This window comes from Talpa occidentalis, unplaced genomic scaffold (genome assembly GCF_014898055.3).
Source record: "Talpa occidentalis isolate TD23 unplaced genomic scaffold, MPIMG_talOcc4v2.1 talOcc4.3, whole genome shotgun sequence".
NCBI lineage: Eukaryota > Metazoa > Chordata > Mammalia > Eulipotyphla > Talpidae > Talpa > Talpa occidentalis.
This window is the reverse complement of record NW_023603184.1, coordinates 67,217,083-68,370,515: the sequence shown is the minus strand read 5'-3', so window position 1 is coordinate 68,370,515 and position 1,153,433 is coordinate 67,217,083. Positions and strand designations below refer to the sequence as shown.

General features: G+C 35.5%; 1 protein-coding gene and 1 non-coding gene across 5 annotated transcripts; one reads left to right on the top strand and one right to left on the bottom strand.

The window, feature by feature from the left end:
• Positions 1 to 217,315: 217,315 nt before the first annotated feature.
• On the top strand, positions 217,316 to 828,906 carry DPP10 (dipeptidyl peptidase like 10). Of its 4 annotated transcripts, none has more exons than XM_054699639.1 (26): positions 217,316 to 217,641; positions 395,543 to 395,657; positions 422,610 to 422,705; positions 535,215 to 535,309; positions 559,984 to 560,058; positions 695,680 to 695,732; positions 695,833 to 695,914; positions 726,422 to 726,542; positions 736,878 to 737,032; positions 742,328 to 742,425; positions 750,968 to 751,091; positions 754,171 to 754,209; positions 762,446 to 762,553; positions 776,747 to 776,838; positions 777,222 to 777,269; positions 780,849 to 780,970; positions 782,394 to 782,441; positions 790,808 to 790,906; positions 791,013 to 791,082; positions 806,790 to 806,984; positions 807,642 to 807,696; positions 820,365 to 820,464; positions 820,717 to 820,775; positions 821,313 to 821,385; positions 826,152 to 826,225; positions 827,803 to 828,906. In XM_054699639.1, the coding sequence occupies exons 1-26, from the start codon at positions 217,594 to 217,596 to the stop codon at positions 827,935 to 827,937; spliced, it is 2,379 nt and encodes a 792-aa protein (XP_054555614.1). In that variant the 5' UTR covers positions 217,316 to 217,593; the 3' UTR covers positions 827,938 to 828,906. The 4 variants fall into 4 exon arrangements, with proteins under 4 accessions (XP_054555614.1, XP_037379149.2, XP_054555613.1 ...); XM_037523252.2 differs by lacking the exon at positions 217,316 to 217,641 and adding an exon at positions 238,093 to 238,113; XM_054699638.1 differs by lacking the exon at positions 217,316 to 217,641 and adding an exon at positions 272,606 to 272,698.
• A 107,971-nt stretch (positions 828,907 to 936,877) lies between these two features.
• On the bottom strand, positions 936,878 to 936,980 carry LOC119256371 (U6 spliceosomal RNA). Its single transcript, XR_005127712.1, has one exon. It is a non-coding gene; the product is annotated as a U6 spliceosomal RNA (small nuclear RNA).
• Between the last annotated feature and the right edge of the window lie 216,453 nt (positions 936,981 to 1,153,433).

Sequence of the window (1,153,433 nt, the reverse complement as noted above, 5' to 3'; positions counted from 1 at the left end):
AACTCACAGCCGCAAAGCACCAAAACCTATCACAGGCTTCTTTGTCACAGCCTCTCCTAGTCCTGATGCTTGTGTTTTCCCTGTAATCTCTGACTTGTTCTCTCGCAGCAGAACTGATTACTGATCTAGCTCTTCTATTTTGATCTTGGCTTCTCTAGTTCTTTCCACAATCTATAAGGCCACAATCTATTTATTTTACTAAAATAAATTCATAATTTCAGACAACTCATGGTGGATCTGCTTTGTTGAACTGACTCTGATGAATCTATACAATGGTCCATACTGTTATGTCAATTGAGAAAAAAAAATTGAGTGGAATTTCGACTAGATACTGAAAGATTGTGCATGGTTGAGAACACAATATTTGCATTTCATTTATTTATAATTCAGAGGAGAAAACATTATTTTCCTTTTTTAAAAAAAGATTATTTACACATACAAGAGCTGGGGCATGGGCCAGAAGTGCAGGTGGTGAGAGGATTCACCAGAAACAGTGGGGAACAGAACAGGTGGATTGACTGAAATACACTGCTGAGGGGAGCAGCAGGAGAGACAGGAGAGGTCTGCTGTGCCATGTGGGTTAGCTCCCTGGCTGGCCCGGGATCGTACTTGTGCCATGCTGCAGTGGCTGCAGATAGCTTCATAGTGCTGCTACTTAACCACTTGCACCACCAGGGAGACCCCAAAACATTATTTTTCTTAATAATACAATCTCCATTCCTGTGCCTACCTCACCCCTGTGCCTACCTCACCCCTGTGCCTGTTTTTGGTACTCTAGAGAGAATATGTGGATGAATAATTTGATAAACTGCTTGGGGCAGGAACTGACTGTGTCAAAGTCATGTTTGCATCATGCAGCTGGTTGCTCATCTGCCTGCTAGGGAATGTCAGTTCATTTAATTGAAGGACTTTCATTTTGCTCAGGGGTAAGCCATTTGGGGACAGAGTTAAAAAGCTGAGACAATAGAGAATATTAAAACTACTGTTTTAGGGGAAAAAAAAAAAAACTAACCAAAAAGAGAGGATAAAGAACCAATGCTGAAAGAAAAATACAAAAGTAGAATGGAAAAGTCTCATAGAGATTTTTATTAAGTTGTTTGCAGTATTGTATGAGATATAGACCCTCTGTTTCATTTTCCCATGGAAACCAATACAATCTATAGTTCCTACGCATAGGTAATATAGATTTACTTTATCAATGTGACATTTTTGGTGAGCATAACAGTGGTCAGACCGTTGTTATGTGCTTATCCAGCACAGAAAATGTGATGTTGACCAAGAGAACTGCAACCCTTGCCTCCAAGCCCTAGAATCATCACGACTGAGTGTAGGGACTCACAGTCCAGGCAACAGACATGAGTGATTAAAGGAAATAAGAAAGGAGATCAAGGGAATGCACACATTCCCCATATTCTTAACAGCTTGAATTTATCACAGCTAGACATGCCCTGTGTTCTTGGAGAGGTAAACTGCCCATCCCCCAGGCTGCATTGCTCCCTGAGAGGAAACTCAGGAGGAGTCAGGGAGCAAGCCATCCACCAAACATGTAAAGACAGGAACCGTCTGGCCTAAATGTGCAGTGTCCAGGAGTTGGACCGCAGCTTTTAGGGGTGTGCATGCCATGAACCTAGATGCTCTTCCTTCTGATCCAGCTAAAAGTGGAAGAGATAGTCAAAGGAAACATTCAGCACAACAGACTTGCCTCCCCTCTATATTCTTTTCTAGGGAATGCCTTATTTGGACAGTTAGGATGAACCTTTGCTAGCATCCAGCTAACTTTTAACATCACTAGAAACTTTGTGTACCCAATTGGACTGCCTAAGTAAATTGACTGAAATCAAGCGTAGGACCAGAGTGGACATAGTCTTTTTTCAGCATTTCAAATGCACACTTCTGAAGCCTGTATATAGATGTTAACACTAGAAATAACTATCAGAACAATTTCAAAGAGAGTCACTTAAGTTAGAGTCAGAGAGAAACATCATGATGTAAGAACACATAATGGCTATTATGAAAGACTGGGCACTACCCAGACATGTGGCGTGAGAGTACATTTAAATTAATTTTGCTGATATTGTACATTAATTTAGGCAAAATAGAAGTGGTAGCATTCTGTTTTGTGAAGACACGCGCCTCATATAACATGAAATAAATAATTGACTAAAAAGTCTGAAAAGCCCTATTTGAATGTCAAGTAAATAGGACCTAATATTTAAAATCCATTACCTGGAGAAACATTTTAAAGTTTCTCAGTATGAGATTACCAATGTCTGTTATGTTCTTTGTCTCTCTCAAAGTCTGTTAGTCTTGTTTATGCAACTCTTTATTCTGGTATTTAGAGAAACACTTTATACATCTAATACATTTTATTTTTGTTAGAGTATAAATAAAAGTTGAAAAATATATGGCAATTAGTTCTCTAGATGTACTTTTGTATGGGTTACTGATTTGCCCAAATTTTATTCTTACAGCTTCCTCTTGGGAGAGACTGGTCATCCTAAGAAATGACTTGAGAGAATTCTTTTTCTATAAAAAAAGGAAAATTTCTCTCCAGTGTGAAAGGTCATTTTGAGAAATAATACAATCTTAGAAAATATACAATGGACAATAATTCATTTTAGAATTGAGGACTGGAGATGGACATTTTTTTACATCGATTTTAATTGTAAGCATGTTTCTGAATATCTGATACTATGAAAACTGTGACAGATGCTATTAAAATTGTGCTGTGATTATAAATTATATTTTCATATTGAGGACCTCTAGGTTTTACATCCCGAGAGGGTGAGTTTCACTGCAGGAGTCTCAGAAGTAGAGTGAAGCAATAAGTCCTGAATATCTAACTTACTCATGCTAATTGGCCTGAAAATGACATTTATATAAAAATCTCAAGGTCAGAGATCTGCATTATTTACTCATGGAACAAGCTTTCAATTTTTTAAGTAGAATGAAAAAGTAAATATTTGCTGCCTGACTTGCTTGCAGAAAAGGTGAGATAAATTCATAAATACAGCTCTTACAAAGCCTGTCTGAAAACTAATGGTTTACTTTACACATTAGGACTTAAAATGCAGTACTCGATAATGGGAAAGGCATTCTTAATCTCTTTACTGTTATTTAATTCAGTATGTTGAGCAACAGGTTCATTAATCATTTCATATTAATATTCAAGTGAGAAAGGAGATGCTGAGACACGCTCTGTTGCAAATAGCAATTCCATTTGGCTGGGCGTTGTCTTAGGCATGTTGGGGAGGAAACAGGAAGGAAGATTAACTTTCTGATACACCTTTATCTGCTTTATTCCTCTGAAAGTCTTTTCTAAACCATTAGGAAAACTTTACTAGAATGAAGACAATCTTGACATCTGCGCAGTTCTAATAATTAACACCTCTTTTCTTCATAAATTTATATTTGCTTACTCAAAACATAATCACACTTAGAAATCATGACATAGAAAGAACGATCATTAATTTCATTCTAGATTTCTCCTCATCTTTGGGACATTTCATAACTAATGTGAAAAAAGAAAATAGCTCTACATTGAGAGCTTGTGCTAGACCCTGTATTTGCTTTTGATTGTTGTTGTCTAATAAGTTAATATACAGGTGAAAGATATCTTCTGTATACTCTATGCAAGTTAATTGCATGCATAATATACACTATAAGAAAGGCATCATGTACTCTATAATGTTTAGGTTGCCTGTTGAAAGATTAGAATGTTATTAGTAAATATGAAATTTATGCAGAATTATTGATAGTATGTTAAAAGTTTTATAAACGTGATCTTGGGCCTCCCTAGTAGTGCAAGGGGTTATGACGCAACCTATGAAGATATCCGCAGCCATTGCAGCATGTGTTCGATCCCGAGCCAGGAAACTGCCCACACGGCTCAGCAGACCTCTCCTGACTCACCCTCTGCTCCCCTCAGCAGTGTTTTTCAATCTGCCTGTTCTGTTCCCCACCCTGTCTCTGGAGAATCCTTTCACCCCCTCTCCCCACACCTCTGGCCTGTGCCCCAGTTCTTGTATGCAAAAATAAATGAATCTTTAAAAAAAAAGTGTTCTTACTTCTTACAGTGACCCTAAGAAATAATGTTATCTTTTCTTAATAGTCAAGGCAGCTGAGTTTAGAGATATTAAGTAATTCACCCAAAATTATAATCACACAAATAATAAGCAATGAGGTTGAAAAGCAAAATTCAAAGCTTATATTTAAGTCACATAGATAAGAAATGAAAGGAATGGTTTCTTTGATAAATTTATCATTTAGCATTTAGTAGACTGAGACTTTATGGTGAATATATGCTGCACTAAAAGTTTAGGATTTTCTCTTGAATTCTTTGGTTATCAGTGCTAACTGGAGACTCTCTGTATGTACCTTCCAAACATAATCACATTCACATATGTAGGCTTTATTTTCTTTACTGGTGTGCTAATATTCACTTTGAGCAATTCTCTACATTGGGCGAAGTTGCCATTGGCCTTTACTTTGCCCAACATTTAACTGTCATTCCTTGCCATGAGGAATTTTGTGTTCTATTTAGTGAACAAGTTACAGATGATGAAAGGCAGAACTCATTAAATTTCTTTGCTTATTTCAAGATCTTTGTTTGCTTCTGGCTTAAATCAAAGTGAATTGTTTTCCCAGGACTTGGTACCACCTCTACAACAAGGGGATTCTTGGGGGTGCTCAGGCACATAGTTATAAATCTAGGTTTATCCAGCTCACTCCTGCCTCTCATTCCCATCATAGAGGATCCTCACCTTTTGAATGATCTTTTTCAATAGGATCTCAGTGGTGGGAACTTTTTAATTACCCTTTTGGAAACCTTTGTTCTAAATTCTTCATTCTAGTTTTCAGAAGATAATGCAATCAAAACTGGACTTATTGGATTTTAAACATCTTCCTGAATCCCTTCCTCTTAGGAACACAAATACAAGTTATGCTTTTTAGCGTCTTTTGGCCTCTGGGCAGAGAGTGTCATCCAATTATGTTGCTACAAGTTTCCTTATGCCTCTTTCCTTATAAGTTAGAATCTCATTAGATTTTATGAAAAGTTTCAGTAATATGCAGTGGACTGCAATTACAAGCTTTGGCATCTGTCTTAATATGATCTTGCACAAACTTTGGGAGCATTTATTTATGGCTGAATGCATCATTATATGCCAGGCTACAACTTGCTGAAACTGAAATCATTTTTATGCCTAACACTATGTCATGGAAGGAAGTAATACTCTTCTGACAGATTGCTCTTTTCCCTTCTAAAGAAGTCCAAGAGCACAGCAAGCTCTAGCTGAAGGCACATCCAAAGGGAAATGAGGTCATGGTGTCACCAGTAAAGGCCCTTGGATCAGGTTCTCTCCAGTTGCACTTCTGACCCTGAGCTCCCCAGACTCAGCCTCTCAATGGTGTAATGGTGTCGGGAGTGCCTCAGACTTGATTAGATCTGAAAACTGAGTCAAATGAACACAGCTCTCGTGAAATGATATTCAAAACAAGAATGGCCAGGTATTAATTTGCAATTAGATATATTGCTGCCGGAGGAAACTAATCTTCATATCTAGTCATTATTCTCCCTGTGGTCCATAGTACATTAAAATCAAATTATGGTCAAAGTTGCTTAGCATTAAAACAGGGTAAATTTATTATGATTTGAATATTCAAGAGTCTTAAGATATCATAGCCTGTACAGTCATCTGAAGAGCTACCTGCCACCAAGATAGCATAGAATGAGTGTGTGCTTGGAACTCTTTCTCCCAGGCACATTTGGACAGTTCCAGGTTTGTCTCTGACTCCTTACTATTCCCATGTTCTATTAGTAACAATTCATTTTTTTGATAGACACTTGATTTAAAAAAAAAAATAGACTTTCTGATGTGGTCACAGTTAAATATTGCTTGCCTTAGGTGTGATATATTCTAAGATACTTTTGTAAAAGTGATCATTACATATATTTTTTTCGTTTAAGGCAGTAGTTTTCAAACTTGATTTTATAAAAATGATCGATCATTATATCTTTAGGTGATTCTGACTCTATCCATAAGGTGTTGATTTGTAGCTTAATCCTCCAAGGGCAATTTTATTTTCCCCATTGTACCGCCTTCACCTTTAATTCAGCCCATGATGGAGTATTGGAAATGGTCAGTTTATCACAAGGAGTCATGAGACCAACTCCAAGAGATAAGGTCACAATCTTAGCATGGTCAGAAAAATGACAGAACATCTAGTTTCTTATTAGGTTAGGTATGGATGATTCCTAGGATGCAAGGCAGTCCCAGAAGATGAACAACCTAAATAAGAACAAGAATTTACACTTAGATGTGGTAGGAACTTTGGGGGGGGGCTTGAACTAGGACTCATGATAAACTTTTAAGTGGATGTAATGAAAATAATCAAATATTTCCTGAGTTGTGTTTATGATCGTGAGTTTTAAGGTCAGCCAGATCTGGTTCTGCCACTATTTTAACTGTGTTAAAAAAGAGGGCTCATGGATAAATTGAGTTCATTGTCTACACCAGAGAGAACACTCAGTAAGTGAAATCTGATGTTATATTTAATGGATTTAGCTATCGGTTTTATTTTATTTGTGTAGAACTGTGAATTGATAGTTTAAGATAAACATTGCTTTATTTTTTTTAAATAAATACATATAATAAGGAGTTAATTTAGGCTTTATTCATATGTAATTGAAATCCGGGCATATTTCCTAACTGATAGGCAGTGCCTGGTATATGCAACAAACATGCCATCGGCATGGAGCAGTTCAAAGGCTGGCTTTGGAGCCCAAATACCTGGGTTTCAACACTGACTTCTCCTTCTAGCTCTTTGGTCTCTAGCAAGGTATGCCCCCTTTGTGTAATGTAAAAATAGAAAAAAAATGATTGTAATTTTCTTTCTTTTTTGTGAGTAGAAGAACTGAGGTGTAGGCCAGAAGTATGTGGCTGGGGGTGAGAGGATTCACCAGAGACAGAGTGGGGAGCTGAACAGGCAGATTGAATGAAATACACTGCTGAGGGGAGCAGCGGGCGAGACAGAAGAAGTCTGCTGCACCATATGTGGTTTAGCTCGAGTGCAGGCCATATGATGATAGCTCTGAGACACCTAGGCCACCAGTTTATTGTGAGAATTATTACACTGCAAGAACTCTTAAGGAACTTTTCCAAATGACTCTGAGCCGGTAAGCAGAAGCCAGGGAGAGACTGATAGGCCACTCCAGATTGGCAGGTGGCAGGTTTGATGATCAAGGGGATTTACTGACAATGCTTGTTTTGGGGCCAACTAGTCGAGTAATTTTTTATGTTTCCCTAACCCCCAACAGTTTTACAGTGGTCTTAATTTGTTCTAGTTGGGTATTCAGTCCAGATAGTTTTAGACACATTGCAAATTACAACACATTTTCTCAAGGTTGTATCCTTGGAGCAGCTTCTGAGAGCAGAGAAAGCAAAGGGAACCCACATTCCAAGGGACAATAACACACATTCCAAGTAGGAGTTTGAGAAGACTCTGGTTGCCTGGGTTCAGCTTTCAGGTCAACAAATAATTACATTCTTTTGATTGCTTTCACCAACAGTAGTTAAATGATTTAACAAATATGAAATACCACAAAGAGTACCTGACCCATAATAAGTACTACACGAGGGAATTTATTGGCATATGGTTGGTTTTTAGTTACCTATAACAATATGTAGATATGATTTTCACTCTAAATTGGATCTCCTGCTACTTTAAAGTTTCATTTCTTCTATCCAAGGTGGAATTCCTCATCAGATTTCTATAGTCTCCTTGGGATTTTTCTATGTTGCTTTTCAAATAAGCCCCTACAATCATATGGAGAGAAGCAATCAAGAAATAACTCAGAAATTGTATAGTTTCTGTGACCCAACTACTACCCTGGCTTTGCCACTGTCAGAAACTGTTTTTGTGTCTAAAGAAAAGAAAGGAAGGAAAATGAAAAGAAATGTTGGAAAGAACTGGCAAATAATCAGGAAATCACCAACTTCCAGGGCTGATATCTATGTCTAAGTGCTCATTCAGTGGTAGGGTTGAGAAAAGAAACAGTATTATTAGCTATAGTTTATTGATAGATTATTTTGTTGATCACCTTCCAGAGCCTATACTAGCTGACTGGTGAATGATCAATGTTAGTCACTACTTATCCCTGGAGATCTTCCAAACCTAGGGAGGGTAACCAATGTGTCAGACTTCTAGTACTGCCATTACAAAGTACTATCACTGTGAAGTTTAAACAACAGAAATTTAACCATTTTGCATTTTCAGAGGATAGAAGTTCAAAACATAGGTGTTGGCATTGCTGAGTCCATCTGACGGAGACCTATCTCCTTGATTTGTAGATGAAAGTCTTCTCACTCTGTCCTGACATATTGTACGCATCTGCATCCAAATTTCTTCTTCATTTTGGATTAGCACCCACTGTAATACTACTATTTTTGTCTGATTACCTTTTTGAAGATCCTGTCTTGAAATGAAGTCACATTCTGAGTTCCTAAAGGCTAGGACTTCAACATAAGAATTTTTGGAGGACAAATTCAGTTCATAACACTACTACATAGGCTATTATCATATGGTGTATGATAAATATAGTAATTTTGCCCCAGTTTTCTGGGCTCTGCTTCAGAGTCCCTTTCCTGTGATTCCCCACAAGAAGTTACATTGGCCTTATGGCAAACTTTTGGGCATCAGCAATCCTGCTTTTAACTGACCCTTTTCTGCTGGGCATCTACTTATCATAGGATGGGTGATTTGGGGTGTTTTATTAGGACACTAATATCCTTTCTTCTCTTCCCTCTCTGTATGCTAATTCTATTAAAGTCGTTTCACTAAGAGTTTGTTTTGTCTTTGTACACACAAATAGCTGGTTCTCTTTAGAGCATGCAAGTCTGGGTGTCCTGGGGTACCCCTTGGTTGCTCGCTGACAATCTGAATGTCTTCCCTCACCCCATCAGAGAATCAAGTGTGACTTTGTGATCTAAATTGGAATTTTGTGGTTTATCTTTAATTCATAGTAATTTCAATGACCTTGAGTCAGAAAAGATAAATCTCAAAGACTTGGGAGTTACATATGCCAATGGTATAATGCTTTTCTTCAATATTTATTCATAGGCAGGGCATTGAAAAGGAGAGGAGATAGAGCAAGTGATAAGACATAGTTCCTACTCACAAATACCTCACAGCCTTTGGGAAGAGTAGGGATGGAAGCGAATAAATTACAACAGCAGAGTGAGTGCAATAATGCAAGTTGCTAGATTTTTTTTTTTCTTTCTTCAGCTTATTGCAGAACTAAAACTAATATCTTTATTTTGGCTCTGACTTGGAATAAATCTTACTTTGCCTCCTGGGACAGTGAAAGCTCTGTTGAGAAACTAATAAGTTTAGCCCAAATTCTCAGCAGTATGCTTGATGAGAAATAACAAATTTTGAGAAGAAAAGGAATAAAGCAATTCAGCCTAGTAGAAACTTGATCCAAATACTCAGAGAAAAATTGAGGCTCTGGTTATCTAAATAAGCAGGTGGAAACAGTTAAGAAATTAGCATAAGTTAAATAATGAAACATTCATTATTGCACAATTAAATTACTGAAATCCTTGGCACAAACACATTTCTAAGCCATATGTTATTTTATTGTTACTAGTAGAAGTGAGTCATGTATACTTTGAAGCAATACTTTAATTAGAATACCATTTATTTTCAAATATATATGTAAATAATAAGAAAACAGACAAGGGCATCTTTCAAGCTATAATTTCAGCATCAGTGTATGGGTAGAGGAATATGCCATTTTAGAATGAATTTTTAGAAGTTCCAATATATTTATATACTTTGAAATTTTATGGAGTGGAATGTCGTGGTCATTTTTTATGGTTTTGATACTATATTCAGTATTCTAGCAAACTACAGATAAAGTAAATGACTGCTCAAATATTTGACAAGGAGTTTATAAAGAAAAATATGAATGATAAAAATACAAAATATAATATAATGAAAAGGCACAGCAAATACTTTCTGTTTTATACACTCATATTTCTCAATTTCTATAACTATCCTCTAAGATATTATGCAATGTTGGGAGACAGATGGATTGACAAGACATAGTGAAAGGGATATTTATTATTGGAATCACCGGCAGTGCAGTAAAATTCCCAGCAGAGCAGACAAAGAATAAAGTCCTTTGCTCTGTTTAACAGGCTTCCAGTCACAATTTGTTCCATAATTTGTAGGCAAACCTCATTCAGTTAACAGCTTCCCTCTCTTATGGGAGCCAGAATAGCCAGCAAGACATGCTCTCTGTGAACCTCCAGGGTTTTAGATTTGAACTATGACTCTGCCCTTTATTTGCTTTGGGACTTTGGACAACCTGTACCATCCATCTTTTATAAGGTGAGAAAAATGATGTGTATTTCATAATACTGTTGTTAGAATTAAATTAGATGATATTTGCGATCATATTATTCCCCCCCCCCTAAATTCCCAGTTACTCAGGGCCCAAACTAGCTATTCTTGGCCCCTCATTTTGCTCAATGCTCTCATATAATCCATAGAAAGTCTAGTTAGCCTTGTCTACAGAACAAAACTTACATCTGCTCACTTTCCCCATCTGACATTCTCTAGACCAGGCATTCTCAATTTTGACACTATTAACATTTAGAGTCAGGATCATCATAATTTTCAGGACACCATGCAAAATGAAAATGTCAACTCCTTTGTTGAAATGCAGGAAAATATGACATTAAAGATATTAAAGTATATAGCTTTTCCCCTTTATTCTGCAGTTTCTTTTCTTTTTGTGGTGATTTTTTTAAATTAATTTTCTAGTAAAGACACATTTATAGTGGTAAAGTATTAGCATCAATTTTGCCATTCATCTTTATATTGTACAATTTCAGTTTTAAATGCACCTATTAGAGCATTTTAACTTATTTGCAGATTCACCAAAATTACACAATTAGTATTTCTCAGCTTGTGTAAGCATACTGTGTTTTGTACTTACCAGAACAGTGAAAGAGGGTATAAAATAACTCAACTATCTTTATTTCACTTATTATTTTCAAAACATTTATTGGGTTATTTTACTTATATGATATTATTTATTTATTACACAAGAGAGTGACAATTGAAACTTTGGGAATTCAGAAAGCATGTACCCAGAATTAAAACATTAATTTTAAAATACATCACACATGTCAGAGAAAGAACAAATTAACTGACTCCTTTAATCATCTCCTTTTTTAGTAACCATAGCATTAGGACACACTATTTGGAAAAGTCTGGGCTTGGTAAACTCTGAAAACTAAACATAAAAACCCATGTACCCTACATAGGACTCCATTTTCTATGTGTGCAAAGGGAAAGAGGAGTGTATATACAAATAGTTTCCTTTAGTCCTTAATGAAGACAAGATATAGTGTTTGCCCTTGGCAAAAGTGTGCCTGGCCATTCATCTTGGTGGCATTCTGTCAATTTACCAGCACCCAATCTACCTTCCATTTACCCACCATCAATTTCTGCCTGAGGGAAAAGATTTATAGTCCTCAGAAGCCAAGCAGCCTCTTCAAGGTGCTGCAGGGCCATAACTATTGTGTCAGTAGCGGCTGAAGAGAAGGAAAGAAGGAGCTAGTTGGCATTACTTGGCAGGTGGCCCTTCTGATCATCTCACTCTGCTCTCATCTGATATGCAACTGGTTATGTTGCACATCAGTCTCAGCACCCTGCTGAGATTATGGGCCAGAGGAATCCATACTGTGTCTTTAGTGCCACCTCACAAATACCTGCAATTATTCATTGCTCCTCCCTCCCCTCTGCTTCCTTGGTCATTGATGGAACCCACTACTGCTTGTGGGTTATTGATAGGACCATCAGTGCTTTCTATTTGCCAGAGTTCTTGGATAGCTGTCACATTAGACTCATAGTTTCAGAGCTGAAAAGCATGTTAGAGTTTATTTTTCCAAAGTCTTACCCACAGCAGAAATTTTATTATATCTCCAGAAGATAATCTATCTTAGACATTCTACTTGAACCACAGTCAATGACATTGCTCACATTAGTAGTATTTTAGATAGTGTATGGTATTGTTAGACATATAATTGGTAGAAAGTAGTTTCTGATCTTGAGTCAAATAGGATTTTCCTGTAGGGGCCTCCCTGGTGGCACAGGGGTTAAAGTTGGTGCTATCAAACTATCTGCAGCCACTGCAGCATGAGTCTGATCCCTGGCCAGGGAGATGACCCACATGACATGGTAGACCTCTCCTGTCTTGCCCCCTGCTCCCTCAGCAGTGGATTTCTGTAGATCTTCCTGTTCTGCTCCCCACTCTGTCTCAAAGTCCACAGTTATATTTTTGCTTAGACAATGATGCCCCTCCTCTGTATTTTAAAGTTTGATTTATTTAGCCTAGCCATCACTTTACAATGCTTAGTATTTGTTGCTCACTTTTTAAAAAAAATATTCTGTAAATATTACCTCATCTACTACTTACAGTAACCCTACCCAATAGAGAGGGCTATTCTGTTATTATGTCCTTCTAATGATGAGAAAAGGCAGATTCAGACAGCAAGATAGAAGTGGAACTAGGGTTCAAACTCTAACAGACTGGCTTCAGTCATGGTGCTTGACTATGCCTTTTAAAATATTAACATTTAATAGCATAATCTGAATTTCTGCTTCCTGTAGAAACATGATATATTCAAGTGATCTTGTGCTAACAGTCCAATAAGATGAGGAAACAGAGTGAGGACTATTGTGCACATTTAGACAGAGGCATGGGTTGTTTAGTTTGCCCGGTTTTATTTTTTTATTTTTTAAAAATATTTATTTATACAAGAACCAGGGTACAGGCCAAATGTGCAAGAGAGTGAGAGGATTCACCAGAGACAGAGCAGGGAACAGAACAGGCAGACTGATGAAATACACTGCTGAGGGGAGGGGCGGGCATTCAGGAGAGGTCTGCCCTGCCATGCAGGATTCTCGCCGGCTGGCCGTGATTGAACCGGCGCTGCAGAGGCTGTTGGACAGCTTCACAGCGCTGCACTCAACTGCCTGCACCAGCAGGGGAGGCCCAAGTTTGCCCAGTTTTAAACCATCATCTCTCTTCTCTTGTCGATGGTTCTTGCCTTTATTCTCTAAGTATTTAAAGCAATAGAGTCAAATTTTGTTTTTTCCACATTAAATTCGTTTTCACCAACCATTTTCCATAGGTTCCTCACTGAAAATTTTTAGATGAAAAAACAGTAATATATGTGGTATAGACAAAGGTGTTAGCAGGCCCACTTGTTCTTTCACTCTGTGTCCTTATGTGAAGGAGTATAAGGAGGCAAGAATGTTGACCTGATAGAGTTCATAAAGGTCAGGGCATATGAAAAAAAAATATGAGATCATATATAACTTAAAATATTTGATGGGGATTGAATAATGCCAATGATTCTGCAGTCCTTTGGAGAACATAGCTCTGCAAATATGGTAGACTACTGACTGATTTTCTATCTCATACAAGGCCTGTGATTTTATTATGTCACTGTGGTATCTTTATCATTAAGAATGAGGGGGGAAAAGAGTAAAGGATATCTTTTTAAAATGTTAAATGATGAGCACACCCCTGCCCTCCTGTTACTATGCAGGTGCTGCTCTTCTTCCTAATAAACTCGTCCTTAAAAAAAAAAAAAGTCAAATGAATGAGTTTGGCAAGATGGCGGCGGCAGGGAAATAAAGACACCGGGCTTGCCTCCTCTACCTATTGAAAAGTAAATTGCAGCGTAACACAATCAACCACCCCAGCAGATAAATAGATGATTACCACAGATTGACATCCATCAGAAGCAGCAGTCCAGCGGAACTGGCTGGCAAAAACTGTTGTTCAACTGTTTTCACAGATACTGGAGGAATACATCCCAGAAGACAGAAGGGCAACTCCTGCTGGGTCTTCCCTGAGCCCCCTGCTGTTGTTAACTGAGGGGCACTTGCTCACAGAGAAACTTCAGAGACCTAGCACTGTGCTGGAGAAGGGGTGCACAGTATTGATATGTGGGAAAGTGGGTACACTTACTGGAGAGCCGAGGGGAGGGGGGCTAGGACTGTAAAGTGGCAATTACTTGGTTGAACCTGAGACCCCCCATCTAGAAAAGTCAGAGTGGGTCAAGTTGGATCACCTGTGTCTCCTCATAGGCAAAGCTTAGTTGCCTCCTGATGCGGTGATATTCCAAACATCTGCCTTACCCACCCAAAGTCAAGGCAAGAACTGATACTAACTAGCTGCTTGAGCACAAGGATCTTGCACCATGGAGTATGACTCCACACCGGAGAGGCAGAGGACAGTTCCTGACCTGTGACCTTGTCTCAGCTGTAATTGTCACTGCTCTGTCTAGTGCTCAACTACAGCGTAGAGGTTGAGATTGCACAAGCGCTCAGCAATATGGACAAAGACAGTAGTCTGTGAAATAATGGACACAGGGAAAAAACCTGGAATTATACCCAGTCTCTTATGTAGAGCCAATTTACTAAGATAAAGAAAGCCCTCTGTTATAACCCATAAAAACCTAAAAAGAGTAGACAGAAGAACATACCACACGTGCCTGAGGGAAAAAAATCCCCCGGAGAAGTCTCAATCCCACAGAACTGTGGAATCCGCCTGAACAGGAGATGAAGAAAATCATTCTTATCTGTAAAACCAGTATATGAATTTACTCATCTAATAGGAGGTATGTGACATTTAAGTTAAATTGATCAATTTTGAAGTATGTAGAATTTCTGATGCCTGATCCAGATAATTATCAACTTGTCATTAACAAGATTATATCATTACTATTACCATTATTATTAGCTTATTAGTTGTAAATTTCCTTAAATCACAGAACTTTGGTATTATAGTTTCTGTTCTTTGTATGTTGCTTAATGTGGATTTGAGAATTACTGTGTCTAAGTACCTGCTAACAGGTATAAGATGATTAGATTTATTATTTTTTAATACCTAGCTACTTAGTTATCTAAATATCCTACCTCTTTATTTTTATCCAGATGAGGAAATAAAATGAAAATGACATTACTAAGAATCTTTAAGGACAAGCAAAGAGAAACAAAATTCTTCATAAATTAATAAAAATTTCAGAATAGGAAACATCAAAATGATTTTAAAATAATGATTTTTTCCCAAGTAGGAAAAAAATCACTCAAACTGATTAGATAAATTTAAGACAACTGAAATTATATCCTTATGGACACAACCTAAAAGAGCATTGTATATTCATTCTTTTCAAGATAAAATATACTTGACCAATTATTCCTTCATTTGTAACATATATGCCTGACACGTCCACATGAAAACAACAGGATTTATCCCAAAAGTGTGTGATTTACTTTCCTAGAAGTTAGCGGATGTTTGGTTAATATTTTTCTTGTCCAGAGTACTGAATTACTTATAGCTGTTGGGTTTGAAAGATAGTTCAAATAGTAGATGACTTTATAGATCATTTTTTTTATCATTTTTTCTTTTGCATTTGTCTTGCTCTACTTCTCTGACCTTTAAACTGAAATTAATATGTCTTTATTGACCACTCACCATATTTCAGGCAAAGCATGCAAACTAAATATTTTACAAGATATAGTCCCTGCCTTCAAGTCCTGCCCTCAAGGAATTTACTCTCCAGCAATGACTAATGTTTTTGTTATTTCATTAGTTTTCTGCTCAATAAACTGTCCAGTCTTATTACTGCTATTATTATCGTCATCTCACAAATATCCTCATTTCCCTTTAGCACTCCTGTTTAAAGCTCTCTGAACAATTTATCTGAACTCTTAAAACAAATTTAGCAGTCTCCAAGGAATATTAGTTCAGAAATATTAGGACTATAGAAATTTAGTATCTTTAAATTTGCAGTATACCTTTTCTCTCATTAAAAGAGCAAAACCAGTTTCCATAATTCTCAAATGTTTTCAGAGCACAAATTGAAAATGGCAATTGTAGTGAGAAAAAGAAATCAAACATGATTCCAAATGTAACAGAGCCTCCATGGGAGTTGGTGGTGGTGGTGGTATGGGTGTGGAGGGCTGAGTACCTTGTGGCAGTTGAAATATTTGAAAGAACAATATATGGTTTCAAATTTATTCCAGGGGGTAAATAAAAGGACTTTTAAATAATTCTGCATAAAAGGTTGTAAAGTATGGTGAATCCTCTTGTCACTGGCAGAAATTTCCTTATGATATCCAAGTGCTTCTCTGCAGGCTTTAGGACACTGGGAACTTTTGAATTAGGTAAGAGATCATGTTCAGTAAGTTGGAGAATTTAACACCAGTAAAGATGAATATGATTGTCTATAATGAGATTTCAGGATTTGGGCGACTACAGTTTAGATGACAAATGCTGTTGCATAAAGTATTTTATGACAACACATAACATAAAGAGATTATACTTATTCCCTGAGGAGACTTTTCACCTCCATTTTACCTACTCTTAGGTACTGAACAAGTGAAGTAGTTGAAGCTGTGAAATTTGATTCCTCCCAAAGACTAAGAAGGAAATGTTGAATAAATCTGCATAAAAGGCATCCACAACATAAAGTTGGGGAGCTCAGCTTACATGTTAATCATTGCTTTGTGCTGTTTGCAAAACAACCACCAAATTTGGCCCAAGACAAAATAAAGAATATTGCCTCATTAACAAATTTGGCAGTGCTATAGTGACAGTAATCACATTTTTATTCTATTTTCATATTCAGAACTTCAAAGAAGCTTAAAAAATATTCATTAACGAAGCAGGTTGCAGCATGCCAACGAGGAGCTGCATCAGCACTGCCATATATAATTTCGTGAGCCTTATCTAGGAGGGCAGAGTTTAGTTTTAACTGTAGAAAATACACACATACAAAGAGACATGCCAGATAAGATTAATGAAAATGTTCTCTTAAAAATAAATGAATTTCTCAATTGAAGAGAAAAACAAATCCTACAGTATGATTTGTTGTTCAGATTTGAAGTGCCATAGTCAGTCATTAATGAGCAATATTATTTAAGGAACTTTCCAAAGACGGAATTTTCACTAAATATAATTACACAAAGTATACAAAATGTGCCAAGATTTTCAAACTTATTCAAAAAATAAAATGAGTCAAGTGCACTTAAGCATTTACTTGTAAAAGTTACAATGATATGAATGATACAGACATAACAGTTCCAAAACCAAATGCAGTGCAAATATTGGAACTGTATTCATGTATATATTAAAGAGGTATGGGAGTGAAAAAATCAGAAACTCTGATGTCTCAAAGGATTAGCCGAAGGACCAGACTAGAACAAATATCTCTCTGAAGATCATTCCTTGCCTATGAAGTTGTGAGGTGATGTTGGTGTGACTTAATTCTGTCATAGGTTTTCTTAATTTACCTTAGTTTTACTTCACATTTGATCATCTGTTATTGGAAATATTAGAGATGAAGTCTATATCACTGATAAAATTTGTGGATGTTTCATGTATTTTTTTAAAGATCTATTTATGCATACAAGAACTAAGGTACAGGCCAGAGGAGTGGGGGTTTGAAAGGATTCACCAGAGAGAGTGGGAGGCAGAAAAGGCAGATCTACTGAAATACATTGCTGAGGGGAGCGGCAGGCAAGACAGGAGAGGTTTGTTGTGCCATGTAGGTTAGCTCCCTGGCTTGAACTTGTGCTGCAGTGGCTGCCAATACTTGATAGCGCTGTCTTTTACTCCTGTGCCACCAGGGAGACACCCCCCCCCCACTGTCTCTTTCTTTGTGGACATTCATATCCTAAAATTAATTTATTTTGACTTTTAAAATTAAATGTGAAACTTCAATATGGAGAAGGAGGAGTGGTCCATTGTCCCATTGATGATAAAGATTGTGTAGCTTTGACTGGGGTAATGGGTGAAATGAGGCCTTATGCCTCTAGTTCCTAGCATTTATGTTGACCCTAATATCTAGAAACTTAGGCTTCTTCTCATGGCTTTTGGATTCCAAAATATTGGTTCATTTTGTACAGTGACTCCAATTGATTGTATTGAGTCTGCTTTCAGCCATTTGGACAGGTCATCTGCCTGTCTATCTGTCTGTCTGTCAATATCTGTCATCTATCTATATCATCATCTAGCTATTCAAGAGCTAATAGGTTCAATTTAGGAGGCAAAATCAGTAAGGGATGAGGAGTTATTGGGTAAGTTAGTAAAATATACAGATCATAAAACCAGCCCCTCTACAATTTGATATAATTTCTCATTTTTCTCCCTAATGCCAATTTGTATAGGTAATGTCATTTCTTCAGGGAAACTCAGAGACTCACCAGAAATTTTAACAGTCCAGAGTATAAATGCTAAAAGTAAAAAAAATGAGTTGGTTTATATAGTGACTGTTAAAACAAATGACCAAAGATTTCATGGTGTTCTAAAACTATCCTCTCTGTGGTCCATGTTTTCCCTCTCATAGAAAACCTGTGTTTATAGGCATGCTTGTTTTATTTTTTTAGCATTTGTATTAAAACTGAATATACTATATTTTTCATGAATATTCAGTCATTGATAAAAAATATGTAAATGAAATTTAATGAATAAATAATGAAATAAATGCCTAAAATAAAAGATAAAGAAAAATATCTAAATATCAAGAAATACATGCATATACTAGGAAGCCAAGTAGAAGAAAATATAAAACTTATGCAGGAGTTATAAATCCCCACAGTTACTATAGTTTACTCTCCTGGTGGGCAAAAACTATAAGAGAAGAATAAATCAATTCAACTATTTTCTTTAAGTATAGAAAATGAAAGTTATTGTTCTACTTGGTGAATTTTTATCTGTGCTTTCTAGTTCCAAATGCTAAATTTCATTTTCATATCACGCTTAGAGACAAGGAAAGCAAGTTCTTACCTCCCAAACTTTACATGAAATAATCAGATACAGAAAAGGAGAAGTCAAATTGAGAGCCACATAATGAATTACTGAAGGATTTGGGAGTTAGACCAAGCATATTGATATCTGGTCAAGTGTAAGTTTTCTAACACCCCAAATTCATGCCTTGGCTTGAGGCCTATGTAAGGAGCAAGTACCTTATCTTGGGTTAAAAGAGCTTGTTTTTGCTTCCAAGTGTCAAGTGATACAGAGATGGACAAGAACACAAGAACTTGTGCTTGTATTTCTGATAGGATTCATCTACAGTATCCTCCATAATGCATGGTGAATAGTAGGAGCACAACAAGTATTTGTTGATTAATTAAATACACTTTCTCTTCTAATTTCTGATACAAATCAAAAGGGTGAGATACAATGAATGAATGTCATTGTTCCCTAGAGCAGACTTTCATTCTCAGTGAGCTAAGAGTAGGTATAAATAAGCATTTTAAATTGTTCAGTGTTCACTTCATTTGGAAATGACCTTGACTCATTTTACTTGGTCTCTTTTAATTCATTGGTAAAATTCTTCCTTATTTATTTGATTGATGATAGACTACTTTTGAAAAATAAAAAAAGCTAGATGCATATGTGTATTACAATCCCTGCATCTGACAGAAGCTGAATATCAAGTAGTGCCTTTCGATGTCCAAAAGCCAGCTTGATATGTGATCAGGATGGGGCTCACAAGGCCTCGGTCATATGTCTGGCACTTGGTTGGGGTAATAACAGCAGTTGGAACCCCAGATCTCAAATATCAAACAGACAGGTAAGACTTATTTTTTTTGGTTACATTCTCCATACAATTGCACCCCCCTTATTTTGACTCTAGTCCTTCCTTTCCCTGCCCCCCACCCTCCCGTAATGTGTCTCTGATTTATAGTTGCTTGTTGATTTTGATTTTTACTTTGTATTGATTAGTCTTTTTCCTGGTCTCTTATTTAGGTTTTCTAAATTCCTGCTATGAGTGAGACCATCCGGTATTTTTCTTTTTCTTTCTGACTTATTTTGCTGAGCATGATCCCTTCCAGCTCCATCCATGTTGCTGCAAACTGCATGTGTTTATCTTTTTGATTGCTGACTAATATTCCACTGTGTATATGTACCACATCTTCTTGATCCAGTCATCTATTTTTGGGCATTTGGGTTGTTTCCATAGCTTAGCTATTGTAAATAGTGCTGCTATAAACATAGGGATGCAGGTGCCCTTTGGAATTACTGTTTCTGTGTCATTGGACAGGTAAGACTTCTTCACATGATATTTGAATTTCAAACAATTAGGAGAATGAAAATCAAAAAAGTAAAAAGGTTTTCTGAAACCTCTGCATATGTAACATTTGCTCAGAGAAGGAATTAGAATGATTGGGACTTTTATTTTGCAGGCTTCTACACTGGTACATCAACTTTCATTTTTTTTCTAATTGTCTTATAAAATACAAATGTGTTTTTCAATTATCTTGGCTTTTTTCTGTTACTGTATTAAACATATAAATCAAATGAAGAAGAATGTATTAAGGAGCTATCATATTTAGCTTGCTGCACTAGATGACAAGAGGAGATTAAAAAGGGCCCTTATATGGTTCAATTAGTTTATAATATGTAGTGGTCTTCTTGACCAGATCAGCAGATTGCTGTCAATGTTTTAAAATTTATTGACACATTGGGCAGAATTTGTAAAGGAAAAACTCTGCCACTGCAAACTATTCCTTTAAAACTAGAAGACGGTTGTTCATAGAACAATAGAAGTGTTGACAAGCTGTTACTCTTGTTACTGGGCTGAGGCTGGGATTAGTAGAACAAATATCCCCTACCTGTGCTCATGCCTTTAGTCTTAGTTTAGTGGGCATGAAAAGAAATTGTGTTTTTTGTTTTTTAAGATTTATTTATTTATTTATTTATACAAGCACTGGGTACAGTCAGAAGCACTGAAGGGTGAGAGAATTCACCAGAGCCAGAGCGGAGAACAGAACAGGCAGACTCATGAAATACATTGCTGAGGGGAGCAGCAGGCAGCAGGAGAGGTCTGCGCACCATGTGGTACCCTCGCTGGCGGCCAGGGATCAAACCGGCGCTGCAGAGGCTGAGGGCAGCCTCGCAGCCCAGTGCTCAACCCCTGCACCACCAAGGGAGGCCCTGAAAAGAAATTGTTTATTAAGAAAATGTTCATCTTTATTAAAATAGGGGTTATTATACAAATGTACTCAGTACAAGTTGAACTTTAAACTTGGGTTTGTCTTCATTGCCCTATTTTTCTTTTTTTGCATTTTTAAATTAATTTATTATTTTCTTTATATCTTTTACATCATTGTGTATTCCCCATAAAATTTCCACCACAAATTCACCCATGAGCCATCACCATAGTCCTTTGTGCTCTGCTCTCCCTTGCTTTGATTCCTTTTCCTCTTCTTGCCCGGCACAATGTCTCTGATTTATGGTTGCCTGTTATTTTTTTTTATTATTATTATTATTATTATTGTTATTTTTTTCCTGATTCCCTATTTGGTTGCCCTATATTTCTCCTGTAAGTGAAGCCATTTGATTTTTTTTTCCTATTTTCCATTGCTTTTAAATTGTAGCTCTTCCTTACTGATATTCCAAATGAACTCTAGACACTTATATCCTTAATAAAAAGTAGAGGAGGCATACAAATACATTGAGAAGTCTGCTATAGATGGAAGGTATGTTTTAGCACTCATAATGCAAATTTGACTTGCTAGTTGTAGTCCAAGTTCTTCTGTTTGTTACCACCTGTTTTGGGAACGTGCCGACACATCCCTGGGGACACGCTGAGGGAAGAGGAGCAGGTTTGCAAGGCAAGACTCTGCTGCTCAGTGAGCAGCCCTCTTGCTATTTATTAGCAGTAATAAACAAACATGATTGATTATGTGACAATGGCCTAAGGAGCAGGGTCCAGGGGAGATAAAGGGTAATCAATGTTATGGGGAATAGGATGGGACATGTCAGCCATTTATATGGTGAGGGCTACCTTTGCGGATACTTGATATAATTTCTGAGCTACTCCCAGAACACCTCAGACTATGGCCACATAAATCAGTCAAAGGCTAGTTAGGAATTCCCAGCTGCCTCGTGATGTGGGTCATTGTCTTAAGACAGTCATGCAGAAGGTCCTCATCCAAATCCTTCATACACACACACACAGGTGCATAGAGAGGTCGAGCACACACAGGTGCAGAGGCCCCAAGTGGTAGAGAGGCTGTAACCACCAGCACATTGTCGTTGTTACATATCAGGTTCCTCATTTGAAAAATAGGAATGAAGATTTCAACCACCAAACATTAAAGTAATTTAGAAAATAATGAGTAAAAACTTCTTAAAATATACTTAGAACTCAATAAATTGGTTATTAATTTTTTATGACAATGTCCTATTCATTATAAATTTATATGTCTCTTAAGTCTGGATTCAATGAAGTGTTATTTTTAAAGATTTATTTATTTATGCATACAAGAACTGGAGTACAGGCCAGAGGCATGGGAGGGTGAGAGGATTCACCAGAGATAGAGTGGGTAACAGAACAGGCAGACTGATGAAATACACTGCTGAGAGGAGCAGCGGGCGAGTCAGGAGAGGTCTGCCATGCCATGTGGGTATCTCACTGCCTGGCCGGGCAGCAACTCATGCTGCAGAGGCTGCGGACAGCTTCACAGCACTGTGCTCAACTGCCTGAGCCACTAGGGGAGACCCTAAGTGAGTCTGTTTTTGTTCTTGTTTTTTTGTGGCTAAAACTTGCTTAAAATAGCACTGTGAGAGAGAAAATGATATTTCTAGTGGAATTTACTCTTTTAAAAGCCATATTCTATATGAAAATCTTCACAAAAATATAGTAAATGTGTTTTTTTTTTTTAATGAGGAGGAAACTCCTGCCTTTTTTTTTTAAGATTTATTTATTTATTCATACAAGCACTGGGTACAGTCAGAAGTGGGTAGGGTGAGAGAATTCACAAGAGCCAGAGCAGGGAACAGAACAGGCTGACGAAACACACTGCTGAGGGGAGCAGTGGGTGCAGCAGGAGAGGTCTGTCGCGCTGTGTTGGACCCTCACCAGTGGCCATGGATCAAATTGGTGCTTCAGAGGCTGCAGGCAGCTTCACAGCCCAGCACTCAACCGCTGCGCCACCAGGGGTGGCCCAGTAAATGTGTTTCTGAGGCAATTTTGAATTTTGAAATTCTACCTTCAATTTTTTAAGACTATTTTTTGAGATGTTTTTGATTTATTTAAAAAAATTGAGAGGGAGGTACAGAACTTTCCAATTTAGCCTTCACCCCATGAATATAGAGCTTCCCCCATTAACATCACTCAGCAGAATGGCATGTTGTTGCCCCAGGGTGAGGCAATACTTACACATTGTAATCACTTAAAGTTAAATTTACCCTAGGTTTGGTTTGCTGTTGCTTTTGCACAATCAGTGGGAATGGAAATATGTATAATGACATATTCTTCATTTTAATATCACATAGAGTATTTTCATTGCCCTAAAGATCCCTCACAACTTCTCATCCTTCTCACCCATTGGAACCACTGATCATTTTATTTTTCCCATAGTTTTGCCTTTTTTCAGAAGCTCCTGTAGTTAGAATTATATAGTATATAGCCTTTTCAGATTGCTTTCACTTAATAAGAAGATCTTATTAATATTTTACTATGAAGACGATGAAAAAAAAAGATCTTGCTATGATCTTCATGTTTTTTCATGATTTGATAAGCTCATTCTTCTTAGTATTGAATGACACTCCATTTTCTGGATACAGAACAGTTTATCCTTCCACTTACTGAAGGACAATTTAGTTGCTTCTATGTTTTGGTAATTATTAATAAAGCTGCTATAAACATCTATTTGTAGGTGCTTGTATGGGCATACATTTTAAAACCAAGGAGTATGATTCTTGGATTGTAAGATAGATAGATAGATAGATACAGATAGATATAGATATATATAATAGAATAGCAGTTCTTTTATCAGATGTGTCTATTTAATTTTTTTCTTCCAGTCTATATCTTGTCTCCTAATTCTCTTTAAGTTGTCTTCCATAGAGCAGAAGTTGTGTGTGTGTGTGTGTGTTTTCTTCAATTTTAATGAAATCCAACCTATCAGTTACTTCTTTCATGGACTGTGTCTTATGTGTTGCATTTAAAAAGTTGTCACTACACCTGAGATGATCTAGATTTTCTCCCATGTTGCCTACCGGTTTTATAGTTTGGTGTTTTCTATTTAGTTCTGTGACCCATTGGGAGTTAAGGTGTAAGTTAAAGGTGTAAGTCTGTCCCGACCCGTGGGATTCGTAGGCACGAAAAGAGAAGGGCAGAGGATTGAAATGAGGGGCTTGAGACAACTTGACGCTAGCGGTTCCTTCTTTATTTTTCCTTTACCTTTCTTTTACTTTTCCCTGTCTTTCTGCCTTCCCTGACCTCTCTGCTCCTCTCGCAGTAACCTCTCGCAATGACCTCTTAACCTTCTCATGGTTCTCTTCTTATATCCTGGTAGCTTCTCCCATCGGACCTCCCAGTCTCATTTGATTAACAGGAAACACCTGTGGTTTCTCAGCAGGCGAAACGGTAAAGCGAAACTTAATTAATGGCACGTGTGTTGCGTAACACGGCGCATGCTCCAGGCGGCTCCGGACATAAGTCTGTATCTAGATAATATTATTTTGGCATGTGGCTATGCAGTTGTTCAAGCACATTTGCTGAAAAGACTAATTTTGGCTCCAATATAATTGCTTTTGCTTCTTTGTCAAAGATTACTTGACTGTATTTATGAGGGTCTGTTTCTGTGTACTCTCTTCTGTTCCATTGATCTACCTGTTCCTTCACCAACACCACAGTGTCTTGATTACTGTTGCTTTATAGTAAGACTTGATGTCACATTACAATTTTTTTTATTTTAATCTATCTTTAGTTCTCTTTCTCCCATATCATGAAGTTAAAAAATCACTTCATGTCGCTTTTCAAAAAAATTATAATACTAGTAGCATAACCTTTTCTAAACTATATTTCATACTTTATAATATGAAATTAGAATCTCTGGTTGCCATAGAACATCATGCATTTATAATTAAAATAATGATATGGAAAACCCCATGATAGTACCTATAGGTTGGATTAAATTTTTCAAAGAATCTGTCTGGTATAGCACATTATTTTCAGAAAAAATATGACTTACAGGTTGAAATAAATTTGGCAGTGATATTAGACACATCTCTCTATTGAAGATACAGGCTTTGACATATATATTACATCTATGCTAGAATCTACTCTTTTCCTTACATTTCCAAATATTTTATTTGCACATATTATCAAAAGTCTATATGTAAATATTTTCTCTACTTTACCCCCTGGAATACTTGTGAATACTTTTCTCTCTTTTATTGTACAATACAAATTATTCATGTCCCTGGATGCCTTTTCCTGGAAATATGCGATATATGGAGAGTTGTCCAATTGTACAAAATACTGAGTTGATTTAATAAATGCTTTCTCATTAGCTTTTCTGCATCCCTCATATTCCTGCCATTTCCTCCAAACTGGTATTTTCCAGGGTTGGTTAATTTTTTTCTCAGGTTCTTCCCATTAGTGTAGGCTAGATCATTATTAACTTAGACCATTATTTTATTTGGCTTTAATTGCCACCCTCAGTCATCTCTTTTTCTCTATCTCTATTCCTTGATTTTTCCCTTGATTTTTTCACTGTTTCCACCCATTTTCAAAGTTTGTCATTTTGTACAGATTCCCCAGGCTTTTAAATAAATAATTTTCTGTTGAACTTTCCAGTCTCCTCAGTAATGACTAGTGCCCGTGAATACTTTCAGTGTTGGAATTTTATGTTAAAATGGATTTATTGTATGATTACAAATGAATGAATTAGTTCAAAGTAACTGGGTTAGTGATGCACTATAGATTAAGATTTAAGATTACTCAAGATAGGTTCAAGGGGAAGAGACATAAAACTAACCATAAAATATTTGTTGTGGAATTATGTCTTCTTGAAGATGTTCACTTTTCCCAGAATACCATTGGATATAAATATGGACTTTTTATATTTCTGTAACTATCCAAATTAATTTAAAACTCCTTCAGAGCAAGGTTGATATCTTAAACTGAGAAGACTCCCAAATGTCTTAGATTTTGTTTTATCTTGTATGTTTCAATACAGTACCATCATTTGTAGTATATTACCCACCTTCTCTATCATAGAAATATTTTACCTGCAAAATGGTGATTATTATATGTACTTCTGAGTCTTCTGAGGAACACAGAACAAGATCAGAGCATATCATAAATGTCATTGCCTTGGCTGTCTCAAAGTTTGGAGAAAACTATTGTATGCAATATTATAAAGCATAGGGCCTCCCCGGTGGTGCAGCGGTTGAGCGCTGGGTTGCGAAGCTGCCCGCAGCCTCTGCAGCGCCAGTTCGATCCCCGGCTGCAACCCGGCCACCAGGAGGAGGGTCCCGCATGTCCCGCAGACCTCTCCTGCTGCCCGCTGCTCCCCTCAGCAGTGTACTTTGGTCCTTCTGCCTGCTCTGCTCCCCACTCTGGCTCTGGTGAATTCTCTCACTCTCCCGTGCTTCTGACTGTACCCAGTGCTTGTATAAATAAATAAATAAATAAATAAATAAATCTTAAAAAACAATAAAAAAAGAAAAATATTATAAAGTATAAAAGTTGGTGTTAGTGAAAGCTTGGGTTTTTGTTTCAGCTAATGAGACTTAGTAGTGGTCTGATCTTACATGTGTTATATCAAATGACCAGGTTTCTCATCTAGAAAATGAGAATCATAATTGTTATCTTGATTTTATAAGACATCATTTCCAGTGCTCAGTACACATTGGTAACCTCTAAATCTCCTTTTGAGGATAGTTTTATACTATAGAGTGAGCTCACCAAATGTGTGATTAATTTATCCTTACATCTTTGAATACATCATTAAAAAGCACTAACTAGATCATTAAGCTGTAGTAGATTAAAGAAAAAAATACATTTATTAGAGATGTTGTTACAAAGTGACAAGTCTCAAAATGTTCATTTCATCTCTATAATGATTAAGACTAAAGAAAGTTCTACTTTGAAAACTAAGTTTGGTAACTATATTTAACAGAAAATAAAAGATAATCAAGGAAGCTCTAACTAAAACAGAGGATTTGCAGTAGAAATTAGCTTGTAGATGAAACTTGAAGTTCTTTTGAAAATGATTTAAGATGAAACACAATGAACAACAATCTCCCTGCTTAAATAATTAGTTACTTTTGTATATCAAAGCATTTCCTTTTGTAATGATGGACTGGGAAATTGGAGTGATAGTTTTAGTGTTAAAGTTCACCAGGAACTCCAAAGATAATTTTACCTAGAATCTCTTCATTTGCACACAGGCTATGCAATAATCCCACAAAAGCTTCTAGAGATACTGTATATGTTCTGTTGTTAAGGACTGAATTATGCACCGCCAGAATTCTTGTGTCGAAATCCTAACCCTCAGTAACTTAGCATGAGGCTGTATTTGGAAATGAGGTCTTTAAAGAGTTAAAATAAGTAATTAGGATGGGCGCTAATACAATCTTCCTATAAGAAGAGGAGAATAGGACAAAAATATGCAAAAAAGGGAAATCATATGAAGCTACTGGAGGAAGAATTCCATCTACAAGCCAAAAAGAGAGGCCTGAGAACACACCAAACCTGCTGACACCTTATCTCTGACTTTCAATGCACAGAATTGTCAGAAAATAATTTCTGGTGTTTAAGACCCTAGTCTGGTTTTTGCTATGATAATCCTCATAAAGTAGTGCATCCCTGCTTATATTGTCTCTAGACCTGGATTTAGAAAACTCTTCCACATGAAATGTTGCTATTTATGACAGCATGGATGGAACTAGAGGAGATTAAGTTAAGAGAAATAGGCCAGAAGAGAAAGACAATACCAGCTGATCTGACTCACTTGTAAAATATAGAAACAAAAGAACATTCAAACTGTAGAATCCAACCAAGTCCTAGAAATATGACTTCAGAATTGAGGCTACTAGAGGCAGAGAGTGGGGGTGGGAACCATGAAGGGGAGCGGCCTACTAGTCTATAGTAGAGGACAATGTGTGTTTTGGTGTTGGTGTGGTGTGGTGAATACATCTGAGGTGTGAACCTATTCCGCTAATCATATGCAGTATTATAAAACAATGTTTCCTTAATATAAAAGAAAACTCTTCTAAATTATTTTATTCTTCAGCTGTTTAATAGGAAAAGTGATTTTCAGATCAAAATTTTTTTAATTTCAGATCAAAATATTTTATAAATATTGCTAATAATAAAACTATTACTTGAAACTAGGACCACAACACTGTTGTCATTAGTGATATTATAACCTTTGAACTTAAATATGCACAATTTTTAAATTTTTATTTAATGTCGCAAACAGTTATCTGTATAGGGCAGTTTTATACTACTAATGCATTTTTCCTTCTGCACAGCCTTTGAGTTTTTATGGGAAGACCAAAACAAATCTTTTAAAAAATGTTTTTTTCTGGTTTTTCTCTCTGTAACTCCAAGAAGTCCATTTTAAAACTGATGAAGTCTTTATACATATGGAAATTTGACAGGTGATTGTTAAAATTTTATCACTTTTCATGTTTTGCAGTTTAAAATAAGCATGACTAGTAATTTAATTGAAAAGCATTTGGCAAAAAGAAAAATAGATACCATTTCCATCTTTATTATGTCTATTTAGATGTTCGTAAAGTCAGTATTTATTTGCAATTGTAAAGTTCCCCACCTCCATTCTGAGAAGACTGTAGATAAAATTCCACCCATGTTTACTGGGCTGACATAGTAGCAGTCACTCTGCTATCATCTATGGATTTACACATGAGTACATCCTACGAGTATTCCACAGTCCAGTCCAGACACAAACATGGCTTAATATCATTGAGAATAGTATGTGATCAGAGAAGCACTTGTATGTCACAATGCTGATCAACAATCTAGAGCTTATCTCAGGCGACAGATATATTAGCAGGAAGTAGAAAGAACTTGAGTTGAGACAGGAATACATTTCCAGATGTTTTTGTGTGCCACAAGGCAAAGAAAAATACTGCTTAAGAAAAGGGAGATAATTGGAAAAAGGCAGTTTGATCATGAAAGTATGAGAAACAATATTGAGAGGAAGGTGGGGATAGGAAATGAACTATAAAATTATCCTCTTCTCTCAAATGAAGGTCAGAATAGGAACCTTGGAAGGAGGCGAGCTTAAGATAGAACATGGCAAGCGGGAGGTGGATGTTAATCTGAATGTGATCCAAATGCAGAAGTGTCCTGAATATCCCTCAGACAACTGCCCAAAATTTTATAAAGAGAAGCCACAAAAGAGCAGTTTAAATTATCATCCACGGGCCTCCACTGGTGGTGCAGGTGGTTGAGTGCCACGCTATGAAGCTGTCCACAGCCTCTGCAGCGTGCGGCAGACCTCTGTTGTCTCACTACTCCCCTCAGCAGTGTATTTCATCAGTCTGCCTATTCTGTTCCCTGCTCTGTCTCTGGTGAATCCTCTCACCCTCCCGCACATCTGGCCTGACCCCAGTTCTTGTATAAATAAATTAAAAAATAAAAAAAATATCCACTCGTTGTAGCTCACATTTGGATTCTTACTGGCAGCATTCATTTTTGAAGCATTTATTGAGTACATACTATGTTCTAATCATTTAATGACAAATTTTATCAACTATGGAGCCAAATGAGGTATTAACGCTGCATATAAACTTAGAAATAACAATATTTAAGTTTCCACTGGATGTTCCCTATGAAGAACACTGTAGCTGGTACAGTATGTCCAAATGTTGTCATTCTGTTCTTGAAAACACACTGGGTTCTACCTGGTACTGGTTTTTTAGCTGCTAGTAATGCTGGAAAATCACAACCTGATGAATGATGCTAATGTGTGGGGGAAAAATCCTAGAAAAAAACAAGGCCTAAAGAATGCCCTTTCCAAACAATCCCATGTAATCCAAGCAGTCTTTAGAGAGGTTGGTCACCAAGTGTTACTGTAACTGTGAGGGTGAGACAAGCTTCACATGGAAAAGACAAGTTGTCATGAATGGAAGATACTCCAAGGCCAAGTTAAAGTTCAAGAAAAAATAAGGCACTATAGGGTCACAGAATAAGCATTGTCACAAATTATGTGATAAACACTATTTGTCACTTGTACTTAATGTGCAATTAAAAACCTAAATCTGGCTCTCTTTACCTCTCAAGGCTATTATGAGTTTGATGTGGCACACAGGTGTTAAAGCACCTTAAAAATGTTAAACACCAAATAAATGGAAAGGTTTATTATTAAAAATTAAGCTTAACTGCATCAAGAAATGCCACAAGTAGACAGAAGTGCAGAAGGACCGTCTTTAAATATGTGACTCTGGGGAATGGAACCAAGGATGAAGCATTAGTCTTCATCATGCCCACACATAATGCCATCGCCACCAGCAGTGCCCTTATCAAAAAGGAGCATAATTGGTCATTAGCAAACAATTTCAAATCACCACAAGAAAATCATGTGACCTTATTGAAGAGTCATTTTGCAACATCTTTAAATGTATTTTTTCCTGTGGATGATTAAACAGACTTTTCATCTCCTTTTGATATGAATGACTGAAGGACACTGAGTCAAAATTGCAATTTAGACAAGAAGAAGAAATCTGTACTTATCTTTCAATATGATATGATTGATAAAATGATGATTTACACTCCAGTCTTTCTTGGTTGGATGTGCCTAGTGCTGAGAATTTTCATCTGTCTATAAAAATAACATATGCCCTTTGTATGTAGTTAGTATCAGCTCTCTGTGAGGCAGAATATTTAACTTCTTTACAACTAGAACCCCAATAGGGCCTCCCCTCATGGCACAGGTGGCTGAGCGCAGCACTGTGAAGCTGTCTCTAGCCTCTGCAGCCCTGGTTTGATCCCTGCCGGCCGGCGAGGGTCCCACATGGTAGGGCAAACCTCTCCTATCTCGCCTGCTGCTCCCCTCAGCAGTGTCTTTCAGCCAGTCTGCCTGTTCTGTTCCTCACTCTGTCTCTGGTGAATCCTCTTACACCCGCATCTCTGGCCTGTACCCCAGCTCTTGTATGCATAAATAAATAAATCTTTAAAAAAAGTAATAATGCAACAAGATGCTATTCCAATGTAATAGGTGTTTGAAGGAAAGAAATCTCCTTTTATACCAGCAGATGTGTGAGATCTCAGGGGTATGGGATGTGGCACTTAGTCTTGGTGGTAAAATTCATGCAACATTTGGACATGTGCAGGTGCATGGGTCAGAGGGAAGTTATCATAGGATGCATGATAGCACATGATTTGTTGTAGTCATGGGAAAGAGAAGCCAACAGGAGGAAGATTAAGTAGTTTATCTTGGCTGTAGAATGGCATCTCAAACAGACTAACAAATATCAAGGTAGAGGAGTCTAGCTAGACCAAATTGGGGGGGTTGTGATTTCCAGAAAGTGAGTTTGATCATTACACCACAGAATAAAGACAACCAGCTCCAGGTTTGTAAGAAAATTAGTAACACTTTTAAAGCTTGAACTTCATTTCATCAAGCTAGCATATTAATAATGAACATATGCTCATATTATGTTGATGAGTAATAGGAAGTTTTAACACCCCAGCTGAAATTGTGAAAGAGAAATAACTTTGGGTATTTCCTTTGCTGCTGCTCTGGACAACCTTGTTGGGGTTAATTCTGACCCTATTCTCTGACTAATACTGATTTAGCTCCCTACAACCAAAGAATTTTTGCTATCCTCATTTTACCTTCCTACAGGTATCTTTATTTTCCTACCTCTTTATGCTATTATCTAGGCATATCTCCATTTTACTTTTCTTTCACATATTAATGATGCCTGGGAGAGAAGAGTGTCCATCTGTTGTATTTATTTAATAATGCCTGAGTGCTACTACATAGCAATTTTTTGTATACTTTTTTAATCTTTTTCAGACCTCTGTGAAATACACATTAATATTTCCATTGGACAGATAATGAAGGTAAAAAGTCAAAGTTTTTCCCACAATATAATCCAGGAATTCCACCACATGCTTGTCAGATTACAAAGGTTGTAGTACTTTTAATCTTCTCATAATAGTTTATAATAGTTTATTTCTGCATAATAGTTTATTTCTGCATCTCCAGAGATAATATTGCTTAACTTGGTGATGCTAATTTTAAAGTAAGAACAAATTTAAAGGATGTAGATGGTGTAAATTTGGCTTTAGAAGAATCCACAGACCATCAAATGTTGGTTATTCCCTCTTGCAAAAGGCCATTTTGCTTCATAAATTTGGAATTATCTTAATGAGTCTAAATTCGTCCTATTGATCAATGGCCATTGAAAATTATCACACGTTCCCTTATTTTGTCTAAGAGTTATTTATGAAGCACACGATAATCAGAGCAGCAGGACAGCGACCACAACAAGAGTGTTTTCACTTTTCAGAGTAACACTCAGCACAGGTCATTTCTTTAATTGCTTAACAGATTTTGTAATGTTTGACTTTTTAAAGTTAGCAACATTTACTTACAACAAAGGAGCCATTTAAAACTACAACTTATCAGCATAAACTTAAGAACAAATACATGATTATATATCAAATTATATTTTTAGGCCTGAATTTGTCTTTATTAAAAAAGATGTAAAAATACAAAATAAATGAGTTAGTAATGATATGCAAGATGAGAAAGGACAGAGTTTATGGCAAAGAGATTAAATAGAAGGAAGAAATAGAATGATGCAAATTAAGTAGAGTGAAAATCCAGTTATTCCTTGTTGACTTTCTAGAAGTATGACTTTTAGGGATGTTACTTAAACTCTATACCTCTTTCCTAATCTAACAAAAGAGATGATAATGGTTCCTACTTTGTATATGGTTACTGAGAAGTTAAAACTGGTTATTAATTGCACAGTATGAAGGAAATATTTATGTAGTAAAACCATGTACGTATTTACTATTCATTATTATAAGATACCTAAATCCCTCCCTTTTTATAGGTACGTAATAGGAATCTCATTTCTCACATATTGCAAGTAAGATAAGACCATGTTACTGAGTTTTGGACAATGAAATATGAATAAGAAATATGTCAGCCATTTCCAAATGTAAAATTTCAAACTCTCACACAGAGACATCGATGTACTTTCTCTTTCTTCATATCCCAGACAGATACCAAGGATCCAGTGGAGGATTTCACTGGTATTTAGACAGCTAGGAGAAAAAGAAAGCCTGGGGCTCCTAATAATTGAGGGGTATGCAGCTCCCAATCCTTAGCCTGGCATGCCAAATGTTGCATTGTTTCATAAAACGTGAACATTTGTTGTTTTAAGCCACTTAGATTTTGAGGTGATTTCTCCCAGGAATTAGCCTACTATAACTTTAATCAGCCTACTATACTCTAACAGTAATGAAAAATTATTCAAACAGGAATTAGGACATTTATGCCCAAATTATACATCTAAAATTTGCCAGCTTTGTAATCTTGGGGAATTTATATCATTTCTTTCCTTTTCAGGATTTCTTTCCTGAATTTCTTTTTCTTTGCTATAATACTACCATCATAAAATTTGCAAGAATTGAATCATTACAGTTACAAGTTTGGGACAGAGCGGGGACCTTTAAATGATAGTGGACTCTAATAATAACCTACATCAATACTTACCCAGCACTAAGCTCTCTGTGCTACATAGACTAATGGTAAAACTGTGTCTTTAAAAATAATACAATTGTTTAGTGGCAGAATATTTTACATTTTTAATAGTATATGTTGCTTCCACAGAGATGCAGCCCTCCAACTTCTTTCTTTAGAGACTTTGGTATCGACATACTGGAAAAGAAAAGAACAGGGTTTTATTTTCTTTCTGATGCTCTTCACCAATTTGTCCATTCTCTTCTCTAATAAAGTACCCTGTATTTAATATGCACAACAACTGCAGGCCATTAATTCTCTAAGTCTCTCCTAAATCAATCCCCTGGATGTGGACTAGAATCTTAATGTAGTTTTGGTAGTTGGGAATCTCATCTAATTTATTACATGGAGTGAGGTGTGACACAGAAAAAACGCATATTAACTGTTCAGATGAATACTTCTTTTTTCTTTCAGGAATTTTTTTTTTCAAAACAGTAATGAATAGATAGCCCCTAAAGGAAGGCTATATATACATAGAGCTTAATCAATATAGAAATTCATTGTATGAATATATTTGTATGCTTGTATACATATTTGTCAACAATTTTCTAGAGTCAGCTACACAGTAATTAAAAGCAAGTGCAGCATTTACTTTATTCTTTTAAACTTTTTGTTTGTGGAATAAAATATACCACCAGGAAAAAATGCATCTAACAGTGATATAAAACTCAAGAGTTTGCTACTGAATAAGCTGTTGTGTAACTACCACATGGAATGTGAAATGCAGCAGTGCTGGCTCCTCTGAAATCCTTCATGTACCCTCCCACCCCCTTAAGATTTGTTCTTTTGTTGTCTTCTAAATGCAACAACTCTGGTTTTCTTGAATTGGTTTCTCTATTTTTTTCCCCTATTCTGTTTCATTACTTATTGCTCTAACTTCTATTTTTTTCCTTCTGTAGTCTTGCTTTGGGTTTAGTTTCTCTTTTTGCAGCATCTTAGCTTAGAAAGTTATGGTATTAAGATCTTGCTTCTCTTTGTAAAGCATTTGCAGTTATAAATACCTCTAAGCATTGCCTTAGAAGCATCCCATAAGTCTGAAATGTATATCTTCATTGAAATTCATCTGAAAATATTGTGTGATTTTTAATTTCTACATTCTTGTGAATATCTGATTTTTTTCTGATTTAAGATTTAACTCAATTGTGATTGGGAAACATGTATGACTTCAATTCTTTTATAGTTTTTGTGATTCTTTTATGTCTAACATGTGATCTATTCTGGAGAATAGTCTATGTGGATATTTTTGTCATTATAAAATATTCCCCTTTACTCCTAGTAATATTTTTGTGTTAATATCAATTTATCTGAAATTACTGTAGAGTCTCCAGTTCTGCTGTAGTTGCTGTTTACATCTCAATTTTCTCATGCATTTATTCAACCCATTTGTATTTTTATATCTGCTGTGTGTCTGTCTCTTTTTGTTCCAATGTTGCTCCTATACTGTTGTTTTTTAATTTAATGCATATTTTCCAAGGTAATGTTTCCTTTGATGACGTTAACTGTTGTTCTGGAACTTATAATGTATATTTTAACTTATAAGAATCTACTTTGGATTTCTACAATCTTAATTGCAGTGAAAGGTTAAGTTTTCATCTTGTTGACCTCTATTCCTGCTTCCTTTTTTTTGTGCTGCTGTTCAATATTTTATCATTATTAATATTTCCATTAAGATTTTATCTTCAGGGCCTCCCCGGTGGCGCAGCGGTTGAGCGCTGGCTTGCGAAGCTGCCCGCAGCCTCTGTGGCGCCGGTTCGATCCCCGGCTGCTCCCCGGCCACCGGAGGAGGGTCCCACATGGCGCGCAGACCTCTCCTGCCGCCCGCTGCTCCCCTCAGCAGTGTACTTCGGTCCTTCTGCCTGCTCTGCTCCCCGCTCTGGCTCTGGTGAATTCTCTCACCCTCCCGCGCTTCTGACTATACCCAGTGCATGTATAAACAAAAACAAACAAATAAAGAAAGAAAGAAAGAAAACATGCCTCTATAAAAAAAAAAAAAAAAAAAAGATTTTATCTTCAGTAAATAAACATATCAGTTAAGATTTTTAAATATGGAATGGATGTTAAATTTTTCCAAATGCCTTTTCCATATCTATAAAATATTTACACAAGTATACCAATTTTATTCTTCATTCAGTTGATGTGGTGGGATATCTTGCTTGATGTTTTTTTGCTAAATCAACCTTGTGTTTCTGAAATAAATCTACATTGATCATGATGTGTTATTCTTTTTAAATTGTTGGAAATTAGTTAAGTAATATCTTTCTTAGGATTTTATATATATATAGTTATTGAGTTTGGTTGAATGCTTCTTGTCACATTTATTTTACCACAGAATTGGGGTTTATATTTTTTTTTCAGTTTCTTGAAGGATAGTTTTAAAAATGGTGCCCCTTTTTTTCCCCTTAAATCTTAGGTGGAATTCTCTAGTGCTGTTATCTGGGTCTGAAGTTCTTTCTAAAAAAAAGAACTTTTGAATAGGTTTGTAGTGGTTGTTAATTTTTTGTTGCTTTTCCTTAGTCAATTTTATTGACATTTCCTTTAGTAAATTATGTCTCTAGGAATGGATTCATTTCACCTAAATACTCAAATTTACATTTCAAAAAATTCAAACTTATTAGTGTAAGGCTCTTTTTCTTAGTAAAATATATTGTAGTCAGGCATACCTGTGTATGATGGTTCAGACATCTAATAGCTATGAGAACTTAGAAATTTTGATTTATCTCTCTAACCCTCAGTTTCCTAATCACTAACATGTGGATAATTAATAGTATCTACTATATTTCTGATAAAATATTGTCTCTCTGGAAGATTCCTGATGGTATAAATTATCTAAAGCTCTAGGAAATGTATCAATAATTTTTGAACTGGAAGGAAAGCAAGAAAAATCCTCATTCTGAAGTACAGAATTAGCTTTCATCATGAGTCATCTTTGAATTACCATAGGCTTGGAAATTGGGCACACAAAGTCTGAGATCTAGAAGGATAAAAATTTGGATTATAAACCTACAAAAAATCCATATTCCCCCTAAAGTAATATGGATGGAATTCAAAGAAAAATCATGTCATGTTGAGGAGATATGTACGGGTATGCAGCTTTCTCAGTCTAGATCCTGTCAGGTGGGAGGAAACTGTTTTCTCTGAGAAGACTTAATTACAAGCTAATCGTTGTTAGTTGGGACAGAAGTCACACAATTTTTGTGTCTTGGGGTGAATAAACCTCTCAAATCATAATTTATTTGTGCTTAATGTTCTGAGTTTTCAAGGTCCCAGGTGTATCTCTCTCTGTCACACACACACATTATTATCTCAGTGTTGTTATGAAGACAACATTAATTATAAAAAACATTTTCTTCAATTTAAAATTCTTTCATTTTCTTCTGATTTGAAAATTGAACAAAATAAATTGTAGGTCTCCAAAAGTATCCTGAGACCCAGGCACAATGCCTGTTGTTTCTAATGCACAATATGGCCTTGGGTAAGCAGCAATAATCTATCAACACCAATATTTGGACAGTAACCAAATAGAACTTCTAGATTTTAAAACATTTAATTGTTATAGAGAGGCCAATTGTAAATCAGACACAACTGAAGAGCAAATTACCTTAGTAAACTGAAAAATAGATTTTTTAAAAGTATTTAAAATGAACTGAAAAAAGAAAAAACTAAAGAAAATATCAACAGGTAGTTGAGACATGGAGAAAGAGTAAGACTATGTAGGATATACCTAAACTAATTTCTAAAATAATAGACTGGAAAGAATAGGGCTAGACAATGATTGTGAATTTTCCAGAATTAAAGAAAGAAATCCTTATATTTTGGACTATCAAGGAATCCCTAGCATGTACTAGCTACCTCAGTTAAAACAGAGATAATTTTTACAAAATAAATGACAAGCTAAATTTCTTTAGAAAATAGTTTAAAAAATGAGAGCAAAGGATGTACTTAAGCTTTCTTAGGGACCCTAAGTGGAAACATAAATGACCAGAACTAACAAACCAACTGTTGGTCAGTTAAGTGAATATTGCGTTCTATCTTGTAATTAAAGATTTAACAAGGTGCAATATGTTAAACATCGATAGATAATAACCAGGGGCTGAACATAATCTAAGAAACTATTGGTGTTTGACTTTACATTGAGATATTAACAATGATTTATTTGTATGAAAACTGAGGTGATTTATTTTGCCAGACTTTTCTGAAATCTTTTCTATGTGTACTGAAATTTTACACTGAGTCATGTTATTTTCTTGGCAGAGATAGTTTCAATATATTTTCATTTGTTGCCTATTTTGGATGGTGTAAAGCTCTGTTTTGCTTATAGCATCTCTTCAGATTTACCAAAAGCCTCTGAGTAAACTCCCTGGCCTTTATTCTAGAATTAATATTTTGTTGTTGTTGTTATTCTTACCAGAAAACATCGACTTTACATCTCAGCATCTTTTAGCCTTTTGTCAATTACAGGGGCTCCAAAGAGACATATTTTCTTTCCTTGAAAATTAATAATTTCTATAAAAATCAAAAGTGTTCCTAGAATCCTCTGCCTCTTAACCTTTTTACCTATTTGTAGAATTTTAAATTTGACAAAGACCTCAGAAATAATAAAATGAGACCTCTCTCAATTTGCATCTACTAAATCAGAATAATGAGGTCATTTTTTCAAGGCCACTTGATTTTCCAGAGATATATCCAAGCTTAAAAAAGTATTTCTCTTTTCAAATCAAATACATTTCTATTATATTAATTTTTGTGTTTTTTTTTTTTTAAACTGGGCAGTTTGTTGTCATTGCCGTCTATTTTGTGTCTAGAACTGTGCTGTATGATATGATGAAATGCAAAAGAAAATATTTTAAATGTTTTTTTCCATCAATTTGGAGATTTTAAAAATAAATGTGCCTAGGAAATCACTAAAAACAAACTTAAAAATGTATACTTTATAATGCCCCAGCTCGAGCAATCATATATGATTTAGCATGTAAAACTTAAACTTTGACAAGGATAGTCAATCTTGTGTTGTGTTTTGTTTTCTAAAATAATATAAGTAAACATTTCTTTTGACTTCTCCCTCCATGGAGGATAATAGATCATTGAAAAAGTGTATTTTTTTTTTTCTTGCTCTTGAATATTCAAGTGTAACTATTATCCCAATAATAGATAAAAGGAATTTGATTAGGGAACAAAAGGTTTTCCTCCATCTCTCCGGAGAGGAGGCAATACTGCTTTCCCTCACCTATATCATCACATAGATTCATATTTTCAGGAATACCACAGAAATACTAAGGCAGACAGGGTAGAGGCCTCATGGAGAATGAAAAATTACTGGCCCCATGCCCCAAGCAGGAGAGCCTGAACTGCCTCATACGAGGAGAATAGGAGGCTGGCAATGGTGATCCTGAGTTCTGAGTGAGCTGTGCTTGTGCTAATCTTTAGCAAGGGACCTCATGTATGTATCCAACAGATAGAAGTCCTTTAGAAAGCTATATTTAGTATAAAACCCCTAGGCATGAGCGCTTCAATGGTAACTATTTGGGGGCCCCCTCCCTGTCACCATAGGAAGCTTTCCTATCTCTTGAATAAACTTTTAAACTCATTCCTGTCCCTGTCCACAATCGCCTTGGGCATGAGAAAGAACCCACTAGCCAAGCTGTAACAAGCCATAACAATATTGCAGTATAGGATGACATCTGGTCCTATTAGAATTGGAGCAAAATAAATACAGTGCAGTTACTTTTAAGAATAAGTAGTAATTATGCTGTGTTTCAGGAAACCTCACATTTGTACTCAGGATCATATTAATAAATATAAATATTTTAAAAACAAGCACTAGGCTCATGGAGATATAGAAAGGTGGATGAACATGAAATGCATTTCTGAAGTAATATGAGCAAGTTCCTGATAAATTAAATGAGAGCTCATGAAGGAAAAGGAAGAGTCAAGGATGAGTCCAAGTTTTTCTTTTAAGTAACTGAATGACGAGAGGCATTATTTAGTAGGGTGAGGAAAGGCTATGTAGGAACAAGTTGTGAATGTAAGTTTGTTTTATCAGTGTGAGATACCTATGAAGCATACAACTAAGTTGTCCAGTTATGCAGTTTAACATGGAGAGCTGTTGGTAGGAAAAATCAAAATATGTTGTAATTTTAAGAGAATTTGAAATCATATACTCTTTTCTTTCATAAGGGACATCAGTTATTTACAAGCAGGGCATCTACCTGAAAGATTAACAGTCTAGTATCTACTCCAGTTATCTTAATACACCAAATAGATATGAAAGAATAAACAGGATTCCATAGAATTAAGTTACAATCTAGTCTTTTGATTTTTAAAGGCTCCAGACTAAAAAATATTTAGCATCTTGATTAGCTGTATTAATTTTGTAATTCTATTATTCTAATGAATTTTATGAATTTAAAAATACTGAATCTTTGTTGGTCACTCAAGCTGCAACTCTCTGTATAATCCTGCTGTGAGGTTGAATCCCACCCTTTAGACTCTTCTTAAGAAGCGATCATATAGCCAAATCTTGCAAAAATTACCAGTTTTTGGTTAACTTTTGCTTCAAAACAAACCACCCCTCAAATTCACTAGTTTAAAATAGCTATTAAAATCGATTGTTTGTTTTGTTTTTGTTTTTTTTCTGGTTAACACACAGAGCTAAGTATGATCACTGAAAGCATTTCATTTCTTTTGCTGTTTCAGTCTAATGGTGTGTGGCTTGAAGTCTTCTGAAAACACCTTCAGTCCCATTTTCTGTGCATTGGCTGGGTTCACCAGAAGAAATGTGTATATGGTATATGACATTTTCATCTAGTTAGCCAGGGCTTTCCAACAGCATTGAAAACTTAGAGTGGGGACTTTATTCATGACAGTGAGTTCTTCTCAGAGCACAGTGTCCAAGAGTTCTAGAGAGAGACTGCAGTGTTTATTCTGACCTAATCACAGAAGTCATACTATATTCATTTCACATTATTCAATCAGTCACAAATAGTCACTGGCTGACCCAGAGCAAGAGCCTGAGAGCCTGAAAGAAAAGACTCCATCTCTTTATGGCAGAATGACGTCCTTGCAGAGTAATCTGAAGGGTGGACAGCATCTATCTTGGAAACAACCTACCACATATCCTTGAGCACAGTCTGCTCTGAGTGGAAAGATAGTGTTGTTTTCTAAACTAATTCCCAATTAGAGATGCTAACCAAATAGAACAAATAGTAAGTTGATCATTAGGGCTGAGGTTCCGGAGTATTCTTGAGGCCATGCTCTCACACTCCTATGAGTCATTGTCCTTAAAAGTACTGAAAGGATGTCATAGTTGATGGAGTAGTGATGGTTTCTCCCATTTTCAATAGTGCTATCATCCATAGTTGCAAAAAATGTTGGTTCTGTGACACTTAAGAGTTCTTTCCTCACTTCTTGTTTTATCACATCTATACTTAATTTTTGAAAATTCTGCAGAGCTCAGTAGCTCCCCAGTTTACACTAGAACAGTAATTTTCAAATGTGGTTTGAGTATCATGGTAATATGTGAACCCAGATGACTAAAAGGACTTGTCACTGGTGTGCTTGTGCCTAGCCTTTAAAGGAAACTCATTTCCTGATTGTCAACTTTCAGATGTGATATTTACTAGAATTTATCTCCTTGAGAAAGGCGAACATTCTCAATATTCTCTCTCCAAATGGTAAATGTTTATTTACCGTAAATAAACAGATATAAAATGAACAAATAAGCAAAACACTTCTCTCATTTCATGTCTTATTGTGATATTAGAAAAACTTCTCTCGGTTGTAAACTCCACCAGGAAATCAAACTAAGGAGAAATTGCACTATTGGCTTTATGAGAGCATATTTTAGTACCTCATGTAGGCAAATAAGTCATAGGATTTTCTGTCCTTTCTGCCTTCTTGAATATCTCCATGAGGAAAGAGATGAAGTTTGCTACTAAAGAAATATTTTGATCTATTTGGGGATTTAATTCTCATAATTGAAACTATGTAATGAAACTGATCATTTGAAATGTAGTTAGAATGGTTGGAAGGACTGAAACATTTTTCAAACCGTGGAAACACATGGATAAAGCTATATAATTCTAGATATGTATTTAATTCAATACACAGTTGAAATCAAATCATCTCAAGAAATATATATAGTGTTTATATTTATTCACATTATTGCAACTTATCATAGTTGGTAGCTACTGTAAATGAGGTATATTAAATTCATAATGAAAATATTTAGATGTTAGGCCTCCCTGGTGGCTCAAGGGGTTAAGCACTGCACTATGGAGCAGTCCGTAGCCTCTGCAGCCGGCCAGTGAGAAACTCACATGGCGCAGCAGACCTCTCCTGTCCCCTTCACTGTTCCCCTCAGCTGCTCCCCTCAGCAGTGTATTTCAGTCAGTCTGCCTGTTCTGTTCCCCACTCTGTCTCTGGTGAATCCTCTCACCACACCCCTACCCGCATCTCTGGCCTATACCCCTGCTCTTATATGCATAAATAAATAAATCTTAAAAGAAGAAAATATTTAGATGTCATTTTAAAAATACATAGGGAATATGTAATTTGTCAAAATTCTTTATAAATTTGCTGTTTTCCATCATTTTGTTTATCATACTTTGATGCATTCTTTGCTATTTTGAGTGATCTTATACCTCTGAATTCTATACTATGTTTGAAACCAATTTTTATCTCAATGAATGAATGAATGAATGAGCAAAATAAAATGAAAATATTTAAAGTTTCAATCCAAATATTAAAAAAAAGAAAGAAAAGCTGAGAGGCTTACTAAACAAGGCACATCTGTTTTAAGATAAAAGATGAAATCCAGGGACATTAGAGAGCACAGTGTGTCTGGGAAAAGGAAATAAGGCTAGTCTAGTGGACATCTTGTGGATTGGGTAGGGCATCTCCTTTATTATTCTTGGGTTGGGGTTTCAAAATGTCTGAATACAACCTAACTCCTTGTGCTAACAAGCACAACAAAAGAAAAAAGCAACAGGAATGAAATTAATTTTAACTATTGGGCTGTGAAGAGTGATGCTTCTCATACTTTATCATGTATATGCAGATCATCTGTTAAAAATATAGATTCCCATTTGGCAGGCATGGAGTTAGGGCTCTATGTCTATACTTTTTAATTTTTTTTTTGAGCAGACATTGATTTATAACACTGTATATAATGTAGGGGTATAAATTTACACTTCTTAGATGTATGTTACCATACCATACCCATCACCAAAGCACCCTTAACTCCACCAAAATCCAATGGACTGCCTACCCTCTCTGCATACCACCCCACTCTCCCGTTCTGGTAGCCTCAATTCTGCAGTCAGATATCTAGGGTTTGCTTTGGTTTAGTTTAGTCTGTTCCTTTGTTTTTTTTTTTTTTTGTTTTGTTTTGTTTTGTTTTGTATTCTACATATGAGTGAAATCACTTGGTATTTGTCTTTCCCCTTCTTACTTATTTAGCTTAGTATAATACCCTCCAGCTCCATTCATGTTCTCACAAATGGAAAACCTACATTTTTAACAAGCACCAGGTGATGCTGATGTGGCTGATCCTGGACCGTACTTTGAATATCAAAGCTGTAAATAAAGAGAACAAAGAGTTAATTCACTCCTCCAGAGAGGGAGTGAATCAATCAGACTCCTTTATGGAGATGATCTTCTTTGCTTGCATTCAAATTTAAAGGTCATATCTGTTTTCTTCAGCAGTGATGTGGGAATTGCTCATCTTGCAGCTCCTTTATGGGGATTGTTTACCTAAGTGAACCAAAAAGCTTCAACATAACTTGGAGAGCCACCCTTCCAATGGCATCCAACTCTCAAGGGGTCAAACCAATTCTCAATAGGTGAGCTTATCAAGGCAACTTCAGTATCAATCTGTGTGGTCAACTGAAGGAATGAGTACTACAAACCATATCCCACCAAAATCTTGTGGCTGTATGTATGTGTGTGCATAGATGGATCACTGCTCCTACCACAAGTATTAAAGTTTCTGTTAGGGAAAAGCTGGTTCTAAATATGACATTAAAAACATCTCAGGCCAGGGCCTCCCCGGTGGCGCAGCGGTTGAGCGCTGGGTTGCGAAGCTGCCCGCAGCCTCTGCAGTGCCGGTTCAATCCCCGGCTGCTCCCCGGCCACCAGAGGAGGGTCCCGCATGGCGCGCAGACCTCTCCTGCCACCTGCTGCTCCCCTCAGCAGTGTACTTCGGTCCTTCTGCCTGCTCTGCTCCCTGCTCTGGCTCTGGTGAATTCTCTCACCCTCCCACGCTTCTGACTGTACCCAGTGCTTGTATAAATAAATAAATCTTTAAAAAACAACAAAAAAACAAACAAAAAAAAACTGGACCGAAAACAGCTGTTAAAAAAAAAAAAAATCTCAGGCCAGTCTGAGTTTCAATTATAAAATCGAAGAACTTTATTCTTGGTAACTTGACAGTCTGACAAACCATGCTGAGCATCCAGTATGTACTAAGCACACTGTTGATGCCCAAGTGACAGAGATTAATTTGGCTCTAATTTCAAAAGCACAGTTTAATGGGGAGAATGACAATTAAATAGATTGCAATGTAGGGTGGTAAAGCAACACTAAGCACAGGTTAGAGAGATGTCTAAGCCTTTGGAGACAGAAAGCTTGGATGTGATTTTTTGGAAGATGTGATGCTTGAAGTTGCTGCCCTTCCTTTTTCTTCTTCATCCCAAGTGGCTTAAGGCAGTCTAAGAACTCCTCTGTGAAGAAGAAGAGGGGTCTAAGGAAACTCTTTTCTGGTGGTGTTTTTTGTGGGGAAAAATATCAGGGTGAGACCAGAAGCATGGATGGGAAATAATTCACCAGAGACAGAATGGAGAACAGAAAAGGTGGATTTATTGAAATACCTTGTAAGGGAACAGGATGAGATAAGTCTGTGGGCAAAAAAGGATTGGAGGCTCTCTTTTATATTCTCTTTTCCAGGACTTTTAATCTTTGGGCACCAGTTTGTACCAATTATCTGATGGGATGTCTGCCCTTGGGTGCTGGCTTTTGATACAAAAATTGTCCTGGCCCTGCTTCTGCATTCCTGGAGCTAGGCTGGTTTCTCTGGTCGTAGCAGTCAGTCTCCTGACCCAATTCCCATGGCACCCTTATCAATTCACTTATTTATTCAAGCCTCCCAAACCTGCCTTCTAGGAAAGGAGTAGGGCTTAGTTTTTAACTTTATTAAATGATATCCTGACATTATTGATGGTGAGACATACTCTGATACCCGGTTTAGATAATGAATCTACTTTTCCAAAGCTTTTCATCACTGTACGTTATTCTTAAAATCAAATAATGAATCTTTAATAATAACAAAAGTCACTTGCTAGGAAAGGGAGATATTTGGGCCTGGAGGGACGTATCCTATAATCATTTCACTGGGGTGGCCACTGACATTTATCAGGTGCTGGAGTAGTCTTTGGAAAGCCATTTTTGGAGTAAGTATTCCTCCAAGATTGAGCTAGTTTTCCTTGCCTGGCCTTGTATTTTGGAATTGAGACATACATTGAGAAAATGCTAATTGCCCACTGCCCTGGTCTACTACAAAAGAGCTGGTTGTAGAAGTGATAGGTACTTTCCTCTTCTAGGAAATAAAGGTATGCATGTGTCTCCTACATAGATACACTGACTTACTGTGGAGTCACATCCCTGGAGGACTCAGGTGAGCCCTTGACACTGTAGTAATTTGCAGCCCTTGACACTGTAGTAATTTGCTCACTGAAATTGAGCAGGGTCTAGATTCAAATAGGTGGATGCTAAAAGTGGCGCTTTTTCATGAAATGGTTTTCTTTTTCAGCTTGGGGAAGATACATACCTAATAAGCATCACAGGTTTAAGTGTGAAGTTGACCTCAAACAAAAAGCAGTCATTTCCTTCAACAAAATGGTTTTATCTAGAAATAATAACAAAAAGCCTATTTGTAAAGTTCAGCCTCATGACAAGACAGAGGTGCACTTCTGCAAACCACTTCTGCAAACCTTCTGCAGCCTTTGGAGGGTCCACTGGTAGGTAACGAGGACCACTTTCTTCCACTGGGACAGGGGAGCAATATTACTTCTTGTTGGAGATTCAGGATTGCATCTGTAGATTGCTGATTGCATGTGTGTTGGAAATTTTCAGGTCTCAACCTCACTGAAACAGTGTTTCTGTATATCATTTTTTTTTACAGTGACTTTGAAAATGACACTTCATCTGATGCTAGATTTAGTGGCCCTGGAAACCAAGGTTGTCTCTTACTCAGAACGAGGCATCTGGTTACAGGAATTGTTAGGTAGAGTTGGAATAGAAGAAACATGGGCTGTAGTCAGGTAGAACAGGTTAGAAATTTGCTGCCACTTTTAATTACTGCACATCCTTGGATAGTACCAGGTTGCATGCAAGGGACTTCTCTAACATAGAAGAATAATATCTATGCATTGGTTAAGATGACTCAATAAAATACTGGAAACACACTTAAGTTGGTAGTTTCAATAATCAACAAATGTTTTTAATATGAGCTTATCCCAAATATTGTATGGGACATACTGATATTAAAATTTACTCATGTGTCTGTCTGAAATTAAAATTTAACTGAACATTCTGTATTTTTATTTATTAAATATGACATTATTAACAAGAGTAGGCTAGTTTAAGTTCAAATAATAGTGAAATCTAACATCTCAATGGCAAATTCCATTAAACCATTTGTGTTTCTCTAAGTACAGTTCTTGGATCAGAAGCCTCAACAGGACCTGGGAACTATATAAATGTGTACTCTTGGCCCAACCAGACTTACTGAGTCAGAAACTCTGGGGCTGATACCTAGTAATTTATATTTTAGCAAACTTCTCAGGTGATTTTGAGAAAGTAAAATTTTAGGTCTACTGCACATGAGTAGAATACCCAAAGGCTGAACACATGCATATCATATGATTTAATAACCTCATAGAAAAATTGTGAGAAAAAAAATATAATATGACACAAAGGGAAAATCTTATACACTTCATTTTGAGTGAAAAAAAAAAGGATGCAGGGCCTCCCTGGTGGCACAGGCTGGTTGAATCCCGGTTGGCCTCAGAGCAACCCATATGGTGCAGCAGACCTCTCTTGTCTGGCCCGCTGCTCCCCTTAGCAGTGTATTTCAGTCAGTCTGCCTGTTCTGCTCCCAACTGTCTCTGGTGAATCCTCTCCTCCCTGATACCTCTGGCCTGTACCCCAGTTCTTGTATGCATAAATAAATAAATAGGATATTCTTTCCTTTTATCCTTAAACCTTAATATACATTATTCAACTTGCAATTATGAGTTGAATTACAATATACTTTAAAGATTTATTTATTTATGCATACAAGAGCCAGAGGTGCAGGCAATGAGAAGATTCACCAGAGACAGAGTAGAGAGCAGAACAGGTGGATCTACTGAAATACACTGCTGAGGGGAGCAGCGGGTGAGATAGGAGCGGTCTCCTGCTCCATGTGTGTCACCTCCCTGGCTGGGAATCAAACTCATGTCATAGTAGCTGTGGATAGCTTCATAGTGCTGCAACTTAACCCCTTGTGCCACAGGGAGGCCTTTCTCTCAATGTTTTTGAGCCTAACTCTCTCCCTCATCCATCCTTCAGTGTTCATTTCAACCCTATCTGTTACTGAAGCTTCTGACCTCTGCTCCAGCCCAGAGTCAGCACTCTCTCTTTTTCCTTCAGATTTTATGCGCCCAATTATGATCTTAGGTATATGCATTATTGAATTTATATTGAACTATGTTTTGTGTACATGGTACCTTCCCCATACAATTTTAATTCATCTGTTTTATGGATAAGATTTGCTACCCCTTCATAGAATTGTTTTTCCACAGTCATGTGGTTTGAAATGGAGTCATTTCTTATGGCACTGTGATTACAATCTGGTCCCGACTTTGAAGAAATAGGCTAATTTATGTCATCTCCAAGCAATTTCCTGATTAGAAAAACATCACAGTTGTGTTTGAGAGAGAGACAGCAAATGAGCGAGTGAGGGAGTGGGAGTGAGAACGAGAATAAATGTGTTCAGGTTCCAATTCTAGATCAACTACCTGATAATTTCCAGGTAATATGGCCCGGGAATTCATATTTTAAACAAGAACCTTCAGTAAATCTTATGATGAAGTAAGTTCGGAAACCTCTGGGTTGCATGTTAGAAAGTTTTAAAAGTCATTAATACCCCAGAATAATTAACTCAGACTCTCTGAGAGTGAAGTTCCCTTGATATCAGTATTTTCTTAAAGGTCACTGAATAACCTGACTAGACAACCAGGGTTGGGAATCACTGTCCAGTGTTTGTGATTGTGAAAGAGGAGCTCAGGGAGGGAGGGACATCATACCCTATTGGATGTTAGTCACAGCAGTAGTTTTATATTTACATACTATTTTAATATAACCTTTCTGTTAATATAAATATGTATTTTTATGTCATTAACTTTTTTATTTGATTTTAAAGAATGCTTGCCGTTAATGGGTATGATAAATTGTCTAGCTGAAATCTTTTATTTTCATATGTTTTCTCATCATATGTAATGCAATCATATATCCTTTATACATAAAACCTGGTATACACCACTAGTGATCTTCCAGTATTTTTTTAAAGATTTATTTATTTATGCATATAAGAGCAGGGGTGCAGGCCAGAGGTGTGGGGCTGAGAGGATTCATCAGAGACAGAGTGGGGAACAGAACAGGCAGATTGACTTAAGTACACTGCTGAGGGAGGCAGCAGGCAAGTCAGGAGAGGTCTGCTGCACCATGAGGGTAGCTCCATGGCTGGGGATCGAACTTGTGCTGTAGAGGCTGAGGGTAGCTTCATAGGTTGTGTCTTAACCCCTTGAGCCACCAGGGAGGTCCCATCTTCCAGTATTATGGAAGGAATTACTGTAATAAAGTGTAATTTCCCAAGTAACTCAAAGTGACTTTTGAATTAAAATTTGATAACATGATTCTGAATTTTTCTTCAAATATATGACAGCAACTTACCAAAAATGCATGGAAATAACTATGTCCTTTGTTGCCATTAATGCAGTTGTTTATAATCTTATTTTAGTTGGCCTTCATTTTTAAGTAAAATTCGCACCTAGTTGTTTTAATTTGTATGATTAAAAAATAACGACTTCCAATATCTTTCCCGGGGCTTGTGTGTACTTCTTACTTTTAAAAACTCTTGTTTATACTTTGTCCTATTTTTTGAGGGGCAATCATTTTTCTTAACTCACTACTTTGTATGAGCTTTTGATGATTATGTTAGTAAGTTTATCAACTTTTATTTGTTCTCATCATGCCCTTTCCTTCTCCTGTTTTAAAAAAACAACTTTGGTTTTTGAATATTTAGTCAAAGCTTATCAATCTTTTCTTTGGGGGATTTTGGGATTCTTGATAGAAGTATTATATTTGCATTTCCTATTTCAGGGATAAATATTCATTTACTTTAAATTCTCTTGTGGTTTCACATATGGGTTATATCATATATTTTTCTATGTGTATATAGAAATTTGTATATTTTAATTACAAAAAAGTAAACAAGAATCCTTTTGTTCACTTACAGAAATAATTATCCATTTTCCTCATCACCAATTTGAAAATAGTTTTGCTTATTCTAATTTGCGTGCTATCTTTATCATATACTGGTATTCTTCTATACTTGTTGTTTTCTTCAATTTCTATTTTGTGTAATTGCTCTGCCAGTATATGCTAACACTGATTTCCCACTGTTTAAATTATTTCAACACCATAATCCATGTGAATGCCATTGAGCACAAGCCCTGTGTTATTTCTCTTTCTGCTCTCCTTGTAAATGAACCCCCTTCCATTTGGTCACGTGACAGCCCTCTTGTGCCTGTGGCATGCGCCCTGCTGTCCTCTGGCTGAGTTTTAGCCACTTGTCTCTTACAAGGTGGTGCCCAAATGAACTTGATCCCCTTCCAGGGTCTGTATGACTACCCTCTTGGTTGGATGCTCACCACATAGAGATGCTATCCAAAATTACACTATTTTGTTGTTGTTTATATTTTTAAAGTTCAAAGTACCTTTGTTCTTCCATCATTGTTCATTTTTGGACAGTATTTGGTTTCTCTCCTCAGGTGTAGTCCCTGTTGTTTTCCCACCACCATGGCACCCTTAATCCATCACCAAGGACCCTTTGCTCTTTCTTTCTGTTTTGATTTCTTCCTTTTCCCTCCTGTATGTATCAGATCTATGGTTAGCTTGGAAGTTTTGTCTTTTTCCTGACCCTTTGTTTGGTTTCTCCTATTAGTGAAACTGAACAATATTTATATTTTTCCTTCTGACTTATTTTTTTTTCCTTCTGACTTATTTTGTTTAGCATAATGCCTTCCAGTTCCATCCATGTGGCTACAAATGGCATGAATTTCCCATTTTTGATCTGAGTAGTATCCCATTGTGTATATATACTGCATCTTCTGAATCCATTTATCTGTTTTGAGGCATAATTTGTCTCAATATCTTGGCTATTGTAAATAGTGCTGCAATAAACATAGGAGTGCAAGATTCCTTTTGAAACAGTGTTTTTGTATCCACTGGGTAGATTCCTAGGAGTGGAATTTCTTTTTTTTTTTTCCCTTTTTATTTTTTTTTAAATAATAAATTTTATTTTTATATTCCCCATACAATTGCAGCCCCCCCATTCTGACCCCAATCCCTCCCCTCCCGCCCCCGCCCCCCAAAAAGTGTCTCTGGTTCATAGTTTTTTGTTGATTTTGATTTTCACTTTCTTATAGTTATTCATTTTCCTGGTCCCTTATTTAAGTTTTCTAAATTCCTGCTATGAGTGAGACCATCCGGTATTTTTCTTTTTCTTTTTGGCTTATTTCGCTGAGCATGATCCCTTCCAGCGCCATCCATGTTGCTGCAAATTGCATGTGTTTATCTTTTTTGAATGCTGAGTAATATTTCCTAGGAGTGGAATTTCTGGATCATATGGGACATCCATATTCCATGTTATGAGGAACCTCCAAAACTTTCCATAGTGGCTGAAACTGTTTATATTCCCACCAACACTGTAAGAGGGTTCCTTTTTCACTACATCCTTGCCAGCATTTGTTATTTATTTGTTTGTTTGTTTGTTTATGCTATGGGCCATTCTTACAGGTTTGGTATCTCATTGTGGTTTTGATTTGCATTTCCCTGATAATTATCTTGAATACTTTTTTATAAGCCTCTTGACAATTTGCATGTCTTCTTTGGAGAAGTGTCTGTTTGGCTCTCTTGCCCATTTTTTGATTGGGTTGTTTTACTTTGTTTTTGCTGAGTTGTGTAAACTCTGCAGATCTTTTTATCAGTCACTTATCAGATGTATGGTGTGCAGGAGATGAGTCCTCAAAGATGTTTCAGAAGTTTATGTCATGAAGTCTTTTGCCTAAGTTTTCGTCTATCAATTTTATAGTTTCAGGATTACATCCACGACTTTTTTCTATTTGGAGTTGATTTTTGTTTTGGGTGTGAGATTGTAGTCTAGTTTCATGCTTTTGCGTGTGGTAGTCCAGTTTTTCTATCACCATTTATTGAAGAGATTTTCCTTGTTCCAGTGTATGTTCTTTGTTCTTTAGTCATAGATTAGTTGACTATATATGTGTGGCTTTTTTTCTGGTCTTTCAGTCTGATTCCATTGGTCTGTGTGTGTGTGTGTGTGTTTCCAACACCATACTATTATTGTTATTGTGTTTTTTTGTAATATAATTTGAAGTCTGGCTGTGTAATATCCCCTTCTTTCCATTTTTAGTCAGAAGAGCTTTGGCTATTTGAGATCTTTTATGATGCCATACAAATTTCAGCAATATTTTTTTCCATTTCTTTGAAGAATGACATTGAGATTTTATTGGAATTATATCGAATTAAAGTTTCAGTCTGTAGATTGCTTTGGGTAGGATTGCCAATTTGATAAAACAGATTCTTCTAATCCATGAGTAGGGAATATCTTTCCATTTCTTTGTGTTGTCTTCTATTTCTTTTAGTAATGTTTCGTTGTATTGCTAGTATAGATCTTATACCTTTTTGTTAGGTTTAGTCCCAGTGATTTAATTATTTTGGTGCAGTAGTAAATGGGATTTTTTTTTTTATATCTACCTCTTCAGACTGATTGTGTATAGGAAGGCTACTGTTTTGTGTATTGATTTTGTAACCTGCTGAAATGTTTTTTTTTTTTAATTAGTTATTCTCTGAATTTCTTGGGGCTCTCTCTCTCTATATATATATATTATCATACCATCTGCCAATAATGATACTTCTTCTTTCCTAATATATATTACTTTTCTGTCTTTCTCTTGCCAAATTGCTCTAGCCAGGACTTCCAGTATTATACTGAATAGCAGTGGTGTAAGTGGGCATCCTTGTCCCTGATTCAGTGGACTTTCAGTTTTTCAAATACTTTCATCATAAATGGATGTTGAACTTTATGAACTGCTTTCTCAGCATCTGTTGATATGATCATGTGGTTTTAATTTTTCTTTTTGTTGCTGTGATTTATTAAGTTAATTGATTATTGAATGTTGAACCATCCTTGTGTCCCTGGAATAAATCCCACTTGATCATTGTATATAATTATTTTGATGCATTATTGAATTCAGTTTGCTAAGTCTCATTGAGGTTTTTGACATTCATGTTCATTAGGGAGATTGGCCTATAGGTTTGTTGTTTTTTTTCCCCTGTGTCATCTTTGGTTTTAGTATTAATGTGACCTTGTCCTCATACAGTGTTTTGGTGGTATTCATCCTTTTTTGATTTTTTGAAAAAGTTTCCGCAAGATGAGTATTATTAGTTCAACTTTGAATGTTTGGTAGAAATCACTTTTTGGGGGGAAGATTTTTAATTAAAGTTTTAATTTCTTTGCTTGTAATTGGCTTATTCGGATTTTCTGTATATTCTTTATCAAGCCTTGGGTAATTGTATAATTCTAAGAATTTGTCCATCTCATCTAGATTGCTAAACTTGTTTGCATATAAATGTTCCTGGTAATCTCTGACTATACTCTGGATTTCTGCTGCATCTCTTGTATTTTTCCTCTTTCGTATATGATCATATTTATTTGAGTTTTCTACCTGTTCTTTGTGAGCCTAGCTAGAGGCTTGTCTATTTTGCTTAATTTTTCAAAGAACCATCTTTTTGGTTCTTAATCCTTTGATCTGTCTTCTTCATTTCCATTTCATTTATTTCTGCTTTAATTTTTATTATTTTCTTTCTTCTATTGAGTTTTGCCCCCACCTCTTTGGTCTTCTTTTTCTACGTCCTCAAGATGGGAAATTAAGTTGTTTCTTTAGATTTTTTTCATTTATTTATGTGGGCCTGATTGCTATAGTCTTCCCCCTTAATAACTCTGTTGCTGTATGCCATGCATTCTAAAGATTATGCCTTCATTATTGTTTGTCTCAAGGTATTTTTTTCTTTCTTCTTTGTTATCCTCATTAATTCAGTGGTGTTTCAATTGTGTTGTTCATTCTCCACATAATGGGATATGTGGAGTTTACTTTTTGTAGTTTACTTCTGTTTTGCTACCTTTATGGTCACAAATGATTCTTGATATGATTTCAATCTTAATGTAATCATTGATGTTTTTCTTGTGACCCTGTATGTGGTCAATCCTGGAGAATAATCTGCCTATATTGAGAAAATGTGTATTCATTTTTTTAGGGAGTGCAGTGTCCTGTAGATGTCTGTTCGGTCCTCATGATCTAGATCTTTGTTTAGGGCTATTGTGTCCTTGTTTATTTTCTGTTTTATTGAGCTGTGCATAGGTGAGAGTGGTATGTTGAAGTCTCCTTCACTACAGATGTATTTTTCTCCTTGTATTTTCAGAAATTATAGTAATAGTCTACTGTATTTTGGTGCTCCTTCATTTTGTAGCATATATTGATGAGTGTTATGTCTTCTTGGTGTATTATCCCCTAGATCATTATATAGTATCCATTCTTCTCTCCTGTCACCCTTTTTAGCTGAAAGTCTATTTTATCTTATTTAACTGTGGCAGCCCCTGCTTTCTTTTGGTTGCCATTTTCTTGTAGCATTGTTTTCTAATTCATCACTTTAAATCTGTGTTTATATTTGGCAATTAGTTATGTTTCCTGGAGGCAGCAGAAGGTTAGATTCTGTTTCCTAATCCAACATGATACTCTGAGTCTTTTTGTTGTTGTTGAGTTTAGACCATTAATGTTTAGGGTGATTATTGATATGTAGAAGTGTATTACTGCCATTATGTTCGTTGTTTTGTGGTTCTACTTAATTCCTTATTCAGCTATTTGTGTTCATTCCTGTCTTGATTTAGATTCTAAGACTTGTAAAATTTCTTGAAATAGGGGTTTACTAGGAGTAAATTCCTAACAATTTCCTTTGTCTGACAAGATTCTTATTTTTTTTCCTTCTGACAGGAAGGGTAGCTCTTCAGGATAAAGTATTATTGGCTGGAATTTTTTTGTCTTGGAGATTTTTTTAAATATATTACCATATTCTTGTCTTTTTTTTTTTTTCCAGAGAAGTCTGATGTTAGCCTATTTGGTGTTCCTTATTGATAAGCTATTTTCTCCCCTTATCAGCTTCATTATTTTTTATTTGTTTTGGACTCTTAGAAGATTTACCATATGTCTTTCTATATATTTCCTTCTATTAAAGTAGTTTGATGTCTTTCTAGCTTCCTGTATGTCTATTTTAATTTCCTGCCTCAAGTTTAGGAAGTTTTCTTCAATTACTTCCTTGGATAGATTTTCAGCTTCCTTCCCTCTCTCTTCTACTGGGATTCCTATGATTCTTATATTTCCTTTCCTCATGGTGTCAGATAACTCTCTGTTACTTCATTCTTTTTTCTTTGCATCTCTCTGCTTTTTATATGTTTCTTTTTGTATCTGTATCTTTGAAATGACTGATTTGTTCTTCTGTATCATGTATTCCATTTCCATGACTTTTCCCAGAATTTTTTACCTCGTCCATTGTCCTTTTTATATCTTGCACTCCCTTAATTTTCTTAAAGTTTCAATTTCTCTCTTCTGTTGACTGATGTTTCTCATGGTTATTTTTTCCTTTTCTGCATATTATCGTATAGCTGTTTTTCTTAGTTTTGTTTGTGTTGTTCCAATTTTTTAACTTTTGTAATTATGACAATTTTGAATTCTTCATCTGAGAAATGTGAGTGTTGTTGGACTCTGGAGATTGATTTTCTTCTGTGTTGTATTGTTCCTGTGGGGGATTACTTGATAATTTGTATTTTTCTTTCTCCCCATTGTTTGCTTTAAGATTTGCTCAGCTATATGTAGGGAATCTGTATTTACCTGGTCGTGGGTTCAGAGGTAGAGCCTTGCCTATTTTTTGTGATTTAATCCATTTCACTTTCTTTGCTTAGGGTTTAGCTGTTAACTTTACAAAAAAACCTTATCTGTTGTTCTTTTTCTAGATCTTTGAGCTTCAAGATTAGGTTGTTTCTTTGAGTTCTTTCTTGTTTCTTGATGTGAGCTTCTATTGCTATATATTTTCCTCTTATTACTGCTTTTGCTGCATCCCATACATTTAGGATTAGAAAAAGAACAACAAAAAAAAAACCCAAAACCAGTAGAAGAAAAGAAATAATAAAAACCAAAGCAGAAATAAATGAAATTGAAACTAAAAAAACAATCCAAAAGATTAATGAAACCAAGAGCTAGTTCTTCGAAAAAATGAATAAAATAGACAAACCCCTAGCCAGGCTCAGAAAGGAAAAAAAGGGAGAAAGCACAAATAAATAGGATCAGAAATGAAAGAGGAGAAATCACAACGGACACAGCAGATTAAAAAGAATAATCAGTAACTACTATGAAGAGTTGTATGGAAACAAGTTCAACAATCTAGAGGAGATGGACAAATTCCTACAACTCTACAATCACCCAAAGCTAGATAAAGAAGCAATAGAACACCTAAACAGACCAATTACAAGCAGCGAAATTGAAATGGTAATCAAAAACCTCCCCAAAAACAAAAGCCCAGGACCTGATGGATTTACAAACGAATTCTACCAAACATTCAGAGATGAATTGGTGCCTATCCTTCACAAACTCTTCCAAAAAATTGAGAAGGAAGAGACAATACCAAACACGTTCTATGAAGCCAACATTACACTAATACCAAAACCGAATAAGGACAACACAAAAAAGGAAAACTACAGGCCAGTCTCCCTAAAGAACACTGATGCAAAAATCCTCAACAAAATTTTAGCTATCAGAATCCAACAATGTATCCATAAGATAATTCACGACGACCAAGTAGGATTCATTCCAGGGACACAAGGATGGTTTAACATCCGAAAATCAATCAACGTTATCCAACACATCAACAAAAAGAAATATAAAAACCATATGATAATATCAATAGATGCTGAGAAAGCTTTCGACAAAGTTCAACACCCATTCATGATAAAAGCCCTTGAAATTCTTGGGATACAAGGAACATACCTCAACATCATAAAGGCCATCTATGACAAGCCAACAGCCAGTATCATTCTCAATGGTGAAAAGCTGAAAGCATTTCCATTAAGATCTGGAACAAGACAAGGATGCCCACTCTCACCACTGCTTTTCAATATAATACTGGAAGTCCTAGCCTGAGCAATAAGACAAGAGAAAGACATCCAAGGAATCCAAATAGGAAAAGAAGAAGTCAAACTATCACTATTTGCAGATAATATGATAATATACATAGAGAACCCCAAAAACTCCACAGAAAAACTAATTCAACTCATCAATCAGTTCAGTAAAGTGGCAGGATACAAAATCAACACACAAAAGTCAGTAGCCTTCCTATACACAAACAATAAATCTGAAGAAGAAATCAAAAAAAACATCCCTTTTATTATTGAAACAAAAAAAATCAAATATTTGGGAATAAATCTAACAAAAGAGGTAAAGGACCTATACAAAGAAAACTATAAAACACTGTTAAAAGAAATAGAAGAAGACACAAAGAAATGGAAAGACATCCCCTGCTCATGGATTGGAAGAATAAACATTATTAAAATGGCCATCCTACCAAAAGCAATATACAGATTCAATGCTATTCCAATCAAAATTTCAATGTCATTCTTCAAAGAAATAGAACAATTATTGATGAAATTCATATGGAATCACAAAAAACCCCGAATTGCCAAAGCTCTCCTGAAAAAGAAAGAAGGGAATGGAGGCATCACACTCCCAGACTTCAGACTATACTACAAAGCCATAATCATCAAAACTGCATGGTATTGGAATAAGAACAGACACACAGACCAATGGAATCAAATAGAAAATCCAGAAATAAACCCACAGATTTATGGTCAACTAATCTTTGACAAAGGAGCAAAGACTATGCATTGGAACAAAGAAAGTTTGCTCAATAAATGGTGCTGGGAAAACTGGGTCGCTACATGCAAAAGAATGAAGCTTGACCCCTACCTCACACCGTACACAAAAATCAACTCAAAATGGATTAAAGAACTAGACATAAGACCTGAAACCATAAAATACATAGAAGGAAATATAGGGTAGACACTACGTGATTTGCACATCAAAGACATCTTTACAGATACATCACCCAAAGCAGTGATAGTGAAGGCAAAGATAAACAGCTGGGACTACATCAAATTAAAGAGCTTCTGTACAGCAAAAGAGACAATAACAAAAACAAAGAGAAACCCCACCAACTGGGAGAACATTTTTGCACCCAACACTAATGATAAAGGACTGATCACAAAAATCTGCAAAGAGCTGATGAGACTCAACAACAACAAAGAAAATAACCCAGTCAAAAAATGGGCAGAAGAGCTAAAAAGAAACTTCTCTGAAGAGGAAATGCAAATGGCCAACAGGCATATGAAAAAATGTTCAACATCACTTGCAATCAGGGAAATGCAAATCAAAACTACCATGAGATACCATCTTACGCCAGTGAGAATGGCACATATTAAAAAAACTAGCAACAACAAATGTTGGCGAGGGTGTGGAGAAAAAGGAAATCTTCTGCACTGTTGGTGGGAGTGCAAACTGGTCCAACCACTATGGAAAGCTGTGTGGAGATTTCTTGACCTACTAAACATAGAGCTTCCATATGATCCAGCAATTCCACTCCTAGGTATTTACCCAAAGGACACAGAAACATCAATTCCAAAGAGCACCTGCACACCTATGTTTATAGCATCACTGTTTACAATAGCTAAGCTTTGGAAACAGCCCAAATGCCCAAAAATAGATGACTGGATCAAGAAGATGTGGTACATATATACCATGGAATATTACTCATTATTTAAAAAAGATAAACACCTGCAATTTGCAGCAACATGGATGGCACTGGAAGGGATCATGCTCAGTGAAATAAGCCAAAAAGAAAAAGAAAAATACCGGATGGTCTCACTCATAACAGGAATCTAGAAAACTTAAATAAGGGACCAGGAAAATGAATAACTATAAGAAAGTGAAAATCAAAATCAACAAAAACTATGAACCAGAGACACTTTTTTGGGGTGGGGGCCGGGAGGGGAGGGATTGGGGTCAGAATGGGGGGGTTGCAATTGTATGGGGATTATAAAAATAAAATTTATTATAAAAAAAATCCTTATCTGTATGGCTCATACCAATTGTATGTCAGATCAGGCTGCTATAACAAAATACCACAGACTGAGTAGTTTAATCAACAAGCATTATTTTCAAACGGTAGTGGAGACTGAAAGTCCAAGATCCCAGCACCAGAATAGTTGTCTCTGGTAAGAACTTTCTTCTAGGCTTGTAGGTGTCCAACTTGTTGCAATGCCTCACATGACCCTTCCTCACTATGTGCCATGCGGGGAGAGAGGTGGAGAGAGGTCTCATATCTCTGCTTATAGGAATACTAATCCCCATAGGATCAGGATTTGAACCTCATGATCTCATTTATTTCCTTTGAGACCCCATCTCCAAAAGCAGCCAAACTAGAGATTGGAATCTGACTATATAAACTTGAAGGGAGGAATATTATGCTTAGTATAATATTATTTCACAGATAATTTAGTGAAATCTATATTTAATATATATGCAAACTATATTTAATATATGTTCACAAAATATAATTCATAGCAAAATTTTTCAGACACTTTATTGCAGAATTTGAGACATGTAGATCTACATTGAATCATGGAATGTATGTCTAAGGTATTCTAATTGTCATCACTGGTTAAAAAAAAGCAAACTCACTGGTAGTCCCTGGTGACGTTTAATTATTCACCTTGCTTATGCACCCTGCCAATTTATTTAAGCTTGCTTTAATTCCTGGCAGTTTGGTAAACATTCATAACATATGTGTAAATAATTATTTCTGAAATGCCTTCTTTTGAGAAGCATGAATAATTAAAAGGCTAATGCATACTCTAATATTGTCCTTTCTGGACCAAGCCTGTAAATATTATGCTGTGAAACTCTCAGAAATTGTTCTCTTCTACCAAGAAGCTTAAACTGCTCTTTGACACACAACCGCTTGGATACTGTGACTATCTTGTTATGTTCCAGTTGATACAGTAATCAGTTAGAGGCCAGACATATGTTTTATTATAAGAGCAAACAGAGTGCATCTGCTCTAGGGATCAGAGAGAGAGAAGGATACAAGATTTGACAGCCATAGACTTCTAAAAACAGACTGGCCTGAAATGAAAATTTTTGTCAACTAGAGCAGTTAATGTTGTGACAGTCAGTTTACATCTAAATACCAGAACCTCCACCAGAGACCCCTCAGAAAAGGTGACGTTTTAATAAGATTCTTGCATGTTTGCCTTGGTTCAGCCAGTAAGCAGCATAGTAAATGCCAGATCAAGGTATGAAACTTTGCCTTTACCGTGTGTTAAGGGAATATCAATTAGGTAGAAAAGAAATTAAAACGTCAGGCCTTGATAATATAGCATGAAATGATAAACTGAACTGCCAAGACAGCAAAGCCATTATGTTAACGGTATTGTTCTTCACTATGACTTGTGTTTACTTCTGTGCCACACACATTTTATTCTGCCCGTGCCTTCTAGTCTCTGGCCTCTTAAAATGATTAAAAGCTATAATTTTTCCTTAAATATATCTCCTAAGTCACTAATTATATTCTCTAGACTCTTACATCCTTATTCATGTGACCATAGTTTGTATTTTACAATTGGACTATTGTCAGCTCAACAATCTAGCTGTAATGCCCAGGCAAGGCCACACACTCTCAATGTTAAATCACAGAACTACTTTTTTCTTGGAACTTGTTTATTGACCACTTGAGAAATGCTTACTTGTAAACATGCTAAAAGGGAAACACAAAGAATTCGTTCCTGTTTCTTAAGCAACTTTGAAGTTGCTTTGTTTAAAAGCATGTAATAATGTCTGTGATAGGTGTGGTATTGAAGACATGTAGAGACTACTCAAATCTGTATGGGTTACACATGTTTTTGGCACCAATCCTGTTGTCATCTGTCTGCTACCAGGGTGTTCACTGAAAATTTCAGATTTTCTTTAATGCCATTGAGTTTCTATTTTCTTTTGTGTCAATTAGATATCATTCAGTTCTAAAATCTATAATTAAACAGGTACTCAGTTGAGGCTTCACTCAGCATTAGTAATCACAGATTTTCCTTGAAGGAACCAGATATTGCTGGGACATTAGTTATTCCCTGTATGTTGCAAGCTGGTGGAAATACTGTTTTCTATTCTAGGTATTATATTATTGGGGATATATCAAGCAGACAAGTAATAGTATTATTTAAAATATCTAAAGTATTTCATGATTTTCTAGATAAATCTTGATCTTTGTGTAGGGGAAGAAATGTGGTTGGGTGGCTCTAAATGTCTTTTTATTGCAAAAGATGCTAAATTCTTGATATTATTCAATGTCACAAAAATATACTCTTAACAGATAACAATTAAGTGCTACTCATTTACTCTTATATGAAATAATGGACTCAGTGTTGATAAAAACAGTTCTAGCAACCTGAAAGGGCATATTCCTAGCTGCCATTAATTATTAAATTTGTGTTCAATCTGTGACATCCATGACAACCCCTATGTGTAAGCTAAGAAATGTGAGGGTGTCTTAGAATTGTAGAAAGATTTGTATAAGGATAGACTCAATAGAGGAACAAGATTATATGTACAATAGCTCAGATGAACTTTGTTCTAGACATTTGTCAAATCCAAGATCGTGTTGTTATGCTGTCATTAAATATTTGACCACTACAACTGATCAGTTTCATGTGGAGAAAAATAATTCAAATCTGCCTCGTGATTAAGTTTATCAGGGAATTATTTTTGTAAATTTTGTTTTTCTGGTCAATGTTCCTAGTGCAGCTACCTTATGGCCTGCTACTATGGTCATACTACTCTTTCATCGCCCATCACCAACATTATTTTCCACAAACATTTCAGAATTCATTGATGTGCCCCTCATGCAATTTTGGCATACGTCACTTTTGTTGCTTTCTTTTATTATAATAATATCTATACTCATTTTACCCTAACCTATGAAACATAAATTATATATGGTAAAGAGCAAGGTTCTAATGGATTTTTTTGGAACATTATAGTTTTTAAAAATTAGAAAAATAATTGAGTTAAATTGAAATAATTATCTTTTCACTGTAAAATAAGCCTTTTTATCTTAATATAATTAAACTCATTAATATAAGAAAAACATAGAAGATCTAAAATATTTTTAAATCAACAATCATGAAAGGAAATATTCATTAAAACATGTCTCTATATATTTTCATTGATTTTTAAAATTGTTGAAGCTAGTATATACCTATAGTTTTCCTCACTGGGGTTGTATAAAACTTTATAGCATAGTATTTTTCCCATTTTATTATTATTCTTTCAATGTAAAATATTATGACTACACGATATTTCATTATAGTAGCATGCTGTAATTTATTAGGTTTTTTTGCGTTATATTTTTTCTTTTTGTTTTTGTTTTGCAATTTTGATACAGTTTTAAAATAAAGGGTAAAATGTATTAATTTCCATTTCTTTTCTGTATAATCGTTTTCCTTCAACAGAATGTTTTGTGTTTGTACATTAAAAATATTACTGGACACAAATTGACATTTTGTCTTCTTTAGATATGTAAATTTAGAGAAAAGATTTATTTCCTCAGCTTTATTACTAATGCAACATGTAATTACATTTCTTGACACTACACTATTAATACTGTGATTTGTCATTATACCAGTGGTATTTATAGATTTCAGTTCCTTTTCAGTTTTTACCATCTTTGGATAACTTGTCTAATTTGACAGGAGGATAAAAGTACTTCCATTTTATAAGCATTTCTTTTTCTCTGATATTTGTGAATTATTCTCATGAGAGTGTTGAACATTGGTATCTCTTTTGTTAAAATCAGTGATTTGTTTATAGTCTCTACTTTTACATACACTTTAGGCATTTCATTCCTTGGTAAATCTTTTAAATAATATATATATTTATTAAATATATATATTTAATCAGTTGTGGAAAATACATAGGCATAATACTTTGTACCAGTGTTAGTTGGTATTAAATTACATTCAGATTTTTTACTAGGCATACTATATTCATTAGGTCACACTAAACAGTAGAAGCTTAGGTTAAGGGAAGTTTAATAACTATTGGATTTTATTAGACTTGTATTTTTCAGTTTTAAAAACAAGAATGTGATTCATGTGAATTCAAACTTTTCTTCCATTTATGCAATTTTTCCCTTCATGTTGCTAATATAGTATATTGCATTGATTGATTTTTGAATAGTAAGCCATCCTTGAATTCCTGCAATAATCTTTTAACCTATTGATTTTGTTTATTGATATGTTCAGAGTTTTTGGGGTTTTTTTGAATATAGACTATAGTGAGAAATAGATGATCTGTTCATTTGTTTTAAGTAATTTGTATGAGGTTTTCATTGGCCCTATTGTTAGTGCATGCCCAAAAGGCACTCAGGTATCCCAAACTGTTAAGTGGCTCATACTCTGAAAGGAATTATCCATTCCTAACAAAACTCCAAAAATTACTCATCTTGTCATGGGCAGGTGCTGAGTCAAACAAGAAATGCCCCAAGTCAGGGTCACTGAGGCCCAAAACCTTGCCACAAATCTAAGGTACCTTCTGGCAAGGTACCTTACATAGGAGTCAGGCAGATCCAAAAATCCAAAAATTTGAAATGTACCATATAACCCAACATGAGGTCAAGATAATGACTGCAACTATCTCTGCCAAGGACTAGGAACAGCCTCTCCATATGTCTCTCACCACATGACTCTCCCAAGTATCTCTTAGAAGTATCTCTGCATGTTTCTCCTCCACATATCTCCTCCAAGTCTCTTTCCCAGCAATACCAGTGTGCAAGTCAGGCTTCAGAAGCAAGAGAGTAGCCTGTCTGCTTTCCATGTTATAAGCTTCACCAGGCTGCTCAGCTCTACCCCTATTTCCCAGTAGTTCCCCACTCAGCTGAAGTCATGTTGATGGCATACTGAAACTTGTAGTCCAAGGTAGCTACACATAAATAGGGACAAGGAAAATGGCATCTCCCCTTCAAAAAGGTTTATCTGTAACATCATCAAATGTATTGGGAAATCTTCCCTCTTCCTTTTGCTGTAAGGGTGATGTAGAATTGGTATTATTTCTTCCTTATATATTTGTTAGACTTCTCCAATAATGCCTTATGAGTCTTTATTTTCCCTGCTGAGAAGAGTTTTAAATATATTAAGTTTCTTAAACAGATCTATGAATATTCAGAATTTCTTATTTCTTGTTCAAGTTTTGGTAAAATGCTTTTCAGGAATATGAGCACTTAAATAAGTGTATCGCATGATATTTTGTCTATTTAATCACTTTTGGGGAGTGTTAAAATATTCAAGTGAATTTTTTAAATTCTCTCTCTACTGTTAGTCTTATCTGTTCTCATCAAATGGTGCTTCATATTTTTTGAAGCTGCTTAGTGATCTGCATATGTTTTAATTATTATTCTTCCTTTTTGTTAACACTATTTATCAGAATATAATATTCACTTTGATATTGCAAAATTTAAATCTTTTTTCCCCTCATAAGAGAATTGATAACTTGCCATTTGCCATAATATTTATATGGGGAAAAAGAATCTGCAATTCAAAATATGTCTCTGAAAACTGGTGAGGGTTGTCCTTTTTTAAGAGACATTTACATACGCAAAGGGCCATCTCCCCATGTAAGACTATCTCCCTCACTATATTAGAAAGCTCTTTTTAACTTTTTTCAGTGGAGAAGGCATCAGTTTAAATCTGCATAACAGTCATAACCTTACTTACTCTTCCTTTCCTGGTAACTTTTCTATAACCAAACTCCCTTTGTCCTCTCCTCAACATCCTCTTTCTTTAGTCAAAGCTATTAAAAAATATGAGGGCCTCCCTGGTGGTGCAAGCAGTTGAGCACAGTGCTGGGAAGCTGTCTGCAGCCTCTGCTGTGCAGGTTTGATCCAGGCCAGCCGGGGAGATACATACATGGTGCAGCAGACCTCTCCTGTCTCGCCCGCTGCTCCCCTCAGCGGTGTACTTCAGTCAGTCTGCTTGTTCTGCTCCCCACTCTGTCTCTGGTGAATCCTCTCACCCTCCTGCACATCCAGCCTGTACCCTGGTTCTTGTATGTGTGAATAAATAAATCTTTAAAAAAACATTAAAAAATAAAAAAATATGACATAAACCATTTTGATGAATTGTTCATTTTCAGTGGGTTTCTCCCTTATATACATGAGATGCCTGTATTATTAATAAACTTTTATTTTTGTCTTTGCAAATTGGTGACAGGGTTTCAAAAATTGAAAAAATGTTGGAGTCTTTTCAAGGACTAGAAATAAATGACATGGAAAAACAACATATGACAATAAGACAGATGTGAGCTCATATCTGGTAATTAGAGTCCATGGACCACTTATTTGCTGGGTTGGGCTAACATTTACATTTTATGTCAATCTACAGATTATAAGGAAAGCATCTCTTATTGAGATGACAATAGCAAGATACAATGCTACAGTGAAATCTAATTGTTATTAGCTGTTGCACGGGAATGTCAATGAGGGGCTGCTTTGTTCAAAAGCTGGCATTGGCAAAGTTATTAAATTGGTTGATTCATCAGGGAATATAGTACATTAGTGTGCTATTCAACCATGACTGAGTATATGTAATAGAAAGCATGCCTTTGTAAGTTTTCAACAGTTTAAATCAAGGTAAGATTTAGTACACAACACTCACAGGAAGGGCAGTCATATATTTTAGAGTGTTTAGCTCAAGTAAGCTAAACCATCCATCCTATTTGGGCTATTATTTCATTTTTATAATTTGCTCCATACTTTCATCATGTTTATTGAGTTGGTTTTTGTAAAAGGAACTTTATAAGGAAGATGAACATGATAAAAACTAAGTGATAACAGACAATCCCTGAAGATTGCCAGTGAGTTTGCTCTGTGCCTGGTAAATAAATTGTATTTTTTAACTATTAATTATATATGCTTAAAAAGTTATCATAATCCACCAACTTTGCATTTATTTCCCAGACTGCTTCCATAAGTAATTACTCTAGGTTATTAGAGATAAATCTAGATATTGTAAAATACCCTAAAGCTAGACTGAAAAATAAGGTTTTTAATATTGAGAAGGAAGATTTTTTAAATAATAAAATAAGAATTTTATTTTCTTATTTTTACTATTCTAGTTCAAATAGCCTCTTTATCAAGTCTTTTCTGGTTGTTCCAATCTGAATTAATATCACTCTTTGGTTTGTAATTCTTTGCTTTACATTTATAAGTGTTCTTAACTTACTTGTGTCAATTAGCGTTTTTAACATGCCCATGTATTCTACTGTTCTGTTTGCCTGTTGAGAAAAGGAAGCACATATGATTAATTTTGAATACTAGCCTTTCCCCAGTACACTCTAGTAGACTTTTAAAGTCTCAATATATCTTATAAGTAAATTACTATTTATCTGACATTAAATGTAGGTCTTAATAAAACCTTCACAAATGCATATTTCTGCTTTGCAATAATTATTCCATTAGAATTGTATTCCATAAATATTAACTGACATAATACTTTACTATAATTAGTGATATAACCATATTAGTCACCAAACATTCTATGATCTTAGTAGAAGATATTTTTAGTATTGTAAAATACTTTAGCAATAAATGCACATTGTGTATGATAAAGTTCCCTGACATAAGAATATAAATATAAGTGCATACATATAAATTACCATATAGCTATGCATATATATGTAAAAATATTTATAAGAAACATATATGGAACATTTTTTTCATGTTTAGCAAGTACACATAACATAACATTTATATATTGTTATCCATGATAAAATATTAACATGTTATAGGCAACATTATATGAAGTGAATGGCATTACAATTTGAGACTTGAATTCTAGGCTCAGCTACACCAGTAACTACCAGTAGTTATTTAGAAAATAATTTATTTTCTCAGGTCTTAGTTATCCTGCCTTGTAAAATTAGTGTACGAAACTCCCTGATCCCTAAAATACCTGTGCAAATGGAAAAATCTGGTCTGGTCTTAGGTAGGTCTGTAAGGCTACCATGTTGTTAGAACTGTGCTAGGGATTGTTGGTGTTTGTGTATGTGAGTACATGTGTAAGGCAATAATGACGTATGACATGCACCGAAATATACTTTGTTCTTAAGGAACTACAATTTTGCTGGCATAAGTCTAGGTGTATAGTCTGACCAATAATCATGACCTGCCTGAAGTTATTTAAAGTCTTTGGTCAAGCGTAACCTTTTAAGGAGGTGTCTGCCATCTAAATTGAGATTTAAAGGCTGTAAGGAGTCATTTCTGGGCACCAAATAAAAGCTCTGTTGGCAAATAAAACTGAAAGCACAAGTGTGTGCAGGAGATTAGAACTAGCTGGCTTTTGGTGGTGATTGTGATTATTTTGGCCTGTCTTTGTAGGTTGATAGAAGAGAATGCATCTGAACTCAGTAACCCAAAAATCTTTAAAGATTTTTTTAAAGACTTATTTATTTATGCATACAAGAACCGGGGTACAGGTCAGAGGTAGGTGTGGGGATGAGAGGATTCACCAGAGACAGAGTGGGGAGCAGAACAAGCAGACTGAGTGAAATGCACTGCTGAGGGGAGCAGTGGGCTAGTCAGTAGAGGTCTGCTGCACCATGTGGGTAGCTCCCTGGCAGGGCATCAAACTCATGCTACAGTGGCTGAGGAAGGCTTCACAGTACTGTAGCTTAACCCCTTGTGCCACCAGAGTTGCCCAATCCAAAAATCTTTAATAAATAATGTTAAAGATTCAATAATTTATACAAACTTTAAAAAAAAATTCAAAATCTTCCTAAAAGCAATAAAACAGTATAATTTTAGATCTGAAAGGAACATTTGCGTAACACTAATTCAGAGGTTTTCAAAGACTGTGCTATAGACCCCATAGGTTTAATATAATAATTCCATAAAATGTTTAGTTAAAATTACATTAGTAAAATGTTTGCATCACATTTAAAATTGTAATTTTAAAAAGACTCAACTTCAAATGAATCATAATCACAAATATTAACATACCGGACAATATCAACATTAAGACATTTGCAACAGGGACCACCCTAGTGGCACAGGGATTAAGACACAACCTACAAAGCTGTCCACAGCCACTGCAGCACAAGCTCAATCCCCCAGCCTGCCAGAGAGCTACCCACATGGCCCAGCAGACCTCTCCTGACTCGCCTGCTGCTCCCATCAGCAGTGTACTTTGGTCAATGTGCCTGTTCTGTTCCCCACTCTGTCTCTCACCCCCCACAACTCTGGCCTGTTTACCCCAGCTCTTGTATGCATAAATAAATCAATCTTTAAAAAAAAGATGTTTGCAAGTTTCACATTTTTATATTGAGTATATTAAGTTCTCACATAACATTGGTGATAGCTCTTGGAAACCACAACTTTAAGCAAAATGACACATATCAAAACCAAATTTAGTGTAGGTTATTTGGTGATATGAAAAAAAAAGTTATGTTCCTAAGGCTTATGTCTGTTCACAAAAGCATCTTCAAACTATTAGAGACCCCAAAACACTTCTAATATTAAACAATAATTTGTATTTATTCACTCATTCATTTGACAATCCTTTCATTCCCATTCAGGGTGGTGGGTGATTGGAACCTCTCCTGACAGCTCAGGCTTCAAGGCAGGCACCTTCCATTGCAGGGTATACTCACAAGTATACACAATTGAGACTGAACCTAACATGTACATCTCTGTAGTGGGAGGGAATAATAGTAACCAGAGAGATTCTGCACAGCTATGTTGGAACTTGAGAATTTCAAATAGATAGTGGCCCCTCTGGCAACTGGTTCCCAAGTCTCATCAACTTTATCTCATCATTATATATTTCATTATAATGAAATAACATTGAACAGAACTAATCTTTAGACAACTTGCTGTTGAGGACTTGAGAATAAAACTTTTCTTATTCCCCTATCTGTGTATGTGTTTATGTGGGCATGATTGCCAAGTTCAGTGTTAATTTTTACTAAGAAATGTTTCAAATCAGTACGACTGTTATTCTGAATCAAGGCCTACACATTCCTACTTCCATAAACGCATGGAGGTAAATACTCTTATAGCACATATCAGATTTAATTTTAGGTAAAATTTAGATAATGTTCTTGTATGTGCTAAAATTACTGTTCATAAATTGTTTAACAGTGAGTAAATACAAAACATCAATTGTCTTAAAAAGACTATATTCCAGAAATTTTTAATGTTTGTTATTTGATATTCTTTGATTCAATTTTCGTGTTTCTGATAAATAATGTGATTTGTTTGAGGAATTTAGAAGTAATGAAACTTTCAAATTCTAGAATTTCTAGAAATTTTTCATTAAAAAGGTTTTATTAATTACAATTTGAGTTGTTAACCCATGTGCAACTATTTACTTGTATGGTTCAGGATTTCTTGGAATTATTCTACCAAAACAAAATAAAGGGAAAAAAAGTTTCTGATGCCGATAGTATTGTTACAGTGATTCACTACTTTAATTGTAAATAGTTGTCATTCACATTTTAAATTTGAGGTTATTATAATAGTGTCATTGTTTAATTGGATGTTTATGGTAAACATTAAAATCTAAATTTGACATTATGAGATTTATTTGTAATTTAAACATGTTTTATTTTTTATACACATGTGAGTTTCATATGAGAAATGCTTTTTAACTGTTGGTGGGAGTGCAAACTGGTCCAACCACTGTGGAGAGCTGTGTGGAGATTTCTTGACCTACTAAACATAGAGCTTCCATATGTTCCAGCAATTCCACTCCTAGGTATTTACCCAAAGGACACAGAAACATTAATTCCAAAGAGCACCTGCACCCCTATGTTTATAGCAGCACTGTTTACAATAGCTAAGCTTTGGAAACAACCCAAATGCCCAAAAATAGATGACTGGATCAAGAAGATGTGGTACATATACACCATGGAATATTACTCAGCATTTAAAAAAGATAAACACATGCAATTTGCAGCAACATGGATGGAGCTGGAAGGGATCATGCTCAGCGAAATAAGCCAGAAAGAAAAAGAAAAATACCGAATGGTCTCACTCATAACAGGAATCTAGAAAACTTAAATAAGGGACCAGGAAAAAGAATAACTACAAGAAAGTAAAAATCAATATCAACAAACAACTATGAACCAGAGACACTCTATGGGGGGTGGGGTGGGGAAAGGAGGGGTTGGGGTCAAAATAAGGGGGTTGCAATTGTATGGGGAATATAAAAATAAAATTTATAATTGGAAAAAAAATTCTATGGGGACTACATCTGAGAAAAGAAAGCAAGCATTGTAAGAAAAAAAATTAAAATAAATAGATTAATAAAAAAATGCTTTTTAAAATTTGTGTAATTTGAAAAGCTGGCAGATCACTCATCTTTTTTAAAAAAGATTTATTTATTTATGCATACAAGAACTGGGGTAAAGGCCAGAGGTGTAGGGAGTAAGAGGATTCACCAGAGACAGAGTGGGGAACAGAACAGGCAGATTGCTGAAACACACTGCTAAGGGGAGCAGTGGGTAAGTCAGGAGAGGTCTCCTGTGTCATGTGGGTTGCTCCCTGGCCGGGGATCAAACTCATGCTGCAGAAGCTGCGGATAGCTTCATAGTGCTGTGCTTAACTCCTTGCACCACTAGGGAGGCCCAGATCATTCATCTTGATGACCATACTCTTCCACAACAATGTTATAAATAAAGCAACTAATGTTCATATGAGGAAAGAAAATCTCACAAAGACTTCTGCAGGCTAGTTTGCTTGTTTTTGAATTTAATTAATTACTTTTAAACAATTTATTGACATATGATTACATCTTATACAATTCATGACTGTAAAGTGTTTAATCCAGTGGTTTTTAGTATAATCACTGACACGGATCTACTTGCTACTCCATGGAACTACTGATTCTAAACATTTCACATAAATGCAATTCCTCACTATGTGGCCTTTTATGTCTGGCTTTTTTCACTTAGCATAATGTTTTCAAGGCTCATCCATATAGCCTGTGTCAATACCTTATTCGTTTTTATTGACAAATTATATTGCACTATAACTCTGTATCTCATTTTGTTTATCCATTCACCAATAGATGGACATAGTTTCCACTGCTTGACTATTATGAATCGTGTTTCTATGAACATGTTCGTAGCAGTCTTTTCTTTTCTTTTTTTTTTTAGTTTTTTTGTATTTGTACAAGAACTGGGGTACAGTCAGAGGTGCAGGAGGGTGAGAAAATTCACCAGAGAGAGCAGGGAGCAGAACAGGCAGACGGACTGAAGACACTGCCGAGGATAGTAGCAGGTGAGGCAGGAGAGGTCTGCTGCACCATGTTGGTATCTCCCTGGACAGCTGGGAATCGAACCCGCACTGTAGAGGCTGTGGACAGCTTCACAGCGTGGTGCTCAACCTGCTGCACCACCAGGGAGGTCCTGTTTGTATCAGTTTTATTTGGATATGTGGTTTCATTTATCTTGGGTATATATCTAGGAGAAAAATTTCCCATTCTTAAAGTAACCTATGTTTAATATTTTGAGGAACTGTCAATCTGATTGCTACTTTTCCACCAACAATGTACGGAGATTCCACATCTTCATCAACACATGCCGTTCTCTCTTGTTTTTTTTTTTTTTTAATTTTACTTTAACCACTATGAGGAGTATGTGGTAGTATGCCATCTTGGATTTCATATGCATTTCCCAAATTACTCATGATATCAAATAGTTTTTACATGTGGTTATTAGCCATTTGTATATCTCCTATATGGAAATGTCTATTCAGATATCTTGTCTAACTTTTAATTTAAGAATATTTATATTTTTATTATTGACCAGCAATTCATGAAGTTTCTAAAGACCATTTGAAACTGTGGTCATCATTTTTTGTGTAACATGTATAACCTCATTGCTTATTAGAGGATATTTTAACCTGGCCTCTGATGATAAGTAATGCTCATCATATATGTGAATACTCAGCAAGAATATATTAATTGCTGGTACTCCTATTTGAAGATCTGTAGCCTCATCTCATGTCAAATTGCCAGCTGATATCTCAGTGTCTTCCCAGAGGCACAATGATTATTGTTTGATGACATTTCACTTTGAAGAAGCAAATTGAAAACAAACAAAAAAAATGTTACAGTAGTTCTAACCAACAAAAGTTGTTTTTAAATAGAAAGTGTGTACAATGGGTAATAGAATGTGCATTTAGTAAATACCTCTAATATTTTGAGTGTATTTGTTCACATACCGTTTTGTTGAATGGAATATCATGAGTTATCTGTGAGTGTAACTGACAGAAAACTAAGTTATTGGAATGTTCTTTGCAAAGTTAATGTTTTTTACAGTTGTTAATTTTACTCATTTTAGAAAATATAAACATTTTTACCATGCATTTATTTCAAGTGGCTGGACCATGAGAAAACTAAAATGTGATTTTGCATTTTTAGCTTATACAGGTGGAATGTCATTATCTATCTTCAAGACCATTTAAATGAAAAACCAGTTGCAATCATAATAACACTCTGCACAGTGTTGATGGGTTATATCCATATAGTTTCTGCTCCAGTGAAATCCCATTTTAGAAAATACTGTACGCTATTCACTCACTGGACATTCATTGTAATGAAATGTCTTTTGTATAACTAATATGAATTGTAATCTTCTGTCAAGTGGACATATGTTGAAGTACAGGTGACTTTGACAATGATTCTATAGTAACTGACCAATGATTCTATGGTAGCTGACCAATGTGATTTGCTGACTTAGATAAGTTCACTGGGCAGCAATGGTTGATAACTTATAAAATAGGCAAGAAAATTGAAAATTAAAATTTTGTTTAGATTTAAGCAGACAGTATTGAAATGCCAGAAAATTTGTAGTATCTGACCAGCAATGATCTCCTATGTGCACTTATAAAACCTTATGAAATATAATCAAAGCATTTACCATATTATACAAAATATATTTGTGCATGTTTTTGTTTGCATATGTGTGTGTATGTATCTCACAAAAAACCTGAAAAATAATTAAGGGTTTAGATTGTGTGGTTTATCTTCTGTTTGCTAGCACCTACAGTGACTACTAGATAAAAGATACTCAATTCCGCCTCACGGTTTTGTTACTAAGGCTGCTGCTGTTAAAGTGACTGCTGCTGCAAGTAACTGCCACTGGTCATGCTATTGCCTAAGCACTGAATGCTGATATATGCACTTTATTTCATTTAATACTCAGATGTGTGTGTGATGTTGGTACTCTGCTTATCCCTATTTTATCTATGAAAAAAAAATGGAGTCACAAAATAGTGCCAAGAGGTTAAATATTCTTTTTCAAGATGGGTGTTTTGGTTTTTCTTTGTGTTTTTGTAACAGTTTGCGTGCCCTGGAAATGAAGTTTCTTCAGGAAATGTGCAAGTAATGAGTCAGGCTCTAGTGTGCTTTTCAAGAATTAGTTATAATTAATGAGATATGGTTATCTATCAATCTATGCCTCGTGCATGTGCCACTGGGGAAAACGAAGTTGGCAATGTACATGTGATTTTTTAAGTTCAAGCATCTAAGAGGAAAGATCATATCTTCTCTATTTACCTTTCTGCTCCAAATCCACATTACAAAGCTGTCCAAAATGAATACTCACTAAATATTATTGATAGATAGTCTACCTGCCACACATTGTCTTTGTTAAGTGAATCATAATGAAAATACTTTGGGTTATGATGTCTGCCCTTTGAGAAAAAGAGAATTTAAAGTAACCACAGCCTATCTCAGTCTGCTAGAGATATGAATCTCTTGGCACCTATTAGCATAATCTACTTATGGAAGAGACATAAACGTGGAGCGAAAGGCCCACAGAATGATTTGCTGGGAACTATTGTTGAGCCCTAATTTAAATCACTTGGTTTTCTCAATTATTATTCCAAAGCCTTCTCTGAATCCTTATGATGTTAACTGTACTTTATAGGAACAATATATTCCCATAACTTGCAAAATCTTTAATGTAAGATTTATATATCTTCAGTGAGATGGATGAGAATAATTACTTGGAGTCTTGTTAAGTTCCTTCTAGCAATGCTGTTACAAATTTGTATAATGGAAAGAATTAAAATGTCACAAGATATATTTCTGTGTATAGCAATCATACTATTTAAAAATATTCTTAAACACGATATGTTTTCAAACATAATCCATGGACTAGTTTTGCATGTATTTACACATGAAGACAGGATGGCTTTCCTGAAACAGTTACTAAATACCTGGCATTCCTGAGACCCAAATTTCATGTCATTTTGAGTGTGATTATTTTATCTGAAAGCAAGTGTTTCACCAAAGTCACAAGGGTACTGTAGTTTTAAACAACAAATATAAAATCATGCCATTGATCATTGCATACATTTTTCAAGAAAAGATGCAAATTTTAGTATTCAGCAAAAGAAACGCAATTCAATGTGCATGCCCTGATAACTGTTAGTAGAAACACCATTATTCATAATAGAAAAAATAACATGCCTAAGAAAGGTCTTTTTTCAAATGGTATCTTTCTTTATGTAAGATGTTTTGATTTACATGCAAAGAAAGATGACTAGTTCTATAATATGGCATAAATATATTTGCAAAGGGGAAGACAATTAGAGCTTAAAACTCTCCTAGGTTCGGGCCACCCCGGTGGTGGAGCAGGTTGAGTGCAGCACTGTGAAGCTGTCCGCAGCCTCTGCAGTGTGTGTTCAATTCCTGGCCGGCCAGGGAGATTCCCACATGGCACAGCAGACCTCTCCTGTCTCTCCCGCTGCTACTCTCCTCAGCAGTACATTTCGGTCAGTCTGCCTGTTCTGCTCCCCTCTCTGTCTCTGGTGAATCCGCTCACCACCTCATGCCTCTGGCCTGTACCCCAGTTCTTGTATAAAAATAAATAAAAATCTTTAAAAAGAAAAATTCTCCTAGGTTCTTCAATGTGTACTCTGATACTCCCTGAGCTAACAGCATTTGAAACACATAATCTGTGTTGCCAGTGTCATTTCATTTTAACTTAAAAACTCATTCATTTATTTACTGCATATTTATTGTAGTGTATCAGGCACTGATCTAGGTTCCAAGTGTACAACAGTGAATAAAAATATAAAAAGATTCCTGCCCTCTTGCCTAGTGAGAGAGAGAAGTCAAACAGATAAATCATAGTCCGACATTTGTCCTTTTCTCAAAAGTTTTAATAGGCATTCTCTCTGTCTGCTTCCTGTAGAAACCAGGTACAGAACTAGGAGAATATGGCAGTAATTCATATGAAGAGAAGATGTTGGTTTGGACTAGCATGGTAAAAGTGCCACGACAAAAAGCCAATCAGCTTGTTTGTAAGCTTGAATGGTAGAAATAATACATTTGAATGTGTCTCAGACCAATTATTCAAAGAATCAAGGGAGGAGAAATATGTTTTCTTCATTTTTTATTTTTTTTTATAAAATTCTCTATCAAAGATTTCATTATGGATTGTTATTTTATTGAAATCAGACAAAAGTCAAGATTCTATGTAGTGATAAATGTCCTCTGTTATGCCTGTTATGTATATATTCTCATTTATTTTCTTTAGCTTACCTCTATCCCTTTCATGTTGTTGAAAGAAACAAAATTTTACAAATGGCTTTACAATTAAAACCATTTCCTCACATTATCAGGAAATTACTTTGAGTCCTAAATAAAGGATATATTTTAATGAAGCTATAAAACTATTTAGGGAAAGCATATTTTCCCTTCAGATTAAGGAAGAATAGCTAAGATTATGGCAGGTTTAGACTTCCTGGCTAGAGTGACTTATGGTCTATTGTTTTTAGCATATTTAAATGGATAATATTGTACAATGTTGTTTAAGAGCACTTTGATAGTGTGTGGTTCTTCATGGTGCTTACAGTATAAATGAAGGGAAGTCAACAGATTTCTGTCACCACTGAGGTGAAACAAGATTTTATTACATACTTCCCTCAAGGAAACAATTTATGGCAAGATAAGAGTACAGGAGTGCATGAGGTTAGATACAGAGTGGATGAGAGAAAGGCTATGCAAGATTTACTTCGACTCATGACCTCTCAATAAAGATGTATTAGCAAGGAAATGGAGAGTGAGCATGTAATTACAGTGAGTCTTCTAAGTTGCGAGAACTTGTTTTCCCCTGATGTATTAAAATAACAAATACTAGCATTTCATATATTAACAAAATATGTTTGCTTCCCATGTGAAAGATTTTTATAAATTCATTTATTTTTCCTCAGTAACAAAGGACTGAAAAATGTAAACCTGGTTTAAAATAGGGGTCTCTTAAAGAAGAATTCAACCAAAAAAAAAAATGAATCATAGACTATGTGGCTTTTATCTCAATGGAATCAGATTTACATTGCAGTGTCAGATCACTCAGTGTTCACTCAGAGAAGCAGAACCAGTAATTGGAGATTACACACACACACACACACACACACACACAAGACTTGGAGTAGATATATAGATGTATAATATATCTGTGCATATATACATACATACATATAGTTATCTATATATTGGTATATAATGTGTAGGTATGTTTATTAATTATCTATCTATTATCTATCTGCCTGTTCCTCTATCTTTGCCATTTTGGGGTGGTTACATATACAAAGATTCGTTACAGGATTTGCCATTTGTCTTTGTCAAATGCTTTCACACCTGCTGCTGGAGTGGAAGGTCACAGAGCAGGCAAGGAAGGAAGATGGAGAGCAAGAACCAGCAGCACGCACCAGTATGAGCCAGAGTCCATAAGAGGAGAAAAACACCAAGTTCAGTCCTTGCTTCCTCTGAACCTAGTGTGTGGGTATCCCGCCAAACCTGGGTCTCCTGTATGACAACCGGAGCACACACCTGGCTCAGGAGTCAGGAAAACTGAAGGAGGAGTCAGGAAAACCGAAGGAGGCTTCAGGGGACAGTGGGGCAGTTGCAGCCAATCTCTGTGCCACGCCAGCCAGGTGCGCCAGCAGCTCAGCAGCAGCGTGTGTATGTGAGCAGCTGAAGGACTGTTCCTTCAGGCCTGCCTGCCAAATATCCCCAACGAATCTCTCTAGTGGCCCCTTATAACTAAAAACACATAAGAAAGACAATTCTGGGGAATTTAGTTCAGTCTAGTCACCAAAATAGTGTTTGTGCATGTGGGTCCAGGGACAGTAAAACTGATCTCAAATTGCAAACTGTAAGGCTGTGTTGAGTCCTATTACTGCTCTGTGCTTATTTCCTTAATCTTTAAAATCCTGTTAATGATAGTTGTGACGATTAATGTAGATGCTCTGTGTTAAACATATTAAAACAGTGTCTGACAAGTAAAACACTTATTTATTCTCTATAAAAAAACAATGGACATTTTTTTCTTAGTAAACTTTTTAACATACTAAGTGTCTAAACTGGAGTAAAATATTCCTGAGACTCTTAAAAGATCTCGTTTAAAAAATCAGTGTTCTATTAGTTCAAACATGAGATGAGGGTTTTTTTTTTAAGTATCAATAATAGCAAAACTATTTTTAGTAAATGGTATATAAAATCACCACCATCTACACTAATAGATATTTTTCTGAAAAAGAAAAAAGGAAAATTTGTTGTGAGAAACATGCCTAGGGAAAAATACAAAATCCGTATACCCAATCATTTGACTTAATATACAAGGAGGGGAGGGAAAGTTTAATACACACATACAACCAGTGATATAAAATCTATATGGAGGACTATAGTATTACACTATAGATTTCCTTCTCTCCATAACCAGGCTGACACACTGTGCCAATGCTCATACACTGATTTGCAGTATATGCACATGATGGCAATACACTGGTAATGAAGCTCCTGGTGCAGAAAAAAGCAAAGGGACTCAGGGAACAGGCTGCCTGGGCTCTAACCATGGCTGTCTCAAAGTCTGCCGGACCCTGTCAAGATTTCCAAGAAAGCAGTGAGGGGATGGCTTCAGTCAGGTGGTCTGTTAGCTAAGGAGTTCTTGAAGATCCAATCCTGAGAAGTCAGCAGCACTCCATGACTAAATGAGAATGGCAGGGTTAAAAGACATTGCAGGGCTGAACCGGGATACAGATTTTCAGAGGTAAAAGCTTCAGATAGTCCCTTGGCTCAATCTGTTCTGATGTGTTAACAAAATACTATCACTAACTGGGGGTTTATAAATGTCAGACATTTATTTCTCATCGCTCTGGAGGCTGGGGAGTCCAAGATCAAGGTATCAGCAAATTCTCTATCTGGTGAAAATCCACATCCTAGTTTACAGATGAACATCTTTTTTTCTTTGATTCCATGCTCCACAGAAGCAGAACTAGCAAAGTGGATGACACAGATACACTTAAGATAGATGTGATGGGAGAGCCTGAAGAGGCCTCTCCTGAGTGGCTTTAGGTTCCTGGTGGAATATGAAGCTAAGAATGGGGCTGGTCTGGAGAGACTAAGGATATGACAAGTAGTGTGAAAGTGAGAGAAAGAACAAACTAGAAGAATATTGGATTGCCAGGCTGCACTCTGCTCCCATGAAAGTTGTTTGGTAAATGTAGTGCCCCAAACATCACTGCTACAAAATAGTTATCTATTTTCAGCTGTGAATTGCAGTTATGGAATCTTGTATATGAAAACAAGTACAATGTAGTGGGAGTTGGGAGGACAGTGAGAAGATATGCAGATAAGTGATTATGATGATTATGATTAATCATTTAAGCAAGTTAAGAATAAAAGTGAGAAATGGAGAGAGATGGAGTGTGAAAATGGAGGATAGTGGAGATCTGGGGGATTTATACATTCAGTGAGGCAGAAGATTATCTCAGTGCTTTCAAAGTTTCTTATTGATTCTAAGACTCAGCTCTTTTAGTTATTCTACTTGCTAGAAAGACTTCAACCTCTTACCCTTGCCATTGCCTTATTTCATCTTATCATCTTTTATCATTATTCTTGGGGCATTTTCCTTGTCTCTAATCCAGTGCTAATCAGAGTATGGTTCATAGACCAACAGCATGAGCATCACTTGGGAACTTATTAGAAATGCAAATTATTGGACCTCAACTTAGGCATATTGAATAAAATCTCTAGTCAAGCTCACATGATTATTTATGCAGATAACATGTGAACATTATGCTCTGCTGCAATTCATTCTTATACAGTCACCCTAGGGAATTTCCAAATAAGCAAACCTCATTATGTTATACTTCTCAAGATTTTCTGTTGGCTTGCCTTTACCTAAAGCACAGATCTGAAATTCTTCACCTGGTCTATTCTCTTACCCCCCACAGTATACTCTAATTTATTTTTATTTCATATTTTCATTACCACAACCCTGCTATTTTGTTTATTCAGAATGTTTTTTCCTATCTTGCTATACAGGCAGAAAACATACTACTCAGTATTCACATTTAAGCTGAGATCTGTTTGGTTCCTTAGGTCAATTTAGGTGACTTTTCTTCTTTGTTTCCATTGACATGTGCAGAGCCTTGAGTTTAAATAGGCATCTAGTATCTTTTTTTCCTTATCATTGTAAAACAGCCCTTAAAACAATTATTAGGCATTCACTGTATATTCTTGAAATACAAGTGACTGACAGAGTTATTCCAGAGTGAAATGGTTTCTGAATTCAGATGCCATGTCATGTTCAAATCCGATTCATGCCAATTTATTATGTGTTGCACGCAGCCAGAAATAATGAACAATCTGTTTATAGAATACATTTCTTTGTGCCAGGTCACTTATGGCTGTATTAAATAATAAAATATTTATAATACTTTCACTCTTCATAAGGTAAAATCAAATATTTACTAATTTTTCAATAAGACTTTGTGATTTGAGTAAATTATTTTTTTTTTGAACTACATGGAATTTTTTTTTCAAAGTATCCATATTACTTTCTTCCTGGAATACTCCTGGAGTCCCTGGAAATATTTTTCAGGGCAGTATGACTAATCTTGTAGTTCTGTAATAGTCTGCCCAGTTTGAACAATAATTGAAGCCATGAAAATGATGCCCTAAATTTCATATTCTGGACAACTGAGCCAACCAGATCAATTCATATTTGGTATGCAGTTTGTTTCATGTTACCACACTAAGAAAACTCTATACTATTAATCTCCAACAGCTGGAGCAACTGGCACATTGAAATAACTAAGATATTCTTGGACAATAGAGATATAAAATGCAAAGTGATAAATTTGGGGATATCCATACCCAATTGCATAGCTTGCATGAAGTCTTTTCATTTACTGTTGGGGGATTAACAGAATTATCTGATGGGTAAGTGGTTAAAGATTTTAGTTTAATATCAACACTTCTGGTTCATTAAATATACTTTTCAAGTAATAATACAACTTCATATTAACTTGGATTATTATAGCAAATATGTGAGCCTTTTAGAAGTTGAACTAATATACTCTGTTTTTATTGTCTTCTTTTTTATTGAGGTAAAGTTGGTTTATTGCACTATGCTTGGATTAGAGGTGTAAACTCACACCCCTTCAGATGTCTGTTTCCACACCAAACCCATCAACAAAGCACCCATAATCCTCCACCATTGTCCAGTGGGCCCCTTCCCACAATTACCCACCATTCCCCTCCCCCTGATATCCTCAAATTTATTTTTTTAAGATTTATTTATTTACACATGCAAGAACTGGGGTACAGGCCAAGTTGTGGGGGATGAGAGGAATCACCAGAGACAGAGTGGGGAGCAGAACAGGTGGATCTACTGAAATAAACTGCTGAGGGGAGCAGCGGACGAGTCAGGAGAGGTCTGCTCTTCAATGTGGGTAGCTCTCTGGCCGGGGATCAAACTTGTGCAGCAGTGGCTGTGGTGAGCTTCATAAGTTGCATCTTAACCCCTTGCACCACCAGGGAGGCCCCAGATATCCTTGTATTTATAGACATGTTTTTGGGGTTTGTTTGGTTTAGTTTAATCTGATCCTTTGTTTTCTCTATAGTACAAACATAAGTGAAATTATTTGATGTGTCTTTTTTCCTTCTGACTTGCTTCACTTAGCATAATCCCCACCAGTTCCACCCATATGAGGACAGATATCAAGATTTTGTATTTTATTAAATAGCTGAGTAGTATTCCATTGTGTATATGTACCACACACTAATCCATTCATGTGTTGTTGGACATCAGATGGTTTCACTAGTGTGTTCTACCAAACCTTCAAAGAGGAACTAATACCTTTCCTTCACAAACTATTCCCAAAAATTGAGGAAGAGAGAAAGCTTCCAAACACATTTTATGAGGATAAAGCTATCCTATACCAAAAGCAGAAAAGGACATGAAAATAAAGAAAACTATAGACCAGTATGCCCAATGAACATAGATATAGAAATCCTGAACAAAATATTAGGAAACCCAATTCAATAATGCATTAAAAGAGTATACAACATGACCATTGTAGGATTTATTACAGGAACACAAGGATGGTTCAACATCTGCAAACCCATCAATAGATTTTACCACATCAACAAAAGGAAAAATAAAAATCATACGATTATATCGATAATGCAGAGAAAGCATTTGACAAGATTTGACAATTGTTGATACTCTTAAGTTTTAAATTCATTTGTAAATTATAAAGCAACTATTTATGTTTTGGAAGAGGCTTACTAACTGTACAAAGGGAATAACATAGCTTCTTCAGTAGTCTTTTTTCTGTATAAGTTTTTAAATTTTGATTTTCCTCATTTTTACAGAGATTGCAGCTAGGATATACATGCATAGACAAACACACCAAGTAAGATGAAGCTATGGAGGATTCTTTCACACAGTTATAGACCCTTGAGATGAATACTTAGGGGATTATCTGATGCATTTTATTTTCTTCCTGAGTACAATCTCAACTGCATTTTCCAACATCCTTTCATTTTTTTGTAAACCTGTGACCAAATTTGGTCAATGAAATAAGAATGGGAGTGATGTGTGCTTTTTCTAGGCAAAGTCATAAAAAACATCTCTAGTCTCCTTTTCCTATCTTCTGACTAGATGACATCTGGCAGATCCTGTAGGATTCCCAGGACATACTGAAAGCATGTGGCTCTAAATGGGTCCCATAGAACATTGCCCCCCTCCCAACCACCCCCCCTTGCTTCCCATCACCCTTCTTATTCCCACCAGGCCTCATAAAATTGTGTTGTGATTGAGAAATCTGAATTGTTTTAAGCTTCAGGATTAAGCTACTCAGAATTTGAATTTATATATATATATATATATATTTTTAAAGATTTATTTATTTATTTATACAAGCACTGGGTACAGTCAGAAGCGCGGGAGGGTGAGAGAATTCACCAGAGCCAGAGCGGGGAACAGAACAGACAGACTGACGAAATACACTGCTGAGGGGAGCAGCAGGCACGGCAGGAGAGGTCTGCGTGCCATGTGGGATCCTCTCCTGTGGAGGCGGGGGATCGAACAGGCGCTACAGAGGCTGCGGGCAGCTTCGCAGCCCAGCGCTCAACTGCTGCGCCACTAGGGGAGGCCCTGAATTTATATTTTATAGAGCTAGTATTGGGTGCCTTAATTAATGTCACTGAAATTTACTCTCTATAGCCAAAAGTCATTCTTCTCCCCACTTTGTCTCAAGTGTGGTTGAATGTGTTTGGCAAAGATGTTTTAGGCAATAAGAAAGCAAAGATGCAAACTTGGGTAGGGATCAAGGCAGAATATGGCCAAGTATGCATAACATAATTGCTGGTAGGGTAAGTTATGACTTTATGACAAAGGAGTTTGTTTATGACAAAGGGGTTTACTAATCAAAGTGGGGAATTAATTCATGACTTAAGGATATAGATATGGCTTAGACAATGGAAGTCTGAGGCTTACAGGAAATAACTTTGTCTGCTTACACCATTTTAACACTAAGGGTGTGGGTTTTTCTCTCACATTAAGCATTTTTGATACCATTTACCCAGAGTTTGTGCAGACTCCACAGATTTAGGACTCAGTTACACAAGACACTTCAGATGAAGGTAGTGTATTTCCACGGTAGCTGCCTTTTTATCCAATTTAGCCACAAATCAAAGGTTCCCATGACCTTCACCTCAGGTTTAATAATTTGAAATACTGGCTCATAGAAATCAGGAAAATATTTTGCATACCACTGCCAGTTTATTATATAATATTTTATAAAGGATGCAAATAAACAGCCAGATGAAGAAATACATAAGATGATGTCCAGTAGTGTCCCAGGTGTGAGGCTTCTCTCCTCAAAGTGTTTGAGGCATTCCACCCTCTTGACATGTATTGTGTTGACCAACTTAGAGAGCTCTCCTTGTTGTTTTCTGGAGGCTTCATTATATAAGCAATTTGGATCCAATCATTTGCCATTGGTGATGAACTCTATTACCAACACTTCTGTCCTCTCAGGAAGTCAGGGTAATGGCCTGAAAGTTCCTAATCATGTTGATGGGGTGGATACTCTGATGACCAGTCCCCACCCAGAAGCTATCTACTATCCCAGAGTTTGTTCCCTCCTCAGCACTGGCTCAGCGATGAGAGAAAGGGGGTTCTTATGAATAGCAAAAGATGTCCTTCTTACCCATAACACTCAGGAAGATACAAGGGTTTTGGGAGCTCTGTTCTAGAAACTGTGAATAAAAACTAACATATTTCTTATTATATCACACTATCACAGAGACAAGGATGACAATTTTCTCTATTGGGTTTTGTACCACAGGGTTTACTAATCAAAGCAATATTTTAGCATTTCAGACCCAATGTTTTAAAAGTGCTCCCTCATAAAGTAAAAATTGTTTCCTGTGTTGTTAATGTTCTCATTTCTCAAGCTCTTCCAGTAGGCATTTGCTCATTCATATACTGTCTTGACACACTGAAGAGAAACTAAGAGTAGGGACACGTCATGGGCAACATAGTGGCCAGTGTTCTAGAATCAAGGATTTTGTCAGATTTTCTGAGGGCAAGATAAAATCTAGTCATCTGTGTTTTGCCTAAAATATTGGCAGCTAAACAGAACTTCTCACAGATATTCAATTTTTTCTCTTAACTGTATATAGTAACAAATATTTTGTTCTTAGTAAAAATGTATTAATGCAGCTTTGTTTATTTCACAACAGATTAAATTTGGATTTAGCAATAAATTGGTTCAATTTTATTCTTTCATCCTATCCTGAGATAATTGATCTGTAGTAACTGGATCACAGGCCTTAAGGGATTCAAAGCTTAATGGGGTAAACAAAGAAGTGATGAATGCCTGAGTTAAACACAGGGTATTAAGGCAGCACATGGTATGTGCATCTAACTCAGAGTAGACAGTTGAAGGATAGCAAAGAAATAATTTATTTAGGAGATTATTAGCATAGAATAGACAAGCAAACCAGATAACTCAGACAAATATATTTTATAACATGCATTTTGTAATTGTAGCCCTGACTTTGTAGCTCCATGCATATTTAATTTGAATAAAAGACTGAAATTTGAGTACCATCTCTGCATTAGATGCTGTGCTCAAAGTTTTATTACATTTGGGGCTAACAACAATTCTGCAAAGTTGACACTCAATTTGAGAGATAAGAAAACTGATTCAAATTTTGTGTTCACATTTGGATACCGTGATTGATGGTGTGCTAGTCACTTTAAGAAACTGATTTAAAAAAAAAAAAGAAAAGAAACTGATTTTTTTCTGTGGTAATTTAACTTTCTAGCTTAATTTAGCTATTTGAATATTATTTGGGAAAGACACAAACTGGATCATAAGCATATGATTTTGAATCTGCTTTAAAAGGTATAGGCTTTCCTTATATTACAAGAACTATGACTTTAGATGTATAAGCACCATTGGAAGAAGTGACACATTAAAATTGACTCAGTAACATAAATGAATGCCAACCTACATTTAGTTTACTGCGACATAAACCACACTATATCTATACTGTAACTAAAAAATAAAAGTTGGAGAGAGCAAGTAGACAGTAACAAATGCAAAGAAAGAGGCTAAGAAAGAAACCCATAGAGGCAAGAGTTAGTATATAATATTCTTTTATTATTTTTAACTTTCCCTAAGGTACAACCTGCTTAGATATTCAATTTTTCATTATTAAAAGAGGTAAACAACTAATCATTTTGAATAATTGTTTTTCCCAGATCCTGTATGTATCTATTTTTCAGATTAATACAATCAAGTTTTGCACATTCAGTTCCGTGAGTAATAATTTGAAAAAGTCAAATGACTGAAGGGTCTGCTCTTGTTTAATCTTTAACTTAAAGCTATGAAAATCACGCTTGCAAACTTGGCTTCATTGGTATTATTCATTTTATAACTACAGTTAACAAACAAGTTAGGCTATCATAAATAACTTGGTTCTTCAGAATTTACTCACTGTTTTGTTAAACCCCATTTAGAGTGAGATTGATTTAAATGGTAATCACTATGAATCTAATCGCTAATCACTCTTTGGGTTTCATTTTTTTATCATCATCAGGAAGGGTCATCAGTTTTGAACTCATTATAATTCACTTTCCTAACAAGTGTTAGTTCGCATAGAAATAGTTGAGTTTACACTCACAACCAATTTGACTGAATTGATTTGAAGAAAGGGGAACGCCCCATTAATATAAACCTCTGAATTTCACAGACTTAGATTTCAGTTTTGAAGATTCACAAACATTGAAGATCTGCGGCCTGAATACTTTGAAATTATACTCAAGCATAAATTTGATTATTGTGAATTAGTAGAATAAAGGACTGGTGTTCTTGACAATAAATGAATGTGTCAATGAGGCTACTTAGGGTATTCTCTTAACCCAGCTTTACAAACAAAACAACTTATTTTCTCAATGTGAATATAATCCTGGACTCTATTTAAAGGCTAAAAATGAGTGTTTCTGTACAGTACTAATATTAAGAAGATTTCTGTTATTTAACCTGATTGGATTGCCTGAATCACATTTCTACTTAATATTGATTCATTAGGGGAACACAATTTGCAGATTATATTTCTCTGAAGTACATGGGTTTCATGGCAAAAAAAAAAGAGATCTCACGGTTCTTTAAGAAGGAGTGGATCAATATTTGCTAATCACACAACTGAAAATATACACTGTAATCTATTGACTATGCAGGATCCTAAACTTAAAGAGCTTTGATTTCCATTGTTTTTTTTTTTTTTGTACTTTGTAATTTAATTTGTAATTTCATAGTGAAGGAATGGTAAGGCAATGATTATAAGAAATATTATATAGACTAACAAAATACAGTAATAAAATGATAGCTACTTATCATAGAAAGATAAAGCAATGAAATAGTGTTGAATGTCTTAACTAACCTGGTCTTTTTTTCCAACCTCTTTCTTGCATTTATGCATACAGAAGAATGACTAGTAGATATATGTATAGTGAAAGATAAAGAAGTATTTTATAAGATTTAGGTCATAGTTTGCATGCTATGTGTTATAAGATAATTCAAAATGACATCTAATTATCTGACTCCTGTGAGGTAATAGAGAAATGCTCAAGGTTGGTGGGCACCTTTCCAGTAAAATCAACCCAGAGCTTCTTAGCAATTTAACTGTATATTAAGAGTCAGATAGAGTCTGACCCGCTATATAAGAGTCAAACCTACTTATTCAAGTCATACATGTTATTTTAATTTAATATTTTTATGAAATAGTATATATTGGAGATAAACATGGGGTTAAAAAGTGAATTATTTTTGCAAAAACCTAATAGCAAGCCTTTGAAATCATGGAATTAAATTGTCAAAATTATCTGTAGAATTAGTGTGGGAGAAGCAAATATAAAATATTAGGATAAGATTACAACAAGCAAATATACAAGTATTTGTTATCAGAGTATTTTGCAAATATTTTTATGTAATTGTCTTGCTCTTTAAAGAAAATAAAAATGAAATTTGTAGAAAATATGTTGTGGGATATTTATTCTGAAAGAAAAATTTTGAATTTCAATTAGTGGACATGCATTCAAAGAAGAAACATTTTGCCTACATCAGATAACTAGTGATAGTGACGAGCGAAAATATCTTTAAGGTTATCATAAAAAATTTAAGATCTGGGCCTCTCCGGCGGCGAAGCGGTTGAGCGCTGGGTTGCCAAGCTGCACGCAGCCTCTGCTGCGCCGGTTCAATCCCCGGCCACCTGGAGAGGGTCCCATATGGTGCACAGACCTCTCCTGCCGTGTCCGCTGCTCCCCTCAGCAGTGTACTTAGTCATTCTGCCTGCTCTGTTCCCTGCTCTGGCTCTGGTGAATTCTCTCACCCTCCCGCACTTCTTACTGTGCCCAGTGCTTGTATAAATAAATAAAATAAATCTTTAAAAAAAAATAAGATCTATGTTTCACTCATATTTTAATTTCTTTTTAAAAATTAATGATCAATTGCATTAAATAAAAGGACTGTTAATTTTTTTTTTTAAGATTTTTTTTTTTAAGATACAAGCACTGGGTACAGTCAGAAGTGCAGGAGGGTGAGAGAATTCACCAGAGCCAGAGCGGGAAGCAGAACAGGAAGACCAACAAAGTACACTGCAGAGGGGAGCTGCGGGTGGCAGGAGAAGTCTGCGCGCCATGTGGGACCCTCCCCCAGCGGCCGGATATCGAACTGGTGCTTCAAAGGCTGCAGGCAGCTTCGCAGCCCAGTGCTCAACCGCTGCGCCACCAGGAGAGGCCCAAAAGGACTGTTAATTTTAAATAAATTTTAAATGAAGTAAATTTTACTTTATGGAATAATACTTTGAAATAATACTAAAATATTGCTCAACTTTACATAAATATTTTTTATTTTACGACTTTTTGAAAATTGCTCAGAAATTTAAAAAGCAAATATGAAAATCAGTGAAATGTTATCAATTTGAACTACACTTTTCATTTTTCAGTACTAGTGGATTCTTTGTTATGAGCAAAATGATGATTAGCACTTCTTTCTCAGTTTTCTTTCACCCATCTTTGCTCCTGATTTTGTTGCTTTATTCAGCATTTTTATACCATTCTGTATAATTTTCTTACCATTTGTATAAGTGTTATATTTAAATAGATCCAATGTTCATTACTATCTCTATTACCATGTTGCCTCCATTTTTGAGTAATTCTTTTTGATTTACCACTTAGCTGAATTTCATTATTGATCAGTCATGAGTACAATATTCCCTGAAGGCATTTTTGTTGTTGATGTTTTTGTTCCCCTTTGAAAATGTCAGCCTTTTGCCTTTTCACTCATTGAGAATTTAGTTGGGAATAACCCACAATCGTTTAATCATTCTTTCTTTTGAGCATTGTAGATACTTTTATATGGTCTGTTAACATAGACTATTTCAGTGGAGAAGACTGAAAATATTCTTTTTTTCTTCTTGTGACATTTTCTCTGCCTGTAGAAATGCAAAATTTATTTCTTTATCCTTGAAGTTCAGTAAAAAATTAACTAGACTATGTATTATGTATGCATTCTGATTAGTGACACATTTTCCTGATGTCTTAATCATTGTACCTATTTATTCTGCAGTGTCAGTGCTTCCTTATTTCAAGATATGTCTTTTTTATCACCTTGCTCAGTACTATTTTTCATTACATTCATTGGATTTCTGTTTGGGAATATCAATAATCTTTATGTTCAATATTCTTTGTCCACTTTCTATATCTGACATTTTGAAATTGTCTTGATCTCTGTGTTTCTTCCTAAGTATTTATTCTTGTTATTTCCCTCCGAGTCTAAATTTTTATGTTCACAGACCCACTTGATTCACTGTGCTACCATGCATTTTATTGTATGTATACTTGTTCTGATATTCAACTTGATAATTTATACCCTGCTGTTATCTTAGATTTTTTAATTAAATTCATATCTAAATTGAATTTGTCTTGTCTTATGCAGTTGCCTCTGTTCTTTATGTCATTTCTTTGGCATTTTCACCTCAACACACACAAATCCCTGCCCAAGTATGTTTGCATAATTATCATGCCATTGTTAAACTATTCATCTTTGAAGTGGAGGTTCTGTCTAAACCTTCTATTTGCTTTGATATAATATGAATGAATTCTTTATGCTTTTATCAACTTATCTATTACCTTTATTTTTCATTGAAACTATAATTTGAATGGGATGTTGAATTTATTTTCCTTTTTTATATGCAGGGTCATGAAGACAGGGAAGGGGAAGATCTTGCATGAAACTTAGATTTATCTTTTTGGAGTATGAATTTTTCTCTTTTTGAAATCTTGCTTTTTTTTTTTCAGGTGAGTTAGCTTTATTGTAGATGAAAGTACACACTCAGGAATGAGTGAGGACAAATTCAGAGGAGAAGCACCAAAATTATATTAGTTTTGTACTAATGACCTCTCCTAGCCAGGTAGGCAGCCCTCCAAGTCAACCCCTGCCCCATTCACACCCTCCAACAATAGAGCAATCCACCTAGGCTTTTACTCAAAGTACTACACTACTGCATAAAATTGTCCTATTGCAAGAACTATTTCCATTCTTAAAATTGTTCCTGGCTAAATACTTGCAATCTTAGTAAATTTCTTTCCAAATTGGGAACTATTATTAAGGTTATTTCTATTTCTTTCCTCAATAGTGCTGTACTTACTTTCTTCCGGATTCTTCTTTCCTTTCCTTGGTTACCACTTTCATTTTTTTTTTTTTTTTTCCTGGTGGCTTTTGGCATTTTTTTTTTTTAATGGAGGCATGTTTTATTTATTTATTTGTTTGTTTGTTTGTTTTGTTTATACATGCACTGGGTACAGTCAGAAGCGCGGGAGGGTGAGAGAATTAACCAGAGCCAGAGCGGGGAGCAGAGCAGGCAGAAGGACCGAAGTACACTGCTGAGGGGAGCAGCGGGGGGCAGGAGAGGTCTGCGCGCCATGTGGGCCCCTTCTCTGGTGGCCGGGGAGCAACCGGGGATCGAACTGGCGCCGCAGAGGCCGCGGGCAGCTTCGCAACCCAGCGCTCAACCGCTGTGCCACCGGGGAGGCCCACTTTTGGCAATTTTTTGACCCATTTTGTACTGTTTGCAAATTTGGAGAGATTTTTACAGAATTCTTTCCCTAAAATAATACTAATTATAATACAAATAAAGGCAAAGTACAGAATGACTGTCTTAGAGGTTTTAGAATAAAGGTAAAATGATGAATTTAGCAGTGTCATTTCTGAGACCTAGACATTGTTATCTAATAAGAATCTCTTTGGTTATGGACATGTTCTATATTTTTTTCTCTCCAACATGTTAGAAACTGGTCAAATATAACTATTAAGCACTTGAGATGTTGTTAATGTAATTGAAAACCTGCTTTATTTTAATTAATTTAAATTTAAGTCTAAATGACCCATGTGCCTAATGGTATTCTGTTGGAACATTTGACTATTAGTGCTCACATTAGTGCACATAAAAGGTTCCCTCCCTAGGATTCCTGAACTTGAAAACCAGTGATACTGATTCAGTAGGTCTGAGGTATGGCCGATGATACTGTTGCTCTGTGTTCAGGCTACAACACCTTGAAAAAAGCCCTGCTCTGGTTAATCAATCTTTCTTTGTAGATTAAGAATACATCATTCATAAAAAAGTCATGAGCAATCTACAAATTGGTGCAAAAGAAGAATCTCAGGACATAGCCTCCAGTCAAGACTAGTTGTTCTTTCTTCAAAGAAAATAAGCACCATGACACTTCCCATCTCTCTCAGCTTTTTACTTGGTGTCCTATGATAACAGTCTCATCCTTCCAAGTCTTAGCTTGAGTTCTAAAAGATGTAGTAAAATAAGACCTGGGTTTATATTCAAATAGAAAATATAGTTATTTTAATATATATCATTTTAATATAGAACTTTAATGTATAATATATATTATACATTTATATATGTATTAAAATGATTCATCCATTAATTTTATCACTAACCCAATGAAGGCAAATTTTTTGAGATTGGGAAGTCTTTCCCTTGGTACTTGCCTATCACTATCAACAATGTAGGGATGATAATTATTTCCTTCTCTCAGACCTAATACTAATATGTTGTTGACATTTGCATGTTACTGGGCCATATCATTCAAGATGGCTTATCTCATACTAATGAGGATACTTTGTCTTCACACACTGAGAAAAGTTCAGACCAATATTTCTAGATAAATAAAGGAGTACTATATCCTTCCATTGAAATGATGCCATAATTTAGTGTTACCAGCCCAACAGAATTGTATTTTTTATAAGTTGGATTTGAGAATCATTTCTCAGTAGTGTTTTACAGTTAGATTTGCTCCAGCTTAAATATTCAAAGTGGGAAAATCCTTTCTTTGAATGTATTAAAATGGTAACATTGCACATGGGGAAAGAGAATCGAGATGATCAGGTCAGGAGACATATTTTGATGTTTCTTTCAGAAGCTTTTCATTTTTTTTTTATAGAGGCATGTTTTTATTTATTTATTTGTTTGTTTGTTTGTTTGTTTTGTTTATACAAGCACTGGGTACAGTCAGAAGTGTGGGAGGGTGAGAGAATTCACCAGAGCCAGAGCGGGGAGCAGGGCAGGCAGATGGACCGAAGTACACTGCTGAGGGGAGCAGCGGGCGGCAGGAGAGGTCTGCGTGCCATCTGGGACCCTCCTCTGGTGGCCGGGGAGCAGCCGGGGAGCAGCCGGGGAGCAGCCGGGGATCGAACCAGCGCCGCAGAGGCCGAGGGCAGCTTCACAACCCAGTGCTCAACCGCTGCGCCACTGGGGAGGCCCAAGCTTTTCATTTTAATTATAAGAGAGATGCATGACTTCTTTCTTCCAGTTTTGATATTTCTTATCACCTGTATTGTTATTTTGTTTTCTCTCATGTTTATTGTTTTTATTGTTAGAGTTAATTTTTTTAATAGACTTTCTTAATTTAGATGTGAATTTGTACTCAATTATCTTCAATTTCTGTCACTAGTTGAATGAAGATGCTTCATATTTGGTGGTTGTCACTGAACATTCAGTCATATTTAATGTGTATTGCAGATAAATAATCTCATGTTTTGAAAACATTTTATTACAAATGATAGAGTTTTAGCCCTGAGAAGAGTCAAGTGAGATTTATTTAGAGATCATATAAAATTTTTGCAATATGCATGCCTGGACTTTGTTTATAAATAAATTATAAATAAAACTTAGTAACATTACTAATAAAATGGAAAATTAGTAGAAAAGAATCATCTAAATATAAGAAACTATAATTTTAATTAGGAGAGCTATACATTTAGATAAGTTTCTTTTTTAATATAAGCAGACATAGTCAAATGTACTCATTTTCTGCGTTCCGGAACAAATATAAATTGTTTCTTTATAAGAAAATTTTGAGTTTCCATAATCTTTTGTTATTATTAATAAACAAATATTTATGTTTATGTTAAATATCCATTAATCATCTACAGTCAGGATAATATCTTAGCTTTTTTTATACTAACTTTATCCCCTTCTATTTTTTATTATTATTTTTATTATTATTATTAGATTCTGCAAACATATTGCCTCTCTTTGAGGGCAGTGATGTGAATGCATTGTGTTTCTGTGTGTGTGTGTCTAATTTATCTTTTACATCTAGAAAAACATAAAGGAACAAGTGGAAAAAATAACATATAAGTAACTTTGAACCTGTTCTCATTTATCTTTTAATAAACAATAAATTATTTTAATAAGTAATTTCTGATAATATATCAATAAATGATTGATATATATATCTTAAATATCAATGTCAGATTACACTGACTGAACAATATAGTTAGGAAGCATCATTACAACTGAGATCAATAAGCAAAGTTTAAGAACAAGTAACACATCTGAATAAATATTTCTTACTTATATAAAAAAAATTATACTTTATAAAATATAGGAAACTGTACAATGAAATACAAAACCCAATCTTAGTCTTAAATATTGATAAATGCAAGTCCCAACAAATATGACATATGTATTAATTAATCAGATAGACAAAATTAAAAGTGAATAATGTCTAATTATTTCAAAGACAGTCACCATCATATACTGTTGACGAAAGGGTAAACTGGCCAGCAATTTCAGAGAAATTTTTCAATATTTCTCAAAAATTTAAATGTGTAAATCCATTAATTGATTAGTTTCACTTCTGAGAATGAGTCCAGCAAAGATATTCAACTGGTTCTCAAACATGTCTTTGCAACTAGTCTCTTAAACTTTGTATATAACACATATTGGAAACAACTTCAATGTTCATCTTTGGTGAAATGAATTATATGGCATCAATAGCATGGAAACTTTGTAGCCATTAAACTTATATGAAAATTTATCTTTTACTAAAATAATCAATTTGAAAGCAACAGATGAAGTTATAATAATTTTGTTTACAAAAACAACATATGTATGAACCTCTATCTTTATGTAAATGTAAGGGATGATATAAAAGGACATACTCCAAAGGAACTAGGTAACTAAATGAGAGATTTTTTTATCAATTTATTTTGTTTAATTTTTTTATATTAAGCATGTGCTATATTTGTAAATTTTAATTTAACATAATGTCAATAATATTTTAAATTCTTTAGTGTAGAACAATATATCAATCTGGCTTTTTATTTCAAGTGAACTGCTGAGATAGTTTTAGCCAAACATGTTACTTTTGAAAAATATATTTATCCAAGACATTAAAAATATGATTTTAACATGTAATGTATGTACATATTATATATAATATATATACCATATATACCTATATGTGTGTATATGCTATATGCATATATTATACATACATGTATGTATGATATATACACATATGTGCATTTATATAATATATAGAGATATTACTAATGACCTATTACATTCCTTTGAAATAGTTAGGCCTTTAAAATCTGGCATGTGATTTGCTCTTTTTAAAGAAATATGTGTGCGTGTAACACATATATTATGATGATATTTTCATCTTTGTTATTTTTCACAGTAATACTTCTTCCTAACACATATATGATTCAGATATAAATTCACAGCTTTTCAGATGCATGTTACCATACCACACCGACCATCAAGGCACCCATAGTCTTCTACCATCCTCCATTGGTCCCCTTCTCTCTTTGCTCACTCTACATACCCAGCTGTCTCGGTCATTTAGATATCTGGAGTTCTTCTGGTTTATAAACACATAATGTTACTTTTTGTCTGAACTGAAAAACATAGGTAGACAAATTGATTAAGTATGTCATATCATGAAAACTTTCAATAACATGAATTTTCTTTGGGAGGTTGTTGTAATGTATTAATTTTAATTATTAACTTTTCTTTAAAAATGAATTCATATTAGTGTAGATCATTAGCATTTCATATTGCTCAGTTTTAACTAGTTAAAATGCCAGTTTATTTTAGTGGCTCTTCAGCCTCTTTTTCACACTAAGTTTATAATGATTGATAATAAATCCCACAGTAACAGAAGCAGTTAATTGTGATAAACCCTTTATAACTTTCTTGTTGTACTAATCCCACACATTTTATTGTTGTGGGGTGAAGTGATTGTAATAAAACTGTAACTAATTATAGCAAATACAAGCCTCCTTTGAAAGTGAAGTTTCTACAAAATAACATAATATTTGGAAAATCAAAATTATCTGTTTACTTCAAATATAATTCAATTTTTCAAATTAAACTTTCAAGTCTAAAAGTTAGTTTTATTACTTAGGCATTACAGTCCTACTAAAATATTATTTCTATATATTAACCATCCTCCAGTGATTTTAGGTTTGATATTAAAACCCATTTCCTCTAAAACAATATTAATGGTGCTATTCAGAGCTAATGATGTATTTTACATTTTATTGTTAATTTTAGTTTTTAAGTGAATGCAAAAATTGTTAATGAAGAGAATGCCTATTGTCCTCATTGCTGCAGAGTTTTCCTTTCTGTGATTTTAAATCAGAGTTAGCAGATGATCCAATTTATCCCTAGAAAGATTTAATTAGTTATATTTCTTGAAAAGTTTGACATAGTTTCTAGATGCTTTATATTTAAGGCTGTTTTATAATTAAATGTCATAGCATAAAAGCTCCTCTTGCTTCTGAATTAACTTATTAATGGATATTGAATTAAAATCATAAAACTTAATATTAACTGTTGAATATTCCTGAATCTTCACTAATAAACAGTTGGCATATGAACATTCTTGCTGAAATATAGGACATTTTTACTGGTGAATACATTTAAAAATTTAAAAATTTTTATGCTGATATAATATAATTGGTTCCATTAAGCCATTATAATATAAATTGCATTCCCCTAAGGTCATTTTAGCCTTTACACATGGTTAAAGGCTTTCATCAGTTATATAAAATTGAGTGCTGTCAATGAATTCTACTACTTTCTAGGGTATGGCCCAGTAGACTGAAAAGCTAAAAAAGTAGAGAAAAGCAAAATAATGCCAAAAATAGATAATACTTATATTCGCTTACTACCAAACATGCACTTTCAAAATTAGCTCACTCTCATATTAAATCACTCAGTTTTTGTGAGAATCTATTTTCATGCCTATATTAGAGCTGAAGAAATGAAGGCCCCTGGAGTTTAGCTAATTTATCCTGAGCCATACTGTCTAGGTAGCAGGGAATTATGCTAGACTTGGAGCCCAGACAATGTAGGTACTATGTTCTAATTTAGTCATTAAGGTACCTTCATTTGTAGTGACCTCTCCATACAAATAAGGTTTAGGTAACTGTAATACAGTCATGGCCACATAATGAGGTTTTAATCCATGATGGATGCTTATATGTAGGTGGTTCCTACTGCCTAATGATGTAGCCCTCTTAATGTTGCCATGTCTTATGCTGTGCCCCTTGATGACACCATTTTTCCTTTAGGTTGTTTTGTTAATTGGGCACCAAAGAATAAAAATCCAAGGTGTGCAATAAGCTCTACTGTCTGGGTTTCTGTAAGTTTGCTCTATGACATTCACAAAATGAACAAATCACCTAATGATGCATGTCTCAAAAACTGTCCCCATTGTTGAGAGATCCATCTTTATAAGTCAAGTGATAGAATGCTTCAGACACAGACCCATGATTTCTTACCTTTAATTTGATACCACAAATCCATCTGCCAGAACTTGGGAATTTTGATTTCTCTACTTATTTAAAACTTTAATAGTCCACACCAATAAATATGATTTGCTCCATTTTGCTCCTGCTGAGTGTTAAATTGTAAAGAGAGATAGACATTGCTTATAAACTCTTGCCAGACAATTAATGCAGAGGATAAGCTTTCTTATCAAAATCAGTGATGCTTAGTTTTCTATTAAGAATCTCATTTTTCATATAATTTTGCTGGAAAATGTAAATTTATTTCCTTTAAAATACAAACCCTGAGTTGTATGGGGGAAGGGCTGAGCCTGATGTTCATTTGTAACTGCTGCCTTTGGGTTCAAAAGGCCAGATTGATCCAGGAGGAATATTACCTAAGGTGACTGCAGTTTTTAAAATATTTGAGCAGAATGAAAAATAAATAGAAATGGTCATAGCAGCAAGTCAATGGAGTTTATTAATTCCACAGGTATGAAAATGAAAACAGGAAATTACTGGTAAAAGAATTTTGTCTCTAGATAAAAAGATGTGTTAATTGTAATGCAAAGATTTCTCAGTTACTAGTTATTCCAAATCAATACATGATTTTGTTAATATTCTTCTCTATGAACAACAAAAAAACAAAATCAGAAAAAGGGGGACAGGGCCTCCCCGGTGGCGCAGCGCTTGAGCGCTGGGTTGTGAAGCTGCCCGCAGCCTCTGCAGCACCGGTTCGATCCCCGGCTGCTCCCCGGCCACCAGAGGAGGGTCCCACATGGCGCGCAGACCTCTCCTGCGGCCTGCTGCTCCCCTCAACAGTGTACTTAGGTCCTTCTGCCTGCTCTGCTCCCTGCTCTGGCTCTGGTGAATTCTCTCACCCTCCCGCGCTTCTGACTATACCCAGTGCTTGTATAAATCAATCAATCAATCAATAAACAAACAAACAAACAAATAAATAAATAAATCTTTAAAAAAGAAAAAGAAAAAAGAAAAAGGAGGACATATCAGACACCATTGCTCTCATCAAAAACTTAGTATTATATTAGTTTCTTCTTTCACTCACCTCTCTTCTTTGACATCAGAGCTACTAGGGCCCCCTGACATGCACTTTGAAGATGAAGTGAGAATGTAACCTCTTCTCTCAATTTTTTTGTTCCCACCTCTCCAGTCCAAGTTATGAAGGAAGGTCTCTCTACATAATAAAGTCCGTATACAGCAAACCTACAGCTAACGTCACACTCACTGGTGAAAAAACTTAGTGTTTCCTCACAAATCAGGAATAAGGCAAACATGTCCATTTATACCACAATTACTCTTTATAGTATTGGAAGTATAGTATTGGAATGGCTTTTGCTAAAAAGCAGTTATATGAGAAAATTATATGAAAGGTATCCATACTGGAAAGAACTAAAACTATCACTATTTATAGATGACATGATGATAGGCATAGAAATTCCCAAATCTCCAGTAAAAAGACATTAGAAATAATAAATGCATATAGGAGAGTATCAGGCAAAAAAATTAATATACAAATTTATATACAAATAATAATTAACAGAAAAAATCTGGAAAATTTTCCATTTAAAACCATTTTAAAAATAATTAAGTGCCTTGAAATAATAATATTCTCATGAATTAGAAGAATCAACGTCATTAAAGACACACCTATGTCAGTGACAGAGAATTGAGAGCCCAGAAATAAAATCATATACATATGGAAAACTAATTTACAACAAAGGAGACAAGAGCTTACAATGGAACAAGGAAATTCTCTTCAATAGATTTTGTTGGAAAAACTAGACCACTGTATAATACCGAATACAAAAATTAATTAAAAATGGATTAAAGACAAGGATGGAAAACCTGAATCCACAAAATTAAATAGAAGAAAACATAGGCCATAGGTCATTCACATCTTGACATAAGGCTGAGAGATACGTTTGGGACTTGACTACAATCGAAAGGAAACAAAAGCAAATAAACAAATGGAACTACATCAAACAAAAATACCTTCTGCATAGTGGGGGGAAAAAAGCAACAACCTTGACTAGAAAGATACCTATTAAATGGGAGAAAATATTTGCAAATTATATGTCCAGCAATGGTTTAATATCCAAAATATAAAAAGAACTCATAAAACTCAAGAATAAAAAAATAAAAAAACTTAAAAAAAAATGGGCAGAAGATCTGAATAACACTTCTACAAAGAAGACACGCAGATGACCAATAGTTATGTAAAATGATATTCATCTCATTATTAGAGAAATGCAAATCAAAACAATGATGAATATCACCTCATGCCTATGAGAATGACTATTATCGGGCCTCCCCTGGTGGCATAGCGGTTGAGCACTGGGCTGTGGGGCTGCCCGCAACCTCTGCAGCGCCCGTTCGATCCCCAGCCTCTGGTGAGTGTCCCACATGGCGTGACAGACCATTCCTGCGGTGCCCGCTACTCCCCTCAGCACTGTATTTCATCACTCTGCCTGCTCTCTCCCTGCTCTGGCTCTGGTGAATTCTCTCACCCTCCCGTGCTTCTGACTGTACCCAGTGCTTGTATAAATAAATAAATCTTAAAAAAAAAAAAGAATGGCTATTATCCAAAAGACACGAAAGGATATGGAAAGAAGGGAAGCTTGTGCACTGTTGATGGGAATGCAAATTAGTGCAGCCATTATGGAAATCTGTATGAGAAGTTCTTAAGTAATTAAAGATAGAAATTCTATACAACCCAGTTATCCCACTTGTGGGTTGTTCACCCAAGAAATACAAAAACACTAATTTGAAGAAATACCTGCACTCCCATGTTTATTCCAACATTATTTATTTTTTATTTATTTATTTTTTTTTAATAATAAATTTTATTTTTATATTCCCCATACAATTGCAGCCCCCCCATTCTGACCCCAATTCCTCCCCTCCCACCCCCGCCCCCCTAAAAGTGTCTCTGGTTCATAGTTTTTTGTTGATTTTGATTTTCACTTTCTTATAGTTATTCGTTTTCCTGGTCCCTTATTTAAGTTTTCTAGATTCCTGCTGTGAGTGAGACCATCCGGTATTTTTCTTTTTCTTTTTGGCTTATTTCGCTGAGCATGATCCCTTCCAGTGCCATCCATGTTGCTGCAAATTGCATGTGTTTATCTTTTTTGAATGCTGAGTAATATTCCATGGTATATATGTACCACATCTTCTTGATCCAGTCATCTATTTTTGGGCATTTGGGTTGTTTCCAAAGCTTAGCTATTGTAAACAGTGCTGCTATAAACATAGGGGTGCAGGTGTTCTTTGGAATTGATGTTTCTGTGTCCTTTGGGTAAATACCTAGGAGTGGAATTGCTGGATCATATGGAAGCTCTATGTTTAGTAGGTCCAGAAATCTCCACACAGCTCTCCACAGTGGTTGGACCAGTTTGCACTCCCACCAACAGTGCAGAAGAGTTCCTTTTTCTCCACACCCTCGCCAACATTTGTTGTTGCTAGTTTTTTTAATATGTGCCATTCTCACGGGTGTAAGATGGTATCTCATGGTAGTTTTGATTTGCATTTCCCTGATTGCAAGTGATGTTGAACATTTTTTCATATGCCTGTTGGCCATTTGTATTTCCTCTTTGGAGAAGTTTGTTTTTAGCTCTTCTGCCCATTTTTTGACTGGATTCTTTTCTTTGTTGTTGTTAAGTCTCATCAGCTCTTTGCAGATTTTTGTGATCAGTCCTTTATCATTAGTGTTGTGTGCAAAAATGTTATCCCAGTTGGTGGGGTTTCTCTTTGTTTTTGTTATTGTCTCTTTTGCTGTGCAGAAGCTCTTTAATTTGATGTAGTCCCAGCTGTTTATCTTTGCCTTCACTATCACTGCTTTGGGTGATGTGTCTGTAAAGATGTCTTTGATGTGCAAATCACGTAGTGTTTTGCCTATATTTCCTTCTATATATTTTATGGTTTCAGGTCTTATGTCTAGTTCTTTAATCCATTTTGAGTTGATTTTTGTGTATGGTGTGAGGTAGTGGTCAAGCTTCATTCTTTTGCATGTAGCGACCCAGTTTTCCCAGCACCATTTATTGAACAAACTTTCTTTGCTCCAATGCATAGTCTTTGCTCCTTTGTCAAAGATTAGTTGACCATAAATCTGTGGGTTTATTTCTGGATTTTCTATTCGATTCCATTGGTCTGTATGTCTGTTCTTGTTCCAATACCATGCAGTTTTGATGATTATGGCTTTGTAGTAGAGTTTGAAGTCTGGGAGTGTGATGCCTCCATTCCCTTCTTTTTTTTTCAGGAGAGCTTTGGCTATTCGGGGTTTTTTGTGATTCCATATGAATTTCATCAATAATTGTTCTATTTCTTTGAAGAATGACATTGAAATTTTGATTGGAATAGCATTGAATCTGTATATTGCTTTTGGAAGGATTTATAATATGCAAGAATTTTAAAACAATGATTGCTCTCTGAATGACAAATGGATAAAGAAGATATGGCATTATAGACAATGGAATATTATTCAACTATTAAAAAAAAAATGAAATAGGTAGATCTTGCTCTGAGACTACCCACCTGTGTCCATGCAGGTGTCTCTTTTTTATAATGAACCTCCCCTTTCAAAAATGAAAAAAAAAAATCAAAATCCTTCTATTTTCAGCAACATAGATGGACCTCGAGGTTATTTTGCTTAGTGAAATAACCCTGACAAAAACACTGTATAATTTCAAATATAATATATAGAGGAAATAGCAAACAGATGAACAGAAATAACTTCTAGACTATAAAAGCAATTCGTTGTTACCAGAATGGAAGGGTAGAGGTGGGCAAGTAAGGAAAATGAGGACAATAATATGGGGAAGGGTAGACTTGGATATTTACAGGTGAATTAATGTAAAATATACATGTGTTGATTCTCATCATGAACACCTGAAACATAATGTTATAATGCAAGTATTACTTCAATTAAAAAAAGATAAACCTTCATTAAAAATAATTAAAAATTATAGAGGGCCCCTATGTTACTATCACATTGCCCTTTTTTATTTTCTTAATGGCAATAGTTGCAGTTTAAATTATCTCTTACTTCTTTAATTATGTATGTGTTGTCTGTCCCACTAGACATTACACAGTATGTATTGTTATGTAGTGTATATATGTATATATATATATATATACACACACACATATGTATAGTATGTTTATGTAATAAGTAGTTTTAACCTTTCATGAAGATGCATATTGCATATGATGTTCTTCAAATTTAGTCATAGTGATCATAATGAAACCTGGAAAATAGATTTATAAAATTAATTCTAAAAATAGATGTGCCTTCTGAATGTACAGATGTTGTAAACCTAATAGGGTGCCTTGATCCTCAAGTGTCAGGTTAACAAAAGATACACTCTGTGATGTGGCTGTTGAATTACATGGTTAAGCTATCTTTGAAAGTGAAATGCTTGCACATAATTCATGTATCAGAGTATAAGTCAATAAACCTACAGCAGTGATTGAAATAATTTTAAGAGTGAAGCTGTCTTTTGGAAATAAATAATTAAATTTTAAAATATGACACTTTCGATAACTACTATATTTACATTTATTTTTCTTTCATTTAATGTCCAGTGAACTTATTCCAGAAACTTCTAAAAGCACTGTGATATGTGATAAACTGGCATAGAAATGACCATTGTTATAAGTGTAAGTTTTCTTTTTCATTTGGCCTGGGCCTTGAGTTTATGGTAATTACCACAAAACTTAATTAAGACTTAGCAAGCTTTTAAGAAGGAGGCTATTGTATTCATGTTTTTTTTTCCCTAGAATTCTTAGAAATATCATTTATACCCCCTTTCCTGAGTTTCCATCTCATAAATCCCCACTGGATATAATTATATAGGGAGTATAAGAATCTTTGTAAATTACTCCAAGAGGGTGATCATGATTTTATTTTAACTGTGATGACCAAGCTGATCTAAAGCACAGCTTATTTAATGAACACAAGTCCATAAAAATAACAATGAAATTACCAACTCTTCATTTAACAGCAAAAAGGTAAATAATACCAATAGCAAAATTACATTGTAAGAGGAAATGAGAATCTAGGCATTTAAGATTATCTGCAAAAGACTGAAGATGGCTTTTACAGATGCACTGCTGTCTAATAGATTTTCTAATTGCCTTTAAGGACTTTTGGGGAAAAAATTACATGTCAAAAACTCATTGAAGTGTATACTTATTTGGATGAATTTTATGGCATTCAAATTACACTTCAGTAAAGCTGCCAGAACTATTATATACCAGAACATTTTTCCAAATTCACCTTTACTCCACATCCCCAGCTTTCTCCTCTATTCCCCATGTATTGCACTTCTCAACCTTCTCCTGAACCCAAATCTCATCACCTGCTTAAATCATCATCTTCTGATTTTTTTACACTAGATATAACCTCTCCACTGTTGATTAAGTTTTACTAAATTATTACTTTGTGTAACTTAACTTCTTGATTTCTCTCTTTTCTCCTCCCCTCCCATTCATTTCTCCTCTCCTCTCCTCCCCTGTTAGCTGTTCTTCTTCCTTCTTTCTTCATTTTATTTTTTTTTAATTTCATTTCCAGTTCTTTCCTCAGAATATTACTTTCCCTGATGTAAAAAAAAAAGTGAAGAATTTTACCTCTTTATAATTGCCCATACTTTTGAATGCTAAATAGGCTTATTTAGCACTTTCAAACTGCAGAAATTAGTAGGGATTGCCATTAATCTTAGTAATGCATTTATAGAAGGATCCAGACATATCTTGGATTTTATTCAGGTGTAATCTCTTAGAACTAAGCTCCTGGTGTGAACAGGCTGGGTCTTGTTTATCTTCACAGTCATCTCCCACCCAGAAAATAGTATGCATCAAATTTTGTGAATTCAAATATCTAGAAAGTCTTTGTTTTTACTGTTGTAGTTGTTCATTGAAAAAAAATTATTCCAAAAGGCAGTGTATTACCTTATCTTTTATTCAATTCTACAGCTAATGGGGAAGACAGCAGTGAGGTATCAAATAGTCAGTTTGTATATGTTAGTGTCTGTACATTTGCAATGAGTTTATAGGCTAGTTATGTGTGAGATGGCCAAAAGGCAGGACTGTCCTGCCACTGCTCTCAATCTTAATCCATAAATTACTATTTTTTTCTCACATACTCCTACTTAATCTATCTTCTTAGTATACATACACACACACGTGCACACACACACACAAACACATACAGATTTTTTTAAAGATTTATTTATGTATGCATAGAAGAACTGGGGTACAGGCCAGAGGTGCGATGTCAGGGGGTGAGACATACTGGGGAGTAGAACAGGCGGATCTACTGAAATACACTGCTGAGGGGAACAGCGAGCAAGAACGGAAAGGTCTGCTATGCCATGTGGGAAGCTCCCTGGCCAGCCAGAGATCGAACTCATGTTCCAGAGGCTGTGATATAACTTCATAGTGCTGTACTTAATCCCAGCGCCACCAGGGAGGCCCAACATATACACATATTACTGCTTGAAACCCCACTTCAACAGCTCTCCTGATCGCCTTGTCCACGACGCATGGTCTCTTTCCTTTCCTAGTCACTAATGTACCAACAATATTATCTACACTTTCTCATCTATCAGCTTAAACCTGACTCTTTTCTACAACTCTATGTTGAAACTTCTTGTAAAAGTGTCACATATAACCTTATAATATTTAACTTGTCTGGTTTATGGTCAGCCCTTTTATCAAAATACATTGATTTTCTCACATTTCGTTTGAACCAAATAAATAGTTAGAATTTATTTTAATTGAGATAGAACCAAAATCACTGACATTTTTAGACTTGCTCATTTTCAATGGCAATCGAACTTCAGCCAGAGTTGACAGTGTATTAGTTCAAATTCAAAGATTTATCATCCACCTGCTGCATTAAAAAGTGTAGTGGGAATACAATAATAAACCAAACAGTATTTTTCCCAAAGAATATTATTATATAATGGTAAAAACAAACATAGACTAAGTATATTACAAACTAGACTGCGATGAACAAGCAGAGAGATAAGCATCAGAGAAAGGTTATTCTGGTGCTGAGTGCTGGCATTTGCAGTGGGTGGCACCTCCTTATTTTCTGGTTTGTTTTTTTTGGGGGGGGGTCCTTTATATTCTTTTTTTAACACTATTGAGCTTTGAAATAATCACATTTCTCAGTTTGTGGAACATTGTCATCGTGGGTTTGTGCAAGATTCTTTTATATCTTATGCATTTATTTACTTCCTGTAACTTCACTTTCCAAGGGAAGAATTTCCTTGGAGAAAATATATGAGGAAAATGTATAAGGAGATCGTGTCCAAACTGGACATGGTAGATGAAATGGAAGTCCACAGGTAGAGGAAGCGAAGATACTCCAGAAAGAGGAGATGAATTTATGAACTAAGAATAGATTGTTGCTCAGTTTTGGGCAAAGTGATAGCCTAGGTGTTTGGAAAGACTGTTGCATTCAAATTGTAAAGGGCTTAGTATTTTATGTTTATACAATCAATAGCATCATCAAAGAATTTTGAGGAGATGAGTTACTGGATTCAATTCATATTAATTCATTCTAACAGAGGTATAGAAAATCTGTTTGTGAAACCAAACTAAGGAAATTAGTTCGTCGGTGGTCCTGATTAAATTGTAATCACAATTAGGGTTTGAAGCATTATTTCCCATTGGTACAGTGGTTGAAAATGAGGAAAAGGTCTACTTATGATTAATCTTATCTCACATTCTGAACCTGTAAGCTTTATTCCAAATTTCTCTTTTAAATGCTCCTATTTTTTCATGGAAATATTTACCACCATTGGTATTTCCGACTGCCTTCAGAAATACAAGAATGGAGTATATCAGTTTATTCATTCCTACTACTAAACCATAGTGAATCAAGTTGGAGAGTGGAAGATTCCACTTCCTTGTGTATCTTGTTCCTCTTCCTCCTCTTTTTCTTCTCTACTCCTGCATCTCTTCATCTCATAAAATATTTTCCATCATCACACTGATGTGTTTCCCTGGTATTTGATATCTTACAGACTATCCTATCTCTTCCTTTCTCTAATTAGTTTCTTTTAAGGTGAATAATTGAATAAACCTGCATTAATTTTAATATATCTTGTACCAAAACTATTTTTTCCTTTGAGCAATGTAAATACATTGGAGTCTTATGAATATGTTATTTCTTTGTAAAAATAACATATATATGATGATACTAGCCTAGTTTAGACATAATAATGAAGTTTTTAACACAGACACATAAAGAAACTGGAAATAGGAGAAGCTAAACCTTCTATGATAACATTGCATTACAATCTAAATTGAAATATGAGAGAAGAAATTAATCGAAGACATGTATTATCTATCTTTCTTAGCGCATATCTATTTACCTTTCTTCAGACCTCCATCTGTTTAACTGTCTTCTTAACTTTCATTTCCTTTGTGATTCTCCAGTTTCCTTTTTTCCATATGCTATATTTATCAACAGCTGAGATTTGAAGTTTGAATTTGCTCTGGTTTCTTTATTATTTTTAATATAACAATTTAGGTCCAATTGTTAACCTGGTAACTTCCCCCTATTAATATCTTTTCCCTGTTAAGTATTTAAAGGAGAAATTGTTTTTCCTTTTCCTCCTGGCATTTTTCAATGAAAGAACCTTGAGTACTTTCACTTTGGGAATCTTTTTGGTCATAGTTCAGATACCTCTTTGAAGTTAACATCTTTTTTTTTTTCCTTAAGATATTTTCTACGCCTTCCTTATATTCTTTGACCCGAAACCAGCCTTCAATAATGGATTGCATTTGCTGTCTGTAGTGCTGCTGCTGCTCTTTCTCTTGCTCTGTGGGAAATAAAACAATAATTTTCAAATATTTTCTCAAGCTTTGTTGGCATTTACCTTTGCAAACTGCAAACAACCAATGCTATGTCTATTGCATGTGTTGTAATAAATAAAATTTCTATACTTTGAAAATATATATTTTTATATTTTTAATTTTTTCTTATTTATATTTTTTCTTTAATGTATTTTTTACATTGTTTTTCATTTTTGCACAATGTATGCATTTTCATCTTGGTTATAGTCCCCATATAATTCCCACCCCCCTTGTTTTGATCCTACACCCTTCACCCTTCCACCCCTGTTAGTGTGTCTCTGGTTTATAGTTGCTTGCTGATTTTGATTTTACTTTATTATAATTAGTACTTTGAAAATACATTTTAAAGGATAAGCTCAGAATGATGTATCTAAGTGAATAATAGTTAAGGCTAAATAACAATTATTAAAATTTAAATTTTCTAGAAGCTTGAGGATATTGTTCATATTTTTTATCAAACTTGAAATGTAGAGTTTGTTATCCTGAAGGAAGACATCAGCCCCCAATATCAGTGTCTTTAAGCAAGAAATTTTTACTTCTGTCCCAACATCTACCTCAGGTCAGCCTAGTCCAAAATAATAAACATTAAAGAAAAAAAGAAAATTTATGATGTGATGCCCTTGTCTGCTTTTGGTATAGAGTAATGTTACCCCATAAAATGTGTTCGGAAGCATCATCATTTCATCAATTTGGGGGGAAGAGTTTGAGAAGGTTGGAAATTATCTCATCTATGAAGGTTAGTACTTACTGGTGGAATAGTCCGCTCCTAGGCTTTTGTTTGTTGGGAGAATTTTGATTGCTACTTCAATTCCCTTGATTGTAATTGGTCTGTTCAAGTTTTCTATTTCTTCATGATTCACGCTTGGAAAGTTGTATAGTTCTGAGAAATTGTTCATTTCTTCTTCTAGATTATCCACTTATTGGCATGTAGATGTTTGTAGTTGTCTCACGATTCTCTGTATTTCTGTATTTCTGAGATACCTATTGTTATTCTCTTTTCTTTTTTTTTTTCCTTTCATATTCAGTTTATTGGGTTATTTCTCTCTTGTTTCTTTGTGAGCTAAAGGCTAGTTTATCTACTTTATTTTTTCAAAGAACCAGCTTTTGGTTTCTTTGATATTTTGGACTGTCGTTTTTTTGGTTTTGTTTTTTTTTTTTTTTTCATTTCTATTTCATTATTTCTGCTCTAATTTTGTCATTTCTTTCTATGGGTTTGGGTTTTGTTTGATCTTATTTTTCTAGTTCCTTAAGGTGTAAGACTAACTTATTTATTTGAACTCTCTATTGTTTCCTGATTTGGTCTTGTATTTCTCTACATGTCCTTCTTAATACCATTTTTGCTATGTCCCAAAATTCTGTGTCTTCATTTTCTTTTGTTTCAGGTGTCCATAAATACTTAACACTATATTGTTGAATCTCTAAATATAAGAGGTTTTACCTACTTTCTTTTTGTAGTTGATTTCTAGTTTGATGCCATTATAATCTGAGAAGATATTTGATATTATTTTAATCTTCATGAATTTATTGACACTTGCTTTGTGACTGAACATGCAGTCTGTCCTGGAGAATGTTCCACATGCACTTGAGAGGAATTTGTACTTCCTTTTTAGGGATAGAGTGCCTGTATGTCTATTAATACCATGTAGTCTAAATTCTCATTTACAGGTAGAGTTTTCCTGTTGATTTTCTGCCTACTTGATATGTCCGTTCACAAAAATGGAGTGTAGAAGTCTACTATAGCTAGTGTGTTGTTGCCAATGTCTGTTCTCAGATTTGTTAATATTTTGCCTAATATATTTTGATGCTCCTTCATTTGGAACATATATATTGAGGAATGTTATTCCTTCCGGGTGTATTATTCCCTTAATTATTTTATGATGGCCATTCCTGTTTGTTGCTACCTTTTTTAACTGGAAATCTATTTTATGGCTGTCCCTCTTTTGAGGGGTATGTATGGGAGGGTTCTTATTTGCTTGTAAGAAAATTTTGCAACCATTTATTTGAGCTTTTGTTTATCCTTGGAGTTGAGATGGGTCTCCTGCAGATAGCAGAAAGTTGGGATTTTGATCCAACCAAGCACTCTATGCCTTTGATTGGTGAGTTCAGGCCATTTGCATTTAGGATGATTATGGATATATGAGGATTTGATGCAGCCATATTGTCTTGAGATTTTTGGTTCTACCTATTCCCTTTTTCAGTTGTGCATCAGTGTGAATTTTCTTCTCTTTGATATGGAGAAGAGGGTTCCTTTTGACATTTCTTGAAGAGAGGTATGATGTTTGCAAACTTCTTCAGCTCCTTGTTTTAGAAGGCTTTTATTTTTTTCTCATATCTGAAGGAAAATCTTGCAGAACATAGTATTATTGACGGACAGTTTTTAATCCTTATATATTTTGAATATGTCATTCAGTTTTCTAATTGCTTGTTTGGTTGCTTCAGAAAAGTCTGATGTAAGCCTGAAGAGAGTGTCTTTATAGGTTTTAATTGCTTTTTTTCTCTGAAATCACCTTCAATATTCTTTATTTGACTTGAAATATTAGAAGTTTTTTTTAATATTTTTCTTTTTTTAAGATTTATTTATTAATGCATATGAGAACCGGGGTATAGGGCAGATGCAAGGAAGGGTGAGAGGATTCACCAGAGACAGAGTAGGGAAAGGAACAGGCAGACTGACTGAAACACAGTGCTGAGGGGAGCAGTGGGCGAGACAGGAGAGGCCTGCTTCGCCATGTGGGTTTCTCTTTGGCTGGCCTGCATTGAACCCACGCTGCAGAGGCTACGGACAGCTTCGCAGCGCTGCACACAGCCACCTGTGCCACCAGGGGAGGCCCCGAAATATTAGAAGTTTTACAACCTTATATTTAGGTGTCAATCTCATTACATTCAGATATCCATATGTTCTTTTAGATTCATGGACTATTTATTTAGTTCATCCCCAGGAAAATTATAGAGCAATATCGCTTATAAAGATAAATTTAAAAATCCTAAGCAAAATTTTCACAAACCAAATTTAATAAGACATTAAAAGGATTATACACGGTGATGCATAATACATGGTGATATAGTGGGGTTTATTCCAGGGATGCAAGCAGGGTTAAATATCTTCCAACTGATCAATGTAATTCACCTTATCTACAAAAGGGAAAATAAAAATCATATATCATATTAGTATATGCAGAGAAAGCATTTGATAAGATTCAGCATCCATTTATTATAAAACCCCTTAAAATTAGTACAGAGGGAACATATATAACCATAATGAAAAGTCCTATATGGCCACAGCTAATATCACACTCAGTGGTTAAAAAAAAAAAAAGTCTGAAAAGTTTTCCTTTAAACTCAGGTACAAGACAAGGATGCCCACTTTTTCCACTACTTTTAAACATAGAATTAGAAGTCATCATTAGAACACTTAGACATGATAAAGGTATAAAGTCATCCACATTTGGAAGAGAAGTAAAATTATCACTATAAGTAGAGAGCATGATAATATACATTGGAAACCCTATATGTTTCACTAAAAATCTAAAAACAGTAAATCAACACTGTAAAATGGCATGTTGCAAGTCAGTTTTAAAAATCAAGAGAACGTAAGTAAAACACTCATAACATTGGTCTCTTTGATATACTTGGGACTCTACTCAATGACAAGGGAACCAGGAAAAAATAAAGAAATGAGATTAGCTCAAACTCAAAATTCTGCACAGTGAAATAAACTATCATTAAAATGGAATGACACCTCACTGAATGGGATAAAAATATCTACACACCCTATATCTAACACATTAAGAAGCATCTGTCTGCTTCACAAGATAGTTAGCCTGATACCCTGCTCAGAACTCCCCAAAAGGGAGTTGTTGAATCGGAGACACAATGTCAGCCTCTTGTAGAGTACTTCTACAAACTCTCACTGCTGTGGTTTCTAGATCCTACTTAGCTTAGGTTCTGCCATACATCAGCTTAGTATTTAATACTTACTCTGCTTTATTACTGCCAGTAAATCCTTTTATGGATTATGGCAGCCAGAATCAGTTTCTTGCAACCAAAGAACCATAATTAAGACTGCTCTCCTCTCCTCACAAACAACAGATTTTTGCACCCAGGATAACAAGGAAGCTTCTGAATATAAATAACAGATTAAGATTCTGGTCTACAAAGTGGATACAAAAGGCATTTAAAGCAGTAAAGAGCCAGATGTAATGACCAAATTGTTTTAATGGGAAAAACAATAAAAAGAAAAAAAAAACTTTTTGTAAATTGAGGTATTCAGAAGATAGTGATACCACCAATAATTACAAAAAGCTAACCTATAAACTATTTGTAGATAGTGGCGTCTACAACTGAATACTTTATTTGTTCTATAAATTTGGATGTGACTATCTCAACAATTCTCCAAGGATAAAGGGACATCAGGTTCCTTTCCCTCTCCTTTAATGAATACTTTTCACCTTCTGATCTCATCCAGCTATTTGTAGTCCTAGGACTACGCCATGCCCTTCAACGTGTATGCATGTGTCTGCGCTATTTCTCCCTGCTGTGGTATCTTTTCCTCCCTTATTTACCCTTGACTTCTTAGATCAGTTGTCAGTCTGTGAAACCTCAAAATCAACAAGAGTAACTGTGGAAATAATGCTCACTGCTTTCTTCTTAAAGTTTTTGGAAACTATTCTTAATATTTTTTAAATGACAGTCCATCATTTAGTTGTATCTATTCTGTCTATTCTACAGTGAGTTCCTAAAAGTGTGTCTGTGACTTATTTTTCATTGCATACCTGGTAAAATACTTAGTACGGCCAGCATTCCAAAATAAAGTGTAAGTTAGTCCCATGAAGAGTAAGTTTAACAGAGATGGAAGTGAGAGAATCAAGACACAGTTCAGGAACATGCAGCAATACTTGAGAAGACAGGGATCGGGGTAAATCGAATAAAGGTGGAGATCATGGTGGCGGGGAAGGTGGATATATATATATATGTATATATATATATATATATATACATATATATATATAAAACATGAATGAATGGATAAATCAGTGAATTACCCTGAAGTTCTTTCCACATCAAAATCTGACATGTACACACACAGATTTTCAAACCTTTGAAAATCAAGGTTAAATAAAATCAATAAACTGAAAATGGTACTGTCCTTTTATATTTAGCATTAAAATTCAGTGTAGATATTAGGTGATTTCTTATTTTTTTATACAATGCAATTAATGTTTTATATCAGCATCCATTTCTTTCATGCAAAGCCAAATTTGATCCTGAAATAATTCATGTAGCATACATATGCTTGCAGGTAATTCATGTTATTTGCCCTTTAATATATTCCTTGGTAACATGACTCTCTTATAGTGTGTGTGTGTGCACATGTGTGTGCGTGTGTACTGATGAGTGGTGTTTAAGAAACAATTGCAAAACATATAAAGTCCAAGATGATTCTTCAAATATTTCTGTTACAGATGAATCGTCAGTCTCATGATATCCACCTTCCCCCCCACCATGATCTCCACCTTTATTAGATTTACCCCTGATCCCTGTCTTCTCAAGTATTGCTGCATGTTCCTGAACTGTGTCTTGATTCTCTCACTTCCATCTCTGTTAAACTTACTCTTCATGGGACTTACACTTTATTTTAGAATAGATATTTCTCTTTTATTAAAACAAGCTAGAAAATCCAGTTCTCTAAACATTCTCATTTGTGTTGTTGCTGTTGTTAATTTATAATCTCATATTTGTTTTGGCACTGTACAACATAGTGGTTAGGATATATGTATAAAATAAAAGGGAGCTTTGAATGCATTTGAAAAAAAAGTACATAAAAACTCTGTAGAATATATAGGGTGAATGTAATTACTATGTGGAGTAACACAGTATTCTCAAATTAGGAAAATTACCTAGGGATAAATCCTTTATATTTATTTTTTTTAATTTAAAATAACTATGACCACGAATAAGTCCCAAAAATACTGTGGAGCAGTAGGATTTCTTTTGGGCTTTAATGGGGTTGGCTTTTTACATCCATTCCTCCCCTTCATGCAGCCAGTGCCTTGTGAGTCTCTCTTACTATACCAAGTGCCATCACCAGACTGTGGCTTCAAATTTCCTGCCTCTCAAAGCCTCAACTACCTCACTCATGCCCTCATGCTGTCTCTGGTCCCCTATATGCCTCATGCTGTCCCTGGTTCCCTATATGCCTCTGATACACTGTTATATGCCGCTCCTATATTTCTACTTACCCTTGTTATGTCTTCATTATATTTACCTTACACATATTCACAATATTTGAAATGCTCTTATTTCCCCTGGGATCCTCCCTAATGTCCATTTATCTTTAAATCTCAATTCCTCTGAGATTCCCTTTTACAGAAAGACTCCTTTCAATGACATAGCAGTTTTACAAATAGAATTAAATCTGTTGTCTACTGCATCAATCCTAATTTGTATTTAGAACACAGCACTTATTTCCCCATATATTTTTCGTGCTAGATTTTTTTTTTAAGTTAGATTGAAATTCATTTCTCTTCCCTATATGCTCTTGTAGTGTTTCTTTGCGGTGTACATGCACTTTGACTCTGAGCTCAATCACATGACTGCTTTGGCCAAAAGAATATTATAAATATGAGGCAAGCAAAGGCTTGAAATATACTGTGTATGGAAGCCTATTTGCTCTTGACTTTTGCCATGTCCAAGAAGGCCTGCTCAGACTAGCCTGCTAGAGGGTGAAAGACACAGGGAGCAAAACTGTTGTCCCAGTTGTCTCAGCCATGGTCATAATGGACCAACTGCCAACCGGTTGACCAGCAGATATGTTTGTTATACAACATTATTCTCTATTTTCTAATTTTTTTCAGGTAATATCAGTTTACATTGCTGTTCATCATTCAGAGGAAATTATTGTGGCAATAGATGATCAATATGATGGCTTTCCTTTCACTCTGTGAACTACTGGGGAGCAAGAACTTTATGCATTAAATAACTGTTTCTTTGATATGTAATATAATATTTGGCCTAAAATGTTTTGGTTGAATTATACTTGTTAAATGCCATTCTTCTCCCTTTCTCAGGGTTAAGTTCTATCTTCTATTTGTAGCTAAGAAAATTTTGGTCTCCAGTTTAAAGAGATTCTAAACACAGACAACGATTTGGGCATGTGAGTTGTCTAATATCCCTAAATGACATATGCAGATGTCTAATTCATGTATCTCTATAACCTATTTTATTTTGTTTTATTTTTAAAGATTTATTTATTTATTTATACAAGCACTGGGTACAGTCAGAAGCGTGGGAGGGTGAGAGAATTCACCAGAGCCAGAGCAGGGAGCAGAGCAGGCAGAAGGACCGAAATACACTGCTGAGGGGAGCAGCGGGCGGCAAGAGAGGTCTGCGCGCCATGTGGGACCCTCCTTCGGTGGCCGGGGAGCAGCCGGGGATCGAACCGGCGCTGCAGAGGCTGCGGGCCTCTTCGCAACCCAGCGTTCAACCGCTGCGCCACCAGGGAGGCCCCTCTATAACCAATTTTAAGTTTGTCAAAGTCAAAATCATATATTTTTCCTCAGTGGTCTTCATAAGGGTTTATATTTTTCTAAAACTGAATTTGAAGATTATGCCTGTCTGGGAGTGTGGGGGAGACAAATTTTGGAAACATCATCAGTGTCTTTTTTCCATCCTTCTAATATAGCGAATTAATATAGTAAGCATATTAGACCCTGTCCATTTTCATTGTCAACTACATGAATAAAATATCTCTCCTGTTTCATGTACTTGATAAGGTACTACTTTGCATATACATTTTTATAATAAAGGTAGCCTCTACAGCTTCAATTCTTGCAGGTATAACCAAATAAGTAATCTGTCATTTTTGTATAAATAATGAAAATCACACACTCACAATATGATGGAGAAAGATTAGAAATTCTAGGATTCAGCTATTTGGAAAGATAGTTCTGACCCCTCTCACAAAGGACTTTTTCTCTCTGGCTTTGAAAGAATCAATCTATGTAAGGATATTTCTCTAAGCTGCTAGTGCAAAAGTAATAAACATCAAGCTTGTGGACGAATGTGGATGCTGAATGGCTTTGCTTTTCTTTCAGGGATTTAATTTATTTTTAATATCACAAGTGGCTTGAGGTGACATGTAATAATCTGTCACTCTTCAGTTAAATCATATTCCCTCACTTCTAAAATATTCTTTGATCTCCCTACCTGTAAATCACATTCTACTTTGTCATAGACTGTAGTGTATAGATATAGTAATGACATTATTAATTTCCAACAGGGTGGGGAATATATCCATTTAAAAGATGATTGAGAGACAAAACACATGCAACTATTAACTCACACATTCAATTTATGTTTTTTCTTCTTTCCTGACTTCAGATAGCAGAAAAAGGAAATGCTATGAAATAGAGATTGAAGATAGTTTTTAATTTATTTAGAGGACACCAGGCATTTTCTTTTTTTCACTGACTTAATATTTTTGGCCATCTTGATCCCTTAAATCTATAATTGTATGGCCTTAAATATACGTTTTTAAATATTTAGCTTATCAACATTTTGGTCCATGGTCCAAACTATGGAGTTTATGGTAATACACTACCTGATAGTATTTTGATTTGTAGCAACATGTCTTAGTTCAAAACAATATGCTGAGGGAATCACTGGTAGAGAATGTTAATAGTTTGTTAGGAAACATAATATGTAGAACAAAATTTTTTTTATTTCTTCACTATAAAAGTATAGCATTGCTTCTCCTAGCCAACATGATAATTAAATAGCTTATAGGAAATTTAAGTATTGCAAAAAGATGTCAACTCTTTTAGATGATGATCATATATGGGACTCACTTCTGAGAAACATTACCTTTGAAAAATTGTAATATAAGTACAACAATACCCGTGTGTGTGTGTGTGTGTGTGTGTGAGTGTGTGTAGTGCAAAGAACCAAGAATGATAAAATTACAAACCAAAAAGTCTTGATGAAATAAATCATAATTTCTAGAGATGGAAAAGAAGATATGGAAGGAAGTGCTTCCATATACATGGAGGAAGAGATCTGGAGAGAAAGGAAAAGTAGGCTACAGTCCTTGTATGATTCTACTGACAATGAACCTTTTATTTGGTATCACCTTGATGAATGATATTAAATACTGGAGTTCCATCAAGTTGAAACTTGCTTCTTTTTCTCTAATAGGAACAATAAATGACACAGGAAATTATAAGTTTTAAATGGGTTTGGAATAACTAATGTATGTGAGTTCACAGAAAAGAACTACAGCATGGGTTCAAACCCATGAAGATACTTAGAAAGAGTGACATGAAGGAACATTATTAAATTCTATTATTTGGTGTAATCAGACTGAAACTGGGTATAAATGTATAATGTGTCAACTGACTTCACTAATTCAACAAGTTCTGACTTTGGAAAGGAACCATATACATTTTATAAAGTCCTTACTTTGAGAATTTCTACTTACTACTTATATTGATAATATTTAGCTTGAAAATCATAGATAAGACTCAGTCTGAGATTTCCATGCCTCACATGTTTCATGGAATGCACTTGACTTTAAATAGCTAAAGAGCACCCCAACATGACCGAGAGTGTTTTGGAACTAAAAATATAAAAATAGTTTTACTTCAGCGTGAGCCTCTAAAAAATTAGAGATATAGCCTTTTGGTGCTCATGTAAAACAGTAGAGAATTTCATAATCCAAACTGAAATCTATTTTTTCCCTTAGATATCTTTCCTTAATACTGCTTAGTTTTGAGGTAGTATTATATGGTTATTCTCTATGAGATGAAAAAAACTATAACTGAATATTCAGCTGCCTTGACCAAGGTATAAAGTTGTTCTTCAGACTGTTGAAAGGCTCTGGTGAATAATGGGCCTCTCCATTGTCAACATCTAACTGGATAGAATATTAATAACATTGGTTGTCAATATCTGTAATAGTGGATTGCAAGAGAATCCCAAATGAATGATGAGCAAAAGACATAGTTTCCATTTTTTTTTAAGCAGTCCAGAATTTCACATGAACAATGGACTAGTTGCCAGGGTCTGCGCTAGTCTATAATACTCCCTTCTGACCCATTGGAGAAATTGACAGTATATTCAATTTACTTCCTAATTAATACTCCTTTTTCCTGTAAATTATGTTCTAATCCTTCTTATTATGTCCTAATACTTTTTGTTAGACCCAAAAATGAATAAACATCATGAAGGATATAGTAACTTCAAATTAATTCTTTCAGCGTTTTTGAAAGTTTATTTCTCCGAATACTATATAATTCAGTTCTGATATTTAATAATACTTTTTGATGCATTGTTTCAAACTCTTACCTCAATAACATATTCAACTCAGGGTTGAATGAATTTCTTGATGTATTGGGCAGAAAGTTTTAATAAAAAAAGTTATTTTGCAGAACCAATAAGGAACATAGCAGCACTGTGCAGCTATTAAGAAGAAGGAGATGTTACTGCAGCTTGGCCTGAGGAAGTAGGAACAGAGCAGGGAATTTGCAGAAGGAGGCTTCATGGGCAGAAACCCAGCCAACTGAGGGATCCACAGGTGCTTCTGTCATCCTCCTCCCACTCACTTGTCTCACTGATTCATTCTTCCCACTGGCTGAAATCAGTCAGATATCTGAGAACCAGAAAGCTAACAATACTTATGTAAGAGTCAACTTTCTAGGCCACAGAGCAAAGGAGTATGATAGAGTGATTTATTTCTTTAAAGATTTATTTATTTATGCATGCAAGAACTATGGTACAGGCCAGAGGTGGGGGTCTGGGGGGTGAGAGGATTCACCAGAGACAGAGTGGGGAGCAGAACAGGCAGATTTACTGAAATACACTGCTAAGGGGAGCAGTGGGTGAGACAGATGTCTGCTGCGCCATGTGGGTAAGCTCCCTGTCCAGGGATTGAACTCATGCTGCAGAGGCTGTGGATAGCTTCATAGTGCTGAGACATAACCCCTTTTGCGACCAGGGAGGCCCAAGACAGAGTGATTTAGAGGTACAAACAAATTTCAGTAAGTTATAGCACCTATTCATTCTTCTTATATATTTTTATATTTTATAATTACTTGTGTTTTCCTGTACATGTGTGTATATAGCATGTAATTATTCAGTCAAGGAAAAAGCACTTTTTAATCAACCTGGATTAAATATGAATGTATACACATGCATGAAAACAGAGGTACAAGCAGAACTCCATGTATCTCTTATCTCATATCTTACCAGCTTCCAACCCAGACCCTCAACACCCACATTCTATGCATCCCTCATCATCTCATTTCTTTTGAAGGGAGAACTCTGCTTTATAGTAAACTTGAATTCCAGTTCTGACTCTACCAAATTGTTCAATGACCATGACCAAGTTGCTTATAATGTAGGCTTCTATTTTCTCCGCTGAACAAAAAGAAATTGTCTTTCAGAAAAACTTAATAAATCAATCTCCCTGTAACTTTTTTTAGGCATTAAGTCCTTTCTTTTTGTTCCCAAATGTAGTGTCTGAAAATTACATTTGATTTAAAAATTGTCCTATATCCATGAAACACATCAATCATAGTGTTTCTTAGGACACGATATCTAGAAATAAATTTCCCAAACAAAACATACCTTGTAAGATGTTAGCTATTTTGTAAATAAGTTAATGCTCAAATACAAGTAAAATCTATGAAAAGAAAGTAATAAGCACATAAAATTCAGAGAACAAGAGGTCACATCTTAACTGTCACTTGACTCAAGTGGTCACTATAACTTCATTGAACCTCCATTTCTTGATATAATAAAAAAGTCATCATAATCCTTATTTTAGTTGTCTCTTACTGATTAAAAACAGTTACCACACATTTAGTGACATGAACAAAACAAATGCTGTGTTCTGTAGATCAGAAGCTAAGATCTACATGCAGCAAGACTGCATCCCTGGGGTTCGCTGGTGGCGCAGAGGTTGAGCGCTGGGTTGCGAAGCTGCCCACAGCCTCTGCAGTGCCGGTTCAATCCCTGGTCGCTGGGTGAGGGTTCCACATGGTGCGCAGACCTCCCACCCGCTGCTTCCCTCAGGAGTGTGCCTCGTCAGTCTGCCTGTTCTGCTCTCCGCTCTGGCTCTGGTGAATTCTCTTACCCACCGGCGCTTCTGACTGTACCCAGTGCTTGTATAAATAAATAAATAAATCTTAAAAAAAAAAAAAAGACTGCACCCCCTATGAAGGCTCTAGGGGAGAATTCAGTTCCTGCTTCCTTGGGTTCTTGACAAGGCTCACTTTCATGCAGCTTTAGATGGGAAGTCTCTGTTTCCTGGCTAGTTGCCAGCTTTTGTCACATTGTGTAACATATTCACAGATTCTGGTGATCAGGCAATGAGCATCTTTAATTTCATCATTATTCTGGCTATCACAGTCCTAAATTTATTATGTTGTGTTATTTATTTATTTATTTTAAAGATTTATTTACTTATCCATACAAGAGCTGGGGTGTAGGCCAGAGGTGTGTGGAGGGTGAGAGGATTCACCAGGGACAGAGTGGGGAGCAGACCAGGCAAACTGACTGAAATACACTGTTGAGGGGAGCAGCAGGTGAGACAGGAGAGGTCTGCTGCACCATGTGGGTCACTCCCCGGCTGGAGATCAAACTCATGCTGCAAACTCATTGCTTCTTAGTGCTGCATCTTAACCCCTTGCACCACCAGGGAGGCTCTATTTTATTTATCAGATTGTTCTGTTAAATGAGATAATGCATGTGAAATATTAAAAGAGAGTTTTGTAGGAAGTAGATAAGTATTGAATCTCTGATAATATTACATATATTATTATAAGTAGGAATGCAGTTAGTTATGTGTGTGATATCAATTCAAGAAAGTAAACTAGGTTGTTGGTTCTTTTATACTCTTGGTCAGTCGTGAACAGTGCTGGGGAAGTGGGATTCCTGTAGGACTGATCTGACATGAGGGTGAGGGACTTAAGTGTCAGACTTAGTCTTCATCACTTGGGTGATGGACTAAGTGGAGGCATGAAAATGACCAGAAGATTGGACTTAGGGATGGGTGGAGTTACAGAGGTGGTTAGGATAACTCATTCCTTATGTAAAAATAGGCCTGGGATGTATAAATGTTTTTTCATCCAAAATGCCTCACTCTTTAACTTAGTGTTCAAAACGTCACCAAAACTCTTGTTTTCCTTTGAGTTCTACAGGATAACAATCACTCTAGAATACATAAGTGCTCAAGTAGATATATACTTTCATAAAGTGTAGAGAAGTTGCATTTGCAAGTATAGTGAGAACAGTGCCTTTTGCTGACTGCTATATCCTCATTGTTTACACAGAAAATATAATAATTATCAGTTGAATGAATGAGCAAATGTGTGAGTTAATAAGTAGGGAAAACAGACTTGAGAGAATAGATGTGTAGTTTTGGAGAGTGATTTATGGGCAAAGAGAGAGGCCGGCTACAACAATACAGCCAGTGCCATTTCTTGAGGTTCTCATTATTTTTCTCATGGCTGCTTCCGTGAGCCCCTCCATGTGGTTCTGAATTGCACTCCTGTCCAATCAATGCATTCTTCATTTTACAACTACAATGAAATTTCTTTAGCCAAATCTTATCATCCACATTCTTAGTTAAATTACAACTGGGGTCTCCTTTTGCCTACTAAATTATTATTATTTTTATAACTTATTTATTTATATATATTTTTTGCATTATTGTTCTTTTTTGTACATTGTTAGCTTTATCCTCTCAAGTGTAGTCCCCATAAAATTCCCACCACCAATTCACATGTGTACCATCATCATAGTCCCTTGTGCTCTTCCCTCCCCTGTTTTGATCCCTTTCCCTTCCCCTCCTCTGCAGAATGTCTCCGATTTATAGTTGCCTGTTAATTTGTTGTTGTTGTTATTTTTTTTCCTGACCCCTTACATGCTTCTCCTATATTCTTCCTGTAAGTGAAACCATCTGATATTTTTTTCTTTTTCACTTATTTCACTCAGCATAATCCCTTCTAGCTGATAGTAAAGCTATCACTATTTTCAGACAATATGATAACATACATACAGTACCCTAAAAACTCCACAGAAAAACTAATTAAAATAATAAATCAGTTTAGTAACTGTAATTAGTTTTCTAACCCATGTCACTGTGAGTGCATGAGTTTATCTTTTTTGATTGCCAAATAGTATTCCATTGTGTCTATACACCACACCTTACCTATTATGAATAAATATATAAATGTGTATATATACCATATCTTACATATTATAAATAGTGTTGCAGTAAACATAGGGGTGCAAGTATCCTTTTGAATTAATTTTTTTGGGTTCTTTGGGTAGATTCCTAGGAGTAGAATCGCTGGTCATATGGTAGCTCCATTTTTAGAAGCTTGAGGAACCTCCACACAGCTTTCCATAGTGATTGGGCCAGTTTGCACTCCCACCAGCAGTGTAGGTTCAATACCCAAAAATGAATTAATGTAATCCAACACATCAAAAAAAAGGAAAAGAAAAACCATATGATAATATCAATAGATGCTGGGAAAGCATTTGACATAGTTCAACATCCATTTGTGATGAAAACCCTTGAAATTCTCGGAATAGAAGGAACACACCTTAATATTGATAAAAGCCATATACGACAAACCACAGCCAATATTATTCTCAATGGTGAAAAGCTGAAAGACTTTCCTTTAAGATCAGGAACAAGACAAGGAGGTCCACTCTCTCTACTGCTTTTCTTTTTTTTTTTTTTTAAGATTTATTTGTTTATGCATACAAGAGCTGGAATAGAGGCCAGAGATGTGGGGGGGTGAGAGGATTCACCAGAGACAGAGTGGGGAATGGAACAGGCAGACTGACCGAAGTACACTGCTGAGGGGAGCAGCGGGCGAGACAGGAGAGGTCCACAGCACCATGTGGGTAGCTCCCTGGCCAGCCGGGGATGGAACTCATGCTGCAAAGGCTGTGGATTGCCTCATAGCACAGTGCTTAACCCCTTGCAACACCAGGGAGGCCCCTCGCCACTGCTTTTCAATACAATGCTGGAAGTCCTAACCAGAGCAATAAGACAAGAGAAAGACATTCAAGAAATCCAAATAGGGAAAATGAAGTAAAACTATCATTATTTGCAGACAATATGATACTGTACATAGAGAACCCTAAAAACTCCACAGAAGAACTAATTAAAATAACAAATCAGTTTCATAAAGTAACAAGATGCTAAATCATACAAAAATCAGTAGCCTTCCTATATAAAAGCAATCAATATGAAGAAGAAGAAATTAAGAAGACCATCCCATTTATAATTGAAACAAAAAAATCAAATACTTGGGAATAAACTTAACCAAGGAGGTGGGTGACCTATGCAAGGAAAATTATAAAATATTGGTAAAAGAAATAGAAGACACAAAGAAATTGAAAGACATCCCCTGCCTGTTGAACTAAACCAGGTTCATATAACATCCTTGAGGATCTGGCCAAAGCCACTGCTTTCCTTAGACTCTTCTCTGCAGTGGCATGAAAAGTTTGTTCTTTCCTAGCTCACCTTTGGCTCCTACTTATCCTGAGCCATTGTTCATGCCAGTTCCTCCCCTTTATGTATTCCTTCATCTCAAGTCAGCCACTTCCGACATATTGTTTTAGTTTTGATACTCAACACAGAAGTGACATCTTCCAGAAAACTCCTCTGACACCTGAACCCCAAAGTTCAGGTTGTTCCCTGAACCCCATGGTTGTTTCCTATATCACTCTCTGCATGGTTTTCTCTTACCCCAGGTGTACACATTCTATTTATTTGACACTGTCTCCTATCAATTCTTGGGAGAAAGCAAAACAAAAAAAGGACAAAATCTTCCTTTTGTGTTGTTGTATTCTCTTTGACATAGTAATTAGCACATAAGAATGTAAGCAATAAGTATATTAAATACTACCAAACAACAGATACCCAACTTTATTTGAACAAATGTAAAGAAAGCCATACATACTAGGTATCTATTTTCGATACTTTGATGATCCTCCATATTGTTTTCCTTAGAGGCTAGACCCAGAAATTCTACTCCTTGGTGTTTATTCTTGCAAAAACAAGAATTTGATGTATGCACTCCTATATTCATTGTGGCACTAGTTACAATAGAAAAGTTATGGAAACAACCTAAGTGCCCAAGGACAGATGATTGGATTAGAAAAATGGACTACTTGGACCACTACTAAGCTATAAAAAAAGATGAATTGTTTCCATTTGTGACAACATGGCTGAAACTGGAGGGGATTATGCTTTGTGAAAGAAGTCAGGGGAAAGACAAATGCTAAAAACTTCCATGTACAAAATAGAAAAATAAAACAATGCATACTAATTAAACCAAAACCAATCCTAGAAATATGATTGCAGAATTGAAGCTAATAGGAAAAGTTAGGGGTGGGATTAAAGGTGGGATTCCAGTGGCCTATGGAAAAGGGATATGGAAGCTTTAGCGATGGGTTTGGTGTGGTGAGTACATCTGAGTAGGTGTGAAGCTATTTCCCTAAAATATATGCAGTTTTATAAATCAATGTTACCTTAAAATAAAAAAAGAGAAAAAGAGATAAAAGCCAGACATTAAAAACAAAAATTTAAGAACATAATTCTACTTTGAGATTGTGTACCATTGTCCTCAGCATTCAGAAATGGAAAAAGACTGCCAGTGTAAGTTTCTCCTCCCCGCTCTGCCATTTACTGACTCAATTTAGGAAGTTATTTCATGGCAATCTAAGAATAAAACTTGTTATATGAGGGCCTCCCCTGGTGGCACACAGGTTGAGTGCTGGGTTGCGAGGCTGCCCACAGCCTCTGCAGTGCCTGTTTGATACCCATCCACCAGCGAGGGTCCCACAAAAAAAAAACAAAAAAAACTTGTTACATGAAACGACATTTGCTGCAACATTGTTTGAAGACAGAAATATGAAATCAAGCATATTTCTTAAGTAATGAAAGTTGATAAGGTAATACATCTATTTAAAGGAAAGAAAATATTAAACTAGAGAGATGGTCAAGTTGCACAATAGAGACATGGAAAGACCAAAGAACAAAAACAAGTTGTGGAGTAATATACATGGTGAAGTCACATTATATGCATTTGAAGGAAATGCAAATTTTATATACAATGTATTTGAAGAAATGTGGAGATAGGCTTGGAAATCTTTATATATCAAACTTCTAATAAGGGTTTTCTCAGTGGGTGAGCATAGGGAGATTGTTAGAGGAAATATTATTAACTTTTTAAAAAATTAAATTTTCACAAAGAATATTTACTTCATGATAAAAAATAATTAATATTTAGAAAAAATCAATTAGAATATTGGCCAGAGGTGGGAGTACTGATTGGAAAGGGGATGAAAAAAATCTTGGGTGTTATAGAAATGTTCTTTATTTCATCTGTCATAGAAGTTGCATAGGAGCATATATGTAACAAAACTCATCAAATTATATCTGATTAGTAGGATGAATTTTATGGCATATATATTGTACATAAAAATAAAATGGGGAGGAGTTACAGAAGGACTAATCTCTTTTAACCTCCACCATCATATTTACTTATGCCCCAAGAACTGTTGAAATTAGTGTTCTGTCACCTTTAAACAGTTTGGCGAAAGAGTAAACAGATGGATGATGCATATAATGTATTTATTACTCTTCCAAGTCTGATCAATTCTCTGGAAGGAAATGCTTTCTACATACATACATACACACATATATGTATATGTGTGTATATATGAGGCTATATATAAACAATGCAAAACTAAATATGTATGTATGTGTATATGTATACATACTGTAAGAATGTGTGTGTGTATATATATATATATATGGTATGTTTGTATATTGTTTTCCTATTGTTTGAACAGATATTTTTAAGATAATGGATAATTTTCAAATTCCCCATTGAGTCAAACTTTCAACTCAATTAAGTATTATCTAATATATTTTAGCTCTTCCCAACTATGTTTTATATTCCAACTTCTCCATCTCTTCTACACAAGAAGCTAGTGTTAGGTTCACATTTTAATTAGTTTTTTTTTTTTAAGATTTATTTATTTATTTATTTATACAAGCACTGGGTACTGTCAGAAGCGTGGGAGGGTGAGAGAATTCACCAGAGCCAGAGCGGGGAGCAGAGCAGGCAGAAGGACCGAAGTACACTGCTGAGGGGAGCAGCGGGCGGCAGGAGAGGTCTGCGCACCATGCGGGACCCTCCTCCAGTGGCCAGGGAGCAGCTGGGGATCCAACCGGCGCTGCAGAGGCTGCAGGCAGCTTGGCAACCCAGCGCTCAACTGCTGCGCCACCGGGGAGGCCCTTAATTAGTTTTTATCTTCTTTTAACAAATTCATTATGTTTAGATATGATTAAAAATGCCTCAAATTATTTGTAGAAAAATAAGGGGACACAATTTAAAGACCTAATTCATCAAACCATAAAACCAAAGGTTAGTGCTTTTACATCTAGAACTCCTTGGGACATACAGATAAAGAAGGAAACACACAAATTAGAAGTTCAGGTGTTCAAGTGTTGGGAATTGTCACCATGAACTTTTTTTCCTTTTGTGAGAACAAACAACTCCAAGAAAAAAAAACAAAAAACAAAAAAAACCTTCCACAAGAACAGTGTGTTGAAATATGGAAAATATTTTCCTCCAATACCTGTAGTTAAGAAAAATTTGTATCTTTTATATTGGTTCTTTTTGTCACTACACTAAATAGCCTTGAAAGTTAATAACCAACTCTGCTACTCACAAAGCTCATTTGTCCATACTATTTCTTGCTTTTTAAGTAGCTCTTCATTTATGATTGTTGCTACTATGGTTATAAAATATACCACTCTAAGATTGTTAAATATACAATAATACTGTAAAACAGTGTCTGGTGGATATTTAAGCAATTTTAATGTTGAGGCAAAATAATTTATTTTCCTACACACAAGTTGATTTTTTTTCTAAAAACATTAAAAAAAAAACTGAAATGAAATTATTCCAAATTCTTCTGAACTAATTGAAACTTATTAGTGTTCTAAAACCTTTAAAATCAAGAAGAAAATAATTAATGCATGGTATCTTTCTTTACTATCCATTGATTCAGAGTTGAGAAAATCAATAATATTTCAATCTTTGCTTTGTGTTATCTGTAACTTAGGAAGCAAGAAGATAAGTAAAACCCATCAACTTTGAGATCCATTAATTTGTCTTATATTACTTTTAACACTTTCTGTTGAGCTAAATTAACAATAAAAATGTTATTTCTATTGTTATTCAAAATCTGCTTTTACTCATTTGCAATCCTAACCATCAACATTAAATAACTTGTAGATACTACTCATTTTGAATAATTTTTAAAATATGGGGACCTCCCTGGAGGCGCAGGTGGTTGAGCACAGTGCTGTGAGGCTGTCTGCAGCCTCTGCAGTGCCAGTTCGATCCCGCTGGCCACGGAGATACCCACATGGTGTGATGGACTTCTCCTGTCTTGCCCGCTGTTCCCCTTGGCAGTGGACTTTGGTCAATCTGCCTGTTCTGTTCCCCACTCTGTCTCTGGTGAATCCTCTCCCACCCCCTCATCTCTGGCCTGTACCCCAGCTCTTGTATGTATAAATAAATAAATCTTTAAAACAAAAGTCATCATGAAATAAAGTGTATGAAATCTAATTTTTAAGTTAGATATTTAACATAAGTAGTGGAAAGTCCTACAACCTATTATATCATATGGAATATGAGTTGGTCACAACTAAATTTCAAAATATACATGATTCTCAAAACAGCTACAAATTATTGAAAATGTAAGTGTTTTATGTCATGTAGATTTTTGCCAACATTGTTTTCTGATATATAAGAATTAGTTGATTAACAAAATAAATTTTAATAGCAATATAGACCTTCCCAGAGCAATAGACTTATTTATTACATTATTATAGCAATATATTATGTGTGTATGTTTGAATATATGTATATAGTATAGATATGTTATTAGTTTATTAATCAATTCAACAAGTATTTGCTGAACCCTTACTATATGTATGGAACTATCCTGTGTGCTAAGGATATTAAGTTAAGCAAGGGCAGTGTTTGCCCTCCAGAAATATTGCTTTAACAAAAATAAAACAGATACTTAAAATGTAGTGCGACAAGTTCTCTGACAGTGGATGTTAGACCTCCTAAAACTCTTAGTTTATCTTCAGTTTGCTATCTTCATCTTCATTTTGTTACAATAAAATGGAGTAGAACATCTTTATGTTTTTCTTGAGGATTTTGCCATTCATGATTGCTTTCTGCAAGTATACAACATTATGATTTTCATAAATCTTATTTTAAAAATTCTATGGCCAATCAAGTAAAGATAATCCTAAAACCTAAGCACCAGGCTTGTAATAGATGGTGACACACTGTGAAATGTGTACACATGAATGTAGCAACAGAATCTAGTTTAATTTATTCCTGCTGGTAGATAATAATAGGAAGTCAGGCAGACTGATGTGCAATTGCTATTTATCCAGTCACACATTGTTTGTGATAAGCACAATGCATGAGACCTCCTTTCTGCCTCATTAAATAAGTTAATCATGTAAATCAGAGGTAATTTTTTTTAGAAAATATGGGTATAGTTTAAACATAAATGATGAATTTTTCATTGCTGAGAATAAAAATAGATGTGACAATGTCCAGGTGTCAGTCACAAAACATTATCATTCTTTAGCATCTAATGTGAATGAATGGAAAATTAAAAGGTCAAATTGATATATACTGCTATCTGTAGAACATGATCACCAATACAAATCATTTTGCATAATTAAAATAAGTCTAAAGGGCTCAAATGCTGTGATAAGAATTGAAAATGAGATGCATATCATTTCTGTGAAGTGCATGGAAAGACTTTTCCAATAGAAACTCAAAAAATCCCTCATTTAGTCAATGAAAAATCCATTAATATATGTTTAATGAATTCATGACAAAAAAAAAAAAAAACTTGGCCTGACTGAATCCTATTATTTTTCTGAATCCCTCAAAGTTCCACATGGCTTCTATTACTATAAGGAGTAGTACCCAGAAAGTAAAGACAATCTGAAATATCAGTAGAAAGAAAAAAAAAAAAAGATTGAAGAGGAAGATATAAAGATTGCCATTATAAAGTAGATAATTGTAGTCGTGTCCTGGAGGCAAATATGGACCCAATTTCATTAATGTGTTGCATTTCCATTTTCAATCAGTGAAGAATTCTTTCAAATTTACCTTTTGATTTATTTAATGAAAACTTAATTTTTTTAAGCTCCAAATATTTGAGGATTCTCCACATACATTCTGCAACTCATTTCTAAGTTAATACTATGTGTTCAGAGAACATGCTTTGTGTGACTTTAAGCATTTTGGATTTATGGAGGTTTGTTTTGTGGCTCAGAATATAGTCTATTTTGGTAAATGTTTTCTAGTCACTTAAAATGAGTTCATTTTCTTCTTTTTTTGTACTGAAGTATTCTATAAATCTCAGTTAGGTGAGTATGATTGATAGTGTCCTACCAGCTTTCATATCTTTACTGATAGTCTCTCCTTTCTGTCATTTATTAATAAGTTAACATTTTGACCATCGTTTCTTCAAATACTTTTTCTGTACTCAACCGTCTCTCCTTCAGAGACTCAAATTACATATCATATATACTTGGTTTCATGAAGTTATCCCACAGTTCACTGATGTTCTGTTCATTCTTTTTCTGATGTTTGAAATCTGTATTTAATTTCGATACTCTATTTGTCTTTATGTTCATTTAAACTATCTTTGTTTAATGATAATACACTTTTATTTCTATCCTCATATTTATCCACTGTTAATTTCATCTCAAAAAAGTGTTTTAGCACCCTTTTATACTATTCTGTTATGGTTTTATTTTGGAGAAGATTTCTTTTGATTTTTTTTCCCCTCTATCAGTTATATTTACCTGCTTATTTGAATGTTCGATAATTTCTAATTAGGTGCCAGATTGTGAGTTGTACCTTTTTGGGGCACTGAATATTTTTTGTATTTGTATAAGTAAGATTGAGCTTTGTTCTGAGATACAGTTAGAATCATTTGGAAAGTTTAATCACTTTACATTTGTTTTTAAACTTTGTTTAGCAGAGAAGAGCAGTGTTTCTCCTGGATCTAATATTGCTCTACTATGAGCCAGTACCCACACAATTATCCAATATATTACGAGGAGTGACTTTAAAAAAAAAAAAAAAGATTTGTTTATTTATGCATACAAGAACTGGGGTGTAGGCCAGAGGTGTGGGGGTAAAAGGATTCACCAGAGACAGAGTGGGGAGCAGAACAGGCAGATTGACTGACATACACTGCTGAGGGAAGCAGTGGGCAAGTCAGGAGAGGTCTGCTGTGCCATGTGTTTAGCTCCTTGGCCAGGGATGGAACTCATGATGTAGTGGCTACAGATAGCTTCATAGGTTGTGTCTTAACCCCTTGCATCACTAGGGAGTCTGAGGAATGACTATTTCCCTGACCCAGGTAGTTTATTTAACTGAAAACTTAAAGATACCCCTCTGGAATATTCTTCTTATGCAACCCTCATATTAGCATTACTCATGGCTTTGACCTTCCATGAGTTTTAACAACCAATTTTTCAGTGCAGAGAACGCTCAGGTTTTGTTCAATTCATCTTCTCTATGTTATATGTTAGAGTCTATTTAGAAGGTGAGCTCAGGCAATCTTAGGACTTAGTTTTAGCACATGATAGTAAATCTTGTCCTTATTCATTTGTCCTGAAATGAATATCTGAATTCACTGAAATTGCATATTGACCTTAGATTACATTTTATATCCTATGGCACGGTTTACTTAAGAATATAATTTTCCAAGAATGAGAGTTAATATATAAAAAGGAATTGTTCTCTAATGTTTAATTAGGATATCATTTAGAATGTAGCATCATAATTTGAGCAATTCCATTATCACTGAAAATCTTTTGACATGTGTTCTCTGGCTGAAAGTACCTTTGGCATAAAGAAATTTACACTCTTCTCACTCAGACATTTCTCCCTGGGAAGCCATATAAATAACATGCCACAAGCTAATTATATACTCAAAACTACATAATGTCTTTTATCCTGTTTTTTTTTTTTTTCCCAGAACAAAAAAAAAAAAAAAATCCTAGAGTTAGAAGAATCACTTAGTAGTGAGAATAATTTCTTCTGTCAATTCACTGTCTATTTGTAGGTAGACAAATCTATCCTGGAATGATTTGATGATATAAACTCTGGACAATCCTATGTGGCATCTTAGAACATATTGTTCCAACTTTGTTGATAGCCAGTTAGTTTTAAAGGGTGTCTAATTGACTAATCAGAGAAGATGACAAGAATCTGCTTGGTTTAATTGTGTTCAATCAGGATGCATTTGCAATCTAATTAATTAATATTTTCCTCACCTCTATTGACCTTTAAGGAAATAAACTTGGAAAACATTCTAGATCAATGAGTCATTGCTTTCTCTGAATTGAAGTCATTCTTCTGCATGCAGATGGGTATTAAATGTAAGCAATTTTATAAGTGTTCAGAGTACTATGACAGAAACAAATAGAAAAGAGGAACACATGTTATCCTTTCCTCCATGAAAGAGTAAATCTTTACAAAATTTCTCAAAAAATACCTTAAGAATGACTTCCTAGGGCCTACCTGGTGGCACAAGGGGTTAAGCACCGCACTGTGGGGCAATCCGCAGCCTCTGCAGCTCTAGTTCGATCCCTGACCGGCCAGGGAGCAACCCATATGGGGCAACAAACCCTCCTGGCTTTCCCACTGCTCTCCTCAGCAGTGAATTTCAGTCAGTCTGCCTGTTTTGTTCCCCACTCTGTCTCTGGTGAATCCTCTCACCCTCCCATGTCTCTGGCCTGTGCCCCAGCTTTTGTATGCATAAATAAATAAATCTTTAAGAATGACTTCCTATAATGTGAACAAGTCTTTTATTTTTTTTATTTTCTTTTTTTTTTTTAGCAATTTAGCATTTCTAACATTGCTATCTTACTTAGGGGTATAGTGTCTTTGCTTTCTTCATGTCAGTTTTCCCACCTGAAACATGGCCATAATGTGTTTTGCTCTTGTGTGGACTACATGAAAGAACAGTTTTGAAAATAACTTTAAAATACAGACTATCCATTACATGCATGATGTAAAGCCACAGTCTTTTGTCTCATTGATAAATTCCTTTATAAAGGCATACTATGATGGTAGAACGTAAAGTTTTAATCTATAGTACTTACTTTTTTTCTTTCTGTAAGATCCTCTAAAAGAGTCAAAATAGGAAACCAGAGGAGATGGGAACTGATTCCCCTAAATCACATACAATGGTGTACATCAGTTTTATCTCAATAAAAAATAAAAATAGGAAAAAAAAATTACCCTTCAGTTTCTACCTAGCCTGCATAAAAGAGAGAACAGAGTAAAAAATTAAAAGCAAATCAGCAGGATTTGCTTATAATAACAGGAAATATTGTAGAATCTTTTCTTCTTAGCAGTGGACAGAGACCTTTTCAAGTCAAATTCACTCTGGAACTTGCCTTCCTCCCTGTTAAAATGCCAAGAGTCTCCACACAGCAGAAGAGAGTCCTGAGCAGAGTCCCCTGCAGAACACAGAAATCACTCCCAGTGGACAGCACTGCAGCTGGCACTGCAGTGAAATATGGAGAAATAAAATTCTAACATTTTAATGTTATATATTTCTACATATTTATCAGAAATAGCTGATAGTGATTTTCTTAATCTATACCTTGAACCACTACATAGAGAAATGCTAAAAGGTCTTTGAAGTATTTGTGATGAATTTGATTCAGACTAAAATGAAAGATATTTATTTCCCTTAGCAACACACAAGTGAATACTAATGCCTCTTAGAAACTGGGGTGTTTTAAGTTTCTTTATATAAAAATATAAAAGAGAGTTCAATGTATATTAAGAATATCAGCTCATTTTTAAGTAGCCTCATAAAAGTATTTTTCTCAAAATGTATGACTATTAATTTTTATTTTATCTTTATTATTTTAATAAATTTAAATTTTATTATTATTATCATTGCTTTAACACTGGTTTACATCATTGTATATTAGAAGTATAGGATCTCTCTCTCAGGTCCTATTATCACACCACACTCACCAACAAAGCACCCATAGTCTATCACCACAGTCCATTTTGTTTCTTTCCCACCTTACTCTTGCTGCTTCTTCCCCTGTTGTCCCTCTGTTAGCCTCAATTCTATAGTCAGCTCTCTAGTGTTAGTTTAGTTTATATTTATCTGAACTTTATTTAATTTCTCTATATTCCACATATAATTGAAGCTATCCAGTATTTATCTTTCTCCCTTTGAGTTACATTGCTTAGCAAAATCCCCTCCAGTTCCATCCATGCTGCCACAAATAGAAAGAATCTATCATTTTTATAGTTGAATAGTATTTCTTTGTCTATATGTACCACCTCTTCTTGATTCATTCATCTGTTTGGGGCCTCTTAGGTTGTTTCTATAGTGTGGCTATTGTAATAGAGCTGAAATAAACATGGGAGTGCCTGCTGCCCTTTGAATTAAAGTTTTTGTACCTTGGGTGGTAGATACCTAGGAGTGGAATTGCTGGGCCATTTTTTAATCTTTTGGGGAAACTTCATACTGTTTTCTATAAAGAATGGACATGTCTACATTCTCATCAGCTTTGTACGAGGGTTGCTTTTTCTGTATATCCTCACCAATGCTTCTTGTTTCTGGTCTTTTCATGGTGAGCCATTCTCACAGGCGTGAGTTGGTTAAAATGGCCATCAACCTAGAGCAATATGCAGATTCTATGCAATTCCTATCAAAATTTAAATGGCACTCATAAAGAAATAGCACACACAATACTGAAACTCACATGGAACCCCAAACAACCCCAGATAGCCAAAACAATCCTGACAAAAAGTGGAAGTAAAATAGAAGCTTCACACCTACAAACTTCAAATTATAAAACTTTTTATTCCCTTCTTCTTTTATCACAGAGATGAGTGATCTTATTTCCTTCGTTAATGGCTCCTTGAACTTGAGAGATACAGTTGCATGTCTCTTGAATGTAACAGCTAATTCTTGAAGGATACTTACCCAATGTGTGTTCCACTCTTAAAAGTTTGACCTCATTTGATCATCCCAGTAACACTATTTATATTATCATATATTTTATATACTATACATTATGATATATTATGAAATATATATATATTGTATACTTCTATAACACGTTAATACTAGGTGCTATTATTTTGTGTATATATAGGAAACAGAGGCATATAGAGTTTGAGTTATTTTTGGTTCATCAGTTGATAAATGAGCAAGCCAGGATTAAAACTTGACTGTTTGATTCCAAACCCTGGGGTCTTAAACAATGTGAGATATTACATTTTGCTACAAAACGTATTCTGTCACTTTTTGGTTGCTTTCAGCACTTTGCCCCATCAATAATCGCTGTCTCCACACTGCTGACCTTCTCTCCCTACCTTGTACTTTCGATCTCTCCATTTTCAGTGACTATTTATGCTGAGATTACACGTTAAAGCTTTCCTATTTCTTTAAAACTTTATAATAACATGGTCCTTAACCCTCCAGCTCCCATTCCTTCCTTTGTGTCAAAATCTTTGAAGCAGTAGTCCACATGGCCTCTATTTCCTGACTTCTCATTCACTTTATTATACTCATATACAACTGAAATTTTACTCTTAAAATTTACCAACAGGGCCTCCCCTAGTGGCACAGGCGGCTGAGCGCTGCGCTGTGAAGCTGTCTGCAACCTCTGCAGTGCTGGTTCAATCCCGGCCAGTCAGCGAGGGTCCCATCTGGCGCAGCAGACCTCTCCTGTCCCGCCCGCTGCTCCCCTCAGCAGTGTATCTCCTCAGTCTGCCTGTTCTGTTCCCTGTTCTGTCTCTTGTAAATCCTCTCACCCTCCCGTGCATCTGGCCTGTACCCTGGTTCTTGTATAAATAAATAAATAAATAAATATTTTTAAAAAGAATTACCACAACTTCCTAATCCCTAATTGTTATTTTCAATTTACATTGCATTTAATTTTTTCTGCAAAAGTTGGCATCTTTTCTACATTTACTATCATTTTTTAAACATTCAACTTCCTTACATCATTAACTTTCAGTAATTTTTAAGTAATCATAACATTGCCTTCAAATTACCATTTTTCCTGACTTTCCATATCCAACTGATCTCCAGTCATGAGTTTTATCACTAGTAAGTCCCTGAAACTTCTCCCTCCCCCTCTTTTTTTCATTGTCATTACTTTAGTTCTTGTGTGCTGCCTATTTTAAAGTAACTGAATTGTTCTCCCTGATTTTAAATTCTAACCATTTGTGGTGTTTCCCCACTGCCAACAGTTATCTTGCTAAAGTTTAAGCGGGCTCCAGTACTCTAGTGAAAGGCTCTTTTAATCATACACATAAGGTCTTTCTCTGTCTAAACACCAGCTACTGTGCAATCAAACCAGTTGTCATGTAGCCAATAACACATCCCATACTGTGCTCTACCCGAAATCACTACTCAACCCTGAAAACTAACTCCTCTGTGTGCTAACATAAGGATTATTTTTTAATATATCTACTCTATTCTTTCTCTTTCTGCCTGAAAAACTCCTAATTAATTTTAATCATAAGCTTAAAGCTAAATTATTTTCCTGCCTATCTTCCTATCATCTTCAATCCCTACCTGCTTAAGACAGAATGGAACACTATCTCCAGAATTTCTATGCAAAATTTTTAGAAAGCAATTTTATGTGACATAAAATTAAACAATTGCTTTTATAATATTATACTTTTTAATAGGTTATTTGTATACACTATATAATAATTATATTTTGAAGGAACTATCAACCTTACCTTTGTATTTTATTTTATTTTTTTGACAAATATTTCTGAACTTTATTTTTTTTTATATATTTTTTTAATAATAAATTTTATTTTTATATTCCCCATACAATTGCAACCCCCCCATTTTGACCCCAATCCCTCCCCTTCCACCCCTCACCCCCCAAAAAGTGTCTCTGGTTCATAATTGTTTGTTGATTTTGATTTACACTTTCTTATAGTTATATATTTTCCTGGTCCCTTATTTAAGTTCTCTAGATTCCTGCTATGAGTGAGACCATTCGGTATTTTTCTTTTTCTTTCTGGCTTATTTCACTGAGCATGATCCCTTCCAGCGCCATCCATGTTGCTGCAAATTGCATGTGTTTATCTTTTTTGAATGCTAAGTAATATTCCATGGTGTATATGACCACATCTTCTTGATCCAGTCATCTATTTTTGGGATTTGGGCTGTTTCCAAAGCTTAGCTATTGTAAACAGTGCTGCTATAAACATAGGGGAGCAGGTGCTCTTTGTAATTGATGTTTCTGTGTCCTTTGGGTAAATACCTAGGAGTGGAATTGCTGGATCATATGGAAGCTCTATGTTTAGTAGGTCCAGAAATCTCCACACAGCTCTCCCTAGTGGTTGGACCAGTTTGCACTCCCACCAGCAGTGCAGGAGAGTTCCTTTTTCTCCACAACCTCGCCAACATTTGTTGTTGCTAGTTTTCTTAATATGTGCCATTCTCACTGGTGTAAGATGGTATCTAATGGTAGTTTTGATTTGCATTTCCCTGATGACAAGTGATGTTGAACATTTTTTCATATGCCTGTTGGCCATTTGCATTTCCTCTTCAGAAAAGTTTCTTTTTAGCTCTTCTGCCCATTTTTTGACTGGATTATTTTCTTTGTTGTTGTTGAGTCTCATCAGCTCTTTGCAGATTTTTGTGATCAGTCCTTTATCATTAGTCTTGTGTGCAAAAATGTTCTCCCAGTTAGTGGGGTTTCTCTTTGTTTTTGTTATTGTCTCTTTTGCTGTGCAGAAGCTCTTTAATTTGATGTAGTCCCAGCTGTTTATCTTTGCCTTCATTATCACTGCTTTGGTTGATGTGTCTGTAAAGATGTCTTTGATGTGCAAATCCCGTAGTGTTTCGCCTATATTTCCTTCTATGTATTTTATGGTTTCAGCTCTTATGGCTAGTTCTTTAATCCATTTTGAGTTGATTTTTTGTGTATGGTGTGAGGTAGTGGTCCAGCTTCATTCTTTTGCATGTAGCAACCCAGTTTTTCCAGCACCATTTATTGAACAAACTTTCTTTGCTCCAATGCATAGTCTTTACTCCTTTGTCAAAGATTAGTTGCCCATAAATCTGTGGGTTTATTTCTGGATTTTCTATTCGATTCCATTGGTCTGTGTGTCTGTTCTTATTCCAATACCATGCAGTTTTGATGATTATGGCTTTGTAGTAGAGTTTGAAGTCTCGGTGTGTGATGCCTCCATTCCCTTCTTTTTTTTTCAGGAGAGCTTTGGCTATTTGGGGTTTTTTTGTGATTCCATATGAATTTCATCAATAATTGTTCTATTTCTTTGAAGAATGATATTGAAATTTTGATTGGAATAGCATTGAATCTGTATATTGCTTTTGGTAGGATGGCCATTTTAATAATGTTTGCTCTTCCAATCCATGAGCAGGGGATGTCTTTCCATTTCTTTGTGTCTTCTATTTCTTTTAACAGTGTTTTTTATTTTTCTTTGTATAGGTCCTTTACCTCTTTTGTTAGATTTATTCCCAAATATTTGATTTTTTTTGTTTCGATAATAAAAGGGATGTTTTTTTTAATTTCTTCTTCTTCAGATTTGTTGTTTGTGTATAGGAAGGCTACTGACTTTTGTGTGTTGATTTTGTATCCTGCCACTTTACTGAACTGATTGATTAGTTGAATTAGTTTTTCTGTGGAGTTTTTGGGGTTCTCTATGTATATTATCATATCATCTGCAAATAGTGATAGTTTGACTTCTTCTTTTCCTATTTGGATTCCTTGGATGTCTTTCTCTTGTCTTATTGCTCTGGCTAGGACTTCCAGTATTATATTGAAAAGCAGTGGTGAGAGTGGACATCCTTGTCTTGTTCCAGATCTTAATTGAATTGCTTTCAGCTTTTCAACATTGAGAATGATACTGGCTGTTGGCTTCTCATAGATGGCCTTTATGATGTTGAGTTATGTTCCTTGTATCCAACGAATTTCAAGGGCTTTTATCATGAATGGGTGTTGAACTTTGTCGAAAGCTTTCTCAGCATCTATTGATATTATCATATGGTTTTTATATTTCTTTTTGTTGATGTGTTGGATAACGTTGATTGATTTTCGGATGTTGAACCATCCTTGTGTCCCTGAAATGAATCCTACTTGGTCGTGGTGAATTATCTTATGGATACATTGTTGGATTCTGATAGCTAAAATTTTATTGAGGATTTTTGCATCAGTGTTCATTAGGGAGATTGGCCTGTAGTTTTCCTTTTTTGTGTTGTCCTTGTTCGGTTTTGGTATTAGTGTAATGTTGGCTTCATAGAATGTGTTTGGTATTGTCCCTTCCTTCTCATTTTTTTGGAAGAGTTTGTGAAGTATAGGCACTAATTCGTCTCTGAATGTTTGGTAGAATTCATTTGTAAATCCATCAGGTCCTGGGCTTTTGTTTTTGGGGAGGTTTTTGATTACCATTTCAATTTCGCTGCTTGTAATTGGTCTGTTTAGGTGTTCTATTTCTTCTTTATCTAGCTTTGGGTGATTGTAGAGTTGTAGGAATTTGTCCATCTCCTCTAGATTGTTGAACTTGTTTCCATATAACTGTTCATAGTATTTATTGATTATTCTTTTGATTTCTGCTGTGTCTATTGTGATTTCTCCTCTTTCATTTATGATCCTGTGTATTTGTGCTTTCTCCCTTTTTTCCTTTGTGAGCCTGGCTAGGGGTTTGTCTATTTTATTGATTTTTTTCAAAGAACCAGCTCTTGGTTTCATTGATCTTTTGGATTGTTTTTTTTTTTTTTTTTTTTCGTTTCAATTTCATTTATTTCTGCTTTGGTTTTTATTATTTCTTTTCTTCTACTGGTTTTGGGGTTTTTTTGTTGTTCTTTTTCTAGATCTTTGAGCTTCGAGATTAAGTTGTTTCTTTGAGTTCTTTCTTGTTTCTTGATGTGAGCCTCTATTGCTATATATTTTCCTCTTATTACTGCTTTTGCTGCATCCCATACATTTAGGATATTGGTGTCCTCCTTGTCATTCAATTCAAAGAATATTTTAATTTCTTCTTTGATCTCCTCATTAGTCCAGTGGTCTTCCAGTAGTGTGGTTTTTAATCTCCATGAGGTAGGAAAGTTCCTTGCCTTCTTTTTATGTTTTATTTCTAGTTTGATGCCTTCATGGTCAGAAAAGATGGTTGGTATGATTTCAATCTTGGTGTATCTGTTGATGTTTGTCTTGTGCCCCAGTATGTGATCGATCCTGGAGAATGATCCGTGTGGGCTTGAGAAAAATGTGTACTCTGTTTTTTTGGGGTTTAGTGTTCTATAGATGTCTGTTAAGCCCAAATGCTCTAGGTCCTTATTTAGAGCTTTAGTTTCTTTACTAATTTTTTGTCTTGTTGATCTATCCATTGTTGATAGTGGTGTGTTGAAGTCTCCCACTAAGTATGTGTTTTCTCTGATATCTGTTTTCATAGATGACAACAGTCGTCTGATATATTTTGGTGCTCCTTCGTTTGGTGAGTATATGTTAATGAGTGTAATTTCTTCTTGAAGTATTGTCCCCTTGATCATAATGTAGTGACCATTGGGGTCTCTTTTTATTTTTTTGAGTTTGAAGTCTGTTTTATCTGATATAGGTATAGCTGTTCCTGCTTTCTTTTTTGGTCCATTTGCTTGTAGGATTGTTTTCCATCCTTTAACTTTGAGTCTATTTTTATCTTTTGTAGCTAAATGTGTTTCCTGGAGACAGCAAAAGGTTGTGTTTTGTTTCTTAATCCAGGCTGCAACTCTGTGTCTTTTTATTGAAGAGTTTAGTCCATTTACATTTAGAGTTAATATTGATATGTTAGCATCTGTATTTGCCATTGTGTTTGTCTTTCCTTTGATTTTATTTATTTATTCTTTTAATATCTTTTTTTTTTTTGGCCTTCTTTCGTTGTTATTCGTCCCTCTGGGGTTCTGGCTTTAGGATTCCTTGTAGTATTTTTTGGAGTGGGGGTTTAGTCGTAATGAAATTCCGGAGTTTCTGTTTGTCTGGGAAGGTCCTTATTCTTTCTTCATAGAGGAAGGAGAGCTTTGCGGGATAAAGTATTCTTGGTTGGCATCTGTTTTCTTGGAGTCTGTTGACTATGTCCCTCCACTCTCTCCTTGCCCGTAGTGTTTCTTCAGAGAAGTCTGATGTCAGTCTGATTGGTTTTCCTTTGAATGTTATCTGTTTCTTCTCTCTTGTCAGCTTCATTATTTTTTCCTTGTCCTGGATTCTTGGGAGCTTTACTAATATGTGTCTTGCTGTATTTTTCCTTTCATCGTGGAAGTTTGGTGTTCTTCTTGCTTCTTGTATATCAATTTTCAGCTCCTTCTTCACATTTGGGAAGTTCTCTTCAATTATCTCTTTGAATATTTTCTCTGTTCCTACATCTCTCTCCTCTCCTTCTGGTATTCCTATAACTCTTATTATTTCCTTTCCTCATGGAGTCAGATAGTTCCTGAAGTCTTTCTTCGTTCTTTTTCCTTCATACTTCTCTTTCCTTTTCTGTTTTGGTTCTTTTTATTTCTGTGTCTTAAGAGTACTTATTCATTCTTCCATTTCATCTATCCTGCTTTCATTGCTTTTCCCAGAGTTCTTTAGTTCCTCCATTAATTCTTTGATCTCTTGCATTTCTTTTGCTTCCCTCTTTAGGGACTCAATTTCATTCTTCTGACCATTGTTTTCCCTCTTTAGGGACTCAATTTCCTTCTTCTGATCATTGTTTTCCTTTATGACTTCTGTCAGTTTTTTAATCACGGCAATTTTAAATTCTCTTTCTGGAAGGCTCAGAAGTTCTTCCAAGTTACTGTCGTTGCAATCTGGGGGGTGGTTTTCTTTTTGTGGTGTGCTTTTTTCCTGAGGAGTTGTTAGGTTGCATGTGGTTCTTCTACTCCCTACTGTCTGTTTTCTAATTTGTCGTATGCATTGGGACACTGTGTTGCTGGGACTGGCCGGCATCTTGGGTGAGCTTCTCCGCTCCCCTCTGGCTCCTCCAGGGGCCATCTGTCTGTTTCAAGCAGACTTTACTGAAGAAAAGTCCCTGTTCTAAAATGCCGATGTGGGGACACACTCCCCTTTGCACTTGGTCTGCCCCAGCGGTGGGTTCCCGCTCCCCCTTTGTGTTTGGACTGCAGGCCAGAAGGGGCCTGGTGTGGGCGAGTTTCCCCGCTCACCTCTGGCTCCTGAGGGAGCCTTCTGCAGGCAGTCTTTACTGAAGAAACGTCCCTGTTCTAAAATGGCGATGCGGGGTGCACTCCCTGCGCGTCCGGTCTCGGGCACACTCTTCTGTGCGCCCGGTCTGCCCCGGCTGTGGGTGCCTGCTCCCCCTGTGGGCTCAGACTACTGGTCTGAAGGGGCCTGGTGTGGGCTAACTTCCCAGCTGGCCACTGGCACCTCCAGGAGCCTTCTGCTCGTTTCAAGTCGCTAGGTGGCGCCAGAGATCTCTCCTAGAGCCCTTGGGGAGCTGATTTTTCCACCCAGTGGGACAGGGAACAGAGCGGGAATGGTAGGGTAAACCTCAACAGCTTTGGGGTGCTGTGTCTGCCTTGTGCCCCACCGTCGTGGAGAACCCACGCCCCGAATTTCGTGCCCCGGGTCTCAGTTCCAAAGCCCTCAGGTCCAGGACGCGGGCTGTAGCCCAGTTCAGTGTCCGCAAAAATGGAGTCTTTTGCACCCAGCTCCTGTGCCTGGGTGCCTGGTTCCTGATACTCAGTGAGGGGTTTTCACCTCAGTGAGGGTCCCCGTGCGTCTCCCCGCAAGCCTAGGTCACAGGCGCGGGGACCTGGGCAGCTGCGATCCGCGTTTGCTTTTCAAGCGCACCGCTTTTCCACGCAAGCTTACCGGCCGGCCCTGGGCTGTGTGCGTGTCTCCTCCAGAGTCTCTTTGTTCTCTAATGGCGCCCAGAGCCGTTCGCTCACCGCCGCGGCGAATCCTGCAGGGTTCTCCACAGCTCCCGTTCACGGGGTGTGGTGGCTGCAATAGTTCCTTTCCACTCCCAGCCCCGCTTGCTGCGTAGTTTGTTCTTGTTTGTCCTTTTAGTTTGTTTTCCTCCTCTCTGCTGGTTGGAGAGTGCCGACTCTGTGGGTGGGGGAGGGGAGCAGCGTTCTGCGCTTTCCTCCCTTCTAGTCCTCTTTTTTGGCAACTTTCTTCTTCGGGTAGTTTGCTGGAATCGTCCGTTTATCTTCCGTGTCCCAGTTCTCACTGGAACCTGCCGCTTTTCCTCCCTATTAACTTTTTTTTAATGGGAGATCTTACTCGCAGCGTCTCCTCGCCGCCATGTTGCTCCGCCCCCTACCTTTGTATTTTAAAACCATTGATATATTTGGGGGTCTCACTAGAGGTGCAGGAGTTAAATTCTCAATGTCATCAATCTATTGCCAGACACTGTGGCTTAAGTTCAATCCCTGATCAGGGAGCTAACTCACATATGGCACAGCAGTCGTGCCCACTGCTCCCCTCAGCAGTATATTTCAGTAGATCTGCCCTTTCTGCTCTCCACTCTGTCTTTTGTGTATCCTCTCACCCCCTGCCCCTCTGGCCTACACTCCAGTTCTTGCATGCATAGTAAACAATAGGTTTTTTATAAGATTTATTTTTAATATATTTGGCACTTAGTAAAAACTCAAAAATTTTTTATGGAATGAATGAAATTAGAGAACTGAATCTTCACCTCCTCAGTTAATGTCAAAATGTAATTATAAGTAGATACTATCCTTAAAGTTCACATCTTTCTTGAATTCTTTAAAAATCAACTACCCAGAGAGTGAATCGGTAAGAAAAGTGAACCATCATATAACCCATTTTCCTCAACTACAAGTTTATAGGATTTAAATAAGTGTGTGTAAAATGATTAGTGTATAAGTAGCATGTGTTTATCTCTAATAAAATTAACTATGACCATTATTTTTTATTACCCTGTTATTTTTTTCTCTCTGGTGACTGTATGCAGTTCTTCCTATTTATGGAGAAAAAAGTTCTCAGGTTTTCCCTCTGAAGGCAGAGATCAGTGAGTTCTCTTAACAGAAAAGAGAGATATGTAACTAAATCCAGTTCTCTTTGGTGAAAAATGAAAGTCAGAGAAGAGTAGTAGGAATTACTGTCATTACTGTCATTATTATTATTATTATTTTATTATTTTTATTATTTTGTCATCTTTACTATTATAAGAACATGAAACTTTGAGTCATATTATTACAGTCTCATGTTAAAAATTTAAAAATTTGAAACATGGTGTTTATCATACACTTTGAAAGGGATAACACAAGAGATATGAGACAGTGAATAGACTTTTATTTTCCACCTTAGCACCTAAATGTATAAATAACCTGCATTTTTAAAAGTCTCTTTAACTAATGCTGCATTTAACCACAGTTGTTGTTGTTGTAACTTTATCAAATTAATTTGTGTTGATTGTCATCTATGTCTTCAACTACATTACTTTTATATCTTTTAAAGTTTTGTTTGAAGGTTATTTTGAGAGGATAATTAAACTCTCAGTCTTCTTTAATAGAAACACATAAAAGTGTAGAAAAAGATAATGTCTAGGAGCTGCCCCAGATCAGTAAGATATGAACCACCACTCACTATACCCATTGGTAGGCTTCAGGTTCACACTAGCTCTGAAAGAAGAAAATGTGATGTTTATCTGAGAGGCAGAAGCAGTAAGAATTTGTTGTCACTCTTCTCATTTTCCAAGTAGCTGAAGTTGCCTAGAAAGTTTCCTTTCTATGAAACACAAAACAGAACTCATTAGCTAAACACATAACATTGGAGATGCAGAGAACAGCACAAGGAGTGTGTGTCAATAAAAACAAACTGATTTCAAATTTCCCTAGTAGTTACATTCTATGATTTAGTATGTTGTCCCTAAATATTGTTATTTACCCATAACAAAGAGGGTTATGAAAGAAAGAGGTAAATAATGACTATCCTAAATCTGTTATAAGAAATAGTAGCAGGGGCCTCCTCTGGTGGCACAGGCGGTTGAGCGCAGCACTGTCAAGTTGTCTGCAGCCTCTGCAGCGCCCATTCGAGCCTGGCCGGCCAGGGAGATACCCACATGGCACAGCAGACCTCTCCTGTCTCGCCTGCTGCTCCCCTCAGCAGTGTATTTTGTCAGTCTACCTGTTCTGTTCCCTGCTCTTCTCTGGTGAATCCTCTCACCCTCCTGCGAATCTGGCCTGTACCCCGGTTCTTGTATAAACAAACAAACAAATAAACAAACAAACAAACAAACAAATAAATAAATAAATAAATAAATAAATAAATAAATAAATAAATAAATAAATAAATGTTTTACAAAAAGAAAAGAGGGCCTCCCCAGTGGCGCAGTGGTTGAGTGCTGGGTTGCGAAGCTGCCCGCAGCCTCTGCGGCGACGGTTCGATCCCCGGCTGCTCCCCAGCTACCAGAGAGAGTCCCATATGGCACGCAGACCTCTCCTGCCGCCCGCTGCTCCCCTCAGCAGTGTACTTCGGTCCTTCTGCCTGCTCTGCTCCCTGCTCTGGCTCTGGTGAATTCTCTCACCCTCCCTCACTTCTGACTGTACCCAGTGCTTGTATAAACAAATAAACAAACAAACAAACAAATAAATAAATAAATCTTAAAAAAAAAAGAAAAGAAATAGTTGCAGTCTTCCATGTATTACCCTTAACTACAGGTGACAAAAATCCTTCTTTCTTACTTGACTTTGTTCATTCTTTCTAAAATTTCATATGAAATCCAGGTTCATTTATTCATTTCTTTCTTTTATAAAATGTATATTTAACAGCTACTGAGTTTCCATGTGCTCTGCTAGGCAAGAGAAATTAGAGGCAAATATGACTGCCCTGAAGAAACTTGTATTTCTGATACAGCAATTTTCAAAATGTAATCCTTATACTACCTACATGAGAAAAACCTGGAGTATTTCCTAACTATGTAGATGTCTGGCTTCACTACAAATTACAAGTTTTTCCAGGTTTACAAAGTCTATTTAGTCAGTGCTGGCTTAATGATGCCTAACTTTTGATCGTTTTTGCTTGAAAATTGTGTGAAAGTTATACACCTTCAGTGAAAAACCACATGGCACTCTCATGATTGATGTACAGCAGTAGAGTTGCAGTTTCCTGTCATCTTATTTAATTTGTAGTATTTTCAAGTAAATATTATTTTTGTGACTCCCTCATAAGTCAAAGGATGCCTATATTTTTTAACAAGCACCTCCGTTGATTCTTTTGCTCTTTAAAATTCTCCCATTTATCCAGTGCTTTGCTGTACAAAGTGTTGTTATAGTGTAATTCCAGGAGGAAATGGGATTGCCAAGTTGTGAGTTGTCACCCATATGCTTAAGAACTGAGACAAGACCCAAAAACAGACATGCAGAAGAAAATTAAAACAAACAAAGGTTTTTTTACAAGAGGATTGAGAAAAGAGAGAAAGAAAGATTGATTGGTTGATACTTCCTGCCAACAAAACCACATGAACTAAGTGACCAGCTAGGTGACTTAGTTCACCTAGGAAAGCTAGGAATGTAAGAAAGCGAGCTCACTCACGTGTTCACAGAAGGAGCAAGAATTCATGGCTCTAGCTGGACGCACTGAAGAAGGCACACGTGTCCTTGAAGGCATGGAGATGGAACGTTATTCTGAGCAAATGTAGCTGCATGTACAATAGCATAAAACATGAGAGGACATGCCATGTTTAGGCAACTATAAGTTCCCTGTTTTTTTCTGGGGCACATGTTTTGAGATGGGGAAGAAGTGAGAAATGGTGATCTGGAAAGTAAGGGGCCTGTGTTAAACAGAGTGTTTACCATGGCCAAGAGTTTCTGATTTATAATAGCAAAGATATAAAGCTACTGAATACATTTAAACACATCTATCATTAGATCTCTTCATATAAATTAATTTTTAAAAGATGGTAATTAGTAGTGTAAACTTCTAGGTAATAATCAATCCCAATGGTTTGACTGAAACAGCTGACTTGCTGTGTTTGTAAAGTCTCTAGCCCTTGGAAGGGATCATGCTCAGCGAAATAAGCCAAAAAGAAAAAGAAAAATACCGGATGGTCTCACTCATAGCAGGAATCTAGAAAACTTAAATAAGGGACCAGGAAAATGAATATAAGAAAGTGAAAATCAAAATCAACAAAAAACTATGAACCAGAGACACTTTTTGGGGGGTGGGGGGCGGGAGGGGAAGGATTGGGGTCAGAATGGGGCGTTTGCAATTGTATGGGGGAATATAAAAATAAAATTTAAGATAAAAAAAAAAAAAGTCTCTAGCCCTGATGGAAGGATAGGCATAACACGATTTCTTATGCCAGAGGGCAACACCTTCCCAGCAGGTTTTTTTACCTGTTAATTATATGTGCACACTTTTTTCCCACAAGTTAGTGAATTGTTTCCTTGAAAGTCAGGTGTATTCAAAAATTTAAACATTAATTTAAAAATAAGCATGTCTTATTTTTAAGCTTTTTTTTTAATAATGCCTAGTTTGTTTAGTACTTTGAGATGCTAGAGATTACATATTATTGGGCATAATAACTAATGGTGCCAGAATCTACTAAGGTACAAATGTATGTACCTATCTGCAAGTGACAATAGGGCAATTTTCAAATAATGCCTTAATATTAACACCAGCTCCTAGCACTCAACAACATGGTATTTACATACCTCTCTCTGATTAAGCCATCTAACTAACCATTCAAAGAGCATATAAACATAAACATAGATGATCCTAGAATATTATTTGTTCAACCTCCCCTAGGTCCATTTAAACAACATATGCACACACAATTTTTCAGAACAATAAATACTTTTAAATATTCTAATTCCAATTTGATTTAAAGTAAACTAATTTATATTTGAATAATTTTTTAAAAATTGAGTAACTAGTTATAATTGCAGGTAAAGAGAAGTCTTTGCCAACAGAGGGTCAGTCAAATCTATAGAAGATTTATGTTTTGGTATTCTGTGATCCCCTGGTTCACAGACTACAATTACTTATTGATGTATCTGTTTCTAGTAACTAAATTTGAGGGAATAACAGTTCTTCTCCCACTGATACGATTTCCAGTATCTGGCATTTATACTAGGCACATAACAGCTGGTTTCTTACACTGGATTTGGCCTGGCATTTACCCAGAAAAGATGGGCTGTTTTATCATTCTCCCTAACCACGAGATGTGGCTCATCTGATAGAATAAAATAAAGATATATCTTAGTGATTTTTTTATGACTTAAGTCAGAATATGAACTTAGGAAACCTTGCCTTAACAGTCTTTACACAATTTTCACTGCATCCGTGCTATTTTATTTATTGTTTCCCTTTTTTCCAGTCATTTCCTTTTTTTTTCTTTTGTTTTCTTTTTTAACTTCTCCCCCTTTTTGCCTCACATTGGTGCTCCTTCAGTGTTTCTTCCACACAGTGTATCTTTCTAGGTCACACCCTTGCTGCCTCAAGAATTTTAACAAACATTATAAATCTACATTGTCCCCATACCTGGAAATCTCTTCCCGACCTTATCCTTCATCATTTCACATGAGGATTTGGTATGACTTTGAGTAATGGTATATTTTAAGAAAGCGTATTATCTAAATAGGCCATGCCCTTTGTTGTACAAGAAGGATGTGATGGGCCTCCTGGCCCTCTGCCAATGGCCATCGTGTTGATGGCTTTCCAGCAGGAAAGTTGTCACTGTGAATCTCCCATCTCTTTCCTCAACTCAAGCTGTGTTTTTCTTACTACCTTGTTATTTTCCTCTCAATCAAGAACTTGATTTATAATTTAATGAAAGAGAATTTGAAATTAAAAAAAAAATGCATGCTTGAATTCTAGCTTGGTCACCTACCTGCTAAGTGATTCAGAGTTCCCACATCTGTAAAATGAATAAAGCCATTGCTAGAGGATTGCTGTAAACTTTAAATTATGAAATATAAACACATTACTAATATTTTATGTGCCATAAAGTAAACTCTCATAAATATCTACTATTATTAGCACATGGCCAAACGGCACTCAGGGACCCCAAACTATTAAGGGATCTGGAAAGGATTTGGCCATATGCACACACAAAAGATAAAGGAAGCATACTGTTATTCTGAAAGATTTTAATAGCATTAGTGTTCATAAAGAGAAAAAAGGATATTCCTTTTTTTTTTTTAAAGATTTATTTTTTATTTATACAAGAACCGGGGTTTAGGCCAGAGGTGCGGGAAGGTGAGAGGATTCACCAGAGGCAGAGCGGGGAGCAAAACAGGCAGAATGATGAAATACACTGCTGAGGAGAGCAGTGGGCAAAACAGGAGAAGTCTCTCACACCATGTGGGAATCTCCCTGGCCAGCCGGGAATTGAACCCATGCTGCAGAGGCTGCGGACAGCTTCACAGCCCTGCGGTCAACCCACTGCGCCACTGGAGGGCCCAGAAAGGATATTTTTAATAAAACTCCAAAAATTTCATAGCCCCCATCTTGGGCACATGACTAGCCAAATAGACTTGACCTGAAGAATGGCTGCTGAGCCAAAAATGTTGCTATAAGTCTAAGGTACCGTCTCTCAAGGAACCACAAAAAAGGCAGATCCCAGAGAGCTGAGAGAGAAGGATAGTGTCAAAATTCAAAATATAACATGTAATCACAATGAGGTTAAAGCGCCAGCTGCCATTGTCTCTGCCAAGGACCAGGAGTGACCTCTTCACATGTCTGTCACCCACATGTCTCTTCCAAGTGTGCCCTCCAAGTATTTCTACATACCTCTTCTCCACATGTTTCCTTCCATGTGTCCTTCCCAGCAGTTTCAGGGTGCAAGTCAGGCTGCAGGAGCAAGAGTGGTGGGCACACCTGTCATCCATATTCTGTAGGTTCACCTAGTCACTCTGATCTGCCCCGAGAACTGCTCAAGGAATCTGGTTCATGACAGCTGCATGTAGGACACCTTCCATTCATGGAGATACATCTGTAGATATTGTTATGCCTGTAATATTTTGAACCCATTTTACTTTTGGTTGTTGACTCATGAAGTTTTAATTTCTTAGTTTCAGCTCCTAATGTTGTAGATAAGGTATATAAAGGATAAATGTGTTGTTCAAAGTGTAGAGGCATAAATAGAATTAGCATACTTTGTACCATCTTGATGCTTTCATTTCAGTTCATGCCATAGTCTATTTTACAGTATCTGCCAATAGCATAATTCCTTTCTTCATTTCATGTCATGTACCTATAGACCATTTTTTTCTTGATATGCGAAAAAGATATATAGAAGTTTAAATAACAGCATGTATACTTCATGTATACATGAGTAACTCGTACATCTAAGTGAGTATACTGAGTAATTCACATCTAAGATGGCTATCTTAAATAGTTTATCTAGGACAAGGAAGGTTGTGTATTGGGGGCTAGGGTGTGGGAAGGAGAAATAGGTTGTTTACTGGGGGGGGGGAAGGTATTTTTGACTTCTCTGAAGAGAAATACAAGATGGCATTTCCTAGAATAGACCCTTATACAGAGAAATTTAAATAAAAACATCAAAAGTAGTCTCAACCAGCCATCAGAACCCCTGTCTGAAATCAAACTTTTGCAGAGTATTAAAGGGCCTAGACACAAAAGAGTGGGCCATTTGCCCTATAGGGAAAGAATTCACAAGAGAGTGGTAGGTCTAGTTGAGCCAGGCAAGACTCTATTAGACTCACGCATGAAGCAGTCAGTGCGGGAAAGGATAATATTGCGTGGCTCCACAAAGGGAGTTAGAAGGAGATCTATACAGTAGGTACACAAGACAGGGAGGAGGAGAGCTGTGTCGTAGCTTTTTGGTTGGGCTACACCTGAGCATGCCCAGGCGGGTTATAGTCCAGCTGCACATGTGGACTCTCAGCCTTATCCCTCCAGGAAATTGTGAGATAATCATTAGTCAGAATCTAATACTTTTATCTAACATGGCGCCTCACGGTCAGTGGGGTGAGCCCAAATAGACAGCACAGATAGTCCATGATTTGGTCCACCTGTTCATACAGGACTTGGTATAACTCATCCTACCGGCAAATAATTTCTTTTACCTGAGCTGTCTCAAAAGAAACATGTATTTTGGGATAGCAGACTTTTATTCCCCTACAGTCCTCCCATTGGAACTGCTCAAGAAATTCCACAATTCAGATATATTTGTTCCATTATCATTTCTCATTCCTGATAATAGATCAGTCTAATTAAATAGTTTTGTCCAATTTGGGGAGGCCTTCTAGTAGTTGGGTCCAAAATTAAAACTATCTTGTTTAAGTAATAAGAGGGTTTTCTATGGGAACCAAAAAAGAAAAAAAAGTTAAAGCACTTATGGACTATTTTGAATTTGAACCTAATAATCAGGGTTTGTTTAACTTACTCTAGACTCCATGTGACATTGCATGTGAAACCTTTGGACTTCATGGTATTTTGCATATTAAATAATTTTGATAGTTCACTATCAAATTAATCTACTAAGGAGTGTTCATTGACCAAGGCTGCACTTACATCAGAGATCTAGCAGGTTGCCTGCTTAAATGGTGCTGGAATGCATCTAAGACTTTCTAGCCAGACTATGACTATTAACATTTTTTGAATAATGTGTTCTGAGGTCCAAACTATTATTTTGGAAATATCTGATATATAAAATGCTGATACAGAAAATATTGTGTTAATTTTATCTCCTTAAAATATAATGTGATGTTGCACTGACTGATGTAAGCAGTGTTGAATATCAGAAAATGATGCATAATAGCATGAATTTTGAATAAATCATGTTTTGAACTAGAGAATTGGAATTAAATGAAGTAAATTTCTAAGATGACAAAATTTGGTTACTTGGAATTAAATGAAGTAAATTTCTAAGATGACAAAATTTGGTTTTACTAGCCATTATTTGTAAGCACCTTTATCACGTATTGTTATATTAACAATTTGTGTAGCTATTTTAAATATTTTCTTCCATGAAGGACACAATAAGGTTTATAACTTTCAGGTTCTAATTCCTAACAGTTCTGAGTACCAAATTATAGTGAATTCTCTTTAAGAACTGACCTGTCATTAACCAGGTTTGACTTTTCCTTTCCTCTCCTTGCTGTAGTCTTATAGTCACATCAATATTCACTAGGAACTCAATCAAAAGTAAGAAAATAACTAAAGAAAATCCAAATTAAATTTTATTAGCAAATTATCTTTTTAATTTAAAAATCTTGGAGGAAACACTGGCTTGAAGTTTGGAGATAAACTATATATTTATCAGCACTCTTCACTCTTCTGCCTCATTATTTCTGTAGTCATCAAAGACATTGTTTGGCCAGATAAAGAGGATGTAGATGAAAATTTTGTGCATGGCAGTCGTTTTTTTTTTTGTTGTTGTTTGTTTGTTTGTTTATTTTATTCTATTAATTTAATGAATAATTCCTCAAGTTTGTGCTTACAAAAGAGACACTTGGTTTATGCTGAAAGAGAAGTGCATTATACTTAATGTCAAATAAATTCAGATCATTGGTAATTTTAAATTGACCAGCTTTTTTCATGTAAAAGCAATGATAATAGACATTTAGGAGGTATAAAAAGACAACTTAAGGTGGCAAATAATCAAGGTATAAGGAACTTAAAATCATTTCCATTTGTAAAACCATCATTTCACAAATGATAATTTTAAAGAAATGACAGAATATATATTTCTAGTTAGAAAATACATAAATCCCAATTTCTAATGAAATAAAAATAACTATCCAAAACCATAACAATTCGTTATGAATTCGTAGAAAATTTAACACTTATGTAGATGCCTATAATAAACACCCATGGGCATTTCTAATAAGCCATATAGTATGTTTCTTAATTTGGGTGAAGAAGTAAAAGAGAAATATTTCTCTAGAAAATCCTCATGCACATTATGTACAATTAGGCGTGTGTTGGCTCTATGAAGTTGTCCTAACCCACAGGGGGTGAAAATGGCTTGTAATTTCCAACCAGAGACTTTAGTTTGCAACTTGAATAGTTAATACTTGGCAATTGTAACTTATTTTGATAAAAAAGACATAAGACATCTGGCAAATACCTCATAAAGAATGAAGACCAGAACATTCAATTATCTAAAATTTTTATGGAGACAAGGATATATTCATATATAATTAAATTAAATAATCACACTATATTTGTTGAAGAATATATTATTATTAATCTTTGCATAAATTTACTATATGTGAACTTCAGTTGTTTTAGTTTATACATTCTGTTCATGTCTCTTATGATCTATTTTTAAAATCAGAATTGCCATTTCTTAATATTATTGCAGATTGAAATGTGGGGCTATATTTCATATTTTAATTGTTTTTGTTCTATAAGCTCCATGAGCAAAACACCATCTGGTGCATATTAAACATGGACCATACTCTCATTCAATCTGGTTGACGTTCAGAAAACAATGTTGCAGAAGTGTCGCTCCTATGTTATTTTGAAATCATGTATTATGTACAAACATTTGAAAATTAACCCTTTAAATAGTAGCATCATGTGTGTATTTTGTGCCAGTAATAAAAAAATAACAATTGATAACTTTATACATTATAAATGTGCTGGGTCAATAATAAATGTTTCACCATTCTCTCTATTCTAATCAATTGTCTGACTTCTGCAAATATGTTTACATTTTACCTTTTTAAGTCCATTCATAATGTAATTGCTATTTGCCAGCAATACTAATTTGTTAGTTAAGTTTTAACTACATCAATCACTATTACATTGTGATTGGAAAAAATACTCTATATTCAATGTTTCTCACCATCAGAAAATATCTGTCTCTGGTCATGTTTTCATTAGTAAGAATTATTTCCAATCAGATTTTCACTACTTCTCTTTCATTCTTTAAAATCAAGTAAAACTTCGAAAGTTTTCCCCTTTTCTTGTTTTTATGAGTCTCAATAATATAGAATAATAGTAATCCATATGATTTTTGCATGTTTTAATATGTAAAAAAAGGGAACAACCTTGACATCTGAGCAGTAAATTTATAATAAAGAAATACTACTTGGGCCTCCCCTGGTGGTGCAGTGGTTGAGCGCTGGGCTGCAAAGCTTCCTGCAGCCTCTGCAGCACCGATTGGATCCCCAGCTGCCAGGCGAGGGTCCCACATGGTGGGGCAGACCTCTCCTGTCTGCCCGCTGCTCCCCTCAGCAGTGTATTTCATCAGTCTGCCTGTTCTGTTCCCCGCTCTGGCTCTGGTGAATTCTCTCACCCTCCCACACTTCTGACTGTACCCAGTGCTTGTGTAAATAAATAAATAAATCTTTAAAAAAAGAAAAAAATGGACAGAAGAGCTAAATAATTCTCAAAATAGACTTACAGATGACCAACAGACACATGAAAAAATGTTTAAAAAAAAAAAAAAAGAAGAGACTTGAAAAGAAACGCCTATTTTCCAAATAAGAGTAATAAAAAATAAGAAAATTTCTAAAATTAGACAATCCAAAAGTATTACATGATATAGTTATCAGTAACTAAAGAACGTTTTAGAATATTTCTTTCTGATACTCACCTATCATAAATATCCTTTATAGCCTCCAATAAATTATTTTATTCTGAAACTGATTGCCACCATTTACCTAAATCTGACTTCTTGCTCTTCCATCCCTGTTAGTCTTCTATCTTTCAAAAATTGTTCCCTTGCCTACTGTGCTTCCACTTTGCTCTATGCCTTGAAAATAGTAATAGCCTCTGTGTATGTAACTCAGTTGCATAATTTTATTACTCTCATGTGATATGCCATTTTTTAACTTAATTTATGTAGGAATGTCTTGGTTACCTAATCAAAGTGTAAATCCATGAGGAACTCAGAACATTTCATTTTTTTTTTTTTTAGTTTGTCATGAAATCTGGTATAATGTCATGGTTAACAACCTATGGCTATATCTGGATAAACCCAACATATTTAAAACCCCACCCATAATCACTTTCTCTTCTCTTTTTCCATCTTTTTCAACTAAGTAGCTCCAACAGACCTGTCATTGGCCAAAGTAGATAAAGGAAGTCCTCTTCCCCAGTTAAATAAATCAGTGAGTTTTAGCAGGTGTATTTCTTCCTCTCCTGCCTTGCCTGCTGCCCCCTCAGTAGTGTACTTTGGTTGATCTGCCTGTTCTGCTCCCCACTCTGTCTCTGGTGAATCCTCTCACCACCCCCACATACCTCTGGCCTGTACCCCAATTCTCGTATGCATAAATAAATAAATTATTTTAAAAAATCCAAATCAACCAGGGTAGCTAGCATAAAAGGACCTTTATTCTCTGGCCTCCATCCATCCACCTGGTCAGCCTCATGCCAAACAACTTCCTTAATTACTCACAGTGACTGGTCATACTGAAACACTTGAAATACTTTCCATTTCAGGTAACACTAGACTGTATCTATTTCCTCTTCTTAGTATATTCTCCTTTCATCATTTTTTACAATCTTTTGGTCTTAACTAAGAGGTTTTCACAAAATATCTTATTGGTTCCCCCACTCCCCTTTCTATGCTCTCAAATTTACTTCATAATTTCTTCCAATTTACTTATAATTTAGTGTATACCTCCTCTTTTTACTGTTTGTTACCTGCTATTATTGCAAGTTTTGTTTCACCCAGCTGTCTGTAAGTAAATTAAATGCTGAGAGCTATGTCTTCTCCATAGTTTTATCACCAACACTTAAAAAGAATATGTATAATAAATATTTTAATGAGTAAATGGATGGTTGGCTAGGTAGTTAGATAAACAAGTTTTAATGCGTAATAAGCATACATTGAAGGAATGAGCAATGAAATTTACATAGCACAGACACAATAACATATGCTTATGTTTTTAAAATACATTTTAAAACCACTTAATAAGTCATTAAATTTAGTACAGTATAAGTAATGATGAAGGTGGATATTTATGAAGATCATAAAAAAATATTATTGGGCACTTACTGTATGCCTGACATTGTGCTATGTCCATTTATACTACCATTATATACACTACTCTTAATTGTTAATTTATTAATCAAGCTTGCAAGAGAAGAGTGTGTTATATGGTAGAAAGCTAGTTCTGGTTTCTATTTCACCACCAAAAATCCATTATATATTTTCACTCTTCATCTGTATTGATGCAATAGAGACAATATTTGCTGACTGTATAGTCATATAGTTATGAGAAGTGAAGCAAGATGTTGGAAATGATTTTTAACTTTTAGACTACAGAAATGTGATATAGTCATTGCTTTCCTCAATTGTAATTTATGTTTCTCCAATATCAGAAAATAATGTTACCCTTATTCATATCAAATCCACATCAGAATCTTTCATTTCTGTTAGTCGGGTATACTCACTATATCCCAGAGACACCCGGATGTCACTTGTGAAGACATCATTACCTTTTGCATTTCTGCACTCTTCCTCTTGAGTTCAGCGGACAATTTTGCCCTGATAGTTGCTTTTTGATAACATTTTTTGTTTTACAAAATGCTTAAGTGGAATATGGATTTATATAATTTACCTCAAATATTTTTAGAAATAGCTAGGGAGAAATCATGAAAATAAAAAGTAGGTTATGACATTACTGGAAAGGAGTAAGGATTGTCTCAGCAATCAGAGTACATTAAATTTTTAACTACCACATTAGGATTTCAGTAAGTCTACAGAGTGACTTAGTCCAAAAGAAATTTCCAGCAAAGCAAAAATGGCAAATTAAGTAACTCCAAAATTCTTAACACAATTAGGTCGGTGATACCCAGATACCAAAGCCAGACAAAGACAACACACTAAAATGAAACTACAGTCCTATATCCCTTATAAATATAGATTAGGAAAATCTTGAACGAAATACTAGTAAATGGAATTTAGAACTTATTAAAAGAATGTTACACGATGAATAAGGATGATTTATCCCAGGAAACTGAAGGTGCTTCAACATATGAAAATAAATTAGAATAAAATGCCATATAAATAGAATGTAGAAGGGAGAAAAAAAATCCACATGACCATTTCAATGGAACCAGGGAAAGAAAATAAAAATTTGGCATCATTTCATGATCAAAACATTTAGCAAAATAGAAACATAATGGAACTTCAACTTGACAAAGGGCATTTGTGTAAAGCCCCAACTGACTATTCATAGTAAAAATATTTACTATATGTTTGCTACTAAAATTGTTTCCACTAACATCTCAAATAAGCCAAGCAAGTTTTCTCTCATTATTTCTGTTTAACATGAACAAGCACAGCAGTTTGGCAAGAAAACAAAAAGAAACTCATATAAGTAAGTAAGAAGAAAAAAACATATATTCTCAGATGACATGATATAGAAACCCTATATAACATTCTATATAAACTCTAAACACACAAAATTATCTATTAGAACTATTCATTGAGATCAGAGAAGTTGCAGGATTCATGCTCCACATATGAAATTTAATTTTATTTCTATACAGTTGTAATGTGCCATTTGAAATGAAACTAAGAAAACAATTTCATGGAAACACAAAGAATGAAATATAAACTATTTTAAGTAAGTACAAAATTGTATACTGAAAATGATAAAAGCATTGTTAAAATAAATTATCGATCAAATAAATTAAAAGATGTCTAATAGATATGAATTGGAAGGCATGATTATGTTAAGATAGCAATACTCTCCAAATAGATCTATATATTCAATGCAATGTCAGTCAATTTATAGCATAGGTAAATAAGGTCATACTAAAATTTATATGTACTTGCAAGTGAATCCACATAGCAAAACAACATTAGAAAATAATAAATTTGGATAAATTATACTTTGTTTTTAAAATTCATAATGTCAAAACCTCATTAATCAAATTGGATACTGGCATAAAAATAAACACATATCGGGCCTCCCCGGTGGTGCAGCGGTTGAGCGCTGGGTTGAGAAACTGCCCGCAGCCTCTGCAGCTCCGGTTGGATCCCTGGCCGCTGGAGAAGGTCCCACATGGCGCGCAGACCTCTCCTGCCACCCGCTGCTCCCCTTAGCAGCGTACTTTGGTCCTTCTGCCTGTTCTGTTCCCACACTTCAGACTGTACCCAGCGCTTGTATAAATAAATAAATCTTTTTAAAAATAAATAAATAAACACATATCAATGAAATAGAATTGAGAGTCCCGAGACATGCCAGTGTATCTATAGATAGTTGATCCATTTTAAATATTTATTTCTGTTCAAGTTCTATTGAGTTATAATTGGCATAACACATTGTATAAGTTGAAGGTATAAAAGTATTGATTTGATACACTTCTGTGTGGCAATATGACTGCTATCACAGCATTAGCTAACATCTCCATTAGATCATGCATTTATTATTTTTCTTGTGGTGAGTACATTTTACAAATGCTCTCTAATGTTATTAACACCACTCTCTATCTTAGATCCCTAGAATGTATTCACCCTGTCACTAGAAGTTTGTCTCTCTGGACCATGTCATATTTTCCCATCCCCCAACCTGTGAGTTTGTTGGGTTTTTTTTCTAGATTCCACACATATAAGTGATACAAAGTATGTCTTTCTCTATCAGATGATTCATTTAGCATAATGCCCTCAACTTTCATCCATGTTATCACAGATAATCTCACATCTCCTTCATTAATTCTTTATAGTTTGTTGCCATATATTGGCTATTGTGAAGGAATGCTGTAATTGATATGAAAGTGCAGCTATCTCTTTGAGGTCACTTTATTCATTCACTTGGAATATACACCCTGGAGTGGGATTGCTTTATCACATGGTAGTTCTATTTTTAATTTTTGAGGAATTTCATAGTGCTCTCCATAAGGAGTATAACATTTTATATTCCTCCCCCAAAATTATAGAAGTTGTATCCTTTTCTACATCATTGCCAACACTTGTTCAATAAGAGGCTAACTGATCTTTGTGGAGGGTGCCCAAGAACTCTCAATGGGAAAAGAATAATATTTTTACAAATTGTGCTGGGACCAGATAGCCACAACAAAAAGAATGACTTTGGACACTTCCCTTATGCTACTTTAAATAAAAAAATTCAGAATGAATCAGAGACCTAATGTAATGCCTAAAGCTGTAAAGCACTGAAAGGAAAACAGGTGTAAATTTTCCTGTACTTGAATTAGGCAATTAGAAGAAAAAAAAAGACAGGGCCTTCCCTGGTGGCACAGGCAGTTGAGCACAGCACTGTGAAGATGTCCGCAGCCTCTGCAGCACTGGTTCGATCCCGGCCGGCCTGCGAGGGTCCCACATGGTGCAGCAGACCTCTCCTGCCTCGCCCGCTGCTACCTGCAGCAGTGTATTTTGTCAGTCTACCTGTCCTTTCCCGGCTCTGTCTTTGGTGAATCCTCTCGTCCTCCTGCACATCTGGCCTGTACCCCTGTTCTTGTATAAATAAATAAATAAATACATCTTAAAAAAAAGACACCAGAAACACAAGTAACATGAGAAAAAAATAGGTAAATTGAACTGAATCAAATTAAATATATATATACATCAAAGGGCGCTATCAAGAAGGTAAAAAGAAAGCCCATACAATGGAGGTAATATTTGCAAATATTATATCTGATAAGGTTTTGTAATATATAAAAATCTGTGCAAAGAATTGTCATAACTCAGCAAAAAAATGATAAATACAATTGAGAAATCAGCAAGTGATTTGAATAATTTTCCAAAGAACATGTGCAAATGACTAATAAGCAAATAAAAAGATGCTTAAACATCCACCCAATTGCTTATTTAATCCCAAAACACCAAGTCTTCATGGAAGAACTCATGGGGCAAAACCCAGTAAGGAGACTGGCTGGGACTGATGAAGTCCTGGGCAAGAAGCCAGAGGAAAGTGGTTTTGACAAGGCCTATGTGATTCTCGACCAGTTTCTGGTGCTATAGAAAGACAACCTTTCCAGGAATGTTGAAGGACACACATGGTGCCCAAGCCAAGCAATCCTGATGCTGCTTCTGGTGCTTTCCAAAGTGGTACAAAGCCTTCTAATGATAGACTCTGGAGGGCCCCAATAATCACCAACTCCAGCAATGAGTCTCCACCTGAGGTGTGATCTCCTCCCTCATCCTTTACAAGGAATTTTTTTTTTTTTTTTTTTTTTTTTTTTTGGTCTACTCACCTCTGATGTACTCCAGAGTCTTCTGGGAGTTCTCACCTCTCACTGTGGCAATTTCCTGTTTGGATTGTTACTCCTGCATGCATGTCCCTTCTTCCCCTGTCGTTTTCATGTCAACCATTTTCTGAGTATATTCCTGGCCCCTTTCATCACCTCCACCTTCACCTTTGGTCTATTTTAAGCTGTTACTTTCTGTTCCTCTTGGCAGAACAGTTACTGTCCTTGGAAAATTTTTTAAATCAATAGAGTCAGTGGCCTTTGGAAAAAAGATGTTCAGCATCACTAACCAATATGGAAATGCAAAGCAAAACCACAGTGAAATAGCACTTCATACCCATTAACATGGCTATTGAAAACAAATGGAAAAGAACAAGTGTTAGTGAGGATATGGAGAAACTGGAATTCCCATGCATTGCTGATGGTAGTATAAAATGTTGCAGTTACTGTGGACACATTGAGAGATCCTCTAGGACAAAATCATGGAGTTACTTTATGACCAAGCAATTCCACTACAAGCAAGTTCACTACTAAAAGAACAGAAAATATATGTTCACATAAAACCTGTATATTAATGCTCATACAATACTGTTACAGTAGCCAAAAAAGGTAGAATAACTCAAATGTCATCAACTGATGAATAAATCATATCAGATATAGTCATATAGTGGAATACTATTCAGCAATAAAAAGGGACAAAGTACAGGCTGTGTGAACCCTGAAAACATGCTAAGTGAAAGAATCTAGACTCTACACCACATATTATAAAATTCAATTAATATGAAATGTACAGGCAAATTCATAGATGCAGAAGTATATTAGTAGTTACCAAGAACTGGGTATTGGGGACAATTTGTAATGACTATTTAATGATTATGGATTTTCTTTTGAGGGTAATGAATATGTTCTAAATTAATGATAGTGGTGATTGTACATCATTGTGACTTTATTAAATGATTAAAATAATAAACTCTCAATTTCTAAAAATGAAGAAATTTCTAACAGAAATTTTCAAAAAAAAAACCACAAACATGGAAAACAGACAGTCTATTGTGCATTCAGTGTAAGTTTTATTTAAATGAATCCTATTCATTTAGGCTTTTTCTCTGAAGTCAGTGGCATGTTGAAATAGGGTTTCCCATTGTCCATGTGTAAAATATAGTAGAATATGCCATGTTTCTTATATGATCATGAGCACTTGGAGGAGAGAAATCATTCTTTTTAAATTTAGGTTACTGTGCAGTAGCTTAGTGGCTTACAAATCATGAGCATATCAATAAGTAGTTATTGAATGATTTACTGTTCTAATTTGGAGTAAGAGAGCTAATTTGTTATCATTGGCAGTATCTTGCCCAATTAATGATTTCAGAGTCAAATACTAGACAACATGGTTTCTTACCTTAGTTACAAGTAGGATGAAAGTCACCACATATTAAGTTCATGAAGATGGTGCAGTTAATGAACATAATGCTAAAATTTTAGGTAATTTTTTCTTGATGCTTTGACCTACAAAGTTATGTAAAATTTGCTTTTTGTAGAATGATAAGTTATCATCATTGGTTTAGGATTAAAGGCTTTGTGATACATAGTGTCCTGTAATGATGTAAATGAGAGATGTCCACTTTCTAATTACTGAGAATTTCAAGCCTGTATGCAGTCCAGTCCATAATCATGATGTATACATTTGATTCTTGCTTCATAATAACAATTTTTAAAAACATAAGTCTAACAAACTCAGTATTAACATCCTTTCCATACATGGCACCTCACTGCAAGTGACAGTGGACAGTTTCTTCAATAATATTCTCAGGAAAATAATGCATTATTAGATTCATCTTGTAGTTTCTTGTAGGAATCTAGGTGCAACTATAGTTTAGTGAAACAACTAAAGTTAAGATTGACCTATAACGTAGCTTTTGGTCTATGATATTCTCATTCCTGATCTTTATTAGATATATGTATCATACTTCCTAAGCACAATTTCTTTTCAAAATACAATATGTTTAGCTTCCACATTTTGCTGGGTTGTTTTTTTTTTTGTGTGTGAACATATTTCATTCCATCATTCCTTTTGAATAGTGTACTCTCATTTACAATAAAATTGCCATTTATTTTTGCAGTGGTTGAAATAAAACTATGCTATTGGTCTGCCTTGTCTGTCGTTTCACATACAGATTTGTTTTCATTCAGTTGGCCTAAGTTTTACTAAATAAAAATAAAAATATGATGATGAACCTAATATGAAAAATATGATGAACCTAGTAATGTCTTTACTGCTTCATGCCCCTGAAAACTATACTTTTCATTATGAATTTTGTATGATTGCATGAATTTTCATACACTCTTGTCTGCTTTTAATGATTTATTTCATAAGTTGTAAGGTGACAAGAAGTACTAAAAGTATAATTCCAAAAAGTACCACTGGAATTTTCATATGGTTTTGAAATGTTCTGTGATAACTATAACAGAATTCCAAATAACCTATCCGTGTCATTCTTGCATACAGTGGCTGCTTTTTCAACAATAACTAGTTCATTTTCTTTCACAAAGTATTTGGCAGAAGATAAGGGATAAGCTAATTATCACTTGAACAGATTTTTTTTTTTAAGTTATTAACACTTTAGTGTGAGTTAGTGGCGAGAACCTGGATGGAGATTCTATTAGAGGGAAAGCAAGAGTTAAGCCCATTGACTCCCCCCCTCTTGTTATGCACTCAGTTCTCCCACTCCCCAGGTCATTCCCACTACTTGCCATACAGGGACAAGGAGGAGCAGAGAATAAGGTGGTCTTTATTTTATTTGAGACCTTGAGTGTGTGTGCAAGTTAGGATATCTCCTCAGGTGGTTACCGTTGATGTAGATCCCCAAAGAATAAGACGTTAGGGATACTTTGGAGACCTTGAACAGGTAACTTACAAGGGACTTTTCAAACTTGAAATTCTGTCATTGCATAGGTTTACCATCTTTATAGAAAACCTCAAATAGGGTCTCCACTGGTGGTGCAGGCGCTTGAGCGCAGCGCTGTGAAGCGGTCTGCAGCCTCTGCAGCGCCGGCTCTATCCTGGCTGGCCTGCGAGGGTCCCACATGGTACAGCAGACCTCTCCTGTCTCGCCTGCTGCTCCCCTCAGCAGTGAATTTCAGTCAGTATGCACGAATAAATAAATCTTTAAAAAAATTGAAAAGAAAATTAAAAAAAAAGAAAAAAAGAAAACCTCAAGTATAAAATGTATATTTGGTGAGCAAACTCTGAAAATTTCTATTTTTAGCCTGTTATCAAGAGTCATTTTAAGGTGACTCTTTACAGTTGCTGGTAGAATGGGCATAATTTTCCTGTTACCCACTTCCATAATGGAAGGTTGAATATATCTGGCTGCAAAGAGACCGCTGTAGGGAGAATAAACTCATAATTTCATAATTTTATATTTTGGTCTTTTACTCATAAATATTTGCTATCGTTTGGCCTTTCTTGTCATATAAAAATATATGATTTTATTGATACCATAAAAAATGCATCACATCAGATTCACTTTTAAAAAGCATTAAAGACATATAGTTTTCATAAAGAATATGAGGAATATCCACACTTAATATCCAGCTTAATAAATAAACTATTACCAAAAGCTAAATCTCCTTTGTTTCTTGCTTCCTGAACAGTTTCCCTAGAGGTAAATATGATTCTGTATATGACTCACTTGAAATTCCCTGTGTTTATGTGTGTAGGATTCTTAAATAACAACTTGGGGAATTTCAGCTTCATTTTACAGGAAGGATGCATGAATCAAGACAACTTGTGGGGACCAGCTGAATAGATCTCAGGTGCCACTGAAGTGCTATTATGCCCAGAGTTTTAGGAAGAAAAAAAAAAAAATGGGTCACTGTGGAGCACCACTGTGGAGCACCACTGCGGAGCACTACTGCAGAGCACCCAATCTAGCAGGTCCTAGATATCTAAGAATGATGTCATGTAGGTTCGTTATTGCACACACTTTCTCTCCAAATGGCTCAGAAGGGTTGGGATACCAAGACAGAAAAGGGGATAGGAGAGGAAGAAAAGAACAGAAGTAGCCAAAGTGAGTGCATCAGAATCTTGTCTACCTTTACATCAACCCTACCCAATGAAGTGGCTTTTATCTCCTTTGCCTGAAAAAAAGAAAAAAGAAAAATTGCCTAAATGCAAAAAAAAAAATAATTGCCTAAAATAACTTACACCTAAGAATAAGGTATATATTTTAATTTCTTTGCTCACCCATTATGGCATCTAACATATGGGTCCAGTCAATCAACATAGTTGAATGATAGAAATCGCTCCACATTTCTTTTTCTCAATTTAAATTTGACACTGTAAAAACAACAACAAAAGTATACCTTTTTGTTTTCTACCAAAGCTGGAAAGGTTTTACCACCAGAGTTACTGCTACTTCATGCTGAGTCCCTTCTTGACTCCCTTAGACATGAGCTAAAAAAAAATACTCCACGACACTGCCCGCAGCAGTATGCCTCCTACTCCCTCACCTACAATGTGTGCTGTCAGAGATGGGAGTAGAATTTGAACTTTAAGATGTTCTCCTCTTCTTGCATTTACTATGTATATGAATAATTATTTTGCTGTTGAATATTGGGCTGAATTATGAAATCAGTGCCATTAATTTAAGAATTTGTATGTTATTTCACTTTTCATATTTAATATTTCAAGTGACAATCCCAGAAAACCTACAAAAGTAGGTATATGTACCAATCCTGTTTATGACATGAGGTTGGTGGGACTCAGTGACTTGCTAAAAATGTGTGGAATTGATACTTGAAGAAATTATCTTTCTATAGAAGAAACAGAAGATAGAGAAGGTTTATTTATTTTTGGTTTGCTTTTTTATTTACTTATTTTTAGTAAATGTGCATGTAATAGCCTAGAACAAAATAGCAAAGACACAGGATGTGCTAAATTATTCACTTTAGATTCCAAAACAGTTTCTACTTTATGAATAGATCAATAGATAAAGGGCATAAATATGAGTCAGAATTTAGAAGTTGAATAGGATATTTGAGGTCATCCAGAGCAACCAAACCTGAGGTAAAATATTGCCCCAACATTTCTAAGAAAAGATGGGCTAGGACAGATGTAGAATGATCTGGTTTTGAGTTGGGTGTGAAATTCGACTTGTTCTCAGTGCCACCTTATTTTCTCTTTGTTTGTTCTCAAAGGACCAATAAGCAGTTCAAAAACTATAATGGAGTTAATAATGCTTTGAACCTTAAAAGGGTTGCTATATTCTTACCAGAGCAATCTTCTCTGATCTACACCAGCTCTGGAGGGCTTAAATTCCCTATTGGTTTCAATCAGGGCTTTCTGTGAGCAGAATTATCCATAACCTAACACGAGAAATGACCCACACTTTGTGAGCACGTCCCCCACAGTGGATTGTTGACATGATTGTAGTGTTTTCTCTTCCAGTTTGGGAAACACAGTTGTCAACCTTTCTAAGGCTTTCATGTTGAAATCAAAGGTAGGCTCGAATCTTAAAATGACAAAAAAAAACACTCTCTTGTGGTCACTGGTTTATACTTCCCTGTTAGCCGTCTCTTCCTCTCATGGAGAGACAAAAGCTATGTTTTAATTTTCTAACTCTTTGCTTTTTGTAATCTGTAGCAGCATAAGAAAACTCAACAATTTCTTCTCTGCTTGATCTTTAATTAGTTCAATGTATTGCTTCATATCTACAACCATCCCCTGTCTTTTTCTTAATCTTCGTGTGCTTAATCTCCAAATCTTGAAACTCCTACTCTCATAGGCAAATTATTTTGCCTTTATATTCTCTCACTAGTTCATTCTTCAATGTGTTACTTCCAGTTTTAAAATGTAGATCACCTAGCAGAAGCCCTCAGAGCACTAATCCAGGGATTCATTCCTGTCTAGCCTGGAAATCCTGTAATGTCAGTGAGTCCATTGATTGCTCCATCCAACAGTGGTAACAAGGGATGAAAGGAGGGAGGGAAGGCAGGAGGCAGGAGGGAGAAAAGGGAGAGAGAAGAAAAGAAAAAGGACAAAAAGTGAAAATATATCTGGTTTTGCATAATGAATCATGCATGTTTTAAATAGTTTCCTTTTGTCTTCCAAGCTCTCATGAAGTATATTTGGTAAATATGGTAGTGGGTTTTTGTGTTTATCTGTATAATATTCTCCCTTTAGTTCATAAAATTTCCCTAATTTCCTAATGGAGCTAAGTTCCCTCAATTCAAGGGCAAGAATTGGGGTAGATTTCTGTCTAATATTAACTTTTGTACAAGACATAAGATTCTAGTCTAACCAAGCAAAGACACTTTATCCCTAAATTCATGATGACTTGTTCAGAAATGGCCATCTGACCCATTCTGATCCATCCAGATCTAGCCACCAATTTTGTTTTCTTTTTTATATGTAAATATTCTTTTATTTTTTCTTTATAACTTAAAAACATTGTGGTAAAAATTTATAATAATGTCTATAATTGAGAGGAAAAATCACAGTTTTCATGTGTATGTTACTATACTTCATCCACCACAAAGATACACCTCGTCCTCTACCACAGTCCATTTTCCTCCCTCTCCACCTTGCTCTCTCCTCTACTTCTTCTAGGAAGAAGTATCAGTTCAAGGATTGGATCAATCCTAGAATTATCTGCGTCTTTGTTTTATTTTTCTATATTCCACATACAAGTGAAACTATATGATATTTGTCTTTCTCCTTCTTACCTATTTCACTTAGCATATCCCCCTGCATTTCCATCCATGTTGTCATAATTGGCAAAAGTTCATTTTTTTTTAAATACTTGAGTAGTATTGTTATGTATATCACATCTTTCTATTCCACTATTCTGTCTTTAGGCACTTAGATTATTGTTTTTACTTTACTTTTATTTTTTTTTTACTTTTTTAATTTTAACATTTATCATTTCTTATTTTTTTTACAATATTTGCTTCCCCCCACTCTCTCAGATTGAGTCCCCATAGAATTTCCTTCCCCAAATAGGCACTTAGATTATTTCCATAACTTGACTGCAGAGATGCCATGAAATTAGGAGTACGTATGTATGTGTACCTTCAAATTAGTGGTTTTGCATTTTTTTAGGTAGACATCTAAGAGTGGAATTGCTAGATGATATGGTAGCTCTATTTTTAATATTTTGAGAATGCTCCATACTGGGAATGTAGACTCATCTATGTCCTTTAAGCAGTCCACCAGCATTCCTTTTTCACCATATCAATAATTACTATTTTGGATTTTTTGATATGGGCCATTCTCACCACTGTGAGATCATATGTTAGGATTTTGATTTGCATTTACCTGATAATAAGTGATGAAAAGCGTTTTCTCAGACGCCAATCAGCCATATGTGTGTCTTTTTTGGAAAAGTGCTATTTTAACACTCCTGCCCATTTTTTGATTGGGTTATTTGTTTTCCTTTTTTTGCATTTTATGATTTATTTGTAGATCTTAGATATCAGTCCCTACTCAGATGTATGGTTTACAAGTATTTTCTTCCATTCAGTAGGGTGTCTTTTGTTAAAGTGATAATTTCTTTTGAGGTGAAGAAGATTTTAGTTTGATGTAATTCCAATTGCTTGTATTCTTCTTGTTGTTTTGTTTGTTTGTTTTGCTACTGGAGAGGAATCCACAGAAAACATCATTGAAATGTTTTTCATGGGGGTATTTTACCTATGTTTTCTTCTCTGTATTTATGGTTTCGTCTTACATCCAAGTATTTTATATATTTTTAGTTAGCTTTTGTTTATGATGTGACATTGTGGTCTCGTTTCATTCTTTTGAATGTGGCTAGCTGGTGTTCCCGTTAACATTTATTTATTTTTAAGAATTATTCATTCATTATAATTTTTTTTTCTCTGCATAGAAGAACTGGGGTGCAGTTCTCTGCATAGAAGGCCAGAGGTGCAGGGAGTGAGAGGATTTACCAGAGACAGAGTGGGGAGCACAGAACAGGCAGATCTACTGAAATACATGCTAAGAAGAGCAGCGGGTGAAACAAAAGATGTCTGCTGCACCATCAGGGTTAGCTCCCCGGCTGGGGATAAAACTCAGACCATTGCAGTGGGTTGTCACGGTGGAAATGCTGTGACTTAACCCCTAGGTCATAGGGAGGCCCAACATTAACATTTACGTTTTAAATTTTTTTAAGATTTTATTTTTATTTGTTTTTGCATACAAGAACTGGGGTAGAGACCAGAGGTGCAGTTGAGAGGATTCACCAGAGACAGAGTGGGGAGCAGAACAGATGTATTGACTGAAACACACTGTTGAGGGGAGCAGCAGGCAAATCAAGAGAGGTCTGCTGTGCCATGTGGGTAAGCTCTCTGGCCTGGGATCGAACTCATGCTGCATTGGCTGCTAACAGCTTGATAGTGCTGAGACTTTAACCACTGCCCCACTAGGGAGGTCACATTAACATTTATTGAAGGCATTTTCCTTTATCAAATATATACCCTTGGCTCTTTTATCATAGATTAAATGTCAGTGTAAGTGTGTATTTATTTCTGGGCTCTCAATTCTATCCCATTGGTCTGTATCTGTTTTTGTTCCAGTATCATACTGTTGATTATTTTAGGTTTGTGTTCTACTTTAGTGTCTGGGAGTGTGAAACCTCTGTTCTTTTTTTTTTTTTTTTTAATTGCTGAAATTACTTTGACTATTCAGGGTCTATTTTGGTTCCAGATGCATTTCAGTAATGCTTGTTCTATTTCCTTGAAGAATACTATTGAGGGCCTCCCGGGTGGCGCAAGGGGTTAAGCACCGTACTATGAGGCAATTCATAGCCACTGCAGCACCCCTTCAATCCCCTGCCGGCCAGGAAGCAACCCACAATGCACAGCAGACGTCTCCTACCTTGCCTGCTGCTCCCCTCAGCCGTGCATTTTGGTCAGTCTGCCTGTTCTGTTCCCCACTCTGTCTCTGGTGAATCCTCTCACCGCCCCACCCCCCGCGTCTCTGGCCTGTACCCCAGCTCTTGTATGCATAAATAAATGAATCTTAAAAAAAAAAAAAAGAATACTATTGAAACATTGATAGGGATTGCATTGAATCCAATTATTGCTTTGAATAAGATGGCCATTTTTACAATATTAATTTCTCTGTTCCATGAGCATGGAATACCATTCTATTTCTTTTTGTTTTCTTTAAAGATTTATTTATTTATTTATTTATACAAGCACTGGGTACAGTCAGAAGCGCGGGAGGGTGAGAGAATTCACCAGAGCCAGAGCAGGGAGCAGAGCAGGCAGAAGGACCGAAGTACACTGCTGAGGGGAGCAGCGGGCGGCAGGAGAGGTCTGCGTGCCATGTGGGACCCTACTCTGGTGGCCGGGGAGCAGCCGGGGATCCAACTGGCGCTGCAGAGGCTGCGGGCAGCTTCGCAACCCAGAGCTCAACCGCTGAGCCACCGGGGAGGCCCTCTCTTTTTGTTTTCTTCTATTTTAACAATGTCTCATAGTTTTCATTGCACATATCCTTCATCTTCTTTGTTAAGTTTACTTCTAGGAATTTAATTCTTTTTGATACAATTGTAAATGGCATTTTCTTGATTTCTTCCTTTTCTTGTTCATTGTTTTCATATAGGAACACAACCAATTTTTTGTAAATTGATTTTATAACTTACCACTTTGCTGAACTGATTTATGGTCTCAATTAGTTTTTTTTAGTGGAGCCTTTAGGGTTTTCTGTGTATATTATGATGGCATCTGCAAACAGTGATAGTTTTACTACTTCTTACCCAATTTGGATTCCTTTTATATCTTTTGCCTAGTTGTTTTAGCTAGGATATCCAATATAATGTTGATAGTAGTGGTGGAAGTAGACATTGTTGTCTTATAACAGATCTTATAGGAATAGCATTCAGCTTATCCTATACTTGTGGATTTGTCATATATGGCCTTTATTATGTTGCTTACCTCAACATAATGCTGAAAAGATCAGAAACAAATTCTATTTCAACAAGATTTGGAAAAAAGTTTGTTTGGAGCTGTGAGAGAATCCAGAAATTGAAATACAGATATGAAAGGGAAAAAGGCAAAAGAAGGAGCCAAGTAGTGTAAATTGCTTTCTGGTGATCTGGAAATATAGGGAGCACACCATGCCAGAGGTCCGTTCTACTAGTGAACTTTGCAGTTACTAATACTTTTCGATTAAGCCATTTTTCACTGATATTTTTTTATTTGTGACAAACACATGATTAATAACACTTATCTCCCCTACTTCAAATTTCAAATAGTTTCCAAAATCAATTATTTTCAACTTAGAATATTAGGATGATGTGTGCAAAATTTGGTACTATTTATTTTTCCAATCTTTACTCTTTTTTTTAAAGATTTATTTATTCATACATACAAGAACTGGGGTACAGGACAGAGGTGTGGGGGTGAGAGGATTCACCAGAGACAGAGCAGGGAACAGAACAGGCAGAATGACTTAAATACACTGCTGAGAGGAGCAGCGGGTGTGACAGGAGAGGTCTGCCGCACCATGTGGGTATCTCATCAGCCGAATGGGATCGAACTTGTGCTGCAGAGGCTGTGGACAGTTTGACAGCATTGTGCTCAACCACCTGTGCCAACAGAGGAGGACCCCCAATCTTTATTCTTAATGCAGTGTATTATCTAATAATTGGTTATTATCTCTTTACCCCGCTTTGCCCCTATTATCTCTTTACCCCTATTAGTACAGTGCCAGGCACTCAGCTAGCACACCATATGAATAGATGGGTAGAGAGATTATTGACAGATAGGTGATAGATAGATGATAGAAAAAATGGTCAAATGAGCCTTTGATCAACTCTCTCTTTCTCTACAATTCTTCAGAATTCAGTTATATGTGCTTTTGGAACTTAGTCACAATATTTGATATTATTCTAACAGATTTCTTCTTCTGATTACAGGCTCTCCTGAAATTTACTCCCTTTTGACTTTATCCTGTATTGTTAACTGCCCTATCTAAGGAATATTCATCTCATGTTTAATATGCTAAGTGGAGAGAGGTACTACTGAAACTCTTTCACCTTAACAAATTTTCCTAACAATGCATAGAGATGGTACTCATTCTAATTGGGAAAACTAGTATATTCACAAGCAGATACTTCATCAGTTCTTTGAGGTCCATTTTTCCCTGCTGAATCTCAAGATGAATTACATATTTATTATGATGCCTTACTCCCCTTCAAACAATTAACCACATTTTTTTTGTTATCTTGGAGACTCTTTTTAAAATTGTGTTTATCTTCTTCCCAGCCATTACAGGCACAATCATAGGAATTGCCACAATTACCAATATTTTTAAGTGAAAAACATCATTATTCAACCATAAAAATAAGAGGACAAACAAGAAGTTTTCTGTCCCATTTAAAAATTTAAGAAATACCTGACCTCTGTAGGAACTTATGGGAAAATTTTTATATTTTGTATACTTGTTATTAAAAATTCATAGGCATTTGAATAAAAATGATGAAGTTTACTTTCTTTTAGCTATGCCAAAATTATCCAAATGACATTTGAGTTTGATAGTATGCAATTGAACTTTGCAGTGGAAAAGTGCTATCAATTTATGGAGGGGAGTATAGTGGTACCTGATAATGCAATTTAAGCATCAATTTACACACATTTATCATCCTCTATTAAAAGCTAAGCCATTTGCAATTTATAAACACTTATAATGAGTTCAAAGTTGAGATTTAAAATGATGCATAGACTAGGTAATAAACTGCAAGTGCCACAGTCTGCTGTAGAAAAGAACACAACATGTTGGTCTGATGCCGTTAATTATATCTTTCACATAATGTGTTATAATTTCAAGTCTCATTTTCTTTCTAATACAGGTTATTTTAAAATATGTTAAAATTTCCAAAGAAAAAAAATTTTATTTCTATTGGCTATTTTTGGCTGACCCTTTGTAATTTTACTTTTAAATTATTTGCTCATAAAATGTGGCTCTTGAGTTATATGATTTGTTCAGGTTTTATGAACCAATACATATAAATTTTAAATTTTCATTTATACAGTTGAAAGAATATACTATTTCCTTAATAGTACAACATTTTCTCTACATATGTATAGCTATTAAATCAGATTTTTGAATTTCACTATTTCTCTTTATTTTGATTCTAATATTATCATCAAATATATTTTATTAAAGCATTAAAAGGCCCTAACATTTAAGAATTAGAAAATTTATCCTCATACTTCTACCAGCTTAGCTTTCTATATTTTAGTGCTACATATTTGAACATCTAAGGTTTCATGACTTTTACTCAATATGAAATATGTTTAGCTTGTCCTATTTATCATTTATCTTCTATTATACATTTATAATTGGTTTCATAGGGCTGTGAAATGTGGTTTTATGTTAAAACGTGCTCTATAGTCTTTTCACATTATTTTATTTTCATACTTTATATTATCATATTTCTAACTCTCACTCTCATATGACATATAGCTAGATTTGGTATTGTTATTAATTTAGTTTCTTTCATTTTATTTTACTAAATTGTTTCTTCCAACTTTTTCTGATTTTGAACATTATGCATCCTTTTCCCAATCATTATGCACAATTGATTAAAATATGAATTTTATGCTATGAGTTTTGAAAAATAAGTTAGTGTCTATTTTAAAAAGTACCATACCTGCCTTCACTGTACTTTTTTTGTCCATATCTTCCAGTTACTCCCAATTTTGAAATTCTTGATGTTTAATGTAATATTAATAAAATACTTGCATATTCCTGGATTATTATTCATAATATATGTTTTCTGAATTTCTGGAAAAAAAATCCATTTCTAAATTATGAGTTCCCTTTATAGCTCTATCCCCAATTCAACCCATCAGGGTTTATAATTATTTTATTTCATTGGGAATTAAAAGTTTGAAGTACATTCTTTAATGGCAAACTCTTGCTATAAATTAAGAAGAGCTAAGGCAGGAGTGGCTTGTTTGTTGCAATAACCTCCCTGATGATCTATCCCTTGCTTACCATCCATGCACTCTGACGCAGGAGGTGTCCTTGACCGCTCCAACTTTAGCAGAGGCTCTTATAATCCACAAGTTTGGGACTATAAGTTTTAGTATTTATTTCATTTTCTTCATAGTTTTTTTTTTCCATTGATACATCCCTTCTCCTTCTTATCCATCTTCCTCTTCTTCATCCTAATTTCTTTCTGTGCTTTGCACTTTTTATAGAATTTTGGAAAAAAACAAAGTGGACTCATGTAATCAATGTACTTCTTCGTTTCAATCTCCAGTATACTTTCTATTTAAGTTTACACTTGGATACTCTTAGTTTTCATTAAAACATATTTACCAAAAGTAAAATAAAACTCTAGGTTAATTGAGTCAATATACTTGAGTTTATGTAGTGGATTATTTTTTTAAATCTTAACTTATGGTCACTGCCATCTTGGGTGAACTCAGTTTCTGAATGAGTACAATAAAATTAAATAATAAAAGTGATTCATTTAATAATTAAATAATTAAAGTGATACATTTATGAACAACAAAGATTTTAGACTTGCCATTGTTCCAGCTTATGTGAAAGTGCCCATTATTGAGTATTACTCTCAGTAACTAAGAAGTAATAACTTAGAATTATTCTAAGTACTAAATTACTTAGAATATGTCTCATTTATTAGACATTTATTTTTAGAATATATTTGTCTCATTCTCTGTTTATTGTGTTTCAGATTATAGAATATTAGAATAAACACCATTCGCAATTTTTGTCACTCACTGGTGTGCATACTTTATATATGTATATACACATTTGTATCTGTATTTATTTATTTATTTTTAAATATGTCTCTTTTTTTATTAAAGATTTTTATTTATTTATTTATACAAGCACTGGGTACAGTCAGAGGCGCGGGAGGGTGAGAGAATTCACCAGAGCCAGAGCAGGGAGCAGAGCAGGCAGAAGGACCGAAGTACACTGCTGAGGGGAGCAGCGGGCGGCAGGAGAGGTCTGCGCGCCATGTGGGACCCTCCTCTGGTGGCCGGGGAGCAACCGGGGATTGAACCGGCGCTGCAGAGGCTGCGGGCAGCTTCACAACCCAGCGCTCAACCGCTGCGCCACCGGAGAGGCCCTGTATCTGTATTTATATACAAATTCATTGCTAGGGTTAAATTCACAGAAAATCAAAAAAAAAAAAGAAAATATTAAAAAATAGGAAATTACATAATATAGATATTTGAACAATCTAAAAATAGAATTAAAGCATGCTTCAGGGATGTAATTGGGTCTTGGGGTCCATTATATCACACAATTTGTTTAAAATTATAATGTCTCCCAAATTTTGAAAATTAAAAGTTACCTTCAACTTCAAATCAAATGCTAATGACAGAATGTTAGAATAACATATGGCACTAACCAAATTGATTCTAAATGACCACCTGTTCCTAATATCTATAATTTCTTCAACTGCTAATTATTGGATACATGCTGCTCGGTGCTATATTAGTCATTAAAAGTATGAAGATGAACAAAGGAATGACAACAACACAAAAAATGCAACTCAGAATGATTCTCATAGGCTGCATTTCTCAAAAAAAGAATTAGCAACACAAGAAACATTATTTTTATTCTGTTTAATGTTAAGTGTCATGATCCTAATAAAATAAGAAACTAAGTGACTACTGAGTTCCTAAAGTGAGGTTTTCAGCCAAGCTCTAGAAACTTAGGGGTTTATGAATATCATAATTGGTATCTCCAAACTGTTCAGTCATTTTCTCACAAAAATCACAGTTTTATTCTTAATACTTTCAATATGATGCCAAGATTAACTAAAGGATCAGTATTTCTTTGTTTAGTTGGAAACCATTAAGGCAGTTTTTATTCAGTTCGGTAGAGTGATAAGGAGTACAGGTTTGACATTAGATGCATCCTCCAGCTATGATGTCTTAAAAAAACATGCTGATGAAATTAGGCAAAATACTTAGCCTCTTATTTGGCAAATGTACATATGGATCAGTGCTATTTAGTGTTTTTATATATATATAATGACTATATGTATAAATAGAGTCAGCATAATATAAGCATCCTTATCTGTAAGTAGGTGTTCAATGTGGTGTTTGTTTACAAACTTAGTGTGTATATTTATTAGTGTCCAAATTTAAATTTAACTTAGTGTCCAAATTTAAATAAAATAGATTTGAGTTTAATAATCTGTAGGTAGATTTATATCGTCATAATCTATTAGGTTAAAATGTGGATGCTCTGAAACAAAAGAACACAATGAAACCCCACAGACTCATAAAAGTATAATGAGAAATGCATTATGTGTTGATAAAAGATAATCCTTCATGCAAATGTGGCATTACATATCTCTCCGTGTTTAGCAATATGCTTGTCAGCTATGTAAATGCTAGTCATTATTTCTTAACATAGTCTGATCCTTAAGCAGCACATGGAGACAGGTTCTAAATTTCACTCATTTAACACATTACAGTGTTGTGATTTTTTCAGATAAAACTGAAAAGAACCAGATCACACTAACCTATTTGATCAATGTTCAGCATATATGGCGGAGAATTATTAAAGAATACCTCAAGCATATTCTTTAAAAAAGGCAATGGATGTTGTCAAATCACATTCGCTAATTCAAATATAATTAAGAAAGCAAGCTGATGTCTAGTCCCTGACTTCTAATAATGAGTATAAAATAATATTAGCTATAATTGATCAGACATATTTATTACCATGCTAACCCATTGATTAACGTAGTATTAGCTCAAGGAGGTAATGATATATGGCTACAAAAAAGATGACAGATGGCGTTACTTACAGCATTCAAGTTCCTTGACTCTAGAAATTCTACACATAAATATAGGTTTAAAAATACTAATTTGTTAATTAAATGTGTTTTAAATTCACAGATGTTGACAAGGACTGCTTTTATTTGCATCCCTGAGGTTTAGATAAAAAGTATATTAACTTAGTATTTTCTCAAGTGTCTATTTGGTTTCAGGCATGAATTTCCCAGATACTCAAAAATGAATCTTCCAAATCAATGCCAATAATTTTCGAGGTATTTTGAAAATTAATATGTATGAAGGACAAAAGGTTACTTTCCTAACTTTGCAATTAAATGACTATTTTCTCTTCATAAATAGAAATTAATGAATCAATGTTTATGCAATTGTCTGCTTGCCAATTAAACACTTATCTTAGAATTCATAATTGTCCTTGTGCTTCAAGGAGTTAGCAATAGAAAATTATTTTAACCTTTTATTCTACCTACATTTTCCTTTTTCTTCATCCTTACCTATTTTTCCTCATCATTTTTCTTTATCCTTCTTGCTCTTTGCTTCTTCACCTCTTCATCCACCCATTCAGTGAGTACTAATGATGGGGTCCTAGAAAGCAATGTGGGGAGCAGCAGGTGAGCGTGTGGCTCAGGCAGAAGAAGGAAAGATTGTTTATGAGGCTGATCAACTTAGTTCAAGACATGTAGATCTCAGGAGGAGAATGTTTCCTGACCCATAATCTGGATACAAAGAATTTTATTAGGTTTTTCTCAAATGAACAAAAGATATTCAAATTGCTCAGTGTCATTGGTAGTGACATCAAGTCTGGGCCAGGGAGCAAAGAGCCAGAAAGAATAAGGGCAGCAGAGGGAACTGTCCACTTGTACACATGACAGAAGTTCAACTCAAAGTTGAGATAATGTTAGTAGATCTAGAAAAGACAGGAAGATAGAGATAGAGGGAATATCAAAAAGAAAGACACTGTAGAATTCAGCAATAGTTCACAGATTGGAAATGGAACAAATGTACATTTTTGCCTTTTTTCCCCAGCTGTTTTTTAAAAATGCACACATATCACCTGATGGTTATCTGAACAAGAGCCCCACTGAAGAGGATGACAATCCAACTAAGCCAAGCAGGAAAATAACATTGCTATAGGGAGCAGACCTAGAAGCAGGTTTTGCGATTTAGCATAGATATATCTTTTTTCTTAAGAGAAACAATCTTGGCTTATATTTTATTCATAGAAGCCATTCTTTACTCTATTGCCTTGAGTGATTTTGGCTGTGTGTAGATGTGAGCGTAGTAGTTTTAAATTCACCTGTGCCCTTGAAACAGCATCCTGTAATACATTCAATATTGTTCTACTGACTGCTGGTATTCTGCACTGCTTGTGAGCCTATTATGAGAAAATTGTGTTCTGGTGCCATTATTAAATTAGCACTTTGCTTAAATATATCCACACATGGAGACATACATACACACACTTCTGGGAGAGAATGTATAAATAGTAAGAATAATAAAAGAGTATTGTATCTATGAAATTATTTTAAGTGTCTAAAGTTTCCTATTTACCCTTGTTGTGGGAGGATGCAAGGATTTATTAACAATGAGCAGGCATGATATATATTAAGTAGAAAGTAAATGTTTTCTTTCAGATATAAATAGCAAGCACAATATTCCTGGTTCTAACCCCCATATTAAAGTATAATTACTGTCTGTCTAAAATTTATTGTTCACTTGTACACTCCATTTAAAGATATAATGATACATTCCTAAAAATAGTCCAAACTGTTCTTCCCAAAGTTATCTGCACATTGGAGTCCTCTAGGGAGCTTTAAAAATACTGAAATCTGAATTCCACCCTGAGAAATTCTGATAGTTAAAATTTCCTCCAGTCAATCCATAGTCAAGATGGAGAATCCTGTGTTGGGGCCTGCCTTTGGCTGAAAAAAAAAAAAAAAAAAAAAACCCTCTTCTCCAAAACTACCTAATAGTGAAATAGAATGTTGGAAGGAAGTGCCTTCTGAATATCTTCTGAACATTAGATAAGAAATCAGCCTTAAACAATAAATCAGAGACATTGAGCAGCTCAGTGGGAAGAAGAGGGATCAGAGCAGGGGAAGGAAGAGCACAAGAGAATATTCTAATGGTTCATAGGTGACTTAGTGGTGGGGATTCCATGGGGACTACACCTGAGAGGAATAACGATGTAAAAAAAAATACATATATAAATACAAAAAGAAAGAAAGAAAAAAATTCTCATTCAGTTTACGATTCTGTCATTGAATCATCCTGGCAATAAGTTAACTTGGGCCACCCCTATTTAGAGGGAATGTAGCCTATAGAAAAATTGGAATTTGGAACCAGAAACTTCAACTGAAGTGTTGAGTCTACTATTTATCTTCTGAGAGACTTTGGAAAATCTCTGGATCTCTTGAAATTTAGTTTCCTTATCTATAAGTAGAAGTGACTGAAAAGCATATTCAGCACCCCAGAGACTGTTCAAATTAAATGGAAGATAGTATATGAAGAATTGAGTACAGGTGATATGTTCAGTGTGAATGAATTTACTGCTGAATTATAGTCTTTCATTTTCTTTGGCACTCAGTATAAATAGGCAAAATGAAAGTGATCAAAATCATGCCAACCCATTTATGGCTTACAATGTATCTGTTTTCTAAAATTTAGGATACATAAGGCAGAATGATAAAATAGTACAATGCAATTACAGAGTATGAGGGATATGAATCTGAGAAAAACAAGAAAGTTTCCTGACTCCACAGTTTACTTCTTAGAGGAAGATAGAGGTTGAGCAAGTAATTTTGTGGATAACTGAAACAAAATGCTGCAAATAGAAGGGAAGCAAATAAGGATATTGTTAGACCATTTACCCAATAACAGAAGATGTACAAGTTAGAGATGACAGTATATTGAATTAAGGTTGTATGGTAGAGTTAGAGAAAAGCAGAATTCTGTGGTCTATTTGGGAGCAAGACCCACCAGAATTTGCATAAAGTATTGATTTATATATATGCTATTTTAGGGTTAAACACAGCAGGATTTGAATGAGAAATGTGTTTGGTATCTATGAACTAAGCAGTAAGTTGAAAGATGTCTCCATTCAATAAAACTGGGGCTACAAAATATGTCTCTCACTTGAGATGGAGTAGTATTTTTTTTGTTTGTTCATTTTTCTAATTTTTTAAAATTTTATTTTATAGATTTTTTACATCATTCTTAATTTTTGTACAATGTATACTTTCTCATCTCGGTTATGGTACCCATGAAATTCCCACCACCAATTTACCCATGTGCCATCACCATAGTCCCTTGTGCTCGTCCCACTCCTGTTTTGATCCTACTCCTTTCTCCCCTCGCCCACACTGCAGAATGTCTCTGGTTTATAGTTGCCTGTTGATGGTGATTTTTACTTTATTATTTACCTGATCCCTTATTTGGATCCTCTACATTCCTCCTATAAGTGAAACCATCCAGTATTATTCTTTTTATTTCTGGCTTATTTCACTGAGCATGATTCTTTCCAGCTCCATCCATATTGCTGTGAATGGCATGAGTTTACCTTTTTTGATTGCTGAATAATACTCCATTGTGTATATATACCCCATCTTCTTGATCCAGTCATGCATTTGATTGTTTCATAGCTCATCTATTGTAAATAGTGCTGAAATAAATACAGGGATCTAGGTGTGTTTTTTTTTTTTGTCTTTTTTTTAAAGTCTTTTATTTTTTTTTAAGATTTATTTATTTATTTATACAAGCCCTGTGTACAGTCAGAAGTGCGGGAGGGTGAGAGAATTCACCAGAGCCAGAGCGGGGAGCAGAGCAGGCAGAAGGACCGAAGTACACTGCTGAGGGGAGCAGTGGGCGGCAGGAGAGGTCTGTGTGCGCCATGTGGGACCCTCCTCCAGTGGCCAGGGAGCAGCTGGGGATCGAACCGGTGCTGCAGAGGCTGCAGGCAGCTTCACAACCCAGTGCTCAACCGCTGCGCTACCGGGGAGGCCCTGTAGGTGTCTTTTTAAATTAATGTTTTTGTCTACTTTGGGTAGATAAATAGGGGTGGAATAACTGGATCATATGGAAACACCATTTTTAGCAGTTTGAGGAAACTCCACACAGCTTTCCATATTGATTGGATCAGTTTGCACTCCCACCAGCAGTGGAGGAGTGTTCTGTTTTCTCCACATCCTCGCCAACATTCGTTGTTGCTAGTTTTGTTTTGTTTTGTTTTTTGATATGTGCCATAATCACTGGGTAAGATGATATCTCATTGTGGTTTTGATTTGCATTTCCCTGATTACGAGTGATGTTGAACATTTTTTCATATGCCTGTTGGCCATTTGCATTTCCTCTTTGGAGAAGTGTCTTTTTCACTCTTCTGCCCATTTTTTGACTTGGTTGTTTACTTTGTTTTTGTTGAATCTCAACAGCTCTTTGTAGATATTTGTGATCAGTCCTGTATCATTACTATTGAGTGCAAAATTTTCTCCCAATCAGTGGGGTGTCTCTTTGTTTTGGTTACTGTCTCTTTTGCTGTGCAGAAGCTCTTTAATTTGATGTAGTCCCAGCTGTTTATCCTTTCCTTCACTATCTTTGCTTTGGGTGATATGTCTTTAAAGATGTTGAAAACTGGGCTGCTACATGCAAAAAAATGAAACTAGACCACTACATCACACCATGCACAAAAAAAAACAACTCAAAATGAATTAAAGAACTAGACATAAGACCTGAAACCATAACATATATAGAAGAAAAAACAGGAGTAGTATGTTTAAACACAAAAAGTTTGAGATTCCTTTGGGCTATCCAAACTGAGATGTGCAATCACAGTTGGAGGCACGCTTCAGTCTCATAGGGGAGATATGTGAGAAGCAGCTAGGTATCTATGCTCATCAGCTGCAGATGATAGAGTAGTAAAGAAGTCACCAGAGTGTGGGAGAGAAAGCACATAGTGAGAAGAGTTTTTATTAAAAGTTTCTATGATAACATTGACTGTCTGGTGCTGGTGCCTTGCATAAAATAGTATAATGTAACCCACAGGCATTTCTTAGAAGTTGTTTAGGAGTGAAAGCAAAACTGATCTACAAGAAATACTTCCTTCACATAGTTGTATGACCTCGCAAGAAAGTCAAAATTCCTGGTTGACCCTTTAATACAGTCATTGTATAGGATGAACAAGGAGAATTTCCTCCTGAGGAACTGTGAAGACTGTCTTACCGTATCAACTTCAAATCCAGTTGTGAATACTAAAATTGTTTTTAATCCCTAAAGAAATAATTACCCATAGACGTATTGCCAAAACATTTTCCTTTAAAAAGTAATGTTCACGCTCATCAGCTGAAGTCTGTAATTTAAAATTTATTTGGGCTTCTAAATCTCTCTTGAATCTAATAAACTTTACAGCTTTAAAGGCATCTGAGACTTGCTAGTTCTGTCCATCTTACTGCTGGAAAAGAGTAAGAAAGCAATGAAGAAGGATTTTTCCTATTTCAAGCAGCACCCTCTATTTGATAATATAGAAAACATTCCCTTTTGAATTACACTTCTACTTCTATCCATCTTAGGCAGAGTAGTTGAATTCATACTATTTAGGGACAGTGAGCCAACACAATATATTAACAATTAAAATGTAGTCCTCTGTTTCTTAAATTTAATCTAACCTTTTGGTTTCAAAAAAGTTTTGATAATGTGAGCTCCAAATGGAGTACTAGAAGCAATTAAGGGAGGGTGGTGTGAATCCTGTATTGCATTCAAAATTGAAAGACCCAGGTCTCCATTCACCCATCTTGTCCACAGTATGTTTGTGTCCTGAACTCTGGTAACAAAGAAAATTCTCAAATTCCCTAATTCCGTATGTTTCTTAAAACATTTGTTTTTGTGGTTGATGAAATTAAAATACCTCAGACATTCAAAAACAAAAATTACAAAGTATTATAATGAATATCAGGTTTCATCGAGTTAAGGAAGGGGTAGAGTTTCATGCTTCTATAAATGTTGTTATCACACTACCCCTACAAAAAAAAAAGGCTCAACAATTCTGGGTCCTCTCCCCTCTTTTGTTTCCATCTCTGCTCTCCCTACTGGTTGCTTCAGTTGTGCAGTAAAATTTCAAGGCTTTGTTTTGGTTTGCTTTTGTTTGATTGATTGCTTTGTTTCTTTATATTCCACATGAGTGAAATTGTTACAGGTCCTGAGCAAAAAGGATGGGTCCTTTGACCTCTAGGGAAAGAATTCACCAGAGAACACTAATGTAGTTGAACCAGAACAGACTTTGGTAAAGAGAGAACCAGTGTCAGAAATGAGAATTAGCCTGAGCCCTTGAAGGGAGTTAGGAGGAAATATTTAAAGCATAAATCCATGAGGCTATGAGAGAAGAAGGGCAGCTTCATGTCTTGTTCTAAGTTGAACTATGCCTGGGCAAGTGTAGATTGGTAATATCCCAACTGTGAATGTAGTTCTCAAACTTCTCTCTCTAGGAAATCCTGAGACAATTGTTACTCAGGACCTAATGATTTTTGTCTAGAATGGCACCTAAGAGTCAATGTGTTGGGCCAAATTGTTTGGACAGGGCTCCCTAGTCCATGGTTTACTCCACCTATTTAATAGGACCTGCAGCAGCGCTTATCCTACCAGCTCATAATTTCCCTTACTAGACTGTCCCAAAATCATCCTCTATTTGTATTTCTCTTTCTGACTTACGTTGTCTAGCATAATCCCCTCCAGTTCATCAATGTTGTTGCAACAGGCATTTTTTTTTTCTTTTTGTTTGTAATAGCTGGGTAGTATTTCATTGTGTGTGTGTGTGTATGTGTGTGTGTAACATCTTTATCCACTCCTGTGTCACTAAGTGGTTGTATACATATGGTTGGCTATTGTAAATGGTGGTGCAATGAACATAGAAGTGTATATATGCCTTCAGATTAGTGTTCTTGTATTCATTGGGTAGATACCTAGAAGAAGGAGTGCTATTGTTAAAATTCTGAAAAACTTCCATAATATGTTCATAGGGAATGGACCAATCTACATTTCTATGAGCAGTATACAGAGATTTATTTTATTCCATACCCTTGCCAACACTTGTTTCTGTTTTGTTTTTGATATGGACCATTCTCACAGGTGTGAGTGGATATGCCATTGTGGGTTTGATTTGCATTTCCCTGGTAAGGGAAGATGAGCCTTTTTTTCATGTGCCTATTGGCCATCTGTATGACTTCCTTGGAGAAGTGCCTATTTAGCTCTTTTGTCTATTTTTGATTAGGTTATTTGTTTTCCTGTTGTTTAGTTGTTTGAGTTCTTTGTAGATCTTGGATAATACCCCCTTGTCAGATACATTATGTACAAATATTTTTTCCCTTTTGGTAGAGTGTCTTTTTGTTTTGTGGATTGTTTCTTTTGCTGTGCAGAAGCTTTTCCGTTTGGTGTTTTCCCATTTGTTTATTTTTGCTTTTGTTTCCCTTGCTTTGTTGTGGAGATCCCAAAGAAATCCCTGAAACCAATATCACTGAGTGTTTGCCTATTTTTTTTTTCTATTCAATTTTTTTTTTTTTTATAGAGGCATGTTTTTATTTATTTATTGGCCGGGGAGCAGCTGGGGATTGAACCGGCACCGCAGAGGCCGCGGGCAGCCTCGCAACCCAGAGCTCAACCGCTGCTCCACCAGGGAGGCCCATTCAATTATTTTGTTTTAATGACTGATGTTCTCCCAGATCTTTATGTGTGACTATAGAAGGGGGAGATAGAGAGGATAGTAAAGCTGTAGGTTCTGGCCCTTTATGTGGTAAAGCTACAATAATTTCTACACGTGTAATCTATGCTTTCATTACACAATCATGCATCTGTAAATATATGTCGTATCATTTGCAGGTTTTGTTACCTTTATTTAAATAGTATTGCTGAACACACACTGTACATCTTGCTTTTCCTCAAAATTTTGTTTTTGAGTTTTGTCTCTGTTGGTAGTAATTCATTCCAGCTGCAACATGGTGATGGGGTTTGGAACATGCTATCTATCCCGATGTACAGCACCTTAACAAAATGAATATTTTAAAGTGAAGTAATTTGAGAAAATAGTAAAAGCAGAAATGTCATTCTGATCTTCCATTCACTCTGCCCATTTTCACTGAAACAGATCAGAAAGCCCTCATGTGAGAGGTGCCCTTTCCAGAGGAAAGGTACATCTCTGTCTCTGAAGACAAGTGCATGTTCAGCAGAATCTGGACAAATAGGTCTTGCTAAATCCCCAGTTTATTGTACTTATTTCACTCTTTGAACTATCATATTTCTCCCGAATGTCCACTATTCATCAAACCATGTAAACAATGTTTAGGCTTAACTATTCCCTCAGGGCTTCATTTCCTTATAAAGTCTCCTGTGTCATATAAAACTTATATTAAATAAATATGTATGCTTTTCTCTTTTTAATGTTTCTGGTAGTTTAATTTTCAGATGGAGCTAGAAAACCATTTACAAATATACTACAATGTATTCTTCCTTGTTCCTATGGATGAACCTCACTAGGTTGCTTATAATCTTTTTACTATACATAATGAAGCAGTGAACACTATTGATCTTGTACTTGCATTCTTTGGTTTATATGTGAGAGTTTTATAGATAGGTTACTTTTATATATACATTCTAAAATTGTTCACTTTATTATCATATTGCTAAATTGCTCATGGAAGTGGTTGTAGAAGAGTAGACTCCCAGCGGGAATCTTCAATTTTTCAATTTTTTGTTAGCACCTGGTATTTTCCTTTTTTGTGTTGGCTCAATCGTATCTGCGACTTCCACAGCTAAGTCTTTGAAAATTCTGGCTACCACTACCATTGTGACTGTCATTCTCTCCATAAACACCACCAGCTAGCTCCCTGATAAATTTAAACACTTATGTACAATGGAATGGCCCAAATACTATGTGAAATAATTGACTGCTAATCTAACATAAAACTATGCATAGTCAAAACATATTTAAAAGCTTTAATCTATTTAGTTAATCTACTTATTAACTAAATAGCAGCAATGAGAATAATTACAATTTTGATTAAAAAATAAAAGGCTTATGCAATCATTGATAAGAACATACCAGATTCTCTATAAATTTCAAGAAGGGGTTCTTACAATTTTGCTCCTGCTTAGGGCAGATATTTGGCATCTGACTCTACTATAAACTCGGAAACTGGTAAAATTGTCAACCATTCTTTACCTCCCTATGTGTCCTGTTTAAAATCTCTAGTTTAATTTTATTTTTATTTTATTTTATTTTATTTTTTTTTTTATAGAGGCATGTTTATTTATTTATTTATTTATTTATTTGTTTTGTTTATACATGCACTGGGTACAGTCAGAAGCGCGGGAGGGTGAGAGAATTCACCAGAGCCGGAGCGGGGAGCAGAGCAGGCAGAAGGACCGAAGTACACTGCTGAGGGGAGCAGCGGGCGGCAGGAGAGGTCTGCGCGCCATGTGGGACCCTCTTCGGGAGGCCGGGGAGCAACCGGGAATTGAACCGGTGCCGCAGAGGCCGCGGGCAGCTTCGCAACCCAGCGCTCAACCGCTGCGCCACCGGGGAGGCCCTCTAGTTTAATTTTAAAGTTAAAATGAATGTGCTAACCATTGGCCCAAGCTCCTTATTAAACTTTATGAATGATTTTTCAAATTATGAGATCCACAACAATGAAATGCTTTGAGAAAGTCAGAAACAATCTTTAACCTTTAACCAATTTTACCTGCTGTTTTAGCATCAGTGTAGTATCCTGCAAAAACACACTCATTCTCTTGATCCAAAGAAAAAATGATCAAGATTTTGTTGGCCCACTTATTTTTTCAAAGGTCTCACCTAATTCTTACGTATTATCTCAGGACTTTCCACCTTGCTAGCCAATCATATAAACTAATTAAACCAGTATTAGCTGTGACTTAATGTATTAACAATCCTAGATGATACATGCCCAAGAAAGAAATTTTTCACAGTTTCTTTTTAAGTCTCTCAAAATATTACCCTACAAGCATCAAACTAATTTTCTTAAATGGGGGCTGACACAGAAATACTCTTAGAGTCTTTTTTTTTTTTTAAACCAGAAGAAATTTATTTATTTTTTTTTTTAAGATTTATTTATACAAGCACTGGGTACAGTCAGAAGCACGTGGGTGAGAGAATTTACCAGAGGCAGAATGGGGAGCAGAACAGGCAGACTGACAAAATACACTGCTGAGGGGAGCAGGAGGTGGCAGGAGAGGTGTGAGTGACATGTGGGCCCCTCCCTGGTGGCTGGGGATGGAACCTGTGCTGCAGAGACTGGGGCAGCTTCGCAGCCCAGCACGCTGTGCCACCAGGGGGGGCCCACTCTTAGAGTCTTTTTTATTTTAATTCACACAACTCCTGCTTCCTCTTCTATTGTCCTCCCCAAAAAGACCTGAATCAGTTATATTCATCATTTAAATTCAAATTCATAAGCAGAGCAAGCTAATAGAACTAAGGCAAATACATAGGTAACTGTTATTTAATGCCTATTAAGTACTCTTAAATTATAATGAAACATTTAGAAAATATATGTGACATTCAAAGGAACACCAAATGATTTCATTTCACACTAGTCAATATTAAATTAATTCCATAATACATGAAAATGTTAAACATTAATGAAATAAGTAATAAAATTATGTTGTGATCTCATAAACATATCATGGTTAGAAATTTGTTATTAAAAAAGAATAAAGCAAATACTACAGATCTGTTTTAAAGGCATTTATTTTTAAAATAATTAAGGGAAAACAACATTATACCAGCAGTTCCAATATGTGTTTTAAAACAGTAACTAAATGAAGTACACTAAAATGTAGACAGGTATAAAAAGCAATGGCTATTTGTACAAAGCAATACTTACTAAAGGTTACTTAAGTAGTATACTGAAAATATAAACAATGTAGAGATTTCATAAATGCTAACTTAGCACTCTGCTTCAAAATAAAAGTTGAAATAATTGAAGGATTGTTAAGCTAAGCAATACTGAATTGGCAATGAATGCATGCAATTGGTCAACCTATATGAATATTTTAATTGTTTCAAATAATAGACTGTACGTTTTTAAACAAAGTTTCTTTTGTCTTTAATGGAAATAATTCCCATTATTTCCACACATTGATTCAAATTACAGACATATTTGAATATTACAGATAATTTAAATTACTCAAGTGATTAGTTAAATTGCTGAAAGAGTAACACCATAATTATTATACAATAATATTTTGATTAATTTGACCTCTTAATAATCATGCTTAATAGATATTTATGGATTACTTGATTACTTTGATTAAGTTTGCTTCTATAGGAAACTTAAAGATATTCAGTTTTGATAGGGTCTTATTCTTTTTGTTTTTGCTTCATCCAATAATTCATTAAAAAAATACACACAACCCTTAAATGAGTGTCCACTCTTCACCAAGCTGGAACACAGAAATAAGAGATTTTCAAAGACATCACAGCTGAATGTGGATGATAGACAAACAGGGACATGCTATATGGTCTTCTATGCTCAGTGACATCATGGAACACTCTGGGTGCCTAGAGGAACCATCAGTTGAATTTAGGGCATCACCACTTGCTGAATGAAGTGAAGGAAGTGTTGCCTGTGTGGAGTGCCCAAGGAATTGTCAACTAGACAGGAGGATTAAGGCGGCAATAAAAACAGTCCAGGTAACCACGCATAGCAACAAGTATGCTGTACCTAAGAGATTGCAGTGTTCAATTCTACGAGATGAGATGAAATTGGATGGAGTGGGAGTCAAGTGGACAGACAGGCAGGGGAAGACTGCAGGACAAGGGCCCTCATATCTATGTGAGGAATTGAAGCTTGATGACCAGACACAGAAGTCCATAAAAACATGTAAACAAGGAAAGGGCATTATCAGATTTGTGTTTCAAAAATCACTCTAGTTGTCTTATTGTTGTGGAATACTGCCTAAAATTAGAAGCTAAGTGGGCTAGCAGGGAGTTCTGTGACGATCTCCCAGGGTTTTATCTGTGGTTGTAGAGGGTAGAGTCAGAGTCTGGCAGTCTATGTGCTAAACCACAACATTAAGGATATGAACTTGTTTATTTATCTTTTATTTATTCATTCTAAGTATGGAGGTAAACCAAAAGAACTCAGCAATTGAACTTGAGGTTCACTTAATTTAGAGGTCTGCAGAAAATGGTCTGCAGGCCACATCTGGTCCATTGCCTATTTCTAGAAATTAAATTTTATTGGAACCCAGTCACATTCTCCTTTTTTTTTTTTTTCCTTCTCATACCTCAGGTACAGCTGGGTTCATGTTCCTTTGGCCTGAAATACAAACTTTAGTTTTTCTTCAGTGACAATCAGCCAGAATGAACCTAATTGTCATTTGAGACAATTTTGTTTAATATCCACACATTTTTATTTTTGTGGTTGACTTCTTACATACACACACACACACATGCACACGCACACACACACCCCACACATACATTTATGTGCACCATGTATGATGCATACATATTAATAGTATAGAGTGTAACACCATTGTCCCAAAATGATATGGGAAAAACATCTCCTGATATCCCGGTGTGAATCTTGCTCTCTAAATTCAGTTTGCCACTCCGTGTCTTTTGACTTTAGATCTTTCACATTTGGTGATTGTTAATTATTGGTTTATGGGATTAATTACAGCCATTCTACGTTTTTTCTCTTTCTGTTGCTTCTTTTTTTTTCTCAGATCCAGTTTTTTTTTTGTTTGTTTGTTTTAATATATATATATTATTTTTTTTACATCATTGTTGATTTTTAAATAATATTTGTTTCCCTCCACCTTCTCAGGTGTAGTCCCCATAGAGTTCTTTCTGTGGCTTCTTTCTCAATATGTTTCTACCTGCCTTTTCATTTGAATGTTTTTTCCAGGTGATTCTCTCAGTTTCTTCATTTTAAGTGTCTGTTTCAGATTTTTGTTTTGTGGTAACCATGTGGGGTGTATCAAAATTTCTGCATCTGAAATTGTTTCTTTTTGTGCTAAAATCGATTCATAAGTAGTAAACTATAAAGATTCTATCCTTTCATTTCTCCCCTTTAATATTTCATTGCTGTCTGATGCTATTGTTGTCTATGTTTCTGATCCAATGTCACTTTTAAAATCTTGCTGAAGTTCTTGTGTTCTATTGATTTTCTTTTTTTTTTTTTAATTTTCCAGAGGCATGTCTTATTTATCTATTTGTTTGTTTGTTTGTTTGGTTTATACATGCACTGGGTACAGTCAGAAGCTGGGAGGGCGAGAGAATTCACCAGAGCCAGAGCGGGGAGCAGAGCAGGCAGAAGGACCGAAGTACACTGCTGAGGGGAGCAGCGGGCGGCAGGAGAGGTCTGCGCGCCATGTGGGACCCTCCTTCGGTGGCCGGGGAGCAGCCGGGGATTGAACCGGCGCCGCAGAGGCCGCGGGCAGCTTCGCAACCCAGTGCTCAACCGCTGCACCACCTGGGAGGCCCTTTCTATTGATTTTCTTTATGTGTAGAAGAACTTCTTACATTTCTTAAAGTGTGGGTCTATTCACTTCTGTTTGTCTGGGACATCCTTTATTTCCCCATCATATTTGAATAATAATTTTTCAGGATAGAGTGTTTTTTTTTTTTTTTTAATTGTGAACACGTCATTTTTCTCTCTTCTGGTGTATAGAGTTTTTGCTGAATAGTCTCATGAAAGCCTGATCCACTTGCCTCTTTCTTTCCTAGCAGCCATTCCTTATTTTTTTTATTTTTGATAACATCAAAGATGGGTCATGGTGTAGGTTGTTCAACAGTTAGAAATGTGGGTGTACTGTCTGCTTCCTGGACATTTGTGATTACATTTGGGAAGTTCTCCTCTATTATTTCTTTATATGGGGTTTCTGTTCCTTTTTTTCCTTCACCTCTAAGCTACCCATTAGCCTTAAGTTTTCTCTTCTAATTGAATCTAATATTTTACTTAGAGTTTCTTCACATAAAGATCTTATGTCTTTCTCCTCTTCCCGTTGGGTTATTAATATATTTTACTCTTATACTTCACTTATCCTTACCATAAGACTTACTATGCTTTCTTTAAAAAAAAAGATTTATTCATGCATACAAGAACTGGGGTACAGGCCAGAGTTGTGGGGGTGAGAAGATTCACGAGAGACAGAATTGGAACAGAAAAGGCAGACTGACTGAAAATACACTGCTGTGGGGAACCGCAGGTAAGACAGGCAAGGTCTGCTGCACCATGTGGGTAGCTCCCTGGCAGGCCAGGTATAGAACTTGTGTTTCAGAGGCTGCAGATAGCTTCACAGTGCTGTGCTTAACTCCATGCACCACCAAGGAGGCCCTTACTATGCTTTCTATGGTTTTCTTCAATTTATTCATTATATTCCTCATATCTATCATTTCTGCTTGAGTTCTTTCTATAGCTCTAATTTTTTAAAGGAAAAAGTTCTTCTGTTTCTGGATATACTTTCTGATAACCTATTGCTGCCTTTCTCTGGTTAATAGACTCAAACCTCATTTAGTTTATTTATGGTTACTCTTCTAAATTCTTTGTCTGTTAGCTCCTCCACTTGCTTGTCATAAAGTTTGGATACTGTTGCTTTATGTTTTTCTTTCAGCTCTGCATCCCCTGTTGCCTGGGGGACCCACATGTTTCTTGTCTTCCTTTTCCCCTACTAGTTGCTGGCAAGATATATTTCATTTGGGGATCTTTCTTGTTTATCTATGTGATAGAATGAGAGAATATGGTGAAGATCTATCTAATTGCCTTGTCATACTGGTCACAATCTTGGTGTGGGGGAGGGCAAACCAAAACAGAGACATCTTTTGCCATTTCTGTCTCCATGTCCAGACCAAACTGTAACCCATGCCCACAGCCTACTTTCCAAGTTCCTACTTCATGATCATGGAGCTCCCAGCTTTACAGTATATTTCCCTCCAGCTTTAGAAATCCTCACATCCTGAGGGCTGGGGGGATATAACTCTATTTCCATTCTTACTATTACCTGTTCAACACTCTGGGACTAATTATTCTATCCATGACCTAGTCAACAAGCAACACCCACCATAGAGCTCACCTGTGCCAGCCTGAATGCAACTCTGCCCACCCCTAGTTTCTTCCATTACCAGGAATGGCCACCAATGTGGCCACAGTTCCCTTCCTCTTTCCCTGCTCCAAATCTTAAGTGAGTAATTAAACAATTAAACACTTACCTCAGGGGGGGAAATGCATGTGTCAATCCAGATATTCTGGCGATGAACTAGTAAGATTTACATGTGGGTAATAGTAGATTTCTGATTGTGCTTAGGGGAGAAACTTGCCTGCAGTCAGCTAATCCATTCAGTGTAGCTTCACCTCAACCTGCCTTCATATATAGTCAATTTATTTTTAGCTCGATTGTTGGTAAGTCTATTCACAGAGATTGCAATTTCTATTATTCTTCCAGAAATTTTATTTGTTTCTTTTCAAACCCCTTGTGTCATTTTTGTAAGTCCTAGTTCTCTGCAGATATATTTAAGTCTCTCTTTCATTAACTTAAGCTATCAGAATATGAATTTTATAGTTGCTCTTTAGTTACTAATATTTCAACATCTGATATCTTTGTCTTTTGTTGTGTTTCTGGTTTTCATTTCTGCATTTTTTTCTTTTTTTGTTTAATGTCATAGTCCAGCACGTATATGCACAGAGCTATCATTTTTGATGTGATGAATATTCTATTAGAAAAACTATTTTTAGGACTAATTTGACAAGGAATGTTTCAAAGAGGAAGTCCTTCCCTGAATCAAGCATAAGACATGATAGAGATAATTCAATACCTGACTGTAAATTCTACCCAGGCTTTATTACTTCAGGTTCACCTTCAGCCTAAGGGTAAAATCTTTAAAGTCTTGCTTACCAAGAAGTTCTATTAGATGTCCCAGTTTAGTTGAATTCTGGGCTTTTATTTTGGTCCCATTCTCAGAAGACCTCTGTCAAGAAGTCAAATACATTCAGGGTACAGTCAGTTTCTGTGTTGGCATAAATCTCTGGGTTTTTGTTGTTTCCCTTTTGATTTGATGATTTCTTACTATTTTGTTGTCTGTATGATAATTTTGGAAGCTCTTTTGCAATATTTTAGTTTTCTGCAGGAGTGTATATCCCTATAAACTGACCCTTTTATTTTATTTATTTATTTATTTTTGGTGGGACCCTCGCTGGCCGCTGGGGAACAAACCAGCGCTACAGAAGCTGCAGGCAACCTCGCAGCCCAGCGCTCAACCGCTGCGCCACTAGGGGAGGCCCTAAACTGACCCTTTTATTACTAGAAACAATAACTCTTCTGAACATGCATTTCAAAAGTGAGGATGTTAGGATAAGTGAGACTTTAGCTTTCTGCTAAGAGAAAGCTTCCACTGCCTTAGTGGGACAGGGGAAATTTCTTTAATTCTCTGTAGACATTAGGGGCAATATCAAGGCTATATGCATTTTTTGCTTTGATATTATACAAAGATCTTGCTAAAATAACTAGTTGAGGTCATTCTTAAACAGAATCTAACTTTTAAAAAAATAAGGCATTATTAACATATAACATTGATTTCAAGTATATATAGCATAATGATACAATATTTGTGTATAATGTGACATCATCACCACATCCATTAGCATAACATTACCCCCAAACCCAGATTTTTCTCTCATGATGACAATTTTAATATCTATACTTTTATTAACTTACAAATATACATTACAGTGTTGTACATTATGTCCCCAGAACTTGGTCATCTTGTAACTGCTTGTTTGCACGTTTTGATTCCTTTCACTATTTTGCTCACTCCTACCCCTTGAGTCTGTCAATCACATATCTGTTCTCTGTATCTATGAACTTTAATTTGTTTTGTTTTGTGTTTTTGTTTTTTTTTTCTGCTTATTTCTGCTTACTAGATTCCACATGTAACTGAGATAATATGAAATTTATCTTTGTCTCTGTAACTTCATTTAGCTTAAGGCCCTCAGAGTCCATTCATGTTGATTCAAATAGCATGATTTAATTTTTTATTATGCCTGCATAATATTCTTATGTATGTGGGGACACACACACACACACACACACACACTCCTCAACTTCTTTATCCATCCGTTCTTTGGCATTTAGATTGTTTCTAACTCTTGGCTATTTTACATAATGCTGCAATGAATGTGGGATTACATGCATCTTTTCAAATTAGTGTTTTTGTTTTCTTGAGCTAAATACCAAGAAGTAGAATTACTGCATCGCATGGCAGTTATATTTTTAATTTTCTGAGAAGCCTCTATACTCTGTTCCATAGTTGGTAGTCCCATTTTTATTTCCATTAATAGTACACACAGTTTCCTTTCTCTCCACATGCTCATCAACACATAATATTTCTTTCCCTTAGGATAATAGACATTCTAACTGGTGTGAGGTGACATCACATTTCCCTGTTTTGATTTGTATCACTTACAATATGTGGTGAAGAGTGTTTCTATGTGAGCTCTCTGTATGTCTTCTTTGGAGAAGTGTGCATCTAGTTCTTCTAACAATTTTGTGACTGTTACTTTTTATTTTTGTTGAGTTGTGTATGTTCTTGGTAGATTCTGGGTATTATCCACTTGTTGGATGTATGACTTGAGGATATTTTCCCCCATTTCAGTAGGTGTCTTTTTGCTGGGTTTTTTTGTTTGTTTGTTTGTGGTGCCAGGTGAGAATCTCCCTGGCCAGCCGAGAATCGAACCCACGCTGCACAGGCTGCAGATTGCGTCACAGAGCTGTGCTCAACCTGCTGTGCCACCGGGGAGGACAGGTGTCTTTTTGTTTTAATGATAGTTTCCTTTCCATGTCATCATGCTGTGATCCTTTTAATGTATTGTTGAATTAAGTTTTCTAATTTTTTGTAATGATTTTAGCTGCTGTTTATCAGGGATATTGCCTTGTAATTTTATTTTTTGTGTTTCTTTGTTGAGTTTTGGTCCCCCATAAAGTGAGTTTGGATTTTTTCCCCTCATATTCTTTTTTATTTTATTTTTGAAGTTTGAAAATGATTGGTATTAACTTCTTTGAATGTTTGGTACAATTTGAAACCATACGGTGTTGTATTTTTTTGTTCATTATATTTTTGGTTACTGATTCTCTCTCCTTACATGTAAGGTGTATATATATTATATAATATATAATTCACTTTTAAAAGGTTGTATGCATTTAGGAATGCATTCATTTCTTATAGGTTATCAAACTTGTTAACATATAATTATTTATATTTGAAGCCATTTTTCTTGATAAAGTTCTATGTGTGGATAACTGGATAATTGGCAGATAACTGGAAATCTTAGAACTTTGTTGGTGCTAGGATAGGTTGGAAAATGGCAGTTCATGGAAACTTCTCCCATTAAGATGTGGAGTCTATTTTCTACCCTTTGAATGGGCACTGCTTTGTGTCTTATTTTGTTAGATACAATGCTACATGTGTTAGGAGCAGGGTCTCACGAATCTTGGTGCACCTCCACTCTTACTTTTAGAATTCTATGATCTTCACATGAGCAAGTCAGTAATACACTACTAGAAGATTCGAAGCTGTGTGGAAGGTGCTCTCTGAAGCCATCAAACCTATCAGATGATCCGTGAATAATCTCAGCTGAAATCAACCAAGTCTGGCACAGCAGAATCACTTACTGGAGCTCAGTCAAGATTGTCAACCTGTGGTTTCATAAGCTCAATAACTGGTTTTTGTTTTATACTACTATACCTACAAGAAGTTTGCTTAATAGGAAAGCTAATTCATATAGTTGTATTACTTTATTAAAATTATTCTTGTTAAAACCACTGACAGCCACTTCATTGGCAAATCAATGAGCACTTTTGATTTTGATTTTGATCCTTATCTAATTAGAACATTTACACCATCTGAATGAGTTATTATTTTAAAAATATGTAATTTCCTGGTTTCTATGATGCTACACCTTTTTGTTTCTACTAGAACTTCTGTATTTTCTTTTTTTTATTTTCCTGGAGGATTTTATTTATTCTGTTTTTCTGTAAGTGCTACTATTTGTCATGTTTCAACCATCTACCCACTTCTCTATTCACACTCTCTCCTATTTGATCTTTGTTTTGTTCTCTTTCAACTACCATCACTATTGTATTGTGATAATATGTATCTATACAAAACTTCTTTCTATATTACAGACTTGAAGATGTAGTCTGACAGTGAGCTGACAGTTAGATATATATCCCCAGGCCCTAAGAGTCAACATATCCCAAAGTGTTCAATCATGTTCTTCTCTGCCATCTGCTGGCCAAGTGACTGCTGCCTGGCTTTGTTTGGCTGGCTACTCCTTCATTACGCATACTATTACTACTCGGCATCAGCAACCTGCTAGAGAAACCTAAACATAACCCTAAAATCTGCTAGACTCCGTCCTCTTCATCATTTTTGTGTTCTCTCTATTTCTGTCACACTTCCCCAGTTCAGGCCATTATTTTCTCTCTTCTGACATACTAATAGCTTCTTGACCAGTATGTCTAACTCTAGATTTTTTCTCTTATAGGCATCTTAACCTTAGCTGCTGAAATAAGTTCTTTAAAAACAGGAACTCGAAACTTTCATCAGTTTGGTATTTACTGCAGAAGATTTTTCAAATCATTACACGTATGCTACAATAATTATTTTCTTTGCCTCTGACAGCCATCACTAAATGATTTCTGTATTATTTCTATGTTAAACCTAGAACCGAACTCTACACACTCAGCCATTACTATTGAATAGGAAATAGTTTTAAAGGTGAAATCAACTTGTCTAAGTCAAAGATAAAATCAGACACTGTAAGAACAGATTTTAAGCACTAATATACTATTGCAGTAGGGAAGAGGGTACAGCATGAACTGAATTCTATTTCAATTGGTAGAGTGGTGACTGAGTGTTTAAAAGAAAGAAGGAGGGAGTAGGAATGGAAGCATGCTGGGGCTCAATATTCAGGATAGTAAAAAATTACAAAGAATTGGTCACTGTAAGTGCTATTTAAGCTAGCTATGCCTGCTTACTGGCAAATATTGAAGAGTCACCCACAGAGACTTGGAGTACGAGGTTCCATCCTTCCTAATTGCATTTTAAAGGAATGGCTTTCAGAATTTTGAGAAAGATTCCTATTGAGAACCTTTTCACAAGTTTGATGGAGGTATTCCACATCCCTCTGTGATGTATGCTTGCCTGTATGTGTGTATTTATAGATATATAGATACACATGTCTCATACATCTCAGAGGAATAGAGGAATGATTCACAGTTGTAAAACCTTTTTAGTAAAGAAAGGGTGTTCTAAGGCCTATCTTCAGATGTTGGGTATAACCAACATAGAACAAATTGTGAATACTTTTCGAAGACTTGAGCTTCCTCAGGCACTCACTTTAAGGGAGTCTGGACTCATCCTAAGGATGAAGCCTTGAGCTGTTATCAGTTATGCTAGTCTATGTTTAATTGTTTCATGTGGGAGGAAGAGAGTAGACAAAATCATTTTTGCTGAGATTATGTTTTTTGTAGGCCAAGTTTGAGGCTTACTTTTTTTCATTTCTTTGAAGAATGGTATTGAGATTTTTTTTTTAATTGGAATTGTATTGAGTCTGTAAATTGCTTTGGGTGGAATTGCCATTTTGACAATATTGATTTTTCGGATCCATGAGTAGGGAACATCTTTCCATTACTTTGTGTCATCTATTTCTTTTAACAATGTTTTATAATTTTCCTTGTATAGGTCTTTCACCTCCTTTGTTAGGTTACCACTAGACCACTTTAAAAATTCAACACAGTTTTCTTTCAGCTGTCCTTGTATGAAACCCCAGAGAGGCTTAGATGCCTCTCTTTTCAGATTTTAGTAATCTCTGTATGGATTCCTATAAATATGCCTACATATAATTTTGCAGGGGCTTGATGATATATAAATTTATATCATTAGACAAGTACTATATCCTATCAACTGTCTGACAATTATAACCACTCTCAGTGGTTTAAAAAACTAACCTCTTCAAATTCCAATGGCACTAGTGGACTCAACATCATCTTAGAATTGGACATTCAGCCATTCTAAAATAACTAAGGCCTTCAGGCAACTTTTTTTCTGACCTCAGGGAAATTCCCAAGGCATCCTATTCTTTGTGAACAAGTGTTGTTTGACAAAGTGTTGTGAAATCAGTTTCCCTGATCTCTCAAAATCTGCCTGGTGCTACAATTATAGGGCCTAAGCAGTATGCATTTCCTGGGCAAGAATAAGCCAGCTGTAATAATTCAGAAGCTGTTTTTTTGTTCTTGAAACATATGGAGCTAGCTCAGATTTGTCTTGGGAAAAGCTGGCCTGGAAGAGAAACTGCTAAAGAGTTGAAATCTCTCCCAAAGTAAGGAAACAATGAAAGGGCACACATGCCCTTCCTCCCAGAGCTCTACTCTTGGCCACTCTGGTCCATATGCCGAGCACGAGAGCTGCCCAGCTCTATAATGATGTCCTCCATCCCTGAGGTGCTGATATGGCTAATATATCAAACATACTTAAATGTACTCTATAAGAAAACACTGCCTCAGAAAGTGGATTACCCCATCTAAGAAAAGAGTTTATTTTTATTCTTCTTGCTTACAGAGTTGCAAATTGTCTTGCTCAGAAAGGGTTCTGTTTTTGCACCACACTGATGTTCACTTGGGTGCAACATGTATTCCGGGAAAAGTGTATAGCATGGAAAATGGTACAGAATATGGGAATGAGAAAATATTGTCTCTTAGTTTTTATAGAAGAGTTTACAGAGGGGCTCAGACCACCTGAAATGAATAACATTCTTAAGTTTCATTCTCTATGTACCACCTAATTTATTATGTCATTGTTATAGGCTGTATTTAAACTAACAATTAGGGTTTTTTTTTTCCCCAAAGATTTATTTATTTATTTATTTATTTATTTATTTATTTATTTATTTATTTATTTATTTATACAAGCACTGGGTACAGTCAGAATCGCAGGAGGGTGAGAGAATTCACCAGAGCCAGAGCAGGGAGCAGAGCAGGCAGAAGGACCGAAGTACACTGCTGAGGGGAGCAGCGGGCGGCAGGAGAGGTCTGCACACCATGTGGGACACTTGCCCGTGCCCAGAGGCTGCGGGCAGCTTTGCAGCCCGTCGCTCAACCGCTGTGCCACTGGGGGAGGCCCTAAACTAACAATTAGTTTAACCAGGGCATTTATTCTCCCTCCCCTTACTGACTTTCCCCCTTCATTTTCCTTTTCCTCTCCTCCACTTGCAACTCTCTCTCCCCTTCCCCCCCCTCCCCGCCACACACACAGAGCACACACACATGTACACATACATATATAACAGAAATTAATGTTAAATATAAACCATTTGGTTCAAGAATTCAAAATAAATCAAACTGTCTGGTTGAATGAACACAATAGAAATATGACTTGAATTGTATACACTCAGATTCCATTCAGAAAGAAGAGTAAAGGTTAGTTTCCTAGCACTGAGCAGAAGAAGGTAGATTAGTAAACATGTGAATGCTATAAACTTAGGGAAGGAAGTTTTAAGAAACACTGATAACACAAAATAGAATATAGAAAGTTTATTAATAACTACAAATTTGAAAAAAGAACAAGGTTTGCTAAATTTCTATAAGGAGAAAGATGTTGTATGGATACTGTGTCTTCAGTTGTATTAGTGGATTAAATGGGGAGTGGAATAAGAAAATATTAAGCAGTAATGATTTTTAAAGGTAATTTTATTGTAATCTAGATCACTCATACTTAAAGAAAGGAAGACAGAATAAAGACTTTTTAATGTATTCATAACAGTAATTTCTAATCAGCTTATCAGGGGGATACATGCTCTAGACAGAAGACATCCTGATTTATTCTATATATAAAACACTGTTTGGAGATGTGAGTGCATGTGTTTATATGCATTTTGGTATGCTAACTGAATGCATGTCATCTGGGGGTTAAATATTTCCCCCCTCCCTTAAATATCAATATGTTTAGAAAACTTTTTCAGAAAGAATAAAAGTGATCATTTTAGCTCAATCTTCTCCAAATTATAATAAATTACTCTAATCAGAATAAATAAGTTTATATTATCGTGTTTAGAAAATGCATCATTTAAAGAAACATTCTCAGAAAACACCACTTCACAAAAGCCAAATTTTAAGCAGACTATTAGAATTAGATGTAGCCTGATATTTAAAAAATGCCATTAATATATAGGATTGGAAATCTCAAAGGTTTTTTCCCTCACCAAAAATAGAAGTGATCCTCAAATACATACATACATGTCCCATTAAAAGAAATTTCTTGGCCCTACCTCATTATTGTGTGACTTATGTTTAAATTATTTTATAAAATAAACTTTATAAATAGCTAAAATATCTTACTTTAAACTATGTGAATATATGTATTACATGCACATGTTACACACACTTATACTGTCTTCTAAATTGTGATTTCAGCCCTTGAGAGCGAGCACTGTCAGGTATGTGGCCTTTTCCAATGCCGTGAGTATTAACTGCCCCAGGATAAATGTCCTTAGCCAGTAACTCTGTTCAGAGTCGAGTGCATTCTTTGATGTATTTTATTTATTTTGCTACACTCTCTTAAGCTGCCATTTATCTCACCTGTGGCAAAGTTTTGCTCTATACTGGTTAAAAAGAAACAAATCTGAACTGAAACACTCACTGAATGTGGAGGATGTTAAAACAGTACTTCTTGGCTGTAACTGTCTTCAAGGAAGTAGTTGAAGGAAGAGCCAGATATCAGAGATTGAGGGAAATATTTGAAAAAAGATCACTCAATCAATTAAGATGAATGAACTATAGAACAGTAGTCCCTCAGAATCACATAGCAATGTGGTAAAGCCACACATTGCTAGACCCACCTCCAGAGATTTTATTCAGTAAATTTAAGGAATAACTTGAGAATTCTCATTTTCAACAAGCTCCCAGGTGGTATTGATGCTGTTAGTTGGGGAACACACTTTGAGGACAATTCTTCTAGAACAATGTGTAGAGGGGTCTTCAATATGGATGTCATCAAAATCTGGTAATTGCTTGAAAACAAAAATGGTACTACCTACTAACTAAGAACCAACAGTTTCAAATTCTGGCATGATTTGACTTCCCTGACATGGTTGACTTACATACTCTTTATTATATTCCCATTTTGACCAGCCACATGTGTGATAACCAGAAAAACCATCATCATCCAAAACTGTTCCACCTCTTTGTCTTAAATTCTGACGTACCACCATCTCACTATCTCACTACAACTTCTGCAAAATAGCTAGGCTTTCATTTACTTTTCTCCCCACTTTTTTCATTTTTTTACATTAATTGTCTTCTGCCTCTTTTTTTTTTTTTCTGAGCATAGCGATACTTCAAGGGCACCAAAAATTATCAAGAAACAACTATTCCTGTTTTGAAAAATGCCCTTTCTTTCTTCTCTCACACAGTCAGAATAAGCCAATCTAATTGTCCCTTTTCCTTTGACTTCCACATTACTGATCCTCCTTAGAAAAAAATATGAAAAGACCACTATGTTTGTAGTTAACTTTACTCTGGGAAAGGCTTCATTTTATTTTCTTTTGAGCCACAGCTCAGTTCAGTTTCTTCTCTTATTATATATGTGCAGCCTGCTGCCTCTGCTTTGTGTTATCTGATGTTACAATTTGTTTATTGAGAGTAACACATGTTAGAAGTATAAGTGAGAATAGTCAAAATGGTGTTTGGATACTTTCTGGACATTGCCATTAAATAATCATCCTGTCTCTAGCTACCTAGGGATGATGTAGCTAGTAATAATGGTGGCTGCCTCTGAGTGTGTATGTCTTAACAGTCACTCTGTTGAAGGCTTCCACACATTTTAACATTTCAGCAGCCTGGGACTTATCTGCTAAACTCATATTTTAAAAATAATATATATATATATATATATATAAAGACCTCATAGAGCTTAAATAATTTGTGTTACTTCATCACACTGATAGGAAGTTATGCTCTCTGACTATAATTCTGAACATTTGTATTCATACTAATACCCGATTATTCACTTTCCAAAAATTTTCTGCTCATCGTCAGGTGATTCACCACTATCACCTCATTAATTTGTTGACCGAGAGATGTCTTCACATTCCTTTTATTTTTTTATTTTTATATTCCCCATACAATTACAACCCCCTTATTTTGACCCCAATCTCTCCTTTCCTCGCCCCCCCCATAGTGTGTCTCTGGTTCATAGTTGTTGTTGATTTTTATTTTTTCTTTCTTATAGTTATTCTTTTTCCTGGTCCCTTATTTAGGTTTTCTAGATTCCGGCTATGAGTGAGACCATCCGTTATTTTTTCTTTTTCTTTCTTTCTGGCTTATTTCGCTGAGCATGATCCCTTCCAGCGCCATCCATGTTGCTGCAAATTGCATGTGTTTATCTTTTTTTGAAGGCTGAGTAATATTCCATTGTGTGTATGTACTACATCTTCTTGATCCAGTTATCTATTTTTGGGCATTTGGGTTGTTTCCAAAGCTTAGCTATTGTAAATAGTGCTGCTATAAACATAGGTGTCAGGTGTTCTTTGGAATTCATGTTTCTGTGTCCTTTGGATAAATCCCTAGGAGTGGAATTGCTGGATCATATGGAAGCTCTATCTTTAGTAGGTTGAGGAATCTCCACACAGTGGTTGGACCATTTTGCACTCCCACCAGCAGTGCAGGAGAGTTCCTTTTTCTCCACAGCCTCGCCAACATTTGTTGTTGCTAGTTTTTTTTTTTTTTTAATATTCACATTCCTTTTAAAATAAAAGATCCCATCTATTCCTAAGGAACCAGTTTATATCTCATCTTGTGGTGTTCTTCCCTTGACTATCCCAACACGAACTATTTCTTCTATACTACTAAGGTATGTTTATTTTTACCAGTTGTTTTTAATGCCACAATTCATGACAGAAACACATTTTTATCACCTTTTTATTTCAGAGTTTTGCTTTCCATTCCCACCCTATCTGATGTGAGATTACTTTTGTTTTCAGTATTTGATTTCAATAAATACTATAAAAAGAGGAGTGATGATACATGAAAGAATAATATAGTGCTTAATATATGAACACTTAATACAAGTTTAGCATTTGCTGTATTATCATCCTGAAGAATATTACAGATATAACTACTTGCTGAATTTTTTAAATATTTATTTATGTATGCATATAAGAGCTGGGGTACAGGTCAGAAGTGTGGGGGATGAGAGGATTCACCAGAGAAAGAGTGAGGAACAGAACAGGCAGATTGACCAAAGTACACTCCCAAGGGGAGCAGTAGGCAAGTCAGGAGGGCTGCTGAGCCATGTGGTTAGCTCCCTGGCCGGTAATCAAACTCGCACTGCAGAGGCTGCGGACAACTTCATAGGTTGCGTCTTAGCCCCTTGTGCCACCAGGGAGGCCCTACTTGTTGAATTTTTAAGAGAGAATCAAGTATGATAGTGGGTATGGGGATGTTTTGCAACAAAGTGCCATGAAACTATTTAATTGATGTTTAAGCAGGTATTTATAAGCAGGAAAGAAAATCAAAGCTGACAGTATGAATGTAAAATACAGTTTTAAAAGTTATTCCTTCACCTGAAGTTCCCTGCTTCTGTATTGCCATAGCACTTTTTTCACCTCCCAATAACACAAAAGTTAAAGGACAAAAACTAGGAAACTTTATAGCAATAAGGTAGAAGTATGACAAAAAAAGGTAAAATAAGACCCACTTTGGAGGAGGAGTGGAAGGTTTATGAAAACTTTTAAAGTGACTAACACAGAGAAACAGAGTTGCTTACAAGATATATAATGCAGCTGTTCCAGTTCAATCAGCTCAAGTAAATTGAGTAACATATGCATAACTATATGACTCACAATGCAGTATTGTAATTATCAAAAATGAGTCATGATTTGATTGGACAAATATAAAGAATATAATATAGTGAAGTTCTACACTGCATTCCATTACTTACCAATTATAAATGATGAAAGTTAAAATTTTAAAAGTTTTCTATTTTAATCTAGACCTTGAAATGGAGAGGTATAAAAAGGTTATCTGTTTTGCTTTGGGGAAAAACAAATTTGGAAAAGTAGCAATAATTTGATGTCACATAATACCTAAGAAACAGTACATACTTAATAAATATTTATTTAATAAATTAATGAATTTCATATACGTTAAACAGCCTTTCATGATAAAAAATAAGTTTGAGGGCCTCCCTGGTGGTGCAGCGGTTGAGCGCTGGGTTGCAAAGCTGCCCACAGCCTCTGCGGCACCGGTTCAATCCCCTGCTGCTCCCCGGCCACCGGGCGAGGGTCCCACATGGCGCGCAGACCTCTCCTGCTGCCTGCTGCTCCCCTCAGCAGTGTATTTCCTCGGTCTGCCTGTTCTGTTCCCCACTCTGTCTCTGGTGAATTCTCTCACCCTCCTGCGCTTCTGACTGTACCCACAGTGCTTGTATAAATAAATAAATAAATCTTTAAAAAAAATAAGTTTGAAACAGTGATTTTCTTAGGGGACAGAATAAGGGACCCCCTGGATACTCTAACTGGATACTCAAAACTAGGTACTTTAAATGGATTCTGCCATCCACTGCATAAAGACAAAGCAAACTCTTAGTGTGAGAGAATTTTAATAGAACAGTGTGCATAGAGACAGAGGAGAAGAAATGATAATTGTTCCCAAAAAAAAAACACTCAAAGTTATCCATCCCATCATGGTTAAATGTCCAGCCACACAGGGTTGCCCCAAAGCATGGCCACTGAGGCCCAAAAGTTTGCCATACATCTAAGGAAACTTCTGGAGGGGGGTTTAAGAAAGGGGCAAAAAGGGCCAGGCAAGTCTTGGATGAAAGGAGCAGCTCAATGTACAAATCAAGTTAAAGGCTGCCATTGTCAGCCTCCCCATGAGTCCGTCACCCATATCTCTCCCAAGTGTCTCCATATATCTTCACTCCAAGGTGTCTCCTTCCGTGTCCCCTATTTCTCTGAAGCAAATGCAGAGCTGAAAAACATTTCCTTCAACTTCACGTCTCCCTGTACCCCATCTCCTCCAAGTCATCTCTAGATTTTCTCTACCTGGCCCTCGCTGCTCAGCTCCTTCATTCACTAGGTGGGGCAGGGGATATGGAACCTCCCCCTTTCTATGGAACTCCTCTGAAAAAAATATTTTTTCCAATAACTGCTGGAACATTGATTATAGTTAAAAAATGGAACTCAAAAATAGTTCAAATTTCAGAGGTAAATAAAATGTCACCTAATATTTTCATTGTTCTATTAAATGAATTTGTTGTCATTTATGAGAATATAATTATTGTATCTTGTATCTTTGTGTTGACACATTTGTGAGCCACATTTAATAAATCACATTTTACTATTTAATTTTGAGCAGTGGAAAAATTCTTTCTGTCTATGAAATATATAGTTCAAAAATATTTTATGAAATTAAATTGGTAGTTAAAGGATAAAAATGTCATATATACCACAGAGTGATTTCTCTTAAAACAGAATAGGAGGTATTTAAGACTTCTTTTTTTTAGGACCATCAGGTAACTTTGAGGTATTAAGTACTAAATTGTGAATGATAGTGTCAAAGATTCTTTTAAAAGTGAAAAGAGTTCATTTGGTTGGTTTAGTCACTTTCTTTCTACAAAGCGATGTACAAATTAAAACTGAGAATATATCATTCAAATAGGCTTATTCTATTCAGAGTTAGAAATATGACAGCAGCTGACCTTTTTTATTATGTTTTATTGCCACAAAATCTCTGTGGTTGTTACTCATTTTCTAGTGTGAATTGACCAAAAGTGATAAAAAAAAAGTTAAATATCTGGACAGCGGTATGCATTTTAGGAGACAGAAAAATTACTTTCCTACCTTTAGCAAGCTCTTCTGTTCATCATATGAGTTGAAAAGCTATCCTCAACTCTCTAGCTTACAAGTTATAAACTGTTTCAATCGTGATATAAAATGAAATGTAAAGTTGGTATTTTACAAGTTAAATTAGTTGATTCTATTGAATTGTGAGCCTCTTGCTAAGTTTTTCATCTCCTGGCCCTAGCGTAACGCCTATTTTAAAATAGGTATCTGCTCCCTGAGTATTTGCTGAAGTCAACAGAATTTAATTATTTGAATTTAAATATAGTTGAATTACCCAAACAATTAAACAAACTTAATTAGTTTTGATACTGGGCTAAACAGAGGGGTTTCCAGGGGTTTCCAAGTTTATCCTTAAACTACCAATTTAATTTCATAAAATATTTTTGAACTGTATTTAATAATTTAACAGTATTTAATAATTTTCCCAAATTATTAAAGGGAAAATCCATGTTGTCCACTCTAAGGGTTCATGCTTACCCATATGTGTAAAGTAAATTAATCAAACTTTAAGTTGCTCAAAGATTTTTTTAACTGGTGAGAAATCCCTTTGGAACGGAGAGAGAAGAGGAAAAAGGGGAGGAAAAGACTTTCTAAATATGGATGCCCAGTCAAATTCTGAAATTACCCATCCCCTTATGGACAAATATTCAGCCAAATAGGCAGGACCCAAAGCAGTAGAGCCATCAGCAGAAGAGTGCCAGGTACCTCCTATCAGGAAACACAAGCAGGAGACTGGGCAGAGTCAAAAGGATTGGGAGAGAAGTAGACAGCCAAAGTTCAAAATGTGCTACCCAAACTGGATCTAACCCAAGGTCCAGATGGTAGCTGCCATGGTTTCTCAATAGAGTGGGATTGTCCTACCTGCCAAAGCACCAAAGCTGAAAAAGAGGAAGTACCAAGAGAGTCATCTTTCCCCTGTCTCCTCTTTCCCCTTCTACATTGGCCACCCTGCTCCTTCCTTCTTCCCAGCGGCCCCTATTCTGGAAGCCTGGCTCATGACATGCCAGGAATTGTAATACTAGATACCTTAGATTTCAGCAGCATGGAGACAGGAGTGGAATCTGGGTATAAGTCAGTGAATAGAGTCTGGAAAATTCCACCTTTGCTATGAGCATCTCCCACTGGCTCAAAGTTTGCTCCTCTTTTTTCTTCTAATAGTCTTACTTAGCTGGCAGTGGCAAACAGCATAAAAATCGGCTGAAAACAAGCATACGAGAATTTGGAGAACATTTTCTGTAAAAGACCATATAGTGAATATTTAAGCATAGAGTATCAAAAAACAAGATCAAAGATATTATTGGTACTAATATACCTATTTAAAATAGGTATATAAGTACCATTTGAAAATATAAAACCATTTTTAACTTACAGGTCATAAAAAAGCAAGCAGCAAGTACATTTGGTCATGGGCCATAGTTCGCTGACCACTAAAGTAGACTGTGGTGCAATAATTTTGATCATTTTGTTTATATTGTTGACATAAATACTCCTGTAAATTTGTTCCTTCATGACATGAATTTATTGGCAAAATAGATAATGGATTAAAATCTATTTATTGTGAATTTAGAATAAATAAATGAATTATTTATGTTTTCCCTTTTTTGCTTACAACAGAGCAAATTTTGGGAGCTAAGTGGGTGATGTGGATAGCAGGGATTAAATAAGTGTGGTTATTCTACTGAGAATGACATCATCAAGAGAAGAAAATCAATGCAGCTTAAATGCACTTCAGGAAAAGGATAGATTCAGATAAAGGGAAAATGTCCTTCCTGGAAGTAGGAGGAAGGCCATAAGAAATGTAGTTTGGAAACAATGGGAAGTTGAGTTAGTAGGAGGAGGAATCACTGCTCACTATGGGAACATGTAGGATCACTGTGGTTGAGGTCTGATGTGAGCATCTAGCACTTAGACACATATTGGATTTATATAGGAAATTATGCCATTCTTTGCCAGTAAGTTTCTTGTACTACGAACATAACAATGAATGTGATAAAAACATAATGGAAATTATGTTATGAATAATGGCAATTAATCAATTCATTTCTGTATTTTAAATGAGTTTAGACTGTGATATATATTGTTGCATAGTAAAAGGTGTCAGATGCCATTTTCCAAACTCTGAAACATTTTTCTTATAGTACCTTCAAGTGACATAATAGTAAAACATAAAAGACAAATTGGAAAATATGAAGGTGGTCAAGTCCTTAGCTTCTTTATGGTTTGGATGAAGAAATTTTTCCTAATGTTTGCTAATGATCTATCTGCTTCTAAATTGCCAGGAAACCATGACCTTTGTATAAGTTTAATATCTGAAGTGCAAAATTACAGAGCAACCCAAGGTACATATGTTCTTCAGCACCTAGAGCAATATTTCCCAGAGGGAGTGTCAGAGTTTTCTCAGGCACAGTAATAAGTATCAGACACTACATAAACTACTACATGGAAGTATCAATAGTTCAGTTTCATATTCAGATCACCATACTCTTTATAATTATGCCATATCTTTTAGGAACTTATTATTTCTGTGACAAGTAGCAGATATCTTGTGAAAATCATTGTGGAATAAGAAATAAGTGGTAGTCTACCGCGTGAATGCAAGGTTTGAAAAATTGTGCAATAGCCAGTAGTTTGTTAGGACATACATAAATAGTTTTTGCATTTAAAAAAATCTACTTAAAAAAGGTATTTTAGATAGTTTGTTGGTCCTGGTGATATCATGGACATACTATTAAGACATTGATCATGCTATAAAACAAGAAAGTTTGGGAGCCTCTAAGATTATCTGTATTTTTTTATGTTACATCTTCCTCTATATTTGATATCTCTAAAGATAACTAACCTAAACTTCAACACCCCACTTACATCAATGAATAAGTCCTCCAAACAGAAAGTCAATAACGAAACATTAGTCTTAAATGACATATTAGGCCAGATACAGATAATAGATGTATGCAGACCATTTTATCCCAAAGCAGCAGATGGGATCAGAGAATAAATTGATCTTCCCATGAAGGTATGGAGGAATCCTTTAAAGGAAAGAAAATATTCAGACTTATTTTAATATAACCAGTTGTCAAAACACTAAACTTGTTGCTAGAGAAAGATCTAACATCAGAGGTATTAACTATGATGTGGAAACTGAACTCAGCACAAATTTAAGTATGGACCAAAATCATAAAGAAAGACTTTCACTTTCCTATGTAGAGAAAAAGATCTCCTTTTCAGCATCATGCTCTTTTTCAACAGCATGATGCAATGAAAGTTACAGGTGCGAGAGAACAGACTTTACAACATAATATAAAACTTAGAAACCAAAAATCAACAGCAGCAAAAAGGCTGGTGTTTTAAGAATTGATTTTAACTGCGTGTACAATGAGTCAGAAAAAACCCCAGTGGTACCAAATTCTTAGGGTATTAATATGAGTAAATAATCCCAGTGAGGTATGACGACCTCCTATAAGATCAAACATAGATCCAAGGAAATGTTAATATAAAACTGAAAGCCCCATTCAACTCTGATGTGGATGGGAGAGACAACAAAAAGCAAGAGGACTTGAGTTGTATGAAAGAGCCATGGACAGAGAATGTTGCTTAATCAAATTTTGTAAAGGACTCTCTTGTTCTTTTGGATGATTTTCAGGTGATAAATGAATACCATTATTGTTTGATCTTCAAACATTTTTAGATAAGCCAAAAGTGTAGATTATTGTGTGAAATCTACTAATATTAATTTATTAACAATTAAAAATAAAATTTGAATAAAATAGATATCATATAAACACATAAAAACCAAATTTTGGTTTCAAACACCTTTTGTTAAAAGTCTTTAATGTTGTAATATGTGAAGATTAATGATTATTATAAAGATAGTCTATTTTATAAACTATAATATATGTGTGTAAAGAGAGAGGGAGTGAGTACAATTACCAGTTATTCACTAATATTTATTGCCTTTGTTTTGTTTGTTATAACAAAATACCATAGACTGAGTATCTTATAAGCAGCAGAAATTCATTCCTCACCATTCCAGAAACTGGAAATCCAATATCAGGAAGCCAGACCTGTCAGGTTCTGATGAAGTTTCTCTCTTGATTACTGACTGTCATCATCTTGCAGTCACATAATGAAAGGAACTAGGAATTTCTGTGGAATCTCTTTTATCAAACACTAATTCAACTACTGATGGGTCTACCCCAATGACCTAATCAACTCCCAAGCACCCCACTACCTGGTACCATCACATCAGATATTAGGGTCCAACAAACAAATGTTGGGTATTCATAACATAGCACTTACAATATTTCCCCCCCACATATCTCCCTAGCTACCTATTATTAGTGAGATGTCTATTTCATAGCAGGCTGAAGAAGTGGACCAACTATTATCTGAGAATTCTTGGTGACTTAATCAAATTAAACAAAATTAAAGTTGAAGATTGTTGGCAGAAGTTTTTCAAAAGGAAACTACAATTTTGTTTAGACAATCCTAACATTATTTGAAATTTAATTTTCTAGGCAGTAATGAGGGGCAGAAAATTAGAAAGAGGAAATAAAATATGAGTATATTGCTAAACAATCATAGAAGTTTAAAAAACAATTGTTTAATCAGTTTGTTTAGGGACAACTTTTACATATAATGTCACTTCAATAACACCTGATGTCACTTCTGTGTTCGTGACCTATTCACAAAATTAGGTTAACTTAAGATCAAAATATTTGATATAGGAAGACAAGATAAAATGTCAAAGAGTACAGAAAAATCTCTGTCATGAATATTTCCAAATTGACCTGGAAAGTTATTTGATATGAAAAATTTGATTTCCTGAAATTGCCTAGTCATATGTTATAAATGTAATCTAAGGTATATATAAGAAGAGTATATTGTAAAAAGTTGGTCATGAATTTCATCTATTTTTATACAATATATGTATATGATACCATTTTAAAATGTGATTTTGCTAATCCTCCAAGTGTAGAGTCAATTCCTACACCCCTTTAAAACTTGTTGGTCTAGTGATTTGCTGTGATCTGAAGAATTTGATGGATGTGGAATTCCAAATTTAGAACTCTCAGCTGCCTTTCAGCTTCTGCTCTTATTCTCTTAGAATGTTGCCCTGATAAAACCTTGGGAAGAAAATGACACTAACATTCTTAAGTATAAGAGACCAAGTGGCAGCAGTCCTGTTAGCTTGCAACTGAGCGTTACCCAGCCCAAGGACCCCAAACTAAAGGGGCCTATGTGCCAAATGAGATCCTACAGTGAAAGGATATTACTAATTACTTCCCAATAAAAATACCGATAAATTAGCCACCCTCTCATGGACACATGCCCAGTTGAACATTAGCACAAAGTGGGGCCACTGGAACCTAAAATTTTGCCATAATTCTGAGGTACCTTCTGGCATAGAACAGCAAGGAAGGGGTAAAGCAAGCTCCAGAAAAAATGGGATAAAAAGAGAAATAGGAAAGTACAAATCAATATAATAAAAGGCATTGTCTGTGAAAGGACAGCCTTCCCACATGTCTCTTGCTCACATGTGTCTTCCCAAGTCCTATCTGTCTCTCTTCTACACCTATCTTCTAAGCCCCCTTCATGCAGTGCCAGACTGCAAGTCCAGGTGCAGAAGCAAGCTGGCTGCAGTCGGCATGTGTTGAGTTATATACCAAGTATGGTTGCTTGATTCCACTCCCAGATCCCTTGCTCAGGAAATCTGGTTCATGGCACCCTGGAACTTGTCACCCAAGGCAGCTGCATTTAAGTGGGGATGGACAAAATGATACCTGCTCACTGCATTGCCATCCTCCTTCCCCTTTCACTACTAGCCTGTATTTGTCACTAAGCGCAAAACAGAGGAGTGAGGCTCTTTTGGAACACTGACCCCTCTTATTGAGTCACAGGCTGGCGGCTCCTGTGCCGGTGATACTGGGCAGATCCGGAAAAGGACTCTTTAAAAGGGCTTTCTAAATTGCCAGCTCTCAGGAGCTAATACATGATTGTTGATTTAATTCATGAAGTTTCAGAATAACAAATAGGATGTGTATATCAGGGGTCAGCAAACTTTTTCTTAAATAGCCAGATAATGAATTTTTTAGACTTGTGAGTCATACAGTTTCTGTAGATCTAAATAAAAAGGTTAAGTGAGGCAAGTTCAAGATTGTCAAAAATATTAGTTTATTTGGGAATAACAAGAGAAATTGCAATTTGAGACACATAAATTAGGAAACTACATATGAGTTAATTGAAGGTTTGGGATAGGCTATATTTTGGAGCAGGGGGCTGGCAATGGTTATCCCCTATCTTCCTTGGAACTGTTAAGTTTTACTTAGTATGTCAAGGCATAACTAATATGGCGAAGGACAAATTAGTCTTGCAAATTAAGCTAGATTAATCTCTGTTTGTATGGTTTTGTCTGCTTGGGGGTTTTTCGAGGCTAGTGTCCATTTGTTTATTATTTTGACTTTTTTATACAATTATTCAACTCTGCTGTTTTAGGACAATGACATCCATAGGTAATATGTAAACAAATGAATATGGCTGTGTTTTCATAAAGCTTTCTTACAAAAGGTAGTGTCCAGTCCACAAGTTACATTTAACTGAATGTATATCTGTGAGTACACACGTTAAATACACATTTCTATAAATATGCAAACACATTAAATACACGTTTATAGGTATTCATGATTGGTAAATACATGATTGGTAAGATAGCATGAAAGGTAAATACTTAAGTGGAGAATGGGGAGAAATAATATGGAACTAAACTTCAGTTTGGGTCAAAAGGAATGAAGAACGCTAGTCAGAGTAAATAGTTTAATAATTCAGTACATGTATAGGCAGCACATGTGTACATACGTATATATACATATGCATATGTATGTATTATTGTCAGTTTCTCTAGAAAACATTGCTGATAAACTCATCCTTCATTTGTGGCAACCAATCATTTCCATTATGATAGCTATCTAGTTTATATCACTGAATTTGTAGACAGGGTTAGGATAAACAAATCAGTGAATATCCATTTTAGAGCTGGTATTTCTCATTTAAACTCATTCCTTTTGAACTGTCTCTTAAATAGTAACAAAGATTTTGCTCAAGCAGAATGCCTTCCTAATCCAGACATTACACGCTTGTGAAAATAACCACTTTGATAGTGAGGAGATAGCCAGTCTAGTAGAGATTAAACTGAGACAGCTATGTGTCTGTGTGGCTGACGTTCAATTGGCCATGCTATCAAGACCCAAGATGTTGTTACATTTTTAAAATATAATCAAATGTGAAAAAATAATGCTGCTGTGACTTGACTAGCAGAGGCCCTGAAAAAGCATTTCTAGTCAATAAATGTTCTTCTCACTCCATGTTAAAAACAGTGTTTCTGAGTCCAGTTAGGAATCAAATTTTAAAAATATGGATACTTCAGATCTGTATCTGTATTGAATTCTCACGTGAAGATATTTGCTAGAATGCTTTGAAAGAGATTAGAAATATTGATTCTCATTTAAGTACTCTTAGATCACTGAATCTCACTAACGAAGAATTTCTTTAGATAATGACCCCTATTGGCTAGTTAACAAACTGCTTCATGAACAAGTAATACATTAATCCCTCAATAAACATGACCCGGAATCTCTTAATTATAAAAGCATCACTTTGCTTTCTGCTTGTAGTTGATTAAAGTATGGCATTAAAATATCCAATCTTTTCTTAGAGTTTATTGTACATAATTTTTAAGATATGATAAAGCTCCAGAACTTCTTAAAAACTATGTATGTCAAGGATTAATTGTTATGAATTAAGTTGAAGTTAATACAGAAATAAAAATACACACTAAAACTTCAAAAAAAAAAAAAAAACTATGTATGTCTTCCCTAGAATAGGATAAGAGGTATAATTGGGTTACCCTGAGTGGAACAATGATTGTAGATAGAAAATACAATTTATTCTGCTACCTAGAACAGTTATTTTTTCTAGTAGTTCTTATGATTGAATTATTCTTGTTACCCTGGTCTTAATCAAATTGCTACATATGTGGAGAGACTATTTTTGGCCATTTTTTTTTTTTTGATAGGGCTTTTTAGAAATTAGAATTTGGGACAGGAAAGTACACGTGGAAGAGTCCTTGGAATGAACACTCATGGTTAGTCAAATTCCACTAAGTAGAACACCACCTGAAGCTCTGTCTGCTGGGAAGATTTATTCATACAGATGTTTTTCATTTTCCATTTTCAGTTTGTACCCGTATAATAAGCCAACCACCTATGACTGAGATCAGACATTTTTATCCTCTGTTAGCTAGCCATCATGACACTTCTCATGTAGCAGTACATAGATGTAAGCTAAAAGGGAAATATAGATATAATAGAGGTGGATGACATGAGTCTAGGTTACCTGCTTGAACATGTTAAGTCTGTCTCAGCTCTTGCTCAATTGAAATGCAGGTGTGCTTTATGATGACTTTCTTTTGACCCATCCTGACTTAGGACATTTTGGGTTTCTAAGAAATCAGTAATGATGAAAAGAGCTGACTAGTTAGTAGAACCATATCTTCTGGGAAATATTTCTTGAATAAAGTACAGTTTTCCACTGAAGGTGGCAAAAATCTTGTAAAATAACCTTTGAGGTCTATGTTGGGATTCTCATGTTAGAGCTTACAATAAACTCCATATGGCTTCTTTCTCACCACTGATACATGCAATAATACAGACTCTGTTGGATAAAAGGATCTAAAGAATAGAACCATTTGCCTGTTGGACCTACTACAGAATTATGTTATGTTCTGGCCTCCCCGGTGGCGCAGTGGTGGAGCGCTGGGTTGCGAAGCTGCATGCAGCCTCTGCAGCACCAGTTTGATCCCCGGCTGCTCTCCGGACACCAGAGGAGGGTCCCACATGGAGCGCAGACCTCTCCTGCCACCCGCTGCTCCCCTCAGCAGTGTGCTTTGTCAGTCTGCCTGTTCTGCTCTCCACTCTGGCTCTGGTGAATTATCTCACCCTCCCACACTTCTGACTGTACCCAGTGCTTATATAAATAAAAAAAATAAAATAAATCTAAAAAACAAAAAAGAATTATATTATGTTATGGTTCCTAGAGAAAAAGTGACTGCCTTTGCTGTCACCCAGTTAATGGATAAAATAAGTATTCTCAAGTGTGAAATAATCTGTCTCCAAAATACAAAGTGATGCAGAACTTTTAATTTAGTTGTATTATTCCTACATGCCCCAGATCACTGGATGCTTAACAAACATTACTGATTTAGTTGACCTCTAATTCATCATAGGGCTTACTTTATGCTTTCTCAGACCTTTACAATGTCTCCAAAACATGTGTAACTTCTTGCTGATTTAATTAACATGATGTCATTGATATAGTGGACCAATATGTAATATTTGTCAGGAGACCAATATTGAACCAATTCTGTAGGAGATGTACGTGTTTCAGATTTTGCGTTAAAATAATAAATGTATGGTGAGGTGTGGTAATTTGCTCAGGTACTGTAAGAAAGTACCATAGACAGAGTGGCTTTAGCAACATACATTTCTTTTTCATAGTTCTGGAGGCTGGGAAGCTGTCAGCTTTGGTCCTGGCTTGCAGATGGCTATTTCTTTCTGTGTTCTAAAATGGTAAAGAGATAGAATACTCTGATTTTTCTTCCCCCTCTTACAACTGCACAAATCCCATATTAGGGGGCCCCTCCTCAGGCCTTTATGTCAATCTAATTACCTTCCCAAGTCTCCTTCCCTCCCCACTGCACACACACACCAAACACCATCACCTCTGGAGGTATGGCTTTTTAGCATATGGCTATACCGGGTGTCAGTTCATAGCATAAGGGAAGTCTGATAAGATTCTCTTCAATGACTAAAGGAGTGATAAAGAAAAAAAGTTCCTTTTGTAGTTCTAGTCACCATCCCTCCATGCAATGCCCCCTTCCTATCATTCCCTCACATATTATCATGGTTTCTGAAACTGTGTAACTATGTGTACCTATGTGTAGCTGTGTAACTATGTGTAGCTATGCAGTTAAGCTGTCCACAACCACTGTGGCATGAGTTCAAACCCCGGCTGGCCAGGGAGCTACTCACATGGCGCAGCAGACCTCTCCTGACTCACCTGCTGCTCCCCTCAGTAGTGTATTTCAGTCAGCCTGCCTGTCCTTTTCCCTGCTCTGTCTCTGGTGAATCCTCTCACCACCCCGTACCTCTGCACCCCAGTTCTCGTATGCATAAATAAATAAAAATAAATCTAAAAAAATAAATAAAACAGTACCTGACTCGTGCCATGCATTCAATTCATAACTATTTAATATATGAATAAATAAGTAGTTTGTTTTGCTCTATTCACAGCCAAGGTTGTATTTCTAGACCTAAATAATACATGTTTTACAAATGTTTTACATGATCATATTATGGGGTCTTGGTTATATTCATTTATATTCAGGTAAATTGAGTTGAGAGAGAAACAACTCAAACTGTTATTTTTGATAAATGATTATATATGTATACATATACATATATATTTATATATAACAATAGCAACTTACTGTCTTACAGTATATAAGATCATGATCTCCCTGATATTTCACACTGAGTGAGATCTTATTAGTGTGATTAATAGGTAGTTATTTGATTTTATTTACCATTAACTCAGTAAGAGGCCACTGCCCTCCAAAATTTTTACATAATACCAAAAATTTGACTCACACTTCTCTTTTCTTATGTAGGGCAAAAATCTGCTTTATGAAATGAATGTTTTCCTCAGTTGATTAAAGTTCCCCATGGTTACAAAGAAAAAATTAGTTTGCCAAAGATGACTTAGAACTGGTTTCATATTTTACCATTTGTATTTCACACCTGCTCAAATCTAGATCTCTCTCTCCATTGTGTTTCTTTATAAGCTTTTCTTTTGTTAGCTTGTGACTGAAGGAAATCTAGGGGCCTCAATCTCTTAAGGGGTGCATGGTCTGATAGGGATGTTTGTGCACACATTGGCAAAAGAAGTAGACTCCAAAGTCTATTAAGTTAATATCATTACTATGCAAATAAACTATATTTTCTAACAAAATATGTATTGAAGTTAAGCACACATATCTGATGAATCATTCAATCTTTTGTTGCTTCTTTCTAATTACACACATTTTTCAGTGATTATATTGAAAAAATACACAGGCAAGAACTCTAAATAAGGGCCTCCCCGGTGGCGCAGCGGTTGAGCGCTGGGTTGCGAAGCTGCTCGCGGCCTCTGCGGCGCCGGTTCGATCCCCGGCTGCTCCCCGGCCACCGGAGGAGGGTCCCACATGGCGCGCAGACCTCTCCTGCCGCCCGCTGCTCCCCTCAGCAGTGTACTTCGGTCCTTCTGCCTGCTCTGCTTCCCGCTCTGGCTCTGGTGAATTCTCTCACCCTCCCGCGCTTCTGACTGTACCCAGTGCATGTATAAACAAAACAAACAAATAAATAAATAAATAAATAAAACATGCCTCTATTAAAAAAAAAAAAAAAAAAGAACTCTAAATAAGTAAAACTTCTTGAAAACTTTGCTGACACGAGGGTTTTAATCTTTCTTTTTTAGTGTAATTTAGATGCTTTAAAGTAGAGGTTGGATGAACTCTTGACACCACTCAATTTCTTAAACTTTATTTCCTAGTTCTAAAGACATGATCATACACATATTTCCATCACGTAAAGCTATTTTGGCATCATTGTGATGGTCTACTGTACTTCTGCAAATTACTTTATCTCCCTTACTGCTTTGTGATTCTTCCTGTCAATGTTATGTCTCAGATAATGTCACTTTGAACAGTGATTGTGTGAATGCTTAGAATTACTGATAATTTTCACAGACAGCATCTTATAGTGAAACAGCAAGGGGATATATTTTATTCTGTGCAAGTGTCTTACAATGACTGATTTCCTACAAGATGGCCTTCTTGGCAACCAATGCAAGGACAGTATCTCAAGAGAAAACTGTATGTACATATTAGAATGGATGAAAAAATTACTTTAAAATAGAACTGCATTGGAATATGGATTCTCAACAAATCACTAAATTCCTATAATCTCTACTTATTCCTATAATCTCTAACAAATATTATCATAACTAAAATATAATTTTTGAGGTGGCAGACATATAGAATCATTTTGTCTTGATAACTTTTGTGTTACTTTTGTGTGTGTGTGGGTGGGTGTGTGTTATAATTTGAAGGGAACAGAAACCAACTATCTGACAATCTGTTGCTTAGTCTAATTAAGTGTTTACAAAGCTGGATTTTTTTTAAATACTATAATTCAAAGCTTAAAAGTAAATTATTTAGTAGTAGCAAGGAAACCCAGAGAGTCAATGGTAAATACATTCAAGAACAAACAATAAAAACTTTTTTTTTGATTGATTACAACTTAGGTCTTATTTCATTTTTAAGTCCGGGCATAAACTTGACTATATATCAGGTAACTAGAAACTTAAAATCTATGTTTTAAAAGCCAGACCCATGAATTTGGGCTGGTGCTATTTTAACAATGACTCAGATGAGATAGATAGACAGACAGGAGTCAGACATGTGCTGTGATATATATAGAGAGAGCACAATATCTTTTCCAATTTAAGTCAAAATGTTCTTGTACATTACCATTTGATCATAAACTCAAAATGTATCTAAGATGCTAATTTCTAGAAAATATAATGCTTAAGGCAATTTTATAGTACTTATGATTTGTTCCATTACTGTCTTATTATAATTTCAAAAGATTTATAGAACATTTTGAATCAGACTTCTAAAGAAAACCTGAACTCGGAAAATTTAAAACAAGGCTTTTTTTTTTTTTTTTTTAAGAAAAGGACATGTTAATATTCACTCTTTTGTTTGGAAGAGTAAAGAAAACTGAAGGACATGTATTTTATTGCAAATTATTGAATTGTATATGTTTTGACCAACATAATCTTTTCAGATTATGCCATATAAAAACAATATTTTCATAGTTGTTATTGTTAGTCTTATCTTGTAGGATTAATTTACCCATTAGTTCTCATGGTCCTGATTTTCTCTTTCACCAGACTATTTCCCAGCTGAAAACAATACCCTCTTCAGATATTCATCTTTTTGGGGAAAAAAACTCACCCATTCTTTGTATGTGTGTATCTTAACTGATGATGAAATGTATACAGGAAGGAAATTATAGATCTGTGAATCTGGAGCAGGATGAACTGATCACAGTTTTCAATCTTAGATTCCAAGAAGGGCTTGGCAAGTAATATCAATGGACTGAACAGACAGGTGTAATCCAGTAGACTGGTGAATATAAAATCATATGCCCCCTTAACAAGGAAGAACTACAAAGGTTAAGCAGTTGTTTCTTCACTGAAACATGTTATAATTATTACTGATAAAGGAAGAAAAATCAGAAATTCAATAATTTCAAGACTCAATTAAATTTAGATATATAATTCAAATTATTGAACAATATACAAACCATACAAAATACATATCTCTGTGGTCTATCAATAATGACAGTACTCATGTATTTGTTTTTAGGCCTCTAAATACTCTTGAGTTTATAATCAATATTGTCCAAAAATATCAATGACAATGTCAGTGTGGTCACATATCACTGGAAGAGGGTGAATGTATGACTGGGAATTGGGGATGGGAGATTTAGAGATTGACTGACAGATTGTATTAGGAGCTGCGGCAATCCCCCTTCTCTATCAACCATGGCGTATTGTATTTTCATTCACTTGGGTAACACTGCTTGTGTGTAAGAAAAACAACAATGTTTATTTATGTCACCAAGGTGTTTTGTGTTAAAATAGCAACAAAAAAATATAATAAAAATTGGGATAAATTCAGTCCTAAGAAATAGAGGAAGAATTTGACCGAATTCCAAAAATCAGGTTGAGAAGCTAAATATTTTGAAGGCTATAATTAGCAAAACAGGAAATGGCTACAAAATTATTGTAGAGACAATTCAGCTACTGGTGGAACTATTTTTTCTCCCCTGTTTCTCCCTCCATCACCCTCACCTTCATACTGGCTCAGCTCCCTATTCAATTACGGAATAAATTAAAGTGGCCACAGGACTTGGGGAATAGTCCTGACATGGCCACAAACAGTAACCTTTCCATGGCAGATCAAGTTTTGCATTTATTTCCACTGCCCTTCTGCTCCCTTGAACTAACCTTGTCAATGGTGAGCCATTTCTCTATCGCTGAGACTCTTCTTGGAGACAAGTTGGCTTCTCATAAATCCAGACCGTTGGGATGCAGTTTAAGCAAAGGTTCTGTGCCTCAGGCAATGAATCTCATCACACTGGTTTCTCATTTAGAGTCACTCACTCCAGCCAGCAATACTTCGGCCACTTTAATACTCAGCTGACATGTCAATTGTGTCCCAAGCTGACAAATCCATAGATGTTAGTTCTTGGGTAGCTATTTCATCATGCGTCTGGCCTGAGGGCTCCAAACAAGTTCACTTTGAAGGCTGTGAATATTAGCAACCTTGAAGTCACTGAAGGAAATGCTTTTTTTTTTTACTATTACATATTTAGAATGTATATTCCACATATATTTTTAAAATAAGAATTCTGCTTTAGGTCAAATGCAGCATTTTCATTCTTTTTATTGGGAGAGATATAAAGAAATCAGCATTTGTTTTTGTTATTACCAGGTCTAGGTAAACAGAAACTTTATTCAAAACATTATTACAAAGGAGTTGGGAAAAAACTATTGCAATAACAGGAAGGGGAATATTGCAGTAGGAAGAACATCTAAACATGAGATATGTCAGCTTCTCAGAAGTTAGAAAGTGTTTTCTTATAAAGAATAGTAAACAAAGCTACACACAAACAGGTTTAGGGAAGTGGATGAGCAATGGTGAGATGTTAAGACAGTATATCAAAGAATGCTTTATCCCAAAGTCTATCTGTTCTCCGGATAGGACATTAAGGAGGGATTGTATTCAGGATCAGACAGTGAATGGATCAAAGTCCAGAGGCTTGGAGCCTCCCTAGTGTCGCAGGGGATAAAGACAGCTCTCTCAAGCTATCACCAGCTATTGCAGCACGAGTTGGATCCTCAGAAGAAAAGGGAGAAACCTACAAGGTGCAGCAGACCTCTCCTGCCTCGCCCGCTGCTCCCCTCTGCAGTGTAGTTCAGTACATCTGTCTGTTCTGCTCCCCACTCTGTCTCTGTTGAATACTTTCACCCACCCTGCGCCTCTGGCTTACACCCCAGTTCTTGATAAATAAAATCTTAAAAAAAAAAAAGAATATGTTATAGGACAGGGAGAGGGGCAGCCCAAACCCCGCAAACCTGCCTATTCTAAATGGGTTCTGCCATCCGCCGCATCAACACAAAACATATGAGACTTTAATGGGAAGGAACTTTAATAAATCTGGGAAACAATACAGGAAAGGCAAAGAGTCTAGTTTCTAAATGAAGCACCCAAAGCTACCCGTCCCCTCGTGGGTAAAAGTCCAGCCAAGCAGAATTGGCACAGAGCAAGGCCCCAAAGCCTGCCACAAGTCTAAAGCATCTTCCAGTGGGGACCCACAGAAAAGGGTCAGAAACAACCAGACAAGCCCGGAAGGAAAAGAGCAAAATCAACATCAAGATAAAAGCTGCCACTGTCACCTCCCCATGGGTCTCACCCACTTCTGTGTCACCCGGTCCACAACCAAAAGACAAGCTCAGTTTCTTCACGTGTCTCTAGGCTCCATGCGCCTCCTCCAGGTCTCCATCCTGCTTCCTTCCTTCCTCAGTCTCCTCTGCATCCTCTTCTCTTCCTGCTCAGCTCCACCCTCCCTTGGGTGGGCAGGGAACCTGGAACCTCCCCCTTTCCTGGGGACCACCCTGTTACAAATAGACAAACTGGAAAGGAGGCGCCACAAGACCAGAAACCTGGCTCAAACAATGCCACGAGCTAGAGGTGGGGGTGGAAGGGATTAACATAGCCATTAACCCAACTGTAGGAACTAATGCTTAGATCACAAAGCATAAAATGCAATCAGGTATGGGACTGCTACTGCTGTAGATGGTGTCAGGAGCACAAACCCCAAAGATAAAGATATGGAGATTGAGCTCATTGTAGAATCACCGGTTCCTTTCTAATTCTAATCCAAAATAGTTATCCAAGATAGTTATCCAAAATCAGCAACTAACCCACCACTCACAAGGAGTGAGCCCCTCCCAAAGAAAAGGAGTCTATGTCAGTGGCATCTCCGCACTGACATGGGGCAGCAGTCCTTCTGCCCACCTGTGATTACGCAGGTGCTTTCTTTCATCAACTCCCTCTGCAGGGCAGCAGCTTCCTGCCTGCCCATGACCTGTACCATGCTGGGACTACTCTTCACTGATCTCCCTCAGCAAAAGCAGCTCCCCTCAAGGCCACCCACCTGCAACCATGCAGGCCTCTCTCAGCAAACGTGTCCTTTTCGGGGCAGCTCTTCCCGTCTGCTTGTATCTATGCAAGTGTCTTATTCTTTTGTCCCTTTTCTAAAAAACCTGCTCTTTAAATATAACTAATGGCTCTGCTCTTGGAGAAACTGGCCTGGGAAACTCGCTGCATGCTGCTGAAAGGGGAGTTCTAGCGAAACTGTAACAGGGTGGTCTCCAAGAAATAGGGAGGTTCCAGGTTTCCTGCCCCACAAGGGAGGGTGTAACTGAGCAAGGAGAACAAGAAACTGCAGAGGAGACTGAGGAAGGATGGAGCCAGAAGGAGACCTGGAGGAAGCATATGGAGCAGAGAAACAGGTAAAGAAACTGCGCTTGCCTTTTGGTCGTGGACTGGGTGACACAGATGTGGGTGAAAGACCCGGGGGGAGGTGACAACGGTGGCTTTTGTCTTGATTTTGATTTTGCTCTTTTCCTTCCAGACTTGTTTGATTGTTTCTGATCCTTTTCTGTGGGTCCCCACTGGAAGGTGCTTTAGACTTGTGGGTGGACTTTTACCCACGAGGGGACGGGTAACTTCGGGTGCAGATTTAGAAACTATATTCCTTGCCTTTCCTGTATCATTTACTAATTGTAGCAAAGTTCCTTTTCATTAAAGTCTCATATGTTTTGTGTTAATGTGGCAGATGACAAAACCTATTTAGAGCAGGCAGGTTTGCGGGGTCTGGGGTGGCCCTCTCCATGCCCTGTAACAAAACCTTTACCAGAGTGAATCCAAGGACCCCACTCTCTAAACCAATTAACTCCAAAAGCTATATCACCTCCATCCATTCCCTGGAGACATCTGGAAGTATTTTTGGTTGTCACCAATAGAGGTGAAGATACTGCTGGCATCTAGTGGATGGAAGCTGGGGATACTGCTAAATATTCTATAACACCCAGGACAATCACCCAGCCAAAACTTTCAATAATGTGGAGGTTGAGAAACTCTACATAGAAGAAAACACAAGTTTCAGAACAGGATAATTTTGTCTTTTTCTGTATGGATTCTCATAAGTAATTTATTTAGTATGAGCCTAATTGTTCTAATGAGGTAACTTATGACAGTACTGTTTTATTTATAGAGGTTGTTGTGAGGGTTAATGAAACTTTATCTGTGTGAGCACTTATCACAGTGCCTGGTAAGTAAAAGTCAAGTAGAAAATATTACATGTACATTTCCCAGTTCTCCCTTTATCACATTATGCATTTCTCAAACACACTTTTCTGACAATTTTTGGTTACCACCCATTTCCCACTGTTTGGGAACTGAGGTTAGCCACAGAAGTCTTGGGTAGGGGAAATGAAGACAGAAGCTGCAGCATCACCAGGATTAGTATTTTAACCTCAGGCAAAGCAACTTACTCTCTCCTTATTTTACTTTTTTTAAATGTTGAAAGGACAAAAATACATTTTTCCTCACCTGTCTCAGGAATGAAAATAAATAAGTTAATAGGGAAAGCAGTGGCTTGCCCAGAAGAAGTGATCAATAAAATATTTTTACTTCAACAAGTGAAAGCACTTTCAGAAGTTATGAGCATTATTTAAATTGAGGGATTTAAGTGGCTGTTAAAATTTACTTCACTATAATTTATTTACCCAGTCTTTTGTTGGTAAGGGTGTGCTTTAATTTTTTTAAAGTTATATTTTAAATATAAAAGTAATTACAGAATTAAAAAAATGTATAGATGACTCAAATCCAGAGTACATATTCCTTACATGTCTATATCCATTTCTACTCTAGATATTTCATTTCTTTTCATAGTTTCTGAGTTTTATTTCTTTGATATATTTAAAATAAATCTTTTTATTTTTTCATGGTTTACTAATTTTAAAGTTATTATTTGATTCTACTTTTCAGAAGATTAATCATATAGTGATTTGCCCAACCTTGTATGTTCTCTTGACTTTCCTAAAGTTTGTTTGTGTTATCTTTAAAAGTGAAATCCTATACATTTCACAATTGATATGAAGCTAGTTTTCCAATTTTACTATGAATCTGTTAGCACATGACCAAGGGGAATCCCTGGGGCCCCCAAACTTGCATGTTCTAAAGGGGTCTGGACATTCCTAAGCACAGATACAAAGAAGAATCTTAGGCTATCCTTTGACATAGGACATAGGAATTAATGTCCATGAAAGAGGGGAGAAAGGACAGTGGTTTCTCAATAAAACACCCATCCCCTTGTGGGTAAATGCCTAGCCAAATAGGGTTGGCCCAAATCATGGTCATTGAGACCCCAAAGCTTGCCACAAGTCTAAGACACCTTCTGGCAGGGAACAATAAGAAAGGGACAAAAGGGCCAAGCAATTCTGGGATGAAAGGAGGAAAATCAAAGTGCAATTTGAGATAATGACTCTAGAGTCTCACCCACATGTCTCTCCTAAGTGTCTCCACACATCTCTCTTTCACATGTCTCCTCCAAGGCCCGACGTTGCCAGTGCAAGTCCAAAGGCAAGAAGCAAGTGCCCTTCTTAGCCAGTTTTCTCTCTCATTTCTCTTCTAAGTGCCTCCTCCAGAGCCCACCTGCCTTCCATGTTGTATAGCTGCACATGGCCACTGAGTCCTGACCCTCGTTAAGTGGTGTTGGGGAACATGACATCTCCTCCTTTTATGGAGAAGCCCGTTACAGGTCGAGCCAAAGTATAAGAACAATAAAAGCATTATTTTTAGTTTTAAGATCACGGTAATATTTATAGTATTTAGCCATTTATCCTAAACACTGAATTTAAAACTGTAGTGAAAGAAATACAACCCTGGGCCTCCCCAGTGGCGCAGCGGGTTGAGTGCAGCTCTGTGAAGCTTGCCCGCAGCCTCTGTAGCTCGGTTCCATTCCCAGCCGGCCAAGGAGCAACCCACATGGCACAGCAGACCTCTCCTGTCTCGCCCACTGTTTTGCTCACAGCTTCGTCTCTGGTGAATTCTCTCACCTCCGGAGCCTCTGGCCTGTACCCCAGTTTTTGTATAAATAAATAAATATTTAAAAAAAGAAATACAATCCTATGATAATTAAATTCTATTTTAAGCATCTACATCTAGTGACATTTCCTTTTATTTGAGTATGCTTTTTTTCCATTTTGTATAAATCATCAAATGGCTACTCTTTCATAATTACCTTGTCATTTTCTTTCTGGAATGTTTTGTAACAATTTTTCTCTGTAGAATCTTATTGCAGGTTGGTTTCCCCAGGTAGGTATCTGACTCTGAGATGGAGATTTGTTTTTAGGGAGTGAATTGGGATCTACATGCTCTTAAGGATCATCCTGGCCTGGGAAAAGGGGAAAAGGGATGATCAATAAAAGAAAAAGCCGGACCATGAAGTAGCCATAACAAAACTGTTAATTGGTTCCATGAGCATCTCTTGAACTGGAATGTCCCTTCAGAATTGTCCGAAGTTAGGGGCATCCCTGGTGGCCTACGGGTTAAGTCTTAGCACTATCACCACTATGGCTTGAGTTCCACCCCAGGCCAGGGAGCTAACCCACATGGTACAGGCACCGCTCCTGTCTTGCCCATTGCTCCCCTCAGCAGTGTATTTCCCATTCCCAGTAGATATTCCCATTCTGTTCTCCACTCTCTCTGGTGAATCCTCTCACCCCCTGCACCTCTGACCTACACCCTAGTTCTACACAAAATAAATAAATAAATAAATAAATAAATAAATAAATAAATCTTTAAAAAAAAAACCAGAATTTCCCCATCTTGGGAGAAGGGAGTAATCATTGAGTGTGGGTTACACCCAGAAAGGTCATGATGTCAAGCAGAGTTTATCCCATCTGCAGGACAATATTGTGGTGATGATTGGAGAGAAAATCAGTTGCAGACTGTCAATCACCAGCCCCCCCTGCAGTTGGGGGAATGTGTGCTTCATTCCTGAAAGAAGTTGATGGCTAGGGTAAGAATCTGGGTCACACACTACAGGACCTAAGACTGTTGTCCCCAATGAGTCATTTTTCCATATGATGTCCTTAAATATTTTAAATACTGGATTTGGTATATATTTTTTTCTTTTTGCTCACTGATACTTCGACTCAATAGATATAGTGACTATAATAAAAGTTTGAATGATAGTTAAGCAAAGGGTTTATTAGATAATCTAAGTAAAGATTAGAACCTGGAAACAGATTTTACTCTGAGAGCTACTGCAACAATCTTCAGGTTTATATACCTTGATACAGAGTATCCTTCAGTAGGAACAGTGAAAACAGGAACAGTGAATCAGCAGCATCAGAAATGTAATTATTCTTGACAGGATTCTGGTTGTTGGCTTTAGATTTAGATCTTTCTATTGCCTATGCTGTCTTGACTTAAGGAAATGTTGATGCTGTCTAGAAGCAGAGGAGGGCAAGTGCAGGGGTTTAATCATTTTGCTGACTTTTAAAGAGTGCACTGTGAAGATCCAGGAGCTGCTGTTTAAATTTTCTTTAGCTGGCTCCTTTGTCTCTAGTGGGGTGTGAAAGGTTGGTTTCCCCATACACAACAGATTCCTTTGTCATTGCTACACAGAACAGGATAGGTCTGCTCTGATTTCAAGTTTGTGTAGATGACTGTGTTTTCTTGCCTTCTGCAACAGGGTCCCAGAATTTTCACAATATGTCCACAGGTATTTTTTTCCTCATGTTGTTTTGTTAGCACACAGTGTTGTGACAAGAAGATGTCAATCAGATTCCTACTATGTGTTTATTCTCTCTGTAGAAGATTGTGGAATTTTTCTTTGTCTGTTAAGTTTTGAAACTTTACAGGACTTGACTCTTCTTAACTGATATATATTCAGCATCTGTGTCTTTAATAGGAAGACGTGTCTTTCTTTAGCTGAAGGTAATTTTTAATTTCTTTTTTCATTGTCTCTTCCTTCATGCTCAGTTCTTTTCAGCTGATATTCTTAATTCTATCAGTTGTGGAATCCTGAATCTTACCTTTATCAAAAAGTATTATGAGGTTATTATCCTTCCCTTTGTGTTTTGCTTTTATTGTCTTCTGGGTATTTTCTTAATTTTAATATTTCAGATCATCAGCTAGAACCTTAGTTTTGTTCATTTTAGTTTTCACTTCCATATGCTGACTTTTACAAATTTCAAGGTACTTTCATTTTCTTTCAGTCCTCATCTTTGTGACTGCAACTCTTCTCTTATAAACACACTAAGTGTTTATTTTCATCTGACTACACTAAATCTGTTTTGTAATGCCCTTTTCTTCTCTGTTATTTCTGTTTATGCCTAGTTAGCTGTACGTTTACATGACCTGATATTTAATATTTTGGTCACCTGCTTGGTATTTCATTATTTCATGGAAAAATAGTTTGATTGGAGTATGTTGTTTTCATAGGTTTCTCCTGTAGATAATCCCCTAAGTAAGCAAGTTATGTATGTATAGTGGGTGTATCACTGTGGGCTGTGCTTTCTAAAGATATACATATATGTGTATTTATAGAGTTTGCATCTGATATGCGTTGATGGATTTTATATATGCTATATTTTGTTGTATTATGTAAATTCACATGTGCTCCATGTCATGTCATGTACAATACACATGTGATTTATGTATGCACATGCATGTGCATATGTGTGTGCTTGTGTGCATGTGTGTGTTATCTATATAAATATAATGTGTTTTTTTTTTAAATCTGTATGTCCTGAATAATTTTTTGCCACCAAATGTCTTCTTTTTAAACTCAAATTCTCATTCTATTGAATATTTTCATGGTATAATTTTGGTCATGTTTTTTTCCTCTTTAATTTCCATAAACATACTATATAGCTTTTCTTGCTCAATCACATTTCATACTCTGCCCCCAAGGAAGATTCTTCTATTCAGATTAATTCAGATTAGTCAGCAAACAAGAATTCGGTCATGCTCACTAATTTTGAGTGTTCATTTAATTATATTCATCTATCTTATCCATTTCTTTTCTTGTCTTTTCTCAGTCTCCTTAGTGCTTTTATATAAGGGGCAGATCTCATCAAGGGCTGGGTCTCCAGAAGTGGCTATCTCATGCTTCGTAGTATCTCTACTTCCTCTACCTATGTGACAAGCCTGAGAATAATAAATTCATGAGATAATGATTTTTGGATAACATAAAATTTCCTACACAGACTTTACCAAAGCTATGTATTCAGCAGCCCTTAATAATGTGTTTTGTTTCTTATTTAACTATTATTCCTTTTGTGTACCACCTTACTGAAAATACCCACAAAGGAGGATACAATAGGAAAGCATTTTATCTAATAAAACCCACACCCTAATTCCTAATAGTACACAATTGTATGTTCTACCATGTCTACATGAATTAATGTTATAAATATTCATGAATAATAAAACACATTTGTCAATTAGTATCCATATATTTTTTTTTCTCAAAGGAATAATTTAATCACAATCTGTCTGTTGTACTCTTTATGTGCCACAGACCCCCCCCCCCCTCCAGCCACCACCACATTCACTCTCTAGCCCACTCAGGACAGTTTGTTTTAATTGGAACTCCATTTATTTCATTTCAACTAGGAAAAAATAAAAGCATACTTCAATACAAGTGAATACATTTTTATACTGATAACATTGAGAAAATTCTAATTTAAATAATGTAATTTCCTTCCCAAGCATTTTGCATTTTACCTAATATTAATAACTAATACTGGAATCAGTAAAAATTACTTTAGATGTAACTCTTTTCTGATAATAATGTACCAATGTGGTTCTATTATGAGATTTAGAAGTTCAGCGTTAACACACTGGCATAGATTAATTCCTTGGTTTATCTAAAAAACTGCACACAGAGGAAGTGGACATAAATGGCTGGTTTAGAATGAAAAGATCCAAAACATTCCATTATTGTCAAGTCTTACTAATGTGCACTTTAGAAGAGGTGAGCACATATGGTAGTTTACTGATTTAGCACTTAAGAAGGTACAGGTATGATTGTCTATGTGTGTAGGGGTGTGTGTGTGTGTGTGTTTGCACACACATGCTTGTGCACACTGAGTTGTTGGAGGACGTATACAGGAAATGTTATAGAAAACTGCTCCTTCTTCAGTTTTACCAAGAATTATTGTTGTCCCTCAGTGTCACTGTGTCTAGAGTTAGTGGAACTGTAGAGCAATTTTTGAGTAAATGACAGACCTCTGTGAAAAGGGTAAATGACTTAAAGGCAGAAAGGTGTGAAAAGGCTTGCCTGGGCTTCATCGTCTGTCACTCTGTTGCTGAGGCAACCCTCACTAGCATGAAAATAAGATCCATGGTTACCTTTATGGTTGTGTTGAGTTGTTGGGAAAAAATAGAAAAGGATTTGGATCATCCATTCTCAGGAGACCCATTTAAATCATTGAAGCTTAATGTCATTTGTCTGTATCTCTTTCGACTGTGCATTCCACATACCAATTTGTTCAAATGGTGGATACATACGCCAAATCTAATTATCCCTTATCTCACAAAGTCATTAATCATCCCTATCCATTACTCATTGACTACCAATAGCTATCCCATTCTTTAATACATGAAACTTCAATATGCTTTAAAATGCCATGTTTATAAGTGGCATTTATCCCTGAAATGTACAGCATAGCTTTTCTTAGATGAAATATTCTTGGCAAGAAAACTAATGGTATTTTATGTTGTTCTCATAATCTATAAAAATAATAAAATAAAAACAGTATCTAGAGACACTTGTGAAGATGATAATTATATATTATGATTTTAATTAGCACAGAGGAGTGGAAATGTTTTGCAGTATCAAGAAAAGGAATCAAAAGTGATCAAAAGCATTTGGGGGGAGAGATGGTATGAGGTGTATATTTGCCTAGATGAAAGACAAAAATAATGTGAAGGGGTGGTAACAATAATATTCTCTAGCATTTAGCATCATTAACAACATTGGTCTACATAATTCGTATTGGCCCATCTGTATTTTGGCCTTGCATTTCCCCCCAAATTGTTTAAGTGGATCGGAAAAGATATAAACAGTGATCACTTTCAAACCCCATTTTAACTTCAAAGACATGTAGAAAGTCGATGACACAGAAAATATTTCACCTGAAATATTTCATAACTGAAATTCCAGGCTATTTCATCCATGGATATTGTGATATTGTGTGCTTGGTTCCACCACAATAAAGTGAATGTTGCAATAAAGAAGTCACTTGAATTTTTTGGTTTCCTAGTGTGTATAAAAGTTATGTTTAAACTATACTGTAGTCTATTAACTGTGCAATATCATGAGTCTAAAAAGCATGTGCTACCTCAATTTAAAAATACTTTACTGCTAAATATTGCTAACTGTTATCTGAACTTTCAGTGAGTCATAATCATTTTGCTGGTAGACAGTCTTGCCTTGATGTTTATGTTTTCTGACTGGTCAGTTGATGGTTTCTGAAGGTTGGAATAGCTGTGACAAATTTACAAAACAAGACAATGAAGTTTGCCACTTCAGTTGACTTTTTCTTTCATGAGAGATTTCTCTATAGCATGTGATATTTAGTAGCATTTTACCACAGTACAACTTCTTTCAAAATTGGAGTCATTTCTCTCAAATCCTGCCACTGTTTTATCAACTAAGCTTATGTAATAAATTAATTCCTTTATTGTCATTTGAACAATGTTTGCAGCATCTTCATGATTAGTAGATTACATTTCAATAAACTACTTTGGGCTGTCATATTTTTATCTCTGCCATGAATCACAAATGTTCTTTTTGTGTGTGGTGGGTGGGAATTTAATTATTTCTTTTTATTGAGGTAGCATTGGTTTCCAACACTGTATATGGTTTACAGGCATAGGATCACAACCATTAGATATATGTTATTGCACCACACCCACCACCAACACACCCATTGACTTCTACCATAGTCCACTGTACCCCCTCCCATTTTGTTTGTCCTTTCCTCCTCCATCCCCCTCAGGTAGCCTCGATTCTGCAAGTCAGATTCCTTGGGTAAGCTATCAGTTTGGTTTTATCTGACCCTTTGTTTTGTTTCTCTGTATTTCACATGAAACTTAAGCCATCCAGTATTTGTCTTTCTTCTTCTGACTTATTTGATTTAGTATAATCCCTTTCAGTCCCATCCATGTTATTGCACATGGGAAGAACTTATATATTTTTCTTTCTGAGTAGTATGCTATTGTGTATAATACCACATCTTCCTAATCCATTCATCTGTCTTTAGTAACTTAGGCTGTATCCATGACTTGGTTATTATAAATAGTGTTACAATGAGCATCCCTTTGAATTGGTGTCTGCATTCTTTGGGTAGATACCTAGGAGTTCTTAATGGTTCTAGAGTGGTAAGATCTTTCCAGAAGATTTCAATTTACTTTGCCAGGATACATCAGAGTAATCACTTTCTATTTTCAATATAGCCTTATACTTATTATTTTTCTTAAATAATGAATTGATATTCAGAATTGCTGCTTGCTCCCTTGTCTATAGGTTGAATACTGAGCTAATAGGCATGAAAACAAATTTCATTTCATTTCATACATCTCCATCAGAGCTCTTTGGTGATCAGGTGCATTTTCAAATATTTTATTTTATTTTTTTAATTTTTTTTTTTACAATTTTCTTTTTAGAGGCATGTTTTTTTTTTTAATTTATTTATTTGTTTGTTTGTTTGTTTGTTTTGTTTATACATGCACTGGGTACAGTCAGAAGCGCGGGAGGGTGAGAGAATTCAACAGAGCCAGAGCGAGGAGCAGAGCAGGCAGAAGGACCGAAGTACATTGCTGAGGGGAGCAGCGGGCGGCAGGAGAGGTCTGCGCGCCATGTGGGATCCTCCTCCAGTGGCAGGGGAGCAGCCAGGGATCCAACCAGCGCCGCAGAGGCCGCGGGCAGCTTCGCAACCCAACGCTCAACCGCTGCACCACCAGGGAGGCCCCATTTTCAAATATTTTAAATGGAGTCTTTTTCTCTGTAATATAATATATTTTCTAAAGATTTATTTATTTACATATACAAGAACTGGGGTGCAGGCCAAAGGTACAGGGGGTGAGAGGATTCACCAGAGACAGAGCAGGGAACAGAACAGGCACACTGACTGAAATACACTGCTGAGGGGAGCAGCAGGTGTGACAGGAGAGGTCTGCTGCACCATGTGGGTAGCTCCCTTGCCTGCCGGGGATCAAACTTGTGCTGCAGAGGCTGTGGATAGCTTCACAGTGCTGTGCTAACCCCTTGCACCACCAGGGAGGCTTTGTAATGTATTATTTTAAATGAAGTCTTTTTGTCTCATTAGTAGGTCTCAATAATGGGCTTAAAATATTCAGTAAATTGAATGTGTTGTCATTTGAGTTTTGTTGTTCATTTATAAAGTACAAGGTGAGTAGATCTTGAATAATTCTTATAGGCCCTAGGATTTTTGGAATTGTAAATAAGCATTGGCTTCAAGTTACTACCTCCACTAGGCCCCAACAAGAGTGTCAGCCTGTTGCTTGAATATTTTTAAGTCAAACATTGACTTTTCCTCTCCTTCTTTAAAAGTCCTAGTGACAACTTTGGATAGAAGGCTGTTTGATCTACATGTGAAACCTATCATCATCAGTTATCTTATTTTCATCTTCTAGATAACTTGCTACAACTTTTGTTCAGCACTTAACTCCTTCACCATGCACTTTTAGAATATGGAAATAGTTTCTTTATTTAAACCTCATGACCTAGTCTCTGCTACTTTCAAACTCTTCTCCTGAAGCTTCCTTACTTCTATCTCAACCTTCATATAATTGAAGAGAGTTGGGGCCATGCTCTAAATTAGGCTTTGACTTAAGTGAATATTGTGGCTTCCTTTGAACTTCTATCCAGTCTACTTAAACTTTCTGTATATCAGCAACAATGCTATTTCATTTTTTTATCATTTGTGTGTTCACTTGAACTACACTTTTAATTTGCTTCAAGAACCCTTCCTTTGCATTTATAATCTGTATAATTTTGGTGTAAGGTGCCTAGCTTTTGATCTAGCTCAGCTCTTGACATGACTTCCTCATTAAGCTTTAATCAATTCTAGCATTCAATTTAGAATGAGAGACATGTAGCTCTTCATTTCACTTGTGTTCTGAAAGCCACTTCAGGGTTAAAAATTCACCTAATGTCAATATTGTGTGTCAGTATTTGGTAGACCCAAGAAGAGAGAAAGAAAATGATAAACAGAATATACACATTTCATCAACAAAGTTTGTGTTCATGTGGGTGCAGTTCATGATGCCCCAAAACAATTACAATAGAAACATAAAAGTTCCCTGAATACAGATCACTGTAACAGATATAATAATAATGAGCAAATTTGAAATATTTTGAGAATTAACAAAATGTGACACAGGCACATGAAATGAACACATGCTGTTAGAAAACAAAATGGTGCTAATTGGCTTGCTCAATGTAAGGTTGCCACAAACCTTCAATTTGTGAAAAACACAGTATTTGTGAAGTGCAATAAAGTAAACATAAATTGAGGTGTGCCTACAGCTTATTTTTTAGTGCCTCCTGCATAACCAGTTACTATACATTATGTTATTACATACTAGTTTTACTTTGTAAAGGCTACTTATCTATATTTGCATCTATAACATCTGTCTATCAATGAGGAAATCAAAACTCATTAGAGTTGAGTATCCTGCCACAACTTCCTACATAACAAATGGACCTGCCAATATTTAATACTGGTCTGACATTTAAATTACAGTGTGAATGTTTCCACTCTACTTTTTGTTAGTTTTATATACTGTTGAACAAGTGGGAGGAAATTTTTCATTTTTATTAATAAAAGGAATGTTAAATTAATGTAAAATGTTAAAGATTCCATAGAGAACACTTAATACAATTCCCTCATTTTAAAGGTGAGAAAATGGGTCCAGAGAAGGTTACTGTTTTGCACATAAATATAATTAATTAAAGTTGAGGTCAAACATGTTTCCTAACTTTTAATCTAATTAATGTTTCCTACAATACTACATTGTCTTCTTAAGCTGCTTACAATTATAATATTATATCAAAATTTTATTCTTCTTCTAGTTAAAATATATACATATTGTAGCAGTAAGTTGAAAATCTCCATCATCTATAAATCCTTATCAAATTTCCAATGCATAAATCCTTACAAAAATTCCAATTGTTTCCAATGGAAACAATATATCACATACATGGTGAGAACCTAGAGGAAATGGATAAATTACTTGAATTATACAACCTACCAAGACTGAGTCAGGAAGAAACAGAAAATCTGCACAGATATATTACAACTAAAGAAATTAAGACAGTAATGAAAAACCTCCCTGAAAATGAAAGTTTAGGACCAGAAAACTTCTTTGATGAATTCTACCAAACATCTCAATAGATGCAGATAAAGCACTTGATAAAATTCACCATGTATTTATGGTTTTAAAAGTTTGAATAAAATGGGTATAGAAGGAACATATGTGACGACAATAACACATATATGACAAACCAATAGCTAATATACCCAATGTGAAAAACCAAAGCTTTCTCTCTAAGAACAAGAATAAAACACTGTTGACCACTCTCACCACTATTATTTAACATACTATTAGATATCCTCTCTAGAGCAATTAGGCAAGAAAAGTGAACAATAAATATGCAGCTTGGAAAGGAAGAAGTAAAAATCTCACTATATGTAGATGAACACACTATCACATAAAAAACTCCAAAAAATATTAGAAATAAAAATATTTGCGGTAAAGCTGCAGGCTATAAAATCAATATCCAAAATTTGTTGTTTCTATTCACAAATGATGAGCTAGCAGAAAAAAAGGGAAGGAAAATTACAGAAGTAGGAAATTCACTGCCTGTTACCAAGGAAGTAGAAAGTCCAAACAGCAGTTTTACCAGCCAGCTGTCCCTTTTCTGAACCCATTCTCAACCAATGGGTTCAATATTTTAACATGGATTTCCTGAAAATAACTGCTAGTGTTTATATTTCAGCATGTGTCCATATTTTTTCAATGTTTGTAGTTCTAACTTGTGCATAGAATCCTGAAAAGCTTTTGTAGACTGAGCATATGATCACGGGGATGACAAAGAGGACCGGTCTGAACTTTTTAGAAAATATTTGTGGAGGCATAAACATAAATGTGTAACATTAGAGCTTGAAAGCTAAAAAATGAACTTAAATGCCCTCTTTTACTTTTAGTCCTCTCCTAGATATATTGATCACCTCAAATGCCTTTAGAATAATTATCTTGGGGAAGGGAAAAAGAACAATGAGAAGAAAGGAAACACTGGAATATTAAGTAAAACTGGATTTCTAAATGCAAACATCCTCTAGGGTAGCTTTTCTGGGGTGCTTTTGTATAGCAACTTATCCTTAGCAAAAGTTTTCTTCAGTGGGCCTCCCTGGTGGCGCAAGGGGTTAAGACACAACCTATGAAGCTACCCACATGGCACAGCAGACAACTCCTGACTCGCCCACTTCTCCCCTTAGCAGTGTATATCAGTCAGTCTGCCTGTTCTGTTCCCCACTCTGTCTCTGGTGAATCCTCTCATCCCCCAAATCTCTGGCCTGTACCCCAGTTCTTGTATGCATAAATAATAAATATTTTTTAAAAAAGTTTCTTCACCTAAACCTGTGACTTCTTTGGGGTAAGTTCCAATATTGGTGAAAAAAAAAAAAAGTGCTCAATCAAATCAGTGTTTGGTGATTGCTTGATTGATAGTTGATCACCTATACTATTGACCTAGTTGCTCAAACCCTAAAACTAAATGTGCACTCTTTTTCCTTTTCTCTCCCTCACCTCATTAATATTTCTTGATTATGTCCACTTCATTCCAGTCTATTAATATCACAATGGTCTGAATCAACACCATCTACTCCTTCACACAAATCTTTTTTTTTTTTTTTTAAGATTTATTTATTTATACAAGAACCAGGGTACAGGCCAGATGCACCGGAGGATGAGAGGATTCACCAGAGACAGAGTGGGGAACAGAACAGGCAGACTGACTGAAATACACTGCTGAGGGGAGCAGCAGGCAAGACAGGAGAGGTCTGCTTCGCCATGTGGGATTCTCGGTGGTTGGCTGGGATCAAACCCTCACTGCAGAGGCTGCGGACAGCTTCACAGTGAGGCACTCAACCGCCTGCACCACCAGGGAGGCCCCACACAAATCTTTATGCCTTTCTACCATCAAAAAAGTAGAGAAATTTAACTTTGCCAGTTTTTTTTTTTTAAAGATTTATTTATTGATTGATTGATACATACATACATACAAGCACTGGGTACAGTCAGAAGCGCGGGATGGTGAGAGAATTCACCAGAGCCAGAGCGGGGAGCAGAGCAGGCAGAAGGACCGAAGTACACTGCTGAGGGGAGCAGCGGGCGGCAGGAGAGGTCTGCGCGCCATGTGGGACCCTCCTCCGGTGGCCGGGGAGCAGCCGGGGATCGAACTGGCGCTGCAGGGGCTGGGGGCAGCTTCGCAACCCAGTGCTCAACCACTGCGCCACAAGGGAGGCCCCAACTTTGCCAGTTTTAAAATCAGGGTGCTCATGACTTTTTTAGCTTTGTGACGTTGAACAAATTGTTTAAATTTTGTTTTTTATAAAATGGAAATAATGAATTCACCTAATTTAGTTGTTATGAAAATTGCTGTGTTTATAAATTTGACACTCCTAAAAAGATCTGTTATATATGAGACCTTCAATGGATATTGATCAGTAGTATTGCAACCAATAGACTCGGTGACACATAAAAAGAATATCAGATCTCCTCTTTTCTAGTTTAAAACCATTCAATGACTTATTATTTTTAGAATATATTCCAAAATTCTTAGTATATTTTCAAATTAGCTTGCTTGATTGACACCTTTCCAGCCACATTTGCCAATCATTACCTGATCTGTAGCACTACTGTTTTATTTTATTTTTTTTAAGATTTATTTATGCATACAAGAGTTGAGGTATAGGACAGAGGTGCAGTTGGTGAGAGGATTCATCAGAGACAGAATGGGGAACAGAACAGGCAGACTGACTGAAATACACTGCTGAGGGGAGCAGCGGGCAAGGTAGGAGAGGTCTGCTGTGCCATATGGGTCATCTCCCTGGCTAGGGATCAAACTCGTTCTGCACTGGTTGCCAATAGCTTCATAATGCTGCATCTTAGCCCCTTGCCCCACCAGGGAGGCCCAGCAGTACTACTGTTTTAACTCAAGTTACTTAGAGACACAGAATTCACCTGGGTCTAAGTGTCAACATGGGCAGCTTCCTTCCACCCTCCTTGGGCTGGACCATCTCTTTGCTTAGATCTGATATTCTTTCAGAACGCATCTGAAGGAGAATTTCCTTGGTGACATTTATTATGTGACCACTGAAGACTATTCTACCAGTTTTGGGGGCAGTTTCATAATGCTAGCATTATTATTAATTAATAACTCATATAATTAAATTTCTTTGTTACTTTCTAGCATGTAAATTTTATGACATTAAGTTTGTACCAAAACAGGTTGTCTTTATTAGCTATTGTGTTACCAGTATTTAAAATAGTGCCTAGCGGGGCCTCCCCAGTGGCGCAGCGGTTGAGCGCTGGGTTGCGAAGCTGCCCGCAGCCTCTGCAGCGCCGGTTCGATCCCCGGCTGCTCCCCGGCCACCAGAGGAGGGTCCCACATGGCGCGCAGACCTCTCCTGCCGCCCGCTGCTCCCCTCAGCAGTGTACTTCGGTCCTTCTGCCTGCTCTGCTCCCCGCTCTGGCTCTGGTGGATTCTCTCACCCTCCCGCGTTTCTGACTGTACCCAGTGCTTGTATAAATAAACAAAAATAAATCTTAAAAAAAAAAAAAAATAAAATAAAATAGTGCCTAGCATCTAACTGGTGTTTAATAAATCCTTACTAAATCAATCAATTATTCAATATGATTTTGACTTTTTTAGGGACTTCAGCTTGGATCTATTTAATCAGGCAGAGAGCCAAGGACACATACTGATAACAAATCCTAATGCCTACATTTACTGACAAAACCCACCTACATCAGGTGACATTATGAAAACACTTTTTTACCTTTTTTCCTGCTAAAATTCCAAGTATTTCCCTATTTACTAGCACTATGAAAGGCATCCTAATCATTGACCTAGGTATTGGTGGAGACCAGTTGACCATTTCATAAAGTTGCTAAGAGTATCGATTCCAAGATCCACAATTCAAATGGTAGAAATAATGAGATCAGTAAAGTACTAGGATTTAAAAAAAAAATTGGTGGGTCTCCCCAGTGGCGCAGCAGGTTAAGCGCAGAGCTGTGAAGCTGTCCACGGCCTCTGCAGTGCGGGTTCGATTCCCGGCAGGCCAGGGAGATTCTCATATGGTACAGCAGACCTCTCCTATTGCGCCTGCTGCTCCCCTCAGCAGTGCTTTCAGTGAGTCTGCCTGATCTGCTCTCTGCTCTGTCTCTGGTGAATCCTCTCACCCTCCCGCACCTCTGGCCTGTACCCTGGGCATATAAACTTGATAGACATTGTTAAAGATTTTTCAACCGATTCCAAACAGAAAATGACCAAATAAAGGACATAAAGATGGATCTTGGCAGTTGCCTTAAAACTGGAACCGATCTTATTCCTGCCAATGTGGGGAAAAATATGACATTTCTTATTCAAAGAAAGCCTAAATATATGAAATACAAACTGAAAAATCAGAAGTCAATATAAGATTTTATTTTATTTTTTTAAGATTTATTTGTTTTAGTATACAAGAGCAGAGATGCAGGGGGTGAGAGGATTCATCAGAGACAGAGTAGGGAACAGAACAGGTAGAGCTACTGAAATACACTGCTGAAGGGAGCAGCGGGCAAGACAGGAGAGGTCTGCTGTGCCCTGTGTGTTGCTCCCTGGCTGGCCGTGAATCAAACTTGTGCTGCAGAGGCTTTGGATTGCCTCTGCATAGTGCAGTGCTTAACCCCTTGCGCCACCAGGGAGGCCCCCAATATAAGATTTTAAAAACATTCTTCTTTATTTTTTCAAATACTGACCACTTAAATGTAAAATATTTATTGATTTTTTTATTTTTTAAATTTATTGACTTTTAAATATTTAAATTACATCTTTAAAAGATCATATTAGTCTAAATAAAAGATACCTTTCTCATGATTCAAACTGTATTGTATTTTCACAATGTCCAAAAACAACATTTTATTGAAAGACTTCATTTGTTGAAATTTTTGTGTTATAAAATTTCGTTCTAGTCTACACTGTACTTATTGAAAAAGGTATATAGCTTATTATACATTTCAAGTTATTTTATGTTTTCTGTGCCTAGGCAATCTTCAATATGCTCTCTTTTTTGTTAATTTGGAGTATTGAATCATATTTCTTTTAAAAAAACATTACTAATGATATAGGTATCACCTGGATGGAAATTTTCAGAGAAATATTTATATGTGAAGTAGTGACAATGCATTATACTACACACACTACACACACACACACTCTGAGAGGTTTTTACACTCAGAGTTCAACTATTCTTTTGTGTTTGTTGTTTAGATGATCTCTCTTCTTGTTCTATTCCATGTATCATAGACATTTATATTCCTCTTTTCGTAATCTAACTTTTCCCTGATTATAGACATTGTGCTAATTACTCACTGTGATTCCAAGGTTCTACACAGACGGCTTTGTTCCCACTTCTGCAAAGGCTCACAGCTGCGTCAATATTCAGCAGGGAGTTCTTGAAAATAACCTAAGTGGCATTTGGGAATAGATGTTCTTCCAGTGGGTAAATACCTATTCAAATCAACAAAATATACATTCAGTAAGCATATTTTTAAATGCTACGGATTTTCCAAATGAATCTTTTTTATAATGAAAGATTCATAATATGCTAATACAAATGTAAACATTGTACTAGGTCATAGTTAGGGATGGAACAGTCTACGTAAGTAAAAATGTCCATTACCCTGGGACTTGAAGATTTTTGGTCAGAGAAGATGTGGGTAGCAGCATTTCCTAATTATCAGGAACCAAGAACTCTTGTTGCTGGTGTTTTGCTTTGTTCTGTAGTGTCTTGACTGAGTTGAATCACCTATTGAATTCTGACTCTATTGTTAAAATAATTAATTCCTATTTTTTAAAGTCAGAAATCACACATGTGCTTAGATGTCTGTCTTTTCTTGAAAACCGTGATGATGTGTACATCCCTGCTTGGCAGTTGTAGCAGCTGTTGAATAGTAGCTGCGTCTACCCACAGAGGGAGGTGGGCTGCCCAATTCAGCACCTTCCTGGTCGGTCTGTGTTTACCTCCCACTCACTGAGACTTAGAGCCAAGTGTGACTTACTTGTTCTTTTCCTAATGCTAGAGCTGAAAAGATAAAATTTTTCTTATACTGGGGCCTCCTTGGTGGTGCAGGGGTTAAAGACAGCACTGTCAGGGTACTGCCAGCCAAGACAGCAGTTTGATCCCTATCTCCTGCCTGCCAAGGAGCAACCCACATGAAACAGCAGACCTCTTCTGTCTCACCTGCTGCTCCCCTCAGCAGTGTATTTCAGGACATCTGTCTGTTCTGCTCCCCACTCTGTCTTTGGTAGGTCCTCTCACTTCCCGTGCCTCTGGCTTACACCCCAGTTCTTGCATACATAAATAAATAAAAATCTTTAAAAAAATTTCTTATACATATATATATATATTTGTTAAGTGTAGTAAAATTAAAAAACAGGCCTAGATGTCTGTATGTTCAAAGAAAAAGTGTGTAGTGCAAGGAGACTGTACATTTCTTTGTGGTGGTGAAAAACACTCTATATATTTAATTTGTAGTGGTGTCTGTATGAGAAACTGCATCTTCAATGTCTCATCCACTCTACTCTGCTGCACATTTATATTAACATACGTACCTCTTAGGAATTCAGGTTATAGCCTCTATCTATGACATTGTGAGCTGACTTTTGTAAAAAGGAGTGTGAACATGTGTACACTTAGGAAAAAATTGGCAAAGGATATTTCCAATGTCAATTGCATTCTGTCTGGTGAGAGGAATTATGAGTGACTTTAACTTTCCTTTCTTCATTTTTCTAATGTAATGGGTTCTTCACCATCAGCTTGTTTTATTTTTAAAATGGAACAATGAATTAAAATAATTGGTTTGGTCAGAATGCTAAAGAAATATTCTCTATTTGTTCTCCTATGGATGCAATTAATGCATACTTCAATCTTCATAGACCCTAACCCAAAATGCAAGGATCTTTATAATCAGCCTTGCCAAATTGATTTTCACTCAATCAAAACCCTCCTCTCCAGGCATATTGATTTTCTCATTGTCGTTTAAACACATCTGAACCCTGAACTGTTTCCTCCTGTACATTTTTATTTATTGTTAACCCTCTCAACTTCTATCCCAACCCAGAATATCTTATTTTGTCAAAATACATCACTCAATAACAATTCAAACCCCTCATTCATGTCTTCCCTAGATTCTTGAGGTGACCACAGGCCTCCTTAATTGCCATTGCATTAAACTGACTAGAGCAAGGAGTTTAATCTTTACAACAATATTCCTTTATTTTTCCTCTGGGGAATGTTAAGTCCTTTAGAAAGCAATAATTTCACCAGTCTTTCAAATAGAAAAAAATTGAATAGTTTAAAAATGAAGCATAGATCTTCAAAAAACTTTGTTTTAATAAAATTAATCAGACTTATTTACTACAGTAAATCTCAATCTTTTAAAATGGACATGTTCTGCTAATATTGAAGAAGAGAAGCTTTAACAATTGATATATTACTCACTTATTAACATCAACCTTTTATTGCCCATATTTCTGTTAGGATTTCACAGAATACTATTCTGCAGAAGATTGTTTGGGTGATGCTAGTTCATAATATAGTTTTATAATTTTATGGTTATAAGTTTTATAAGTAAGTTCATAAGTTTTATCATTTTATAGGTATAGCTTCCAAAGCAGCTAGTCAGTTTCTAAAGACACTGAATTTGTTATTCTAATCTCTTTATACTTCAATGTCCTTGAAGAGCTATGAGCACTTGGCCTGTGCACAACAACCAGAGGAAAGTGAGAACGGCACTAACAACATGCTGGTCTATTGACTGAGAGGATCAGTAGCAAAAGGGGGTGGCCTCAGATTCAGTAAACAGGAGGCAATGCCTAAATGAACACGAGGTCATCTCAGAATGTCTGACATTGTTTCTCTCTTCATGACACATGTACCTTGTGTTTCTTCCTTCTCCTCCAAATGATTTCAAACTCAGACTTCATGTAGCTCTCCACTGTGAAAGAGGCTTAAAGAGATAGGATCACATCAATTCAAAGGGCAGCCTCATTTTTCCCTCTACTATTCACAAATTGATAGGGACTTTTCATCTGTCATGTCTTCTTTTAAAGATAAATGTAGGGAAGGAGGATGATAATGCACTCAATATTTATTCAATTTCGAAATGAATGGCAAGTTGAAAATCTTTCAGAAAGTCTTGATCCAAAGAAATTAAACTAAACTGTCTACCTACCAATTCTAATAGGTTTTGAGCATTGTTTATTTTTTAACTATTTATCTATGAATTAATATTTTGTTTTCTTGTGCATATTAAGATTGCCTTAAGTGCTTAGAGACCACACTTAATGCACCTTGTTCTATCTCTACAAAAGGGAGGTGTATGCATGTAACAGGGTGGTCTCCAGGAAAGGGGGAGGTTCCAGGTTTCCTGCCCCACCCAAGGGAGGGTGGAGCTGAGTAGGGAGGAGAAGAAGCTGCAGAGGAGACTGAGAAAGGAAGGAAGCAGGATGGCGCCAGAAGGAGACCGGGAGGAGGCACGTGGAGCATAGAGACACATGAAGAAACTACAGTTGCCTTTTGGCCATGGACTAGTTGACACAGATGTAGGTGAGCGGTTTTTGTCTTGATTTTCATTTTGCTCTTTTCCTTCCAGCTTGTCTGGTTGTTTCTGATCCTTTTCTGTGGGTCCCCACTGGAAGATGCTTTAGACTTGTGGCAGGCTTTGGGGCCTTGCTCTGGGCCAATTCTGCTTGGCTGGACTTTTACCCACGAGGGGACGGGTAACTGGGTGCTTGATTTAGAAACTATATTCTTTGCCTTTCCTGTACTGTTTCCTAATTGTATTAAGTTCCTAACCATCAAAATCTCCTATGTTTTGTGTTGATGCGGCGGATGGTAGAACCTACTTAGAGCAGGCAGGTTTGCAGGGTCTGGGGTGCCCCTCTCCCGGCCCTGTAACATGCTTATTAAATTAAGAATTTTGTACATTCTTTTTTTTTTTTTTTTTTTAATAGAGGCATGCTTTATTTATTTATTTATTTGTTTGTTTGTTTTGTTTATACATGCACTGGGTACAGTCAGAAGCGCGGGAGGGTGAGAGAATTCACCAGAGCCAGAGCGGGGAGCAGAGCAGGCAGAAGGGCCGAAGTACACTGCTGAGGGGAGCAGCGGGCGGCAGGAGAGGTCTGCGCGCCATGTGGGACCCTCCTCCAGTGGCCGGGGAGCAGCCGGGGATCGAACCGGCGCCACAGAGGCTGCGGGCAGCTTCGCAACCCAGTGCTCAACCGCTGCGCCACCGGGGAGGCCCAGAATTTTGTACATTCTTAATGAATGTATGGATTATTTGTAGAATGCATTCTTATTCTTCCTTTTTCTCTTGTTTAACCATTACAATTCTGTCTTTTGTCAAACTGTGTCCTTACACCCAACAACCCATTTGTATCAGTCATCTACTTTCTACTATGACTTTCTTTTCTCAAAGTGTGGTCAGAGGACCAGTAGCAGGAGCATTACCTAAGAGCCTTTGAAATGCAGACTCGGAGTGCAGCAGGATCAGGGCAGAGTGAGGACACTGGGCTCAGCCCCTCCACATATTCATAATAAACTTATAACAAAGTCAACAGCCTCTGAGAGATAAATGGAACTTTACTGCATACAACCAGCTATGTGGTGGAAAGGGTAGGAAGAACTGTAATTTGGGGAATAATTAAGCTATGTTTGCACTGATACAGGAGTCAAAGCAACCCACGAGAGGGAGGGGCAGCTGCTTTAGGGAGCCCCGTTGCTGATGTTGGGTCTGGCACATGTCCATGCCCACAGAGGGACTTTAGAGACCTGCCACTGTGCTAGAGGAGGGGGTGCTCAGAATTGGTGTGCAGCACAGAGGGTGCACTACTGGATAACTACAGCAGTCAGGACACAGTGATGATTACTGGTATGAGCCTGGGGCTCCAATCTAGAATAGTTGGTGCCAGAATCTGTTGGGAGAGCCAGATCAAATCACCCCTGTCCCTTAAAAGAAGCTACAATCTGCAGCCAGTCTGTGATATGCAAAACTCCTACCCTTAGGATTGAAACTATAGCAACAACTGAATGCTCACAAAAACCAGAGATTAAGCACCTGGTTCTTAATAGCAGGAGCAACAGCCCCAGGGTAAGTATCCCTACTTGACAACCAAACAGAACAATTCAGTGGTTTTTGACCCTGTCTCAGCTCTCTCTAATCCTCACCCAATACTATGGTGCTCAATGACAGCCTAGAAGTTGAGATTTGTATGAGAACATATGAGATATTTTTGCTAAGGAGTTGACCTAGAGGAGGGGATGCTATGGGTTCCCCACCACACAACTTGGGTACCTGCAGCACAGTAGGGAGGCTGGATCCTAAATTCTCACTGGAGGCGACCTTTCAATGCCCTATTCCCCAGTTCCTCCCTACCTATTTCTTCATATTAGCACCAGTGCTCAGCTATTTGAACAGTTGCAAAGGCATCAGTCTGTGAAATAATAGATACCAAAAAATCCTGGGTAAAAATCTTAGCTTTCTGTAGGGTGGACATAAAGCCAATTTATTAATACAAGAAAAGGAATCCCTATTACAGCCGATATAAACTAAAATGAGGAGACAGAAAAACACATCTCAAATGCTAGAGTTAAAAAAAAATCCAAGAGAAATTTTAGTCCAGCAGAACTCTAGAACATGCTTGAGGAGTTGAAAATAAAAGTTAAGAATTAAGAAAAACGATGGATGATGTAAAACAGGAACACAGCAAAGATCAAGAAAACATGCTGCTACTATTAGAACTAATGGATCTAAAATGTACTATAAACAAATTAAAAATACAATAGAGGGCCTCAACAGTGGGCAGAGACAAGTAATGGAGAGAATTAGGGAGCTTGAAAGCACAGAACTGGAAAATGTACAAAAGAACAAAGAAAAGAAGAAAAGAAATGCAGACTCTTAAGTTCTAATCCAGACACAGTAAATGTGCATTTAAGCAAAATCCTTGGCAATTCATATCTCTTTTAAGTTTGAGAAGCTTTCTTTCAGGTGTCTTCTGGATTTTCACTGTAGTCTCAGATGATGTGTGACTGACAGACTTTTCTTCTTAATTATTCCTGTTTTACTGAAGGATTTCTTTAGCTTCTATCACTTCTTTCCTCCTTTCTGGAAATCAATTTGATTGGGCTCTCTAAACCACTGCCACAATTAATCTTCCACCCAATCAGAACCCTCCTATCCATGTTATCTACACTATTACTTCAAAAATAAAAATTTCTTTGAACCTTGAATCTTACCCTTGGTCCCTTGCTCCCGTTAAGATGAGTTGGTTAAGCTCTGATTAGTGAGCGCATTCAGCTTTTGTCATAGTTTTGGCCCTGAGGGGTGTAGGGATGTGTTAGGTGGGTATTTTGCATATGACCCCTAACAAGCTTAGAAAGAATCCCCTTCTTCAAGATTCTCTGAAGAGGAGCCTATTCCATTTTCTAGGCATTCTTTGGCTCATTATTTTTCTACTTTCTCATTCTTCTCAGACTTCTTAATCATCATTACTTCAAATTGCTGAATGTATTGCACATTTTCCAAACTCCAGCTGACGCCTTACTCAAAACTTTCTTTCCTTTCCACTGCTGTGCGATGATTCTCTTGATTCTGCAAAGACTCAGGTCGTTCATTCTCATTTTTCCGCTTATGCTTTCTCATTAAATATGTCATCTACAACTATCCATCCTCAGTTTTCTTTGATCTCTCTACACATTTTTTTTAAAAAATTTATCCATTTATTTATACAAGAACCAGGGTACAGGCCAGATGTGCAAGAGGGTGTGAGGATTCACCAGAGAGAGAGCAGGGAACAGAACAGGCAGACTGATGAAATACACTGCTGAGGGGAGCAGCGGGTGAGACCGGAGAGGTCTGCTGAGCCATGTGGGATTCTCGCCAGCTGGCGGGGATGGAACCTGCGCTGCTGCAAAGGCTGCAGACAGCTACACAGTGCAGCGCTCAACCGCCTGCGCCACCAGGGGAGGCCCACTACACATTTTATATTGGTGATATTACTTACTTTCCATGTTTCAACTACTAGATACAATACTATTGACTCCTTTATCTATGCCTTGCATTTTCTCCCAAGCTTCAGCCTTTCTCTGCATGTCAGGTAGTATCATGTTCCTTATCAGAATGCCCCGATCTAAACATATTTTTTCCCTCTCTCCTTCCATTTTATATTACTTAGTCAAACTGTTAGATACCTCTTTACAACTCCTTTTTCCCTTTACCCTTCACATCCAATTATCACTGAGTTCTGCCAACTCCACTGTCTTAACTCTTAAATTTATCCTACCTCATCATATTGTTACTGACTTAGCTCAGTATTTCTTCATTATTTCTTACTTGTGCTGTGATAATTGTCCCCCACTAAATTGTCTTCCTCCTCACTATAGAGTAAAAAAAAAAAAAAAAAATTCCTCAAACTGTAGTCAACTCCATGCTGGTCTGCAAAATGCAAAGGAAGGTGTCCTTGGGTTACAACAATGTGAAAAGGCACAGGAAGGTGAACAACCTAAATGAAATGTGGTTTCTCAAGCAATACTCTTTTATAGCAACTATGAAATGAAATGAAAATAAATCAAAAGTTTGGATTGATTTTTGGTCAGAATTATATATCTAAATTTTTCTTAACATTCCCATCTTAGACTTTAAGTAGGGATTTTGAAAATAGACCCCACTGATTTCCCATCTAATTTAAGAATGATTTATTCCTATATATGAACCATCTTTCTCCCACAAGTCTTTAACTTACATCTAAAATCTCTGCTGAGAGATGACCTCCTCTCATTCCTGAATTCTCTACCTCCAATTCCCTTTTTCTTTCCCCAATCCTAATTCTTCAGACACAGGGTCTAGAAACTATCTTTTAGTTTGAATTCATGAGATAGGCTCAGGAAAAGGAATTATTCTGGGAATTTGTGAGGGATTTGAAAATTGAACAGAGAGAAACCTCAGAAATCACCATTTTATGACTCAAATATGAATCTGAATCACTAAAATGAGCCTTTGTTATATCAGTAACCACTATGAAACCACCAATGCAAAACCCTGGTAGACACGGGATGGACAGGGAGAAAAAGTCTCCGGTGTTACTAATAATTACTAGAGGACATTGCCTACACTAGCAGTGTCGGGGTGTAGCACTCATGTTCACACAATTAGTGGATACAAGGGTTAGCCTTTGGATTAGGAAGGGACTGTCCCCTATAACTTTGATATTTGAGAAACCTTTTATTATCATCGTGTATCTTATTCAACATTAGAAATGTGACTGTATGAGAAAGCCCCACCTAAATGGGGCTGCATGGGGGTTCTTCGGTCAAAAATGGTAGCAATTCCAGGCTGGTGGGTGGCAGCAACATTACTGAGGAGCTTTCTTTTTTCAACTCTAAGTTCCCAGGTTCCGTCACATAGTAGACCCTCTAACTGCATATAGTGTGTGAGTCTGTCATTTGGAATGACCAAATTCTGTGCACCACTGATCAGCAAGGAACAAACTAATGAAATTGATTAAACAACAACAACAACAACAACACATATAGTCACACCAAACAGAGTGAAGAAGAAACTTGTACAGATTTCTCTACAGTTACTGTTCTGGTGATCATTCAGTTAGCAAAACTACCATAGATCAAAAATAATGCTGCACCAGATGCTATTTTGTAATTGAGAAAATTTCTAAATGTAATTGTCAACTACATGATTGATTAGTAGGCAAACTTGAAATTTTATTTCCTGATTATTTGAACTGTTAAAAACATCTCATAATCAAACAGATATGTTAAATATGCATTCATTAAACCCTTCCACGTGGACAAAGGTCAATGTATAATCCCTTGTTTTCTTTTCTTTGTATTCAAATACAGAAACTAACATGTATTCCGTTAATGCATTATTTTGCTTTCTTCAACACCATCATGAAAGCTACTACATGAAAAGTCATATTAACATATAATCATTAAAAATGAAGATTTACCAGGGACATTTCATTCCCTTGTTTAGGGACATTTAGATGTGTTTTCTCATATGATCTTTCTGAAAACTGTATTGAGGTTATCAATAAAGAAATGAGGAAAGGTAACTAAAATTAAAGCAACTGAGTACTTAAAGCCAAGAACATTAGTGAGCATGTATGGTACCTATTATCTAAAGCTCATTTTGCAGATGAGGGTTCACTGCTCAGAGATGACCCTGTGACTTGCTTACGAAAATAATGCTCTTAAATATAAAGAGGGGATATGAGGCCTCCCTGGTGGTGCAGGGTGTTGAGAACAGGGTTTTGAAGCTGTCCGCAGCCTCTGCACTGCCAGTTCGCTCCCCAGCCAGCCAGGGAGATACCCACAAGGCTCAGCAGAATCTCTTCTGTCTTGCCTGCTGCTCCCCTCAGCTGTGTGTTTCAGTCAGGCTGCCTGTTCTGCTCCCTACTCTGTCACTGGTGAATCCTCTCACCCCCAATACCTCTGGCCTGTACCCCAGTTCTTGTATGCATAAATAAATAAAAATAAATCTTTAAAAATAAAAAAATAAAACTCCTTACCTACCTTTTAATCAAGTCTATCAGCAAGTGTCTTCTATCTCTTTTGTATTCACCCCGTAATGCCTGGCACTGTATTCCAACATACCCAACAATCAATAATCTTTGCTGAACTGATGGATGCTATTAAGGAACACTGATCAAACATTACTTGCTGGTTTGTCCCCGTGTTAATAAGTAACTGATTATGATGAACCTTTTAAAGAAAATTAAATTATTTCCCTCTGAAATTACATTTAGTAAAAATGAGATTTTTAGTATTTGGTTTGTTTTTGAAGATTGTGATCCTTGATACAGTTAAATAGCTGTAAAAATGGGAGAATTAGGAAATGTGTTAATATTTCTTTGATATATAGTTTTAAGTACAAATTCACAGAAATCCTTGTAAAGAAATAATTGATTTACTTTCAAAGCCTAAGTATTCAATAAAATAATCTTATAGTAGATAATTTCACATATATACTGTTTTTCAGTATATCAACCCAAAAATAAAGAACTGAAATAAGAAGCAATCAAGCATTTATTTGGGATCAAAGAATTGCAATTTGGGGTACACAGATTTAAGTAGAAACCTAAAATGTGGCCCAGAAATGTCAAAAGTTAGGGATTTTATGTGAGAGGAGGGAAGTGGTAAGGAGAAAAAAATAAATATTACATTGATAAGCTTAAGCTATTCTTGGCTTACAAAAGTGGTGACTGATTCTGTGCTCTAACCTGAAGTCTACAGGATGTCTGTTCATTTTCTAGCTGAACTTTTATACAGTTGTCCCTGAAGCAATTCATGTTTTGTCATGTCTCCTAAGGTCTGGCCCAATTTAAATAAAACTGTAAAGTGTTCTTTTCTTCAGTGTTGTCTCCAACCCCATTTTAAAATGACGCCACTTATGTCATCTTTTCACAAGTAAATCAGTTCTCTAGACATGAGAGAAAAAAAAAAAAAAAGATGGCTTCCTTATGTCTGTTCCTGATTAGGCAGCTTGCTAGGTGATGCACATAATTATGTAAGTTGATATGTTAAACATCACATGAAATGTGTGTTCCTATACTCAGCTTTAGATGGGGATACTGAGTCAGGGTGAAGTTAAGTAAGTTTTCCAACTGAATTTATATATTAAGACCAGAATTTAAACCTGTCTGCTTGATTCTGAAGTCTTTGTCTTCTCTGCTTACATGATGTTATCTCCAGTAACTCAAAGTGCAAGGAAGACACAATGATGCAAATAAAGCCTTCATCCAAAAGATCAGAGTAAAAGCATAATGGATAATAAAATATTTACAATATCTACAGGGTCAAAGATAAGTGCCTTTTTGGAAAAAAAAAAAAAATGACTGGAAGTTTGAGACACACCACAATGTAAGCAGTGGTTACATTAGAATTACATTGCATTTTGTTATTTTAGTAATGGAAAATTTTAACCTATAATATGTCAGGATAAGTGCATTTTAGGACAAGACTTTACATCAAATTGAAGAATTCTGAGAGAGGAGACTCCTTTGTCTAGTCTGGGCAGCGGGAAGGATACTTCCACAGTCTGCTTGAACCCATTATGACAGCAATAGTGTGTAGAATTCCATCTTTTATTCACACCCAGATTACGAGCAGTAGTTTTCCCGACCCGCGGGATTCGTAGGCACGAAAAGAGAAGGGCTGAGGATTGAAATGAGGGGCTTGAGACAACTTGACGCTAGCGGTTGCTTCTTTATTTTTCCTTTTCCTTTTCTTACTTTTCCATGTCTTTCTTTTCCCTGTCTTTCTACCTTCCCTGACTTTCTCTCTGCTCCTCTCGCAGTAACCTCTCGCAATAACTTCCTGACCTTCTCATGGTTCTCTTCTTATATCCTGGTAGCTCCTCCCATTGTACCTCCCAGTCTCATTTGATTAACAGGAAACACCTGTGGTTTCTCAGCAGGCGAAACGGTAAGGCGAAACTTAATTGATGGCAAGTGTTGCATAACACGGCGCATGCTCCATACAGCTCCGGACAAGTAGTCATGGCTGGGTGAGAACAGTGACATAAACTGTGGTGAAGACTTCTACTTACTGACTCAAGTAGACAGGTAGATACAAAACTGATGAGGCAGGCACTGTGCTCCATGTAGGAGACAGAAAGGTGAACAATCCTATGGGTAAGTCCAGTATGCTGTGCACAGGTCCCTGTCATTAGGATGCTACTTGGACTTCACCTCCCTGTATTCATGTGCCTTCATTCTACAATTCTGATAATGAAATACAATCCAGAGTTTGTGACAAGAACAGTAGAATGGTAATGAATAATAAAATATATTAGCTTTAATCTCCCTCCTATATAGCTTTTCCTCCCTACTTCCCTTCCTTCTTCCTTCCTTTCATCTTATCCTTCCTGAATTTCTCACTGACCTCTGTATATACTGGCTAAGTTTGGAGAATATATATATTCTCCAATTATATATATAAATATTTTCCAATAATATATAAATATATAAAAATATGGATTTAATATATATTTAAAATATATTTATATATCAATATATTGAATATTTATATAATTTTATATAAATATATAATTTATATATTTAAATATTTAAATGTTTTAAAATACATATTTATTAATATATAAAAATATATATTTAACAACACACACATATATCTGTTTCTTTATCAATAGCATCTAATCCACCTATTAAAAAAAACAGATTTTACATTTCGTTTCTAATGCCCCCAAAGAAAAATAGCTCCCAGCATTGCATCAGAACTCTAGACTGAATGGTCTGGTAAATCATCTACACATTAAAATGCTGTTCATGATTTTAAATGGAGCATTTTAAAGTTTAGTGGCATCAGTTCTGTTTCCCGGTACAATGAACTTTTGTTCTTTGATCTCCTGAAGAGGTTGATCTGAACAGCACAAACTGGGCCCTTTTTAGTTCCCCTACTGAATGAGAGTGGTCAAACCTGGTCCAGGAGGTAGTCTCCTATGAGTCTTCAAAAGAGGGGTATTCAATCGTTAATTTTACACATCATTTCAGACCATTCTGCAAAAAAGTCATCTTGACTTCCATTTCAAGATTCAAAGTTCAATTTTTGCATGACTTGTGATTCTTTTATGGTCAGTGACTGAGAGAAAGTCGCTAAGCTTTTTTCACTTCTTTACTTAAGCAATCAGACCTTCTAGGTTGACTTTCCACTTTTATCCAGAATCATCTACCAGGAGAGTTTTTTTTTTTTCAAAAGCAAGGGGGCAGAGCACTTAGGCAGAGTGTTTTAATTATTTATTTTTAAGGAGTATTATTGGCTGCGCAGAAAAAGATATATTGTGTTATTGAGGAAATATCCATGAATGAAAAATTAGGGCACAAGGTAGCAGCTACTTGGCTTTTCTGGAAAAGGAAGAAATTGTGAATAGAAATTGTGATGCTGTAAAAACCTTGAAGGCAGCAGACCTATGTCTTTCTACTAGGAGAAAGATTTTGGAGCCTATGCCTGAAATAGCATTCCTGTGTGACTTCTCAGTGTTTCTGTGACAATGTGGATGTTCCATGAAGATATTTAGAGCAAATGGCACTGTTTTCTAGCCTTTATGTATTCTCATAGCACTGGCAAGGACACTTTGACTCGACAGAGTGGTAGCTCCGTGCAACAAACATAATGTCATGATATTTTAAAAATTATTCTCCCTAAAAGCTCATGTATATATTCTCAAGAGATGCCCCCAGGCACTCATTCAGAACCAGTGTATTTTTATGTTATGACCTATTCTATCAAATATGGCTATGTCATCTTCCACGTCAAAACAGATCTAAAGGGGAATTGCTGCTAACAGTAGGCAAAGGTAAAAATGCAAAGAGAATAGATGGAAAAGCCTTAAAGCAGACAGAGATTTACAGAGCCAAGTGGTGTGAGGACACCTATTTTAGGAACTAATAATTACACCTACACTAATAATCTTGGGGGGCATAGAACAAAAATCAATGTTCTGAATGTTGACAAGTCATCACATTCAAAATCTCCAGAGTATGAAAGCAGAGCAAAATGTGATAATTTTAGAAAACTGTCCAGCCAAAATTAGATTGTAAAATATTTTCACCTAAAAATAACATTTCTCTTACCAAAGATATAGAATAAATTGGGTGTTATTTTGTTTAGGTCTGTGATTCAGTTTGCACAGGCATTTTACTTCATACTAGGTGCAGCACTAGGTGCAGGCGGTGGCTACTCCCTTAGGTAGTCTGGATGACTTCACTCTTTCAGCAAGACAGTGCCAGAGCTGTTATCATGTAAACCATGTGTGATTGTGTGTAGGTGCGTGCAGAGTGGGGGAAGTGGAGGTTGGGAAGAGGATATGGTATGTGCTAATGGAAAATATACTCAAAGGGTATACCTGGCACCACCTTCATATGTGAGGACCATCTATTTGGGTGTTAATTTTTTAATAGGGAGTCTAGAATGTCCACTAATATTATAAATAATAGAGTTTTGGGGAGTACAACAAAAGAATCCCAACCCTGGCCAGTTATTCTATTTGCTCTACAATATCTATTCTACTGAGCCATCTGGATGAGCCAGTGGATCAGCTCAGCAATGGGTATAGCCTTGACACAGGCTAACCCCTTAGCAAACAGGTTGGTGAGAAAGTACAAGATTGAGATTGGCTAACTACCCAGGCTGCAGAGGATCTCAACACAGAAAGAGAAATGTGTGGTTCACAGTGATAGGTCAGACCAGGTATGTAAAGTACCCAGGCACAATGCCAAGGAATGTCTCATAGCAGATGGGTCAGACAAGAAGGGATGTCAGGCTCTAGTTAGGAAGACACTGACTAGTGCTTTGTTTTGGAGAGATGTCAATTCACAATGATGGGAAAAGGGGTATATACAACAGGAGTCAGAAGTCTTTCTCCAGTGGGAGAATAGTTAGGAGATTGATGGGACTCCAAATAAGTAGACTAGCTAGGAACAAAAAAGATAGATAGGTAAATAAGGCAGCTGTAGAGAATGTTGTGATTTAGAGCTTATACCACCAGCTCCATACAAGATACTATTAGGGGGCCTCCCTGGTGGTGCAAGGGGTTAAGCATCGCACTATGAAGCAATCTGCAGCCTCTGTAGCACGAGTTTGATCCCCAGCTGGCCAGGAGGCAACCCACATGGCGCAGCAGACCTCTTCCGTCTCGCCCCCTCAGCAGTGTACTTTGGTTGATCTGTCGGTTCTGTTCCCCACTCTGTCTCTGGTGAATCCTCTCAGGCCCCGCATCTCTGGCCTGTACCCCAGCTCTTGTATGCATAAATAAATAAATCTTTTAAGAAAAAAAAGATACTATTTGGCCATTAGACAAAGAACTAATTCAAAGGTCTATTCAAACTATGAGACTTAGGTTGCCAATGTGTCCCACAATGTCATGTGTATCCTGATGCAGATGCTCAGAGTTTAAGAATGAAAAAGCAGAGGATTTGATATTGCGATCGGCAACGGCACTGAGATGTGTTATTATACTGCATTAAGGTGAAACTTACAAAACTGGGACAAATAAGTCTTTTATTCTAATTTGCTTTCCCAAAAGTTATATATATAAATATGTACCATGCATCATTTCCCGCTCTACATGGGGTGCTGGGGTGACTCTCTGGAGGAAAAAGAAAAAAGCTTATCATTTCTTTTTAGTATCCTATTGAACACATCACTGCATTTTAATCTGGGACAGAGAGTGGAAAAATGACATCTGGTTAATCAGAGGTTCATAGATTATTTGATGATACGACTTAACTGTGTTGATGATGAAATGAAAAATGTGTGTCTTCCCTAGAGCAGCATTATAAAGCAACCTGCTTAGTACTTAAAATTGATTGTGCATTATATTGGTTAAAGAGTGGCATTTTGAAAATGAAATTAGGGCTGATTTGCATTTGTGTTGAAATAGTTGCACATGCATTTAATAAGAATAGTTTTTACTTTTAGAATACATTTACAGTTTGCATTAATTTATATTAACTTAATGTTTTTACTCAACATTATTTTAAAAGATAAGATGGACATGGATATAATTACTCACATGGGAAATAACACTCTTATGACTGAGAATGATTACTTACATTTCATTTAGGAAAATAAAAAGCAAATGTATTTTTTTTATTAATTAGAGCACAGGCAATACCTCAGTAAGTATGCCAAGGTGATTTAATTTCTTTAATTGACAGTTTTATAAAGCAGTGGGAAGCATTATATGTCATTAACTTTCACATCTCCAATTGCATTTGTAGGTGCTATCAGAACGCTCAATCAATACCTGTTTATTAGGATTTAAGCAGTCTGAGTTTGTTGCATTTTGTTTAATTTACGTATCCTTCCTTGGTTCACAATCTATAATAAATTCTCATTGCTTAGATCTGGGCAAAATATCTTAAAATTATCAATAACTTACAGGTAGCAGAAAAAATGAATTTCATATTGATGGTAAAGGAAAGCAAACTGCTACGTGTGATGCATACAAATTTATTATCTAAATCTCCTTCAAATATGATTTAGAGTTATATTCTTTATAGAAAATTGTATTTTCCAAAAAGGTATTTCCAAAAACATTATTAAAGCATTAAAATAGCAATGACTCCAGTAATTATGATGGAGAACCTGAAAATATATGTGAGAACAGAACAGTTATATAATTTATGGCATATTATCTTAAAATGGGACTCAAAAATTTTAATCACATAGATGAAAAATAAACTGCTGTTATAGGACTCATGTTATAAGATGGTGTCAGAGACAAAAATAATAATTTCATTTTTTAAGTTTTTAAGTGATTTAATATAAATCCTGACATTCTCAGTCTCTCTCTCTTTCTCTCCTGTACAAATGCACTTACACAAATACATTTTAAAAGCTTCACATTTTCAAATGCCAACAAATACTATTAAGTCAGTGAATTATATAGTAAGCATCTGGTTGTAAATTTAACCATTATCAGCTAGAAAGATTGGTTATAAAATGGACATTTTGGGCAGAGTGTCAAAGATTTAATAAATTAAGTTTTGTCAGGCAAGAGCAGGAATAGTTTCAAAGTGGCCCAGAGGTGTAAAGCAAGTATAGGAAGATGTTTCTGTGATATATCTAAGGATGTAAGAGAATAGTCTGTAATTGGAAAATGGACATGAGAAGTGAAAATAATAAAACCTCCATATTATTTTGTTATAAAATGACTTGATGATTCTGACTTAATGATACATGAATCAGCTGTCTGCCATGAAGACAGTAATCTTGGTTAGTTAGCTGTCTCTGATGTGAACCTCTTTGTCCCAGATAAATGGTTCTAGGACAGAAAATCCGAACTCTACAAGACTAGATCCCACTGGCAAGGTCAGACCATTCACCCTTTGTGACATACCTATATCAATTAAATGCTTCCCAAGTTGCAGACCCCATGCTTGACACTAAGTGTACAAAAGTGAACAAAATAGACAAAGGTCTTGAGGCATGGAGTTGAGATTACCCCAGAAGATAATAAGCAAATAAGTAAATTTGCAGGTTCCAGGTGGTGGTAGGTTTCGTTAACAAAATAAAACAAAACAAACAAAGCAATGAACCAGAGAAAGGAGGATAAAAAGGAACAGAATGCTATTTTAGAAGGAAGTCAGGAAAGATCTTCCTGGTGCAGTGGTGATGGCAGAGATAGGAGGAGAGAAAAATGAGCTAAGTGGATTTCAGAGAAAAGTGTGATTCAGGCAGAGCAAACAGCAGGGAAGTCCAGAGTTTCTGTTTAAGGAGTAGCAAGACAGCCAGTGGGTGTGTCAGGTGTGAGCAATGGGAAAATGATGGAAGAGGATGGCTCGGAGGTAGTGACAGCTGATCAGTGACAACCTTTGGGGGCTACTATAAGAAATCTGGCTTTTGGTTTCACTGAGACAAGAGGCTATTGGACACTTGTGAATAGAAGGATGATATGATTTGGTATCTCTTTTAAATAGCTCTTTTGTGCTTTGAGGATATTGAAGTGAAGCAGTGGTAGAGGATAGGATAACAGCTTTTGTGGTCATCTAGATAAAAGATGCTAACAGCTTGGGCCCATGTCCATTACTTCCAAGTGGAAGTAATGAGAAATAGCTGACTATAAGATCTATATTGTAGTGGAGATCAACGGGGTTTGGTATGGGTTGGACATGGTGTGTGAGGGCAGGGAAGAGTGAGAAGGGTAGTTAATGAGTCCATATTTTCTAAGCCACACAATGAGAAGGATCAAGTTGCCACTTTCTGCAATGGTATGGGTTATATTGGAGAGAGAAATCAGGAATCCATATTTGGGCATGATGATTTTGAGGTGCATACTGGCATTCAAGGACAAGGGATGAAACATATTTATGTTGGAAATAATGAATGAAATAGAATATTGTAAGATTATCAGATAATCATATCAATGTACCAGTTTATGAATTTTCCTAAAGTTTCTAATTTTCAGCAGGAATAAAACTGTTAAGACAAAAAGATACGACTATTTAGTGATGTGGTTAAGGCTATCAAAATTACATTGCTGTATATTTCTGTCTACACATTACAGTTGTGACAGGAGTGGGGTGGGATGGGAGGAGCTGTAATTATGTGGCTTAGAAAGTTGCTTAGTTGATTTTTAAAAATATGCTTTGTAGGTTTTTTTGTTTTTTGGTTTTTTTTTAAGGTAGCTTTGGTCTACAATGCTGCGTATGACTCAGGAATATGATTCAGGTATATACTACCAAATCACACCCCCCACCAAGGCACCCATGGTCTTCCACATAGTCCATTGTGTCCATGCCCTTCCTCTGTATCCTCCCTTCCCCCACACCTGTAGACTGAGTTTTATAGTTAGATTTGTAGGGTTTCTGTTTTGGTGTTGATTCTTACAGTTCCTGCCAACGTGGAATTTACTGATACAAATGCAAGAGAACATTTTTTTTTCCAGTTTCTTTTCCAAGAACATTCTCAAGCTAAAGATTTGAAATTTATGAAAGGAGAGAAACTTCACAATATGCATATTCTGTCCCAAGCACAGTATTTGTTGCTTTACACATATTCCCTTCATTTATCCTTCCAGCATATTTTTGAGCAGAGACTTAGCTTGTTTGGGGACTGAGGAAAACAATTTTAAAAATTTACATGAAGGTAACATAGCTGTGCTGGAATGGAACGAGAATTTTGCCTTACCTTCATTCATTTTCATCCAAAGAAGTTGAAAAAATACTTCCAAATACTTTGATATAAAATAGAGTCATAATAACTTATTTAAGTGTACATATTATCTACACTTGAAAGATTATAAACTTTATGAGCATAGAGTCCATGTTGTCCTATAGGCAGGTATATTCTTGTACTCGTTTATTCGTCAACATTCCCTTAGTGCTTATGATAGGTAAGGAGCTGTATAGTCCATAGCTAAATAAGACACAGTTCTTGTTCTCAAGGATTTCCTATTCTATCGAGAGAGTCAGATAATAGCACACTGTTTCTGCTTTAAAGGCTGCACTCCTCTTGCCTGTTTAATATTCATCAACTGCCTATAATCCTGGGCTTTGCAGAAATCATTCACTGCTTTCTGCAGTGATCAGTTAATCAAGTAGGGCCACAAAGGGGCTCAGGCAAGGGTCGTAGAAGTCTGGATTCTAGAATTCAAGAAAAGCCTCTTCTATCCAAAGCCCAAGTTGCTAAATAGAGACAAAGTCAAAGTCTGAGAACAAAGCAATGTGTGCTCATAAGTAATCTGAACCCAGGATGTTAGCCAGAGATGACAGTGTAACTAGAGGCACACTGAATTTAGTAATTCCAGATCAGAAGTCAACAGTTTGGAAGAAGAGTTTTATTACTGAACGGTATGCACTGAAAATCAGGAGTGGGTCAGATAGGGCCCAGAAGCTGTCAGTAAATGAGGGCTTACTGGGCCACCCCTCTGTGGATCCACTTCATGCTCAGATTCTTGTGAATGGGCTATAGAAGTTTATCAGCATACCGAGAAAGAGGGGCAGCTGCCTGAGAGCACCTACTGCTACACCAGGAGGAAGAGCCAAACTACAGCCCCCCGCAGTCCTGGTTCAAGAGTTCCTTGAGAGGTCCTGGTCTGTGTTGGCTCTTCTTTTAATGCTCTCTCATTCTGAGTAGTGTTTTCTCCTTCTAAGAAAGTTCTGTCAGTTATGGTGACAATGGTTCGGTCTCTTTAATGAATGAGTTGCCTGGGTTTGGGGGAGCTAGACTTTGGATTTGAATTTGAGGTTGTAGAAAGGGGAAGAGTTCTTTTTTTTAAAATTTATTTATTTATTCATTTAAGCACTGGGTACAGTCAGAAGTGCAGGAGGGTGAGAGAATTCACCAGAGCCAGAGCGGGGAACAGAACAGGCAGAGTGACGAAATACACTGCTGAGGGGAGCAGCGGGCGCGGCAGGAGAGGTCTGTGGCGCCATGTGTGACTCTCGCCTGCGGCCGGGGATTGAACCGGCGCTGCAGAGGCTGCGGGCAGCTTCGCAGCCCAGTGCTGAACCACTGCGCCACCAGGGGAGACCCCGAAAGGGGAAGAGTTCTTGATCCACTTTGGTACACTACAACTCCTGGACAAAATTCAATGTTGAACTTTTTATAATTGGGTTTGGGATTTCAAAATTTTTGGTAGTAACATTAAAATGTAAAAAAAAAAAATGTGAATTTAATTTTAGTAATATAGTCTACTTAATCCAAAATATTGTTATTTTAATGAGTAAACAACATAGAATTTTGATGAGATGGGTTCATTTTTTGCACTAAATATTAATAATTTTTGTCTTTATTTTTACCTCTAATACTGAGTTCATAGCCAGCGATGTTTCTTCTGCGTTTTCATATAAAAATTTACAAATATTACCTACATTTTTTGTTTTTGCTTTACAATATTAACTTTATTTTACACTTGATCTTAGCCAAAAGGCCAAGAAGCGATTTAACTTTATTTTAAAAAGCAGTTTTGGTTTATAGAAAAACTGAGTGGAAAGTACAAATTTCCCTTATACACCTCACCAACCTCACCCCAACATACATCTATCTTTCATTTACATGGTAATTTGTTGTAATGAAAGGACCAATATTGGTATATTATTATTTAATGTCATAGTTTATATTAGAGTTTATTCTTTTTGTTGTATATGCTAAGGGTTTTGGCAAATGTAGGTAACATGTATCCACTGTTGCAATTTTTTTTAAAGATTTATTTATTTATGCAAACAAGAACTGGGGTCCAGGCCAGAGGTGTTGGGGGGTGAGATGTTTCACCAGAGACAGATTGGGGAGCAGAACAGGCAAATTGAGTGAAATACATTGCTGAGGGAAGCAGTGGGCGAGTCAGGAGAGGTCTGCTGCGCCATGTGGGTTGCTCCCTGCCCGGGGATCAAACTTGTGCTGTAGTGGCTGCCTGATAGCTTCATAGGTTGTGCCTTTACCCCTTGTGCCACCAGGGAGGCCCCCCACTGTTGCAATTGTATGCAAAATAGTTTCAGTGCCTAAAAAATCCTTGTTACTCCACCTATTCACCCCTCTTTTCTTTCTCCCAGGAAAACCCTAACAACCACTCATAGTTTTAATGTCACAAACTCTGTGTTACACAGTATGTAGACATTTTAGATTGGTGTACTCACTTGGCAATACACACTTAAGTTTCCTCTATGTGTTCTTGTGACTTGATAGCTCATCTCTTTCTATTTGAGAGAAATATCCCACTTGTGGATGTACCACAGTTTACTCATCCAACTTCCTTAAGAGGGAAGGGTAACTTGTTTGCAAAGTTTGACATTTATGAATAAAGATGACATCAGTATTTCTGTAGACCTAAGTTTTCAAATCTTTTGGGTAAGTATATAGTGATGGGGGCTTTCTTGATTATGTGGTATGTTTAGTAATTGTAAGAAATTGTCAAACTATTTTTCAGAGGGTGCCGTTTTGTATCACCACAGCAATGAATAACAGTTTTGGGGTCTGTCGGTGTTTTGGAATTTCACCATGCTAGTCGCTGTACCGTAGTACCTCATTGCTGTCTTAATTTGTAATTTCCCAATAACATGTGATGTTCAGAACACCTACATTTTTACACTGCTAATGACACCACTCCTGCTACTTGCTAACACTTTATCACTTCCTGTGGTCCAGGCACTATGCCAAGCACTTTTCATATATTTTCACACAACACTATAAGTCAGATACCTTTATTATTGTGCATTTTACAAAAAGAGAAATGAAGTTTAGATAAGTACATTACAAGTAATGGTTGAATGTGTGACTCTCTGGTCTTTTTTTTTAAGATTTATTTATTTTTATACAAGAACTGGGGTACAGGCCAGATGCGAGGGAGGGTGAGAGGATTCACCAAGACAGAGCAGGGAACAGAGCAGGCAGACTGACTGAAATACACTGCTGAGGGGAGCAGCAAGCGCTACAGGAGAGGTTTGCTGTGCCATCTGGGATTCTTGCCGGCCGTCCAGCATCGAACCCTCACTACAGAGGCTAAGGACAGCTTCACAGTGCAGCGCTCAACAGCCTGCACCACCAGGGAGGCACTGGTCTTTTTTTTATTTAAAGATTTATTTTTATTTATTTATGCATACAAGAACTGGGGTGTAGGCCAGAGGTACGGTGCCAGGTGTGGGGGGAAATTCACCAGAGACAGTGGGGAGCAGAACAGGTAGATCTACTGAAATAAACTGCTGAGGGGAATAGCAGGCAAGATAGGAGAATTCTGCTGTGCCATGTGGGTCAGCTCCCTGGCCAAGGATAGGGATGGAATTCATGCCACAGTGCCTGGTGATAGCTTGATTGTGCTGAGACTTTAACTCCTGTGTCACCACGGAGGCTCATCTCTCTCTGGTCTTTCTGACTTCAAATCTTTTCTCTTAAATTCTTCATTTTTATTTTTCTCACAAAGTTGATCCCTGAATCTTTTACTTCAAAACCAATAGGATATTGGTGAAAATGCACATCCCTCAATGTCACTTTATTGCTTCAGAATCACCACTATGAAGATCTACAGGGGGAGATTTTTCGGCACACCAAAAATTCACTACCACTGCACTACCCTAAAAACTTACTTAGTAGTTTACTCAAAGTGCAAATAAAAGTTCTGATATTTGGTTCCTATCTTGCTTTATGTATTTCTCTTTGAAACATACCTACAAAAGTATAATTACTTACATATGCTAAATTATACAGAACACAGTGAAGAAATGTAGGTGATTAGCTAGTTCACTATTAAGAGAATGCTATAAAATTTTTCCCCATACTAACAGTTAAAAGGAACATAGGGAAAAAAAAAAAGGAATGTAGGAAGCATAGAGATAATTTTGATAACAAGACAAAAATGTAAATTCAATTGAACAGCTACTCTGTATCCCTTTATGCTACATAAATTGGACAAAAACCATACCTAACAAAATTTAGTGTTATTATAGAAGTATCTACCTATGTGCTATAACTATTTTATTGGATATATATAAGCAATATATGAAGTTTATAATAAACAGCCATTTCAGGCTTGGCAAAAAATCAAATAGCAGGTAATTTATGACATCCCATGGATTAAATTAAATAGACACCTTTTTGTGATTTTTAATCTAAGGCCACATTATTAAGGATATTTGCAAAAGGACTAGATGTTCAAATCTTGTTATACCTCTAAATAGATGTGGAGCCATGGATATCATCTTTTAAATCTTGATTTAAATGATTCTAAATGGAGGTAAGGAGAGTCCCTACCCTGTACAGTTGTTGCATTAAAAGCACAAGACCATGCCTGATTTACATTAAGAAGTCCATAAATGTAAGTTATTATTATTTTCACTATTATAATTCATAAGAAAAATTCAAAAATAGAAATGTACTTGATAGAATGGTAGAGTGGAGTGAGTGGGAGAACGCTGGTGAAATAGATAATGATACAAGGAAATAAATGATATGTAACAAATGCATGGCATAAAAATTAGATACCCTAGGAATGGAAAACAGAGAATTGCTTTTCACTGGAGTGGGTAAGAATGGTTTCTGTGAGGTAGCTAAATGAATTGGCAAATGTTTTTAGGTGGAGAGAATGTGCATTTAGAAGGGTTATATTTTCAGGGATATAGAAATTTGGTGATGTTAGCACATATTGGCAGATGGACGAGCCCCCTGTGAGTTCATTGTCAAAAGCCACTGTGCCAAGACTATGAGCAGAGATTTTGCCACAAAAGGAAGAAGTCTGAACACAAGTGAGAAGAAGACATCTTTCTAATATTAATTAAAATTCAGCTTGAATAGCAACTGTACACCCATTTGTAGCTAGAAAAGCACAGAGTGAAGACTTTAGCCCTTTATAGAAGCTTGTCACTGAATTTGGGAAGGCAGGAGGCCTAATAGCTTCCTGAAGCCAGAAATCTTGTTAAGAAGAGTATAAATTGTTCTCCCCCTCACACAGACTGTATGGTTCTGCAATCAATAAGAATGAGTGGGCTTGGATTGGGGCTCATTGCTTTTTTCACATAAATTTGGAATTGAACAAATAGACCTTGATCTACAATTTTCTCCATTGTGTTGATTGTAGGCTAAATAGATACAGTATTTAATAGCATGCAAATGAATTAATGCCTTGCAATGAGCATCCCCTGTGAGACATAAAACACCTTTATCCTTAGAACCTCTTTTGTCTATCGTGGTGTTTGCTAATGCTGAAGAGTTCTAAAAGCATAAGCAAAGTTAGCATTCTGCTTTCAATCCCATAAGCACATTTTAAAGAGACAGGGATATCTTTGTACATACACTGGAGAGAGAATGACAGTGAGTGCTGAAGGTTTATCGTTACTTAAAAATAAATTAAAAAGCAATTTGGAAGCAATTATTCTAAATTCTGTCCTTATCTTTTACTTTACATTCTCTAATAACTCCCTTTATTGAGTGTTTACTAAGAATCAAGAACTCTATTAAGCATTTTTTAAACATTTACTTAAAATAAGACACAGATACATCATGTCACATGAAATTATTATAAGACAAATACCATTTTAACCACCCCCCATGTCAAAGAGGCCTCTCCATTTGCTCTGTCCATTCTCCCTCCAAAAGTAACCACTGTTCTGATTTTTATACTGATCATTTCCTTGTATTTTGTCACTTAAGTATGCATCTGTAGGCACTGGAGCTTAGTCATCAATTTTAAAATTGATATTTGTTTAACACCATTTTAATCAACATGTCATCCTTCCTCCACTCCCCAGTAATTTTGGGCCACTTGTTCTGTTGAATTTCAGCCCAGAGTAGAGTTGCTGATTGTATATTCATGGTGTGATTTTACATGTTCTTTTCATTTCTTGCAAATGGGCAACAGTATTCTTGGTCACATTCAGCTTTGACAAGACCATAGGTAGCACTGTGCTCTTTTTTTTTTTTAAGATTTATTTATTTATTTATGCGTACAAGAGCTGGGGTAGAGGCCAGAGGTGTGGGGGGGTGAGAGGATTCACCAGAGACAGAGTGGGGCAGATTGACTAAAGTACACTGCTGAGGGGAGCAGCAGGCCAGTCAGGAGAGGTCTGCTGTGCCATGTGGGTTGTTCCCTGGCTGGCTGGGGAATCGAACTCTTGGTGCAGAGGCTGCCGATTGCTTCATAGGTTGCGTCCTAACCCCCTACACCACCAGGTAGGCCCAGCACTGTGCTCTTTTATCAGGAGACACACTGTGCTCAACATACAATCCACAATTTTATTGGTGATTCCAAAATGGTAATATTCTAATTCTATCCATTGGTTAGAATATATTTTTTAAGGAGATGCTTTCCCTCATATAGAGTTTGGTTACCAATGGTAGCGTACTATAAAAGGCAGGATCAATATTTGATACTTTAGCCAGTTTTCATAATAATAAACTCATTGCCTGTTTTCCTCAGAAGGAAACTTAACTAGGATTTAAATATCTAAAGGTTTCTAATCTACTCCAATTCCTATCCTTATCAAAATTCAAATGATTTTTTATTAGATAGAGCCTTTTTTTTTTTTTTTTTTTTTTGGTGGGACCCTCGCCGGTGTCTGGGGATCGAACTGGCTCTGCAGAGGCTGTGGACAGCCTAGCAATCCAGCACTCAACCACTGTGCCACCAGGGGAGGCCCTTAGATATAGCCTTTTTAAGGTAGATTTTTGATTCATCTTAACATTATTCTAGCTGTCTACGGTAGCTTCCATTCTAGTTTTTGTCAAAATGGTGCAGTCTTATCGGGAACATTTCTTACCCACATTCAAATTCAGCCATTTCTCTAAGAAACCCTGCTTACTTTTATGACCACAATATGGGGATAAGTGATAATCATTACTACTGAGATTGCCAGAGCTGGAAAATAAAAGAACAAGATACCCATTTATATTTCCACTTAAAATAAATGACATAAATTTTAGTATAAATATGTTACAAAAGACCTACATGGGACAACTTATACTAAAATATTTTTTGCTCTTTATCTCAAATGCAAATTTAATTGGACACCTTATGTTTTGCTCAACCTGACAGTTGATTGCAACTAGGTAGGTCATTATTTTTAGACCTTGTTACTCCAAGTCCTCTGAGAAGCAGGTGTAATTAGATATGCAAGATGGTTATTAGAGAAAATTCCTATGTGGAACAAAGGAAGCACTGGAAGCAGGGAGACTGTCCGGTGGTCAGGTCATGTAGGGCACTGGGAGGGGCAGAGAGAGGAATGGAGAGTTAGATAAGAAGAATCTTAAATTATAGTTCATTTTAAGAAATATATATATAATACCTGGCACAATTTTTATTTTCTTTTATTTTCTTTAATATCTTAACATGTTTCCTTCTGTAAAACCTGGTGCTGTGGAAAAATCCAATTATTATATAATATTACTTCTTTAAAACAAGTATTATTTTTGCTAGATGCCCAGATAATTTTTTTTTAAGATCTATTAATTTTTCTTGGTACTGATTGTGTTTATTGTTAATCTCAGTTGTAGTATGTGTTTTTTTTCAAAAGTTTAAATTATTTTTTAAAATTTGGAGTCACTTTCTCGAATTATAGTAGCTTTGGTTATTTTTTTTTTTTTTTGGTTTCTAACTTCTCCTTCACACTTTAATTTCACTTAAGCATAATTTGTTGTGCTTATTTGCTCTAATAGTTCCCTAGAGTGATTCTAACATGACATTTATTTCTAATTCTTCCTAGAATTTTATCTCATAATTTCTAATTTTTTCCTAATTCAGATGAATGATGTTCTTTCATTTGTTATGTGACTTAATGTCCTTTAACTCATTTTGAAACAGACTGTTACAGTTTTGAAAACTTTTTGAGCATGGCTTTTTGGCAAGCTTTTTTTCTCAGTAGCAGAACTTGGCAAACTTCCCGTAAAGTATGAAAGAATAAATATTTTATGCATTGTAGTCCATATGTCCTATGTCAAAAATATTTAGTACTGCTATTGTAGTCATAGGCAATAAATATATGAATAAGCACAACTATGCTCTAATAAAACTTTATTTAAAAAAATAGGAAGTGGACTGGATTTGACCTGTGAGCCACAGAGCTTGTCAATCCCTGATCTCTTGATGTATTATTCTCTTTTTCTTGCAACGACTTTGTTTCTAACACTTGACTTTATATGGGATTTGACTGTGATAGTTTTCCATTGCTCATTGTTATGGAAATTTAGGGTTTTTTTTTTTTTTGCCATTCTTACATAGTTAAAAACTTTTGATAGTCTTTCCAATTTTTAAGGTTCTTCTTTGTTTTCTTTTATTGTTAGAAAAATAATAGTGTCTCTCGTGTTCTTAGAGTTCCTGGATCTGTTCAACTCTTTTTCTAGATTTTCTGTTTGTTTCATCTCTATTCTGCTCAATTTTGATTCCACTTCTGCTAGCATTTCCTCAACATGGGGTCCTGTGTTGGAAAAAGTCCCTGTGGGTCAATTTCAAGCTTTTACAGGACCTATACTTCTCCAACCATCTTAGATCTTGATGTTCTGTTAAGAACTGAAAGTACTGAGATTTTACATGATTTGCAAGTTAACAATTTAACACAGCAATTTTAAGGATATTTTGGGTCAGAGACAAAGAGAACTTGGTTATAGGTGGTGCAGCAAATAGCATGGACATCAACATATTTATGTGAGCATGTCTTGTCCCCAAGGTGAATGATTTGGCCTAGATGGACACCTGCTTACCCAGTGGATGGAAGTAGAAAGTTTCAGCAACCCAAATATTTTACAATGGACAGTAAGCATGCCTGTCTTTTGCTTCAGAGGGGACACAATGACCATTTTCCAAGACTGTAAACAGACTTTCTCTTTACTCCAGAGTGAGACACTGTTTCTTTTTTTCTAGGATAAGTGCTATGCATATATCCTTTAAGATATTCCAGAATAAAAAAGTTTCTTGCTAATAGGACAAACAAATGTGAGAGATCAATGACTCCCCCAAAGAAACCCTTTGATTCACTTTTGAAATGCACAAAACCTTTCCTAGATTCACTGGCTATTCTTATTTGGCACATTGCACTTTCTGGTAAAGATTCATCAATTATTGTGGGGTTTTCTCTGAATAGTTTTGGATTGACAGGTTTGTCATTTACTGCTTCTCTTTGCTTTCTCCCACATAAATACCAGCACACGCAGACTCTGTGACTTTCACCATCAAGGGTTTTATAGATATCTAGATTTGTTGTAAATATTGTGCTTTGGTTTTGGTATCTAGTTCTCTCTGTAGTCTAAACCTGTGTTAACTTACTATAATCCTTTTACCCAAATAACACTGTCTTTTAAAGAAAGTATACCAGACTTGATTTTAATTTTCTTAAACATCAACTTCAGTATGCTATAATATGGTTATACTCTAAAATTCTATTGAGTAACATGGGATTTGGGGGCGGATGGTTATCTTTTTTCCCCTCTCTGTCACAAAATGATACTAATTTGTATTATTTTAAATGGAAGTCCATTTTTTTCTTCTATAAGCAAATGATAATATAAAAAATCTACTAATAAATGATAATATAAAAAACTAACTTATTTAAAGTGTATGTAGAGAAGACAAAGCAAAAAATAACTATGCTTTGAAAATTCCAAAATTCTATTGATCTTGTGATAATTTTTGCATAATGTGGGCAAGCTATAGGAGTTTTAGATACCTTTAAAACAATCAAACATCTTATTCAGTTTCAAAATATCTTTATCAGAGTTCCCTCTTCCTCAATTTCAGTAAATTCTTTCTGTATTAGTGGGAAAATAGAATAAATTAGAAGTGACATTGCCAATATAACTCTTATCTCCAAATTCATTTTCTCCTGTGAGTTCTCCAGCACTGGAGATTCACTATTTTATGACACATAGTTTTGGCTCATTTGCATTGGAAAATTTCAAGTTTATCTAGCTTTTGCCTAATCTTGGAACCAAGAAATACCAGCTGTGTCCTTAGCATTATCTAGCATCAGTGGCTCAGAGGAATATCAAGATTATGTAATTCTTACATGTTAAATAGAGAAAATTGAAATATTCTAAGAAATAGACAGAAAGGATGGTTCCCCTGAGTGGCTTTATTCAATTTTTTTTTAAATGTTCTTAGGGTATTTGGACAGGGCTTAGTACTGATGTGGTGAGGAGAGGACTATTTTTTAGAAGTGGGGTTTCCTTGCCCCTCCCTGGCCTCGTTCCACTGGCCTGGGAATCCATCTTTATTTCTGTTCCTTTTCTTCTTAATAAACTTTTCTTACATCTAAAAAAAAGTACATTTTGTCTTTTTATCCAAGAGCTGCCCAATGTAAGCTAGGATTAAGATAGACCCTTAACTGATACCTCCTTAACTATTATAATAGTCAAGATGTGGCAACAACCTAAGTGCCCATTGATGGGTGACTAGATGAACATGCAATATAATCTATCTATCTATCTATCTATCTATCTATCTATCTATCTATCTATCTATCTATCTATCCATCTATCTATCTATCTATCGATCGATCGATCGATCAAGAGAGGGAGTGAGTGCATCCAAAGGAATATTATTTAGCCGTAAAAATTCAGGAAATTCTGCCATTTGTGAATACATGAGTGGACTTTAAAGGCATTTTGTTAAGTGAATTAAGTCAAAGAAAAATATGGTATTATGTCACTTATGTGTGGATCTAAAAAACAACTCCCAAATTCATAGATACAGATCACTGAGTTCCAAAACAGCTGGGTGAAATGGGTAAAGGTGGTTAAAACTAAATGTATAAGTCCTGGAGAAGCATGGTGACTATAATTAATAATACTGTATAGTTTATTTGAAAATTGCTGAAAGAATAGTTCTTAAAGATCTCATAACAGAACTAGAGCTATTGTGGTGATCATTTCACATTTGCACATAATATTGAATCATTATGCTTTATACCTGAAACAAAGATTCTATATGTAAATTATATCTCAATTTTTTTGAAGTACAAAATAAAATCTTTAATTTAATATAGTAGGAAAGCTATCACAATTAGGATGCTGAAGAAGCTATAATATGATAAAACAAAAATATAAATTAGTAGTGACATATACATTATAAGAAGAATTAGTGGACAGAATTCCCATGAACTTGAATCAGGATAAGATAATTGATCATGTTATAGGGCAGCCCTGATACAAAACGGGGTGCCTGACTGTGGGTCCTCACCCGCGTGCTTAAAAGGACTTATCAATACTCTACTGCAGGCACATGGGAAAGGTTAAGAAAAGGTTTATTTACAAGGGAAGGGCAAATGAGGAAATGTACAACTCAGGGAGATAAGTGGGAGACAGAGTTTTAAATGTGTCCTACCCAATCCCGATCAGGAATCCCAAATGGCACTCTCAGAGCTGGCCGCAAGCCAGGAGCCGCGAAGCCTGGAGGAGAGTGAGAGCGAGAGAGCCACCCCCAAGGCCCATGTGTTTGGTTTTCATACCACACCTGGCTGCTTAACTCCACCCTCGGGTCCCAGCCACCTTCCCTTTGGTGGTGACGGGATTTGTCTTTCCCAATGTCCTTATGGCTTTGGTCTGGAGTGGGGGTGGAGTCCACAAAGCCTGTATGGGATTAGCTCAGAACATCCTTACCCCCTAACAATCAGTTGCATTGGGGAAGATGAAAAAGTAAGTAAATTGCTCCTTAATGGTGAGGGGTCAGTGCCTGCTGAAGAGTGTTGCTCATCCATCCTGTGAAGCTATTTTGATGTCCTGTCAACTAGGATAAAATGATCATAAAAGCACTGTTGACTCAATAAAATATCTAATTAAAGTGTATTTTTCTAATCATTGATTTGTATATAATGTGATATTTGTTACTGAGTCTCTCTACTTTACTGATACCTACTAATTCTTAAGTGCAAAACTGTTATTACAGGAAAAAGTAAACTTGTACATGGTGAGTCAAACCTCTCTTGTCTCGCCCACTGCTCCCCTCAGCAGTGCATTTCAGTCAGTCTGCCTGTTCTGTTCCCCGCTCTGCTTCTGGTGAATCCTCTCACCTCCTGCACCCCTGGCCTGTGCTCCGGGTTCTTGTATAAATAAATAAATAAATAAATCTTAAAAAAAAAGATAAATGATTTTAGTAAATATTTAGTCTTACAGATAGATTTTTGAGAGACTCTATTCTTGCAAGGATCTATAAATAGATGGCAGATAGAAGAGATAACAATCAACTCATCTGGGCTAAAAGATTAAACAAGTTAACCAATGCCCTGAAATGGAGATTTATTTTAACATATCTCATTTCAATAGAGGTCACATCCCATGGTATTCGGAAACTACATTTGTATCTAAGTATATGGCTCCTTGTGTGGAAAAGATTTGCTATGAATTCAAGGACTTAGCTCAAATTTCATTGGAAATGGTAGAAGAATAATTCTCAGTGGTAGAAAGTCAATTGGTGGAAAAAAATTCCAAGAGTCCTTTAATGTCAATGGATACTCTGGAGCCATTTCTCCTAAGTTTTAGGTTATCTCTTCTTTTCAAGAAAAACATATTGATGGGGAGTCTGAATCCAGTACTAAATTAAAAATAAATTAAGCATGATCAACTTTTTATTAAAAAAATAGAAAGCTTTCCTTTTCTCCAAATATTGGTTAATATCTCACTGCAGATGGAGTGCTGCCCTGTCTGCTTGTGCAGACACTGAACTGATAGAGTCTTCTGTTTGGGAGGGGCTCACTCCCTGTGGGCCATCAGCTGGTTGCTAATTTTGTTTTGTTTTTTTTTTTTTAAGATTTATTTATTTATTCGTACAAGCACTGGGTACAGTCAGAAGCGCGGGAGGGTGAGAGAATTCACCAGAGCCAGAGCGGGGTGCAGAGCAGGCAGAAGGACCGAAGTACACTGCTGAGGGGAGCAGCGGGCGGCCGGAGAGGTCTGCGCGCCATGTGGGACCCTCCTCTGGTGGCCGGGGAGAGGCCGGGGATCGAACCGGTGCCTCAGAGGCCACGGGCAGCTTCCCAACCCAGCACTCAATGGCTGTGCCACTGGGGAGGCCCTGGTTGCTAATTTTGGATAACTTTGCAGAATCTGAAAGGGACCTGAGATTCCACAATGGGCCTCATCTCCATATCTTTACCTTTGGGGTCTATTGGGCTCAATCTCCATATCTTTACCTTTTGGCCTGTGCTCTAGACAACAGGCTGATACCTGCTTGGATTTTTTTTTTTTTAGATTTATTTATTTATACAAGAATTGGGGTACAGTCAGAGACGTGGGAGGGTGAGGGAATTCACCAGAGACAGAGTGGGGAACAGATCTGGCAGACAGACCGAAATACACTGCTGGGGGGGGGGGAGCAGCAGGCTAGGCAGGAGAGGTTTGCTGCACCATGTGGGAATCTCCCTGGCTGGCCAGCAATCGAACCCTCGTGCAGAGGCTGCTGTCAGCTTCACTCCGCGGTGTTCAACCCTCTGCGCCACTGGGTAGGCCCACCTGCTTGGATTTTATGCTTTGTAATCTAGGTGTCCATGTCAAAGGATCATAGTTCTTGGGTAAGGATCTTAGTTTCCATAATTGTGTCCTCTGTGCCTAAGGATCTTGGTTTCCATAGCTGTGTCACTGGCTTTGCTAATCTTTTCTATCCCCACCTCCTTGTGAGCCAGGTTTCTGGTCTTGTGACACCTCCTTTCCAGTTTTTTTTTGTTTGTTTGTTTGTTTGTTTGTTTTTCTATTCTTGTCCTCCATTAGTTTTCACTTTCAATTCATAATATTTTCCCAGAAAGGAAAATATGCTTTGTGGTCTTCTAACAATTATATAAGTAAATCACCTCTATGAAATCTGAATGTAAGAGAAGATTCAGTAATAATGTACTTTACTTCAAAGGACAAAGTTGAAGAGATTATTTTGAATCATTGGGAAATCTAGTCTTGGTTGTAAAAATGAGAAATAACAGATTCAGAGAAATTTATTCGTCAAATGTAGACTCATCATTTGAAAAGAAAAATGTTATTCCAGTGTTTCTGAATATTCTTCCACATCTGACAGTCTTTCTGTAATTTCTAGACAGAATCTGATCCAGAAAATTTGACTTCATTAAAAAAAATTAGCCAACATATGACCAAAATATGATCTTTTTTACTATGTCAACATATTCTTTAACAATTTCTCTTTAAGAAAATTACATCAATAAATTCCCCTTGTCAAACATCTAGTGGATAAACGTAATAATGATAGGTAATTTTTTCACATTCTCTAGTTGTTTTGATGTTACGATTTAGCTATACATATGGGGAGAAAACTTTATGTGGGAAAATTATATACATTGTTTTTCTGTCTTAATGTTTTCCTATGTGTCATTATAAAGACTCTCAGATAAAGATGTGAAGTATATAAATAACTAAGGAGACACTGCAGCACTGAAGCTCAGTATGAATGAGTGGTTTGTCAATATCTTCAGGTCTCCAGTGAGCATCAAGAATGACTCTCAGGATATTGCAACTCTGTCTGCTTCCACCAGAGATCATAATTGGGCTATGAATTTTTACAACAGGAAAGTATTCCTGTCATAGACAGAGACTCACAAAATGTTCAGTTAAATTATCACCAAAAGAAACGCAGAAAAGTATTGGTAGTATACATGGATATCAGTTAAATATGTAGTGGCTTTAATCTTTCTTTTCTCTTTAAAAAAACTGTGTTGTTTTACTGATTCAGGCTTCTAAAATATAGTTGGTTTCTAAGGATTGCTCAGCATACTGGTTTTCTGCCCAGAGACATGATATGTACTGTGGAGAATTCAAGAAGCCGATTGAGGTGAGTAGAGGTGATTTATAAATCGAAACAAAATGATAGCAGGAGATGTGAACTAAAGCTATTTCTTGATCTGCGGAAAGCTAATTGGGCACATTTCAGGCCAGGTCTCTGAAGGCACAGCTCATGAACTCTGTCTTCCTGATGCTGTGTTCATTACAGACACTCAATAGAGGACTGGATAATGCAGGGAAATCCCCATCAAGGTGGCCTGTACATGACACTGCAGATTTGCCTCAGGGAGGACAGAGAAAAGAAGGCTAAAAGTAGGAAGAGATTTCAGGCAACTAGCTGCTCATAGTGTCCTGTTTACTTTATCTAATTTATATGAAACTGAATAATTTGTCTTTAAAGACTACCCTGCTTCACAAAGTCCAAGGGCCTTCTGTTCTTTAACATATTAGTGTTTAGCAGGCCTTGTTACTGGTATTGTTACAGTAAATTTGGGTCCTTTAGTCCTGGGTCTGTTATTTGATATGGAAGACTGAATACTGCACATGTGATTTGAATGTTTCTGAACAACCTATGTTGCCACTAATGTACACATATTTTAAAGATAATCTTGGATGAACTTAAATATTTTTTAAAAGATTTATTTATTTATGCATATAAGAGTTGGGGTACAGGCCAGAGGTGCAGGGGGTAGGGGTGAGAGGATTCACCAGAGACAGAGTGGGGACATAGTGGGGAACAGGCAGACTGACTAAAATACACTGCTGAGGGATGCAGTGGGCAAGACAGGAAAGTTCTGCTGTGCCATGCGGGTTGTTCCCTGGGGGGCCTGGGCTTGAACTTGTGTGGATTGCTTCATAGTGGGGTGCTTAACCTCTTGTGCCACCAGAGAGGCCCTGAACCTAATTATTATTTAAATCTTATAACCTATGTTCATTTATTATATTACTAATTCTAGGTAAAACAAGATATATTGCTTTGGCACCATACTTTTAAATAATCTACCAAGGAAGGAAAGACACTGTGGATATTCACAGTGTTGTCAATGAGAAAGATTTAATGACTTCAAGAAGTGTGATTAAAAATAATGCAGAGTGACATGGTGGGTTATGTCTATCCTGAATCTAGAATTTGAGGCAATAGAATTTTTGAAAGTTAGTTGTAGAATCTGAATTTTAGAAATCTTCTTGAATAATACAGCCCCATGTTGCAACTCCAAATAGAAGTTTTGTCAGGGAGTTTCTCCCAGTCTTTTGCAGTTATGTGAGTCTGATTCCATTGCATTAAAAGAACAGGAAAATTTCCTTTACCATTGTATGAATGTTATAGAATGTATGGTTGTCCTCAAAAAAGTACTCATCAATACGTTGTAAGTCACTCAAAAGCTTTTTTTGTGAGAGGTATTTAATTTGCAGAAATGATACTCAGAAAAAAAATTATAATTTTCTGAGAACATAAAATATGTGTAACTCAAGAGCATGGGGAAGTTTGTGGCTATTAAGGATCTATTATGAAGTAATAAACTTTTTCTAAGCACTTAATTGATTCCCCCACTGAATTTTATACATATTAACATTCTGTGATAGTCTTTTGATTTATAAAATCATAGAAATTTAGAGAAATTAGGAATCTTACTGTTCTCTTAGTCTAAACTTCTTAATTTTACTAGGTAAGGAACCAATGCAGGAGATAACAGATTTCACCTTGGCCACATCTCTACGAGCTAAGACAAGAGTTGGTTAAGTTTTTATTAGTGCCCCTAAGTCAGCTCCCTAATAGCTATAAAATAATGTTCTTAGCTTAGATAAAATAACAGCCCACACCAAAAGATAGACTGAACTAAGATTTTGTTTAAAAACTATGATCCCCAAATATACACATTATACATGAAACACATAGCAACTAATATCTTGATTTGTAACTAAAGTTGATTTTATACTGAATACTGAAAATAGTTGTAAGTTGAACAGTTGAATTCAATCAAATAAGTAATTTTAAATAGGATGAGGATAATTCCCTCTCCTCTATACTTGTTCAAAATTGCTAGAAGTCTTTGCACATCAATTCTTTCAAGTCAAGTCAATTGTCCAAAATGGAAACACATTTAAAGGATGAATACACTAAAATAATGAACAGAAGAACAAAATGTAAAGATAGAACATTTTTTGAATAATGTAGATTCATTTCTCCCCAAAAAATTACTTGTGAGGGAAAATCTGGATTCTAAGATTTACTGGATAAACTATCCAATAGCTATTTTATCAGTGTTTCATTTTAAAAATGTGTTTTACACTTTTACAACTAGCGAAGTTATTTCTATCAAAATGTTTCTATTGAAATGAACCGGCACACTATTATAGGTCACTCATAATAGGCATGGGTACCTTTTTTTTTTCCTTTTTATTATTTATATTTTTTATTAAGGTAAAAGTGGTTTACAGCACTATAAGATTAAGAGGTACAGGTTCACACCTCTTCAGATGTATGTTACCACATCACACCCACCCGCCTCACCCACACCCTCCTTCTTGGTAGCCTCAATTCTGCAGTCAGATTTCAAGGGATTATTTGGGTTTAGTTTTGACTACTCCTCTGCTTTGTTTCTCTATATTCCACATGTGAGTGAAATCACATGGTATTTGTCTTTCTCCTTCTGAGATTTTTGAAAAACAGCCTTTCTCTTCAATCAAAATCCTACATTTATGGATAAAGCTATTATATATTTTACTCTCTAAAGAAATCTAGTTGTCACTGATTTGTTTAAAGGGAGATATTGTTAGCATTAATGTTTGGGACAAATGTGGCAATTCACATTTTAGGAATGAACATGGCAAGAGCACAATTCCTACAATCCTACAAACTGTCCCAGGGCTAACAAGTGGCAGAGTAACTCTCACAAGAAGTCAATCCTAAATCCATAAAAACAAACCCAAGGCCACTCCTTCAGTAATTCATGTTCTCTGTCCTATCTACTGGAACCTCCTCACAACTGGCATGATGAGTCCCTAACATCTGGATATTTAACTCCCTTCTGTCTTTTCTCTGAAGACCAATCTCCATCAACCAGTGCCTGAGACCTGAGACTGCTTGTTTCTAATCTGCTTTGGGCAAGTCTTTTTTACCCTTCAGATGCTAGTGATTCTGGATGAAACTGGTGGGCCTTGCTTGGTCAATTATGCTCATGTGAATTCAACTTTCCAAAGGCTACATTGACTAATTGATTAGTATCTATTCCAGCCTCATTGCACCCACACTATAACATGAACTTTACACAAGCAGGGAATTTGGTAGATTTAACTTGCTGTTTAGTCTGTTCTCCCTGCAAGCTTCCCAAGTCTTGCAGTGTTTGACAAAGGATGCTCAATATGCAAACTTGAATTGGGAAAAGGTTGTGTGGGGCAAAAGGAAAGCTGGAGAGGGATTTTCTAAGTGTCCGGGAAAAGGAAACAAAAAAAAAAAAATAAGTGATTACCAGATTACCAACGTTAGTGTTATTAGTGTTATTAGCCAACCGTTAGGAATTCACTGGCATTCAGCAGGCAGTTAGCAGGGGAATCAGGCTGGAGACTAAAGGGTGTCCACTGCTCCAAATCGGGAGGTTCAGAGCCTCGGGTCATAATCTGGGGCTACTTCCCAGGTCCCGACAGGTGCTGAGGACCCCAGTGGGGCTCCTGACCCCCAGCCCCCCACTGCCGCCAACCTTCGCAGAGCACCGGAGCATGCCCAGTGGCAGCGCTGGAGCCACCGAGGGCTTCGCTCGGGCGCGCTCCGCTTCTCCGTGTTTTAGCAGAAGCCTGCGGGGGCGGGCAGGGGTGAGTGAGGGGGCCCGGGGAGCCCGGCAGCCTCGGCCGCGCGTGTCGGGGGCTGGCGAGCGGCGCCGCGCTCTCTCCCGCGTTGCGGTTGCTCGGGAGATGCCGAGGCGCGGCGCCCGGCTGCTCCACCTGGCGCGCTGAGCGCGGCGCGGGGAGTCCCCGGGGGCGGGCGGGGGGCGCGGACTGCAGTAGAATGCCAGCCCGGCTTCTCCCGCACGGCCAGACGACGCTCGAGCGCGGTCAGGTGCGGCTCCCCCGCCGCTCGCCGCGCCACTAACTTGCCACTCGGTCGCGCCCGGGCTCGGAGGCGCCCCTCGCTTTGGGGTGGAGGCGCGCGGGGGGAGCGGGGAGTTGAGGGTCTGCGGACGGCGAAGGAGGGTCTTGAGAGGGGAGCCTGCCGGGCGCCTCTCCTGCTCCCCCCTCCCAGCCGCTCCCCTCCCCCCACCCCGTCGCTGCCGCTTTTCCCTCCGCCAATTCGGAGCGCGCCGGGCGCCTGTGACATGCGATCGCGGCCAAGGGACGGTCCCCTACTCTGAAGTGCCCGCGAGCAAGTGCGCGCCCGCGCGGGCCGCCGGCGATGACAGCCATGAAGCAGGAGCAGCAGCCCCCCTCGGGGGCCAGAGCGAGCCAGGCGCAGCCCGCGGACCAGGTGAGAGTTGGCCGCGGCCGCCAGGCCCTCCCGGGAAGGGAGGCTCCAGCTCCTGCGCCCCCGCCGCTCCTCCCCGGCTCGGCCCCCGCGCCTCCCTGTCCCCACCCTCCTCCGCCCCAGTTCCCGGCTCCCCTCGGCTCCTCCATGGACTCCGCAGGAAGTTGGAGCGTCTGAGTTCGCTCTGGGGCCGGGCGAGAGGATGCGCACCGCGGAGAGCCGCGGGGAAGGGGGCAGAGAGGTAAAGCCTGGGGTGCCCCGGGGAGCCCCGGAGGGCGGATCGCTGAGGGAGCGGTGGTCTGGGTGCAGGAAGGGGGCCTCGTGCCTGCTTAATGCACGTTGGAGGCATCGCTGCGCTCCTGGAGGCGCCCACTTGCCGGGCTGGAGCCCGCGGTGCACGTATCTGAGCGGAGCGCTGTCCAGAGCTCGCCGTGCACGCCAATGACCTCTAGGCCGGCGGAGTTTTCCCTTCCCTTTCTTTTTTTATGAGAAGACCGGGACGGGGAATCTTACTGGGGGAGAGGGTGTAACAAGCGTCTCAGGTCTGCTGAATGGAACGCAGCTTGGGGAACAAAAAGGCATTAATTGTTATGGGGAGCTGAGCAGATACTGGCTTTAGTGATTTTTTGAACCCACATGGGTTGTGTCTGCAGAGATGAGGTGCCCTGTGCTGGCTGAGGGTTATTTCTCTTCCTTTTTCGTCTTTCTGAAGCTGCCACCCCCCCCTTTTTTTTTTAATTTCGGTCTTTAGGATCTGGAGCATAACCATAAGGGGCCTCTCTAGCTCATCTCTGCCCCTGAAATTGGGATGACTTGTGAGTTTGGTGTTGCCTTTTCCCAAAGTTGTATGGTGAGGAGCATGGAGGTGCCTGGGTGAAGAGGAGAGAGGAGGTGACAGACTGGCTGTCGCTTTAACATCAATTAGAGACTCTGAGCCCAGCAGGCTACCCTTAGGTCAGCATGTAACAATGGGACTGGAGGATCTATTGCAGGGTAACCAGTGATGAGTTATTTGCCCCAGTCCAGTGTTGAAGGACCTGGACCCAATTCTGGCAGAGACACTCCCATCGGTAGAAACAGGGTGAAGGGGGTTTAGGTAGCTTGTCCAATCTTGCTATTTTAAGCATCTAGGAGCCTGTGATGGGGAGCTTTTCAAATAGCCCAGAAGTGGTAGTGAGGCACTGGAGGAGATGCCAGCACTTCTGCTATTAATATTCTAGTCTTGGTCATCTCTCTAGCTTGTGGTCTCTCCCATCTTTCCTTCCCTCCCCTTCTCTGCACATGTTTCACACAGGTGGTGGGGATTGCTCAATGCCTTAAAGCTTCCCCTCCATTTACTGGAGTGAATATTGCAGTGTTTACAAAGCAGTTGTTTTCTTAAACCATCCTCTTTGCTCCCAGTCTTCAGTATGGAAATGTTAAAATATGTATGCTATATTATGTGTCCCTTACATTTATATCTCTTTTCCCTTTTTCCCTCCAACACTCAGCACAAATAGCAATTGGATAGCAGATTACAAAAATAATTTCAGGAGAGAAGCATGGATTTAACATCCTCTTTCAGGTTGACAGCTCTTAAATTTCATTAACAAGCCACTGAGCCTCTCTACTGCTCTTGGAATGATGCTACCAATAAGAATGATTAGTCAGGTGAGAGTCCCCACATGAAATCTTTGCTCACAAACCTGTGACACCAGCCGGTTACTCGAGGTGCTGCAAACAGTTCAGTGATGCTGGAGGTGGGGAGGAAGACAAGGAACAGAGCACAAGAAACTGGAATGTATATGTAAATAGTGGATAAACTGTCTATGCGCAGTAAATCCTTTGTCAGGACTAATCTGGTACTTAAAATTCATATGAAGAGATAGATTCAATCTTGAATCTGTTTTTCTTGTTAGCATGCATTTTTTGTTTATGACCACTTCAAATATTCAGGGAGTGGCCATTTGCAGAACTCTTGTTTTAATTGAGTTTTTTAAAGTGCCTTTCTGAGTATTTACATGATTTTAAAATGTCACTGGTATGCGTATTATGCATGAGTTAAAATGAAAGGGATTGATTTTAATGCAAGGGAAAGGAAAGTCAGATTGAAATATACATGGCAGCATCCCATTGAGGGTTTTCCAAGCACTCTCAGAAATAACTATCTTGTATATTCTTTGTTCAAAACTTGGCATATGCAATGATAACTAGATCATCAGGGTAGTTGCTGTGAGTGCTGAAACTATTTGAGGTAAGATTACTAAGTTTTTATTAGTGTTATTAGTCATTATAGTTTAATTTTGAAATTGTCACACAACTCTCATGTGGAATTATACATAGTACCTCCATATATACATGATTGATTGTTCAGGTTTCTGTAATATTTCTGAAAATCACAAATTTAAATAAAAATGTAGCTACATGAAGTCCTACTTAATGGTTAAATGGGGAACATGTTCCAACTAATAACTCACTGTGTATTGATTTTGAGTGATTTAAGCTTTTGAATGTTTCTAGAAAGGTCTTCCATTTTTCACAGTAGAGATTTTTATGAAATCTCAAAGATGCCTTATCCTGAGGCTATCAGATACCTTTTCCACTTGTAGCACAGTAGAAGACCATAGTCTTTCCTCTGGGTGAAATGGTTATGAACCATGTAATTTGGCTATTGTTATGGGTCTTTGGAGAACTTGACCTCCCTGTTTCATCTTATCTGTTACTGTCTGCTGGTACAGGTGCCATGGCCAGAGTTCCCTTCCCTAGGGAGGGAGCAGCAGCAGTAAGAACATCAAGGTCCGCATGCTTTTATTAATATTCTCAATCACTAGACGTATTTTTGCCATCTTAGTCTTTCCTTTCAAGTTGCATTGATTAAATGTTTATGACAGTCATTTTTGCTGTTTCATAACACTTCTAATTCATAAAATGTCTAAAAATAAATGCATTGATATGGGTTATTATAGTCACTCCCACTTAACATGATCAATATCTCACTTTGTTTTGATGGGATCCAAAATCTAGAGTGGCTAATTGTAACTTATTGTTGTTTTTTAAAAAAATCACTTCCTGAAAGCTTGACATGTGCAAAGTACTTCCTTGGTAGTAAGGTAATAAGGTAGTAATTGCTGAATGCCTTTTTCTACTTGAACTTCAAAGTAACTTTTTGAGTTTGGTCCTATTGTTATTCCCATTTTAGAGATGAGAATACACAGATTAAAGCAATTAAGCAGCTTGACCAAGCTTGGCTTCATAAATGATGGAGCTGAGACTGAACTCTTGTCTATGACATTTAAGTTCATAGAAGTCACCTATCCCCTAACTACTGCACAACCACAGTTAAACACATTCCTGTTAGTAGAGTGCAAATCAATTGCTACTAGTGTGTGTGGATATAAATGCACCGACAATGTAAAATGAAGGATGACTTTTTGTAAAATTTTAACTACCAATGTAAATACTTTTTGAAATTTTAAAAGTAACTTAATCTCTCTTTTACTAATTGAAATAATATGAAAAGAACCAGAGAGGCCTTGGTTCTGAATAAGTGCACAAGAACTTGTAAAATCTTTGTGTCATTTTCTCTTGATAATGAGATTTTCAAGGTTTGTTAAAGGAGTGCTTTTTTGGTAGTCAGACCTGGTTTGGAATTTGCCCATGCTTCCACCAGGTGGCACCCTTCTGCTGAATCCAATGGGTGAAAAATATTTCCTTAAATACTTGACTGTCCTCTCAGCTCTAAAAAGTCTAATTGAACAAGACAAAAAACAAAACAAAACAAAACAAAAAAACACACACAAAACAAAACAGACCCTCCCAAACTAAAAAAAGAAAAAAAAAACTAATTTCTGAAATATGATTAAAAAATGTATTTTACAAGCAATTATTTGACTACAAAAACAGCATTAATTATGCATTTTTTCCCCTTTCTAATAGGAAACCAGTCTCTTACAGTTCAGCTTGGTAGCAGAGCCCTTTAAAATAATTCAGGGTTAGAATTGTGATTAAATATGTAATGTGTGAAATGCCTTTTGTAAAATACCTGTAAAAATATTTGTGCTTTTGAACTTCAGGTAATGTTAACCTAAAATGATGCTCCACAGAAATTAGAATTTGGTATTTTTATTTCAACTTTGGTCTAGTAAGCTGGATTATAACTTTCAAATATATGATTAATGAAAACTTAAAAAAATCTTATTCTTCCATTGTTCCCTAACAGGTAGACATGTCACAATTTAGTTTATAAACTATTATTTATAGTGCAGAACCTGAAAAATTGCTTTTGCAAATCATGTTAAAACAGTTAATAGAATTTTCTTTTCAACACTCAATATACACTATATTTAATTGGAAGGAGAATTCTATGTGATTTGTCTATAAAATATCATTTGTGTTCAATATAGTTATATAGAAATCTTTATGATTTGGGAGATTTTACATTTTCTACTCCTTTAATTTCTTATTACATATATATATATATATATACACACCATATATATCTTACACACCATACACATAACATTTGCTGACTTTATAAAATACCTCAAAACATTCCCTCTTAAAACTTCTTATCTGTCTTTACCTATCAGTCTGCCTATCTGTCTTTTAGAGACTGAGCAAACTGAACATGTAAGAACTATTAAATAGATAAAACAAGTTCAAGAACAGTGTTTCATTAAATATTAGTGCTACACTATTTTATGAAGTGTATTATTAAAACATTGAAAACGAAACACTGAAACCAAATTTTTATTTTGAAATAAAGCTATTTCACAATTTGGGTCCTAGAATCTTTTAGAATTATATCATATTTTAAGTTCTTGTAGTTATCAGCATATTTTACATTTATTTACGGTATACGCAGTGCTAAACTGCTATAACTAAGATTGCACTTTTATGCCATCAATCACAATTATTTACTGTTTTCTATGGGTTATGCTCTGGAAACTAGGTTCAAGCTTACCTGTAAGCTTCCCTATCACCACTGTGCTTTCTTGTGCAGGATGACTCCATTTCTCCATTTTATCTGTGAATGGAAGTGACTACAGATCCGTTATACAGTTGTTGTAAAGATTATATACAAACTTTGAATAATACCTGTTTTATACCAAGCACTCATTTAATGCATAATCTGGGAGTGGGAGGCTAGAAAAAGAGGAAAGAAAAGCTCAGATGAACATTGAGCCACCTACAACTGGTATATTATGTATTTTTTTTTTCATGACAGAATATTGTATTGCTCTGTACACATATTCATATGATTACATACACATATATATGTTTTGCACATGCATATAAATACTATGTTAATGGCTTTGGACATCAGGCCTATTTTGGCAGGCAGTTGGATTTCAAAATATCCTTTTACTTCCCTGCTTCCAGTCAATCAAAACCCACTTCTTTATTGCCTTACTCTGTAAGAGGCCAGGCTGAATGTAAACATTTGCTAATGCTCACGAACAGGTGAACTAGCTGCCGAATATGTTGTATTTTGTTTTCAATGTAATACAGTTCATAAGATAATTAGCATGAAGAAAGGGGGATTATAAGAAAGAGAGGTGTTATTTATGTAACTATCACAGGAGGTGACAGAGAATGTGCATAGCAAAAGTCCCCAGGACCCCAGGGAGGGTATACCTACTGTCATTGAAAGGGGCATGATACAGTGAGCATAGTTCAAAAGACACATTTTTCCAGCTATTTCTATGTAATATTTAAATATACACATCATTTTCTTGATGTTACAGCTATTAAAACTATGTCTTCTAATTAAGCTCATGTATTATGGAAAATGTTTAAATGGGGGCATATAATGAGACACCCGTCAGCTAGGAAAGTTTGGTAAAAAATCCAAAAAAGGGTGAATATGTAATGAGGGAAATGTAAACTTCTTCAAAAACATATGTGCCATGTAAAGTTAGAAATATTTCTGCCTGAGCACTGCTACAGCTCAGTGTTGATGATTTCCAGCACACTGTTGTTTATGTTTATATTGACCTGATCCACAAAGATGTTGGCAATAGCCAATCTCTGTTTACTGTTCAGTATCTGGACACCACCCATTCTCTAAGACTTTTAAACTGTATATCCACCAACCGCCTATTTTGTAGACATTCTAATCCACTATTACACATTAACAAGAGGGATGCTTGTCATTCCCAGGACAGCAGAGAAGAATGGGAAGTTAAGTTTCCTGGGGAGAAATGGATACTTAGGAGAAATCTTATCTTGTATATCCATTTTTGTTAAGTAGTCCTGAATCCTAGGGATTTCAGTCATATCTAACTAATGGTAAATGTAACATACACTACCAGGCTAAGTAGACACAACTTGCTCTTATTCAAAACTGTTAAAATAAATGTTTATATTGAACTGATCTGTCCAATAATTGATGTAAATAACACTATAATGTCTTCTGTATATTAAAAGTGATCTTCATTTTCTTTTCAAGTTTGCATGGTGTAGTTTATTTGGAAATTATTAAAACATTAGTATGTTTTAAAAAACCACCTTTCAAATATTCTAGAATAGCTTTAGAATTTTGAAATGATTTTCAGATACAAGTATATTTTGGGCAGAGAAAAATGAAACTAGAATTAAAAACAGAACTAAACAGATTTCAGATTGAATACTTCTAGTATTTACTAAACAATCCAGGCCAAACTTTTAAACCTTCCTAAAGCCATTCCTTCATCTTTAAAGAGAGAGGCTGGTGAGAATATTGCAAGGGTTGGAGACTGTGTGAATGGGCTTATATAACATCTGGCCAAAGATAGAACTTAGTATTTTAATTTTTATTGCTGCTATACTTCTAGGTCATCTGAGAATATTATTTTATTCTTTGCAGTAGTAATTTGCATTTACATTAATGAAAATTCTGAATGTATGTGTGTGTTACCAAATCTACATACCACACACATATGTATGCATATACAAGTAAATGTATAGGTGTCTATGTACTTACATACTCTAAAATAGCTACGTGTGTATATATTTGTATGCATGTATGTATATATTTAAATATAGTGATGTGCATATCTATATATTTAAATATAGTGATACAATGGCTCTTTTTATCATTTGATTATAATAGAACATTATTAAAAATCAATTTATAACAATTTGTCTGATTTATACTATTTTTAGTTACTAACCTAACTGATTTCCCATAAGATTTAGGATCTTCTTTGAAGTATTCATGATTTAATATTATCTTTCAGAAGTTTGGTTTTCAGAAATGATTGAGAAATTCTTTGCATCTGGGAGCTGATGATATGTTGAGATGATATTTAGGAAAAGCAAGTTGAGTTCATAATCAAAACTGACTCTACATCTGGGACAGTCAAGTCAAACTGTATATTTTCCAGCCATGCTGCATATCGACTTTAATATTATTGTGATTTGTCATACTTATTGATTTTCTCAGGTCAATGCAAAAAATCCTATGTATCCAGATTACAAGATCATAAATGAAGATGAGTGAAGGAAAAAGTGATTTTTATTATCGTTAACCCTCCCCATCTGTGAAGTGTAAATGAAGACTCAGTTTCTTATTTCATCTGAAAGTCTCTGCTCTGAAATATAAATGTGACAAATCTGAATTATGTAATTAAGAAATTGAATGGCAGGCTCTCCTATGATATATTTTCAAATAATAGACCAGAGAGACCACTTGAGTTTGCATTTACAATGCTTGTACAGGGCAGAAGTAGGCCTTTTCTGTTATTATTGGTACATGTATTTACTTTTTTTAAAAAAAAGATTTATTTATACAAGAACTGGGGTACAGGCCAGATGTGTGGGAGGGTGAGAGGATTCACCAGAGACAGAGCGGGGAACAGAACAGGCAGACGGACCGAAACACGCAGCTGAGGGGAGCAGCAGGCGAGACAGGAAAGGTCTGCTTGCTATGTGGGTATCTCCACGGACTGTGGGGATCGAACCGGCACCGCAGAGGCTGCGGACAGCTTTACAGCACTGCGCTCAACTGCCTGCGCCACCAGGGGGGCCCAGTACATGTATTTACTTTTAGCAAAAAGAATCTCAATAAGTAAAAACTCTGATACTCATATTCCCATTAATCTCATCTTACCTCCATGTAAGGCTTTAATATAAGATAATGAAACCAAGGCATGCCGTTTTTTTTTTTATTCCACATTTTTAGACAAGTGTATATATAAAGCAAGATTTTAATGTTTTGCTATCTTGATAATGATTTTTTTCTATTATACATAGAATCAAAGATTAGGAATCAAGACACTTTTTGAATAGAGCTCAAAAATATATCTTATTGAGCAAAAAATATGAAATTTATGAAGAATTTCTCAAATGTGGAAACAAGTTATTTGAATAGGTTAGTATATTACATTTCTCAGAATCTATGAATTTATGGGCAGGATTTCCATCTATTCATTAATTTTTAGGACTATTAAGGCAAAGTACAGTACATTTCACTTGTTTATTTTATTTTATTAATTTTTTTAAGGTTTCTTAAACATTCCATTGCTTTTTTTTTTTTTAGATTTATTTATTTATTTATTTATACAAGCACTGGGTATAATCAGATGCGCAGGGGAGTGAGAGAATTCACCAGAGCCAGAGCGGGGAGCAGAGCAGGCAGAAGGACCGAAGTACACTGCTGAGGGGAGCAGCGGGCAAGACAGGAGAGGTCTGCCTCGCCATGTGGGATTCTCCCAGGCCAGCGGGGATCGAGCCCTCGCTGCAGAGGCTGCAGACAGCTTCACAGTGCACGCTCAACTGCCTGCACCACCAGGGAGACCCCTATACTTTACTTCTCGACAGCCGGAGTGGTAGTGATTAGCGTGTGTGTATTGAACCTAGAGTTGAAATGAAAGTGACCAACCCTCATTTCACATTTATGGAGATTTCTTAGAAGTGCTCTAAACTGAGGTTTACCTAACATTAGTGCTCCAGTGACATTAGTGCCACAGTGACGTGGTTTCTTCTCCTTCTACTACTCCTTAAATAATGTCTATCTGCTCAGAGTCAGCCTCTTATTATTGGATGGTACTTTTGATTCCTTTGTCTCTCTTTGCATCTGTGTCATCTCTTAATTCAAATCCAATTCTTTCAACCTGTGCATTGTTTAATATTCCTCTCTGTTCGAGGTTTATTCCCTGATATCTAGACTATGATGTCCACAGAAGCCGTGCTTTTCCAGATTCTTCCTTCCAAAGGTGACAAATTATAAACAATGATGGCATTTTGAGAAATGCTATATAATTATTGAGTCTAATTATTCTAATTATTGACTCTAGTGCCTTTGTTTTTAAATCAGGAAACAGCCAATAAAAAGATGAAGTGACTTGTCAAGCCATATCGTTGGTTAGAATTAGAAACAACTTGATTCTGGGTGTCTTATGAGCAGTTTCTGTGTCTTGTGTTGACAGATTCAGCTGTTGCTCTGAGATCTTTAATGGTGTCTCAGTGGCACATCTGCCTTCTTTAGCATTTGACATCATAGTAGTCTTTTGAAAAAAAAAATGTTCTTAAAAGCTTTGAATCTATAGGCAAAACTCATTTGACATTTCTTGTTTTTTTCTTTGTGATGAATTACTTCCAGGCTGTGGTCCCTAGATTTTTGGCCCCTGGCCATAGACTTCACAGACCCACATATGCATTTTCTATAATTTGTCAGTGCAAGGAGTCACCCCAGAGCCATAAATTCATTCTGAAAGTGAAATGTGAGAATCAGTGTTCCAAGGAGATGATAGTACTTCCCCCTTACATGCAGACACTAGTATTTTTAAACCTATTCTCTTCCCCTCAGTGTGAATGAGCACCCATCTATACTCAGTATTTAAAATTTCAGTTCAATAGTGGATGGGCTTGTGATTGGATGCTTCCCTCTTTAAGGAACGAGGGATACCCTTAAGACTACTGGAAATCATATGGTGAATTTTAGAACTTTCCTTGGGGAGTTTATACAAGAAGTAGGCTTCTGATACACTGGCTATCTTGGAAGTTTCCAGAACCATGAGTATGAACTTCTGGTACCAAACCTGACAAACTTTCATATTTTAGATAAATAAGCAAAGATTTTTAGACACCCAGAACCAATTTTATTAGAAAAAACTAAGGAATTCTATTAATTTAACCTCAGTTTTGATTCACTTCGAGCAAGTTACTCAGTCATGCTCTGAATATGGTAACACTGGAATGATATGTTGCTTAGTTTGTGGAGTTGTTAGAGGATTAGAGATATATTTATTATCTAGGGGGTGCTGAGAAATAATGGTGCTTTTTTTTATTATTAATTTGTACCAAAAAGAGGCAATGTCACGGGAATCTAAACTACCCTGGATATTAATGTTCCCAGTTGATGGGAATATCTGTTTTAAAGCCCCTTTCTCTTGTTATTTTGACCAAACTTTATTTTTTTATTTTTGGAGTTGTAACTTTTTTATATATATTTTATTTTATATAATTCTTACATCCTTTTTCATTTTTGCACAATGTATGCATATTCATTTTGGTTGTATTCCCCGTACAATACACACCCCCCTTATTTTGGCCCTAATCCCTCCTATTGTTCACCCCTCCCTTCCGTTAGTATGTCTCTGGTTTATGGTTGCTTGTTGATTTTGATTTTTTCTTTTTTATAATTAGTCTTTTTCCTGGTCCCTTATTTAGGTTTTCTAAATTCCTGCTATGAGTGAGATCATCCAATATTTTTCTTTTTCTTTCTGGCTTACTTTGCTGAGTATGATCCCTTCCAGCTCCATCCATGTTGCTGCAAATTGCATGAGTTTATCTTTTTTGATCACTGAGTAATAATCCATTGTGTATATGTACCACATCTTCTTGATCCAGTCATCTATTTTTGGGCATTTGGGTTGTTTCCATAGCTTAGCTGTTGTAAATAGTTCTGCTATAAACATAGGGGTGCAGGTGCCCTTTTAAATTAATGTTTCTGTGTCCTTTGGGTAAATATGCAGGAGTGGCTTGCTGTATCATATTTGACCAAATTTTAGAGCACTTTTAATACTACCCTCCTATTTTGTTAATAGGGAGGTTATATGGAATCATCTTGGTTCCAAAACAATCATGGATTAGGGGCTGGTCAATAAAGTACATGGGATCCATTTTCATATTCCTTATAAATGCAGGAAAATCATCAAAGTTTACAGTTTGAAGGTGGATAACTGAATATGCATTTGCTTTCCTGATTTCTTTTTATTTCCCCATCCCATGGCTAAATTCCATCTCATGCCCATAATATATTCTGCATTTGGAGTGCTGCTTCATTCCTACTCAGAGCTATAGTCCTTGAGCTGTAACCGTGAATCCAGAAAAACTAATATAGACTCACAGATGGTGCAAATATTTGAAAATAGGTAAATACAATCTAGGATTAGCTGCTTGGGCTCAGAAATGTCAGCTTCACATTGCTTATTGGTCACACAAAGCGATTTTAGTTAAGGAAAAACCCAGGATAGAAGCATCATGATGTAAAATTGCTGGTTTAGAGCTATGCAACATAACAAGCTCCTAATTGTTATATAAACCCCCAAATGAGTCACTCTGTAATGGGAAAATGGTGTTTCAGAGAGGGTCACAAAGTATCAAGAGGTTATACAGTGGATAAAAATATTAAACCGATACCATAATGTGGAGCTGTTCTACATTACCATCTGCAGCCTTCCATTTAAAGCCAATTTTTAAGGAGAAAATATCCATTCTTATGTATGGATATGTTGTAGGTAGGCAGATATTAAATGACCTGAGCATGGGTGTAACAGTCGAATTGTCAGTATAAAATCTGTGAGTGATGATTATTAGTAAAATATGCTGTGTGTCCCTGCTTTTCCTTTAAGATTTTTTAAGCAATAGAATTTAATTTTCTTTCAGTTTGTACTTTCAGAGATGTGATTCTTTTATTAAGATCTTGAAACTAACCATAGTTGATTAAGTCACCTGGTTTACTTATAAGACAACTGAAGATGATACAGGTTTTTATTTTTATTTTTTTCAGTTTTATGAACTGATGAAGTTGGTAGATTAGAACTGGAGCTTCTAGGTTAGGGGTTGGCAGAAAAAGTCTCAGACAATTATCAGGATCATAGAAATAATTTTTGGTTGTCTGTGTTGATAACAGAAGAAGAAAAAGTGGATGAGAACTAAAATGAAAACCTACCAGCAGGTTTAGAAGGCTTATTTTTTCCCCCTAGAAATTGGGCTTAGTAGGTTTTGATATATTATTTATATATCCTATGTGGAATCATCAAGGAATTGGTGGTCCTATATACAATGGTTGAGTGAGACCTACATTTTCTTTTCTTTTCTTGAAGCCTACATTTTCTGCAGAAATAGGAGAACCTGCAACAGATCATATGAATGTCTTGTCAGATAGCATTGATCTATCAAAGCATATGTTTATAAGTTAAAATCTTGGCTCTAATATTGTGAATGCATGTCAAGGATTTAAAAATTTATTAATAAAGGAACGCATCATGATAGTAAAGTTCATTCAAAGAGCCTTTGAGAAAGAATGATTTATGTAGTCAGGAAAGAAATGACATCCAACATCTGAAAAATTAGATACAAGACTTTTAATATCTGACAGAGCACTTAAACCATAATCTGTATGGTTATCTTTTATAGCAGATAGAAATCTTTTACAACTTATCTATTGTCTACAATTAACATCTAACTTCGCAAACTTTGAATCTGTGTCAATAGTAAATGGTAAAACTAAGAGAAGTTTGTGGTCCTAAAATTATATAGTCATTGTGTGGTCAGTGCCCCAGTGTGACATTGGAGACATGGACACGAATTCACATTTAAGTCTAATTTCCAAGTTCTCAGAAATTTTCTTCCCATTTCCAACCTCACGAAAGTGCTGCAATCTGGACTACACTTGATGTCACAGCCAACTTCTTAAGCAGTTTTATCAAAGCTTTCTGCAAGCCCCGTGGAGCTTCGAGTGTCAGATCTGATTCATCAGCCGTGAGGTCCTGGAATGAGGCCAGTCAGCCAACACTGCTTGTCGGTTCATTCCAACAAATTGGTGCAGGTGTTCGTGAAGGATAGAATAGAACAGTTTGGTAATTTCAGAAAGCTCTTTGTGGGGAAGGTAAAGTAGAATAATTACACACAAGATGGTGAAAAGTCATTCTTCAGCAGTTAGCAAAATAAGGTTCAGATTAAGTTGCCTGTTGGTAGATGTAGAGATGGCTGCTTTCAGTACTGCCCTTAGTGAGGGCTAATTACCTGCACAGTCTGATTTAGTATGTATGGTAAATTTTCCTTCCCTTTTCTGTCATTTTTCTTATCCTACAGACAAGTAGTAGATCAGCTCATATTTGTGTGGAATTCTACCATGGCTTCCTTTAACTTAAGGCAGAGCAGGGGTGTAAACAGTTTATGTCTAACTTGCATTTATTCTTTCTCCATGATTGCTAGGTGGGTCTTGTCCTGAGAACTGATGTTTTGGGGCCAGAGAAAATAAGAACCTTCTCTGAATTGCCCCTCAGTTCTCTTCTCTGTATTATAGAGAAAAGGTAAATTTAGATACATACTTGTATACTGTGTACAAAGGAATTTGATGAATAATTTGGGTTTAAATAATTTTACTGGGTTATTGAAACTTATTTTCCTGAGAAATCTTTTGCCATGTACAGAAAACTATGCCACAGAATATTAAGAAAATTCCCTAAGCCAGCACTGTCCAGCGGTACCTTATATTCTGGAATTGTGAAAAGGTCTTCATTCTGCTTTCCAGTGTGCGGTCTACATGTGGTGACTGAACGCTTGAGTAATGGCTATTGTCAGGGAGGAACTGAGTTTTAAATTTTATTTAATTTAAACTTAAATAATCATATATGACTAGTAATTACTATATTACACAGTTTGATACGTTTGTTTTCAAAGAAAATTCAATTGAGGATTTGCTATAAAACTGATTTTATTTTATTTTTAAAGATTTATTTATACAAGCACTGGGTACAGTCAGAAGCACGGGAGAGTGAGAGAATTCACCAGAGCCAGAGCGGGGAACAGAACAGGCAGAGTGACGCTGCTGAGGGGAGCAGCAGGGGCAGCAGGAGAGGTCTGCGAGCCATGTGGGACCCTCGCCGGTGGCCGGGGATCGAATCGGTGCTGCAGAGGCTGCAGGCAGCTTTGCAGCCCAGCGCTCAACTGCTGCGCCACCAGGGGAGGCCCTATAAAACTGATTTTAAACAAGTGAAACTTGAGTGGAATCTAAGATTCTGTATTTCTAATTTGTGCCCAGGTGATGCCCATCTGTAGATCATACGCCACATAAGTTTTTATTTCTTAGAAACAAGGATTCTTGAATTCTAATTTATGGTTTTGCCTGGAATGACACTCAGGTCAGTAGCAAATTTATGAAGTATAACTTTACATTTATAAAAGGCAAATATTTTAGTTTTAAATCATTGGCATTTTATTATCATAGACAGTAACTAAAATTCTTAGTGTGTACTGAAAACGTATTTATATGTATACCATGTAGTCATCAAGTGCCTATATCTCAGAAATCCTTCCTGTAACTTTATACTACACTTGATCTTAGCCAAAAGGCCGAGAAGTGATCTTCCTGTCACTTTATATAAGAAGTAGTACCGTAATTTCAGTTTTACAAATAAGAAGCTAAGGTTTGCAGAAGTTAAGAGATTCCCCAGGTAGCACAGGTAGTAAGTGGAGAACTATATTTTGGTTTCATAAAATCATATATATAACATCACTTACGAAATTGAGGTCAGCGATTTTGCTACACATGGTTGATCAATAAATCATATCGGATTCTCTTTGACAGATAATAGTGCTAAAAGAATTACTGGTAATTGCAGTAATAATCTTTTGAGATTTGTGTGAGTTTTGTTATATTCCTTTCAAAGACAGGGAAACTGAGGGACAGAGAGGTGAAGTGATGTGTCTAGGGTCACCAGTGTTTTGAGCCCTGGTTCTCTGCCTCTGGAATTCATTCTCTTGTCTTTTCTAGTAGATAATTTCTGTTGTTGTGTGAGTCCCAATTGTGTGTCAGACAGTGTGCTAAGAATTTGTCTTGTCTTCCTATGTGTTTTTGTCTTCTGTATGTTCAATAGGGCCACAAAGAAATCTTACTTAGAAAACTTTAATTGTTTATACTTTCATCTTTATCCTGATTATTATAAAATAGAAAAATGACTCTCCCTTGTCTAAAAAGCATACTTCAGTTTGTGTAATCTTAAAGCCTACTTTTAAATTATGCACATTTTATTTCAGTCTCTTTAAATGTTAAGTATCTTATGTCTATTTTTTTTTTAAGTGAATAAGCATTGAGATCTGTAGGATTCATTTATTGTGTGTATGTGTAAGAGGTGTGTGTGGTAATGGTGTGTGTAAAAACTTCATGATTTATAAAGGCTTAAAATTGGCTTCCTTGTCTCACAAAAATCTTGAGCAACAAATTGGCTTCCTCATTTTAATGAATGAAAAGGTAAATAGCTTGGCCCTGGATATTCAGTAATTTAAGTGTCAAGTCTAAGTCTTAGTTTTTAGAAGTCTCTCATTCTGTTTTGTTCAATGACCAATGTTAACAGAGTCTATTTTTCTACTTCCTGATTTTAAACAAAGCACACTCTCTACTTCATTAATTCTTGAATGACATTCACATATTTCAAACATATAAAATCATACAAATATAATGCAATGGAATGTATCCCTCTTACAGTTGTCTTTTAGCTACTCAACTGCTCATTCTAGCATCTCTTAATAACCATTATTATTATTTTCATTCCAGAGAAATTTTTGAATAGACAAGCTAAACTATACTTTTTCTCCACCTCCCTTTTATATAAATTTTATAAAATTTTATTTTAAAGTACATAGTATTTTTGCTTTTTAGGAAAATTTGGACATTATCAAAATAGATGATGTACAGTTGACTTCTTCAATAAATCTTGCTCCTATTGTTATAATGAATTAGATCTCTGTGTCTCATAAATTGATCACCAGTCCTGGTGCCTGTGTGTGCTCATGCACTTGTGTGCAGATGGAACATGGGTCCCATTGTTTAAGCATGTGTCTGTCACTATACTCCTGAGATGTTGCCCAGTAAGCACATAAGAGAATGGATTCTAGGGCTCCCCTGGTGACGCAAGGGGTTAAGATGCAACCTATGAAGCTATCCGCAGACACTGCAGCACAAGTTCAATCCCAGGCTAGGGAGCTGCCCACATGGCGCAGCACACCTCTCCTGACTTGCCCGCCATTCCCCTCAGCAGTGTATTTCAGTCAGTCTGCCTGTTCTGTTCCCCACTCTTTCTCTGGTGAATCCTATCACCACCCCCTGCATCTCTGGCCTGTAGCCCAGTTCTTGTATGCATAAATAAATAAATATTAAAAAATAAATAAAAAGGGAATGACAATACTAACTTGTACAGAGTTCTTATAAAGATTATTACATTAACCCCCAGTCTAACTATTTACCACTATTATCTGCAGAAGATAATCAAATATGATTTATTGATCAGCCACACACAGCAAGTGATATTATATCATTTAAATAATTTAATGAATCACTTAACCTCAGTTTAATAATGGAAAGAAATAAATGGTTATTATGTATATATGATTGTATATGACCAAAAAGATATTTTATTTACTAACTGTGATATCTTGGGAATTTCTTTTTTTTTTTTTTTTTAATATTAAATTTTATTTTTATATTCCCCCATACAATTGCAAACGCCCCATTCTGACCCCAATCCTTCCCCTCCCGCCCCCCCCCCCCCAAAAAGTGTCTCTGGTTCATAGTTTTTTGTTGATTTTGATTTTCACTTTCTTATATTCATTTTCCTGGTCCCTTATTTAAGTTTTCTAGATTCCTGCTATGAGTGAGACCATCCGGTATTTTTCTTTTTCTTTTTGGCTTATTTCGCTGAGCATGATCCCTTCCAGCGCCATCCATGTTGCTGCAAATTGCATGTGTTTATCTTTTTTGAATGCTGAGTAATATTCCATGGTATATATGTACCACATCTTCTTGATCCAGTCATCTATTTTTGGGCATTTGGGTTGTTTCCAAAGCTTAGCTATTGTAAACAGTGCTGCTATAAACATAGGAGTGCAGGTGCTCTTTGGAATTGATGTTTCTGTGTCCTTTGGGTAAATACCTAGGAGTGGAATTGCTGGATCATATGGAAGCTCTATGTTTAGTAGGTCCAGAAATCTCCACACAGCTCTCCATAGTGGTTGGACCAGTTTGCACTCCCACCAACAGTGCACAAGAGTTCCTTTTTCTCCACATCCTCGCCAACATTTGTTGTTGCTAGTTTTTTTAATATGTGCCATTCTCACTGGTGTGAGATGGTATCTCATGGTAGTTTTGATTTGCATTTCCCTGATTACAAGTGATGTTGAACATTTTTTCATATGTCTGTTGGCCATTTGCATTTCCTCTTTGGAGAAGTTTCTTTTTAGCTCTTCTGCCCATTTTTTGACTGGATTATTTTCTTTGTTGTTGCTGAGTCTCATCAGCTCTTTGCAGATTTTTGTGATCAGTCCTTTATCATTAGTGTTGGGTGCAAAAATGTTCTCCCAGTTGGTGGGGTTTCTCTTTGTTTTTGTTATTGTCTCTTTTGCTGTGCAGAAGCTCTTTAATTTGATGTAGTCCCAGCTGTTTATCTTTCTCTTCACTATCACTGCTTTGGGTGATGTGTCTGTAAAGATGTCTTTGATGTGCAAATCCCGTAGTGTTTCGCCTATATTTCCTTCTATGTATTTTATGGTTTCAGGTCTTATGTCTAGTTCTTTAATCCATTTTGAGTTGATTTTTGTGTATGGTGTGAGGTAGTGGTCAAGCTTCATTCTTTTGCATGTAGCGACCCAGTTTTCCCAGCACCATTTATTGAACAAACTTTCTTTGCTCCAATGCATAGTCTTTGCTCCTTTGTCAAAGATTAGTTGACCATAAATCTGTGGGTTTATTTCTGGATTTTCTATTCGATTCCATTGGTCTGTATGTCTGTTCTTGTTCCAATACCATGCAGTTTTGATGATTATGGCTTTGTAGTATAGTTTGAAGTCTGGGAGTGTGATGCCTCCATTTCCTTCTTTTTTTTTCAGTAGAGCTTTGGCTATTCGGGGTTTTTGGTGATTCCATATGAATTTCATCAATAATTGTTCTATTTCTTTGAAGAATGCCATTGAGATTTTGATTGGAATAGCATTGAATCTGTATATTGCTTTTGGTAGGATGGCCATTTTAATAATGTTTATTCTTCCAATCCATGAGCAGGGGATGTCTTTCCATTTCTTTGTGTCTTCTTCTATTTCTTTTAACAGTGTTTTATAGTTTTCTTTGTATAGGTCCTTTACCTCTTTTGTTAGATTTATTCCCAAATATTTGATTTTTTTTGTTTCGATAATAAAAGGGGTGGTTTTTTTGATTTCTTCTTCTTCAGATTTATTGTTTGTGTATAGGAAGGCTACTGACTTTTGCGTGTTGATTTTGTATCCTGCCACTTTACTGAATTGATTGATGAGTTGAATTAGTTTTTCTGTGGAGATTTTGGGGTTCTCTATGTATATTATCATATCATCTGCAAATAGTGATAGTTTGACTTCTTCTTTTCCTATTTGGATTCCTTGGATGTCTTTCTCTTGTCTTATTGCTCTGGCTAGGACTTCCAGTATTATATTGAAAAGCAGTGGTGAGAGTGGACATCCTTGTCTTGTTCCAGATCTTAATGGAATTGCTTTCAGCTTTTCACCATTGAGAATGATACTGGCTGTTGGCTTGTCATAGATGGCCTTTATGATGTTGAGGTATGTTCCTTGTATCCCAAGAATTTCAAGGGCTTTTATCATGAATGGGTGTTGCACTTTGTCGAAAGCTTTCTCAGCATCTATTGATATTATCATATGGTTTTTATATTTCTTTTTGTTGATGTGTTGGATAACGTTGATTGATTTTCGGATGTTAAACCATCCTTGTGCCCCTGGAATGAATCCAACTTGGTCGTGGTGAATTATCTTATGGATACATTGTTGGATTCTGATAGCTAAAATTTTATTGAGGATTTTTGCATCAGTGTTCATTAGGGAGATTGGCCTATAGTTTTCCTTTTTTGTGTTGTCCTTATTCGGTTTTGGTATTAGTGTAATATTGGCTTCATAGAACGTGTTTGGTATTGTCCCTCCTTCTCAATTTTTTGGAAGAGTTTGTGAAGGATAGGCACTAATTCGTCTCTGAATGTTTGGTAGAATTCATTTGTAAATCCATCAGGTCCTGGGCTTTTGTTTTTGGGGAGGTTTTTAATTACCATTTCAATTTCGCTGCTTGTAATTAGTCTGTTTAGGTGTTCTATTTCTTCTTTATCTAGCTTTGGGTGATTGTAGAGTTGTAGGAATTTGTCCATCTCCTCTAGATTGTTGAACTTGTTTCCATATAACTGTTCATAGTAGTTACTGATTATTCTTTTGATTTCTGCTGTGTCCGTTGTGATTTCTCCTCTTTCATTTATGATTCTGTGTATTTGTGCTTTCTCCCTTTTTTCCTTTGTGAGCCTGGCTAGGGGTTTGTCTATTTTATTTATTTTTTCAAAGAACCAGCTCTTGGTTTCATTGATCTTTTGGATTGTTTTTTTAGTTTCAATTTCATTTATTTCTGCTTTGGTTTTTATTATTTCTTTTCTTCTACTGGTTCTGGGGTTTTTTTGTTGTTCTTTTTCTAGATCTTTGAGCTTCGAGATTAGGTTGTTTCTTTGAGTTCTTTCTTGTTTTTTGATGTGAGCTTCTATTGCTATATATTTTCCTCTTATTACTGCTTTTGCTGCATCCCATACATTTAGGATATTGGTGTCCTCCTTGTCATTCAATTCAAAGAATTTTTTAATTTCTTCTTTGATCTCCTCGTTAGTCCAGTGGTCTTCCAGTAGTGTGGATTTTAATCTCCATGAGGTAGGATAGTTCCTTGCCTTCTTTTTATGATTTATTTCTAGTTTGATGCCTTCGTGGTCAGAAAAGATGGTTGGTATGATTTCAATCTTGGTGTATCTGTTGATGTTTGTCTTGTGCCCCAGTATGTGATCGATCCTGGAGAATGATCCGTGTGCGCTTGAGAAAAATGTGTACTCCGTTTTTTTTGGGTTTAGTGTTCTATAGATGTCTGTTAAGCCCAAATGCTCTAGGTCCTTATTTAGAGCTTTAGTTTCTTTACTTATTTTTTGTCTTGTTGATCTATCCATTGTTGATAGTGGTGTGTTGAAGTCTCCCACTACATATGTGTTTTCTCTGATGTCTGTTTTCAGAGAGGACAACAGTTGTCTGATATATTTTGGTGCTCTTTCGTTTGGTGAGTATATGTTAATGAGTGTTATTTCTTCTTGAAGTATTGTCCCCTTAATCATAATGTAGTGACCATTGGGGTCTCTTTTTATTTTTTTGAGTTTGAAGTCTGTTTTATCTGATATAAGTATAGCTGTTCCTGCTTTCTTTTTTGGCCCATTTGCTTGTAGGATTGTTTTCCATGCTTTGACTTTGAGCCTATTTTTATCTTTTGTAGCTAAATGTGTTTCCTGGAGACAGCAAAAGGTTGGGTTTTGTTTCTTAATCCAGGCTGCAACTCTGTGTCTTTTTATTGAAGAGTTTAGTCCATTTACATTTAGAGTTAATATTGATATGTTAGCATCTGTATTTGCCATTATGTTTGTCTTTCCTTTGATTTTATTTATTTATTCTTTTAATAACTTTTTTTTTTTTTTTGGTCTTCTTTCGTTGTTATTCGTCCCTCTGAGGTTCTGGCTTTAGGATTCCTTGTAGTATTTTTTGGAGTGGGGGTTTAGTCGCAATGAAATTCCGGAGTTTCTCTTTGTCTGGGAAGGTCCATATTCTTTCTTCATGGAGGAAAGAGAGCTTTGCGGGATAGAGTATTCTTGGTTGGCATCTGTTTTCTTGGAGTCTGTTGACTATGTCCCTCCACTCTCTCCTTGCCCGTAGTGTTTCTTCAGAGAAGTCTGATGTCAGCCTGATTGGTTTTCCTTTGAATGTTATCTGTTTCTTCCCTCTTGTCAGCTTCATTATTTTTTTCCTTGTCCTGGATTCTTGGGAGCTTTACTATTATGTGTCTTGCTGTGTTTTTCCTTTCGTCGTGGAAGTTTGGTGTTCTTCTTGCTTCTTGTATATCAATTTTCAGCTCCTTCTTCTCATTTGGGAAGTTCTCTTCAATTATATCCATGAATATTTTCTCTGTTCCTACATCTCTCTCCTCTCCTTCTGGAATTCCTATAACTCTTATATTTCCTTTCCTCATGGAGTCAGATAGTTCCCGAAGTCTTTCTTCATTCTTTTTCCTTCGTACTTCTCTTTCCTTTTCTGTTTTGGTTCTTTTTATTTCTGTGTCTTCAAGATTACTTATTCGTTCTTCCATTTCATCTATTCTGCTTTCATTGCTTTTCCCAGAGTTCTTTAGTTCCTCCATTAATTCTTTGATCTCCTGCATTTCTCTTACTTCCCTCTTTAGGGACTCAATTTCCTTCTTCTGATCTATCACTTTTTTAATCATGGCAATTTTAAATTCTCTTTCTGGAAGGCTCAGAAGTTCTTCCAAGTTGCTGTCGTTGCAATCTGGGAGTGGTTTTCTTTTTGTGGTGTGCTTCTTTCCTGAGGAGTTTTTAGGTTGCGTGTGGTTCTTCTACTCCCTACTGTCTGTTTTCTAATTTGTCGTATGCGTTGGGACACTGTGTTGCTCGGACTGACTGACATCTTGGGTGAACTTCTCCGCTCCCCTCTGGCTCTTCCAGGAGCCATCTCTGTCTTCTGGGGGAGCTTTCTGCTGGTTTTAGGCAGTTTTTACTGAAGAAATGTCCCTGTTCTCAAATGGCGAAGCGGGATGCAGTCCCTGCGCCTCCGGTTTCAGGCACACTCTTCTGCGCACCCGGTCTGCCCCAGACGTGGGTGCCTGCTCCCTCTGTGGGCTCAGACTGCTGGTCGGAAGGGGCCTGGCGTGGAATAACTTCCCGGCTGGCCACTGGGTCCTCCAGAAACCTTCTGCCCTTTTCAAGCAGTCTTAAGAAATGTCCTGTTTTATAGGGTGTTAGTGACTTTTTTTTTCCTGGTCGCTAGGTGGCGCCAGAGATCTCTCCTATTGTCCTTGGGGGGCTGTTTTTCGCCTCCCCCCACCCCGTGGGACAGAGAACAGAGCGGGAATGGTAGGGTACACCTCAACAGCTTTGGGGTGCTGTGTCTGCCTTGTGCCCCACCGTCGTGGAGAACCCACGCCCCGAATTTTCGTGCCCCGGGTCTCAGTTCAAAGCCCTCAGTTCCAGGACGCGGGCTGTAGCCCAGTTCAGTGGCGCGGGAATGGCGCCTTTTGCACAGCTCCCCTGCCTGGGCGCCTGGTTCCTGCTCACTCAGGGAGGGACCTTCACCTCAGTGAGGACCTCCGCGCGTCTCCCCGCAAGCCTAGGTCGTCTCCCAGCAAGCCTAGGTCGTCTCCCCGCAAGCCTAGGTCGCAGGCGCGGGGACCTGGGCAGCCACGATCCAGGTCTGCACTTGCTTTTCAAGCTCCCAGAGCGAGCCGCGTTCCCGCGCCAGCTTACCGGCAGCCTGGGCTGTGTGCGCGTCTCCCGGGGTCTTTGTTCTTCTCTAATGGCGCCCGGAGCCGTTCGCTCACCGCCGTGGCGGATCCTGCAGGGTTCGCCTCAGCTCCCGTTCACGGGGTGTGGTGGCTGCAATAGTTCCTTTCCACTCACAGTCCCGCTTGCTGCGTCGTTTGTTCTTGTGGGCCGTTTTGGTTTGTTGTTTCCTCCTCTCTGCCGGTCGGAGAGTGCCGCCTCTGTGGGCGGGGGAGGGGAGCAGGGTTCTGCGCTTCCCTCCCTTCTAGTCCTCTTTTATGGCCACTTTCTTCTTCGGGCAGTTCGCTGGCATCACCCGTTTATCTTCCGTGTCCCACTTCTCACTGGGACCTGCCGCTTTTCCTCCCTATTAACTTTTTTTAATGGGAGATCTTACTCGCAGTGTCTCCTCACCGCCATGTTGCTCCGCCCCTTTGGGAATTTCTTAACTTCTCCCAAATTCAGCACCTACTCTGCAAAATTGGAATACAATTTTTCAATTTGTTGGAATTCACTTCACTGGTACTTATGTACATGTATATTTTTTATATATAACACTGATCTATATATGTTAGATTTTTTTAACACATTGAAAAATAGGGTTCTCCCTACCCACTGCATTTGAGTCAGGAATAAGTGCTAGCATTTGTATATTCTAGATAATTTGAAGAAAACCAATCAATATTGCCTAGTGGATAAAGGAAAGGGGCTTTTATTGTCATACTATTAAGACAGTCCTATATGATATATTCACGTTAATAAAATATGAGACCATATTTAGAAACTTTCATATAGAACTTAAAAAGTACCCATTTGTTATCTGTAAAAAACAAGGAAGATTTTATATTACTAAATGAGTGACTAGTGCTGTGAATACTGAAGTATGCTATTGGGCAGAGCCCAGCATTGTGAAAATATTCTTTCTTGTAATTTTATTTTATTTTATTTTTTTTTTTTTGCTTCCAAAAGTGTGCTTTATTCATGATTGATTGTAGGAATACAGAGACAAATGAATACATGGTGTGCTTGCATTTTCTTATATCCTATAGAGTTAACCTAATTTGGGATTGGGGAGGCTTTTTTTGAAAGAAATATTACTGTGCTTCATTCAATCTTGTATTTAGCCTAAAAAGACTGCATGCTGCTGTCAGTCACAGTTATTCATTCTCCTAGTGAAATGTTCGGAGAATAGTAATAGTAGAGGAAGAGATGGAAGACATTGGCCTTTGCAGAATCTTTTTATTTTCAAAGAAAAATTACTTCAATAAATTATAAATTCATGATTTTTTATGTTCTTAACTACCTCATGTAATGAGGAAGCTGAAAATTATTTCAAATTCAGAAAATGCATTGGGTCAAAATATTCCCTTCTATTCCACCAAGTAGTATTGAAAATTATTAATACACTGGGAAGAAAAAGAGCAGTCATGAAATATTTTATTGATCCATTAAGAATGACTGATTCTTTCAAGATTCCAACCATTTTCATGAAAAGAATTTTAATTAAATATTCTTTATAATAGGGAAAACACATTTAAAAATGTATTTTAAGATTCTACAGTATAAGCTATTTAAAATCAAATAACTTCTCTGAAAAATTTTAAGGAAAACCATTTTTTAATAATAGCTAAATCCCGTTAGTACATACTTAATAAGTAGCTGCTATTCTTTGTACTTAAGGGAAAAAACATAATTTCTGATGGTTCTGGAAAGTGAATGGGAGGTGGTCCTTAGATTTTGGATCAGTGTTTTGGATATCCTGATGTCCTGCTTTGGCTATCAGGAGAAGAATGAGGCAATTGAGGGGGGTATATTAATAACAATCAAATAGAACTTAAATTTTGATCTTTGAAATGACTCAGACAGAATAGCAAAAGGTTTCTGATTCAATGTTGTAAGTTGTGTGAACATAATTAAAATAAAAAAAAACTTAATGTTACTAATTCCATGTTTATGCTTAAATACTGCATAGTGATACCATTTAATTTTGTCCTGTGTATTTTTATCCAGTGTCTCTTGTTATTGTTCTATCAGTTTTCCAAAGAAACCTGGAAATCTTAGATCAGATAATGCAATTACAGTGAGAGAAGACAGTTTAGTAAGTCAGGTTTCCCCTGGTCCCTGAGTTTGTTTCCTGGGCTCCCCAAACCTCTGTTTCCCAGCTACTATTAAGGTCTCATGACTTACCTAGTGGATGACTTAGAAGTTTCCCCCCTGGCAAAACATAATTTTATTATCTTGTCAATAGAAATATGCAGATTTATCTACATACCCGGGCTTTTGCTGTGGGGAAGCTCTTCTAAATTTGCAGAGGGTCTTATTGTGTTATTCCTTTCATTGTATGGGAGAGTAAGTTTTTGCATTGGAAGAATTGAAGCACTCTAGATTATTATAGCCAGAGTCCTTCTCTCTCTCCTTCAATAAAGAGAAAAGAGGAAATAAAGAAGTATGTTTGTTCTCTTTATGAAAATATCTATCACTTCACAGACATATCATGACTATGTTTTGATTTGTGAACAGAAAATTTTAAATCCATTCTCTGCATGAAACTGCTGTATACTAAGACCTTTAAAGGCACATCTGTCCCTTTCATCATGAACTTTGAAAGATAATTTTCAGACAAACAATTTTGGTGCAAAATTTAAATGAGCAGCTTTCACTGTTTTAAAGAAGTTCACAGTGTAAAGTCTGTGCTAATCTGCAGGTTTTGGGAAAGTTTCTTAGGCGGACTGTTTCAATATCTGCTACTTCATAATAGATTACCACACACCATTTGATGGCTTAAAATAACAACTGTTTTATCATTTCATGGTTCTGTTGGTCAGGATTTCAGGCAGGGCTTGGCAATAACTCTTCTGTTCGTTGCAGTGTAATGAACTCAGCTGTATTTAACCAGTACAGAGGCTGGGCTGAAAGGCTAAGTCTCCAGTCTGTGTCTAGTATACTGGTGCTCCTCACACGACTTCTCTCTCAACACAATTAACTTGAATTTCTCACAGTGTTAATCATAGCATGTATGCCAGGCAGTTGCCTTCAAAAGTGGAACATCCTGGTGAGGATGTGGAGAAAAAGGAACTCTCCTGCTCTGCTGGTAGGAGTGCAAACTGGTCCAACCACTATGGAAAGCTGTGTGGAGATTCCTCAACCTACTAAAGGTAGAACTTCCGTATGATCCAGTAATTCCACTCCTAGGTATTTACCCAAAGGACACAGAAACATTAATTCCAAAGGGCACCTGTACCCCTGTGTTTATGGCAGCACTATTTACAATAGCTAAACTTTGAAAACAACCCAGATGCCCAAAAATAGATGACTGGATCAAGAAGATGTGGTACATATACACAATGGAATATTACTCAGCAATCAAAAAAGATAAAACTCATGCAATTTGCAGCAACATGGATGGAGCTGGAAGGGATCATGCTCAGCGAAATAAGCCAGAAAGAAAAAGAAAAATACCGGATGGTCTCACTCATAGCAGGAATCTAGAAAACCTAAATAAGGGACCAGGAAAAAGAATAACTATAAGAAAGAAAAAATCAAAATCAACAAACAACTATAAATCAGAGACATATTATGGGGGGGGTGGGGAAAGGAGAGATTGGGGCCAAAATAAGGGGGGTGCAATTGTATGGGGAATATAAAAAAAAAAGTGGAACATCCCAAGCAGTGAAAACAGGAATTATAGCTCTCTTAAGGACCAGTCTATAAGTTTCAGAGCTTATCTTCTACCACATTTTATTGGTTAAAACAAGGCCTAAATTAGTTAACTAGAGGAAAGAATGAACTTGTCTCCACAAGAGGTGTGGTATAGAATTCTTAATCTTCTTATACTTACCACAGACTCAATTAGCATTGGCCAAGCAACAGACACATATTTGGGTATATACCTCCACTATATGAGTGTGTAGAGAATTTAAGGGTTTTAGTTTATGAAAATGTTATAAGGATAAAAGTGGTGCCCTTGTGTCAGTACCATATTGGCCCATAATTCTTCAATGTATATCCCTTTAGAATGTATTGAAAGTTTTAATTGATAGATGCAATTCATATAATACAATGATGCTTAAAAGAATATGAACATATATTTTCATTGTAATATAGTAAAAGATTAAAACATTCACATTTAGGTAGATATACTCATGAAATATATTTATTAGAGAATAAATTTAATGTATATGAACCTCTAAAGGTCTCCACAGAGATAATGCCAGGTTGGTACTTCCTGTGGAATCAGGTGGTTAGCGGCACAAGCTAATGGGACAGGTGAGAATATTGCAGCACTCACTACATTTTTTTAAATTATTTTTTAAAGATTATTTATACATACAAGAACTGGGGTGTAAGCCAGAGGTGCTGGGGGTGAGAGGATTCACTGGAGAGAGTGAGGAGCGGGACAGGCAGATCTACTGAACTACACTGCTGAGGGTAGCAGCGGGCAAAGCAGGAGAGGTCTGTTGTGCCATGAGGGTTGCTCCCTGACCTGGGGATCGAACTCACACTGCAATGGCTGGAGATAGCTTGATAGCACTGTCTTTAACCCCTGTGCCACCAGGGAGGCCCCTGCAGCACTCACTTTAAATCCAAACAGTCTCTGGACTTGAAGCTCAGTTATAAAGAGGAAATAGAGAACTCAATAACTGAATAAGCATTTGCAAGAAAGTCTATAAAACCTAATAAGGATAATGACCCAAAGGGTTGGACCTACCCCAAAGTACATCATGTCAAAGTAGAAACAGTAAGCTTTAGCTATTATTATTTTTTCATAATAATCTAGTTTGTCAGGACAAATTGTTGATGATTGAGGAATGCGGATTGACCGTTTACTTGAGTTAGTTGTGCTCATCTGTATTTGATAGTGTAGAAGAAAAGGAAATGATAAAAAAGAAGGAGAAAGACTGAGGAAATATCTGTAGAAAAAGTGTAGTGAAGTCAAATTTCCTCTGCTTCTTGGACTTCCACACGATGGTGGCAGCAGCAGTTTTCTCTGCCACAGTGTTGTATGGGAGCACTGTAACTGGCCCACTCAAGCCAGCGTAGTTAATGCTCTAGGCCGATGTTGATCTTTATAGTACTGGGGTATTAATAATTATTAGATAAGAAAAGTAGCTATTTATCTCTTCACCCAAAACACTTTTAAACATTTGTATAAGAGATAGATATCTGAATATAAACGTTTGCCCCTCATATATTGTCAGAATCTCTGAACTGTGACAGGTGACAGCAGGTTGCCTTAAGTAATTGCAATGAGACAGAATAATCTAGTAGATGCTATTGTTATCCTAACTAGTTTTTTTTTCTGTTAAACATGGTTAATAAAAATGAATAACAATTTTTAGTAATGCATGAATATGGCAGTCAAAGTGACTGTTGAAAACTTTAAATGTTGCTTTTGCCAAATTTCATCATTGCTTCTGAAAAATTAAATTTTACGTGGCAGTTTGTTGTTATATCTATCTATAGAGAAGCAAGTTCTATAGTAGGATTTTATGAATGTTACCATATTGTTTTTAAAATATTTCTTGCTTAGAATTCATGGTAGATAAACTGGCTTATTCTAATGGTTTGCTTTTATGTAGGGGATTTTGCTTTGTTTTTAAGTCTTTAATTGTAAGTTTGTAATGAATTATAGGATCCTCTAACTTGCTTGAAAAACTTTGGAGGCTGAACTGCGTTGTATAAATGAGGGACGGATTAAAGTCAAAAATATAAAATTTCAACTGTCATTATCATATATTTAGAGCACTTCAACAAGAAAATTAGTGACAAAAGTTTTATAAAGTATTATGAGTCTGTACTAAAAAAGAACCCATGGATTATTAACTAACCATTTAACCAAATTCATTATGAGGAAAAATTATCACTAGAGTCCTAAAAAAATGATGGGTACTTTGAAATATAAAATTATGTAAAATTTAAGCTATTAATGAGAAATATTTTTAACCTTATTTTATATTAAAGTTACAAGTTTGTTAATTTCTGAAGGAAACTGAATTAAGAATGCATCGATATTTTAGAGTTATGATTAACAAATCAAGAGGAGAATAACAAATATAGATATTTAATATTATGTAATCGGGCATAGATAGATGTTATTGTAATTCAATATAGCAGGAAATCGAGGAAGCTAATTTGAACCAAAGACATAATCTGGACAATATTAAATAAGCAGGTTACTATATTTAGACATGATTACTATAATTATAAACCTATTAGTATAGATTATAATGCAAGTGTCTCCTGCTGGAGTTCTCCATGAATTGTCCTCACTTCTCTGATGAAAAAAGATTAAATTATTTTCAAGAATAAAGCCAATTACAGTATAACAGCCTCTACATCACAATGAACACACTGTACACTGTTGTGTTATTTGTATGTTAATGGTTGATTTTTTTTCAGTCTTTAATATCAATATAATTATTTGTAACCATTTTGCAAATGAAGAGGAAGTTTGTTTTATTTCTTTTTCTATTTTCTCTCTCTTTTCCACCACTCAGTAGTTTCATTGTTTTTATTATCTTTTTCATTTCTGTTCTCAGTTCACTTTGCTTGGTTAAGTTTTATGGGTTAACTCATTTTACATGGAAGTTTTCCTATGTAGAGAGAATAAAAGTATATTTAATATGCTTAGGGAAACATTTACAGATTGAACATTATGCATCAGGAACTGTACTAATTACTGGATTTGCATTTCTTTAGAAGATATGCTACAACTCTCAGAGCCTGAAGTGGAATAAGGGCAGAAACAGATCAGTACAATGGTTTGGTGAAAAAAATATGAAAGTGAAAGCTATATGTCCCTTGTGGGAGCTTTGCTCAGTTCATCCTTTGTAGTGGTCATGGAGAGGAGTTACAGATGACTCTCTGGAGGAGGTGACCTTTTCTTTTTTTTTAAAGATTTATATAATTATTTACTTTTTATTGAGGTAACATTGGTTTCTATTATTGTTTGTGTCTTAGAAGTGTAGGGCCTCCCCTCTTAGGTATTAAGTAGATTTAACTCTTTAATTTTGCATGGCATTACATGCAGTATTTAGTTTTAAAAGGTTATTATAGGTTGGCTTGCAATGTATATTTATTATAGGTGATATTTGGGTCTTTATTGAATCATGTCAAATATATATTTATCTCAGTTGCATTACTTTGTGAGAAAATGTACACCCTAGATTTATTTAATTTTTTTATTTCTGAATTCTTAAATTATTTTTAATTTTTTTTTACATCATTGTTCATTTTTAAACAATATTTGCTTCCCCCCACCCCCTCAGGTGTAGTTCCCATAGAGTTTCCTTCACCAGTGCATCCATGCATCATCACCTCAGTCCACAGTGCTCCTCCTTCCCTCCCTCTGATCCCTCTCCCACCTTGGAGGATGTGACCTTTGACTTGAAACATGAGCAGGAGATAGTATAAATAAGGTGAAGATTAGTCATTTCAAGAAGTAGTTGAAAACATGCCCAAAATGTATAGACTAATCAGTTGGCACTTCTGGGGAATTTACGAGGCAGTTTATGTGGCTGTTATGTAAAGTTCAAGGCAGTGGTATGTGAGTTTGAGGAGCCTTATCTAGGAAATCCTTGTGTTTGTAGGATGTTCAAAATCCCTTGTGCTTTATCCTAGAAGGTGGGGAGCCTTTCGGAGGACTTTAAGTTAGTGATAGACACTTTCCATTTTAGATATTTCATTTCAGCAGCACTTTGTAGAATGAACTTAGAATAGTAACACACTAATGTAGAGACTGGTTAGAGCTGCCAACAGTATTTAGAAGAGATAAAAATCACTTGGACTTAAATCATAGTTGTAAGGGAAGAAGAGGTAAAGAATTAGAAAATACAGTGTAATTTCATCAGGAGTTGAAAATCAAGTAGAATGGCACATCATTAGGGATGGATATTTGAAATGGGAACTACTCTGAGTTCATAGCATGAGTCCAGAATGCTTCCCATGTTTTTAGCACCACTGAGTTAAGTAGTTGATATGAAAACAACAAAAGAAAAAAAAAATCCCAACTGAAATGTTAGTTGTTGATGTATAAAGTTTGAGATACTGGACAATGGACAGTGTGGATCTGAGACTAAATCTTAAAGAGAGGAAAGAAATCATAAATTTGGAGAGCCAGCAAGATACATCTTTATCTATATCTAACCCTTATATCTAGATCAGCATCTGTATCACTGTGAAAACTATGAATTATTTTTAATTTCAAGATTTATTGCATATAATGGGAAAGTGGTACTCAAAGAAATAGTGGGGGTTGGGGGTGCACCCATGAGCAGATGAGTCAAGAGAAGTCTATGATGGCACCCACAGCAAATGACCAGAACAGTAGGAGAAGTATCAGGATAAGGGTGTCATGGAGCACAAGGACCTTTGCATATTCAATAGTAAGAGAGAAATTTCATTGTTAAAGTTAGTAGAGAGACCAGGAATTTGAATGGATAAAGTTTTGTACCATTTTGCTAACTAGGGGTGAAAAGCATTGTAATAAGTGGAATCATGAGAAAGAGCAATGGGAAATAAAATTTAAAAAGAATTTTGCCATGCAAGGTGAGAGATAAAGACTAATAAGAGGGCCTCCCCTGGTGGCACAGCGGTTGAGTGCTGGGCTGTGACACTGCCCCGCAGCCTCTGCAGTGCCGGCTCCGGCCAGGGTCCCGCATGGCACGCAGACCTCTCCTGCCTTGCCCGCTGCTTCCCTCAGCAGTGTATTTCATCAGTCTGCCTGTTCTGTTCCCCGCTCTGGCTCTGGTGAATTCGCTCATCCTCCCGCGCTTCTGACTGCACCCAGTGCTTGTATAAATAAATAAACAAAAATCTTTGGGAAAAAAAAAAGACTAATAAGAGTAGGGAAGTTGTAGAATTCAACAGATTTTAAAAAATGTTATTTATATTATCTGTGTGGCTTCCCTTCTTGTAATTTTAGGGCAGAGAGAATAGATAAAGTGTTAATAGGCTGAAGGCAAAGAGTCAGCGGAAGAAGATTGGAGATATGGGAGATAAGGGGTTAATTAAGGAAGCAAAATCATAGGGAAAAGTCAGTAACTGAATCTTTTTGTAAAGAGAAAAAAATTGAGCTAATATCTAGATACTCTATTTGGTTGATAAGCTCATTGAATTGCACTAGAAGGAACAATCACTCAATTGAAACCCACAGAGATGTATTAAGAGAGCAGTTCTTATTTTCTCTTCAAAAAATTATGAAGGAAGTCATAAAATACAGAGAATCTAAGAAAGGTGAGTGATTAAAAATGGGTAGAAAAACAGAAATACAAATAATGCCTAACCATACTTAAAGATATGAACATTTTCTCATAAAAAGAGAAACACAAATTTAAACTACACTTTATTGCCAATTATCACCTTTCAGATTGGTGAAAATGGAACAGTTTGGTGATATATACTGTTTAAGAGGTGGGAATTGTTAGTGGAAATGCAAAATGGTGTAATTTCATCGCGGGATTTGTCAGTATCTAATAAAATTACTTGTATTTTTACCATTTGACTCAACAATCCCACATTTAGAAACCTGTTTCAGAATAATTGAGAAATATATGTAAAAAGTACAACCATGGTTATTCACTATAATTCTTTTATAGTAGCAAAAGACTGGAAGCAATCCAAATTTCCTTTATTCATGTTGGGCTATATCTATACAAATGTAGTAATTTGTGTGTGAAGTTTAAACATTAATACAAGAGGGAGTGCAAACTGGTCCAACCACTATGGAGAGCTGTGTGGAGATTTCTGGACCTACTAAACATAGAGCTTCCATATGATCCAGCAATTCCACTCCTAGGTATTTACCCAAAGGACACAGAAACATCAATTCCAAAGAGCACCTGCACTCCTATGTTTATAGCAGCACTGTTTACAATAGCTAAGCTTTGGAAACAACCCAAATGCCCAAAAATAGATGACTGGATCAAGAAGATGTGGTACATATATACCATGGAATATTACTCAGCATTCAAAAAAGATAAACACATGCAATTTGCAGCAACATGGATGGCACTGGAAGGGCTCATGCTCAGCGAAATAAGCCAAAAAGAAAAAGAAAAATACCGGATGGTCTCACTCATAGCAGGAATCTAGAAAACTTAAATAAGGGACCAGGAAAATGAATATAAGAAAGTGAAAATCAAAATCAACAAAAAACTATGAACCAGAGACACTTTTTGGGGGGTGGGGGGCGGGAGGGGAAGGATTGGGGTCAGAATGGGGCGTTTGCAATTGTATGGGGGAATATAAAAATAAAATTTAATATTAAAAAAAAAAAAAAAAGAATGGCAAGAAAAATCACTAACATTAAAAAAAAAAAAAAAAAAAAAAAAAAAGAAAGTAAAGAGGGGAAGGGGCCATGGTGGTGGGTGTGGTGTGATAACATACATGTTAAGAGGTGTGATCCCATACCTGTCAATCATATGCAATGTTGTAAACCAATGTTGAGTCAATTATAAAGAAATAAATAATAAATAATAATTTAAAAATTAAAAAAAAAAAAAAAACATTAATACAAGATGTTTAATACAATAGGAAATTACTCAGTGCTTCACCTATTAGTCTTAGCTCAGGCAGTATCACAGGGCACCTCAGGAGAACAGCTCTTTTCCTCAAAAACCCATTTTATGGTCATGGTACATTGTAGGGGATTCCAATTCTGATTGCTGTTGCTTCCATGAAAGATATGCTCTGCAGATTGTGATTACTATTGCTATTGTGTTTTATCGTCATTGTATACTCCTATGGTCATTAAGAATAAATGTCATTTATGTTCTTATATGATAAATAAGACCACACCTGCATGCACACACCTGTAGAGGTGAAATTTTTGTTGGGTTTGCAACTGTGGAAGGGAGAGGATTATTTGGTACATTTGTCTTTTAGAACTCTGAGTGTTTTCCAAAATATTACTTTGAACTTTTCCTTTAAAACCTACCCAGTTACTTACTTTTAAACTGAAAGAGTCTTTCCATGTTCACTCATGTCTACTTGTGATAATGTGCTTATATGGCAGTTCTTTCATCTTAAATACTGCTTTCAGTTATATGTACCAGACATTATTATTATGTTTCATAATACTGAAAGTTAGATAATGCTGTATCTTTTGCTTTTGGTGCTTTGTCAGACTTCTTAATAGCTGCTTTTCTCTTGGTTTTGCTGCAGAGAATTCCTTCCCTTAATGGCATTGACAGTGATATTTTGTGACACTCCACCCTATACAAAGCAACAGGTCAGCTCTTCAGCGGACACTCCAATTTTCTCTGGTTTCTTTTCCACATTTATTTGTGTACCATCACACAGTACATCACTTACTGTATTACTTCCAGTTTGGTGGAAAAGTGAATATGTCATGACAACCAACTATTTAATGGAACAAAAGCATGGGTAAAGAATACATTTTGAAAGGAATGCACAGGAGCAATATTTCATGTCAGTCTGAGGTATTTTCAGTATTGAAAAAAAAGTCTTTAAAGTGCCACTTCTCTTTTCATGGACCGGCTGTTCATTTCATTTATTAATTGTGGACAATATATAGAAAGCACAGCAATATTTTTATCAGAGATTTGTCCCTGTGGTTTTCTATTTTACTTGAAATGTTGGAAAGAAAAATTTTATCTGGAATAGAAGAGTTGAAATTCACCTTACATATATTTGCTCATTGGAGCATAATCTTCCCTCAAATGTCATCAATAGCAACATAATGACATCTGCCTTGCTTAAATTTTGGATCTGCCTTATTCTCTTACATAGTCTGAGTGCATTCACAGTGATCTACTAGGTTAGTTGTTTCTTCTATCTTATGAATTCATATTTTTAAATTATTCTTAAAAGATTGTTTTTATTTTTAACACTCCTCAAATAATGGGATTTCAAAGGGTTTTTTATTCTGTCTTGAAACATGTTTGTAATTTTGTTTTAATTATGTTGATCTACACTATCTAAAACTGAAGTCACATTAAGAAAATATTTCCCTTTCCTTTTAAGGAACAACTATTCCCATAAAGAGAATACTTTGTAAAAGATTGACTTCATATTTCTTGTACTCTAACTAAAATCGCGATCAAAACTCTTAGCCATATCCTCTTGCAGATAGCCAAAAATTTTATGAATCTTTTTAAAGCAATCTGCTTGCACCTCTCACTTTTTTTTTAAATTTAATTTTATTTTATATATTTTTTACATCATTTTTCATTTTTGCACAATGTATGCATTTTCATCTTGGTTATATTCCCCATACAATTTCCACCTCCCCATATTTTAGCCCTAATCCCTCCCCCCCTCATAGTGTGTCTCTGGTTTATAGTTGCTTGTTGATTTTGATTTTTACTTTATTATAATTAGTCTTTTTCCTGGTCCCTTATTTAGGTTTTCTAAATCCCTGCTATGAGTTAGACCATCCGGTATTTTACTTTTCTTTTTTTTTTTAAAGATTTATTTATTTATACAAGAACCGGGGTACAGGCCAGATGCATGGGAGGATGAGAGGATTCACCAGAGACAGAGTGGGGAACAGAACAGGCAGACCAATGAAATAACACTGCTGAGGGGAGCAGCGGGCGAGACAGGAGAGGTCTGCCGTGCCATGTGGGACCCTCCCCAGCCAAACGGGATGGAACCGGTGCTGCAGAGGCTGCAGACAGCTTCACAGTGCTGCCCTCAACCACCTGCGCCACCAGGGGAAAAAGGAATTTTCCTTTTTCCTTCTGGCTTATTTCACTGAGCATGATCCTTTCCAGTTCCATCCATGTTCCTGCAAATTGCATGAGTTTATCTTTTTTGATTGCTGAGTAATATTCCATTTTGTATATGTATACCACATCTTCTTGATCCAGTCATCTATTTTTGGGCATTTGGGTTGTTTCCATAGCTTAGCTATTATAAATAGTGCTGCTATAAACATAGGGGTGCAGGTGCCCTTTGGAATTAATGTTTCTGTGTCCTTAGGTTAAATACCTAGGAGTGGAATTGCTGGATCATATGGAAGCTCCATCTTTAGCAGATTGAGGAATCTCCACACAACTTTCCATAGTGGTTGGACCAGTTTGCACTCCCACCAGCAGTGCAGGAAAGTTCCCTTTTCTTCACATCCTTGCCAACATTTGTTGTTGCTAGTTTGTTTTTTTTTTTTTTTTAAATATGTGCCATTTTCACTGGTGTAAGATGGTATCTCATTGTAGTTTTGATTTTGCACCTCTCACTTTTTTGGAACACATGGAGATATGGGTAGTGTATGGAAGGGGACTGGCCTGAAGGAACTTATTAGAGAAAATTTGGGTGACAAAGCACAATGAAAGTGTAACATCAGGTTGGCAATTACCACAGGCTATGATGAAATACATGGAACTTCAAAGAGAACAGCACAGGAAACAATGATGCTGGGAATATGGTATCAGAAGCTTATCCTTAGGAGTGACTGAAACAGTCTAGTCAAGATGCTATAACTGAAAGTTGATCAGATTCAATCAATTTTAATAATTAATTTGACTCAATTCAAATTTCAGGGTAAGAGATCTTATTGGATATAGTTTTAAGTTCTTTTGAGATTGACATCTCATTTTCTAATTGCATTTAAAGCCTACCATAAACTCTACAGACTCATCTTAGTAGTCAGAATTTGGGATGTAGGGAAATCTTGGTCATAAAGCTGCACCCCACATGGTTGAAGCAGAGGGACATTTGGGTCTTGAAGTACGCTTAAGAAAATTAGTAGGATGGAAGCACACAGGGACTATGGTGGAAAACTATGGAACTATGCCTGAAGGGAGAACAATGATGTCAGAAAATAAAGTAAAATTTAAAAAAAATGAATAGACTAGGGCTTTTGTACTTGTTGTATTTCAGGTTTCAATTGGGTAAATTGCATAGCATTTACCCATATTTTTTAGGATCTTATTACCAACTTTAGTAGCGCTCCTCAAGGAGAAATTTTAGTAACCTATGGTGTACCTATGGTCATATTAAATGCTATTATTTCTCTGTAGTATGTAATGGCTCATCTATGTAGTGATTTTCATTTGAAATACTGAGATTTGCTAATTGATTTAGTCCATTTCCTAGCAAACTCTTTATCTGTGTTCCTAATTCACTGTACTTCTCATCACAACTTGGTGATTATATTAACCTTATTTTCTGGAAATGATGCATTTAACTGCATCAAGACTAATTAAAATAGATATGTCTGTCCTAAATGATTAGGTTAAGCCTTACAGGAGCTATTCTTAGTCTTAAATCCTTCAGTGGTTCCTCATCTCACTCAGAGTACAAGCCAAAGCTTTTTGAATGGTATACTAAAACCTCTGTGATATAACATCCTGATACTTCTCTGAACTCATCTCAAATTCTCAATTGCTCATGACATTCAGCTTTATGGCACTACTTTGGCTTGTGGTGATACCAAAGAAAATATACACAGTCTGAAGTATGTGTGTTTGTGTATGTTTAAACATGTGTGTAATGCGTGTGTATATATCTCCATTCTCCCGTCTAGAAAATATATTATTTCTTTAGTGCATAACTTTATACATAATACACACTCTGAAATTTTTGCTATTGCCCAGATATGCCCACAATTATCTAGTCTATAGATATATATTATGTATTACTCCCTCAGCTTAAGGACTTTAATCAAATTACTTCTCAGTGAATCCTTCTGTAGAAGGATTTACTTAAAATTGCACCACTTTTCTTTGAATCACTCTATATATTTCTCCACATCACTGACCACCTGATATACTACATATTTATTTATTTATTCTCTTGATTGTTTTTTATTGCTAGAGAGGGAAAATTTCCCCAGCTCCTCTCATTTCTTCTCGACTAGTCAATCAAATTAGCATCAGAAAGAATAGGAGAAAAAAATAGTTCCTGTATGTGTGTGTGGGGGGGGGCAATCTTCAAAGACATGAAATATTCCCAAGAGAGCTGGCAAAATGGAGGTATATATGTATCCTGGACAGAAAAGGTGGGAATATAGGCCTGGAATGTAAAGAAAAGTCAGGCAATTCACGTGAAGGTGAAAAGAGGAAAAAAAAACAATGTGAAAGTGGGGAATTTTATCAAATAGATTTTGCTTTATTTTCCAGTCTATTACACCTAGCTTCTTGAGTCTTTTGGGACCTTGATAGATTTCAGCTGATCTGTATGTCAAAGCAGCACATCTCAGGGTGACCTGTTCTGAATTCTATTAATATGACCTCCCCACCCATCACACAATACAAGTTAAGTGAGAAGGGGAAATTTTTCACTATTAAATTTCACTTATTTCAAGTCTGGCATGGGGTAGGCATTTAATAAACACATTAATTTAATGAATGAAAGACTCTTCTAAATAAGAATCTAATATTACCTTTTAAGAGGTAAATCTTATAATTGAAAAGGAAAGAAATGCTAAATTTATTTTTTATTCTAGTTAGGTTTTGTCATTCTTGAAACATTAAATGGACCAAATTCCTAGATTTATTTCTTTTTGTATCTCCAAGTAACTTTTGTGATCTATGTAAAAACAGGTCAGAGGCTAATTATGATGATAATAGGTATTATTAATGTTAGTATTAACAATGAAATAGGTAACATTTACTGAGGACTTACTAAATTCAGGCACACCTTTTCTTTATTAAATTCTGAACAGATTTTATTAAATTATATAATATGTTACTAAATTTTTAATAAACAAGCTTTCTGACAATCTTATAGTTGATGTTCTTATGAGATCCATTTATAAATATGATGGAAATCAGCCATAGAGGTTTGCCCAAGTTTAAACAACTGATGCAGAGCAGGTTCCAGATATAAGCAAAGACCTGCCTCAGACTTTACACTTTAGCCAATATATTATATAAACACTACTGTGTATAATGGAAGATGGTGTGGTCATGCAAAGCCTGCTTTTATTTTTTGCTACTTTATGTATATATATATATATATATATATATATATATATATATATATATATAAATATTTAAGTGTATTTATTATTTTTTGGCTTGGGATTGTTGTATATTTGTATGTGGGTATATTATGATTCATTTTTATGGTATGGAGATTATCATGGCCAGGAATATTCTGTCATTTCTTTTGGAATCTATTGAATTTTAAGCACCAGAGTCAAAACTGTTGAACATAACTATTAAGTTGTTGCCATCTGACATTTTTTTTTTTACTTTCTCTATCAAAGTAATTATTCTTTATTGTTCATTTGAACTTCTAGAGGTTAGGTTTGAATGCAACTAATACCTTTTTATATTGTCTACACAGGACCAGGTAGATCTCTCTTTACTTCCGTGTCACACTTCCCCAGACTATTTGAGTGGAGTTCAAATTAGAATGTGTGCATCATTTAGAATTTGACTTTGATTCTGGTGTTTATGTTGTTCTCCTTTTTTATTCACACCCTTCTTTGCATTCATTATATTTGTTTATATCACTGTGTTCTATTAAATTTGTATTTAGACTAAACAATATGGTCTTTGTGCTATGATTTCCAATTAATTCATTGTCTTTATGGAATGGTTAAAAATTTCTGTATTTCATAAGGCATAATTTACAGGTTACAGGTCTGAGTTTCAGCATACGTCAGATTGTACAGAAAGTCCTCTACTTGACACTTTTGAGATCAAACACTGTCATGACACCCACAGTGTTTAAAAAGAAGGCAAAGGGCCAGCCTCCTTCATTGCTGACCTTTAATCAACAGGAAGTGTAGAATGTGTCTTTAGAGTGAAATGATTGTATTCTAAACTTAGATTACAGAGAACTGACACCTACTCTGGGTCCTATCACTATTTCTGTGCATCCGCTGTTGAACCTGCGAAGCAGAGTACTTTTTGTTCCCTTACAGTTCATCTAGATTGAAGCAAGAAAATTTAAGAGTGCAGCAAAACAAACTGCCTTTTCCAGCTGAACTCTATCTTCACTGACAGATGGCTTGGTTGGACGTCTTTTCCATCCAGAGCAGTGCTATATTTGAAGAATGAAAGGATTGAGGGAGATCATTTGTCGTACAGAAGCAGAGTTTCAAATAACCATTACCACTGTCAGTCTCTGCTGTAATTCTTGGATTTCCGCATAGGTGTACAGGAAGCCCTTTGGTGAGTTAAACATTCAGCTATATTTTCCCAAAATCATTGAACACCTACCATTTAATATTTTCTCTATGCAGATTAAAAATGAAGTAACAACAAAGGAAAATTCATTCAGAATAACTGTGGCATATTCTTTGCTATCTTTGGTGGAAATGACTAACTTCTTGTGTGGAGGAATAAAGCTTTATAAGAATAGTATATCCCTAAGCAGTTGTAGCTCGTGGGATGTTATGGATATCTGTTAAATTTGTTTATTTAATTCTTTGCCCATTTTTCTTGTTAATTTCTTTTGCCATTTGGTGCAGAATGGTCCAGCTACCTTGCTGAATGCTGATCAGACTCTAGACATTTCCAAATCCTTTTCTCATATATCATGACTTCATTATTATTTAAAATTATCTACTTGAATATTCCACAAAATGGGAGCTTTGTATCTTTTTTTAATGGAAATAACATTGAATTATAATATTATGTAAGTTTCAGATGTACATCATTACAAGTCAATTATACACGCCCACATACACACACACACACGCACTACATGCAGTTAACCATAAGAAAACCAGTTTTATCCTTTACCACATAATTAACCACTTTTCCCTGATTTACCTGCACTTTTCTCCCTTCTCTTACATTAACCACAAATTGGTCTTATAGTCTAAAAGCTTATTTTTGTTTTATTTTCTTTATCCACTTGTTTGTTTTCTCTATCATCATGCAGTGTTTGTTGTTTTTTCTCTGACTTCCATAATTAAACATAATACCCTAATCTATTATATGAATTTAAAATAAGGCACTAGGCACTAGTTGCATTTCCTGAAGATTTCAGAGCTTTATCCCAAAGAAAGGACCTTAATAGAGGGGAAGCAGACATACTATTCATTAGGAAAGGGGGAAAGTGAGAAGTTAAAACTTGAAAAGTAGAGAGTCTTCTTTTTTTTCTCAACTCATATTACTTGCTTAGTGCTGTTTTACATCATCTTATGAATCTTATGTAGAAGATGAATGAGGCCCCAGCAACCGTAAAATCTAAAAGAAGAACAAAAGAAAACTGCTTTGAAAACTTGCTTGATTAATCCTCACCTAAACATATCTCACAGTTTTTGAAACACAGGGCCATTTTGATGACAGCTTTGAAGGCAATTCATATATTTCATATCACATCTAAGTTAATGAAAGTAGGATCTACTAATTATGTCTATATGTAAATAGCAGAGGAGGTAAGACCAAGAAAAGAAACAAGTCAAGTAGATTATTTCTTTGGAAGAACCCACATTTTCTTGAAGTCATAGAAAAATTCATTCACCTTCTACTCTGTGCTTGGGGCTGCCCCTCCCCTCACTACAGAGCATTAACTGGGAAATGAAGTCTCAGTGAATCCTCAGGAGCAATGATTTTCATATTCAGAATAGCTACTCCATCAGGAAACCTTCAAAATCCTTATTTGAAGAGGAAAATTATTAGGGAATTATACAATGAGACAATCTTTCACTTACTCTTTCATTTGTGTTTCTTTAAAATTTACTGCTCTTATGTCTGAGGATGCAGATCCTGTGTTATGAAGGATTCCAGGTTTTATTTTACCATTTGTTTGTGCATTCTTAAAATGCTTGTTGCAAAGATTGATCAAAACTAAGATACAGATTCATAATTCATTTCCATTATTTAATTAATTAAACACTCAAGAAATAAAGGCTGCTGATTTTAAAACTGAACAATTTTCTATGACATAGCAATTTAAAGTACAACCTTTCCTGGTTTGTCACCAAATGGAAAAGTTCTGCTAATTAAGATTGGGAAATCATGATTCTGTAGAATTTAAGTGATCTCAATTTTCTGATTAAACAGTCTTGCAATTTTAAGCTCATCTAATTCAGTTTCTTATTGAGAATTATTTTCTTCAATTGTGTGACTTGGGTTTAAATACTTCCAGCGGACCTTTTTGCCTCTATTCCTCTTCACCCCCCAGGAAAGTGTATATTTCTGACAGATGTATTTATGTTGGAGTGTTTTATATTATTTCTGTTTTATATAAATTGCACTGTTTATAATTTTACTTACTTTTCCTATTTCTTTACTCAGAGTAAGATATTTTTAAATACTAGAACTGAACTGTAAATTTAGTAGTACTTTTTTTGTGATGCTGGAGTATCTTATATCTGTCCAGTATGGACCTGTGGCTTTTGACCGTTTGATATGTGATTTGTGTGACTGGCTCTGAATAGCTGAATAGTTTATCAAATTTCACTAAAAGTTAAATAGTCACACATAACCAGCAACCACAGTGTTGGATACTCTAGAAATATTACTTTCGTCAAGGGTAGAGAGAAAGTATTCTCTTGTATTACTGCCTCACAGGAGTATACCACCAACATAATTTTTTTCACAAAACTTTGAGAAAAAGAACATTTGGTGTTGCTGCTTATTTTTGCATAGAAATACAGGCCTGGTTTCAATATGAAGACAACTCACTTAGAAAATACCTCAGTTCTCTGTGGTAATAGGTCAAGGAATTGATATGTAAGTAAGGTATGGAATGAGGAATGGAGAGGACATCAGGACAGTCAAACAGTGGCACTAATTTGGCCATATTGGACAAGTTCATCATTTCTGAAAGAATGGGTGAGGCTGGAATATAAATAAGGTTGGCTTGCAGTCATCTTACTTTTACTTTTTCCTATTCATCCTTCTAATCCTTCTAATTTTTTCCCCAAGTTGTTGCCAGTGTGTGTAAATTCAAAAGATCTTGGCATTTCTCAAATCTCTACTCAAGAGTCAGCTTTATAAGTGTGAAAGCACAATGGAGATAAGCAGGCAGAGGGTCATGCACATATCTGCTTCCCCTTTTATCTTTTATGTGATCTTTTTCTTCATTGCTTATTCCAGGGTGGGCAAACTGTAGAGGAATATGTTGAGTTTTATATGATTGGACTAGGCTGAGTTGTTCAGAATTAAGGATAGCCTCTCTTCTCACACTGCTATACTTACCCAACTTGCATAGTAATTTTCTGCTCTAGATAAGTAATAAGACACACACACACACACATACATACATACACACCATCATGAAATTGGCAATTTATCTTTAGATTCTTATTACTCTTATGAGTTTTTCTCTGACTAATCTCAACCTTTTTCTCTATAGTATTCCTTATATTATGGAATATATATTTTTCTTCTTCCCTATCCCTATAGAAGTTTACCTACTATATTAAAACAGTTTATACTAGCTGTGAATAAGTTCTCTTGGTAAAGGAAAAAAAAATATCAGAGAGAGATTCTGTGACATAATGAATATCTAATTGATAGACTCCTGTGTGGGAGAGTAATTTTGAGCAGAAAGATTTCCCTTGCTTACTAGGAATTTTTTTGAGTTATCCTGATCTAACCTGATTTTAGGTGACTTATAAAGCAAAAGAAAGCTCAGATGTGAAACTGTCTTCTGCAGTTAAATCTTTTATTCCTTGCCTACCTTTTCTCTGTTATAAACTTAGGAATAAACTGGTGCCCTCTTAAAACACTAGGTAACCACTTCTGATTTAGGCAAAGTATAAAAGCACAAGTGCTAAATATGGTAATTTAACTTCCTCTAGAGAAGTCATTCTCTAAACAAGTATTCAGAACTGACTAGGTTAAGATTTGTCCTCGGCAATCATGGAATAAAAGAGACAAGCCCTTAGCCCCTTGCCGCTGACAGGAACAATGGCTACTACGTGGACTATGTGGTTCTGCTGTGCAAGTGTGGTGAACTCTATGACAGTAACAAAGAAGAATTTATTGAGACTTTACAGAACAACAGGACTATACAAAGCATTTTACTCACATAAGTTATAAGCTGTAAGTCGATTTAGGTATTAGCACCTACTTTTTTTCAAAGGAGAACAAGGCTCCAGGAAGTGTTCTCTGTGGATGAAACCTTTGCATCGAGAAGAAAGCATCCTTACTCTTTAGGCAAACAGGTTGCTGTAGGAAGAGGACACAGCTCAGTTTCATCTCCCTGTCTCCCTATCACATAGTGACAGTTCATGATTTGGGAGTGGCTAAGGTGGTAAGAGGAGTCTGTGAATGCGGGGAGCAACTTCTCTTCCTGGAGACTCAAGTACATGTTTTCTTAAGGGAAAATGAGCACAAGGAAATGGTATTCCCCCCCATGGGTCACTGGGCTGCTTATTGGATGGATATATAGTTAGGTTTATTTGTTACTGTGAATAATATAATAGATGCCACAGGAAACTGATTTCATTTTTTAATGAATATTTAACTCTTAACTTCTAATATGTCTTACACATGTTGTTATTAAGCATTCTGTAAACTAGAGTTTCATGAACAAAAAGTGCTGTTTAGGGATAAACTGCCCACAAAGTAAGTAGATTGTTCTTACTCAGTGCTCTGACAGGTTCTGTAGTAGAGAAAGTGCTTAGTTTTGTTTAAATCAGTTCTTCCTACATTTGACAAAGGGACCATGTTGTTTTCCTCTTAAATGTCAACCTATTCATATAGCAACTCAGCATAACTAAAAGAATGAGTGATGTGGAAAATTCAGGCAAATGGAGGCATTGTAGTGGGATTAGAGAATATTTTTGTCATGAGGTGGTATGGGGTGTGAGCAACCAATTTTTTATGCAGTTCAGCTTGGTTTATGACTCTGTTTAGTGCTGTGTGGTACTGAGAGAGTATTGTTATGTAGTGTTCTGGGGTAAGAGACTCAGTTGCTTTATCATTTGCTCTATGGACATTAACCCATGTGAAATAATGGTTAAGCTTATGCTTGTTATTTGTTGAATTCAGTTGCAGGCTAGGCTCAATAAATTATGTGTCATGAGCCAAGTTGAAGATGCTATCTTTTTTAACCCTCTTCAAAGATGTGATCATAAGGTGGTAGAGCTAGAGAGAGAACATGAGTAAACAAATATGAGTATATGAGATTTTTCCAACTGCCAACAAGTGTTTTGTTGACTGTTCCAGACTTTTAAAAGTGCTGTAACTTCAACATTCAAACCTCCTTTTTGTGTGCATAATAAACATTCCTGCTCTGTGTAATTTTAACTAGACTGAAGGATGCTTACACTTTCCAGATACCAGCTGTTGAAGCAGCAACTTTCAAATGATTTTGCAGATCGGCAAACACATTATATCTTTGTGTGTTTTGCAGCTGTCTCTTCAGTTAGTCTTGCTTTGCTTTTTGCAGGGTAACTTGTGTACAGTTACAGAAGAGTATTTGTTTTCCTCCAGCAGTCTTGGCAATTAGTAGTGCTTTCCGAGTTCCAGTTCTTCTTCAGTGCAATAGGTACCCTGTATTGTGAATCATTTGCAAACTAAGGTAATGACATGCAGGTTTTTAAAGAGCAATTACCATGAAAAAATAAGGGACAAAATTTTATCTTAGTTTGAACCATTTTATAATTCTTTAACAAATATTTGAGTCCAACTGTCTAAGTCACTGTGCTGAATACTTTTTAGCCATGGAACAGTAAATAGTGTAAGTTAGTTGGATAAAGAGTAGACAGGAATATTCTTTTAAGGAACACCAAAATTCCAGGAATGACAGAGAGAGCATATCACTTTAAAATAAGAGAAGGAAATTTAATGAGGTTAGAACAAAGAGTTCAGAACCAGGACATCCTGAGATGAAACTTGGCATACAGCAGGTAGATGAAAGAGACTGCTAAAACATTTGGAGTTGGCCCTGTGGTAATGGAAAGATTTTGTAGGATTTTCAGCTGGGATACCAAGGCCATGTATGTGTTTCTAGGCAAAGATCACTCAGTATGAGTGTGAAGAAAAAAATATGAGAGTAAGATTGGTTGTAGGGAATGCATGAGGATATTATTGCCTAGGTATGTAACAGTGATTAACAAGAATGGAGCAGTGGAATTGGAGAGTCCCAGTAATTTTCTTATTTGCATCTAGTAGCTGATATATGCTTTCATGATCTAGGGGTTGGTAGGATTTTGGAGATGTAAGGTCCATTAATCCAAACCCTGTTTGAGGATGTTGAAACTAAGTCTTAGGACAATTAAATAACCTTGCTAAAACTTAAAACTAGTTAGTGGCAAAAATAACGATCAGAATCCCTGGCTCTGGGGAAGACATTGTTTTATCTCATCTCTTTGTTTTGATTTTCTTTTATTACCTTCTTTTAGCCTTGACCACATAGTATTGAGTATAATGATAATTCCTTTTAATATGCTTACAAATTTGCTAAAGGTCCTGTAGCAGAGGAAAATGTTTAATGGCAGCTGCCTCTGCCTCTGCCTCTTGCTGCTTGACTTTGAGCAATGTATTCATTTAGCTCCACAGTTTGCTTTATATTAGTTACCAGTATCACATGTCTCCATTATTCAGTGAGCAAGTGTTGATCATCACTTGTGTTCCAGGGACTGTAATAGGTGGCGTTAGTAAAACTCTCAACTTGATGCTCTTACAGACCAGTAGAAATACAGGGGTACACAAGTGGCAGGAAGCTCAGGTTACTCACTCTGCAACCACAGTAGCAGAACACCTAGCCCATTTTAGGGAGTTTGAAGCCTCTTCCTGGGCATGAAGCATGGTTAAGGGTAGTGACAACATCCTAATTAAAAATTGTCTGGAAGTGTGAGTTAGGAAAAAATTTACAAAGCTATAGAAATAACATTTACATTTCAAATATGTGCCCAACCCTTTTGATTAGCTCCAAGATGTTTATTCTGAAAACTCTTTCTGTGATTGCCTTGTGTGTGGACAGCAGATCAGTTTTCGTATCAGAGAGTTGAGTCATACAAATTGCTACTGTTGTATTTCCTGGGCCAGCTCTCACTCTAGTTGTAATGGCAATGATGCACATCTCTGAGGCATCCCTTTCTGATCCTAGATGATACCATCGTGGTCTTGAGGAGAGAGCTTTTAGTCTTAAATACCTTTCATTAACTTTATGCTATGACAGAGTAATAAAAGTCAAGCATTTTAATTTTAAGGAAAATGTTGCTCCCCTCATAAAATCACATGCATTTCAGGAGACCAACTATACCTCTCTAGTGTACATGAGCATCTTGGGAAAAAATGAAGCTGCTTGCAAATTTTATGTTCTTCAGTCATTCATCCCTTAATCACTTTTTGGGGATCATTTTACTTAGTAATATTTGAGATCTTCTCATTTTTTTACTATACATGCATTTGAAATATTCTGTAGCTTGATTTAAGCATGGCAAGTCTTAGCATGTGAAATTATAATAACTTTCAGGTGTCTTCAGATTAAAGTAGACTTTATTCCATGGGTTTTGCTTCTCTAGTACTGCTTTCTTATCATTTCCTTTGTCCAGTCTGATCATTTTCTTTTATGCCTTGCTTGCATCATCTTGCTCTTGCTCTTACTCATCTCCTGAGCAAGCAAACAAACCTCTGGGCAATGTGGTCTTGCAACTCAGAACAGCAAAGGAAAAAAAAATAACCCAATAACTGTAAGGAAGAAATTGTGTTTCCTGGAGATGAATCTGTGCCAAAGCAGATGCAAGAATAAACTGCTCTGGCAGGAACAGGGAAGAGCTACAGATGTCTCAAAGATTATACTTCCCAGATTTAGTGACACCGAGAGTAACACAGATAAAAGGCACTGTTTTTCTACAATATACTCAGCGCAGATGCTACTGTAGAAAATAATATTAAATAAATCAAACTATACAAATGAATACTCATCAAGATATTTATATTTTAATGAAAATTGTTTATTTTGCAAACAGAAACTCACAACTATTTGAGCAGTGGTATAAACTTGATACCTTTTTTAATGCAATTTAAGTATTAATACTTAACTTGATTCAAGTAGTGCTATTTGTTAATTTCAGTCCCATTTTGAGAAATGTATGTCTGCTTTTCCAAAAGATAAATTGCTTGCCTAGTTTCTTTTGTGGATCCTATTAATGTTTGCTGTCCTTTAGATCACAGTATTTCTTAGGAAAATTTATTTTCAAAATGATATTTAAAAATATTGGACCACAAAATGATTTAAATTGATATCTTATTTAGAAATATTTGATTAAAAAATCAATGTTGTAGTCTATGTATTTGGCTTTGAAAATTTATATTGTGTTTGAGTTTTTCCTAAAGCTAACTTTTAATTACCTTCTGTATTTTTAAAGAAGTCATTTTTATTCTTTATGTTTGAGTAACACACCTGTAATTGAACACTGGAGCCAAAACCAGAGTCAAATCGAACAATTTGAGTGAGTACATTGTTTTCTTCAAAGGGCCCTCTTTATTTTAAATTTTGAAATTTTGGATATATCAATCAGAAAAACCCAAGTTAGGAAGGATAAATGAAGATTTTTGTAGATGTATCTCTGAAATCTCTCTAAGTTGCTTTGAACACCACTGGATTGGCTAGAACAGAGAACAGCCTGCTACGAGCTTTGAAACAAGTCAGCCTAGACTTAAAAGCCTGGCCTCCACCTACCTACCTGCATGATATTTGATAAGTAGGAATGATGACAATGGGTAAGTAGGCCACAGGTTTCCAAGACCTAAGCATTGCCCAAATCCCACCGCCCACTTTAGAAGACAGTTGAGACATCATTTGGGAATCATTTAATATAGCCAACCCCTAGGAAAGACTGGGTAATTGTCATTGATTCATAGTATCATTAGCATTTCCATACCTTCTGTTAGTCCTTGCTTGTGAAAGTAGTCATACATCATTAATGCAAACCAATTTTGGATTTAATAGCATTGACTTATTTTGTTTGTTGAATTATATTTAATATAAAATATGTGCTGTATAACATGCAATTAAAGGAAACCTTCCTTAATTTTTTCCTTCTCTCCTTAAAATAACTTAGAGGATGTTCATTTTATGTTCTTTCATTTAATATGCAGTAATATATCAACTGACACTCATGTATATCATCACAAACAAAATAATCACACTAGTACATTCATATTTTGAAATATGTTATCCTTATTGGAATCTCTTTAAGAAACAAATTATGTCAATATTTGTATTAAAGAGAGAAAAGTTAAACTGTTGCTCATTTTGGAGGGGTTTGTGGGATACAGCAAATGCTTTATTTGAGTAGTTCAAATGTTTTCCTATTCAATTTACGAATCTTTTCTTGATTACAGTAAGTGCTAGTTAAAGCTATTTGATGATATGACTATAAAGCTCCTATGTAAAAGATAGGTCAAAACCATTTGATTTGTTGAGTTAACTGTGCATTCAGCATTATGCAAAAGCAGTAACCCAGGATGCATGGCTTAGCTCTGACCTTAACCTGCAATTACTTCTCAATGAAGCCCTGCCAATGCCTTTGTCAAGTACTTGTACTTTATCCACAAATTAGCTAATTTTCAAGTTGTGAGGTTAATCTTTATCTGTGTTACCTTTAAACTAAATACTTAATGTTCCCTTAAGCACTTTAGTACTTTAGAAAATGCGTTGGTGTGAACTTCCTTGCCTGAATTTGTTATGTCATGACCCTTTATTGTAGACTCTTTTGAAGATGTGAGACAGTTTTATATTAAGATGACCTGAGTATCCTGCTTTATAGCAAGAATTAGCCAAACGTACATCACATAGAGTATGTTTCCCATTGCAAAAGGACATAGTAGTCATTAAGATCAGAGATGACTTTTGTAAATGTTTTCAAAATACTGCACTTAGATTGGAATTTTGTTAGACTCAACATAAACTTGTGTTAGTTGTACCTCTGAAAATTCTATGCTCTTACTCAGGCCATTACTATATAATTGCATCTTTTTTTTTTAAGATTTATTTATGCATACAAGAACTGAGGTACAGGCCATAGATGCAGGGTGCGGGGGGGATGGTGAGAGGATTCAACAGAGACAGAGTGGGGAACAGAACAGGCAGAGTGACCGAAATACACTGCTGAGGGGAGCAGCGGGCGAGTCAGGAGAGGTCTGCCACACCATGTGGGTTGCTCCCTGGCTGGCCGGGGATTGAACTTGTGTTGCAGAGGCTGTGGATTGCTTCATAGTGTGCTGCTTAACCCCTTGCGCCACCAGGGAGGACCTATAGTTGCACACTTTTTAACATGAGATAAAGTGATATACTTGTATTTAGTGGAAAGACTGTCTACGTAACACTAGTACAATACCAATTTTCTTCATTTGCTACCTACCTGAAACAGTACGTCAAAATGCATTTGTTCTTGTAAATTCTTTTTTTTTTTAAGTTTGATTTATTTATGCATACAAGAACTGGGGTACAGGCCAGAGTTGTGGGGGGGTGAGAAGATTCAACAGAGACAGAGTGGGAAACAGAACAGGCGGATTGACTGAAATACACTGCTGAGGGGAGCAGCAGGCGAGTCAGGAGAGATCTGTTGTGCCATGTGGGTAGCTCCCTGGCTGGAGATTGAACTCGAGCTGCAATGGCTGCAGGCTCCTGTTCTTGTATGTTTTATTAAATATAATTATATTAGTGTACATAGACATATTTAATTGTATTTTTCCATAGATTTTTAAGATAACATGATGGTAGCTGCTCTCTTTTAAATGAGTTAAGTATTTTATTATGAGAAATGTACAGTTATTCACATTAAGTGTACTACATATGGAATTGAAAACAAAAGAGGCTATTTTGGTTCTCTTTCAGGTCATATAAAAAGTTCATTTATTTAAGTGCAAATCCTACCATATGGCTAACCACACCCATTAATATTTAATATCCATCACTCTGTGAAACTTTGAATAAGGTCTCAAATATAAACATCTCGTATAGCTTCTAGAGTACAATTGAAGGGACGATAAACAGTAATAGGTAGTAGAATTTCCAAGTCTTCACTGTGGTCTTAGATAGCTAAGATAAATGTATATCTGCCTTGGCGCTATCTGGATGCAGTGCATTTTTGTTTTACATATTTTTGTTTCGGAATCAATAAGATACTTTGGAGTAGGAAGCAGTGTTCTGAGTGTTAGCATGTTCAGCATTAATTTAAAAAAGACTGGGCTCATAAATTCATGGTATAGTCCCATACTGAAAATCTCTTGCTCATAAGAAACTCCCCATATTTTTACCCTACCTCACCTGCTAATAGTGTTCAGCGATGAGTTATCAATACTCATCAGCAAGGCTACAGGTTTTATTTTGTATCAGGTCTGCGTGGATCCATATTTGTTTGTTTTATCCATCCCCTTCCGGACTGATCATCTATTGCTTCACGTTCCTATTTCCAAAGTAATTTTTTTAAAAAATAGTTTGTTTACTTGTTCAAAATGTTTTCTCTGACATTCTTGTTTCCAGAAATTTGATGATTTTTGCTAGGCAGTAAGGTCTTACTTTCTTATCATCTCTTCCTGATTATTGATTTTTTTCTTTTTAGTTATGTTGTTGCATTTAATATTTATATTTTCTAGCATGCATGTGCTTAATTCGAAGTGAATAATAATATGATGCATTGCCATGTACAGTATGTTAGGATGACTGGCAGATATCTGAGTCCTACATGCTGTACTGGTTATCTTAGTCTACTATACCTAGATTACTATTATTTCAATACTTAATAGTCAGTATATTTTTCAAGTGTACTTAGTAGCTTAATAAAATGGCTCAGGTCCCCAAGGCACTAATCATTATACTAAAATGGATATTTGGTTTATAGATGGAACCATTCAAAAAAGTTTTAAATGTTTGAAAAACAAAGGTAAAATAAAATTTTAAAACATCATTTAATATCTAGACTTTAGTTTGGCTGAGAAATTCTGTATCTGAAGAGCAAATCTTCCATGATCTGGAAATGGGTAGTAGACTTGGGAATGTAACATAATGTCCTGGCAGATGTGGCTAGTGAACTGCAGAGTGCCATGCAAATTGAGAAAGGTTGTGGATGTGGAATGAATGGGGGTTTGGTCTGGGTACCAAGTCAATGTAAGGCATGAAAGTGCCACACCCTGAAGATTAGTTTAGTGACAACTCTGGCTGTCAGCAAGTTGATGAAAAGCTTTATTATTTCAGTTCTACTGCAGTTACAGGAACTTCTTTTGGGGTTAAGCTTATCCAAAAGTATTACCTCATTGCTAAGTCTAAGCATCACGTCCTAATAGATGGTCTAGAATTGTTAAACCTGTGAATTTTGAATGACTTTTTGAAATCATTTCTATTAAAGAAGTGATGTTAGGATACATTGAGATCATTTTGATAAATTTGTGCTTCATCCTAATTGTTAGGGAAATATTGTCCAGTATTGTCATGTGGTGTGCACTTTCTATATGAAATGATTATGTCTGTCACTGAACCTGTGGTTGTCTGGAAGTCACATGAACATGCCAGAATCTGTGCTTACATTGACTCCCTTTTTTATTTTGTAACATTCAACAGAACTACATTGGCCTCAATGTGTCTTCTGCCTCTGGAAAAATTTGAATGATTTTCTGTATCAACTCATCACAGACCCATCTGCCATGGTTTTACGTCTTCCTGATTGCAATCTCGCTTGGCAGAAAGTGAACCCCTCCCCCGCTTCCTTCCCTGTGGCCTTGTGTTTCCCAGTTCACACAGTCTGATTCTTCTGATAGATAATTCACATTTATTTCCCCATGCTAATCTTGTCTTTCCTGAGGTCACCATTGCTAGCTCAACTGCTGATTGTGGAATAGAAAGGACATGGATACGAAAACATTAGGCTAAAACTTTACCCTGATTCCCTACCTAGTAAGCTTGGTCTTTAAAACTGTTTTATGAATTGATTTTCATTATAACATACCTGTATGGTAAGAATTTATAGATGTTTTCAATGTTGATTCTCTAGAGTTGCCTTACAGCAAAAGTGTGGTGGTACTCTTAGGTTGGTAAATATGCGTGTATTACAAGGTGACCATTAATATTGGACCAAATAGTAAGCATCTTTATTCCCATCTATCTACAACTCATATAATTTCTTTCAATAGTGAAATTTTTCAGTTAATTGATCAATGCAATTAACTTACTGTGATTTTTGACCTTAAAAAAGAGAAGACTTAGCATACACCTGTTAAGTTCATGGAAAAACCATAAATTTTAAAACAGGTCACATGTTGTAGCTGATAAAGATAAATTTAAATCATTCTAGGCCTATGAGAGACCATGGAACTTAAAACATTTCAGTGATTTAATAAATATAAGTGTGTCTAATATTTAATACACTTTAATAAATATAAGTGTGTCTAATTGAGCATAACCAAAACAATGTTTAAAATACTAAAGAGTTTAATTGCAATATACCTTTCATACTAATATGTGTTTAGGCTTGGATTTATTCCTTTATTTTTAAGCTCCTGTTCATCCTCAAGACCAAATTCAAATATTAAACCCCAGCATCTCATAAGTGAATTGTTTTCTCTTCAGGGTTTTATCAAGAGACTTCATAGTTCACACAAGGAATGAACATTAAATGTTGACATTTTAAATCTCTGCTTGCATGATTAGTTTCCATATTATTCCAGTACTGCTTCCAACAGAAATAATCTGGTATATTTTGGTCTTTCCTCAGTAGCAAATATGTGTCCTAAATATAGTAGCTGTTCAATTGATTTAGGATACCTACACAAAAGAATGTCATTCCTATATAAAATGCTGCCAGAGGGGCTTACTAGATCCATATTTGATCTTATTTTACTTCATCGCCACCCATCACTCATTCCAAATCTTCTTTTTTTTTAAGTTTATATATTTTTTTACATAATTTTTCATTTTTGTGCAGTGTTTGTATTTACATCTTGGTTATAGTCCCCATACAATTCCCACCCCCCCTTATTTTGACCATAATCCCTCCTCTACCCTCCCCCCGTAGTGTGTCTCTGGTTTATTGTTGCTTGTTGATTTTGAATTTTACTTTATTATAGTGAGTCATTTTCCTGGTCCCTTATTTAGGTTCCATCCCGAACCTTCTCATCTGTGCATGAATACCAAATTCTCTTGAAAATGTAATCCATGAGATTGACTTTATTTTGCTCAAAAGTTTTTATACCCAAATAGTTGTGTTCTAAAACACACTACAGGGCCTCCCCGGTGGCGCAGTGGTGAGCGCTGAGTTGCGAAGCTTCCAGCAGCCTCTGCAGTGCTGGTTTGATCCCCGGCCACTGGGCAAGGTTCCCACATGGTGCGAGAGACCTCTCCTGCTGCCTGCTGCTCCCCTCAGCAGTGTACTTTGTCAGTCTGCCTGTTCTGTTCCCCGCTCTGGTTCTGGTGAATTCTCTCACCCTCCCGTGCTTCTGACTGTACCCAGTGCTTGTATAAATAAATAAATAAATAAATAAATCTTTAAAAAAAAATAAACAGGCAGAAGGACCGAGCAGTGGGCGAGACAGGAGAGGTCTGCTGTGCCATGTGGGTATCTCTAAATTGTTGGTTACTTGTGTTTAGAACTAAGTTGATTTTATTTACTTATCTAAACTACTTGCTTCAAGACTCAACTCAAGTGTTACCTTCTCTCACATCTATGGCTCAGTTTATCAGTCTCCCTCTATCTTCTTTGCCTTCTGACTTTCTATTGTCACTTAACTTTTGTTATTTTTTTTGTCTTTCATTTATGAGATTGTATTCTTTTCAAAGGCAAGAAGAGTTCCAGAGTCTTAATTAATTATGAATGCTTTGCCAGAGAGTTACTTAAAAGGATACAGTAAACATGTGTTGAACTGAAATGAATATTTCATGTAGAGTTTCACTGTCTCACTGTAGCTCCTTTACTTGCATTCAAAAGGACAGAACTCCTATTTTCGCATTTGCCTGTGTAAAATGTTAACTTTGAGGTCCTTACATCTTAGGTGTGAAATACAGGTTAAAAAATAAACTTGAGAGATAGGCTTTGAGGTTTTGGGATAGGAGAGAAAAAAGGATTTGGTTCTTCTTGAAGCATGATCTCTAGACTTACATATCTTTCCTGTGATTTTAATGTGTGTAGAAGGGAAGTTCTGCTAGAGTCTAACATTTCCTAGAAAAATTTGTATTCCCATACTTCTGCTTGATGCTTTCTTAGAGCATGTTATTTTAAGGAAATATACATATTAGGAAAATGGGTTCCTTTAAAGGTAAATGTTTTCTAGTTCTTATACTGGTATAAGATTCAAAATAATGTCCATGCAAACTTTGGTGAAGAAAGAAAATGGCTAATAACAAGCCAAGAAATGCATAGATTTCATTTTTTGAGTATTATTTTATTTGATATATTTTTACATCATTTTTCATTTTTGTACAATGCATGCTTATTCATCTCGGTTATAGTCCCCGTGAGATTCCCACCACACATTTATCTGTGAACCATCTCTATGGTCCCTTGTGCTCTTTCTACCCCCATTTTGATACTTTTCCCTTCTGCCTCCGACACCCCGCAGAATATCTCTGGTTTATAGTTGCTTGTTGATTTTGATTTTTACTTAGAAGATTTTTCTATGCTGCCTTAACTACCCTCCAGAAAAGTGTAGTATTTCTGGAGGGAATTCTGATAAGAAAGAAATTCTGGTCTCCTTTTAATGTATTGATTAGAACAGCAAGATCTTGCTTCTTTTTAGCCTATTACACCAACTTATATGTTACATCTAAACTTTTTATTTGAGAAGGCTGAAACTAAAATCTTTAGTTTTCTTCACAGACCACAGAAATTCTCTGTAGAGTAGTATAAATGCTAAAATGATTGTAGTAAACTATGCATCTGATTTCCCTTATCTAATCTTTGGTTATCTAATGATTATGGACTGAAAATAAATTTTGTGGTAATTGTTTTTCTGAACCATAATTTAAACAAAAATTGCTACTGGATTAAATTGTATTTTGGGAGAAACATAATAGTTTTTTTAACCTTTTTTTTTAAGTACAGGAGTCTAATATTGTATGTTCACATTGAAATTGATTAACCTATTAGTTCCAGAAGCATTAATATCATGCATTCTGATACTCATGTTCATTGCCCCCCATATCATATTGAGTGTTTTCTATATGATAGGTTCTTGCATTTGGCGATAACACCAATTATTTTCTTTGTTACAATGTTACAGGGCAAAGTAGGGGGTACCCCAGGATCCCCAAACCTGCCTGCTGTAAATAGGTTCTGCCATCTGCCAAATAAAGACAAAACATACTCTAGTACATAAATACCCACCCAAATAGGTTTGGCTAAAAGCAGGACTACTGAGACCCAAAAAATTACCACAAGTTTAAGGTATCTTCTAGTGTGGACCCTTAGGAAATGAGCAGAAGGGGCTAGGCAAATCTGGGACAAAAGGAGCAAAATCAAAGTACATATAAGTTGCTATTTAGTTTTTATTTAAAAAGCTGTATAATATTTTATTATATGTATATATACATATACACATGCATACGCCATCTTATTTATTCATTCATTTTACTGTGGATTTTATGAATAATGCTGGGGTGAACTTGGGAGTGCACATACCTCTAGAGAGAGTGATGTAGTTACTTTTGTTTATATACTAGATGTATGTTGGATCGTATGATAAACATTTTTATTTCTTGCTACTTCATCATCATATGGTTCTATTTTCTATTTCAATGAAAATAATTTGAGTTATAGCAACTCCATATTTTTGAATTTAATACTTGTAAATATACTCTCAGTTATATACATAGGAAAATAAAACTTACCAAGCATGAACAAAATTTTTGAACTGTCATGTAATATTGTGTCAGGTAGTCTTATTCAGCTATGAAATACTCAATATTAAAAATGACACTTTACTGAATACTTACATCTATAATAGAGTTTGTTAGGATGCTCATTTTGCCTGCTTATAACTGTTCTATCAACTCAGTGTTTCAAATGTAGAGAAAGCATAATTTAATTAAATATCTTGAAGGAGGAAATTTGTTCAATTTCAGAACAAAAGTCACTATTTAAAATGACTTATTTAAACCTCAATTTTTGCTTGTTAATAGAATTACCTTTTTATAACCATTGAAGTAGGTTAAGCTTTCTTTGTGGAATGAAGGATGTGTTCCTGTCAAAACTAAATAAGAAATCACCAAGCCAAGGGGAAAAAAATATTGACTGTAGACATCAAAGCAAATTTCATGTTTATACTAAAATCTAGAAATGTATATATAGCCAGATCCTTATTCCTTGGGCATTCTAATAATCTGTGAATGTAGGAAGACCTTTATTATGGCATCAAGACATATGGATCCAACTGATCTTCTCAAGTGTTAATTTTAAGTTGTTACATAAAGTAAAATGTCCCGAATAACCTGAATTATGTGAACATATAAGATTCTTGGGACTTAATGAAATAAAGAAGTTGTATTTTGGGCCTCCCTGGTGGCGCAGGCAGTTCAGCACAGTGCTGTGAAGCTGTCTGCAGCCTTGGCAGTGCAGGTTCCATCCCGGCCGGCAGGAGAGATACCCACATGGCACAGCAGACCTCTCCTGTCTCGCCCGCTGCTCCCCTCAGCAGTGAATTCATTCAGTCTGCCTTTTCTGTTCCCCTCTCTGTCTCTGGTGAATCCTCTCACCCTTCCACACATCTGGCCTATACCCTGTTCTTGTATGCATGAATAAATAAATCTTAAAAAAAGTAGTTGTATTTTTATTTCAATATAAGACTCAAAGATAAATGATTTTCAAAGTGAGATTAGTTTTTGGAGGATGTGAAATCAATTTGAAATGTTTATCATGCATTACAAAAATATGCTGATTTTTCCAGTTGGAATGCCAACTTTCTTTTTTAGGGTCAAATTTACTGAAATGTAATTTACATACAGCATAATTCACCCTTTAGAGTGAACAGTTCTGAGTTTTGACAAATATATATTGCCATATAATTACTAACACAATTAAGAAACAGAAAAGGTGTATGTGATAGAAAGTTTTGCCTAGTTTCCTTCTATATATATTTTGTGGTTTCAGGTCTTAGATTCAAATCTTTTATCCATTTTGAGTTTTTTTTGAATGGTGTGAGATCCAAGTCTGACTTTTTTCTTTTACATGTGGCAGTCCTTTTTCCCAGCACCATTTATTGAAGAGACTTTCCTTGTTCCATTGTATATTCTTTGCTCCTCTGTCTTAGAGTAGTTGATTATATATGTGTGGCTTTATTTCTGAGCTTTTCATTTGATTCCATTGGTCTGTGTGTCTGTTTTTGTTCTGGCACCATGCTGTTTATTATTATGGCTTTGTAGTATAGTTTGAAATCTAGGAGTGTAATACTGCTGATCTCCCTCCTTTTAGTCAGGAGAGCTTTGGCTATTCAAGGTTTTTTGTGATTCTATATCAATTTCAGCAATATTTATCCCATTTCTTTGAAGAATGCCATTGAGATTTTTATTGGAATTGCACTAAATCTGGAAATTGCTCTTGGTAGGATGGCTGTTTTGATAATGTTTATTCTTCTGATCCATGAGCAGGTGATACATTACTGTTTTGTCATGTCTTCCTCTATCTCTGTTAACAGTGTTTTGTAATTTCCCTTGGATAAATCCTTCAGCCCCGTTATTAGCTTTGTTCCCAGGTATTTAATTTTTCTTGGTTCAATTGTAAATGGGATCATTTTCAAAAACAAAAAAATAAACTCATGCCATTTGCAGCAATGTGGGTGGAGCTGGAAGGGATTATGCTAAATGGAGTAAATCAAAAGGAAAAAGAAAAATATCAAATGGTTTCACTTTTAGGTGGAACACAGGAAAACCAAAGGTTCAGGAAAAAGTCAAAACTTTCAAGCTGACCACAGATTTGAAGCAAACAGCAATGAAGCGGGGGAGAAGGTTCCAAAGAGGGAAGGGAAAAGTACAAGTGACTGTGTTGATGGTTCATAGGTGCTATAGTGGTGGAGAACTATGAGGACTATGCCTGAAGGGAGAACAATAATATAAGAAAGTAACTAAGGAAGGGAGGGAGGGAAGAACCCCCCAAACTTTCTCTGGCCTCTCTTTAGTCAGTCCTCCTTGAATGTCAGTTTATGGTTGTGTTATAGAGCAACCCCGATATAAAACGGGTTGCCTGACTGTGGGTCCTCACCCGCGTGCTTAAAAGGGGCTTATTAATACTCCGCTACAGGCACACACAAAAAGGTTAATAAAAGGTTTATTTACAAGAGAAAGAGAATTAAGGAAATGTACAACTCAGGGAGAAAATAGGGAAATAAAGTCTCTAATGCATCCTACCTGATCCGCCAACCTGGAAACCCAAAGGCACTCTCAGAGCTGGCCGAACCCTGAGAGCTGGCAGAGAGCCAAAATCGGGGATCCCCTCCAAAGCCCACGTGTCTGGCTTTATACCAAACCTGGCTGCTTAACCCCACCCTCAGGTCCCAGCAACCTTTCCTTTGGTGGTGATGGGATTTGGAGTTCCCAGTGTCTTTGGCTTTGGTCTGGAGTAGGGGGTGGTTTCCACAAAGTCTGTATGGAATTAGCTTTAGGACATCCTTTTCCCCCTAACAATTCCCTCCTTTCACTTTTTGCCACCATTTCCATGGTGATGAAGATCGAATATATGGATGTTGGGATGCAGTCTCAGATGAAAATTTTTACCAGGTTCCAGTGTGAAAGAAAACCAGTCCCTCCAGGTATTTGTCCATTGTGGAAAGCAAAAGTCCTTCATTCCTGGAAAAACAGTTCATCAGTTCAAGCCAAAAAAAACATCTGGAGGCATTAGCCAAAACAAGACAGCAAATACGTCAAAATCACAGGAAAAAAAAAACAAAAACTTTTAACAGCATAGCAAAAGTTTGCAAACTAAATCTACTTTTAAACCATTTTGCTCCTTCCCATTAAAATCTCATATGTTTTGTGTTGATGCGGCGGATGGCAGAACCCTATATAAAATAGTCAGGTTTGTGGGGTTTGGGCTGCCCCTCTCCCTGCCCTGTAACAGTTGGTGCTGATATGATTTTGTCTGTATAATTTTACATTCTTCAAATTGTCATGTAATCTAATCATATATGTAACCTTGAGGGACTGCCTTCCTAATCTATCATAATGCTTTTGAGATTCATGCACCTGGTCTATCAATTGTCCATTTTCTGTTATTGCTAGTAGCATTCCATTGTATAGATACATTACAGTTTGTTCAACCACTTTTCTGTTTTCCTTTTATTTTGTAGATAGTGTACAAGACTAGCATTCTGGTAGTGCTTTGAACGATTTTCATTTTGTTTACTTTTATTTACTTTCAGGATTTCTCTAATAAACTTTTGTGGATTTTTCTTTGAAAAGGTAGTTTTTTGAATTTATATTTTTTGTATGCATTTGCATTTTAATAAGTATTGCATTTAATGGAAAATCAATTATTAGAAAAGATTTCATTAAAACTCTCAAGATCAAAGATCTGATAGTTACATATTTATTTTATTTTTTAGGGAAGTTTTTGGTATTAAAATAACTGGGAAAAAATTGAAACTGAAGACCTATGTAAAGCAATGTAAGGATAAAAATCTCTAGTATTCTAACATTGCTTTTAGTTTACTGGAAACCATTTAGCATAAATACCTTTTCGTAATCTGTAATGTCTGTACATTTATATCAAAAATTGATAACTAATGACTTATACACCACTTAGAAATTTTAGGTGAAACTAAAATTAGTTAATTTAGTTAAATAGGAGAAACAAGTGCGGTTGAGAAAAAAAAAAGATTAATGGTAGGCATGGTGTGGAGGATATGATCCTATACCACCAAATCATATACAGTATCATAAAACAATTTTATTTAAATAAGAAAAAAAGAAAAAACCAATACTCAACACACACACACACACACAGAAGGGGCAGATGTATAATTTATCATTTAAATTAGCTCATATCCTTCCAGAGAGTTCCTTACTTTTGTTAATCTGTATGAAACTGTTTCATGTAGAGCTAAAATTGAGGTATTTAAAATTCTCTAGTAGCGAAAAAAAATGTAAGGATTTACAGACCAAAAATAAATTACAAATAATTGCATCTCTAAGGTTATGAAGTAGAGAAGAACAATTTTAAATTTAGTAACTTAAAATAAGTATGTGCATTTTCTTTTACCTTTATCCTATTCCATGAGAAACTATAATAACCACAGCCTACCTGTAAATGTGAGTGCTTTCCTTATGGAACATAGATTTTATTTTTATTTTTGTTTTGTTTACATTTTCCCATGAACAATTTCAAGTACTTTTTCAAGTACTATGTTGCACTGTGGTTTATGTTTTTTATATTTAATTTTTTTTGTATAGGTTATACCTACATTCAGAGTTTAAAGATACTTTAGAAATCATCCTAGTCCAAGCACCACATTTTTCTGAGGAAACCCACTTCTTGAATGTAGTAAGTAGAAGACTTCCAAAAGACAGAAGGATCCCAAGTCTCAGTTCTGTGAAATCTTTCCTTTTCTTTTTCTTTTTTTTTAAAGATTTATTTACTTATACAAGATCTGGGGTATAGGCCAGAGGCACAGGAGGGTGAGAGGATTCACCAGAGACAGAATAGGGAGCAAAACAGGCAGATGGGCCTCCCCTGGTGGTGCAGAGGTTGAGTGCTGGGCTGCAGTGCTGCTGCAGCCTCTGCAGCGCCGGTTCGATCCCCGGCCACCAGCGAGGGTCCCACATGGCGCGCAGACCTCTCCTGCTGCCCACTGCTCCCCTCAGCAGTGTACTTCAGTCCTTCTGGCTGTTCTGCTCCCTATTCTGGCTCTGGTGAATCCTCTCACCCTCCCGCACTTATGACTGTACCCAGTGCTTGTATGAATAAATAAATAAATCTTTAAAAAAAAAAACCAAACAGGCAGATGGATCGAGCAGCGGGCGAGACAGGAGAGGTCTGCTGTGCCATGTGGGTATCTACCTGGCCGGCCGGGAATCAAACCCATGCGACAGAGGTTGTGGACAGCTTCACAGTGCTGCGTTCAACCTGCTACACCACCAGGAAGGCCCTTCCCTCCTTTCTTTTCTTTCTTTCTTTTTTTTTTTTTTTTTTTACCACAAACATTCAATAAATTCCACTAGAAACCATTTTCTTTGCTTCTGTTTGGAACATGTTCTGGCCCCAAATCTTTTAATCAAGAGTACAGTCTTCAAATTTATATAGTTATTTTTAAACTAAAGAAAATCAATAAAAAAAAGAATTGGAGATACATGAGATTAATCCAGTCTTGCCATTCCCTCTCTTCTGTGAGTCCCCAAACTCCTCCTCATAGCCATTACTCCACCTCAGTTCCCCATTATCTCTAATCAGACCAGTGGTTCTCAAACTGTAGTGGGTGTGAGAATTATATGGAGTGTTCATGATACACACAGAGACCCACGCTTGTGAAAATAAAATAGAGCCTGGCCTTCAGACTTTTATCAGATTTTGTGGATGATTTGGTACTCACTGGTACCAAAGTTTAAAATCACTTAAGAATCCAGCATGTGGTTCCACAATGGCTTTCCCCACCTTTCTCTTTCACCTCTAATCAAGAGAATATATGTTGACCGGTAAAAGGTTGTTTAATGTCTAGTTCAATTTTTGTTTTAAATCTGTGTCATTGGCCTCCAACAGACCGAGTCACACTTTCCACATTAGCATTCAGATTTCCAGCCTAATTTTGGAGCTTTGTGCTCAGATACTCCAATATGACTAAACTTCTCCCCTTTGGGGAGCTGTGTTTAAAGGAATGATATGTCACATTACAAATAAATAAACACCTGGGAGTAAAATCTTAACAAAGGAGATACAATGAGAACTATAAGATACTATTAAAAGAAATAGAAGAAGACAACAAAGAGTGCAAAGCTATTCCTTAATCATGGGTTGGAAGAATTAACACTGTTACAAAGGTCATCATACCCAAAGGAAACTGTAGTGTAGTTTAAGAAAAGTGCTGGGTGGTGGGTTGGTGTGGTGATGTAGTACATCTAAAGGATGTGATTCTATGCCTCCAAATCATCCACAGTGTTGTAACTCAATATTATTTTAATTTAAAACAGTTAAACCCAGTGGCATGTTGAAAGTATTGTTTCTGCTCCAGATATTTGTGACTTAGACTCAAGTTAAACTTAGCTTTTTTTTTTTTTTTTTTATATAGAGGCATGTTTTCTTTCTTTCTTTCTTTATTTGTTTTGTTTTTTTGTTTATACATGCACTGGGTACAGTCAGAAGTGCGGGAGGGTGAGAGAATTCACCAGAGCCAGAGCGGAGAACAGAGCAGGCAGAAGGACCGAAGTACACTGCTGAGGGGAGCAGCGGGCGGCAGGAGAGGTCTGCGCGCCATGTGGGACCCTCCTCCGGTGGCCGGGGAGCAGCCGGGGATCGAACCGGCGCCGCAGAGGCCGCGGGCAGCTTTGCAACCCAGCGCTCAACCGCTGCGCCACCGGGGAGGCCCCGTAAACTTAGCTTTTCTTAATAGCACTTTTCTGGTCCTCACTTCATTTTTCTAGAGAAAAAACATGGAGTCTTTGAATGAGTTTTAAATATAAACTACATAAAATATTTAGCACAGGGAAGAATGTACTTAATGAACCTGGAGATGCAAATATGAAGGGCTAGTCCCCATAGTGCCTCATAATATTCCCTCTCATGTAATTACCTTGCTTACAATATTTCCACCTGACCCTTTGTTTGAAGTTACACATCTTGGTCTTCAGTTTTGATTGTGTGGACTCCCTGAATCCTTTTAAGGTTGCCCTAGAGTTCCGTACTTTCTTTGTTGTCTGTCTGTGCATGTGTGGTAGTGACTTGTAGCCACTGATCTGAAAGACATTTTGCCATATGTGAGTATGAGTGTGCATTCTACATTATCCCCACATGAGACAGCAGAGCTTATTTAATTCCTTTTTGTAATTACTGCACACGGCAAGCTCCCTAAAATGCAGAAAGAAGTGAATGTACTCATTGTGAGTTCTTAATAAGTATAGCATTAATGTTACCTAGTAATCATAATAAAAGCTATGTATTCTGTAATTAATGTACACGGGCCTTAATAAGTATTTTATGTATATTATCATCGTTAGATAATCTTTAAAACAGCCACCCTGGCATGTGGGTTTATTAATACCATTGCACATAGAGGTCAATTTGAGACTCAGAAGGTTAAGTAAATAACCTAACCTTTAGTATATTGAAAAATATCTTGTAGGGACTGGAACTTAGTCATACTTATAAAAATCCTAGCAACTTTATTAGCAGTGTCCATAATCAGCATTGTCTCGACTGTAGGTTTTTTTTTTTAATTTATTTTTTATTTTTTTAAAGATTTATTTATTTATGCACACAAGAACTGGGGTAGAGGCTAGAGGTGCTAGGGGGTGAGAGGATTCACCAGAGACAGAGTGGGGAACAGAACAGGTAGACTGACTGAAATAAACTGCTGAGGGGAGCTGTGGGCCGAGTCAGGAGAGGTCTGCTGTGCCATGTGGATAGCTTCTTGGCCGGGGATCGAACTCCTGCTGCAGAGGCTTCGGACAGCTTCACAGTGCTGTGCTTAACTCTTGGCGCCACCAGGGAGGCCCAGGTTCTTTTTTTTAAATGTAGTTAAAATGGCAAAGCAAATCAGTAAATACCTTGTTGTATATTAAAGACTTAGAATCACATAATTTATTTTGTTAAGCAAAATTAAATGTCACCTTTGCATTCTAATTTCTAATTTTCATTTACTTAGGTGTGTCAATTTTCAAAACGCACATTTTCATGACCCACTAACCTGATTGTATAATCTTTGTAGGGTAAGGGCTCACAGTATATAAAACACTGCTGTAGTAGGTAAAGTCAAAAAAGCATTTCCCTTCTTCTTTCCCCAGTAGAGTGGACTCTCAAATCAATAGCTGAAATCCCTAAAATTAGTCCTAAAAATTTTAGAATCTTAATTGTTAACAGGCGTTTTCTCTGCTGTAGTCCCTCTACTGCTGGACAATATTTGGAGGCAAGAAAATAGCATTCACGATGTCATGCCAAGTGCTCATTATGTTCAGGTTTACTAAAGGATTGCTGGGTGCATTTGTGCACACTTGTATTTATTATACTAATATTATTTTTTTTTTCTGAATGTGACAATAATACATGCTTGTTGCTTAAAAACAAACAAACAAAAAAACCTCCGTTGACATACATAATAAAAAATTACCCAGGTTTTCTTCCTCCTGCAAAGTAACCACAATTTCAGATACTTTTTAAGCCCCACACAATACACAGACACACTCGTAACAAGTTTCCTTTATGTAGTCTTTTCATTAATTCCAGAACTTTATTTATTCCAGAAGTTGATCATCATAGAAAACACGACCTTGTCAAGAAAGTCAGCTCTTGCGCTCAGGTGCATACTAGCACCTCCCTGTTGCCTTGAAGGATAAACTTATACTTTCTCTGGGATGAGAACATAATCTTTAGGCTCTGTTAGCTTTTCTCCAAATTCTTTCTCATTTAACAAGAAAATGCTTATGTTTTTCTTTTCAACTTTTTTTTCAGCTTTTATTGTACACTTGCCAATTTTATTCTCAGTGTGACCTCCCAGATATCCACAGGGAACGGCAAATTCTCCAGAAAACCTTCATGCAAAGACGTTCAGAAAACAGACTTATTTTTATAAGACTAATAGTGGTTGGGAATAGTTTATTGGGGCTCATAAAAAAAAAAACCAGAAAAAAATCAGAAGAAAACAGAATAAAACCTGTCAATATCAAGAAAGTAGGAGAATAGAAGTAATGATTTGAATGGTAAAAACAATACTATTTTCCTAATTATTTGTTTTTTAAGTATTTGCCATCTGAGTTATTTGATTATACTTCTCTGCTCTCCAATTTACAAAAAAATAAATGAGCTTTCCATGGAAGGATACTATTTGTGGTATAGATTCATTTCAAGCATTATTATTCTATTTTAAATCAAGTTCTTCATTTATTTCAAATCAAGCATGTGGTGCCATTTCCTTAAGTGCCCCAATTTATTCTAAACATAATTTTTTTTTAAAAAAATATTTATTTATGCATACAAGAGCTGGGTGTAGGCCAGAGTGGCAGGACGGAGGTGGGGGAGTGAGAGGATTCACCAGAGACAGAGTGGGTAGCATAACAGGCAAATTGACAGAAACACACTGCTGAGGGGAGCAGCAGGCTAGACAGGAGAGGTCAGCTCCCTGGCTGGTGATCAAACTCGTGCTACAGTGGCTGCCAATAACTTCATAGTGCTGAGACTTAACCACTTGCGCAACCAGGGAGGCCCCCAAAAGGTGAAATTTGAAGCTGTCACCCCAAGAACTACATTTTACAGGATGTCTTCGTGCTTGAGTCTGCCTTGTGGGTAATTTCTCTCTAAATCCAATTCTAATTTCTCATCTCATGTCTAAAATTAATGCTTTACTCTTGGCTAAAAAACGCTGGAAAGAAGCAACGAACCATAATAAAACCTGTATTCATTCTCACACACTCAAAGCTCTTTTAATATTCACATTGGTGATTGTAACCATTTATCAAGAGCTTTTCATGTGTGCCTGCCTCTGTGCTAAACATTGTCATTAAATTCTCAAAACAAAACTTCAAGCTAAGTATTGTCACTGTTTTACAAATAAAATAAGGAAAAGTCAAGAAATTTCTTATCACTCTAACATCATATAGGGAGATGTTTTAACTCAATACCTTAAGAAAATGCACTGGATGTGGGTGTCAGGTAACTGGACTACTTGTGTAGTTGTGTAGAAGGAATTGCTAGTCAATGGTAGCTATTCCACTGTGGGGATCTAGAAGGTGTAATTTCTGTTAGTGGTGAATAAGATCAGGGTAGGGAATGGTGTTTTCTTTGGTCCTATTATTTCCAAGAAACATTTTTTTTTTTTATTAGTAATATGCTCCCTAAACAAGCATCAAAGATTCTCATTTGCTTTCTTTTTCTGTGGCAAACTTTGCCAACTCATCGAAGCATTCTTTCCAGTGGAACAAAGTTTGGTCAGCAGAATCCTCATAATGGTCTAAACAGTCACGGCTAATCAATTGTTGAGGGCATCAGAACAGAAACCATTGTGCCATTTTGACCTTCTTACTGCCTATAATGATTCTACTCTGATGATTGACGAGAATCCATATAAGAGGTAAATGAAGTTTCAAGTCAGTAATCAGGCCCTTTTCAGAATAAGCTGGCTAACTCATATACTATGCTTTCTGTCTAGGGGTTTAACAAGCTGGTGTTCCTATTAATGAAAATGACTTTTAACATCTTAATGTTACACTATGTAGGTTAAGAATTTTAGGGAAAGGTATTGCATTTACCCCCAGCTCTTGGAATTTGACATGAACAACTTGAGTTCAAGATACGTAACTCAAGATATATAACTTCAAGATATGTAACTCAATATAACTCAGTTCACCCTTCAGTAACTTGTTTCAGGGGCAAATCCCATGCCAACTACCAGGTTTGCCTCTTTGTACCTAATGCTTATGAACCAAGAGAACTTACTGATGGCAGCAACTTTTCATGGCAAACACAAAATAATTCGTGTCTCCAATCTCTAAGACTAATGTTTTACCTACTGCATTTTTAAATATTTTACTAGACTCTAATGTGTTGATGTTCTTGGTAGTCACATTTCCTATATATTCTTTTCTTAGTCTTTTTCTAAAAGAAAATCTATCTCACTTCTGATATCCTTAGATTCTTGCTTTGTGCAGATTACTGATATAAAACAGTAATGACACTATTCATAAAATATAAGGTATTCTTAGATCTTCGGATTTGCTATGTGTCAGTAATGACACATTGACCTTCCTCCCCTCCCCACAAGTGTTAGTAATGTTTGTGCTGGGAAATCTCTTCTATTTCTCCTTGACTTCCTTAGGCTTCTTTTGACTGTATAATACAGAAACATCTCATAGTGTGGAGCAAAACTCTACTGACTTGTACTAGCCTTTATCACTGCTAATTGTTTAACTTTGTTCAGTCAATCCTTCTGTTCCCCAGAATTCTATCTTGAAATTGAGGATCTATTTAAGTCAGAGTTTAATGTGCTCATGAGCAGTTCCTTTGAAATTGTGAGTGCTCATTGGTTATTATAATCAGAGGTTATTTTGAAGTAGCTAACAATCAGATGTATAATTTTTAAGTAGTTGTTTAGAAAAATGAGCCAAGCACTATTCCATATTTTTAAAACATGGCTGAAGGGAAATATTTAATAGAAAAATAAATATTAGTATTTACTCTGTAAATCTTTAATGTATTTGGTGATATTTTCATTATCTCACATGGACTTCCTTTATTTCTCAAACAAATTGTAACATAAAATGTGTATATTGTAATTCTAAAAATCTGTAGCTAGTCATTTGCTACAGAATTACATTTTGATAACAAAAATATCAGAGTTTAAAATCTCACCATGATCTCTGACATATGACCAGTATGGAAAACAGTTTATATAAATTAAAAACTTATAACCCAGGCTACCAAACAAATATTTATTTGATTTATCCAAACTTCTATCATAATGTCCATTGGCACACAATGTTAACTTCTCATTTTCCTTTTGTGCTATTTTTCATTTAACCGTTTATCTGCTCATAGCTACCACAGAATGATTGTGGGCAGTTAAGATAAATAGTAGGCAGTGTTTTAAAAAGAATCTGTACTTGATTCAACTGGAATTTGTACAAAAAATAATTAAATGTCATGGCTAACATGGCTACAGTTCAAAATAATATTTGAGTTTGGTAGACTAATATAATCTGTGATTATTTTGAAATCCCATTTTTTTTTGCTGTCCATTATCATCTAACATTTAAGTATTTTTTAATGTATTGACCATTGTTCTAGAGAAAGCATCTTATAATAGTAAGCTAAAAGCCCATTAAACTAAGATCTAAAACCCATATGGCATTTTAAGGAACTTCTGTGACATTTGTTTTTGTATACATTAGTAGGAGAACTGAAAGCAAAACCCTGGAAATAAACCCTGTTTAGTAATACATAAGTAAATATACTATATGATATATATACAATATGTATAGTGGCATGTTTGAATTATTTCTACATTGCTGTAATTAAACCACTGTCATAGCAAAATACTTTGCCAAGACAAAAGGAATATAAGCAAGTTTCAGGCTTTATGGAAATTGCAAAGAAGTTAGAATTTCAAGTTGAAGGGCCTCCCCGGTGGCGCAGCGGTTGAGCGCTGGGTTGCGAAGCTGCCAGCGGCCTCTGCGGCGCCGGTTCGATCCTCGGCTGCTCCCTGGCCACCGGAGGAGGATCCCACATGGCGCGCAGACCTCTCCTGCCGCCCACTGTTCCCCTCAGCAGTGTACTTCGGCCCTTCTGCCTGCTCTGCTCCCCGCTCTGGCTCTGGTGAATTCTCTCACCCTCCCGCGCTTCTGACTGTACCCAGTGCATATATAAACAAAACAAACAAACAAATAAAAAAAAAAAATGCCTCTATAGAATTTCAAGTTGAAAATATATGTCTTATATAATTAAAACAGTTTTGTATGTGATACTTTTATGTGGCTTGGTAATGTTAAGTATTTAATTCTTGAAAGTAAGTTCTGAACACTTCATAAAATGATGGTGTGAGAAAGAATGTATTTTATTTAAAAGCTGAATAAATAAGTGGAAATTGTTGCATTGTTGTACATCTTAAATTTTTATTTGGAATACATTATAATGGGGGATACAATAAATTAAAACAAAGTATCAGCACAGATTATAGAAAAGTAAAGTATCAGCACACATATGCTTTTTTCTTCAGTCTATATCCAAAGACTGCCTATCTTTACTATTGCTTTCAGATTTTATTTTGCAGAGTTGTAAAAGTTCTGTGATATAACTATAATGCATGACGTGATTTCTCTCATGTAAAAGTTACAAAAGAAATAAAAGAATAATTTATATGACCTTCCTATAAGTATCTTAATGAAACTAACAATAAAATGACAGTATTAACTTACTGAATCTTAAGTCTAAAAATGTATAAGCTATTTCAGATATAGCTTATATGTTTTTTAATTGAATTTTGTACTGATGTTGATTACAAAAACATGTTCAATTAAACCTAGAAGTTATGCTTATATGTATTGTGAGGAAATTTGGATATTCAACTGCCCATTTAAAGAAAACTAATTATGGAATAGAGAGATCCAATTTGTTTACGTTTAATAACTTCAAAGACTACCTGTCCCTGGATAAGAAGTAAAGCAGGTACTCTGTTGAAGCAAAATGTTGCACGAGTCACTATTCCCAATTATCCACAGAATAGGTAAGATGTATTTAAATTTATTACATAGTTTTAAAATCTTCACTATGTGACAGATACTATGCCGCATGTTAACTATTCAAACAAAATAAAATTCATTCATAGTATAGTTGGGGGCAAAGATTATTTACAGAATTTCTACAATTGGAATTACCACAGTGATGTGACATAGAGAGAGACAGACTTATGAAGCCTGAAGAGATCAATAGGGCTTTTCAGAAGAGGTAACTCTTGACCTCTACTTTGACAGAGTTGGGGGAACTTTCTAAGTAGAGGCTTTGCAAAGAGCTCTGTAAACTAAATTGTGAGTGTGAACAAATACATTGACCAGAATTCACCTGGCAGAGACAAGATAAATGACTTTAAGTTAGGAACCTATTGCAATAATCTAGTTGAAATGTTAAACAGAACCAGAAGACTGGTAGAAGGGAGAAGAGGTGAGAGAAGAGATGCTTTAGAACTGATATAGAGTAAACTTGATACATGGGAAACACACAAATGTACCTGGTTTGATAGGATGTTGGACCTACATTTGAACATTTCCTTTACTATAGTTATAAATATTTACTATATTATAATTATCAGTTTATAATACTATATAATCTGATATTCAAATCAGTATATTCATGCCCAGCATGCTGTATATTGAAGAAAGTTGAAAGATCACATGCCTGAGAGTTTCCTCTGAACCATGCCTTGAGAGTTCAGCCAGATAGGTACTGTCCAGTGTAGGAGGCTACATTTGCCCAGCTGTGCAAAGGAATGAATAGGTGAGAAAAAGTGCTGGATATTGTTTTTGCCCAAAGGTCCAAGTCAGCTTTACCAAACAACTTTATCAGTAATATAATGAATATTTGAATTCAACACTAATAAATTTGGGAAAATAATATGAATTTGCTATAATTATTACAAATTAGTTGCTAGAAGTAGGAAGTAGAGGTACACTTTGAGAATTGTCCCATGTTTTGTTTTATTTATATTATGATATTAAAATTACTTGTGGATAGCTATGGCATGAGCAAGCTAAGAATGGAAGAGAAAACTTAACAACTTCAGGTAGGGTCTTATTTTGCTTTTTGACAGTTTGAGTGTGAAGCATCTACATGCCATAAATTTTTATTTTTAATTTAACCATGATTTATAAACTTGGCATATAAATGAAGAATAATCAAGGACAGGTGGCAGTTACACTCATGGAAGGGGATCAGATGCCCAAGAAATGATGCTGACACTCGTGTGTTAGACCCTGAGTATTTGCAGAAAGCAATTAGATGATGTTAGATAACTTCATGAGCCAACCTAACAGAGCCAGAAGACTCTGAAATGAGCAAAATGAAGTTGATTGGCAAGTGAGAGGAGCCATAGAAGAAAGGGTAAGACTTAAAGGAATTGCCGTGAGGTGAATACTGCATGATAAATGAATTGGAAGAGAGCTGAAAAGAGGTGATTGATCTTGCCCCTAAACAATTGATAGTGCCTTGCTTTGAGTACTTTTAGTGGAGTGGTAAGAGATGAAATCAGCTTGTAGGAGGTTAAAAGAGTGCATGGAGATAAGAATAAAGAAACATAAATTTGCTCTTTCAAGAAGCCTGGTGATGAAAGAAAGAAGGGTGATAGTGTTTGAAAAGAAAATTAAGTTAATGTAAGGTTTGCAAGCTAAGACAAGATGACTAACCAATGTAAGATTTTCCTTTTTCCCTTATCCTATGCCAATTAACTAACAGAGGTTCTTTAGCTTCCTTAAATCTTTTATAAGGTAATTCAGGTTGTCTGAAAGAAAAGGGCAAATCGTTTTGGATCCCATATCTCCTTTACCACTTCATTGGGTTGCAGTGATGTTTTATGTCATCAACTACAATGAAGGTACCACAGATGGAAATGTGCTTCCTTTGAAGCTGCTGAGCCTTGCTGAAAGAGTGGTGTCATCTCCATGAGAAGAGATGTCTATATAATCTCATTTTAGGCAGTTTTCATATGTACCTTGTGCTTTCAGGTCTCATAGGTACTTCTGTAAGGCAGCTTTTAGTTTTTATATGCTCTTATACACTTTAATGCAATTTCCATTCTCCAGGACTCCGATATGAGTCCCACAGGAGAAGGGTTGGCAGTTGTATTAAGTGTCAGGCTGTGAGCTATGGTCCATCATTCTTACAGTCTGTCCTGACTCATGGTTTTGAGCTTCATTTATATATTCTCACCCTCTTTTTCCCAGGGAGGATTTTTTTCATTAGGAATTTATCTGATTCCACTTATAAAAGTCTCTCTGTACATTCATTCCGCTTTTCCATCACAAATACCCAGGATGAGTTAATTAGAATGTACACAACATTAGGTGCCTCTTGGGGTAATGTTGCATTAGTTATTATACAACAACCTGGGGAGAGGTTAAAGTTCTCATTGCTGTTACTCTTGTCTGACAATAAATAAGGAATGGCATGTTGAACAAAAAGAGAGCAAAATCCTGATGATAATGAGGAGTGTGGTTTTGATAGTAGACTTTCTAACAGGTTTGAGGTGATATTGTAGAATCACGATGAGATACCATCTGACACCGGTGAAAATGCCTATTTTCAAAAAGTCAAGAAACAACAAATGTTGGCAAGGTTGTGGAGAAAAGGGAACCCTCCTACACAGTTGTTGGGATTGCAAATTGGAACAGCCATTATGAAAAACAATATAGAGTTTCCTCAAAAGATTAAGATTAGAGATACCATATGATCAAACATTTATCCAAAAAATACTGAAACACTAATTTGAAAATATATATGCTCCCTGTGTTCATTGAAACATTTACAGTAACCAAGATATGGAAGCAACCTAAATGTCCATCAATGTGTGGATGGATAAAAAAGAGGTGGTATTTATATGCAGTGAAATATTATTTGGCTATAAAAAATTAAAAATTTTCATGTGCTGCAACATGTATGGATCTTAATGGTGTTATGCTAAATGAAATAAGTCAGATGGACAAAAACAAATACCTTAATGATTTCACTCATGTAGGCTATAGAAAAAAAGCAAGCAAGGGCCTCCCCGGTGGCGCAGTGGTTGAGCGCTGGGCTGCGAAGCTGCCCGCAGCCTCTGCAGCGCTGGTTCAATCCCCGGCCACCATCAAGGGTCCCACATGGTACACAGACCTCTCCTGCCGCACCTGCTACTCCTCTCAGTAGTGTATTTCATCACTGTGCCTGTTCTGTTCCCCACTCTGGCTCTGGTGAATTCTCTCACCCTCCCACACTTCTGACTGTACCCAGTGCTTTTATAAATAAATGAATAAATCTTTAAAAAAAGAAAAAAAAAGCAAACAAAACAAAAACAAACTCTTAGATTCAGAGAACATAATTGTGGTTACCAGAAAGGAAGGGGATTAAGAAATGGATGAAATGGGTAAAGGGAGTTTAAAGAGCGCATGGAGATGAGAATAAAGAAACAGAAAGCTTTATTAATTGTATGGCAAGGGATAGAAGCTAGACTTGGTGGTGATCATACTGATAATGTCATAAGCCAGTGTCGCTGCAACAAAAATTTATTTAAAATAAAGAAGAGTGATTGTGTTACCATGCATATCTAAAGAGGAAGAGCAAACATAACTGTCTTCCTGCTAATAGTAAATGTGTAGACAATATAATTAATATTATCACTGCAAGACACATGTCTACATGTCGTAATTTTGTTTTTGAACCATGGTCTGAGACGATGTAAAAATACCAGACAGGTGATTAAATACAGACTGTTAGAAACCCAATAGAAGCCAATGAAAAAAATCATAGTGGTAGTTTTGAGATTTGAATTTAAAATAAGGGTGTAGGAAATTTTAGCTACATAAAAACATCACACAAATGACAACATTTCTAAATGCAAATTCCTCCAAATCATTGAAATTTTGGCAATTTGTTTTACTGGGATTTAATCAATATTTTTTGGCAACTTCATATCTTGAAGATTAAACCTAGTTGTTCATAAACTCATTTTTTCTAGCTACAGCTCATCTTTTTAACATTTAATATGTAAAATAAATGGCACTGTAGTGATACACAGATGAATGTGACAAAGTGTCTTTCCTATTTAACTAATGTATTCATATAAAATGTACAACTATTTAACTATTCTATCCACTAAATTATAATAATAAATTATAATGCTTTGGGAATTTATAAGATTATAGAAGTCACAAAAATTGGGGGAACAAACATTATGTCTGCATTGAGCGATCAGAAAAAGCCTTATAAAAATGATAATTTCTCTGGACCTTCATGCAAAGTAACTTAGAAATGCCGCAGAAATGTGCAGTTTAGATAGAGGAAATTATAAGGACAATACAACAGAAGTCAGTGAGTAGTGAGCATACGAAGTGGCTTACTTTTTGTGGGTCAAGGGGTTTATGAGAGAAGTTAAGAGGAATGAAGTAGAAAATGTAGTTTGAGGCCACCAAGTCATTGAATAAAATACTAAGTGGTATCTTAAATAAACTTAATTGGGTGTTTTAAATCCAATTTGTTACTTGATTTGATCTTGGACTTTAGAAAGAAGTTACTGCAGGTACCCAGATTTTGGAGTTTTGTATTTTTTTTAAATAATTTTTATAGGAAAGGAGAATTGAAGTCCTTGACAAACCATCAAAGTAAAAGGAACTTTGATTTTCTTCCATAAAGTGCTGCCTAGTGGAACTGCAAAAGGTCAGCCTGGTTGCAGGAGAGGAACCGTAAATCTCTGGGGTGAGGAAGGCTATTGTGGTGAATGAATAGCTTCATAAACTGACCAACCGATCCTGAATGATGGTGATTATAGCTATTGTGTATTACTATAATTAGCTTGTATTTATTGAATTTTTGCAATGGGTGACTTGCCAGACAGTAAAGAAATCTTTTCAGTAAGCCGATCAAACATTGGAAGGACAACAGAAGTGTCATGCTTTTGGCGTTTGAATTCACTATTTAAGCCTGCACCAAAGACACTCAATGTTTTATTTTTTTTCTTCCTATTCACTGTCTGCTCACTCTCCTTGGATGGAATAGTTGCTTATCATACAGCAGATCTCATGGTCCAGGTCATTTTCTTATACGTTCCTGGGAAGGTCTGATTTTATAGACATTGTCTGATTCATTTGTAAAATAGATACATACTAAAAGACTACAATGTGGCAGACCCTTTACCCTAATCAATGAGTCTGTTTTCTGGAAATGGATGAAACAGCTTGTGTACCATGAATCTGAACCACGACACAGATTCTGCTTGTGAAAATTTTTGTTAAGGAGAGAAAGTTATTGAATGACATTTGTACCAGTTGTATAAACAGAGGGTCTAATTGAAATGGAGATATGTGGATGAGCAGGTAGAATAGGAAATGAAAGAATATGAATAGTGGGGAAAATGAGACCGAGGAATATATTGATGGCTCTTAAAACATTTATATCATGCACTCTTAGACTCCCAGAGGAGTTTCCTAGAAAAGATAATACCACTATGGATGCAAACCTAATCAAAGTTTTTGTTTCAAAACTTTATTTGATTGGTAGCTATTGCAATCAAGAAATTTTTTACTTCAGAAAGGTTCCTATGTGATATTTAGGTTCTTATATTGATCTAGAAAAGAAAAGTCTTATAACTTACTCCTAGAATTATATTAATGAATTATTATTTATAGTAAATTGCCATTTTTTTAAAGATTTATTTATTTATTCATACAAGCACTGGGTACAATCAGAAGCAGGAGAGGGTGAGAGAATTCACCAGAGTCAGAGCAGGGAGCAGAACAGGAAGACTGACAAAATACACTGCTGAGGGGAGCAGCAGGCATGGCAGGAGAGGTCTGTGTACCATGTGGGACCCTCCCCAGCAGCCGGGGATTGAACCAGTGCTGCAGAGGCTGCGGGCAGCTCCGCAGCACAGCGCTCAACCGCTGCGCCACCAGGGGAGGCCCGTAAATTGCCATTTTAAACACAGTTTCTATGGGGGAATGGCAGTGGACTCCAGTGAAATGCCAATATCCTATGTATACTAAATTTAATAGTCTTGAGTGCCATTGGATAATATTTCAGAAACTGGGGCTTCCGTCTGGCAGTGGAGGACAGAAGAATGAAAATGAGAGAAAGGTCTGGAATGTGTTACATCACTTTCTTCCCTCTTTGGAGCGATATGCTACTGCAGTTTATGTGGTAATGCAATTAGAAGTTACAGCAAGAGAGACAGCTGCCTGGGGCAGGTCAATGTACTTTGGGAATCTGCCCTTTTATTTTGGTCAGAATCTACATCTATTTGAAACACCTTTTCTCCCATTTTCAACAGCTTTACTAAGAAAAGTGCCACAGCTTTCTCTAAGAAAAGTTTTGAGAAGTAGGTGTTAGTGGCCCAATTTTATTAATGAAGGTTTTAAGGCATATTGAGATTGAGACTGTCACTGCTAAACATAACACCTTTCTTCCCTAAACACCATTTTTCACACTCTTCTGTCACCTTTTTAGTTGTCTCCTATGTCTCTGGCAACCTGTAAATTCAGACACTGGGGACAAGTGATCTTAACATAACCTTCTTACTAGAAAGCTTTTATTTGAATCTCAAATTCCCAAAATCTTAGCTCTGAGTCTCCTTAGCTAATAGCTATGAAGTTAATTGAAATGAAAAAAAAAAAAAGTCAAAAATGAGAAGAGGCAAATGATGCTAGTAAAATGGTGGTTTAGGAATTTTTAGTGATCATGTTTCCATCACCAGAAACACAAATTTGAACATTATTGATACAAAAAGAAAAAAACCTTTAAAAGATCTCAGGACTCCAGGTAAGGGATTGCAACTACTGAAAAGGACAGAAATGAGAAAATACACTCTGAGGAAGGTGGAAAACATTATTTGTGTTACAACCATTGATGCCTCACATGTCTGGGCTACCCAGCACAGAGAGAGGCACCATCTTCATGGGACAAAGAGAGTGAAATAAGCACCCATCCCTGTGCACACCAGAGCCAGCCTGCCCCAGCACTGTGCCACATCTTGAGGTGTTAGATAGCACCAGGATGGCCCCTGTAAACCCAGTACCCAGGTGACTCCTATGATACCAGGTTCTTGTTGGATTCCTGTATATCTGGACTCATGGCACATCCTAGGAATAGCCAGCTTCTATTGCCCCAGGCAGCTCCAGTGTTAATGAGGCTGTGGAAAAAGGGGATCACTTGTGCACTGTTGGTGCGGATATAAATTGGTACTGAGAGTATGGAAAATGTTGTGGATGTTCTTTAAAATATCAAAAGTTGAATAATCACATATGAGCAATCTCATTTTTTGAAATATATCTGAAGAAAATGAATTCATTATCTCAGAGAGTTATCTGCAAGTCTATGTTCATTGCAGAATTATCTCCAGTAGTCAATGCATGCAAACTAAGTGTTCACTTTGTGATTCAGTGAGTAAAGAAAGTATGATATATATATATATATATATAATGGAGTATTATTCAGTCATAAAAATGAATAAAATTCTGTCTTTTAGGAAAATATTAATTTGAAGGCAAGATTGATGTTGAGGGCATTATGCTAAATAAAGTAATGCAGCGAAAGAGAAATACTTACTCTTTTCACTTATATGTTAAATCTAAAAGAGCCAAATTCAAGCAGCTCTCCTGCCTGCCTGTGGCTATGCAGGTGTTTCTCTTCACTGACCTTCTCCCTTTGCAAAGCAGCAGAGGCAGCTTTCCTCCCAAGCCTGCCCACCTTTGACTATGCAGGCCTCTTTCAACAAATCTGTCCCTCTCAGGGGCAGGTCTTTCTGCCCCCTTAAGTCTGTGCAAGTGTTCTTTACTCTTCTCTCCCGTTTTATAATAAACCAGCCATTTTGGATATTAAAAAAATAATAAGTGAGTAAAATAAATGAGCCAAATTCATAGAATAGAATGGCAGTTACCAGGAGTTGAGGGTGGAGAAAATGAGGAATTATTGACCATAGGGTACAAATTTTCAACTATAATGGGCCTCCCTGGTGGCGCAAGGGACTAAGACTCAGCACTATGAAGCAAAACGCAGCCATGGTGGCCAGAGTTTCATCTCTGGCCATGGAGGTGACCTGCATGGTGCAGCAGACCTCTCCTGACTCTCCCACTGCTCCCCTCAGCAGTGTATTTCAGTCAATCTGCCTGTTCTGTTCCCCACTCTGTCGCTGATGAATCCTCTCACCCCCAACACCTCTGGCCTGTACCCCAGTTCTTGTATGCATAAATAAATAAATCTTTAAAACAAACAAATTTTCAGCTATAAGATGAGTAATTTCTGAGGAACTAATGTACAACATGGTGACCATAATTAATATTATATTTTATAATGGCAAGTTGTTAAGAGGGTAGGGCTTGTATTTTATCAACATAAAAATAAATGCTAATTATGTGAGGAAATGAAGATGTCAACTAAATTTATTGTGGTAATTTATACATGAATCAATTTATTGTGGTAATTTATACATGCATTGTTTTGTAATTTATAGGTGCATCAAATCATCATTTTGTGCAATTTAATAATATACAATTGTATATTGTATGTCGATAATGATAGCTTAAAAAAAGACAACATATTTGAGAATCTAGTGACTGAATACTTCCTAAAATATTAAATGAAGTAGAAATCCATCAGTTTATATGGATAGAAAGGAATATGGGAGGGAAGGAAGGAACAAATAAATGAAGGATGGATGATAGAATGATGAGAAAGGAAGGCAGGCAGAGAAGACAGTGAGGGAGACGGAAAGAAGGAATTAAGGAAAGGTAAGAAGTTCTTTACTGTTGAAGGAAGAATAATATATTTAGGATTGATGAATTTCAAAAATTAAAACACTCAGACTAGTGGGAGGAAGTTTAATGAAGAATACTTATTTATGTAATCTCAAAGTATCACCTCAAAAATGCTTTTTAATTACAAGAATAATGACAAGTTTACAATGGAGAAATCTGATAGACAAAACATTAACCACGTGATTAATATTAACATCAGAAAATGACAATATCTGTTTCTATGATGTCCCAAGAATGTTAAAATACAGTGTCTGTGGTATTCCCACCAAAAATGTATAACCCATATCTATATTAGAAGTCCACATAGATGCAGATTGAGAACAGTTTGCAAAATACCTGTTCTGTGCTCTTCAAAATTGTTATGATCAAGCAAAATGAAGAAAGTGTGTGGTAAAGCTTCAGAATAAAAGGACAAAGTAGATATGACAACTAAGTTGAATGCACAATACAAAATTGCATGTTGTATTGGAAAAAATAAAAAAATCATCAAGGGTGTTATTGGAAAATTGATGGAATTCGAATTTATGCTGTGAAGAGATTGCTCTTTTGAAAAAAGATTTTAGGTAGATTTTCTTTGTGCAGGCCCACTCTCCCTGTATCAGTAAGGAAACCTCCTGTTTGAAAACTTGTTACTAGATGAGACACTTTTGACATAACTAAAACATTCCTATGCCTATGAACTTTGTGTTGTGGTACATATTAATATGATACCCTGAAGAGGACCTCAGTAAGAACCCCTTCAAATAAACCATATTGCCCTATAAATAATAGGATTAATGTGGCCCCAGGAAATCAACATCTTTTTGATCCAGGATTTTTTTCAAAATGTATAATTGTACTATGATTTAGTAGATACAATGATCTGAACTTTACCTCTGATACAAATTTGTTAAATAAAATGTTGATTCATATATACAATATTTGAGTAACAAGAAAAACTCATTTTTTCCCTCCATTCAAGCATCACTCCTTTTAATTATTTAAAAGAATTGTGAGGAGAGATTTTTGCTTAAATTATTTGCCTAATTTATCTGTTGAAATGTGACCCCCATGGGATATTGACCTACCAGCCCTGAAGACTGTGTCTTAAATAATTGTCACAATTTTTGCTTATCTTAACCTATGTTCACCCAGAGACTCTAATGCCTCATTGTGTTTGTTAACTGTATTCTTATCCTTCTCATCCTTTTTTATTTACTTAAGTCCTAGAGCTAAAGGAGGATAGCTTTCTGATCCCCCCTGCTTTTGTTAGGCTTAATAGTTCATCAAGATTTTTATTTATAATTTAATCCTAGGAATAAGATATTGTCATATTTTTTAAAAATATACTTAAGTGTTTAAATTCCTCAGATCTATGAAATCTGAGATAAATCGACTTCTCTGATGTAATGCTTGTCTTCTCCAGCTACATTTCTTGAAATGAAAACTTACCTCCTCTCACCCTCTGGCTATAGAGGGTTTGTGGAAAGCAGATTTTTTAACAATGATTTTTATTTCTGATCTATGGTTCTACCTTTGTTTTCATTATAATAGTTTACAGAAATGCAATATTTCTTAATATTAAATTTTATCTGGAAAGAGTGAAAAATTAAAGTAGAAACTATCCTTTTCAAGTAGGTGTTAAGGTTTTTTTTTCTTTTCTTTTTCTCTTGTTTTAGTTTATAAAATTGCAGTCTACCTTAGTCTGTTCATTCATATATGCATTTCCATTTGGTGATATAACCTGCATGTTTTCAGGCTTAAATTATTCAATAGGCTGATTCTAAGACAATAATATTAAAATTCAATTTATTTGTTTTTGTTTTATGTATCTTTTTTTTTTTTTTCTACAATGTAGGATTTCTCCCCTAAGGTCTGGTCATAATAGTTTTCCTACCACCAGAGTGTCTACAGTCCTCCACCCTTCTCTGAGCTTTCCCTGCCTTCTCTACTCTCCCCCACTCTTCTCCTTCCTCCTTCCTTATTGTCTCACATCTATGGTCTGGTTTCATGGATCATACTTAGTGTTTCTAATCCTTTGTTTAGCCTCTCTAGATTCCACAAATAAGTGAAATCATCTTTCTCCTTCTGGCTCAGTTCACTAAGAACAATCCCTTTCAGGTCCATCCATGTTGTTGCAAATGGCAGAAGTTTATCTTTTTTGATTTCTGAGTAGTATTCCATGGTGTGTATGTACCACATCTTCTTGATACACTCATCTGTTTGGGGGCATTGAGGTTGCTTTCATATCTTGGCTATTGTAAATAGAGTTGCTATAAATAGGAGTGCAGTGTTCCTTTTAAATTAATGTTTTTGTGCTCTTTGGTTTGATACCTACAAGTGGAATTGCTGGGTCATATGGTAAATCCCATTTTAATTTTTTGAGAAATCTCCACACTTCTTTCTATAGGAGTTGGACAAGTCTACATTTCCACCAACAGTGTTTGAATTTAAAGGCTAAAGAGTTTTGTTTTGTTTTGTTTTTTTAGGGAAAGTCAAACTCTGGAAAAGAGGGAATGCACATAGTTTTAGTCAGAACTGAAACATCTGTTGTTACATTATGTTTCTGTTACTCTCTGAGTCCTTAATGGAAACAGCTGGTATTAAAAGTTGAGATTATTTGTTTAAAAAGCAAATATGATTTATTGATGACAGAGACATCAATAAAACGAAAGCACTCTCAAGATAATTTTGTTATTGTAGTATTATATTGAAATAGAATTTGTTCTTTTATGTGCCTGAAATAAATTTATTATGCAAAAATATTGGAAATGAATGACTTAAGCAGGTCAACTGTAAAGATGCTGACAGCAGCTGATGTTCCTTCAACACTCACTGTGTGCTAGTTGCGTGAATTTTCACACAAAGCTGGTGAAATAAACACCATCTCTATTTTACAGTTGATGAAGCTATTCAGAAAGTTAAAATAATTAATTGGAAAGTAGAGTTAAGAAGAATCCAGGAATAAATCAAATTTGAAAAATGTTCAAATTAAACCTACAGAATTCAATTTGGTACATTAAATTTCTATAATGTTTAATTAAATAAGTTATAATTAAAGGTGCTATTCAATGAGGTATATCATAATAATAAACAATAAATAAGCATGTATTCAGTATTTCAAATAACAGATTTTACACTGAAGGCAGAATTATTCTATATTTTGAAATGTGTTAATATATGTACATCATGTTGAAGATTAGACTTAGTCACGTTAGTGTAACACCGTAAATAATAGTCACATATTATTTCTCTTTTACGTAAGAGAAATCCAGACATTAGCTTTCCCAAGCAGGTGTGGGCTGTTGCTTTCTGCTTTCTACCATGCTGCTGCAGTTCCAATCACTGTGCTCAGGTTCTAGGGAGCAAAATCTGTCCGTACCTCTATTAGGGAGCCTCTTTCAGGGAATCATCCTTGAAAGGCTGGTTCACGATTCTTTGGTCAAGAATTGTATGGGGACTATAATCAAGATGAAAATGCATACATTGTGCAAAAATGAAAAATGATGTAAAAAATATATATAAACTAAAAAAAAAAGAAAAAAAAAAAGAACACTATCACATGGTCACAGTTAATTGTAAGAGAGTCAAGGAAATACATAGTCTATACCTGAACATATTACTGCCATACACATCAATCTTGGGTGATGAAATAGCAGTCTCTGTCTTGAAAGATTTACACTGAATGTATAGTGATTTAAAGGATACACATACACACATATGTATAATATTATATAACATATATGATTGCATCATGGTTGTGTATGTTTTTATATTCAGACATTAAATTTAGTGATACTTTGGTATCTTCAATTATATTTATGTATCAAATAAACATATTTTCCTCAGTAATTTATAATTTTAAAATGTCTTATATTTGTATACTTTTTAAAAATAACAAGTTTTTTTATTACAGTTGTTAGATTTATAATGTTCATTCTCTACTTACCTGAATTAATACTCCTAGCATCACTCATTTTTTTCTTACACATATATAGAAAACATGAGGGAATTATTCTCAGATCTGTTGTTAATATCAGAATATTGTGTATTGAAGTTTGGAAGTTGGAAATGTGTTTAAATTATTTTGTTGTTGCAAATTTGAATTTGCTTCTCTTTCATGGTATGGGAGTTTTGTTTATTTACTTTTTATCCTTTCTGAACCAAGAAATGTGAAGATCATATGAATATGCTTGGGTTTCAGTTGAGAGCCAGATATACACCTAAACAAAGACAAATAAAAGATCAACCCCAAGACTATGTAACCCCACAAACCCCAAATACTAAATCTGGCCTAAAGACAGTAGATTTTTCTAGTTTCTCAAAATCTCACTGACAAATGCCATTATTTCCTTGAGAATAAGATATTCTGGTTCAAGACTAAGTCTTGTAGTCTGGAGAACTAAACCTCAGATGGTTATCCTAGCTAGTGATAGTGTGGTTACTGAAGCAAAAGTGATGGAATTGTAGTATGTTGAAGCCTTTTTGTATTTCTTTTCTACAGTTATAATTTTTTTGGCTTGTTCTTCATATTATGTCTTCATTAGGAGTTTTCTTATGAAGATGAAACTAAGATATAGGAAAAAGAAAGTACTTTTAAGTCAAAGCCTCTCCTTGAGCTCACTAGTTCATTAAATTAAAAATTAAACAGAGGAAACTGACAAAGGAATTGGGGCATACTATGGAATTATTTTCAAAGCTAAACAGGAATGTAAAACTGTGTCAAAATCATAATTAGTATTTGCCCTTCATTTGTCCTTGTTAACAGAAGTGGAACAGTGGAATACTGCATGGACGCATTAACTGAAACAGTATATTTCATAACCAGTAAATCCCAAACATCTCAGCAAAATATAATGAAGAGATGGGTCTATAATCTATGGTTTCGAAAAAAAGCATGTTGAAGATTTTTAACTTGCATCATGGAATCAGTTGAACCTATGCCATTCAGATTTTTCAGTGCTACCAGTGAAAACTTATATAGGAGTAATTTTGTTTAAAAAGCTCTAGATGAAACAGTTTTGGTGAGCTGAAAAGGTGGAAGGTCAAGCAATTAATTTGGACATTCCTGATACTTCTAACCTGTAACCTATGAATGCTATAGGAAACTCATGGTGAAGAAGCAGGGCTAAATGGACTTGGAGGGTCCTTGGGATCATGGGGAATTGCCATTCAGCCCAGAGCATTTTTTTAAAAAATTGAATTATTTATGCACACAAGAGCTGGGGTACAGGCCAGAGGTGTGGGGGGTGAGAGGATTCACCAGAGTCAGAGTGGGAAACAGAACAGACAGACTGACTGAAATACACTGCTGAGGGGAGCAGCGGGCAAATAGAAGTCTGCTGCGCCATGTGGGTTGCTCCCTGGTGGGGATCGAACTTGTGCTGCAGTGGTTGCGGATAGCTTCATAGTACTGCGTCTTAACCCCTTGAGCCACCAGGGAGGGCCAAGCCCAGAATATTTTTAACTGTATTGGCATTTTTGCCCCAACATTTTAAACAATCCACTTGATCACTTGAATTTTTTTTTTTTTTGTTAAAAGGCAATAAAATTGCCACATATTTTTTTAGTCTACATCTTGGATGGGGTACAAGGGTTTATTTGTACAGAAGCCAAAATTTTGTATCTGTTGTGAAATCAGAAGCAAATGCTTAAAACTGATGGTTTAAAAAGTATGTGATTCATGTCCAGTGATTATATAATGTTCCCACCATATCTCTTTTTAATGTTTCCCATAGTCTACCAATTATATGGCAGAACTATTTTGTTTATCTTCATTTTGTTATGCATTCTGCAGTATTTAGTATATCATTGTAACTTTTCTCAGAAGGCACAGATATTCTTCCAGTACACTCCGCACCCAATCAATTTCTACTAGATAAATAGTATCTGTCTTAATTTGAACCCAAGTGAAGAGAGTCTTGGGTTGTTTTATTAGTTTGGATTCAGCTATAGGCAATTAACAAGGAAGTAGGGAAGACCTGGCAACAGTCTGCAGAACTGATCCTGGGGATATCTGAAGGAGAGATCTGGTGCTGAAACTGAGATAAAACCATCTTATTGAAACATGGAACTGAAAATGCTGAGCAGTAAAGTTGAAACCAGGTGTGAAGCAAACGAACTAAGACAGAACAAGTGTGATTGGAATATAAATCAAGAAGCATGAGCCAGGATGCCTTTCTTTTGGAGCTTAAATAACCACATGTGTTTTATATTGGACAGCCCCAGCCACACTGAATAGAGATGATCTTATACTCGGTTAAGTTGATTTCAGCCTATTTGGAGGGGGTGGAGGTGGCAAGATTGTATGAGGTATAGTAGAATTGTCCCATTTGACTTCAGTTAGAAAATAAACATCGAGAGCGAGTCTATTTGATGTAGAACCACTGTAGTGACGCAGTAGATCACATTGATGCCCAACGGACAGACTCCACAGAACCCCACTGAGTTTAGAAAAGTTTGAAAGCCATCAAGATATAAAGAGCTGGTATCGGGCCTCCTCGTTTGCACAATGGGTTGAGCGCAGTGCTGTGAAGCTGTCTGCAGCCGCTGCAGCACGGGTTCGATTCCCGGCTGGCCAGGGAGACCTCTCCTGTCTCACCTGCTGCTCCCCTCAGCAGTGTATTTCAGTCAGTCTGCCTGTTCTGTTTCCTGCTCTGTCTCTGGTGAATCCTCTAACCCTCCCACACCTCTGACCTGTACCCTAGCTCTTGTATAAATAAAAATAAATCTTTGGAAAAAAAAAAAAGAGCTGGTATCTTCCCCTCTATCTTGCCATATGAAATATGCTTGCTAGTATTTTGTATCGTTTTGAATAATTTACATAACAAATTCCAAATATACTTTGAGAAGTGCAGTAGACAAAGATGTCATGTATTTTGGAATGATATTGTTTGGACAGATGGTGCTATTTCAGTTCTGTAAGCTATTTAATGTTTATTCATATGTCATATTTGTTGTAAAATATAAAGCTCTATTTACATAATGTATGGGAAATGTGGATACCAAAACTCTGGGCAGTGCAATAGATCCAGAAAGGAAATGGTCATAAGAAAATCAAAATTCAGAAAAACACCATTTGGGAGTTTATTAAGGGTACCAAGTGTTCTGCCTTACACAATGAAGAAAGCCAAACTTTTATATTTCTGGGGGCACAACTTGCTGGAATTGTAACCTGCTGTTGATTATTCTTGCATTTTATGGTGATCCACAAAGATACCCTCAACAAAGCATGGTAGTCAGTGTGCCATATCCGAGGGAATTCAGTCAGCACTGTAAATTTGGAAATTTCACATTCCCCTTTTTCCTCATTCAGTACATATTTGTTGATACCCTCCCAATGTCTTCATTCTGTCCGTTAGTGTTAGTTTTGGGTGTGGACTCCTCTTACATGCATCTTATTCTTCCCTTAATTTTACTCAGTCTCCTGTGCTACCCATTGTGAACATTTATTTAATATAGAATTCTCTTTTAGATACATATTTGAATAAGTAGGAGACATGGGCCTGAAATAGATATGCATTTAAACCTACTGAGCACATACATCCACACACTTACCTTAAAAAAATCACAAATAGGACCTCCCCAGTGGCGCAGCGGTTAAGCACTGGGTTGCTAAGCTGCCCGCAGCTTCTGCAGCCACCGGTTCGATCCCCAGCCGCTGGCAAGGGTCCCACATGGTGCGCAGACCTCTCCTGCTGCCCGCTGCTCCCCTCGGCAGTGTATTTCGTCAGTCTGCCTGCTCTGCTCCCCGCTCTGGCTCTGGTGAATTCTCTCACCCTCCCGCGCTTCTGACTGTACCCAGTGCTTGTATAAATAAATAAATAAATCTTTTAAAAAAATCGCAAATAGTAGTTCCTTACTACATGTGATACCTGAACTGTTTCATTGAGGATAAGGGCTGGTAACAACTCATTAAATAATCAGTAAAGCCAGTAGCACATATGCATATCAAATCACCATAAAATACTATTGAGGTTTTTAGGTCCAACTGGTAGATATCATATACTCCCTTGTACATGCTACGTAAATGGTGCAGATCACAAATACTAAAGTGTTTGGAAAATGTAGAATCTGGTTATTGCTGTCTTGAATGGTTTTACCTTTGTCTCTGGTCTCAATTTGTTTGAGGACTGGGAAAATCAGCTTCATATTTGATGTTGATACTAATTTGGCTAACCTTTAGATTCTAAGAAATTAATTCACAACCATATTCAGGAAGACTTAGTGGCATGAAATATTCATAGTGACCATATATTCAAAAAATAATTATTTTGTACAGGTTATAAATAGGTCCTTATGATTTGATTCTTTGGAATGGAGGAGAATTAGATACATTATCTTATGTTTTAAGGAACTAGTTTTGTTTTACTATAGGCTTAAATCTACTCACTTTTCAGGGTGCTAATCACTGTGAATGTCAGAGGACATGTGTGCTTCCATATCTACCCCTGTAGGGTTTCACTAGCTAAAAACATCTAAGATGTTATATTTGTAATTTGTTTGAAAAACTTTGCTCTAGATTCTAGAAAGATGATGATGTTTATAAGTGAAAGAGAAAGAAAGGATGTCTATTGGAACTATTCATGTACTTTTCAGATTGTCATTCTAGAAGCAAATCATGTATCTGTGACATCCTTCTGTCTAAATCAGAGAGGGATTATTAGATTTCACTTTCATGTGACTGACTGTGGGGGAATTTAGTTTTAACTGACTACTTTTTCTTTTCTTTTTTTTTTTTTTAAAGATTTGTTTATTTATTTTTACAAGCACTGGGTACAGTCAGAAGTGCAGGAGGGTGAGAGAATTCACCAGAGCCAGAGAGAGGAACAGAACAGGCAGACTGATGAAATACACTGCTGAGGGGAGCAGCGGGCGGCAGGAGAGGTCTGCGTGCCATATGAGACCCTCGCTGGCAGCCAGGGATCGAACCGGCGCTGCAGAGGCTGCGGGCAGCTTCGCAGCCCAGCACTCAACCGCTGCGCCACCAGGGGAGGTCCCAGTTTTAACTGACTTCTAACATAAAAAATATATATGCAATTAACTGCAAAAAAGGTATGTCTCTGATTCATGAGAGGTAATTATAGAGGATATTCCTAAATATACAATCAGGAATGCTTTGGATTAGCAGAGAATGGTTTTTAAGGAAAGGAATCTGCTGTATCTAAAGTGATTTCTTTATCATATCAACAATCAAATTCTTGAAAGTGAGGGTATCTTCATTATCATATGACTGCATTCAACACCACTTTTCACCAGCCTGTAATACCCAAGAAAATCTCTCTCTCATCACACATACGTCTGTCCTTGTCTTTTTTGTTTGTTTATTTTTGCTGTCAAAACAAAACATGTCTTTTATACTGGTTACATTCACATAGTCTTTACTGTCCATCCTGAGGATAATTGGTCATATATTTTATTTAGTTTCTTCTTATAGGTAAATGTAATTCCTTACCATTTTAAAAAATCCATCTCAAATCTCAGAGTCTTTAAGAAGTTTCCCAGACCTTCCAACAGATTTAATCTCTTCTCGCTATTTCCACTGTAAATTGTGCTTCTATTAGTTGTGTTTATCCTTCTCTGTATTTTTTCATCAGAATATATGTATGTTCCCTTATTTTTTCACAATGTTCTACTGTAGTTCAAGGGCTTTGTCTTGCTCACAGACATCTTAATCAGTGATGCACATATTTACATAAAGTTGGCACTCAATAGATATTTAAGCTGAATTCTTATTATGAATGAATCAGTTTGTAATCATATATGTGACCATAACCATACTTTATTGATACTGTCATTTAATTGGAAGTCTGTCTTAAACTATGTGCACCTTGATGTTGGTAATATGTCTCATTCTACTTTGTAAGATTGTACAGACTCTAAATTAGTTATCTATTTGCCACATAACAAATTATCCCGAAATTTATGGCTTAAAACTTCTAACATTTATTATCATTATTTCTTTGGTAGGAATACATTGCCTTTTCTTAAAGATCCCTAATGAGGCTGCAGAACAGTTGTTGGCAGGGGCTGCGGTCTTAGAAGACTAGGGGAGAAGTGCTTCCACATTTATTCATGTGAGTCTCAGTCCCATGCTGGCTGTGCCCCAGAGCCCTGTCTCTGTTGCTTGCTCTGCAGGCTGCTGCACAGGGATTTCTCATGACAGGATCCCTCCTTTCCCCAGGGTGAACAAAGAAAGAAGGTGGGGTGGGGTGAGAGGGAAATGGAGCTAGACTTTGCAATCTAAATTGGAACTTATAGCCCATCACTTTTGCTATCATCTATCATCATCAAAGTCTAGTACACATTCATAGGGAAAGGAATATATAGAAAAGCATAAATACCAGGAGGGAGATCAGGGGGTGGTCCCATCTTAGAGGCTGCCAACCATAGTACTTACCTTGCTTGCTATTCTTTTTTCTCAAACCTAGTTCAATGTACTGAAAAACGCTCAGGTTCTTTCACAACACTACAGTTGCAGCCTAAATGGGATTTGCATTTTGGTATATGTAAAGTACCAACAAATTGCTGTTACAGATTTAGTTATTTTAAAATTTTGAAGTATTTCATTTATTTTGCAGCATTTCAGATCTATAGATAAGGCATTTAAAGGCAGCAGGAATCCTGATACATTTTAAATGATGGCAATGAAATAGTTTTTGTGAGTACTTGGTCCTGAATATAAAATACGAAAAGGAATAGGAATGCATATATGACTTAGAGCTTTCTGAAAGTGAGGTCTAATCTGCCCCTAACTACTGAGTACAACATCCATTCTCCATGCAGAAGCCAAGGGACTGTTTTTCAAAACACGAGTAAATCTGGACTCTCCCTCCAATGGCTTCTTAGTGCTGTTACCACAAAAATGCAAACTCCAATGGACCATGATGGAAGACTCCGGGTGCTTTGGTGGTGGGTGTGGTGTGATAACAACACCTGAAGGGGAAGACCCTAGACCTTTAAATGACAGCATTTTCAGTATTACCTCCATAAAATGCAATGTAAATTCCTAAAAACAAAACCCTACTTGATAATAACTGACTGCCGCCCAGTCTCCAGTCCCCTCTAACAATTTCCAAAACGTTCAGATCTTTGTACCACCTCTGATTCTTTTGCACATCAAATTTTTCACTACTGGGAATATTCCTTACACCTGTTCTATTTTTTAATTGAAGTCATAGTGCATTATAGCGTTATGAGTTTCAGGTGTACATCAGTAAAAACCAGCAACAGTATCTACTGTATTAAGTTCATCACAGGAAATGTTTATAGAAATGTTAAATACTGTATCCTTTATCCTTTCAAAGTGTGGGAATGACGCACTTTCCTAGGAACAAATTTTAAAGTCACAAAAGGAATCAGGCTGAAATTGACTTCTAGAGTCTTTCTCTGCAGGTTGTTGCAATTTTTCTTTACTATCGAACACTCTCTTTTTCGTGCTTTTTTTTTTTTTTACTGCTTTCAGAAATGTAGTGACAGGCTCTGAATTCTCACAGAATGAATAAGCAGTAGAGACACTAGGTACCACTGAACAGCTGTGATGCCTTTGAAAATATTTATTCAACTGAAGAAGAAACTTCAAAATCTACTTGAAAGCTAAAATATAACTTTGAAAACAAAAACATGTTTAAATAAGTCAGAGGCAAAAACATTTGTGTAGGAAAATAATAAAAAAATGGATAATTTAATGATTCCAGTAGAATAATGCATAGTGTAGGTATTTTTATTGAATTTGACAAATATTAGTAAAAATGTAAATGTGAAAATTAGGCATAATTATTTTAATTGAATACAGTAAAGTTGGGATTTTTGAGATTTTGCATATAGTTCATTCATGTTGAAAAAAGTGTTCAATCAAATATATGGAAAATGTTTTCTTGATTATCCATTTAGAGTTTTAATACAAGATACAATCAATATAGGCATATATATTTGCCAACAATTTATGTTCACAGACTTTTCTGAAATAATCTGTTCATGAAGAAATATGTTATAAATTCAAAAAAGTTGAACAAAAATGTTCAGATAAATTGATGTTACTGTTCTACAAACAGTTGGTATTCTTACAAATCATTTTTTCACGTAATATGTTTTTGTAGTGAACTGAATTAATTCCAGCATATAGAACCAGACTATTTGATGATGGAATAAGCATCTAGTTTGGTTAGATACAGATATTTTTAGACTGACAGAAATATTAACCTACGTTTAATGTTTAAATTGTAATATTCCAGTTTTTTTTCTTAGAAAAAGTTGAATTAGGGCCTCCCTGGTGGCACAGGCAGTTGAGCTCAGTGCTGTGAAGCTGTCCGCAGCCTCTGCAGTGTGGGTTCTAGCCTAGCCGACTGGCAAGATACCCACGTGGCACAGCAGACCACTCCTATCTCGCCCACTGCTCCCCTCAGCAGTGTATTTCAGTCAGTCTGCCTGTTCTGTTCCCCGCTCTTTCTCTGGTGAATCCCCTCACACTCCCACACATCTGGCCTGTACCCCGGTTCTTGTATACATGAGTAAATAAATCTTTAAAAAATAATAAGAAAAAGTGGAATTACGTGGTTTGTAAAAATATTACAAACAGGCAAACTCTACTTTTGCCTTGGAATATATGAAATCATTAAAGAATAAGTATGCCAAATTTATACTGATTTCACCCTGTCTTTACTTTGGGCCAATGAAAGGAAAACAGAATAGGATCAAGGGTTTTATAGACATGAAATACTTCAAGATCCAAATTTTCTTTTCTTAGATATGTACCCAAATGGGAGTAGAAAGCTGCAATACCTGTCAGATTTGTACTGTGATATTGAAGTCTCTGCAAGAGTGAATTTGCTCTTCTCTAAGATATTGTTACTGGTTAAGCTTATTTAGTAAGAAAGAACAAACTTTCTTAAAAACATTTTTTGCATAGTTAAGATGCCATTTTAAGACAGATGTTGGATAGAGTTATGGACAGTCAGACAGAATCAGTAAAATGAACTTATATGAATTTTAACTTTTTTCTTGATTCTTTGGAAATATTTATCTTTACCCCTTCATTGTAAGATGTTTGGGTATTCAAGTAAGGTATATTGTTTTCAAAAAGACAACAAACAAATCCAGTTTTTACATTTATTCACTTTAGATATCCAGCTTTAGTTTACTTTTAGTACTTTCCTATATGAACAAATTATCTGTAACTTTTTCCCCATAGTTATTTCAGACTATTTGTTTTTAAATAGCTCTCATAAACAGCTAGCATTTATGACTGCCTTCTGAACTAAAATGTGATATTTCAGAACACATTACTAGGCATTTGAAATAATGTTCTTAGAAAACACTAAATGTATCGAAACTCAATAGTGAACATTTATTCTGAAGACTGAGGAACATGAGGCCAATTTAGTCATTTCCCTAAACTGGAGTAGAACACTTGTGCTTTCATTAGACTCCCATGGTCAAATACGTTTTGAGATTTTAGAGTTAAACCACTTGTAGCCTTCCTGTTGAGAACTACTCAGAGCCTTTAGGCTGCTGAGATGCGTCATACAAATGCCTTTCCGAGAAGGTGTGTAATATGTTCTGTCCATTGACTGAAATGACCAAAGAACTTCTGTTGTGGAGCATCTGGAGGTACCAATGTTCTTGTACCAACATTCTTATACACTTTGAATCCCCAATTAATAGTTACTATAGAAATCAGTCTTAATTTGAATGCTGTTCTCATTATGTATAATTATATAACTATATTTGAACATATAACCTAATTGTTTTATCTATTCACTTTATTTTTAAAAGTGAATTTGAAGCTTCATTCTTAGGAATATGCCATTTCATGGGGAAGTTCCTTAACACTAGAATCTGCAGAATGAAACCAGCTATGAGAATAAAACTGTTAATCTTGCTGTCATCTTTCTTTTTACCTCTTGTACATAGATGAAATTGAGATCTGGTCTGTTATTACTATGGTGTTATGACCAGAGTGGTGGTTTTTGGGACTTGGGAGTTTGTTTGTTTGTCTTTTCCTTTTCTCATCTTTTCACTTTCGTTTTAATCCACAGAGAAGTTCTAAGACCCTCCAGAATTCTGATGGAAAGAATTGTTAGGTGCATCTACTGCCAAAAAAGCTAATAAAAAATTTACCAGGTATAGGCCTTGGTTAAATGAATTATTCATTGACAACTGTCCGTCAGGGAATTAGAAGTTTATGGCAACATGAGCTGTGGAAAATAGAAAGAACAGTTGCCAATCACTAACTTATCAAATGGTAAGTCAGAAGTATAGAATCTGAATTTTCACCCACACATGTAGAAAGACAATAATACAAAGTATTGAAAGAGATGGAAAATTGTTTATTAACCTCTTTATTTGATAGACAGAAAATTAGCTGCCAGTTAACATTTATAACCCCTTTATTCTTAACTTTCTCCCATGTTATCAGGCATAATGTTGTGTAAAATAAGCATGTTCTGGTTTCTTACTTCAGCACTCCTTTTAGTATCTCTAGTCCTCAGCCCTCAGGCACGCAGAGCTCTGTTCCCAGAATGAAATCTTACTTTGTTTTCTTTAATATTAGAAACATTCTGGTGCATCTTGACAAGGTATTACAAACCAAAGAAGAAAGGACAGTGATTGAAACGAGCTTTAATAAAAGTATATATAGACATTGTTTTTTGGCTTTCTGAGATGACTTTCAACACCTATTATTGAAAGCACTTCATGCAGAGTACTTCACAAAACAGACATTCAGAAAATGCAAGTTAACCCCTGTTGCAGACAGAGGTGTGTTGTGCCTTTCAGAAGTACTCTGACATAAACCATCACTGTCTTGATTGAGTTTCCTAATTAAATGATATTATCAATGACTTTCCTCTCTCTTGTCAGTTGCCCCTCTATATATGTGCATTACATACACTCAAATATATTTTACCTAACTAACTACTGATGGACATCAATAAGTAACTGCTATATAGCCAGCACTTGTTTAGAATGTGAGGTTTCATATACACTTTGCAAAAATCTATGAGGAAAGTAGTGTCACAAAAACTGTATATATGCAAACATAAAAAGATTAAAAGAGTTTAAAGGATTATTCCATTTTCACATGGTAATAGGAGAAAGTAACCTTATATGTCACTTTAACAGCAGATATCAACCTTTTTTCCCCTTTTTTTCCAGATAGTATATAAAATGCATGCAGACGTGTTTCTTTATAAACTCATGCCATGTAAACGATTCTTCAGTTTCTGTCATTTCTTGGGGACAGAAACATCTTTCTTAAGTTTCATCTGGAAGTGAACTGTATGTCCATCTTTTTTCTTAATGGATATGTGGTGAGGCCAATTACAGTTCCACTTTTTTCTTGGCTTTTAGCATAGTTATTGATAATAAGAAAACATTCAAATGACAGGTTGGCAGTTGGAGAATAGGGAATAAAGATACACACAACCTGGCCAATCCAAATTTAGGGCAATCATCTTTTTAAGAAATGGATAGTTCACTAAGGTTGCTAATGAATCATGTCACTTGTATCTCAAGAGTATAATTTGAAATGGTGGGTGGTAAGATACAGGCCAGAATATATTCTCTTTTCTATAAAGCTAAAAAGACATTTTATTGAATTAATTTCCCTATGTTTTGTCTAAAAACTGCTTTTATAATTCCATAGGCAAGTGCATTTTATTTTTTTTTTTCTTTTAACTACAGACCATATCCAAGATTCAAAAGCCACTACTTATAGGGAGAGAACAATACTAAGTTGAGTGTCCGAGGGGATACTGTCACAGGACTAGTTACATTAATAAGAAAGGAGACATTGCTTCCTAGGAATTTAATGATGCCATTTATTTCCAGTACTATGAGGCACTGCCCCCAGTTAGATGGATTACTCAGAGAATTTTGTGAAATATTCAATAAGATGCAATCACCTTTCTTGGTGACACTATAAAGGCAAGCAAGAGAGATTTTGGCAAGATCATCTGTTTTAAGATACACATTTATCATTTTCCATTTTTATACTTTATTAAAAAGGTGCTAATAATGTTTCTGATTCACTGCTGTTTTGCTCCGAGGATTGCACTAATATGATAATTTTCATAAAGCACTTGGCTGAGATATCATGCTATTGACCTCTGCCCCTCCATTTCTTGGTTGATCCAAAAGATATTTTAGCACAGAAGTATATGCCAACGAAAGTTTAACGTTTAAAATTTAGAAAAGGCATAGTTCTTTCTTGTTTTCACAAAATATATTTCAGAAAGAAAATTTCTTAATTTCAGTAAGATTAAAAAATATACATTTTGTATTACTATGCAAGAAAATTTTACACAGTATGATTTTATACATAAAATATTAATGACTTGGATCCTAAGAAAATTCCTAAAGAAATAACATCTTCCTTTTTTGTTTGTTTGTTTCACAATTGGGATAAATAGCCACTATAAAGTAAAGGAACTAATACAGTCTCAGTTGTACCATTGGGTGACCTAGTGTATCTAACCTCCATTTCTTTGACACCAGTGCAACCCCTGAATTAGCAGAGAGTTAAATGCAGTGATACCGAATAACCTTATAAAATGCCTTACCTTTAAGAGTTGTCATTTTATAATTCAGCACAATATACTTTCTGATATTACTCCAGGGATGTAAGAGAACAGTAATGATACTTAAATTCTGCCAGTTATTTTGTTGTTGTTCTGTACTCTATAGCAATTTCCTTTTACTCTCTCCATGACATTATGTTACAGGAGAAAATGTTTTATAACAAAGTCATTTGGACACTGCAGTCGTTATGCCCCCTTGGATACTATATAGAACAGTTCTTTTGTTACAAGTCATTTTAGTAAGAGTGATGTATAACTCAATAGATATCTCACTATATATAGTTGAATTCCTTATATTTTTTCCTCTTTCAGTAGTTGAAGCTTAATAAAAATATGGCATAAATTAAGAACAGTGTATTTTGCAACATTTCTTTCTAAATCAATTTAAAATGTTTATTTTAAATATATCAGAAACAAAATAAGTCTAATAATTGTGTCCCTTTTGAAGCACAGATTTTTAAACTTTCATGGTTGTATGTAATTGGCATTGTAAATTGTTTCAATTTTTGTTGTTAACTTTATCATAAATAATTGGGGTTGACACATTTATGTGGACAATTAATCCATGACAAATGAACCAAGGGTATGCATTGGAGAAAGCAAATTCTCTTCAATAAATGGTGTTGCATGGCTACATGCAAAATAATGAAACTAGATCACTAGCTCACACAATTAAATAAAAATGGGTTAAAACTTGGATGTAAGGCATGAAATACTAAAATACATTGAAGAAAACATAGAGTACTCCACAACATTGTTTTCAGTGATGGCTCTGTGTGTTCATCTCTAATAGCAAAAGTAACTAAACAGAATATAAACCAATGGGACTGCATGCAAGTAAATAGCTTCTGCACAGCTCAAGAAACTATCATTGGGGCCTCCCCTGGTGGCGCAGCAGTTGAGCACTGGGCTGCGAGGCTGCCCACGGCCTCTAAAGTGCCCGTTAGTTCCCCAGCCGCTGGTGAGGGTCCCACAAAAAAAAAAAAAAAAAAAAAAAAAAAGAAAGAAACTCTCATTGAAACAAAAACATACCACACTGAATTTGAGTAAATATTTGCAACCATACATCTGACAAGGGGTTTATAGCCAAGAGCTACAAAGAACTCATATGACTTAACAAAAAGAAAGTAAGTGATCTGGTCCAAAAATGGGCAGAATTGCTAAATAGGCATTTCTTCAGAGAAGACTTAAATATGTCTTACAGACACATGAAGGAATTAATTCTCATTGTCACTTGTCACCAATGAAGTGCAAATCAAAACCTTGATGAGATACTATCTCACACCAGTGACAATGACCAATATCAAAAAGTCTAGAGACAGCACGTTTTGGCAAGGGTGTGGATAAAAAGGAACCTAGTAAAACTTTATACTGATCTAGGAAACCCAGTATGAAGGTTTTGCCAAATATTCTAAGTAGATCAACCATATGATCCAACAACTCCACACTGGTATCTACCCAAGGAATGCTAAAACACTAATTTGAAGGGCTATATGTCCTCCAGTGTTCATTGCAGCACTACTTAAAATAAACTAGTTGTGGAAACAATGTAAATGCCCAAGGACTGATGATTAGAGTAAGAAAAAGTGGTATACATGCAAAATTGTATGCTTACTGTTAAAAAAAAAAAAAACAGATGAACTCTTGCCATTTGCAACAACATGGATGGAAACTGAAGGTGATAATGCTAAGTAAAATAAGTCAGAAGGGAAAAGACAAATGCTGGATAGTTTCACTTATTTGTGGAATATAGAGACACAAGACAAAAGATTGTTCTTTTCAAGTGCATTTCCCTTTTCTGTCAGGGTGGAAATATTTTCCTCTTACAAGTTTGTTGTGAGAATTTGGTGCAGTCATGCTTGTGAATAAAAATGTATTCCACATATCAAAATATTATCATTGGTTCCTTATGATAATGTCACTCAAGCCACAGTCTATTCAGTGGCTTTGATGCTGTTCTTGTGTGCCCTGTATAGAGACTAAGATCTTTCTTCATTTCTGGAACAATTATTACACCGCTTATTACAGGTGCTTTTTTGAATCTAACTACTTAGAAGCCATTTTTTTCAATAGTGTTAGTGCTAATTTATATGTAGACAGTTCAGTAGAGTTAAGTATATTTACAGAGTCATGCTGCCCTCATCATGTAAAACCCTTAGAAGAAAATACAAGAGTAAAACTTTGTTCTTTTGGGTTACACAGTGATTTCTTAGATTTGACACCAAAAACACCTGTGTTCAAAGAAATTATTTGAGTAGATTTCATCAAAACTTATGCTTCAGAGAATACCATCAGAACACAATCTTATGCCATATGACTTTTGCATGGCCATAACTTATTATTCTAGAAATGGACATTTAACCCATGGTAGAATGACTTAATATCTCAGTTAAGAATTTGAGACAGAGACAGGGAAATAGGAAAAGAATCTCTATGGCTCTACAACTTCACCATATTATACTGAAAATATGAGATAGGGAGTGAGGAAGTAATCAGGAAAAAGTAGGAGGAGGAAAAGGAGAATATAGAGGAGGAATACAAGGAAAGGAGAGCTTAGTTTATATGAGTAATAATCAAAATACGATGAGACATGAGGCCCTGGGAGACATAACAGGAGAGAAAAGTCAATAACAAGAAAAAAGCCCATGAAACTGTATCACTGGTTAATCTATTGATAGAATATCAGCTATGGTTGGCCAGTGAAGAAAATCACAATCACGGTGGTCCATCCTCTAGACTTAAAACATGAGCATAACTGTAAAAACCCATAAATTGTCTTTTTTTAAATTTTATTTTTATTTTTATTTTTAAATAATAAATTTTATTTTTATACTCCCCATACTCAGAAGTTGTCTTAACCAGTGGCAACCCATTCGGGACCCCTCCTGTGTGCACTGGAGTTGCTTCTTCTCTGCCCTCGCATTTGTCTACTCAGGCCTGCTTGCTGCTGGCAGGAGCTAGTCTGTTTTGTTTGTTTTGTTTGTTTTGTTTTGTTTTGTTTTGTTTTGTTTTGTTTTGTTTTAACCCTTGTGGCTTTGCTCCCAGGAGTTGGCCTGTTTCTTTCAATAAACTTTCTTTGGCTTGCTCATTGCTGTTATGTGCATGTAGTGTTTCAATTCTGTATGTACAAAAACATATGTCTTCAACTTTCAGGGGTGTAAATGAAAATATTGGAAGAAAAGAAGAATACATTTAGCTATTAAAAATTATGCACTGAAAACCATTTTATGATTTAGGAATTCAGGCTTTTCCAACAACTGTGACTTCTTGAGACATGTTCTGTAAATGAAAAGCAAGTATCAGTCGCGCATTTTAGTGGGCACCTTTCATGATTTCTCACACAGGAGGTATAGACCAATGTTGGTGAACTATGTTTGTGTTGTGAAATAATCTACTACAAAGCAAAGCCTCACATTTGTTATTATGTATTCCGCATGTGTTGAGAAATTATATCTCATGAAGGTTTCTATAGTTAACCTTGAGCAATTAGCCTTTGATCCAGTTTTAATTTTCCCTGCTATGTATTCAGTTACAAATATTCGCCTTCCTGATTTGTGAGAGAGAATTACTAGCTATTTTGCCATTAGTTGTTTAGGAGAGGTTATATAAGGGAATGTCTTGAATAACTGCATTTCTATGACTTAACTTTATGTCCTTGTTTTCATCTGATTTCTTTCATACTCATTTGATCTTGAGAATTCTATCCTCTTCCCCACAAAAGCTTTAACCGAAATAGCTATGTATAAAAATTGAAAAGGTTAATCTTATGGAGATGAAACTGGAATTTGGCTCTAACAAACAATATTATGCATACTTTTTGTATGTGACTTTTTTTCATCCGCTAGACCATGAACAAAGAGGTTTACTGTCCCTTTATGCTTTCTATAGGGTTGCTTCTAAATAGATTTTCACTATATCCCCCAAACTTCAGTTATCTTTTACTGTTCACTCTTAGAATAAAATGGAGCTATTTCAGTATTTTTATAGGTATTGAAAAAGGTGCTTTAATGAAGCAAGTACTGATTTCATTTTAGAACTGGGTAAAATGTTGGGCCTTCATTTCAAAAGCAAAGATAAGACCATATGCTTGCTGATTTTATGTTTTGGAAACTTTTTCTTTTTCCTCTCTATTTCACTGTTTCTACTAGTTAGCTGTGAGATACAATTCCCATAGAGTGATTGTATTGGAGACAACACAGATGTGAAAACATCATAGAAAAGGATGCTTCTTTCTCAGTGGGGATCATTTGTTAATAGATACCACATTGTATGATCAATTCTAGTTTGAAATGGAAAATCCAATATAGCTGTGTCTCTTGGTGAAATCACCTAAGTCTACCAGAAATATGTTGTGCCTGTGGTACTAAAAGTAGCTTCTTATTTTAAAAAGTACATATGATCTTATGAATTTTGTTGTTTATATTGAATGAATGAGTACTATAATCTACATGGTATAAACCATAGGCTATACATATATATGAACAATATTCCATTGTAAAATCCACTGGATATTTTAAAGCATAAAAATAAATTTGGAGAATTTTTGCTCTGTTTTAGATTAGAAAAGTGAAATCCATAATATTTTTTTGTAAATAACCAAGGTGTTTATAGGGTAAGATAATATTTTAAAACTTCTACAATCCTAACCAAGGGATAATCTCTATGTCTAGTATTTATTTTATATGTGTACTTTAAAATTAGTGATTGTCATATTTATGAAATGTAATTCCAGCATGTTCTTTACAGTGAAGCAGGAGTTTGTTTAAAGGTCGTCCTTTCTTTTGTGCTGAGGAGTTTGCATGAAAAAGCAACAACCTGAATAACTTACTGCTCATTAAAGGAGAAGTTGCCATGTTAGTATAATAGGTAGAGTGTCAGTCTCATAAAAAAGATGAGCACTGCCAACCTGTAACATATTTTTTGAAGATCTATCTATCTATCTATCTATCTATCTATCTATCTATCTATGCAAGCACTGGGGACAGTCAGAAGCACGGAAAGGTGAGAGAATTCACCAGAGCCAGAGCGGGTAACAGAACAGACAGATTGATGAAATACACTGCTGAGGGGAGCAGCGGGCGAGACAGGAGAGGTCTGCTCTGCCATGTGGGTAGTTCCCTGGCTGGGGATCGAACTCGTGCTGCAGAGGCTGTGCATAGCTTCATAGGTTGTATCTTAGCCCCTTGCACCACTTGGGAAGCCCCTGCATATATCCCTTTAATTAGAGATTTTGTACCCCTTGGTTAGATCCAGTGGAATTAATCAAATGTAAAACTTTTATTTTTAATATTTTGAGAAATATCCATGCAGTTTTCTGTATGGGTTGGGCTAGTCTACATTCCTACCATGAATGTACACACCCTAGTCAATACTTGTCTCTGGTCTTTTTGAGATGGACCATTCTCACAGGTGTAAATGATGATGACCATTTTTTTTTTTTATGTTCCCATTGACCATCTATTTATTTTTCTTGGAGAAATGCTTATTTTTTGATGGGCTCATTTTTTTTTTCTTTTCTTTTTTTTTTTTGCTCAGTCATATGGGCTCTTCATAGATCTTGGTTATCAGCCCATTGCCAAATGTGTGGTATGCAGATATTTTCTCTCACTCAGTATGCTCTCATTTTTTGATTAAGTGATAAATTTTTTAGTTGTGTAGAAACTTTTTTGTCTTATATAGTCCCTTTGTTTATAGTCTCTTTACTTAACTTTTGCTGTTAGAAACAAATCCACAAAGACATCACTGAAACAAATGTTGTGTAGTGTTTTACCTATGTTTTCTTCTATGTATTTTATAGTTTCAGTCTTATATTTTAAGTCTTTAATCCATTTTTGTGTTAATGTGTGTAGGCAGGGTAAGGTAGTGATCTAGTTTCATTCTTTTGCATGTGATTGTCCAGTTTTTCCAAAACCCTTTGTTGAAGAGACTTTCCTTTCCCCAGTGTATCCTTGTGGCGCCTTCATTGTGGATTAAATGTCCATGTAAGAGTGTTTATCTCTGTTCTTTCAATTCCATGCAGTGCTCTGTGCCTACTTTTATTCCAGTAATATACTGTTTTGATTACCTATTCTCTTTCACTACTGCCTTTGCAGGGTCTCATAGGTCTTGGTATGCTGTTTCTCATTTTCATTTGTTTCTAGGTATTTTTAAAATTTCTTTGTGCTGTAGTTTGAAGAATGTGATAGCATCATTCATTTTAGTCAGTTTGGTGACTTTGCTATTCATGATTTTTCAAGTTTCCATATGAATTGTCAGTAATGTTTTTCTATTTCTTGGAAGAATTCCAAAGTGGCCTTGATAGAAATTACATTGAATCTGTATATTACTTTGGATAAGATAACCATTTTGATTTTTAAATTTTTCCAATCCATAAGCACGTATATCTTTCAATTTCTTTGTATCTTCTTCTATTTCTTTCAGTAGTGTCATAGTTTCTATTGTATAAGTCATTTACCTCTTTCATTAAGTTTAATCCTAGATATTTAATTAGCTTTTTTATGTTTAATTCATTTTTATGTTTCAGTTTTAGTGGCATCTTCAGGACTTTCTATGTCTATTATCATGTCATCTGCAAATAGTGATAGTTTTATTTCTTTGGATCCCTGTGTGTTTGTGTTTGTGTGTGTGTATTTAAAGAGCCAGGTTTGGTTTCGGTGATCTTTTGGACTATTTGAATTTCATTTCATTTATTATACTCCAATTTTTATCATTACTTTCCTTCTACCGGCTATTGGTTTTGCATGTTTTCCTGTTCTAGTTCCTTAAGGTGAGTGGTGAGATTATTTTATGAACTTTTTTCTGGTATCTTGATTTGGGCCTGTATACCTATTCTCTTTCACTACTCCCTTTGCAGGGTCTCATAGGTCTTGGTATGCTGTTTCTCATTTTCATTTGTTTCTAGGTATTTTTAAAATTTCTTCCCTGATTTCTTGATTAATCCAATAGTTACTCAGTAATGTTAGTAATGTTGCTCAGTCTCCACATGTTAGTTTTTTCCTGCATTCTTTTTGTGGTTGATTTCTATTCTGATATCATCATGATCAGAGAAGATGCCTGATATGATTTCAATCTTCATGAATCTATAGACGTGTTTCATAATCCACCCATATGGACTTTCTGGAGAAAGTGCTGTGTGCACTTGAGAAGAATGTGTGCTCGTCTTTTTATGGATTCAGTGCCCTATAGATGTCCATTGATCCCATATGGTCTGAATTTTGCCCTTAAAGATTTTGTTTCCTTTTTTATTTTCTGTTTGGTTGATCTCTGCATAGGTGAAAGTGGTATGTTAGCATAGCAACCGTTATTGTTGTGTTTCCAATGTTTGTTTTCAAATGGTTGTCCCTACCCTTTTATATATACATGTTTTTTTTTTTTGGGGGGGGGGGTCCCGTTTGCTTATAGGACTCTTCTTCAACCATTTGCTTTGACCTTATATTTATCTTTGAAACTGAGATGAGCTTCTTGGAGACAGCAAAAAGTTGGGTTTTATTTTCTCATCCAACCAGCTACTCTTTGTCTTTTGATTGGTGAGTTCAGCTTATTTACACTTAGAGTGATTATTAATATAAGAGGATCTGCTACAGACATTTTCTCTTTACTTTTCTGGTTCTATCTATGTCCTTCTATAAAGAGGTTAGATATGCATAGAGCAGTGGGATTCTGGCCCACTGCCATAATACAAGATGACCTTTGCATGTTGCCATCAGACTATGAAAACAACACATAGAGTATTCATGTAAGCTGTATAGGAAAATAGGAACCTTGCATTTTATGACAATTTCTTTGAAATTCTAGCAACTGGGAAGCAATATCAAATGAAAGTCAATGTTGACTAATTCTTTTCATGCTAATTATTTTAACAATATTTGCTATTCATTATTTTTATCGGCTGAGAATGTTTAAAGTCCAAATAATAAGTAGTCACTCTTGCTTTTTTATTTTAGGTGTGAAGGTATATGGTACAATTTTATTAGAGGTTGTGATGATCAGAGATTATTTTTAGCAAAGTTTTTACTGCAAGGTCAATGTTTATATCCAGTCTATAGGGTGCTATTAGCAGGTAGGAGATGGGCCAAATGACTGGGATTGTTTATAATCAACGAGAATATTGCTAAAATCCTTATTTCCTTAGGGTATATTCATAGGATAATTAATTTTGACTATGTCTTAATTATAAGTGAAATAACTATCAATTGTCTCCACTGTGTTCAACTCTTAAGCGATTATAAGCAAAGAATGCACAGAAATAAGGACAATATATATCAGTGTATTGGGTGTTAAAATTCTATGTAGTTCTATGTAATCTTGGGTGTTAATGATATACCCTATTAATTTTTTGTGACAAATGCAAATGACTTTCACATCATGCCTGTTCTCCATAACACTCTGATTTGTTTAACCTGGTCATGTTTCTGTTAAGCCAACTGAACAGACAGGGCCCATCAGTTTATAAATAATGCATTATCTTTTAAAGGTCTTATTAATTGTCTTGTTTATAAGCTGTGAATGGCCTTGGTAAGTAAAAACATAGCCTGTCAGACCTTTAGGCACCAAGTAATTTTTTTCCTGCATTTTTAATTAATGGCACAAAAGTCATCTGTGAGGCAAATATGTTAACTTGTTCCAATATAACAGAGAAAAACTAGCTTTTGACTCACTGGGAAATGAAAATTAAATATTGTATTGTTGTTAAAAGATAAACTATGGTGCAATGTTACCATAAGAAAATAAAATGCTTCTGAAATAGATGTAACAAAGATAAAACTTATGAGTTAAAATTTCTTGCTTTATAACTTGAATATCTAAGATACCATACAGAGAAAAAAATTCAGACTAACACCAATCGGGTAAAAACATTTAAATCAGCAGCATACTAATTTCTACTTTTTCCTCTAGATCATTGCCCTTCATTCTTCCTTCCTTTAAAATTTGCCCAGGCTGCAACAATTGCCCATAATAATATCCATTTATCAGTTGTTTAGTAATACTTCTTATTTTTGTGTTCGAACACCATCTGATGTGTAGTTGTTACTAATTGTCATAATAGTTATCTAAGATTTATTACTTAAAACTCATGATCTCATTTAAACCCTACTGCAACACTTTGAAATTGGTCCTTCTATGGGCTCTGATTGAAGAAACCAAAATGTTGGGAATTTAGTCAAAACTCTAGCAAGGGACTGGGCAGGTCCTGGCTACCTGCCTTTCCACAGTGATGCACAGTTACTTAATCTCCACTTCACACATTACCTGCGAAGTTGTTGTGTTCATTGTCTTTATAAAAGGAATTATATCTCTGTTGCATGACCTGAAAGATTAATTGTCTATAATACTGGAATTGTGGAGTAACTCACCATATACCCAAAACTAGGTAATAGTTAAGATACAATAAGAAATAAAAATGAGACTATCTCTGTATGCTGGTTCATTTTAAAATTTCTTTTAGTATAAATTAATTCTTCAGAATGTGGGCAAGTTACACCAGTGACCTCTGCATAGAACTCCAATGAGGAAAGACATCCCATTGTTAGATGAAACACTTTTCATTTCAAGCATGTAAGCAGCACCACACTTGGTGGATTAAAGATCGATTGAGCTCAGCAAGCAGAGACCATTGTTAAATTGGTCAGTCCTCTTTTCAGACTTTCTCTTTTTTTTGCTAGGAATAGAAAAAGAGAAGGCCTTGTTCTCTGTTGTCTCAGAGTCTTATACCTAGGGCTGCAATTGCTGCAGATATAACACAAGAACAATTTGGATTGTGGTTTCCATGTGCAATTACATTATAGCTGATTTTCTTTGCCCTATAGTTATGTTTGTAATTTGTGCTTAAAGTAGTGGTGGAAATAAAATAAGGATATATTGTAGTTAATGAGGCATTTTTCCTATCTCTCATTTCTTGACTTTTTTTTTTTCTGTACAGGTTAACATATTTATGTTAATTTTTATGCATGCTGTAGTTATGTATCATTTAGGGAAACTTTTACATTAGCTTTAATAAATAAACTTAAATCATAGTCTTAATTTATTTGTATTTACTCTTTTTCATTACTGCAAAAGGAAACAGCCCCAGTGTTTTATTTTAATAATAAAATACTCTCAGAAAGAGTTATTATAGGCCCTAATACTGGTATGCAAACGTTAAAGTTTACACAGCAATGGTATTTAATAACATTTGGAGAGTTTTTAGCTGATGCAGTTTTTGTGCTAATATTTTTGCTTCAAAATAAGAAAAGGATTTAATTCTTTCAGGAGTCTGTGAAATACTAATGTTGTAAATGTAGTATTGGAAAAATTTAACTAACTTTCTTTTCAAGATATACATGTATTGACATATGGTTTTGAGTTTGAAATTTTTATTTTTATTTTTTTAAAGATTTATTTATTTATGCATACAAGAGCTGGGTATAGGCCAGAGGTACAGGGGTTGAGAGGATTCACCAGAGACAGAGCAGGGAACAGAACAGGCAGATGTACTGAAATACACACTGAGGGGAGCAGCAGGCGAGTCAGGAGAGGTCTGCTGCACCATGTGTGTATCTCCCTGATAGCCTGGGAATTGAACTCATGCTGCAGAGGCTGCAGATAGCTTCACAATGCTGTACTACCAGGGAGGCCCTGAGTTTGAAATTGTTAAATATGACTTGTTTTCCTGAGTGTGTTTACCTATAAAATTTAATGTGTTATATATATAGATGTCTGTATATACATATATACACACACACACTCAATACTGAGAATTGAACTAGCATTGACTCATTCATTATAATGACCATTAGAATAAGATTTGAGAAGGGAATATAGGGTGTATGTGAAAAAGGGAGGTGAAGGTGGAGATTACGTGTGATAGGTTAGGTGATAGAGAAAGAGGAAGTGAAGTAATTGAAGTTTATTATTAAACTCTTCTTTTGCTGTTGTTTTGACTCCCCATTAAAAATGAGTAAGATTATTGAGAAAGCAGCCAATTTTGTCATGCTTTTCATAGCAAAGAAATTATAGTGTACAAATCCTTGTCAGGAATTTTCTTTAAGTCACACGACACTGATACACTATGAACTAATTGTGCTTTAGCAATCTATCATGTTTCAGTTCCTGCTTATGAATCCATTATAGTCTATGCAAGAGTTTGCTAAAATCTCATTGAGACTTTCATGAGTGCAAATGCTAGTATGTATTTGTGATCTAGAAGAATTGATGAGAGTTTTATAATTGGATTTCATCACTCTGGAAAGGCAGAAAATGCAGGACTATAAATTGACTATTCATGATGTTATTAAGGGAGTGAATAAATAGGCTAATGGAATAACCATGTGTATCAAAAGTGCAGTAAGGGTAGGAGTCAAAGGACTTTTCCCAAAAATTTAAGGTGAATGGAAAGTAATGATGCCTGATTCATTTGAGATTTGTAGATTTTATTCTATATAAATTTCACCTAAAAACATTAATACTATGTGTAGCAAAATAATAATTCTGAAATCTACCTATTAGGTAAATGAGTAGTCACTGTATTTTCAACTTTATTGTATGTTTAATATTTTCTTGATACAATGTTAGGGGAAAAAAAGTAAAGCTTCCAGGACAATGTTAAAAATCTATAATGCTCACTAGTCCATACTGAATCTATAGTTACATTAAAACACCATATTTTAACTTACTCATTAGATAAAAAGTGTTCAATTTTTCTCCTTTCTGTTCTGCTATGTCCTTCAAAGGGACTCGTCCATTTCAGGTCTCATAACCTTGATAATGTGTGTGTGTGTGTGTGTGTGTATGTGTATTTACACACATATATGTGGTTTACCAATAATTATTTCCTGAAATCCCTAAATATGTGGGCATCAAATTAAAAAAATTGCTTTTATTAAGGGCCTAAGCATTTTCACATGGTGCATTTAGGATGTGCTGTTGCTGAACACTGGAAATTTATCTATTGCAAAAGTTTCAAAGATAGGTAAATGCCCAGGTCAAGCTCTCACTCAGTGAAGTTGACTGTCTACTTACATTTCTTTTTTTTTTTTTTAAGATTTATTTACATTTCTAATGCTAGGCTTTACATTTGATGGATTTCTCTAGGTACAAGACCTGACACTCAGGTTTGGAGTACAAATATTTTGTTGTTGATAATCATATTAAATATTTATCACTTTGGTGCACATTCACATTATTTGAGTGCACAGAGATTGCAGATAAGCCAAAGTGACAAGGTATAAATTGATAAAGAAACAAAAAATGGTTTTACAGATTACAGGATTTGGGCCATTCTGTTCAGGTCTTTCTGTCCCTGTTGGCTCAAATTTTAGGGAAGCCACATGAACATCAAAAAGTTGCTTGGTGTACATAAAATCAGAGCAGGAAAATCAAGTTTACGATTATGATATTTAATAGTATAAATATAATATTTCTTTATACTTTAATTTCTTCAATAGACATTTCCTTATCTCAAAAATTAGAACAGTCCAGAAAAGGGATGGCACTACTGGCAGTTTCTTTCTTTGATTACTGATCAGCTCCTCTAAATATACTAACGGGATGTAGGCAGTGTCTTTCATTGCAGACTGGCACCAGTTCTGTATCTTAATGATTCACTCTAAGAAAGCAGTGCTTCCTTTTATATATTACTCTGGTACCATGGACAAGCTCCTGGTAGGGAAAGGATAAAGGGAAGTTCAGCTGTTCAGAAATTCTGAAACTTAGTAGTAGGCAGCACTAAAGTAATGCATCCAATATGTGGAGAGCAGAGGTAGATTGGGAATCAGAAATGAGTTTTACAGAGAAGATCAAGACCAAGAGGACAGTTATGCTATATTTGTTATGCTGTATTTATATAGCAGTTATGCTATATTTGTATATCCCAAGAGATCTTATGAAGTTCATATTTGATCACTGAAATCTGAATCAACATGGGCATAGGTAAACTTCTGCTCTTGCTGAAGGAAAGAATTCTTTGATATTCCTTGTTTTATTCTGACTGCTTAATCAAAGTAAAGATGTGAACAATAATTTTCTAATATAGATAACCATAACAGAAGAAACATACCTGTTCTTGGAAGAAAGCATTTGCAAATCATATATCTGATAAGCCTTTAATATCCAAAATATATAATTAAAAATTGGACTGAGGAACTAAATATACATCATTCCAAAAAGACCTACAGATGGCCAAGAACTTCATGAAAACATAGTGAGCATCACTAACTTTCAGGAAAGGCAAATCAAAACCTTAATGAGAACCACTTTATACCTGTTAGAATGGCTGTTATCAAAAAGATGAGAGATAACAGTTGTATATGAGGATGTGGTGATAAGAGAAGCCATGGTACTGTTGGTGGGCATGTAGATTAGCACAGACACTATTGAAAACACTCTAGAGGTACCCTAAAATATTACAATTCCCGAATGATGCAATAATTCCACTTCTGTATATTTAATCAAAGAAAATGAAATCAGTATTCAAAGAGCTATCTACATTCCCATTTTCAGTATTCATCGCAATGTTATTCAAAACCAAGATATACACTATATAGTCATACACATGCATATACTCATATGTATACATATACACATGCATATATACATATATCTTTTAGCCATGAGAAAGAAGTAAATCCTGTTCTTTGTGTCATGGGTGGACTCGAGGGCATTACATTAAATGGAATCAGTCAGACATAAAAACACATACACTGTACGATATAATTTATATGTGGTATCTCAAAAGAATAAACTTAATGAAACAGAGTGGTTGGTGGTTTTGGGACTAGGGTTTGGGGAAATGGAAGGTGATGGACAAAAGCTGCAAATTTTCAGCTAAAAGATGAATAATACTGTTATATACTTGATTGTTGCTGACAGAGGAAATCTCAGATATTCTCATCACCAAAAAAGAAATGATAATTATCTAAGTGATGGAGGTGTTAATTAACCTATTATGGTTATTATTTTTCAGTGTATGCACATTAAATTGTTACTTTGTTTACCTTAACCATCATCACAGGGCTGGGACTAGCAGATTTTAGAGATTGATTGATTTACCAAATACACATTGAGATCTAAGTATGCATAAGGCTTTTTTGAAACTGGTTGCAATGAACGTAAGAAGTTATATTCACCTCCATGGAATTCATGTGCTATCAAGTAGATTTTATTTTCAGATTAGGTTTTATAAATTTCTTTCTGGCAGGATTATTATTGCATTGTTCACTATCTCTCGTCCTGTCCTTCTACTTTATTTTTTGCTTTTTTTGGGAAGGGACTTCCAAAATGATATTTAAAACATTCCTTCTTTGAAGAAGTATTCCTTTTTTTTTTTTTTTTTTAAGATTTATTTATTTATTTATTTATACAAGCACTGGGTACAGTCAGAAGCACTGGAGGGTGAGAGAATTCACCAGAGCCAAAGTGGAGAGCAGAACAGGCAGACAGAAGAAGTACACTGCTGAGGGGAGCAGTGGGTGGCAGGAGAGGTCTGTGCGCCTGAAGAAGTGTTCTTAAACTTTTCTTTTGAAAGGCTTAACAGAATGAACAGTGACTAGGTGTATATTGATAAACCTATCATTTGTGATTATGAATATGGAATATTTACATCAATATATTTTATGATTGATTTGAGACAACTTTAAAAATCCCCAAATTCTTAGAATGTTTTATTGTACTAAAAAGTATCACCACAACATGAATCAGTGTTTATTTATTATGTGGCCAAAGCAGTGATGATTGTCCAGGAAGCAGACACATGAAGTTGGTTGTCTCTTCCTGGCAGGTGGATTGCCATTCCTCATCTCCTCCACACAGATATAAAGTTGATAGAATTTTAATTTCTCTGTGAGAATAAATAGATTAGAAATGCAGAATTATAAAAGTTCAAATTAAGATTTTTAAAAACCTAACCAAAGTCTAATAATTCAGGCAAAATAAACCTTTAAAGCAAACTTCTTGTGAAAGAGTAAGGGGGGGATGGTCTATTTTTAACTAGCAGTACTGAGAGGACATTCTGAGGACTGCTTCAAATACTGGCTACTGTATTCACAAAGATTAGGGAAAAAGAAGACTCTCTTCAGCAGATGAATAGAAACATTGACTGGCTTTGAGGCGAGTAATTGCCTTACTCATCCATACAAAAATTTCAGGCAGAGAAATCCTTTAAGCAGAGCACAAATGATGCATGATGCATACTTATGCAGATCAAGTGTAACTTACCTTGGATTTATTTAATTATTCCTGGTTCATAGGCTTTCTGAAAAATAGCCAGGATACCTTATTGCAGCTATAACTAAAAGATCAAAACCTGTTATTTATTTATTTTTGTTTCCATTGCATATTGTGTATGTATAATATTTATGTGTTGAAACTGATTATAACTGTCATAGGTAGAAGAGAAATTTAAATACACACGTATTTTAACATTTTTAATAAAAAAGAACATAGGGATGTTGATAACCACAGTGGAAATATAATTTGCTATTTCTTTCTTTTTAAAATCTCTACATGGTATTTATTAATATTTTAGTAGCAAAAGTGGTAAAAAAAAATAAAAGCACATTTAGCTCCTGTCTGTCCCATTTTATTAATTTCTACTTTTATATTTTGAAAAAAAAAGTAAAATTGATGTCTTACCTATAGTGCTTCTTCATAATATTAAATTCCTGTGTGTGAAGCAGGATTAAGAAGTATTTTCTCCTACACAAATGCTATCTTTAAACTTAAATGACTGTACTTTATTCATACTGTTTAAACACAAGAGCTGAAAATTATAAGGAAATGAATGCTTAATATTCAGCTTAAAGCTTTTTATTTTTCAGTTAATAAATAAAAGATACATGATATGTGGAAAAAATAAGTTTTGAGCTGTCCCGAATATGCCTCTTTTTATTTTGATAATGGCTTTGCTGCCTGAAAATCCCAAATGCTTTCCTACTGAAAGAGGTGAATTCTTCGCAACCACCTCAGGATGAGCCTCAGATAGATCCAGCGCAGTGCTGACTTACCAGGAAGGTTTTTGGCTTGCGAAGTGATGGTGGTGCTGCAGTTAGTTAAAATAAGGAGATCTGGTAAATTGCCAAAAGTTTCCCCAGATGCTCAACAGCATCTAAAGGTCAATTGTGTTATGAAGAGCAAATTAATAATGTTCATTCTGAACTTAGCTTGAAGCTATAGCCTCACTTGTTCTTTTTGAGCAGTCAGCCTTTGCTGATAGCTTTCCTATTTTCTTAACCTTTGTTTGGAATGTTGTTTGACTTGTAGGCAATTGCAGGTTTTTCACTAGCTATTAAAAAATGAAGCATATTGAATGTACCTTGTTCAACTTGAAGACAGAAGAAGGAATGGGTTTCTCTCAGTCTGGGGTTACCTCATCTGTCTTTCAAGCTCTTCCAGATCAACTTGAAAAGGGTCAAACTCTTTTTTTTTTTTCTTATCTGGCATTTATTATCCCCCAGGGATCTCTTTTTTTCTGGATTCCTATCACATTTGCTATCTTAATATACACTGTTGGATTTTTATAACTATGAGTTCTGTTTTTCCTTGTAATTTTTTTTTAATTTATAGTTTTTTTGTTTGTTTTTTTTAAGATTTATTTATACAAGCACTGGGTACAGTCAGAAGCGCGAGAGGGTGAGACAATTCACCAGAGCCAGAGCAGGGAGCAGAACAGGCAGACTGAGGAAGTACACTGCTGAGGGGAGCAGCAGGTGGCAGGAGAGGTCTGCGCGCCATGTGGGACCCTCGCTGGCCACCAGGGATCAAACCGGCGCTGCAGAGGCTGCGGGCAGCTTCACAGCCCAGCACTCAACCGCTGTGCCACCAGGAGGGGCCCTTTCCTTGTAATGTTTAAATGAATTATTGCTCTTCCCAATCAGGAGTCCTTCCTTGTCCCTCCCTCCCTCTTTCCTTTCTTTCTTCTCTTCTTTATTCAATATAAATTGACATCTACCTTAGCAACAGGCTGAGATCATACTTAGGTTGAAAATAAATATGTTATTTAATAATTTATAAAAGTCTTAAAACTGTTTCAAAAGATTTACTTTTTCTGATCCAATGAAAGTAAATAATCAGGTGCAATTCCATACTTTTTTCAACTTTGAAAGACATGATTATAAACATGAATTAATTGATGCAGAGTAAATAGTATATGAACAATTTTCACTTGTATTATTCTTGGAAGACTCACAAGTATCATATGTGAGTTGTTATTATCACCTCCGTTTTGTTTGTAAGCAAAGTGAGACTGTGTTTTATCTAGAAAGTGGAAAGTGAAGACAAGTTTTGTGCCATGAGGACTGCATCAGGCAGTGCCCAATGGCATTATTTGGACATGCAGTGTTATTTCTGTTTGATGCCTAAAAATGAAACCTTTAAATCACACAAACAATTATTAATGTGGTCACACCATACCAGTTTACTATTTTCTATATCTCTACAATAAATATTCTGTATTAAATAAGATAATATTTAGTCAAGTTAGTTTTATACCCCACTTTGATATAAAATTAGTTTTATAGCTATTGTACTGAGTATTGAAAATTAGGAATTATAATCCTTAAAGTAATTGCAAGTTAAAGATAAAATATTATACAAAGCCGACAAGTTGCTTCTTAGTTTGTCATATGAATATATTCAATAAATATGAGTGGATGGCCTCCCTGGTGGCTCAGGGGTTAAAGACACAGAGTTATCAAGCTGTCACCAGCCACTGCAGCATAAATTAGATCCTTGGCCGCCTAGGAAGCAACCCATATGGGCCAGCAGACCTCTCCTGTCTCGCCTGCTGCCCCCCTCAGCAGTGTATTTCAGTGGATCTGCCTGTTCTGCTCCCCACTATTTCTGGTGAATCCTCTCACCCCAACACCTCTGGTCTACACCCCTGTTCTTATATGCATAAATAAATAAATTTTATAACTAACTATATAAATATGAGTGGAGGCACCATGTATAAAACACTGTTTTGGGCCATGTGGTTATAATGGAAATGACTGGAATCTTCCCTAGCCAAGAAGTTCTTCTATTAAAATACTAAAACTTTAGGAACTAGTCTTAGCAGATTATGTTTGCAACTTGTTCATCTGAATCAAAACATGAAGATACTGACTTATTAGCAATTCATGCTGGCTAATCAACTCCAGTTGTTTAGGGTTATTGATCCAGGTTATAAACAACTGAGATTATTTCATTGTTCTTTAAAATACAAACTTGAAGTCTGAGATGAGTGAATGAAACTCCTAAGATATTTTTTCTCTTTAGATTTCAGATACAAGTAAATCCTTCACCTCCTACTCCTCATATGGGTGAAATGCATTCCTTAAGTTTAAAAACCTCTTAACTCTTAGTACGTAAAACTGAGGATAATGCATCTGACCAAATAGTTTATGAACACTTCATATTTGCTGTGTTAGGTGTTTAGGCTGCCAAAGTGACTGTGAAATCATTAACTTGATTTGGCAAATACAAATATTAATATGATGGAAAATAATGAAAATGACCATAATGTGTCAGGCACTACCAGTTGGGTTTATAATTATAACAGATTAGGCAAATTGTATATGTAACAAAGCTCTTGAGTAGATAATTAAATATTAAAATCCAGATTATTCACTCCAAAGCCATTAAGCCATAATTCCTCCATCAAATCCTTATGAGGCTGAAACGGGTCAGGCAGGTTTGGCCTGCCCTGACTCTGAGCCTCGAAAAAATCTGGGAAGGGTCCAGAGATTTAGTAATTCCAAAACTATATCACCCCAAGACAGAAATCTTTAGGGTTAAGGGTCTCAAACTTTAGTGTGCATGGGAATCATCTGGAGAGCTTAATAAAACAAAGGTTTCTCAGCTTTTTCCCTGATATGCATTATGTTTGCAGTGGAGCTGAATAATTTTGCTTTCATATGAACTCAAGGGTGACATTGAGCACTCTTAGAGTAGCACTGACCAAGGAGAATGTTTGCCAAATTGTAGCATATGCCTGAATTATCTAAAGAGCTGTTCAAATAAATTGTTGGGCCTGCTCTGACCCTGAACACTGAGGAGATCTGGGAAGGATCCAGAGATTTTTTTTTTTTTTTTTTATTTCAAACAGTATTTCAAATTATGTTCAGCAACATCTAAAAGTCATCTCTATCATCTCTCAAGATTCTATTTGTCTTTGGCTTTTGATCGTATGGTTATAATGTGTCTCATTGTGGATCTTTTTGGATTTATTCTAAATACAGTTCATTGGGCTTCTGATATTTTCACATTCATATATTATCTCAAATTTGGGGAGTTTTATTATTTCACCACATAAACTCTGTGACACTTTGTTATCCTCTTCTCCTTTTGGGTTTTTGCCCAAGTTATTTAGCTTTTAACTCTGAGAATGTATTTCAGGTGGTTGTTTTAAAGTCTTTCTCAGTAACTATGCAAACTTTGTTATTTAGTAATAGATTTCTGGATTTTTCTGTTCCTTTGAATGATGTTTCCCTGTACTTTTGCATGATTTGAGAACTTTTGTTGAAAAATGGGCATTTGTAAGCATAGCTACCTCTCCTAGTCTTTGTAGGTGGAGGGAGATGTTTACTAATCAGTCCAGCATGAAAACCTAGTGTTAGCATGCCTTTTTGCACCGTTTGTCTTCCTTGGACCTTGCTTCTGCAATTACCCTGATTCCCCTGCTTATATGGCTGATATTAAATGTCTCAATTTCCTAAGAGTTTTATCCCTGCTTCTTCTCCAGGCCTTAGGTGTTTTACTATGTTGCTTTTTTTTTTACCCACATATTCTGCACATCGACAGGCCCACTAATATTTTTATGTTCCACTGCAACTGCTTCTGCATTCAAACCTTCAACTTGAGATCCAAACCATGCCTCCAATTTCATCTGAGTTATTTTTATACATCTGTGTTGCATATTTGCTTTGTCTTTGACCTAGATGCCACAGCATCTTAATGAGTTGCAGACTCGACGTCTGCTTCACCAGTAACTCTGCCATCAGGCCCAATTTCAATATCTACTCTCACAGGTTTAAGTGGTAGGAAAAAAAAAAAATTATAAATGCCATTCTCAGCAGCCCTGCAAGGTAATCCCCGCGTGTGTACAGTGTCCTGTGGCTCTCTGGAAAGTTGAGCCACCATCTCTGTATCTATTGTCAGACATTCCTGGCATTTGCTTGGTTGTTGCAGAGTCTTGATTACTTTGCCGATCCCCCACAAAGCTATTTTATTTTTTTTTTTTTTTTTTGAGACTTTAGAAAGATTTATTTATTTATTTTTTTTTCATTTTTAAAAATTGTACATTTTAAAGTGTACAATTTATTTTTTTTTTATTTTTTTTTAATAATAAATTTTATTGTTGTATTCCCCATACAATTGCAGCCCCCCCATTCTTTAGTTGTTTACTTGATGTATCTGTGGGGGGAATGAGTGCCTGGAGCTCTCTAGTCTGCCATCTTGCTGATATCAGATGCTTGTTTGATTTTTTAATTGCATTTTTATGGTTTTGGTTGTGGTTTTGAACCCCAAACATGTTCAGAATTACAGATACTCAGCCAGATCTCTAAATCACATAACTAAAAATGTGAAATTACTTCTACATTATATATTGATGATAGCTGTCATCTTTGTTTAATTTAGTGATGTTCCATCTAGAGTATGACACCCACCATTATAATTATTGGGGAGTGATGAATGTCAAATTACAAAAGAGATAATTGTCAGTTCTTTTATAAACAAATTAATGGTGAATAAATAAAACCAAATCAGAATTTTAAAAAGTAAAATAAACAGCAATAAGATTCTTGCTTTGCATTTCTAACAAGTTCCCAGGTGACATTAAAACTGCTTTTTTTAGTTCTTTCTTTGAGCAGCACTGATTCAGCACTGCCTATGAACAATGACAGCACGAATCTATAACACAAGTAACTTTAAAAAATGTGTAACCTGTGATAACATAAATATTTGTACCTTAAAAAGCTCATTGTCCTCCAATTACAGAAGCATGATAACTAAGGAAAATGTGAATGGCTTTGAGTAAAATAAGCAATTTTTAAAAAGCTGAAGGTTTTAAGTATTAAATGCAAATTATATAGGAGAAACAATGTCTATAATTATTTTTCTTATTTGATTTGTATGTAATTTGTTGTAATGACCCATGACTGTATCTCCTAGTAGTAGACATTATTTATAATATCTAATTATTATTTATATTAAAATACATTTAGTTTGCTTCAATTTTATTTAGTATATTTACATGTTCATCATTATTAATTGAAATTTTAATGTATTTTTATGTGCTGTCTTTTTTCAGATGTACTATTGGGACAATGTGAACTAATAAAAAATGGGGTTCTTCTTTTAATTTACTCTAAAATTATTTTACATGATATGGGGATTATGGGCTTTTTGAGGCAAAATCTGTAACCTTATACATTTGGTGAGCTCCTTAAAAATTATCTCAAACTCTTATATTTGTTGGTTTATTTCAGGTTGTAAATTTTATCAACTATTATTTTGCTAGAAAGAAAAAAAAAACACATTTTTCTGAACTTTCCACTTATGTGTGAATTTTTGTACATACTTTACACTTAATTTAAAAATGCCAAACTCATCTTGATTCCTTTCTGCGTTCCAAATTTTGCACAATTATGTTATCCCTCCACATTTGAATCTCAATTTTTAAGAAATAATGATTGAATGTCCAAAGTAAATTTCATTGTACAATGTACAGAAACTATTAAGCAATGTATTAAATGCAGTACTTTAACCTGGCAAATCTAAAAAAAAAATTTTTTTAAAGATTTATTTATTTATGCATACAAGAGCTGGGGTACAGGCCAGAAATGCAAGGGGTGAGAGGATTCATCAGAGACAGGGTGGGGAACAGAACAGGCAGATTGACTGAAGTACACTGCTGAGGGGGGAGGCAGTGGGCAAGTCAGGAGAGGTCTGCTGTGCCATGTGGGTTGCTCTCTGGCTGGCCGGGGATCAAACTCATGCTGCAGAGGCTGCGGATTGCTTCACAGTGTGGTGCTTAACCCCTTGCACCACCAGGGAGGCCCTAAACCTGAACATCTAAATTTACCTTTTATGGTAGGAATAATTATGTTTTAAAGAAACTTCCTTATGGTTATTAGAATATAGACTTGTGATTGAAGATTTTTTTTCTTTTAAAGATTTATTTATTTTTATACAAGAACCCGGGTACAGGCCAGATACGTGGGAGTGTGAGAGGATTCACCGGAGACAGAGTAGGGAACAGAACAGGAGAACTGATGAAATACACTGCTGAGGGGAGCAGGAGGTGAGACAGGAGGAGTCTGCTGGGCCATGTGGGATTCTCGCCAGCCAGCTGGGATAAATCCGTGCTGCCGAGGCTGCGGACAACTTCACAGTGTGGTGCTCAACCACTTGTGCCACCAGGGAGGCCCAATTTTTTTTTTTTAATAAGACACCCACACTCAATCTACAGATATGCTTTCAACATCTCAATGATTTTTACCCCTGTATCTTCCTTCAAATGTTACCACTTTTAGAAACTCTTTTAATGTGGAGGAATTGTATTATTTGTGATGTCTGTGCCAGATGAACATAATATTATAAACACAAAATTTAGTATCCTTCATTTCCCTTTTAGAGAAAATTTCATCTATTTGTTAGGCTTTTCCCTCTTTATTTTGCCAAGTGAAATGATATATAATCCTAGAATATTTTCTGCTTATTATTTCCAGTGTTTTTTCCCTTTTGTGCTTGAATGATTGAAAAAATACATTTGTTTTAGGTTTGATTGAAAAAATACATTTGTGCATTGTGGACATCATTTCTCTTATAAACTTAACTGTTCTCTGATGGGAGAAGAGCAATTTACTGCAAATAAATACAACACAAATACTAATTTCCATATTCAGATTCAACATGTCTCTAGACAATTGCAACAGTGAATCATCTAGAATTGGGCGCAAGTATTTTTGACTGATGCACTCTTCCACTGGAGGTCTGATTTACAAAATCAGCTCTAGGTGTGGTATATTAAATATTAGGACTTGTACCTCCATAATGCTCCTGGGAATATCATATCTCATCTTTGATTCTGTTGTACCTCCAGAGAATCCAAATGATCAAGTTGCAAGCTCCTTACATCTTCCATTTTTCAGGCTGCTGCTCTGTGGGCCTGTCGGGTGCAGTGGATTGCTTTCAGGTGCCAACTGGTAGGATGCCATTGAAAAGCAAAGACAATTAAGACCTCTTCCACAGCGATAGAAATTATTGTGCTGGAGATTATTGAAGAAGTAACTTGAAAAGCAGAGAATGCTTTGAAATCTAAGCCCTATATAAATGAAGCTAAAAATAATTGTAGTCAAATTAATCTTTAACAAGTAGCTACATTTAGAAAGTTTGCTATTAATGAATATTTAATTGATGACTCTGTTTATATATTATGACCTATCAGATCTCCATTTACATCACTTTATTAATTGGACAGTTATTTTCTAAATATTAAGAGAACCAGAGATTGTTAACTTTTAAATTTGATTAAGATGTAATTCTTACTTTAAGGAGGGATATGATGTCTCTTTGTACATGGCTATAAACGTTACCATCAATAACATCATCACCATCATTATTGCCATCATAGCTGTTATTCATCCATTCACTGATTTATTCATTCTTTAAATTGTCTGTCACACACCTAGATTGTACCCAAAAACTGTTCCAAATGCTAGGAATATATAGCAGAGACTAACAGATGAAGTCAGTTTCTGACATGAGACTTCCATTCTGGAGAGCAGAGACAGATGAAATGAACACTTTATATATTTCATTGTTTGATATATGATTAATTTTAACATGAGATATAATGCACCCCCATTGCTATATGGAAAATAAGACTGGATGAGGGAAAATAATTAAATAAGAAATTCTATTTAGAGTGGGTGGTCAAATGAGGCTTCCCAGAGAAGAATTTGAGATAAGACTTGAATAAATGTGAAAGAATGACCTGTGGCAGAATAATGAGGAAGAATATTCTAATCAATTCACTTACTGTGAACTTTCTTACAGTACATTGAAGTAGGAATTTTGTTTAAATATCTTGTTTTAATATCTGCAACATTTAATAATAGTTATCTTTATTAATTTAGTTTATATTAAAAAAATGAGGCTCAGCAAAATGACAAGAAAACATGTTTCAATCAAATAGTTATTAGGTAGCAGAGTTGGATTTAATCACATTGGTCCAATGTATTTTAGTCAAGTTGTTCAGAGGAAGGAAAATCGCATCTGGTTTGCATAATTAGGGAAAATTACCAAGAGAACAGACTGTTGAGCAGGATGTCAAATGATTGACAGTGTCTATAATTGGATGCATTTGAAGTGTTGAATGGAAAAGAATTAGGAATGGAATGGTGACGTGAAGGATGAAGTATCTGAGGCACACATGAGAGACTGGTCAGCAGTATGGGGTGCAGCGTTCTTTCTCACAAGGAGAACAAACTGGTTCAAGAAGCTGGAACTTGGATATAAAACAATTGTTATCCTAGACTCACATTTGCAATCAATTATTTAGATAACAGTAGGTACATTAAAGGACTGTGTGAAATAAAGTAATATGTAATATCACACTTTAAAGTGTTATTGCAGTAACAGAATGTAAGGTGAATGGAAAGAGGAGAGTTATAGTAAGAGTTCATTGAGTCCACAGATATTAAACAAGGACTGGAAGTTGTCTTAGGCATTGGTGAGTCCTTTTAGAGGAACCACACTTCTTACATGCATGCTTTACGAAAAGCAAAATATTTGCAACACAACCAGGTTTTACCATTATTAAAATTGTGTATTTTTTCCCGTCGTCCATAACTGGGAAATTATAAATTTATTTGAAAGCAGTATAAAAATCAGAATAGTTTTTATATAACTATGTTTTTTTGAGATAACAGTTTTAAGTCTAACCATGTGGGGTCCAGTTCATTCCTTGATTCATTCATTGATTGACTGATTCATACATTTACCTGAGACATATTTGGTTTTAGAAAAGAATATTATGTTGGTTAAAAGTGTGGTTTCTAAAGACATACTTTATAGTCTGGGACATGAAATCTCCAATTAATTATCAATAAGTTGATTTATTAATCTCTATTCCATTTTTCTCACCTGCGAATTTGTGAAAATATTAGTAATATCACCTGATTTTATGATTAAAATATATTATGTATGTAAATCACTCAGTATACAACAAACACATAGCAAGAGATCTAAGTTATTATTAGTGTGTAAGACAGTGTCTAGTTGATGTTACATAATTACATAATATTCAAATACTGAAAAGCACATTCTGAAATCATTTCTCTATAATATGCATTGAATTTGAGTGATGAGTAAAGATCAAAATCAGTTTATTTAAAATTATAAATTACTCTTGATTTTTTACTGGACTGAGACTTCAGTTATACTTGCTAAATCCCATTTGTTTAACTTTGCTTACGCTGTGAACCAATGATATCTGACTCATCTCCCTTCCATTTAATGAATATGAAAGTATTTATTATCTTGACCCAGACACCCACTTCCTATTTATTGCTGCCCCTTCTTTCATTCTCTTAGTTTTTGTGATGAGTATTTTACAACTTTGTGATCATTGTAGGCTTTGATTAATATAATTGAGCTCTCTAGCCTATCATTCTGCATTTAGAATAGTTCTGGAGTAGGGCATTAATGTAGAGATAACTGATCATCAGCTATACAGATTGTGACAAGGGAACACACCTAGAAATCCACAGTAACCTTGCATTCTAGAACAAGATTTATGATCTTAAAACAGCTATTGCTTGTCTTGATGTTGTTAATCTAATGTAATAACATTATAATGTTTGGGGCTTAGTGTCTTGGTTTATGTGGAAAATGTGAAGGGAAATTTTAACCAAATATAAGAGGAATAGAGTTGTTGGATGTGTGCATTAGTCAGCCCAAAAACAGTGTTGTGAAACAAGTCATTTAGAAAGGAATTTACTCCCGTTAAATTTGGTACATTAGTGAAAGACAAATGTAAAGTGATTGATCTGGGGAAGAGAGAAATACCTCCTATACATGGCTTCTGCTTGCCCTTGCAAAGGACCTATTTCCTTAAATATGAAGTGTTTATGGCATAGTTGAATGTCAACCTCACTATATGAAAATTTGCCTCAATGCTTTTTTCTGAGTCACAGGGACCTGTTTATAACTTTTAAAATATTTTTTTCTACTTTTCTTTTTCCTCCATTTCTTATCAATTTATTTTTCTCAAGTTTTATTAATTTATCAGTCATTTACATAACTACATAATGTGGGGAATGCAATGTCTCACTTCCAGATGTGCACATCCTCCACCAAAATCCCAGTGCCTGTCTCCTGTTCACTTCTTTCCCCAAACTCTTCTTCTCTCCTCCCTTATTGCCCTTACTAGTCAGTATGTTTTTGCACAGAGTATAAGACTCATTTTCATTGGTGCTCTGTCAGTTTATTTTCTTTTAATTTATATTCCACAAATAAGTGAAACTGCATGGTGACCATCTTTCACTTTCTGACTTATTTCACTTAGCATGATCACTTCAGGATCCATCCATTTTGACCCAAAAGGCACTGTTTCATCTTTTTTTATACCTGAATAGTTTTATATTTTTTTGTATATCTTCCACAATTTCTTTCACCAGTGGTATGTTGGTGGGTATTTACCATGACTCCATGCTGTAGCTCTTATAAATAAAGCTGCTATGAACATAGGAGTGCATAAATATTTTTGTATCAGCATTTTCATTTTCTTTGGGTAAGTATCTAGCAGTGATGCTGCTGGGTCATAATATATCTTTGCTTAAAGCAAGATAGCCCTGTGAATTTCTGGGTGATTTGTGTGCACACTGTAAACTGTGTGCCTTTAAGACTTATTACATTTGTTCCCAAATCACTTAGCTATTTTTGAATAAAAATTACTTTATTGAGAAAGGTAGAATAGAGGTTGGTGGAGGCTGTAGGAAAAAGAAATGAGAGGCTCAGTATTTTATAAACTGTATTGCAAAGAAAATCTGACATTTACTTCAAACCAATGTGGTCTGTCCTTTGCATTGCTGACTTATGCTCACACACATTTAGTCAACAGAGAACACAGATCATCTGAATCATATTTCTCAAGGAGCCTTTTCATTTAAAGCTGTACTCTATGGTGTGAGAGATGCTCAAGTTTATCCTTTTCCATCATTCTTACCTTTTTGCCAATATCATTTAGGCTACCCAGGGACAGGACATCATAAGCCATTGATATAAAAACATTCATTTAATTTAGTTACTGCATTCTGTTGATTTTCATGAATGGGGAACTGTTTAAAAAGGACCTATTGTGTTGACATAGGTGCAATGCTCCTCAGTGAGGGGTATTTTGAATGATTTTCCCATTTCTAATCATTTTTTTCCTCTTATCCAGTTAGAAAAATACTCTAGTACTTCAAGAATATTAGTATTTACATTTTTGTAGGTTCCATTGTAGCAAGAAAAAATGTAAATGAACACACTGTATTTCCATACTTGTTTTTCAGAGTTTTTTGACTATTGTTTAGTGTTTATAGTTAATGTATTTTAACACTATGAACATTTTGTACAGCACGCATAACACTGCTGGTTTGTCTTAAGGAAATAAGATTGCCCCCCCAAAGGTAGTCATTTATAATATATGCACCTTTGAATAATTAAATGAGATACCAAAGAGGAAATGGATTCTAATCAGCTTTCAAACTGTGATTGTGCCATGCACTGAATCATCTCTTCATGAATATATTTCTCTTGGAGCACGTATAATTATGAAACTTTTTTTTCTATCTCGGTAGGAACTGGGAAGTAACAGCCCTCCTCAGAGAAACTGGAAGGGAATTGCTATTGCCCTGCTGGTGATTTTAGTTGTATGCTCACTCATCACCATGTCAGTCATCCTCTTAACCCCAGGTAATCTGTCTTTATTCCTGTCTTATGATTTTATTGTGGATGATAATTTCACATTCAAATGCTTTAAGAAGGTGGCCATATGTGGTATCTTAGGACACGTTAGCATTGGTTTAAATAAAAACAAATTGCATAACCAGACATTTTGCAAATGGCACAGTAATTCTATGCCTCAAATATCATGTAAGATATTTTGAGGAAGCTGAAATGTAAAGATATATGTTGAGAATGCCAAGGAGTTCTATGGGCTTTATTGCCAATTAGAGACATGTTTGTCAGGGGATATTTCACTTTTATTATGGGTTGAAGATGTGGCAGTGGAATCTAGAAGTTCTGTATGTAGGTGACAGCCCAAGTGTTTATAACTTTGGTAAGAGAGAATTTGAGTGAGCTAAAGTTCTAGATGCATCTTCATTATTTTTCCATCTCTTCCTCTGGATTTTACAATGTTTTCAGTTTTTTCCTCTTTAAGGAACCTCTCCAAATTGTCCTTGCAATGATCTTTGGACTATATTCTTTAAATTAAGGAGTGCAACATTAGTATATAAATTATCAAGACTTTATTCTTCTTTGGAGATTATTTTAGCACTGAGAAGTTTTATTATTTAGTAGATTCTAATAAGGAAGACAGAGAAAAATTGTCCACTTTTTAAAATTCCCCAAACTGTCTTCCAGGAAAAAAATTAACTTGGCATGCTATTACAACCCACCCAACTAGTTTTCTCATAGACTGGACACCTACATATGGATCAATATTAAAAAAATGGAAGAATTATTTCTGGGATATGGTTGAATTAACCCAGAAATCAACTGATAATATAAAATTTACAGCATGTTATTGAATGTTATGTATACATATGTATGTAGTTGTATGTATGTATTGAAATACATGTATATACACACACACACTTTACTCCCTTACGCTTTATTATATATGAGCTCCTTAAACATTTCAAACTTACTTTCTCATGTCCAAAATGTGATTAACAGAAATTCTATTTCATAGTCATTTAGTCAACTAATTATGGTGACTAATTATACAAACTGCAATATCAATTGCTTGTAAATTATACCATCTCTGAAAAATATTGGTTTTGCAATGTATAAATTGCCCAAAATATAGTTTGCAGTTGTTATTTAACAAATGAAGACATTGAGGACGAAATTAAGGGAGCCAGGAGGAGGGAAAGGGGAGAGAAATTTTCTTTTAAATAGAAAGAAAAGAAAATTCCCTGGTTAAAGCCAACTTATCGAGCATTCTCTTCAGGAACTCTCTCTTAACTACCTCATTTGTACATCTGCAGTACAATGTAATCTAGCAACGTGTTGGCTTTCAGTTGCTGCAGAATGCCAAGAATCTTTGTTAAACGTAGATGAGCTTATGTTCAGCATAGTGTTTCATTTCAACATAAGAATTTTAGCACAATTATTAAAAAATGAATGTCTCAGGTTTATTGCCTTCCATCGGTGACTATTAATCAGATGGAGAAAATTGATGCCATAATGCCTATGTTTCTCATAAACTTTCTTCCATTCAGTTTCTAGTACCCTTTAACTGCTGATTCACTTTCTCAGATTTTACTTTTAGTTTCTGAAGCCACAATGATATTTTGGGAGTTTGATATAACAAAGACCTTATAAAGTGGGCCGGTTACTAAATTAAACTTCCTTTTCTTAACCCTTTCCAAGTTGTCCCATTATAAAAACAGAGGATAGTTGCCTTCATTTTGTTCTGCACATATTCATGTGTTAGAGGAAGGGCTCTGACCAAGACCTGTTTTAAATCTTGAATATATAATGTACTTGAACATGGAAAATTATTTAACCTATCTCATGCTTCACTTGTACAGATGCAATATATAATACCAACTTTACAGGGCTATTAGAGGCAACAAAGGAAATAATATAGCCCAAATGTTTAGTATAGTGTCAAGCACTGCTATTAGTCCTCTTCTTATTGCTATCATTCAGTACTTATTGACCACCAGAAACAATTCTATGAAGGGCATTTACAAGAAAAATTATAGACTCTATGGAATGTAGATTTGAGATTTTGATTTTAAATTATGACAGATGAAGAAGGAATAATTATTTAAACTGAAGTTAGTCTTTCAATGTTTTTTCCTTTCTTTCTTTATTCATTCATGCATAGAGAATTCCAGAGTTCTTAACAATATTGTAAGTGCTGTGGTAGATGCACTGGTACTGCACTCCTATGCTTTATGCCTATCTCCTCCAGTCTCCTTTCCTAACTACACAAACCACACAACCACACATCTCTAACCAAAGGCTTAATTTCACATGAAACTAACTATGGCTATGAAAGTAAAAATTATTAGCTGTACTTACAATTTGCTATGTATATTTCACATACCACATGTTCAGATGTCTTTTTATTTCAGTATTATTTTTGGCAGTGATGTTTTAAAATGAAAAAATAAAGATATGCTGGAGTGGAAAAGGTATTGTTATAAGAAGCAGAACAACCATGTTCTACACTACTCTTTGTCAACTCAATGCTACCAAGAGCCTGAAAGATTCTATAAATTGATGATGTGGGTAATTATAACGATGATGCGAGGAATATGCTTGAATTATGAGCAAATAATCCACCTTTATTACATTATCTTCTTCATGGCCTCAAGTTAAACAGCAGGACAAAATATAATGCCAGAAGATTAACAGCTTGTGGCCCCACACTTGAGTTCATAAGTCAGGGCACACTCTGAGTGTATCTATTCTTGCCTCTATCATGAGTCTGTGAAAAGCAGTTTAACCTATGCTTCTGATGACTAGAATTTGCATCAAGACCATTAGTTTGGGCTTTTCCATTGTTGTTTGTTTTTTCAATTTTTTTTTAGACACCCATGTATATTTTTTCACTCTATAGGATTTCTCCCCTCAGAAGCATCACCATAGGTTTCCCCAACACTGAAGTGCCACAGTCCTCCACCCATGGAATACTATTCAATGATCAAAAAAACATAAACTCATGCCATTTGTGACAACATGGAAGGACCTAGAAGGAATTTTTCTAAAGGAAATAAGCCAGAAAGAGAAAGATAAATACCAGATGGTTTCGAGACATTCATAAGGAGAGGGCAACAAGAAAGGAAAGTAGAGAACAGGGTGGGAGGAGAGTGCAGTGGGAAGTGTGTTGCCGTTCTTATCTCTGATCAGATTGCAAAGCTCTCATGGTTCCAAGTCTTCCTCTTCAAACTCTCAGGCTTGAGACCCCTTAGCTGTGCTAGTACAGATCCACAAAAGAAAACCTCCAAGAAGCACAAGGGTAAAACAGATCATACCTCTTCCAGGTATGGACACATTTGCACATATTTGTCCAGAAATATGTCCCCACGGCCTACCTTTCTTGGTAAACCACTTATGCAAATGGAAACTTCCAACCAGGAAGGTGAATCCATTTCAGGGGAAAGTTCTGATCCTGAAATTATTCAGTAAGTTAGTGAACCTTTTAGGACAAAGAACTGATCTAAAATAATATCTCCAAAATGGGTAAGGAGTCAGAAAATCCATACTCTGTTTATAACTAGATGATCTTGGATGAATAATTTATGTCCTTTGATGTTTTGTTGAAGAAAATACATCTTTGGATCGCCAAAATGTGAAGTGATATCTTGAAGTTTATTTATAACTCTAATATCTACTATGTATATAATAACCACAATAAAAACAGTAACAATAGTGACTTTTTTAGTAACAAATATATCAGCCAATTAAAACTGGTTGACATACTAAGCCTCTTCTCCCTTGAAAATATATCCAGTGAATTTAGTGGTCTTATTTTTTGTGGGGGGTGGCATACAAAAGTTATCTAGTCTAAGAAATGATTTAGAAGCTGTTTTGCTTAAAATAGCACCACATTTTATGGGTAAGTGCTAAGGAATTCATGCCTATAGACAGAGTAACACATGTTCATTGTAATCTTGATTTGATTGCAAATTTTATTACAGAAGTAATTTGACACAGGTGTCTTAATTTACAAAATTTTCAGCAACTTCCCTGCCTTGTGAAGAGAAATCCTAATTATTTTCAAGAGTCAGTTAACCATTCCAGTATTTCTTTAATAAAGGAACTATTTCTAAAGCAGGAAATTTTTCACTCCATTTTTTTTCTGATAAAGAGAAGACTTATGTAGATACATGGGTCACTCCCTTGTATTTTTTTCTTCCTGTATTGAATTTACTGATACAAAAAGGAATGGCCACATTTATTTTCTCAATATGTGGCGATAAGATAAATAATTACACTCTACAAATATATGAGTGTATATTCATGCTTAAAGTTGAAAATCAGTTTTATGTAGCAATGCATTTACTTCACAGGCTCATTTATATTTAATATGTAGAATGAGAATGAACATGGTCAGGAGACATTTCATACAGAATATAATTACCCATTTTAAACTATTTTGAGAAGAGTGATGCATATTTTATGAGTTAGAATGTATTTAGTAGAGGGCATTATTCAAACTCTTCAGTCTGGTTGCCATATTGAGGCAGTCACTTGTGTGCCCTGTGTATGTTTCACCATTTTTTCTCGACAGTGACCTGTTCCTCTTTGACAGGTATCTATAATCAGTCATAACAAAACAAGGTCATCAGGTGAATTTACTGATATGTCTGGCTATGGACAGCATTGTGTAGCCCCAATATGGTATCTTCAACATTAGCTCTCACTTTGTTAAGCAATTTTCCATTCCTGTAATACTCTCTCTAGGCGAGCATCCTGATTTGGCCTTTACAAGTCTATGAGAGTGTAAGCTTAAACCATCATTTTCATGTGTAAACCATCAAAAATATGCTTGATCTCAGTGAAATAAGAATTTAATAGGACTCATCTATGTTTAAATGTCCTTATTTTCACTTCTAACAGTATCTCTATTAGTGATTTTATATTAGGCTTAAATGCCATGTTGGGGAAGAATTTATGCAAGTTGAGATTGCCATTGGAATGTGTGATTAGGTGAGTACTTAATGTCAGGCACTAGCAGCAGCACTGGGTCCTGAGTTACCCTGTCTTAGCAGTGTTGTTTGGAGTCCCAGCAGTTTCTCACTACAGAGCCAGGATGAGTCCAGTTTATGTTCATCTATGGGCAATCTCTGGTGGCTTGGGCTTTAAAACCACAGAAGAAAGTTTGAGGAACTTCTATGAGCAATCGGGGTCAGACAGTGTGATAATAAGAAATCCTGCAAGCAAAAGATCAGGAGTATTTGGTTTTGTAGCTTTTCATCCATTTTGGAGGTGGATGGTGTCATGCATGATTGCAAAACCTCATTCAGTAGATAGGAGAGTGGTTGAGCCAAAATGTGCTGTTGTACAAAAGGAAACTGGAAAACCTGGGGCTTATGTAACTGTGAAGAAGCTATGTGTTGGTGGAATTAAAGAAGATAATGGAAGAATATCATCTTAGAGATTATTTTCAGGAATATGGAAAAATTGATACCATTGAGATAATTACTGATAGGCAGCCTGTAAAGAAAAGAGGCTTTGGATTTATTCCTTTTGGTGACCATGCCCTGTATGTAAGATTGCATTGCAGAAATCCCATACCATCCATGGTCATAACACAAAAATAAGAAAGACTTTGTCTAGACATGATATGTAGGAAATACAAAGGCTACAAGTAAAACAGGAGACAACTTTGGTTTAGGGGATTTTCTTGGTGGTGGTGGATATTTTCACCACGTCCCAGAACTAACTTTAGAGGATGCTCTGATGAATATAGATGTCATGGTGGATGTGGAGATCACTAAAATGGATAAGGGGTGGGGGCAATCTGCATGTAGCAATATTAGGGGTGGCCCTTGTTATGGAGGAACTTGAGGAGTAAGAAGAGGTGGGGGATTCGGATATGGGAACCAGGGTTATGGCAACTATGGAGGAGGAAATTATGCAAGTGGGAATTACAATGATTTTAGAAACTATAACCAGCAGTCTTCTGACTGTGGACAAATGAAGAGTGGATACTTTGGTGGCAACAGGAACATGGGGAGGACCGTATGGTGGACTAAGTAGGGATTATGAAGGGAGAACCGATATTGAGCTTCTTCCTATTTTCCATGGGCTCCACTGTATAAATAGGAGAGAATGAGAGTGCAGAGGTTACAGAACATCTTCAGATTTTCTAAATCACAATGTTAAGGAAATTTATGTCTGCATATATGAATATACAGTGATATAACAGAAGACTACAGAGCAGAGAAGATACAGAACCATTTTGAGAATGGATTGAATTATTTAATAATATTGCCTTATTGTGGTGGAGGGATTATAAATAATAATAATAATAATGTGTTTGAGATAGTGTCTTAGCTTTTTAATTATTTCTTTCTAGTCATCTTTGTTGGAATGTAGACTCATTCCTTCTTTGATAATGATAAATACTTTTTAAGATTTTCTTCAAATTTTTAAAAAGCAATTAGCCTGGGTCATGGTGCAATAAAACATAAGGTTTTTTTTTTTCTTTTAAAAATTGTGTTTATGCAGAGTTAAGAAGCCATTTTACCTTTATGATTTAATACAATAATTCTAAAAGAAAAAAATACTTAATATCATTTAAGGATTTGATCTATTTGATCTATCTAAGTAAGCTCAAACAGTTCATTTCAACCAAGATATAGAAGTAAGGAAGTGGAGGGAACCAGAGAAATTTAGACAATCCTATGAAGAAAAACAAAGAAAAGCAAACAAAAGCTGGAAGTTAACATTTAGGATGGATGTCCTTCTTTGAAAAAATATCAATTTAAATATATTTCCCAAGTAGGCCTAATGTTATTTATTGGCCAAAAGATTCTAAATAAAAGGGAAAAAAAGCAGTTTTCTAGATAAATACAGCTATATAAATATTTCTGACAATGAATGAAAATATTTTTTCTTGCATTAATGAAGTTTTATATAGTTTTGTCTTTGAATTAAAGTCACTTCTTTAATTTTCAGTAAGGTTTTATTTCCTTATTTATTCTTATATTTTTGTATTGTACAGTCAGATAAATAATGGGCTACTTTAGATTATAATTTGCTCACTTTTAATTTAAAATTTGAATGACACAGATAACTCATTTTTGAAGGAATCTTAGCAGATAGAGTGATTAAAGTGACCTTGATATCAGATGACTTGTGTCCATACCCTTCCATTGATATGTGCCTTTCAATAGGACTTTGAGATAAAGAATTCCCTATGCCTGTCAATGTAGATCTGAGGTTTTAAAAAGAACTATGTGGGGCCTCCCTGGTGGCACAAGGGGTTAAGATGCAACCTGTGAGGCTGTCTGCAGCCACTGCAGCACAGCTTTGATTTTATCTCCACTGGGGAGCTACCCACCTGGTACAGCAGACCTCTGCTATCTTGCCCCTGCACCCCTCAGCAGTGTATTACAGTCAGTCTGCCTGTTCTGTTCCCCGTTCAGTCTCTGTTGAATCCTCTCACCTCCTACACCTCTGGCCTATACCCCAGTTCTTGTATGCATAGATAGATAAAACTTAAAAAAAAAAAAAAAAACTCTGTGGTCATTTGAAATAAAATTTTAATAAGATGCATTTGTTCCTACTTATAAAAGAGATAACTTTCCAGGAAGTATATGATAAAATTAAGTACTTATTATAGTGATGACAACTGATTTTGTTATTATGCAAAAATTAAAATGAAATTTATTCTGGTTACTATACTGTTCTACAAAATAATAGCTCCTGGTTATAGTTAGTTAAAATGTCATGTTATATTATGTTGCAAGCAATCTCTTGGCAGTTTAATTTAAAAGGTGTCATTTAATCATCTGACCTGTGTTTTAAAATGCCAAAGCAATGATTAAACGATCCCATTATACTTTTATGAAGGAGAAATAATGTTTTACAGATTTTGTGATTTGTATTACTCATTTGTAAACATCAACATCAACAAAGATTCAAATTGTTTATTTTATTTTGTTGAATTAAAAAAGGAGATATGTTGTATTGATAGGCATAAGCTAAATTGTCTCTGCTTGTTTTTTCAAGAACAGCACAGATGAACACATTTTAATGTGATATTACCCAGGCATAAACAGGCTGCCAAAGAGAAAACAATGACAGACTTTTAACAGTTCCCCTGCAGATAACATGGGTTGCTGTTGCTTTTCTAATAGATTTATCTCTGACATTGAATGAAAAATATTTTTTCTTGCATTGATAAAGAGCTGTTACATAGTTTTGTCTTTGAATTAAAGTTGCTTCTCTATTTTTCAGTAAGATTTTATTTCCTTATTTACTCTTTTTATTGTCCAGTCAGACAATAATGGGTTAGTTTAAATTATGATTTGTTCACTTCTAAAAAGTGATGTTTATTATCTGTTGTTACATGTCAGATATTGTACTAAGTGCTTTACATGTATTTTTTTTTTTATTTTCACACCATCAACATGAAATGGATATTGTTAATTTGTTCGTGTTGCACAGTATCCAATTGAGTTTTACAGTTACAAATAAATTGCTTGTCACATAACTAGAGCATGCTGATGGTGGGTCAAATCCCAGGCACTTTCAGTTCTAGTTTATATTTTAAATATTATAATGTTGGCTAAGATACATTATTATACCCATGGAAATTATGGGGACGACAATTAAAAAGAGAGAGAGAGAAACAGGCTCTGCCATATTCTGCCACTTGATTTTTCTTTACAATAGATTTTTTTTTTTAAACTCTTTTTTTTTGTTTTTTTGTTTATAGAGGCATGTTTTATTTATTTATTTGTTTGTTTGTTTGTTTTGTTTATACATGCACTGGGTATAGTCAGAAGCACGGGAGGGTGAGAGAATTCACCAGAGCCAGAGCGGGGAGCAGAGCAGGCAGAAGGACCGAAGTACACTGCTGAGGGGAGCAGCGGGCGGCAGGAGAGGTCTGCGCGCCATGTGGGACCCTCCTCAGGTGGCCGGGGAGCAGTCGGGGATGGAACCGGTGCCGCAGAGGCTGCGGGCAGCTTCGCAACCCAGCGCTCAACCGCTGCGCCACCGGGGAGGCCCTACAATAGATTTTTTTTTTATTGCAATAACATTGGTTACAGCACTGCATATGATATAGGGTATCAGTCCATTCACACCTGTAGAGATGTGTATTGCACCACACCCACCACCAAACCGCCCATTGCCCTCTACCATAATGTTTGGTCCCTGCCCCCCTTTGCAGACCATCTCCTCAAATAACCTCATTTCTATAGTAAGATTTCTAGGATTTGTTTGGTTTTACCTGTCTCTTCCTTTGTTTGGATTCCACATAGAGTGAAATCATGTGACATATTTCTTTCTCCTTCTGACTTATTTTGCTTAGCATTTATTCCCTTAGATTTCATCCATGTTGTATCAAATGGCAAGCTTTCATGTTTTTCTTTTATAACTAAATACTATCCCATTGTGTATATATGCCGCATCTTAATCCACTCATCTGTCCTTGGTTATTTCAATCTTGTATGTATGTAACAATCTATGATGTTGTTACTATAATGTGGCTATTGTAAATTGTGTTGTAGTTTATAGTGGGGAATGCATATATCCCTTGGAATTAGTGTTTTGGTTTTGGGTTATTTTTGCTTGATACTAATGAGTGGCATAGATAGAAATCTATTTTGAGAACTTCCATATCGTTTTCTCGAGAGTCTGGGACAGTGGATTAGTCTACATTCCAACCAACAGTTCAGAGACTTCTTTTTCCTCCACAACCTTCCTAACATTTTCTGTTTCTGTTTTTTGTTTGCTTGTTTTTTGATATGGACCATTTTCTCAAGTATGAGATGGTACCTCTTTGTGGTTTTGATTTGCTGTCCCTGATAAGTGTTGATGATTATATTGTTATGTGCTTGATGGGCATCTATATGTCTTTGGAAAAATGTTTAGCTTTTCTGCACAGTTTTTGATTGGATTATTCTCTGTGTTGAGTTGGGTTTTTTTTTTTTTTTTAAACATCTCGGAGATCAGCCCCTTGTCTACTGAGTGATTTACAAGTATTTTCTTCCATTGGGTTGCTTTTCAGTACAATGATAGGTTCTTTCACTGCATGAAGCTTTTTAATGTGATACTTTCCTATTTATTTATTTTTGCTTTGTTTCCTTGCAGTTTTAGTTGTCTTGTCTAATTGCTCTGATTAAGACTTCCATTATTATGTGGAATATCTCTGGTGAAGTGAGCATTCTTATCTTGCACTTGAGCTTAGAAGAAATCGTTTGTTTTTTTCTTCTTCACAATGTCTTGAAGTGCTTTGCCTATGTTTTCTTCTATGCATTATATGGTTTCAGGTCTTAATCTGGTTTCTTTATTAATTTTATATTATTTTTATGTTATGAGGTAGTAGTCTATTTTCATTCTTTTCCACATGACAGTTCAGTTTTCCCAACACCAGTTGTTAAAGAGACTTACCTTTCTCTATTGTATAGTTTTGGCTCTTGTGTTATAAATTGCCTAGATAAATGTAACATTTTTTTGATTTGTGTCCTTAATCCTATCCCATTTGTCTGTTTGTCTATTTTTATTCAAATACTATATTGTTTTGATTTCTGTAGCTTTGTAGTGTGGCTTGCAGTCTGGACTGTGGTACCTTCATTCTTTTTATTTGTCAAAATTTATTTGACTATTTCAGGCTTTTTGTTTGCTTGTTTTAGTAATATTTCCTTGAAGAATGCCACTGACATTTTGACTGGAATTGCAGTGAATATATCTATATCTATGTATTGCATTGGGTAATTATTAAATTTTCTAATCATCAAGGAGGGAATATCTTTCCATTTCGTTGTTTTCTATTGTTTTAACAATGCCTTATATGTTTTATTGTACAGATGTTTCATCTTCTTTGTTAAATTTATTCCGAGGTATTTCACCTGTTTGATGTATTTCTTCCTTGATTTCATTATCTTTTGTCTGGTTTGTGTGCATGCGTGTGTGTAAAGGAAAGTAATTTAATATATCAATTATGCATTGTGCCACTTCACTACTTATCATTTTTAATAGTTCTTTAGTGGAGTCTTTAGGGTTTTCTTCATATGTTTTGTGATTTGCAAACAATGGCAGCTTTATTTCTTCTTTTCCGTTTGGTATATTGTTTTTCTTTTCTTCTTGTCTAATTGCTCTGATTTAGACTTCCTATATTATGTGGAATATCTGTGATGAAAGTAAGCATTCTTATCTTGAGCTTAAAAGAAATCTTTTTTTTTCCTCCACTATTGAGTATATTACCTGTGGGTTTGTCATTAGTATATTGAGACATGTCCCTTCCATCCCCATTTTATTGAGTATTTATCATAAATGGGTGTTGAATCTTATCAGATAATTTGTCTGCATCTTGTTGATTGCTATGGGTTATTGATATATTGGTCCCATAGTTATTATGCAATGCCCATACCTGTCTCTTGCTACTTTTTAACTAGAATTCTATTTTTTCTGATATTGTAATGGTTGTCCCTGCTTTAATTTGGGTACCATTTCCTTATAGGATTGTTTTGCAACCTTTTCCTATGAGTATACATTTATCTTGGGAATTCATATGGGCCTTCTGGTGATGGCAGAAGGTTGGTCTTCATTTTCTAATCCAATGAACCCCTCTGTGTCTTTGATTGATGAGTTCAGCCATTTAAATTAAGGATGATTAATGATCTATGTAAGTCTGGTACTGCCATTATGTTTTGTTTTCTGGGTCTATATTTCCTTGTTCTTTTTTCTTTTTTTAATTATTTGCCTTCTCTTCAATTTAGATTACAGAGCTCCTTTCAATATATTTTGCAGGGAAGCTCTGAATTTGGCAAACTCCTTCAGCTACTATTTGCCTGGTCAGGCCTTTATTTCTCACCCATTCCTGAGTTACTGCAGTATATATCACTAGTATTCTTGACTGTCAGATTTATTATTGAGTATTTTCAATATGTCATTTCATTTTCTCCTGGCTTATCATATTTCTGCTGAGAAGTCTGCTGAAAGCCTTATGGGAGTATATGGATAGCTTATCTGCTAATTTAAAGACTTCAAGTAAATTGTGCTTCTTCAAGGGTCAGTTTCTGATCATTTTTTTTATTATGAATGGACCATACTTTCTTGCATGATTTAAAATTTTAGTTGGAAACATATATTTTTAATATTATAATAAGGTAAACCTGAACATTAGATTCTCCCCCCATTTTCAAAGTTTATTTTGTTACCTGTTTCAGGTCATGGATATGGTTTTGTTCAATTTTCTGAAGTATTTTCTAGAGTCTCATGCATGTTCTCTGAAGTTTCTGTTCTTTTAACTTGTGCTCAGTTAATGTTTTTAGAAATAATTCCTTTAATGTAATAAGCTAAGAGAAGAAGAGGTTGAAATACCCGGAACAAGGAGAAACCAAAATAAAACTCTCCCATTCTTTTTCAGATTAATTCTGTGCTATGATACTTATTCATTTACAGCACTATCTTAGCTTTTACTTCCTGCTTGTAATGAGCCTAGAGTTTAGACAGAGATTAAACTCAGTGTAATTTCTGAGCATACATCCTGCTCTGGGCATACATGTGACTTTCTAACTTACCTAATATATGTAGGCATTTTGAATGCCTAATTTCCCAAAGAAAATCTCTTGCCAGTTTTTATTCTCAAGTTTTGGGTGCCTTACTTTATGCCTTAACTTTACTCCCCAAGTAGCTACTGCTTTTATCTTTCAGTATTTTTGAGGACATGGACTGGTTTTCTGCCCTGAATGTTTTGGGTCAGGGATAACAAAAATGAGTGCTATGTGTTAGTTCTTTAAGTTGCACACAGATTGATTAGAGTAGAGGACCACAATTCTTTGAGGATAAGGTATACTCAATTCTCTTCAGAACCCATGAACAAAGGTCACATACTCTAAATGCAGGCTGATGACTTAAAGATCACCACCAAGCCAGAGAGGGGCTTGTGGTAATGGCAAATAGAAATGCCACAGAGATTCCCTACTGTGTTTAAGTTGCCTTTTTATTGATTCATCTTTGCCTGACTGTTGTAAACCTTTGACATTTTCCTAGAGTTCTGACAAAGTTTATTTTGAATCTTGCTTCATCCTTGATGCCTTGCTCAGGAAACAGCCCCTAGGTTCATTGTAATCACTCTGATAGCAAACTTTATTGACACAATTTACATGTATATTGACTTCTGTCATTTTTGATCAAACTGAGTTTTCTAATTCTATTTGGGGCCATCAAATAAAAACTTTATATCTTTACCACTTACACTATTCCCTACACTTACTATACCATGCCCAATAGGTACAAACTAATTTTTCATTAAATATTGACCAGTGACATTTTAATATTACAATTTTTCCTCTTGCATCAAAAATTAGAGAATGAAGAGAATTAGAGAATGCAGAAAAACACTTTGTGAACTACTTGATGATGAACGTAATAATAGAATATTATTATTAAGTCAGATGATATTATCAAATAAAAAGAAAAGCCACATCTTTACAGATTTGCATCTTTTTTCTATATCTTAGAAGACTGGAATGCAGGTTTAAAAAAATCTTAATAAAATATATAAAATAAGTGTACAAAGTACAGCTTAGCGAAGGGCATGCCAACAAATATTGATGCCCCAAAATAATGTTCGTCATTTGATTTATACCTATTGATATTTATTGGATGGAAAATTATTTTTTTTTCTAAAATTTTTGTTAGTTCATTTAAACTGGATAATATACTGTTACGTCAAATTATATATAAAAATATTATAAAAATAGAAATTTTTTCCAAAGGGAAAAATGAGTGGGATGAACAACATTATTTTGTATTACATTATTTACAAATATGTTTAATGTCTGACTGAATAGAAGACATTAAAATTTTCATATGTACTTCTATTTAATTATTTTGCCATCAGATTTTGTAGTTGGAAAATTTGCAAGAATTCTGATCTCATAAAATTCTCTAGTTAGAAATGCTTAATACCTTTTAGACATAATTATATATACTTTTCCTTGATATTTCTTGAAATCATCACAAGTGGGGAAATTCTTGAATTAGTTGCAATGTGAAATCTGAAAGTGTGTCAATATTCTGCTACATTAAAATATTTTATTTAGAAAAAAATTTTAACCGATGCATGACTCTTTGACATCACGTATTGGTCATTTCGAAAATATTAGTTCATTGGTTATGCAGATCTTCCAAATGTTGTTAAAGTTTAATTTACAGAAAACCACAAACAATTAATATTACTGATGATACTAATAGGGAAGTTTTAGTAGATAAATATGGCAAATTCAAGCTAAAGAACTCATTTTTCAAAATTTAATAGTTTTGCATGAAAAGTTGCATTTTATAATTTGTAACAAATACAGTCAATTGTGGGTTGCTCTTTTCACATAAGAGAACCATTTTATTCCTTTGGAAGAAAAACATTAGACTATTATTCACAGCCTATTATACTTTCCTTCCAGCAAAAGTGTTCTGTGATTAAAAAAAAAAAAAAAAAAAAAGGCAGTTATTTCATCATCCAACCAGCTCTCACTTGCTTTTCCTTGAGATAACCATCATGTTGGTATAAAATGGGAGTGATTCTCTGTTGTTGTTTATATCTCATTTCACCATTCTTATATTAAAAATCTTAATGATTAATAATAAAATTTACAATTTTTACATTTCATGTAGCTTGGAAATTCTTAAGTGACAATAGATTTTTTAAATTGATAGAATGATGACAATATCATTTGATGCTGCAGTGTTGACTGGCAATGAGACTCCAAGAGTTTCATGCACCATTGGTTTTGTAACAGAAGTGAAATTTCTAACCTAGTGTAAAAGAAAGATAATGCCTTAACATTGATATTAATATTATTTTGGCTTCCAGGACCCCTAATTAACAACTATCTATGAACCACATTTGTACATCTTTACTGTGGGGTAAAAAGCATATGAAAGAAAAATTTGTTCATGGTAATGTAATTGAAACAAACATTAGACTTTATGTGAGTCTGTAAAAGGACTCAAAGATTTGAAGTAAAGTGATAGCACTTTAGGGTATTGGGAAGACATCTTTGTATAATATGTATGTGTGTGTGTCTATCATGTAATTTTCCTTTACTTTTCACAGTGTGAAAGCTTTTATGCAAGTGCATTTTTCATATTGATGTTTTCTACTCAAATTCTAGTGATGTTAATTTGTAAAAATTTCTCAGAAAGAGATTTTAGAGTGATTAGCATTTTGAATAATTGACAAATTTGACTAATTAAACCTATGAGTATATCCTAAAGCTCTTGATTCATTTTTTTCAGGAGATGACAAGTTTGAGGCAGAATTTGACAAGGTCTTCAGAACCTGAAAGCACATTACTTATTTGATGAGCATTTGAGCCTCTGCTGAAAAGGAGAGCCAGCCAGTTCAAACCATAATAAAAATTAGGAAGTTTTCAAGAAGCAAGCTACTTTCAGGACCTTTGTGTCTGAGTGCATACATGTGTGTGTATATACCAGCATATGCACATAGCAGTTCAGATGAAAATCTGATAAGGAGAACTAAAACAAGGCAAAGCAGAGCTGGTCTAGCTGAAGAGTTCTAACCATATTACCCCATCATTTTTCTTCCTCACTTCTCTGTTCTAAGAGAGCTTGTTAGAGTCCCTAGAACACAACTGACAATAGTATAATTCAGTATTACTCTTTATTTTTGTAAATGAGGACACTGATGCCTATAGAGAGTGAATGATACAGCCAGAGGCATATAAGCTTGATAAGGGTTAAACTGGGTTAAAAATATGACCTCCTAGCTCTTATTACTACTATTTCAGTATTATTGTCAATTCCCATTTGAGAATGGAGAATGAGAGAATAGGTTCATAACTATGTGTTGAGAATCTTAGAGAAGTTTAGTGCATTATAGGAGGAAAAGTTACTTTAATTCATATTTTAGAATTTAATATTCAATGCATATTAAAAAATTCTCTCCATGTATCATAAAATAACTAGGGGTAAAGAGGAAGAAGAAACTAACTTATAAATAAATAATACTTATTTTTGTCAGCTGTTCTCATATCTCTTCAGTATTGATACAACTTTGTTCATAATTTACTAACTTTTCATATAACAATTTTTAAAATGCATTTCTTAAAATAAAAATGTTTTTTATGTGAAAGTCACATGCTGACAATATGTGTGTATAATATATATATATATATATATTCTCAAAAAGGTAAGATTTTTCATTGGAAAATAATATGTTTTAGGTGATAAAGTCAACTAAAATATATATTACTAGATTTTATAAGTTTATCTGAATCTAAAGTTGTTCTAGTTGGTAAAGTTTTTCTTTATTTCAGTGATAAATTTATTAAAATTGATGTGACTACCTGATACTGAGATAGATACTTAGGAAATATTTGCATGTAGTTGATGAATTCTCTTAAAGGGATATTGTTAATAAGCTTTATTGGTTTCTCCTGACTTTTCTTTGTATTTTAATTTTGCTAACTTTGGTTTATCACACTGTATATGATTTGGAGGAATAAATTCACACCTCTGCAGAAGTATGTTATTACACCATACCCACCACCAGAACACCCATAACCCTACCAGGTGGTAGAGTTGATCAGGAATGGACTGCTCTCCTTGCTTCAGAAACACAGTTATTGGCACCACCAGGTAATAGACAGAGTAAGAAAAGGTAAAATAAATAGACGCAAAAGGAGAAACTTGGCATGCCAAGGAGAAAGATAATTTTCTGGGAGTATAAAACAGATGTCAAATGATGCATTAAGAGCTTTTACTTTTGTGTGTTTGTTCTTACTTGAATGATCAACCAGTGTTCACAACAATACTAAATGACAAGTTGATTAAAGTTTCTTTCACTGACCAAATTTACAGTTTATTGTTTGTGTGATTAATATTTCTGACCTTAAACATTCAACATAGTCAAGTGCCCTACTTTTCAAATGAGATTTCTGAGTGAATTTTATGCTTTACTAAATTTTTCCATTAACTGTAAGAAGCAATGTAGTATTTTGCTTTTGTCAGGTGAACCTAAAAACATAAGCAGAAGCATTTTGATTGAAGGGAACAACTACGAAAGACACAAATATCCTAAAAGAATAGGAAGTCACTTTTGTGGTTCTGATATTGAAGAATTTGAAGGTGCTTGTATTAACTTAAGCATTTTTGAGTTTTAATAATAATAATGATAGTAATTGACATTAAATGAGCTAAGTACTTTGTGGAATGATTTTCATATTTGTGATCATTTATTTAGAAAATATAGATGTAGCTTGTACTTAGATATATACTGTGATTATTGCCTATTCTGGTAATGTTTTTAATCTTCATATTTACATTATGAACTATGTAACTCCTTAACTGGGAAGCATAACCCTTTGATCCATTTTCTAGGTGATAAGCTAGACAACATAAAAGAACTCAGCATCTTCTATCTGATCTGAAATGACAGGTTTTGACCATATTGAATGTGCTCTGTAGTGTCTAGCATCCTGTGGAAGAAAAGCATGGAAAAAAAAAGTTTTATAGTAAATGAAAGAAAAATTAATGTTTCTGCTGTTAAATAGAAAATCAAAATTTGAATGTCCTTTGGCTTGTTAGAGAATATATAAACAACAAACATTTTTAAAAGATCTGGAATTTTATTATTGTAGTTATAATTTTGCATTGTGTTTTCAACTAATTGTATAAGGATGGTACATTGGTGTTATGCTTCCAAAAACTTAAAATTCAGTAACATTTGAGGTGAATATGCAGGAAGAGACAAGTTTTACTAAAACTAAACATAGAAAATAAAGATTTTTTTTTTTAAGATTTATTTATTTATTTATTTGTACAAGCACTGGGTATAGTCAGAAGTGCGGGAGGGTGAGAGAATTCACCAGAGCCAGAGTGGGGAGCAGAGCAGGCAGAAGGACCGAAGTACACTGCTGAGGGGAGCAGCGGGCGGCAGGAGAGGTCTGCGCGCCATGTGGGACCCTCCTTAGGTGGCTGGGGAGCAGCCAGGGATCGAGCCGGCGCTGCAGAGGCTGCGGGCAGCTTCGCAACCCAGCGCTCAACTGCTGCGCCACCGGGGAGGCCCATAAAGATATTTTTAAATGAAGAAACAGAAGTTTAAACAAAGAATGGGAACTGGAGGCGGCAGGCTCCCCTGTGGCTGAGAAGCAAGTATATCACATGGCCTGAAAGGAGAAATGGATTTGTGCTTCTGGCAGATTCTGAAAAACAAACTGATAACTGATTATTTTTTCTTTTTATTACTGTTTTGAAAGGATTTGTTTTTTTAAAATAGTATCTAAATTAAAAAATATATACATTTCTCAACCTCAGATGCCAAGATTAAACTAGATAAAAAGTAACACAATTTGTCTCAATAAAGATAAACCAAAGACTGAAAATCATAAACTACTTTTTTCTCAGCTCAATACTAAAGAACAGTCCTTCTTCTTCTAAGATTATACAGCAAACTTATTTCAAAAGGCTATTTAACAGTGTGATTGGATTTTTGGAAGAAAGCACAGAAATATGAATAGTAGTCTATTAAAGACAGACTAGAGTAGGGGAAAGAACATAGAGTGAATTATTTAATTTCAGTTATTTTATTACATTCATGTTGACAAAGCTGAATGTCTTAGCTAAGATTCTGTACCTGCAACTATTTAGCAAATAGCTCTTCTTTTACTAATATTTTAAATATTGTGATTATTGTCATACTGTGTCATCCTCTATCACTGGATTTTTAAGTTGCATTTCAAAATGACAACATAGGGTTATAGGGTTAACAAATACTTTCATAACAGCAATTATTAAAATGTATTACATTTTCAAGTTTTCACACATGTACATGCTCACACCTATACATACTCATTGGATAAATATTTCATATTTAATTGTAAATATAATGTACAATTATATTTCATATAATTATATTTCATACATTATATTTTGTAATTATATTTAATAAATAGTTCATATTTAATTATAAATATAATTATGCATTGTGTTTATAATTAAATATTTCATGTAATTAAATATTTCATATTTAATTATAAAAAATATGACACCCAGTACTAAAGTAGAGAAGACTATGTGAAGTAAATACTTCACATAGAAGATCTATGTGAAGTAAATATTGAATTTGAGTAATATTTTGATATTTGTGAATAGACTTTGATTTCATAATTTTTCCTTTGAATATTAATAGGAAAAGGAATTTATTGAGAGATCATCTCTTAAGATGACTTACAAAATATCCATTTTCTTCTGAGCTACCTTTTCAGTGTTCAATTTGAATCATTTGGAGGTATGGCATCTAGGATTCTCTGCTTGCTAAGTATGACCTTGTACTTAAAATACAGAGAAATTTATGAAAATGTATCTGATAGTAAGGTTTCTCCAGGAGATTCTAACATCAAGTAGTTAGTGCCTTAGAAATGAAGTTGCAAGGTGGGTTATAATATTTGCTGATGAGATGTATTAAGGATCCTACTGAAGTTGTGGCGCTAAACACTACACAACAATGAGCAGAGGGTGAATTTGGAAATTTAGGCTGGCATGTTATAGACAAGGTTCTTGAATGCAAATAAAAAGTCTCACTTGTTAATGAGTGCTAAGGCACTGCTGTCTTGAGAAAGGAGAAGGACTGTGGCAGTGGTACCTTCATGGGAGACTTAGAGCAAAACAGAAGCTAACAAACTGAGGGACAACATCAGTTGGCAAAAGTGTTCATTTCTACAAGGCAATAAGAATATTCTTCACATTCATTTTTAAAATTCTGTAGTCTTTTTTTTTATAAAGACCTAGTTAGTAGAGTATTAAATAGAATGAAAGCATATGTTAAGAGTCAGGATACGTAATATAAGTCAGACATGTAGGTTCCATTGCAGTCCTGCCTCTTATTAGTCATGTGACCTTTGTCAAGCTTTTTAATTTTGCTCAGCCTAAGTTTCCCCATGTGAAATGAAGATCATAAGACCCAATAGAGCTTAGGACATTTGGAAAGGGGAAGATTGATTACAAAGAATGAACACCCCAAAGATTATGATAAGAGTTGGAGATAAAAAGAGATTTGGGATAGAAGGCAGCCTCTGAGGCTATTAAAAGAGGAGCTTAATTATTCATTATATGTAGAAGGAGGAAGTCTTTATTCTAGGACTGAAAAATTCAAGAGACCTCAGGGATAGTGCTCGCAGCTAAAGGAAATTTATAGAAATGAGCAAAAAGGAAAAAGAGAAAAATATCCTTCACTTTCTCAGCAATGATGAAGTTAAAGAAATTAATCCTTAAATTACCTCTCTCTATAAGTATTGTTTAAAAGGAAGATTTAATTACAGTAATTTGAATTACTTTAGTGGGTTGATTTTAGAATAAGTTCTAGGGGCAATTGGAGTTAAAAGAGAAATTCTTATTGTTAAAATTAAACTATCTGTTTTCTACATGTGAATGAAATCATCCTATATTTGTCTTTCTCCTTTTGAGTTATTTCACTTAGCAGGAAAACAAAACCACATCAAACCCTAACAGTCTAACTATAGATTGAGGCTACCAGAATGAGAGGATGGGGGGAGAGAAAAATGTTTTTAGAAAAGAAGCTGGAAGTATATGATGACAGTAATTTCAACCAAAAATTCTAAGTGATACAGGAATAAAAATGGATTCCGTTTCAAAAATCAAGAAAACACCTCAGATATAATGAAAATTTAAAGATCCTGCCATAACAGAAAATAAGCATGCCATTCTTACCACACTTATGCAAGGTTCTTTTTGACATTCAAGTTAATAAATAATTCAGTAAAATGAAACAAATGCTTTTTAGCAAATGCTGTTGAAGTAATTAGGCATTCAATAGGCAAATATATAAAATTGAATATGAAACTCAAACTGATCTTCACACTATAAGTAAAAGTAAGTCAAGATAAATCAGGAACCTACCTTCTTTCCAACTCCAGCAGCCACCCAGACACACACATACACAGATATACATCCACATGCATGTTTTAATTTTATACATTTTAATTTTAATTTGAGTAATAAATTTCAGGTGTGTATCATTGAAAATAATGTGTATGTACTACATTAAGTTCACAGCTGAAAATCCTAATCTATCCTTCATTATACCGTTGTTCCTTTTTTGCTTGCTTTACTCATCCTCTTGTCTCCATAGTTTGCATTTTACAGAATGTTATGTATTCGGATTCACAGTATATAGCCTTTTCCAGTGGGTATCATTCACTTAGTAAACATTTAAAGCTCCTCTGCATCCCTTCAAAGTTGCTAGATTATTTTATTTTTTTTATCACCGTGTAATATCCCATTTTCTACTTTACCATAGTTTATTCCTTTACTTACTAAGGGACATCATTATTGCTTCTAAGTTTTTGCAGTTGTGAACAGGACTGCTACAAACATCTGTGTGCAGGTTTTTTGTTGTTTTTATTTGAAATATCACTGGTTTACAGCCTTGTTAGTATTGGAAGTATAGTGTTTCCCTCCTCAGGTGTAGTGGACATACATTTTGAACACATTTATTATAGAACAAGGAGTGTAATTGTTGGATCAGATGGTGAAAGTGTGTTTAATTTTTTAAGAAACCACCAAACTACCTTGAATACTGTGCCATTTGCAGTTCATCATTTCATATTTTCACTGAGACTTTCTCTCTTTGTAAGATAGTTCCCTTCGTTGGACTGGATTCAATCACTTTGTACTCTTATTTTTATATTATCATATATATCATATTCTTTCTTGCTTTGCAAGTGTGACTCCCTCAGGGCAGGGTGTAAATAGGTCTCTAGCAGCCTCTCTTAATACATTTAGAATGAATGTTCACAGTATTAGTTTAATGAATAATGTTCAAATTAAGATGTATCATAATTTTAGGCAAATGATCAAGTGTGTGTAATTATCTAAGAGCATCGTGTTGCAAATCTACATAAAAGCACATTTTTATATTACGAAAATTATGTTAACAAAATTATGTTACAAAATTGTTAGAATTAGAATCAAACATTGTTACTATTTTACTAGTAATATTTTCAGTTGTTTCTTAGCAATTATTTTGTGAGTGAAATATATGGCAGATTCATGTAGAAGGGAATTGCTAAAAGGAAATTAATTCCTTGTCTCAGATCTTCAGCTAGAAGAAACAAAGCTCTTGCTATAGAGTATGTGCTGAATCTTTAAAAAATTCTAATGAGATTAGTATATATTGTTGACATTTTATTTTCAGCCAGAGTGAAGGTTATAGCAGAAAGGTCACAGAGATTATTTTATACAGTAAATAAACAATGCCATTGTATTGTAAGGAAAAGAAAACATCACAAAAGTGTCTATAGCTTTGTAAATACATAGCAAAATTTTCTGGGAACCCTGCCCTCCTATACCAGGCAAGAGAACAAAAACTATCTTTTTTTTTTTAATAATAAATTTTATTTTTATATTCCCCATACAATTGCAACCCCCCCATTCTGACCCCAATCCCTCCCCTCCCGCCCCCACCCCCCAAAAAGTGTCTCTGGTTCATAGTTTTTTGTTGATTTTGATTTTCACTTTCTTATAGTTATTCATTTTCCTGGTCCCTTATTTAAGTTTTCTAGATTCCTGCTATGAGTGAGACCATCCGGTATTTTTCTTTTTCTTTTTGGCTTATTTCTCTGAGCATGATCCCTTCCAGTGCCATCCATGTTGCTGCAAATTGCATGTGTTTATCTTTTTTGAATGCTGAGTAATATTCCATGGTATATATGTACCACATCTTCTTGATCCAGTCATCTATTTTTGGGCATTTGGGCTGTTTCCAAAACTTAGCTATTGTAAATAGTGCTGCTATAAACATAGGTGTGCAGGTGCTCTTTGGAATTGATGTTTCTGTGTCCTTTGGGTAAATACCTAGGAGTGGAATTGCTGGATCATATGGAAGCTCTATGTTTAGTAGGTCAAGAAATCTCCACACAGCTCTCCATAGTGGTTGGACCAGTTTGCACTCCCACCAGCAGTGCAGGAGAGTTCCTTTTTCTCCACAACCTCACCAACATTTGTTGTTGCTAGTTTTTTTAATATGTGCCATTCTCACTGGTGTAAGATGGTATCTAATGGTAGTTTTGATTTGCATTTCCCTGATTACAAGTGATGTTGAACATTTTTTCATATGCCTGTTGGCCATTTGCATTTCCTCTTCGGAGAAGTTTCTTTTTAGCTCTTCTGCCCATTTTTTGACTGGGTTATTTTCTTTGTTGTTGTTGAGTCTCAGCTCTTTGCAGATTTTTGTGATCAGTCCTTTATCATTAGTGTTGGGTGCAAAAATGTTCTCCCAGTCAGTGGGGTTTCTCTTTGTTTTTGTTATTGTCTCTTTTGCTGTGCAGAAGCTCTTTAATTTGATGTAGTCCCAGCTGTTTATCTTTGCCTTCACTATCACTGCTTTGGGTGATGTATCTGTAAAGATGTCTTTGATGTGCATATCCCGTAGTGTTTCGCCTATATTTCCTTCTATATATTTTATGGTTTCAGGTCTTATGTCTAGTTCTTTAATCCATTTTGAGTTGATTTTTGTGTATGGTGTGAGGTAGTGGTCAAGCTTCATTCTTTTGCATGTAGCGACCCAGTTTTCCCAGCACCATTTATTGAACAAACTTTCTTTGCTCCAATGCATAGTCTTTGCTCCTTTGTCAAAGATTAGTTGACCATAAATCTGTGGGTTTATTTCTGGATTTTCTATTCGATTCCATTGGTCTGTATGTCTGTTCTTGTTCCAATACCATGCAGTTTTGATGATTATGGCTTTGTAGTATAGTTTGAAGTCTGGGAGTGTAATGCCTCCGTTCCCTTCTTTCTTTTTCAGGAGAGCTTTGGCAATTCGGGGTTTTTTGTGATTCCATATGAATTTCATCAATAATTTTTCTATTTCTTTGAAGAATGACATTGAAATTTTGATTGGAATAGCATTGAATCTGTATATTGCTTTTGGTAGGATGGCCATTTTAATAATGTTTATTCTTCCAATCCATGAGCAGGGGATGTCTTTCCATTTCTTTGTGTCTTCTTCTATTTCTTTTAACAGTGTTTTATAGTTTTCTTTGTATAGGTCCTTTACCTCTTTTGTTAGATTTATTCCCAAATATTTGATTTTTTTTGTTTCAATAATAAAGGGGATGGTTTTTTTGATTTCTTCTTCTTCAGATTTATTGTTTGTGTATAGGAAGGCTACTGACTTTTGTGTGTTGATTTTGTATCCTGCCACTTTACTGAACTGATTGATGAGTTGAATTAGTTTTTCTGTGTAGTTTTTGGGGTTCTCTATATATATTATCATATCATCTGCAAATAGTGATAGTTTGACTTCTTCTTTTCCTATTTGCATTCCTTGTATGTCTTTCTCTTGCCTTATTGCTCTGGCTAGGACTTCCAGTATTATATTGAAATGCAGTGGTGAGAGTGGGCATCCTTGTCTTGTTCCAGATCTTAATGGAATTGCTTTCAGCTTTTCACCACTGAGAATGATACTGGCTGTTGGCTTGTCATAGATGGCCTTTATGATGTTGAGGTATGTTCCTTGTATCCCAAGAATTTCAAGGGCTTTTATCATGAATGGGTTTTGCACTTTGTGAAAGCTTTCTCAGCATTTATTGATATTATCATATGTTTTTTATATTTCTTTTTGTTGATGTGTTGGATAACGTTGATTGATTTTCAGATGTTAAACCATCCTTGTGTCCCTGGAATGAATCCTACTTGGTCGTGGTGAATTATCTTATGGATACATTGTTGGATTCTGATAGCTAAAATTTTGTTGAGGATTTTTGCATCAGTGTTCATTAGGGAGATTGGCCTGTAGTTTTCCTTTTTTGTGTATTTTTCTAGGTATTTAATGGATTCTGGCCTTATATCCAAGTCATCAATTAATCCATTTGAGGTTTTTTTTTGTGTGTATATGTATATATGTTTAAGATTTATTTGTTTATGCATATAAGAACTGGGGTACAGGCCAGAGATGTAGGGGCAGGGATTTGAGAGGATTCACCAGAGACAGAGTGGGGAATAGGACAGGCAGATTATTTGAAATACACTGCTGAGGGGAGCAGTGGATGAATCAGGAGAGGTCTGCTGCACCATATGGGTAGCTCCCTGGCCGGGGATAGAACTTGTGCTGCAGTGGCTACAGACAGCTTCATAGGTTGTGTCTTAACCTCTTGTGCCACCAGGGAGACCACTGTTTTTTTTGGGTTTTTTTTGTTTTTTTTGTTTTTATTTTTTGTATATGTGTATATTTTTAAGAGAGTGAGCTAGTTTCTTTTTTGCTGCATGTGGCTGTCTAGTTTTCCCAACAACGAGTGTTGAAGAGAATTTATTTTCTCCTATGTACAAGCTTGACCCCTTTGTCATAGATTGAATCTCTATATCAGTGTGGCTTATTTCATGTCACTCATTCTATTGTATTCATCTTTGTGTGTCTACTCTTATTTCAGTACCATACTGTTTTTATTACTATGGGCTTGTAATATGGTTTGAAGTTTGGGCATATGTTACCTCACTTCCCCTTCTCTTTTGTCATAATTGCTTTGGACATAAGAGGTCTCTTGTAGTGCTATATAAATTTCAACAATGTTTGCTGTGTCTGAAGAAGTTCATTTGAATTTTGATAGGGATTAAACTGAATCTATAAATTTCTTTGGATAAGATGGACATCTTACAATGTTAATTTTTCCAACCCATAAGCATGTAATATTTTCATTTCCTTGTGTTTTCAGTTTCTTTTAGTAATGCTTATCGCTTTTGATGAGTAGGTCTTTCAGGTCTTTTATTAAGTTTATTTCTAGATATATACTTTTTGATATGGGAGAAAGACAAATGCTGGATAATTTCACTTATATGTGCAATATTTGATTGATTCAGAGAAACTGATGAAGTAACCATAAAAAGTTAGAAATATGACTGCAGAATTGAAGCTACTAGATGGGGAAAGTGAGTGAAGGAATACAATGGATTCAACAGTGTATGATATATATACTAATATAGTATTTTTGGATATGGGTACATCAATCCACTGATAAGTGAATATGGGTGTATCAATTACAGTGCTGTAAACCAATGTTACCTAAAATACATTGTTTAATTAAAAATTACACTCTTAATGTCTTCACACTGCTCCTACCTATATAGATAAAATTAAAACTTGTGTTTATTGGAATAGCTCTCGCCAAGTACAAACTGTCAGACTGTTTTCTGGATTCAAATCCTCATTTTAATTATCTAATAAACTCTATTGTTAGAGACTTTCTTTACAGTTAACAGCCTTTTGCACCTATTTTGGTACTTAAACTGTATTGTTAGTAAATATCTTAGATTTTGGTATTGAAAAAAGTAGTGTACTTAATTTATAATACAATCACTGAAAAACATATGTATATAGGTTTGTGGCAAATATAAATGTTTGCTTTTCATTAATATACTGCCATTTTATTTGAATTTTTTCATGTAACTTTTAAATCTATTTTGTGTCTGTTAGGTAGTGGGTATTTGTTGAAACTTGGTATTTATTCTATTTACTTGGGTGAATTCCTTCCAAGATGGAAGTTTTCTTCATCTTATATACTCAGTACCCTCAATTCTCTCATCATTGGTGTTTACAACAAAAGTGTAAATTCATCATAAAAGAAAATATTCCAAAGTGGTTTGGGAAGTAATGGATTGGACTATAGCTTAACAGTGAAATGTGACCTGTGGGCACAATGCACAATGAGAATTCTTAATTACTTTCTTATTATGTGTCATTATGTAACTAGGGATTGATCTATTATATTTGTTCTAGATCAAGGTAATTTAATGTATTGGAAAAGGTCATGAAACAGACACACTACAAATGTCAAGAACCATGTCAACATGGTGACATCATATTTTCTTCTAAACACATTTTTAAAGCAACTTCCCCAAATTTATCATTCTTTAGTTTTAAAAATTAACATGAAGTATGTGTCTAATCTAAGATTTATTTTATTTTAGATGAACTTTCAAATTCATCAGAAACCAGATTGTCTTTAGAAGATCTCTTCAGGAAAGACTTTGTGCTTCATGACCCAGAAGCTCGATGGATCAATGGTATGTTTGTTTCTTTTTATATATTATATTTATTTTGAGTTCTTTGTAATTAAAATTAATAGTGGTATCTGTAGTTAATATTTTAACTGGCATTATGCTTCAAAAATTACATATACCATTTAATCAGAAATTAATGCCTTGGTTCATATGAGAAAAGCAATTGCTAATACAGTTCGTCAACAACATTAGAACTAAACATTAGTCTGACTAGATTATATCTGCTGTTCCCTCTTGGTCATTGGTTGTGTGACTTTAAGCATATGCTGCTTTCTGGCATTTCCCTGGATAATTTTTCCTCGGAGCCTAGAAATGTATATAAATGATTCAAATTTGGCAGTCACATTAGTTTTCTCTTTTTTTTTTTTTTTTTTTTTTTTTTTGGGTGACTTTTCAGTTTAAGTGCTATAAACTACAAAAACTCTGCAGAGTTGAAATGTTTATAAATGGTATGGAAACATATTGCATTTTGTCTTTTCCTTTCCTGGCAAAGAAACTGCTTCAACTCTCCTTAGGTTATTTCTGGTTTCATTATTTTTAAAAAGTTTTTAAAAGTGGTTACATTATACTAAGACATCACTGAATCTATAACCACTGATCAGCTCTGGGACTTTTGGTTTAACTTTATGGAAACTAATAAGGGGCACATGTTGGGTAATCACATCATAAGAAATGTGTTGGGGAAAAGGAAGTCAGATTTTAGGCCTTGAATATTCAAATTTGCCATAATAATCACTGTGGTTGCAGTTATTAATCTTTGTCTTACACTTTATTTAGAAAACATCTTCACTGGTTTTCAAGCATAGAGATTTATATGATAAATAAAAAGAGCTTTGCTTTTTTAATTTGATTAAGACCATCTCACTTACAGTCAATTCTTTCTTCTCTAATAGTCTAATTAAGTACATTCATAACTGCATATTAAATATTAATGGATGAATGCTTTGAAAAGAATGTAACTTAATTCAAGAAGACAAGGCCAAATCATACTTGTTTACCAAGCAATGATGTAGTTCCTGGAGATCAACAGGCACTCAAAATTTGTTTTGCGAATAAATGAATGAATGCTTTTAATTGAAATTCAGTGTTTTTTTTTTTTTTTTCTGTGAACCCAAGTTTCACTTGGAACCAATGGGAAGATGAGTGTGTATAATAGTTTTGGTATTACAGAGAGAAAATATGATAGCAATTTTATTAATTTATTTGAATATCTTCATTTTGAATTGTTCATAATTTTGGAACTTGTTATTTTTTTTTGTTTTTGCATTATGATTATTTCTTGTGAGTACTCTGACTAAAGAAGGTTAATGAAAAAGTATATCATTACTAAACATTGTCCATTGTCACAAATATTCTCCTAATTTGTTATTGTAATTTTAGTCCTCTTTTATTTGTTAGCAAGTTTGTTTTATTGAAAGAATGACAAAAAATTATGAAAAACTGTGATAATCTTTGAAAGATTAAATAATATTCTCATGTTTTGTCACCATGAATTTGGCCAAGTTATTAAAATTTGTGAAATCTTCAACTTTGGAAAGCATGGAAGAATTCATGAATCTTATGTCCTTTCTCGGGTTAACCTAGACTATTTAAAGAGGCATTTACTCCTGTGTATTACTGACACTTTGAGCGCCAAAGGACCAAATAGATAATTTAAGTAGTGAACTACTTACTAAAATAAGCCACCTTTCATTTTCTAGGACACACATTCAACTCCAGAACTTCACATGATACCAAGAAAATATATTAAAGTTAATAATACTAATTATTTCTGGTAATTTCCTTACCAATCATCAGTAAATCTGATCTTGAAACAATATCCTGGGTTAAAACTGCAGTGTAATTATTATATTCTAAGTTAAATATAAGACTATATTGCTTATAAAGAAATTTGATGTAAAAACAAGTCTTTAAATAGGAATAAGCAGAATCTGAGCTGTTAGAGGTGTGCAGTCTTTACAAATACTGAAGGAATTGACTCGCTGTTGGTAGGTTGTGTGCACCGGGTTGCTTTTTGAGTAACAGATTTATGTTCATTCATTCCTTTTATCCAACCCAGGTCGCCTTTTTGGCAATCACTACGCACTTGGCCTATTTACATATTCCTTACATAGCCAGGAAATTCAGAGAGAAATATATGAATAGAATGTGTAACCTTGGCCTAATTATAACAGATTACATCTAAATGTAAAATGTGAGCTTTCTTTATTCCCTGGGATGTCTCACCAGGTTTTCTTAGTATATAAGTTGCATGAAAGAATATAAACTAAGCTCATTTGGAATCTTCATTTAGTTCTTGGAGGTCGCCATGGGAACACTTAATGCATTACTGGTCAAGGAGAAGCAGGGAGTCTAGACAGCCCTGACGTGTAGGTTATAGTGCAGCAATGTCATTCATTATGCTTGTTCTCAAATCATATAGGTGTGAATGTCATTGCAGCCTCGGATGGGTGCTCATGTTCATGGTTAGCTTAACAATGGCCTTCCCCAAATCTGCTCATATCCTTGAAATCTCCATTTTTATAGCATCTTCTTCCTAGTTATGTTACCTTGAAAAATGAGAATCTATCTTCTTTAAAACCACTCATCTCTTTATATAAGTTTGATGATGAATGACCATCAAAGTAAGATCCACTATTAATTGAGGGTCTCAAGCAAAAAAAAATCCAGAAAATAAAACTGATATTGAGAGAGGTAAAGAGAGGGACATGGAGTTAGTACTCTCCCTGAAAGAATGAGAGCTTCCTTTGAGCAACAAGGGCTCAATTAAGAGGGACAAATTCTAAAAATAGCAGTCTCATTCTCTTGTTTCCCTAAAAGTTAAGACAGATTATTCAATGAGGTTTATAATGTTCTTTTTCTTCCAGTCATATAAATACATAAAGCTTTGTTGAAGTTATGAATTCTGATTTGTAGCTCAGAGAATTGAAAATTAGGTTGCATTATAATTAATTGTTATATTGGTTGACCCTTTGTTAGAGTAATATATGTCAAAGTATCACTATCAAAAGTAGATCATTCCATTTCCTGCCAAAATTAAAGAAGTATGCCATTAAAACACATAAATATTTTTTCCAAATTACCAAAAATGTTTTCTTTACTATATAAACTTTAAAAAGTTTTCTTTGCTATATAAACTTTAAGAAGTTTTTATTGATAGTGCTTGAAATTTAAGAAAAATCTAAATATTTATTTTTTAAAAGCATATTATGACAACCTTATATACTAAATGCAAATTTTCAGACTTTGGTTTGAAATTTGAATCTAAATAATTTTCTTTAAGGAGATGTTTTAAACATTCTAGCTTGTATTAAAATGAAAATATTTATATTAAACACCAAAAGGAAAATTATTTACCCATAAAATTCAATGTTAATATTACAGGGGAAAGGAAAGGTTTTCCAAAAGAAGAATATTTCTATATTTTAGAAATGTAGAAATGTATTTCTACATTTTAGAAATGATTGCTTTGTAGTATTTAAAGTTAGTTGGAAAATATAAGCAAAACTCTAGATTAGAAAAAAACTGAAATTTCCTGTTACAACATACTATTTGAAATAGAAAATTGAATTTTTAGTTTTTAAAAGAATGAAAAATGTCTGAGTGAGTAGGATGAAACAATTATGCTTAGAGTTCATCAACAAGCATTACTGAGTTCCAATTATGTGCCCTGCATAGAGTTTGTATTTTCCGAGTGGGATCTGTGAGCATTTGAAAGGTTTGCAGTAAAAATAAATGACATTTTCATAGTTGTGGTGCAGTCTATGCAAATATGTTTGCTTTTGATTTTGTTGGCCTAGAAACTGGGTTTGCCAACAGAAATATGGCTGGCTGGTAGATACTTTTCCATCTCTTTTATCCTCTTTTTTAATTCATTCAACTCATTTAATATATATAGTAAAGATTTTTTCTAAATATGAATATTAAAAGATGCACAATCACACTTCTTTCACTCAAGGAAACTGACTGTATAAATTTTCACCCATTGTTCACATTATCTTTTCTGATATCTAAAGCCTTGAGGAAGTGAAATTAGTATTCAAAAGCTGTGTTTAAGGAGATAATTCTGTGCTGATCTTAGCTAGTTTCTGAAATTGTGCTAATTCTTAAGGTATTTTATCTTACAGGCTTTAGAATTAAGTGAAATGAAAGTCAATGGGAATAGATATCTGCCCAACTATGATAACTTGTGTTTGGCTAATATAGTTTTCCAAGTTTTGTTTAGAATGTGGTAGAAAAAATGTGTTCTCTATCCTTGCTGATATGATCAAAACTTTGATTGGGCACAGCAGACCTCTCCTGTCTTGCCCACTGCTCCCCTCAGCAGTGTGTTTCAGTCAATCGCCTGTTCTGCTCCGCACTCTGTCTCTGGTGAACCCTCTTACCTTCTTGCACCTCTGACCTACATCCCAGCTCTTGCATGCATAAATAAATAAATCATTAAAAAAAACTATGAGTGATAGTGATAGGGACACCTTCATGAGATATATATTGTTGATGAGATTGTAAAAAGTGATCTCTAAGTCCAGCTTTAGTTTTAAGAGGTTATTTTATCTCCAAGTCAACATACAGGTGTGGCTTAATAGTCTTTTTTTTTTAGGAAGCCAATATTCACATTCATCAAAAACAATTCCTATGAAATGGTATCCCCTTTCACAGAACTTTCTCTGCTTCTCATTCTTACACAAGAAACAATGCATGATACAAAGTTCTGTTCTCTTTGGTGTAATGGGCCATATGGAGTTGCTGAAATATAATTTGAAAGTCAATCTCATTTTGCACTTACAGTTGGTAACACCCTGGTATACTCTCCTCTTGCTGTCAATACTTAGGCTGGTTTTAATAAGCTCAAACATTCATTACTGGGCTGTGTACCGAAGCCATTAGTCTGACACTGCCATGTGCTTGCAAACACCATCTGAAAGCAGGTAGCTTGCAACTATCTGGTCTCTGGTGATATTCAATTTGCAATTAAAACAAAATATACAACTAATTAGTTGTATGTCTAGGAGGGTGAAAGTTCATTTGTTTATCTGCCATCACCAATCTTGCTAATTGTTTATTTTTTATTCTGCATATGTATGGCCACCTTTTAATATCTTTATATTCCTTCACCAACATCCTTTTATATGCAAAATATTTATACATATATGTATATATAAATAATGATTTTGTTTCTTTAGAAAGTGAGCTGGAGCATAAGAACTGCACAAACTTGACATCATCATTAAGTAGCTGTGATGCTCCAAATCATTCAGATATGTTGCCAACTTAGGCTCTGCCAACTATCAAGGAGAAACAACCTTTCAGTATGTTCAAGTAAGGTCTGCCCAGGAAGGGTTAGGGCTCTGGAAATCAGAACTTGTTCATGGTCAACATGATGGTCAAGTAGCTTGACTTATTTATGTGGTCATGTCTTCATCCATAAGATTGAGAAGACAATTCTTATTTCTCCCTTCTAAAGCCATTGTAAGCATCATAAGGAATATATATTATCTTAATATTTAAGCTACTTAAAATTTTTGTGTCTATTTTTATTGAATGAAAATTGATTTTCATTTCTCTAGAATATATAGTCTTGGGTAAATTAATCAATATTCCTGGGTATTACTTTTGTGAAAACACCAGAGTTGTAATTGCAACACCAATAACTAGTTATTTAGTGGGTGTTAAATATGTGCCAGCTACTGGGCTAACTGCTTTCAGTGTACAGCTCTATTGAAACTTCACAAAAGTATGAATTATTTTTATGATCTTTACAGCTCAGCAATCTTTGCTCAGAGTACTTAGTAGCTTGCCCAGGCTCACACAGCTGATAAGTTGTGTTTTATTTCCATGCCTGTATATTTTGCCATACTGCCACTTTTTACTCTAAGACTTGATGGAGCATGGAGCAGTGTTCAGAGCATGAAAAGTACATACATATTTTATTGCACGGTTTTGGGTCTGTGTCCTCATAGCAATTTTCCTTTCCACTCCTAAAGCAGATTGCTGCTTTTCCTTATGAAATAGCATGCCTGCTCTAAATTTAGCCATTTCTTTCCCACACATCTTGTTTTAAACAAAAAGTCAGTCACTCTGGACTATATTTATGCTCAGCCATGGCTCATATTCCTAAGAGTAGAGATGTTGCATGTCTCTGTTTTTCTAGTGTCAGTAGTAACTTTTAGTATGTAGTTCCTCAGCAAATGAATTGGTATCTTGTTGCCACTGACCCTCTTTTTATTTTGAAAACAGAGACAATTATATATCTAAACTTTAAAATGTTTCCTCATAGATTAAGTTTAAATATAAATAGTAGAGGATATTATTTCTTATTTTTGTAATTAATAGAAAGTTCTTCAGTTATTTAAAGCTTAACAAAAGAAGTGAAATACTATGACCTACAGAATCATGTAACTAGCTAAAGATAGCCATAGAATGTGGTGTGATATAGACAGACAAACTCCTGTATCAAATTACATGTATAAAGGAAGACCATTATTGTTCTATAATTTCTGAAACAAGTTTTGTTGAGTAGAATTATGTGTTTCTGCTGTGATCCTTGAAATATTAATTTGTGTCATGGAATTGTACTAGAATAAAACATATCTTTGTAACTAGACAGACTGTTCTAGATTCTAGTAGTTTCTTCGGGATTACTGAATGCCAGTAGGGCAATGGATTTTGCTAAAGTCCAGGACTATTTAACTTCAGATATGACATCAATGAAAAAAATGCAAACATGGATAATTTAAATTAGAATTATTTTAACCCATAATAAAGGAAGTTTCAAGTTATGCTGTAAATCTACTCCTTAGAACCATTCTAGTTGGAAAGAGTTGGAAGAGTCTGTACACATCAGCTGGGGATGGTCCAAGTAATCAAAAAGAAAATGTATGAATTAATCCTAGAACACCATGTCTTCCTGAGTGCTTATTGACTATCCATGTACATAATTTTTTTTTCATTTTCAAAGCTTGTTTTTATATATTAAATGAATTATTTCTTCTTGATTTTTCAAAATTCTTAATACAGTGTAGGAAAATTGATCCTATAATGCTAAAAGTGGAAGGCAATTTAGAGAGCTCTTCCTCCATTTACTGTAAGGCATTTCAGAGTGGGACCATATAGTTTATTTTTGGCCCTCTATCACCCAGTTCAATGCCTAACACCATTTAGGTATGCAGTAAATTTATTTGAGTTAAGTTGGATCTATATCCAATAACTGCTGCCATTCATAGTCATCATTCCAAGCCACATTTTGAGTTAAAGGAAGTGAATACTATAGTCAAGGTCTTAAAGGCACAGAGGGATGTTTAAAATAAACTAGTGATAAGTTGTTTTTAAAAATTAGTATTAATATATTACTGGATTTTTCTGAACTTCCTTAATAAAAGTTTCAGAGTATAGATTTACTAATTCAGATCATCTAAAAGCTCAATTTAAAAGAAAGAGAACACAAATAGAGATTAGTACATGGGATTTGGCTGAGACGTGGCACTTCAGTAATACAATTATTTGCTTTCTTTCTCAAAGTGGTGACCTTGAATGCATAAGATGACTCTTTAAGTCTTTTTTTTTTAATCTGTCAGCTTGTCCCTCATTTTTTTCTAATGGCTTCTGAAACTTAATTTCTACATTACTTATTTCTTTTGTTTAAGCATAAATTCTACTCATTCATACTTCCAGTGATGATGCTGAAATTTGGTTCCTTGAATATATTAATTTTATACTTATTTTTGGCATTCTTTACAGCCTTTTATTCCCATAGTTTTATGCTATGATAACCATAGCAATATGAAAAGCATATTGTCATATTTACTTCAAGTTACTAAATACTTTTTTAAATATTGTTTAATTTTTAGAAAAAAATATCTGATCTTCTATGCTTAATTCAATGTCAGATTACCTCCACTTTCATTCCCGTTGATTCTGTTCTTTGAGTTTTCATTCATAAGTGTTGTTTTGCTCTTTATTTTTGGAGGAAAGACTATCCATCTAGACTTAGCATTTATTTTTTCTTAGCAGTGTATTCCAGGATCCATGGAATTAGGGAAATGGGTTGCCTTGTTCCCGGATTACTTACCAGTGTCTAAGCCGATTCCAGCTCATGAAGCCTTATGAGAATTGACATTGAACTTTTCCCATATCTTCAATTCTTGCCTCTCTGACACTCTAAATAGCACTAATGAAAAATCATGTAACTTTTCCAAGAATTTCCTTTTAGGACAATTTTTCTTGCTTTTCCTTAAGCTTATAGCTTTTCTTATAGGAACTACGTATATTTTACAATACATGGGCTGCATCACTATCTTCTTCAGGCCATCCTTTATACTTAAGTACTTTCCAGAAGTTGGTATTTTTCATGGGTATTATAGGAATGAAACTGTGTGTGTGTGTGTGTGTGTGTGTGTGGCTGGGGAAAAGGGGTGTGCAGAATTAGAAAGCAAAACACAGCATGTGGGATACTTGAGCATAGCCTGAGGCTGCAGGCAGATGGTTGCCTGATTTCTGATTGCTACAATCACTTGAATTGTAACAGACGATGATGGTGGAATATAGATTCTTTTTGTTTTGTGTATGTGTATGTGTGTTTGTGTTTTAACCTCTTTTTTTTGCAGTATAGCCTATTAATCTAACTATTTTGATTTTCATTCAACTCCAGGAACATGATAGGTGATGAAAACACTTCACAGTTTCTTAGAGGCTGACAGTTCTAGTTTTCAGTTGAATGTGCTATTCAGATAAGTATGATATAGTATCTGCTAAGCACAGCTCTCTTTTTTCATTTATAATTTAGTATAATTTTGAGAGAGAATGCAGATGTACTAGTAATTAGGCAATATTTAATATTAATAACATGATATTTTTCCTTTTTAAGTTCTCAATTCCATTTATTTATCTTGACTAATTTTTAAAATTCTTCATCAAAATATCTCATAATTTTAAAGGACTTTAGGATCTATAAATCACTGAAATTTCAATGAGGTATAGCATCAAATGAGCCTTTTTCTTCAATAAATGAATTACATGTACTAATAATAAACTGATGGACTTCCATATTTTTTGCAAAGTATATTATTGATATTTCTTTGTTTTGAAGTTATGGGGAAGTCAACATTCTATTAAATATCGGGTAACACTAGCTTTAATAGTTATGCAAACAAGCTGATATTTCATAGAAGTTCAAATAGAAAAACTAGTTATCATTCTAGGTTTTGGACTGGAATTCAAATTTTTTTATTTGAAAATAACTTAAAAATTAAAGAAATTGTGCCATAGCTATTCCTCTGTCTGGTGTATAAATTTAGGAAAGAGACTTAATCACATGAATATCATGTAGTCAGAAGTTATCAATGAATTTGCCATAAATTTTCTTAGTCTACCCAGTAAATTAAGGTCTGACTTAATTATTGTAGATTACCTAGAATGCCTTACAATTCATTACAGCCTTTCCATCTCTTCTTCTTCTTTTTTTTTTTTTAAGATTTATTTATGCATACAAGAGCTGAAGTACAGTCCAGAGATGCGGGGGTGGGGGATGGGTGAGAGGATTCACCAGAGACAGAGTGGGGAACAGAATGGGCAGACTGACTGAAATACACTGCTGAGGGGAGCAGTGGGTGAGTCAGGAGAGGCCTGCTGAGTCATGTGGGTCACTTCCCTGGCCAGGGATCGAACTGGTTCTGCAGAGTCTTCAGATTGCTCCATAGTGCGGTGCTTAACCCTTGTGCCACCAGGGAGGCCCCTCCATCTCTTCTTGTTGTGAAATTTTGTGCTAACAGATTAATACATGGAAGGAGGGAAAGGATATGTCAGGGCTGGAAAGGAGAGAGGAGGGCCGAGAAGAGGAGAGAAAGGAGAGAAAGGATACACCCTCTGCATAAAGAATAAATTAGGGACAAGAGATTTAAAGTGTACCATATTTCCCTCCTTTCTTCCCTGTAATCCCTGCAACCTTTGTGAAATTTTCAGCGCTTCAAGGAACATAGAATGGAAATTGTGACACACAGCCTTGTTTTTGGATGAAAGGTGTAATTGAATACTTCTGCTAATATGCAAAGCTTACATAATATAATGTTCACTATTTTTTCATTCTTTCATTAATTTATCTTATTGTAACATATCCATCTCCTTTTCCCAATTCATTAATTTTCAAATACTCGAAATAGCAATCCCTGTCACTCTTAATTATCTTCTTTTGGGCAGTATTTAAATTAAGTCATTAATTTGAACTGAATTTGGTCAAGGAGGATGAGAAACATTCTCAATGTATTATCACTAGATTAAAGTTTGGGCAATTTAGTTTTTTTATATATATTTTAATGCAATGAGGTGTTTTACTGAAGGGCAGAATGTTATGCATTTGTGGGGGGGTGTGTGATGGTGCAATAGCGCTTTCTCCTTCTAACTTGAAATACTTTAAAGTACTTTTGGGGGTAGAAATTTGACATTGTTATAGGAAATTATATGATAATGAAAAACTGCTTTCATATGATGGCAATTTTTCATACACTTGCTGGAAATCAACATTTCTTTATATCTACATTTAATAGCACATTCTCAAACAACTACCCAGACAGTAAAGCAATAGTAGAGTTTTCAAGAATGAATAGAATTCACTAAATTAACAAGGTCAGAGGATATTCTAGGATAAGTAGAGATGTAACCTTTATATTTTTTTTTTTACTCAGTATCTCAATACTTGCTTGTTATTGTTCAGTTTATTGACTGTTCTGCCCAAGCGAAAAACAATTCTATTCACAATAATCATTTTAAATACATCTGTAACACATACAGAGATAAGCACAAAAGAAAATGTTTAGATAAGTTTTCAGATTTGACCATGCAAAACTTGGAATACAATGATGTGTCTCTGGCATTATAGATGGAACAAGTACAAGAAAGACATTTCTGATTTCCAGCTTTAGCCAAAACAGTCTCACATAAATTGGTTAACCATAAAACTAGATTTCATATTGATTTTTTTCATTTAAAAGGGAAAAATGATTCCATTGCAAAAAGTAAATGCACAAATGAGAAACATTTAACTGAAATCCCCTGTCAAAGACAGCTCTGTGGTTGTTTTCCTTGCTTAATCTATTCTAGATGACAAGATAATTGAGAGCTTTTTATAGACTTGGAAATACTCATCTCTGAAATCCATAGTTACTTACTTGAGGTTACTCAGTTTTGCCCCCTATTGATTTTGAAAATGTTGGGGGAAAAACAGTAATTGATCACATTCAGTTGGATTGGACTCATGAAGAATTGAGAGCTCTTTTTTTGTTTGTTTGGTTAAGTTATATTTGTGGAGGTAATTTTGACTTATACCACAGTATATATCTTAGGGGTATTGATTTGTACCACTGCAGATGTTATTTTATGTTATTTTACGACATCCACAATACCTCCACTGAACAACTTTTCCTGTTTGCTTCCACACCACCATATCCCCATTCTGGTAGCCTTAGTCATAGTGCTCTTCCCTCTTCTGTTTTCTTTCCATTTTTTCAAGATTTATTTATTTATGCATACAAGAACTGGGGTACAGGTCAGAGGTGTGGGGGGTAAGAGGATTCACCAGAGATAGAGTGGGGAACAGAACACGCAGATAGACTGAAGTACACTGCTGAGGGGAGCAGCAGGCGAGAAAGGAGAGGTCTGCTGCACTGTGTGGGTTGCTCCCTGGCCGGCCCGGGGATCGAACTCGTGCTGCGGAGAATGCAGCCAGCTTCACAGTGTGGTACTTAATCCTTTGCACTACCAGGGAGGCCCAGCCCCTCCTGTTTTCATCCCTCCTTCTCTAACACCCTCTTTTACTCCCCTCCTGGATGTTGTAGTATATAACTTGCAGAGAAAGGGAAAATCATTGGAAGTATCGAAAACCAAGAATAAACAAGAAGTAAAAGATGTACAGGGTCAAGGACTGATGTGCTAATTCCATTTGTACCTCTTACCAACTAAAGGAACAATGGAAGTCAAGGTTTAATTCCTGAATCATGTGACTAATAAAATGAGAATGTATGTTCTGATACTTCATTTGTCTGTATCACTTGCTACCACTATAATGACAATATATATACTCAGCAATATAAGATAAACCAAACTTTAGTGTGTATAAGAATCCCCTAGAGGCCTCGTTAAAGCTCCTGGGCCTCATTGCTAGAGTTTCAGATTCATTTAGTCTGGTCAAGTCCTGAGAATGTGTGCTGACAAGTGTCAGGTGATGCTGCTGGTCCCAGAACTCCACTTATAGAACACCTAAGATAAACCATAAGAGTTTGAATTCCTGAAATTCTGTCTTCAAATAAGTACACATAATGACCATATTTCCTAGAGGAGTTATGGAATTATATTTCTCAAACAAATTAAATTTGTTTTGGAAATTAAAGTTTATAAGCTTGCCCAAATGACTGTGGTATAATATCTGCTACTTCTTTTTTTAACCAATCCTTCTCTTTTGTTTAAAGATTTCCAAATGATACAGAATGCTTTATACTTTTTTATTTTTTTAAACCTATTCTATCTACATAATTTTGTTATTATTCCTGAAAGAATATACTCAAAGATATTTTATTAATGTTTTCCTTGAGTGTTTTATTTTCTCCTGAGTATTATTTAGGCACAGACTCTAACTTAATAAGTTTACTTGATATAATCTTTACAAAAGTTCTAAAGAGGGAATAATCCTGATTCTCAAATATTTTGATAAATAACATTTGTAAAAGGGCATTGATTTTGATTTAAACAAGCATCATGTGCAGGGAATTATAAAGAAACATATATTTTCCATATATATATATATGTGTGTATATATATATCCCCTAAATAAACACTAGTAAAACAATTAAACAATATGTCTATACTTTCCATAAATGTCTTAGTGTACACTTAAAAGAAATAATGTCAAGAAGTTCTTGTCTTTGGATAAGTTTGGTCTAAGTGTCCTGATTTCTAGATTGGTCTAATAATGGCCCTATTTAAGCTAATGTTTCCTATTGCTTGTTTTCTGTGTAATTTAACTAGATTTTAAAATCTTCAATATCCAAGTAGTTAATGTATATAATCCCCTGGATTCTTATATTCTAGAGATACTTTTCATTTGTAGATCAAATTTACAATATCAAAATTTTTAGAATATAGCATTCTAAGTAGGAAAAATTTTCTTCTCAGTGTGTATAATGGAAGCAAAACAACCCAGACAAAAGAAAGACCTTAGAAAGAGAGAAGGAGAAGAGTGCATGTAACTTCTTTTTTGTTTGAAAATATGAACAACTGATTCTAGTGGTAGTTTTTGAAAATTGCAATTTTTGTTTGGCTATTTCTTTAGCTACTGGGTATCACTTAAGCCAGTGAATGAAAAGATAATCATCATCCTTGAGAGATAAGAAAATCTCTGCAGGTCTTATAGAACCTACTTGATCTCAATAAGTATTAAAAGGTTTTGTAATTTTGCAGGGGCCCACATTCAATGTAAAGCCAAGATTGATTCTGTTCTGAGCTCAGCAGGATGAAATTCTTAGCAAGTATGAAAGATTCCTAATTGGTCCGGATCCTTTCAGTGGTACTATTACACAGCCAGAGGCCATTACTTGTGATAACAGGCTATTGACCCAGCAACTAGACCAGAGAAAAAGGTTGTGATGAGCCCTGATCAGAGACCAGATTAGTAGACCAGCTCCTGGAGTTTATAATCCAGTATATGGAGTAAACATGGCCATCACTAAAGTCAGAGTAATTTAAGCACTGTATCTGACACAGTACAGCATATGAGGACTCAGTACGGCATCAGTGTCAAATTTGTATTGGAATCCTAGCCCTGGCCTTTACTTTGACCTGATGCCATTTATTTAATTTTGCTAGGTCTTAGAATTATAATGGCAATCAACACATAGTTCTGCTGCCAACCCTCAAGGAATTTATAATACATTTGTTTATACAGTCAAATTATTTTTACTAGAATATATACAACATGCTCTGGGTAAATGCCATAAAGGTTGGTAGTACAATGATAGGGAGGCTAGTTGTCCTTGGAAGCCGATAAAAGCTTAATGAAAACAGGAAAAGTTTCATGAAAAATGAATAACTTGGCTGAAATTAGCAGGGGCTATAGTATTAATAGCTCTGTAGTAAATATATATATTTACCTTAAGTGTTTATCTATTGTGAAAACTTTCAGACAGTGACCATTTATTAACTAATTTAGTAGATCAATCCAATGACATGGGAAAATTATTATTTCTCTACCTCCAGATGAGAACAGTGATGGTTAGGGAGGTTACATAAGCTCGTTGTTTTCATATAGCTTAGAGTTCAAACAAGGTCATGGCTGCTGATCCCTGTGCAACATCGTGCAGAGTATTAGACGAAAGGAACTGCATGTATTTTCTATAAAGTTTACATTGAATCTGTGGAAATGGATTAGAATGGTAAGTGATTATAGAAGAGGAGGAAAGAGATTCAAGCCTTATATGAAGGGAACTTCCTTCCATAGGAAGTAAAGAAGGAGAAGGAATGTGCCAGAAAAATTGGTGGAGGAACTTGAAATGGGAACTATATTTCAAAAGAGTATGGTGGGGAAGATAAATAAAATGATGATGGAGTTTTACTAATAGTATCTGATGGAAGAAATTTGTTAGATTATTGAGGGTGAAAGCCTGGAAACAGAAACATTAGAGGGTAAATGTTGTAGAGGGAATAGATGCAATGTGTTAAGTTGACTTTTGCTAAACCCATACTGGTAGAGCTAGAGTGGGAAGCAGAAACTTGTAAAATAAATACTTTTATGTCTGCTTTGTGTGCAGACTAGAAACATTTCAGGAAGTTTTTCTTTAGTTACTGTTACACAATTCTGTTCTAAAAGTTTGTGAGTTCTAATGGCAATGGGCTACATTGCTTAGGATAACGTCCAAAATTATAAATATATTGTGTGAATTTTATGTATGAACACCTAAAAGTATTTTGAGTTTTGTCTTCAGTGTTAGGAAAAGGTGTGATTTCACAGCATTTCCTTCAAGGATTAGAAAGATTCTCATTAAGAATATTACCAAAGATAGTCTATTACTCTTTTCTTTTTCTTATAACTGTTGTTCCACACTGGCATTTAGAACCTACATTTTATCAATGACCTCTCAGTGGTCCTAATGGTCTCTTTCTACTTAATGGTCTTTTCTCTGCTATTTTTGTGTTTAATTATCTTTTGTCTAACTTGATTTTAATGGAGCATAGATATGAAGTAAAAGTATGGATATTTTATTGCCAAGAAAGTTTGAGTTGAATGTAAGAAAAAAAAAAGGTTAAAGAATGAACTGTAATAATTTTTGCTCTACTTTGACCTCTGTATACATTTATTCCATTTCATTGAATGAATAAGAATTAGAGCCAAAATCAATTAAACTGAAAACAAGAAATTAATAGAGAAAAATCAACAACCTAAAATATTATTCTTAGAAAAGATCAATAAAATTGATGTCTCTATTCAGGTTAACTAAGAAACAAAGAGAGGGAAAAAGAAATATGTCATGACTTTTCCAACAACCCTGTTTTAAGTTCTCAAGTAAAGCAAGTATGTGAGAATACTGAAATTTATTTCACTGTTCCAGGAAGTAGTAATAAGAGTATAGTGAAATCTCTACAGGTCCTATTCTATTTGTTGTTATGTACATCCTCTGCCTTTGCTTACTCCTGTGCTCTCTGCTGAGGTAGACAGACCCTTTCCACTGTCATCTTCAGCATTCCCCACTTCAATTTTATTCGAGCAGTGGACGACATCAGTAGGAAACATGAGGGATGGAGTAAGGGATCCACCCAGGGAATATCAACCCCTCCTTTCACAATTTTGGGCTTCAAATATTTTAGCATGTAGCCTCATTTGTTTTAGCCACTTTTTTTCTGTAAACTATTTAAAATAAGTAGCAGTCAATATGATATTTTATCTGTTAATAGCTCAGTGTTCCTCTGGAAAAAAACCAGCATTTATTTATAAATGTCCTTGCAACAAAGCCATCATTAGCACGTCTTATCAAATTAGCAATAATTCTATAATACTAAGGGTTTTTTTAAAGTTTTTTTTAATGTTTCTAGTTATATCAAAATGTCCTTTATATTAATTTGTTTGAGCCATGTTCTGTGAAGACCTCCACACATAAGTATTACTTAAGCAATATCTGGGGCATATTTTTACTAAAATATTATTTTCTAAAGATTTATTTTATTTATACATACATGAACTGGGGTATAGGCCAGAGATGTTGGAGGTGAGAGTGTGCAGCAGAGACAGAGTGGGGAGCAGAAAAGGCTGACTGACTGAGATACACTGCTGAGGGGAGCAGTGGGCACAACTTGAGAGGTCTGCTGTGCCATGTGGGTAGCTCCCTGGCCTCCAGGGATTGATCTAGTGCTTCAGAGGCTACAGATAGCTTCACAGTGCTGTGTTAACCCCTTGTATCACCAGGAGGCCCAAATATAATGTTATTGATTTATCTGAATTTGACATTCAAAGAGATGTTTTGTGGTTTTATTGGTAAATCTAGCAATTGCACTCACATTTCATTTCGTTATGTTTTCATGTCAGAAATATTTGCAAATTTCTGGCTCAGTTCCTAGTAGTAAAAATGATGAGACAGTCAAGATCTTATGGAACTTACATGATATAATTAAGATAGGTAATAAGGCAATAAATAATTAAATGAAAATGATCTTGATCAGTTCCATGAAGAAAGAAAAAAGAAAAATGGTAAATGTGACTGCAAAATGGGGATGAATGTGTACTTAGTCAAACTTCTCTGAGAAAGTAACTCAGAGAGATTTGACAGCTAGATGAACAAAAGCATCCAGCATCCACACATATACAAATAGTAGGAACTATTGTTTTAAGGTGAGGAAATTGAAGAGAAAAAATTTGGTGAGCATGAGTGTAATTTTATTTTTCTAAAAGTTGTAGGGAGATATTTATATCTTGAACAAAGTAAGATCTTGAGTAAAGTAAGAAGGAATTTTGAGATAGTCAAAGAAGTAGACAGGTTCCACATTACTTACAGGCATTTATGCCATGGAATGACATTTGGATTTTATTCTAAGTCTGATGGAAAACTTTAACATAAGATTCTTGGTAGAGAATTACAATATTTACTATCAAAACAGCTTCATATTCTATAGAGTAGCTCAATGATTACCTGAGAACTTTGGGAAATTCTTAAAAACTATTCGCATTTTTCAAATGTAGATTTCAATATGTAATTATCTTGCAACCTTTGTGTGAGTACTTATTTGGTAAACATGAAATTCATAGAATTACCCAAGGCCTCTCTAATTGATTAGTATTTCACTATTGACTATAACCCATTTGTTGTAAAATAACCTCTAATCTATTCTGAAACTTAAATTATTATCACATAAATGTTAATTTACACCTTCTTCCCATAGGCAGGACCTTGAGGGCAATAGGGAGAACTTGAGAAATTCTTTTTTAATGATGCATAAAGGACTTCTATTTCCAGCAAAATTCTTTTCTAATTTCACTTCCTCATTTTGCTATATTATTCTGGCCTCCCTAATTTTTGTTGCAGTTACTGAAAAACTGTAACTTCTAAAGTAATCTCTGTTGTAAGTTTTGAGCCTTATTTTTTAGAAAAGGAGAAGAGTAGCACTTTAGTTGGAAGGAGGACAAAGGCAACTTTTAGTGGTTTGTGTTTTTATCCCCATAGAAGCTTGTTGACTACACAAAAAAACACCATGCTGGAATATAATCATCCCAGGAAATAAAACTAAGCTGAGATAATTCCTACAAAGGCTATTTTTAGTCAGTAATAATTATATGTTAACCAACTGATATTTTCTGCCATAGGGGAGATAGCATTTCTGTTGATGATAAGTTGCATGCATTCTACAGCTGCATCTTCGTGGCACAACAGGCTTTTTCTAAGTTCCTCTGCAATGAGAATCAACTATCCGATGATCTTGCTGTTTTTGTCATTGCTTTGTCTTTATGCTCTGCTTGATGTAAGTAGGGGTATTGACTAGTGCTTAAATGTTTTTTCCATTTTCCTTCATACACCTGCTGTACCCTTCAACACTCAAGTTTGATGTTGAGAGATATCAAGTGTCCAAAAAGAGAAATGTTTTTTAATTGTTGTATTTAAGATGATAAACTTTTTTTTTTCTGAGGATATTCTATAAATCCCATGCTAAAATTTCATAGTAAATACATGGTGTATAGAAGCATATTAAACTTAAAGTCAGAACTACCCAAGACCTCTGTAAAACTGAAAATCTAAGTGCTCATTTAGGAAAAAAGTTTTAATTAGGAAAGATCAAATATCAAATCATTTGTCTGAGGTTTAGAACTAAGTCCCAAGATCTATGATTGCATTCCAGAATTTTTCTCTAAACTTCACAGTCACTTTCTCCTTGTAATGTGTATGTGTGTATTTATCCTTTCCCTCACAAATAATCTATACAGAATATAGTGTGCTGTCTTTCTGGCATCATTGCTTGAGATCCCAAGTATGGCTTTGTGAGACCATAGGGCAAAAACCTTGTGGCGCTGAAGGAAAAGAAGAATATGGGAAAAGGATTGCTGCTCAGGAGGCCTCACACATGTGAGTTTTAGGAGCCTTTAAGGGTATTAGATTTTCTGGAACACAGTTTATAATCAGTATTTCTAACATGTAACTTTTCAATATAATATTCTTATGAAGATGGGACATCCAGAAATATTTGTCAATGCAGAGTTTTCCAAGCAGGAATATACTGTAGTGGGATAGGATTAAAGCAAGTGCTTCTCCATAATTATATCTAAGTTTTCATATGAATTCAATTAATACGAAGATCTGATTAATAGAACACATGGTATAACAAGTGTAGACCCTTACATGATTACACTGCTGATGGAAAGTGATCACATCTGAGATCATCCTACCTCATGAGTACTAAACTAGGATGAATTGGATGTGCTAAGAAAACATTCAGCATAAATACTGGAATCTGAAAGGAAAAGGGTTTGAAGTGGTGTATGAACTGGCCAACTGCACAAATTTAATGTCAGACAAATCTGTGACCTGGATCTTTATTTTAATAACTTTATGAGAGTCATCAATTATGGTATCTAAACTATAATTTCTAAATCTATACATCTGGCATACCAATACTCAGCCACAAATTTGCAATGAAATTTTATATGTAAAACAATATGATTTTAGCACATTGTAAGGTCAGGAATGACACAGGGCAGGTTTTCTGATCCAGCAGACCCGGTAAAGGAGGACTCAGAGTCCTCAGTGGCTTTTGCAGGGTTTTATTTGGATTTACCAGGCACACGGCAGGCAGAGGAACTGGGGGGCCGGGAGGCTGGCAGTCTTCCCAGCCTCCAGCGAGTCTTCACTCTGGGCTCTGCGGCCTTCTCTCACATTCTCTGTGCTCTTCTCATGGCTCTGCTTCTCTCTTGGCTTCTCTCTCGTCTTCTACTGGCGTCCCCGTGACACCGCCCTTAAAAGCCCAGTCTCAGCCCAGGTGAATCCCATTTACCTATGCATGCCCACACCCTCTCCAGGTGCCCGCCGTCAGGCATGCATTCAGGACCGCAAGGATCCATCATCTATCCTAATGGCAGGAGGGCAGAAAAGCCTGACATTTTTCCTTACCCTACACACATGTAATAAAATATTAATACTCCTTTATTATAGTTATAAATACAATGAATTAGTACAATATTTGTTTATTAAACTGAGTCCAGAAAGGCCATGTCATAAAATATTTTCTTTCTTCCTCCAAATTAATGGGATAAAAGTACAAGATGTGTCTTAGGGGAGAAGAAATCAGTTTCTCCACAATTATACCAGTTCATTCCATTTCTCTTCTTTTAAATATAAGTAGATCTTAGTGAATTAAAATTTCTCTGATAATATTACCTGAGGGGAGTAAACCTATATTGTGAAAAAATAAATAAGGATGCCTAGAAAAATAAATTGAAAAAAAAAGATCATCTATTAGTTGGCAGAACCTTAGTATCATAACATAAACGGTATAGATCTAGGATGCCGGGAACTTGAATTCTCCCAGTAAGTACGTGCCTGTGTGACCCAATATAAGACAAATGTTTGTGTACTTACCTTTTCATCTGTATAACGCATAGTAGATCTTTGTAGGGTAGGTAAAAGGTATCGGGCTTTTCTGCCCTCCCACCATTAGGATAGATGAGGGAACCCTGTGGTCCTGAATGCATGCCTGATGGCGGGTACTTGAAGTGGGTACACCTGGGCTGAGAGACTGGACTTTTAAGGGTGGTGTCACAGGGGTGCCTGTAGCAGAAGAAGCCAAGAAGCCGAGAATGAACAGAAGCCGAGAGAGAAGCAGAGAAGGCCGGAGAGCCCAGATAGAGTGAAGACTTGCTGGGGGCTGGGAGGCCTGCCAACCTCCCGGCCCCCCAGCACCTCTGCCTGCTGTATACCTGGTAATCCCAATAAAAGACCTGCAAAAAACCACTGAGGACTCTGACTCCTCCTTTACCTGGTCTGCTGGATCCTAGAAAACCTGCTCAGTGGCCATTCCTGCCCTTACTATCTTCCAGTAGATCCCTTCTGGACACAGCTTTCCAAGGTTTTATGAAAATCCATATTCTCTCTTTGCTAATATCACAATGCCCTTCCAATTTATTCATTCCTGTCTTCTTAAATGAGGTCAGCAGAAGACTTCACATTTTACTATCATTTTAAATTATTTTGTTTTCTTTCCCCTCAAGCTTAGAATTACTGGCAAGCTGTAGAGTCAATAGAATATATGGAAGTTCTAATTTTTGGTGATCTTCTGTTTTATAAGTTGTGTTGAAATTTTTTGTTAATGCTGGAAGGAGAGATGGTGAATTTGATAGCATGTCACTATAAAGGACAAAAGAAGAATCAGTGTTAAGGATATACATGTTGAACAATTTTTTCTAGTTTTTTATTTTTGTATTTCACATATAAAGCTTTGTTCTTTCCTTGTATAGTTGATTTATATACACACATACACACACACACATATATAAGTACACAGTTTATTAAATGTGCAAGAAAGGTTTATAGATCATGCTATTTGTTATGTTTTTAATTTAATACTAAACTATATTTAATATAGGTTATTTTTTTCAATTTCAGTAGTCAAATCTAGTAACTGACATATGCATACCACAGCATTTTTTTTATGTAAGTGATTATCTTCATAATCACCATAAAAACAAGTGTTTTCTGGTATGGTGAAAACAATATTGTAATCCTTAATTTCTAGTAGCCCCTGGAAGCCTTATATCAGGGTAATTTGGGTCATACGGAGAGAGGATGTTGAATTAATTAAGGTCAATTCTGTTTCTGGGCCTCTATTCAAGAAAAAGAATTCTAGAAATTCAAGAAAGAATTTTGTAGCTTTCTACTTTTTCCATGTTAAAGTTCATCAAACACATAACTTTCTTTGGTCTGACTTGGTAACAGAACCTAATAAAGAGGCAGTACATCATCTCATCTGGTATGGATTTTAAAGGCAGCAAGAGATGTGGGATTTCATAATTCTCAGTCATATAGCATTTTATAAACCAGTGACACCTGAATTAAAAAAAAATAATAATGGCAGAAAAGAAGATAATGGTTACCAGAAGGAATAGGGGAGCAGGGGGAGGAGATGGTGGTAGAAGGCAGATGGGGTATGGGCACAGGTGGTTTGGTGGAGGGGAAAAATATGTTAATACTATAATTAGAAACAATTACTTTCAAAACTTTATTATGCTAAGTTTCCTCCCATGATATTAAAATATATGATTATAAATTGATTCTAATGTTTAAAATATGTATAATTTGAATAGAAAGTATTTGCTTACAATACAAAAAATAATAATACTAAAGGCAGCAAAATCTAAGCTGAGCTGGGAAGCATGGTTTGGAGATGCGTAATCCAACTAAGTGAACAAGATGGATTAGGGGTTCTCTGACCAAAAAAGTAGTAAAGAGTAGGTACAGAGATGACAGACTATGGCTTATTCTAGTGCCTAAAATAAGCTTGTGGTGATTAGAAAATAGAGATTTTTATATAATATGGGGAGTGGGGATTGATGAAGTAGACAGGACCAGTGAACTATTGTACAGGGACTGACAAGATTTCATCAAATATGAAAGAAGTTTGAAATTGATTTTATTCTTTTAATCTTTTTTTGGGTAGATTTATTTATGCATATAGGAACTGGGGTACAGGCCAGATGTGTGAGGTGTGAGAGGATTCACCAGAAAGAGTGGGGAGCAGAACAGGCAGAGAGGCAAAAAGACACTGCTGAGGGGAGTAGCGGGCAAGTCTGGAGAGGTCTGCTGTGCCAAGTGGGTAGTTCCCTGGCCGGGGATCCAACTCGTGCTGCAGCGGCTGCGGATAGCTTCATAGGTTGTGTTTTAGCTGCTTGAACCACCATGAAGGCCCTGAAATTGATTTTAAAAACTATGATCTGGGCCTCCCTGGTGGTGCAAGGGGTTGAGTGCAGCACTGTGAAGCCTCTGCAGCATGAGTTTGATCCCCAGCCGGCCAGGTAGCTACCCACATGGCATAGCAGACCTCTCTTGTCTCTCCCGCTGCTCCCCTGAGCAGTGTTTTCAATCCATCTGCCTGTTCTGCTCCCCGCTCTGTCTCTGGTGAATCCTCTCAACCCACACACCTCTTGCCTGTAACCCAGTTCTTGTAGGCATAAAGAAATAAATTTAAAAAAAAAATTAAACCTTAAAAATAAATAAAAGCCATGATATGACAACAAAGTTTTTAAAGTGAAAAGTGACATAATCAAATTTCCATTTTAAAAATTGGATTTTTAAATTGTTATAGTGTTGTTATCTAAGAACTTCTAAAGGTCGAGGGCAAAAGATAATTTATTTTAAATAAGAATACAGGAAAGTGAAATTACCTGTCTTTGCATCACAGTGCTCTTGAAATATAAGTGAAAAGTCTGTTGAAATGTAAAACTACTCATGCAGGTACATATTTTGAAAGTAGAAATGTTGAAATTATTTCTAATAAAAAAATATAAATAGACACCAATAGAAAGAAAGAGATTCTAGGGCCTCCCCTGGTGGCGCAGCGGTTGAGTGCTGGGCTGTGAAGCTGCCTGCAGCCTCTGCAGCGCTGGTTTGATCCCCAGCCACCGGTGAGGGTCCTACATGGCACGCAGACCTCTCCTGTCTCACCTGCTGCTCCCCTCAACAGTGTATTTTCGTCAGTCTGCTGGTTCTGTTCCCCACTTTGGCTCTGGTGAATTCTCTCACCCCCCCCACCCCCGTGCTTCTGACTGTACCCAGTGCTTGTATAAATAAATAAATAAATAAATAAATATTAAAAAAAAAAGTTTCCTCTTCACAATACTAGTGAAATAGTTGAATTATTTTTTAAGTGACATTTATTCTAGCACCATATAAGTTTCTACTATAAGGGAAAGGTGAAAAATTAAAATAACTATCAAAATAGTTCATACCAGGTATAATCCTTTTATTGATTTACAGAAGTCTCTGTCTAACACTATGATATAGTACAAAAATATCCATGAATTCCAGAATTATCTCAAAAGAGGATTCTATAATCTTTTTTCAAAATCAGTTTTCTTAATTAAAAAGAAATTTTCTGTTGGGCAAAATCATTTTCCTGGGGTCTAATCAAAGGGTCTTTTTGAAGTGTAACCTCACTATGAATTGATCTTGACATAACAGATTTTACTACTCTACAGGCAAAATGACCATTTCCTTCTTTCTGTAAGTTCAGTTTTTATAATATGCTTATCCTTCTTGAAAATGAGGAATCCATGAATAATGAAAGCATTTGTTTTCCTAGCCAAATAATTGTACCATTGTTATTAAAAACTGAGAGTGTAACAAAAGAGTTAAAAACAAGAATGATAATTTTCATCATGAAAAAAAAATAGCTTTATTCTTCTCTTCCAGTGAACCCCTTCTACTTTTGTAGTAGTAAATGTTCATAGTCTCAAAACTGTTTTCCAATAACACACTCTTCACCACTATATTAGTTTGCTAGGACAGACATAGAATGTGACAGACTGGGTGGCTTAAACACAGAATTTAAGGTTTTTTCACAGTTCTGGAGACAGAATGTCTTAAGATCAAAGTACTGGCATCATCATCTTCTTCTAAAGGGCTCTCTCTTTTGTAGATATCACCCTCTTGCTGTCCTCTTTACCTAGTCATGCCTTTGTGCATGTTCAACTTGGGGTCTCTTTTTGTGTGTCCAGATATCCTCACAAGAACTTCAGTGTTGGACTGAATTACTAACCACCCTAATCATTGCTTTAAAAATCTCATCTCCAAACACAGTTAATTTCTGAAGTACCAGAAAGTAGGGCTTCAACATGAGAAATGGGGGGGGCACACTATTCAGTCCATGACACCTCCAAAGATTTTAGTGATACCTATTGCCAACTCAAAATACCTTGAACTGTCTATCTAGGCTTTTCCCTATTTGCCTTGAACACTAATTAAAAGTACAACCAACCTTGTATGAGAGTCTTTTCTCAATGTTTACACCTCTGTTTATATCTCAAATTCTACTCCGTACTGGTTTTATAATTCAGTTTAAAATCACAAATCATTTTGTAGATAAAAATCTTTACTGAAGATAAAATTCAGATAGCTGATCCACAAGTTTCCAAGAATGTTAACATATTTTACATTGGATTGTGACAGTTCCACTTATTTCCACTGTCTTCCCATGTAGATTATACTTGATAAGGATGGGAATGATCCTTTATATTTATTTTACATGCTCATAATGTCCAGTCAAGTATTGCATACTTCTTATAGTCTCAAATAATCCTATTTGAGTGACCGTTTAATTAGTGAAACATATAGCTACCTGAATTTCTTTTTTTTCAGTTACCTTAATTGGCTTTGTGAATTCTCAGCACTATCTTCCATTCACCATATTATTTCATAGTCTTTGCAGTGCTTGAGTGGCCTGACTGTTAAATAAATACTATCGGTAATATTACTCTAGGCCTGATGGCTGCCTCAGTGCTCTGCAGTGCATTGTGGAGATCAGTTCACTTCTAGTACTTCATGGATTGTCAGGAGCAATTTTGCTGACAGATGACTATCTAAATGAACTCATTCTATCTCTTTTTCCTCTACGTCATTTCAGAAAGATGACTTTGCCCACTGGAGAGCTGTTGCTTTTTAATCAAGATTATACAAAAATCCATGCTGTTTTGTGATAATCATGAAAGTGATAGAACAGAGTTAGGTGGAAGATCTGTATTGATCTTCTTGAATTATAAATGTTTGTTTTCAGAACATTTATGGAAAATGTTTGGAAATAAATCGACACATGTACTAAAAAGCCAATAACCAAGCCACTTCCCTCATGTGATTTCTTAAAACAGAAATCCTGTAATTTAACTCTCTCTCCCTGAAATACAGAATATCAAATGAGTAATGGACTTTTGGTAGTCATTATTTATTGCTTATTTTTCATTGTTGCATGTCAGCCACTTAAAGAGAAGGATATGACATGCAATGTTAATGGCTTCCAACATATGTCCTAAAGTTTGGAGGAAATGAAAGGTTGCTGCTTCTACAGTCATTGGCTTTGGATGTTGCAGTCAATCACCTGTAGAAGTCAGAGCCATATCAATTTTTTTTCCCATCCTGATTGCACAGTTCTTTATAGCCATTGTCCTTATTTATCATTAAAGGAAAAATCAGACAAGGAAATTGCCAAAGCTTAAATGTCAGTTTGCAATGTGAGAAAACTCTCATCATTTATCTGAATTAGTTACCTTTATCATATTGAATGCATAATAAAAATATGTATGAGATAAACTATTTGATATATTTCCACCTATTTTTAAATGAGTTAGTAGTCTTCTAGTTTAAAATAAGTATTTAGTCATGACAAAAAAGGGGGGCTCTAGGGGACTGATTGGATTGTGGTGGATGCAAAGTAGATCTTTGGTAATGTGTGTGATGTTGTATATACAGATATGAAGCTATGTATTTGAGGTATATACAGGGTTCTAAGCCAGTGTTGCTTTAAATAAATAAACAAGTGACCAAATAAATAAATGTGAGAGATATTAAAAAGAAAGAAATGTATAATAATTTGCAAAAAAACGTTTTAGATAGTATTAGAAAAAAATTCACTCTTATCTAAGTGACTTGATCACTTCTTACAGCTAAGAATGTCAATAGGATTATTTCAACAGAACATTATCATTCGAAATGCAGAAAAAATATAAGTAGGTCATAATTGTATGTCCTCGCTGAGTTATGTAAACTTGAAAAAATGTTGACTAGATGGATAATATTGCTTTAATTTTTGCTAAACTTGGGCCTCCCCAGTGGTGCAGTGGGTTGAACACAGCGCTATGAAGCTTTCCACAGCCTCTGCAGTGCAGATTCGATTCCCTGTCCACATGGTGAGGCCAACCTCTCCTGTGTAGCCTGCTGCTCCCCTCAGCATGTCTGTCTGTCTGCCTGTTCTGCTCCCTGCTCTGTCTCTGGGAATCCTCTCACCCTCCCGTGCTTCTGGCCTGTACCCCAGCTATTGTATAAATAAATAAATCTTTAAAAAAATTTTTGGTCCACTTGTGAAAAAATAGTTTACACACTGTTTTGTAAATTTCATTTATTTAAAAAATATGAGTTTGGAAGTAGGCATCCAAATATGATTATGAAAACTGTATACAAGGAGTCTTACTGAATACAATTTGGCTTCCCCTAAATGATTAATCTGTCAGACAGATGTAATACTTGTTACTCATATTCAGCTTCTGAATGTGTGGACTCAGCATATTCTTCCCATGATTTTGGCCAGAACTTTTTGATTGCTCAAATTGCTGTTCTGACCCTTTTGAGCGAGAATTATTATTTTTTTAAAGATTTATTTATTCATGTGTACAAGAGCTGGGGTACAGGACAGAGGTGTGGGGAGGTGAGAGAATTCACCAGAGACAGATTGGGGAACAGAACAGGCAGACTGACCAAAGCACACTGCTGAGGGGCGCAGCGGGGCAAGTCAGGAGAGGTCTGCTGCGCCATGTGGGCTGCTCCCTGACTGGCTGGAAATCGAACTCGTGCTGCAGAGGCTGTGGACAGCCCCATAGGTTGCATCCTGCCCCTGCGCCACCAGGGAGGCCCTGAGCTAGGATTATTAAGGTTGGAATTTATAAGGTTTCAGAAGACATCTGCTGGTATATTTCCCCCACTCGTTCATCTGTGCTCTTAGCCAATGACCTTGCTTCTTTCCACATATCTCTGACAAATCCCAGATTTTCCCCTTCAGCAGTTTATTGGGTTTTTAGTATGAGGATAGACCTGGCAATATCACATAGAGCAAATGTTCATGACCATTTTGTAATTTGATAAAGTGATGAAATTTATGAACACTGTCCTCATAAAGATGCTCATCACAATCAGTTTACATAATTTTGAGATTTGTTTATGAACTTGACCTTAAGAACTTCTGATTTGGAGGGGTCTTTGAATGTATTTATATATTTTCATTATGTGTGACACTTATTTCTTCATCCCCTAGGTTATATTAGGCTGCTTATTAATGGTTAGGAAAGTAGTACTTGAGAAACCAGAATATTTTTCCATATGAATATGTAATAAAATTTATTGAAACCTATATGATTTATTAAACTGAGTCACCCCTAAAGCAAATGCATTATTAAGTAGTTAAAAAATTCATGACATGTCCTTAACACAGTGAGAATGCCTTAGAGGAGTGCATTCATCCGATAAATATGTGTTTAACAAAATGGCTTGAAATGAATCTCTTTTATGGGTTTTTGTAATTATTGTTCTTATTTAAGACTTTATATATATATAAATCATAAGAAACAAAATATGGTTTTCGCATAGGGGCGTGGTTTGTTTTTTAGTGCAAATAATCACAGTCTTTTCTTTTTGAGCATGTATTAAAATGTTCTGTTGCATCATTAAAACTGCTCAATAGGCTGTGGTGTCCTACAACATATTCTTTACATTGTATTTAAATGTATTTCTATTTTGAGATATAGAAGAGTATTGCAATAGAAACTAGCTCTGATTTCTTATTGTGCATAGAAGATCCAGGCTCAATCACTGTGGTCAGCCAGTTGCAGAATTGAAATCTCAGGTTATAAGTTTCCTGAGTTTTCAGTGCATGTTTAGTAAAAATAAATCATCAAAAATATTATTTTTGTGTGTCATCTGAGATGAAAATGTGTTGCTGCTTTATGTCATAGTTTGAGATACATCAAATCAGTGCAGCAAGACTTCCCTGTGGCTGAAGTTAATCTAGGGCATAATTCAGTAAGAAATGCTGCTTTCCATGCCTTTAGCACTTAATGATATTTAGATTTGCTAAATTATTGTATACTTTAGCTATGTATTCTGAGTCAGTGTCCATGACCTATTCAGTATTATTGGTACTGTCCCTAAACTCATTGTTACTACTATGGATACTATCAACTCTATTAATTATAATCTTTTGGGCACTCACATTGTGACTGACACCAAGAAAAACACTTTATTTACTTCAACCATATTTCATATAATGACACTGAGATCTAGTGATGTTCAATAAGTGTACAAAGCACAAAGGATACATATTGGGAGGATAATTCTTATCTTGTAATCCACATATGTAATCCAAAAATGCACAATGATAGCATTATAAACTCTGACAAATCCAATGTTTGTTGGTCTTTTTTTTATTTTGATTTTTTTTACAAAAACAGGCAACATCATTAGTTTGTTGATTTCTTTGCATATTTTGGATGTTAGTGCATGTGTATGAACAAGGTCTCACTTAATTACCAAAAAAAAAAAAAGAGTGGTACGCTTGATAGTGACCTATTTTTTAATATCAATTTTTTTACATTATTGTTCATTTTTAAATAATATTTGTTTCCCCGGACCCCCTCAGGTGTAGCCCCCATAGAGTTTCCTTCACCAGTGCACCTGTGCATCATCACCTCAGTCCCCTGTGCTCCTCCCTCCCTCCCTCTGATCCCTCTCCCTCCTCCTCCCCTGCAGTGTGTCTCTGATTTGTAATTGTCCATTTTTGCTTTGTTGTGTTTTGTACTGTTATTTTTTTTTTACACTGATATCTTATTTGGTTCCCCTATATTCCTGCTATAAGTGAAACCATCTGATACTTTTCTTTTTCCTTCTGGCTTATTTCACTGAGCATAATTCCTTCTATTTCCATCCATGTTGCTGCGAATGGCATGAGTTTCTTTTTTTTGATTGCTGAATAATATTCCATTGTGTATATAAGCCACATCTTCTTGATCTAGTCATCTATTTTTGGGAATTTGGGTTTTCTCCAGGTTTTACCTATTGTAAATAGTGCTGCAATAAACATAGGGGTACAGGTGTTCTTTTGAATCAATGTTTTTTTATCCTTTGGGTAGAGCCCTAGGAGTGGAATTGCTGGGTCATATGGTAGCTCCACTTTTAGTAGACTGAGGAACCTCCAGACAGCTTTCCATAGTGGTTGGACCAACTCCCACCAGCGATGTAGGAGAGTTCCTTTTTTACCACATCCTCGCCAATGTTTGTGGGCCTTTTTTCTAAAGAAAAAGTCTCACATTTTTATTACTGTTACAACTTACTAGTGCAGAAGCATAGAAACAAGGAGAAAAAAATCATTTTATCAATAAAAGATGTCCAATTCATCAGAGTAGTGGTGTTTTCAGCTTGATATGGCAAGATGCTAGCAGCCTTGTATAGCATAAAGTTCCGTGCCATCTCATGCAGAGCCCTTATAGACCCAGCTTGGTTCTCCTCCAGGAGTTGTACCTGATTTTATTACCATTTTCATTTGAATTCCCTGGAGATTGGGAAGATTCAGCACTTTTAACCATCTTATTAACTGTCAACAATTTAGGTAATTATAGTGCAATTAGAACACAATATTTAATTTTTAATATCACTTACCTAAACTGTTTGAATAACCTTAAAAAATATTTTGGGTATTTTTCATATACATTATTTGTATCCCAAAGGATCTTGAAATTTTAATGGTGAAGAAATATTTTTATCTAAGTTTATTTAAAAATTGCTTTAATTTTATCATAGAATCAGTCCTACTTGCTGCAATTCTATGCATTCCCCTATCTTTTATTTCTGGAGTTTGTAATTTAAGATCTGTTTATATACATTATTATTTTTGTGTAAAAATATAACTTGAGTATTGATTTTATACCTGCACAATTTGCTAAAATGATTCTTTGTTTTCATTAGTTTTTTCATGAAATCTTCAGGGTTCTCTCTATATATTATTATGTCCTTTGCAAATAATGATGATTTTACTTTTCCCAAATAAGGTTTATTTTATATATTTATTTTGTGAAATTGCTCCAGCTAGGACCTCCTATAGTATAGTTGAATAGTAGGGGTGGGAATGAACATCCCTGTCTTGTAGCAGATTTTAGTGGAAAGCTTTCAGTTTTTCAGCATTGATAATGATGTTATCTATGGGTTTGTTGTATATGATTTTTATTATGTTAAGGTATTTTCCTTTTTTCCTCAGCTTTTTGAGTGTTTCATCAAACATGGATGTTGTTTTTCAAATGTTTTCCCAGCATTTGTTGATATAATCATAGTTTTTATCTTTTTTTTTGTTGGTGTAGTGGATTATCCTGATTGATTTCCAGATGTTGAACCACCTTTTTGTCCCTGGAATGAATCCCACTTGGTTATAGTATATGATCCCTTTAGTGTATTGTGGAATATAATTTGCTAAGATTTTATTGATGATTTTTGTAGCCATGTTCATAAGGGAAATTGGTCTGTAGTTTTCTTTTTTGATGTTGTCTTTGGTCTAATTTTGGTATTAATTTTGGCCTTATAGAATATAACAATTTCATCATAGAAATGTCCCATTTTCATCAGGAAAATGTAAATCAGGACCAAAATAAGATACTATTTTTATAGGGACAGAAGTGTTTAAACACTACATTATGATGCTGGTTGGAAAACAATGTCAGTTTAGTGGAACTCTGCAATCCCTCTACCCTTAAATTAGTCAGGTTATATTATGTGATTAATATCTCAAAAAACCCTGTTAATATATATTAACTACTTTTTTAGAATTATTGCATGACATTTTTGTTATACCTTAATACATTTTTAGTGAAAGAGTAAATTATGACTAGTAATTTATATTGTTGTTCAGCCATCATTATAATCCAGTTTGTTTTATTTTATTTTATTGAAGTAATATTGCTTTATAACACTATATATGATTTAGATGAAAAGGATCATGCAATCTAGTTTTAAAACACTTCCATCACTGCAAAACGTTCCCTTTCATCAATTTGCAGTCAATCCACACGGCATCTTGGGAGCATTTTGCCACGGCACACTCTTAATTTCTTCTGAAGGTGGAAATTGATACATTAGTATGTATTGGTATATATAGCAAAACTGATATATTTTGGGAGTTTTGGAATATGATTTTTTTAAAGATTTATTTTATACAAGCACTGGGATACAGGCCTGAGGCGCAGGAGGGTGAGCAAATTCACCAGAGTCGGAGTAGGGGGCAGAACAGGCAATAGGACAGAAATACACTGCTGGGGGGAACAGTGGGCAAGGTTAGAAGAGGTCTGCTGCGCCATGTGGATATCTCCCTGGCCAGCCAGGAATCGAACTATGCTGCAGAGGCTGCGGACACCCTCACAGCGCTGTGCTCAACCTGCTTCACCACCGGGGAGGCCCTTGGAATATGATTTTTGAAAGGGTCCTTTGTGAGAGCTCATTAGGGGTGGGAAAGGATTTTTATATAATGATAATTTTAATTTGGTTGACACAGCTGGATGTTTGAAGAGAGGACTTAGAAGACTATCTTGAGAAGTAAACTGTTCTGAATTATTTAATGTTTAAATGAGATTTTTATGAAGCTCCTGGAATGAAAATTTACTTGCAACTGTTACCCTCTAGGGGAAGTTCTCTGGAATTTGAAATTATGTGTGATGCATGCAGTGGAACAATAAAATCATGAGAATGTAGACATTGAGTTGTATGTAGGTGATGATTCTGGTCCTTACTTCCATTCTGATTTCCTCTTCTCTGTAAATTTTTTGTTTGTTTCTTTGTTTTGCTAATTTTGTAAAACTGAGGCAGCTAGAGTGAGAAGGTGAAGTGTAGAGCATAGAGGGGATCTGATGGACTTTGAATAACTATGGGTGGTTTGGTGGTGGGGTGATGTTCTAGCATACACCTGGCGATGTGAGTTCATGTATTTCTGAATTATATACAGTATTGTAAACCAATAATGTCTTAGTAAAAATATTTTGAATTAAAAATAATTTCTGTAGTTTTGAAAAACAGTTGCAGAAATAGCTTTTTAGATATTTATTAAAGTTCACCACTTAATAAATTTAATAAAAATGATAATAAAATTCACCATTTACCTGGATACCTAATATGGTATATGCCTGGTTCTGGACTGTAGAAATCAAATGGCTTAAATAAATAAAAAGCTGGCTTTTTGTTCCAAATAAAACCTCATTTTGAGATCCAAATTAGATTGCTAAGGGCACATAAACTGAGTGAGCTGGTCAGGGACTGGCAAGAGCTTTCGAAGAAAGGGAAGTTCGTGCCTAAGCTGTTCACATTTAATTGACTTTTTATAGGAAATTGCAGTCTGTGTTGATCAAATGATGATCTATGAACATTTTATTATTGTGTTGGAAGAAATTTAAATGAATCATGATATTATATTTGCATAACATTAAGCCACCCATAAAATATAAATTTTAGATTTGTAGAGAATAGATCATCTTTAAGCAATTTGACTAAAAAGAGCAGATTTTGAGGAGCAAAAAAGACACTCTCTAAAGACAGGTATATACATGTAGCCTCATTGAAATTTAAATTTGTCCTGAATTCTTCACAGTGACTTTTGAATAAATTTTCCTATGAATACTTGTAGCATTATTGGTCCAGGGTTGTCATACACATGATGATCTTTGTTTAATGATCCCAGGTGACTATATTAGGGGTTTTCTTTGACACAGGACTGAGCTATTTATGAACTATTCAGTGGCGTGTAAATAATATGAGATTAGTTATTCCTGTCTATGGAATGCATCCACTCATCATTTTTTTTACTATATTACTTGTGAGAAACAACGTCTTTGCATTTTATTGGGAGAGGGATTTTCTAAGCGTGGAATATGGCTGCTTGGTGTAAATAAAAACATATGGTTATTTACTAATATCATTTAGGGGGGTTTAGTTAAGGGTGCCTGTAGTGGTTTATTTCTTTACATTACTATTGTAAATAGTTCCCTTTAAAATGTTAATGTCTTTGATGGAATTTATCTTTTTGGAAGTGTCTCACTATATGCAAAATCACATCCCCTTTTCTGAGTGGTTCTTCATATTTGGGTCATGCAGCATTGTGCCAAGGAGCCCTCTCATCGAGAATATAGCTACTTGGAGCAGAGAAGGGCATGGCAAGGGTCTGCTTTCTGTAACTGGCCAGCAGATGACATGTGGCCTGGTTCCCAAGCTCTGCCCTATAGGGTTATCCCACTGAGTAGTGATTGTCAGCCCCTCAGTTATTCTTTATTTATTAAAAAAAATAATATTTATGCATACAAGAACTTGGGTGTAAGCCAGAGGTGTGAGGGTGGGGGCCTGTGAGAGCATTCACCAGAGAGAGTGGGGAGCAGAACAGGCAGATCTACTGAAATACACTGCTGAGGGGAGCAGCCGGTGAAGTAGGACAGGTCTGCTGCGCCATGCAGGTTGCTCCCTGGTGCTACAGTGGCTGGCCATAGCTTGATAGTGCTGTCTTTAACCCCTGTGCTACCAGGGAGGCACTTCAGCTATTCTTTCTTACTGTATCAGGATGTAAAATATATAGAAAATAGATGCAAAATGAAACATAGAGAAGTCTCAGTAAACAGAGACTGTGAGTCAGTAGAATTCATCAGAGTGAAGTCAAAAATCAGAAAATAGTGGCACATCCCTCACAATCCTTGCAGTGGTGGCATTAGAGTAGGTTTTCGCTGTGTAGTATAGGCTGTATCTGTGTAGTGAGGTTCATATAAATTAGATTTCTTTCTTTATATTTTCTCTGTTTGTTAGTCTACAAAAAGAAAATGTTCCTTTCCTGATATGAGCAATATATTCAAATAGCATAAATGCCTCTAAAATTTTGAAAAAATCACTGGCTTGATTTAACTAGATTTCCCTTTGTTTATCATCATGACTGTGCAACAGCTACCACATCTGTTGCTTTATGAATGAAATACTGATTGGACAAGCAAAAAGACAGCTTTCCAGTACTCATATTTAGTCTACTGTCAAAAGCTGCTTTTTGAGTAAAAGCCAGACCTAGGCTTCTGCCCTGTGTTTCAGCTTGGGGGCAATTGTGGATGGTGGGGAATTTCATCTTATTAGTCATCAAGTTTAATTCTCCAGCTGCCTGTTTTTACCATTTGGCTTTGCATAAGGAAGGTAATTCTACATCCCTCAGTAATTTGTTTCTACTTAGGTTTTCCAGTAGTAACAGATGTGTGTGACATTCTGATCGGAACCTAAAGAATTGATATATGCTGCTGATCCATGGCTAAAAGTATAAAAAAGTACACATTATTTCAAGGTATTGCATTGCACTTCTTCCTTCCATTGCAATAGACTTGATTTATGCCAGGTTTATTCAGGTGATAGCAAGTTGATTAATATAAAAAATATAATTACCATGCTGAACATTCTATCCATGTGGAGTCAGAATTTATAATATATCAAGTCTAGACTTTATTTTTTGGTAGTATTATTTATATAATATTTTTTAATGAAGTGCCATCATTTTACATCCTTGTTAATATTTTGACAGTATAGGATTTGTACCCTCAGCAAGCCTAGCCTTTAAAAATATATAACTGTATTACTGCAGATATGAATAAATGTGTGTAAGACAAGTGACTTGCCAAGATAGTACAAAAAGGACATGACAGAGCAGAGTTTTGATCTATATCTTCCTATTTCTAGCTGGATGTTAGTTCTGTCATGCTCTAGAAGAGGCAAATTCTCATTCATCACATAATGTGGCTTCTGAATGACACATAGTAGGGGATCAATTAATGTCACTGAAATAAATACTGAGTATATTCCATAACACATATCAGAGATGTATAGAATTTTTCTTTGGAGGCACTTTTATTTCCACAGTACAGATTGTTATAATATTAAGGACTGACATATATTTAACATCAAATAGCATTCATTAATATATATGAATTTATGCTTAGCACTCAGCCAGGAGTTGTCAAAAATAATATAAAGTTAGTCTTGCCTTTCTAAATATTTAATGCTTCACACTAAGTCTAAAAGGGACATAGAGTAAGAAAAAAGCTTCAAGAAAACTGCAGCATTCCTGAATACCATGGGCACAACTCCCCCAAACAGCAGTCCGCTATTTCCCAAGCCAACATTATGATGTAATAATGTCATCAGGAAGATCTTTGGGAAAAACAATAATAATGTAGATTCAGAAAGGATCAATTTCCACTAATAAGGAGTGTTTGTTATGATGGGAACAGGTTTCTCTGATGTGATATAGCCAAGATCAGCTTTGAGTCATCCTTTGTCATTGGAGAGCTTCATCATTATCTGAAACCTGGACATTCTTGATGCCTTTTTTTATTTGTAAATTCTCATTTGTACTAATTGTGTGTATCCTTGTTGTTGATCTATCCTTAGTAGCATGTTTTCCAAGTAAAAGAGGAATTATCATAGCATGCTTGTCTGGCTATATTTTGGCAATTTCATTGTTTGTGATTATTTGTAATTGATACCTGCCTATATGATCAGTTCAAGTCCCAGCTTTGCTGGAAAATGCCATGGTCCCATCACAGACTAGATATTTATATGAACAGTGCTCTTTATATTTGACATTTGTGTCCATGTACATTAATATTCCATCAACCATTGTTTCTAAAGGGTTAAACTCTAAAGTCCATCCTTGTGGATGTCATCTCTGGTAAAAATGAAAATAGGAAGTAACAACATCTGTATTAATTAAAAGGTCCATTAAGGGCTCAATGCCAGAAGCTGGATTGATGATAGCTTTCCAAATGCACAGGGCCAGAAACTTAATTGCTCCTTTCTTTAGTAAGAGTTCTATTGACTGTAGTTTTCAAATACATGACCTTCCCTTAATTTTGTGCTAATGCATTAAATGAGGGTGCTGCTTGTCTTCATACTTGCCATTTGCATGATATATATTCATGCACCACAAGTGGAGTTTGCATATGTATATATGAAAGTAGGGTCCTTGATCTCATGCCAATGTAAAATAAATCAGACTGTATAGATGGGTCTGTCTAGATACCTGCTATGTTTATATAAATATATTTGCATTCATATTTCTTTTAATGACCAAAATACTTGAGAACATTTACAGGAAAATTTTAATAGAGTAGGATTCTAATTCTAGGACAGTTTCTATTTTTTATATGAGTTCAAAAATAGTCATTATCAAATATGAAAACAAAACAGTAAACTTGAAGTATATTTACCCAATTATCTGAGGCTATCAAGCTAAATGGACTACAAAGTAAGCTTCCAAAATTGAAATTATATTTTGCTGCTTGCAACTAGATTGCACTAGAGAATATGTTGCCATAGAATCGCCATCCGATGACTGTCCAAGAGTTTTCCTATCCAAGTCACAGAGGAAGTGACAAGATGGACACGTGTGATAGAATACAAAGGCCAGTCTGCATTTTCTGGTCTCTTGGTGTACAATATTTGGTATTTTGGAGAACGGTTCATTAGGGAATTTCTCCCCGTGTTCTCATATATTGCCAATAATGATTCCTGCCATTGAAATAGAAAGTGCATAGTCTAAAACTGGTCGCTTCCCCAGTGGGTAACTGATATAGGTAGGTCAGCAACATTGAAATGATGGCTGAGTATAGTCAAAAATGATGCATAAATGATGGGTACTATGTCCGAGAAGATCCTGGGTCATTCTACTCTGCAGCATTTCCCCATTCTTACAGTTTCTTGTATTAAAAACTTAACAACTAATTTAAGCTTTTTTTTTAATGAGTTTGTAATTTTGCCATTTTTTTCTTTTCTTTTTTTTTTAATTTTTATATTCACCATACAATTGCAACCCCTTTATTTTGACCCCAATCCCTCCTTTCCCCACCACCACCCCCCATAGTGTGTCTCTGGTTCGTAGTTGTTTGCTGATTTTGATTTTTTCTTTCTTAGTTATTCTTTTTTCCTGGTCCCTTATTTAGGTTTTCTAGATTCCTGCTATGAGTGAGACCATCTGGTATTTTTCTTTTTCTTTCTGGTTTATTTTGCTGAGCATGATCCCTTCCAGCTCCATCCATGTTGCTGCAAATTGCATGTGTTTATCTTTTTTGAATGCTGAGTAATATTCCATGGTGTATATGTACCACATCTTCTTGATCCAGTCATCTATTTTGGGGCATTCGGGTTGTTTCCAAAGCTTAGCTATAGTAAATAGTGCTGCTATAAACATAGGGGTGCAGGTGCTCTTTGATTGATGTTTCTGTGTTCTTTGGGTAAATACCTTTGGAGTGGAATTGTTTGATCATATGGGAGCTCTATCTTTAGTAGGTTGAGGGATCTCCACACAGCTTTCCATGGTGGTTGGACTAGTTTGCACTCCCACCAGCAATGCAGGAGAGTTCCTTTTTCTCCACATCCTCGCCAACATTTGTTGTTGCTAGTTTTTTTAATATGTGCCATTCTTACTGGTGTAAGATGGTATCTCATGGTAGTTTTGATTTGCATTTCCCTGATTGCAAGTGCTGTTGAACATTTTTTCATATGCCTGTTGGCCATTTGCATTTCCTCTTTGGAGAAGTTTCTTTTTAGCTCTTCTGCCCATTTTTTCACTGGATTATTTTCTTTGTTTTTGTTGAGTCTCGTCAGCTCTTTGTAGATTTTTGTGATCAGTCCTTTATCATTAGTGCTGGCAGCAAAAATTTTCTCCCAGTCGGTGGGATTTCTCTTTGTCTTTTTGCCATGCAGAAGCTGTTTAATTTGATGTAGTCCCAGCTGTTTATCTTTGCCTTCACTATCACTGCTTTGGGTGATGTGTCTGTAAAGACGTCTTTGCAGTGCATGTCATGTAGTGTTTCGCCTATATTTCCTTTTATATATTTTATAATTTCAGGTCTTATGTCTAGTTCTTTAATCCATTTTGAGTTGGTTTTTGTGCATGGTGTGAGGTAGTAGTCAAGTTTCATTCTTTTGCATGTAGTGACCCAGTTTTCCCAGCACCATTTATTGAACAAACTTTCTTTGCTCCAGTGCACATTCTTTGCTCCTTTGTCAAATATTAGTTGACCATAAATCTGTGGGTTTATTTCTGGGTTTTCTATTTGGTTCCATCAGTCCGTGTGTCTGTTTTGGTTCCAATACCATGCAGTTTTGATTATTATGCTTTGTAGTATAGTTTGAAATCTGGGAGAGTGATGTCTCCATTCCCTTCTTTTTTTTTCAGGAGGGTTTTGGCTATTCATGATTTTTTGTGGCTCCATATGAATTTCATCAATATTTTTTCTATTTCTTTGAAGAATGACATTGAAATTTTAATTGGAATAGCATTGAATCTGTAGACTGCTTTTGGTAGGATGGCCATTTTGATAATGTTAATTCTTCTGATCCATGAGCAGGGGATGTCTTTCCATTTCTTTGTGTCTACTTCTATTTTTTTTTAACAGTGTTTTATAGTTTTCTTTGTATAGGTCCTTTACTTCTTTTGTTAGAATTATTCCCAAGTATTTGATTTTTTTTTTGTTTCAATAATAAAAGGAATGGTTTTCTTGATTTCTTCTTCTTCAGATTTATTGTTTGTGTATAGGAAGGCTACTGATTTTTGTGCATTGATTTTGTATCCTGCCACTTTATTAAACTGATTGATTAGTTTAATTAATTTTTCTGTGGAGTTTTTGGGGTTCTCTATGTATATTATCATATCATAAGCAAATAGTGATAGTTTGACTTCTTCCTTGCCTATTTGCATTCCTTGTATGTCTTTCTCTTGTCTTATTGCTCTGGCTAGGACTTCCAGTATTATGTTGAAAAGCAGTGGTGAGAGCGGACATCCTTGTCTTGTTCCAGATCTTAATGGGAATGCTTTCATCTTTTCACCATTGAGAATGATATTGGCTGTGGGCTTGTTATAGATGGCCTTTATGATGTTGAGGTATGTTCCTTGTATCCTGAGAATTTCAAGGGCCTTTATCATAAATGGGTGTTGTACTTTCTCAATTGCTTTCTCAGCATCTATGGATATTATTATATGGTTTTTATATTTCTTTTTGTTGCTGTGTAGGATTACATTGATTGATTTTCAGATGTTGAACCATCCTTGTGTCCCTGGAATAAATCCTACTTGGTTTAATTTAAGCTTTTAATGAGGAACAAGATCTTGAGAAATATTTCCTGGATATCCAGATATCCAAGATTGCATTAATCAGTCAGTAAAATCACTATTTATGTAACTATGTAGAAAACTTTTCACTAGTTCTGGTCTTAGAAGAGATAAACATTTCTGCCCATTGAGAATTCAAATTCTTTTGTGGCAATCAGACTATTACATGGGCAATTATAAAGCTGCTTTATAGTTTTCTGAATAACAATTTATACAAGGAGTTTGGAATCTATGGGAGAATGTGTAGACTTTAGACCTGGGCAGGACTGTTCAAGGCTAGAGATTACACCAGATGAGAGTGCATTGCTTACAGTGCAATTGCTGCTGTTGACATCCTGTGGATTTTTTATTTTATCACATTTCAGAAACTTGTTCTGTAACTCTTACATAGGGAGCCAAATTCTGTCATGTTCACTTGTGTTTGCTGTGTAAGACTAATAAAGTCTTACTTTATTCTTTCTGTGAATGCCTGGAGGCTGGATACAGGGGTGTGTATATGTGTGAATTATAGGGTCCCTGCTACAAACATGTCAGACCTACCCAATGTTAATTCAAGTTTTTTAATGTTACTTTATTGCACTCTGTATTGCATTATAAGTTGCCAAGGGCCCACTAGAAAAAAATAAAACCAATGGATTTAAACTTCCAAATTTTATAAAAATATCACCTCTCTGACTCTCAGGTAGTAATGTCAGCTTCTTTGTAAGTGATGTAATTAATCTGGTGATGGAAGAGGATTACAATTTGGAAGTGATTGGGAAAGGCTTTGCAACCTGGAAAAGGGTTTACCTTGATTGAATTTTGGCGATAATATATTTATAGTAAATATTTCATAATAGCAGTAAATACCACAATAATGATATACTTTTATTGAAAACTTTTCTCTATCAAAGCAATGCCATTGCTGAATATACATTGATTCTTTTAATGGTCTAGATCCCTTTATCTTAATCTCTTCAACATTGTACTATTTCTAACTATATGATGCTATTCTCTTTCTCCTGTACTCTGCTTTGTGTTTCACTCTGATATTTTTTCAGTTGAATCATCTGTTTTCTAGGTGTTTAAATGTATCACCCATGCATTTTCATACAATTAATTTTAATTTTTGTCTAATTTATTTTTCTTATCTACCTGTGTTGGCTAGTACCTTCAGAGTAATAGTTATTATACTAGGCATTGTGTGTTAGTTGTAATGCTTTAGTTGTTCTTCCAGTATGTGAGATTTGGCTCTGTGGTCAAATGACATATATTTTACAAACTAGGGTTCCTGTGAGAAACCATCTTTAGTAATCCAGTTGAAAGTTAGTTTTGTGCAGAGAAGTAGTAAGAGTCTAATTCATTTTGAAGATAGCGTTGATAAGACTTGTTGGGGGACTATATATGTTGTGCAAGAGAAATAGAAGACTCAGGAAGTTTCCATTGGGAGGGGAGGTTCTGTCCAAGTTGAAAAAAAAAAAAAAAACTGTACTACCAAGTTATGAAAGGTGTGGGTGGAGAAAATTTGGGGAAAGATCAGTAACTTATTCTCTGATATTTGTATTAGTCAGGGTTCTCCAGAGAAATAGCACCACTGTGGGAGTGGGGTGGGAGGATAGGGAAAGATAGATCTATTTTAAGTAATTGTTTCAAGCGGCCATATAACATTAACACAACGAAAGTTACATGTCTATTAGACATCCAATAGGATAATCAAACAAGTTGTTAAATATACACATATAATCAAAAGAGTTATCTAAGCAGTGACATAAATTATTAATTCCCAGGTGTACTCAATGTCTTGCTTCTGATTGATAAAATCTTGCCCAGAATCCAAATAAAGGAAGTTGCTCAAGAAGGGGGTCATTACTTCTATAAATGCAACAGATGAGTCATGTAATAGTTTGAGGATTAGATGATTGGATATTATGTATTAGAGACCTTTGTCGTCCTTGGCAAGAGCATTTCCATGGAGTAGTAAAGCTGTAAGTTTGATTGAAGTGGAGTCAAGAGAGAATGAGATAAGAAGGATTAAAAACCATTCTCTGAAGCAATTTTGATATAAGAGCAGGACAATGAAGAGAAGTAGAGGATTAACTGATTTTTTTAACTGACATACATGGTAGCATGTTGTGTATTGATGAGAATGATTTAGCAGAGAGGGAAAGACTGCTGTAACAAAGAGTGATGCAATTGCTAGAGATTTGACCTTGAAAGGGAAAACGTGTTAGAATTTTTTTCTCAAAATGAAGTATTTTGGGAGAATGGATAATGATAGTTGGTTCTTAGTAACAGGAAAATCAGAGAACATAGATCAACTATTTAGGTACATAGGGAGGCTGCTGGGAGAATGCACCCTCTCCTGATCATTTCTGTTTTCTCTCTGAAGTAATGCCATCTGGTGGGAGTAAGCAAGAGAGAGGAAAAATTGTACATTTGAGGAGAGAAGAAAATATATATGACTTGATTGTCAATTTAGAAATAACTCTTTCTTCAAAAGTATGATTGTCTGTTACCTGCCCAAAATTGCTGTAATAAATATACAAATCTATAATGACTCTAAATGGCAATTGTTGCCTCTGTAGTTGAGCAGGGCCCCACAAATACATGTCTCCATGAGCACTAGGAAAATATAGTAAGAGAGCCTAGTGTCCATGCATGAATATAGAACAAGTGACATTTTCTTTGAAAGGAAATTAATGAGATATTTTAAATTTCAGATGGATATCAAAGGTTATACATCAGTTTGCTATTTGATAAATTTGAAATTAGGAGTAGGATTATCTCTGAATCCCACTCCTAACTTCATGATTTTGTTTTGTCAGCTTATCAAATTGTCCAAATAATTAAAGTAAGCTTTCAGACATTCAATTAAAAATAAACCATCTTTTCTGTTTCTTATGACTTAAATGAATCCATTTTCTCCACCGAAAAATGTATGTGCTTCTTGAATTCTATAGAAAAGAAAGAACTAAAATACATTTTGAAAAATCTGAAGTCATTAAAATGTCCCCTGGTGATATTTCAAATGAGAAATAGGGCACTACCTTATTTAAGTAGTGTATTAATAATGTGGAAATGGGTTGAATCTTCTCCTCTTGGGTTCTGGAACTTTCCCTTTGCAATTATATATATATATTCATAGATGACCTACATGGTTGTTAACAGAGAGATAAAGAATATCATATGAAAGCAGTTTTTTTAAAGATTTATTTATTTATGCATACAAGAGCTGGGGTACAGACCAGAGATGCAGGGGGTGAGATGATTCACGAGAGACAGAGTGGGGAATAGAACAGGCAGACTGACTGAAATACACTGCTGAGCGGACCAGCGGGCAAGACAGGAGAGGTCTGCTGAGCCATGTCGGTAGCTCTGTGGCTGGCCGGGGATTGATCTCATGCTGCAGAGGCTGTGGATTGCTTCATAGTGCAGTGCTGAACCTCTTGCACCACCAGGGAGGCCCTGAAAGTAGTTTTAACTCTGGTTATGGGTAATGGCAAATGCCAGTTTTTAGAGGTACAGGTGAGGTTTCAGTGTTTCCCCAGAATATTCTTTTTTGATACTAATACTTACTAATACTTGTCTTTATTAACACTTACTAAATCCAAATCTGGTTCTGCTAATCACTATCCTCCTCGTGGAGTTCCTAAGAAGTTGTATATTTGTGTGCTGAAATATCAATGTAATAACAACCTTATGAAATTCTCATGTTGTGAAGCAGATATATTGGGAAAAAATGAATTTGTACAACTGAGGAAAAATTTCTGTTACTCTCTGTGAGTGTCTTATTACTGATATCCACAAACATGTTTGAAGAAAAAAGAGAGGAATGACTGAGTCTACAGGAAACCATTTACATAGTTAACACAAAATAGAGTTGGAAATGGTAAGACAAGAGCAAGGAGGAAAATGATCATGGAAGATTGCTTTTTAAGGCATTGTTGTATTCCAACAATGCCTTAAAGTCTTGAAAAGGTATGTATACAGGTAGGAATAGGTTTAGAAGTATTCCTGAATTCAAATGTAATGTTTTGAAAATATCCTACCTTGTATTTTATCTTCAATTGATATAATATGGGGGAGTAGGTGTGGAAATTACTTTGTAGGATATCTACTTTAAATCACTGAGCCTTCCATAGAAGCGGGTGGAGGTTAAGTCCAGAAGTGAGTTTTCCCAAGTAGTTGAGTATCTGTGACTCCCATTTATTGCTGAGACACAGCACCCATGTCGTAGGGATCAAGGAATTAGAAATTCTGTCACAGAGTGAAATTCTGTTTGCATTACAGATAGTTTAAGACATAGGGCTCAGAAGTCTATACTACTGGGTCTCTGTCAAACACTTTAAGAAAAAGAGAATTGAGGGCTTCCCCGGTGGCGCAGCGGTTGAGCGCTGGGTTGCGAAGCTGCCCGCAGCCTCTGCGGTGCCGGTTCGATCCCCGGCTGCTCCCCAACCACCGGAGGAGGGTCCCGCATGGCGCGCAGACCTCTCCTGCCACCCGCTGCTCCCCTCAGCAGTGTACCTTGGTCCTTCTGCCTGCTCTGCTCCCCGCTCTGGTTTTGGTGAATTCTCTCACCCTCCCGCGCTTCTGACTGTGCCCCAGTGCTTGTATAAATAAATAAATCTTTTTTTTTTTTAATAGAGGCATGTTTTATTTATTTATTTGTTTGTTTGTTTGCTCCGGTGGCCGGGGAGCAGCCGGGGATCGAACCTGCGCTGCAGAGGCTGCGGGCAGCTTCGCAACCCAGCGCTCAACCGCTGCGCCACCGGGGAAGCCCAATAAATAAATCTTTAAAAAAAAAGAAAAACAGAATTGAATTCTCTAGTTGGTGGCATAAAACATCATGTTTCTTGAACATATTAACAGCTTCATAAAATAAAGTGAAGTTATAACTTATCCGATGTGTGAATGAATCAGAAGCTCCTTGAAAATAAAGACTGATAGACACCTCCTTTGAGATAGAAACCTCATCCATGATCCCAGAGAAGGATGATTCCAGCTCTTTTCCAACTACCAGCAGCAGCAGAGTTAATCAAGAGAAATCAGCAGTTAGCTATGTGGCAGCAGAATCCTCATCTGGGGATAGCAGTAGGAGGATTAGGATAGAAAGTGCGGGAAAATATGAGATACTTAAGGAAATGTCAAATGACTAAGAAATGACTCAGAGCACTCTAGGATATCACAATAGTGGATGGAAATAGAAGCCAGAAGTACTTAGTTAATTTTACTGTTAGTATGACCCAACTTTGTAACCTCTCTCCCTGGGCTCGTCTAAAATTGGAACTGTTGGCAAATACACACAGGCTACTGCTGCCCCAACTTGTGTGGGCAACAGTCACAGTTTTAATCCATGATACAGTGACCCTACTTATATTTGCTACTTCTTTTTTTCTCATTCCCTTCCTTAAGTGCATTTAATTCATCAATTATTTAGTAAGTCTTTAACATATTCTTATTAAAATATGTATACCTGTGTAAAACCATAGAATAACAAATATGAAAATGATCTTTAACTTCAGTTAATTAAAATTAATTGTAATCAATTAAACTTAGGAAAATGGTGAAAACTATAGGAGGGAATTCCATGATAGAGAAAATGAAAAACATACCCATGATTTTTCTTTTGCACCTATTAAAATGTAAGCATGTCAAGTTCAGAGACTGTTTTTATTCCAGAATTCCCCTCAATCTCTTTAACAAGTTTCAAATGCCCTCTGAAGCCCCTTTATAGATTAAGTAATACAAATAGGACCTTCAGATCATTAGGTTTTATTCGTAGAACAGCTGAGAAGTGACTATTCTGTGGTGAGCCTCTTTGGGAGATTCTAAGGAAACTCAAATGGATTTAAAGGAGACAATTGTTTATGTCAAGCTGCTAAATGAATTGTTACTCCGAGATGAAAGAAGTCCTTCCAAGGATTGTGCATATAAAAAAAATAAAAAAAAAAATAAAAGGCAGAATGGAAACAAATATTATAAATAAGGGTTTTTTTTGTTGTTGTTGTTTGTTTTTATAGTGCAGGCAACATAGAGCTTGAAATCCCGTTTGAGTTACATTTGTCTTCCCAGTGAGTACATTTTAGTATCATTTATTTTTACTAGGGTAGTTAAGAAAGCAGAATTTTTTGGGATGTGTTCTTAGTTTGTGCTTTAGGTAAGAAGTATGTGTGACTCTACCAGTAGCATATTTATTTGTGATAAGAATATGCATCATTCTGCTGTGCAAATGACAAAGTTATTTACTCTAGATAAACAAAAATCGAAATGTTCCAGAACATTTCAATTTACACTAGCCATATATGAAGCACTCAATAGTCAAATGAAGCCAGGATTTCTATTTGGAAAAATAAGCTCTAGGGCACATTTTCTTATCAATATAAAAAACTATTATTTTGAAGAAATAAGAAATATGATTTTAAAAGGTTAAGTAAAATTCAAATGACACATACCAACTTTTTAATAAAATAAGTAAATAAAATAAAGTTATGCCTGTTAAAGTGGTATTTTGCTTGCATAGAAAGCTGTGGTTTTGCCTAGAATAGTGGCAGATAAAGCTATGAGGGAACGATTATGTGAAAGCCGATTAGGTAAACTTTCATTTAGACATTGGACATCATTAATTATATAAGGAATGTTCAATGAGGGAGTTATAATATTCCATTGTACACTGAAGTGGCACAGTCATGTGGAATTGTTGTTTGGTGTCAATGGAGAAATATAATGTATATATAGATGTTAATATAAGTCTATAGAGCTAAAATCTACTTGATGTTATAAACCAGAGATACGTCAATAAAAAAAAAAAACACTGAAATTAAAAAGACAATATTTGACAAGTATGAGTATAGTTGTTTTACTCTGAACTATATTCATCTGCAAAGAAAACATATATAGGGGCCTCCCTGGTGGTGCAAGGGATTAAGCATCACACTATGAAGCAATCTGCAGCCTCTGCAGCACGAGTTCCATCCCTGGCCAGCCAGGAAGCAACCCACATGGCGCAGCAGACCTCTCCTGCCGCCCGCTGCTCCCCTCAGCAGTGTACCTTGTCAGTCTGCTTGTTCTATTCCCCGCTCTGTCTCTGGTGAATCCTCTCACCCTCCTGTACATCTGGCCTGTACCCCAGTTCTTGTATAAACAAATAAATCTTTAAAAAAAAAAAAAAAACAGGGGTTCTCCCTGGTGGCGCAGCGGGTTGAGCACAGCGCTCTGTGTGTGAAGCTGTCCACAGCCTCTGTGGTGCAGGTTCGATTTCTGTCCAGCCAGGGAGATACTCACATGGCACTGTAGACCTCTCCTGCCTCGCCCGCTGCTCCCCTCAGCAGTGTCTTTGGTCCGTCTACCTGTTCTGCTCCCTGCTCTGTCTCTGGTGAATTCTCTCACCCTCCCATGCCTCTGACTGTACCCCAGTTCTTGTGTAAATAAATAGATCTTTAAAGAAAAGAAAAAGAAATCATATATAGTGTCTGTTTTATCTATATATTTTTTTTGTTTCATTTAACTTGTATGAATTTATCTTTAGGAAAATATGGTTTTAAAAAGTCTGTCATTTGTATTCCTGGGTAGGCCTGATATCTCAGGCACAACTGTCAAATACCATAATCTTCTGGCACCAAATGCATTGGAATCACCAATGATTCCAGTTAATCAGAATTTTAGCTAGAATCCATATGCCTTTCTTCCAACCTCACTAGGTCCATAGTTAATCAAATATTGGGGGATTACAATACCTCTACAAGTGCCTTATTTTTCTATTGTAAAGTTAGCTAGAACAGTTACCTTTAAGGTAAAAACAAAAAACAAACCAACTAAATCTTACCAGGTTTCACTTGTCACTATCATAAAACCACTAGTGTTACTGTATTTAAGATTTGAGTTTTGTATAAATAAATGCCCTTATATTTGGAACATAAATATTAATGACTTTTTTATCTTCTTGGTGAATTGTTCCTTGAATCATTATATAGTATTCATTTTTGTTCCTGATTTCCTTTTTTAGTTGAAAGTCTAGCTTTTTAGATATGATGATAACAGTTCCTGATTTACTTGGACCTTATTCTGGCCATTATATTTAGTTTGTTTTAGCCTTTTGGTTTTGTTTGGGTGCCTTATAAACAAAACATTGATGATTGGATTTTTTTCACCCACATTGTCAGCCTGTCCTTCCTTTTGTTGGTGAATTCAGACCAACGGAGCAAGAGCCTGAGCATCTTCTTCAGTTTTAAGCTGAAATTATTGTTTTCCATTCATTATGTTACTTCTTATTTGTCTTAGTTTTATAACATTTTTTCTAGCAGGATGTGTTTTTAAAATACAAAAACTAAACAATAACTATAAATTAAAAAAAGGAATTTGTATATGAGGTAATAGATGCATTAATTATCTTGATCCTGGTCATCATTCCCCAGTGTATGTATATATCAAATCAGCACATTGTGCACATTAAATATACATTTTTATGTTTATGTTTGTCAAGTATTCGTCAATGAAGTTAAAAAAAGGAAAGATTCAAGAAGCTTTTGACCACTCTTAGAAGTCTGTTTTCTGAAATTATTGCCTTCCATTCACTTTGTTACTTATTTGTCTTAGTTTTATAACTTTTTTTTTCTAGCAGCATGTGTTTTTAAAATACAAATAACTAAACAAGAAATATAAATTAGAATTAGTCAAATTAATACTTACCTGTGTGTAAGATTTGATATATACATTTTTATGATAAAAGAGGCTGCTGATTTATCTAATAATTAAGACCTTGGTCTTGGCTTTATTGGCCTCATTCACTAAGACAAAAGCCATATTACTTATCACTAAGGTCAGTTTAAATGATTTGAGTTTCTAATAGGTTGTAATCAGCTGTCTGCAAAAGGGGATTGTGTTGAGCCTGCATTAATGGGCTATTTTATTTTAAAGATTTATTTATTTATTTATACAAGCGCTGGGTACAGTCAGAGGCGCGGGAGGGTGAGAGAATTCACCAGAGCCAGAGCGGGGAGCAGAATAGCAGACTGAAGAAATTCACTGCTGAGGGGAGCAGCGGGTGCTGCAGGAGAGGTCTGAGCGCCATGTGGGACCCTCTCCTGGCGGCCAGGAATTGAACCAGTGCTGCAGAGGCTGCAGGCAGCTTTGCAACCCAGTGCTGAACTGCTGCGCTACCGGGGAGGCCCTAATAGGCTATTTTTAAGGGCCATTCTTCCTTGCTTAACATGTCTGCAAGACAAAATATGTACATAATCAGCTTACTGGGAAAGAGAAGTGGGAGAGTTGGGTATTGAATGGAGGATGAAGCTGGCGCCCTTGGAAACTTGGAAAAGTGTGAAGCTTTGAGGGGAACAATTCCATGACTAAGTTATAAGAAGAGCTCTAGAAGAAACTGTCATTTGACAAGAGGTGCTGGCCCTTAAGAGGTTAATTCCATTATCTAATCATTTGCTTTCAGGAGAGGAGCAATGAGTTTGCCAAATTGAATAAGATGGCAAGAGACTTATGGAAGGGGTGGCTAAAGGAATATATGTTGGACAATTCCAGAAACAGCTTTAGATATTAAAAATGATTCTGACATTGAATTCAAATTCTTAAGATGAATACCTCACATAGTGACTAGCATTTAAAGAAATCTTTAATGCTAAAGCATTGTGGAAACTACAAAATTCCTTCAACATTATTTAGTCATTGCCTCTAAAAGTATTGCTACCCAAAGCTATTGTATGATAACATAAATTTCTTTCTTGCAACACTGAGAATTTTGTTCTTACTTAGATCTTGGAAAGGATGAACCACATTGAAAGATGGGGAATTTATTTGATCACCAATGGCTTGCTTCAGGCCACCTATTTGTGAGACTTTGACTAAGCAGTAAGCATGGGAGGGACCTGATCTTCCCATCCTTGTAATGAATCATAGAAAAAGTTGACATGATAAAAATTATCCAAAAAAGGGGAAGAGTTTAAGACTGATTTAGAATATAGAGAGATATTAAGAATAGTTAAAGTTGTGTATTGTGTGATAAAATATACTACTGTACTCATGTGAATGTATCATTTTTTGAGAATGGAACATTAAATATTAGTGTCTCTAACCCAGATTTTTTTAAGTAATCTAGAATATCTATTTATTTATTTATTATATATTTCTTACATCATTTTTCATTTTGCACAATGTATGTATTTTCATCTTGGTTATATATTCCCCATACAATTGCACCCCCCCCTCTTATTTTGACCCCAATCCTTCCTCTCCCCACCCCGCACACCTCCATAGTGTGTCTGGTTGCTTGTTGATTTTGATTTTTTCTTTATTATAGTTATTCTTTTTCCTGGTCCTTTATTTAAGTTTTCTCAACACCGGCTATGAGTGAGACCATCTGGTATTTTTCTTTTTCTTTCTGGCTTATTTTGCTGAGCATGATCCCTCCCAGATCCATCCATGTTGCTGCAAATTGCATGAGTTTATCTTTTTTGATTGCTGAGTAATAGTCCATTTGTATGTGTACCACATCTTCTTGATCCAGTCATCTTTTTTGGGCATTTGGGTTGTTTCCAAAGCTTATCTATTGTAAATGGTGATGCTATAAACATAGGGGTGTAGGTGCCCTTTGGAATTAATGATTCTGTGTCCTTTGGGTAAATACCTAGGAGTGGAATTGCTGGATCCCACGGAAGCTCCATTTTTAGTAGGTTGGGGTATCTCCATACAGCTTTCCATAGTGGTTGGACCAGTTTGCACTCCCACCAGCAGTGCAGGAGAGTTCCTTTTTCTCCACATCCTTGCCAATATTTGTTGTTGCTAGTTTTTTTATAATATGTGCCATTCTCACTGGTGTAAGATGGTATTCATTGTAGTTTTGATTTGCATTTCCCTGATTGCAAGTGCTGTTGAATATTTTTTCATATGCCTGTTGGCCATTTGCATTTCATCTTTGGAAAAGTTTCTTTTTAGTTCTTCTGCCCATTTTTGATTGGATTATTTTCTTTGTTTTTGTTTAGTCTCTTCAGCTCTTTGTCAATGTTTATGATCAGTCTTTTGTCATTAGTGTTGTGTGGAAATATTTTTTCCCATTCGGTGGGGTTCTAACCCAACTTCAACATACAAATTTCTGCTAGTAATTTCATTTTTAAGAACCTTAAAAATAGTGTTTCTTAAACACTTACATAATAATAAATAGAAACAATAAATTTCTGTAAATATGAAAGTAGATAAAAATTAGGTGGCTACCTATAATCAACATTACTGAGCTTTTAAAAGACAAAGTACAGGTATCTGAAAGGTGAAAAGTAGTTCAACTTTTTTTAAATTTTACTTTCGAAAAAATAAATAATTGATTACTTGATGGGTAATTAGGTGGGAGAAATAAAGGATAAGTAGGAAAAGCTGATGGATGTATAGAAGGGAGAAAGTAAATATGTATAAAAAAGAATCTCAAAACTTACTGATCTTTGTGGTTACTTTTTATAAATAAATTCTAGTGGATGAGGAAGGAAATATCTTTTATTTTTAGTTTTATGTATTTAAGATTTGTTTTTCCCCAAACTAGCTCTTCATATTATTATTAAATATGTAAAATAAAAAATAAATATCTTATGCATGCAGAGGCTTTTCTTATTGGAAGCCACTATGTTTTTAAGCTGACTGTATTTATTAATGTACCCCTCAACTTACTTGAAAAAAACAAATTAGGGTTTACAAGAATACATAAAATTCAACAATCTAGTATAAAAATAAGGTGTGGGAAAAATAAATAAGGCAGGATGTGGTCATAAAGAAAAGGAGTAGCAAGGTTTAAAAATACATAATATAATGTCCCAAAATATGGTTCCAAGCTGTCTGGAATATAGGAAGAGCTCAAAAGAAACATTTATTTTATGTGCATATTAATAAAAGTCAAATAATACTTCCAAGATACACTGTCTCTGGGACTTAAAAAATGACGACAAACATGCATATTTTACAATTAGAATAAGGAGACAGGCTATACGCACACTTCCCCACTATCAACTCTGGTTTAGAACCTTACCTTTGTAAACTTGTGATGATACATGTAAACATAAACTAACAATGGAGTTGAGAGCATCACAATTAGAAGTTATTATCTGGACAAAATCTTCTTTACAGCCATGTACATATTGAATGACTTCGATCATCACACTCTTTTCTGTTGAAAGTTATGCCTGCCCATTCTTATTTTCAATTTTTTAAATACACTTATAAAAAATGACCTGGACCACATTCTCACTGTAAGGTTATGACACTATAAGGTTATGACAAAGCATTGAAGAAAGCACTTTGTTGGAGAGGCCTCAAAAAAATAAGAGGAACACTGTGTGATAGTGTGATATCTATCTTCAAATACTTGAAAAGAAATTTCCTTGTGGAAAATGAATTAACTGAATGAGTAAGTAGGACCTACTGTTGCAGGTAAAGGAAAGGTGCATTCAGATTTGATCTAGGAAAGTTGAATAATGAACAGATTTGCCCATTGGTGAAATTAATTGCCTCACAAAGTGATGTTTCTTGCTACTTAGCTTGAATATTGAGAAAGTTCCTGGACTAGACAATTTTGAGATCTGTAAACTGTTACAGAGCTTGGGTCCAGTCTTCCTTTTTCCTTTCCTAGGAAAAGGGTATTGTGAGACATTATATAACACATAAAACAAGCATATGATTTGTATCCATTAATACAACATAGGGGAAATGAGATTATTTAATACTGATAACTGATCACAATAAAATGTGACTTCTTTTCATTCAGGTTGATTTTAAAGGTCTTTGTCAATCAACATTTTCAAGTATTTGTGAAATAACCTTTTATCAGCTTTAAGTTTGATCAAGTCATACAAAAACAGCAGTAAGCAAAAAAAATGTATTAAATTAGAGAAGAAATAAATTAGAAAATAGTACTCCTTTACAGTATGTATGAGGAAACAGCTAAATTGATAATCCCATGTCTTTGCTTTCTATTGAATTTTCTAACTGAAAAGCCTCCAGCAGTACTTTTTTCAAAAATGATGTTCTTTTCATATATGACTTTAATAAAGACAGCACACCGCCAAGATCCATGAAATGGTAGATGAGCAAATTGCTCTGTGTTTCACTGCTCACTAGACTCCTACATTCATAGTTTTTGACAAGTAAGACTTAAATGGGAACATATTTTTTTTTTTCTTTCAGGGGGCAGTTTCTCTGAAAACTTAAATGAAACATATTGGCATAAGGTGGCATAAATTTCCCTCCTCATTTATTAAGATCCAATCTCCATGCAAACTCTGCCAGACACATTATATTAGGTTGGTTGAACAGCTATGATACTAGCTTTTTAAGAAACTGAAAATCAGAGGACATCAAAGTAGAGATTTAGGGCTATTATTCATGCCAATGCAATGTGATTCATCATAAATGAATGTCTTGTAAAATAAAATAATGCTGTGATATATATCAGATGATTTGTACTGACCAGAGATCTAAGGGATCATGGTAGGTGTCCAGAGGAGAAGTCCATGAATGCCTCTTGGTCCTTGAAGACATAGGCAAATACTGGCACTCATGTATGGGTCCATGCAATAAAGAGCAAATAACCAAATAAAGGAACCCAGGGACAGCAGGTCAATGACCTGCACAGGATCATCACAATGTGGAATCAGGCATCCCAACAACAGCAAAAAAGTCTGTATATTGATAAATCGGTTTAGATTAGGTACAAAATACACATGAGCTGCATAAACAAAGCTTGATGCTGAAGTTATGGAGGGATGATACCACCTAAATTGTTCTAGCTGGACCAGTGGCTTCTGAGTGGAAATAAAAAATAAGTGGCTCGTTATAGCTATGTTTCTGGAATCTGAATATCATTGAGCAAAATTCCTACTCCTCTACAGGTTTTGACTTTTCTATCCTGCTAATTATATTCACTGCTGGTCTGAAGCATTTCCACTTGGTGGTACAGGTCCCTTCCTGTGTTATTGTGACCAAACTTACCCAAACTGCACATATTTTGAACAACAACCCTCCACTCAAGGCTCAGTATTATCTCTTCACTCCTTGGAGATCTGAATATAAAATAGGACAAACAGGTATTTGTATCTGCCTAAATATTCATGTGAACTATATTTTGAACAGTAGTATCCTTAATCTTCATTACTGCAGGATTGCTTTGAAGTTACATTTGGTATTTGATTAGAAAAGTGTCAGAATTATTTCTAATAAGGCAAATAAGCTGTTTTCAAAGCTGATCAGGAAACCTATATATATATACCTTATTTTGAGAAAAACTATGCCAGTAAGGCTAATAATCAAAGCTGTATAAATTACCCAAACTCCATCTGGAAAGGCAGATACAACGCCATTACCTTACAAGAGACTTTCAGATAATAGAGGCAGCAATTGTACTCAATATTCTAGCCTGGGACTCATTGTTGTCAGTTGCCTTCTCAGCGTACATTAAGTCTGTAAACTAGAATACATAGTTATGTTAGCTGGAATGCTTAGCCTCCTGACAGGCTTCATCAGTTGTCAGTGCTTTTATTTAAGCTATTAGAGACTTTGATAAAATTAGAATGAAAAGAGAGGCAATTCCTTCCAAGAAATAATCCTTGAAATTAATGAATTATTTTCAAACAAGAACAAGATATGAAAACAGAGAGGTTTGATATGCTGGATTTGCTACTGTCTCGCTATCTGAAGGACTTTGGGTAAGTTATTCAACTAATTATGGGCCTTAGCTTCCTCATCTGTGACATTACAGTATTATTCTTGATAATTTTAGGAGGACCACTACTTTCTGTTATACTATAAATAATTACTGATGAGTAGACAAAATCTCTCACTGGCAGTTTGACATTTAATTTGTATACTGGAGATCATTTGAGATTTTTTTTTTAAATGTATTTATACATACAAGAACTGGGATACAGGCCACATGTGTGTGTGAGGGGGTGGTGGTGGTGGTGGTGAGAGGATTCACCAGAGACAGAGTAGGGAGCAGAACAGGCAGATTGACTGAAATACTTTGCTAAGGGGAGCAGCAGGAGAGGCAGGAGAGGTCTGCTGTGATATGTGGGTAGCTCCTCATGCTCCAGAGGCTGCAGACAGCTTCAGAGTGCTCTACTTAACCCCTTGCACCACTAGGTAGGCCCCATTTGAGATATTTTTGAGACATCCTTATTAAAACATATGTAGAAGTGAGTATGTATGTGTGTATACACAGCTTTTAAGTCAGTGCTTATCAATGTGGCTTTCATTGCCTCCCAATGGGCATTTAACAATGTCTGAAGACATTTTTGAGTGTCACAGGATTGGTGGTGCCACTGGCTTCCTGTTTTACAGGCCACTAATGTTGCTCTACTTCTTAATGTGCATAGTACCTCCTCCCACAACAAAGAATTATTCAATCCAAGATGTTACTATAAATAATGCCAAGGTCTAGATACCCTGCAGTTTCTGGGGGCTTAGTTTGACTAATTAGATTGGCAGCATATTGGATATTGTGATCAGTCCAGAAATTACTTGTCATCTAATGCATCGACAGCAGGAACTCCCCCCAAATCCCCAATAAGGAAATAACCTGTTTCCTGTTTTAAACTCTAAGCGATGAAAGCCATGTTTTTTCCCTGTGATTGCGACCCCATATCATTATTAGTTAAACAGTGACTATTAGAGAATTTGACCTGTGTGTTTGCTTTTGCTATTAATACATTATTTATGGGCCTCCCTGGTGTTGCAAGGGTTGAAGACACAACCTATGAAGCTATCTGCAGCCACTGCAGCACAAGTTAGATCCCTGGCCAAGAAGCTACCCACATGGTGCAGCAGACCTCTCCTGTCTCACTGAATGCTCCCCTCAGCAGTGTATTTCAGTCAGTCTGCCTGTTCTGTTCCCCACTCTGTCTCTGGTGAATCCCCTCACCCCCTGCACCTCTGGCCTGTACCCCAGCTCTTGTATGCCTAAATAAACAAATCTTTAAAAAAATTTATGTACTCATCTAATATTTTTTAGAAATGCTTCATGAACTATGAAAGAAGTATGTTTTCTAGTTTCATACTATATTATTGTAAATATATGAATGAATTGATATTATATATTATCATATGAATTTGTTATATATTTATAGCCAATTGAAAACCAATAAAGGGACTTTGATTGCTTTCTATAACCTTAATGATTTTCTTTATTTGAGTAGGACTGATTTGGCTGTTTGTACACATACACACACACACACACACACAAACACACCCCATATATATATATGTTAAAGACATATATATATATATATATATAAGTTAAAGAACTAAATTTTCCATTTCCATGATTTCATTAATTCCTTTAGGAAGATACTATCTTTCTCTGTAAACACATTTTTATTTCTAGTTAATACTCACATGTGCTCAATGTGTTTTATATTCTCTTGCTTTTATTTTAAAAATAGAGCATCAGGCTAACATATGGCTGTCTTTTATATTAGGTTTGCCCATCAGGTTTCACAAATTGAATACACCCAATATTGTGTTCCTTTTCCCCTTTATTATCTCCATTTATTTATTAATTCCTCTAAACAAAAGGACTACTATTTTCGAAGATTAAGTTGTCTAAGTGATCCTCTCATTTAAATTTATAATTTATGAAATTTCATAAGTTTTCAGAGACTGAATTTCCACCCTGGCTCTATCAATCCTTTTCCATATGTGCCTTTAGAGGAATATTGTTTATTTACAATATCTGATTTTCTTCTTTAATAATCTAGTGTTAACTTTTTGGTAAGTTTTCCTTAGAAATAAGGTAAGGTAATAAATATTAAGAGACTCAGGAAAATATTGATAGCTATATATTTGGGTTTTGGTACTTCATGATATATACAGCAGGCAGCAGTAAAAAGCAACAATAAACTTAATATTGACCAAGGCAAATAAAAGGTTATAAGAAAGTACATGGGTACTTGCAGATTTAAGTTAGGTTACTCATCTATAAGGGGGAATTTGAAAAATTAATCTTTATCACCAAAATTTCTGAAACACAAATTTATCTCAAGGTCGAGTAAATCTTGTCCTTTTTCATTAAATAAAGCTGACTGAACACCCAGTATTTGCCACATGTTGAATTATGTCCTGCAAAATACCAAAACAAATCAAATCAAGTCTTTATTCCCAAGAAGAAACCAATTCAGGTGAAAAACAGTGACAAGTACAATAAAGCCTTATATATCATAAAGTAAAGTTAACAAGAAGCACCATAAACTTTTGGTGTAAGGGTACAAGACAAGCATCACAGTGCAGGAAAAGTGGGAACCTTATGTGATGTGTTTGTGTTTGTCTTGGAGAAAAGATAAATATTTGGGAGCAGTTATTACTGTGAAGCTCTTACCTGATTGGGAAAAAAGGTCTTTGATAAGTAACAGAGAGACAGTTCAGGGAGACAGGACAATGTTGCTACAGTTGGACTCTTGATTCAAGATGAGTGGCCTCTGCCAATATCATCTGGGCCTATGTTTACCTCTCTCATCATTATGATCTTGCACAATTTGAAAAGCTGTGCATAACATCTTCAAGAGTTTCCTTGGTATTAGAAATTATACCTATTTGAAACATATTTAAATATTCTTTTTGTTAAATATTCTCCTTTTAAAAAAAAATATTTATTTATTTATTTATTTTATTTATTTATACAAGCACTGGGTACAGTCAGAAGTGCAGGAGGGTGAGAGAATTCACCAGAGCCAGAGCAGTATGCAGAGCAGGCAGAAGGACCGAGGTACACTGCTGAGGGGAGCAGCGGGCGGCAGGAGAGGTCTGCGCGCCATGTGGGAGCCCCCTCCAGTGGCCGGAGCAGCCAGGGATTGAACCGGCGCTGCAGAGGCTTCGGGCAGCTTTGCAACCCAGCGCTCAACTGCTGCGCCACCGGGGAGGCCCCCTCCTGTTTTTTGAGGAATATTTTATTCACCAAGATAAAGTCTCTGTTACACATGCACACACACACACACATGCATGCATACATACTTTGGTAATGTAGATATTTGTTTATATTTCCAGAACATATTTAGGAAATTTTAGTTACTGTTTCCTTTTTCCCTTATAAGGTAGCCAGTAATGTGCAGAAATGTAACACATTTTGCCAATTAGTTCTTTCCACTTGTGCCTACCTCTAAACTATTACACTATTTGAAAAAGTGTGTCTCTTATCATTGAATGCTAAAATCCATCTCCAATTTATTGAGTAAATTTTCTATCTACTTCAGATGTCCAAACTGACTTTTTTACTTTATTGTAAGAAGCACAGGAGGGTGCATAAAATGATATTTTTTACATAAAAACTCTTTGGAATGGTGACATACATGTGAAGCAGTGTGAACCCAAACCTCTAAATCATACATAGTGTTGAAAAACAAGTTTACATCAATCAAAAAATAATTAAGAAAAATCATAACGAAAGCTTTGTGGACATAATCTAAAATAAGGGAACAGATTCTCTAAGTATAATCTAAAATATTTGCAGTATTGTCCTAGTCAAAGCCAGGAACATCAATTGGATTTTAAATATCAATTTGTGTTTATGGCAGTGTAGTGAAGTATTCTGTAGCTCAGACTATGGGGGTAGGTTCCCCTAGGTTTGAATTCTTGCCCTGACTGTGTGAGATTTGACATATTGCTTAGCCTCTCAAATCTTTGGTAGATTACTCAACACTGAAAATAATTCCTGATAAAAGGGTTTCACAAATAATCCAACAAGATTATGTATGCACATGCATGTGTGTGTAAGAAATTGTGGGGGAGAGAAAAAGAGAGAACATAGAGTAGCTCACAAAAAAGACATACAGTTGATAGGTATCGACTGTATTTTATTGTTATTAATGGTTGGGGCATAATATTATGAATATTTCTCATTCTCTTCTCCTGATATGTATGAATGTTTTTTTTTTTTTTTTGTTTGAAAATACAGGAAATCCTTGAAGGGAAGAATATGCCAGTATAAAATTTAAGTAAAATAATGCTCAGGGAGGGAGAGTACTTGACTCTATTTGAAAAAGCAAGGCTAAATGTTAGCTGACATGATTTTCTCTCCCTGAATCGGCCTATTTTTTTAACCTATTTGATAAGCACTGATTAATTTTTCATGACTCTACTCAAGTTTCTTTATTAGATCCTTTTAACTTTTTATCATCCTGCACCTTCCTTCTATCCCTAGCATTATAGAACTGACATGACAAAAAATGTATGTATATATTGTGTGTACCCACAACTCTAGCGCATGCCTGACATCCAATAGATTGTAATTCTTCCTTAAGTGGAAATTTACGTACATGTTTTCTTTTTTTTTTTTAAGATTTATTTATTTATGCATACAAGAACTGGGGTACAGGCCAGAGGTGTGGGGTTTGAGAGGGTTCACCAGAGACAGAGTGGGGAGTAGAACAGGCAGACTGACTGGAATACACTGCTAAGGGGAGCAGCGGACGAGGCAGGAGAGGTCTGCCCTGCCATGTGGGTAGCTCCCTGGCCAGGGATTGAACTTGTGCTATAGTGGCTGTGGAAAGCCTCATAGGTTGTGTCTTAACCCCTTGTGCCATCAAGGAGGCCCATGTGCATGTTTTCTTAATAGACTGTTAATACTCTCAGGTTTTATTTCTGTATCTCCAGATTCTAATAGATTGTGGTTACTTCATATGATTATAATATATGAATGAGTATGGCATACTCTCTATGTCATGAAATTTGGACAGAAGCTGGCTGCTTGCTGCAGCATATAAAGTTTTCTTGGGTTAGGATAGGGACTTCTATTAGCTATACTACTGAGCTATTCCTCAAATTATTACAAACGATCAGAAATTTTGTCTTTATCACCTGTTCTGAACTCAGCAGTCTGTAGTCTTGAAAACCCAATTCATTTGGGATGTGTTCATTTGAATAAACTAGTCTTTTGAAGGGAATAAATTGACCCTTTGACTATGAATCCATAACTGCAATTTACTAGCACAGTTTGAAATCTAGGACCAGATGTTTTATAGGATTAAAAAGGGAATAGACATTTGTGTGTTGTATTCAACTAGGGGACATTGCCACTATAGCACTTACTTAGCCTATGGAAAAATAATTATGTACGGGTTTAAGGAAGCAAGTAATTTTCTCTCTGAAAGCGTTAGGAGTTTTGCTGGGTTTTTGTAACTCACAAATGGGTTGAAAACTCTAAGAACAGTTTCACAAAAGACAAATATGCATAGAAGGTTGAGTTTTCATTGAGAATAGGGTCATACTGAATATCAATAATAAAAGAAAGTTTTCTTGGGTCTAGTCTTTTATTATAAACCCCCTTCCAGAGGCAGCCATATGTCTTTACGTCAATATTTATAAAAGGATGTTTCAATTATCTTTCTAAATCTTACTCATACATATTACCCAAAGTTTTCTTTAATTCCTCAAATATGCATCCATACTGTTATCAGTATGCTTTTTTTCCTTATCAGGTATTCTGTTACTCTTTCACCATTCTCTGTTGTTCCACTTCTTTAATAAAACAATAGTTAGGAAGTTGTCTTACTCTTTCAACTCTTAATAATGGTAAAAGCTGTGCAAAGTCTGTCCTAGTGGCTTCCAATTTCCACTGATCATCACAGATACTTAATCATACAAATTTCCATACTCTATCAATGGAGTTAAAATTTGGATAGGTCTAGTTTTGTTTCTAAGAAATTCTAACTTTATCAAGTACTGTTTTAATTTTCATCTGGGTTGGTGGTCAGAAAAAGTAAAATTGCTAGATACTTTGTAGTTAGCCAGTGGCCTCTTTAATTTAAAATAGACTAATAGTTTATTGATTCAATTATTTTATATATTATGGTCATTTCTAAGATATATTGGAAACTTCTTGAATATTGAGACTATGATTTACATTCTTTAACAATAAGCAGTGACTATAGTATTTTGAATTTAGTTGTTTTAAATATATATTTAAATATTTATCTCTTAAATTTGATGGAAGGATAAGTGTGACTTTAGTCCTGGTTTACTTTCTAGGCATTTGTTTAATGGCATGGTATAGAATGGGAGTAAATAAGAAGAAAGCACTCTTATTGCCAGTGTTTTGGATCAGCTCAAGCAACATGATGCTAGAGGCAGAAAAGTTCCTGAAGTTCTATTTCCAATAGTAAGAATGGTTAAATAATAATTGTGATAGAAAACACAAAATAATGTTAGAATGTTTACACACAGACACAGAGACATACATTGTTAGTCCAGTTTTTCCACAGTTCCAAAGTTAAGAATTCAGTTGCTGTGGTTTAGTTAAATAGCATCAATTCTCCCACACTATGGTTTTTATTTCAGTTACCATGGTATATTAGCTATGTGTAACATTCAAACTTTTCTGCTAGTTCTTTAGCATACAAATGACTACATAACTAAGATATGCATGATGATCAGTGACCAATTATGTCACTTCCTCACAATATGGCATTGATTCCTACACATCTCTTATTCAGTTCACAGACAGCATAATACATAGTTGTGTTGCCTCCTTTTCTCAAATTGATCAGCCCATGTGATAATTTACAAAAATGAATAATCCAAATAAGAATCAGGCCAGCAAAGATAAATATGCACCAAAGAAAAAGTGGCAATGCTGGAAGTGAAATTTGAATGGAATATGAATAAAATTATGAAAGAAATAACTGACATGGAAATATTGATGTTATTGCTTATCAAGAATTTATACATATGAAACCAGGGGAACTTAGTGAAGGAAAACTTATTGATGTAAGTGGTGAAAGTATTTTTGATGAAACTGATGACTATGTCCCAGAGGAAGTGATGGGACCTAAAATCTTCACATTAAAAGGAGTTGAGGATTCACTAAAGCAGAGAAAAGAGACTTTATGGCATTTTTATGCAGTGAGAAAAAGGGCATGCAGGACCAGTTACTCTTGTTTCTTACAAAAGACAAAACATTTTAAATGCCAATGTTTTAATGTTTTAAATCACATTTTAATAAATATGTATTAGCTTTATAGCTTTTTAAAAATTGACTGTATTTAGTATCTTACTGTTGTTAAGGGAGTTTTAAAATATTTTGACAGTTTTTTTCCAAAGGCCGTGGGACAATGATAATTTTTGAGTAATTATTATGGTCATTTTCACAGCTGCAACATTCTTGAATGCCTTGCTTTATAGACATATTATCTAAAAGTAAAGGTTGCCTGTATATTCTTTACATAATGTGAATGAATTTGCGAGAATGTAAAGGAAATCCATTGGACAGTAGATAAAGAAAATAATCAAGTGGTGAATTATAAATGTTAGCATTGATCCTGGGCATTGAATTTTTATGAGACAAGGGTATTCTAGACTGATGGATAAAAATGAAAAAGGGTTGAATCATTGTGACTTGAGTAAAGGGAACAGTGGAGGGCAGTAGCGGGAAATGAGAGGTGAAATAGTAAATGAACGGCATTCTGATGTCCCTCTTATTGAGTGGGTGAATTTCAATATTTCAGTAAAAGCATTTGAATAGATGTTTTTTGGGAGTAGCAGTATTATTTTTGTTTAGTTTCTGAAGCAACTTAGATAATATAAAACTTGGGATAAAAAGACATTTTTAGATATATAAATACAAGTTCTATTGAATTGAAAATAAAATGAATATGTTAGTTGTGAAAAATGGGATTCTATGTGCCTACCTCTATTTTCAGAATCACAGATTTAGCTGTAAAAGTTTAAAGTTTGATGTGATGAACTATTTTTGGCCTTGAGATAAGACAGATACATTTTAATAGATTTTTTTTTTCTAAAATGACATTGAATATAACTTATAGAAGCACTGGATAGGATGCAAAGTTTAAGAACTTTATTTAAGTGGTGGGTTGTAGATTTCAAGTAAAAAACACCTGATTTCAGATAATTGATACTTCTAGGGAATACTCATCAGTTCTTAAATATTAGATGTAGTCTCTCAACCATTTTAAAGAGCATTTATCAATACCCATTTAGAGCCTTGGCCTGGTATTGATTTTTGGAAACAGCAGAGAACAGGTGGGTACAAAAAGAAGACAATAATGAAGAATGGAAAAAGACAAAAACTAAGATTAATTCTAGTTTAAAAAGCATGGAAATATACTTTACCAATTTGAATTTTTCTGTTCAACTTCTGAAACTTCATTTTATGTACACAACTATGTTTTGAAATAAGGATTGGAATCCAAATGCAACACTTTGCATATGAACAGTATTCAGTTCGTTTAATATTTGTGTACTAACAATCATTAAACCAATTCAAAATTTAGGTTTAATGATCTGTAATTTCAACAAGTATAAGACATAGTGTTTCTTTAAAGTAGCATAGTGTTCTGTAGTTGATTAAACACATGGATGTGTGAAGTTAAATTAGAATAAATTTGTTGATAATTGTATCAAAACATTTGCTGCCTTTTTGGAATCACAACACATCAAGTATCCTTTAATCCCCTACCTGAATTCATGTAATGGGCAACTTGCATGGAAATGATGACATTTGAGTTGACTCCAGATGATAATATTGCCAAAAGATTCTTTATGAATTATTCTTATCTAGTGTGTAGATCAAGCAGCAAACTGAAATTTGTTTCTGCTGTGAAGCAAGTACAAACAGCCTTTTTAAATAACATCCTGGGTAAGTTTCCATATTTAAAGAAGAAATATATTTTGCCAGTCTTTACACTGTAGAGCATATTGATCTGTGGCCTGGTGTTCTAACTTCCTTCATTTCATGTCTAAACACTTTCATCTGGAGCCACTACTTATATGTAAAACAATAATTGAGGCAAGTAGTTGGAACCCATCTTGTTTCTTCCTGGATATCTGAAATCATGATGTAGATTTGAAGAGAGGTAAAAGTGATTGGAGAAGAGACTTACTCAGTCATATTATACGTGAACTGTGTGGTTTAGGTAGAAACAGAGAGAAAACAGTGTTCAGACTGATATCACAGCTTTAATATTGCCTAAATTACTTATGATTACAACAATCTCATAGGTAAATGTCTCTGTGGTGTTTTAAAAATTGTAATAGAAGACAAGATGCTGGTTAGAAAAACAAGATGGCAACTCAAGTATTCATAATCCAGTGTCCCCTTACCTTAATCATGCAGTATAACAATAGTTTGTATGTGTAACATGTTAAGAATATGACTTATATGTTTAAGTGAGTTCTGTAGAGAATAGGTATAATTTTGAAGGTAATAAATGATACCTCAGTGGTATTATAAGAGCTGTCACTAAAAAGATAATAAAAATGATACAGTATTTTTGCTGTGCCTGAAATAAATTGGGTATTTTATTAAATTCATTTTATGAACTTTATAATGCCAAACAGATGATATTCAAGCAATTCAAAACCAAATGTCATATTTGTTGTGTAGCAAATTTTAAAAATAATCAGTTACTTCATGACAATGAAAAATGGAAACTATGATACAAAAATAGTGAGAATAAACACATGGAAAGATGCTAAACAGTAATCACTATTAAAAGATCTTCTAATCCAAACCACAATGAAATAGTACTTCATACTTAGTAGAAAAACAAACAAGAAAATACAATACAAAACAAGAAAATAGCAAGTGTTGACAAAGACGTGGAGAAATTGGAATATTTGCACATTGTAAGTAGGACTGTAAACTGGAATAGTGCAATAGAAGACAATACGATGATCCTGAAAAATTAAAGATAGAATCGCTACAGAATCCAAAAATTCTACTCTAGATGCATATCCGAAAGGATTCAAAGCTAAGACTTGAGATATTTGTGCAACTATGTGCATAGCAGAATTGTTCACTATAGCCAAAATATTGAATTAACACAAATGTCTATGAATGGCTATAAGGCTAAGCCAATGTGGAATACACATAAAAATGGAATATCATTCAGTCTTGCAAATGAATAAAATTCTGATAAGTGCTTTAAAATGTGTGGATTTTAAAATCATGATGCTAAGACTAATCCAGACACAAAAACAAAAACTTTGTTTGTTCTTATGCAAGTACCTAAAACAGTCAAAATCATAGGACAGAAAGTAGAATAGGATTTGTAAGGAGTAATAGGGAATTATTGTTTAATGAGTACTGAATTTTAGCTTGGCATGATAAAAACTTCTGGAGATGATTAATGGTAATGGATGGACATCATTATGATTGTATTTAATGTCAGTGAACTGGAGACAAAATGGTTTAAAAGGTAAAATTTATGTTGTATATATTTTACCATAATAAAAAATAAAGATGTATTCATTTAAAAATAATAACTGCAAGGCATAAATAAAAGTTTCAGAGTGGTTTGCTACATATGGATAAATTCAGTTTTATTTGGAATTTAAGGAATGTATCAATTTCCCTGAATCTAGATACCTTTTGTTCTTTTCTTAGGAAGACAGTTATTGGAAACAAAAGAGATTTTTATTAGAATATTACTTAGCTTTCTGTACAGTTGGTGAAAATGATTTTATTTATAAACCTTAAATAAAATATAAGATACAATGCATGTATTTATGCAGATGGTTATTGTGAGTTGATTGCAAAAGGAGCTCTTCTTGAAAATCCATAATAAAGTAAATTTCTATGCAAAAAATCTATAAAACAAATGTTATCAAAGAAGTAAAATCTTGATAAATATTTTACATCATATTAAAATATTAATTCTGCCCCTCTAAATTGTAGCTTACTTTAAATTACAGCTATAGAATATAGTTGCTGGTTCTAATTTTTACACTATAATTATACACTGCTGAAAATTAATACCTATGTGTTACTTATTCTACCACTTCATTTTTTTGAATCAAATAGTACTTTGTAAAGTTGTTTTTTTACTTATGATTATTCTCATGAAATAAACTGTTTGCTCAAGCAGTTAGTGTGTGTGTTGCACAATATTTCCCTGTAATTATGACGTTTTAATTTTAATGACAAGTTTTAATTTTAATGACAAGAAGTTTTCTTCATTAAGATAATAAGGGTTATTGAACTGATACTGTTTTTCTCTCACATTGATTTTCAGAAAGTTCAATGGCATATTCACTATATGAGCCATAAAATTTCATTTGTCTATTTGATTCCCTCCCTCTCTTTTTAAAGAATAGTCCCCTTGTATCTGTATTTTTCTTCTTTGTAACCTAGTGTTATGCATATTTTTATTGTTTTACAATTGTGTGTCTTACATTACCTCAGAAAATTTTTAGGTAACAAATAGAACCACATTCAATAAAATAAAATGATAAATTTAGTCACAAGAAGACCATGGGACAAGAAATAAATTTAGAGTTAAGAGCCAAAGGTGTGATTTAATAAGCATGCTGCATTTAACCAGAGATAGGAACAAGCATTTCCAACTGGACGCTTCAACATGCTGTGATTATTTGACTTAGATATTGCAATGTGATATGGATCTGCTAGTTGATAAAAATTCTGTTATGTGAATTGTAAGGATGAAGTTGAGAAGGCCTTTTGTGTGTGACCAATATATTCTTATTTGTAATCTGAAGTCAGATGAACTATTATCTCTTCTGGGAAACTTTTTAAAATTCTACTTGCTTATGTTTGCAGTAATTACCATGATACAATGCTTCATGGTTATGTTTGCTATACTACTTTCCTGTCTCCTACTAGAAAATATTTCTTAGAAAAGCACCTAGCCACATATGGATATCAAGTGCTTGAAATGCTACTATTTTTCAGCTTTTTAAAAAAATTTGTTTTTTTATTTTCTTCAGATTATTTAGTTATACAAGAACCAGGGTACAGGCCAGATGTGCAGGAGGGTGAGAGGATTCACCAGAGAGAGAGTGGGGAACAGAACAGGCAGACTGACAAATTACACTGCTGAGGGGAGCAGCGGGCGAGACAGGAGAGGTCTGCCATGCCATGTGGGAATCTCCCTGGCTGGCCAGGATCAAATGGGCACTGAAGAGGCTGCGGACAGCTTCACAGCACTGCACTCAACCGCCTGCGCCACCATGGGAGGCACATCAGCTACTTTTTTTTAATATTTATTTTTAATTTATACAATAGCTGGGGTGCAGGCCAGCGTGGGAGGGTGAGAGAATTCACCAGAGACAGAGTGGGGAGCAGAACAGGCAGACAGACCGAAAGCACTGCTGAGGGGAGCAGCGGGCAAGTCAGAAGAGGTCTGCCGCACCATGTGTGTATCTCCCTGGGCGTCTGGGAATTGAACCCACGCTGCAGAGGCTGTGGTCAGCTTCATGGCACTGTGCTCAACCCATTGTGCCACTGGGGAGGCCCCTATTTTTCAGCTTTGATCTTCCCAAATCTCACATAATTAGTATAAACTTGGGCTCCATATATGTATAAGAACAATGACCTACTAATTTGATTTATTACCAATTCCTTTAAATAATTCTTCTCAGACCCAGGACAATACAAGATTCTTCTAAATTCTTGCATTTGGTAAGCAAAGATTTTTTTTCTTCACTAGGTTTGTGCCCCACAAAGTGCTAGATTTTATGCAGCAGTCTCAGTTTTAACCTGGATGACCATCAAATCCATTCCTTCATCATAAGTAAATCCAGTGCCCATACCTCTGCTACCAGGGTTCATACCAGTCAACTTAGCTGTCTGCTGCTGAAGATTTCTATTTTTTTCTTTCAATCTTGTAGGCACAGCTGTACTCTGTGTGTGTGTGTGTGTGTGTGTGTCTGTGCATCTGTACTCTGTGTGTGTGTCTGCACGTGTGTGTGTGTGGGCAAACGTCATTCAGTACTTCTAGGCATTATCTTAGGACTGTGGAGTTAGACTAATAATTGATTTTCTGAACCAGAAGGTTTTTTTTTTTTTTTTTTTGACAATTTTCAGTGTTCAGCTGAATCTTGCTTAAGATTTGTAAGAGAGGAAGGAGATCAAAGGGGTGTTTTAGGAAGATTATTTTGGTTACTGGCATATGGCTAGATTACAAAAGAGAAGACAGATCAATACCTTTGATGATTACTGAGAGCTATCACACTTTAAATTGAACACAAATCTAAAGGAAAAATTATCACATGCATTCTATATATAGCATAACTTCTCCTTGCAACTATATTAAAAACTACTCTCATTTTTTTCTTCAATAGGGTTTCATAATTGAGAAAAATATAAGTGGGAAAATAAGCATTAAAAATTAAGTTTGTTTTATTTCATGCTAATAAAGCACATTTTAAAAATGTAACATGATGTTTTAATAAGTTCTTTCTTTGATCTTGTGCATGTATCTGATGACATGTTCACATGATTTTCCTTTGTATGGGAAATGTTTAAAACATGTATAAATGTTTTAAAGTAAATTCTTATAGTTTGAGCACAATTATTTTGATGCTTTAAAGTAGTCAAGGCAGAAGCTATAGAAGCAGTAGTAAGTACTCCCCTACAAACATTTTATCTTTTATGTTAAAAATATCTGATTCATGGGCATTTTGTTCTTGTTCTATAAGAGAAATAGGTTTCACCCCATCGACTGGGAGAAAATTTTTGCAAACAACACTAATGATAAAGGACTAATCACAAAAATCTACAAAGAGCTGATGAGACTCAATAAAAACAAAGAAAATAATCCAGTAAAAAAATGGCCAGAAAAACTAAATAGAAACTTCTCCAAAGATGAAATGCAAATGGCCAACAGGCATATGAAAAAAATGTTCAACATCACTTGTAATCAGGGAAATGCAAATCAAAACTACAATGAGATACCATCTTACACCAGTAAGAATGGCACATGTTAAAAATAAAACTAGCAACAACAAATGTTGGCGGGAATGTGGAGAAAAAGGAACTCTCCTGCACTGCTGGTGGGAGTGCAAACTGGTCCAACCACTGTGGAGAACTGTGTGGAGGTTCCTCAACCTGCTAAAGATGGAGCTTCCATATGATCCAGCAACTCCACTCCTAGGTATTTACCCAAATGACACAGAAACATTAATTCCAAAGGGCACCTGCACCCCTATGTTTATAGCAGCACTATTTATAATAGCTAATCTTTGGAAACAACCCAAATGCCCAAAATAGATGACTGGATCAAGAAGATGTGGTATATAGGGCCTCCCCTGGTGGCGCAGTGGTTGAGCGCTGGGCTGCGAGGCTGCCCGCAGCCTCTGCAGCGCCGGTTCGTTCCCCGGTGCCGGCAAGGGTCCCACAAAAAAAAAAAAAAGAAGAAGAAGAAGAAGGATGTGGTATATATACACAGTGGACTGTTACTCAGCAATCAAAAAGATAAATTCATGCAATTTGCAGCAACATGGATGGAGCTGGGAGAGATCATGCTCAGCGAAATAAGCCAGAAAGAAAAAGAAAAATACCGGATGGTCTCACTCATAGCAGGAATTTAGAAATCCTAAATAAGAGACAAGGAAAAAGAATAACTATAATAAAGAAAAAATCAAAATCAACAAGCAACTATAAACCAGAGACATACTACGGGGGGGTAGGAGGGCGGGGAGAGGAGGAATTGGGGTCAAAATAAGGGGGGTGCAATTGTATGGGGAATATAACCAAGATGAAAATGAATACATTGTGCAAAAGTGAAAAATGATGTACGAAATATATAAAAAAATAAAAATAAGAGAAATGGGTTTTAAACTCTTAGTCTCTGAAACCTTGTAGCAGTATTCTAAGAGTTTCAGGAGTTCTTAGTCTGTGTAAATTTGACTGCTTGTTAGGTGAACAAGCAGTGATAGATTGAACAGCTGCTGCATATTCTACTTGAACTGAGTACCTAGAAGGGAAGGTGGATACTTTGTGACTGTAGATATGAAAATTCTTATGTTAGGAGAAGTGTAGGACTTTCTGAGTGGTTATGTCAAAGTTATTTAGCTGAGGATAGTGGTTTTCAGGACAGTCCCGCATTAGTAACATTAGCAACATCAAGAAATTTCTTAGAAATGCAGTTCTTACTGGTGTAATGTGGTATCTCAATGTGGTTTTGATTTGCATTTCCCTGATGATAAGGGATGTTAAACATTTTTTCATATGCCTGTTGGCCATTTGCATTTCGTCTTTGGAGAAATGTCTTTTAAGTTCTTCTGTCCATTTCTTAACTGGATTGTTTATTTTGTTTTTGTTGAGTACTGTAAGTTCTTTGTATATCTTTGTGATCAGTCCCTATCTGTTGAATGGAGTGCAAAGATTTTTTCCCAATCAGTTGGGGGTGTCTCTGTTTTGGTTAATGTCTCTATAGCTGTGCAGAAGCTTTTCAGTTTGATGTAATTCCAGGTGTTTATCTTTTCCTTGACTTCCTTTGCTTTGGGTTATGAATCTTTGAAGATGTTATTGCGATGTATGTCTTGTTGTGTTTTACCTATATTTTCTTCTATATATATTACATTTTCAGGTCTTATGTCCAGTTCTTTTATCCATTTTGAGTTGATTTTTGTGCACTGTGAAGGGTAATGGTCTAGTTTCATTTTTTTTTTGCATGTGGTGGTCCAGTTTTCCCAGCACCATTGATTGAACAAACTGTCCATGTTCCATTGCATATTCTTTGTTCCTTTGTCAAAGATCAGTTGTCCATATAAGTGTGATTTTATTTCTGGGCTCTCTATTTGGTTCCATTGGTCAGTGTGTTTGTTTTTGTTCCAATACCAAAGTATTTTTATTATTAAGGCTTTGTAGTATAGCTTGAAGTTTGAAAGTATGATACCGCCTTTCTCCTTTGTTTTCATCAGTAGGCTTTGGTGATTTGTGGGTTTTTTGTGGTTCTATATGAATTTCATCAGTATTTGTTCTATTTCTTTGAAGAATGTCATTGAGATTTTTATTGGAATAGTGTTGAATCTGTATATTGCTTTGGTAGGATGGGTATTTTAATAATGTTAATTCTTCTGTGAAATAAGCCAAAAGGAAAAAGAAAAATATCGGATGGTTTCACTTACAGCAGGAATATAGGGGAACCAAATAAGACCTCTGTGTGAAAAAAAAAAAAATAACAGTACAAAACACAACAAAGCAAAAACGGGCAATTATGAATCAGAGACATACCACAGGGGAGGAGGAGGGAGAGGGATCAGAGGGAGGGAGGGAGGAGCACAGGGGACTGAGGTGATGGTGCACAGGTGCCTTGGTGAAGAAAACTCTATGGGGAATACACGTGAGGGGGTGGGGGGGAAGCAAATATTGTTTAAAAATGAACAATGATGTAAAAATAAAAAAATATATATAAAAAGAAAAAAAAATAAATTTCTTAGAAATGCAAATTCTAGTGTCCCATTTCTGACCCCTACTGAGTCAGAAATATTAGGGGTCACACTTAGCAATCTGTATTTCTGAAAATTCCTCCAAGTGATTCTGATGACCAAGTTTTGAGTACAACAGATCTAAATCAAAGTCTTTCAACTTCGTAATGTTGATATTTGGAAGAGATAATCTTCGTTGTATGAGACTTTGTTGTGTATGGTAGTTTGTGTCACAGCACTGCTGGCCTCTATCCACTAGATGCCAGTAGCAATGCCCCGTTGGGTCAACCAAAATTGTCACCAGATACTGTCAAAGATCACCTGGGAGCAAATGCTTCTTTCCTGTTCCCTCCCAGCAATGTTCATGTTTTCAGTCTTCAAGGCAGAAAGCAAGACCCACAAGACAGTGTTCAAATAACATGCTCTGCCTTTTATCTTGTTTTCTTTAAGCATGTGGTAAAGTGTTCTGAAATAAGTAAAAAGGAACTTCACCCAGTTTATTCAGCACAGGACCTTTAAAAATACTTGTTCTGAAGTCTAAACAGGAAGGATCTGCATTCTGGCCACTTTAGTCTCATTTTTTTTTTTCTTTCAGCTTCGTTCTCTTTCACTTCTCCCCTACCCCATGCCAACCCACCCTCACCCCCATCTTTTCCAAAGTAGAGAATGACTGCTCTCATAGGTTACTCCTGTTTTGATCTTAAAAAGTAATTCATTCTTTTTATATTCTAATCTTAGAAATTTGATGAGGTACACATAATTAAAATGGGGTTTATTTTTACAAATTAGACTGAGGCATTTGCTCTTTTCTAAGACTTTAGAACATAATTAAAAGAAGGGTGTAATTATCATTTTGTGTGCATTAATAATAAATCAAAATGTTCTCATTGATGGATTATGTTATATAGAATCCTCTGTCAATCATTTCTTACCTTAGAAGTTAATTTCTTTCCAAAAACTTTCCCTAAGTCCTGTTTACCCAGTTTTTTTTTTTGTTTTTTGTTTTTTTTTTTGTTGTTGTTGTTGTTGTTTAATATCTCTAATGCAGATTCCAAAGTGTTTAAATTTTCTTGGTTTCAGATCATAGGAGGCTGTCTTTGGGAACAGATAACCAGAAGCAAATGAATAAAAATTGTTGCAATTAAAAATCAGAAATCACTGCAAGGAAAACCATAACACATATAGCATCATAAACATATGCACACTTTCTAAACAATTTAGACAAACTTGAAGCAAGGTCAGTTATGCTTACAGGCCCATGGCAGGATTCATTTCTATTAACATTTGACCAAAACTAACTGATAAGTGTCAGTAAGGGTTAAGGGTATTTTTTCTCAACTAATAGCAAACTTTTGAGCAGGATGGTAGTAATACCATTGAATACTAAAAGATGATGGCTGTGCTATGATGATGATGGTGGTGGTGATGATAACGCTGATAATAAATAAAAGTATTCTGTAGTTAGAAAAAGCTTCGTATAGGTATTTCCAGAGAACAGAGAGTCCTGTGATGTGGCTGATAGTTGAATAGACATGATATCATATAGCCTTTGGATAGAAAGGGGAATCCATTTTTCTAAGAACAGGAGCACCATGTGCTTAATTGGATGACTGTCTTTTGTGAAAGCATGCTATCCTCAAAAATGCATAGGGCATGAAGTACAAAACTCAACAAGTCCATTCTGGGAAAAAAGGAAGCATGTTAGAAAATGAAAATGTCACATGGAGGCTTCTTGGCATAAGGATGGAAACAAGCACTAGAAAGAATAAGCCCTTATTTGAATGAAGTGCAATCAATGGATAAGACATGGCAGATAAAAGCAATCCAACAACAAAACCACAAAGCCATAAAAATAAAAGTGGAGCTGTAAAGAAACTTTATAATCCAGTGTAACAAAATGAGAATTGAAGTAAGAAATGAAACTAGACACTGGAGTCCTTAGCTGTAATTGCTAGAGCAAAATTAATTCACCATGTATACTCCTCATCAATTAAAAAAAACAGAGCCCAATATTCAGAAATGTACTATGTAAAGAAAAACATCATGATTGCTGGACAGTGGAAGTTCAGATGTGAAATCCTCATCATTAAAAAGGCACCCGATATTCATGAAAATTCCTACATGAAGAAAAAACACCAAATATTTAATGACTACTAATGAATTCCTCAATTTTTATATTGATTCATAGTGCTCACGAGAATACAGAAGTAAATCTAAAAATGCTGACTGCTTTATTCAGGGATCTGCTAAACTGAAATAGCCACAGAGATGCCTTCTCAGGCCACACTTTCTGAAAGTGACCTCCCCATTACTTTCTTCATGGGAAACACCATGAAGGTGTTATTACATATTTTATTACATATTTTTATTAAATATTTTTGATATTTATTACATAAAATAAAAATGAACTTTTGCACTATACCACTAATTAGTGGTTACCAGAAGGGAAAAGAGCTGAAAGTGGGAATTGAGACAAAGGGGATAATTGTGTGGTGAAGCGCAACATTGAATTTTAGCAGTGGACTTCATGTTGTTATACACACGTTTTATTATATATGTTTATGACTTTTCTGACTCTTCCACTAGACTGAAAGCACTATGTGGCAGGAAGTTCATCTGGTTTATTTTCTCTCTTCTACCCAGAATAGTGAGGGCACTCAATAAACATTTGCTAAATGAATTCATAAATTTATAAAATAATTGGAAGGAAATGCTACATAGAAGAAGAATGAAATGGTGAGATTTTTCAGCAAATCAAGCCATTTATTTGAAATAGGGCTAATTCCTCTGCTTTGTTAATTTTGAGTTATAAAAATATTGTGTATTTTTTAATATTAAATTTTTAACATGAGAAAAATATTTCTAAATGAGTCAGCTAGTACATTTGGGAAGACATTTGGTGCAGAATGTACTGGGAGAGAGCCAGGAGATCAGGCCAATAGACCATTCATTAACTGTTAGAAATTTTAATGAAACAGTAAGGCTGTTGATATTTCTTCTTATTAGGAAGAAGTATTAGAGCAACATATGCTGCGATGATAAAACAAGAATGAGAAACATAAATTCAAGTTGATGTTAGTAGTTGAGATAATTCTACTAGCAAGAGGAACAAAAACCCACCATTCTTGTTTACACATTCTCTGTCCTCCTACCATTAATACTGAATTTGGCATTTCATAGTGGGTGACATGAGATAAGAATAATTTATCTTCATTTTCCCTCTTGGTTAGGGCCAGTGGAATATAATTCCTACATATGCCTGGCACATGAATGTGTAGCACAGCAGAGTGTTACCCACTTCACTGCACTGCATTAACTCGAATTTGGAGTCCTGTGATGAACACAGCCTCACCTCTGTCTTAAATGTTGGAAGCAAAATCAAGAAACTGCATTCTTTGGAGAACTGACAGGGACTTTGACACCCACTTGGCATTAAGCTCCATGCAAAATGAGATTGGTTTGCAAAATTGTTCCCACGCTTCTGCAGAGGTGTATATCATATGCCTTTCAGCAGTTTCTCAGTACAACTGTAATAAGAATCTGTGACTGTAAATAGTTAGGCAGCCACACATGGTACATGAAAGTTAACCATGTTATAAGAAAGGTACATGTGTGGCAGCGACTTCTGTCTTAGAAGCCAGTGGATTTTCTGCTGTAATGCCTGCAGCATCTATTCCTTGGCATTACTGTTGTCACTAGTAAAATTTGTCATCTGCTTAAATTGAAATATCACTTAAAAATGTTCTTCAAAGTGAGGCAGTATAATAAGTGTTCAATTATTGTGGATGAATAATTAGATAAAAGTGAAACCATCCAATATTTTTCTTTTTCCTTCTGGCTTATTTCACTAAGCATAATTCCTTCTAGCTCCATCCACATTGCTGCACATGGCATGAGTTTATCTTTTTTGTTGCTGAATAATATTCCATTATGTATATATGTCACATCTTCTTGATCCAGTCATCTATATTTGGGCATTTGGGTTGTTTCCATATGTACCTATTGTAAATAGTGCTGCAATAAACATAGGGGTACAGGTGGTCTTTTGAATCATTGTTTTTGTGTCCTTTAGGAAGATCCCTAGTAGTGGAATTGCCGGGTCATATGGTAGCTTCATTTTTAGTGGAACCTCCAGACAGCTTTCCAAAGTGGTTGGACCAGTTTGCACTCTCACGAACAATGTAGGAGATTCCTTTTTCACCACATCCTCAGGAATATAGGGGAACCCAATCAGACACCAGTGTAAAATATAATCACAGTACAAAACACAACCAAGCAAAAATGGACAGTTATAAATCAGAGACATCCTGCAGGTGAGGAGGAGGGAGAGGGATCAGAGGGAGAGAAGGAGGAACACAGGGGACTGAGGTGATGGTGCATGGCTGAATTGGTGAAGGAAACTATGGGGACTATGCCTGAGGGGGTGGGGGGAAGCAAATATTGTTTAAAAATGAACAATGATGTAAAAAATTTTAAAAAATTAAAAAATAATTGATACAGTTGAGAAAGGCTATGAAACATTCAAAGTGTGTTATATATATGTGTGTGTGTGTGTGCATATGGGTGTGTATATAATTATTCCTTAAGAGACTGTTAATGAAAAAGTTGTATTTTTTTAAGATTTATTTATTTATGCATACAAGAACTGGGGTACAGGCCAGCATCGTTGGGGGTGAGAGGATTCACCAGAGGCAGAGTGGGGAACAAAAAAGGCGGATGTACTGAAATACACTGCTGAGGGGAGCAGCGGCCGAGTCAGGAAAGGTCTGTTGCACCATGTGGGTTGCTCCCTTGTGGGGGCTCGAAATCATGCTGCAGTGGCTGCAGATAGCTTCATAGGTTGTGTCTTAACACCTTGAGCCACCAGGGAGGCCCTGTAAATTTTTTTTCAATTTAAAATAACATTTCATTTTGACATTATTTACGTTTCATGTATGTATCACCGAAAATCAGTATGTGCGTATAACAGCATTAAGTTCACCATTAAAAATCTAACGGTGTGCTTCACCACACAGTTACCCCTTTGTCTCAATTCACCCCCTTCTCCTTTCTTGTCTGGTGACCATTAACTGGTGCTATAGTGTAAAAGTTCATTTTTATTTTATTTAGTTCATCTGTTTATTTTCTTGTTATACCATCTATGAGTGAAATCATACTGTATTTGTCTTTATCTTTCTCACATGTTTTTATCTTTCTCACTATGACTTACAAATTTTAATGATATTACTAAATAAGTTTCCTCAATATTTCACCCGTGTATCACACTCCGGATGGATCATTCCACTTGACCTCTAGTACCATTTCATGATTAAATGTTTGGAGGTATATTGACAAATTTATGATTTCCGCTTTATTATTTTCATCACATTATATTTGACAGAAATAACTAAGTTAAAAATGTCAACGAGAGGCAACTGAAAACAAGAAAGCACATTTTGCCTCCCGAATTTAGGTACTGTGACAATTATATTTTTTAACAATTAATTCACTTTCATTCAATACATAATATTGGTTTTGTGGATGAGAAATATTTTCTAAATATTTTTAAATATTTAGAAAGTCACAATTTGCATTAAAAAGCTAAATACTGACAAAATCCATATGTAAGGCAGTGCTAATACTTTGTTAGAAAAAAATAACTTTTTTTGAATGAACAGTGATTCAGCATTTTAGTTGTGTGAGTGTGTGTGTGTGTGTGTGTGTCTTGCACATTCATTGGTCCCAGAATGATTGAACCAGAAGTGGCATTATGGATGCATGAATGAGAACTAGGAAAGCTTTAATTAGCATTTTCTTTTGCATAGAAGGGATGGGGTGCAGGCTAGAGGTGCAGGGGTGAGATGATTCACTAGAGACTGAGTGGGGAGTAGAACAGGTGGATCCACTGAAATACTACTAAGGGGAGTAGCGGGCCCAACAGGAGAGATCTGCTGTGCCATGTGGGTCAGTTCCCTGCCTGGGATGGAAATCCTGCTGCAGTGGCTGTTGATAGCGTCAGAGTGCTGAGACTCACCCCCTTGAGCCACTGGAGAGGTCCCCAGACAATTTTTTAGAAAAAAAACTTTGGAAATAATGTATCTAGACTATTTTCTTATTTTTTTTCTTTAAAGATTTATTTATTCATTTACACAAGAACCAGGGTACAGGCCAGATGCACCGGCAGGTGAGAGGATTCACCAGACAGAGCTGGGAACAGAGCAGGCAGATTGACTGAAATACACTGCTGAGGGGAGCAGTGGGCGTGAATAGGAGAGGTCTGCTGCGCCATGTGGGACCCTTGCTGACCGGCTGGGATAGAACTGGCGCTGTAGAGGCTGTGGATAGCTGCACAGCGCTGCACTCAACCGCCTGCACCACCAGGGGAGGCCCTAGACTATTTTCTTGAACTCAAAGACATATGTAGACAGCATTATAGGACTAGTAAAAACAAAGATAAAATTAAAGGGGATAAAATATGCTATATTTGCACTACACCTGACCTAGCATTTGTGGTTCTTCTATTTATGTACCTGTTTTTATTGAATACATAGTATAAATACTCTAATAATGCTAAACATATAAAATATACATGTTAACCATATATACTTCATTTATATTTTTGTGGGTTTTACTCTAGTCACCAGAGTATTTAGCTAATTAATACAGCCTTTTCCTCTTTCCTACGTTCTAACAGCAGGGACAAGTTAAGCGCAATCTCAGTGATCTGATGTATGCTCTGGTAGGGGCTTACAGTTGGCATCTGCCACTGCAAACAGCACTGATTAGACATGTTGAGAACCTCAGAGGCCACACCTGTGACTTGGGTGTGCATAAGGCAGTCACTTGCCAGAGTTTGGGGGAAAATCAGTTTTCATTAAGCAAGTTTGATTTTCCAACCACATGAGAAGTAGTTTCCATGGTTTCATTAAAATGGCCATCTTTTTATTCTTTCATGTAGGCAGTGTTAGTATTATGAAACATATTATGAAACAAAATATAAGCTAAACTTAATTTTCCAAGAGTGCCTATTAACCCTACCCTAGCTGGCTCCCCTCTACAACAAAAAAAGAATTTGAGAAATGGTGAATCTTGAAGTATCATGTAAAGAGATCAATGAAAATAGGAATTTTGAGGAATGAAAACTGAATGTGATATTAAACTCCAAAACTGAATATTATAAGAGTCCAAATTATTATGTGTATTTCCAAATTCCAACACTTGAATAATTGGGGTTATTTTTAAATTCTCAGATTTCATTTCATTGTTGTGATTAGAGTTTAAAGAAAAAATTAGAAAAGACTGCATGTTATCAGGCCATCTTCAGAAAATATTACTTTGATATGGAGGCATGTATATTGAGAAATTTTGTTCACTATATGCTATATTTTGTGGATATAAAGCGGACTATAACAGAATTTGTCCTCAAGGGTGAAAATCTACATTTAATTTTTTTCTTTCTTCTCAGAATATAGCAATAAATGTAGTAATTTTCCCTTTTAGAAATTAGTAACCATTTGAATATGCAGTGGTGATGGAATTTTCAAGTTTCAACTTTTTAGGTACATTCTAGTCACTGATATAATGGGTTTTTGAGGCCCATTAACTCTTCTTGGTGTCCACATAAGTAATCACACACTCTGTTGTATGAATGGATTACATTTTTCGTAACTACCTGAAAATATAAAACCTTCCTTTCTCTTCCTATTAGTTATTCTCCTTTGGCACATAAGTAGAAGAGACATAATGAAGTACCAGGAGTTTTATCTATTTGAACTCAAGTAATAACTCCCAAGGTGACATTCCACAGTTAGAAAGATAGTCTTCTTGGTTTTGTGTTTAAAAAACATACTTATTATATCTGGATTTAGAGGATGCTTTTTTGGTAGGAATTTGAAAATGCTTAACAAACATAATGCTAATCATTTCTCTTTATAAATATTTTGCAGTTTCTGAAGTTTTCTTCTAAACTGTTCTTCTGGGACAGTTTATTTTATATTTCTCTAAAAATGTTGCATCCTGTTAAAAAAGGACTAGTTACATAATATTGTCCTTACTCTTTAATTCTGGGTCTTTTTCATGCAATTGGAATCATGAGAAACAGCAGAGGAATATCAGTGCAGTATTGCAGTGACCATGTTTGCCTTGGTCACTGCTAAGAGCTGTGAGTGGAAAGGGACAAGTGTCGATGTGCATGAAGAGCAACTGGAGTGATGTATAATGGATCTGATGGAGAGATGTCGTCTGGCCTCAACACGTCTGATTAGACATGGAATTATTCCATGTAAAGCAAGAATCTTTCACATAATGAGTGAATGAAGTGACCATTGCAGGTTAAATTTCAGTTATGGAGGATTAACTATATAGTACATTTGGAGTACATATCAAGAAAAAGATGAAATTAAATACAATAGAGATGCATTCATTACATCAAAATTCATTCTTTAATCAACTTTAATTGATTAACTCCTTTATGCATTTAATATTGAGGAAAATAATTTGAATCCATGAGGCCTCATACCTTGTTTCAAAAGCATCAAATATCATTAAACAAAATAGAGATATATGTGCACACCTATATTTGCGTGTGTGTATAATGTGAAAACTCAGTGATCTATGCTCTTAATATGGGTAAATTGGATAATATATAAATTACATGCAAAGAAGGCTGAGTTTTATCTTTCTGCTCATCCTTGATTTTATAGACAATTCTGTATATTATTTACTTCAGGAAGAAGTATTATAAGGAAAGTTGCAAAAATATATATATTAAATTATTTATACATAAAATTATACATAAACATTATTTATACATAAATTATAAAAATATGCATTTATATATTCTGTCCCCTTTGCTCTGCTTTTTTGATTTATTATAGTCAGTTCCAGTCTCCTTTCCTCACTTTTTCCCTCTTTCAATTGTTAACCATATAAATAATAAGTATTCTTTGATTAAAAAAAATTCCACTTCCTTCTCTGACCTCATGGAAATCTGAAATTTATTTTGAATATGTCATTCAAAAATTGAATAGTTTTTGAGAATTTAATTATTTGCTTCCCCTTTTTTCCACTGTAGATAATCCAGATCTTAACTATCTACAGGCACCTCAAACTCAGTGTTCAAAGCTGAAATCACAGTTGTCCCTCACTAATTCTTTCTGCTGTTATCCAAACTATGGTGAATGATGCCATCACCTGTCAATCATGCAGAATTTTTCCCTCTCTTTTTCCATCTAAATGGCATCTAATTTCAATGAATTCTGCCTCTTTACCTCATTATACATTTATTCTCTTGTAGTCATCCTGTTTCTACCTTTTTTTAGATTCCACTCCACTTTAACCTAGTCTACTTCTTCTCCTACATATCTGCCTTAGAGTCTTGCCTTCCTCTAACGCACAAACCTTGCAGCATCAAGGTGATCATTATACTATAAAATTGGTAAAACTGATAATGCCCTTTCCTGGTTTTATATTATTTTATTGACTTCAAATTGACTACTAGCTTAAAATCCAAATATCTTGATACGGACACAAAGTCCTCCAAAATATGCATTCTGTCTATCTCTTCAACAACAGTAACAGGACCCGATCATATTTAATGGTTTGGTCCCTGTTATGAATGGAGTGTTTGTGTTCTTCAGAAATTTTTATGTTGAAATCCTAACCTCCAATATGATGGTAGTAGAAGGTGAGGCCTTTGGGGGGTGGGGGACTCATAAGTGGGATTAGTGGCCTGATGAAAAGAAACTGGAGCTATCTCTATTTATCTTGCTTTCACTTTCTCTCTCCCTCTGTGCTTTTTATAATGTGAGGACAAAATGAAGAAACAGCAATCTGAACACCAGGAAATGGACTCTCATTAGACAGTGGTTCTAACACTACCTTGATTTTGTATTTTCCAGTCTCCAGAACTGTGAAAAATAAAGGTTTTTGGTAATTTGTTGCAGCACTTTCAACTGGCTAAGGCAGTCCCTAAACCAAGATAAATTGTCAGACCTCTTGTTTTTTAAGGCTGTCTGTGTTATCTTGAGTGACCTTAACAAAAAGGTAGACTAGCCACCAGCTGCCTGTCAATCATATTTGGAAATTATGCATATCCTTCTGAGGGAGACTAATATTTTCTTTCCTTGTGCCACCACAGCATTTTAGCATTTTCTTTCCATATTTAACTTTGTAAAATTTGTAAATTCTCTGAGAATAATACCCGTGATTAATCATCTCTAAGATTTCTAGAACTGTCCTGGCATCTGACACATGGTAAACACCAAGTTTAGTAAGGTATGGTAACTATTAATATTTTATGTGATTTATTTACACTGAAATAATAATGATGTTCAAGTATCATGCTATAAGATCAATGAAACCCAGAAGAAATATTTGAAAAACTGGTTGTTAGAATGCAACTTGGGTAAAGGATCGCAAAACTGTTAACAACCATCTCTTTAAATATATAGGAAAATAAATAAATAAATATATAGGAGTAGTATATAAACCCATATTTATCCCTGAGTAGGTATGTCACAAAATTGCTAATATTTCACTTTAAATATACACAGAAAATATAATTTATTTTTTAAAACTTATTTGGTCTTCCTTATGAGCCACCACCTGCTAACCAGCTTGGTAAAACATATTTTGATCCATATCTTTATTATATTAACCTATGAGGTATTAGATTCAACTGTCCCTTTCAGCAGTGCTGACCCCTTTGGTTAAAATGCTCAATCTCTCAGCTAGTCCCTCTCTCCTGACTCTCACCAGTGTCATGGAATATTTAATACATAAATAAAACAATAGTATTAAATTAAAAAAAACACCACATACTCCTATTTTAAGAAAGATAGTACACTATCTGGAAGGTCAAGTTTGAACAGAGAATTATTTGACTCCTTCTAGTTCTGCATAAAAACTCAGTACTATAGTAACACTAACACCATCTGATCTTGTGTCCAACCCTCTTTTCTTAGCATCTTGAAGAATCTAAAAAAATTGTGTGGATACCCCAGCCTGAACGTTGAAAATACTCACACATTCCTAGTTATCCTCTGCTGTGCATTAGGCCCACAGATGTTCACAGATATGGCTCAATCCATCCTAAGCAGGAAAGACCCAAGGAATGAACTCTCCAGGCCCTGGAAGAGGACTTTGATAGGAATATCTGGAGTCCTGGGCAGAAATGGACTCTATATGGTTCATTATCAATATATACTGATGGCATATCCTATGCTCATAGAGACCTTGCCCGATTATTAGAAGAAAGTGTAGCTGGTGGAGGAATGGAAAGTCCTATAAAGAGAAGGAGCAGCATGTCCTTCATCTAGAGGAAGTACTTATTATGTGCTGCTGTTTTTTCCCCCATACTCTCAGGTGGAAAAACTAAGTGTTCTAACCTACTAGTCATTATTTCACACACAGTGGTCTTTATCCATCTCCTGATCTAGTTCTTCTGTATATTCCTAAAAGGGAACATTAAGAATGTAATCCATTTGGGAATAATAAATTGCTGACTCTACCTACTAGTAGAAAAGAGTCAAGGAAACAATAAAATAAAGATAAAATTAGGAAATATCATCTAATCCTTAAAATATATTTTCCTATTACCTATGTGAGTATTGCTTTTGACTCTTTCTAGGTTGAAGTAATAGGTACTCATGAATTAATCAGTAAATTCCTCTAGCTCTGCAAATAGTGCCATCAATTATTTCTTTAAGGACCTCCCTGGTGGCACAGTGGTTGAGCGCTGGGCTGTGAAGCTGCCCGCAGACTCTGTAGCGCCGGTTCAATCCCCGGCCACTGGTGAAGATCTCACATGGCGCGCAGACCTCTCCTGCCGCCCGCTGCTCCCCTCAGCAGTTTACTTCGTCAATCTGCCTGTTCTGCTCTCCGCTCTGGCTCTGGTGAATTCTCTCACCCTCCCGTGCTTCTCACTGTACCCAGTGCTTGTATAAATAAATAAATAAATAAATAAATAAATAAATCTTAAAAAAAAATATTTCTTTAAGGAATAATGCAATGCTATTATGCAATATGAACTTTAAAATAAAATTATATGTAAAAGTATGACAAAAATGAGAACAGATCTTAAAGGCATTTGAAGTGCTATATTTTAAAAGCCCTAGTATATTTTCCCTACCTGGTGCAAAAAGCTATTGAAATATACATTATACCATTTCAAAATATTTAGCATAGTATATAAGGAATGATGACAATAGTCAAATATCCTTGCCCAACTATGGGAAATTATGTTTTTAAGATTTGAGGGGGTGATACATGTATTGAAAAGGAAATTGTGAAATAATGAGCAGAACATTTTGGTCATTTAGTTGATATGCCCATAGACTTTCAGTCAGGCCAGAGGTAAAACAATGTAGCTTCCCAAATTACTTTACTTTCATAATAATTTACATTTATGAAGTCTTGATGCAAAATTGTATCATAGGTAGCTATGGGCTAACTATATTTCTTTGTAAAGGACTGCTTTTGATTACCTATTGAAGTAACTACTAATTTAAAAGTATGCAAAATAGGTTGTCTTGGATCCATATCACCAAGATAATGGTCTGGAAATCCCTGATTGAATTATTTTCTACTTAAAAAAAATAATAGACTTATGCTTTACAGATTAATGTAGAAATATCACTCTCATGTCTCTATCTTCTTACCTCCCACTGGGGACCTTAAAATGCATTTTGACATGTCTAAAATGAGAATTTTAATGGAATGTTTCTTAATCTTTAAAATCTTGGAACTCATAATTTAGAGCACCAAGTGATACTTCTCAGAGCTAGTATTAGGAAATGCTTTAATGGATCCATTTTCTATAAACAGAAAATTTCTAGGAATATTAGTACTCCCCAAGTTAAACACCTACTCTTATCTAATGAACCAATAACACATACTTTTTGCTATTTCAGATTTTGAGGATATTGTCAATTTCTCTCCTATAAAAGTGTCCTGTAATAATGCATTTCACCTATAGTGCTACTGCGTTTTTCATAATAAAATTAATATTTGATATAGCAGAACAAAATAAATCATAACATTTGTAATAAAATTGAAAAGGCTGCAATAAAAAGTCTTACTTTTCTATAACTTGTCCTTTGATTTCTATAACTACATGGAAACTCAAACATCTATGATTTAGTATTAAAATCTAGATGTTCTCAGAAATCTAGTTTAAATTGGGTTCTTTGGGGCCTCCCTGGTGGCACAGCAGTTGAGTGCTGGGTTGCGAAGCTGCCCGCAGCCTCTGCAACGGTGGTTCGATCCCTGGCCGCAGGGCGAGGGTCCCACGTGTTGCGCAGACCTCTCCTGCTGCCTGCTGCTCCCCTCAGCAGTGTACTTCACCAGTCTGCCTGTTCTGCTCTCTGCTCTGGCTCTGATGAATTCTCTCACCCTCCCGCACTTCTGAGTATACCCAGTGCTTGTATAAATAAATAAATAAATCTTAAAAAATAAAAATAAAAAAATAAATTGGGTTCTTCAATTAGCCATATGACTAGAATTAAGTTACTAGACCTTTCCAGGTTTGATTACTCATAGATAAAATGGTGATAATATTATCTTCTTTTTTTTTTTTTTTTTCAAGATTTGTTTATTCATGCATACAAGAACCAGGGTACAGGCCAGATGTGCTGGAGGGTGAGATGATTCACAAGAGACAAAACCGGGAGCAGAACAGGCAGATCTACTGAAATACACTGTGGAGGGGAGCAGCGGGTGAGACAGGAGAGGTCTGCCGTACCATGTGGGTATCTCTCCAGCCAGCCAGGATTGAACCTGTGCCTCAAAGGCTGAGGACACCTTCACAGCACTGTGCTTAACCACCTGCACCATCAGGGAGGCCCAATAATATTATCTTCCTAAGAAGGTTGTGATATTTATAAGATGACCGATACATGGGAAGTACTGAGCCATTGGTAGGAACTTTGAATAGTTTGACTTTCTTCTCCATCCATCTTCTTCAGTTTCAAATGTTATCCTGAGGAAGTAGCTAGTTTTGCTTAAAAGCTTAAATTTTCTCAGAAATGTGGAAAGCCTAGGGAACATCTAGTGATGTGATGAGAAAATCAAAAGTATAAGCATCATTGCTGGCAATGAAGAGAAAGAGCAGATACAGGCATATGAACACATGCATCCATATTCCCACAAAAAAGAAACACACACACACACACACACACAGATGAAACCATCCATTAATAAGGGAGAAACTAAATTCCAGTATTCACTGTCCTCGTGAATGATTGATCTGCTATTTAATATGCCAATCTTAAAAGCACAAGATTGTTTCACAATATTTTAAAAAGTATTATTGGAATAATGACATGTGACATGTTTTTGACTTTTGACTTCTGTTGCAAACTTCATTATGCAGGACAATCTGTTCATACGCTGGACCTTATGAACAAAATTTGTAACCCTTGGTGACCTGGAGAGATACAAACTCAAACTGAAATAACAGAAGCAAGTCCTTGTTAGAATGCTATATTCCAGTTTTGCTAAGTGAAAGAATAGGTAAATAAGGGATGTATTGTAAATAAAAATAAAATACAAAGTTAGTCTTTATATAGGGGATGATGAAAGACTAAACCAATTTCAAATTAAAACATATAAATACGTTTTCTAATTCAGTTTAATCTAGTGACACAAGTCAGATTAAAATTTCAAGGACAATGTGTAAAGGCTCTGACCAAGGTAAGGAAAGCACATGACAGATTGGCTGTCCTTTTACACGCTGTGATGTTAGCTTGTGGTCATCTGTGAAGATGTGGTATTTAGGAAGTGTCCCCTCCCTTCTATTGTGATGAAAAACCTTTGGCTTTAATTTTTATCTCCTTTCAAAGAATTAATATCTTTTCAAAAGTTTAACAATCACAGTTGGACGTTACTTTTGGAAAAAAGTAAGCTGCTTTGGGTTTGAATTAGAACTTTCAAGAATAGAATTGTTATACCCTGCAATGTCTTTTAAATTTGGTGTATTGACAATATGTATGTGGTTAGAATTACAAGAAACAAAACAAATCCTTATATATACCACACCCTGTTCTGAAAAAGATTTTTGAGTCCAGTCTTTCATGTAAAAAGAGAAAGATATTTGCCTGTAAGTCCTTTTTACATAGTAGGGACATTGACTGACTTTAAAACTTTAGAGAAAAATGTATTTTGAGGGCTGACATGTTGGTAAATCTGTGTCTGTTGCCAAAAGAATAAGAGGACAGCCCAACCTTTTAATGTGGTGAACTTCATCTATCATCCTGTCACTGCACCATCATTTCCCAGTATCATGCTGGACCAGAATTTCATGGCACAGAAAGAAACCGGGCATCAAACCATAGCATATGAACAAATAGATGGCCCAAATGTTTGAAAGCATAGACATGCCCCTGTCCTTGGACACTGTTGGAGATGGTTGAAGCCCATTATTTGTAATTACAGTTCAGATGAGAAGAAGAAACTGTGTCCAGATGAGAAACAATTTGAATGTTTGCATGAATTTGAATTTTAATAGCTTCTGTCACATTCCATCACTGCTTGCTATTTCCCAATCTGCTCTCCCAACACCAAGGCCATTTCTATATCGTTCTTTTCTCTGTATTACTCATTGTTTTAGAAATTCGGGTTTCTGTGTTTTGCCCAGAACAATTTCAGTTAGATCTGCAATTTAATAAACAATCAGTAAAAATATAGATTCCCAGGAGCTTATAACATTGGAGGTGATTTAGTGTCATATTTACTTACTTTTAATATATCTTTCTGTTTTAGTTCTCATTTGAAGATGTGTTTAAGCCTTAGCTAGGCTTTTATTTTTTTTTTCAAAATTAACATTTATTGGGTCATTCATTTTTAAGCCCGAAGGATATGAATACTATAATCTAACCCAAACTAAAAGCATACGTAGGAGAAAGGTAGTAATGTTGAGATGTGAATGAATGCTGCTAATGAATGCAGTACAGCACCACTCCATGACAGGAAGAACAGGCTGTACTAAGTGGGTTGTGGTGAAGAGATAGACAAAGGAAAACTCTGAGAAGTGTGTTGATAACAATTTACCCAAAAATGTTTAGGAAATCTGTTGTGAAATCAAATAAGAGTGTCCATAGAATGTGTGCATAGACCTTTTATTTATATCTAGATGTATAAAATATTGACTACAAAGCAGTGAAGCTTACTAGAGGAGAGGACAACAAAATCGCTCTAATCTAATTTAAAGGTTATTTCAGATATTGCTGCTCGTTTATTGTTACAGGTTCTCTATACTAAATTTACAAAACACAGAAACATATTTATCTATCTCACTTATATAACATCTTATAGTCACATGTTGAAAGTTTAATCTGCCATATTTAGTTCAAAAGTCACCCATTTTATTTATATGTTCCCATGAAATATATTGTAATAAGTGTTAGTGTAACTAAATAAGGGTATGGCAAGTCTGAGGGGAATCTGATGATCCTTGCCAATCTACATAAGTAAACTGACACCTAAGCCTGTTACTGCCCCTGAATCCAAAAAATCAAAATTTAAGAAATACTAATCATGACAGCCAACTAGGTTTTCCCAAAAAGGCAACTATTTTGACCAATCAAATGTTCTGTTTTGTTTCTACATATAACTCCCTAGCTTGTGAGCAGAGAAACCCTAACCACTTTCAGTTTGGTGCTGTCCAATTTGAATTAATGTTTGAGCAAATAAATTCTTGAAAATTGTAATTTGTGTCAGTTTATCTTTCAATGCTACCTGTATCTCTAAGAAAAAGGAACCTTTTCATGAGAGTTTCCAATATTTTTTCTTTCTCCTGGGAAGTAGGTCTCTAATTCTTTATTTTTAATTGAAGTAATATTGTATTATAACCTTACATAAGTTTCAGTCTCTCTAATGATATTTTGCCCTTATAAACAACTCATGAGTGATGTTTATCCATGAAATGCTTGGTATCCATTATCATAATTTGAGTGTTAATATTTAATTGAGCTGTGCCCATTTTTAAAAATCCAAAATTAAATTTCTTAATCTAGTTTACAGTTGCTATATTTAATGAGTACAAGTTTTAGAGGCATGTTGGCTCAGTATCACTTAGGAAATGATAACTGGCTAGCTATTAAAAGCATGCTGCCTTGAGAGTTAGCAAAGAGGGGGAAGAAAAAATATGCCTGTCACCTCATATTCTTTTAATATTTTTGTAATCTATATTACATCACTTATTCTGATCTCAGAACTTCTTTTGCATATATCCTTTGATTCCCCTAGGACAAATTTGTTTAATTTTATAGAGGGTATTTCTAATTCTATAAATTCTCGCAATAGTCTAGCTGAGTAAAGTGACCTGGCTTTTGTCACTTATGCAGTCTCTCTTCCCTCCCCTGCTTTGAAGAACTTTGCAGTCTAACACCTTGAAAACCATTTTGACTTCCTGGAATAGGCCGAGGTCTTTGCAAGTTTTGATGACTTCATTCCTAATTTTCCCTATTCCTAGAATACTCTTCCCCTTCTGTTATACTTCAACAACTTTCTAGCATTCTTTTAAGGTTTAGTGAGACCATTAAAATTTTTTTATGTTATGGAATTCTTTCTTAAGTTTGCTTCTGGCTTGCGATGGGTCTTCTTTCTATGTGCTTTCTTAATGTTCTGTGTTTACTTATTTAATAATAGTAGGTTTTTACATGGTTTAATTCTCTTACTCATCCCAACAAACCTATCACACATAATTTTAAGTATCTCCAACCTCTTTTTATGCATGAGGAAACTGATGCAAAGAAAATTAAGGAACTAAGGGCTCACAACTAATTAAAGAGAGGTCTAATACTGACTCCATGTCAGTGCTACCCAGTAGAAATCTATTGTGAATTATAAATGCAATGATATATATGTATATTTAATTTCTAAAGGACACATTTAAAAAGTAAAAAGATAAATTAATTATATCAACATATTTTGTTTTGGATAACTAATATCTCATATAATCATATTTCAAAAATGACATACCTTATATTTTTCATACTACAGTTTTCAAAATCCAGTGTGAATTTTACTATTACAGTATACCTCAGTTTTGCCCAGTGCTCCAAAATATATGTGGCTAATTATTTGAACAATATGTAACATATGACTTTATCTTAATAATAGTTCTCTCCTTTGTATCGAAATAATTTTATTTCCTGTGTTTCCTATATCCTCCATTGAATTGTGATGTCCTTCATTTTGTGAGAAGTTATATATATGTAATCTGCCATATTTAGTTATAAGAAAGGGTATAATAAGAAAGGGTGTCAGAATTCGCGTTATAATGTTGTTTGGTAAATTCATGAGTGTAATTATACCTATACAGAATAGATGCTCAAAAATATTTTCTAGTTTGATTTAATTAGGCCAGGGGTAGGAAGCTCAACTCCTACAGGTGTTTAGATTTTATTTGAAATCCTATCCAACTTACCATCAAATTGAACAAGCCAAGGCAGTTCCTCAAAATGAACTCCATTATAGTCAAATTGTTCCATCTGTTTTCCCTAAATGAAAGAAACTTCCCTTGATGCTAGTCAAAAAAGTGAGTCTCCTTGACTTAGAACCTGATGCAAGCTTAATACCAGCCTTCCATTTCAGCCCAATAACATTCTTGGCAAACGGTGAGGCTCATGGGGTAAACTTTTTTATTTTAATGATATATATTTTTAAATATTTTATTTATTTATTTATACAAGCACTGGGTATAGTCAGAAGCATGGGAGGGTGAGAGAATTCACCAGAGCCAGAGCGGGGAACAGAACCTGCAGACTGATGAAATACACTGCTGAGGGGAGCAACGGGCGGCAGGAGAGGTCTGCGTGCCATGTGGGACCCTCGCCGGCGGCCGGGGATCGAACCGGCACTGCAGAGGCTGCGGGCAGCTTCGCAGCCCAGTGCTCAACCATTGTGCCACCAGGGGAGGCCCTGATATATTTTTTAAAGATTTATTCATACATACAAGAACTGGGGTACAGGCCAGTGTTGTGGGGGGTGAGAGGATTCACCAGAGGCAGAGTGAGGAACAGAACAGGCACGTCAACTGAAATACACTGCTGAGGGGAGCAGGGGTGAGTCAGGAGAGGTCTGCTGCTCCATGTGGGTAGCTCTCTGTCTGGGGCTTGAACTGCTCAGTGGCTGCAGTGGGCTTCATAGGTTGAGTCTTAACCTCTTGTGCCACCAGGGAGGGTAAACTTTTTTGCCCTCCAGGGTAAACTTTTTATAACAATTATCAATATTGGCCAATTTTTCAGAATGAATGAGAATGAATGTCAGTGGCTTCAGGATGAGTTTTCTGTCTTCCAAGGCTCTCTCTGGTTCATGGCCATGGGGACTGTGTAGGAGCATAAAGAGGGCAGTTACATAACACTCTAGAAGTCCAACATAACACTCCAGAAGTCCAACTTTATGTTTTCTTAGATTCTAAAGAATTTATCAATCCAAATTAACTGTTTAATTGTGTTTTAGGGTATGCTTTTGTGAAAAATGAAAGTGAATAGTGCTCAATATGTAGCTGGAACTTTTGGATTTCCAGTGGGCTGGCATGTGTGTATTGGGATTGAAGCTTCTGTTAGGAGTAGTTTTGGCATTCAGAATGGTGTGATGTGGTACTAAGTCTTTGAATCTAAGAATGGCTAAATGTTTGCCATTATCCAGAATTCCCCATACCTTGTTATCTGAAGAAGAATAATATAGAAGGAAAATATCAATTATACTTACATATTACTCTATCAGTCAATGCATGTCCATCACTGCACAAGTGAAATTCTTCCTGAAATTATGATAGGGCATGTAGATTTTTCTTAAGTTTTAAGTGAAACAACTGTTTTCTCCAGATGGCTCAATCTTAGCACTAGACTGCTCTAACAATTAAAGTAATGACTTCATATAAGAAGAGATGACGATGAACAGTCCTAATTATCTCCTTGACTTTCAGGCAGGCTCTAATAGGTTCAAATCATTAGACAAGAATTTAAAGAGACTCCAGAGGTCACATGGACTTAGACTTCTTTGGAATTCAGCCACAGAGATTCTGGAAGCATATGAAATAGCATACCCAACCATGACTTTTGGATACAATGACTCCTCATGATGTTAATTGTTTAATTTGTCTCATACAAATATAGTCACTAAATATTAAGTGTCCTAGAAGAGCTAATGCAACTCTTTCTATAATTACAAATTACATTATATTACAAACACAAATAGAAATTAATCCTAAAATGAGCACCATCGTTTTTCCATCATTTTTATGAGATGTTAGTAAATCCCCCCACTACTAGGAAATGGAGGAAAAAATGGTGGAGGAAACAACAGCTTAGTTCATATGAAATATTCCATTCTAGTGAGAAATCTGAATAGCTTTGCACTAAGCATGAACAGGCAATTATGTTTAGCTTGTTTATGAATCTCCTAAACCTTTTTATTTTTGCCTTTTGAACATTTTTTAGTAGAATTGTGATAGCCTTGTTGAAACACACTTTGTGATGCATCATATCTTCTCATCTTCCTGTGCATTAGTCTGTTACTAGCAAGTGGAAATCTCTTGGCCTCATGGAATCTGATGGACATTATGATAGATGTTTGTGAGGAGATTATTGTGGCACACAGGGAATGCTGGGAGACACTGGCCACCCTAAGTGCCACAGGAGTTTTCCCAGCCTGCAAGGAGAGTATTGCAAGATGACTTTCTTACACTTGTTAGGAGTGGAACTGGGGCCCTCTACTAAAAGGATCTGGAATCTATACATATATATATATAAAACATTATTCTTTTATATTTAGATAGCACTGTCATATATACATTTAAAAATTTCCATAAACCCTGCAGAAAATGGGCATCTAAGCATTTCCTTTACTACTACTGCTTCAGAAATAAATTTATCTCCCTTAGGAAATATTATACATGATGATTAAAATTCAAACACTAAACTCATAATCAAAAGTTATGAAAAATAAATACACTATAAAATTCTATTTCTGTAAAATATTATATTGCAATAGGGAACACACTACAGTATATCTACCACAAAGAATGAACCCCAACAGCAAGGAAACAAGTGTGAGTATATTGATCTAAATATCTTTTGTATCTCAAAAGTAACCATCACAAAAACAAAATGGCAACCTACAGGATAGGGAAAAATGTTTGCATATCACACGTAAGACCAACAGCTAATCTCCAAAATTTACACAATTCTTATTAATTCCAACAAGAAAAGCACAACCAAATCAAAACATGAACAAAGGACCTAAATAGACACTTTCCTAAATAAGAGATGCTGTTGACCTACAGGCATATGAAAAATTGTTTGTCATCACTTACTGTAAGGTAAATACAAATCAAAACCACATTGAGACACCACCTGATGCCTCTGAGAATGGCCCTATACAAAAGAATCAACAAATATTGAAGAGGTTGTAGAGAAGGAACTCATATCCTCTGTTGATATGAACACAAATCTGCAGAACTCCCATTAAAAATGGTATGGGTGTGTCTTAAGAAAATAAAAGTTGAAATTCTATGTTATCCAGCAATACCTTTGTTAGACATTTATCCAATAATATGAAAATTCTGATATGAAAAGATTAATCTATACCTATGTCTACAATTGGTAAGTTGTAGAACTTACCTTAGTTCCCTTTAAAAGAAAAATGGATAGTCCCTCCCTAGTGGCCCAAGGCTCTGTCTCTCTGATTTTTATCAGCAGCCACTATAGTACAAGTTTGAACCTGGCCAGGGAGGTAGCACACATGGCGCAGCAGAACTCTCCTGTCTCCCACTCTACTCCCCTTAGCAGTATATTTCACTAAATCTGCCTGTTGTGCTCACCACTCTGGAGAATCCGCTCACCCCCTGTAACTCTGGCCTATACCCCAGGTTGTCTCCACAAAAATAAATAAAAAAATGTTAAAAATATGTTTTATGAGTATTTTACCACCAAGCTAATAAATAAACCCTAGAACTCTGACTGTGGACTTGAGGATACCAGAGGTGGAGGGGGAAAGCGAATTGTGAGGAGGCACAGTGGACAATAGTGTAAGACTCTGGGTGCTTTGGTGTTGGGTATGATGTGGTCGCATATACCTGAATCCTGTGATACTACACCTCTAAATCACGTATAGTGCTATAAACTAATGTCACCTCAACAAAAGTAAATAAAAGCCAAGCAACTGGATATTTTGTATTGCATGTCTTTGGATTGAATCACACATTTTCATAGATAATGTTTTGAATTTTATCTTTCCTGCTATCTAAAGTCTACTCTTAGAATTATGTCTAATAAATAAGTATTCAGAGCCAACCTGTTGTACCCAAAATCGTTGGGTTTAATCATTGTATATTTTTAATTGAAGAAAGTCAAATGAATCCATAAATTTAAAAATCTGTCAGAACCAGATACTTTTTTTTTTATGTATTTTGTTTAAAAGATTCTGTATCAGAGCTGTATAGAAGCATAAGGTGAACTGTATATATAATTTCAAAATTCATGGTAACAACAACAAAAAAAGTTGGGATCAACGACAAAAAAAAAGTTGGGAAAAAACGTAATTACTCATTAAACACACACACAAACACACACACATATGTATGATAAGATGACATGAATCTAGCGTAAGAGTAAGAATCTAGTAGAGTAAGAGTAAGAGGACTCAGTAAATGGTCTCCCTTCAGCCATTTGAAGGTCATCATGCCATCCTTGCTGAATTTGAGAGGTGGCTCAATACCAGTCAAGCAGAGACTAGCTTTACTGTAACTTGTTGCTATTATGCTGCTGTCTCAGTTTCTGACTGTAGTCTGACAGTTGACACTGATGCAATTGAAAAAGCCATAACACATGCCCTGTAGAATACACTTTGTGGCAGATGTCCCTGAATTTGCCATATTTTGGTCTCAGTATTTCCCATCATGGAGCATTGCAATGACTTTCAGGAGCTGCTCTTTCCACTAAGGCTCTGAATGCTTTGGTAAAGAGATCTCGGTGCTAGAAGACAGAAGCCAGGTATTAGCATCCCCTAAAGCAGTTATTCCAAACCTCATTGCCAAATTGTATTTAAAATCTGTCTCCCATTAGAATTCTGACTCCATCATTCTCTTAATTATGTAATGTTAGTCCAGTTAATTAAGCTCCCTGAGGCTCAATTTTCTCTTATGAAAAAAGGACTATAGTTGTGAGAATTAAGCGAGAGATTTATAAATGCCTTTCCTATTGTAGATGATAATAAATGTGTTTTTAATGTACCATATAACTTTATTTTTTTTATTTTTAATAGAATTTAGATGCTTTTTTCTCCCCCTTTGCATTTCCTAGGAACATGGTAAACACTTAACAAAGAGCTGATTGACTATTCTAACGATAGATTGAAAAATTGTGTATATCATCTTGTTATTTAAGTCCCAAGACTTGTGTTAAGACAAAACAATAGTGCTTATTTTCTATATCATGTATCTATCTGTGAACACAGTTATCTACTAGTTTATTGGATTTGCGTTTCCAACTGTGCTCCACAGCAAATGTTATGAAGATAAAATGGAAGTTAAATAAGGCAGGATTTTGGCTCTTGTCTGGTTAATGATGTGCACAGTAAGTGTCATGTTAGTAAGAGGCCCAGGCAAGTTGATGTTTTCAGAGTAGAAAAATATTTCAGTGCTAGGAATCTCGTAGTCTGTAAAAGATCATGGGAGACAAAAAAAGGTGAAATAAAATACTTAAGGAAAAACATCTGTTTCTGTGATTACTTAACTCACTTCTTAACTTGGAGAAAAATAGCAAAATGACAGTTTAACTCTTGTGCTTTGTCAGGCCTAGATCTTTAGCTCTTACATAAAAGTGAGCAAGCCACCATCTGTGCAAGCAGGTGGCTTGAATTAAATGTGATGGTGAGCATTAAAAAGTCCTCTTTGAAGGGATGGCAAGGAATGGAGAATTTTAGCAAACCAAAATCACCATTAATAAAAAGAGAAATGTATACCATTGACTGTTTAATATAGTGTGAACTATTTGTACAAAAATTACTTTGAATTAGTGTTTTTGATTTTTTGGGGTTTTTTTTTGGGGGGGGTAAGATGCTTAAGAGTAGAATTACTGGGTTAAATGACAGGTCCATGCTTAATGTTTTGAGATACCTCCATACTATTCTCCATAAGGACTAGACCACATGGCATTCCCATGAGCAGTGCAGGAGAGTTCCCATTTCCCCACATTTAAGCTAGCACTTGTTTCTAGTCTTTTCCATGTGGGCCATTCTCACAAGTGTGAGGTGGTATCTCATTATGACTGTGGTTTGAATTTCTCAGAAAGGAAATTTGCTCTCCTATGTTCATTGTAGCACTATTTACTATAGCTAAAGTATGAAAACCACCTAAGTGCCTCAGAATAGATGGAAAGATCAAGAAGATGTGGTATATACAAAATAGTATACTACTCAGTGATCAAAAAATATAAACTCATGCCTTTTTCAGTAACTTGTGTGGAGCTTGGAAGGATAATGCTAAGTAAAGTAAGTCAGAGGAAGAAAGATAAAACCCAGAAAGATAAATATGTGGAATATAAAGTCACTAAATTAGTAGTAAGATAAGACTAGCTTAAAAAGTAACCTTTGAACACAGAAACATCAATTCCAAAGAGCACCTGCACCCCTATGTTTATAGCAGCACTATTTACAATAGCTAAGCTTTGGAAACAACCCAAATGCCCAAAAATAGATGACTGGATCAAGAAGATGTGGTACATATACACCATGGACTATTACTCAGCATTCAAAAAAGATAAACACATGCCATTTGCAGCAACATGGATGGCGCTGGAAGGGGTCATGCTCAGCGAAATAAGCCAGAAAGAAAAAGAAAAATACCGGATTGTCTCACTCATAGCAGGAATCTAGAAAACTTAAATAAGGGACCAGGAAAAAGAATAACTATAAGAAAGAAAATATCAAAATCAACAAACAACTATGAACCAGAGACACTCTATGGGGGGTGGGGGTTGGGAGGTGGGGAAAGGAGGGTTTGGGGTCAAAATAAAGGGGTTGTAATTATATGGGGAATATAAAAATAAAATTTAAAAAAAGTAATCTTTGATATTGACTATAAAACTGAAGCACCAAGGAGGGGAGGACATGGGGATGGGGAAGGGGAAAGAACAAAGAGGGAAAGAAGCACAATGGTTTATGGTGATGCACTATGGTGATAATACTTGATGAGGGTACCCCAATATTACCTCAGTTTATAATAAAAAAAAATATTTTTTGAAATTTAGGAATCTACATGCTTCCCATTTTCCCTTAGTAGTTCAATCATCAATGTGTTCACCCCAAGGGACAGACAGTACACAATCCTCTTTGTACTTCCTTCAGCAGACTTCTGTGGGTCAATGGAGGTCATCCTGGAAAGAGAGGTAGGGGTCACTGCCTTCTGGCCTAATACAGGTGTTCTCACCCAGGACTGAATTATGACATATTGTGATTCTCTAAGTTTCAGAGTAGAGATTCTTGAGACCCTGAAAGGATTTTCAGGAATTCTGTGTTCCTGAAAGGAAAACACAGAATGAAGAGTCAGATTAAGTAAACAATGTAGATGTCTGTCTTTGAATGTTGAAGAAAATGGTCTAGACTTGGAATCAAAATTCAGGAGTTTTAGTTCCTGATGCTTCATTGTGTTTATGTTTCTGTGGTTTTATTTTTTTTATTGATAAACGGAAAGGATTGATGTCTCCCAACATTTCAAAATCATTTGCAACTATTGATACTGTCAACTTTGTTGTTAGGAATCCTTTATAGAAACAATTTATAATAACTACTGATAATGCAATTAGAAAATCTAGTAAATCTGTATGACTACGATATTAATATTCATAGTTTATTCACGATCTGTTATGTGTAGAGGCCTGCATTATTAAAAGTAAGCATAATAAGGTTCAAAGAAAAAGAGACAAATTACAGATAATGACCATCACACAAAAATAAACCATTTTTTTAAAGTTAGTAAATATTTATTTATTGCTAATGCAATTCATGATCAGATGTGGTGTTGGCGTCAGTAGCTTGAGGAAAGTAACCACAGTAATAAAAACTATACTTACCACATTGGTTTTGTAATACTATGTAATTGTTTTTTAAGTAGAGTTTGTCCTGTTGTCAAGGCTTATTTGTAAATTAAGTTTGTTCCTAAGCAAATCTGATAACTCTTTTAAAAACTCAACAGGAGACTTGAAGCTGTGGTGGAGATTTGTGATTTTTCCAGAGTATACCTCTCTCTCTCCTCAGCAGTCTCAGACTGATCTGCTGCCAACATATTTTCTCCATGTCAGTAGAATGAGTCTTTAACTACATATCCTGGCAAAAGCACACATTCCTCTTGGCATACTTCACAAAAGTTGTCCACAAAAGTCTTGTGTTTTCAGGAAAAAATCATTTTTCTCTGGGGAAACATGATGTGGGAATATTATAAGACCTCAAACAAACAGGAAAATATTATCAAAATTTTAACGTACTAAAATGTATTCTCTATCATGGTCCCATTCTTCTAGTAATTATGCATGTATGTGCACATATGTACATACACAATCAAATATGCTGTATTTCCCTGCATGATGGAATGCTAGTTCATGGTAACTTTGTACAACCATTGTTTTCTTTGTAAATAAGACCTTTCATAAGTAAAATCAGTTATCATCAATGCACATACACTGGGTAATACATCTGTTTTCTGTGTCCCTTAGCCAAATTTGACTGTTTTCTGTTTTCCAAAATAATTTCTTTCTTAAAAATAAGCACAGATATGAGATTTAGCCTGTGCTGTTAGTACAATGCATATCCTTAGCACTCTTGGCCAAATCTGGACCAGTGAGAACAATGGATCTGTGATTGAAAAACCTGGAAAAGGAAATTTGACTTTTCTTGTGGGTCTTGAACATGAGAAATTGTATAGTTTCCAGGTGGTGTAGTCATCTTTTGATTGTGAAGGAAAAGCCTGTATTAATGGAGCTATCTGAATGAAAATTATATGACAGTACCCAAAACCCAGTGTCACCATTTGAGACTCTGCAATTAAATTACACCTGAAGCCAGACATACAATATAATCATTTATTGGGTTTCAGTTCATTTGGGTTGAGTGTTCTTATAGCTGAAATAGAAATAGTACTTTCCTTTCCTCCTCTCCTACTTTGAAATACAAAATGGTAATAATGACTTATCTATGTGTTCTTATCTGATAAATTTTCTTTTAAGAACAAACATTTAATAGCTATTTACAGCTAGGTAAAGTGCATTCTAGGCATATATCAGAATATGATTAAATTCATGTTGGGAAAATCCCCCCATCCTTCTGTGTTCTTCTCAGACTGGGTGGAACAAAAATTATCATCAGACAGATAGATTGCTAGGAGAAAAAGACCAAATTTTATAACAATCATTTGGACAATTAATATGGCTGCAAATTCTACCGTAAATGATTCTGAGGCTTTATAAACTGAGATAAGGAACAAGAGAGGGTATTGGGGTGTCAGTCATCGAGAGAGAAGAGCACCTCACAGGATGAAGAAGACTGTGCCTGTGACAAAACCTTCCCCTAGATAGTTTTCCTGTCTTGAGATTAGTTTCTCTCATAAAGAGTTTATTTCTTGAGATGACCCCAAATGTAGGTAATCTTCATTCTCCAGTGCTAAGGTGACACATGTTGGAAAAAGCCTGCTCTGGACATATTTGAAATCTATCTGAAGATTTTTGAGAAAGTCAAGCCTACATACTTTATAGATCTTGAACTCATCAGACCTTTTCTTTAACCAACTGAGATTTTCTTATAAGTACTGTTTTTTAAAAAGCCTAAATATTTTTGAGAATTGATTTTATACAAATTCAAAGACAAAAACATTTTGTCGAAGTGTATTCTCATTTCCACTAAACTCAACCATAGAACTATAATTTTCAGTATTAGTGATCATCCTGTGCATATCTAATATATTTTATATTTCTGACATTCATTCCCGAGGTTGATTATCTTTATGTATCTGAATATTTAATCATACCTTTTGTCACTTTTTTTCAATACTGTTTGTTTAAATCAGTGCAGTATTCCATTTTGCTCAACTAAATTAATTTCCTGTTCATTAAGTCTTACCTTATGATTCAATTATATACTTCTTAGAGTATAGTGATCAACTTCAGTCTGAAAAGATCTAATTGAAAAATGTAAAAATTAATAAAGGTGTGCCATTGTGCATTTTATGAGTCACTGCATCCATTGTTTAGACAAATTAATTAATTTGTCAGACAACAATTCCTCATTTGTAATTTATGAAATATTTTCAGGGTTAGTTATACAACATCTACATTTCTCTTTTTACATATTAAATATCACTTATTTTTCTGTATTTTCCATTATCATGTTTCAATTTATTTTTCTTTCTGTAATGTCAGTTTAAGCTGAAAGTGTTAAACATTTGAAATAACCAGTGGAGAATTTTCAGTAATGTTGAATCTATAATAATTTTAACAGAAGAAAAAGGGATGCAGACCATGATATATACTGAGATTTTATGTGTATAAGGAAACAGAAATTTTCAGTTATTTTTGTTTGAAATGTTCAAATTATATGACTATTCTCTGGTGAATATGTTATTTTATAATCAGAAGAGAAGCAAAATGTTACTGATTTTGACAGACATCCCATATGGCTTTTTCTTTTGTTATTTTGAGTATGCTGATATTAAGCATGACAGTAAAAATAATTTCATAAGATAAAGAAATCTGCTTATGATGAGCCATTATTGGATAATGGTAATGGATCCATATGTCCATTCAATTGAAAGACTGATATCAATATATTATAGCTGATAAGAAAGACATAACCTTATTATGAATATCAGAGAATAAATTTTTTCGTCAGTGCAATGATCTCAACAGCCAGTGAAGATTGGCCAAAGTGCATAGATGACCAGGACAAAGTAGAGGAGTCTATCAAAATAACTAAATAATAGATGGTTAAATCTCACAGATAGATATTTATATAGTGGAATTCAGAACTATAAAGGGTAATCAGTTAGAATTATAAATGGTAATCAGTGTTGCAGGATCAAAGCATCAATGGAATTTGTAGAATTAATGTTCATTTTTTGTTTATAATCTGTAAGTTTGATGAAAAATTATCTGATTTATGACTAAGTCAATACAATGTCACTGTCCAATTTGGGACCATTTTATTAGTGATGTAGAAATTAATGTTAAAATTCATACCTTGAGAGGAAAGGGAAAGATGTTTATTATTTTTTTAAAGATTTATTTACCTGTGCATACAACAGCTGGGTACAGGCCAAAGGTGCAGGGGTAGGGGGTGAGGGGATTAACCAGAGACAGAGTGGGAAACAAAATAGGCAGACTGACTGAAATACACTGCTGAGGGGAACAGTGGGCGAAACAGAAGAGGTCTGCTGCACCACGTGGTTGTTCACTGGCCGGCTGGGGATCAAACTTGTGCTGCAGAGGCTGCAGATTGCTTCATACTGCTGTGCTTAACTCCTTGCACCACCAGGGAGGCCCCCGAAAGACGTTTAAATCGAGGGAGTATAGCTTTAAATGAGTATGAAGGGTCTGAGATTTTACCTTAGTTGCAAAATAACATATATGTAAAAATGAGGCCTCTGGATCAGAAGCAAAATAGCATTATCCCTAAAAGCAAGATACAAATCACCAGAGTACAAGATGGTACCTTCACATACAGTGAAGGAAGCTACAGGAATAGAACCGTAAAATAAGAAAATGCTCATCTTGTATAGGATTGCGGGTGACCTGTCCTTCCTCCAGAAGTACATTGGAATTTGGCATTAGCTCAGTTTATCTTTTCAAGCAGAGAAAAAAATGGTGACAGTTTAGTGGTTAAATAATGAAAATAGAAGTAGAAGAGAATGGAGTGATTTAGATATTTGCCTAACCTTTTTTTGTTCTTTATGTTTTTCAGTTTAGCTCTTAGTTCAATTTAAGTTCTATTCTCTTCATGGGTTTGTCACTACAGTGCAGAAATCTAGAGTTTAGGATCACAGAAGCACAAACTACCTTTTCTGCTCATTTTACATGAAATATTCAGAGAAGCCATAAGTTTGTTGATGTCTTCCCTTTACCTGTAGTCTTTAGAAGTGTTGACCACTAATGTGGATATACTTGAGTTTGAAGTAAGAAAGCTTTCATCCCTACTGTAGTGAGTGACTTTTGTAGGATTTAACTGAAGAGACTTAAGAACCAATTACAATTGGTACTTACGCTACTGTTTAGCAAACAAACCTTCTGGTGGGAAAAGATATTTGAAATTCTAGACAGGAGTGTTTTATTTTCCTCTTATGTGAACTTTTTTGCAAATATATTTTCTAAAGAATGAAATGATTATTTGAAAATTGCTGCTATTCACATTTTAGCTACAAATTAAAAAAAAAAAAACCACACACATCATTTAGTTGAGTGGTCATCAACTGCTCAGTTATTGAGCCTGGAAAAGGCTCTTTACCACAGGAAGTGCCATTCACAGGATTGACACTTCCATATAAATAAATGATGATTACTTACAATTATGATGACTTTTACATGAAGAGCACCTTTATTCTGGTTAGTCTTTACAAAAATGCATTTATTTTATACACTTTATCTTATTTACCAGTAATTCAAATAATCTTAACAGAAATATTTCTCTGGTGAGGCTGGACAACAAAAAATGCTTTTAAGTATACAATCACTTAGGGGATCCAAAATAGCATTTTCTAGTAACATTGCAGGGATCAGTGACTAAATTAATGTTTATAAACATAGTAAGTAAAAAATATGTTCTTTGAGTAAGGCACACAATTAACTGTCTAACACAGAATTTAGTAACCTTATTCTTTAAATAACCACAATGTAAGTATTTAAAAGCTTTGTTAACCATATGTTCTTGTTGCACTACTCAAATCTGCCATTGTAGGGTGAAAGCAGCCATGGGAAATATGTAAATTAAAAAATGAATAAACATGACCGTGGGCCAAAATATGGTGGGCCCAAATTTGGCCCACAGCCATAGCCAGTCTGTGACTATCTTGTCTAGAGTATTAAACTAATTCTATCTTTTTCTTCTTTACATGTTTATACGTATAGATAATATATAATTAACTGTTAAAATTAGGGCCTCCCCAGTGGCGCAGAGGTTGAGTGCTGGGTTGGGAAGCTGCCTGCAGCCTCTGCAGCACCGATTCAATCCCCGGCTGCTCCCTGGCCACCAGAGGAGGGTCCCGCATGGCGTGCGGACCTCTCCTGCCGCCCGCTGCTCCCCTCAGCAGTGTGCCTTGGTCCTTCTGCCTGCTCTGCTCCCCGCTCTGGCTCTGGTGAATTCTCTCACCCTCCCGCGCTTCTGACTGTACCCAGTGCTTGTATAAATAAATAAAAAATAAATAAATATTTTAAAAAAATTAAAATTATATGAAATATTTCATTTACTAAGTTAATTGCTTTAAAATTGTTAATTTTTAAAAACTTCATCATGCTATTTATAATTCATATTAATTTAATTACTACTAATGAATGTATATTGATGATAATATATAATTTAAATTTAATGCCAAAACATATGAAAGTAGATTACTAAAGTTTAGATTTGCAAGGTAATATTAAAGAAAAATTATTCTGACACTTGTCAAAATAGCAAGAAAGTCTTTAATTTTTTCTTTTTTGTAAGATTTATTTAATTTTTTATGCATGCAAGAACTGGGATCTAGGCCAGAGGTGCAGGGGATGAGAGGATTCACCAGGGACAGTGCGGGGCATAGAACAAGTGGATTTACTGAAATATACTGAAGGGGTCTGCTGTGCCATTTGAGCTAGCTCCCTGGCTGGGGATTGAACTCAGGCTGCAGTGGGTATAGTGTGATAGCTCTGAGACTTAACCCCTGCTCCACCTGGAAGGCCCACAAGGAAGTCTTACTTCAAGACCATCACAATAGAGGAGTGACTATTGTAATAGGAACAGAGACTGAACTCAACTCTCCAAATAGCAAAAACCCTAAGAGTAAAGACCAAGGAGCAAGGCCAGGGGACCCTGGATGATGTCTCTGGTTGCAAGGGGGAGTCCCTCATCCTTCCAGGTTCTTCTCGGGCTGGGAGTGTAATCAAAACACCATCAGGTGATTTGGCAAAGGAAAAAAAAAATAGTTTAAGAACATACTTAAGGAGAGTTTACATAAAGTCTAAAGGAGAATGAAAGTGAACTTTCGGGTATTTATTCTGTTTAGAGTCTTGAGGCTTCTAGGAGAGATAGGAGGAGACTTCACATAACAGACAGTGAGGTGCTTAATTCCTTTTAACCCTCAGGGTAAAATGAGATTTTTCAGATATAGACTAGGATTTGTTTACTGATAAAACTACAGCTGAATCAGACATCCCCTCCCCATCTGTGTTCTTGTACTTCATAAAGGTGGGAGGAGTGATTGCTTCTTTGATTAGGAAAAGGGCAGACGTTTAGGATTTGAAGATTAGTGAAGGAAAATGGACTTAAACTAGAACAAAAACTTCTCAATTTAATGGTAGTATACTTCCCAGGGCTAACAGAATTTCAACTGACCTCTCAATCCTAAACCAAGGTGACAAGAAGCCTACTCTGGGCATAATGAGAAAAGTCTCTCTGTCCTTTTTGGAGAGACAGAACCCACAATGGAAAATTACTAAGACAAAGGATGAGGGTTTGGGGGGGTATTAAATTCACCTGACCTGCTTCTTGCTAAAAGGTGTTAGATTTCAAATGTAAGTAATGAGGAATTTGGTCAGATATCAAAGATGAAAGGATTCTTGTTAAATGCATTTGAAGTCAAAGAAGGCCTAGTTGGGTAGACTCAGATGATCCTGACTGACTTTTAGTCAAGGAGAGGGAGTCTTTATTATTGAAGTTCCATTGTATCACAACCTTGGTAGTGTTTTGACAATAGAGGATTTGCCCCCTCAGGTATAGCAGTCAACACAGATAAACTCATGTTAAATGTATTTCTAAATGAAGTTGAACTTGTTGAGCATGACAAAGCTCAGCTGAGTTTATTGCTTACGTTAGCAAAGGAGATTGATGTCGTTTTTGGAGTCAGTGAGTTTGGAGTGCGGGGGTCCTTGGGCTCACTCTGGAAAAGGTTTCACCAAGAGCTCCCCTTTCAGAGGCACACGGCGAGTTTCCCAGGTGAGTTCTTCATGAGACAGAGACCTTAGTTATTGTAGCGGCAGGAAGGGATGGAGCAGGTTTGCTCTGACCCGAGAAGACGGGTAAAGGAGGGAGTCCTGGAGTCCTCAGTGGCTTTTGCAGACTTTTATTGAGTTTACCAGATACATGGCAGGCAGGGATGCTAGTGGGCCGGGAGGCTGGCAGGCCTCCTAGTCCCCAGCGAGTCTTCTCTCTCTCTGGGCTCTTTGATGTTCTGTTCTTTTGTTCTGCTGTTCTGCTGGCATCCCCATGTGACGCCACACTTATGAGCCCAGTCCTCAACCCACTTACATATGCCCACACCCTACTCCAGGTGCCCACCATCAGGCATACATTCAGGACCACAGAGATCCATCATCAATCCCAATGGTGGGAGTGCAGAAAAGCCTGATACTTTTTTAACTTTCCCTACAGTTACATTTGAAAGAGTAGGTTTATTAGAAAAGGGACAGAAGAATAAAGTACATTGCATAGACACAAGCAGGCAGGAAGAGCTGCCCTGAAAGGGACAGGTTTGCTCTAAGAGTCCTGCATGGTTGCACGTGGGTGGCCTTAAGGAGGGCGGCCTCCGCTGAGGGAGGTCAGTGAAGAGAAGCCCCTGCATAGTACAGGTCACCTGCAGGCTGGTAGCTGCTGCCCTGAGGAGGGAGAGTTGGTGAAAGGAAGTACCTGCATAGTAACAGGTGGGCAGAAAGACTGCTGCCCCATTGTGGGGGCAGAGTTAAGTTTTCTCATCTTCTTTTGGTAGGGAGGGACTTATCTTTGTGGGTGGATGGTTTGTTCCTCAATTTCCATTATCTTCACCTTCAAGTCTGTGCTCCTGACACTCCCTATAGCAGCCTGATAGTTTCTGGGTGTTGTGCCTCCTGATCTGGGCATTGATGCCTAAGGGCCTTGGTTTCTATAGCTGGGTTAATGGCTTATGTTAATCCCTTCTACCTCCACCTCCTTGTGTGAGGAGGTGGTGGCATCTCCTTCTGGTGATGCCTTCTTTAGGTTTTCTATCCTTTCCTCCATCAAATGTGCGGGAGGATTGTCTTGACAGCAATTGAGCAGTGTATGTAAAGGCAGTGAAATGGGGCAGGCTCAAGGGTCCAGGGATGACTCCGTCAATGCCTTCTTATCAGTTTGCTTAAAAATTCAGGGTACATTGAAGTAAAATAACAGGATATAGGGCCACAGGAAGTGATAAAGGGAATAGAGCGGATGGGGGCAGGCAGAAGGGAAGAAAAAAATTTGAGAAATACTATTTAAGAACAAGATTATCAGCAGCCTTGGCTAAGCATTTACATCATCTGAGGATCTCTTAGATGATACTGATGCCTGAATTCCACCCCAGGAAATTTGCATCTAGTAAATCTAGGATATCTCAGGGACCAGTGTTTTTTAAGAAAATGTTTGTCAGAATACTTGAATATGTGGCCAAGATTGAGCTAGATTGCTTTAGAAGAATTCTCTGATTCAGTCAGAGGAATTTCACCACCAGACATGTGTATTTCCTACTTTATGCTATATATAAATCTTGAGAGGCATTACCTGATTTTATTATTGCTGTAATTTTCAGTACATGAACACAGTCTAGGGTGGAAGGGTACACAGATATTTGTGAACAATAATGGACAATAAACAAGTGCAAAAATAAAAAAATATATATATAGAAGAGAAAATTTACTGTTCAGCACATGGCCAAACACAGTCCTATTGTAACAGGGTGGTCCCCAGGAAAGGGGGAGGTTCCCTGCCCCACCCAACTCTCCCTGTCCTATAACACTACCTCAGATAATGTCTGTTGAGCAGAGACCAGGGTACAATAAGCAGCCAGGTAGAGATTAGACACATCAGCATTCCACGTTTCAAGGTCAGCATCACAGCTCTGCTCTGCTCTAGCCCTCAGCTATCTCTATTCAGAGGGCCAGGAATGAAGACCGGAAAGTTCTGCCTTGGCTATGAGCACTACCCACTGGCTTGGAGGCTGCTCTTCACTGTTCCTCTAACAGGAAGGGCAACGGAGGGGAGGAATGTTTATGAGGCAGGGCATCTTTTTTGACAGATGTTTCCATAAGTAGTGTTGATTGGAATGGGGTGGAGTTTTGTAAGAGTTTAGGTTTGGTAAATCCAGGCAGGTGAGTGTTGGGAGAGGCGCTTGGATAATAAACAGTCATTTCATTGAGCTATGTATTATTCTGAGAAAGAGATATTTATTTTAGCAAGTGCTAGATAGACTATTTTTTAAGTAAATGGATTTTCAGAAAGTTCCTAAAAAATAGGTTGAAGTTATTTGTAACCTCATCTTCCTGGCAAGAAATTTCCTGAAATATTAAACTTATATTAATGCAGACAGTTGAATAGTAAACTCGTGTTAACGTGGAATATAGAATGTAGGTGTGGAAAGTTTCCGTTCTCAAAGCAACAATAAAATAGGCCCTTTATTGAGTTTATAAAGTACTTAAAAACTAAAAACAACATATTAAAAGTCAATTAAAATAGGTCATGAAAAATTGAAGGAAATTATATGATTAAATATTAAATGACTAGTAGAAGAGTTCAGATGAAAGAGAGTTTGAACGAGGACTTTAGAAGTATTAGGGATTTAACATTTTTTGAAATAGCTGAAAAGTTTGTTCAGATCCAGGCATTTGTTAGTGGGTATGTAGGGTAAGTGAATCAAACAGGCTTTTTACACTAGTAGCCTCTATGGCTATCACCTGCGGCCTTGATCCTGCTAATGTAGAAAGTGCTTGGGAGCGTGGGCATGGAGCACGTGTGCTAATTGTGGACACCTGGAGTGTGGGAGCACCGCTATGTGTATGTGTGCACACCTGAGCCTAGGTTAAAAGCAGCAACCATAGCGGCAGTGTGAGGATGAGCAAGCTGACTACAGAAGAGGTGAGACCATGAGATAATGCAGGAGAGAGAAAAGAGAGAGCTCAGAGAAGGAGCTTAGAGATGTGGAGGGCTGGGAGGCTAGGTTGCCTGCCTCTCAGCACCTCCTATCCAGCCCATGGCAGCCTCCCTGCTTGGTGTGCCTGTGTACCTGGTTCCCCAAGAGCATTAAAGCCTGAAAAATCCACCGAGGGCTCCGGGACTCTCCTTTATCCGTCTACCTGTAATCGATAGTGAACCTGTCCTGTGTTTGCTGGAACTAAGCAGAATTTGTTATAGGACAGGGAGAGGGGCAGCCCAAGCCCCGCAAACCTGCCTATTCTAAATGGGTTCTGCCATCCGCCGCATCAACACAAAACATAGGAGACTTTAATGGGAAGGAACTTTAATAAAACTAGGAAACAATACAGGTAAGGCAAAGAGTCTAGTTTCTAAATGAAGCACCCAAAGTTACCCGTCCCCTTGTGGGTAAAAGTCCATCTATATGGGATTGGCCCAGAGCAAGGCCCCAAAGCCTGCCACAAGTCTAAAACATCTTCCAGTGGGGACCCACAGAAAAGGGTCACAAACAACTGGACAAGCCCGGAAGAAAAAGAGCAAAATCAACATTAAGATAAAAGCTGTCATGGTCGCCTCCCCAAGGGTCTCACCCACATCTGTGTCACCCCGTCCACGACCAAAAGGCAAGTGCAGTTTCTTCACGTGTCTCTAGGCTCCATGCGCCTCCTCCAGGGCTCCTGGCTCCATCCTGCTTCCTTCCTCAGTCTCTTCTGCAGCTTCTTCTCTTGCTGCTCAGCTCCACCCTCCCTTGGGTGGGGCAGGGAACCTCCCCCTTTCCTGGGGACCACCCTGTTACAAATTGAGTGAGAGTGAAGTATGACACTTGGACAACTATAAACAACAAGTAATCTAGACTATTTTATATACTATCAAGAGAAAATAATTACGAAGGTGCATGTCAAAGTTACGCAATGGATAAACCGATTGCTGGTCTTTGATTTTATACTTCCTTATTAGGGAGCCAGCCTTTTGGGGCATTATTTAGCATCAGTTAGGCTATGTTATAAGAATAAAGATGTTCAGAACACTTAAAAAACTAAAATAATCACCCAAATGAGACGTTATAATCACAATATTGATACAGGAGGTAAAAAGGGAAGATGTAATGACCGTAAGGGTGTATATATAGACTTTTAAATGAAAATGTAGACAAAACTATAAGGCATTTCATTTTAGTCTACTGAGGTTTATGTGTCTGCAAGGCATTTTTGTGATCTAACAGGGAACAAGAAATAGAAAACTGGCATACAGGAGAGGTCAGTATTTGAGTTGAAAGTTTAAGAATCAAGATAAGAAGATCTGAGTAGAAAAGGATCACTCAGATTAATGGTTGGGGAAAAAAATTAAAGCTCAGACTGAGCTAAGCTTTGAAGGATGCCTTTGTTTAGATAGCGATTGGTGTATAAAACATACAGGAATTTTTGAAGAAAGATTTCCGGGGCAAAGTAATTTTCAAAGTCAAGAGAAGAGTATTTCAAAATCCTTTTGTTCATCATTTTCACACACTGCAAAGTCAAGGGTGGTGGGATTAAGGCTGGGAGAACACTGAGTTATTGCAAGTCAGTGGTAATGTGGGAAGTTTTCAATTTCTGGAGAGTGAGGACTGCACTATATTTCAAGGAGATTTGGAAAATACTATGCATGATGGGTGCGCAGAAAAGGCAGAAACCCATATATAAAAGGTTTATTGAGGCTTATTGTGAAAGGAAAAAAAAATCAGGAAGAGAACAAAAGAGCTGAATGGAGGTTATTATTGCCATCGTTACTGCTGTTGATAATACACAGGAGAAATATATATACCATGAAAAGTACAAGTAGCTGACAAGAGGTGGCAGAAATTATAGACATTTAAGAGCTTGGAACACAATGTTTCAGTTACAAAACAGCCCTTTGCTTTACAAAGGAGAAGAATCACCTCTATCCAGAAGTCCTGGGTAAAAAGAAGAGTTTATATAGAATGAGAATTTGAAGTTGACAAAAAGGATAATGAAGCTATTTCTGGTGGGCACAATTTTCTCTGGCAAATTTATGGAGGAAAGCTTTGCATAGCTGTGAGAAGAGTTGATGAATGAGGTGTCTATTGTATTTTAACTGTGATTGGCTCTTTATTCTACATTTACTATTGCTATAATTTTTTGATGATTAAATCTTAATATTTAACAAACCCTTAAAATTTTGGCACATGCTCTGTGATAATCATTGCATCATTTCTCTGTTTTCTAATATTTCTCAAATTATTGTTGCAGCATGATTTTTTAATATTGGCTGCTATAGAATTTTCATTTTAGATATATTTAATTAATTGTTAAAGGAGGATTATACTTGGTTTAAAATATCACAAATAATTAATTTGCCAAGTTTTTTCCTCAAAGAAAACTTCCTTTATAGGTATATTATAGGTTTGATTTTGAAATATTATAGGCAAATCATCATGTCAAAATTAAATGACTACTTAAACAATCAGTAACATAAACAATCAGTGGGGTGACTTTATGCTGATATATAAGGAAGGTAAATTTGTCAGCTGTAAACTCCCAGAAAGCCCCCAGAGTAACCTGTTAAGCAAACCTGATTTTAATATCTGTTGTATTCAAGGTGGATTTGATAGTCCTAGAATGTCCACAAAGAGGGGGTAGCTGGTGGAATCAGAGGATCTATAAGTCCCAGGGACCTAATTGAGTGATTGACAGGCCTTTCAATGTGAGGATTTGGTTGATACTGTACATGTTGCATGTATAAGTTTAGGATTGGTGAACAAAGATGTAAATATCTTGAAATAAATCTTAAGTAAACAACTGTTTGAGAATTAAGAAATTTGCTCAGTTGTAGAAGTTTATAAATAAGATAAACTGATTTTCTTAAAGCTTCTGAAGCAAAAATAAAGTACTTGTACAGATTTAAGACTAAGAATTTACTAAGAATTTACTAGAACTAATAAAATCTTATGGATGTAACTTGTTTGGATCTTGGTCTTTATAGCTGAGGTGAGTGCAGAGGCCTCAGTTCTCAATTCCAAAGCAAATTAAAAACTTGTTTATAATGGAAAAGTGCTTTACTAACTGCTATGAGTGGAAGAAGTATAAAATAAAATATTGTATTTATCTGAAAGATCTTAAAGTAGCAAATGCTATTATGTTTGCTTTCCCTTGGATAGATTATGGAAAAAAGGACTGGACAGAAGTGACAGTAATAACTATTTGGGGGACCAGATGCTAAATATAAATTCTTGGAGCTCGGGAAAGACAGACTAGACAGTGGTTGTATCTGCTCACATCTTTTCATTTTAAAAGCTAAAGAAAGATTATTTAATCAAAGCACTGTAAAATGTGTAATACTGTTTTTTAAGAATGTTTCAAGTATACTTATCTTGATCTTCCTGTGTTAATGCACTTTATTCATTGATCTGATTCACTCACATTTCATTTCCTAATATTAAACAAAATATGAAGTGACAACTTTGAAATATAGTTCCAGAAAGTAATTTATTAATGCAATAATAGGACTTCCAAAACTGGGAGATTCCACTAGGGTTTATAAATCAAACAGTAAAGTAGAATAAATATGGGGCTCAGAAGACCAGATTTAAAGTCTGGGAAAAATTAATGATAATTAATATAGGCAGATATTAGATGCTTTTAAAATAATCCATGCAGAAATATTTATTAAATATTAAGCTACATGATTATACTTGTTTTAAAAAAAGTTTCTTTTAGTAGTGCAACATTGAGAGTTACATAATAGTAAAATTTATCATCTACTTGGATTTTCTCTTATTATAATAGATTATGGGCTATACAGTACTCTACTTCCTCCATTGAAGAGGAATCACTGTTCATCTAAAAAAAAAAATTCTCTAAAATTGTCTTTCTCCCTAAGCTCACAAACTTCATCCTAATTTAAATTTTGTGATGCTGGCCCCTGCAAGAAGTGCCTCTCTTTAAGGGGTCTTCTGCCTTATTTTTTTCCATAATGCAGAGGAAAATGCTTTTTCTCTTAGTTTATTGTCAAATAATATTGTAAGGATAATTTATTAATACCTGCTCTTTGAATAATTTGCTAATCTATGGTGGTAAATTTATCACTGTTAAGTGATCCAAATGAGAATTTCAAGACAGATAATGGAGGATTGATTGGGGTTGGTTTATTGATTTGAGGCTCCTGGTCTAGAATGACCTGAGGAAGATCAACTGTGAAATACAGGTGACTGATGTTCCTCTTGAGCTGAGATCATAAATATGGGATAGTAGTAAAGAAAGAGAAAAGGAATGGAAATAGCATTTATTTCACTATATATATTTTAATGTTGTAAACCTGCTAGTTGTTCTATGTCACTGGAAAGAACCACAGATAAAGTTAGTGATAAAAAGAACCCAATTTCTCTATAGCTGGTGAAAGATGTTCAGAAGTTGATACAAGCCCTTAATTTTAAAGATAACGTAGGAATATTTTTCATCTCAGATGGTAACTTGGAAATAACATACTGACTTTTTCTCATTTCATAAAACACCATTTGCCTTTTACCTGTACCCAGTCCACAGTTCCAACATGCCATTGTCTTCATGTCATTAAGGGTAAAAACTATTGACCTTCTGAGTCATCAGTCATATTGAACCCTCAGTTTTCTAAATGAAACACTGAAGAAAACAAAAAAAAAAAACAAACTTCATTTTTGCTAGTATCGATGGGTTCTCATCGATATATATCTATATATATATATATAGATATATATATATATACTATTTATATAGTGTGAAATGACTAGAAAGCAGGTGAAAAAAATCTTGCCCTGCCAACTGTCATTTACACATAATTGTCACAACCTACCAGCCACTACTTGTCATTGCACAGATGAGAATATTCTGGTGCTGAGAGTTTGTAACTTACATAACTTCATTCTCTATGAATAATGGACCCAGCCACCTTCAATATTGTCTTTCTTCTGAAAATGGGCAGGAGTTATGGAGGTGCAATACCTTGGAAAATGTTGGATAAAAATGGAAAAGAGATCATCATTTAAAAAAAGAAAGTTCCTAATTTTGCTTAAATTTGGTTATCTTTCCTTCTAATTCTTACAAATATAGATATAATTGTATAGATATAAATGATATATATTTTTTAAATTCTGAGTATCCCCTGGCAGTTTTCCCTCAGGTTGATATTCTCACTATGAACTATTTTTAAGGTGATCTGATTTCCCAAAAAATACAACTCACTGACTAACAAAAATATATAAGGTCAACAGCTGTCTAGGAGCACTGCAATTATTTAACAGAGAGATCATTCTCATAAAATTGACAATGTAGCAGTCTGAGAATTTTATCTTTGATCACACAAGTCAGATAAAGAAGCAGAGGCAGCATTTTCAACCCACAGGAAAAAGTGTTGAATGGAAACAGTGCTGGTAGAAGTGGATACCTGGAAAGGTTTTCCATGAGGATGGTTCCATATGAGTCACATTGGAATTGTGTAGTTATGGTTAATTGGCTTCCATTCTTATAAATGTAACTAATCATTAATAGCTTACTTTGGAAACCAGAGGTATTTTCTTTGTCCTTTGTTATCTCAAAATGAGTAGCAGATTGCCAATATTTTAATTAGTTTTTATTTGTTAAGCCAGGAGTCTGAATGACCCCCTCACTAACCCTATTTTCATTGCACAATGGGCCATGTGCTAGATGGGCTTCCTGATCGTTGAAGAGAATTAATGTGAGCTAAGTGCAGAAATCTGCTCAGGTTATTAAAGGCTAACAATGATTGTTCCAATGTATCTGTTGTACGCATTTTCTCCTCTATAGTTATTATATTACCCAATGTGTTTGTTAATTGTTAATATTTTTGTTGTTGCAGATACAGATGTGGTGTATAAAAGCGAAAATGGACATGTCATTAAACTGAATATAGAAACAAATGCCACTACATTATTATTGGAAAACACAACTTTTGTAAGTAATGAATAATTACCTTAAACATTTTGGAATTGTTTTGAATGATTTATAGGTGTACATAACTTTTTCATTAACTCCAGCATTAGCAAAACATTGCAGGTGAAAAGTTAGGGGTGGAATATCATCAGAAGACGTAAATCTGTTCATGAAAAATATCCATGTAACCATATGCTCTTTTCCCCCATTTATCCTTTTTATTAAATGAGTACATGTTTCTGGGAATAATTCTTCTTCAGAATGGAAAGTTCTCCAATATTTTCTATATAAACTTACTGATACAAGTACCAATACTTTTTTTAAAAATGTTTAATATAAAACAACTCATAACTAACCTTCCTTTTCTCCTCTTAATTTTCATTCATCCTGATTTATTTCAAATTCTATTATCATTTACTGGATCAAGTAGAAGGCAGGCATTTTAAAACTGCTGGTATTGACTTGTTTTACTTTTATGATTTAGGATTCTATCTGTATTATTTTCTTCTCCATAAACATTGTTTACCCTCACAATGTTCAGATGGCTGACAGTATTTATTTTGCCCTCATAAATGAATAGGAAATTGTTTTTCTGATAAATTAAGTCATGTTTAAGGTTAGATTCAGCTATGACTACCTACTGAGAAAGTGATAATGAATTTACTGTTACAAATATTCAAAATCTAGCTAGCATACGCTATTGGAAAAGTACACAGTTATTTGATCACAATTTTATGTAATCAAATTTCAATATATTGCCTATTAGTTGAGTTCCTATGATAGAAAGAAACCATAATAGAAGTTCTCAAAGACCTTCTACACAAATTAAAGCAATGAGGAAGCCATTGGATATTTCTTGTACTTATTCCTATTTTACATTCGGAATAAACATTTAGTTTTTGTATTTGTTGTAGGATGACCTAGTAGAAGAGAGGGAATGAAATTTTCTGTTGTGTTTTTATATATTAGGCAAAATAAATAAATGTCATCATTGAAATCATGAAAAAGTTATACATATGTATTTTTTAGGCTAAATTAAACCAAACCGATGCACTTTAACATTTGGGTCGCTAAAAGAGATGAATGACATTTTAAAAAAAAAAAAAAAAGATTGGTTAAATCATATAGAGAAAACCTATTGCACTTGCAGAATGCTAAGTATATGTAAGGCATATTGCTCAATTTCTAAGGATATAGATTTTCTTGAGGGAGATATTAACTCTCAAGAAAAAGTTTAATGGACAGTATTTTTCCTTTATTTTATCGAAGTAACATTACATTGTAACATTATATAGGCTCCAGCTATTCATCATTTTTATTTAAAGTCTATAGGTAAATATATGCATCAATGAGCCCAATTTCATCTTTACCAAACAGTTGACTCCTTTTATCCAAATTTTCCACTCTTGTTCCTTCCCTTCTGGTTACTAGTTTGATCTTACAATCCACAAGTTTATTTTTGTTTTATTTAGTTCATTTATTTGTGTGATTCGTTTCTGTATATCCTGCATATGAGTGAGATGATACTGTGTTTTTCTCCATTTGGCTGATTTCACTAAGCATAATGCTGCCTGTGTCTACTCATTCCATTGCAAATAGTAGAATTTCATCTTTTAAAAAATAATATAGCTGAGTAGTAGTTCTTTGTGTTTATATACCAATTAAATGGTCCCCAAAGATACTAGAGAAGAGGGTGAGGATTGTTTGGAAGATGTAGGGATCAACTGAAGAGAAATCCTAGACAGGAGATAGGACAAGAGGCAGAAAGTAGGGATGGGTAATGATGAAATCACAGTGAAGTAATTTTGATAAAATTTGTTTAGGGAAAAAAAATATATGTACTTTTTTTTTTGTTTTCTTAATCATAATGTATCATTTTTAATAGGTATATAGACAAGCAGTGAACAAGAAAACAAGTTAGATACACTCAGTACATACATATTTGGTTATATGAATTTTCCTTAAAAAATCTTCCTTCTGGTTAGTAATTATGTATTTTTCAGCATTTATTAGTTGTTTTACATTAAAAATGAACAAACAAACCCTTTTTAGTTATTCCATTATTTCAATTCTGTAGTCTTTAATACACACACTACCCTATCTCATCTCTTTGCAGGTTTTTTCTTGTGCTGATAAATGCCATTTTATACCTGTGCTTGAGTATTTAATCTTTTAAAATCCTTTTGAGGTCTATTTCTACCCTTCTCTATGTTGGCCATGACTCTTAATTACCACAGAGTCATATTTAGCAAATATTCTAATTTACTCTTCTTCTGTGATTCATAGGCTCCCTAAAGACATTTATGGCACAACACAGATAATTAACCAATTTATAAGCCCTAGAGGTGTCAGAATTCAATGGAATGGGGGCAGATAAGAGAGTAGAATGTGGCATATATTTGTAGCAGTTAACCTAAAACTGTGAACAAAAATAAAAATTAACATGATTCCAGATGATTTCAGAGGAACTCATTTAAACATTTCCTCCAACTCCAAGATAACATGAAATATCAATTATAAAACTCATGTCTGGGTAAGATCTGGATTTACTTTCTCTCCCAAGACATTCTGTTGGAAAAAAAATCACTTATCAGAGTTTTACAATTTCACTTATATTGCAGATTTTTCATTGAGCAATTATCAGCATCTTTAGATACAATAGTAATTAATTGTATCAGATCACTATAAAAAGTTTTCTAATAAAAGTGTGGCAAGTCAGTTGAGAAACATGCTGTAGATTTAAAAATGTGATAATAGAATGGCTTATTATTTAATAAGACACATTTTGCTAAAATGTGACTGCCAATTTATTTTCAAAATTAAGATAGCACCACACTGTCATTTCTCTGCTTAAAAACCTTTTAAATATGGATCCTTGTACTTTTAGCTATATAATCATGATTAGCACTATGAGCAACAATAATTTGGGAGATGACTGTCAATAATAAGCAGAAGTAAATTCATTTTCTTAAAATAATTGTTAAGGCATTTTTTTTGGATGGAAGAGAGCTGGGATTCTAATGAAAGAGGAAATTAAAGGGTAGGTAACTTCTCAAAGGGGAGTTATGCAAAAGAAGTGATTCAGCCCCCAAAGTACTCTTTTTTTTTTTTAAAGATTTATTTTTATTTATTTATACAAGCACTGGCTACAGTCAGAAGCACAGGAAGGTGAGAGAATTCACCAGCGCCAGAGCGGAGAGCAGAACAGACAGACTAACGAAATACACTGCTGAGGGGAGCAGTGGACACAGCAGGAGAGGTCTGCATGCCATGTGGGACCCTCGCCAGCCAGGTGGGGATCGAACTGGTGCTGCAGAGCTGCGGGCAGCTTCATAATTCACAACCCAGCGCTCAACCGCTGGGCCACCGGGGAGGCCCCAGCCCCCAAAGTACTCTTAATCATTGCTAGATGTTTAGAAATGTTTTCTCTTAAAACCAGAACTTTTTAAAACAAAAGTTCATTCACAATGACATAATGAGGGGAATGTTTCGTAAGTGTTGGCTGTACTCACTAAAGTCAATAATTTAAATATCACCAGTAATCCTGGCAGAAAACACTAGCCATCATAAAATTATTTTTAGTTTATTTTTTAAGATGTATTTATGCATACAAGAGCTGGGGTGCAGGCCAGAGGTTCAGGGGGTGAGAGGATTCACCAGACACAGAGTGGGGAGCAGAACAGGCATATCTACTGAAATACACTGCTGAGGGGAGCAGCTGGTAGCCAAGACAGGAGAGATCTGCTGAGCCAAGTGGGTCACCTCCCTTGCTGGGGATCAAGCTCCTGCTGCAGTGGCTGTGGGAGAGCTTCATAGTGCTGGTGCTTAACCCCTTGTGCCACCAGGGAAGGGAGGCCCCTTCATAACTATTTTTATTAAATCATTTTTGAAATTAGAAAGTAATTGAAAACATGCATCCAACTTATGTGCTTAAATATTTTTTTAAGAGCTCAGGTATTGAAAAGGAAATAAAGGGGTAGAACAATTACAAGAAAAATGTTAGCCACATATATTTTGGTCCAATTGTCCTTTCATAAGTCATTGCTAAATAGTAGATTTGACTAAAGCTAGGAAATGCTTATGTTTTATCATGCATAAAGATATCCTCCATTGGCTTGCATGCGATTGTAGCAGTATTATTTGTTCATTTGTTCTGTCACCGGGTATGTGTTTTGGTGGTGTGGGAGGAAACGGATGGGAGATGAATAGATCCAACTCACTGTACCACAATGAAATCAAGCACTTATTTTCTGATTCATGTTTGGGAAAAAGCTGCCCTATTAAAAAATCAGCAATACTAATAAAGAATTGCTGGTTAAAGGCACTCCAGATTTCACACTTAAAATGTGAAATAAAGGTCAACAGTAATTTCTGACTGGCTGAACCATCCTTTCATGCTGGCTATAGTTATGGAGAATTTGATATTTTTTTTTTAAGTTCTGCCCCTGGTTGCGTATGTTGTTACCCAGCATTGTTTAACTTTAGTATTGTAACTAATATTGATTAGCTACTGATGTCACAGGAATTGTATACTTATGCTGTTGCTGTGTGCATGATAGTGTAGTTCCTTTCTCTCTGTAGACCAGTGCTCAGCTGTGAGCACTTTTGGCCCCAGAAGATATTTGACAAATCAGGGGACATGCTTGATAGTCATGGCTCGATGTAAAGATTTTGCCATGGAATGTAGTCCTAGCTGAAGTGAGAAATGCTGCTAAACACTCTACAAAATACAAGACATCTCCTCACAATAAAGATCCAGCCAGAATTGTCTGTAGTGTAATCTGAGAAATCCTGTGTAGACAGAGAGAGAAGGGAAACTATGTGATGATTGGAAGGTAGGTTTCCAAGGATGGGATCAAAGCAGTAGCACTTCCATATGTATTTGTCAAGAAGGTTCTTATGTTGTAACTTCCAACTTTTCTTCTTCAAAGATGACCAACACGCTTGAGTAGATTCAGCAGGCCATGAATTTCCTCTTGTGGTTAGTTCAGGGTATGGGCTAAACATTTGACTCCAGTTTTCTTATATTTAGGTGAAAATACTTCTAATTGAAACTCTATATTTACTAAATCTCACTTATTTGGCTATTTTCAACTTCCTGGTTTAGGGAGCAAGCATTACTCATGAAGTTAGAGGGTTAAAACTAATGGCCACTTGAGACTCCAAGCAATAAAATTGTTACCATTGAGAGAATTTATTATAAGTAATTAAATTTAATAATCATTTGATTAAGTATATTTTCCCCTTCCCAATAGCAATTCCCACTCCTACTGTTAGATAGATTTATATTTCTTTAATTTGTATGATGTCTTTTAAAAATTACTACTTTTTGTATATGTATTATTTATTATAAAAATAGCTACTGATGGTGGTGCACACTTGTAGTCCCAGTTACTATGGAAGCTGAGGGAGGATAATTGCTTGAGCCCAGGAGTCCTGGGCTGATATTGGCTATGCCATTGGTGTCTACACTAAGTTTGGCATTAATCTGGGTGATCTCCCAGGAAAATGATCATCATATTTATTTAGATTATTTAAATAATTTCCAACTCAGTCACCAAAAAAGGATTAAACTTTATTCATATCATCTACATACATTCAGGGAAGTAGAAATGGAATGATGTTTTTCAGTAAATAATAGAATGTTTTATTTGGGAAAGAAAAGATTAAATCTACCATGAATGTTTAGCTTGTTTAAAATTACTGTAGTTAGTTGAATGTGAAAATGAATTCTGGCAGTTTTAAAGTGGCAATCATCAAAACAGGTGAAATAGAGAGAAAAATTCTGAGTGGAAGTCCACTCAGGTGCAAATGTGAGATGTTCTTAAGTCCATGTATTTGTGTATGTGTGTCACAATTCCTCTGTGATTACATACATTAGCCACAGAGTTCCATTTAAGTGAGGAACTAAATGCTAAAGTAGACCATTCCATATTGTATTTCACCCTAGATTACCACTGCATATGACTTATAGAACAGATGCTACCAACAATTTTTTCACTGGGCCAGAATATCTTAGATGTATAACCATTTTTATTCCCAATAGTGTTGTTTCTAATGGCATCACATCAACAATTATATTTCATTATGCTTGCTTCAAAATAATTCACATTGGAGAGAAACAAAAAAATACCTAAAAATTATATCTGAAACTCTCCTTAGGCTGGAAATAAAGTATATAAAAAAAGAGAGAGAGACTTATTATTCCCTTTGCTTACTTAGGCCCTTAAATATGTGAGCCTGAGGCTGTTCAGGGATAATTCAAAGTGTCTAGGAAGGAAGGAGCCATATTGGTAGGAACAATCAAGGGTGGATAGATATTGAACAGTCACATCAATGGAGACTTTGAGTTAATGAAACCTTAGTTTACTTTCAAAAAAAAGAAAAAAAGAAAAAAAGAAAGAAAAAATTCTTAATGCTTTTGGGAGACTAGAGGTGTAAGTTGCTTTGGTGTATATCAGTTGATAGAAGCCAGGAGCCAGGTTGCCAAATTTATTACAATTAATTACAATTGTTTTAAATTCAGTTTTCTGAGAGGTCAGGGCTGTGAATTATATCCAGGATCTATCAGTCCATTTTGAGCAATTCAAGGCAGTAGAAATATGTCCTTGAATATCATCTGATAAATAATTCTGTCTTGTGATTTCTTTCTGAAAAATTTTATATTTGGCTATCTTCCAATTATAGTGAGTCAATTGTAAATCTTTAAAACTGCTCAAGATTCTTCTACTAATTTATGAAGGAATTTGAGCCAACAAAATACATCGTTAGGAGAACTTTAAAGGTTTTAAAGAAGACAAGGAGATTTTTTTTTCTCTTTTCATATTTCAGCATACCTTGTTCTGGGCAGGCTTGTTTTTTTTTTTTTTTTTTTTTTTAAAGATTTATTTATTTATTTATTTATTTATACAAGCACTGGGTACATTCAGAAGCGTGGGAGGGTGAGAGAAATTCACCAGAGCCAGAGCGGGGAGCAGAGCAGGCAGAAGGACCGAAGTACACTGCTGAGGGGAGCAGCGGGCGCCAGGAGAGGTCTGCGTGCCATGTGGGACCCTCCTCCGGTGGCCAGGGAGCAGCCGGGGATCGAACCGGCGCTGCAGAGGCTGCGGGCAGCTTCGCAACCCAGCGCTCAACAGCTGCGCCACCGGGGAGGCCCTGGGCAGGCTTGTTGATGGAGAATCATGTACTTGCAGAACTTTTGTGACCTATTTACTTTATAGAGCACAAATTTTTCATAGTACAATAGAAATATATTAAATTGGTATATTAGTTTGCTTTTGGGCCATATATGACTTTTCAAAGAAATTAAATTTTCAGCAAAAATTTAATGATAAGCTCAGCATGTTATAGAACTAGAAAGCATTCTGCTTGTCTTCTGCTTCAGATTAAATAAAAAGAAACTGAACCTAGAGGGAAAAAGGGGTATAATATATCATGTATAGTAAAGACTTAGAGTTTAAATATCTTGGCTCCTAGTTTATTGTCGTTTCTGAAAATCCTAGATGAATATCCTTTTAAATCTCTTTTAAATAAATACAAAATAAATGAAAATGGTTTGATTTGATTTGTGTATTTCATATTTAAACCTTTTACAAAAGATATTTGAATTAAATATACATGTTTATATGTATGCATATATATGTACATCATATACACACATCAAATATATATGTGTCATACATGCCACTTGTATACATGCCATCACATATATGATATATATACACACACATATTTTATATACATATAAAATGTTTTCCAGTGGCTAAATCAGGAAGGAAATGCTAGACAATCTAGCACAGGTCTCAGATTTTCTTTCCTAGTGATATCTTTGTCTAGTCTTGGTCTCAAGGTAATGCTGACCTCAGAATGAATAGCAATGTGTCCCCTCCTCCTTTCTGTTTTGGAAGAGTTTGTGAAGGTTTGGTGTTAAATCTTATTTAAATGTTTGGTATAACTCACCATTTCTGAATAGGCCTTTCTCTCTTGGGTGTTTTCCGTTTCTATTCTCCCTTTTTGTAAATCTCTTCTGAGATATTTATTCTTAATCAAGTTTTAGAAGTACACATCTTTTTAGGAATTTCTGCTTTAGATTTAAATAATTTAAAAATTTATTGACATACCATTTTTCAGAGTATTTTTATTTCTGTGAGATTAGTAAAGGTATCCACCTAGTTTATACCTGATTTTAATAATCTGAATCATCTTATTTTCATTAGTCTAACTAGAGATTTGCCACTTTTTAATGAAGCGACTCCTTTTTTTGGTTAACTTTATCTGTTGCATTTCTATTCTAATGTAATTTATTTCCACATAGTCTTTATTATCTCTTTTTCTTTGCTTTATGCTTAGTTTTCTTGTCTTTTTCTAATCGCATTTGGTGAAAGCTTAGGTTTTAACTTGACCTTCCTGTCCACTCTTCCTCCTTCCTTTCTTCCTGGTAATAGACTCCTTATGTTTACTGAATATTTGCAGTTCCTCAACGATTAATGCAAATAGTCTATGGTGAAGAAATCCTACCCTTTATCAGGCATACTGTATGGCAGTTTGAATCTTTCAGCCTTTTCAAACTCTTGGACTATCTTACGTAGATTTTCTATTTATATTTTTTAAATGTCTTCAAAAGCAGATGTTTGGAATTCATTTTTATTAGGATATTGATGATGTGATTAATGAACTTAATTTAAAATCATTTTTAAAAAGCCTAAAAAAGTATGGCAATTGGTATACCATTATTTTTAACAAAACATTAAAGAAGAAAAATAACACCTAGGTGAAAAAGTGCATCACAAGTTAAGAAAGTATATGATAATAAAATGTGTCTACCTAAAGAATGTGCTGCATGACAAAACATAGGCACATCATTAAATTCAGGAAGTAACAGAGGAAAGTGCTTAGAATAACATTCTGTTCTTTGTAAAAGAAATAGAAAATATTTTATTCATATACTAAGTAATCTTACATCTTTCTAAAAGCATGCACATCTAAATTCACATCATGTGTTCTTTTTGTCAGGAACAGAGAATTCATTTTTATAAGTACTAAGTAAATCAGAGTTCATTTGTGTGATACTATTTTTATAATACTTTGTCTTCATTTTATCTATTGTAATGTTCTGCTTACTCCATAAGTTACATATGCCCCTTAAAATTGTAACATTTAGTATTTTATATTTTAATAAAATGTAATATAATGGAAGATACAAATATTCTGACTTCCCCTCATTGATATTTAAAAAGAAGTTAATGAAAACAAATAGCTAGAAATATCTAGAAAGAAATAAGTAGCATAATGAGTAATTTGATGTGAGAATTACTAGCCACATGTACTATTTATATTTATTTTAAATTAATTAAAATCACATAAAATTAGAAATTGCATCTTTCAGTCATACCAGCCACATTTCAGATTTCAATAATCAAATTATATCTGTCTACCACATTGGACAATGAACATAGAGATCATTATCACAGAAAATTATTTTGGTCAAAGCTGGTACACATATTATGAAAATAAAAATTTCCTACTATATCCCCTCATACCGCTTTGTGAAGGCAGCCATATAACATACTTGTATCTACCAAAATTCTCTAGATGCATCTGTTTTCCTAGATCTATACATAAACAATTTAATATTTCAAAATATATTCACTAATGAGTGTGTATTTAATTCCATTAGTATGGCTGTTTGATATTTTCTGTCTACTTAATGTAATTTGAAAATCCTTTTTATAGGAACCCTTTTGTTTTTCTTTAATATCATTTATGAGCACATAGAATGTTCTTACATGATGTACTACCATTTATTGATTTCCTATTATATACCTGTAAATATACTTTGCAACCATTTTTGAAGTATATTTGTGGACTAAGTTTATAGAAGTACTATTTTTGGTCACAGGAAAGGTCAATTTGAAATTCAATAAATAGTATTAAGTTGCATTAGTCAGGCCCACCAATGGTATATGGTATTGCCTATTAATCTGCTCTTGCTGCCCCTGTGTATTATCGACATTTTAGTTATTTCCAATTTGGCTGATGAAAAATAGCACTTAATTGGTATATTGGGTTGCAATTATTTAATTATGAATAAGGTTGAGAATCATTTTGTCATATGTACATTAACAATGGGTTCATTTTTTTTCTTTTTCTGATGAGGTTTTTGGATAAACTTTTCAGTGTGGGAATTTGCAAGTAATGACCATGTATAGTATTTTTTTTTCTTTTCATATCCTGAAAATCATTAAAATTATTCATTCCCCACCATCTGGAAAGTCTACTGAAAGTATTTGCTGCATTTCAGAAATTTTAGTACATCTGTATACATTATTAACTATTGACAGAAGGAATAATAATGAATGTTAGGAAGGGAAGATCAAACAATAGGGGGAGTTATGAGTAAATCGCCATAATGAACTAATTTAGTTATAGATATCATGTTAATAAAAGTTAAAGAAATCATCTTCCCCATAAGGATTGAAATATTACCTGTTTAATTTATCCTTGGTTTTCTAAATGAAATAAAATTAATATTCATGTGGAAAAAACAAGAAACCTGTAAACTGAACATGCCTTAGTTTTAATCCAGCCTTCCTCAGGACGTTTAAATAAAACAGACAAGATATTGCTTTTAGCATTCTATACTTTCATTCAAGACTGGAGATAATAAATGAACATTTCTGATAAAGTGGACAATATAAAAATGACTTATGACATTGGGCCATTAAAATGCAAGTTGAATAAATGTCATTTCAACTCACAAAATAATTCACCTTAGGAACCATTTTTATATCCTTGAGTTTTGATGGCTGCCTATCAGTTGATTATGTATATTTTATATGTGATTATGTATCATATTGTATCATATTATAGTTATTATAAGGAGCTATACGGGACCTCCCCTGGTGGCACTGCGGTTGAGCGCTGGGCTGCGAGGCTGCCCGCAGCCTCTGCAGTGCTGGTTCATTCCCTGGCTGCCGGCGAGGGTCCCACCAAAAAAAAAAAAAAAGATATATATATATATATATATGTAGCTATACGTTATAATTTAATATATAGTATATTATCTTCTTAAATGACATTATTTAGGCTTGGTCTTAGTTGGTTTTGAACTTTTCATAGAGACATTTAGCAGTTTATGAGGCTCAATATGTTATTAGTCAGATTCTATTGCTGATTTCTGCATATTTACACCTAGCTGTTTTTCACTTATTTTCAAGACTACAATCTACCATTCTGTTTTTTTCATATTATATAGTTGGCCATTTTTTCATATATTATAATATTTTATTGTTTATATTAAAATTTACCTGACCATCCTGCATTTTTATTTTCTAGATCTATCATGAATAACACTATGTTGAGACATAAGTTATGATTAATACTGTGCATCAAGGCTCATTTAAGATGAAAATGTTCAACATCACTTGTAATCAGGGAAATGCAAATCAAAACTACCATGAGATACCATCTCACACCAGTGAGAATGGCACATATTAAAAAAACTAGCAACAACAAATGTTGGCGAGGTTGTGGAGAAAAAGGAACTCTCCTGCACTGTTGGTGGGAATGCAAACTGGTCCAACCACTACGGAGAGCTGTGTGGAGATTTCTGGACCTACTAAACATAGAGCTTCCATATGATCCAGCAATTCCACTCCTAGGTATTTACCCAAAGGACACAGAAACATCCATTCCAAAGAGCACCTGCACACCTATGTTTATAGCAGCACTGTTTACAATAGCTAAGCTTTGGAAACAGCCCAAATGCCCAAAAATAGATGACTGGATCAAGAAGATGTGGTACATATATACCATGGAATATTACTCAGCATTCAAAAAAGATAAACACATGCAATTTGCAGCAACATGGATGGCACTGGAAGGGATCATGCTCAGTGAAATAAGCCAAAAAGAAAAAGAAAAATACCGGATGGTCTCACATATAGCAGAAATCTAGAAAACTTAAATAAGGGAGCAGGAAAATGAATAACTATAAGAAAGTGAAAATCAAAATCAACAAAAAACTATGAACCAGAGACACTTTTTGGGGGGTAGGGGGCGGGAGGGGAGGGATTGGGGTCAGAATAGGGGGGTTGCAATTGTATGGGGAATATAAAAATAAAATTTATTATAAAAAAATAAGATGAAAATGACTAATAACTCTTAAATATCTGTATGCAATAATTCACTAAAGATAGAAATTACAGAGGAGAAAGTAGATATCTTGGACAATTATGAGGAATGTGCCAGAAAATAGCAAGTCTAGAATGAAGGAGTTTCTTTTAGGTTATCTTGTTTCCTTATTCTTTGGCATTATTAACGGTAATGCTAATCTGATGATGTTATGTTAACATAAATGGACCTTTGTACCGTAAAAAAATAAATTAGCAACTGTCAAGAAAATTTACTGGTTAAAAACATTATAACATCCCTATTTTTAGTCCTTCTTAAAGAGAAGCTCACCAGTTTAAAAACCATTAATAGTTTATAAAGTAAGTTGGTCATTTTATTTTCTTTTTAAAAACATGGACTTGCACAGTTCTCAGTAACTATCTTCTGGAATGTGGCAGAAATAAAAACATATTGACAAATGCTATAAATATGCATGTGTTTTAAAATATTGACTATTATTTTGCTTATGGAATTATGCTCTCTAATATTTACCAGATGAAATATAATAGCAAGATTGTACTTAAGTAATGTGCTACCAGAGAACACTAGCCCACCCATCTTACCTTATAAGCATGATGTTGAACATATTATAATAGATAATGATGAGGAATACTCATTCAGAAATTCTAGTGATATTTTTTACGAATTTCATAACTCTTCATTTTTCACTATCTGCAGTATACTTTAGTGCATGTGTATCATTATGTAACAGCACAACTTTAGAAAAAAATATGTTTTAAACATGGTGTTTAGAAAGCATTAAGACAATTAGAAGAGTCAGTAGACAGCACACAAACCGAACTTCAAAGGTAGTTTAAATAAATTTACATACGCTAATCTACATAAATATGAAAAGTTGCCATATTCCTTTTCTTCCTTCTGCAGTCAACATTTTTCTAATTTATTGATATTGTAAGTAAAGGAATACTGGCATTCTTTTCAAAGTCACCTGACTTGCACTTTTTTTTAATGTTAGTAATAGAATTTTGAGGTCATTGGTTATCATATCCTCTTAAAAATAATTGTTGTAATTTTAATGTTTTCATATATGGTCTATGATTCAAATCAATACAACATGAATTTGACTGTTCACATTTGAGCAGTGAAGACATATATGGGACACTACATAAGTTATAGTTACTGACTTAATAATCTTAAATACTACAGGATGCACTATGCCATTTTCTGCTTTGGTTTATTTCACAAAATATTCTAGTACCACTACAATGCATGGTGAAAAAAGATAAAACAGAGACTATGTATTATGTTTACACAACATGGATAATGTGGATATCACAAAGATCATTGAATTGCTAAGAAAAGAAAACATAAAAAATAGGCAAGACAATTTGATTTTTTTAAAGATTTACTTATCTATGTATATAAGAACTGGGGTATAGGCCAAAGGTGTGGGGGTTGAGAGGATTCACCAGAGACAGAGTGGGGAATATATCAGGCAGATTGACTGAAGTACACTGCTAAGGGGAGCAATGGGCTAGTCAGGGGAGGTCTGCTGTGCCATGTGGGTATCTCCCTGGCCAGGGGTCAAACTCGTGCTGCAGTGACTGTGGATAGGTTCATAGGTTATGTCTTAACCCCTTGCGCCACCAGGGAGTCCCTGGACAATTTGATTTTGAAGTGTCTTGCATAAAATTGGTTATGACTCTATAAAATAATCATGACTTTGTTTAGAATTACAAGATAAAAAACAATTTATTTGCCTCTTCCTTTCATTTGAACCCAGGCAAAGAAAGAGAGGTCATCTTTAGAATCATTCCCTGGATATTTGTTTTCCATCTTTTCTGACTTCTCTTTTTTTTTTTTTTTTTTTTTTTTTTTTTTTTTTTTAAATATTAAATTTTATTTTTATATTCCCCCATACAATTGCAAACGCCCCATTCTGACCCCAATCCTTCCCCTCCCGCCCCCCACCCCCCAAAAGTGTCTCTGGTTCATAGTTTTTTTGTTGATTTTGATTTTCACTTTCTTATATTCATTTTCCTGGTCCCTTATTTAAGTTTTCTAGATTCCTGCTATGAGTGAGACCATCCGGTATTTTTCTTTTTCTTTTTGGCTTATTTCGCTGAGCATGATCCCTTCCAGTGCCATCCATGTTGCTGCAAATTGCATGTGTTTATCTTTTTTGAATGCTGAGTAATATTCCATGGTATATATGTACCACATCTTCTTGATCCAGTCATCTATTTTTGGGCATTTGGGTTGTTTCCAAAGCTTAGCTATTGTAAACAGTGCTGCTATAAACATAGGAGTGCAGGTGCTCTTTGGAATTGATGTTTCTGTGTCCTTTGGGTAAATACCTAGGAGTGGAATTGCTGGATCATATGGAAGCTCTATGTTTAGTAGGTCCAGAAATCTCCACACAGCTCTCCATAGTGGTTGGACCAGTTTGCACTCCCACCAACAGTGCACAAGAGTTCCTTTTTCTCCACATCCTCGCCAACATTTGTTGTTGCTAGTTTTTTTAATATGTGCCATTCTCACTGGTGTGAGATGGTATCTCATGGTAGTTTTGATTTGCATTTCCCTGATGACAAGTGATGTTGAACATTTTTTCATATGTCTGTTGGCCATTTTCATTTCCTCTTCAGAGAAGTTTCTTTTTAGCTCTTCTGCCCATTTTTTGACTGGATTATTTTCTTTGTTGTTGCTGAGTCTCATCAGCTCTTTGCAGATTTTTGTGATCAGTCCTTTATCATTAGTGTTGGGTGCAAAAATGTTCTCCCAGTTGGTGGGGTTTCTCTTTGTTTTTGTTATTGTCTCTTTTGCTGTGCAGAAGCTCTTTAATTTGATGTAGTCCCAGCTGTTTATCTTTCTCTTCACTATCACTGCTTTGGGTGATGTGTCTGTAAAGATGTCTTTGATGTGCAAATCCCGTAGTGTTTCGCCTATATTTCCTTCTATGTATTTTATGGTTTCAGGTCTTATGTCTAGTTCTTTAATCCATTTTGAGTTGATTTTTGTGTATGGTGTGAGGTAGTGGTCAAGCTTCATTCTTTTGCATGTAGCGACCCAGTTTTCCCAGCACCATTTATTGAACAAACTTTCTTTGCTCCAATGCATAGTCTTTGCTCCTTTGTCAAAGATTAGTTGACCATAAATCTGTGGGTTTATTTCTGGATTTTCTATTCGATTCCATTGGTCTGTATGTCTGTTCTTGTTCCAATACCATGCAGTTTTGATGATTATGGCTTTGTAGTATAGTTTGAAGTCTGGGAGTGTGATGCCTCCATTTCCTTCTTTTTTTTCAGTAGAGCTTTGGCTATTCGGGGTTTTTGGTGATTCCATATGAATTTCATCAATAATTGTTCTATTTCTTTGAAGAATGCCATTGAGATTTTGATTGGAATAGCATTGAATCTGTATATTGCTTTTGGTAGGATGGCCATTTTAATAATGTTTATTCTTCCAATCCATGAGCAGGGGATGTCTTTCCATTTCTTTGTGTCTTCTTCTATTTCTTTTAACAGTGTTTTATAGTTTTCTTTGTATAGGTCCTTTACCTCTTTTGTTAGATTTATTCCCAAATATTTTATTTTTTTTGTTTCGATAATAAAAGGGGTGGTTTTTTTGATTTCTTCTTCTTCAGATTTATTGTTTGTGTATAGGAAGGCTACTGACTTTTGCGTGTTGATTTTGTATCCTGCCACTTTACTGAATTGATTGATGAGTTGAATTAGTTTTTCTGTGGAGATTTTGGGGTTCTCTATGTATATTATCATATCATCTGCAAATAGTGATAGTTTGACTTCTTCTTTTCCTATTTGGATTCCTTGGATGTCTTTCTCTTGTCTTATTGCTCTGGCTAGGACTTCCAGTATTATATTGAAAAGCAGTGGTGAGAGTGGACATCCTTGTCTTGTTCCAGATCTTAATGGAATTGCTTTCAGCTTTTCACCATTGAGAATGATACTGGCTGTTGGCTTGTCATAGATGGCCTTTATGATGTTGAGGTATGTTCCTTGTATTCCAAGAATTTCAAGGGCTTTTATCATGAATGGGTGTTGCACTTTGTCGAAAGCTTTCTCAGCATCTATTGATATTATCATATGGTTTTTATATTTCTTTTTGTTGATGTGTTGGATAACGTTGATTGATTTTCGGATGTTAAACCATCCTTGTGCCCCTGGAATGAATCCAACTTGGTCGTGGTGAATTATCTTATGGATACATTGTTGGATTCTGATAGCTAAAATTTTATTGAGGATTTTTGCATCAGTGTTCATTAGGGAGATTGGCCTATAGTTTTCCTTTTTTGTGTTGTCCTTATTCGGTTTTGGTATTAGTGTAATATTGGCTTCATAGAACGTGTTTGGTATTGTCCCTTCCTTCTCAATTTTTTGGAAGAGTTTGTGAAGGATAGGCACTAATTCGTCTCTGAATGTTTGGTAGAATTCATTTGTAAATCCATCAGGTCCTGGGCTTTTGTTTTTGGGGAGGTTTTTAATTACCATTTCAATTTCGCTGCTTGTAATTGGTCTGTTTAGGTGTTCTATTTCTTCTTTATCTAGCTTTGGGTGATTGTAGAGTTGTAGGAATTTGTCCATCTCCTCTAGATTGTTGAACTTGTTTCCATATAACTGTTCATAGTAGTTACTGATTATTCTTTTGATTTCTGCTGTGTCCGTTGTGATTTCTCCTCTTTCATTTATGATTCTGTGTATTTGTGCTTTCTCCCTTTTTTCCTTTGTGAGCCTGGCTAGGGGTTTGTCTATTTTATTTATTTTTTCAAAGAACCAGCTCTTGGTTTCATTGATCTTTTGGATTGTTTTTTTAGTTTCAATTTCATTTATTTCTGCTTTGGTTTTTATTATTTCTTTTCTTCTACTGGTTCTGGGGTTTTTTTGTTGTTCTTTTTCTAGATCTTTGAGCTTCGAGATTAGGTTGTTTCTTTGAGTTCTTTCTTGTTTTTTGATGTGAGCTTCTATTGCTATATATTTTCCTCTTATTACTGCTTTTGCTGCATCCCATACATTTAGGATATTGGTGTCCTCCTTGTCATTCAATTCAAAGAATTTTTTAATTTCTTCTTTGATCTCCTCGTTAGTCCAGTGGTCTTCCAGTAGTGTGGCTTTTAATCTCCATGAGGTAGGATAGTTCCTTGCCTTCTTTTTATGATTTATTTCTAGTTTGATGCCTTCGTGGTCTTTTCTGACTTCTTTTCATCCTGCTTTCTCATCTGCACAGTAACCATTTTCCTTCCTCCTTTCACTTAAGGTCAATAGGTTTTATAAACCCTAATGTTTGGTTTCATGATCATTTATAACCTGCAATGTGAAAGAAGCTTATTCATACTATATAATTAATCAAATATTTGAAAAATTAATATTTTGTTTTTTCTAGAATGAGGGATGACTTCGCTAAACATTTTTGACAGGTGTCAATGATTCAAAAATGAGACTGGGTAATGAGGAAATTTATTGCCCCAATAAGTTGCACATTTGGGGCCTGTGGAATTTGATGGAGCTGAGTTGAAAAAAGTGAAGAAAAATGACCATAGGCACCACAAATGCCTACTTTCTTGTTTTTCATTATTCTCTGTTAAAAAAACACCCACCTATATTTTAAGACTTACAGGATTATCTAGCCGAAGTTGATAGACTAGTATTTTTTCTTCCATAGAGACAATCAGCAGCTTGTTACAAGATCTTGAACAATACTCACCCAATTGCACAACTTCTATGATTCTGTCTTTTCTCTGTATTAAGGCAATCAATTTCTTCTTACCAACTTGTGTTCATTTTAAACCCATCTCTTATTCTTCTCCTTTTGCTCAGTCTTTCTTGCCCTCAAGCCATACAAATGAATATTTCTTTATTTCTGGCACTTCTGACATTTAGGTTTGTGTTTAATGATTTCTTGCCATGATCTTCAATATCTGACATCTTGGAACACCATCATTATCTTATTTTTACTGCTAGTTATGTTTCTGACAAGAGTGAATCATTACAATGGCGCCTCTAATAGGGGCATTACTGTGGCAATAAAAGATGTAAATTGCAGTTCCAAACAACCTCAAAGAGCTATCATGAAACAATGATCAATGATTAGATGAACTGCACATATAATTATATACATATGAGGTCAGATGAATCACTTGAGCTGAAAAGGACAGGGAAAGCTTAAGGGGGGGAGAATTAGAACTAGGTATTTTAGAGAAATACAATTTGAATAAGGAACAGGGAGAGAATGGTATTCCAGGAGGTGGAACAGTTTGAGCAAAAGTTTAAAAGAAAGAAAGCTTGAACATTTAAAGAATAAAAGTGATAGTGAACAGTAGTAAACGATACTCATAATAACTACACTACATTGGTATTATTATTACTAATAGCTCCTCTACAAGTAGTCTGCTGATGGAGGGTTTTTTTTTTTTCCCTTTCATTTGATGTGAACATAAATGTTCACTTAATAGTCCATATAACTGATTAATGATGAGGATTCCAGATATCTCCCTGAAACACCAGCCTTTTATGCAGTAATCTTAAACACCCCCTATTGGATATTCTTGGTAGTCATAACTATAACACACCTAAACTTTGCAAGTCTAAAATTTCAAAATATATTTGTGTTTCACTTATCCCCAGCTTAGGGTACAGCATCAGTATTCACTCGCTGACAAAAATTTGAAAACTTGAAAGTATTTTGTACACTTCCATCATGCACAGTCTTTCAGTCTAATCTTTGATTTTTGTTTGTTTTTATGACGTCTTTCCTGCATAAATCTGTTCCTCTCAATGCCCTTGGTGTTTTCTTACCTCCTTGACAATGCTTTCTTGAATTGTGTTGAGTGGGCCACCCATGTCCAAGGTGCCCCGCTGCCCCACAGGAGGCGGCTGGGTCCTGCTGTCGGAGGGGTCTTGGGGTCGCCGCCCCCTCACAACTTCAAGATATCATCAGGCACAGTTAATCTTCCACCCAACCTCCAGATTAATAGTTCTAAAGTCAAATATGATTTGCTGCTTCCTTTGCTTTAAGATCACCATTTAGGAACATAGTGATCAGTTCTGCCATATTCATGCTGGCAATCATGCATACACTATTAATATCAGCAATAATCTGTGATACTGAACCCGCCTCCCCAAGAATGGTTTTAAGCTGCTTGTGCAGTTTATGAAGGTTGGATGTATACTGTAGCCTACAGTTTCATTTAACTGGAAAACATTGGATTGTGAAGTTTTCACTTACATAACCACCAAATACATATAAAGGGTACTATTCTGTTACTGAATCTTCAAGCATTGTCTTCTTTACCCCTTTCTCCTCACTATGCCAGCTATTACTTTAACAATAACAACAACAACAACAACAAAAAAGGCAGAATCTGATTCTCATTACAGTTTAAAAGTTTTGGGCATTTTAAAAATAATGAGATTGCATATTAAAATCTTGATCTCTAACTTATCTTCAAAAAAACCTAGAAACGATTTACACACTTTGCTACAAGACAATGATTACTTAAAGCTGAGGGACTGTTTGCTCCTTTTAGACAACCTCCCTACCTCCCTACTCCATTTCCCTCAATTTATCTAACAGCTTCATTGTACTAAACACCCAGTCCTTTGAATCATTTGGAATCTGGACTCCTGCTCTATCATGGACTATGGAAAAGGATAGCTCCTGTCTTATCCTACCCAAAATAATATGAAAAAGATTTGAGTGAACTCAATTTCTTCACTTTGTAGAACTGCCAGTGTCTACCATGGTAGATGCCATTATAAGTTTCAATAAGTGAATTTTGGTAGAATGGAATGATACAAATGAGGAAGTGCAAAATCTTCACCAGCTGCTTTCAAGCATGCGTTTGTTCTTCAACTTAATCACTGTCTTGTCTTCCTTGTTGGTTTAGTAAACCACCCACATGTTTATTTTCCTCTGTTTATCCTTCCTTGCTTGACTTTAATGGAATGTCCCTAAATGACAGAGGTCATGCATTTTAAAAACCTTTGTTCTACATTCAGTATCCAAAAAAGGACCAATAGGCATCATTGCTGAATAATACCAATAAACATATCTACATCCTTTAATTTCAATAGTAATTAAGTAATTAAATATGTAGGTAACATAATAGCATTATTGGCAATAATAAACTTCCCAAAATGCTAATTTGAAGCCATATCAAATTGGGATTCAACCAGAACTATATTAATGTCTATAATTAGGGTCAATGTAGACTGAAGGGTCTCCTGTGGCTGCTTGGAAGAATTAATCTCCCAGATGCAACAGATGATAACATTAAAGGCTTACACTAAGAAGAATTTGCCTGAGAATTCCATAGTCCCTGAACTAAGCTTTAAGACTGTGTTCTTACACATGTATCATCAGCAAGTCTCTTTGCAGCCCCAGTTACCTGCATACAACTCTAAATTCAGAGAAGGTTCAGCAGCTTGGGCCCCTGAAAAGGTACTTGGAAAGTTTCCCAGTTTTCATGCTGCATAAGCTGGAGGCAGTATAGTGATAATTAATAAAGTGCCAGACTGGATAATTGTAGGAACTGTGAAAGATACTAAACTGTTGTTACCAGAGGCACAGACATACCTGTGAATGTGTGAAGTTAATTTGGGTGAGGAACATCACATGAGTGTGGAGGGGGGACAAGGGAGGTGAGATTTTTCTTTAAATACTTCAAACTTTAGACAGGGAAGCTGTCTTAAAAAAAAAGTAGTCCTACTGCTGAGATAGTGCAGTTTATGAAAGCACTTTCTCCTGTACTCTTCTGTTATGTCTGGTCCTCTGTGACCTTGAGAAAAGTTTAAGAACTGTGGTATTAGAATTTTCTAATCCCTAAAGGAAGGGGATGATGACATTACCTTCTTAGCCAATTTTCAAATAACAATAAATCTTCCCTTACTGTGTAAAAATACACCTCCTGCCACTATAATGATAAGGAGGTAACTCTATGGGTCACCCTAAATTCCCCACAGATTAATTCCCCCCAGCCTCCACAGACTAATTTCTATCAAGTTGAAATATATCAATCAATGATTGAAAAAGAAAATATAAGAATGGGGATGCCTGCATCATAGTGTTGTTGTGAGCAGAAGTGAGGATTATTGAGAACTAAAAGTTGTAAGCAATTTACAGTTTATGATAGATGGTAGTTCAATGATCGCTCAATTGCTACTGTTGTTGTTTCTTGCTATCATTTTCATTATTACTGATTTTTTTTAAATATTGAAAACCTGGATTTTTGAGATGGATTTCTGACAATGATTATTCTGACCTTCTAAAGTGTTCCTGCACATGAATTGTATAGATAGATGGATGCTGGAAAAAAGCTGTCAATTTTAACATTACCATGTAAGCATGCTATCCCAGATCATAATATTATCTTGGATAATCTAAGTGAAAATTTACAAACTGTGCTATCCTAATAGTTATCTGCTGTCAACTAGGTAATCTGCATTTCAATTAAATTCTGACACTACCCAGATTTAACACAAAGCCTACGGGTTTAAGGACTCAATGATTTCCCCACTTCAGTGCTAATTCCTGAGTTCCCTGCAACTTGCATTTCTGTTCAACATGACTAAAAATTTTACGGTTCCCATGGTCCCCCTTCAAGTGTGATAATTTACTAGTATGACATAGAAAGAGCTACATTTATGATTATTGGTTTATCATAAAGGCCAGAAATGAAAAGCCAGGAGAAGGGCTAAAGAGAAGACATTCAGAAGGTTCCTAGCATAGCCTTTGTCTCTGAAAAATTGTGGTATGCTACCCTTTTGGTACATAAATATGTTTACTGACAAGAGAGCTCCTTTAAAGCTCATGAGTCAAAGATTTTTATCTAGAAAAAAAGAAAAAGAATGAAGATACTTACTTGCATACTTTTGATTGAATCATTGGTCAATTAAACTCTATCTTTATCCCTTCCACCCATTCTGACCTCCAGGTAAGGTTGGAAGTTCTAATTTTCTCTTTGGGTATCAGGTGGATGATTCCTCTGGTGGCAGGTCCCCAATCAGAAGTTTTCTGGTCCCTCACCCCTAGTCCCCACCCCTGAGTCTTCTCATTCACATCTTTGTGAGCAAAAGTACTAGTTATTTTTTTTAAAGATTCATTTATTTATGCATACAAGAACTGGGGGGTAGGCCAGAGGTGTGGGTGGGTGAGAGGATTCACCAGAGAGAGAGTGGGGAACAGAACAGGCAGATCGACTGAAATACACTGTTGAGGAGAGCAGTGGGCAAGTCTGCAGAGGTCTGCTGCACCGTGTTGGTAGCTCCCTGGCCGGAGATCAAACTGCGGACAGCTTCATAGGTTGTATCTTAATGCCTTGCGCCACCAGGGAGGCCCCCAAAGTACTAGTTATTAATAACAAAATGTTCTTGGGAAAATTCCAGAATTTTAAAAGCTCTGTGCCAGTACCCAAGGGGGAACAAGCAAATGTATTTTGCCAAATATTGATTAGTCTGTGTTTTTTATCTTTTCCTTTTAATTGTGTTTGGGGTTTCTAACTAAGAAAATTTGACTTCACCCTTTTCTGTTCTTCACTGAACAGAAACAGAAACTACCACAAGTTTCCTCTTGTGGAAACTGCCTTGACATAAGATATACTAACTAGTTTGCTTGAAATTCACATAGACCTTATATTTTGTTTGTATTTTATAAGCTTTGGTACATCAACTTGATTTGCTCACCTTGTCTTTAAATATAAAATTAAATACAATCTCTGAAATATAATCATTTCCCACTCTAATGTAGTTCTCCTTCATTTGATTTTCATTTCTTTCCACCATGAGGTCTATTCAAAGATAAAGTTATAGGGTCAAAATCTACTGGGTACAGTGTACTTTCTTTGTGTGTGTGCATGTATGCACGTATCTGTATCTGTATATATGTCTATATTATGTACTTATCAATTATATGTTTGTATTTCAGTCTGTTTCACACTAGGAATTTCCATTGAAGATATTTTGTCTTTAATATGTGTCCTTTAAATATAAATACACAGCCTGTAAGAAAACAAAAAAAAGTATAATGATAGGAAATCATGTCACCACAAAACATGTTTCTTTTCCTTTTGATTAACCTATCAAGAAAATATAAAAGCAATGTTGTTAATTAAGAATTCAGAAGAAAAAGATAAATACCACATAGTTTCACTTATATGTGGAATCTGGAGAAACTAAACAAAGCATCAGACAAAGACAAACTGCAATTCTGGCCCTTGGCAGCAAACTGTAGATCTGAAACAAACAGGAAGGGAGGAGGAGGGGGGAGGTAGTGCAGTGTTAAGTGATGAAGTATTATGGGCACTTTGATGGTGGGAAAACTAAGGGGACTGCACCTGAGTAGAAAAATCCTATACTGTAAAAAATTTAATTCAATGAATTTTTGGTGTTTTATCTCTCATAATGAAAAAACAAGCCTAGTCTTTCAGTGGTGACAGGCAGAAACTATACGCTGGCAGATATACATGTTTTATCAATGGTACTATGACTTACATTTTCTTTTTAATTGAGGTAACATTGGTTTATAATACCATATGTGATTTCAGATGTTCAAGTTCATACCACTTTAGAGGCTTATTACCACATCATACACAAAACATAGGCACCCACAGGCATCAGCAAAGTCTAGAGGGTTCCTTACCCCTTAGATCTTCACCACCCACTGCCTGAGGTATTCTCAATTTTCAGTCACATTTCTAGGGTTCACTTTTGGTTTGGTTTTATCTGGCACTCTGTTTTGTTTCTCCATATTCTATATATGAATAAATCTACTCATCATTTGTCATTCCTCTTCTGATTTATTTTACTTAGGATTATCACCTCCAGTTCCATCAGGCTGTTGCAAATGGCAAGCATTCTTTTTTTTTTTTTTTTTTTATAGCTGAATAGTATTGTGCTTATATAGCACATGTTCTCACATCTTAATTCACTCATCTGTCCTTGGGCACTCAGGTTGTTTCTATAACTTGTCTATTGTACATCTTGCTGCAATGAAAATAGGGGTGTGTATTTCCCTTTGACTTAAGGTTTTTATGTTCTTCAGGTAAATACCTGGGAGTGGAGTTGCAATATCATATGGTAGATCTATTTTTAATGTTTTGAGAAAACTCCCAAGCTTGGCGCTTTCCTTAAGGACTTAACCAGTCTACATTCCCACCAAAAGTGTGTAGTGCTTCCTCTTTCAACATATCCTCATCAACACGCCTTTCTGTTGGTCATTTTGATGTGTGCCATTCTCACAGCTGTGAGGGTCCTGTCTCCTTGTGGCTTTGGTTTACATTTCCCTGATGATAAATGATGATGAGCCTTTCTAGGTTTGCCCCCTGGCTTTCTGGCAGACATTTTTCTTAATATAATGTCTGTTATAACATCTTTAAATTTTAATATTTGTCATTATAATCATACATACTTATATATATGCATATTTTAATATAAATTAGAAATCTTGCTTCACAGTATTATGTTGCAAATTGAGATCTTTGATATTTATATGTCCAAATTAATACCTGTTTTTAAAATTTTTATAAAGATAATTGTTTCTTTTATTTCTAGGTAACTTTCAAAGCATCAAGACATTCAGTTTCACCAGATTTAAAATACGTTCTTCTGGCATATGACGTCAAACAGGTAAAGGAGTGATCTTTTTGAAAACTATTCTTTGTGATGTATTTTGATGGCATTTCCTAGTTTCATTTGATCATCTACTCACCTAGTAAAAATATGGCTAGTCCGATAGTTTAAGAGAACACTGATGACCAATACTACACAGGAGAGTTTGGAAGCATGCCTTTCTTTGCTACCAGGGACCATCTGCCATTCTGTGTTGACCCAAATTCCTCAATAGGGCAGGGTTTAGCAAATGCAATGAGTAGAGGTTTCTGACATTTCCAGGGTATCCTTATTGTGTAATTGAATGTTTTATGTATGTGTAGATTAGGGAGTTTCCAAAAAATATGCTCTGGGTGACATTGTATAACTTGAAAAATGATTGGAAAGGATTAATTCAGGTTATGGTCAATGGATTCTTTGGTGGTATTTGAGAATAAGCCCTGTGGTTGTAGAAAATTTTTAAAGTGTGGCAAAACATGAGGTTAATTCTGAAAAGAATAAAATGTCTAATTGAAATTAGTGTTTCATTATTCTATGTCATATTTAGGCACAATAAGAGTGCTCTGCATGGTTGAGTGTTCTATACTTACATATAATTTGCACTGTTAAAAAGCAAAATAAATGTTGAAAAGGCAATTCAGCAGATAAGTTTTTGTAGTGAATAAGTGATTGGGAATCATTCAAGAAAGTTTTATGTGCTTTAAGATGGACAATAAAAATTTATAGACTTAAGTCAGGAAGTCTCATATAATGCATTGAAAGCCTTTGAACTCATGAAATTTCACAGTTCATAGAACCATCTATTTGATGGCTTTAGTCTTTTGAAATATACATGTTCTAAGATTTTGGATGAGCTTATATATTTTTATTTTGACTAATTAATTACACTGAATATTCCAGGGTGATTGTAAGCAAATTCATCTTTTCCTATTACAAACCTTGACCTTTCTTTCTGCTCTGTATTATCTCTGTTAATTGATTTCGGAAATCACTTGTGATTCTAATATATATATATATATATATATATATATATATATATATATACAAAGCATTACAGCATTGGGAAAGAATTGATTCAGGTTATGGTCAATGGATTCTTTGTTGGTATTTGAGTATAAGCCTTGTGGTTGTAGAAAATTCTGAAAGTGGGAAAGTCATGAGGTTAATTCCCAAAAAGATTTCAAAATGGTATTACTTATCCACAGAATTTTAAATTAATAACAACTGACATATCATTAATGCAATCATATTTTTGTAACCACAATAATCTCTGTGGAATATCTCTGTGGAACTGGCAGAGGTGCAGACATGAAACAGAATACAGGTTCTATAAGTACATCCACACAAGTATGCCTAACTTATTTTTGAGAAAGACATAAAAACATTGATGGGTAAATAATTCTATGGGGACTACACTTGAGGGGAGGGAAAAGCAAACGTTTAAAAATGACAATGATATAAAACATATTAATAATTTTTTAAAAATTTAAAAAATAAAAGTGGCTATCAGTACTCTCAAAAAAATAGTATCAATGGGAACTTTCAACAAATGTCACTAGAGCAATTGGACATTCATTGGTAAAACAAAAAAACAAACAAAAATGCATTGCAGTCACATTGCAAAACACAAAATGAACTATGGATTAAATGTAAAATGAATCTATGAAACTTCTAGAAACAAATAGCAGAAAATCTTTGGGATTTTGGACTAGGGAAAAACTTCTTCAACTATGCATCAAAATCACAATGTATACTGTAACATCTCAGGGATATTGTGACTTTAATACCTTTAAAGTCACTGATGTTTTGGTTCCCCAGTATCTGTAAAAGTTGCCTTTGCATTATATTGTAAACTATTGTGTACAGTAACATTGTGTCTAAAAAACATTGGCCATAACTGAATTTAGAAATACATTGTGCTAAAAAAATATATCATCTAAGCCTTCAGAGAATAATATCCTTTTCCTTGTTGGATGGTTGCTACTGACTGAAGCTGGGATGGCTATGAAAATATTTTAAATTGACTCTGTTTTACAAAAGACTACTTTGCAGCTTGCCATGATGTTTAATAGCATTTTTTCCACAATAGAACTTATTTCAAAATTGGAATCTATCCTCTCAAATCACTTTCTTTTTTTATACATAGCAAGTAACTCCTGATCTGTTAGGTTTTATCATGAAATTGCAACAATTCAGTCACATTTTCAGGCACCACTTCTAATTCTAGTTGTTTTTCTATTGCTACATCTTCCTCCTCCATTGAAGTCTTGAACCACTTAGAGTCATCAGTGAATGTTTAATAACTTCAATTGGAATGTTAGTGGTGACATTTTGACCTCCTTTGAATCATAAGAATCTTAAAGGCATCTAGAATGGTGGTATTCCTTAAAAAGATTTATTTATTTATGCATACAAGAACAGAGGTACAAGCCAGAGGTGCAGGGGGTGAGAGGATTCACCAGAGACAGAGCAGGAAACAGAACAGGCAGATTGACTGAAGTACACTGCTGAGGGGAGCAGCGGGTGAGACAGGAGAGGTTTGCTGCGCCATGTAGGTATCTTCCTGGCTGGGATCGAACTCGTGCTGCAGTGGCTGTGGATAGCTCCATAGGTTGTGTCTTAACCCCTTGCATCACCAGGGAGGCCCCTAGAATGGTGGCATTTTTCCAGAAATTTTTCAATTTCCTTTAACCAGATCCATCAGAGGAATCACTACTTTTGGCAGCTATAGTCTTAAAAATGTATTTCTTAAATAATAAGACTTGAGAGTTGAAATGATTCTTTGATTTATGGGCTGAAGAATGGATGTTATATTAGCAGACAGGAAAATAATATTCTTCTCCTTGCACATTCCCATCAGAGCTTATGAAAGACCAGATACATTGTCAATGAGCGTACTCAGTTTGGAAGCAGTATTGTTTTGAGCAGTAGGTGGGCTTAAAATATGCAGCAAATCATGTACACAGATATGCTATCATCCAGTTGTTTTTTATTTTCCCTTCCACTTATAGGGCACAGGAAGAGTTAATTGAGCATAATCATTAAAGGTCCTAGGATATTTGGACCTAGGATCATAGAATTATTTTATTTTTGAATAAGCATTTACTTTAAAATCACCAGCTTCATTTGCCCCTGACATAAAAGTCAGCTTGTCCTGACTTTAAAGGCAAGTATTGTCTTTTCACTTAAACAAATGGCATCTTTCCTAATATAAGTCTACTATAAGACTGTTTATCTACATTGAAACTCTTTTTTAGTGTAGCTGCCTTCATCTGTTATCTTAGCAAGATCTTCTGGGAAACTTGATTCAGATTCAACACTTGCTGCTTCAACTTGAACTTTTATGTTTTTATTCTTCTTTCCTTAAACATCACAAACAAACCTGCTGATTTCAATTATTTCTTCTGTGGCTTCTTTTCTCAGCCTTCAGAGAATTGAATAAAATTAGTATCTTCCTCTATACTAGGCTTTGACTCAAGAGAATGTTGTGGTTGGTGTGATCTTCTGTTCAGATCACTAAACCTTTATCCATATAGCAATAAACCTTCATAGTGCTGCGTCTTAACCCCCAAAGCCCCCAGGGAGGCCCATGGACTTTGATTTGATGTGTACTCACCCATGCTATACCTTTTTTAGTATTTTGTGAAGATTTTCTCTTGAAAATTATTACTATTCTAATTTGATCATATGAAAACTATTTTCACCATGTAAATTACAATATTTGTGCTCTGTAGCATCAAATGTTTAATTTCAACAAAGTGAAAAGTTACTTTATTTTTTTAGTCAGGTTACTGATTTTCATAAATTGGGGGATTTAGGGGTATAATATGAATCCTAGCTCATTTGAGGATGTTTTATGCTTGTTGTGATGGTAATCTATAGATAGATCAAGATAGAATTTTTTTTCTTTTCCGTGTAAGATTCTCACAATGTGTCAAAGACTCTGAAAACTTTTTTTAAAAGAAATAGATATTTCTTCTGAACGATTGTTTTTTTCTTTATTTTTTTAAGATTTATTTATTTACGCATACAAGAACCGGGGGACAGGTCAAAGGTGCGGGAGGTGAGAGGATTCACCAGAGACAGAGTGGGGAACAGAACAGGCAGATAGACTGAAGTACACTGCTGAGGGGTGCAGTGGGCAAGACAGGAGAGGTGTTCTGTGCCATGTGGTTAGCTCCCTTTACTGGATGGGGATCGAACTCGTGCTGCAGAGGTTGCGGACAGCTTCATAGTGCTGTGCTAACCCCCTTGCACCACCAGGGAAGCCCATGCTCTGAAATAATAACTGTACTTACTGAAAGAGAAAACTAATAGATAAGGGAAAAATGAAGAAAAGATCATTTGAAATTGAAATGAAGGATGTCTTCTTCTAAGGAGGTATAAAATAACTGTTTAAGAAAATTGTTTACTGCTGGGGGATTGCTGAGTAGCCTTGTCATTTTCTTCCTTATTCTGTATTCTCTTTGCCTCATTATAAAAGGAGTAGTGGAATATAAATCAGCAGTCAAAAAAGATAAACTCATGCCATTTGCAGCAACATGGATGAAGATGGAAGGGATTATGCTCAATGAAATAAGCCGGAAAGGAAAAGAAAAATATTGGATGGTTTCACTTATAGTAGGAATGTAGAGGAACCAAATAAGGAATCAGGAAAAAAAAACAACTATAACAAAGTAAAAATCAAAATCAACAGGCAGTTATAGACCAAAGACATTCTGTAGGGTAGGAGGAGGGAGGACGATCAGGACAGGTGTGGGAAGAGCACAGGGACTATGATGATGGTGCACGGGTGAATTGGTGGCAGGAATTTTATGGGAAATCATACATTGTGCAGAAATGAAAGATGATATATTAAATACATATTAAAATTAATTTATTAGTTAATTAGTGAGTATAGGAATTAAACCTGGCCGCTTGGCTAAAGTAGATGGGAATGTTTTTAATTTTGTCTTTTTATGGCATTTCTACTTTTCACAATGGCAGTCCTTGCCATCTCAGTTGTGATCCTGTTTATAAGGAAACTCACTCTAGAACAAAGCAAACTTAGAAACCTCCAGGTGATAACTTTGATATACTAAAGTTTCAGGGAATCAGATCCTCCTAATAGGTCCCTCCATTTTTTTTTAAATAAGATATTAAAGTTACATGGTAGCAGGAAAACAGATGAAAACAAGACATGTCCCATGTCGTATATCCAAATTGTTAAATTCATCCAACTGTTTTTTAGCATGTAACTATATTTGAGAGAAATATTTCTAAAGTGGTGTAATAATTTCTAGTAATGGTCTTATCATCTTATTAGCAGGACAAAGAAAGACAACCACTATATGCTTTATTCCTTGCCTGATGACCATCGTTATGAATACTGATTACCCTGCAGAGGTAGTTTTCTTCATGTGTTCTCCCTTGTTCATCCTTACAGGAAGGATAGAATAAGGATGAATGGATGGTCCTAGACCGAGTGGGGTAATGTGTTTACATCATCTCTTGTTTGAGATACTGCAGTGGCCCCTGTCAGATTTTCCTTCAATTCTTCTTGTCCCTTTTAATCACTTCCCAAATTCACAGTAAATGGATTTTTTTTTTTTCCAGAAGAAAGCCTATTGTCAATCTGTGTTTAAATTTTTCTGGTGATAAGAATGAAATGTCTACATATAGCCTGTGAGGTGCTTCTGTCATTCTAATCTCACTTCTCCAAATGCCCCTTTGCTTTCAGAACTTGTGGAATTCCTACAGTACCTCAAATACCATCTCCCTTCCTATCATGAAGCTTTTACTGCTCTTCCACCTGCAACAAAACTCCTGCCCATATACTTTCCTTTATTTCAGTAACTTTTACTTAATATTTAGAGACCAACTCAGTCACATTTGCCTCCAATCTCAAAACTGTTCCAGACTTCTCTGACTGGACCAAATTCCCCTATCCCATGTTTCATGGAATACCTCCTGTTAGTAGAATTTATCACAGCTGTTATTGTATCTAACGCAGTGCCTCACAGTGTTGCTCAAAAGGATATTTTAAATTAATGTAGGAATTAATGAGCTGGAATCTCTAGCAAACTTACCCCTTAATTTCCAGATGAAGGTTTCTGGGACTTTTTATACTTTTATGGCATTTGTTCTATACTTATTTCTTAATAATTTGTCATTATATTTGATTTATTCACTTATGAGTCTATCCCTTGACTTACAGCTAAGACACTTAAAGTCAAGACTTTGCTTCCTTGATTTTAAGGCCCCTAAACTTTCTACAGTGAATGGTTCATGATGAACAATCAACATTTGTTGAACTATAGCAGACATTCTCAATCTTGGCTGTAATCAGAATCATATGGAGAGTTTAAAAAATTATTAAAGTTTAGGTACCACCCTACAGAAATTCTGATTTAATTGTTCAGGGATAGAGCCCAGACAATAAAGGTTTAAAACCTCCCCAGGAGATTGTAATATGCATCCAAGGTTGAACACCACAGAATTTCAGTGAACCAGTCTTTTGCACCTATTTTATTAACATTTTTTGATGTAACATTGTTTTATAACACTGTGTATGTTTTCAGAATGCAAGTTCATACCTCTTAATATATATGTTGGTACATATTTTACATCAACAAAGTACCAATAACCTCCACCACAATCCTCATAAAAGGAAAAACTAGAAATAAAAATTAAAATATCTATCATACCTCAGCTACTTTGTGTCAAAATCTTTACTTATCCACCCTTATTCCTTACAGTTTCACCTTATATTAGATGGGGTTATTCTTATTTTCTTGATGAAAATGCAAAAAAAAAGGAGATTCTCAATCTTGCCTAATATGATTTAAAATAGAAAGGTTGTTTTCTTGTTTTATTTGTTTGTTTGCTTGTTGTTTTCTGGAACAGTTGTTCTCAATGTATGGTCCCAGAATAGCAGCATCAGGAACACCTAGGCATATCCTGAAATGCAGCCCTGGAATCCTTCCCAGACCCAGTGAATAAGAGACTCTGGGGCTAAAGCTCAGCAATCTGTGGTTTAACAAGCCTTCTAAGTGATTCTGATGCACAGTCAATATTGAGAGTCACTTGTTTAGAGGAGCTGATTCCTTAAAATCAAAGAACTCTGTCTGAGAAAATATCTAAGCATCTGGAACTTAACCATGTACATGACAATGAGTTACAGATAATATCATTTTAGAAAGATGATCTATTATATTTTAGTATTTCAAATGATTTGGATACTAAATAACTGACTTTCTTTCTGATCTTGGGCTCTGGTCTGACCTCATTTAAGCTTCAAGGTCTATGCTTAAACTATCATATTATTATTTTATATGACTTACTGAGGAGTACATGGAATTTGGAGTAAAATACTAGGCTTTATATGCAAACTATGCTGATTATTTTTTGAAGTATCCATGCATACATACAGATGAAATTTTACAAACTTAACATATCCTTGTAGCAAGGAGATATATATATATATTTATTTATGTGCTCCTTTCCAGTCACTAGCTACCACAGCAGAGACTACTGTTTAAGCTTCTAACAGCTGTGATTAGTTTTGTTAGTTTTTGTTCTGTGTATGTATGAATATATGTATGTGTGTGTGTGTGCGTATACATACATATATTCATATATTCATAATTAAAAGTACCCTAAGTCCTTGTACCTTGGTCATTGATGCATTTTATAGAGGTAGGAGAATTAGAGATGCTAATGAGCTTACTTAAGGTCCCACTCACAGATGCAGAGGAAGTAATCATTTTCATCTTTCTCCAAAGCCTCTGGTTCTTTGATCACAATTTTAAGGAATTGCAAAAACCATTATATAACTCTACAGGTTTATTCTGTACTTTGAAAGAATTATTTCCCCATTCATTTGAAATTATATCAACTGAATGCTAATTTCAATTGAGCAATTGTAAGACAATTGAAAATTATTTGCAGAACTCAGATAGCATTTATTATTTATATTTATTTATTATTATTTATTTACTAGTAGTTACACGTTTTATTTGTATATTTACTTCTTAGAAATACCCAACTAGAAATGTCCTCAGAAATACCCAACTAAATAATTATGGTATGCAATTTGATGACATAAAATTGAAAATAATTTTAAATAAGAAAAATTACTGCAAAATATGTTGAAATCTAGATATTATGAAATCTTGATTATCAAATTATTTGTGGTTAATAACTGTCATCTCGTACTTTGAGATTTTCCATATCAGCCAAATCCATTTTCTCTGTTAATTTGAGTAATGTTGAGTCATAGTTTAAACATGTATGTTTATTTTATATATTATTCCAATGTTTGAATTACTGGTTCATTTGAATTGTATAACAATTGTATTGAGCTATCCTTGAAAATCTGTAGTGTTTTATATATACATTTTAAAGACAAATAAGTAAATGGAAATTTTTTTAATCAATCTTTAATTCTCATTGGAAGTATTCTTGCTGTTTGGATTAAAACTACACATTGAATAGACTGATGAATAGCTAAATTAGCTACTTATTTAATACTGTCAACTTCTTGTCTTATGTTTACAGTCAGAAACTTCAATTAAATATACTGTTGTTCCAGCATAATTAGAAATGTCTTTTAAGTGTGATGGGACATAAATCTTCATGAGAATAAGTTCTTTGTGAATAGAAACATAAAATGTGAATGAATCACTTAAATCATGTCTAATGGAATGACTCAATCAATTATACATGTACTTTAGTAACTATGTTAAAGTCTGTATTCCTAACTTGATGCTCTTCATAGGAAGAGCTTCATTATTCTCTGGAGTTGGATGTATTCATCCCAGTTTATGTTCCAACTAGTCTGCAGCTCTGTAGACAAGCCTTTTTTATGATAGATATCTATTTTAACTAAGAAGTAATCACTGTAAAATGAATCCTGCATGCCCTGCTGACTGAAAAAGTAACTCTAGCGAATTATCTAATTAAATTTTGGGCCTTAATACTTCACTGCTTCACAATTAGAGAGACATATTTAAGAAGTCTTTGGGAGTGCATGATCTGGTCATGGGATTATCTCAGCTATTAAACATCATACACTTGGGGTGTACTAATATTTCGAATAATTGTATTAACAATAAACTCAGGGAAATTGCGGTCTAAGAAAATGATTATGTGACTTGTAGTTGACTCTGAGGGCATCCTGTCTTCCACTGCCCATAGAATGCCCTTTTTATGATCTGTTGTTACTACATCTGCTAACCTGCTTTCCTAGTTAACCTCCTCCTTACTAAAGAGAGACTGTAAGGCATGAAAAATTTGTTAATGTTAATCTGTGATATTTTTTTTCTTAGTTAAAGCAGAAGAATTCTAGGAGATTATTAAAAAGGGAAGGGAAGGTGGGAGGGAGGAGGAACGAAGGAGGTAAAGAAGAAAACATAAGTTTTAGGAGACAGCAAATGGATTTCACCTTTTTATTTTTATTAATATGGCTATAATAAATCAAATATATATATATATATATATATATTACTGGCCTTATATTTGTGTTGTTTGGTGCTGCTCTAGAACACAGCAGTAAATAGTCTAGTGTTCCAAGGGCAATTGGAAAACATCTTAGATTACCCACCTGGAAATTGTATAGAAGACAATAATTCTCAAATATTTAGAAACTAAAATAAAGGACTAGATATGTAGCTGTGGAAAGAGAAGACTTTGAAAGAATATAAATATCCTGAGCAGTAGAAGATTGTCACAAAGATTAGTGTTTAGATGTATTTTTAGCATAAAACTGAGGTTTTCATAGCATAAACACAGGAAGAAAAACATGAGACTCTCTGCTAATATGTCAAATTTGAAATCTTGCAGATAATACAATCCCAGATTTTTCTGACTGCACATTTCAATTGATTATAGTAGAGTTTGCTTTATTGAGTCATATCTGTTTTGAAAAGTATCATATAGAATAACTTTTCAGAATATAATAACAATAATAATTCCTACCCTACAAGGAACAGAAAGGAGCAACCTCTGAATTAGCAGTGGTGTTCATAGCCAACCATCTTCATGGGAGAAGCTAAAATTTTCCAAACTCGCCCCCTGAGCAGGGGAGAACTGTTGAAAAAAAGGACAAAGTTGAGGTTTTTGTCAGTTAAATGGCTGAAATTTTGGTAGTTACAACCACTGGGATTTTTAGTAATTAAGCTTCAGGACTTCTGGCACATACACCATTGGTGAGAAGGGGTAATCTGTCAGTTTGCAGCATAAAGCTTTGTCTTAGACCTTGTTCTTTGCTCAGTGGATACTTTCTGGGGTCAGACAGATGGAATCTGGCCACAGACCAGCCTGTGAATATTTTCTCTCTCCCCACCTCTTTTCCTTACCCCCTGTTTTAAGTTAATTCTGTTACTGTTGTTTCACATTGTGTCTTCTTTTGGGTGGAGTCCTGCATATCTATATAAGCATGCTGGTTGAGGACATACCAGCCAGGTCATCCCCCTGGGTCTTGCTCTGTTTCACTTATAGAAATATAAAACTTCAAAGATAAAGAAAAAGAATATGCACTCATAGAAATCCAATAGTGTTTTCTGATTATAACAAAAGACAATAATATTGTGTGTGATTCCTAATTGCAGTTTACACTAATTAACTTTTAATTGCTTTTATGTTGCTTATTTAAAAAAGGAAAACAGTTAAGGTTTGTATGTTAGTAATTTAACCCACTCAAAGAAATTGGGTGATATGTAAGGCCTCTTAATTAGCCAAATGAAAAGGACCTTAATGTTTCTGAATAAATGGAGTAGAGAATATAATTAGAGTAATGAAGCCAACACAATTTTAAAAGACCTCAGCCAGAAAATGACCACGGTTTATTGTCAAAAATTTGATGTTCATTTTTTTAAAAGCAAAGTTTTTGTTTAGATGAGCAATTTAATATGATGGATATGTTATACCTGGAACATAATAAAGTATTCATGATTATACTTAATTTTACTTTTTCATACATAATTATTTTTAATGTAATTTTTCACAATTGTATCTCCCCTGTACCCTTGACATCATTTAAGGCTCTAACTGGAGCTTAATCAATGTGATAACCCCCGCACAAGCTACCATGTAAATACACATTATTGTCATTGGTTTGCTTCTTGAATAACTGAATGACTGGAGTGGGAGGAGGGAAAAAGCTTCCTGACTTAGTGGGAAATACACTTTCCCTTCTTCTTATCCTTTAAAGGACCTTGTCTCAGAATAAGAAATACCTTACAAAGCTGATGAAAACCCAGTAGTAACCATGTAAAATTTGATATTTCTAAAAGAAATAAAAAATAGATGTGCTTCCATATAACTTTCATCCTTGTATTAATTGTTGCATCTATATTTTTCCACTCAAATTTGTGCATGATATCTGATTGGCAGTGATTTTTGTCAGTTTTTTTCAATCTGAATAGAAACATGTTTCTTCCTATGATAGTCAAATACAAAACATCAATAAATTTTAATGTAGAGGTATTGCTTTGTCATATATTCCCTATACATGGAATTGAGGAGCAAATTTTACATTTATTGATTAATTTATTACATTTATTTATTTATTTTGTAATTTTTTAATTTATTGACTTTTAAAAACATCTTTGTCTATTTTTTCAAAGTATAGAATCTCTCCCCTTAGGTGCGGTCACCGTAGTTTTCCCACCATTAAAGTGCCCACAGTCCACATCCTCCACTGTGTTCTCCTGCCTGCTGTTCTCTACTAACTCTCTCTCCACCTGAGTGTCTTAGATCTACGGTCTCCTCTCCAGAGCCAGTCTTCAGTCTTATAATTTGTCTTGGTCTGATCTTTTGTTTAATTTCTCTAGATTCCACATATAAGTGAAACCATCCGGTATTTATGGTTTCATAAATGACTCATTCTGGCTTGTTTCTCTTAGAATAATTTTCCTTTTTACTTAATATGTATACCTATCTTGTATAACAACATAATTATATTCTAAGTCAAGGATAACTTACTAATAACTTACTTTGCCTATATTTGCAAATTCAATAATGCCATGATACTCCCCCTTGTAATCGACAAAATTGTTTGTGAATTATTGGTGTAACACAATATAAAGACATGTTGCAAAAGGTAATGTGAAAGGGAAATTTATCTAAGCAATGGATATTTTTTATTAGTAATGAGATTAGTAAAGAATGAAAATCTATAATGACTGAGTTATTTGAATCAGGTCTGAATTTTTCATTCAAAACTAAAAAGAGGTTTTTATTTTCAGAGAAATTATTGCATCATACCCCAAAATCATATAGACTATTTCCCAGATATTGGACATTTAGGTTATTTCAAATTTGCCTACTATTATAAATAAATCGGTGATAATTATTAATGCCCTAAAACTGTATCTATCATTCATCAGAGTCATTCCCAATGACTGTTATTTTTTGAAGGTTATTGAAGTATATTGCCATATTCATTTCCAAGAAGTTTATATCAGATAACATTCACATGAGTTCTGTATTACTATGTTTGTATTCTTTTAATTTGACCTTTTAAGCATTATTATTTTTTTTTGCATGAGAAAATTGAATAAAAAGTTCAAGTGATTTGATGAAGACCTGCTAGATAATAGCAGAGCTGGGATCAAAATTAAAGGTCATAATATTAATCACAGTGTTGAAATGATTTTAATGGAAAATGTTATATTCATTAATCATAAATTCTTTCAATAAGTATTCCTAGAGTGCTCACTGTGTGCCCAGCATTGCATATATGCCATGGATACCACACTGAACAAAAGTGAGAATTCATTGCCCATATGGAGCTTGTTTACTAAAAATAAAGATAAAAAAAAAAAGGTAAATGACAACATGTTTAACATGATAAGTTCTGTAACTGGTGTGACTATGTAATTACAGTGATTACATAACAAATGTGACTCAATAATTTCTAATGAAATTACTTCTGAAAGATGGGCATAATGAAATAATTTTCCTCTACAGTCTAGTAAAAATGAGTAGTTTACAGTAACAAAATATCTTGACTAGAATTTATCTTTAAAAGGGATTATGTGAGCTTTGTATTCAATTTATGAATTGTTTGTGTTGATTTCATCTAATCTTTTATAATTTTTCCATGAGGTTGAACAAGTACATATTCTATTGCATTTCAGTAGGCCCAGGGATCCCTGTTAGCTTTACTTGGGGTATACAAAAACCTTAAGTATTTACTGGAAGAATAAGGTGTCATCTCTTATGACTCAGAAGTTGTATCAGGGTAAAGTCCTCAAGGCAGCAGACTCCTGAAAGACTGGGATAAGAGAGTTTAGTCTTAGCCATATAATGTCTATAATTCTTTAAGGTCATGACAGACGGCAAACACTGAGTGTGCCAGAAAATCCCAGTTTGGAAATTATGTGACCTTAGTCAAATCTTGAACTTTTCACCTTGTCAAAGACTGAAGGGTATCCAGTCCCTTGGACAGCTATCAAAACAATGAGCAATGGTCAGTAAGTCAAAGTGGGTTATATTGATGAGATCTCTGACTTGAATTGGTGCTAGGGAGAGCTGGCAGTCATAATTTTATTGGCAAACATGATGACATAAATGAACTTTCCTGTGAAAATACAATTGTAAACATTTAGGCTTATCAATTTCAAATAAATACTAATTTCTCACTGAAAATTTGATCTCTTACATGTTGTACCATGTGACTAGAAACTTACCCCTTATTTATAAGTTATATCTCTATTATGGAATGTAAGACACTAAGATTTTTTTTTTACACTTATTTTCCCTAAATTGCCTGGATTGCAGCGGAAAGCAGTAGGCACTCAGTCTCACTATTTGGGAAAATGATAGATTTCTCTTATATCAAAGAATACTAGGTACTACTTGCAGTTTTGTTAGTATATGACCGCTGCTTTTAACACTTCTAGACAATACTTTCAATGAGCATCAACATCTGATTTCTATTCCTTCTACTTGTAACAATAAATTAGGAGATGAAACCTAACTCGTAAGAATCAAGTGGTGAAGGTAAGCATTGTGTTGATTTTAATGCCAGCTGTGCAAGTCATATTAATATTAAATAGATTTTTTATTTAACAATTGTAACTTCAAAGAGGAAAAATTATTATCTCCAACAATTCAAAGCATTCTCCCACACACACTGTATAGGTAATGGAGATGGGAACAAAAACTGAAAAAAACAATACCTTGCTTATTTTCTTTCTGAAAGTGTAAGATAATGAAAACTGAGAAATACAATGTGCTTTTAGCTCACTTTTATATATATTATATATATGTGTTATATATCACATTGCACCATTAAAATAATAATAAGAATTTTTATGGTACTTACAGAATATTAAATAATCCTTAGGAAATTTCAATGTACTCAGCTTACTGAAGCTATAGGTGTGCGTCGTCCATACATTTAATTTTTTGTTTTATATTTAAATCTCTCGGGCTACTTTTCATATGCATAGGTGTCCATGAACCATATGGCAGAAGATAAACAATTTCTCCTTCTGTAATTTCTTTCATGCTAAGAATTCTTTCCCATTTACTTCATATTAATTTCTAAACATTCATAACTTAAAAAATGTGTGAGAGTGCAGCCTCATAAAAGTCACAGGAAATACTAGACATCATAGTCAGGTGGATAACCCTGCTTTGGGGGTTACTTTTCACTAGTCCAGAATTCCTTCAAGCACAGAGTTGAACTGTATAGACTAAAACTACATATTCAGCCCTTTCTTCCCATCAAGACTAATGTTCCAGTTAGAGACTTTAAGTTGGACTCAATTTAGATGTGGCTGATTTTAAGGATCAAAGCAGAATTAGGCAATTAATTCTAGACCAGTTCAATTTCATTTTCTGTCCTGAAGGGCAACATAGCACATGCCACTCGATTACAGACTGCCCCAGATGTGGAATACCACCCAGAAAGAGGTGCAAAATGTGTCTGTCCTGCTGTCACAAGTGACTTGAGTGAGAGAAATGTGGTGGTTATAGTCTAGGAATATTTCCTTTTGCCTTATTTTGTCTCGTATTTTTTGTCTGATAAATAGACTGACTGTTTATCCACTGAAAGTTTTGTCTTTGCTGTTGTCTAAGTTGTTTTCTATCTTCCAGATGAAGGAAGGTGCTCTCAGAGTGTTACCAAGAAATGGCAGCACTTTTATGTTAGAGGGACTCTCAAGCACCCTGATTTATTGTTGAGGAAATTGAGGCCCAAATAAGTCAAATGATATAAAGCTAGGCAGTGGTAGAATTTAACCGAGAGACTGGGTCTCCACATTCTCAAGTGAAGAACTTTTTTTAACCACATTGTTCTTTAAATTATCCCATGTCAATAGCAAAGGGAGAATGTGTATTCCCTTCCAAAAAATCAGAAAGAGACAGACTTATCTTAATCCCTTTCAAATACTAATTACATACCATTTTTCACACATCTGCTCATTCATTTTCAAATATTAAATCCCAGGAAATGTGCTAGGAACTAGGAATAATAATAATTACACATAATCCATGCCCTTCACCTGAAGAGCTTATACTTTAGTGTGTGAAATATGTATGAATAGAATTATAGTACATGACAAGGGCAAGCCTTCAAGAGTTAGAGAAAGCTCAAAATTCCTAGAAATGACCATCAAAACTCTATCTTGAATACTGAGTGGAGGCTTTTTAGGGTTAAAAAAGAAAGTGGGGAGATGCCTTTAAGGCACTTATGGAATCAGTCATGGAAACTCCCAGCTTGTGTTCACAGCAGTGAGATCCTTGATATCGCAGCGATGTCAGAAGATGAAGTGTGGAAGTGATTCTGAGGATGCTGAATCCATCTGCTTGCTAATTATTTTCAATTTCTGTAGTTAGTTGAGATGAAATAAAATCATGAGTCCCTGAATCCTCCCTTACAGTCTTCAAAGAGTATATGAGATATTTCCATCAGTCAAAAGATACTGATTGGTTATTCCAGTTATTTGTCCCTGCATGGTGCCACTAGTCTTAGTGAACTTGGCAAGATCAAAGGAAACTACAGGGTCTGATTTCCACCCTTTGACCCAGGGCTGGGAAGTAAATGTCTTTTCCCCTTTGTCCTTTATGTTTTCATTCTTGATGCTAGAATGTCTCAATCCACTCTTGACCCTGTTAGTACTCTTTCTACTTGAGAATGGAAAAGGCAGCAAGAATGAGCTTTGACCAGCTCTAAATTTAGGAATGCTCCTCTTGGATCTAAGGTCATCTGCATTGGGCTTGGTAACATATTTTTGTTTTTTTTTATATATATGTTCAACTTCTGAAAGACAATGACATGGGAATGAATGCATTCCAATTCTTCCCTTCCCAACTGATCACCAAAAATTGTATCAAAAGTAAAACAGCCAGGGCCTCCCCTGTGGCGCAGCGGTTAAGCGCTGGGTTGCGAAGCTGCCCGCAGCCTCTGCAGCGCCGGTTCGATACCCGACTGCTCCCCGGCCACCAGAGGAGGGTCCCACAAGGCGCGCAGACCTCTCCTGCCGCCCGCTGCTCCCCTCAGCAGTGTACTTAGGGCCTTCTGCCTGCTCTTCTCGCTGCTCTGGCTCTAGTGAATTCTCTCACCTTCCCATGCTTCTGACTGTACCCAGTGCTTGTATAAATAAATAAATAAATCTTTAAAAAAAAAAAAAAAGTAAAACAGCCAAGTCTTACCTCACTGGTTGTTTATAGTAAGATGGATGACTCTTTCCTTGATTAAAATTGAAATCAGTAAATATATTATCATGTTCTGTTCTAATCAAATATTAAATACATCTATTTTGTGAATATGTGTTTTTCCTATGTATTTTCCCCTTAGGTATGTAGACCACTCTGCTGTGTATTTGTCATGTCCTCAATGTGGATAAACCAATATTTATAATGAATCCATGGTTCCCTTGTGATGAGACAGACATATTTCTTTCCCTTCATATTGTTTGGGTAGTCCATGTTAAATCTACTATTACCTTTTTTCTGCAATATTCTTACTCATGTATTTTGTGTATTAACACTGGTAATCTAGAGAATTATCACACTTTTTAGGATAAATTAAATAATTCTACACCTGATAAAATACAGGGGTAGAGGTAGGACAAAATGGAATGCATGATATCTGATCTCCCCAAAGATTAGCCACATTATCTGCATTCAACTTCTTGAACTGCAGATAGAAAAGGGATTTGTGAGTGTGACTCAAGGAAGTAGAAATCTAGATCCTTTGGAAGATGTGGCAAAATTGGGAATTGTAGTGAACAGCATGCAAATGTTGGGAAAGACAGATTTTTCTTTTTTCCTCTGACTCTTCTGGGACAACAGAGCTTTGTAGCTCCTCCAGTATTGTGTGCAGCGTTGCAGCTGCATTACATACACAAAAGCAGTTTCACTCAAACATTCATTATTGGACTCTTACCAATAGAGCTAATATCTGCTGAGACTGATAAGGAATGAATATAAAATCCTTAGAAGCTGTGACCCCGGACTTTTAGAAACTTATAATTTGATATTCTTTCCTTGACTCATTTTTACTTCTGCATACAACCCTTTATTCCTGACACCAAATGTCACCTCATATCCACTTCCATCCTACTGTTGCCCTACAGAAAAACTCGAAGCAAGACAAGAATGATAACTTACTATAAAATTCCCAGTGAGGTCAATCTTCATCTTTCATTTTGTTAAATAATTGGAGAACTATTTTAAAAACTGTCTGGCTATAATGTATAAAGCAATTTTGAAAGGATGTTTTTGCACTGGAATAATTTTTATTAGAACTTCAATATCTTTGAAAAGGTCCCTTTGCACAGTGGAATATTTAAGGCTTCACTGATAAAGTTGTAGTTTATAGTAAAAAGAAAACACAAAACCTTATTTCTTTTGCCATTTATAAATTTAGTTCATAAGTCTAAAGTGTAAAACCCTTTTCTTAGAAGGGTTTTATGAATGTCTTTATTAGGGCAAAAGTTAGAGGTGCAAACAAATTTTATATATTTTTACATGTAAGAAATAGCATTAAGTAGAAATAGCATTTATACTTGTTAGAATAAAGTCAATGTTCAAAATGCATTTTAATTAATAACCCAATTAGACTTGAAAATAGTACTTGAATAAATGTAATTTTAACTTTTGCACAATAAAATCTTGATTAGCTAAAATGAAACTTACAAGAAATATCAGTTATCTAGAAGGAATGAAATTATAAGGCAACTCAAATATACCTGGAATTTAGAAAACTATAATAGAAAATTTGGGGGAGAGGGCATATGCAGGAGGTTGTAGTCATCTAATCTGACTGCTTATTAAGATTATAAAATCATAATTTAGATATTTAAATCTTCTGGGATTCTCAAGCAAATTGTTTTCCTATGAATTATACTCTCTTGAAAACCAAGAAATTCTAACAGATTGATTATGGCACGTTCAACAAAGAATTAAATAAAAACCACTGATGATTCATCAGTTAACTGAAATCCAGTGGAAATGCTTTTGACTGATGTGCTGAACATACATACAAGGAAGAGATGTAAGGGAGTTAGTGGAGTAGACCAATTAGGACCTAAAAGTGCATAGAGAGACATATTCAAAATGCTGAGGGTGCTCCTCAAACCCCAGTGCAGAAGGCAGTGATGCCACGAGGAGTTTTATTTAGTATAAAAAGGTTTAGTTATATCAATCTCAAGACCCTTTATTTCCCCAATCAGTAATGCCTTGAGAAGAGATATTTCCTTGCCATCTAATATTGGATGGTGGGAGAAGGTCAGTAATTAGACATCTAAAGGTAGTAGACAATAAATACCATAATCATATCTGTAACCATATAAATGTTGCAGATTCCAAAGGGTTTTGTCTGACTTTGCTAATTAACCACCTACAAATGTTGAGGATTCAAGCAGGACTATGTATTATATAAGTCACATCAGGAGAAGGACAAGAAGTATCCTGAGAAGTATCCTGAGAAGTATCCTCTACCCCACTAAGGGAGGTGGGGTATAGTCCTGGTTTTGTGGAGTTAATGATCAGGGTGTGGTAGCAGGGAGCATGCTTTGGATGGAGTTCTACTGGGGTATGCACAAGAAGAACTGCATGCCTCTTCATATATTACATCTCTTATTAGCATCATGAGTCTTCACCCAGACATGTGTTTCTCTAGCAGGGTATTGAGACATGTCATTTCTAGGTCAGTCTTTGGTCATCTGCTTCTGTGCATCCATCAAGTTTCAGCTGGTTCTGGAGCCCTAGCCCAAGGACGGAAATCTTTTGCAGGGTGGAGTGTCTGTTTTTCTCACTGATGATTGGCTGGCCAGGCCTATCAGCATGGTTTGTTTAATACCAGGAAGGTTAAGCAAGAAAGGTTTAGATCCAAGGGGGTCCTGTAACAAAAATTTACATAGGCCTGTATATTCATTTTAAAAAATTTAAAAGATTTATTTATTTATGCACACAAGAACTGGGGTGTAGGCCGGAGGAGCAGGAGGGCAAGAGATTCACCAGAGATAGAGTGGCGTCAACCAGTGAACCAGAACTGACTTTGTGAATTGTTTTTCTAAGTTGGCATTGTGTCTCTTTTGTGTCCTAAAAATATGCAATTAATCTTCTTATCCCTGTCCAACATTCTGTCCTTCCCTATCTTAATGACTGTTCTCATAGATATTGTTTCCCTGACTTAAAACTCTTTTTTTTTTTAAATCAAACTGTTTCATCCTTCAGCAATTAGCCCAAAGTTCTTGTTTTCCATGCAGTCTCTCTCCGCTTCCTCAAAAAATGACCTTTTCTGTCACTGAGATCTTACAAAATTATTTACCATTCTTGTGATACTTTATGAATGTTGACTTGCGGGAGTCAATATATTTGTGTGCCACTTGGCCATGTTTATTAATTCCATCCTTTAAAATCACAGTGGCCAGAATATCATCTTTCACCTGTGTTGCTGCAGTAGCATATTGATTGATCTCCTACAGCCAACACATTCCACCTCCTATCTAGTACATTCTGCACAAAGAAATCATAATTTTTAAAGGAGAGTTATAAGTATGAGCTTAACAATTCTTTGGTTAAAATTAATCAATAACATATTAAGATAAATTCACAATATTTTTCAAGATCTGCAAAGATTTGCAAACACTGGATCACTCCTACATTACTGGCTTTGTCTCTTGCCACTATATGTCTCTATTCTTTGTGCTCCACTAGGATTGTTCCAGGAACATTAGATGGAATGCATTTTTGAGTATGGCATTCTCCTTCTTACCCCAATATTCATAAATACTATTCCCTCACTTTTAATGTCCTCTTTCCTACATAACACCCATTCCCATGTCAGGATATGAGTACTCTGTTAAGTACATAGAAATCAAGTGCATCGATGCAGCTTGGGTGAGCTGATCCCATACAAATCATCTTAATCATACAAAAAAGAGAAAAAAATTCCTAAGGACAATCCAAACACATAAAGAAAATGAAAGGAAGAAAACACACACTAGTGAGGCAGAAGTAAAACTCCCCTATATTCAGTAATGACTTTTATAATAATACATAATTGCAGAGGCCTTTTATAGTTCTGAAGTCTAATGAATTAGATAGTGAGATATGAATGAAAAATGAAGAAACTCATCATCCTATATTGTGTGCATATCAGTTCAATGGCTAAAGTTAGCTGACTTAGCTTCTTTGACCCAGTTAGAAGTTTTCATTTTCATAACACCAATCTCTTCAACATCATTATTGTCATTGCATCTCTAAAACATTTTTCAGACATGACAGCTATAATGAAATATACGATACTTACAAAATGTGTTCAAAACATTGCTCACGGGAATGTGCATAGCTTGTGTATTACTGAAACAGATGAAGAGAGTCCCTAATACATACTTCCCAACACAGATATGCTTGCTTCATTTTCTTTTTTCATGCAGAAATGGACCTTCATTTTTTGTTATTTTGTTTTTATTTTTTATTTTTTGCATGAAATTCCCTGTAGCCATCTGTTTAGGCAGTGACCTATTTTCTTTCCCAACTTTTCAGTCAAAATGAGAATTAACTTTAAAGCTTATTTAAAGGAATGTGAAAAAGCTAAATATGGGGTTGCAGCTGGTTGAGACTTTCTATTGAAATTCTCATGGCCTGGTATAATTTGAGATCTATTTATGTAATTGTCATGAAATAGGAGAAACAATCAAAGAAAGCTGCATGTTACATCATTTGGCCAAGATGAGATGTCAAAAAAGACATTGTCTTGGTTTTTATTTTTTTTTTAAAGAATTGAACTGCAAATAGTAAGCCAGCCCACACACAGATGTGTTTAGTTTGACCCTCAGGGTGCTGGTTCAAATATTAACTAAAAAATATTTTTAAAAAATGAGTTGTTAGGGGGCCTCCCAGGTGGTACAGGGGTTAAAGTCTCAGCCTGGTCAAGCTATTGCAAGCCACTGCTGTGTGAGTTTGATCCCAGGCCAAGGAGCTGACCCACATGGCACAGCAGTTCTCTCTTGTCTCACTTGCTGTTCCCCTCAGCAGTGTGTTTCAGTAGCTCTGCCTGTTCTGCTCCCCACTCTGTCTCTGGTGAATCCTCTCACCACTCACACCTCTGGCCTACACCCAATTCTTGTATGCATAAATTAAAAAAATCTTTAAAAAAATGAGCTGTTAACATTGAAAAATTAGGAATTTTTTTTTCATACAAACCCATATTTCAATTTTTTCTTGTGTACTTAGAAAAAGATCTAGCAATATTGAGATGGCATTTCCTCAGGCAAACAAGGAGAGGTCATTCCTTGTTCAGTTGACCTTGGCATTCATCATTCTTAATATTTACTTATTCTTAGGGACTTCTCATATTTATACTACCTGTCAAATTTTTATGGAACTTTCAGATTGCAGCATATAGTTATCATAATGTAAGCCTCTAAAATAATTTGATCAAAATAAATAGTATAAGATGTGCAATATCAATTTCAAGTTAATCAATTTTAAGAACAAATTACTCAAGTGATCAGGAGATTACAATTGAATAAACCAGAAATGTTATCAGCTACAACTAAAAGAAAATTCAAATACCCTTGGTTAAAATAACGTTATTGATTTGCGTAAGGAGAGATTCATCAGTAAGTAACTGATGTCATTTTTTCTGTGATTCTACAATAGGAGGACTGGCAATTTTAAATGCTCCCAAACTTTTCTTCATGCTTATGATCTTGTAAGATGGCTACCATAACACCAAGTATCTCATATCTATGCCAAGTTGAGGTGAAGGTAATGAAAAGATAAAAGGCTATATGAACTATGTATGTGCACACCTCTTTTACACTGAAAAAAAATATTTCCATTATATTGCACAAGTGATTTGATTAAAGCAAATCTCTGGTGAAGACGAATGAGATCATATTGGTTCATTTAGAATATTCATAATTGATCCCCTTGTGATAATGCATGGTTTGTATTTCCTGTGATTAAGGTACTTCCTAGAATACACTTAGCCCAAAATACGGGAAGGAGAAGATAGTTGAGTAGACAATGGACAAAATCTGTTACACATCCTTCTTCTATACCTTCATTCAGTTTCAAAGTACTTCATTATGTCATCTTACATATACAGAATTATTATTACACTAATCAATATTTTTGATAGATTAGGGTGCTGAACTATTCACTTTGTAGGTTTTGTACTTTTCATCTCTTATTTTGGGCTGCAGGGATACTGGCAGGTGACATGCATATAGAAAGAAGTGGAAGATGTTTGTCAGGCAGCATTGCTTTAGGAAGTAGTCAAGTCAAGTGATTAAAAGAAGTAGTTTTCAAAAGTATCTTTGTTGGTTTGAAATATAACAATGCAATATATATATATATGTTGAATAGTCATTTATTAAATTTTTTATTATTAAAAAATATTTTATTAGTACAGGTAATTCAAGATCATGATTTTCAAGGAGGAATGGAGTTAAAAATGGATTAACCAGAGAGAGGAGACAGTGATAACTAAAAATTCTGCAGGCATTCTGTCTTTTTAGAATGTTCTTTCTACTTTGCCTTTAAACAAGATGAGATTATAAAATTTATGCAAAAATGTAAAATGTGCTTGTACTTGGAATTCTCATATTTAGGGGTCAGATTTTAAAATAAGTTGATTCAGCTGTAATGAATCAAAAGAAGGAAAAGAGAGAAGACAATTCAGACCAAAACCCTCATGTAATTGTTGTTGCCTAACCTATGAAATAAATGGATTTAAAGGGTATCACTATGCTAAAATTAATTCAGATAAATGTAATGTAAACGATTCAATGTACACTCATGCATTATTCATGTACTATCCAGATTATCATTTTATTTGCAAGTCTGGAGTCATTTGACTTTCAAAACATACTGTAGATATCACAGAACTGATATACTTGATATAAATTATGAAATTATACTGTAATATTACCATGAATCTTTATATTCAAATGCAGATTGTGTCTTTCCTCATAGTTATTCTTCTACTCTTCAAAATAATATGAAGCCAATGTAAATTACATTTGTAAATGAGATTATCACTATTTTGGGGATTAATAAATGAATTAAAAAATATATTGAACTTTCAAAGCTGTCATTGAACACATTTATAGTTCCTCCTCAGGAAAGTATAATGTTTCCATTTTAATCTTAAATGGATAAATATAATGACATACTTATATAGCATAAAATATTCTGATTATAGAGTGTAATACATTTCCATGGGCTTACTACAGGAAGAAAATAAAAGGGTCCTAATTGTGTTAGGGCATTGATTAAATACATTATTAAATACATTGAAGCTAATATTTACTAACAAGTGGCATATTTCCCATTATCTTGCTATGATCTTTATAGCAAGCTAATCTATTCTGATTCTTTTATATGGACCACCCGATAAGCACATGATTGGGATTCATGACTGTTCTGGGAAGATGCTCTTACAGATGCTCTTTTGGTTCCCAAAATTATGCTTGGGTGTGCTTTGCCTTAGATGAATTTTATTATACTATTCAAGCAGCTTCCTAAATAAACCACTATAAGCTGAATTATTCAGTGTTTCAAGGGGGCAAGGAGGTGGCTAGCAGTGCAAGGAATCAGAACTAGATAAGTTTAGATGCCTAGCTCTTACATCTCTCTCTCTCTCTCTCTCTCTCTCTTTCTCTCTCTCTCTCTCTGTCGCGCGCGCACGCGCGCGCATGCGCTCACACACACACACATGCACACACACACACACACACACAATGAGCAGCCTTCTTTGGGCTCATAAACATATACATTATACACTGAAAATCTTTATCTTGATTCAGTGCCAGTGATCTTTTCACAAACCTGTTGTGTTGACTGCCTAGAAATTTGATATCACAGTTGGCAAAATTTTATCACACATGAGAAAATAGGATGTAAGTCACAGATGTGACCCCACATGAGTTTACTAGACAGAGAGTGACAAGAAAATTTGCTGTTTTCAGTTACATTATAATTTTCTCCCTCATTAAGACTGCCATTTTTCATTTTTGCAAAGGATACCATCAAAGATGTTATTCCTAAAGTTTATAAGTACTATTGAAGACTAATATTTTTTCATGAATATTAGCAAATTGAGTACCTACTGTAATGTGGGGAGATAAAATAAATGAGTCCTATGATTTTGTTTCCTCTAATCTCAATTATCAAATGCATTAATCAGAGTTGTACTAGCCTATATGCTGCATCACAAATCAATCCTAATATCTTACAGACTTAACATAATCTTTTAACTGGGAGGTAAATACTGGTAATATTTTCTCATGGGTCCTTCCAGAAATTTCTCTCTTCATAATTACACACTCAAATACAGCTCTTTTATGCAAAAGACTAGTACACAGTGCACTTTCCTGCAGGGAATATAATTTATATTTAATCATTTTCATAAATGTCTTTCCATGACAAAACACAAATAACAGACCTCTCATATAAAGTCATCTTTAAGGATCATCATTCTCTCAGTTTGCATTATAGTCATTGTCCTTGGCACAACTTGTACTTATTTTAATACATAAATCATGTGCTACATATTGGATTGAGTTCTTTGTAGGCATTCTTTGCCAGAAACACTCCCCTTAGTACAGAGGCAGCACTAACTCTTCAGCTCTTGTTGGTTACTTGGAGAAAAAGTCTAATCCCTGAAGGAATACCAGGTTTTCACATGTCTGAAACATACCTGAAGCCAGACCTTCATAACCTGATTCCCTTATTTTAGTATCTGATGTTTCATATGGATATTGATGTGGGAATTCCCAATCTAAAAATCAGGGGAAGAATGAATCTACTTGAAAGCGGTGTTTCTTTTTCCTTCTGACTTATATCACTGAGCATAATTCCCTCTAGCTCTATACATGTTGGATGGCTTCAGTTATAGGAGGAATATAAGGGAACCAAATAAGATATTAGGAGAAAAAATAATAACAATACAAAACAAAACAAAAACAAACAGACAATTATAAACCATTCACATCCTGTAGGGGAGGAGGAGGGAGCAGGATCAGAGTGAGGGATGGAGAAGCACAGGGGATGAGGGGATGGTGCATGGGTGCCTTGGGGAAGGAAAGTCTATGGGGACTACACCGGAGAGGGGAAAAAAATAAAAGCAATCATTATTTTAAAATGAACAATGATGAGTTCATTTGATGAGCTCATGAATATATATAAATAAAAATATATACAAATAAAATATATATAAATAAAAAAAACAACAAAAAACAAAATGTAAAGTTTAAAAAAGAAAAAAAAAAGAAAGTGGTGTTTCTGGTTTTGTTCCTTAGAAATTCAGAACACATGGTTAATTTCCTTTTTCTTATCTCAAAATAATATCACTTAAACCATACTTTTTCACGTTGTTACATGTGAGCCCTTGAGGAAATAGCAAAAATGCTTAAGTTTTGAGGTACAATACTAATGAAATGGTATTTGTCTGTATGTGTTGAGTGTTAGTGGGCACCTGCAGGGAGATTCTCTGTAACTTCCAGCTTCCCCAAATCCTTTGCTAAAACATATATTTCTTTCCACATGTCTTTCAAGTCATTGTCCTTAACATATGCTAACTCTTGAATAATCACTTGAAAATATTTACAGTCTTTTAAATATTTGAAGTAGGTAAACATAGAGTTTCCATATGATCTAGCAATTCTACTCCTAGGTATTTACCCAAAGGACACAGAAACATCAATTCCAAAGAGCACCTGCACCCCTATGTTTATAGCAGCACTATTTACAATAGCTAAGCTTTGGAAACAACCCAAATGCCCAAAAATAGATGACTGGATCAAGAAGATGTGATACATATATACCATGGAATATTACTCAGCATTCAAAAAAGATAAACACATGCAATTTGCAGCAACATGGATGGCGCTGGAAGGGATCATGCTCAGCGAAATAAGCCAGAAAGAAAAAGAAAAATACCGGATGGTCTCACTCATAGCAGGAATCTAGAAAACTTGAATAAGGGACCAGGAAAAAGAATAACTGTAAGAAAGAAAATATCAAAATCAGCAAACAACTATGAACCAGAGACACTCTATGGGGGGGCGCGGGGGCGGGGAAAGGAGGGCTTGGGGTCAAAATAAGGGGGTTGTAATTGTATGGGGCATATAAAAATAAAATAAATAAATAAATAAAAATAGAATAAAATAAAATATTTAGTCATTACAAATAAAAATAAATAAATAAATAAATATTTGAATTAGGAAGCTTTTTCCTGAGTTATAATGGCATAATCTAAGATTAGCTTGTAGTTTACTTTTTTATATACTTGCTCACTCAGTTGCACACTTTCTTAACAGACCCTTTTTATGTGTTAATATAAATATTAGAGAAATAAGAAAAAGTTATCTAGAAAGTGAGAAAATTGAGGTATTTACAAATGTGCCTTGTTCATAAGTGATACCAGTATCAGGAAACTGTGTGCCAAAAACAAAGTGCTGTCCTTCTACTCTTAACAGCAGGCTTTAGGTGGTGCTCACTTCCAATTATTCATTTTATGCATCACACATGCTCAAATTAGTTTAGCTAATAAAAAATGCAGTGTATACCATATCTATTCTTACAAAGACATTCTGGTTAAATGATTTTATTTTTTATTTTTTTTAATTTTTTTTTTTTATAGAGGCATGCTTTATTTATTTGTTTGCTGGTTTGTTTGTTTGTTTTGTTTGTACATGCACTGGGTACAGTCAGAAGCGTGGGAGGGTGAGAGAATCCACCAGAGCCAGAGCGGGGAGCAGAGCAGGCAGAAGGACCGAAGTACACTGCTGAGGGGAGCAGCGAGCGGCAGGAGAGGTCTGCGCGCCATGTGGGACCCTCCTCCGGTGGCCGGGGAGCAGCCGGGGATTGAACCGGCGCCGCAGAGGCCGCGCGCAGCTTCGCAACCCAGCGCTCAACCGCTGCGCCACCGGGGAGGCCCTGGTTAAATGATTTTAATAATTAATTTACACCAAGGTGGTAACATCTAATGTTTTCTTCTCCAAGGTAACATAAGCATTTATAACTATTTTTGCCTTCTAGAAGGGAGCAAAGTTGATAGAACAGCACTCTATCACTTTATATATTGCCGTGAAGTTATTAAATATAAAGCTTGCATAGTCTTGTGATATGCAAATGTTCAGCCAATTTCAAGTGAGGATAATAAGACATTGTGTCTCTTGCCCAAGGTCACACAGTAGTACAAAAGTCAAGATTCTGGATTTTTTTTTTTCAGACTACAATGGTCATTCTATTTCTACTTTGCTAAGTAAACAATGAAAATCAGTAGTTTTCTAAATGCAACTTAGAAGTACTATGCGAATTCCAATGACAATGAATTGTACTTTACTAAAAATTAAGATTTAATAATGAAAAAATGTGTGTGTTTGTGTCTGTGATTAATTGTTTGATGTAATAAAATGCTATCAAAAGAGTTTCAGTTATACCAAAATTTTTTAAGGTATGACATTTATGTTGAAAAAACTGATGAGATGTTTCTAGATACAGCAAGAAAGACGTTGAGGTAAATTTTAAAAAAGATTACTAAAATGTTGTCATTTTGACTCTGCAGAGTCCAACCACAGAATTAGCCATCACAGAGAGATTTTTCCATCAAAAATCCTGCCCTTCACCTCTACAAGGATTGCAGATTGAAAGTCTGCCTCTCTCAGAATCTGCTCTGTGCATTGATCTTGACTTCTTGCAATTGTCCTTAAATTCCATAGGTCCCTTCTTCCTTCCTTCTGTAATCAATTAACCTGCATTTAAGATTGTGGAATACTATAGAAATACTCAGACATACACAGGACATTTTTCCTAATGTTCTAGAAACTCAAAAATCTATCATGGATTGTAGTGCTTCTGGTGAAGAAAGATGAATCAAGGTCAAATAGAAAATAAAATAGTTTACTTTCACTTGTCATTGATTTTGAAATGCAGCGACTCATTCTTAGGAAGTCATTTTCAGGTGCTGAAATCTTAGGATTGTATTTATTGTGAAGAGTATTTAAGTGTCAACTTAAATGCAAGATCAGTGCTCACAAGGAAGAAGCAACATTGTCTAATGAAGAAAGTGTGGACTTAGAGACTTAGAAGTCAGATGTTAGAAGATTTGATGTTTGTCTCCACTCTTTGACTTGTGGTAACTTGGACAAATTGCTTAAATGAATATAATGTATTTCAAAAGAAATTGTCCTATGTGCATTACATACAATACACATAGATTATATTGAGTGTGTATATATCTATATGTGATTTCCTTTGGGAAAAAGGCTCTAAGTACAATAGAATTTATAAGAGAGATTCATTAAGATAAATATCTGAGGAAGAAATAAGGGAAAAAGAAGGAGAAATCCAGAAGACCTCAGTGTACTTTTGACACCTGTAGAAGGAACATGGTCGTGAAGGAGGGGTGGCTAGAAAGTATCTCAGACGAAGGGGCAGATCTGAAATTTTTCAGCCAAATGCTGAATTGGGGATCCTTTGAGACAGTTGCTTTAACCTGCAACAATAGGCTTGCTTTGTTCCCTCTAGACACAGCCTTCAGGGGACATGTGACCTCAGTGTTAACCAGATAGTGGATCCAGAGGGACAGCAGATGGGCCATTAGTCAACTTTATTCCAACACCAGGGTCTCTTGAAGGAGATACAAGTGGTACTTATCCATACTCTGTAGAGAGTGAATGAAAAATTGCACGCAAATAATTTGGAGCTGTGAGAGAAGATAGCTTTGTGCTTCATAATTTCTGGGGATTTCTCTAAATCCCATTATTGAATGATGGAAGGGACAGCTATTTTTTTTTAAAGATTTATTTATTTATTTGTTTGTTTGTTTGTTTATTTATATAAGCACTGGGTACAGTCAGAAGCGCAGGAGGGTGAGAGAATTCACCAGAGCCAGAGCAGGGAGCAGAGCAGGCAGAAGGACCGAAGTACACTGCTGAGGGGAGCAGCGGGCGGCAGGAGAGGTATGCACGCCATGTGGGACCCTCCTCCTGTGGCCAGGGAGCAGCCGAGGATCGAACCAGTGCTGCATGGCTGCGGGCAGCTTCGCAACCCAGCGCTCATCCGCTGCACCACAAGGGAGGCCCCGGGACAGCTATTAATGAGAACCATCTTTCAGACATTTTTGAATCTTAAGTATTTAAGTGTGTACCTCAAGGTTTAGCAAAAATACTGGTTCTAGTCTCAGAAATTATGATTTGATGCATAGGTAGTAAGGAAGAATGATACATATTTTTAATAAGTAACCAAGTGGATTCTGTTGTCTGTATAATGCAATCTGAAAAATGTTGATTTAAGACTTACAGATTATGTAAATCTGCACTGATTATAGTTTACTCTCTTCAAGAAGATTTGATATGATAGGTTTTCACAGTTAAAAATATATACTGGAGAAATTAATAGTGATGTTCATTTATTCATAAAATTTTATTTGATGTTTGATATCATGCAAGTGTGACATCAAGAGATTAGCAGTTTTTATGGAATTTCACAAAGACCATAGAGACTGACAGCCATTTGAAGGGCTTCACTTCCCCTTCTCAGCTGGTATCTCTCCATTACACTAAGTGCTATTATCTACTTTAATCATAATGAATCACTGTATTTGTGAATGACAGGTACTTACTTATACAAATGAATTACCCACACTGAGCTAGTTTAGTTGATCGAGGTTTGCAGGTCAAGTAGGGCATTTTACTAGATAAGATTAAGAAACAAGATAAATCTCTCAAAAGGTAAAGAGAAAATCTCTAGACCATACCATTCTATCTGGAATTTTAAGTAGTGTTCTTGTCTTTTGTTTGTTCCTGCAATATTGGTCCCATTCACTATGATAAGATTGCATAGAATATTCACTAGCTATTGAGCTCTTTCATTTTCTGTTGTTCAACCTCATTAAAATGTACTCAAATGGGATAAATGTTTCAGTGGAATTCTGAAAATCATAAGAAAGCTATGTATGGTATAAATGCAAATTTCTTTATAAATATATAGCAAATATTCTAAAATTAACTAATATAATAAAATATTTTCAGATGTCTAGTATTTCTCATTATTCAGAAAATAGCAATTAGTGGCAACATTAAAATTTTATGACAATAGTATGCTTATTTTGGGATTATTGACCTAATAGAGATCTTTTTTTTTTTCAGTTTGCTTTTTTGTTTTTATTTTACAAACTTGAATGAAATGGCCTTCGTGTTGCTTATTAATCTTGGGTGATATGAATAATCTTAAATGACAGAATGGTACATTGGAGCTCAGTTCAGTTTCCATTAATCCTCAAAATTATTAGTTTGTGGTTTGCATTTTTGTTTTTATAACTGCATGAAAAAAGAACTGTACGTTTGTTTTCTAAACTATGCACAATCTTATAGAGGACCCGACTTTGAATCTATCTATGAACACAAATACAAATCTAAAGGAAGGACTTCCTTTCTTCTGTGTGAACTAACAAAGGATGCCTGCTTTAAGTTGTCCCTCTTAGGCTTGAGCAAATAACCCATTACTGCAAAAGAGTCCATAGTGTCTTCCTTTTTTTTTTTTATTTTTAAGATAATAGAACAAGTAATGAATTTTTTTTTTTTTGAAAATGTGTTTATAGTCTTCAAAGATTGTTTTGTTTTCGCCAAGTCCCTATAAAGAAATCTCAAAGATCCGACTCTCTGGGTAGTTATGTTTAGAATGCTATGTTACCTAATCTCATGTCAAGTCTGCATGTGGTGGTGACCTGGTGAGTCCCAGTCTTGTTTAGGAAAAAATCTAAGTGATACTCAGAGCATTCAAAAGAAAGCGCCAATAAGGAATGGAATTTTAATTTTCATTGTCCCACTCAATGTGCCATGTTCATTATGACAGTTTACTCTTTTATTTGAAAGTGTCTGGGATTTTCTTGAATGGGTCAGTGATCTTGGGGTGTCATAACATGGACACTTCCATTCATTTAGACATTCACTCTGTCCCAGTGAATATGAACAGAAGAAAGAACAGGTCTTCAATGGAAGCAGTTCTTTCCTCAAAAGAGAATAGAAGTTTTAGGGTTTATTATTATACTAGCAAGAGTCCTATAGAAACTAGCCCATTACCTGTATTAAACAAATGGAATTTGTCTATTAAAATGTCAAGGACTGCAGATATGAGAAGTTCCTCAGTCCTAAATTAGTGAGCATGTTCACATATTGCTGGAGGAATTAAGATAGTTTTATAAGCAAGCTATTAGAGTATGTATACAATGTGAGTATTTAAATGCAGAAATAAATTGCAGAAGTAATTATTTCATAGACGAAAGCATTTCACAATAAAATAGTTAAGCTATTTGAGATTATATGGAATAATTATCAAAATGTTGCAAAGGATTTAAATTTCCTTATGGTAAATCTTCATTATATACCGTGGATGGATTCCTAGAAACTGCAGCTTTTTAAGCAAGATGCCACATAACAGAACCAATTTTACCAAGCTCTGGTTAATAAAAACAGTTAAGATTTGAAGGCATATTTCTGGTCAGAAAAACCCACCAAATTTCTAAGTAAAAAAAAACAAATAAAACCTCTAATTAAGCTATCATTTGTATTCGTTCATCAGCCAGTCATTTTCCATCCTTCATATTCCAGTTTAGGGGCTTAGGTGGCTGTGATCTATACTGGCAACTCAGAGTGTAAGGTGGGAGCTCCCCCCTTGACTGGATGCATCTCCATTGTATGCACTTACACATACACTCCACTCAGACTCTGGCAACTGAGACATGACAATGAACCTAATGTATGCATCTTGGAGAAGTGGGAGGCAAGCCGAGTATACCTGGAAAAAACCCACCCAGATATGAGGAGACTGCAAATTCCACACAAATGGTAACTTTGAACAGAAATTGATTTTTTTTTCTCATCAAAGTTACAAGGAAACAATACTGAAATAGAGATGTTTCACAAAAACCTGTTGTGTATAAAACCATTACTTAACTTTCTCAATGTCTTTATGCTTTCTTTGAATAATTTGGAAAGAACAAATTTATGTGGAATATTATGGTTTATAATAGAAATACATATTTGGTGGGCCCTCCTATTCATTGCAAAGTTCCTAAAAGTCCTGGGATTTTCTGAGTGGTGAGAGAGACAAAGGTTCCATTTGATATGTTAATGAAGCACCTTTGGGAAGGTTTTAGGTCATGTAAGACTGGGAGTGGTTGTCAGAGGAACCATACCTTTGACAGTAGGTTTGGAATTTTCATTCCAATGTCTTGTCTTCAAGAGAAGGGAAAAGAGAGGAATTGTAGGTTGTTGACTCCATTGCCAGTAGCCAATGGCTTAATTATTCATGCCTTTGTAAATGATCCTTTGTTAAAAAACAAAAATAATGGGTTCAGATAGCTTCTGGTTTGGTGAACTTTGGAAATTTGAGGACAGTGATTTTTGGGTAACACAACAAAGGCTCAGGCAACAAAAGTTAAAAATAAGTAAACAGGACTGCATCAAATGAAATAGCTTCTGTACTGTAAAGGAAATAAACACTAAATTAAAAATGTAAAATGCAGATGGAGGGAAATACATACACACCTTATAGCTAATGAAGCATTAATATCCAAAATATCTATAAAACTCACTCTTTACTGAAGAGGAAATGCAAATGGCCAACAGGCATATGAAAAAATGTTCAACATCACTTGTAATCAGGGAAATGCAAATCAAAACTACCATGAGATACCATCTTACACCAGAGAATGGCACATATTAAAAAAAACTAGCAACAACAAATGTTGGCAAGGGTGTGGAGAAAAAGGAACTCTTCTGCACTGTTGGTGGGAATGCAAACTGGTCCAACCACTATGGAGAGCTGTGTGGAGATTTCTGGACCTACTAAACATAGAGCTTCCATATGATCCAGCAATTCCACTCCTAGGTATTTACCCAAAGGACACAGAAACATCAATTCCAAAGAACACCTGCACCCCTATGTTTATAGCAGCACTATTTACAATAGCTAAGCTTTGGAGACAACCCAAATGCCCAAAAATAGATGACTGGATCAAGAAGATGTGGTACATATATACCATGGAATATTACTCAGCATTCAAAAAAGATAAACACATGCAATTTGTAGTAACATGGATGGTGTTGGAAGGAATCATGCTCAGCGAAATAAGCCAGAAAGAAAGGGAAAAATACCGGATGTTCTCACTCATAGCAGGAATCTAGAAAACTTAAATAAGGGACCAGGAAAATGAATAACTATAAGAAAGTGAAAATCAAAATCAACAAAAAACTGAACCAGAGACACTTTTTGGGGGGTGAGGGGCGGGAGCGGAGGGATTGGGTCAGAATGGGGGGGATGCAATTGTATGGGGAATATAAAAATAAAATTTATTATTTAAAAAATAAGTGAATAAATAAACAGCTCTTGAGGAGAAAAAAAAAGAACTCACTCTTTAATAGTAAAAAAGCAATTAAATCCAATTAAAATGGACAAAGTCAATAGGACATAAAAATGCTCATTCTCTCTTATTTTTAAGGAAATGAAAATCAAACCACAGTGTGAAATCACCTCACACCTGTGAGAATGGACTGTTTTCTTAACACTTAAAATGAGACTTTTTGGCATGGGTATGGAGACAAAGGAATCCTAGTACAGTATTGATCTAATGTAATCTGGTACAGCCTCTATGTAGAACAGAATAGAGTTTCCTCAAAATTTTAAAAATAAAACTACTGTGTGATCCAGCACTTCCACTTCTAGTAGTTATCAAAAAAATATATAAACACTAATTTGAAAAGATATATACACCCCAATAATCATAGCAGCACTATTCATGACAACCAATGGAAACAACCTAAATGCCCAGCCAGGGATGAGTGTATAAAGATGTGGTTATGTATGCATGATGAAATACTACTCAGCTGTAAAAAAAAAAAAAAAAAATCATTTGAAACAAATGGATACAATTAGACCTGTTTAAGTGAAATAAGTGAAAGTGAAAAATAAATACTGGATGAGTTAACTCATATAGAATATAAAGAAACAAAGCAGTATCCAACAAAAACAGCCCTATACTCTGACAACAAAAATATTGTTTATCAGAGGGGTAGGGACATGGAAGGAATGGGTAGAGTTGGACAATTTGATAGTGAAATGGTCCTAGAAATTTGTTGATGGATGCACCCACTCATTTATATACATTTATCAAGCTGTAATCCTGAAACTTATTTAGTGTTATAAATCAATGGTAAATATTTTTTTTTTGAAAATGGCCCAATGTTCTGAATAGACATTTTCCCAAATAAGATATACCAATGGCCAATAGATATTAAAAATGTTTTCACCCTTGCTAATTATAAGGGGAATTCAAATTAAAAGCACAATCATTGTCAACCTCACACCTGTTTAGATAACTATTATAAAATTAACAAGAGATAAAAATTGTTGGGGAAAAGGGAACAATGTTATACTATTAGTGGAAATGTGAATTGGTTCACACATTATACAAAACTATGGCAGGTTCTCAAAAAATTAAAATTATAACTACCCTAGGACCCAGTAATTCCACTCTTGGGTAAATAGCTAAAGGAAATGAAATCACTGTCTTGAAGAGATATCAGCATACTCATGTTTATTGCAGCATTATTCACAATAGCCTAGACATGGAAACAACTTAAATGTCATTCAAGAGAAGAATAAATGGCCAAAGAAAATATGATTGTATATAAATAGGAACATTATTCAGCCATAAACAAGAAGGAAATCTTTCCACTTGTGACAACATCGATGGACCCTGAGGGCATTGTACTAAATGAAATAAGCTAGACAGAGGAAGAAAATTACTGTATGGTACCATGTATATGTGAAAGTTAAAAAACTGAACTCAAAGAAACAAAGTAGAATAGTGGTTGTTATGTGCTAGTGGTGGGAGAAATGAGGAGATGTGTATTGAGAGTAAACACAATCTTTGAATTATTAAAGGAACAATTTCTGATTATTTAATGTACAGCATGGATACAAGCTGAAGACTTGAGAAAATGCTTATATTTCTGAATTGTGTCCTTGATAGTTGCTAATATTAAATACTAAGCATTTTCATCTCCCTCTCAAAAACTTAACGATGAGATATAATAAATATGTTAATTTTCTTGATCCAGGTAATTATTCAACAATATGTATGTGTTTGTGTATAATCATACTATACATTTTTATCACACTATATATTTGTACAATTATATTTGTCAATTATTCCTCAAAAGTAAAAAAATAAAAATTGAAAAAAGAAGTTTGTGATTCCCTTATGTTAGCATGTCATGGGGGTACTGAGGGGCCCCAAACTGTTAGTAGGTCCATGCTCTCAAAGGGTCAGGCTGTCTGCACACAAAGGCAAAAGAACCCTACTCCAATGACCGGAAGCACCTTCCTACAATTATCTCACTCATGTTTCATTTCTATGTATCTCTACGTGTTACATGTCTGTCCTCCTTGTGTCTCCTTCTAGCAGTACCAGGACTACAACTCTGATAATGATGAAGAGAGTCCAAGCATGCATGTATTTATTTATAAGCCAAGCATGGCTGTTTAGCTCCATCTCTAGTTTCCAGCATCTCCCTATTCAGGAAGTCATCTTCATGACATGTTGGGAGCTGTAATTTTTGTTGTGTAAGATCTGTTCATTATGGAGATGGGATGGAATCTGTGAAAATATCAGTGGTTATAGTATTCCTATAATACATATAGTTTTGAAGAATGGTGTTGAAAATAACCTGACTTTTTAGTCAGAGGTTCAAATCTTCTCTTGGCCATTTAATGCTTGTGTAACACACCAGTCCTCATTAAGATAATTGAAAGGGTATGGAATATTAAACACAAGATAAAGGTAAGATAAAGATTTCTTTCTTTCTTTCATATTTCTACACCTTTGTTAAGAATTATTATTCAGACAGAACAAATTAAGCGTTCAAATAATCACATGTTTGAGACATTTTGACAGAAATTAGTAAAGGTCAAGAGGATAGAGCAAAGTATCTAAATTATATAGGTCAAAGATAATGACTCCAAGTCATCATAAAAATGATAGAGCTGGAAAAATAATTTGCATGTTCTCCAAAACCAAGTGATCCAAACAGAAATTCTAAGATAATTAAATAAAAGTACTCTTTTGTATTCAGATATGTATCTAAATGCCTAAGATTGATATAGAATCTTGATTGTTACAATTTCTAGATGTGGGGGTTGACAGTATTTTAAAATAAGTGAAGTTTATATTTATTTCCCTTTCACCTTATTTTCTCTTCTTGATTCTAAGCATCTATCTGTGTCCCATCTGGAAGTGTCTTTCAATCACATTCTAGGAACATTAATTGTATTTCTTAAAAATGCAAAGCCTTCAGTGTTCAAATAAATAATTCATAGAAAAACATGGAATACAGTAAATTTAATAAAATCAAACCTATAATAAATTTTCACTCTTATTATATGGAAATTCATATGTTGATGTTTTTTAATTGGCTTTTAAATGATTTTGTTCAGATTCTATTGAAATTTCATGTTCAGGTAGAAAATCATCACACTAAATAAAACACATGTGAAGGTGAAATACTACTATTAACATAGGAAATTTCTTCCAGAATGTTTTTCATTTGTAAATGCACCTTTACATAAATATATTCATGTCATTTATGTTAATGTCCCTATTTCTTTTTAATAAATTTTGTACAGAGTTCTATATCAATATATACATGAGTTATTATGACATTTTTTAATGACCTATTATATTCCAGGATATAAATATACTATAATTTATTTTACTAATATTCTTGGAAATTTTTGAGACAAAATTTTCAAAATCAAATGAATTTTTTAGTCACAACAGCTTGTTGAATACATATCACATAGTCTAGAACTTTAAATTATCTTACTGAAAAGTGAATTCTTGAAAAGTACATCATATGGTAAAATGTCATTTTGAGACAGTGTTTTTCACACTGAAAATATTGATTTTTTTTCTTTTCCAAATTTAGCATCGAATTTGCATAGCGGTTTTTTATTTTATCTTTTACATTTGGAGAATCAGAAATTTTATTGGAGTTAGAGTGGATAGAGATGGATTCTAGAGACAGATTCTGCACTTATACTTGGTTTTAGATGCTTTAAGAAACTAAATTTATTTCCCTGTCTTCAATAGGATGGGGGGGGGGATTATAACCAGAATTTTTGTACTTTGATAGCAAATGACCTATTTATCCTCTATCATACTATAAGGGAAACAATGAAAATCAATTAATAATTTATACAGAAACAGAAAGCAGAGAACTCTTCCTACCCCTTGAAAAGCAGAAGTTAGGAAGCATCAAACAGTGTGTGTGCAGGGATACAGATATCCCTGAAAATACTTTAAGACATTTAAAATGTTGAATTTGAAATAATTTTAGATAGGAAATTTATAAAATTATTTACCAAAAAAAAATGCTATAAACCCTTCTCCCAGATTCTTTCACTACTCGTGAACGCTCATGCACTCGTATATATACACATGCATAGTTTTTTTTTTTAAAGATTTATTTATTTATGCATACAAGAACTGGAGTATAGGCCAGAGGTGAGGGGTTGGGGTGGGGGGGCGGTGAGAGGATTCACCAGACAGAGGGGGAAACAGAACAGGTGGAATGACTGAAATACACTGCTGAGGGGAGCAGCTGACAAGACAGGAAAGGTCTGCTGTGCCATGTGGGTCAGCTCCCTGGCTGGGCATTGAACTTGTGCTACAGTGGCTGTAGAGAGCTTCATAGTGCTGCAACTTAACCCCTTGAGCCACCAGGGAGGCCCTGCATAGTTGTTTGTTTGTTTGTTTTTAACTGTTTAATAATGATGATTCCTCCCTAGCACCAAATACATTGTAATGATTATTTCTCGAAAGGACATTTTCTTAGAAAACCATATGATGATTATCCTAGGAAATTGATTTAGATATGATATCATCAAATTTAGACTGTATTCAAATTTTAATGATTATTCTGCTAATGTCTTTAGAGTGGGAAAAAAAATTCTGGTCCTGGATCCATCCAATCCACAATCGTGCATTACTTTTACTTGTCATGTCTATTTTGGCATCATTTATCTACAGTATCTCCACCCTTCTTTGTCTTTCATGGACTTGGCATTTTTTAAGAAGTGCAGCGCAGTTATTTTATAGTCCTCCATGTGGGTTTATCTAAGATTTTCTCCTGATTAAGGTCTGCATATATGCTTTTAGTAGTGATAGTATGGAAGTGATTTTGTGTCCTTCACAATGCAACATAAGGAAGTGCTTAATGTCTACTTACCCCTTGAGTGCTGGTGGTCACTTTGGTTATTTGATTAAGGCAACAAGTAAGGGACATACAAAGTAAAGGGCACACTTTGACTCTCTTTTCTCACAAACTTCCTTAAAGTTTTGCATCCTTTGACTTTTCTTGCCGAAGGCAATTACTGTGTTATTTCTAAATGCAAAGTTTTCTTTCTATTTCTTCTACTAACTTGCATTCTACTAAAGGGATGCACTTTTTATTAGTCCCCATTTGTTTATTCATATTACTGTAGGCTTATTGATTCTTATTTATTCATATGTTTTATAGCATATTGTTACTATGAGCTAGTATGATCATCCAATTTTCCACTTATTGCCAGTGGAGTCCACATCAAGTTGGCCCTTGTGTCCTTTCGAAATATCTCTACTATTCTGAAATATCTCCTTATTTTTTGATATTGCAGATTATTCAAGGCTCATCTTTAATGTTTCCCACCCCTGTTTAAGAATCAATCTTTTATCCAGTTAATCTCCTTTGAGTGAAGAATGATATTTAGGAACCTGGATCAGTACTTTATGCGTGTTCATTATTACTGGAATAACAGATACACAAATCAACACTCACACGTTTATGGATGCTTTCCTATATTTGTTTCTAGCTCTATATTAAAATTATTGATTTATACTGATTTTCCAGTTCCATTTTAGTATGAAAGAGATACTAGTAACCTTCTCCTTTCCTGTGCTTTGATATTCTTTCTTGGACAGAGCGAAACCTGGAAGTGTATTTACTGTTTCCTCAGCCTCAGAATAGGTATAAGATGATTTTAAATTGCTGAAATATACTGTTGTGAAATGCAAATCAACTCACCACAGATTAAACTTTTTTTACTGCAATGTAAGGATATATGTTGATTACCAACTTCAAATGTTATTTGTATTAAATAATTTTTCTACATGCGGTATGCACATTCACTAATCCATAGTTTACAGATAAAAAAAAAATTTCATGGAGATCAAGTTCCTGATTTCACATAGCTAGTAAATAATGCAACCAGATTGTTTGTGTTTGATATGTCCTTTTACAAAAGTTGATTGAGGGCCTCCCCGGTGGCCCAGCGGTTGAGTGCATCACTGTGAAGCTATCTGCAGCCTCTGTGGCATGGGTTTGATTCCCAGCTGGCCAGGGAGATACCCACATGGCATTGCAGACCTCTCCTGTCTCACCCGCTGCTCCCCTCAGCAGTGTATTTCAGTACATCTGTCTCTGGTGAATCCTCTCACCCTCCTGTGCTTCTAGCCTGCACCCCATCTCTTGTATAAATAAAAAAATAAATCTTAAAAACAAAATTGATTGAAGTAGGCATTTTTACAATATTTATGTTTCAAGTATACAGCATTATAGTTCAATATCGGTATATATCTTATCATTACCACTACCCAAATCTAGTTTCCATCCACTACCATACAGATAACCCCCTTCCTGTTTCATACATGCCCCAAACTTCCTCTCTGGTGACCAACAATAAGGATGCCATGATGTTTTGAACCCAGACACCCTGCTTTCTATTCAGACTCTGAACTCAAAATCAGTAATCTATATGTGACATGGGATTTATATATTTTATTGACTTGGTATATCTTACAATTATAATGAGAAATATTTGTCAGCCAATAACATAGGTAAACAAGGTATCTGTTTTTAGTTAAGAAGGCAGTCGTATCCTATACTTCATATATTAAATAATCATCCTAAATAGTATTGGTGGTTTTGAAAATTAACTTATGAAATATATCCAAATATTATATTTTGTAGAGAGAGAGGGATTAATATAGAACTAGTTAATAAAATTATATTTTATTTAAATAAAATTATAAAATAATAACTATAAAATTATATTTTATATTTATTTGTATTTATTTGTATTTTTCCCTTTTTTTAAGATTTATTTATTTATGCATATAAGAACTAAGGTACAAGCCAGAGGCGTGGGTGGTGGGAGGATACACCAGAGACAGAGTAGGGAGCAGTACAGGCAGATCCACTGAAATACACTGCTGAGGGGAGCAGCAGATGAGTGAGCAGAGGTCTGCTGCACCATGTGGGTGGCTCCCTGGCTTGGGGTTGAATTTATGCTGCAGTGGCTGCAGATTGCTTCATAGGTTGTATCTTAATCCCTTGTGCCACCAGGGAGGCCTTGTATTTATTTTTAAATATAGTTAGATCATGTCTACTTGATAGAGGAATATTTTTAGCTTCTTTTTACAAGAATTACATGATCCAATAAGAAATGTGAGGAAGTACACTTTTACCTAATGAATTTACTTAACAGAATTAATTCTATCCAGCATACACCACTATGAATATGTATTTGCAATCACATCCTCGTGCAGACTTTATCTGTATAAACACCTGCCCAAATTTCAGTACTGTGAATTCATCTGTGTCAGATATCAAGGAGAACCTAAAATGCTTAATTGATATTTTCCACTGATCATGACCTTATTTGTTATTGTTATTTATTTATTTCAACACAAATATGAACTAAACTTACTTTGAAATAAAATGAAATGTAATGTGCATGTACTGATCAGTATACATTAAATAACTTGAAAGTAACATAATCAGAAAGCAATTTTTTGTATCACCAGATTTTGTTTATCAGGTTCATTGCAATTGAAATTACCTTACAATGATCTGTGTGAAATAGTGACTAAGATCAATGATCTGAAAGGAAAATTTTATGCAGTATATTCTTCTATCATTGAAATGTTACTATCTGAAGAATCCTTATTCCTGCAGAGATAGCAAGACAACTGTAAAACTCTTGCCTTTCATGCCTGCTGTTTTCTTATTTTATGCAAGTGAATTTCATCATAGGTTAATTGATAGAAACTGAGAAATAAATGAGCTTAGAGACTACATCAGAACAATATAAATAAGAAGTCCCTGAAATAATCACATGAACTCAATGAAGACAATACAGAACACAGGAGGAAAAGTCTATGACAGGTGTGAAAAAATTCATTCTTCACAGGTGTTAGACATTTCCATATATTTCAACAGTAAAATATTTGATTGAAAATTCTAATGTTAAATGTTTTGGTACTTCAAATATATCATAGACTTCAGGTCACACAGACTCTAATAAATATTATATATATATAACACATATAGTGTGTATATATATATACACACACACACATAATGGAATACTACTGATAAAATAGATGAAATTGTGTCTTGTGGCAACATGGATGAAATTGGAAGGCATTAAAAAAGTGAAATAAATCAGATAGAGAAAGGCAAACACCATATGCTCCTACTCATGTTGAAAATAAAGCAAACTAATATACAAAATCAAACAAATTGGTAATTACAAGAGGGCGTGGGGTCTGGGAGTTGGTATGTAAATGATATTAAGGGGGTCAATTGTACTGTCATAAATGGGAACTAGAGTTTGGGTCGTGATCATAATGGCATATATCTATGTCAGAGTATAAAGCTGTAGTCATAAACTATTATGAAATGTTAGAGACCACTGTTACATCAAAACAACAGAGTAATGCTAGGAAAACAAAAACAAAAGACATCTGCCATCTTCAAATACATACCAAATATTTTTTTCTGAGTTAATGTCACAATATAGCTTTTCTAAATTCAAAGGAGAAAATGGTGAAAATACTATATTTTTTAATAGTGAAGTAACACTAGTTTAGAGCACTGTATGTGATTCTGAGGTATAGGGTCACACCTCTTCAGATATATGTTACAACACCGCATCAACAATCAAGGCACTCACAGTCCTCCATGACAGTCCATTAGTTCCTCACCTCCCCCACATGTAGCCTCAGTTCTGAAGTCAGTCTTTCAGACTTAACCCTTTATTCTGTTTCTCTGTAATTCCACATACAAGTGAAAATAACTATTATTTGTTGTTTTTTTCCCCTTCTGACTTAATTGGTTTAACATTATCCCCTCCAGTTTAATCCAGATCATTTTTTATAGCAAGTATAGTCCCATTGTGTATATATACCACATCTTCCTAATCCACTCATCTGTCCTTGGGCATTTAATGTTATTTTCCATAACTTGGCTATTTCTAATAGTGCAACAGTGAACACAGGCATGCAAAGATCCCTTCCAATTAGTGTTTTTTTTTTTTTTTCATTCTTCAGGCAGATATCTAGGATGAGGATGGTTGAATCATATGATAGATCTGTTTTTATTATTTTGTGAAACTATTTTCCATAGAGATCAGAACAGTCTTGTTGATATGGGTCATTTCACAGGTATGAGGTGTGATAACACTGTGGTTTTGATTTGTATTTCCCTGATGATAAATGATGGGCCTATTGGCCATTTGTATGTCCTCTTTGGAGAATTGTATATTTATTCTGCCTATTTTTTTGAAGATTTATTATATTTATTTATGCATACATGAGCTGGGGTGCAGGCCAGAGGACTGGGGCTGAGTGGGGGCTGGTGAGAGGATTCACCAGAGATAAATTGGGGAGCAGAACAGGTGGATCTACTGAAATACACTGCTGAGGGGAGCAGTGGGCAAGACAGGAGAGGTCTGCTGAGCCATGTGGGTTAGCTCCCTGGCTGGGGATCAAACTCAGCTACAGTGTCTGCCAATAGTTTCATAGTGCTGAGATTTAACCCCTTGCACCACCAGGGAGGCTCGTCTCGCTATTTTTTTTTTAATTATTTGTTTTCTTTTTTTGTTTGCCTGTATACTTTGTAGATCTTGATTATCAGCCCCTTGTCAGATATATGACTTGCAAAATTCAGAAAAGCAGTGAATGTCATGACAAATGCAATGAATGTACAGAAATACAGATTGAAAATTAAAGAAGAAATTATGGAGATGCAGGATGTGAAATGATCAGTAGAGAAGATTAAAAAAAAAAATCTTCAGAAAGAGATGGAAACAGACAAAATGGAAGATTGAGCCAGTGATCTCAAAGGTATTAATACACAAAAGGCAGAGTTGGAAGAAGAAACAAATACAAAGAAGAAAATGAAGAAACACTTTGGGAACTATCCAACTTCATTAGGAAATGCAACTTAAGGATACCCCAAAGTGGAAGAGAGAACAACAGCAGCAGAAAATTATACAGGGAAGTAATAGAGGAAACTTCCCAAAATTTGGAATGAATTTAATATACAAATTCAGGAGGAATATAGGAGAACCAAATAAGACATAAGGGGGAAAAATAATAAGAATACAAAACACAACAAACAAAACAAATACAGATAATTATAAACCAGGGGACATCCTGTAGGGGAGGAGGCTGGAGAGGGATCAGAGGGAGGGAGGGAGGAGCACAGGGGACTGAGGTGATGGTGCACGGGCACATTGGGGAAGGAAACTCTATGGGGACTACACCTGAGGGGGTGGGGGGAAGCAAATACTGTCTAAAAATGAACAATAATGTAAAATATATATAAATAAAAAACCCAAATTCATGAAGCTAAAATCAAACGCAATAATCCCTAGTTATTTAAATGTAATGCGATCTACACCAATATACGTAGTTATAAAATTGCCAATAGTTCAAGACAAAAAAAAGAGAATTATCAAAGTTGTTGGGGGGAAAAAAAGCAGGTAATATATAATGGTACTTCCATCAGGCTTACATCATCTTCTCTGAGGAAATCGTATGAGTAATGAGATAATCCAGGGTCTCCCCTGGTGGCGCAGCGGGTGAGCACTGTGTTGTGAAGCTGCCCGCAGCCTCTGCAGCACTGGTTCAATCCCCGGGCAGCGGCGAGGGTCACATGGCAGGCAGACCTCTCCTGCCGCACCTGCTGCACCCCTCAGCAGTGTATTTCGTCTATCTGCCTGTTCTAGCTCTGGTGAATTTTCTCACCCTCCCGCGCTTCTGACTGGACTTAGTGCGTGTATAAATAAATAAATAAATAAATCTTAAAAAAAAGATAATCTAATGATGTATTCAAATTATTTAAAAATAAATTTGACAGCCATGAATAGTATATCATACTAGAATTCCCTTCAGATATAAGGGTGGAATAAGGGCCTTCAAAGACAAACAGAAATTGAAGTAGTTTGCCAACACTAGACTTTCCCTAGAAGAAGTATTAAAATGCTTTGTTAACAGCAGAAATTAAAAAAATGAGTTTCTCTTAAGTATTTGATCAAGCCTACTAAAATTGATCAAATTACTGAAATATTGATATAGTAACTCTACATGACCAAAATCTGTAAATAATCAGATAATGTAAATATAAATGTAATAATAGAATAATGAAACCAGATTGCCCTTCAGAATATTTATGCCTCAAATATTGTCTAGTATTGTTATTCGTATTTGCTGATGCATTTCACAGGACTGATGTTGACTCACTGATTCCCACTGCAACACAGAAGGGAGTGGGTAGTTTTAGGTATAGGATAAATCAGCTTGTAGAGATTCACTTGCCATAGGCACTTGTCCTAGATAATGTTCAAGCAAGCATAAACTATTTTCATGCCCCTGTATTCTCAGCCTACTTATTTTTACTCCATTCATTAGGGAAGCAAAAATTACTAGATCCAAGAAGACATTAAATTGGTCAATGAAATGCAAAACTACCAAGGCATTCAGTCACTATATCACTTTGTTGCCAATATGCAATGTTAGAAACAGGAGGATGCTGAAATGGATACTGATATCTTGTCACTTAGTTTTCCTTTAATCACTGGAACTCTGCCTAAGAGAATTTAGTCCTCTTTGGTTTCCAATTTGTAAAGTCACTGTTTGTTATTTCCTCTGATTTATCAGTAGAAAAATTAGGTACTACATATGGAAAACAAAAAAAATGGAAAAATATAAAGAAGAAAAGAATCACTCATAATGCCATCTCCCCCTTAGAACAACCTCAACAAAGTGTGCTTTATTTTCTTCCAGTTTCTTTGTGTATATGTGAGGGTGTGTGTTTTATAAAGTAAAGATACTCACTTCAAAAGTGATATAAAGTCAATCATTTCTACCTCTCCAGACTAAATTGTTAGGGGCCATTCATCTATGATACAATCATACCACTCTATTTAAATAAAAAGTATTTTACCCAGCTATTGTCAGAACAATCCAGAGCTGTCTAATTACAGTACTTTTATATTGTATTCTTCTAAAAGCTTGATGTAGTTACAGATCAAAGCATGTAACACACCTGGGTTGCTATAGAAATACCTAGATTTTATTAAGACTTAAAAAGAATTAACAATAAATACATTTGTTTTATAAGTATGCTAAAGACATCATAACTTAAACACCCACAAACATTTTTTGCATCAGTTTTGTAGGAAAAATACAGGTGCAAGGCATTATATGCCTGTTAATTAGCTACATTTCCCAGACTTGTGTCTTTTATTCTGCGGATGCATCCTCTCTACTGACATTGCAATTATCAGTTAAAAAAATATGTTCTTCAAACTTTTCAAATTTGATCTGCCAAGCTAGTTTTGTGAATTGTGGAGAACACACACATGCACACATATGCATATATATTCATATACACATTCTTAAACTTAAAGATTTGGTATGTACAAGCATGCATTTATTAATGTCCCTGTTTCCTTTCTGTTTTAATGTATGTAAACATAGCACTAGTATGAAAAAATTTTATAGTATAAATGAGATAGAATCAAGGTAATCTGATCACATAGACTCATAGTTTTGAAATTGCCTAAGAGTTTGGAAAGGATATTTCTCTAGGGACCTAGAACCTTAGCATTAAGGTTGTTGATTTGACAGTCCTTATGAAATCACTCAATTGCTAACTATATTTGAGAAAAGTTTGGCTTAACCTTGGGTCATATGGGATGTAACTGGCTTCTTAGCAGTGACTATTTCCTGTTGCCATTGGACAAAAACAATATATTGAAGGGATACCGAAAATTCCTTGCACTGTGTCTAATTGCTGTGTTAGAGTCTTGGGAAAAGAAAGCTAGCATCATACTCCTAGGGCTTTGGAGATATTTTATTTATCAAATTCACAAAAAGCAGAAGTGTTAGAATGTAGAAATGATGCACAGGATAGAGTAGAAAAACCTATTAGTAGCAAATGGCAAATAGAGAGGTTGTGAGACTAAGGTGGTGATGTTAATGAGAAGGGCCATGGAGTACAGATCTATAAATTCTTACTGCTGAAAGGCTAACCCTGCCTGATACACAGCCTGCAGGAAGCCCACGCCTCCTGGGATTTTAAACTCCTGGATTTGCTGTGTGATTCTCATCTTATAGTAACCTCTCTTAACTGCAGATAACCTGGGTCTTTATGTTACAGAAGAGGGAGAGGGGCACCCTAGGAACCCCAAACCTGCCCACTCTAAGTGGGTTCTGCCATCTGCCGCATCCAGACAAAACATACGTACTTCCCTGTACCTGCTCCAGGGCTCCATCTTTCTTCTTCCTTCTCCAATCTCCAATCCAGCTGCTCCTCCTCCCTGCTTAGCTCCACCCTCCCTTGGATGGGGCAGGGGACCTGGAACTTCCCCTGTCCCTGGGGGCCACCCTGTTACATGAACACCTTGATCCTTTGAAAGTTTAACTAAAACTGTTTTCTTCCTAACCACAATGCATGCTAAGTACTATCATTTCCTTGAGTTATTGGAAGCTAATTCAGTCACCAGCCATCTATTTATCCACACATTGAAGGAACCTGGAGTAATACTTCACTCTTTTCTTCATGGTCTCACTCTGGCCCTCCCTCTCTACTCTACCTTGCCCTGCCATGCATTGCAGGTGTGTTCTCACCATAGTTACCATCTCTTTCCTCAACTGTCATGAGACCCTGTTAACTGGTTTTCTCCCACTGATTCATCATGCTCCATTTGTTTGGTGTAATCAGTGTGTGTCCAATGCGACTATGTGTATTTTCTGATTAGAGCCTTCTCGGTGCTTCTTGTTATCTTCGACTAAGTTCCCTATGACTTGGTTTCCTCTGTCTCTCCAGCTGTCCCTTCCAACACTTCCTGCCTCATTGCCTCTGATTCAGATGTCAGTCTCATCTGTACATTCTTGGCAATTCCATTTGTTCTTCAACACTGTAAGGGCAGGACTGGATACAGTGCAGGTTTTCTGATCCCATGCAGATCGGGTAAAGGAGGAGTCAGAGTCCTCAGTAGTTTTGCAGGTTTTTTATTTGGGGTTCACCAGGCATATGGCAGGCAGGGGTGCTGGCTGGGGGGCTGGGAGGCTGGCAGGCCTCCCAGCCCCCAGCAAGTCTTCACTCTATCTGGGCTCTCTGGCGTTCTCTGCTTCTGCTTCGGCTTCTCCTTCAGGTTCTGCTGCTGCTGGCTGGGGCTGCTGGCGTCCCCCCCGTGACGCCGCCCTTAAAAAGCACAGTCTTAGCTCAGCTGAATCCCATCTACCTATGCCCACACCCTACTCCAGGTGCCCGCCATCAGGCATGCATTCAGGACAAGGATCCATCATCTATCCTGATGGCGGAAGGGCAGAAAAGCCTGATATTTTCTTTACCCTACAGTCCACCCCCTCAGGGTTTTCTGCCATACAGTCTATACATACATATACAATTTTCTAAGCAAACAAACAATGCAGCCATGGCCCACAAAAGCAAATACATCAAATATAACAAAATACAATATAACAAAATACAACAGAACACAAATAAGTCCAGGCAGGGCACCAACCAAGTGCAAAAGACAATTATTGGTACCAGCAGATGAGCCACCAAATCTGCTGCCGAAGGCACTGCTCATACGAGGGAGGGGAATCACTCACGGCATCTGCTATAACACACCAGGAGCCGTCAGGCTTCCTGGCCTTCTCTGGCTGTAGTCTCGGCTACAAGGCGCACACATCATCCACCCCCAGGATGCACTAGCTCTGGGATTGGCAATTTTATTCTGTTGGGGGTAATCGCCAACCCTTAGGGTTTCTGTCTGCAGTCACTCCAACACTCGGCCTTCATGGCCACCCATGCGACTCGCAGACCCCTGCACTCAAGCCAACCCACTGCACAAGCACATGGGTCGGGGATCCAAACTCTGCATTTGGCTTGGGCTCCACCCCAAGCCACATTCCCCACCCGTCCCCCAAGGACAGGTTCCTCAGCTCCTCACCCTCGCTCAAGAATGAGCAGGGCATCACCCACAGGTGATTTTACGAGACTCACAGTTCTTCAGCATACCCAGGCTGCTTAACAGCCGCTCAGGGCTTCTCAACTTATCATCAGTACCAGCTTTTGCCTTCTTAGTTGGCTTTTCTCCTCCACCTGGCTGCTGGGCATGCACAGGCTGCTTTTGGCCATCAAGGCCCACTGGCCACCCCCAGATTCCCATCTCTTGGGGTTTACAAACAAAACTGTTCCACCCCCAGGGTCCCAAAACATATCAACCTGCAAGGTCCTCCGCCTTCTGGCGGCATTGTCAGTCCAAGTTTATCAGTCCATGTCCATTGGCCTCTCCCTGCGTCAGCAGCGGCCTGCTGCCTCAGGGGTCATTGGCTGGTCCTTTCCGGTGTCATTGGCTGGTCCTTTCCGGTGTCATTGCCTGGTCCTCTCGGGCGTCTCCTCCCTGCGAGGTCTCGTCCCACAGCTCCGGACCGTATCCACCTTCTGTGCCGCCATGGTGCCTCCAGCGTCATCACAGGCAAACAGTCTGTTCTCCTTAGTCCCTCCAGGTCTTCGGAGGGCTCCAATACCCGTCTGCATGGATCTTGCCGACATACGCCAATTGTAAGGGGCAGGACAGGGCACAAGGCAGGTTTTCTGATCCCATGCAGATCGGGTAAAGGAGTCAGAGTCCTCAGTAGTTTTGCAGGTTTTTTATTTGGGGTTCACCAGGCATATGGCAGGCAGGGGTGCTGGCTGGGGGGCTGGGAGGCTGGCAGGCCTCCCAGCCCCCAGCAAGTCTTCACTCTATCTGGGCTCTCTGGCGTTCTCTGCTTCTGCTTCGGCTTCTCCTTCAGGTTCTGCTGCTGCTGGCTGGGGCTGCTGGCGTCCCCCCCGTGACGCCGCCCTTAAAAAGCACAGTCTTAGCTCAGCTGAATCCCATCTACCTATGCCCACACCCTACTCCAGGTGCCCGCCATCAGGCATGCATTCAGGACAAGGATCCATCATCTATCCTGATGGCGGAAGGGCAGAAAAGCCTGATATTTTCTTTACCCTACAAACACTTAAAGTAATGATCATTTTCTCCAGGAAGTCTTTATTCAATACACTCTTTGGACCCTCCTCTGTGTGATGCTGCCTCCAATTTAGAATATATCAATGTCTGCTAATAAGTATTTTACTTGCCTGTTTTTTTTTTTCCTAAGCTGCAAGTTTGTTGATGAGGAAAACTGCTTATATGGAACTCTGTATGGAATATGCCAATGACCAATACATATTTTTAAATAAACATACTCCAATATTTTATTATTTTTTCTATTATTAATAAAAGAAACAACTGTCTTTGCTTCTTTGCTCATGTTCTGTTCTCTAAGGTGTTTAAAGCTCAGATTTTATCAGGCATCACAACAAATTACTTGCTTCAGACAGGGTATATCAATAAAACTTAAGTGAGAGAGATGAGGTAGGAAGCAGAAACAAGCTTCCTAGTTTAAGAGGATCAAGAGCTATACTATGACACAAGATTTTATATACTAACATAAGAAAAGTGACAAATCACCTAAACGATCAAACTAGAGAATAGATAAACATAAGAGTCAGGGAAATGCTACCCATGCCTGAGCCAGTGCATCTTTATTATTATTATTATTATTATTATTATTAAATTTCTATCATCATTGTTAATTTTTGGATAGTATTTGATTTCTTCCTGAGGTGTAGCCCCTATAGTCCTCCACAATCCATTACTGCAGTCCCTTGTGCTCTTCCCTCCTGTCTGGCCCCTCTCTATGGCTCTCCCCTACTGAATGCCTCAATCTATGGTCAGCCTGCAAGTTTTGTCTTTTTCCTGATCCTTTGCTCAGCTTCTCATATTCCACATGTAAGTGGCACCATCTGGTATTTATCTTTTTCCTCCTGGCTTATATCTGCTTAGCATAAGCCTTTCCAGATCCATCCATGTTGCTGCAAATGGTATGAGTTGTCTTTTTTGATTGCTGAGTAGTAAGACAGCAAGCAAAATGAAGAGACCTCCTCCTAAACAGGAGAAAATATTTGCATAGTTTTTAGGGCAATCTGAGTGCAGTCCCTTAGATTTTTAGGGACCCCCAGAGCGTTCTTGGGATCCATGTGATCCCACTCTGCTCACTATCACGATTGTCTATGGCAGCTTGTTTACCTGTCATGTCAACCCTGCTTGTGGCTGGCACTGTGCCTCACAGAGCCTTAGAAAGAAACGCTTGTAGAACAATTGGAGTCTTTTTTATGGTTTCCCTGAGAGCTGGTTTTATTAAAATCATCTTTTTCCAACTTAGTTTTATTTTACAGCACCTCCACCCCAACCTTCCTGTGATTGAGTGGGAATGCAGAAAAATTCGTTAGTTGCTTCTTGTCTTTGCCTTGTGATAAGAAAATCTGCTCTTTTGGAAAGATGTGTTTTTATACCAAGAGAAGGGACTGAGCAGCCAGCCAAGAGATAATGGAGAGAAAAAAGAGGTACATCCAGTATCAGACTGCATAGTCAGATTCGGGGTAAAAATAAATGATGAGGATAATAATCTCTTCTTCTTACCTTATTATATTTACTTTTGATATTTGGATAAAATATATCTTCAGACATCATCATAAGGAAGTACGAGTTTGGTACTATTTTAGAGCTTCAATCTGAAAAGGATTTCAATTGTGAGGAGCAGTGTTCTCTGGAGACATTTCATTAGTGTCACATGGAGTAGACGGTGGGCTGCTTTTCGGTTATAGCCTTTGTTCCTAAAGGATCAAAAGTAGTTTCTCCTTGTACATGCAGTAGCTAGGAGTTTGTTACTTCCTTAGAAAGTGGCAGTTCTGTGGCTGATATGAATTTCACAGGCAGTTTGTCACTGCTTAAAATAGAATGTCAGATCTCAACAAATAGGATCTGATCCTTGTAATTACACACAGTTGATGATTGTGTCAAGCAGGATCATGGTCCCACATCCCCATATATACATCTCCTAATCTCTAAAACTTGTGAATAAGTTTCCTTGCCTAGAAAAGAGGGAGTAAAGGTAGAAAATCATTGATCTTAAACCAAGGAGAGTATATTGGATTTTCCAGGTGGACCTAATGTAATCACAAAAGCTCTTTTTTCTTTGGGTGTAGGCCAGAGGTGCAGGTGCAGGGCATGGTAAGAGTATTTACCAGAGACAGACTGGGGAGTGGAACCATCAGATTTATTGAAACATGCTGCTAAAGGGAGCAGTGGGCAAAACAGGAGAAGTCTGCTGTGCCATGTGGGATTATCTCTCTGGTCAGATCTCAGTGTTGATAACTCAGATCATAGTGTTGATAACTCTGAGCCTTAACCCCTATGCCACCAGGGAGGCCCCCAAAGCTCTAAAAGCTGGAGAGGGCAGGAGAAAGGTCACTCAAAGAGATGCCACAGAAATCAAGGAAGGACATGTGTCAATGATGTTGATGGGAGCAAGTCAGCAAGGAAACAAGGACAATATCCCCACAGCAAGGAAGAGCTGCATTCTGCCAACCATATGAATGAGCAAGGAATATGCTTTTTTCCTAGACTCTCCACAAAGACTCTTTGCAACTCCTTGATTTTGCTCTAATGAAACCTATGTCAGATACCTGACCCACTGCTCTTTAAAATAATCAACTTGTGTTGGTTAAAGCCTCGGTATTTGTGGCAATTTGATTCTGCAGCATAGAAAGCATTAGAGTAGTTATCAAAAACTTCGATCACCCTATATTTGAAAAGGACAAAATGCCTTGAAAAGATTGCAATTTAATTGTCAGAAAAGATGCAAATACATAGAAATTTCAACAGTGATGAAAGAACAAGGCAATATTTTGGGATAGTAATTAGTTTAGTGGCATCTCAAAGTGCATGATAAATTGTCAGATGAATTCTTTTAAGTTTTTAGTAGAAAATGAATGAAGAAGACCAAAGAAATGTTCCAGGTTCATGGTTTCAAATATATACTAGAAGCTAAGCACAGACTTGGTATATAACCTTACAAACACTGCTTAATTTAATATGGAACAACATCATATAACTAAGTTTAACATTTCATATAACTGAATATATGTATTCCGAGTATTCAGTTGTAGTTTTTGGAAAACTTTTAAGGTGTCTAACCAGAAAACAAACAATGTCTAGGTAGGATTGATTAGGAAAGAGAATAGAGAAGAGGTTCCCAAGAAGAAAACAGATTGATCTTTGTTTTAGAGTGGATAATGTCAGCATTACATGATAAAACATTAAAGATAATGGATATTTGCTAAAAAACACAGACAAAATCTGAGAAATTTTGCCATTCAAGTAGTTAACTCACTTGAGTAGTTACCAATACATGGTTTCTGTGAGACAGAGTAAAGAATAATCTCTCATGCATCCTCCCTTAACCCAACAGAGACAGAGCTTGAGTTCTAAGAAATTTAGGAAAAGAACAACTAGCATTTTGGTTCCATAACCTATTTCAAGTTGGGACCCTGAAAGTCAGAAAAAATCTGCCTTCCTCAAATGATGCCAGCCTTCCTTCAAATTGTGAGAACAGTAAAAGTATCAAGGAGTACTAAAGGGACAGTTCTTGGAACATTCTCTGATGCTGCTTCTGAACCAACAAAATGGTGACCAAGGTGTGAGAGGGCTCCCCACCTGTCAGAATGCCCCAACTGCTCACTGACTTCCAGACCTATAAGTCTAGAGGTAGACACCACATCTAGCATCTCTTCCTTCCTGCACACCCATAAACCAAGATCCCATGAAGTAGGTGACCCAAGAAAGCCATGTGGGACAGTAAAAGGTTATGATACTCTTATTAAGAAGACATGGGTGGTGTAGGGTCAGGAATGGACCACAGTGCAGGTTTTCTAAGATCCAGCAGACCGGGTAAAGGAGGAGTCAGAGTCCTCAGTGGTTTTTTGCAGGTCTGTTATTGGGGTTCACCAGGCATATGGCAGGCAAGGGTGCTGGGGGGCCGGGAGGCTGGAAGTCTTCCCAGCCCCCAGCAAATCCTCACTCTGTCTGGCCTCACGGGTGATCTCTGCTTCTGCTTCTTTGCTTCTCTCTCGGCTTCTCATTCGGCTTCTTCTGGCGTCCCCATGACACCGCCCTTAAAAGCCCAGTCTCAGCCCAGGTGAATCCCATCTACCTCTGCCCACACCTACTCCAGGTGCCCACCATCAGGCATGCATTCAGGACCGCCAGGATCCATCATCTATGCCTGATGGCAGGAGGGCAGAAAAGCCTGACATTTTTTCCCTACCGAACAGGTGGAATTTCTATCTTCAGTGTTTATTAACAATGGGACTTGCCAATCACCAAACTATTTGAACTTTAGATTATTCATTCTAAAATGACACTAATGGCCTTAATGTGTCTCTCTGAGCAAGCACTTATGTATTCTTTGTGTGTGAATTTTGAGATTATATAAATTTCTGGTGGGTCTAAAATGTTGTTCTTTGTAGCTTTTATTATTCTACCCATTCTCCAGGGGTGCCATAAACTACCACAGATTCCTTAAATAACAGCAATTTTTTTCCTCATAGTTCTGGAGGCTAGCATTCTGGAATCAGAATGTTGGCAGGGCTGGTTTCTTCTGAAGCCTCTATCTTTGGCTTGTAGAGGGCCACCTTATGGTTGGTATCCTGCCACTGTGCCTTTCTGTGTTCACATTTCCTCTTCATATAAGAACACCAGTGATATTGGATTGGAGCCTATGTAGTGAATTGCTTTCAACTTAATTCTTCTTTAAAATCTTGTCTCAATATAGTCACAGTCTGCGGTACTGGGGATTAGGATTGCAACACAAGAATTCAGGAGGTGGGGTGGGCCTCCCTAGTGGTGCAGCAGGTTGAGCGCCACACTGTGAAGCTGTACACAGCCTCTGCAGCATGGGTTTGATTCCTGGCCAGTCAGGGAGAAGCCCACATGGCGTGGCAGACCTCTCCTGTCTCGCCCGCTGCTCCCCTCAGCAGTATCTTCGGTCCTTCTGCCTGTTATGCTCCCTGCTCTGTCTCTGGTGAATCCGTTCGCCCTCTTGTGCCTCTGACTATACCCCGGCTCTTGTATAAATAAATAAATCTTAAAAAAAAAAAAAAGAATTGGGGGAGGAGGGGGCATAAATTAGCCCATAGAAATTGTTTATTATTACTACTGCTACTATTGCTACTGTGACTTTAAATGCCAGTTTAATAGTTAAAGTGATTTTTTTTATATTATCTATCATTTATGAACCTCATCTGTAAAAGCAGTGACTGCCTATTTCAGGTCTCTTTGTGACCTTGGGTCTCAGTCCCTGCTTCTTTGGGACAGCACAGCAATGGCAGCACAGTTGCAGTACCTCCATTTTGCTCAAAAGGTCATTGAAGTTGGTGCCTTGGCCTCTGTGGGTTTTGTCACCTTTAACATGAATAAAATCTCCTAAAATTATATCCACCCTTTTTTTTGTACATCATAAGTATATCCAGTTTATTTTTAAATTTATTAAAGATTCATTTATTTATGCATACAAGAACTGGGGTACAGGCCAGATGTGTGGAAGGTGAGAGGATTCAACAGAGACAGAGTGGGAAACAGAACAAGCAGACTGACTGAAACACGCTGCTGAGGGGAGAAGCGAGAGAGAGAGGAGAGGTCTGCTGTGCCATGTGGGTAGCTCCCTGGCAGAGAGGGGATAGAACTCATGCTGTTGAGGCTGTGGATAGCTTCACAGTGCTGCGCTTAACCCCTTGTGCCAACAGGAAGGCCCAGTATATCCAGTTCAATTCTATAAATTAACTCCAATGGCAAAATAAATATAGAAAGTATCAACTTTTCAGCACTAATTCTAAACCCCCCTTGGGGAGAAAAAAGCAACTCTGTAAAAATTGCCATGCTTAATTAGCATTTACTATTAAAGCTTCTCTCTGAGTAGGCACAAAACTGCATTAAGTTATTTAGGGAGAAGGGCCATATCCCAAACTCACCAGAGCCCAGATGACATCCAGTCTTCAGACAAACAAAGACGTGGACCTTGAGCAATGTTTATCCAGGGAAACTGATCAAGAGAAGTCTTCTAGAAAAAGCAAGCCAAGGAGATGTGCACAGTCAGAGCCATGACTTGAGATTCTAATCATTCCAGAAACACATTTTACTGGTTCATTTAATTTGATTTGGGGAGAAATCTCCCATAAGGATTTGGGGATTTTTAAGACAAAGACACTGACATAAAAAGTAAAGTTGGGTTTACTATATTAGCTGTCTCTCTGGAATTAGTTCAACAAGGCCCCTAATAACCAATGCAGTGGCTTTCAAACTTTAATGTTTCTAAGCATTATCAGGAGAGATTGTTAAAAATGCCAAAAGCTCAAAAGATTCTAAGTTATTCAGTCATGAGTGGGACCCAGGAGCTTGTACTATATCAAGGCTTTCTTCCTTCAGGTATTTTTTTTTTTCTAACAAACACTTACATGGTGTTTATTACATGCCAGACACTTATAATCATTCTATAAACATTAACTTCTTTAAAGTGACAGTGCACTGCATTTTGCTTTCTGTATTTAAAAGAGAGAAATGGAGGCAGAGATGTTTACCCAAGCACAAAAGATAAGTGGCAGTCCATGTTCTACTCCCAGGCAATTTTGTTCCAGATCCATGCTCTTAATCGCTATGTTTTGCTGCCACCTCATTTTGATGCTGATTTTCTAACAGTCACATGTTGAAAAACACGACAGTAAAGAGGAACCACACATAGCAAGTGATTCCTATCAATATGCATACCTTTTAAAGGGAAAAAATCATCACATTTACTGAATACCTACTATCTCACAGGAATTCTGGTAACCAGATAAGTCTTTAAAAACATTGTAAGGGAAACACTAAAAAAGGAGAAAAACTGACTCTCAGTTAACCTTGCTCAATCCCAATGAGTTTCTGTGATCGTTTGTGATACTAATCATGTAGCCAAGCAAACAAACACATAAATCTCTGTTTCCAGTTGCTGAGACTGCTGCTGAATACAATGTTGGATTCCTTCCAATCCATAACTTAGGAATTTGCCTTCATATTTTTCTTGAAAATAATTGGAAACAATTTCAAACTTACAAGGATGTTTCCAGAAAAAGGATGCCACAATGGACACCCCTTTCTTGTCCCTTCACCCAGAATCACCCATTTATTACAATTTCCCCCTGTTAGTTTTGACATTTGTACTGTCAATTTCTTCTTACTCACGTCCCTCCCTCTCTTGGCACCCCACGGTCCCAGGGTCCAGAGAAATGTTCCTAAAATATGGAAGTCTCAATAAATATTTGCTGAACAAAAATCAATTGTACAGATTAGGAAAATCAGTCCTGAAGAAGTTAAATCATAGACTGAAGTCAAATTTCTGGAAAGTGGTGAAACAAAGATATAAACAAAGATAATTGTTTGTAGAGCCCAAGTTCTTATTTAATATATGTCTAATCATCTATGAGAACTCTAAGAGCTATGACTAAGGCTTTTATTTTAGAATTTTAAGGAGGTGGAGCTTCTATCTTCTGATATTCACACACAAATGTCTTTGTCTTCATGTGGTATTTGTACCCAGCTCAACTGCAGAAAAGAATTTGATGTGATGATAAATACTCTTAGTTGTATTATTATAAATGCACCTTTAATTTGCAGATCTCATTATTTTCCTGCTATTCTTAAATGCATTATGTCATTTTACTTCATAATAACTAATGATGTGTGACTTATTACCACTTTTTTATGGATAAGGCATTAGGTGTTTTTTTTTTCAAGATCATACAACAAAGCTGTGCTTGAATCACAACTAGAGCCGAGGATCCCAAATTCTGACCTGATTTTTCATAACCAAGTTTCCTATTTAGCCACATATGCTACTAAACCCTGTTATAGACATTTTGCTAAAAAGAATACACAAACTGCAGGTGGAACCAAAATTATAGGTATGATGAAAGGAGATTCTCAATGATAAATGTAAATGAACATATTCCTTGGAATTAATTTTTACTCTGCACTGTTAAATGTTTCTAAAAATGTGAGGAAGGCTATCTGGTCATTAAGAATAAGAATTTTGTGGATCTCCCTGGTGGCCTAGGGGTTAAGTCTCAGCACTACCATGGCAAAGGCTTGATTCCTATCCCAGGCCAGCGAGCTGACCCACATGAAGCAGCAGACCTCTTCCCTCCAGCTGCTTCTCTCAGCAGAGTATTTTAGTAAATTTGCCTGTTCTGCTCCCCACTCTGTCTCTGGTGAATCCTCTCACCCCCCCACACCTCTGGCCTGTACCCCAGTTCTTCTATGCAAAAACTTTTTAAAAATCCTATTAAAAAAAAAGAATTATATGGTAAGTTAGGCTCTATTTCTTACTGTGATCCAGAACCAGGTGTCCTAATCTTCCCTATATGTAGCTATTACCACAAATCACGCAGACTTGAAACAAAAAATGTATCTAGAAGTTTTAAGTCCAAAAAAGTAATTATTGCCTTGTCATCATCAGTGGTCATCATTCCCATTTCATATATCTTAGCTTTTATTCATAAAATCTATTAACAATTCACACATTTGATTCCAAATATAATTGACCTTATAAGTCTAGTAGATAAAGTAATACTCTCCCTCATTATCAACTTATAAGAGAAGTGTCATTCCTTACTTAATATCTCAAAGTTAATATGACTATCTCCTAATGTTCTTGTTAACAAATGGAATAACTGGTACATGCCTATCATATGTTAGACACTTAATCAACATTTGTTTTCTATTCCCTCTGCTCTGTAATTAAATTGTTTTACCATCTTGCAGTTAATACTTTATTGATGATCAGGTTTTTAATCTCATTTTTATTAATAAGGAACTAAGTTCAGAAAGCTGTTGTAACTGATCCTAAATAGAGATTCCTATTAAGTAATAAAATAATGGAGAAATAGTGCCCTAAATATTTGCATTAGATTTTATATGTACCAGGAGATATTTCAAACAAGTGAACCTCCTTTTAGATTTCTCTCTTGTCAGGATTACCCTTTTGGAATTATTTGCAGTCAGTTTTCTTTCAGTTTATTCCAAATATTGTTGCATAGCAAAACAGTCTCCATGATCACTGGTGTGTATCAACAGAATCGCATTTTGTATCATGGTTTTAAGGGCCAGAAATTTAGACTGTAAGAATTGTTGTCTTCCACTGGATAGCAACGGGAATTACTTGAAAGTATTCAGTTGCAAATGTACTAATCTGGAAGGTTCAAAGAAGCTTCTCTTGGCATGTTGGAGGAGATAGTCTCTTTAAGTACATGGTGCTTTGGAGTAGATGAGTAAGAGGTTAAATCTGGTTGGAATTATTGACAAACTTTTCATCTCTTGCCTTTGTCTGCCAGTTGAGTGGCATTAAATATAAGGAAATGAGAAATTTTTTAGACAATACTATGGGATTTGATCAATAGTTGTCAGTTTTATAAACACATAGGCATTAATTTTTCTGTGTCCCATTGACCATAATTATACCAAAAGACCTACCCTGGCAGAGATATAATAGCAGTTGTTGTATTACAGAGTAACTATTATATGGGTCTGCATGACATAGAAATTAGTAGTTAAGAACAAATAGTGCTTCCAAGGCTATGGGAGCAACATATTTGTTATCAAATTCATTTAGCAAATATTTCCTAAGTTACAGAAGCAGGTGTGAGTTGAAAAGAAAATTAATCAGTTAGGATTATCATTAACCAAAATTACAATGATTTTCATCTTAATAAATTGCAGTGATTAACCTAGACATTAATTTCCGTTTTACATGGATAATCCTGATAAATGACATCTTAAAGAGATATAGTAGGAAAAAACAGTGCTAAAATATATAATAATGTGTTTTATTATTTAGATTCTTGTTTATTATTGCTAATAGCACTGCTATTTGTGTGCAAAACATTGCAGTTTCAAGATAAATCAAATTCTGCCTTGCTGACTTCTTTTCTGCCTCCCTCCTTTCTTTTTTTGATCCTTTTTTTCTTTTATTTTTTTAAAGCAACACTGTACTTAAGGTAAACTGCTATAAAATAACTTGTCCGTGGCCAAAAGAAAAGTTCTGTCTCCCATCTCTGTCCTTCATATACTTTTCTTTCTTTCCTGTGTTGTTTAAATTTCCAATTTGTTTGTGGTATATATTTTTCATTTATGTTTCCTTTTATAAACATAAGAAATGTTGTGTGTATAAGTCCACACATCTATCCATGTCTCATTTCCTGGCACTAAGTGTGGCACTCTCAACCCTGGTCGGCCTTTTTTCCTTGTTAATTTTCTACCTAAAAATATATCTTGAACATGACTCCATAGTGATAGATAAAGATACCTTCATGCTTTTTTACAATTATGTACAAATCCATTGTGAAGATCTAATATAATTTATAGAGCCAGTCAGTGCATTTGGGTTGTTTCCAATTTTATATATAATGTCAAATTTAAAAAAAAAAGTTAATATTAGGTCATACTTTTTAAAAGATTCTGAGATATAGGGTTGCTGGGTCAAAATGTGAATACAAGTATACAATTTTATTTGAAAAATTCTAACTCTATTGCATTTTCAATAGTTAAAAAATGAAATTGCCTGTCTTCTTTGCCAGGCATAGTTTTGGTGATTTTCTTAGAGGAAAATGATTCTCAATGTAGTTTGGATTGTTCTATTGATATTATGAGGCACTTGAGCATCTTTCTAGATATCTGTGTGCCATTTTACCTTGTTTTTCTGTAAACTGTCAGCTCATATATTGTGCACATTTTCCTTTCAGTTTGATGATTGTTTTCCTCTTAATTCTTTGAAATGCATGTATTCAATATATTAAAATTTTGTCTCTGGTATAATGCTCATTTTGTTAAATGTAAGCTACATTTATCACTCTATGACAGAAAATAAATATTTTCCCCATTTTACTTAAGTATTATTTTGGCATTTAAAAGTTTCAAAAAATATATAATAAGGTTTATTAGCCTTTTTCATTAATGTTTTTGAAATTTTAAAACATAGAGAACTTCTTTTCTCAAAGGATGTAAAGAAAATAAAGCAAATTGTCTTAATACTTGGATAATTTTAGCTTTATTTTAGATCTCTGACTCAGGGAATTTGCAGTTGAGGAATAGTTTGCAGTTGAGGAATAGTTAATATTCTTTCAATTTTTAATGTGGTTTTCCAGTTTGTCTTGTTTGCTGATTTGAAAAACCACATTTATCATTCATTGATGCAGTATATCTCTCCTTCCAATGTTTCATTTTCAAAAGTTGGTCTATCTATTCATTAATTAATACCTAAATTATATTTTTCTTAAAAGATAGGGGTTTTTAATGTTTTAATCTATAATAATTTAACACCTATTGCTTTTCTTATCTATACTTGCTTTTGTTGATCTTCAAACTCAACTCTATAGTTGACCTGGCTGGCTTAGAGGGAAAATTAATTTGTGATTGCATTATAAATTCAGTTACTGAAACCATACCAAAACACAGTATGTTTTTTCATTGCCTTGATTCAATTCCTTTTCATTGGGTCATGTTTTTCAGAACCGTTTTATGTTTTTCCTCATATAGGTTATGTATTATTTGAAGCATTTTATGCAGTTATAAATGTATTTTTCTACTATAGATTCATACACTTTGCTTTTAAAAAGGTTGATTTTTGTTTTTTTATAACCTCTCCTTTTTAAAAAAATAATTTTGTTTTTTTACACTTTTTCCTCATTGATTCTTTTGTGTTTTCCTAACATAATTATAACATATCCAAATAGAGCTAGTTTCACTTCACAATTTTTTTTCTTTCTTTTTTTTTTTAAGATTAATTTATTTATTTACATTATAACCGGGCAACAGGCCAGATGCCCGGGAGGGTGAGAGGATTCACCAGAGACAGAGCAGGGAACAGAACAGGCAGACTGACAAAATACACTGCTGACGGGAGCAGCGGGTGAGACAGGAGAGGTCTGCCTCGCCATGTGGGATATTCGCCGGCCCACTGGGATCGAACCCATGCTGCAGAGGCTGCAGACAGTCTCACAGCACTGCTCTCAACTGCCTGCACCACCAAGGGAGGCCCTTCTTCACAATTTTTTAAGATTGTATTTATGTATTTGAGAATTGGGGTGTAGGCTAGAAGTGCAGGGGGTGAGAGGATTCACCAGTGACAGAGTGAGGAGCAGAACAGGCGGATCTACTGAAATACACTGCTAAGCGGAGCGGTGGGCAAGACAGGAGAGGTCTGCTGCACCATATGTGGGTCAGCTCCCTGGCCAGGGATCAGACTCAGGCCGCAGCAGACAAAGTGCTAAGACTAAACCCCTAGGCAACCAGGGAGGCCCTTCACAAACAATTTTTATGCTTCTACTTGGCCTCCTTCCCCCGTGTGTGGACCAACATGGGCGCTGAATAGTTATTGAGCGTTGATAGTTATACTATATTGAGCATCCTTCCTTATTTCTTAAATGGTATATTACTTAAACACATATTTAAGTTTATTTATGTTAGTTAAGTAAATATTTAAAGCATCATATCTTTCCTTATTTATTTTAAAAACGTATTAAAAAAACTAGCAACAACAAATGTTGGCGAGGGTGTGGAGAAAAAGGAACTCTTCTGCACTGTTGGTGGGAGTGCAAACTGGTCCAACCACTATGGAGAGCTGTGTGGAGATTGCTGGACCTACTAAACATAGAGCTTCCATATGATCCAGCAATTCCACTTCTAGGTATTTACCCAAAGGACACAGAAACATCAATTCCAAAGAACACCTGCACCCCTATGTTTATAGCAGCACTGTTTACAATAGCTAAGCTTTGGAAACAACCCAAATGCCCAAAAATAGATGACTGGATCAAGAAGATGTGGTACATATACACCATGGAATATTACTCAGCATTCAAAAAAGATAAACACATGCAATTTGCAGCAACATGGATGGCGCTGGAAGGGATCATGCTCAGCGAAATAAGCCAAAAAGAAAAAGAAAAATACCGGATGGTCTCACTCATAGCAGGAATCTAGAAAACTTAAATAAGGGACCAGGAAAATGAATAACTATAAGAAAGTGAAAATCAAAATCAACAAAAAACTATGAACCAGAGACACTTTTGGGGGGGCGGGAGTGGGAGGGGAGGGATTGGGGTCAGAATGGGGGGGCTGCAATTGTATGGGTAATATAAAAATAAAATTTATTATTTAAAAAAAAATAAAAACATATACTGATTCACATAGATTCTAGGTTTGCTTGCCCAAACATTCCTAGCCAGCTGGATAATATCCAGATGAAAGGATTTCATGGATGAGGATCTCCTGCTAATATATACCTTTTGTGTATTTGCCAGCAGTTATGTCATTATCATGATTACAAGGAAACTGCTGGCCACCTTCCTTTCTTTTTCAATCCTACCTCAATAACCCTACCTCTGTAAAGAGGTGAATGAAAGCCACACTCCTCTTTCCTTGTTGAAATATGTTATAAATCATTAGTATATCTATAGTAAATATTTTAGTTGTTTTTTAGATATATAATTCTAATACCTAATAACAATTCATTTATATGAACATGAAGCTCAAACTCTGCAGAAATCATTCTATTTACAACACTTTGCAATGTGTTATTTTCAAATCTAAAGGTTAATCATTAAAATATGCCTATTAAGTACTATACTTAATATCATGAAATAATAGTGTTCACTTTCAGCACACAAATTGACATTCTGGAAAATGGGGGGTTTACAAATTTGGCATCCTTCTGTATTGTTTTTTAAGATAGCAGTATAGGCAGTACTTCCAAATAAATGGTTATATCAAACCATTTGATATTATCTACCAATAAAAAAATATAAACATTAAAGAGATTATATTTTCCTAGACTGTCCTTGGAACTCTGTTAAAATCCATGCAATTTCAGTTTCATATTTAGTGAAATGGCTTTTTCTAGATGAATGACTTTCTTAAGTCAGTTCAACTGGCTGAGTTCCAGTTTTTGCTTCTTTTTTTTTAAACTGGAAGAAAAGAGAAAATAATACCTATCACAGGGTTGTTGGAAGAATATATTTTCACCCTAATTATCATTAACTGTGTCTCTCTCTCTATGTGTGTGTGGGCATATGTATATTAATTGATTATTTAGCTATTATCAAAGATAAATTTTTTATTTTATGTTCCCTTTATCCTACATTTAATAAAATGATTGCTCACATGCATGCCAACTGTGGTATGCTATGATTTAAAATATATATGTTGTAAAATAAATCACTTCAATTAAAGATGAGAATTCTCAGGGGTATCACAAAAAGATAAGCATTTTTCATCAGCTCATCTAAAACTGAGAACAAATTTTCACCAAACTTGGAGATATATTTGAGGTCAACATAAAATATCAGGATTCTGAGCATGAAAATGATGTCTGTGGGGCATTTCTAGGAAATACATGCTCATCTGCCAAGCAACTAAAGTGGAGATATAGCAGAGACCCAAAAAACTGCCACTTGAGACAGGCCACATGGAATAATCTGTTGGGTACATAAGAAAAAAAATGTTGCTTTTTTTTTTTTTCATTTCATTGAAGTAACATTGCACTATAATATAACTTTCAGGTGTTGTCGTTGAGAATTAATATACATGTATAATATGTCAAGTTCATAGATAAAAGGCCAATTTATCCTTTATCAACCATTGTCCACTTTTTTCTGATTTGCCAACCCCTATTCCCCTAGCATTCTAGTGGCCACTAATTAATCTAAAAGTCAAAAATTTATTTTTGTTTAATTCATGTTTGATTTCCCTATATACCACATATGAGTGAAGTCATATAGTGTTTCTCTTTTACTAGCTTAATTCTTTAAGCATAATTCCCTTAAATTCCAGGCACAATAGAGTGAACTTTAGGTTTTTCCATTTATGTAAAAATTAAATTAAAGCTTAGCGATAAAAAGTGAACCACTGATTTCCTGGGGCTAGAGAAAAAAAAAAGTGCAAAGACTGCAAAAGGACCCTAGAAATCTTTTGAGGTGATGGAAATATTTTGTATGTTGATCATGGTGGTGCATTCAGGGATGTACATTACTGTCAAATCTTGCAAATTGTACAATTTAAATAGATGCTATTGACTCTGCTCAAACTGTTTCCTAATTGCTTTGATAAGGAATATTGATAAAATATTTCACATCCACTGTAAAATTATTTTGAGAAGATGCTGGGGTGTGTGTGTGTATGTGTGTGTATGTTTATACTATGCTATAAAATCGTAGGCTGAAAGTACCTCTAATAATAATCAGGTACAACTTTTGTTGTTACCAATGAGGATATAGTGCTCACTTGGAGACTTGGATCACACTGCTTATTCCAGTCAGATGATTACTGACTGCAGTCCTCTTTCTTTGAATAACTTGATAATATTATTATGTATAAATTTTGTCAGATTCATTAGCATATTTTGAAAAAGAACAACAATATTGCTTTCCTAAAATTTATGTATTTTGTATATAAATATATATTTATAAATATATAAATTTATATGTATATTTGTAATTTTTTTGTGTGTGTGTATATCTCAGTCCTGTTAAATGTGTTGGTTGACTTGAATATGTGTATTGAAATTCACAGGATTACATTGTTCAGGTAATCTATTCTTGTGCATCTTTAGGGAAATGATTTCTGCCTGACTGCCTCTAAAACATGGTTCATTCACATTTAATTATTATATGAATAGGCCACTTATAGCATTAATCCACAAAGATGTATTTATAATTTGTAAGAGACAGCAACTTTGAAGTTGACATTTCTTTTATATCAATGAGATTGCAGCTACAGATGAAGTGCAAATGGCATATTATGCAAAATGAAAGTTTAATTATGAGGGGGAACTTCAGTTGAATATTTCTGTTTGATTAATAATCTATAAGCAGATCCATCTAATATAATTTACACAAAAGCATAACTGCTATTGAAAAATTGCTGTAGATTAACATTGACACCAGTTTGAGTCTCATTCCCCCATTCTTTGTTACAGGCAAAGTTTATAGTCACTTGGATGTGATTTTTTTAGAGTTATGTGTAGAGAATCAAAAAACAATGAAAGCCTTAATCTAAACATATTATTTCATGCTCATTCACTTATTTATCTTCTACATGTCCTTTCTAGACATGTGTGAGTCTAGAATATTTTTTCACTTTTGTCCTAGTTACCTACTTGTCATAGGAAAAAACATTCATTCTCTCGAACTCTTTATTTTCATGGAAAGTGTGCTAGTCTATAATGACCATCTTGAATTGTTAATTAGAATTAAACCCAGGGCCTCCCCGGTGGCACAGTGGTTGAGCGCTGGGTTGCGAAGTTGCCCACAGCCTCTGCAGCGCCGGTTCAATCCCAGGCTGCTCCCAGGCCACCTGAGGAGGGTCCCACATGGCACACAGACCTCTCCTGCCGCCCGCTGCTCCCCTCAGCAGTGTACTTCGGTCCTCCTGCCTGCTCTGCTCCCCGCTCTGGCTCTGGTGAATTCTCTCACCCTCCCGTGCTTCTGACTGTACCCAGTGCTTGTATAAATAAATAAATCTTTAAAAAAAAAGAATTAAACCCAGAATTTATTCAAGTAAAATGGATTCCATATAAAATATCATGTATTTCACTTTTCCCATTATATGGATATCAGAACAGCATTAACTTATTCTGAGATTGATATAGTTCTGTTTTTTTTTTTTTCCTTAAATAGCCCTATCACTTTTGTAGCACCAGCAATACAAATATCAACTACTCCCAAGTTTAAATCAAAGATTAGTGGCATGTCTTTTTTGCATTAAATATTGTCAAGTCCGCGATTGACTAACTTAACTCTGTAGTGCAGATAAATTATATAAACATATCTCTATTAAAATTGACCATGATCATACTGTTTGATCATTCAGTAGAAGTTCTCATTAAATGCATATCTATATTTGTAAAATGAGAAATTATTATTTGATCTAATGGACATTTGATGCAGGGATAGAGGGTCTAATTCCTAACTCATTGGACAACACTAATTGTGTAACTTTTGGAAAGTGATTTGACCTCATAAGGATTCAATTTCCTCCACTCTGAAATTAAATTTATTTTGTAGTAAATCAATTCTTAGTTTCTTTTTTTCTCAAAAGTTAACATTTCCAGGAATATTATCCCTGAATACAAATAAGACTCTTACATTTTCAAAACAAAAGTATTTTATAATTGGATGAGAAGTCTTAAACAATGATGTTTCTCTCAGTATTCACTTTGATATATTTTACAGACTCAGGGCTAGACACGCTTTCTCTTTGAAGGGGCTGAATATTTTTATGGAATGACTGTGTTATATATGTGAAAATATAATGAATGGTGAAAAAATGCTAAAGCAGTATGTTTGCTTCCAAAATCAATATGCATTTTTAAACACAGACACTTGTAATCAAAATTCCATCATTGCAATAGTTTATTTCAATACCGTATTTTCCATTTATCTTTAATTTCATGTCTAGTGAAAGAGATTATCTCATTTAATATCTAGAAAGATCTTTTAAAAATACTCCCTTTAACACTCCTATATGCTCTTTTGAGTAATAAATGTTGCCTTTATTTTTTCTTTCTATTTTTCATGTCAAGTTGCTGATGAAATGAGACTAGTATTTTTATGAAAGTAAGAAAGGTCTTTCTCACAGGCTAATGTTCTGTGTGAGAGAAAAATACATCTGTTTGCAAGGTGACAGTTCTTGCAGGGGTCACTCACTGTGCCTTTTGGGTATAGACAGATCATATAACAGTGGCTGCAGAGAATCCAGAGCTTGGCAAATTGCTTTAATCCCATCTGTCAAGGATTCACCCAGTGCCTGAAAATGCAAATAAATCCACTGGTTATTTTAAATAATATTGCAGTGAATACACATATACACAAATTGGTATATAGGTCTCCTTATTTTTGTGAATTTTCATGAACTATAATTATTATCAACTGACTTAAAAGTAAAATTTCAGAGAAATTATTACAATTAAGACTATCAACAAACATTGATATACTACTTCCAGAAAACTGGTACATTACTATTCTCCATGGAACATTGAGTCATACTTATTTTCATTCCTGTTAACATTCTGGATCTTATTACTTAATTATTACTTATTACTTAATACATTCATAGTTAAGTTTCCCATCTTATAGATAGTTGAATATGTTTTGATCAAAAAAGAAGTCTATACTTGGATCAAAAATTTGTTGCCAAAGTACATCTTCTCTTTGTCTTATACTTTTCTTCAGTTGGTGACAAGGCTAGATAGATATTGCCTGTGAATTGTGCCTTGAGAAAAAAAAAAAGAAAGAAAGGCTCAAAAAGGAATTTAATTTCAACTCTGAGAGTGGCAATGACCAGAAAATAGAATAGATATATTTTCTCAGCTCTCTGCTCTCCCCAGTGTCTGACCAGGTAGGTCTAGAGGGTGTGGGCTCACACTCCTCCTCGCTAACTGGGCATAACAGTTCTAGGCTGGAAGAACTCGGCTCCCTTCATCTATTTTTTGGTTTTTTTTTTTTTTTTTTTTTGGTTCTCCTAACAGCTAGTACCATGTCAGCGTAAAAGCAGAGCACAGATGAAAAGATATCAGTCCTGCTATATGCATTCCTAGTATCTTTTTAAAGCTATACTTGTGCAAAATAAATTTTAGCCATTTCAGAGCAGTGATGTTTCTTTATCAGAATTTGAGTCTATGCTCTGAACCAAACACAGTGTTATAAACCAGTGCCACCCCAATTAAAAAAAAAAAAAAAGAATTTGAATCTATCAGTGGGTTTGGTCTGCTATTCAAGAGGTGAAAAAGAATTCAGAATTTCTTCTCTAGGGTAATTATTTTTCATGTGATTTTTATCAAGAGGCACTTACTGATTGATACTCTGCTTGATGTAGAGTTTTCTGTGTAAACTTCAATAACCCCCCAGCTGCTTAGTTCTTTTTTTTACCCCCAATAAATATGCTCTTTTACTTTGTAGTGATATTATTGTTGATGGAACATTGCATAGAGCATTATATCAGTTTCAGGTATTCACCATTAAAAATCAACATGTGTATATACTACATTAATTTCTCTACTGCAAGTCCAGATCTACCCTTCAATTGTCCCTATTATTTGTACAATTGTCCCTATTATTTGATTTATCCATGCTCCTTTCCTCTTTTTTTCTGGCAACCCCTAATTGGTTTTGTAGTGTAAAGTTATTTTTGTTTCATTTATGTCATCTCTTTGATTTTTCTATATCGTATATGACTGAAGTCATATGGTATTTTCCATTCTTCACTCTGACTTATTTCATTAAGGCTAATGTCCTCTGGGTGTGTCAAAGTTGTTCCAAAGAGCGGAATTTCAACTTTTTATATAGTTAAGTAGTATTCATTATGTATTATATCATTTTTTTCTTTATTCATTAGTCAATTGGGCACTTTTGTTTTCAGCCCTTAGCTTTTGTAAATAGTGTTTCAGTACATATGGGGATGCATGAATCTTTATGAAATTGTGTTTTTTTTTTTTTTGTTTTTTGCAAATACCCAATAATTGGGTTGTATGTAATTTCTATGTTTAATTTTTGGAAGAACCTCTATACTGCATTCCATAATAGCCACACCAATTTACATTCCCACCAACAGTGTACAAGTCTTCCCTTCTTTACACATCCCATATTTGTAATTTCTTATATTTCAGATAGTAGCTATTTTTGCAGATGTGAGGTGCTATATTAATATTTTATTGATTTGACTTTCTCTAGCAATAAGAAATGATAAACTTTTTGTGTGCCTGCTATTCATCTGTTTCTTCATGGTAAAAGTGTCTATTCAAATACTCAGCCCATTTTTTTTTTAATTGGGTTTCTTGTTTTTGTTGTGCTGAGTTTTATGCATTCTTTGTGTATTTTAGATATTCAGCTCTTATCAGATATATAATGTCCAAATATTTTCTTCATGCTGTAGTGTGCCTTTTTATTTTGATGAAAGTTTCATTCAATCTGCTGATGCTTCTCAATTTGATACAGGCAATTTATTATTGTATATGTTTCCCTTGCTATTGGAGTCAAGTCCCCAAATGTATCTCTAAGACCAAGATCAAAGAGTATGTTGACTTTGTTTTCTCTTATATATTTTAATAGCTTTAGATCTTACAGCAAACTTAAATCCATTGAAAATTAACTTTTGTGTATTTTGTTAGATAATGGTTAGTTTTGCATGTTACTATCCAGTTTTCCCAACACTATTTATTGAAAAGGTTTTCCTTTTTCCATTGTATGTTTTTGGCGCCTTTGTTATAAATTAGTTGTCCATATATGTATAGTGTTATTTTTGAGCTCTGAATTCTGTTCTGTTGGTGTGTCTGTTTTTATACCTTATCATGCTGTCTTAATTACTGTCACATAGTACTATACGTTGAAATCAGGGGGTGTGATGTCACCATTTTGTTCTTTATTCTTGGGATTGGTTTGACTACTTGGAGTCTTTTTTTAGTTTCAAATAAATTTCATGATGGGGGGTTGGGTGATATTGCTGTGCGAATGCTTTTGGGGTTTTGACAAGAATTACTTTGAATCCATGTATTGTTTTAAGTAATATAGCCATTTTAAAGATGTTACGTTTTCTAACCCATAAACACAGAATAACTTGCCATGTTTGTGCCTTGTTCTATTTCTTCTTATTCCTATTCCTTTCATTTTATTTCTATTCCTTTCATTCTTATTTCTATTCTAGACATTTTACTTTTTAAGTTAAATTTATACCAAGGCATTTAACTGCTGTTTTGGCAAATGAATGTTGACTACGAATAAACATTTATTAAGATTTGGTTTATAAAAATAAAGGGGTCACAATTTGAATAAACTCCCCATCAAGATATTTTTTTCATAGTAGCTTTTGAAAATGTGCAGTCTGGAAGCATCTAAAAAGCAAATGGACATTGTGTGTCCCAACTACTTTTTTTGTAAAGTGGAGTGAACACAGATAATTGTCAAGTTAGTCTTCCTACAAAGCTAGCCCAGGATGCATTTTCCTGTCTAGATTCTCCTATATCGCCCTGAGAAACTTCAGCTTCCTGGCATATCTCTTAAAGCAATATATTCTTCTATAAGAAACTGTCCAATTTCTGGTTTAAAATGAGTCTGCCTATATACAATTCTCATGCCATTTATTTATTTATTTATTTGTTTGTTTGTTTGTTTGTTTGTTTGTTTGTTTATTTTTTGGTGGACCCCAGAGAACGACTACTTGCCTATTCAGTGCAATATAACACTCTCTGAACTTGAACTGGTCAGCCACCAAAGTTCTGTGAAGTTATTTGCTATCATAATTAACAATCAGTGTGTTTCCCTCAAGGAAATGCCACACAGAATTACCCTGCCCCCTTCTCCTTGACTACTATCTCTAAAAGCCTAGCCTTTTTCATTTCCTGACCCTACATCTGCAATACTCTCTAAACTACTATCTTCCAATATGTTAATATCAGTATTAATGCTCATTGTATTTTTTCATTAGGTCATTATTTTTTGAAAACATTAAGTAACCACCTCTTGCCTACCAAATAGTCAAGTATTTGTGAGACTCCTGAGGTTATTTATAATTGGAAGGTCTCAATTTCATCTCTCAATCCTTATCACAGAGATTTCAGGAAACACAAATTAATGATTTGTGATGTTTATAATAATGTTCCTATTAGTTTTCATTATAATTGTGTATGTTTGTAACAGTATTAGTTTTGTTGTAACTTAGTAATTTCATAAACCACTACTAGATTTTATAATTCATTGTTTAAATATGCATTCATTTGAGAGTTTCATGGTCTTTTAAGAGAATATGAGGCTAGGTGGATGATAATAAAGTTAAAGAGGAAAATATTTTCCAATGTTCACCTGTTCTATAGGACTAGGTTATGGTTACAATTTAGGAAAATAAAGGAATTTATATTTTGAAGTTGAGAAGGCTGTGAGTTAGAGATGATATATCATAATTTTTCTACGATGACACAATCTGTGAGGTGGTCAGTCAAAATTCTAAACTTTTCTATCCCTGATGCTATTTCCTTGAATGTTCAGGATGAAAATATATTTAAAAGTCATTGCTTCTTTAATAAATTCAACTCCTATTTCCTACTCTATCCAAATTCTCATGAACTTCATGCTCTCGGGATCCTAACTTCCAATTTTGTCTCATTATAGCATCTGACTATATACTATATATTTCAGTATTTACAAACCTATTAAAGCACGGGAGATAGGGAATACTGGCCCTGGCTGACTTAGTGTTGAATTTCTGTAATGTCACCACACTTGAGTGGGACAAGGACTTGTTATATTTTTTTCATAATCTGAGAGAAAGAAAAGATGGAAAATTGATAGAAGGGGAGAATCATTGGAGGAAAGGAAGTAAAAATAAAAAAGTCAGAAAAAAAGAAGAGAGAAAATTTGTTTCAGTGTCATAGCATAGAAGAAAAACTGTGGGCTCTCCAATATTAATATTGCTGCTCTGCCAAAAGTAAGCATGCTGATTCTACAGACTGGCCATGCAAGTTACTTGTGAATAAATATGTAATGTGTCTGCATCCTCTCACACCTGTTCCATATTCCTTTAATAAAAACCCACTCTTTTTTCTTTTATAAATGTCTTCATAGAAATTGAAATTATGATGTATGTAATTGAAAATAATTTAAGACTTCTCAGTTTGGAATTTATCATTTCCTAAACCCCTTTTTCTTGCCAAGAATTTCCATAAATGTTACAGAATTAATAATAAGTTTGTAGCTTTCACCTTACATATAAGGCTTCCTCTTAGTCATTCTTTGCTTCTCAAAAATAATTTATATGTTACTTGACTAGCCATTTTTATAGTTTCTAGAAAGTCCCTCACATATCTTGGTAATTAAGTTGAACTATGACTGAAGTCCTCAAAATTCAATGATTTCATGACACTGCATATTAATTGAATAGCTTCCAAATTGGAATTTAAGCTTTTCTCTTTAACCAAGAGCATCTAATTCTGGTCTTCCTAAGAAAACTTGCTGCAAATTATTTTAACTTGTTTTCTCTTTTGGTAATACCTTCCAAGATTTGCATGATTTGTTGCATTTGTTATATTTTTGTTCTATCCATGAGAACTGAATTTCCTCTCAAATTGAAGTGAAGGCGTTGGTATTTGGCCTTCATTTTCTTTTTATCAGTATGAGAAAAAGGAGGAAAAGGAGAGAAAGCCTACAGATGCACAATTTTGCTCTATTGTTAAATCACAATCTCTTGCAGCTTAGAATATTCCCATTTTTTGATCACAGAAAATAAATTTACATAAGTAAATTATTTTAGAACAAGGGAATTCTTACCTTGTTTTAAAGTAAATTCCAATCAATATTCATGGACCTACTATGATATGATATGATATGATATGATATGATATGATATGATATATCTTCTATTTCATCTTCCCAATAGAGCTATTGATGGCTATTGTTACGCATACTATGTCAAACTAGCAACTAAACTTTAACAGGTTAGGTATCTGATTAAAAGTCACATAGAGATTCAGATTCAGATCTCATGACTTCAAAGTTTAATGTCTTTGCCAATTTTACATTATTAGATAAATTAATTCATGGTTTAGAGTTGTCAGTAATTTGAAGATCTCCAGTTAAAAATTAAATTGACCTACAAGTTAACAAAAATGTGCTGATTCCTAATGCAAAATTTTATTGATCATATTTATTTAAAATGTTCTTGTAGTTTTAACTCACAAACCTGGAGTTTTATTTCCTAAGAAATAATTGTTCAATAGTTTATTTTTTTTTAAGATTTATTTATTTATTTACATGAGCATTGGGTACAGTCAGAAGCACAGGAGGGTGAGAGAATTCACCAGAGCCAGAGTGGGGAACAGAACAGGCAGATGGACCAAGGTACACTGCTGAGGGGAGCAGTGGGCGAGTCAGGAGAGGTCTGCATGCCATGTGGGACCCTCGCCCATCGGCCGGGGATCGAACCGGCACTGCAGAGGCTGTAGGCAGCTTCGCAACCCAGCACTCAACCGCTACACCACCAAGGAGGCCCTCAATAGTTTATTTTTAAACATTGATAACAATTTGAAATACAGTCTTAATTCCTGAAATAAATAACATTTTTGAAGATTCTCTAGGGGAAAATCAAGCATTAGACTTTTATTTCTCAACATGTTCCTTCATACATTTATATTTCTGATAATGCAAAGAATATAATTTTTATTAACATCTCAATCATTTTATTTAAAAGAGCAGTTTAAAATTGAGTGTATTTTTCTAGAAGACAAAGTCAAGCTAAACTAAATGGCATTATTTTAAAATAAAAGCAAGACAAAACATGTTCCTTTTTTTGTCTACTTCATCCAGCGTGACTTGTCATCAAGTGCTGATTAATTTCTCTTGAATTGTTTTGCTCACTTTCTCTTGAGAGCTGGATTGTTGGATCTGACAGAAGATCACAGCTACTCCTGAATACTTGGCGGAAGTGTTGAAGGACTTGGTTGAAGGACTCTCAACCTCTAATGGCTGAGGACTTTGAGTTTATATGAGCCTAAGGTTTCTGAGAGGATTGTGAGGAAAGATAGTTCTGTTTGTTAGATTCATTCCTTCTGTAAAGACATAAAAAAGTAAAAGTGAAGAACTTAAGATGTGGATGCCAGAATTGATTTCCTGGACTATTTCTTAAGGACCAGCCTGGTGAGAAACTGATACAATTTTCCTACAATAAAATACAAGCTGTGCTCTTATTTTCTTAGCCTGTAAAAATTCTTAACCTTTACTATTTTGGGAGAGAAAAAAATTCTGAGAGTACATTTGTAAAAAAATAAGAGAAAGAGTAAATTAAAAATAAATAAGGGAAAGAAAGAAAACTTTTACTTTACCGTTTTCCACCTCAATGAAAACTGATCAAATCTCAGGTTGGGATCTATCTTAAGTAGTTTGTAACTCCAAACTATCTAAAAGTGTGGAGGCAAAGATTTCTTTGAAGGAAAACCAAAGATTCACATATAATTAAAAAGCTGAAATCTAGAGCTGATTAATGAAATAATGTCAGCCCACCAGGGTTATGCCCAGATTTCTTTTACTATCTTTTCCATAACTTGGATACTAATATCAAAGTAGTATGATTATCATGTTTGGAGATAATATACCTACTGGGGATGTAGCCTATATATTTATAAAAATAATACAAACTAATTCAATTATTTCTTAATTGAAATAATTAAGAATAATAATTGAAATAATTAAGAATAATAATTTCTAGTAAGAAATTAGATGTTTTTTCACAAGAGTCCAGTATACATATGTATATATGTGTGTGTTATATAGCCCCTATTTATTAAAACAAATGAAATCAAACATATTTACATATTTACAGATATATAGGGAGAGATGCTAATTAAGAACAGTGTATGCAAAAATATATCTGAGCATTTTAGTTGGTTGCCTCCAGCACATGTACCAATGGCATCATATGGCCATTAAAAGAATTCTCAAGTTATTTTACATATGACAGAGAGAGAGAAAGATACTGATTCAAGGACACATTAAGAAATTACACAATGTAAAAGATAAAAAGAAGACCCTAAAATGTTCCAGAGAAGAAACAGTAGATTTAGCAATACAGAGAGGATGGAATATCAGAACAGGGTCTTCTCAATGGATATGTTAAATGTTAGAAGACATCAGGAAGTACTTTCCAAATACTGAAAGAAAATTATTCCCAAGTTGGAGATTCATACCTAATCAATCGAACATGATGTTGGAGTGAAGACATTTTCAGATATACAACATCTAAAAACAATGCTTTTACACCAAATGAGTAGACAATGTATTTCAGAAAATATATTAAAATCAGAAGGAAAGAAGATGTGAGAATTGGTGTCCAGAAATTCATCAAAGAAACTTGAAAAGGGAATTCTTAGGATGATAGTAAGCAGTTTTTCCATGTAAATGAGAGAGAATGGTAAGCTCTCACATGATGTGTGAAAGTTAAATATAGGTAAATATAAATAAATTAAAAGTAAATAAATAATAAACACTCTGCTGGAATAACAGAGCATATTGTGATATTAACAATCCATTTGGAGACTTTGGAGATAAATTAGATAAATTACTTTGCTTTTTTTAACATAAAGCACTAAGAAAAAAATTTGGTGAGGCAAATATAATAGTTTGTATTTTTATTTTTTATTATACTTTAAGAAAAAATTGAAGCATAAACTATTTAAAGAAACCAAAATTATTTCACAGAAAAATGAAAATTTTTATATAGCCATTTTTGTAGTCATTCATCACTATGTAGTCATTTAGGAGTTATATGGATAATATTTATGTAGTTATTAATAATTAAACTACTGATCTATTTATTAAAATTAGAACATATCTATATTGGGTATTTGGATATATGGATGAAGAGTAAGTTCTTTATGGTGATGAGGGAGAACATATAAAGAGCTACTTCTTCATCTTCTTTAGTGTGAGCTTAGTAAAGAACATGTCAGAATTTGAAATCAAGAAATTGCCATGAATATTTATCAATTACTACATTATCAATTATGTACAAATTTAGTGCCTTAAAATATTAAAGATTTATCATTTCATATTTATTTTGTGGATCTGGGCTAGCTGAATGTCTCTATGGATGTGGTTTCTCATGAGGTTGGAGCTAAGATCTTAGCCCAGGTTAAGATCCATGACCTTCCAATATGGAGCACTCACATAGATGGCAGGTGGCCTATGGGGGGTAGACAAAAACCTCTACATAGAACTGTTTAATGCTAATCAATGACAGCTACCTTTTATCAGAGCAAATATTTCAGTAGAGCTTGCAGTAGAGAAAATATCTTCTCTGACTAGTCTCAGAAGTTACAAATTGTTATTTTCACAATATGCTATTGACTACTGAGTCCAACTCTAATTTGTGGTAGAAGAGCACTGCCTTGGTTAAGAAAACCAGGTGGAGAAGATCATAGGGACTGTCTAGAAAGTTTGTTGACACAGCAAAGAGAGTGTGTGTGTGTGTGTTCAATATCACATAAACTCTAGAACCAACTAAGTTTTATGACCAGAGACCCCAGTATTTGATAAGTAACATTTTTGTAATTTTCCATATGAATGAAACCACATGTCCTGCATCCTCTCTTTCTATAATGGTTTTAAGTATTTAGCACTTTAATTGTTGAAGGAGATCTTGAGTTATCTAAGGTAAGCTATGTGCCCTGTTTAAATTATGTATATCTCTTCTGCACACCACTGCCAAGGTCGAAGCACAATATCAGTATTTGGAATTGGCTATTTTGTCATAATGTCTTTAAAATAACCACAAAGCTGCAAGTACTAACAAGGATGCTAGAGAAAGGTTAATAGCAGAAGGGAAAAAGTGAGTAATGAGCAAAGTGACCATCTTTAGAAAGCATTCTTCTTAGTGAACATTGATATTCCTAGACATGTCAGGAAATTAATCCACCCATTTTATAATGGTTGCAAATTGGTATCTTAAGATGTAGATCTTTTCCCCTACATATCTATATTATATCAGATTGATGTAGCTGCATTCTCACAGTATAAGGAAATAGAATGTTAATAAAAGCTGAATTGTGTGACTAATATTCTTGAATTGTAGTGCATAAAAATTTCTTCATGCAGGAAATGAAAAAGGAAAAAAAAAATAACCAAGATCCTAACTTTTCAATAGAGGAATGAAAGTGAAATGATTTTAGAAAATAGATCATTTTTAAATTAGTATTCTGTACTTTGGGAAAGAGGATATTTTTCTCCTGCATAAATTATTTGGGAATACATTTCAAGAACCCAATCTTAATCTAGGCAATGAACATTTCAAAAAGTAAATTAATATCTTCAAGGGAATAAAATACAGCATGTGAGGGGAACAGATTTCAGCACCATAGTAATTACGGCTCTGCCAGAATATCTTTATGAAGTCTGATTTTGAAATTGTGTGTGTGTGTGTGCTCTCCCATTATTGTTGCCAGCAGAATTTAGTCTCTACCCAGGCTTTAAATACAGAGCTGACCTGTGTTTGTCTTCCTGAAATGGAACTCCTTCCTAGCAATGTGATTTCCTTACTTCTTTAAAGAAAATAAGTATTTCCCAGATTTCTCTCATGAGCCACCTATTGTAGTTTAGAAATTGGAGAATATCATAGAATTATCAAATTTTGGAGACAATCTTTGGAATCATATTGCAGAGGCCATGTCATAGGGATGAGTAGAAGCAACCTATATATAAATGTTTGAGAAGCACTAATAATGACCTCTGAAGATTTGTATTAGCCTAGTGACTTATCAGTAGGTTTGACTTGAGTCAGTTACTTTACCTTCAGGATACTCTCTTTTTCTATTTTCTTTTTGTAATCTTTAAAATTATAGCACTAAACTTGATGACCTCTTAGCTCTCTTTAAGCTTTAGCATTATTCATGGCTGAGTACAATATTAAGGTTTGAATCAAATCCAGGATACATATCTGATTCTTAGTTTGATAGCTTCGCAAATGTCATATTTATAAATTTTGGGTCAATTTCCTTTTTTCCTGTATTTTTCCACATTACTAATTTTATTTCATTAGAGGAAGACCACTTTTAACATAAGACCTACATTTCTCAAAAGTTAAGCATACAATGCATTATTATCAACCATTGGTACAATATTGTAGAACATAGCTCTAGAACTTACTCATCATGCTTCACTGAAACTTCATGCTGGTTGATTAGTAATTTCCTATTACCTCTACTTCCAGCTCCTGGCAATTGCCTTTCAATGCCTTGATTATGAATTTGGATATTTTAAGCATACAATGCATTATTATCAACCATTGGTACAATATTGTAGAACATAGCTTTAGAACTTACTCATCATGATTCACTAAAACTTCATGCTGGTTGATTAGTAATTTCCTATTACCTCTACTTCCAGCTCCTGGCAATTGCCTTTCAATGCTTTGATTATGAATTTGGATATTTTAAATACCACACATAAGTGAAATTATGCATTTGTCTTTCTGTGACTAGTTTATTTTACTTATTTTAATGAGCATAACACCCTCAAGATTCATCATTTTTTTTACATATTGTCTGTTTTTTTAAGGCTGGAAAATATGCCATTGTATATACCTATGATTTTTTCTTTATTAGTCAATGGGCATTTAGGTTCTCTCCACAACTTGGCTTTTATGAACATTGTTGCAATGAACATGGGAATAATATCATTGTGAGAATCTCATTTCAATTCTTCTGGAAAAACACCCAGAAATAGGATTGCTGATTCATAGTAGAGATAATGTAATTATTTACAGTACATTTCTAGTCATGTGAGATAGATTAAAATATGGAAGAAAAATGATTCCCACCTAGGACACTATGGCCTTCATCGGGGTCTATACAGAAATAGTGAAATAGTGGTCCCTGTGTCTAAGCAGAATTTGTTTTTCATATCCATGTGTTTCTAACTATGTGCTTGACTTCGTAGTATGATGAAACTAACATCTCAGTAAAGCATGAAACACTCCCAAAAAGTGTTTCTTACAAAAATAAGATTCAGTACTATAAGCATTTAATGACTATTTGTCAGGAATTTTTCCATGAACCAAAGGATGGAAGAGCATTTTGGAAATCAAGAGTGTTTGATTAGATTATAGCAGTGTTTTAGATTAGTGTGATTATCCTTGTGAATTTCCAGTTATATACTTTCAGGATTATTTTACAACTATGGTTTGGCCAAATGACCTCAAGCTGAAATTTATATTGATATTGTTGTTGATTTTTATTGTGAAATCTACTAGAAAATGCATCATAACATAATTTCATATACACATTTTCCTCCACATGTGTAGTAGAGTGTATCTTTCTAGTTCCCGACAACAATAAAAAAAAAAACTTCTATTATGATGATAGCTGCTGCCACAACATTCCCAGTTGAAAGCATGTGATTTGTAAGCACAAAAGATCTACATTGGAAACTGCACTTCATATTTATTGTGATTCTGGGAATATTACTCAGTGGTTCTAAGTCTCAGTTGTAAAGTGAGAATACTAGCACTTCTCTTTTGGTGCTGCATCTATTTATATATACTGATATGCATGAAAATGTAAAATTATGAAACAAATATATGGTAAGCCTAGCACGGCCACATGCCTTAAAAATTCAGAATGTGTGTATCTTTCTGTTGTTACATTATTTCCATAACTTTTCATCAAATTGCAATAAAAAGTATCAAAACTGTTAGGTTTTGGAATAATCTCATCACTAAGCAGGGCTGATAAATCAATTATATAAAATGGGTCATAAAGCAAACACTGGGTTTCTTTTTTTAATGATTGTAACTATGACTGCTACAAGACTTTTATACTTTGCTCTTGAGAAAAATACATATTTATCCTAGGGCTTAAGGAATTACATTTTTATAGTTTTCAGTGGTTTGTTTTCTGTGGCGTACTACAGAAGTGATTTCCAGGAAAGCCATATGCTTGAATGCTAATTTCACATAGAGAGAAAGGGAATTCTCCCATTTTTTATTGGCATTCTTGGCATTTTGTAAGTTGGTGGTTGGCAAGGTAGGAGGCTTGCATACAAGAAGTTTAGGAAATTCCACTGATTAGCCCAGCTATCATAATTACTGAGGAAATATTTGAAGGCTAATATTTGCACAAAATATCTGTAGTTTCTTATTTACATATGTTTATAGAACATATAATTTGCCTACTATTGATTAATGACATCACCCCACACCTCAATGACCATGAGATTTTTTTTTTAATGGCTAAATACCTTCAACATGTTTACTTAACATAAGTACTGTCTTTCCATGATAAAATTCTACATTTTGGCTCAAAGGCGTTCTCCACTTAGAGCAGGCTCAATCTTCCAATGCTTCCTCTCTTTTCCACTTCAATTCCTTAATATAAGTCTCCATCTTTAGTGAATACTTTCCTGACAGCTTGATCAAATACTGCAAAGATACATTTCTTCATGTGTCTCTTTAACACTTCAAGCCAATACATTACTGTCTCATTTTGCATTCCTGCAAGAGTAGTCTCTGAGACTTTGATTTGAATATAAGTAGATTATTTGGGAGATGATCTTAATAAATCCTAGTGAGAAACTAGGACAGGGAAGGAAAGGTACAATAAAAGTTTGCATTGTCAAGCATGTCAGCCCTCTGGGTAGCTGGAGCTTAATCCCTCTGAGGAGCTTCGGGAAATGGTATGGAACACACACTCCAGAGTCACTCACTGCTGTGGCTACTCATGGGAGGAAGAAGGGTGGACTATGCCCTTCATTAAAAGATGATTCTGGGGATATTATTTGCCAAGCGCACCCCTGGACTGCTGAAGGGGAATTCCATGTTATCGCTGAGGCAGAGGCACTAAGGTATTATCAGCTGGACCAAAGGGATGTGAGCAGAGAAATGAGGTGTCCATCGTTATCACTTATCACACTTACCCCTTATGCAATGTTAGATTTGTATATAACTTTAGTGATATGTTCCCAACTAAGAAAGATTTTTGAGAGCGTTTAGGTGGCAAAATTCTTCACAAAGTGTATGCGTGGGAGGACCTGCCCATTAGGGTCAGTCGGGTAACCAGTAATTCTTGAATGCAGGAATCACCCCCTCGAATGTTTAACTAGTTCCTGGAAGTAGCATGACTGTTGGTTATAACATTTCTCCAAACTCCAGGCTTTTATAGGAGAAACAATTCTAGGTTGGAGAGGTTAAATGACCTGCTTGATAGCACTTGGTATCCAAGTGCCTCCTGAATGTCCCTACCATGAAGACAGACATCATCTTTGGAGGAAGATCATGTGTGAGATTTTTGTACCTGGGTAGCAGTGAATGTTGACTACATTAGAGAATAATGTTTGAATGCAGTCACTATTAAATTATCATGTGAACTAGTGAAATGGCCTTACAGTTCCCTATCTCTGATATTTTACTTCTCCTTTCTTAAGTATAAATTATTGTGTATACAACAAAACAGATTGAGAAAAAGAAAGAATCCATTTTAAATTATTATAAATCAGCCCAAATATTTTCATGTTAAAAACATATATTTTCCTGGAACTGCCTTATTATTTTGATCAATACAGCCTGTGTGACTCGAGCTATAATTCAGCATGTCTTCACAAACAGAGGACTTGCTAAATCAGTAACTTCATTTCTCACCATTTCCTTTCCAAGTGCTTAGTGCTGTCCAACTGAATGAATGGGTAACCTTTTTGTTCCTGGATTCCTAATTAAATGGATGTAGATGGGAAGGAAAGTAAAATGTTCAGAATAAGGTCATTTTCAAACAAAACCTCTCTCCCCTGGGTGTAAATTATATTTCCCCTCCTGGATGCTTGTTAAGTTTACTCTTCCAGAGACAGATGCTTTTGGAATCATCACAGATTCTGAGATGAGGTATAACCTGTGGGTCTGTAAAATTAAAAAAAAAAAAAAAATGATCACGCTAAACCTTTAAATGACTAGGAAAAATTAGGACAGTTGAATTTAAATGAGAAATTGGGAACATGTCAGAATCAGAAAAAGAGGCAAAATGAAATAACTGATGAAAAAAAAATAAGATCAGACTATATCCTCCCGAAAAAAGAATAAATCAAAGAAAATAGTGTTAGCAAATATTGAAATTTATTAAAAACTCCAAGAAAACAATGCAAAAGTAAACAATTGTAAGATCATAGTTATAAGACCAGTTTTATATTTTGATTATAATAGAAAATTCTTAGCAAAAGGCTGAAAAATATATTAATTCACACACATAAACACACATTTTTTAAAAATTTCTGATTGTTTTACCTTTAAAATAGAAACACAAAAAAATGTACATTTTATGTATGTAAAGCTCTCTTACTGAATTGACTAATCTAAATTAAAAAATGACAGGAGTCATCAGCTGCATCACACATGACTCCACAAGAAGAGAATACCAATTCTACATATAAGGGTAGAATTCCAAATTTTCAGTTATCTATGAAATCATAAATACAAGCAGGAAGATAAAGAAAAAGGGCAGAGCAACATGTTTTAAATTATGTAAATAAAAGATGAAAATGGTTAATTTTATTTTAAACAGTATCTAGAAACCTCTGTTTCAAACTGGAAAACTATGTTTAAGATCCTTGCAATTATGTATGGGAATTGAGATAAGGTCAAAAGTAATATTTTGGAAAAACAGAAATGTCCATTTTTTAACATGGAACTAGAAACTTCCTTCTGACTTACTATTACTTTTTCATTCTAAAGCAAATTGAAATGGAATTTATACAAGAAAATTGAATTTGACAGCTGAAAAAAAGTAAATGTCCATAAGTATTAATTAAATAGAGGTGAGAAATATATGGACTTAGTCTGAGTTGTTAAACTGATCATTTTAAAAATTAGAGATCTTTTCTTTTAAGTACAAGACTTGTGAAATTATTAGCAATTCTAAATTATTCAGACCTGCTTAAATTCAGTGATTTCTGATTTAGGCAAAATAGGAAAGAAACTTAGTTTGTTAAAACAGTAAATTAGCATTAGGATGCCAACCTAGAATATCCAGCTTCATTTTATCTTACCTCTGCCTAGATAGCTTTGATGATCACATCTGTGCAAACAGGTAAATTATGCCGAGGAATGGAAATGGACAATGAGGATAATAAATATACTACTTTGTACATGAAGCCATTATCTACTGTGTGACAGTCAATGCTGAGTCTTGTATTATCCCATAGAATTCTCATAAAATAGGAATTGTTAAGATTTTTCCATTTTTCCATTTTTTTCAAATGAGATTAACTGAGTTACAGAAAATTAAGTATCATAACCATGGTTATATAACATATATGTCAGGTGCCAAATATAATCCTTCTGTGTCCCTGCTTTATCCTAAATCAGAATATAAATGATATTATGGGCACAAATCTATTTCAACTGCAAAAAAAAAATAAAGAAGAAAAAGCAAAAGCCAAAAGCTCTCAAACACATCCCTAATGTTCAATTAGCAGTTATTCATTTACAAAAGTACATTAGTCACAGTTTGCAGGATTCCTGCACATGATTTTTCAGGATGTTTTTTTTCTTATTGAATCTCTTGGTAGCATTTGATGAAGGGTACCACCACCTCTCTGAACCCCAATACACCCCTATCTTGCCAGGCATCTATGCATTCTTTTTTTTTTAAAGATTTATTTATTTTATTTATACAAGGACTGGGTACAGTCAGAAGTGTGGGAGGGTGAGAGAATTCACCAGAGCCAGAGCGGGTAGCAGAGCAGGCAGAAGGACCGAAGCACACTGCTGAGGGGAGCAGCGAGTGGCAGGAGAGGTCTGCGCACCATGTGGGACCCTCCTCCGGGGTGGCCGGGGAGCACCCAGGGATTGAACCGGTGCCGCAGAGGCTGCAGGCAGCTTCGCAACACAGCGCTCAACCTCTGCACCACCAGGGAGGCCCAACATCTATACATTCTTAACCTCTTATCCCTCTAGTCGTTACTTCCCTGACTCCTTTAGTTATCTTGTGTCTTTCAAGAAAACAGTGTTTCTGTTGTCTCATTTTTATGCTGCGTTTTCTACTTGGCCAACTGCAACCTCTCCTGTTATTGACTCCAGCCCATAATTTTACACTTGCATATCCGTCTCCTGACCATGCCATGGAAGCTTGATGGACATCAACTTGAAAAATTATACTCCCTGGACCTGCTCTTATACCAAGTCATCCCTACTAGAATGCTAAAAGTCTTATTGACCCCTCCTCTTTTTCATATGCCCCCAAGTCTAAGCTACACTATTCAATTTTGATTCATACATTCATTAGTGTTGTTTTTTTTTTTTTTTTCAAAAAGCCCATGTTTAATTACATATGAAATATGTTTAGTATAGTTATGATGGATATAGTATATAACACTGGGCAATACGCTCTTTTGTGGAGTCAAACGTTATAGAATATCATGTAAGTATCTATGTTTATACACACAAAGGAATTAAATTCTTTCTGTTTTTAATATGTATATACTAGAAAATTTTACATGTGCTAGGGATAGAACTATGAAATGATCAAGCACTGCCTTTATGAGATTTATATACTTGTTGAAGGCTTGGAGCTGACAAACCTAGACATCTGTAAAGAGAGAGAAATGTTTTCTACCAGGGATGAGAATTTTGAAAAAGCATAAAACAGGTAAGTGGATAAAATTGAAAGGAGGTAATGTTTTCTCTAAAATGAATGTTGAATGACAAGAAGATGTGGCATATATACACAGTGGAATATTACTCAGCAATTAAAAAAGCTAAACACATGCAATTTGCAGCAACATGGATGGAGCTGGAAGGGATCATGCTCAGCAAAATAAGCCAGAAAGAAAAAGAAAAATACCGGATGGTCTCACTCGTAACAGGAATCTCAAAAACCTAAATTATGGACCAGGAAATAGTATAACTATAAGAACGAAAAAATCAAAATCAACAAATAACTATGAACCAGAGACACATTATGGAAGTTCATGTTTCTGTGAATCTAAAGTACGTCTCTGTCTCTATAATGCTTAGCTCCTGTTCATTTTTTAACTTTAGCTCCCACATCCTTTTTATAGAGTAGCCTTCACAATTGTGGTTTAAACACCTAGATTGCACCCCTGCTCACTCACCTTTTGGTTGTCCATATTATTTATAGTTATGAAATTAAGGCCTGGATGTATTAGTTTCCTGTTTAGAATAGATCATGTGTATCCATTAGATATAAAAAGAAATCTTGCATCTTTTGTATGGTAGAGTCTGTGCTCTGTCACCTTAACAGTTCTCTCATTCTTTTCATAAAAGATTAATTCTCAAGTATAGACTCACATTTTTTTTTTAAGGTTTATTTATTTATGCATACAAGGGCTGTGGTGCAGGCCAGAGGTACAGGGGTTGGGGGGGTGAAAGGATTCTCCAGAGAGAGAGTGAGGGACAGAACAGGCAGACCTACTGAAATATACTGCTGAGGGGAGCAGAGGGCAAGACAGGAGAGGTCTGCTGCACCATGTGGGTCAGCTCCCTGGCTGGGCCAAACTCATGCAGTAGTGGCTGAGGATAGCTTCAAAGTGGTGACACTTAACCCCTTATGCCACCAGGTAGGCCCTGACTCACAGTTTTCTGAAGACCCAGCTCTTTCTAAAACTCCTGCCTTCACACATGCTGATCCCGCTGTAATAATCCTCTGCCTCTGGCCACCTTGTTCTCTTAAGGCTCAATCAAGTGCCACTTTGAACCTTCCTGTTAACCAGAGAACTGACTTCTGCCCTGCTTTACTCTGTTGCACTCCACCACAACACCTGTTGCCATTTAGAGTTTAGTTATGCACTCTTCTGCCTTCTTCAATAAACTCAGTGAAGATAGCACTTTGGTTACTACCCTGACTCAGTAAATGAATGAATAACTTAAAAACTTTGGAAAAGATAACGAAATTTTGAAATGTGCTTCATGGCTGTAACCATGTTCTTAATTAACATAAATTAAGAAAAGAGATATATTCTGTGGATTCAGTTTTACCCTCTATGTTAAATAATGTCATATTTCCTATGTAGCTTTCAGGAGGGTTGTCACTGCTGCTTTACTGTTTAATACTCTCATCTCCTGAAGTTTTCTCACCACCATTGACAAACATCAGTTTTCTTTCAAAAGGGGTGGTGGTACCACCCAAAAGCAAAGCATTCTGCCCATGAGACCAGGTTTGAACTTGGAAACTAGTCAACCATCTTGCTCTAAACACAAGTCCACCTATCCACTTCGTATCTCTTTGCTTTTTTGCACACAACACCCACACCTTATTTTGGTTCGAAAGAATAACATTATTTTGAAATCTTTGCATACATATTGATGTTTTTATTCAAAGAGATGGCTGTCCAGATCCAGAAGCTTGTAGTTACCAACTTTAGTTTCTCCTCCATGTATTAAATAAGATACATAGAATATTAGTTTATCTCTTCTCTGAGGTTAAAAGGTCTTACACTGTCATCTAGAAAAATAATAAAAAAAACAAGGATAAAATGTTGTGGTTATAAATCCAGATTGCAAAACACTGTCAACTCAACAGAAAATTTGTAACATTTCACCTGTAAAATACAATTCTTGACTGTGTATACTAACATCTCTGGTTGTGTTAATGCTTTTGGAATGCCTGGAGGTCATAATCCTCTTTACATTAGCTTAAGAGTATGTGTTTTATAAATTTTCATTTTTCTCATATACTGTAAATATCAGTAGTGTCTTCTTTCCCAGATACTTCTATTTTAACCAGATCTCTGTCTGGTTACTTAAATCATTTCCATGGGAAATATGGTTCTAGAATAGTGTTGTCCAAAGGGTTTTTGTAGTATAAAAGATCACTGGCTGACAATTGAGAAAACACTTAATAATTATACCAGTAGGGCAGGCATAAATATATGGGCAACCTAATCTATAAGGATCAATTTTATAAGGGGATATATTTTTAAATAATACAAATCTTAAATATCTTCAGAGAATCAAAACCCATTCTGAAAATATCATCATTCTTTATATTTCAAGATGACTTGTTTATCATCTGGGACAAAGAGATGGGAACAAGATGACATATTATCATCTGGGAGTAGAGATTTCATCAATGGTGACATTGGTATATATCACAAAATCCTTAATTCATGTACTTAATTCTAATTGTTGAGTCCATGAAGCAAATACAGCAACACACAAAAAAAGAGTCAGAGAACTGCAGTGCTTGAACATTTCTTTTTGGATCATAGAATAACAATTAATTTTTAAACCATTTTAAATACCATTTTCAACACTTTTTATCTTGGGCATCTTTTTAATTTAAATGCCACTGTTTGGCAGAAGTAAAAACAAGTCCTAGAATCACCACCTCATTATAAAATACTACATTTTAAATTATAGTAACTGTTTCTAGCTATGAATCTTCAAATGCATGTTTCATTTACCTTTGATAATTAATAGGCAATAATTTTTAATACACAGTTGACGTGGGACATCTACATTAAAAAAAACGCTCTTCATTTTCGAGTAGTTTTTTTGTTTGTTTGTTTTGTTTTTTTTTTTGTTTGTTTTGTTTTGTTTTGTTTTTTTTGCTTCTACACAGCCTTTCTATTTCTGTGACTTGTCAGCTTCATGGATGGTGTATGGAGGATTTTAAATATTTAAATACATCTGTAATAGAATTCCATAATGTAAAATCTATAAAGTAAATTTCAGAATGGAAAAATGTATTCCCTATCTGTATTCCCTATCTCAACATGGTTTTTTAAGTGGACTAATACCATATCGAGTGTCATTTACTCATAGTCAGTTGGTAAACGTTAGAGATCAATTGACTCATATTTTTCCCTCTGTATTGGCTCTTGAGCATGTATGAATACATTTCTTCATATTCCATTACACCTCTACTCTATGGAAGAAAACATTTTATTCATTTTGGAATTTTTTTTCTTTGTACTCTGTAATCTTTATTCTAGAGAAAAAATCATTCCTAAAGATAATAAATGCCTCTAAAAATGAGTGATTTATTTAATGTTAGAGTTATGTATTTATGTTTGCATTAAGAAAGCTTTTATTATATTTTTTCTATTAAACAAATTAATTATAACTTTCTTAGGTAATCTATGAATAATTTTACATTCCTCACTTTTGTGTGAAGGCAATGTTTTTCGAAGCATAATGCAAAGAACATTGGTCTTTAAGAAATCCAAGAATAATCAGGTTGGGGAGATGTTGAGTGTGTTTTACAAAATATCTGTCACCATTTCTTGGAATGGGTGTAAAACAGGGCACTTATTGAGAAAAGCTGATTTAAAGGGATTGGAAGTATTTTCAAATGTATTTTATGAAGGAGATCCCAATGAATTAACCAAATATTAACTCCTACTGCTAAATTAGTATACATGGGTCTTTATAAAGCTGGTTATAGTCAAATGCCATTAAGTTTTGGCATAATAGGGTCTGCCTGGTGGCACAAGGGGTTAACATACAACCTATGAAGCTATCCCAGCCACTGCAGCATGAGTTCGATCCCCGGCCAGGTAGCAATCCACATGGCACAGCAGACCTCTCCTGGCTCTCAGTCTGCCTGTTCTGTTCCCCACTCTGTCTCTGGTGAATCCTCTCACTCCCCGCATCTCTGGCCTGTACTCCAGCTCTTGTATTCATAAAAATAACATAAATCTTAAAAAAAAATTTGGAATAATAGAATCAGTCCTTTCCTGAATCCTGCTTGTAAGCCATTTCAGAATAGTCTCCGGTAAATAACATCCCATTTATCAAGTCAACCAAATGATAATTCATTACACTAGAGAAAAATAATTACCCTGTAGTTCCTGAATATAAGAACATGTTATTTAAGTGTGGACTATAGCATGATCTATTATCATTCAATCAGAGTATAGTGATTACTTTTCTCAAGTTTATTGTTTATGCCATTGGCATCAAAAAGGTTAAGAGAAGTTCAGTAAACTTCAAGCATGTTGTATTTTTGTTACTAATGTTGAGTTCATAGTAGTTTGATAAAGGTAATTATAAACATTATGAATAGCCATAAGCCTCTTTGATAACCTGATAAAATAAACCAAGAATAACCATAAAGAAGCACATAAAACCACATATTTGCATTTAATTTCAGAACTAATGGCTACTCTATTCTTGATCTATGGTCCCCAATACAGGCCCTGATGCTATGAGGCTTGAGTCTCTTCTTTTATAAATACTTACTATTAGGTAGCTATAAATCATAACATCATCTTGGAAGTTCATAAAAATGATTTTTATTTATAGAGGAGGACATCATATTGTCAAAGTTATTGTTCCTGACCAAATATAACTTTTTGAAACAGTGACATGTTCTAATTTTTCGCGTTTTCAACTCCTCTCACAAGGGGCTTAAATGATGGATTGTTTACACTTAGTTTAATGATCCAAGTTATTCATTTCTGGAAAATTTTGTGGGGTATCAACCAAATGCCAAACTTTATTCTAGTATTGTTATTATAAAGTACTCTGATACAACACTTGCCATTAACAATTAGATATATTACCTAAGCACAACCATATCTTCTATATAATTGAATTCACATTAACATTTATCATAAATATACTTCAGTGCATTTTTTCTACTGAGCTATGTATTTACTCACATACTACATTCCTAAGACACATCTACACAGACATATCTGTCTAAAATAATCATAATAATTGTTATGTTCAATACCTACGTAGCTTTTTTAAGAGTATATACAGCTCTTTCACATGTATTTTGTGTAAAATAGAGAAGTGTATTTTTCCATTCTATCCCATGTTCTTTGACTGTTGCTCAGATGGGATTAACCACGTGTCAAAGATCAGGACTGTAGATGTTTCAAAGCTAATATTTCTAATTCTTTTTTTTTAAAGATTTATTTATTTATGCATACAAGAAGTTGGGGTACAAGTCAGAGGTGTGGGGGGTGAGAGGATTCACCAGAGACAGAGTGGGGAACAGAACAGGCAGATTTGACTGAAATACACTGCTGAGGGGAGCAGCGGGTGAGTCAGGAGAGGTCTGCCCTACCATGTGGGTAGCTCCCTGGCTGGGGATGGAACTCATGCTGCATTGGCTGCTGATAGCTTTATAGGTTGCATCTTAACTCCTTGTGCCACCAGGGAGGACCCTGGAATTTCTTATTATTAATACTGTGCTGCTTTTTTTTTTTATCCCAGGTTTTGGTATACAGCAATTTGTGAATAATTTTTTTTAAATTAACTTGCTCAGGTTTTTGAGACTGTATTTCAGTGACCCAATTTTGTAAGTCTTTTACTCTTAGATTCTAGATGATAATCCAGAAAAATCATAGGAAGGATTTAAGCAAGAAAATATACAGTGAATATTAGAGTCAATAGCTAATTCAGGTTAAAAGAGGTAACACCAATTTCTCCATTGTTAAAGGAGAAGGGATATGTTTCTTTGCATCCAGATAGTTTCCCGAATTCACCCATTGATTTGCCAAAATGTGAACCAAAAGCTTTTCATCTCTGTCCATGTCTATGCAGGTGCACAGTCTCTTAAAATATATGGGTTCTTAAAGATTGTACATAAGTCTTGCATTTTGGCAAACCAAATTTTTCTGTGGTAAAAGGAAGCTTTATGAATCAATTCATATAAGAACTGGGAACACTCAGTCACCTAAAGTAAGTTTTATGTTTTTAAGTAACTTTATTTAGATACAATTTATATGCCATAAAGCTCATTAATTTTATTTATATAATCAGTATTTTTAACTTTTTACAGATTTATGTATCTATCATCATAATCTATTTTTAGAACATTTTCATCATTTCATCATTTCCCAAAATAGAAACTTTGAACACATTAACAATCATTCTCTATTTGCTACACTGCCTACCCATTACCTAGCTTCCCATCCACACAATCATTCACATAATTTATGTCTCCACATATTTTTCTATTCTGTATTCGTATAAATGCTATTATATAATATAGAGGCATTGTGTCTGCTTCTTTTACATATGTCATCTTTGTTGTAGAGTAGATCAGTATTTAATTCATTACTATTTTCTAATAATATTCCATTGCATGAGAATACCACATTTTATTTATCTGTTTATTAGTTTGTGGAAACTTTGAGTTGTTTTCACTTTTGGTTTTTAATGCTGCTACTCATATCTTTTTGGTAGAATTACCCTAGCAGTAGAATTGCTGCATCATATGGAAACTCTGCTTAACCTTTTAACAAATAGCCAGACTGCCTTAAAAAGTGAATACACTATTTCACATTCTTAGTTTCCAGTTTCTCCAGATGCTTGCCAACATTTGTCCATCTTTTTTTTTTCAAAGATTTATTTTTTTATGCATACAAGAGCTGAGAGTGGAGGGTGGGGAATAGAACAGGCAAATTGACCAAAATACACTGCTGAGGGGAGCAGCAGGCAAGACAGGAGTGGTCTGCCTCGCCATGTGGGTTTCTTTCTGGCTTGCTGGGGATCAAACTTGTGCTGCAAATGCTGCAGATTGCTTCATAGTGCAGTGTTTAACCCGTTGCGCCACCAGGGAGGGCCTGTCCATCAATTTTTTTAACATGGCATTTTAGTAGATGACTAATGATGCCTGTATGGATAAATAACATTTTGTTGAAAGACCAATTAGTTTATTTTTAATGTCCAGTTTCAGTTTTACATATAGTGGCAGAGTTGAGAAAGTGCAACAGAAAATGTATGGTCTGCAATACCTAAATTATTAACAGTCTGCTTTTTTATAGTAGAACTTTGTCAATGCCTCCTTCAGCAAATCAAAAACATACATCCTAAGTTTTATTGTTTAAAAGTAAATTTTCAAACATCGAAGATGCTTAGTGAGAGCTCCATGTGTATGTGATTCTATACATAGGGGACAATTAGAATGACTTTAATATATATGTACATATATTAAACTCTTACTATGTGCCTGTGGCTGTGTTAAACTGGACATATTGCAGTGAGGATAGACTAGATCTCTGCCCTAACAGTTCCAGATGTATCCAAAGACTGTTCTTTTAACGGTGGAGGTGATGAGGTAGAACGTAAAAGGTGGAGCTGAGAGCCTGGGGGAAGCTGGAGTTGAGAGTAGAAAAGGATTAAGGATAGAACTGATAAAAACAGCATCTCCTAAAGAGTGAAAATATTTTTCACTGTTGGGAGAGAAAAAAAAAATGCCTGGTATGATATCTTTGGATTTGAGAAGGATATTTTTATATCATCTGGAGCCTTTATTATGTAGATTGGGTATTTATAGCATCTCTCAGAGTCTTTATTAGGTAGGTTGGTCATCAATGATTTCTACTAGAATTTCCCAAAATTACCTATTACCTTTTAGTTTGACAAAGCATTTTATAAGAGTTAGAGTTTCATGAACTATCTTCTAGGAAGAGATTTAGAACATTGGTGTTCAGGAATTGAGTTGAAGATGAGAAAGATTCATAAAAGCTCTTGGAAGCAAAATGAGGTCACATACTTACCACCTTTGGTTGCCTAATACAGTGTCACCTTTTAGATCTTGAAACATTCCCTTGTGTAGATGTTAAGCCTGTAAATTAGTTATGGTAATATCTCCTTCAAAGGGGCTTTGAAGTTACAATTTTCCTTTATTAAATATTCATCTTTCATATGACTTTTTCTAAAGTACTTTAAGATCACTGAGAAGAAAATTCAAGGAAAGATAATATAATAGATTATTCTTCCTTGTGCTCTAACATTTTTTAAAGGATTATACCTTTTTTGTCAAATTTACTTAGATGAAATTTTCAAAGTGTTTGGTTCTCAAAGACTAGGAATTTCTTTTCATCTCCATTCTCCTCACATCCCTCCCCCCAATATTTCCCTTCTTTGACTAACTCATGATTAGATAACAGTCTTAAAAATACTACCTTAATTTGCTTTCTAATGTTTTTCAACCCCCTCAGAAAACCTTGAAAAGGCAGTAAGGCTCAGCTTAGCTGTATTAGAAGGATTAGACAGACAACACGCACTCTAGGGAAGCACCTACATTTCTACTGTGTGCAGCCAATTGCAGTTCTGGACTATGTGAAGCTCCAGCTCAGTCACCCACACTCCATTTAGCACCTCTGTACTTTATGAGTAACTGTTTTCCTCCTTAACTTGGTTTCCTCAGTTGTATAATGAAGAAAGTTAATAATACTTATTTTAGCCTATTGTGAGATACCAAGTACATATAGCTGGAATTAGTAAATATAATTATCAATTCATGACATTAGCATAACAAATAAAGTAAAAGCTTCTAGAAAGACAACATTTTTCTGAAAAACACTGCTAGTATCCTGATGCAAGATTTATCTGCCTTATGTGAGAATCACCAACTGCCTGAGTCAGTGAAATACAGAACTTAATGCAGGTGCCATGATGTTGTTCTGATAATAAGGAAAAATAAATAACTAGAATGTAGAAGAGTTAGAAGGAATGCTTGAGAATAAATCTATACTTGAGATGTTTACTAAACAATATAGAAGAAAATTCCTCTGGTTCTGTTAAGGTTTAGTGTCCTCATTCTGCTTTAATTAATCAAATTTAGTCAAATTTATCACTGAGGTAAATCTGGGAGGGATTGATAATATATTGGATGAAAGAATGATGGCCACACCAGATGGCATGAAGAATCAAATTTATGAGCTAACATTTAAAATAAGGAAATTTTGAGAAATCCCATTATTTGAATCAAAAATATCCTGCAATTGGGGCCAAGGGTAAGTCTTAGCACTAGGAAGCTATGGGCAGCCACTGCAGCACAAGTTCCATCCTCAGCCAGGGAGCTAACCCACATAATGTACAGCAGACCTATCCTGTCTCACCTGCTGCTCCCCTGAGTGGTGTATTTCAGTCAGTCTGCCTGTTCTGCTTGCCACTCTGTCTCTGATGAATCTTCTCAACCCCTGTCACCTCACCTAGGGCTTACACCCCAGCTCTTATAAACATAAATAAATAAATATATATTTGTTTAATTCCTGCAAGTATACTAAATGTAAATATGGAAATTACTTTGGGGTCCAATAAAGAAGGCTATGAGAGGAAAATAATATGTAAGTGCCAAAACCACTCTCATATTATTGTGATTATGACAGCTAGTTCAAATAGAAAATGGCTTCAGTAATGAAGATTATTGACCTATACAATTTGGATTTGATTATTAGACTATTAGATTCAGTTGTGGTCATGTCACTGTGGGATAAAGATAAATACTAATGTATTAAAGAAAAACTAAGTAGTTGGTGGCAGTTGATGACAAAAGAATTAACATATTAGAAAGAGTGATTTAGACTTAAACACCAACTACAGAAATTACTCAACTTGAAATATCTAGAAAAACCACTTTACTCCAACAATTATCAAGACTGGGAATTTATCATGAAGATTGACCTCCGCATCTAAAAGAAAACTATATAAAATATTTTACATTTCAGCATTAGTTCTAGCTTCAAAATACTGGAAACAACCAGTTTATCCATGAAATAGTACTTTGCCATAAAAGAAATTAAGTTTTCTGTGAACTGATATGAAATGATTTCTAGGATATATGGAATAAAGTGATTATAGAATGACAACATTTATATAACAAATAAGAGGAAATAACAATATTAATTTCTTTTCTTGAAATAGTTCTGTGTGTCTATCCATCTATACTTTTTTTTGACAAAATGAAATAAAGGAAGAATAAATAAGAACTAATGAAAATAGTTACCAATGAAATATAAATGAAATGGGGTAGTGGAATAGTAATCAGAGCGTGACTTCTCTGAAAACCTCTCTTCACATATTTTCATAACTAAATCATGAAAATACTTTGTATATTTTAAAAAATAAATTAAAAATAAAAATCAATTGAATTAAATAAAAATATGTTCTAACTGAATATCAAATTAATAAACATCACCCTAAGAAAGTAATTAATTCAAGTATTTTTTTCTGAATAGTTCATTAACTTACTAATGAGCGTATTGATTAATTAAAATATTCAATTCACATGTTATTCATAAAGTACAAGCTTACAAAGATGTTTAATGAAGTCCAAAACTGCTATGCAAATATGAATGTATTTTACCAGTTTGTTGTTGGTAGTTGTGTTGGTGTGATTATTCTGAACCTATGTTTGTGTTTTATGAAAGAACAAATGAGCAAATGCACAGATATTGTTAGGAGAAATGGGGATACAAATATGAAATTGGATAACATAGAACAACATACTATTAAATTTCATTTAAAAAAATCAATATAACCCTATTAAATACACGCACTTATGATATCTGTCAAATGCTGAAGGACATATTTATTCCTCTTGAATCTAAGTAGTTTATGTTCCAATAATATTTTTTCTCCTCATTAAGGATATCATGATATCTATTTGTGCATTTAATGCCAAATCATAACTTTTAAATATTCACTATACATATATTAAAAGCCAGAAAACTTACAGAAATAACTGATTTCAAGTGTGATACAAGAAAGGACAAGATGATGCTGTAACATTTCTTTATGCTATACAGCAAAAAGAATGCTCAAAAGTGAACAGAGTGACACTGAATGGATACAGATACCGTATATATTGAGTATATTGGCCTAATTTGGGATATGTAGAATCAATAAGAAAACTATAGAATAATATGTCAATTAATAAAAAAATATGTCCATCCTGACACAGATAAAGAAGGAAATTAAGAGATTAAGGGAAACTGGTAGAGAGACTCACATTTAATGGAATGTGTTACAGCACAGTTTTTCATCCTTTGCAAAGGATTCAGAACACCCAGCATAGGTGAATCACACAGAGCATGCTAAATTAGGGAAGTCTAAAGTGAGTAAAGCAAAACAAAATGTGCAAATTTTGTTTGCAGTATGGATTAAAATTATAAATATAAAGGTTATTTATATGACTACTGGTGAAATTTGGATATTGTGTGTTGGGTAATACTACTGAGATTGGATTTTCTTAGATAAGGTAATGGATTTGTGGTCACATGAAATATGATGTATACAGTCTGCTTTAGAGCATTTGACAAAGCAGCTTGGTGTTTTGTGTGGAAACAGAGAACTAGAACCAAAGCTTAATATGGCACAATTCTGAGAGCTGGTGATTCTAAGTGAGGATTATTCATACCTTCATCATACCTAGTGCTTTCAATTCTTTTTCAAGACTTAAGTTCCAAAAGGAAAAAAAAAATCATAATTAGCTTAAAAGTTACCTGAAAACAGATCAAGTATTGTAGATAAATAAGATAAAAAGGAGGGGAAATTTGTATTCCCATGTCATATATATCAAGATAAAATTGCAGAATTACGTAGAACATGGAAACTTAAAAGATTCTGGGGAAATAACAGCTTTCAGAAGAGGGGCTATTATTTAACAGATCCCTCACCAACAATTAGGAGATACCCAAATGTAGTGACATACATCTTTAGTGAATTGAGATAAGATTAAAATTCTGTGTATAGTAATAAAGATCTCATGAGGTAAAAGTAGGATATCTGTCAACATTCCAACATATAGAAAAGCAAATAAGCTAAAAAATATAAGCAATTATATTGGTAAATACATGGCTAAAGATAAACAAATGATGACAATATAAAAATAATGATATCTGAAATATAAAGAATAGGGAAAAATATCTTAGAACTTAAAAAAATCAAAACCAAAAATTGAATGCCAAATCACCAGTAGGAAAATAAGTAAAATAGTAGTATGCCATAATCTGTGTTCTGGAAAGTGGGTAATTAAACTATCTTTAAATTTGTTAAGTTAAAATAGAGTAACTATAAATCAATAGATTTAGAAAGACATAAAGCACATTCACAACTGGAGGAGAAAAATGGAGTAAGGAAACAAATGGCAGAAAATTAAGCTTTAAGAAACAAGAAAAATGCAATGCAAGAATCAGAAAAAGATTGCTCAACAAAGGTAGAATAAAAAATGGGGAATTCAGAAGAACCAGAGCAGCGTATTATGAGAGTATTTCCAACAGCTGAAACAATTGAGCCATACCAATTTATGAAGGTTATTTTGTGAGAATTAGACTGACAATATTATTGAATTCACTAGTGATCTCAGAAATGGAAATGTTTCCTAGGCATAAGGTTTTGATTAAATAAATTGTCCTTTTCTTGGGGTGGGGGTGTGGGCTCCGGGAGTCTACACACAATTTTCACTGACTGCCTCAGGCAGTCTGCACACAATTTTCACTGATTTACAAAAATGATGATGATACCTGTGAAACCAAAATTGTGTGAAAGTCAGGCGAACCTGAACATTAAAAGTCTAAGACCTCTAATATAATTTTTGTTACCACTGCATAGATGATACAATCCAAGTATAAGTTAAGAGTGAAGGCATTGGATCATGTAAAGTATGGAGGAGGCATGTGGAATAATGGCCAGAAATCTGATTCAATGTTTGGTTTAACTGTAAGGCATAGAAGAGAATCACAGGGTTAATAAAGTCTTTAGAATATACAGATCATGTTACTTCTGAAAAGGGCTTATGAAAGTCTCTGATAGATGCGATTTCATATGCATGTGTGGTACTGCCTAATTTTAATGGGTACTGCTTTGTGATTCTTTGGAAAGAAAAGTATCATGAGACTTTGAAATCTATCAGTTGATTGCACATTTCTTGTTCAGTCAAACTTACTCAGAATTCTAAGTGTACATTTACTAAGACTGCTTGAAGGGTTGGTAATGGGTGATTTAATTCTCTGATATTATATGTGATTGCAATCTGGAAGGCTGAACTCTTTTGATAATGGCCAACCATGCAGTAAGAAGGTTAACATAATTTGCAATGGTAATCTCTCCATCTATACATTTCAATCAACCTTGACATTTATGTCTGAGGCAGAATCCAAGTGCTTGTAATCCGGAAGTCTTCAGGAGAGAAAATTCGTTTTCCCTCTTTCATGTCATAGATCCTAGGTCAACACACTAGATAAAAGTTTTATGACTAAAATACCAATATTTATTTCTAGGAATAAAATAAGAATGCCCAAAGGATTCTATATATTTTAGTCATAGGCCACTGAAAATAATCTGGTATAATTAAAAAAAAAAAAAAAAGGTTAGGTCTCTATTGAAAAACTGATTTTTCTTTGTTGTTTTTCGCTGGGCTAAAAAATGTGAAGGGTCAAGACTGAGAGTTGAGTTGATTTAGTGAATATATTTGCCTGATTTTAGTCAAGGAAACAGAGCTAACTCTAAATAATTGTGGGCATAGGGATTTATTATAGGAATTAGACTTTACACAAATATGAGAATAGAAGATTAGTGAAGGTCTAACAGGGAGTAAGGAAATTTGAGACAAAGGACCCCTAACAGGTTTGTCTGAAGCATTGACCCAGGTATACAGGTAAGAGCTTGCAGCCAAATATAAGAAACTAAATTTTTCAACCACCAACGTAAAATTCTAAAGGGGAAGATTGAGGCAAAATAAGATGTTGCCTTTGGAAGCTACCACCTCTGTGGGTCCACAGCCATGTGCACAGAGATAGAACTCGGGCTGCCATTAATCAGGAGGACTAGAGGTGAAAAGATACCCTAGATTGAAAGAAGAGGAAAATGAGAATAAGCTGGGACATGCCAAATATTTTTAAATCTAGTCATATTTTCTGTGGTAACTTGCTGAAAGTAGTGACTTTCTCTTCTATCTTTTATGTATAATGAAATTTTCATTTCTGGCCAACTCTAACCTGATATTATAAGGAAAGGGGTATTTGAGAAATGTTAATTACCCAATATCAGCCCAGCTTAATTCAACCCAGCTGGTGATTTACATGTAACTTAGGATAAATTATCCCCCTAGTGACAAACTAGAGGGAAAGAGACAAAACAGTTACAGGGATATAGGTCAAGTGCTATTTGCAAAATGTATTAGCCAGAAGAGGGCAAACAAGAAAAATTCAATAGATGAATTCTGTCCTGATGTTAAAACATGCTGATATGTAGGCTGTCAAGGATCAGAAGGTTTGTGCTAGGAACCAACATGAAGCAAGACTTACCTCTGAGATGACAAGGAGTCGATGAAAGATACTGAAGTTTTTTGCCGTTTTCTCTTTTTCTCCAAATACAAGTTGCTAGAAATTAATTTCAGCAACTGTGGAGGTGCTGGTTAAAACTGCATATTGAGGGAACCTCCTTGTAGACCTTGGAATCAGAATATCAGGGATTTAGCTACAGGAGTCTGTATTGTTAACAAGATTCTAAGAAGGTTCTTCTGCTCAGTATAGTTTGGAGACTTACAACTTGCAGAAACATAATTCCAATCACACGCATTGTAGATCCTTAATGGCACTGCTCCATTTTAGCACTGAGACAAGAGACAGAATTAGAATAGAGACATGAATGACAACTAAACACTAAACTCACAGGTAGAAAAATTGCCCTCTTTTACAGAAGAGAAAATTGAGATTAGACATAAATTACGTCATAGATATAGTAAGTGACCTGGTCCATATTCTACTTTAGGCCTGTTTGGCTCCAAAATGTGTCCTTGGGCTATTGCATGTGAGTCAGTTACATGTTTACTAAATAAATATCACTGAGAACCCTCAGGGAAGAAGTAATACTGTTCTCCCATTAAGTGTCAGTGTGGATTTCTAAGAGAATTCCTGGATTCTGCATCCCTCATAACCCCCCAAAAAATGTGAACAAGGGCCTCCCTGGTGGCGTGGCGGTTGAGCGCTGGGTTGCGAAGCTGCCCGCAGCCTCTGCAGCGCCGGTTCGATCCCCGGCCACCGGGTGAGGGTCCCACATGGGGCGCAGACCTCTCCTGCCTCCCGCTGCTCCCGTCAGCAGTGTACTTCGGTCCTTCTGCCTGCTCTGCTCCCCGCTCTGGCTCTGGTGAATTCTTTCACCCTCCCGCGCTTCTGACTGTACCCAGTGCTTGTATAAATAAATAAAAATAAATCTTAAAAAAAAAAATGTGAACAAATAATAGACAAAGGAAGAGCCTTATAAAATTCCTTCTAATTGAATGAGCAGCTCACCTTGGCCAAATTATTCAATTATGTTTTTGGAAGAAATGATTTTCTATTGTGAGTCCCATCTGTGGGTCTAGAAAGAAGTTACCCATGTAAACCTTATCTGTAGAATCCTTGCATTCTAATGTAGGCTCCTTTGAGAAGCTGTACAAGGACTGCTACGTTGCTGGGAACCTTTCTTGCAATCAGAGCTCACCCAATGGGTATGCATTACCTTGGGAATTAGTTCTTCTATAGGACAAATGTTTTTGCCCATAGTTTCCTCTATACAGGGATGTAATAAGCCATTGATTTATAAAATACAAAGTTTCAGTTCCTCAAGCTTAATTTCTTTCTGTTTCACAGCAGGATTGGGGTACTCCAGGAACCCCAAACCTACCCACTCTAAATGGGTTTTGCATCTGCCACATCAAGACAAAACACATTCTAGTGCATAAGACCTTCAATGGAAAGGAACTTTAGTACAATTAGTGTGTGATGAAGAGGAGAATATGGCAGGCAGTTGAGCGCAGTGCTGTGAAGCTGTCCGCAGCCTCTGCAGCGTGGGTTTGATCCATGCCAGCCTCAGAGCAACCCACATGGTGAGCCAACCTCTCTTGCCTTGCCTGCTGCTCCCCTCAGCTGCTCCCCTCAGTGTATTTCATCAGTCTGCCTGTTCTGCTCTGTCTCTGGTGAATCCTCTCACCCTCCCGTATCTGGCCTGTACCCTGGTTCTTATATAAATAAATAAATCTTTAAAAAAAAAAAGAGAGAAGAATAATTTCAAATCAAGCACCCAAAGTTACCCATCCCATTGTGTCTGTCTCTGTTTCTTTCATGTGATTGTTTCCATGTCTCCCAGGTGCTTGGTGCAAAGTCCAAGGCTGAGAAACAAGGGCAACATCTTCACATGTCTCTCTGTTCCATGTGCTTCCTCCAGGTCTTCTTCCTCATCTTCTCTTAGGTCTTTTTTAGCTTCCCCTCACCACTCAGCTCCACCCTTCAGTGGGTGAAATAGGGAACATGGAAATTCCCCTTTCCCTGAGGACTACCTTGTTACAATTCTGTTAATTATCCATCCACCAAATGAAGGTAAAGCTATCTTCCTTTCCAAATCTCACTGAATTCCTGCTAGGACTAACAAGATAAAAAATGTAAAGTAATTCTGAAAATATGTAGAGTAATATGTGTTTTATGATGAACATACAGCATGTAGAGAAGCACACAGGGGTTAAAGTTTCAGAGCTATCAAGCTACTACCAGCCACTGCAGCATGAGTTCAATCCCCAGCCAGGGAGCAGACCGACATGGCACAACAGACCTCTCCTGTCTTGCCCACTGCTCCCCTCAGCAGTGTATTTCAGTACATCCACCTATTCTGCTCCCCACTCTGTCTCTAGTGAATCATCTCACCCCCCTACCCACTCCCTGCTACTCTGGCCTACACCCCATTTCTTATATGCATAAATAAATAAATCTTAAGAAAAAAATATAATCAGTACAAATTAATTTTGTCATAGCTTCAAGGCTGTCCATGATTTACCCTCACCTGTTATTTCAGGACACATCTTCTAATAGTGTGCCTTTAGTTTTCTATGTTGCAGCATGGCAAGCTTATTTTTCATCATCAGTGGTGCCCAGCTCATTGCCGTCTTATCTTTGCTCTTTCCATTTTGTTCATGTATCACCTTTTCAGAAAAATCTCTATAAATATTAGCCAAAACTTCCTCCCTCCCTATTATCCTGTTTTATTTTCTTCAAAATAGTTATCTTTATCTGAATTTATATACTTACTGTTTCATGTGTTCATTGTTAGTTTCCTACTACTAAAGTGTGAGCTCAGTAAGGGTATGCCATGTATTCTTAGGTTCTAGAAGAATGTCTGTCATACTGGTTCAAAGCTCATGTTGAATAAACAAGTGAATAAATGGGGAGGATTCACTTACGTGTAATAGCTTGTTAACTGGCTAAAATCAGAGAAATTATGAGTTACAGATAGTTCTAAAAAAAATGTCATTTTGTGTATTGTAACTTAAGTGATACATGCTTCAGCTACAGGATTTGAAATAATGAAACAAAGCATGTGAGTTGGCCTAAAAACCAACTTCTTCCATAAGCAGATAGAGTAATGAGTAGAAAGCTCTTGCAGAATTTAAAAACATCCCCTTCAGTACACTCAGAAAGAAAGAATGAATAGGGCATTACTTCCCGAGTCACTGGATTTGAGATGGTGAGATAAGACAATGATTGATATCTGAACTGTGCATTGTGTATTACTCTAAGTTTAATCAACAATAGTTTCTGTTTTCAAAATGGGTACAAATTTATGCAGATATGAGACAATGCCTCAAAGTACAATCTGCTGCTATCTAACAGTTAACACACTGTGATATAATTGTATGTGTTAACTTGACTGGACCACAGTGCCCAGATACCTGGTCAAATACTATTCTGGATGCTCTTGTATAGGTGTTCTTTTTGGATGTCATTCATATTTAAATCAGTGGACTTTGAGAAAGCAGATTACCTCTATAATGTGAGTGGACTTCACACAATCAGTTGAAGGCCGGACTAAAACAAAGACCAGCCTCCTCCAGGCAGGAAGGAATTTGGCCAGCAGACTGTCTTTAAAGCTTTAAACTGCATCTCTTCCCTGAGTTCCTATACTGCCAACCTAGTCCATCAGATTTTGGACTAACCAAGCCTCCATAATTGTGTGAGCTATTCCTTAAAATAAATATCTCAGCAGTAGCATGTTGATGAAACCACTGCCTTTATCAACATCTTTTTGGGTGTGTTTGTTTGGAGAGCCCTGTCTAATACTGACACAATTCTGAAAATGCTATTAAGGAAAGCTTACATAGCCTGTTGAAATAGTTATGTACTAATTCAATTATATATATTGATCTATCTATGACTTCAGAAAATCTATCAGTCGATTACTACTAGGAATCAAAAGATGATAAGTAGTACTCCATAAAGTATGAAGTCATTTAAATAATTCAACATACATTAAGAAAAATGAAGTAATAAACTCAAGTTAGCTCATTCTTCTGATTAGCAATCTTGGCTATAGTTATAAGATTCTCTGAGGGAGAAGAAAAAGGCAGAAAGGACAAGTATGTTCTAGTAGTCAGTGAAATTCCTGACTGTTGTGGATTAGTCTTATATAAACTATTACAATATCCACAACTCATCACTGTCATTCAGTCATGCTCACTACTTTTTTTTTTTCTTAATTGCTCAAAATACTCCACTGCGACATTGGCTACCTTGACTGCATAGGGAGTTTAAAGAATCAAGTATCTTATAGTTAGTATGATTGCTAATAAAGAACAGTAGTAGCATGAAAAATTGCAGACCAAAAATAACATGAAAGCTCAAGGGTTCTACCTGCCAAGATTATGAAATACATTTTCTGCACAAAGATTAGAAAAGGTGAATAAAGATGAGCTCATGATATGGTGTTTTAGTGTGAAAGGTAAGGTATCAAATTCAAAAAGACTATTTTTTAAAGTATTTTTTAAAAATATCATTTATTTATGCATACAAGAACTGGAGTACAGGCCAGAGGTATGGGAGCTGAGAGGATTCACCAGGGACAGAGTAGGGAACAGAACAGGCAGACTGACTGAAATACACTGCTGAGAGGAGCAGCAGGCTAGACAGGAGAGGTCTGCTGTGCCATGTGGGTTAGCCCCTTGCCCAGCCTGGGCTCAAACTGTTGCTGCAGAGGCCGCTGATAGCTTCACAGTGCTGTGCTGAACCCTTTGAGCCACCAGGGAGGCCCCATAGATAGACTATTACAGTGAAGAAATAGGGAATTTATGCTGCTACCTCAATCGAGCTATTTTCCAAAACCCTTTTAAAAAGTTACAAAAATTACTTGTACTCTTGGTTGCATTAAATTTTGGTTGTAAAAGAAGCTATACTCAGCTGCAGGAAAGCTGGTGACTGGGTTAAGTTTTTTAAGAAAGGCCTCAAGTCCTGTCCCCAGATCCCAGATTTCTTTCTTTTATAAGGAAGCTCTTAATTTAACAAATATGAATTAATTTTTACTGTATACCAGGTACTTATTGGCTTAGTCAGTTAATTTGTAGGTGGTCACAGCTCAGTACCAATCATCTTTTAAATACTCCAGTTTGACATATTTGGTGAAAAAAAATGTATTTGAAGTACCGTCAAAGATAGTAGTTCCTGGGCCTCCCCGGTGGCGCAGCGGTTGAGCGCTGGGTTGTGAAGCTCCCCGCGGCCTCTGCGGCGCCGGTTCAATCCCCAGCTGCTCCCCGGCCACCGGAGGAGGGTCCCACATGGCGCGAAGACCTCTCCTGCCGCCCACTGCTCCCCTCAGCAGTGTACTTCGGTCCTTCTGCCTGTTCTGCTCCCTGCTCTGGCTCTGGTGAATTCTCTCACCCTCCCGCGCTTCTGACTGTACCCAGTGCATGTATAAACAAACAAACAAATAAATAAATAAATAAAATACGTGCCTCTTTATAAAAAAAAAAATAAATGAAGATAGTAGTTCCTGTACTTATTTTTGTTGGTGTTCTGTTGTCATAGCCATAACCATGGCACCATGGGCACCTGCCTGGAGACCAGGAGGTTGATTGAATTTGATTATCTATGACCCACTTAACGTTTCTAAATCCAGTAGCACACTCTGCACCAACTGTGCTTAACCATCCTTTAAATGAGAAAAATTTAATGTCTAACCTACAGGAAATAAATATTTTCTTTGTTTAATTATTGATTGCATAGGAGTGTTTGTGTCATGTGAAGTTTAGCAGACAGTATAAATAGTCCCCATAAATTAATGCAGTTTGTATAGATTATACCAATCAAAGATGTAATTGCATATTGAAAGAATTGAAGGAATAACATGCCCAACAACATAATTAGACACTAAGTTTCTGTGCAATGGTGAAAAAGTCGAAGGAAAACTTTTCAATAGCAAAGTCAGATTCCAAAGTCAAATGGTATAGAAACTTGCCCTTGGGGCTTACAACATTGCCAACTGTTAATTTTTTAATTTTTTTTAAATTTTTTACAACATTGTTCATTTTTAAACAATATTTGCTTCCCCGCCCCAGGTGTAGTCCCCATAGAATTTTCTTTACCAGGGTGCCCGTGCACCATCACCTAAGTCCCCTGTGCTTCTCCCTCCCTCCCTCTGATCCCTCCCCCTCCTCCTCCCCTGCAGGATGTCTCTGATTTATAATTGTCTGTTTTTGCTTTGTTGTGTTTTGTATTGTTATTATTTTTTTACACTGATGTCTTATTTGGTTCTCCTATAATCCTGCAATAAGTGAAACCATGCAATATTTTTCTTTTTCCTTCTGAAAAGCAAATGGCCAGCAGGCATATGAAAAAATGTTCAACATCCCTTATCATCAGGGAAATACAAATCAAAACCACATTGAGATACCATCTTACACCAGTAAGAATGGCACATATCAAAAAAATTTAAAAAAATAGCAACAACAAATGTTGGCAAGGATGTGGTGAAAAAGGAACTCTACTACATTGCTGGTTGTAGTGCAAACTGGTCCAACCACTATGGAAAGCTGCCCAGTGTTATTTTAAGTGTTCATCTTGACGATGCTGTGAAAAGTGTCCTGTGGTAGATTCAGATAGGCAACCAAAATACAGACTGTTTTAGCTAAAAATAGCCAGCAAATTGATATTGCCTTGAAGTTCAAATAAATATGATCTTTTGTTGTTGCACGTGCTTCAAAATTGTGTATTCTTTAGCAACACAGAAAATATGAATTTTTACATAAAGACTAATTTTCAATTTATTTGGAAAATTTACATGATCTGATACATTTCTGTATGACCACGAACAACTGGAGCTGAGATGTTGCATACATTTTCAGATGAGTTCTGTGATCACCAAATACTTTCTTGTTATATCACCTGCCTGGATTCTATAATTCTATGCATTTGAAATCCCTCAATTAATTTTGAACTCTTCATTTTTCCTGTGTGAACATTTGGGACATGAAGGCAAAATAATTTGTCTGATATTGTAGAAAATGTAATTCCCCAGAACTAAGTCATTATGTCCTATTTCTTCTTTGATATAAAATATATATTGATATGTATATAGATACATACAGGGGATGTAAGATGCAATACCATTAAGATATAAGGTGTGTATTTGTGTGTGTTTTTAATAAACAGGTGTGCATTTAGAATACATTCAGATATTTCCTTTGCACACCTGAACTTGCAGTTAAAGAATATCATGTGGGTGGCTCTACTGAAAGATTTTATTTGACCTCAAATGAAAATATCCTTAGGAAATTAATTTTTTCTGAATGAATTTTGTTTTTAAAGCATTTCATCAGGTTAAAAATGATTTTCAAACAAATTCTGAGAAAGTTAACAACTTTGAGCCTAAGTTTCTTCCTCTTTTAATTGAATATGTTTCATTCTACCATTGCTAAGTGCAGATCTAGCACTTGATAGAATTCTATAGTCACTTCCTCATCCATTTTTTTCCTGTCATTGTGTTCACACTGCTTTCTCCTTTATCAGTCTCAAAATATGAAGAGGAACCCAGTTTTTGTGGGTTCCAGAGTGGGTTAGAAGGAAGGAAGAAGGGATTAAGGGAGACTGAAGGTACATCAGAACCTTTCCTTTCCATGGAGTTGAGCAATCAGGGTAGAGGTTATGACTCATTTCACAATCTCTGGGAAAGATTCACAGAGGCATTCCTAATGCAGAATTCCAGGCACTGAAGTAAGCAGTAGAGGGTAAAATTCTGGTCCATAAGGAGCTCTCTAAATCTCTCCAAGCAGCTACACAATGATTAGACTTACTCATTTGTTTCTTCTGCAGACAGTAATTAGAACCCAGTATTTTCCAGGCTCTGTGGTAGGGATTTCAGGTATAGTGTTATTACAAAGTGAAATATTTGCTATAGGGAGTCCAAATAATTAAAATATAACAGGATAAATGCTATACTAGAAATAATTCATAAAAAATAAATAAAGGACTGTCATCATTTGGCCAAAGATGTAATTAATATATCTGGTAAAGACTCTCCTATAATTTTTATTCTAAGGTAAGAAGAAAGAACTTATTTTATGCTGTTATTTTGTTTATATGTCTGAGGGACAACAAATGACCTTCCTCCCCTAGTCTAGCTTGCCAAAAAGAGATGAAAGCAATACTTTGCTACAGTACAATAAGTCTCCGACAGAGCAAGAACTACTGTCTTTATGATGCCTTTATTTAGCAGTAATCCATGGGATATTTGTGTAGCCTGGAATGTCCTTAGTTAATTTCCATCAATTATAGCAAGGAGGGAGGGTAATGAGAATCTACAAAAGCAAAGGTAGAATGAAGCAAGTGTTCATGGATGAATGAAGTAGAGATCACAACCCAGTTGGAAAGCAAAGCAGTAATTGAAATCATAGGAACCATCTTCATCATTCATTGTTTCCTTGGCATCTAGCAAAGGTAGAACCACCAAGACTTAAAAGATTAATTGACAAGAGACTTCAACCCTATAGGAAGTTAAGCAGTAGTTGAAACCATACAGAAGTACTGGCACATACTGGTCTTGAATGAGTCCACCTCATGATTATCCTCCTGGAATTGTATCTTTCCGACATTAACAGGGAGAAAAACAATAAAACCTAGAGAGAATTCAATGGTAAGGGGAGAGAAGAAAGAAAAGAGTGCAACAGAAAAAATGAGAGTATTAATGACAGGACATAATGTATCTTTTCTTGGTAGGATTAGTGAATTATGCTTATAAATGACCTGAGTGCCTCAGTCAAACATTCAAGATACATAAGAGGAGCTACTTTTATGTTACTTTTTTCTGAGTTCATTAATAACCAAAGGGATTATAATGGATTTTGACAGGATTAAGTGACAATCAATAAAGTAAAGTGGGAGTCTCATATGGAGAATAGTATATTCCATGATTAATATTAATCTCATAAATTACATTTTAGAAACTACAGATTAAATTTTGTCATATTCATATTTTTTGTATTTTATTCTTTATTCCTCTTTCAAAATGCTCTTTTAATAGGAACATAATATTTTTGGAACCCATTAATCAGTGTCCTATTAATATTTTCATTCTTTTATGTAAGTTTTCAAATAAGATTATATTCCTTTTAGTCTACTTTAAAATAATATTTGGGGTTAGCAGTGTTCCCCTTTCAATGGTGCAAAAAGAGAGAATTCAATTAAAGTTTACATTCCCTCATCATATGGATTTTTAAGTACTATGTGCTGTATTTTATGCCTGATATCATTTAATTAGAATGGAAACTGAACCCATATTTTTAGAGTTTATATTCCCTCAGTTTTTCAAGCTAATTCAAAGAGTGAGAAAATAATTTTTTCTCCATTCTTCCTCCTACATTTGATTGCTAACTAGCCACCAGATTTTGTATCTATCCTTAACTCCTGAGTTTGTTTGTTTTTTGCTAGAAGAACGGGAGTGTAGGCCAGAAGTGCAGGAAATAGGCAGATCTACTGAAATACACAGCTCAGGGGGACAGCAGGCAAGACAGGAGAGGTCTGCTGCGCCATATGTAGTTTAACTGCCTGGCTGGAGATAGAACTCAGACTTAACCCCTAGGCCACCAGGCAGGCCCATTCCTGGTTGTTATTAAGGTTGTCAAGCAAATTGCATATTTCCTCCAACATGGGAGAACTAAGATAAAAATTTTGTTCATGGACTGTCAAATGTATCAATTTGATGAACTTCTGGATTTGTTGGCAAAAATAAATAAATAAATAAAAGACAAAGACACCAAAAACCAGTTTTCTGTGTAGCCAGTGCTAATTTGTGGGTGCAAAGAATTTCTATATTGTAAATGTTACTCAATTTTCTCTTTGATATCCTCACTTTAAGAATACATTTGGAATCAACAGATCTTAGCCACATAGATTTTCAGTCATTTGATGGTTTTTCAGAAGTTATTAAACACTTCAAAGTACCTTTTTTCACATCAACTTGAATTCTTGTGCTGCAAGTCAAATGTGATCATTCAGGGAATCTCAAAGTGTTCACTTAGTAACATTTTTTGATAACTTTTATCTCCTTGATCTTGAAAAATCTGTCCAGACAAGGTACATACTGGCGTAGAGTAGCAAGGAAGTTGTGTGCTTGGCATTCAGTTAAGACACTTGTGTTTCACTGTTTTGTTTTTGTTTGTTTTTATTGAAGAGTCAGGGAGGCAGATGGAGGAACAAGGTGGGGAGGGAGCATACTGGACTGGTGGAGGAGGACTTGCAGTCCCTTGACGGTGGGTGTGGTGTGGCAACACAGCAGAAGGATGTGATCTTATTCCTCTAATTCACATACAATGTTAAAATCCAATGTTACCTCAATAATATATACGTATATCTGTATATATAAAGTAGAATGTCAAACATCATATAAATAAAAACAAAAAATAAAGAAAAGGCAGACTGTGGCTATAGTTGCTCCTTTTAATCAATTCTACATATTGTTGCTGTTTTTTCTCATATGTTTGATATATAAGCCAATTGCTGAGTATAGTTTATGAATTTTTTTTTTCATAGAATGACAGAAGTTCTTTCTTGCTGTGACCTCTTCTTGGCCCCTCTTCCTTACCCATTCTCCTCTCCCCATAGTATTTCCTGCTGAGCAATGTAGTTCTTATGTAATAACCCTCATGCACTTCCTGCTCCCTTTGGTGTCCATGCTTTTGTCCAGGGTCTTTCTGTCCTTTTGAAATTTCAAAAGTAAGAAAAAGGAGAAGGAAAGAAAGAACTCCTAGTCACTTTCTCAAGATTTACTTCAAGTATCCTGTCCTCCTCAAGCCTTCCCAACACCGCACCCCTGCATCCCCCATGGTTTTATATATTATTCCACAATACCTTGTACTGTGTCACCAACTAGCAAATACATATGGTATTGTAAAGTACTTCTGTGGTTTCTTTTCTCCCTTAAAGATGATCACAGACTCGTGGGAAGCATCTGAACCGTGTCTATCTCTGTGTTCCCTACCATTTAGTTTCAAGGACTAGCAATTTTTTTGTATTTTTAGAAAAATTAAAACAGATTTTTTCACCCAAACCTATTTGTATAATAGAAGTGGATATATAAATTAGTCTACCTATTTGTATAATAGATGTAGATATCTGAATTAGTCTTTCTAGTTGGTAAATCGCAAGAAAATTAATGATCCTGAAAATAAGCGGTAATGAGTCACATTATAAGATCTCTTAGAACATAACTGAGATCTTTCATTCCTTCTCTTGCCCATTCTCTTTCCATCCTGGTTTATCTTCTAAAATGGTTCACCCAAGTAAAAAGTTGATTAATTTTTATTAAGCAATTAGAGGAAGAAAAGTAATTTTTCATTCCAAGTCAAAGAATTGGGAAGAGAGAGGAACTAACTGATTTTTAGGAGTGGATATATTTTAGAAGCCAAAAGTTTAACTAAATAGACCTAAATAAAAAGATGAATGTTGTGAGGATGATCCTTGGGATAATTCAATATGGCAGTCAGAGTCTGGTGAGAAATAACTGTTAGAAACAGAGAGATTATGCATTCTTTTAACCATATTTTTAAATCTCCATTTTACTATAAAGGAAATGCTCAGATAACTTCCATTGTTGAATAACCTTTTTAAACTGAAAATTTTCAGTCTTTTATCAACAAATAGTGACATACTTGAATTATCAAACTCAATTGAATTTTAGGTTTCCTGTAGCTTTAAGAAGTAATGATACTTTCTAAAAGTGTCTGTGAATCACATCACTTCAATGACATCTGTAGGTTAAGATAATGTATTAAATAAGTATCAGGCATAGATTCAAACCTAAACCCTGTAATTGACTTTGTCTTTGACATTGAACAAGTTAAATTTCATCTTCAAAGACCTCACTTTTCCAACTATGATATAGTGATGGATTCTTTTGAGGATAAAATGAATAATAAAAATAGCTAATATGTACATAGTATGTGCCAGGCACTTTTCCAAGTACTGTATACCAATTAATGTATTTAATTATACCAATAAACTTATTTTAAGTACAGTTGTTGTACTTTTTACAGATGAGGAAACTGAAACTGAGGAAATTATGAATCATTTGGCAAAAAAAAAAAAACTGTCACAAAAGATCCAAAATATAGTAATATAGTAGGCATCCAATAGATAGAAATATATGGTTTATTTCTACTCATGGAGGGAGAGAGAGATTCATTATAAGGAATTATGCTATGGAGACTAAGATATATAAGATCTAGTTTTCTGGAGACATATGAGAGCTAATGATTTAGTTCTAGTCTGAGTCCAAAGACTAGAAAACAAGAGAATTAATGCTTTAAAGTCTTGTCCAAACCTAGGAGTTGGAAGACAGGAGACGTCATTCAACTTGAACATAGGCAGGAATGTTAGTTTTTCTGTTATTCAGCTTTTAGTTCTGTTTAGACCTTCAATGTATTGGATTTAAGACTCACAATCATTGGCTAGGCTAATCTGCTTTACTCATCCCATTGATTCAAATGTAATCTCTTCCAGAAATACCCTCAAAGAAATACAAATGATATTTAAGTAAATGACTTGGTTCCCATGGACTCCTCAAGTAGATACATAAAATTAACTATCAAAATACCTTTCAAATGAGGGAAATATTTGTGAAATCACATAAATGAATTATTAAGATGAAGGTTATGTTTATATTTTACAAGGGAGACAATGAATGGGGAGCATAAATGAAAATGGGAGTCTGGTCTGTTATTCACACATAATAAATGTTTATCAATAAGTAAATTTTATTCAATAAATGATTTTATCGGTTAGAGGTATATATGCTAAATTAATATTATTGTTACAGGTAATGAGGTGGAAAATACAAAAGAAAGTAAAAAAATGAAGGCTAATGGGAAAAACAGAGCAAGGGAAATGATAGCAAAGATATATGCAGTTAGTTCGAGTACTGGATATAAGTCCACTATAGATATGAACATTAGGAATCAAATAGTTGATAAGCATAAAGTAAAATTTGTGTAAGGCAAGTTGAAAAATAAGAATCACAGAGTAACAAATGATGACTATACAGAAAAAATATCAAACTTTAACATCTCCTATTGTACCCTATTTCAATCCATCCTCATTAACACAGGTCATTATCTTTTAAAACAACAAATATAATTCTTATCATCAGGCTTAAAATATTATATGGAATCCTCACTATCTAATGATATCCAGATTCCTTTGTATCTGGTATGTCTTGTAACCATTTGCCTTGCTTTTTTTCTGGTAAATTCTTATAACCATTTTCATTCCATTTGTTGCCACTGTTCCCTCCATATATACTAGATTCTTTCTGCCGTAACTTCTTATACTCATCTTGCCTACATGAATGTACCCCACCTTTTTCAACTGATGAGCCCTGTTATTTGAAAGGCAAACTTATATTGATAATGACAACAATGAGAAAGATAATAGTGAAGAAGAGGATGATGGAAATTAAAGATCTTCATCTATTCTTAATAAGCCCTGTAGAGAATGCCTTAACTCTATTAATTCATTTAATTCTTACAACAAAACTAGGTTCTGTTATTTACATTTTATTATTATATAAAGTACAATATAGAGATATTAAGTGACTTGATCAACATTACCCACTTAATAAGAACAATTTTAATTTAGATTAAATACCAAATCAACACAGCAAACTAACATTAGGATTTTTCTAAGAACACTTTCATTAATAATGAAGCTTGAAAAACCCAGAAAGGCCCTTCAGTATGTTCTCTTTATATTATATCTAATTATATCAGAATTATTTACACATCAGTCTACTCAATTAGATATGATTTCTTTGAATCTAGGAATTAATTCCCTCTAGCCCACTTCCCCCATGACCTGCCCAGAGTTAGGTTTATCATAAGCAATTTAAAGTCACTTACTAACATTAAAAAAAATTCTTAATATACTCTCATGAAGGCTAAAACTCAAGTAGTAAAATTAAAAATCAAAGCAAATTGCCTTTGCTGTTTTAAAAATGGAGAAAACCTTGTCAAAGTTTCCTTCTACTGTAATGTCAATGGATGTATGCATTGAATGAATATTAACCCAAAATGTAATTATTTATTAGTTGAGAAAATCTATAAAAAGTAAAGTAGCAAAGGATATGAAAACAGAAACATCAAGGAATATACCAAATTGGCATTTATTCTGTAAGCAAACAAAACAGTCTACAAATCATTATTTTGGGATGGGATTGTTCCATATCAGTCACAAACACCATGCAAATTCAATAATTTGCATTACATAATCTTGCCACAGGGAAGCAGAGCATGCTGCTTACTTTTCTTCTTTTTTTAATGAATCATGTGTATGGACCACCATTAAGAGGCAAGATAATGGTCTCTATTGTTTATAGACCAATCAATATCTTTCAAGCCCAGTATGTAACCTCTTTGTCACTATTATGACAGCAGAGGGCAAAGAAAGTGCAATAAATGTTAGCATGGACAAGATGAAGTAGCTGATGGACTCATTATAGTAATTATCACAAATAGAGTAAGCCATCTCACGACATTAATTCTCAGAACTTTGACCTTTAGATGAGATTTCTTCAAGGGATTCAGAATGACTTTTCTAACTTTGAAAAACTCTACGTTTTTTATCTGGTCTTCCTAGTCCTTTTCAGGATTTGTTAGGAAGTTATCCCTCTGAGTAGATGAGAGCATTAACGTTTTATTTGTTTATTTTAAATTTTTTTTTAATTTTTTAAAATTTTATTTTTTATGAATTATTTTATTTTATATAATTCTTACATCATTTTTCATTTTTGCACAATGTATGCATTTTCGTTTTGGTTATATTCCCCATACAACTCCCACTCCCTCTTTCTGACCCTAATCCCTCTTCTCCTCCCCCCTCCCCCAACTGTAGTGTGTCTTTGGTCTATAGTTACTTGTTGATTTTGATTTTTACTTTATTTTTGTGAACATCAGCCTTTGCTTGTTCTGTAAATGAATTCACCTGGAGATAGAGGTAGGCTGAGATTTAGACTTCATTAGCCCTTTGTATTAAGGTATACATTCCTGTCTTATCATTTTTAGTCTTCTTCCTCACTGAATGATGTACAAATTTAATTATATAAACTTGGAACCTGTGAAAACAACAATTTGTGCTTTGCTCACAATTACATTTCTTTACATCTTGCTACGCCAGCCCCAGTTTCCTTCTAGATGACACTACTGAATAATTGGTAAAATTATCATGTTCTCTGGATCATTGTCTTTTTCTTCCTTTTCTCAATTTTCTTTAATTTGTAATTCTCATCACTTAATTATAATAGGAAATTAATGTACACGTTTATAAGAAATCGATCACAAAATTTCTTATACCTTCCTATTGAGTTGACCTATCCTCAGAGAATTAGTGTTTTATTCAAGCCAGTAAGTTTCTAGGGAAAGACTATGAGAGGAGAATTGCAGGAAGGAGTCAGTAAGACAGTGAAGCCTTACAAAATAATGTTCATATTTTGAATTGCTTTTTCTTAGGCCCAAATTAAACATTTGGTACCTCCCCATTTTTTCTAATGTTGAGGGCGTGAAAAATTGGAGGTTGAAAGCAACTTTGGAACATGACTAATATTTTACAAATCATTCTGAAGATATGAAAAAAATTGTGTTTCCCTCTTCTTGCATGCTTGCATAGAAAAGAAGAAAGATCTGTGGTTATGAGAAAAAAGGAAATTATAAATTCCAATTAGGAACTTATTCATCAAGTTTTCATTTCAGTATTGCTAAAAACTTTTTTTATAATTTGAAATATTGATATTAAAATTCATTTAATATAGGATGTTATAAAGAAGAAAACAAAAATTAAGTTCAATATCACAATAAATACCATTATACTTGGCTATATTCTTGGAAATATGGAGAGATGTATAAACACAACTATAGTGGTGACATACTTATTACTATATCTTATAGAAATGCTACCATTGTATATAAAATTTATAGTGTTTTTCCATAAAAATCATCATGAATATCTTTCAGTAATAATGGTATATTTATCTTAAATTATGAGTTTGTCTCTGCTAGAAAATCACATTACCATTTTTTGTTCCTGCTGGCATTAAAACATAGCTATATATCAGAATTAAATTAAGCTAACCCCTATAATCGCTCATATTGAGAAATGAATAGTTTATTTTCACTTTTTACATAACTTTATTGCTAAAAATAGTTAGATTGTATCCTCAAAAATGTTCCACAATGCTGATGAGAATTTGTTTTCTATAACTGTATTGTCTATTTTATTTTTTTAAGGTTTATTTTATTTATGCATGCAAGAACTGGGGTACAGGCAAGAGGCGTGGGGGGTGAGAAGATTCGCCAGAGAGAATGTGGAGCACAACAGGCAAATCTACTTAAATACATTGCTGAGGGGAGCAGTGGAGAGACCAAGAAGGTCTGCTGCACCATATGGGTTGCTTTCTGGTCAGTTGGGGATCGAACATGTGCTGCAGTGGCTGCCAATTGCTTGATAGAGTTGTCTTTAACCCCTGCACCACCAAGGAGGCCCTGTATTGTCTATTTTAGAAAAGTTCTTTTTTCAAACATACAATGTACTTTTTTGGGGAGGGTGGATATTTATCACTATGGCTTTAATTATAGTGCTTTTTATTGAGACAATGTTGGTTTACAAAACTGTATAATTTAGGGCTATATTTATACTAATCTAAATGTAGATAAGAAGAGCATAGCAGCAATAGATTTTTTTTTATATTCCCTGCAAACCTCACTAATAATTTACTATAATTGAGGTGAAACAAAGTTCTCATAACTTTAAAGTTGATCATTTACAAATTGTGAATCTTATATTAAGTTCAATATTTATTAAGGCATATAAATCTGAAAAGAACAATGTTATAATCCTTTTAATTAAAATTATTTTGAGTATAGTTTTAATTAGAAATGGAAAATATGGCTACTTTATCTAATTCCTTATTCATTTAATATATATTTTAATAACTTTCTTCCTCTTTAATCTGCAATTTACCCCCATCCCCACCAATCTGGACTACTTGCTCTGCTTTACCCTATTATGTTCTGTCTTGAATTTTCAACCACCATTCCAAAAAGGTTGCTTCAGAACCTAAATTAAAGAGTGAGTGACCATGAACTATTTCTTTCAGAATTCTTGAATTTTTAAAGTGTTTTTAAACACTCTAAATAGCAAAAGCTATATAATTATTATGTTTTTTTTTTAATTTAGAAGGATATATTTTAATTTGTGTAAGTGCTTTATGGCTATTTTCTCACATTAATGTCTACGAAAAATAAATAGTATTTTAAAATTTTCTTGAAGACTTTAAACATAATAGGTAACTTTTCAAAAAATATTTCAATCTGCATGTTTGAAGAGAATCCACTCAGCAGCTCTAAGTAGTACACATGCTCTTTGCTTTTTTCTTTTAATAATTGTCATTACACATGATACCTGAATTGCTGTATCATCCCAAGATAGTAAAATTCATATAATGATATTTTTTGTGGCAATAATGCATTAGTCTTTCAAGATATTTGTATGAATTACTATTTTTGGAAGGAATGTCCCTATTCTGGGTCCCTATATTGTGGTTTGCAATACGTACCCAAATGTCAACAATATGTTTCTAGCCTTAAAACTTAGTAAATGCAAGTCCTCCCTGGTGGCACAGGAGTTAAAGTCTCAGTGCTAACAAGCTATCATCAGCCACTGCTGCATGAGTTCAATCCCCAGCCAGGGAGCTAACCCATATAGCACAACAGACCTCCTCTGTCTCGCATGCTGCTCCCCTCAACAGTGTATTTAAGCTAGTCCCCCTTTTCTGCTCTCCACTCTGTCTCTGATGAATCCTCTCACCCCCTCACATCTGGCCTACACCCCAGTTTTTGTATGCATAAATAAATAAAAATATTTTTTAAAAAATCTTAGCAAATACAACAACAATCTGAACAAAGCACTGTACAAACACTGTAGTTGCTTATAAAGAACAAAATTGATTACTAATTGATATACACTTTGCAGAATTTCTTTCCTCTGTACCTTCCCAACCTTTGGTTAATACTGAATAGTGCCCTGAGCTTTGACCATTCACTTATCCTTCCTGTACCCCAATTTCTTTCTCTTAAAAGTTTAGATCTACTTGACGACCTTTTTTCTTGGTGAACAATTAGACATCTTAACTTCTCTCTATATGCATATATTTTTATATATATATATATGTATGCGCATGTATGTGTGCATTTGTTTGGCAGCAAACACAAGTTATGACTTGCTATATTTCATTCTCCAAAATGTGAATATCTTCCATAAATTATGGCCCATGGTAGGCACTGGTTGTTATCAATCACCAGGGAGTAATTGATGCTGATTGAATCAAATAAATATGATGTTTGCAAAGTTATGACCTTGTCAGTTATCTTGAGTGTAGCAAATCTCTTAGCTTGATAGAAGTGGAATCTTAAAGATAACTGAAGAAGGCAGATTTTCATTAATTTAGATAAATAAAAATTGTTTTGCCTTTTTATATTTCTTTTTCCGTGATTGTCTAAAAGCTCTTTGAAAATTTTCATTATTAATTTCCCTTAGGTGGAATCACAGACTAATTAAAGTTGCTTGGAATATTAAACATGAATGAAAACTTTCCCAATATCCCATTTTAAAAATACATCCTTTGGGCCTCCCTGGTAGCGCAGCGGTTGAGCGCTGGGTTGTCAGGCGCCCGCAGCCTCTGCAGCTCTGGTTCAATCCCCGGCTGCGCAGACCTCTCCTGCCGCCCGCTGCTCCCCTCAGCAGTGTACTTCGGTCCTTCTGCCTGCTGTGCTCCCCGCTCTGGCTCTGGTGAATTCTCTCACCCTCCTGCGCTTCTGACTATACCCAGTACTTGTATAAAGAAATAAAGAAATTTAAAAATAGGGCCTCCCCGGTGGCGCAGCGGTTGAGTGCTGGGTTGCGAGGCTGCGCGCGGCCTCTGCGGCGCCGGTTCGATCCCCGGCTGCTCCCTGGCCACCGGAGGAGGGTCCCACATGGCGCGCAGACCTCTCCTGCCGCCCGCTGCTCCCCTCAGCAGTGTACTTCGGTCCTTCTGCCTGCTCTGCTCCCTGCTCTGGCTCTGGTGAATTCTCTCACCCTCCCGCGCTTCTGACTGTACCCAGTGCATGTACAAACAAAAAACAAACAAACAAACCAGCAAACAAATAAATAAAGCATGCCTCTATTAAAAAAAAAAAAAAAAGAAATAAAGAAATTTAAAAATAAAAATACATCTTTTGGGCCTCCCCGGTGGCACAGCGGTTGAGCGCTGGGTTGCGAAGCTGCCCGCAGCCTCTGCTGAGCCGGTTCCATCCCCGGCTGCTCCCCGGCCACCAGAGGAGGGCCCCACATGGCGCGCAGACCTCTCCTGCCGCCCGCTGCTCCCCTCAGCAGTGTACTTCGGTCCTTCTGCCTGCTCTGCTCCCCGCTTTGGCTCTGGTGAATTCTTTCACCCTCCCGCGCTTCTGACTGTACCCAGTGCTTGTATGTATGTATGTATAAATCAATCAATCAATCAATCAATAAGTCTTTAAAAAAAAAAGAAAATATACTTAAAAAAATATATCTTTTAAATATAAGGACTAGCTAGAATTTTCCAAGTCATGCAATGAGCCTTTAGCATACATAGAATCAGCACTTTTTCCTGAACAATATCCCATCTCCAATACCATGAAGTGTTTTTGCATCTTTCTACACTGAAAGTGATTTCCAAAACATAGTTTAGGATTAAATCTATTTTTTTGAGATTTATATATTTATGCATACAAGTCTGGGGTACAGGCTAGAGATGCAGGTAGTGAGAGGATTCACCAGAGACAGAGAAGGGAACAGAACAGGCGGATCTACTAAAATACACTGTTGAAGGGAGCAGTGGGCGAGGCAGAAGAGGTCCGATGCACCATGTGGGTAGCTCTCTGGCTGGCCAGGGATCAAACTCATGCTTCAGAGGCTGAATATTGTTTCATATTGCAGTGCTTAACGCCTTGCGTCACCAGGGAGGCCCCAGGATTAAATTTATTTATTAAAGATTTATTTTATTTATTTATGCATACAAGAGTCAGGTGCAGACCAGAGGTACAAGGGGTGAGAGGATTCACCAGAGATAGAGCGGGCAGACTGACTGAAATACACTGCTGAAGAAAACAGCAGGTGAGACAGGAGAGGTTTGCTGTGTCATGTGGGTCAGCTCCCTGGCTGGGATCAAAGTCATGCTGGAGTATTTGCCAATAGCTTCATAGTGCTGAGACTTAACCCCATATTAGCTTTAAGTATAAACAGAATCCTCTTTATTCTACATGTAAAAAGCTGTGATTCAGCCAGGTCCTGAGTATGTATTCAAAGCAGAAATAAAATTTTCGTCAGTTGTGTTGATTTAGCTAAGTTAGTGGTTTTCCCCAAAAGACTAGAAACTTGATGTTGGGACAGGATTTTCATAGTATTCATTAATGTGTATAAGTCAGTGGCCTTAAAATAATTTTATAATAATAAGATAGGTTTTTATCTAGTATACAGAGAAATTTCCAGATATAGTGAGTCTTTGACTGTTTGGTTTAGACTATTTGAGCAAGTAACTGTTGCAAGGAAGGTTTTATCAGTTTTCTTTCATTCAACAGTTCGACCAGCCCCAGGCAAATTTCTTTCTGTTTTGACTTTAATTAATTAACCATATCATAAGTGCTAAAAGCAATGAGTCTTTTAAAAATATTTATTCCTTTTCTTCTATGTCATCATTTCTAGTTTTGCTATTTTACACTCACAAACAAGCTACAAATGGATTAATCATTATGCCATCTAGGATATAAATCCATGGCATAGAGATTGATTTAATAAATAATTTGTCCTCAAATTTTATAATAATTTTTATTTATGGAAGCCGCAAAATGTAATAGTCAATGTGTTGGGCATTTTCATTTATCATTTCCAACTTGTAATTGACAACTTCTTAAGGATTTCCCAATCAAAGCCCCTCCCTTTGTACAGTGAGAAACTGAGAGTCAAGTCAGGTTGCTCGTATTTCCCAAAGTTAAATGACAGTCTGTGGAGAAGTCAATGATAGTTTTTGCCTCTGGATTCCAAGTCTTGTATTTTCAGCACTTCGTCAGTAGGATTTTTATTGGTGTGAAAATTCAGAGGTAGTGGCTTTGCCTTTCCAAGACATTACCAGTTGACAAGAATAACTGGACTGATGAGAAAACATCTCTGTAGATAGAGTGGTCCTTTCTGAGTGTGAGCTTTCTTTAATGTTGCAAGTATTTTGATACCACACTGTCGTTATAGTCACATGATTTGAAATGGAACCTAATTAAATAAGTATTTGAGAACATATATGAGAAATTCACCAGAGTAAATGATGCCAACCAAATCTCACTCTCAAAGTGGTAGTCAGACCAGATGCATACACTGTGAAACCCAATACAGAATAAACTGTGCTGTCCCTTGTACAGGAAGCAGGGAGAAAGTACCATATGAACATGTCCACTTACCGTAAGTCATGACCCTAAGTTGTGACTGTAAGTTATAACATACCTAGGTTGTTTTCAATTTAAATAAAAATGAAATCCTATATATTTTGGGTTTACCAGAATTCTCTGCTCATTGAACATCACAGGTACTATATAATGCAGTGGCAAGCAATGTTGGACTTGTCTACTGTGTGTCTCTGCTATGCACACAGGCGGGCTTCTGCCTGAATAGACTTCAATTACAAAACACCAGTTAAATAATCAAATTGCTACAAATTTCAAAATTGTAAAAACCAAGGTCAAGGCCTTTCTGTTTATGGGATCCAGGTCACATGCCCATGTATTCAATTCAGCTAGTAGTACCTCAGATGTAAGGACATGCCCTATCTTCAGAACATCTGTTATGCAGAGGCAAGTTAAAGACCTTTAAAGTCACTACATGATTTGTGTGTGTGTGTGTGTTTCCTGTGGGTTATGTTTTTCCTTGAAGAAGTCCCCCCATTTTTTTAAGATTTATTTACGCATACAGAGCTGGGGTACATGCCAGAGGTGTGGGAGGTGAGAGGACTCACCAGAGACAAAGCAGGGAACAGAACAGGCAGACTGACTGAAATACACTGCTGAGGGGGGCAATGAGCATGTCAGGAGAGGTCTGCTGCACCATGTGGGTAGCTCCTGCCTGGGGATCGAACTCGTGCTGCAGCAGCTGCAGATAGCTTCATAGGTCTCATCTTAATCCCTTGCACCACCAGGGACCCCCCCGATTTCTTTTTAACAAGAATTTCTACATTTTATCCCAAAGAATTAATATATAAATACAAAATTGTACTGAAAAATCATGAAGTAAAAGAATCAAAAGTTAAAGAAAATATAGTCAATTACCGATAGCAAATTTTTTCTAATCAGCAAGAAAAATTTTCATTTCTGTTTAATCTCAGTACAGATGTGAGTTAAGGTCCTGAATACTAGCTTTCAGACCATCATTGTAAATTTAGAAAATATAACTAATGATAATGCTTAAACTGTTTCTCCTAATTTGCTATTCTTCCTACATTATATTGATAAAAAGAAAAAGAAAAAAGTGCTTGATTCGGCACACATTTGCTTAAAAAAAAGAAAAAAAAAACAACTGTAGACATTTTTCTTTTTTTTTAAAAAAGATATTTATTTATTTATTTATCTATCTATTTATTTATTTATTTATGCAAGAATCAGGGTACAGGCCAGATGCATGGGAGGGTGAGAGGATTCACCAGAGACAGATTGGGGAACAGAACAGGCAGACTGATGAAATACACTGCTGAGGGGAGCAGCGGGTGTGACAGGAAAGGTCTGCTGTGCCATGTGGGACCCTCGCCCATTGGCCGGGATCGAACTGGCGCTGCAGAGGCTGCGGACAGCTTCATGGCTGACGCTCAACCTCCTGCGCCACCAGGGGAAGCCCATGTAGACATTTTTCTGCTGGCAAAGAGAATGCTTAATTTCATGAAAAACCTGGAACCTTTTAGGTATAATGTGGCAAATAAAAGCAGTTGATAATCTTATTGCTGGTCTTGCTGGTGTCCAGTGCTTGTCATTAGTAGTTGTTTCTCTTTTCCCAACTGAGTTAATGGTAGAGGAGCACAGAAACCGAAGCAGCACTTACACTTCCTAGTCCTTCTGCCCTAGCATAATTTTAAAAATCCTCAAACCCAATGACTGTTGCTACAATGTACAATACCAGTTCACTAATCACACATGGTCATTTAAATTTAAATTATTACATAATAAAATTTTATGTTTTGTTCCTCAGTTGCCCTAGCAACATATCAAGTAATTTTCAGTCATGCATGGCTTGTGGCCAGTACAGATTGAACATTTGCATCATTGCAGAAAGTTCTATTGACCATGCTGGCCTATGCACTTACTTAGAAATGAATTTTCATTTTGAACTTATAACTCTCTGGAATCTTGCTTTTAATACTCCAATGACATCATAAATGTCTCATTCCTATATTGATTGTGTTCCTTCCATTTAGTAGTCGCTACTAGATAATTACTAGTGTCTTGTGGGAAGACAGGCAGAAAAGCACAACAGTCTCAGCATTTTAAGTTTAACCCTTTGACAAAGACATACTTCCAGTCATCATAATGTGCTTGCTAAAGTAGAATAATTACTGTATTTCGTCAAATATGTGATATCTTCAATTGAAAGATGCAACCATTATTTTATGTTCCAGTAAGCAATTAAATTATAACGTTCCATTTGTTTCAGTCATCTCAACTTCAAAGATGTTAAAATGTGATAAAATGCACATCTTAGATTTATTGCAATATGATAAAACGAAAAGCCAAATCTTCCTTCATTTACAAAATCATATCTTGCAACATAGAGAGAATAAGACAATTTAATTACAGAAAATTATACTTGGAAGTGTCTTAATGGACTGAGAGCTTTCTCAAAATATTCCTCTATTCCTTTATTCATCTTATGTACATGGTTCTATCTCAGATGACAAATAACTCTCCTTTGTTTTTTTAATAACATGGTATAATTTAGATAAACCTTGTCCTTTTTAGTGTAAAATTCTGCAAGTTTGAACAACTGTATATCGTCAAGAAGTGACAGTCAGATCAAAGGTATAGAATGTTTTCACCACACCAAAAATTACCCATGTCTCTTTATAGTCCACTGTTCTTGTTCATCACAGCCATGGCTATTATTGATTTGTTGTATGTCTCCATAGTTGTGCATTTTCTCAAATAGCCTACAAGCAGAATCATACAGTCTTATAAATATCATTTCTTTTAGGTTGCATAATGTATTTGAGATCATTATGTTGCTGTGTGAATCATTAATTTATTCCTTTAAATTGCTAAATGGTTTTTGAGTGTATTGCGATACTACAATTTATTCATTCTGCAGTTGAAGGGCATATAGAGTACTCCATTCCATGAATACCATATATGACAATTTACTTATGTCTTCTTTGATGGTCTAGTCAGTGAGAAATTTGATATGAAGGTAATATATTTTTAATTATTTCAAAATAGTTGACACTAATACAATTGGCACTGCTTTTTAAAATCCAATTCCAAATTGTTTATTGGTGGTATAGAACTTTTGACTCATTTTTCTATAATAGCATTTTACACTTAGATATTGTTAAAGTAATTTATCCATTCTAGACAACTATTATCGGTCCCTTGGGTTTTCTAAATAGACAATTCTGTCAGTTGAGAATAAAGTTTTTTTTTTTCTTTTTAATGCATTCAATTTAATTTACTAACACTGGCTAGAAATCACCACATCATTTAATCATTTACCATAAAGTGTGATGTAAACTGTCTGGTTTTGGTTTTGTAGTGCTGTTTATCACATTGAGGGTATTTGCTTCTAATTACCATTTCTCAGAGTTTTAAATCATGAGTGCATATAAAATGTCAAATGATTTTTCTGCATCTATTATTATATAAAGTTCTTATTTTTGGCTGTTTATTATATGAATTATAATACATGATTTTTAAATGTCAGGTCATTCTCCTACATCTAGGATATATCCTAGATGTATCTAGATATATCCTACATCTAGGATATATCCCATGTTCATAAAATAGTGATATTTTATGATAAAATAGTGATATTTATATCCAGTGATCATAAAATAATCTCTTTTTTTATCTGGTAGTTTATTAGAATGTTGTTAATTTTTGGACCTATGTTCATGAAGAATATTGATCACTTTTATTTGTGTTAATGCCTTAATATAATTTTGGTATTAAATAACACTGGCCTCCTAAAATGGATGAGAAAGTATTTTCTCCTATAATCTGTTGAACTTGAGTTCATCTTTCAGTAGAGTTCATCAACAAAGCCATTGAGACCTGCAGTCTTCTTTATTTAAAAAAAAAAAAACAAAACTTAATTTCTTCAATACTATAGGAATATTTAGGTACTTCATCTTGAATTAAATTATGCAGTTGTGTGTCTTTCAAATAATTTGTTGATTTAATTTATCAACTGTATAAATCTAGATTTTTTTACTGTTCCCTTTCTATCATTGTAATAATTTGATGATATTCTTTATTTCTAATATTATAATTTTGTCTATTTATTTTTGTCTGTCTCATAGCATTAACAATGTATTAATCTTTGAAAAGAAAATGTTTTGCTTTCATCAATTTTCTTTATTATTTTCCTCATTCCATTGACTTCTGTCCTTTCCTTGAGTAGGATAGTATTCGGTAGGGCAGTATTATAACCAAACACAATTTTATTGTTCAGTTGACTATCTTAATCAACCTCAGGATGAATTAACTTAATCACTTTTTTCCCACAAATATCTTATACAAGTGAGTTAATATCACAGAGAACATTTCTAGACAGAAATAAGATAGACTAAGGGAAACATCTGTGAGGAATATCCCTATCTCTTCATTCCATTCCAAGTACTATTATCTTGAATGCAGTTGTTAATTTGGAGTTTAGGGCATCAAGGTATGTTCAACAATACATGGATAAATGATTTGTCTCAGAATTGTATAATTAAAACCAATACTGTATAATAAAATATCTGAATATGAATGATTTAATTACTTCAAACATGGTATTTTAATAATAATTTTTAATAATAGCAATAATAATAACAACAGCAAAATAATAGTATCTGGTGTTTATTGAACACCAAATATATGCTAAGGACTTCACAAGCATTGTCTTAACTAGTCTACAGGTTGATAAGTCATGTTATCATCCAAATATGGAACTTAAAACATCCCCTGTCCAGAATATGATTTATTGGAGTTTAAATCTACTTGGCTTCTGAGGTTAAATTCCTATTGCATATTATATACCTTAATTTTCATTGAGAAAGTATTTTTTCTATCCAATCTTTTCTCATCTAGTTTAATATGTTATGATACTTTCCTAAATTTCCCTTTCCTAAATTCTGATACTTTCTTAAATTCCCTTATTTTTTCTAATCATAGTCAGAACTATGATAGTTTTCACATATGTGGGTTATTATATATATTTCAGAAATTCCAAAGCCTTAATTAGAGTAATTAAAGAAAATCAGGGTGTTCTAAACCAAGATGCTCACTTGCTCTCTGTCTATACCTGTGTGCTTCTGGATTCTAACCATGATTTAGCACTGGGAAGAAATTTTAAAACTTACCCCCTTGCTGAGAATAACTCCCCTTTGTAGTCTTAAAGTGATAATTAATTTCACATTGGGGAAGAACATTGACTCTGAAGCCCTTTTCTCATGTTGTATCATGAAACATCACCAGCTTCAATTTTTCCTTTCAGTTACATAGGCTCTAAACAAGGGAGTGCTGATAGATCAGAAGAGCATTTCCCAAAGCTGTCTTACAGTCAGGATGACATGTGGCTCCCAGTTAACTGCAGATTTCAAGGTCTCACCTTGGGTGATTTCCTGAAATTTATCTTTTTTTATAGTGCTTCCACTGATTCTTATGGTGCAGAAAATTTGACCAGCATCATAATACATTTTTTAAATTGGGAGGATAACTTTGAGTCATTAGATGCTGATTAATCAAGTGTCATACTGGGCTTCTACAATCAGGCAGACATGGGAACAAAGGGGAAAAAGTCAGATCCACACACTTCAGTTTCCTCTTTTTGAAATAATCTTCACTTTATCTTCTGGTTATTGGAACAAATATATTGTGATGTCTCCCCTTTGTCAATAGTTGTATGCTTTTGTCATATTGTGTCCAAAGATGGAAAGAGGTCTATTCTTGAATAGGAACCTCAGGCTCTGGTACCTGCTCTACAGGATGGTTTTAGGATAATCTATTTGGTATTTTTGAGGCTCAGTGTGTTTGGTAGAGTTCAGAGCTGATAATTTGGCCCTTCAGGAAATTGTTCTGGTTTTGGTAATAACCAGTTTGATGTGCAGATGAATATACATGAAGCCACTGAGATTAAAAGTCAATTCTGTATGTATTTGAGACACATGCAATAAGGAACCTTATAAATGGAGAGATTCAATAGATTTTATGTTGAAATCAGTCCTATTACATCTGTTATGAGAGAAAACATGTTTTTAAATGCTAATTTTCCATTACAATAATGCTTTGTAAAGTCTGTGGAGTTCTTTTTTTCTTTTGAAGGTCAGATCTTTCTCATCAGCTTGCTCTTTGGTCATTTTCCCTAAGCATCATAGAAAGAACACATTACTCTTATATCAATATTTGTCTATGTTTTTATCCCAGGCTGAGTTATTTGCATATATTTTCAACCCACACTTTTTATTTTAATAAGAATTCTCCCTTGTTACTTATTCCAGTAAACTCCCATTCTTTAAAAGAAAATCATTATTTTCCTTCATGATCATCATCAGGACTCTGAAACAAAGTTCTCTCTCTCATCCAAGTTTTCACAGTGCATATTGAGCCATACAATCTAACAGACCCTTTATCACCCAACCTACGATGGCAAGACTATTTATTGGTTCTAATTCTTCCTACAGATTTGTCATTATTGTTTTCTAATGTGTCCCCTTCTCAGGAGCAATCATAAGTTTCTGAAATTTGACCATTTTCAGTTAATTTTATTTTGCCTTCATATGATAATTTTTCTACTCTCCATTATAATGATGGAATTAGGTGCAATTTAGGTGTTTATACCAATTGACTACAAAGACTTCATTATGCATGATTCAATTTTTTTTGTGAATTAGAATTACAGTTATTTTGATGAATACTAAAAAATTGCCTGGAAAAATTCACCTTAATTGAAAATTGACTCTAAACATCTTTACTATTATACTATCTTGCAGACTTAAATTAATGATAGAATATATTAGATAAAAAATGAACAAGTAAATTATGTTCATGATCAATAAAAATGTATTTTAATAAATGACTTGAGGGTTTTTTAAAGATAATAGACAATACAATTTTCCTTTCATAATATTTAACCCCTTTCTCAGTTTAATGTTTAGTTTAAGTTTTAATAATCAGGAAAGTAAGACTTATATTTATATATTTACCTTTTTATTAAAAAAGTGGAGTTTAAATGTTTTGTATTAAAAGCAATGTTGAGCTGAAATCACAAAGAATTCAATATATCTATACTCCACCCTATACACAGTCCCATCAATATTTCTGAATCATAGGGGCACATTTGTTATAATTGCTGAATACACATTGTTATGACATGAACCAAAGTGAATAGTGTACATGAGGGCTCATTCTTGGTATAATATGTTTTATAAGTTTGGACAAATGTATAATGACATACGTCCATCATTATAACATCACAAAATACTGTCACTGCTCTAAAAATCCTCTGTGTTATCCCTATTAATCCCTCTGTTCACCTGATCCATGGCAACCACTGAAATGTTTATCATTACATAGGCTTCCCTTTATAATAATGTCATCTAATTGAAATCATAGATCTGTTAACCTTTTCAGTGTGACTTGTTTTACTTAATTGTATGCATTTGCATTTCATTCATGATACTTGCAGTTAGATTGTCAAGATTTGGAGTACATATTTTTTTCTAAAATAAGAATGAAATGGGATTAATTTTCTCAAAGTAAAATGAATTTTAAAATTATATTGGGACTATCCAGACAGGAAAAGACATGTAGGTTTAAAAAAGTTAAGAAAAGATCAAAATTATAGATGAGATTAAGTAATAATATTACAATAAAGAATGAAAAATAGGGTCTCCCCTGGTGGCGCAGTGGTTGAATGCTGTGCTGAGAAGCTGCCCGCAGGCTCTGCAGCGCCGTTTCAATCCCTGGCCCCCCGCAAGGGTCCCACATGGTGCACAGACCTCTCCTGCCGCACCCGCTGCTCCCCTCAGCAGTGTACTTCGTCAGTCTGCCTGTTCTGTTCCCCGCTCTGGCTCTGGTGAATTCTCTCACCCTCCCGCGCTTCTGACTGTACCCAGTGCTTGCATAAATAAATAAATAAATCTTAAAAAAAAAAAGAATGAAAAATAAATTTACCAAACCAATGTATTGGAAAACTGCCTGGTTACTTGTGGAATATAAATAAAAACTGGATTTATAATTCATACCTTAAACAAAAGTAGTTTTAGCTGGATTGACAGGATCATTAATTAAAAAATGCTGGAAAAATAATTCAAGTTCATAATGATCATAATACTTAGTGACTCTTCTCTTGGTATGGTACTAGGATCTAAAATAAGAAATAACTTGAAGAAATTATATTATAAAGATTTAAAATATCTATAAACACACACATGAAACCACCAAAGTGAAAAGGCAAACATTAGTTGGGTAAAATATTCTTGTATTCATGGAAACAAATTTATATTTTGCAATATAAAAGAGTTTTTAGAGATCAAAAGGAAAAAGAAGGATGACCCCGCAGAAAAGACATTGACAGAAAATTCAAAAATGAAGACATATACAGCATTAAAAACTTGTGATGATATATTCAATCTCCATCACATTCTCAATAATTATGTTTTGTTTTTGTTTTTGCCATTCAAACAACCCAACTCAACACAGTAGGTAACACTTGGTTTATTTTGACATTAAAAAAAAAGATACATATATAGCACACAAAAGTATGATTTTTTTAAACGTTTCTAGAGAATGAATCATAATATGAATCAAAATGTAAAATGTGCATATCCTCTGACCTACAAGTTTTTCTTTGTGGAAATACATACTAAATGTAAAATGAAAATAATATCAACATTTTATATATTTCAAAGGATCTGACCACCCTCTATAGTTATTAATATATATATAAATATGTAAGATATACATTATTGAAAATTATATATATATATTACATTTTTCAAATTACTTAAAAATCATTCAACACAAATGAGTCTTAATTACCTCTGAGAATATATGTTGTAAAAAGTGACAAAATTCATACAACTACTTTGAGTTTGTTTTTTTCCTGATTGATAGTAAAACATTTAGTAAATAATGAACAAATTGAAGTTGAGGTAGAATTGACTTCTCTGGTTCCATCCTTTTGACTTAGCTTTATGTAATAACTAAATCATAGCCACGTAATATTTTTACAATCTTATGACATAAGATTTAGGTATATCTTGTTTTCTCTATATTCCTGATGAGTGAATTATTTTTTTTCATGCATCCTGTTCAAGAATCCCAAGCTAAGATTTGACCACATTGAAATGAATAACTTTTATGCCAAATTGGCGAGAAATGCAATGAATACTTTCTTCTGTTCCATATGTGGCTACTCAATTTTACTTAATATGCATTTGCATTTCATTCATAATACTTGCAGTTAGATAGTCAAGATTTAGAGTACCTATTTTTGAGACATTCATTTTCATCCTTGCCTTTCCAATTCTAGCATAAGTAGGAACAGGATTGAAAGTTTGTCTCTCTGTCCTAATTGCTATATATTTATTTTTGCATTGCTATGCTCAAAAGAACACTAGTTTATCAGTAGCTAGTTGATGTTGAAATTTATTTCAGTGCAAATTAAAAACCTACTTGCACTACTGACAGCAGTTGACCTTTAAGTGCTCTTCAGGTTTTCAAACCAGATATTTTCAATGATGGTACAAAGAGTTTAATGCCAGTTGGTATGACAGTGGCTTATTTGCATTAATGAATGCAGAAAGGTCTAGTACATGAAAATATATTTTTATAAAGAGTGGTATTATCAGTGAAGTTGGTACTTTAGTTAGCAGTATATTATGTTTAAAGTTAAATGTTAAATATAAATAATTGAAAAAACAGTGCTATGAAGTGTCTTTGAAATGAAATTTTGCATTAGGGACATCTCATGAACTGAATTCTATGAACAACTTGAAGTGGATTTATCTGTGCTAATGAGTTAATTTGTATAACTGTTATATATTAGAAAATGAGCTGTTCTGTTCATTCAAAAGCCCTTGTTGTATGATAAATTATATTGTTCTCATACTGGCTGCAGGTCAGTTATAATATATCCTGAGCACAGGATATATTATAGCACAGGATATATTATACCTGAAATTCAAAAAGTACTACCTAAAATTGAAAAAGGATACTCAGATAATTTTAATACTTAAATCCATTTCCTTAAATACAATGACTATATTTAATGAAAACATGTTTACCTCATATGATCTCTTATTAGGTCATACACTTTAATAGCATGCTGACAGTATCATATTTCAATCCAAAGTGACTACCCCATGAACAGTGACATCACCAAAATTGTTTTTTTTTTTTAAAAAAAAAAAATGGGAAGTCTGGAAAATACACATAAGGCAAGGAAAATAAAAAATATTACTCTACCATGAATCTTGTGTGGTAACAATATCTATAGACTAACAGAATGACCAAAGTGTTTTTATGACCGATAATTACATTTTTGGTTTTAATTAGCCAAGTTTATTTTCATTTTTTCTATATAGATTTTGTCAAAAATTGAGTCAAATAAAAGCAGCACCTAAACTTTAACTTCTTCATCAGCACATATATGTTTAGTATTTAGATTATTGATTTAGCATGTTGACCATTTAGCATAAGCCTGGTTGCTTGTCTTATGCTGTAAAATATTTGGACAATGATTACATGTTTGGAATCAATAAGATACTGGTTCCCATCCTGGTTTTACTACTTGAATATCCTGGATGGATAATAAGCTTGAAGTTTATGTTGAGCATTAAGTAACAAAACGAATGAGAGTAGATTAAAATACTGATTAATAATATTTATAACTTTAATTCCTTCCTATATTTATTTCCCTTTTAACCAATACTTGCCTGCCCACAGTATTCAGAAAGTTTTTTTTTTTAAATCAACATTTTAGAAAGAGTTTTGTAGAACTGTAGTTTATATTGTTGTGAATTGCATTTACTGCATTTTATCCTGCCAGAGAGTCTGGTTGTTTACTACATAATAAAGTTAATATTTTTCCAACAGCAGGATCACTACTCACTCAGCCCAAAACATATTTCACTATTCTAGGACAAACGTGGCATCTTTGTACCACCTAGTTCCAGGAGATACTAACACACTTTTACTCAATCTGTCATTTCTTTCCCTGGCATTCTTTCATAAACACTATTTACTCAGAAATTTGCTCCCTCACAGTTTAATTTTCCTAACTATTTAAGTCAGTGGCAACTCCATAATACTATTTTAAATTCTTCAGACCATGGAAATGCTTGCTATTTTTACCAATTTGGCAGTTTAACTGCAGAGCAGAAAAAGCTTTAACACCCAGAGACATAAACTTCTGATGTACGCATAAATTACTGGAGTACCCAGTTCCTTTTTCTTGTAAGTGTAGCTCTCCTTGACATGAATCCCCATAGATGTCTTATGTGATAATTGATATTCCAAGTAAAAAGTGTGAAAAACTGCTAGAGAAGAGGGATTTACATGTTTAATCTGGTATATTAGATCATATTTCCAAAACGAAATCTCTCTTAACTGTGGTAATCACAATTAATCCATGCCTACTCCTGTCAATAAATCTTGGAGGGTGGCATAATAGGTTTTTCAAAAATGAATCTTTGCAAAGCTGGAGTCGTGCTTTCTGTTTGAGCTCCCTGAAAGTATGCAAAGAGATTAAGATACATTATGGATTGTAATCAGACATGGAATGAAATTGTTCCCAAGCCTGAAATAGGAATTATGAACAATAGTATCTTTCTTGAAGTTAATTTAAGCATTAAATATTATAAATATATAAAGCACAAAACAGAGTTAGGAATATAGGTAATGCCCAGTTGAGGAATTTTCATTATATAGGATAACCTGAAGTTTGTTACAGTAGCTGCATTTTTCTCAGCTATTTTAATCACTCAATGCCTAAGTCAACTGTTATCTTCTCTACAGTGCATTCTTGAAAAAAAAACTAAATCTCTTCTTGGAAAGCCTATAAGTTTATAATCTGCAAATTCTAATTTAACAATGACCTGCAAAAGAGCATCCCTTACTAATCTAAAATTCATAACCGTGTAACCCTGGTTGGATCACAAGCTCCCTGGGTACAGAACATCACATTTATTATGGTCTTTGCATCTGTGAAGATTTCCAATTTATGAGCTTGCACAGAACTTGTATTCAGTAAGTATTTATAAATTGAATGATAACATATAGGAATAAATAAAAATTTTCAACTGATAATAAAAGTATTTTTATTCTCAAGATCTTTTTCTTAAAAAAGTAACTTTTATAAAAAAAAAAGTATTTAGTCTATCAGAGGTTGTTGCTTTATGTACATTTGATCAATAAATCATTGCAACTAATTTTACCTATAAAGCATGGATACCACTGTGTTGAAAAACTTCTCTAATTCTTTTGTGCTCAAGTTCTGAGAGGACTTAAAAACACCTGCTTTTTCTTTCTTTCAGTAATTTCATACTATGTCTATAATAAGTCCAACCAATATTTGTTAGTTGCTGATTCTGCATTTGCAAATTTGCCTTCTTCCTAAAATTTACTTGTATCCTCACAGTCACTAATCTTTCTGCTTTCCAAATCATTCAGACATGTACAAACAACAGAACCTTTGAGTTGCATGACACACTTTCCAGATGAAGTCAAACAAGGAGACACTTTGATTTCTTGTTTCATTGTTAATTAATGTGTTTTTCATAGTCTTCTGAGTGTTGTGTTTTTCGTGCTTTTGCTCTTTATTGATGACATTGCTATTTTAAATGCTCCAAAACATAAGAGTGAAATGCTGGCTCGTGTTCGTAGGAACAAGATATCTTTCCATCTATCCCTGTTTAATATTTTTCTATTACATATTTTTTTATATTCTGTTGTGGGTATAGAATAATGTGGGGAAAGTTTAAATGTGGGGAAAGTTAACAAAATCAGAAATCTATGAGATCTGCCATGAGTACACATTCACATACACATCAAAAGATGGTGAAGTTAGAAGAAAGAATACTATTCTAGGAGAAGGCAAGGCTTCAGTCATTTGGCTCTGTAGACTACCCTAGATGAGTCTGCAATATGGTAGCCTGTTACTTCAGCTCTCTAAGTGTTTGCAGGTAAGACAAGGTACCTTCTTTATTGTGGTCTTGCACCTCAGTATACCAACTGAGAGAAGTCATGCTATATCAGGCTAAGAACTTCCAAGCAGAAAGAACTTTAAAAATCACCCTCTACAAATCACGATTTAGACTCCAAAAATCTTAATTCTTCTGGAATCATATTTTCAGAATAGTCAATAACCTCTATAGCATAGATTATTCAAAAAGACCAAAGGTCAATGGTTATATTTGGTTTTGTCCTTGTAGTTGTTTTGACCTGCTTTGACTGACAGGAAGTAAGCCTAGAATTTCGGTGCAATGAGCTATATGATTAATGGGTGGTATGAATAGTCTCCTTTTGTCCATAACATCATTGGCACATTTGTTATGTGGAAGACCAAGTGCTCTCTTGGCAGTTTACTTTGGCAACAGAAGTTTCTGAGATGGGCAAAAATGTTTATGGAGGTGGTCATATTTCTTACCTCTTGTCAACTCTAGTAGTAAATTCAGGGTTTAAGATTTGTAGTCAAATAAAAATGTAATAGAATACAATGTGTACTACAAAATGGATGCCACCAAAAAAAAAAAAAAACATTTTTGTATCGATACATGTTTAATAAAGATGATCTCAAATTTAATAATTATTCCAAAAGAAATTGGGGAATTGCAGCAAGAAGATATAACAGTTTGACTCTCAGGGAATTTTAATTGACAGTATTATATTTGTGCAATGTACAGCCACTAAGGAATAAAATAAGTTTTTATAATTGCATGGTGAAAAATGAAAACATCAATATAAGTTCTATAAATTCCAGAAATAATAATATAACTGAACATAGCTAAATAGAGGAATATTTTCTTCAGTATATTTACTTAGATTAGGAAAAAAAATAATCATTATATGATACCATAGTCATCATTTCTTTCCCTAACTCATATTTGACAACTTTTCTCATCTCCTCTATATCCCCCTATTTCATCTTCTGCAATTAGTAAGAACCAAAATATAGAGCTATCTTTGCATTATCTTCTGTGGTCATATGTTTAGGACTTAATGTCACTCTCTTATGAGCACTTATGGGTTCTTTTAAAGATGGCACTAAGGTCTCTTGAAGATCACTTACTTGCAATCAAACTTAAATATATGATTTCAGTTGTTACTATGAAGAGTTGAAGGTTGTTATTTCATTTTTGTGTCCACCAACAAACACATGAAGTTGCTTGAGTTTTCCCTATTGGAATCATTACGTAACAAATATTGATTGTATTTTTCATATAGACAGGAATGTTCATACCTGGAACGAGCAACATTCTAGTGGGAAAAAGGAGAAATATACTGTATTTATACTATAGGGTGAAAAGTGTCCTAAGAAATCAAAGAGAATTGATACAGAGAAGATTTTCATTTGAGAGGGTTAATACGAGCTGTATTAAAGAGGGGAAATTTCCACCTGTGTGGTTGGAATAATATGTCCTAGGGAAAAAAGGCAGAAAATGTTTAAATATACAGAAGGAGTCTGTGGAAAGGAATGAATGAAGGATGGAACAACATGTAGAACCCAAAACACCAAAAGCCTCATTCATTGATAAAGCAGTTTGGATTTTATTTAATATTCAGTGAGGTGTCACTGAAAAATTTTCAGGAGAAAGCAATATCGCAGTTCTACTAAGTATAGAGTAGAACCGAGTAAGAATGGGAGTGATGGAAGAAGATAGTTGAGAGTCTGTTGCAGAATGCTTAGATAAGGGAACAAACTCCTCTACTGGTATATTTCACATTTTTCTAGATTTTATCAAGATGAAGATACCGATCAAGTTAGAGTCTTTAGCCAAAGTGAGGTTGATCACTCTTTTTTTTTATTTCAGATTTTTCATTATTCATATACTGCTTCCTATGTGATTTACAACATACACACTAGGTAAGTTCTTTGATTTTCTGTTTTCATGAGCAATTATCAAACTCGGTTGTTCTAGTGGATGCCAATTTGTTTATTAAAAAATATTTACCTTTTTTTCAAGGGAAGTTTGGGAGTTAAATCCTCCAGAAGTAGAGGACTCCATACTGCAGTATGCGGCCTGGGGTGTCCAAGGGCAGCAGCTGGTAAGCACAGGCAACGTGATGCACCAAATACTATCAGCCGCAGCCTACAGAACATATTTACAGAAATCACTGTCTTGTAAAAATTGTCCCATTACATTTGATTTTTGTCTATTTATCTTGATATCTTTATCTAGTATTCTAATTTAAGAACATATCAAATAATACTAGTATATATTATTTGATATAGTTTAAAAATTTATCAAATAACACTAGTATTATTTGATACTGATATTATTTGATATATTAATTTAAAAAGATTAATTTTATAGAGTATTGTAGAGTATTGTTTATAGAGTATTTTATAGAGTATTGTTTATAGAGTATTGTATGATGTCACAGATAGTTAAGAGTGAAACCTGGAAGAGTTCCAAGTATACTAAGACCTAATATTAGAGAGTCCTAGCCACTGGAAAGACCCTTGAAAAAAATCTTTAAAATTTTGATTGGTTTCAAATGATACCTTTGTTCTGAAGGAACCTGGCATCTATACCAAAATAATAATAGTCTGATACATTTAAGGAAGTATATTAATCACATGTGTTTTCTTTAATGATTCCTGTGTGATATTGATTCTTTATTCCTCGATATATTTGAGAAAATCATTAAAATAGTAAATGTCCATGAAAATTATAGGTCCTCTGGTAGAAGTTCTTTTGCAGATAGCTGAATCATGGGTCCATTACTTATAAGCTGTTGAACTTGAGGATATTAGTTAATTTCTCTATGCTTCATTTCCTTTACTTTAAAATGGTAACAGTAACAGCACTTTACTAACTGTGCTATTCTAGTTGGATTCCTATATATAAAACCCTTCAAAAAGTATTTGGCATATAATAATAAATGTTAATTTTTATATATTTTTAAAGGGTGGTATAAATATAGTTACTTTTAATTTCTTTAGAATTTCAGTATTTCTACTTTTGTGGAGAATTAGTCCTAAGTTCTGTATAATGACAGTTTCCGTGGTCCTTTGGGGAAATTTTAGGATAAATTTCACATTTGTTAAGGTTATCTTTTGTGTGTTGAGAACCATAAATTCAAAATCAGTCAAAGGTCACATCTTTTCAAATGGTTTATGGTCCATTTCATGTGAATATGACAGCTTTGTCAATATTTGAAGCTATCAGCAAACTCAGCAATAAGATTTTATTAGAGATGAGTCATTACAATGCTTTAATTAGTTTTCCATTAAATTAATTAGAGGACTGCAGTATTTACAAACTAAGGACAATTAAATCCACATCATTAATTTTCAGTTTCTAATTTTATTTGCTATAAAAGAAACCTCTGATTTTAGAGAAGAGATTGACATAATTTATAGATAAAGAGGTTCTGATCTAGAACTCAAAAAATGGAGAATTTTCCAGCAGCACTAGGTGTGGGGGAAGGCAATTGTGAATGTGGCAAGCTTTGTGGAAAAAAACTGACATTAAAAAAACAAACAAACATACATGAATTAGTTAGAGAAGGCAGTGAATAGACCACATTAGCTATTGTAAAAGTTTTTAAAAAAGATATGGTGGGTCCTAAAACAAAAAAAGTATGCAAGGCATTTAATTGAAAAGGCTTTTGTTATGAGAGTGTGTGTCTTTTTTCTTTTCAAAAGCTGATATCATTCCTTTAAATATTAAAAAATTCATATAATGCATACATTCACATGAATTGATATATAACAACAAAATCTACTTATATTTCTATCACAAGAGTTGAAAGATTTGGAAAATCAATTTAGTTTGGATTTGAGAAGGGAAATTCATTTTACTAATTAGAAAAATATGTTGAATCACAAGACCTTCAGCTCGTCTAGATTATTTATTTGTTTGCTTGTTTATTTATGTGTCTTAAGAAAGGTTAACTGTTCTGAGTTTAGCTTGTTCATGCTAAAATGAAATCATAACTGCTGAATTATGTTTGAAATATAAATAGATAGGGAATAACACGTCAGGATTCTCCAGAAAACAACCAATGCGGTATGTGTGTCTGTATGTATGTGTGGTCTGTCTCCTGATAGACAGCCAGCCAAACAGACTGTCAGAAACATAGAGGAATAGAGATAGAGAATGGACCTTGTGCATATGGGGTTTGGCAAGTCCAAAAGCTGAGGCACAGTGTGTCAGGCTGAAAACTCAAGTAAACATTAATGTTGCAATGTTGAGCACAGTCTTGAGACAAATATTGTTATTTGGGAAAGTTGTTTTTCCAATTATGGCCTTTAACTGATTGGATGATGACCACCCACATTATTCTTTACTAAATATCCACTCATTGTCAATGTTAATCACATCTACAAAATACTTTAACAAGGCTGTTTGAGTAAACTGTGAGGCACCATAACCTAGCCAAGTTCACACATAAAATAAACCATCACAGCATACTCAGCACTCAATAAGTGATAACTGTTCATTTGACTCCACCCATCCTTTCCTCTAGCAGCTCACTTTCTAATATTCCTTGCCCAATTGCTGGCTACCCAAATACATCGACTGCCTAAAGAGATTTGTTAAAAGCACAGATCCTTTATATATAGCTCACACAGGGTTACAAAATGTTATTGAGGGCCTCCCCAGTGGCGCAGCGGTTGAGCGCCGGGTTGCGAAGCTGCCTGTAGCCTCTGCAGCGCCGGTTCTATCCCCGGCTGCTCCCCGGAGGAGGGTCCCACATGGCGCGCAGACCTCTCCTGCCGCCTGCTGCTCCCCTCAGCAGTGTACTTCAGTCCTTCTGCCTGCTCTGCTCCCCGCTCTGGCTCTGGTGAATTCTCTCACCCTCCCGCGCTTCTGACTGTACCCAGTGCTTGTATAAATAAATAAATAAATCTTTTTAAAAAAAGTTATTGAAATGACACATACAATCATGCATGTAGCAATCAAGATATGACGAAATAACGTATCACCTGATTTACCACTCCATCAAAGGACAAAAGCTCAGATTTTTTTTTTCTACCTCAATCTCTCTTTCTCTTTCCAGAAACTGACCCACTGCTCCCCTGAGTCTCAGACATCCCCTTTTGTATATCCAGTCATTGCTTTCTTCTCTTCAGACATCTTTGTCAACGCTTTCTCTCCTCTCCTCTGATAACAGTTTCCCAACTTTTCCACATGCAAAGTGAATTGCCTACTTTTTTAAAGATTCTAACATTCCTCTATTTTACCTCCACTTACTTAATGTTTTATATAGTCTACTTACATTGCTATTTTTTTTTAATATTGCTTTCTTCTGCCACTGAACTACATTAGTCATTTCTAGAGAAGGCAGAATACAGAACGTGCTGCCTCTCTCTGTCTCTTGCTCTTTCCTCTCCCTGGCTCCCTCCTTCCCTGCTGCCCTCCCTCTCTCTCCCTCACTCTTCTCCTCTCTCTTTCTCTCCCTCCCTCCGTCTAGGACTCATCTTAGTGTATGGTACACTATAGATTAATAAATTACTGGGCATGGTGAGAATTAATGATAGATTGACTTGTTTCTGTGGACAGTTTTGAGGATGGTGTAATATGAAACAAAAGTCATGTATGAAAGTCTGGTAGAAGAGTTCAAAATAGGCTGTGAGGAATTGAGTCCAGAGGCAGAGATTGAGGCTTATACGCTTTTATTATAATCCAGAACTGAATTTATAAGTATTTATATAGATAAAAGTAAATCCAGTTTTAAACTGAGATCTAAAATTTGATTTGTGTTCAGCATTAGAAATTGTCTTATAAATAGTCATTCGAGTGAATTAGATTATGTAAATACTGTATTTTATTTCTATAGTTTTAGAAAATATTTTACTTTAGACTCATTTTTTTTAAAAATACTTTATAACAAGACTAGTGTATACATACAAAGGACTGTACATAGTGAATGTATAGAGCTTGATGTGGTGGAGATGAGTAGGCACTCATGCAAGCAGCACCACATTCAATGCCATAAATGTATTTATTACCTCTGACAGTTTCCGGTGGCTTGCTCGATTGATTGATTGGTTGGTTGATTGGCTAGTGATAAGAACACTTAACATTAGACTCCATTTTTGACTTTTTTTTTTTTTTTGGTCTATTCTGGGTAAAATAAAATCACTATACTTTTGCTTGCACCATCATTGAGCTTTAAAAATATTCAAAGTTTTACTTATATTTTATGACATAGAGAAGTTATTTTTCTTCATTTTATTACCTATACTTTGGAAAACTAATTTTTAGGTCATTTGTACAGATACTAATAAAAATTATCCAATTTTTCCTTATCCTCTGCATTTTTACTGTTATTAGAGATTTATAATTATAGTAAAACCTTAAGTAATTAGCAAAGGCTCAATACTCAAGGAGATTTTCAGTTTCCTTAATCGAAACATTTCCATTAAGAGAAATTTTGAACAATTGTGTTCACTTAAAGTATGGCTCTTGTCCTTGCTGGCTTAAGCTAGTTTTTTGTTTTTTTGGGTTTTTTTAATATTTATTTTTTATATCGTTCTTCATTTTTTTACAATGTATGCTTTCTCATTTCAATTATAGTCCCGTGGAATTCCCACCACCAATTCACCCATGTCCCATCACCATAGTCCCTTGTACTCTTCCCACCCATTTTTTTTAAGAAGTGGCGTACAGGCCAGAGTCATGGGGGGTGAGAAGATTCACCAGAGAAAGCAGGGAGCAGAACAGGCAGATGTAACAAAATACACTGCTGAGGGGAGCAGCGGGCAAGACTGGAGAGGTCTGCTGCGCCATGTGGGTTGCTCCCCAGCAGGCCAGGGATCAAACCTGCCCCTGCAAAGGCCATGGACAGCATCACATTGCTGAGCTCAACCCCTTGTGTCACCAGGGAGGTCCCCCACCCCTGTTTTGATCCAACTCCCTCCTCCCCGCTGCAGAATGTCTCTGGTTTATAGTTGCTTGTTGATTTTGATTTTCACTTTATTATAATAACTTTTTTTTTTCTTTCCACTGATCCATTATTTGGATCCTATATATTCCTCCTATAAGTGGTACTTTTCTTTTTCTTTCTGGCTGACTTCACTGAGCATGATCCCTTCCTAAGCTAGGTGTTTAAGGTAGCATTTTCTTTTTGTCATTGTGGCACTTTTCAAAGATGTAATTGATATATTTCCTACTAAAACTCAATATGATTTTGCCTTACATTCCATTGTGTCATTTTTTTTCAAAATAAAAGTAATTATTTTAATATACATCTACATATATTGCAAAAATCTATGATATGTGCAAACATGATATACACATGCATTCACTCATACATAGTGCGCATGCTAATACACACACATAGTCACTTGCAAACATGCGCACCTTCACCCCTTGCTTCTGGTGTCATGCACATTTTTAATGAAGTCTTGGGCTTCCAGTCCTAAGCATATCAGAGCTTCCATGGAAGTAAAGAGGACAGTAAAAGTAAGTTCTACTTCAACTCAGTTATTCACTGCAGTGGGTGTGGTGCTGATTCCTAACTAGCACACTGGAGCCAGAATTGCTAGGAGGTGAAGCCAAAAAATTAACACCATTAGCACCCTCAATTGTTTGCCATGAAGACTGTTTCCCATATAAATGAATTTGGATCAATTTTTGTTTATCTCATTCATCTTTATTAGTGGATATAATTGAAAACAGGTTACCTTCATGTTATCTGGAACAAAATCTAATGTTTTTAGTTCCAAGAAAGAAAATAAAAACAAAATCTCTTATCATTTTCTAGTGCTAAGTACATCTAAGCTCTAATTGGTCTCATTTTAGATTTGGCATCAGAAAAATCACTATTAAGAAGTTAATAGAATATCTTTACACAGCATTTAGACTGGAAATAACTAATAAACCATAACAGTATCTATATATAAAAGAACAAAAAATATGCAATTGCAACGTACAAATTATAGGAAAATGAATTTGCTGTCTGAAAAATCATGCAAAAATCAGGTAAGAATCCTCATAAGCCCCTTATAGTGTCTTGTTATTATTTAAATATATTTTATAGTTTCTATATAAATTTAGAGATTTTCAAAAAATCAATATGCATTTTTGATCCTTTATAGGCACACATTTCAGATTATTCCCTTCCAGTTAAGTATTGCACATTGTGATATAAGGAGAAAACAGAGTGATTTGCATACTATTAGCGACAGTTACATTGCTTTTAATATATTTGTACTGACTTTATTAGAAGTCATTTCGTAAGTATTATTGACTTCATCTTACTGTCTTTGGCTGTAAACTCTTGCAAGGCAGGTGCTCAAATTTTGTAATCCTTGTAGCATGTGCCACTATATACTGAGCAGGTAGGGGTATTCCATTCAAAATAATAAAAGTTTTCCAAAGAAGATACCGAAGTCTGTGCCAGCATGTGAAAATGGGGGATGTTTAGATTTTTATAGGGAGCCTTACAGATTTAGAGAGTGAGCATTGATATTGCCAGGCTATTATCAAGAAAGAGAGGAGAGAGGAAGAGGAGAAAGGGAGAGAAAGAAGGAAAGAAAGAAAAGAAAAATTGTCAATCCAATCTGCTATTTGAGATTGCCTTTTATCTATGCTGTTTGTCATGTTTTATTCAACATTTTAAATATAACAAATTTAAATAATACTTTATCATAAAAAGTACCAATATTTATGATGGGATGTCTGAAACTTACTTCTCTTTTGAGGGGAGTGTTTAGTCTTCATCTGGATTTGAAGTGTTTCACTGGGTTTATTTAGCTGAATGCAATTCTAACTTTTTATTGTAAACAAGTTAATCATGAGAATATAAAAAGCAAAATCTCTGAAATCCAGGAATTCATAGAGGGTAGAGCTGAAGGTAAGGATACTCAATTTGGAATCTAAAATAAGAGAATCTTAACACAGATTTCACTTTGCAAGAGAGAGACCTCTCTTCCTGGAGGAAGTGACCAACAAGCTGAGTTTTGGAGTTATATATCAAAACAAAGTCGGACCTTTTTATAGAGGCATTCCTTGGGAGAATAAGGAAATTCTCAACATGAGAAGAAATAAAATTTTAAGGAATAGCATGCTTTAATTTTTTTTTCAAGTTATTAAGGAAATGTTGAAAGTCTTAGGGTTGGAGGTTTATACCTTTACAAATGAATGTTACTTCACCATAACCCTGGTAATTATCTAGCAGATTCCCATCTCCCCTTTGTTCCCACCCCACCACATCCCCCTCTCGTAGCCTTAGTCGTATTCCAGTGTGATCTTCCCAGTTATGTTTTTATCCCTTCCTCTTTATCTCCCCTTTTCCCCATCTTGAATGACATAAAGCTATAACTTAGATATTCCTTCCAAATGGAAAAATATCAAATAAACCATAAATACAAACTGTGAACAAATGTTTGCTAGAAAGGATAACTATTGTTTCCTAGTTCTAATGAAAATCTACTATATTTCTCTTTAACAATGTTGAGTTATTTAATAATAATGCAACAACTGTGTCTCTTTCCCTCTTTTTTTTTTCCTCCAACATAAACAGCAATTTCTGCAGCATTTTTTTTTCATGTTGCTCCAAATGTGAAATTAAATAATAAAGTGTGGAGAAAAAGCCATAGAGATTCAGGGATTACAGATTTTTTTAACCATAAATCCAAATCATGCATGAGTTATGTACTGAACACTTATGTCATTCCTGCTAAGCAAACCAGTTGAAAAGATTAACAATGTAGATGATAATCAATGACATTTCCTAAATATGCAGCTAAGCTCTTGTATATCTATTATTCTTAACCATACAGGTTGTCCTACGGTGATGCCAATTCATATTCAATCAGCATTCTCAATAAAACTTAAAAAATAAGATTATAGTAGTGCTTATTATAAGATGTAAACCATTCTACACAATTCCTGAGGTGGAAAAAAAAATTCCCAATTAGGATGAGTTCAGTACTGTCGTGATTTATTGTGATTTATTAAATGGCATATAGAAAACTCCCTGGGGGAACCATGGTCTGCATTAATGTTGAGACTCTTAGTGGCAGAAATAACTCTAGACATTCACTAGATAGTATGGTAGAGGAGCTCTCCTAGGTCTTCTTAAGAAGAACAAAGAAAATGAAAATGTGAAATGAAACTATCTTTTATAATACTATTAATCAACCACAGTCTAAACTATATTTAGAAAAAAAAAATAAACTATATTTAGGAATATGAACAAAACCTCCCCAGAGCCAATAAAGGATTTCAGGCAAACTTATACTTTACCAGATTTAAGGAAAAAGAAATAAATTAAAAAATTTAACTGGTAATTTCAACACTACTCTTATGGTAGAAGATAAACATGTAGATAGAAAATATGCAAAATTATAAAAGATATGATCAAAAAATTAACCAACATGACATAATTGATATTTATTATACATTAAACATGACAATTACAGAATATATGGCATTTATAAGTGCATACCTTGGGATATAAAACAAGACTAGGGGCTTCCCCAGTGGCGCAGTGGGTTGAGCACGCGTTGTGAAGCTGTCCACAGCCTCTGCAGCATTGGTTCAATTCCCAGCCAGCCAGGGAGATACCCACATGGTGCGGCAGACCTCTCCTGCCTCACCCACTGCTCCTCTCAGCAGTGTATTTCAGTATGTCTGCCTGTTCTGCTCCCTGCTCTGGTGAATCCTCTCACCCTCCCGCTCCTCTGGCCTATACCCCTGTTCTTGTATAAATAGATAAATCTTTTTTAAAAAATAAAACAAGACTAGGTAATTATAAAATATTATAATCATACAGAGCATTTTCTCAGAACACAAAAACATTAAGTTAGAAATGAAAAACATAAACTACAAGGTACAAACATTTTAAATTGAGTTAAAAATATATCCATCCAACCATAAATCAGATGTTCTGCAGGGGAGGAGGAGAGAAAAGGATCAAAACAGGGGAGGGAAGAGCACAAGGGACTATGGTGATGGGACACAGGTGAATTGGTGGTGGGAATTTCATGGAGATTATAACTGAGAAGGCATACATTGTACAAAAATTAAGAATTATATAAAATATATATAAAATAAAAGGAAATAAAAAGAATATAGCCAAGAACATGTGTAGCATTATATTTCCTATAATCCCAATTGTAAAATTGTTCTTATAGATGTATTGCACATATATTTAAACATATAAAAAGAAAATTCATATTTTCAGAATTCATAAGCTACTATTAAGTGTGGCTGTGTCCTGGAGGAAAACTGGGCTTTAAGAAAAATTCTTCATATCATCTAATTTGATATAGCTTCATAAACATGTATTTGATTTAATTTTTTTATTACTATTTTTTGCATAGAAGAACTGGGGTGAAGGCCAATGGTGTGAGGAGTAAGAGGCTCATCAGAGACAGAGTAGGGAGCAGAATAGGCAGATTTACTGAAACACAATGTGAAGAGGAGAACAAGAGAGACAGGAGAGATCTGCTGAGCCATATGTGGGTTAGCTTCCTGGCCAGGGATCAAACTCAGGCCATAGTTGTGATTGTGCTGAGACTTAACCCCTAGGCCTCCAAGGACGCCCTGTCTTTGATTAAAAAAAAAAATGGGGCCTCCCCAGTGGCGCAGCGATTGAGTGCTGGGTTGCGAAGCTGCCGGTTCGATCCCCGGCTGCCAGGTGAGCGTCCCACATGGCGCGCAGACCTCTTCTGCCGCCCGCTGCTACCCTCAGCAGTGTACTTCGTCAGTCTGCCTGGTCTGCTCCCCGCTCTGGCTCTGGTGAATTCTCTCACCCTCCTGCGCTTCTGACTGTACCCAGTGCTTGTATAAATAAATAAATCTTTTTAAAAATAAATAAATAAATAAATAAATAAATAAATAAATAAAAATAAATGTTTTAAACCTTATTATGAATAATAAAGCAAAGACTGAAAGACTAAAGTGATTATGTTTAACAGTATATGGAAACTAAAGCACATCAGGAACTTTGAAAATAGAAAAAGGCAACAAGTTCATATATACTTGTTCTCTGAATTGTATATCAACAGTCATAGAAGATTTTGCAGGTATAACTAATGTGAAATGTAAAGGAACAAAGTTAGCAAATGAGCATATTAAAATAAAATTAACTGATGGTTCAGTCTGAGGGTAATAGACAATATAATCTATGAAATATGTGACATTATTATATTTTAATTATTAGAAAAGGGCTTATAATTTGAGAAAGGGTAAGGTTCATAGATAATTATATATTTAAAGTTGAATAAAAAACAACCATACAGTTCATGTTAGAAAAAAAAATTGTTGGTGATATTAAAGGTGAATATTAAAGGTTCTTGGTCAATATCTTTTTTGGTTACTGATCTACTATAAAAAGTAGAATGAAGATAAGAATATTAAAAGTTATTGACAAAGTCTTTATCCATTCAAAATAACCTTGATACTTACTTTATGTGCCAGAACTAAAAGAGAACATGGAGGTGGACATAGGCAAGATTGTTCATTAAAAGCTCCTGCACAGCAAAATAAACTATCAATAAAATTAAACATACCCAACTGAAAAGGAGAAGACATTTGTACACCATATAAGCCCAAGAGGGAACTTATGTCCATGATCTAAAAACTCATACACTTGGGCCTCCCCGGTGGCGCAGCGGTTGAGCACTGGGTTGCGAAGCTGCCCGCGGCCTCTGCGGCACCGGTTCGATCCCCGGCTGCTCCCCGGCCACCTGAGGAGGGTCCCACATGGTGCGCATACCCCTCCTGCCGCCTGCTGCTCCCCTCAGCAGTGTACTTCGGTCCTTCTGCCTGCTGTGCTCCCCGCTCTGGCTCTGGTGAATTCTCTCACCCTCCCGCGCTTCCGACTGTACCCAGTGCATATATATAAAACAAAAACAAACAAATTAATTAATTAAAACATGCCTCTATAAAAAAAAAATAAAATAAAAACTCATGCACTTCAAAAAAAACTGTGTGAAACAATTTTTGTTTTCTAGGAAACCCTAGAAAACATCTCAATCAAAATATGGAGAGAAAATCTAAATAGACGCTTCTCTAAAGACATATATAGATGGCCATCAGACACATAAAGAAGTGCTCATCATTATGCATCATCAGGGGAATGTAAATCAAAAGCACAATTCAATACCATTTTACGTCTGTGAGAATAGCCCACATCAAAAAGAACAGAAAGAAGTGTCTGTGAGGATGTGTAGGAAAAGGACCCCTTGTATACTGTTTGGAGGAAATGTCGATCTGTCCAACCCCATGGAAAACAGTATGGAGGTTTCTAAAAATATTAAAAATAGATTGACCATATATTCCAGCAATTCCATCCATAGATAGCTATCGGAAGAATGCCAAAACACCCTTGAAAGGGATGTATGTACTCTTATGTCCATTGCCACACTTTTACAATAGCTGAGATATGGATACAATGTAAGTGTTCATGAGGGATGATTGGACAAAGAAGATTTAGTGCATACTGGAATACTACTCAGCTATTAAAAAGATGACATCTTGCCATTTGAGACAGTATGGATAGAACTAGAGAAGACTATTAAGTGACATAAGCAGGAGGCTAAAGAGAAATGCGGAGGAGTACACCAACATTACTCTGATAAAAAATAATGCAATAAAAATGAGTAAAACAAAAAAGAATAAATACAATGAAATATACAAAGCTAAACCAAAACAAATCCTAGAAAAATAGACTAGAATTGAAGCTCCCAGAGGGGATAGATGGAGAATGACAGGTAAAGGGGTAGAGTCCCAGTGGATTATGGTTGAGGACTATGAGTGCTTTGGTGGACAGTGTGGTGTGCTAATGTGCATCTGAAAAGGTGTGAACCCAAACTTCTAAATAGTATACAGTGCAGTAAACCCATAGTATATCAATAGAAGTTAATACATTTTTAAAAAGAGTTTAAAAGTTTGTTCAGTGATTTCTTGGAAGGCGTGTTTCATTTTATCCTAATCCGATGTTTTCCAAAAGAACATTTCCTTAGAAAACTTTCACCATTTCTAATCAATTTGATGTCACCAAAATGTCCAGTTATGCCTCAGAAACATAACAACATGTATCTACCATTATATCAGGTCTTTAAATGGGTTCTTAGAACTAGGTTGTCCTCAAATTTAAACCACACTCACTTTTTCAAATATGTTCACTTACTGGAAATCAAGAAATTCAACTTGAAAGAGAAAAGAAAAATATGCACCAGGAATATGACAAATTTCATAATGTAAAATAACCTTTCTCTTCCAAAGCTTTCTCTAATTAAATGAACTTGCACTCGTTTAATAAATAGTTTCTCAACTCTGATATGAAGAGTGGGCTGCTAACAAAGTAGTCTTTGGTGATTTCATCTCTAAACTCTGGTTAAAACATCAGAAATAAAAATCAAATAAAAGCGAAACAAAACAACTCAAGGATTGTGGAGCCTGAACAAAACCAAGTTGCTTTTAGAAGGCAATAAAAGTTAACAGTAAAGTGACAAACAGGCATGGTCATCCATTTTTGGTTTTCTATTTGTTTTGTCCGAGGTTTTATCCTGAAGGCAACTATAGTTGAGGCAGTTGTGAATATGTAGAGAACTGAATTTCTGAAAAGAAAAATCCCATCTTTAAGACAGGAACAAGGGGACGAGTCCCTAGGTCACTGTGACAGCCAGAGAGTAAGGGGGAAATTCTGAGAGAGTCAAAGAGTATTACCAATTGTGTAAGCAAACTCAGCCAGGTGTCCCACAGAATCTGAACTACAGATGCTTGAATTTTCAAGCAAGAACTTTAAAGCTGCTATTCTGTATTCCTTGAGAGTCAGTTAAATAAATACATAAGGTATGAAAAGATGGAATTTATCAGCATAGAAATACATATATATATATAATATTCATATTTCTAGCTAACTAGATACATATACATATATATTCCATCTCGTGTACATAGATATCTCATATAGACGTATGAGAGGTAGCTCATATATATATGTATATAATATTTTGCACACACATATATAAAATATTAAATGAACTCTTTCAGAAATATAAACAATATCTAAAATTGAAAAGAAACTAGATGGAATTCAGAGCAGAATGGAAATAACTGGGCAGTAGATGCAGAGATCAATATATATTATTCAAACTGGAAAAATAGTGAGAGGTTCAAAAAATAGAGCCCCAAGAACCAGCAGGATACTACCAAAGGTCTAACATATGAAAACTGGAATTTCAAAATTAGAGAAAAGTTTGGGACAGGAAAAACAATGAACAAAAGACAGCCAAAAAATCTAAAATGTAATAAAAATAATAAATTTATACATTCAAAATCTTCAGTGACTCCCCAAAACAATATAATCCAAGAGAACCACTGCTGAGCTCCTATCAGTCAACCTATTGACAAGATGAAGTGAAAATGTTGAAGCAACCAGACGAACATCGAAATACAAACCACAAACCCCACACCACAACATACAAAGAATAAGCAGTTACAATGCCTGTAGACTTCTTGTCAGAAACCATGAAGAATCAGGTGAAATAGAGATAATTTCAGATAAAAGGGGGAAAAAAATTCTCCACCTGATCCATGCTACAAGAATTGCTTTCATGCTTAAAAAAAAAAGAAAGAAAGAAAGAAAGAAAGAAAAACAAGAAAAATGATACCAGAGGGAAATTCAGAACTTCACGAATGAAGGACAGTGAGAATGTCAAATATTCGAGGAAACGTTAAACACTCTTTTCTCTTAACTTTTTTGTAAAGCATACTACTGTGAGGATCAAAAGTAATATGGTTTTGATGGTCGATAATGTGTTTCTATGATACTGTTGACAACTATACTAATAAAAGGCAGGAGAGTAAGAAAACTGTACATTTACAGTTCTATATATGAGTTTTAATTTCCTTAATGATAACTTACACAAGGCACTTCAAATTGCCAAATCACTAATGAAAGTCAGATTTTAGTTAATTAAGTTTAAAATATAAGGATGTGTAATAATGTATTTCCATCAGTCAAATAAGAGTGGGAATCGTGCATCCATAAGCCGTGTTCATATTTTTTTTCTCAACAATATTGTTTGCAATACATTGGAAAAGTTGAAGTGAGTCATTCTGAACATGCCTCCTAAATGATTAATGATATATAATTATTTCAACTTTATTTGAGAAAAGTGTGAGTTTTTGAGATTTTCCTATTTTCCCTGGTCTTATTTGTAAAACCAAATGTACATTTTCTTTGGTAGTTAATTCAGTTTTAATCATATGATTAATGAATTATTTATTAATTATTTCAGTTTTCCTCTTACATGTAGTTCTCCCAAAGGTTATTACTTTCAAGAATTTAGTCAGTAAAATGTGGAAAATATTTTCCATATAAACTAGGCGCTTGAGTTTTTAATGAATAAGAAGCTTGCTTTTAGAATCTGCTATGTGTTAGTCAATCTGGAGAATTGAGTTGGAATAATATTAAAGAACCATGGACTAGAGGGTTTTGGTGGGTACACTATGGTAATAATACTTGAAGGGGAGCAATCCCTCCATGAAAATAAATCTACAAGCAGAAGGTGATAAATAAAGAAATACAGTGGGCAAAATTGCAATGGATTTAGCACAGTAACATGCAGATGGTGGTAGTTGAATGCATATTTTTTTATTGAAATAGCACTGCATTATAACATAAGATTGTATTTCATTGACAATCAACATGTGTATATAGTGCATTAACTTTACCACCAAAAGCCCAATTCTGTCTTCATGTACTTTATTAAGGGGAGAAAAGAGTGGGCTTGTTTCTTAGAATCATGGTTTATTTGATTTTTGGTTTTGAATATGATATCCATCTATTTGTAGAAAATAAGATTTTATAAAAGATTAAATATAATTTGCAAAGACATTTGGGCAAGATTTGATATATTTGTTTTGGGTTTAATTTGTTATGTCAGAGAATCTAAAAGGTTAAAACAAAAGGAAGGGTTTATTAAGACAGAGTGGCATTTGTTGACCTGCAATGCTATGGTGGCTCAACATTTGGTGGGATTGTAAATTGAGAGTTGCTGTGAATTGTTTAACATCACAAGTGCACTTTAAAGATTCCAACTGGTGTATATAGTATTGATTTATCAGAGTGGAGGGAAGGAGACTGAGTAGAATAGAGTTCACCGACAGCCCCTTTAATAAAGATTCAGAATGTCAACCCATTATACTTGTGGGTATGAAAAATATCCACAATTTATAAATAGTGAGAATAAGAATTATGTTTGTGGTTTTGTTTTAACTACATGATCACCATGTGAAGAGGCCCAGAATGTTAACTTTGAAAATTGAAATAAGAAAAAGGAAGGAAAGCAGAAAAGAACAGAGGGAGGAAATGTAGAAGGAAGAGAGAAGAAAGAAAGAACAAAAGGTTAACAAGGGGGAAACAATAGAACATGATAAATGAAGCCAGTGTGTAAATAACTCTCCTCTGTTAAGTATCCTGTGTTTAACGTAGACATGTCCTTGAAGTATGGATAATCCATTGGTTTGGGAGATTCTCACTCCAGCTTTAAAGAAAAAAATATGAAGACATTTCTCGCAGTAAATCACATTAATTCTAGCCAATTCTTAATATTTAATGTCCTCAACTTGAGTTTTGTTATTGCTGCTGAAATTTGCTTACAGAGAGTTGACTCACATCTTGTTGAAGAGTTTTATGCAATTTGAAACTTGTGAAAATAATTGGCCTTTACGGATGTAAATAATGATTCATATGACCAGTTCATATTTATTTAAGAAACAGGACTTATTTTAAAATGCACTTTACAAAGTTTTCATTAGAATACTTGGCCTACAAGTTGTTCTGAATTAAAAAAAAAAATCATAGATAAAATGCAGTGATTCATATGAATTGCAATGCTTCACAATGAAATTATCAGAAGCCATAAAGAATCCGGAATTGAGAAAATAAATAAAAAGCAAATTATGTAATATTTAATTCAAGGTTTCTTAATTGTTTCACCCTAAACCAGAGCTTTTGCAAAGGTCAGGAAACTTTTTTTGTAAAATACCAGATAGTAAATAATTTTGTTCTGGCAGAACAAGAGGCAGAATTAAAGTTCTTACATTAACAAGAAAGAAAACAGATTGCCACAAAATTTGAGTATTTCAAGATAAAATAATTATGAAGTACAATGTTCTGCAATTATCAACCATAGTGAGAAAAACAAACTTTTTTGTGAGATTACTTTTTATTTAATTGGGGTTTACAAATGTTAGTCTGCAAAAATATCCTTAACTCATAGACAATACAAACCCACAGGAAAACTAAATTTTGCTCATACATGATAGTTTGTTGAACTTGCACTAGACTATGGATTTTTTTTTTCATATGGTGCCCACCTATTAGAACTAATGTTTTATAACAGCACTTTTCTACATTAAAGACTCAATTTTTAAACTCACATGAAAAGATTTTTTTTAATGTTGAGGTGGTTTTTAATAGGCTCTCAGGAAGCAATAGAGACCAATGAGTGCCTTGATGTATGAGATAATATGCAGGAGTCACTAGAGAGTGCTGCTGGGTAATAATGACCTCAAAGGAACTAGGGTTCAGTTATGGCAAAAACAAGGCAACCCTTAGCGAAATGTTGGGGAAGTTGATTGGTTTTGGAGTGCCAGTTTTCAAATGTACAGTAAAATATAAGGATAAGTAGAGTTGATAAAGGGCGAGGGAGTACTGAGCATTATTATAGGAAAGATGACATGGAGGAGGATGATTGTTAGTGTCAATAGTTAGCATCTTGGGATGACTAATACAAAGAGCAATAAATGACATGAGAGATTTAGTTGATAAAGTTTTCTGAAGGTGATCGCTAAGCATAGGGCAAGGAGGTTTAATTGCAGTGATGACAGGGCCTTAAGGAGTTTGATGGTCTTCTTTGGTAGGATAAATGCTGCTAGAAGTTATCTTGCTGCTTGATGAAGTATGTAATTAAAGATTCTGGACAGTACATTTGCATCCTGTGCAGACTAAATGATTTTGAAGCAATAGTTTAAATCTTGGACATATTTCCTCAATTTGAGTTCTCCTTTTTTTATCCTCTGTTCCTTTTTCATCTTCCTTCTCCTTAATATTAATTTTAAAATCTTGAGACTGCTTTGAAAGTTAGTTCAATACCAGCCATTATCTCTTTTATCTATTTTTTATTATTGATCCTCTGTTTATAGACACAGAAATCTGTGTGCACTGGTGACATCCAACCAAATATCTCATTGTGCATTTCCCTTTCAATCATATTGTATATCTTCAAAAGTTATCACATAAAACTATCAGTGGAGACTAAACTTGGTATTTCCCATGATGTCAAATTGCTGTCTCTAAATATCTACTTTTCTATTTCTCTCAAGTCTGCTTTGTTCCAACATTAAAGTATTATAAATATCAAACTCAGAAAATGGCCACCTCCCACCAAAGGCTAACATGAAAGCAGTCAGTTCTAACAGAGGATAAGGCCTTTGTTTACTCTGCTAATTCATGTTGAATCAGGAAACCATATGGGATAGATATTTGAAGGTTCAATTTGAGATAGATATCCTTTGCCTTAGTTGTTAATATTACAGCATCACTAAGATCTTTGAGATCTCATCTCTCAACTAGAAGAAACGGTACAGAATATAATTGTTCAGATTAATTAAAAATATTTAAATATTTCTAGGATCACACTGAATATTTTTCAAGATGCTTCATCCAGCTTTGTATCTCCACAACTGGACTAATAATATTCTTGTATGTTTTTAGATGGAACTGATCTTCATAATGATCACTCAAAAATTTAAAGGAATACATGTTAAGAAAACATCTCCTTATCTGTGTGTTACTCCACCACTTTCCAATTTTCTTATAATTGTTTCATATCTATAGTCTGTCTTCATTCATTCTAACACACATCTCTTGCCTTGTCATTTATTTTTCTTTCCTTGATGCTTTTTTGTATATTGTGTTTCCAATATCTGATAATCTAAATGTGCCTTTTCTTATGCCATTTCCTCTACTTGGAATATTGTTTTCCCTTTCTCTGCTCAGCAAAATCTACTAGAACTTATAGATTCAACAAGAATGTCTTGTCTCATGTAAAGACTTTTTATGTTCTTTTGTCCTTCAATCAGGCTGGCTCATGTCTTTCCGTTACATACTAATAATGCTGTGTATTACTACACTTATGAATGCCAAAATCTATAAGTTAATTTTTTTCTATTTCTAATTTTAAACTATGAATTTATCAACAACAGTAACTGACATTCCACTAACATTTGTGTCATACATGTGGTACATATAAGGAGTATAATAAAATATTATAGAATGAACTGTATAATGAACACCCTTCCATATAGACCCCATCCAACATATAATGCACTGTCTTATTTGATCTTTAAGCCTTCTTCATTAAGAAACTTTAAAATATTTCCTCAAATAGTAAATATATATTTATTCTATTTTAAATAATATGAAATGTACAATAACACCTGACATTAACATTTGAAAAAAAGTCTTATTTCACCATAATGTTTCTATTACCGTTCAGTCCAAAGTAGATTTTTCCTTTAAAAGTGCCTCTCCAAGAAAGAAGCAAATAAAAATAAAGGGCCTCCCTGGTGGCGCAGCGGTTGAGTGCTGGGTTGCGAAGCTGCCCGCAGCCTCTGCAGTGCCGGTTCGATCCCCGGATGCTCCCCAGCCACCAGAGGAGGGTCCCACATGGCGCGCAGACCTCTCCTGCCACCCGCTGCTCCCCTCAGCAGTGTACTTCGGTCCTTCTGCCTGCTCTGCTCCCCGCTCTGGCTCGGTGAATTATCTCACCTTCCCGCGCTTCTGACTGTACCCAATGCTTGTATAAATAAATAAATAAATAAAAAAAAAAAAAGAAACAAAACACATACAGACAAAATATATTTATATATCTATATATTGATATAGAGATATTTATGTTAAGTCATAGAAAGTGTAGAGACTGACATAGGCAGAAGTTGCCTTATAGATGGATTAATAATAACTCCTAAAAATACACTTTGCTCAGAATTTTAGCCTAAAAAATTTATATTTTACTCTTTATGGAATACTGATAGTATAATACTTGTTCAATTGGGCAACACCACAATATCAAAGCATTGACATAGTCTACTTTATCATTGGATTGAGTGGTGAATATTCTACTGCAAACAACCTAAGATGAATATTTCAAGAGATGTTAATTCCAGATTCTAAGTAATTCTTGAATTTAAAAGATTCTTATCCTTAAGTTCATCATGGCTCAATTAAAATAACTTCATAAGGACATTAACTAGAATAAATATTAGTACTGAATACAGACATTTCATTACTAAGTCCATTTTCCTGTGGTGATTTTAATAATGTTTAGTATTTTGGAAGGTATAGTTTTAAAATCTGGATGTTTCTGTATTGTAAAAAATAAACAAACACCTATATTTCTTCATTTGTGGCCACGTATGCCTTGAGATTGCATGAAGTAGAATAAAGACTCTAGAGCTATGGGGAAAATGTGCATGGGAGATAGCCAAGGTTGGTTCCACCTTCTGCATTTTTCAATTTGTTTTCTTATCAGCATGCCCATAAACTGGAAAGCATTAGGCACAAACCCATTGATAAGCATATGAGAATTCCTCCTAGTTCCCCTCAACCCTCCTTCATGGAATCTCTTTTATAAAATCTGGAGTCTCCATTTGAAATAAAGGGAATTACAATACAAATATAAAATCAAATTGTTTTAATGTTAGAAGTTAAGTAGTACATGCACCATGCTATTTTGCTAGTCTTTGGCTGGACTAGAAAGAAGATAACTAGCTGAAAAGAAATATATTAATTCAGCTAACTCCCAGGATAAATGGCATTGAGGGACTTAATAAGGGTTTCAAAGTTAAACTGTTATGAGCCACCTGGCAATTAGGAGGTAAGTAAGAGAACTGAACTCAAGTTCTCAACAGAAAGTAAATTCATTGAACTGTTTCTGAAAGTTCTCAGAATCAATTAGAAACTTGGAATTCCAGGAGTGAAAAATGAACAGAAACTATGAAGGGTCAGACATTGTTGAAGACAGGAAAAAGTTCAGGAAAAATTTATTAGGATGCGTAGGAAGACATGATGAGGATGCAGCAAACAGCAGCTACATTGGCGGGCATTCATCTCTGCTCTTGCTGGAACCTTAAGATTCACTGTTGCTTTTATGAATAACTCCTCCACAGCAACTTTATTCCTTCAAAGTAAGAGCCATGGGACCTCCCTGGTGGCGCAGGGTGTTGAGCACCACACTATGGAGCAATCCAAGGCTCTGCAGCATGGGTTCGATCCCCAGCCATCCAGGAAGCAACCCACATGGTGAGGCAGACCCCTCCTGTCTCACCCACTGCTCCCCTCGGCAGTGTGTTTCAGTCAGTCTGCCTGTTCTGTTCACCACTCTATCTCTGGTGAATCCTCTCACCCCCTGCAGCTCTGGCCTGTACCCCAGCTTTTGTATGCATAAATAAATAAATCTTTAAAAAAAGAGTTCCTTTCTTTCAAAAAGAAAAAAAAAAGTAAGAGCCATATATGTGAACATGAACTATGACCAATAGATGTTTTATCTGTTTCCCTTTCTTTGTAATTAGAATTTAAGCTCTGTACATACACACACACACACAGGGCTCAGATAATGCAAGGGTCCCCCAATATATAAGAAGGGAAGTCAAATGCTGAGTGGCTGAATAAGAATGTATTGTATGTTTTGTATACAATTATATTTTGTAACTGATATAGAGAAACAAGGGGTATAGTCAGTCATTTACCATCTTCAAATGCTTAAGTTTCTTCTTAGGATTTTAGAATTGTATAGAAATATTTCATTCTCCCCAAATATAATATTTTATGGTTAATTGCTTGCTTGCTTTGTGTGTGTATGTGTGTGAGAGAGAGAGGGAGAAAGAGAGAACATTGGTTTATAGTTTACAATGTTGTTTTTGATTTAGAGATGTAGGATCTCCCCATTCAGATGCTATTACTATATAGAACCACAACCAAGCCACCCATAGCCCTCTACCATAGTCCAATTCTCCCTCCCATCTTTGTTTCTGCCTCTCCCCCTCTCTTTCTAAAACCTCAGTTCTGCAGTCAGATTTCTAGGGCTTGTTATTGTTTGACTTTATCTGATCCTCTGTTTTATTTCTCTGCATTCCTCATATAAGTGACACCATCCTCCCTTTAACTTTCTCCTTCTGACTTATTTCACTTAGCATAATCCCTCCAGTTCCATCCATGTTGTTGAAAATGGCAAGAATTCATCCATTTTTATTTTTTTTTAAGATTTATTTATTTATTTACACAAGAACCGAGGTACAGACCAGATGTGTGGGAGGGTGAGAGGATTCACCAGAGACAGAGTGGGGAACAGAACAGGCAGACTGACAAATACACTGCTGAGGGGAGCAGCAGGCACGACAGGAGAGGTCTGCTGCACCCTGTGGGTTGCTCCCTGGCAGAGGATGGAAGAACATTGCTAAGATTAGACTCCATGTCTCTTTGATAGAAATCCCTTTTTTCTACAGTTCTTTTATTTTTATCTTCCTCTTCAAGTTCTGTGACCATGATACATAAGAGGCAGTAATACCTTCCCCTAAGTTAATGTCCTCACACATTGTATTTTTTCCCTACCTCTGATATCTACATTAACTTACATGTGCTTTATTTGGGAAAGTCACTTTAGATTATAAGATCTTATCTTTGTGTTGTGTTTATTTCCCAAAACTTAGCATAGTGCCTAAAGGGCAAACTGTGCACAGAACATACTCAGTTTATAATGGAGGATGAGAAGAAAGGATACAAAGCAAGAAGACAAGGTGCTGAAGGACAAACAAAAGAGAAGGCAGAATACAGGAGAAGATGGATATACAATTATTAGATAATTCAATCAATTAGCATTTTAATAAAAAATAAATCAGTACGTAAAGATTTTTCACAATGTCATAATGTTGATGACTATCTTTTATATGCCCCAGTTACAAATATATTAATTAATTTTTCAATTACAAAATGATTTATTTATTATGAGGTCTTCTCTTATGAAATGAGTTTTGTGAACTGACATAGCCAAGAGATAGTCTGCTGTGACATTTGATTGATTAGAGTTGGTCTTAGTTATCTGTTTGCTAACTTTCATCTGGTATCCATTTGTCTCTGGAAAAAAGCAGGAATAAAAGATCAGGCTTTGGAGCTGAGAAGTGACTAACATAGTTATGAATTTAAGACAAAGGGCTATATTTCACTTCCTGGAAAATGCATAATACTCTGTAAAGGTTTTAAGAAATAAGTACTCCTTGAAAGGACTTCCTGATATGAATAATTGCAAATGTCAAGGGATGAGAGTTCTCTGAGTTCTCTGATAGTGGTTTTATCTCTTAAGTGTCAGGTACTGGTGCAAAGGTGACATGAATAATTTGAATTAGTTGTTCTATGTCCCAGAGATGATACTGCAGAGAAATGAAAGCCATTCTCTAAAACCAACAGAGATTTATTCAAAGACAAAATGTCAGAGGTAATCAAACTATGTAACTTGTGCCCATAGCTTTACTTTGCATTATATAAATGGACATTCAGAATTTATTACATGCTAGCAAATTATGGAAAAGGAATTTTTATAATGTGAAATGCTGCACTGCAGCTTTCAACAAATCATGCTGGTAATATTTTAATTAGTTATGATTAACAATAAAAATTGAGTAACCATTTTCTTTAACATAACATGCAGCAAATTTACAAAGATATGAAGAGTTGACCCTTGTGAACAGTGAAAAATCCTTGTTCATATCCCCAAGTCTTCTATTCTCCTTTATAGTCACTATTTCCTTGGAAGGGTAATCATTATTTGACTTACAACATTATCATTGGTTATTATATATAGCACTCTTTGGAGTAGTACTATACAAGTCTTTTGAAAATGACACACACAAATTTCTTTTGTTATATACAAAAGAATATATAAGTATATACCATGGGTTAAGTATATACCATGGGTGGAGCTGCTTAATCTTGTAGTTATATATAAGTTCAACCTTGGTAAAAAACTCTTACAGAGTTTTTTAAAATGATTCTACCAATTTACTCTTTCATCATAAGCACATGACAGTTTTTGTTGCTTTCCATCTTTGGTAAAATTTATTATTGTCTCTGTTTCATTTTAACTTTTCTAAATATAAAGCCAAAATACTCTGACTCTTTTTTAGTTTGCTTATATTTTTCATGTTAAAAACATCTCTATTATGTACAAGAAATAATTTTTATTTATGTTTATTGTTAAAAGATTTATAGAATTATTCCTCAGAATATTTCCTAGACTGAAATGTAGCATATAGCTGAAAGGAGAAAATTTCCCTACTAATTCAACTTAACCTGATTGATTAAATGGAATATGACTCACATAGTTCAAATACATTTATTTGTTAAAAAGCACTCTCACTTGTCTTGTAACATCTTACAGACATGATAGCATTTAAGATGGCTTATTTTCACTCTCTCTTGGTAAAAGTAATATGTACATAATTGACTGTCTTACTGCTGTTCATAAAATGATACTTTATCACTAACTAGAAAATAATATCTAATCTCTAATAATGGCTCAAAATACTATAAAATCTTCATGTTTTTCACTTGTTTCCAAAATAAGATCACATTAAATTCATGTTGATGATGAATATTTAAGATGAACTCTGGAAGGAAGCACAGTGGACTATGGTGGTGGGCTATTGGTGGTTTGGTGGGGGTTACATTACAGTGGGGATAACTGGGGTGGGGGGGAATCCTGTCCTTCCAAAATACCAATAATAATGTAAGCCAAAGTTATCTCAATGTAAAAATGTTCTAAAGAAAACAAAAGAAATTAGTAAATGGACAAGATAAAACATTAAAATATGTTCCTAGTAAAACAAAAGTCAAAGACTCCACAGAAAGTTTGGAGAGAGTGTTGAGCCAGGGAGTGTGATGAGTCCGAAGTATGGTTGCTGAGCCAGGAGTCAAGAGGAGATAGGCTTTGATAGTCTGAATGTTGTTACTCTTTTGGGGCAGGGGAAGAGGTAAGAACTGCAAAGGTTCTTCCCAGAGGAAAAGGTATGTAGCTAGTGCAAAATATCTACCACACTGACTCTCAGAGTATATCTCAGAAGGATCCATGAAAGATCCTTCTGGCCTTATAATTTGCAAAAATTTTAAATATAAGTGGGCTGGAATGGCTGCCTTTTAACAATTACCATACCTATTTAGCAGTATATTTGAATTATACTTCTGTCAACTATCATTCCCACCATCCACTTATTCTTTAATTACCACCATTTATTTTTCTAAATGTTTTCCTAGAGTTGATCAAACCACTCACCCATTCTTTTTTTAAGATTTATTTTATTTATGCATACAAGAGCTGGGGCACAGGGCAGACGTGTGGGGGATGAGAGGATTCACCAGAGACAGAGTGGGGAACAGAACAGGCAGATTGACTGAAATACATTGCTGAGAGGACCAGCAGGCGAGTCAGGAGAGTTCTGCTGTGCCATGTGGGTTGCTCCCCAGCTGGCCGGGACTTGTGCTGCAGAGGCTGCGGTCAGCTTCACAGGTCGTGTCTCAACCCCCTGCTATACCAGGGAGGCCCCACTCAACCATTCTAAACAACTTAAATCTCTGAAGCCCTGAAAATATAAGTTCATACTGTTTGGACATTCAATCTGCTTTAGAGTGTGACACCATCTTAACTTTTAAGGAACCCATAGGCATATAGGAATGTATCTGACGTCCTATAGAATTTTCTTCCTAGTATTTCCATAATTGTTCTGCTATTGTTTCAATGTGTTCCTTCAACCTGACGCTATTTCCTCTGTAGCTTTCTATTTCTATCCAAGTTCTCCTTGTCCTTCATGACAATTTAAACTTAGAATCTCTTAAAAGTTTCCACAAACCACTTCCCTGCTCCCAACCCCTGCCACTCATGGCTAAGTCCAGTAATATGTGCTTTTTCTTCTTCGATTTTTAGAGATTTGCTGACTTATCGAAATTATAATGTTCTTAAAGGTGGGGACTGTACATTAATCTCTATGTACTAGATACACTCAGTACAGTACTTTCCAACAGCAAATTGCAAATTGGCTATTAAAGTTTTGTGAAGGTAAACTAAATTATTTCATTTATGAATGAAACAACTTATCTCCCTCAAAATCAGTAGTTCTCAACTTGCCAGGGATGATTTGTGTCCTGCTCCAGGAGACATTGCGTAGATAAAATCTAGAAGCATTTTTGGTTATCACAACTGAGAGAGGGGCTGGTAACTGACACCATGAATGTAGAGATAGGGATGCTGGTGATCATTTTATAGGGACCTCAGTCCTCCACAACAAATGATTATCCAGGCCTAAATTTCAGTAGTACGAGGATTGAAAAACCCTTCTGTAAGTTAAGGAAACACCCTTATTAATAATTTCAAATTAAAACAAATATCTACTTCTCATGTAACCCACCTGCTAAACTAATTTCTACTAAAATAGATGTCATCATCATGATAAATTTGCATCAATGAGAAAGTGATATATATTATATAGTAGAATTTATATACAAACATAATGATCAAGTGCTCTTAGCATATATTTTCAGTCTCTTGTTTGGCTATCTGCTTTCCATTACTTATCAAATTCATTACTTTGTCACTGCACATTCTCCTTCCAACAAATGTACCCACATTAAAAGGCAAGTATATATATCCTTCCATATTTCCCTCATACATAACTAGTTTTGTATATACTTACATATATATATATACACATATATAATAAAAAAGTGGTGTATATATATATGTGTGTGTGTATATACAGAGAGAGAGAGTTGTGTGCACACACACACACACATTGCCAGTGCACCACTATGCTGAAAATGATACACTAAAGGCACTGGCAGGGGCAAATGTCTTCCAGTTACTAACTAGCAGCTCTCTCTGTCTTATAGAATATAACTATAACTGTCTAGCAAAGATGCTGTGAAAGACTGGTTTTCAGAAGAGACTTGGAAATACAGATTTCAAGTTTCCAGTGACCCACAGTAATAAAAGACTATTCTAAGGAAAGATATAGGGCTGAGTACCAAGAGATAAATATCCAATGTCTATCTGTCAGTGAGAGTCCTACTAGCATAAGTTTGTATTAGTATTATCAGTGATACACAGATGTGAGTTCAGGATAATTCACTCTTTGTTTTGTGTTGTTGTTTTTCCACTAGACAATTTCTCAATGAAATTCCTTCAGGTTGACTCTTGTAGCACTAATTTATATCTTCAAAGCCTGAATGTTATTGCATGATATTGTTGAATCATAGTCCATCCCATATAGTTTGTGTAGGTGGGTTTTTACTTTGATGCTTCTATTTTGCTATAATGAACAATGAATATCACTGCATTGTTCTCTGTATTTGTTGTTGTTTCCTACAAGATAAGTCCTCAGGTTTGAGATTGCTGTGGAATGGAATTTATTTCATTATCAATTGCCATGTTTTCCCACCTGGTCATAACACTTTACATCTTTACAACTAACATAGAAAAGGAACCTTCACCAAACCTTTGCCAGAAATACATATTTTATGAGATAATTTCTTAATTACATTTGTCCAGTAGAAAGCAATGCAAATACTATCCCAGCTTCACACATTCTCCTAAACCATTACAGAGTATGGAGATATTTTAAGTCACAGTTTCTAATATAAAATTATCAGGACTTTTACTTAAATCACTGAAAGCAGTAGAGTTTTTCAGTAATACAATAAATCTGGGCCTCCCCGGTGGTGCAGCGGTTGAGCGCTGGGTTGTGAAGCTGCCCTCAGCCTCTGCAGCGCCGGTTCGATCCCCAGCTGCTCCCCGGCCACCGGAGGAGGGTCCCACATGGCGCGCAGACCTCTCCTGCCGCCCGCTGCTCCCCTCAGCAGTGTACTTCGGTCCTTCTGCCTGCTCTGCTCCCCGCTCTGGCTCTGGTGAATTCTCTCACCCTCCCGCACTTCTGACTGTCCAGTGCTTGTATAAATAAATAAATAAATAAATAAATAAAATAAAAAAATAAATAAATCTTTAAAAAAAAAATACAATAAATCTAACATTAATTCATATTCCCACTTTATTTTGCTCTTCTTTATCTTTTAAACTGAAATAAGGTTTGCTGAGTGTGATATTGTAAGTTTACATCAGGCATTGTCTCTGCTTAAATGAGTCAAAGTAGGATAATTTAGATTGTGATTACTCTCCATCTGAAAAATCATAATGACTTCTTATATCAAATATTCATTTCCCGTTATATGTTCATCAAAAATTGTCTGAGGGTGAGGATGGAGTTCTCCATCCAAAAATTCAGTCTGCTGCAATGCTCAAATTTGAAGCTTTGCCAGTGGTTGTGGAAGTGAGGAGAGAAGACATAAAATTGAAAATCAACTCTTAAACCTTCAGTCCAGCAATGAACACAGATTGTGTCCAATCACTTGGTAGCAAGCTAGTATTGATAGGCACATTGATTAGAGTAATTTCTTGGAACATTTTTTAATGTTGACCTTAATTCTGAGGTTACATTTTTGTTTTTCCATATGTGCATATGTCCCATATACCCTCTAACAAACTGCCCATACCAGTGGCCCACTCTGCCTTTTGAAACATTTATTACATGCCTCTCAACTTGCCAACTATCCTTCTGTTCCTTCGTGGTAACTTTACCAGCAGTGAATTATTTTGTGTCTTAATCTTCTTTCTTTTTAAAAACTGGTTCACTGGCTTTCTCTATAAATTGAAGAGCTAATTGATCAAATAGCTTTCCATTTCTGTTATATTTTGTAGGTGGCTCATTAAAGAATTGATTAATGATGTCAAAACTATTATGACAGTTTAATCAGAAACATAAAGATAAATGGTTTGTGTTTGTCATATTTTCGGTGTGATTTAAATCTAGTTTCAACGAGTGTCATTTGAATCCAGTTTAATTTCATCAGAGTGCCCAAATAGTATCTAGGAACACTTGTAGCTTTCATATTGCTAAGCTAGTGGCTAGAATATGTGATTTTTATTTTAAACTAATATAAGTCAAGGAAAAACCTTGGCAATTAAGGAGGAGTGAGGAAATTATAAATGTAAATTTTCATAAAAGCAGTCACTAATTTTTTGTCTATAGAAAATGATCTTGTGGACATCACCTGGAATTGGAGCTTTCATAAAATGGAATTAAAATTCTGATTCCATATTGCTTGTTCTTTTACATTGAAACAGATGTCAGTTTCATATGGATGCTGAATATCATCCAATCTGTTCTTCAAATATAAATGTAATTACTGGTCATTGGTTTTGGATAATTCATGCATCTGCTGAAATCGTGGAGATTTTATTAACTATTTTGATTTAGAATTTGTTCCCTTTAGAAAGCTGAAGATTTTCAACAATATCACTTTGGGATAAGTCACCCCTGCTCCTAATAATAGTCATGCATGCAAAAGTAGCTTGGGTATGGATGATCTGAATTGCAATTACTCACAAAAACCATACAGAAAGTTTAGGAACAAAAAGGGAATTCCCTCCACTTAAGAAAACTCTGTGTACCTATTTCATGTATATCACTCAAGAGGCAAAAGGGGATAGTAAACAAAAGATACAAATCTTAATATTTAGATGGATAGAATAAAGTTAATATTTTTCCTTAATTAGGAGATTCTATGAAAATCAATAAAACAACTTCCATCCATTTTGAGACACCTGAAATAGAGTTTTCAACTTTTTCCTAATTATGAGCTGCATGCAATCAATAAAAAGTATATTTCCTACTTCCTACTCACAGTTAACTTTTTCTTTAAAAAGCAGTAGATATAATTTGTTAATACCAGTCCCCCACTTTCTCCACCTACTACAGCTGCTATGATTACTACTGCCAAACTTCTATTGCTATTACTATTCTACACTCCTGATTAGTTGGGGATAATTTACACATTGACTGGAAGATATAGAGGTTTTATTTTGATTTAGAGCTTATAGTCTCCAAGAAATTTAGGATTTCAAAACAAGTTATCTTATGTGAAGTCAGACCTGTTTTGAGTGGTAGCCACATGTTTTATCAGTTCTGTATTACTCACCTCATTTTTTCTTCACAACAGATCCTTAGAGTAGATGGTTAGTCTTATCTATACTTATAAAGACTGAAATTTGGAAAGGATAAAAATAAATATCAAAATCACGAAGTATGCATTTCTGTGAAGGTTATATTATTGCATAGACATATATTCAAATGTTCTGCATTAAAAATATTTATAGTGCATTATAAATAAATATTCTGAATTATTTCTATTAAATACACTCCTTTTGTTTGAATAAACACTGTTTAAACTCTGTGTTGTTTCATTGTTGAGGTGGTTGTGTTAATATTTTAGAAAACTATGATATGCTCAAATTGCAAAAGTATTAATCCCAAAGGAAACCTGATACCCTTTGTTTATAGGAGGACTATTTACAATAGCCAAGCTATGAAAACAACCTAAATTCCACAGAACATATGAGTTGATCAAGAAGACATGGGGTGTGCACACATATATACAACGGAATACTACAAGACAATTAAAAAAATAAGCTCATGCCATTAGCAGCAACATGGATGGAACTGGAAGGGATTATCCTAAGTGAAGTGAACCAGAAGGAAAAAGAAAAGTACTGGATGGTTCCATTGAATATGGAATATAGAGAAACCAAGCAAAGGATCAGAGAAGACAAACATTAAAACTGACCTTTGAAAGCTGATCATAGATCCGAAGCATCCAGAGGGAAGGGAGAAATAGAGGGGGAGAAGACAATGGGGTAGGGGAATACAGTAGACTATGGTAGAGAACTGTGAGTGCTTAGGTGGTGCAAAAACTATGGTGAACACAACTGAGGGGAGAAAACCTATTGTGAAAAAACAAAGGCGTAACATAATGGTATGTTATTAATAAAAGTCTTAAACATTTAAAAAACAGGTAAAACTCTTTCTCGAACATTCACAAACAAGGTTATTATCACTGGTGTGCTATTTTAAGCATGCATATCTAGAGAAAAATGGAGCATAGGGAAAAGAGTGTTAACTTCAAAGGGCTTTTTCTATCCTTTCCTGTCATTGGTGGCTCTATGAGTTGAGCTGGATGGAACCAGAGGAATTCTTCTAAGTTCATTTTATTGGTCATTAAATCCATCACAGCAAAAAAAAAAAAAAAAAAAAGGTTCCAAATGTATGCTATTCAAGCAGCCAGTTGGCTGTTACTGAAATTACATCTAGTTTTAGTTGTCAGTCTTTTAAGAATGCAAAATGTTATTTCAAACCCAAAACCAGTTTTGTGGCATGAGAAAAAGACTATTAAGTAGGTGAAATGTTGTTATTGAAGATACAGTTTTAGAAGCATCGGTAACAGTGCCATGTAATTCCCAGATGACCACTTGATATTGATATGATAGGGAAAGTAATAACCATTAATAATTGAAAGCAATGCAAATGTATGCATTAAATACAAGCAAATTGAAAGTAGGCAAGTAATAAAACACTAAGCTCTTTGGCTAAGAAGCTTCCTAATTCATTGGGTTTTTGTTTGTTTTGTTTCTTGATCCAGATTTACATTTTTGAAAATAATATCTACTATCAATCTGATATAAAGAGCAGTTCATTGCGATTAACATCTTCTGGAAAAGAAGGAATTATTTTTAATGGAATTGCTGACTGGTTATATGAAGGTGAGTTGAACAGATTTAGTATTCAAAAAAGTGCAACTGACATATTTTAATACAACATCTATAAGAAAAACCTATTCATTCCAGAACAATACTTATAACACTATTTCTTCTCCTCATTTCCTCTCAAATATGCCTCCATGCTTTCGTATCTTTGCTTGTGCTTGTGTGTTGACGAGTTGTGATTTACATCTAATTATATGATTCTACATTTGGTATATATACATACATTTTTTCAGGCTAGATAGATTTTATTTTTGGTGATGTTTAAGATGCTATTTTTTTTCTGGCTCTCTGGAAAAGAAGAAACAAAAAATCTTCACTGCTCAAAAAGTACATGAAAACTATTTGTGTTTAGTCATCTCATTGGGGACACTTGTCTCAAGTAAAATATCATTGAACAGAGAGCAAAATAAAACCTACCAGAATAATCACTTACACATTTGCAACAACTATTAATTCATGTCTTAGTAATAGCTGAAAATATGAAATGAGTCAGGTATTAAAAACCTCTACCCCAGTTTGATCATGTAGTAGTTGAGTTATAGGGACAGATTGCCTGGGGAAGACTCAAAAATTTAGTTTAATACTTAGATTTCAGACTCTGCAATTGATCATGGCAAAATATTTCAAGGCTTAAATTGGGTTATTTGCTTGCTTACAAATTATAAATCTAAGAATCTTCCAGAAAATAAATTTATTTCTTAAGCAGTAGTAGGAAATACAATCATTCTACTTCAGAGCAATATTTTTAATTGAATTGTCTTTATTAAGGTAATGTTGATTTACAGTACTATCTATTAGTTAGGACTATAAATTCACACCAGTGTATATTTTTAATTCTGTAAGAAAAGTGAATCATTTAAGTCATTCATTCACTCATTCATGCCCTCATTCAACAGATATTATTGGAAATCTAGGTAATTGTCTATGTGCCAAGATACATCAGGGAACAAATCAAAGTACTGCTTTCAGGATCCTATATTCAAAATATTTTGCTGGATGAAACTATTTTATTAAGGAAGGTTTAGTATATCCCTTGAGATTTTTATGTTTTTTGTGTAATCTGTAATATGTGTATATGTCAGCATCAAATAGCAAAAGATTTCAGAAACAGCAGTTTATTCCAAAGAGCAATGGAAGTTACTATGGAAATATCAGCAATAATTATGCCCTGACTAAAAAAAAAAAAAAAACAAAAAAAAAAAACACTAATAGTCAAGTAGGGTTCTTTGGTTGAGAGCACATTCAGTGACTCCGGCATTCCTATTTGAAAAAGACAAATTATTAGAGAGGTCTGGGATAGCCCAATAAATTGAAGAAACTGGTATAAAACCAACTTGATGCCTGGATCTAGAATTGTTCAGAGCCCAAGACATGCCCTTTATATTAAAATTAGTATTGGTGTGGTGTGGATTCCCTGACATAAGAAGAAACTGTTAATGCAATGTGGTTAAGTTGTCAGATAATAATAAACACAGAATCCTGTTAAAGAGCAAGGAATAAGACAGCCCATTTGAGACACTAACAGGCAAATCCTACTGATTTGAGCCTGGAAGATTAATATGTATTACACACAAGAAAAATATAGGAAAGAAATTCCTGGCAAGAGTAACCAGCTGATAATAGCATAGGAAATTTAAGTAGTAAGGTGTGTGCCCGGGGAATTAAAATCTGCTTGGTATTAAGACATAAAATTTGAAAAAAGAATGGGTTAGTGACCCTAAAAATAACCTGGTGTTTCAATTATTTTCTCACAAGTGAATAGAAAAACTAATAGAACCTTTTTTGTAAGGGAGTGTCAAGATTAGGCCTCCCATATAACTAGATCATTTTGGTTACAGTTAGAAGCTGAGATCAAATAGAATAAGGGACCAGTGAACAGCTAAGACCTCTTCCCTCTTCTATGTTCTATCAAGAAATAATGAGCATTTGGAATAGGGTTAACGCAGTAAGAGGAGAGAAGCTCTAAAATTGATGTGGCACTAAAATAGATACATCTTGGTGGTTAAATGTATGGTGTATAAAACTGTATATGACTTAGGGGTATAGATGCACACCAGAATCAATATTTTTAATTCTGTAAGGAAAGTGAATCATTTAAGCCATTCATTCATTCCCTCATTCTACAGATATTATTGAAAACCTGCTGTGGTCTGTGTACTTGTCTATGTGCTGAGATACATCAGAAAACAAATCAAAGTAATGCTTTGGGTGGGTGAAAAGAAGTCAAGAATGATTATTCGTGTTCTGGTTTGGGCAAATAGTGATGACAGATACAGAAAGCTGGCATTCATCAGGAGTGGTGGATTTCAGGGAGGAGAGAAATAATTTTGGGGGAATGTTGATGCTCCATAGTAGACTGGCATCCTCCATTGGGTGAGAAATGTGATCCTTAATATCAGTGAACTTTTAAGTGACATTCAATATAGAATATGCTGACTTGATGACTGATCAAGACTTCTTGGGCTTCTGTCCTCAAGAGAAAACTTTTTATAGTTTATGGTCTTACATTTTTTTAAGAAATTATAAAGAGAAATTAGGGACCGTTGTCCGTCAAGTAAGTTTATTTTCTTAATTAGAGAACAAAAATCTGTACATATAGGTTGAAATTAAACTATCTTTGGGGGGTAGACAGAACAAATAGATAGCAAAAAACTTTTGTTGTGACACTGTATATAGTGACAAATTCCAAATGAGTAAAAGGGAAAAAAAAAGTTTATTTCCATTCAAATTAAATTTGACCCTTTGTGCTCGTATGTTGTACAAATACTGGAAAATTCCAGACGTGCTATGTGATTCAGTCTTCACAGTGCTAGCATATATCTAATCACTTACTGAAGAAACCAACATCAGGGAGGATAGGTGACTTGGATTTGGTTTCATATCTCATGAATGGCAAAGTTTGCATCTGAAGGTGTATCTTTAAAGCCATCACTTCATCCTAGGATGCTCTACCTGTACAATGCAAAATCTTTCATGTTCTCTAAAGGATAACATCTGTCATGGAGTGTAAGCTATTAGATTTTGCTGACATTTTCTCATCCAAAGACTGGGAACCCACCTGTTCATGGATTTTCCTCAATTCTTGTTTCATTGAAAAAAAAAAATAGTTGGGAGGCTACTATAGCAATCAATGTTAAGGTTTGTCAGAGGGATTTAGGCAATTCAGATGCCATTTCTTTATTTCAACTTTTGGTCCTGCTTTTGCCAATCTATGCTTCAGGTATTACACATGTACCTTCTTTCCCCACTATCTCTTTGCTTGATCAATATGTTGACAGCTCTCAGATTCCAGATCTTCTCTTTTCCCTTCAACATTCACTCACCAAAATACCATGACATCTGCTAAGAATGTATATGTTCTAGTATGTTCTTCAATGCCATGTGTGTCATTATTTCTGGTGTGGATATTTCCTTTAATTACTTTACAGAAATCAATTAGAATCTGAAGTAGTATGTGTAGAAGACTTCTCAAAAAGTATTGCATACCATTTTCACTTATTTTTTATTGAAATTTATCTTCTTTAAATGTCATAGAAAAAAATATGACAGAAGGTGTCACATAAAAGATAATAAAATGTTTCTATGGTGGATTTCTGGGCATGGTGTAATCTTTTTAGGACCACACTAATCAATCTGTGAGTGTCGCTGTTGCTCCCAGCCACACTAGCTAAGTCAAAGACTAAAATCCTTGAAAGTATCATTTTACAACTTCTTGTTTCTAGTCAAGAAAAATTAAGACAAGTAATATACATGTTTTAAAGAGTTGGGAAGTTCAGAAGAAAAATAAAAGATACTCATCACACAAAGTATATATAATGTTATCCACATATATTTATGTTTCTAACATGGTAACTTAATTAAATAAGATATCAGCTCATTATCCTTTTTTTTTAAAGATTTATTTATTATTTATTTATTTATACAAGCACTGGGTACAGTCAGAAGCACTGGAGGGTGACAGCATTCACCAGAGCCAGAGCGAGGAACAAAATAAGCAGGCTGATGAAGAAATACACTGCTGAGGGGAGCAGCAGGTGGCAGGAGGGGTCTGCGTGCCATGTGGGACCCTCGCCCAGTGGCCAGGGATCGAACCGGCATTGCACAGGCTTTGGGCAACTTCGCAACCCAGCGCTCAACCCCTGCGCCACCAGGGAGGCCCATATCAGCTCATTGTCTTGCTTTAAAAAAGTAAATTACCACATTTCAACTATGAAAATTTTCATAAATAATTGAATTTACAAATAGAAACAAATCATAACTCATTTTTATTAACTAAGCATATATAATAATGGATCTAATATTGCTAAATGATCATAAGTTTATTTTATAATCTCATTTTTTAGGAGTCATTCATTGAAATTCTATCCAACAGTTATTTAGCACATATACCTATTGGGCATTATCTGAGAGCAATACAATAAGGGATAGAAGCTCCTTTATTTAGTGTATTTCCAAATTAGTGGAGAGAAAATTGTAAATAATTATTATGTAAAGAAATGTTGGAAACATGGTATATCAAATAATAAATAAATCTATATGTTAGCATGCAAAATAGAAGTGTAAATAGAATTATTGCTGACGGGATAGGAGAACATAGGGTGATTTCATAGAAGAAATAATTTTTTACATTGTTCTTGAATATGATAAGAAAAAATAAATGAGAGGGAAATTTTAAGGTTAGTTAGTATCCTTTCCACAGATTGTGATTGTTATTCTTCTTTTGGTTTGTTTAATGAGAACAATGTGAAATGTCTATTTTCACACTATATTTGCCTTCTCTTGAGCACAAATAACAATCATTCATCAAGTCAACATTTATTTATTAAACATGAAATTTCTATAAAACTTGACAGTGACAGATAGAAGAAAAATATTATAGATATAGACTTGAGAGCCATAGGAAATGAAGATGATGAGCAACAGGTCTTTGGAGGTAAAACAACCTAATTCAAATAGCTTTGCTATCTGAACTTGACAAGAATAAAAGCATTTTATTGCTGTTGCCAGCAACAAGATTCAGTGGATGGAGGTATAAATAAGAAGTGAGAAGGTTATGAACATTGACAATTCTTTTAAGAAAATTGACAGTGAGATATGAAAATAAGGGGGAAATATTAATCACAGATCTATAGACTTGGCAGTAGCATCCTCAGGAAATCCTACACTGACATGGAATACCACACCATTTATGAAAATAATTTTTTTGTAAATACTGTAATATAATGAACACAGAAAGTTTCAATCCATGAGTAAAACACCCTATTAAAGAAGTATATGCCCTACCCCAGCATGTTAAATAGACAGATTATTTACTAGATGGATCAATCCAAAAGCACATTAAAGATCATTTTAATTTTCTTCTCATTTCCTTTTATATTTCAAGGAAGTCATAACTCTTTGCATGTACCATATATTTTCCTAGTTTAGCATTTCCACAGGGAAAACTTTAGGTAGAGATAACTCTACAGTAAATGAGAATAGTTGACATCTAGTCTCTATTGAATGGTGACCTCAAATCTGGGCCATACTTATTCTTCTGAAGCTCTTTTGCACACATACTTCAGGACCTGGGATAGAGTCCACTTAGAAATCCTGAGCATTGTCTTTGGCCAACACAATTGATCAGTACCTTCAAGTCACATAGAATTTAGAGTTTACACTTAATTGACATTTAGCTTCTTTTCCCTTCGTGTCATAGAGACGACTCGTGTTTCTGCAACTGAATTAGAAGTCATTTGTATAAATCAGGGTTAGGGTCACAACTAGCCAAAATGCCACATATAATGTAGTATTGAAAGTTTTATATACCAAAAAGAATAAGCAGCAGCTTGGTGCTAGTGTTGGTTAGCCACCAACTCCTATTTAGGGAAGAGAAGTAGCTGTTACTAGAACTGACTAGAAGGAAATTCTTTCATTTTTACAGTAAAAGAAACTGAAATTTGGTTGAAAACCATAATTTCAATAGTGGGAGCCAAAATGAAGAACATATGCCAAGCTCCTTTTCACTCAGTTTGATTCACCTGGCTTCATATTGGCCATACCCAATAAAGAAATCAGATATAAAGTATAATATTCTTATTATTCAAATGAAATTCCATCTCCTTGAAAAAGGGACACAGAAAGTTGCATATGATGCTGTTTCAACATAGGGTGGTTTTAGTACAGCTATACACCTATCTGAAACTGGCATCTGGGTTTTTTAATATAAGATTTTTGGAAAATACCCCCATTAAGGAAAAAATAGGCAAATCATGTGGCCATAATTGGTAATCATAGTTCTCTTCTTTAACTGCACATTTCTTTGACTTTACCTTCTGCCAGCATGTTAAATAGACAGGTTATTTACTAGATGGATCAGTCCAAAAGTTTATTTTTGCCAAATCTTATCCCTTTTCATCTTTTTCTTAATTAGATTGTAACAATTTCAATTTTCCATTGAAATGGAAATTAGAATGTGGAAATGTGGGATTGGAAAATGAAATGGACTATTTGTGAACCTGCTGAGTTCCAAATATGTTCCTTCTTGCCCTGCTTTGTATGGTGAAGATACATTTCCTTCCTGGCAGATGAGATTAATCATCAGACCCAGTACAGTGACTATATTTGCTGTCAGTTTGTTTTTTTTCTCCCCAGTCAAAATGAACCCAGAATGGCCAAAGACAAATTTCAGACTCCAATTCAGAGGAACAGAATTATGACTGTATTCCTTATTTGAGACAATCCTCCCTTGGGCAATAGGAATTTTAAACCCATTAAGCTCATTACAATAAGGACAAGAAACAAAATGTGTCCAGTGGGTTATTGTTTTGATAATGAGAAAATATTAGAGTTCTACTCCTATAGTTCCACATTTGTAAGAACTAAGCTATGTAAGAGAAACACTTGCATGCTTTAGGTTGGCACCCCAATTTCAAGGTTATTGTTAAACAAATAGAAATAGTGCCCAAACTATGATAGAGAAGGCTATTTCACTTTTATAAAAAGCCAGGTAGCCAGGTATATATAGCTAAGGGGATCATGATGAAACAAATGCATTCCATGTGTCTGAATCCATTGTTGTTTTTGCTGTAAAATATTTCCTGTTTGGAGGTGACTTAGTGTGGGTTATCATGGTAAAGGATAAGTTTTTCTCAAAGTCCATGAATAGCAGCATTGATATGAATGCAGTCAGTGAAGGTATATCTAGTCCTAGATTATGTATCTATCTCTGGAATGATAAAAGGCTACACCTTCTTGGGCCTCCCTGGTGGCACTGGGATTAAAGACGCTGCTATCAAGCTATCAGCAAGCACTGCAACATGAGTTCAATCCCTGAACTCATGTGACCCACATGGTGCTGTAGATCTCTCCCGTCTCACCCACTACACCCCTCAACAGTATATTTCAGTAAATCCACCTGTTCTCCTTCCCACTGTGTCTCTGGTGAATCCTCTCACTGCCCCCCCCCCCCACACACCTCTGGCCTGTACTCCAGTTCTTGTTTGCATAAATAAATCTTTAAAAAAAAAAAGGCTACCCCTTCTTGATGGAAGGTGTTTTATATAACCCAGCTACCACAAGGTAGTCCATTGATCCTCCTAGGAAACAACATTAAATCAAGGGTTTTGCAATGACCACAACTGTTGCAGGTAATAGTAAGTGCCAAAAACAAATTGATAGGCAGTTGGGAATCATCTTGTCCATCTGGCTACTGAAAGGCTCCTCTGGTGGACATTAGTAGGACATAAATACCTTCACATTTTCATATGTTTATACCTTCTGATAAACCCATACGCTTACCCCTCCCTAAAGTTCCTTGTCACTAATTTTCTAATTTTATTCTTCCAGTATCCTTGAGCAGGTAGCCATTATTTGATCCCCTGTGGTTGAGTTTGGATATAGCGCACTTAAAGCCAAGTCTCCTTCTACAAGGAATGGAGAACAAATTATTTTGGTATAAATTCTGCCAACTAGTAAAGTTTTTATTTATTAGTCCTTCAATGCCACTCCCAAGTCAGATTATAGTACAGAGCCTGTTCCAATACATCATGCAAACCTATTCATAAACCAGGCCTGTATTTCTTCAACCTCCACTAACTTAAATTAGACAACACATCTTGAGGTGCAGATATAAGGTGATGGTAGAGAATAAAGTAGAGGATGCAATACTGTGGTCAGTACACTCGTGTTTTCTGGCCTAGTTCCATATAATCACTTTTACTCTGTCCTGAACTGTTACTATATATGTTTCGTTCTACAATCAGATCTCAATCCATTCATGATGGATAATATTGACTGTAATAGTCACCTGATAGCCCATGTAGCCAGGTAGAGAGTTGCTTTAGAAATAAAGACTATTAGTGACCTTTCTCTAAAGTTTCTAATGTCTCTTGAGGGCACAGGCTCCACACAGCATCTCTGTTTGCATGGACTCTACATTATCATTGAATCTGCTGGATCACAAGGCAAAGATGGTGAGGCAGGTGGTACCATGGCCTTCATGTGGCACATAGCACTCTCTTGCTCAGCTTCTACTCAGAACTAATAGCTGTAGAAGTTAGTTGGGAAAAAAAGCAGGGCAGTGAATGTGAGAAAAAGTACATGTATACAGTTTATGTTCTTTAAAATTCAGAGGCCAGTCCCTCTTTACTTTTACACAAGTGCAGTCTCAACAAGTTTTTTCTCACTTTAAAAGATACTCCAGATCAGTGGGTCTCTAAGCTCTTTTTTAGGGGTGCAAACTCTTAAGCTTTCATGGAAATTCATTTTCCACTCTACTTTTACGCAGAAGGCACATGCTGCCTCTGTCTGTAAGAAAACTTGTGGGAATTTTGAGGTTCAACATCTCCAACCATAAAATTAAACACATATAGCAGTATTCCATTGTAAATTGTATTATGTATGAGCCTGTTGCAGAAAGCAAAATTATACTGCACATATTTGCACAAACATCCTTACTCTGTGTGAAGGTTCCAGTCATTTTCCACCAATAACTCTGTCCTAAAAAAAACAAGAGATGATCATGATTTTAATTTCTTTTTCTCTCTATGTAATCTCTCTAGCATGTCAAAAGAACCAGGTGAACTTCACTATTTAATCTGTATAGTTGCCATTGTTTTAGCAACTAAATGCCATAAATATTTGTCTTCTTAATCCTTTGGTTCAATGTACATTTTATTGGGTTACCACAAGTAACAACTGATTTCATGACACCTTCCCTTGTTATTAATTATCTGTGCTCATACCCCTCCTGGAAATATAATTATTATATCATAGATAGATATAGGATTATATTATATAGATATGTAAGAATAGGTATACATATGAATTTGTGTTTATGTATATATGTATGTAGCTATAATCTCCAACCTAAATTTCAAAATCTAATTTTGAAGATCTGTTTTCTGAGTATACTGCTGAGGTTCATCATTGTGTCAGTCAGCATCCCCAAAGGAAAGGCTTGGCACTTCCAATGCTTTGAACATGATTTATTTACAAAGAAACCATTTGTAAAGGTGAAGGTGTGGGGGAAATTTAAAGGACAGAGCTATAATTTAGATCTGTAGCAGCCAAGTTATTACCATCTCCATGACCAGAGAGTTGAGCCATTACCAGACACAAAAGAATGGAATTGTATAGAGGAAGGAGGGTCAGTGACAACATTTAAAACACAAAGCAGGCCTGTGGTAACATTTTAGGATGAAGTCAAATGAAAAAAAAAAAAAAATACCCTGATTTACCTTTTCCTTCTAATCTCATGTCAAAATACCATAATGGCAATGCTGGAGAGGCTATAGGGGACCCTTTTAATGAAATTCACGCAGATTAGTTTTATGGACTAAAAAGAAAGGATAGAAGAGTGAGTAGTGGATCTCGGTCACGTGAAAGTACATTTCATAATTTTATACAGTATATTTCACAATGCATTTCCTTAGAGTTCAAAATAGTTCAATAAGTCTTAGCAGGTATTCAGTATGTTTAATGATGAGAGAATAGATATATGATTGAATGTAAATATGAATGATTGATGACATGAATGTGTTTTTGTGCCATATTTCAGTCTCAAATTACTGTTCCCATTCTATTCCCAAATAGTGCTTTCATGTTTTCTGTTAGCATTGCTGACAATCAATGAATTCTAACTTCATTACTTCATTTCTTCCTTCCTTTGCCTCTGATTTTCTTGGGATTAAACGGATAACTAGAAAGAACAGACTTATCAGTGAAGTTGATAAAAATCCAACTCCTAGCTAGAAATAAATTACATACAATGGAGATTTCAAGGACAGATGTTTGTGGGTCACTGAGCCCACATCTCTACAGTTTCTTTCAAATAACACTCATTTATTCTAGAGGAACTTCTCCATTCTCATATCGCCCACTGGTGGTCACCAGATGGAGAAAGACTTGCCTTCCTGATGATAAATGATTCCTTGGTGCCTAACATGGTTGTCCCTCGGTTTACTGGAGCATTGTATCCCAGGGGAAAGCAGTATCCATACCCTAAGGTAAGCAATGTGAAAGTACAGCTTTGTTCCGTGCTCTCTGCACCAGTGACTTGATTGATGGTATTTGTTGTTTTTGGAGAAAAAAGGTTTCCTTACTTTTCAAGAGACTCATCATTTAGAGTTTACTGTAGTCTACACACTGCTTGGGTAGGAAGAATTATGGCTGGTTCTGGAGTGGGAACTTGCACTCTTGCTGCATTTCTTTCCTCTTAATGTTCTCATTCTCATTTCCTCTTACCTTCCCAGTTGAAAAGAGGGTGAGAGGAGATAAAAGGCAGAATTGATGCCTTAACAAAGTTTTCTCCAATGTATTTTCTATTTTCTCCTATTTTTTTGTGTGTTCTGGTTGTTATTAGCTGATTTAAGGGATGAAAATTTCTCATTGTTGAATAAATTAGAAATTCTTTTAGAAAAATCTAACTTTTTGAGATAAAAATATAAATCTAGTTTCTTTCAGATGATTTCTTCAAGCACTTATGCTATATGTTAATCTGTAGTATAAATCTCCTATAAAACATTGACTAAGCATAAAAAATCACCAATAAAGAGTGGGCTAAGCATAAAAAATTTACTAGTATTATTATTAACATCAGTATTATTTTGGCAGAGCATACTCTGGAACATATTTTATAAAATGCTTGGATGGAGCCATAGGAAGCCATACCTAAGATTGGAATTGTTTTATCAAGTACGACAAACATGAAAATACTGTCCAGATAGCAAAACTGTTTTCAAGTGTTGTGAGAGGCTCCTGGGAACAGGTTGCAAAATCATCTGAAAGGCACTGATTTTTCTATTGCATGGCATTTTTAAATATAAATTATCTTTTTAAAATTAGCTTCCCCATGTGATATTACCCCCCCCCCAAAAAAAAAAAAGCTCATGAGTGAAGACCCTATACATTAATCATGTCAAGATGTCCTACAGGAGACTTTTAAAATGCCACTGTTAGGTCTCTGTTAAGTAAGAGATGACTACAGATTTCATTTAGAAGCCATTTTTAAGCCATGAATTTAATCAGTTGTACTTTATGATTCTAAGCACAATTTGTTAGTACCTTTTCAAAGTGTGTATTCCATAAATGGGACAAAGTACTGGACAAATTGCTCATCATACATAATCTATACATGCAAGGAAGGCATGTCAAGATAAAGATGAAGTCACGCCTACCTTCCATATTTTTCTCTCATTTACCAAACTCAAATTATCTGGCTTCAATGTGGAGGCTAGAATGAGAAGAGTATCTCTTCAATGAAACCTGTGCTGCCTGGCTTCCCCATCCTAGCTTCCTCCCCAGGTTGTACTGTAAAGTGACTGAATGATAGCTTGGAAGGACAGCTGGACTGAGAGGAATCTGATTCCAAGATTTTAAAATATTATTTTTAGGCTCTTTCCTGGACATAGGTTAGAAGGCACATATGTAGTCAGTGCTCTTCTGGAGAAAATGGCAATTTGGCCTAACAACAAAATAATCATATTCACCAAGAGAATTTCATTATACTCCAAGAAAAGCACTATCATTTTTGTAGAGACAGGCTGAAAAGACTTCTCAAATATATTAATTCTCACATCATTTGATTGACTTATGATAATGAAAGTTCACCTGACAATTTAAGTACAAAATGAATTTGTTTCATAATGTGAAAAACAAATGTGAATAGAAAGGAGGTCCATTGCACAAATACTAGTCAGTTTGTGCTCTGCACAAAGGGAATAAAATCAGCCCCAGGGAAAGCATAACTTTTTATAATTCTTTTCCCAAGAGGAACTGGGGACATTGTGTCTCACACATAAGAGCCATACCTATTGGCTACCTCTGCAAGTTCCCTTCTCAGTTATGGACTCTTCTGCTTGAACTTGAGTGCTCTCTGGCCTGTTATTTTAACAAGGTATAGGCAAAAATCATGGACAAAATAAAAATGCCTGAGAAAATTGAAATATGTCAGCAGTAATTCAGAAGATACTAGGTTGACATACCTAGACACTTTGTTAAATGTAATAATTATATTTAACCTTTTCTCATAGTAATGATAGACATAAAGTAATGATCATGTTTGTTTATTAACTGTATAAATCATGTGTGCTAATAGCATGCTTTGTGTTTTCAGAGAGCATTTTCCCTTTTTTGTTTCTCATCCAGTCCTTTTCACAATTGCTTCTATTTCACAAATGGACAAATTGAATTTCTAAAAGGTTAAGTGCTTTTACAAAAGTCACAGTTATTTTAGGAACAGGGAAATAACTCATATTTATTGATTCTGTCCCTTTCTATGAAAGTACCAGAGGTTAACTTGTATCTCCAAAGATGTATCTGAAATGAAAATATCTTTTTATGCTTAACAAATATGTAGAGCTCTGTTTGCTCCATTTGCTGCTAATGACTTGGGTCTACATGGGTAGCTTTGTTAGACAGCCTCACACCTACTATACATAAATATGAAATACATGATGGGGGGGGTCCCATGTATGCATTAGTAACCACCATTGAGGAATATTGAAAATAAAGATAGCACATGGGCCTCCCTGGTGGCACAAGAAATTAAGTCTCAGCACTATCAAGCTATCAGCAGTCACTGCAACACAAGTTTGATCCCCAGTCAGGGAGCTAACCTACACGGCACAGCAGACCTCTCCTGTATCACCCACTGCTCCCCTCATAGTGTATTTCAGTCTGCCTGTTCTGTTCCCCACTCTGTCTCTGGTGAATCCTTTCACCCCCCATACCTCTGGCCTGTTCCCCCGTTCTTAGTTTTTATATGCATAAATAAGTGAATCTTTAAAAAAGAAAAGAAAGATAGCACAGATATCCTAATGGTCAAAGCTGAGGGAAAAAAAAAAAATCCCTCGTTCTGAGGTCATGGCATTTACTCAAAGAAACTAGATCTGGGTTTTATTCTGTTTTCTCAGAATAAATTTTAGTGTCATGTTGGGTAAATACTTGAATTTTCAATGTCTTTATTATTTTACTCTGATTTTTAAAAATAAAGGCTTGTTATTTCTTCCAGCAACAAATATTTTATTTGGATTTGCTTTTACTTACGCAATAAACTTTCAAAAAGTGACACTTTAGACTTTGAAGAAAGGCACAGAGTTCATATTAAATTGTGCTTCAAATTAAGCTAGATTAAAATGAGTACAGCAAATACCCGATATGGTCAGATTTACTAATGAAATACTTACACTAAACAAATATATTTGTATTTTACTTAATTCAGCATGATTCAGAACTCATAAAATACCCTATCATTAGCAATTCAGCAAAAAAGAGAGACACAGTTTTATCTCAGTAACCTCAGGTTAATCTTCTTAATTAAAACATTATCTTGCTTAATGACAATTTAGTTGCCAGTAAAATAAGGTTAATTATTATTGAGGCTTGTGTTTCAGAATCATAGAGGAAGGATTCTATGGATTTGCAGTCTTTGTAGTAAATGTCACTGTAAAAAGCAAATAGGTGAACTCCAATTTACATATTATTGAAACAATTTGAATATTAAAAGGTACAAATGAACTTGCAATGTGCACTTAATTTAAAACTCCCTGAAAAGATACAAATCTAATTAAGATTACAAAATGCTGGACAGCTGAATTTCTGAAATTATCCTGGTTTGGGTGAGTTGTTTACCTTTTGTGCATCATCTCCACGTGTGTAAACAACTTTTAATTTGTTTCCACATTGAAGCTAATTGAGATATCAGTGATGATGCACAGGTACAAGTTACAGCAATACTGAGCATAAGGCACAGAGGTTTGCCATATATTCCCTGCCCTCACACATGTACATCTTCCCCCATTATCAACATTCCCACCAAGCACAAGCTTTGAGGCTGTGTTGACAAGTCATCATTGCCCAAAGTTCAGTTTACATTACAGTTCACTTTTGGTGTTGTATATTGTCTGGGTTTGAGAACTATATAATGACGTAAATCCATCATCATAGTTTCCTACAAAATGTTTTTCACTGCCCTCAAATCCTCTGTGCTTCACCCATTCATCCCTCCCCCACCCCTTCATGGTAATCATTTTAAATAAACAGCAAAGTGGATGCTGAAGAGTTGTTGCTGTATCTCAATACAGCCTTGATTTTCTGAGTTTTGTCAATGACCATTCCTTGCTTGAACTGGATTTTCCCTTGTTATCAGTTTTGTCATTCTTTTCACATTTTTGTCAGATCTTCTAGTTAAACTCACTTTTAATTCCCTTGTCCTCTCTGCATCTCATGTGGTCTTATCTTAAAGCATCAGTCACACCCTAATGATCTCTAGAATCACAAAGAGCCACTAATTATCAACTGATTGTGTAAATCATTTATTCAGGTAAGTGTGCTTGCATTCAGTCATTCCAAATTGCTTGAGAGATGCTGGCGAAAGTTCACATTTCTGTCCCCAAAGAGCTTACAGTAAATTCAGAAAAAAAATTTGGAGGACAATACCTGAAAATGAACTGAAACAAAATGATAGCAATTAAGAACATCCTGGATTTAAATACTGGCTCCTTGTTACTGAATATTTTCAGTTTACACAACATATTTAGTTTGACCACTTTTGTCTGGAAAATGGTTACAATTATATCTTAGGACTAAAGTAGGAACATTTTACAAGATACGCAATAACCTTGATATACACTATGACCCAGAAAAATACTAACTACTTTACAGGTTAATTGTTATTTCATAAATTTTGATTTACTAAATTCAAATTACATGTCTTTCATAATGTTTTCTACTCTTTGTGGTAAGGACAATTAACTCCATGATTCACCTCTCAGGGGTCACTTATACCCTTGCTAGTAGTCATCCTAGAAAATCTAGAATGATTAATGTTGTGTGATAGGTTAGGCATTGTGGGATTTCAAGCATGTGGCACCTGAATAGAGAAAGATTTCACTTTCTTTCTTCTTCCTTTTTTTTCCCCCCTTTTAATTAGCCAAGCTTTCTGCCCATTGCATTCTCTATCCTATAACATGCATAACGCTTGATCAACTAGCTGTTTTGTACAACCAGCCCTCTGGTGTCATTCTAGGGAAAGAACATAGTAACACTGCCTAATGAATAAAGTCATCATGATTTTCTATCACCTTTAATTGTCTGACTAAAATGCTTGAGAGGTAGCAATCTACAAAAACAATTGGAAGCAATCAGGTTGTTGAATATAGAATCATTTCTACTTCAGAGAAATTAAACTTTTTTACCCATTCTAATACAAAATTGTAAAAGAATAAAAATGCATTTTCTTTTGTTCTCAGTACATCTTAATACTTAATGTATTTTGCATAACAACTTTCATTTTCTCAAAGGCAGGTCAAGTGAACCCAACAATCAAATTATATGTTGTAAACCTATATGGACCAACTCATACTTTGGAACTCATGCCACCAGACAGTTTTAAATCAAGGTATGCAATTTCAATTTCACTTTTACTGAGAAATAGATATTCTAACTCCAATTATCATTTTGTTGCAATTTAGAGAGAGATGTGATCAGCTTAACAAATCCACTTGAAAATAAAACCATTAGTGTAGGAATGAACTCATTCTGGGTCTCTTGTTCATAGGAAACATTTAAAGTTTCAAGGTGATTAGCAGCATAACAAAATGACTAAATATACTGATACTGAAAATTAGACATTTTTGTAGGAGATGTTGCAGAGATACTGGGGTAAGAGATAATTTCCCATTGAGTCTTCTTCCTGGAAAATTACTCCACCTATTATATTGGCCTTTGAAAGAATGTGATATCCCTATGCTTTGTATAGATTTTTTTTTTTTCAACTTTCTACCATAGCTTCCCAATGATTCCTTAGCTTTCTTCTCCAGGCAAAAAGTTAATGTGAGACTTTGTTTTAAATGATCCTAAATAAGAATCATTCTTATTTAAGAAGTCTGAATTGAGTTTGTGGCAGTATAATTTTATTATTAGCAATCCTCCATTAGTGATCAACTAAGCAAAGAAACATGTGGCACTTTAGAATCCAGAGTGGTTTCACATTTCCAGGTTGATTCTATCAAAAATTTCAACCCATTGAAAAGTATTAGCAGTTATAGAGGTGGGATAGATGCTGATTTAGGAAAAATAGTTTCACACTATATTTAATTACTTGGAGCTATGTTCAAAACCCGTTTTGATGGCATCAATAGTCAATGCAGGTGAATGATACAAATAGAAATCTCATTTGTTCCACTTGTTCCATGATGAAATTTGGGAAATTTTCATCAAGAGGTTTTTGACAGATTGGATGGCCAGTGTGTGGGAATTTTTCCTGTTTCAAACAGTAATAATAATTTAGAGAATGCTAACACTGCAAAGGCACCTCTGTACCTAACATAAACACTCCTTCTAATGAGTTCAACATTAAAATATAGTAGATGGTCATCATTTTTTTTTTTCTAAAGACAGAATCAATTATCATTTCCTGGTATATTAAGTATGCGTGTCCTTCATATTTGAGTTACAAACTGATAAAGTCAATTATACATTGCACAAAGATATCACATATCTTTAGATGTTGGAAGTCCAGTACTTAGAATAGTATGGTAAATAATAATATGGCAAGGAAGGATCCTGTGAAGAAAAAAAACTTATATGTAAACCAATTATGTTAGTTTAGCAACACACTTGATCTACGATTTGGGAACAGTCATACTCAATATATATAATATTTCTTCTTCTGCCTCACAGTCTTAGTTAAATGCCAGCTAACCTATGTGAGATGTACCAAAGTATATGATACACTTTTTTATTATAAAATTAAATGTTTATTTTATTTTTTCCTATTTAATTGATGCACTGTTGCATTATAAAACATATTTCCAGAGTGCAACATTAAATATATATATATATATATATATATACTGCATTAAGTTTAGCAATAAAATTCCAACCCCATCCTTCACCATACAATTAACAGCTTTTTCCTGATTTAACCATCACCTCTTTTCCTATCCTTCTTTTTGCTGGAAGATTAAAGACCAAATTTATTTCAAAGCTGATATTTTAAAATATTTTCCATGCTTCAGTATAACAGAAATGCATCTCCTCATTTCACTAAGCCTAGTGAAAGCTTTAATATATTTCATAGAAAAGGATATTCAATGAATTTTATGTCATCTGCATTTAGCTACTCTCTGCATAGGTCTTACTAGCATGGGCTTAGAAATATAAACATGAAAAAAGTAGAGGTAACCATGTGAATCAAGGAAAACTATGTTCATCACGCTACACATCAGCTAGAAAGTAGCTCTTCTTTTCCCCTATCTTTGTTTTAGGATTGTCAATATTGCTGACATCAATATTTAACACCTAGTACTCCGGCCTTGTAGAAATTTGCAAGAAAACTATTATGTCCATACTAAGTAGATGCTTAAGATATAAAGGAGTACATCATTTTTCATAGTTTGTTGGTCAGGATGCTGAAAATTTAGCAGATGACACACTCAAGAAGGGTAATGGACATGTTGTTACATAAGAAACTATTAAAAAAAAAAAAGTTATGGCTGGATTACAGGAAAGCTCACAAAGGAGGGAAAAGCAACATAGACTGCAACAGCAGAATGTAAGTTCTGCTACAGACCTGGAGTTAAAAGGGACAGGCTCATTTAGGAAGCCTTAAGACAACTGGAGCTGAAAAGTAGATTGGACAAGTAAGAAATATTGGGCAACTCAGTCATTGCCAAATCAAATTCTAGCAAGGAGTGGTTTCTCGGAATAAACTCTCTTTACTCTTGCTCCTGTTGAGCTGAGTCTCTTCAGAAGGCCTTCTAATGACCACGTCATCCTGAAGTCCATCTGCAGGAAGTTGTGGGGAGGAGGGAGTTGGATAAAGGATCTAGTAAATGAAAAATATTCAACAGAAAGAAGAATAATGTTTCTCATAAGAAGTTTATCAGTGTTAGTTCTTTAAGGATGTGCTGGTGATGTCCAGAAGAACACGCAATGATTTTTCTGAAGCCACACTGAAACCGTTCTGATTCTGTGTCTAGCTCTGTGTGTATGCTTATGTGTACATGAGCATATTTTTGAGCTGAGCCTCTTTCTCTGCACACACACACACGTACACATCTATGATTTATCTGCATAATAATTGTGCTTCTACTGAAAACTTGCCATTTGTTTCTCATATGACTCACATGAATCATGTGACAGAGTTGTATTTATTTATTTACATTTAACATCATTGTTCATTTTTTTACAATGTATACTTTCTCCTCTCAGGTAGAGGCCCCTTAAAATTCCCATGACTGGTGGTGTTTTAAACTGATTACATTTGTGTACTTTGGACAATGGGTTTATCCATGATAACACCTCATTCCTGTTACAACTTATTTTCCTTTAGCCATTTCCTAATTTTCTTTATCATGTTATTCTTAAATTTTTCAAATCTAACTCAGATTATTTTTGATTTTTTAAAATTAAAATTTATAAATATATAAATAATTTTGGTAATAGCACTAGAAGTAATATTCCTATATTTATTAGTGTCACTATTCCCATTAATTCTAAACAATACCAAATCATTTTTATTTTCTAATGTATAAACATAAACATAATGTAAATTAATTTACTAATAACATACCTTCTCCATGCCCAATTATGGCCATTAAATATGTTCTCTTGTTTCTGGAGTTTATGTTGTGTTCATAGAAAAATAACATTTAACAGCTGAGAGAATACTTAAATTCTCAACAGACTACCCAAATAATTAATTACCTTATAATAGTTTACATGTTTATTTGTTTTTGAGTTGTTGTATAAACATATACTACATTTTTATATTCAGATGATCTGTGAAATGATAGTTAATAAGTGAACCATTTCAGTTGCTCAGGGTAATTATAAACTTTTATCATTTTCTGTCCTTTTTTTAGTATGCATGAATTTTATATGTATCTTAGTCTTCTCTCTAATACAATCACAATGGTGACAATAATAATTGAATATATATGTGCATACCTATGTAGGGAGGAAGATTAATAACATGCATATAGAAAGATGCCCTCTTAAGACTTAAAGCAACTTACAAACTGTATTCTCTGAATTTGTTTTGAACTTGAGTTGTTAAGTCATGTGTATCAGTTTGTTGATTGTTTATTTGATTGATGGGCTAGTTGGTTTGTATTTGTATGTATGTATGTATTCATAACAATTAGTATTTAAAGTATAATAGTAAAAGGCCTCAGGCCTCCCTGGTGGCCTAGGGATTAAGTCTCAGCACTGTCACCTAATGGCCCATCACAATGGAGTGAATTCGATCCCAGGTCACAAAGCTGACCCACATGGCACAGCAGACCTCTCCTGTTTTGCCCACTGCATCCCTTAACAGTGTATTTCAGTAAATCCACCTGTTCTGCTCCCCAAACTGTCCCTGATGAATCCTCTCACAAACACCCTCATACCTCTGGTTTATACCCAATTATCCCATGCCCAAAAACAAAATAAATAAATAAAAATCTTCAAAAATAAAGGCCCCAAGCTCTTTTCATCTTTCGGTAGAACTTTCATTAACCAGTAGTTATGCTTTAGTCAAAGAGCAAATACATTTTAATAAATGTAAATGTTTTTAAAAGGCAATTAAGGGCCTCCCCGGTGGCGCAGCGGTTGAGCGCTGGGTTGTGAAGCTGCCCGCAGCCTCGGCGGCGCCTGTTCGATCCCCGGCTGCTCCCCAGCCACCAGAGGAGGGTCCCACATGGCGCGCAGACCTCTCCTGCCGCCCGCTGCTCCCCTCAGCAGTGTACTTCGGTCCTTCTGCCTGCTGTGCTCCCCGCTCTGGCTCTGGTGAATTCTCTCACCCTCCCGCGCTTCTGACTGTACCCAGTGCATGTATAAACAAAACAAACAAACAAATAAATAAATAAAAAACATGCCTCTATTAAAAAAAATAATAATAATAAAAAATAAAAGGCAATTAAATCATTAAGATAGACTAAAGAAAAACAGAAATTTCTTTCCTAATTTCTACCTTTATACCCCCACATTTTAAAAATTGTGATTTAGCAAAAGTTAAGCAAATCCAGATTATGAATAGAGCTTTCCTTCAAAACTAATTCATTTCATACTCTTATCTTTATTTGAATTATGGTTTGTGTTGATTCTTTAGAATGTCGCATGGTAGGAACTAAGTAAGATAATGCCCTTTTTGAATATACTCAGACTCAGCAGGAGTTAGACGATTTTTCTCATCTCAATGGGAAGGCACATTTTGCAAATTGTTATACTGTGAGTAAGGCACTGCAAGCATTCAGTGCCTTTATTGGGAAATTTAGGTATGAATTTTAAAATATATATCTAAGTTCTAGTGAAAAGATTTGTTATGATAGTGAATTATGCAGATTTTTTCCCACAGACTAGGCAATTGTCATATTGTTTTGTGGAAGTGATTATCCTTTGTGTTTAGACATCTCCAGACTAAAGAGTAAAGGTAGTTGTTTGTCTTTGATTTCTTCTTACTCTGTGCCTGACATTATTTTACTTATTTAAATTTTCTTTTAGTCATCCACCTTTGTGACCCTCAATTCTCAGACTGTATTGTTATTGTGACATTATATTTTCCGTCCTTCTCTGTGTGTGACACTGCTGTGCTTTCCTTTACCTTCATTGAAGTATGTCTAGTCTGCATCTCTTATTCTGCTAAGGAATATCTGTGTCTTCCAAGAAAATTTAACCAATAAATTTCTCTGTTCATTGGACATAAATGTGGATGCTACGATTTTCTAAAGGAGACACTTATGTTAGAAATTTAAGATTTGTGTAGTTGAATGTCTATGGGTGCTAAATGTCCCTTTTTATGAGAAATACATAACTATTGACAAAGGTCTTTGAAGGACACTAACCATGAATTGGTCATGAATGCTATCACAGTGCACTTAGAGACAGAGATCCTGGGTTACTGGAAAAGAATGAACTCAGAGTAGCTGTAAGTATATAAAGATTTTATTTTGAACTGATAATAGCTATTGGTAAGGAAGCCAGTAGAATCACAGGTATGACTTCTAACATACCTGTCTGCTGGTGATGCTGGGGCCTTCATTCCACATGCCCTTATGAACAATTAGATCTCTTGTGCCAGACCACCCAGCTAGTAGAAAGTTTTTCTTGGCTTGAGTGCAATCCCTCTAACCTGCTTGTCTCTGTCTCTGTGGCTCAAGAGGACCAGATCCTCGAGGACTTCCTGGGTAATCCAGAGCCATGGAGACAAGGAACAAGCAGGAAAGCCAGTTATAAGGAAGGGACACTTCTGCTGGCCACTGGTTGTGGGACACCAGATCTAATGTGTTCATGAGATGGAGTTCCAGGAGGACCGCCACATCTGCAGCAGGCAGGACAAGGAGTGTGACATTTCCAGGTAAGGGCACTTCCCTAATCCCTCATTCAGAGGAAGTTTGAATCTTTGAGCAAACTGAATAAGTAGATATGAATCATAAGGAAATGTGCACTGAGGATCCTGGGACAAGGAAAAAGGAATACAGAGTGTGGTTTACTAGTGAGTGATTATATCTTTCCTCACATCTTGTGTGTCAAGGTTTATTTTAACACTCACTTTCGATAGCTTCAATAATTTATTTGGGCATTTCATTGTTTTAAAATTATCCCTGAAAGACTGTATAAATTCAATTTTAGGACGAACTCTCATCATTATGATTTTATATATATATATATATAATGTATGTATATATATACATACACAAAGTTTATCACTTAAGACTAAATTTGTTTATGCAAAGAGACATAATGTATAAACAGACAAAATAGTCACATTACTTAATAAAAGAATCATAAGTACTATGAATATAAATAATGTTTTCAACTTAATATTATACCTAAGTTATGGGTTTTTAAAAATTCATTAAAAAATCATTTATGCACCAAATTGCCACTGGTTGGATTTTTAATTGTTTTTAAAATGTTTTTAAAACATGTTTTTAAAATATATCCTTTTTAAAAAAATTAATTTTCCATCAGAGGCAATAGCTATATTATGCTAATATCTGTAGAGACATTGCAAAGATATTTTACTGCAACATTTCTCTTGAGGACTGCTTTAAAAGGGAAAACTCTAAAATGAACATTGAAGCACTGTTTATTGTTACTGTTGTTTTGTTTTCTTTTATTTTAAAGTTGTTTGTGTTAGCTTGTCATCTCACTTGGCATAAAATGTATTACTTTCTGTGGTTAATTGAGATAAATTTCCTATTGGGTATGAAATTTTTCTATATAACATTTCTGTCCAGATTTTTCCATGAATATGACATCCCTGATTTTGCAGTCTTTGGTCAGTTTTTTTTTTTTTTGACAATAATCAAAGTTTTTATTGCATTTGTGAAGTAATTATATTAATTAACCAGAAATACATGTTGTCATAATTCAGCACTTATTTTCCTGATTGGTAATGGTAACCACGATCACTTGCATCCATGCTAAATCCTCTGGATAAAGCAATCAATTAAAGTTTAATACCTATTATCTCCTGTTTTTAATATTTTTACTGCCAAACATGACAATACATGCAAAATAAGTCACTTTCACACACTAAAGTGAAGTGGACAACGTTATTTACAGAATTTCAAGACCTGTTGATTTGGTCAAAGATTAATCCTAAACCAGTTGCATATTTCATCCAAATATGCCTCGTTGACTCTATTTAAGGAACTTTGTGTTATAAATGCACTGAGTTTCCAGGCAATCTCCAAATGAGACTCAGCTGGTTGTGAAAGCTGCCAGATGTCTTGAAGAGATTGTTGAAGAAACTATTGCAAGCTTTATTGTATGACAAGTTATACTTGCCCTTTTACTGACAGCTTCACTTGGATGGGCTAACAGGTTTTCTGGAGAATTCACTAATGTTAAAAATGTAAGATTCATGTAGCTGAAAGTCTAGCTTAGATACGCTTAGGAGGTGATTTGTATCAGGAAGGTTTTTTTTTGTTCCTTGTAGGTTATTTTTTTCTAAGTCATGTAAAAACTGTATGGATTAACTTTAAGATAGTGCTCAAGTAATTTAAGTACTTTGTAGGCCATTTTCCAAAGAAATCTATTCTGAAACTGAGCAAAATGATTATAGGTGTTTTATAGCATTAATTAAATTGATATTGATGAATACATTTTTTCTGTGTACATTGAGGTTGGGAGGTATGGTATATTACATCAATTTCCAAAGAGAGACTCTACAATGAAAAAAAATAGAAACATAAGGAAAAAATATATAAACTTTTTCAATCCAAAACCCGTCTGAGGACACCATAGTCCCCACTAATTAGAATCCTCACTGTAACTAAAATTGAGTAGTTCTCCAGCCCCTCAATATGATTGCTTACTTGCTTTAAACTGATTCAAATGAGGAAAAAAATATTTTAGAAAATATTAATAATAAAAAGCTGGGAGTAGCTAGCTCTTGACCAATGAGAAAATATTACATAGCTTTGTAGTTCAAGTCTCCAAAGATAAAATGAAATCACATGAATGTTATAAGTAATAAATGATTATTAAACCTAGAATAAGCTATGGCCGTTAATTTATTGTTAATTGCAATTTTAAAGCAGTAAAAATTAATATAGCTTATAAAACATATACTTATTTTGCATGTTAGTACTAATCAATAGAAAGTAACAAACAATTCATAAATGTCTAGCATCTTGGTTTTTTATTTTTCCAAAGATTTCCTTTATTCAAAATCATTCGCTTTCAAATTTATCCTCAAATTTTCTGTATATTTTAACATGTACATATATGTGCATGTGTTTACATGAATATATGCATACATACATATTCATATTTAGTTTCTAGTATTTAGAAAAACAGATATGTTTATATATTCACAAAAATCAATATAATGTAACATTTATGGTATTTAATTTATTCTTACATATGATACCAAGTTTATATTATTGTTTACTGTACAAGCTCTGTGACTCTAAAGGGAAATTTTAATTTTGTCTTCACACTAGAGAATACTATATCACTATGGTTAAATGGGTAAGCAATACCAAGACGGTGGTCAGATGGTTAAACCGACCTCAGAACATCTCCATCCTCACGGTCTGTGAGACTACTACTGGTGCTTGCAGTAAAGTGAGTATAATTTGCTTCTCTTTTATGCTTAAAATGAAATCATTTATACTACCCCTCAAAAGGAAATCAGGCGATCCTTTGTACAAAGACCTCAATATTAAACTTTCAAAAGTAGTGAGAAAAGGGTCATTCTATTAGAAGTGTGTATTTTAATCTATACAGCTTCCAGTCTTTAAAATGGGAAATATAGATGTTTAGGCAGATGAAAATGAACTTAAAGAAAAAAATACTTCTAATGATGGATTTTTATATAGTATGAACAGTAGTCCAAGCCATATTATTTCCATTTTCATGTATGTGCTTTCATTCCATATTTTAACTTTCATCTACTTGAAGACTTTGACTATTTCTTTGCTGCCTTTAAACACATTCCAGAGACCCCTGGATTCTCCTATAGTTCAGGTTAGCCTTCTAAAGTAACAAATAATGTCTCTGTTCTTAAATTAACTGGAAATAACAGGAACATTTGGTTTGTGAACCACTGTGTTGTGAAAACAGATGTATTTAGATACCGTATGATCTAACTTTTATATGAAATCTAAGCAGAAACACAAAAGCAAATTCACTTCACAGAAGCAGAGATTAGGTTTTTGTTTACCAGAAGGGGGTTTGGGGACAGGAGGAATTGGGTGGGGCTGAGTGATTAAAAAGTACAAAGGCCAAATAGAAAATAAAAATGTTTTGGTGGGTATAGTGTACAACATTGATGACTGACTATAGTTAGCAGTACCCTATTGTATACTTGAAAATTCCTAAAAGGGTAGATTTGAAAATTCTTTCTGAGGGAAAATTTTTTTATTATGAGGTGATGAATGTTAACTAAACTTATTGTCATAATCATTCTAAATATATATGCATATTGAGTTATTGTAATATACAACGTAAACATGTCACAATCTTATAAGTCAATTATGCCTCAATAGTAATGAGAAAAAGAATAAATGCCACCACTCCAGCATTTTCCAAAAAGTGGAGAAAATAAATTTTCATTCTCTTTATAAGGGAAATATAATCTTGATACTAAAACTAGACAAGGACATTTCAAGTGATAACATTTTAGACTGTTATCACTCATGGACATATATACAAAAAAAAGTCCTTAAATATGTATCATCTCTAGCAATTTAGGGAATGTGCATCATGACTAAATGTGGTTAGAGAGAGCAATTGATAAGTGGGGGGACTCCTCTCCTCTGCATGCTCACAGCTAGATTGCAGGTGAACAAAGCCAGAATTCCTGAAAGTAAAACAGACATACCCCAGGGTTGCCACAGTTTTAGATAGATAGATAGATAGATAGATAGATAGATAGATAGATAGATAGATAGATACAAAACAGACTATTATAACACATGCCAGGAATAACATCCAGAAGAGGGGTGCCCCAGCAAGTCAGTAGAAGGAAGGAAATAGTAAAAATTAGAGCAGAAATAAATTAAATTGAAGTAAAAATTATATTCCAAAAGATTAATGACACCTAAAGCTACTTCTTTGAAAAAAATGAAATAAACAAACTCTTAGCTAGGTTCACAAAGACAGGAGAAAATATAAATAGAATCAAAAACAAAGGAGGATAAATTACAATGGATATCTCAGAACTTTAGAGGACCATAAATGATTGTTATGAATATTGTATGCTAGTTTCTTAAACAATCTAGAAGAGACTGACAAATTCTTAGAAATATACAACCATTTGGAACTGAATAGGGAAGAAAAAGTAAATCTGAACAGACTAATTACAAACAAGTAATTGAAACAGGGACCAAAAGTCTCCCAAAAAAATAAAAGTACAGAATCAAAAGGTTTAACCATTAATTGTTAAGGTATCTCACAAAGTCTTTGAAAAATTGGTGTGTGCTTTTCTAGTTAGTGAAAGCCAGTCATTTTCCTATACAACGATTATGTATATAGGTAACTGCAAGTTTATATTTCAGTGTTTCAGTAAAAAATAGATATTGGAATGCAGTTATATTTTTGATTTGATACCTTTTTGATTATTTTCTTTCTCTTCCATTTGTGTAGTTAAAAAAGACTGTACTTTCTGCTAAAATTTAAATAAGAAACAAATAATTGCACATGAAACAATTCTCATGGATTCTAGCATATCCTAATGCACAGTGGCATTGACATGTATTTTGTGTCTGTTGATATCAAGGCTGTGTTATTGCTGAGATAGGAATAGAAAATCAAAGAAATATTTAGTTAAATATTTTCCTCATGTCTGCATGTAGATAAAATCTATTAAATCTACATGAAAAGAGTAAGTTGAAAATTAATTATGTAATTATAAAATGGCTTAGAAGGGAATGCTGATAAAACAAAAATTGTAATTTTTGACAATTTGAAATGAGTATAACTGCATATCAGTAAAATCTATAATGTGTGGTGATTCTGTTGTCCTCATTTGGATACCTTTATTATAGAATTTTTTAGAAATTATAAGATACTTCATACACTACAACAGAAAAACAATATTACTAAAATTTATTTTATGTATGCATAACTTGAGATTAATTAGTGTAACATTGCTTTTGAAATATGATTTTGGTTCCGATTCTTTGCAAGATATTTTAAGGGAACATGAAATTTTGTCATATGAAATGTTTAATTATCTTTCCCTAAGGGGGAAAAAATGACTGATGAAGAGTGGATTGAGTATTGAAAGAATGTCCATCCTTTAATTTTATTCCTGGCTATTTGCCCAGTTCTTTTGAAGGACTTAATAATTTTGTTTCCTGATGATGCCTAGAGGTGAAAAGAGACAGTGTCTAGTGATTCAAAACAGTCTGAATGAGGTAATCAAACTGAACTGGAAAGTGATCCATCCCTGGTGACATACTACTGGGAATTCTAAAGGAGTTTACTAAAGGAGAGACTTTACATTTAAATTATCTTTTAATCCCACTTCACTACTTATTCCTTCAGTTTAAATCAATAATGACAATGGTACCTCTTGTGGTATTTTACCAGCTGGAAAGAGGAAAAAAAATCTGATAGATAACAGCTTTTAAAAAGGTTAAACTGATGCATGCTCATTTTGGTCTTTAGATGCTTCACGGCGTTAATTGTTTTCTTTCAGAAATATGAGATGACATCAGATACATGGCTTTCTAAGCAGGTATAGTATAGTCTCTTAATGTCATATTTTGGCCATTGTGCCCAAACCATCACTTATTTGTATGTAATAACTTTCAAAAGTTATTTCAGTAATATGACCTTAAGTCTTTGCTATGTTGAACTGAGTGAATCTTTTCCATTAACATGTTTTTGACTTGGATTTTCTGTCTCATCAAGTGTGACATGTTTACGTATGTCTTTTGTAGCACATAACTTGCAGAACAGCTACCAGGGTCCACTTTGGGGATCATTCATACAAAGAAACTTGTATAAATGAAAGAATACACATGTTATGACCCACCAAAACTAGAAACCTTCAGAATTTTTCAAGTTGCCTAGAAAATTGACCAAACCTTCATATAAGTAGTTATGTGGAGATTATTCAAATAAACACTTCTTTCCTTAGATGTATGCTAGTTCACAGCGCTAGCTTATAACATAAATGAAACTACAATCCAGATGGTCACAACAGAATAATTTTCAAATGTCTCCACAACATAGTATCATACTGGACATTTCAATAGGAAACACACATACATTATGCAAATATGTTTGAACCCACTTTATTACCAGTTCCATCACTACTTGTTGCAAAGGAAAGTGTCTGTTTTGTTTCATTTTGTTTTGCCTTTGATTTGTATCGTTCTCTACAGTGATCTTTTATATCCTTTCCCTAGGTGGCATACACCTTTGGTTTCCATTGCCACAATGAAACCACCAACTGTATAGCCCCAGGCACTACTTAGATTCTGAAACATTCAAATTCATGCTTGGCCTCTCCTCCTAAATATGCAGAAATAACTGGACATTCCACAGGTCCAAAGCAAACGCATCCCTCTCTCCTCATTCTTATGTCTTATTGTCATAAGAGGCAAGACGTAATTATCTATCCTACTATTAAAATCATAAACCTAGTAGTCATCCTTGATACTTTCATAACGCTTATTTGTATATATATATGACTTATCACCAATTTCCTTCATTTAATTTTTAAAGATCCCAATCAGTTTATTTTAGTCCACATCACAAACACCCTCAAGGATCATGTTACAAGTACTGCAGTTTTCCTTAACTGGAAATCCTCAACACCTGAAGCACCTGTCAATCTGTTCACATTTGCAGGCTGATTGATGTTTTCAAAATATATATTTGATTATCACTGTCCACATTATACTCCTACTCTCACAAAAAAAAATTATTTATCTCTCCTTTTGTTCTTCGGGTAAAAACGAAATCCTTAAGCAGACTATAAGGAATTAAATTGAAAACTTTGCCAACTCTTTCACACTGTCCTTTCAGCCATTCCAGACACATTGGCCCTCATCTGTACAGTGCCTTTGCATTGACTCTTCTGTCTGAACAGAATTCTCTCAACTACTTGTTTGTTGGAAGGCTTTTCATTTTCAAACCTCAGTTTAAATTACCTGCTTAAAAAGTTCTTTACTCCAGAGCCTTCCTGGTGGTGCAGTGGTTGAGCGCTGGGCTGCGAAGCTGCCCACAGCCTCTGCAGCGCCGATTCAATCCCCGGCCACCGGCAAGGGTCCCACATGACACGCAGACCTCTCCTGCCATGCCCTCTGCTCCTCTCAGTAGTGTATTTCATCGATCTGCCTGTTCTGTTCCCCACTCTGGCTCTGGTGGATTCTCTCACCCTCCCGCGCTTCTGACTATACCCTGGTTCTTGTATAAATCTTAAAAAAAAAAAATTTTTTTTGCTCCAAATACCATAACACAATCACATTTCCCAATAAAAGTTTCAAAGTCAAGTGTAACTTTTGTGTAAGATTTAGGCAATTATTTCTGTGATTTTTAATAATTTAGCAAAGGCAGGATGGATATTCACTTTTTGTTGATAAGCAAATGCAGGGTGGTGCAGGCAGTTGAGCGCAGCTCTGTGAAGCTGTCCGCAGCCTCTGTAGCACGGGTTCGATCCAGGCCACCGGCGAGAATCCCACATGGCACGCAGACCTCTCCTGTCAAACCCGCTGCTCCCCTCAGCAGTGTATTTCAGTCCATCTGCCTGTTCTGTTCCCGGCTCTGTCTCTGGTGAATCCTCTCACCCTCCTGCACATCTGGCCTATACCCCATTCTAGTATGCATGAATAAATAAATCTTTTTTTTAAAAAAGTATATTTTAAAAAAAGAAAAACAAATGCATAACATAGAATTGGGTAAGAGGAAACCATAAATACTTGTTAAATGTAGGAATCTCTCTTTATGAAATGTATTACAGTGTAGAGCTATAAACACACTAGAGTCAGACAGACCAGGGTTGAGTCCTACTTCTATATCCTAATAGTTATTTGATTTGGTCAAGTTATTTAACTTTAAGATAAAGTCCCTCACCATTTATTTTACCATTTGAAATACCATTTTAATTTACTTCATTTAAATTTTTCCCACCTCCATTTCTTAAACCACTTGACCATTTTATCCTTTACCCTCCATTTAACTGCAGAAACTTTACTTTGTTTTTTAGTTTCCACTGGTTTTATAAATATTTTACTTTGTTGGATTATCTATTGTGTAAATGTCCAGTACTAGTCTGTAATTCTGGCTTGCTTTACTACACATTATTCCCTTGAACTCTTTAAACTCCTTCCAATTTTGCTATAAGTAGCAACATTTAATTTTTCTTTATGACTGAATAGTCAGATACACCCAATCCTCTTATCAGTGGACATTTATGTTGTTTCCATATCCTAGCTATTGTAAGTGTAATGCTGAATAATTAGTGTAGATTATATAATATTTGAGTTGATGGTTCATATTCTTTGGATAGGTGCTCAAAAATGAGATTTCTCAGCCATTTGATGTTTCCATTTCCAGTTTTCTAGAGTAAATCCAGATAGTTTAATATGATTACATTTTCTCTACAACTTCAGTATTTCAGTTGGGCTTTTTTAGATATGTGCCTTTTTCATGAGTGCGAGGTGGTATTCCATTGTGATTTTGATTTGCATTTCCCTTATTAAAAGCAAGGATAAATATTTGTCCATGGGTCTGTTGGCCTTCTAGGTATCCTCTTTGGTGAATTGTCTGTTTAGATCTATGGCCAATATTTTATTGGGATGGTTTGTTTTTAATAATTGGATTTTTTAATATACCTTGGATATTGAGTCCTGTCAGTTGTGTAATGTGTAAATATTTTATCTCACTTGTTATATCTTTATAATCTACATATCTATATCTACATGTCTATATATCTATATGTAGTTGTATATATGTAGATATATACATGTATCTATATGTATGTCTATAAATCTCTATGTTTATAGATATGTATTTGCTCTGTAAAATCTCTTTAATTTTAGATAATCCCAATCGTTGATTTTTGCTTTTGTTTCTATTGTCATAGGGGTCAAGTCTCTAAAAACATCTTTATCATTGATGCCATGGAAAGCCATCAATGTTTTCATCCATAAGTCTTATTGTTGAAAGTCTTATGTCTGTCTTCAATCCAATCCATTTTGAATTAATTTTTTTGCATGTAATTATATAGTAGTCAAAATTGATTCTTTTCCATGTGACTATCAGGTTTTCCAGCACCATTTGTTAAAAATAACTCCTTTCTCCCATTGAATGGTGTGGCTCTTTATCATGAATTAAATATTGATACATGCACAAATTTCATTCTGATCTTTTGATTCTGTTCCATTGATCCATGTGTCTGTTTTTATAGCATACCCTATCACATTAGTTACTGTTGTTTTATATTATAAAGTCAGGCATGAAGATGCCTTTATAATCTCCCCTTTTTCCTCAGATTGTTTTTACTGAAATGACAAGTCATAAAAGACTTAAAGCCTTTTTATGACTTCATATAAATTTTAATATTTTTTTCAATTTCTTAAAATAACATTGCTGGTATTTCTATGGTAATTGTGTTAAATTTAGAATCAATGTTGGTAGAATAGTGATTGTGATTACAATTCTACTCTCCCTTCATGAGCATGGAATGTCTTTCCACAATCAAATGTCACTGTCTAAATCCTTTAGTAATGTCTCATAAATTTCATGCTATAAATCCTTTACCTCCTTAGAGAGGTCAATTCATAATTATTCTTTTTGAAGCATTTATGAATGGAATTATTTTTAATTACTCTTTTTTCCTCATTTGTTGTTTGTATATGAAAGTACAGAAAATTTTTGTATAGTTTGTAACCTGCCACTTTCAGTCTTGATTTATTGCTACTAATGATTTTTTGTGGTATCTTTGGGGTTTCTTATATGCTGTTTGCAAGTAATGACAGTTTTACTTATCTTTTCCAACATGGATCCTTTCATTTCCTGTCATTTGGTATTGCTCTAGCTAACACCTCTAATAGTAAATTAAATAGAAGTAGTGACATTAGGCATCCTTGTCTTATTCCTGATATTAAAGGGATAGCTTTCAGTTTTTCACCATTAAGTACTATTCAATATATTGTCTACTGATGTATAGTATATGGCCTTTATTATATTAAATTCTTCTGTATACATCATATTAAGGGTTTTTATCATAAATGAGTGCTGAATCTTATCAAGTGCCTTCTGTTTATGTACTAATATTATCAAGTAATTTATTACATTGATTCATTTATGTATATTAAAAAGTCTTTCTATCCCTGGTATAAATCCACTTAATCATGATGTATAATATTTGTAATATCGTTGAGTTCTATTTGCTAATATTTTAAAGATTTTTATGGTCTATAGTTTTCTTGTGCTGTCTTTATCTGGTTTCTTTTTTAAAGTAATGTTGACATCAAAAACTGTATTAGGGGCCAATCCAGTCCCTCCTTCTGGATTTTTAGAATGATTTGAGCAAGATGGCTTAAGTCCTGCAGTTTTACTGAATTTATTGGCATTTGTTTGTTCATAGTAAGTGCTATGATACTTTGTATTTCTATTAGTCTGTGGTAATTTCTCCCCTTTCATTTTTAATTATGATTATTATTTTTCTCCTTTTTTCTTTGTTATCTGGCTAGTTTTATCAACTTGTTTAATAGTATAAACTCTTTGTAATTCTTGGAATTAGCTCCTTCTTGGATGTATGATGTGTAAATATCTTCTCCAATTCAGTAGAATATTTTTTTCAATTTAGTGATTGCTTCTTTCATTTCACAATGTATAAGCTTTTTTATTTTGACATAGAGCCACTTGTTTATTTTTACTTATGTTTCCCTTGTTGGAGTTGACACCACAGATATTACTGACACCGATATAATTGTTTTGTTTACATTTTCCTCTATGTGTCTTATGAAATCAGATCTTATATCCAAGTCTTTAACTAATTTCCATTTAATTTTTGTGGGTGGTGTGAAATAGTCATCTAAGTTGCATTATTTTGCATAGACTGTCTAGTTTTCTCAACACCATTTGTTGAAGAGACTTTGTTTTTTCCCATTGTTTACTCTTGACTCCCTTGGCATAGATAACTGTCCATGTAAGTGGCATCATATTTCTGCAGCTTCATTTTATTGCATTGATCTGCGTGTCTACTTCATTTTAATAGCATATTATTTTGATGACAATAGTTTTTAGTATAGCTTGAATTCTGGGAGTGTAATAACCTCATTCATTTTGGCTTTGCTTTAGAAGAGGTCTTTTGTGGCTTCATATAAATTTTAGTAATGTTTGTTCAACTTCTTTAAAGATTGTTACTGAAGTTTTTATAGTGATTACATTGAATTTGTAAATTCCTTTGGGTAAGATGGCCATTTAACAATGTTAATTCTCTAATCTATTAGCAGGGACTATGTTTCCATTCTTCATGTTTTCTTATATTACTTTTAGCAATCAATATCTCATTTTCCTTGAGTAGGTCTTCATTTCACCTCCATAGGTATCTCAGTTCTTTTAGATGCAATTATAACTGGGATTGCTTCCTTGATATCTTTCTCTTTTAGTTCATTGTTTGCATATAGGAACTCAACTGATTTTTGTATATTGATTTTGTTGCCTGCCATGTTACTGTACTGACTTATGGTTTCTAATAATTTTTAGTGGACTCTTGAGATTTAAATCCCAAATTTATGTAAGTTATGGAAGCTTTTTTAAAGCAATAAAACCAGTTATCAATTATTTAGGAATAAATTACAATTGTTAATTTGTCGCAATTGACTTTTTATTGCGAAACACTAAGGAAAAGTCATGAAATACTTAGAAATTGATGAAATTTCAAAAATTAGAATGGTTTTATTAATGGAATTAAATTTATAAGACAATTAGAGATTTAATGTTATCATCATATGGTCACTTTCTGAACAGTAGGAATAGAGGAAATTTGACATGTTTGGCCTAGTTTTCAAGATTCTTACAGTTGGGGTAACCATTGTAATATATCTTAAGTCATAGGGTAGACTCTGTTTTCCCCAATTCATTGTCTTGTGGGTCATAGATACGGATTTGCATAAGATTATGAATGTGGAAACTGAGATAGATTCCATTTACTTTATTTGATTATAGGAAAGACTCTGTGTAGAGTAGTATGTTAATAGCCAGATATTTTCTTGTGATGAAGATTTTCAAGACCTTTAATGAATTTGAAACTATATTCAACATTTATTCCTTCACTGAGCCATTTTAAGAAATTAAAATTGCTTGAGGTGGGAAACTAATATAAATATGAGAATACTCAGATATTCCCATAACATCTATTTTTTACGGAAGTCAAGCACAAGAGGAGATTGGTGAATAAATGAGGGAGGCAATAATTTGAAATAAATGTGGTAGGAAGAATCATTTTACATACACACAAACTATTTATATATATATGTAATATATATAACACATATATATTACATATATAACAATATTTTGCCCATTGTACACAAAAATTCAATTTATCTATTCCATAATTATGAATTGGACACCTACTGTGTCCTAGGCAATAGAGTTAAAAAATAAAATTGAAAACTTAGTTTAATTATTACTTGCCTAGTAAAGGAAGTCAACCATGTAATAGAAAGCATTGAAAGCCATGATAAGGATGAATGGAGGCTGCTTTTTAGAGTCTTTGAGGCGAACTTTCCTAACTAGGAGAGTTTCTTCACCCACTGATATTTGTAAGTGGTTTCTGTTGCATGATTTTAAGTAAAAAAAAAAAAAAAAAGTAAGATTTAGCACAAATGCATACATACTTAAAATATGTATTTGATGGTGTTAGGTGCTATGGAAAAAAATTGGAAGTAGTAAAGAAGAGATGAGTGATACAGATAGAATTGGATAACTCTTCACAAGAGGTAATTAAGAAACAATTCACTGATAGATGACAGAGTAGAGTAAAGAAGGGATAAAAGAAGTAGCTAAACAACAATAATAAAAAAAAAAATACAAAGGTCCTGGAACAGGAACACACACATAAAGAGGAAACAGTAGAATGGAGGGAGATCTGATCAGAATGGAGGAGAACTAGATCCTCAGAAAGAACCAAACAGGCCATTTTAAAGACCTGAAAAGGATAACATCAAATTCTTTCTGTGCCACCAGTATAATCGCTCTTACCAGTCACCCAAAAAGAACCCACTGCTTTTAGTAAATCTATTTTTTTAATTTCTCCCCTGGAGCAAGAGAAGCAATCTATATGTATAGCTTCTATCTTTTACTTTTGAAAAATATTCTGTTTTTTAATGAACTAGAGTTTAAGAAATCATCAAATGGACATTTATGTTTGTGGAATTGTGGAAGGACGAGCAGTAAGAATGGAATATATTATTATATCATTTGCAATGGATTGTTTATGTTTCTGTGCTTTTAGTGTACATTTTCAATAAATTTATAATACATAATCAGAAGTATATCTTCAAATCAGTAGATTTGCTGAATGAAAATTTTCAGAAAATGTGTGAAATATTGTATTATCAAATTTACTGTATTAATTTTTTTATAAATTGGTGCAGGTGTTCATATAGTTCTTGTTCTTGAAGGATAAATTGCTAAACAACCATATCTTGTATAAGATATGAAAATTCTTTATTGAGCCAATTTAAAGTGTCTTAAGTTTGTGAATCATTCTTACTCAATATTCAAAACCTCCTCAGCCAACCCTCCATTGAAACACTCATCAAGTTTACAATGCATCAAGTTCACTTTTAAAAATACAATCATTTTCCATCTTTTTTTAATAATTCAGCAGTTTTCTGAACTAATTCAAAATCAATAATTGGTGTATTCCAATGATGAATTAGTAATAGCTAGCAACACAGATTTCACATGCCCTTTTAAGGTTGATATATATACACTTCTGTTTTTAGAATGAGGAGCCTGTATTCTCTAGAGATGGCAGCAAATTCTTTATGACCGTTCCTGTTAAGCAAGGAGGGCGTGGAGAATTTCACCACATAGCTATGTTCCTCATTCAGGTAAGTGATGGCTTTTCTCTGTGGTTTTGTTTCATTGCCATCGTATTTAGAAGTGCCAATACTGGGCCTCCCCGAAGGCGCAGCGGTTGAGTGCTGGGTTGCAAAGCTGCCCGCAGCCTCTGCAGCGCCAGTTCAATCCCCGGCTGCTCCCCGGCCACCAGAGGAGGGTCCCACATGGCGCGCAGACCTCTCCTGCTGCCCACTGCTCCCCTCAGCAGTAGTGTACTTCGGTCCTTCTGCCTGCTGTGCTCCCCGCTCTGGCTCTGGTGAATTCTCTCACCCTCCCGTGCTTCTGACTGCTTGTATAAATAAATAAATCTTTAAAAAAAAAAAGAAGTGCCAACTTGTGGAATTTAGAACCTATATTTAATGCCTATGAAGTCAATCCATATAACCAACTTAAAGTCATTTTAAGAAGAGTATCTCCATAAGCATAAATTTAAGCTATATAATCACATAAAATAATCTCAGAACCAAAAAATAATAATGACAATACAAAAAGATAAACACCAGTACACACTGGCATTAGAACTGAATTGTCAAGAAGTTAAGAGAGAGGATAAAGGTAGACAGAATATAATCAAAAATTATAATAAATAAAATTATAATAAAAATATAATAAAAATATATAAAGAATAAAATAAAAATTTAAAAGTGATTTTTATGTGTTCTCAAAGACAGTTTGTGTTATATTTTTATGGTTTTTCTCATAAAAAGTTTAAAAGGTTATTTTTCCTCTAAACTTCAAATGAAAGCTAACCATTTAGAGTTTTATTTAATTATTTAAAAAGTCTGTGAAAGTCTCAGTAAGTGGCTTAAATATGACAAGGTTAATAAGTCAATTTGAATATAATTGCTAGTAACAAATATTCATGAGAAAATAAAGCATCTTTCAAAAGCAAATAAATAAACATCTAGTCTCACAGGTAAAAAAAAAAAATCAGTTCATAAAGATAAAGCACTGTGAATAATTGCCTTCTGTGAGAGAGTTTTATAAACTAACCAAAAATCAATCTCATTCTTATAAGAAAAAAGTAATTATAGATGTGGTAAAATCTGATTCTGAGCAATTTGGCTGCTTTTTTGTGTTCTTAGAACCTTCAAGTGTTCTGCATATTTTCAAACTTTTGTTATTATCTGTACAATGTTGATATATAGGCAGCTCAATGCCTTGAATTCTCAAAGTCTTACCCAATAGCTTAAAATTTAACACTTGCCCAAGGTTGGTAATATTGATATAATTTTCATGATTTTAATTTTAATCAAAGCTGAAATAGTTTGGAACATACATAATTTCCACGGTGGAAGGTGGATTTTTATTTTCATAGTATATCGTTAAGTTGAATAAATAGATTATAGATTAATGTATAATATTATCTCATTTATGTTCTAAATGTACGTATTTACAGATGAATAAATTTTTGGTAATTCTATATGTAAAGGGCAGGTGAGATTAAAGGAGTATTATTTTTTTAATGTGAACTAGCAGAAGCTTCACTAACAATTTACTTTACCTGTTTAAATTTCACTGTGAACTTCACTATCATAAATATTATGGTTATATATAATTTGACCAAAATATAAATCATACTTCCAAATCTTAAAGCTGAGAATGACATCTTATTGAATTTTAAATTCCAGTATCTTATATTCATGAAACGGTATTCCAGGTGGTCAAACTTGCTTACAAATTACGAATATCTTTAACATATAGTTAAAGGTAGGGGGAATTGTCTAACATGTCTTTCTATATGCAATTCCCAGAAGACAATCTATTTGACAAATTAAGAAGTGAAATAGTGTCTTTAAGAAACGTGATATGTTATTGTTTGGAAATTAATGGAGTGATGATACTAGCTTGTAGGAACTGAGATTATTTATGCACCTAACAAAAGTTTCTTGGTAAATCTTGGCAAGAAATAGCTGCTGCTCCCAATCACAGCCATCTGACAGGCAGTCTAATTCATTGTGTCTGAAATGTTCAAAAGAACATCTTCAGCAGATGTGTTTACTTTGTTCCTTTTCTATATGGAGATTATAACAAAGCTTTCATTGAAGTAAAAAGCATTTTGATCTATTCTGGTTGCACTTCAGAGAAATAAACCTCATTTGTGGTTTTCCTCACTGAGAAATAAACATGACTGCATGATTATTTATGAATATTTTGGCAATGTGGCTAAAATTAATCTACTTTGTTAGTGAGCCAGAGGCCAATCCTTAAATAAATATAATCTATACCTGTGTTTATTCACACAAACAATATTTTAATAGTTTATATTCCTTTGTGTGTCGTTTTTTTTATGTAGCTAACAAAGCAGTTCTCCTATGAACCATTTATGATTACCATAATATATACTCTATAAATGTGTAAAATTCTAAAATTAATAAAGTTGTATATGAAATCAAACACTATTTCATCATCCTGTATTCTCACATTGTAAATAATTGATATATAAATTCCCAATTCCATTCTATAATAAAAATGTATCCTTTACTCTTAAAGATGGCAAGTAAAGTACGTACATAGGTTTGTAACATTTAAGAATAATTTAAGACCATTTCCTCACATCATTTAGTTGCATTCTTAATGGTTAACATTTAATTTTATTTTTAAATGTGATTTTAATAGCTGTTAAACATTCTATCAAGTAGGTAAATATACTGTATTTAAATAACATATTAATCACCATTAGTTATTTTTACTTTTCAATACTAGAAATTATTCAAAGATAAACATTCTTATACATATTTTATTTATGATTATTCCCACAAAATATATTTCTAAATATTAACAGATATGTATGCAAAGTGTACATATGTACATATATGTACATATGTGTACATATATATCTGTTTTGATAGGGAATGCCAAATTGACTCTCCAAAAATAGTGTAATTTTGTATGGTCTAAATAGAAATGCATACCAACATTGATAACTTCTAAATCTCTCTTCTTTTACTTGTCTTGCTAGACGCTAAGACTTAAAACTGATGTGCTCAGAAAATGACAAATGACGAAGAAAGAGGGTATAACTGATGGTCAGGAAGACACCTTTACATTAATGGATGCTTAGCTATTTTTAAGAGCTCCTCATTGAATACATATTTATCTGTTTGAAGTAACTTACTAAATGAAATTAGTAAATTTTGTAAATATTTTGCTCTTTTACACAACCAGTGGGTAGATTAAAAACCAATTATTAGAGACCAGGCTCAAAATTGAAGTTGAAAACTCAAAAGTTTTCATATTTCTGTCATTATAAAGTAGTGATTGTCTACAAATATTTTAGTATTTTTCCTTTCTTCTAAGAGTAATCTTTATTAAAGTAATTCCAAAAATTAAAGTAGAAGGAATGCATGAAGTTTCTCCCACTATTCTTTGAAACATAATTGTAATTTTATGTAAACTATAGTATTCGTTGTGCTATGGGAACCTTGGTGGTGAGTGTGGTGTAGTAACATACATCTGAAGAGGTGTGAATCATATACATTGTTGTAAACAAATGCTACTTCAACAGAAAGATAATACAAAAAACAATTTTAAGACATGATTTTTGCAGAATGGAAATACAGTTCTTTTAAAGATTAAATATTTAGTTGATTTGGATGTACATAATTAGCCATTATTGCTCAGTGTTTAATTTAGTGTCACTTTGTTTTCTCTATAGGTGTCATTCTATTAAATTTTTTTATTTTATGCACTATTTCCTTAACAGAAATGGTATTCCTGCATCAAAGTAAAAATTTCTAAGCCTATGTATTTTTTGGATTAGTTTAAATATGAGTATGTGAAAGTATGAGTACTAAAGGCTTTGGGTTTTCTGAAAATCTATATAGCTAAGTAACTTTTTTTTTAGTAGAACATGCAGTATCCAGTGTTAATCCTGGGTTTTGTAGTTCCTGAATCAAACAATGATGCAACATTTCTTTTACATCAGATCATTAAACTTTTTTTTTTTTTTTAAGATTTATTCGTGCATACAAGAACCAGGGTACAGACTAGATGTGCAGGAGGTTGGGAGGATTCACCAGAGACAGAGCAGGGAACAGAACAGGCAGATTGATTGAAATACACTGCTGAGGGGAGCAGCAGCGGACGAGACAGGAGAGGTCTGCGGCACCGTGTGGGTATTTCTCCAGCTGGCCGGGCTCAAACCCACGCTGCGGAGGCTGCAGACACCTTCATAGCACTGTGCTCAACTGCCTGCGCCACCAGGGGACCCCCTCATTAAACTTTTGATAACTTCCTATAACTCTTTCCTCACCCCCATCCTCCATAAATCTATACTTTGTATAGATTTGTAGCTTCTGAATGTCCATATCTGGATCTATAACATTTTACATCCTGCAGTGGAGGATGCAGTTAAGAAAAAGTTTTTGTCAAAGACATGGCAATATTTTTTTTTACTCTCAAGTATGGGGTAAGCCAAGTTTCAGTCATGTTAAGTGGTTCCAATTCATAAGCATAAGCAATCGCCCTGTCATCTTCTAAAATTGTGTTAAATGAATAATTATATATAGTGGATAATCCATTCACCTTCTCAATTCAGCAATACAAGGTTTTGCTCATGAGAGCTGATTATTTCACTTGGAACAATTCTAAATGCCATTACCTATTACAAATACTGTAGAAAATAGCATGCCCTCAAACCACAAGCTATCACCTAATCAATCCAATATTTTTTTTCATTGAACTTCACTACTGTATCTGATTAGAACATTGTTGGAAAACAATTAACTCACCTCATCTATGAATAGACAGTAAATTAAAGCATGCTATTTTTAAGCACTGTATTTCCTTTATTTAGAAGTGATAAAAGTTAAATTGATTTTAATATAAGAAATTTGAATGAAAAGTATATAATCAGAACAAAAGTATGTGCATCTTTAAACTTTTGTTAATATAAATGACTATTTTGTAGATATGCATATAAAATTAATCTTTAACTTTCTTGAACAAGATAAAAATCTTAATTAAAAGGAGGCGTGTGATATCTAATACCCCAAATAAAATAGTCTACTTCCATCTTAGAACTTAAGCCCTTCTTTGAGAATACATTAAGTTACTATTTTTATTGCTGTTTATTCTAAAATTTATAAAAATGTGAATTCAATTTAGTGTCTATTACATGTTGTCCTTTTCAAAAGTCAGCTATGGCTTCATACTCATTAATGTTTCTACTCTAAAAAGCAAATAGACACCCTAGTTACACAGACAGATTAATTACTGTGTAGTAACAATAATTATTCTTCCTTCTTTATTAAAATACCTTGCTTGTGACTATGTTTGTTTAAGGTAAATGAAAAACTAATTGAGATGCAGACACCCCCTTTTGGAGACTGGTTAAGTCCCTTGGTGTTTATCTTAAATTTGCAGTATGCTCATCTATCACATTATGATTGACATTGGAATTATTCCATAAAGCCCACTGCTATTTAATCCAATATGTTATTATTCAGAATAACATAGAAGACATGTTTATACTATTAAATGTAGAATGGGGCTCAATTTATTTCCCAGCCCAGATTTGTGCTACTAGATATAAAATAAACAGGTCAATTACAGATATTTGAAGAAAAATCCTAAGCTTTATGAGATAGTATGATGGCTTCCAACAAGAGATCTTTTAGTTCTACACTAAGAAGCATATTTTCATCTTAGATGTATCATTTGAGTGAATCATGTTCAGTGAATCATGCAGTGTTCCACATTTTTCAAAGCATTTCATTTTTTGTTCATGATCTTTTTTTTTTTTAAGATTTATTTATTTTTATTTATTTGTACAAGCACTGGGTACAGTCAGAAGCACGGGAGGGTGAGAGAATTCACCAGAGCCAGAGCGGGGAGCACAGCAGGCAGAAGGTCAGAAGTACACTGCTGAGGGGAGCAGCCAGCGGCAGGAGAGGTCTGCGCGCCATGTGGGACCCTCCTCTGGTGGCCTGGGAGCAGCCGGGGATTGAACCGGCGCTGCAGAGGCTGCGGGCAGCTTTGCAACCCAGCGCTCAACTGCGGTGCCACCAGGGAGGCCCTTGTTCATGATCATTTTTAATGTAACCACTCTTTTTAAAGATTTATTTATTTTATTTATGTATACAAGAACTGGGGAACAGGCCAGATGTGCAGGAGGGTGAGAGGATTTACCAGAGACAGAGTGGGGAACAGAACAGGCAGACTGACTGAAATAGCCTGCTGAGGGGAGCAGCGGGCGAGACAGGAGAGGTCTGCCGAGCCATGTGGGTATCTCCCCGGCCGGCTGGGATCAAACCTGAGCTGCAGAGGCTGCAGACAGCTTCACAGTACTGCACTCAACTGCCTATGCCACCAGGGAGGAACTAATGTAACTACTCTTGGCATCCTTAAAACACACACAACAAAATTGTCTGAAAAAAAGAAAATCAACCTAAATTTTGTGAACCAAAAATATCTCCAGATATTTACAAATATCAAAGTTTTTTTTAACTTTTTAGTGTTTTGAAATGTTGACATTTTTATGTTTTTATATTTTATTCATATTGAAAATTATTCATCTGGAAAAATGGAAAATATAAAATATTTCCTGGAAAAATATAAAATATTTATAAAGAATAAAATATAGCTGTCAATAGATAACCAGTGTTACTATACTCTTAGGAAAACAAAAAGTAAGAATAAAAAATTTTCCACACATAAAGAAATATCTTCTAAGAAAACACAGTGAAGCCGAGGGATAGTATAAACACACACACAAAAAAAAAATGTACTCTAAGATGAATAAAATATCATTAAGTGTCATATGTAGACATAAAAACACCAAATTAGAAATCAAAAAAAAAAAAAAGGCCTCATAAAGTAGTTTCAAACTCATGTGCTCACACATATACAACAAATCTACACTATATATGAAAGAACTAAAAGCTGGATAAATAGAACTTTCACAACAAAGTATAAAAGGACAGCTCTGAGACTGACAGGAAAGACAGAGATAAGCTCTTGCCATAAAGAAATTCCACCTCAAACATAACAGTTTGCAATCAGGATGGAATTTATTCCAATAGAGAAAGAAGAGGCTGTTCCCAACATCAGGCTATGACTCAGTACAGATGAGTTCCTAGACCCTGACTTTGAATGCCAGCAGGAAATACACCCAAAAGAATCAAAGAACTGTAGTGAGGAATAACCTGCTCTTAAAAGTTTCCATGCACAAAGTCATTTACCCTGAGACTCAGGCAGTAACACCAGTCCAAAAAGCTCTCAAACCACAAGTAAATGAGTCCCATTCACAATCTTGTAACATCTGGATGAGAGACAGAAAGCTTTAGGGATGATCCCTGGGTCAGAAATACTGGTTGGTGCCATCTTACATAATATATAATATAGCTGTCAATAGATACACAGAGTTACTATACTCTTAGGAAAACAAAAAGTAAGAATAAAAAATTTTCCATACATAAAGAAATATCTTCTAAGAAAACACAGTGAAGCCTCCCCAAACCTACTTTATAAAACCTGTGGATAAGTCCCAACCCTACAACATAGCAGTATGTTCCAGGTCCACACCTGAGAAATATATAAAACTCAATGCAAGGCCACCAACAGCTTCCAGTGGCACATTCTCAACAGTCACATACCTGGCCTCCAGATGACTTGTGAGCCACTTCTCAAGCTTTACAAGACCAGAAAGGGCCAACAGCTCCATCCACCCACTGAGCAAGGCACCAGATTAAGACTGGACTATTCGGGCCTCCCTGGTGGCTCAGGAGGTTGAGACAGCACTGTGAAGCTGTCCACAGCCTCTGCAACGTGGGTTTGATCCCGGCCGGCCGGTAAGAATCCCACATCGTGAACTAGACCTCTCCTGTCTTGCCCGCTGCTCCCCTTAGCTGTGTATTTCATCAGTCTGCCTGTTGTGTTCCCTGCTCTGTCTCTGGTGAATCCTCTCACCCTCCCGCGCATCTGGCCTGTACCCCAGTTCTTGTATAAAATTAAAACTAAATCTTAAAAAAAAAAAAGTCTTTAAAAAAAAAGAGTGGACTATTCACTCAGTACTGCCTACTCAGCACATCATAGTTACAAGCCCAGCCATCGAGATGTAGCTGATGAGCTGGTCAAAAGCCACCTTGACAGAGCAGGCAGGTAGATACAGAATGCATTATGAGTGCATGACCTGGGTAGACAGAGGGGACTGCACTCCTGAACTCAGTGGAATTATGATTTGCACAACACTAATCCTTCATGACCAAGAGGCAACAAAGTTACCTGAATCATAGAGGCAAACACAGAAAATTAGGCAGAATGGAAAATCAGAAGAACAGATCCCAAATAACAGAACAAGGCAAAACCCCAGAAAGCATTTAAAAAATATGGACGTGGGCCTCCCCGGTGGCGCAGCGGTTGAGCGCTGGGTTGCGAAGCTGCCCGCAGCCTCTGCAGCGCCAGTTCAATCCCCGGCTGCTCCCCGGCCACCAGAGGAGGGTCCCACATGGCGCACAGACCTCTCCTGCCGCCCGCTGCTCCCCTCAGCAGTGTACTTCGGTCCTTCTGCCTGCTCTGCTCCCCACTCTGGCTCTGGTGAATTCTCTCACCCTCCCGTGCTTCTGACTGTACCCAGTGCTTGTATAAATAAATAAATAAATCTTTAAAAAAATAAATAAATAAAAAATATGGACGTAAGTGATATACCTGATAAAGGTTTGAAAATAATGATTATAAAGATCCTGAACTTGGGGGAAAGATAGATGAACTAGAAATTTTTTTTAAAGATTCAAGTAGGAGTTATAGAGATGATGAATATAGCAATAGAACTGGGGAATATAACAGAGGGATCCAAGACTGAAATACAAGAACGGATAAGTGAGCTGGAAGAAAAAAACAAAACTCACTTAAAGCAGCAAAATAAAAAAACAATTTAAGAGTGAGAATCCTTGGGACAATACCAGTAGAACATCTTGGGACAACATCAAGAGAAATAATATTCACTTCAAACAGGTCCCAGAAGGAGAACAGAGACAGAAAGGACCTGAAAAATATTTGAGAAAATGATGTCTGAAAATTTCCCAAATCAGGAAATAGATACACAAGTACAGTGAGGCAGACATTTTCAAGTAAGAGAAAACCAAAGTGCTGTTTCCCAGAACACAGTATAATTAAAATGGAGAAAGATTTAGGAGAAAGCAGGAATTTTGAGAACAGCAAGATGTTTGTCATGTCCAAGTTTATGTAGTATCATGTTTGCATATAGCCAAATAAGAGATTATATACAGTTGACCTTTGAACAACATGTGTTTGAACCGCACCATCAACGTCTATGCAGACTTTCTTATAAACAGATGATGTACACTGATAATATAGTATGGTGCTGTAAATGTATTTTATCTTTCATAAAATCTTTTATTTCTTATTTATTTATTTTTTTTACATCATTGTTCATTTTTAAACTATATTTGCTTCCCCCCACTCCCTCAGGTGTAGTCCCCATAGAATTTCCTTCACCAGTGCACCCGTGCACCACCACCACAGTCCCCTGTGCGCCTCCCTCCCTCCCCCTGATCCCTCTCCCTCCTCCTCCCCTGCAGGATGGCTCTGGTTTATAATTGTCTGTTTTTGCGTTGTTGTGTTTTGTATTGTTATTTTTTTTACACTGATGACTTATTTGGTTCCCCTATATTCCTGCTATAATTGAAACCATCCAATATTTTTCTTTCTCCTTCTGGGTTATTTCACTAAGCATATTCCTTCTAGTTCAATCCATGTTGCTGCGAATGGCATGAGTTTATCTTTTTTGATTGCTGAGTAATATCCCATTGTGCACATGTCCCACATCTTCTTGATCCAGTCATCTATTTTGGGTATCTGGCTTGCTTCCAGGTTTTGTCTATTGTAAATAGTGCTGCAATAAACATAGGGGTACAGGTGTTTTTTTGAATCAATGTTTCTGTGTCCTTTGGCTAGATCCCTAGTAGTGGAATTGCCGGTCACATGGTAGTTCCATTTTTAGTAGACCCAGGAACCTCCAGACAGCTTTCCATACTGGCTGGACCAGTTTGCACTCCCACCAGCAATGTAGGAGAGTTCCTTTTTCCCCACACCCTTGCCAACATTTGTTTTTGCTTGTTTTTTTTAATATGTGCCATTCTTACTGGTGTAAGGTGGTATCTCAGTGTGGTTTTGATTTGCATTTCCCTGATGATAAGGGATGTTGAACACTTTTTCATATGCCTGTTGGCCATTTGCATTTCCTCTTTGGAGAAATGTCTTTTAAGTTCTTCTGCTCATTTCTTGACTGGATTGTTTATTTTGTTTTTGTTGAATCCTGTGAGTTGTTTGTATATCTTTGTGATCAGTCCCTTATCCGTTGAATGGAGTGCAAAGATTTTTTCCCAATCAGTGGGGTGTCTCTCTGTTTTGGTTAATGTCTCTTTTGCTGTACAGAAGCTTTTCAGTTTGATGTAATCCCAGGTGTTTATCTTTTCCTTGACTTCCTTTGCTTTGGGTGATGAGTCTTTAAAGATGTTATTGCGATGTATGTCTTGTAGTGTTTTACCTATATTTTCTTCTATATATTTTATGATTTCAGGTCTTATGTCCAGTTCTTTTATCCATTTTGAGTTGATTTTTGTGCATGGTGAGAGGTAGTGGTTTAGTTTCATTTTTTGCATGTGGTGGTCCAGTTTTCCCAGCACCATTTATTGAACAAACTGTCTGGGTTCCATTGCATGTTCTTAGCATTGTCTTTTCTTGAGCCTAATTTATTGTAAGGATACAATGAATTAACATACAGAATATATGTTCATTGATAGTTTATGTTGTCAGTAAGACTACCAGTCTACAGAATGTGAGTAGTAGTAGGTACATCAAAAGTTATATACATATTTTCTATTATATAAAAAACATGCTGAAATTATGAGTTGATTTTGCAACTCAAATAGCTAGAAAATAATAGATAAAACCCAACAAAAATTAAAAAGTTGGAAATATCTAAATTTGAAGCAGAAGTGAAATAGGGTATGAACAGAAAAATATAGAACTAATAAATGAAAGAAATAATGCTTATTCTTTCAAAGCACACCCCCCCACACACACACATATTACATCCATGTACACCCACTACAACTGAAACAAAGCACAAGCTGACCCAATCAAGAGTAAAGGGAGAAATTTGCTTATACAATTGGAAATGCCTAGTGGGAAATAAACAAAGGACATTTTAATATATCTTAAGAGAGCATTTTGCAGAACTCTGCATATTTAATTGAAAAATTTAGATGAAATGGGCAATTTCAAGAGGAAATACACTTAGCCAAAACAGTCCACAGGAGAGACAGAGAACTTAAACAAGCTAATGACCTAGAAGAAATAGAATATTATCAAAGAACTGCACTACAAAAAAGTACATGATTCCACAGGAGAATCTCATCAGATTTTCAAAGGTAATGCTAACACAATTTATATTGTTCTATGAAATGAATTGTCTTTATAGTTATTTTAAAAGCTTTTTCAAAATGTAATACCAATTTCTGGCTTTACAAATGTGAAAAACATGTTCTTCACACAAATTCAAATGGAGCAACATTCCCATAAATGTGAAGCACAAGAAAGGGTACTCACTACTTTCAAGGATTGGTTTTAAGTTTGTATTTGACCCTTTGTTTAGTTTCTCTGTACTACACAAATAAGTGATACCATAGTATATTTCTCTTTCTCATTTTGCCTTATTTCATGTAGCATAATCCCTTCCATGTCCATCCATGTTGCTACAAATGGCATGAGTTTATCTTTTTTGGCCACTGTGTAGTATGCCATTTGTATATTTTTTAAAGAAAATTTAATAAAAAGAACAAGGACATCAAATACCATTAGTAAGAGAAACAAATGCACCTAGTTATAAACCAAACTGATGATATTTAATTGAAACTATTACTGAGAACACACATAGAGATATAGAGAACATAAGGAAATCTATCTATTTATCTAGCTCTCTCTCCTCTGAAGAGGCCCATAATTAATTAGCACTAGAGTAGCAGTAAGCACATTTAAACCAGGTCTTGCCATCCTTACTATAAATCAGTAAGAAAACAGGGCTCACTAGATAAAGGAGTTATGACTGACAAGAGACAGAAATAAAATTATCTTGAACATCTTGTGCAGAAAACAAATAAATGCACAAAGACTAATGTAATTATGTCCAAAGAAAAAAAGTTTATCTTGAAGGTATTTGCATTAACCAATTTTGGCAATTTTGTCATTATAAAGAATAACAACAGTAATTATATATAAATTACATTCAAAATACGTGTGGCTCTAATAAAGGAGAAGGGTAAAAGAGAGTGAACACATGTGGGGTGTGTGTGCTATTTCTTTGTAAAATAGTGTGTCACTTTGTAATAAGTAGAAGACATGGTTATCCTCTGACCAAGCAATTCCACATCTTGGTGTTTGTCTCAGAAAACCCGGCCATGTATATCAGAGTGAACACATGTATAGGGCAAGACTGTGTTTACAGGAATATGTTACCTTGTAAACACGAAAGGGATGTTAAAATTTGAAAATCACTTTGAAATGATAATTTATTCCAGGAAAGGTCATGAATAGTTGCCACAACTATGGAGTAAAAAGTTCAAGGGAAAAAAACTATTCAAAATGTGTCAATATCATCCCATTCTTAATTACTAGGGAAAACAGTACTATTATAGCAACTATATCTTACACTTTCCATGAAAACAGCATTGCTAGTGTGGGAAGACATGTGATAATCTATTTCCTGAAACAGAAAAGGGTTAAAACCTTACCTATAGAATATTCTTGCCAAAATTGTTTAGCCTAAATTAAACCACAAGTAAACAATCAGATATTTCCAAACTGCTGGATACTCTACAAAACCACTGGAGGGAGAGTTCTAAAATGCTCAATGTTATACAAAAAAAAGCAGGTATGAAGTTAATGTCTTAGTTTAAAATAGAATGCAGGACCTTCTCAGTATTGTAGCAGGTTGAGCACAGCACTATAAAGCTGTCCGCAGCCTCTGCAGCGCGGGTTCGATTCCCGGCCGACCGGGGAGATACCCACATGGTGCAGGAGACCTTTCCTGCCTCACCCACTGCTCCCCTCAGCAGTGTCTTTGGTCCGTCTGCCTGTTCTGCTCCCCCTTTGTCTGTGGTAAATTCTCTCACCCTCCCACGCCTCTGGCCTCTACCTCAGTTCTTATATAAATAAATAAATCTTTAAAAAAACAATAAAATAAAATGAAATAAAATGCAGGTTGATGCAGCCCCCGTGGAAAACAGTGAAAGTTTCTCAAAATATTAAAAATAGATCTATACCTTATGACAATTTCACTAATAGGTATCTACTGGGAATACAAAAACTCGTGGGAAGGTTGCTATTCAGTCCTATGTTCACTGCAGCACTGTTTACTCCCTCTGTGGCATATTAGCAATCAATCATCTGTGGACAATGGAAACTCATATTGCTAGTAGAACTTTGTAACAACTTTGTAAAATAGTGTGTCACTCTGTAGTAAGTAGGAGACATGGTTATCTTCTGACCAAGACCAATCAATCCCACTTCTTGGTGTTTGTCTCAGAAAACCCTGCCATGTGTATCAGAAGACATTAATGGCCTGTTCATAGGCATTTTTTTCTAAGAGTAAAAATTTGTAAGAAATTCAAATATCAAAACAAAAACAGATAAATTAATCCATAGTCATACAATGACATAAGACAATGAAATTAGGCTATGGATGCAATTATCACCATGGATTAATCTCAGACATGTTATTGATTGAAAATAACACATCTTCAGTAATGAGCAGGGATGAACAGTATATAACACAGAGAATTTACTGGGAATAAAGTTTATTCTGAATTTTTTGTTTAAACTAGCCAAACTGCATAGCTACTGATCATTTAGATGAGAATTATCAAAATGCTCTCTTGTGCCAGATCCCATAGGACACTTTGACATCCTCTGTCGAGATGTTGACCAATCCTAACCTACAAGAGTTTTTTGGATGGTTTTTCTACAATATAGGAATAAGGGCACTATCGTATCTAACATTTAAATGAATGTGTGTGCATTGTAGAAATTGAAAACAAGAAAACTGGATGTGAGCTGAGAACTACAGGATTAAAAGTGACAAAGGCAGTTAGTGCTTTTGCGTTGACCACAGAAATTCTGTTTAAATAAAAGGAAAATCAATATTTTCTATTTCTTTGCAGAGTAAAAGTGAGCAAATTACCGTGAGGCATCTGACATCAGGAAACTGGGAAGTGATAAAGATCTTGGCATTCGATGAAACTACTCAGAAAATGTGAGTGTGTTTGGTTCTCTGGACAACCTGGAAGTTCACATTGCCAGATGAAATCTTTTCTGGCAGAATTCTGTTGACTTACCATGGTCCTAGTCAAAACAGCCTGACCATCTAAAGACTAACCTTTAATTTAAAGCTTCTCCCTTTATTTCACTGAAGTGATTCATAAGCAGACACTTGTGCACAGTCTAATGCACTCATGTACACACACACAGACAGCAAACATTGTGGAAAAGTGTGATGATAAGAGAATTTTTTTTTCCCTAATGAATATCCTATGGTTGAATAATAGAACAACTTTTGCCTGTTCTTTGACAGTATGAAAAGTAAAACTCCATCCTGGCAAAAATCTATCTGATGTTTGTGTTTTCTTTCCTGGGCAGTTACTTTCTGAGCACTGAGTCTTCTCCCAGAGGGAGGCAACTCTACAGGTAAGTAATGTACAGGATGTTTCTACACGGGTTGATTTTTCTAAGGTCATCTGCACAACATAATGAAGGATGGGATGGAAAAATCTGGTTTCACTTCAACATAGTTTAGGAGAACATCAACTAAGTATGACAAGGGTCAACAGTATATGACGAAACCCACACTCTTGATCCAGTCCCTTAGCTGTAGAACTAAAATGAGAGTTATGACAATCCTTCTGATCCTTGCTTATTTTTTTTTTTATTCTTCATCTTTTTTTGCTGTCTCAAATCTTTTTTTTTAACGTTTGCTTCTCTCAGCTGCCCACCTCACAGGCCATTAACATTATCCCCAGTGACCTTTTCTTCCTCTAAGCCTCATTTTGAATTTTCAGTGCATTTATGTTTTGCACATGTCATTTATTCTTGAACAGAACAAAATGTTGTGAACACAGTATATGGATCAAGGGCAAGTTTCTCTTTTTCCCCTCATAGTTTGCATAATCCATTAAGATGGTGATTTAAAGTAGAAATTCTTGTTGTTTCCTAAAATAAAGCAATGGATGGGGAATATTTTCATCTGCCCAGTTTTCCCAGATGTAACGTTGTATTCATGAAAGCCCATGAAAAGGGTTTAAGGTCACACCAATTTAGTATTAAAATGTCTCTTCACTCAAAAAGCTTTCACCAGAAACTCCCAAAAATGGCTTGTATTTTTGCCTGGCCAGCAACTTATTAATTCCAGACTTTATATATATATATATATATATATATATATATATATATATATATATACCTTCTAATTTCCATTTCACAGATCCATTTTTAAAGTGTCAAAACTGCCATGGTATATTCTCAGTGGAAATTCATCATGTTTGAAGAAGTGTCACCACTGATTCTTACCAAGTAGCCTAGATTTTCCTTTGAGAGTAAAAATGCATGTTCAAAGTACCCTACCTCTCTCCAATCCACTCATATACCCTTATTTATGCATAAATCACTTTCTTTGAAGCAAGCTTCTTTTTTATCACTTCTCCCTATATATCATTTTATTATTCTTTTTTTTCCCCGAAACAAATCCTTATCCTCAATTTTAATGAATACCAAAGGAAGAACAGATCTTTATATAAAGAGACTCATTCAAAATTTAATATGGAAGTCTTAATTAATACACTAGTCACTTTTTTCTGTTGGCTGACCTGAAACTTATCTTTCCTGAAAATAAGCACTATCATTGATATTTTCAGTTATTAACAGTATTTTCAAGATGTGGAAATAATTCATCAATGTTTTATTTCTCTCATTTTATAAAAGTCTTTAAGAAAAATGACAATATCAGAAAATTAGACTTGGTCAGGTTCAGCCAGTGAAATTGCCTCAATCTTTGTTGCCTTTATCAGCCTAAAGTGTGACTTGAATCACAATGACTTTTAGATTTGTGTGCTTCTCCTATGTCTATAGTGACTGAAGCACAGCAGTCAATATATCTATCATCTGTACTAGTGTAGCAGGCTATGTTATAAAGAAGATGTAGTACCAATAAATTTCCCCTTAAATAGCTCATCAAATGCCAGTTGGGTTGACTGTAAGATAATGTTAGTATTTAACCCAGAAAACTCAATCAATGAGCAGCTCAATCAATTCAGGCCATAAACATAATCATTGGTTGCCTTAATGTCTGGGATTAGAAACTCCTGCAGAATTTGAGCTGCTAACATATTCAGTGTTATAATTTCATCTATAAAATTTGAAATTCTTTATTTCAGGAATTTCATAACCTAAATAATGAGAAAATGCCAAGATATATCTCTAGAGAATTTATATATGAAAAGTTTTATTTTTTTAAGTTTTTTAAAGATTTATTTATTTATTTATACAAGCACTGGGTACAGTCAGAAGCTTGGGAGGGTGAGAGGGGCCACCGGGGAGGCCCCTCTGCATTTATTAATAAAACTTTTCCCCGGTGGCGCAGCGGTTTAGCGCTGGGTTGCGAAGCTGCCCGCAGCCTCTGCGGTGCCGGTTCGATCCCGGCTACTCCCCGGCCACCGGAGGAGGGTCCCGCATGGCGCACAGACCTACCCTGTCCCGCTGCTCCCCCCAGCAGTGAACCTCGGTCCTTCTGCCTGCTCTGCTCTCTGCTCTGGCTCTGGTGAATTCTCTCACCCTCCCAAGCTTCTGACTGTACCCAGTGCTTGTATAAATAAATAAATAAATCTCTTTTTTTAAAATAAATAAATAAATAAATAGATGCAAAGAGAAAAAGTTTTAATTTCTAGTTATATGATTAAATAACCTTATGTAATTGGCACTCAGTCTCTGTGGTGGTAGTTGCACATTGTGAATATAATGACATCAAACTGTAGACTTAAAAATGGTTATAATGGCAAATGTTGTGTATATGCATATGTATATAAACATTATATGTACAGAAATTATGTACAGAAATTATGCATAATATATACATATGCAGATATATACAATAACAAGTGTTTTATATATGTATATATTTTAAAAAAGAAAAAACTAGGTAAGATGAACTTGTATGATACCATATGGTAAAACCAACTAATATATTCAAGTGTCTAGTGTATATTAATTATCTTGCCTAGAAGAGGAATATTTGGAATTGTAATCAGCCCTAAATGTCAAATGTGTCGTCATGACTTTGTGAACTATACTTAACATTTATTCTAGATTGCTTCTAGTGCTTCTAATGCTTGATTCAATCCCCTTGTTCCTATCCCCATTCCTGCAGCATATTGTACATCAAAATCAACATAACTATGATGCATTTATAAATTTATAAATTTACAGCTCAGATCATGTTCACTCCAAAGAGAAATTTAGAATATTTTTTCTAATCAATTTTTTAATATATCAACAGTGCTTTCATTTATCAGCATAATCTAGGATTCTTCCTTATTTATAAAATATATTAATCTATATATGATATTTAACTTTGGGTAAATATCTTATCCCTATTACCTTAAACATAATTGTTTGTAAAACAGAGTGATGATTTCTCCTTTCTTTATCTACCTCCATAATATTTCAATATATGATTACTAACATCATATAAGTTATCACGTAAGAGTAACTTTTCATATCACAATATTCAGTGCATATATTTAGTGGGAAAAATTGACAATAATAACAAATTGTAATGTTTAGAATGTTGCAATTAGGAAATTTACTTGTGAAAATACACATTTATTCATTAACCTAATATTTATTGATGGTGACTATATACTAGTCTCGGTAGGCAATTCCTTCTAAGACTTAAAAAAAAAATCTATAAATATAAAGAAATAAGAATGTTATATTAAGCCTCATAAACATTAGTGTCTTTATAATCAGAAAAATGCATGCTTATTATATTTATATAATATGCAGAAATGTACATAAATTTAATTTTACTACAGAGAAGAAAATTTATGTTTCAACACTGTAAATAGAAATTAATAGCATTTGTTTGGTAATTCATAATTTACTAGGAATCTTAATGTAAGTAGTTCTGTATCTCCTCCATTTATGGTATAATTAAAATGCCACACATTCCAATGTCTAGATTGGTAGCATTTCTAACTTTATTTCCTTTCTCAGTGCTTCTACTGAAGGATTATTGAATCGTCAATGCATTTCATGTAATTTTATGAAAGAACAATGTACTTATTTTGGTGCCAGTTTTAGTCCCATGAATCAACATTTCTTACTATTCTGTAAAGGTAAGATAATATTAAATAAAATTATATAATTATATTAATTTAAATATAGTAATATTCATTGATATGATTATATTAATTTATGTATTGAATAAAACAATTTCTGATGATTGATCTTAGTCATTTTATTTGAGCACTTTCATTAGTAAGTATTACTCTCTGGTTATATCACTTGATGTTCATAATTAATGGTTTTGTTAAAAATTTTAAATTATAAATTTATATAGAGATGCAAATTGTATTTGTATGTTTCACTTAGAAATAGAAATTGGGAGTTAATTCAAGACATAAACATGATCAATAAAGACTGTTGTACTTGGGCTTTATTAGGCTCATCCAATAAAGTGAATAAACATATTTATACCAGCAAAGTAATGCTACAAAAATTAATCTAACTAGTATTTTAAAAAAAAGCAATAGTGTTTTTATTGATATAATGCCTTGTTAAGAGACTTAGGATATACAGAAATTTAATTTCTTGGGTCTAGCCCCATATTAATTTTGAGAAATTATGTTCAGCCCAATTACTTTATCTATCTGATAACAGTATGCCATAGCCTATGGGTTGTATGGTATCTCTAGATTATATTGATAAGAATATTATCCCCTTTAAGAGTATACTGTACTTCCTAGTGGTGAATGAGGATTTATGTACCTTTTTAAAATGTGGTAAATTAACTACTAATGTTTCGGCTGGTACCTAAAGTTGTCCTGTTTTAAAACACCATAGAATAGATCACACCTTGTTCTTTTAGTTGTTTTTCCACTGATATGTGAAATGAGGAAATAAAAAAATGAGAAATACTTTTTTGATGACACCAGAGAAATCCCTTAGACATTGAGAAAGAGTTTCTTAGAGATGGTAAATTTCAAGATAACATTTTATGGTCACATCAAACTGACCAGTATATTTGAAATAATTGGAGATCTCAGTTGAAACATTTTTAAATGAATATGTAATTAGCCCAATTTTTATGTAGTTTATTAATGAAATATTTCTAATATGCTTGTATTTGTTTCTTTCTTGATTGAGTGGTAAATTGAATTTGTTCTAGGATAAGCAGATAAAAGATCACAGGGCCATGTGAATCTGAACATAAGTGACTATTATAAATGACTGAAGATTAAGATGCCTAAGATTTAGATAAAGCCATAGAAGTATAGAAATATAGAGCAATTTAGAAACATGGAAATATTAACAATAAGCTCTGCAAATCATTTCTTCATGTCTTTTTACTTTTCTAAATCAAATACTCATGGAAAGGAATGCAATTTAATTATTTATCTGGTTTCTGTTTCATTATGCTTTAAATGTGACATGGTACCATTTTGAAAAAGGAGCTCTGTCCTGTAAACTTTTCAATAACTGTTACTTAAATGACTTTAAAATTTATATTTATACACACAAATTTTATTTTTAATCCAGGTCCAGGGGTCCCAGTGGTCAGTCTACATAGCACAGACAACCCAACAAGTGAGTACATGTGCAAGACAATGCAGAATAATCATGGTTGGTATCGATCTTCGGCATTATTATATTATGTATTGACTGTTGTATTCTATAGAATCTTCAAAGTTGTCCTCAGCACAGGGAAAGCTGAATAGGCACCATCAACATGACCTTGCTTATGTAGGAAGTGGTTTGAGTTGTTTTACAGCTGGAATTGTATCTTATATACAATTGGATGTCTGAATGAGGAGTAATTTATAGGGCTGTTCGGTACACTTCAACATACTGATTCCCTAGTGTTCTGGTTCATTCTTTCCCAGGCCTCATGTAGGTTATTTCTCTGAAACAGCATATTTTGTGAAATCAGGAAATTACAAAAAGATATATTATTTTGCATATTTGCTGTTTTCTTTGTTTCAGAAATTCCAGGTAATCTAGTTTTAATTTGTAATTATTGAATATATTTATTCAACTGTACATAATATAATTTATTATTAAACTCTTAGTTTATCAAGCAATATAACAAAGATTGGGAATACTTTGGTAGTAAGATATGGTCGATATGTTTAAGAATTTATGGGGTAGTGCATAGGTGAATGCATGGTTCAGTGAGACTTAAAAATGAGTAGCAAGATAGTTTCTTGTCTTCTATTTCTTTCCTTCCATCATTTTTACCTTCTTTTTAAATTTTTCATTAAGAAATGTATTTGATCAATGATTTTATGCTTTAGTGATTTAATGTAGTTTACTGTTATCTAGTAATGAGGCTTATATTCATTCACTCACTTATTCTCCAGAAAACCCACTAAAATAATTGATTTTATTATCCACATTCACAGATGAGGAAAATGAGTCACAGAGAGGGTAAATATCTTGTCTAGAGATACTTAATTAGATGGCAGAGCCAGGAATTAAATAAGACAATCTGACTCTAAATTAGAGCTTGTAACTATATCTTCTTAATCTATTGTGTTTTTATCTCTTTAATATTAATAATAGCAACAACAATAATAAGGACAATATTCATTTGTCTTTAGAAAAATAGATAAAAGAAAAAAATAGATTAAATAGAAAAAAAGGTTGAATTTTATAGACATAAAAGCCAGTGTATAAAATGAGCTCATCATATACTTATGTGGGATCTGAGATGTTAATAAATATTGCATAGGATTAGTGCCTTGTTAGATAAATAAACAAATGAAAGTTATGAGAGATTGAGATATTTCTTGGCATAAAATATATTCAATATATGTATTACACTTCATGTTCTACCAAAATAATAATTAAGACTCCCAATTTTATTTTAATTTAATTTCATTGTGCTATTACAAGGCATTGTTGTTTTCTAATAATTTCCACTGCAAAAATCTAAAACACTTTTATCTAAGCGAAATCTGAGGCTTTTCCCACTCCTAATTCAATTCTGATCATCTCAGAGACCAGAAAAATAAAAAGGGACTATGAATAGTGGTCAAGTGCTTAATTTTCTCCTCAAAATACATGATTTATGGAGATAAAATTTACATTCAATTGCAAGTAAATCTTTGTGCTAATAAATCTTTGAATTAACCTTTGATACACTAATGAATCACTCATAAGTCATTTTGGGGCCACAAGACTGTTGTAAAAAGTCATTTTGGGGCCACAAGACTGTTGTCCTATTGTAAAATAGGACAAGAAGAGAAAAAACTGAAATATTTAATACACATAGAAAACCTTTAGATACAGTAGTTATCAAAGGAATGTAGAGTAAAATTCTGCCATGTAATTTTTCTTAATAAATTTATTAACATCAAAAAGTTTACATTGCTAATGAGGATATATTGAGGCTCTCATATATATAAATATATGAATTATAGCAAATCTTTTAGAAAAAATTAGGTTAATCATAAATCTTAAATATCCTATGTCTTAAATCTTAAATATCCTATGTCTATTTATCCCATGTTTTTGCTTTTAATAGTTTATACTGAGGAAGTAATTCTAAAAAGAGAAATTTGTAACTCTGCTAATGATTGACAGTAAAAAAATATAAATAACCAGAGAAGGGAATTTGTAAATAAACTTTAGTAGAATATTAATCTGCCCTGAATATCTTCCATTTAATTCTGTACTTCCACAGAATTCCTAACTTTCAGTTTTTCTCTCCTTTGGTCTCTGCCCCAGAGGTAATAATTAGGTAATTTAGAGTCTGTTGCCATTTAACTATCGTTTGGATTCAGCTAAAGGCAATATTGTAGGTGGCTGAATAGAAGAAGAAAAGTAACTGGGTAATATCTGTCCCTCCAGCCTTAGCTTGTGGACTTACCCCACTGGTATGACTCTTGGTTACTTTTCACACACCTTCTCTCTGGAGTTCCCGAGTCTGCAACCTCCCCTTGCCCTGCAGACCTAACCTTTGTCATAAACCTTCAGCAATCTCAGTACTATCCCTTAAGATTCCCCTGCTCTTTGTCCATATAGATGTACCTAGTCCTTTATTAAATTTCATGAAATCATTCTAATAAAATAAGCCACCATTTTTCCACTCAGATGATCAAAAAGAATGTTTACAAAATTCAATTCTTAAAAAATACTTAAGCTTTATTTCTAAATAAAGAATTCAACTCTCCATGCCATTTAACTGTGCCACAAAACTACTAGAAAGTGCATATTAAAGTTCAAGAAGAAAATACATGCAAAGTTAAAATTCTTACATTTAGTCTGACAGCTTTCCAAGTAGTTTTTTTCTTTTTTTACTTCTTTTTTAGAATTTTCATAATGTTCCACAGTGAGCATATATTACTTTTATAATAAAATTGAAACCCTTCATTAAAATGTTCAGTGACTTAAGACAAGGTATAAATAAGTAAAATTATACTTAGCTAATATTTCAAAAGCCCTTTGTCTCATACTATTATCATTACCTTTCCTCTTTTTAATATTTTCATCTTCTTCTTAAACCTTAATTTTGTATATGTGACTTTTCCACTTTTGTGCTTTACTTTTTTAGTGTCTTTTCTTTGTGTATCTCCATTCCAATGTCTTTTTTCTAATTCCTTTTTAAGTTTATTTATTTATTTGTGGAAAAGCTGGGATGTAGGCCAGAGGTGCGAGGGTATGAGAGGATTCACCAGAGACAGAGTGGGGAGCAGAACAGACAGATTGGCTGAAACACACTGCTGAAGGGAGCAGCAGGTGAGACAGGAGAGGTCTGCTGCGCCATGTGTAGGTTAGCTCCCCGGCTGGGCATCGAACTCGGGCCACAGAGGCAAGAGCATGATAGTGCTGAGACTTAACCCCTAGGCCCCTCTAATTCTTCTTTATACTTCACTTACAGTTCTTCCTTGTCCTTTTATTTATTATTTCTAATTTTCTGTTTTCATTTCTCCTCAATTCCACATAAAATAATGACTTAGCACTCCCTTCTTTTCTCAATGTTTTATCAAAAACTGTTTACTAAATATTTTTCTGACCTTTTATGAAAAATCACTGTCTGTTTCTGATATATTAAGAAATGCTTTATTGCTTTTCATTTTTTAATTTTTTTTAAATAGAATGTCTCTCTGTGACCATGACTAAATGAATGAATTTCAAATAAAAAAAGTCAAATGTCCCTTATATAATTGGTTTGCATATTAAAATTAGGTTTATTTTTTCTCAATAGTATATGATAATGAAAAAAAACCTGAAAAATTATTAGTATTTTATACTCATGTTGATGCCTCTAGGTGTATCTATCTGTTCATTCATTTAGTCCCTTAATCATTTAAACTCACTAAACTATTGTTCATTTATAAAAAATTTTATCCAACAGCATAACCTGTATCTAAAATTATAAAAAAGGGCCTCTCTGGTGGCATAGGGATTAGGTCTCAGTGCTATCACCTCGACAGCCTGAGTTTGATCCCGGCCAAGGAACTTACTCAATTATGGTGCAGCAGACCTCTCCTGTCCCTCCTGCTGCTTCCCTTAGCAGTGTATTTCAGTAGATCTGCTTGTTCTGTTCCCCAGTCAGTCTCTACTGAATCCTCTCACACACACACCAGCCCCTGTACTTCTGGCCTACCCCCCAGCTCTTGTATTCATAAAAAATTTTAAAAAATAAATCTGGGGCCTCCCCACCAGTGGCACAGCGGGTTGAGCGCAGCACTGTGAAGCTGTCCACAGCCTCTGCAGCACCGGTTCGATTCCCGGGTGGCCAGGGAGAGACCCACATGGTGTGGCAGACCTCTCCTGTCTCACCTGCAGCAGTGTTTTCCATCATCTGCCTTTTTTGCTCCCTGCTCTGTCTCTGGTGAATTCTCTCACCCTCCCATGCCTCTGGCCTGTACCCCAGTTCTTGTATAAATAAATAAATTTTAAAAAATAAATAAATCTTTATGAAAATATAAATAAATAAAATTATAAAAGTAACACTATCATATATTTTATACTTGATTTCCTGTTTTTGATTATTATTTTTACATCATTTTTCATTTTTGTACAATGTATGCATTTTCATCTCAATTATAGCCCCCATGAAATTCCCACCACCCATTCACCTGTGAACTATCATCAGGGTCCATTGTGCTCTTCCCACCTTTGTTTTGATCCTACTCCCTTCTCTCCGAGTGTCTCTTATTTATAGTTGCCTATTGATTTTGATTTTTTCCTTTTTATAGTTACCTTTTTTTTTTTCCAGATCCCTTATTTGGATCCTCTACATTCCTCCTATAAGTGAGACCATCCAATATTTTTCTTTTTCTTTCTGGCTTATTTCACTGAGCATAATCCCTTCCAGCTCCATCCATGATGCTGCAAATGACATGAGTTTATCTTTTTGATTTCTGAGTAATATTCCATTGTGTATATATACCAATTATTCTTGCTCCAGTCATCTGTTTTTTTATTTATAAAGTTGCCCCCTTTGTAGTTAACAATATCAGTGTTACTGACTTCTTATAAATAAAAGAAAAATACTTTTATCCACAAGTGCATTTTCACGACAGTTCTTAGATTTTAATGCTGAATCCTTGATGATAACTATAGACTTAAATTTTCATATTTAAAATTTTATAGTTTCAGTACAGTTTCTTGGAAACTATATTATTATTTAAATAATTAAAAATTTCTTGTATTTTGGGAGTAGAAGAAATTTAAATTCTTTCTTGGAATAAAAAAATATCAAACTTCCCTCATTTATATTAGAGAAGAATACATTTATTTATAAAACAGGTAGCTATTTGTGCCTGAAACCGCACATAAGATTCATAGTGTAATGTAGGAAATAGGAAATTAAATGGTTGCAATGGAATATAATAATTTCTATGATAGAAATGTATACACTTCAAAGAAAGAAGTCAGTGCAAAAGGCTTTCAAAAAGGAATGTTATTTTACAAACAAAAGAAGGCAGGAAAATGTTGATACTTCCAAGATGGAAATTGTTCAATGTGACTGAAACAAAATGAAGCAAAGAGGTATAGTCTACACAGACAGACAGGAGTCAAGTCCTAAGTTTTGTTTCATTCTGTGTTTGGGTTTTACTGTAAAGTACCAATGATAAACCACTCACAATTTAAAAGATTCTTATTTTGACTATGGAGTACCTTGAAGTAGACATGGCCTCTTGCCAAGAAGATAGAAAAAAAAAAAGGAAAGAAAAAGAAAAAAAAACTGGATAAAATAGCAATTTTCAAGCAAGAGATAATAATCAGCTAAGTCTCTGATCCCTGAAAGAAAGAAAATAAGTGAGATTAATGTAATCGTCCTGGCTTTCTATTTGGAATCATTTTCTGAATAGTGGTACAATGAAAAACAACCCAACAAGAATATAACGGTATCTTGGAATCAGTGGAGACAGAAACTGCAGTTTAGAAAGATTGAAACTTTCAGATGTTGGCAGAGTGGAAAGCAACTGAAGAGGATGAAGATACATGAAGTTCAGCTTGAGTCTGTTGCTGAGGATACCTAGCTAAGTATAAATAGAAAAAATAAAAAGCAACTTTCAAAAATAAAGACATATTACATCCACTCATTGCATACATAGTAACAAAGCCTAGAATGGCTTCAGACTCAGTATCAGAAAAAATAAACATGAGAGTAGAGTAAAATCTTATTTTTTAGAGTAAAATCTTAAATGGAAAACTTTAAAATCAAATTTACAACTTAAGAAATTAGAAAAAATAGAGCACAAAAAAAGTACAGAGCAAGTTGAAGGGAGAATGAATAGAGTGGAAATTAACTATAGAAAACATGAGCAGAAGAAAATATTTGAAACTAAAGATACCTCTTTGAAAAAGATCAAAAAATTTGATAAAATTTTAATCATAAAAGAGTATATCATGATTACCGTTGTCATTAATGAAATAGATTATTGTGAATAGAAATACTACAGATATTAGAATGATAGCAATGGACTATTAAAAACTATTAAACTATTAAAAGTAGTTTTATGCAGTAAATTTAGCATATAAGCTAGAGAGTAAAGGCATAACATGCCTAACATCCAAACAAAAAGAAAGATAATATATAAATATCCCATTATCTACTAACAAGTTTAATTCACAACATTCTTCCTGTTTAGAGAAGTCCCATTCCAGTTAGCTCCACTGGTGCATTGTATGCCACATTTAATAGATGAATACCAGCCTTCCATAAACTTCCCTAGAAAAATATAAGGCCAGTATTAACCAAATTGATTTGGAATTTACAAAAATACTTCAACAACTTCAACTAACAAACTTACTGTTGAATGACAAGACTGGGGAAAAGTAAAGAATGTCAGAGCTCACATCTTCTCTACAACTTTGTATTAGAGGATTTAGCTTGTGAAATGGAACAAAAAAAAGGGAATCTAAGTAGGAAATTGTGCTTATTTGCAAAAGTCATACTTGTAAATAAAACAAGGAACAAATCAACAATACTCTATGAAATCTACACACACCCACAAATCTATTAGAAGTGAGGGACTTTATCATGGTTAGAGGTACAGTCAATATGGAAAAAACAACTATTTTATAAACTATGGTACAATAGAAAATTCAAAAGTAGTTATAAATCATGTTTAAAATAACTCTGAAATCATAAAAGAGACCAAAAAAGTCTAATGAAAATTGCAAGTTCCCTAAAAATAAAAACAAACATTGCTTGGAGAAATTGAAGACTCCAATGGACACCCACCCACACATACACACACACATATTATGGGTTAGATAACTATTTTAGCATTTAAATTTCTTCATTAAATCTATACATTTAATGTAATATCAATCAAAATTTTACCTAGATACTGATGTACCCTTTATGTTTTATCAGTTTTCTTTTTGTTTCATTTTAATATTGTCTATTTTATGTTTTCAAATCCATTGATGTTTTCTTCATAAGCATCTAATATGCTCGGAATTCCACCCAGTACTTTTCATCTTAAATATGGTTGTTTTCCTTGATCTTACTTTTCAGGTTTCTTTTTAACGATTTATTTATATTTATTTTTACAACATTGTTCTTTTTTTTTTTTTTTTTTTTTACAATGTTTGCTTTCTTTTCTCCGGTGTAGTCCCGGTGTAGTCCCCATAGAATTCCCACCACCAATTCACCGATGCACCATCACCACAGTCCCTTGTGATCTTCCCATTTTACTTGGTTCTCTTCAATTATCATCATTCTCTTTAATTGCCTCATTTTTTGTTCTATTGAAAACATGGAATATAGTTATAATCTCTGTTTTCATGTCATTGACTATTCATTATATCATCTGTGTCATTTTGGGTTATTTCTATTGACTAGATTTCTCATCTTGAGAGACATTTTCCTGATTTCTTGCATGCCTGTTATATTGTATTAGACTTCAGACATTGTGACTTTCATCTTAATTGGGTGGTAGATAAATTTTTTTTTTAAGATTTATTTATTTATATAAGAACTGGGGTATAGTCAGAGGTGCGGGAGGATGAGAGGATTCACAAGTCAGAGCAGGGAGCAAAACAGGAAGACAGACTGAAGACACTGCTGAGGGGAACAGCGGGCGAGACAGGAGAGGTCTGCCGCACCATGTAGGAACCTCCCTGGCTGGCCGGGAATCGAACCGGCACTGTGGAGGCTGTGGACAGCTTCACAGCTCTGCGCTCAACGCGTCGCACCCCCAGGGAGACCCCAATTTTGTATTCTTGTAAATATTATTAAGAAGGATAGTTATGTGATGAGATTTGCATGAAAGTGCATATGCTAATTCCAAGTCTAGGGGCAAGTGGAGAAAATTTCACTTGAATAAGGAAGCTTGAAAATGGTTGCAGTAATTCATGAGATAAATGAGAGTTTTATCAGTGCTTAGCTCCAAATGGTAACAGATTGTGAATTATTTATTGTGTTGTGCTGATTCTTGATCAATACCTAGAAGTTAGTGATTTACACTCCCCTTTTTGATTTATAGAATATTTTGTATTGGAAAATAATTCTATGCGGAAGGAAGCTATCCTCAAGAAGAAGATATTAAAGTCAGAAATTAAAATGCTTCATATTGACGACTATGGTAAAGTTTTGTGCATGCTATCTTATTTGAGAACAACTTTCTCTGCATCTGTAGTTTCACGTGTAAATGACTCTCCATCTTTAATATTTTGCTCTTTCTTTAAAAGAACTTCCTTTACAGTTGTCCTTTCCCAAAGATTTTACGGACCGAAACCAGTATGCTCTTCTGTTAATAATGTAAGTATTTTATTTGTTTTTGAAATAAAGGAATCTAAGGATTTTATAATTTTTCTTATGCCTCACATGACAGCAGAGTGATTAAAACACACACACACAGAAGTCCTATGTGTGTAGTTAACCAGGATATCTGTCAGTTGTGTGAGTTACTCAAGGACATCACCACTATTAATAAGGAAAAATATGTAGTTTTTTTGTGCTTCTTGCATCCCATATAGAACTTGATGTTACCACTGGGAATAATGATACGAAGAGTATGGTGTGTGGATGTCTGCTTAGCAATTACTCAAGACCTATTCTCTCTCTCTCTCCCCCCCATAAATGATATTGGCATATAATTCTCTTTCTTTTGGATACCTTTATTAGATGAAAGTTATGCTATATTTATAAAGGTAAGAGCACATAACATGGAATCAGTTATTTAAACAAAATTTTAATTGAATAATAGAGTATTGTTAAGAATGAGCAGTGTTGCAGCAGATCTGTAAAACTTGAATCATCTTGTATGCCTGGAGTTTTATACCTACTGAAGAGCAACTCTCCCTCCCTCAGACCCTGGCATCCAACTTTCTACTCTCTGTTTCTGTGAATTTGATCATTTTGAATGCCTCTTTTAAGTGGAATCATGAAGTTTTTGTCCTAATGTGACTGGTTTATTTCACTTGGCATAAAGTCCTTAACATATATCTGTGTTGTTGCAGGTAAGCCCTATGTTTACTGTTTATTAGTTATGTAGTCAGCATTGAGGAAACATTTATCTCCACTGCTGAAGCTATCGGTACTATTTATATCACTCCTGTCCCTTTTTCTTCTTGGATTAATTGTCGGCAGGAAGCAATCTCGTGTTCAGAAAACCTGACCCTTAAGTTTCCCCAACTTGGTATTGACTTGGGAATTGAATTCATTCCTAATTTTTGTGAGACTGTTGTTGCTGTACAGGCACAGGGCTCTTAACATCGAACGGACACCTACCTTGATATTGATGTGCCATTGAATTCCTGAGAACTATCAGTTATTTTCCTTATTAAGAACTCAGCTTGCATATTGCTGAAAATGCTTAAAATTGTCTAGAATTACATCAGAACCTAGTAGTAACAAAAAAAAAATTGATCCAAATAAATTTAGAGATCTAATTGGTTGTATTAAATACCTCAGAAATTAGGCCGCATCCCATCTAGCAAGTAGAGAGGCTCTGGAAGGAGTTACACAAAAAATGGGAGGATTCTATAGTCAAAATGGGTGGGAAAAGATTATTATCAAAAGAAAAGAAAAATTATTTTAGGAAAGGGTACCTGCCCTCAGAGAAAGGCAAGAGTCTTATCATGCAGGTCACCTCACTAAGTGCTGACCAGATAAAAATTTCAGATTAAATAGTTTAAATTTCCACTTTGAGAGAGAATGAAACTATTGATACTTAGGTTAGATATTAGGTGTTACTCACCTGACATGAGTAACAACATTTTGGGCCATTGTTACTTTTTTTAATAGTAGCAATAATAGAAATAAAAAATAACATTACTTGTAACTACTGAATGTAGAGTGACATTATTCAGGCTGTGGAATCAAATTACTTGGCTTCCAATTCCAGTTTAACCATTTAGTAGCTGTGTAGCAAATTACTTAACCTCTTGTAAGATTCAGTTTCTCCAAATACAAAATGAGCATTGCAATACAGCTTATGCTTTGAGACTGTTTTTTAGATCAAATGCAATACAACATAGTAAGTGTCTAGCACATATGATTCTTATAATTATTGTGATTATAATTTATTTTAACATAGTTTACATTGATTTTATTTAGATATTTTAATGTAGAGAAGCAATTTGTCAATTTACTTTAACAAGACAAAAAGTACAGGCAATGTTATACTTTTTTCTTTTTCTTCTCGAATTTACTATTTCTAATGCCTCAACTTCACTTAGTTTCTCATACTCAGAGACCTTTCTCCTTTCTCTCTAAGAACCAGAAGGTTCTGAACTGTCTTGATGTCTTCCTGAGGGAGTTCATATACTTTCTTATCTTGACTTTTCTGTCTCTTTTTTGTCTTCTGTCAATTTTTATTTGAATTTGAATTGCATGTATGATTTTTATTGCATGTATGATATTTATTGAGAAAATATTTGAAGTTTTAAAATGAGACAAAAAAGGAAAACAAATTCTCGACGCCATACCTCACTTTCTGTCTCTGTCCAAAACTGAAAGAGATTTTCTTTTTATTCACTGAAGTATAAGGGGCCTTAGGGAAACACACTCTACTTGGCATCCTTCCTTGAAGTATAACTCGCATGTCCAGATGGATATGTGGACAACTGTCTCCAGAGAAGTAGCACACTTTGGGGGAAAAGAAGATAAAAATTACAGACTTCCTCTGTTGAAAATTACAGATTTTTCTCTCTTAAGGCTTGTCCTGGCATCAGATTTTTGCTTTGGTCTGGGTGATTTTTAATTCAAAGGGAAATATAAGGAGTAACACAGAACTCAGTTTCTCTTGTTCAAAGGGGTTAGTCAGGTCTTTATAGAGGCTGGATGGTAAAACCTCAGTAACTCTGACTCAGAATTTAAGTAAAAAAGATGTGGCATATAAACACAATGGAATATTATTCAGCAATCCAAAAAGATAAACTCATGCCATTCACAGCAAAGTGGATGGAACTAGAAGGAATTATGCTCAGTGAAATAACCCAGAAGGAGAAAGAAAAATATTGGATGGTTTCACTTATAGCAGGAATATAGGGGAACAAAATAAGTCATCATTGTAAAAAAATAATAACAGTACAAAGCACAACAAAGCAAAAACAATTATAAATCAGAGACATCCTGCAGGGGAGGAGGAGGGAGAGGGATTAGAGGGAGGGAGGAGCACAGGGGACTGAGGTAATGGTGCACAGGTGCCTTGGTGAAGGGAAGTCTGTGGGGACTACACCTGAGGGGGTGGGGGGAAGCAACTATTGTTTAAAAATGAACAGTGATGTAAATAAATTCAAAAAAATTAAAAGAAAAAAGAGTTAAGTAAGCCTGTATGTACATCTCAGCTTAAAGATTTTCTAATACATTGATTAATTTTTCTAAACTTCTGTTTCCTTATAAAGATATTGGAAATAAAAATATGGATAATTGATACAGACATTCACCGTAGCATTTGGTATTAAAAACTTCAGCTCTTTGTTTTTAAAATTATAACCATCTTCATCGTTATTAGTAGTAGTTTCATATTTAAATTTTCAGTATGTCTATAATTTGGTGTTAGTAGTTATTTAATAAATATTCATTCTAAAACAAAATAATGCGGTCAGACTCAGAATTTTCTTTGCATGTTTTTAATTGATAAAAAGAATGAAAATTACTATTAATTTATTTTATTCATTTTTACATGTTGAATATACTACATATTTATTTTATCCAAGTTCTTGTTTTCAGAGTTAAATTCTCAGAAGTTTTATAGACTATGACTTACAAAACCATGTAAACTATGACTTACTGATAGAATTTTCTTTTCCTAAAAGGGCAATTATGAGGAATAATGAGTAGACTATAAATGTGGCTAAGAGATGATTTACAGACTATGAACTATCTCTTCACCTAGACAGATGGTTTTGTATCTAGGAAATTCTATCACTACATGAGACTGGCTGCAGCAGATATCTGAGTAGCTGGAAGGTAGTTTGTCCTTGAAGAAAGTGGCTTCTGGCAGTTCGGAATCCCCCTTCTGCTAACTCTTCATTATGAAACCTCAGAAGAAATGCTCCTATTGCCACTAGACAAATCATGAGAACCTTCTATAGTCATATTTTCTGAAATCCCAAGTCTAATTTCAGTGAATGTACACTTGAACCATTGGTAACAGATTAGCTTACTATAATGGAAAATCTGAGAAGCATTGCCACTACAAATATATCTCAGTGACCTCAATCTTTAATGGTCTCCATAAGGTCATGACCCCCTTTTTCTTCCATACTCTTCCTATTTTCTTTCTGGATGCCTAATTGTTTAACTTTATAGGGAGTCTTCAATGATCTAAATGTCTATTTTCATCTTTGTACCTATACTATAGGTACAAAGCATTTACTACCTTGAATTGTTACTGTTCATGTTATACTTATTTTCTTCTCATGTGTAAGTAATTTAGTACAACACCCTCTGCCATATTGATTTTGCATGCAAGAAGCTGTGTTAATGGTTGTGTAATATAAAGTTTATAAGTGTCTTAAAATACACTCTAGTGTTTTTGATTTGTGAAGTATATGGTCAAATGCCTAGTAGACATATAGGAAAATTACTGACTAACCTGCAGTCCTCTTAGTGGTACAAGACTGATAGGTGATTATTTGATAGATGATACAAATACCTAGACCATGATAGGAAGCAATCCAGATGAATGTGCTATTGTAAAAGATGAGATTTTTTTTATTTGTTTGTTGTCTCCATAAAAGAAACAGTGTAGAGATAGGGGATTACATTCAGTGCCAAGGAACTATCATCTCTTCCTACTTTCTGTTCTTTCATGTTCAACTTATCAATGCCACACTTGAAAAGTTCTTACCTAGGGAGTCACTGACTATTCAGTGAGCTATATTAATTTCCAATGCCTCCTTTGACTTTGTTCTCTCTCCCTTGAGTTCTCTCTTCCTTAAAATCCTAATGAATTCATGGTGATCCTTATCCTCCTGAAGCTTTCTTTCACGCTCTTATCAGTCCATCAATATATCCTATTATAATCCCAAATCTATGCCTCCTCTTACCGAGATAGCATTCTGTCCAAACAGCTCCAATGTATCTTGAACCATATAGCTCACAGTGTGATTTTCCACTTTATCCTATTTTTTTTGAGGATACTTTCATATGTTATTTAGGGAATTTCTGACTCCCACTAGATATTGAACCAATGTTTTGATGTCTGCAAGCTAGTATTTAGAGCAATGATTTACAGAATGGTTTCTGCAATATTTCAGCACTTTAACAAAATAAAAATGTTAAAATCTATTTTATTCATTCTATAAATTAAATGATACCTAATTTATTTGTGTATTCCTCAGAGCAGCTAATTCTCATAATAAGAGTTATTCCACAGATATGTATTGAGTATATAAACAGATGATGTCTAGAAACAAATGAACATGGTAATTATTACAATTTTCCTATTAAGTCATTCTAAATGGAGAGAATATTAATTGCTATCTAAATATTTTCAACATTCAATTGATGTGTGATGGAAGTAAACAATTTGTCAACTATTTTCTATATACTTATTCTCTTAAATATTAGAATGTAATTGATTGATACATTCATAGTGAGTGAAATTAATACTCATCTCCAACAATCAAGATACCATACCCTTTTTTTTTTAAAAGATTTATTTATTTATTCATTTATACAAGCACTGGGCATAGTCAGAAGCACGGGAGGGTAAGAGAATTCACCAGAGCCAGAGCGGGGAGCAGAGCAGGCAGAAGGACCGAAGTACACTGCTGAGGGGAGCAGCGGGAGGCAGGAGAGGTCTGCGAGCCATGTGGGACCCTCCTCTGGTGGCCGGGGAGCAGCCGGGGATCGAACTGGCGCTGCAGAGGCTGTGGGCAGCTTTGCAACCCAGCGCTCAACCGCTGCGCCACCGGGGAGGCCCAACATACCCTTTTTTCATATATAATTTGCTTTCCACAAACACCATGGATATTGTTTAAAATTTTGAATAGCATGTCAATTAGACCATAGTGCCTTGTCTTGCTCTGTGATGGTATACGAAATTCTGCATTCTTCTTCTTCATGCCTCATATCAGGACATTACATTTAGAGCTTTATATTTATTGTAATCTGCCACCCTGTTGTCTAGATGTACTTTCTGTTCTTTATTGTTCTATTTTCTCTCTAGTTAATTTTCAACTGTATTCTTTCTCTTTTAGTTCATTCTGGATGTGGTTCTGCTGGCTAAGATTCTCACATTCTTTATTAAAAAGCCACATTCCTAGAACATCCTACAAAACTCTTTACCTGTTTCTCTACTGTCCATATTCATTTAGTTTTATTCATCCCCTAGTAGAGACTCAGTCTGTAGATATTTAAAAATTACTCTATTCAGGAAAGTACCAACTTCTTAGTCTCGCCTCTGTAACTTTTTACATGATCTTCCAGTATTTTTAGTTTCCTTTTCCAACTGGAAAAATATTAATGCTACAAGATATATTTTCATATAATTCTATATATGATGTTGTTATAGCATGTAACCACACTAGATTACAATATTTGTTTTGCTATCTCTACTATTAAACTATGAAATCTTTGGATGAAACATTATTTGTGGTTAGTAAATATTGAATGAATGAATATATGAATCCATGAATAGATGAATAAGCAAAGCAATCGATCCTGAATTAAAGTCAAGATGGAGAAACAAATGATTTTAGAATTTATAATGTGCTTAAATTCAGAGTTTTAGATGAATCAATTTAGTTTCCTACTTAGAAAAATGTGAGTTGAGTCTCACATTTCTCTTACAACCTTTCTCAATGTTGCTAAATAATGGTTGATGTTCATGTCATTGTTTTTACATTTGATTATTGGACTTATTTTCTTAAAAATGATTGGCTATAATAATAGCTACCACTTATTAAGTGTTTACTGTATAAATGGCATTATTGGAGGTGGTATAAACACCACCTTCAATTCTTAGAGAAGCCAAGCAAGATAAGCATTAGCCCCATTTTAACACAAGGAAACCACATCTAAAATATGCCCTGTATATTACTTCCAAAATCATGTGGAAGCAAAATAAGCATTTGAACTCAAGTTTTACTAATTTATTTTTGGATCAAAAACACTGTTCTTTCTACTCTGCAATATCGTCTGCCTACTTAGTGTGATAATTATTATTGGCAAATGATCAAAAATGCTCACTGGAAATAATAGAGACTTCTCTACCATTATTTTTAAAATAACCTTTTGTTCTTCCCACTTAACAGTTTACAATACTTTCTAGAATGAGATATTTTTCACTAGTGAAAGGCTAATGCTTTGGTATAAAATAGTGTTTATGGGAATTGTTAAGTTCCTAGATTCCCATATGAGAGATCAAATTCTTGCCCAGACTAGTTCGTAAAATTCTGAATTCCGATCAAAATGTTCAGTTTATGGGAAGTCTTTACACTGTATTTATTCAGTGGACTCAAATTTTTGTGAGATATTTTGTTTCCCAAAAATAGAGACAGATATATTTCAAAGTCTCTCTAACATTATTTGATCCTTAATTTGTTCATACAAGATACATACCCACTTCACTCTTAGTTACTAGTAAATATAACATATGAATATGTTTGATATAGATGAGAGAGATAGCTAGTACTCATCTCAAAGAGTGATTATTATTGTTTTGCCATATAATGAGGGTCGAAGATTAAATTTTAAGTTTCTGATTTTTCTCCTGTTAAACATTCTCATTTAAGTGGATGGGAAATGTATCCACATTGTAATACACAGGAAATGATTAAGAAAAGATAAGACATGGCATTTAATCTAGGTAATGGAAATAGAGAAGGGGATTATTTCTTTTCATATTTTTCTTGAACAAATTGGACCTTGTTCTTTCACAATCCGTAGATATGCATCATAATTGCCAGCTTGATTTTCTTAGTACTATTTTAAATTGTACAAAGTCAAAGTTAATGTATTGAGAAAATGGCATAAGAATATAAATTCTAACTTTGAAACAAATGTGTATATAATGCATTATCTTTGATGATTTCTTTAAATTTACAGATTTATGTGCATATATATAAATATATAAAATTGCTTCTATGACATACATATTTATATATTTGAGCTCTTCTCTGCTACTGCAGATCTGAGATATGAATGGTTTACATGAACAATATGATAGTTTCATATGGATTAAATTATTAGTCATATTCTGGCTAAGAAACCCAATTTTCTTTTGTTTCAGAATAGAATTGTTGAAATGGCAAAGGTAGCAAATTAATATTTTGCTGGGGTCAACTATTATCATTATGTTGTCTCAAAGAAAAAGTTTATTTATTCATCCTTGATTTACAGTTGCTTTAGCTCAGTGTTTCTCAGTTTATTAAACTGTAAAATGGTTCTGATAATAACGTTTACCCATAGTTATCACTTTCATTGTTATTCTTATTTAATAGGCACAACAAAGTAAACAGATTAAAATTTGCTTGTGCAATTGATAAATTTACGTGTAGAAACATAAAAAAAGATAATATAGTTTTTTAAAATAAAGTTCTTGTATAACCACTATATATTATTGGAGGTGAACAAATCCCCACCCAGGAAAATGCAGGTTCAAAGTTTGTGTATGGTTAGTGTCCATTCTGGTATAACTTACCCGTCACAATCCCTTATGTAAATCTTACCACATATTACATACTCGATTTTACACTCACTAAATTACCATGATGAATAGTATTTTCCCTGAGAAAATGAAGAAATATGATTGTTGAGATTTCCCCTGCTTCTTTTATTCTTTTTAATGATATACATAATTAGTACTAATTTCCTTCAGTATAGTAATGTTTCTAAAGTCAGCATATAGGTTATTCTCCATTAAAAATTTATGCAGACCTACTGTATGAATTTATATGCCATATGTGTGCGCACACACACACACAACACACTGAGACAGAGTCTCCTGTTTTTAATCTGTCTAAACATATGCTGAATTTTCTTCTGACTATGAGTGATTTATAAGTGACCCTCTCAAAAAGGCAAAGGAGTAGCTCAAGTGCTTGTCTAACTCTGTAATAATATTTCCATTTCCAGTAACTAAAAATAAAAATCACAAAACTCCCTTCCCTTTCTACTCCCTTACTCTGTTAGAAATTACCCCAAGGGCCTCCCCAGTGGCGCAGCGGTTGAGCTCTGGGTTGCAAAGCTGCCCGCAGCCTCTGCAGCACCGGTTCGATCCCCGGCTGCTCCCCGGCCACGGGAGGAGGGTCCCACATGGCACGCAGACCTCTCCTGCCGCCCGCTGCTCCCCTCATCAGTGTACTTCGGTCCTTCTGCCTGCTCTGCTCCCCGCTCTGGCTCTGGTGAATTCTCTCACCCTCCCGCTCTTCTGACTGTACCCAGTGCTTGTATAAATAAATCTTAAAAAAAAAAAAAGAAACAAAGAAATTACCCCAAATGGAAATTGCCCAGTGTATAATAATTAATGTAGCAAGATTTTGACAGCAGAGATCGTTAGAAGATTGGAGCTTCCTCCCAGTTTCCACTATTTTGTCTGCAAGGTGTCCCTGTGGCCCTATTCTGTTGGTTTTTAGATATTTTCATGTGCTAATATGTTTATCCCGAGGTTAATTTTGTGTGGATAATACTAACAGTCCATTCTTGAATTTTATATCTGGATCATTAATATCTATGCTGTTCAGTACTTCAACTTATATTCTGATAAGCTTTTCTTTTTTTCTTTCTTTTTTTTTTATATATGTAGCAGCTTTCTACTACAGTATAAATAACTTAATGTAAAGAACTGGATTCTGCATTTTTTCATTGCACTAATGATAGTTGTTATACAGTTTTGTATCATGCTAAGGAAACAATCTCTGGCTTCTATTTGAGAGAAACCAAAGAACCAAATAGAAATGAATTCCCTTCAAGACAAGAAAGAGTGCCTTTCGTAGACAGAAATTGACCCTGAGAGGTGGACGGCTATTTTATAAGATATAGGAGGAGAAGGGAAGAAATGAGAAAATTAGGAGGAGGGGAAAATAAATTCCATCTTATTAATGCAAACTACCCTCCCAGTTCAGAACTTCAAATTGATTAATAAAAATAAAACACAAGGGCCTCCCAGGTGGTGCAGCGGTTGAGCGCTGGGTTGCGAAGCTGCCCCAGCCTCTGCTGTGCCGGTTCGATCCTGGCTGCTCCCCAGCCACCGGCTGCTCCCCAGCCACCGGCTGCTCCCCTGCCACCGGAGGAGGGTCCCACGTGGTGTGCAGACCTCTCCTGCCGCCCGCTGCTCCCCTCAGCAGTGTGCTTCGGGCCTTCTGCCTGCTCTGCTCCCAGCTCTGGCTCTGGTGAATTCTCTCACCCTCCCGCGCTTCTGACTGTACCCAGTGCTTGTATAAATAAATAAATAAACCTTAAAAAAAAAAAACACACAAAATTAATAGAGAAGGTTTTTAATATAAAAAAATGGGGGAAAAAAGCTTCCCAAAAAACTTAATGGCTATGTCACAAGTTCTATAATCTAGAAAGGTGTAGAGGATAGGACTCTTGTTTGGATGCTGCATGTATATGTATTTCTTTGGAAACAAGAGAAGAGAGACTGGATTGACTTGAGCCAGCAGTCAGTGCACCCATCTGCTGAATCCTTTTCAGTATACTGCTTTAAAGAGGGCCAATTTCGTTAATGTTTGGATACAGATATACATTTGTTAAATGTTATGACTAAATCATCACCAACAGAAAATTTCTGTAAAGTAAATTTTCAGAATAAGGCAAGAGGAATATTGATTAAAGCTAGTATTCTATGTCAAACTCATGTTCTGTCTGAAAATGAATTCTGTCCTAAAGAACAACCATTGAAAATTGATTTTCTGATGAATTCAGTATGATGTGGCTCTTCACACTTTCTTGCCTTACCTTACCTTACCACTTATCTTACCTTCCTTTTGTTCTTCACCCTTTCTTACATACTCTTTTTTAGTTTATTATATATGACATAGAGTTAAAAATGTTGGTTCTCAGTGATTCTAGCGCTTACCTAGCACTCGTGCAGCTGACGTCAATATTTAAATCTTGAAAGAACAAAGAAATGAAATTACAATAAGTTATTCTGTGTCCCCTATTTTTTAATTGATTAATTGATTTGTTTATATATATTTTACATCACTGTTCATTTCTCCTCTCAGTTGCAGTCCTGGTAAAATTCCCATCACCAAGTCACCCGTGCACCATAATCCCTTGGGCTCTTCCCTCCCCGTTTTCATCTCTCTCCCTCCCCAAACCCTGCAGAATGTCTCTGATTTATAGTTGCCTGTCCATTTTGGTTTTTTATTTTTTTTTCCAGGATCCCTTCTTTGTTTCTCCTATATTCCTCTATTTTTATGGCCCAATGGACACATATATATGTAGTATAGCAGCGTTAAAATTCTGCCATGTAGGAAAACAAAACCATGTGACAGGGCAATATATCAATCATGGCAAGGGCTTTTATAGGAAATATTTTCCTTTCATTTGTTGTAACCAAAGTGCTACTAATAGCACTTTTACAAATGTACTATATTGGATCTTAATTCAAAATATATATTTTTTTCTAATTCAAAATGTATTATTTTTAATGAAGATACTAAATATTTAAAAAATGTATCTGGTATTTTGTATTTGTGTGATCATTTTTTTCTAGATATTTATTTTTTATGCATACAAGAACTGGGGTGTAGGCCAGAGGTGCAGAAGGGTGAGAAGATTCACCAGACACAGAGTGGGAAACAGAACAGGTGGATCTATTGAAATACACTGCTGAGGGGAGCAGCAGGTGAGATTGGAGAGGTCTGCTATGCCATGTTGGTCAGCTCCCTGGCCAGGGATCAAACTCATGCTGCAGTGCCTGCAGAGTGCTTCATAGTACTGAGACTTAACCCTGTGTGACACCAGGGAGGACTTTTGTGATAGTTTTCACTAAAAAAAAAAATATAATAATAATAATAATAATAATAATAATAATAAAGGGTATATAATTGTTCAAGGTAACTCATACTAAACTCAGGATCAACCTATGTACTCTGAAGATAAATTCAACCCTCTTTCATGAATTTAAATAGCAATTTGTGATTCTGACCAATCATGTGGTTTGATCAAATCATTTTGCTTTAATTCAGTTTTGGCATAGATGATGTTTTGGTATGTTGTAAAGAGGTTGTTAATGCTGTCCTTTAGAAATGTATTGTATGTGGTGTCTATTACCTATCTTTCTTTTTATATTATATGCCCTCATCCTAAGCTCTTCATCCATACAGACGCTATCAATGGTATTGAAATAGATGAAGACTACCCTTGAGGACCTTAGATTCTAGGAAAAGTTTGCAATCTTTATTTGATTTTGCTGTCTGTGTTAGGAAATAGTCAAGTTTCATATTGTTGTGACCTTTCCACTGCTTAAAACAGATGGACTTTTTCTTTTCACCCCAACTTTCAACAAAAATGTATGCCCCCCTTCTTCACCTCGAAACATCTTCCTTTCGAAAGATTCCCAGCAATTTCTGGACAGAATAAAGTACAATAATGTATGGGGAATAAAAGATGAACACACTTAGAGAAGACACTTAGACATACAAACAGAAGCCAAATGAATTAGAGCCCACCGATTATTATAGCCAATATACATGACTCATAGAACTCATTTATTATGTCATGGGTGATTTGGTCTATACTACATTCCTATGGTCATCTCTGCTACCAAATATCCTGTTATTCCTACGTTGCCAAATAAGTAGTGTTTTCTTGACTTTATTTGCAAAAACAAATCTGATATTTTCCAATCACCACTTTTCAAACAATCTCCACCCCTGCTCCTGGATCTGGCTTGTTCCTTATAAAGGTAATGTTTAGCTTTAAAAGCCATGTTCTTTTATGATTCACTTTGAAACAGATCAGCCTACATCATCAAAGAGAAAGAACACACCCAACTTGACAGAAAAATCAATTAAAATCATTTTCTGATAACATATTTATAACATTTCGTATTGTAACATAAAAATTTGCAAGGACAAGGTTGAAGTTAAACATGGACAATTTAGAGAAAAGAGCCAAGGAGTGAAAATGTGTTTTGTTTTGTTTTTTTTCCACACTGAGTATTGCAGGCATATGGAATTTGAAGGTTTTTTGTTTGGAAAAAAACTGGTAGTTTGAAAAAATATGTCATATGATAATATTTTAACATTATGTATATGCCTGCCACAAAATGTTATTTACAATTTGTCTAAATTTAACATAGCTGTGGACTCCTAAAATAACTGTGAATACTGCAATGGGCCATATGTAAATTAGTGAATTATATCTTCCAAATTAACAAAACATTTTACAAAGTTACTTGCGAGCTGCTACTAGTGTTTAAAGTTGGAAAATCCTGCCTTTTAGCTTACAGCACTCTAATAAACACTTCAAGAGATGTGTTGATTATAATTTTTGATTTTCTTTAGATTATCATTGGTACATCTAAAAAATGGAAGACCTTCTGACATAAGAGTGACACAATGTGTGACACAATGTGTCACAATATCTTCATCCACAGATCTTGCCCAGTTTAATTTCTGCACAATTGACCATAGTTCTATATAAATTCTCCATTTTGAAATGAAAGAAATATGCTTAATATAAATAAAAAAATTGTCTTCAAGCAAGTGTAATAACATTTCTATTATTCCCTGAATCTAATACTGGTTTTATATTGCTGACTCTATTCCATAAACTGTTCTGAAATACAGAATTCTGAAGGAGAAAGACAATAATTTCCTTTATTAAAAATAAAGAAACTGAGTCTTGAAGTTTTATGGTCTTACCTATATTCAAAGTGAAGTTGGGAAGTAGTGTCATATTTTTTACTCAACTTTAAAGATTGAAGTTAATCCTGGTATATCATCCTCTGTATATCATGTATTGTTTTCTAATATTTGCAGTAAATCCCCAAGGCTCAAAATACAATGTTTATATATAAACTCAACAGTTTTTAAGCTTTTTCCATTTGAAACTTCTTCCTGAGTCCACTTTTCCAGTAAGTGTCTAGTACAACAAGAATTTGCTCTGTATTCCATGCGCCAGAAACTGTGCTAGGCATAATAATTCATGCTATTTCTCAAACAGTAGGTAAGTTATATAAGTATCATCTGGGACTCTGGGAAAAAAACTAGCAATTTAAACTTTTTCCTGAAGTAGGTCAATAGAATTCTCAATCAGAAAACACAGATAGGTAGAGTAACAATTCCAGATAGTCCAACTAAGAGCTCAAGTTGCAAAAATGACAATGAATAAAAAATTTAAAAAATAACTGGAGCACTTCTAGACAAAGACAAAGCAGTACTGGATTTGTATTACAGTTTATCAAATGTGTTATTTAGTGGAAATGGAGAGAAGGGATGTCTAAAATTTTGGTATGGTACAATTTATTTAAGTTATAGAAATTATCATAGGTGTAAAAAACCATGCAACAGGCAACTTCTTCCTCAAACTGGTTAAAGAAGCAAATAAGAAAATTGATATTCAGTGCTTAAACCACATTAGTTTACTAGGACTTCCCTAAAAAACCAAAAGCTGAGTATCTTAAATAACAGAGCTAGTCATTCAAGATCAGGGTGTCAGCAGGTTTCTTCTGAGGCCTTTCTCTTTAGCTTTCAGATGCCTACCCTCTTGCTACCTTTTCACATGTTCTTTGCTCTATGCTGAGGTTTCTATGTGTGCCCTAATTTCTTCTTCTTATAAAAGACCAGTCAGATTGGACTAGGACCCACAGTCTCGTCCACTTTAATCACCACTGTCAAGGCATTGTCTCTCCAGGCACAGCCAAATTCTATGGTCCTGGGGCTTACAGATTCAATTTATGAATCTGGGGAACCACAATTCAACTTTTAACATTCAATATATTTGAGTTAATTCATGTTTTATCCCATTCCCTACTTCCTCTTTGGCCTAACTCACTGGTACCACACAGCCTCTTTATCTGCTCAATTCCCTTTGTTACCTGAAAATTATCCTCTTTAGCAAATCTCTGATAATCTAAAATCTTGTTGAGGATCAGCTTGTATTTTGATGCTGCTAGATAACATATTTGCATAAATATGAAGGCAAGAGCGTTTGGTATCTTTACAGATATTTCTGGAATGTAGCCCAACTGAAAATGGAGATCTTTGCAGAGTTAGGTGTTTTAATGTTCTTCCAATCTATCACCTAGACAACTGTGCTTGAATTATATATAGGTTTAGACCTGGATAATCTGTGATTTTATTGGAATCTCCTTTTTTACTTTTTCTTTATTCTGAAAAATAATAGCATTATAATCTGTTGTATGAAAACTTGTAGCTAAAAATTTATATCAGCCTTTCCCTCTATAGAGAATGTTCATGTTGTATATCCTTCTTTTAGCTTTGAAATTTTTCAAACAAGTGTGTCTCTGCTTCCCTTCCTTGCTGTCAACTTTAGTGATGAAAAAGAACTTTTCCTCACTGTTTGCTTAACTTTTCTGCAGTGAGAATTTCACCTCAAAAAAAAAAAAATCAGGAATTATTAATGCAGTATTTCTTTTTGAGTCTGACATTCTTTAGGGTTGTGCATTTCTTGTTAAATTATTATCAAGTCTCCATAACTGACTCTGCTCTCTATTAGACCCTTTGGCTGCAAGACATTTCTAAAACACACTGGGAGGAAATCCAATAAAGATGGGCCTATAGGTTAACCTGATGATCATCCTTTAGGAATGCCTATGGGGAATGCATGTATTTTTCCTTTTGAAAAAACTGCATTAAATTAATCTTTCATATCCAATTTCAAATCTTGTTTCATATTTTTATTTCATTCAGTGCAGTCATCATTAACATTTTTACAAAAGAAATGGAACTTATGCTTTCAGGTTTATCATCAAGGATTAACAGAAATTTTAATAGTGAATATGTCTTTTCCATAATTTTTAAGTAGTATGAAAGAAAAATTTCTACCTGATTGTCAGTTGTTCTCGTTTTGGTCCAATGTGTTGGTATTTGCAGGGATGAAGAACCAGGAGGCCAGCTGGTTACAGATAAGTTCCATATTGACTGGGATTCAGTATTAGTAGACACGGATAACGTCATCATAGCACGATTTGATGGCAGAGGAAGTGGATTCCAGGGCCTGAAAATTTTGCAGGAGATTCATCGAAGGTTAGGTTCAGTGGAAGTAAAGGACCAAATAGCAGCTGTGAAGTAAGTGGATGCACATTTTCCTATTGTTCATGACAGAAGCTAGATATAGAATAACACTGATGCTGACTCAGAGATTTGTATTTTAGTGGTTGGATAATTATCTAAGTTCATCATTTAGACAATTGCATTTTCTTCAATTACCTTTCACTCTAGGAGCCATAATAAAAGAATTATCATACTTCCCCTGTGGAATTAGAATTCACTTTGGATTTATGAAAATGGAGAAACTTTAATTAAGCTATATATTATTTATTTACCATAATCCATAATGTCTATTATTTTCCTAGTTAATTAACAATTCTTGAGTTTTCATAGATACCATTATCACATTGGCATGAAAGGATCACCTGAGAAAGCTAGTAGGTTCTTTAAAATAGTTCCTATAAATTGGCTAAGATATTACAATAGAGATGATTCAGTAGGGCTGGAATCGAGCCCAAGACTTTGCATTTGTACCAAGTTACCAGGAGGTAGCAAAACTGTTGTACCATCATTTTGAGGAGCAAGATTTTGAATATATGACCCTTCTACATGAAATAATTCCTTCAGTATTTCTAATCTGACTTCTGTGTTGTTTTGTTTGTTTTGAATGTCAAGAATGAATTCCTGCATGCATTGACTCCAGATGTAACTGTTCTTTTGTCTTTTTCATTGTAGATTTTTACTTAAACAGCCATACATTGATTCCAAAAGACTAAGCATATATGGAAAGGTAAATTGTGGAAATGTTTTGACTGTATACATATGTGTGTTATGGATATTTAATTATTTCCTCATTTGTATATTATTGTTTCTTCATTTTACTACAGTTTTCTTTGTATAAGCTTTTAAATATAATAGTATAATTAATATTGCATATATTCAGTTATTTATCAATTCAGCAACAATTAATTATCTCTTTGGTTCCTGTTAGTATAAATGGAGCAACAACAGGAAAAAGGGCTTTATGTGTGAAGCCTATCTCCTTGGAAGGTGAAAAGGATCACAGACAAATAAATAAAAAACAGTTTCATACAGAACTCGTATTAGGAAAACAAAAAATTCAGTGGATTAACTCCAGGAAGGGCCAGTGTTATTAGATTGAGTGGTCAAGTAAGCCCTTTTGATTAAGTGATATTTAAAATGCTTATCTAAATAACAAAAAAGAACCACGGTTACTAATCTCTTGAAGGAGAGTGCTCTCCACAGAAGGAGCAGCAGGTGCAATAGCTTCAGGAAAGACCTCCTTGGCTTAGAAACTGAAAGAAGATCCAGTGTGCATAATCGTCTCTTATGTGCTTTCTGCAAGATATTAATCCTGGCTGCAATAATTTTTATGTCAGTTTCAACATCATTTTCACAGTAGCAAAATAGGCTTCATAGAGAGATTAATTGAGCACCTAGTTTCTACATCTCACTGGATTAAGATTAGAAGCTCATTAGATCAGAGGGAGGAGAACTTAAACTATTTTACTTCAGAGACAAAGCAAATTCTTGATGTTCATGGATTTATTATTTTCTACTCTTTGTAAGTGAATACATACATGGCATGAAGTAACTGCTATTTTTACTAGGGCATAAATCTGAGTGAAGTATACTGAGAAGTAGACACATGAAAAACTACTTAACAAACACAACTTTTTGAGTAAAATATAAATCAGCACAAACCACTCCTATTCTCACACTTCAGACATCTGTAATGTGCATGCCTTTGCTGTATTTCAATTCTTTTCATCAGTAATATTCAGAGGATCAATACAAATATTTTGTGCACTATGCTCCCCCCAAAATTAATGCAGACAAATAAATGAAAACCCACTGGTACTGGTAAAGATATTAATTTTTTAAAAAAAGAAAGAAAAGATGGAAGAAAATGTTTGTGTCACAAATGGAAACTCTGGATACATTTGAAAAATGCACACAGTGAGAGCTTTTCCCAGGTCACAGCATGGATGAAGCTTAAGGACAGGCAGCACAATGAAGCCAGTCAGTCTGAGGGACAAACACTGTGTTACCCCATTTAAATGAGGTATCTGGAACGATCAAGTTTATGGAGGCAGAGAGGAATGGTAGCTGCCAGAGCCTGGGGTCAGGGGAAAGGAAAGTATTTATTTAATGGGAGTAGAATTTCAGATTCACAAGATGTAAAGATTTTGGAGATCATTCTCATATAATGTGACAATATTGATGCTACTGAATTGTGGTGTTAAGTGATTAAGTTGCTAAAATTTATGTTATGTGGATTTTTTTTAACCACATACCAAAAATGCACATCAGAAAGAACAATTAACTCCTGAGTGGTCCTGATATATGTAATACTTGACAAAACAATTTTAGACTGTTAGAATTCAATGTGAACATTGTTGTGATTCACAACAGGAGGGCAGGATTTCACCATTTTTGATCAACTTCTTTCTTTACATTCATCAGTATTTGACTAAATCTCCACATCTGGTTTTTTCTCCTTTTGGTGGAAAAGACATCTTGTTTTTATCATGGATACATCTATATCTTCATTTATATCCAGCTCATTTGCAAAAAATTCTGAGGGACATTTCACTCTTTTTCTTTAAAAAGATTTATTTTTTCTGCATATGAGAACCGGGGTACAGGCCAGATGTGTGGGAGGGTGAGAGGATTCACCAGAGACAGAGTGGGGAAAAAAACAGGCAGACTGACTGAAATACACTGCTGAGGGGAGCAGCAGGCAAGACAGGAGAGGTCTGCTGCGCCATGTGGGACCCTCGTGGGCCAGCCAGGATCGAACCCGCGCTGCAGAGGCTGTGGCCAGCTTTACAGCACTGCACTCAACCGCCTGCGCCACCAGGAGAGGCTCTCACTCTTTTTCTTAAAGCTGAAATACTGAACTCCTAATAATTGGTCAGGTTTTTTTTTAACATATAATTTGTTCTAGTTTAATCTTTCAGAATTGGGAAAGCAATTCTGTGTTCTCTGAGCATGCAAACTGTTTAAGAATTAGAATGATAGTATTTCTAAAAATGCTTTTTGTGCACATAATATATGTTCTAGACATCGCTGCCTATTTCTGGTTGTTGAAGTGTTAGGCTTATAAACACAAAGAAATCAATGATGAAATGAATATTTTAAAACTACCACATGGATACTAGAGGAAAGAACAACAGATAAACTTCAGTCAGCGGATTGGGGTCAGAATGGGGCGTTTGCAATTGTATGGGGGAATATAAAAATAAAATTTAATATTAAAAAAAAAAAAGAACACATCTTTTGGCTTTGATATCCAGTTTTATTTCAATACTTCACATGTATGCTGTGGTTAAAGATTATACAAAAAATATGCAACTATTACTTTCAATGGCTCTTTAAGACATTTTAAAAGTATTACTTACTGTTCCAACTAAGTTTTCTACAATGTACTTAAACTGATATCATTTTTTGCTTATAAGTATTAATTCCACCCTTTTTACCTAGTATCTTTGTCCCTACCTTTTATTTCAAATGCCATTCTCAAGCCCATATATTGCTTTTATAATTGTCTCTGTTATTAAACCCCATTCAGAGGTCCCTTACTCCACGAATTATTCACTAAATTTTCTTCACAAGAAATCATCATCCCTTCCTCATCGCTTCATCAGTAGTTTTGCATAGTCATTATACCATAATATAATGCATTATATTTATTCGAGTTCTTGTTTCATTTCCTATGTTGGACTATATGCCTTGTTAGGGTACTTTTGTTTTATTCATTTTTGTTGTTGTTGTTGTTGCAAAGGCTTCTGAATTGAACTCAGTTAATAACTGTTAGCATGAGACCAGGGGGCACCACAGAATCCCCAAATTTGCATGCTATAAAGAGATCCTGCCATCTATGTGCACAAAGACAAAACAGACTCTTAGTGTAAAAGAACTTTAATATTATCTTTGTGCATAGAGAGAGAAAAGAAGATATTCCCCATGTTTTGATCCCTGTGAGGGCAAATACAATGCCCGGTCAATCAGGGTCAGACTGAAGAGGCGCTGCTGAAGAGCTTGCCACAACTCAAGGCACTTTCTAATGGGAATCATAGGAATGGGGTTCTCAAGCAGGTCCCAGAAAACTGTATTTAAAGGAAATACCACGTTAAGATAATAGCTGATGTTGTCAGCCTCCCTTCATGTTTCTCAAGCTCATGTCTCTCTTAAGTGTCTGCACATCTGTCCTCCATGAGTCCCCTTCCATGTCTCCTAAATCCCTGGTGCAAGAGCAAAACCAAGAAGCAAGTATGCCTTTCTTCTCCACGTGTCTCTCTGAACCCACCTGTCTTCCAGGTTCTATAGCGTCACCTGACTGCTTAGCCTCATACCTATAAAAATAAGTATTTATTATGTTTTCTCTTTATAGTTTTGAGTGGGTCAGGGAGAGCTGCACAACATATGTATGGTGAGGATTTATTTGTTTAATTTCAAATAGCTTGTCAGTTTCACCAACTGCTTAGCTCTGCCCGTCATTTTTTTTTTGTATTTAAAATTCAGATTTAATTTCACAGATAACCTAAAAAATATTCACTGTAGAAGATAAAAAAATCCAATTATTACAGAGCATCTGCCCTGAACCAATAGAATTTGCAATGTACATATTGTCAGTAAAATATCTTTTATAGACACCATCACATATTTTCACATTGATTGTTATTTTACTGTCAATGAATTATGCCACCCAGCATAATTTGTTTCAGTGAGAGACTGTTGGTCTTTGCTGCAGTAATTATGCTATTTCAACATAAGGAATATATTTGATACAATTTTTAGACCAGTATATGCATTAATTATGTCAACTTATTACCATATCCTATCAGGTTAGTCTCAGTGACGGAATCAGTGCATTCTGTGATTAGATGGATGCATGAGTAGCACAGAATGTTCACATGTGATCATAATCCACATTGCTTAGCATCATTAATTGCAATTCATTCATGTCTATTAATGCATGAGTATTTTGTAAATGAGCAGACAGCTATTGTGTAATAGCACATTTTATAAATCACTGTAGCAGAAAGTAAATGAGCACTTAAAAATAATTCAATGGATAGTTGGATTTGAAATCTGTGATGCCAGTCTGAATCTCTGTCCAAGGAAGAACCAGCAGACTGAGATATGGCTGCTCTACCAGGGCACCACAATGTTTGCATACACTTCCAGAGACGTGTCATGACTACTTCCCTGGTCTGCCTTCAGATCTGAATCTTTAGTTCTGGAGAAGAAAATATAAAATGGCAATACCACCAGCTGACTGTTAGCTTTCTGCTTCTGCCATAGTAATGTATTACCTTTATCTTTTATTCCTTTCACAGTATTTTCTGTCCTCTTCCTTTGGCTGCCTTGTAAACTCTCAACTATTGTTACAGTGTTCTTGACATATTTGAAAACTGGATGCTCGTATACATACCATCCTTTAGCTTTTTAAAATTAAGTCATTAAGTGGAGTGAGGAACATGGTACCTACTCCTAATCATACTATTTCCTTAATCTAGAATTGTCTTTATTTCCAGATAGCCAACCCTTATCTTTTTTTGGAGGTGGAGGGGAGCATACAAAGTTTCTTGATTTTCTGGTGTTTATATTTAAATCAAATTTGGAAAATGTCCCCTTATTATTACTTTAAATAAATTTTGCTACTCCCTTTCTTCAGGAATTGCAAATTGTTGTATATTAGGCAATCTGAAGCTGTCCTCAAACTCACTAATGCTGTTTTAATTTTTAAATATATTTGTCCTGTATGCTTCACACTGCTCCGACTACTTTCCTATAGTTTCATGATTACTGTCCTTTGTTACCCAATGTCTAATGTCTCAAAACCTCTACTTCATGTTTTACCCATATTTTTAGTTGTTTCTCATGACAAGGTGAATCTCATTTGTGTTACTCCATCCATGATGGATTTAGCAATTCTTACATAAAATTAAGGTTTTATATATAGTAACCATTTTATAATATTCTTTTAAATTTTTCCATTTATACAAGAATATATACTTTATTTCCCATACAATCATTCCCCCCCTTATTTTGACCCTAATCCTTCCTCTCCCCTCCCCGCCCGGTAGTGTCTCTGGTTTATAGTTGCTTGTTGATTTTGATTTTTACTTTGTATTAATTAATCTGAAAATGCATACATTGTGCAAAAATGAAAAATGATGTAAGAATTATATAAAATAAAATATTAAAATATATATATAAATGTAAAAAATAAATAAATACTGCCATACCTTCCCCACAAAAAAAAGAATATATACTTTAGTTTTTATAGATTTTGATATGTGTGAATATATGTGCTTTATTTATTGACATTTGATATTTTTTTCATCTATTAAAGATAGCAGATTTTGTTTCACATATTAGTTTGAACACTTTTCTCAATTAGTTGTTTGTGATTATTTAAAAACTGAAGTTGTAAAATTTTTCCTGGTCTTTTAACAAAACTTTTCAAGCCCTTTCCAGGGTTATTTCTTTCTATGTTTTAATTCTTTAATTGCCTCATAACTATAAAAATAAGTATTTATTATGTTTTCTCTTTATATTTTTGAGTGGGGTCAGAGAGAGCTATACAACATATGTAATGTATGGTGAGGATTTATTTGTTTAATTTCAAATAGCTTGTCAGTTTCACCAACTAAATCATCCCTAACATTTTGATTAGTGATGCAAACTAAATACTAAGTTTTTAAACATCCTTGGGTTTATTTCTTGATGCAGTCTGCCTGGCCTTTCTTGTGCTAATCCTATAGTCTTTTAATTATAATAATATGTTTAATTATAATACATTTTGAAATTTTTGAAAGCAAATTTCCACACTTCTTTTTTCTTTTTCAAAATATTTTTGATTTACACCTCCTATTTTCTCTACATTGTCAAATTCTCCCAATATATTTAGCCAGCGATTTCAATTAAATTTTATCAAAACAATTTTATGTTTATTTGAGAATTTAAATCTTCCTAAGATGTAGCCTCCAGCTGAGTCATACAACTAAATACAATATTTAGTTCTTCTTTTATATCTTTCAGTAGAATTTTACTTATGTACATCAGGTTTTTTTCCTGCTATATTTGTAGGTATTGTCTATTATTATAGTACTTTAATTTTGATTGTGACTAGCATGTTCTAAACTAGGTTGCTAGAATAATGGTTAGCTAAATATTACCATATTTAGCTTTTAAGTCATCACCTACTACTCAATAATTATTGATATGATTGTTATGCCAGCATCACAGCAAATATAATTAATTTATTTACTAAACATTTATTGAAAGTTGTGTATCTTGCTCCTTTTGAGGTTCTAGAAATATAACAGTCACAAGATAACATTTAAAAAAAATTATTTCAATGAGGACAGATAGATGACAAACAAAAATAAAGAATATATATGAAATATCAGGTATTGATAGTATATCTCCGGAAAATAAATACAATTTTATAAGTAATGCTAAAATGTTTGAATGGAAATAAAAAGAATTTGTGATGAATGGGAAAATCTGATCACTAAGTCAATGAAGTACCAACACATGATTGAAACATAGCAGTCTATATCAACTATTAAATATCTTTGATCTATGTCGAATTTAAAACATCTAATGACAACAGGTTCAATGTGATGACCACACCAGCTTTTGGAATCTTCTTGATTGATATGAGTTGTTTTGAAATTAAAATCACCCTCTTTTTATCTAGTTAGAGCTTATAAATGATTCCTACCCTCTTCCAGAATATATTTTCCAAAAACCTTTTCATGATCTACTCATGCATCAGTGAATAAATATGAAATGGTAGAGGAGAAGGTGAGCAATTAAAATTTAATTTATTCTAATTCCTGCTATGTTGATTTTCTTTCAAAAATAGAAGTTATTTCTCTGAAATAAATCAAATTAAAGCAGCATTTTGGATTAGGTTTTTAAATGGTACAGAGAATTTTATTCAAAGGCTTTCACTATCATTAAGTCTTAAAGATGATTTAGCTTCATTAATCCCAAATTTTCATATTAAAAAAAGGAGTAAAATACAACTCTTTATGCAGCAGCAATGACTTACAAAACTAGTTTCTTGGTAAGATCTCAGGAAAGCTCCATCATGTGTCCATTTTCCACAGATTGATTAAGTTGTTTATTTTTTTCCACATTATGTTTATTGAGATAAAGTTGGTTTACAACACTGTAATTGTTTTAGGGGCTATATAAATTCATATTTCTACAAGTGTCTGTTTTCCGCCATGCCCATCCCCACTCTCTCATTAATCCTAGTGGGACCTAATTGGGATCGCTCCCTCCCCCACTCTCCTACTTGCCTCTGTTTTGCTATTGGATGCCCACAGTTTGTTATTGGTTTGGTTTTGTCTGATCCTTTGTTTTGTTTCTCTATATTCCATATGTAAGTGGCAGCATTTGGTATTTGCCTTTCTATGTCTGATTTATTTCCCTTAGCATCACCCTCTCCAGTTCCATACATTTTGTCACAAACAATAAGAGTTCATCTATTTTTTATAGTTGTGTAGTATTCTATCATGTATATAAAGGACATGTTCCTAATCTAGTCCTCCATCTGTGGACACTTTGTTTATTTCCATAACTCGGCTTTTATGGAGTTGCAGTGAGTACACAGGAGTACATACATCCCTTCAAATTTGTGCATTTACATTCTTCATGTGTATATCTAGGAGTGGAAATGCTGGGTCATATGGGAGACTTGCTTTTAATATTTTGAGAGAAACCTCCATACTATCTTCCACAGGGGGCTGGGCCAGTCTACGTTCCCACCAACAGTGTACATGCGTTCATTTTTTCCAATTCCTCACAAATACTTATTTCTGGTCTTTTTGAGATGAGCCACTCTCACAGGTGTGAGATGGTATCGTATGATTTTGATTTGTATTTTCCTGGTGGTAAGTTATTGACTTGTTTTTGAGGATATCCATGCATTCTTTTAAAGTTCTAGAGAATGTTGCTAAAGATTGGAAGATGTTCTGGTCATTGTCTTTATATATTTCATGCTATAAAATCTTGGCATACAAAATGTGGACCAGCAACATTCAAATTTGTTTTATCCAGTTCAGGATCTCTTAGAGTGTTAACTTCAAGTCAAATGCATATAACTTCAAGTCAAATGCGCAGCAGTTGAGCGCTGGGCTGTGAAGCTGTCCGTAGCCTCTGCAGCGCCGGTTCAATCCCCGGCTGCCGGCGAGGGGCCCGCATGGCATGCAGACCTCTCCTGCCGCACCCACTGCTACACTCAGCAGTGTGTTTCGTCAGTCTTCCTGTTCTGTGCCTGACTCTGGTGAATTCTCTGACCCTCCCAGCTTCTGACTATAGTCAGTGCTTGTATAAATAAATTAATTAATTTGAAAAATGCATATAACTACAATAGGAATTTATTGGAGGAAATCCACATTTCAATATTATAAGCATAGATCTCAACCAAAAGCAAAGAAGGAAAAGGTAATGAATCTTTTGGCACAGTTCAGAAGACTGGCATGCAGAGTAGGAAGTACCCATCCAGAGAGCTCCTGGTATCTGTCCTTATGTAGGGAATGGGGAGGGCCAAGGGGGAACCACTTTTCAGTAAGAGAGTCCCTGGTGGCTCTTGCCAAATCCTGAAGAAGGCAGCAATATAGGAATGATATCCATAGCCTCTCAAATTGCCTTAAATGTGGTGCATATATATATATATATATACACATACCACTTTTCAGAAGCATATTAACAGGACTGACTGTGAATTTTGATTTAGAAAGAGCCTCTCAGCACAGCCAGGTTTTCATCTGTCCTTGCCTTTCCAACATAAGTTTGTCACTGTCTTCTTAAACAAGTGGTTGCTTTTTAATTTAAGTGATTCTGTTGCAAGTACCCCCACCTTTCCATAGTCAGGGCCATTAAAGCATCAATATATATAATATCTTGATCAATCAGGATTATAACAATATCAAATATATGACAGCATTCCCTGGAAATATGTTTAAAATGCAAATATTAAACCCCACCTCTCATAACTAATGAATGAGAATATGCATTTTAACAATTCCAAGTAATTAAATGAATTTTCAAGTTGAGAATAGAATCTTCTGCTCCTATGGAAGGCACTTTTTGAAGTTCTTGGAGATAATCAGATTGAGACACAAGTGAAACTGAAACCCCCCCCAAAAAAACACCATAATATCAATTTATATTATTTAAATGTGACTCACAATGTTTGGTGAATTAGAATAAACAGTTATTCTCTCAAGGTAGTCAGGTTATGTAAACAACCAAATCATTGAAAGGTTTCTTGGCCACTGAGGGATTAAAATACCCAATGGATGTTTAACTACGGGAATAATTTTGTCTTATGGGAAATAGTTGAACTCTCTTTATGGTAACAGCTACTTTCATGTCCATGAGAGAAAACTGGACACATTTCACCGGGAAACCACCCTCTTGGGATAGAAATTCCCATGTTTTGTGCATGACTCATCCTATTCCTTAATACTTCTGAAGGGGAGCAGAAAATGATAATGCAGAAGATGCTTCTTGGGTTTGAGGATTATTTTGAGCTGAATAATTTAAGAAAAGCAGACACAGAAGAAGCATTGAAAATGGAGTGAAAGTTAACCTTTCTCAAGAGACATTTACATTTATAAAGGAGATTATCCTTTATGTCTCCCTTTCTTAGCAAGAAGAAAGACTCTGACTCACAAAAAATAAAAATAAAAAAATTAAAAAAACCTTAGCAAAGACAAGACAGGAGGGAAAATCTGACTGACAAAAACAACGCTTTTTACCTTTGTTTTCCTGGTAACCTCTCATAACTGTACTCTCCTACTTCCCAACATATTTCTTTTATCTTTAGCTAAAGATGCTATTTAAGGGGCTGGTTAAGACCATATCAGGAAGTTACTTGGTTCCTTGTGTATCTCCCATAGTATGTTTGATATACATGTCGTTAAATTTCCCGTTGACTTTTTAATATGCTTTTATTACAGGGTGTCACAGTCAGGAAGTCAGAGGTGGAAGAAAATTCTTTTTCTTCCCTCTCTTCTTTCTTTAGAATTTTTAATATTTTTAAGCCTATAACTTTCAGATTTTGCTGACCTAAGACTACTTCCATATCACTCAAAGAGACTGAGCAAAGATAATCTGTGGTGGTTTAATTCTATAAAGGTAATTTCATTTCTCTCAATTGTTGGAGAAGCTTCCCTCATGCTCATGGCAGTAGCTAACTATTGCAGAACATGATTGACATATGTAGGGACAAAAAACAGTTTTCCCTCTACCATTTTGTGCTTTTGTCTGAGACCCTTGTAATAAAACACAGATGATCAAGAGAAAAACCAAAAAGAGTTTATTGACATGTATACCACATTCACAGTAGAAAATGAGCAGTTCTCTGAGGTGACTTAGAATTCAGACTTAATGTCATCTTAATAGGAAAAGTGAAGAGAGGAAGTAAGCCATTTAGGAAGGGTAGATTATTTTTAGAAGGATTGTTTGGTCCTTGAAAACAACAGATGGGAGATATAATAGTTTGTGACAGAGTTTGTCTGGGTGAGGAATTGACCTTTAGTCTCCTTTCCTGTGATAATACTAGTGTGCAGAAGGAGGGGAACCCCAGGACTCCCATACTTGCATGCCCTAAATGGTTCTGCCACCCACCGCATAAGACAAAGTATACTCTTAGTGTGAAAGAACTTTAATAGGACAATGTTCATAGAGAGAGAGAGAGAGAGAAAAGATAATAATTTCCAATAAAACACCCAAAGTTACCCATCCCCAGCCAAACAGTGTTGGCCCAAGGTAGGGCAGCTGAGACGCAAAAACTTGCCGTGAGTCTAAGGCACCTTTCTGGTCAGGAACCATAGGACAGGGGTACAAGGGGTCAGGCAAGTTTGGGATGAAAAGGAACAAAAATCAGAGTATAAATCAAGGTAACAGCTGCTATTGTCAGCTTCCCCACAGGCTCCTCACACACTTCTCTTCCAAGTATCTCTGCATGTCTTGACTCTCTACGTGTCTCCTTCCAATGTTCCGCAAGTGAAGTCCATGGTGAAGGTCCAAGGCTGGGACGCAAGCAGGACTTCTTTGCAAGTCTGCCTTATGTGCCTCCTTTAAGCCTTTTTCTATGTCTCCTCTCCACTCAGCTCCACCCTTAATTAGTTGGAGCAGAGAACCTGAAAATCTCCCCTTTTAATGGAGATTAGACTGTTAAAATAATCGTCAAACTTTCTTGGGAATGAAACTCCGGGGGGGTGACTTATGACAATTGAGTTCCTTTTGGAGGATCTGTCTTTAGAAAGAGAAGGGGAATCAGAGAAAACTTCTCCCTGTATTTGCAGGTTTACAAGAGCCCGTAGCTCAAAATAATCACTATACCTAAGTGGCTTATTTTCAGATGATGTATTCTGCCATTCTTCACACATCTCAACCACTTCAATAATGTCCAAGTACATTTTGGTCTTTCAAATATAAATTTTTAAATGATGCTCTCAAAGGAACATAACCAAAATTCTGTAGTTCTCATCTCAACTAAGAATATCAGATCCCTATAGCACCAAAACTTACTAGAATCATCTGAAAATCTTTCAGAAGTAGATCATGAACCCATTGCATCAAAATTTCTGGGACTAAGACCTTGTTAACATTTTTACAATACCTCCCATGCTATTCTGATGTCAAATAAGATGAAGAACATTGCCAAGAGCATAATTAAAATTAATTTCTCAGATGGATAGATAACTCAGTAGGTTATTTCTTTAGCCTAGAATAACATAACAACTGTTAAAATCTCCTCTGGCACTTTTCTAGTCAGACTATAGGTGACAAAAGGTAACTGGACACCTTGATTTATTTTTAAAGTATTTGTAATTGAATTAGTTAAAAAAAATACAAGAAGATATTTAAAAATTAAATATAAATAATAACCTAACTCTGGTTACTAGCAACATCATTAATTGTATCCCATTTCCTTCTAGTAATGTTTGTGTGGAATTTAAATCAAAATCTGTATTTGTGATGAAATACGTACATATGTGTGTATATGTATATACCTATGTATATATATGTACATATTCTTTTTATCAGCAAATAAAAGAATGTTCAAATGCTCTGTTTCCCTAACTTCAAATTATTTGAAGAAGCTTCTAGATGTATAGTGTGAAATCAAAATACTTAACACAATGGCACATGGTAATATAATTAACTTTGTATTGTATCTAAGATTATTAAAACGTTCTCTTATGCAAAAATTGAAATAACTTTTCAAAAAATTCATGTGGAAATTGATTAGTGAATTCTTTTCTCAAGCCTGGAACATTATAGTGCATATATAATATATAGTATTATAGTCATTAATTATGTATTATACACACAGTGGTGACAAACCAGAAATATCTCCAGGAATGACTGTCATGACTTTTTTTATTTTGCCAGGGTTATGGTGGCTATGTTGCATCAATGATATTAAAATCAGATGAAAAGTTTTTTAAATGTGGAACAGTTATTGCACCCATTACAGACTTGAAACTATATGGTGAGTACTTCTTCCAGGTTGACCTCTTACAACATATTGATTTGTAGAAAAGAAAATCCCAGTGCAGAGAAGCTCAACTGAACTCTTTTATCATGTATTATCAGAGATATTTGCAGCTGTTTGTCATCTCCCTGAATCAATCAGTTTTATTGGAGCATGACAATGAAGTGTGAAATGTAGAAATTAAATAATGAAATATGGTAGTCAAATGATTTTTATTTTATTCTCAAACTTCTGTTTTCTTGCACACAGCCTCAGCTTTCTCTGAAAGATACCTTGGTATACCATCTAAAGAAGAAAGCACATACCAGGTAACCAACTTAAAAATAATGAAAGGAGCGCCGGGCGTGGTGGCGCGCGCCTGTAGTCCCAGCTACTCGGGAGGCAGAGGCAGGAGGATCGCTTGGTCCAGGAGTTCTGGGCTGCAGTGAGCTATGCTGATCGATCGGGTGTCCGCACTAAGTTCGGCATCAATATGGTGACCTCCCGGGAGCGGGGGACCACCAGGTTGCCTAAGGAGGGGTGAACCGGCCCAGGTCGGAAACGGAGCAGGTCAAAACTCCCGTGCTGATCAGTAGTGGGATCGCGCCTGTGAATAGCCACTGCACTCCAGCCTGGGCAACATAGCGAGACCCTGACTCGAAATTAAAAAAAAAAAAAATAATAATGAAAGGAGCTATGGATTTTTCTTCAAAAATTTTAGGAAAAGGGCAAATACAGATGTGTGTGTGTGTATATATATATATATATATATATATATATATATACACACACACACACAGATATGTGTTTATATACTTACACATGCACACACATATATAAATAAATGTTTATGTTTTCCTTTATAGGCATCCAGTGTGCTACATAATATTCATGGCTTAAAAGAAGAAAATATATTAATAATTCATGGAACTGCCGACAGTGAGTATTATATTTGTTGCTACTGATTGATAGGGTCTGTGCTTGAACAAAGGGGTACATCTAAAGACTTGCATCCACGGAATCCTGTAATCCTGAAGAAGAGACCAGAGGGCAGTGGCACAAAGTATATGACACATGTTAGGGATGGGATTAGGAATAAAGGAGACAATTATCCTCAATAGCTGCGCTATCCAATGAAACTTTTTGGAATAGTGGAAATATTTTATATCTGTGCCACACATGGTTCTTAGATCCTTGAAATATATTTAATATGACTGAGGACTGATTTTTTATTTTACTATTTTATTTAATTTAAGTGTAACCATGTAGCTAGTGAGTACCACTATGGTGTTATCCAGCATGCCTCAAATGGAAACTAATCTGGAAAACTGCAGGATACCAAAATGGTACAGGCACTGCATTGACATTCTGATGATACCTGACATTAAAACAAAAACTTTTAAAAAACACTTTTTTATATCACCTCTCATTTTCTCATTACTTCAAACATTGAAGATTGATGTGAATGATATTTCTAGTAGTAAATAACATCATTTTACATCCACTGTAAGCATTTAGGGCTCAAAGAATTCATATTTTTTTTATTATTCTATGTTATACTTTACAACAGAGGGCTGAGTATTTATAGCCCCATTCACAGATGAGAAAAATCAATTTCAAGGAGAAAACTGATTTATCCAAGGCTACCTGGCAAGTGAGCAGAAAGTCAAAGCATTGAATCAATATTTCTTAAGTCTTGACTAGTTTTTGTTGCTCCACCCTGCCCTACCTCAGTTTTTTTAATCTCATTTTACAAAGAGTACCCCTAAAAAGTTCAAATATCAAAGATTATACCAGCTCTAATTTAACTTTCAAGCATGTAAGGCCATTGTTAAATTAGAGCTCAGATCAATACTGACATATAGTTAAACAAGTTGGTGGGGAAGGAATACATTTTTCTTTGGTAGATTTCGAGATAATTTATGTCTATACCCTCCTGCAAGGAGGCAAAGCTTAACTCTCCTCCCATCTCTCCCCTTCTAAAGTGGGTTGCACTAAGTCATTTGCTTCAAGAGCCCTGTATGAAAAAAGGGAGAAAGTGTAATTTACAACAGAGAAAGCTGACAAACAACACCTCAGCCAGGTGATCAGGGTTAACATCAATGGTGACAAGTCACACTGATATTACGCGCCTTGGCATGATTTTCCAAAAACAGCATTCTGTCTTTATCATCTTGTTCCCAAAACCCATAACCCTGGTCTAACAATCAGAAAAACATCAGATAATCCCAAAGGTGGAACATGCATCACATGTCTGACAGGGGCCCCTTAGAACTGGCAAAGTCATCAAAAACAAAGAACAAAGAGGTTATGGATATATGTTTCCTAGATTCCTTTAGGCTGTGACACAGAGCAAAGTCCATACCGCCACGAAACTAGCCCTGGTGCAAGAGCAGAGTCATCACAGGACAGGCACTTAGGGAGTTCCTTCCCCTCATTACCTAACATTAGTTGAAAGGAAGACAACTGAGACTACAACCCAAAAGGCATTATGCTTCCAGAAAAATCTCCAATAAATATATTGCAAGCAACAGTAGTAGCTGTTGGATTGGGCTTCAAAGGAAAGGATGGAGAAATTCAACCAGTTTATGTAGAAATTGGAAATGAGGTTGGCAGGTACCTGCATACAGAGAGTGAAGTAGTTCTCTACAAAGATCATTTTTTATTTTGAGGAGGTGATGACCTTGAAAAGTATGCAGATTGAAATAAGCCACTTTTGAAGTGTCATTACTGAACAACTATTGAAGTTGTCCATTCTGCTGTTTTCAGAAATCTTCCATCATGTAAATAATTACGATGTCTCTCTTTCATAATAAAATGATATTTAAAGATGAAATAAAGGTTATTGACTTGAAACAAATGTGTAATACTACTGCAAGATGTTGACTATAGGGAAAACTAGGAAAGATACATGTAGAAATGCTTTGTAATATCTTTGCAGTTTTTCTGAAAATTTGTTATAAAGTTTTAAAAAGCAGGTGATACCATACCAACCTTGGGTGAAACATGATAAAGAATAGCAGAGACCCTTTGAAAGACATTAGAATTTTGTTCTAAGGTATTAGGATCCCAAACATTAATATTAATGGCAAATAACAAGTATTGAGTAGTGACTGTCAGCAAGTGTGCCAAAAGCTTTTAATATGTTATCTGTTTTTCATAAAAATAATGTATAGTAGGTATTATTTTGCTTTTAATTTAACAGACTGAAAAGATAAATATTATGGTTTTCACATAACTTGCCAAAAATTATATAACCACCAATTTGTTGAAAGAGAATTTGAATCTGACATCGTGGCTCTTATTCTGAAGCCTCATTTATGGGATTATATTATATTCAAAGCTAAATTATTTAAAATAAGTCTTCACCCTCAAATATAATATTGCTAATTGAATTTCTCTGTCAATACATTGCAGTTAGTAAGGTAAATTCTGTTGCTCCTATTTGACTCAGTCATGGACCTCGTGCTTCACCTGCCTGATAAAATATGAGCAGATTTTCAGCACAGGTGACATCAAAGGAATATATTTACATGCTGGTGTGCACACACATACACACACACACACACACCGGCCTAGTGCATTATTATAAATATAGTGACACCAGTCAACTGTATTTAATACTAACTCTGTTAATGTTATCATCAAAAATTACAGCTAATCAGTTTACTCAGCCAATAAGACCTTTGACACCTCTATTTAGTTTTAGGAAAGGGACAAATGCAGAGAAATGATGAAATCAGTTTACAGTGTCGTCCCACACTATACAAAATGCGCTATATAAGAAATTATTTTTCCTCAGTCATTGCTCCGATTTATTAGAATTTCTAGTAGGTGACATTTACAGAGCAATTTATAAAATTATTGGAGATGATACAACAATTTTCCATTTAAGTACAATAGAAAGATGTTGAAAAAGACCTTGGGTATATTTTCAAAAGTTTCAAATGGTAACTTAGAATTAAATTTTGAAATGTTTGTATTAATTTAAAAGTAGTTTTTTTTTAATTGCAGTAACACTGTTTTATAAAATTAAATAAGGTTCACCTATATAGTTCCATATTTGACATCTGTGTATATTACACTTGATCAACACCAGAAGTATAATTCCATGCACCATCATAAAATTGACCTCCTTTACTCGTTTTACTCACCACCCCACTTTCTTCTTCTACCCCTCTGGTAAGCACCATTCTGTTGTCACAATCAGAGTTTGTTTCTGTTACGTTTTGTTTGTTTTATTTCTTTATCATCCATGAGTCAAAAGCACATGGATGGGGAATATAAAAATAAAATTTATTAATTAAAAAAAAATAATAAAAAAATTTAAAAAAGCACATGGCATTTGTTTTTTCCTCTGACTTATTTCTTCACATAATTTTCTCAAAGTTCGCCTATGTTGTTACAAATGACAATGCATAATATGTCTGATTGTTCTGTAGTCTTCATTGTGTGTATATATCACATCTTATTTACCCATTCCTCTGCTGATGGGAACTAAGGTTGTTTTCACATCTTGGCCATGTAAATAATGCTGCACTGCACATGGGGTGCATAGATCCTTTTGTATTAATGGCATCAATTATTATCTGCTATGTAGTGAGGTTAATTAGAATTAAGTACAATTAGAGCAATAGATAAGTTTGAACTATTGACAAGACTACCACAGCTTTACAAAAATAGTTTTAAATGTAGCCTAAAAATTATTTACGGAAATTTGAAGATGTATATAGTATAGGAATGAATAACCCAGCCATTATATGAGCAAAGTACTATACAGTGATTTTCCCAGGTCTTCATTGCTAATTAAGGCCAATGCTGCTATTCAGCTCTGGTTTTCTGTGCTGCTTATTTCAGATTTTTGAGACTTAGTTTCAGGCAGAAGAAAACTAGAAGGAAACTGGAGTAACCGGTATGATCCACATTAAATATTTAGCCCTTGAAAAATGAGATGTGTTATATTCTCTCAAAATGGAATATTCTTTTCTAATTAAATATAAAATAGAATTCCAGTATTTGACACTGGGCTCTGGTAATCTTCAGAAAGGAATAGAAAGCTGCATTCCTGTATTACTAATCAGACAGGCATTTTCTATGTTAAAATTGTGATCATGGTATGAAATATGTGAGCAATTAGATATAATGAATAGTAGTCAGTAAAGTAAATGCCATCCTGTACAATAAGTAAGATTTGGTAGTAGCTCCTATTTCCATTTCTTTTTTTTTTCTTTTTTCAAATTGAGGGTAACATTGGTTTACTGCACTGTATATGATTTAGGGGAATAGGTCATACCTCCTCAGATGTATTCATCACCCAAACACCCACAGTCTTTTACCAAAGTATATAGGCCCCCCTTTTTTCTCACCCTGCCCACCCTCCCTCTCTAGTAGCCTCAATTGCAGTCATATCTATAGGATTTGGTTTTTAGTTTAATTTTGTCAGTTCCTTTGTTTTGTTTCTCTACATTTCACATAAGTAAAATCATCTGGTATTTGTCTTTCTCCTTTCAGTTTATTTCTTTATATTATGACAATTGAAGTTTTATTAACTTTGTATCTACTGACTTCCTACTTAAAACCAGGTATCAGTCCTTTAAGTGTGTAGTGTATGTTAAATAAAATAATCCCTCTGATAAAGGCTAATATGAATAATCTCTGATCCTAAAATGTATTTCCTTCAAATATCATAATTTAATTTCTTGCAGCAAAAGTTCATTTCCAGCATTCAGCAGAATTAATCAAACACCTAATAAAAGCTGGCGTGAATTATACTATGCAGGTAAGTCATCTTTTTCAGAATTGCTTTCCTACACTGGTTTTTCATTGGGAATATAGATAGAACACAATTTCTGCACTAGTCTATCCCCCACACAACTAATGCTTACTGGTTTTTTTTTTTTTTTTTTTTTTTTTTTAGTTACCAAGATTTTAGGTTGCTTTTTTTTTTTTTTACAATTATACCAAGAACATGGATCAACTCAGGCTTTACAAGTGAATCCCATGCACTGTTTCAAAAACATCTCCTCAGGCTTTTATTCCTATCACTGATAATGAATTATTTTTAAAGTTCCTATTTCATTTCTTGTCCTTTTCTCTTTCTTTCTGTCCCTTCTTATCACTCTGATTGTAAAAAGTAGAATAAAATGTGTTTTGAGGAAATACATTTTCCTCAAAAAATTTTAAGAAAAGGAGAACATAACATCACTTACTTTTAGTATTCAGCCATGTCTGATAAATATTTATCGATACTTACTTTCCTGTGGTCCCCATGTCACAAGGGGCCAACAGGATGCACTTTATACCATCACAGAACTTTCGGACTGAGGGAAGAGTCATAGAAGAGAAACACGTCATTTTAATTGCTCAGTGTTTTGAAGAATCCATAGGAACTCTGCATATCTAAAATACTAGTGCCAGTATTAGATGATGAAATATGAAATGTAGAGATAAGCAGAGGGTGGCTCTTGCTGTGAACAATGTGAAGTCTGAAATTTTGCTTAGAGGTCAGACAGAGCACCATTTAAAACCTTTCCCTCTAAGAACTGATCTGAAAATATTTATTTTTGTATTTTAGATAAATCACTAATCATTTATATTGGAAAGCATATTGCCAGTGTAAAAATGGTACCAAATAAGTTTAAACAAGTAAGGATGTTTTAGTCAAGACTATTATAATATGTGAGACTGAACTTAAGTCTGTTGAAATAAAGAGCTGGAATGGTTTATAATGGCCAAGGTGCAGGGAATCATAGGTTACCTGTGTTTGGTAATTGGTCTTACCAAAAAAAAAAAGGAAACTTTCTTGTATATTTATGCAGAAGGCAATTTTACAATTCCTATCTCTTTATAGAGACTGGGAGATAGGGGTGCTGTCTCCTTCAGTGATCACAATCAGAGGAATGGTACCCAAGTCCATGGGAAAAACATTTCCTGAGTTGTAAAACTGGCAAGAGTCTGTAAGAAGATTTACATACATCATAAAGGGGCAGAAAAATAATTTACATTTGCAAATTTTCTAAAGTAAATGCTCAGAGCTTGTAGTTAGGAAGAAACTGTCTAAAGTTTAGTCAAGCAGAGGGAATAGGAATGTCCTTGTGGTCAAGATAAACATGGAAATCTCCTGTTTTTTCAGTCAACACATCTCATTTAAATAAAAAAAAAAGTGCTTTGTCTCAAATGTTGAATATGATTATAATGGGAAAGACAAATTTGGCATGAAGAACTCCGAGTTGAATTGGATGAGCTTTCGGTTAGCTATTATTTTCTTACTTCCTGTGTAATTGGGGTAAAAAGAATGCATCCTGAGAGTCAAGAACTCCTTTAGTAACTTAAAATCCCCTGACCTCTCTATCTTAGGTCTACCCAGATGAAGGTTACAACGTATCTGAGAAGAGCAAGTACCATCTCTACAGCACAATCCTCAGATTCTTCAGTGATTGTTTAAAGGAAGACATACCGGTGTTACCACAGGAACCAGAAGAAGATGAATAATGGACCCTATTTATATAGAACTGAAGGGGATATTGAGGCTCAATGAAACCGAACCAAGAGACTGTAATATTGTAGATGCTCCAGAATTTCGAGGGCAGCTTAAGGAGATGACAGTGGAACAGCACACTCAGAGACAATGAACTAGAATTTGAATACAGAAGTCCAAATCTACTGCGATGCCTAGGGTGCAAAACCTGTTTCTTTGTGTAAGGAAGGTCAAGGGTTGGTTTCCTGGCAGAAATTAGTTTTGCATTAAAGTAGAAGTAGTGCATGTTTTCTTCTGTTATCTCCCTATTTGTTCTGTAACTAGTTGCTTTCATTTTAATTTAAATGGCCACCATCATCTTTGCATATAATGCACAACTTATCAGTACTACAATCCCTGATCTTTGATGGCTGAGCTGCAATCTAACACTTTACTGTACCTTTACAATAAGTGCAATTCCTCATTGTCTTATTATGCTTAAGAAGTATTCAGTTAATAAAAACAGAGTATTTTATGTAATTTGTTTATAAAAAGACATTATTAATGGGTCATGTAGAAATATGGATTTCAGCACCTTCCAAAGTCCAGCCAGTTATCAGTAGACACAGTATCTTTAAATCAACACACAAGTGTATGGCTCACAATAGATATACACAAGTGTGCATATACAATCAATAAATCTATCTTACATGTTACTCATGCTACAAAAGTTAAAATTTTAATGAATTAGAAGAGAAACTCTTTTGCAGGCTATAATGGATGCTTTGTTTAATGAGCCAAATGTGAAGAAACATTTTTTTTCCAATTCAAATTCTAGCTATTGCTTTCCTACAATGATTGGGTTGTGTTTGGTATTGTTTTTAGTGGTTAATAGTTTTCTAGTTGCAATTTAATTTTTTGAATATGATACCTTGTCACATGTAAATTAGATACTTAAATATTAAATTATAGTTTCTGATAAAGAAATTTTGTTAACAATGCAATGCCACTGAGTGCTATTTTGCTCTTTTGGTGGAAAAGGCTTTTTTAAGAACACTTGATCCCTTAACTTCTACCCCTCAATGCATCTCATTTTCATTGTCAAAGTGAAGAACTGGCTTATTTCACTTGCTAGTTCCTGTTTAGTATTCCGTGCCTGCCCAATTCATCTGTTACTGATTAATTTAAATTCTTCTGGTGAGAATTAGAAATGAAATTTTTTTAATTCATTGGCCAAAAAGTTCACAAACAGCAGTGTTTGCTATTTAATTTGAGTTGAAGTCACTCCATGCATTAAATTCTAAATTCCTGTGCTGTGTTGACTTGCAGTAGTGAGTGAGCTAACTTGAACTGCATAAAGTCAAATTTAAGTCATGAGAATATTGACTTTGGTGACTAAAGATGAAGAGTATCTTCTCACTATACTTGAGGGACCTTCCAGAAGATGTCTCAAGATCTGTAACCAAGCTTAGAAGTTCTGATAAATGTAGGCAGTAAACTGTGTTTTGTGGTTTTGAAAAATTTCTTAGGGCAGACGGGATTATCATGACTTCAGAACACCAGGAGGAAACTTAAAAATTCATGAAACTACTTACTAGTCCCCTTTTTGTCAAAGGATCAATCCAAAAATCTGGGAATTTGGAAACATATGAGTCATTTTGGGGGGTAATCTACTTTTCTATTGGATGATTTGGAATTGTTCCTTCACTGCTCCATTGGATTCAATTTAAAATGAGAAAGGCTTTCTTTTCTGAAAGACAAATTTCAGGTCTTTTTCAAAAATAGCAAACACATTAAAAATAAGTTGTAATGTTTAAAAGGAAAGTTTGCCTATTTTATTAAGATGAAAATTTCTTTTTAGGTTGATTTGAAGTCCAACTGAAGCTTTTTAATCAATATTTTAAATTTCAATGACTAGAGTTTTTTATGATGCAAATATTATGTTGTCTGAAAGATGTGGTTTTATTGAATGTTTATTTAAGTAACATTTAAAAAGTATTTACCTTTACTGTTCATCATCTCTCTTGTTTTATTATTATTATCATCAGTGCTTATGGATTTTTCAATTAATTTAATACAGTTTCTAATATGAAAGACATTTGTCTGGAACCCACTTTCACCTTAAGGTTAAAAGAGATCTCAAATTAAGACTATTGCTTAGTAGAAGGGTGGAGAAATTTCTTCTCTGTGGTTCTTCGTGTTTTAATATTTGGACCATTGTAGATAAAAGTAGTGCTCACCAACACAGACACCTATTTTTAAAGGATTATGTAGCTGGATTGCCTCCTTTATACTTGTACCCTTAACCACAGACACGCTACTTCATATGTATTTATGCATTCTAAGAGTTTCCTAGGACTCCATTTGCAAGCTTTCCAAGTGTTATTTTCTCCTTAAAGTAAAAAAAAAAAAAAATAAAGATAAACTAAAATTCTACAGTAAAAGAGGTAAGAAGTATAAAATCATTCATAGAGATAAACATGTAAATTTTTGAAGTTATTTCGAGAGGGAAAGTGTTTTTTCACTTCAATTGCCTTCATTGAGGTCTTTAACTCAAAACGTAGGGACTAAAGAGATGGCTGATCTGTTTTAGTTTCCTAGAGAACTAAGGGAAGAGGATGCTTTACAAGACTTGATCTCAATTCACCATGAGTATGTGGCGGTTTTTGGTTTTGGGGTTTTTTTTTTGTATTTTTTGCACAGAAATCAACATTAAGGTTCTTGCATATGCTATTGTAGATCTACTGGTATGGGTCAACTTACACATTGGTTTTTACTAAACAGAGAATCATTTAAACGCATTGTCCTCAAATGGTGAATTTTGAAATGCAGGTACCTGGAACTGAATTGCTTTCAAATCTCAAGGGTCCCTTAAGGCACATGACTCCTATAAAGAATCACATATGAATTACCTCTTTCATCCTTCCTCACATGCCTGGACCATCTTCACATGCTGCAACAACCAGCATTACATAAATAAAACCTGACACCTCAGCCCTGCTCTGTAGCTTCCAATTTCTGTCTTGACTGTGTGCTACAATGAACAGACTTATCATCTATATACTATTATGAGGATGTGTTAATGCCTCCACTGAAAACAGGAAGAGTGACTAACTGCTCACTTCCTTTCCCTCACATTTCACATGGTCCTTGGAAGGAAGGGCCCATGGTCTCAGTTGCATCCAATTTCCATCTTCCCCATTTCACTGTTCACAGTTTCCTACTCCTGTACCTTAGAATCACTTCCCAAAACAAACTAAATACACCAGTTGATGACTCAGGTTCTACTTTCTAGCCAAAACCCTTTCCACAAGAGCTTAACACTGGCTATTATAGATAGAAATAAAATGAGAATAAATGAGTTGTTTCTTTTCAGGTTTGAAAATGCTGTGTCTTCCTAAACTGTCAAGTGTGTGCTAAGTGTTCTATGTTCATTATCAGATTGCATCTTTCCACATACATTCAAATACTATTCTGACTTCCATTCTACAGATGAGAAAATTGAGTCATAAAGAAGAATCCAACTTGTCCAAATTTTTGTACTTATGAGTAAATAACCTAAAATTCATCTCCAGATCACTTAGAAGCCTATGCTCTTAGCCACTCTACTCTATGGTAATTATTTAGCCCATGTATCTGAGAAAGGATTTGGAATATCTAAAAATAGACTTTCAGATATTTTTAAGAATGATTTTATAGCAATACTTCTCAAAGTGATAATCCAGTCCATCAATGTAGCCATGTTTAAAGTTACATGGCTTCCCTAATGTCAAGAGAATATATAATGTTAAAATAGATTTTCTTTTTCTGTTGAAGATCTATATGAGTTCCATGACTTCTGACTATGGAAACCATTATCCAGAAAAACTCATGCATATATGACTGCGTATAAATTCCCTTGGTCTAGCATTATGTGAAAGGCATTCCAAATCATTCCAAGAGACATTCAAAGCATCGTGTTGATTAAAGCATGTTAAGATTGTAAACATGAAAACAAAAAATTCACCATCTTCCAAAACTGCAAATCCAAAGGCACATTGCAACATTTAGAGTCACAGCTAGCATCCACAATCCTGTGTGCAATTTGACTTAGGAAAATTGCACTGACTCACTTTTCTACTACTATTAGCAATAGAATTTGTTTACCAGTGAGCAGATCTATGAACACTTCTATTCCATTTTGTGATATTTCAGCAATTTTGGGGAGGAGAGTCTGTGAATTCACAAACCCTTTCTCTCATCAAAGACAAGGCAGACAGGAATTAAAAAAGAAACAAGTCATAGCAAAGTACAATTTTGATCATCTTTATTTTAGACTTCCAATTAAGTTAAAAATAGTCTAATACAAGCATCACTGACTTTCGATACAGCAGCTTTCTTATAAGAGATGTCTCTGTTGATTACTGCAGAACTTCCTTTCCTATCAGAACTAGCACCATTTTAACTAAATAATCTTTAACATGAGTGAAAGTACAGAATTCCACACTTAATATTATAGAAAAGGAACTCACATTTTATGAGTTATTTTATTTTATATAATTCTTACATCATTTTTCATTTTTGCATAATGTCTGCATTTTCATTTTGGATATTCCTCATACAATTCCCACCCCCTTTTTCTGACCCTAATCCCTCTTCCCCTCTCCCCACTCCCCTTTTAGTGTGTCTGGTCTGTAGTTGCTTGTTGATTTTGATTTTCACTTTATTGCAATTAGTCTTTTTCCTGGTCCCTTATTTAGGTTTTCTAAATTCCTACTATGAGTGAGACCATCCGGTATTTTTCTTTCTCTTTCTGGCTTATTTTGCTGAGCATGATCCCTTCCAACTCCATCCATGTTACTGCAAATTGCATGAGTTTATCTTTTTTGATTGCTGAGTAATATTCCGTTGTGTATATATGCCACATCTTCTTGATCTAGTCATCCATTTTGGGGCATTTGGGTTGTTTCCATAGCTTGGAACTCACATTTTTTAACACCTATACTTTTTACAGCTTACACTTAACTAATTCTCAAACCTGCACTATGAGAGACAAGATTGTATTATTTTCTAATGAAGAAATCAAGATTCAGAAAGGTTAAACAATTTCCAACAGGGTCACATATGCATTTGAATGAACCAGGATTCAAACCATGAACCTCAGGACCTCTGCTGTGATAATCTTATATTCCTTTGTTAACTGGTAGACTTAACTTTCAAGTCCTTTGAAGTAGCAGCTTGAAGTAACTGTATGCAACTTCAAAGTGGCTTAAATACTGACACAATATGTGGACACTGAACAACACCTGAAAGTTTCTTAGGAATGCAGGCTCTTAGGAACAAAATGGCCCTCCTAAGTAAGAATCTGAGTGTTAGCAAGATACCTGAGTGTTTTGTATGCACAATAAAATTTGAGAAGTACCAGCTTAAATGACAATTTTTTTAAAGATTTATTTTTTTATTTGTACAAGAACCGGGGTACAGTCAGAAGTGCAGGAGGGTGAGAGAATTCACCAGAGCCAGAGCAGGGAGAAGAACAAGCAAAAGGACCAAAGTACACTGCTGAGGGGAGCAGTGGGCGGCTGAAGAGGTCTGCGCTCCATGTGGGACCCTCGCCCAGCAGCCGGGGATCAAACTGGTGCTGCAGAGGCTGTGGGCAGCTTTGCAAGGCAGCACTCAACCTCTGCGCAACCGGGGAGGCCCTTAAATGACAATTTTTATCTACTCACATCTCATGAAAGCTAAAGTTGGGTCTCTAGGGGAAGCTGAATAGATCAATGAGGGAATCAAATCTCAGTCTCTTCCCATCTTTCCACTTCTCCAGCTTCAGTCTGTTATTTGTCTACATCATTCTCTTCAAGACATCATTCTTTCCCAAGCCAATGCATACTTTTACAGTAATGTCCAAGGACAGATAAGCAAGGGATGACATTTTTTTTTATTGTGGAAAGAAATTTTTCTACAGAAATTTCAAAAAGAATTCTCCTCAAGTCCCTTTGTTCAGCCATTGGTTGCTAGTCTTTTTTTTTTTTTTTTTTTTTTTTTTTTTTTTATAGAGGCATGTTTTTTGTTTATTTATTTATTTGTTTGTTTATTTGTTTGCTAGTTTATACATGCACTGGGTACAGTCAGAAGCGCGGGAGGGTGAGAGAATTCACCAGAGCCAGAGCGGGGAGCAGAGCAGGCAGAGGCGAAGTACACTGCTGAGGGGAGCAGCGGGCGGCAGGAGAGGTCTGCGCCACATTGGTTGCTAGTCTTGACCAAAGTTATAAAGGAGGTTGGTAAGTGACAAATATGAAATTACAATTTTCTTAGGCTACAAAAAGAATGGTAGGAAAATGGATGTATGGCACTGAAGAAAGAGATAAACCATAACCAGGACTTGGGGATAGGATCCTTAATGTTTATATTTTAGTTATAAGCCTAGCTCAAGACATTGATCAATGAAGGGTTGGGTGTTCACATATGAAGGTGTCTCATTTTCCTCCCAGAAGATAGTAAACATCTGTTCTACCCTCTGTTCCTAAGAGTTAGTACCCTCTTTCCTAGCAGACATCTTCTCTCTTCACCTCTGCTCTTCATCATTGACACATTTTCTAGTGCAGGCAGGCAGTTCTGAAATTTGATTGCTGTGCTAGCCGTCCCACTTTGCAGGTTTTATTTGCTCTAACACGATTTATGATGCCTTGATTATCTCCGTATGGCCTGAATTGCTAGTCACACCATTAATTCTCCTGATTGATGGATTACGTAAGGCATATTCCAATGGGATAAGAAAAAGGCCTGACAAGAAACACAGGTAAAGCAGCTTTCCCATTCATATGCACTTTTAATGGGTGTAATTCTCATTACACTCCAACTCTCTATCCCTTTAGGACACCATGTGTGACTTTTAATGATCTGTATGGTGTAATTGGATTTTGAGCCTTTGGGGAGAACAAATTATACATTCTCTTGCCCAGATAAATGGAAGTTTTCAACCTCAAAGTTGGCTTTAAATCATGCAGTAACTCAAAGATATATTTGTGCTTACCATGTGCCAGGTATTGAGCTGTTTGATATGACATTAGGAAGCTCTTTTTTTTAATTGCTTAATCTAATTAGCATGCCTAATGTATAAATGGATATTTTAGTTCAAATGTTATAGCTGAGTCATCATTTACTAAAATGTATCATGTTTTGATTTTTATTGAGTCATTTATAATGCTCCCCTTATTGCATATGTTATTCCCTTGGACCCACTCCCTTTGAATAAATATACCATAATGAGTCTACAGTACTTGTTTTATCCAAGTCAGAATGGCTCCACAGTCTGCTGTCATTATGAAGAGCAGTTTGTATGAGGCTTCCTATCCCATTCTCAATTTTAGGGAAATTTCTAGTAAATTTCTGCCATTTTCTAACAATTATTTCTCAAAGTCACCTATAGTGAGATTTGAAATTTATTTAGTTTTGCTTCATTTAGTTTTCTTATTTTGTGGTGCTTTCGCTTTATTTTAACAGAAGAAAAAATAGTCATCCTGTGTAAAGATAAATATTTCCAGAGAATATAATAAAATATATAATAATATAATAAATAAAATATAATAAATAAATTAAATAACCTACTGCCACTAACCCACCTCCTGTCTTTGGGTCTCAGTTGAGTCTTTACTCAGCTTGGACCCAAAACCAGGTCTTATTCCCTTTGTATTTACTAACCTGCTTTCATTATGCTATTCTGTTTCATTCCCCATGGCCAGGAAAGCATGAGATTTGCATGTGTTTCTTTTGTCCTCAAGATGATAGTATTAGTGAAGGGAAATGAAAGGTTTGATATATGAAATTATACTTTTTTATCTTCATTTGAATTCTGTGCACTAATTGGATATTTTATCTATTTTTTATATTGATCCTAATATATCTCAATTATTTCCAGTTCTTCTCAAACACTAGTTCTCCTTAACTACTTTATTTCAGCACATACAACAACTTGTTCCTGTACATCTTTTAATATGTGTATTTTCTGTTTCTTTTTATTTTAGAATATGTTATTTTTTTATGAGATAACATTAGTTTACAAAACTGTGTTTCAGAAGTACACTTGCACACTTTTTCAAATGTATATACCATGCCACATCCACCACTGACGTTCTGGTTACATCCATCAACATCCAGTTGACCCATCTCCCCATTCCTTTCCCCTACTCCTTTCCTCTGATAACTACCATCCTGGGGAGGATCCTTGAGGGGATTATGCTGAGTGAAATAAGTCGGCAAGAGAAACAAGTCAAACATTGTATCTTGCTATATGATTACTGTGCAATTTAGTCTATTTTTAATTTGCTAAGAAAATAAAAATATAATAATTATGAAGGCAGAAGAGGGGAAGGGGGAGAAGATGAGGAGAAAAAAGGCAATGCCAAGGATGCTGACGACAACTAACTGGTTGATCTGCACCAGAATCATTAATAAAGACTTATTTTAGACACTCATTAATAGACACTTATTTAACCTTTAAACAGATCATCATGAATTAAGTATTATCACAACCCCGATTTTTACCTGAGGAAAACATGTAAAAGAGTTGATGTCTAGAAAGGTGAACTTAGCAAAATTTAGTGAGTAACTGAAAGTCAATAATTATATTTTTTTTAAAGATTTATTTATTTATTTATTTATTTATTTATTTATTTATTTATTTATTTATACAAGCATTGGGTATAGTCAGAAGCGTGGGAGGGTGAGAGAATTCACCAGAGCCAGAGCGGGGAGCAGAGCAGGCAGAAGGACCGAAGTACACTGCTGAGGGGAGCAGCGGGCGGCAGGAGAGGTCTGCGCGCCATGTGGGACCCTCCTCAGGTGGCCGGGGAGCAGCCAGGGATCGAACCGGCGCTGCAGAGGCTGCAGGCAGCTTTGCAACCCAGTGCTCAACCATTGCGCCACCTGGGAGGCCTGAAAGTCAATAATTATTCACAATAAGATAAAACTAGTTATCTTAGTGATAGGAAAAAAAGTGAATTTCAGTATGATAAGGAATTGAGCTTATTTCTCACTCACATGGTGTCATGTATGGGCAAGTGAGAGCTATTTTACATTCATCTGCCATCTGGAACATGTGTCTCCATGATGTAACCTTATAAAAAGAAAATGTTGAAATAAACAAAAAAGAATAAACAATCCAGTCAAGAAATGGGCAGAAGAACTTAAAAGACATTTCTTCAAAGAGGAAGTGCAAATGGCCAACAGGCATATGAAACAATGTTCAACATCCCTTATCATCAGGGAAATGCAAATCAAAACCACACTGAGATACCACTTTACACCAGTAAGATGGCACGTATCCAAAAAAACAAGCAACAACAAATGTTGACGAGGATGTGGTGAAAAAGGAACTCTCCTGCATTGGTGGTGGGAAGGCAAACTGGTCCAGCCACTATGGAGAGCTGTCAAGAGGTTCCTCAACCTACTGAAAATGGAGCTACCATATGACCTGGCAATTCCACTACTAGGGATCTAGCCAAAGGACACAAAAACATTGATTCAAAAGAACACCTGTACTCCTATGTTTACTACAGCACTATTTACAATAGGTAAAACCTGGAAACAATACAAATGCCCAAAAATAGATGATTGGATCAAGAAGATGTGGTACATGTACACAATGGAATATTACTCAGCAATCAAAAGAGATAAACTGGGCCTCCCTGGTGGCGCAGGGGTTGAGATGCAACCTATGAAGCAGTCTGCAGACAGAGCAATGCAAATTCGATTCCTGGCCAGCCGGGGAGAAACCCACATGGCGGGACAGACCTCTCCCGTCTCAACCGCTGCTCCCCTCAGCAGTGTGCTTTGGTCCGTCTGCCTGTTCTGTTTCCCACTCTGTCTCTGGTGAATCCTCTCACCCCCCGCATCTCTGGCCTGTACCCCAGCTCTTGTATAAAAATAAATGAATCCTTTAAAAAAAAGAAATTAAAAAAAAAAGAGATAAACTCATGCCATTCACAGCAAAGTGGATGGAACTAGAAGGAATTATGCTCAGTGAAATAAGTCAGAAGGAGAAACAAAAATATTGGATGGTTTCATTTGTAGCAGGAATATAGGGGACCCAAATAAGACATCAGTGTAAAAAATTAATAACAGTACAAGACACAACAAAGCAAAAACAGACAATTATAAGTCAGAGACAACCTGCAGGGGAGGAGGAGGGAGAGGGATCAGAGGGACGTGGGGAGGAGCACAGGGGACTGAGGTGATGGTGCACGGGTGCCTTGGGGAAGGAAAATCTATGGGGACTACACCTGAGGGGGTGGGGGGAAGCAAATATTGTTAAAAATGAACAATGATATAAATAAAAAAATGATATAAATAAAAAAATAAAAAAAAAGATTACCAACAAAAAAGAAAATGTTGAAATAGATACACAATATCAGCTTTAAAATTGCCATCCCTGAAGTGACACCTGTCACATCTGCTTGTAATCTATTTTTCTGGACAACACTCAGCAACCCATCCAACCAATGAAGAGGCTGAAAAATGCAGAGCAACAAATTAAGTATTTTGGGAGCACTAGCTGTCACTGGCATAGTTCACCATTGTAGGATATCAGTTCTTTTATTTATTATTTTTTTGAGGCTTCTCATTTTCTTTCTGTATTTATTTTTGTTATTGTTATTTATAGACTATTTCTTTGTGTAAATACCTAAAGTTCATAACAAAAGAAAAGAAATGTGGGACAACATTTGCAACACAGTGATGACTCCAAAGGTTTTGGATAAAACAAACAGGAAAGAATAAAAACTTTGTAACTCAGGAGCTATTTTTGGTTTCTGAGAGAAATAGGAAATTTTTAATTTTAAAACTCTCCCAAGCTTTCTATTGCTCATGTCTTCTCCCATCAAGTATGTAAGTGCTTTAAGAGGCTATTGGTAGAGACTTTGTGTTCTCTTTAGACATCAAATCTTTTGATTGTTCTTTTGCTTTCCCTATACATGGGGTACAACTGGCTCCACCTTAAGATTTACAACCCTAATCCTTTCAGTTTAAGGCCCAGGATTTCTGGGTGTTGTTCAACAGCCTTTATAGTAGGTTTATATAAGAAGCCTTTTGGTCTGAAGGCCTTTGAACTTGAAAGTAATTAGCTTTCTGTCCTCTAGGGAAATAAGATAACCAAGATAAATTGTCCCATTTGAAAGGGAGACAATAGGTAAGCCAGTTAGTCAAGTGGGGTGTAGATCATCTTTCCTAGTTTATCTCTTCTCTATGAACATTTGAGAACCCCATTATCATTCCTTAAGTTTTAAATAGTCAAACATTGTTTAATATAGACACACATATTTTTAACATTTAAAATAGTAAGTTTATTTACTTGTTTTCAGGCAGATGTAAAGTCAGAAACTAAACCCAAATTCTTTTCAGAACATGTTTTAAAAATCTGTATGTTTTGAGGAATAGGATATGAAAGCTTCATTCCCCTATCACTCAAAGCTTTGGCAGTTAATTTAATCTGTAGCAAAAGAAGACTAGACCCTTAAATCTGATCTTTACCTTCATCTTCTATTTAAAAGAGAGATTTCACTAGATCTTTGTAGTTGTGAGATTTATTTAATACTGTTACTTTCTATTCACGATCAACAAACAGTGACTTTTTGGACCCTGAAAAGACCTGGATATCTAAGCTCTGAGTTTCTTCTGAAATTTATTTTTAATTGGCTGTAATTCATATAACCATGCAATTTGCTCTTTTAAAAATTTATAATTTAATGGTTTTAATAGTTTAACAAAGGCTTGCAAAAATTACCAATATTCATTTCCAGAATATTTTTTCTATCCCAGAAAGAAACTTTATAAGCTTCTGCAGTCATTCTATCTGACCCTTTTCCCTAGATGCTGACAACTGTGAATCAATTTTCTTTCTCCCTGTGTTTGCTTACTCTGTACTTTTAATATGCGTGGAATCATAAAATCTGCGGACTTCAGTAATTGATTTCTTTCACTTCGCATAATGCTTGAAAAGTTGATGCATGTTTTAGCATGTATCATTTCTTCATTTTTATGGCAAAATAATATCCCATTGTGTGGAGACATCATATTTTCTTTATCCTTTAGTTGGTAGACATCTGGGAATTTGCCACTTTGGGGGATGTTTGAATAATACTTTTACAAACATTTAAGCACCATCTTTTGTGCGGACATGCTTTCAGCTCCTGGTTGTGTTCTGAGGAGGGGAGATACATGGTCATATGATAACACTATATTTAATTTTTGAAGGACTGCTACACTGTATTCCAGCATGGCTGCACTATCTTATACTCTACTGGCAATGTATGAGAGTTCTAATTTGCCACACCGTTCCAGTGCTTCCAGTGCTTGATATTTCCTGTGTTTCCTTTACTACAGCCATTCTAGCTTGTGAGAAGAATCTTATGCTCTGGATTTGCATTTCCCTAATAGCAACTGGCATTGATCATTTTTTCATTTTTTTTCAGCCATTTGTCTATCTTTTTTAGAGAAATAGCCTATCAAACTATTTGACTCTACTTAATTGGGTATCTGTCTTCTGAAGAGTCATTTTATATTCTACATATAATTTCTTTTCATATTTAGATTTATATCGTTTCATTTGTAGATCAAATATCTTGATTTGCAAATGATTTATCCCATTGTGTGAGTCCTCACTGAAGGCCAGTAAGATACCCAGCCTTTTCAAAGCTCACATTATGCTACCTCACTTTTGTGAAAGACCTGCATTACTTTTCACTAACTGAAAGAAATCCAATGAGATCATTGTGTTTATGACAAAGGAGAAAAGCTATAGTAAGGTAAGAGTCAGTGCTTGATTTGGCGTGGCCATAATTAAGGCAGTATTTGCCCCAATCAGCTAGAGTGGCACTGCCTAACTCCTCCCCCAGGAAACTAACTGTACTAAAGGCTGATTATATCACTGCTACTTACATGCTGGGATATCATTCCTACTTTTCCCTATGTGATCGCTATTTAATCTTTTGTGAGTTATTTGATATGATATGGCAAATTATTTTTCAAGTCTGGGAATATTCCAAATCTTTTCCATATAAATCAGTGCTAAGCAAGAAACCACCATGAAAGCAAAGAGATAAACTATTGACTGAGAGAAGATATGTGTACATCATATGTCCAACAAGTTTTTGATTTGAAAAAAATATGTAAAGCACTCATCCAACTTAGCAACAAAAAGCAAATGACCCAATCAAAAAATTGGGCAAATATTAGACACTTTTCCAAAGAGGACATACAGACAGCTCACAGGCACATAAAAATATTGCTTAATATCATTTTGCATAAGGGAAATGCAAATCAAAACCACAACGAGGTATATATACATATGAGAATGGCCTAGGTCAAAAGGATTTGAAGGGGCCTCCCTGGTGGTGCAGCAGTTGAGTGCTGGGTTGCGAAGTTGCCCGCAGCCTCTGCAGCACCTGTTCGATCCCCAGCTGCTCCCCGGCCACAGGAGGAGGGCCCCACATGGGGCGCAGACTTCTGCTGCCTGCTGCTCCCCTCAGCAGTGTACTTCGGTCCTTCTGCCTGCTCTGCTCCCCGCTCTGGCTCTGGTGAATTCTCTCACCCTCCCGCACTTCTGACTGTACCCAGTGCTTGTATAAATAAATAAATAAATAAATCTTTAAAAAAAAAAAAGATTTGAAACCAGTTTTGGTGAGGATGTGGTAAAGGAAATGTGGTATATAAACTGTGGAATACTACTCAGTTATTTAAAAGGATGAAATTGTGCCCTTTGCAACAATATAAAAGGATCTTGAGGTGATTATGGTTGGTGAAATAAAAAAGAAAACAAAAGACTAATTAACTGATAATTTATCCGTTTGTGAAATATAAATAACCATAAGAAAAAAACTGGCAAAAAACAATCAAAAGAAAAACCTCAGACTGTGAAAAATGTAATGGCTATCAGGGGAATGAGAGGGAGGCAAAAGAATAGAGAACTAGAGGAGATAGGGGAGTAACACTGGAACTTTGATGGTGGCTGGATGAAGTCTGTTCAAATGTTGATGTGTGAAACTCACCTCACCCCTGCAAGTTTATAGATTTGTAAAAAAAAAAAAAAAAAGGTTAATCAATACAATTTGATTTAAAAAAAAATCAATGGTAATTGCTTCTTTGCCTTACACTATTTTATTTAACAAAATGTTTCATAGGGATACTCCGCTTTAAGGATTCCTGTTTTGTCTCTGTGTTCTTACAAACCTCTTATGACACTTTATTAGATCAATCTATTCAATAGATACTCTAAAATTTTAAATTCTCTCTTCTAGCTTTGTCAGTGTAAAAATTGCTATAAATAAAAATTGTTGCCAACAAACATTTTACAATAGTGTATATAAGAAAGACAAAGCAAATGTCTCTGATTCTTATTACATTTAAAAATGTTAAGACATGATGAATTGATTTCCTATCATTCTCCAAATTTACTGAGGGCATTTTTAATTTTAAAAGCATCATGAATTTATTAATTTAAACGTATTTTGTAGGTTTTAATCCACTGCAATTAGTATCTTACCCGATGCTTAATGTCTGCCTTTGTTACACACTTACTCCTTTTGTAAATTGGTTTCTGAGTTCATTTGGCATAACCCAAGAAATAGCTACTGTGCTTTGTGGTATGACAAAGTATTTGTGCTTTTTCTTTTGTATTTCTTGACCCAGATTTACAGCTCGGATTCTTTAGATGCCACGTGAAATGGCATGAAATTATAATTTATAATTTGAGCAATAGAAGTTCTCAGTGCTACAGGGTTCATATTGTTTCTAGTGGACATTGTTTTCAGTGGACAGAAATAGAAAATCAATGTTTTAAAAATATTAAAATGTCATTAGATCAGTACTCACTTCAGTTCTTTTTATTATATTATTGATTGATTGATTGATTGATTGATTGAACTAGGGCATAGGCCAGAGGTGCAGGGAGTGGGAGGACTCACCAGACAAAGTGGGGAGCAGAACAGGGAGATTTACTGAAATGCACTGCAAAGGGGAGAAGTGGGTGATAAAGGAGAGGCCTGCTGCACCATTTGTGGGATATCTCCCTGTCCAGGGATAGAACTCAGACCCTCGCCATGGGCTGTTGCTGAGGTAATGCTGAGACGTAAGCTGTAGGTCACCAGGGAGGCCCACAGTTCAGTTCTTAATGAAACTAAATAGTTGTTCATTTATTTAAAGCCATAACTCAACATTATAGTCTTAGGAAAATATATCAGCTTTACTACAAAGAATATGATAGTTGGATCATTTTATTTACTTAAGGTTTTTTTTTTGTTATTGTAATATTTGAAATATAGAGGCAAATTATTGTATCTATAAATCACTTGGAGAAAAGATATTTTACCGTGATATACTTTATAATCAATATAAAGTTAGAATTGTTTTCTCTGAAATTTTAAGCCCTGGTTATTACACTTAATTTTGTTTTACACAAATCTATAACATAGACATTTTTCAAAACTTATTGAAAAATAAATAAAAAACTAGATCCTATTCTTACTTCTACTTATTCCCTACTGTACATAGCTCTGAAAATATGCTTTCTGTATTCATTAAGTAAAATGATTTCACAAATTATGCCTACTGGTAACCACTTTTAGTTTCTTAAATAAATAGTGCTGTATTAAAACACATTTCTCCACCTAAATTTTTCACTCAAAAAGTAATCCTCGAGATCACTCCAGGATTATCTGGATATATTCCTCATGCATTATTACTGCATATTAAAATAATATAACATTAATAATCTTTGCTCTTTGAGGCATCGTGGTAAATTTATCAATTAACTCTACAAGAAGTAACATCTTTATAAATGCCAATCTTTCCTGAATAGGAACACAGCCTGTTTTGGGTTGATGTTTTATTCAGAAGTGTTTCATCATTTATATCATGTGGATTTACAGGTCTCATTTTAACATAGTTATTTTTATTTTGGTTCTGATTTTGTTCTAGCAAATAGGTTCTTCTCATTGTTATAACTGAATACATGAATGCTATTGATTTCTTTAATTCTTTTCTAGTACCATTGTTTTATTTTTTTAAAGATCTATTTATTCATGCATACAAGAACAGGCCAGAGGTGCGGGAGAGTGAGAGGATTCACCAGAGACAGAATGGAGAACAGAACAGGCAGACTGAAATACACTGCTGAGGGGAGCAGTGGGCAAGACAGGAGAGGTCTGCCACGCCATTGAGTATCTCGCTGGCCAGCAGGCATCGAACCTGCACAGAGGCTGTGGACAGCTTCACAGAGCTGCGCTCAACCACCTGCCATTTTTTTACATCTTTGTACCCTATCAATTGGACAGGCAAAGATACAGTAACAAGAGCAAAACAAAAGTTAACTAAAATGTACATCATACATGCACCCGAGAGTACCCAGAGAGAAATAACTCTAACAGTTGATTAGAGTTACTTGGAATTATAGAACACTTTAACAAAGGTCTAATTTTTTAGAAATGTGACAAGACAAAGAAAAAGGATTTTGAGTTTCAAGGGACATCTAATTGAGGTAAGGAAAATAATACGGGAAAGCTAATAGAAGATAATGGCTAGTCAGTAAAGGTTGGTGGTGTCTTAGGGTTGATCAGGATATAAAATTATAGACATTTACTAGCAATATTTTTCCTGGTAAAGAGGAAAGTGGGAAATACCTTTGCAAATTTAGTCCTGCTTTTAGCCAAATAGAAGGATAGAGAGCTGCCCTACAGTTATTAAATCTTTTATATTTTACTAATATTTTCTCCATATCATGTGCCTTGAGTTGAGGTAGATGTATTAATATTACCCATTATTGGTTTGTGCATCTCTCTCTTATATATTGTATATTCATAATTATAAATATAAATTATATATAACTTCATAATGTAAATTTAGTAAATTTCTATTCCTTTAGTTTCCTTCTTTCTCACTTACAATTAAATACAAATTGAATCCTCTGCTTATTTAAACCATTTTAGTATTTTTCATTCAGTTTTGAAATTTTCTTTCCCTACAACATCTATTTGTCAAGCAATTATTCAAGTCATTTATTCACTTTTGCATTTCCTCTAGTCTTCATTTCTGAAATAATTTCTTTTTGATTTCTAAATTTCCTAAGTCCTTTCAGTACTCTTTCAAATATTCACCTTCCTATTAATCTAATTCTAATGTGTGCTATTATTTTAATTTTTCTTTAAGTTTTCTTTATTTCTCAAAACTTATTTTAAAATATTACATTTCAATCTTAATCTGTTTTGTTGTTATTTTGCTTACATTCTTTTAACTTTAGTATTAGCTAGTTATAGAAGATTTATCTGAACACTTGGCAACAAATACAAGTAGTGGTGAAATAGCCAGTGTTGAATTGTATGTATTCAAGTATATAAATATATGTGTATATATAATATCAATATTATGATTTATGTAATAACCATGTTAACATTTGCACTGATGATTTAGTGGGGTTGGAGCATTGAAAATGCTGACATTTTAACAACAATTTAAGCAGTGAGGTCAAACACAACTAACTATCAGCCACTATATATTTCATTGCCATGTACTTATAGGAAAACAAGTAAACCAAACCAGTTTCATTTAATAATGTTTTTGATAAAGGAATAACATTATTATGTTTATTAAATGTCAACCAATGAGAACATGCTTGGTGAATATTCTATATGAAAATTACAAGAATAGCACATATTTTCTTACATACCAAAATACATTTGTCTTAAAAAAAAGTGCAACTCACACTTTTCTGTGTGAGTTGAGAGTCAAACAATTTATTTTTTTAAGGAACTCTGTTTTTACTTGAAGAAAAAAGAGGTAAATTATAGTTGTGCTGGTTTGTATATTTGAAAGAAATATTTTTTGAAAGTAAGAAAGCCTGATTTCCAAGCAAACAACACACTGTATTTGTTATCAAAAAATTATAATTTTGAGTAAACATTAAAATTTAAGAAAAGAATATATGCCACCAAACCTTTCCCAACACAGCAGATTTTCACTCAGGTGAGGTCAGTGCTGGATTAAGAATGTACCGGGATGTAGGACTTTGATGCTACAAAATCCTACTTGGATGGAGCATCCGTTTAAAGTTTATCCCAAAGTGTTTCTTTGTTTGTTTGCTTTAATTTGGGGGCTTTGTCCTGGGAAAGGTTTTTAGTGGGTCATTTCAAGAGTTCAGAGATTTTGAAATATTTCAGGATTTCATCTTGACAGTAAATTCACCCGTTCATTGGAGACTTGAAGTCTTTTCCCAGGCTTTGGCATTGTTCTCTCACTGCTCCTTTGAGCTCTCCTAATTATCTCTCTATTCTCTTTATCCTTCCTGCTCTTCCTACATGCCACTGACACGGGATTTTTGTTGGTGCTGGTTCCTTGTCCCACTCGTGTTTTGGGGTTTATGCATGTGCCCTTCTTACTTAGTTCTGTTCTAGATGTTGTTGACATGCTTATGTTTCACTGCCCTCACAGATATGTTTATTTCTATTAACTGTTCAATGACTTTCTAAAACTTTGCTACCACTATCTTCCCCAAATTTTCCTCCCTAAATTAACATTGATTAGAAAAAAAATAGCCCTTGTGGGACTTTCCTGCTTTATGTCAAAGGTAATATTTATAACCCAAACTCCACTTACAAAAATTGGAATAATATTTAGCTAGTAATTACTATCAGAAAGACAAAATATAATAAAGTAAAAATCAAAATCAACAAGCAACTATAAACCAGAGACACATTACCGGGGGGGAGGGGAGGAGGGATTAGTGTCAAAATAATTGGTGGGGGGGGGGGAATTATATGGAGAGTATAACCAAGATGAAAATTCATACGTTGTGCAAAAATGAAAAATTATGTAAAAAATATATAAAATAGATACATAAATACTATCTGCTCTTTTGGTTAGGAGAGAGTTCTAATTAGTAAGTGAGCATGCTTTACTTGTGATTAAATAATTTGAATATGATTCCTGTGAAAAATATGACTTTATTTTATATATTTTTTTCATTTAGATAGTCTAACCTCCAGAAAGAAGCATAAAAAGCCAGACAGGATAAAATATTTGAAAGTTGTCATCCATAAATGGCATGTTCTGCCATTGTTAATGAGATTAAATGATTATTAATCTCTGTTTCTTCAACAAATTTTCATATGTAAGCAGAAACCATTTGTTTGAAAAAGAAAGCACATTATCCAGTCACACATGATGAAAGAGTTACTTGATTTTCAGTATAAATCTTAAATTGTGAGAGTGTTCCCCAGAGCTCAAAAGATAACTTAAATATGCAAATATAATCTGTGAGATCCTTGAGTAAAGACATAAAAAGTAAAGACATATAAAGATTATCTTTATACATCTTCAAACCCCTGAGATTTAGTAGAAATTGACATTCAGAAGGTACTCCATAAAGATGTTTTGATTTTCTGAAATGAGAGACCTACTTGAATTAGTGAAAACTACATTCAAACACATACTGAAAATATGTTGTATAATTTTATATGCAGCTGAGCATTTTGAAATTGAATAAAATTTGTGATTTGTAGCAGGATAACTTACCCTACTTCTTAAAAATATTATTATCCAAATAAGACAAAGAGATGGCCAACAGGCATGTGAAAAATGTTCATCATTACTTATTATCAGGGAAAAGCAAATTAAAGCCACAGTGAATTGGTATCAAAATACTCAGCAAAACAAGTGCTGGTAAGGATGGGGAGACTCTGTTGGTTGGAATGTAGACTGTGCCAGCCCCTATAAAATATAATATGGAGGTTTCACAAAATATTAAAAAAATCTACCATATAACCCAACAATTCCACCTCCAGTTATCTACTCAAAGAATGCAAAATCCCTGATTTGAAGGGATACGTGCATTACTATGTTCATTGCAGCACTATTTATAACAGCCAGTTATAAATACAATCTAAGTGCCCAAGGACAGAGCAGTGGTTAACAAAATGTAGAATATATATATATATATGATATATATGTATATGTGTGTATATTATATATATATTATATACACATACATGATGGACTACTATTCAGCTATAAAAACAAATGAAATGCCATTTGTGACAACATGGCAGGAACTAGAGGGGGTTATGGTAGGAAAATAAGTCAGCAGGAGAAAGCCAAATACCAGATATTATTACTCATATGAGGAATATAGAAAAGCAGAACAAAGGAACTGACAACAGTAAATGAAAACATTCCCTAGATATAGGACAGCAGAATGGAGGCAACTAGAAGGGGAACGTGGGTTGGGGTGGAAATGTGGGGAGGGGTTCAATGGTCTAAGGTATGGATGCCTTGGTGACGGGTGTGCTGTGGAAACATTCATCTGAAGAGGTATGGCTCTATTCCCATAAATTATATAGACTATTGTAAACTAATGTTACTTCCATTCCATTATTCGATAAGTAGGCAAATTTGAATCTCATTAATGGCACAGTTAGACCATACTACTAAAATATCCAACTACAATTGAATACCAATTTATTAGAAAAGTGTATTTTATTTGTAAGTAACAAAATTACTTAAAATAGCTTAAAGGGAAAATAAAGAGTTTGCAGTAACAATGTGTAGAGATTTGAACAAAGTTATCAGAATATGGTCTATCTCTTTATAGATTGATCTTGATATCTTTTTTCCTGGCTTCATTCTCCAACAGGCTGTCTCAATGTTATGGGCTACATCTCAATGACTGTATCCTATCAACCTAACAATTTCCTAGAGGATAGAATTTTTCTCTCCAGTAATTCCAGAAAAAGCTTGAGATTGAGTACTCTTGACCTTTTGGGTTTATGTGGTGGCTATCTATGAATAAATTATCCTCAGAGTAATCAGATGCCATTAACGAGTAGGTTTGGTTCTGAAATCAGTAGCTAAATTCAGCCATATATGAGCCACATGAGCTGAAAGAGGAATTAGTTATTCCCACGAACCAAGATACACTAACCAGAACAAGTGCTAAGAGGTGGTAGGCCACTGTATTCACCAGTGTTGATAAACTTTTTCCTGATGTAAGTTTCTTCTCTGCTTATACCTGTCAAATAATCATATTACTAACATATGAGGGATAATATAGAAAAAATAAGGAAAAAAATTAAATTTACACTTACAAGCTTTTTTTAATTCGTATCTCTGAATGCTAGATGTCACCTTGTCTTTTGCATTACCTTTGGGAAGGCAAATATGTAATTTTAATAAGAATGCTTTCATCTTTACAAGCATTTGGACTTGTGGTTTTGTATCATCAGTGCAAATGTTACTGGAATTGGATTGGCTACTTGCAAAGAGATAACTTCATAATGCATGCTGGTACAGAATCAATTCTAGAAATAAACAGAATATAACCTCAGCAATTTACCTTAATATCTAAGCAAATATCACACCTACTGAAAGTGCACCAAAAACAGAAGTCTTTTACTCATAGAAACTCTGTTCCAGGTTAAGAGATTTGAGGGGGTTTGCAATGATATCTTCAAAACTTAGGAAAATCAATTTTTTCAAGTTTAGAGGATATGAAGTCTCGGTAATTTGTCTCTTCCCTTGATGTCAGTTTTTCTGTATGTAGAAGACAAAACATAGAGATAGCAAGTGTAGGTTTATGAGGACAATTCAAACACTAATCCCACATACCCTGAAATGTGTGTGTGTGTGTACACGTGCAAGCAAGTAATTTTAACATTTGGTATTTAGTCTCCTTATAGTAAAAATGATAAACTCCTCTATCTCTAAGACATAATTCTTACTTGTAAAGATAGAATATTTCTGTGACCATTCGTTGAAAATTATAAAGCTTTCTACAAATGCAAGGTAACACTTCATTATTTTTGCTATTATTTTATAAAATTTTATCATATATCCCTTTATATATTGGCACCTACCTGTTTCCTACAATCTCAACAGTCATAAATTCTACTCCACAACCTCTAGATGAATTCTGACATCCTTTAAGTATACATCTTTGTTCCCAAATTCTTTTCTGAGCACTAGCTGCACACAGCCAACTGCTGAGTTAACAGATCCATGGAGATGTCTGGTCTCTCAAATTTTATATGCCCAGCATAATTTAATGCTGTGTCTCCAATATTTTTCTATTCCTATCTTCACCCTTACAGTAAAGGAAATTGCAAATCACCGGTTGTTCAGGTCAGAATCTGCCATTCATTTTTTTTTCTTTATTTTTTTTTTCTCATTCTTCTCAAAAGATTCCCAAATATATCACAACATGACTTTTAAACCACTTCACTTTTAACCACTTGAAGAGGGCTTTGTTCTTCCCCTTTTAACCCTCCTTGCAGGCTGCATTTAAAGAAAGTAGACTCTTTGCTCATTTTTTACTGATCATCATAGTTTCTAGCACATGATATCAGCTATCTAAAGCTCTTTAAATAGTCGGACTAGGAATTAAATTAAGAGATGTTGTAAGGGCCTCCCTGGTGGTGCAAGGGTTAAAGACAGTACTATGAAGCTATCCATAGCCACTGCAGCACAAGTTCCATCCCCAGGAGGCAGGGAGTTAACCCACATGGCCAAGCAGACCTCTCCTGACTGGCCCGCTGCTCCCCTCAGCAGTGTATTTAAGTAGATCTGCCTATTCTGCTACCCACTCTCCCGCACTCCTGGCCTGTATCCCAGCTCTTGTATGCATAAATAAGTAAATCTTTAAAAAATAATAAAATAAAAAAATAAGAGGTCTTTTAAGCAAAGTTTTTCTTAACAAAGGTACTCTCTATGACAAAGTTAACATAATCAGGGTTTAGTAAACTTTATTGTGACCACAACAGCTAGGAAGTCAAGAATAGTGTCAACAGAATCTAGGCAATGGCATGCACGCACACACACGTGAGAATTATGTAGGTAGATGTGACAGTGGAATATGACAGTGGAATGAGGCTACCAGAAAGGGAGGAGGAGAGTGTGGAGTGGGCCCAGAGGACTATGGTGGAGGACTATGGATGCTTTGGTGGTGTGTGTGGTGTGGTAAAATGTATCTGAAGGGTGTGATCCAATATCTTTGTATCATATACAGTGTTATAAGAGAGAAAGAACAAATCAGGTTAAACTTTGCATGCCTGAAAAGCATTGTGACCTCAACGGGTTTCCAATTCAAGAGTGGTTTTATACAATTTCTGAAACTATTTTATCATTTTTCTTCTGTTTCTTAAGTGAACCATCATTAGCTGAGGCAACCAAAATCAGCCAAACCAAGGAATCAAAGTTTGTAGTGCTTGTGATTTGAAAAAATGAAAAGAATACCATTTAAAATAGTTATTAGTTCTATGCACTCCTATATTCATTGCAGCACTATTTACAATAGTTAAGTTATGGAAAAAACTTAAGTGCTCAAGGACAGATGAGTGAATTATGAAGATGTGCTATACAACCACAATGGAATACTACACAGTTATGAAAAAGATGAACTCTGGCTGTTTGCAACATGAATGGAACTGGAGGAAATAATACTATATAAAGTAAGTCAGAAGGAAAAAATGCATACCAGAATGTAGATTTGTAGAATCTAAAGAAACAAAACAAAGAACCAGAAATAAACCAAACTAATAACAGCTCCTAGAAATATGACAGTGGAAATGAGGCTACCAGAAAGGGAGGAGGAGAGTGTAGAGTGGGCCCAGTGGATGATGGTGGAAGACTATGGATGCTTTGTTGGTGTGTGTGGTGTGATAACAAGTATCTGATGGGTGTGATCCTATATCTTTGTATCACATACAGTGTTATAAACCAATGTTGCCTCAATAAAAAAAAAAAAAACACCAAAATATGATATTAAAGAAAAAAATAAGATAGCCATTAGAGTTAATTTTCAACTAATAGATTGTCACAGATTTTAGAGGTTATGGAGTTAGCAATGGACAAACATGAAGATGTAGTAAATATTTACCCATGGTTTGTTTGTAACGTTGATGTTTAAGCTATTGCTTCCTGATGAAAAAACTCATCAAGTAGGTAAATATTACATTTATATGACTGGTTATCTTTTTGTTGGTTGAGGTACCTGGGGATATGACACAATTTTCAGTGTGTTTATGTGAGCAGTATTCAGGAACTTGAATATCTTCTTAGTATAACTGAAACAAATTTAAATATATTATAGGCTGTGCTGCTCAACATTGAAAAAATAAAAGACCACTGCTCTAGGAAGAAAACAGAATTGTCTCTATCACATGTGTCTGGCTGACTCAGGCCTACTAAAGTCCCAGCCAGCATGCAAAAGAGTTGTTTTCACTGCCATTTTCTAAGAAGCTCTTAAATGTTTAAAATAATCCCTTTTTTGATATTTCTGAGCCCCCCAAAAAAGTGCTAATTAGAAAGAAAAATTGAAATAGTCCTATTGATAATATCAGGACTGGGAGCCTATAAGGTATATGCTTACATAAGATAAAATAATTTATTCACCTGTGACTAATTAATTATGAAATCTGAAAGGATTTTATTTCTCGCCCCAGCAGTTAGAGGGAAAACAGTTTGGAGAAGCACGCAAGGACTTTTACTAACTCAACCAGCAGGTGGCCCCAGCCTCTCTTCCACAAGGTCTACTGAGTGGAACTACCAGATGGCTCCACCAACCTGCAAGGAGGTTGGAAAAAGTCAAATGAAATATATTGCGAAATATATTCCAGTCATCACCTCTCCCCTTATTTTCTTTTCTATAGAACTCTCAAGCTTTCCTTCAAGGGAATTAACCTAAAAACAATTTTTTGACAAGCAATCTCCAAGTATACAAAACCGAGGTGATGAGTGGTAGTCTCTACTCTGAGTTTATTTGCTTCCTCTAGGTCAAGATTAATTAACATCAAAAGGCACGTTATCCCACCACATCCAATATGGTAAATGGATTGAGATATTTTAATATCTCTACGAAAAAGGAGAAGTCACATGTAAGTACTTTGAAAACCCACTAGAGTTTTCAGAAACTCCAGTTATGTGAGTTTCCACCCAAAGTACAAGTGTTGATTAGGCCCAGGTTTCTCACCTTGAGAGTTGTTCAGTAACTTCCAAGTTTCTTTCCTCTCTTGATAGTCTTTTTCTGTTATCTTTTTTGGTCAGATCTCACTTGGCTTAAGGAAATAAAATCTCCATCAGAGAAGTGTTGCTCTCTCAGCCCATTTTTTGTCATGAAATATTATTTTTCCACTGCTCTCCAAGTTACATTCATTTTTAGTCCAACTGCCCAAACTTGGTTACTCTGATTCTAGGTATTGTATTTCACCTGCTTCGTATGACACTGATCATGTCCACAGTCCCATTCCAAATATATTTTTCAGGTTGTATATAATTCACTGCTCTATGTTTTTACCCTCTTCTTCCTCCTTTTCTCACTCAGAAATTTAATAGTGGACACTTGAGTTTATATAACTAATGAAAAGAACTACGTAATTATCATAAACCTTTCCTTTAATCATTTTATAGGTTGAAAGAACTTACTGGGTGCTGCATCTTAGTTTCATCTCTGTCCTAAAGCAATTCAATGAATTTAAAGACCAGTAGATTTTTCTTACTTGTCTTCCTCATTCTAGCATTTGATTGCAGTTGAAATTTGTTTTTTCTAGCGTTGAAAGTCCCCAAATTTCTTTTTTAAGCCAAATTTTATTGATTTACCATTTATTTACACAAAAGTGTATAATTTTGGAAATACAACTTTACACCTTGACACATGCACATATTTTTCTCACTGACTACAAAAATCCTAGTGCCAATACACTATCACATTTACACCACTAGCTCCTCCTACCACCTTCCCATCTCTCTTCTTTGAAAATCACCATATTTTTCAGTGAGCCTGAGAATTTTCTTCATTGTGCTTTGCCGCTTTGTTTCCTTATATTCCAGAAATAAGTGAAACCATATTGTAACTGTCTTTCATTTTCTGACTCATTTCACTTAGCACGATCACTTCAAGTTCCCTCCATATTGTTGAAAAGGACACAATGCCATCCTTTTAAATAGCTGAGTAGTATTTCATTGAATATAAAAATTATGATTTCTTTATCCAGACACTGATGGACTTTTAGGTTGATTCCATGCCTTGGGTATTGACAATAATGCTGCTGTGAACATAGGAGTACATAAAGCTTTTTGTATTAGTGTTTTCATATTCTTCAGATACATATATTGGAGTGATTATTGTAGGAAACTATGGTATTTCCATTTTTCCTTTTTTTTGTGGAAGTACCATACTATTTTCCATAATGGCCACCCCAGTTCACATTCCCACCAACAGTATGCAAAAGTTCCTTTTTCTCCACATCCTTGCCTACAATTATTTCCTGTGTCTTTGGCATATTAATTTTGTACCCTGCAACTTTACTGTATTTATTATTTCTACTAGGTTTTTTTTTTTTTTTGTATGTGTGTAGTCTTTAGAATTTCCTATGCACATTACTGTCATCTCAATAATGATAATTTTATTTTTTTCCTACTTGGATTACTTTTATATGTTTTCTTACCAAATTGCTTCAAAATATCAAGATTTCTCTATTCCTTTTCCTTTCTGTTTACAAAGCCAATAATCCTTCCTGAGCTCAACTCTACAGCTGTGCCTTTCTGATGCAACTGAAAAACAAGCAAAGCCTTCATTAAGGATCTTTGCCAAATTCCTTGTCCCCACCTAAGTTTATTAATATGCAATTTTCTTTCCAGGTCTCCACAGGTGACAGTATTACCTTACACCTTTCTGTTTATTACTTATACCACGACATTTTCAGATTCTTATTTTAATTTTGTCACCTGTATTCCCAACTACTCAGATTAGCTGTTAAACTAAATGAGACAGAAAGTATCTCAGGACAAGGATAGGACAGGACTCAAGAACAGAATTTTGCTGTTCCCATGGGCTGGTAAACATGAAGTTAAACAAGCCTGATATGAGGACTCTAGACCCTGACATCTGCTGCCATAAATTACCTAGGCCTATTGTTTTTATTCTAATTTTTCCCCAGTCTGTGCATTCTTAGCTATCTCTTCACAGCTTATCAGGAGATAGGAGTTGCAGGCCTTCAGACCAGACCAGTTAAAACTGAAACTGTAGGGCCTCCCCTGGTGGCACAGCGGTTGAACTCTGGGCTGCGAGGCTGCCCGCAGCCTCTGAAGCGCCAGTTTGATCCACGGCCACCCGCGTGGGTCCCACAAAAAAAAAAAAAAAAACCTGAAACTGTAGACATACAACCTCCAAGAGATGATCACAAGACCTACACAACCACCAAGACATGGTTGAATATTGCTTACAATTAGCAACAAAACATGGGCCACACTCTGACAGATAAAATGGACTTTAGCCAAGTCCTCTCTCCTTGCATTCTCAGCCAATAAAGATTAATTTCCTATGTCCTCAAAACCCAGACTAAAACCTAATAACACCATAACACTGGCACCATGGGAGTTATGCCTAGAGAGGCCTTTTTGGGTCTCTCTTTTCTTGCTTTCTCACTAATGAATAAACACTCTCTCCTTGCCTACCTCACCAGTGTCTGTGGAGTCCCCTTTTTCGATCTTGAACAGAGGATCTCAGAGCCCTTTCCCTAGGTTTGGGAGTGGGTCCCTTGGTCTACTCGGTCTATCTTTGCAATTCCCAATAGGGATCCTATCCATTGTGTTCTTGGATGAGGTGGGATGGGTCTGAGGGGCCCTGGGACTTCTGCCTTGTCTAGTCATACACATTTTTAGATTTTTATTTGGTTCTACAGATTCTCCTTTTCCTTCTTCTTCAGATAACCAGGATAGGAAAGGATAAAAAATAATTCCCAGTGCCTCCCTGGTGGCATAGGCGGTTGAGCACAGCACTATGAAGCTGTCCGCAGGCTCTACAGTGCCAGTTTGATCCCCGCCGGGCCTCAGAGTGGCCCACATGGTGAGTAGATCTCTCCCGTCTTGCCTCAGCAGTGTATTTCATCAGTCTGCCTGTTCTGTTCCCCACTCTGTCTCTGGTGGATCCTCTCACCCTCCCGCGCATCTGGCCTATACCACAGCTCTTGTAGAAACAAAAATAAATCTTAAAAAAAAAGAAAGAAAAAAGAAATAATTCCCAAAACTGAGTCTTTATAAACTGATATATTATACTTATTGTTGGCATAGTAAATTTTCCTTATTTATGCTTATGCCTGCACCATTAAAACACACACGCACGGGGCCTCCCCTCTGGTGGAGCAGCGGGTTGAGTGCTGTGCTGTGGAGCTGTCTGCAGCCTCTGTAGCGCAGCTTCCAATCCTGGATGGCCAGGGAGATACCCACATGGTGTGGCAGACCTCTCCTGCCTCACCTGCTGCTCCCCTCAACACTGTCTTTGGTCCATCTGCCTGTTCTACTCCCCACTCTCTCTGGTGAATTCTCTCACCCTCCGGCGCCTCTGACCTGTATCCCAGTTCTTGTAAAAATAAATAAATCTTTAAAAAAAAAAAAGACAAACAAAAAATACATGCACATACACAAACAAGAAATTTGACCTCATTGGTTGTCATAATAGGAAAAAAAGGGATTAGAGAACCATGCATATTTGTTTTTATGTTTATTTGTATTGATTCACCCGCATATATTGTTTCCAACACAGTCCAATGGTCAAATTTCATTTCGCTGCAGATGAGTTGAAAATACAAGGATGAAATGCAATATTTGGTAAACATTTTAGTCTTCATCAGTGTATTCATATGACACCTAGTAAATATCAGAAAGCACATTTTCATGGTCATGTATTTGGGGGACTTTAAATCCCTTTAAATAAGTAGATTTAACATAGTAGACAAACTCTACCTATAGTGTCTAAGCTAGAATTGGCTAGCTATAGGGAGTGTCTTAATAGATAATCAAGAAAGGAAATCCTCCCATTTATTGTATTGTTTTAGCACATGACCACCATAAAATGACCATAGCCTTTTGGCCAGAGAAAAATCATGAGTTCAAGGTGAAAAGATAGACATTTATAGGTGGACTATTTAGCTGAAAGGAGGACTCGTAAAATAGCTTTGCAAACAGAACCAGCATTCTATTGTTCTGAGTCAGGAAAACCTTATTCCCTCTTACAACTTTTGAGTCATAATCTTCAGGAGACATAGAACCAAAAATTGACTAACTAACCGACTTACTAACTGAACATTGAGTGAGTTAACTGGCAGAGCCTTAAAATAAGAAATTAATATTGTCATGTTCAGCATGTTAAAAAATAACAAGGTCACAGTTAGGACATGATAAGTCTAAGATGCATGCTCAGATGCATCTTATAAACAAGCTTCTTTTGCTGAAATACAGCAAATGTCTCTCTTTCTTGCCACCTGAAAGCTCCTGTTTTTTGAAAACAGTGACTATGTGCGTGCTGTCAGGTGAGTTGTGTCCCTTCAAAATTTATCTATTGGAATCCTAATCCCAATGTGGCTGTATTTGGAAATTGTCCCGACCCGCGGGATTCGTAGGCATGAAAAGAGAAGGGCTAAGGATTGAAATGAGGGGCTTGAGACAACTTGATGCTAGAGGTTGCTTCTTTATTTTTCCTTTACCTTTCTTTTACTTTTCCCTGTCTTTCTACCTTCCCTGACCTTCTCTCTGCTCCTCTCGCGGTAACCTCTCGCAATGACCTCCTGACCTTCATGGTTCTCTTCTTATATCCTGGTAGCTCCTCCCATCATACCTCCCAGTCTCATTTGATTAACAGGAAACACCTGTGGTTTCTCAGCAGGTGAAATGGTAAAGCGAAACTTAATTGATGGCACTTGTTGCACAACACTGCGCATGCTCCAGGCGGCTCCGGACAGGAAATAGGGCCTATAAAGAGGCAATTAAATGATGTTATGATGTTATGGCCTTAATCTGATGCAATTGGCATCCTTATAGGAATACTGGGGCTTGTTCTTTCTCACTGCAGGTGCATGAAAGGATGAGGATTATTAAAATATTAATAATATTCACATTTGCTTAGGGTTCTTAATTTTAACAACATAACATTATTTAATTACCTCTTCATAGGCCCTATGTCCAAATATAACCACATTGGGGTTAGGATTCCAACGGATAAATGTTGAGGGGACAAGACTCCCTTGATAGCATGCATACAGTGCATGTCAGGAAGAGGGGCCTTAGAAAGAGCCAAGCTTGGGACCTCCCTGGTGACGCAGCGGTTGAGTGCTGGGTTGCGAAGCTGCCCACAGCCTCTGCAGTGCCAGTTCGATCCCCGGCCGCTGGGAGAGGGTCCCACATGGCACGCAGACCTCTCCTGCCGCCTGTAGCTCCCCTCAGCAGTGTACTTTGTCAGTCTGCCTGTTCTATTCCCCGCTCTGGCTCTGGTGAATTCTCTTACCCTCCGCACTTCTGACTGTACCCGGTGCTTGTATAAATAAAAAAAAATAAATCTTTAAAAAAAAAAAAAAAGAGCCAAGCTCAATGAGTCCTTGATTATAAACCTTTTGCTTCTAAAGCTATGGGAAAAAATCTCTGTTATTTAAATCATCCATTCTGGTACCTTTTAATGACAACCTGAGCAGACCAATAGTTTGTATATTTCTGCACTAATTTGTCTTGGTATAAGCACATTATTCCTGTTGCTTGCTTTTTTCTATTTTCTCAGAGACCTCTTTCTACCATTTTTTGGAGTTGCAAAGGAATTACTGCATTATTTATTCTTCCTTTGATTTCACTGTTTAGACAATATAATGGTTAGAAGATCAACAAAGAAAACCTATGGACTCCACAAATTAAAAACTCTAAGCAAATGTGAATATTATTAATATTTTAATAATCCTCATGGATGCTGATATGGAAAATTGAGGTAATTACATGGACCATTGGCCTCTGAAACAACATATGTAATTTTTTTGCTCATTGCCTCATTTTTGAAAACTTTTGACTAAAACATGCTGTTTTATATTTCCCTGTTTTTATAATAGTTACTAAATTTATGCAACTAATTGTCAGCATTAACCATAAGTCACACATAGTTCTAGATGCTGAATGGTAATCATTCCACAAAATAGAAAAAAATCCCTGCCTTCAGGAAGCTTGGTAAGAGGAGTCAGCAATAAATATTATACATAGGCTAAATAGTTAGTATCCTGCAGAGTGATATGCACTATTATATGGGAGGACCTGGTGGGAGTGTTACAGGGCAGCCCCAATATAAAACGAGTTGCCTGACTGTGGGTCTTCACTCGCGTGCTTAAAAGGAACTTATTAATACTCAACTGCAGGCACACACAAAAGGTTAATAAAAGGTTTATTTACAAGGGAAGGGGAATGAAGAAATGTACAAGTCAGGAAGAAAAGAGGGAGATAAAGTCTTAAATGCGTCCTACCAGTTCTGCTGACCCGGAATCCCAATGGCATGATGAGAGCTGCGGGAGAGCCAAGAGCTGTGAAGCCAAGAGAGCCCCCAAGACCCATGTGTCTGGTTTTGTACCAACCTTAGCAGCTTAACTCCACCCTCAGGCCCCAGCAACCCTCCCTTTGGTGATGATGGGATTTGTCATTTCCAGTGTTTTGATGGCTTTGGTCTGGAGTGGGGGTGGAGTCCACAAAACCTTTATGGAATTAGCTCAGAATATCCTTTCCCCCTAACAGGAGGAATCCCAAGAATAACTGACCCATGTGTTCAGAAGTTAAAAATTCTGAAATAGCTTATCAGTAAAATTGATAATAACTGTAATACCTATAGCAGTGGTTCTCATTTTTGCACAATTTTGCCTCACGACATTATTGTTTGTCCCCTTTTTGGTTGTCACAAGTGGAAGGGACTTTATTGTTTGTATCCAGTGAGTAGAGGCCAAGGGTATTGCTAAACATCCTACAATGTATATGGCAGCCCTCATCCTAGCAAAAAATTATTCAGACAAATATGTCAGTACTCCTGAGGTTTAGAAATTCTGTTAGTTTCCTAGAGAAACATCCATTTGCATTGGAATAGATTCAACAATGTTAATAAAAAGCCACCCCCCCCAAAAAAAAAAAAAGACAAAGACAAAAAGGAAGGAAGGAGGATGGATCTTGGGATCTTGGTACAATTAGCATAGCAGTCAACAGTATAATAAATGTATAAATAAAGTTTAACTATAAAAATAAACCAAAGCAGGCCTCCCCTGTGGCTCAGCGGTTGAGCGCTGGGCTGCGAAGCTGCCATCAGCCTCTGCAGCGCCGGTTCGATCCCCGGCCATGGGCGAGGGTACCACATGGCACAACAGACCTCTCTTGCCGCGCCTGCTGCTCCCCTCAGCAGTGTATTTCTTCAAGTTTGTGTGTTCTATTCCCCACTCTGGCTCTGGTGAATTCTCTCACCCTCCTGCGCTTCTGACTGTACCCAGTGCTTGTATAAATAAATAAATAAATAAATAAATAAATAAATAAATAAATAAATAAATAAATCTTAAAAAAAAACAAAACAAAATAAAGCTTGTAGAGTAATACAAATGAAGATTACATATATAAAACAGCAAAAGATACAAGTCGCATATGGATACAAGGTAGGTATGTTCCTACACCCGCAGTTCAAAAGTAAGTAAAACATGAATTAGGGACCGATTCCGAAGTGGAAAATTAAAAATAAAAGGAATAATTATGATGAAAGTTGAAAGGCTTTCTCTTAGTGGAGAAGACAAAGCATATGATGTAGGAGCAGTATATTTCAGGGTGCTTCCGAAGTGTGTGGAATGTTGTATCTTCATCTGGTAAGTGGATACATGGGCATTTACTTAATAATGAAGGAGAAGAAACAGGGTTTAAATATAGTAACTCCAGTGACCTATCTCCTTCCAGAATGTCACACTAGGCTTGAGGACATACATTTGTTTGTTGGGTATTTTCTGCTATCTGATCAGATTAAGTGTAGCTGAATCTGGCTGCTGGTATATTACTGTTTCTGCCACAGATGACAAAGGAATATGAAAGTATGCATCACACCCAAGGCCTGAGCAGAATACTTAAACAGAGAATGAGAAATAAAATAATCCAGAGCATTTTCACTACTTTAAAAATCCTCTGTGCTCTGCCTATTCAGAGGTTTGGGAATAGAAAGAGATAAGCTAAGGTACATGGAGTTGATGATAACAGGGAGCTTAGGAGTTGATTTGAGAAAAGACATTATATGCCTGTTTCAAATGGTTCCTTGAGCAATTAGGGGCAGGGGGCAAATGTGACTATTACAAGCTCTTATTTTCACTTGTGTGGCATGAATAATGTATATAACAAAATCTGACAGTTGACAGAACTTGACTAAGCAGTGTAGTATAGTGACAAATGCATTTGCTTAAAATTATATAAACTTGTACTAGAATATCAGCTATGCTATTCATATGTGACTTGAGGAAGGTAATTAAATAATATTTAAGTCAATTTTTTAATTAAAAATGGGATCATAATATTAACTTGCAAGGCTATTGTGAGTTAGTGATTAGGAAGAAACTGGCATGAAACCTGGCACAAGAAAACAATTTGATGGATAGCAGCAGCTTTCATTATTACTATTAATAAGGTTGGTATTATTAGTAAACATTGTACCTGATGTCATTCATTAATATGTCCTCTGAAAAAGTCAGCTAATACTGGGCTGACTGTATTATCTGACATAGTGTGTATTTTATCCTTATCTATACTTAATTTAAATTTTTTTGTCTATGCAATTTTTAAGATATGCAAAATAAAGAAGAAATTACAAGTCTGTGGAGCACATCAGAGACAATTATTTAACTCAACAACAACAAAAAATGATAAAGATACCATCATAGATCTAGAACACTAATACCACTAAATGTTGACAAAGATATGGAATAAGAGGAAGACTCACTACTACTTGTGAGAATGCAAAATGATACATTCACTTTTGAAGACAGTTTGGCAGCTTTTTACAAAACTAACATTCTCTCTTTTTTAAAAAATTATTTTATTTATGCATACGAGAACTAGGGTGTAGGCCAGAGATTCAGGGGGTGAGGGGATTCACCAGAGATAAAGTGGGGAGCAGAACAGGCAGATTGACTGAAATACACTGCTGAGGGGAGCAGTGGGTGAGGCAGGAGAGGTCTGCTGTGCCATGTGGGTCATCTCCCTGGCCCAGGATCAAATTCATAACGTAGTGGCTGGAGATAGCTTGATAGCACTGAGACTTTCACCCCTACGCCACCTAGGAGGTCCCAAAACTAACATATTCTTAACATAAAAATCCAGAAATTATACTCCTTGGTATATACTTAAATGAATTAAAAACTTATGTCCACATAAAAATTGCACATGAATATTTATACCAGCTTTATTTATAATTGCCAAAACTTAGAAACAACCAAGATGTCTTTCAGTAGGTAAATGGGTAAATAAGCTTTGATACATCTAGACAGTGGAATATTAGTGCTAAAAAGAAATGTTACCCAGTAATGAAAAGACAAAGGGGAAAAATACATATTATCAATTGAAAGAAACCAACCTACAAAGACTATATACTATAGGATTCCAAGTATTTTTTTTGGAAAGCACAAAATTATGGCAAAAGTAAAAAGATCAATAGTTCTAGGAGTTAGGGGAGATGAGGTCATGAATAGGTAGAACACAGAAGTTCCGCCCTCCGCCCCCCTGTCCCCAGAGCACAGAAGTTTTTTTAAGATAGTGAAAACATTTTGTATTATGTATCCACCAGTTGTGAATACATGCCTTTAAACATTCCTCTAAATCTGTTAAAATTTAGGGGCAGAGGGAGGAGCATTGAATGGGTACCATTTACTTCCCCCCACATACATGCAAATGCCTTGGATTACAAATCCCATTATGCATGAGCTGGACTTCCTGAATGGGGTCAACTGGAAGGAGTGAGGTAGGTATAAAAAAGGAGGTGGAACAAAGAAGTGTGGAGAGAACATATGGGAAGAGACACGTTGAAGAGAGACATGAGAAATACTTGGAAAGGACACCTCTTTCAGGTCCTCGGCAGAGACAATGACAGCCATTATTTGGGCTTTATATCAGATTTGAATTTTGATTACGAGAATCCCAACTCTCTGTGACTTGTCCATCCCATTTTTTGTGCTTCGTTGCCAGAAGGTACCTTAAACCTATGGCACGATTTGGGCCTCAGGAACCTGACTTTAGCCAAGCTTTTGAGTGGATATTTGTCTGTGAGGGGATGGATGGGTAATTTGGAGGTTTTGATTGGGAAACTATTATTTAAAATCCCTCCCTCTCTCTCTGCACAACAATTCTATTAAAAATCTATCACATGAAGAATCTGTTTCCTTTGCTTTTGTGCACAAATATGGCCAAATTATTTTTCTTATTCACCGCTTACATTTTGGCCCCCTCGGTATTCCTCAGTCACACTAAAATAAATGCATAGAATATAAAATACTAATGCAAACTCAAGTGTAAACTATGAATTTTGGGTGATAATGATGTGTCAGTGTAGGTTCATAGATTGTAACAAATGTATGGCTCATAGTGGGTGAGGTTTTATGTATGTGGAAACAGGGGGTATATGGGAAGTCTCTGAACTTTCTGCTCAATTTTGTTGTTAATCTAAAACTGATCTAAAAATAGTTTATTAATTTGAAAGAAAAGAGTACTTTTGTTGAACTGATCTGAAATTGAAAAAAAAAAAACTTAGTTATAAAAATATTTGCTACCTTTCTTAGTCAGATAACTTCAATTATTTTCATGGCATGATATATCAGATAAACTGTTTTAGGGACAAATCATATAATTAATCATAGGTAAATGAGGCAAGCAGAAAGTTACTCTAACCGTAAATTATTTGAAATGTTCCCTTTTCCATAAAAGCAGGCTGAAGAACATTGACACATACTCCATCTCTCTTTATCCATCTTGCTGCTATAGAGATATGTATATAATTAACTTTCAGTGTCAGTATTTCCAGAAATGTGAAACTAAATAAGACATTCATGTTGCTTTGTCTTTTTGATAACTGCATGAAAAGTTATTCAATTAATCAGTTTATCACCCAACTACAATGGAAGATGCCTCTCTATAAGTTGTCATAAGACACTAAATTAGACCCTGGAGTTGCCTCAGCCAACTTTTGACAGGATCTTTGACTTTGCTTCTTTTGCCCATGGGTATTGAGTCATTAAATATATGACAATGAAACAGAAGAGAATACATGTGATTCTATTCCAAAAAAAGATAGCACCTGGGGGTGGGAAAACCCAGCAGTGGACAGTTCTGTCTACCAGATACATTCTGGTCAGTTACAATTCTTTGACTCTCCGTTTCAAATCTACCCTTCTCTGTCCTACTTTGTGATACAGAAATGTGATATGTTTCTCCTCTGCTGCTGCCTTAATGGTTGTTCTACTAATAAAAAGAGCCAGAGAGATACAGCAAGAGGAAGGGGTTTCTACCTTCTAGTGTGCTGTTTTGGAGGGCATGACAGCCAACAAATGAGCATAAGGGATGTCTAATAGTGCTCACTTCTGGATCTTTATAGATTAACTGTGACTTTCATCATCCAGTAATTTTTTTCTCCACTTGGAAGGACACTCTTGCATATGAGGTCTGTCCTGCTCTCTCTGGCAAGTTTCTTCATCCAGAAAGCCTGGTGTTGTTGGGTGGCAACACTTTCTTCAAAGAGGTCTGAATTTAATATGAGAATATGGAGATATTCTTAATCTGTTCTTTCCTTATTACAGTCCTCAAATTTCAGGATAGGTGCAGGATTTATGCCATCAGTATTTCCGTACACCTTATAGTCTTTTAACTTTCAATCACCCAGTTAACAAATCTGCATGTAAAACTTTTGCTGTGCAAATTTTTTGTTTTGTGACATTGATTAAATATAATTCCTTAAGTGCTTAGCAGTTCTAAGTCTAAATATGGTACAAGGAAATACATTATTTTTATTCATGGAGCTAGGGAAAAAGCTAATTCTCCCAGAAAGTTGCATGGTAACAATGCAACTACTTAAATTAAGCACTCATGTCATCAATTTAGATTAAATAGTAATTGATTCTATCCAAAGAAATTTATTCCAAATATCGATATGGGTGTATATAATATTTGAAGACAAACCACTAACATTTTAATTTTTTGCATCTATTATGTATCCTGCTCCACTTACTTGCACAATTCTAATTCTTTTTTCACAAGTATGGTAAATAAAAGGAGAAATGATGTTAAGGTTAGATACTACCACATACACACATTTTTTATAATTGTTGATTTAATTGTCTTAAATTTTACTAGAATGAAAACTGCATTGTAATTCATATATAAAGGTTAAACAGTGAGTGTTTGAAATAAATGCATCTTGTGGACAGGAAAAATTGAGCGCTTCTTCACACATTTGTGGTTGTTTTCTCTAGGCATATAATTATTGAAGATATAAGCACTGAATATTCAGTAGAAGAATCTTAGTGTCTGAGTAAAGTTATGTGAAAGAACAGAATTTCTGACAATTTCAGCTTTATTTATTACAGTAAAAGGCACCCACCACCTGCTTACAAAGTTGTTTGTGCCAGTTAGTACTATACAAAGAGTATCTCAGTGATACTTCAAAATTCAAAATCTGAATTTTCCCCTTATTATCTGTTATGTATTACCCTATTTTTGAATTTTGTCAATTCTAACTTTTGTTCTCTTATTCTATTTCAAGTCACACATTATCTCCCTCCTGAATTAATGTTCTTATTGCCATCAGCCCATGTATTCTGTGATTTTAAACATTTTAGGAAAAAAGAAATATATAATAGAGGAAGCAATTTCCATCTTTGTATTCTAGTATAGATTTAAATGTTGACTATGTCTTCATTACTATATCATCTCAACCAGGTTGCTTAAATGTTCTGAGTTTTTCTTTAAATAATGATAATAAAATGGTCCATATAAAATTTAACTATATATTAGTCAGGAGTCTACCAAGGTAATATTGTATAACAAAAATTCCTGTAATCTCAACAAGCATTTATTTATTGAAGGGCTTCTGAACAGCTGTATTTCAGATATGTTTCAGGTTTAAGTCACATTCATAACTTTCACTTTGGGAATTTCAGCTACTCAGGCATAATCATACTATGCTAAAACCCAAGAGGCCAAACTAAGCCAAAATTAAGTGAGCATATTTAGAAGTTTTGTTTAAATTATCTCCACTATTTTTCATTGACCATAGATAGATCCAACGATTATGCCGGTCAGTGGATCAAGGATACACACTCCTTGTATTCTTTAAGGAAGCACTGCCAAGAAACACAGCAAAGTACACAGATATATTAATCTGTTACAGGGAATAAGGGACAACATGGAAACTATAATAAATCTACTAGAATCTTCCCTTTTTTCACCAGAATTTACTTCCATACCACATGCAAATTCCTCACCCCAAGCAAGAAACATGACTCATGTCAATGTCACTTTAAAACTACATGAATATCAAGATTCAGAATCTTATGTTCTTTGTCAGAACTATATGCAGCTCCTCTTCTCTTGGAAATCTATGAAGTTAAAAAGGAAGTTATTTGTGTCCTACAAGGATAATAAATCAAGTAGATTGGTAACACTTTACCACAAGTAAAACAGGAGAAAAATAACCACATACTAGATTATTTGGAAAGGAAACAACCAGGTCTATAGAACACTGGTTTATAACAATTCTGAAATCCTCCTGGGCAAATATTGAAAATTTCTCCTACCCAAAGCAGCAGAAATGTTTCTTGATTAGGCCTCTATTTTACTTCCTATTCCCATTAATTCCTAACTCAGTCTTGTGAGAACATTTTTGTTCTATGATGTGGTCTTCTATTGTAGAAGCATTATCTCAAGTTGTTCTCTTTCCTATCAAACTTGCACAGAGCTTTGCTTAATAGCAACCAGCAAACAAATTTGAACACTAGCTATAAAAGATTGCGTGTGTGTGTGCGTGCATTGCAATACACCTGTAAAAGTATTTGCTTTCTCACAAATCATTGGGAAAATGCAAACAAAAATGCATAAAAAGCATTAGAATATTTTTACCTATACATTTGTCATACAGTTAATATATGTTGTTGTAGAATTTGCAGAAAAACTGTCACACAGTTGATGAGAACTTAAATTGCCACTACCTTGGAGAGCAATTCATTAGTGTCTATTGTAAAACCTAGGCATCCTTTGAATATTTACTGGGAATGTATCCCCTGGATACAGTAAAAAAATGTCAAATTATTTATGTGAAAGTTTATTGTAGTATATTTTCAATGACACAAATTTTTTAAAATAATCAAAATTACCATTAATATATTGCTATTTAAATATAGTATTTAAATATAGTGTGTGTTACTAAGATATAATGGAAATCTCAGGAATTTATCAACAGGAATAATGGGTATTAGTCTTACAGGCTGCATTAGTATTTGCAAATATAAGAATACATCTGAGATATATTCTTAAGCAGAAAAATCTGGCTTACAAGGAGGTGGGGGTTGAGGGGAATAACAGGCCCATTAACCCAGCTGTAGAGGTTGTGACCCTCAGACACCAGACCCTTATCACAAGGCATGAGACCCAAGCAAGATCAGATGCTACAGGTAGTAGAGCACAGACCTGAGTGTAAAGATGTAGAGATTGGGCCCACCCTGGAATCTCTGGCCCCTTCATGGTTTTTTTTTTTTTAATATTTTATTTTATATAATTCTTACATCACTTTTCACTTTTGCACAATGTATGCATTTTCATTTTGGCTATATTCCCCATAAAATTGCACCCCCCCTTATTTTGACCCTAGTACCTCCCCCCACACACACACACACCCCACAGTGTGTCTCTGGTCCTTAGGTGCTTGTTGATTTTGATTTTTCCTTTGTATTAATTAGTCTTTTTCCTGGTCCCTTATTTAGGTTTTCTAAATTCTTGTTATGAGTGAGACCATCCGGTATTTTTCTTTTTCTTTCTGGCTTATTTTGCTGAGCATGATCCCTTCTAGCTCCATCCATGTTGCTGCAAACTGCATGCGTCCTGGTTTCGCCTAGTTATCCCAAATCAGCCACAAGCAGCCACTCCACAGAGGAGTGACCCCTCCAAAACAGAAGGGGACTATATCAGGGCAGTCTCTGCACAGGCTGGGCAGCACTCCCACTGCCCACCTGTGACTATGCAGGTGCCTCTTCTCACCAGCTCTCTCTCTCTGCAGGGCAGCCTTTCCTGCCTGGTTGTGTCTATGCAAGTGTCTTTTACTATCCTATCCCTTTTCTAATAAACCTGCCCTTTAAAATCACTAACCTCTCTGTCTCGTGGAGAAACTCGCCGCATGCCTGCGAAACCTTTCCCAGAGTGAGCCCAAGGACCCCCCACTCTGCAGAACTACATCATATGGCGCCCAATGTGGGGTTCTTCATGTCGTCTGGTGCCAACATCATTTTGGCGACCACGAAGGGACCCTTCACGTCATCTGGTGCCAACATCATTTAAATGATGTAGTTTTGCAGAGTGCCTGTCCTTGGGCTCACTCTGGGAAAGGTGTCCCCAGAGCTCCCATTTCAACAGCACGTGGCGAGTTCCCCAGGCGAGTTTTTCCACGAGACAGAGACGTTAGTTATATTTAAAGAGCAGGTTTATTAGGGAAAGGAAAAGGGGCAGGTTTTGCTGAGAGAGGCCTGCATGGTTGCAGGCGCGCGGCCTTGAGGAGAGCGGCCTCCGCTGAGGGAGGTCAGTGAAGAGAAGCCCCCGCAGGTGCAGGTCACGGGCAGGCAGGAGGCTGCTGCCCTGCAGAAGAGAGAGTTGGTAAAAGGAAGCACCTGCATAGTCACAGGTGGGCAGTGGGAGTGCTGCCCCAAGCCAGGGCAGAGACTGCATGGATACAGTCCTTTTCTGTTTGGGAGGGGTAACTCCTCCGTGGTGTGGCCTGCTGTTGCTGATTTGGGATAACTAGGCAAAACCAGGAAGGGGCCAGAGATTCCAGGGTGGGCCCAATCTCCATATCTTTCCCCTCAGGGCTGTGTTCCACACCCTGTAGCATCTGATCCTGCTTGGGTGTCATGCTCTGGTGATAAGGCCCTGGTGCCTGAGGGTCACAACCTCTACAGCTGGGTTAATGGTCCTGTTATTCCCCTCCACCCCCACCACCATGTGAGTCAGGTTTTAGTCTTGTGAGGCCTCATTTCCGGTTTTTCTATTCTTGTCCTCCATCAGTTGACCATGGCAGCCTTTATCTTGACTTGCATTGTGATTTTGCTCTTTTCTTTCCAGACTTGCCTGGCCCCTCTGTCCTTTTGCTATGGCTCCCCACCAGAAGGTACCTTAAATTTTGTGGCACTCTTTTGGGTCTTAGTGGCCCTGCTTTGGGCCAAGCCTGTTTGGCTGGGCATTTACTCACAAGGGAATGGGTAACTTTGGGTGTTTTGTGTGAAAACTATTTTAACTATGTTATTTCTCTTCTCTTTATTGCACATTAATTGTATTAAAGTTCTTTTCCATCGAAGGTCTTATGCACTAGAATTTGTTTTGTCTTGATACAGCAGAACCCATTTAAGGCCGGCAGTTTGGGGGTCCCACGGTGCCCTCACTCTGCCTGCTATCAGGTTGGCTGTCTCCCATTCAGTAGTATAGCAAGTTTATTAAGGAAAAAGATGTTTGCCTAGCACAAATGTGTAGAGGAAAAAGATGTTTGCCTAGCACAAATGTGTAGCCTTAGGCAAAGAGCTGCGTTTTGCCTGAACAAAGGGTCTCTTTCTGTTTTGTTCTTTGATGGAATTGCTTTGTGAACTTAATGCTTTTGGGTCAGGTGGGGTTGATTTTCTGTAACTACTGATAATATTCTCTGCTCCACCTCTTGTTCTTAGGAACTTCTATAAGTAGTTTAAGGACTCTAAATCATCCCTACTCCCACCTCAGCTAATTCCAACCTCCTTCCATCAAGATAAGCAAAGGTTATTTATTCATAGTTCTCTATAGCAAGGGACTGTTATTTCAGTTTGGTGGGGACGCCACAGCAGGCAGAGAAGGTAAGTTTCATAATGCCAACAGCCATTAATCAGGTTAAAGGCTGATTGGTTAAATGGCATAGGGAGCTGTAGGTAGAATAACTTTTAGCAGGTAGATTAGGGTGCCTCTGGGACCACCCAAAATTTTACACCCTAAATAGGTTCTGCCAACTACCTTATGAAAACAAAATAAACTTTAGCGTGTAAGACTTTCAGTAGAAAAGAACTTTAATACAATTGTAATAGGGAGGTCCCCAGGAAAGGGGGAGGTTCCAGGTTCCCTGCCCCACCCAAAAGAAGGGTGGAGCTGAGCAGAGAGAGAGAGGAGCCTGTGGAGGAGACTGGGGAAGGAGGGAGGCTGGATGGAGAGCCAGAGAGAGACCTGGAGGAGGCACATGAAGCCGGGAGACCTGTGAGGAGGCTGCACTTGCCTTTTGGTCATGGACTGGGTGACACAGATGTGGGTGAGAGACCCCTGGGGAGGTGACAATGGCGGTTTTTGTCTTGATTTCGATTTTGCTCTTTTCCTCCCAGACTTGTCTGGTTGTTTTTTTTGATCCTTTTCTGTGGGTCCCGACTGGAGGATGCTTTAGACTTGGGGCAGGCTTTGGGGCCTTGCTCTGGGCCAATCCAGTCTGGGTGGACTTTCACCCACGAGGGACGGGTAGCTTTGGGTGCTTGATTTAGAAACTATTTTCTTTGCCTTTCCTGTATTGTTTCCTAATTGTATTAAAGTTCCTTTTTATTAGTGTCCCATATGTTTTGTGTTGATGCATTGGATGGCAGAACCCATTTAGAGCGGGCAGGTTTGCGGGGTCTGGGCTGCCCCTCTCCCTGCCCTGTAACACAATCAGTGTGTGTAGCTTAGAGAGAAGAGAGAAAAGATAATAGTTTCCCAATGAAACACCCAAAGTTACCCATCCCCTTGTGGGTAAATGCCCAGTCAAACAGGATTGGTCAAGGTATGGCCACTGAGGCCCCAAATCTTTCCACAAGTCTAAGGCACCTTCCAGTGGGGAACCACAGGAAAGGGACGGAAGGGAACAGGCAAGACTTTCTCTGGTTGGCTCTATTTATGTATACGATGTTAAAAAAGAAACTATTCAAAATGGAGCTTTTCATGTCAGATCCCAACAAAACTTAACTAACATAATTAATTTTGGCCTCTTCCAAAAGTATAATTTTATATAAATCAATCTGGAATTTTCTGATCAATACTCCTGAGGCAATCTAAGATCCTCGCAACCCCATTTCTTTGAGGGAGGGTGACTTTCCTCTAATAATTACTACTTTCTTTTGTGAATAGCTTTATCCTACTCTTTTTCTGACTATAAAAACCTCCATTTTGTGTAATCCCTTGAGCTTTTTTCACTTGCTAGCTGGAATGCTGCCTGATTCATTAATCATTTAAAAAAGTCAATCATAGTTCTAAGTTTGAGTAAATTTTGATTTTTAGTAACAATCATATCCATATACACTTGGGTAGATGTCCAAGAGTTATCTATGGATGTAGACCTCACAGAAGTTAATCTGAACATCAATCTGATATATAAATTTTATTTTTCTGTCTAAAAAGATAAAATATTTTGTTTGTATATTTGTTTTTTGAAAAAGAGTAAATATTTGGAGCGTGCCTAAAGCTTTTCACTGCTCTTTCCAATGATACGTTAATGAGGTATTTGAAGAAGTTTAGAAAATCTTACTTACCTAATGAGATTTCCTGCATTTTAAGTTTGAGAAAGTGCTTTAGGCCATCATAAATATAAAGACTTCTTCCCATGTTTCTGAGATTAATAGGCATATTATCCCCTGTTGGCTATCAGTGTGATTCCTCAGGTTTGTTACCCTTCCCCTAGTGCTGAGGGTTCAGACGTCTTTTTATCTAGCTTTTAGTTTTTGTGATTCTCCTGTCACAGTCTTGGGAACCTTCAGGGAACAGTGCTTCAAACAACTGTAAAAGATGCTATACTTTAGGATCTACTAATATTGCATTATAATTAAGAACTAAAAAAGAAATGCAGAATAGGATCATTCATAGAATTATTCACCATCATTCCCATCGATTTCCTTACATCTAACTCTTCTTGGCCAAAATAATTCTATGCAAAAGCCTTAGGAAATTTGAAAGCGTTGCTCAAAACAGTGTACGTGCTTTATATATGGGGAGCACTCTTTGATCACCTACAAGCGAAATAAATTAGGTGATGGCATTTCCATTGTTACACTCCCACTACTTAATCTATATCAAAACCGTATACACATATCAAGCCACTTTAATCTTAACTCGATGTGAAACTTTCAAAATTGAGCCATAAATCATTTTGAAAGAAAAATCTAAAACAGGAAGCAAAGATTTTCATATAGGGAAAAGCATTCTAAAATTTAATTTTGTAAAATCTTATTTAGAAATGAGATACAAAACATGTGCCATGAAACAGTGAGCAACACAATATCTTGTAAAAGCAAGTAAGAGAGAAGTAGATCAAAGTATATTCTGTCCTCGCTAGAATTTGAATGATACTATAGAAGTTCCCTCTCCCCAAGAGACATGACTTTACCAGTTTAATTGTTGATGTATACCATGCATATATTAAAATCCTTAAGTACACATGGGGGGGACTGTGTAAGCATTGGTGAACCACTAATTTGTGCAGTGATGAGTTTTTTGTTTGGGGGTTATTAATTAACTAATTTATCAGTAGGGCTACATAAAATGGGGGATTTTGAGGAAGAAAAATGTATGAAATTATTGTAGTGAATAGTGGGAACTAAAAGAAGAGAATTCTATGGTCTGCTAGAAATGTCTCCTTCGCCCTGGCTGCATGTCAGTGCTGCTTCTGAGGCTAGAGTCAGCAAAATAATAGTCCCTGTGTGCTGTGAAGAAGCCCTGTGGTAAGAATCAAGGAAATGCCCAGAAAAGCTCAAATGTCCTGTCCCCTTTCATGTTCATGAGCTGTGGAAAGAAAGAAGATATAATGGCCCTGACTGCACTAACTTATCTATAGGGTTATTCTTTAGGATAAAAGCCTCAAAAAACCTTTGCCCCTCATATCTTCCTACATATAGATATTTTTGATTGAATGGATTTTGTAAGATCAAGTCATCACTTTGAAGTTTTAAATAGTGTTTCTCCTTATCATTAACTAAAAATGTTAGAAGTCAATGTCTTTCAGTTAAGTGATTTTGTTAGAAATTAACTAGATGTCTTCTCTTTGTTAAAAACCAATTCTTTCTGTGCAAGTAACTTAGCTACCTACTGATACCAAATACTCAGGAAGGATTCAGTCACTCAGAGAAATCTAGCAATTTTCTTTCAGGCCTATGTCTTCAGCTTGGCTCTGAATAACCCCTTTAATGACTTCTCTTCATTAAAGTTTAAATTTGCTTAAAACCAATGATTATTTCAGTCAACAATAGTTAAGTGCAAAATATGTGCATCTTTAGGATGAGATCAAAAAGAAGTAAAGTAGCAGAATAAGGTAAATGTGAGGTAACTGGTACATTTATAATTCTGGCTATATATATTAATAGAATTTTTCTATTAGATTTGAATAGTATTTTAATAAAGGCTAAGGTTAATTACATCACAGAAAATTTGAGAACTTTGGCAGTAAAGTTTAATTTAAAAAAAGTAACAAAATTTCAAGTCATTTGTTTCCACCATAGACGGGAAAACAGAGATGAAATAAGTAGGAATATAGGTAAACCTTTCCCAAATTCTCTATCTATAGTACATAGTAGTAACCAGATTGGATTGGTCTCCCCAAAAATGTTCAGACAAACTTTACCCAATTTTCCCAGAGTAGGCTTTTCCCAAAGCATGTTACCTGTGCATATGAAACTAAGGTCAACTGAGTCCCCGTGAGCTTCAGGAGAAACTAGTATCTTAACCTCAAAGACTACATTATCCAGATTTGGGGACATCTACAGAAATAAACTTTTAATGATAGAAACCTATCAGGACAAACTTCAACTAGAGGCAGGGATTTGTTATATCTTCCTTGTCATGTGAGAAGGCGCCCCAGGTTGATAGCTCATTCCTTAGCATGGAATATAAACCACTGATTTGTACCATTTACTTTTGAATTTATAACCATGCACATTCTCCATACATATATTATTGAACTTGGTCTTTTTCCCCGAATAATCTGTCTGATGTTGATTTATTTGCTTATCCACCTGAGAATAACTCAGAGGGGAGGGGGATTTTTCACTGTGCTTTGGCACTGACTTAATATATTGCTTATCTTTATAAGGATTTTTTTAACTCAAAAGATTCAGTTGTTCAACTGAATAACAAAACTGTTGCAGATGTTGTATGTGCCCATTATATATATCCCTATATATTTTCCAAGGTATTACATGTGCACCTAACTTCCAAGAATTATATTCCTTTAGCTGAGATCTTTCCCTAGCTAGTGAATAAGCTTCATCAACTTAATCATGGGGCCAGTTGCGCTAAAGGATTAAGACTACTTGGGAGCAGTGCTTAACCAATGAGTAAAGGGAGGTGAAAAACAACTACAACAACAACAACACAGAAATCTTCCCCTTCATGTGGGATAACTTGGAGGTAATGATCTTCACACTGGCTTCTAGGGTCTTCCTTGCACAGTGAAATCTCAGTGACCCCCAGTGGTAACTGACTTCATGAAGTGACTCTCTTTCCTTGTCTCATTTCCCACCATCTGCTAATGTTTCCTTCACCTTTCAATTAAACTACTTGCAAAGGATTCTGGCCACAAAGTCTACCACTAGGAAACCCATACTAAGACAAAATCCGATTGATAAAACTCTTTTATATAATGTAAGTATATCTAAGTGAAAAAATCTCCCATTAAAAAGATGTTACCACAAAAATAACTTGTTTAACGGGTTAATAAAAATATCTGCTTTTTTCTCTAGGAGAAAATATCTCTCCTGGAGAGAGGAGGAAATAAAGAGGAGAGGAGAGAGAGAGAGATTAAGTGTATATAAAAAAAATTGGACTCATTCTAGTTCAGCCTCTTTCAAGAAGCAAAGACGGTTGTGAGCAGCAGCTTGGAGCTGAAGTTAGTGATTCAGGCACATGTACTGGGCCGTAGTTCTGGCCTCCACTCCATATGCTCTGCACAGCTGGCCAGGCTGCTTGAGGAGTCTACTGTAGAAGACTGCCTGCCGGGCTTGAGATAAAACACACCTGCTCCTCATTGCTTCCTTCGGGACCTTCCATGCTAAACAGAATCATCTTTTTTTCAATAAAAACTGGGCTCAGTTATGGGAATACAGCAGGCAGTGGGCGCCAGGACTGAAAAAAGAGCCAAAATCCATAGAGGAAAGTGGATAGGACATTATTCCAGGTAGAAAGAGAGTTGTATCTGCCAGTTTATATTGGTCTCATATCCACTATCATTACTGAGACATCCCATCACAATCCTAAAAAAAAAAGACTTTTAGGAGAAAAATAAGCTAATTCTCTGAGGATCACAGATTCACATTTAGTTTCGATGGTCCACTGCCAAGCAAAGAGCTTGAGATTGAGATCCTGCAAGCAAAAATGTTAGAAAGACCTACTGGAGGGCCTCCCCGGTGGCGCAGCGGTTGAGCGCTGGGTTGCGAAGCTTCCCGCGGCCTCTGCGGCGCCAGTTCGATCCCCGGCCACCGGAGGAGGATCCCACATGGCATGCAGACCTCTCCTGCCGCCCGCTGCTCCCCTCAGCAGTGTACTTCGGTCCTTCTGCCTGCTCTGCTCCCCGCTCTGGCTCTGGTGAATTCTCTCACCCTCCCGCGCTTCTGACTGTACCCAGTGCATGTATAAACAAAACAAACAAACAAATAATATAAATAAATAAATAAAACATGCCTCTATAAAAAAAAAAAAAGACCTACTGGAAATGCTAATTGCTAAATGTAGATCATCAGTGTTCTTATAATTGAGAGTAATCTTAAACAGTATTTGTACATCTGAAAACTTGAAATAATATAACCAACAGTATATTCTCTGTGCTTCAGATTCTACCAGATTCTTTTTTTCCCTGTGCTTTTTCTGTTTATAGACTTCAGAATCAGAAATTACCACTCAAAAAGCTAAGTGATTTTTGAATAAATATGTAAATTTTCTTTATGTAAGCATATCTCATAAATGCATTTTTTCATGGTGCTTTGTGACAGAATCATTCTCATAAACTAGAACAATCTGAGAGTCAGACGTGAGAGTTAGCGATGTGTTAGAGAGAACATCTTCCTAAGATAATTCTGGGTTGGTTAGTCATCTCCTCTCTCTCTCCTGTACTACCTCCTTTCTTCCAACCCCTCCCTTCTTCCTCTCTCTTCTCTCTTCTCTGCTAGATCATCTCTCCAAAGATTAATATACCACACTTATCATCATAGACTAGCTACTTTTTCTTTTCCATGTCCATTCTCATATGCCCACTGTAGGATTTGGGATTCACAGGAAGAGTAAACTTGAGCTCTTTTTTTCTGACTACAAGAGTTTGATTCGTATTTGATCCACATGCCTGGTTCACAATGAGGAAAACATTAGCTGTGTTTGCACAGAGCGTGGTACAGTTTATGCAATTTGGAAAGCAAATTTAGAGAGAAGCTTCCAAAAGTTTCTCCATAGATCTTGTGTTAGTTTCTAAAAGTAGCTACATAACAATGTTCTGTCTCTTCCACATTGAAGAAGTTCAGAGCAAATGTTGAATTTACACCAAGAAAGAAGTGACAAATTGTGTGACCGTTAATAATCATATCAACAAACTATAACCACTAAGTAATTATGAAACTTCTTGTTAATGTTGCCAACTTTGATTTTACCAATCAATATCTTTTGATGATAGCTCCAATCAGGTCTTACTTATAAATATGTGCACCAATTTGAAAAAGAGAATCCTATGGAATGATAACTCCAGTTCTCTTCCATAGAAATGTAATTCAAGACACACATATAATTTCAAATGTTCTAGTTACCGCATTAAAATATGAAGAGAAAAATTAATTTTAAGGATATATTTGCCCTGAAATATTTTTTAAAATGCACTTCATGACTCATTCAGTATGAAATAACTGAGATCTTTTACATCATTTTTGTACTAAACCTTTAAAATCTGCTGTGTAATTTACAATTACAGTACCTCCCAGTTTGGCTACATTTCAAGGGTTCAATATTCATATGTGGTTAGTGGCTGCCATGTTAGAAAGCTGGTTTATATGACATCTAGATATAAATTCAAGGATGAAAAGTGTTGTTGCTTTCAAACCAAACACTCCAGTGCTCTGATGGCATTTTTGAGAAGGAAGGGAAGTTCTATAAACAGTTCTATAAACTCACAGGCAGTAATGTCTGTCTCTAAAACAAATTGCAAGCATTTAGTAACAGGTCTCATGCTCTGCCCTGTATATTTTGGAATTGTCTCAACTTACGTCTTGGCATCTGCAGGGTACGGTGACTTTTATTGCATCTAGGACATGATTTGTTTAGCCTTCGGTAGGTAAACAATAATAAAAATATATGGACAGTATAAATATTAAGGAATGTTTACATTATACATTTGAAAGGTTTTTGAAAGAAGAATAAGTTCTTTTTTTCCCCCACAATAGAATCAGTTTGTTGAGATAGCATCATGATGATAAAGAGTGGCACAAACTTATTTGGTAGACATCTTCTCTTCTCCAAAGCTGCCTTTATCACAATAGGAAAAATAAAGCCATTTCTAATGGTGCCATTTTTTGTTGTTGTTTTTCTATCCACTTCCTGCTGCAGAAAATGCAGAGTGCCCTGAATCCAAATGGATGCTCTGGGCATGAAACTATTCTTTCATACATCCTGGGAAGTGACCATTGCTAGTTAATCCTCTATAGCCAGGAAGCATCAAGAAAATATTTGAAACCAGAATGTCACTTCCCATAATGCTTATAGAGACATAAAATATTTATTTGTAAGTACATTAACTACACGTATTTCAGATAATTGTCACCAAAGTTTTCTTTCTTCTTATTGAAGTAATCTAATGTTTCTGTCTGAACTCTTGACTGTCTTCTTTATATTCCCTAAAGATTTTGCTCAACCAAAATAAACAAAAGAAATTATATTATCCTGTCCAGAAATGTTCCCATTATCTTTTTTTTAAATGGAAAGTATATCTGAAGCCTTTTAATTCTCAGTATTTACTTCTTAGCTCAATAGGACTAATAAAAAATCAATGAGATCTCAACTACCAAAAAAAAAAAAATCTAAATACCAAGGGAACTTGTAATAATGCCTGAAAAGTAAAAAAACAAAAGAGATAATAAAATCTTTCTAAGAACTCTAGGAAAATAATTTATTTATAATCAAATCATGATACATTTAAAATGGAGTTAACTCTAGAATTTGCCTAATTTTGCCAAATACACATAAAATTTTAAATTAGCTATAAGCAGATTCAGAGATATTTGTCTAACCACAATTCTAGAATCACAGTTCCAATATATGTCTCTATTGGAAAAATCTCAAATTTGGAAGAAATTAAGCAATGCCATAGAGGAATTGTTAGAAACTTAGTAAAATGAAATGGGGAAAAAAAGGAATAGAAATGGGAAAGAATATTAAAATTTAGTGAATGTATATTTTGAATAATGGCTAAGCATTTTTTTTAAAAAAAATGAAAGAGTAGTAAAATTAAACTTGATATTGAATTCCTGTTAATAGGAAGTTTTGAAAAAAATTGTACTTTTGGCAATACTCTAAAACCCAATAGGCATTAGGGAAATAATTCCCTAGAAGGAAAAAAAAAAGGAAAAAAGGACTGCATATTTCTATGAAGACCCACTCCCAGAAATATAGCCACTGAAAATACATATTATATTTAAAAAAAAATTTGGAAATGTTAGTGGTGGGAAGAATTCATGAGCAAGCAACATAAATTGACCGGAGTATCACAAATTCTATGTAGTTATCTTTATTTATTCATCATTTTTGGTGCAAGCGTGTGTGTTTGTGGGCTTCAATCAGTTCACATGCTATCTCTTTTTCAATTTGTATTTTTCTATAAGGTCTTATGTTTTTCAAAATGTTTTTTTCTACCCTTGAGAATTTTTATTTACTTTGGTTCTGCAGTGATTACTCAATGTATATTTTGCACCTTATTTTCTGGTTCACATCCATTATAATATAAGCAACATTTTGTTAGAAAAAAAAGTCTAGCCCCAAGATATGATACTCACCCAAGAGTCCTAAAGTGCTGCCAAGGCACATCTTACTTTCCTAATATGATTCATTTAATATGCCCATATTAATCCTACTTAGAAATCAACATTTGATCTCCCTTATTTTGCACAAATATTTCAAGTACATTCATATTTAAATGTGTCTCACAGCAAATTCCTATTGCTTACAAGTTCTGTTTGACTCTATAGGACCTGAATGTTTAAACAGTCTCACTTTTATGCCATTGCTACCTAATAATTTCCTGCCAGGAGGCTGGCATTTGATTCAGTTTTCAAAAAGCTTTATATTTGAGCAACTAGAGAAAGAAATGTAAATGCCTTATAAAATAGAAGCAATTTTTCTCCAGTACAAGCATGCAACTCTGTTCTGAGGATATATTTTTGTTCATTAATTTATTGAACTAATTACCTAATTCAATATTCAACTGTTGAAAACAATTTAGTAATTAATTATCCAGAAGTTATAGGCAAGTGTAGTTAGTAGGGTGCAGAGGTCGGGGGGGTGAATATAAAAATGAGTAAGGAAAGTAAGGAAAGTTTAGGCTATTAACACAGTCAAGTTATACTTAAATAGCTATAGTACAAGGGAAAAAGCAGTAAGTACCATGAGAATGGAAGTATTGTGTTCTTAGAGGAGGGAGAATGTATTCAACTGTGATGATTGGAGAAGATTTCATATAGTAGGTAAGATTAGAAATATACAAAAGTGCACAGAGACCTCTCATACCTCACCTGCTGCTCCCCTCAGCAGTGTATTTCAGCAGATCTGCCAGTTTTGCTCCCCACTCTCTCTGGTGAATCCTCTCACCCCCTGCACCTCTGACTTACACCCCAGTTCTTGTATGCATAAATAAATGAATCTTTTAAAAAAAAAAGAACTATACCAAAGAGGAATATGATTGAAACAGAGTGTGCCACAGTCAATAACACCTTGAACAGTTGAGATTTGGAAATGCCCACATTGCATACTGGACAGATTTGGGACAGATTGCCCCTCTGAGGACAATAGAAGTGCTTGTAAAGGAGCAAACCACTTTGTGAAGGGCCTTGAAGGAGCCAGGAACTGGTCTTTGGTGGAGGTAGACCATTCACAAATGCTTTATCAGAGAAATCACATTACAAATAGTGTTTGTTGAAGTGGTGAACTACAGTGTGACTGGGGTGGTGGGGGGGAATTGGTGGCAGAGCCTTTAGAGGGGAAGGGAAAGCTTGTCATGGGAAGAGATACTGTGAAAATTGTCAACCAAGTATTTGTTATAATGGACTGGGAAAAATCAAATGTCCATTCTGAGAAGATGGTTGTAGGGTAAGGAAAATGTCAGGCTTTTCTGCCCTTCCGCCATCAGGATAGATGATGGATCCTTGTCCTGAATGCATGCCTGATGGCGGGCACCTGGAATAGGGTGTGGGCATAGGTAGATGGGATTCAGCTGAGCTAAGACTGTGCTTTTAAGGGCGGCGTCACGGGGGGACGCCAGAAGCAGCAGCAGCAGCACCAGAAGCAGCAGCAGCAGCAGCAGTACAAGCCGAAGCAGAAGCCGAAAGAAGCCGAGAAGCAGCAGAACGAATGCCAGAGAGTCCAGATAGAGTGAAGACTTGCTGGGGGCTGGGAAGCCTGCCAGCCTCCCAGCCCCCCAGCCAGCACCCCTGCCTGCCATACACCTGGTGAACCGCAATAAAAGACCTACAAAACCACTGAGGACACTGACTCCTCCTTTACCCGGTCTGCATGGGATCAGAAAACCTGTACTGTGCCCGTTCCTCCCCTTACAATGGTGAAATAATTAAAAAGAGAATGAGAGCCTGAAGATCTGCCACTACATGAAAGACCACTTAATGACAAAAATAGAGTCTGGCAGGTGGCTGTGCAGACATCCGCTGGCCAGGAGAAATGAGGAGTAGAGCACAAGTGTGATCTGAATCATCTAAGATGGTTTCACTCACCTGTGGAATATAAATAACCCCCCCCCAATTTTTTTATGAGAAGAAGGAAAAAATCTTGAATTCAGCAAAAAGTGGTTAATGGTTACCAGGGTGAATGGGGAAGAGTTGAGGAGATGGTGGAGGGTGGAAGATGGGTGTGAGCATGGGTGGTTTGGTGGAGGAAAAAAATAAATAGACAAGCAACTTAAACTTGGGAAAAAAAAAAAAAACAAAGAAAAAAAAAAAAAAAGAAAGGAACTTTGTTTCCATCACCTGACTTATACCCCAGTACAGCTGGGAAGGAGATAAAGAAGAGACACATGGTGAGAGAATAATGGAGAGGTAGATAATGGCTGCCATTACATTGGGGGTGAGTGTGGAATGTAGCACAAAATGCTTCTCCTGTCTGTTCATAGCTATCTTTTGGGTTAAATTGGTAGCATTTGCAAATTTACATGGAAGGTATCTTTTAGTAGTAAAGAGAAGAAAATCAGAATATTCAAGTACATGATGTATATTTGGATCAGAATGTAAGCAGGCTTAACTTTTTTATGTAGAAATGCTTATTTTGTTAATAATTTAATAAACTAAAATCTCTGTCATTCCAGTATAGAGTAAAATAAACTATAGGTTTGAAAAAGATCAAATTAAATTTCAACTAGTGAGTACTTTTATTCATACACTGACTTTGAAATCAAATACCTCTCACTAGTAAATTGAAATCAGTACCTCTCACTAGTAACTGGAATTAGGCTTAACTTAGTAGGAACACTGAAAACTAAAAACACTTATCATTTTTTTTCTTTTCAATTGATAGAAATAATGAATGTATCATTATACTAGCACGTGTATACTTTCTTTTTAGTGTAGTTTAATGTACTTTTCCTTTTTATTAAATATAGAACATTATTTATTTAAAGGGGAGTTATTATAAAGACTAAGAATTCCAATAGCTGGAGTTCAAGTTTTATAGCTTAGAGCTTAGTGGCTAAAAGCTTGGTAAATAAGTACCTCTCTGAGCCTTTTAAATAGTATTTGAGCTGAGTTAAGTTTATGAGTTAGCTATAAAATTATAATTTGATTCTGAAGAGGAAACCTCATTTAGTGGCACTCAACAAACTAATATAGTGACCCTAAATCCCAACCTGACTGTTTAGTTATTACAGCATACTACTATAAAGACTATTAACAGGCCTAATTAAGACATCAATCACCTATCATAACTTCAATGACCCTACAATAACTCTTTTTACAACATTTTTAGCAATTTGCTCTAATACACGGGGGCCATATACAAATGAATTGGATATTAGAGGCCCTGATAACACAAAACAAGGCCATTTGGCAACCGTTCTCAGCCCCTGCACTTTCATAAGCTTGCTAAGAATTAGACTAGAGTACCTTCTAAGAAGGGCAGGGTGAAGCCTGAGCTGATATTCATTTAACTAAATGGCAGCTGGGTTGCTAGACTCAGGTGGGCATTCAGACAGAATATTATCAGTCATTGGGCTTTTCCAGTCATTTTCTGTTCAGAGAGCAATATTCTTAACAACCATCTATATGGGACAAATCACCTACACGATGGCTACTTTGCATGTTATCATGTGGGAAAACTTTCTGAAGAGTGTAGTAATACTGTAACAGGGTGGTCCCAGGGAAGGGGGAGGTTCCCTGCCCCACCCAAGGGAGGGTGGAGCTGAGCAGGAAGAGGAGAAGCTGCAGAAGAGACTGAGGAAGGAAGCAGGATGGAGCAAGGAGACCTGGAGGAGGCACATGGAGCCTAGAGACACGTGAAGAAACTGCGCTTGTCTTTTGGTCGTGGACTAGGTGACACAGATGTGGGTGAGACCCGTGGGGAGGTGACAATGGAAGCTTTTATCTTGATGTTGATTTTGCTCTTTTCCTTCCGGGCTTGTCTGGTTGTTTGTGACCCTTTTCTGTGGGTCCCCACTGGAAGATGTTTTAGACTTGTGGCAGGCTTTGGGGCCTTGCTCTGGGCCGACCCCATATGGATGGACTTTTACCCACGAGGGGACGGGTAACTTTGGGTGCTTCATTTAGAAACTAGACTCTTTGCCTTACCTGTATTGTTTCCTAGCTTTATTAAAGTTCCTTCCCATTAAAGTCTCATGTGTTTTGTGTTGATGCGGCGGATGGCAGAACCCATTTAGAATAGGCAGGTTTGCGGGGTTTGGGCTGCCCTTCTCCCTGTCCTATAACAATACTTTGTAAATCATGGTGACATTGGCTCACCACACTATAATATATGATTTAAAGGAGTAGGTTCTTCTCTTTAGATGTTAGTTACCACACCACCCTCCACCAAAGCACCCATACATAGTCCTTCTCTATAGCCACAGTGACCTCTCCCTACTTTGTAGCCTCAATTCTACTGTCATTTTTCTAGCATTTATATCAGCATTAACATTACTGTATTAATGCAACCAATTTTCTCAAGTGGATATTTTAACAAATCAACTGTTTTTAGCAAGACAGATATAAGGGCAAGGATTATCACATAAGTCTCTGTGAGGTCACATTCTTCAGTGTATTCTAGTGTAGGCATTAGGTTTTTCTTTTTTTTTTTTAAGATTTATTTATTTATTTATACAAGCACTGGCTACAGTCAGAAGCGCCGGAGGGTTCGCCAGAGCCAGAGCGGGGAGCACAGCAGGCAGAAGGACCAAAGTACACTGCTGAGGGGATCAGTGGGTGGCAGGAGAAGTTTGCGCACCATGCAGGACCCTCCTCCGGTTGGCAGGGAGCATCCAGGGATGGAACCGGCGCGCCGCAGAGGCCACGGGCAGCTTCGCAACCCAGCGCTCACCCACTGCGTCACTGGGGAGGCCCTTTTCTTTCTTTTATTAAAAAATTGTATTATTTTGTATTGAGTTAACATTGATTTACAGGTATAAGGTCACACCTTTTAGGAATGTTGTCACACCACACCTGCCGCCAAAATACCCATGTAATTGATTTATAAGTTAGCTAATTTACAGAAGAGCAACCCATATCCTCCAATGAGATCACTCTGGTTTCCTGTTTAATGGGTCAGCACTAGGGAGGAAAACTAGAAAAATACCAATTTCAAAATCTCTAGAGAATATAGATTTCACAAGTTGGCAAGCAGTTAGGTGAGTAGATGGGAAGATAATGGTGATGTATGTGATGGATAAGGAGGAGATGTAATCTGCCGCGGACCAGCACAGCAGTAGACGATGAGGCCACCTCAGGGTTGAGAGAAGCGTGCAGGGTGGTCAGGGCGTCGGCGAAAGAAATGACAAACAGACACACTTCAAGAGTGAAAATCTGAGTGTAATTTTCTTTGAGTTTGTGACCAATATATATATATGTTTTCCAAAAGCACAGGAATGAATATCAAAGAAATTAGCTTGCTCATGGGCTCAGTCTATCACCATCAGGGAGGTGATCTACATAACAAACAATGACCATTATAGAAGAAAGGAGGAAGTTTAGAAAGACAGATAAGGGATTAAAGTTTGTAGTTTTAGAAAGACGGGGAAAAGATTTTTAGCATTCTTGTAGTGGTTCTTGGTGGTCGTTATCTTTTGATAAGCTTCTGCCTTTTCAGGGAACTTCCGCTGCACTTCCTCTGCTTCAGGCTGTTCTCTCCCCGCGCGCTAGTTGCCCAGCCGGATCTAGGGACGGATCTAGGGACCGTGGCGAAAGCCATTCCTAAAGATCACTGCGGGGGGAGGTGCAGCAGGTAGGGTTTTGCTGTTCTTCCCCTGCGCGCTGGTTGCCCAGCTGGACCTAGGGCCGGTTAGCCCTAAAGGTCACTGCAGGGGGAGGTGCAGCAGTAATCCCTCAACGGGCCCTACAGCAGTAGGGTTGGACTGAGGGATCACCTTGCATTCTGCTAGATAAAAAACACTGAGATGTGACAGGAAGGAGTAAAACATGTCATAACTAATACATCCTTCTAAAGTTGGTCCATAATGTCTTGTTAATCATTTAAATAATGATACTGAGATTCTTAAAGTAGAACACATCCTCCAAAAGTTGGTCTATAATGTCTTGTTAGTCATTTAATTAATGATACTGAGATTCTTAAAGTAGAAAGATGTTAGCTCTTGAGGGGGCAGTGCTTTAAATCACATTCATATATTTGTACATCTAAGTGAATTAGTTAATTATTTTTCAGAGATACAGTGGCCATGAAAACATAAGGTGGGGAGAGATCAATTTTGAAAGAAGAAATGTGCATTGAGGATTTGAAGGGGGTATGTAAATCTCGATCATAGGCAAACATGTGTGGGGGCAGATCTAACACAGATAATTAAAAAGTGAAGAGACAGGTTTCTGAGGGAACTTTGAAATGAGCAAGGTGTCACTGAGATAAAGGAATACTGATAATTCCTTTTCTACCTAGTTAAAGTAATTCGAGCTATTGTAGCAAACAACTTCCCTCCATGACAAGGCTCAAACATGATAGTCTCTTTCCCACACAAACTGTGTCCAATGTGGTTGCTCTTGACTGGCACACACCTTTCTTCCAGTTGATAAAAACTCTATCTTCTTCTATCTCATGGCTTCACCATCTTTTAAAGCATGACTTCCATTGTTGCCAAACCCATTTGCATCAAGTTAGTGGTGAAGGAAAGATAAGTTAGACAAATCCAGATGCAGAGGCTGGAAGTGGGCACAGTGAAAATGCACTCATCTGACTCATTGACATTTTCTGAGCTCTGCTTCTGATCTGTATTACACAATCCCTAGCACACTGACTGTGATCATAATAAGACAGAAAGAGAGGTGTATAAAGTAAGTGACCAAAGGAGATAATTTTTGTTAGTGGTTAAATCAAAAAAAAATTTAATTGCTGCTATTGGAGAAATTGATATTTGAGTAAAGATGGCTGGCAGAACCAGATTGGAGTTTTCTGCTCTGTTGCCATTCAGATAGCTATTGAATATTATGCATAGAACTAAGGCCACATAAGTCTATTAAATGTGTAAAGTATGAAACACTGGTCTTGGCATGGCTGGTCTTCCCCCTGTCCCTAGGTATGCTGAGTTTATAAGTACTAAAATTTATCCAGTAGTTTTGCATAATTAAAATATCACAAATATTAAGTTTACAGCTATTCTTATGTAAAATGTCATGGAGGTTACTGTGAAATTCTTTAATTTACTTTTTAGTAGGGGACTTGGCTAGGATATAAGCTCAGTTGTATATTATAATTGGAATGGTCTTTAAAGACTGAATAATTACCTGGAAAATGCAATCTTGAAGGTGTAAAATAATAGTATAAAGTATAGAGTAAAAACTAGATTTTCAGTAGTTTTAAAAAAATATTCTGTTTTAGCTGCAACACCACCACCACCCCGCCCCACCCCAGCTTACACATTTTGCTTCAAGCAGAAGCATTTTTGAAAATTGTCAAGTCTAATGTTAGGTTATCACAGAGTACTATGGATTTACCAGGGTCTTGACTGAACGATCCTCAATTCTGTGTCACAAGCTCTAGGTACTCCTGGGACTGAGAACTATATCAAAATATTAGGACCATGATTACCTAATAGAAACATGATTACCTAATAGAAAAAAAACATGATTACTTAATAGAAAAAAACAAACCAACAAACAAGAAAATTAACATTTCCTTTATGGTTAATTACTTTTTCTTGCTAATAAAATTTGCTTTTGTTCATGTTTTCCTTGAGAATTCGGTCTCTATTGTGGGATATTGTTACTGTTGAGTAATGTCAGATCAGTGCCTAATGTTGCACATCTAAGTGCTTGTGGAAAACATTATTGTGAAGTTAATCATTAGAGCTTGAGGATCATCATTAATTTTAAAGAAAATCCAGAAAAAACACGAAATGTCCACAATGATGATCAGCTCCTTGAAAAGATGAGGATAATTGTGAAATTCTTATACTTGCTCGGCCAATTTTAAAAGAGAAATATTGTAGGTAGTTTTCGGATTCTTCTTCATAAGGGATGCCTCTATGCTCATAGCATAAGGTGACTCATCACAACTTTGTCACAGTGAGTGGGCAGAAGGCATAAGCCAGAACTCCAGCATTATCCAGCAGCTGTCACTTCCATTTAAGGGACTAACACATTCTCTCATGGACACTTCCTGTGGCAACCTTTTGCAAATTGCATGCCTAATAATTGGGAAAACCTACATGGAGTTTTCTCCAAAATAAATTTTATGACTTCATATGAAATGATAAACTAGACTTATTGGTATTAAAAATGAGATTTATCTCTGATATAGAGAATTAGTTCAGATTTTGAGGATCTTTTAATGTCATTTTTCCTTTGGGTTATATACAATGCTTTCTCTTACTAATGCATGGTCTGCAATTTGGTGCAGCATACATATTTATAAGTCAATAGATTTCACTGTCCATCATTAAGTAAAAAAAAACAACTTATAATTCATGTCAAGGTTTTCACTTTTACCTTATTGGGAAAGGGTCTTTATTTTTTTGTCATTTCTCTACTAATAAATCTCAAAATAGGTACCAAATTTTACACAATTATGAATAACTCAGGACACTAACCCTCCTATGAGTTCTAAAGAATTAATAGGCTTGCTATCGCTGAAACCATCACATGTGAAACCATCACAGCGGAACCAGCCAGGCTAAATAGAAAAGCTGGGTTGACCTTCATGTGTGCAACTCTCTTAGGAAACTTTCTACAAACTCTGCCCAGTAAGCTTCAGTAACATCACACAAGTCAGAAGTCTGTCCCATAAATTTCAATGCCCAACTGGCACTGGTAAATATTGCTTCTTAAACTGGGCACATTGACAGTCTCAACAAAATTCAGATTATGTTGTTAAGGAAGATGTAGAATATGAATATTAATTAGCAGCTGGTGCCTTTTGTCACAGTGGAACTGGGAAAGAAATCTCTGCTCTTCTCCCTCTCCCTTGCCTCATCACCCACTTTCAATTCATTTCTAAAGAGGAAGGGCTGGCTGACCTTATTGATCAGGGATCAGAATTTATTAAGTCCTAGATTACAAGTAGGCAGAGTTGCTGGGCCTAGAAGATATATACTGGCTTCTTGAATCCTCTCGTGCGACCAGACCTGAATGCATTCACTCTAGTAGTCAGAACTCCAAAAGGGAGGGGGGCGTGAGAGGCATCACAAAGTCCCCAGAGAAAGTAGCTTGTGTCTTGGTTAAATCTTGATATCCATATGATTCAGAGTCTTATCTTCTTCTTTGTTTCCCACCTCGTCTACTTCTAACACTCTCCTCTCTGTTCAGTCACTCACATTCTTCTGGATCTTTCCTAGCAATGATCCTTTCTACCTGCCCCCTTTGGGCAACTTTGTTGATCTGTCTGTACCAGCCCTGGATGTGCCTCCCTATTTATAGGAGCACTTAGCCCCGTCCTTGCAATTCATTTGCTTTTCCTCTACCAGGCGGGTGGCTCCATTAGCACCATGGCTTGACAATTTTATCTTCAAGTACTAGCAGAATTTTGTCACATAGTTCTTAACCCATGGAAATTAGAATGAATATTATTTAATATAAAGATGAAGACTAAAAGTCATAACTCCCAAAGATATCAAAGTATTATTTTTTATGAAAAGCAGGGAAACACAGCAGAAGTCAAAATCTGTACTTACAGCAGGGTTTTATAAAGCATGTGTTCCTGAGAGCTATTGCCATTGATTGTAAGCAGGGTGTGTATCAGAATCACAGACTTTTTGTTCTGCCTTCAATATTCAGATTCCTACTCAGTAGATTTGGAGGAGGACACAGGCTGGTGTAATTTTATAGGTATCCTCCAGGGATTATACATTACAAACTTGATAGAGTTGGTACAGATAAGTATTGACTGTAGTTTCCTCCAGTCCCCTCCCTTAAGAGCAACTCACTTTTATGAGAGAAACTTTGCAAGAGTTCTCAACCTTGGCTAGCAAACCACCAGGGTGCTTCCAAAAGTGGAGATTTCATACTATATTCAGAAGCATTCCATACAAATCTCAAGGGAGGAATCCAGGCATCAGTAAATTTTAAAATAAGTTTGTCAGGTTATTCAAGTGAGCAGCCAAACTTGAGAGTCATTGAAATATAAATATTCTGTAAGAAATGTCACCTGAAACTACAAAGCAACAAAATAAAACAAGAGCAAGTGAATTAAACCTTACAATGTCATTTTTTTCTTGTTTTATTTATTTATTTATTTATGTATGTATGTATATAATGTCATTTTTTAAAAATTCTCTTTTTTTTGAAGATTTATCTATTTATACATATAAGAACTGGGGTATAGGCCCAGAGGTGTGGGGGTGGTGAGAAGATTCACCAGAGACAGAGTGGGGAACAGAACAGGCAGATTGACTGAAATACACTGCTAAGGGGAGCAACGGGTGAGTCAGGAGGGATCTGCTGCCCCATGTGGGTAGCTCCTTGGCTGGCTGGGGATGGAATCTGTGCTGCAGTGGCTGCAGCTAGCCTCATAATTTGGTCTTAACCCCTTATGCCACCAGGGAGGCCCCCTTGCAATGTCATTTTAATCATCAATTTATACGTGCTTAGTATCCTACTAGCTAGACATTGCCTGAGCATTAAATTATTAATTCATTCTGTGTGCCTCTTTCTGCCTTTAACTTTTCAAATGTTTTTACTGATTTCACTCAATATAAACACCTTAAGATCCATCCTTTTTGTCCAAATGCCACGTTTCATCATTCTTCACAGCTGTGTAATACTCCATCGAGTAGATGTTCCACAGTTTCTCTATCCATTCATCTGTTGAAGGGTGCTTAGGTTGGTTCCATGATTTGGCAATTATGAACTATGCTGCTATACACATAGGGGCAGACAATATATTTTGTATTAGAGTTTTCATATTATTTTGAAAAATGTCTAATGGAAGTATTACAGGTCACGTGGGATTTCTATTTTTATCTTGCTGAGAAATGTCCATACTGTTTTGGGACACAGGGACTGTACCATCTTGCATTCCCACCAGCAGTGGTTGACAGTTTGTTTCTCTCCTCAACCTGCCAACATTTGTTAATTCCATTCTTTTTTATACGGGCCATTCTCACAGGGTATCTCAATGTGGTTTTAATTTGCATTTACTTTGCAAAAAAAAAAAAAAGAAATATGTTTAACTTTATATATCAAAATTAATTCAAATTGGATTAAAAATTTGAACGTAAGAACTGAAACCATGAAGTATTTGAAAGAAAATATAGGAGACACATTATAGCCACAAAGATGTATTTGGAAATAAAAGCCCCACAGCAAGAGAAACAAAAGCAAAAATAAAAAGAAACCATATCACATGAAATTTAAAAGCTTTTTTATCTCAAAGAAACCACTACAAAAACAAAAAGGCAAACTACATAATGGGAAAAAATTTGTACATACATTACATTTGACAAGGGCCCGATTTCCAAAATTTCATAAAGTTCTTGCACAATCCAGAAACAAAGAAAAAAACACCCAATTAAAAAATGGGCCAAAAACCTAAATAGACACTTCTCTAAAGAAGACATTCAGATGGCTTACAGACATACAAAAAAAAAAAAAAAATTCAACATTACTTATTTCTTGCTTTATTTTAGAGACAAAGAAACCCATGCTGATATGAGACAGCATTAAAATCAGTTATCCATTTCCTCCTAAACCCAGATGCCTTTCATTAAACCTCTCTGAAACTATATCTCATAGCACAATGATAGAATGAGTGAGCTAAACAGCAAGATAAAATCACAGATAATGTTTCTCTGCTATGATAATGGAGACACAATGAAAATTCATTTCAATACTAGCCCCCCTAAAACCTCAAGTCAGATTGGTTGTGGAATTCCTTATCCTTGTGGAGAACATGGATGCATCTGGAAGGCAAGTATTTAACGGAGGCTTTGCTGGCTTAAATGTTGGTGCTAAATCCAAAGCAAAAAAGTAAAAGTCTGAAAGAATCAGAGATGTAGAGGTAAATAAAGGTAGGTTGAAAATGAAGCAAAATTAAAGAAAATAGGGAAAAAGAAGAGAAAAAGTTTCAGAGAAAGTGCATGATCCATGGGAAGATCATAAGATCACATTCCTAAGTCCTCAGCAAAATTTTACATGTTCCTGCCATGCCCTGCAGTGATAACCAGATGCTGCATGAAGAATACTCAGCGACAGTTTAGACCATCCTGGAGATTTCAGGACTGATGTGTAGAATAGCTTATAACCAGGATGTGAATGAGAAAAATCAAAGTTAGTAGCTAAAGAGAATGTTCAGACTGCATGCACACTATGGCTTGCTTACATTAAGCTCCTTTTTATCAATGTTTAATTTACATTCTTTGATTGTTTCAATATTACAAAAATCTTGCAGTTTTGGAGAATGAATACTGAAGTTTGTTCATTTTCAATATATGATGGATTAATTAATCTGCCCCTTCATTTATCAACAAATAATATGTCAAATATGTCAAATATGGTAAAATCACATGATAGCATAGCAGAGATTCTTCCAGCCTGCTATCAAATTCTGAATCCTGCACTTACTTGAAAGATTACCTTAGAAAATTCAGAACCACTTGGTGCTTTAATAAAAGATGGGGACAATACTTCACAGTGGATGAATTCAGAATTAAATATTTTTAAAATGTGAACTCTCCAGAACACTGCCTGGTATGGTATAAATAATTTTGGGATTGCTATTTTTATGAAATAAAATAAGTTGTATTTCTTGCCCTCAAAGAAAATATAGCTTATCAGGAAATAAAGACATTGTACAATAGAAGCATATAAACACTTCTTAAGGGTGCGCTGTGCATGAGAAATAATGTACGATACTAACAGGGCATCCTCCCTCTCAAAATCTAATTTTGTTAAGATAGGCAATGACCTTCTCTTCTATCTGAGCCAAAACCTTGTGCCAGGCCTCGCGGTAAGAATAACATATTAAAGAGGCAGTGGAGTTTAACTACCTGGATACAGATTCCAGAAGCAGATGGTATAGTGGAAAGTACATGAACTCAGGTATGAATTTCAGTTCTGGTTTTAAAAAGTGTTTCTGGTTGACTGAGGAAAACCTGATAAAGCTTTCCAAACCTCTGTGGCCATTTTCTTCTAGATATTGGGTATTTTACACAGGGTTTAGTTATCTATTATAGATGTTCAGTAAGTAGTAGCTGTTTTTTTTTTTTATTTTTCATATGATAAATACAGGCTGTATGAGATCTGAACATGCCATGACTTTATTTATATCCCTTAATATGTTTCCAATGCCAAGACAAAATCTCAATTTCTAAGCAGTCTAAAAATCCCTTCTAAAACTCATCTCTGCCTTCATCTCAGGCCTCTATTTATTCTTCCCTCCCTCCCCGCTCCCAACTGCCCAATGTGTATTCGATCATCTCTCCCTGGCTTTGCTCACGTACTGCTTCCTCTGACTGGAAGGTCCTCTTTTCCCAAATATAAAAAGTCATTCATGATTTATCTTTCCAGAAAAATTTTCACTCTTCTACTCTATGTAAAACGAGGCAAATGTTTTGCTTCTTTACTTCAAGCACTCAAACATGCATGTACCTGGGCATTTTATTATGGTTGTTGCTCTACATTTTTCTTTATTTGACTCAAATTCCATGAGAGAAAAGATTGTTCTCCACACGTCTCTTAGAAAACAAACTCTATAAACTGACCACATAGAGGTTATTAATAATCATTTATCGAATAAATGAATCACATAGTCTTAGGGAAATATGAAATGTAAATGCTAGAAAATCAGATTAAATGGCCCTGTAAGTTTCCTCAAGGATTTGTCAAGGGTACTGGGCACCCCTCAGAAGAATGTTGTAGACTAGGATAATTTTTCCATTCAGAAAAATCTGACTAAAAACCCTGTTATAGTGTGGATGTCTCCTTAGAGAACAAAGGCTCTGAGTTGTCCAGGTGGATATAGGTTGCAAGGAATTACAGACAGTAGGTGCCTAGCTGTTCATCCAGAAATTAGAAATGGATGAAAAGAGAAAATAAGAGAGAAGTAGGGGAGTTATGAAAAAGGGAGAGGATTTTTTTCCAGTTTACTAAACTGCATGCATGTTCTGAAAATTAATGGGAATGACAAATTTCCAATGACAAGTAATTAAAAGGAGCATATGTAATTTTTGGCTTAAAAAGTTCTTCCAGTCATCTTTTTATATATGCTTCACATTATTTATTTCAACTGATTTTAAATGCTAACATAGAATGAGTGGCATTGAAATCAAGGTATTTATGTTACAGGACCTTCTGGAATTCTGCATGTTCAGCTTTGGCAAAGATATCTTTAAACATCCCAACAAGAACATCATACTATAATCCCTGGGAAAATTTCCAACCAGTCTTATAATAGTAGTTTTGAAAATTGGAAAACATGATTTTGTAGCCACAATGAGGGCAATGTGTTGCGAAGGAGGATAAAAGCAAATGATATACAAGTGGTTTTAGCATAGACAGCCATGTGCTTCTATCTGGGAAGTATTCCAAAGGACAGCCCCTGAAAAGACATGTAACATTGGAAATGGACCGGGTAGATAATCAGGCAAGCTCTGTGATTCTGTACCACTTACAATTTAGAACAACTCAAGGGAGAAAGCTCCTACAAGGAAACCACTACAATAATTGAGCCATAATTATTAGCATTTTAAAGAGAGCATTAAAATTAAACTCAATGTACTGTATCTGTTCTCTAAAAATGGGACACCCTGTGGGGAGAAACAACTCTGAGTAAAATTTATCCCAGTTATAATGAAAACAAAATATATTGGAAATCTGGAGATCAGGTGAAGTGTGGTAACATAAGAACACTTCAGTATATCAACAAAATTTAAAAGACATGGCTATTTCCTACTTATAAGTTCAGTCATGGCATTCAGGGAGAATGAATCACATTCAGATATCTTGGGATGCATGCATTCTGTGTTAGTCTACTGGGACCAACTAACAAAATAGGATAGTCTGAGTGATTTGAACAACAGACATTTATTTCTCTCAGTTCCTGAGGCTGGAAGGCCAAAAGCAAGTGACAATCAATTCAGTTCCTTGTGAGAGATTCCCTTCCGAGTTTGCAGACTGCCTCTGTAACTTCACATGGCAGAAAGAGAGATAGAGCAGTTGAGAGAGAGATTTCTCTATCTACTTATAAATCACCACTCCGATCAGATCAGAATCCCACCTTATGATCTTATTCAACATTAATTACCTACTATATGCTCTTTCTCCAAATATGGTCAATTTGGTTATTAAAGCTTCAGTATATGAATTTTGGGGATCCCAGTTCATGTTAGTGGTTTCTTTGAGTTGAAATCCTTAGCATGGCCTATGGAGTATGGGGTGCAGAGTATGCACCCTGGCTGTAACTATAACATCTCTGTCTACCTATTTAAGCATCTTGGCCATTTGTTGTTTCTTGAAATGGTAAATATATGCAACTCTGGGAGTCTTTGTAGGCAATGTTTTCTCTGTTTTGCCACCACTGTCTATGCTTGATTTCTGCCATATCTCTGCTTAAATATTTCCTCATTAATTTTTTTTAGACATTCATTGTTTACTTTCATCAATAGGTTTTTTGTTCATTTGAGTAGACACGCTTTTTTTTTTTTAAAGAATTTATTTATTTATTTATACAAGAACCAGGGTACAGGCCAGATGTGCAGGGGAGAGAGGATTCACCAGAGACAGAGCGGGGAACAGAACAGGCAGACTGACAAAATACACTGCTGAGGGGAGCAGTGGGCATGACAGGAGAGGTCTGCTGCACCATGTGGGAACCTTGCCATCTGGCTGGGATTGAACCGGCATGGCAGAGGCCGCGGACAGCTTCACAGTGCAGCGCTCAACTGCCTGCACCACCAGGGGAGGTCCAATACAATATTTTAATTGTTTATTGTAGAGTAGGGCCAATACAATCTTTTAATTGTTTATTGTAGAGTAAGTGCTAGGTAAATATTTGTTGAATTAATAAATAAATTTTGAGTCAAATCAAGAATAAAAGTTTGGGAATGAATTCTATTTTACCTGCATGTCAAGAAGGACCTGAATGTCTAGCCTACTTCTTAGTTTAAGTCAAAATCTCTTGGACCTGAGCACAAGCTCATGAGGGAGATAGGCCCTCTCTCTCTGAACTGTCCAGTCCAGGACACATTCATAAATACCTATATCTAACTTCATTAGAACTTTAATGTAATTGGTAACTCTTGTGAGTACATAATACTATTTATTGACACCTGCTGGGCTATGCTTTCCCACAGAAATATAAAGAGTATCATAAAGGGGTCTTGAACAACACTAGCCTCATCTAAGGAAATCAAACTTCATTACCAAATTGTTAAAAGGAACAATTATCTTGTGTAATTATCTTGGTTGTAAAATTATCTTCGTTGTAAAAAATCACAATTGTGCTGTGGATAGTTTATGGAAGAAGTTATTGGGCCTCCCCGGTGGTGCAGGGGTTAAATACAGCACTCTCAAGCTATTGCCAGCCACTGTAGCAGGATTTCCATCCCTGGCCATGGAGGTGACCGCTCACCTGCTGCTCCCCTCAGACCTCTCCCGTCTCACCCGCTACTCCCCTCAGCAGTGTATTTCAGTCAATCCAGCTATTCTGTTCCCCACTCTGTCTCCGGTGAATCCTCTTACCCCCCCACCCCACATGTCTGGCCTGTACCCCAGTTCTTGTATGCATAAATGAATAAATCTTTTTAAAAAAAAATTTATTTAGGGAATTCTGCTAGTGAAACAGAATCTACAGAACCTACTAACAGTCCATTTTGAAACTCCTTTAGATGGTATCACCATTGTTGGTAGCATCAATGACCAGTAATAGCAATCAGGGTAACAGGCTGACATGTGTATATAAAACCCCAGGCAATTTATACAAGCCTCTGCCCTAAGGATTGGTTCTCTCTTCTCTCAGTTCTAGCAATTCTTTTTATACTTCAGTGGCCACCAGGTAAAGCATGAGGCCATCTAAATGATGACACTATCCTTTTCAAGGTCTCACAATGCAATAATCTTTCTTAATACAAAAAACCCCACAAATCTTTATTTACAACCTAAATCCCACTTTCCTGTCATCTCTTGCTTAATTAATCATTTAAAAAAATTAGAACCTTTCAGAGGTCCTTGACCTCCCTTAAGGCGAAGCATGGATAACAAACCAAACACACTAATTATCTCAGTTGCATGTGACTTTTTTTTTTATTAGAATATATCTCGTATGAAGAGGTAGTAATAAAAATGTATACTGAGAGAATTCTCTCCCAATCTGGCCAAGTTTGAACCTCATTTGAAAGATAATTGAGCCAAAGTATTTATCTCACATCTGTTAGCAAACTGTATCAACTCATTTCTTACTAGCCAAGTAATTTCAAAACAGTATTTAAAATCATCCAAGTAATTATGTCCAAATGATCACTTCATGCATTTTTGCTAACTTTATAACAAGTAACCTTAGCATTATTTTTTTTTAGGAGAAAAGGTCAATATTTACTAATATATGTATGGAGAATTTATATTCTTGTAAATTCTGAAGGAAAATGGAGCAATAGGGGAGGGGAGTGTGGGTAGTAGCTATGTGCTTAGTGATCTCAGGCATCAAGGAGTGAGAAAGAGGAACTTCACATGCCAGATCACAAGGGGTGACCTCGGCTTTACTGAAGATGAGTCTCAGACAGGACAGTTTACAGATAACCTGCATCTAGATGACACCCTCTAAACAACATTTGTCTATGTCATAAAAGTAAGGGCACTGATTGCTTCTATGATTAGGGAAAAGACAAAGGTCAAAAAGCTCATAAGGACTTCACTGCACTTCTTTAAGCAATGGTAATAGACTCCCTGAGGCTACAGGTTCTCCTTTAACCTTTAGGTACTATCAAAGTGACACTAGCTGAAAGAGACCTACTCTGGTGTATTGAAAGAAGGCTATCAGATCTTTTTGAGAACTGACTCCACAATTCCTTGCCATGAAGGTTTTTATATTTTAAAAGTTTGGGGTGATAGACCCTTTGTCTTGAGATAGTTCAGTCCAATTAAACAGTTGTAACCAAATCCTGGAGGCAATCCTGTAGGTGGCTTTCAAATTTAAGCCCATATTGTACCCCTAGTAATAAAAGACATTTCTGTGGAAATAAAAGAAAAACAGAGGTTAAAGATTAGAGCAGACAAAAATCCAGTTGGGAGTTGTAAGGGCAGCAAGTAGAGATTTTCTAGATATCAGTCTAGAAGCTTCTTTAAATGACAGATTTTTCTGGGCAGCAGTGTCTCTGATGTCACCTAACGTTAGGTACCAAGCTATCCATCATGTTATATACAGCTGCTGGAGTGAATCTCTGAAGTTGACCTCAAGTCCTCCATCTCTAGCTTGTATGATTTCAGAAAAAGTCAGAGTTTTAATCAACCCAATTAAAAGATTGGGAGAAGAACTGGAAACATTAATATAGGAAGTCATAGGCAGATATTTGAAAAATTCAGTTTCCAGTGCAATTTACTGATTAAAAGTAAAAAAAGAAGTAAAAAAACATCAAAAATGACTGAAAGGACTAGAATCTAATAACAAAAAAAGTATGATACTTACGTATGATTATCTCTTCACCTTACCCCAATTCCATAAAAATATTACAGTATAATTCATTTGTAAATTGAGTCTAGATTCTACTAAATGGCCAAATGTATTTTTTTTTTGCATAAACACAGTTTTGGCCAGTAAAAACATAAATAAATATATAGAATATTTTAATTGGCTCTACTGGAACATTTCATAAGAAATCTTAGATTGATTTCTTAAATGGCCACCCTCTCGAGCTTCAGTAGTCATGCCAAACCATTCTTCCATGGGCTCCACTTACAATTCCTTTATCATTGGGTAAATTTCTCTCTCTGTGACATCTTCAAAAGTCCTGGTTTCTAGGCCTGTCAATGGTGGCCTTCCTTATTCTTTCCTGATAGACTTTCTGGAGCCCTGTATAATATTTTAACTTTAAAGAGGACACACATATTTTACTAAAAGTTACTATGAATTTCCATGTGCATTGTATCTGATCTTATGAAGGACCTTACAGAATGCATGGGGGCTAAAAAGAACAGACTTGGGAATATCAGGAAGCTTAAACATCCCAATAGGTTGTAAAATGAAGGAGTAGTTGTGGCCAGGAAATCAACATTTTGGTGACTTCAGTGTTAGTCCAATATGTTTCTATATAGAACTTTTTTTTATTCTCAAAAGTATCCCGATTTGAATGTCAGATTTTATCATCTCTATTGAATTGTTCATTAACTGGGTAAATTTCATAAGATGAAAGTCTTTATGTGTGGGAAGTAAGGGCGGGTAACAATTGTGAGATGACATTTAACATTTAACTGACTTGTTAAGCTATGTATGAGTGTCAATAGGAATCTGCGTATTTTTTCTTTTTCTTTTCCCTTTGGGAGGGACAGAAATAAGGTCAAAACCCTTGGGAACTGAAGTTGGAATTTTTCCTGGAAATCACTGGGGAAGAAATGTACCTCTCTTAGAGTCTGAGTAATAAAATGCATAAACAGAGAAAGGTTTAAAACCATCAAAAATCAGAAAATTTAACAAAGGAAATTACAGGAAATCTGAAAATGTCTCCAGAAAACTGAATACACAAGAACAGGACGTAAAAATGGCCTCTCCAGTGATCACAATCTTGCTATAAAGAGATTGTTCATTTATACGCATGTAAGATTATTTCTTGTGATGAAGTAATTCCGGTGTTATAGAAATCTTTTCTGTGGTACTCCCACTCAAATGCAAAAAGAGGCAATCCAGCAAGCTGTTGCTTCTAGCTTCTGAATGAGAATTGTTTCTTTAAACTTGAGATGAGAGACTTAATATTTTTAGTTTCACTATTGTGATCATCCTTAGTTCTGCAAATGCTTGAAAGAGAAATGTCCAAGTGCATTACCTGTGATCACTGTGAACAACCCAATACCCAGAAGAGATAATGCTAAAACAACTTAGTTTGATAACAGAAAAATATTACAGTAGAAAAGATATTTATCTTTTTCTGTTTCTATTATTCTATTATTTAGGTTGTCATTTTTTAATTTTATTAAATTTGAATGGTCATTTAATTCTGTTTTTTTATTGTTAGGGTGTCTGGAATTCAAACTGACAGAGATTAAGACTCAAAAAAAAAAAAAGTCAATGTCAGAAACAGGGTGAACTATACAGCCCCCTGGCCCAGCCTAGCATTTTATTTTTATAGATAGATGGATAGATAGATAGATAGATAGATAGATAACATTGGTTTATAAGACTGCATATGATTTAGATATATAGGATCAGAATTCTTCATATATATGTTGCCACACCACACCTAAAACCAGAGAATCCATAGTCTTCAACCATAGTCCATTGGGCCTTCCTCTATATCCTGCTTTTCAACCACTTCCCCTTCTTCTGGTTGGTTCAATTCTACAGTCAAACTTATAGGGTTTGATTTTAGTTTGGTTTTGTCTGACCCTTTGTTTTATTTCTCTATATTCTAAATATAAGTGGAAGAATCTGATATTTGTTTTTCTCCTTCAGATTTATTTCTACCATGTCTTCCGGTTTTCCCAACACCATTTGTTGACTTTTCTTTTACCGGTATATATTCTCGATTCCTTTGGCATAGATTATTTATCACATATGTGTACATTTATTTCTGGGCTTTCAATTCTATTCCATTGGTCGGTGTGTCTGTTTTTCTTCCAGTCCCATAATGTTTTCATTACTATAGTTTTGTAGTATAGCTTGAAGTCAGGGAGTGTGATGCCTCTGTTCTTTTTTTTTTTTTGTGGTCAGAATTGTTTTGGCCAGGGCCTCCCTAGTGGCACAAGGGGTTAAGCACAGCACTATGAAGCAGTCCACAGCCTCTGCAGCATGAGTTCAATCCCTGGCCAGCCAGAGAGCTACCCACATGATGCAGCAGACCTCTTCTGACTTGCCCACTGCCTCCTTCAGCAGTGTATTTCAGTCTGCTGTTCTATTCCCCACTTTGGTGAATCCTCTCACTGCCCCCTCACCTCTGGCCTGTACCCCAGCTCTTGTATCCATAAATAAATAAATCTTTAAAAAATCATTTTGGCTATTTATGATCTTTTGTGGTTCCACATGAACCTTAATATTTGTTCTTATTTCTTTGAAGAATACCACTGATACTTTGATAGAGGTTCCACTAATGTGTTTATTGTTTTGGGTAAGATGGTCATTTTAATATTAATGCTTCAATTCATAAGCAAGGAGTATCTTTCCATTTCTTTGTGTCTTATTCTCTTTCTTTCCACAATGTTAAAAGCATCTGTTTATCTGGAAAGGCTTTTATTTGACTTCACATTTTCTTTCATTTAGTTGAATTTCCCTATAAGGCAATTTAGAACTCTCTATCTGATAAGAAGAGAAAATCTACCATATCTTTGTGGTGTAATTAAGAGAATTGTTCTCATCTTGTGTTGTTACATTCCCTTGAGGTCTCAAGTTGCCATGTGTTCTGTTTGGTTTTTGTTCCTGCCAATTTTGCTGTTTTACATCTTAGAGATTTAGTCTATACTTTTCCAGCAAGTGACATTGTGCTTTTATATGATTTTGGATATTTGTCCTTTATGAGCTGTTAAGTAAAAACAGCTCTCCAGGCTCTAGACAGCTATTAAGTGAGAGGGAGGTGCCTAGATCAGTGAAGCTAAGAACCTCTATTGATGTCATCTTCGATTGGTTCACCTAGAATTGTTAATTTAGGTGTTAAATTTGAGGGTTTTCAACCAAGGCATGAGGCTGTTGTACATAAATAGAATAAGAGTCTTAAATGTTTTTAATATGCAGTCTTCACTTTAATAAATTAAATATGATCCATTCTTTTAACAATCTATTTGAAATGCTGTGTGAGATTGCCTTCATATTAGAAAACAAAACAATGAATATTTATAAATACAAAATATTAATTTACTGAAGTATGAAATAGTATGGCATTGTGAATTTTGACAACTTAGTATATGGAAGTCATCTTTTTAGAGGATATTATTTTGATCATCATGTAAAAAAAAGTTTTGAGGTGAGGAAAGCATGGGACTGTTACTCCATAAAGGAAGCAAAAATTTCGGATAAGAAAGTAAGAAAAATGAAGACAATAAAAAGACAGAGATAGACATAGAGAAGGGGAAGGATTAATAAATTAACCATTGAAGTTAAGTATTTCAAAAAATAAAGTTAAATATTTCAAAAATTAAATACTAGTAGAAGCTGAAGGAAAGTGGAAGGATAAATTTAGTAAATAAAAAGATTGAGAATATTTGAGACAAATGTAGTAATAAAATATAAGTCTAAATGTGAATGATTTCTTTTCTTTTTTTTTAAAGATTTTTATTTATTTATACAAGAACCGGGGTACAGGCCAGGTGAGAGGACTCACCAGAGACAGAGCTGGGAGCAGAACAAGGCAGACTGACCGAAAAACACTCCTAAAGGGAGCAGCAGGCGAGACAGGAGAGGTATGCTGTGCAATGTGGGCTCCTCGCCTGCTAGCCTCGCACTGCTGAGGCTGTGGACAGCTTCACAGCACCATGCTCAAGCTGCTGAGCCACCAGGGAGGCCCCAAAAATGTAATATCTTAAAGTAACTGTAACATAGTTATTTGTGTTTCTGTTGGTTGTTAATTTGGACTGTGCTCAGATGGGCCAATTCATTTTGGCTTTCTGTGGTATTGTTTTCAGTTGTTTCTCCATATATCTCTCATCCTCTACAAAGCTAGCCTGGGTTTATTCATGTGGTAGCAGCTGTGTTGCAGGTGCATGAGAATACAAACCATAAGGTGGTTTTTGACCTAAACTTAGACATTGTACGTTTCCATTCAAAAGATGAGGGATAGTATAAACATTATTTCAATTTGAAGGCATTGGAGAATCAACAGATGTAGAGAGAAGCCTCATAATTTCCCTTCTCTGGTTAAAAGCAGAAATTTCTGTACAGGGAAGACCATCATAAATTCCCTCTTTCAGGAGATCATCATAAATTCCCTACTTCCAGGAGAGAACTCAAATGCAAACTGACTAGTAATCCCCTTTTTGGAGTTTTATGACCCAGAAGAAGATTATTCATACATTATAGATAACCATCATAAGCTTTCTTATCCGCCTTTAGTTCTTATAAAAAATGACTTGAGTGTCCTTAAAAAAATCTATTTGTTGTTCCCATCGAAATCATTTTGCCTCCCTTTCTTACCCTACTAATTGAGGTATAATAATAAGTCTTCAGGGCCTCCCTGGTGGCACAGCGGTTGAGCGCTGGGTTGCGAAGCTGCCCGCGGCCTCTGCGGCGCCAGTTCGATCCCCGCCTGCTCCCCGGCCAACGGAGGAGGGTCCCACATGGCGCGCAGACCTCTCCTGCCGCCCGCTGCTCCCCTCAGCAGTGTACTTCGGTCCTTCTGCCTGCTCTGCTCCCCACTCTGGCTCTGGTGAATTCTCTCACCCTCCCGCGCTTCTGACTGTACCCAGTGCATGTATAAACAAACAAACAAACAAACAAATAAATAAAATATGCCTCTATAAAAAATAATTAAAAAAAATGTATAAAAAAAAAAATAATAAGTCTTCAACCATTTAATAAGATATCTCTTTCTTTTGTTGGCTCTTATGTGCATACTAATAAACACTTCTTTTTCCCCCTCTTACTATATCTATGTCAATTTAGTTTCAAAATTTCAGGTACAGGTTATTATTAAAGGATAGAGAACATACTCCCCAACATACTCAAGTCACAATGATGGTTTAGATGCGAGAGTTTGAGAAAATTAATTGCATCTCTTGATGGGGGCACTGAAATATATTGTGCTACTTTAAATTTACTATATTTATTTTTTTATTATTTTTTTAAAGATTTATTTATTTATGCATACAAGAGCTGGGGTACAGGTCAGAGATGCAGGGGTTGAGAGGATTCACCAGAGACAGAGTGGGGAACAGAACAGGCAGACTGACCAAAACACACTGCTGAGGGGAGCAGCAGGCTAAACAGGAGAGGTCTGCTGCGCCATGTGGATTGCTCCCTGGCCGGCAGGGGATCGAACTCGTGCTGCAGAGGCTGCAGACAGCTTCATAGGTTGTGTCTTAACCCCTTGCACCACCAGGGAGGCCCTAAATTTAATATATTTATAAACAGAGATAATATAAGTCACTTATATCCCTTGTTCTTAGTCAATAAGAATAAATGTTGCAAATATTTCAATTTCTTCAATATTAAACTGTAAAGTTAATGGGATTAATAAAATATCGGCTGATTATTTTGCTCCTTGGACACTTAGCAAGTTGATTCTAAACTTCATATGTAAAAGCTTATAAGAATATACAAAAATAATATTGATAAAAGCAATGATAATAATGTCATGATAAAAATAAATATTATAGGTCTATAAGTACTAAAATATATTACAAAAATACAGTAATAAAAACTTTTGATGTTGACACATAAGTCAGCAGATGGATGGTTGAAGGTTTCATAAAATATATTAAACATATTTTAAAGCTACAATTTAAAAACATTGAGAAAGCTATGGACTACTGAAAGCTGTGGACTTACTGATAGTAGTTGGTAGTTGGAATACTAATACACCAAGGAAAATTCAAAAATGCCAGATCTCTAAATATTTATTATATCACATACCTCAACTAAAATAAAGCTAGAAGACAATATAGAAGACTTTTTTTTTTTTGATGTTGGAGAAGGCAAGGTCTGTATAACAAAAAAGTCAGGATTCAAAAATATAAGATATATACATTTGATAATACAGAATTTAAAATTACATGTTTAGAAAAATATTTATCAGAAGTAAATCAAAATACTAAAGGTGAACTGAACAATACATAAAGAGTAATTAAGAATCAATAAGAAAAGACAGCTCTCCTGCCTGCTTGTGATCATGCAGGTGTTCCTTTTCATAAATGTTTCCCTTTGTAAAGCAGCAGCAGCAGTGGTTTTCCTGCTCACCTGTGACTATGCAGGTGACTCTCTTTTTCTTTCTACTAGTCCTAATAAACCTGTTTTTCAAAATCTGAAAAAATAGAATCAATAAGAAAGCTACTATGAAATGAACAGAAAATAGAACAAGCATTGAATGTGAATAGGAAGTGTGATGGTTAATTTTATGTGTCAACTGAAAACCCTAAGGGATGCCCTGAGAGCTAGTTAAGTCACTCTTCCTGCATGTTTCTGCAATGGTATTTCTGAGAGAGATTAGCAATAGACTGAGTTAACAGATCCATCCTCATTAGCATTCCAACCCCTTTGGGGAGCAAATAAAACAAACTGGTGAAGGAAGAGTCTATTGTCTCTCACTTACCTTCTCCTGCTCAGGGACAATGAAGTTCCTGATTCCTCTAGCTTCAGATTCCAGAGATTATATTAGTGGCATCTCAGATCTTTGACCTTATACTGGGAATTAGACTTTCCTTGTTCTCAGCCTCCCTAGCTACACAAGCCAAATCCAATAATAAATATCATCTATCTATCTATCTATCTATCTATCTATCTATCTATCTATCTATCTATCTATCTATCTATCTATCTATCCATCCATCCATCCATGCATGCATGCATGCATCTATCTATCTATCTATCTATCTATCTATCTATCTATCTATCTATCTATCTATCTATCTGTCTGTCTGTCTGTCTGTCTGTCTGTCTGTCTGTCTATCTATCTATCTATCTATCTATCTATCTATCTATCTATCTATCTATCTATCTTTTTATCTATCTCTATCATTTATTGATTCCATTTCTTTGGAGAATCCTGAATACTATAGGAAGTTAGAAACATTTAATATCATATATGGTATAAACATATGAAACCATTCACATATAATTAGAATGAACTCATAGATGACATTAAGCAAATTATGAGCTCATATCACATTACATCAACAAAAATAAGTAAAAAATAATGATATGATATTGCTGAATTTAAGAGGGAAAAAAACTAAACAGATTGTTAGTTGGAGAACAATTTTCTAATATCTAACACAAAATATAAATACATATACTCCTTGATCTATTTTTTTCTTTTAGACAACTTATTACACAAATGCATTTTCACAAGTAAACAAAGAGATATGTAAGAGGATGTGTATTGTTCCACTTCGTTGCAACAACAAAATCTAGACTTGTGAGAGTGTGTATATGTTTGAATAATAAGGCTAGGTTAAACAAAACATGACATGCACATCAAAAGTAAGAAACATGGGCCTCTCCGGTGGCGCAGCGGTTGAGCGCTGGGTTGCGAAGCTGTCCGCAGACTCTGCAGTGCCGGTTCGATCCCCGGCTGCTCCCCGGCCACCGGAGGAGGGTCCCACATGGCGCGCAGACCTCTCCTGCCGCCCGCTGCTCCCCTCAGCAGTGTCCTTCGGTCCTTCTGCCTGCTCTGCTCCCCGCTCTGGCTCTGGTGAATTCTCTTACCCTCCCACACTTCTGACTGTACCCAGTGCTTGTATAAACAAATAAATAAATCTTAAAAAAAAAAAAAAAATTAAAAAAAAAAAATAATAAAAAAAAAAAAAAAAGTAAGAAACATAAAAAGAAAAAAAAAACAGATTGAGTTGAAATGCTTATGCCAATAAAAAAAGTTTCACCAAGGTGATTTTGAATAAAGAAAACTTATTACTTGTGTACAGTTGGCTTCCATTTTTTATTATTTTAGGTACATTTATATGAAGGGAATTTTGAAAAGTTTGACAGCTTGTATGAGTATAGTTTAAGAGTGGAGTTGTGGTTTTGCTATGTGGTAGTTTATACCTAATTTTATAACTAATTTTATTTATGAGTTAGTGTCATTATGAGAGAACAGTTTCAAATATTTACACCATATTTGACCTTAAGTTTTCCCAACTCCCTCAAATATTTTACCATGCACATATATTGCTTTTAAACATTAAAATAATTAACATTACTAAAAGATGCTGACTCTGCTTGCAAATAATTTCTAGCTTACCATTGCAAGGGCCAAATGGAAAGATGTCTTTACAGGGAAGTAAGGGATAATTTTAATTAAATGCAGTTTTTTGTGTTCTGACTTATGGGTTAAATAGAAATCTCAGGTTTGACTAAACAGAAGGAAATAGCATCAAACTAATGTGAATTACTCAATCTGGAACTTACATGACATGTTTTTATTATGTATTTAGACAAATTTAGAGAATTTACAGAAAAAAATTAAAGAAAAACATTCTTCCTTATATAATTCCAAAGAACATAATTTTACATGATTGTAATCAGTCAGAACTTTTTTTTAGATCACCAACCTAAACATAATTAAGCAAAAAAGAGCTCTATCAGCTCAGGTTCTGAAAATAAGCTAGAGATAGACTAAACTCAGAGCACAAACTATATAATAATGATTAAAGTATCCTTTATTTCTTAGTTCTGCTTTTCTATTTTGCCTTTTTCTCAGACAGATGTTCTCCACAAAGTAGAATAGAACAGTTCCAAGTTTATATCCCAATGAAGTTGTTACAGGGCAGGGTGAAGGGCCCCCATAGAATCCCCAAACATGCCCACTCTAAATAGGTTCTGCATTCCGCCACATCAAGACAAAACAATCTAATGCGTAAGACCTTTAATGGAAAGGAACTTTAATAAATCAGTGTCCAATAGAGAGAAGGAAAATAATATAGTTTTCAAATCAAGCACTCAAAGATACCCATCCCTTTGTGGGTAAATGATTAGCTGAACAGGGTTGGCCAAAAGCACGGCCGCTACACCAAGTCTAGGCACTTTCTGGTGGGGACCCATAGGAAAGGGGTAGCAGGGGCCCAGACATCAAGATAAACTCTGCCATTGTTCACCACCCTAAGGGTTTCTCACCTACATCTATTTCAACCAGTTCAAGACAAAGAAGCAAATGCAGCTTATTCACATGTCTTTATGCTCTGTGTGCCTCCTCCAGGTCTCCTTCTGGCTCTTCAGCATTTTTTTTCTTTCTTCTCAAGTGTCCTTTCCAGGTTCCCCTTCTTCCTGCTCAGCTCCACCCTCCCTTTGGTGGGGCAGGACACCTTGAACCTCCCCTTTTCCTGGGAACCACCCTGTTAGAATGTTGTGGGCTTTCCTGTGACAAATGGTAAAACGAATCCTTTTGTTTGACTGTAAAGCCCACTGAATTCAATGCAGCATAAGTTCTGGAACCTGCACTCAAATCTCAAGGCCCTGGCAGGGAAAAGGAGTATCATTGATAATGTTTGCAGTCTGGCTCTGCCCGAGGTCTGAAGTTACTGCAGCTTCAGACAAGTCTGCTCTTTGTATTGAGTTAGGTTGGAGAAAAGGTGTATTTCCCCAGTGTGGTTGTGAAGGTTGACTATAAAGCACTCATCACCTTTCTGGAATTGTAGCTTTTGGGTAATATAAGTCTAACCCCCGCCCTCTTTCCTGCGGATGCCTAGTTCTGAGTTCTTTACTGCTTCATGCTGTACTGACATTTTTCTCAACTGCGTGCTTGCCTACATGCTCTGTTTCAATTTTCTAATCCAACAGTAGTCTTTATCCGAAGTCCTTCTGAATTTGTATTTTCCTGAATAAAAGTTCATGCCATTCCAAGTAGCTTCGTTTTGGGCAAACTCTGACTCTGCGCAAAGGACAATGAACAAAGAATCCAGGGGGTCAGTTCTATCGACACTTGAGGGAATGTATTTCTGTTGTGATTAGTGGAAGTGTTACATCAGAGACTGCTCCCCATGTTGAACAGGTAAGAGCTGTTTGGACTTAATGCTGTCTCTTGTAAATCACCTATGGTAGTTATAGGGGACAAACCTGCTGAATGTTTTTCTAATGGGTGGGGACAGTGGGCTTCTAATTCAGGGGATATCTAGCTAGAGCATCCAGAGGGTCAGCCAAGAGAGGAGTTGGTCAACAAGGGGGCACTAATGGTAAAGAGTCAGTATTCATCACATATACTGGAATATGCAAATGATTATTGGAACAAAACCAAGTGTGTTTTTATTAAGTGCCAAGAACTGAAACCAACATGTTTTCCCTTTGTGCTAAACCACTGTCAAATGAAGAGTGTGTTCCTGCTTTTTTGCTAAATAACATTGGGTCAGGAAAAAATTATTGAGTTGCTTGCTCTAAGAAATTCCCAGTCCTGTGAACCAACTGACTACCTTACATATAAAAATTAACATCATTTTATCAGGATTTACTGTTGAAACCCACCCCTCACTTCAGTTTGCTGTGCCTATTAATCCAAAATTATTAATTCATGCCTTCCCCCTGCCTCATCTCAACCAGTGCCCCCCCCAATACAAGACTTGCTTTAAAATCACCCAGCTCAGGCTACAAACCCAATAAAAAAATAGCTCCCAATTTTTCCATTTTGAGACACTATTAATTGGTCAAAATTAGAGCCATGGTTGTTCAGCGTGCCCATTTGTAGATATGAATGCAGAAACCGACATCTATATATGTTAAGTCAATAGTCAACAAGCCTACAGGGATTAAAGACAACCAGGGATAGGATTGAAATTTCCTTACTTTCAAATTTACATGTTCCATGTCATTAAAACAAAGTTTATCCCTGAAGAACACAACATTTTTTTTTTAATTCTATCAAATTAGAAATGTTAACAGAAGCACTTTTTTTTTTAAAGATTTATTTATTTATACAAGCACTGGGTACAGTCAGAAGCATGGGAGGGTGAAAGAATTCACCAGAGTTGGAGCAGGGAACAGAACAGGCAGACTGACGAAATACACTGCTGAGGGGAGCAGCGGGCGGCAGGAGAGGTCTGCGCGCCATGTGGGACCCTCGCCCAGTGGCCGGGGATCGAACCAGCGCTGCAGACAATGCGGGTAGCTTTGCAGCCCAGCGCTCAACTGCTGCGCCACCAGGGGAGGCCCAACAGAAGCACTTTTAAGTGACACTATATGTTAAAATGTTAGCAAAATCCAGCTCATTTATTTTAGTAAAATCTGCAGAATTCTAGTTTCTAAAACTTATCTGGCACCAAGAATGCTTCAAATGCTTATTTAAATTATATAAGCTTGGGGGCCTCCCTGGTGGCACAGGGGTTAAAGACAAAGCTATCAAGCTAATGCCAGCCACTGCAGCACTACTTAGATGCCCAGCAGGCCAGGTTGCTAATCCACATGGCACAGCAGACCTCTCCTGTCTCACCCTGCTCACCTCAGCAATGTACTTCAGTAGATCTGCCTGTTCTGCTCCCCACTCTGTCTCTGTTGAATGCTCTCACCTCCCCTGCACCTCTGGCTTACACCCCAGTTCTTGTATGCATAAATAAATAAATATTTTTAAAAGTAAATTATATAAGCTTGATCTCTTCTTGATCTATTGAATGTTTTTATAGGATAAGCAGGAGATTTGCTTTTAAATCAAGTAATCAGATATTTCTTGACCAAAGGCAAGTGTAGAAAAGCTGCATTCTAGGCCAGAAATCCACAATCTCATCTGCACTTTTGAGGTCCTGGAAAGCGTTTTTGAAAATACTCATGCCTGCCTACACCCTATATTAAATAAATTAAAATCTTTTGGGAAGAAACTTAGTATGCATTTTTTTATATATATATCTCCCCAAGATATGACAAGGCACCCCTAGGACTGAGAACCAAGGTATGAAAGAGTTTCTTACTTATGTACATACAAATCTGAGTGAAATGCAAATTATGAGTCCAGGGATCTGGGGTGGGGTCTGAGATTCTGCATTCTGACGCGTTCCCCTGTGAGACAGATGCTACTGTTGGGCAGACCACACAGTGACTAGCAACAAATTAGAAGAGTGACTCTGTAAATCTGATGCTTCCACTCACAGCTTTAGCCTCACAGGGGAACTTGTTAAAATACAAATCCTTAGTCCCCAACCAAGAACTATTCTATAAGAAGCCTTGAGGCTCAAGCCTGGCCTTTAGAATACACCATTGTACTCTCACAACAAAAGCTTCTTAAGCACTGTCATTTCACTGATGCATGGAGCTACTTTTTGTTTAAGTGCTGCAAGAACAACAATTAGTAAATAAAAATAGGCATGCAGGTAACACATTGAAAGACCTGCATTTACAGGAAAATTCAGGATTTGGAATCAGGAAACAAAATTCAAATATTGCAGCTCAATTTCTTCTTTGTGATATTTATGAGTCTATGTGAATCATGGAACCATGAACTTTGGATTTCTTAACTGAAAAAATGCTAAAATGAATACCAATAATTTCCTAAACTATTTTCAATATTAGTTGTGAGGAATCAAGTTATTATTTTAAGTAGTAGAAAAATACACCTGATAATTGGGTAGAGTGGGTAAAAAAATATATAAAACTTAAACTTTGTACCAGCTGCACAGACTTTAATTTACTTAGAAAAGAAAGTCAAATGACACTAAGAAAAGCAGAAAGTTGCAAGAAGGAGCAAAAGAAAAGATAGTAACCTTTACTTAAGACCCATTTGGTGCTTTACATATGGCATTTAATTTTTCCAACATTTCAAGAAATTACAAGTGAGGAAATTGCAATTGCAAAGAAATTTTGATTGAATTGCCTTTGGGGCTGTATTCACAGACTTTTGTGTCAGAATACCTAGATTTGCATCATACCCTTGTCAGTAGATATACATCAGTGATAAAAATTTCTGCCTCAGTGTTTTTAATAAAATGCAAAATATATCTGTCCTAGGACATATTTTATATACTAAGTTCAAAAATGATGTGCGATTTCTACAAAAATTTCAAAGACTTTTAGCAATTTGACTTACTGTTATGCAAAACAGTGTATAAGAAGTCTTATGATTCTTGGACAGTTAATATCTTGTTAATTTTCAACTTCTCTCACTTATACATACAGCAGAGACAATGCTGAGTTGTAGAGTATACATGTCTTTAATCTTCTTTTCACTAATCATTTAAGGACTCAATATAAGTGTGTTGAATTTCATTTGTTTCTGGTTGCTATGCTAGTTTTCGTTTTACGTGGAGGGAATTCATTTACTAATGCTTATATTATTGGTAACTTCTATAGTTCTAATGCACTTTGTATTCAGAGCTTCTATTCCCTGCTCTCTTGCCTTCCATTAGATTCTAGCATTCTCTGGTTTTTGCAGTAACTAGCTTGCAGCCTCCCAGGGTTCCCAGTTAACTGGACCGCCTGTGTGTAACTCAGTTCCGCAGTGACTGCAGATATTGCTGACCTGGAGCAGTGGTAGCTGTGTCTGTATTTTGCTTCTGAAGAAAGTGGATGTGTATGAGCCTATGCCAAGCAGTGGTTGGCAGAAACATTTTTCAACTTTTTTACTGAAGGTCCTTTATCATGTCCTTCTTTCAACACAGTTCTCCTGTCTCCATTTCCTTACTTTTTGTGGGGAACATTTATTCCTTATGGCCACACGTGAGTCAAATGTTCAGCTACTTTTCTGACTTCTGGATCTGGAGTGAGGAGTGCTTGTGACTTCAGATCTGCTTTCTACTTTGTTTTCTGATTTTCAGACATTAATTTTATTTTATACGCATGACTGCATTAAAAACATTTCTTTTATGTATTCTAATATCTTTAGAAAGGAGGAAGAACCTTCGCATATAACTTTTAATGTTACCTTAAACAGAAATATGTCACTTTTATGATCTAAAGGTCAGAGATATCACAATCAGGAAAGTGAGGGAGACAGTGAAAAAGAGTCTGCTAGCGCCCACGCACCCCACGTAGGCAAAGTCAGACATGACATCAACTTCGGTGTTTTCATTCTGTTAGTGCTGAAGCCATCCATGGCTGGCCCCAGTGTTGTAGCGACACAGCCAATTCTTTGTTCATCTTTCACTGTTCCCCACTTCATTGCTTTTCCCCATCTGTTGGCCCCTGGGGAAGTGAGCTTGTTGGGTCTTTACAGTGCCTTTAAATTGGCCATTTTTCAGTCGAATTTTCCCCCAGCTGGCTATGACTAAATCAGACCAACCTTTTACAACTTGATAGAGTGTTCCACACTTTATCATCAAGAAGGCTGAAAAAAAGAATGACAGGAAAGCTGTCAATTTGCAGACATTTTCAAAGGACTTGTTCACTTGCCCCATGCCCTGCTTGTAAAACATAATCTGTTCAGTGTTAAATTAGAAAATACTCAAAAAAAATCAATTAAGGACATTAAGTAGAACTTTTGTCACCTTTATAATCTATGGGTTATATTAACTCTTGGACCATACATAGTTGGGTAAAATTATGCTATCCTATTACTTCCTGGTTCTGTCTCAATCATTTCCAGACCTCATCATCATTGGCAACTTATCGTGCCTAATATCCCAAGTTGACTTTAATGTGAAAATCACAACAAAAACAAAAAATTGTTTATTCTCAATATCACTACTGAGTTTCAGGATATATTTCTCTAAGAATGGGAATTATAAGTACATTTAGAGATTCCGTATTAAGAATGATCTAGAAGTATATAGAAATCATTGCAATATAGTTTATATAACCATAAGTAGAATATTTGGGGAAAATATTTCCATTAGGGTGCACTTTTCTTTTTAACTGGAAACTTGGTGAACCAGTTTTTTATCAATAATAAAAGTGATAAATTAATCCATGTGTAGACTAACAGTAATTAAAAATTGTAATAGTTGTTGATGTATTTAAAAGGGAAGAAAATATTGCCTTTATCTTTCTTAAGTTAAGAGCATTAGCAGAGGCCAAACCATCAGTTGAGGAGAGGTCAAGAGATTGCTAAGCAAGTGTTGCAACCCTAATTTCATTCTGCTCCTGGATAGATTATAGCAGTGTGAGATTCCTTGGAAAGTACAGTTAGTATTTGGTTTCCAGGGAGGATGGGAATGAATTGTTTTACTTCCAGCTAGTTAGTTGAATTTGGATTTTAATATATGGATCTGGCTCACTCTTGAAATACCCTCTGATTACAGAGGAGAAAAAATGGACCAAAGTGGAAACAATCTGTTCTTCTACCCAGAAATGATGTAATATCCATTTCTTCTGCTTCAGGCACTCATCTTATAAAAAGACCCCATCTTGGAAGAATCCTTACTCAAAAGAAAGAGATGGAAGAGTGACATGTCCTCCAAGTAGGAGTTCCCTGAGCCTGCTGAAAAGGGTTGTTAAAGCAATTCAACTGGGATTTTGGGGAATGAGGTAGGTGTCCAAGGACTCCAGGCAGGCTCTTTCTTGGTTCTTGTCTTTGATGAGGGAAGAATTTAATGTTGAAATCAAAGTTACAGAAAAGCAAGAGATTTTTTGATAGAAAGGAAGAAGGATAAAAAAGCTCTCGAGGTGGAAAGGGGTCCCAAATGGGCAGCCTCTGAGGTGGCAGGAAATAGGTGCTTATATGGGTACAATGGGCAATGAGTGGGGATTTGGCCTTTGGGTGTCTCCTTGTTTTTCTGGCTGATTGGCTGGTCCCAAGGGGGATCTCCTAGATTACTGAGGCCCAATGAGTTTTCCCACATTTCAGCCAACTTTTTTGAAACCTGCTTTGATCTGTTGCTATTGTGCTATTATGTTGATGAACATTCCATTTTGAAATGGGGGGTGGGGGAGAGTGGAGGGCACCCTTCCAATCTATGATTATTCCTCAATCAGGAATGGACTTGGGGTACTTTATTCCTAACTGACTGTGTATACCCATTTCCTAAATTCTTCCTTCACAATCACCCAAATGAATCATAGCTCATGTCAGGCAAGTGCAGATAATACAGAACTGGTAATGAGGAGAGATCCTTGGAAGAACCCACAGAAGTATCCCATCAGAAAAAAAACATTCAAATCACTTGTTATTCTGAATATACCAGTACCACACATAACTCTACCAATGAAATGCTTTATTTTTCCCCACCAACTGGGTAGAGACTTAATGTCACAGTGAAAGCTATGTTTCCCAATGCATCCTTTGAAAGATTGATTTAGACCAGGATTGTCTAACAAACATTCTGAAATCATAAATATTTTCTCCTTTATAGATTCCTATTTTAATTTTTTAAATTGACACCTATAATATTTTTTTCTTTTCTATATATTTGTTGAAATAACATTGGTTTAATATTATATAGGTTTCAGATGTCTAGCATTATAATTCAACATCTGTCTATATGACATTATATTTACTACCAAACATCTGGTTTCCATTCATGTCCACATCATTGACCCCTTTTACCTGATTTACCCACCCTTCTTTGTCCCCCTTCCCTTCTGAAAACCACTGTTTGACCTTATAGTCTGAGTTTTTTTTTTAATTTATTAATTTTCCATCTGTACCTTCCACACTTGGATGAAATCATAAGGTGTTTGTCTTTTGTCTTCTGACTTATGAAAATATTTCTAAACTACCCTTCCCTCTCTACTCTAAACAAATTTAGAAGAAGCCAAATGTAATGAGGAGAGGTTTAAGAGATGGGCACATAGATAGGAAGAGATAGAAGGACTGAAAGATACCTTAAAATTCATGAGGCACCTGGATAGTAAATATTCATTATATTCTAAATATGCATAATACATACATAGTTGCTACTACATATCCAAGAGGTGTTCATCCAAAATACTCTAAATATAAATGAGACATATGAAGTGTTCCATATTCATGAAGTCTTAATTTGGCCACCTATGGGTGACACCTATTCTGGTTCCTTATGTCCTTTGCCCAAGCACAAAAATAAAACCATGGCTATTCATTAAGTTGATTATTGACTACAGTTGAAGTGGCCAAGCATACTTGACTCTGTGTCTCTCAACAGAACATGAGTATCTTTTTCTCTGATCAATGTCTTTTATCTGTGGATTCCTTTACTTGAATCTCAAATCTGATCTTCACAAAAGTGTCTTCAATGGAAAAAGTGATGTATTGCATGGCAGAGAGGACCTGGGAACAGTATACACACAGGATTTAGGTAATGTGGATAATGGGGCCCTTCCAATCTGCTTGTAACCTGTTTTGAGTGTACTAACATACTCCATCTCTTTCCCATTGTTTATCCCTCTGTGCTTCAAATTGATTTTAATAAACCATGTAATTCAATCATTTTTATTTGGCCTGGGAGTGGTTCTGTTCTTTGACCTGTGATATTGCTTTCATAGCAATGTACTTGTAGATTACCACTGCCCCAGCTAAGGGGTAAAACAACAGATTCTCAAGCTATAGTCAGGGTTTGTTCTAATTGTGTAACAGCTACTTGTTTGCAAAGCATCTTTCTTCCTAACATCTGGTAAATAACATGAAAACATGAATGCCTCCTAGAATTCTCTTGATATACCAACCCCTCAATAAATGTCTCTTCAAGATGAACACACAAGATGAAGACAATCTAGAACTTCCTTTTATTTTGAAATATAGTGATTTAAAGAAGAGTTGTGGAAATAGCACAGAGGGTTCCAAAATAGAATTCATCTGGCTTTCCCTAATGAAAAGATATTACACAAGAGAATTATCAAAATTACACAGGAACTAAGCATTATTATACTTTTAACTAAAGTTCAGACTTTATTCCTATCTCACCATATTTCCACTAGTGTTCTTTTTCCATTTCCATTCTGAATTCAGGAATCCCAAATTACATTAATTTTTGTCTATGTCTTCGTCTACCAAGGAATGGTGATGACACATGAATATTCCCTGTCATTTCATTACCTTCATACTTTTAAGGTATTTTGTACATGAAGCCTAGATTTGTGTGTGCTGATGTCTTTTCATCTTCTGACTGAGATTACCCATTCTTGTTTATGTGACATTTCTTTTGTACCATATTAGATAGCACATGATAACAAAGTCTTACTTCTATTTGTTATTCTTTAATATATTAATAGATCACCTGTCAGTTTCCACATCTGTGTCATACTATTTAGTGACTGGTTTAAAACAAAATTTAATAACTGTTTGAAATAAATTATGAGAATTTTTTCATGTCTTTTTATATGCTTAAACAATTAAACAAAATTTTAACCCAGATATCTTGTGCAGCAGACTCGAGACTGAAGTAAATATTTTTTTTTTTTAATTTTTATATTCCCCATACAATTGCAACCCCGATTTTGACCCCAATCCTTCCTTTCCCTCTCACCCAGAGAGTGTCTCTGGTTCAAAGTTGTTTGTTGATTTTGATTTTTTTCTTCCTTATAGTTATTCTTTTTCCTGGTCTATATTTAGGTTTTCTAGATTCCTGTTATGAGTGAGACCATCCGGTATTTTTCTTTTTCTCTCTGGCTTATTTCGCTGAGCATGATCCCTTCTAGCGCCATCCATGTTGCTGCAAATTGCGTGTGTTTATCTTTTTTGAATGCTGAGTAATATTCCATTGTGTATATGTACCACATCTTCTTTATCCAGTCACCTATTTTTGGACATTTGGGTTGTTTCCAAAGCTTAGCTATTGTAAACTGTGTTGCTATAAACATAGGGGTGCAGGTGCTCTTTGGAATTAATGTTTCTGTGTCCTTTGGGTAAATACCTACGAGTGGAATTGCTGGATCATATGGAAGCTCTATCTTTAGTAGGTTGTGGAATATCCACACAGCTTTCCATAGTGGTTGGACCAGTTTACACTTCCACCAGCAGTGCAGGAGAGTTCCTGTCTCTCCACATCCTCTCCAACATTTGTTGTTGCTAGTTTTTATAATATGTGCCATTCTCACTGGTGTGAGATGATATCTCATTGTAGTTTTGATTTGCATTTCCTTGATTGCAAGTGACGTTGAACATTTTTTCATATGCCTGTTGGCCATTTGTATTTCCTCTTTGGAGAAGTTTCTTTTTAGCTCTTCTGCCCATTTTTTGACTGGATTATTTTCTTTGTTTTTGTTGAGTCTCATCAGCTCTTTGTAGATTTTTGTGATCAGTTCTTTATCATTCGTGTTGGTTGCAAAAATGTTCTCCCAGTTGGTGGAGTTTCTCTTTGTTTTGGTTATTGTCTCTTTTGCTGTGCAGAAGCTCTTTAGTTTGACGTAGTCCCAGCTGTTGATCTTTGCCTTCACTCTCACTGCTTTGGATGATGCGCCTATAAAGGTGTCTTTGAGGTGCATGTCATGTAGTGTTTCGCCTATATTTCCTTCTATATATTTTATGGTTTTAGGTTTTATGTCTAGTTTTTTAATCCATTTTGAGTTGGTTTTTTTGCATGGTGTGAGGTAGTAGTCAAGCTTCATTCTTTTGCATGTAGCGACCCAGTTTTCCCAGCACCATTTATTGAACAAACTTTCTTTGCTCCAATGCATAGTCTTTGCTCCTTTGTCAAAGATTAGTTGACCATAAATCTGTGGGTTTATTTCTGGGTTTTCTATTCGGTTCCATTGGTCCATGTGTCTGTTCTGGTTCCAATACCATGAAGTTTTGATTATTATGCTTTGTAGTATAGTTTGAAATCTGGGAGAGTGATGCCTGCATTCCCTTTTTTTTTTTTTTCAGGAGGGTTTTGGCTATTTGGGGTTTTTGGTGGCTCCACATGACTTCATCAATATTTTTTCTATTTCTTTGAAGAATGACATTGAAATTTTAATTGGAATAGCATTGAATCTATAGATTGCTTTTGGTAGGATGGCCATTTTGATAATGTTAATTCTTCTGATGCATGAGCAGGGGATGTCTTTCCATTTCTTTGTATCTACTTCTATTTCTTTTAACAGTGTTTTATAGTTTTCTTTGTATAGGTCCTTTTGAAGTAAATAATTGTACAACCACCAAATGGGAGCACTTTTCTTTTACCAGGTCTTCAGGCAGGGGGTTGAGTTTATCTAATTAGAAAATGTATTGGGTTTGACTACTGTTGCTGTGATTCCTCTGTGGTCACAGGTGTTAAATCATCTCAGAGATATTTTACTTTTATTTTATTTTTTAATATCTTTTTTTTTTGCAGATTTATTTATTTATTTATGAAAGCACTGGGTACAGTCAGAAGCGCGAGAGGGTGAGAAAATTCACCAGAGCCAGAGCGGGGAGCAGAATAGTCAGACGGACGAAATACACTGCTGAGGGGAGCAGCGGGCGGCAGGAGAGGTCTGCGCGCCATGTGGGACCCTCACCCGGTGACCTGGGATCAAACCGGTGCTGCAGAGGCTGCGGGCAGCTTCACAACCCAGGACTCAACCGCTGCACCACCGGGGAGGCCCGATACTTTATGTTTTGTGTGGGGACTGTCTTGCCAGAAAATTTTTTCCTAATGTGCCTTTACTCTCATATTCAGGATTTTCCTTTGCGCTGTCCTTCAGCAAAGTGTCTCTGTTGCAAGTTAGATGTGGCAAGACATAGGTTAGGCTGGCTGGGGGTGGCAGGAGCATTGTGGGAACATTTTCTGTTGTTCTGACCAAAGTCTTACATTAACAAACACCATGGCCTTGGATCCCGAGGATGTATTCTTTCAGTGATCCCCTCACACCCGTAATTCTGACCCCAGAAATTATTTTTGATCTCCCCCACCACAGGTTTAGAGAGTTTTTCCTCTTCTCCTCAGCTGCACTGGGTTATCACTGGTGGATCCACCTTGGCAGTGTTTATTGCCTTCGCTCCATGAGTGAAGAGCTTTTCCCACCCAGGGGACAGGAGCTGAGGGCCCATTCTAGTTTCCTTCCACTCCTGAAGCAGTAGGGATTGTCTCTCCCTGTTTTTGCTCTCAATTATGAGAGAGACTTGCTGGTGACTATCTTATGGGGTTTTTGTGGGGGTACGGTAGTGACTTCCACCAGAGGGTGGTGACTTTCGCTCTTTCAGAGGCTCCAAGGACTTCAACCTCTCTTGCTCATCAGTTGTCTTCCCTGAAGTCCCCAATGCCGCAGTTGGACTTTTCTTACTTGTGGAGCTGCGCCTTGCCCAGGTAAGCTAATGCTGCTGTTTCCTTGGCTCCTGAAAGCAGCTGTCTTCTTAATTTGAATTGGTTGGTCACCCTGAAACTTGCTTAGGGATTCAAAAAAAATTGTGAATTTGCCGTTTGCCAGGTTATTTCTGTCAGTTGAAAGCAGTGTCTTTCCAGCGCTCTGAATCTCCTAATGGACATCCAGAGTTCAAGATCGCTCCACCTCTCCCAGCCTACTCCCCCAGTCAGACAGGTTTTGAAGGACATTTTGCAACATGAGAGCTGGCTAGGAACAAAGACTGAAAATATGTCAAGGCAAATATGTCATTACACCATTTGTGGTGTAATGATAAGAATATAAAACCTGAAATCCAAAGTTCAAGTCTTATCTGCTACTACCCCCAATCCCCATCATATTCTCTTGTAGAGTCTTGGGCAAGTTAGGCTGCAGTGCCCTCACCTGTAAAATGACGGCAAGTATATAAAACTCACACTGTACTTTTTCACTGGGATTATCAAATCCCAGGGACTCCACAGAGAGCAGATAAATAATATGGGGGTGGTGCAGGGAAGTTGTTGCTCCTGCCTTCAGTTGAAGTGTCTCTAGATTTATCTTTGTGTGAATTGGAACCATCATTTGAGGAAATGTTGACTAACAAATGAAAAGCAGTGTATATGAACTTAAAGTGTAAAGTGCAGCATATTTTTTGTTTCTTGGTTTTCAAGTCAAAAAAATTTAGGAACATAAGGTCATAACAAAAAAGGACAAGTCTAGGAATTTGAGGTTGTAGTAATGGTTGCTGGTGACAGCGTTCATGCAGCTTCCTTGTTTGCAGCTTCCTTGAGCACAAGGGGTTCACATGTATTTCCTGCCTTTGCATTCGCTACTGTGTATCCCAAGGGCGCTTGCAGTTCTAGCAGAAAGACTAAGAAAAGAAAGACTGGAAAGACTATCTAGTCTTTCTTTCTATCCCCAGAATTTAGCACAGTCACATAGTACAGCAGAGGTGCTCAAAAGTGATTTCAATGCACAAAAAAGAAAGCAAGCAAGAAAGGAAGGAATGAAAAAAATGATTTAGCCTTGATTCATTCATACTGATTCCCCTGTTCAACTCTATAATTCAGGTCACACTTACATGACAAATTCTGCAGGTAAAATGAAATCTGTGATAAGGAGCAGAGTAATGAATTAGGGTTGCAAAAAGGCAATCATAAAATAAAGAGGGGATATTCTTCATTAACACAGACTTTCTAATCAGCGACTTAGTATGCTCACAGTTTATGGGTGGGGATGGAGGTAGGTTGGGAAAGAGGAAAGTGATAGAGAAATGAAATAGGAATATAATAAAGTGTGATTTTTGAAACCCCAGATCCCAAATATGACCTCCAAAGTAGGGCATATTTTTGACTTTCCACATATCTGTGGTGATAAGCTAAAAAGCAGCACAGCCATTGGCAGCAACGTGGATGGAACTAGAAGGAATTATGCTCAGCAAAATAAGCCAGAAGAAAAAAGAAAAATATCGGATGGTTTCACTTATAGCAGGAATATAGAGGAACCAAATAAGACATCAGTGTAAAAAAAAAATAATAGCAGTACAAAACACAGCAAAGCAAAAACGGACAATTATAAATCAGAGACATCCTGCAGGGGAGGCGGAGGGAGAGGGATCAGAGGGAGGGAGGGAGGAGCCCAGGGCACTGAGGTGATGGTGCACGGGTGCCTTGGGGAAGGAAACTCTATGGGGACTACACCTGAGGGAGTGGGGGGAAGCAAATATTGTTTAAAAATGAACAATGATGTAAAAAAAAAAATTAAAAAGTTAAAAAAGTAAAAACAAACAAAAAACAAAAGGACACCTGCACCCCCATGTTTATTGCAGCACTATTTATAATAGGTAAGCTATGGAAGCAATCCAAATGCCCAAAATAGATGACTAAATCAAGAAGATATGGTGCATATACATGATGGAATATTACTCGGCAATCAAAAAAAGAGACACTCATGCCATTTTTAGCAACATGGATGGATCTGGAAGGGATCATGCTCAGTGAAATAAGCCAGAAAGAGTAATAGTGGTTGGTCTCACTTATAGGAGGAATGTAGAGGATCCAAATAAGGGATTGGGGGGAAAAAGTAACTATAATATAGTAAAAGTCAAAATCAACAGACAACTATAAACCAGAGACATTATGCAGGGGAAAAGAAGGGAGTAGGATCAAAACGGGTGGAAAGAGCACAAGGGACCATTGCGATGACTCATGGGTGAATGGGTGGTAGAAATTTCACAGGGACTATAACCAAGATGAAAATGCATACATTGTACAAAAATGAAAAATGATGTAAAAATACATAAAATAAAATAATAATTTTTAAAAAGTCAAAAAAAAAAAAAAAAGGCAGCACAGCCCAAGAATCAAGGAAGACAAAGTTTTTCAGTTCTACTGAAATAGCTTTCAGTTAGGGATTTTACTTAGGACTCTGGACTGTGCAATGGGTAACAAATTGTTCTAGCCACTCTTTCTGAGCCCAGCCAAAGCGTGGGAGATACTCCAAGATGTATTCTCTTTCACTATCATTTATCAACACTAAGTCCCTGTACTTATACAAAAATTTGCATGTGAGTTGACCCTGCATTACAGACTTCCTAAACTGAGTTTCCTATCTGAAATTTCACCATTTCTCTAATTTGTATTTCATCAAATCATCCTTAATTTTCATAAGACATGGCTAACTCTCCCGACAAAAACAGTTATTATTAAATCAGTGGCATTTGTATTTTCTGTTAGCAAAGGAACTAATCATTGCTGTTGTAGTTCTTCATGAGCATTTTAATGTGGAACTTAACGTTGTAGAGTAGCCTGAAAGAATGGACCAAGAGTTAATTGGTGTGATTCCCTACTGGATAGGCCTGTTTTGGTCCTTTTTTTTTTTTTTTTTTCTCCAAGTTCTTCAATAGCCCATTGCAGATAGAAAAAAATGGGTAACAGAAAATCAGGTTCTAATTACAACATGAAAAGGTTGTGTGAGTTCCATTAACTCAGCTCACCTATCTTACATAATTTTTTTAATGTACAAAACAAGGGCATAAAACAAGAAGTTTTTTTTGTATAATAAAATAAGTCTCTTTTTTCAATTGAGGTGACACTGGTTTATGATTCAGAGGTATAGAATCACACCTCCTCCTCAGATGTGGTTTACCACACCACACCCACCTATAAGACACCTACAGTCCTCCACCATAGGCCACTGGGCACCCCTTTTAAGGTCTTTTCCAGTCATAAAATTATTTAGTGTGAACTAATCTATTATATTGGTAATGTCAATCTTGACACATCAAAAATGGTTTTCTGCATCAAAGGTTTGAGAGAAAATGTCAACAAAAATATTCACTGGGGAGCTTGGGTCTATGTGGTTTAATGTGCAAAGAGGTTGTGTTATTCAACTAGAATATTGATTAGTTACTTGATATAAGGGGGAAAAAAAGGCCTATAATAAATGAAGAAATTGCTGTGAAAAGCTATATACTTAAATAAAAAGTTTAACTGGATTCCTGTTTATGTCTATTTCTCTTTATTTAATACCATTTGAGCCAAATATTTCATTGTTATGCCCCAGAATACTCTGCTGGCTCAAATAAATATTGGATTCCCCAGATATAAAAAGATTTTTCACCTTTCAAAGGGACTTTGCAAGGTGCCAGTGACCTGTTTCTTAGGCAAACGAAATGTCATTTTCTGCACATAATTTTGAGTTGAGAGAAGGTAAATTGAAATGACATTTTAAAATTTAAAATTAGTTTTAGTAAATCCAATATTGACAGTGTACTACTTGGGGACACCTGACACTTGAAAGATCAGAGATTGGTGCTTCCTTGGAGAAATCCTTTTCTATATCCAGAAAAATATTTATTTACTTCTTTGGGAAACACCGAGTGTGAAATTGGGCACCAGAAATAGTAAGTTGACAAAACTAATAATATGCTTGTATTTTTTAATTTTTTCAAAAACTTCCATATGACTAAATTTCATTTTTTGGCAGACATTTTAAGTGAAATATATAAACAGAGCAAATCTTACATGCTTTTTTATTAAGTATAAACATTTATAAAGATCACGCAGATATAAGTGAAAACTTGTGCATATCAGAAGCATCCTTGTTTCTTCTCTCAGTCAAAACCCATCCCTTTCAACACAGAACTAACTTCATTATGTTTGTGTTTGCATTCCATATAAAGAATTATATAATATGCAATAATTTTTCACCTAACTTATTTAGTTCAACCTTATTTCCCTCTGATTTATCCATGTTGTTGTACATATTAGTTTTTTTTATTGATGTATTATATTCCACTGGAATATATGCCACAATTTATCTCTTTTAACATTGATAAGAAATTGGATGATTGACAGTTTGGGACTATTATGAACAATGCTCCTTCCAGCACTCATATTTTTACATTTTGGAAAATACGGTTTCCATAATGGAGTAAAATCATATTTGTGTCTTAGCTAGCACTGCTTTTTAATTAATCTTTTCAATTTGAATATGTCCATAAAATATACATTGTGTTTCAGTCTCCCTAATATGCTATATGAATATCTTTCCATATCCTTGTTCTATTAAATTTAGCTCTTAAATTCTATTAATTCTATAATTACAATTTCCAGAATGTTTCTTCATTTCCTGGTAAAATTCTCTTTTTCTGTGTTTCTGAACATATAAATGTAGTTATTTTAAGGTTAGTTCCTGATAGCTCCAATATTAAGATCGCTCCTAAGTGTGTGTATATGTGTGTGTGTATAAAATTTCTTTTTCTTTTTATTTCTTTTGTTCTGTTTCTGACATACCTATCAATTTTCACTAAGTATTGGATAGCCTATATTTTGGATATTGCTATTTTTTCCACAATGACTTTAACTTTACTGACACTTAGTACAGGCATATATTCATGGAATCTTTGTTTCTTATTTTATAGACATACTCTATTTTAGTTTGATCTTACTCCTAGAATGCAGGTCCCACTTATGCAATAAGTGGGACTTTTTAGACTTTTAGTATCTTATCTGACATTCCATTACTTCTTCCCTCCACCTTTCTGATTTTCTTTTACCTACATAGCCCATTTGAATGCTAACTTCTTAGCAGTAAGGCTGCCAAAGTATTTTTTTTAGCTCTTTAGTCCCTTGGACATTGCAATTCACTTGTTTTATAGGAGTCCCAGCTAGCTCACGCCAAATGTAGTAATGGGACCATACCTTAAGGGGAAAATTATGAACAAATTCCAGCCTCCCTTATTTCTGTTCCCTTGTATCTGCTGCCTTTGCCTCTTATGCTGTTGTCACCACGTAGCCCCAAATACAGACTTTTTCTCTCTCCTTCAGTTTGATTGCCCAAAATATTCAAACTATCATCACTTTCATCTCCCTAAAATGTGATTTATTTTCTTTAACAACACTACAGTGAATGGGGCTCACCTTAGTGCAGTTCCCTTCTCTGCCTTGGTTGCTTTTCCATGTCTTTAAACAGTTGTTTATGAATTTTACACATTCTCTATAATTTCTCCCAGGTGGTCGGATTAATCTCTTAAATGTTCCATTACTGTTGAAAGTGAGCAAGCACATTTTTTTAAAGCATGATAACCTTTATAGTGTTGATTTGGTAAGTGAAAAAATAAAAAAAAAAAGATTAGTCAGCATTTCTTATTGTCACAGGGCAAGGCTTTTGTGCACCAGGAATTAATATTTTAGTTTTAAAATTTTTTGATCTAAGCTTTTTTCTTAGTACCCTTCAGATCTGAGTTAAGTTTAACTTCCATGGTTCAATTTTGATTAGCTCATGTTGAAGAGGAAAATTAAGAGGCCAAAAATCCCAGCTTATAATGGAATACAATCTTGAGAGTACTCTTATAATACTGACTTAGTAAATATTCCATTAAAAGAATGGGAAGAGCTTTGTTTGAAGGAGTAGCTATTGATGAAACCCACGGTAGCCGGTGTCGTATAGAATAGTGTGGAAATAAAAATGGCTAGTAACTTCTTTTACATGAATTTTAACACTATTACCTTGTGCATTACTTATGTGACAAATATGCTGACATAAGTCAATGTATCATAATATCCAGACTAGTGGTTGACAGGTGAAGCTTCTAAATAGAAAATGACATTCATTTTATGAAATCTTATAATGTTTACAGTTACTTTCATTCACTAGTAGTGCAGAAGCATTTTACAGTGACACTGTACAATAAGTAGTTCCATGTGCCATAGAGAAGAAAGAAAATGATGTACAGAAATTTACTAGGGTGATGAGAAATTGTTGACACAGTTAAAGATGAACAAACAGATACTTTGTGTCAAACTTAGTCTCATTCCCCTTTTGCTGTATTGAAAAAATTATGAACACAACCCAAGAGCTTTATTTTACCCTACATCTTTGGATCTACCTTCAGGAATTTGAAAATACCAAAGTGAACTCCATGAGGAAAGATTTCTGAAACTCAGGATGAAAATGTTATGGGAAGCACCAGCTATTTAAAGTGCAATGGAACCTTTCTTTTGATTTCCATGTGCTCTAATAGGAACTCCAGCCCTTTGATAGATCCTCTTTTGTTTTAAGAATTTAGGGTGTTTCAAATGGTAGTTTCCCATGATTCCTAGGGTCACCACCTACTACATCTCAACAGGAATGACAGTCCTTGTATTGGTGATATATTATTAGCCCTGGTATCACATGTCTTTTAAAGATTCTCTTCCATGTTCTATAAGAAAAGTTCTGACAATTTCCTGCCTTATGATTGTCACTGCATTTCCAGATATAGCAAATCTCAAAAATGTCCTACAAGTGTTTATGAGGGAGTTATTTTCCCTTAAAAAATATCTATGAGGTGTCTCCCTGGTGGCACAAAGTATTAACTATGAAGCTATCCACAGCCTCTGCAGCAGGAGTTCAATCCCTGGCCAAGGAGCTACCCACATGGCACAGCAGACCTCTTGTGTCTCGCTGCCTGCTCCCGTCAGTAGTATGTTTCAGTCAATCTGCCTGTTCTGTTCCCCACTCTGTCTCTGGTGAATCCTCTCACCCCCCCACCCCACCTCTGGCCTGTACCGCTGTTCTAGTATGCATACATAAATAAATCTTTAAAAAAAAATCTATGAGTTGTTGATATCCCCAAACAGCTGGAATTTCAAACTTATACAAAAGAAAAATGGGAGAGATTGAATCTTTTCTTCTGTGTATCACAGTCCATCAGAGAGACACCAAAGCAGATCTTAAATGTAAGACAAAGTTTAATGAAAAAGGCCCTGCTCACCTAGTAGTTATAAATTTATGGCACCTATGTTGGGAAATTAATATTATTGACAAAAACAATGATGTACTCACCCTCAGATGCATAAGCCATTATTAGGCATGAAACTGTTCTGGAAAGTTTCTCACCAATTGACTCACAGTGTTTTTTCAAGAAATTGCTATTAAAGTAACTTAAAAATCTCACAGTTCAGAAATTTCTGAACTTCTCGGAATATAGTTGGATGTACCACTACAGAGATCACAATTTCACCATAGATTGAACAGACTAATCAGAAAATAACTGTAAAATAAAATAAAATGCTTATGTCAGATCCACAAACACATCCCTGAACGTCATATTCCTTCACCTTATAACTAGACTATAACGATTCCCATTTTCAGTAATAAATTAATCTAGAGAAAAAATATTTTCTAGATTTGAGCATTCCTTTTCAAATTGTCACAGTAATTTTTATTGTTGCGCTGAACCTACTTACAGACTATGTAGAATTTGGTAAAAAATGAGTTCTTTTAACAAAAACTTTCTGACGCTTAGTATCGAAAAATGCATTAAATTATACTATAAGGAACATCTACAGAAGTTGTTAGGGAAAAACTATTTAACACTTTCCTTGAAACATATGAGCATTCAAAGATTAACATTGCATAGTTTTGTTAATTTTCAAAAAAAGATTCAGATAATTGCTATGATTCCTTTCTTTAGGTGTTATCACCTGTAGTATGCTATTATTCTGTCATAGAATAAAAGGTTAAAAAAAGCCTTCGGTAATTTCCTGAAATGAGTCTTCTTATTTTTTTTAAGAATTCAGAAAAGATAAGGATTTAATAAAATGCATTTTTCTCAGAAATGAAAATACTTGAAAAAGGATGTGGGTGGGGAAAAGGAAGAGATTCAATTATAGTAGGATTTTACCAGCAAATGCTCAATTTAAATTGAGTAAATATAGTTACCTTGTGAGCAACAGATGCACAAATGAGTTTGTGCTTCAATGCCAACTGTTTTAAATCTAATTGTTATATAAGTTTTGAAATCTGCATTTCCAGATTTTCTTTTGTTATTAGGCCAAGAAAAACATTGCTGCTTGAAAAATATGCAACTTGGTGGCAAGTTGAACTCAAAATATTAAGTTAAATTGTTCTAATTACCACGTTCAATGATGTTCAATTATAGAAATTTATCAGATATAGATTATTTAATGTGTGCACTTTGAAATAACTTAATGTTTTGTGAGATTAACATTAGATATAATTTTCTTTTAAGCCAAACTAGTCCATCCATGACTGTATCTCAGTAAGTCATCATTGATCTTGGATGTCCAATATTTTTTAAAAGAAAATGAGACCAGCAATTAAGAGCAATAATTTATTTCAACATCCAGATGTAGATTAAGACTGCTTTGAGATATATTATCATGTTTCAAACATTTCTTAAAATGCACAAAGTTTTGAAGGCAAAGCTGTAACAAAAATTAATTTGACCCTTAACTTCACATGTAATTTAATTTAAAAATACAGAGATAGTCACCATCTGATAACTTAATTTTGGGTACATGGAAACTTTTTTCCATATTTATGTATAGTCTGGCAGTCTCTGTTCACTACACAAGCCTTTTTTTTTATTTTTTGTGAAAAAATCCTTCCATGCCTCTCAAAGGCTAGTTTTTCGTGCATGGTCATAACTATGACCTTGTGTAGTGTTACTGTATGCCATCTAACCCTCCTGGGTTTCTTTATTAAGTTAACCTCCACAAGTTAATTTCTTTTTTTTTTTTAATTTTATTTTCAGTTTTTCTTTTTAAGATTTATTTATTTATTTATACAAGCACTGGGTACAGTCAGAAGTGTGGGAGGGTAAAAGAATTCACCAAAGCCAGAGCGGGGGGCAGAGCAGGCAGAAGGACCAAGGTACACTGTTGAGGGGAGCAGTGGGCGTGGCAGGAGAGGTCTGCGCGCCATGTGGGACCCTCCTCCGGTGGTGGCCGGGGAGCAGCCGGGGATCAAACCGGCAACAGTAGAGGCTGCGGGCAGCTTCGCAACCCAGCGCTCAACCGCTGCGCCACTGGGGAGGCCCAAGTTAATTTCTTTTTTTTGCTAACATTTTCTTAATATTTTTGCATTTGATTTCCAGCACGATAATATTTGCTTATGCATCAATAGTCTAGTCGGTGGGAACTTACCTTTCTATTTTGTCAGCGAGTACTGAGAGGTAGATTATTTCCTCATGGTTCACAAATCAGAAGTGACTGCTCTGAGACTGGAAATAGTTTTATTTTCTACATTACACTAGAAATTCATTTAAAAAATTTAAGACTATATTTCTTCACCTCCACTACATTGTAAACTAATTAGAGTGTCTTCTATCATCTTTAGATCTTCTCTTTGATATCTAGTTAGAGATTTTGTATTTTTTTAATTGAAGTAACATTGGTTTATAACATTATATAGGTTTCAAGTGTACATTATTATGTATTTGCATATTTATATGCTAAAATATGTGCACTACTAAAATTCCAATGCCATCCTTCCCATACCATTGACCTCTTTTACCCAGCCTATGCTCCCCTCTTTCCTGTGATGACTAATTTGTTCTTATAGTTTAAAAGTTTATTTCTGTTTTACTGAATTTATTTGAATTATTTTTGTTTGTTCTTTATGTACCACATAAGAATGAAATCATGGATCTTTTCTCCATCCCATTTATTTCATTAAACATAATACCCCCTAGGTCATTGTAAATGGCAGAATTTCATGGTTTTTTTTATGGCTAGGTTGTATTGCATTGTTTATTTATATCTTATTTTCTTTAGCCAATCATCTGTTAATGGGAACTTAGGTTGTTTCCAATTATTGTAAGTAATTCTGTGATGAACACGGAGGTACTTTTATTTCTTTGGACTAGGATTTTTGTGTTTGGAAGAGTATCCACAAGTAGGATGACAATTATATGGAATTTCTTTTTTTTTTTTTTTTTTTTGAGGAATCTCAATACTGTTTCACATAATGACAACACAAGTTTACATTTCCTCGAACAAGTAAAAAGAGTTTCCTTTTCTTCATTTCCTCTCCAACACTTGTTGTTTCTTTTCTTTTGGATAATAGATACTCTTACATCTATGAGGTGATATCTTATTTTGATTTGCATTTCCCTAACAATTAGAGATATAAATATCTTTTAATTTGCCTGTTGGTCATTTATGTATCTTCTTTGGAGAAGTGTCTTTATATAGATATTCTGCACATTTTTAAATCTGTTGTTTGTAATTTTTAGATTACTTGTGTGTGTTTGTGTTTTTTTTTTAAAGATTTATTCATTCACACAAAAACTGGGGCATAGGCCAGATGCGTGGGAGGGCGAGAGGATTCACCAGAGACAGAGTCAAGAACAGAACAGGCAGACTGACTGAAACATACTGCCAAGGGGAGCAGTGGGCGAGACAGGAGAGGTCTATTACACCATGCGGGTATCTCCCGGGCCAGCTGGGATAGAACCCATGCTGCAGAGGCTGCAGACAGCCCTGCAATGCTGCACTCAACCACCTGCATCACCAGGGAGGCCCTAGAGTGGTTGTTTTTGAGTGCTATGAATTATTTATACATTTGTATATAAACTCCATGTCAGATATATGATGTATAAATATCTCCTCTCATTTAGTAAAATATCTTTTGTTTTGATACATGTTTACAAGTTTCTTTTACTTTGTTGTTGAATTAATTACTCAAACACATATCTAAGGCCATATCAAGGAGTGTATTATATATGTATTCTTCTATATATGTTATGGTTACAATGCAATCTATAAAAAATGCAAAAGTATTCATAGAAATAGAACAAAAAAATCATGAAACTTATTTTTAACTTCAAAACATCCAGGATAGGCAAAATAATCCTTACACAAATGAACAAAAACAGATGCATCACATTCCCTGACTTCAAATTATATTTCAAAGTGGTAAGGATCAAAAGAGTGTGGTATTGGAATGAAAACATATACAAGGATCAATGAAACAGAATTGAGAGAATGTATTTTATTTAATAATTCATTCAGCCAACATAAAGAATAATCAATGGACAGGTTGTAAGATATTATTAGCCTTTCTCTTCTTTTGGCTAATATTTCTTCATATAGTAAAGATTTTTATGTAAATTCTATATATTCAGGTTTCATAACATTGTTTTAAAATCATTACCACATTGTTTCATGTCAGGATTTCCTCTTCTATTTAAAGTTCTGAATGCTCTGAAATGACTCCTTTTCTTTGTTTCATCAATTACTTCTCAAATATTTATTGTAGACTGGGAACTGAATATCCAAATATGTTCTAACATAAACGTGATTCAAAATTTCCAGAAGCTCAAAAGATAGGGGACATAAAACATATGCTCAGGGGTGACTTACTATTGTTCTGATGAGTGTGATTCCATACCTCTGAATCACATTGGGTTGTAAACCAATGTTACCTCAATTAAAAAAAAAAATAGTAAAATCAAGAAAAAAATATAAAAAGCTTAAAATTGTTTAATGACCAATACTAAAAAGTTAGAATAGATGTTTATATGGCCCTTTAACTGAGAAAGATGACTCTATTCACTCTACCATTGGGAAGCTAATCAAATTTACAATTTCCTGGTGAACATCACTTTTTTTTTTAAGATTTATTTATTTATACAAGCACTGGGTACAGTCAGAAGTGCAGGAGGGTGAGAGAATTCACCAGAGTCAGGAACAGAATAGGAAGACTGATGAAACACACTGCTTAGGGGAGCAGCGGGTGGGACTGGAGAGGTCTGCGCACTATGTGGGACCCTTGCAGGCGGCTGGGAATGGAACCGGTGCTGTAGAGGCTGCGGGCAGCTTTGCAACCCAGCGCTCAACCGCTGTGCCACCGGGGAAGCCCTGAACATCCTGTTTAAATTGGTGTCCTTTTCCTTAACGTGCATTTCCTTTACTATTCGTAGCTGTTCCTAGTCATGACATATTTTTAGATGTTTGTTCTAGGCAGTCTAGTCTTTTCAGAATCCAAAGAACCTATAGATTTCCTCTACCCATTAGAATTGAAGGGTAAATGTTATTAATGGATCATACACAGACAGGTATACTTTCTATTTTCTTCCCCTCTTGGCAGAATCTAATTAGAGAACATCTTTTGAGCTCTAGGAAGTGCTTCACCGTAGTACTTACTGAGATAAGAGCCTTACGGTACTGAAAATTCTTGCTGCTACAGTGAATAAAATACAATTTGAAGTGTCATAGTGAGCATATGCATGTATGCTTCTCTGAATTTGGGAAGATTTAGATCAGTGTTTCTCACATTTAAATAGTATATATCTTCTAAAGGTGTGTGTGCTTATAACTGTATGTACATCTGTTTATAAAATAATCATCTGATAATAGGTACATAAAACCTAGGATGAAAAACAGCTCTGTAAAATGTAAATGTTGACTTCTGTTTCTGGATACAATAGAAAATAAACACTAGATTTATCATGTTAAACACTAGACAACATACATACAACACTTGTTTTTGATACCGGAATTATCAGGCCTAGTCTCCCAGCCAGGAACGGATCCCACGCTGCAGGGCAGCACTGAGTCCCAGTCACTAGACCCCCACGGGTTGGTGTCTCACGAAGCCGCAGCAGGAACTTCGCAGACGCACAGGCAAGCAACCGAGAAGAGGCAGGTTTGTTTATAGAAAGAAAAAGTTTATTGAGGAGAAAAAGAACAGAAATAAAGTGGGACTCCCAGGCCAGGGAACCAGGCCTGGGAGGGGCAAGGAAGCCAAAGTGGAATTGTGTCTCAGGGAATATATACCTTTTTCCCTGATTATTCTAAAACTCCACCAGTCTCTTTGTGAATGGTTAGTTCTCGGCTGTCTCACTTAATTTGTTACTGAGTGGGGATCTTCACATTCCTTATCTAACAGCTTTCTCTTTCCCCATTTGTTATGCTTATTGCTTTATCTTTATGGCCTAGTCCTCCGGGTGAGCATCTCTACATTGAAGTTAAACAGCTGCCCTTCTAAGTTGTCCATAAATTAAACCACTCTCCATTTCTCTAGTCTCTACCTCCCTTTACCACCTGAAGGAAACCAGGACTAGCATTAACAATGTTGTCCTTGGTCCTGGGATGTTTGTTTTTCCTAGTGGAATTGGTTACTTTCCCTGGGTTGTCCTTATCTTTGAAGCCTCCCTACATTTTTCAGAGGCCCCCTTCTGCACTGTCCCTAAAATCTCATAATTCCTAGCTTGCCCTGTGTCTCATTTTCAGACACTGAATATTAACCATACAAGAATGTGATAATTGAGACAGAAGAAATAAATAAACCTCAGATTATTCCAGATCACTGTCTAGGGAGTTTGTAAGCTGAAACTTAGATACCAAGAAACCAGGTGGAGTTAGAGGTATCCTTGATTTAAAGAGCTATATTGAGAATAGGAGAGGGTGAAGATCAAGGGAGGTAGAGTTACAATAGAGTTCACAGGTAGAATTGTACAATACTACAAGAGAAGAAAGATCTAGAGGCTCAATGTTGAATCTTCAACAGAGAACCAATCAGTGCATGCAAGTACAGAAATCACCGAAGTCAGGGAGAAAATCATTCCAAAAATATTAGAGGGAAAGACAACAATTATAAAAAAAACTGAAATTCATTCATAAGATTAAACATTTTAGTGTGAAAAAACTCAGTGCCATTTAATATATTCTATTTTAGAAATAGTATTTTAAATATTATCATTTTCACCTTATATTCTACTGGTGTTAGAGTCATTAACCATTTGAGAGGCATAAATTTAGCTTTCAAATAAGACTTAAGGAGATCTTTGTTCCAAGCACCACTGGATATTTAAAATAAAATAAATCACTAGATATTATAAGGTTGGTTTCCCTCTAAGGATCACATCTTATGCCATGCTATGGGAAACTGAAAATAGATACCCTGTGAGCCTTGGAAAGCTTTTTACTGTTATTTAAATGATGCAGATTATTTTAAGTTATGAAGCCCCAAGAGGCTAAGAGACTCTTTGTCCTTGTTTGCATTTCCTGTCCTTACCCTAATTGAAGACACTATCACTGTTCTCCTTTAAACGGCCTGTAAGAATGTGATTTTGTGGGTACCAATCAGGTGTATATTTATCAGTGAGTATATCTACCTTATCTAAGAAATTTATCTTCTTGCTCTGATTGTTAAAAGATGGGGTCACTTCTTTGCAGTGTGAAGTCCTATCCTCTTTCTCTTTGATATTTCAGGACCTTAAACATAGGATAAATACCCTGTTCTACTATATTTTACAAACATGTAAATTCTCTCTATATATGTTATTAAATAGATCCTTCTTTTGCTAATCCACCTGATATGTTTCTATTACTCTTTTATCTTGAGAACAACCAAGAGCAGTGGAGTGTTTTCCCCTGCACCCAACAATATTCAACAAAGTGCAATTAAATGTTAAATACAATTGTATTAGAATGTCAAGATACATGTTTTCATTGATGGATATAATTAATAACTAAGGTACACATGACTGAAACAACTCAGGAGTAAGTCCAATTGTATAGTGGAGGAGTGGCATAGAACTTCTTTGTCAAAATAAAGAATAATAGTATAATAATTAAAAAGTGTGCCTTTCCTAAAAGGATGATGCCCCTGGTTCTATTATCCACTGTGAGAACTACTGGCTTACCCTAGATCATTTTCATCATAATCCTCTCTCAAGCACTAGAAATCAAAAGTTGATTCCTAGTTAGAGTCCCCTAACTACCTGTGCCACTGTGAAAAACTTGCTTAATCTCCCTTGGTATAATTTTCTTTATATCTAAAATGTGGGTATAGACTAAATGACCATTAATATTCCTTCCACCTTAATAGATATTTTTTGGTCATTTTATATATTTTCTTTGTTTAGAACTTTTAAAAAATTATATAATGATATTTACAGTTTTGTTCCATAAATCTAAACCATTCCTTTGGTTTCTTGCTACTGCCAGATTTGAGAACAATTTGTTTATTCATTAATCCATAAAATACTTACTGAGGACAACTTCATACTGGGCATTGGAATGTATGATAAAAAAAAAAATCCTTCTTACCAGGAAATATACCTTATGCAGGAAATCTCTAACTTTACCATACACCAAAATCATTTTGCTGGAATTAATGACCTTTCCCAGGGGGATTCTTATTCATATGGTCCAGACAGAACCCTGGCATCTGTAATTTTAATTGGTGTCACAAATGATTGCAATAAGCAGTCAGTGTTAGAGTGGATAGTTTAGTGGACAAGACAGGTACAGAAAAGTGATGACCATGGTACCAGATGATCGGCACCACAAAAAACATCTGCATAGGGCGAGAGCGCCAAGACAAAACAGCTCCTTTTCTTCTTCCCTTCCTATAGTTCAATTACCCTTGCTGACTGGAATCTTGAAGAAACTTACATTATCAGCCAGATGTTAGTGATCACAGGAAACACACTGAAAAGATCATAAACTAGAAATCAGGAGCCACTATTCCACCATTATTCTCCATTGATCCTGGGCAAATTGTTCCACCTCCTGAGTCTCAGTGCCTCCATGTGTGAAATGAGGACACTGGCTGCAGTCATTTGAGATGACTTTCAGTTCCCAAACCTGGAGTGTTAGGAGACAGTCCTGAATATATAGTCATGCAGGATGACTTATAAGGGTCAGCCTTTGAGATAAGTTTCTGAAATGGGTTTGTTGCTGATAATTTTCGTATTTCTCCTGGAAGGTGATTAAGAGGAGAAAGGGAGGCAATCAAGAAATTTTTAGATCTAGTTCTGTAAAATCCAACTCTGGTGTTCTTATGACTGACCTGATTGTGCATGTCTCTTTATGAGTCAATATCATGTGCTTTATGACGTAAACCCTTCTCATTATAGCAATCTAAAATGATCCACTAGTAACTTTCAGTGCTATGCTTTTGCACTATCCCCTCTACTGGTAAGTAAATTTAAAAACAGGAGAATTTGGTTAAGGAGCCACTTTCTTGTGAGAGCTATGTGAGAAACCTGAAATTCAAAAGGATAATCTCAATTGAAATGCAAATGTTTCAGCTTAAGCAGGCGGAAAAATGGCTCCCTCATTTACTCTAAAAAATGAATTTAGTGTACTCTAACAGAGCTCTTTGAGATATGCATTTTTCAAAGTGATTAATATTGCTGACAGGCCATTCTGTGGGCAATGTGCAAGATGCGGAGAGGCTGTGGAGAGTAATGCAATTTTGTTCATTGTGATTTTTCTCATAAAAAGCAAGTGCATACCTGCCATCCTGTTAAGACTTTGCATGTTTTAATGCAAAGTGGTATATTTTAACTTTACCCTTGTCTTTAAAACACACACTCATATGTCTAGCTTATAAAATACAAAGGACAATGATTTCAAGTGTGGGTATGGGTTGGCTTTAGTTACAAAAAATAGGCAAGTGATGGCAAAAAATAAATTTACGAGATGTTTAGGGTTTCCACTGGAATTTTTTTTATAATAAATTTTATTTTTATATTCCCCATACAATTGCAACCCCCTTATTTTGACCCCAATTCCTCCCCTCCCCACCCCCAACCCCCATAGAGTGTCTCTGGTTCATAGTTTTTGTTGATTTTGATTTTCACTTTCTTATAATTATTCATTTTCCTGGTCCCTTATTTAAGTTTTCTAGATTCCTGCTATGAGTGAGACCATCCGGTATTTTTCTTTTTCTTTCTGGCTTATTTTGCTGAGCATGATCCCTTCCAGTGCCATCCATGTTGCTGCAAATTACATGTGTTTATCTTTTTTGAATGCTCAGTAATATTCCATGGTGTATATGTACCACATCTTCTTGATCCAGTCATCTATTTTTGGGCATTTGGGTTGTTTCCAAAGCTTAGCTATTGTAAACAGTGCTGCTATAAACATAGGTGTGCAGGTGCTCTTTGGAATTGATGTTTCTGTGTCCTTTGGGTAAATACCTAGGAGTGGAATTGCTGGATCATATGGAAGCTCTATGTTTAGTAGGTCCAGAAATCTCCACACAGCTCTCCATAGTGGTTGGAGCAGTTTACACTCCCACCAACAGTGCAGGAGAGTTCCTTTTTCTCCACATCCTCGCCAACATTTGTTGTTGCTAGTTTTTTTAATATGTGCCATTCTCACTGGTGTAAGATGGTATCTCATGGTAGTTTTGATTTGCATTTCCCTGATTACAAGTGATGTTGAACATTTTTTCATATGCCTGTTGGCCATTTGCATTTCCTCTTCAGAGAAGTTTCTTTTTAGCTCTTCTGCTCATTTTTTGACAGGATTATTTTCTTTGTTGTTGAGTCTCATCAGCTCTTTGTAGATTTTTGTGATCAGTCCTTTATCATTAGCGTTGGGTGCAAAAATGTTCTCCCAGTTGGTGGGGTTTCTCTTTGTTTTTGTTATTGTCTCTTTTGCTGTGCAGAAGCTCTTTGCTTTGATGTAGTCCCAGCTGTTTATCTTTGCCTTCACTATCACTGCTTTGGGTGATGTGTCTGTAAAGATGTCTTTGATGTGGATATCATGTAGTGTTTCGCCTATATTTCCTTCTATGTATTTTATGGTTTCAGGTCTTATGTCTAGTTCTTTAATCCATTTTGAGTTGGTTTTTGTGTATGGTGTGAGGTAGTGGTTGCGCTTCATTCTTTTGCATGTAGCAACCCAGTTTTCCCAGCACCATTTATTGAACAATCTTTCTTTGCTCCAATGCATAGTCTTTGCTCCTTTATCAAAGATTAGTTGACTATAAATCTGTGGGTTTATTTCTAAATTTTCTATTCGATTCCATTGGTCTGTGTGTATGTTCTTGTTCCAATACCATGCAGTTTTGATGATTATGGCTTTGTAGTATAGTTTGAAGTCTGGGAGTGTGATGCCTCCATTCCCTTCTTTTTTTTTCAGGAGAGCTTTGGCTATTCGGGGTTTTTGGTGATTCAAAAATATGGAACACTTCACAAATTTGCATGTCATCCTTGCACAGGGGCCATGCTAATCTTCTCTGTATCGTTCCAATTTTAGTATATGTGCTGCTGAAGCACTCCACTGGAATTTTATTTTGATTTATTAAGAGGAACATGAGTGAGTTACTGCATGCTTAAGAATAATATTTATTGTTATTAATATTGTTATCATTCATTGCAAATGCCATACAAATGCAAATTACAGACCACAATTATCTGTTTATTCCAATTAACTTCCTAACAGACAAGGGAAATGGAAAGAATTGCACTCACTTTAACAACAAAAAGAATAAATCTCAGATATTTGAGGTCTTTATTTATGATCATGAAGGTTGTTAATAGGATTCTAAGTTAGTTATCCTATCTGCAACCATTTCGGTTTATATTCAATTCTGCTCACATCCTGGAAAGTCCCACTCTAGCAATAGAGCTGGGGAAAGTTTAAAATGGGTCGACTAAACATAAATATGAGTGCTGGTAGCAAACAGCAACCACATCTTGACCATAATACATACCTGTGCTAGTAAGAGATCTAGCAGGGGCACTTCTGACAAACTAGTTGCTGATGATTATTCTAAGCCTTCTGTGTGAAACTGGTGGGTTGAAAATTACCTGTAGAGCAAACCCAAACCCTGACCCCATATGGGCAATAATTATCTGAAGTGATAAAGTTAAATGTGTTCCAATGTATTTTTGCACTTAATTAATACCTTACTAGTTCAATTCTCTCAGATGTGCAACTGAGTTGTCCCCTTGGTTTCTCTGGTGCTGTCCCTCAAATCGAGTATTTGACAGCTCTGACAGGGGCAGAACTTCATGTATGGCTGTCCTTTCTCTTCTGTCTCGCTTCACTTCTGCATTCATGCTTTTAAAGTTAAGCTATCATTTGTGTGCTGTGTTAATACATATGAAAGCCTGCTGATTTTTATGAGCTTATATATTAAAAACAACACATCCACTGTGGCATTCCTGTTCTATTTTTATGCCAAAGCTAATATAGAATTCCCTTCTAGTACCACCAGAACTGCCTGTTAGATACTCTTCTTACTTGCTCACTAGTAGATTTCTTGATGAACTTAGATAAATTCATTTCTTTTGCTTTTTTAATCATCATGTTTCTTTATTCTATTCTAGTTGGTTTCCTGAAAGCCTAAAAATGATAGCATTAACAGAACTGTATGAAGCAATATTTGGAAGACACCCACTTGCCTTTTAGAACTATTCAAATGACAAAGTAGGTCATATCATGTCAAAATTCCCTTCAAAGACCGGCAATGGGTGCCTAGTCCCTGTTAAAGTCATCTTTGTATCAGAAGCCATATAAGAATCCTATTAGTCTTCTGTTCTTACACTCCATTTCTTTTTCTTGCTCACTTTACTTGTAGCTGCACTGCTATACTTGTTGTTTCTTAAAGACCTTTTTAGGGGTCTTGAACCATTTCTTCTTTAGTTGCATTGTCCTCCTTACTGTTTCTCAAAAACATTTTTGGGGGTCTGGCACTAGTCTTCTCTATGTCTTTTATATTTTTCTCCTATATATCTAATGGGTTAATTCCCTTCCCAAGAATTGCTTAACAACATTTAAAGCTCAACACAAAATTAAAAACACTTCACAACTGTTTACCCTTCTTATCTACTTTACTTTTTAATGTGTCATTTGATGATTTTTTTTCTGTTTCCTCTTACTCAATTATGGCTTTTTGTATACAGTGAAAACTCTGTTGTTATATATTAAAAGAAAAACTTCTCTTTCCCTCTCTCTTTCTCTCATCATCATCATTATTTATCTACTGCTGTGTTCAGTCTTTTGTTTATTTACTTTTGAGTTTCCAGGGTCTGAATCAAAAGCCTGTCATATGATCCCACAATAAATCTTTGTTATACAAATGAACTTATCTAGGCCACTCCCTTTGTAGAATTTTCTTTGCGATGAATGAGGAGCTATAAGATGAAGAAATGGAGTCTCCAATGACCTGGGTTAGGAAACCAATTTTCAAGCATTCATTGAATCTCACAAAATAGAAAGCAGATTCTGTTAATTGAGAATCTGTATAATAATAATAATAAAGTTGCTTTTAATTTAGCAACCTAAACAATATTCATTTTGTCACAAAAATATGGCATATAATTTATTCTGTTTCTAGGTACATTTTGGGGTGCAAAAGAGGTTACTGAGAGCCTTTCTGACTCAGATGGACAGCAATGAGGCAAAGATCCTCATTGTTTTGTAATCAAATGGTCTGCTGGGCAAACATGACCAAGTTTCAGCTCCAATGTCATTACCTTTCTATGTCTACTTATAATATGGAATTAATCATACTCATTTCTTAAGGCCTTAGGTGGGAGTAAATATGGTGATTTTAAAAATTCTAGTACTCAGCAGTAGCCTGCCTGAACCTGTGCTTCATAATAGGAGTTTTGCTTTAAAAAAAAAAAAGGCAGAAGGAAAGACCACAAAATACAGTAGTCACCCTTACCCCTGGGGCAGATGATTCCAAGAATCCCAGTGGTTGCCTAAAACCACGCAGTGGAACCTAATCCTATATAAACCATGTTTTCCCCTTTACATCCATATGATAAAGTTTAATTTATAAGAGTGTCAGCTGAGGGGGAGAGGGAGTGGGTCCTTCTTGTTCTGCAACTACAACTTTGTAGCATTTTTATTGCTTGAGTAAGTCCAAAAAACTGACATGTTTCAAGAATTTGTGGAGACCCATTGAAACCCCCTTTGTTTTACATTAAAAGAGAATCCAAATATTTTATAGGAAGTTGTTAACTTCACATCCTTTCCCATTGTTCTTTACACAATAGGTGCCTAGAAATATAATTATTTGGGGAACAATCAAAAGAACATGACCATCTTTTTCCCACTATCCGGATCTGGGCACTTGGAAGTTTTGTGTTCTTCTCCCTGGAAATGTGCATTCCCAGAAGCTGTTCCCAGGACACAGCCTCAAAAAATGTATAGTGTTTAATATGCTTTGTGACTATCTGGACTGCATATATGACTGAATACAGCCACATAAACTTTTGAGATTTGGCAGGTGGTGAGAAGTACTCATCTTGAGACCACTCAATACAAAGCCTCTTAAGTAAGTTCTCATATTCATTAATATTGCTACCTACCAATCTGGAGTGACTGACACTTTCTTTGGTCTCTGCCCTCTGCATTTGGGGTCCAGTTTAGATTCTATCTGGAAAGCACCTGTTTGAGCCCCAACAATAATTGATCAAAATATTGCAAATCTTCATTGTTCCTGTTTATTATATGTCTGTTCTGGCTGTAGAAACTGCAATTTGAAGTAGTCTCCTTTCCATTTTTTCAGGGGACACTATTTAGCACTATTGCAGTTTTATTGGAATGAGGCCAAAATTGAACTAAAGATCCTTCTTTTGGAGATGGGTGAGAATATGGAGTGAGAGCTACTTAGGATAGATTGTAGCACCAAAAGACAAAATTTATAGATTTCTATCATCAAAGAGGATTACTGTAATATGGACATTTGTCTAGTAAAAAGTACTTGTCTTTAACCTTCCTAAACCCTTTGTTCAGAAGTATTTTTCTAACATCTTTCATCAGGACTTTCTGCTTAATGCTAGAATAAGAGGTTCTTTATTTGATTTCCTTCAAATACTTTATCTTTATTTTCACTTGCTCTTCATCTTTTCTGGCTAAATTATATTTTGTGCAAAATGGCCAATTAATATTTAATCCAGCATTTCAAGTCCTGTTCAATTTTTTAAGAGTCTGTTCTTCTAGGAAGGACAATTCTTTTCAATGGCTATTAGTGAGCACTAATTAGAAAGTAGCACAATTAGTATGAATATTGTGTCTTTGATCCTTTTACAACATGAATATATAAGCATTCAAAAATGGGTGAGGTTCAGATATGAAACATATGGACCTACTGCTAACAGAGGGCAAATGGAGCAAAGAGAGTGACAAAGGACTGCAAAGTAAACATCAGATTCTGATCATTTCTCCAGAGTCTTTACATGGACACATACGGAGGAAACAGAAAAAGGGTGAATGGCTGCTATGGTTAGAGTGATGCACGTGACAAGCATGCAAACAAACATGAGAGTCTTAAAAAATAAATGCTATCTTCAAAAGACAACAAGTACAACAAATACCATGAAATAATAAAATTTGATTGATACTTTCTGTAACAGAAGTTCTTGAACTGACATCAATAGGTAACATGAAATCATTGAAAACTGTAACTTATTTCCACCACTTCAAAAACCCTAACAAATCATACATTTACCTATGACAAGTTTGTATACATTAGGTATACATACACAATGTTTTTAGAATTATAGTAATATAGCTTGACAATGTGTCTTATGTGTTACTAATCAGAATATCATTCTAACAGATTGGTGATGGTGGGGAATAATGTAAAAGTTAGTGTCATAGATTAGATTAGGCTTTTCAAAAATATTTTCTCTCTCCCGCTGCCACATTTTTGGGAGGTTTATTCTTCTGTACTCTTTGAGTTTGCATTTCTCTTATAACCTGCTTAGGTCAAAGATGTTATAGACAGACACAGTGACTAAAAAATATGTTTTTACAGTTTGACATTCTCTTTTGCACGTCTGTCCTTATTATAAGAAGGACAATGCACTGTCACTAGCCTGCTGTTTAAAGGAAAAAAAAAAATTGGAGCAGAATTGTCCCCAGACAGCTACTTACAGCCATCGAACTATCTCCACCATAGCTCAAACACCACCAGACATTTCACAATACTTGAGAGAAAAACAATCCTTAACATTGGATGCCACTAAGATTTTATTTTATTTTTTATTAAGCACTAACTAAAAAACGAAGCCCAATAATTTTAGGAGATATGGACAGAAAAATAAAGCAGTTTATTTATTAAATTTTTAAGTTTTGAGTTTATTTATGAAATAATTAGTATTTTTGAAGACTTTTGAAGAGCTATTTAGAATTTCTGGTTAGGGTCATTTAGTTGTAGTATTAAGGAAATACATTTTTTTTCACTTTGTGAAATTTAAGTGGAAAAAAAAAAAAGAGATGAATCAGCAGCCCTTCTGCCCATCTGTGCCTAGGCAGGTGCTCCTTGCCACCACTCTTCTCCCTTTGCAAAGCAGCAGGGGCAGCTCTCCTTCCCAGCATGTCCACCTGTGATTGTGCAGACCTCTCTTTTAACAAACCTGTCCCTTATAGCAAACCTGTCCCTTTCTGCACATTTGTGTCTGTGCAAGTGTCCTTTACTATTCTTTCCTTTTAAATATATATTTTTTTAAGGTTCATTTTATTTATTTATGCATACAAGAACTGGGTTGTAGACCAGAGGTGCAGGGGGTGAGAGGATTCACCAGAGACAGAGTGGGGAGAACAGGCAGATCTACTGAAATGCACTGCTAAGGGGAGCAGCAGGAGTGACAGGAGAGGTCTGCTGCCCCATGTGGGTAGCTTCTTGGCTGGTGTTTGAACTTATTCCACAGCAGCTGTGATAGCTTTATAGTGCTGAGACTTTAATTCCTGCACCACCAGGGGGGCCCTAAATTGGTTATTTTGAATATAAAAAAAAGAAAGAAATTATATCTTGGAAGATGCATGATGGAAGGTAAGGGAGGATTTAGCTTTTACAGTGAGGGAGTCAAACATGTACAAATGGAAAATTATTCGGAAGGAAAAATTAGAGATAAAAGAGATGTAATAAAAATCAGTAGGAGTCAAGATCTGGGTGACAAAAGGGTTGGAAGTTAAAGCATGTCAAGGAATTGGCTTTGAAGTGAAGGCAATATTTGATCCCTTGTGATGGGAGGAACAAAGATGGTTTTGGATGTACAAAGTATGTGATACATTATCTTGGACAGGAGAAATCAAAATATTTCATGCTTGATAACTTAAATCTTCTCAATGAAGTAATTGTTGAAATTGATAAAATGGTAGAAAATATAAGATTCTTTAGAGGAATGAGAAATAGAGTATCTTGAGGAATTTTGGTACAGAATTCATGAACCATTAATATATAATAGTCACAACCAGAACTAGAGTGTGTTGGCACATATATGTTTTTCTATGTGTTTATGTATATATCAAACAAGTGATTATTTACTCACACTTACATGAGTAATATATTTTTGCTCCTGCCATTTTATTTCCAAAAATAATTTTCCCCAAATGGCTTTTCAACTGGCAGCATATAAGACTATCTCACTGTATAAGTGATCTTTCAGCAGAATTCTATACAGTACCCAAAGTCAATTGCAAATTGCCAGTTTGAATAAATTTAGACCCAACAAGGAATACTCGAAATTAGGCGCAGTCTGAAAAAGGTCCATGTTCCACTACTGATTTTTTTTTTTCCTTTCAAGTAATAAGTTATTGTTTTCTTCTCATCTTGGCAATATTAGTGTTGTTCTTAAATGTTCCACTCACATTTCTTAAAAATTTAAGATTTTTATTTTTCTGAGTCTGAGCTTACTCATGTCTAAAATCTAAAACAGGGCCTCCCTGGTAGCGCAGCGGTTGAGCGCTGGGTTGCGAAGCTGCCCGCAGCCTTGCAGCGTGGGTTGCGAAGCTGCCCGCAGCCTTGCAGCGCCGGTTCGATCCCCGGCTGCTCCCCGGCCACCTGAGGAGGGTCCCACATGGCGCGCAGACCTCTCCTGCCGCCCGCTGCTCCTCTCAGCAGTGTACTTCGGTCCTTCTGCCTGCTCTGCTCCCTGCTCTGGCTCTGGTGAACTCTCTCACCCTCCCGTGCTTCTGACTGTACCCAGTGCTTGTATAAATAAATAAATAAATCTTAAAAAAAAAAAAAAAAAAATCTTTAAAAAAAAAAAATAAAATCTAAAACAAGTCTTCCTCTGTAAAGTTATTGCAAATGTCAAATAAAGTAATCACTGTACATAAAGTTCATCACACATCCCATCTACAGAGATTTAAGCTAGTGTTTGAAACTTAACAAAAAATGTAGGTTTGCCTATTTACCCTCTGTATTCCTATCTTTAGTTCAAATATCTGAAGCAATCCAAATATACATTAATTGTATTAACCACTTGATCTCTCTAATATTGACTTATACTTCTCAAATAACTGTTCACTATGAGTTAGGACACACGGGTTTTAATTAGTAGTTAATTGATCAGAGTGGCAAGAATCACCTAAAAACAAACAGAAATCATTTGAGGAGATATTTACTAAAAGAGGAGTGAAAAGTCTTTAAATTTTCAAATATAGATGGAGAATGGACTATTCTTTTTAAGACTATAGTAGGTTGAACCTTCTGGGGGAAAAACTTGCTACAAAAATAACTGGAAATCCAGGATAAAATACAACAAATACCTCATGAATGTTTTATAGCTGAAATGGCAAGAAAATCTAAAGACCCAAAGTGACAGAGGAGCTGAAACCAGCAAAATAAACAAACAAAAAAATGAGATAAAGGCTTTCTTGCACGTTTGCTTATACCATAAATTTAGTGTCTTGGGTTTTAAGGCCTGTTTAAGAGACAGAGACAAGTAATTGAGTTTATACCAGAAGAGAAGTTTAAATTGGACGGACCTCTTTTCAAAGCTAGATACCTAATCTACATGAAACGTGCTAAAAAATTTTTGCCTTCATATGGTGTTTGAGGCTTGAATTTCAATGATTTGTATAGTCTTAGAAAATTCAAGTAGAGTTTTATTTTATGTGTACATAGGCAAATATTACCTTCAATGCTTTATACTCACAAACACAGAGTAACATCCATATCACCAGGGATGGGGCGATGATTCCATTTTTTGAAGGAAGAGTTGGACAAAAGTTGATTGAAGTTAATAATAAAGATTTGTTGAAAAAAAATTGTGGATCCAAGATGAAACCACTCTTGTTCAGGGTACCAGGTCAGCAGCCAACATTTCTTTTCCTGTTAATTCTCTGCTTGAACAGAAATGCAGTATATTGTCTCAATCAATTGTCAAATGCCAAGTTAGATCTGGACTCTATATTTATTTCTTTGTTATTTGATCTTTCTGAATAAGATTTGATATATCATCACAGTCAATCATGCCCTATCTCTATGTGCCTGCTCCTAATCTTCATAAAACTTGTTCTGGCCAAATCACTTGGGAAAAGTGCTCCATTAATTATGAGGCATTCTATTACCCCAACCCATGGATTATCTTCTCTTGAATTAAAGACATCAGACTAGTTTCATTTTTGTCATTTGACAGATTAGTGTTGTGTCTAATTAAATTTACCAGATTTATTAAAAAAAAGTGATCCTTCATAGAATCATCAAACTAACTGGGATAAGCAGTGACATGCTAAAAGAAATTAAAAAAAAAAGTGGTAAAGTGACAGTTTTCCATATCTTTTTATTTCAATGCAATATTGAATTTATCTAAATGTAGAAAATCTGATTACAAAAGTTTTTTCACCAAACCTTACCTTTCTTTCCTTTCTTTATCTTTCACATAAATGAAGCCAAATTTAAAAGAGATATGAAAGATGACATAGGATTTCAAGAAGATTGTGGATTATCTATGGATTAGTGCTAGTTCACAAACTGTATGTTAGGGTCATACAAGTATGTTAATCTTGCATAATGTGTTGTATCTGATATAAACTAAGTACTATTTATGTGACTTTTAAGGTTAAGGTGTTAAATGAAACCCAAAAGTATTAAAAACATGACAAAACTTAAGCATTTATTATCTCTATAACTTGTTTGTATAAATATCATTTTATTAAAAATTTATTACAGTAGCCATAGCTTATAACATTATATAAGTGTTAAATATACAGCTTTATATTCCAATATCCTTATATGTTACAATATTACAATCAAAAACCTAATTTCTATCCACCACCATACATTTGAACAATTTTGCCAATTTTCACCACCCCCCACCCACTTCTCCTTTTATAAATTCAATCTATTCTCTGTATCTGAGTTTTATTTTGTTTTGTTTGCTCATTTGCTTCATGTCTTTATATCCCACATGAGTAAAAATGTAAGCTATTTATCTCCTTCTGAGTTATTCCACTTAGCATAATATCCTCAAGTTTCATCTATGTTGTTGGAAATTGTGAAATTTCATCTTATTTTTATAGCTGAGTAGCATTCCATTCCACAGTGGATACTTAGATTGTTTTCCACACTTGACTATTGTAAATAATGTTGTAATGAACATCATATATATATATTTTAAATTAGTTTTTCATATTCTCTGGGTAAAAATCCAGAAGTGAATAGCTGTGTCATGAGGAAATTTGTTATTAATATTTTAAGAAATCTCTTCACTGTTTTCCATAATGATTAGCACACCATTTACATTCTTACTTTGAATTTATAGTTTTGTCACATTAGCTAAATTAGGAAAGTACAATTTGTATTATCTTTTGACCCAGTTTGTGTAAGATAAAATAAGTGTATATTGCTTTTTGTCAAGGATTACGATAACTAAATTCTTTTATAACAGTAGTAAGTCTTGTGAGAATCATGTAGGTGATTTTAAGCAAATGAAAACCAAAATAATTGATACTAATTTTACTCAAAGTTATGATCCTTCAGAAATGAGTTTACATTTGTAAGCATGATTAATAATAATATACTTTGATAATGGTATGTGGTTTGTGAGGAATATACTGGCTAATGAAGCAACTAATGAACTATAATTTAAGTAGTATCTGTATATAAAAATAAAAAAAAACCTTCAAACAAAAGGAAATTGGAAAGAAAAAATATTGAATTAAAAACTCAAAGGAAGCTAATATTCAGTAATTAAAATGTTAACATTGATTCTTTAATGACTTCTTATAGTTTATCAGTTTGAAGACTGAATTAATATATGTAATAGCTAATACATAGTGAAAGATTACATTAAAGATGTATGCCTTTAAATGATGGGTAAACCTGTGACAAAGACAGGCCAATTACTGGTTGGTTGCTGTAACATTACTTTCCATATTTAGGAAAAGATCATTGGTATGGAATAAAATTTCTTAAACAGCTAAAACCATCAAATTATTTGATGAGTAACCAATCAATTCCAAAAGAAAAAAAGAGAAAAAAAGCAGAGGCATTACACTTTTAAAACTCAAACTATACTTCAAAGCTATTGAAATCAAAGGAATATGGTATTGGAATTAAAATAGATATATAAACCAATGTAATAGAATGAAAAGTCCAGAAATAAACACACACTTATATGGACAGTTATCTGTGATGTAGGGAGCCAAAAGTGTACAATGGAGAAAGGAAAGTGTGAGAATGGCACATATTAAAAAAACTAGCAACAACAAATGTTGGCGAGGGTATGGAGAAAAAGGAACTCTCCTGCACTGTTGGTGGAAGTGCAAACTGGTCCAACCACTATGGAGAGCTGTGTGGAGATTTCTGGGCCTACTAAACATAGAGCTTCCATATGATCCAGCAATTCCACTCCTAGGTATTTACCCAAAGGACACAGAAACATCAATTCCAAAGAACACTTGCACCCCTATGTTTATAGCAGCACTGTTTACAATAGCTAAGCTTTGGAAACAGCCCAAATGCCCAAAAATAGATGACTGGATCAAGAAGATGTGGTACATATATACCATGGAATATTACTCAGCATTCAAAAAAGATAAACACATGCAATTTGCAGCAACATGGATGGCGCTGGAAGGGATCATGCTCAGCGAAATAAGCCAAAAAGAAAAAGAAAAATACCGGATGGTCTCACTCATAGCAGGAATCTAGAAAACTTAAATAAGGGACCAGGAAAATGAATAACTATAAGAAAGTGAAAATCAAAATCAACAAAATCTATGAACCAGAGACACTTTTTGGGGGGGCGGGGGTGGGAGGGGAGGGATTGGGGTCAGAATGGGGGGGCTGCAATTATATGGGGAATATAAAAATAAAATTTATTATTTAAAAAAAAAAAAAAAAGACTTAACAAGTCTACACCACTGAAGCAGAGAACCTTTCCAGCAATAATTCAGGGTTGAAGTAGAGTTTTGAATTCAATGAACATGATCCAATGTTGGGTCTTAGAAACAGGGGCTTTGTTAAAGACAGGCTTGTTTAATTCTGTTTAAAAAACATTTTCCTTCCCCTCCAAGTTGTTTTTATTAAGCAATCACCACACAATTTAGCTTTTACACTGTGAGCATCATAAAGACATCATTAGATTAAAAAATAAATAAATAAAATAGTGTTTGAAAAACAAAACAACCATACACATATTAACTCAAAATGGATTAATGTCTTAGATGTAAGGACTGATCAAAAAATACACAGAAGAAAACAGGCAAAACACTACAACACTGATTTCAGTGATGTCTTTGAGTTCAAGATGAAGGAAACAAAAGCAAAAATAAACTAATGGGGGCTTCCCCGGTGGCGCAGCGGTTGAGCGCGGGGTTGCGAAGCTGCCCGCAGCCTCTGCAGCACCAGTTCGATCCCCGGCCACAGGTAAGGGTCCCACATGGCGCACAGACCTCTCCTGCTGCCACTGCTCCCCTCAGCAGTGTACTTCGGTCCTTCTGCCTGTTCTGCATCCTGCTCTGACTCTGGTGAATTCTCTCACCCTCCCGAGCTTCTGACTGTACCCAGTGCTTGTATGAATAAATAAAAATAAATAAATAAATCTTAAAAAAAATTTTGGAAAAAAAAAAGTGTATCTTTAAAAAAAAATAATAAAATAAACTAATGGGGCTACATCACTATTAATAAAAGCCTATACTACATTCTTAAAATTTAACTAGATAGTTAAATATCATCTCTACAACCTGCTACTGGTCACAAATGTCAACTTTGTCACATGACAGTAATGATACCTGGAGGTATGGTTTGTTGGGGGTCTTCTTGGAGACTGGCTAGCACACCAAGATTAAAATGTTTATGCTAAATGGTAAATGTTAATTTAAATACTATCAATGAGGAAGCATTGCTACAAAAAGCACCAAAACACCTCAAAACAACAAAAAACCCCAAAACCTCAGTTGTACTAATGTGTGTTAGTCATTTACTAAAACTATAAATCACCTAAAGCATGTGCATTGCATTTAAGATTATTCTTTTACTATGTTGTCAAAGTATCATAACAAATTAATTGTATGTTGATATATGATAGTTAATAAGGGAACTAATTTTTTCATTGATGTTTGATTTATGGACTAACACTTGATACTGTGTACTAAATATAAATATATGCTTTGAATAATAGCATTTGATTGTTTATCATCATTATTTTAATCATATTTTTATTGAATAACTGCATTATAATAATTTCAGGTGTGCATTTTTAAAAATCAACATGTGCACATGCTTTATTAAGTTCACCACTGAATGTCCCATATATCCTTCCTTCAGGGATCTTTTCTATAATATGATACATGTCACTAACTCATGTTTTTAAAATTTCCAAATAAAGGAAAGATTGTGTTTTTCAATAACATGTTATATAAAAAGACAAAAACAATGGTTAGAAACCAGTAAGAATAGAAAGTTAAAATTATTATGATGTTCCACAATTCAAGAATAAGTATCATTTAATTTGGTGATCTTATTAATGTATATCTGTGAAGTTATATCACTAAACACTTAAAAATTTGGTAAAATATTTTTAATCTCATTTCCATGAAGAATAGTTCCAAGCATTGGAAGTTTGTGATCAAAATCTACTTCTTTAGTCAAAAGAAAATTCATTTTGGGCCTCCCCGGTGGCGCAGCGGTTGAGCGCTGGGTTGCGAAGCTGCCCGCGGCCTCTGCGGCGCCGGTTCGATCCCCGGCTGCTCCCCGGCCACCAGAGGAGGGTCCCACATGGCGCGCAGACCTCTCCTGCCGCCCGCTGCTCCCCTCAGCAGTGTACTTCGGTCCTTCTGCCTGGTCTGCTCCCCGCTCTGGCTCTGGTGAATTCTCTCACCCTCCCGCGCTTCTGACTGTACCCAGTGCATGTATAAACAAAACAAACAAACAAACCAGCAAACAAATAAATAAAGCATGCCTCTATAAAAAAAAAAAAAAAAAAAAAGAAAATTCATTTTTATTTCTAATTTGATAAGATAAATTGCTAGTGTAACTACTGCTAAAAAAGTGAAAAATACTGTGATTTCATTCAAATATCCTTTAAATTTTATTCTTTCCATCAACATTCCACTGTGAATGCAATCAAATGAAGACATCAAAGCTTTGTATATATTATATATATATAAATTATCTTAAACAATATATATAGTGTGTGAGTAGCTCTATTGTCAATAAAATGTAGATTAGATAAGTTCCTAAGTGAGAGAAGCAAGCTTATTTATCATATTACTATCTGATTGTTTATATATAGTATTTATTTATAACATACAGGTATTTAACATGGTAACTTGTTGTATTGTTCATAAATTTTCATTTAATTATGATTTAGAATGACCAAAATGGCATGTACTATTTTCTATACTAATTGATTACTCATATGGGCAATGAACAATGCATATGTTAATTATTTTTATATTAGTTACAACATACAAATATAATATTTACCAATTATGTTGTGTTTGCTCTGATTATATTAAATTTAAAATGCCTATGACTTTTAGAGATGAACAATCATGGGTTTGTTATAGAACTTTGTTGCTTATATTATTTTTCTAGTAATCCCTTTGATTTTATTGTTAAAATGTTGGACTGAAATGGATTAGTATTTTGAAAAATTTTTAAATGAAATGTGGTCTGAAAAAGACTGATCTAGCAGGTTTTTATAAGTTAATTACAAGTTTATTACAGATTCTTCAATTTGGGTCCCCAAAAAAAGCAGTAATGGATTCAGAGTTCAATATAGAAATAGTTCTGTGGATATTTCCATGGGAGATATAGAAGAAAAAAAAAAAATCAGGTTATAGTGATGAAATGTAAAGAAACTTGACTTACTTTCTTTGAGAACCTAAAAATGAGGAACTAAGTAGGATTTAAAAGAGCACCTTTAATATTCTGTCACTTTCGATAATGGTTTTGCCAATAATGTTGGTAAAGAGCTTGGTTTTTGAGAAAAGTTAAAGATTTATCTAACTACCCAGAAATATTTTCCTTTTCCATTAAAATTATTTAGTGGTGATGTATAGAAATTGATTCTTCCAACTAATACAGAGATACATTTCTGTAGTGCCAGGAAAAAATAATGCTGATGTAATTTTGAATTTAACTGAAGAGAGGAAAAAATATTATCTAAGAAAACTAAACAAGTTTTTCTTTTGATGTTAGGCATGCATTTTCTTATATAAAAAGTACGAAATCAGAATTCACTATGCATGTGAGTCATTCTTACAAAATTTTGAGATACTTATATATGTTGGGTATTTTCTGTTGTGCTAAAGTATTACATATATTAGATATTTTCGATATATTTATCTAATTTACTCAAGAATTTTACAAAAAAGAGTAGTATATTATTTTTCAGATAGAAAGAAATTGAGATAAGAAAAGTTAAATAATAGGCCCAAAACCTCTGAGGTAGGCTGTTAGTGATGGAAATTAAATTCCACTCATTCTGATCCTTTTACTATTACACTATTTGGACACGACATTCATTCCCTGCAAGTATTTTATTAGTATATTTACAGGAAAGCAAAATATGCATAAATTTAAAATAGCTATTAGATAAAAATCAGTGAGTAAAGAAAATAACCCATTTTAAATTATTTATTTGGAATTTTGTGTTTTTTCATTTGATTTTCCTTAGGAAATGTTCTGTAGAAAACTGCACCAATGCTTACTACTAATTGGGAAATTTATATTTCAGACTGCTCTCATGAACTAAGTTGCAAAACTCCAAGGAGATGTTTTTCAAAAATATTAATTTATATGCATGAAAAATAATCTTTAGATAAAGGTTATAAAGATAAGTCATTGTTCTGTAATGAAATGATTAAGAAATAATTTCCAAACCTGCAATCTGTAAGATTATATTTTCAAGATATCTTCCACTTATGTAATTGATTTTTTTCACACCCATATGCTCAGGTAGTTGCTTGTGGAATATCTAATATATTTTTTCTTTTCCTAAGAGCCATGTGCTGTTTTACTCCTCATTTTCCATTTCTTTCCCCATAGCATTTATTCTAAGTCAACAAATAGAAAAATGTGTTGATTCTTCCTTTCTGTTCATTTGTGACCTTCAGTAAGTCATCAATACCCGCTAATTTCACCTACTGCATCATTTTTCCTGATCTGGCTGCAGCTTATCTGCTGAGGCTATAATCTTTCTCTCAAAATATTCAAATAAACTTGTATCTCTATCCAAAATATGTTGTCACCAGCCACATGTAACTCTTTAGCACATGATGTCTGACTGGTATATATGTAATGACTATCTGAAACATAATCATCACACTGCAGTTTATGATAGTATTTTAAAAAAAGAATGTAGACTATTTTATAAAAATAATAATGAATTTATGTTGAAATGACTATATTTCAAATATAGCCTGTAAGATAAAATGTATTAAATTTAATTTCACTACTTTCATTTTATGTTTCTAACATGATCACTAGAAAAATAATTGATGCTATGTGGTGCATATATTTCAACTTGACACCACTGCTCTAATTGTCTCCCTGGCTTCTTTGTTGTCACTCATATTCATTTTGATATTAAACTGCCACTTAGCCTATCTAATACACAATTTTAACCTCTGAACAGATACATCCAAAAGCTGTACGTAGCAGCTTGATGGAGAAATTATACCAGAGTGGAATAACAAGATATGACTTTAGAAACAATTATGTGAATGACAGAGTAGCCCTTAAATAGAGTCCAATATAGAGAAGTAGCAGGGGTGTCCACCATGCTCTGAAATCAGCTTTGCCTACCACAAGCTAAGAAAGTGGAACACCCCCTTACAAACCAGCCCCACCATCACTCCACCAACATATACTAATATCTGATGTGTTCCAAAGCTAGTCTGTGTTTGCAAATTAAAAAAAAAAAAGTTGTAATGAAGAAATCAGTTAAGACCAATATTTAAAAATACATTTAGCTTTTGCTGTTTATGTTATTATGGATTTTTCTTCTTTTCTTTCTTGCAAATCTCTTTTCACCGCAAAACAGTTATCCACTTTCCTAAATCACACATTTACATGTACAAATGTCATATGATAACATTTTTTAATAGTCCACTAACAATTTACCTGGCAACTGCTTTTTGTAAATGCAATTTGAGAAGAAATGAAGCTTGCCATCTTGAGGCTTGTTTATGTTATTAATGTAATGTGTACGTGCAAGTGGATATAGTTTTAACAACTCTTCTCAAATATAATGCAAATTACCATGATGCCATTTTTTCTTTTTTTTTTTTTTAATTTTAATCATTGAGGAAAAATAAAATTTGGCATGTCTTTGGAGAGCAGTAGGCTGGGGACAGTGATGTGAACTATGCAATACTGAACTAAGTTTAGGAAGTCTATACAAGGATTGAAAGGGGAATCAGATTTCATTATTCATCCATTGATTCAAGCTACTTGGCTAACAGACCACAGATAAAATAGACATAGTGACTTTTAAAGGCAGTTGGAGTGAATAAACATTGTGGATATTTTCATTCTTATATGAACATTTGAACTTTACTAATGAGATTATCATCAAAAGTTTAATCATTTATTTTTATTTTTAAAATGTCACAGACTTTTCTCAGTGGTTTACTGAAAACAGTGACAGCAGGGGACAATTGTATGGCAAAGGATGTCATTGAGCCTTTAGTGATGAACTTAATATAGAATGAATACATGTGTATTTTCAAGGACGCCTTTGTGAAACATAGATAATGTAATATATAACCCACTATCACTGTAATTAGAAAAACAACTGAAAATTAAAATAAAAGTAAACAGTGACTTAAATCTACATCATAAAGGAAGGCCCAAAAGCACCAAAGTAAAACCAAATAACTCTAGTAGGTTTTAGTAGATGTATTACAACAGTTAATAGTCTACACTGCAAATGACATAGGAAATAGTAGCTGCTCTGTAGGCTGTGGTGGCAGGTGAATAAAAATAAAATTAGGATATGCCCATGATTTACAGACAACCCATGTATCTTCTTCCTTTGAGAATACAAAGAAAAAGTAGGAAAGCAGTATTTGAAACATCATTTTCAATATTTTTCTCCTTTCCCTGTCATATAATTGCAGTTAGTAAAAATTGGTGTCTGAAAGTGAAGAGACAAATGTTTCTGTCTGCACTAAGATTATTTTTCTATTGAGATATATACGGGGCAACTTTTATAAACACTAATTCATCCATATTTTATATAGATAGGAATTTTGTATTGTTAATTAAATTATATTTTGTTGTGCAATTGTTTTTAACTGAAAAGATTAGCAAATATGCTTTCAAATAACTTATATAGATCTTTATTGCTTAGTAACACTGGTTTTAAATGCATTATCTGTAATTACATAAAAATATAGTTGAGGAGGCACAATATTATCATTTTACAGTTGAAAAAACTGAGACAGATTTAGTGATTTCCAAGATACTTAGCTCTGTTGTTGGTGTTGGAAACTGCACCCAACTCTGATTCCAAAGACCTTTATTTTCTACATTATTTTTTCTCACATATGAATTTGACTTTTGTCAAAAAAGTGTATATTCATAGAAGTAAAATTGGAAAAACTTTGAAAAAGCTGTAAAAACCCCTTTATGTAAAAATTTGCTAAGCTAAAGAAAGTCACTACTTCAATTTTCAGTCATTTGGTATTTTGCTTGTTTGCTGCCATTGTTAAGTGGGTAAGGCTGATCTTTAGGAAATTTCAAACATAAAACATAATCAAGTCACAGAGAAATAAGCCAGAAAGAAAAAGAAAAATACCGGATGGTCTCACTCATAGCAGGAATCTAGAAAACTTAAATAAGAGACCAGGAAAAAGAATAAGTATAAGAAAGTAAAAATCAAAATCAACAAACAACTATGAACCAGAGACACTCTATGGGGGGTGGGGGGTGGGGGGTGGGAAAAGAGGGTTGGGGTCAAAATAAGGGGGTTGCAATTGTATGGGAAATATAAAAATAAAATTCAAATAAAAAAACATAATCGAGTCAACATACACTTACAAATTTGAAGATTTATACTTCTGCCTGCTGTGTAATTTCAGATTATTGTAATTTGGGAGTAAAATGTGCTGTTTGGGTAGAGGTTACAGAGAAGATGTAATTGTTCTGATCATATAACCATTTCCAAATCTTCTAGTATTGTTTTTTTTTCTATCTGTATTATTTATAAGAGTGAGTTATTTATTTAGTTTTATAAAAAAATTATAAATGAATTTATGTACATTATAAATTATACTTTAAAATTTTATGGTTTGTATTGTGGAATGGGTAATATATTTTTATTTGTATCAAGAACCGCACGATATTTCCTTGACTCTCCATTTTTCATTCATTAACATTTATTCTAATATTCTCCTATTAACCTTTCAAACACAACTTGATCTATAGTACTTCCCTAATTATTATTCTGCAGTGGTCACTCCATCTCTTCAATGATAAAACCAAAGCCTTTAATTTATCTCACTAGGGCTTTTATAATGCGATGTTCCTGCAGTCTGCTGACCTGATCTTACCCATCCCCTTCCTCACCGCTTCTGGTCCAACAACACTCAGCTTTAGTCAGGGTGTCTCTGGCCTTTGGTCATTTGCTTAGATTATTCATTTTCATTTATTCATTAAACACATTTACTGGAGCATCTACTTTGAGGGAGACATAGTGCTTGTTGTTTGGCAATTTAGAAAAAAATGTAAATATTGTTTCTGCGATAAAAAAGCTTATCATGTGGTAATGGGGAATCATTTCAAAGAACAGCAACAAAAGAAACCCACTATAATAGAGCAGCAGCTGGGCCTCTCTGGTGGCACAGGCGTTGAGATGCAACCTATGAAGCTCACAGTAGCCACTCTGACACAAGTTCGATACCGAGCCAGGGAGAAACTAACATGGCGCAGCAGACCTCTCCTGTCCCGCCCGCTGCTCCCCTCAGCAGTGTATTTTCAGCTAGTCTGCCAGTTCTGTTCCCCACTCTGTCTCTGGTGAATCCTCTCTCCCCCTACACCTTGGCCTGTACCCCAGTTCTTGTATGCATAAATAAATAAATCTTAAAAAAAAAAAAAAAGCAGGGCCTCCCCTGGTGGTGCAGGCAGTTGAGCGCAGCACTGTGAAGCTGTTTGCAGCCTCTGCAGCAGAGGTTCGATCCTGGCCTGCAGGCAAGAATGCCACATGGCGCAGCAGACCTCTCCTGTCTCGCCCACTGCTCCCCTCAGTGTTATAGGACAGGGAGAGGGGCAGCCCAAACCCCGCAAACCTGCCTATACTAAATGGGTTCTGCCATCCACCGCATCAACACAAAACACATGAGACTAATGGGAAGGATCTTTAATAAAACTAGGAAACAATACAGGTAAGGCAAAGAGTCTAGTTTCTAAATGAAGCACCCAAAGTTACCCGTCCCCTTGTGGGTAAAAGTCCATCCATATGGGATTGGCCCAGAGCAAAGCCCCAAAGCCTGCCACAAGTCTAAAGCATCTTCCAGTGGGGACCCACAGCAAAGGGTCAGAAATAACCAGACAAGCCCGGAAGGAAAAGAGCAAAATCAACATCAAGATAAAAGCTGCCATTGTCACCTCCTCATGGGTCTCACCCACATCTGTGTCACCCAGTCCACGACCAAAAGACAAGCGCAGTTTCTATACGTGTCTCTAGGCTCCACGCGCCTCCTCCAGGTCTCCTGGCTCCATCCTGCTTCCTTCCTTCCTCAGTCTCTTCTGCCCCTTCTCCTCTTCCTGCTCAGCTCCACCCTTCCTTGGGTGGGGCAGGGAACCTCCCCCTTTCCTGGGGACCACCCTGTTACATCAGCAGTGTATTTCGTCTGTCTGCCCGTTCTGTTTCCCCGCTCTGTCTCTGGTAACTGTACCCTGGTTCTTGTATGCATGAATAAATAAATCTTTAAAAAAAAAAAAAGCAGCTTCTTGGATAAAAATTGCTGCAGCTTCTAGGAAAATGTATTACATTTCATTGATATCCCAACTTTTATTTTCCTCTGCTTATATTTTCTCATATCAAAGTCAAAAATTCAGGTCACCACCCATTTCCTCAGTGCCCATCATACCATGAACCCCACTGATTAATAATGGAAACACAGAATACATGGAAGAAAGGATGGTTTTCCTCAGTAAGTGTGCATTGTATCCGAAGAGACTTAAATAACCAATTAGGGATTGATTTAATTAGGAATCAGCAAACTTTTTGATAGAAACATAGGTAGATAGCAAATATGTTTGACTTTGTGAAGCATGTGGTCTTTGTACCAACTGCGCAACTCTCATTACAGAGCAAAAGCAATCATAGGTACATGAATGTCAAGTTGTGCTCCAGTAAAATTTTATTTAAAAAACACAAACAAACAGATGACAGCTTGGGAGGAATACATCTTGCCCTTTCCTGATTTAATGACTATGAAATCAAAGGTATTCTATAAAATATTGGTCATATAGGCATTCAGAGAAATAAAATGCATTCTAAGTTAGGCAAGGAAGAATATCTGATGGCAATAATTACTAAACAGGTATTTCCAGAAAATTACCAAATGAGGCATTCTGGGAAGAGTTGAATGATAATACTAGCTTTATAGATCATTATGCAACCTGCATGATGGAGCTTAAAAAACAAGTAAAAGATGGCTAATGACCAGAATTGAATTCTGGAGTATATTAGTCAGATTTCTCTGGACAACTGGAAGCACGATCTGTCTGTCTGTCTGTCTATCATCTATCTTCTGTCATCTACTTATAAATAGAAAGCTTTATCTAGGTACATAGAGAGATATATCGAGAAATGTACTATAGAAAATTAAGTCACCTGATTATGGAAGCCAATAAATCCATAAATCTGCAGATGGCAGGTAAAAGACTCAGGAGAGATGATGGTTTAGTTCCAGTCCAACCTCGAGTACTTGAGAACCAGAACCAGGAGACAGATGACTGTAAGTCCAAAGGTCAATGAGTTTGAGATGCAGATTGAGCTGTTTGAGTTCAGACGGAGGGGGAGGGGGGGGACATGTTCTAGGTCAAAGGCAGAAGGGCAGCAGGGAATTTCCTCTAATTCATGGGTGGGTCAGGTTTTTCTATTCAAGTCTTCAGTTAATGAGAAACCCACCCTTAATGTTACAGAAAGGGCTTTCCATAAAAATGGGAGGTTCCTTGTTCACTGCCCTGCCTAATGAGGGGTGGAGCCGAGTGGGGTGCAAAAGATAAGGAAGACCTGGAGAGACACAGGAGGAGACATTTTGAAGAGAAAGGGGGTTTCCACCAGGGGCTTGGGAGACCATGGAAAGAGACACATGGAGCTGAGATCTGCAGAGACACTTAAAAGAGACATAGGTGAAAGATCCTGGCTTTAGCAGACTTTAACTTGATTTGTACTTTGATTTTGATACTTTCATCCCAGACTTGCCTGTCTTTTGTGCCCCTTTCCTGTGGTTACCTTCTTTCCCCAATTATCCTAAAGCCCCATCAGTATCTTTGTGATTGGTTAGTTCTTGGTGATCTCATTCACTCTGCCTTAATGCCTCTGTGCCCACATTTACATCTTGCATCTCAACCCTTATCTTAGGTCCTTTTTCTTCATGGTCCTATGGTTTCCTATCTAAGGTATCTTAGACTTTTGGCAAATTTTCAGGATTTAGTGGCCCCAATTAGGACCAACCCTATTTGACTGGACATTTGCCTAAGAGTGGATGGGTAACTTTGTGATACCATAATTTCAGGTTTAATCTCCCAGACAGTAATGATCCCAGGCTGCATCAGCAGTGCTGAGTCGCAGCCACTGGATCATCATGGACTGCTGTCTCATGAAGACACAATAGGAACTTTGCTGACACTCAGATAAGCAAGCAAAGAGAGGCAAATTTGTTCAGAGAAATAGATATAAGCAAAAGTTTATTAAGGAGAAAAGGAACAGAAATAAAGTGGGACTCCTAGGCCAGGCCGGTGGAACCAGGTCAGGGAGGGGCAAGGAAGCCAAAGTGAAGTTGTACCTCCGGGGAATCTATACAATCTTTCCTAATTATTCTAAAGCCCAATCAGTCTCTTTGTGATTGGTTAGTTCTTTGTGGCCTCACTGGCTCTGCCTTAAAGTCTGTGCCCAGATTTACATCTTGCAGCTCAGCCCTGATCATAGAGTCCTTTACTTTATGGTTCCCCCTTCCTGAATGTCCCACTACCCCTAGTCCTGAGGTGTTTGATTACTCCCTTTTGAAATTTGTTGTCCTTATTTCTGGAGCCTTTCTTATTCCTCCAGGCCTTTTCCATTCTTTTCTGATCCTAGAAGCTATCTGCTTGCCCTATGACTCATTTGGGTGCTTTATAGCAAAACTATTGTCCTTCTCTCTGTGTAAACTAAGCCCATTAAAGTTTGGTCACACTGAGTACACTTTGTATTTTTGCAATTGGATGTCAGAACCCCTTTAGAGCATGTAAGTTTGGGGGTCCCAGAGTATTCCTCAGTCTGCATACTACCATTAGGAGTAGGGACAACCTGCTTTAATCAGTTTAAATGATAAAGTCATCTAAAATCATCCTAACAGGAGCAATCTTCGCCAAATATACGGACATCTTGTGTATCAGTCAAGATGACATATAAAATTAACCCATTACAAAGTAGGCTGGGGCTCTGAAGCCAATTTGTATAACAGGAGCCATGTATATCAAATTTCCTTTTCTAAAACCGTCCTCCCCTGGCCCTTATAAACATTTTCCCCAACCTATCTAAAGATGATCAAAAGAAAACATATTTGACATTAAAAGTAAAAGTCACATACCACTTTTTAAAAAAGCCTCATGATAATTATAGTTTTTTGCATTTGACTATATTTGATTTTCTCTATTTTAACACACACTATTTCCATAATCACAAATCCTTGTAATGGTATATTATGGCATCCCTTCTACAGTTTAAGAAGAATATTACCTAGTTCCATTTTGCTTTATCAAATGCAATGGGTGGACAGAAGTCCGATGTCATTTTAATTTGTGCATTTTATTTTTTATTTTTTTATTTTATTTTATTTTTTTAAAGATTTATTTATTTATTTATTTATTTAAGCACTGGGTACAGTCAGAAGTGCGGGAGGGTGAGAGAATTCACCAGAGCCAGAGCAGGGAGCAGAGTAGGCAGAAGGACCGAAGTACACTGCTGAGGGGAGCAGCGGGCGGCAGGAGAGGTCTACGCGCCATGTGGGACCCTCCTCTGGTGGCCGGGGAGCAGCCGGGGACCGAACCGGCGCTGCAGAGGCTGCAGGCAGCTTCGCAACCCAGCGCTCAACCGCTGCGCCACCGGGGAGGCCCTATTTTTATTTTTTAAAGATTTATTTATTTATTTATACAACCACTGGATACAGTCAGAGGCATGGGAGGGTGAGAGAATTCACCAGAGCCAGAGCAGAGAGTAGAACAGACAGACTGCTGAGGGGAGCAGCCGGCGGCAGGAGAGGTCTGTGCGCCATGTGGGACACTTGCCAGGTGGCCGGGTATCGAACCGGTGCTGCAGAGGCTGTGGGCAGCTTTGTAACCCAGCGCTCAACCTCTGTGCCACCGGGGAGGCCCTGTGCATTTTATTTTTTATTAACAGTGTGTTACTAGAAACTTCCATAGAAACAATTACATATATGCTTAATTATTTTTTCCTCATTCAAACTTAATAAGTAATGTAGCAATATTATGATCAATTTTCTTTAATCCTCTGTACTATGGGGAAACCAACTAAAACTTTTTATACCATCTGCTCAAATAACAAATGTCTCTTCCCATTGTTTATGAAAAGATTCTTGTTGCCTAGGAATTATTATCTGATGTTGTCAAATGCTGTTTTCTTTCACATATCTGCATCTCTACCCTTTGAGCAGCCACTAATGGCCAGTTGCATTAAAAAAAACAAAGACACTATAAATTAGCATAAGGAATCAGTATGGACCCATCACATTGATTCGGGAGCCTCTTAGAATAGCACAAATCTCGGAAAAGAAATCTCTCTTGACATAACTTTGAAATCCATTTAATTCTCAACAGGCTTGAAATTCCTTTGTGTCTTAGATTTGTAGATTGGTATTTATAAAAGTGACTGACATCTATCTTCTGCAATTCTTTTACTGACAAGATAGAGTTGTGGGTTTAACAAAACAGCATTCCATTATTGGATTTTTGACAAAATAAGAACTTTATTGATTGAAACATATCTGAACTCATCAATTTCTAATTCAGTTATAAATATGTCAAATGGCTTTCTTCTGAGTAAATAGTGAGTATTCTTTCTTTCTTTTTTTTTCTCCTCTTCCTTCAAAATCTCTGAAGCTATCTTTAGAGCACACTAAAGTTTAAAGGGAAAAATATGGTTTGAAATTGAAATTTTCTGTTAACCTCCAGTCTTTATTGGTTGTATTCAATACTGTTATTTTTCTTCTGGAAATAGCAGTAAATCAGTATGTTAATGACAATTCAGAAATCCCATCTTGAACTAAGACTTATACTCCATATTGCCTTATAAATACTGACTTGCTTTCAAACCCCATGTGTATCTCTCATGTAGAACTATATAGACAGTGAAGCCATTATTCAATTCTATTTGCAACATTTATTACCCTTCCTGGATATGTGTGTGTTAATTATATTCACAACAAATGGTCTCTGGGTTTTGAGGTATGTGTTATGTTTTATAAAATTACCTACACTTTGTTCATTTTATATTCTATTTCTTTCTTTTCTGTGCCAAATATGTTTTATAAACAAAAATGTACATGTAATTGAGAATTAAGATGTCACTTTTGAATGTAGAATATGATTTTGTCAGAATAGGATTCTTATATTTTGTTTTCTGATTTATCTACATTGTACATTTTAGTAGAAAAGGGGCTTTTTTCCCAATAAATTTATTAATCATATTTTTAACATTCCCATTTGATTTTCAAAACTTCCATATGTACTTCCTTTGAAAATTTCCTCTGACTCATTGGTTCTTTTTGTCAAGATTTGGTCATATCAGTGTCAGGAATAACAACTTTCATCCTTTTCCAAAAAATAATTCAGTGCTCAGTTACGGTATCTTGATTATTTAGTATAAAATGAAGAGAAAAATATAAAAGTCCTATTTTTTCCAAGGTATAAACGGAACAGTATCTACTTCTGTGAGCAAAAGCAATATCATCTTAGAGGTGTAACTGGTAGATTGAACTCACCTGGACCTTTGTGTTGGGTCACTTTGCTGAGAAGAAAAATGTGCATATTTGGCCTTTGTAGAGTATGTTCACTGCTAATGAACATATCCAGTTTACTTCTTGAAATCATGCATTAGCTTCTCAGAGCTGCCTAGAGAAATGCCTATGGAATGGGTAGCTGAAAAAAACATCAGGGATATTTTCTCCACAACTCTGGAGGTCGTAAGTCTGAAATCAAGTTTTTTTAGCAACACTGGAAGCATCTAGAGGCTTTAAAGGAGGAGGAGGAAGCTCTATTCCATGACTCTGTCCTAGTTTCTGGTGACTACTGCCAAGCCTTGACATTCCTGAGACTGTAGCTATGTAACACCAATCCCTCCCTCCTTCTTCTCATGGCGTTCTCCTCTATGACTGCATTTCTGCTGTTCTAGAAGGACAGCTGTTTTTGGATATAGTGCCCTATCTGAGTCCAAGATGACTTCACCTTGAGATTCTTAATTTAATTGCATCTATAAAGACTTTTCGTTCTTTCTTTCTTTCTTTTTTTTTTTTTTTTTTTGTTTTTTTGTTTTTTTGGAATAAGGTCACATTCACACCTTCCAGTTGATTTCGTGGTTTGGGAGAAGGGTGTCAAAATTCAACCCATTGTGATCTGCCTCTGGTCCCTAAAAATTTATTTCTGTTTTACCTGTAAAATACATCTAACCTACTCCAATATCCTTGAACACTTAAGCCTATTATAGCATGAACTCGAGGTTTAAGAACTCATCTAGGACTTCCCTGGCAGTGCAAGGGGTTGAGACGCAACCTATGAAGCTATCTGCAGCCTCTGCAGCACAAGTTCGATCCCCCAGCTGGCCAGAGAACAACCCACATGATGCAGCAGACATCTCCTGACTCACCCACTACTCTTCTCAGCATTGTACTTTGGTCACTCTGCCTGTTCTGTTCCCCACTCTGTCTCTGGTAAATCCTCTCACCTTCTGCACCTCTGGCCTGTGCCCCAGCTCTTGTATGCATAAAATAAAATAAATATTTAAAAAAAATCTCATCTAAACTTCAAGTTCAAAAGTCCCAAGTCTTATCTAAATCATATAGACCAGTTAGTTGAGACTTTGGGTATGGGACAAATTTCTTTTCCATCTGTAGACCTGTGCAACTAGGAAACAAATTATTTACTTTCGATAAGCAATAATGGCACAGGCATAAAATGACTATTCTTATTCCAAGAGGGAGAAAAGGGAAAAAGAAATGGGTCATTAGAAGCAAATTTAAATACCAACTTTATTAATTTATTAATTTTCAAGGCCTGAGAATAATCCTCCGCAACTTGAAGCTTTTTCCTTTTGAGTTCTTGGTGGCCCTGTAGTGTCGGTGCTGTCTTTTCAATCACTTTTCCTTTTTCTTTAGGGTTATGTTCTTGCAACCAAGTAATTCTGTGATTTTATTCTTGCCTATAGAATATTAGAAGCCCAATGATCTTTTGTCATTGAGTCCTGTTTCTACACCCTTTCAGTCCAAGACAGTAGTGTTTCTGCTGCTATAATATTCTTAGAAATCTTGCTGGTGGCCAGTGTATTTGTCACGGTCCATACCATGTTCTCTGCAAAACCTTTGCTGGGTGACCTCATCTCTATTTCTGGTTTATCTTTAGATACTTAATTGGATCCATGAGTCACATTCCTGGTTTTTCAGCCTAGTCACATGATTGACCTTTCCAGAGCACACTTTCTGAATAGTGAATCGCCCACAGTGTTCTGACACCAATTCTCTGATACCAACTGGGTGTCCTACAATTCAATTCAATTCTGACATTAAGTAACCCCACAAGTTAAGGGCAAAGTCCTTCAATTACTAAGTACCTGGAGCTAGTGTCAGATCCCATAAGTTAAAGGGCAAGGTCCTCAACAAGATTGCCCTTGTTTCAGAAGCCAGTTGCAAGAGGGGTCTCCAGACAACCTGCACATCAGCCTGAGCTGGATTTCCCATAACACCTTTCAGATTTCTGGCCTTATAGCTGCTTATGTGCACCTTTGTGTTTCTCTTGATCTATGAGGATGCCTGCCATTGTATTTAGGAGTCATCTTAAACCCAGGATGATCTTAGATAAAGATCCTCATATAATTACATCCACGAAGATATTTTTCCAAATAAGATCACATTCACAAAAAACTCAAGGCAGGTATGTCTTTTGGAGGGTTAAAATTCATTTCATTGCACACTCTCACCTTTTTCTCTCTTGTTCTTTCTCATTCTCTTGTTTTCTCTTTTATATTTTTCACAAAAGAATGCTATCTTCTTGGAAATCGGTGATTACTCATGCTAAATTTTCCCTATAACTACCAGAGTCAGGGTAATTTTTCAAGGTTCATTTACCACCATTCCTACAGTTCAAACATTGATAATTTGAATTTTGTCCCTTAGGTTACCTACTTAAAACATTAAACATTAGTGATTCTGGTTGTTGCATTTATTAATATCCAATTTAAACTGGTCCTCATTTTATTATAGAGTATTTCCACTGTACCTTAAATTGACCTTGTTCAATGTTTTAACCTATTTGTGTGTTCATTTAGGTGAAAATAGCTTCCATTATATAACACTATTTAATTTCAATGGCAATCAAATTCAAATATTGTTTACAGAGCTCCTAATGTATGCTAGGAAAAGTGTGCACTGCTTGTTAAACTATTACCCAGAGATCTGCTCTGGATTAAAAGTTACTGAGAAAGCTTGTTAAAGCAGCAATTTACAGATATAATTCCAGACCTCTGGTGTGCTCCAAGCAAATATTCAAATAATAAATGATAAAAAATAGGGGCTTACTCATCGGTATTTCTAACTCATCCCATATACATAAATTATCATACCGAACTAATAAACAATACAACCTATCATATTTTGTTTAATGTAGTTTTGGTGACAAGAACTGTGTCATATGTATCTCTGTGGCACAAAGCAGATAGCTGGACTTATGTCATGATCTGTAACAAACCATGGCAGATGAATCCTTAACTGAAAGTAGAATTTATTTTTGTAAGGGAATATGTATTAAAAGTTTTAATATGCTAAATATGGTTGACAATATATTGTGTTGGCCCAGTTCCATTATACACTTTATATTCAATTGGGCAAATATACCCTCATTAGTAAAGAGAAATTAGAAAGTATATTTTGCTGAAGATTGCTAGGAAGAGCACATTTATAATCCCTATTAAGTGAAAATCTTTCATAAATTTGGAATGAGTTAGAAAATAACATATGAAATTATTCATAAATACTCATGCAATATGGACACCTGACAGACTTACTACTCTCTGTTCCATTCCATGAATCCCATGAAGGGGATATTTTCCAACAATAATCATGATAATGATATAGCAACATTAATGGTTACCTGGTTATCCAAGAACTAGTACTAAGAGCTGTACCAGGGTCTGTATCAATTATTTCTAGATCTAAACAGAACTTTACTCCACCAAAACTAATCTCTCCTTGTAGCAAAATTCTTTAATATCCACACAGAAGAGATTATAAATCCCTTCATACTCTACAATAATACAATTTGAGGATATTATAGTTGACTTGCAATTTGGTTACTCTCTATGGGATCATATGAATTAAATTCACAAAAGTTTTCTAGGAAAAGAGTTTGTGGATAAAACAAGAGAAACAGAAATGTCATTGCAGTGGTAAGTGCAGCAGACTCCCTGGGATAAAAAAGAACCTGTTTACCCAGATTATGGCATCTGGGAAGGACTTGGTGGTGGGTGTGGTATGGTTTCTTCCCTCTCACTGGGTGTGAGCCTGTGCCTCTAATACACTATGTTGTAAACCACTGTTACCTCAATAATCAAAAAAGTAGAGAATGAGACATCTGACCTCTATTTTGAAAAATGCCAGAAATTGGTGACAACTAATACATTATATCATCTAAATGACTGTATGGAGTAAGCGTGATGGGTTTATTATACCACTTTACATATAAAGAAGCTGAGGCTTTGCAGGGTTATGCTTTGTCATAAGCTAATGCAAGACTCTTCCTGTAACTAAACTTCAGGCAGACTATCTTGGGCCCTGTCATTCCTGGTAGGCCTGCATCACCCAGCTTTAACAGGATTCCTGTTAGCTCAGTATAGAATGAACCTTCCTCTCTTGATAACTGACCAAATTTTTCATCACCCCTTGGTGATATCTGATCACCCTAACCTGTCTTTAACAAGAATTCTGACTGGGATTCTTAAACACTTAACCACTTAAGCAAGCTATATTTAGAACTGAGTCCAGTTCTGTATGGAGGTCAATTTGCCCTACTGCCATAGTTTTCAAGTAAAATCTGTTTTTGACTCTAACTACTATTCAAACTCTGACTTTCCTTTGACACTACTGAGCTGAGGTAAGATACCAGAAGAGGTCTTGGGCTTTACTTTTCTGACATCTAAATTGGCAATCTTCCTTCTGTCACATATAACGCAGCAGATTCTTCCTCTAAGTTACAGCCAGTTTTATCATGCTTTTGTCAAAACTGAAATCAACAGTTAATCCATTGGGTACTTGTCCTTAAAGTCTATAATTGAATTTAGAGTGAAGTTGTGGTGCATGAAGTATAAATTTAATAATTCATGAAATAATAAATGTTCTTTAAACATCACTGCAATATTGTCACTCATTTTCTCAAAAATAATTATCATATATCCCCTTTATTTCAAACATATTATAAAAAAGCAGCTTTAAGCAGAAGCTTAAAGCCTAGTGATGTGTATCTTTACTAATTTAAGAAATCATGTAGTTGAGTAAAAATAGTGCATATTTATAGAACAGAATAAAGATTAAGAAGAAGAGGTACATGATGCTTTCAGAGAAAAATACCAGAAGGATTCGGCCTTGTTAGTAAGGTCAGGAAGGGTTTTGTACAAGAGGAAAGCCAAGTCAGAAATTTCTTTCCAGGCTGAGGTCACAACATGAGAAACTGAGATCTCCTAGGAACCAAAGTTTAGTCCTGAAACTCCAGCTGGCAGGGTGGCTGGCTACATGCTGCAAGCGGACCACGATGCAAAATGAGATGGGTGAGGTGAGCAAGTGGCCCGACATTGTCTGACTTTATATCTGGTCATGATCTGCTAGGGTAAGAAGCTTTGTCTTAATCTGTAAGAAAAGAGTAGAAATGAAGGACATCAGGCAGAAGTAATAGCAGAGTTCTGTGGTGGAGTCTTTTCTGGAGACGCAAACTTTGATCTTGAAGTTGGGTCTGGAAGAAGGCAACTGTAATTTGAACTAGTGATGGAGAAGATGTGAGAACCGTCTGGAAGAGTAAAGCAACGATGACACAGATATATATGAAATAGGATATATTATAGACATATATGAAATAAGGGAGGGGTTAATCTTTACGTCAGTAAAGCTTGGTTGTGACATTCACCGGTATCATGGAATAAGAACAAATCTCAAGTGAAAACAAAGTTAATTCAGCTATATAATTAAAAGTGTTAATTTTAAAAAGCCAACTTAGATGTTTAGTTGCAAATTAGACATTTGGGTCTGACTCAGAGCTTGATTTCCTTTTCCTTACACATCTTCTTGGAATTAATAGATGATGACCATGGTCCTTCCAGCATGTGATGGCTGTTTTCTTAACAATAGAATAGGAGGGAGAGCCACGAAAACTGCCTTTTGTAAGAAACAATGTATTTTCACTTTTTTTTTCCAGCCCACAATGCCCTGGATGCTTCTTACTGCAACTAACCAAAGCCCAACTCAAATTTGAACAAAGAGGAAATGTGTTGTTTTATTTTATTGGGTTCATATAAATTAAAAGTTTCAGAGATAGGATCATTTCCAATTATCTTTACTCAGTCCTTCAACTCCATTTTCCTAAAATTTTCTGGACACTTTTGTTCTTGTCCACCACAGTGGTCTTCCTCATGGAAGAAAAATTACTGCAGCACATTCAAGCTTGATTATTTGTGTTCACCATGTCATCCAAAGCAAGAGGTGTTATAAAGTTTCTAAGAAGAGTACTAAGATTAACTGTCTTAATAGTCTTAGAATACATTTGTCCCTCCAGGAACTAAGGACAAAATCAGTTTTCCAAAGCCACAGGGATTTCTTCACTTCCCTGGGTGTTATCACATTGTGCCAACCAATATCTACCGTGGCTGATGAATATCTATGCCATCTCTTTAATATGCCTTTTCCAATGTGCTCTTATCAACCTGGACTTCACTTGCTTTCTATCCAAAGGGAAGTTAAAAAAAACTCATTCATTTCCACCATCTTCCTACATGTATTAAACTTAGTGGATGATGTGCAGTACTCTGCCTCAGGCACAGTTTTAGCACCTCACAGTTGAGTACTCATGGTAAAATGAAAAATTATCCACTTCAAAATATAAACTAATGAAAATTATCACTAAGAGAAGGTGCTAAGCTTCAACTCTGTTTTGGTCATTCTTCAAAGGCAGGCAGGAAAAATCCGTTCAAATATGGTTTGGGTGTTGAGACTAATGATGCCACAAACCTAAAAGTTATAAAAGGGCTGATTTTTCTGGGCACAGTAGGACAGACTTCCCAAGCTGGTCCTTCTGTAGATGGCTTGAAAAATCAAAGACAGATACTGGTTTGGACTGTTTATCAAGGTTGGGGTTGCAGGTGTACTGAAGTGTCCACAAGTGAGGGCTTGTGTGGCTTGATTCTGCACTGACTTAATGGAAGGAGCACCCAGATGTAACAGCTTGCCCAGAGATGGGGCAGAAGGGGTAGAAGGAGAAAAATGTTTGACAGATGCCTGCAGTCAAATGTGAAAACAATGGAATCAGACTTTTTACATGCAAGGTCTATATCTGCCTCTATTTCATTTGATTTAGTGAAAGATATGGAAGCTTATGAAGCCAATGTTAGTGTCTAGTAATGAAACTGAACTTTCCTGCCCATACTTAACAAGTGTTTATAGCTACTAAACCCTTCATTTAAAATTCTTCTTTGGTAATTTGACCAAGGTAAACCTAGGAAACAAGGCCAAGGTAAATTTCACTTTCTAACTCAGACTGTATCCCAGTTCTTTTTTGCTTTCATTTATTTTCATGTGGACTCTTTTACTTTCAGTGGCTGTCTCTTTGACAAATAGTGACTCTAGCTCTAGTGCAGTGGTTTGGTGACTTTTAGGGATATAGCTATACCTGTTTTCCAGTCTTAAAAGTGCCAGACATTAATTTTACCATGTCTACCAGAATTAGCATTGGAATTTGGGGTAGAAAACCTAATTCTTCCAATCTTCAAATCCTTCAGAATATTGAAGTGTCATCACTTGGGTTGGAGTTCATGAGAAGGAAATCCACTTTCTAGAAAAGTTGCTCTTCCTTTTCAGTTTCAAAGCAGCTTATTTTTGTGATGACTGAGTTATTGAAGTTACTGGAAATAGTCATCAGGCACTACTATCTTGATATACTGAGCCGTGGCACCTAATGCTGCAATTTTGCTAAGTAAAAGGTTCATGTCCAAATTAGGCAGACCACAAGTTAACAAGTTTCACTAATGTAGAACAATCATCACTTTCTTACTTAGGGTAGCAGAAAATTCTTTACCGCTCTCTTCTGTATATTATTGAGGAGAGTTTTCTTGCAACATTTCTAATATTAAATCCATAAAGTTGGAATGTTTTGCTTTTACGTATAGAAAAACCAACTCAAACGAATTTAAAATGTAATTTTATGAACTTAGGTAGTTGTAAAAGATTAGCAGGTAGGGTGGGCTTCTAACATTTCAGAACCCTGGTTCTATTTCTCTCCTATTTTCTGGTCTTTCATTGCCTTAGGGTTGCTTTTGTATGGATCGAAATATAGGGGTACTAGATCTTATACTGTCCAAAGCAAGAGAGAGTCACTTTATTTGCACCCCCAATGTTCCCATTAAACAGTCTCAGATTTACAATAATAGTGCAATTTAGGTCAAATGCCCATTCTGAAGTAATAATTGTGAAGAGCTTGGAAGAACGGATTGTTAGGATTAATCCCCTTATCCATTTCAGAACTTTATGTGAATTCTACTACTTGGGGACCGCATGAATCTCCACTAGAATTTGTGCATGTGACCAGTAAGTATCTAATGTAGTAGGTACTCAATAAAAAATATTTTTCTAATAAGAAGAGAGCACATTTTTAGAACTTAAACATAATTGATTGGCATTTTAAGTGGCATGGAACACTAATTTTCACCCTTTGTTGTCAGTGTTTAATTATCAGAATCAAGTCGTGCTGGCAGTACTACCACTGTGGTCCTCTATTGATGGGACTTCCATGAGGGTGACAGGATTTTCCTTTATGCTTTTTGTTAAAAACATCCCATTTTCTTAGACTAAAAGTACTTCTGTGAGGAAATTAAGCAGATGACTTTAAGTTCTTCCCTGTCCTTTTAGAGACATGAATATTACCACCCATATTATTGATTCATGAAAAAATGTCTTGTGTGGACTCCCATTACAACATTTCATATTTAACCATAACACTTTCATTCAAACCATAACACTTTCACTTTCTTTTATCAAATAGATTCTTCTAAGGAATTGAGCAAATCTTTCAATTTTATAAGGTTGTACATTTATGAAAGCTTTTTAAATAAAAATATGAATGAATACCTTTGAAATTTTGTGCTAATGTTGTGTCCTTCTGAAATAGACTCTTACTTTTTAGTGATTCTCTCAGTGCAAAAATTGAAATAATTCCTTTGGTTAACTTTTGCACTTCTAATTTGGAGCCAACTGGAATTTTTTTGCCTTTTTTTTTGTTGAAGAAAAGCTTGTCTTCAGTATTTTTTTTTCCTGTTACCTCATTTTGAAATAATCTCTTTTCTACCATATCCAAGAAAATCAATAACTTCATTTTTACTACTCCCCTCAGAGTCATTATCCATTGTCCCACTTAAGTCAATACCATAATAAGCATTATCCTTCTAACTTTCAAATATATGTCTGTCTATGTTGTTTCCCTCTGTCTCTGCTATCTGTTAGGAATGTTCCGAAGTATTGACTCAAGCAAAGGTATATGAGTTTGAATCCTGCATGAGAGCACCACCAAGAGGGCCCTTGCAAGGTACTCTTCCCTCATTAGCATAAAGGGGACATTAGCTACTAAGATGTGCATCCATAATTCATAGATTGGCATCTTTCCAGAATGAAACACATTTCAATTCACAGAAATATACCTTTTAAGAGAGTTTCAGGCCCAGTTGTACAATTTATTAGCATTCCACCTCAGTTAGAGATTTTATAGCAAGAGATATTTTCTCTTGTTAACTTGCAGAGTAGAAAAGAAATTTGTTGTAAATGTATTGGAACAGTTTGTAGCTAAGATTTCAGGACAGTCAGCTGTTTACCACTGTATTATCAGCAGGGAAAAATGGACAACATAATTAGCAAATGTGTCTTTTCTCATAACTTGAGTTTCAAATTCTCTGGGGAGAGTGTGATTGGCCCAGTTTGATCACATGTTCATCCTGGAACTGCATCAGGGTGATCCCCAGGAAAAGGGGAGGTTCCAGGTTCCCTGCCCCACCCAAGGGAGGGTGGAGCTGAGCAGGGAGAAGCTGGTGAGGAGACTAGGATAGGAAGGAAGAAGGATGGAGAGCAAAAAAGAGACCTGGAGGAGGCGCATGGAGCAGAGCGATGTGAAGAAACTGCACTTGCTTCTTGGTCCTAGACTGGTTAAAAAAGATGTGAATGAGAGACCCATAGGAAGGTTAACAATGGAAGCTTTATCTTGAGTTTGATTTTGCTTTTTTTTTAGGATTTATTTATTTATTTATGCAAGAACCAGGGTGCAAGCCAGAGGAGCAGGAGGATGAGAGGATTCACGAGACAGAGCGGGGAACAGAACAGGCAGACTGATGAAACACACTGCTGAGGGGAGCAGCGGGAGAGACAGGAGAGGTCTGCCGCGCCATGTGGGACCCTTGCCAGGCAGCCAGGATCAAACTGGAGCTGCAGAGGCTGCAGACAGCTTCACAGTGCTGTGCTCAACTGCCTGCACCACCAGTAGAGGACCTTGATTTTGCTATTTTCCTCCCAGACTTGTCTGACTGATTCTGACCCCATTCTACGGGTCCCCACCAGATGATGCTTTAGATTTGTGGCAGACTCTTGGGCCTTGCTTTGAGCCAATCCTGTTTGGGTGGACTTTTACCCATGAGAGGATGGGTAACTTTGGATGCTTGATTTGGAAACTATATCTTTGTCTTTCCTGTATTGCACACTAATTGTATTGAAGTTCTTTTCCATTAAAACTCATATGTTTTGTTTTGATGTGGCAGATGGCAGAAACTATTTAGAGCAGGCAGGTTTGGGGGCTCTGGGGTGCCCCTCTCCCTGCCCTGTAACAGATTCATGGATCAGCAGAGAAGGTCAGCTTATTAAAAGTGTTATCAGGACTGTAAGAAAGGGTTCTTCATTAAAGGGAAAGGAGGCATTGTTAGCAAATGCATGGGGAAGGAATGCTGAGCAAATCTTAATAATATATTGCCACTTGAGGCAGATGTGAAGATGTGCAGCTGCTTCTTCAAGAAAGAGTTCTTTGGCCAGCTCTGAAGGGTATGGGTGGCAACCAGTATCCAGCTATTATCATTTCTAGTCTAGCTTTTGAATTAATCACGCAGAAGTGGCTAAAACTATCAGTTACAAGGGAACATCTTCCCAATTGCAAGTGCTTTAGGTATTATACCTGGACAAGCACTTTATGTGGAAGAAGTCGCACAGGTTTAGAATAGATACAGACTCATGGAAATTTGCCAGTTGCTTGATTGGCTGGTTAGGGGCCTGGTATGAATGATAGTAAGATCAGAGACAAATGGGTCTAGGGCAGAGACATATTGACAAGCATATGGGTATAGGCACAAAGTATGAAGATCTTTGTCTCATATTAGTGCCCAGCAGAAAGAATCTGTCAGAGATAATCCCAAATAAATATATAAAAAGACATTGTTAGAATATGCCATCAGGCAGCTGCTTTTTACTGGTTCTTCACAGCAAAGGGGGGTCATGAGTGGTTCCATGAACTCTGGACCCACCAATCAGAAGCAGCTACCTAATGGGGCATCATAATGACCTATTGAAGGTACCATTTGAGAAGCATACCCTGTTAGCCTAGGGCAACACATTCCAGGAATTAGGAGCTGTATCTGGCATTGTGATTCCAAAAGGAAGAATACAACGTTCTTGGAGTCAAGGTGTAGAAGCAGGAGTGGCCCATATCACTACCATTTCCAGTTATAATGATATCACTTGTACTTCTCATCCCCTCAACTCTTCATTCTTTCGGATTAAAGATCCTGATCCACAGAAGGGAGATGTCTCTTGCCAGTGGGCTCAATAAGTATCCTATTGAACTGAAAGTTATAACAACCACATAGCAGTGTAGATCCCTAAATCTGGAGACCATTAGGCCAGAAAAGGATTCACCATCTTAGCAGACCTTTAAACCTGATCAGCAGGTCTAGATCAGAAGGTAGAGCATCTGTTATAGGAGAGGGACAGTCAAGATCATCTGTGGGAGCCCAGGAAATTGTAGTTCCTGTTAGAAGATGACACATGATGCCTGGTGTCTTGGCTTAGCTTGTCAACAATTTAACATAACTGTAAAATACTCCTGAAAACTTTTACAGTTTAGCATGACTCCCATTGCATCAGCATAGAAACATGTTAAGTTCCTTTTAAGTGTCCAGGGTGTAATGTTTATGTATGCTAACTACCTAATAAAAATACAAAAGGATCACATTTGCTAGCTGACAATAGCTATACAGATGCTGATGTTTTCTTCTCCATCCTTTGAAAGTACTTCTTGAGAACATTTAAAATAAATTGGCACATCCAAGCATTATTTATGGTTCATTCTGAGTTACCTGAGATGCTAAGATAACTTTTGTTGTAGTAGGTAAACATCAGATTTTTAGTCAGTATCACCAAGGTTGAGAACCCCATGTTTTTTTTCCCCAGCATGTGATGCTAGAAAACTTACTTACTTTCTTGTTGTTTTTTTAAATTTCCTCAAAATTAAATGGAATTATTATAATATTTACCTTAAATTTTTGCTCTGTGAATGAGTAAGGCAAATAATGCAACCAGAGATTCTGGCTTTCAGATTTTTGGCTGTCTGGAACTCAATTAATAAATGGCACTTTCCAGGGCCTCCCCTGGTGGCGCAGCAGTTGAGCGCTGGGTTGCGAGGCTGCCCGCAGCCTCTGAAGCGCCAGTTCAATCCCCGGCCACTGGTGAGGGTCCCACAAAAAAAAAATAAAATAAAATAAAATAAATGGTACTTTCCAGAGGTTATAGTAGGTAAATAAGGTACACAATTAGGAAAAGAAAAGAAACTAATCTATTTAGCACCTAGTATGAATCATGATCTTGTTTATTTGTATTGTGTGTATCATCTCATTGTTTTTTCAATTCAGATAACAACTTGCCCAGTGTGATATGATTTATAAGTAGCAAGAATGGGAAAATTATAGAACTAGTGACAAAATCATTAATAAGAATTAAATGCCTAAGAATTAAATGTCAAATGCTAGGTTGACGTGTGTTGTCTTATCTCTTTCTTCCCTAATGTATAAGGTGAACTGTTTTTGCATGTGTGTTTTCCATAAGAAGACTGAGATTTCAAAGGGCAACTTGCTTGTGAGTTTAAGAAGATGATCAATTGATTGATTTTTTATGAAATTATTTACTTTTAAATATATACAAAAAATCAAAATAGCATGAAAAGATCATTGTGTTGCAGGGCAGGGTGAGGAGCACCCTGGGACCCCAAATCTCCCTGTTCTAAGTGGGTTCTGCCAGCTACCACATCAAGACAAAACACACTCTGGTGCACAAGACATTCATGGAAAATAACTTTAATATAATTAACATGCAATAAAGAGAAGAAAGGGGAAAGAATAGATAAAATAGTTTCCCCATGAAACACCCAAAGTTACCCATCCCCTTGTGGGTAAATGCCCAACCAAACAAGGTTGGAGCAACATCACAACCGAGGCCTCAAAGCTTGCCACAAGTCTTAGGCACTGGTAAGTCTGGAAGGAAAAGAGCAAAATGGAAATTAAGAGAAAAGCTGCCATTGTCAGCCTCCCCATGGTTGTCTCACTCACATCTGTTTCAAGTGTCCCCCAAGTCCCTGGTACAAGACCAAGGCCAAGAAGCAAGTACAGCTTTTCCACATATCTATCTGCTCCTGTCTCTGCCAGGTCTCCTTTATCTCCCTCCTCCTTCCCTTCCTTCTGATTTCTCTGGCTTATCCTTCTTGCTCAGCTTCACCTTTACTTAGGGTGGGGCAGGGAACCAGGATCCTCCTGTTACCCTGGGGATTACTCTGTTACTCTTGGAGATAGTACTAGATCCATTTTTATGATGAGCTCTTTTGTTTTTAGCAAATAGCTTTTGAGAAGTTGGTGGCAGTGGTGGAGGCTAAGAATAGAAAATTTGGGAAAGAAGCATCATGAGACTGTAATACATGGCTGAAGCCTAAAGACTGTTACAGGTGGTGTGCGCTGGAGGGGTTGCTGGTGAGAATAGATAGCCCCAGGGAAAAGGCTAAAAAGTATCACATTTTGGGGTGAGGCAACTGATAAGGGACTGCAGAAGGGGGTGCACAGTGATTCAGTCTTTGGGTTTCAGAGTTTTCAGTTTCTGCATTTGAGGTCAGGATTGCAACCCCAACTGCAGAGATCTTCCAGAAGGCAGTTGCAAGCCTCTGAAGATGTGGGCCTCCATCAACCAACTGCAAAGTGGAAAAGTTTTGAGGCTTTGGTAGTAGCAGAGCACTAGCACCCAAGCCACAGGCGGGTGCCTCACAGAGCTGAATGAGTGGGGCCATTTGTCAGGTCTTTCAGCCGCTGCAGCTGCTGTCTTGAGTATTGCTTATCTGGTGCTGTGCTGGGGTGTCCTGGAATCTCTGGGAGCCTCTCCTGTTGAGTCTTCTGCTGTCTTCGTTAGTGGGAACCTGGCCTAGAGTCTGGCAGCCATGTGCTCTAGGTCAGCAGAGGCAGGAAGATGCCATCTTAGACATGTGGCCTATTGTTCAGGAGAGGAGCTCTGCATTCTCCGTGGTGGAAAGACGTGATCTTAGCTGCTTCTGTTTAGGACTGAAACACTGGACACTTCTTCGGGTAAGGCAAAGTCCATTTTTGGCCCAAGTAACTCTTGTTTTCCCCCTGGTTTGTTAAATAAATCCCATTGTTGTTCCCTGAGCCTGAGTAGTCTTGCAATTGTGCACATGGGTGAAGAACTCAGTGACCAGTAAACTATTTGGGCAGTCACCTTGGCCAGTTTTTATGCCCCTTGCTGCCCTGTAACACTACCAGAGAAACTGGAGGTGGGGGCAGAATTGTTTAACACAGTTGATGATCAAGCTATGGAAAAGTAAAGTATCTGGAGGCACAGACTGGAGGGTGGGGATATGTGAATTGGGGCCATTGTAAAAAAAAAAAATCACCAGTCCTTCCAAATTGACCTGGTCAAACCACATGTAAGAAAAAAAAAAAGGTCTGTAGCCACCAAACCTAGAAATAATTAAAAAGCAGTTAAAAATCCCACAAAAGGGCCTCCCTGGTGGCGCAGTGGGTTGAGCACAGTGCTGTAAAGCTGTCTGCAGCCTCTGCAGCGGGGGTTCAATCCTGGCCGGCCTGCGAGAATCCCACATGGCGCTGCACACTCCTGTCTCACCCACTGCTCTCCTAGCAGTGTAATTCGTTCACTTTGCCTGTTCTGTGGAACAGATCATTCTGTTCTGTTTCCCGCTCTGTCTCTGGTGAATCCTCTCACCCTCCCGCACATCTGGCCTATACCCCAATTCTTGTATGCATGAATAAATAAATCTTAAAAAAATATATCCCACAAAGGAATAAACCCCTGCCAAAAGAAGACCATATCAATTTCTGCACTGGCAACAGGCAGCTCTCCTGCCTACCTGTGACTATGGGGCTGCTTCTCTTCACCAATCTTCTCCCTTTGCAGAGCAGCAGAGGCAGCTCTCCTCCCAAGCCTGCCCGCCTGTGACTATGCAGGCCTCTCTTTCAACAAACCTGTCCCTTTCAGGGTCAGCTCTTTCTGTCCCCTTGAGTCTGTGAAAACATCCTTTCCTTCCCTTCCCTTTTATAATATAAATCTGCCCCTTTGAATATAATTAAATGTCTGCCTCATGGGGAAACTCACCTGGGGAAACTAGCCATGTGCCACTTAAAGAGGAGCTCTGATGAAACTTTTATCAGAGGTAACCCAAGGACCCTACTCTGAACCCAACACCTCTCCAAACTGACATCAATTATGCGCTTCTCTTCACTGAAGTACTTGCAGTTCCCAGAATGTGCAAACTCAGTCAGATCTCCCTCTCTGCACAGCTCCCATCTGTGACTTCTCCTTAGAAAAAACTTTTCTTCCTTATTTGTTTAAACAAGACATATTTATACTTTAATACCAGCATCAACTCCTGTTAGAAACACCCCACCCCTACTTCCCAAACCAACATATAATCATGTTAACTGGATCCAGTGCTTTTCTCAAGGCATATTTTTATGATAGCTTTAATATATTATGTATAATTTAACAGATTGTGCTGTCAGAGGACAGGGGTGTAGGAGCTCAATAGATGCTAATTAAAATGTGTTTGGGGAGGATGAGAGAATGATTAATTACCACTGAAAGTGGCAAAGACTAGCCAGCAGGAGTACACTGTCAGTGTTCTACTCAGATCTCTTCAGCTCTGTTTTCCATTTCTGTATTATACACACCAACCCCTGGCCAACCCCAGGTTACTGTTCTTGTGTTTGTAAAGGCATTTAGTGATCCCTCTTCAGATGATTGTCCAAGGGTTGCTATGTCCACTCTGCCTGCAAAAGTCCACAGTGGGTCAATTACCTGGATCTTCCTCTAGTATTGCCCTTTGTAGAGAAAGACTGGAGTTTGGAGTGGAGTGGGTAAGCCCACACCATTGCCTTTTGTCAGGACAAGGTCTTCTTTTGTTTTGTTTTAGTTCTCACTATCTTTATTTAAATTTACTATGTTTTTATAGAGTGCAATTAAACAATAGGTAAAACCTAGAAACAACACAAATGCCCAAAAGTAGATGACTGGATCTAGAAGATGTGTTACATATACATAATGGAGTATTACTCAGCAATCAAAAAAGAGAAACTCATGCCATCCGCAGCAATGTGGAGGGAACTAGAAGGAATTATGCTCAGTGAAATAAGCCAGAAGGAAAAAGAAAAATACTGGATGGTTTCACTTATAGCAGGAATATAGGGGAACCCAATAAGACATCAGTGTAAAAATTATAATAACAGTACAAAACACAACAAAGCAAAAATGAACAATTATAAATCAGAGCCATCCTGCAGGGGAGGGGGAGGGAGAGGGATCAGAGGGAGGGAGGGAGGAGCACAGGGGACTGAGGTCATTGCCAATAATGCGCATGGTGCCTTGGTGAAGGAAACTCTATGGGGACTACACTTGAGGGGGTGGGGGGAAGCAAATATTGTTTAAAAATAAACAATGATATAAAAAATAATTAAAAGAATGTAAAATGGTTTGACAAAAAAATACAAAAATAAACTTTTAATCGCTGGCAGACATTTCTCTTAACTATATGCAAACCTTAATAAGGAAGTCAAGCAAGGTTGAATAACAAAAAAAAAAATCAGTGTACAGAAATCATTTACATTTTTATTTTATTTTAATTTAATTTTATTTATTTTTTCATTGTTGAGGTTTACAATAGTGTAGGTGAGCTGTGCAGAGGGGAAATCTGACTCGTTTGCATGTCACTGCACCAGATCTACCACTAGAACACCCATAGTCTTTTATCCTAGGTCATTGGCATTAATCTCCCCTTTTGTCCCACTCCCAATAGTAATGTCAGTCTATGGTCAGATTTCGAGGGTTGTTTTGGTTTAGTTTTGTTATTTCCTCTGCATTGTTTTTGTTATTTTCGACATATGAGTGAAATCTTCTAGTATTTGTCTTCTCCTTCTGATGTATTTCACTTATCATAATCCCCTCCAGTTCCATCCATATTGTTGCAAATGGCAAGACTGCACCTTTTTATAGCCAAGTAGTATTCCTCTGTGTACACTTAATCCATTCCTCTGTTATTGGATACTTAGGTTATTTATTGATTGAGCTATTGTAAATAGCACTACGTAAGTGCATCTATCTATCTTTTTAAATTATTATTTTTTGCATTTTTTAAATTATTATTTTAAATTATTATTTTTTGCACAGATAGATAGCTAGGGGTGGAGTTGATGGGTTATATAGTGGATGTATTTTTAATATTTTGAGGACCATCCATACTGTTTTCCCAAGGGACTGGATCAGTCTACATTGCCACCAACAGTGTATAAAGGATCCTTTTTCTTGACACTCTCACCAGCATTTACTGTTTTTGGTTTTGGTTTTAGTTTTTTTTTTTATTTGATATGGACCATTCTCACCAGAATGAAGTGGTATCTCACTGTGGTTTTGTCTTATTTCATTGTCAGGACAGCATTTTAAGAATCAGTCTGAGGTTGAGATTTTCACTTGAAATCACCCCATTGTTTGGCTCTTTTTCCTCCTCAGGTTTGGATAACTGTTAGTGGTTTCTTTCTAGAACCCTTCTTTACATAGCATTTGTGCATGAAAACATGTCTCTGAGTTTCCTATGGGAAACCTATCATGGAGACATTAACTTAAGATGCCATATCTCTGACTTTTAAAAACTTTCAAGACTTCCATTTGTTAAATCCCCCTTTTTTCAAGAGAAATCCATTCCAACTCTCGTATGCTCCAATTAAGACTTTCTAAGCCTGTTATAAAGCTGTCAGATAGAACTAACTTTTCTTTCTCTCTTGAGTCTAAGTCTTCCTTTTAATTAGATTTCTTATGTGAGTATAATTTATCTTCCAGTAACTTCCTAATTGTGCATAGAAGGTAATTTTTGAATCTTTTTGTGACAAAAAGTGTCTTTATCCTGTCTTCTCACCTTTTTACAGCATGCCAGAACGTTCTATTCTAGGTTGAAAATACTTTTCTCTCATAATCCTGAAGGTAAAAACAGGTCAGAGTTCTACTGTGTGCTGGGATTCCTTATTCTCCACACCTTCACCAACAATGTGAACTGAATCTTATACCATTTCAGGCCTGTGTCTCTATTTCATTCATTCTGTTTACTTAGTGCTTTCTTTCATATTCTAGAGTCATTCAAAATCCACGGACCCCTCACTTGGGATTCTTTCTCATTCTTTCTAGATAGACTTTCCAGGTAGGGTCAGGGTAAAGTTAACTACTATGCTGGGAGATTCTTAACATCAGCTTGAGAGCTTTGCTTGGGAGACTTTGCTTTCCCCAGACATTAAATATATGTCTGTGCGAACATTTTCTAGTCATAGATACCAGACCACAAGGTGTATTCTGCGCCCACACATGGAATGAACTACTCCCACCAACTTGACTGTCTATAATTTAAGCCTGAAGGCTCACTCTGGCCCACATTGTTTCCTGATTTCTTAATTAAAATGCTTCTGAAGCTCTGCCAATAGGCTATGCTTGCTTAGTACATGGTCAGGCTTGACACTGATTCCCTAAAGATTTTATTCTATCTTCTAATAATTGTTTCTATTCATGGATCATTCTGTTCCCACTCTCCTTGTTATAGATTATACTATTTGATAAATTTCTTTATTACCTTTTTATGGACTAGTGAGGGAGAGAAGAGATTATATGGTGGCTTTTATCTGTTTGCTTATAGAAATGTACAACTTTTTCATCACTATTATGACTACTACTACTTTTAGTTTGAATACAACTGGCATGTAATTGATCTCTGTTATTTCTTTACCATCTCTTGTGGCAAGAACCTTATGAGTTTTGTATATTTCATCATTTCATTTAATTGTCACCTCATCTTTACAAGCATTACTTTCTCCATTCAACATAATAGGAAATTGAGATTCAGAAAGATATCTTTCAGAGCTTGGAGTTGCACTTCAATTTATCTGACTGCAAAGAACATAGTCATTCTATTATGCTAGAGCAACTTTGTAGTTACCAGCAAGTTCTGTTCTCAGTTTTGTTAGTTTGCAGATTTGTGGCATGCTAAAAGGCAGCGTTTGCAAAATAATGAAGGTTATCTTTTGGTCCAGGATTTCCCCATGCTTATTAGTGCTTTCTACATAATGGCATTATCTTTTTGTATTTTACTTGCACTACATCAAACTGAAAATGTATTTGCTGCTGGAATTTTGCACAACAGAAATATAAAATAAAATGTAAGGTGGAGTTACATTTTAACTTGCCTGAATATTCTGGTTACTGATAAGCAGAACACTCATATCAAAGTACAAAAGAAACATGTTTTTCCACACATTGTAGATTTTAACAGAATACTCATCATAATTATTTTGGCAGATATTATTTTGGAAATAGTTCATAAATTTGTTTCCTAAAAATATTTGGCTTAGATAATAGCTAAATAGCAGATTATAACAATTTGTTTTAGTTGGGGTTTCTTGTATCATCTTACACCCATCTTGGATTCTTGTTCTTATATGTGAAGTTGTACTTATGAATAATCGAGCTGCAAAGCAAGAAGACTATTTTCATACTTCTTTTGATGTTCTGGTTGTTGATCTCAAGCAAAAGCAATCAGCTATTCCAGTAACAAACAGGTTATTTGGAAACCATACAACAGAAAATAAGTCAGGCTGGAGAATGTATTCATGGAGATGCCCATGTACACTTCTAAATAACTTCTGGAACAACTTCCACTCTGTTTTACCTGAGGGAAAAACACCATTTCTTTGGGAAATGTAAAATATATTGTGTCCCATGGTTTGCTGAATTGTATCAAATTTGTTTAAATAGGAATTTAAATATTAGTGTTCAGAGGATTAATAAGAAGAAAAATAAAATGTAAACCTAACAGGAAACATGTAAAATGACTTTTATACCATGAAAATTAAATTCAATTCCATCCTGATTTTTTTTCAGTCTTTTTTTTTTTTTTTAAGATTTATTTATTTATATAAGCACTAGGCACGGGAAGGTGAGAGAAGTGTGGGAGGGTGAGAGAATTCACCAGAGCCAGAGCGGGGAACAGAACAGGCAGACTGACAAAATACATTGGTGAGGGGACCAGCGGGCATGGCAGGAGAGGTCTGTGCGCCATGTGGGACCCTCGCCGGTGACCAGCGCTGCAGAGCCTGTGGGCAGCTTTGCAACCCAGAGCTCTACCACTGCACCACCATGGGAGGCCCACCATCCTGATTTTTTTTTACAAATCTTTATCTGCAACCTTGTGAAGTTCTTCATCTCTATGAATTTTCATATATTCATTTTTAAAATGAGAGGATTGGAATACATCAATAAATGTTTTTTAAAAAAAACATTTTGTTGAAACAATATTATACAGAAGATCAGCATTTATTTATTTTTTTAAAAAAAGATTTATTTGTTTATGCATACAAGAGCTGGGGTACAGGCCAGAGGTGCGAGAGGGTGAGAGGATTCACCAGAGACAGAGGGGAAGAGAACAGGCAGATTGACTTAAATATACTGCTGAGGGGAGCAGCGGGCACAACAGGAGAGGTCTACTGTGCCATGTGGGTAGCTCCCTGGCCTGGGATCGAACTCCTGCTGCAGAGTCTGTGGATTGCTTCGTAGTGCTATGCTTAACCTTTTTGTGCCATCAGGAAGGCCCCTCAGCAGTTATTTAAAGAACAATCATATAAACATAGAGTGCCTCTGATTGAAACTGCGTGAGGTAGACCTGGGAAGAGAAAACTGAAGACTACTTCTTTAGCTTTACCTCACTCTAAATGACAACTTTGGGTACCTTTCCTGAAGTTAGGGTGCTAGAGAAAACTACTCACATACATAGTGTCTAAGTTTGAGACTCCTCAGTCTTAACATTTATGTAAATGCCATGAACATAGTTTTGAGTTGTGGGAAAAGAGAATGGGACAAAACTCCAATGTATGTAAAAATGTAGGAAAATGTTTGTTTGTGACTCATTTCCACTCCGTTTTTCTTTGTAAGCATCCTGTAACTAAATCTATCATTATTTCTCATTATTGCTTATGACCATTTGTGTAAGATTTTCTAGGGCCAAGTGATTAATGACATTTTTTTATAATGACCTGGATAATGGTTTTTATACTTTTAATAGCCATTTCATTGAAATAAACTCAAAGATCAGAAATGTAAATATCAGAATTCTTGGGCCCCAAGCATCTATATTGTTGATTCTAAATGTTGGATTTCATAACTATTTAGAGTAGAATTTTGCTGTCCACAGAATCCCTCTCATCTTTCCTTTTGCAATTATTATTAAGGCAACATTAAACATGCAAGATATTGCTCTAAAGTTCTTAACGTCAGGTGTTATAAATCCTACCTATTTGAATTCTATACAGTACTAAGAATAAAGTCTCACATATAAAATGAGTTCTATTAATATCTGCCTTTGTTGAGGTAGAGGGGAGCGGCTATCATGATTGACTGAATTACTTCTATACTGGATTTCTAAACTTTGACTTATACCTAAATCTATTTTGAACACAGCAAGAAGATCTGGGCCATGAAGATAAAGCAGATGAATGAATCCTAGAAGTATAATAAGGACACAGTTATCATTAATGTATAGTGATGAAGAATAAATTATAAAAATCAAAAGTTTAGCCCATCTACTTTTCTAATGCTGTGTTTTGAGTAATGAGTACAGGTTAAGATAGGAATGGTGGAATTGTAAGCACTGTAAAAAATACAAAGCAATAGAGTTGTTTGAAATGTTTAAATGATTTTTAAAGTTGTCTTGCATGAAAATCTTCTTTTAAGTTCACATGAGACATTTTGTAAAACAGTGTTCAGTGTATAAAGGTTGCATTTCACTGAGCATGGAAATACACATGTTTCAGTTTGATATGGTAGTGTGCTGGGTTGAGTCTTTTGGGATCAAAGATCAAAGGAGGCACAAATCTGTTAAATGAAAAATGCAATAAAGCCTCAGTATAAATCTGAATATATCTTGATACACTTCATAAGTTCTGAGTCTTTTTGGGATGTAAGAATTTTTTCAGTCTCTCAAAAATTCATGTTGCAGAAGGCAATTTTATCCAAATCATAAATCCCTACATCAACGTTTTAGAGTTCCCAATTATCCAAATATTCATTCCTCTAGAGATAATAATGTGCAGTTGGCAAATGTTCGAAAGAATCCAATTTCAAAGTTGCATCTTAGAGGTGACAAAATACTAGGTATAACATCTAATATCAATCATGTCTTCATGCCAAAACAATGATGATTCAGAGTATTATGCACACTGAAGGATGTGCATCTCAAATCATACACCATAAAATGTATCGTTAAGGTTTGTATTTTTCATGAGAATGTCAGCCGTTTCTCTAGGTCTGTATTGTCATAATAAGCTTGCCAGGGAGCTACAAACTGAAACAGAAAATCCAGGAAAAAAATAAGATTTTCTATGATTCTATTTTGTTTCAAATTGAACAATAAAAATGAAAGGTTATTTTTTTCTTAGTCCCTAGGGTGTTTCCTGAAAATGCTAATAAAATGTCAAGTTTCTGCACTCACCTAGTATTTTAATCCACTCTTCTCCACAACCAGAAGCGAGGGCTCCCTGACACCAGTTTCTTATTCATTTCCCTTCCAGATGTAAGATCTTGAGATGATCATAAGGTACCGAAGCTGGGTTTCCCCTAAAAGAGAGCAGCAAAGAAGGAACGCAGATCTCATTTTTCCAACTAGCATCCCTTATCCCTGAGTCGGAGGAAAGGGGAATGGTTGGCCCTGGGTTTCAATTGTTTTGACAAAACAAAACTGCCTTTGTTTCTAGGAATCACGAAAACCATTGTGTTAACAATTTGCTGCCTTAGGGCAGTGATATCGATTCAGTCTCTAGTTATTGGCTATCTATTATGTACTGCAATTTTTGTTTTATATCTTTTCATTGGAGTCACAATTTTGTTCTCATACTATCTTGAACCAACTTCTCTTTCTCTTTCTCTTTTTATTAAGTGTTGTGAGCTTTTGGAAGAGGAAAAGATTGCTTCCAGATAGAAGAAACCTCATCTTTTCAAAAGAAGGTACTAAACCCCCTTGTTTGTGGCTAGAGAGTAATGTTACAAGCAAGAAAAAAAATACAGTTTTTCCACCATAAGCCCTCAGTCTAGCTAGAATTAAAGGAAATTTTAGTGTGAAAAACTATTTGAGATGAATCTAGAAAAGAGTGTATTAGTTTCCTAGAGCTGATGAAACAAAATGTCACAAACTGGAAGGCTAACAACAGAAAAAAATTATCCTCTTGCATTTCAGATGAGGTGTCCAAAACCAAGATGTTGTCAAGGTTATTTTTTAGCTGCCCCCGAGCTGAAACCCACCCCCAAACTAACTCTATGTTCGTTCTTTTTTTTTTTTTTTTAAGATTTATTTATTTATGAGTACAAGAGCTGGGGTACAGGCCAGAGATGCCTATGGGGGGGGGTGGGGGGCGTTGGGAAGATTCACCAGAGACAGAGCGGGGAACAGAACAGGCAGATGAAACAGAACAGGCAGATGAAATACACTGCTGAGGGGAGCAGTGGGCGAGACAGGAGAGGTCTGCCTCGCCATGTGGTTTTCTGCCTGGCAGGCTGGGGGATCGAACTCGTACTCCAGAGGCTGTGGATTGTCTCATAGTGCAGTGCTTAATGCCTTTCACCACCAGGGAGGCCCACCCTACATTCTTTCTACCCCTAACTTAACAGTTGAACAAGTCTACCTGCTTCTATCTTCTAGCCTGGCCAGATAAATCAGATGATGTTTGATCCTTTTGCTACAACAACAAGACTAACTTTCTTCTTGCTGGGCAATTCTGCTTCTTCAGGTAAAGAAAACCTGGCAACTGAAAGTTAAATAAACAGATATGGTCACAATAATTAATAAAAAGGAAAGGGAAACATTTCCTCTAGATATCTGGGGGCCACGTGATATTTTTTAAGTGATTTTCTGCCACACCTGGGTCTCAGCAACCCTACAGGTTAAGACTGAATGTGAAAGAAATTCCCAACCTGGCCTCCCTGGTGGCGCAAGGGGTTAAGCATCACGTTATGAAGCAATCCACAGCCTCTGCAGCACGAGTTTGATCCCCAGCAGGCCAGGGAGAAACCACATGACACAGCAGACCTCTCCTGTCTCTCCCGCTGCTCCCGTCAGCAGTGTATTTCAGTCAGTCTGCTGTTCTGCTCCACACTCTGTCTTGGTGAGTCCTCTCACCCCCCACATCTCTGGTCTGTACCCCAGCTCTTGAATGCATAAATAAATAAATCTTAAAAAAAAAAAAAAGAAATTCCCAGCCTCTGGGATGAAAAATGCTATAATCTGATGCCTCCTGTGGAGATATAACCTATTACTGGAGGAGAGGATTACCATGGCCATTCTCATCTAGAATGGAGGTTCTGTGATAAGCAGCTGTGAATGAGGAGGAGGGAATCAGGTTTTGATTCAAATGCCATGGACGCTGGCAGTTCCTATTGAGATTTAGTAGATTTTCTTGAACACAACTTCTCTGTCCTTTGTCTGCCTGTAGAATTTTCCAAAGACTTTCAAAGGTTGTTTGGTTTTATAATATTTATTAGTAGAGGATGTTTCACTGGTGAACATGCGTGCAGAGCTCCTTCTGTTGTTTCCACTCAGGAGGTGGAATCCCCATGTCTTCTTATATGCTGCCGCATGTCTTCACCTCTATCCTACTTGGAAACAATTGCAGTAACAAGACATCATAGTGACAAAGCTGAGCAAGTCATGTGATCAGCGAGCTGCACTGTGCATGTAGAGTACTGAAGAGAGAAACCCCAAAGTATTACTAATGCAGCGATTCTCTAAACTGGGATTTTATTTTATTTTTTATCACTTTTCACTCTGCTCTCTGATTTATTTAGTACTTTTTAATGTTTGCTACTCCCAATATATTGCAAGCTTGTTGAGTGGAGGGACCGTCTCTAATAACAGTTAGTAGAAATGTACCTGGAACATTGTAGAAACATGATCAATATTGACACAGGCACCTGGGTGGTTGTAGTAAGCATGGGATAAGCCAGCAGATTTGAGATACATTTCAAATGCAAATTTGAAAGGATTTGTTATGAAGATTCAGAAATGACTTGGTAAAGAGGTAGTCTGGCGACTCCAGAGAAATGGAGACTGTAGGTAGCCCCTCAGCACTGCGGAGATGATGGGGGACCTGAGTTCAAGTACATGGATCTGAGTGTTTGTGCCTTATTTTCCACATCTGAAGATACAGTGGCAAGTGTAAGATCTTTAAGGCATCCTCAAAATCCAAGAGTCTGTTACAAATGCTTATTAGTTTAAAGGAATATCAGTAATTTGTCATTATATTTCTTGATTTAAATTATTTTGGCATTAGTGAGTTGAGTGCTTAGCTTAAGGCCATACTTTTTTTTTTTTAAGATTTATTTATTTATTTATGCAAGCACTGGGTACAGTCAGAAGCACGGGAGGGTGAGAGAATTCACCAGAGCCAGAGCAGGGAGCAGAACATGCAAAAGGACCGAAGCACACTGCTGAGGGGAGCAGTGGGTGGCAGGAGAGGTCTGTGCGCCATGTGGGACCCTCGCTGGGCGGCCGGAGATCGAACCGGTGCTGCGTAGGCTGTGGGCAACCCAGCGCTCAACTGCTGTGCCACCAGGGGAGGCCCAAGGCCATGTGTATCTTTTTTTCAATAGTGAGTACTAAATACTTGAGGCAGACTTTTGTGTGGGGTGGTAAAAATCAAACTTATATAACTAAAAACTTTACTTTTCATCTTTCTTAGAAAATCTAAAGCCCCTTTTTCAGAATAGTTGTTACTGTGAAATTAAAATAATGATATTTTCATTATTTTTCTTCTTCCAATCCCCTTCTTCTACCAGTTATAGTCAGTTCAATTAATTTTTGTGGCTATACAACTTATCCATATTATTTAAGTAAGAAATTCTTTTCTTGTTATGTTTAGCCTAATTCTCTTTATAGTTCCACAATCTGAAACTATGTTTAATACTATAGATACCATTAAGGTTTATGACATTTTCTTATGCTCAGTCTTCCATGTTTGCATATGGGCTGATTATAAATAGGAAGGCAATAAATAACATTTATAATATTATGGTTGCTTAAATTATTATTTGTTTACTTAAATAAGTTGACCCTGTTGAAGGACAGTATGTGCTATGTATTCCACTCTTGTTTGTAAAATGGAACCATGTAGTTAGTATAAATCTGTGTAATTTGAGTGGAAACAATATATATCACTTCAAGGTTGAATATTTACTTGCTGCTGAATTAGCTATTTTTCTTTCTGCCAAAAAACAAGCAGTATTTAAGATGGTATTAATGCCACTTGAGATTTTGGAGTTGTCTATTAATATAACATAACCTACCCTATCCTTGCTGATATAGCCAGCCACATATTTGTTAATCTTTGTCTTTCTCTCTCATGCAGTTGGTTTTCAATAACATGCTTTTCAAATACTCAACTTTGTTGGTATTCACTAGATCTATGAGCTTACTTTCTTCTTCTGCGAGCCTCTTTTCAAGATTGCCTTCTCTTTTTCTGGAATTGCAGAGTGAATCATGAGCTCTATCTAAGTGAATAGGACATGTCACTAGCAACATTCACTTGCTTTTGTGGGTGCTAAGCAATTAGGCATGGAAGTCCGCACTTAAATACAGAGTATGATCGGCTGAGTTTCCCATCCTCTTTCTAAGGCATCTAATACCTCTGCACAAATAAGTCAATCTTTGTAGATAGTAGTTTTCCAAAATGGTTCTATAACTGAATGCCACTGTTTCCTCTCACTCTGTATTTTTAGAATATGATGGGGTGGTAGAAGATTCAAGGCATTAACTGTCACAGATTTCTCCAAATAACATACTGCTCTCATTATGATCTGACAGCTCATATTTGCCATCTTTGAACTAAAAAACTCTGAGGTTTTGTTGGGCAGGGAGGGGCAACCTTTCCAACTCTAACTGTAGCATTTTTGGTATACATTTTTATCTGTGTTTTTTCTCTCCTCTGGGCTGTCCATGAATACAGCCCCATATGATTCAATTTTCAGAAGTTTGTCAGTATGGATGATCAGATGTCTCCAATAGTTCCCAAAATGCTTTCCCAAGGCATTATTGGTATCATTATCATTATTTTTGTTAGTTCTTTACTGGTATCATTAATTTTGTTAGTAAAGAAGTAACAAAACTAATGATACAAGTACTTTGCTATCACTTGTATAAACTTTTGGGAGACAAATGAGGTAGTCCACCATCTTGAGCCAGAGACCTGTGTGTATTTTATGAATGACTGAACTTGTCCCCAATCTGGAAGTGTAAGTTTTGTTATTGTGACAAGAAATTATAAAGCTACCATGTATGCTCGTCAGGCCAGAGGTGTAGGGTGAGGGAGGTGAGAGGATTCACCAGAGACAGAATGGGGAGCAGAACAGGGAGATCCACTGATATACACTGCTGAGGGGAGCAGCAGGTGAGTCAGCAGAGGTCTGTTGCGCCATGGGGGTGGCTCCCTGGCTGGGGATTGAACTCGTGCTGCAGTGGCTGCGGATAGCTTCATAGGTTGTGTCTAAACCCCTTGCATCACCAGGGAGGCCCATTTCTGTAGTGTTTTGAAACAGCTTCATATGCTTCTTATATGCTGAGAATTGCAGATAGTGATTTTCAAATTACCATCCATCATACTATCCCACTATCTAATATTAATGGATTTGAAAACAGAAGACTAAGCAACCTAGTGAACATTAAGGATACCAGGACTAAGAAGTGGCAGTTGTATGTTCTATTCTTTGTTCTTTCTGCTGCTGACTATGTGACATTTGGGTATTCATTTCTCTCTGATCCTAAGTTTTGTTTAATCTCTAAATGAAATTGGGCAGGATGACTTCAGACTTTTCTCAGATCTGATGTTTCATGGTTCCATGGTTCTAAGATACTAATAAATTCTAATCAATGTTACTTCCATAAGAAAAGAGATGTCATTACAACAGAATGGCTCACATTTCAGCTAATTTTAAACATTGAAACAAAATCTTAGAGTTCTCAAAGAAAGAGGGTGTTAACACCTTCTGTCTTCAAACCAGTTTTTCCCTGTTATAACTCTTTTAAAATAGATGTCCTTTGCACATTTTGTTATGTAAATTTCAAAGACCAGGAAGATGTAGAATTAAATATGCACAAGTCACTGAAGTGAATCACATAAGTTAAATCTTGTCTTAAATTTTATGCACTGACTCATTATTCATATAAAACCCAAATGTCTTAACATTAGACATAGAATTCTTTCCAATCACTTATAATCCACTTTATCCCTATTGATCTATTCCCTGATCACCTTCTTCTGTCCATGCTGAAACCACAGATGTAATGGTTGAAATCCTCCAAATGTGCTGCACTATCAGATGTGTGCCTTGGCAGTACTGCTCACTTTTAAGAATATACATTCTTAGTCAGACCTTTTCTTAATATGACATTGCTTTTAGGAAGTTCTTCTACCCCCAATTCAATTTTACCATGGGCTGGACAGGTATCTTTTCCTGATGTTCTTTAATATATAGCATTAACTCTAAAAAAAAAAAAAAAAAAAAAAAAAAAAAAAAACGAGCTCCACAAGAACCTGAATTGTATTTGTGCATTTTGCTTGCCCAGATACATTACAAAGTCTGACTATTCATTGATTAGTTATTCTTTTTTTTTAAAAAAGGTCTATTTATTTATACGTACAATAACTGGGGTACAAGTCAGAGGTGTGGGGGATGAGAGGATTCACTAGACACAGAGTGGGGAGCAGAACAAGTGGACTGACCAAAATATACTGGTGAGGGTAGCAGTGGGCGTGGCAGGAGAGGTCTGCTGCACCATGTAGGTCAACTCAACTGGTGCTGCAGTGGGTGGCAATAGCTTCATAGTGCTATCTTTAACCCATACGCCACCAGGGAGGCCCCAATACTGTTTCTTCTTTATTGAAGGAATTGAAACTAATACAGATTTTTAAGTGTTTGCTTCAGAAGTAAGTGTTTGAGAGAAATTTTTGCTGTCATTGAAATACACAATAGAATGCATTGTTTTATACCAAATTATGTATGAAAGAATTGCTTTTATACTTTGATGTCCATTATCTTTGGAGACCTCTCTCAACCTTAAAATTTATATACAAGATAGCTAAGTGGTTTCTCTGAGCTGTTTGAACAAATTTATTCCTTAAAGAATTTTGTTTTTAGTGGCCCATATGTAATGGTATATAAAACTCTGAAAGAGGAGAAAAGAAAATAGAAAATAGAAATGGGTACTGTCCTTCAATCCTGTTATTTACTCTCATTCAATGCAAATGTGCTGAACAGAATTATACAATGACTTAAAAGACACTGATTTGTGTTGATACTTGAGTGCAAATGTGTGAAGTCCACAGTCCTCCATGCTTTGGGGGACATTGTCTAGGTGCTCAGAGTTCCTGCTGGTCAAGCTAAAAGATAGAGTCAGGTAGAAGGCCTCTCACCAGGCCAAATTCCTGGTATGAGGAACTTACTGGGAAGCCAGTATTTCTGTTGTAAATAACAGGCAGACATTATGGCCTGATTAACAAGATCAGCTAGAATACCCTACTTGTGAATATCAGCAGAAAGTTAGATAAAACAGGGATCAGAGCTAGTATGCTTTGATTAACAGGGAACTATGGAGCCCCCCCCAAGCAATAGCCCCTGGTCACTGACACCCTAGCTTGCACCTGACAATAACATATCTCCAGTAACGCACCCCTACACATGTATATTCCTCCATGCATTGGCCCTTCTCTGAACCTGGTTCTAAATAAATATGTGGCTGCCCATGGATTGGTGCTGCACATTTTTAGGTGTTAGCGCTTCTAGGACTTTCTCACTCAGACTTAGAGTGTTCTTTCTCTCATTCCACACTACTTCCAAAGCTGCTGCCCCATGAGGTGACACAAATGCAATGAGAAAGAAAAGATAGAATGATATTTGAAGGAATGGAAATTTTAGATACTTTGGAGAGGGATCTAAATCTGGGAAGGACTCTGTATGAATGGTACCTGCAGTAATTTCATTGCTAAATATAATAGATGCCGAAACAAATATATTTAGGTGATCAAATTATAGGTGATAACTTTTCTTGCTTAGAAATTTTTACAATTTGGAATGTGTCTAAAATAAGTATGTATTACTTGTGAAATCAGGAAAAAAATTAAAAATTATAGATAACCTTTTTGCTTATAAAAATCTTGGAACCAATTTCACACCCAATTTAACTTTAAAGTAAAGCTGTCCTTAATTCTACAGAGAAAAAATAATTTAAATAACAGAGAGTTCAGGAAAAGGTCTTTCCTACTTTGTTAACTACAAGGACTTATTAGAATACATTATCATAAAATTTCTACTCTAGAAAGGACATCAAGAGGTCATCTACTTCATTTCCTATCATCACACAAGATGCCTCTTAAATTACTCAAGAAAGATTAGAATCCATCCTATTTTAGACCTTTTGAAAAGTTGCCTTTGTCTTGGCTGGTGCTTTTTAACACTTAATAATGTTTTGCTGACAGAATATTTTACATTCCATATTTAATAGTGGTCTAATAAAATGTTTTGAAAGAATGACTGATCTTTAAAAACAGAGAGTACTTTTCCCACTGATTCATGAGCTCACAGTTGTTTTTATCCTTTTTCAAATCTTGTGAAATTACTGAAAAATTTCTGTCTGTCTCTTTAAAATGAAAAATTTCATTTCTGTCTCTTTAAAAACAGTCTTTCTTCCAGAACTGAAGCTTCCAGGACTGAAGCTTCCTCTCCTCTTGTCATGCTCTTAGTTTGATCTTATTTCATTCTCAAACTATTTCCTTACATATCCCATTCTACAAACTACTGCAAATAGTACCCCTCTGATCTTTGGCTTCTTTTGTGTGAAGTGCTTCCATAATTCCTTATGGTAAAAGGATAATAAAAAAGTGGTAACTCATCAGCCTAACACACAAGTTTCTCAGACTTGCCTTGGTACACAGAGTACTGCTTATGTATGGAGAATATCCCAGAACCTATTTCTTCCCACAATGTTCTTTTTACCCAAAACTGGCAGAGGTTATGTATCTTTCCCCAGTTGGGTACATACTACCTCTTTTGCAAAGTCTTCACTATATACTCCTATCACCCAGAACATTTCTTTATTTGAGTAACTGCCTCACCGTGATTCTACTTTATAGACTCTCACATCAAACTGTTTCGAGAGCCTGGGCTATCAATTGAATACTTGTAACTTTAGGAAGAAACATAAATTATATACTTGCTAGGTGTTTGTTGAATAAATGTCATTAAAAAGAGAAAAGTAGTTCCTCAGTACTCAGGGCAGCCCTGGTCTCATAGCCAGACTTGCTCTTTTTCTAGTGGACATAATTTCACAGAACTACCGGTATCAGATAAACCACTTGGTGACCTTTGATAAAACAAGACAATAGCATAACATTGCCCAGAGGACAAAATGGCCCAGTACCCTCTGGCTAATATGAGTCATAGATTTTTCTTTTCCAATCACAGTTTTGACTTCTTATTGTTTGTCTTGCTTTCTAAATAAGAATTATTAAGATACCCAGTATCTCCTTATCCCATTTCCAAAGCATTTCATATTGAGAAACCCAGATTCTTGGAATACCTCCCAAAGTCACCCACCATATTCCAATTCTTGTTCTAAGTCCTCTATAACATCTGCTAATGAGCAGTCTCAGAATTTCCATTATTCAGTTGCTTATGTGTTTTACAGGACTTTGGCTGAAGGATTTAAGAGAATGAATGAATAACGATAACTCTTATTTATAGTTAGACTATAATTTCTATGTATTCAGGGATGGCATTTTTCCCCTCCATGCAAATGTCTAGATTTAAAGAGTCTCAAAAAAAATGTGGAATGAATGAAATAACATTGACGCCTTGCTGCCTGGGTTATCTACTGCCTCTCTTTTGTTTGAATGATTTGTAGAAAATGTACCTTCTGCCATTTCCATAATTGATTCTCCTTCCCTAATCACTCATAATACAGACCCGCAATACCTATCTTCATTTATCCCAAAGTCTTCTTAAGTCTCAGTTACAAAAATTGAAGTTAATTTTATTTTGTTTTTACTTGGCCAATATCCAAGAAATTCTTTGACTTTAGAGAGTTTGTTGGTCACAGTACACCTGTCTAAGTTTAACTTTGAGAAACTCAGTTCTTATCCCTTAAAGATTCCCTCTTTCAATAGCTGTCTCAGTCAGGTGAGATACATAATTCATGATATTGAAAAATCATGAAAATATGGCTGAGCACTTGACTTGCCACTCATTTAGGAGAGCTAGTAGTTAGTAGTGTCTTTAGGGAAGAATTCTTGAGATAAACTGGTTGGGAAAAGAATTTTTTTCAATTCACAATTATGTGAGGGATTCAACTAATTAAATAAAGTTGTGTGGTCAGGCTTGTTTTTGGAAAACAAAACCAGATTTACAAAATCCGACTTAAGAGAAAAGGAAAAAAAAATATCCAATATCCAAGTATGATGCAGCATATGCCCATTTAGTAATGACTGACATATATTTAAAGAAAATAGTCTGAATTTTTTTTTGTTTTCCTTTTGATAATTTGAATCTCAGCACTCTAACACCCATTATATAAGCTTTGGAAAATATGAAACCGCTCCTTATATGATGACAGCAGGGTAATTCCAGCAGCTCAATGTATAGGCTTAAGAACAGGAAGTTGTTAATATTTAACTCTTGCTAACCTATAGGATTGACCTCCAAATTCCACATGACTTATCCTCACATAGCCTGATTTGACAAAGGAGTTCGAAGCAATATGAACTCTTAGGGAGGCTTTGGATAAAAACCTGTGGTGCTAAAAGGTGATAAAAGAAAAGAGGCACTTGCTGATTTGTGTGGTATTTGTGTTTGACAATATGACAAGCTGCAAAGTACAGCCCAGTTTCTCCCACTGAGTTGATGGCCAACACGAGGGAATAGAACACTAGCAAATTGCTTCACATTCTCTACCTACAGTGAGAACAAATAGTTTATCACCCAACCTAGGGAACTTTTGAGAACAAAGGGAATGCTGTTAGTTAACTAACCTGGAAAAATGCTCCCAAACTTGAGTGAGGCAAGTTCCCTAGAATTGCCTTTCTTTCTATCACTGCATGACTGATTGAGAGTTGCATTTGAGGGCCTGGGGTCTACTTCCTCCACAGGCTTGGAGAGTTTAATTTAGATGGACAGACCATGATAGCATATTGCTCTAACCTCATAATTCGCAAAATTCTCAGGTAACAAAACCCCCTTTACAACAAGTATTTTAATATCCCTTTATGATCTTGATAATCCAAAACTATATTAACCCAAATACATTATTTCCAATATAAATCTAATGCTTTTAAATAAAAATTAAAGTAATTTATAATATGTCATTCAATAGGTAAATGGCTTGGAGTATCTACACTACAAGATAAAGTGAAGTAGCCAGATTTTTGCAACTACTGTGAAGAAACTGAATATTATTCTTTTATTTGAGGTTTTAAAGATAAGGTCAAATAAGTGCATTTTCCACCTGTACATAGAATTAAATAGATGCAATAGCTACAAATGCATACTATAAGGATTTTTTGTTTGGCAATGCAAATATCAGCAGTGACATAATTTTTCAAATTGATAAATGGAATCAAACCCGGTAATACTACTAAAAATATTGATCATCCTTACCTTCATATTTATACCTGACTATTGCACCCCTGAAAATTAATAACATATATTAATTTTATATTTACATATTTATTTATTTATTAATATATTATAATGGGCACAATATATTATTATTGTATAAATAAAACATATATTAAATCCATGAAAAATATTTTTATTTATTTACAGATAAATTTTTATTTATAAATTTTTTTTTTCTGGGCCTCCCTGGTGGTGCAAGGGGTTAAGACACAACCTATAGGGCTGTCCGCAGCCACTGCAGCATGGGTTCGATCCCTGGCCAGGGAGATACCCAAGTGGTGCAACAGACCTCTCCTGGCTCTCCCACTGCTCCTCTCAGCAGTGTATTTCAATCATTCTGCCTGTTTCATTCCCCATTCTCTCTGGTGAATCCTCTCACCCCCATACCTCTGGACTGTACCCCAGTTCTTGTATGCATGTATAAATTAATGTTTGAAAAAAAATTTTTTCTATAAGAATGCAAGTGGGACATTCACATGTGGAACATCATACTTCATCATATACAGATGAATCCTGCACATTGTAGAGCGTCCAGAGTCCCTGGCACTTGTCAGCAGATACCATATGTGCCACTTCATCATGACGATAGTCAAAATTGGCCCCACAAATTTTTAAACTACCTCCTTTAAGTCCCACAATGAAAAATAGAGTTCACAGTTCACAATAAAAATAGAGTTCACAGTTTTCTGTGAACTCTGTTCCTTCTGGTCACCAACAAGTAGTGAGATCAATGCTATGATGTGATAAGAAAGGCCTTAGCCCTCTGTGGTTTTCTTCCCAAACCACAATAATACCAGCCTGATTTTGAGAAAAAACACCAGAGAAACCCAAACTGAGAGACAAACTACAAAATACTGACCAGAAATCCTAAAAACCGTCAAAGTTGTAGAGGATGATGGCAATTTGGAGAAATTGACCCAGAGGGGATCATACAGTAAAATGGAATGTGGTTCCTTGGATCGAGAGAAACTTTTTTTTTTTTTAATTCTCAATATTTACTAATATGTCTGGCAAAATTTAGACTGTTAACTTAGATCACCCCAATAGAATTTTGTTGCATAACTTCAGTTTTAACTTTTAGTTTTATTTTGAAATTTCAGTTTTCATCATTGTTTCAAATCTACTTATCGTATTAAGCTTTATTTCTAATTTCCTTGAGATATTTAAATTTAGAAAAACTCAATAAGATTATATATATATATATATATATATACACAAATCAAATACCTGGTTTAAGCCATCATTAGTGTTAGACTGTTTTTTGTCTACATCATTATTTTCAGGTTAAGAATTAATAGTAGGTTGCAAAATCAATTTATTAAATTGCAGCTATAAATTTAAAAAAATGAAATAAAATGACAATAAACAGTGTTGTATACATAATAAGGATGGATATTATTTCAGGAAACATTTAAAGAGAGAGTATGTAGTGGTATTCTGCAATGCAATATATAGTTTTTTTTGTATGAATCATTGTTGTCTGTCTGTGTCCAGATAGGAAACAGAAATGTGCCAGTTATTTTAAGATACAGATTGTACCCATAGTTATATAGACAAGTAATTTGCAACAGAAAAGTCAATGGAAAAAGGAAAGTCTCTTCAATAAATGGTGTTGGGAAAACTTGATAGTCATATGCAAAAGAATGAAACTAGATCACAATCTTACACCATATAAAAAATTTAGTCAAAATGTATTAAAGACTTGAATGTAAGACCTGAAACAATAAAATACATAGAAGAATATACATAGATGAAAACATAGATAAAACAAGCTGTGCCATTGGTTCAGTGATCCCTTTAAGATATCCATTACAATGGCAAGGGCAGCAAAAGCAAAAATAAGCTTAAAATAAATGGAAATCTATCAGACTAAAAAAAAAATGTACAATAAAAGAAACTATCATCAAAACAAACTGACACTCTACAAAATGGAAAAAACATATTTGCATATCAGACATCTGAAAAGGGGCTAATAACCAAGATCTACAAAGAGCTCAGCAGAGAACACATAATCCAATAAAAAGAAATGAGAATAAGAGCTAAACAGACATTTATCCAAAGGAAATATACAAATGGCCAAAAGGCACATCAACAAAATGCCCATCATTTCCTATCATCAGTCAAATGCTAATAAAACCACAATGATATACCACCTCACCCCTGTGAAAAAGACCACATCAAATACTCCTTATACACTACTTTACCTTTATAGCATCCTTAATTCTGCACTCAAATTCCCAGGGATAGTTTTGGTTAGGTTTTTCTTTTCTTTTATTCTATATTTATTTTGTTTCTCCATATTCCACATATGAGTGAAATTATCTTATATTTGTCTTTCTCCTTATGATTTATTTTGCTTAAAATAATCACATGCAGTTCTATCCATGTTGTTATAAATGGTGAATGTTCTTTTTTTTAACTGAGTGGTATTCCATTGTATGTATATGCAACATCTTCTTCATAATCCTCTCATCTGTCCTTGGGAACTTAAATTGTTTCCATAACTTGGTTATTGCAAACAGTGCTGCAATGAACATGGGAGTGCATGTCTATCTTTAAATTAGTATTTTCTTATTCTTCATATAGACACCTAGGAGTGGAATTGCTGGATCATAAGGCAGATGTGTCTTTAAATATTATGAGAAACCTCTTTACCAGGCTAGGGACTGGACTAGTCTAAATTCCCACCAACAGTGTGTGAGTTCTTTTTCTTCATATCCTAACCAACAACTGTGAACTGAACCTCCCTCCAGTTCAGGAAGGTATATCTTTTGCCTGGAAATCTCTTATTTCAGTCTTGCAAATAGTTCATAGAGAGTCCTGCAGGGAATCCTCATAGGAAACCTTTATATCATTTCCTTTTTTGCCAAGACCATGGTCCCGTTAAGTACATCCATTAAAACAGATAATAAGAGCATAACCGTGACTATTTATGAAATTATTTCCTTGTTTTTTAGAGTACATTGGAAATTAGGCTTTCCACCAACCTACCAACTTATTCCTAATGATTTAGGGAATCTATAGAAGGGTTAATGTATATATGGGATATGAGGAAAGTGAGTATGGGAAGGTAGAGAAATGGAAAAAAGAAAGAGTTCCTGTGAAAGTCTCCCTTGTTCAAAGTCCTATAAATCTACTTTGAAGTTATAACATTAAGATTCAAGGATATATTTTATTAGGTTAGCAGCCATATTATATGGACAATATTCTCAATGAAAGATGGTGTTCTTAGATAAAGGGATGTAAGAATCCTTCCACATCATTCATTTTTCCTATATGGGTTTTAGAACAGAAAAGACTCAACATATGTCAGGACAAGCAAGATTTAGTATGTCTAGCAGCACTGGGGATTAGAACATAGCAAAGATATTCTAGTTTCTATCTGACTATGGAAGCCGCAGTTAGGTGAGGTCTAGACAATTTTGCTTCTGATTCAATTCTTTTATAGATCTGGCCACTTTCTTATGACTCCTCCTTCACCTTTCTATTGGCTCAGAGGTTGATTGTGAATTTTAAAATCCTGTAAGGACTGCTTCGTGAGGCCATCTCCAGCAGTTCAGACATCTTGTTGCTGTTATAATTCAATCCTAAATGATCCTCTCATTTGTATATTTTGATTAAATGTGATAATGTACATAAGCAGGATTCAGATCTTATACAACTACTTCAATACCATTCACGATATTTCTTTATTAATACAGTATATGAAGTCAACTGACTCCAGCAATTGTAAGCCTGTATTTCTCAACATCAATTCTTAGTCTTTAAATGATGTTATCAAGTATTTTTTAGAGGGTGGAAAAAAGACTAAAAATTAATTTAAAAAGACTTTTGTTACAAGATTTTTTAGATTCTTTAATGTTACTGATGTGTCTTGAATATAACAGATGGGAGATTTTTATTTATGTGTGTGTATGTGAATATTATCTGTTTTAATTCATAAACTTTCTTGGCTACAGAATGTTTGTATTTTTTTTCAGAGCATTTGGAAAAACTATTTTTCCTAAGAGAATATTATATTATATATTAAGAACTCTTGAACAGTTAGCTCATTTGAAATAATTTCCTTCACTGCGCTAGGTACCCTTTTAAGCTCCATGTAAATTTGGTGCAAAAAAGACTAAGATAATATCTGTTGAGTCTCAAATATGTACAGTATTCTATGTAAGGACTTTGTATAGGTAGACCCAATTAATTTGTACAACATTCCCTTACTTTAATTTAGGAAACTAAATTAAAACAGTAATTGGGGGCCTCCCCTGTGGCGCAGCGGTTGAGTGCTGGGCTGCGAAGCTGCCCACAGCCTCTGTAGTGCCGGTTCAATCCCCGGCCAGCCGGCAGTGTATTTCGTCACTCTGCCTGTTCTGTTCCCCCTCTGTCTCTGGTGAATTCTCTCACCCTCCAGCACTTCTGACTGTACCTAGTGCTTGTATTAATAAACAAACAAACAAACAAATCTTTAAAAAATAAATAAAATAAAACAGTAATTGGTTCAATGTTGCACAATTAAAGTTGTCAAAATTGGATATAATCACAGTTTATGAAATATCCAGTAAACCTGTCACTTTGTTATCTCTACTATTATTTATATCTCATAGTCAAGCAGAACTTAGGGTGGTTTCTAATTTTTCATGTTTTCTATGTATTTTATGGCAGCATGAGAAAGATTAGGTAATTAACCTATTTAAGTAAGTGATCACGGGCAAACTTCCATAGGAATTTGGTAATTGCTGCTCTATCACTTTTGCAATAAAAATAACTCATAGCATTGCATCATTTTTAATTTCAGTATTTAGAGGCAATAATAAGCATAAAACATTTCCAGAGGATTAATGACCATTGAAGTTTATTGTCTCCCTTTTGGCTTAGGCCATCAAGCCATCAAGTCCTCCCTATTTGTCATTAACCATTTAGAAATATCACATTTGAATTACTATTTCTTTCTTTCTTTTTTTTTTAAAGATTTATTTATTTATTTATACACGCACTGGGTACACAGTCAGAAGCGCAGGAGGGTAAGAGAATTCACCAGAGCCAGAGTGGGGAACAGAACAGGCAGACTGACGAAATACACTGCTGAGGGGAGCAGCGGGCGGCAGGAGAGGTCTGTCGTGCCATGTGGGACCCTCGCTGATGGCCGGGGATCGAACCGGGGCTGCAGAGGCTGCGGGCAGCTTCGCAGCCCAGCGCTCAACTGCTGCGCCACCAGGGGAGGCCTTGAATTGCTATTTCTTAAAAAAAAAATAAACACTTTGACACTATTGGGTGACCATCATATCTTTTACTCTTTTCTTTCTTTTCTTTTTTTTTTTTGGTCTACACACTTTTATTATAATTAAAAGATGCCAATCATAAGCTAACTTAGTCTTCATGACTGTAGTAAAACATTATTGCTGGTATTTAGAACATTGCGTGATGCCAAGTTTCTCCCATACTTTTGTACTGTAGAAAAATATTTAGTAATCTACTGGAATGGTCAGGTAGTATTAATTTGCTTCTTATAAGCCACAGAACTCTTCTGTGATAAATTCCTAGCTCCCAATAATAGTGTGGCTTGGAATATGTTGTTATAGCAAATAATAGTATAAATTTATGTTCCCAAATGCCCTTTGTGACCTGGTTGCTTCCTATGGCAAAACCATATCAGTCCTTTTATCTTACCACAAATTATCTGAATGTGTCAGATGGGGTTTTCAGTACCTTATTCACTCAGGCAGATAAGAAGACAAGGAAAATAATGGAGTCAGTCCTTTCTTGGAAGCTGTTGAGCTGAGAGTTGACTATACTAACTCTGTAAAAATTACAGATTTGATGAACATTTATTTTTGAGAAAATTACAGATGTGAAAAGCACATGTCTTATTTAACTTAGACAGCTGATTATCTTTTTTCATTTTAGATTGTTGACATACCCTTCTTTTTAAAATCTTCACAAATAGCACAAAGTGTAAGAATGGTAAAATGACCTCTCTAATTTATCGTGAATGATTTTTTTTTTTTTAATTTTAAAGTGTTTCAATGTTAAAAATGACCCAGTCCAGGGCCTCCCCAGTGGCGCAGCGGTTGAGCGCTGGGTTGCGAAGCTGTCGGCAGCCTCTGTGGCGCCGGTTCGATCCCCGGCTGTTCCCCGGCCACCAGAGGAGGGTCCCACATGGCGCGCAGACCTCTCCTGCCGCCCGCTGCTCCTCTCAGCAGTGTGCTTCGGTCCTTTTGTCTGCTCTGCTCCCCGCTCTGGCTCTGGTGAATTCTCTCACCCTCCCGCGCTTCTGACTGTACCCAGTGTATGTATAAACAAAACAAACAAACAAATAAATAAATAAAACATGCCTCTATTGAAAAAAAAAAAAAATGACCCAGTCCATATGTTGGAACATTTAATATGAGAAAGTTAGTGTCTTGCAGAAGGGAGAGGAAAGTTACTTCCTCTGCATCTCTTAATTCCACTTAGAAATATGTCATTTACTGCTCTTTTTGAAAGCATACTTTCTAATATAAAAATGCGTACTATGGCTTTTCTAAATAATAGGATTGTCACTCATTGCAGTTTGCCTTCTTTTTTGCTTTGTAGACTGTCGTAGACAAATGGGGGATTTTGAAGTATTTAATCTGTATGTTGGCTTCAATACAAAGATGAGGAGTTAAAAAAAAAAGTCCTTACGAAACCAAAAGAAAAAAAAAAAAAAAAAAGAAACACTAGCTCCAAATGTGCCATTAGGTTAGTTTATTTAAAGCCAGTATGATATTATTTGTGAATTTTTCTTTGTTTGTAATTCCCTAGTCACTATAAACGGAGGTTTTGCAAACAGTCTTTTATGCAGAATGTCTTATTAGCAAAAGTTCCCAATCCTTTGGTCAGATCAAGGCTGTCAAGATTTCAGGCCATGGAAATCCTCCTGGCTCCTAGAAAACAACCTGCGGAAGCATAGTCACACTCAGGATTTTATCTAGATTTAGAGTAATAAACAAACCTGAGGGATAGGTAACTGGCATGAACTAGGAAGCAAATTTCACTGCTATTTAGAGCACAGGTTCATGTCACCATAAATACAGGGATGACACTAGGAAACAGTCCAAATCTTAATGCTTGGTATCTATCTCATGATGGCGGAAAGGTAATTTCGGTGGTTAGCACAGACAATATTAGACCTACATATTAGTGAAACAGAAGCTTTTAAGAAATAGTGTCCTTTTACTAGACTCACATAATTAGGATCTACCATGATCTTCAATGAAGATCCAAAATGTTCTTCCACAATGATTGTTTTGAAATACAATCACAATAGCATTAGTTTCTGTCAGGTCTATGCCTGAGGCACTAGTATTGAAGCAATTTATCTGAATTGCATTTAATTATACTAATTGCTCTTCCTATTTTCTTTTTGAATTATCAAATTTGTTGATGATAAATGAGAGAATCAAGCACACAAAGTAATGAATTGTTAGAAAACGACCATCACTCATAAAAATTATGGTAGTGTCCCTTACTTGAAGTTTTGCTTATTTCTGTTTGTGTTATTCCAGGAGGACCTTTGTCCAAAACATTACACAGAGTAAGATATTTTGAAAAAGAGAGAGAGAGATACCACATTCAACTAACTTTTGTTACAGTTTATTACTAAACTTGTTCTGTTTATTATCAGTTATTGTTGTTAATCTCGTAGTGTGCCTAATTTATTAAACTTTGTTATAAATAAGCATGAATAGGAGAAAATAGTATGGATAGGGTTAGTTTTTACCCCAAGGCTTTAGGCATCCACTGGGGTGGGGGCGATGCGGGAGAAGGCTTAGAACACGTGTAATAAACACAAAGGAATGATTATTGTAAAAGTTTGAACTTGGATGTACCACTAATGTCATATATTCCTCAAAACCAAAACTAAATCATCCCATTTGTTAAACACTTATCAGATCCTCATATTAAGAGGTCGAATCTTACATTTTAGATAGTGAAATCTATGAGAAAGAAATCTCATGTATCTAATTTTGCAATTTCCTTTTATTTTTAATGTTTATGAATTAAAATTTTCATTGGGATTTGTAGAGCTGTTACATAAAGTTTGACAATTTGCTACAACTTTTTCTAAGTTAACTGAGAGAGGTGAAGGTTGATTATATATACTTAAGTTAGCCTGTTCCAAGAGAAATGAGTCATCTCTTATTAGAGTTACATTTTATTCTTCAGGTGGAATTGTAGCTAACCAATATATACTATTTAATAAATGATAGTTTAAATAATGTCTGGTACCCAAGGCTTGTCTCTAGGCTGTACTAAAAAATAAGTTGTCTTTAGGAACACTGTTTAAATCTGCCTGAGTTATTTTTTGCCTACTACCACACTTTTATTTATGACCATTCCTTGTCATTAATCTATGCTTACAATTTAATATTTATTTGTTGATATTGCACTAAAAATATTCCTAGAGATATACTGCAACATTTCAATGTTATGTTCTAGTAAATGCCCTTACACAAACATCAGTGTTTATGGGGCATACATTAGAAAACAATATTCTGTTTAGCTTAGTTATTTGCTATTGCTTTTTCCAATAAAAAATATATGCTGCCTGGGCCTCCCTGGTGGCACAAGGGGTTAAATCTCAGCACTTTGAAGCTATCAGCAGCCACTGAGGCATGAGTTCCATCCCGGCCAGGGAGATAACACATATGGCACAGCAGACCTCTCCTGTTTCACCCACTGCTCTCCTCAGCAGTGTATTTCAGTCACTCTGCCTGTTCTGCTCCCTACTCTGTCTCTGGCGAATCCTCTCACCCCCCCCACCCCTGCACCTCTGGTCTACACCCCGCTCTTGTATGCATAAATAAATTAAGTAAATCTTAAAAAAAAAAAGAAAAATACATGCTGCCTAAGAATATTTTTAAGGACTATTTCTGAACACTTTAATTTCATTTAAAGTGAATTCAGGTTTCTTTAGTATAATTAAAAAGACTAATTTACATAAAGCTGACTAGTATAAAGGAAATCATGAGACAGTTCAATTTCTGTAGCTCAGTATTGGCAAGGCAGCATTTTACATAGATCAACTTTATTTAACTTTAATTAATTATTCCTTCATTCCAACAATTGTATAAAATTTGTACCAGAAGAAGGTCTACATTTCTGCTTATAAATAATTGTGTTTATAAAGACGAATATGATCTAGCTTCAAATTACTGTTTTATCTTCATTAGTGTTATTCTATTAATTTTTATTTATAGTTACCAAGTAAAGTTGCCAATTTCTGAGTCCCTAAAATCATGATGGCCCTGTGTCTACACTCCCTAATAGATAAACTGGCCCCAACTAGTAAGAAAAAATTTACAGTCTTTTGTTTTGTTTTGAATTTTGTTTTATTTATTTGTTTTTTAATAAATACTTATGCATGCAAGAACTGAGATGTAAGCAGATATGGCGGGGAGGTCTGCTATGCCATGTGGGTTGTTTTATGGCTGTCCGGGGATCTAAACCATGCTGCAGTGGCTGGTGATAGCTTGATAGTGCTGTGTCTTTTAGCACTGCACCACCGGAAGGCCCATTTTGAATTTTGTTATTTCCATATTTCACCTATCTACCCATGGGGTTAGTCGAGTATTAAGTTTTAAATTAAAAGAATAATTCATTATGGTTATTGGTGGCATATGCTTTTCAGTGACAAATTTTTAATGAATTTAGAAGTTATTAAGTCAGTGAAGGAAGAGAGAATTAATACTTATTTTGCATTTGGAAATAAAGTTATAGAGAAACAGTACAACAAAACATATTTCTCAATTAAAATTTTGGTAGAAAACTAACAGTAATGTCCTGTGATGAAGTTGCACCATATTCAAAGCATTCTGCTCTATTCTCTATAATCAAAGCCAGAAGTAAATAACCCATCAATCATTTAAGTACTACTGATTGATGTGTTATTATGATAATGAGGAGAACAATTACAATGTGTTATTAAAATTCTAATTAGAAGGGATTAAAGAAGTTAGTGCTGTTAGATTGTTGGCCCAAAAGATGAAACTTAAATGCTTGTTAGTTCTTCCCTAATTTGTTTGCTGACATTAACAGTCTTTGTATAACAAGAGAAATAGAAAATATCCTAGAAAAATGTAAAAATATATTGATCTTTCTCTATTTCGGATGCTTCCTGTCAGATAATTTACAACTGAACAGTAAAATGATTGCCAATTCATCACTTTGTCATTAGTGTAAAAAGTCAACATTTAAAAGTGTGAAATGGCTTTTGATTGAAATTTCTAATGGAGATAGCAAGGCACATGTATATACATGTCTATGTGAATATTAAGAAACCACAAAATAGTCTCTACTTTCTTAGGAAAAAAAATCATTTTTCAGGGAATTTATATTGATGTAATTGTGAATGTACTTTTGAATCCCACAAGAAGAATCAACAGCTGACTTGATCATTCAGCTATGTATTTGCAAACAGCTTTGAAATGAAAATTAGATGAATTTTAACAGTAAATTGTGAAGTCCAAAGTGTTTATAACAGAACCACTTCTATGTATCATCTTATTTTCATTGTAACACTCACTGAAACTGAGAAGCAAAAAAAGTTTACTTCTTTCAGGAAACATTGGTATTTATAATTGGATATTTCATTGTTCCTCTGCTGAAAATTTATGTATTTACATTCAAGCTTTTCTTCAATTCTGCTGACTAGAATTTTAATTCTACTGATTAGAATTTAATTCTACTGACTAGAATTTTATATTTGAAAGGAGAAACAATGTAGAAAGTGAGAAAGTTTTGAATTTAGGCAACACTGGATTCACCCCAGTGTTGAATAATGTTGCACCTTGAAAACTGAGTCAATCTTCTCCAATACTCTCCCTCCCCCTAAGCCCACCCTAAAAGTGGGCAAATAGGGGAGGAACTTTTGTGTGCATTTTAAGATGTTGATGGAGTTTGGTAATGTATGAAGCTTTCTTGATATGATTCAAAACCTCAGTTAACATTTATACACACACAGAATAAATGGAAAAGGTTATCTGTTTTAGGCAAGGTGTTCACACACAGTAATCAAGAGTGTGTCATCCAAGGTTGAAATCATTAGCTGCGGTAATGAACACTCGCCAAATTTCAACAGCTTGACACAGTAAGTGTTTATTCTTGCCTACTTACTTAAAAAAAAAAATCGCAAGGTGTATTTTTATTCCTGGTTCCTTTCCACCAGTAGAAAAATGTCATGGTCAGTCTGTTTTTAACCTCTAGAAGCTCAAGACATTAAAAGATCTCGTCTTCCTAGATCCATATCAGAGCATGTCAACTAGGAAATATGTAAGGCGTTTCAGTTATCCCATTCCAAAGCATTCTAGAAATAAATCTTTCTGCCTATAGCTCTAGAACTTAGTATTGATCAGAAATGAATTCTGGTCATCTATGCAGAACGGAGCATACAAAGATGGCGTGTGGTGAGGGGAACTGGCAATGGAAGTCATCAAGTCCAACAAAAAGAGCTATTGAATTATTGATGCTGTCAGTACATTGTGATAATGAATAAGACTGACTTTAGTTTTCTTATTCTGTTGATATTTTCTGCAGACAATAAAAAGATTTATTGTCTGTACTCAAAGCACAAGTATCCCAGAACCTGACTTGGCCTATGACTGTAGAGCCTCTAAATCAATAATTTCTCTTTCCTAACAATAGGCAGCAATCATTTCTCATTCCTAACAATAACATTTTAATGAATGTTTTAATGAATTTTTAAAAAAATTTTATTAATTTTATTGAAGTACTATTGGTTGACATAGTTGTTAGCATTTTGGAAGTGTACAGTCTGTGCTTCCCCATCCCAGATGCAGTCATTGTAGTGGACACCCACCACCAAAACATTCATAGTCCACTACCATAGTCCAATCTTTCCCTACTTTGTTCTTACCTATCTCCCCTTACCCTTGGGTACCATGGTTCAATGGTCAGTTTTCAAGGCCCAGGTTTTAAATTTGACTTTATCTGACCCCACCTTTTTTGTCTGACCACTTGTTTGTTTGCTCTAGACTCCACTGACATATGACACCCTCTGGGGCTTGTCTTTCTACTGACTTGTTGAGTCGGGCAACACCACACTGACAAAGACACGGGTGTCTTGGAGCAGGCTACATGATGCAGGATGCTGCTTGAGAGCAAGGTCCTGGCCGTTTTTATTGATAGAATAATCATAGAGCATTGGCTATGTGTGCTAGGAGGACAAGGGAAAAAGGATGGGTGAAACTCAGAAATTTCATCTAGGGCTTGGGGGGACATGAGTCTGCTGACCATGTTTCAGTTTGATGACCAAGTGTTGTAATCGAAACTGGACCCCAGGCCCCCGGCCACAGTCCTAATCCTATCAACAAGGCATTCCACTGATCAGCTTTTGGGGTCCCTTGTCATACATTGGTCCTCTGCCCCCATGGGCGTTTCTCGTCATATCTCATGATGTATGAGTCGGGAGTAAGTTTATGCATCCATCATCAGCCCCCTGGGCATTCCCAGTCATACCACTTGATGCATACCTTCCCAAGGTGATCAAGCTTTTTGCTCTTGATTGATATGAAAGGCAGCATGTAAGGTTTGGCTCCTATGGATGATTGACCGGTCTGAAGGGCAGTTCTGACCTGTATAGTAGTGCAGAAATGCAGATACTATTTTACTTAGCATAATCTCTTCCAGCTCCATCCATATTACTGTAAATGGCATATTTAGGTTCTATTCAATACTCAAGTCTGCCTCTGTGGTGAAGTTCACCCCTAACTTTAATTTCCTAACTGAAACTGAAGTAGTGCAACATGCCATTTTGCATTCTAATTTGATTTCCAGTAGGTATTTAATGAATGATATGTTTAAAGAAAATAATCCAAAATCAACATCAAAAAATCAAAAACCTAGAGGTTATATTGACCTTTGACTCACCAGATTTGGACTTTATAATTTTCTGATTGAATTTTTTTCTTAATTATGGAGCATCATGAAATGCTGTGTTTTCTTCTACGAGGTTAGTATTCTCCCGCACCCAGTAGCCTAGACTGAACTGAACCACATCAAAACGTGCCTTGCTTTTCAGCACAAGCCCTGAATACTCTGGTTTTCTTCGTGAGTTTGACTTTTTTAGTTGAGTCAGTTTCTCTAGAAACTGCTCCTAGTCAACTTACTGTCTAGCCCTCCTAAGTATTGAATGAAATGCACTTACTTCTAATTAAGACAAACAAAAAGCTAAACATTCTATTTTTGGCAAACATGGTGATAGAAAGTAAAATAACAGTAAAATTCAGCATTTTGGAAAGCGTATTCTACAAGTTCTCTAAAAGAATTTTTTGTAGTTTTTTTTTTTTTTTTTTTTTTTTAATAGAGGCATGCTTTATTTATTTGTTTGCTGGTTTGTTTGTTTTTGTTTATACAAGCACTGGGTACAGTCAGAAGCGCGGGAGGGTGAGAGAATTCACCAGAGCCAGAGCGGGGAGCAGAGCAGGCAGAAGGACCGAAGGACACTGCTGAGGGGAGCAGCGGGCGGCAGGAGAGGTCTGCGCGCCGTGTGGGACCCTCCTCTGGTGGCCGGGGAGCAGCCGGGGCTCGAACCGGCGCAGCAGAGGCCGCGGGCAGCTTCGCAACCCAGTGCTCAACCGCTGCGCCACCGGGGAGGCCCTGTAGTTTTTTTTAACGTACTTTTCAAGGAATAAATCAGAATAATGGAAACTTAATAATTTTAGCATGATCATTTTTAATGTGCCAAAGTAAAATGAGTTGATATATGTATTATTTACCTTATATTTGCCTTTTTGAAAAGCTTATTTTTTGCATATAGAAAAGGTAAAATTATCTGTGTTGGCAAGGAACATAGGCTTTCTTCAAAAATAAAATATTCAGATATTTCCCAAGATTGAAGTTTCCCAGCATTTTAAATTAGCTACTTTAAATTTAGTCTTCTCAGGCATTTCATTTAAGTTTTTTGAAATTTTCAAAAGACTGATAGTCACAGAAAAATAGAATACACAAGACTGCTCTGAATGATCCCAAGATTAAATAAATCCTGATGTGACTTTGATCAACTGTATTTCATTTTGTAAAGATTCAAACATTTTAGAAGAGAAAATTGGAAAAATAGCCTGGTCTTGTTTAGATAACAGTAAAACTGCTAATAAATAGAATGAAGAAATTTAAACAGATAGCAAGTATGCATTTAGATATTAGACAAATATTATATATTAAACAATGTCGTTAGAATAGTGAGTTGATAGAAAACACACCTTTAGGTTAAACACATGTTGTGCATTTTTTGAGTTATTTACATTATAAAGCTGTATATTAGTCTTTACTCATCCTGTTCTCACAGTCAAAGTATCATCCAGTTATTCTGCTACTTTACAAAGCAAAGTTCATTTAATTCTTTACTTCAGTCTTACACACACACACACACACACACACACACACACACACACACACCTGGAGAGGGAGGGAGGGGGAGAGAGAGAGAGAGAGAAATTCCTGTCATGTATCCTAAAATTTAAAGAACTTTCTGGAGGAACAAACTTTACCACCCCAAGATATGCATCTTTGGCATAAGGATTATTTTGGGCTCATTATTTTTGATAAACATCACACTCCAGAAGCTTTTCTTTACCTTTCCTATGAATGCCTAAAACAATTTAGCTAGGGGGCCCATTTCAGGAACAGAACTGCTGTCACCAGAAAGGGCTGCAAAGAATATGAGATAGGCATGATAGGCTGGCAAGGTTAGAAAGTTCTCTTTGTTCAAATTCTCTGTGACCTTTTTCTGTGCATATTATGGCAAATATTTGCTTACCAAACATTTGCTTTTTCCGTCTTCCTGCAAATTGTCTTTCTTTGTTTTGAAATCCCAGACTCTTTTGCCTTTCTTGGCCAGGATGGCATGGAAACCCCAGTTGCCTGACTGTCAGGGAGCCTCATGGGTTCCCACATGTATGTAATTAAATTTGTTTTTCTCTTGTTAACTTGTCTATTATCAGTTTAATTATTAGACCAACCAAAACAATGTAGAAGAGTAGAGAAAAAAAAAATACCTCCTCTACAGTTTCATTTAATAATCACATTGTTTTACTCTCTTGGAGAAACATTGCATTCCTTTTGTAGATTCTGTACTTTACCATTAAGAAGGAGTCTCCAACTTCCACCGAGGAAGGAATGCTTAAAGTGTGTGTGTGTGTGTGTGTGTGTGTGTATATACACTTTCCTGTTTTAATATAGAGAATGATGAACTTGATGAATCGTAAGAGATACTTTTTTTAAAAAGATTTATTTGTGCATACAAGAACTGGGGTACAGGCCAGAGGTGCAGAGGGTGGTGGTGAAAGGATTCACCAGAGACAGAGTGGGGAGCAGAACAGGCAGACTGACTGAAATACACTGCTGAGGGGAGCAGTGGGCGAGCCAGAAGAGGTCTGCCGCACCATGTGGGTTAGCTCCCTGGCTGGGGATCGAACTCTTGTTCCAGAGGTTGCAGACAGCTTCATGGGTGGACAGCTTCATGTGTTGTGTTTTAAACCCTGTGCCACCAGGGAGGCCCCCTTAAGAAATACTTTTTAAAACTTTATAACTCATGGTTTTTGACTTTACATTAGAATCTTAGAATATATATATATATATATATATATATATATATATATCTTTATAAGTTCATGCCATTTCATAGTTTATATACATTAGTTATTGATAACCATTACTATATTTATGTTCAAATTATATCAACTTTGATGAATTCAGGTTCCCTTTGGGCTGGGTAGTTTCTGTGTTTTTTTCCATGACTGGAATAATCTTTGAAGTCTTTCTTAGTTTCTGGAACAACCCCATTGTGTCCTGCTGAGTGAGATAAAGAATGGATTGAATGAACATTTCTCTAAAGAACACTGGATTTTCTCAGTGGAAATTTGTAGAAAACTAGAATCCACACATGGGAGGGACATTATGGAATGGCAGTCTTCCTGATTTATTTTTTAGTGGATCATACTAAAAAAGTTTTATTTTTATTATTATAAATTCATACTGATATTTCTATTTAATATCAATGATAGGCATTCTCAGGCCTCCCTGGTGGCACAGGCAGTTGGGCGCAGCACTGTGAAGCTGTCTGCAGCCTCTGCAGCGTGGGTTTGAGCCTGGCTAGCAGGAGAGATACCCACATGGCGTAGCAGACCTCTCCTGTCTCGCCCGCTGCTCCCTTCAGCAGTGTATTTCAGTCTATCTGCTTGTTCTGTTCCCTACTCTGTCTCTGGTTAATCCTTTCACACTCCCACACATCTGGCCTGTGCCCTGGTTCTTGTATACATGAATCAATAAATCTTTAAAAATAATAATAATAAGACATTCTCTATGTAAATACTTGATTGTATAATTATACCCTTTTTTTCTTCTATATTGAAAATACTGACAGAGCAAAAGACAGAGAGACAGTGAGAGAGGGATCTGAATGAGTAAGCCAATTCTACTTCCTATTATTTTATTTATTTTTAGTTTTACTAATACACAAATCTTTTCACCATCAACTAAGGTAAGCTCTAAAATTTAGTCTTAAAATGTGCATTATCAGGCCTCCCTGGTGGTGCAGCGGTCGAGCGCTGGGTTGCAAAGCTGCCTGCAGCCTCTGCAGCGCCGGTTCGATCCCCGGCTGCTCCCTGGCCACCAGAGGAGGGTCCCGCATGGTGCGCAGACCTCTTCTGCCTGCTCTGCTCCCCATCTTATGCCTGCTCTGCTCCCCTCTCTGGCTCTGGTGAATTCTCTCACCCTCCCGTGCTTCTGACTGTACCCAGTGCTTGTAAGTATGTATGTATGTATGTATAAATGAATGAATGAATGAATGAACGAATGAATAAATAAATAAAAATAAAAATAAAATAAAATGTGCATTATCCTCTTTCAGAGGTTAACAGTTGTCTTTATATATACCACTTTTTCTTACCAATTTAATAAATTTTATTTTTATTATAACAAAAACTATATTATATTATGTAAATTCATTTAATTATCCCAACTGACACTATATTGACCCAGTACAAGCTAAATATTTACTTTTCTCCAGGGTTCAAGCTAATCCTGTAATCATATAGGGCATAGTAATTCAAACTCTGAATTTTGTCTAAATTTTTCATATGTCAAAATTCAGCCTTTCCACCCACATTATTAGTTTTACATATAAATTTTAAGCCAGGGCAGTCCTTCTGCCCTCCTGTGACTTTGCAGGTCCCTCACTATTTCTTTTTCCTTTTCCTAATAAACCTGTCCTCTTAAAATGTAAAATAAATTATAAGCAAGTACTCTGTAAAAATTTAGTTTCTCAGAGGTTATTGAATAAATATAAATATCTACCTCCATAGTAATCCATGATTTTAAAAATCATTCAAGACAATTAAGGATGTTATAAAACACAACCAGAATATCAAATAAGCTCAACTAGGAATAAAATACAATAACTGAAATGTGTCAACCAAAACCAGAATAGGTACAAGTGAACACTCTTTTGTGGATTCAAATACTTTCTATATTATCTTGGACCTGTAAATCCATTTCCACATAATACCAGTTTTTACAGCTCTTAACACATTGCAATTATAACTAGTAGTTGTGCTTTCTATTATTTTTTGCATGTAACTTTAGGAATTTACTATTAGTTAAGAAAGTCAAATTTGTATATGGGATCAGACATTAATTTCATATTTATAGTAAATATACTTATCGCTGCATTAGATACCATGTAAAAACAGTATTAGCAGGGCCTTCCTGGTGGCACAGGTGGTTGAGTGCTGCACAGTGAAGCTGTCCCGCAGCCTCTGCAGCGCAGGTTGGATTCCTGGCCTGCCAGGGAGAAACCCACACGGCGCAACAGACCTCTCCAGTCTAGCCCGCTGCAACCCTCAACAGTGTATTTCGTTGTTCTGCCTGTTTTGTTCCCCACTCTGCCTCTGGTGAATCCTCTCCAGCACAACTGGCCTGTGCCCAGGTTCTTGTATAAAAATAAATAAATCTTAAAAAAAAGAAAAAAAATGGTATTAGCATGTGCAAAATTATTTTTTGTCATCATCTAATTATTTATTTGGTATATTATTTAAACACACAAGATATTTATTAAGATATCTCTAGAATGGAATTGAGGTTTTAGAAAACAATGGTTAAAAACCTGTTTTATCATTGGGAACAGAGATATTTATTCCAATTCCTCAACATTTTAAAACACGACATAATTTCATGCTGCCACATTGTTTTTCTAAAATCTTATGACTCAGGTCCAACCTTTTATTAATTCTTTGATTTGTGGTTTTAACCTAATATTGCAAGTCAAACTAATGTCATTTCAACATGGAGCAAAAAATATTTTTTTTTAAGATTTATTTATTTATTTATTTTTATTTATTTAATTTATACAAGCACTGGGTACAGTCAGAAGCGCGGGAAGGTGAGAGAATTCACCAGAGCCAGAGCGGGGAGCACAGCAAGCAGAAGGACCGAAGTACACTGCTGAGGGGAGCAGCGGGCGGCAGGAGAGGTCTGCGCACCATGTGGGACCCTCCTCTGGTGGCCGGGGAGCAGCCGGGGATCGAACTGGCGCTGCAGAGGCTGCAGGCAGCTTCTCAACCCAGCGCTCAACCGCTGCGCCACCGGGGAGGCCCATGGAGCAAAAAATATTTTAGAAAAACCTTTTTGAACATAATTTAATTCACAGGTATTCTGATTTTGTATAAAGAAATTCATGACATTTTTACTTTTCAACTAAAATCAATGTACCACATTCACTAGAAATCCTTAAATTAAATTTATGTATTTTAAACTTTTGATTACTTAATATATTAATTATCTGTTTACATTTCCAAATAGATAATTCTTAAAAAATTAAGATCCATTAAAATATTTTTAAGTTAGTTAGTCTTAGGAAATTTGTAATACTTGTAATAATCTTAGCTGTATGTGTGCACGTGTGTGGTGGGAGGACAATCATTCATTTTCAAAACATGCCTATAGTTTTGCTCATTCATTTATTTTTAATTTTTAAATGTTTTTTTCCCCGTGCACCAAACTACCTGTGCCAATATCCCATAGTCTCCTTCCCCCCAACCCCTGTACCCTTCCCCCCTTCAATTGTTTACATTTAATTGCCATTTTTTTTTCTTTTTTGGTATTTACATTTGGTATCTATAGTATTAGTTATACTCATTTAAATTTGAGATTCTTTATGCCTATTGTTAGATTAACACTCCTTACAAAAGTGAAAATAATTTCAAATAATTGATCTATTCCTTGGTTATTTATAATCTATTATTACTCTGAGAAAGTCTATTTTTATATATATTTAATTACTCAAATAGCAAAAAGATGATCAATGTAGTAGTTATTGCTCTTTCTGGAATGGAAGTTATGATTCTCTGATGTGAATGGGGTAGAAACAAAAATGCACAGGAGTTCTGGTGGCAATACCTGGGTTAATGTTCAATCCATTTCTTTTAAGCTATATCTTCTCAGAAAACTTTGCTAGACTCTTAAGTGCTTAACGTTTTATTCAGACAATTTGATAGAAGAAATACACGGAGCTTCTCAATTAAGATTTCCAGAAGTACTGGCTGTCTAATTAAATTTAAATTTCAGATAACAAACATATTTTTTTGGTATAAGTTTCAATATTGCATCCCATACTGAACAATTAATTTTTAGTTTCATTGAAATATTTCAACATGTAAGGGTGATTAATATTATCCCTTGCAATAATTCAATATGCCTATATGAAAAGAAATTATTCATCAGAAATTCATATTTAACTGAGTGTCTTGTATTTTGTCTAACAAAGGACGTGATACAAGCTTCATTTAAAGTCTATAAACAAAACCCCTTTTTTGTTATCCTGCTTTGTTTACTCTTGGTAAGATGCTTAAGGAGGTTTTGCAAGTTATTGTGTATTTTGTGAGAAAAGCAACTAAGACATTTATTTATCTTTTGTGAAACCTTTAAATATTAGTAATTTTCAGTAATATAGAAAAAAAAAGTGTTGTTTGTTTGTTTTCCAAAGACTAGACAGGACTTTCTAGTTAAGAAAGGACTCTCTGAGCAACTGGGTCATATTTAACCATTAAATTTAGGATCCATTGTCCACTATCCATTATTCTTTTAGGATATTTGGAAAGTGGTATTCTAGAGGTAATCCAGAATGGGCATTGGCCTTGACTTACCAGAAACTGAATATTCAATATAGCTAAGGGGAGAACCCAGAAAAATAAAATTCTGAAGAGTGAGTTATCTTAGTACAACCAATATGTTTTCCTGTATTTCAGAAAATTGTTAAAAATTTGAGGGGCAACAAACACAAAGAAATCTTCACTTTATGACCTCTCTCTCAAACCACAAATCATCTGAACTCAAAGTCGGTCATGTATGAAGTTGGAGCTCATCTTTCTGGGAAGAGCAGTATGTGTATTTGGTTGATGTTCTCTTGTCCATATCACTGTTTTGAAAGAGCTTATTTTGCTCCATATCCTGCTGTAAATATATCCACATTCCATGGACAAAAAATGAAGACTTTGATGTTTAAAAGTTACTTTAATTTTCTAGATTCTGGTCAGGGATTTAGGAAACTAGGAAAAAAAAAAAAACAACACTGCTTTCAAACTTGCAATGAAAAAAAAAAAAACACTGGACAAATAACAAGTTCATGACTTTTCTTGCACCCATTAGAATGATAAGGTCACAGGGCAACATCTGGCCCTGAATTTAAATAGAGGCTGGAGCCAGCAGGGAGAGAAGTGACAGATGCGATTGCTATTTTCTCTGGGAAAAAATTTAGTAGGACACAATTTTAAACAGTTCATTTAGGAAGACTGGTAATTTGGTGTTACCCACTGACCTAAACCAGGTAGTTATCACTTACACTCAGAAAATCAGACTCTAAGCCATAATGTTGTCAAATTAACACATGGAATTATCCATTCTATTTACCAAGGAGGAGTGATTGATCAAAGAATTATGTACATTTAAATCGGATATATTTCTATCGACTCTATATATGAATATTATGTATTCACTTAAGGGTTATTTTACATTTAAAGGGTATTATTTTAATGACCTCCTACAAATCAAATAACTTTGAGAAAATATATCCACCACGTCAAGTTTGTCAACCACATAGTTTTAGGAAGCTCCTATTCAAATCTCAGTCTCTAAGTAATTATGTGAAGAAGTCTTTACAAGAAATACACTGACCTGATATTTAAAGTTGTGAAACAATCCATGATAGTATTTTTTTTTAATTCTTTTTTTTGTCTAAAGATTTGTTTATTTATTTATGCAAGCACTGGGTACAGTCAGAAGTGGGGGAGGGTGAGAGAATTCACCAGAGCCAGAGCGGGGAGCAAAGCAGGCAGAAGGACCGAAGTACACTGCTGAGAGGAGCAGCGGGCTGCAGGAGAGGTCTGTGCGCCATGTGGGACCCTCCTCAGGTGGCCGGGGAGCAGCCGGGGATCGAACTGGCACTACAGAGGCTGCGGGCAGCTTCGCAATCCAGCGCTCAACCGCTGCGCCACCGGGGAGGCCCCACATGATAGTATTTTAATACCAAAAAGAAAAAAAAATAGAAGAGAGAATTACGAAAACTGGAACTTAGATATAATATGTATGGATTTGTATAAAATTGAATCTTCCCAAAAGATAAGCATGAGTTTTATTAAAGATATTTATCTGAGATCCTTTCTAGAAAAAAATGCCTAAAATGCTGATCACTTCCAAGACAGCCCTAATTTTATACATCTGATTCACAAAGACAACAGTGAATAAAATTTCCTTGTGCACAAATATCTCCTTCTTGTCAGGTAGTTTTCTTACATTTTATCTCTTCATCTTTGACAACTTGGAATTAGAATCCTCAGTTTCATAGTGATTGGTGTGAAATGTTGTTTTGATAAAAGCTATTGTGATTCAGGAAAACCAAAATCAGAAGCAAAATATAAGAAATAATCTGTAACAACAAGCATTTTCAATACAGAAATATTTTCAACAATCGCACACCACACACTCTCTTTCAGAAAAACATTTCTTGTCATTTGTACTGAATGAGAAAAATAACAATTTTTCTTTCAACAATTTCTGGATATTCTTGCAAACTTAAGCTTCTTTTGAAATTTTACTAACTAGTTAAAATTCTCATCCTTATGTAGAGACTTGTGGAATATAGTGTACCTCAGTCTTCCTTCTAAAAACAGTTTATCCATTCTAGGTAGAAAGTCCATAATTGAAGCCAGAATCCCGTTTGAGTAAGATTCAGGCTTGTTTTGCATTTTCCTGAGAGTGTCCTGAGAGATGACTTCATAATCTCACTTTCCACCAGTCATACCTTCGCATGGCTCCAACTCATTCCAATGCAAATAAAACCCAAGGACGAATGAGTTTAGAGAGGCTCCAGATTGAGGAGGAAACTCAGTGGAATCAATTCATCTAGCTCAAGAGAAGGTGATGAGAAGGATGTGGTTTTTGAAAATCAATTCAAGTGAATGCTTGTTGCCAGAAATAGGAATGCAGATTTCATATTCAATATCTAATTAGGTCAAATGTACTGTTCTACAGAGTTTTCTACTGTTAAATGAATGTAAATGAATGCTTTCTGAAATGCATTGGAAAAATATGATAATTTTTCCTTAAGAACTATGATAGACACTTTTACTCCGTCATTTTGGTGCATGACATTTTGTTAGAACAGAGTGCTAGAAGATCAAAATGAAAATAGGTATTATAAGAACTAATATAAATACATACAAATAATATGGGTTACATATATTCTGCATATAGTATAAATACAGATAAAATATATATTATATGTGATCTATAGACTTGTCAGATTATATTCTCATATGTGGCCTATAAAAGGAAAATCTTAACATTTGGTAAGTGGTCTATTTATTTCATAAAATTTAATCTATAAACTAGATGACTACACATTTATGTCTCCTTTCCTCCTTTTATTTAAAAATGTATTTATTTATACAAACATTGATTTATAATGAAGCACATGTGAAACTTATATAATGTTGCAATGCAAAGTTATTTCAAAAAATTAAGTAAGGAATAACTCAAAAGAAATAAGAATGTATAATGACATAATAAAATTTAATGTACCCATCTAGCATTTGAAGTACATACTAATGTGGGTGCAATATTTTCATATCAGATGTGTTTTTGTAATGCCTTCCTTCCTCTAAAGAGGAAATAACTGCAAGAAATTTATGTTTTGCATCACATGCATCTTTTCCATCCCACATTCATACATTTCATAATATTTTATTTTACTTAGAAGTGATTTATTTTATTTTATTTTAATTAGAAGTGATTTTATTTTAATTAGAAGTGATAGTATTTTATTTTAATTAGAATTTTAATTAGAATAATATTTGAATTATTCTGCTGTTTTTTAACCTTAATTGTTGAAATTATGTCAATATATATGGTTTCATACATTCACTCATACTTCTCAGCACTTTATATCATTCAATTAGTAATACACTAATAAGATACCCATTTTTATCTTTGAAAGTCAAATGGCAATATGACTACATTATTTACAATTTTTAAACTTTTAATTAAATTTATTAAACCAATTTATTATTAAAAATATCTTATGCACCTTTTTGCACATAGACTAGTTTCTAGAATATATCTGAGTAGGATTTCTATTATGATTTGCCAAATTTTTCTCCAAATTTGTTTTCTCAATTTATATACTCATCAACAGTTTGTGAGCATTGTAATTTTTGTATTCTTGACTACTTTTACTTTCACATACTTACACATTTTTTGAACTAACCTCAACAATTCATCTATTAGATGAAGCTAAGGATTTAGGTATGCTGGAAAAAGACAGGTGAGCAATCTCAACCTCAGTGGGAAAAAACCACCATTTTCTGTGTGCTTTGCTGTGACTTCTGCTGCTAATCCTGGTTGAATCTAACTAAGAGGCACATGTCATCAACAACATGTGTTTCTTTTTTATTTGTCTCACTTTTCTAATATGTTTGTAGACTTTTTTTGATTTGTAATTTTGTCTAGGTCTCCTGAATACTAATCTTCAGAACATATATATAAATATCATGAGTATTTATATTCTTTTTAGTTTATTTGTATGAAAATATTAATATTAATCAGAAAATCTCAATATTTTATATTTTACAACTTTTAGTGATGTTCAAGAAATCACTCTTTACCCCAAATATTAATATAACAGGGTTCATGTTAGGCTTTTTAGTTTTGTGACATTAATCAAATTTGGAATTGGTTTGCATGTGTCGTTTCTTTTAAGGATTTTGTCTATCATCTATCTATCTATCTATCTATCTATCTATCTATCTATCTATGTATCTATCTGTATCATCTCTTTATATTTATCTAATTATCATCTATTTGAACATGCTTAATGAATTATTCTAACATCACTTGTATAGTTTTAATATAGCGTTATAAGAAATTGTGATATCTTTTGACTAGAGTTCTCCATATTATTCTTTCTTAGGTGCTGTGTTACTCTACTCAGGAATTATCATAAAATAATATTACAGATTGTTATTTTGAATTGGTTTCTTTTTTTTTTTTTTTTTTAAATGTTTTTTTTTTTTTTTTTAATAGAGGCATGTTTTATTTATTTATTTATTTGTTTTTGTTTGTTTGTTTATACATGCACTGGGTACAGTCAGAAGCACGGGAGGGCGAGAGCAGAGCAGGCAGAAGGACCGAAGTACACTGCTGAGGGGAGCAGTGGGCGGCAGGAGAGGTCTGCGCGCCATGTGGGACCCTCCTCCTGTGGCTGGGGAGCAGCCAGGGATCGAACCGGCGCCGCAGAGGCTGCGGGCAGCTTCGCAACCCAGCGCTCAACCGCTGCGCCACGGGGGAGGCCCCTTGAATTGGTTTCTAGTGAGGAAACCATTATGGCTTGTAAATATTAGTTTTCTTGTGGTGTCTCCACATGGCTTCCATGTGTGTGCATGGGGGACAGGGGAAAGAGAGCGAACTCTTAAGTATCTTCTTCCTATAAGGACACTAATTCTATGGGATAGGAACCCCACCGGTATAACCTTCTTTAACTTTAGTAGATTTTAAAGGCCCTGTCTCTCTATACAGTTGCATTTGGTCATATTAGAAATCAGGCCTTCGACATATGAATGTGGGAAGAGAGGGCACATACAAATGATATTTAATGATATTAAGCCTCCAGTATAAATGTGGTATATATTTTACTCATTTTTTTTTTATAAAGTACTTTGCAACTTCACCTGGTCATATTTATCTAGCTTCTTTCTAGGTAGCTAAGATTTCTCATTGCTACTGTGGATGAAATTTTTATTTATGTTTTAATTTTAATAAGTCTTTGATCTTAAAGAACAAAAATATTGAATCTTCTCATATTCATTTTTATTGAAGCAACCATAAATTAATATCTTTAATTTTAATTACTTATCTGCATTATTCTGTACAATCACACTAAAATAGAAAGTGAAAAAAGAAAGCTAAGTAAATATAAAAACCTGCAAGCAAACAAAATAATTAAAAAGTTTAGTTTACTTAATTTCAACGTATTCTGAGAAATAGTTGAAAATCAAAAATGTAATAGAGTCCTATTAATCTCTGGGTGTATTTTGGCTCATTGGACATCAGTGTTCAGCATGTGCACCAATTCATTAATAAAAATGAATTCAGTCAGATGAATAAAGAGTTGAATATATGGAGACAAGTGAATGTCTTATGGCAGCAATCTTATGATCTGTGATTAAGTAAATTACAAAATTATATGGTGTTTAAGAAAACACCTCAGTTTAAGAAAATGAGGGTAGCTTTGATAAGCGGAAGTAAAGGATGATAAAAAAGGGGTTAAAATACTTGACTGTGTGGAGAAAGAAAACCTACAGAGTGGGACTGATACTAGTATATGAGAGACAAAATTGATGCTTCGTTTAGTAATATAACAAGTAAGAGGAAGGTTTTGTTTGTTTAAATCATACTTTGTACTCGGGGCACTAGAGTGAAAGAAAAGAATGGACGATATATAAACGCTGGGTTGGGATGCTCATGGAAAGGGGTATCAAGCTTGAAAGTGCTCGTGCCTTGGTGGAGGGGCTGGTGTGGTAACAACGGTATGATCCTACATCTCTAAGTCATACACAGTACTGTAAACCAATATTCCTTCAATTTTAAAAATAAACAAGTGAAAATGAAAAACAATCCAAAACAAACAGACAAAAATGTTCCTTCACCAGGGAAGGCTTAACATTCAGGGGTAACATTGTATTGATTCCTACCAAGAAAGGAAACAGTAAAAACAAAGAAATGCATAAGTTCCGGGTGTCATACCAGCCTCAGGAATTAGCAATTTATTTGTCCACAACTGAGGAACCATGGGAAAAATGTCTCCTACTTTCCTGGAAGCCTTGCATCTGGAATTCATAGGAATGAATTGTCTTATTTATGATTAGAGATTACATTTATTCAGAGTCAGATGTAATTCATTGATTCTCATTTATGGAAGTTTAATTAGAATCTGAACTTGAAAGAGAGTAAAGGTCAGAGAAAAGAGCATCTGTAAGCACCAATGACCATTTCAGATTTGCAGTTTTGCTTATCAGTATCCCTCCAAGGATTTGAGAGTCTGCAGAGAAATATGAGCATCAAGAGCAAGTCCTCTGGAACAAATTAACCTAAATAATTAAAAACTGAAGTTTCCCCTGCCTTCCCCTACCAGTCTACAGTTCAAATGATACCATTTTAGTAGCAATAAGCTGAACTTTCCTTCCTCAGCATTTAAAAGTCTTTTAAATGCCTAAACACCCTGGGGGTGTTATCAAGACTCCTCACAGGAGCATCATATGTACTTATTAACCAGTTATGCCTGACATATGGCTGTTCAGTTGGTCACCTGTGGCGTTAACCCTGAGTGATAGTATTTATAACAGGATGTTGTGTGTTAATGCTCCCCAAACCAAACCTCTTCTGATTTCATACTGATGCTGGATTGCAAGCAAGGGTAGGGAAAATGGCTGCATCCCTAATTATTTGTAAACATGGTCATCTGGACCTTTAACTCTCAGGTCTGTACACCACATATCCACCTTATTTAAAAAATACATAATTTATGTTCACATCTACAGCACTTACTCTCAATGGTCTGAACTTGAATGGTAAGTGGATAATACCTGAAATTAAGTTCCTTTAAGTGAGCAAACTATTGCAACAGGGCAATTTAGAATTCTATCAAAGGTGCTTTGCATAGTTATCTGATTTTTTAAGAGTATAATCAGATTTCTTGCACATATTCTATAATAAGGCATAAGGGTAGTGATTCTGTCCTTTGTGTTTAGGAGTTTAGGATCAGTTGTAGGTTTTGACAGTTTTCTACTGTTTTACCAAACGATACCAGTAGTTAATACTCCCCAAACTGCATGGGGTTTGTAATTATAGACATGTTTAAATCTTATTTCAAAACTTAATTTTATAAAAAACTTCCCTGAAGAAATATTTGTCATCTGGAATACTGGGATAGCATTGTTCAAATTATAATACTTCATATGAACTAATAAGTAAAATTAAAATACCAAAAATTCCTTGCAAAATACAAACAAAAAGGAATCATCATAAATTCCCAAACCAATCATGCTGTGTTATAAACACAGCACCTGCACTTTTATTTTAATTAATTTTAAGCTGCAGGGGTACTGTACTTTTTGTATTTATAAAGACTCTTGGGATTGCAATATATGTAGTACAAGGACTTTGGAGTGACTATCTTCTCCCATATTATGTATCCAAAGGAGTACATTTGTGTAGCATTAACAATGATGATTTCACCATCAACCTTGTATTGAAAGTTAAACCTCATTCGCAGTGCTAAAAATATCTATTAGGTAAGTCAACCTATGGATAAATTCCTTTTTAAAAAATAAGAGAGTTTCAAGAGTGTGTTTTTACTAAAGAGACAAAAAGGGGGCCTCCCTGGTGGCACAAGGGGGTTAAGCACCTCACTATGAAGCAATCCGCAGCCTCTGTAACACAAGTTCAATCCCCGACCGGCCAGGGAGCAACCCACATGGGGCAGCAGACCTCTCCTGTCTTGCCCGCTGATCCCCTCAGCAGTGTATTTCAGTCAGTCTGTCTGTTCTTTTTCCCCACTCTGTCTCTGTCTCTGTCTCTGTCCCCTTTCACCCCCCACATCTCTGGCCTGTGCCCCAGCTTTTGTATGCATAAATAAATAAATCCTTAAAAAAATAGAGAAAAAGAAAATAAAAAGAGACACATTTGATTATAGTCCAAATAAGATTTAGAATTAAACTTTGGTTCAAGTAAGACTTGTCTTCCTGAAAACCAGCAAACTTCCACGTGATGACAAAGCACTTTTTTATTCACCTTTCTTTTTTTTTTTAAGATTTATTTATTTATGCATACAAGAAGTGGGGTAAAGGCCAGAGGTGTGGGGGGAGAGGATTCACCAGAGATAGAGCAGGGAGCAGAAAAGGCAGATTGACTAAAATATACTGCTGAGGGGATCAGCAGGCGAGACAGGATAGGTCTGCTGCACCATGTGGGGCAACTCCCTGGCTGGGGATCGAACACGGGCTGTCGTGGCTCTGGAGCCACCAGGGAGGACCCTCACCTTTCTTTCTTTCTTCCTTTTTTTTTTTTTTTTTACATTTATTTATGCATACAAGCACTGGGGTACAGGTCAGAGGTGTGGAGTGCGGGGGCAAGAGGATTCACCAGAGACAGAGTGGGGAGCAGAACAGGCAGACTGACTCAGATACACTGCTGAGGGGAGCGGCGGGCCAGACGAGAGGTCTGCAACCCCATGTGGGTAGCTCCCTGCCAGCCAGGGATTGCAGAGGCTATGAATAGCTTTATCATGTTGCACTTACCCTTGAGCCACCAGGAAGGCCCTCACCTTTGTTTCTTAACAATATCTTAAAAATGGTAAAGCTGATAACTTGGATGGCTGTAGATACAGCTGTAGATACAGCTTTCGGGGTTATCAGGAGACTCCTTAATGCCAGTGCATGTTTTTATAAAAAGCAACACATGGCAACAGAATGAGGAACTAATTTTCTGCTTAAGTAAAAAAAAAAAAAACAACAATTTTTTCAAACATTTTAGGAAGTTCATCTGTGGCATGAAAATGAAGCTCTTATTTCCATAGAAAGTTATGGTCTGAAATAAAAAGAAAGCAATATCTTGGGGCCATTTTCAGAGTTTTCAAAATGCTGATTGCTTTTGTGGTTTCCAAAATGGACACATAAAAAGTGAATTTATTTTATGACATCCAAATTCACCTAAAGAATAATATTATTTTAAAAAGAGATGACTACCATGGAAATTTTGCCCAGTTTCTGATTGAAATAGGTTTTTAATACCTTCGTGAGCAATTCAGAAAGCTAAAATATATATTAATTATCTCAACATAAGATTTAAAATTTAAATGCATTTCTATATATATGCAATAAGAGCAAGAAAAGCATCTAATTCACACATTCTATTGATATATACACCATATACAAGAAAAACCTTCAAATCAACAATCAATCTCAATACAGAAATTATGCCATACTATTTCTAGAAGAATGCATATTTGGATTTCTTTGTACAACAAAAAGATGTCCAGATTCACAACATATTGCTGCAAGTGGGTTTAAGTCTACTGTCGTATGTTCTGTAAGGCAAAGACTATTATCATAGGCAAGCATTCTTCAAACCGTTGTGTGAAATTTCAATTTAATAACATATATTAACTTTATCTCTTTTTATTTTACTATTTACTATAGTTAAAACTATATATTGCTAGGTGCAGAACACATGTATGACTATATAGATAAAATATGGACATATATAGATTTTTAGATACATATATAGATGATAGAATATATGTAGAAGTATCAGTTGTGTATCAGTTGTAGAAGTATATCAGTTGTAACAGAGGAGCATTTGAAAAGAAAATCACTTCCCAGTCTTTTCCAGTCCACCAATCAATTTGAATTTCTTTTTCTCTGTGTGTGTGGGATGCATGGCTTTATTAAATTATCTGCATTATTGTGAGACTTTGGCAATCTAAGTAATTCTTTGGGATATTTTATGAGAAGGTTTTTAAGAAGTGAAGACTGTTATCTTGAAATTTCATACTGGAAAGTTTAAAATTCCCACTTTAGCTGCTACATTTTATAAAATTTAATACTTTAAAAACAATGAAAAACATGCAATTCATTTTTTCCCAAATATTTACCAATGTGCATCTGTAAATAGGGAACTCTCAACTACATCGAGCTATCTGGGTTACCTCTAACCCAGTCTAATGGCTGATGGCTAAATGACTCATGGGTGCTGATTTGCTAATATAAAGCAATTTTCATGATGGCAATGTCTGAAGACAGGATGACAGCTGATGTGACTTCTGGTATACAAGCTAATAAGTCCCAAAATTTTGAAGAAGTCATGAATATAGCTGACTTTTTATCTTTCTGTAACAACAACTGTGAAAACTATGAAAATTTCCTCAATTTCTATTGGTGACTGAATTTTAGGAACTACTAATAGTTATTTTCTTTATTTTTGTCTGTTGTCTAAATTCATAATAGAAGTAAATGCTAAATTTTGGCTACAGGTTAATAACAAATGAGATTCACTCTTTTCTCCATCCAAGTGTAAAAATCTTAGAAATTTATCCATAGACTCCTTTCATTAAATATCCTCAATTTAAAGATGTGATTTACTGTAATTTTTTAGTTCTTTGGCAGGCATTTATTAATCTTCATTAATAATTAATCTTCATTAGATGAATTCTTTTTTGTATATGCCACATTTAATCAACAAATAAAATAGCTATTGGGCCTCTCCTGGTGGCGCAGCGGTTGAGCGCTGGGTTGCGAGGCTGCCTGTCTGCAGCGCCGGTTCTTTCCCTGGCCACCAGCGAGGGTCCCACAAAAACAAAAAACAAAGAACAAAAAACAAATAAAATAGCTATTATATGGTGGGCTTATTTATTATTTTTCTCATTAACTGATTAACTGCCTGTGCTGGATGAGTTGAGGGTGTCCTTAATGGAGACATTACATAGCCAGTAGTATTATCTCATAATTTCCAGGGTGGCTGTAGATGACAGTTTTTTTCCTGAAGATTTTTTTGTTTATACCCATGATGAAGTGGATGTATGACCCTTTTCAGGTTTATTCATATCTATGAATGGATAAAACTGACTTGGCAGGTTGGTTTTAATTTAGCTTTTAAATTTGCCTGTTTATTTCTTTAAATTTATTTTTTTTTATTTTAATATGAATTGTTTAACTCTGCTTTGGAAAGCAAAGGAGTTACACTCGAAAAAAAAATAAAGATACAGAAAAACAAGATTTTAGATGGATGGAATAAATCTAGATACAATGTACTTGGAAATATTGTATTTGGAAACAGATAAATTATTTCTAATCCATTTTGTGGCTTTCAAAAAAAAACATGCAATGCATAATGAGTTTATAGATTTCTATTAAATGGAATTAAGCATCATAATAAAGATATAACTATCTCAGTTATCAAAAACATTTCCAGACACCACAATTGACAAATGAAACTAAATAGAGTAGTGCAAAGAAATTGCTCTAAGCAGAAATGTGAATAATATTACTAGGTGATATATTAATTTATTTTAGTATATGGAAATGCTACTGCAGATCTATGAATTGGCCATTATCTCAAATTGTTTTATCTTGCTGTGATGATGAATTGCACTAAGCCAAGTACAATCTCTCTTTTCCAGAAGTTTAGCCAGTACATCAAAGAAAGAGAGCTAAGCTATAGTCCTGAGACCAACAGATAATGGGTCAGAGAGAGATGTCTTGGGAAGTAATTTTTAAGTAATTCATCCTTCTACTGAATCAACCATGTACTGCCATCCACTGACAGTTTCAACTCTTCTAGAACTCTGAAACTTAATCAAATCCAATATTTATGACCACCAAAGAGCAGTTTAATGAATATAAGGGCAACTGAGTTTTGGCATGAGAGCATTGGGAAATTGCACTCACCTAATCACCTTCCTCCCCTGGCCAACAGAGCAGAAATGACATCCCTGGGGATGATGGTCCACATTCCTGGTGTATCTTGTTGGTGTGGGTGCTAATGGTGACCATATTTTAAAAGTACTATGGCAATGTGTGTTTTTTGTTTTTTGTTTTTAAGATTTATTTATTTATTTATGCAAGCACTGGGTACAGTCAGAAGCACAGGAGGGTGAGAGAATTCACCAGAGCCAGAGCGGGCAGCAGAACAGGCAGAAGGACCGAAGTACACTGCTGAGGGGAGCAGCAGGCGGCAGAAGAGGTGGCAATGTGTTTTGACCTGTTGTTTATCTTAGTCAGTTTGGGTTGCTATAACAAATAGCTTAGACAACACTAGAGAAACTAAATCAATGGAATGCATAAACAATCTCAATACTGTGCCTTTATCTATCATTCTATATAGTCACAGATATATTCAGGTACCAGTCATGGCGTGGTTGGGTTATAGCTATTTCTCCCTGTTTGATCACTTTTATCTTCTTTATATGAAGTATATGTTATTAATTTGCTTATTCAACAGATTAAAATTATTATTATTTGCCAAGGATTAAAATGTAGTAATAAAAGACAGCTATGTCCCTGCTGTCATTATGTTTCTGTCCTATTGGAACAGGACAAAAAGGAAACAAAATAAATATATACATGAATGAATATTCTCACAGATGTAACTACCTTAAATAAAATAGAGGTTTATAATAAAGAAATTGCAGATACAGTTCTTTTGACTGGATTTTAAGGGAGGGGCTTTTTAGAGGAAATATTTACTCTGAAACCTAACAAGCTTGCATATGTACTGTGGAATAGAATTATTATAGCCTCAGGAAACAAACTGCAAAGACCAAAGACACTTGAAAAGAAAGTCAATGATCTTGGTGTTGATGAGGGAAAAAAAAGGGAAAAATCAAAGAGATAAATAGAATCCAGATTAGGTAGGGCCCTGTAGGCTAATGAAGTTCTTTGAACTTTGTAATAACAATAATGGAAAAAATCTCACATGGTTTAATATAGGGATAAATGTGACCTCATTTACTTGCAAAAATTATCACTCATTGTGTGGAAATGAATGGAAGTAGAACAAGTCTAAAAGTTGGAGACTATTTCCGTGAAAATGCAGTAGCATAGTTTTGATATTTGGAGGCTTGAACCAGGGAGGTGCCGTTGAGGGTGGTGGTATCTAGCTATATATGCTCATTGCGGAGTCAAAAGGAATTGCAATGATTTTATTTGGAAATGAGGTAAATGCAGAGATTGAACAGTTTTCCATTAAAAGAGGTGGATATGAAGAGTACTTCTTCCTCCAAGTTAAATTTCAGATGGTTTTAAATTAAGTTATGGCGTCTAGTCAGCTATCTGAGTTTGTAGTATACAGCAAAGCTAAATGCTAGAGATTTACATGTTTCAATATTTGGCATAAAAATTATACTTGAAACTAGACAAACTAACCCAAGGGAGAGTATAAATACAGGGTTATAGATTGCCAAAATCCCTGGGGTTCTTCAACCTTTAGAGTTGAGCAGATATGATTGAAATGGAAAGCTAGTGAAGGTGAAAAGCTAAGCAAACATGATGCCAGAGACTCAGTCAAAGGAAGAGAGAGCTCAAGAAGAAAAGAGATATATATTATGTAGAGTTCTCCAAGAAGATTGAAAAAGCTGATTAAAGACAAGTTATAAGGAGATAAAGTGCAGCTACTATTTACTAATGATGCACATGAGAGTTAGATTTTACCTGAACTTAATTATTAGGGAACTTTTGAAAAGCACACCCAGATCCAATTTCCAAGAGATTTCTGTTCAGAGTCTGGGAGTGGTATTTAAAATGTTGACAATTGCATGGGCCTCCGCACAGCACTATCAAGCTATCTCCAGCCACTGCAGCATGACTTCTATCCCCTGTCGGCCAGGGCGCTAACCCACATAGAGCAGCAGACCTCTCCTGTCTAGCCTGCCGCTCCCCTCAGCAGTGTATGTCTTAAGATCTGCCTGGTCTGCTCCCCACTCTGTCTCTGGTGAATCCTTTTATCCCCCGCACCTCTGGCTTGCACCCCAGTTCTTATATGCATAAATAAATAAATCTTTAAAAAACTAAAATAAAATGTTGACAATTCCAAAGTATCCTAAGTTATTAATTAAATATTGAAATCTTCATTCATCACATACCAACAATACATCTACTATGGTATGAAGAGCTGAGCTATGAAGAGCATTTACAAGATAGATAGGAACCATGGAGGTGCTGAATAAAGTGGGATAGGAGAGGTGTATACACTTGCTAACAAGTAATATAGTTAATTTGTAGGTGAAGATGAGATATGGGAATTGCCTTAAGCACATCACTTTCTCTGTGTGTTTTACTACTTGTGAAAATTTGTTACTTTTTTTTTAGGTCCACTATTTTTTAAAAAAAGATTTATTTATTTATACAAGAGCTGGGGTACAGGACACAGGGGAGGAGGGAGGGTGAGAGGATTCACCAGAGACTGAGTGGGGAGCAGAACAGGCCGACAGGCTGAAAGTGCTGAGGGGAGCAGCGGGTGAGACAGGAGAGGTCTGCCGCGCCATGTGGATATCTCCCTGGCTGGCCGGGACTTGAACCTACGCTGCAGAGGCTGTGAACAGCTTCACAGCACTGCACTTAACCTGCTGCACCACTGGAGGCGCTAGGTCCACTATTTTTAAAGGTTCTAAGTAATAAACACTCCTCGTTTCTAAGAATAGTGTACTTCACCACTTCTCAGAGGTTAGGTCCCTTGTTTTCTTCATACTGACCTCTGCCTACCGCTCACCTTTCCACCTCACATGGTTCATAGTTCCCACTGTTAATTTGATTAATGTAAAAATAAAAATTCCAAACAAACATAATTTTCACAAAAGATTTATTACTTTTAGCTAAAACAATTCATGGTACGATAGAAATGTTATTTAAAAAATCAGCCATTTGAAAGAGCCAAGCTACTTTGATGGGTTTTTCGGGTCTCTCCAAGCATTCCTTTTATCACTGCACAATATTAATGAGTTCAATCGTGGGTTGAACTCCTTGTGTTGCTTATAGAGGTAGCAGGAGATTGATGTCAGTTTTCGAAGTGTTTTTATTGAAGTTAGTCTGTGTGGAACCATGACTAGTTGGATGGATTTTAGAACCATGCTCACTGAAGTGAAATGTTATTGATGTTAAATTTAAAACTGATTCTGCTCTTTATTAGTTACTGTAGTTATTTAATTGAAGGTCATTTTCTAATAGTGGGTGATGATTTCATTATCATGTGTAATGATTTCCTGATTTCCCTGCATGCAAGTTTGCCTGCACCTGGAATATATTTTTTGTTAATGTTAATTACATTTTGCTACTCTCTCCTTGACATGTGTCAGTGTTTTCTATAGCTTTCAATGTAAAATCTGAAACAAAATCTACAATAAAATAAGAAATAAAATCCACATGACTATATCTGCACCCCAACTTTATCAGTATCATTTTTGATGTGGACATAACTCTTCTGCTTGTTCATGATTCCCTGTAACTTGACATGTCTGTCATTCCTTAAATCCCAAGATCTTTTCCTTCTCAGATATTTGTCCTTTCATGGGTAGGGATGGCAATTTCTTCTAGTGTTTCTATAGTCTAAAGTAATGATGGGGGGGGGAAGAAATTTAACTGAAGTGATGGGAAGATATTATTAGAATATCTGAGCTCCTTCCTCAACTCTTGAGGTTCTGTGAATGACAAGTTAGGGTTGACCACACAGAGTTTAAGAGGTCTGCCCAATGGGCTACAGTTCCAGACTTCAGATCAGCTCCAAAGCAATGTGTACTCCTGGAAACTCATTGGATTCAGAGACACTGAGACACCATTTTTCCCATTCTATATGAATGATGCTGAATATAACCTTACTTCCATGACAAATATTCTGAAAATTATAAAAATTGTAAATTTCTCAAATACAACAGTTTTTTATTAAGTTGTCTCTTCCTCATTTCACAGTACTAAATAAAGGTGTCTAGAGGAGGTCTCTGCTCTATGCAATCTTTCTTGGAGCTGGGCTCTCTTGACCTCAACCTGTAGTTTCTTAAGGTTTTCCTTGGGGATGTCTCCTCTCCAATAACCTGAAGGGGACACGTGTGATGTTGCTAAGAACCTGGACTACAGTGGACCAAATCAGTTGCACTTATATTCCCTTGGGTAGAACTTAGTCACACAACTATGCCTAATTGCAGATATGCTGGAGATGCAGTAGTGCTATTCATAGGGAGAGGATGAAAATGCTCTTTCTGCTGAAAATGTTTTTCCTTTCCAGCCTATTTCACTTCTATCTTATCATAGGAAATAATGAAAATGCCTTGCCCAAAAGATTGTGCTATTAGTGAAAAGACTGGTTTGGGGACCGGTCTAACTTTTGGAGGGAAAGAAATAGGAGCAATAGTCTTGACAGGTGGTGATTTACTATTCTAGAATATTCTATTTTGTTCTTTAATCATGACTTTGTGTTTTTTCACACTTATTAATGTGTGTCTTTCCTTCACTTATATTCCAGTAGTAGGTTTTTTTTTTTGTTTTTTTTTGGGGGGGATGGTTATATTGTTTTTCTGCTTCAATAGGTGCTGGAGAAATGAAAGAATGAGTTTCTTAAAGATGGTTTTTACCTTTCACCAGTTATGACATTATAAACATGTATGCTACCCATTTATCCTCAAAATGACTATGTTGAAGTACATATTGCTACCATCATTACCATTTGCAGAAGAGGAAATTGAATAACTGAGAAAGTGAATAATTTAGATAACCAAACACCAAGTAAAAGACACAGTCAGGGTTTGAATCAGGCAGTCTGTTTCTAAAATCTCTATATATCACTACACTAGCCCATGTCCTGGCCAAGAAGGAAACTCAGGTAAATAGAAGCCACAAAGTTTCCATAGTCTTGAAAGTATAGAACAACATAATAATAATTTTAATTTAATAAAAATATTTATGAAGGTAAGATAATTTATCTTCTGTATTAGGAACTGTATTAGGAATACAATTAAGAATACAAAAATGAGGGCCTCCCCGGTGGCGCAGCGGTTGAGCGCTGGGTTGCGAAGCTGCCCGCGGCCTCTGCGGCGCCGGTTCGATCCCCGGCTGCTCCCCGGCCACCGGAGGAGGGTCCCACATGGCGCGCAGACCTCTCCTGCCGCCCGCTGCTCCCCTCAGCAGTGTACCTCGGTCCTTCTGCCTGCTCTGCTCCCCGCTCTGGCTCTGGTGAATTCTCTCACCGTCCCGCGCTTCTGACTGTACCCAGTGCATGTAAAAACAAAAACAAACAAACAAACAAATAAAATAAATAAATAAAAAAACATGCCTCTATAAAAAAAAAAAAAAAAGAATACAAAAATGAATTTCATATGTTTTCTCTGACAGTATATAAACTGATACAGGAAAGAAATACATATAACATAATAATATTTCTGGATTTTGGGGTTCCTCAGTCCCTGACTATGGCCATGAAAGAATTTAAAGCCAAGCCTAAGCAAAACTATGTTAGATACAGAGTGAAAGTATACCTGGAAGAGGTCTTGGTGGGCAGAGTCCAGAGAAAAGCAACTTAGAGGAAAGACAGGGGACCCCTGGCTTAAAGTGAGGTCCAGGGGGTCACTTACTCTGTCCCTCTCTAGGGCGTATTTAGCAGGCACTCAGTTGGCTCGTGGGTCTAGGCAGGAGTTTGTTTCGGAATCATTCCTCCTTCCACTGTGCTCCAGGTACAACTTTATTAATGCTAAAGCCTAGTTGAGTCTGTCTTCCATTATTCCTTCTTGGGCTTTATCAATCTGCTTATAAGTTGGATTGGGGGACTGCCTCTTCTTCCCCTCTGGGTGTTTCTTTGCTCTCCTTAGGCTTTATGGGCTCTAGCAATTGCTTCCTGGTGTCCTGGGTATATTTGGCCATTTAATTTTCTTTTGACATTGCCCTTCTTGCCCTAAATGGCTATCAATAGCATAATGCTTTTTCAATAGCATAATCTTTCATAATATTTATTCACTTAGCAAATATCTAATGACTATTTATTATGTGACAAATAATCTGCATTTATACAGATTGCAGAGTGTGAAATTGGAGAGACCACTAATAGACAAGGGGTTAGGAAAATGTCAAATAAATATGAACATGCAGTAAAAGGCAAGTTCTGACCCAAGTCTCAAAGCTCTTGCAGGCATATTCAAAAGTGAGGTAGAGTAATTGGAGTGAAGGTTTCATGGTAAAGGGTGGGATGGTGTTGGTCAAACCTTTGACAATAGTGGTGAAGGAAAATAAATTGCAAACCAGTTTTATTTCACTATTAAAGAAATCTGAAATAGAAAATGTACATGTGGTATTGCTAGCTTTTATAATTCCAGAGCAAATTTCATGATCATTCCATCACTTGGGAGTCAAGAATACATGGGGTCAAAGATTTTAAGTAGAGAGCTGAAGATAAGATTGGGAAAACTCACATGGGTATAAACTAACATTTTTGCATTGTGGCTAAACATTTTAGCAAGCAGATATTGTTCTAAGAAGCAAGAAATGTTTTAATATAGTGGCAGATGAAACCTTTCCTCAATGCCATACCTGTAGTTTTGCATTAGGAAAGTAGGGTTGGAATTCTATTTAATTTCAAAAGAGCAAAGACTGTTTTCTAAAATTATCTGAATTACTATAATCAGATGGAAACCTCCTTCAGAAATTCATGATGTGATTAATTTATCCATCTTTGTGTCCTATGATGTAGTAGATAAAAATATTGTGAATATCAAAATCATTAATAATAATTCTCAGGTTATTGGGAGGCAGGGACAATTATACAATTCAGTTTTGCCAGGATAGAAACTGAAAAATAGAGATATAAAATCTATAGGAAAGGATACCCTCTCAGATATTTCTGTTACCAACCAAATGATATTCAGTTAGATATTCTGAATTAAAGTGATAATAGAATCAGATAAATGGTCATAAAGTGGCCAACTCCCATATTCTGTCACTGGAGACAATGGGAGTGCAAAGAACAAAAAAAATTATAACAGTTCTGAGTGTATTTCATATTTAGCCATTTAAGATTCACAGCAGAGGTATATAACAAGGTGAAAAGGTCAACATAACTTGTAATGTTATATGTCATTTACACAGTCTTTTCTGGAATAAATTAAAGAGCCAGAACATATTGACACGCTGTTAAAAAACAGATTTTTAGTGAAATTTGTTCATTTTTGCAGGGTGTTGATAATGATAAAGTATGTTTCAAGTATCTGCTAGATATTTGAATCAGTTAATTTATCTTATATCTTGCCTCCGCATCTAATCCACATTAGATTTGAGGCAACAAGCAAAATGAATTAATGTGAAATAAATGGTAAAAATGAAATAAGTATAATTAAATCATACTGGTTATTAAAAAGAATAATTTTCTTTGTATTATTACTACTAAGTAATAATAGCTATTAGTTATATTCTTTTTTAAGCTAAGCAACATTTGAGTAATGTGCATGTCCATTACCTCATTATTTTTGATAACAGTCATGTCTGTTGTGACTTCATTTTGCAGATACAGAAACTGAGTACTAGTGAGGATAAGTATCACTCTCCAAAGCAAACAGTTTGGGAAAGTCTAATCCTGAAATCAATTTGGGTATTTTTTCCCCCATTACTCCATTTGTCCATGAAGTGGGATATAACTGTAAAAGCTAATTTCAAATTTAAGCTCAGTATCTAATCTCCAAAAAGAAATATAGGTTATTTTCAAAATAATAATTGCAAAGTAATAAAATCAGAAAAAAGCAAAGCATCACAGAAATTTCAGAAAATTTAAAAAATAGTTACTGGTATAAATAATTTTAATATATACTTGACATTTTCTATAACCTCATACAATTTTAATACTCTGGGCAACTCTTTCTAACAGCTTGTGTTTGTGCAAGTATAATCTCCCTTCCTTTTCCCAATAAACCTGTCATTTTAAAATAAACACACACACACAAACACACACACACACACGAAAACCTATTTAATGGCTGAGATTTTGTCCCAGTATAACAAACAGTTTAATTTTTAAGAATAAAATATGAACAATTCTTAAGAAAGAAAAGAATATTCAAGAAAGAAGTGTTAACTAATTTAGTGAATTGACCAACCGGGTAATTAGTTCTTAAAAATGTGTTTGCCTATGTAGGGAGTGACAAAACTATATAAAAACTAATGGTAAAATACATTCTAATACTAATATATTCTAATAAGAGAGTAACAATTTTATTTGAGCATATAACATTTGTTTAATATAAAGAACATACTATACTCTGCAAAAATTATATATACACACAAAGATATAAGGTAAAAATAATTTTATTAATATTTGTGACATTATATTTTAGTTTCTAAGTTCCTTTAATCAGATGCATACATGTAACATTTTAATAAGATGTAAACTGGAAATCATGAAAAAACTAAAGGTTTTTCTTCCAGGCTTTCTTCCTATTGCCTTTGTCTGAATTTTCTTGCTTTGCTTCATAAGATAGTTGAATATTATTAACTTTTATATTAAGACAGGCCATTAAGTTATAAGTCTATGAATGATGTTCCTATATTGAGTCTAAACTATAAATTGTATACACACATACTCATATATTTATATATGTATTTAAACAAACGTGTATTATATACATGTAGGCATTTTTAAAGACTTTCTTTGGCTCATATATGAAAATACTTAGTACTTAACGTAAAATCTTAATTTTTCTTTCAAATTTGCTCATAGCTTTAATTATTTTGACTTGTTCTAGTTGAAACCTGAAAATTTGAGGCCTGCACTAAATGACAAGATGTATTATCACTCTTAGGCCCATGGACAAAGAGTTTAAGATTTCCCACTTAGTCTGTCTATAAATGTGGTAAATGGGCAATAGTATTCAAATCAGTTGACATGGACAAGGCTTTTGCTTTCATCATTTACATATGTCTTAAAGCAAGTGATTTAATTTTTTTTTTAATTTTGCATTCAATTTTATTGTCACAAAAATCATGTAACAGCTCTAAAGCACACACATATACAGATGTCCAGTGGGGTTTACATATATGTGTGCCTATATATTTGTATGCAGTATGCACACATATATAGATATATATATATATACAAAAGCACACTGGAGAATAATGGGGGAATAAAATATTTAGGGAAATATTTAAAGAATCAGGGTTAGTGACAATGACTCTGGATTAGTATCATCAAAGAAGTAATGAAGGGTAGGGAACATATAGGATAAATATTGAAGATGCAGAATTGCTAGGATGATTTTTTCATGTCTCATGCATTTTTTTTTTTATTTTTATATTCCCCATACAATTGCAAGCCCGATTTTGCAAGTGATTTAATTTTTATGACATAGTTCTACTTGTATTTTAAGGTTCATATGTAGATTAATTGAATTATTAAGTGTGGTGCTTGAGATAAAAATGATACTTTTGTGAAATTATAGTAGAAGTTGTAGCTATAATTGATTTAAATAATAGTCGGCAATCATATTTATCTAGGGCAGATTCAGAAATCAGACTAACGAGATTGAGGATTACATCAATCTCTTATTATTTTAGTTGGTTTAAAGAGGAAAATACTGATTTCAGCAAAGTCAGCTTAGAGCAATGAATAGACAGGTTTTATAAGTTCAGAGAACAGCCTAAAGAACAGAAGTGCTGTGCCATTATTGAACATAAAATAGTAAAGTCGGCCCAGGTTTTTTGAGTTTGAGTTTGTATACTCTCCTTGTCATGAACTCCTTTGATACTCAACAATTCAACATAAGCAAAAGTCTGCCAGGAGACTGATACTCCCCTGTTACAATTGCAGGCAGACAAATGGGTCATTAGAAGATTCTTCTAATTCTGCTGAGAAGATAAAATAGTCTAGCAATGCATGAAAGTATAAAAAGAGAAGTAAATATCTAGAGTTTTGTTAAATTACAACAAAAATAATTTATAAAACAAAAAGAGAATTGAAGAATTAGCACATTAGAAATACTTTCATTTAGGATAATAAAAACAGAACAAATGAAGACAGACAGGTTGCAGTGCATACTATATTAATTCACACCCCTTTGGTAACTATTGAATGAGTAGTTAAATTCTATTTAAAGGTTGTCTTTTTTCCCCATCAAACAGGTTTTTCTTTACTCAAAATCATGAATGTTTAAAGGAGACCATTCAGTAAATGTCTATATAGCAAAGATTTCCAAATATTTCCATTCTCACTTTGACTTCTTCATAGTCAATTATGATGATTTCTCATTAAAATTGCTAACACCACTAAGTCTTCCATCTATAAATAAATAGTTTTCTCCCATTAATGTTTATTTGGTAAACTACAATGTCCTCACTGTATTAAAATAAGTTTTCCATAGAAGTGCCATATTTTTACTGAGTAGATTCTCTTTGGGATATTTCATAATTTATCTTTGTTTAAGGAATGAAATATTCTCAAGAAATATCAAAAAACTTTTGAAGAAAAGCTCACCTTTTATTTTGTATTATTATTAATGAGAAATGTCTTTCCCATCTTTCCTAAAAATGTTATTCACTAGGAATTGGATAAAAAGAAAATATAGCCTTCCCAATACTCATCTTCAATTATATACCTCTGAGATTTCCAGTAAAGAAGTCAGAAATAAATGAAAAACAATAGGAATGCATTAATATTTTCAGACAAAACTTCTCAATTTGGATGAATACAAATGTTCTTATTAACATTTAGTATCAAAATATATTGTGTTCCTTCATGTAATTATTCTGGGCTTCCTTAAAATTTATAAAGGTCATATATATACTTGAAACTTCCCTTGGTCAAACTTGAAGCTAAATAATAATTCTTTTTATATAAGAGCTTGTCTTTTTTCAAACTGTGTTTTAAAATTTTCTAAGATTGTGTCTGGTTGGGTTATGGAAAACATAGACACAGACTTAACAGACTTTATTTCATAGAGGAGAAACGGAGAAGAAAATATTTTACTTAACATTATGGAGCAAGTTGCACAACCAATGTTAAATCCTTGTTCTTCTACTTGGAATGATTAATGGGCTTTATTAAGGATTTTTTAAATTGATTTTAAACCTGAAAGTAAACATAATCACTTCCATTTCTCTAACAATATATTTGATATATTCTTTTCTAAAAAATATTTATTTATTTTATGCATACAAGAGCTGGGGTACAGGCCAGAGGTGCAGGGGATGAGAGGATTCACCAGAGAGAGTGGGGAGCACAACAGGTGGATGTACTGAAATACACAGCTGAGGGGAGTAGCAGGTGAGGCAGGAGAGGGCTGCTGTGCCATATGGGTTGCTCCCTGGCCAGTTCAAACTCTGCTGCAGTTCCTGGCGATAGCTTGATAGCGCTGTCTTTAACCCCAGCGCCACAAGGGAGGCCCCTATTTGATATATTCTGGCACCCTTTTAAGCAAGAGAAAGGAAAGACCTTCCTACTCTGAATATATTGTTTGGTTGAAAAACTTGATATACAAGAGTAAGCAGTGATAACTGAGTGATGTCACTGACATGTGTCCAAAAGTGCAAGTGGAATATTTTGTTATAAATTTATAATGTGTAAAAGTTCAAATTGAAATTGGATATAGAAGGATGGGCATAACTTGGATAGACTGAGCAGAGTGTATTCCAGAGAAATGAGAAAAAAATAACTATAATTACATGCATTTAGAGAAATAAACTTGCTTCAGGTTATTACTGAGAGAACATTATCAAGTTCACTTGGGGTCAAATTATAGAGAAGATGGATCTTCTGACAAAAAGTTTTGTAAAATATTCTGAGGGCAATTGTGCGTCATAGAAGATTTATGAGCAAAGTTGTGACACAAGAAATGTTGTTATATTTATGTCTTTTACAATGACGACAGAAGCAAGGAGAGACAACAGGTGTTTAATCTGACAACCTGAACTTTAATACCTTTTAGCATTTGTTGCAGTGTAGTTATTTTTGCTTAATGGAAGGTGTTAAAAGACAATGCTTTGAAACAACCAATTCAAAAAAAAAAAGACAAGATGTTTTAGCATCATTGATACACTAGAAGTGTGTGTAAGAATCATCACTACTTGCAAGGATTGCAGTTGGAGAGTGTTCTCACCGTCAGAAACACATAGAAAATTCAGAGAACTTTCAGTGGAGTTAAAGAGTGTTTCTGTTATGGTATTATGTATTCAAAGTCCAGGGGCAAGGTTTGGAAAGATAGAAACAACTGGAAGAGGGGCCACATTAAAGAATACAGAATGCCATAGTTTCAGAAAATAGAGAAAAATTCAACATTTCCTGTATTGTTTTATGAGGCCAATATGACTGCCCCAAAACTGTCAAGTATGTTATGAGAAAAAAAAATAATAATAATGGCTATATTTCATCAACCTAGATGCAAAAAATCCTTAAAAGTATTATCAAATCAAATGCATTGAGATATAAATAACTGTACTGCATGATAAAGTATGTGTTTAGCATTCAAAAGAATCAACATAATGATCACTAACAGAATAAAGAAAAAAAAAAGGCCAAGGTGATTTAAAGTTGTCAATGGACAATCTATCCAATTGTAAATGCAGCTATTTATTGTGTACTCATTATGTTCTGTAATAGTTCATGTGCACTGACACACTTGAAACAATAAGGAGGTAAGGAGTGCTATCGGCTCTGTTTTTCAGATAAACAAATTGTAGAGCACAGCAGTTATATAAAACTGGGTCACCACTACTAACTTAAAGTTTCAGACTCAAACTCTGACAGTCTGTTTCGAGAACTCACATTTTTAAATAGCCTGTTTCTTCATATCTACCATCAAGATGAAAACATTGCAAATGACATAGTAAAGGCTGAATTTTAAAGAACTCTCTAAAGAACAAATTAGAAGTAAGAGCTGAGCTGGGATTTAGCCCAGATCTGTCTGTCACCAAAATTCATATTCTTGACCAATCTTGAATTGTAAGCAATATGACAATTACATTACTATCTCTGTAAACATATGAGCCATGACGGAAGCTACATTCAGAGTGTCTTCATAATTTAGTATGTGGTATATTATTTAAGAATGTATGAAAATGAGTGGAGTTATTGCTCAACAGTATTTAGGAAAAAAATTTAAATCTAAGGAAATTTACAAGATCTCTATAAATGAAACAAAAACATTAATTAAAATATAGAAGAACCATTGATTTAATAAGAATACCAAATATTACAGTTTTGAAAAGTACAAAACAATGGATCAGCATTATATGCTAAGAAAAATAGGAGATAGCAAAAATACATAATATTAAAAATGACATAGATGTAAAGAAGACTTTAAGAATTCCTTATGAAACATACATTCTGTTAATGAATTAGCAAGTCTCAATGAAATGAAGATTTACTAGGAAGATGTAAGAATTTTAGAAGTAAGTTACAGAAATAAAGAGATTATTTATGAAAATGAAATTTAATATTTTTATTTCAAGAAAAAGTGCCATCTGGGTAAGGAACAATTTGAGAGATAGTCATTATTGTATTTTATATCATGCTACTCAAAAGAGGACTTAGTATATTTATCCTGAAATCTTGACTTTGGAACCTTATGATTAGTTGTAACAGGAAGTTCAGATTACTAGAATTGTCATGAACTTGACAAGAAAGTATCAGCATTTTTATCTCCATGACCTTGAATTATTCATCTCCACTGACCTTAGTTCATCACCTGTGAAATAAAGAGGTTGGATCCCATGATGGCTGTTTCTTTTTAACCATATAACTATAAGGAACATCGGCTTTCGTTTTTGCTGGATGATAATTTAAACTTTATTCTAACATGAAGTGTTTCTTTGAAGTGTGATTTTACTTTACTATTATCCTTTGCATGGAAAGGAGGTTTATTTTTTACAGTAAATGCCTCCTTTATATGCAATTTAATCTTTAAAAGCATGGAGGGACTAAGGGGAAAAATCACTGTAATATTTTAAAACAAATATTTAAATGTTCAGATTGCCCCTGTCTCTCCAAATTACTATTTTGGCTCTGGTACAAAAGGCATAATTTGATTGATTGTCAGAAAAATTATACTGTTCTCTAGTTATGCAGAATCACATTCCTTTGTGTGTAATGCCAAATAGGAAATCACGGCCACTGAAGCATAGCAAGGAGGCAAATTGCCTCCAACTTTGTTCATCCAAAGCTCTTAAATTTAAGTTACCTTTTTAAAGTGCATGCATTCTCGGAAATCGCCTAATCCCCAAAGATCTCATAAGCCTTAATTCTAAATAGTGCCTTAGTAGTAATTTAACTTATTTTGGCAGAGATCAAAATAAGGCACAGAAAGATTCAAAGACGTACAGGAGGTCACATTGTTAGAGCCAAAGCTTGCCCCAAGGCTTGGATCCTGTGAACACTGACCTCTCCTGGTCTGAAAAAATATGTTTGAGTAACAAGCAGGAAGCAGCATTGCCAGGCTGCGTGAAGATCCACACTTAGAGGTGTAGAGCATGCTGAAGTCAGCAGCAGATGATCCAGTTGCAAGAAATCATCATTTGTGCATCGAAAGTCATTAATACTACTTCACTTTAGTTTCCATGGAAAATAAAACAATGTTTTCACAAGTAGGAATAAAAATATGAACTTGATCAATGAAAAGTATTATGGGTATAATTGCCTGAGGACTATAATCCTGAGCATCAGGGATTTCTGAATTTTTCACAAAGGGATTCAAGGTAGATTGTCAGAAGAGCAATTTAGAGGAATAGATGCATGATCCCCATGTGAGATAAGCAAGTTTCTTTTTTTCTTTTAAAGATTTATTTATTTTTATACAAGAGCTGGGTACATGCCAGAGGTGTGGGAGGTTGAGAGGATTCACCATAGATAGAGCAGGGAGTAGAACAGGCAGACTGACTGAAATACACTGCTGAGGGGAGCAGTGGGTGAGACAAGAGTGGTCTGCCTTGCCATGTGGGTAGTTCCCTGGCTGGCCAGGAATAGAACCCGCACTGTAGAGGCTGCAGACAGCTTCACAGTGCTGTACTCAACTTGCTGCACCACCGGGAAGGCCTAAGCAAGTTTCTTATCTTTGTGCGTTGATTTCCTTCTCTACAATTTGCAGTTTATTTGTGAGTATTAAATGAGTTAGTCACTCAACCTTATCAACAATATTTTATAGTCATAATTTGTCTGTGCCTAGCAGTTCAATCTTAGATAATATTCCATTTTTCTGCCAAACTATCTTTCAAAGTGGGTCACCACCAGCAGTGGAAGGGTCCTGTTGCTTCATTTGCTGACCAGCATTTCCTGGTGTTATTTCTAAATTTTTTTTAAGATTTATTTTATTTATTTATGCATACAAGAACTGAGGTGTAGTCCAGAGGTGCGGGGGTGAGAGGATTCACCAGAGACAGAGTGGGGAGCAGAACAGGCAGATCTACTGAAATACACTGCTGATGGTGTCAGTGAGCAAAAGAGGAGAGGTCTGCTGTGCCATGTGGGTTAGCTCCCTGGCTGGGGATTGGACTTGTGCTGCAGTGGCTGCTGATTGCTTGATAATACCAAGACTTAACTCCTTGCATCACCAGGGAGGCCCCCTCTGTTCTGAATTTTGATCAACCTCATAGTTATGTAGTAGTAGCTCATGTTAATTTTAATCTGCACTTCCAGGATGATATGTGATGGGGAGCATGTTTTCATATGTTTATTTCCATCTTTATACCTTCTTTCCTGAGCTGTTTATTAAGAGTTTTAATTGTTTTTTTTTTCTTTTTGTGTATTTTAAAAGTTCTTATGTATTTTGGATTACAGTCCTTAATCCTGTCTATCTTTTGTAAATATTTTCTTCTAGTCTGCGGCTGGTTCTTTAACTTGCTTACCCTTGTCTTTCACAGAGCTGGTGTTACTAATTTTGATGAAGTACAACTTATCAATTATTTATTTCATGTATTATGTCTTTCGTGTTGAATCTTAAAAGAAGTCACTATCCCTGAGGTTGTCTAGGTTTCCTCTTATGTTGCCTTCCAGGCGCTTTTTAGTTGTCCGGAGCATGCGCCATGTTGCACAAAACGTGCCATCAATTAAGTTTCGCTTTACCGTTTGGCCTGCTGAGAAACCACAGGTGTTTCCTGTTAATCAAATGAGACTGGGAGGTCCGATGGGAGGAGCTACCAGGATATAAGAAGAGAACCACGAGAAGGTCAGGAGGTCATTGCAAGAGGTTACCTCAAGAGGAGCAGAGAGAAGGTCAGGAAAGGTAGAAAGACAGGAAAAAGTAAGAGAAGGAAAAGAAAAAATAAAGAAGCAACCGCTAGCGTCAAGTTGTCTCAAGCCCCTCATTTCAATCCTTAGCCCTTCTCTTTTCGTGTCTACGAATCCCGCAGGTTAGGACAGTCTATGCCAATTTTGAGTTAATTTTTGTGAAGGTTGTAAGTTCTATGTATAGATTAATTTTTATTTCTTGACATATCACACCTATCCAGCTGTTTCAACACCATTTTGCTAAAGAGATTGTGCTTACTCAATTGTATTATGATTCTTTCCTTTGTCAAACACAGTTGTATACCATACAATTGTACTAGAAATGTTTTCTGGTAATGCTGTTGTCTGATTTTGGTATTTGTATAATATTGGACTCATGTGATGAATAAGGAAATATTCTACCTGTTTCTCTCTTGTGAAAGAGATTATGAAAAATTGGCATAATGTTAATAGGAATTCACCTGTGAGCCCATTTGGACATGGTGTTTTCTCTTTTGTTAAGCTATAAATTACCAAGATTCAACTCATTTAATAGATATAGACCTATTCAGATTTTCTACTTTCTCTTGTGACAGTTTTGACAGAATGTGGTTTTCAAAGAATTATCCATTTCATTTAGGTTATCAGTTTTGCGGCCATATAATTGTTCATAGTTTTTCATATTATACTTTAATTTACATGACATGTATATAAGGTGTGTTGGCGGGGAAAGTATGTTCTTTTTATAAAATGTATATATAGCAGTTGAAAAAAGAGAAATATGCCCAGGAAAAATCAACTTCCTTGTGCCAACAATCAACCTCAAGTGTATTCACAGAGAAATAATGAAGCCTGGCCATGGGAGGCCAGGAGGAGAGAAAAATAACAACCTTGTTGGAGAATTCACTGCTTTATCATTTAATGCCTTTCTTACCACTAATAGCTTTCCTTATTTTGAAGTCTGCTATGTCTGAAATTAATATAGTTATGCCTGCTTTCTTTTGATTGGTGTTAAAAATATTTTCTTGGTTTAACCATTTGTATAAAGCAGTTCTTTATACAGTGTTTGCTTATGTTGAAAGTGGATTTCTTAAAGACAATATATAGTTTATTGGTGGTTTGGGTTTACTCTGACAATATGTTTTTTAATAGGTATATTTAAACCATTGACTGTGAATTATTGTGATTATTGGTATAGTTGCATAAATATCCACCATATTCATTGTTGTTTTCTATTTGTTGACCATGTTCTTTGTTTTGATTTTTTATCTACTCTTTTACTGTCTTTTGTAGTTTAATTGAACATTTTAAAAGATTTCACTTTCTCGCCTTTCTTATTATATCAGTTATACTAGGTTTAAAAAAAAAATGGGACCTCCCCGGTGGCGCAGCAGTTGAGCGCTGGGTTGCAAAGATGCCCGCAGCCTCTGCAGCACCAGTTCGATCCCCAGCTGCCGGGCAAGGGTCCCACATGGCGCGTAGACCTCTCCTGCCGCCTGCTGCTCCCCTCAGCAGTGTATGTACTTCATCAGTCTAGTCTGCCTGTTCTGCTCCTCACTCTGGCTCTGGTGAATTCTCTCACCCTCCTGCGCTTCTGACTGTACCCAGTGCTTGTATAAATAAATAAATAAATCTTAAAAAAAAAAAAAAATGTTTGCCCTAGAACTTGCAAAATACAGTCAGGGTTAATCCAAGTTAACTCTGAAATAACACCACATTTCTTCACAGGCAGTGTGAGTACCATATAATTAGAAACATAATCATAAATTTTCTAATTTGACTCTTGCATTTTTGTTGCTATTAATTTCACTTATATACAGGTACTCAGAATAAGCATATATATTCACATTATGTTTTTAAGCATATATAATGGAGTGTGTTGTTATTATTTTGAACAAACTTGTCATCTGCAAGATCAATTAAGAATAGGAGAAGTTTTGATTCTACACTTTTTGTTTTACCTCTGCTTATATTTCTTGATGTCTTTCCATTTTTAAATGTAGATTCATGTTTCTGAATTACTGTATACTAGTTCCCTTCTCTCTAAAGAATTTCAAGTTTATTGCAAATTCCCTCAATTTTAAATTTTTCTGAAAAATATTTATCCTTCAGTTTTGAATAATAATTTCTCAGGGTACAGAATTCTGCAATTTATTTTTTCCTTCAATATTTTAAATATTTTATTCAACATTTTTCTTTCTTACACATTTTTTATTTTATTTTATTTTATTTTATTTTATTTTAATTTTATTTTTATATTCCCCATACAATTGCAACCCCCTTATTTTGACCCGAATCCCTCCTTTCCCCGCCCCACCCCCCATAGTGTGTCTCTGGTTCTTAGTTGTTTGTTGATTTTGATTTTTTCTTTCTTATAGTTATTCTTTTTCCTGGTCCCTTATTTAGGTTTTCTAGATTCCTGCTATGAGTGAGACCATCCGGTATTTTTCTTTTTCTTTCTGGCTTATTTCGCTGAGCATGATCCCTTCTAGCTCCGTTTTTTAAAGAGATGTCAGATGTAATTCTTTATTTCTCTATCAGTAAATTGTTCATTTCCTGTGACTTTAAGGATTTTTTTCTTTATTTTTAATTTTCTATAGTTTTAAAATTAGTACATTTTGGGCTTTTATCCATTTTAGTATTCTCTGGATTTCCTGCATGTATGGTTTGGTATTTGACATTAATTCCTGGAAATTCTCATTCATTCGTCAAAATACCTCATGTGTTCCTCTTTTTCTTTCTTCTTTGGATATTTGCATTATGTAAATGTTACACTTTTGGAATTTTTCCATAGTCTTTAGATATTCTCTTTTTCAAGTCTTTGGTTTTTTGTCTTTGCTTTTTAAAAGTTTTATCGATGTATTCTGAAACACTATTCTTTCCTCAATCATGTCCAATCCCTGTTAAAATCAGTCTTCATTTCTGTTAGAGTTTATTATGTCTAGCTTTCGTTTTTCTTTCCATTTCTCTGCTTTCATTATCCATCTGAGTTTACATGATTTCTGCTGTATCCATTAACACCTTTAACATTTTAATCATAGTTGTTTCAATTTTTTTAAGTGTTTTTTCCAACACTGTTACCATTAACTTTATTTTTTTTATTATTTTTTTGTGTGTGGGACCCTCGCCGGTGGCTGGGGAACGAACCTGTGCTGCAAAGGCTGTGAGCAGCCTCTGCAGCCCAGCGCTCAACCGCTGCGCCACCAGGGGAGGCCCAGTTGTTTTAATTTCTGAATCTGATAATCCCAAAATCATTCTATGTGTGATTCTGATACTTGCACTGCCACTACAGATGTGTACTTTGCCTTTTATTTAGGAAGCTTCATCACTGTGTCTTGGTAGCCAGACATGCTGTAGTGGGTAAAAGGAACTTAGTAATGGAATGGTGAGGTGGGGGGGCAGGGGAGTTCTGTAGTCCGACAGTTGCATTTCATTATTTTAGTACACTTAAGCCTTTGTAAGGTGAACTTCACAGTGTTTGCCAGTATTCTCCCTTCTTAGGTGAAACAGAATGGTTAGAGTGAACTGGATTTAGGTAATTACCTCCCCTGGTGAGTTAGACGCTGATAAATACCCAGCAGGTTATGTGTTGTTTAACTAGATTCCCTGAGAGCAGGACTTGTTAAGAATAACAAAGTGCTTTGGTGTATTTTTTAATGGTTCTGTCCTTTCCTCCTTTCTGTTTGCCAGAAGTCTGAGGAGATTTTCCTCCTACATTTCCCATGAGAACCTGGTAGATCTACTGGAATAAATTTTACAAGATGAGGGTCACTCCTCCATCCCCTATTACTAGGTCCTCTTGGGTTTTTTAATTACCAGAGTTGTCCACAGTGAAATTCCAGCAAGTAATGAGTCAGAATTCAAGTTTTCCTAGCCTACCTCTGATTGGAATGTGGTTTCTGCTTGGGAATCTCTGTTCTGGTAAGCCAAAACTTCCTGCATTCACCCATCACTCTAACTTTGGCAGTGATGTTCCCCATATCTTTCCTCTAAGAAAAGCTATTGCTTTTTTCAGTCTGTTCAGGCTTTTGGCTCTTGTTAAGATGGAATGGCAGCCTGCAACATGTGGGGCAAGAAACCAGATGACTCTTTTTTTTTTTTAACTCTGAACATGAGATCCTGTCTGTCTGAGAAGGCAATAAGGAGTATGAACACCAAAGCTAATTCATCCCAGTATTTCCTATCTTCCTGAAGAAGTAAACAAAGATAACATTTATCTACAGTTCATTGTTTAGAGCTTATTTTTCACAAATAATAGTACTAACTATTTATTCAAGTTACAGCAACAGAGTTACCTATCTACTCACAAAACAAAAAAAAATAGATATTTAATTATTTCCCATTAGAGTCATCATAAAATAGATTAAAATGTATGCTTTCTTTATTATTGCATAGCAAACTAGTTTTGAGGACAAAAGCCTAGTGACTTGTCCAACAGTTTATTTTCTTCTTTCAAAGTGCTGAGATGATAATTTCAGCAGGCTGGGGTTGTTTGTTGAATGAATGAATGTCCTTAAATTAATTCAATAAATTCAACATTATGTATTCCATTGTGTTTAGTGGCTGTCTCCTCGAATATTCGCTGAGTGAATAATTGCATGAATGTACCTAATGATAAATGGTTACTAAAGTATAATTAGAGTATGTTTCCAGGGACTATCTCTGTGGTAGTTATGGTTCACAAGTAACTAGTCATATAAATGTCAAAGTCGCCTACTTACCATGGGATTTGCCAAACAATATTTGTCATATAATTTTATTGCACTGGATCTACTATACAAAGGAAAACATTAATTTCATTATATCACATTTGTCTATCAGTATTAGTCAATATTTATTTACTTAGAACATGACAACATGCAAAATTTGGGGAGGTAAAAATTATAACAAAAGTACTTTAAAAAAACAGTTCCTGTCATCATAAGCCTTATGTCTAACACATCCTTGAAGATTGAAGCAAGCAAATAAAAAAAAGAATTAGTAAAAAAATTAGGCTATTACTCTAAATTTAGTAAAATTATTTTAAAATAGTATAAAATTACCAATTATTCTTATTTATTTTACCTTTTAACTTTTCCCTCAACGTCAGACCTATTAAAAAACTGCAACAGAAGCCACAAACTTGGTAAAATTATATAAAATCAAAATTGTAAAAATAAAATTATCATCAAATAACAATAGAGATAATATCTGAGTTTCAAGTGTGCAGGCATTTCTCCAATTACTTTAATCTCATGTGAAACGTTTTTCTAATTTAAAATCAGAATTTACACATGAAGGACATTGATTCCTCTAGGCTTTCTAAACCAAATTAGTATGTGCCATTTAAGTCTTTCTTCATCTTCTAATCTCTGAAAATCTAATCAGAAAATGTTTTTGTCCCAATATTATATTATCACCTCTGATATTTCTTATATCCAGTTTTCCTATTATTATAGGTTCAGTGACTTATATATTAAACAAGCAACATATTGCCTGTATGAGAAACTTACTTTGTCATATCCCTAATGTATACTCACAATCTATTTTATAAAATAAAATAAATTATAAGGTATCATCCTCTGAAATAACATCCAAGTACACTAATTGCAAATTGATTCATTAAGAAAATGTCTAATGTGTTACTATCTCTTCCCCCATTTCATAATTCTCATGAGAAATCACTTGTTACTTTAGTGGGATCATTATCTTAGAAAGATTTATAATAAAGTTAGGAAATAAGAATGAATGACTCAGCAAGGAGCATATTTTTATTTGTAAAAGTAAGCTTATGGTAAATGATTACAAAATATAATACTGTAAGCTACTAATTTATGGAAGATATATATCATAATTGATACCAGAATGCTTATGGAGGTTATTTATATTTAAAAACTGGACAAATGTTATTCATTTTTTACTTTTTTATAAGCTAAATGAGCTTGTATAATAAGTTAAGACCACATAAATGCAAATGTGTATACATTCGCAAATGGTGGTAAGAAGTCTAGAGAGATTTTGATTAATAAATAATGATGTTTGCAATGTCAGTGAAGTTTGTTTTCCCATTGATAAATACAACTTTTTGTCATTGTTATTTTATGACCTAGGACTTGATAACAAGTCCAATAATTGAAGTCCATCTGTTCTGGACTTTGGGAGAAATAAAACAAATACACAGATAGTCACTCACTTAGAATGGTTCAACTTAGCATTTTCTTTATAGTGGTACAAAAGAGATATGAATTCTGTCTAAACTATACTTTGAGTTTTGATCTTTTCCCAGGCCAGTCATATGCAGTGACTGTTACCTGGTGCTGGGTAGTAGATAGCTCCCAGGCAGTCACGTGACCATGGGGGTTAACAAGCAACATTTTACGGCAGGTCCTTGAATAATATCCTTTTGTTATAATGTTCATGAGAGAAAAAAATGCCAGTTATTATGAAGGATCTGCTTTTGTTATACGTAATTTCGTTTAGAGTAGCAGATTACAACAACCTATAGATGACTTGAAGTGAAAATTTACTGCGTTGTGTTGCCAATGATTTTGGATATTGTGTGTAGCCCTTTTGCATCTCGTCTCTACAAAATGCCATTCTGTGTTTCCTACTTCTGGTGAGAAAATAAAAGAAGGCAATATCCCTTGAGCTGAAGCTCAAGATAATTTCTGACTGTAGACTTATGTGAGTGTACTGAGTGTGTTTAAGGTAAGTCAGGCTAAACTTTAAGTAGCCTTGGTGTATTAAATGTATTTTCAATTTACACTGGTTTTTCAGGACACAATTCCATCAAAAATCCAGGAACATCTGTACTGACAATTTAGACTCCTTTGTCTTCTATTTTATTATAGAATTTTTAATAAATAGAATGGTTATTGACATATAAATTGAAATCTACATTTCTTGGGGAAATTGACATCTCAAAGGCTGATTCTAATTTTAGTGATCATACCTTGCTTTTTAAGTTTATTATATGTACTGTATGAGTTCAACTACAAAAAATATTTTATCTTTAAAGAAGAGATGTATTTCTCTATGGAAGTCTTCCACAATATAATTCATGCCTATGGTCTTTTGACAACACTTTCTATATGATAATTCGTAAACATGTATTTTCTTTTATCATCCATATATTTCTCACTGACATTATTTATTTCTATGTTTTCTTGGACCTTCATTTGAATATATTCCAGCAATGCTTGCTTCCATGATAGGCAAAATTCTTGTGCTGGCATTCATTATTTTCCCTACAACAGTATACTTCACTTTGAGTCAGGAACTTTCCACATATTCTCAAAAGAACACTCCCACAGTGGCTGCTAAGAACCATTGTTACCAGTCATACAAACTGCAATGCAATTTGAAAAATATAGACAGAATATATTAGTTTTCTATTGTTGCTGTATAAAATAAACACAAACTTGATGGTTTAAACAATACAAATTTAACATCTTAAATTTCTGAATGTTCTGAATGAAATCTGACAATCTGACATATTGGTATAAAATCAAGGTGTTAGTAGGGATGCATTCACTTCTGGAGGCTCAGGGGAAAAGCTCTTCTTGCCTCTTCAGCCTATAGAAATCACTCACATCCACTGGCTAAGTCCAACAATTTTGCAATCCGATTTTTCTTTCCTAGTCACACTGTGCTCTCAGACCTAGCCTGGAATGATATCTGCTTCTAAGAAATCATGTCATTAAATTGGATCTATCTGGATAATCCAGTATAAATTAGGTAGCATATTAATTCAGAGGTTCCAGGAATTAAAACATGGGTATCCTTGGGGACTGTTATTCTACTTATAATGAGCATCATATTTTTTCACACAGAAAACTAGGAATGAAAGTGAATATTTGAGTTCTGAATTTGTTATATTCTCATATTTTACTGAAATATCTTTATATCTCAGTTAAATCTCATTGAATATCCTCTCTTCTATTCCAGTCTTCTCAAATTAACCATCTTAAATCCATTCTTGTCCCAAAGACTTGCCTTCACATATCATGGGTTTCTTGATGCATCCCTTTTCTTCTAAAAATTATTTAAAAAATAATCCCAGGTTAGTGACCTTCAACTCTGCCTCATCTAATTAGAAAAAAGCATAGTTGTGCTTACAATGTACCATAAGATGGTAGGTTTTCACCCCTCAAGATAGATCCACTGGAGATGGAACACAAAATTCTCATTTTTAACTTGCATTGTGCTGAAATATGTTATGTGATTTAAACTTACATTTTCATGGAATTACTTTTTCAGCTTTGGTGTCTAGTTTACTTTTTTATTTTCTTTATATAAAAGTATCAGTATATTAATTTTGTACATAAAGTGATGTGGTATTTGGATAAAGCACTGACTTTTAGACACAAAAATTTGAACCAAGACTCTTTACCAGCTGTTAAAACATGGGCCAGATATTTAAACTGGCTTATTCCCAATTCCCTTATAAAATAAAGTGAAAATGTCTCATTCTTTTCTTTGAAAGTTGATTTTGAGATCAAATAAATGAAAATAAAGTAAATATTTAAGTAAAATATTTTAATTTGCATACCAGGGCTTCCCTGGTGGTGCAAGGGGTTAAGCACCACACTATGAAGCAATCCACAGCCTCTGCAGCACAAGTTCGATCCCTGGCTGGCCAAGGAGCAACCCACATGGCACAGCAGACCTCTCCTGTCTCTCCCGCTGCTCCCCTCAGCAGTGTATTTCAGTCAGTCTGCCTGTTCTGTTCCCCACTCTGTTTCTGGTGAATCATCTCACCCCCCCACCCCCACATCTCTGGCCTATACCCCATCTCTTATATGCATAAATAAATAAAACTTTAAACATTAATTTAAAAAAATTGCATACTAGAACCTTCTACCAAACAATTTTAAATAACCACTGAAAAATAATCTTTTTTATATTAATTTTTTAAGATTTATATTTATATATTTATGCATACAAGAACTGGGGTGTAGTACAGAGGTGTGGGGGCAGTGTGAGAGATTCACCAGAGACAGAGCAGAACAGGTGGATCTACTGAAATACACTGCTGATGGGAGCAATGAGAGAGACAAGAGAGGTCTGCTGTACCATGCGTGTTAGCTCCCTGGCTGGGTATTGAACTCATACCACAGTAGTTAGACCCCTTGATAGTGCTGAGACTGTAACCCCTGTTCCACCAGGGAGGGTGAATCTTTTTTTAAGACTTATTTATTTATGTATACAGGAACTGTGGTATAGGACTGAGGTGTCAGGCATGAGAGAATTCACCAGAGACAGAACGGGGAGCAAAACAGGCAGATCTACTGAAATATACTGCTGAGGGGAGCAACAGGCAAGACAGGAGAGGTTTCCTGTGCCATATGTAAGTCAGCTCTTTTGCTGGGGATCAAACCCATGTTGTAGTGGCTGGTGATAGCTTGATAACGCTGTGTCTTTAACACCTGTGCCACCAGAGAGGCCCTGAAAAAATAATCTTAATTCCCATTATAGTTTAATCTATATTTAAAATGAACTATGAGACAAAACAATAGGTATGCTTTGTAACTTACCTTTACACGTCCTATTTTTTTTCTTTTTCCTTCAATTCTATTTATTTATTGACATAGTACATGCTATAAACTGTGCTGCCTACGATTAAGAAGGCTTTTTATAATGTACCTATTGTTATTGTTAAGTGAAAAAAATTCTTGCCTAGCTCATCTTATCAGGTTCATGGGAAAGTAGGAGAGTAAAGTGATTTTACTTGAAAATCATACCCACAGAAAGCATAAATATGAACTAAAAGAAAACATGAAATAAGTCTCTATTAGTAATAGGCTGAATATTGCAAAAAACTAGAGAAAATTTAGAAGTGCAATATTTTCTATGAGTCACTATTTATTAAGTACTTAGATAAGATAGGTAAAATATGTATTAAGCAACATAAAAAGGTTTTGTATTAAGACTCATGACAAGCCTGTGATTAAATATTTATGGCTATTTTCCAAATGAGAAACTGAGACTCAGATTCTGCCACTGGTGTTAGAAATGAAGAACCAAGATTTAAATCCAAGTCAACTTGATTTTGAAGGCTGTGCAACTATAACGATAGCTTTTTTTTTTCCTTCTTTTTTTAAAGATTTATTTATTTTATACAAGTGCTGGGGTATAGGCCAGAGGTGAGGGACGGTGAGAGGATCCACCAGAGACAGAGCAGGGAACAGAACAGGCAGACGACAGAAATACACTGCTGAGGGGAGCAGCAGGTGGGATTCTCGCCAGCTGGCCGGGATCGAACCGGCGCTGCAGAGGCTGTGGACAACTTCACAGTGCTTCACAGTGTGGCACTCAACCCGCTGTGCCACTGGGGAGGCCCTAACAATAGCTTTTAAGAATGAATTATAAAACTAATGGTAGAGATAACTACTAAGTACAATAGCGAAAGGAAGTTCTCAGAATGAAAGTTCACAGAGTGAGTGCTTGCCAAGGAATGAAGACATAACTGAGAAGGAAAAGTAAGGGGGTGGAGGTGTAATTCCATAGATTCACTCTTCTCCAGGTCTCAGTAATAGTAAAGGTGATCAATATACTCTTCCATGATGAAATGTTCATTGCTTTGAAAGACTGTCAATAGTATATTATGCAAATGGGTTGCTCTAAGAAAATTACTCTGAGTATAATTCATATATGGCTAAGATCTTTAGTAAACAAAACTCAGGGAAATTTCTATCAAAATTGCCATAAAAGTAAAATCAGTCTACAACTTCATTATCATCCAAGTTTGCTTCTCTGAATGAAATACAATACCTATAACTAAGTCTATGGTAAGGGATTTGAACAATTGTGTTCACTGTTGTATCTCCACCCTGTTGATAGTGTTTTAGATGTGATTTAGGTAACACACAAAAGTTTAATTTTGTGTGACGGTAAGTTATCAAGACAAAAGTTCATAGAATTGATTGAAAATGTGTATAGACAGGTTAGAGACACCAAGAACAGCAGGCTGGGGAGTAACTGGGATTTTATCCTGAGGGTCCTGTCACTCAACAAGCATTTTGTGTTTTATTTTTTAAGAGTTTGGGAATTTTTCAATTTATTTCCTTCCAGAAATTCATATAATATTATATCATATTGTATTATTCATATTATATTATAATCAGGAAACAGGATATAATTTGAAATTTAATAATTATATTACAAAGTTAAAATCAAATTTGGTGCCAAATGTTATGATGGTTAAACTAGTAATTTCATTTGATGTGGAATTTAATGTGGTACAGATTGAAGATAGTGTGCTTTTCATACAGACTTCTAGATTGTGAATCAATGATATTGTGGCTTATAGTAAATCTAAATTTAGAACATCCTCTTTAATTTTTTTAATTCTTTTTTTTTAAAGATTTATTTATTTATTCATACAAGCACTGGGTACAGTCAGAAGTGCGGGACGGTGAGAGAATACACCAGAGCCAGAGGGGAGAGCAGAACAGGCAGACTGATGAAGTACACTGCTGAGGGGAGCAGCAGGCAGCAGGAGAGGTCTGCGCGCCATGTGGGACCCTCACCTGGTGGTGGGGATTGAACCGGTGCTGCAGAGGTTGCGGGCAGCTTCGTAACCCAGCTCTCAACCGCTGCGCCACTGGGGAGGCCTGCTAAAATTTTGATTATTGCAAAATTTTCCATAAACTGAGTTACAATTTATAATTGTCACCTAAATGAATACTAAACTAAAAAAAAAAAAAACAACAAAATATAAGATATGGACTATACAGTAACTACTGCTACACTTTGTGATTAGGAAATAGAAATCTAAAAATCTCCCAGGAATATTACAAAAGGTTTTCTGCAATAGGACAATTGAGTTGAGACTTGAGGAGAGAACAGTGTTAGTTAACCTTCTGAAAATTTCAGGAGGTGTTTCAAGGCTGAAGGAAAAACATGTACAAAGAAGATATGCCAGACAACGTAAAATGAATATATTGTAGCTGGAGCACAGAGTATATACTTATTAATTAGTTAATGGGAGTCAAAATAGGAATGATGGGCAAAATATTATAGACTTATTAAAACTACTCTAAGAAATTTGGAATTAACACAACCTGATGACAATATTACAGAGATGTATACTTTAATTTTGGTATTTAATTTCTATTCTGTCTAAAACCAGGAGCGATTACTCAAGGAAACTGCTAATTTCCTGCCAACAAAAAACAAGTAGCTATATCCAATGCCATTGTGTGCAATTTAATTTTTTTTTGCAATAAGATATGTCCTAACCATAGCCCAAGTAATTCACTTATTGGATTCATGACTGCTCTGTGGTCTTGTTTCTCTAATTACTCCTTGCTCCTATATGTAGCCCTTCACAACCACTAAATCATTCCCATCTCACCAAACTCACTTATCAAGATAAATAAGCCAACAAATAAATAAATATTAAAGATAAATCACTCATGACATGATTTGGGAAAAAATGTGGATTGACTTACTGCAAAAGGCAAATGAAATGTTTACGTGGTCTTCTCTGCTTGTTGACATGATGAAGACAAAAAAATTCTTAATGAAACTTAAAAGGAAGTATTTATATAATTCAAATAACAGAACTACAGAAATTAAAATAAAAATCAGCACCAAATTAACATAATTGATAAATTTTTTCCTAACTGAGCTGGGGCTGATTTATCTTTCTTAGAACACATGAAAACAATTCAGCACTGTAAATAAAACCATAGGGTGGTGCCTAAAACTACACTTACAATAAATTTCAGAGTTGTAACTTACTAAATAAGAAAGAGTTCAATATCCAGCTCATTATTTGAAAATTAAGGACGACAGGAGTGGTAAATTAACTAAAAATAGAATTAGAAAAGCACAACTGAAAAGAAGGTGGAATGGCTTTAAATGATTTAAGTAAATGTAGGAGAGACAAAAAATGTTTCCGCAACTCTCTAAGCAATTTTGGTTGAGTCTGAAAATTAAACTGACAAAATACAGTACCAGGATGAAAGCATACAAGTTTTATTGATTTTTTGCATATCCATGTGTGCCTTCACAAGACAATGAAGACCCAAACAAAATACTAGAACAGAGAAGTTTTAGACCTTTTAACCAGAGAACCAATGCTTCTGAAGAATTAACAAGACTTAGGAATTTGGGGTGGGAGTAGGAAATGAAGTACTGGGGATGTGAGGAAGGTAAGGGTTTGTATAACAGGTTTCTGAGGCCACTGAAGGATTGCTGTTCACGATGGAGTCAGAGAAACAATTTTCGTTATCTGTGAAGAAGCCTGTAGCAAGAAGAAAGAAAATACCCCAGATAGTCTACATATCAAGTCCAACCCAGGTCGTGTTTGAGTTGCTGGAATACAATTAATAACTGTAGATGAAGCAGAGAAAAATGGCTAAATAACTGACCATAATCTGGTGACCAATAATGATACTGACATGTCAGACATTCATTCTAACCTATTGTCAGTCAGGTTCTTGATGTTCATGTATGCGTTCCTGAACTATTATTACACTTCTGTTAGTCAGAAGTTTCATTTCAGCAAAATAATAGCATGAGCTATATTGAATTATTCTTAGTGATTTAAGCTTAAACCTTTGTAATTTTACTTGTAATTTGTTGTTGTATAGAGTTTTAAAGATTATAATGAGTTTAGATGTATATATTCTAGCAATACTGAAATAAAAATGATTCAAGGCAATAATTATTTTCTCTCCCTTAAATATATTCTGAAATTTCATAAATCTGAGAAAAATTGATAGCGTTCGTGATGCTACCAGGTTATGGCTCAATTTCTGGTGAACCCATAGGCTTCTCACTTAGAAAGATACAAGCAATAATTAGGCTTTTTCTAAGTAAGACACAATTAAGAACAGATTGAGAGGATGACGTCTATAACATGATACATATCTCATGAAGTGATAAGCAATATTGAAAAACATACTATTGCTACCACTTTTTATTCATATGGAAATAGAGACAGAGGGATTCATTATGATGAAAATCAAAATCATTTTGCCCTGGTTTCAAAGTCTCTTGTAAAAAATATTTAAAATTGAATACAAATGATAAAACATTACCTATTGTAACTGAAATTTCTTGTCAGAGGTTTTTATTTAAGAAACACAAGAATTTGTTTTTGAAGGGCAAAATAGACCGGCCTGCATTAACCGTTTAAGATATGACGTTATTAACAAAGGGGCAATTTAACAGGACTGGTATGATACGGAAACTGTTAATTCATATTGTCAATATTGCCAAGACATTTTTACTAGTGAATTGCTACTTTTACATTGAAATATTTGACTCTGTTAGAGACAATATGGACTAGAAGACACAGGGATGTACCTTACAGCTTTATGATTCCATCTTTTCTTGAGGCAACAATCTGCAGAAATGCACAACTTCAATATTTGGAATACAATCTGCTTTGTACTATTGTAAAATTTCTTGTATATTAAGCCAGCCAGTTTCTTAGCAAGGCATAAGACTTGCTTCATTGCCTGGCTCCTAACTCCTTTCCTACTGGTGCCTCCTAACTCTTCCCTTGGGTGCCATATGGACTGGCCATGCCCTTCTTGTTATTATTCCCCGAAGACAGCATGCACTTCATGTTTCGGCTTCACTGCATCTGCTGTTTCCTTTGCCAAAAATGCATTCTCTTCCTACTTCGTTCTTGATGAATCCTTACTCTTCCTCCAATATGCTCAAATTTAAACTCCTCTAGAAGCTGATTAGACTAATACCACATCTTATGTACTCACTAAAATTGTTCATAACTTCTGCCTCAGGCTTCAGATTACATCAGGTACTATGCTGTATAATCAGTTACTCCAATGTGACTTTCATTTTTATGTATTTGTTTATTTTAATGGCACGCCATTGTTTTATATCCTTGTTAATATTTTGACAGCATAGGATTTCTCCCCTCAGGTGTGGCCTCAATTTCTGAAACATATCTTTCACATATTTATGCCTCTAGCACCTAGTTGGATAATCATATATAATAAGGCCCTAAATAAGTTAGAAAGTATGGATTGAGGCAGCTCAGGTGAAATTCTTATTATCCAATCATCAATATGGAAGAGCAATTATAACTTTAATGTTTTCTGAAAAAAAGTTTGATTAGAAAGTGCTCCATATATAGATGGAGCACTTGCCAAAAGAGTGGAATGGTACCCTATAAATGATGGCAGCAGAAATCAATATTCAAAAGAAGGACTATTCCTTTGAGCTTTTTCATGTGGTGCTAAATAATTTATATGGATATTTTATAATAGATTCTTTGACTTTCAAAGTAATATTTTTTTATTAGAAAACTGATAAGATGTATATTTTAAAACATATGATATGAAAATTGTTTGGTTAAGAGTACACCAAATAGGGTCTCCCCCGGTGGCGTAGCAGTTGAGCGCTGGGTTGCGAAGCTGCCCGCAGCCTCTGCAGCTCCGGTTCAATCCCCAGCCACCGGTGAGGGTCCCACATGGCGTGCAGACCTCTTCTGCCACCTGCTGCTCAACTCAGCAGTGTGCTTCGGTCCTTCTGTCTGCTCTGCTCCCTGCTCTGGCTCTGGTGAATTCTCTCACCCTCCCTTGCTTCTGACTGTACCCAGTGCTTGTATAAATAAATAAATAAATCTTAAAAAAAAAAATCTTAAAAAAAAAAAATAGAGTGCATCAAATAATTTATGATCTCACTGCATACAATGAAGTGTCTAATATTAACTTTTTGGTGAATTTCTTCCTACATTCACACACGTTAGCATTTCTTTTTAAAATTATTTAAGCATAATTAACCACCTAATATATTTCATGCTAGGCCTTGGGGATTTCAATGGTGAACCACATCAGACAAAATTGTCACTAAATTAATCAAGATGTGGATCAAATATTCTAAATATATATGTATATATTCATATACACATGCAAATAATGATTTATAAAGGAAAGATTAATAGCATGATGATATCATATGTTATGGGCTTAATACTCAGAATGAGGTTAAGGGAAATTTTACTGATTGAGTTAATGACTCATAACTTGAGATTTGAATATTTAAATTCAATAAGTTTAATAATTTGTAAAAGATTCAATGACAAGTAAATACTAATCATATCACTTTCTTTGGATAAAATTTCCTCCAGTGGACTTTGAAATGGAAATAGGAGAATTTTGTATGGTTTTGTGCATAGCTGTGGTCTAAGTTTGACATTTGTTAATATTAGCCACAAACCCTTACACCTCGGCTCTATGAAAAGGGACACGAAAGACTTGCCTGAGAGACCAAATGTATAATGGAAGGAAAAAGAAGCACATTTGTGTTCTCATTTAGTTTTGTAATCACCAAATAGTCACTCTTTCCAAAGAACATTTTTTATAGCAAACCAAACACAGGTGTGCACTATTTTTATGAAAATCTCGTCAAACAAATCCAAGAACAAGAATAATTGTTAAAACTTCTGTTTGTGGAAGAATTTGCCATAGACTATAAGAAGAGTTCCTGTCACACATGTCACTGAGGCTTACAAATTTGTATTTATATCCAATTTCTTCTCAGAAAAACATTTTTTTGGGGGGAAAAAGTGTTTTTGCCTTGGAACTAGTACATTGAAAATTGAACTTAGCTCTCTCTGATTGTGAGGGTATAATTAAACAGAAGAGAAAATATAAAAATGTAAAAAAAATGCAATTTCTATTCTATATTCCATTGGTGCAGCTATGTATTGTAGTGTTTTATTTGGATATAGAAACAAAGAAAAGAGGAGTTATTTTGAGATATAACACATGTATGTATATCTATCTGTCCATTATCTATCTCTGTCATCTGTCTGTTAACATCTATCAATCATTGATTTATCTATCTTCTATTTCTCCTTGTCTCAAGCACATTTCCAGTGACTGTCATATATCCAGCTCAATACACACAGGAATCACTTGACAATGTCTGCCATAACTTCCATGATGAGAATGAACAGTCAAGCTTAGAACCCGTGGGTGTCAATCTATAAGCATTTAATGAATACTATGGGGTCTAAAATTCTCTCTACAGACACTTCTGCTTGTTAAGCCTGATATTTTGAGAACAGACAGACAGATTTTTGCACTTGTTTCAGCTACTTGTTCACTGCATGAATTCAATCACTTAACCCCTCTGATCTGCAAAATCAGAAGAACTATATGTACCTGACAGGACCTTGGTTGAACAAAGTTTTGCAGATTAAAAACTTGGCATGGAAGGCAGCATGGCAGGATTGTGCCATACTCAAGGATAATGCCAACTCAAGTTCCCAGGCAAGTTTTTCCACGACACAGAAATGTTAGTTGTATCCAAAAGGGCAAGTTTATTATGAAAGGGAGAGAATAAAGGACGCTTGCATCAACATATAAGACTGAATTTTGTATATCTGTAGTACAACATTAGACGAGATGAGTAATTCACTCTGAAATCACAGATTTACTTGGAAGAACTATTGTGTCAAAGGTGGTTAGGTGTTAGTGTCACAGATGCTTCAGCAGATGGATCATAATATCTGAAAAGTATGTGTCACATCAAAATTGTGAAATGTTGTGGGGAAATGAATCTTGACTCACTGACAAGGAAGTAGACATGAAACAGATTTTTTTATTTTCTTTTTAAGTTGAAAATTTATGGGTCTCCTAATTATGTTTCTTTTCATTTTTTTCACCTTCTTCCCCTTGCTTCAGATTCTTACTGTCATCTAGTTTTATATGAGTCCTTAACCTCAGGTTAAAATTCTTTTTTTTTAATATTTTATTTATGCATACAAGAACTTGGGTATAAGTCAGAGCTGCAGGGGGTGAGAGGATTCATCAAAGACAGAGTGGTGAATAGAACAGGCAGATTTACTGAAATACACTGCTGAGGGGTGCAACGGGCAAGACAAGAGGTCTCCTGCACCATGTGGGTCACCTCCCTGGCCCAGGATCAAACTTGTGGTACAGTAGTTGTGGATAGCTTCATAGTGCTGGTGCTTAACCCCTTGCGTGACCAGGGAGGCCCCACCTTAAAATTCTTTCCTTCATCCATTAGATGACTATTAAACATCCTTTTGTTCCTTTCTATTGAACCAATTTCAGTATAGAAATGCGCTTTTATATTCTACAATAATTGTTTAAAATATCTGTGAATCAATACTCTTTAGAGGTAAGCACAGTAGGATCTCAAGTAGGATCCACTCTTTCTACACACATGTCCACACACACACACACACACACACTCTTAGAAGAATGAAATAGTTCCTTTTGAAATGCTAAATTAAGAACATTATTTTGAATCTTCCATATGCCTGATAATAAAAATACCTATGATATTTTAAATAATATATATTTTATTGATATGACCTACAGTTTCAGATTTTAGTGTCTTTGATGTCGTTTTTGGAGTTGTTGTGTTCAGAGTGAGGTCCTTGGGTTTACTCTTGGAAAGGTTTCACCAGAGCTCCCCTTTCATCAACACTGGCAAGTTCCCTGGCAAGTTTTCTCATGACATAGATGATAGTTATATCCAAAAGGGCAGGTTTATTATAAAAGGGAGAGAAGAATAAAGGACACTTGCATAGACACACACAGGCAGAAAGGACTGCCCAAAAGGGACAGGTTTGCTGAGAGAGGCCTGCATGGTCGCAGGTGGGCAGCCTTGGGGAGAGCTGCCTCCTCAGAGGGAGGTCAGTGAAGAGAAACCCCGGGCATGGTACAGGTCATGGGCAGGCAGGAAGCTGCTGCCCTGCAGAGGGACAGAGAGTTGGTGAAAAGGAGCACCTGCATAGGCACAGGTGGGCAGAAGGACTGCTGTCCCCTGTCAGTGTAGAGTTTGTACCAATACAGACTGCTCTTTGGGAAGGACTCACTCCTTGGTGGAGTGGTTTGTTTGTTGTTGACTTTGAATAAATATGTAGAACTTGAAAAGGGTTAGATTTCTACAATGGCCCTCAATCTCCATATCTTCACCTTAAGGTCTGTGCTCCTGACACCTACAGCAGTCTGATATCTGCTTTGGTCTTGTGCTTTGTGATCTAGGCATTGGCACTTAAGGATCTTCATTCCTATAGCTGGGTTAATGGCTGTTAATCCATTCTACCCGCACTTCCAGGTCTGGGCATTGTGTGAGCCAGCTTTCTGTTCTTGTGGCACCTCCTTTCCAGTTTTTCTATCCTTATCCTCGATCATCTTCACTCAAATGGGTGGGAATATAATAAATCAAGCCAGAAAGTAAAGATAAACTTTTTTTTTTAAAGATTTATTTATTCATGTATACAAGAACTAGGATACAGGTCAGATGCGCAGAAGGGTGAGAGAATTCACCCGAGACAGAGTGGGGAACAGAACAGGCAGACTGATGAAATACACTGCTGAGGGGAGCAGCGGGCAAGACAGGCGAGGTGTGCTGCACCATGTGGGAGCCTCGCTGGCCAGCCGGGATCAAACCCGCACTGCAGAGGCTTCACAGTGGGGTGCTCAACTGCCTGCACCACCAGGGAAGGCCCAAAATAAACAATTTTGAAGGTGAGAAAGATATTTATGGATAAAACCCCATGCATACAAGGCTTATTAAAGCATAGTGACCTGAGATAAGTGGCCTGGAGATCTTAGTAACAACCTTTTGCTCAGTTCCTGGTAGGCAGATTAGTCCCTGATATGAATCTTGCTTCATGTTAGACCATGTACCACCATGAGGTAGGATGGACCTGAGGGTTCTCATGACTACTGACCCTTTACTCATTCCTTGGTATGCAACTATACGACTCAACTCTTGGTATGTAGCCAAGTGATATCTGACCATGTACAGCTGCCAATGCAAACTGACCCTGAATCTTGTAGTAACTGAAAGTGTATGTAAGTCCCTGAATTCTTACTGATGGGACTCAGTCTTGGGATGCGAATCCACTGTCAGTACTGGTGCATTAAACCTGCTTCTTGTTAGCCCTGGTGTCCATGTTTCCTTTGTGTCATATAACATTTCAAGAAAATATTTATGCATAATAAGAATTTGTATCTTCTTTTGTCTTGTTATTGTAAAATATGCTCATTTTAATGTTTATAACTAAAAAATAGCAGATGGAGAAAGCAGAGCTAAAAGGAGAGGGTCACTCAAACGATTGAGTATCCTCTCAAAATTCCAGCAAAAAGATGCATTCCTGTATTATTTCATAAGATTCTCCTCAGAATACAAATACAAATTTGACAATTAAACAAGTGCTTACTCATTCGAAAATATTCCATGCTATTTGTGTCAATCTGAATTATTTGTTTTCTGTCAATCATAGCTATTTTGTATGAATATTATTTAGCATATTTTTACTCATCACTAATATTCTAACATTTTTTCAGTTATGTGTTGTATATTTACCTAAATTGTTTTTATCCCTATAATAATCATATTTAGGAAACAATTAGTATTAATATGAAAACCACATTAAGAATAACTATAAAAAAACATTATCATATAAACAAATAAACAAACAAACAAAAGTAATATTTTGCTAGATTTTCTTGAAAGTTGTTCAAGAAATAAATTCTTATATTGATTTTACTAAGATAAATAAAACTAAATAATTTAAAAATACTATAGGGCCTCCCCTGGTGGTACAGGCGGTTGAGCGCTGCACTGTGAGGCTATCTGCAGACTCTGCAGAACCAGTTCAATGCTGGCCAGCCGGCGAGGGTCCCACATGGCGCACAGACCTCTCCTGCCGGCCGCTGCTCCTCTCAGCAGTGTATTTCGTCAGTCTGCCTGTTCTGTTCCCTGCTCTGTCTCTGATGAATCCTCTCACCCTCCTGCTCCTCTGGCTTGTACCCCGGTTCTTATATAAATGAATAAATATTTTTTAAAAAGTTAAAAAAATACTATATATATCACCCTACCTACTTCAATACACAATTATTTAGAGGAAAAAATATTAGAATCCCAATATAGAATCTGAAAAGAAAGGTGTCTTAGGCCTCCCCAGTGGTGCAGTGGTTTGAGCTCAGCACTATGAAGCTGTCTGCAACATCTGCAGCACAGGTTCGATTCCCAGCCAGCCAGGAAGATACACACATGGTGCAGCAGACCTCTCCTGTCTCACCCACAGCTCCCCTCAGCAGTGTATTTCAGTCCATTTGCCTGTTCTGCTCCCCACTTTGTCTCTGCTGAATTCTCTCACCCTCCCGCACATCTGGCCTATACTCCAGCTCTTGTATAAATAAAATAAATACTTTTTTTTAAATAGAAAGGTTGTCTTTCCTAACAATTTAATCATCAGCAGAACTAATATATTTCAATAGTGACAAAATGATAGAGTCTGAGTCTCTCTCTCTTTCCTGTCTCTGAAAATTACTTCTTGCTCCTTAAATCTAAAATACCAACTGTTACTATAGAGGTGACTTCAATTTAATGGACAACAAAGATTTAATGACTTTACATTTTAATATAAGAACATACTGACTATATGAACTATTTGTATTTGATCATATTAATAACTTTGTTAGTGGGGAGTTAGAATAATTATTTTATCTTATTCTTTTTTTTTAAAGATTTATTTATTTATTTATAAGTACCGGGTACAGTGAGAAGCGCGGGAGGGTGAAAGAATTCACCAGAGCCAGAGCAGAGGGCAGAATAGGCAGACTGAGGAAGTACACTGCTGAGGGGAGCAGCGGGCGGCAGGAGAGGTCTGCGTGCCAAGTGGGACCCTCACATGGCAGCCGGGTATCAAACTGGTCCTGCAGAGGCTGCGGGCAGCTTCGCAGCGCAACCCAGCACTCAACTGCTGCACCACTGGGGAGGCCCTATTTTGTCTTATTCTTACAGGTCGTTCATATTGGGTTCAAATTATCCTGAATTTTGAATTAACATATAAACTCAAGAGAAATTGAAATAAGTCAGGAGCATACCCTGTCTTATAGAAAAATATGACTGGACATTGGTTGAAAAATTCAAAGATAAGTAATTTATCATCAAGCGAAATATTAAGTAAACTATAGAAGTTTGATAAATTTCCATTTCTTAATAAAATTCTATTAGACCAATTGAATAGTAAAGAAAAAGAGAAATGGAAATGATTCTTTATTCAATACTGGTGACAGGAAAGAACTTCGTATTTGTCAAGTGTAGTTTAAAAGTTGGTGGAGTGTCATGTTTTAAAAAGCTTCTGCAAACTAGTTGAAATTCATACACTATTTAATTTAGGAATGTTGCAATAAAGTACCTACAGCTCTATTGGGAATCATGAAATCTCCATTCTTGCCATAAAAAATGAATTTTTATTTTTTTGTGCCTCAGTATTTTTAGCTAAATGTTGGAATCATAGCAACAGGATATTTCATAAAAAATGAAAACTTAGAGACAAAAATATAGGTATATAAACTTACCTTCAAATAGTAAAATATTACTTATAACATGAAAGATTGGGATAAAGGTATTTAAAGTATCTTATAACACAGAGGTGACATAAAGAGTTGGGCAGCTTTTGAAAAATAGAAAAAAGAAAATCAGGAGGCTTATTTCATCAGTATCCATACTGCCTATAGCAGGCAGGATAGAATCTGTAGTCATTTGATTTTGAGTATTAAGGTTCTCTATATCTTAAAAGAGCTCAGAATCTCTTATTCTAAGTAGGTTGACACAGTTGTTTCTTCATGATTATCAGTTGTAGCATGTTTAAGACTTAAAGTTTTAAAACATGTTTGACTGATTTAACATGTTTATGATTTATACAGATTTAAACCTAGATTGTATGGATTTAACCCCAAGCTCTGCAACTTATGAGCTATTTGATTTTTGGAAAGTAATCAAATGCCTCTGTGTCTGCTGTTCCTTTTCTGCAAAAGAATAGTTTGTTATAAGGACAAAATGGGATAATATAGACAAAGTGCCAAAAACAGTGCCTGACATAAATAAGGGTTCTATAAGTGTTTGAAAAAATAAATAAAGTAATAATAAGACAGGAGAAGGAGGAGGACACAAAGGAAGAAGGGAAGGAAAGGGGGAAAAAGTTATGGGAAAAGAAGAGGAAGAATTTAGTTATCAACTTAGAAGTTTTGATTTGGGGCTCTTCTCTGAGAGACAAAGCATTTTTATAGGGAAAACAAGACTAGATTTCTCCAGCTTCAAGCCTGAAGATCAGGCTCAGGACTGTGATAATTTCTCTAAAGTAACGGATGCCAACATTGGAGCTAGCTAAGCAGTTATGGTGACACCTGAGCGGTCTTCTGGAAATGAAACTTCAATGATACATATGCATTAGAGACATGGAATGCACAAATTAAAGAGTCACACTTTAAAAGAGTTAAATGACAAAAAGTGGGCATCAAAATGAGTTCTTTGATTCTACAGCCTAAGTTATGACTATTTTCTTTAATATTTTACTCTGGTGAATATCAAACTTCCAAAGACAGTATAATGCAATGAAACCATATGCAACCACTATCAATTCATTGCTAATTTGGCTTCATTTTTATACTCAAACACCTCCCCTTATAATATTTTTTTGAAACAAATTCCTCTACTTTATTTAATTTACGAATATAATAGCCACAATGAATGTAACATAACTAAATAATTTAATCATTTATGAATAAAATCAAATAAGTTTGTGCTCAAATTTCCAAATATCTTATAAATGTCATAGTGACAATTTTTTAAAAAGATTTATTTATGCATAAAAGAACTGTGTGTAGGTCAGAGGTGCGGGAGGTGAGAGGAGTCACCAGAGACTAGAGTGGGGAGCAGAACAGACAGATGTACTAAAATACGCTGCTGAAGGGAGCAGCAGCCGAGAGAGGGGAGGTCTGCTGCACCATGTGGGTAGCTTCCTGGCCAGGGATCGAACTCATGCTGCAGTGGCTGCGGACAGCTTCATAGGTTGCCTCTTAACCCCTTGTGCCACCAGGGAGGCCCCATAGTGACAATTTTTAATTTTCTTTATTTGAAATGACTAATGTGACTTTTAAAATATTTAAACATTCCTATAGACATTCCCACAGTCTAGATTTTGTCCAATGCTTCACGTTTGTATAGTGTAGTTTAATATATTACTCTCTTTGATTTCCTAAAATCTGGTGGTCATTGCCAAATTTAATTTTTTTCTAAAACTTTATTATAAGTAGCTATAATTTTTTTCTTTGAAAAAAAAAATTTCCATCATGAAGTATGCAATGTCTGATTGAATCTGATTTTTAGCCTATATTGGTTAGTTTTCAAAAAGGACATAGTTTCCAAAGTATCAGCCAATAAAAACCAATTTTATTCCTTCAGTTTTAACATGAATTAACAAAATCATGTATTTATGTTATTAAAATATACATTAATATTTCCTTTCAATGTTTTCAACATTCTATAAAAATGTGTATCCTAAAAAATTTGAAAAATTATACAAAGTACAGTTATATAAACCAATTAATTTTGCAATTAAAGGACAGAACATAATCAACTAGAGTTATAAATACAGAAAAATTCTTAAATCTCTTCTCATCTATTTTCCTTCATCCTGTGAATTTTTTACCTTGCAATTATAAAATTAAAACAACAAACACTATTTTTTAAAACTTTATAAAATGTTATACATAGTCAAGTAATGATAATACATCACCAAAATCATGGTTATGATTGATAAGACTGAGCACTTAATTTTTTTTATCTTTACAAATATCCTCCAAACTTTAGAGAAGAAAATCAAGGTAAAAAGACACTTAGCAACTTGTACATCAGATGGAAAAAATATGCATACATTCTGCCATATTTTCTACTGATAACCTACTTTTAGTCCCTTTGTGAAAACCTCAGAAATCCCTAATGCTCAGGAGTACAGTCCTCATGTAGTTTTACCCAGAATCCTTTACATTGACCCAAGTATAGCAATGTTTTGTGTTTTTCTCTTACTCATGAAGACACACTACTTTATTGACCACTAAGGTTAGGAAAAGCAGAAAAATGCCAGATTTAGAGCAGGAAAATTATGAATTATTTTGGACATACTTAGAATGAGTTGCCTTTAAGCTATTCAAAAGAGAATGTCAAGTAGGCCATTGAGATTATGCTTCCACATCTCAAAGAAGAGATTCAGGCTAGAGGGCCTATGGGAGATGAACAATAATCACCAGCTTCAATGACAGTGAAAGTATTGAGCTCTGACTTTTAAAAGTGAGATATGGGCAGAAATCAGACTGGGCTGGAGTTAGAGGCTTAGAATGAAGAGACAGCTAGCTATAGCTGAGGTAAATACTTTATTCAAGTTAAGGTATGAAGTGGGGAAGAGAGAATTCTAGAAGTATATCTAGAATCAAGGGATATTTAGGCTTTAAATTTTATTGCTTATTAATATCATACAATTTACATACATGTTTAAGATTAGGACATTTTTAATAAAAGGAAACGCTAAATATAAAGAAAGAAGAAAGCATAATTGAGGATGTAATTTTTCTGAAAGTTGAGAGGCGATAGTTGAGAGGCGATAGTAACCAAATCACATGGAAACATTGTTCATAGATAAGAGAATGGCCAACTCTATATCATAATATTATAACAAGAGGTTAAAATAGTTTATGATGAATGGTGTGCATGTGTATGTAGTATTTTAGTATTTCTTTAAGTATGTAAATGTCACATTTATATGTGTGTGTAAATGTCATTATTCAATTATGTATTCAGGGTGAGAGAGAGAGAAAAAATATTTAGTTTATTCTCTTAGAGTGGGTAACTTCAATAGAATGAGTCTGGATGGATAGTATTGGTGAAAGAACAAAAGTGGGCTTAGATTTTGAGTGATATAATTTTATGTCATGTATCTCTCTACCCTTGCTGTCTTATAAATACTTGACAAATAAATGGCGCACATCAAATTTGATTACTTTCCTCTTAATTCTTCATAGATTCTCATACCATAATCACAACTCAAACACAATTGTTCAAAATCACTATTGTGTAAATAAATAAAATCTGTGGATATACTGCTTTTTTTCTCTTTGATTTTTCACTAGAAATGACTTACAAAGCCCCACTTATCTCCTTATTAATCCATTAATATTATTAACCACTATCTCATATCTTTCACCTTATTTAATAAAATGTTATTGGTGTGCCAAGACATATTTTCCCATGCCTCTGGGGTCTTTTGAGACTGGATGAAAAATAAATTATTATCATACAAACTAGCAGAAGAAAAAGACCATATTTCAGAGCATACATATGCAGAATTTACATGATTGTAAATTTTAAAGTAAAATGGGGCATATGAGAGATTTATATTTTGTGTTAAGGGACCTGTGTTGTTAAGGAGAGAGTAGGCTATTTCATATGATGAGAAGGATGTGTCTTCATATGATAAATCCTTACCTCTCATTAAAAATAAAACAAAACAAATGTGATTCTGGTGATATCTAGTTAATCTATATTCCTTAAGTAATAGTAACTTTTCTATGAGGCCCAAGGGGCCACAAATAACTATGGTTCCACATCATACCGAGGTGTCATCTATTAATTACAAAAGACTTACTCTGGAAATCTTGGATAAAGCCTATCTGACCCTTTTTGAGGAGAGCAATACCACAAGGGCTGTGTTCAGGTTTGATTTCTACATATTATGTGAAAAAGAAAGATAAAAAAAATGAGAAAAGGAGAGAAATTGAGTGGGGGAGAGAAATTTTCTAGAGATTAGCTATTTCAATATTGTGATTTGTAAGAATCACAATTGAGTTGAATACACATACATCCTGTTGGTGTTTCAGAATAGCTTTTGGTATGGGAAAGCCTTCACAAACTTACCTTGCAATGGAACCCCAGAACACAATGTGGATTTGCAAAGATGGCATTCACAGAATTGCACACTAGGTAAAAAGAGCAAAGTTGATTTGTGTGGACAGAACATAAAAGAGTATATTTAAGTAAGTACTGATAAAAGTAGATAACGCTGTCATGATAAAAATGTAGGAGAGTTTAGAGTCCTTCACTCCTTTCCCATTATCTTTGATCCAGTCACTGAAACTCATTTGGAACTTTAAGGATAAGGTAGGTAAAAATATGAATGAAGTAAAATTATTGCACATGAGTAACTCTCTTGTGGTATTATTCTTAATGTTTTCAGGTAAAGAAAATAGTTTGAGGGCCTCCCTGGTGGCGCAGCGGTTGAGCGCTGGGTTGCGAATCTGCCCGCGCCCTCTGCGGCGCCGGTTCGATCCCTGGCTGCTCCCTGGCCACCAGAGGAGGGTCCCACATGGCGCGCAGACCTCTCCTGCCGCCCGCTGCTCCCCTCAGCAGTGTACTTCGGTCCTTCTGCCTGCTCTGCTCCCCGCTCTGGCTCTGGTGAATTCTCTCACCCTCCCGCGCTTCTGACTGTACCCAGTGCATGTATAAACAAAACAAACAAACAAACAAATAAATAAATAAAACATGCCTCTATTTAAAAAAAAAAAATTCTTAAAGAAAATAGTTTGATAAAGATGACTAAATGTCCACATTTACAATATTTAAGGTATTCAGTACCATCTTTAGTTAATTTACCTGTATATTTTAAAATTTAACATTTAGCAACAGTTTTGTATATACATCCATGACCATCATCCTTCTGATGTTTGCTGAATTTTATATCCATAGTCCTTTAGAAAAGAAGGCAAAGCCACCAAAAATTGACATGTAATGTTCTTTAAAAATATGCAGGCTAGGCCAACACGTTCCATATTTATAGGTCCAGCTACACTTGATTATATTGCATTCAGTTTCTTGAAGAGAGCAAGGTAATTGATTATGTTATTGTTTAAATAAAATGCCAGTGAAAATAATATTTTAAAAACTAGTTTGAACCACCCCTGCAATGTTGTACATAAAAAGGCAATCCAAGAAGAAATCGATATAATTGAGTAAAAAGACAAATCTCAATTGTCAGCAGCCCTATAAATAATGCTCACTGCAAGCTGCTTTCCATTATTAACTATAGTCTTATGTGCCTCACTGTAGCCAAATATGGAAGCAAGTATGAAAACTAATGGGGAAACTGCTTCTCTCTACTTCCTAAGGTAATAGAGCTGATATGTCTCTCTTTATCAGAGTTGCAATCTTAACACAAATGATTTTTGAACTGAGATTTGAAAGAGATGCTGAGCTTGAGAAAAGAGAAGGAAATATATTCTAAGACAGAGTGGCATGAACAATGGTATGAAATACTAGTGAATAGGAACTGAGAGAGAAATTAAGGATGAATAGGACAAAGAGGATGTTAGTACTCAAAAAATACTAGAACAGAGTGGTATTGGGTTTGGAGGAAGAAGAGAAATCAAGTCAGGCAGCTTTAAAGAGCTTTTTTGCTGACAGTACGATAGACTTGTGAATCAAGGTGCCGTTTTCCTCTCTGTAAGCAGAATGTTGTTTTGAGATCATGAACTACCACTTGTCAAATTCATTGAACTTATACCAAAAGTCCCAGGAAATTTGCTTTTATATTTTGCATGCTTAAACTTTAAAATGTTAAGCCATGAGTGATGGACATATTGTCCCTTATTTAAGTCATAAAGATCTAAAGAGCTCTTTGAAATGAGATAGCATTCAATTCCATTTATATTGATTTTATCATATCAGGATGAAAATAAACTATGAAATAGTCATGTTTCAGAATGGTTTGAGAACAATAACCACAACCATTTAGAAAAATAGTAAGATAAAATATGTTGACTGCAAAAACTAAAAGAGCCTTATTCCTCAAAGTAGAAAATGTGTACATTGGGGAGAAAAATTGGGTAACTAAACAATGAGGTTTATGGAATATGTTATAGGGAATGGAGTGTGCAAATTATTGTTAAAGTTCAAGTGATAAGGTGTCTATATTTTTAAATAACTGCCATTAAAATCTAAGGAATAGTTTCTCTGCAACTGAACTTACTGAACTTTTTAGATGGTATTTTCTGTAGACATCTAAGATAATGTATGTCATTATGCATCAAATAGCTCAGTAGAATTATAAAAATTATATTAGATTTGTGTGTATTTCCGTATTAATCTTGAAGGCTCAGGATGCTAAATAATTGGAAATATGTTTAAAAATTTTAGTTTTACTTTCAGGCTGCTGCAGTGGCAGGTTAATAGTTAAAAACTTTAGAAAAACAATTATAACTGAATGATTCCTATAGAAATCGTTGCCATTATACTTATTTAAAAATCATTCTTCATTCTAGTTATTAGCACTATTCTATACTCTATCAATTACAGTATAACATACTGTATATGTTTGCTCAAAAAAAACCTCAAGGAAATAAGTGTATTATTTTATTAGTTTTTAATTAACTCATTCATATAACTATATATTTGCAAATAACCTTTGCATGTAAGATGAGTACTTCCCATTTCCATATTAATCAAAAGGTCATGACATGAGAGGGAAATGTTGTATGTGTTTGACATGTGTGCACCTGCTATGATATGATATTTGAGAATGGAGAGTACACACAGGCAAGTGCAATGGTCATTACATAGGTGAGGACCACAGAAGAGGTTATTCTTCCCCACCCATTTGACCTATTCAGTTAAAATTGTAGATTGATAATGAGTGATATTGATGGACTTCATTTACTCAAGAAGAATATATTCTAATCCTATCTATTCTAATCTTTCCTTAATTCATGCAATTCTACAGATATATAAATATCATATGTAGGAAATAACTACTTTGCTGCAGGGATTAATTCAATATCCAATTTGAAGTGAAAGAAAGCTCTGAGGGCAAATTTACTCCATATTTACTCACAGCGCTGCTTTCTAATAACTTTAGGTTTTGGAGTGCTGACTTCTATATTCATGGCCTGGAAGAGACTCGGGTAGCCACAGTCAATATAGGAAATATTAGAGGCAATGGAGATAGACAGAAAATAAATGAGGACACTGAGAGATATAGAGGGATTTGGATCCTAATGGAAAATCAAATAAACTTATCGATTTAAGATAAATTCGGGATCTGGTCTGTACATCTCCCATGTCACCGAAACAAACCTTCAGAGAATTTCTATAATACTTCCTAGTGCACAGTAGCATGGTTTCCTTTTATCTATCATCTACCAAATAATGTTCTTTGATTTTTAATTTATTTTAAAATTCAGTGAGGTGAACTTTCAGAATTCAACATGGGCATGAGTAAAATTATTATAGGAGGTCCACCAAACTGAAGTGATATTTTATGATGTTTAATTCACTGATCTTATAATTCTATAATCCCCTATAATCAGTTCTATAAAGCAATTATATAATTCTATAATAGCAAGTTTGCTAAGTGCTATTGCATAATTTGCCATTTGGTTGTGTATGTTTAATTGTATTGTAGTCATGGTGTACTCTTCAATATGTGAAATTTATCCTTTCAGATCTAGATTTTTTTGTGACAAGACTGTTTTACAACCCTTCATTTTTTTAACTCATTATAAGTGACCAATTTATTTTCTTGATAGGTTAGTTTATTTCATTTTGAAATATTGTTTACTGCATTCTACATGTTAGAAGCTGTAGGTAGACACCAAAGTTACACTTACAAACAAGTTATAGGCTCTAATTTTGACAACAGAATGATAAATAACATATTTGCTTTGCTACATCCTTTTTAATCACATGTGAACAAAATTCCAGGTGACACTCAACATTTCACTTAATAATGTGAACACTAATGTAGTACATTATTTTACCAAATAGAAATGACCCCGTAAATTTCAGGTGGAAAGGTTTCAGTATAGGGATCATGGACAGAGGAGACAGTTAAAAGAGCAGAGGTGATGATGAGGATGAGAGACGGCAACATTGAAGATCAGGGAATTTATCAATCAGGGTTGGGTCAGAGAAGCAGAAATAGAAGCGGTGATATAGAATAAGGACTGTTTTGTAGGGATTTGCACTTAGGCCATGTGGGAGCTGGTTAACCAGTTTATTTCTGCCTATTGCTTGTATTGAGTGCTGGGCTGTTATCAACACATCAGGTAATCAAGAAGCAAAGAAGAATGTGAAGTGGAAGAAAGCAAGGGCAAATTAGAAAGCTTAATTAGGGTAAAATGGAACCCACGTTTCTGGCTTCTCCCTTGCAATGCAGTAAAACATTTAAAATAGGAAGTTCAGGGTGGCTGAATTGGTAAATACAATCCAGTATTCAGTACCCTTATGGCATGGAGGATCATGTAATATATCCTAAAAGATCAGGAAACTGACCTTAGAGAAGATGGCATTTGAGTCAACTCTAAAGAAATATTAGATAGTAAATATAAGGAAAGAAAGATGGAAAAAGAGGACAGCAAAGAAAAGCTTAAGCAAAGGTACAGGTAACTGGAAGCACAAGAACTGTAATAATTGAAGGTTATTGCCATGCAGGGTAGAGGGGGTAGGGCCTGAAAAGGCAGGCATGAGAGGATTAAAAGACAATGGTGTATTTTACAAGGGAATAACATGATTCAAGTTTCCTTTTAAGCAACAAATAATTGTCTAAGTGACACCACTAAGCAACTGATAATGAAGACTCAAAGGCTGCAAGACCAGAAATGCAGAATTCAACTAGATACCCAATTACTCATAGGCAACTGAACATAACTAGTAAAATCATACACATTTTGCATCTAGATTTTTTTTTTCTTGGACTCATTATATCTCACTGTCTGTAAGATTACAGCCTCAGTCTCTTCATCAGTACACTGTTGTAGGGAAAATGAAATTAGAAAAGTGCATATAATCTTTTTTATATAGAACTAATATTCTAGGTATAGAGGTGACCTAAAAGTATCTGTGATTATGAGTGTCAAGTCCACAAGTAACCTTTAGATAACTCAGTCTTCTAAATTTTATAAATATCCTGCAATGGGTTAGACTATACAACCAAATATTTGTTCTAGTTTTCATGTAGATTTCAGTTTCATGTCAAGGCAATATTTAACTGCACTTAATAAGCATGCATTCTGCCCATATTTAATTTGTCCATTATTCCTAGTAATAGGATACTTGATATTGGTTGTTGGAGTTTCATATAGTGATGATAAACAAATCCAAAAACATGTACTAATTTTCATAACCTGTCTTTTTTTTTTAAAAGATTTATTTTATTTATACAAGCACTAGGTACAGTCAGAAGTCGGGAGGGTGAGAGAATTCACCAGAGCCAGAGTGGAGAGCAGAACAGGCAGACAGTCGAAGTACACTGCTGAGGAGAGCAGCGGGCGGCAGGAGAGGTCTTCGCGCCATGTGGGACCCTCGCCCGGTGGCCGGGGATTGAACTGGCCCTGCAGAGGCTGCGGGCAGCTTCGCAACCCAGCGCTCAACCGCTGGGTTACCGGAGAGGCCCTCATAATCTGTCTTAAAACACTGTTTGACTCATTGATACTTCAGCTTTTTCCCAAGATCTAAACCACTAATAATGAATTTTAGGGGCTGAAGAAACAAACTATATAGACATAGTTAAATCTTCTAACTTCTTATAAGATCTCTGTGTGCAATATAATCCTTCTTCTAGCTCATCATCCAATTTTTAAAAGGAGAAGCTAGCACATGAATCATGAACAAAACTGTTCTCATGGACTTATAATGACATCACTTATAATGACATCAAACACATACCTATGTAATGACCATTGCACTTGCCTGTGTGTACTCTCCATTCTCAAATATAGCAGGTGCACACATGTCAAACACATACAACATTTCCCTCTCATGTCATGACCTTTCGATTAATATGGAAATGGGAAGTACTCATCTCACGTGCAAAGGTTATTTGCAAATATATAGGGGAATATACTATAGGGGAAACTTTGGCTGGAAGATATGTTGGGATGCAAGTTCTGTTTCTTTCTGGTTCAATCTTTCCTCATGCTCATGTGACTTGATCATATGTGGAGAGTTGTGGAACATCAGTGTGAAGCCCTATTGATGACACATAAATCAAAACTGCCTTAGGACTTGTCACTTAATTGCAAAAGTGTACAAACCCGTTCTGTCCTCATTTACAAAGTGACAATGATAAAAGCTAGAGCATCTGTCGGAATGAAAAGATAGGCCCTCTCATTTTTTTCAATAGCTTAAGTTAGACTTGACAAATCTCTTGGTAAAGAGTCAGTAAATATTTTAGACTTTGCAAGTCTGTAATATGAGGAATATGAGGTCTCTTTTGTAATTTAACTCTTGTTGCAGTGTGAAAACAGCTATAGACAATTTGTAAAGGAGTGAGGAGACAGTACTAAAAGAAAAGTAAGGGGCCTCCCTGGTGGCGCAAGGGGTTAAGCACCGCATTATGAAGCAATTTGCAGCCTCTGCAGCACAAGTTCTATTCCCGGCCATCCAGGGAGCAACCCACATGGTGCAGCAGACCTCTCTTTTCTCTCCTGCTGATACCCTCATCAGTGTATTTCAGCCAGTCTGCTTGTTCTGTTCCCCACTCTGTCTCTGGTGAATCTTTTCACTCCCCGTATCTCTGGCCTGTACCCCAGCACTTGTATGCATAAATAAATAAATCTTTAAAAAAAATAAAAGAAAATGGTAATACTATAAAATGGATTGAATAAATATAAATATATATTTAAATATAATGTCTAAATGTATCTAAACATTGTATTTACACATTCTGCTTAGATGTCTTTAAACATTAAAAAGAATACATATATAATTTTTAATGTGAAGAAGTTATAAACAACCCACTTCTCTTCAATAATCTGGTCAATTAACTAAACCTAGTGGCACCCTGCCTCCTGATTTTTGTTATTGTTATGTAAGGTCATCCCTTTCTTCTTCCATTGGTCATTTGCAATTGTTTTGTTTTTGTTGTTACTTGCAGCTTTATCCATCCTGAATGAGTTAATTCCCTTCAACAAGATAAATAACAAAACATCAAACCTCAGCAAATCAGACCTTAATACACAGGTCATTTGTGGAAATTCAGTATAATGTTAACTGAGTGTTTTATGCTAACTGAGTTAATATATAAGTTTGATCCTCTTGGGGTCAGATGCAATTATTTTATTTCATTATTATGATCCTTAATACATGTATTGATGCTATAATGATTCTGACTGATCAGGAAATAGGTGTGATTTTAATGGAGTGACTTAATGGTTATATTTTAAAATAAAAGCAACCACTTGTTTATAGGTACATTTCTAAATAGATATGTGAAGCAGAGAGAGATAAAAGCTAGATATGCCAAGAGACCAAGTCCCTAAAACTAGCAGGTGTCTATGAAAATACTCTTCTGAAGCAGTGTAGGATAGGGGATGGAATGAGCCTCTCTAATACACTTTGGGTTCCATGTCTGTGGGGCCTCTGAAGCTTTCTCCAGATTTGCCATCTGCTGTGAGAGGCTTTTCCAAGAGAAGCAGCCCTTCCCTACCCTGAGGAGGCAATTCCACAAAGAATATTCTGGACCTGGAATAAATATCACCACTCTCGTGCTGGTATCTTGAACTTATTCTCAGTGGCTCATAAACTTTCCCCACCCCCTTAGTGCCAATTGAATTGCATACTTATATTTTTGTAATTTGAATTTTCTCCAATAAATCATATTATAATAATAGGTGATTGACATGAGCTGTGAAACCTCTCCACCTACGTAGGGGTGTATTGAGACCCATACCATACACGAGAGTCTTCCATTTTTGAGACATCATCTATAGATCAGTGCATTGAAAGAGTAGTTATGTGTCCTCTTACTCATTTGTGCCACAATATTTTTAATCAAATTCATGTGCAAGAGCTGATCATGCTTCCTGGGATTTAAGGGTGTAAAGCAGGTAGGGGATTTGATTACACACAGCATGCATTCGAATAGGTGAGGAAGACATGTATTAAATAATCACCAAAATTATATCTTTCAAATTGTAATAAGTGTTTGCAAAGAGATTTAGAGTCAGAAGACAGGGATATGATCTAATCTGTGCTTAGAACAGATTTTAATTTGGAAACAATGCTTAATCTGAGAGTTGGAAAATGTGTAAAAAAAGGAAGATGAGAGCTTCAGGCAAGGGGGGTACATTCCCAAGAGAACTTAGGACTTGTGGTCAGACAATGTGACAGAACTCACAAGAACCTACGAGAGTAGATGTGAGGTCAGGCTGGGAAGTAAGCAGTGTCTCCAAATGCTCAAGGGCTATCTAGCTTCCTTTTTTTTTTTTTTTTTTTTTTTTTTAAAGATTTACTTGTTTATTTATACAAGAACTGGGGTACAGGCCAGAGTCGCAGGAGGGTGAGAGGATTCACCAGAGACAGAGCGGGGAACAGAACAGGCAGACTGGCGAAATACACTGCTGAGGGGAGCAGCGGGCGAGACAGGAGAGGTCTGTTGCGCCATGTGGGACCCTCACTGGTGGCCGGGGATCGAACTGGCGCTGCAGAGGCTGCGGGCAGCTTCACAGCATGGCGCTCAACCGCCTGTGCCACCAGGGGAGGCCCACTGTCTGGCTTTTGCTTGGATCAAGCTCTCAGCAATACAAGTGAATTGCTGAACATCTCTTTCCAGAGATAAAGACATTAATCATTTAATATTAAAAAAGCAGTAGTTCTTAAACAGTTTAAATCATAGTCATCTGTAGTACTTGCTAAAATGTAAATTTAGGGGTGCCATACACAGAATTTGATTCTAAGTTATGGGCCGAGGACCCCCAAATTTACATTTACAACTATATTCCAGGAATCACATTTGAGAACTGCTTCTACGTGATTTTACTAAACCAATATTTAAATGTTATATACAGTGTCATGAAGAACATTCTAGATTGAGAATCAAGAAACATGTTACAAATTACACACACAGAGTCTATATAGATTTGGGGTCTTGTTTAATATTTTACATCAACATTTTTATGCAGAGCAACTATTTCAATGCCTAAAACACCTCTTCGAGTGAGCTAGATCTGAAATTATCATTACTTTCTACTGATGATTTAGTCATTGTTAAATGACTTGTCCACAGACACCTAATTAAAATGGGGCTGAAGCCAGGGACTAATTTAAATCCCCTGACTCTACATGCCCTACCCTGTCTGATATGCAGCATTTCAATGAACATTATATTTTCTTCTAATGCTAACATTTACTACTTCTATTAATTGCCTGATAAATTTCTTAATAGTCATAATCTTACACTATTAACTGAAAATTAAAATTCAAGTAGTTTGTTATCCTGTCATTGCTACTGAAAAGTAAGCCAAGTTTGTACTACTTGATGTCCTCAGCAAATGATTTCAATGTGGTTCTCTTCAGCAGAGAATCTGGAGTCATTCATATACCTAAGTAAGATACTATTGGAAATGAGCCAAGAAGAACTGATAACTGTAATTTACTAAAAAGATGGTAATGGGGGTAATTTTTCAAACATTTATTCATCTGATTTATCTACCCTGTTGCCCCCTTTACTTCTGGAAATCAAGCATTTGTTCTACCCGCATAATTTGAATGGGAGTGTGTGTTTGCATGTATGTGTGTTTTGGAGGATGAATTACTAAAAACTATCTTTGTGGGTTTATTTATGGAGAGTCTTTTTTTGAGGAATTTGAATTTGCAGCAAAACTTTTTCCTTCTTTATAGCATAAAAATATGCTATGACTTCATTTCCTTTTTGAGTAGTGATGCTGCTGTGATTTGCCTCGTATTTCCCCATCTTCTTTAATATGGACATAATCTTAAGTAGAATAGTGAGGTAATGAATGAAGACCTAAATAAATTGAGGCAATGATAACAACAGCTGATTATCTGGGAGAATGACATTCCAGACAAACAGACAGAAAGTTTAAAGATCAGCAGAAGGGTGGCCATGTGTTCGAGAAACAACAAGACGTCACTAGGGAGGGAGTAGAAATAATAAGAAGCACATGAACATGAAACTCAGAATAGGAGACACATTGTTTAGGGCACCGTTAGAAAGTTAACATTAAAATGAGAGTAGAAAGCGTACCACGAATGATTGCAGATTGTTCTAGTCAGTTATGTACAAGTCAGTCACAGATGATGCTGATGTCATTGGTCCATGGACCACATTTTTGACTAGCACAGGTATATACACAATGAGATCCTCCCTATCCTAACTAAGTCTCCTATAAAGGTTCAAGATTAAATGGTCCTTGTGGAATAAGAAATTGTGGGGGCAAAGAATGGTGTAACTAATGGAGGCTAAATATAGGAAATGTGGAAAGGAGGCATCACAGGTCCAGAACCTGGAGGTAGGGGTAGAAATGATTAATATAGTCTTTATTTTTTTAAAATAGATTTTATTTTTATATTCCCCGTACAATTGCAATCCCCTTATTTTGACCCCAATCCCTCCCCTCCCCGCCCCCCCCACCCCTCATGGAGTGTCTCTGGTTCATAGTTGTTTGTTGATTTTGATTTTCACTTTCTTATAGTTATTCATTTTCCTGGTCCCTTATTTAAGTTTTCTAGATTCCTGCTATGAGTGAGACCATCCGGTATTTTTCTTTTTCTTTCTGGCTTATTTCGCTGAGCATGATCCCTTCCAGCGCCATCCATGTTGCTGCAAATTGCATGTGTTTATCTTTTTTGAATGCTGAGTAATATTCCATGGTGTATATGTACCACATCTTCTTGATCCAGTCATCTATTTTTGGGCATTTGGGCTGTTTCCATAGCTTAGCTATTGTAAATAGTGCTGCTATAAACATAGGGGTGCAGGTGCTCTTTGGAATGGATGTTTCTGTGTCCTTTGGGTAAATACCTAGGAGTGGAATTGCTGGATCATATGGAAGCTCTATGTTTAGTAGGTCCAGAAATCTCCACACAGCTCTCCATAGTGGTTGGACCAGTAATATAGTCTTTAAACAAATGATAGAAAAGTAAAACATTCAGAACCACAGACTGAGGATCAGACCTGAAGTGGAGATATGGAGATTGCGGGTCATTGTGAAAACAATCCCTGGTCCTTTGAAATCCACTTAATCAAATCAGATATAGAAAAAAACCTTAGGTGCCAATCCTAGACAAAATTAATTTAACAGCAGTGAACAATCCCACAAAGGCACAGACCCCTCCCAAAGAAGAGAACCTATCTGAATGACATCTCAGCACTGGCAAGAAGCAACCCTCTTGCCCATCTGTGACTATTATCCCAGGCACAAGATAATGCTTATTGTGTGTTTGCTCTCTTCACTGACCTCCCTTTGCAAAGCAGCATAGGCAGCTCCCCTCCCAAACCTGCCTGCCTGTGTCAGTGCAGTCATGTTTTTTAACAAAACTGTCCCTTTTGGGTCAGTTCTTTCTGCCTGCTCTTGTCTGTGCAAGTATCCTTTACTTCCTTTTCATTTTTATAATAAACCTGCCCTTTTGGATATAATTAAACATCTCTGCCTCATGGGGAAACTCGTTGTATGCCGCCAAAAGGGGAGCTCTGATGAATTTTTTTCTTAGAGGTAACTAGGACCCCACTTGCTCTCTGAACCCAATACCTCTCCAAACCAACATCAGTAACCATCAAATTTACTGCATGTGTTATTCCTTAAGAAATCAAAGAACTAGGTATCTAAAATATTTAAACTATTATAGCATTCACAGTTTGTAGCTACATTGTTGAACAGTAAAAATTTGAGATGATTTTTTTTTCTTTGCCTTTAATTTTTGGAAATAACTGTTGGATCATCAGTGAAGAAAACATGCCCAAGTCTCTCTTGGAATGGAGAGAACTCCTTTCTCTCACCCAGAGCCTGTGAAGGGGGCCCTCTGCTGGACCCATTGAAATGCCCCACCTATTGCCAAACAATATTGTAGCAAATAAAACTTTCAGGTTCTTGGATTTAACAAAAGGCGGGAGAATTAAAGGCAAGTCTCGTTTTTTCAGCAGAATTGTGACAGGAGATGAGATTTAAAACCTCATGCTGAAGAAGTAGGACACATTGTTACATAAAATCATTTACGTTTGCATTTATCTGGTGACAGCTCTGTCCCTTCTATACACTGACGGCTCCTGGAGGCACAGGACAGGACAAAGGAGGCACAGACTTTTGTCTGTACTTCCATATAACACAATCCCAGGCACAGGATAATGCTTATTGTGTGTTTGCTCAAATAAAAAACACTCCAATGACAAATAAGAAAAGCTAGTTGTGGTTGTGTATGTATGCCTTGTTGCCCAGCATCACAATATTGTTATAGTGACCATGTGTACAGGGTTTTTGGAGATAACCTTTGCCTCTTGAAGCTATTTACTTTACAACAATTATCTCACGGTCATTATTGTTTTTCATCTTAATAAAATCATTTATTTTATACCTTTGTACCAGTTTTTCGACTTGGGGGGGGGTCTCAATGTTTATGTACTGTTACTACTAATAATGTGGTCCATGGACCAGAAACCTCAGCATAACCAGGGAATTTGTTAAAAATGAAATTTTGGGGCCCCATTCCAGACCTACTGAGTCATAACTCAGAAATCTGTGTTGAGTACACTGGAGAACACTTATTTCTTAGCTGGTGCTCGCCTACTTTTGAGATGTGTGTGTGTGTGTGTGTGTGTGTGTGTTTTGTGTTCCTATTTTTATGCCGTGTTTTATTCGGTTGTTGTCTTTCATAAATTCCAGTTGATATTTTTCTCACTTTTTTTAAACTTAGTTTCCAGGCCTCTTTTCAATATCAACTGCTTTGGTAAATTATTCTTTGATCTATGGAAAATATGACAAAGGAATACATGCATGGTAGAACCTTATATAAAGGTACTGTCAGTGAGTGTGTATGATATAGGTCGTTAGAAGAAAATAAAATTAGCAAGGTAAGTGCAGAGTGCAGCAAATGATTTAAGTCAAATTCATTATCAGAAAAGTAAAGAAGGAAACCAGATTTGAGAATGTGCAACTTCTATTGAAGGAAACTTAGTCAGTTGCTCCAGTGTTTGTTCTTTGGTCTTTCTTACTCTAATCATGGAAAATATAAAATCTATCATTCTATTCTATTTTTTTAACTAGCTGTCTTTCTGTCTGTCTATCTTCTTCATCATTATCATCTATCGGTCAACTAATTATCTAAGAGATAAATCATATATATCTATGTATAACTGTATATCTATATCATCTATATGTATATTTACATCTATCTCTATATCTAAGATTTTACCAGATCATTCCTGAGCTAAAACAAATTTTATGCTGAATTCCCAGTCACCTTACACACACACAGACACACACCACATTCCATTAGCCTATAAAGAAATCTTTATGCAATAAGACTAAATAATGTATAAAAATGTTGACTGTAATTTTTTTTCAAAAATACACTAAATATATATCACAGGTTTTGAATGACATAAGAAAAAATGTTACTGACCAAAAATTAGGTGATAAAAACTGTGAACTATGTATGTACCTAGGCCTAATCTGACTCAAGAAGTTTGAAATACACCCTTTCATTATTTTCTTTGGTTTTCATGACTAAATTTGCTTAGGTCGGGCCTCCCCTGGTGGGGCAGCAGTTGAGCGCTGGGCTGCGAGGCTGCCCGCAGCCCCTGCAGCTCCAGTTCGATCCCCGGCCACCAGGTGAAGGTCCCACATGGCGCGCAGACCTCTCCTGCCGCCCGCTGCTCCCCTCAGCAGTGTACTTCGGTCCTTCTGCCTGTTCTGTTCCCTGCTCTGGCTCTGGTGAATTCTCTCACCCTCCCTTGCTTCTGACTGTACCCAGTGCTTGTATAAATAAATAAATAAATAAATCATTTAAATAAATAAATAAATAAATAGATAAATAAATTTGCTTAGGTCCATGCACCTGAGAAGCTCTTGCAAAGGGATATGTGCATCTCAGCCTGTTCATTGCAAATTATTAATATTTCGTGGTAGCTTAATGATAATAGGTAAATAAATTAAAATATGTTGACATATACAATAAAAGCAATAAGAAAATGCTGTAGAGTTCAAAGTGAGGGGAAATTCCATGAAAATTCAGGATGCTTCAGTGGAAATAACACCATATAAGAAATCAGCACATATAAATCTTATCTGGGTTTTGCCAATATCAACCTTGGAACAATAATATTATATATTAGTTTTTCTTCTCTGTTGCAGTACGTTAAATGTAAGGATACTCTTGAATATGTGACTTACTTTTATGGTCTTATAAAAACCTCATTTTATATTTCTTGTGCCACAGCACATATATGATATAATAACAAACTGGAATTATATGTTAGCAAATATGATCAAATATATTTAAGTTGACACATTACGTAAGTGCATCCAATAAAAGTAACACACTTTTCTACAACATGGCTGTACACATTTTGCCCTTGTGTCACCTTCATGTTTGTATTATTTTTCCTCCTTTTTTTCTAATTTATAATCTGGAGAAAAAAATCACCTTAGGTTTGACAACCTTTTTGTTGATAGTGATAAATATATCAGCATTGGTGTACTACAATGAGTAATAACTCATGACAGTCTTTATTTGTCTGAAAGCTTGGTTTCTGAGAACCAAACATTAAGAAATGAAGTTCCAATAGCATTATTCCATTACTCTTAATAACATCTCATCTAGTAGACAGACTAATGTGGTTTTCATTGCTTTTAATTTGAAGTCCATCAGATTACATGCACCAATAGAAAGATCTGGCATCAGAGTCTGTATAAGACTGAGGGAAACGGAATCTCAATAATGAAATCCCATGGAAGACTTATCAGTTTCTAACACCAGGTAAAATGCTAAGCAACACACAGTCAGAAAATCAATACCTATTCATGTAGACTTTTTTCTCCTGCAATAAAAAGATAACAATAACATTCTGACATGTAAAATGTTGTGTTTGTACTCCTTCAGATATGGGACTACATAATAAAGATGTTTCAGTCTCTGAAGATCTACATAATTTTTCTGATTCATAGAAACTACATGAAGTCAGAATACTTATCTGAATGTACACAGCACTAACTCCCTTCCACTTTCTATCTGTTCAATTCCCTTCTCGCCATCCCTTTCTTTTTACTTCATGCTGTGATATTTGGGGGGGAAGTTAAGACTTTGTATAACTTTTGGTTAGTCTCATACTCCAGAAGAAAAGTCATTCCCTACCAACAATTTATTTTTATTTTGACCTGAAATTCACATATTTAGATTTGTTTGCTATATAATACATGAGGATGGCCCTTTTTGGGGGTAAAAAAAAAACAATAATGTGGTTTGAGAAGAGATGCTTTCTTGAGTTATAATCCATGGGCATTCATTCATGGATTATGGTTATTAGATTAGTCAGTATCTTGTCAAGATCTTAAACCAGTGGATTCAAATATCATATAAACTATATTTTTTAAAGATTTATTTATTTATTTATACAACCACTGGATACAGTCAGAAGCACAGGAGGGTGAGATAATTCACCAGAGCCAGAGCAGGGAACAGAACAGGCAAATTGACGAAATACACTGCTGTGGGGAGCAGTGGGCGCAGCAGGAGAGGTCTGCGTGCCATGTGGGACCCTTGCTGGAGGTCATGGATCCAGCAGGTGCTGCAGAGGCTGCAGGCAGCTTCGCAACCTGTCGTTCAACCACTACACCAACAGTGGAGGCCCTAAACTTTTTTTTTTAAGATTTATTTTATTTATACAAGAGCTGGGGTACAGGCCAGAGGCATGGGAGGGTGAGAGGATTCACCAGAGACAGAGTGGGGAGCAGAACAGGCAGACTGATGAAATACACTGCTGAGGGGAGCAGTGGGTGAGACAGGAGAGGTCTGCCATGCCATGTGGGTTGCTCCGAGATTGAGGCTGGCAGGGATGGAACCGGCACTGCAGAGGCCGCGGACAGCCTCACAGCACTGTGCTCAACCGCCTGTGCCACTAGGGAGACCCTATAAACTATTTTTTTTTTAAGGATTTATTTATTTATTTATTTATACAGTCAGAAGTCGGGAGGGTGAGAAAATTCACCAGAGCCAGAGTGGAAAGCAGAACAGGCAGACTAACGAAATACTGAGGGGAGCAGTGGACGGCAGGAGAGGTCTGCACGCCATGTGGGACCCTCGCCGGCGGCTGGGGATCGAACCAGTGCTGCAGAGGCTGCGGGCAGCTTCGCAACCCAACGCTCAACTGCTGAGCCACCGGGGAGGCCCCCTATAAACTATTTTTATACAATGATTTGTTCCAAGACAAACACATGTCTTAATAGATACTGGAATATCTAAGTTGACAAACTGAAATATAGGAATTTCTATTTTTCTTATTAGAATTTCTTATGACATATAGCCAAAAGAGTAATATCCCCACTCATTTATTTTCTACAAGAAGAATGGTTTCAACCATATAAGTATTTAATCTCAATATTAACTTATTCATCATAGGGTTATGTTTCACATAATCTTACCAGTCCAAATATGACTTTATAATTTTATTGTAAGTATGTGGTACACATGCTCACACATGCAGAGGAGAAATCCTTATGCAAAAATAATGAAAACTGACATTTTTTCCAACCACATAATATGCACACAGCTTTTGTTTTCTAATTCATCTCATATTAAGAATGAGTAAAAATAAATCTATATTGAGTGTTTTCGCTATTGCTTTGCTCCAAAACCATAAAAATATCTTCTTACTAATGTATAATACCTGGAAAATTATAGACTGTCCTTCTTAACACACGGAGGAAGAAGAGTAAGTGTTTTCAAATGGAAAAGTCTGATACAGTGAGAGTGGGTGAAATGAATTACTCTGGTTAGAACTGGAAGTTGAAGAGGATGAGGATGATGATGTTTGTACAAATCACTCAGGGAATGTTTAAAGATGCTAAAATTTGCCACTGTTTTAGAAATAGATTTTCATATTATATTTTAGTGTAACCACCTGTAACTTCTTATGATTAAATAATATTATCACAAGCTATTTGATAACTTGAACAAATTAGGTAGTGAAATATATTCCTTTTTCCAGATAATTCTCAAATAATCTATAAACCTATCTGGTTGTCACTTATCTTCTCTACCATTATTCTTCTGGAACTGCATTTCACCTGCTTGTCTGACTATAGTCAGTATTTATTAGTAGCTGATACTATCATTCCTAGTGTCTGTGCTCTCTGTCAAGCTATGGATAACCATTTTGTTGCTTCTTATAACATCATGGTCTTATATTCTCCAGAACTCGGTTTATTCCCCCACAACAGAAGTACTCTTAATCATTCTGTCCCCATTCAGAGGGCATAAACTGGCTAACTTCCTTTGAGGCTATCAGAAAATATTTCTCCCTTTTTTCACTTATTTTAGTCCAATTTCCTTCTCAAAAATTTATTGCCAAGAATATAATTTCAAAACCCAATGAAGAAAATTTTACTGTTGTGAATAGCAGTTTAGTCCTTGATCTTTTATATCAGTTGTAAAAGCATCTTCCCTTTATATATAAATAAAGAACATATTAAAACTTACTTTTTTCCAAACCATGGACACATGTACTCCAAGTTGTATACTCTATTTCTCCTTGTAAAATAATGTAAATAGCAATAGCACAAAAATTTGCTAGCAATTACTGAAAAATATCTTCTATATGTCAATAGTGGAGTCTACTCTCACAGCACCTCATTAAAATAAATCTGTTGACTGATGTTGGTTGATATATGATTACCAATTAAGAAAAAGTTAGAGGCACTATTTGGGTTTGCTATGCTCTAGCAGGATTATATTTTAAGGACCACATTCCCTATTCCAGTGCAGTGATCAGTGCAGATATGGGAGTCTTTTCTGACTAAACTCATTTCAAATATTCCAAGGACATCACAACACATGAAGCAATATACCTATGGATCCATTTAGTATGACTCCATCTTACCAACTATTTTTTCCTGTCATAGGAGTAATAGCACTGCATTGTAGAAATTAAAACTAAAAAAAAAAATGACTTAAAGATCAGATAGTCACTGCTCAGAAATGGAACTCAGGGCCTTCCTGGTGGCTCAAGGGGTTAAGCACAGATCTGTGAAGCTATCCACAGCCTTTGCAGCACGAGTTCAATCCCTGGCAGGTCCGGGAGCTAACACACAGGGCACAGCCAGACCTCTCCTATCTCGCCCGCTGCTACCCTCAGTAGTGTACTTCAGTCATTCTGCCTATTCTGTTCCCCAATCTGTCTCTGGTGGATCCTCTCACTTCCACCACCCCTACACTTTTGGCCTGTACCCCAGTTCTTGTATGCATAAATAAATTTAAAAGAACCTTTAAAAAAAAAGAAATGGAACTCATACACAGGATAGTGTGACCCACAATGGTAATCACATCACACTGTAGATAAAAAATGAAGAGCAAGTTTTGTTTAACCAACAGGTTGAAAGGATCTAACTATAGCCCTATAGCCTGGTCTATTGTCACTAATTTTTGTGAGTGAAAAAATTATAGTTTAGAGGTTATGTTCCTTATAAAAGATCACACAGTGGTTTGCTGAATTAAGATTTAACCTCAGTAAAAATATGAGCAACTATAAAAGATTCAAATATATTTATATTGTGATTCCTGCAATGATATAGATGTAAATTAAGGGATTTTATTTGTAATATTTTCTCAAAAAGCTTTTTCCAAATAGAACTGAGAAAAGTCATTAAATCTGGCTAGCTTCTTTAATTTTTCACTGTACCCCTTTATCCTCCTTAGCAGATTGTTCATAGTCTCATGTTTTTTCCATGCCACCAGTTATAAGATTTCAGACTCAAAACAGTGCTGTGGTTAATGGAAGATGCTTACAAATTTCTTAGAGTCATCAAATACCTTATATATAGGGCCTCCCTGGTGGCACAAGTGATTAAGCACAACACTATGAAGCTATCCGCAGCCTCTGCAGCATGAGTTTGATCCCCAGCTAGCCAGGGCACAAACCACATGGCGCAGCAGACCTCTCCTGTCTCATCTGCTGCTCCCCTCAGCAGTTATTTCAGCCAATCTGCCTGTTCTGTCCCCCCTCTGTCTCTGGTGAATCCTCTTACCCCATCCCCGCACCTCTGGCCTGTACCCCAGTTTTTGTGTGCATAAATAAATACATCTTAAAAAATGCCTTATATATAAAACAAAATCCACTAATCCTACTTACACTACTTCTGGAAGCACTAACTAAAAGTGGTGTCTATCTCTGCATATCCTATCTAGCTTGATGTTGTCAAATTTATACTTCTTTCCAACTCAAAAGTCAATGAGAATTTGTGGCCCACTCCTTCTCTCTCATCTCTGTGTTTCTCTGTAGACTCTGCCTCAAATACTACTGTTTTCCCACATATTCATTTAGACTAGAATTCCTTTGTTTCTTGTCTAAATTAGAGAAAAACCCCATGATTTTCTCCAAATATTGCATGGGTGTCCACTACCCATAACTGTAGAGCTGACTTGACTTTACTTACCACAGATGCTTAGCCTCCAATGCAGATAAAATCCAATATAGAGAGTCACTTATATCGGCTGAAACTTACTGTAATGATTCTGAAACAAATCAGGTGTAGCTCTAATAGGTCTGCCACAGCTGCACTCTCATCTTCTTTCATTGATTTCAATGTATTCAGTAATTATCTTTTTTTTTGAAATCTGGAATAAATGCTAAAATTTCTGAAGTGCTTTACCTTTTCTCAGTCAGGATCCTAACCACATATGGTATGCATCTGGTACATACTCTACATGTCCAACTACTTGGCTCATTTATTCCAATTTTTAAATTCTAATTGTTAGAACACTTTGCAAATTTCTACCTATTTTGAGGCAGAGTAAAAGAAACATTATGTGTTGTTTTGAACTACATATTTCCCTTGTAGGTTAAACTCAGTAACTTTGGGTTAAATTGGAAAACCATTATCATTGCAAGATAGCTAACTTAAAACCATGTCAAATCCAAAATCTCACTTGTCAGAACTTCAAAGTTAAAAGTGGTGAATGTTAGGATATTTAGTAATTTAGTGTGCATCCAAGAGATATATTAATCAAACTTGATAAATACATCTTGAAAAAAATACATAAACAATGTAAAGTCATTAAAAAAAAAACGATGTAAAAGGTAACAGAAACACTGAAAGATTTTTTTTAACATTTTTTCATCATAAATGTTTCTTCTTTTTTTAAAAAAAAGATTTTATTTATTTATGCATTCAAGAGCTGGGGTACAGGCCAGAGATGTGGGGGGTGGGGGTGGTGAGAGGATTCACCAGAGACAGAGCTGTGAACAGAACAGGCAGACTGAAGTACACTGCTGAGGGGAGCAGTGGGCAAGACAGGAGAGGTCTGCTTCGCCATGTGGGATGCTCCCTGGCTGGCCAGGGATCCATCTCTTGCTGCCCAGGCTACCGATTGCTTCAAAGTTGCAGTGCTTAACCCCTTGCACCACCAGGGAGGCCCATAAATATTTCTTCTTAAGGTTATTATCTTCACATAATTCCTCATACAATCTCTTCTTGAACCCAAGTCCTGCTTTTCTTCCTTCATTTGCTATTTGTTGCCACATCATAAGCAGCCAACATTTGTTCTCACATGGAATAAACTGGTCTTCTCAACCCCTGCCTTTCTTCAGTCCTCCCATTAGAAAGAAGGTGAAGAGACTACTAAATAAGCACAGACTTCTTCCTTTTTAAAAGATGAATGGAAAGCCAACAAATATGTGTACTCTAGTTAGTATTTTGTTTGTCTAATTCATAAAATTTACTTATAGTATGTGCCATGATTTTAAATTTAAATTTATTGAATATGTATCTTTCAAGTGAAAATAATATCCCTTTTATTGGGAAAGAAAGACATCTAATACTTTTCAATGCAAATGGAAATAAAAATCTTTAATAGTAAAAAAGTTTAAATATTATCCTACAGAGACTATTCTGTTTTGGCATGACAACCCAAAGGATAATGTCCAAAATTTGAGTTGAAAGAGAAAGGCAATATATTTTTTCACAATAACATTTAAAATGCAAACTTTTGGCAATATCTGATTGATTAACTGAATGATTTGCAATTAATTAAATGGGTGGTCTTTCTTCCTTTCTCATTTCCACAGTCTTTTATTCAGATGAAAAAGCAGAGTTATGTGTGTTTGTACTATTCATTGCTCTAATTATAGAAACTAACTAATAAATATCTATCTATATGCATATAGTGTGTGTGTGTGTATGTATATATCTATATGTGTATATATCTACCTTGTAAACCTATCAAGAGATTGTAGACTGTAGCGTACTATCTTGGGTAAACTTAATGACTTTAGTATGGCCTGAGCTTTAATAAATACTAACAAGCATAGTTAGTATTTATTAGAATTTTCTTTTTGTGTTTCTTTTTTTTTTGTGTTTCTTTTGTATTATTTTTGTATTATTTTGTATATAATTTTCTTTTTGTGTTTCTTTTTTCTTTGTGTTTCTTTTGTATTAATTTTTATTGAAGTAACAGTTTACAACACTGTATATGGTGTAGAGGTATAGATTCACACCTCTTCAGGTAATCATTACCAAATGATACCCACCACCAAAACACCCATACTCTCCTGCCCTAGTCTGTTGGGTGTCCTGGCCCCGTTTCAGGATCTTTCTTTTTGTGAGTGCTAAGAAAAAAGAACAAGATATAACCAGTTAGAGATTTGCTTCCTCAATTTCATAATCACATTTATAATACTGTGGTGTACCTGATCTCTTAAGAGAGAATATAGTTTAGAGGAAAAAGAAACGGAGTCCAACTAATCTTTATCTGTATCCCAGACTTGTAATGAAATATGTGGTCTTGAATTACTTAAATCTTTCATTTCAGTTTCTACATCTAAGTGAAGACAGTGATATAAATTTTCAGATTTATTACTGATGTTACAGATAGTATATGCAAAGCTCATGAGATATCTGTATCATATATATAATAGCTTATCTACATAATAAAGAAAATATTTATTTAAATGTGGACCATCTACCTTGTAATTGGATAAAATGGAAAATTTATCAAAATATGTTGAGAGATGGACCAAGCATATTATTTTTAACCAGAAAGGGTAGAAATTATCATAAAATCACTAAATGATTTTCCATATACAATGAATGATTTGTGATATTCTCTAACTTAAACTTGAGGTCTTTCATTCAGAAGGGAGAATAACATTTCCCCATTTCAGACCAGTGTTTCACATTATAAGATCAAAACCTCTGTATTAACTTCAAATGAACGGCAACGAGGTTACAAATTGCTATAATTCCACAAGAGCTAGTTTGTTTATTAACAAGACAATTAATGTTCAAACTCTAAAACACCATCTGCTTTTTACTCATTGTCATCTCACTGCAACCACTGGGAACTGGAAAGGAAGCATAATTGCTCACAGAGCAATATGTCAATAAGGTTATTTCTCTCTACTTGTACAGTGTTTCAAGAACAGTGTAATGATGATCATAGAAGATACAGATTTTGCCGCTACACTTCCAAACAGGAAATGGACATAGAGGACTAAGGGTCAAAAGGCCAATGAGCACCTAGGAAAATAGAGATATTTCATGTGGTCTGTTCTCGAGTGTCATAATCATTCATCAATTCAATTTAAGAAAACAAACCTGAATGATTACTTGGTTCCAAGCAATATGAGAAATATACAGGGGATACAAAATAAGCAATATGACAGCCATGCTCTTGAGAAAAAAATCTCAGTTTAATGGGAAAATAAGATTGTAAACAACTAATCTAAATTGAAATATGTGCTAGGATAGAGTGAGAGATTAAACCTAAGTGGCAGCACTAAGATAGGAGAAATAATTAACCTGGGGTTATTTTGGGAAGTTCATAACAAATGAATCCTTGTTTCAAAATGAGATTATGTGATTCACTTGTAACTAAACATACATAAGACTAATGCCTGACCCTCTCTATTGGATTTTCCTAAAACAAACCTGTTGCATTGGAATCCAATCTATTTTTTTTTTTAAAGAAAACAGAGGACATTTCTTTATTCTTTTTTTTTTTAAGATTTATTTATTTATTTATACAAGCACTGGGTACAGTCTGAAGCGAGGGAGGGTGAGAGAATTCACCAGAGCCAGAGAGGGAAACAGTACTTGCAGACTGATGATACACTGCTGAGGGGAGCAGCGGGCGCAGGAGAGGTCTGCGTGCCATGTAGGACCCTCACCCAGCGGCTGGGGATCGAACTGGTGCTGCAGAGGCTGCGGGCAACTTCTCAGCCCAGCGCTCAACCGCTGCACCACCGGGGAGGCCCGGAGTCCAATCTATTTTGAACCAGGATTAATAAAATGGTGATAAAAATAAAAGTTGTATCACCTGAATTAGTGGTTTAAATATTTGTGAAATAAGCAAGACGTACTCTGCTTAGTTTGCCACTAAACTGAAATGAAATCATGTATTTTCATTTAAGCAAAATGCATAGCATGCACATAAAGCCAATCCAAATTTTACTGGTCATGCTTGTATATTAAATGAATATGCAGAAGGATTGATAAAAATTCTAAATACATAAAGATTTAATTTTGGCAGGGGTTCAGGCCATGTTAATTGCTTTTTGCTAGCTTGCTGAAGTACATGGGCATATTTTAATATTCTATCCAAAATGGTTGATGAGTTCTTTGTGAGTTGCCTATATATAATATAGATTACAGTAGAGATATTATTTTATTTAATGTAAATATATTAATATATTATATATAATAATATTACTATAATATATTATTTTATTTGAAGCAAAGTCCTATTGTGTTGACAGTGCCTAAGCAGGATCGAATATAATTAAAAATTTTCTAGTTTTAACTTTAGTATGATAACATAATCTCTTGAACACACAAAACCCAATTTTATTTCTAGGAACGGCTTCCTATATTTTCTAGTAATTATGAAAATAGACCTTATGATAAAGGCAGAGTTTTGGGGAAAAGTATGATCTTGGATATACAAAAGTGGATAAATTACATTCATTTGCATGATTCCTGGGCACAACGACATTTTCTACAGGTACTCTTTCCTCAAAATCTCATTTGAATATGAACATTTGGAGTTTACCCTTTCTTGTATCTTGCTTCTGGCTTAAGTTATGAATGTGACTACATTTCTATCTGAATCTCATTAAATTCTGAGTGCTTTTCAGATCTTTTTAACCACATGGCATATTTGTATGTTTTTTTCATCTTAGATGTAGACTTTCTAGATCATTTGGTAATTTTTTTTATTTTATATATTTTTTACATTATTTTTCATTTTTGCACAGTGTGTGCATTTTCATCTTGGTTATAGTCCCCCTACAATTCCCACCCCCCTTATTTTGACCCTAATCCCTTTCCCCCGCTCCCCCCCCACCCCCATAGTGTGTCTCTGGTTTATAGTTGCTTGTTGATTTTGATTTTGATTTTATTATAATTAGTCTTTTTCCTGGTCCCTTATTTAGGTTTTCTAGATTCCTGCTATGAGTGAGACCATCTGGTATTTTTCTTTTTCTTTCTGGCTTATTTTGCTGAGCATGATCCCTTCCAGCTCCATCCATGTTGCTGCAAATTGCATGAGTTTACCTTTTTGATTGCTAAATAATATTCCATTGCATATATATGTCACATCTTCTTGATTCAGTCATCTATTTTTGGGCATTTGGGTTGTTCCCATAGTTTAGCTATTGTAAATAGTGCTGCTATAAATATAGGGATGCAGGTGCCCTTTTGAATTAATGATTCTCTGTCCTTTGGGTAAATACCTAGGAGTAGAATTGCTGGATCATATGGAAGCTCCATCTTTAGCAGGTTGAGGAATCTCCACACAGCTTTCCATAGTGGTTGAACCAGGATTAAAGATCTAGACATAAGACCTGAAATCATAAAATATATAGACAGAAATTTAGGCAAAACATTACATGACATACACCTCAGTAAAATCTTTTTTTAAAGATTTATTTATTTATTTTATACAAGAACTGGGGTACAGCCAGATTTGCAGGAGGGTGAGAGGATTCACCAGAGACAGAGCAGGGAACAGAACAGGCAGACTGACAAAATACACTGCTGAGGGGAGCAGCAATTTGGGACCCTCACTGGCCGGCCGGGATTGAACCCGCGCTGCAGAGGCTGTTGACAGCCTCACAGCACTGTGCTTATCCACCTGCACCACCAGGGGAGGCCCCCACCTCAGTAACATCTTTGAAGACTCATCACCCAAAGCAGTGATAGCAAAGGCAAAGATAAACAGCTGGTACTACATCAAATCAAAGAGCTTCTGTACAGCAAAAAAAAGACAGTATCCAAAATAAACTGACAACCCACCAACTGGGAGAAAATTTTTTCACACACACTAATGATAAAGGACTGATCACAAACATCTACAAAGAGCTGAAGAGACTCAAAAAAAAAAAAAAAAAAAACCAAAGAAAATAATCCAATCAAAAAATGGACAGAAGAGCTAAAAAGGAACTTCTCCAAAGAGGAAATGCAAATGGACAACAGGCATATGAAAAAAATGTTCAACATCACTTATAATCAGGGAAATGCAAATCAAAACTACAATGAGATACCATCTTACACCAGTGAGAATGGCACATGTTAAAAAATAAAACTAGCAACAACAAATGTTGGCGAGGATGCAGAGAAAAAGGAACTCTCCTGCGCTGCTGGTGTGAGTCATACAGTAATTTTTTAAAGAACATCCATACTATGTTCCATGGTTGCCATGGATCTCTTATTTTACCTATATTTGGATCATTGATGTTGGTCTGAAATTTGGGATTCATCAAGTTTATTAATTAAACTGGTATTAATTTATTCTCTTAATTACTTGATTTCTTATTTCTGTAAGATTGTTAAATTTGGGTACACTTGATCAGAAGAGAATAAATGAATAACCATAATGGAAAAAACAAACTGGATTCATTTATTTGTTTCTGTTACCATGAAGCTAACATTATTCCTTAAGATACTATCCTGGACATGGATAACAAAACAAACATGTAAGTACCATTCAACATTAAATATCCAACAAAAATGACAGAATTTTAGAATTAGGTAAAAAATGAATTTAGGGAAAATTCTATATTTAAATAGTCTTAAGGACCTCAGCCTAATTATTTCTAAGGTTTGGATCCTTTCACAAGTGCTTTAGTGCAGAGCTTCAGAATTTTCATATTTGAATAATCTGGAAATCCTTTATAAATTATATTAAAATGCAAATGAATTTTCATTCATTCTATTGAATACCTGCTAGTCTGTAATCCAAGTTAATGGCAGTATATACAAATATATAGTTCCCTATATTTAACACTTGTGAATGTCTAATATATGCTCTGAGTTTTTATTCATTAAGGTTTTTATTCAATCTTATATATGTAATTAGACCACATTTTTTCTGGGTCTATTGCAATTTGAAATGTGTGAATTTTTCTTATTATTGCTACTATTGCTCATTGCAAGAAAAATATCAACTAAACAAGATAATATTGTAAAATCAACTTGAAAGGAGTTATAAACTAAACCTACAGTTAGTAGAAAGGGGCAAATGATAAAAAATACAGCAGAAATAAAAATACAGAAATAAAAAAGATCATACAAAAGACTAGTCAAACTAAGAGTTGGTTCTTCAAGAATATAAACAGAATCAATAAAACTTTAGCTAGGCTAATAAAGAAGAGAAATGTTAATAAAATTAGAACTGAAAGAGGAGAAATTACAACAGGATGGCAGAGAAATACAAAAGATCATAAAAGATTGCTATGAACAACTATATGCTGACAAACCCCATAACCTTGAAGAAATGGAAAAATTTCAACAATATAGCTTACCAAGACTAGAACAGGAAGGAACAGAAAAATTGAATAAGCTGCTCACCATTATAGAAATTGAAACAGTAACGAAACATCTGCCCCAAAACAAAAATCCAGAACAAGATTACATTACCAGCAAATTTTATCAAATGGTTAAAGAATTTATGCCCATCTTTCTCAAATTATTCCTAAAATCCAAGAATATGCAGAGGCCCACATTTCTCCCCTTGCTTCCTAGGGAAAACAAGAAGCCCTGGTGGAAGCTATCAGGACCAATTATAGTGACAGATGCAATGAGATCTATAGTCACTGGGAAGGCAATGCCCTGAGTCCAAATCCATGACTCGCAATGCCAAGCTGGAAAAGGTAAAAGCCAAAGAACTTGCCACTGAACTGGTTGGAACAGATGCTATTGTGTTTTCTGTGCATAAAATAATACACACCCTCCTGGCCAGAAAAAAAATCCAAGAACACAGAATGCTTCTTAATACATTTAGTGCTACCAGTATTAGCTCACTAACAAAATCATAAATGAATTGAGGTTTCTAAGGTTAAGGAGAGGCTAAAGGGCCAAAGTGGTATAAAGACTCATGCTGGTAAAAGAATGTTAAATAACTGCTGGGTGAGAAAAAAAAAAAAATTGGCATCTGACTCCATGTTTACTTTTTTTTTTTTTTAAAAAAAGATTTATTTATTCAAGCACTGGGTACAGTCAGAAGCGTGGGAGGGCAAGAAAATTCACCAGAGACAGAGTGGGGAGCAGAACAGGCAGACTGATGAAATACACTGCTGAGGGGAGCAGCAGGCGCAGCAGGAGAGGTTTGCGCACCATGTGGCACCCTCACAGGCAGCCTGGGAATGAACCAGCACTGCAGAGGTTGTGGGCAGCTTCGCAGCCCACTGCTCAACAGCTGTGCCACCAGGGGAGGCCCTCCATGTTCAGTCTTTTTTCTCTGTGTTTTATTTTGGATATTTTCTATTGTTATGCCTTCAGATTCACTAAATTCTTCTGCAATTTCTTAATACTCTTAATACTGATTCATATATTTTTCATTTTCGTCACATTTCTTACTCAAGAATTTTATTTATTTATTTGTATACTTCATGCTTAATTTTTCCTGTAACTATTCAAACACTTTGTATTTCTTATTCGATGTCTTTGCTAGTTCTGTCATAAGTGTCATTCTTCCTCTGATTTGATTGATTTATCTTCCCATATGCTTTGCATTTTCTTGCTTCTTTGCACCCACGGAATTTTTTTATTGAATTCCAGGCATTTTGATTTTTAACTCTTTCGGTTTTGGGTATTTTTAAATTATCGTTAATATTTGAAACTTGTTTTATGCTGCAATTGATTATTGAGAAACCGTTTGATCTTTTTTGTCTTGCTATTAAACTTCATTAGATGGAACTAGACCAGTATGTTAACTAATGCTCTTCCCCCCATTCCTGAGGAAAAATCCTTTTGATGACTTTACCCAATGCCCTGTGAATAGTTCACATGCCTACTGTGGTAAACATTTAACATAAGACATCAGTGGAGCTTTCTGCATATCTCCAATCATCCATGTGTTGTTCTCTCCTCTCTGTTACTCTTTCCAGTGTGCTTTTGTCATGTTGGTCTTCCTGGGGTCTCAGAAATATCTCGTCAAATCATGATAACTTTCAGGCTTCACTTGAGTTCTCTGTCACTTTGTCAGTCTATTAGCTTTCTCAGTTGGATAAGTTGGGCAATCAGGTCTCACTTCATTTGTTTTCCATCTTGTAGAGATCACTATCTTTCACATTCTGATGACCAATATCTTAAAAGCCATTTTCTGGTATATTTGTAAGAACTTTTAACTTGTTTGATGAAAGAGGGTAAATTGTCTATCTCTATTACTCCACATGACCTAACAAAAATCACTCATTGCAATAAATGTTGTTTTATTTCAAAAGGTCATTCCTGTATAAGGCTATGCACATTACTCTTTTAGCAAGTGTGTACAAGTCAGTCTTTTTCTTAAAGTAATTGTTTTTTGTTGCTTTGTTCATTACAGTTTTGGAAGATATAATTTCTCCATTTCCCTAGAGAAAATATGTATATAGAATTTTAAAAAATCTCATCATTTTTCTCCCTTTCATCCTTTCTACCTCTCTTTTTTAGATCACACATGTTCTGAGAATTTCTTCTGTAGATATCAATGAAATATGCAGTCATTCTTTGCTGTGTATGCCTTATTTCAGTGAAACTATCTTTTCCATGTTGGTGAAGATTCGATAAAAAAGATTCTTGCTATTATAAATTGAAACATGTTACCCAGTGACAGGTAGACACTGGTTTTAGTTTTTCCCACTGAGAGCTATGAAATAATAGCTCTTATTCCACTTCTAGGTGACAGCCAGTACACAGTGTTAAGACAGTTACATGTCTCTCTCATTTCCTTTAATGGTGCTTTCTGGGATAAAAAAAATTTTTCCTAAAATCCCATCTTCTTGGTTATTTGTTATTGTTTTCAAATTCAAACTTTTTAGTAGCCCCCTTGTAATGTGGATTACAAAGTGGAAGATATAAAGGAAATGTTATTTGCATAGAATAAAATTCATGACTTTTGTTTTCTGTGATCCAATAGTTCATAAAGATTGTGTTAGGGTTGAAACCATTGAACCACTTCATATAGAGAAACTCACATTTGCTCTCCACTGAATTGAATTATCAGATAATTTTTATGAAATTATTAAGGATACACATGATACATTTGTTCTGATATACTGTCAATAGTCAATGATTCACAGAAATTTTACTTTACCAATTTAAACCCTGCCAAATTCCTGTAAGTTAAAAACATATTCAAGTCAAATTGGTTGCACTGAATAAACGATTAAAGAAAACTCTGATTAGGAAATTATAACAATTGTAATATACTTGTTTAGATATTCAAACTTAAAAATATTACCTAATAAGGGCCTCACTGTTTGCCCAAGAGGTTAAGTCTCAAGCTATCGCCAGCCACTGTGGCCTGAGTTTGATCCCTGGCCAGGGAGATATCACACATGGTGCAATAGACCTCTACTATCTCACCCACTGCTCCCCTCAGCAGTGTATTTCATTACATCCACCTGTTCTGCTTCCTACTCTGTCTGTGGTGAATTTTCTCACTCCCTGCACATCTGGCCTGCACCCCAGCTCTTGGATGCATAAATAAATATAATAAATCTTTTAAAAAATTACCTAACACGAGAGCATAATTTAAGAATTGTTTCCAAAGACATGAAAAGTTGTAACCTCCTTTAAGGTGTGACCCTACTCTTATTTATTTTTGTTTATCCCTGTATACTTATCTCCAAACATCATTCAATTCCTAACTGTTAACAGATCAGGTAGACTTTAGGCTTCCCGGAGAAAATGTGGCATAGTACAGGGAGACAGACATTAATTCTGTAAAACAAATTATTTTATAACATTGAAACTACTCCAAAGAGCTCTGCTTTGAAAATCTACACTCTTCACCTGAACTCTTCAAGCAGATAGCTAGTGACAAAATGTCAGTGTATGTATTTATAGTAATATATTGGAGTAGATTCTCAAATTCAGGAGAAGTTTCATCTGAATAAGCTTTAGAGTTTCTTCAAATATGAAGTCACTAAAAGTAAGGGACATAATATATAAGTAATGCTGAATCATTAAATATAATATTCTACATCTAGGATGGAGATAAATAGCACATTTAAAATTAGCTCTGTTTATTTCCTTTGACAGTGAAATTCTTACTTTAGTTCTGATTTTAAGCATATTTTTCATTATCTGCCTAAGTTGTTTCCTGAAGTGTATAAAGATGTTATTAGGGACAGGGAGGTGAGAAAAAAAGCAGACTATGCAATGGTAGCAGTGTGAGTAAAACATAAGCAAGCAAGGGATAGCCCTCACCCATTTTGTACCACAAAGTGATGAAATGGAGAGTGATTTATCCATCTACGATTTCAGGCTCTTAGTTCTGAGTAGCAGTATTTTCACTCTCTTTTCAAACAAATATTTAGAAAAGTCAACTCTGAAATATCCATGAATGATTGGAGATAGTTCCATTCAAATGAGAGGAATATGCCTAGTGATGGAAGAGAAAAAAATGCAAACTCTGATAGAAACTGGTCAGTGCTCCAGAGAAAAGATGACAGAATTTTATCATGCAGATAATCATATTGCATATAATATAAAGTCATCCTGCTAGATTTTATTCACTTGTATTTATAGCTGTTTAGATCAAGTTTAAATGACACTAAATGAAGATTTATAGGAAATGTATTCCTCTGAGAAACATCAGTGTATTCTGGAAAATAAGAGGAGCAGTGTTTACAGTGAAGAGAGGTTTACTTCAATGATCTCATGTATTCTCATCTCAAGTTTCTACAATGCAATATATTTTGTGTCTTTGAATGTTAGAATGGGACTTGTTCTTTCTCGGTGGAGCTGGAACTTCAAGGCAAAAGAGAAATAAAATAAATTCTTAGAACCCCCACATCCTGCAGTAAGTCTCTGGATGACATACACAGTGTAAGTTAAGGTGATAGAAATTGCTGTTTCCTGCATTAGTGATCACTTCTCTCACCTATAAAATAGTTGCTCCCGAATTCAGAACAATCTCAGATAGCATTACTGGAATTCTAAGTATTCACCTCACTGCTCAGATTCTCCATGGGAAAAGAGAACACGTTTCTCCCATCGACTAAAACAGCTTGGAGATCTGGCCACCTCCCCGAGTTCTAACAATCAGTTCTTAACTCTCACCAGGGAGACTGTCTGAAAGTGAAAATCTATCTGGAGCCTGTCCCTGACATTGTAGAGAGAGAAGGCTGCACTGAGAGGAAACTAACCTTGGGAAAAAATGAGGTAGAGTCGGCTACGCCAGAGATCTCCATTATTGGTGGGAGAAGGCCAGCAGGATTTGCTAAAAATAAAAAGATTCTGTCAAAAAAAAAAAAAAAAAAAGGTCAGGAAAGAAGAATGGATTTACATTGAGAGAAGATGGTGCAGGTAAGGGGTAATTGCTGGCAGCCTAGAGACTGTTTTAGGGTAAGAAGGGTGAATGCACAGCCAGAGAAGCAGCAGTATAGGGATAATCTCTGGAATAGATGAAAAAAAAATTAAAAAGTAACAATAAAAGCAAAGGAGAGAAAGATGTGGAAATCTAGTGTTTCCACCTTGTGCAGGGGGAACTGCTGTAATTCAGACATCACCACACATAACTGTGTGTGCTCTAACCCCGGTGCTGGGGTGAGGAGGAGGAGGAAGCCCAGAGCTGAGCCATGGGATTAGCCCAGACCTCGCACTCAGCCACACTTGGGCCATTGAAGACTGGAATACTTTGAACCTGTGAAAGACAGAAAATATGAAAAATTAATTGAAGCTCAGAGAAATTATTATAATGGACAGGCATTAATCTCTGACTTAAGAACAGATTTGGGACAGCAAGGGACAGAGAAGCTTGAGACATGCCTAAAATTTCTTTCTTAGAAAAGACCAAATCCAGGAGGGCTTTTCAAGTGCCTCTGGCAAAATTAATGCTACTTTATAGAGACAAAATACCTAGAAATAAATTTAAGTAGAAAGGTACAATAGCTATATAAAGAAAGCTTGAAAATCCATTTAAATTTTGCTAAGAAAGACTTTGAACAAATGTTCTTGGAGAGAAAGGCTGACTAATATAAAGATGCCCATTTACTTTATTTTAAATTTGGTATGATCCAAGTAACAACACCAATAGTTTTCTTCACATCCTTTGAGGCAAGGACTCTAGATCTAGTGCTTTGTTAGTTCTTTGGAAAGCATACATATGGAAACAAACACCAAAGTTATTTCAGAAAAATAACAGCAGTAACTAGTCTTAATAGAAAATAAACCTTAACTTCCTATTATTGTATTTATTGTATTCCAATTATTGTGTTTATGTGTTATGGACATAAATACAATAAAATTGCTTTGAGCTAGACTGATCAATAAGAGGAATAGGAAGTTCAAAATGGCAGGAATTTAGTAAATTTATATTTCATGAAATTTATACTTCATATCCTAGACTGATATATTTAATTCTTTCCTGGGCTTGGAATGCTTTCTATTAGTCCCTGAGTAGATTCTTTGTTTCCTTGTCTTTCTCTTTCACTTCCTAGATACACATTAGTCTTATGCTGCCTTTCTTAATGGTGTTGGATAATTGTCAAATTGCCTCATCATTTATTTATTTTTTATATGTCCTTTCTCTCTTTTCCACCTGGCTCCTAAGTGCATTGCTATCCTCAGGTCACTGAGTCATTTCTCCATTTAATCTATTCTACTTCCATACCTTTCTATAGAGTTCTCAATCTCATTTATTGAGCTCTTTATCTCATGAATTTCTGTTATTTTCTCATTTCAAGCTTCAATTTCTACCTTCTGTTCATTGATTTTATTTCTGAACTCAAATGTTTTTCTGAATTTTTATATCTCTTTGATAGCTTTTCTGAGTCCTCTTATATTTCTTTGACTTGTCTTTCTGAGTTCTCTTCATCACTTTGACTTCTTAGTTTTCTTCCATCCTTTGAGTTTCTTTTTATACTATCTTACTTATCCTGCATATGATGCTTTTTTTTTAATTTATATACTTATTTTTGCCTTTTCTGACTTCTGTATTTATTTATAACTGTTTTCTAGTTGCTGAGTGGAGGTGAGGGAGGGACCTGGAGGGATCCAGGTACTAGTGTGAGTGAATTGGGATAGGGCTTGCTCATGTTTGCAACAACCCCCATAGCCTTCCACTCTAGGTTTTGGAATGAGAGACTTCACAGACTCAGTGCTGTGCTCTCAGTGCCTCACATGTAAGCTCCAGCCCCAAGGGATGGAAAGGGGCATGCCAACATGCCTATTCTGCTATTGCCTTTACCAGGGGCCCAGCCTGTGTGGCACATCCCAGCTCCTCCAGAGGTTTCCTTCTATTTCAAGGGAGTGTGTCTCCATTCCACACCCCTTCCTCCCCAAGGCCCCTGGCTGAATTGGAGACTGGCCTCTCCAATTCTACATCACAACCCTCAGGCTCTTCCCTCTAACCTACCTCCTGTTCAGTGTAACATGATTCTCCTGAGTCAGTTCTGTTGAGTCTGAACTAATCTCAACCGCCCCAATGAGAAGCATTCCCACTCCTCTCCAATTAGTGTCCCTCTGACTCACTGGTCCAAGAGCCATGGCCAGTGGAGATAAGGACTTACTGTTCTCTCTGTTGGGGCCTGTAGTCGTTGTGTCCCTTATAGTTCCTGCTTCACTGCTTGCCAGAGCCTACTGTGTCTACGCTGCTTCTGGGTCCCACCCTGAGGCTTGCTCTTGTCTGCAGTACTCTAACACTAGTGCAGCTGCTTCCAGGTCCCACACTGGGGTTTCCTGGGGTGTACTGGGGCTTACCATGTCAGGACTGATAGCCCACTCCACTCTGCTGTTTGAAAGGCCCTTCAAGTCCCTGAGACCTACTTTGCCCACATGGGATACTCGCTTCACCTGTTCCATTGATCACTAGAGCCCCCTTCCTGGAGGCATTGCTCCTAGCATGTGTTTGCCTGTTTGTGTGTTTTTCCATCTGTCCTTCAGCAATTACTGGTTTTGTTCTGCTGCAATCTAGCTATGAGTATATGGAGAAATGAATCCAGCATCTTCGCTCTGCTACCATCTTGTTGCTCTTTTACTCTTATTTGATGTACCTGTCCTCTTAATTTCTGCTTACTTCCTGGTTACTACCTGCACTATTGATAGCCATTCTCTGATACCTCAGTCTTTCCATTTGGACCAATTTTATTGGATATTTTTAGTTAGAATGTTACGTTATTATTTTTAGAAATTTTCCTTTTTTTTTTTTTACAAACTTGAATGTGATTGAGAATATTCCCTAAGACAAATCAAATATGGATATTTTGGCTTTTAATTATGTTATGGACATTAGTTAGTTGTCAAATGTATGTAGAACAATTGTAGTGACTACAGAGTTCACAAAAATATAACTTCTCAATAAATAAATGAAAGAATAAAGATAAAAATCTTAACTTTTCAGATTAGGATGAAAATTCAGGATATGAAAATTCCCCATGATCTAAAAGGTCATAACCAACAATATGTTCTGTTGTAAAGTAATAACTCTCACTTTTCATGCTCCTGTGCACTATATTTTAAATGTCTTTCTCTTGGTGTACTGATTTATAACTTTTGAATTACTTGATCTCTTAAAAAATTATTTAAGGACTCCACTAAGTATGACATGGGTTCTGTTAACAATAAAGATTTAGAGGTAGATGAGATCAAAATAACGTCAAACCTTTTCTACAGGAGTTAAGTTGGTTTCCTATCTAGATAGTGTTTTTGTCTTGAAATCATTTTAATAATGATTTGCTGGCTTCATGGAGACCTTGTTTGTTAGGAGAGCTCTAAGTTAATGGCTACATTAAATTTGATCTTCCCATTATTTAAAGATCTGTCACATTTTATCTTTCAAAAATGACAGGTTTCAGTGATAAAAGATTGGTCCAAGTCCATCCCTTCAAATCTTTTACTAAAGGACGGTTACTATAAAAGTAATAATTAGGAGAATAAAATCAATGATCAAAGTGCTTTAAGCATGTCCTTTTCTTTCACTATCCAACTACAATTTGTAACCTCCAAGCCACCCCCTACTTTTCTTATTATTTTTTCTTGCATTTTGTGACTTACATATATTTTCTTTCAAGCTTCAAGAGTTAAATTAAGGTTTTATTCATTTATTTATCCCTTTAGTCAGCAATTACTTTTTGAGTCTCTACTATTTCCCACATTTTACACTAAGAGTGAAGAAGTAAAATTTAAAGACATAGCCACTACCTTTAAGGGGTTCCTTATGTAGAATGACCCACCCCACCCCCTATCTTCTGGGTTAGAAACTACTCTTCCTTACTTCAAGAGCACCATAAGATTGAGTCTATCATAGCAAATAGATTGCACTGTATTGCAATAATTGTTTTAGTTCCCCATGTCATTCTACATAAGGCACTCCTTAAAGGTGGTGGCTATGTCTTTAAATTTTACTTCTTCACTCTTAGTGTAAAATGTGGGAAATAGTAGAGACTCAAAAAGTAATTGCTGACTAAAGGGATAAATAAATGAATAAAACTTTAATTTAACTCAAAGCTTGAAAGAAAATATATGTACGTCACAAAATGCAAGGAAAAAAATTAAAAAGTTGCATGTTTGTTTATATTTAATTTAACATCAAATATGATTTGATTCTTAGAAAGTTCACTTACATTTAAGTTTCAACTTCATTATTATTTATTTTAGCTGAAATTGCATTTTTGTTTTATTTATACTTTGAAAAAAATCACTCTCTTAGGTTTATATCATGGAATTGCTTTAATAACCTGAAGTCCTTTATATGTGGGTGTATATTGTCAATTTCTGATGACAATCCTTCCATATTATGTTCTACTCTCAGCTAAAGTTGTTGCAATATTAGGAAACTTTAACTTCTGGGAATCTGCTATTCATCTCACAGGATATATTATCATTTATAAAATACACTTTATTGGTGAGTTTAAATTACAACAATTCAACTTCATATGATCAAACAGACAAAATGAGATCAACTTTCATTTTAATGAAGTAAAAAAATACAGTTAAGTAGTATATACAAACCATAATCACAAATACCCCCACATCTTCCAAAATGTACTCTTGTCAATACATAGAAAGTTATCAGTACTCCTTGGGATTCTCCCTAACCTCTACCCCTTTTTCTGATGCCTGACATCTTAGATTATATTTTTTCTATTTTTTTCAATTATTAGATATGGTTTATACTCATGTAGAATTTTGTATCTTTCCTTATTTACAAATTGTAGGCATGGGATTATACATCATATACTCTTTTATCTTGTTTCCCCCCTGGTGGGATTCAGTCATACAGTGGGTTGCATATTGAAAAGTTTGTTCATTATCATTTCTGCAGAAAATTCTATTGTTTGAATATTCCACAATGTATTTACCTATCACATTGTTTATATGGACATTTCAGTTGTTTTCAGTTTGGCTCTGCACTATCACTGCTGTATATGTGTTGTCCATGTTTTTTGACACATGCAAATGTATTTCTGTTGGCTATGTATCAGGGAGTATGTATTTGTGTGTCCATTTATTTCATTCTTGAAAATGACCTGAACTTAACAGGTAGATGAAGTAGTGAAGCATGAAGTAAACTTTCATATTAATAAAACTTGAGGGACTAATGCATAGATGAGTCTAAGGTTTTCCACCTACTGACAAATACCTGAAAAATTTGGTTAGAGGAGTGGATGGTCATCTCTCACTCTCACGCTGGATGAGGAAATAAAGAAATTTTAGTTTTAAAAAAAAGTATATAGGAACAGTTAAAAATATCTGTAAAAGACTTACTCAATTTATATTTCACTAATACTACACTTATTATGACAAATGAGTTTTACATATACATTTTAATCTACCAAAGAAAGTTAAATTTGCTATTGTTGCCCAAATTTTACAGATAAGAAAATCAAATCTCAGTGAATTTAGGTAAATTACTCCAAAATAAAAAATTCTATCGAGAATGAAATGTTATTAAGCACACACACAGAAATTGTACTGAGATTATGATTAAATAAGTGACAAATATATTTCATAGAAATTATGAAGTACCTGAATTGAGATAGTGAAAAAACTGTCACCTTATGCAGTTGAGGATTAGATTTATATGTCTAGAACAGGGATTTGCGACAAAGGTAGCATCTTGCTGAGGTCAGAAGTGGGTGGAAAATGGAGTGGGGTATCCTTTTCTTCTAGTTCCACTTTTGGAGGATTGGTATCCCCAATGGGTCACCGTTTGCAGCATTATGGATGGAGCTGGAAGGGATTATGCTAAGTGAAATAAGTCAGAAGGAAAATGGTAAATATGGGATGGTTTCATTTATATGTGGAATATAGAGAAACCAAACAAAGGGTCAGGAAAAAAAGACACAACTTGCTAACTGACTATAGCTCTGAGGCATACAGCAGGGGAGGGAGAGGAAGAGGGTTTAAAATAGGGGACAAAAGAGCACAAGGGCTGTGCAGCTAGATCGCAGGTGGTGTGATGGTGGGAAGACTATGGGGGAAACATTTGAAGGGAAAAATCAATTACTGTTTATAAATTAACAATGATGTAAGAAAATATATTAATTAATTTTAAAAGGTGGTAAGAATTGTGATGAAGGTATATGCCAAGGCTTTTGACAATGAGACTTTGTTGAACTGAGTGGATAAGATGAGAACAGAAACTTAGTGAAAAATTAATCACATGGCATTCTTAGCACAAAAACAAAAACAAAAAAAAACAAAGGGACATGAGAAAATCTTGGGAGGTATTGGATGTTCTTATCCAATATCTGCAGTCTGGAGATGATATCTTGGGGATTGGTATAAATGTCAGCCCATCAGATTGTACATGTTAAATATGTGCATTTCTTTGCATGTCACTTATACCCCAAATCAAGCTGTTTTCTAGCTTTATTTCTAGCTTTATTCACTCTCTAGTGATGGGTGGCTCAAAAGGAAATGTAAATTTAAACCAACCAATAGTGAGAAACTTGAGTTTCACTTTAAAATATGTGACCTCAAAGTTGTGAATAGGAGTAAAGACTTAAAAGATGCTGCAGTTATAAATTTATGAAGAGGCACAAATATTATATATTATATATATATATAAAATTTGACAGACTATATATATATATAATCTGAATATTTTAATGGATTTTAAGAATCTGAATTAACTAATACTTATTAAATATATCTTGCAGCACTTTTGCTGAGGTTTTTATGGGATCACACTCAGACCCTGTATATTGATATCTGATCCTGTAGTCTAACTTAACCTACTAGTTCCCTAACCTAGAGAAGTTTAGAAAAGTGAAAGCAGAATAAAACACTAAGAAAAACAGGGCCTCCCTGGTGGTGCAAGGGGTTAAGTGCGGCACTATGAAGCTGTCCGCAGTCTCTGTGGAACGAGTTTGATCCCCAGCAGGCCAGGGAGTTACCCACGTGGCACAGCAGATCTTTCCTATCTTGTCCGCAGCTCCCCTCAGCAGTGTATTTCAGTAGATCCACTTATTCTGTTGCCTACTCTGTCTCTGGTGAATCCTCTCAACCCCTGCACTTCTGACCTGTACACTGCATAAACAAATAAATCTTAAAAAAAAAAAAAAAACACTAAGAAAAGCAACAGATACTAACTGATTGCCAGATTGTTGAAGGGGCTATAAAAAATAAGATAGAGGGGCCAACAATAAAATAATCTCCTGGAACTTTATATAATAGATGTAAATGTAGGAGTCTAAGTTATCTAGGCAAGTAGGACTCAGTTAGATATGATTTACAAAAAGTAGTAGTGTTTAAATGAGGAAACTTCAAATAAGTGACAGGTTCCATTTCTGTGAACTCTGTCCTCTTCAACAAGAGGAGAGATAAGATAGTTTAGCTTTAGCTGAAATGAGTCTGATCTAATTATATTGATTATTTAATAAATTTTGGACACATTTCCTAACCTCTTTGAGACTCAATTTCAGCAACTGTAGAATAATACTAAGATATGCATTGTTTAATGAAGTTATTATTGAAATACTATGTGTAACATACTGTATGTATATCTACATATCTATATATACAAAATGTAACATAAGATTTCTGCTCAATCAATGGAAGTTAAAAATCACAGTTTTAATCATAAAGCAAAAAGAAAAACAAAAGCTTATAGTTTTAGCTAGCTCTGATTTCATATACCAACTCCTAGACCTATTCACCTTCCCCAGTAGTAACTGAAAGGAATTTTCAGATTTTACTGCTCTATGTTGATCACCATTTAGAATAGAATTTTGAAGTATACAAGTTTCCCATTTGCTCAAATTATGTAAGTGCACGTATTATCACACAGTCAAATGTAATCACTTTTTAAAATTAAATGTGGGTGGCATTATCAGTGACAATATTTCTTTTTTCCCTGAAGAAAACCAGGCTCAGAAGAAAATAAACACACACTTTCAGTCCCATCACAGCCAGAAAGCTGACAACATCTAAGACTAATTAAATTACTTGTTAAACATAGTTTTCTTTTAACCAATATCTCATTACAATGATCTCAGTTCATTCCCCTGTAGTCATGAGACACTCCCTTGAGCTTCTCTTTTCTCCTACCATGCAGTGTAAGAATGAGAAAAACATGTGCGAAGATGTCTATCTGATGTCAATAAATTCATTTTAATAAGAAGCCTCTTGTTTTCTCATTTTTGTCAGGTGTAAGTAGGTATTTCTTGAATTGAAATTAACCTTCTTTATTTTCTCTTTTATTAATAAAGATATTTATTTGAGCAGAGGATAAAGGCTTTTGTGCAAAATGAAAACAAGGCATCAAATCAATTAAACACTTGGACAAAGCAACCATTTGTTACGCAAATTAAAATTCAATGCAGAATGCACATTTATTCAATTTCTTGAAAGCTTACACTGTGCTGTGAAAAAGAAATCAGGCTCCACAATAAATAGAAGTTTGTCATGTTGAAAAGTTAAAATTTCAGTGAACAAAGAAGTACTTAACATTTGACTACCCAGAACCAACACAGTCAAAACTCTACAGTCAGTGCTGTACTCTGCTCAACATAAAAATTCTGAGACTCCTTCCCAGATGTTAAATCTCTCACAATAACACCAATAATTCTTTCAAATGTCTGGTATCAGTCTTTCTCTTAATAGTCTTTTTTTCCCATCTTTGTCTGCAAGATGCATCTTCCTCTCTGTTAATTACCTCATGGTCTCCTGGTGCCCCAAAGTCCCTCTGTCCCTTTTCTCTATCAGACAATTTTTTGAGAGGATCTTAAGTTTTCCAGTGTAGAAATTAAAAGTTTGCTGTATTAAGGAATATGAATGCTACTGACAACTAGCTACTCCCTTTCTGATACATTGTTCTTATAAAGAACAAGGAACTTAAAAAAAAGCTTTGATCTTTGGTCTTATTTCAGACAACAGAAGATATATCCCTAGTGCTTTCCTAGTACCTTTGTTAAATCCCAAAACAGATATGATAAGGTGTGTATAATCCATCAATTTAAAAATGAGTAAATTAAAATTTGGAGGATAAATTATTTACTCATTATACTAATAAATGATTAATAGCATTTAAATTATACTATATTATATATATTATATTATACTGTATTATACTGTAATGTACCTATATTATACTGTAATATAACTGGTACTTAGGACACCCACTACAACATCATGTTTCTCCCTCTTTGATTAAAATATCCCATATGTATTTGTAATGCTTGGAGAAAATGTTTTCCAAGTAATTGGTCTGAAAGTTACTTTGTACAGAAAACGACTTTGAAAACTTTGTTGAGGATTGAAACCAGCAAGCACTTTAAGGTAAAGGGAGAAAGTTTTCCAGCTCAATAAAAAAAGAGAGAAAATCAGAAAGCTGAGCAATGCCCAGGGACCTGGGGGGTGAGAGGGAAAAACCCTGATTGATAGAAGGACTGAACAGGGCCTTTGAGGAAAGTACAAAGGAGGCCTGGAGTTTGTGGTGGTGTGGATATCCTTTCTGTGCATTATCTTAAGTAAATCTTCAGTATATCTTCAAATGTGCTGTAATGTTTTTTGAAAAGATTTTTTTTTTTTTTTTTTAATTGAAGCATGTGGAGAAATGCCAAGTCCTGCTGCCAGGAAGGATTACTATAACAGATGCTGCCTAAGGGGGCAGCCAACTTGTGGGTATGGAATCCATCATTGCAATATGTTGAAAAGAAACAAAAGAAAGAAGGCATAATTCCTGTCCTCATTGAGGACTTAAAATCTAGTTGAAAATTGGGATAAAGTTTAGAATAAGCATTTCATATTTGAACCAGCTGGTTAGTTTTATATAAGTAGAGGGAATGGATCTGTCCTTACTCTTGTAGATAATGAAAATCACTTTAATGATATTTAAATAACACTTCTGATACTGAAATTTTTAATAGTTTATTATGCTGAGGGGAAAAAAAAATAGTTTCTACATTGTTCTTTTAGTGCCAGAAATGGAGATGCATGCAGGTTCCATTTCAATTTGGGGACATAAGACTCATTTTTTTTTTAAAAGATTTATTTGTTTATGCCTACAAGAGCTGGAGTATAAGCCAAAGGTGCATGGGCCTCCCCAGTGGCGCAGCGGTTGAGCGCTGGGTTGCGAAGCCGCCCGCGGCCTCTGCGGCTGGTTCGATCCCTGGCTGCTCCCCGGCCACCGGAGGAGGGTCCCACATGGCGCGCAGACCTCTCCTGCCGCCCGCTGCTCCTACACTCCCCTCAGCAGTGTACTTCGGTCCTTCTGCCTGCTCTGCTCCCCGCTCTGGCTCTGGTGAATTCTCTCACCCTCCCGCACTTCTGGCTGTACCCAGTGCATGTACAAACAAAAAACAAACAAACAAACAAACAAATAAATAAACAAAGGTGCTGGGGGTGAGAGTATTCACCAGAGACAGAGTGGGGAGCAAAGTGGAGAATGAAATACACTGCAGCGGGCCAGATAGGAGAGGTCTGCTGTGCCATGTGGGTGAGCTCCCTGGCTCGGGATTGAACGTGCTGCAGTGGCTGCTGATAGCTTGATAGTGCTGAGACTCAACCCCTTACACCACCAGGGATGCCCAAGATTCATTTTCTTAAGATCATATCATCAGCTTGGATTGTTAAATAATGCCACATGCTTAAAGTTACATACAAATGCAACAGAAATCTCAGGCAAGATCCAATTCTAATTCTCTTTTATTTAGGTAGGTTTATTCTGTTCTCAGATTCAATGTTAGCAGTGTCTGGACACCCACAGTTGCAGCACAACTTCTCAGGTACTGCAGGGAAGAAAGGAAGTAAATGGCCCACGCTTTTCCTTGTATGTTGCCATGAAAGATGCAGGTCGCTTAAGGTGTCTCCTGAAGTCATATAAATGCAGAATATTTTTATCTGAACCCTCCCTGATATCATTACTACAATAGATGTGATGTGTGACAGGCTTACTCTGTCTAAAGCTAAAGAATCAAAAGAAAAATAAAGTCAAAATCTAAAGAAAAATGAAAACCCTATGTATTTGTGACAGTGAACCACCTTAAAAAAAAGCAACCACATTCTAACTTGTACCAAGGTAATAGGACTATTTTTTATTATTGTGTGCTCCTTTATTTTCTGTCATGAGAACAGTTTTTCATGGAATTATATATAAAAATATTGTTGTTATATTTTTCTTTATCTCTCTAATGGCAGAGATTATACCAAGAACAGAGCATTTCCAAAAAATAATAATAGATAATCATTTCCTTTGACAAGGACTATAATGAGAGCATAAAATGGAGAGGAAGAGAGTATACATTTATTCTTGTGACAGATATTTCAATGCACAGAAAATTGTGGACCATTAATCTATTTGTTTGACAGCCTTGGGTTGGACTATCATGGGACTCAGAGAATGTCATATCCGATATCAGTTTCTCTCTCCAGGAGGAAAATTATTCATCTGGTAGAATATGGAAGAATACAAATTGAAAGTACAAATATACCCTGCCAAACCACATATAGAAGCATTTCTCTCAGCAATTCTGTAAACACCCATTTTTCAAGCACCATATGATACAATTACCATAATTAATCGCTTTATGGGGCTGTGCTCAGCAGTCACCTGCCTTCACAAGGAAATTAAAATCACTGTTTCTGATAAAGTATCATTATCAATGTGACTAAAATTATAAACCAGAGTGTTCTTAACACATCAAATTTCTACAGAAAGGGAACAAAATATTTCTAGATGTCACTAAATTTTCTACGCAAAACTAAAACCAAAATGAACTCTGTTAATATTTATTAGTGAACAGGATAAACAAAGATCAAGATTTGTGATGTAGTTGGAGGACAGGAATTCCCTCAAACTTTTTTACATTTATATTTCTTCTACCCTTGTCATCAGATTAATAGTAAATTTCTTGTGTCATGTAAAATCATATTACCTACATAGCCAGAGAAGGCTTGGGATCTGATCTGCCATTATGCGTGCTATTGGGCAATGAGTCTAGATGAAAAATCTAGGACAATTAAAACAGATATATAAGTACTCTATATTTACCTTTCGATTAAAAAGTTCTTTAAGGGCCTCCCCTGGTGGAGCAGCGGTTGAGCGCTGGGCTGCGAAGCTGCCTGCAGCCTCTGCAGCACCGGTTCTATCCCTGGCTGCTGGCGAGGGTCCCACATGGTGCTACAGACCTCTCCTGCCTCACCCACTACTCCCCTCAGCAGTGTATCTCGTCAGTCTGCCTGCTCTGTTCCCCGCTCTGGCTCTGGTGAATTCTCTCACCCTCCTGCACTTCTGACTGTACCCAGTGCTTGTATAAATAAATAAATAAATCTTTTAAAAAATGCAGAAAAAAAAAAGTTCTTTAAAAATAATTTTCTTGGGGCCTCCCTGGTGGCGCAGGAGGTTGAGCACCTCACTGTGAAGCTGTCCACAGACTCTGCAGTGCAGGTTAGATCCCGGCAGGTCAGCGAGAATCCCACATGGTGCAGCAGACCTCTCCTGTCTCTCCCGCTGCTCCTCTCAGCAGTGTATTTCGTCAGCCGGCCTGTTCTGTTCCCCACTCTGTCTCTGGTGAATCTTCTCACCCTCCTGCACATCTGGCCTGTACCCCGGTTCTTGTATAAAAATAAATAAATCTCTAAAAAAAATAAATAAAAGAAAATTCATGTATTAAAACAAAACAATAATTTTCTTGGGCCTCTCCAGTGGTGCAGCGGGTTGAGCCCAGCACTGTGAAGTTTTCTGCAGCCTCTGCAGCATGGGTTAGATATCTGGCCTAACAGAGAGCTACCCACATGGTGCGACAGACCTCTCCTGTCTCACCCACTGCTCCTCTCAGCAGTGTATTTCAGTCTGCCTGTTCTGCTCCCCACTCTGTCTCTGGTAAATCTGCTCATACCCCCACACCTCTGGCCTCTACCCCAGTTCCTGCATGCACAAAATAAATAAATCTTTAAAAAATAATGCTCTTTGATTATATGTGTCTTGTATAATTCAGTCTTGGAGGAAATCAGCATGTTTCAGGACCCTCTTTAGCCATAGATAAACTGGGACTTCTGCTGATAAGAATGGAAAATACGGCACAATTCCTGGGCACAGGAAATTAGACACTAGCTAGGGAATCAGGACTAACAGAGCCAGGTAGTAGTATATATACTCTGTCCATGCCCCATATAGATCTTATATGGACTAGGTTGAATGGTAGCTTCTAAAGTAATATGTCTATATCCAAATACCTGGAAACTGAATATTCAGTTGTTTGGGGAAAAAGTTTTCACATGTGTAACTAAGTTAAAAATCTGGAAATGTGATTATCTTGAATTACCTGGTGGACCTTAGGTATTAGCGAATGTCATTATAATAAAGGAGAAGAGGAGGTGATAATGTGGAGAAAGAAGCAGAGATTAAAGTGATGCAGCACAAGTTAAGGAATGGTAAACAAAAGAAAGGCAAGGAAAGCAATCTTCCCAGAATCTCAGGAGGGTGTACAATTCTGTCCACTCCTTGATTCTAGAGTTGCAGATGAATACATTTATGTTGCTATAAACCATCCAGTTTTTGGTAATTTGGCAATTTGCTATAGGAAAGAACACTGTATCTTTCCCAAAGAAAATATTAAATGAATATTATTGAATATTAAATAAAAATATGCCAAGGGGAAAAACAAAGAAGGGTATTCCTTCTTCTATAAACAGTCAAAACTGTTGGTAAACTTGTCTTGATCTCAGAATCTTGGCTAAGAGAAGGCAGAAAACCTACATTTGGCAGGGCAAGGGAGAAGCTCCAAATGGGAGTGACCTAGGTTGAGAGAGTTTCTTCCTCGCACCAACCAAGGACATTTAACAAGAAAGCCAAACCTGCTTTGGTTCATAAAAAGTTTTGATTATAGAAACCCCAATCTGGTGAGATGACATGTAAAGGAGTAGAAGGCTAGACAGGCTTAAATGGAAGAAAAGGTCTCTTTGCAGAAAAACATGAATTGCTAGGAAGACCAGAGATCTATTGGCTGAACTAATAGCTGTCAATTTAGTCATCATGTAGGCTTAGCAGCCTAGTGTTCCCAACTAAGAAGTAATAGAATAAAGAAAACAGTTTAAGTGGTTTGAAATGAACTGAAAAAATGAACAAAATGCGCCACTTTCTGTTTCTTAATGTAGCCTCTTTGAGAAATCTTAATGATCACTTTGGAACCCTGTTTTTTTTTTTTTTTTTTTTTTTTTTTGCTTGTTTCTTATTTTCAGAAAAATGCAAATATCCACTAGAAAGCACAATAGTGTCTACTTCCCTAATTATTTGTGTGTTCGTTTCGACTGTTCAGCTGACAGAGGTAAACTGTAAAACCAAGTGTTTAAAATTCTTTCCACAGTGTTCAGAATGGTTTAACTGTTGACAGCCACTCTGATATAGCAGGAAGATTATGCTGTGTGAAATATTCTTTCATTTGATAATGACAATTTCATTGCCATTTTATGGTGAAGGTGCCAAGGGGGAAGTCATGTTAATGTATTGGCATCATTTAGATCTTCCTAATATGATAATTTCCTAGTGATCCTAAAACCTCTGCCCTATTCATATCAGGTTTTAACCACAGACCTCTGATTACCCCTCTATCTGCCTGTAAGTCTGTAAGAAACATAAAAAGAGGAGAGAGCATTCTGTGATAGGTCATGAATAAATAAAATACTTTGGCTTAGTGATAGGTTTAAAGTCAGGTCTACTATTCACCTGCTGTGTAATATAGAAGTTTCTTTGTAATACAGAAATTTCTTTGTAATACAGAAAAAGTCCCAGTCTCTGTGTCAGTCAGAAATTGTAATCTGCCACAATTAATTTATCCATTTGTCTGTCAATGACAGGCTGTTAGATTGCAGTTTTGGAATACCATGAATAGTGATGCAATAAAATTTGCATATATCATTTTTGGTAAATATATGCATTTATCTGCATTGGGAGTGGAATTATTGGTGTATATTTTTGTGCATATTTGTTTTTAAAAATGCTGCTTATTAATCTTTCAGAGTAGATATATAAATTCTTCTACCTCATCTCCACTATACTGAAGTTGAGTTGGTCTGTGTATTCATGAATACATGATATTGATTTTCTCCCTAAAAATCTCTTTCAGGGCCATGTGCATTGTAGTAAATGGCATAGTTTCATTACACACCCATGTGTCTGCATTGATTTCTTTCTCCATTTCACTCCTTAAATCCAATAAACCACAGTATCTGATAATTCTATTTCTAAACATCTTTTTAATGTGTTAGCTTCCCTTTCTGTCTATTGCCAGCTCCTGAGTCTAAACAAACGTCATTTCTCACTGGTCTACTGTGGTAGTTCCCTAATTAATCTTCCTACTTCACTTTCTCCGATTCATTTTTAATATAGCAATCAATGAGATATTGTCAAAAGTAAATTGGATTATTTTACATCATGGTTCAAAAAGTTTTTATACAAAATATTCTATAATTATAATGAATTCATGGGTCACTCTTCAGAACTTCATTCCTTTTTGTGACTGAGTAATACTTCATTTCATTTATTATGCCACATCTATTAGTCATTCATTGGTTGATGGAAATTTGGATTATTTATATCTTTGAGCTATTATGAGCTGAGTTTCTATGAAAATCTATGTTTTAAGTTATGTTAAAAGAATGAAACCAGATACTAAAAGACACATAATTCTGTTTTATATTCAATATCCAGAGTTGGCAAATTCTTAGGACAAAAAGTAGATTCATGATTTCCAGGAATTGGGAGGAAGAGGAATGGCAATTGACTGCTTATTGGATATGAGTGTTCCATTAGTTGTGAAGAAAAAGTCGTGGAGCTAGGCAGTAACAATAGTTGTATAATATTGTAAATGTACATAACTACTGAATAATGCACTTATAAATAGTTTAAATAAGAGTTCAAGTTACATCTATTTTACCACAATAAAAATATTTTGATTATAGTGATGGCTACACAGCTCTGTAAATACGCTAAAAAACAATTGTACACTTTATTTTTATTTTTTTTTTTAAGATTTATTTATACAAGCACTGGGTATAGTCAGAAGCACGGGAGGGTGAGAGAATTCACCAGAGCCAGAGCGGGGAGCAGAGCAGGCAGAAGGACCGAAGTACACTGCTGAGGGGAGCAGCGGGCGGCAGGAGAGGTCTGCGGGCCATGTGGGACCCTCCTCCGGTGGCCGGGGAGCAGCCAGGGATCGAACCGGCGCTGCAGAGGCTGCGGGCAGCTTCACAACCCAGCACTCAACCGCTGCACCACTGGGGAGGCCCAACAACTGTACATTTTAAATGTGTGAATATTATAGTGTCTTAATTCCATCTCAATGAGGTTTAAAAAAATCTTCATATAAATTCTATTTTACTTCAACTAAATTCCAATCTCTCATCCTTGATAACTTAACTCCTTTTGATCTGTTGTTCTTATGTAAAGTTATCTCTTTTCATTAAATAACCTCCAGCTATTTTTATCTCCTTTTGTTTTCTGTAACATACTGTATTTTCCTTAGCTTGGACCCCAGTCCTTGCAATTCCCTTTACCTGAAATAGCCTCTTATTATCCCCACAGCACAGAATCCCTGTCATCATTTAAGTTTGAAGGTAAATTTTTTCTCTGTAGACAAACTCCCCCTCTCCACATGCAAGGAGTCCCAAGATGTGCCTCCTGTGCTCGCTCATTCCATTTCTTCTACCAGTTTTCTTAGTTCATAATCTTCATGTTTCATTCGCAATTGAAATAAATGGCCTGTTTACTTATTTAACTTCTGTTGCTTCCCCCACTTGGGTATAAACCCTGTGAGAGAGGAAAGTATGTTTATCCACCACTAAGAGCATCTGGCACATAGTCAGCATTTAAAATATTTACCAAAAATCATTATTAATAAATGCCTCTTGTTTCCTATGTTGAAGTTTCATCTTTCAACAGATCCTCTCAAAAAACTTACTCCAGACCCTTATGTGAAAAATTTTTATTCTTTGTGACACATATGGAATTCAAAACATTGTTTTTCAAATGAATGATTGATAAAATAACATGACAATGTTAGTCTTAAGTGTAAAGGGTTTTTTGTATAAAGAGTAAAATACGTATCAATTTATTTGGTTTTCTTAATATTTGAAAATTGTATTCTTTACACAAATATATAAATGAGTTATATATGAAAATGTAAATCATTTATTTTTAGTCTATTTTTAAAGTTCCACGTATTTGAGGTTTTTGTAACTACTTAAATTTTAGGGACAAAGAAAATTTTGATTTTTTATATTTTCACAATTAAACAAATTCTGAAAATGTTTAGCTATAAACATAAATGGATTATAAGCACCCTCAGTCACTTCTAGCTGTGTGACAAATCCCTTAGTAGTTCTGAGGCTTACTGTTTCCATCCATTAAATTCAAGGATTAGACTAACTGAATGATATGGACTCTATCATTTCCATTTCTCTAAGGACCTTTCCATCCACTAATCCCTCCTACAGATCTGCTTGCTGGTTGCCATTTACTCTGCTTAGTTCTGCCATTTTTATAAAAACAAATTTTAAAAAATGTGCCACAAGGCTAGCTTTGCATTCTGATGAGAGTCATACTTCTTTTGTTCATACAATTTCTTATTTATTATGAGTTTAAATTATTTTTTAAAAGTAACATACCAAATTAGAATTATATAGGAGGCTGTCTAGCAGCCTGTGTTATTCCATTTTGTAAGGAGATACAGTTCAAATTGAGCCTGGGAATTTATACACACTGGTAATTAGTTGAGCCGTGTTAATTGTAGACTTGATATCATTGCAATACATCTCAAAGATTTTTTTTGTCAAGACATGAAACTATAATATGTCAAGATTTGGGAAAATATATGCCAATGTGTGATGGTTTAGTTGAAAACACAGCTGGTAGAAAAAAGCAGGAAAATTGTAGGTTACAAGAAGCACATTTAGTGTGTTTGGAATGACTCTAAAGCCCATGGTGCCTGCAGAGTCTCCTTCCTCTGGGGATAAGAGGTGAATTTAAGATAAAGCAATCCAGGATTACTTGGAAGTAATGACTCTTTACTTTAAAAATGAATGAATGAGAAAATAAAGAACAGATAGGAGGGCTTGTTGGAAGTGACATAGAGTATCTATCAGCTATCTGGAATAGAGATTGACCGAAAGTTTTAGAAAAGTTTATATAGGTGCTGTGCCTCAGATATGCTCTGTCTTTTGTTATCCTTTCTAAGCATTAGTGTTCAAGATCTGCCTCTTTAAGAAGTCTTTGTGATGGTCAGAGACAGTAGAGAGAACACCTTTTCTCTAAACAGCAGCAGTACTTGTGTAAAGAAGGTCAGGACATGTACAGCCTGGCTGTCTAATAATTTCATGTTTGTGAAATACATCCCTGACATGGCTATAAGCTCTCTGTGGGAAGAGATTCTGTGATAGTTCTTTCATGTGTCCATAGCAGAGTGGTAGTTGCCTAATACAAAGACGCATACTTACTCCCTCAAGTTCAGTTAATTTAATTTCCCAGTTTTTTATTGACCAATCATTTTTATTTTATTAACCCATTATTCTATGTACCATTATAGGCAAATTCAAAATTTAGACAGAGCCAAGGATGATTTTTTGTATGAAGTAAAATGCTCAAAGATAGTTAAACAAATAATTTATTAGATAATAAAAGTGTGGAGTTGAACCATGGAAACAGTTCAACAGAATTTGCCTGGAGTAAGAACTACTCCTGTTTACTTCAATTTCTATACCTTCTTACACAGTTGAATACCTTAAAAAGAAGGAAAGGAACAATAAGTCATTTACTTCAAAATTGCAACTGTTCTTGAAAAGGGCTTCTATTTTTTGCCTATAAGATTAGATCTTTCGGTTTCCCAAGTTAGGTCGATACAATATATGTGCAAAAAAGCTAAGATTTACATCTCTTTTCATGAATTTATTTTTAATTGTGGTAACTTATTTACAACACAGTACATAATTTAAGGTATAAATTAACAGCGTTCAGATGTAGATTATGACACCACACATAGCACCAAAGCACCCATAGACCTCCACCATGGTCCACTGTGCCCCTCTTCCTTATCTTTCCCCCATTTACCTCAATTCTACAGTCAGATTTCTAGGGTCTGTTATTGGTTTCGTTTTATCTGAGCCTTTGTTGTTTCTTTATATTCCACATACAATTGACATCATCCATTTTTTGCTTTCTCCTTCAGACTTTTACTGCTTAGCTTATCCACGCCAGTTCCATCCATGTCACAGATCATGAAAGCTGATCTTGTTTGTATAGCTGAGTAGCTTTCCATTGTGTAAATCTATGCTCTATGGGGTTATCAGGTAATTGGTCCCATATTCTTCTTGTTTATTGTGGGGGGAAGTGGCGGTGGATATCTTTGTCTGGTTTTGATATCATGTGAAAGTTGGCCTCATAAAATGTCTGTGGAAGTATTCTCTTTCTCAACTTTATTATCTCCTCTATGAGCTTTTTGCTTCCTGCATGTCTGTTATTTTCTTATTTATTGTTAAGGTTTATGTTTATTTATTTTATTTTTTATTTTATATATATTTTTACACCATTCTTCATTTTTATACAATGTATGCTTGATCATCTTGGGTGTAGTCCCTGTGAAATTCCCACCACTAATTCACCTGTGTACCATCCCTATAGTCCCTTGTACTCTCCCTGTTATAGAGCAACCCCGATATTAAACGGGTTCCTGGCTGTGGGTCCTCACCCGCGCGCTTTAAAGGGACTTATGAATACTCTACTACAGACACACGCAAAAGGGTTAATAAAAGGTTTATTTACAAGAGAAAAAGAAATAAGGAAAATGTACAACTCAGGGAGAAAATAGGGAAATAAAGTCTTTAATGCGTCCTACCCGATCCGACGACCTGGAAACCCCAAAGTCACTCTCAGAGCTAGACGGACGCCGCAAGCTGGCCGAGGGCCCCAAAATGGAGAGAGCCCCCAAAGCCCACGTGTCTGCCTTTTGTATCCACCTGGCTGCTTAACCCCACCCTCAGGTCCCAGCCACCTTCCCTTTGGTGGTGATGGGATTTGGAGTTCCCAGTGTCTTTGGCTTTGACCTGGGGTGGGGGTGGAGTCCACAAAGCCTGTATGGAATTTGCTTTGGGACTGCCTTTTCCCCCTAACATCCCCACCCCTGTTTTGATCCAACTCCCTCCTCCCCCCTGTAAAATGTCTCTGGTTTATAGTTGCCTGTTAATTTTGATTTTTACTTTAGCTACTTTTTTTCCCCTAATCCCTTTTATTTAAAGCTCAAGTTCTCTCTTCTAGTCATTGAATTTATTTCTCAGGATATTCATTTTTTTTCTGAGTTTACTTGTATGTATTTGACCAGTTTTTCTGTGTTTTCTTCCATTTCTTTTAATTTTTTTATCATGGTGATTTGGAACTCTATATCTGGTAAGAAAAAAAGATCTTCCATGTCTTCGTGGCTGGATTCTGGAAAATTGTCCTTTGTGATGACATAGTCCCTTTAGTGTTCAAGGTGTCATTGTCATGTTTGTATTTGCCCATTTGGTAGCCTTCCAACTAGCTATTTTTTCTAAAGTTTCCTTAACTTGGATGCTGAAGAGTTTCCACTTTTCCAGCAAATGTAGCTGTTATCGTTTTGCTTTGTTTTTAGCTTTTCCTAAATTGGCATTTTTCTACGTTGTATGTTGGGGAGAACTGAATTACAGATGCTTAGTCAGTGCATAGGGGAGGGTGCTCCAGGGTTTAAGTAACTATTGAAATTCCTGTTTTGGGGCTGACTAGCGTTTGTGACACCACTGATAGTCATCTTTCCTGGGTTTCTGCCCGATTCTCTGCAGTCTGTATGCAGTCAGTGTGCTTTGCAAGGTCAGCACCACTTCTGAGGAGGTGCTAGAAGGGAGATTAGTCTATTGCTCTTTCTTCTTCACTGGAGAGCAAGCCCACTTAGCACATCCCAGCCCCCCTGGTGGTTTATCCCCTGAGTTAAAGATGTGCTTCCATCCCACTCAGCTCTTTCAGGACCACCAGCCAAACACAGGAGCACAACTCTGAGAATTGCCAAGGTATGCTCCTGCCCTGAACTTTATTCCTAAGTGTTTCTCCTCATCCACCTTTTAGTATATGGAGTTGAATTGCCTCAATGTTCCTTTTGGCACAGTAAGTGCTAGTCTCTGAAGTCCAAGAATTGCTCTGCTTTCACCCCTAAGTCATAGGACCCTTGGATCCAGTGCCCCTTTGGACTACTTATAGATTAATCTCCCAGGAACAAAGAAAAGAAACTCCTCTTACCTCATCTTCTCTCTTCCATTTCTTTGTCTGTCTCCTTGCCTCTCCCTTCTTCAAATGCCAGGATTTAATCATTAACCTAACTTATTTTTTTAAAAATTTATTTATTTATGCATACAAGAGCTGGGGTACAGGCCAGAGATGCGACGGGGATGAGAGGATTCACCAGAGACAGAATGGGAAACAGAACAGGCAGACTGACTGAAACACACTGCTGAGGGAAGCAGTGGGCAAGGCAGGAGAGGTCTGCTGCACCATGTGTGTTTCTCTCTGATCGGCTGGGGATCGAACTCATGCTGCGGACAGCTTCATAATGCGGTGCTTACCCCGTTGCGCCACCAGGGAGGCCCCATTAACCTAACTTCTAAAGACTGTATCTGGAGATTCAAAACCTAGGTGCCCTTTGTCTATATCTTCTTTCATGGACTTCTTTGGTCATTAGCGGATTGTGTTTCTTTTTTCTTTTTCTTCTTCATCTTATTTATTTTTTACATCATTGTTCATTTTTTTTATTTTTTTAAGATTTATTTTTATACAATAGCTGGGGTACAGGCCAGAGGCATGGGAGGATGAGAGGATTCACCAGAGACAGAGTGGGGAGCAGAATAGGCAGACAGACCGAAACCCCTGCTGAGGAGAGCAGAGGGCGAGACAGGAGAGGTCTGCAGCTGCGGACAGCTTCACAGCGCTGTGCTCAACCTGCTGCGCCACTGGGCAGGCTCCATTGCTCATTTTTAAACAATATTTGCTCCCCTCCTCAGGTGTAGTCCCCATAGTTTCCTTCCCCAAGGCACCCGTGCACCATCACCTCAGTCCCCTGTGCTCCTCCCTCCTTCCCTCTGATCCCTCTCCCTCCTCCTCCCCTGCAGGCTGTCTCTGGTTTATAATTGTCTGTTTTTGTTTTGTTGTGTTTTGTACTGTTATTATTTTTTACATTGATGTCTTCTTAGGTTCCCCTATATACCTGCTCTAAGTAAAACCATCAATATTTTTCTTTTTTCCTTCTGACTTATTTCACTGAGCATAATTCCTACTAGCTCCATCCACATTTCTGCAAATGGCATGAGTTTATCTTTTTTGATTACTGAGTAATAGGAGGGTGTGTTTATTTCAGGCGTCAGATTCCTGCATGGCTGCTTCACAGAGCAGGACATAACGGGTTCTGATTTTCAGGCCATGTAGATGGTTTGGCAATCCTGCCTAGTAGACTGAGGTTAGGTGGAGGAATGTTACTGAATGTTCACAATGTGTTCACACTTTCTATCTCAAAGGGGGTACCTCAGTGATCCTTCACATAGATATCACTTATCTATTTTCAAGCCTTATAAAAAAACATTGGGTTCTGGGACCTCCCTGGTGGCACAAGGGGTTAAGATGTAACCTATGAGGATGCAACCTATGAAGCTGTCTGCAGCCTCTGCAGCACAAGTTCAATCCCCAGCAGGCCAGGGAACAACCCACATAGCTTAGCAGACCTCTACTGACTCACCCGCTGCTCCCCTCAGCAGTGTACTTGGTCAATCTGCCTGTTCTGTTGAATAAATAAATCTTAAAAAAAAAATTGTGTTCTGAAAATATGTGAAACAGAGCTAGAATGCATCTGTTACCATCACAACTTCCTTGAAAGGAAATAACATTTATTAATTGGTTGAGGTGGGGGATGGGTGAGGGTCAGGGTCTTCACAAAATGGAAACCTGTCCTTAAGCTTCAGGAACAACTAGAAATTTCAGTAGAACTCTGTTACTCTCTTTATAAATGAAGATGTATTTTTTTTTACACTTCATTAAAAGCTAACAAAAATTGTTCAATTCCATTAAGAATCAAATCAAGGGGGCCTCCCCTGTGGCGCAGAGGGTTGAGCGCTGCGCTGTGAAGCTGTCTGCAGCCTCAGCAGCGCCAGTTCATTTCCCGGCCTGCCAGGGAGAAACCCACATGGCGTGGCAGACCTCTCCTGCCTCACCCACTGCTCCCCTCAGCAGTGTCTTTGGTCCGTCTGCCTGTTTTGCTCCCCGCTCTCTCTGGTGAAGTCTCTCATCCTCCCGTGCCTCTGACCTGTACCCCAGTTCTTATATAAATAAATAATTAAAAAAAAAAAAAGAATGTTCATTTAAAAAAAAAAGAACCAAAAGTAAGCAAAGTTGAGAGATATTTATCTTACATGGGCCAAAAGTAAAAATATTAATTCTTAGTATATTCTAGATTTGATGTTAAGCTCATATTAACATTATTATTTTGCTCTTATAACCCACTTAGAAGTATGTTTTATTCCCCCACTTTACATGTGACTGAAAGAAGTGAAGTATCTTTTTTAATTTCATGGAACTAAAAACTCAGCTCTCTGTAAAGAATATTTCTAGGATTTGATCTCTCAACTCTCTTTGCTATTTTGTACAATAGTGTGGAAGGAGTGATATGCATTAACATTTCTGCAAGAAATTGTTAAATATAATTTTGAAAAATGTATATGATTTCACATTTTACTATGACTATTGGAAATTTAAGAGTTGCTGCATAAAAACAATTGATGCCATTATGTTTTTCTCCATCAGAAAAACAATGAAAGAAAACTATACCATTTAATTTTACATTTGAAGTAAAGGCTAATCACAGTAGCCTATAAAGTTATTCTCTGGAAAGTAGTTTTGTAAAACAAATGTTACTGATTTTAATTAGACTGCATGTATGCACAATTTCACATTTAATACTGAAATGGGAATTTAGAGAATTCAATTCATTGGCCTTAAGTCAATTCAGAATGAAAAATAACTTCTCACTTCAGAGCTTAAGCAATAAACACAGCTTTAAAGTTCTGTCTTTGATTTCAGGCAGACCATTTTTTCCCTTATCATTTGGAAAGTTTAATTTTTAACACATGATACTTCACTTATACACTTGCTCCCCTCCCCACCCCCCGGGTGCCATTCTGAAAAATAGAGTCCAGACGGTAAAACATAAATTCAATAGAGGAATGAAGCTCTCCAGAGACTTTCTTTGTAAAGATATTTTTGGGTAATTTCAATTTCTCAGTAGCCCCAGCTCCTCATTTGTTATGCACACTGCATTTACTATCATTCTTTGTCTGTGTAGCCATTTCAGAAAGCACTCCTGATTAACTTTCATCTGCAATGGATTGAGTTACTTAGGAGACCTGCTTGTATTCAAATGACCTAAAGGAAAATGTAATAGAAGTATAATTAAAAGTTAGTTAAGTATTCCAGTGGTCAAGTTTTTCATATTTGGTACATGTTGAATAAATTGCTCCATTAAAAAACAGAAATGGAAGGAAAACAGAGCACCTCTTAGCAGAGAAACATTTAATTATTCTACTGGAGTAAGGGCAAACTTCCTCCAAATGGCTATTTAAGTTCCCCCACGACTCAAATCTAATTTGCCTTGTCGTGGGGCTTGAAACCCCACAGGCTAGAACTAGGTATTGGGCAAGAGTTCTGGGTGTTAAGAGTGGAGCATCATGTTGAGTAAGGTAAAAAATTATAAGGCTTTTCTGCCCTCCCGCCGTTAGGATTGATGATGGAAACTTGTGGTCCTGAATGCATGCCTGATGGAGGGCACCTGGACTAGGGTGTGGTTATACGTAAGTGGGTACACCTGGGCTGAGAGACTGGGATTATAAAGGTGGCATCACGGGGAAGCCTGCTAGCAGAGCAGAACAACAGAGCGAATGGCTCAGAGAAGCAAAGGCCACGAGAGAGTGCTAGAGCGCCCAGAAAGAGTGAAGACTCACTGGGGGCTGGGAGGCCTGCCAGCCTCCTGCACCCCCAGCCCCGCACCCCTGCCCTGTACCTGATAAATCCAAATAAAAGCCTGCAAAAGCCACCGAGGGCTCCAGAACTCCTCCTTTAGGAGGAGTCTGCATAGAATCATAGAAAACCTGCACTGTGACTTTCTTTCCGCTACACATCACTACAAGGTTTGTAAGTTTGTCTTCCCTCTGAGCAGGGCCTGGACACAAGGCAGATATTTTTGGAGAAATGTTTCTTAGACTGGTATAGAAGCACTAGATGAAGGGGTAAATAAATTAATGCATTCTTTTTTTTAAAGATTTATTTATTTTTATACAAGAATTGGGGTACAGGCCAGAGATGCACGGGAGGGTGAGAGAATTCACCAGAGACAGAGCGGGGAACAGAACAGGCATCTTTCTTATATCTTCACCATCAGAACTTGGCAGAGCTCATGAAAAACCCACAAAATACTTGGGTCCCTAAGACTTCAGCACCTGCAGCTTCTCACTCTCACTAGTTCACACTCAGACTCCTGCAGTTAATAACAATTATTATTTAAGTTTTCCTACCATTTTTTTCTCTAGTCACTTCTTTTCTAAGTAAGCTGTTCTTGGCTATCACTTTGAATTTCATGTCTCTCCAGATATTGGGGTGGTTGTTTGCTCTGCAGCTAACTTTTCTGACCAATCCAGGAAGATCATTAATTTTCTGATTTTCCTGCTGTTTTTGAATTTGTTTTGTGAACGGCAGTGACAAATGCTAAGGTCTTTCCATGTCACAGCTGAACTGGAAGAATCCTCATTTTCTTTTTGCATCAGTAATTGAATGGCGACATAAAAGGAGGGATGAAAATTTAAGGTTAATAAGAGGAGAGCTATTCCCACCAATGCACTGGAAAGCATAAGAGGATGAAGATTCCATAAAGAAAGTTTTATAGAGTGAAGCTTCTTCACAAAAGTCAGGCTCTATCATGGATGATGAGTCCAAGTGAGAGTGCACAGTAAGGAGGTTGGTTTCCTGTCAGCTAGCTACCTGCTGTCAGACAGCAGGCCGGTGAAGGGACAAAGAAGTGAAGAGATTATAAGCTATATTGGAAAAGCAGAGTAAGCAGGGGGAAACAATTGAAAATCAAACCATAGAAGCAGAAATATGCTTGAATTATGCCACTTAGAGGGATTTGCTCTTTGACCTACAGTAGTCCCTCTCATTTCAATGTTTGCACATGATTCCTCCTGCTCTACTTTTTCCCTATGTGCAGTAATTTAGTTTAGATACTATTTTTCCCATAAGAATAATTACCAACAGAAATCATTCTTTTCTGAATTTCCACAGCCCATTTTTATTCTCCCACATTTCCTATATGTTCCATCAGTTATTTTTCCTGTGATTTTCTTCATTAATATATTAAATCAGTTACTAAATCCAAGACATAAGAAGCTTAAACCCTATAAAACATTAATATAAATTGTCAAAAAATTTTTATGGTTTGTAATAGAAGAAAAATCACAAAAATAAGTAATCATCTATTCATGAAAGAGTAGGAGAGCTAGTTAAACTAAAGAATTTTTTTTCTGGAAACTTAAGTGACTCTAGAGTAAGATATAACTGTAAATTCTAATTTGCTGAGAGTATTTTACTTTCATCCTTAAATCATTGATATATTCTCTATATTGATAAATTATTATTAGATTGATGAGTAGATAAATTAATATTTTCCATGTAAAAACAAAAATAAATCCCCAGAAATTCTTGGGTTGTTCATGGTTGTAACTAGATGGTGGCAGAGAATTTGCTCTGATTCTTAGCTAGAACTCTATTATGACGTGAAGTGATTTTTTCACTTATTTTCCTATCTTTCACTACCATTTTCTTCCTATGGCCTTTGTCATCTCAGTTTTAGGCAACTCCATTCTTTTTTTCACAAGCCTATGAAATTGCTTCTGTTATTTTTTTTTATAGAATACAAAATAGGTATGAATCAACATAGATTTTCAATGAGATCAATTGAATGAATGCATCCTTTGAAGGAATACAGATTTTATAAATTATAAAGATCTCTAGTTCTCCTCTGGGATATATTTAACTGAAATTATTTTTGCTCTAACATTGGTAATATAACACCTGTTGTTGTTTTTAAAAATATGTATACAATTTTTTTTCTTCACTAGCATCATTTAGAGGAGTCATTATATTCTAAGTATAACTCTTTTAAACAAGAAACAAAATCACATTTTAAAAATCAAATCTCAAAATAAGCATTTAAATTGCTAACATGTTAGATATTTCTTTCATTTGTTATTACTGAGAGGTTTAGACTATTTCCTGACAATTTAAGTTTTATACTTTCTCTGCTTTTTAACAAATAATTTCTATCTGTTGATGAATTCATTAAATTTTCTTAGTCTTTTTTCATTAATGATTTGGGAATTTGACACATCAATATATTTCATTTGGTTTCACTTGAAGTTATTGGAAGTTTTCTTTTAATTTTTGAATATAACTTTGTTTTTTCTAATTATGTCTATTGAGATAAAGTTATTTTAAAATGTTGTATTTGTTTTAGGGGTTATATGTTTAAACTTTTACAAATGTATGTTTTCATACCTTGCATACCACTAAAGTCCTAATAATTCTCCATCATGCTCCATTGGGGACCACTCCCTCCCCCTACTCCCACCCTACCACCCTCCCCTCCTGATTGCCTCATACACCTGTAATTTTAACATGTGAATTTAAGTCTTGATATTAAACCTTTTCAAAGATATATCCTTTACTGAAGTGACGGGTTCTTTCAATAGGAAAGTTAGGTTACAAATGATGTGTATTTGGTCATATTTTAAATGTTCTTATTTAGCTTTCATATTTGCATGTTAGTTTGATAGAATATAAAGTTCTAGTAAATCTTTTTATTTCATTAGTATAAAGACATTCCTTCAGAATCTTGATCCTAAGTATATGTTTGAGATTTCAGTTGTATATCTACTTGTTATTTAATTAAGAGATGTTCTTATTCACATGCCATCTCATGAAACATGCAATGTAAACCTTCTTCTGACTTCTAAGATTTCATCCTACTATGACAAAGCTTGGGTCATTTGAAATTATTTTTCTTATCTTGGATTTACAATAAAAATCTAAGGACTTAGTTTTCTGTTCAGTTCTAGAGAATTTATGTATATAAACACTTCCTATTCTCCCTATGCTCTGTAATCCCATTTGCACATTACAAGTATTGATTGATATATCATCCAAGCATGTTAAATTTTCTTTCGTCTGCATGTGTCTTTTAAATGTACACATGTGTGATATGTGTTATAGGATTCATTCATTTCTCCAATAGATTGTATTTAGCAGGGTTCTTTTTAACTCATCTACTAATATAAAAATTACACTCTGGTTTTTATTTTTATTTTACAACTCAGTCCTAATCAGTCCTAACTGAAAACTCATATAGGCACTGGAAGTGAGTACAAATATAAACACATGTATGTGTGTGAACATATAAGTATATTTACAGTGTATTTTTATATATAATATAAATTTATTGATTATACATACATACATACACAATCTGTCTTCATAGCCAGGAAAGGGGAGCTTCTATGCTCTTTGATATTTGACATTGTTTGAGTTTTTATAGTTTGTCTTTTAAGAAATGAATCAATTTCATCTCTGTTATCAAATCCAAATTCAGGGGCTTGGGATTGTTCATTATTACATTATTATGATTTTAATACCCATTTTGTATTAGAAGTGATCACATGCTTTCATTTCAGAAAGGTAATTTGTACCTTCCCTCTTTATTCCTTGGTTACCCTAGCTAGAGTTTTATTCATTTTATTGATCTTTTCAAAGAACTAGTTTTGGTGTTGTTGACATCTTGAATTTTCTCTAATGTTTTCTGCTTCTCAATTGCATTGATTTCTTTTTTTTTTTTTTTTTTTATATAGAGGCATGTTTTTTTATTTATTTATTTATTATATTTGTTTGTTTTGTTTATACATGCACTGGGTACAGTCAGAAGCGCGGGAGGGTGAGAGAATTCACCAGAGCCAGAGCGGGGAGCAGAGCAGGCAGAAGGACTGAAGTACACTGCTGAGGGGAGCAGCGGGTGGCAGGAGAGGTCTGCGCACCATGTGGGATCCTCCTCCGGTGGCCGGGGAGCAGCCGGGGATCGAACCGGCGCCGCAGAGGCCGCGGGCAGCTTCGCAACCCAGCGCTCAACCGCTGCGCCACCGGGGAGGCCCACAATTGCATTGATTTCTACCCTAGTTTTAATTATTTCTGTTATTTGACTAGCTTTAGGTATAAACTGTTCTTTTTTCCTGGTTTCTTAAAGTAGAAATTTAGATTATTGATTTTAGCTAGTTTTTCTTTTCAAATACATGAATTTAATACTATAATGGAAAATAAGTATTTGTGATAGGGAATGCAATGGACATATTTCCTCTCCCTATACCAGGAGGGGATCTTTCTTGATGCTTTATCATAAGAACCTGATGGCATTCCTGGTGTTAAAGTCCATGAAATTGTGATTGCAGGCCCTAGCAATTTCTTATGTTCATGTTCATTCTCATGTTCATTCTCACAGCCACCAACAATTCACCCAAATTACTATTTCAGGGTCCTTTCCTGATTGTGGCTGCAGGTTAGCAGCTCTCTAATATGACTTTGAATTAAACTGCCTCCAGATTCCCTAGTGGTGGTTTGCCATGAATCTCAGTTTTCTGACTGTTTAAACAGTTTGTTCAGCTTTTCTCTGGTGGAAGGATGGGAGTGACATCTTCAAAACTCTTTATATGTTGTGATTCCTCCTGTTTAATTTTGACCCCTTTGCTAATTATTTCAAACCATTTTAGTAGGAACTCAATTTATGATCTCTCAACCTAGACAGTGAACTGAAATGTCACCTTCTACAAACAGATGCTACTCCTTGATTATTATAAACTATAAGTGGTCTTTCTGTGTATTATTGTAATGAATTATAGGCAGATGTAAATAGTCATGTTTTAAAGTTTATTCCACAGAAAATCATTTGTCTGTGATTAGAAGAAATCTAAACTAAAACCACATTGTAAAAATAGTCATATTTATATTTTAATTTTTATAGAATTAAATTTATATCTGCACATTATAACAAATCAAATAATGAAGCAGGTATTTCTTTCCTGTTGTCTACCCTACCACTTATGCCTCTAGTTATAACTTTATAAAATTATTACAGCTTTTTGTTACATTGGTGGTTATCATGGGGACTATTTACCTTGTTCAGGCATAATTTTTGTATAGAACCCACTCTATTTTGACTCTTTAATAAGAAATCTTTAGTTTGATGAATTGTCAAATATATCTCTACATTTAAAGGCAATAAAAATAACTTCACTTTGTCTTGAACATCTCACCAATCAGTACTGTAAGAAGTTCAGTAAAAAAAAAACAAAACTTGTGGAGGATATGCTAAAGATTATGAATTTGTGTTTTTCTTAATATCTAACATTGATCTCTTGCCTCACCCAAACTATCATGAGGACAATATGTGAGCAACATTAGATATCCAATTAAAACTTTCTCTGTTTTGTATTTTGGTGAAATGTCCTTGAATACTGAAAGTATTAGAATACATAGTACTGCAAATCAATGGTTGTGGGTTAAAAAGTGACATGAGAAGAAGCATCATTGTATTCTCTTCCTAAGATACACTAATTATTCATATAAAGAACTTTTGTGCTTCTCAAAAATGGCTGGTTTTATCTTGCTTACACAGAGCCTATTGCAACTGATTAACTTTCCAGTTGACTTTCATTACTTTGAAAGTTCAGGTCAAATTTATATATTTCCAATCTAACACATACATAAACTTGTAGTTTCCACTCATTACAAATTATCAGTCATGCTTTTACCTAGCCTGCCTATTTTTGAAAGTTTTCTAATTTGTGCTATTTTAACAAAGGTAATTCATCCAATGTTATTTCAAATTAAATCTGAAAATTATGTGCTTAAAAAATCATATCAGTACTGAATCAAGTATGATAAATATTAAAATCTAATATGTGGGCCTCCCTGGTGCCACAAGGATTAAGATGCTACCTATGAAGCAATCTGCAGCCACTGCAGCACAAGTTCGATTCCCTGCCAGCCAGGGAGCAACTTACATGGCACAGCAGACTTCTCCTGACTCACCCGCTGCTCCCCTCAGCAGTGTACTTCGGTCAATCTGCCTGTTCTGTTCCCCACTCTGTCTCTGGTGAATCCTCTCACCCCCCACATCTCTGGCCTATAACCCCAGCTCTTGTATGCATAAATAAATAAATCTTTGAAAAATAAAATAAAATCTAATACAGCGGTATAGAGTAACTAAAGAAGTGGGAAAAAAATAGTCCTACTTACTTTAGAGAAAGTCTAGGTATAGCTGGATCACCTCCATTTTGCAACAAAAAGTCCTTTAAACTGAAAATTAGAAACAAGAGGAATCAAACGCTAACCACTCTTGGTGCAAACTTCCCTCTACTCCCTCCTGTGATTAACTGTTAATTTGTTTCAATTGAATTTATGGAAACTTGGAAAAACTTATTGTGTCATATTCCTAATAAAAATGCTCTGTACCCCTCTTGGTTGATAGTAGCATGAGAAACAAACATTAGCTGATTGCTGAAAAAACACTATTGGGAATATCAAACACCTTGACTCATGTGAGACTGCCTGGAATCTTCTCAGATCTGTAATTGCGAAGCTCCACATTTCCCACCCCACTTATACAATTACAGCACTCCTGCCATTTAGGGGGCCATCTTCATTAGCGCACTAACATGATTGTTGACACCCTTAGTGGCCACCTACTCTATTTAGATGTTCTCATGATTCAGAGTTAGCTTTTCAGGGAATGAGCAGACGACTAGTTTTGTTGCTTGCATAGGGAGAATTTAAGGTGGGGAATCTTGATAAATGAGGAACTCACCTGACTGAAGAGGGAAGTTAGGCATTTCTATCATGTGTATATTTCTGCTAAGGGCATAATGAATGATACTAAGAAGCACAAATATGAATGTATTTTTTTTTAATCGGGCAGAAACCACTGTATAAATAGGAGTCCCAGTGCAGCAGCAACTGAAAAGACATCCTCTTCTTTCTGAAAAATGAATCTAGTATAGCCACCTCTCTCAGATCGCTGTGCTTGGATGAACAAAAGCTACAAGTAGGACACTTTAGCTCTACATATTGAAATAACTACGTTAGATCTTAAATGCTGCTATCTGAAACATCACAAACCATCATATATTATTAGACTTGTTGAGGTTTCCTATCTCCAGTCACAGACGTATAAAATTGTGTAAATGAATTATAGTTGGATTGGCCACTACTTGAAGTATTGCTAATGTCCTTCTTAATTTTTCATCAGTTGCTCCCAGTTATGAAACAAATGTTAAAGTAAGGAAAGAGATTAAAAGATGATCACCACTTTAATTAGCTCCTCTTGTTTTGTTCTTTTTATATATATTATAAAAGCTTCTTTATTGTTAGATAAGATTATGCCTCAAACAATTTTCACAAAGTTTTTTCAAAGTGCTGAGCTCATGAATATTAGGTAGTTTTGTCTTTACTAGATGGAAATATCTTCATAGGCTAGACCAGACTGCTGTGCAGATATAGGGAAACTGCAATTTGAAGGACTGCATTTTCAAGTTTTGTGACAGTCGATATGTATTTTGACACAGCATCAGATCATGTAGTTACTATAATGATCCTGAGAGTATGATTAGTATTTCTGATTTATAAGTAAGAAAATAAATAGCTAAATGATTTTCATAGTGTCACCCAGATAGTAGGTGGTAGGGCAGTGATTTTAACCTAGTCTTCCCATTTCAGCTTTCTTACTGTCCAGAGGGATCGCCTGCAAACAATGGTGCTAACTCACATACTCGTTGTCTACAACAAAGCCAACAATGCTCTGATCAGATTACTTGTTGCTGTGGAAGAATTGAAAGCAGATTTAAATCAACAAGCCATAAGTGTGGATCTATATTCCTGTTATTGTCTAGAAAATGGAAACTTACTTTAGTTATCTTAAGTTGAAAAACAAAGATTTGGGCCTCCCTCGTGGCACAGGGGGTTAAGCTGTGAAGCTGTCTGCAGCCTCTGCAGTGCCAGTTTAATCCCCGGCCAGGGAGCTACCCATATGGCGCAGCAGACCTCTCCTGGTTCGCCCGCTGCTCCCCTCAGCAGTATATTTCAGTAGATCCACCTGTTCTGTTACCCACTCTGTCTCTGGTGAATCCTGTCACCTCCTGCACCTCTGGCCTGTATCCCAGTTTTTGTTTGAATAAATAAATCTTAAAAAATAAACACACACATACACAAAAATGAAAAAGATTTTGTTAGAATGAGAAATGGCTCAGAAACAACTGGTATATCATTTTGCAGTTGATCTCAAGAAGTTAATTGCTATTAAAAAAACCTATTAAAAGTAATTGAAAGAAAATATGCCTAGGCAGAAGCTGATTATTGTTCTCTTTCTAGTTTAGCTTATTTCATTTCTTTCTAGAATATCTCATTGTTGATCAGTGTCCTTTATGTGATTTCTTTTTTCTCCTGAGTTTCCTTTACACACTTCTGGAAAGGCTATGTATTGAGAAGTGCATAAATTGTGACAATAAAAGAGAGGCTAGAAACATAAACATTTCTTATTAAGTTTTTAATTTAGTATCATACAAATATAATTTTATGTATTTTGAACTTGCTAAGGAAAGCATTGTTTCTCCACATCTTTTTGATCCAGTCATCTTTTATGGGCATTTGGGTTGTTTCCAGTTTTTACCTATTGTAAATAGTGCTGCAATAAACATAGGGGTACATGTTCTTTTGAATCGATGTTTTTGTGTCCTTCAGGTAGATCCCTAGCAGTGGAATTTCCAGGTTGCATGGTAGCTCCATTTTTAGTAGACTGAGGAAACTCCACACAGCTTTCCATAGTGGCTGGGCCAGTTTGCACTCCCACCAGCAATGTAGGAGAGTTCCTTTTTCACTACATCCTCACCAAAACAAAGAGACACCCCACTGACTGGGAAAAAATCTTTGCACTCCATACAACTGATAAGGGACTGATCACAAAGATATACAAAGAACTCATAGGACTCAACAAAAACAAAATAAACAATCCAGTCAAGAAATGGGCAGAAGAACTCAAAAGACATTTCTCCAAAGAGGAAATGCAAATGGACAACAGGCATATGAAAAAATGTTCAACATCCCTTATCATCAGGGAAATGCAAATCAAAACCACACTGAGATACCACCTTACACCGGTAAGAATGGCACATATCAAAAAAACAAGTGACATTTTTTTAAAGAAGTGGGGTACAAGCCAGAGTCGTGGGGGTGAGAAGAATCACCAGAGACAGTGGGGAGCAGAACAGGCAGATGTACAGAAAAACACTGCTGAGGGGAGCAGCGGGTGTTGTGCCATGTGGGTTGCTCCCCAGCAAGCGGATGATTGGCCAAAGGCTGTAGACAGCCTCACACCCTGTGCTCAACCCCCTGCACCACCAAGAAGGCCCTATTTGACATTTTCTAATGCAGATTTTAAAATTATTGTTATGGAAATCTTTTAAAAATATACATTCATAGCCTAATCATTGTTATTACATATATTGTAGATCCTGTTTCCAAATTATACCTTGTCTTTCTATTTCTTTATGGTGGCTTAAGATGAAGAAAAGTTTCTTCTTGTTTATTAACTTAGGAATACATTGTTTTTGTTTTTTTCAATTTTAAAGAAATTAAAATTTATTCATAGTTATATTACACCTTGTATTATTTTACAGCCAGTTCAACATTTTCCTATACCAAGGATTATGATTATATTCTTAAATATTTATTTTCAAAATGTATTAAAGTGTTCCTTTTCGTATTTGATGTTTTGATACACAAAATTGATATGTATGGTAGTGTAAAGGGAAGACTAGATATATCCTTTTTTCCTATGTTAATATCTAATGATCCTGGCATCATTTGTTGCAGATATCATCGTTTCTAGAGCAATTGCCAATCACCTCTGCCTTACGTCAAGTTCTGTACGTAGGGCTGCTTCAGGGCCCTTGACTCTGCCCCTCTGGTTGGATTCTTTTCACATCCATGTTAATTTTCCTGTCAAGTGATTTCTATTCAGGCATTCATCCTTTCTAATTTTATCAATTTGCATTTTTTATTCTCTTTTATTCATATTTCAGATCATTTTTGTCTGGTGGGTTAACATAGCAATCTCCATTTGTATTTTATGATTCTATATTCTGACTGCTAGATTTTGCATTTTAATTTTAATTTTTACTCACACTTTATGAGATCATAACTTTTTGATTGCTATTTTTATAGTGACAAATCTAGACAGTTCATGAAGAACTACATTGTAAATGTTCCTCTGACCCCCTCCAATAGCTTGGAACCCAATATCAATTCCAATTATTTAAGTTAATTTAATTAAAAATAAAATTAAGATTCTTTTGAAAAAATTAGTATACTCCAAAGACTGCACTCTTGATTATTTTCAATATTCTAGAGGATTAGAAATTAATAGCAATTAGACATGCTGTAAAGTTTAAACATTTACAATAAGTTAAGTAATATCACTGAAGCAAAAGGCAATCTAACAGAGATAGAATGTTAATTATCTGCAAAGAGATAGCATTTTTATGATAACTTTATATCTAAGGAAAATAATTAAATTTTGTATCAATCATCTTCTGAATTAAAGAGAAAATTATCTTTTAAAAATTATCGTGGCACTGGTAGTAATTCCGATAATCTTCCCATCCCTTGAGATAGCTCCAAAACAATGAAAATAGAAGGATTTTCTTTGGATAGGTTTCTCTGATGCCACTGAAACTGATAATAAAAGAAAATATACTTCTATAAACGTAGAGCATTTTCACCCCAATATTAATAGGGATGATATTTACATAAAGGGAAAATATGTGAGCTTACAATTTCTTCCTTTAGTATGTGTGTAAATAATTGATCTAAGAGGGTATCCTTATTGCTAGAGCTGAGATGAGCAACATCTTCAATAATCTTACCTCTCTCTTCACCTGAAATCTCTACTTACATAAGCACTAAGTTCAGTAGGGCATTGATCAGTGAAAAGTGGTTGCAATAAAAGTCAAGAAAATCTGGGTCCAAACCCAGATTAGCAGGCAAACTTGAGTTAATAGCTTAATGGTTATGATTGTGTTCAATATTGTCTACCTTATTTAATCTTAACAATGCTATGTGGTTGACATTTTTGTTTATTACTTATAAACAGTAGAGTCAGGATTTGCATTTGTGTCACTCTAATTCTTAAATCAAAATATGAGAAACAAAGAACTTAATAAACTACCCTAATAATCTCTATAAACGGTCTACTAACAATCTAAATAATCTATCTTTTTGCTTTTCTTATTTTGAAAGGAGTGTGTTAGCAAAAACCAACAATCTATTTAATCCCCAACTCACGAGGGAAAGAATTATATAACTTGGCTAGATTCCCTTGTAAATCTGCTAGTAATAGACTTCCATACAAGCAACTGATGGTCTTTACCAGCATGAGAATCCTTACATATGAAATGTGTTTAGCAAGATGTACCAGGTCTATCCTGATAGTTAAGTTGAAATAAATTAAATGGAAATGTGTGATTTTATAGAGTACAAAAGTATGATGCCATGAGCTATTCAATTGTTTAATTTAATTTTTAAAGATTTAGTTATTTATTTATACAAGAACCCGGGTACAGGCCAGATTCACGGGAGGGTGAGAGGATTCACCAGAGACAGAGTGGGGAACAGAACAGGCAGACTGACGAAATACACTGCTCAGGGGAGCAGCGGGCAAGACAGGACAGGTCTGTTGTGCCATATGGAAACCCTCGCCAGCCAGAAGGGTACATTGTAATATGGTAAGAAAGGACTTGGGGAGCAGGGGTGCTCCAGTCTTCACATGAATCACTGTGATTAGATGTTCCCATGAAATTGTTAGTAAAACTTAATACTGAACAGAATTTCTAATTTTTGTAAGTCTCAGATGTTATTTCATTATCCTTTCAAAATGTTCTTTTCTTTGAAAACTCTTTTTTTATAATTGCATTTAGTGATTCAATTTATTTTTAGTGAGTTCTCATATATGTCAAGAATGGGACTGGCATCAAAGTTCCAATGACAAAGTTTAGTCTTATATCACTTCCTTTACCAAATCTTCTTTGCCAGATTAGAATTATTGGTTTCTTCTGTGTTTATATAGCATTTTCATCTTATATCCAATTTACTGCTCTACTTTATTGTATCATATAATTTATTAAGATATGTTCTATAGCTCCTAAACAAGACTGTAAGGAGAAAGAATAGTTCACTTTCCCTCATCTTATTTTTTCTAGTAACAAGCACAACACACTTCACATAATAGCTATTAATAATAATTAGTAAATACTTGCATTTTGTGGGAGAATAAAAGATATTTTTCTTTGCTTCTTATCCTGACCAAATCTGTTGTCACTCTTTAGTTAAAACTAACACAAATAATAGATACTTAAAATTATTATTTAATATGAGATCCCTGTAAGGAAAAAAATTGTTTCCTTGATATTTGTAAATTATTTTCCTACCTTCTCTAACATCTTTTTTGTTTTATTTCTAAGAAATGTATTTTAGACAAGTACAGGCAAAAAGTAACCAACAAATAAAGTTAACTTCAATATTTTTTTACTTAATTCTAAGAATTTTTGTTGATAATTATTATATTTATATATCTTTTTCTAATTAACAAAAATGATTTTCCCAACAAATTTTCTTATTTGGTCTATCACTCAACTATCTCTTTGTAGATGAGACAGAATCAGTATTGCTATTCTTTACTAGATATTCAGCAACAATTTGTCAGGATTTATGAATTCTAAAAATTTATGAATTCCAGAAAATAAGCCAGAAAAGATGAATCTCCCCTTTCATCCATCTTGAAGAGATTTATTCATTCACTTGAAATAAAATCAACAATAGTTGTGGACTCTATATCTTAATTAACATTTTTTTAAACAAGACAAAAATAACAAGGATTTGGCACTTTCCCATCTTTTTCTGTTTTATAATAGCTGTTCATTTTTCTTACAATGTTCCAGTTTTGCAAATACAGCCAATTTTCTTAAGTAATTAGGTTGTCTATTTTGAGTAAATATGCTACCGAGTGAGAATATGTAAAAGTGTCTGTGTGACTTGATATAAATTGTGTTAATTAAACACACCATTGTTTGAAGCAATTTCTTCTAAAAACAACCACAAGACATTCTGTTTTCTATGCAGTAATCAGAATCTGGTGCTTGGAAGATTTAAGTCTTATGAGCTCTAGGAACTATCATTAAATGAAGATTTTATGTTTTTAGTCACCTGGGCTTTCTGTGGGGCACAGATGGGTGGGAACCACTGGCAGTTGTAACTGCCACTTTGCAAGGCAGTCATCAGTAGGGACAACTTTGAAGACCCAGATGAGAAAAAAAAGTAAATGTTTACTCATTCCACACTATAAACTACAAAGCTGTGTCCTAGATGATTTATCTGGTGTTTCTTTCACAGTAGTTTCCACAGCCATCTGAGGGACATATTTTCCCTAAAGATGGCCAACTGATCTCAAAGTAAGTAACATGGAGAAGATCACAAACAAAAGTAAAAAAGGTATCTGAATTCACATTTTTATAACTGCAGTATATTAGGATTTTATAAATTAACAAGATCTACTCAAGGGGTCACATAGGGAGTTGGGTAAGAGAAGAATGGATGAAGCCAACTGGAAGGATTAGCAGATGTTATAAATAAAAGAGAGCTGAGTGTACTGTAAGTTCCTGGAACTTTTGAATTTGGAGGGACCCTCTGTATGGAAAACAGTGCAAAATTATGACTAGAAAATTAACTACAGGTCCTTGGGAAGGAACTCATGAAAATAAATAGCTTGGAAGTTGCCTATTCCACTCATATGTGGTGCATAATAAAATATCTCTGAAATTTAATTGCCTAAATCAATAAATGACTATTATCTTTTATATTTTGGGGAGAGTTTGATAAGATCAACTAGAAAGTACTTGCTTAACAAATTGTTTTGTACTTGAAATTTGATGTCAGTGACTCTGTAGTCAGCTGAGCATTTGATGAGTTCGGAAACCAAGATAACTCTTTCTCATGGTTGGCAGATCATGCAGCAGTCAACTGAATATTTAACAAGGGATGATGGCTGTGATCTTATCTTTGGGGTGTCTTCCAACTCTCTGCACATGACTTGCACTTATAGCATGGCAGCTGAGTTCTGAGATATTGAATGATAAGATTCAGCTTTCCAATAAGGAAGGAGTTGATTTTTCCAGTCCTTTCCAAAGTTGTTACAAGTTACCTAGCATTGACTTCCAGTGCATTGTATTGGTTAAACAGTTGCAGTAAAATTTAATAGTCTAAATTTAAGTGAAAGGACAATGAACTCTACTTCCCATTGTGGAGCTCATGACAAAATTTGCAACCAATTTAAATCCCGCAAAGCAGAAAAATTTCTACCAAAATGATTAATAGAGTTCTATGGACTTTAAGCATTGGTAAATCTGAACAGAAAAGTAAGCTGGTGATAAACAGTGGAATTTAAAATTACTGCCCCAAAGTAAATTGGGGATTTGATTACTTTTATCCTTTTTTAATATATTGTTGATGTTGATGGAATTTAGGAGGTTTGTCTAAATTTAGGAGGTTTGTCTATGAATGATGCCTATAAAGAATGAGAAAATATTTTGAGCGAGGAGAATCAAGATTACCAATATTTATTTTAGATTACAAATATGAAATTTGGACAGTGTAACATAACCGAATTGCTCAAAAGTACACAGCAAGTGAATGACAGATTAAGATTAATTTTGGGGGGTGGGAGGGGAGGGATTGGGGTCAGAAGGGGGGGGCTGCAATTGTATGGGGAATATAACAATAAAATTTATTAAAAAAAAAAAAGATTAATTTTGGATTTTATAATTTCATAAATTTAAGAATTAACCTCCATTTTGCAATGAAGTGATTACAATTTTACCCAAGTTTAAAAGTAGATACATGTAAAAATGTTTGCCAGTTGAAATTTAGAATTTTAGCTTAGATGTACATTCTTGAACTAGTCATATTGCAAACTTTCCAGTGGAAAACACTGTCTATTCAACTTTGCATCTCCAGGATTTAGCACCAGGCTGTACATTATATATAAGTGCTAAATAAATATTGTTAAATTAATAAAATGTACTGGTTAACTTACTAAAATGCTTTTAAAGATAATGTAATTTGTATGTGTGACATATCCCAAATTATCAAGCAGATAATTAATAATAATTATTATTATTAATTTGTGTTCTGCTGCTTATACCCATCCCCATTTTAAATCCCATATAACTGTGTAACAGTAGGAATCGCTAAACATAATGAGTAACCTCTGGATGAATCTTTGTATATTAAAAATTTCATAGTCAAAGATTTTCAGAAGTTTTTCTTTGAGGTGCAATTTTGCTATTATGTAAGTGTCATTTTACTATCAGGCTACTGAGGATAATTAGGAGCTGAGGGCATTTTAGGGAAGAGCAAAAATCTTAGTTCCAGGTTTCTTCCTCTAGAGAGATTTAGCATCAATAGTTCAGCAGAACTGAGACCAGCATAGCTAACTGAGACCAACCACTCCAGTTCTCAGATGTAAAAGCATCTGTCTCATGGTTCCCAAGTTTTTCTTTGGATCTGGGTTGTATATCAGTAAAAGGAAAAGGCACTGGGCTGTGACATTTATGATTAAAAGAGAAAATAGTAATTATAATATAATTGGATGGGTATTGATGGGAGAAATTAATGTTATAGATAAAATTAATAAGGGACTGATATGATAAATCAGTTAATTAAACATTATATTGTGAAAACTAGAAGTCTTTCTTGGCACTTCATAAGGAAATTCCCCTCTACAGAAACCTTGGCAATTCCCAGGCCATAATGAGAATTATAGTGAAATTTTAGAGAGAAGACTGAATTTCTAGTTCTAACTGGCCTGCTAATCCAAAGTTAAAACTATCAGTGGGAAGAAAAGGACCTTAAAACATGGGATTAGGGACATCTAGGGTGATGCGTTTAAAAATCTTGAGTTCCCAACAACTACATGATACTGATAGGGGTTATAAGCTCCAAAAAAGACAGAAGTTAAAAATAAATTTAGGTATAATTGTTTATTATGGTAAAAACATAGATGATCAGGTAAAAAGGTAAGGGTCTGATCATATGGTTTCAGAGCTAGATAATAGTACATAATTTTCCTTTCCAAACTAAGGACAAATGAGTCCATCATGTGCCTCTCAATGATAAGAATATACTTTGGGTCTTGGAAAACCACATATGCCACACCTGGAAATGCTACTGAATACATGTAACTGATAACATGCAAGGCTCCAGCTTTAAGAGGGCTCACAGCAAGGAAGGGCTTTCAAGCAAGTCTAGGTTGAGGTACACTAGGTCATGCCATTTGGACAGTGGACCCGATGGAATTAGAAATACCTGTATTGGGAAAACATACCATATTTACAAACATACTGGTTTATGACAGTGCCTCAAGGATAGTCACAGTGTAGACCTTGATGGTTTTAGAGCAAGTCAAATCCACCTGCAACAGAAATTATACCCTTTTAAAAGGGTGTAATCACCTCTGGATATAATCACCTCTGGTATAATCACCCAGCAGAGCAAGGGATGATGACACAGCACTATGAAGCTATCCACAGCCACTGCAGCACAAATTCGATCCCCAGCTAGGGAGGTGACCCACATGGTGCAGCAGACCTCTCCTATATCACCTGCTACTCCCCTCAGCAGTGTATTTCAGTAGATCAGCCTGTTCTGTTCCCTACTCTGTCTCTGGTGAATCCTCTCACCCCCTGCATATCTGGCTTGTGCCCCAGCTCTTATATGCATAAATAAATAAATCTAAAAAAAAAAAAAAAGGACTGTTATGGCCATAAAGATTAAACCTAGTAGAGGCAGTTTATGTAACGGTGGGACAAACTGCCTACATCGACCATCTATGAGCTGTTTTTTTCCCAGACCCACTTAGTCATAGGTTGGGCAATTCCAGCAGCTATCAGTTTTAATTATAAGTAAGTTATGCAGGTAATACATTCATGACAAAACTGGACCATAGGACTTAAAATATCTGCACAGCAAGTGTCCCAGAGGCCCATATTTTCTATAACGTTCGCCCTGGATTTTCCTTCAGATCACACAAACAACTGCGTGGGAGGTACCTTAGGATATACTCACAAATAAATCCAAGATAGAATATAGATGAATTATCTCAGTATGTCATGCAAACTGAACATGGATGGTAGTTGTACTATTATTCTACTAAAGGATGCCTGGAATAAACAGTAGCAAGGGGAAGCCTCACCAAAGTGCAGAATTCCAGGTGGCCCACCTGGTCATCTACATTTTCTAGAGAGATAGATCCTGAAGGTATAATTTATATGGATTCATGGACTAATTGCACAAAAGGACAAGAGGAAGATATGCTGGAAATTTAGGAAAATAACATCTCTAGAAGAGACATGTGGACTATGGAAATGTGCAAAAAAATGTGATGCGAAGATCTTTGTAACGTGTTAATGTCAGTTGTACAGCACATACCATAGTCAAGGCTATAAATCAAATAATAAAATGACTCAGCTAATTCAGAGCAAATAGTCTATCATTTGTCATACCAGAGTTGGTATGACAAAATTATTAACAATGTAGCTATGTTGGTTATGTTGGTATCTAGGCACAGACCCCAAAGCAATGGATTCCTTTTCCCAGTGCTGAATTCACTACTTCTGCTGCTCTAACTTTAAGAAGTAGACATTAATGCTTATGACCCATTACATGGGTCATAATCACTCAAACAGATTAGCCAGATGCTTGGTGGCAAATACAACTACATTGGAACTCTTCCAACATGGAAGAGAAAAAAAAATTATCTTGGGTGAAATAGAAATAGATTCTTTGTCTAAGTTTACATCATTTGTCCACAAGACCACTATGCTAGAGTTCATAAAGTATTTGATCCATTAACAGAGGATCTTAAATCAATGGACTCACTGTATAGCAAGGATGTTTATGATATGTAGTATATTCGGAAGCTAATGGTCTGATAAACATTGGAATACCCTAAATCAGGTACAGTTGAGGCACAAGTCCAAATGATACCCTTCAAGGATGGTTCATTGTCAATACTCTTTTATTTTATTTTATTTTATATAATTCTTACATCATTCTTCATCTTTGTACAATGTATGCATTTTCATTTTGGTTATATTCCCCATACAATTGTAACCCCCCCTTATTTTGACTCATTCTCAATACTCTTAATCACCATCATTCATTACTCTGTCTGCAATAAGTGTAGTCCAGGTGTCCATGATCTATACAGAACTATGACCTAATTGGAGAATCTGTTATTTCCTTTCCTGCAAATCTTTGTTCCATAGGTTTAGGTCTTGTCTACAAGATTGCAAGGATAAATTTAGCATATAGATAAATAAAAGATATGATTTGCCATTGTGAACATTTTCAAAAATATCCAGTGAAAATGTAAATTAAAGTAAGAGTAACTACTTAGCTATTCTCACAATACTTTAGAACAATGGGTTACTATAAATGTGGAAAACATCTTCAAAACTATCTCATCTGATCCTCTATATTTATCAACAAAAGAAATCTGAAAATGTTATTTATATGACATTAGTTAAGGATATAAGAGTATAAACTTATTATATAAAATCTGTTTTAATACATATTTTGACTTGCTTGAGGTATGAATATTGGAAGATCTATATGAAAACAATAGAGAAACAATATCCTGTATTATTTTCTAAGTAATGGTCTTTGCTAAGGCACTTAACAGAGACATGCAAAGAAAGCAAATTATCAAGTTTTAATTAAAGAAGCTAAAACAAATGGTTGTGGAGATGATGGCAAAAAATTTCTAAAAATAGTTGATTAAATCATCAATGAAAAGATCCAGTGTCTCATTATATTAAGGACTCAAAGTGAAAAACCATAAAGAAAAGTACAATCTCATAAATACTACTCTCAGATCAATTTAAATTAAGGAACAATAAAGCAATATTTATTAAACTCTCCCAAAGGCATATAAACAGAAGAAATTGCAGGTAGAGAAAATTAATTAAACTTTTCATAGAAGATAAATTCAAGATCCCTTCTAAAACACAGTAATTTATTATGATACTGTCTAGAGAATTGAGAGGAGAAGGAAGGAAAAACCCTTTCAAAGCATTAATGGGTAGATGCTGAACTTTTTCAAACCCATATTAATTGTACTGGAAATGTCGAGGAAATCAGGGAGAAAGGATTTTGGTCACAAACAGGCACTTTGAAAATTGTCAAATTGTTTTTATTGTTTTTAGTCAGGTTTAAGTTTCTCCAGAGAATAAATGATGATATTTCTAGTGATATCGTGTGTGTGTGTGTGTGTGTGTGTAAGAGAGAGAGAGAGAGATTGCACAGGAACTTTGTTGCCACTTTGTGGCGGGAATGTGACGAGGGACACTGCAGTCATGGAGCAGGTTTGCAAGACAAAACTCTGCTACTTGAGCTGAAGTTCTTGTGCCATTTATTGAAAGCATACAGGCTAGTAAAAGCTGATCATGCGACATTGGTATGAGGAATAAGGTCTGGAGAGTGGGATAGGAATGGAGACAAAGTTTTGTGAGGGACAGGGAAGGGGACACTGTGACCACACATCAAGAGACATTTGTGTCAGCAAAGTATGATGTGATCACAGGCAGAGTTATCACAGGACCATGGAGATAGTCACTTAATCAGGTCAACAGTGGCCCAGGTGTCCCTGGCCTGCCTTGAGATACATGCTATACTCCATAGGTCGTCAAGGAATGGTCTACTGTGATTTGCAGCTAGCAAATAGGTCACAATTGCCCATGAGTGGCTAGCTCATAGGAACCCAGAGAGAGACAGAGAGAGAGAAAGAGAGAAGAGAGAGGAGAGAGAGATGACCTCTTCCTCTGTATGTGTCCAAGCAGAGTTGTAACAGTCTGGGACATGGCCTACTTTGTGATCAACTACCAACCTTGCCTTAGATGAGTTCATTTATGATTATGGCATGTAACTTTCTTTAGAGATACAGAGACTGTACTGAATGATAATACTTTATAAATAAATATGAGTTGAAACAAGATAAGTCCTTTCTCTAAGAAAGGTAGCAACTCAACATTCTTATCATTAAAATGTTTGTATCTTCAATTTGAGCATAATGTAAGGATCTAGAGAAAGTCATGCTGAATACTAATACAAAACTATTGAAAAGTGAATTCTTTTCAGTAAAAGAGCCCAAATCAGGACTACATCGGGAACAGTAGCCACTTGTAATATATCTGTTGCTTGCTTGCCTGTACTTCCCTTATCACCCAAATTTAATATATATTGTGCATGACACTATATGTGAGTGTGTATATATACACACAATTTATATGTATATGTATACACACATATGAATAAACACATATGAAATCACACATATAAATTATGTATGTATGTAATTTATTTTGGGATTTGAAGGTGAATTCCTTAGCATTTTTTATAAATTCAGTTTATATTGCTTTTCATATGGAGATTACTTTGAAGGCCATTAGCTCATTAATGCATGGTGGTGAGAGAAAGGTAAAATTGCTTTAATCTAAGATGACAATTAACTTCCCTCATAAATGTGATGAGTTTGAATTTTTTCCCACTAGTGGTTGAAAGGAAAACGATGAAAAGTTAAAAGAATAATTGTTCTTTAACTGTCTGTGGAGTTTCATTAAACCAGGCTGTCATAGCCTGGAAACTCTTACTATGAAGGTTTAAACTGTTCTTGTTTTTTTTATTTTTCAGTTTTCATGTCACTGATCTGAGCTGAGAGAATTGTGTGATGGCATTACTTGATATATTCTGGTGAAAAAATATAAATATAAAAATTCATCTCCTCACCCATAATCTTTGTCTATGTAGTGTCAAGTATCCAGATATTTGGAAACATATGATGATTGACTGACATTTTCATTTTTCAACTAGAAATCCTGGCAGAATGTTGACCCAGACTTCATCTGAAAAAGCCCCTTTTTTTCTGAACTAGAATCTTATTTTAGAATGATTGGCATATCTAAAAATTACACATTTTTTGAATTGCCATTTTATTGGGCTGTGATTTGGAAGAAAATAAAAGAGACTGTCATGAATCTACACACAAATCATATTAAATGCTTAAATATAAGTACAAAGATTAACCCTTTTGTAATCTTTTAACTTTGAAGAAAGCTTCAACTTTCAGTATAAAACATTTTTCTTGCTATCTCTACACTATTTCCAAGAAATTCTGTAACTCGGAAAGTTGCCACACATGATTGTAGTAGAATTTAAAATAATTTTAGGTCTTTTATCATTAGACTTAATTCTTCTGTGAATTAGAGAGAAGAAAATTAGTTTATGTTGAGACGCATTTTGCTAGACTGTATCTCCACAGTTAGGAATTTTGGTCTGTCTACTTTCATTTCAAATGTATTCTAATGCTTAGGAACTTCAAGTAGTAGGTGCTCAGTAATTATTTACCAAGTAAGTGAATGAATAAGAGGAGTTTTGGAACTAATAAAATTTGTGACAATGTCTCTTAAGAAATTCTAAGATATAGACAATAAGATATATGGATGTTTCATAGAATTTCCAAAAATCATAGAAATTTTAAAATTTTGGAATATGAAGCCAAGTTTTCTAGGTTATATTTGTGTTTTGAGTTTCATTCTGACATTGAAAGGGTAATGTCAAAAGACTATTGTTTACATCGTTTCCTTGGGGTTAAAACAGGTTGTCAAAGTGAAAACTTTTTGCTACAGAGGCAGGAGTTTGGACTGCCAGGTCTTTCAAAAACCTAAATATTCTCCTGGGATTCTATTTATGATAGGATATATGTGACAAATGTATTTTTAAGTGCAATAAAAATCTTGTTTTATCGCATTATCAAGCACTCTGATTGTTCAAACACTGATTTGTCACATGTCTTGGCACTCTACAGATAAATACTCTGAAATGCAGAAAAGATAAGACTAATTGGATTGTTTCCATGCAAATACATTTAACTTTCCCTCTCTTACAAAGTCTTCTGTAATCTGCATACATAATGCATATATAGTACATACACACATGTGCATTTGTACATGTTTAATCTTATATTTATATTAATCTTATATTTATAAGATTAATTTGCAACTCCTTGGGAAAAATGAATTCCAAAAATTAAGGGGCAATATACAGAAGATATAAAGTTGCTAATATATTATCAGGGACAGAGAATTCATAGTCCCAAATATACACCATAAAAAACAGAAAGTATACTAAATTCAAGGTGTAGAAATTAAAATAATAGCAAGTACTAAGGAGTGAATTAAAAAAAGTGATTAATTAAAGAAGGAAATTGTAACCCACCAGTCAAGTGGGTCTAGCTCCTTCCCAACTTAAGGAAGTTGGGCAGGGAATCTGGAACCTCCCCTTTCTATGGGAACTACACTGTTGGGCTCTAAGAATTGTTCCACCAAACATAAAACCAAATCAAATTTACATAGCCAGAAACAATGAGCCGGTGACATTATCTAATATGGGTGGAGGTGCTTCTTGTTCTAAATTGCCCTGATCCAAAAATCTACTGAAGGGCCTCCCCGGTGGCGCAGTGAGTTGACTGCAGTGCTGTGAAGCTGTACGCAGCCTCTTCAGCACCAGTTGGATTCCAGGCCTGCCAGGGAGCTAACTACATGGAACAGCAGACCTCTCCTGCCTTGCTCGATGCTCCCCCTCAACAGTGTTTTCGGTCCATGTACCTGTTCTGCTCCCCTCTCTGATTCTGGTGAATCCTCTCACCCTCCCGCAACTCTGGCCTGTACCCCAGCTCTTGTATAAATAAAATAAATCTTAAAAAAATAAATCTTAAAAAAAATCTGCTGAAGCTAGAGAAGGCGATGCAGCAGCCAATGTCCTCCAGCCCAAATAGAAGGAGATGCTGATTGCCCATTGTTAGATTTTTTTCTTTTTAATCTGACAAGACTGACATACACCTTCAGGAAAAGTTAGATTTCTGCAGACAAGATGGAACCCCATGAATATGTCTTGTAATTTTGCCCACCAGACCACAGACGGGGACCACACAGAGTTTTACATTATGTTTACAGAGATCATAATTAGATACGATGATGTATGTATCATGAGTTTTGCTCTTCTTGCTTTTCTAAAATAGTGTGAAACTTGAACATTTATACCACGAAATAGAACCACTTTTAATATTTAACACCTACTCAGAGGTTGAGAATTCTAACTGTATAAGAACTAGCAATGATTTCAGTCAAGTAGACCTTTTATGTATTGCTTGATTCACACTACTGAAATTCCTGATTTTCCTCATTCCAGGGTTAAATTATTATGTAAATTATTCTGTGAGAAAGCGTCACACAAAGGCCATCAAGTGTTTCAAGAGGAAACAGCAGGCTCTTAAAAACCCATGGAATGGCTAAAGGAATCTGGGGAAAGCTCCCTTGACTAGGCTCTTTTATTGGATTCTGAAGAACTTGTAAGAACTATAGCTTCTTTCACTCAAATCAATAGAGGGAGCAGAAAAAGAGTCATTTTGAAGATCCAAATATAATAACTTGCTCATTAACTCTGGAGAAGCTACAATCAGGGATATCCTTTTGAAACACGGAACAGTTTAGGCTAATAAAAGACTTTCTATCAGACAGTCTGATGTGATAAGCCAAGTCTTTATAGAAGATGTTCCAATCAAGGATTGTTTGGGAAAATCTTATGACCATAACTGTCAGTATCATTACTAAGGTTAAAAAACTAAGTCTCCATTCTTTAACCAGCAGGCAAGTTTGAAATGCTGGAATAGATAAAGGAAATTGATCAAGTTGCTATGAGAACCTGGCCATAGGACTGATCACCTTGAACATGAAGGTGGTAGCAAGGCCAGGACATTTTCTGTGTCAAAGGTCAAAACCCAAGACCAGGCATCCCAGCAAATAACTGGCCCAAATGGTGCCCCCAAGTTAGAAAGTGAAAGATTCTAAAAAATAGCCTCAAGTCCCTGGTGCACAGACCTCTCCCATCTCAGCAACTGCACTCCTATTTCAATAAACCTGCCTTTTCTGTTTACCACTAGTCTCTGGCCTGCACCTCCAGCCTCACCCTGATATTATATCAGTAAAATAAGCAGGTGGTATTTGTCACAGCCTTCATTAACTTTTGTGTCCAACCGCACTATGCAAAATTCAGTCCTCACGGTCCTGCGGACTAAGTTTAATAAATCATTGTATTCATAATGATATTCTTATTTGAAAGAACAACGTGAAAAGCCTCAGCCTTACATTCAAGATACATTATGATTTAAACCTCGTCATATGGATACAGCAAAAAAGTATATGTCTCTCCTATCAACCAGATAAGATCTTCCATTTCCTTTATTTACCCTCTAAATTTAACAAACTTTGTTTTCTCGCATGCTGAGGGAAAAGAGTATGATTAGGAAGATACAATCAGGATTATTAACCACCAAGTGATGGTGTTACAGGGCAGGGTGAGGGGCAACCTAGAACCCCCAAATCTGCACACTCTAAAAGGGTTCTGCCATGTGCTACATAAAGACAAACATACTCCAGTGCATAAAACCTTCAATGGAAAAGAACTTTAATACAATTAGTGTGCAATAGAGACAAGAGAAAGAATATAGTTTCCAAATCAAGCATCATCTTCATGAAGGGTAGGCTCCGTTTTCCTACCCCCACATCCATGCAGACACCTTCCACTACAAGACCCACTATGCCATAAACTGGGCTTTTTGCGTATGGAAGCCAGTGGGAACTAGGGCAAAGCTGAGCAGCTTGGTCGACCTATATAACAGGGAAGGCAGATGGGTCTGATCTCTTGTTTTTCCAATTTTTACTTTCACCCTGATATTGTTGGAAGGAGATACTTGGAAGAGATATATGTAGCGATACTTGGAGGAGAGGCTTGGAAAAGAGACACTGTCTTTGGCAGAGATAATAGCAATGTGATCTTAGCCTCACTATGGATTATGCGGTCTAGTTTGCATTTTTCTCTCTTTCCTTCTGTCCCAGCTTTCTGGAACATCCTTAACCAGTTTCCTTTTTTTTTTTTTTTAAGATCTATTTATTTATGCATATAAGAGCTGAGGTGTAGGCCAGAGGTGCAGGGGGTGAGAGGATTCACCAGAGACAGAATGGGGAGCAGAACAGATTGACTGAAACACATTGCTGAGGGGAGCAGTGGGTGAGATAGGCAAGGTCTGCTGCACCATATGGGTTACCTCCCTGGTCAGCAGGGGATCAAACTCATGCTGCAGTGGTTGCGGATAACATCATAATGCTGCAATTAGCCCCTTGTGCTACCAGGGAGGCCCGTTGCTTAACCACTTTCTTGTGGTTCCTTCC

Bases quoted from the DNA above. Each gene is read 5' to 3' on its own strand.
- DPP10 (XM_054699638.1), top strand. From the start codon at position 272,627: ATGACAGCCATGAAGCAGGAGCAGCAGCCCCCCTCGGGGGCCAGAGCG. The intron at 272,699-395,542 runs GTGAGAGTTGGC...CTATCTCGGTAG, and splicing joins AGGCGCAGCCCGCGGACCAG to GAACTGGGAAGTAACAGCCC. The intron at 751,092-754,170 runs GTGAGTATAATT...GTTTTCTTTCAG, and splicing joins CTACTGGTGCTTGCAGTAAA to AAATATGAGATGACATCAGA.